At 33.1% G+C, this 1,153,433-nt stretch overlaps 54 protein-coding genes, 1 long non-coding RNA gene and 6 other non-coding genes across 104 annotated transcripts; 23 read left to right on the top strand and 38 right to left on the bottom strand.

The window, feature by feature from the left end:
• The first annotated feature begins 3,129 nt into the window (after positions 1 to 3,129).
• Positions 3,130 to 81,883, top strand: LOC144845410 (unconventional myosin-IXb-like). 6 transcript variants are annotated; one of them, XM_078702719.1, is made up of 33 exons: positions 3,130 to 3,207; positions 20,049 to 20,903; positions 32,749 to 32,843; positions 35,444 to 35,606; positions 36,159 to 36,259; positions 36,864 to 37,080; positions 38,924 to 39,037; positions 39,342 to 39,365; positions 41,918 to 42,052; positions 42,474 to 42,595; positions 43,674 to 43,821; positions 44,384 to 44,576; positions 45,456 to 45,516; positions 47,766 to 47,936; positions 56,172 to 56,208; positions 56,587 to 56,697; positions 57,045 to 57,236; positions 57,329 to 57,451; positions 58,757 to 58,906; positions 60,035 to 60,222; positions 60,398 to 60,646; positions 60,800 to 61,006; positions 64,056 to 64,740; positions 66,204 to 66,614; positions 67,421 to 67,534; positions 67,821 to 67,997; positions 70,067 to 70,217; positions 72,357 to 72,614; positions 73,507 to 73,741; positions 77,148 to 77,279; positions 78,187 to 78,316; positions 78,712 to 78,833; positions 79,394 to 81,883. In XM_078702719.1, the coding sequence occupies exons 2-33, from the start codon at positions 20,076 to 20,078 to the stop codon at positions 79,725 to 79,727; spliced, it is 6,378 nt and encodes a 2,125-aa protein (XP_078558845.1). In that variant the 5' UTR covers positions 3,130 to 3,207; positions 20,049 to 20,075; the 3' UTR covers positions 79,728 to 81,883. The 6 variants fall into 6 exon arrangements, with proteins under 6 accessions (XP_078558845.1, XP_078558840.1, XP_078558839.1 ...); XM_078702714.1 differs by lacking the exon at positions 3,130 to 3,207 and adding an exon at positions 14,527 to 15,001 and having other exon boundaries at positions 70,070 to 70,217; XM_078702713.1 differs by lacking the exon at positions 3,130 to 3,207 and adding an exon at positions 14,527 to 15,001.
• Positions 27,680 to 27,754, bottom strand: Trnan-auu (transfer RNA asparagine (anticodon AUU)). Its single transcript has one exon. It is a non-coding gene; the product is annotated as a tRNA-Asn (tRNA).
• A 145-nt stretch (positions 81,884 to 82,028) lies between the features above and the next one.
• On the bottom strand, positions 82,029 to 129,896 carry LOC144845461 (small RNA 2'-O-methyltransferase-like). 5 transcript variants are annotated; one of them, XM_078702824.1, is made up of 8 exons: positions 109,083 to 109,086; positions 94,213 to 94,249; positions 90,207 to 90,373; positions 89,172 to 89,422; positions 88,649 to 88,831; positions 87,878 to 88,049; positions 86,037 to 86,236; positions 82,029 to 83,891 (listed from the first exon to the last, which is right to left on the bottom strand). In XM_078702824.1, the coding sequence occupies exons 3-8, from the start codon at positions 90,354 to 90,356 to the stop codon at positions 83,714 to 83,716; spliced, it is 1,134 nt and encodes a 377-aa protein (XP_078558950.1). In that variant the 5' UTR covers positions 90,357 to 90,373; positions 94,213 to 94,249; positions 109,083 to 109,086; the 3' UTR covers positions 82,029 to 83,713. The 5 variants fall into 5 exon arrangements, with proteins under 5 accessions (XP_078558950.1, XP_078558953.1, XP_078558948.1 ...); XM_078702827.1 differs by lacking the exons at positions 94,213 to 94,249; positions 109,083 to 109,086 and adding an exon at positions 129,890 to 129,896; XM_078702822.1 differs by lacking the exon at positions 109,083 to 109,086 and having other exon boundaries at positions 94,213 to 94,369.
• On the bottom strand, positions 93,853 to 93,927 carry Trnat-agu (transfer RNA threonine (anticodon AGU)). Its single transcript has one exon. It is a non-coding gene; the product is annotated as a tRNA-Thr (tRNA).
• LOC144845443 (GPI alpha-1,2-mannosyltransferase 3-like) lies at positions 94,300 to 108,379 on the top strand. 2 transcript variants are annotated; one of them, XM_078702787.1, is made up of 12 exons: positions 94,300 to 94,458; positions 97,705 to 97,957; positions 100,342 to 100,455; positions 100,620 to 100,724; positions 100,857 to 100,984; positions 101,818 to 102,010; positions 102,240 to 102,451; positions 102,861 to 102,925; positions 103,076 to 103,286; positions 104,504 to 104,681; positions 106,185 to 106,223; positions 108,046 to 108,379. In XM_078702787.1, the coding sequence occupies exons 2-12, from the start codon at positions 97,706 to 97,708 to the stop codon at positions 108,130 to 108,132; spliced, it is 1,584 nt and encodes a 527-aa protein (XP_078558913.1). In that variant the 5' UTR covers positions 94,300 to 94,458; position 97,705; the 3' UTR covers positions 108,133 to 108,379. The 2 variants fall into 2 exon arrangements, with proteins under 2 accessions (XP_078558913.1, XP_078558914.1); XM_078702788.1 differs by lacking the exon at positions 94,300 to 94,458 and adding an exon at positions 94,603 to 94,731.
• LOC144845418 (uncharacterized) lies at positions 110,070 to 118,273 on the bottom strand. Of its 3 annotated transcripts, none has more exons than XM_078702737.1 (6): positions 118,148 to 118,273; positions 116,017 to 116,139; positions 114,881 to 115,445; positions 114,548 to 114,772; positions 114,190 to 114,381; positions 110,070 to 114,014 (listed from the first exon to the last, which is right to left on the bottom strand). In XM_078702737.1, the coding sequence occupies exons 2-6, from the start codon at positions 116,083 to 116,085 to the stop codon at positions 110,980 to 110,982; spliced, it is 4,086 nt and encodes a 1,361-aa protein (XP_078558863.1). In that variant the 5' UTR covers positions 116,086 to 116,139; positions 118,148 to 118,273; the 3' UTR covers positions 110,070 to 110,979. The 3 variants fall into 3 exon arrangements, with proteins under 3 accessions (XP_078558863.1, XP_078558865.1, XP_078558864.1); XM_078702739.1 differs by having other exon boundaries at positions 114,202 to 114,381; XM_078702738.1 differs by having other exon boundaries at positions 114,548 to 114,769.
• LOC144845424 (phosphatidylinositol 3-kinase catalytic subunit type 3-like) lies at positions 122,624 to 144,898 on the top strand. The gene is made up of 18 exons (XM_078702748.1): positions 122,624 to 122,758; positions 123,706 to 123,894; positions 127,003 to 127,060; positions 127,842 to 127,927; positions 128,701 to 128,911; positions 130,235 to 130,330; positions 132,554 to 132,625; positions 132,859 to 132,963; positions 134,098 to 134,376; positions 134,712 to 134,833; positions 135,878 to 135,968; positions 136,102 to 136,278; positions 137,937 to 138,053; positions 139,531 to 139,797; positions 140,257 to 140,726; positions 141,674 to 141,764; positions 141,910 to 142,035; positions 142,670 to 144,898. Exons 1-18 carry the CDS (start codon positions 122,688 to 122,690, stop codon positions 142,682 to 142,684), a joined length of 2,643 nt encoding a protein of 880 aa, XP_078558874.1. The 5' UTR covers positions 122,624 to 122,687; the 3' UTR covers positions 142,685 to 144,898.
• A 10,593-nt stretch (positions 144,899 to 155,491) lies between these two features.
• On the top strand, positions 155,492 to 156,358 carry LOC144845666 (inactive tyrosine-protein kinase transmembrane receptor ROR1-like). Its single transcript, XM_078703094.1, has one exon. It carries the CDS (start codon positions 155,492 to 155,494, stop codon positions 156,356 to 156,358), a length of 867 nt encoding a protein of 288 aa, XP_078559220.1.
• An 11,210-nt stretch (positions 156,359 to 167,568) lies between these two features.
• Positions 167,569 to 191,883, bottom strand: LOC144845408 (uncharacterized). 2 transcript variants are annotated; one of them, XM_078702710.1, is made up of 30 exons: positions 191,469 to 191,883; positions 185,556 to 185,794; positions 185,248 to 185,370; positions 184,824 to 184,995; positions 184,149 to 184,385; positions 183,489 to 183,773; positions 182,934 to 183,125; positions 182,649 to 182,741; positions 181,815 to 182,105; positions 181,196 to 181,643; positions 179,726 to 180,048; positions 178,932 to 179,219; positions 177,697 to 178,648; positions 177,294 to 177,595; positions 176,876 to 177,157; positions 175,974 to 176,781; positions 175,390 to 175,694; positions 174,748 to 175,090; positions 174,116 to 174,411; positions 173,851 to 173,992; positions 173,258 to 173,580; positions 172,739 to 172,940; positions 172,165 to 172,502; positions 171,906 to 172,077; positions 171,397 to 171,794; positions 170,890 to 170,917; positions 170,021 to 170,442; positions 169,850 to 169,880; positions 169,051 to 169,463; positions 167,569 to 168,369 (listed from the first exon to the last, which is right to left on the bottom strand). In XM_078702710.1, the coding sequence occupies exons 1-30, from the start codon at positions 191,683 to 191,685 to the stop codon at positions 168,098 to 168,100; spliced, it is 8,937 nt and encodes a 2,978-aa protein (XP_078558836.1). In that variant the 5' UTR covers positions 191,686 to 191,883; the 3' UTR covers positions 167,569 to 168,097. The 2 variants fall into 2 exon arrangements, with proteins under 2 accessions (XP_078558836.1, XP_078558837.1); XM_078702711.1 differs by having other exon boundaries at positions 177,697 to 178,645.
• Positions 191,884 to 204,606: 12,723 nt separating this feature from the next.
• On the bottom strand, positions 204,607 to 207,343 carry LOC144845469 (uncharacterized). Its single transcript, XM_078702838.1, has 2 exons — positions 207,178 to 207,343; positions 204,607 to 206,548 (listed from the first exon to the last, which is right to left on the bottom strand). Exons 1-2 carry the CDS (start codon positions 207,250 to 207,252, stop codon positions 205,601 to 205,603), a joined length of 1,023 nt encoding a protein of 340 aa, XP_078558964.1. The 5' UTR covers positions 207,253 to 207,343; the 3' UTR covers positions 204,607 to 205,600.
• Positions 207,094 to 270,498, top strand: LOC144845472 (uncharacterized). Of its 3 annotated transcripts, XM_078702843.1 has the most exons (9): positions 207,094 to 207,105; positions 265,809 to 265,992; positions 266,447 to 266,661; positions 266,894 to 266,975; positions 267,133 to 267,227; positions 268,376 to 268,483; positions 268,945 to 269,137; positions 269,317 to 269,453; positions 270,305 to 270,498. In XM_078702843.1, the coding sequence occupies exons 3-9, from the start codon at positions 266,464 to 266,466 to the stop codon at positions 270,440 to 270,442; spliced, it is 951 nt and encodes a 316-aa protein (XP_078558969.1). In that variant the 5' UTR covers positions 207,094 to 207,105; positions 265,809 to 265,992; positions 266,447 to 266,463; the 3' UTR covers positions 270,443 to 270,498. The 3 variants fall into 3 exon arrangements, with proteins under 3 accessions (XP_078558969.1, XP_078558971.1, XP_078558970.1); XM_078702845.1 differs by lacking the exons at positions 207,094 to 207,105; positions 265,809 to 265,992 and adding an exon at positions 265,738 to 265,758; XM_078702844.1 differs by lacking the exons at positions 207,094 to 207,105; positions 265,809 to 265,992 and adding an exon at positions 266,021 to 266,165.
• Positions 212,601 to 212,673, bottom strand: Trnak-uuu (transfer RNA lysine (anticodon UUU)). Its single transcript has one exon. It is a non-coding gene; the product is annotated as a tRNA-Lys (tRNA).
• On the bottom strand, positions 235,778 to 265,698 carry LOC144845412 (SWI/SNF-related matrix-associated actin-dependent regulator of chromatin subfamily A member 2-like). The gene is made up of 28 exons (XM_078702721.1): positions 265,593 to 265,698; positions 263,977 to 265,008; positions 263,748 to 263,835; positions 263,413 to 263,637; positions 262,572 to 262,914; positions 260,475 to 260,601; positions 260,198 to 260,371; positions 259,906 to 260,079; positions 259,340 to 259,531; positions 258,829 to 259,011; positions 257,475 to 257,557; positions 256,762 to 256,885; positions 256,316 to 256,479; positions 255,472 to 255,649; positions 255,102 to 255,230; positions 254,598 to 254,711; positions 253,952 to 254,065; positions 251,833 to 251,940; positions 250,938 to 251,024; positions 249,701 to 249,890; positions 249,118 to 249,305; positions 248,685 to 248,915; positions 247,615 to 247,911; positions 246,875 to 247,125; positions 245,841 to 246,048; positions 242,647 to 242,800; positions 240,570 to 240,739; positions 235,778 to 238,833 (listed from the first exon to the last, which is right to left on the bottom strand). Exons 2-28 carry the CDS (start codon positions 264,991 to 264,993, stop codon positions 238,729 to 238,731), a joined length of 5,418 nt encoding a protein of 1,805 aa, XP_078558847.1. The 5' UTR covers positions 264,994 to 265,008; positions 265,593 to 265,698; the 3' UTR covers positions 235,778 to 238,728.
• A 2,709-nt stretch (positions 270,499 to 273,207) lies between the features above and the next one.
• LOC144844394 (uncharacterized) lies at positions 273,208 to 289,286 on the bottom strand. The gene is made up of 5 exons (XM_078701288.1): positions 287,972 to 289,286; positions 285,373 to 286,329; positions 284,718 to 284,872; positions 282,150 to 282,357; positions 273,208 to 278,250 (listed from the first exon to the last, which is right to left on the bottom strand). Exons 1-5 carry the CDS (start codon positions 289,158 to 289,160, stop codon positions 278,129 to 278,131), a joined length of 2,631 nt encoding a protein of 876 aa, XP_078557414.1. The 5' UTR covers positions 289,161 to 289,286; the 3' UTR covers positions 273,208 to 278,128.
• Positions 289,287 to 290,136: 850 nt separating this feature from the next.
• LOC144844718 (dynein light chain Tctex-type protein 2B-like) lies at positions 290,137 to 309,293 on the bottom strand. Its single transcript, XM_078701750.1, has 2 exons — positions 309,146 to 309,293; positions 290,137 to 291,590 (listed from the first exon to the last, which is right to left on the bottom strand). Exon 2 carries the CDS (start codon positions 291,559 to 291,561, stop codon positions 290,956 to 290,958), a length of 606 nt encoding a protein of 201 aa, XP_078557876.1. The 5' UTR covers positions 291,562 to 291,590; positions 309,146 to 309,293; the 3' UTR covers positions 290,137 to 290,955.
• Positions 309,294 to 310,427: 1,134 nt separating this feature from the next.
• On the top strand, positions 310,428 to 340,278 carry LOC144845446 (excitatory amino acid transporter 1-like). 2 transcript variants are annotated; one of them, XM_078702795.1, is made up of 9 exons: positions 310,428 to 310,929; positions 314,919 to 315,095; positions 319,213 to 319,255; positions 320,418 to 320,638; positions 330,505 to 330,738; positions 331,408 to 331,602; positions 335,240 to 335,374; positions 336,360 to 337,496; positions 337,690 to 340,278. In XM_078702795.1, exons 1-8 carry the CDS (start codon positions 310,616 to 310,618, stop codon positions 336,565 to 336,567), a joined length of 1,527 nt encoding a protein of 508 aa, XP_078558921.1. In that variant the 5' UTR covers positions 310,428 to 310,615; the 3' UTR covers positions 336,568 to 337,496; positions 337,690 to 340,278. The 2 variants fall into 2 exon arrangements, with proteins under 2 accessions (XP_078558921.1, XP_078558920.1); XM_078702794.1 differs by having other exon boundaries at positions 336,360 to 337,498; positions 337,694 to 340,278.
• Positions 340,279 to 340,302: 24 nt separating this feature from the next.
• Positions 340,303 to 346,902, bottom strand: LOC144845448 (excitatory amino acid transporter 1-like). The gene is made up of 7 exons (XM_078702799.1): positions 346,330 to 346,902; positions 345,301 to 345,343; positions 344,717 to 344,946; positions 343,816 to 344,049; positions 343,236 to 343,430; positions 342,823 to 342,957; positions 340,303 to 342,322 (listed from the first exon to the last, which is right to left on the bottom strand). Exons 1-7 carry the CDS (start codon positions 346,809 to 346,811, stop codon positions 342,130 to 342,132), a joined length of 1,512 nt encoding a protein of 503 aa, XP_078558925.1. The 5' UTR covers positions 346,812 to 346,902; the 3' UTR covers positions 340,303 to 342,129.
• A 20,779-nt stretch (positions 346,903 to 367,681) lies between these two features.
• LOC144845449 (cholesterol 24-hydroxylase-like) lies at positions 367,682 to 377,295 on the bottom strand. The gene is made up of 13 exons (XM_078702800.1): positions 377,069 to 377,295; positions 375,108 to 375,167; positions 373,373 to 373,454; positions 372,610 to 372,764; positions 372,287 to 372,425; positions 371,972 to 372,085; positions 371,616 to 371,853; positions 370,524 to 370,596; positions 370,342 to 370,426; positions 369,954 to 370,064; positions 369,354 to 369,454; positions 368,674 to 368,740; positions 367,682 to 368,471 (listed from the first exon to the last, which is right to left on the bottom strand). Exons 1-13 carry the CDS (start codon positions 377,212 to 377,214, stop codon positions 368,334 to 368,336), a joined length of 1,509 nt encoding a protein of 502 aa, XP_078558926.1. The 5' UTR covers positions 377,215 to 377,295; the 3' UTR covers positions 367,682 to 368,333.
• A 2,335-nt stretch (positions 377,296 to 379,630) lies between these two features.
• LOC144845434 (uncharacterized) lies at positions 379,631 to 390,897 on the top strand. The gene is made up of 2 exons (XM_078702769.1): positions 379,631 to 379,745; positions 388,463 to 390,897. Exon 2 carries the CDS (start codon positions 388,534 to 388,536, stop codon positions 390,604 to 390,606), a length of 2,073 nt encoding a protein of 690 aa, XP_078558895.1. The 5' UTR covers positions 379,631 to 379,745; positions 388,463 to 388,533; the 3' UTR covers positions 390,607 to 390,897.
• Positions 390,898 to 391,190: 293 nt separating this feature from the next.
• LOC144845450 (cholesterol 24-hydroxylase-like) lies at positions 391,191 to 401,295 on the bottom strand. The gene is made up of 13 exons (XM_078702801.1): positions 401,143 to 401,295; positions 400,317 to 400,376; positions 399,689 to 399,770; positions 398,576 to 398,730; positions 398,237 to 398,375; positions 397,503 to 397,616; positions 396,974 to 397,211; positions 396,172 to 396,244; positions 395,668 to 395,752; positions 394,860 to 394,970; positions 392,435 to 392,535; positions 391,475 to 391,541; positions 391,191 to 391,331 (listed from the first exon to the last, which is right to left on the bottom strand). Exons 1-13 carry the CDS (start codon positions 401,277 to 401,279, stop codon positions 391,191 to 391,193), a joined length of 1,503 nt encoding a protein of 500 aa, XP_078558927.1. The 5' UTR covers positions 401,280 to 401,295.
• Positions 401,296 to 408,830: 7,535 nt separating this feature from the next.
• LOC144845824 (uncharacterized) lies at positions 408,831 to 412,519 on the bottom strand. 2 transcript variants are annotated; one of them, XR_013612598.1, is made up of 3 exons: positions 412,326 to 412,519; positions 412,100 to 412,237; positions 408,831 to 408,935 (listed from the first exon to the last, which is right to left on the bottom strand). It is a non-coding gene; the product is annotated as an uncharacterized LOC144845824 (long non-coding RNA). The 2 variants fall into 2 exon arrangements; XR_013612597.1 differs by having other exon boundaries at positions 408,831 to 408,939; positions 412,109 to 412,237.
• Positions 412,520 to 414,003: 1,484 nt separating this feature from the next.
• On the bottom strand, positions 414,004 to 434,221 carry LOC144845436 (sodium- and chloride-dependent glycine transporter 1-like). Of its 3 annotated transcripts, none has more exons than XM_078702775.1 (11): positions 434,073 to 434,221; positions 425,993 to 426,161; positions 423,190 to 423,321; positions 422,523 to 422,859; positions 421,763 to 421,895; positions 420,509 to 420,872; positions 420,082 to 420,194; positions 419,773 to 419,904; positions 419,198 to 419,413; positions 418,824 to 419,000; positions 414,004 to 418,084 (listed from the first exon to the last, which is right to left on the bottom strand). In XM_078702775.1, exons 1-11 carry the CDS (start codon positions 434,097 to 434,099, stop codon positions 417,857 to 417,859), a joined length of 2,028 nt encoding a protein of 675 aa, XP_078558901.1. In that variant the 5' UTR covers positions 434,100 to 434,221; the 3' UTR covers positions 414,004 to 417,856. The 3 variants fall into 3 exon arrangements, with proteins under 3 accessions (XP_078558901.1, XP_078558900.1, XP_078558902.1); XM_078702774.1 differs by lacking the exon at positions 434,073 to 434,221 and adding an exon at positions 430,639 to 430,683; XM_078702776.1 differs by lacking the exon at positions 425,993 to 426,161 and having other exon boundaries at positions 434,073 to 434,216.
• A 3,865-nt stretch (positions 434,222 to 438,086) lies between these two features.
• LOC144845495 (NADH dehydrogenase [ubiquinone] 1 alpha subcomplex subunit 7-like) lies at positions 438,087 to 478,272 on the top strand. Of its 2 annotated transcripts, none has more exons than XM_078702884.1 (4): positions 438,087 to 438,105; positions 477,011 to 477,063; positions 477,175 to 477,321; positions 477,982 to 478,272. In XM_078702884.1, the coding sequence occupies exons 1-4, from the start codon at positions 438,103 to 438,105 to the stop codon at positions 478,070 to 478,072; spliced, it is 294 nt and encodes a 97-aa protein (XP_078559010.1). In that variant the 5' UTR covers positions 438,087 to 438,102; the 3' UTR covers positions 478,073 to 478,272. The 2 variants fall into 2 exon arrangements, with proteins under 2 accessions (XP_078559010.1, XP_078559009.1); XM_078702883.1 differs by lacking the exon at positions 438,087 to 438,105 and adding an exon at positions 475,687 to 475,843.
• LOC144845499 (small ribosomal subunit protein eS28) lies at positions 473,792 to 475,620 on the bottom strand. Its single transcript, XM_078702888.1, has 3 exons — positions 475,502 to 475,620; positions 474,093 to 474,285; positions 473,792 to 473,956 (listed from the first exon to the last, which is right to left on the bottom strand). The coding sequence occupies exons 1-2, from the start codon at positions 475,526 to 475,528 to the stop codon at positions 474,115 to 474,117; spliced, it is 198 nt and encodes a 65-aa protein (XP_078559014.1). The 5' UTR covers positions 475,529 to 475,620; the 3' UTR covers positions 473,792 to 473,956; positions 474,093 to 474,114.
• Positions 478,273 to 485,904: 7,632 nt separating the features above from the next.
• On the bottom strand, positions 485,905 to 492,387 carry LOC144845470 (uncharacterized). Its single transcript, XM_078702839.1, has 2 exons — positions 491,822 to 492,387; positions 485,905 to 487,246 (listed from the first exon to the last, which is right to left on the bottom strand). The coding sequence occupies exons 1-2, from the start codon at positions 492,159 to 492,161 to the stop codon at positions 486,570 to 486,572; spliced, it is 1,017 nt and encodes a 338-aa protein (XP_078558965.1). The 5' UTR covers positions 492,162 to 492,387; the 3' UTR covers positions 485,905 to 486,569.
• A 4,452-nt stretch (positions 492,388 to 496,839) lies between these two features.
• LOC144845419 (rho GTPase-activating protein 29-like) lies at positions 496,840 to 541,034 on the bottom strand. The gene is made up of 24 exons (XM_078702740.1): positions 540,529 to 541,034; positions 524,940 to 525,267; positions 524,529 to 524,672; positions 517,894 to 517,975; positions 517,055 to 517,121; positions 513,689 to 513,776; positions 511,108 to 511,257; positions 510,250 to 510,359; positions 509,706 to 509,771; positions 509,131 to 509,211; positions 508,084 to 508,341; positions 507,865 to 507,924; positions 506,977 to 507,033; positions 506,302 to 506,447; positions 505,949 to 506,031; positions 505,588 to 505,785; positions 504,626 to 504,960; positions 503,991 to 504,128; positions 503,338 to 503,519; positions 503,137 to 503,214; positions 501,676 to 501,757; positions 500,889 to 500,967; positions 500,566 to 500,694; positions 496,840 to 500,195 (listed from the first exon to the last, which is right to left on the bottom strand). Exons 1-24 carry the CDS (start codon positions 540,685 to 540,687, stop codon positions 499,846 to 499,848), a joined length of 3,450 nt encoding a protein of 1,149 aa, XP_078558866.1. The 5' UTR covers positions 540,688 to 541,034; the 3' UTR covers positions 496,840 to 499,845.
• Positions 541,035 to 541,635: 601 nt separating this feature from the next.
• LOC144844392 (uncharacterized) lies at positions 541,636 to 544,752 on the top strand. Of its 2 annotated transcripts, none has more exons than XR_013612427.1 (2): positions 541,636 to 544,503; positions 544,701 to 544,752. XR_013612427.1 is itself a non-coding variant. In XM_078701284.1 (2 exons), the coding sequence occupies exon 2, from the start codon at positions 542,385 to 542,387 to the stop codon at positions 543,759 to 543,761; it is 1,377 nt and encodes a 458-aa protein (XP_078557410.1). In that variant the 5' UTR covers positions 541,636 to 542,098; positions 542,296 to 542,384; the 3' UTR covers positions 543,762 to 544,752. The 2 variants fall into 2 exon arrangements, 1 of the variants encoding a protein (XP_078557410.1); XM_078701284.1 differs by having other exon boundaries at positions 541,636 to 542,098; positions 542,296 to 544,752.
• A 7,768-nt stretch (positions 544,753 to 552,520) lies between these two features.
• LOC144845437 (protein O-linked-mannose beta-1,2-N-acetylglucosaminyltransferase 1-like) lies at positions 552,521 to 625,874 on the bottom strand. 2 transcript variants are annotated; one of them, XM_078702777.1, is made up of 18 exons: positions 625,764 to 625,874; positions 617,816 to 617,929; positions 606,164 to 606,412; positions 589,133 to 589,229; positions 581,046 to 581,197; positions 574,268 to 574,447; positions 571,864 to 571,990; positions 568,407 to 568,505; positions 568,117 to 568,244; positions 566,589 to 566,691; positions 564,194 to 564,363; positions 560,850 to 560,908; positions 560,152 to 560,224; positions 559,464 to 559,592; positions 558,967 to 559,092; positions 558,231 to 558,476; positions 557,554 to 557,663; positions 552,521 to 557,116 (listed from the first exon to the last, which is right to left on the bottom strand). In XM_078702777.1, the coding sequence occupies exons 3-18, from the start codon at positions 606,290 to 606,292 to the stop codon at positions 557,050 to 557,052; spliced, it is 1,995 nt and encodes a 664-aa protein (XP_078558903.1). In that variant the 5' UTR covers positions 606,293 to 606,412; positions 617,816 to 617,929; positions 625,764 to 625,874; the 3' UTR covers positions 552,521 to 557,049. The 2 variants fall into 2 exon arrangements, with proteins under 2 accessions (XP_078558903.1, XP_078558904.1); XM_078702778.1 differs by lacking the exons at positions 589,133 to 589,229; positions 606,164 to 606,412; positions 617,816 to 617,929; positions 625,764 to 625,874 and adding an exon at positions 587,030 to 587,147.
• A 159-nt stretch (positions 625,875 to 626,033) lies between these two features.
• Positions 626,034 to 637,943, top strand: LOC144845423 (GPI ethanolamine phosphate transferase 2, catalytic subunit-like). Of its 2 annotated transcripts, XM_078702747.1 has the most exons (12): positions 626,034 to 626,116; positions 631,224 to 631,653; positions 632,013 to 632,222; positions 632,395 to 632,725; positions 632,984 to 633,196; positions 633,608 to 633,825; positions 634,318 to 634,599; positions 634,821 to 635,101; positions 635,742 to 635,918; positions 636,255 to 636,588; positions 636,703 to 636,869; positions 637,142 to 637,943. In XM_078702747.1, exons 2-12 carry the CDS (start codon positions 631,258 to 631,260, stop codon positions 637,404 to 637,406), a joined length of 2,874 nt encoding a protein of 957 aa, XP_078558873.1. In that variant the 5' UTR covers positions 626,034 to 626,116; positions 631,224 to 631,257; the 3' UTR covers positions 637,407 to 637,943. The 2 variants fall into 2 exon arrangements, with proteins under 2 accessions (XP_078558873.1, XP_078558872.1); XM_078702746.1 differs by lacking the exon at positions 626,034 to 626,116 and having other exon boundaries at positions 630,954 to 631,653.
• A 662-nt stretch (positions 637,944 to 638,605) lies between these two features.
• Positions 638,606 to 660,427, bottom strand: LOC144845425 (E3 ubiquitin-protein ligase HECTD3-like). Its single transcript, XM_078702749.1, has 18 exons — positions 660,057 to 660,427; positions 657,496 to 657,668; positions 656,757 to 656,985; positions 655,515 to 655,630; positions 654,039 to 654,155; positions 653,536 to 653,618; positions 651,781 to 651,883; positions 651,420 to 651,482; positions 650,103 to 650,261; positions 649,760 to 649,865; positions 649,039 to 649,156; positions 648,500 to 648,726; positions 643,859 to 644,155; positions 643,385 to 643,514; positions 643,093 to 643,167; positions 641,855 to 641,933; positions 641,654 to 641,725; positions 638,606 to 641,081 (listed from the first exon to the last, which is right to left on the bottom strand). The coding sequence occupies exons 1-18, from the start codon at positions 660,351 to 660,353 to the stop codon at positions 640,997 to 640,999; spliced, it is 2,529 nt and encodes an 842-aa protein (XP_078558875.1). The 5' UTR covers positions 660,354 to 660,427; the 3' UTR covers positions 638,606 to 640,996.
• A 286-nt stretch (positions 660,428 to 660,713) lies between these two features.
• Positions 660,714 to 673,416, top strand: LOC144845415 (uncharacterized). The gene is made up of 15 exons (XM_078702729.1): positions 660,714 to 660,846; positions 662,687 to 662,733; positions 662,926 to 663,008; positions 663,115 to 663,209; positions 663,332 to 663,540; positions 663,943 to 664,122; positions 664,312 to 667,205; positions 667,329 to 667,385; positions 667,533 to 667,616; positions 667,808 to 667,924; positions 668,192 to 668,377; positions 668,506 to 668,637; positions 668,851 to 668,964; positions 670,880 to 671,032; positions 671,706 to 673,416. The coding sequence occupies exons 1-15, from the start codon at positions 660,823 to 660,825 to the stop codon at positions 671,777 to 671,779; spliced, it is 4,449 nt and encodes a 1,482-aa protein (XP_078558855.1). The 5' UTR covers positions 660,714 to 660,822; the 3' UTR covers positions 671,780 to 673,416.
• Positions 672,466 to 709,199, bottom strand: LOC144845491 (uncharacterized). Its single transcript, XM_078702877.1, has 4 exons — positions 708,497 to 709,199; positions 707,548 to 707,745; positions 706,577 to 706,737; positions 672,466 to 672,475 (listed from the first exon to the last, which is right to left on the bottom strand). The coding sequence occupies exons 1-3, from the start codon at positions 708,708 to 708,710 to the stop codon at positions 706,613 to 706,615; spliced, it is 537 nt and encodes a 178-aa protein (XP_078559003.1). The 5' UTR covers positions 708,711 to 709,199; the 3' UTR covers positions 672,466 to 672,475; positions 706,577 to 706,612.
• Positions 682,830 to 688,008, bottom strand: LOC144845487 (methyltransferase-like protein 27). Of its 4 annotated transcripts, none has more exons than XM_078702868.1 (6): positions 687,934 to 688,008; positions 687,139 to 687,264; positions 686,087 to 686,209; positions 685,501 to 685,639; positions 684,836 to 684,928; positions 682,840 to 683,496 (listed from the first exon to the last, which is right to left on the bottom strand). In XM_078702868.1, the coding sequence occupies exons 2-6, from the start codon at positions 687,253 to 687,255 to the stop codon at positions 683,309 to 683,311; spliced, it is 660 nt and encodes a 219-aa protein (XP_078558994.1). In that variant the 5' UTR covers positions 687,256 to 687,264; positions 687,934 to 688,008; the 3' UTR covers positions 682,840 to 683,308. The 4 variants fall into 4 exon arrangements, with proteins under 4 accessions (XP_078558995.1, XP_078558996.1, XP_078558994.1 ...); XM_078702867.1 differs by having other exon boundaries at positions 682,842 to 683,496; positions 687,139 to 687,257; positions 687,900 to 687,999; XM_078702869.1 differs by lacking the exon at positions 686,087 to 686,209 and having other exon boundaries at positions 682,830 to 683,496; positions 687,139 to 687,257; positions 687,900 to 687,999.
• Positions 688,428 to 690,878, bottom strand: LOC144845488 (methyltransferase-like protein 27). Its single transcript, XM_078702872.1, has 5 exons — positions 690,672 to 690,878; positions 690,345 to 690,467; positions 689,798 to 689,936; positions 689,510 to 689,602; positions 688,428 to 689,324 (listed from the first exon to the last, which is right to left on the bottom strand). Exons 1-5 carry the CDS (start codon positions 690,783 to 690,785, stop codon positions 689,137 to 689,139), a joined length of 657 nt encoding a protein of 218 aa, XP_078558998.1. The 5' UTR covers positions 690,786 to 690,878; the 3' UTR covers positions 688,428 to 689,136.
• LOC144845492 (methyltransferase-like protein 27) lies at positions 701,524 to 702,898 on the bottom strand. Its single transcript, XM_078702878.1, has 4 exons — positions 702,782 to 702,898; positions 702,446 to 702,584; positions 702,143 to 702,235; positions 701,524 to 701,883 (listed from the first exon to the last, which is right to left on the bottom strand). Exons 1-4 carry the CDS (start codon positions 702,890 to 702,892, stop codon positions 701,696 to 701,698), a joined length of 531 nt encoding a protein of 176 aa, XP_078559004.1. The 5' UTR covers positions 702,893 to 702,898; the 3' UTR covers positions 701,524 to 701,695.
• A 1,125-nt stretch (positions 709,200 to 710,324) lies between the features above and the next one.
• LOC144845457 (AP-1 complex subunit mu-1-like) lies at positions 710,325 to 718,730 on the top strand. Its single transcript, XM_078702814.1, has 10 exons — positions 710,325 to 710,468; positions 712,008 to 712,164; positions 713,477 to 713,544; positions 713,742 to 713,872; positions 714,199 to 714,343; positions 714,649 to 714,775; positions 715,996 to 716,138; positions 716,739 to 716,969; positions 717,477 to 717,602; positions 718,557 to 718,730. The coding sequence occupies exons 1-10, from the start codon at positions 710,427 to 710,429 to the stop codon at positions 718,653 to 718,655; spliced, it is 1,269 nt and encodes a 422-aa protein (XP_078558940.1). The 5' UTR covers positions 710,325 to 710,426; the 3' UTR covers positions 718,656 to 718,730.
• Positions 718,731 to 719,523: 793 nt separating this feature from the next.
• LOC144845498 (transcription elongation factor 1 homolog) lies at positions 719,524 to 729,402 on the bottom strand. Its single transcript, XM_078702886.1, has 4 exons — positions 729,255 to 729,402; positions 722,094 to 722,220; positions 721,919 to 721,989; positions 719,524 to 721,411 (listed from the first exon to the last, which is right to left on the bottom strand). Exons 2-4 carry the CDS (start codon positions 722,204 to 722,206, stop codon positions 721,347 to 721,349), a joined length of 249 nt encoding a protein of 82 aa, XP_078559012.1. The 5' UTR covers positions 722,207 to 722,220; positions 729,255 to 729,402; the 3' UTR covers positions 719,524 to 721,346.
• Positions 729,403 to 729,738: 336 nt separating this feature from the next.
• LOC144845427 (phospholipase A-2-activating protein-like) lies at positions 729,739 to 739,429 on the bottom strand. Its single transcript, XM_078702751.1, has 10 exons — positions 739,166 to 739,429; positions 737,921 to 738,114; positions 736,862 to 737,083; positions 736,365 to 736,668; positions 735,605 to 735,774; positions 735,074 to 735,231; positions 734,761 to 734,980; positions 733,805 to 734,002; positions 733,379 to 733,540; positions 729,739 to 731,326 (listed from the first exon to the last, which is right to left on the bottom strand). The coding sequence occupies exons 1-10, from the start codon at positions 739,306 to 739,308 to the stop codon at positions 730,758 to 730,760; spliced, it is 2,340 nt and encodes a 779-aa protein (XP_078558877.1). The 5' UTR covers positions 739,309 to 739,429; the 3' UTR covers positions 729,739 to 730,757.
• Positions 739,430 to 740,486: 1,057 nt separating this feature from the next.
• On the top strand, positions 740,487 to 753,919 carry LOC144845489 (histone chaperone asf1b-B-like). The gene is made up of 5 exons (XM_078702873.1): positions 740,487 to 740,633; positions 744,181 to 744,396; positions 745,337 to 745,452; positions 750,362 to 750,538; positions 751,821 to 753,919. Exons 2-5 carry the CDS (start codon positions 744,288 to 744,290, stop codon positions 752,067 to 752,069), a joined length of 651 nt encoding a protein of 216 aa, XP_078558999.1. The 5' UTR covers positions 740,487 to 740,633; positions 744,181 to 744,287; the 3' UTR covers positions 752,070 to 753,919.
• A 329-nt stretch (positions 753,920 to 754,248) lies between these two features.
• Positions 754,249 to 754,320, bottom strand: Trnac-gca (transfer RNA cysteine (anticodon GCA)). Its single transcript has one exon. It is a non-coding gene; the product is annotated as a tRNA-Cys (tRNA).
• Positions 754,321 to 754,574: 254 nt separating this feature from the next.
• Positions 754,575 to 770,830, top strand: LOC144844675 (dynein axonemal intermediate chain 3-like). 3 transcript variants are annotated; one of them, XM_078701695.1, is made up of 22 exons: positions 754,575 to 754,676; positions 755,097 to 755,252; positions 755,547 to 755,609; positions 756,652 to 756,839; positions 757,392 to 757,496; positions 757,846 to 758,028; positions 758,189 to 758,388; positions 758,846 to 758,962; positions 759,152 to 759,263; positions 759,746 to 759,949; positions 760,658 to 760,837; positions 761,262 to 761,384; positions 761,919 to 761,992; positions 767,095 to 767,227; positions 767,564 to 767,648; positions 768,038 to 768,171; positions 768,472 to 768,535; positions 768,711 to 768,841; positions 768,957 to 769,161; positions 769,436 to 769,527; positions 769,797 to 769,916; positions 770,167 to 770,830. In XM_078701695.1, the coding sequence occupies exons 2-22, from the start codon at positions 755,105 to 755,107 to the stop codon at positions 770,308 to 770,310; spliced, it is 2,805 nt and encodes a 934-aa protein (XP_078557821.1). In that variant the 5' UTR covers positions 754,575 to 754,676; positions 755,097 to 755,104; the 3' UTR covers positions 770,311 to 770,830. The 3 variants fall into 3 exon arrangements, with proteins under 3 accessions (XP_078557821.1, XP_078557824.1, XP_078557822.1); XM_078701698.1 differs by having other exon boundaries at positions 755,097 to 755,260; positions 755,558 to 755,609; XM_078701696.1 differs by having other exon boundaries at positions 754,583 to 754,676; positions 755,092 to 755,252.
• A 1,884-nt stretch (positions 770,831 to 772,714) lies between these two features.
• On the bottom strand, positions 772,715 to 822,556 carry LOC144845464 (cAMP-dependent protein kinase catalytic subunit beta). Of its 3 annotated transcripts, XM_078702829.1 has the most exons (11): positions 822,403 to 822,556; positions 821,942 to 822,050; positions 790,274 to 790,335; positions 789,698 to 789,826; positions 787,214 to 787,312; positions 786,308 to 786,390; positions 784,568 to 784,694; positions 779,642 to 779,737; positions 778,869 to 778,991; positions 778,593 to 778,757; positions 772,715 to 775,213 (listed from the first exon to the last, which is right to left on the bottom strand). In XM_078702829.1, the coding sequence occupies exons 1-11, from the start codon at positions 822,418 to 822,420 to the stop codon at positions 775,088 to 775,090; spliced, it is 1,137 nt and encodes a 378-aa protein (XP_078558955.1). In that variant the 5' UTR covers positions 822,421 to 822,556; the 3' UTR covers positions 772,715 to 775,087. The 3 variants fall into 3 exon arrangements, with proteins under 3 accessions (XP_078558955.1, XP_078558957.1, XP_078558956.1); XM_078702831.1 differs by lacking the exons at positions 821,942 to 822,050; positions 822,403 to 822,556 and adding an exon at positions 805,364 to 805,526; XM_078702830.1 differs by lacking the exons at positions 821,942 to 822,050; positions 822,403 to 822,556 and adding an exon at positions 797,713 to 797,860.
• Positions 822,557 to 823,298: 742 nt separating this feature from the next.
• Positions 823,299 to 823,372, bottom strand: Trnat-agu (transfer RNA threonine (anticodon AGU)). Its single transcript has one exon. It is a non-coding gene; the product is annotated as a tRNA-Thr (tRNA).
• A 3,278-nt stretch (positions 823,373 to 826,650) lies between these two features.
• Positions 826,651 to 834,743, top strand: LOC144845475 (deoxyhypusine hydroxylase-like). The gene is made up of 4 exons (XM_078702850.1): positions 826,651 to 827,048; positions 831,199 to 831,275; positions 831,640 to 831,883; positions 832,302 to 834,743. Exons 1-4 carry the CDS (start codon positions 826,775 to 826,777, stop codon positions 832,607 to 832,609), a joined length of 903 nt encoding a protein of 300 aa, XP_078558976.1. The 5' UTR covers positions 826,651 to 826,774; the 3' UTR covers positions 832,610 to 834,743.
• LOC144845435 (choline transporter-like protein 1) lies at positions 834,139 to 969,626 on the bottom strand. Of its 3 annotated transcripts, XM_078702772.1 has the most exons (18): positions 969,616 to 969,626; positions 859,600 to 859,648; positions 858,355 to 858,423; positions 851,567 to 851,662; positions 851,232 to 851,374; positions 849,038 to 849,256; positions 848,564 to 848,730; positions 848,092 to 848,181; positions 847,161 to 847,297; positions 846,651 to 846,837; positions 846,001 to 846,181; positions 845,074 to 845,214; positions 844,491 to 844,606; positions 843,807 to 843,844; positions 843,351 to 843,479; positions 841,785 to 841,892; positions 839,376 to 839,471; positions 834,970 to 836,298 (listed from the first exon to the last, which is right to left on the bottom strand). In XM_078702772.1, exons 3-18 carry the CDS (start codon positions 858,391 to 858,393, stop codon positions 836,116 to 836,118), a joined length of 2,070 nt encoding a protein of 689 aa, XP_078558898.1. In that variant the 5' UTR covers positions 858,394 to 858,423; positions 859,600 to 859,648; positions 969,616 to 969,626; the 3' UTR covers positions 834,970 to 836,115. The 3 variants fall into 3 exon arrangements, with proteins under 3 accessions (XP_078558899.1, XP_078558898.1, XP_078558896.1); XM_078702773.1 differs by lacking the exons at positions 841,785 to 841,892; positions 969,616 to 969,626 and adding an exon at positions 842,403 to 842,495 and having other exon boundaries at positions 834,139 to 836,298; positions 859,600 to 859,719; XM_078702770.1 differs by lacking the exon at positions 969,616 to 969,626 and having other exon boundaries at positions 859,600 to 859,719.
• Positions 861,550 to 875,106, top strand: LOC144845439 (histone-arginine methyltransferase CARM1-like). 3 transcript variants are annotated; one of them, XR_013612549.1, is made up of 13 exons: positions 861,550 to 861,682; positions 863,193 to 863,315; positions 864,565 to 864,677; positions 865,810 to 865,914; positions 866,354 to 866,464; positions 866,907 to 867,084; positions 867,253 to 867,343; positions 867,880 to 867,961; positions 868,712 to 868,887; positions 869,372 to 869,509; positions 870,852 to 871,090; positions 872,283 to 874,473; positions 874,514 to 875,106. XR_013612549.1 is itself a non-coding variant. In XM_078702781.1 (12 exons), the coding sequence occupies exons 1-12, from the start codon at positions 861,550 to 861,552 to the stop codon at positions 872,558 to 872,560; spliced, it is 1,767 nt and encodes a 588-aa protein (XP_078558907.1). In that variant the 3' UTR covers positions 872,561 to 875,106. The 3 variants fall into 3 exon arrangements, 2 of the variants coding, with proteins under 2 accessions (XP_078558907.1, XP_078558908.1); XM_078702781.1 differs by having other exon boundaries at positions 872,283 to 875,106; XM_078702782.1 differs by lacking the exon at positions 874,514 to 875,106 and having other exon boundaries at positions 872,177 to 872,376.
• LOC144844395 (mediator of RNA polymerase II transcription subunit 8-like) lies at positions 876,115 to 881,459 on the bottom strand. The gene is made up of 8 exons (XM_078701289.1): positions 881,336 to 881,459; positions 878,919 to 879,040; positions 878,784 to 878,818; positions 878,559 to 878,668; positions 878,327 to 878,467; positions 877,238 to 877,325; positions 876,793 to 876,945; positions 876,115 to 876,493 (listed from the first exon to the last, which is right to left on the bottom strand). Exons 1-8 carry the CDS (start codon positions 881,339 to 881,341, stop codon positions 876,420 to 876,422), a joined length of 729 nt encoding a protein of 242 aa, XP_078557415.1. The 5' UTR covers positions 881,342 to 881,459; the 3' UTR covers positions 876,115 to 876,419.
• LOC144845407 (KICSTOR complex protein SZT2-like) lies at positions 881,570 to 930,492 on the top strand. The gene is made up of 63 exons (XM_078702708.1): positions 881,570 to 881,647; positions 884,237 to 884,365; positions 884,464 to 884,685; positions 885,331 to 885,408; positions 885,579 to 885,671; positions 886,011 to 886,110; positions 886,653 to 886,844; positions 887,649 to 887,869; positions 888,091 to 888,190; positions 890,453 to 890,501; positions 890,923 to 891,080; positions 892,046 to 892,274; positions 892,731 to 892,889; positions 893,236 to 893,301; positions 893,628 to 893,678; positions 894,198 to 894,353; positions 894,930 to 895,047; positions 895,910 to 896,115; positions 896,876 to 897,127; positions 897,246 to 897,324; positions 897,692 to 898,161; positions 899,137 to 899,302; positions 899,452 to 899,695; positions 899,958 to 900,883; positions 901,036 to 901,154; positions 901,296 to 901,530; positions 901,858 to 901,966; positions 902,629 to 902,880; positions 903,025 to 903,256; positions 904,133 to 904,214; positions 904,936 to 905,121; positions 905,261 to 906,572; positions 906,981 to 907,128; positions 908,356 to 908,452; positions 908,811 to 908,925; positions 909,144 to 909,296; positions 909,522 to 909,621; positions 909,997 to 910,076; positions 910,249 to 910,316; positions 910,769 to 910,862; positions 911,422 to 911,546; positions 911,931 to 912,294; positions 912,705 to 912,887; positions 913,154 to 913,360; positions 913,626 to 913,687; positions 914,853 to 914,921; positions 916,631 to 916,690; positions 918,032 to 918,094; positions 919,143 to 919,313; positions 919,539 to 919,701; positions 920,323 to 920,510; positions 920,813 to 920,963; positions 921,522 to 921,682; positions 922,060 to 922,230; positions 922,617 to 922,881; positions 923,045 to 923,115; positions 923,228 to 923,484; positions 924,076 to 924,196; positions 924,324 to 924,398; positions 924,705 to 924,921; positions 926,809 to 927,386; positions 927,470 to 927,736; positions 928,249 to 930,492. Exons 1-63 carry the CDS (start codon positions 881,639 to 881,641, stop codon positions 928,405 to 928,407), a joined length of 12,003 nt encoding a protein of 4,000 aa, XP_078558834.1. The 5' UTR covers positions 881,570 to 881,638; the 3' UTR covers positions 928,408 to 930,492.
• LOC144845414 (uncharacterized) lies at positions 932,329 to 978,990 on the top strand. Of its 5 annotated transcripts, XM_078702725.1 has the most exons (11): positions 932,329 to 932,359; positions 933,101 to 933,184; positions 933,873 to 933,955; positions 939,308 to 939,421; positions 943,208 to 943,381; positions 952,683 to 953,590; positions 968,990 to 971,545; positions 973,123 to 973,369; positions 973,918 to 974,172; positions 974,476 to 974,708; positions 978,466 to 978,990. In XM_078702725.1, exons 4-11 carry the CDS (start codon positions 939,388 to 939,390, stop codon positions 978,544 to 978,546), a joined length of 4,488 nt encoding a protein of 1,495 aa, XP_078558851.1. In that variant the 5' UTR covers positions 932,329 to 932,359; positions 933,101 to 933,184; positions 933,873 to 933,955; positions 939,308 to 939,387; the 3' UTR covers positions 978,547 to 978,990. The 5 variants fall into 5 exon arrangements, with proteins under 5 accessions (XP_078558851.1, XP_078558854.1, XP_078558850.1 ...); XM_078702728.1 differs by lacking the exons at positions 932,329 to 932,359; positions 933,101 to 933,184; positions 933,873 to 933,955; positions 939,308 to 939,421 and adding an exon at positions 977,067 to 977,086 and having other exon boundaries at positions 943,135 to 943,381; positions 974,476 to 974,687; positions 978,466 to 978,565; XM_078702724.1 differs by lacking the exons at positions 932,329 to 932,359; positions 933,101 to 933,184; positions 933,873 to 933,955; positions 939,308 to 939,421 and having other exon boundaries at positions 943,135 to 943,381; positions 974,479 to 974,708.
• A 3,035-nt stretch (positions 978,991 to 982,025) lies between these two features.
• On the bottom strand, positions 982,026 to 1,060,696 carry LOC144845453 (uncharacterized). Of its 2 annotated transcripts, XM_078702809.1 has the most exons (13): positions 1,060,687 to 1,060,696; positions 988,897 to 988,914; positions 987,177 to 987,293; positions 986,633 to 986,790; positions 986,026 to 986,087; positions 985,547 to 985,644; positions 984,890 to 985,000; positions 984,297 to 984,416; positions 983,575 to 983,837; positions 983,216 to 983,407; positions 982,936 to 983,023; positions 982,691 to 982,765; positions 982,026 to 982,244 (listed from the first exon to the last, which is right to left on the bottom strand). In XM_078702809.1, the coding sequence occupies exons 3-13, from the start codon at positions 987,291 to 987,293 to the stop codon at positions 982,179 to 982,181; spliced, it is 1,350 nt and encodes a 449-aa protein (XP_078558935.1). In that variant the 5' UTR covers positions 988,897 to 988,914; positions 1,060,687 to 1,060,696; the 3' UTR covers positions 982,026 to 982,178. The 2 variants fall into 2 exon arrangements, with proteins under 2 accessions (XP_078558935.1, XP_078558934.1); XM_078702808.1 differs by lacking the exon at positions 1,060,687 to 1,060,696 and having other exon boundaries at positions 988,897 to 989,161.
• On the bottom strand, positions 989,515 to 1,015,689 carry LOC144844179 (uncharacterized). Its single transcript, XM_078700934.1, has 21 exons — positions 1,015,350 to 1,015,689; positions 1,014,521 to 1,014,707; positions 1,011,401 to 1,011,518; positions 1,010,852 to 1,010,930; positions 1,008,894 to 1,009,040; positions 1,008,457 to 1,008,520; positions 1,007,804 to 1,007,878; positions 1,007,056 to 1,007,200; positions 1,005,908 to 1,006,110; positions 1,005,133 to 1,005,318; positions 1,004,750 to 1,004,852; positions 999,271 to 999,374; positions 998,587 to 998,691; positions 998,296 to 998,388; positions 997,690 to 997,815; positions 996,105 to 997,136; positions 995,391 to 995,474; positions 994,488 to 994,776; positions 992,945 to 994,119; positions 992,686 to 992,778; positions 989,515 to 992,291 (listed from the first exon to the last, which is right to left on the bottom strand). Exons 2-21 carry the CDS (start codon positions 1,014,680 to 1,014,682, stop codon positions 992,121 to 992,123), a joined length of 4,554 nt encoding a protein of 1,517 aa, XP_078557060.1. The 5' UTR covers positions 1,014,683 to 1,014,707; positions 1,015,350 to 1,015,689; the 3' UTR covers positions 989,515 to 992,120.
• On the bottom strand, positions 1,021,860 to 1,021,933 carry Trnan-guu (transfer RNA asparagine (anticodon GUU)). The gene has a single exon. It is a non-coding gene; the product is annotated as a tRNA-Asn (tRNA).
• Positions 1,058,357 to 1,061,317, top strand: LOC144845455 (paraneoplastic antigen Ma3 homolog). The gene is made up of 2 exons (XM_078702811.1): positions 1,058,357 to 1,058,436; positions 1,059,319 to 1,061,317. The coding sequence occupies exon 2, from the start codon at positions 1,059,788 to 1,059,790 to the stop codon at positions 1,061,123 to 1,061,125; it is 1,338 nt and encodes a 445-aa protein (XP_078558937.1). The 5' UTR covers positions 1,058,357 to 1,058,436; positions 1,059,319 to 1,059,787; the 3' UTR covers positions 1,061,126 to 1,061,317.
• An 11,992-nt stretch (positions 1,061,318 to 1,073,309) lies between these two features.
• LOC144845490 (uncharacterized) lies at positions 1,073,310 to 1,076,875 on the top strand. 2 transcript variants are annotated; one of them, XM_078702875.1, is made up of 5 exons: positions 1,073,310 to 1,073,561; positions 1,074,236 to 1,074,316; positions 1,074,721 to 1,074,804; positions 1,075,153 to 1,075,233; positions 1,075,620 to 1,076,875. In XM_078702875.1, the coding sequence occupies exons 1-5, from the start codon at positions 1,073,453 to 1,073,455 to the stop codon at positions 1,075,793 to 1,075,795; spliced, it is 531 nt and encodes a 176-aa protein (XP_078559001.1). In that variant the 5' UTR covers positions 1,073,310 to 1,073,452; the 3' UTR covers positions 1,075,796 to 1,076,875. The 2 variants fall into 2 exon arrangements, with proteins under 2 accessions (XP_078559001.1, XP_078559000.1); XM_078702874.1 differs by having other exon boundaries at positions 1,073,312 to 1,073,561; positions 1,074,715 to 1,074,804; positions 1,075,620 to 1,076,873.
• A 2,836-nt stretch (positions 1,076,876 to 1,079,711) lies between these two features.
• LOC144845438 (uncharacterized) lies at positions 1,079,712 to 1,092,281 on the top strand. The gene is made up of 14 exons (XM_078702779.1): positions 1,079,712 to 1,079,747; positions 1,084,785 to 1,084,900; positions 1,085,822 to 1,085,914; positions 1,086,192 to 1,086,440; positions 1,086,845 to 1,086,931; positions 1,087,350 to 1,087,448; positions 1,087,727 to 1,087,831; positions 1,088,386 to 1,088,520; positions 1,089,812 to 1,089,940; positions 1,090,273 to 1,090,478; positions 1,090,655 to 1,090,741; positions 1,090,879 to 1,091,195; positions 1,091,369 to 1,091,495; positions 1,091,785 to 1,092,281. Exons 3-14 carry the CDS (start codon positions 1,085,849 to 1,085,851, stop codon positions 1,092,089 to 1,092,091), a joined length of 1,914 nt encoding a protein of 637 aa, XP_078558905.1. The 5' UTR covers positions 1,079,712 to 1,079,747; positions 1,084,785 to 1,084,900; positions 1,085,822 to 1,085,848; the 3' UTR covers positions 1,092,092 to 1,092,281.
• A 324-nt stretch (positions 1,092,282 to 1,092,605) lies between these two features.
• Positions 1,092,606 to 1,103,850, bottom strand: LOC144845420 (DEP domain-containing protein 1B-like). 2 transcript variants are annotated; one of them, XM_078702741.1, is made up of 10 exons: positions 1,103,704 to 1,103,850; positions 1,101,104 to 1,101,369; positions 1,100,405 to 1,100,803; positions 1,099,968 to 1,100,146; positions 1,099,634 to 1,099,777; positions 1,097,548 to 1,099,164; positions 1,096,355 to 1,096,524; positions 1,095,723 to 1,095,899; positions 1,094,661 to 1,094,843; positions 1,092,606 to 1,093,854 (listed from the first exon to the last, which is right to left on the bottom strand). In XM_078702741.1, the coding sequence occupies exons 1-10, from the start codon at positions 1,103,728 to 1,103,730 to the stop codon at positions 1,093,711 to 1,093,713; spliced, it is 3,306 nt and encodes a 1,101-aa protein (XP_078558867.1). In that variant the 5' UTR covers positions 1,103,731 to 1,103,850; the 3' UTR covers positions 1,092,606 to 1,093,710. The 2 variants fall into 2 exon arrangements, with proteins under 2 accessions (XP_078558867.1, XP_078558868.1); XM_078702742.1 differs by having other exon boundaries at positions 1,098,889 to 1,099,164.
• Positions 1,103,851 to 1,104,152: 302 nt separating this feature from the next.
• On the top strand, positions 1,104,153 to 1,109,323 carry LOC144845483 (putative hydroxypyruvate isomerase). The gene is made up of 8 exons (XM_078702862.1): positions 1,104,153 to 1,104,392; positions 1,105,010 to 1,105,121; positions 1,106,353 to 1,106,473; positions 1,106,740 to 1,106,815; positions 1,106,921 to 1,106,970; positions 1,107,067 to 1,107,136; positions 1,108,176 to 1,108,310; positions 1,109,072 to 1,109,323. The coding sequence occupies exons 1-8, from the start codon at positions 1,104,197 to 1,104,199 to the stop codon at positions 1,109,119 to 1,109,121; spliced, it is 810 nt and encodes a 269-aa protein (XP_078558988.1). The 5' UTR covers positions 1,104,153 to 1,104,196; the 3' UTR covers positions 1,109,122 to 1,109,323.
• Positions 1,109,321 to 1,126,812, bottom strand: LOC144845431 (transcription factor RFX3-like). 3 transcript variants are annotated; one of them, XM_078702765.1, is made up of 14 exons: positions 1,126,697 to 1,126,812; positions 1,120,213 to 1,120,362; positions 1,119,414 to 1,119,579; positions 1,117,192 to 1,117,528; positions 1,116,710 to 1,116,891; positions 1,116,441 to 1,116,560; positions 1,115,891 to 1,116,137; positions 1,115,397 to 1,115,497; positions 1,115,099 to 1,115,250; positions 1,114,882 to 1,114,979; positions 1,114,246 to 1,114,395; positions 1,113,630 to 1,113,838; positions 1,112,767 to 1,112,915; positions 1,109,321 to 1,112,360 (listed from the first exon to the last, which is right to left on the bottom strand). In XM_078702765.1, the coding sequence occupies exons 2-14, from the start codon at positions 1,120,346 to 1,120,348 to the stop codon at positions 1,112,227 to 1,112,229; spliced, it is 2,181 nt and encodes a 726-aa protein (XP_078558891.1). In that variant the 5' UTR covers positions 1,120,349 to 1,120,362; positions 1,126,697 to 1,126,812; the 3' UTR covers positions 1,109,321 to 1,112,226. The 3 variants fall into 3 exon arrangements, with proteins under 3 accessions (XP_078558891.1, XP_078558892.1, XP_078558893.1); XM_078702766.1 differs by having other exon boundaries at positions 1,117,204 to 1,117,528; XM_078702767.1 differs by having other exon boundaries at positions 1,119,465 to 1,119,579.
• A 2,057-nt stretch (positions 1,126,813 to 1,128,869) lies between these two features.
• Positions 1,128,870 to 1,130,991, bottom strand: LOC144844806 (uncharacterized). The gene is made up of 2 exons (XM_078701873.1): positions 1,130,907 to 1,130,991; positions 1,128,870 to 1,129,991 (listed from the first exon to the last, which is right to left on the bottom strand). Exon 2 carries the CDS (start codon positions 1,129,976 to 1,129,978, stop codon positions 1,129,106 to 1,129,108), a length of 873 nt encoding a protein of 290 aa, XP_078557999.1. The 5' UTR covers positions 1,129,979 to 1,129,991; positions 1,130,907 to 1,130,991; the 3' UTR covers positions 1,128,870 to 1,129,105.
• A 6,616-nt stretch (positions 1,130,992 to 1,137,607) lies between these two features.
• On the bottom strand, positions 1,137,608 to 1,148,434 carry LOC144845476 (uncharacterized). The gene is made up of 2 exons (XM_078702851.1): positions 1,148,268 to 1,148,434; positions 1,137,608 to 1,139,222 (listed from the first exon to the last, which is right to left on the bottom strand). Exon 2 carries the CDS (start codon positions 1,139,220 to 1,139,222, stop codon positions 1,138,323 to 1,138,325), a length of 900 nt encoding a protein of 299 aa, XP_078558977.1. The 5' UTR covers positions 1,148,268 to 1,148,434; the 3' UTR covers positions 1,137,608 to 1,138,322.
• Positions 1,148,435 to 1,148,945: 511 nt separating this feature from the next.
• On the top strand, positions 1,148,946 to 1,153,162 carry LOC144845497 (uncharacterized). Its single transcript, XM_078702885.1, has 3 exons — positions 1,148,946 to 1,149,082; positions 1,151,693 to 1,151,943; positions 1,152,034 to 1,153,162. Exons 1-3 carry the CDS (start codon positions 1,149,009 to 1,149,011, stop codon positions 1,152,042 to 1,152,044), a joined length of 336 nt encoding a protein of 111 aa, XP_078559011.1. The 5' UTR covers positions 1,148,946 to 1,149,008; the 3' UTR covers positions 1,152,045 to 1,153,162.
• The last annotated feature ends 271 nt before the right edge of the window (positions 1,153,163 to 1,153,433 follow it).

Below are 1,153,433 nucleotides of genomic sequence, written 5' to 3'. Positions count from 1 at the left end.
AAATCAGTTAAAAAAATAAAATTATGTTATGTTAAAAAGATTACAAAATTTATATACAAATGCATAGGCCAATATATGTAAATATTTATAACATAGCCATCTTCAGCGTGATCAGGTACTGTTTGAATTAAGGATTCTACTTATGGTAAGGGCAGGCGAAGTCTTAAGACGGTTAGTTCTGCAAACAGGTATATTAATTAGGGGTTTATCTACCGTGGTTGATCTAAGCTCTCTATTAATAATGCGGTAGTCGGGCAAAATAGTTCTGTACAATTCCGATTTCAAGAGCCTTTCTCCAAATTTTTGAATCAACGTCTCTCGTCTGGATGCGAGAGTGGTCATATCAGTAAGCTCAAGAGCTGAATCATACGTACGAAAAGCGGGACCCAGAATAATACGTAAAACTCTCTTTTGCACTCTTTCAATGGTCGATATTTGGGCCTTATTGATGCTTCCATGCCACACAGGGCAGGCGTATTCTAAGATTGGGCGAATATAACAAACATAAACGGATATCATATCATGAACTGGTACATTGGCCCTTCTAAGGATATATAACGTATACAACCTTTTGGATGCTCTTTTTACCATGTCACTGACATTATTATCCCATTTCAAGTCATCCTGGATTATAAGTCCAAGGAGCTTCATATACGAAACAACATTAAGTGTTGTACCGCTAAGGTAATAATTAGGAGGGGGAATATTTCTTTTCAAAAAATTAACTCTCATGATATGACACTTAGAGGGTTTAGGGACCATGTGATTTGTATCACACCACTCAGTAAGGTCATCAAGACAAGATTGAAGTTTAGGGGCATTACCATGTTTAACAGTGTCACCAAGAGTGAGATCATCAACATACTTCCACCATCTGCAGCCTTCCATAGAGATATCATTGACTAATATAAGAAACAAAATTGGCCCAAGCTTTGTACCCTGTGGAATCCCACATGTGATGTTGGCATAAGGGGAAAAGGATGAACCAAGTTTAGTATTTATTTTACGATCCGTCAGAAAGCTACAGTTTTCTAATGTAATATTGTTATCTTCGCACATAGGCTACTTTATGCAATATGTGTAATAAAAGGGAACCCCGGTCTACTTGACAAGGAGCTATTTTTAATCCTCTGCAAAAACGTTTTACCGGTATCATTAAATGAGTGAATTTTCCAGGTCTATATTCCTAAAAGTTTGTCGAGAAAGAAACAATCCTTACAACAACACCATTAGTTAACATGCATCATCACAGTACGTTCTTTTTCGTAGTCATATTTTAAACCTTCTGTAGATAGTCAGGGACAGGGATTTTTAGTGCTGGCCTATTAAAAGTTTAAATTTGTTTTACCTCAGTCTAAACCATAGTGAGGTAGCAATGTCTTTTCTACCAAGTTCATCAATCCCAAAACACAGTAACTAAGTAGTAGTTCAAAAGTAACTGAAGTTATTTGTTCGTATCTGCTTTCTTTTCAGATAAACTGTGGACACGTACAATATAGTTTATAATCATTTAGTCTCCTCAATTAAATTCTTTGACATGACTATATTGATGTGTAAACCGATCAAAACATGGTCGGTGCAGGTACTCTTTAAGTTACCATGTAGTAATTTGTGCAGATTTTGCTCATCAATGGTCTAGAGTGTGACTAAATTTGTGAAATCTGGAATGGTTTGAGCAATTAGCTTACACAATGCAATACTGCATGGGAAATATGTTATACTGTAGTATAAAACATTGGTTATGGATTGTTAACAATAGCTTCACTTGTCAAATAAGGATGGAACTCTTGCAAATAACTTTACTAAACTAAACAGTATTCATGGGTCTTGCCACTTATACTTGCCGAAAAACATAAGAGGGTGACAGGTTTGGAAATGATATAGGTCTATGGCATTGTTTTGTCATTTTCTTTGATTGTAACATCTTTCTTCAGTTGGTAAAATTGTTTCACTTTTTGTACTGACTAAACCGAGCACAACCTGTAGATTTTTTAGACAACATCTTTCTGCGACTACATTTGCCTTTAAAGGCCAGGTGCGGGCAAAACCTTTATATTGATCATACATTCCAATAATTATCGATCTAGAGTTTCCCCTATGTTTCATCATTGTAAGCACTTTCTTATCAGTTCAAATTAAACAGTAAATTCTCTATTCTTTTGTACACAAATGTTGTAAATAGAAAGGCATTTTATAAAAACTATGAAAAATAAACGATGTGGTTACAAATGTTATCAGATGACTAAATATAGGTATATAACTTGAGTTTTACGTTCCTGGTGTTTTTATTCAACTACAGAATTTTATTTTTGTGCTATAGCAAAATTATCCACCGTATACCCACCATATTTTTTCATTTTTTAGGGAGTCACCAGACATGTTATTACAATAGGTTAAACTACCTAATTACTGAAAAAAGAGTCTGCCTGATTTTTATTACAGAATTTTGCCAAATTTTGTATTTGACCATTTAAAGGGAAATTAATGTTTTTTCGTTATGTTCTATTAACTAGATAGACTGGACGACTAAGGAGGTACCCTATAATCCTACTAATTGACTGCCAGGAACAATCCGCCATTTTCTCACAAATAAAGTATCAAATTTCACTATATTTAAAAAATCGTAATTGAGTTACACTCAAATTTTAAAGATGAGGGCTGTGTAAACGGGACCAGTGGTCCTTCTCTAACTTATACTGGACGACTAAGGAGGTACCCTATAATCCTACTAATTGACTACCAGAAACAATCCGCCATTATCTCAGAAATACAGTATCAAAGGCTGAGTAAACGGGACCAGTGGTCCTACTAACGTATAGTGGACGACTAAAAAAAACAATTCGCCCTTTTTTGTTTACCGACCAACCGACCGACCGGCCAACCGACCGATCGGTCAACTGTTGACCGATCGGTTCAACCAACCGACCGAAATAGTGAGCTAGCTGTAGGAAAAAAAACATATAAGCGCCCTCAATTACTTGCTTTCTCTCCTCTCTTTTTTGCTGCAGTGTGGTGATGCGGTGTGTGTATGTACGTCGTACGTATGTTTTGATGATGAACACCACCACCACACACCGTGTGTGTGCTCTGGTGGGAGACTTCTTCCGGGATTCGACACAGCTTCGTTCGTATTTGAAAGGCTGAAAGAAGTAGAAAGAACACACTTTTAACATGTTTAAGAACTAGTTGTTCTGATATTTTTTAAAGGTATGTTACGTATTAAAAGGTCTATTTAATATCTAAAAAACTGTTTTGTTTCAGGTGGTAAATTTGCTTCCAAAGCTTTTGCTGTATGTAAGTTGTAGTAGGGGAATCCGTTGTAGGCATAGGCTAGGCTAGGCCTAGGCCTAGAAGGAGCCTTCCGCCTAGGAGGTCCTGGGCCTAGAGGGTTACATATCATTTCGGTCGCGTTTCGAGTCGGTCGCGTATATGGCATGCCAAATGTGCCTTATGTATATTTTTCTTTGCTTATTCGCGACATAATTCAACGAGGGAAAAAGGTATGTACAAAAACATTTTTTTTGGTTGCAAACCATAGGATAGGCTTCCATTGGTGCAACAAAGAGACGAAAAATGTGATATTATAGGTTATTTACCCAATATGGGCCTAGGCCTATATTATTATTTTACTATTCTGGAAAAATTAGCTTAAATAATTATACAGCTAAAGATATGGTACCGTATCCATACTTCTAAAAACTAAAGCTACGGTAATTATAGAGTAAACACTGAATCGGAATGGTGGCCTAAAAACATACAGGACAAATCATTGTCAGGCAAGCCTTGCCGCCAGGCAGTGTATGATTAAGTATAGGGAGGCAGAGCGACGGCCTTCCATTTTTGTGGTCATATTTCCAGTACTTGTCGTCAATGCAGATGTAAAAATATAAGTATTCCATAATTCTAATAATAACGTTCGGTGGGGTTTGCTATGTTTTTTTTGGAGGTTTGCAGGGTTTAGCAATCATTTTTGACCAAAAATTTAAGTTTTACCCCAAAAATAAGTAGTTAACAGTAGAAATTTAATATTTTTTTTACATGGATATACCCAGTGGGTCGTACACTACATGATCCAATCACTTTTATGTTGGTTTGGTGGGGTTTGCTATGTTTTTTTTTAGGTTTGCGGGGTTTAGCAATACCCACCTCCGAAACATATAAAATGTTCAACTCGGTAAATAATTTGTGTATTCGTTTGCCACACATGGTGGCGGTATCAAAATGAAACATGAAAATAGCAATTTCGGAAGGAAATTATTGAAATGGGATACGGATTAAGCGAGATGCTATTAAATGTGATGAGCTACAACGAAAGAGACAAAAATCCTATATTTTATATTCGGATGGCCATACGATGACATCATAACATCCGAGAGGTAACAATGTTGTATGAATTCATATCTACAATTTATCTACTTGCATTATAAGTTAAAACAAATTGGCGGTCACGGTGATCCTGAGGAGCTATAATAGATATTATAGCTCCTATTTAAAGGGGGGTTCCGGGTTTAAAATGAATAGTAAAAAATGTAAAATATATTTGTTTGTCTTTTGAACGGTAAAAGTTTCAATTTATATAAGCGCCCAGTGAAGCAGAACGAAGGCTGTGAAATGAGGCCAGATTACAAGTGCAGCTACGGCGATATGACACTGTGTTACAGAATAGGAAATTCGTGAAATGGTCAATCTTCCGACGACTCGTTATCATTAACCATATCAATTACTTTTGTAAAATTATACTTATCTGATGCAATTTTAGTCGGTCTTCCCATTTATGAAGTCAATTTTCTATGAAAATTTATCAAAACAGTGAAAACTTAGATATGTTTGCACTTTACGTTTGCCGATTTTCGCACTGACTTAGGGAAAGCCTTCAAAATCAATGAAGCGTAACGTATACATTCCTGAGCGAGGAGAGCGAGACGACGATACACGTGCTCTCTCCCCCCGCCCATGCCTGGCATCGTCACGTGATAAGCAGATACAGTATACAATATACCAAACTGGTCGGGTCGAGTATACCCCGTCTATAATCACAACATGAACGATGTACAGTATTTGATTGAAGGTCGACTCGACCTACCGGAATGGTATAGATAATATAGCTCGAATGAGAGAGTTGGAATATTTGTAAACATAAGTATTGCTAATTTTAACAAGTGTAGCCTATAGTAAAAGGCCTGGTAGTATCAATTCGCATAGGGTCTACTACACTAGCTAGCTCAAGTTTTAACTGGGCCGGATCGGCCAGGTCTCCTTACTACCTGGTCTACTTGCTTGATGCAGTATCCGCTTTTTTGGAGAGTAAACTAGGCCTATTTTTTAGGCCTACTTAGACGATCGGGACACCATAGGCATACGTACGTGCGGACGGCGATCGGACCTTGTTTTGCCTCAATATTTACAGCCGATTTTGTAGAACGTTTTAGGTTTAGATTGTTTAGGAGTTTGGTTGATAGGATGGGTTTAGATCCACTGAGTTTTGTTATTTATGGGCCAATCGTTTAGTAGTACTAGTAGGCTAGCTAGGCCCATGATGGGCCCCAATGTAAAACGTAGGGTAGCCATCGTGGCATGAAATCCCTAGCTAGTCAGAATGGCTCTCACCCATGACAAAAAATAATACTAGGCTAGGCCTAGCCTAGTACTTGAAGCCGATAATACGATCTGTACTATTCGAGGTATAAAAATAGTATAACTGTATCCAATCTATATATAATCTGTACTAAATTTTGTATTTCATTAAATGTCAAATAAATATATGCTACTACTGTTATTATTACACTTTAGGCCTAGCTTAGAAAATCTACAAAAAATGTATTTCACAATGATCGGGTGGTTGTCGTTTGACAGGGGAGAGGGATGTAAATTAGTTGACAAACACACTCGTACATGACGTCGCGAGTTTGGAATCCACTGATGACGTGATTTTGTGAATATCTCATGAATATTAATGAGCTTCCCTAAGCTGCTGAAAACAGACTTTCCATGAATTTACCCTAAAATGTATATGAAATTTAATTTTTTTAATTTCTCGTTATTACTTCTTCATTCTGACATGTCTATATTGTTATAATATTTTTTATTTAATAAATAAACGATATTTAAAAGCAATTTTAAACCCAGAATCCCCCTTTAATACTAATAGGCATAATTTTGACAATTTATTTTGTAACTTTTGTAAATTATCGTGCGCAAGTTGTCTAATTCAACATGCTCGTATTATGTCATTTCAAGTTGAAATCATCTATTTAAAAAAAAAATTACTTGAAAAACCTGGAAAAGTATAATTCAAAACATGTTTTTTATACTCCGAGCGCACTGTACGCGTCAAATTTCATGAGTGGGAATTTTTGACTGAGACATTGTGACGCTGGTGTAGTAGGAGTGCGTGTGTTTTGAAAATAACTCGGTTCAGGTGCGTCGAATCGATGTCTAACAACAGTCGCTGGGGTTGGTTGCATCATTTTTTTTTTAAGGTGGGGTTGCTAGCCACCATATTCATTCCCCCTAAATCTGCCACTGTTAATGTTATCCATTGCAGATATTTTTTCAATTATCTTTGTTGACAACAAAAATATGATTTTTCTCAGATTACCCATTTTACGATGGATATGACATGATTTCACAAAAATTAATTAAGCTCCAAAAAGTAAAAGTTTTAAAATTACATATATGTTGTTCCATGATTTTAGTAAAAGTATTGTAATGTTATATACTTCATTTGAAATTTTGGACCCGACAGTACAAAAGTTATACCACTGATTGTGAAAATGACCATATATATTTATCATTTTAAACTCTATTAAACAAGTAAAGGTTTAGAATTTGCAGCATGTTTTTAAATGGCATACTTGCTCAGTCATCCAAACAAGTTATTTTACCCTGCTTCTACTCTAGTTAAAGAATACTTCTTTGTTTGTTGGTTTGTTTCTATCCTATCCCTCAATGCACTTTCATTAATACACTATAATCCATTTTGCTGGATGAATATTTTTATTGAATGAAGTCTTTCTCTTATCATGACAACCTGTAAAAATTTTGTTTAATCAATTGCAGTTAAAATATAATAAACTGAGACTGGTTATGCTATGGGGTCATCAGGCCTGTTTTATATCAATGGCAAAAGATTTCTGTACAATAACATGCCAATTGTATACATGTGACGAATGAAACTGCCAGCAAGCGTTCATATATCTATTACTAAGCAAACTGCATTGGATACCGATCCAGCAGAGAGTTGATTTTAAGATCGTACTGCATGTTCATAAAGTTGCCCAAATGTATTAAAGATGATAGCATTAATTTGCATTGCCTTGTTGTTCTGGCCTTAGATCATCCATGGACCTTTCTGTCCCTATCACTAAAAAGGTCCAAGGTCCTTAACTATCTAATAGTAATTTGCCGATATTTCTTGTGTTTTTTAAGAAACACCTTAAAACTCACATTTATGTTTATGTACTTTTCTTTAGAAATGCGCTTTTTAATAATGATTATTACTAAAAATAATAATAAATAGTAGTAAATCACCAATATTTGGCCCTACTGTACCACATTGAAACACATGCTACACTATGTCTGGGTTGGTCAATGATTTTAGTAAGTAAGTTTTAACATAATATTATACTTCTCCGAGTTCTGTTTGGATGATATTGATCGGACATTGAGATGGTGACTTTGTTTTCAATCAAATACAATACCGCCTCATGCAATCATATGTTTAATATGATAATATTAAAATAAGCCTGAAATATTTTATTTACCAACCAAGTTTTATTTTCAATTTTAAAATCAAAAAGTTAAAATTAAATAAAAAGTGTATAGGATAAACGTAGATCTTGAGTACACCAGCTTCACTGCTGATAACTATCCGTCAATGACACTGACAGCCATGTGTCTTCAGAAAAAGACGGCTAAGAACAGTAACAGTAACATTACTGTATTTTATTCAACTATTGTTTTTAATCTTAATCATAGCTGTACACTAGTTGAAGAACTCCAGTGTTCATCACAAAATCGGCGTAGTGTCGGAAAAAATATTTTTTTAGATTTTTATATATTCATAATCTATATTTAATAAGCTTTAAAATGAGGCGTTGTTTATTAAAATTGGTTTATTATATGAAGAGTTATTATTGAAAACATCCGAGTCACTTTCTAGCTCAGGAAATTTTCATTTTGAGAAAATCAACAATGAAGTAGCGACGCCGATTAGCTTGGCCTGGCCTAGCCCGCCGATCAACACGACAAGACTCTCTGTCAAAACTCGCTATTATCTCCTCAATAACAGCAAACTAGTCAAAAATATATCACTGTGTGGTACATAATATATTTTTTGTTATTTAAAAAAATATATGGATAATAAAAATAACGATCAAATTCCTAAATACAGTATTCACAAAATGTTGAAACGTTGATTCGAAAAACTACGGTGGAAACCATGCTGTTTAATCGTAAACAAAAGCGTCAGCCAATCAGAGAGCGTAATTTTTCTCTATAGCCAATCATAGTCAAGGATTCACAAATTCTTGTTAGAAATTTTAGCAACCTAACACATTAATAAAACCAATTTCCATTGGCTAGATTAACAAAAATCCCTTAGGTTGCTAAGGTTAAACTTAAATTATGGTTGCTGATATATTTTTGAACAGATAGGTACCAAACATGACGTCGGGTTAGCGGTTTGTTTACTAAAGCGCCGTAAAGAAAGAAACTAAATATCTCAAAGTTCGGGTTGCGACTCTGAGCCGCTTTTGTGATGGCAGAAATCTGTTACAGTTTCAGCTATTTTGTATTTCATTTTGATATATTTGTTTTTAATGTTGTGTATTTTTTATTTTAAAAACAATCCAGTCAACAATTATAGTGTAGTAAACTGTATATAGTCAGCAGTAAGTCTGCAGTTTAACATTAAACGCTTGATCTAGCATGAACTGCCAGAACATCATCATCATTATCCAACTGCTGCTAGACTCATTTTCAATTCAATATCTGCTTTCGACTAATTTAACTTTAGGAAAAGGACTAATTCACCATCTGTTATTATTGTTAACTTATTAGACCATTGTACTAGCTGACAAGTGAGATACAGTATCAAGCAGTTTTGAACAATTTTTAGCCAAATAATTTCCATTCCATAAAATATTAATAAATAGACTATATAAATTATTATTATTATTTAGCAAATTAAATTTTTATCAAATTATGTTTTGTTAAAAACTTCTATTTCTTTTTAAATTTGAACTGTCTATATTGTATGTAGTACTAGTAGCTTTTAATTCATTGCAAGAATAAAATATGTTAATAAGTTGAATTCATTTTAGCACTTAGTCGGCAATTGTCATTACATTCAACTAGATAGCGTAGTATATAATTATGGATGATGTTTGAGGGGGTGTGTCTTTGCCATATGTTCATACTTGTGGATTAAGTAAGATTACTGACAATTAGTGGTTAGATCACGAGAAAGCCTCATTTGGAAGGATGAATTTAAATTGAAGAGTTCACCAAACAAGGAATTGAAATTAATATGACATTTTATATTTCCATATTGCTATTAATGGTGATGATGATGAATATCCAGTGCTTTAAATGCTATTTAAAATTATTGCTGATTTCACTTTTGTTATAAAGTAATGTTTATGAGAAACAAATTTGATTTGTTGATGTGTATCTGAACTATTTAATGGATGTTGTATATTAATGTTGTTACTATGTTCTTTCTCATGTTAATACTGTAGTGCAAATTGTTTTTTTCTTTTCATAAATAAGAACTAACAAACTCTGTTTCTGTTTTAATTTGTATTCGAGATCATTTTCTGCACCATGGTATTTGTAAAAATCTTCTATAGTCTTTCAAATGCTTCAATTCTGTCTGAGACAGGTTCCGACAAGAATTTGGAGTGGAAAAAAACATATGAGATGTGAGAACTATATTACATTTGATGTCACAAAAATCCAGGTACACATCTTATCGTCATAGCAGCAGTTTTTTTACCCCATACGGCCATGCTAAGATAATAAAACAGCCACAGCCATGGTCAACATCAGTAATTGTTGACCTTTTGCAGTCAGATCACACATGTGATTGCTCCAACTTTATTCACCATATTATTGTATCATCTAGATAGAATATCGTGACATGAGTGGTAGCTAGGCCTACTATTAGAGCCCGGAGAAGGCCAAGATGTCTTTTTTTAGGTGTGTTTTGCATGGGCTATTTCTATGCTATTCAGTTATGGAGAATTAACAAAAATTCACTTTCAGTCATGCAGTACAGTACTACATTATGTATCTCCATCATCAGACCATTATAAAATATTTCTGATATTCACATCAAATGACTGAATGTTTGATAATTTAAATCGGTCTACAGGAATCAATTCTTAAATGATTTTGGATAAAATAACATAATAAAATATGGTAAGCATTTAAATAATGTGGCTTTGACATGGTTGCACTGGCGTATGTAAGCTTCCTACTGCTAAAGTATGGTAATCTACGAGTTTGGCCATTTTCTTAGTACCCAGAGTCAAACTATAAAGGGCAAACTTTCTGTGAATTAAAAATAACATTAAAAAAAAATCACAAAAAGTTACATTTATAATTTAGAAATGTGCAAATTTAATTTCTAATCAAAATTTTTTTCAGGTGAATTATATTTTTCCAGCCTTTCCTAGTATTTGTTTTTGTATTTTTAACAGGTTTAAGAAAAATGCAAAATACATTTTTATGACTTTCTGCAATTGTTGGTTTTATTGTTATGTGAAATGTTTTGGCCTTCCGAAAAATTGCATTTTTTTTACCTAGGTCAAAGGTTAAATGCTCAAAAAGTGCAATTCAGTGACCCCCAAAAAGTCAACCCGTACATATACAGGCCTCGCGTTCTGGGACAGTAAATTACCCCGTATGGGATACGGGCCACATCTTCAAAGGGTTAATCGCGCTATACGAACACGTTGAATTAGTGGATCAAAGGTTTTTAACTTGTTATACAATCGGATAAGTTATGAATCTATGTAAAAGTTTTATCTGTTGTGACGTCATTATATGGCTCATCACATTTTTCGCTTAAATCCGTATCCCATTTTTCACCAGATTTTAATTTTTCTAATAATCTTCTGCATCACAAACAATAATTTTTATGAATTATCATATCAAAAAATGTTAATGTTGTGTCACTTAAATTTCAATGTTATAGCTCCTCAGAATAAAAAGTGACCCTCACGTTTTATGGTTCAAGCTGTTGAATAGTAGAAGTTCATGTAAACATGTCGGATTTTGTGATGTCACCACCAATTGAAGTAAAAAAGTCATCTTTTGCATCATAGTTAATCACATTAATAAGAGCACGCATCTCGATTCTACATTTTTATTCACATTCACTGAGCTGGTATAGGGTCATAACAAATATATTGTGCAAACAAAATGTGTTTATTTGCTTCAAATATTAAATTCACGCTTTCGGATCGAAGAGCAGCTAATCTAATTAATAGATCTACTAATCGTAGATAACGCCAAGGATGTGGCATAGTGAGTGGAGTTAACAACGACCCTGCCTAGTTAACAACCAAAGGCATAGGCAGAGGCAGATCCTGCCTAACAATATTGTACCAAGTATTTGAGCAACCTCATCCTTGGCAAGTACAGCAATTGGTGCTACAAATACCTCATCCTTGTCAAGTACAGCAATTGGTGCCACAAATACCTCATTCTTCGCAAGTACAGCAATTGGTGCTACAAATACCTCATCCTTGTCAAGTACAGCAATTGGTGCCACAAATACCTCATTCTTCGCAAGTACAGCAATTGGTGCCACAAATACTTCATCCTTGGCAAGTACAGCAATTGGTGCCATAATACTTGATCCTTAGCAAGTACAGCAATTGGTGCCACAAATACCTCATCCTTGGCAAATACAGCAATTGGTGCCACAAATACCTCATCCTTGGCAAGTACAGCAATTGGTGCCACAAATACCTCATCCTTGGCAAGTACAGCAATTGGTGCCACAAATACCTCATCCTTGGCAAGTACAGCAATTGGTGCCACAAATACCTCATCCAATAGCAAGTACAGCAATTGGTGCCACAAATAATTCATCCTTAGCAAGTACAGCAATTGGTGCCACAAATACCTCATCCTTAGCAAGTACAGCAATTGGTCATTATAATTGTGGGAGTGGACACATTCCCCAAAAATAAATATTGTTTGCTTATATGTACATGATGTTTTTTTTTTTTTTTGTAAAACCACAATAATTCAATATTTAGATCTGAATATGATTATGAATATTGTTTTTGTTCAAGAATGAAATAAAGTTCTTGATATCTTAATATCCAATTGCAACTTTCTTAGAACCATAACATGCTGTAGGGCTTTTGAATGCTTTTGTTTCTGGCAACAGTTTCTGCATATGTAATAAATAATAAGTTCATTTAATTAGTCATTCAAGCAATTCTTTTTAATTCCCTGTTGGTTTGTTTGCATTATTCAAGAGTACATTTAAAGCTGCCATTCTATAAAGAATCCAGAGATATATCAGGATTGCCAAGACAATGAAATGAACCAACTTCATAGATCATGCTTATTGAAGTTTTTTGGGCCACCACTCTTGAAGAATGCTTAAATTAGTAAATTAATAGGCCCGGACCCCATAAATGAATTATTTTTTGTGTTAAAATATAGATAATGCATCTTTTAAAAAGTCTAGATATTTGATAGCTTATTATAACCTAGTATTTGTAATGTTAATGCCCTTAATTCAGCTTCTTCACCTTGTATTATTATTATCACCCTTGAACTTAAAAGTTAATCATTATTCATGCAAGGCTTAACAACAATTGTTACTTCATTTAATAACGTAACATATATTATTGATATTGGTGAAAACTGAATTTTATATGCAATTATTATTTCGAATTTTCATGCATTCGCCAAGTTGCCAACAGAGGGTGCAATTTGTTTACATCATTCGTGTGGCTACAAAATTATAATTTTTGGCGTGTCTTAGGCCCTATATTTTAAGTCAAACTTTCATAGTTTTTGCTTTATTGCATCATTATTCTATAGACTTTACTACCCTCACAGTCTCTCTGAAAATGAAACAAAACCAAACATTAAATGTTATCGAAGAATTTATGTTTATAAAATGCCAATTATACATTATTAATAAAATGGGCCTAATCATCCCTGGGCCGTCTTGCTACCAATTAGTGCATGACTAGAATCTGGACAATTAATGGTCTTTGTTTGTTAGAAGTAGTTCTATTTCATATCATTATTTTCAGTAGACTTGACAATACTGTACATTTTGCTGCCCTCTCCCCAAAATATATCAAGGCTCTTTTTAATAAATTTGACACGTTTGTATTTACATTGTTTTCTATTTTCAAATAAACATGTAATAAATACAGATGAATTACGTCCTATTGATTTGCCAAGGTCTTTAGTCTTATAACATAATCTATCAAATGTCTTCATAAGAACAAATGCTAACAAAATATGCAAACCTCAACTTATTCCATTATTCAAATTGAAGATTAAATATTTTTTGTCACAAAAAAAAACATGCTTGTATCTGTTACGCATCACTGAACAGGACTGACACATAACAATAAGTGGCTATTAATAATCCACTAAAAGATTGGAGTACAATACCAACAAAGTGAACAAGGCGGCGGGGGACATACCTAAGAAATCATTACACTCGCTCAATATCGTTTTATTCAATAGTACCTAGTGTTACAATTCATTGTCCAATGAATTGAAGAGTCGTTTGCTTTCTGATTATGTATGCTGATTAAAAAAAAACAGCACAGTGAATATTTGATTTCTAAAATTAGTCAGCATCTTGCTGAGAAGCGCAGAAGCCATAGTTATTGTGATATTCATTCATTCAAGATCATATTTGGTGTTTAATATTATGTAGTTCATAACAGCGAGCTTTCTTGTGACAGTAGCTGCCGTCAACTGTTATTTACCGTGTTACTTGTTTGAAATCTGCTGATAACTGAGCTTGGCATTATCAAATTGTTAGCACTATTACACGCTTGTCTGTACCCTGAAAATGAAGCTAGGCTTACCAGAGAATAACATAAGGAGGAATATCACTTTAGATTACTCTTGTTTCTGGATTTATCTTCCAAAATGTGGAATATTGTCAATTTGAAAAGGATTTGTTTTTGTTTAACAGTATAGAAGTATGGAGCAATATTCCAATTATGGTTGTATTAAACCTAATCTAGTTAGGTTTCCACATTTTGTGTGAATGGACCAACTTGTGTCCATCTAGTGGACAATGGACTAAACTAAATAACTTTTGCAGGATAAATGCAACAGCAATATTTGAGAATATTTATAAACTATAGTATTAATGCAGTACTATAGTTTCAGTATCAATTCTACATACAGCTTAGATGATTTATACACAAACATTTCGCTTATTGATTCCCATTTTTTATCGGTAATTTTAATATTATATATCAAGTCAACTTGTGTTGTGTCTTGTTGTACCTGGATTGTACAGTGTGGATTGGTATGCATGTTTAGTTTAGAATTCTGATCATCCTTTGTGTGTAGACATCAGACATAGCAAGAATAGAAACCCCGCCCGAATGTTTGGATGTTGTAAATGTTTATCACATTTTGTTGTACATCTTAAAGATTGTAGCTGTACAGATTGTGTTTTAAACACCCATGCATGCGGGTGAAAATGGCAATTCCCTCGGAAGAGATTATGAACACTTTCAAAATTTGGATATTTTAATGTAAGACACAGATGTTAATCTATGCAATCATATTATGATGTAGAATCATTGATAGTACAGTAATAACAACGTAGATGTACAGCTTTTTTGTGAACTATTTAAAAACTACAATGGCGTGTTGCAATAAATGTAAAATCAAAATGGACAATCGTGTTTACAATATATTGGAAGAACCACGCCACCACGATGATCCATATATGAATTTTTATCGGTTTCTTACATTTGGAGGATGTGTAAGTATGGGTAATATTTGTATCAAAACCCCTTCTCCCTTTTCTTTTAGTAATTTTAATGTAAAATTGCTCCCATTTTTACTAGAGGTTTTGTTTATGCTGGCGCCCAAGGCAAAATTGAAATTAAAGCTGAGCTTAATACCAAAGTTGCACTAATGCACAGGATTGCTACTTCCTTTAAAATGTTCATAAGTACAAACAATGTGCAACTGGTAAAAATATTTCATTGAAATTGCTGTTTGTGGTATCCTTAAAAATAACTATTCCACTTTATGCTTTCTGGCATATATATAGTAGGTAGGTGTGATCGTGTGTGTTACAAATCAGTTGTTTTCATTGCCAAGACTCCTATTTGAAGAATCTCATGAAGATGGTTTATAACTTTCAAGTCTTATTTTAGAACACTTTGAAATATTCACCATGTCTAAGCTGGTATTTTAATTTTATCTGTATTTTTCTATTTATTTGTACTAGTTTGTACGACATAGATATTTCACCTTCCGTAAACAATCATAACTCGTTTACGAAGTATTGCATATTTTTACAAAAGTAATCTGTACACTTTACAATGGCTTTTATTAGGCCATCTAAACCCATCTGATCAAGAGTAATTTAGTGTTTGTATATCATTTGCATAGTAGTATTTTGCATAGAGACATGATGCATTTGAACAGTTGAATCTACTTTATTTCCAGGCTAAATGTACTGTGTGCTGTACAATAGTTTTTTTTTTTTCAAGTTTATCATTCTTCTACTTTAAAACAAGTAGTAAATAACAATAATAATAAACCAACATTTCATTAAAACAAATCTGTGAAAAAGCAACATGCACATATGTTAATTTATGAGAGCAAAAGGTTGATGTATATGCCCTGATGCATACGCTTATGGTGCTGAATTGTGCCCATTATGTGTCATAAATAGAGAATATACAGAATACACAGTGTATGAAATGATGAGACCCACATAATTGTTCTAATTTTTTGGTTTGATGACACAAAAATTTACATGAAGATGACAATTTTGGAAGATAATGATTTTAGCAAAAAGATAAATTTGACTTTTTACAGATTAAAATTGTCTTATTTAATTATGATTTCATGGTATTTACAGTATGTTGTGGTTTTCCTCAAGAATGCATCTATTCTTTTATTATCCAGGAATTTAACCATGGAAATGTTAACACACTATAGGCCTGTCCCAAAAGAACGTATTTCTTCGAAACAGGTTTTGTTGTTAAATAATCGCAATCATTGGAAAAACAATTGTATATTACACTGATATTATACAAAATTACCATGTGCATTCCTGCATGATGTAGTCCAATACATACAGTGGAGCATGGAGTTATAATTATAACTCCATGAGTGGAGGGTGGCTTTCCTCCATGGCCATTCTCCTAAAGATTTTTGTTACCATTGTAGGAATAGTAGGCCTAATTAGGTAAGGCCTTTGTACATTCGTATTTTATCATGTTCTCTCCGCTCTAAGCTTGCTGTTGTTGTGGTCGGCGTTCTCTTGTTGGCTTGATCGAATTATGTTAAATTAAAAGAAACATAACACAGAATATAATAAAACAAATATTGTGCCTTTATTTATATTTATACACGTAATAAATGAAATACAAAAAGACATATGTCTGATGAATAGGGAAATCCCCAAAACATTTTGTAATTAATAGTAGTTAAATTAATCTTTTTTCCACACACAAAATACACAGAATATCTAGAGAACTAAATGACTGTCAAATCTTTGCGCAGCAGAGTTGAGTTTTTTAGGGTCAAATTGAGTCCATGATTGCTCCATGGAAACCAGCGACTCTTTGGGATCTAGACTGGAATTATTTGGGGTTTTGAAACTGGTTTTAAAATCAGTGGACCCATTTCTGCTGGCAAGAAAGAACCATACTTAAAAAACATTTTTTTGCTCAATAGAAACAGGACCTATACATTATTAAATATATTCTTATCCTGTGTTATGGAGTTAGTACTACAGCTATGAATATTTATGTTATGTAATTACCAGTCTTACTAATGTAATTACCAGTACTAATGTAAGAAAATTCCAATTAGTAATATATCATGATTTTTGTAACGAATGCATTTTTTAATAAACAATTTGATATACTATATAGGCCTAGCTCTAATCTAGTTGTATTATACTTTTAGTGCAAAGAGCTTGATTCATACCCAGTAGAGATAACTTATTGGTATTCATTTGTATGGCCTTGTACATTTCCTGTATTTGCTATGTATTACTCTTGTTGCCTAACCCTTTAAAAACAAGTAATCAAGGGCATGTGGATTTCCAATCATTGTTATTGAGCAGGCCTAATATTTACTTGTTCAGTCATAGGTTTTTGTATGTGTACTAATATTTCCTAAAATTTTTTTTAGACCTTTTGAGTATCATAAACATACTTTCTTTCTTTATCTTTCTTATGTTTCATCATAAATTCATAAACATACATAAATAAGCACAATACAAAGAGAGAAAAAAGAGTGGAGGTATGAATGAAGATGTATATTCTAAATTAAAAAAAATATGTTACATTTTTTGGTGTAAAATTGTTTATAAACACATATTACTTAATAGTCCGTATGGCATAATATTCACCTTTGTAACAAGTGCACTGTACTTTTTGCTTGACAAAGGCATAAGGTGAGCCAGTGTATCAGAGAATAATATAATATTACACACCAATTGTCATGCAGTACACACCAATCATCATGCAGTACACACCAATCATCATGCAGTGCATACCAAACGCAATGACACCAATCATCATCCAGTACACACCAAACTTAATACATTACACACCAAACTTAATACATTACACACACCAATCATCATCCAGTACACACCAAACGCAATGCAGTACACACACCATTCATCATACAGTACACACACCAATCATCATCCAGTACACACACCAATCATCATCCAGTACACACACCAATCATCATCCAGTACACACCAAATGCAATGCAGTACACACACCAATCATCATCCAGTACATACCAAACGCAATGTAGTACACACACCATTCATCATCCAGTACACACACCAATCATCATCCAGTACACACACCAATCATCATCCAGTACACACACAACCACGTAGAAAAACATCACGATGTATGATATGAACGAACGTACATTTCGCCAGGTCTGCGGCCGTAGGGCGATGAATGATGATGTTTGTTGGTCTGTCAATCTAGGCTAGGCCTAGTTCAATTTAGTCACTGTGTGTATCATCAATCGTCGTCGTTCTGTCAAAAGTATCGATAATCATCCGAACCATACTAGTTACTACAGTACTCGCGCTAATAATGTAATTCACCATCAATAACATTTATAATAATTATAAGTTTACTTTTACTATTTTTAAACTCCATGATTCATTCATCCAGACTTCATCCAGAGATAAGAAAATCGCGCACAGCAAAGCTAGCAAGCTGCTAGGTTTTTATGTTCAGTCAAGTGGAACTTGGGCGTACCGTCCAATCAGCATTAAGTACATGACAGTTCTGCTTGGTTGATTTTCAAAGCTGTGTTTTTGTGCTAGGCTGCTGCATTGTGCGATGTTTAGCTTGTGTTAGCTAGAATGTGCCTGATATTTCGCGGAAAAAAAGAGGAATTTAAGGTGGGGGACAGGTACGTTTGACGCTGGGCGGAAGGCCTTAAAATTAGCTTTGGACTGGGCGGGAGGCTTTTAGGCAGGGCGGCCCCGCCCGGCTCCGCCCTGCACAATTACATCCCTGGGCCTAAGACCATCCACAAGAGATTCACCGCATCACCCACATTTCCCCAAAATAATAATAATTGTACAAACACTGTTCACCCTGATATTATTTAATCATTCTGTTGAATTCTTGTTTTTATCCATTGAGAATCAAAAGTGAAATAAAAGTGACATATTTTGTCCAAATTGGTTCAGGTCACATGCTGTAGTTATCAACAGTTTTCATTCAATTCCATTGTGAGCAAAGCTCTACCTACTTTTGTTTGTATTCATTTTATGATACCTCATACTTTCACTGTCATGTTTACACAATGACTCTGCTTTACTGTATACTTTTGATATAAATTATAAATAAACAATTTTACAACAATAAACATATTCTTGCATGAATGGGAAGTCCTAAATCCAGAAGACAACCATACAGTACATTTTATTAGAACAATAGCATGTATTTAAGAATTTGTTTACTATTTGTTTGAGTACTGTATATTATGTATATTGATTGAAACTCAAAAGTTCTTTTCAGAACTACTGTATATATACAGTACATGGTGTACTTCAAACTTTATATCAACATATTTATTTGACCAATTACTCAACTCCCTGATGCAAAGTTATCCCACATTAGTTAAATACAATTACAATAATGAAATAAATTAGAAAATGTAAAATAATTAACAAATAAATATGTTGATATAAAGTTTGCAGTACACCACGTATATATAGTTTTGAAAAATACAAGTAGGGAAAAACATCTGACCAATTATTTCTTTATTTGCATCTATATATGATCCTGTGTTTGAGCATTTTAGAAACTTAAGACCAGACACCCGAGGCCCAATACAAAAAGGGAGACTCTGTTGTCATGTGTAGTTTCAACCTATCACGTATTTACAAAAGCTATATAATATAATCTTTGCTGTGATCAATTTTGAATTATGCAAGCCCTTTAATAGGATGTGGTGGAAGTGTATTAAATCACCTGCTAGCTTCCTGTTTCTATCTGTAAAACTCACAGGTCAGATAACCCATTGGAAATATCAATATTCTGAAATAATAACTTTTTTTAGGAACTGTTTCAATATATTATGTGAATTTTGTAATTGCATGCTGAAATGGCACACACTACAAAATACTTCTGTGAAAACTCCAAATGTGAGTGCTTTCCCTCATTTCTGTGACTCATCTCCTGTGTTTAGTTAGATATTTTAAATGTTTAATTTTTAGACAGCATCACATAGTAATTCACTAATTCCTAATAATACTTGTTTAATAAAATTGGTTTTTTTTGGGTCATTTTTAGGAATTAGACTGTAACTGTAACTCTATAATGGAGCCTGATGATGAGGAGATATACCGTGTGCGTGTACACCCAGGTAATATAGCACCAAGTCGGAACTGGGTTGCAGTTGAGGCTACCAAACAGGACTGTGCAGGTGATATTGTATTTCAACTAGCCTCTAAACTTAGCCTACGAAGACCTGAGAATTACTTCCTAACAGTTGGCTTTGGCAACACTGATGATGACATCCAAGAAAAGCGCTTGGATAAAAGCGATTGCCCTGTACTTATTCAACAACGTTGGCCGGACACAAACCAAAGTGGTACTCCTGGTAAAACCTTCCAAACGAAATACAAATTCTATCTTAGGAATATATATGATACAACTTGCAAGGTATCGGATGTTAACCAAACTGGAACACTGGCATTGGATGCATTTGTCAGCCATTTATTTCCACAAAGCAATTCCATGAAAGAATATAATGACCTGTGTAATTTACCAGATCTGAGTGAGGATATGCTCCTTAAAAACTTAGTAACTAGGTTTAAACAGGGTAAAATCTACACTTATGTTGGTTCTATACTTATTGCAATCAACCCATTCAAGTTCTATCCTATTTATAATCCGGAGTATGTTGATCGTTATCAGAACCGCAAGCTACATGAGTTGGATCCACATATATTTGCAATTGCGGATGCATCATTTCATGCTATGCTCGAAGAGAAACGTAATCAGTGCGTAGTTATTTCTGGGGAGAGTGGGTCAGGAAAAACAGAAAGTACGAACCTTCTGATTCACCATTTGACGGCGTTGAGTCAAAAGGGACATGGTACGGGGGTTGAACAAACGCTACTTGGCGCTGGACCAGTATTGGAGGTAAGAGAACACATTATTTTCTTTCTACATAATATTGTGTGAACAAAATGAAATACAGCCCTGCTCCTATTGTATTAGTTTATAGAACATTGTTTAGAGTTGCCTAATAAAAATAGGATTTTTACATTCAAATAATTTTCTCAGTTTCTGGTTTTAGCATTCCACAGTATTTGGTCCGTGGGTTTAAAAATTTCATTTACTGATTTTGATGTAACTCTTGGCCATTTCTCAAAGTAGACATGTTGAAGTTTATTAAATAACATTTTTTTTATTTTTCTGATATTGATTTTTTAAGTTATTGAATATTAAATATGAAAAAGTCATATTTGGCGTTACGGACTGGACATTTTTAATCCTATTTATTTCATAAACTATGCATCTTATTGTTTTTTCAACAGATATAGTTACTTTATGTCTCAATAATACACAATCAAGTATTTAATTAAAATTTTGTTGTTTATTAATTTCATAATCCATTTCAAATTCATAAATGTCCTGTCCGCGACGTTTTAGGTAGTTTTTTTACATTTATTTTAAAAGTAATGATGCAAAAATCTTGATATTTCAATTTCTCCTCCTGAGGACTATATCTCATTACATTATGAACACATTTTTGGAAAATTTTAGATTTTGATGAAAATATCATATTTAAAAAATATATTGTTACGGACGGGACATTTTTGTTACGGACGGGACGTATCATTTAAATCTTAATTATTTCACAAACCATGCATATTTTGAACATTTTTTTGCCAGATATAGTTACTCTATGTCCCTATTGTACATATTCAAGCATTTTATAACACATATTTTGTTTATTAAATTTCATATATACATTTCAAAATTCATAATTGTCCCATCTGCGACATTTTAATAGTAGTTTTATGGTGTTTTTACATTTCAGTTAAAAGTATTGATACCACAATTTAATATTTTGTTTTCTCCTTTTAAAACTATATGCAATACATTATAAACAAATATTTTGAAACTTTTGGTGAAAATATCATATTCAAAAATATATTGATGACATTTTTCGTAGGCACGGGACAGACATTTTTGTTAAGGACGGGACATATCATTTAAATCCTTTTTATTTCATAATAAAACCATGCATCTTGTTAATATTTTTGCCCATAAATATACTGCAGTTACTTTTTTTTTCAAAGTAAGCTCCAATTATTCATAATAAATTATTTTATTAAAATTGTTTATTAATTTTATACTTGCATTTCAAAATTCATAATTGTTACTTCTGAGACATTTCGATTGGGTTTTTTTCCTCACTTGTGTTTATTGAAGTAATGGCTTTAAAATTGTTATTTAATTCCTAATTTTAGATCTTTAATTTTCAACTCCTAAGGATATTAAATTGCAATAGATTTAAACAATTTTTTTAAAACTTGTATTTTTTTATTAAAAAACATTACTATCAAAATTTATTGAATGTTACGGATGGGACATTTTTTTTATGAATGTGATGACAATATTGTAAGAACTAGACATGAAACTCGTCACTTTGACGAGTTAGTTATCCGCACAACGACAAACGCCACGTGCACGTCATACGTTGGAATATTGCACACAGATAAAGATTATGGCATTATGACAAGAACTGAAGAATATGATATGCTGTTAGTGCTGAATTCTGTCAATTTGTGTCATATAGTATATACATGCAAAGAGTATAATCTGTATACATATTACATACAGTGTAGAATAGGTGAAATTACGGGACCCGCCATTTATTCCAATTTTTAACATGGCGACGGTATCAAAATGAAACACTTAAATAGCAATTTCTGGAGGAAATTATCTCAGGAACAACATATTAACGTGTAGAAGAAATTTGAATACGTAAAATATAGATGCGCACCCTTTTAAATGTGATGAACTATTACGCAAAATATGAAAATACGACTTTTTTTATTCAACTGGCCATATGATGACGTCACAACATCCGATTGGCAAAATGTTTACATGAATTCGTATCTACAATCCAATAGCTTCCAGAAAACGTTTTAATCGTGATTATCACATTTTATTCTTACGAGCTATTACAGATTAAAATTTACTGTAAAGATGAAATTAATGACCCACGTAATTAAAATTTTTAGGCATGATGACATCATAAAAATTAAAATATTTTTATCTCATGCTAAAGAAAGTTGATTGACCTACACAATATATAAATTTAGGAGAAAAAGGAATACAGATAAGCGTGATGCGCTCCATTGAATGTGATGAGCAATAACGAAAGAGACAAAAATCCTATATTTTACATTCGTGTGGCCATACGATGACGTCACAATGTTTTTTTAGCCTTATCGATGCATGATCCGATATCTACAACTCATCAACTTCTAGATTTTGTAATAAAAATAAACGGTTCACGGTTTACTTTAGAAACTATGACTGTTTAAAAAAAGACATAATTTTGACGATTTTTTAAGCTTTTTCATAAAAAACGCGCACGAATTGTCTAATTCAACGTGTTCGTATGGCGTTATTTAAACTGGAAAAGGTCTAAATTGTTTTCAAAATTACTAGGAAAGACTTGAAAAATATAATTCAAGAGAAAAAAATATGTTTTTAACGCTACGTGCGCACCGCGTGCGTAAAAAATTGCGCGCCCGTGGGAATTTTTGACATGCTCAAAATGAAGAAACGCATAAAAAGTTGATTATAAATTAATTTTGCGCATTTTGAAATTTTAAATGCGCGTGCGCGCGTAACTTCTTGTGAAACATGCCATTTTTAATCCGTAGAAAGTTTGCCCCTGATATGACTTAAATTTTGTCAAAGTGTCAATACTAAATGACTTTTGGTTTTTAATCTATAATCAATCATTGAAATTCATAAAATTGCGCGTAAGTCACGTTGCGCAACTATGACGTCATTCAAAAATAGGAGGTGCACAACTTCACGTAAATGCCCATATGTTGTCAAAGTTATGAAATGTTATGTTTACACATTTTAGAGAAACGCGACTCACAAAAAGGAAGGAAGGATCCAAGAATAATACAGAAAAAAAATATTGATCCCATACAATAACAAGGAGTTATCCGCTCTACCAAGCGGATAACTAATTAAAAAGTGTTTTTGTACTGTAGGCTGAGAAGTACTGTACAAAGGTGTTAACTGTTGTTTATTAATCACAAAACATTGTGGTCTGTATTTAAAATAACAATCCACAAAAGAACAATACCTAAATCCAAAACAACATGACCAGTATGAATGGGAGTATTGGGTGCGGTCATCGCTTTGTAGATTTCATTCTTTGGTGAATTTGCAACCAAGAACCTTTTATAAATCAGATACTTATATAATTAAGATTGAATTTTAATAGAAGTAGGCCTACAGTTATTAAATACAAGCAAGGATAGAAGAAAATTTCAGATGCAACTTGGATCCACTAACAAATTCAGACGTCAAACGCCAACGCCAATTTTTAAAGATTCGCCTTAAATGTGTTAATATCTTGAAGTCTTGTTTAATATGCCAAGCATAACTTTTATATTAGAGAGGTTTCGCAACCTTACGAATACGATAACGAAAACGGATACGTCACACATTTGTGAAACTTTTGAGCTGATCCCCATTTCATATTCGTAAAGCGTATTCGTGTTGACGAATATCACCAGTCATATTCGTAACTACAAAACGAGAATAGTTTTTGATCTATTTTGCACATTTTGCATTTGAATCAGGAACGATTCATGATTATAATATAATTATAGATTTATTGAAAGTAATTTAATAAAGTAATTTACTAAAATGTTAGGTCAATTTTGATAAATAGCAGTTTTTAAAGTCCTCACTCGCTTTGATGTTACGCTAGGCCTAGGCAGCCAAGCACCAAGCAACACGTACCCGCGCTTCGCTCAAATTTACCGCAGTCTATTTCAGACGGCGCTCTCAATATTTCGTTGCCATGCGAAACAGATTTTTACTGGCTTACGAAAACGAATACGTGTGCGTGACGTATCTGTTTTCGTTTTCGTATTCGTAAGGTTGCGAAACCTCCCTATTAGTGTAAATAAATATTTTGATAACATTTTACAATATTGCTTCTCGTTATAACTCTTTGAATAATTAATTTTATAAATAATATTTCATATTTATGAATTTTAATATTTTCACTTGACATAAACTTTTAAACAGTGTTTCAAAGGTTGAATTATATTTTGATTTGTAAATAAAAGATTACATTGATAAATTTCCTGTCCGCGACGTTAGAAATGTCCTGTCCGTAACGACATATAAATCATATTTATTAATAAATTTGCAGTTCAATTTTTATAATTAACATTCAGTTATCTAAAACAACTATCTGGCAACATGATAATACAAAACAAATTTTAAAATCTCTTTTAAATGAGGAGAAATATTACAATACGTAAACCTGTCCATTTGCCGTCCCATCCGCGACGCATACAATTTTCATAATAAAATTTTTTTTGTACAGTCTTTTTTCTTTTTTTGACTTTCATAATAAACATTGGCCATATATGTATACATTTATTCTACTTTGAATCTTGTATTCTTTTTTATTTCTAAGATATGTCTAGTTATATTCTCAAAAATGTCCCGTCCGTAACAAAAAAATACTGTGGAATGCCCCTTTAAAGTGGGGGTTTAGGAAAATTAGCCAGGGACGCGATATTTCTTTTCGTACATAAGTTGGGGACCCCTCATGAAACATCACAAAATAAACATACATATTCATTAGTCATATCCATAAGGTGTGACGTAAAAATTGAGCTTACTACAATTCGCTAATGCAAACTCTTTCCGCCAAGCCTTCTGTGTAGTTGAGTGGATTAGACTATCGACTTTACATGTCGATGTATGGGGTTCGAATCCCATAAGCAACATCTTTTTACTTTATAGTGTGAGAGAGATTATTTAGGGTTAGGTTTAGTTATATTTAGGAAGTAGTTTCAAGGCTATCTTTCACATAAGGGGTCCCCAACGTATGTAAGAAAAATTAAATCGCCCCCTGGACAACTACTCCTCAGACAACTAGCACCCGGACAACTTTCCCCTGGACAATCGCCCTTCTAGTACCCATTTCACTTGTACAATTTTTTTCAAAAGTAACAAGTTGTTAAAAGTTATTACAAGGATTCATGCATGTGAACATGTCAATCAAAGCTGGTAAAATATTGTAATAACTCATAATTGTCACGAATATCTAGTGCGAGCCTTGTCTACCTGTGCCTGCGAGTGAAACAAATGAAATACGCATAAACAGTACAAGTGTATATCCAAGTATTTATTCATCTACAGCCCCACATCCCAATATCCCAAACAAACTTCCAATCACAATACAATAAAAATGATTAAGATAATTAATGGCTAGGGTTACAATTTACTCACTGTCGCAATGGCTAACTACATACAGGAGTGGAGTGTACTCTGAACAGAGAAGGCTAACTAAAGAACGGGTTCCACAACCGTTTTACGGATTCGCCCACAATGTGATACCTTTACCAACACTGTAGTCCCCAACACCGGCAACAACTCTCCCTGTAGCCATACAATACGACTCGCCATACACCTTTGCATTAATTACTACACAGCTGGATTACTATATACATTGTAGAGTAAACAAGTGTGACATGCCAATCACGCATTTATAGATGATTACTGGTTTTTTATGGCACTACCATCTTTATGCACTTCGGATTAATGTGCAATTGTAGGTTTTTTTTGTGACAGTAATCTTTACCAGCCTCAAAGATTACATTCTTTACCTCTTTTTGCAATTTCGCATTCGATAAACATTTTAGAAGTTCATCATTGCAACTTTTTGACAGTAAATGTTTACCTCTGTTTTACAGCTGGGAGCTGGAAAGGGGCAAAAATTGTATTTCAGATAAAAATGGAAGCATTATTATTAGAACATTTGGCAAGACAAAATTACTATTTTATTATTCTTGAAATCAACTGTTGTACATGCTATGGTGGATATACAGACATTTTTTTTTTGGGTCACTCGAATCAATTTTGGGTCCTTTTCACATATATTGTACTTTGTATGATGTGTACTATTTATGTATGATGTGAATAAAGTTGGTATTATTATTAAAATAAATAAAACAAGATTCCTGTTACTGTAGCTCGGAAGCCGACATACAGTATAACGACAGTTTGTACTGTACGTGTACATGCGCTGTGTGATGAAGGTTTGTTTATTTTCTTTCCCAAAATGCATGCAGAGTAATTATAACAAACAAACAAATCGTGCATGTGATAGCTGCTGATTTCGTAAATCACGAATGTGAGCAGCAGCAGCATGGATTATTCTTAAGATGCGATGTATGACATGCCCAATGATTGGTGTGACGGAGGAGATACACACATGAGTGAATAAGAAGCAAAGAAAAAAAAATGTATTTATTATTTTATATCGATTGAAAAAAAAAACAAAACAAAGTAAAACAAACTCCAGGCTATAATAGATTTATATTAGGCCTAGCACTTTTACAGTGAAAGTGCTTCACATGGAAATAATAAAGTGAATGACAACTAGGCCTATTTCTCCGCACTTAAAAAATTAACACCATCATATGCGACCTTGCTATAATATATAATAGAAGATGATTGGCTATTACTGAAATGAAGGTCAAATCTCTAACGGATCTAGATAGGATTGTAATTGTATTTTTGCGTCAGGGAGTTGAGTGATTAGATGTTTTGCCCTACTCTGACGTAATTTGTACTTTATACTAAGATTAAGTACATTTGAGAATACTTGCGAAAAAATTCGCAAGTAGTTCTCGGGTGGGACTCGAACCCACGACCTCCAGATCAATAGCCTGGCGTTCATACCTCTAGACCACCGAGCTCTAGATAGCCTATCCTGATAGGCCGGATCGAGCCATCGGATTGGGTGTTTTCATGCAGGCTGTGATCAGTTAGACTAACGGTTAACTGCTAGTGTGAACCAGGCCTATATGAAAACAAATTTAGGTTTATTTAAATACAAATTTCTATCTATTTGACCGATAAATATCCACTGTATTTATCTCGTACAAATATTATAATAATTTTGGTAGCTGACTCCCGAAAAGGGGCTGAAACAAGTTGCCGAAACTGCCAATAGACGGGTTTTTCCCAGAATCATTATAAAACAATCTTAGAACCATCGTCTACACTTAACAGAGAGAGAGAGAGAGCAAGCGTGAGTTCACCCTCTTGTTAGGTTATGGCAAACCGATTTTATTTCTACTGTATAGATTTTCTTTAGACTATTGGAATTGATATCACAAGTTATTCTACAAACTTAAAACACCATAAAGAGTATGAACAATATGAAAACCTATAGACCATAAACTGAAGCATGGATACTGTAAAACACTCCAGGTTATTGAAATACCTGAAATACCATCAACATATTGGTTATACTGTAAGGCAATGCTTAGTTATAAAATGAATTGGTTTTTCGATTTGTTTCATCTTAGAATGATTTTTTGGGGCTATTGTTAGGTGTTACTAGAAGGTACTGTATATATAGATGTTACTAAAGGTATACTGTATTAGGTGTTACTAGAAAGTACTATATAGGTGTTACTAAAGGTATACTGTATTTGGTGTTACTAGAAAGTACTGTATATTAGGTGTTACTAAATGTATACTGTATTTGGTGTTACTAGAAAGTACTGTATATTAGGTGTTACTAGAAAGTACTGTATATTAGGTGTTACTAGAAAGTACTGTATATTAGGTGTTACTAGAAAGTACTGTATATTAGGTGTTACTAAAGGTATACTGTATTAGGTGTTACTACTGTAGAAGGTACTGTATATTAGGTGTTACTAAAAGTATACTGTATTAGGTGTTACTACTGTAGAAGGTACTGTATATTAGGTGTTACTAAAAGGTATACTCTAGTATTAGGTGTTACTACTGTAGAAGGTACTGTATATTAGGTGTTACTAAAAGGTATACTCTATTAGGTGTTACTACTGTAGAAGGTACTGTATATTAGGTGTTACTAAAAGGTATACTCTATTAGGTGTTACTACTGTAGAAGGTACTGTATATTAGGTGTTACTAAAAGGTATACTCTATTAGGTGTTACTACTGTAGAAGGTACTGTATATTAGGTGTTACTAAAAGTATACTCTATTAGGTGTTACTACTGTAGAAGGTACTGTATATTAGGTGTTACTAAAAGTATACTGTATTAGGTGTTACTAGAAAGTACTGTATATTAGGTGTTACTAGAAAGTACTGTATATTAGGTGTTACTAAAGGTATATTGTATTAGGTGTTACTACTGTAGAAGGTACTGTATATTAGGTGTTACTAAAAGTATACTGTATTAAGTGTTACTAGAAGGTTATGGTACTGTATATTAGGTGTTACTAGAAAGTACTGTGCATTAGTATTTTAAGTGTTACAGTATTAGAAAGTACTGTATATTAGATGTTACTAAAGGTATACTGTATTAGGTGTTACTAGAAGGTATATTAGGTGTTACTAGAAGGTATATTAGGTTTTACTAGAAGGTATATTAGGTGTTACTAGAAGGTATTCTTACAAAATTCGCCCCATAACTGTAAATCCCAAAAATATATGGATGACGTCATTTTGTGAATAAAATCCTATCCATCATTTTTACGATTTGCAGTTGTTTTGCGATAACTCTTGAAATCTATGGAAAATTGTATAAAATGCATGTACAGTACTATTGCAAACCGTATTTAGGATATTAACCGTAAACGTATTCATCGGGTAAAAGACAATTTAAAATCTTCAAATCAATGGTATTTTTCTGGGAATAACAACATTAGCCTTTCACCTTTTTTGTTGCCTGAAAAGACAATGTACTCACAGAAATGTACAACGTACTCTCAGAAAAGGACAATGTGCTCGCAGAAAAGGACAATGTACTCGCAGAAAAGGACAATGTACTCGCAGAAAAAGACAATGTACTCGCAGAAATGTACAACATACTCGCAAAAAACAACAATGTACTTGCAAAAAAGGACAACATACTCGCAGAAAAGGACAACATACTTGCAGAAAAGGACAATGTGCTCGCAGAAAAGGACAACGTACTTGCAGAAATGGACAACGTACAACATATTTACTGTTGCAACAGACATCCACAAACCGTACAGCGTAGTCATGAAAAAGATAAAGGAAGGGATAATGTTGGTTTATCTTGGTAGCGTCACTCAGACTACCAACACCATTTCTGGTTTGTGTAATATCACTTTTTTTACAGTTATTACAAAATCTGATTTATCTCTTTCTGTACAGATTTTTGTGTTCTGATTAAACAAAACATATAAAATACTCGTAAAAAAGTACAGTGTACTCACAGAAAAGGACAATGTACTCCCAGAAAAGGACAACGTACTCACAGAAATTTACAACATACTCGCAGAAAATGACAACGTACTCGCAGAAATGTACAACGTACTCACAGAAATGTACAACATACTCGCAGAAATAGACAACGTACTCACAGAAATGTACAACATACTCGCAGAAATAGACAACATACTCACAGAAATAGACAACATACTCACAGAAATGTACAACATACTCGCAGAAATAGACAACATACTCGCAGAAAATGACAACGTACTCGCAGAAATGTACAACATACTCACAGAAATGTACAACATACTCGCAGAATAGACAACGTACTCACAGAAATGTACAACATACTCGCAGAAATAGACAACATACTCGCAGAAATAGACAACGTACTCACAGAAATGTACAACATACTCGCAGAAATAGACAACATACTCGCAGAAATAGACAACGTACTTGCAGAAAAGGACAACATACTCGCAGAAAAGGACAACGTATTTGCAGAAATAGACAACATACTCGCAGAAATAGACAACGTACTTGCAGAAAAGGACAACGTACTCACAGAAATGTACAACGTACTCGCAGAAAAGGACAACGTACTCGCAGAAAAGGACAATGTACTCGCAGAAAAGGACAACGTACTCGCAGAAAAGGACAATGTACTCGCAGAAAAGGACAACGTACTCGCAGAAAAGGACAACGTACTCGCAGAAATGTACAACGTACTCACAGAAATGTACAACATACTCGCAGAAATAGACAACGTACTCACAGAAATGTACAACATACTCGCAGAAATAGACAACATACTCACAGAAATAGACAACATACTCACAGAAATGTACAACATACTCGCAGAAATAGACAACATACTCGCAGAAAATGACAACGTACTCGCAGAAATGTACAACATACTCACAGAAATGTACAACATACTCGCAGAATAGACAACATACTCACAGAAATGTACAACATACTCGCAGAAATAGACAACATACTCGCAGAAATAGACAACGTACTCACAGAAATGTACAACATACTCGCAGAAATAGACAACATACTCGCAGAAATAGACAACGTACTTGCAGAAAAGGACAACATACTCGCAGAAAAGGACAACGTATTTGCAGAAATAGACAACATACTCGCAGAAATAGACAACGTACTTGCAGAAAAGGACAACGTACTCACAGAAATGTACAACGTACTCGCAGAAAAGGACAACGTACTCGCAGAAAAGGACAATGTACTCGCAGAAAAGGACAACGTACTCGCAGAAAAGGACAATGTACTCGCAGAAAAGGACAACGTACTCGCAGAAAAGGACAACGTACTTGCAGAAAAGGACAATGTACTCGCAGAAAAAGACAATGTACTCGCAGAAATGTACAACGTACTCGCAGAAAAGGACAACGTACTTGCAGAAAAGGACAATGTACTCGCAGAAAAAGACAATGTACTCGCAGAAATGTACAACGTACTCGCAGAAAAGGACAATGTACTCGCAGAAAAGGACAATGTGCTCAAAGAAAAGGACAACGTACTCGCAGAAAAGGACAATGTACAACGTATTTACTGTTGCAACAGACATCCACAAACCGTACAGCGTAGTCATGAAAAAGATAAAGGAAGGGATAATGTTGGTTTATTAACACCATTTCTGGTTTGTGTAATATCACTTTTTTACAGTTACACAAAATCTGATTTATCTCTTTCTGTACAGATTTTTGTGTTCTGATTAAACAAAAACTTCGATCTTAAAATGTTTACAATATCTTTATTTATTATAAAACTTGGCCATTACATCATTTGCATAAAATAAATTGTGCGACTACAACACAATACAAAACAGAAAAGTACAAGAGTCATGACAATCATTCTTTAATGGCAGATGGGTAAAAAACTATTACTAGTAACTATGGACCCGAAGCATCTGCTGCTCCTTTAAGAACTTCAAAAACATAATGCATGGGTGGGTGGGGTTTTGCAAAATTGAATGTGTTTCCTTTAGTTAATCGAAAATGAATTCAATTGACTTCTGTTCCAATAGTATGTGAAGCATATCAATAGGTTGGAATTCCAACTTATCTATGCAGCCCGCTAAACCACAAAGCAATACTAAAAGTCTATACATTTTGATTAGTAATGTCATTGTGCCAAAATCACTAGTGTTCACCACACCAAGAAACTGAGATTTATATCTTAAGAGTTGTTTATAACCAATGCGACTTCATTTGACTTAATTTTTATTTTAGATTAAGTGACCTTGGGATCTAACCTTGTAATCTGCATAGTAGCACTTGTACGTGGTGCTATTTCACCGCGCTGGATCGGTGGAAGTACACATGCTTAGGCCAGGCTAAGTGTGTAGACTAGGCCTAGCCTAGATCCTTAATTTCCTGAACAAAGGCATTATAATACCATTGCTTCACAATTTGAAAGTTGTAGTGAATTGCCTTTCTTTGTTTTCCAGTATCAATATTTTGTTTGTTTTCTTTTTCCTCAGGCCTTTGGAAATGCAAAAACAGTTGTAAATAACAACAGCAGTAGATTTGGCAAATTTATTCAAGTAAACTATCGACAAAATGGCACAGTTCATGGGTAAGATATATCAGAAACATTGAAACCAAAAATGACATGACTACAGTATGATGAATAGTGTTTTTTCAACAAAGACACTTTACTTAGTTATACCTGTCATCTATAATATAAATTTACGTAAGGGCAAAATTCGGTAAATCGTGCGTTACTTCTACTACTAGATGGTATATAAAGTTACTTGATGGTATATAAAGTTGGTTTGTACTTTCAGGACTGATTATAATAACCACCTGATGTAATCCTGTTTACTAATTAAATTGAGTTAGATAATTAGTTATTGAAAATTAAAATGAATTTAGACTTTAGATATAGTATTGCATTACTTGGACAATACTGTTGTTAACTTACATGTGTGTAGCCTGTCACTTTTGACATGCTCGTATAACATTATTTCAAGTTGAAAAGTGAATAAAATATGATGAAATTACTAAAGAAAGGTTTTAAAATGGAGATCAAGCAAAAAGAGTGCGCATTAGCGCAGTGCGCATGCAAAAACCAGCACACTCATGGCAATTTTTTAAACGGTTAAAATTTCCTGAAAATCGTTTGCGCGTGTACGCATGCGCTATATGCCCTACGCACGTAATTGTATCGCCATATGGTGAAATATAACCTGAAATTGATAAGTACCGAATTTGGTTTAATTATGATACATGCTTGTGAAGATATGATTACAAACGTGATTTCGTTTCGTAGACCGCGTAGTATTTAATTGTGCACCGTGAAAAGATAATCACATCGATTCCTGGCCATAAGGAATACACTCTGAAAAATTGATTGGCTAGATGAAATTGATCTCAAGATATTTATAAAAATAGTGCTAAAGAAAGAATAAATAAATTAATTAGATTGAATTCATCACTATGACGAATTATAGGTATATGCATGCATTTAAATAAATTGATTTTTATAATATGAAGATAGTCTATTGCAAATACAATAGCCAGTATCACAATCCGATCAAAGATCCCTCAGCGTATGATGTCATAAACCACCCTTGTTACATAATAATATTAAGACATAATTTCCTTTTTTTTTTTTACTTTTTCATTATAAATCATGCATATATTAATCTATACACTAAGAAATAAAATTGAATTGAATTGAATACGGATATAAAAAAAATATCTTATTTCGTTTCTTCTCACTACGTGAGACTCGATCTCGGTAACTTGAATGCTATAGATGCGAGTACAGACCACCGAGCCATACACAACTGACTAAAAGTTGAAGAAAGATTCCTCTGTGTATTTACTATGCAGTAACCACTTTGGTGCAGATAGATTATTACAAACCGCAATGAATCATAATTTTTTGCTATGATTACATCTTTAAAAATTAAAAACAATTATGCACTGTCAAATTATATACTTTTAACTTCAATATATGAACATTTTAAAGAGAAAGGTTAATGTTAAGTTTGTAATATTTCGGTCCAAGACAATGTCATAATTTGTTTGACTGTCGAAATTTAAAAAATTTAATATATGCAATTAATGATGATGTAATCAACTTTTTTTTCTGTTAATTTCATAATAAATCAAAATTCATTACATTTGGGAGGCTGAACCAAGATCTTAGCTCTGGACCACTTTTTGATATTTTAATAATTTTAGATGAATCTTTACCAAATTTAAACAAGTGAACAGCATATAGCTATAAATGACTTCATTAAATTTGGAGGAAATTCAGATTAGCATCCCAATTCTGGACCACTTTTAGGCTGTGAGATGGCCAAATGTTTGTGGTCAATTTAATAATATGATATAACATTACATTGGCCTATTAAACTTTAGTTCGGTATTGTAAACAATACAATAACAATTTTTAAACAGGGATTAATCATTTTTAATTTTGGAGTTTGGCCTTGTATGTAATCTCTGATTGCTCTTATTATTAAAAAAATAATTTATATTATGTTTGTTTATTTTTAACTTGTTTTCTTTCCTTATGCAAATTGTTTACATACTGAAGGATTCCCATGAGTGTTCAAGTAAGAATTAGATGACAACTTTTAAATCATATCCCTTTTACAGATTATCAGCTTGTCTTTCTTCATTTGTTTAAATCTCCTTACTATTTCTTCATTTCTGTTATCAATTGTTGTTTTTTTTAATTGGACATTTAAATCTTCACATTTCAATCAAAAGTTATAGTGTTAACCTGGATGATAAGCCTATTGTGGAAGTTATCCTCTAGAAATGAACATACTCTGCACTATTGTGAACAATGCAACCAAATACAGTTGACCAGTTTGGTTTATTTTAAATTTCAAGGGATTGAAGCAAAATGAAAAGTCCATATTTTCAACTAATACAACACTTTTTTTTCCAATGTGCTTCCTTATAACTTCTTAGAATGTGGCACAATAGGCTGGAAGCCATGCCTACCACATGCCATCACACTCTTGTCTATACACCACCCATCCAATACTATATACAAAATACAACCTGTGAATAAAAAGCTGAATTTTATTTTACTTTTTTATTATATTTCTTTTGTTTTATATTTTAATTAATTTTGTTCGAAAGTTGTTTTTATTTCAAATATGTAACATTGGTAAACAAGATTTTAAATAGCTACATTTTTGTTCTTTTCAGTGCAATTGTAGAGCAGTATCTTCTTGAAAAATCCAGAATAATATCGCAATCACCAGATGAACGTAACTATCATGTATTTTACTATCTTCTGAATGGTGCTACTGACCAAGAGAGGGAGGCATTCTGGCTACAGAAAGCACAGGATTACAATTACCTCAATCAAGTAATGACTATTGTAATAATTAAGGAGAATAATAATTATTGAGAATATAACAATTATCGTTTTTTGGAGTTATTATTTAAATGGTATGGGTCAAATCCAATTGATTGATTTGGAATTAGTGGAATAACATTAGTTCTTGATTGTATGCACGTGTAACAAAATTGACATGCCCTCATCTTGTAGAATATTGTCACAAGAAGATCTTTTATATATAAATGTACAGGCATAGAGAAACTCTCAATGGCCCAGATATACTGAAATTAATTTGATAAGCGTTAAAATAAGGCAATCTGTCAGATTGAGAAAAAGCCACCGCATTCAAGATTTGAACCAAAGATCCTACCATAATATACCTACATAAGATTTTGTTTCCATTGGCATGACATTCAAGGAGCTACTAAGAAATATAATGGTTGTGTGTTAAAACCTCTACATTATTATTTATTTTTTAATATTATGTTATTTAGGAAAAGATATTAACAATTTACAAATTGTCTAATCTTAGACTCATTTATTCGAAGGATAATTGTTGAATTGTATATTATTTTTTAGAGTAAATGTTACACTGTAGATGGTTGTGATGAGAAGTATGAATTCAATCGTCTACGCCAGTCAATGGAGATGGTTGGCTTCTCGCATGAAACAATGCGAAGGTTTGTACATTGTTTACATTTCATATTTTGTTACAGACTTCTTTTTTCTGTAAAGGGTGTTTCATGTATTTCTCATAAAATATTGAGGTCTGGAAAGAGTAGGGGGTAAGTACCAGTCATCAGAATGTTAGTGCCGCATTAATAGTTAATTGTTAATTTTAATGTAACATTTTGTCTTAAAATAGCTAGAACCTTGTAGGACCCTTGCTTTCATGTTGTATACACATTCATAAAAATGAATATTACCTTTAAACCAGCCAGCAATTTGTCAAAGCAGTTAATTACTGTATAATATCGTTAAACGTCATCTTAATATATAAATTAAAATATTAATTAATTAATTGATAATATTTTCTAAAATGTGAAAAATTTTAAATTCTATTTAGTGTATACTTTTCCAAGAACGTATCACTATGAAAACTATTAATAGTTCCAAATACAGTACATATAGTTTTTTATGATATATAAAATAGTTTTATAAAACTAGATTGCTTGCTACTCAAGCTGAAATCCCTTGCATTTTTAGCATCCTACGAAACGAAACTTTTAATGATTTACATCATGAATATTCATTATTTAAATTCTTCTCCTTCATACTCCGCAGAATTTTTTCGGTGCTCTCGGCTGTACTTCACATTGGAAATATAACATTCCGTAGTCGTATGGACCATGGCGAATCTGTGATCATCAAGAACATAGCAACGGTAAAAGTTGTGTCTGACCTGTTACGTGTCAAGCAAGAGACATTAGTTTCAGCACTGACTAAAAGGACATCAAGCGCTCGTGGTGATCAGTTTGTTGTGCAATATAAAATGAGTGAGGTAAGTATAATATCGTACTGACACAAGTATAAGCCCACCCCTTGTACTGGCACAAGTATAAGCCCACCCCTTGTACTGGCACAAGCATAAGCCCATCCCTTGTACTGGCACAGGTATAAGCCCACTCCCTCGTACTGATATGGGTATAAGCCCACCCCCTTGAACATAAAATCACATTCACTATGGGGGATGATGGCAGGAAGACCTGAGTGATGTTTTAGACCATAATTATTATAATATAACACCTAAATAAATTCCTGTCATTTGATTGGACAAATGTGGGTCACATGGCATGCAGTAGTACGCACTATTAAACGATCCTTTAATAGTACTTTTTTCGTGTCCAAAAAATAAAATCTTTTCGCGTTTGGAAAATATTTTGTTTTATACTATTGCTTTTGAAATACAACAGCGCCACCTATTTTGTAATTTCGCGGCGATTTGAATGTTATGATGACTGGTTTTTCGCGATGGAAGTACATTTCTGGAGAGATATATGTACTAATTTAGATCAAAAAGGCATTTAAATTAGCTTAAGATCGTGTGTAGCATTTTGATTAATTAATGGGAACATCTCTACAAGATGTTGAATCGTTGGAAAAACCATAATTAGCCTAGATAAGTTTCAATTGTCTGTCAGAGTTTTGCCTTTCAGCCAAGCTAGTACCAAGTCTAGCCTAGGCCTATGCCTGTTAGTATTAGGCTAGGCCTAGCCTAAGCGTTTTAGCCTTGCTAGGCCCAGGATTGTCTGGTTGTTTGTTTGTTGAAATAATTAACACTAAACACTAAAGTAGGTGTGTTTATAAAATTCATGCAAAAATATAACATTGAATATAATATTATTAAAAACCAAATGTTACTGATTTAATCAATGTGAATGAAATATAGGCCTTGGCTAAGGCTACCTTTTATTTGATTCAAATGACGTTAGACGAATAACAATGTATGACAAATAATAAATGTTTTATATTCGTGTAATGGTACAAATAATGGCATTTGGTGAATGATGAAAGGTTAAATATCAACTCGGCATTGCCTAGTCTTTGATATATAACCTTTCATCATTCACCTCATGCCATTATTTGTACCATTACACGAATATAAAACATTCATTATTTTTATAATATTACATAGCCTATGTAGCTACAAGAACGTGATTGGTTGAAACTGCATCACATGACTACCACTGCAAGGATCGTAAATCGTATATTTCTTCAAGTACGATGATATTAACTGAGTAATTTTCACGTGATTATCGTATCCCTGTCATTAAACATATTAAATCCAGTAAATTCTCAAAGAGTTTGATATTGACTTTGTAATTTGCGTGTGGCATAAATAAAATATAAATAAATAAATAAAAGTCATCCACTGTCATCCACATATTTCACTTGGTAAACTAATTCAACTAAACTAAACTATGCATACATAGTGCCTTCATTTTGTTATTCACCCTCTATTGATGCGACAAAAGACCATTTGTGATTGGTAAAAACTCACGGTACTAACCTGGTACGCACGGTGCGCTGAACCTCAAATTTTATATTTCACCTCCAAGTAGGCAATATCTGTATATTATTATGTATAAAAACTGATTTGATTTTCAAAAAACTTTATATAATATTTATAGAAATTACTAAGAGGCAATAAACAGTAGATTTTTAAAAAAGAAATACTAACTATGAATTAACAAATTTAACCCTAGGTCCAGTGATCAAACTGAAGAAACAGGTTTCACCTGGCTATACTGTTTCAATACTATGCTTGAATGTTGACAACCAATATTATTGAGTTATTTTTTAATGAACCCCCTTGATATTTTATATAATTACTTTTCTTGTAGGCTATAGCAACTCGAGACGCATTAGCAAAGGGATTATATAGCGCACTGTTTGAATGGATTGTTTTACAAGTCAACCATGCTCTTCTAGCTAGGAATGAAAAAGGTGATCACCAGGTTAGTATTCAACATCCTTCAACTACATAATGGCATTAATACACCTGCAAAAAGTAACAACTTATGACAAGTTTGCATAGTGTAAAGACAATTATCTGGAAAATCTCTTGAGATTTCACAAGAAACACCGACAAGATGCCCAAGTTACTGCACACGTGTATTGCCCTGGTATTAATTAATGCTTTTCTCCTGCAATTTCTTACAATTTATTAATTTTACCATTTTTGAAACAAATTAATTTGAAAATGTATTTGTATTGGATAGATGCATTTAGCACATTTAAAAAATCTCTGATTTTTCTCAGAATTTACGTAAACACCATTTTAACGTAAGTATTAAGTGAAATATACACTAAAATTTGCACTACCATGTTTATATTCAAGTTTGGTTATTGATTCTTGCTTCTGTTTGAAAAAAGGGCCTTTTCCACCACACATTGCATGGAAAAAGTACATAGAGTAAAAGAAGGTTAGAATAATTTGCACATATGTACAATCCAATCAGCATTTTCATATCTTCTGTTCTCTTAAGTTGGTATGTAATCGTGTACCAATGATTCATATCTTGGGTGTCATTGTGTAATCTAAAAATCCCTTTTTTCAAACCATTACGCTTCTTTAACAAATTTAGTAAATCAGTAAATTTATGCACTTATCTAAAATGATATTGATTCATTATTTGATACATAATTTTTCATAACAAATTCAGATTAATTATATATTTGCAAACAAATTTGTTAGCCAAAGAATATATCCCAAGTAAATCAGGTGATATATCATACTGGTTTTAAGTATGTCCTACATCAACTGTGGGTCAGCAGAGTTTATTATTGCCAAGTTTAAAAAACACTTTTTGCATGATAATATAGTCCTAAATACAGTGGGTATTCAATTTTGTTTATGATTTTTTACTTACAGAAAGAAATTAACCACAAATTGCTAATTAATTTAATAGTGTTTAGGCTACCCTTGTATCACTTTTAACCAGATACCAGAGATAAAAAACTTTGTAATGAATCTGCATTATAACATTAATGAATATGATTTAAAAGCATAAAACTATTTATAACTCATAGCGGTGTAAAATAATAAATTATGCCAATGTTAGTGTTATTACAATAGTTAATTATTGATTTACAACTTCAATGTTAACTATTTAACAATAGAATACATAGCATGTTACAAAATATTTTGTTGCCTCTTTTTAAAAAAGAACAAATTTTTGCTTTTTATTTAACAATACTAATTTAACAATTTAATTTGTAATACTGTAGAAGAAATTTGTGAGCCCTATTAGGCCAAAAAAAGTTGTTTGCCTTCCATCACCTAAATTTTTGAAATCTAGGAGCGAAAGTTTGATGAAGCTTAAATACGTAAATTTCAATCTAAGCTTAGCTAATTGCTATGAGGATGTAAGCTGCACGCCTGATAGAACTACCACTTATCGGCAAGTGTCGACGTTATGGCTGTCAGAGGATGATATTTGTTGTCAACCTAGAAGCTAGGCTAGATAGTGCGCTATTAGATAATTTACCATGAGGCTAGGCATAAGTTTAGCAAGGCCAACAGCATGCTTAGTGATATATAGAAACTGCCAAGACTGCCGACTGGAGATTGGCACACATTTAATTCTGCATAAACAATGCATAACAACATTAAACTCTCCCTATTTTATGTCCAGCTTTTAAGTTTTTTAGATATAATTAATTAAATTTTTTACGCTCTGTATATGCGAGAATAACTCTCACATGAAACTTTGATAAATCAGATTAAAACACATAAAAAATAGCGAAAGATATGATTTCCACCCTCCCTAACAATTTTCCAGCATGGAGGGCAAACCAACAATTTTTTTGGCCTTAAAGTAGATGATGAAAGGTAAGATACAAATTATGAGATGACATACATTGATGTGAAATCACATGTATTGCACTACATAAAATGATATATGTCAATATGTCTGGACTATAATGCCGAAACTCCTTGATTAAAGCCAGCTTTATCAGGTTACATGATATTGATTAAATAATTATTTTAATTGCCAAAAAATACTCCACAATGACCCAAAAACAAATCCATTTTTAATATACTCTGACTAGATTTCCTGTCTTATATTGACATAATACAAATGTAGTATAGTAATAAATCAATCCATCAAAACAATCACTGCAGAAGTGAATTAAGCATAGTGTTAAGTGTCACACTCAATGTGTATGATCTATGGCGCTTATTTGATGATTTCAGTTTTTTGACATTTTTAACAAAATAGAGAAAATATAAGAGATAATTATTCTGTACAGTATATTGATGTCTGATTTTTTATATCATTGTTGATACATGTCTTATATCTAGTAATATAGTTTTTAATACAGTTACATCTTGTTAAAATTCACAAAATGCAATATAAGACTGGAGGGAATTAACAACCTTATGATAAGTTAAATATGAGATGAGTTAAATGTGAATAAGAAATGTACTTCTTGTAGACATGCCCAATTTAATGTATATAGTTCCAATTTAATAAGCATTGTAAGATCACACTATCTAGGCTTGATCAACTTCTTGTTATGTGGTTGATGGCAGTGTAAATGATTAAAAAGAAATATAAAGGAGTGTAAGGAATCTTACTCCCTTCAAGTTTTAGTGGAAATGTGTTATAACCGTCTTAATTATACTCATACAATACCCATTCATTCATATCTTGTTCTGCAGGTATAATAACGTCATCTTAATAAATTACCATAAAAAATTAGGACAAACACCACAATCAGTTGCCACCATCAAACTCATTACTTTACTTAATGGATAGTACATGAATAATCCTTGATAGATAATGTGGCTTGTCATATTAAACAAAATCTATTTTAAACTTCTTTTTCAGGGTAATTCGATTGGTGTGCTTGACATCTTTGGATTTGAAGACTTCTATCGAAACAGTTTTGAGCAATTTTGCATAAATTATGCCAATGAGCATTTGCAGTACTACTTCAACCAACATGTGTTCAAGTTAGAACAGGTGACTGTGCTTGTTATTTAACTGCTTAGAAACACCATCTATGTTAGTTTACACTGACACATCTACTTTGTACTAAAATTAAAACGCAAGCTTTAAAAAGGGATTTATAAGCATAAGGCCTGAACCACTTGCTAATAGACCAAATATGCATGATAAGACCAGTGTTCTGATTGAAAATGTAATATTCTGATTATACAAGTGTTAGTTCATACTAGGTATAAGGTAGACTTAGACCTTCTGTAGATCCAATCATCTGTGTATATGACTAATCATTTGTATGTTCATGATTGTCTTTTGGCCTGATTGCTTGTGTGCAAAATTGTCTAACAATCTTGCTATCTAGGCCTATACGATAATTATTTTCTTCATATTCTGTAAACTAAACTATTGAACATTCATTGTGACCTTATTTTGTCTGCAGGAAGAATACACACGAGAAGGAATTGTATGGGAGTCTATAGACTTTATTGATAACACAGAATGTCTGCATCTGATTGAGAAGAAACCCACTGGACTTATTCATATACTCAATGATGATTGCAAGTAAGTCTGTAATTTACTGCTAGCAAACTTACATTTGCAGTTTTTGGAGAATTCAAGGTTCAAAATGCTTAAAGACCCCTTCCCTACATTTTTTAGATCTAATTTAAGGTCACAAACTACATTTAATGTAAAAATAAATATTATATAGTCCTATTGAGATAATTTTTTTGTCTTTAAACAGTTAAAAATGTGAAAAATAAGTTGATTCTAGTAATTTTAGCTGCCCGCTATAAATTCCAAAATGCATTGAGCGCGGATTGATATTTTTGTTTTTCTTCTGTAATTCACCCACTTTACGATCGATCGTGAGGCCAAAACAAATGGAAGACTCCTAACTTTTCAGCGAAAATACCGGGTTTTCCCCAATTTGTATCAACGGAGTCTGGCAAAAATAGAAAGACAATAAATGTAGCAACTATACAACGTCAGGCTAGGTATGTAACTAGCGTACGATGTTCGTACGTTACCGATGTTTACCAGCTAGGCCTACAAAACTAAGCCTACCTAGGCTATGCCTAAAGACCGTCCACGAGAGGTCATTCACCGCGAGCTACTTAGGTAGTGGATTGTTTCTCACTTGTTATCATAATTTACCATAAAACGTACATTTAAGACAAGAAATGACCTGGTTTAATGTTTTTAAAGTAATATATATGTATTATTTTTACAAAACGTCACAAATTGTAGGAAAGGGGTCTTTAAAACACTTATTAGGCATTGTAGTATGGATATTTGCAACAACCTTACCTTATCACCTTATTTTTATTTTAAAAAAAACAACTATTTGATGTAAAATCAGCCAGACTATGCTATGAATGTAATAACAATAATTAAGACATGAATTTTTGTTTTATAACATTTGGGGTTTTTTAAAATCTTTTCCAACAAAAAGCATTCCAAATTCAACTGCCCATGTGCATCTTTATGTAAAATCATGCAGACATACATTGAGTTTATTTAATGAAATGAATTTTAATTTTCTGAAGATTTTTCACTGTCGCATATGAAAAGTATCTCAGATTTTAAAAGAAATTATCTGTTCGATGATTATTATTATTTTCAATTATATTTCTTCTAGTTTTCCCGCAAAGGATAACGATGGACACAATTTGCTCGGAAAATTCATCAAAGAACATAAATTTCATTATTATTTTGAAACCTTACCAATAAGAGAAGCTGCCTTTATTGTCGTACATTATGCTGGACAAGTCAAATATCAAGTTAAAGTAAGGTCTCAAATGGAGTATAATAATAGTACATCTTTCGGAAGAGTAGGGGGTTAACCTTGTGTACTGGTCCATTCAGCCCCTGTCATAGATAGTTGCGCAATTCAGCCCAGTAGGCTGCAAGTCGCAGATTATTCCCCCATTTAAATTTACATGTAATGGCGATACCAGTAAGAGCTTGTAAAATACTAAACATTCAGTTTTACAATCTGCAGGTCATTTAGTCAGGAATCATAATAATAATGATATCCTGGATTTATAAAGGTCCTAATGTTGTGAAACCTCTAAGCGCTGTACATATTATTACCCCATCATTTTTGCGTCAAACATGTGGAAGCATACGCCTATAATTCAGCTAGTAATCATATCTCTAGTTCACCTTGATTGTTGTTGTTTTTAGCCCAATATTGTGTTTATATTGGGTTTAACAAATACGTTACCATACCTTGATTTTTCTTACCCAAAGGTCCAACTTTTTATAAGATTTAATTTAACCCTGTCACTTTGGGTCAAATTACTTTTAAAAATATAAATCATTAAAATATTTTAAATAATTTTTCAGGATTTCCGAGAGAAAAATACAGATCTAATGCGGCCTGATATTGTATCTGTGCTTAAAAATAGTCAATTTGCATTTGTACGAGAGATGGTTGGTTTGGATCCAGTAGCTGTCTTCAGATGGGCCATTGTGAGGGCATTCTTTCGAGCAATGTCTGCATTCAAAAAAGCTGGCAAATACCACAGAGAAAACCCAGGTTGGATAAAAATACCTTTTGATGAAAAAAAACCCACCAAATTGATCACAGTTTAAAATGGAACTGCTTTACTGATTTAATAATTGGTGTTTTTTGTACTTTTTAAACAAAATACTGCCATTTGGTTAATTCATGCATTATTTTGTCACGATTAAGGGACAGTACTGATCAGCATACTTTTGAAATTCCTCGCATGTTTTGATGTTGTTTGAGATATTCACAAGCATTGCTATCCTTGAGTGATGCAGTAGGTCACACGACTTTGCTCAGCGCGTATTCTTATTAGGATTAGACAGTTCTTGGAAACCTATGTAATGCTAGATGGTTCTCGAATACATAGTAATTTCACCGTAAAAAAACTGGCGATTTCAAATGTACATAGGAAAATAATACATGTCGTTTACAGGAACGAATAAATAGACAGAGTGATTTATGTAGTCAACTAAAATTAGCACCCTGGGAATTACTTCCCGAAAGAGAAACTTTTCACAAAATGAGACAAATTGTTTGAGTCAAATTTAAACAAACCCAATTTTGGTTTGTATGTAACATTTGCCCTTACGTAAATTTAGTCACACATGAGTGAATGTCCAAGGTCCGCTGATCAGTACTGTACTATTGTACAGTAGTACTGTACTACAGTATGTGTGCAATGCTTGATTTTCATTAGTTAAAAGCATGACTAACTTAATGATTGACAATAAAAAATGCCCGGAAATCATGATATTCTGTCCGTCTATATAAGATGAAGCAGAGTAAAAAAGGCAACTGTCCTATTCAACTTGGCTTTGTCTCATCAAATGAACAGTCAATCTTTCAATCCAATAAATTATTCTCCACATATAACTTATAAACATCCGTTAAATTGTATTTTTTCAGATAAAGGCGTAAAACCAGCAATAAAGCCGTCAATCAGTTTAGCCGATGATTCACTTATGAGGTAAGACTCCAGTTGTGACAATAGGCCAATACATTATTGATTTTAAAAAGTGCTTTGTATGCCTGTTTAGTCTTTAAAAAAAAATCATCAGCTGCACATAATAGCAACTTTTTATTCTTTCAAATTAAAATCGGAAATTTTAGATATAAAAATGACTGCATGTCACACAAAATGATGGTTTTATTTCATGACACTACATCAAAGATTACAACACAACAGGATAATATGGAGATCTGCATATGCTTACAAACCAATCAACTAATCCTGGTTTAAAATTTGTGCATAGTATTAAAAGCTATGTTCACCAATTGGCTTGTAAACATAGGTCGTAATCACGGATCATCGTATTCCTCTATTACTTCTTGGTGTTGTGTTTTGCAATACATAAATACAAATATGTTATAATACTAATATTATTAATGAAATTAAATTTGAAAATCATTTTTTTTCGATTAAAAAAAATTTGTTTTCAGGGTTTTTCCCAGGTTGAATTTTTTTTACTAACTTTCTGTTTATTTGGAAAATATTTGGGTTTTTCATGTAAAAATTCACTTTCTAATCACTAATCAACTAAATTTGACAATATGGTTGTTTCTATTATGCTGCAGTGTGAGGAATAGATTACATTCAAGTATACTGCAAACAGCATACATTCACCATAAATGTATTTAAATTTTTGTAGAAAAATCTAAAAAAAATAAAAATTAGCATTTTTTATTTGCATTTTGGTAGCTGGTGCATGTAGCTTAAGAAAATCATAGAAATGCATAAAATAAAGAAACAAACATTAGTGTGGGAGATTTCAAGTGGTGGCTGAATTGTTTGATGTGTTGCTATGATGACAGCATATTATGCTAAATTTTGTCTATGGCAGCCAATTTGTTGCAGTTGCTATGGTGACTCATATATGTTAAATTGTTTCTATGGCAGCAGTTTGTACACAGCAACCAGGTGTTATACATGGCTCAAACAAATGAAGTAAGTTTCTTGGAAAGCTGCCAAGAAAATTGAATGTCTGTCATACATGGCATAATAGTTGATAGAGTAATTCATGTAATTGTGGAACCGTGACAGCCATGCATGTATTCATTTCAACATTTATTCACAGATTTGTGTTTTTTTTTAATATGCTAATATATATTAAATTCTAGTCATAATTGCTCAGTATTGAAAAACAAGTTAACTAACATAGTAGTACGTGTACATCCCCATTGGGAGAGGATCGATACTTTTTTTAATTATCTCTGCATAAATCTGAACATGCAAACATTATTGACATAGTACGTTATCGTCATGTATAATGCAAGACCAGTAGTTCGTAACAGGTTACTACCGTGCGTATTAACCAATCACAAACGGTCTTTCATCACATCTAGGGCGACAAATGAGGGCGCTATGTATGCATAGTTTAAATAGTTTAGTTGATTAATTTCTTCAAGCAAGTTGTGTGGCGCAACTAATGAAACGTCTTGTAATGGTGTGACAAATCATCGCGAGTTCAAGTCCCAGTAGATGACTTGTTTGTTTATCACCAAACGCGAGTGTTACCACGTGAAAACTACAGTCAATATCATCGAGAATTTGCTGGATTTTATATGATTAATGACAGGGACAAAATTACTCAGTCAATATCATCGTACTCGAGGATATATACGATTTACGATCCTCGCAGCGGTAGTCATGTGATGCAGTTTCAACAATCATGTTCACGTATTTACATAGGCTATGTAATATTATGTTTTACTGCCTGATAACATGAATTACGCTGAGGCTAAAGTACACAAAGAAAATATTGTTTGTAGTCTACCATGTATTATATTTATCTACATTTTGGGTTAATAAAGTCACACAAGTCAAGTCACAAGTCAAATTATTTTTACACGGAAAGAAAAAATATCATAACATTAAAAGCAAACAATGTACGATCAGGGAGACTTTCATTAGGGCCAAAGGTGAATGTATTTGCTGTACTTTCACTCATGTTTGGCTTAATCTCCTCCTAATGGAGATGTACACGTAATGTTATTGGTCCATATCATCACAGATTTTGGCAGTCTTTCTCTGCCCCAAAATCAGACTTTCAAAAATTTCAATAAACTTTACTTCGGCATAGATATGATTTCAAGTTATTTAATACAAACTGAGGTTAATCTTACTGAGCAATTACTCACCTGCTTTCATGTTTATGTTTATACTGACATTTTTCACATTTTCATTTAATTTTCATGTTTTTTTTGTGAATTTTTCAGTCAAGGAAATTTGCATGTTGATGCATCTGATTCATGGGTTTATGACCGTCTGCTTGCCCCCTCCCCTGCTAACACACAGCCCCTCAGCCCCACTCTCAGGCAGTGGATGGGCACGTGGAAAGCGCGCCTTATGTACGGTGATGACTATGTTGAGGCCGATCGATTGCTAAAGTAGGTTGTATATATATATACACAAAATAACAGCATTATACCACCATTATTCTCATAATAGTTTTACTGCTAAATTAGGATATATTTAAATATATTAAATATATAAATATAATTGGCACTCTATATGCTAACTTGCAATTTAGTATCATAGTATATACAAGAAATAACACATCATACCAATAATTATATCATATTCAAGATTATTAGCAGTAAACAATATAATATTTCTTTTAATAAAACCTTAGATCATATGTACAATATACATTTCATGTTTCTACTGTATTTACAAATATACAATTCAAATTTATTCAGGGTACATATTTATTTTTTAGCCTGGGTATTTGTTCAAAAACATAAAAATACATTGTGGTGAAAGAGCCTAAGATATGGACAATGTCTGTATTAATATCCAGGGTAGCGGTATAAACAATGTCTTTAATAATATCCAGGGTAGCGGTATAAACAATGTATGTAATAATAACCAGGGTAGCGGTATAAACAATGTATGTAATAATATCCAGGGTAGCGGTATAAAAAATGACTTGTAATAATATCCAGGGTAGCAGTATAAACAGTGACTTGTAATAACATTCAGGATAACAGTATAAACAGTGACTTGTAATAATATCCAGGGCAGCAGTATTGTAATAATATCCAGGGTAGCAGTATAAAAATGACTTATAATAATATCCAGGGTAGCTGTATAAACAATAACTTGTAATAATATCCAGGGTAGTGGTATAAACAATAACTTGTAATAATATCCAGGGTAGCAGTATAAACAATGACTTGTAATAATATCCAGGGTAGCGGTATAAACAATGACTTGTAATAATATCCAGGGTAGCAGTATAAACATGATTTGTATTAATATCCAGGGTAGCGTATAAACAATGACTTGCAATAATATCCAGGGTAGCAGTATAAACAATAACTTATAATAATATCCAGGGTATGTGTAAATTCATTTATTGTTTGCATTGCCTCAATCTTGCATCGGTTAACAATTTGCATGAAATTCATATCAGCAATATTGTAAAAACTTTACATCATCACTGTATTCAATCAATATTTGTAAAAACATACTTTTTTATCACCTTTATTATTTTCTTTTCTTCTTACTAACAAGTGTTTTAATCATATTATAAAATTTATGTTTATGTGCTTTATTAATTAATGCAATAATTTGTTGATTTAAAACACAATAATCCTGACTAATAATTGTTTTGTGGTTTTTATACCATTACTGCATATTTTATGTGAATCAATATTTCACATTAATTTGAAACCAATGTATTAATATATATAAATATGCATATATAACAGTGGAATATCAATATGACATTCATTTACATTACTCAGTCTATGAATACAATTGTTTATTTCTCTTGTATTGTTTCATTGATAGATATTCATGTTAAAATTAAGTCTGTTTGACTTCTTTAATTTGATTGGTCAGATACAGATGTATTTTCAAACCAATGGAATAATTTGATTTTGTACTTAAAGACACCTTTCCTGCAATTTTTACTAAATTTTTGTAAAAATGTTACTTTAAAAACATTAAACTGGGTCACTCCTTGTCTTTTTTAAATGTACGTTTTATGATTAATTGTGACAAAAGATAAAAATAGTCCAGCAAAAGTATGGTTGAACCTAGAAAAAATTGCAACAGAATTGTTTTTTGTTCTATCTTGTTTATATGGTCCAAATGAATATCATATCCAAAGTTTACCAAAATTGGACATCGGGAAGTGGGTTAATTAGCATTAATTCAAAATGGCCACCATTTGCTTTTTTTAAAGCCCCATATCTCCTTAACGGTTGGTTTTAGACCACCTAAGTGCATTACGAGTAGATATGAATGTGACATTAAAATTCCCAATTAGCACATTTAAATCACCATATGATGTAACTATGATGTCATAAGGTAGTTGTGACATCATATATTATGTTGTAACTGCTTAAATGACATTATCCTATGCTAAAATGTAGAAACTGCAGGAAAATAATTTTCTAACATTTGAAATGTTGAAATGAACATGATATCTAAAGTTTACCAAAATCGGACTTCAAGAAGGGAGTTAATTAGCATCAATTCAAAATGGCCGCTATTTACTATACCATTTTGAAGCCCCGTATCTCCATAACGGGTGGATATGAACCATATTTACCAGACAAAAAAAAAATTCTGTTGCAATTTGTTGTAGGTTCACCCTATTTTTTACTTATCTTTACTGGACTAACCCTCAAATGTAGTTTGCATCATTCTCAGTCTAACAACGGTATTTTTAAATTAAAATCCTAAATATGCTTTAGGATCAGGTTGTATTATTATTTAAATGTGGTCTTTAATTAGAGACATTTATTTTTGAGACATGGCCTTTTAAGGTAAAATATATTTATTTCGCATTATATGCAAGTACAAATAAGTTAGTTGCCATACTCTTCTAAAATCTAAGTAGTCAACATTGAATACATAACAATAGCTCATATCATAAGTCCCTCTGATGGAATTCGGAAAGATGTTCTTGTGGATAGCAGTTGCTCAGATTACTATTTTCCAATTTCAAAGGTAGGTTAAATATCCGTGAATAAGCGCATTTTGTAGGATTGTTGTAGGTAATAAATAAATAATTTTGTTTGACAAATCCAAAAGAAATTACTCACATTCTTTAGCTTTCGCCATCTTGTCTGATGGCTTGATCACAAGTGATCCGGTCCACTGCTACTTCCTGGAAATCTGTTGTTATTGTTTCTAGGTGACGTCATACTTTTTCGTAGCAATGATGTGTATACGTGATCGAGATATACAGCCCCTTCAGAGTCAAACAACAAATAAAAAATAAACAACCAAAGCAAAGGAATAAAAACAAAGAGCCGGAGACACCATCAAAGGGTATGGTTGTTTTACCTTATGTCGAAGGAGTGGCAGAACAAGCTCAAAGGATTTTTAAGAAATATGGTATTTCCACCGCCATGCGTCCAACGAACACTCTTAAAAGCATTCTAGTCCACCCCAAAGACAAGAAGGACATCACCCAAACAAGTGACATTGTTTACGACATTCCTTGCAAAAGTTGCAAGAAATCATATATTGGGGAAACAGGTCGTCAATTTGGAGTAAGACTGAAAGAACACCAAAAAGACACTGAAACGGTCACCGATCGTAAATACACCCGGGCAACTAAAAAGGAATCAACATCCGAAATCCACAAATCCGCCATCACAGACCATGCAGCGCAAGAAAACCACATCATCGATTGGGAGGGGGCCAAAATTCTTGACAGAGACTCTAACCCATTCAAGCGTAGAATCAGAGAGGCAATCCAAATCAGAAAGAGGGGGGCTAACGCAATCAACCGCGACGAAGGGGCTGTATATCTCGATCACGTATACACATCATTGCTACGAAAAAGTATGACGTCACCTAGAAACAATAACAACAGATTTCCAGGAAGTAGCAGTGGACCGGATCACTTGTGATCAAGCCATCAGACAAGATGGCGAAAGCTAAAGAATGTGAGTAATTTCTTTTGGATTTGTCAAACAAAATTATTTATTTATTAGGTTAAATATCATTACAAATAGACCCCATACCTGTACAAATGTGCACACATCTGCAATTACATTTTTTTACAATTCTTTGATGGAAAGGGTCGTGAAAGTCCACCCCCTCTGGTGCCACCTCTGGTTCGGGGTGGATTTACACCATATTGTTAACATAAAATAGCTAAAGTTATACCAATATTTATAAAAGGAAAATAAATTGAAGGTAAGTAACATTTTAGATTCTTTTGAAAATAAACAAATCCTTCTCGGCATTTTCCTTGATTTATCGAAAGCATTCAATGTCATCTACCACCAACTACTTCTTTGTAAACTACCAGCATATGGAATTAGAGGTATTATTATTAAACCTTGATTGGTTTAAATCATATTATGTGTATTGAATGTAACTCTATTAAACAGGGAGTCCCTAGAGGATCAGTTTTGGGACCATTAACCCTTTCACTGTGTATAAACAAATGTCGTTGCACTGTGCATACCCAGTATTACCGGGTATGAGAGTAACAATTATGTAATCGTATTTGCCTATATTATACAACACCCTTTATATTTTCTCGAATACATTTGCAATTCATTAAGAATAGTTTCCAGCACAACATGCGCCCTCTATACTTCTTAATATTGTCTTGAAATTTCAATTTGCGCTCTCTATATAGTGATTTTTTTTATTTCATTATTTCTATGACTTTGCCTAAAAACTTTGTTATGTGTGTAATTTTTTATAAACTTTTGATTATTATCCATTGGGAAAAAAACATTCCGTAAAAATATCTAATTGAATAAGCAGTTTTTATCCTTGATTTGGAAAAAAAAAAACAAGATTCAATATGGCCTCCATGGCATCACATAATATGCAAATTACCAAATTTTACCCATCCGCATAGGGCAACATTGTATTCATCACAACGTGAAAAAGAATTCTGAAATAATTGTTAAAAACAGTGATTATTTTGGAAAATTTAATTATGAATGAATAATTTACCTTTTTATGTACGTATAGCTCCAAGAGTACAATGTTGTAAGAAATTGTTAAAAAGTTTTCTTTTCCCTAAAGAATAATCTAGATGTCCTTGTATACTGCTCTATTTATTGTTATGATCTTTATAAATCCATATAGTATAGTATGCTACGATTTTCCCCTGAAACTTTGATTTGTGCGTAATATTTTGTAAAGGGATAAAAATAATTTAAATTTGTTGATATTTCTATGTTATCTTCATCCATATCCAGTGACAAAACCATAGTCTATAAGAAAATTGTTTTTATAATTGATTTGATAATAAACAGGAAATAAAAAACTCCCAACCGTAGACCAACCTTTTTCCCACCACACACCACAAAAATAATTAAAAAAAATTATCTCATTTAGTATATTTTTTTATATTTGTTTTTCTTAAATAAATATTACACAGAGGTGTGACTATCACTAACACTTTCTTATTTTGATGATCTCCACACTGCTTGTAATAAACTTAACATCATATATTTTGCTGATGACACAACTATATATATATTTTTTTTCTGTTTGTTGAATTGAACTTATTAATTATAGGGCTGAACAAATGATTGTTAAGGATATTGTAGCTAGGTGAATGATCTTGACTTGATATCAGCGATCTTCAGTGTCGGTAGCATGCTGTGCCAGGACAATAGGTTATACTCCTGCAAAATACATCAGGAAATATAGTTATAATAAATCAGATTTATCATGGCATCAACTATTTAAATATCAATGATTTCCTAGCTCCAAATGATACTGGGGTTATAAGTGACACACTTTCTTATTTTGATGATCTCCACACTGCTTGTAATAAACTTAACATCATTTATTTTGGTGATGACACAACTATATATTCTGACGTGTTTCTAATTTTTTTCCTGTTTGTTGAATTGAAATTATAGGGCTGGTCAAATGATTGTTAAGGATATTGTAGCTAGGTGAATGATCTTGACTTGATATCAGCGATCTTCAGTGTCGGTAGCATGCTGTGACAGGACAATAGGTTATACTGTACTCCTGCAAAATACATCAGGAAATATAGTTATAATAAATCAGATTTATCATGGCAACAACTATTTAGATATCAATGATTACCTCCTAGCTCCAATCAGGGAGATGTAAACATCTCCAAATGATATTGGGGTTATAAGTTACTGATTAGATAGACACAATTTATTGATACAAACATAGGCCCACATTCATTACAAATATTTTGAATCTTTTAATAGTAGTACAGTAATTAACATGTTTACCAAAAGCTGAACATGCAATGTTACAACAAAGCTGTCAAATACTGTTCCAAGTTTTTTATTCTGGTTTGTTAAAAATAATATCTAAATTAATTTAGTGATATGGAAGGATACACTGTTATTTTAGTAAATAGTGTATAGAAATACTGTTTGGAGCTTTTATAATATATAATGATATATATAATATTATTAGAACGCAACCAGGTAATTAATAGTCAGGTGTGAAACACATCTGTTTGTGACAGGTGCTTTTGATAAACTTGATAATTGTTGATTGCAGTCTAGTTTCATAAGGTAGTTTTGATGTCATGTCTATGTTATAACAATTGCGTCATGAAATGCATTCCAAGTCTTCAGGGGATGTTTTTGGAATTCTTCTCTTATTATATTTTTACATTACATTACTGTTATTTTCAAGTTAAATGCAACCTCACCATATGAAATGTTCTCTGATTGGATCCAAACCTATAAGTTGTAGAACCTAAACCACTGAACAAGATACCCTGTAACATTGATACCACATGTTATGTTTACAAAGTTTAATTTATATAAGACAAACTCTGAAAAAAATTCAAGACATTGCTGTGTGTATTTAGTTATATTCCTTTTTCTAGAACCGTTCTCTTGCTTCCATAGTTTGCTTGCAACCATGTAGTTTAAAAAGATTATAGGTACAGGCCATGGCAATGGCAATTACATTGATAAACCAAAAATATATGTTTTTGAGGAGAAAAAAAAATATATTTGTTCTATAAAAAGATAATCCAAGGTTTGTATGACGAAAATCCAACTTAAGACTTTCTGTTTGATTTAAATGTCATGTGGTATTATTGTCTTTTTATGGTAATTCTTATTCCCAAACTACAGGACACAGGTTATTCCTCCACAACATTTTAATCTTTTTGAATTAGCTAAACGCCAGGATTCAGGTTTTTCAATTTTAAAGAACAGTATAGTTGGCCTCGGCGAAATAATTTTTATAAATTAAAATAATTGATCAGATCATTTTCTGTGTAATAATTATGCTTCAAATTACTATCATCTAAGAAAACAACAGTATATTTGAAGGTAACATTATATAAATTAAAAAAAAATTAACTTTAGGATGTAAACGTTAAAGACATTGGAATGTTGTTGGTTCTATCTGAACACCTTGACTTTTAACCACACAGATTACCGTACACCTTGAGTGTGAACATACCTTAAGGTCTAAAGTATAGTAGTAGTTCTAACGCCACAGATTACCTTACACCTCATGTCAGAACATACCTTAAGGTCTTAAGTATAGTATATAGTATTCTCTTTATTATACGATACATTCAGATTATTCTTTAGTGATATATAATAATGCATAGGCTGTAGTGTTCCCAAAGGGAGATTTGTTACAATTGGAAATAAATATTAGAATGCCTATAAACCAATTGGACAGATATGACACCTTTGGGTTTATAGGTAGTGTTCTATTGAGCAGCTGCAAAATGACATCATCTCCAATGCATTTGTTTACAATGAAGTTTACTGTAGACCAAAGTCATTTTACGATCTTTCTTTGTATAAAAACCTAATAAAGCAGGTAAACTAATTAATGAAATAGTTGTCACACTGAAGGCTTGTTTTATACACACCTGAGAAACATGCCAAAAGTTACTCTCAAATATTGTGCATAAGTCTCAAAATGATCAGTTACCACTTTGGTTTGGTTATGTTAGGACATCGGCTATCTATGTAATGTTTATTAAGTGCTGTTACTAAAGACCACAAGGGCAACTAGTAGTACTAGTTACTAAAGACCACAAGGGCAACTACTAGTACTAGTTACTAAAGACCACAAGGGCAACTAGTAGTACTAGTTACTAAAGACCACAAGGGCAACTACTAGTACTAGTTACTAAAGACCACAAGGGCAACTAGTAGTACTAGTTACTAAAGACCACAAGGGCAACTAGTATTTTTTAAGCTTGGAGACGTGTACTTAACATGCATGTAGCTGTTGGTGTTATAACTGTAAAAAGTGGTGGATGTTTCTATTTTTTAATGTATAGATACCAACCTGCAACGTAAGTACTCTATTTAAACTCCTTTATAAATTGATTTACATATTCTAATGATGAGTTCCGTGCTGTTTCATCTAATTTGTGAGAGAGTGCAAATAACTTTTCAGTAGTTATTTACCTGGTAGTACTAGGTCTTTTAATTGACACAAAATTAAAAGGTAAGTTTTAAATAATTTATTGCAATAATGTTGATTGAATACTAATCTAATTTTGATGTAATGTTGATTGATGTATTACTATAATAAAAGGTTTCATGTGATTTATTATAGTGTTGATTGGTAATACTAATTTTATTGTATGTATTTTTATACTTTTCTGAGATTAATATTAATCAATCTGTTTATACTTTGTTTATTGACAGACGAAGCAAGTCTTTCAAACCACAAGTGCAAGTTAAGGTAAGACCTTAAGCAAGTGTTACATAATACAAACATATAAATACTTTTATTCAAATTCTAATCTGCATTCTAGATCTGGTGTTTGAGCTCTACAGAACATTATTGCATTTGGCAATAGTTACTCTAAATTTTTTTGTTTAGTTTATGTGAGAATGTTACTTCTTTTACTCAATTTTAATTTTTGAAAATTGGAAATAGTTTAGCTCTCAATATTTAATGCAGAACGTTATTGAATTTTGGCAATAGTTACCGTTAGAGTGACTGGATTTGTGTTTCAATTACTTAAAGTCTTTTAATTTAAATATAAAGTTGGATGTATTTGTGCACTATTGTTCTGTATTTTTTTATAATTTATATTGTAATCTGAAATTTTTATAGGCACTAAGAGATTTAAAATCCTTGAAAAAGGTTGCTGGACGTAGCAGTGGTGGATGGAAGAGAACATCTGGTGCTAAGAAACAACCTCCAACAGTCAGTGCTCAGTTTCAAGTAAGTGACTTCATTTAGTTTTAAAATTATCTCATTTCAAAACCAGGAATTTACATTAGAATGATTTTAAAACTAGGGTAAGGGTTAGCACTCAAAGAGCGCAAACCTCCACCAAGGCCACATATCAATAAATATGTAATAATAAGGCTATACAATGAAAATACATACGCCTTGTTCACGAAATGATGACATACAATGCTGTGCAGGGAAACGTAACCAACAGAAATAATAATAAAAACATTGTTCAACCAGTTATTAAAAGTCTCCTCCATCAATAACTATAGTATATAATTTTCTACTTTATACAAAATAAAACAAATTTATACCTTATATTCTCTCTTTATCAGTTGTCCCTAAATAGATTAATGGAAACATTAAATCAAGCGAATCCATTTTTTGTCCGATGTATCAAATCAAATTCGGAAAAGAAACCATGCCAACTGGATGAGGAACTTGTGATGCGTCAACTGCGGTACACTGGTATGCTAGAGACAGTCCGCATTCGTCAATCAGGTTACAATGTGAGACTTACAAAAGAGGTAATTCTTTTTCTAAAATTTCTCTCCTTTTCAATGTGTTTTCAATGTCTTTTCCTTCCTTATTCAAACTACAAATGTTCTTTTTATTGCAGGAATTTTGTCAATATTATAAAATCCTACTTCAAAATGGTTTATCATCAACTTTAGAAGATATTCAAGTGTTTCTGAAGTCGATGAAATTGGACCCCAAGCACTACCAAATAGGACAATCTAGGGTGAGTTCTTATTTTTTGTAATGTTAGCAGTAATCATTAGTTTTGAGATGAAGTATTTTTACCTGCTATGTTTAGCACATACACACTCGTTAAATTCAACAAAAGTTTCAGTTTCTTTATTAAGCATTCAAGGTAAATTAAAATATTGTACATAAATATTAAAACAAAAAACTTAGAACAATCATTAACTAGATTTGAACTCGTCACTTTGACGAGTTAGTTATCCGCACAACAACAACGCCATGTGCATGTACGCTAGAAAACAGAAAAAGATTACAGCACTTATGACCTGATAATAATATGTTGGTGCAAATTCTGTCTATTTTGTGCCTTATTGTATATACAGTATAATACTGTATATATCTACATACAGTGTAGCATAGTTGAAATTACTGGGCCCAAATGTTTAACATAACAATAATAATGTTGAAGATAACAACATATTAAATGTTGAAGAAATTCTGATACATAGAATCGAGATTCACACTCTTTTAAATGTGATGAACTATGACGCAAAAGATGAAAATCCGACTTTTTTTTATTTAACTGGCCATATGATGACGTCACAACATCCGATTAGCAAAATGTTTACATGAATTCTTATCTACACTTCAACAGCTTCCAGAAAACGCTTTAATCATGAGTATCACTTTTTATTCTGACAAGCTATGACATATTGAAATTTACTGTAAAGATGCTATGTACAAGCTGAAAATTTTGAAGTGCTCAAAATGTCCTGAAACGTATAGAAAATTGATTAGAAATTATTTTTACAATTTTTAATGCGCCTGTGCGTAACTTTGTGTGAAACATGCCATTGTTAATCCACAGGAAGTTGACTCTTGATATCATATATATATATGTCAATACAAAATTACTTGGTTTTTAATCTATGATCAATCATTTCAATTCATAAAATCGCGCGCAAGTCACGTTGAGCAACTCTGACGTTTTAAAAAAATAGGAGGTGCACAACTTCACGTAAATCTCGATATGTTGACAAAGTTACGGAATGTTATGTTTATACGTTTTACTCGACGCACAAAAATAGAGTGGAAAGAAAAAAGATTAATACAGAAAAAAAAGGCAATCACAAGGAGTTATCTGCCAAGGTGCGGGTAACTAAAAAAAAAACACCAACAAATGGGCAAAGGAACATACCTTGATCACAAGAAAGTGTTCTTATTTCCACTTCGGTCCTGTAATAGGATGTTGTGCTGCTAAATAAACTGATCTCGGATTCAATATTTCTATGAATTGTATGTGGAAATACAACTAAACATCATTACATCGGTTTCATTACAGATATTTTTACGAGAGACAGAGCGAGCTAAGTTGCAAGACGCTTTGCATGCTCTGGTGTTAAAACGAATAATAGTTATTCAGTGGTGGATACGTGGTGTTCTTCAACGTCGTAGATATCTTCGAGTAAAACAAGGAATTGTAACATTTCAAGTAAGAATTCTTAGCTATTAGCATAGAATTATGTGTATTTAAATTAAATATTTGAATAGAATTGGATTGGAATAGTAAAATAATAATAATAATAATATCCTGGATTTATATAGCGCCTAATGTTGTGAAACCTCTAAGCGCTGAACATTTTTTCCTGATCAAACTAATGGTCAAAATATGTCTAACTTGTCCGCATCTACCAGATCAGTTTATTGTTGAGTATGTAAGCAGTGCTTTCAATATTAGCCGACAATTTCTATAAATACAAATCACATAATTCTTTTGGCAATAGTAAATCCAGTCTTAAAAACCGTTTCCTGTGTATGACAATAATGGTGAATTTATTATAAAGCCTGATTTACAGTCGACGTTGAGTTTTCAAATTGTTAAAGTTGTAGGTGCTTAATAGGTAATAGAGTTATATCTATTAAGGCGATAGCTTTTAAGGCTAATAGATATACAGCTATATCTTTTTGATATGGGTACTCTCACAGTATATGCTCTTACAAATATTATGTTTAGGTCTACTTTTGTATAGTTTAAAATCGTGACCTTGTGTTTTTTGCTGTGGTGGAAGTTTAATTTCTTAGGATCGATAGTGTCAAATTTAGCGTTTTTATTTACCCCTTTTCCTGTAAAATTGTTGAATCAAACACAATTCAACACAACGTCATCTGGAAAATAGGCTTAAAGGTTTTATTTCTAATTCACAAACATTACATATTGTACATAATGTACCTATCAAGTGGATTTATGTGTATATCCATTCTTTCCTATCCCATTTTTGTAAAGATTATCATTTTTAAATGATGTTTGTTTCCCTTCATTGCTTTAAGCTCTATCAAACTTTATGTGACAAAAAGAAACAGGATTTATATTATATTATATCCAATCTACAAACAGTACTGTTTCGATATATAGGCTGAGTTGCTTGCTTTTCTCTAAAGAGGAATTTAGGGAAATATACAAATTAGTTTATTAAGTTTCAGTATATCACATTTAAAAGTTTAAAATTTATTATGTGCCTGTGATGTTTATATATAACTTATTTTATATATGACAATATAATGACTTACAAAAAGTTGTACGATGTTCATAGTAAAAATTGCATTATTTTGATTTTTTTAGGCCTTGTTTCGTGGTTACCAGCAGCGTCAAATCTACCAGGAGATAAAGGAACAAGCACTACGTGAAAGTGCTGCTGCCTTCCTGCAAGGCTCATGGAGGGCCTACAAACATAAAACTCTCTTCGATAAATTAAAACGAGGAGTTCTATGGATGCAATGTTACATTCGAGGAAATAAGTCCAGACGAAAGTAAGATTATTGGTTTGTTTGTTACATAATAAAACTCTTTCAACATTAATACGGTTTATAAATAATATTTAAATTATGTTTGTTCTACCATATACAGTAGTACTGTATATTTAATATTTATCATTTTTTTAATATTTAAAATATTAAAAGTACTCATTGTATATTATTATTAAAGATTGGAAGCATTATTAGATGACAGGGAACGTCTGCTTGATGAAGCTGAAAGAAAAGAAGAAGAAAGACAAAAGATGCTAGAGATGGAAAAAGAACGACAATTAGAAGAATTACAATGTTTACAGGATGCAAATGTGTCCAAAGCTGAAAGTGAAGATGAGCTATCTATTAGAAGTGATGAGGGTGTTCATGTCGATGGAGAAGAAGATTATGATGTACGCTGTAGAACTAGAACCACTGAATCTGAAGGGTGTGTTTTTCATTTTTTTTTTTGCTTCTAAGCTATATATCTTGGTATCTTTATTAGCCAAAAAAAAACCTTTCATACAATATAAAATGTATGGTTCTTACTACAATAGTATTTTACATGTAATACAAGATTTTAAATTGATTGTAAATACAGAAGCAGTGGCATTCTTGATGCTTCCTCTGGCTCTGATGAAAACCTCTTAGATGATTCCTCATACCGACATCACATACTACCCACAAAGAAGAATGTACCGTCACCTTCACAGTCTGAAAGTACATTGACCTCATCTCCAACAATGATCTCGCTAGAAGATATTGATGACAGCAGACCAGTAACAGATTCACTGAAACATGCACCAAGGTATGTCTGTTTTACCTGATGTTTTACCCTGAAACATGCACCAAGGTATGTCTGCTTGTTTTACCTGATGTTTTACGCTGAAACATTCACCAAGGTATGTCTGCTTGTTTTACCTGATGTTTTACCCTGAAACATGCACCAAGGTATGTCTGCTTGTTTTACCTGATGTTTTACCCTGAAACATGCACCAAGTCTGTTTGTTTTACCTGATGTTTTATGCTGCAACATGTACCGAGGTATGTCTGCTTGTTTTACCTGATGTTTTACCCTGAAACATGCACCAAGGTATGTCTGTTTGTTTTACCTGATGTTTTACCCTGAAACATGCACCAAGGTATGTCTGTTTTTTTTTTAACTGATGTTTTATGCTGAAACATGTACCGAGGTATGTCTGCTTGTTTTACCTGATATTTAACCCTGAAACATGCACCAAGGTATGTCTGTTTGTTTTACCTGATGTTTTATGCTGAAACATGCACCAAGGTATGTCTCTTGTCCTCTGATGTTTTACCCTGAAACATGCACCAAGGTATGTCTGTTTGTTTTACCTGATGTTTTACCCTGAAAACATGCACCAAGGTATGTCTGTTTGTTTTACCTGATGTTTTACCCTGAAACATGCACCAATGTATGTCTGTTTGTTTTACCTGATGTTTTATGCTGAAACATGCACCAAGGTATGTCTCTTGTCCTCTGATGTTTTACCCGGAAACATGCACCAACGTATGTCTCTTGTCCTCTGATGTTTTACCCGGAAACATGCACCAACGTATGTCTCTTGTCCTCTGATGTTTTACCCTGAAACATGCACCAAGGTATGTCTCTTGTCCTCTGATGTTTTACCCTGAAACATGCACCAAGGTATGTCTCTTGTCCTCTGATGTTTTACCCTGAAACATGCACCAAGGTATGTCTCTTGTCCTCTGATGTTTTACCCTGAAACATGCACCAAGGTATGTCTCTTGTCCTCTGATGTTTTACCCTGAAACATGCACCAAGGTATGTCTCTTGTCCTCTGATGTTTTACCCTGAAACATGCACCAAGGTATGTCTCTTGTCCTCTGATGTTTTACCCTGAAACATGCACCAAGGTATGTCTCTTGTCCTCTGATGTTTTACCCTGAAACATGCACCAACGTATGTCTCTTGTCCTCTGATGTTTTACCCGGAAACATGCACCAATGTATGTCTCTTGTCCTCTGATGTTTTACCCTGAAACATGCACCAATGTATGTCTCTTGTCCTCTGATGTTTTACTCTGAAACATGTACCAAGGTATGTCTCTTGTCCTCTGATGTTTTACTCTGAAACATGTACCAAGGTATGTCTGTTTGTTTTACCTGATGATTTACGCTGAAACATGCACCAAGGTATGTCTGTTGTCCTCTGATGTTTTACCCTGAAACATGCACCAAGGTATGTCTGTTGTCCTCTGATGTTTTACCCTGAAACATGCACCAATGTATGTCTGTTTGTTTTACCTGATGTGTTATGCTGAAACATGCACCAATGTATGTCTGTTTTACCTGATGTGTTATGCTGAAACATGCACCAAGGTATGTCTGTTGTCCTCTGATGTTTTACCCTGAAACATGCACCAAGGTATGTCTGTTTGTTTTACCTGATGTGTTATGCTGAAACATGCACCAATGTATGTCTGTTTTACCTGATGTGTTATGCTGAAACATGCACCAAGGTATGTCTGTTTGTTTTACCTGATGTTTTATGCTGAAACATGCACCAAGGTATGTCTCTTGTCCTCTGATGTTTTACCCTGAAACATGCACCAAGGTATGTCTCTTGTCCTCTGATGTTTTACCCTGAAACATGCACCAAGGTATGTCTCTTGTCCTCTGATGTTTTACTCTGAAACATGCACCAAGGTATGTCTCTTGTCCTCTGATGTTTTACCCTGAAACATGCACCAAGGTATGTCTCTTGTCCTCTGATGTTTTACTCTGAAACATGCACCAAGGTATATACAAAGTAGATATATAACAAAACCGAAAGAAACTAGTTATTTTTGTTGGCATCTTTCATTATTTTTTATAACAATAAGTTTCCAATCTATGCTGTAGTGGCTTAAGTTTCAATGGCTCAGTATATTCAATTCATTTTCCAAACAAGAAACTATGTTTTTTGCTATGTCGACATACTCATCAATAATTGATTTAATCTTTAAACATCCTGGCCAAAAGGTAATCGAAAATCAACCGCACCAGGTTTTGTATTACCAACTTTTTTTTAAAACGGAAATTATCATTTCTAAACATTAGAAAAATCAGATTAAATATTATATAATAATATTGTTATTTGATATATTTACTCTTTGCAGTAAAATACTGCTAAACACATGAAGTGCTATCATACATAAGTATCATATATAAGTATTTTGAATTGGAGATAGAATTAAAAATAAATATATAACAGGAACGAGGAGGTTCAGTGTAGAGCAAGCATACTGTATGTAGATCAGAATTATAAAGGTCATGTACACTTACCTATACTAAAACAGGAAAGAACAGAAACAGAAAAGAGAACATTTGTGACTCTTATTGAAAAAAATAGGCCTTACAGAAAATAGACTCATATTATCAATAATAATAAATGTAATGTTTCCTCCATGATGTCACCAATGTGGGTGTCTCACCTTATACCATGAGTAACCTCAAACAGACTATATTCTTACTTCCTATTGGCTAATTTTTCTATGATATCATTGTGTGGTAGTCCAGGATGTTCACTCAAGTGTGACAAATAGTTAAGCAACCTATTGAAAGTTGTAGCAGTGTACAGAAACCATTCATAACTGCATTATAATGATGTAGTTGTAGGCTTTGGGATTTCCACAAATTGACACCCAAAAATACAAAATGGGGATTGTTTTGGAGTATTTGCTTTCCATCTTGCAACAGAGCCTAACAAATGTTGTGGGTTTATCTTCAGTTTTGGTGATGTTATTTATGCTGGGGAATTTATATGATTTTTTTGTTCATGGTGTTTACTTTGATGTTCATCTGAGACATATTATATTAATTCTTTCAAACAGAGTCAAGGACATTACTGCAGCGTATGTCGAAGGGATACAACGCAAACAATCTGAAACCATCTCTGATTCAAAATATCAATTGACGTCTGGAAATGTTAACAGAATCAAAGAAGAGCTAGCTGGTCTAGTTCAAAGTAAAGCAGAGGGAGTTGCTACTAGTGAAGAAGAAAATCGTGTGAAAGAAGCTAAAAGACTTGTGGAGATGCGTGCTGGTGAGAAAAAGTTTCAGCAAGAAATCATTGCAGAAAAAGACATCGATATCAATGATAAAGTTATTGAGTTGCGAAGTGAGCTGAGAGGTGGAGAAAGGCGTAAACCATCTAGCAAAGATGATTGGAGAAGATCTGAGTATTTAGAAGAAAGCAGGAAACAGGAATTAAGGGAAGAAAGGAGAAAATATGAAATAAAAGAAGAGCGAAGGAAATCAGCAATAAAGGAAGAACAGACAAAACCAGTTGGTGAACCTCAACGTAAAAAAACAGAATTACGATCTGGCAGTAGGATATCAAGGTTTCAAAATGAACGACGGAAATCGGATATCGGTGAGGAAAGATTGATGGCTGATGTTAAAGTGGAAAGAAGTAAATCGGACTCAAGAGATCTGGACAGAAAAGCGTTATTTGAACCCATTAAGAAGGATCGGCAGGAGATGAATAAAGAAAATATTACGCCAACTAAGCCAAAGGTTAGTAAACATTAATTATACTGTAACAGGCACAGAAATTTTTGCGTGCCCCTTATTTTAGCGATTAAACAACGATCGCAAAAATAAAGGTTGGGCGAAAATCGTGAAATTCCCAACGATGTTGTTTACAGTCGATCAGGCCTAGGCTTTAGTTAAGTTTTATCAGGGAGGAGTGCGCTTTTGTTATACTTACTCATTCCATGCGAATTAGTATATAACCACAGCAAAACTACGGCAAATAAAAAACGTGCGGAGCATGGGTTACTGCTAGTAATATATTATTTAAATATACTTTCACTTTTTATAAAATGTGAATTTCTAGTGCTCCAGTCATTGCAAATTATTTGGAAACCAATTTATTTCCAGTCAGGAAATATTTAATTAATTTTAATTGTTTGCACTTTCCAATGCAAACTTTTGAATAAAAACCTTTTAATTAAAATTCTCAATTTTATATTAGTTTAATATTTGCACCTAACTTGAATGAATCATAGCTAGATATTTACTCCCTAATATAATGAAGATGATTTCCTACCGTTTAAAATGCATACAGGCATTTTGATTGAAAGGAGTGAAATTATGAATGGGATTCAGCAGTAGGCTATGCAGATATCTAACCCAAATTACATTCTTCACGAACTCAGAAACTTAAAAATAGTATTTAGTCTACACTTCATTAAATGTTATAGTATAGTTATTGTACTATTAAAATAATTTTTTTTAAATATAATGATTTTAACCACTTTCTGAGTTCTGAGAACACATAATTGGAGACATTTTTGAAAATGTCTGAGAACTAACTATAAACTTAGAATGCTGAAAAATTCAATATCCCAACATTGTTTCTAGAATTTGCAAAAAGAATTTCTTAAATGATTCACAGTTATCAGTAATTTAGTCTTTCTTGTATTTGATCACTGTCTAATCTTTGAATCTTCAGTAACAATTTTGACCCCATTTCCTGCTTTCTTATTGACAAAAAGCATGTACACCTGTATACAGGCCATATTATATCATGTTGAACAACATTCTATACATTATCTGAAAAGGTTCTACACTATAATATATCAATATATCATCTTTTTAAAATTGAAATTTCAACAATTATTTTAGTGATATTATCATTTTTAATTTCAACGTTGTTAATTTCTTTGATGTTAATATTCATGTATGTACATAGTTTAATCCATAACATATTGTATTTACCACCTACAATAAAAATATAATTAGAAAGTATAAATAAATGAAAATTCCAATATTTTAATTATATTCAAATAGATTTTTAGCTGGTAAATTAAGTTGCCACTGCTGGCCACGTTTTGTAAATTTTGTTTGTGTTTTTTTTTAAACCATTAGAATGAAATATACAATGATTTAATTAATATACAGTACTTAGGTTTTTATGATGTGTATACAAATAAATGTTTTAAATGTTTAATGAGAATGTTTATATTTGGATATAGGAAAGTACAAGCAAGCCATCATCATTATTACCAGGTTCTTTTAGAAGGAAAACATCTAAAAAACAACAGCAAGTTCCCAAGAACTCATTATCGCCTACATCAGCTGAAGATAAAACTCGTAATGAAAAATCATCAGTAACACGTAGCCCATCTAATAAGCCTAAGTTTAACTGGAAAGTACGATCAAAAAAGAAACGGCAAACCATATCAGGACAAGTTCCAGTTGAACACCTTGCTTTGAGGACACGTGCGATGACGATGACGCCCCCAACTAGTTCTCCAGAGGGCAAGACAAAAACTACCCCTAGTAATATGAGTATTCATCGGAAGACACAGTGGCGATACCCAACTAATCAGGTTATTTCAGATGCATCAGAATTAAACCAGATGGATGAATTTCTAAAATCAAAGGTATGATTTAAAATCTATTAGATATGTATTTAATCCTACAATTCATTGAAAATTGATATTTTTTTTTTGACAGTTGGCATGAATAAGTTTAATGAATGAAATGATACACGAAAATCTGAATTTGTTTGAATACATAAAGTATTTGTAAAAACATTTTGCTGTTTTTTGAGTCTGCATCATCATGTAAATTAATAATTTCATCGTCACTCAAAACAACAGAGCAAAATTGCAACCGGAGATCGCCATTGTTCTTGTTAATGAAGGTCTACTAATAATGTCGCAGGCCAGATATAGAATGTAGAATATAGAACATTACAAACATTTGAGATGCTTGGTCCACTCAGAATTGGAATGACATGGTTGAATGAGCAGGTTCTGGTTGCTGGCAACTACTATTGAGAGCCCTGCCTACAGGAACCATGCGATGAAGGCTGGAATCTCATGGGCTTTAAGGAGTCCCTTTGTAACATTACTTTTATTTTTTAGCAGGGTTAGCTCTTTGCGGGACATATGAAATGCACTCGCGAGCCGTATTTGGCCCGCAGGCCGCCTGTTAAAAGGCAATTGTAAAAACAACAATTAAATCAGTCAATTTTATTTTTTTCACATGCCACATATTGTCAAGTCAACAGTAGGCCTGCATAAAATTATCAATGAACCTATCTTGGCCAATTGAGCTCTTCCAATGTATACTGTACATCTAATCTTGTAACATTTTGTTGCTTTCCAAATTAAGTATCAGATACATTTTTTGATTTGAAATATTCAATTGCATTATGAGAAACTTGGATCAATCTTTTTTTCAGATTGCAGAAATAAATAAAGGAAAAAGCCAACACACCAAAGTTGATAAAGTGTTCAAAAGTGCAATGGATAGATATAGAAATAATCTGTTAACTCATCAGTCTATGGCAATGCAGGTAATATCAATTAGTATGCCAACAATTTCATATGGTTTTCATTATCAAAATATATGATGGAAACCATTTTCAAGTATAAAAGAACAGTTTTTACTTACATTTTTACAATTTGGAGAATTTCACAACTCTTGGAGTTCTACAAATGTTTCAACCAAAATACATTTACTCTCTTCTGGAAACATTGCAATTTGTGATTTTCATGCTTTAAATGACTAATTCTCCCTTCTAATTTTATAGAGTGGATAACTTTGTTAGTATTCCTAATTGTCCCTTATTTTTTATACAGGATAATAACGAATTATCACTACAATACAAAGATTTGATGTCAGAGTTTGAGCAGGTGTTGCAAAACACTGCAAAGCAAGAGCAGACAAACGCCCAATTTCCCATCACGTTGGGTATCAATGCATTCCGTGGTTTCTTGGATGAGTTCATGCATCATTACAAACCTGCTAAAAAGAAGGTCAGTTCATGTCATTGCACAGGGTATGTTCACACTCACGGTAGCGTTATGTACGCGGCATACATATTTCTGAACTAGGCCACAGATAAGCGTTAAACAGCTGTTATGCCTTGCATGTGGCATTAATAAAGCTAGAAGCACAGGTCAGCTTTACTAACGCTAATCCAGTGATGCATCCGTGATTTTAACCTTCAGTCGAACACCGACCAATGAAAAGACACGTCCACGGTTAGCATGCCAACAGCATACCTAGCTAAATACCATTAGCTAAACGTCAAATATATTTTATAGGTTTCAATTTTAAAGAACAGTACCCTTATTTTGGTGTTTTTCCAATGACTAGCATTCAATTTGATTTTGATTTTTTAACCTTGGTAAATTGGTAAACAGAAATATCAAAATAATAACAGATCACAATTTGGCCATCATCCCACAGCCTTAAAGTGGTCCAGAGTTGGAATCCTGGTCTGGATTGCCTCCAATTTCAATGCATCTACCTTTAAAATATTTAGTAATTAATTGCACTGAATAGATGTAATTGATTCTCAAATAAAACTATGGGTTAAGAAATTCATATTTTCTCAAAATAATATACACATTACTTGGCAATATGAATAATATTCTCCCTGGATACTGCTTATCCATATTTCAGCTTCATCTCTTAGGATTTGAGTTATGTGTGTTTTCACATTAAACTAGTACTTTGAATTATTTAATAATAAACCGTAATATTTTGAGTGTTTGTTGTTGATATATAAAAATTAATCCTGTATTTGAGGGATAAAAGCATCTACTTGGAAATCATACATTAAAATGACAGGTTTTCATCAGCATTTCATTATGTTTTGACATTATACAGCATTTAAATGTTTCATGTCAACATCAATAGTATGATTTTTTTGGTAAAACTGATTAATATATAATTATTTTATTTGTGTCAAAGTAGATATAGCCAGAAAGGCATGTAAACTTCTCTTTGAGAAGGCTATAATCATGGATCTAAGAACTAAAATATTATTGAACTTCTGTCCCCATTTAATTTATGCCATATTTTATTTGTACTGGGCGACTTCTTCAGTCAAAGACTGGTCTCCCAGAGGGCCCAGTTGGTGATCAGTGGCTGTGATGTACTAATATACTGGGGTGACCCCCTACTCGTCTCGAAAGATGTACTAGGTTCTTTAAAGTCCACACGAGGTAGTTGTGTACATTGGACCTACGGTTTATAGTCCTTATCCGAGAAGACTCGTTCTACCACCAGAACCATGGAGTGAGTGAGCCTCGAACCCCTGCCGATGTTATGGCTACGTAATTACGATTCCACTGTCTTAACCGCTCGGCCACTCACTCACTACATTACTTGTTTAATACCATTTTCACATCTGCAAAATGTAACAACTTGTAACAAGTTGTAACCAGGTTTACATAGTGTGAATACTATTTTATTTTAAAAAAAACACACTGATGAGAGTCTTGTTTTTGTTCCAAGTTCTTAATCAAATAGCTATTAACAACACTTTCCTTCCAAGATTTCTGAGGGTTCGCAAATGAAATCGAGAGATCAATAAATTATTGTCAATCATTTCATTTTACTTAATATAGTTAGTATATTTTACAGTCACTTTTTTTTCATTGCTGAGTCAAAGGTTATCTTGTTTTAGCATTTCCTAATCGATCTAGGAAATATTAATAGTAATAGTAAGAAAGAACAATTGATAGTTATGTTTTTATTGTCTACAATTGACATGTACTAATTTCCACCTTCTTCTTGTTCAATGACAAAACAGATTTTGTGTTTGCATATCCGAGTCTTTAACACTTCCACAATTCCACTGTTTTGCTAAGATCAAGGTGTAATAACTTCATATGTAAACTGTGTTTTGCTTCAATTTTCATTAGTTTTTTTAAATGGTTTTTTATGCAGACATATACCAAGAGCGGTTAATGGTATCTACATAAAATTGTTCTAGTGTACATTGCTTTTAAGATAAGATTAATAAGATTATTACTTGAATGAAGAGATTGTGTACTATCAAAATTTATTTAAATATTTGTTATTGTTTTACCAGCAGAAGGTGCCAAAAAAGAAGAAGGAAAAGAAAGAAGATGTGATTGAAATTCAGGGACATCATTTCCATAGTTATCAATTTAATATTCCAACCCTTTGTGAAGTTTGTAATAATTTCTTATGGCTTATGGAAAAGGGACACCTTTGTCAAGGTAAGTTATTGTGTTTCTTTTCATAAAATTAGTTTGTTAATTGCAGCATTTTAAGAAGCAGAGCAATACATTCAATTGCTCTTTAGTATAGTTTCAAGAACAATATAATATTTCATAATAAAAAATGATTGAACCCATGAGAAAGATAGTTGTTTAAGCAACAACATAATACAATTTTAGAGAAAATAGGTACAGATAAGTGAAATGTGCCCTGTTGAATGATATAGTCTATGAAGAAGTCAGGAACAATAGAATAAAAAACATCTCATAGGATCTAGTTCCTTTATGAAAATAGTAATATAAAATAAAAGATTACAACTTAAAGATCTGTTTCCAACTATAGTTTGACAAAAAAAAGTGTGACATTTTTTTGTCCCATAAAGTTTTGTCTTCGGAGAGCATGGGTTTAGTTTCCTGTACCTGACTATAGTTGTGTGTCCTGAAAGGAATTCAGAAAAAGGTGAAATTAGCAATGGCAAGCTAACAATATTTTTTACTAAAAACTGTATAATTTGATTTCTATTGGCATTTAATTAAGCCAATAAATGGTTTAATCATGAGTTGATTGAGTGGTGTACATGTTTACTCCTGCCATCCTGAGTTTGGCAGCCACCACTTCCTAAGATTCAGTCTGAACCAAGATAAATTAATATCCTCTTATCTAGGCATTAATAATTTGATAATCTCTAGTTGCCATGCCGTTTTCTAATTTTATTTTAATATTTCCATAATGATTGAATAACTCAGTAGTAAATGATTATTATTATAAATCCAACAGCAGGGTTCACTAAATAAACATGAAAATCAAAATGGATGTCAATTATATAGACATAATAATAATAATAAAGTTATACTAAAAGAATACTTAACAGAAGTGCCTTAGTTCATTTCTCCTTACATAAGAAAAAAAAAAACTTTAAATGTTTCCCTTCCCTCTTAAAGTATACTATATTTGAATAGGTTACAGCAAAAAACAAAAAATCCAAATAAATTTTGTTTCTGTATACTTTTTTTTATCAATATTTTTTTTGTATCACTGTATAAAACGTATAATTTAAGTTGATGTTATATTAGTACTATAAAAACAGGAAAGCTAACAATATTTCAAATGTTTCTTAGAACTCCATAAATGAGAATGTTGGTTTCAGATGTATTATTTTATCTTGACTACAATCTGTTTTTAATTGTTATTCATTGCTTCCTTCATAATTCGTATTTTGTCTATTTGTATTTTTCCAAGGAAACAGAAGACTACTGCATAGTCATCACTGGCTGATGTGTGTTTACTTTATAGAAAAAAAAACATGAATTTTAAAATAATTCTAGTTCACTTCCTTGAAAACAATTTCCAAAACATATTCAATAAATTGACTCTTTAACCTCCTAATATCCATTTTTTTGTACAGACAAATAGTATAAATAGTATTTTATACAAAATGTAGATAAAATATGCAAAATGAATTGTTTGCATTTTTTTGAATGTAATTAAGATATGGCCTACATTTGAGTAATTTTACTTTGTTTTTGTTTAACTTGATAATGAGAGGACAGGCCTGGCCAGTGTACATGGAAGTTAATTTAGATATAAGCTGTTTGATTGGCTCTGACTGTAGCTAATAAGGAAATGCTTGTTTGCTAGGGTGTCTATCTAATTGTGGCCATGATAATAAAACAGATGAGCACATTGCTTTGTTAAAACCTGTGTTTTAGTTTTTTTTTTATTTCAAATACTGTATATATTTTATTTCAAATATTGTCTAAAATATGATTTACTTTTTTTATTTAATAGTTTAAAGTTTACTATTTTTTTAGAAAGGGTATTATAAAAGCTTTTGTATTATTAAAAAAATGTATTTTATAATAGCTGTAATCATCATTCTAATAAAAATGTTGAATACTGGCAATGTATTTATTCAATTTCTACAGTTAAAGTAACAATATATACGTGTTGAATGTTTACAAATGCTACCGGTAATATCGCAAAAACCATAACATGCTATTGTTTTTCCTTATCAAACCTGCTATTAGTACTCAAAATACTAATGCATACATTGTAAGGAAAAAGCATAGTAACACAAGTTGGTGAATCTAATAACAAAACAGGATTTTATCAAATGCATACGTTTTTCATTTTTTCAGATTGTAAGCTTTCGCTACATAAAAAGTGTTTATCAAAGTTGGTCGGAAAGTGCAATGGTCAACCAATCGGAAAACAGGGTCAGATATTTGGTACAACACTCTCTTCGTTGACTCGTGGAAGTAGCATGATTCCTAAAATTATTGAAAAATGTATTTATCATATTGAATTACATGGACTGTACCAAGAAGGTATCTACCGAAGGCCTGGACCAGAGGCTAAGGTTAAGGAAATCAAAACACGAATAAATTCTGGAGAAGGTAAGGATATTTGCTAATTAGATCTTAAAGTGACCGGAAATGTATTTCTCTTGTAATTTATATATGTTACCTTAGCGGCATTGTTTCTCACTAGCCCACCTGTTTCCATGTATTTTACAGTATTATATAACACCTAAATCAATTCCTGTCATTTGATTGGACGATTGTGGGTCACATGGCATGCAATAATATGATCGATAAATATTACTCTTTTTTGTGTATCAAAAAATTCTTTTATTTAAAATTTGAAGTTTGTACACAGACAAAGCTCTTAAAATTATAAAAAAAACATCAAAAAACATGATAATGAAAAAACACATCAAAAGATACAAAGAGCATACAGAGAAATTCCAATAACAAATTGTCATGATGCCTACAATATGGTAAGACACAGTTATAGTAATACTAATCTTATCTAGATGTTTTACTGTTATATATAGTTATGGAGTTCAGAATAAATGACTTTCTATATAACGAAAATATATCAGAAGAATTGTCACAAAAAGTCATATACATCCCGACCTATCACATGGAAAACAACATGACTGTTGCAGAGAAAACCGCGGATTACTCATTCTTCTGATATATATATTCTTTGATATTATATAAAACAAATAATGAATGTTTTATATTCATGGAATGGTACAATTCCACTCATAAACATTTATTATTAGTCAACATGCCAGTTTGCTAGCTGTATTAAGATTAGCCAAAACTACTGTAACAACACTTTTTTATTTTCTTGCATACCCTTGAAACTGAAACTAATTTTCAAGCAAATTAACCAATGCTTAGGCATATACCCTAGTCAGTGTAAAAAAAAAATCCAATTCTATTTTTACCTGTACTTTATATAATTTATAAACAATTTTTCTCAACATGTTTTTCCTAGATGTTGAAAGTATTGACCTAGGTTCATATACAGTTTTGGTTGTTGGTCAAGTACTGAAAGCTTTCTTCCGAGAGATGCCAGAACCTTTGATTACATTTCAAATGTATGATGAGTTTCTGCGAACAATACAAATTGTTGATTATAAGGAGCGTGTCGCAGCACTTCAAGAAGCCATTGAGAAACTTCCAAAACCAAACCATGCACTATTTGAACGCCTCGTCTTTCATTTAGCACGGTAATTCTATTTTGTATATATTTATGTTATTCTTCTATGCCTCTACTTTATGAAAAAGAACATTTACAACTAAAAGAGCACTCAAGAGTGTATAGTATATTGAAATTGTAACCAATTTTGGAATACCTCACAGTGTAGTAAAGGTATCCCAACAAATAAACAACACTAAGAATGTGTTAGTGGTTGTTTTTAAATCGATTAGAGTTGGGATTGGGATCATATAGTATATCTAAGGGTGTTCAGACTCGCAGTGTTAAGGTAGCATTATGTACGCGGTGTCATATTTTTGTGTCTGAACAGATTAGTGTTAAACAGCTGTTATGCCTCGCATTAATAAAGCTAGCAGCACATGACACTAATCCGTGATGCATCAGTGATTTTTACCTTTAGTCAAACACCGATTAATGAAAGACACGACCATGATTAGAAGGCCAACAGCATACCTGTACTATAGGCTAACATAAATTTTAAATTAATCAGATAATTTTCTGTTTAATAATTATTTCAAATTACTATCTTCTGCAAGTAGTAAGAAAAAAATTAGCATATTCGAAGGTAGAAAAAGAAAACAAAACACAACTTTACGATGTAAACTTTCATGCATTTGTCATGAATGTATATATAATTTTATTTGCTTAGACCCAGTGATCAGTGTTTTAAATGCAATGAATTGGAATGTTGATCGATGAACACCTTTTAACACCATGGATTACCGTACATTTTGCGTTATAACATAATAAACCTAATGCTGCGAGTCTGAACATACCCTGAACTAGAAAGAAGAAACATGTGACAATTTCTTGTTTTAAAGCTCTAACCTGTACGACACACTGTATGTTTCTTTGGGCCTGTTTCTGCTGCAACTGCTCAAAATACGGTATAAAAATATGGTATAAAATACGGTATTTTTTAGTACACCGTTTCTGCTAACAATACTTCTTGGGTGGTCGTGTTAAAATTCATCCTTTTTACCCAAATTGCCATTCATTTATTTGGTCGATAATTAAAATTCGCAATAAAGGAAGTTTTACGCCTCACTTTCAACAGCCTAGCCCTAGTGATAGAGATGTTGTGAGAGCACAGAAAACATCGTAATGGGGACAAGTAATTCGTTCCCTCCTCGAGTTACTGTCTTTTGAAATGTTATACTGCTTTCGCAGGCTCTTCAGCTTTGAGTTTACCTGCTTTGGAGACGAGTCTATTCCGTACTCCTGCTTTATTTTTTTAGAAATGTCTTTAAATGTGGTTGTCCCTTTTATTACCGTTTAGTTGGCCTGACATTTTAGCTTCCCCTCCCTCCCCACACAGATTTATATAGTAAATACTGTGACGTCTTTGCTCCACATTTTCGCCGAATATACACATGTGTAAAACAGCTGACAGTGACAGAAAATAAAAACATGATGTTGACCTCATGTCGCAGGTAAAAAAAATGAATATGAATAGGCCTTACTACAGTGAAGCTGAAAAGATTTTGTCCCATTCCTCATTAAGCATAAGAAAAGAACTTTAGTTGATTGTCAACTAATAATAGAGAGGTTTCGCAACCTTACGAATACGATAACGAAAACGGATACGTCACGCACACGTATTCGTTTTCGTAAGCCAGTAAAAACCTGTTTCGCATGGCAACGAAATATTGAGGGCGCCGTCCAAAATATGACTGCGGTAAATTTGAGCGAAGCGCAGGTACGTGTTGCTTGGTGCTTGGCTACCTAGGCCTAGCGTAACATCAAAGCGAGTGAGGACTTTAAAAACTGCTATTTATCAGAATTGACCTGGCATTTTAGTAAATTACTTTAGTAAATTACTTTCAATAAATCTATAATTATATTATAATCATGAATCATTTCTGATTCAAATGCAAAATGTGCAAAATAGATCAAAAACTATACTCGTTTTGTAGTTACGAATATGACTGGTGATATTCGTCAACACGAATACGCTTTACGAATATGAAATGGGGATCAGCTCAAAAGTTTTACAAATGTGTGACGTATCCGTTTTCGTTATCGTATTCGTAAGGTTGCGAAACCTCCCTATTATAAGAATGCTTACGACAACAGTTGCACTAAATGTATCCTGTCATTTTAGATAAATATTTGTTTAAAACGACAAAAAGGTAAATTTATCTTTCATTTTAGTAGTATTTTTATTTAACAAGGAACTAAGGCTAATTTTCATGTTTGCCGTACAGCCTATAACTGAAACTTCTGCTTTGTTTCATTAACTGTTGCTGATTTAGGGATTATATATATAAAATTAACTTCATCAAGAAAGTAACATGCAGTTTTAAATTCCAATGTAATTTGCCTAAATTTCCCTGGATTGAGATGAGTACTCTTGTACTTCCTGTTTGTGTAATTTAATCCAACGAGGTCAGCAGGTCATGTTTGTATCAGCTATTGCATTAGTTCAGTTATACTCCCACTTCCTCTACTGCCCTCCACTATTACCCCTTTCTTTTGATTTAATATTATGTTTTAGGATAAAATACATACTATATATGTCATGTATATAAACTTCCTCGCTCACAAACCGTTCGGCGCAAGAGGGCCTAACCGCTTACAGTCGCTCAGACATGCGGATGTGCCCTCGAGTCTACAGTCTTTCTTCCTGTATTCATGACCCATTATTAGTGGCTTAAGCAGACATATTTATTTTTTTGGTGGTAGGCCTATACCACTTCCTTGCTACACTTTGATGCTATCACTATTCATAGGTAATGGCCCATTTAAAGGCCAAGGAGTGTGCATTCTAGTTTATTACAAATGTCTAAATCTTAAAATTATAGATAGAATAGAAACAAAATGTTCTTTCAATCATTTTTTCATTTAACTATACACATACATAATATTACTATACACATGCATATACATAATATTACTTTATATGCATGCATATTATACATAAATATTACTTTATACACATGCATATACATAATATTACTATACACATACATATACATAATATTACTTTATACACATGCATATACATAATATTACTATACACATGCATATACATATTACTATACACATGCATATACATAATATTACTATACACATGCATATACATAATATTGCTATACACATGCATATACATAATATTACTATACACATGCATATACATAATATTACTTTATACACATGCATATACATAATATTACTTTATACACATGCATACATACTATTACTAAACTCATACATACATAATATTACTATACACATGCATACATAAAATTACTATACACATGCATACATAATATTACTATACACATGCATACATAATATTACTATACACATGCATACATAATATTAATATACACATGCATACATAATATTAATAATAATGTTTTGTGGCAGTGATTTCAACATTAATTCTTAGCGTTGTTTTATATTTTATACAGAGTTGCTTTGCATGAAGAATACAACAGGATGTCGGCCAGTAATTTATCAATTGTGTTTGCACCATGCATTATGAGAAGCCCTAGACAGAACAACCCATGGGAGGCACTTCAGGACGTTTCTAAACAAGCCAGGTATGTGCCTTGCATTTCTACATAAAATGACACTTCTTCGGTCAGTTACGGTTGCTTACTTACCTTTAATAGAGGTGGTCGATTAATTGAGGTGGTCATTTACGATAAGTGGTCGTTACGGGAGGTGGTCGATTATGAGAAGCGAGAGGTAGTTGCTTGCGAGATGGTCACTTGTTGAAAGTTGGTGGATAGATTGATTGATAAGTAAAGAGAGAGGTGATGGTCCTTTAAAAGAGGTCACTTACGAGAGGTGGTCGATTATGAGAAGCAGTCCCTTACAAGAGTTGGTGGTCCTTAAGAGGTGGTCACTTACGAGAGGTGTGATCGATTATGAGAAGCGGTTCCTTATGAGAGGAGGTGATCACTTACGAGAGGTGGTCGATTATGAGAAGCGGTCCTTTAACAGGTGGTCGCTTAATAGAGATGGTCGCTAACGAGGGTGGTTGCTTATGATGTATGTTCTGATTTAGGGAGGTGGTCACTTACGAGATGTCACCTTCTTGAAAGTCGATCGCTTACGAGAGGTGGTTGGACTGATAGCTAAGTATTAGAGATGCATTTGTACATGATTTAGACATAGGTTTGTAAAATATATAATAATTTCTACATTAGCTGGTGATAGTAACTACAATATATGGGAGGCAATTTTCGTTACTACATTAGCTGTTGACCGTTGGTCTGGTGTTGATTTTGTACTTACTACATAAGCTGTTGGTGTTTCTACATTAGCTGGAGGTTTTACTACATTAGCGCTGGATTGTTCTACATTAGCGGTTGTTTCAACATTAGCTGGCGTTTTCTACATTAGCGGTTGTAACAGGGCTAAACATCTTCCTCTAAATTATAGCAACCCCTTTTTATAATCTCCTAGCATTTTTAATTTTATGGTAATTTTTTTTTTGTACAGTTGTGTGGAATTAATAATATCACAGCAGATGCAAAAGGTTCAAAGCACTATGAATGATATCAGAACACTTGAACGTGTCACCAACACAGCTACTCTCAGACTCTCAGAAATCCGCAAGACAATGGCCATCGTAAGTCACTATAGTATTATTCTTCAATATAGTAAAGCAGGGTAGTTTTGGTTGTGGTCGAATAATTGTAATGATTGGCTTTGTGGCAGAAATACTCTTTTATATTTTTACATTTTTCATTATGACTTTCCACTAAAATTTAGCTTGTTCAATTATTTACTGATAATTATGAAGACTGACCCTAGTGATTTGAATACACTAATATGCTAATTGTCTATTTGCATACATTTGCATCATGACCATTATTATATTTATGAAGACTGACCCTAGTGATTTGAATGAATTAATATGCTAATTGCCTATTTACATACATATGCATCATGGCCCTTATTATATTTTAAGTGGCTACATACGATTGTTAGGTATGTTCAAATTCTAAACCTTTTTATTTAAAGGGTGAACAGCGGAAAGAAGAAGATTCCAAGGTAAATAATGTGGTGGATGTTGACGGACAGTCAGAGGATGTAGAAGAAGCTAACATTCTGTCAGAGCATATCCGATCTTTAAAACAAGAAGTGTAAGTATTTTTTTTCTTTTTTTTTTATTCATGTGAGCAGACAACCAACTTGTAATTTTCTAATTAACTAAGTTTCAATTACCAGAATACAGTGGGATCTCTAAAAACCGCACATCATTGGGATAGTAAAAAAGAGCAGGTTTCCAAAAACAGAACACAAGTTTTTCCTTCATTATTAGCTAGGATGATCTTGTGCAATTATTTTCTCATGAATAAATCATAATTTTGAGACAGTTGGTTTATCAAATCTGATATTTTAGTTCAAACTAAATAAATCATTTAGAATTTGCAATTGAAGAAATTTATTTGTTGGGATTTTGTTTTATTAATGGAATAGGAATAGGAATAGTTTTAGGCTTTTTAAAAACATCCAGTTTAGAACGATATTCAGTTTTCTGGGCTGTGGTTTCAGAGATTCCATGCATTTGTTTTTCATTCAATGTGAACACACTTTTAAAAGTGTTCTGTAATACTCAAGGATATGGTCAGAAATTGTATTTTGACACATACTTGCTTTCACATACATTATTTCAAAACATTATTTGTTGTTTATTCTGCAGTCAAGATCTAACTGCTACTCTTCCAACATTGGATGTCCAAGCAGGTATCAATGATGACTCATTTAGGATGAGATCAGGTCAAATGTATCTGAGAAGTCTATATAACAACAATCAAGGTGTACAATTAGAACAAGGTGTGTCATTTGACAACCCACCTACTCACAAACCACTTGCAAGCTTTAAAAACAGAGCAACCATTCAACAAAAACGAAGACCTGCGCGATTTGACCGACGTGGTGCAGTAAAACATCGTCGAACAGAATCAACGACTGAAGATGCACGCCGTGAACCACCACCACTAATTAAAAAGAAAGGAAGTAAGAAGAAAAAGTGAAAAACATGTAATATACTCGACTTAAGTGTCTGAACACTATTTGTTGCCTGGTTGTTGCAAGCTTCAAGTCATTCAAACCTCTATAAACAAATTTTCTCTATTATCTCATATTTGTATGAAAGATGAATTAAAAATCTTGAGAGTGAGATAATGTAGAAAGTTCATGGTACCAAACATTCAACATTCCTTTTGTGTATTCATGTAAAACACCAATAGTATCCTTAAGGTCAACTGAATATAAAAACTATGGCTTATAATTAGTTACTTGTGAAATTATATGTCAATGTTTGCCTACAACTCAGGAATTTTTTTAAAAATCTAAACCAATTATATTTTGAAGATTTAAATAAAATAATATCTTCCTCTACATTGTTTTAAATATATAATTAATGACCTATAAATGAAGTGACTTAATTGATGTATTTTGTTAACACTGTATTTGTTATATATGTGTGGTAATAAGTGATTTATGTTCAAAAACCTGTGCTACAAATTCACCTAGTTAGATTCAGATAGTTTTCCATACTCAGTGGCATATACTACTGTACATGTTTAATACAATGCAAAATTAGTTTACTTGTTGTGTGATTGTGATGATGTCAATATCACATCATCCATGAGTACTGCTCCTTTAATTTAATGTAATATCAGTAACATTTACAAGTATTATCAAATTTCTTCCATGAACATTGTATATCAGTACGGCTTTGGTGAGAAAAGAGCATTACAATAATTGGATTTTAAGTTATTTTGTGAACAAAAATTCTATTAAATTTTTTAAAAGCCTACAGTTTTGTGAATATAGATGTAATGTTGACGATCTATGTGTATAACATGTATTGTCCTCCTGAAAAAATATTTTTTTACAATTTTGTTGTTGAATATATCATTTTAATGTCACATAATAGTTAACTTTAACCAAAAATTAGATCTCAAAAAAAATAATTTACCTGAAAAAATTGTTGGGCAATGGGTTTTCAGATAAATTTGAATTTTGTCTTTTTATAAGTGAAACCATTTTTTTTTCCTATGGAAGTGAATAACTTGATTAAAACTGATTCTAAATAAATTATATAGTATTTATGTATATAATTAAATTACATTGAGCGAATGAATGCCCATTCATAATCTTGTACAGCATTGTGTAATGGCAAACAAACCAATTGGTATGGATACCAGTATGTGTATTCTAAATGTTTACCCTTAAAATATCACAATTTACATAAAATAAAGCCCACCTTTATCATGTTAGATACATACAGGAATATTGTGAATGATATTTATATGTTAATAAATGTGTTGCTACATTCAGGTTTATTTATAATTGTTTTCCAGCATTGCCAAAAAATGTTTTTGAAATTTGGGAATAAATTACCAAATCTGGCTAATTGTTAAAAATCCAATTTATCTTCTTCCAAATCTGAACCTGTATAAAAACTGTTTTGGAAAATGTAGATAGATATTTATTAGCTACAGTTAGTAGCTGCAGAATTAAAAGCACAATAAAGATTGTTTATAAAATTCTAGATTAGCACATTTATGTTATCTGTAATATACTTTTATATGCAATTGTAAACATATGATTTCTATGGTATCATCATAATGTTCAATAACAAGCTGAGTTCTGTACTCGGTGTTTTATTTTGTATCCCAAGTAGTTTTAATAAGTTATAATAGATTATAAACTTATTTATGTTTATAGTTAACTATGCTTACTTGTGATATTGTAAATATTTTTAAAATATATCTCAAAGTATGTTTACACATTTTGTGAGATACTTTTTCCTGCAAGTCCTGCAAACAAGTGTTAAATGCTATTTATTTGTCTTTATGTACAGATTATAGATACTTTTTATATCGTCTCAGATCGATTCTTTTTATTTTATTATTGATACATATTGTCTCTTGAAATATGAATTATTGGTATTTTTTGTTAATATATTTATATTTTTATGAACATATTTAAAAAGATGAAACTTTTTTTGTATCATCTTAATTGTGTTTTTTATTTGTTGTTATGATGTAATTGATTAGGTGCAATACCACAAGACTACAGAGTTCCATGTAAATTGAAGAAGAGCTTAAATGTTGTTGCTCTTGTCACTTTTAGTTCAAGTAATTTTGTATTGGCATAATTATAGTGATATATGTGAAAATTGTCTTGTGTGCTTTATTCTGATATAATCTACAAATTTCAAAATATTAACTTATTTACTTTTTAAACCCATTGAAACATACATATTAATATTATTGTCCTGAAAAAAAATGTTGCAGTTTTGTAACTTACATAATTACCACTTTTCTATAGCGCCCTTTTCATGAATAATCATGCTCAAAGGCACTTTACATTCTTTATTCTTTATTTGGTCCAATATATAAAAATATACATCAGAGATTCCTCTTATATACACTGCAGAGATAGTAATCGTATAGTAATAGTATTGTAATAGTATAGTAATAGTATTCCTCTTATATACACTGCAGAGATAGTAATAGTATAGTATAGTATAGCAATAGTATTGTCGGCAGACTTTTCAGCGGAAAGGCAGTAATAATAATATATAGATAGTAACAAATATACATACAAAATACAAATCATACATAGCACATTATAATCAACATTTCAAATATGTATAAACAATTATATGGTTTTGCATCAAAAAGTGAGGGTGGCTATCCCATCTCAAAAATGTGTTGAGGGGGACTACGTTTTGACCGAAGTATGAGGACATCATGGGAGTGAAGCATCTATTATATTAGATACAGACAAAGCGGCTTCCTTGCCTCTTATAGACGTTTAATATTAAGCCAAGTCACACTCCCTCATCAAGGTCTATATAGCATCTAAGATGGGGTAGCTTTGGGAATCTTATGTACAAGTACCTGTTTTTGGTTGTATACAGTATTGTGTTTTGATTGCAGGATGGGACTGAACCATCATTTTATGCTGATGAAACGTTAAAAAATTCACATTCAACAATTACACACCGCACTTTTTATGACATGCAATGTCATGTTGGGGACATTCAGAAGTGATTTATTAGTACAGTGTTCCAATGGCAAGGTGCTATTAACTAAAGTATGCTGTTCACATTTGTCAAACAAAGGTCATAGATTAAAAACTTTTACCACATGTGTACAGTATAAATACATTAAGAAGAAGATGGGATGTGATGATGCCTATTATATATCATGATCTCATACAGTATACAATTGCCATTCACAAAGTCAGTCGTAGCTGACTCACAACTGCAAACAACTACAACTGGCCAATTGGTCAAAATAGTCATAACAAATCAAATCAAATCTTTATTCATTCCATATATAAAAAATGTACATGGAAAAATTGTTTTCCTCGACAGAAAAATATGATAAAAACATTCACAATTACAATTTAAAAACATTAATTAAAACATCCATCAACTGTAAAACTTTAAAATATATATTGCATGTGCGCTATTATGATCTAACAATCTTTGAGTTAAAAATATGAGTTGAATTTGGTACAAAAGACAGTCGGTTTCTTGACGTATCAGCTCTAGGAGCCCGTAGCCGGCCTGACTTGTTCTTATAAAATCTCATATGTAATGGATGTTTCTTATCTTCTAAAATTTTACTTAATTTACTTAGGACCTGTTTTTCATAAAGATATTTTAAATCATTAACCGTACAACCAATTATATTTGATGCTATCTTAGTAATTCTAATGAGACCTTTCTTGTGTGTTTCATTTAAATTACCGAAATGATTGAACAGCTAACATTAAATTTATTTAGCTTTCTGAGGAAATATAACAAATAATAATATATTATTATAATATATTATAATAATTTATATATTATTTAGATTAGCCATAAAATGTAACAATCATCTAAAAAGTTGCTTTGAAATCCAGTGGAAAATATGTTAATGCTATGCATTACCAAACAAGTGGCCAGCTCTTCTATATGTTGCAAATGTTTCGCACTTGGTTAGATAATAAACAATTAATCCCAGATTTGTTCTTGTATTTGTTCATTTGAACCTTCTGTTTTATTTTCTATATATTCAGTAGGCAAGTCACTATCACTGTCTGACGACCATTCTGCATCATACTGTCGTTGATTTACAATTGCTGTTTCACCATCATTTAGCTGAATCACATCGCATGTTTTAATTACTTCTCTGAATGAAAGTAAGAAAGAAAAAAAATGAAATTAAGGTTTCATAATTAAGATTATCCAGGTAATTATTAGATTTTATTTGTTTCTTTTGTTTAAACTCCAAAACATGTGTTAATTACACAATATTCATATTAGTACAACAGAAAATGTCAGCAGAATTTATGTGTCTGGCAATTGTTTACAGTATCTTAGTTGTGGTCATGTCTTTTCTGCTTACTAATCCCATCATCCTGCATTCAAATTCAGGCAATGTCACAATAATACTGTATACAAGTTGTAATACAATACTGTAATACAGATAGCAACTATATCGACTGCTACACTATTACATCATTGTTATGATATGCGCATGCCGACTGTCAAATTTGAGCACTTGTTAAATGGCACTTTAGTGTTCGTTTAAAACATTTTTGGTACATGAGTACCAGTGGACGTTTGACATCATACAATGCAAAAGTTTACCAAAATCATGGCCAAGAATAATCTCGCGATGATTTTCTGAGAATGTAGTCTAGTGAATTTCAGTCAAATTATATTTTAGTAAAGTCACATATAAAGGAAAACTAGCTCCAGCTCGAAATTTGTGCTAAAATAGATTTTATTGGCTAACTTTGTTATTCTTGAGTTGCTGAATTCAAAAAGGTTACGTGCCATTTTTTCAAACCACCCCTGCAGCCGCCATTTTGAATTTCAAAATGGCCGACATTCCACACTAAACTTTGTCTTCCATGATCAATGACAAAGGTCTCATTCGTATTAAGATAAATACAGTTTTTCTTATTGGTTTAACAATTCATTCAAAATTTGAAACTTGTTGTGTGTGGGTATAAATTACATAGGCTAATTTGCCTCTTGTGACCCACAGTCAGTTATACTTCGAAGCCCAGAATGGTACTAAAGTCCTTTTTTTGACCAACACCAATTTTCCTTCAAAAACGTTTACAGATGTTGCGTTTACTAAGGCAATGTGTTCCAGTTATTTATTATTCTCAAGCTAAAAAAGTGTTTTCTCAGTTCCAAACCCTTCTTCATTACAGGCTTATATAATTTCAGATTATGTCCACGGGTAATGTCATCCGTATGTAAGGTAAAAAATATTAAAGAACATATCACACTTTTCCTGTAAGAATTTTTTATGTTTCAATTAGGTCTCCTCTTAACCTTCTGACTGCTAGTGGGGGTTTTATTTTAAAAACTTGCATAGATAAATAGAAGTCCCGATGACACATTGATTGACCTGACCTAAGATTAGAAACATACTGTATGGTTTCAATTGTCATGGATCAGTTGTTGTTCGTGTGCATTCTGCTATGTCTGCTGTGTCTTCTGCTAGTTGTTTTGCAAGCATTGTGTTTGCCGCATTTGCATATAGGTGATGTTTTGTTTAACTACCTGGTTTTTCTGTCAGAAAAGCTTTTGTTGCAAACACAGGAAGATGTGATTTTCGTTACCGTGTTGTATATATATTATTATGTCATTGTTGAAGTTACCATTGTAAGTAGTAAAACGAATTATATTACACGATAGACGGATCATTGCCTGTTAATTGATTATACGAAATTGCATGCATACAACTTAAATAAAGCAAATAATGTTCTCAAATCTTTACTTCAATTTATAGAGAAATGGTTAATTGCTGTACGATGTTTCGTTCTTAGTTAGTAAATATATCATTCAAGTTGATTCAGGTATTAATCATTTGTAATGACGTTTAATTGATTGTATTGTTCTTAATGGTAACCAGTTTGTACACAGTGTGTTTAAGTATAGTGGTAATACAGTGGTAAAGTGAAGTTATAAACTGATTGTTATTGAAATTATGTAACGCTTGTTTGTATATTTGCATGGTTTTCTTTCGTTCTCTTTACTTTCTGAGTAACGTCGATTTGTGCATAATAAATGGTATGGTAACGGCAATCAACATCTTGTTGTCTTTCTGTTAGTCTTGATATTGTATTCATTTGAACCAAGCCTCGCACGCTTGATACCCGGGGAGCAAACTTCCAAATTAATCTGGACACGGTCTCACGTACCACGACACAATCAATGTATAATATGAAATCTTGGCCATACCTGCCTAGATATTAATGAGAAGACCTAAATTGGAATTCAAACAAATTATCAATATAAAAGCATAGAAAAATACCTTAATTTTTCAGCATTACCACATATGTTTGACAACTTTTGAAACTGAAGAAGCTTCTCCAAAGGCACTATGACATAATCCTCATCCGTCTCTGTAAATAATGAATTTGCTAAAATTCTGTTGTAATACTCCACTTCAAACAAAATATTTTGCCTGCTATCAAGCCTTTTTTCTTTAAATGGATGCACAGCTTCAGCAATCTGAAATGCAAGTCATGGTTTAAATTTACAAAAAAAAAGAGGTGTATCAGGGAGTTGATATAAGCCGAAGGCTAGAGGGCGAACTGTGTGGCAGTGAAGGTGGATGTTATGGAGACATAACAAAATATTTCAATCTTCTATCAGCTAATATTCGTAGGGTAAGTTATGTCTTTGGTTCATTCTATAGTCGCCGTACAGATAGACTACTACATGATCAGTACTTCTGTGAATGGATGGCTAGTTGGTGACTAGTTGATCATACCCAGTACCATTTTGATTTTATGATCATTCAACACCTCACAACTGTGGGCTGCTGTAACCTCAACCAGAAAATAACAGGAAAAGGACTAACCACTACTTTCTTGACATTTAGTTTTTTACCAATCATCATTGACATCATTTAGGCGCCTTAGACAAATTAATGCTTTCAAATTGTTTTCAATTACTGCACCCATTCATAAAGATAAAACACCATTTACCAACTTGCCTTCCATCTGCGTGACATTTGTGTCACACAGATGACTATTATCTTTTGACGCTAAAAACTAAGCAGCATGGGATGGAGCAAACACAACAAAATAAATAAAAGCATTTGAACAGTTGGTACAAAAAAGGTCTGCCGAAGATGTCTTTGTTATGATACAATTAAAAAAACCAGACCCTGACGGGGACAGACATTCCTATGCAATTGATCGATACATTGTTTGTGGTAATTATCAAGTTTTTAAAGCTGTTAGAACTACCATTTAATAACATAATTTATTGATATTGCCAATGTTGATTTAATATATAAAAATAAATTACTAAAAAAACGTAATTTTATATACAATTATTATTTCTAAAACTTTGTTATTCGGGCATTCACCAAGCGGTCAACAGAGGGCGTAATATGTTTACATCGTTCGCGTGGCTCAAAAATGATCATTTTCGGCAAAGTCAGATTGTCAAAGTTTTTGCTTTATTGCATCATTATCCCTAGCAGTACAACCCCAAAATCTCTCTGAAAATAAAGTTTGGGGAAAAAAGCTTATTTATGCTTATAAAATGCATATCAAAGCCGATAAATATACACTAAGTGTGCCGAATCGTCTCAGGGCCGAATAGTCCTGGGCCGAATCGTCCCAAGGCCGAATCGTCCCACTACCATATTGGAGTATATGGAAGCGAAAGGGGCTAGGCCTAGCGTGATAGATAAGAACAAGCAATATTTACGTTAATGGAAACTAATTTACGTCGTTCTTAATCAACGCTGTAGTATACAGGGGCAACTGACTCTTTGAGTTATAGCAATTGTTTTGCTTTAGTTGCCCCTGACCATTGTGCTCTGTTTCTGTTCTGTTCTGTATCTGTGTATTGGTCGAATAAATAAATGAAATGAAATACATATATGCTTTTGATTTATAGACATTATGATTGGAAGACTATATTTAGGTTTTTTTAAATCAATGACTGCTACAAAATCGCGATAGTATCGCATCGTCACCACCGTGAAGCAAAACCAAAATGTCGGAAAACTTTGATAGTTTGACCACATACATACACACACACTAAAGTGATTAGAAGATTCCTTTGCATTGCATGCATAGGAACTAAAAAGCTTGTCTTAACGCAATCTTTGCCAAAGGCACCTGTCATACTTACTAATTTATAGGGTTGACATTTTGCTACACTTTCATGCTCAAGATTCACTTCTTGTTTCTGGTAGAATTCGGCAATTTGTGTACAATGTCCTAGATGTTCTTTTCCTTTTGGTCCCAGCCCAACACCTGAATATTTCACTGTGTATGGATACATTGACGTAACTTTTTCACACCTTTCAAATGAAATATTTTGATGATAAAGTACTGTACTGTATGTGAAGTAATAATTTCACTACATATTGGCGGTTAACATGCTTGTGTATGACATTCTTTTAATGATTTATCGTGTGGCAGTGAGGTTAATTTTTTTAATGAAATCATTAAGTCATTAAACTAGCAATTGAAATAAAGCAATGATTATGTAAACAAAGTTAATAACTTTGAATACATATATATAGAGGTGTAGTTGCTGTCTGATGGAGTGCGAAAATTGTAAATGCAACTTTTTCTCCTAACCAACCCTCTCCCCCTGGGCTGACCTGAGAAAATTTAGCTTCTAGGTTCTCGGAAATGGCACTTAAAATTTGAAATATGAAACAGAGCCTCCACTGTACCTCAGCCCTTTGAAATACATGGGAGTGTCGTTTATGGCCAATTAGAGGTGCCATTTATCATGAATTTTATGTGCGAGTGTACAAATTCCGACCATCTATCCAAAATTTGCTTCGTCTGTGGCTTAAGTACTTGGTTTCTGGTCTTGGCCCCACTATTTCAACAGGCTGGATCTGCCGCTGATGAATGATAACTTAATGATTTGTTGATTGATACTAACCAAGATTGGAACTCCTGTCGTGTCCATTCAAATTTATGATCCCAATGTCTAAATCCTTTAAAATCTTTGAAAAGCTCATTAAACTCTGAATTTGGAGTTGTAATAATAACACAGTTTGGTTTCATTGAACCAAAAATGGTTTCTGGAACTTTATGCAATACTTCTGGGTTAAGATGTTCTATCCTTTAGGAACAAAAATAGTGAATTGACAAGTTATTTTATTTTATCTATTTACATATACAAAAACTGTATGTTAAAATGTATATCCATAATTAAAATTAAGACTCATTAGAAACACAATGCTATAATAATGTTGTTTTTCTGTAGGGAATTTGTTACAAATTAAGGAAGTCTGTCTGGGAAAGTACCAATGTGATTATTTTATTCTCAATTATCTGGTCATTATGATAACTTAGTAACATTAGGGACTAAAGTAAATGATTAAAATCTGACATTGTGTCACAAATGTACTGTACATACAAAGGATGAAAGAGGTATAATGCTAAGGATCAGTCATACTAACACTTCAACAAATGCAACAAGATCAGCGCCACTAAGTCGGTCATCATAATCAGCAACACTGCCCTCATACAGCTGTACAACCATAGGTTTTTCTCGAACTGGCAATAGGTGGTCAGATATCAAAGGCTTGATGATAAACTTACTACATTCTAAACAAGTGACATCAACATCAACACCAATAAGATGTTCAATCATGGTCTTCTGCTTTATCTTTCTGAGTAATTGGCATTCTCCACATCCCATGTCTATCACCTATATATTGTATAAAAATAAAGTAAGTATTGATTTAAAAACTGTAACTGTTTAGAAATTTAATGTATTATTTATTTAAACTTTATTCAATCATTAAATGCAATATCTACTATCATGAACCACAAAGAAAGTGTCTGTGTTTAAACAACACCCTAAATTTGAACATGTCTTTAATTTTTTGTTGTGTTGTAGGGGCTGAGGTCAACCCCGCAAAAACTTTGCAGTTATACATTAAATAATACTGTGTTATACAATAGTTCATAATCCCAAGTTGGTTTTCTCAGTTATTGATTTTTTAAATCTGCTTTTGAAATTTAAAATTTAATTATGTTAATGTTATCAGTTAAAATATGCAAACAAAAGCACAATTATATTCAGTACTAGGTTTGGTCAAAATTTTCACAGCACATACTTTTATTTAACGAGAGGTCAAAACAATACCCTGAGGACACTTCCAATCCAAAAAATGTTAGGATTCAACCAAGTAGCCTTTTTCATAATTAAAATCTCTTTACACGGAATCTCTTTGGTGTTATACAACACACTTCTCGTATGCGTGTTGAATATGCATGTAATATCGTGCTGTATAAATGCACCCTATGGTCCAGTGGTTGTTATAGATACTGCAAAAAAAAAGGATCACTGTAGGCTTATCTTCTCATAATTCAAGAAGCAATATTCTTAATTTGTTATAAGATGTGGGAAGAATATTGGAGTACAGATAACTGTGAAATTATACTATTGGCATGGCAACAATATAAAATAGATGAAATGAAACAAATACTTTTGTAGGTTGTAGCTTTCTGATAACCTCAAGAACTGCTGAATGCCTTTGCTGGTACAGTAAAGGTGAGAACGTCACATCCCCATGGTAATCCTCCTTTGTCTTTGAGTCTGCTGCCTCTTTCTGCAACACAATTTGTGCATCAGCCATCTTTTTCCTGCAACTTACTATAAAACCAAGAATTATATATATGGTTATTTCCCAGTTCAGCTGACTGGGTTCTGTTCAGCTGACTGGGTTCTGTTCAGTTTTTTCTTTCTTTCCGTCAACATTTAAAACACTACTTGTCTAAAAAATGTAGTCAGTTTTGTTCTTTACACATGCACAATGTTGTGATGTATTAACATTATTGCAATAAGCACACATAGCCTATTTATTTTACATAAAATGTAGTTTAATTAGATCGAAAAAACATATACGCCCTTTTCACGATATGGAAGACGTCTTTGATCGATGAAAAACAATGCAGTGCAGCAAAGTATAACTAACAGAAATCATGAGTGGCCTTTTAATCAACCGCATAATGATCATTTTACTGAAGAAATTCCTTTCAAACCGTTTTGGTTATAAAACAATCTTGATCAAATCATTTTTAAAGACATGGATTTGGAACATGATGCAATTGAATAATGCTGGGATAGCTTTATCCGGGCTTATTATTACATCAAATGTTTATTGTTTTACGTAATTTGTGACATATAAAATAAGACACAGACATAGTCTACGTTCCCTATAAAATATACGGTACCGTATCCTAACTTCCGTTTGCTAAAGGTACCGTAAAATTGCATTACGTGATAATAAGCTTATGGGGTGGTGATACATGTGTGACGTCATCATATAAGGACTTTGGATTTGTTTTATTGCGAAAACAGTGATCAACCACTTTTCTTTATGCTTAATTTATCGCTATTATCGACGTTGTGTGTGACAAAAACTAAATGTAGCCTACGTCTGTTATTATTGAAAAGCCAAAACATGTTGATTTTAATTCTAGAATACAGAAAACCGTTTCAAAAGCGGCCTACTATGTACTATAACCTATAGCCTCATTATATGAGTTTGTTTGTGTAGGGAACGAGATTTGTAATTGTGGTTTAAAAATACATAATAGGCAGGCTAATTATGTATATAATAGGATAAACATACATTAAAATGTAAGTATACGATATTTAGCTCGACCAAAATAAAACGTGATCTCTTTATAAAGGTTTAAAACCTATCATAGGAGGTAGCCTAAATAGCAGTACTAGGCCTATATATTACTACTTCTTTGTCTAACTACAGTAGTTTAAGACATTTTCCGGTCAGTCTAATTACCGAAAACAACCGAAAATAACCAAAAACAAAATAAACAAGAAATATTTCTAACAAAAAACTCTGCTCGCTTGTAAAAAAAATCCTGAAAAATATTTTTATTTCAAATTTGTTTTTGAATGTGTCATTTTATTCTCACATATAATAGTTATTCACATTAACCAAACAATTATTTACCTGAAAAAAATGTAATCTAAAGCAAAAAATACTTAAATTGTCTGTCAGACAATGGTTTTTGGGTTATAATTAAACGTTTCTTTTCTCTTTTTATACGTGAATAAATATTATTTTTTTAAAGTGTTAAAGTTAAAGTGAATAACTTTTGTATTTGAAGTATTAAATACAACAAGAATTCATACTTTGATATGTCATAATTGTGCAATTGAAATTGAAAAATAAAAAATACTGAAGATGATGTGCTTATTAAATAATTTAAATAAAAATGATGTCTAAATAATATTACTTTATTATACTAAACAGACTCAATTTCTGTCACTTTAGTTTATTTTATTGCTAAGGTCAAGTCTGGGGGTCACTTCACCAACTGTTTTGATAATAATTCAATGATTATCTGAAAGCGAATTACAGTATATAATATCGGTCTAGATTGACAGTCAAATGGGACTCATTGTAAATACCAGAAATAATGTTTTGATTATTTGACAGTGAATTATTATAATACTGGCCTAGGCTGACAGCAAGAACAAAGATCTTACAGATTACTGTCTACATGCATCTATATAATACTGTATTATCAGCAAATTTTTTCATAGACTTCTCTTCTCTCAGACGTGCTTTGGGGTTTGTAATTTTAGCATGACCAGTCCTACAGTAGTTTACAAATTATCAAAAACGTCGGCCTCTAGAACTATAACTGCTGCTTGCTTATAGCTTCTGAATAAGTAGTCCTCTTGGGACGCAGCTGGCTAAAGCAGCAGTGTGAAAAATCTAAATACCGAAAACAAACTGGTATTGTCACAACAAATATGGTCCGGGGCCAAAATCAGTCCAGCCGGACCAGTTTTAATAATAATAATAAATGCTTTATTTCAACACGGAGAACTTGATCACCAAAAGGTGTTTTTCGTCAAGGCCGTGCAAGGCCATAAATAATTCTTAAAATTAACAACAAAGGTATATACAGTGTGGTATAAAAACCATAGAGAAAATTTTCCCATGATAAAAACATAAAAACAATTTTAACATATACACAATACATTCAAGCAAGTAATAATAATTTGATTTAAAAGTAAAAAGGATTAACAGAATTTATAAAAAAGAAAAACACTTATTAAATTAAAAGATGCAAATTTAAGTACTGTAATATAAAAATAATACATCATAAAACATGGAAATTAACCTGCCTACAAGTCTTGTGCATTTAAATTAAATATGCTCTTTGAATTTAGCAAGACTTGTCGCATTTCTAGAATCTATGTTTAGGTTATTCCATAACTTAGCAATTGGCTAACAAATTGGCTAACAAATAGTTGGCCAAAAGTAGTCCGCCACTGCCAAAATCGGTCCGGGATTTTCTTTTGCCGATTTTATTAAAATTCTAGGAATTGTTTTAAGTGGTTTTTGTCTAGAAAAAATATCCAATTAGTGAGTATTACTTAGATATCTACTTTGATAACACCATTTCTATCTCATCCGTTTCTCAACGTTATCAGTTTCAACTTGGTTGTCTCGCCTATCGGGCATCCATCAATACCGTTCCGGATTACATCAGTCGCATGTTAACCAGGACTCAGCCCGGAGGTCGACCTACTACCAGATCCATCTCTAATTGCAATTATATTATTCCTCGACCTTCTTTAGAGATTTTTAAACAATGTTTCAGTAAAGCGCCTATGTATTTTAATATGATTCCTAAAATCATTCGACAATCTGAAAATGTTATTTCCTTTAAACGTGAACTTAAAAAATTTATTTCCAGTTAATATTGTTCGTACTATGTATATATATATTTTTTATCTGTCAACGATTTTAACTTTTATATGAATATTATATAATCATTGTACATTTTAAGCCTTTAATATATATTATGTCATTTGAATATTTAATATTTTATGTGTTGTACAGTATGTATGTTTTATCGAGGGCCCTGAATAATCAGTTCTATTTGGAACTGGATAGGCTACCCTCAGTAAAGATGGTAATAAATAAATAAATATCTCATTCAATAAATGCTCAAAATTAACATATTTTGCAAAAACAAAGACTGTAATTGTAGTTTTTGCGTCAGGGAGTTGAGTAATTAGATGTTTTGCCCTACTCTGACATAATGTGTACTATATACTAAGTACATTTGAGAATACTTCGCAAGTAGTTCTCGGGTGGGACTCGAACCCACGACCTCCAGATCACTAGCCTGGCGTTCATACCTCTAGACCACCGAGCTTGCGCTGATGGCTAGTGGTTAGATTCGAGCCCAAGTAAGTAACTGTCTGATGGGTGGTTGTAAAGTCAAAGATAGTGTAATCTAAGAGTAAGACTATGAGGTAAAAAATAATTATTTTGTACCTCCATGTTAAGAGTTAGCTTAGACCATGCATGCACAAAATATAAATTTTAAAGTTTTACAGCATAAAATATTTGGCCAACCACATTGCAGCGATTTTCTGACCCTCCCCTGGCAAACTTACTTTGTAATAATACAGTACTGTGTAATAATTTATAGGCCTACCTGTAATTTTTTTCAAAAACCATGATGTGCTGTTGCTCTTAGCCATTGAGGGCGCCAATATGTGACCTTACGACCCTGTACTTCCGTTCCGATACATGGATGACAGTGTTTTGAACGCAAAATGAACCGAGAGGAGATTCGTCTCTTTAAATATATATATACAGTATACTAATAATAGGTCTAGCCTAGGCCTAGGTTCTTTGATTATACTGTATGTTAGTAACTTTGGGCTGTAAACTACATAATGTAAGTAATATAAATCATGCCTAAATAAGCCTAGGCCAACCAGCTGGGTATCTGTTTACATTGGATGATTCGTCAAAGAATATCACAAGAATGAGTAATCCACGATTTTTGCATTAGAATTTGTAATATAGAGCCTGGATGCCCGCCCTCATGAGTGTGGATGTATACAGACTGAAGAAGACTTTTTAATAGATATTCTAGTCTAGTACATAGGAAGATATCACACTTCCTATTCGATCAATTAAAGTATTTCAAGGGCGCCTTGCACGTCGAGTAGGGATACGGAAAGTTATTCTATAGGAAATAGGCTACACAACTGTACAATAATATGAGTCTGTAAAATTAAGATTTACTACGAATGTTTTTTTTTTATTGGAAAAAAAAACAAAACAATTATTGTTAATGTTATCTATAAATTGCATTGAATAACCTTATTATGCTTGTAAGGCTCCGAAGTTTCGTGCATTCACCATAATTTATATGAAATAACAGCGGCTTCTAGGCCATAATTATATAATGTTTGTGATATTAATTATAACAATGAGTTCATTATTGGTAAGATAGAGTGTTGACAAAGTGCGAGGCACGCGAGGCAGGCCAAATATTTGTGCGAGGCATCATTTTATCATTTCCAAAAGTGCGAGGCATATAGTTTACAATTCCAAAAAGGTGCGAGGCATATCTTAACGTGCTATTATGCTATATTATAGGCCTAATAATCAATTATTTATATTTTTATAATAGACGTAGTGTATCTAAATAGATTCGTGTATACACTCATCATGTTATGTAACGATTTTGTTTTTCATTCAAGTCATATCGTGTTAAATTTTACTTTTACAAAAGTTCAAACTGTTCAAAAGTTTTGCATCCGTATGCGCCATATTTTTGAAATCTGAACGATAGTCTTTAACTTTTGATAAACAATAATTGTTATAGCGACACTCATCAAATGTTTGTTGGCATTTCGAGCGTGTTCACTTTACAATTAATTTAACATGTCTCTCGAACGGGTCCTACTAAACACCACCAGATACCACCAGATACCTACTAGAGCAATAAATCCTACCACCAGAGAGCAGCCACCTGTTTGGAATTGATTATTAAGGGTATATTGCAAATTTCAAAGCTTAATTCTTTCAGAAACTGATAAAATTGAAGTTTAAAGTTAAATTTCTCGCCGTCGTATTCCAGAACCGAATGCGTTTGATAAACATTATAGCAACGAAACGAACGCATTCATCCGTGTCTCTTGTGTATTGTATTCAACGGTCAACTATACTAGACAGTATCAACAGTAACATTTTTCCTTCCTGACAAGTGACAGTGACAAAACCTATTGAAAATAATTGTACGTGATTTTCACCAAATAATGCGTTAAATATATGGATTCCACAGAGTTTTTAGCCCTCTAATTAATTTTGCTCTTTTGGCGTTCCATAGAAACGAAAATATTGAACATTGAGTGTGCGAAATTCGCGAACATTATGCGAGGAAAACGTCTGTAAAATCACCAATTTAACGGATTTATTGTTACTTTTATATGATTTTCTTCATTAAAGTAGGTCTACTAATTCTAAGGAGTGGTATTCAGGATAATTGGTTAACAAATTTCGAGTTAAAATACAAGGCAGGTGCAAAAGCGAACTAGTGGGCCTAGGCTACTTCAATTTCGGTGATTTCCTGCCTCGCAATTTTGAGAAATGATAAAATGATGCCTCGCATTTTTGATGATGCTAAAACGATGCCTCGCATAAATTTCTGACTTGCCTCGCTTGCCTTACCTGCCTCGCTGCCTCGCACTTTGTTACTACCCGGTAAGATATATCAAGAAAAAAATATCCGTGGGGAGGCCTACAGTATACCCTGTACTATCAGTGTTATTTAGTCAAGTCACGCAAAAACTCAAATAAATGTATTGACAATTTAAAAAATCCAAAAACAGTATGCTTAAATAAATAAGCTTAAACATTTGTTCCCTTACAATATTTTAATACAACTTTATAACACACTTGTACTCCCCCATTTACAATACTGTAACCTTATTTGGGCAGCTGATTACCCATCTCATCTTGATAAACTATTAAAGTTGCAAAAAACGTGTAATTAGAATTATGCATTTAGCTCCATTTGATTCTCATTCTGAACCATTGTTTAAGAAATCAAATATTCTTAAAATTACTGATATCCATAACATTCAAATCTCTATTTTTATGTTTAAATTCATAAAGGGCTCACTACCTAGACCTATTCTTGAATTGTTTTCTAAATCTACTGTTATAAACAAATATAATTTTAGAAATCCACGTAAGATACTTGTACCACTTGTTAGATTAACCAAATCTAAATATTGTATAACCTTCTCAGGACCAACTCTGTGAATGATTTAGATGATAAACTTACTGACTGTAATAATTGTTAAGAAATGTATAAAGTATTTTTATTTGTCTAATTACCATGAGTAAAAATATAACTGTCATTTACATATATTTATTTTCATAATTACTTACAGTATATAATTTGAAGTCTAAATAAGGCGTATACCTTTTTCCTTATTAAACTATTTCTAATATTTTTTTTGTTAGGGTTGTGATTGAGACAAGTTTAATACTTCTAAACCATATCCCAGCCAAAAAAAAAAAAAAATAGTAGAAATATTATGTTAAAATGTTTAATATTTATGTTAAATAATATTTTTTTTGGTTGAATAAATATTACGAAACTCGAAACATTAATTTTTATCTTTGTATATTACAAACACTAGACCTACATTTTTTGTAAAAATAAATACCATATGAACCTATAAAATTATGTCAATTCTAATAATTTTAGCGGCCCGCTATAAATCCCAACATGCATCACGCACGGATTGATATTTTTTTTTAATTTTTCTCTTCTAGTTCTACAGAAAATTATTTACCACCATGCTAAATTAGTTCACAAAGGAAGGCCGACGACCGGTATTCACATGAACTGTCTATTCGGCAGTTTTTTACTAAATAAATTGCATAAAACGAACAATTAAATATCCAACTAGCATTTAATATTTAATATGATGTTAACGTGTAGTTGATAACATTTTTTATCATGGAAGCACTATTGGTGGTCCAGGCTTAGATTAGTGTGACCGTCACAAAAAGTTGTATACATCCCGACTTATGGAGGCGCCCTACCGCATGAACAATATTACTGTTACAGGGAAAACTACGGATTACTCATTCTTGTGATATATATTCTTTGCTTTAGTATGGCAAGACGACCACAACAGCACCAAACAGAAACATTGCTAACTCAACAGCCTGATGACAAATCGAGTAACCTGACACCTAGTCCTAGTCTTACAGTTGTCGCCATCATGTTAGAGAAGTTGGGATGGCATCGTTTGCTCTTGCTGTTGGTTGTTTTTCGGTTTGTGAATGCATTGTTTGTACAGACTTGGTTTGTTCCTGATGAGTATTGGCAATCGGTGGAGGTTGCTCACAAAATGGTCTTCAAATATCCTTTTACATGTTGAACTGTTGGCAAGAAGAAGGGGTGAATGTAGTTTCGTACCCACCCTTAAAAATTACCTGGGGTGTGTTTATGGTTAAAGCGAAACCCGCTTAATCCATAGCGAACACTTCCCCTCCTCGCCCGAATTTTGTTAAATGACAACCCTAGATGGCCGGAAATGGTACTCTCACACGTAAAATTCATGATAAATGGCACCTCTAGTTGGCCGGAAATGACACTCTAATAATAGAGCACTCGCAATTTCCGCCTATAAACAAACGCGACTAAGGATAACAGTTGTTCAATGCTAACGTCAAGGGGTTCTCCCAAACCATGGCTAGGGCCTGAATAACATCGCTATGAATGTAACACCATTTGGGATGGACCTGTTTCTGTTGAATGTTCATTGTAAAAGTTCCCACCACCGGTACATCAAAGTTGGCAGTTTTTCAGTTAGTTACACACTCTTTTGCAAACTACAGAAAAATTCGTAGAACCAGTTGGGAGGTATTAAATCCACGTCCTAAATGGGGATTCCCCACTTGTATATTAACAACGAACTATGTGTCAAAAGTCTCAATTTCACCGTCATCGATTCCCAATTGTGACGGTACGCTATTCGCCTCAACATAGGGAAAAAACTGTAGATTTAAAATGTGAAATCGGAAAAACTGAGAACATTTCTCATCTAGATCAGTGTATAATTTATAAAAAGTTTCGGGAAACAATTTTGCGACCCATTATTATTTTTTCCCCGCGACCTATCGGTTGTGGAACAGCGATGTACATCATCTACATAAACACAGCTTATGAGAGGATGATGAAAGGCATGCTGCCTCTCTATCTCTCGCGTTTTTTATTCTTTTAACTTGTTATCAAAGCTAATGAGCTAATTTCGACCACCTAAATGTTTTTATCTCTTTTGACACATTTAATAGAGCGCATATTGTGTAAACTTTATTAATTTCCTTCCAATTTTCAATACTTTATTACTCAAACAATTGTCTTTCAGACATGAACTTATTTTTCATTTCGAAAAAGTCATTGCATTCAAACAATTGATAAACGTGAGTGGCGTAAAATAAAAACTAATCTGCAACTAAACAAGTTTACAATGCCAATACCGTCAAATGTTGACGCTTGTAGACATTGCTTTTTTGATCGATACTATTCTGTTCGTACAATCTTTGTAGTACAGCCTAAGCTAATAAATGGCCTGTGCATGTTACGATTCGTTTTTTTAATTTTGGTAATGTTAGAAAATGTTCTGTTTCCAAGTTTTAGAGATAGGCTGCCAGCACAAATTGGGGAAAAAAGATCCTGACAATAACAAGTGGTTATCCACCAAGTGTGGTAAACTATCAATAGACAATCTTAAAATCACCTATTCTAGATAACAATATTCTAGATCTAGTGAGATGTTATTTTCATTTCATTTGTGCTTCTTAAATTATTAGTGATTCTATTCTATCTATTCTAACTATACAAAAATATACTATACACTACATATCACTTTTTATTTCAGTATCCAATACTTGTTTAAAACAGACTTAAACTAATTTAGTGACACCGCATTTCTTCAGAGGGAAGCATACAGGTATTTAATGGTGCCCTGTAAATAAAACTGTTCCTGAAAGTTTCTATTCTAGGAGAAGGCACTTCAATTACATCAAGGGATTAACCTCTCTATAAAATAAACTAAACTATACAGTACAAACCAATAATATTGTTAACTAAAGGCCCATATTTTCTAACATTTTTTCTCAACCCCAACCATGGTGGGGCTGAAGTGGCGCAAAAGATCATTTCAGATTAAAATATTTTAATGTTTTATACAAAAATAACGAATTTTAATTAAATGATACCCATAGATGGTTGGAAATGCATAACACACATTTGAGTATGGTAGATGTGCATGTTCTGTTTGGGAACCACCGATTGTCAAGATCTACAGAGCTTGGTGTTTTAATTTGTGTTAAGAATTATGTTTCCAATGCGTCTAGGAAAACAGGCAATATATTTATATACTTGCGTATTAGAAAAAATAGGAAAAATAGAATTTATTTTATTAATTATTTCCGAAATTTAGGCAGGGCCCAGGCCCCTTTTGAACCTACCCTTGATAGCTCAAACATCAACATGTAAAAAATAAGTGGAATATTTAGATAGCTTAACATATTTCCATTGATATGACAAGCTGCATAGAATGCAAACCGTTGGTCATATAACATTAAAACTACAGTAGCACCAATTTTGTTATTTAGAAATGTACTTTCTTCTTCCTCACTACTTGTACTTCTAGTTTTTTCAATGGGGATGGTTATAAATATGAAATGGGCAATGTGTGCCAATGGAATACCTTGGTTATTTCCTAAACATTCAGTTACATATGGCTACCTCACATGGGAATGGGACATCGGCATAAGGGGATATCTCCATCCATTTCTCTTTGCAGTTCTGTTTAAGATCTTGCAGTTGCTACATTTGGATTTTCCACTTTTTCTGGTAAGAGTTTGTGTTGAGAAAATAGGTCTTTATACTTTATAACTGGACAGTAGTCTAGGCCTATACTTAAATGCCTAGGCTACGTTTATTTTATGATATATACTGTAAACCTGTTTTTTACTCTACAAATTTTAAAATTTAAATGCATTATTTTATTTTCTTAGATCCACAGTCCTCGAATGCTTCAGGGTGTTTTCAGTGCTATTGGAGATCTTCATATTTACCTTTTTGCCAAAAACCTGACCAGCCCAAACATTGCCTTGCTTGTCGTATCCTTTCATGACAATAGAATACTGTATGTGCTGCGAAATAGCATAAGGGTGCTTTCACATTCTCTACTATGGTGTTTTTCTAAATTTGTGTGAATGCTATTTGTTATTTTCTTTAATATTCTGTAATAGCTCATCGCGCATTTAACAAACTGGTTTGTGTTATTCACAGCAACCCGTACATTAGCAAACACAATGGAAATGGTTCTCACATCTGTGGCACTAACTTATTACTCTGTCTTATGTCAACATAAGAACAGGTAAGATGTTGATAGTTGGGCTGATGGTAATTAGACATGACTCAATTAATTACATTTTATAGCATGATTCTCTTCCACAATGTACTTCTTAATTGGTAAACCTTAGTGGAGTTTGCTTTCCAATACCAAAGTCATTCAATATGAATCAAAATCCTACAGTAGTGTCAGGTTACATAACTGAGAACTATTTCTACTCCACTCATTAAACCTCAATTGAGATGTGGTTTGAAAGCATGATATAGATTTACCATAAATGTAAATGTCGAGGAATAACCTTTGTCTTGCAGCCTAACTGGGCTGAATTGCTCCCAGGTGTGCATGACACATACAAGAACTTTATTCTCCCCTAAGGGTGTCAAGTGCTGCCACAAAACGGCGCCGTGCTCATTTGTCTGTCCACAATGTATAACACCTTGGTATTACCTCATATTCAATATGGTAACTTGGTATGGGGTAATACATATAAGAGCACATTAGAAGTCCTCTTAAAGCTCCAAAAGGGAGTTGTAAAGTGAATATTTTATTGCCAAGGAATCATTAATTAGTAATTATCTGTATATTGTTCTTCGCAAGGTAAGGTGAATAGCTACACCCGACCCAGCAGTTACATTCAACTTGTTGGCTATGTAATATAACAGATATCGCCTTTTATATCGGTAAAATATAAGATTTGACATCCACTCGGGAATGATATTATGTTCTTGGGGAATATATATTTCCCTCAGCTAGCGCTAACATAATATCATTTCCTCAGGGATGTCAAATCTTATATTTAACCTCTAAGCAGTCAATATCTGTATAATATGAAAATATCTATTGTGTTTATTTTTTAGTATGATATATCTGGTTGTAGTTGGTCTGGCTGTTATCATAAGACCAACTGTTGCTATCATCTGGTTTCCTCTTGTATTTCAACATTTTCTGGTAGAACAATACAAACTGAAGTTCATATTTAAATTTCTTGCACCTATTTCTATTTCTTTGCTGTTGCTATCTCTTGTATTAGACAGAATATTTTATGGGAAGGTAAATATAATTTATTTCGTCTGTAACATAATAAATTAGCCATCCTAAACAAACAAATCTTGCATTATTATGAATTTCTAATTGATCATGGCATAATTTAAAATTAATCATTACAATTCTTTTTAACCATGTTTCTAGCCAAACATGTAGGCCTACTGTATTTTGAGAATTAAAAGTGATCTATACAATACACGTTCTCACACTATATGTTATATTTTTCTTTTCTTAGTGGATTCTCGTTCAATTAAATTTCCTCAAGTTTAACCTGTTCTATAACATGGCTGGTTTTTATGGTGTTCATCCATGGTATTGGTATATAACCCAGGGCTTTCCAGTGCTATTGGGTCCTCAAATTGTACTGTTTGCTATTGGGGTCTTTTATCATGGCAGACAGTTAAAGCAGTGGCTATTTATCATTTTATGGACCATAATTATATATAGGTAGGTTTAAATTTTGCTTTTTGTATTACCTTAATATACCTTGATGTTGAGACATTTAAGGCAGTGCCTGTGTGTCCCTCCATGAATGAACCATTGTCTCAATCATTATAAGGAGAACATTTCATATGGTGGTCAGACTGACCAGTATTTCTCCAAACCAGCTTTAAATTGATTGATTGAGGTTGTCTCTGTAAATGCCACATAAAATGATTTCATCCTGTTTGTTGTCCTGACCATTTTCCTTTTCTTGAATTTGTCGTCTTCCTTGAAATATTTCTTTGAACCACCGATTGATGATCATCAGCATAATTGAAGTAGGGTTTTCCTCAAGCATATTTTCAAATAAAATATTGTATAAAAGATATCTTTCTGTATCTCATTTTTTATAATAATTCTTTTCTTTTTCCAGTTTTCTTGGTCACAAAGAGTTCAGATTTTTAATGGGATTGCTACCTATTGTTGCAGTGTTTAATGGTAAGTTCATGCCATGCCTTCATCTACAGATTAATTCCCGGACCTTATGTTACCACCGTATATTCTTACAGCTATCAAGCTTTTAAATACTGTATTAATAGTACTTTGATAATTTAAATTGTCAGCTGTGTTTTTTATTTCTTTTAAAAGGTGTAGCAATGTTTAATATGATAAGAACCAAACAGTCTTTGGTGATTATGTTGGTCTTAGTAATTGCTAGCATCTTTATAGCAGCTTACACTGGACTCGTTCACCAGAGAGGTGTCATTCAAGTCATGGAATATCTAAGATTGGTAGCAGCATCTGGTGGAACAGCATCAGTTATGTTTCTCATGCCATGCCATTCAACCCCATATTACAGGTAGGTTGACATTTTGAAGTTGTCATCTGAAGAGCTAACTAATGAGACTAACATTCAACAGAGTTGACGTGGATCACTTTTATTTGGTGTCATTGACTTAGTCATTCTGTAAATCCTATGAATATTCAGTTATTAAAGGTCAATAAAGTATGTACAGCCAATGAGAGCTGATTTTGTAAAGTTGTTCGGTTGCTATCGTGGTGTAAGCAAATCCTACTATAAGCTACATGATTGGTGAATTTGTATCGCATGGTTCACAGAGCATGCACAGACCTTAACGCAGAAGGTAAATTATGTTGTTGTCCATACACGCTTGGTGGGCCCGCTGATTATATTTTGAAGTTGTTTGTTGTTGACAGTTCGTGAACAAAAAGTGTCAATTTAATTTTGTTTTTTATTCAAAAAAGATAATTTATAAACTATTAATAAATCCAGGAGGAAATGTGGCCCACTTACAGCTAGTTGACAAGGGAGCAGCGATAGCTATGCTGTAATTACACTGCTTCGGCTGAGCGCTATAAATAAGCTAGGCCTCGTAGTAGAGGTAGCATCTGTGGGCCTAGGCATAAGCCTATTTTTGGAGTTTAAATTCAAATTCGGTTTTAAAAATATATGGAAGGAAATAAAATTCTACCAGATAAAAGATCATTGTGGGTTAGTTTAAGCTTGGTTCCCACTAGCGACGCAACGCAAGGACGTAAGTGATTTGACCAATCACAAGCGATGGATTATCCGAACAGTGACTTTTCGTCAACTCGCTTTCGTTGGGCGTAAGTCCTTGCGTTGCGTCTCTAGTGGGAACCATGCTTTAGTCTTGACAATTTAGAAAGAATTTAAGAACAGCAAGTTTTCTGTTGCTATGAAAAAATGAAATGTTACAGAACAAAGTCAGTTGTTTGGGTGAAAAAATGTTTAAATGTGGTTTACGTGAAACATTGTTAAACCAGTTTCCAATTTATAATAAATAATTTATATCTATAACTTTGGTTATGTATGTCATATTTTAATGAGTGACCCCTTATTTCAAAGCTAAATGATTTGGTGAATATGATGTATCAATTTCAAACATTTTTGATAAGATATGGTTTTGTCGTGCCATGCCTCAAATGTTAACAAACACTATTGCTATTTTGGTTTTTTTTATAGTTTTTTAGGGGTTGAGGTAAGGTATTTCATTCTCTATCAAATATTTTCTGTAATTATTTTGTTTGTTTTAGTTATATTCATACAAACTTCCCAATGCGGTTCTTAGAGTGTCAACCAGACCTTAAGGATACTGAATATGTTGATGAGGCAGATATATTTTACCAAAACCCTAAAGAATGGCTGGACAAAGAGTTTAATTTAGTAAACAAACCAACAACACACTTGGTTATGTTTGATAGGTTGGTAGATGTAAGTATACTATAAACCTGTTACCAGCAAGTTTTCTGTTTTTGTCATAGTGGTTATTAATTTGTTTAGTAATATTTTGAATAGTACATTTGTGTAGTATACTGTAGTAAACAAACAATAAAGCTTATAAATGAAATGACACAAACAATGCCGCCATGAGGTAAAATGCTTTGCCTTGTGAAAATATAACCATTCATCATTCACCAAATATAAACATTCATTCATTTGTTTTATATAACATCTAAATAGACTCCTTTCATTTAAATAAGATTGAATAAAAGGTAGGCCTTACATTTGATTCACATCAAAACAGTAATATTTATTTGGTTTGTAATTTTTTCAGTAATTTGCTTTTGGATTTATATATATATATCAAATATGGGTATCAGTGGCTGGATCAATATAAATACAAAAAATAAGCGAAAAGCTAAATCAAAACGATAAAGTAAAACAGCCAGAAAAGTTAGCAGAGCTTTCGGGCAAAACTAGCCCTTCATCAGTGCAAGTCTATATAAAAATATATTTTTTTTTATAATACATTAAATACAGTATTATATTTATTTATATTTTATAAACATACCTACTGTAGTGTTAATTATGTGAATCATAGCTAGGCTAAAGTGTCTAGGATAGAAAGGCAGCGATACCATTACGAGACTTCATCTGGCAACTGAAACTGATCTAGGTCTAGAAATGTTCCCACTAATCAACCAAAATCATACAAACGATCTAACACTAATTTAAATGCCTTTTTTGGTCTAAATTATTACATATATCTCCAAAAATGTACTTCCATCGTGAAACTAGTCATAACATTCAATGTTCCGTGGCAATAGTACGCACTATTGAACATTTTTTCGTGTACAAAAAAAAAAATCTTTTCGCGTTTGGAAAATATATTTTTATACTATCGCTTTTGAAATACAACAGTGCCACCTATTTTGTACTTCTGCTAATAATTTTGACCAAAAAAGGCATTTAAATTAGCTTTAGATCGTTTGTATGATTTTGATTGATTAGTGGGAACATCTCTACACGTTGGAAAAAACAGAATTAGCCTAGATGAGTTTGAAGTTTTGTAATGGTTGTCAGTGTCTTTCTAGGCCTGTTAGTTAGGCCTGGCCTAGTACCTTTTATTCAATCTGATTCAAATGACAGGAATCTATTTAGATGTTATATAAAACAAATACTGAATGTTTTATATTCATGTAATGGTACAAATAATGGCATTTGGTGAATGATGAAAGGTTATATTTTAACTCGGCTTTTCCTCAGGCATGCTTGTGCTTCAAACAGAAATGAAATGAGAAAAGCTGTGTGCGACTACAAAAGGGTCAAAGATGGATTTGCAACAGGAGGAATTGATATTACATACATCAGCTTTATAATCAAATGTATTACTCTATTGATAATTATATGCCCCCTCTACTATTATACTTTTTTATCCATGTTATCCACGAATGTAATATGTGCCAAATAGAGCAATTCCATTTTCTCTTTCAGGGTATCAAAGATTTTTTGGAATTTTGGAAATTTACAAAGGTAAAAATAATATAAATGTTAATACTGTATTATACTTGTTTCATCAACAAGAACAAAGTTAGAGTAGATTTGAACTTGTCACTATGGACGAGTTAGGTTATCCGCAGCGCAAACACCACGTGCACGTCATACGTTAGAATATTGCGCACAGAAAAACGATTATGCCATTGAAACAAATTTAGTGTGCTCTCTATTTTGTGTCACGTCTAAGTATATACAGTATACACTATATACTGTATACGTACTACATACAGTGCATGAACAACATATCAACGTGTCGAATAAATTTGGATACCTAGAATATGGAAGCGCGCTCTTTTAAATATCATGAACTATGACGCAAAATATGAAATTACGACTTTTATAATTGAACTGGCCATATGATGACGTCACAACATCCGATGCGCATAATTTGTACATGAATTCGTATCTACACTTCAACAGCTTCCAGAAAACATTTTAATCATGAGTATCACTTTTCATTCTGAGGAGCTATAACATATTGAAATTTATTGGAATGATGAAAATAAGTGACAAAAGTTATTCACGCTTTTGCACAAAATTTTAAAAATGGTAAATTATGCGAAAGATAATTGATTGACCTAGACAATATAAAAATATGGGGGAAAATGGAATGCGGATAAGTGGAGATGCGCTCTATTAAATGTGATGAAAGAGACAAAAATCCTATATTTTATATTCGAGTGGCCATACGATGACGTCACAATGTCAGGTTAGATAATAATAATAATACCACATTTATATAGCGCCCTTTTCATGAGTAATCATGCTCAAAGGCGCTTTACAAGCATTATTACCCCAGTATTTTTTTTGGGATCAAACACGTATGGAAACATACTCCCATAATGCAGCCGGTAACCAGCGCAAAGTTGTGTGTAGATCTAACTGGGTACCCATTTATACACCTGGGTGGAGAGAGGCAACGTAAGTAAAGTATCTTGCCTACGGATACAAGCAATGCGGCGAGAGTTGGATTCGAACCTAGGTCTGACGATCGGTAGTCCAACGTCCAACACACTGCGCCACACGCCCTTACAGGCATATTGATTCATGATCCGATATCTACAACTCATCAACTTCCAGAATATGTAAAAAAAATAAAGTTCACCATGTAGTTTAGAATCTATGACTGTTTAAAAAAAGGCATAATTTTGACAAATTTTTTTACTTTTTGATAAAAAACGAGCGCAAATTGTCCAATTCGATGTGCTCGTATGACATCATTTTAAGTCGAAATTGTTTGAAAAGGCTGGAAAAACATAAATCACTCGAAAAAATGTGTTTTAGAGCTATGTGCGCACCGCGCGCGTACAAATGTGCGCGCACATGGGAATTTTTGACATGCTTAAAATTACATGAAACGCGTACATGGGAATAAAAAATGAAAAGCGAAGAAAATTGATTAGAAATTGATTTTTCGCATTTTAAATTTCTCTGAAACATGCCATTTATTTTCCATAGAAAGTTAGTGCACACTTTTGCTGAATTTCAATTTGAATTGTTCTATGGGTAATATACGCGAAATTCATAAAATTGCGCCTAACTTACGCTGCGCAAACGAATTTAGTAGAATTAATATATAGATAATTTAATGTTATTTGCTTAAGGAAAAATATTAGCAAATATTGTTAAAAGTGCCAACCCTTGAGCATAAATGCTAAAGTTTCAACATTTTAACAACAATTTTATTTTTGAATGAACAGTAAATTGTAATTAAATAGAATAAAAAAAAAATGGAGAAATTGTTAAGTTGTGATTTTACATGACCCACAAGATTGACTTTGTACTTATTTTGTTGCAGTGTCATGATGTCTTTCACTCGCATTTCCCAGATGGCAGAGTTGGAAACCGAGTTGTTGTTTTCTGTCAAAGTAAAGATGTTAGTTGAAAACTGTAAAGCTACTGTGACAACAAATATGTATACTTCATTTGTGATTGTTTTCAAACTTAGTAAGAACAAATTGTTGAAAGGAAAGTACTTAGAAGCTGTAAAATTCCATTTTTCAAACCTCACGCACTTTTCATAAGACAATAACATTTTGTATTTTATTAGAAAATATATTCATTTTGAATTAAAATACCGTAGGCCTACCAAAAAGATAGTTTTCCTAATTTTGTTGAAGCAAATATTATGGTCACTCAATATAATATGATTATTTTAGCGGGTGTAACTACCTACTATTTTGTGATTCTTACATAGAAAATAATGCATACCTATCTAGGTACATTAAAAGCACAATGCTTCTCTACTAAAATACAGAAAAGCAGTTGAAATCACAAAACCAATATTAAATTAAAACAATAGTTTGTATTAGGTATGATCATTTTCACTGTAAACTTTAAAATTAATGAACAGGGAAGTGAGACGTGCCATTCGCGTAGCTAAAGTAAATTATAGGAGTAAAATAGAAGCAACCTTTGGAAACGGGAGCTAATGCTTGGCAAGGTATAAAAAATATGGCTTCTGTACATTCTAAAAATAGAGTTAAAGAAATACATATTGATAATGTAACTGATAACTTGTTACCTGATGCGCTTTTTTATTCAAGATTTAAAAATCAGGTGTTAAATGAAATAAGACGAGACCAAGTTCCACAAAATAATATTATAAATAATACAAATAGAATGATTAATATTGAAAAAAATCACATAAAAACGTTTTTACAGTAATTAAATGAAAATATGAGTTATGGGGTTGCGGGTAAAACATTTTTTTGTTCGGACCAACTATGTGGTGTTCTTCCAGTTCTCGGTAAATTTATACCGAAACTATGGAAACAATACACTATAATTCCAGTACCCAAAAACAATAGTACTAAGCAACTAACGATTTAAGACCAGTTGCTCTTACATCTCTAGTTATGAAGATTTTTGAACGGATAATCAAAGCATTTATGTCTTCAACCTTAGAACCAATGCTTGATCCCTTTGTTTGACCAAAAAACCGAATTTGTCCTCCTAATAAGTTTTCGTGGGAAGAAATTAATATACCACAATGAACACTAATTGATCTGGACTCGAGAAATTAAGAAGAATTGAAACTTTATAGCTGCCAACTTTTCACCACTGAAAACTGTCATAAAAGTATAATTATTATGATATTATATCAATTATAAATGAATACAATTATTTGGTCTTTTTGTTGTTTTGTGATGGAAAACAGAATATTGTCCTCTTATAGGGGTACAACATTTGGTACACTCAAATGTATCCCTGTAATAGGGGTACAACATTTGGTACACTCAAATGTGTCCCTGTAATAGGGGTATACCATTTGGTACACTCAAGTGTGTCCCTGTAATAGGGGTATACCATTTGGTACACTCAAGTGTGTCTCTGTAATAGGGGTATACCATTTGGTACACTCAAGTGTGTCCCTGTAATGGGGGTATACCATTTGGTACACTCAAGTGTGCCCCTAGGGGTATACCATTTGATACACTCAAGTGTGTCCCTGTAATGGGGGTATACCATTTGGTACACTCAAGTGTGCCCCTAGGGGTATACCATTTGATACACTCAAGTGTGTCCCTGTAAGTCCCTGTAATAGGGGTATACCATTTGGTGCACTCAAGTGTGTCCCTGTAATAGGGGTATACCATTTGGTACACTCAAGTGTATCCCTGTAATAGGGTGTCCTCATATCACAATAGGGGTGTCCATAGGAGTTCTATCTGTAATATAATTTTTTTTATGTTTTTTTTTGGCCAAGTAGAGCCTGCTAGCAATCTATATATTGAATTCTAAAACAAGCCAAACAAAATACTGTATCTACATACTGCTTTTTAACTTGTGCATTTTGGTGATTATTTAAATTTGTTATACTATATCTTGTTATTTTTTATATTTTCTAAAAGAACCCAATTGGAAATAAGTCCATTTTAACTAATGACTTTCATGGGCTATCCTTGCATCTCTTTTGCCTGTTTGATGTAATTAATGTTGTTTAAATTTAAAGGATATTCAATCAAAAAAAGAATTTTCATGTGATAATATTATATAATAAGAAAATAGTAAAAAATAAACCTTTGCAACAATGTTGAAACAGAATGAGGGTCACTTTTATTAAGTGGTGCTACAGGACTTTTTTCGTGTTATAAGATAGCAATTTTATTGATTTTAAATTACATGTAAATGCCAATGGGCAACTACCGTATTTCTAATAAAAATAGTATTTTTCTGTAAAATATTGTTCCTTCAATTTATATACTTTTTTATCAAAGAAAATTGTGGAGGATTTCCTATTTTATAACATTACAAGAAAATCATATAGCACCACTTTTTTTTCTGACCAATATTACATTACAATAATAATACACATTTTGAAAACTGACCTAGCCCTTAAAGCTATTGTATGTGCTGTATGGCAACACATACATAATGCTTCTGCCCATAAATCTTCAATATAAATAAAATTTATAATTACAGATAATAATAAATTATATATTAATTTTACTTTTTAACCAATGGTACTCTATGATCACGATTTTGTCAAATTTTTTTATATAAATCAAAACTATTTTTACACTAACCCAAACCCTCCCCACTTTATTTTAATATAATCTCTATACTTGTAATGATAAATTTATGCCTCTTTGAAACCAGAAATATTGTTGAACCACAATGACTATATAAAAATGTTGCTACCCTTGATGTTAAGGGATTCATGGTGTATTTAAATATAATAATTGATTTTTAGTTATAACATGATCATGTTATCTAAAAATTGAAAATATTAGTGTCTCATTAAGTAACGGTGATCATGCCAATCACGAAACCAGTTATAAAGATCCCACATGGACATCCCAGTCCTCATATCACTCCTGTATTGAGTCCACTTAAAGTACCAGTCTTGATCAGCAGTTTCTTTTTTTGATACCCACTCTCTCCGGAGGTCTTCTCGGTCTTTACCTCTCTCCAGAAACCAATCTCCGTCTATTGATGCATCACTTTGTCTTGCCTTTTCACGATCTATACCTCTCAGTGTGAACCAATCATAGTTGTTTTCTTCTTCTGGTTTGTTATGTCTGTTTTTATCTCTCCCCTTCATCCTTTTCGAATACCAATCCTCATCATTACTTTGGAATCCTTCTCCTGCAAATTTACGTCCATCTTTTCTTTGCTTCTTTTTCAAAGTGTCACTTTGTCCTGGATATTGCAATCTGTGTTTCTGTGCTCTTTGGTTCATACTTTTCAGAATTTCACCCAAACTTTCTTTCAGATCTTCCAGCATTTGGTCATCAACATAGTTGCCATTTACCAAAGGCCAAAGTTCATTGACGAACATTTTAATTTTCTTTGCATCTTTTTTATAGTTATTTTTCAGCAACCAGTTATTGTATTTCATTAATTCTTGAATTAGAATTTCTGCATCATCTCGTTGAATGTTCATACATGCCTGATCACCTCTGCAATTGATCGTAAAATGTTTTTCATACAATTGTCTCCAATTTCCTGTTAGTAATGTATGCATATTCTCGATACTTTCTAGGTTTTTTTTTAAAGATTTTTTCTTATTAGTTTGGTGTTCGTATTCCACTTCTACATTTTTATGTATCATCTTTTTATGAGGTACTTTCTTATTTCTTTTATGATGTTCTTTCTTCTTTTTATAATTGTTCTTTTTCCCAAAACCAGTTTTCTCTTTAACAGCTTCCCAGTTATCTGTTGCTTTTGATTTGATATCCTTCATGCTAAATTTCACAGTTGACCATGTATCAGCCAGGGTGTCCCCTAACTCACTGACCGATTCCCTTGTGTTTTTGACGGCTTCATCTAGGGTCTCTAAAATTCTATCTTTAGTCTTGGCCAAAGATAATTGAAATTCATCAGATTGAGAGTAATTGAGAACTTTTTCCGACAAATCATGTAAGGTTGACTTTGTTTTGTTTACTATCCCTTGTGATGTATTCTTCAGTTTTTGCCACTCCTCTTCAAAATCCATTGTTGACATTTTTTTCTTAACCTGTTCAGATCTCTCTTTAAATGTTTCCTTTGCCTTTTTACCAGTCTCTTTGACATAGTCGGACATATCTTCTGATGACTTTTTAACTGCTTGCCATTGACTAGACATAGCCTCATTGACAGTGTTCAATGTTTCCTTAACCTTTTTCTGGGTGTTAGCAATGTTAGATACAAATTCATCAGATTTTGTATAATCATAAACTTTGCCAATAGCATTCAAAGTAGCCTTATTTGCAACACCAATAACTTCTTTCGTTTTATCATAGTAGAACCAGATGGCACTGGGGTCTAGTTTACCAACAGTACCATCAAATTTCTTTTTAAAACTATCAAAGGAAAGCATACTCATCCAATTTGTTTCATCAAATGATGATGTAGGAATTCCACTAGAGCTGTCATCTACATTGTTATCTGGTTGTACTTGATATCTAGATTCTAGAGCTTCAGATGCTATTTTAAGCTGGGATTCTAGTGATTTAATTTTCTCATAGAGTTCTTGTACATTATGATCTGGTTGTAGTGTCTTTTGTTTAAACAACTCTTGTATTTCTTTGTAATGAGCTTCCAGTTCGCTTAGTCGTCTATCATATTCTGATATTTTATCAATAGAGGTTTCTCCACCACCAATAGCCATCTTTTCATGTTCCATACTTCCATCAATAACATTTTCACTATCCATCAAGTTTCCATCACTGATAGTAATTTTCTCACTATCTGTACTTTCATCACTACTTTCAATGGCATCTTCCATATCCATCCAGTCTCCTCCACCAATAGTCATCTTTTCATTTTCTTCCATTTGTTTACTACTTTCAATGGCATCTTCTATATCCATCCAGTCTCCTCCACCAATAGTCATCTTTTCATTTTCTTCCATTTGTTTACTACTTTCAATGGCATCTTCTATATCCATCCAGTCTCCTCCACCAATAGTCATCTTTTCATTTTCTTCCATTTGTTTACTATTTTCAATGGCATCTTCCATATCCATCCAATTGCCACCGCTGATAGTCATCTTTTCATTTTCTTCCATTTGTTTACTACTTTCAATGGCATCTTCCATATCCATCCAATTTCCTCCACCAATAGTCATCTTTTCATTTTCTTCCATTTGTCTACTACTTTTAATGGCATCTTCCATATCCATCCAATCTCCACCGCCGATAGTCATCTTTTCATTTTCTTCCATTTGTTTACTACTTTCAATGGCATCTTCCATATCCATCCAATCTCCTCCACCAATAGTCATCTTTTCATTTTCTTCCACTTGTTTACTACTTTTAATGGCATCTTCCATATCCATCCAATCTCCACCGCCGATAGTCATCTTTTCATTTTCTTCCATTTGTTTACTACTTTCAATGGTGTCTTCCATATCCATCCAGTCTCCTCCAATAGTCATCTTTTCATTTTCTGTACTCTTATTGCTCTTTTCAAAGGAATCTTCAGTTTTCATCCAATCTCCCTCACCAACAGCAATATTTTCACTATCTGTACTCCCATGACTATTTTCAATGGCATCTTCAACAAACACCCAATCATCTTCACCAACTGCATTCATTTTCGTCATAGCAATATCGTTATTGTATAATAATTGCACATCTTCAGTTAACAATTGTTTCTTGTCAAATTTTGTCGGCATTACTGTAACTCCAGGATCTTGAATCTTGTCTTCATTTAATACACCTTTGTCATTGTAGATTTCTTCAGATTTGAGGCAAGTAAGTAACTCATCTTGAAGTGTGTGTAGTCGTTGAGTCTGTCCTTGTTCTAACTGTTGTTTGTAGCTGAATATTTTAGAAGACCCTGAAAATCATCAAAATATTAAAAACAAAACAAAAATTAATCTATATGTTTAGTACTAATTGTCAAGAAAACTGACAGCTTATAAATAACTAATTTAAAATCCATGCAAAACAACATATGTCTGAACTCTGTTATATTTGATCAATAGCTATGTACAGTTTATATTTTTACTTACCTATATAATAACCAATGGTCAATGCAATGACCAATGCAATTATAAGCAATAGAATATAATATAGGAGTCTACCATGATCCATCCAAATTGTCCAATCATTATCCCTCTCATTAGATTTGTCTACTCTTGCTGCTGCTGTATTTGATGCTGAACTGTGTCTGGAGCGGCAAGCCAACACTCTTTTTCTAATCCCTGATATTTGACGAAAAATGAGCAATAAATGAATAACTACCTAACATGTAGTGTAATATGCAAAATGTTTAAGGGAATAGTAGATGATGATTACGCATGCCAGGGGCACAGTATTGCTTGCTAATATTATTATTATTATTACAGAATTTAATAAAGATTACTGTACCTCTATGTCCTCTTCCTGGATTAAATAGTCTTGAAGTGTCTGAATCATCTGATGATGTTGGAAGCAAAGAAGGAAGATTTTCCTCAGATTTCGGTAGTCTTGAATTTAATTCACTAAGAAGACCTATTGGCTCGATTGAATCAGATTCTTGTCCACCTTCATTGTTTGGAATTTCATCTTGACTAAGATGTTCAAAATCTGAGTCTGAATCACACACCCTTTCTTCTAGAAAGAAATATGAATGTTAACTTTAATACTTAGAATTTCAGGCATGATGTGTTCCATGGATAAGAATAAATTATTCACATCAACTAGATGATATATAGGACTTACCTTTTTCATTGTTCTCTGAAAAAACTTGTTTAGATAGACAGACATCTTGTAGTCTATCAGAGATGCCACCACATTCCACACCATTGCCATCTCCACTTGTATCTGAGCTATCACTACCCATTTCAAGTTTACCCTTGGGTATTTCTTTTAGCAGGAAACTACTAGTAAAGGTGCTTGATGCAGATGAGGAGTAAGATCGACTGATGTTTAATCGAGCTCTTACATTTTCTTCAATGACATCACTGATTGAAATTTCTCTTTCAATAGTAGGAACTATGACAACCTGATCTTGTAAGCCATCAGAGCATTTAACAACAGCAGCAGAATAATTCTCAGTCATATCAACTTCTTCAGAATTACCTGCTACCTTTTCTAAAGGTTCTGCTTCATCGAATTCTTCCAAAGATTCTGTATCTAGCGGAGATACTGGATTATCTGCATTTTTGTCAGTATCTGATTCATCTCTTTCAACTTTTATACTGGTACTACTGTGATGATAATGTGCAACATCTTTCTCAAGTGCAACATAGTCAGATTGTTCACCACTGTCTTCACTTTCTGATCCCTAATTAAGAGAGATTTTTATCAATTTAACAAGTGACTTCAAGTCTTTAAAAACGAAATGTTGAACTCAATGATCAGACATGATACCTATTAGGAAGCTTTCTTTGGTTCTACTAAATCATAATCTATGGCTTAGAGTAAAAATGTGACAATTAATATGTCTATAGATCTCATCCTGGGATACAACACACATGTTTTCTCTCTTCTAAGAACTATTTTTTTTAAAATTTTTTTTTGTATTGCCAAACCCTGTACTATTTATCTTTATAGTATTGTAGGAAATCAACTGTAAGTAACCTAGTGGCAACTCTGGTACATAGGAAAGTGTACTAATACACACACTATTATTGTAATTGTAATATTTATTGCCATCCATATAAAAAAAGTAGACAGATCAAACAATTTACAACAATAATACAAGAAAAAAGTTACAATATATGGAATAGCAGAGGATAACCCTTTAAGCTCAAGAGCTTGTTTCAGAAGGGGTCCTCAACATAAAAACAAATTATATTAACGTAAAAATTCAAATATAAAGTATGATAATTATAATTAAACATAAATTAACTTACAAATACTCTCCCTTTATCACTAACAACAGTCCAGCCAGATTTTGACAATTCTTTGTAGTTGTCAGCCATGATCACTGGCCATAGGAAATCTCAGCTTTTACATCCAGATATATTTTCAAGCAACTATTAAGAAAAGCGATTATAATAAAAAGTTTAACAAATATATGATTTGAGCAAATTTTGCAAATTCATAGAAATTTTAAGTGGGATGCATTGTTATTTGTTAAAAATGTGGGAAAGTTACTGTTACGGGCCTGATTAATAATTTAACACAATATGTAGTTGTTGCGCATCAACTTTCGTATGCACTTTGAGTGAGGTCCAGAGAATTTTACTTCAGAAATTGATTTAGCATGGTTAAACATAATTTCTGGCTTGATTAAACACATTTTGAAAATTACCTCGATGACCAGTGAGTGGTTGTCGAGATTTTGATTTAGCATGGTTAAACATAATTTCTGCCTTGATTAAACACATTTTGAAAATTACCTCGATGACCAGTGAGTGGTTGTCGAGATTTTACATGCTGTTTGTGTTTGTCCATATAACTTTTCACTTTTACCTTTTGCAACATTTTTCGAAATGTGTCATACTGTAAATGCAACAAAAAACTGTGTACAGGCCTAACGTTAAAATAGTTTTAAATTCAAATATTGTTTTTTATTTATTTTTTGTTGCTAACAAAGGAAAATATCTTACCAAACTAGTTAGACAAAGAAGTTAATACAGTATGCTTAGTTAGGCTACCTCCTATGATCGATTTATTTCGATATGGTATTTAAACCTTTATGAAGCGTCGCTAATACACTGTTTTAATCATATGATCGGTTGCGTTTGATATTGATTGCGTTTTCTGTTGGTCGTGCTCAATGTCGTATACATTATAATGTATGTTTATCGTATTATCTATATATAAATTTACGTAAGGGCAAAATTTGGTAAATCGCGCCTTACTTCTAGAATGTTTACCCGATGGTATATAAAGTTGGTTCGTACTTTCGGTTGATTTTCTTTAAAAAATACTATTTAGATAGATTTAATATACGTTTATACAAATGTATTGATTTGTGATGAATGGAACATTCCATCCTATAATTCCCTGAAGTAGATTTATGGGCCCTTGGAGAAACTTAAAACCTTTAGATATAGTACAATACTGTAAATACGTATTAATCACTTGGTCGCCATTTGAATCGCAAATTTCTTACTGTGATGAGTGTGGGTACTGTTAGATAAACACATATACAAATAAACTTTATTACTGTGAGTGTGGGTAGGCCTTACTGTTAGCTTATAAACACATAATAAATACATAATAAATAACAAATAAACTTTATTACTGGCTGTATTAATTAATAATTACAAAAAATATAAACGTTATAGTTGTGTATCGTTACATTTACTATTTTAATCGACTGACAGTGACAGTTTTAACAAAGTATTAAATCGCAAATGTTTTACTGTATCAAGTGATATATTATTTGCCCTATAAAACATGAAAAAAATATTTCGTTACTGAGTGGATAAAGAATATATTTAAAAATTGCTCCTTTTTGTATCTATCCTTATGTAAATACCCCTAATGTTACTACAAAAAACACATTGTGTTTGTTCAAATGAGTCCAAATCAAAGGTTAATATTTCTAAGGGGTAAGTAATTCCCAGCCAGGGTGCTAATTAAAGTTGACTACATAAATCATTGTGACATTTTTGAAAATAACAATAGGCTATCTACAGAGAGCGATAGCCTAATTAATTGATCGAATAATGTCTTAATTTTTACAAAATATTTGCGATTTTATAATAGATAATGATGGGATTGCCTTTCTGGGCATATTAATCATAAATGTTCACTGTATGTTACATGTTTAATAGTAAACTGAAGGTTTTTGTTTATTAATAATAAATTTTTCTTACGTAATATGTTGCATATAAAATAGCCTAGGTAAGAGCCTATGCCTATGGCCTATCAGGTCCCTAGCCTAGCTAGTCCTACTAGGAGACGCCCCTCTATCTAGCCTAGCTAGGCCCCTTTTTAAGCTTTAGCCTAGGCTTACTAGCTAGCCTAGTGGAAAATAAATCAACGTAAATTCACCACAAATCATATTTAAGTCATCAAAACGGCACCAACCTTAAAATATGTGTTCATAGGCCTATACCTACAATACTTAGATAGAATATAATTAATTATATTTTCAGTGGCTTCTTCTCGATCATTGTAATATCGTCGTCAATAATAATAATATTGACATTATTTATTTTGCTCTCAGTCTCATTTTTTTGTTAGCGAAATTACGTCATCTTTTCGGAATTTGTACGACGTGGGCCAATCATAATTGGCATACTCGTCACACGACCAATGATGGCGTAGAAGTCAGTGATTTATTATCGTCTTTTTTATGTTATGGCGGTGGTGTGGTAGAACATTAGGAATTATTATTATCCTATAATAGGCCTAACCTTTGTTGGCATCGTATTTTACTTTTTGCCTAACATGTTTACTAGTATAAATACCACCACTACATTTATACTTTACTAGCGCCCTCTATGGTCTGATATATTTTGTTAAAATATTATAGCGCCCTCTATAGTGTAATGTAATGATATACTTTTATAATTAAGAAATCAACCTTTGTATCAGAATTCAATTAAGTTCACAAACTTGACCCAGAAAGTCCAGAGGAGAGTTTGTCCAGATGTTTTAAAAGTCCATTTAGTTTATAATAGAATCCCTAAAGAAAACACTTTGCTTAACAGTTGACCTATCCCATCGTTAAACCAGGAGAGATTGACACTATTTAAGTACATGTAGATTTGACAGTGTCATCCATCATTGAAATACCTTATTATACCGTTAATCACTCCCACCTAAACACCCCTGGACCAACTTAGGACCAATCGTTGCCCTCACAGATGACGTAGTGACATATGCAAATGAACCGAAGCCAATATACCCCCAAGTTTCAGAAGAGCCCAGACACACCTTACAGCCACTTCACGGAACACACACCTTACAGCCACTTCACGGAACACACACCTTACAGCCACTTTACAGAGCACACACCTCACACCTCACCGACAGCATCACTGATCCTCTGTTCCTTAGTCAGTTAGTTAGCTGCATCATTATTATTGTATCAAGTATTATACTGAATAAACAATATATGTGTTACGACAGTCAAGCGAGTAGAGTCTTCCTTACAAGTCAGAAACCTCATAACAACATTATATTACAATAGTTTGGAAATTATTTTATAATGAGCAATTTCTTTTACAGTACTTAACTTAAGTAATTACAGCTCTTAAAATATTTTCCGGGCCAAATTTGACAGAATATATTCAAATTATGATTTGACAAAAAGCTAAAAAGAACGAACGATATAGGCATCAGCGTTCTGCAAATTGTTGTTATAAATCGATCGAAGTTCCTGCGACATATCATCTGTTTCACGGCTTCCATATTCCGAATAACATTTAATTATGCCATTATGTCAACGTTCACAAAGACAAAAGCCATTCGAAACAAAGATTGTTACGGTTGCAATGTGATTAGTGACGATAGTGTGTTCACGTTTAATTTATTTTTCAAGATTAAAACGGGTGTTTATTCATATCGCATCGGTATTACGTTTACAATTGTCCTCATCATCAAAGTAAAAAAAAAGAAACTGACTTTTGTTTTCAAGCATTGCCCGTGGTAATTTAAAAAAAAGATACTCTATATAAATCTTTATTAAGTGACGGTGAACTTGTATCAGGCTTAACCACTCTATCCCCAACCTTCTATCTCACATGCTTGTGGATGAGACGAACTATTCAACAGTCTCCCGATTTTCAACAGAGTGTCGACGTACCGCTTCTAAATGTTTGCATATCCCTGCCATGAGTCTCCAACAAAAGAAAATAACAATTTTAACAAACTGAAGAAACAGGTTACCGGTTGTGTAATGACTATTTAAATATAGAATTGACACTACACAAACAAATATAACAGAATAGGCCTATAAAGGGTTAACGATCAAGCAAAATGTTCAGAATACGGTGATGCATATCGCTCGTTCTACAGTATTCTGAGCCTTTTGTCAAATCGTAATTTGAATACAGTATTATTTTTGATTTTGACAATAAAAAGGTATAAAATAAAGTTCCGTTAGTTCACGGTAAGCTATTGGAACGAACTGTCCATTACAATTTGTTTTATGTACCCAAAAATCCGGGCGATTTCCGCTAAACGGCACGAAATCACCGAAAAACAGCTATTTTTTGGAGGTTTTTTCAATGTAACTTTGTTATTAATTGACCGATTTTTATGGCTGTTTCGACATTGTAATGCCTAATTAAGTACCTACGATGTCATGTTATTTTTAATTTAAAAAAACTTAAAACGTCGTCGGCATTGATTTTTTAAGTTAGACGATTTGAAAATTGCCCTGTGTTAATGAATAGGCTTGTTTTGCCAATTTGTTGAGATCTTTACAAAAACGTTCATAACGTTTGACCTAGTTATCCAATGATATAGCTAATCAATCAAGCTTTCTAATGACCTAAAGTAAAATGTGATTGGTTCAGATACTTCGTCGGCACAGCCCCTTTTTTGAAGCAGTGTTTTGGTTTGTCAGTGACCGACTAGTGTTAAAGGATAGGTGAAAATTTTCGAAGTCGCCCAACCTTTCCTGAGCAGTCAGAACGTAACGTTAAAACTAAAATTACAGTTGCTGAAAAACTACTTATCCAAAACGCTTTATTTTTTTACGAAAGTTAAGAGTTATTATCCCTTATTTGTAATATGTAAATGTATTTAAGATAAGGGAACAGGATTTTTTATATAAGTAGTTTTAAAACACTTGGTTTATTTGAAAACCACCAGCGTGGTTTTGCCGTATTGGCGGACTCGTCCATTTTACTAATAGGAAAAGGATTGTAGCAAAAAACGTTGAATTTGACCTATATGGTTTCCATTTCTGTTTTCTAATGCCAAATTAATATTATATTATTAGTATCTCTATGTAATATATAATATATTCATATTGTACTAGTTAGATCTACATACCGTTATACTGCACTTTAAATTTGTTTTGGTGATTTTTCAATGAATTGTATACACAGGGAGTTGGTATACCATTGGTTCTACTAAAATTATTATTACTTTTATTTGTTTGTGCAATATTTGAAGATTGCTACAAAAATAAAAATAATTTAAATATAATATATTTAACAGATTAAGTGTACGCACTATGCCTATGGACTACCGGGCGTAGTTCAGTATGATATTCTAATATTACCTTCTGTGTCACCCTCCCCCCTTTTGGGCTTTTTTTTCTTCTACACAATACTTATTGTTAATGTACCATAGTTATTTTAAGGGGAGTAGTCTCCTAATAAATACTTCTTAGCACTCTAACATTGTTCTTTTGTACCTATTGTATTGTTTTGTTTTCTTTTATTAAAAACTTTTGTTAACTGTCTGAAAGTTACATCCTAGTAAAGTGGAACGACCCAACATGGTTCATTAACTACCACTGTGTTAGGGAGCAGATTGAGATCAACTGATAAGAGCCCAACGCACTAAAATTAAATAGGCCAGAAAAACAAAACAAATTGTAATGAAATTTAGCCCGGGAAATATTTTATGAGCTGAAATTGGTTTTCAGATCGGCGGCAAAGTGCGCCGTAAGGAAACAAGGCCAACAGCCATAAGTCGCGTGCTAAAACGCATAGTGATACCGGACCGACAGACAGACAGACCGACATAGTGAGTCGCGTCCACGCGACTAATAACCTCGTGTCATCACAAGTGGGAACCGACGTGTTCAACACCGTTTCTGCTTTACGTTCATCATAATGATTCTCGATTGTAAGAGGGGATGCAAAATAGATAAATAGAAGAGTATTTTAATTATGTTGCGCGCGTCAATACGATATGTTGCGGCAGGATTTTTTTGTTTAGTGGTTCATACGTTGGTTAATGAAATATTTATTTTTCTTTTTACAATTTTCTTTACATAGTGCTGTCGCTTCACCAACCACACTAAATATTCTGATACTGATAATGATTTGTCTATACATTAGAAAAACATTTTGAAACTGGCGATTAAGTAAAACAGCAATATTATACAATGGGGAAGTGTAAAAGTTTAAATATAATACAGGAAAATGATTATTATTTATTCATACATTTAGATAATAAACAATAGACAAATATTATAGATAAAAAACACATAGCAACATATTTAAATGCAAAAAAAAAGATCTCTGTAAGTTGTATTCACACGTACCTAACATTTTTAAATTTTTGTAAAATCAAAATACGGACACTTTTTATATGGCTCTAAAATAAGCCTAAATATGCCTACCGCCATCCTTTACTTCTTACAATTTACTTTATGTAGGCCTAGTTTATTTCTATACTTTAAACAATTGGCTATGGTTTTAAATTGTAGACGTGTGCTACAAAGTTATATTGCATTAAATTCAATGCTCTGTGCGAGATCCTTCTTATTTTGACTTTTTGACTAGTTTGGAGAGGGCGCTGCTCCATGCTGTGACGTGAAATGGCGTCGCCCAGTTTGACCTTTTAACCCTGTACTTCTTCCCTGCGTGTTGTTGTTTTGAATGCAATATCAATCGAAGAGAGAGGAGGACTAGGCCTAGGCCTACCACCAAAACAAAAGATGATCGATGGAGTAGACAGATTTTTCTATGTTTATAGTTGTGATGTCAGCCTAAACATTCAGTTGAAGATGTAAGGTCAAATATACTGTTATTGCATTATTATTGTTTAATTATGTATAAAATATAGGCCTAGCTAGGCCTAGGCTAGGAGGCCTAGGCAGGCCTACCTCTAGAGGCTAGCTAGCCTAGGCCTAGTAGACGGTTCCAGGACGATTCGGCCCTGAGACGATTCGGCCCGGGACTATTTGGCCCACTTTTAGTGGGACGTTTCGGCCCAAAAACGTCCCACTCTGCGGGCCGAATCGTCCCACATTTAGACAAAAGTGACAAAACCAATTATTACCTGGTGGTTAATTATAATGTTATACAGTTTTTTCGGTTTTGATCAAGTTTTCAAAGGTGTTTGAACTAAACAATCGATAATTTATTTATTTTTAACTATTTTTAATCAATTAAAGCCACATGTCAAATTGTGTCAAACTTATCTCCGTTAAAAATGCATGTAAAGTATAGGCTAGGAGCAACAAAATACTTAACTTTTTCTTATATTTAAAAAAATGTAATTGCACATTTTACAGTGAAATATCGATGTAAAAAAAAAAGAGCGTGCTACACAAAAAAATATGCAAGTAGGCGTATTTTAAATTTCAAATGTCAATTACGCATACATTTTAGGCATTTCAAAATTTTCAAATTTGTTTGCGTTTTGTACATGTACTTCTGGCACAACTCGTACGAAGCATAGAAAAAACTGAATTTTGTTATTCATACCTTCTGTAGTAGATTTCAATCATTTTGTCAGGCGTCTTCTACTTCAAGTGAGCATTCCACGAAAAGGGATAATGCAATGTTACTGTTATGCGCAATGATTAAATAATAAAGCAACAAAACAGATCAGATATAGAATTTCGAAAATGTGGACTGCCACTTTAAAAGTCTCGTCACTTTTGCACAACATAAATATATACGAGCACAGATCACTCTATAATACAAAATAAAATTTGTTTATTTTTGCAGAGGTACATTGGAAGGTAAACGAGAGAACCTAAACTACAAATCATTGATAGAAGATCCGCAGTTACAATTCTCAGGTGCTTATGAAGAAGGTTGTTCTGACCTGTATGTTACTTGCCAAGTGTTTGCCGATGGAAAACCACTTGCCCTACCCACAAGTACATCTTACAGGGCTTTTGTAACTAGATGGAAGTAAGTTAATCTCTCATCCATGCTTTTATAGTTTTTAACAAGTTTTTCTCTAATACTGTAGTCATGTATAGTCTTACCTTGGGTATAATCCCACCCCCGAATTTATATTCAGATTCACATACAGGCATATCCCTGGGCAAAGTCCTAGGGTATCATTATCCCGATAATAATTATACTGTATACAGAAGACAAGCTCCAGATAATAAATAATATTAATAACTGGCATTAGGTATCCCAATGAAAGCGCACAGAGGGGTATCACTTTTGAAATATTAACAAAATTCGAATAAGTAGTATGACTTTGATGGTAAATAAATCGTATTCACTCTTAATTAATACTTACAAAATTTATATTGTTTGAAAGTACTTGTTTTAATCTATGTATAAGTGTGTTTACAATTAAAATTAATGAAGTAGTCGCCGAGAAAATGCGATTTTAAAACGGTTCTAAAATCCCGTCGAGCCGATTTCCGCGAGTTGAAAACCTCATCGGAAAATCCCCATCAGTTTTCAAAACACGATCGCACGATTACCATTGAAGCTAGCGGATTAATTTTTGTTGTATGTTATCAGGCTTTAAATGAGCTTTAATTTGATATGAAAATCGTCTTTTATAAATAGATTTTTAGTAACGAAAAGTCAATTTTTGTGACAAAAATCCAATTTTGAATCACCGTTTATGGAAAAATATTATGGATTTTGGTATTAAATTATAGCTAAATCTACATTGAAATCGATAAAACATAGATTACAAACGTATTGTGCATGGTAATTGTGCGAACTACATTTTAAAATGGTGCATGAGGCGTAAATCCCGTTCAGAATTTTAAAGATTCAACCATTATAATCCGGTGAATATTGTAGTGAGTAAAATATTGTACTGTGAAATACGCGCTAGTTTGTTGTGACGTTTTCCGTTTAATACATTATTGCACCCTATCAGCGAATGGTACGTTCCATATTTTGAACACGTTGTTTAGTTTTCCTTTCCTCGATGTGTGACAACAGCGATGTCGGAGATTGACATGTCCTTTTCCGTCGTAGAATATCTGGTTTTACGCATTAATTTAACAACTTAAAATTGGTGTAATGTGCGGAAGATTTATTATGCAAGTATACAATGCAAATGCGTTAGGTTTAAATGTACCGAAGAAATTTATTAAGCTAATTTACCAACGTTACATTTGACTCTGTATACGGCGACCCAAATACTTTTACGGGAGCGACTGCTGATCGCGAGTAAGCCGTTACTTGGCCTAAACTTTAGCCCCGTATTTCAATTTAATAACGTACTTACGGTTAGAAATACGAAAAGAAAACCATTTTTATAATGTTATATATACTATTCATGTAAACAATTAATTGTTTTAATTAACATTGATTATTTTAAATGAGTTTATTTTGACCCATTGTGTGTTTGCCTATTAAAGAGAGCATCTTAGCCCGGCTTGGATTTGGTGTCATAATCATACGGCCCTAAAATCTTGTTTTACGTATTCATTGATTGAAATTATGAATATAAAGTATATTAAAATAATATAATAATCATACTTACCTAAAATTAGTGTGAAAGAAAGGAAACAGTACACACAGTTTTTAACATACTTTTTCATTTTTTTTTTATAATTTTAAATTTCACCATTAAAAAAATATTTTTTTTTCATATTACACATATCAAATATATTTATTAATGAAATATACACTACATTCTAACAAGTACAAAAAAAAATTAAATGAATTAGTACAGTAGTTCAAAAGTTACAGATCATTGAAAAATTGCAGTTTTTTCATTTTTTAGGGAATTCCAGCAAAAATGGGCGCAAAATGCTTTCGGACCAACTTTGCGGACCAATAATTTTAAAAATAGGTTTCGTTGAGACTCCAAAAAAATGTACAACTCTGTGATATCTATAGGTTTAAAAAAAATCAAAACTTTTAACTGATTATTGTAAAAGTTATAACCTTTTAAAAATGCTTCCAATTTTAACTGCAAAAAACACCATAACTTCAGAACGGGTAATCGGATTTCAATCATTTAAATTGCAAAATGCTAATTACATTAAGTTATGTAGTTAACTGAAAGAAAAAGTAAAAAAATTAATTTAAATTTTCTCATTGGGATACCTACTGGCATATGTCCATTTGCGAGTTATGGCGAGTTATACATGAAACATGCAAACAATCAAATGTGTTATCTAAGTATTTATTCATTTAAGCCTCAAAATTATCATACATTCTATTTATACAAAGTTGAAGTTCACAATTTTATATTGCAATCAATAAATTGTGATTGTATTACAATATTTAAATGAGTTAATAAAAAGATTAAAACATTAAGATAAACTTACTAGCTTTGACGAATTATAGGTAATCTTTGTGATAAAAGATAAATTTCCTGATATTTAATCAAAGAAAATCTGCACTGCAGGTACATAAAAATATGAGCGCAAAAAGTTGGTGCATGCCATCATTCTATGAACTGATGGATTATAGGCTTTTAAATAGTCTAAATTGTGCCTATTTATGTGTTGTATAGAGTACACACATTCATTTAGACTGGATAAAAAGTAGTGAGCCGTCTTGCGGTCATTTGTGGTTTATATGATTTACCAAAACGTGACAAACCCACCCAGAAGCGATGCGAATTAAAAATGTTAAAAAGGTTAAACGCTTTTAACGAATTGGAAGCCTTCAAATTTAGTTTCATATAAATAATTCACGAGACATATTGAAGGAAGGGTTGAAAAAGCATGTGACTTTTTTAAAACATGGTGGTACTTTCAATCGTGTCAGGTAATCATTGAATTTTCTCTTATTTTTTTTATTAGATTTTATTCGGTTTTTATAATTACCATAATAATATTGTTGAATAAACCAGTGACTAAATAATAAATTACTAGATATTTGTCATTTTTTTTAAAATGTTGATTAAAATAGGTAAACAAATCACATGACGAGTGGTTTGTGCGAAGCTGAGTCTAGCCTGGACGGCCCAATGCGTACTGCGTGTTTATCGATGTGTAGAGTCGTACACAGAGTCGTTTAAGGCCAAGGCCTCCCTTTTTTGATAACCATAACTCCCTGACTACATTGATTTCATTTTATTAGTTGGAATGAATGGATAACTTTGCCATTGATGTATAGTGATTTACCACGCAATGCCCAGGTAGGTGAAATTAATTTAATTTTAAGGGGTGTTTTTTTCTTCCAATATATTGTATCACCACCCTACGGGGAAAAAAATTGCCATCCAACTTTTCTAGACCAGAATTTTTCATAGATTACGAATCTGGAAGGTAATCTGAAATTAGGATATGAATATTACGGTATATGTTTTTTTGTTATTTTTATGATTAAGTCAAATTGATCAATTACAACAATGTATTATACAGTATATATACAGATTATAACCAATATATTAAAGCACAATTTCGTCTTTTATTACATTTTTATGATTATAGGTATCTATTTTATGAAAAAAAAATTATTTGCAATTAAGGGTCAAATGTCAATATTGACCAATCATCGAATGTACCTATAAAACCAAATAAAAACTAGATTTGAACTTGTCACTGTGGACAAGTTAGGTTAGCTGCTGTGCAAACGCCACGTGCACATCATACGTTCTGGTCTAGAAAAGTTGAATGCCAATTTGTCCCTTTTGGGTAGTAGTTAGTAGGTAAGTAGTAGTACTTTTCTCTTTGTTTATATTTTTACTTCTGTACGTTTGATTTTGTTTATGTGATCTACCAGTGACATCAGTACTACAAGGTGTCTTCACAACAATTGAATTGAATTGACTATAAATAATGGGTGTATTAATAAATTATTAATTGTAAATTACATTACTGTAGCTTGATTATGACTTGCACTTTGCAGTACGTTGCTGTGCAAGCAGCGCATTCATTCATTCATGTTATTGATAATATTATTTACATATTTTTTAGGCCTGTTTCACAATTTGGGATGTTTATAGTGCAAGAAAGGCCATACCAGTTGGAGGAACAACTGTCTCTCTATTTGGAAAGAATGGGTAAATACAAATTAGAATTGTGCTAATGTATAATATAATAGATTTTCATGACATAGGGACATTACTTAAACCAATGCCACAGACCTACTGTATCATTTCCAAACGTGCCACACTCTTTTCACCAAGTATAAGTGGTCAGACCCATGAATACTAGGGGCTTAGGCCTATTTCGCGTATACATATCGCGATCGAGGCCCACACGATGAGCCTTCTTGAGTTGAGTTTGTTGCTTAGCTAGCTAGGCCTAATAAATGCTAAGCCTTCTTTATTGGCAATGGCAAAAAAAAAAATAATAAGAAAATGTATAACATTAAAACAAATACATTTCCGTTCTTATTCGAAATCGGTATCCATTGTTTATTGCCATCTGTCTTGTCTAGCACAAATGGGTACCCACAAAACGCCGCTCAAGTTCTCAACGCTAAAACAACTCACAGAGTACTGTACAATATACTAGCGCGAGTTATAGGACGCCGCCTATGCTATACAACCTGCTTGAGAGAACCGATATGGTCCCACATTATCACCTCTTTCGTTTGTTTATCAAATTATGTACGTTTCGTCGGCTTTTTTTAGCGTGTTGTTGCCGCATGATTTGTGACTACGACTTATATGCTATAAATCACTAAAGAATGTGTGTATTCGGACCCCAAAAAGACATCGACTTGGAAAAATTTGATTTAACATTTTGAAAGAATCTTGTGGTAAATGTGAAGTGATACCAGTATAATAATCTAGTCATGTATATAATTTTTATTGAAAAAAACATTCAGGACGTTTCGTCAAGGAATGCATGACATGAAAGTTTGGCCGGGAGTTTTAGCAGATGGCAAGACATATACCACAACCCCTGGCAAGACTGTAGGTAGCGAAGATGAAATGGCTCGTCTAGCAAAGCTTGTGAAGAAACACCATAAAGGTCATATGGTCAAAGTTGACTGGCTTGATCGTCTGACATTTAGAGAAATTGAAATGATCAATGAGGTAAGTTAAGTCAATTTGTTTATTTATTTCTGTCCTGTAATTTATTGAAAACTGCACAACAGATTAAACCTTTTTATTAGCAGTTAGGTGGTTTCTCCTCAGTCTGAGGACCTTAGTTATAAAGATCATGTTACGTCGCGTCTCTTCTTGCTGCATGCTCTCATGATGAGCTGGCGAGACATGTGTACCATTCTCGTCTCATAATCGATCGAACGAAGCCCATTAAACAGCAATTTCCACGACACCAATCAAGTGAGGCCGATCTCCGCTGGTTCAAACGCATAACCATGTCTTTCTGGTCTAGTCCTACGGTTATTTATATATGTCGTGATGATCGAGGGAGTGACTTGCGGGAGGTGTGAAGCCTAGCGAGAAGAAAGCCACAAGATGTGCAAATTGATTGAATTCCGAGAAAGTAAATTTTTTTTAATTACGCAAAAATAAATTAGTCAACCAATAAAAACACATCGGAAATGAACACTCTGTTATGAAGACTCTGAAATAATAACAAGTAGCATATAGCAAATTATAAAACGTATATAGGAGAAACTGAATAAACTAAATATGTAATTTTTTTATTTTGCACCTCCACTTTAAAAGAAACAGTGTAATCTGGAGAGGTCTCAAGTTCCCCGAAATTTGTGGGTTTTCCCAATTTTTAATGGTGATCCCCGCCTTCCCGAAATTGGTTATTTTCCTCCAAAAATGTGGACAATTTAGGCCTAGGCTAGCTTAGCCTAGCCTAGAGATTTTTAATCTAAGATAACTGAAATTAAACATTTTTATTTCACAATTACCACTCCTGGCACTGTTTATAATGATTCCCAGTATTTAAACAAAAGCATTTCTTATGCCTTTGTTTCACGAATTAACAGCCATCTATCAACTGCTAAGCCAAGCACACGGGTGTCACGAAAGACCTAAGATCACGAAACCTAATACCCAATACCTAAGATTACCAATAGTTCTCTTTCGCACCTGCCTTGTATTTTAACTCTAAATGAAAGTCTACTTTATTAACAAAATTATCGTAGGCCTAGGTGGCTAGGCTATACCAGTACAAGTTTGAAAAAGATGTCAGGCATTACCCATTGTTTATTACTGAACATAGGCAGGTACAGTAGGTAGGCCTAGTCAATTTGGTATTGGATCCCAGATGATGTACGGCTGAAATGTTTTGCATAGCTTAATATTAGCTTACCCTCTATTGTTTACCCAGAATTTTGTTTTTTGACAACTTGGGACCTCTGAATCTGTTTGATTAAAGATCATATTGTACCTACAGTACCCATTTGTTTTAATATTTTTTTATTTGAACAATAGAGAGAAAAAAGAAATTCAAATTTCATGTATTTAATGATTGAGTTTTCAAAAGTGCACTACAATAACAAAGAATTTTCCATCGTCTACTATGATAAGGTGAGTTATTCATTTTTGTTAGTTATTATTCTGAAAAAAAATATACAACTAGAGATCTATATCCAATAGAATATGAACCCATGTTATAGAAGCGTTTTGGAGTGCATTTGTACAGGCGTACTTTCACATTTAAACTATAAATAAGTTTAAATTTAATGTACTACTGTAGACATATAAATTCAAACACAGTATATAGAGATAATAAATAAATTGTAAATTCTAAAACATCGTACTCTATTTGGCTATCAAAAATATTCAACCTTCCCTCAAATAAAGTCGATGTTGGTTATGCCTCCATATAGATTTTCATTTAGTACTTTTATAAAAAGATGACTATATTTGAGAGGGAACACCACTACCTATAGTAACATTTGATATAGATTTGTTAGGGAATTTATCTCAGCCCATTCAACTAATGTTATGGACGTACTGTTATGGACATGCATAAAAATGTACATCCATAATGACAAAAAAAACCAGAAAATTAAATGAAATGTTCACGATTTATGGATTATTTTTTAATCTAAGGCTAAAAAACGATAGTTCAATCTCTTGAGTTATCTGTATCTGTATCAAAATATTATAGCATGCATTTTCTGCAATTTATTTAGGAATAATTAATTTATATGATAATGAAATACATTATAGTGAAAGTTGAGTATGCCTACCAGTAATAATTTTTGAATTCCAGTTGCAGTCAGAGTCAGTGGTTTATGAGGAAACAGTTAAACAGTATATCAATTGTGTCGGCTGTTTGCTAATTTGCACAATTTTGAATGAACATGGAGTATAGTTACTGGTATTAATATTATTTATTGTATGGAATTGTTTCAAAAACATGAATATGTCCGTGTTTAGGATTTTGTATACTGTATTTAGTCATTACTGTTGAATGGCACATTTTTAGAACAGAGTTTGTTTTTTGGTTTTATACAATTTTTGGCAAGATCTGAATACGTTTTTGAAGAAACATTTTGTTTTGTAAACCTGCTATTTTGTCGTTAGATTTTATGATCCGAGTATTGAATGGATGAAGGCAAGTCATTTGATACTATCTTGGAAGTATTAGTAATGTAGACGTTCTCCAACAGGGATATTCATCAGCAACAATACTTACACAATATAACTGGATTGATAACACAATAATTGATTGATATTTCTGCTGCAGAGATGAAAGAACAGTAGTAATAGATTTTTAATTAACTCTATTGTACTGAATTCATGGTACAATTTGTTATGAATAAAGACCTTACAATGTGCCTAGATTGGAATTTTTCTATTAATATTTCTGGAACATGAGATATTAAATTTAATTACAGTACAGAATTTCCTAAACTTCTAGTTTGATCTGAATTGTTCACAAAGAAGGATTTTGTACATTTTACAAGGTGTACAAGCTTACAAGATTGCCTAGTTCAACTAATCAGTTGCAATATGTTTTGCCTGAGTATAAGTTAAAATTTTAAAATACAACTTGTCAATGTTTCTGGAAGACCATAATGTATTTTAATTTGGCATCACAACTACTAGGATTTAATTCACTGAACAATGTTTGGAGACGTGAACAGGATAGACATGATTATATTCAAATAGGAAATGTGAATATACAGGTAGAACCATCATACAACAGTACACATTTTTAAAACCATGTTAAACAGAAACACTGTTTGATTATTTTGTATGTTTTTATGTCCGATACCTTATAGAAAATGGATACTAATTATCAAACGCAGTCAACTTTCTCAGTACCAGGCACCCTTGGGCTAGTCTACTATACTATATGTTTTTTCATAAATTTTGTTTTTAATGGTAACAATTAACAAGTCTGGTCTTGGGAGAGTTTTTGGTTTACTGTTTGTCAGTATTGGGAGAGTCAACTCTACAACATTCATGAGTATCAGTAAAAAAACATGATCCATAGTTTCTTAGCTTGTTGCAGTATTGAAACAGTATTGAAAAACAAGATTTTAGTGTTCATTGTTCAAAACATAAGTATTTAGTAACTATTTGCATTATTTTTTCCTGCAATGCTAACCCCTTCGAGAAAATATAATCTCTCAAGAAAACTACAATTCTTAAATGTTTTATATTACACCTCTAAGCAGGCAATATTATTTGTACATTATATTATTATGCATTTGATTATTTGTAAAGAAACCACTTTAATGAAAACAACACTAAATTGAATAAATGAACCCATCGTTTATTTATATCTTTTCATAGGATGCCCAAGAATCTGTCCAAATGCGCAATTATGCTGAAATTGTTAAGGTACCAGACCCTGAAATGCTGATGGTGAGTAATAACAGTCCATAACAACTGACTGACCTTGGGGTGATTTAAGTGTTTCTGTGTGAAAATGAAATATATTATTATTATTCAGAGTAGGTTCATTCAGTTTCTATGTAAAATGCATTCTTGACATGACACATAATGATTTTTATTGTGGACTATCTGGTTGTTTCATTTGAGTACTATAACCTACAAACCTAACTTCAGTATTTATGACACAAATATTATATTTTTAGGAGAATTTGGTAGAAGATAAGCATCATATACTGGTTAGAAGTGAACGTAGCGGACTAACAGACAAGGACTTGAAACCAAATGCTGCAACTAGAGATCAACTTAATGTGAGTACACTAGTATAGCTTGGTAATGGATACATCATTAAACATAGACATACACAAAGAACAAAACAAAACTACAAACTTATGCCATATTCTTGTCTCCACAATGCAGTGCCCTCTATCCAATTATAAATTTTGATCAAAAATCATGTGCTGAGTATCAGATGTTTTTTAATGTGATCCACTGAGTGTTTTTAGCAGATTTAAAACTCTCCCTGAAAGGACAAATATCTAATTTAAACACATTTATTCAGTCCTTCATTTTTAAGGAGAACGATCGTGATTGCACTCCTTAACAACCTTCAAGGAGAGCAACTAATTACGCTCCTTAAATCTCACAGTGAGGCACCAAAAATTCCCCTGCCCGTATTTAAGCGCAAGTTTCTTCATCACCTCATAGTGCATCCAGTACGGTGTTATAAAAACACCTCCTTTACACCATGAACTCAACGCAACTCAACTCAAAGTCCCAACCAGTTTCTTATATGGAACGAGGCAATTTTATAAATATAGTTAATTTAAAAAATAAAAATTAATAATTAATAATTTATAAATTATTAGGAGGCCTAAATATTATGTTTATTATTTATAGAGCTCAGTTTCTTTGTCATCAGCATCCTTCTAGAAACTTTCTCCCACATCATCATGCATGTGTGTGACCCAACATGTCAACACAGCCTACTGAACATGACACATGATTGAATAACTGTTTCTTAATTATTTCTAAGGCATGATATTAATGTTTTATTGACAATTGTATGTTAGAAATTAGAAATGTTTAGTTTATGAAATTCAGGTAAATAATTTCAAGTTTTCTGTAGGGGTACGATTTCTAGGCCAACAAGCTAGGCTATCAAAGCCAGGCTAAATGCCTATTTGGCAAGGATCCTCCATGCTCCCCACACCCAATTACCCAGGCAATAAAATAACAAGCTGAGATAATAACCTTGCAATCTCACCTAGGCCTAGTCAGGCCTCGATTTTACCACGATTATCAGCGATTTTGAAACGATGAAAGAAGCATCGGTGATCTAGAAAACTCATGTCTTAATGTTCTATCTCTTGAAAACTGAGATCTGAGTTCTCTAGTTTCATTCACATTTTAATGTGGTTAATGAAGTTATTTTTTATGTTCAGACTATTGTAAACTATCCTCCAAACCAACAAATTACATCAGAGGAAAAGGATCTACTATGGAAGTTTAGATTCTCATTGTCTAATCAGAAGCAAGCACTTACAAAGTTTTTGAAATCGGTCAAGTGGAATCAAGCGCATGAAGAGAAGCAGGCAATTGAGTTTTTACACAAATGGAGCCCTATAGATGTGGCTGATGCGTTGGAACTGTTGTCTCCACAGTTTAAAAACCCTACAGTTAGAAGGTATGCTGTCTCACGGCTTAAAACAGCAACACATGAGGTATGTCATTACTTAGCTACCTACAGCCAGTGACACAATTTCTATTATAATTTTCTGGTATTTTGAAAAAAACACTTCAGGTAATCTAGCCATAAAAATGGTTATACATACACAATTTACACCATTTTCAGACCAACAGACGACACTAAATGTGTCATTTTTAGGTATTTTGTTATGGCTCGTTTACACAAAATCTACCCATGCGACTTATGACTGATTCCGTTTGAAGACGAAATATTACGAAATAAAATTCTCACTTAAGATTGGAAGGATTCCTATTGCACCCATTTTTAATAGTCAATAGTTAATTAAATTTTGTATTTGATTTTTTAAAGGAATTATTATTGTATTTACTGCAACTTGTTCAGGCTTTGAAATATGAGGATTTTGAAGCAATCAAGGCAGGAGTTGAAGATGCAGCGATGATTAGGAGGGAGGCTGAGGCTGAACGTGAAAGGTAGCCTCAAGCATTTTGTCAGGTTCATGCTCTGTATAATACTTCATGAATGCATTCATACTCTCAAACATTGTATGGTCAATATAAGAGACCTGTTCCCATACAGCAATACATAGATTTAATTAATTACTAAATTAATCATCATAACAATTGTCTTGTTAGGAGAGTTATAAATAAATACTGTAGTAATAATAAGTGAGTTTACAGTCATATTTGGAGTAGAGATAACTTTTGCATAGTGTTTGTGTTGGGACAATAAATTTGATGCATTAGTGTAGTATCAGCCATGTAGTGTAGTATTAACATGTCCATGAAATTCTATACTATAAGCATTAAAGCTTTATTGATAATAATAATATTTTATTGGCACTCAACCACAAAAATCTCAATTGCATTAAACAACAACAATTAAAAAGTCGACATTGGTCAACAAATCAATTGTCAAAACAATTCGGCTATAGTACTCAAACCACCCTTTAAATAAACATTATGTTAAAATGAGATCAAAAAGACTAAATGTGCTGAGATCGTGCAATAGCAGGGTTATGCGATATTTTAATTCTTTTGTTTCGTATTCTATTAGACTGTTAAATGATTTTGCATAATTTTTGAAATTTTTGATGTATTGCAGCTTTTTATTTTTTATTTTTTATTAAATATTGTAATTAATTATTTTTTATATGAAACGTTTTTATATATTTTTGTACAATTTTGTGAAAAGCACTCAAAATATTTTCCCATGTGGACGAAATAAAGTTAAAGTAAAGTAAAGTAAAGTATAGTAACTATTTACTCACTTTGTAATATTGGCTCACTTTCTGATTATTTTTACAGTAGTTAATTTGCTCTAGTTTCTTTTCTGTAACAATAACATACTCATTTTGTTTGTATTTGTTTTCATTTGAGCATACTGTAGTCTTACTGCTGAAGAACTTGTAGTCTAGTGTTCATGAATAAATAAAGGTTATTATTATTATTCATAATAATTTATTTATCAAATTAGTTTTGTTTTTACCATTTTATATTCTGCTATTATGTTGATAGATTAAGAGCATCATCTACGAGTTCAGTAGAAGACCATTCAGAAAACAATCAATCTCAAAATATAGATGGTACTGATGATAGGGATGAAGAGGTCAGTTTTTGCTTCATTTCTTTTTTTCACCATTAGGCTAGATACACTTTAGTTTTAACTGTGCAAAATACCATTACAATTGTATAATTTGAATTGCAAATAATTTAATAGATTGTTTTTAAATATATTTCAGTGTGACCTTGCAACATTTTTAATAAACCAAGCCACTTGTAACTTCACAATAGCAAACTATTTTTACTGGTACTTGGTCGTTGAATGTGACAGACAAGATTCCTTGATTTCCAAAGACCCAAAGGTCACTGAGATGTATGTAAATGTGATGAAGCGGTTCAGTCAAGCATTACTTAAGGTAAAGACTGTACCTCATATTATTATTACAGATTTCAACATGAGAAACTGAGATACAGTTTGTTGTGGAAGTCTAACCCTAAAATTGAGTGCACCCTGTGGTATAATGTGTTTACACACACAGCAGGATTCCATTAACATGCATCTATATGCAACTAAGTTTTAAAAACACAGGCTTAGTTGTCTTTTGTTAGTTATTAGTGAATGAATCGTGAAATGCTATGGTTTTATTCTAAATTCTAAATAATGTACTTAAATTATTATTTAATAAAAATTTAGAATACATGTGACTCCCTATTACATAAATTAAATGATGCAACTGAAATTGCCAAAAATATTTATTTAAAATAAATAAAACAGATTGGTTACTTCAAATCAGATCAAATATAAAACTCATATAAGATCATAATAAATACTTAACTGAATTATATAAAATAAAAGATAAAAAAATAAAAAATAAAAGATAAGCAAGTAAAATAAAAGATAAGCAAGTAAAATAAAAGATAAGCAAGTAGGATAAAAGATAAGCAAGTAAAATAAAAGATAAGCAAGTAAAATAAAAGATAAGCAAGTAGAATAAAAGATAAGCAAGTAAAATAAAAGATAAGCAAGTAGGATAAAAGATAAGCAAGTAAAATAAAAGATAAGCAAGTAAAATAAAAGATAAGCAAGTAGAATAAAAGATAAGCAAGTAGGATAAAAGATAAGCAAGTAAAATAAAAGATAAGCAAGTAAAATAAAAGATAAGCAAGTAGAATAAAAGATAAGCAAGTAGGATAAAAGATAAGCAAGTAGGATAAAAGATAAGCAAGTAGAATAAAAGATAAGCAAGTAGGATAAAAGATAAGCAAGTAAAATAAAAGATAAGCAAGTAGAATAAAAGATAAGCAAGTAGGATAAAAGATAAGCAAGTGAAATAAAAGATAAGCAAGTAAAATAAAAGATAAGCAAGTAAAATAAAAGATAAGCAAGTAGAATAAAAGATAAGCAAGTAGGATAAAAGATAAGCAAGTGAAATAAAAGATAAGCAAGTAAAATAAAAGATAAGCAAGTAGAATAAAAGATAAACAAGTAAAATAAAAAATAAAAACAATAGGAATTGTTTTTAAAAATTTTAAAAGATTGAATAAATAATCAAAAATTAAAACGAATTATCATTAGCAAAAGTACATACATAACTGTGATACTTAATATAATTATATTAGTGCATGTTCATGTATTGATATCTTTGTGATACTGTATTTAGCTATATAAAATAAGAAAGATATTTTTATATGTATTAAACATAGATTAAACCAAAGCTGTGTTCACCCACACTAGAGTTAAGTGTGCAAAAAACAGAGTTGAGCCGATCCAAGCTTGTGTTATCAGTTAATTACTCTCTACTGTCAATATAACTGATTGGGTTCATCATTTGATGTAACTGTGATAGGTTCCAGAATGTAACAAACAAGCAGTAGAAATAACTTGCCACTGGATTACAAATGGGGTATATCAGATGTATTGTTTAACCAGTGCATGTTTTGCTTTTAACAAATAGAATAAGATAGGTAAAACAACCAAATTTCAATTATCTATCTATCTATTTAATGTTTACATACATTTAACCAATACAGTGAACGATTGATTAATTTGTAAGTGAATAATGCATGTTTTTAGAATGGTAAAAAGGGACATCAGTTTAGAAGTAAGTTGGCTAAGCAACAGAGCTTTGTTGAGAAAATTGTGATGCTTATGGTCAGTATATCAAGAGAAAGTGGCAATAGAAAGAAAAAGGTAAGAGCTTTACACAAAATGAATGAATCTACATCATGGTCACAGCCCATGAATTTTGACTTTGAATTTAATTGCAAAAAAAGTAAACCAAAGCGATACAAGGATTTGAAAGCCTTATCAGCAAAATAGTCCGGTTTGACCTAGACAAAATTAGAACAGAATTTATTTTTGTTGTAGGTACTTCCTAAGACCAATCTGAACAACATATATAAAATGGAGAAAAAAGGGAGATGAAGAAAAATTGCTAAAATGCATGTAACTGAAATGGCCGTTTTCTCTCAATTAGTATTAACTAGATGGTACGCTCGTGTACCATCTAGGGCGTGTCCACATATGGTTCTCGAATACACAGTAATTTCAGCATAAAAAAACTGGCGATTTCAAATGTACTATAATGGACTATAATACATTGTCGTTTTCAGAAACGAATAAATAGACATGATGATTTATGCAGTCAACTAAAATTAGCACCCTGGAAATTAGGAATACTTCCAAAAGAGAAACTTGTCATAAAATCACGCACAAACGTAGCTAAGTCAGCGATCGCTAGGCCACCTAGGCTAGGCCTAGCTAGCTAAGCTATACAGCCCAGCGAACCCACACACGTAGTGATGTACGTCACAGTGTAGGTCGATCGTATTAATATATGGCGCCACCAACATTGCAAAACACCAAGGTATCTTAGGCAATAGAAACCATTGATTAAAGTATGATAAAGTTTTATTATTGTCGGCAATGTGGGTTTTCCGTGTGCTAACTGGCTATTTGATACACCATTTATTATAACCAGTCAGCAAATTGGGAGTCGGCAAACTGGTCTAGGCAACAATTCTAGGCCCATTTGGTAGGTCTGTTACCATGTTTGTTTGAGACAATCAGGACCGACGATGGACAATCAGACCCATAAATAACATGAATTAAACTCTTAAAAAATAAACCTAGCCCTAAAACTCCCTGCCCTAAATGAACTGTATTTAAATAATCTCTTCCAAATCAGTAAAATCGTGCGTAAACTAATCAAAGCCCTAAAAACTGGAGCTGGTCGTGTTGGGTCCAATCTTGTGGTAGCAGGCTCTCTGGAGTCACAAGAGAGTTAGCCTGTTAAACTTTACATTGGTAGAATAGGGATAGAGCTTTAGTCTTGGTTGTTTAATTAGAAGCCACAGGACTTCCAACTCAGCAGGCACAAAAATATCTGTTAGAACTTCGGCTCTAAATTCTTGTTTAAAATACATTAGTATCCCACAATTTGTTTTGTCTGCATTTGCTAAGTGCATTGAAAATGTTCCATGCGGTGCGGTTTCATTCATAATCTGGTTTTTCAATAACGCAAATAAATTCATCCAATTTGTTTAAAATGGAGCATGTGTTAGTATCTATCATATCTTTCGGCATAATACACTCAACATTAGACTCCCCATCCTCGAATGAATTATAAATGTGAAGAATTAAATTTAAATCTTTCCTTTTTTGAAAGATTGACAGATTACAATCAGTACTCTCAAATCCAGACATATTATCATACAATTATAAGGAGTTTGAGCCCATCCCTCTACCCCTTCATCCAGAGCACATCATCAAGGGAATCAAACCAGAAACGGCCACCATATTCAAGAGCGCCCTCATGCCATGCAGGTTGACATTCATGACAACAGAGGATGATGAGTATGTGGTGATTTGTAAGAATGGTGATGATTTGAGACAGGATCAATTGATATTACAAATGATACAACTCATGGATAAGGTAAGTAGTGTAAGAATGGTGATGATTTGAAACAGGATCAATTGATATTACAAATGATACAACTCATAGTTTAGATTATGGTTATATTTTTGTTCTGTACAGTAGGCCAGACTATATATTTATGTTACACAAAATGTTTACTACTGATTGTTAAACAAAACTAATTGATAAATCATTATTTCTGAAGAAAGAACAATAATTTATTAGTGTATATTGTCCCCCCAAAATATGAAAAATGAAGATTAATAAAATCAGACTTTAAGTAGGTAATTTTGCAGTAATAAAGTTTTTCACTTCTGTAAAAAAAACAAAGTCATAAAAATCATTTCACTTATAAAAAATAGAAAGAAATGTTTCTGCTCACATACATTTTTAAATTTTTTATTAAATGCTGATAAAATTATCTTCAATCATAAAGATCACCTATAATTAAATTCTAGTTTATCATTATTATTACAGCTTTTAAGACAAGAAAATCTTGACCTCAAATTGACCCCATACCGAGTGCTAGCAACAAGCAGTAAACATGGATTGGTTCAGTTTGTGCCTAATTCTACAGCAGTTGCTGAAGTACTGGCAAAATATGATGGAAACATACAAAACTTCTTCCGCAAATGTGCCCCAAATGAAATGGGACCTTATGGCATACACCCAGACGTGATGGATACCTATGTGAAAAGCTGTGCTGGTTATTGTGTAATAACTTATCTACTTGGAGTTGGTGACCGTCACTTAGACAATCTTTTGCTGACTGAAGATGGTAAATTGTTCCATATTGATTTCGGCTACATTCTAGGACGTGACCCAAAACCACTACCACCCCCGATGAAGTTGAGTAAAGAAATGGTGGAAGGCATGGGTGGAACCTCAAGTGAACACTACCAGGATTTTAAAAGACTCTGTTATACGTCATTTCTACATCTTAGAAGGTATGTCAAACACACGATTGGCATCACAAAATCGGCGTGGTGTCGAAAATAATAATAATAATTTTCGTAATCTATATTTATTAAGCTTTAAAATGAGGGGTTGTTTATGAAAATTGGTTTATTATATGAAGAGTTATTAATGATTAACTTTGCCTAGAGTAGTCACGCCAATCCAACATAGGCCATAAGCAGTAAATCATATCGTTTCATCTCGTTCCAGTGTTAGGCGTCTAGAATTTCTTGTACAATGTTAATTTTATAGTTAACATATCAAAAGTTCTCCACAATTTTGAGAAATCATCGATTGATTTTGGGACTCCATTTTGATATACATGTATCAGCGTGAGTAGTGATTTGGTTCCGCGAAGGAAACTTGTTCAAAATATTCCGCAACGTCCAAAAATCTGTACCACGTGATATTATGATTACAGATTGGGGAATCTCCCAAAACGCACAGAGTATAGCATTGTGTACCAAATCAACACATGCATCATTCGAGAGTCGAGGAAGTTTGGTTTATTTTGTTACCTAAACAAACGTTGTAAACGGACATTCTTAGCGAAAAAAGATGATATGCTTGTATGAAAATTGTTTCCCGTTCAACATGGTGTATTGATTTGTTAGAAACACAGTTTAAAGAAAATAAGAGAGGCCAAAAGATAGCTAGCCTAGCCTATCCATTGTTCTAGCCTAGCTAGATAGTGACTTTCAATACATGTAGCTAGGTTAGGACTGAGAGGGGTAGCATATTTATGAGACTCTGGATTTTCAACATAATTTCCGTCAATAACAAGTGCAATGTGATTAATTTTGTTTTGGCTGCGGAAACACGACCTAAGATACTCAACATCCAATCCACTACATGAAACAGTACCAATACAGATCAATTACTGTAACAGGCTTGAAAATATGGGTTTTTTTTATGATTCTTTTTTTTGTAATTTTAGGCATGCCAATTTGATTCTGAATTTATTTTCATTGATGGTGGATGCAAGTGTACCAGACATAGCATTGGAACCAGACAAAACAGTCAAAAAGGTAGTCAGTCTGTTGAAAGATAATTATTATCATAGAAATATATGTTAACATTCAATTGTAACTGAAAACTCTCTTAAAACCAGTGCTGATGCTGCTTTCACTGTAATCTCCACAATTCTCTGATTTCTTCAATCTTTGTATTTAGGTACAGGATAAATTCCGTTTAGATCTAACTGAGGAAGAAGCTGTACATTACATGCAGAACTTAATTGATGTCAGTGTGGGGGCAGTGTTTGCTGCTGTGGTCGAGCAGATACATAAATTTGCACAGGTAATGATAATAAGTAGTCTAAATTACATAGTTACCAACCGTCTCGCATCGTGCGGGACGGTCCCGCATTTCAAAGTGATTTTTAATTTTAAAAAAAAAAAGCATTTTGAATAAACGTATGCATGACCACATATTTGTCTCATATAATAACAAAAGAACATATACAAACAAAAGAATAACATACAATTTGATAATATTTGCATTGTTTACAATACCGGAAGTACATTATTATCGCAGACTTTCCCCTGATGTTCGCATTAAACACAAAATAGGATCGTTTTGCTGATTCCTAGCGCGCTATGAGAGTGTCATTTCCAGCCAACTAAAATGGTATTCATCATGAATTTTACATGCGAGAGTAATATTTCTGGCCATCTAGGAGTGCCAGCAAACTAAATTAGCTTCTTCACAGAACCCCCATGAGGGTGTGGCTAAAATACTTTGTGTTGAATCACCTCTCTCCCCCCCCCCCCCCTCTTACTGGGAAGAAATATGTTTTTTATATAATTATTCCTATTTTTCTGTGCTTTTTATTAAATTAAGTACTGTAGTTAAATTCTTGATAATTTTAAATTCATAAAATATTTTTTGTGATTATTTATTGAAATTATTTTTTTTTTAAATTTTATTTCAGTATTGGAGAAGATGATGATAAATAGTACTTGGCAGTCCATGGCAGTCTCATAGACTCCATGGCTATCTGTCATGGACTCCATGACAGTCTCTCATGGACTGCATGGCAGTCTCTCATGGACTCCATGATAGTTTTTCATGGACTCCATGGCCATCTCATGGACTCCATGGCAGTCTCATAGACTCCATGGCCATCTGTCATGGACTCCATGGCAGTCTCATAGACTCCATGGCTATCTGTCATGGACTCCATGGCAGTCTCTCTTGTACTCCATGGCAGTCTCTCATGGACTCAATGGCAGTCTGTCATGGTTTCCATGGCAATCTGTCATGGACTTCATGGCAGTCTGTCATGGTTTCCATGGCAATCTGTCATGGACTTCATGGCAGTCTCTCATGGACTTCATGGCAGTCTCTCATGGACTCCATGGCAGTCTGTCATGTTCAGATGTTATGATGTCATCTTATGGCCACCCGAATATAAAATATAGGATTTTTGCCTATTTCGTCATAGCTCATCACATTTAGTAGAGCGCATCACGTAACTCAATTTCTCCCAGATATTAATATTTGTTTGCTCAATCAATTATCTTTTGTAAGAGATACAAACATTTAAATTTTGATGACATCATCGTACTTCAAAAGTGTGAATAACGTGGGTCACTTATTTTAATCTTTACAGTAATTTTCAATATGTTATAGCTCCTCAGAATAAAAAGTGATACTCATTAATAAAACGTTTTCTGGAAGCTGTTGAATTGTAGATACGAATTCATGTAAGCATTTTGTGTATCGGATGTTGTGACGTCGTCATATGGACAGTTGAATTTAAAATGTCATATTTTCATCTTTTGCATCATAGTTCATCACATAAGAGCACGCATCTATATTCTATGTGTCCAAATTTCTTCAACACGTTAACATGTTGTTGCTCGGATAATTTCCTTCCAAAATTGCTATCTTCGTGTTTCATTTTGATGACGTCATCATGTTCAAAATTGGTATAAAAGACAGGTCCCGTAAATTTACCTATGCTAAACTGTATGTATACAGTATATATTGTATACTGTTTTGACACAAAATAGAGAGCACACTAACATTTTATTTTCTTCATTTTTCTTTTTCTTCTTCATTATTCTAACGTATGATGTGCACGTTGTTATTTTCAAGTACTGTACATTTATCAGTATCAGTAATATATTTATTCATCACTCAACAAAAGGAGATGGATTCATTTCATTTCATTTATTTTGTCTCCATAAAAATACAATAATAAAAAAACGTGGACAAAGAACAAGAAAACATCACATAAAACCAGACAGAGACAGGATTCCTAAAAAGCGACCTTAATCACCATCTAGTAGGTCTCCTATTGCACTGATTGTATAAAAAATATTTAGAATAAAATTTGTATAAACATTAAAAATGCATATAAATACTATATCAAAATAAATTAAAATATATTGCAATATCCTCGTCAATACATAGCAAAATTTTACTTATAATAAATTTACCTGTATTAAAAATTAATGAATCTCAAATTTCTTCCGGTAGTTCCTCCTACGCGTGGGGAAATATGTGGAAAATTGAGTATTTTAAAGAATTTGTCCGAGCAAAAGGGTGTGTTTAAAATATCCACAGTATATATGCCATAAATATATTTGACAATAAATGACATGGATAAAAGTTGGAAACGTTTTTCAAGTGAACTTAATCCTAAAACATTAAGACGTTCATAGGAAATATCGTCCCATATAAGTTTTAGTCATTCGGCGTTGGACTTGTTCCAATGAGTAGAGATGTCCTTTTTGGTAAGGTAACCAAGCAGGTATACCATATTCAATAATCGGACGTACAATAGCACAGAATAATGCGCTTAATAAAACCCATTAATTTCGAAGCTTTTGTCTGAGACACATGTAATCCCCAATCTAATTTTGAGGTAAAAGTTATCCCAATGTACTTGTATGAGGTAACCTGGCTCAAGGTGTTAACACCTATTTTATAATTATTACCAAGTTTACTTAACCTAAATGACGCGCATACATTTACATTTTGTTGAATTCAGAAGCATTTTATTGGTTATGCTCCATTGAAGTATACAGGTTAAATCATTCTGAAGTGACTGATGGTTTTCAGGAGATCCAATAGCTCTATTACGATGATTACATCATCTTAAAATAAAAGTCAAATCAAATATAAAACTCTTAAGAAATATAAAATGTTTGAGTTAATATAGTAAAAAGATAAAATTTAATAAAAAGTTAAAATGTACTTAAACAGTATAAATATTGAAATAATATACTGTAAATGTATATGTATTTACAATACAAAATAAAAAATTACTTTCAGTATGAATAGAAGACTGTTTTATAGTTTATAATTTTGTTATTTTATTTTTCTGCTGCTGGTGGCGACCACTATCTCATGGACTCTATGACAGTCTCATGGACTCCATGGCTCTCTCTCTCATGGACTCCATGGCTCTCTCTCTCATGGACTCTATGACAGTCCCTCGTGGACTGCATTGTAGTCTCATGGACTCCATGGTAGTCTCTGCCGGCTCTTTCACAGACACTTGATAGTTTGCAAGTTTAAACGGATTGCGTTCAGTCCACAAACAAATATTTGCCTACGATAAGTAGTTGTTTACTGTTTCATCACTGACTAAAGTATTCCGCCTACGACCAGCTATTCTTTATTTGAACAAGAGCGAAATAGCTATGCAGCGGTCATTAGCCAACGATATTTTACTAGGTATGTACATGTCTCATTCGGTCTTTAGTTCAACTGTTTACGATTTTGTCTTTAATTTAACAGGCTCGTATAACTTGGACAGGATAGTGATCATGTTCGATATTACCATACAATATTTTATTAAGCTGTACATTGTATGACCTTTACCACATAGCTATTTACCTATCCTACTATTATTCATTCATTCATTTTATTTACACAAAGCAAAATCCAAAATAGCATAATAAATATGTAGCAAATAGTTGTAATGTATTGTATCTGGAGAAACCAACTAAGCTCAAGAGCTTTAACACTGGTTCCACCAAATGGTCAAAAAGCTAACAATGCTTATTTTTTCCTTACATGTATTTGCCATAATACTAAATTTCTTGCATCAAATGCATGTAATGAAATTTGTGATTTAAAAGAAAAATGTAAAACAGTTCCTCTGACAAGGTAGAATACTTGTACATGCTGAAGGCTTAACTCCCTGGTATGTGCTGGATTACGTGTAAGTAAGTAGGTTATTGAGTTTGGGTTTTTTTGTTTATAATAATAATGTTCATATAAACGTCTCTTCTTGTCAATTGTCAGTTAACCTGAGTATCTTTTAGGTTCCTTCACTTACAGAAGTTTTGAAGGCTGCAGCTACTGCTATGAGCAGGGGGTTGGAAGCACGAGCGGTGAAAAGTCTTCTTCTAGAGATGTTGGTAGTCTCTCATGCACTCCATGATAGTCTTTCATGCACTCCATGATAGTATATTGTGCACTCCATGATAGTCTGGACTCTATAATAGTCTCTCATGCACTCCATGATAGTCTCTTGTGCACTCCATTATAGTCCCTCGTGCACTTCATGATAGTCTATCGTGCACTCCATGATAGTCTCTCATGCACTCCATGATAGTTTCTGTGGACTCCATGATAGTCTCTCATGCACTCCATGATAGTCTCTGTGGACTCCATGATAGTCTCTTGTGCACTCCATTATAGTCTCTCGTGCACTCCATTATAGTCTCTCGTGCACTCCATGATTGTCTCTCGTGCACTCCATGATAGTCTCTCGTGCACTCCATGAAAGTCTCTTGTGCACTCCATGATAGTCTCTTGTGCACTCCATGATAGTCTCTAGTGCACTCCATGATAGTCTCTCGTGCACTCCATGATAGTCTTTTGTGCACTCCATGATAGTCTTCGTGCACTCCACGATAGTCTCTCGTGGACTCCATGATAGTCTCTCGTGCACTCCATTATAGTCTCTCGTGCACTTCATGATAGTCTCTCGTGCACTCCATGATAGTCTCTCGTGCACTCCATGAAAGTCTCTTGTGCACTCCATGATAGTCTCTTGTGCACTCCATGATAGTCTCTAGTGCACTCCATGATAGTCTCTCATGCACTCCATGATAGTCTCTTGTGCACTTCATGATAGTCTCTAATTGTGCACTCCATGATAGTCTCTTGTGCACTCCATGATAGTCTCTTGTGCACTCCAGGATAGTCTGGACTCTATGATAGTCTCTCGTGCACTCCATTATAGTCCCTCGTGCACTTTATGATAGTCTCTCCTGCACTCCATGATAGTCTCTTGTGCACTTCATGATAGTCTGGACTCTATGATAGTCTCTCGTGCACTCCATGAAAGTCTCTTGTGCACTCCATGATAGTCTCTTGTGCACTCCATGATAGTCTTTCGTAGACTCCATGATAGTCTCTCGTGCACTCCATTATAGTCTCTCGTGCACTTCATGATAGTCTCTCATGCACTCCATGATAGTCTCTCGTGCACTCAATGAAAGTATCTTGTGCACTCCATGATGGTCTCTAGTGCACTCCATGATAGTCTCTCATGCACTCCATGATAGTCTCTTGTGCACTCCATGATAGTCTCCTGTGCACTCCATGATAGTCTCTTGTGCACTCCATGATAGTCTCTCGTGCACTTCATTATAGTCCCTCGTGCACTTTATGATAGTCTCTCATGCACTCCATGATAGTCTCTTGTGCACTTCATGATAGTCTGGACTCTATGATAGTCTCTCATGCACTCCATGATAGTCTCTGTGGACTACATGATAATCTCTTTTGCACTCCATTATAGTCCCTTGTGCACTTCATGATAGTCTATCATGCACTCCATGATAGTTTCTGTGGACTCCATGATAGTCTCTCATGCACTCCATGATAGTTTCTGTGGACTCCATGATAGTCTCTCATGCACTCCATGATAGTCTCTGTGGACTCCATGATAGTCTCTCATGCACTCCATGATAGTCTCTTGTGCACTCCATGATAGTCTCTTGTGCACTCCATGATAGTCTCTTGTGCACTCCATGATAGTCTCTCGTGCACTTCATTATAGTCCCTCGTGCACTTCATGATAGTCTATCGTCCTCTTCATGATAGTCTCTCATGCACTCCATGATAGTCTCTCGTGCACTCCATGGTAGTTTCTTGTGCACTCCATGATAGTCTCTAGTGCACTCTATGATAGTCTCTCGTGCACTCCATGATAGTCTTTCGTGCACTCCATGATAGTCTTTCGTGCACTCCATGATAGTCTCTAGTGGACTCCATGATAGCATCTCATCCCAGTTAAGAATTTGATCTCATAGTGATCTCATGTTTATCTCAACATTGATGTCAGCCTCTGAGATATTTGAGAGATCACTTATGATATCATATTGAAATCACAAATAGATACCAGAGTGATATCAGCAATTGATATCATATAATGATCTCATGGTGATCTCAACATTGATGTCAGCCTCTGAGATATTTGAGAGATCACTTATGATATCATATTGAAGTCACAAATAGATACCAGAGTGATATCAGCAATTGATATCATAGAATGATCTCATGTTGATCTCGACATTGATGTCAGCCTCTGAGATATTTGAGAGATCACTTATGATATCATATTGAAATCACAAATAGATACCAGAGTGATATCAGCAATTGATATCATAGAATGATCTCATGTTGATCTCAACATTGATGTCGGCCTCTGAGATATTTAAGAGATCAATTATGATATCATATTGAAATCACAAATAGATACCAGAGTGATATCAGCAATTGATAACATAGAATGATCTCATGGCGATCTCAACATTGATGTCGGCCTCTGAGATATTTAAGAGATCAATTATGATATCATATTGAAATCACAAATAGATACCAAAGTGATATCAGCAATTGATATCATAAAATGAGATCATGGTGGGATCGCCATGAAGATAATAATCAGATCATGGTGAGATCGCTATGAGATAATAATGAGATCATAGTGAGATTGTCATGAGATACTAATGAGATCATGGTAAGATCACCATGAGATCCTGGTGAGATCACCATGAGATATTGCTGATAAATATATCATAGAATGAGATCATGGTGAGATCGCCATGAGATGATTATAATGAATATTTCATAGAAGGAGATCATGGTGAGATCGCCATGAGATAATGAGATACTAATGAGATCATGGTAAGATCACCATGAGATAATAATGAGATCCTGGTGAGGTCGCCATGAGATAATTATAATAAATAATCATAGGAGATCATGGTGAGATCGCTGTGAGCTTAACAATAATAAAAATATACCATAGAAATATTCTTGATTTAGTGTCTATTTTTGCGGACTAGATGTTACACTCTCAATAACATGATCCTCCCTATACCACGAGAGTCATAAATAAACCAAATACAAGTAATGTTAATAGGCAAGTAACATTTTTTTATTACAAGCTATTTTAAAATCTTGATTAAAACAAAAAAAAGTAAACAAAGTGTCTATTAAAATTAAAAAGGAAGCTGAAAAAAGTTGTTATTCTATTTTGGTTTGTTGGTATATTTTATCGGATCTACGGCACATGGTTAAAGCTGAGTTATAATGATGTTATTAAAAAAAAATAGTAGTTCTATGTGTGTCTTGGAGTTGGTGGGGCTGCTTTTCTTTTAATTCTGCTTGCAGCATTTGAAAGAAAAACCTCCATCTGTTCTCCGGCTTCCATTTTTACTGTTGTATTGATGTACTCCTTTCCCATCTTCACTTTTATGTTGTCATCCTTGTGGAAGTGTGTCACTGTAGCTGCAATAGCAAAATAAATAATATTATATTTCATTTTATTAAAAAATCAATGTTATTGCACTACCCAATTTGAGAAATATGTGCCACCCCCCTTTCAAAAGCAAATCTAATTCGCCGAGATCCAGGCCACTCACAGGACTAAGCATTTCTAGCTTTAATAGTGTAGTACTGTACACTTATATCTTGAGTGAGATCTGGGTGCAGCAGCACAGCATCTGCATTATATGTAATCTAACATTGTTCTGGTATTAGACTGGCAGCCAAGAGACATTTGGTTAGATGAACTAGGTACCAATATCTGACTATTTAAGTGTGTTGGGGGTCACCTGAAGTCAATAAAAATGGGAGTCTGCCGGGTACCCCTCGCTGCGTATAGACCTGGGGGACCCCGAAAGGTGCTAAAAAATCGGTAACAATTAGATGAGAGCGATACCACCTAATTTCACCACTATGGGATGCCCAATGGCATCCTCATACCAATATAACAAACGACAGACATTTTGTCCGCTGCAATAGGCCCGCCAGACCTCCAAGGGAGGGCCTAAAAGAATGGGGATAGCATAGATGAGTGAGGTACCACTCACAACAATTAATGCCAAATGAACAAGTTGAGTTCATACAATACTAAATGGATAACGACCGACTAATTGTCCGCTGCACCGCAAGTGCCAGACACCCTAAAGTTTGACTAGAGACCCCCCTTCTCCCCAACTAGTCTAGCTTAGATATATTGTAGATACCACCAGCAACCAATGTTATATGATTTAGCACATTGTAAGAAATACCAAAATGACCTATTACAGACTATCTGTACACTGCCTTGGCCCTGGCAGACCCCTCTAAAGTTTGACTATACTTCAAGTATAGCCTGTCTTAGATATAGATACCACCAGCAATAAATGCCATGATATAGAACATTGTATGGAATACCAAATGGCATATTACAGTCCACCTATACACTGCCTTGGTCCTTACAGACACCCCACCCTCTAAAGTTTCTTACGGTGGCCTATAAGTGTCACGGCAACTTTCAAAAAATATCACGGCAATTTTTTCAAAAAAAGCCACGGCAATTTGAAAAAAGCCACGGCAATTTGAAAAAAGCCACGGCAATTTGAAAAAAGCCACGGCAATTTGAAAAAAAGCCACGGCAAATTAAAAATAAAACATCACGGCAAATTAAAAAAAAAACATCGCGGCAATTTAAGAAAAATACCACGGCAACTTAAAAATGAAACACCACGGCAAATTAGTATTGAAACACCACGGCAAATTAATAATGAAACACCACGGCAAATTACAGAATGCCACGGCGGAAGTGAGTTACCACGGCGGAAGTGAAACCTTTGGAATCTTCGATTTTTTCTGAGGTAAGTAATTATTTGTGCATTGATGTAAATATTATATTAATTTATTTAACTGCAGCAGTTTACGTGTTTATTGCACTCTTCTTGAACTTTCTAGGCCGGGCTAGACCATAGGCCTTATTACAAGGTAGGCCTAGGCCTTATAACATTCTATAATGTTTTAATATATTTACAGTAATCTGTTTTTTATATAACAAGTTTTTTTTACAGTAGACCTAGCTACTACTGTAGGCCTAGGGCTAATAGTAGGCATAGCTAGGCCTAGTGCAATAAACACGTAAATGCTGCAGTTAAATATAATAAATTAATATAATAATATTTACTTCAATGCACAAATAATTACTTACCTCAGAAAAAATTGAAGATTCCAAAGGTTTCACTTCCGCCGTGGCATTCTGTAATTTGCCGTGGTGTTTCATTACTAATTTGCCGTGGTGTTTCAATACTAATTTGCCGTGGTGTTTCATTTTTAAGTTGCCGTGGTATTTCTGTTAAATTGCCGCGATGTTTTATTTTTAATTTGCCGTGATGTTTTATTTTTAATTTGCCGTGGCTTTTTTCAAATTGCCGTGGCTTTTTTCAAATTGCCGTGGCTTTTTTTGAAAGTTGCCGTGATATTTTTTGAAAGTTGCCGTGACACTTATAGGCCACCGTAGTTTCTAGAATCTAACCAATGTTACACCTAACTGTAAACTTGAGTAAAAATAAAAAGTTTTTCAAATACTGCAAAACACAGCTTTCTAATTCGCTGATTTGTGTACAGTCACGCCTACAATATCTCCTGTTGTGTAATGTATTCTGTCTTTATGCTAAGTTTTTCTTCCATTTAATCATGTTTGGATTTACATTTTTTTAGATTAGACACTTCGATTTTAGTTTGTACTGTATTATGAAGTTAGTACACTGTGTTAAATAGCATAGATTATAAATTCCCTTTATTTACAACTTGGCCCATAGAGGTATTGTTCATATTTCTCCGATTATACCATTTTTATGCTTTTTATTTAATTAAATATTTACTGTACATGTCAATGACTACAATTATCCATATACTCTCACTAATACAGCAATTGGGCTACAATATAATATTTACTTTAACAATAAATAGTAATATCCATTATTTCGACGAAAAAAAACACTATTATTTTAAATGCTTAATATCTTTAACCGAGTTTGGTCAGTAATATGTTTAAAATTTAAACATTTAATGTTAATAGTAGATACCAATCACATTATAAAAAAATAATTAATATACTATTTTAATAAGCATTGGGCTCATTACATTTATTGTTAAGGTTATTTATTTAATACTACCGGGTATATAATCTTCTAATATGAATTGGGCTACAGATTTTACTAAACATCTACATAGGCCTATACATAGTTCAATATGTAGTACGGTACCTAGAAACAGGATTTAAAACTATTTTAAAATTATTTTATGAAAAACTACAGAGTTTGGTCAGTAATAATTGTTTAAAATTTAAACATTTTTTAACAGATTTAAAGTTAATAGTTATAGATTCCAACCACATTATACGTTGAAAATAAATAATTTAATCTCGTATTTATAATAAGCATTGGGCTACAGTACTTTTTTTTAAAGGTTATGTATGGCCTATAAATAGTTCAATATGTAGTACTGTACTTAAATAAATAATGCATACACAATCACTATATAAAGTCTCAAATTATAAATGAATATAAATAATATTACAACAGTGTAATATGGACTCCATGATAGTCTCTCGTGGACTCCATGATAGTCCCTCGTGCACATAGTAATTATGAGATAAACAGTATATTTTACACATAAAAACATAGGAAATGAAATACAAAAGTGTCATTTTCTCAAAATGTGGTTTTCACATAATTTCACACAGTTTTATATTAGACTTTCCCCCAGTCTGTTGTTAATTTGTCTTTCTTATGTTGTCAACCAGTTGGCGTTTCGATTTTTATCAGAAAAATAGGTCAAGTAGTATATGTAATGTAATATTGAGCAGGGGCGGTCGCAGGACTATTTTAAGGGGGTTGCCCAAGAGTCCAGGGCCATAATAGAAACCAAGCATTTACGCCACAGGTAATTACTACAGAAATTCGGCCTAATTTTACGGACGTAGAGAAATGAAGAAAAAAAACCCACGAACGCCGTTAAAAAAAAATTGGCCGTTATCATCTTTCCTTTTTTCGCGTAAATTTTGTTGATATAAATAATAATTAATCATCCATCATTCATTGATTATAGCAGGTACCATGTAGCATTTGGAGACTATATAAAGTCAATTTGAAAACAATAGTCAATAACCATGGAGGTAAATTTGCATAATATGCTAGGAGGCCTAGGCCCAGGCCAGGCCTCCTAACTAAAAGATTGTATACAATCTTTGTCCTAACTGTACGAAAATGATCGATGGAATTTCGAAAAAGCGTATCATGGCAACCATAGAACATTCCGACCGTTCTTTTCACCGCGCGTAGAACAAAAAGATGCATTTCGAACGTGCACGCATACGCGCTACTTATTATCTATATAAGCAGCGCATCAGCCACCTAAAAATCGACAGCAACCTGAGATTTCTCTCTATCAGTTGTTTTAACGTGTGATGTGTATAGTCTTCACATAACGTGTTACTAAGCAAAATTCGAATTCGAAAACTATTCTAAGATTCTGTTTTAACCAAGCAATGGCCACTGTACCAACAAATCGATTGAGCTTCAACAAGGCATCATGGACCAACCAAATGAAGAAGGGTAGGCCTAAGCCCATCATGCTTTTTTTTTTGGACTGTGAACAAATGTTTTGTTAGTTTTGTTCGGCCTAGAGGCTAGGCCTAGGCCTACTACTACTAGTTAGTACTAGGCCCAGGCCTAGGACTAACCCAACTATTATAAAATGACAGGCCCTAGCATAGGCCTAGGCCTAGAGTACTATTAAATTAAAGGGGCCTAGGCCTAGGTAGCCTGGGCCTCGCTAGCTACCTAGGCCCCTTCAATTTAGTAGTACTAGGCTAGTAGTAGGCCTATAATAGGCCTAGCTAGGTAGTAGCCTACTAGATAGTAGTAGAGGTAGTTTAAGGCAAAATCCTAGCCTAGGCCTACTAGCCTAGCCTAGGCCTATCTACTAAGCCTAGGCGTAGACCAAATTAGCAGACTATCCTCTAGGCCTAGGCCTATGCCATGTAGGCGTAATAAATAGTATTCTAGCGTATGCCTAGCTAGGACTAGGCTAGGTCTAGCATACTAGCCTAGTAGGCTAGAGGCCTAGGCCTACACGCCTTCTTTCCTAATCCTAGTCTAGCTATCTAGCAGGTCTGTGCGTAAAACTAAATATTTAGCCTATCGCTAGTAGTAGGCCTAGGCTAGGCCTAGTAGGATAAAGTACTAGGCTAGGTTAGGTAGTAGTAGTAGTAGTAGTAGTAGTAGTAGTAGTAGTAGTAGTAGTAGTAGTAGTAATAGTAGTAGTAGTATAGTTAGTCTTAATTAAAAGGTAGCTTAGGTCTAGCCTCTATCTACTAGGCCAAACTGTAGGCTAGACTAGAGAGAGACTTTCAACATAGGTAGGGCCTTGAAGCAGGCCTAATATAGTAGATAGGTAGCCTAGCTAAACTAGGTCTAAGCTAACATAGGCATAATTAATAGAAATCTTATTCTTAGGCCTAGGTAATTAGGCGCTATAACTAGCCTACCTAGTAGATTAAGTAGGCCACTAGCCTAGACCTATTCCTACTGCCTATATGTAATAATAATAAATAATAAATACAGCCATGGCCTAGACTAGGCCTAGTTCTTGGCTCTGCTGTAGTCAAGGTAGGCAGAAACGTGATTGTAATTTGTATACTAGCTCCTGAACTTACTAATACTAGGATAGTTTTTGTATGGCATAGCCCTGATAACATGCTGAGTGTAGGCCTACAAAGCTGATCGCTATTCTTTAGTACTACTGGAACTTGGTCTACTATTGAAATTATTATCGAATAATCTAGTGTAACTGTTATGAATTAATTATGTTTTGTTTTGAATTAAGTAGATCTCAACAAGATGTACCCCAGCAAGCAAGAAGAAAGTCAATATTTAGAAGGATTTGGACAGCAGTAATTCATCTTTTTTGTATCAGAAGTGATGAATCAGCGGATAGCAACTTGAGTTCGTCATCGTCGTCGTCATCGTCGTCGTTGTCGTCGTCGTCGTCGTCGTCGTCGTCGTCATCATCATCATCATCATCATCATCATCATCATCATCATCATCACCACCATCATCATCACAATCGTCTGTGAGGCCACGGTCATCGACATTCGCGCTTTCTCCTGGCCAAATACTTGCCATACCAGGTCTATCACGCGGAAAGATCAGTCTCCCAAGGCAACGTGATCGTAGTGCGGCGTCATCATCCTCGGCATCTACCGCTTCTCCATCCCGGTGTATTTTAAAAAAACCAACATCCGCGTTATCAACTGGTGAGCTTTCACAAAGGAAATGTTTGGGTAGTGTTCCATCATCTTCTTCATCGCAATGGCCATTGTCATCTGTAAGTAGCTTCGATAGTGCGTCGACAAGTAACACCACCACCTCACCAACATCCGTCCTTAACTGTAGAGATGTTACAGCAAAACTTTCGGAAATGCTGCCGCCTATGAGGTTGTTGGATAGCACATGCGTCTCTCACCTTTGTAATCCCGTACGTCTTGGGCAGGGAAGTTATGGACGTGTTGACTTGATGTCATCAAATCTTTTTCCAGGTCATCAACTCCTTGTCGCAGTCAAAACGGCCTTTTTGGATAGTTATAACAATCCTGATGAAGCATGGTACCAGATGGTTATGGAAGCGCGTGTTATGAAGTTTTTATACGATCTACCTTCTGTTCCTCAAGTCTTTGGCGTTTTTCGCCAAGGTCAAGTATGCTGTATGGTACAGGAGTTTATTGGCAACATTCGCAGCATGTCCAGTACAACATTTCTGCAGGTATTGCAAACAGGACAACCTTCATTAAGTGCGCTTGAATGTATGTCTATGGCAATAGAAGTGGTCACTGCCCTCAATACCATCCATCAAAGAGGACTGCTTCACAATGACGTAGCGCTTAGAAATATCTTAATCCACCACGATGGAACAACATATAGAGCGAAGATTACAGATTTCGGGATGGCATGCAGACTGCAATACCCAAGAGAACATAAGAAGTTAACCTTTTCATCGATGGATGAGGGCCTGAAGTTCCGACAAGATTATCCAGACTTAGCACCAGAAAAATATCTTAATGGTGCTTGCGATTCAGTTAAGGGTGACGTGTATTCCGTCGGTCATGCTTTGAAGATCATAGCACTAGCAATTGGAAGTAGGGAGATGATTGACCTTGGACAGGCTTGCACGGCATTCAATGCGGATGATCGACTATCTCTAGGTCTTGTAATCAACATCTTGAATACCATCCAAGAAAATGAAAAGATAATTCCAACATGCCGGGGTATTAACCAGCGTTTGATTTAAACATATTTTTTTATTATTCACATTCGTGGCGTTCAAATATTAAACGAATAATATAGTAGTAATATTGATAATATAAACATCAGTAATAATATAAAAAGCATATTCATCAATGTTTGTTTCTCTCTCTTTAAGTTTCTTATGTTCATGCTTAAGTTTTAAAAATAAATATAATAGTATATGTAACAATAACAATATTAAAAACGAACCTGTTGCTATTGGTAAGTATTGTATCTAAGTAAGTATATACGATTTTCTATTAATTATTGTGTATAATTTCCAAAGTTAATACATTAAAAATGTAATGTAAATAACTAGCTAGATTTGTCACTATAATAATTCTTTTAATATATAATTAATAATGCTAATGATTCTATATTGAGAAACATAAAGACACCCTCGCGTTCATTGTATCGCAAATATTTTTCCTACATTAGTTATTATATTAGTTATTATAATGTGTTAATGCTATTGTATTATTTTTCTATCTTAGTTTGCCAACGAAACAGCAACTACAGTATACATGACGTTTATTCAGGACAATCCTTTAACACCTCATAGGTAAATTACTAACTGTATTGTATTTAAAATAATTTTTTTTTTTACTTTTAAGATTTAGCATACTTAAAAAAGTACTGTAGGCCTACAGTTAGTATAACTTTATAATTTGTTTTTTTCTTTCATTTTCACGAAACCCTGCCACGACTGATATCTGGGATGAATACCGGTAAGAATATTCAATCGCAATTTTAATTAATTTCAATAAAAATAATATAATTATTAACTTAGTAGTTTGAAACTTATAAGTTAATTTTTATAACTCTGAATTCTTTTCTTTCGATTTATACTTCTTTTCGAGGGCACTACTCTACTAGGAAATCGACTTGGAGATGATGTTTAAGCAAAAGTTATATATATTTCATGTAAAACAATCACATTCGTTATTAATTTAAGGTTGAGTCAGGCTTAACCTAGTTGAATTTAGCGTTTACACACAAATATTATTGTTTCATAGCTTGGTATTTTTTCCCTAGATTTACGGCAACCACCACAACAACATGTCCCCGAAATGTTAGGAGTAAGTAATTTTAACCAATCATATATTTCGAGTCTAGCTTGTAACTGTTAAACCAAACGTTTTACTTATAAATATTTGTTTATAGATTTATATATTTTTTTCTTTTCATGTACGACGGGAACTACGACAACCAAGGAATTAATGCAAGATAATGTTCTCAACATTTTAGGTAAAAACAACAACTTCGAGTCTAACTTGCGACATTTTAACCATACAAATATGTATGTTGTTTATAACTTTTATACACTTTCTTTTCATGTACGAGAACTACCACAACTCATCACCAAGGAATTAATGCAAGATGATGTTCTCAACATTTTAGGTCAAAACAAGAAATGACAGTTAAATTTCAGATCTAATATGCGAAATTTTAACCATACAAATAGTTATGTTGTTTATAACTTTGTATTATATGTAATTCTGTTTTCTTTCTTTTCATGTACGAAAACTACCACAACTCATCACCAAGGAATGAATGCAAGATGATGCTCTCAACATTTTAGGTAAAAACAACAAATCACATGCAGTAAAACAAGTATAATTTTAACCATAAAAATATTTATTTTGTTTTTAACTTTGTATTATATTATGTATTTTTTCTTTCTTTCTTTTTTCATGGTTTTAATGAGCACTTCACGGGTACAGTATTTAATTTTCTTTTTTTTTTGTCAACATAATTTGTTGCTTTAGGTCTACGTGTAACGGATTGAACAGAGTAGACCTAAAGTATTCAGTATCGGGTAGTGCATTAGTAACAGAGTTGACCTAATAATAATTATTATGCCTAATAGATCAAACGATTAAGGAACTTCTTATTTAATACAATACTGTTTGGTAGTTTAGAATACCATGCCACATAGTGCATTGGTGTACACGATCTAGCTCATTTATTAAGCTGCTTTCACACCGCGCTCGGATTCTTGAGGTACCATGATAAAAATATCATGGAAAATGGGTTCAGTTGTAAAGCATATGAATCGTTTACACTGAATTCGTACGATTTGAGTACGTACATGATTCGGGTTTCAAATTCGTAGCGATAAATCAAGAAGCCATTTGTTTTCTGAAATCGTACGATTTTTTTCTTTTGTCCAATCAGCTTTGAGTATGAATGACCTTGCTTAACATCGGATATCAGATTTCTTGATCGATGTAAAAGCACGCCCAATGGTAGAAATATTTTTCTTAGGACGCCGGACCGAATCCGGGCGCGATGTGAAAGTGGCTTAAGGAGTTTTCGGATTACTACGGATTTTGTAATTAGTAGTTTGTAATTACTACGGAAATTCTGCCTAATTTTACGGACGTAGAGAAATGAAAAAAAAAATCCACTGACCGCCGTTAAATTGTGCACGGTTAATTTTACGCTGCAGTCAGTCAATTTACATATAGACTCTTCCAACACTGGACTTCTTTAACGGACGTTAATGGTTAATATATGCCTATGATAAAGTGGGATCTAAATTTTAATTTAGTGGCAGAAAAAAACATTTAGTATGAAATTAAGGGTGTTGCCCGGGCAACTGGGGCAACACCCCTGCGTCCGCCCCTGTACCACATACTCTCAAACCCTTCTCATTCTCTAGCTCCCTCAAGATCAACTCGCTATAGTAGTTAAACAAGTCTGGTGACATTACACACCCCTGTCTCACTCCTCTTCAAATACTTGTGTAGTCACTGCACTCCCCATCTACCCTCATGCATGCAGTCTGATTCCAGTACAAATTTTGCAACAATCGAAGATCCTTTCCATGTAGGTCAAGCTTGCTAAGTTCTTAAAATAGCTGCTCATGCCATACTTTGTGAAATGCCTTGGTGTAGTCTATGAAACACATGTATACATATTTCTGCATCTCCACTGCCCTTTCAGTTATCATTCTTATCACAAAGATGGCATTCCTGGTGCCTGAATCCTTTACAAAACCAAACTGCTCACTCCCAATCTCTGGTTGTAATCTACTTCTTGCTCTCATAAGTAGTATCCTCAGAATGATCTTGGTGACATGACTCATGAGGATGATTGTACGATGTTTTTCACACTCTACAGCACCTGGTTTCTTCGAAAGGGCAATAAAAATGGACTTACTCAAGTCCTCAGGGAAACTTCCATCCTCATATATCTTATTGATCACTTCCGTTAACTTTTCCACTCCATACTCTTCTAATGCCTAAATCATCTCAATGACTACACCATCCGGTCCTGCCGCCTTATTCTTCCCGAACATCTTGATTGCTGTTCGTACTTCTGCTTTCAAGATTTTTGGTCCTTCTTCTGACTCAGGAAAGCTTGGCATTGCTTGTCTAACATCAAAAAACAGCTCCCCGATATACTCTGTCCCACTTTTCAACAAGTATCGTTCCATCCGTTGCCTTAATGCATCCAGAGTTTGAGCAGCCAGACTTCCTTCCAGTGATCTCATTAAGTCTCTGATAAACCTTGTGGTTGTTGTTCTCTAGTCTACTCTCAATCTCCTCACACTGGGTGTTGAGCCACTTTTCTTTTGCCTCCCTGCACTTCTGCTTAATTTCTCTATCTAGATCTTTATACTTGATCTACTACTAATCTTCTGTCTATCCCTCATTATTGATAGTATCTCTTCCGACACCCATTTTTTCTTCCTTTTTCTCTCTTTCTTGGGTAAGGATTATTGGGCTGTCTCAACAAGGATGTCTCTCATTGCATCCCACGTAATCTCTTCACCTTCATCTACAAGGATGTCAAACTTAATCTTCACTTGAATGGAATATTCCAAACGGATCTCCGGACTGTTTAGCTGCTCAAAGTCTAATTTCTGTACATTTTTTTGCTTTCTTCACCTTTTTAGTCGCGTGGACGCGACTCTATAGTTCACTCTGTCGGTCTGTCTGTCGGTCCGGTATCACTATGCGTTTTATCGCTTTTCTGTACTTTTTGAACTGTTTTGATGTACAGAAAAGTTTTAAAGTACATTACTTTTTGAAAGTTCATTTTTTTCTGAGTTTAAAATGGTATTATTTCAAGTACTTAAAATGACGAACGGTAATTTAATAACACGTACCTTATCTTAACGCAAACACCGAAAGAACGAATGAGCTCCTCGTGGAGCATATTTAGCTCTCGTAGTGTATTATGATGCACGTGCACATATAGCGCATCTCGAAGCGTTAAGTCGAGTCACAACAATATTGATGAAACGCGTAATAGTATTGCGGTAATGATTATTCATTCATAAAGGTTATGAAATAATCAATTTAAACAAGTTATTACAAAGTGAGACAGCAGTTATTACAAAGTGTGAGTAGTTGATGCAAGATAAACAAGGGAAATGATCTGCTATGGCAATCACAAAGAAGCTTATGTGCTTATACATGAAGCAGATGCTTATAAAAGAAACAAGGCCAACAGCCATAAGTCGCGTGCTAAAACGCATAGTGATACCGGACCGACAGACAGACCGACCGACCGACATAGTGAACTATAGAGTCGCGTCCACGCGACTAAAAACTATATTTAAATATCAAATTCATTAATAAATAGGAATGGATTTACTAATTACTTTATCATATTATATAATTTTCTAATAGACGTTTTTTGTACAGTTTTCTAAATACATGAACATTTGTGGAGCATTTAAGTTCAACGGAGAGTTTATTCCATATTAAAATTCCTTTATTTGATAAACACATTTGTTTTAACGTAGTTTTGGTATTAAAATGTTCATGCTGTCTGATATTATAGTTATGGATATCTTTATTTTGTTTAAAATACCGTTGGATTATAGGAGGAAATTGGTCTAGTCTATGGGCTTTGTACATTATTATGGCAGTATTTAATTCAATTACATCAAATATATTTAATGTTTTAAATGTATACAAAGTTGGTTTAGTGTGAGCTAAATAGTCAGCTTTATAGACAATTCTAATTACCCTTTATACAAATGCTGTAATGTACTTTTATAAGTGTTACCCCATATGTCACAACAATAATTAATGTATGGTAATGAATTATACAGAATAAATAATACACTACTTTCAAGTAGTTTTCTTAATCTATAAATTATACTGATGTTTTTAGCAATTTTTGTTTGTATGCGTTTAACATGTTTTTTCCAATCAATTTCTATTCCAAGAAATGTAGTTCTATAAACCCGGTCAATTTCAACATCGTCTATTGTTACTTTGGTTTCACATGTAACGTTTTTGGAATGGAAGATTATATAATCTGTTTTTTTAAAGATGTATTGTCCCTTGAAACACAAAAAAATGAAGGTCAAAATATTCTAAATTTAAATTGGCCATATCAAAGTAATATTAAAGTTATTCACTTTAAGTCGAAAATTCGAGCCAAAAGCAACAAGTTTACGTAATTAACAGGTAAATTAATTTAATTACATTTCTTCTGGAAAATCGTCGCGAGCGAAAGTAAACAAAGATTTCAAACCACGAGTATGCATTATGCATGATGCTAATTAGGATTGTTTACAACTCGTCACAGTTGAGAAGGTGTTTTCACACAGATCTCCAGGAAATTTTGTGATTATGCATACAGAGTAGCCAAACAAGCGCGTTGCATTATGAGATATGTTTTGATCGAAAACTTTGACTTCCAGTCAAAGTTATTTTTTGAAACGTCAGCTGTATTTCAGTTAAATGATTTTTTTTTTGACTAGTTTTTGGTGAAAGTTAATAACTATTATGATACTTCAAAATGGCACACTTTTTTGTCGAAATATTAAAAAAAAATATTTTTTGGGAATTAGTCAAAGGGACAATACATCTTTAACGTTTAACGAAAGTTTATTCACTGCGAACCATATATTAGGTTTATTTAACTCATTACTGACAATACTGCAAACTTGTTTCAAATTTTTGCCTGAGCAAATAAGTTTGTATTATCAGGAAATAAGATAAAATTAAGCAATGACGACACACGATAAATATTATTTATGTACAGCAAGAATAAGGAAGGCCCCAAAATTGAACCTTGCGGTACACCGCATATAATTTTTATAGGATCAAACATTTCATAATAAACTGATACTATTTGGATCCGTTTGGATAAATAACTTTTTAACCACCTTGAAGCCACACCTCGAATTCGATGAAAATCTTGACTTTTTTAATTCAACTGGCCATATTATGACGGCATGCCATCAGATAGACACACTTTTTATATGAATTCATATTCAACAGCGTCCAAAATAAGTTTTAATCGAATCACGTGGGTCACTTTTCATTCCGATGATTAAAATATAGTGTATAGATGAAATTATACAGTATTCTCTATTCTCATTTTTTGATATGATGACGTAATAGAAATTTCAATTTTTGTAGCTCATGAACGTGAACGAGAATTGATTGAGTAAGAACATATTAAAGTCTAGGAGAAAATGGGGTACGCATTAGCGCGATGCGCTCTGTTAAATGGGATTAACTAGTACAAAAGAGAAAAAAATACTATTTAAAAAAAATTCGTGTGGCCATCCGGTAGATGCTAATTTTACATGAATTGATATCTACAACTCATCAGCTTCCATAGTACATTAAAAAAAATAGTATCACCAGCCATCTTATTTTTTAGCGCACAATTATTAAAGTTTAACGTGCACGTGCGTCGTTATTTTACAATTAAAGTTTTAAAAAATGAATGAAATCTTCTACAGAAGGTATGAAAAACAAAAATCAATTGCAAATATAACTTTTCTACGTTTCGTACGAGCTGTACGCACAAATGCGTGCACAAAACGCCAACAAATTTGAAAATTTTGAAATGCTCAAATGACCTGAAATGTACGCGAAATTGATTAGAAATTAATTTTGAAATTTTAAATACGCGTCATCGCGTAATTTTTTTGCGTAGCACGCTATTTTTATTATTTTGGCATTGCTCCATATTATAAAGTACACGTAAAGTTTAATTTAAAAATGAATTTTTGTTCAGAATTTATGATCAACCTTAACACTTCATAAAATCGCGCGTAAGATCCTGACAATGACAATGGGTTATCCGCCAATTAATACAGTGGGCGGATCCAATATTCGAATATGGACAACATTTAACACTGATTTAACATTCATCATTTACATTTTAGCAAAATTGAGGACTGCAAAGATGAAAATCCACTCCAACCCCCCGCGGCCATTTTCACATTACAGTATGGCATACTTATTTTATGCATTCATAATTATAATACAGACAAAACGAAAAACACTAAATGCATTGCTGAATCAATCAAAATTGTCAGAAGGTACTTGGATTAAATGGAGTTAGAACACGGTTAATAAAACAATGCATTTGTCGGACGGACTGCGGCGGTTTGATAAATTGACGTAATTAACACCTTTCGTTTTCATCGATTGATATTTTACTCTATTATGGGTTTGCAAACCACTGTTTATGCTACATTGCATTAATGAATATATAGGAATGCTACGAACATAGACGGCTGTGCAGTGGTGACATTGTAGCTTTTGCGGATGGTCTTAACACTAAAACTAGGGCCACACCACAATTATCCGTTTGGTATCATACCATAATAATCTGGACCATTGATCGGTATTATGAGGCATCTGGTGAGCATCCGACCAACATAAATTTAATGTGGATCTAATGTCTATAAATGATCACACAACTGCGCAGCAATTGGCATAAAATATAGTATACAAAATATTTCACCGACAATACTGCGTAGATTTAGCTGAACATTAAAGAGAGGATTATTATTACTCGCCGTACAGATATTTAAAAATATTGAAGTCGATTAGGCGGGTTATTGCAGAACATAAGTCGATAAGTTAATTTCCCGTGAACTATTTTACTTTTTTTAGAACGACAGAAAAAACGCTTTTGGATATGAAATTAGAATGAAGAGAAACGAGAAACACCTGCCTCGCATCGCGTCGAGGAAGTGTTATCAATTAAACGATTATCAATCTCGTTGAGAGGGCGGTCATGCGCATATACGAGTTATTTTAGCGCATAAATCAGGCGGAGTTGTTTACACAAAATAGAAACGAACATCACAGACGCTCCTTGGTTGTGTTTAACTACAAATTTGATATTGACGGCCTATTGAATGTTATAGTTTTGTTTTATCAGAACGATTGCTTAAGATGGCTTTACACAGGGCAATTCGACAAGAAAGAACACAACAAGTTATGTATGTATTGGCAACACGCAACAGGACGACGAATAATGGAATCATCAATGCTAAAGATGATGAAACGAAAACGCCGCTAATACTTACTTGTGAGATTGAAAACACAAACACTGCCGCTTGTATAGCTCGCATGCTACTAAAATGCGGTGCACAAGTTGGTATAGCCGATGGAGATGGTAAAAATGCTTTAACCCATGCTTGTATAAGAAGGCGTTACGAACTTGTAAAAATGTTCTTGTCCCAAGTTGATTATGATTTTAATATGTTGGATTATGATGGAAATTCACCTCTGCATCACGCTGCAATCTCTGGCGAAGTAGATATTGTCACAGAAATGGTAACAGTGTTGAAAAGGAATCACTCTTCAGTAGATCTTTCAAATAACTTAGGTGAGACACCTCTAATGATAGCATCAAGACTAGGATTTCTTTCGTGTGCAGAAGTTCTGATAACTGTAGGCCTAGCGTCACTTTCAAAACGTGATAATATCAATTTTAAGAACGCTTTGGAATGGGCTCAAACGAATCCAATAAATGTTAACGTTAACTTAGACAGAATTTATTGTAGTCCAACTCAGCAATTACCACGGTCTTATTCAGCAACAAATAAACAAGTTATGTCGGAAAATGAAGAGGAAACTAAAAAATCAATGTCAACGTGTTTGGCGACGGCATACCGTATTTATGAAGTTCAGAACTCTGCTTCTTACAGAATGAGCGCAACTACTCCACGAAAAAAGTCTACACCAGCAATATTAAAAAGTTTCTTTGACTTCCATAAAGATGGCACATACTCTATTGAAGACGTCATGTGGTTAGTAAATAAAACTAAAATGCATCCTGGAAATCAAATTCCAAAACATCTTCTAAGAAGGCATACAGATTCACGTCTTTCTTCCCACAGTGTATCCAATTGTTCTCAAGTGGATAGCTCCTCCGTTTTAGAAAGTTTATCACTTGACGTCAATTCGCGTCTACGTGAAATCTCGCCAGACTATGAGACGTCTGATAGTGATTTAGATCAAACAGATGATGTTTTCCACAGTGTAGATGTTCATGCTAGAAGTAAGAAAATGTCAAGTATAAAACATCGGCGAAAAGTTTCCACCAATATTGAACGGTCTGATTCGGGTATTCATGAAACGGAGAGTTCAGATGAACCAAGCCAACAACTACCGAATAATCTAACAACACCTGTTACAAAGAAACGATTATGTTCATTTACAGATATAAGTATTTTAAAAGTTATAAAATCACCTGAAACAACTAACAAATCGCGAATTTCACAATCAACAAGTTTGCGACCTGAAAGTACACCTAACCGAAAATACAGACCGCACAGTAACCCACTGGATGATACAATCTTGAAACCTCATAGTGCATCTGTGCTTCATACAAAGGCTGTATCATCTCCTAGCATTGCGAGATGGCAAAATGCTGTCTGTAAAATAAGAAACAAAATTCAGAATAACGTACGTTTTAATTTAGAATCGAGAAGTTTCACTCACTCCGTTAGACCGCGAACTGGCTCGAACATCAGGACAAGTAGTGCACCACCACGAAAGGAATCGGTATATCGACGAAATTCAGAAAGTAGTAAATACTTTAATCCAGCACACCACAAAGATCAGGAATTTACGCTCAGAAATTCACAATCGACTCCTGTGACTCCCGGACTTAAGACTCGCTCAAGAAATAAAAAGGTTACGTTGGATTCTCCCAGTTCATCGACCAATTCGGGACAAAAAGCGAAAAGAGAAACTCGAAAAGAATGGAAACGTCAAAAGGAAATAGAATCTGAAAATCGACGAAATGAGTTAAATCGAAAAATTGATTCTCTTCGTTCAGATTTGGAGAAAATGGACGCCAGAAGGCGTTCTAGAAATTACCACCCACGGTTACCCCAAAATATGTTTTCAAGTAATAACATTAACAGTATCGAAAAGACCATTGAAAGATCTGCTAGGCATTCAGAAGACGAAATAGAAACATTGGCTACAGACGGTGTCTCTAACAAACCTCTATTGACGAGTTCTAACATAGAAGTACGTGTTGCTTTTGATTCACAGTCGGGGTGGTCATCAAAGTATCCTACAGACTCGACCTCTTCGTTGACATCAAGTATGTCACTACCAAGTTTAGGTTGGTCTTCAAGTTCAGAAGATTTGTTACGCTCCGAAGAATGCAAAAACGATAAAACATTATGTTTAAAAGAGATTTCAGAGCTAGAAAAACAAAACAGAAAACAAAGGCTTCGACAAATATCTTCAATACGCCGACCTGCGCTAGCGCCGAAGAGCCAGATATCTGGAAAACAACACTTCTACTCTGGTTCCGAACGATTTCGACCACCAGTATTGACTGAAACCAAAGTGTTTGAAATTAAAAATAATGCAAAGCCAGAAAATGTTCATTTGTATCAAAAACGCTACGTCAAACGATTCCAGCAACACCCATAGTACACATCTTCACAACCGTCTTAATTAGGCCTAATATGAATAGTTAGTTTTATTACTAATGCGCTAATTCGCGTATACGACCGAAAAAGCGTTTTTTGTTTACTAGTTTACTGATTCAGTTAACTATTATGAACATTTGTTTAACAACATATTTATAAAGGATTTCACAAGCAGAAAAGGAAACTCTGTCGCCCTGTCTTAATTTAAAAAAGTTTAGTTTTGTGAAAAGAAATGAGATCGATATATAGCTTTAAATGAAGTATTTGTTGGAGAATATTTACTTTCATATTTAATTCCATATTTTAGCGCCAGCAGCTTTAAACGACGAGTTCATCTGGTGTAGTAGGGTATTGTTATATTGAAACGTTCTACTCCACGTGTTAAGTGGGTATGAATATCACCAATCAGCTCAACTTCGTTTAATAATCTTATTGCAGCTAACATATTTTATAATGTAATATCAAATGTTATAATTTTCTTCTGTGATGGCTGTGTTAAAGACGATGTTCTCAGTTAAACCACTAAGCATACACATACATCAGTTGTTTCTATTTATTTACTACGTTTCGATACTGAAAGTCTATAAATTAATCCTATCTATGAGTTTTACTTCTGGAAACGATATGGGAGAGATATTAATTAAATGATGAACAAAAATAAGATAAAGGAGTACCAAATGCGAATGCAACACTTACAAATTAAATATTAGCAGGACATTTGTTCGTAGGAGAATTCACCAATATTGTCTCAACGGGCATCTTATTACTAGTAGCTACCCGGTTAACTATTGCAAGTCATTGACAATCAGAAAAATTCCTATTTCATAACATATAAAAAAGTCCTGTAGCACACCAGAAGAAGAGACTTATTTCAATATCCCTCAGTACCATACTCTCTGTAGTAGATCTTAGTTCTAATATCGCTTATATTATGCGTTTATGATATTTCGCTATGTTTGATCTATCAACATTAGCCTAATAATTATAATACATGATAAACATTAATTTACAGTTTGTTAGAAATCCATTGCTTATTTTTACAGAACCTTTAAATATTATTTGTTAATCCTATACTAAATTAATGAGCATATTCTGTTTGTCTATTCCGGCTGAATTTTTCGCTGTACATGTGTATGTCCCTTCTTCTCGTTCACTCGTAACTTGAATGCGAACTTTATTCCTATCTAATGAAATATTATTAGTACTCTGTAGTATTTCGCCGTCTTTTGACCATTCGATTGTCGGAGGTGGGGATCCAGTCACACGACATCTTAGAGTAACTGTTGACGTTTGTCTTGCACTTGAATCCATTTCAAGCTCTACTTCTACTTGCGGAGCCACTGAAAATGTTAAACCAATACATCGTTATTGTTTATTTTCTTTCGTATCGGTAGTGTCATCAGGGAAGAGTGAAATTACAATTGTAAATTCATTCTTCTCTGATACAATGGATTAAACAATGATGATGCAGGTGCTAATCTGTAGTATATCTTCGCTTTATAGCAGTATAATTATGAATACTTATATGCACTAACTTTAGCATTAAAATGGCACGGTAATCAGATAAGGTATATAGAAATAATAGTAGGATAATCTTCTATATCAAATGTAATCCTATATATATATTAAATATAATAAAATCTTAAAAATTGATTAGCGTTTACATACATGCCTACATAAAAACTAATATTACCATAATATAAAACAGATTAAAACTGATACATTATGATAATAAGCTAATTAAATTAAAAAACCGTAATTAAAAGGGAAAAGGATTCTATATATACTATTACATGCATTTCATCTATCAATGTTAAGCGCACTATGTAGCCTTTTTAATTCTACTAAATTAGTGAACATGCAGTCAACATATAAAATAAAAGTATTAAAGTAAGTAACATTAAAAGTAAGTAATATATGGAAGCTGGAATTAGTACAGATATGTTTAATTAACAAACAGCCTTTGTATTTAATATATATAATAATATATAGTACATGTTTATTCTGGGGTGAAGACTCACCCTCAGGTAATGACGAAACACCGAGCTCAATACAGGTCGGGCCCCGTATATCTGAAGTCCAGGGCAAAGTTGAACAGTCAGTCAAGACATCGTCACGGCCACGTAACAATACTTGTAATGTTTGATAATCATTATAACAATATTCGTTATGGAGTTGTAAGCATTCCTCTCGGCAAATCTCACGTTTCTTTGCCCGGCTATTGCAAACTGGCAACATTGTAAGGCATATCTCCTTGAAGAGGTAACCACCACAATTTGATTCCATTTCAGTGTCTAGCAATTCCTTGATTTTAAGAATCTCATTTTCAATTTCCGACTGTTTTTGTCCACTGCTAAGGTAGATTGTGCGTCCGGACAGGTACTTAGAACACACTGTTCCTTTGTAGGCCTCACAATTTCTTGTAGGCTGTGGACTATCCAAAATTGTCCAAATTTATAAGTGAGCATTATCATTGACACGTTGTCTATGTTTTGTACATTTCAACTAATTATTGACATTATATAAACCAAAAGAAACATAATATGAAACCTATAGGAATACTTTTCTTATCATTGAAGTAAGGCAGGCCTTAATAAAATAAAGTGATATTTGATTATGCATATAATTTGGCCAAAGGGACATACTGATACAATATACATGGTAAAAAAACATAATAACAAAATAACATTGATAAAATTTACATTTTTAACGAAAATGTGCGACTAAATTCATGCAGTGTTGGGTGTTTTTTTTACAGAAATACACAAATAAATTTATATTGCATTATTATGGGTACGAAAATAATAAAGTGTGCATTACCTTGTAGGAAAAACAACATCAGTTTCGGTTGCTACAAAAATAGAAAAATACTTTTGTTGTAAATACCTATTAGACGATGATGACGATATACAACATTGGTTTTCACCTGCTTAAGTTAAATATAATCTATTGTACATAAGTTTCACAGTATTAGGAAGTGATGACGCTTACCTCTAAATTCGCTTGATATACTAAGAGTGGTGCAGCTGTATTTGCCAGATTGAGACGGCAGAGACAGACAGTCATTTAGCTTGAATACACTATTATCTAGTTCATCCGTAGCCAGGGTAGCTCTGAATTCTTCGTAGCAAATACTATTCGAGAGGACCTCACAATCCTCGCGGCATACCTCCAATGGCCTGTCGTTGCGGTTGCAGGGTGGAAGAGCCCTCAGACAGATATATGGAAGGAGGTAGTTGGAACACTGTCTGCTCACTGAGCCTAGGGTAAGGACTGCCGTGAAAATAGACATAACATTAGTTTCGATTTTAGCTAACGTTAATCCGGATTTGATGAACGTGTTCCTGTTTCCAACATATTCGCTGCAAATCCCGTCAGAATTATAAGGTCTGCATTTGCCGGCAGGTTTAGACCTAAAATATAAAATAAACACATATACAACTTACAGTTTCATCTGCCGAACTATAGGCCTAGTACAGGCAATCATTTATTTATTGAAATAAAATAATATGTTCATGGTTCTTTTTTATATAAACCATTTCCTATTAATATTAGTAAAGGGTCCTATTACTTAATTAAGTTCCAGTTAAATAGCTATTTATGTCAGATTAATGACAAAAGCACTGCAAAGAATGTTGATAAAATGAACAAATAATATTCAATTTCCTACATTCATATTCAGTACGCGAAATTTTTTTTTCGTACACGAAAGTACTATTTAACTTCCATTAAATAGTGCGTACTATTGCACGCCATGTGACCCAAAATCGTTCGATGAAATGACAAGAATTTAGACTAGTTTAGTTTAGGTGTATAAAAACTGATTATTCAATCAAAATTAGAATAAATGGAAAGCTTACCCCGCAGTTGGAGACCGATTGGTGTTGGCTAAAAAATGAACATTGTTATTGATTATAAGTTGATTTATTTATGTGGTTGAACATATTAATTACTCCATTAAGCTGTCATTATTCGTTTACAGTTTAGGCCGAATAATGCCTGATTAACGAGAAGTAGGCTAAATGTATGTAGATAAACTATATAACATAAAAATATGTTAAGCGTTTTTGTTCTTTATCTTAACATATTTAGTTATGATGGGTTGGTTAATTTTTTTAAATAAGAACTACAGAATGACTACTGAATTTTCTTATGTAGAATTAATACTGCCTTGTCGAGTATTTATAGTGCTAGATAAATATTTAACGAACAATTGATTGACATATTGTATATCAATTAAACCCTACAAACAATCAATAAAAATATTAAAATTAAGTCACATTACATCAATAAAACTAGGGTTAAACAACATTAATACATTGAGAATTTTCAGTTATAGAAGGAACAATTATGTTATATATACGTACAATTCGTTAGTCCCACTGTTATGCATTGGCTGTCTACGTTCACTGATGATAAAGTACTGCAGTCATCGTATGAAGGCATCCACAGATATTGTCCAGGATATGCGGCTTTCAAATCAGTTAGGTCACGACAATAGCTTCTTGTGAGTACAGAGCAATCCTCCTGACATATGCTTTTACTTTTACCGCTATCGTCGCAGAGGGGAAAGGCTTTGAAGCAGAGGAATGGCTCGAGGTAGCTCATGCATTGTAAGTCAGTTGCTGAAAGTGTTTGTAAAGTAGCCTGAAGCTGGTAATCAATTGAATATAGGTCAGAACCGCCGTCAACATAAACCATCTGAGATTTTAGGTAACGACGACACACGGAGCCAGTGTATACCACACATCTTCCACCATCCGGGCTGTGAAAAAAGAAAAAAAGTTATGATGCTATTATTTGGTGGATGTAAATAGTTAGACTAACGTAAACGGAGAAAACAAAGAGATCTGTACGTTGAAATTAATTAATATACCTTCCTTCCGGTTGCCCGCCATTGTTTCCAGTTTCAGGTCTAGGTCTGTAAACGGGAGGAGAAGTCACTCTCTCTTCTCCCGTTGGTGTTCTAGGCCGTTGAGGCTTTGGCTTTGGTGTATTTGGAGTTTTCGGTGGCTTATTCTTGTTAGGCTTTTTCTTTGGTGGTGGTTCTAAGAATAGAAAAAACAGTTTATTATGTAGGCCAACAGTATATCAGTTGTCAATTTAAGAGTGAAGAAGCTATGTGGAAGACTTACTGGATTGAGAACCTTCTACCACACTTAATTCAGCTTGTACAATTTCTGATATGTCTACAACTGCGCCAACGCAGAGGTATGTACCGGCATCTTCGTGTACAATATCTTTGATAACAAGACGAGACCCCCACGACATCTGTTTAATACGAATGCGTTGCATATCATCTTCTCCAGCTTCCTCGTCCATGAAAATAAGAACTCCATTCTTGAACCAGATAAACTGAGGTTCTGGTGTACCGGTCATTCTGCATTGGAAGACGACGGATCCACCAGTTACTCCGACTTGATTTGGCATGCTAGCATAACATAATTCACCGTTGCCACCAGTAATGCATTTTCTAAATAGGAAACATAGAATTACTTAAGTAGGTGATCAAAATCTTCAGAAGCAGTATATATTTTACGGTACTAAAAAATGATAATTTTAATCTAATTTTCTATACAAATCACTATCAATGAAAAGAGCAGAGAAAGTATAATGGACATAGTTTGTAAACGTCGACGCTATATATATATATATATATATTGTGAAAAAAAATCACCAATGATTTGAACGTCAAACAATTGTGCTTACTGGACGCTTGGTCTGGATGTACTTGTTGGCAAGAAGACATCTGTAGGGTCAACGCCTTGTGTTGTCTTTTTTGGTGGCCGCGGGGCTGTTGGCCTTGGTGTCTTCTTTGGAGGCTTGGGTTTTGTTTGGGTCGTCGTAGGTCTGTATGCTTCAACAGTTGTGGTTGGTGCTTCTGTTTCCATTTGTGGAGGAATTGTTGCATCTAAAATAGAAACAAATATTATTTAGTCTTTACAATCGGTCTGAATAACAAAACAACTTAAAGCCAACTCAGAGACAGCGTCGTACGACGAGGCCCGACAAGTCTAAAAACTACGCCCGACGCTATCTCAAGACGACTCGACCCGTCTCGTCGGGATCAACTCAGACAGCACCAACGAGTCAAGGCAATTGGTCGGGCCTCGATGTACGATGCTGTCTGAGTTGGCCTATACCGGATCCAATAAGGATCCAAACATGATAGAAAGTAAATGTTGTACCCTTTCAATAACAAACATAAACAGAGAAAAAAATACTCACATGGTCCGACAAGCAGCCAAGCCTTTGTTTCTTTAATACCAGCTGCATTGATCGCCTGACATCGATATTCACCAGTATCAGCCTCTCTCACGCCTCTAAAAGCTAAGCGAGAACCCCAATGAAATGCCTTCTCTCTTATTAATCCAAGTTTTGTTGGGTAAATTCTTAATCCGTTTTTATACCATCGATATTCAGGTTGAGGATCTCCAAATATTTGACACCGGAGCGAGATACGATCATCTATATCAACCTTCTTTCCAACTAACTCGTTTGACATGCAAAGTTTTGAGATTTCTCCAATACAATCATGTTTCTTATTGTAACTGTAATTTAAATTTTTATAAACAATTTAGACATTAGATATAATATTTTTGAGCAATTATTATCTTGTTTGAAGGTATTATAGCATATTAAACCATTACTTTCTAAAAAGAAAACACATGTCAGTGTCTATTCACTAATAATACAAAAAATGACGATTATTAACATCATTAGACAGGGGTTTATGTGTGTCCACATTATCACCATTATTATGCATGGCCCTTGATTTTATTACAGATGTTATCATTTGATTGATTACGTCATTAACTTACGAGTTTGTTACTTGAGTTGTAAATGGATCGGTTGGTTTGTAGGTGATTAGAGGTGTTGTTTTTGCCGGTGGCTTTGTTCTTGGTTTAGTATTCGGTTTTGTTCTTGTGGGTGTAGTAGATGGCTGCGGGTATGGATTTACGTCTAAAAACGAAAATCAATTGCTTATAAACAAAAGAACAGTAGAAGGGCAATCTCTGATACAGAACGTATATACACCTTTACAAGTAACAAAAAGAACAAACTATCAACAGTTTATTAACTCACATGGATTGAAGACTTCTAGAGTGGCTCGCATAGACACCGTTTGATAATCATTAAGACCATAACAAGTGTAGATTCCTGCATCACGCAAAAGCGCTCGTTTGATGGTAAAACGTGACCCGGTGTCCAAAACTCTCTCTTTCATTCGACTATCATCAAAGACTAATGGTGCCCCATCTTTATACCACAAAAACCTTGGTTTAGGTTCGCCAATGATTCGACAAAGGAACACTACCCTGTCGCCAACCTCAACACTCTGTTCCTCCATGTATTTTTTAATTTCTACATACGGCTCGCCGCTGTATACAAAAACAAAGTCGTTAAAGTGTATATACGTTATTATTTGTATTCTATAATAATTAAAATAGTTATTCTACCATCGAAATGTACAGATAATCTGTACTTGTACTAACTATAAGGGCACTCAGAGAGCGCAAACCTCTGCCTAGGCATGTGAAAATGTAATGATGTGTTCCTATACAGCTATGAAACCATCCTTTAAAATCTTATGAAAATCAAGCAATACCTTTTTGAGTAATCCTGCTAACTAACAAATATAGAAAGAAACAAACACACACAATCGACCACATAACCTCTCGCTACTCTGACGGAGGTAATAAAGCAAGTTGACTCACCTACGACTAGAATCCCATGTTTGAGATGGTCGAGCATTAAGATTGCCAAGTCTGTCAGTTTTCGCGTCTTGGACTACCTCTTCTGGTTCAATTCCAGTAACTCGTACCACAACACTCTCATCAGGCTTCTGCATCTGTGGATCATGTTGCGATACTCTTGTAACCTTTGGAGTTTCTGCATCAGGTGTAATGAACACCTCCTCCACTAATGACGGTAAATGAGTAGTGTATGACGATGCGTACGATGATGATGGATCGACATCCTTATTACTTCCAGGCCTGACTGATCGCTTCATTACTGTGTGCCCGTTTTCAGCGACTGGCTTCTGTGTTATTCCACCCTCTAAAAATGTCAAAAAAATATGTCTACGTATTATAATATGGAAATGTTTTGAATTGGTTATTACGTGAATATCAATTTTTTTTTTGCAACAATTATTACCTGTGCTAATATATTACACCAGCAAAATGTACAGACAACCCCCATAATCAGACAAGTTATCAATATACGGTACTTATAAGAATTCTAATTTGTGTCCTTTCCTCGAATAACTTTGAAGCTCGTCTCTTCCTAACACAATGTAATGATCTAAAACACCAGACGTTAGGTTACATTATAATGACATAATACAATGCACTTACTTGGAACAACAGTAATATTTCCAGATGTTTCTACAACATTGCCATGGTTGAGAGCAATGCAGGTATATCTGCCTGCATCCGACATTTTAATTTCCTTAAACGTGAGTATTGACCCTTTTAAATACTTTCTCTCCTTAATCTTGTCACCTCCTATGTTCAACGGATTTCCATCTTTGTGCCACAGGAATGTAGCTGATGGGTTAGCATCTACGGTGCATCGTAGATTCAAGCGATCATCGACAAATGCAATGACGTCTGGCAAAGGTCTTATTAATCGCAGATACGTGCCGTCGTTAGCAATCGGTCTATAATAAATAGTATACATATTGATAGTAATATGCTATGAGAAATGTTTTTGTTTTCGATTATACTTAGATAAAGTGGAACTGATAGATGGTATGATTGGAATCTATAGTAATTATAAAACATATATATTATATAATTTAACACTTTGCCCAAGTTAGAACACCACTTTTATAAATTTGTAGTAAAATAAAGAATATTTTCTATTCGCATTATACCTAAACATTAGTATTATAATTCAGTCTTATTTCTTTTAAATAAATCAGCAAAATAATTAGTACCCAGATGTTTGAGATTCCTCATTTTCGTCAAATTTACTTGCAACCGGATCCGTAGATGCTGTGTCTGCTGGAGGATTAGTATTCAGTGGACTGTTTTTCGTGATTGATGATGATGTTGACTTCATTGCATTTGCCTTTTCTGGTTCTTCTGTACCTTTAGGGATATTAGTGGTAGTGTAATCAGTATCGTCAGTAACTGGTTCTGGAGATGCGTTTGCAATGGATTTGTCATCCGTTACCATTAGTTCCGGTTCTGGTTCTGGAGCTGCGGTTGATATTGGTTTAGGAGCTGAAGTTGATATTGGTTCAGGAGCTGCAGTTACCATTGGTTCGTTATCATCAGTTACCACTGCGTCAGGAACTTCAGTTGCCATTCGTTCAGGGGCTGCTGTTGCCATTGGTTCATGATCATCCGTTACCACTTGTCCATGAGTTTCAGTTGCCATTGGTTCAGGAAATACAGCTGCTATTGGTTCCGGATCATCAGTTACCATTGATTCTGGAGCTGCAGTTACCATTGGTTCAGGAGCTGCAGTTGCCTTTGGTTCAGGAACTGCAGTTGTCAATGGTTCTAGATCTTCATTAACGAATGCGGCTTCGGGAGCAGTAGTTACTAGCATTGACTGACTTTTTTCATCTTTGGTGGCAGTACTGAATTGAACTTCTTCCAGACTTCCAGTAGTAAATTGAATCCCCTCTCCGGTATCTGCATTGGTAACACCAACTACTATTTTGTCATTGACAGATAAAGTTGTGGAATCAATACTGGGCGAGGACGTAGAATCCTTGGGTGATATTGTAGTGGGTTCTGTAAGATCACCAAAGAGTAAATAAATAGTAACAAATATTGTTTACATTTGTTAAACGATATTTCATGATTTACTTTACGGTACCAAACTTACCCAACGGCGGTGTTTTCACCATGATTGGTTTGCTAAACACGCTCGATCTATTGTCTCGTTGCATCTTCACTCGGAACGTGTATGCCGAATTAGGCAATAGTTGCCTGTAGTAAGTCTCTGTTCTGGTTGTGGAGAAATGATATTTTAATCCGCGATTAACTTCATTGTAAAACCGGACAACGTATGTTGCGCCAGATGCAATGTAATTTGGTTTTGTCCAAACCACAAGTGCCTCTGTTGATGACTTAATAATAACCTGAATATCATCAATTTTTGCAACTCCTAAAAATATATTTTAAAAGAAACAATAAAAGAATTGTTAATTTAGCAAAATAGAAAACTTGGTATTTAACATAGTATCCCACTAGGTACACAGAAATAAAGATACAGTTTAACTCTAAATACACAAATGTTTCACCTCTGACAGACACAGTGCCCTCTAGACTTCTCTCTGCAGCTGTATTCTTGGCAACGCATGTATAACGCCCTTTATCTGACTCTGTAATATTCTTAATAATAATCCTTGATCCCCATCCAAACGTTCTATCCTTAATGCGACCTCTTGCTACTGGTATCCTTTTCCCTTCGTGGTACCATTCATATGAAGGAAGTGGAAAGCCTATGACGAAACATCTCAATGTTGCCTTTCCATTATAATCAATTATTCGGTGTTGTAATGGGGCTGCAACGGTCAAATGTGGTACCTCATCAACTGCAACTCTGTAAAAAAAATATTTCGACGATGATTTATTGATGATATTGATATATATGTCGACTATGAAAAACGTTTACACTAAACATAATGATAAATGTCCTCTTACTCTCCTCCATCCATTGGATTAACAATGTCTTCGTTGTTGACGTCATCATCATCTACTATATATGTATCTGTTATTGGCATAATAATATTTTCTGTTTCATCAACGGTTAACTTGTCGCCGTTTGTATCAACTGAGAGAGATTTTGAATCACCTTCCATTACAGAGATATCAGTAGCTGTTTCAATGTCCTCACCCAATGCAACGTTTTTCATTGTTGTATCGACATTAACAACAATACTTTCAGTTACAATGGCAATGCCACCATCGTCATTTTCGTTACCGTCGTAATTAGGTATAACAGTCGTACTCTTAACAGTTTCTTGATTTTCACCGACGTCTTCAATTGGCTCAATATCGAATGGTGTATCAGTCTTTAATTCAGGTTTTTCTTCATTAGAAGTATCAATTCCATCTGTTTTATCTGTTTTTTCTTCAATGCTTACCGCCTCCGAACTGTCTTTAGTATTTGTGTTTGCTTTCAATTTTTCTTCGACGTTTATCTCTGTTGAGTCTGGTTTAAAATTGACACTTTCAATATTATCTTGTTTATTTGTATCATCTTCTAATTTGGTGATTGTTGGTAAAGTAGATGTCCGGTCTGGTTCAGGTTCTTGGACATCTTCTGGTGTTGGTACAACATAATGGTCATCCCCACCATTAGCATGTTCCTCGGGTTCTGGTATCATTTCTTCGCTATCTGAACCGTTGTTGTTTTCTTGTTTTTCAGTAGGGTATGTATCGGGTGTTTCATCAATAGTTACACTCACTTTATCAGCATTATCACTTCCATGCACTTTAGATTCGGCGGTTGTTATCTCCGGCTTTAATGTTGTTTTTTCTACTTTCCCATTCATACCTGGTTGCTCAGGAGTTTTTGTAACAATATTTTGAGTGCTTTTTCCTGTAGTTTGATCGTCGTCTTTATCAGTGGTATCATCGACAGGAGTATCTTCTGGAATAAATTATGGAATACATTTTAATTTGACGTTTCAAAAAAATAAAAACTATAAATTAGAACCGGAAAAATGTAGTTAAAATATAATGCTGTACTTCTATTCACAACTTTCAACCAAAGCAATATACTCGATATTATCCAGTTTTTGTTCTAAATGTGTAATTTAGCTCCATTCGTATTTTTACAACCTCATGTTTAGGTCTATTTCTTCTAGTGTTGGGGTTGTTCCAGTCCTTTGGCAGATTTTTGGATAAATAAAAATTAAGAGCTCAGTACCCACCTTCTATAGTCTTGATAGATACCGAACTGTACGGCCCAATCCCCTTTGATGTTACCGCTCTTACTCTAATTACATACTCAGTATTTGGCTCTAAGTTCTTATAAACGAGCTCAGTAACGTTGGTGTCAAACTTGTATGTTTCTGACGGCAGACTTAATGTGTGTATGTAAACAATGTATTTTAAGAGAGGTCCATCACTGAGATCAAGCAATGGAGGAAACCACTTGATTGTTACTTCGTTACTGGAAACATCTAGTGCTTGTAGGTCAGTCACGATTCCTGTTGGACCTATAGTAAACAACGCAACAGACGTCTAAAAATCTAAATATTGTCAACAATTATAGTGGGTCTTATGAGATTGATTAAACTAAACTTAGTTCATAATTAAATTAGTAGCCGACTTCACACTTTGTGTGTTTGTTTTTAATTCGAATCTATACATCATATATTAAAGGTCGATACATAAATAACATGATAAAATATTAGGAAAAAACAAATGAGAAACATATGAAGATTAATATATTCAGGACAACCCAATTAATCCTAAAAAAGAATTAGTTTCCATGGAGTCCGATTAAAATATTAAAAGCACAAAACTATGATGGAATATGAAGAAGCATGAAATAAATAAACAAACTACAGTGATTGAATATATGTTCCTCAGGATCTAAGCATGACATTGTTCTTCAAGTTTACTAAGTAGATGTTTCTTTAATTTACATTTGAAAGTGGTCTTATTGTTGATACAGGGAAAACATGGGGAGCATTTGATTACAACGTAATAAATAACTTACCAAACCTGACGTTGAGCACAGCAGATGTATCTATTTTACCAGCTCCGTTTTCTCCACGACATGTGTATTTTCCCTGATCAACCAGCGTCAGATCACGAATTGTGAGACGCATTCCGCGGTGTGGAATCATCTTCTCTCGGACACGACCAGATCTTTCTTTGATGAGCTCATCATCGAGATACCAACTGTAATTAACTGTAGGACTTCCTTTTATACGACAAATAAAAACTACACGACCTTTAACTGGTTGTGTAACATCTTCAAGCTTCTTCTCCAGAGTGATAAATGATTCGCCACCATTTCCATTATCAGCCTCAGTTTCACTAAAAAGAAGATTATAGGTAAAGAAATTAATCATCGTCCAATAGTATACAGACTTAGGTCGTCTCCAGTTCCCACCATGGTGGATATAATTAATAGGCATCACTAGCTCTTTTTTTAGATATGTTATAAGTGAATGTTTTAAGGTTTTTTATTCATGTATGGTTTATAATTTTATGGTACGATATCTAATTTTAATAAGATGTTTCTATTTTTATAGCAATTTTAACTAATTTTTATTTATTTGTAATACAATTCATTTCAGTCTTTGACTGTCGTTTTGTAATATATTTTTATATACCGATTAAATAAAAAAAAAAAAAAAAAAAAAATAATGAATGTTTATGAGTGTAATGGTACAAATAATGGCATGAGGTGAATGATGAAAAGTTATCAACGAGGCAACGTATTCCATAATCTAGCACCACGCCTTATGAAAAACTTTTCTTGTTATATTCTGTTTTGCGTTTATCCAATGTTAATACATTCTTAGATCTTGTATTGTATGTGTCTAGTTTGGGTGTAAATAGTTTAGATATGGTGGTGCTTGATTATGGAATATTTTATACAACATTTTGGCTTCATTATTATATAGTTGAGAATTGAGTTTAAGTTTTGCAGGGCTTGTGTACTTGTTTTTGTAATAATTTCGGCTGCTCTGTTTTGTAGCATTTGTAGTTTATTAGTATTTTTTTATTTGATCTGCCCCACACAATATTACAATAGTTAAACTGTGGAGAGATAATAATATTATACATCAAGCAATATACATGTTTTGGGACGAGATTTGAAGATTTTTTTAAGTAGTACAAGCCTGGTAATACTTTACTTTTCTTGCAACTATTTCTATGATTCTGATTGTTTAAAATAAGGAAATCGATACTTAAAGAACTATGATCAAAATTAAATAATTAAGCCCCGTTTTAACAAAGTTGCACAAAATACTGTTTGATAAAACAAAATCAAGAACATGATCAGAACAAGTAGGAAAAAAATTACATTAAAACAGATCACAAGAATTCAAAACAGTGTTGACCTTTGGAATTATTAGATGCATAACAATGTAAAACATCCTCATTCCATATAATTTCAGGTATGTTAAAGTCATAACATCATTAAACAATGGCTAAACAAAACGTTCTGACTTACGCTTGATCGTTTACTGGATATGCAATAATTCTTGCCAAACTGTTATTAAATAATGAGTCTTGTTGTTCTACAGCGTCTGGTTGTTGATTTTTAGTGACGTCATCAGTAATATCTTCATCCAGTTCATTCAGGATCTCTCCAGATGGCGTTGGTGAGTTTGTTTCAGTATAAACTTCCACTTCAAAAACCAGTTTACTTTCTGATTGGCTGCCTGAGACAATATTCTTGTCACTAGTTGTTGATTCCACCATAGTATCTGTTGTAGATATCTCGTCCGGAATATCTGTTGGTGCTGCTTCTGTGTTTGTAATTATATTCCATTTAGTAACATTCAGTCGTGTCTGTGGATCCACTGATACTTCTGTAGAGTCTTGAGAAACAGAATCTATATCCGAGTTTGTCTGATTATAGGTCGTGTTTTGGACAGGATTGAGACCACTTGAGAGACCTAAACAAATATTGAAAGAGAAAATTATGCGCAATTCATACATGCCAAAGGTATTCCTGCAACCCTTAAATTTCCAAGTGTACTCTTATCTTAAATTATTAAAGATGTAGTACACCAATGCCTTCCTATGTGGAAATGATGGCTCATCCACTAAATTTCTTTTCTACCTACCCGCTGTTGTTCTAAAAACTGATGTGCGGCTGAATGGACCTTGGCCCATTATTGTGTGAGCAGATATTTGAAAACCATATTCTGAATTGGGAAGCAGGTTCTTGAAAACAACTCTGGTTTTGCGGGACTTAAACCTGTATCTTTTCCATGGCTCGGTCATAAGGAAATGTATTGTAGTATATCGAATAATCTTTCCGCCACGCATGGTTGCAGCGGGTGGTTGCCACGAGATCTCTATAAGCGAATCGGTGGCCTGAATGGCATGGATGTTTGTTGGTGGTGCAATTGGTCCTGAAAATAAGAACAATTTATGATATTAATAAAAGTGTAAAGCTCTGTCTACACTATCAAAATAGTTTGATAAAAAAAGTGTGATGTGCCCAAATATGGTAGTGATACGTTCAGATATGGCAGTGATATAACGTCATCGTGTCCATATATGGGCACATCACATTTTTTGTCACATAAAGATTGATTTTCCATGATCTAGGGCTTAGGAACTAATTACGTGATGTTAATTTACTGTGGGTATGTGGGGACATTGGTTTCGGTGGAGTTGGTCCTGAGGACGACCAACGACATAACATGCACAGATCCTAGGTACGTTCGTCGCAAATCGAAATCGCTCTATTATTACTGATCAGTATATTCAATTTTGATTATGACAACAACATTTTTATTCTTTTCGATATTCAGTAGTAACAAATGTTTGTAACATGATTTCGTTAAAAAATAGTTCACTTGGACAATAGATATTGTATGGCACATTATTTTATCAGTTATGTATTGTATTATTACATAGTGTTTTAATACACCGTATTAATATATACTTACTGTCAGAAGGCGTTATGACGGTGACAGAAAGTGATTCTCCTACGCCAGCTTCGTTGACAGCGGCGACGGTAAACACGTATGTCAAACCTTTCGCTGAAGCATTGGTGGAAATTAAATATTTATTCACAAAATTAATTAAACTTATACTTTACCAAAATAATATAATTGCAATGATTGCACCGTGATTAAAACAGTCTTGACATTAATTCAACATATTAGTTTCAACATAAATCACTAACATGAAATACATTTTATAAATTACTTAGATATAAATAAAATACCAACCTAATTCGTTAACTCGATATGATGTTACATTTGATGGTAGTAGAAAATCAATAGGTGTATCTGTGTCCAATCCAAACGAAAACTGATATGCAATCAAAGATTTGGTAAAAGTGTGTACTGGTTCGTACCAAATTGCCTCGTAATCACAGTCCTCAGCTTCAAATACGATAAAACTCGATGGTCTGCTCGGAACTTGAGCCAAATAAATATGTAATTATAAGTAAAATTTACAAACCATTTCAATAATATATCAAATTGACAGTTGCAATATTCAAGTTACTAAATACTTATAGACCAACTCAGGAGAAATGTGATTTCATATACACTGTTGTCTAGTACTAGTAGTGGATTGTTCCTCTTATTATTTAAGTTACTGTAATTGTAGGCATTCATTCTACTTCAATTTTGAAGAGGTTTGGCCCCTATCAAGCCCTGGATGGTGTATTCCCGACTGTACCCCTAATCAGACCCAGCTTCCATGTAGGCCTGTGCCTCCAATTGGTGCTTCACACCAGTATTTTTTTGTGATGATGATATAATATATAAAAATCCTACCTGGTCTCCATTGAGAGAAAGCCACTTTAGATGACCTCTGAAATGGTTGATTCTTATTAACTCCTCGTACCGTAATGTAGAAATGATCATCTGGTGGCCGTATTTGCATAACATAATGGGCGTGGTTTGCGTTTTCTTCTTTTACAAAATTTGATGAGCCCATGTAAATATTTCGCAAAACTTCACCAACCAAAGAAATAAATTCTACCTTCTGAATAATATCATGGGAGTGCCATACATTAGTTTCAGTGTTTTCAACTTGCATAAGAATGACATTTTGTGAACCTACAAATAAAGAGAGAGATTATTTAAACAAATACAAATTTAGACATACATTGGTTCATCTTTTTATATAAAATGATGTACACATCTTACAATAAATATTATGCAAGCATGAAAGAGATGTTTGATATACTAAATAGTGCATCACTCACGTGCATTTTTAATGTTTAGTTAGTTAGTTTCAAACACAATAATATATGTCAGTTAAATGAAATCATTAAAAGTTATTTAATGAATATATGAATATGAATAAAACTTTTAGTCGCCTTCGTAATAGGAATTTATGTGCACTTTAATTAGAAAATTAGTATAAAAATAAACTAAATATTGACTGTTACAATTATTAATTGTTTGTAGAATTTATTGCAGGAAAGTTACCTTCTGTTGTGTACGGCCTTTCCGATGCCTGTGTCATATTGATGGTCTTCTCATAGTAAAACCTATACCTAATATCAATAGGGCTAGGTGCAAATCCAATGACTTGAACCAAGTTATCAGTAGAGCTAAATACACTGAGTGTATATTCAGTTGGAAAAACGTTCTCAAGAACAATAATCTGTAGTTTGTTGGAAGCAACGATGTACTCAAAGTCCTGTTCCGCTTCAAGCTTCTTACCTATTGAACATAGATTATTCAATAGTACGAATCATATTAATAAATATATTGATAACAGATGACTGATGATTTGATACATCCCATAGAAATATTTACATGCATCAAATGCCAAATTACAGGGAAAAACAAAGCTGTTTGATTTCAAGTGAGATACAACAATAAGCAAACGCTAATAAAAAGTAAAAAACATCAAAAAGTAAAAAACATCAAAAGTAAAAAACATCAAAAGTAAAAAACGTAAAAAGTGAACAGCCAAACGTAAACGTACAGCTTCAGACTGAATTGAACTACTCAATAAAGTATCATCATTCCTCTTTTATTTCCAATCCTAACGTCAAACATTAAAATTGAAAATTGATTGAAAGTCTAAATAATAATATGGAATAAAATAATGTGATTTTGTATAAAATTATACTGTAATGTATATTATAAACTTACCGTCGACGTCTGAGATTGATATGATTGGTTCGAGGCCTGATAAAATCACTATTAGTTGTTCAACTGATTCATCAACGTATAATTGGTAGGCACTAACTCCTGGTGTCGATAGCGTAGGAGATAGAAGACTGACGTCATCCCCGTAATCAAAAGTTTGAATGAATCGAATAATCTGTTATTGAAAATATTATCCCGATATTAACATGAAAAATACAGATATTTTACATCTTAAATTAGTTGAAAAGTTACTATTAAGAATAATCCGTAAAACTTCCAGAGATGATCTGGGGGTAATGGGTTTGAGTCCCACGCGGACACCTATTCTCAAATTTACTGAACAGCATTTAGTATTTAGACATTCCTGTATTTTACATTATTGACAAAACAAATATAGTTGTACAAAATACAAAATGAAGCTTCCAACCTGGCTAATGTTTTGAGTTTCCAATGAAAATATGACCCCTGAACTAACTTCTGTGACCTCGTCTATTAACTGACGTCCATTGCGGGATCCATCAGAACATTCATCGGATACAACAAAGATAACCTACAAATTAAAACTTTGTAAGATATGTTCAAAAGGAAAGAAATACTTGCTTAGTTAGTAAAATGTAAAACTTTTTTGGAATATTAATTAAAACGGTTCAACTTGCAAACTGATTCTGTTAACTTTATACCGACTGGGTATTATTGTCTTTGAATCGATTGATTAGTTAAGATTTTTAAACTTACCCTGAGCTGTTTCTTCTGAATAAGATCAAATAATTCAGGAATAAAAGTTCCATCTGATTTGACACCTGTTCCGGTAACAACGACCACAAGTGAATTTGAAGCAGAACTGTTGAGAGCACTGTACAGCGGCAGAGAGTTGATGCCACGTGTTGAGCAATTCTGATTGTCGTAAACATCTAGAGATCTTACCGAATCTTGAATTTCAATTAAGCTGTTTGATTCAATCGGAATTGGAACATCTAGAAATATGAAAGAAATAATGTCATTCAAAGTACAATACGCTTTGTACCTAATAATATAAAGATTTGGAATGAGCCGCATTCTCTGCCAAGGTGAACGCTTGTTGTAAAACTCGAAGTTCATCAAAATAGCTGTTAATTTGTGATTTACACGATGTTCGTATATTAAAATAACTTTTGGTAAAGGTTTAATACAGTTTGCTATAAAAAATGCATTTAAAATGATGGTAATTATAGTAAAAAAAATAACCAACATAGAGACAAATGAGCAGTTGTTTAAACATATATTTTCTATATTGTTATAGTTTTGTTTATGTATAACATTTTGATAAAGTGGTATGTTGGTGAATTTTAACCCTGTCTCTGAGAAATATTATCAAAGGACAACTGAACTGCCGTCGGGGAAATATCTAATTATATCTATTAATCCCATTACAAAAAACTACAAAACTGTTGAATACGATATTCGGAAATGAACCCAGCTATGCACTATGAATAGATCTTTGAATGTTTTATTTGAGACACATGCCAAGCCTATGTTTTCTCAGTGTTCAGATGTTACTTCGCGCTGTGCCATGTTCTCCAGAAGGCCTACACCAATCCAATAATGTTATCTATAATACATCTGAAGTAGGTCACGGTGTTAAAATAATGTTAAATCATGTCTTTGTGTCTTGTTTTTCTAATTAATTGAATTGTTTAATTCACGTGGAACCTGTTGCAAGGAATCACAACAGAATGGTATCAAACATTGTTCCGAACAGCATCAACTAATCTAAGATATGTTATCTTGAATCATATAACATAGAAACATGATTTCCCGATAACCAAATTCATGTTTAATAAGTTGCGGCATGCTATTGAAATTCAGTTTGGTTAGAGAATTATGTTTATTTATTTCACATTTCCTATAAAAACATGAAGTAAGAGACAACAAATAAATGTGATGTTATCAACATTATAAATGTAATTTATTAAATGTCACTGAACTATTAATGATTTGACGCAAAAATATGCTAGCTAACGTCAAATTCCTTCACAAATATTAGCGATGTTGTGTTGTGAAACGAAACTCTGTATATTGAGTTTATACGCATGCGCAGATTAATCTTTTGAGTAAACTACTGTCTCCTTCAAGCTACGGTACCAAAGGTAAAGTTCGCTTTCGGCGCCATAAAGTTGTACGCAAAACTTTTGCAAAAGTGTCAATCATCTTTTACCGCTGTTGGTTTTCACCAACGCAACTTGGTAATGATCCAGGTAAATGGGGTACTGGGTATTTCGATAGAATCACAGCACGTCCGGTTAATGCTAACAACAAGAAAAGTGATACACTCAAACTACATTCAAACGTTTATACGCACATTTTATGACACAATAATTAACATAATCAACATACAAAAACAGCATTTTATTACTTTACCATTTCGAATACCATTTGTAAGATAATTGCAATTAATAGGATTCTGTTACAGATTTGAATTATGTTAATACAGTAAAAATAGTTCCTAAGTGTTCCCATGGAGTTATAATATGCAGTTATTTTTCTTCTTAACATGAACAAACAACAACTTCGCAAGATTCATACATACATAAACATATTAATTACGTCAAATCTCAGGAAAATTCCAGGAATGTTACCAATTCAAAGATTATGCCAATGACTGAACATAGGCCAGCCTATTAGTTGCGGATTTTTGTTTTTGTATTTTATCTATTTCATTATTCATCCATCGAATTATATACAAAATTAAAAATAATTATCGTGCATTCTATTACAAACACGTGTAATCTTTCCAACTGTGGGTTCAAACCATTCTTACGAATGTAATACTAACGCCCTAAAACCTTGATTGTTTTATTATCAAATTGTATCAAATGGCTAGATAATTAGGTCTAAAAATAGGCCTATAGCTAAATTGATATAGGGCTATAAAGCTTGCTACAAGTTTATGTGAAAGAGAAAAAAGTATTAAATAATTCGATATAGGATTAATTATTTACATTTTAATTATTTTTTATTATATCAATTTTCCTTATTTAGTTATTATAATTTGCTGTACCTTTTGGTCAATATCCTGTTTTCATCAACTTTAAACTTGTTGCTGCCTGTCATGCCAGCAAAATTAAATGCTAACCAATCTGAAATGCAGAATATCTCCACAGTTTGCGACGCCGTATTTGTCACTTCAATTATCTCATGTTAATTTGTTTGCAATTTAATTTGCTGATTTGATTTTATTCTGCAATACATAATCAAATGTTTCCATGTTAACTTGTACATAATATGTAAAGAATGTGTTTCATACTAATGGTAATGTAACGTAATATAACACCTGGAGCTAAACTGACCAAAATCGTAGCGAATAAAAGCATTTCCGTAATTTAATTTGAAATATAAGAATATTCCTTAGCATATTACAACTTGTTTTTAAGTAATATTATCCTTAGAATATGATTTTGAAATTACTGTTTTAATACCAAATTGTCTTTTATGGACTTAAGGTTGTGAAAACAAACATGTCCAAGAATAGTTGAAACAAATCTGATATCATAAGAATGATTCATTAATAAACTTAGTGGGCTGAAATTAAATGTTTTTTGGCAATATTCCATAACATTAGACAGATATTGGAACAATTACCCATTAAATATATTTTGTAGCCATACATTTTTCCATAATTTAATTGGTTTGGAATGTATGCTAGGAGCAATAGACGTGATGTTCCTTTAGAACCCCGTTCCTAATCGAACCTAAAGTTAATTGATCACCTGAACTTCCAAGCACTGATGCACTTTATAAATTAAGTTAATTCTTAAAACAACAAAACAATTTTTATTCTTTGCATAAGTTTAGCTTTTATAATTAATTTTTAAATATTCAGGATATGCCTATATTAGCTATAATTATTTGTATTCACCTTCGATCTTGTGTTTCTAAGTTACACGATTATTTTCAAAGAATGTGATCCTTTTTCCTTACCCTAAGGTATCTCCTATGTTAGAAATAATATTTAAAGGTCAAAGTTGACATACCTTTAGAATACCTTGTAAACTTTCAGTATAATATATCAGTGTACAAAAGCAAGACGAGTTCATGACATATTAAAAATGGATTGAGTATTATAGACGACAAAATTGGAGAAACTAACAAAAAGTTTCAACAAAATTACAAAAACGGATGAACAGATTTAGAAAATCAACGATTAAAACTCAACAATAGATTAGAGCACCTGCAGTAAGTAATAAAGTACACATGTACCCAACGAAATTATTAAGGATTTTAATTTAGTAATTACGGGATATATCAAAAGTTACTATAGGTTAATTTCACCAATTCAAATTGGAAGCTATCGGTTAACGATACCCTGACTTATCAGGTGCTGATGTTGTAATCTCCTTCTGGTATTCATTACCACAAACAAAGTAATTTTACCTAATTGGGAATGAATTTAATTGGTCTTGACAAAACCATGTTACAAATGCTTTATTCCCATAGGTACGCGTGTGTGTTCGTTGTTACAGCCTTTTTAAAGCACTAACTAAAGTTTAATTACAGTTAAAGTTGATAAAAAATGTTAAATTAATACAAAGATAATTTTAAACACGTGTAGCCTGAACTTACAAATCGATTTAGAACAAATTGGAGCTGAATTCAATGTTGAAATAAGAAATAAACTTAAATAATACAAACGGGGGCCTGGGTACTTCCATACCATCTCTCAAAAACATGTTCAAAGAAAATAATTACCACAGGCTAGATCACTGAGAATATGAAGAATAACAACAACGTCAGCGGGAAGCCTGATGGAAGTACTAATGTTCGTAGTGACCAAGACAGATCATACCACCCAGTAGCCTAACAATTAATAGTTATTCATGTTAGATTCACAATCAATATATTTAATGACTTAAAGAGTTAAATTCTAATATAAACTTCATGGTAATAATATAGTTGTGTTTTGTTAATATAACTTTGCAATAATGTTTTGTGAAATAAAATTGAAATTAATAAACTTAGTAATAAAGTACTAATAACTTTGCTGGAAAATGATTTTCAACATTCATATTAAGTTGTTATCATCATACAGTAGTACCACCTTACTACATTCACTAAATAATTCGATTTGCTGCAGCATTTGGCACAACCTTCTTCTGTATGGTGACTTGATTACAGTTCGGTTTTGTGTTCTGAGCATAAGTTTAGATATTAAGAATCAACCTATCCAAACGGTATATAATTATGCAATTTCATTCGGTCTTCTTAATTTGTGTACATGCATTGTAATTGTCAATATAATTATATTACACAAAGCACGAACCACATCACTCTTGATACCACTTGTGGAGATTAGTCAACTGAAAATATCCCACCCATCAAACATATAATAACGTTTACTCAATAAAATGTAATTTGGTAAAATTACTTTTAGCACGTAAAATTTAAATAGTTTATTATTGTTTTCTTTCAGAAATTCAATTCAGCTTCAAATGTTTAATTTCCTCTGTGATTTCTTTATAAATGCATTCTTAGTCAAATTAGCTTGCATATCAATAATACGTCCCCAATATAGATATTAAAATTATCATTATTAGACAAATCTGTCCTGGATTAGTGTTTGCTGAAAAAGGTCATATCTGTTAACAATTCAATTACGGTCTTTGGAGAGAAAAACCCCAACAGAGATCTCACCCAGAAAATCGCGAAATTTAAATGATTAATTTTTATCTCAACGTGTTCATTACTTGCTATCAAAACATTTCAGATTGTTTTCATTAGCTTTTGTCATATTTATGGAATACAAAAACATTTTTAATTGTATAAACAATGGGTCTTTCCTCAGCAGAGTAAGCCTATACCAATAGTTGTTAACGAGTATGTCCACATTACATGAGCGGTAACTCTGAATCTTGCGTCGTAAGCCTACGTGTAGCACGCACGTGTCGAACACAGGCCTGTGACAACCGAACTACCTTTCAGTTTCCATTAATTTGACAACATCGGTTCAAGGTTCTCCGACGTAAAATTAACTTTTACAGGTAAATTTCTTATCAAACGACACCGCTAAGGTGAGATTCTTCTCCCCAGGACTATTAATGATCTATTGCTACTGATAGCATGCCATAGGCCTATTTCATGTTCACCTTTACGGCACGATTACACACCAAACTGTGCCGAAAAATTAGTTATCGCAGCGAGACTGTTTTATGTTCTACTCATACTCTACTCACATATAGTCATATGGACATTTCTAAAAAAATATATGTTTTTATATTACCTGTATGTACAAGTCTTGTCCAAATAAGAAAAGGAAAAAAATTTTATTTAAGTGAATTTAATATTTATGAGTCAGGAGCAATTATTTTTTATTTGCTTATCTGAATGCACTATGACTTAGGCCTACTTTCAAAAGGAAGATTTGGGAACTACACACATTAAATAAACTTTTAAAACAGAACAATATTATCTTTGTAACTACAATTATTGAGATATGAACTTGTCATGTCAGCCCACAGTATAGTTTGCAATATTACTATTTAAAGTGAGTGGGTTGGGATTGTCTGATGGTTAAACATTTAAAAGTGTACGTTAGAAAATTTAACCTACCGTAGTAATTACAATTTCACTACAATTTAAATTATACAGAAGTAAATAACTATCACATGTACATACCATACTCTGAAAACGATTGCAAGACATACTTCCCCTCGTCGTTAGAGTTTGATAATAAAAGTCCATCTATTACATCGATAAGATATTCTACGTACGATTCATCATTAGCTTCAACTACGAATGTTTTCTTCGGTACATTTAAAGTTAATGGTTCAAGTTGAGCATAACCCAGTTGAAGAAAAACAATCAATGTCAACAATTCACCAAACATCCACATTGTAATCGAAAGATAAGATTGAGAACCAACAAAAAATATCTTGAAAGATTATGACAAAGATAAATTTTCCTTTTAAAACTCTTCCATGTAAACAAATTGCTGGTTAACCATTACCTCTGAGGGTCTAGTAAAAAATAGAGCAACTATCTGTCCATCACTTATTACGTAATAAATCAGTTCAAACTGTCCGCATTATATCCAGTTGAGCTGAGTGCAGTTGGAAGATAACTGGAATTGAGTTTCAGAAATGTTAAATTGACCTGTAGTTCCAAACTCTTGCGAAACTTGTGGATATCAACAAAATGATAGAGGAGCCCGCCCCCTACAGTGTTGAATTAATAAGCAGAATGCTGTTGTTATTGGCACTTGCCCCGCACAGAGTTGGAAATGCGAGACGATTAGATTATTTTTCCGAGCTCTCCTAGGGTTGACTCGTCCCCGTCTGTCATTTCTCAGAGTTCCTGACATTCCGAAGTCACAGTCGGGAACATTATTTTTACTACTACACTTTGGTATACGAATAAGTAAATATAACTTTCACTGTCATCTAAACTAAAAACATTTGTCATTGTGGCGGAATCGAGTCCAGTAAATATCCATTGAAACTTTCTTACGAATTTATATTTTAAACATAAATAAAAATGTTACCGTATTAAGTGTTAATGTTGAAACTTAAGTCCAATTTTTCAATAATCTGAAATGTCATACAATTAGTGATTAGTGAGTTCACTAGTAGCACAGGCCTAAAGCCGTTGAAAGTTTACTAATTAACAAGATTTAGAGGTTTTATTTGAAGAAAAACTGTAGTTACTTTGCTACCATTTTACAAATACTGTAAAATGATAGCACGGACTACTACTACCATTACTTTTTGTAAGAATTGATCTGGAAACTTTCACAATTCAGATGAGTCAGCCATTTCGGAATAAAGTACCGGAACATACTGCGCTACTACAGTAATATATTTCAACGTAAACAACAATTATTTCGAAGTATCAAACCTCACCTGGGGTGATAAGTTTTTTGCAAGTTGTTGTGTTTATCTTAATTGCATCAATGGTTAATTTTTCTTTTCTTCCTTTCAAAAGAGACTTATTGCGAGTTGACACCACATCCCCATGAGTCTGTGTTGGGCGCGATTTTATCCCTGGACGCACGATCAACATTTTACACTGGAGATCGATTGATGGGTCGCAGTTGTGGACTGTTTGGTACAGAATTCCTACACTATGTCACACGAATTTATTCTATGATTTGATAGCGAATGGCATTATCTCGATTATTTGATGCGGTTTTTATGTAACCATTCAGTTAAGAATAATGTTTTAGTGTCCTTATTTTTACAGTATATTCGACCGGGTCAAAGTGCGTCTATTAAATCAAAATATTCATGTGATGCTTCTCTTAACTAAAACTGTAATCTGAATTGAAAGTTTCTACATTTCAAATCAAGTCAACTCAACCCAGTTGCTGGAGGCAACATTCTTCAATTTGTATTAACACAGACACTGAGTAAAAATGAAGTCTGTTGCTAAACAATATCATATGTTCTTCCCTTGATATTTACCGGTAACACTTAATGATATAGAATATCAGACAGTTTGTATGATTGTTGATTTTTTTTTCTGATAGACAGAATGAGTTTACAACAAACCTAATTAGAGGCAATGGCGTGTGCAATATATATGGGGCTAATCCTTAGAAAGGACGTCTTATGTGCCCCACCCCTCTTTCCCTCTATATCACACTGAGGTTCGAGTAATTACTGTACCCGACTTGTATCTCACGTGTACCATTTGAAATACATGTTTTGCAGACACTAAATATGAGAACGGCTCTTAGCGTGAAGAAAATATTTCATACCAACATAAACATGACAATATAAGAATAAAACTTAAAATCCATCAATCAATAGGCCTACTCATACTTTATATCTGTTAACGCTTCAAAGTCCAGATTTCATACAATACATTCTTAAACATTACTAGTAGGCCTACTCAGGTGGGTGAATCTTATTAGGCAATAGGATACTGGGAGGAATTGTTATTCTCTGTTATCCCAGGGACATATACAGTAGTTGTCTCAGGTTATCCTAAGTCGGGTATGGAATCATAACAAACCGTTTGGGGGCGCTAATCCCTATGCTAATACACAGAGCCTTCTCGATGTTGTTGCAAGATAATCATTCCTCCATTTCCTAATCAAGTTATATTTTGTTTGTAAAATGTTGTTACATATTTCACAATTTACTCAATTTAGATATACTATATAGCAGATTAGATCTTGAGAAAATAAAAAAAACAAAACCTACGCGAGATTTGGCTCATTATGGTTGGTAAAAAGACTCTTTATTTAAGTTTTCAGGTAATAACAATTAAAAATATGTTATCTATACTACATTAGCTTTACTACGAAACTCAAAGTCTAGGGTAGGTCTACTATCCGCTTTAACCAAAACTATAAATAAAAGAACAAAATCATTTATTTTCATCAAATCACTTATATTATCACTATCTATAAATCCTATAATAATGTATAATGTATATTTTAAAGTTTATATTGAATAAAATGTTGCCTATAAAAAAATAATACTTTACCACCAACTTTCTATGTTAGTTCTCGCGAAATTTGGCGCGGAAGTACCTCACGGTACTATTTTTAAAACATTGCAGAAAACTTGTGCATGATATAACATTTAAATCTAAGAAAATGAAAGAAATGTGTGGTCTTCAATAATTCAGAAAGGCTCAAGTAAAAAGTACCTTTTAGACCAGGAAGCCAGAATATCAGGTAACGCGTATCGAATTTAAGAATGTACTGTAGTGAAGTGTTTATTATTATTATTATTATTATTATTATGAGTAAAAATAATTACAGTATATAATGCAAAAAAAAAGTGGTTCAGAAAACCTTTGGGAATACTTACCTATAGGCCTATAACGAAGTGGGCTTGAACTCAGTTTTTGTGTGGGTTTTTACGACCATTGTGACTTCTGCTGACGTGTCATATTGCTTGGTTCAGTCCTCGAGACTTGAGTTGGCAGCTTCAAATTCCTCAATCTTTCTATGTTAAATTAGACTTCGATAAGTAAGTGGTAGGCTATAGGAAAATATAAATGAATATAAACAGTAAACTAACGATATTTACTTGTGGATTTTGTCAGTTACAATCTAATTAAACATTCATTAAAAAGCAACCAACGCAACACACTACCGCGATAAGATTACATGGGGGGAAACTAGACATTTAAATATTATAAATAAAAGCATGAATTTATAAAATTACCGTTTTCAAAATCAAGGATATATAAAGTAACATGCAGGATAAAAGTGCAACCCACAACAACAAATCATAAATTATATAGACAGATGTTTGTTTGTTGTGGTTTAAAAAATTATTTTAAAACTCAAACCGAAAATGTTCAATCCGGGAACGATGTTGAAAAAAATCAGGTACCGGTACAATTGTTCGGAACATTATACACATAATGATGACGCTAATCAGAATTTACAAATAAATTGGAAATAATCATATAATGAGTATTTCACAACTTTTTTTAAAGCTCAGGTACAGGCATGAATTTTAAACATAATATCTGGTTAATTGTACATAAACCAAATATTTGTAATAGAAATCCAGATGAAAAAATTTCCCTTAAAATGGTCAAATACAAAATTTGGCAAAATTCTGCAATAAAAACCATTAAGACTTTTTTTCAGTAGTAGTCAGGTAGTTTAACCTAATGTAATAACATGTCTGGTGACTCCCTAGAAGGTGAAAAAAGATGGTGGATATACGGTGGATAATCTTGCTATAGCATGAAAATAAAACTCTGAAGTCATCTGATATGATTTTTTACCACACTGTTTATTTTTCATAGTTTTTAAAAAATTTTGTGTACAAAAGAATAGAGATTTTGATGTGTAATTTGAACTATCCCCCCCACTGATAAGAAAGTGCTTATTTTTAAAAAGCTCGTATAACACAAATAAAGTCCCAAAAATGATGAAACATAGGGGAAACTATAGATCGATAATTATTGGAATGTATGATCAATATAAATTGTTTGGCCAGCTTTTAGGGATGATTTTAAATGTACCAGTCTGTGTGTGCGCCAGTCTTTAAGAATGTTGTGTACATACCAAAACAAAACGATAGGCCTATTATAACCAACGTAACAATGTTACAAAGAAACAAACATGAAATAATGTATGTAAATGGAAATATTTTATTGTATTATATTATTATTAGGCCTATATGTTTTTATATAAAAATATGTAAAACACCAAATGTAAAATAAAACGACACGATAAAGTACGCATTTAATTTCGCAATTATTTCGTTAACATCAACATTTGAAATGTGAAGTTTATACTTTCAAATATCTAAGGAATTATTTATTTTAAGTGTGATATGTCCACAACATATGGTAGTGATATGCCAAATATGGTAGTGATATGACCTCATCATGTCTATATATGGGCATTTTTTTTGTCACATAAAGTGTGATAGTGTCGACAGGGCGTTAGAAGTGGGTTTCTGCAAATTACGAACAGATATTTGAAAGTATAGAAATAACGAAACAAGATTACAACTAGAATTTAATTCGTCACTATGACGAATTATAGGTGATAATTTTTATAATTTTACTGACATTTAATATTTTAAAAACATCCATGTACGTAAAATACACAAAAATGCCGATATGATGGCATTTTCAAAACATTTAAAAAGAGACATATTGTGAAAGTACATACTTTCAAATTGTTCACGCTGCTGCTTTAGCCAGGTACGTCCCAAGAGGACTACTCATTCAGAAGCTAAAGCAAGCAGCAGTTATACTTCTAGAGGCCGACATTTTTGGTAAATTGTAAACTAGAACGGGTCATGCTAAAATTACAAACCCCGAAGCACGTCTGGGAGAAGAGAGTCTATGAAAAAAATTGCTGATAATACAGTATTAAAATAGATGCATGTATAGACAGTAATCTGTAAAATCTTGTTCAAAAAATACATCATGACAAGACATAAACATGCAACAATAGCAATTGATGGTGATTGTTTGCGTTATACGATTTTGCTTATTATTACTACTCTCTGTACAAATTTTACATACATTACAATGCTTGACTGCACTGTTAATTGTTGTTATTGTTAAGTACTAATTAAATTTAATACATACCCCCAGCTATACGTAATTACGTAGCCATAACATCGGCAGGGGTTCGAGGCTCACTCACTCCATGGTTCTGGTGGTAGAACGAGTCTTCTCGGATAAGGACTATAAACCGTAAGTCCAGTGTACACATCTAGCTCGTGTGCACTTTAAAGAACCTAGTACATCTTTCGAGACGAGTAGGGGGTTACCCCGGTGTATTAGTACATCACAGCCACTGATCACCAACTGGGCCCTCTGGGAGACCAGTCTTTGACTGAAGAGGTTACCCAGTATAAATATATATTCAATCAATCAATACACTAAATAACACACCAACAGCTTTGCAAACAACTGTTTTCAGACGGACAACACGTGGAATCTTAACACCATTTAAATAACACTTTATGTACTGCTTACATATTAAGTTAAAAAAATTGGGGGTCATCAGACATCCCGGAGAGCTATAATCGATTCAAAATAGGCATATTTCTACACAAATTTGCATAAAATTACCAATTTTCAAGCGCACGATTTTTAAAGTTTGACGTGCACGTGTGTCATTATTTTGCATTCATAATTCATCAAATATGAAAGAAATATATCATAAAACTATGAAAAACAATAATCAAGCGCAAATTTTATTTCAATTTCAAAATGTATATTTAATATGAAAATAATGAAGCCGTAAATTATATTTTAACATTCAACACTATAATAAATCACACCAATGTTTCATAGACTGTAAGAAAATAAAATGAAAAATGGGGGGGGGGGGCAACCTCGCATTCTGATGTTTTGTTTTTTTTTAATATACATATTTTCTGCCCTTCAAAATGTTCAATGCGTGTGCACGCGTAACTTTTTGTGAAACACGCAATTTTATTCGACATAAAGTTAGCCCTTTACATGAATTGTATTCCACCACCAAGTGCCATTACCAAACGAATTTTGGATTGTTGTTAATGATCAATCAATGAAATTCAGAAAATCGCGCGTAGCGCAGCGTAAGTTATATTCTAACAATCAACACTATAATAAATCACATTTATGATTCATAGACTGTAAGAAAATAAAATAAACAATGGTGGTAACATCGCATTCTGATGAACTGTAGGCTTATAATTTTTTAAAAGTAAACATATTTAATGACCTTCAAAGTTTTAAACGCCGTTTACGCGCGCACTTTCTAATTTAACAAAATCTGGTAACTGGTCAAAAGGTTAACCATTGATGTCAAGAAAATGTGGCTGAAAATTTCGTTAAAAATTATTTAATTGTTTCGAAGTTATGATCAATTCAAGAATATCAGAAAATCAATTAAATAATTGAACTGCTACTGTGATCTTTTAATCAATTCGTTGGCCTAGGTCTACAGTGTATACAAATGTTAAAATAAAAATTAATATTTTAACAAATCTTTAAATGTAATGTAGTCTTGTTTCTTTTGTGTTACTTTGTGATAGTTAAAATAATATCATTTATACGTTTTTCCCCAAGTTCAATGTTTGATTTTTACTTCCTCTTGCGTGTATTGTCTGTGTCTGGTTTAGAATTTGTTTTGTCCCTGTGATGTTTATAATTCACCATATTATATAGGCCTTATTATATAATATGATTTACATTTATCATTAATTAATTATTAATTATTATTAGTATTATTATTTATCAGAAAAAAAAATGTAAAAAAAAATAAATAATGATAGTTCAACTATTATTGTTATTAATTAGGCCCTAAAATACAGTAGTATAATTTATTAAATCAGTTTAACTTAGGCTAGCCTGCTCTGAACAAATAGATAGGCTTTTAGAGGCCTCAGTTCTGGCTTGCTCTACTTGCAAATGCTGTATATATAAAATTAATTATAATTATTACTAGCATATAAAATTAATTATGTATATAGCGCCCTCTGTCGCATTGTACCTATTTCACACGTACGGAGCGGACGCTGCCATTGAAAAAATGTTGCGCAATAATTGGACGCCCGCTGGTGGCCATAGTGCGCAATATCCGGGACACCCGTTGGCCGTAAAAAGGTACGCATACTGGTAAAATCCACCCAACCCGTATCGAAAATCGCGGGTAACTTACGCTACGCGGCTCTGACTTGTCAAAAAGCTTGGCAGCACAACTACAGTTAAATTTCTAAATGCTGAACAAGTTTCAACATGTTATGTTTACACGTTGAAGAGAAAAGTGTTACACAAAGTTTGGGGAAAGAAAGAAGAATAATTAAATAAAAAAAGAAACAAGAGGTTATCCGCTTGAGGCGGATAACCAATAAAGATTTCATACAATAACAATAGGTGATCATTTTATTCTAAATGTATATGTTTGGGGCGACTTTTTCTTGTTTCCTCATTCCTCAACACATTTTCAGTATATCACCGGGGTTTAGAATTTGTTCTGTGCCTGGTGTTTATATATGTAATACAATTAATATAATACAGAACTAACAATGGATTCTGTATAAAGCTTCACCGAGCATAGTGATCTGTGATATAATTATAAAAATTATTTGTTTAAATTGTTAAATAACTCTATTATATGATGTGATTATGAATAATTATTGTGATTTTTACCTTTTGAAAAGAAAAAACATCCTTCAAACAATATAATTATTATTATTTATATTTATGACGACAATCGTTTGTCAAGTATGGTGGTACGTATTGTTAGTGTATAACAATACATAAGGTACATAATACAATACATGCTTGTTTATCTTGCTTACATTATCATGGTATCAATCTATGAACCTATTCTTTAATGTAAATGAAAGTTTCTTTTGATATAATTATTTAGTGCTTGGCACCAATATTGACGTAATCGGATTAAATATTATTATAGGACAACTGAAAAGAGTACTTAAAATTCATTGTATTTTATACAGTATTTTTTAATGAAAACGCGTAACATACTATAGATCTATTGTATAATTATTTTTTTTACAGAATTACGAAATCGATACCGACAATCAAATAGATAGACACGTGGATGAATGGAAGACATTTTTATAATTTCCTTCATGATCAAACAATTACACTATGAAACAAAATGTAATACAAGGCCAAAACATAAAATGTAGCATATAATATGTTATGTTATGATAACTATGTTAAACTGATTCGTGAATGTAAATAGGTTTATTATTGTGTGTATGGGTGTATATAATTGTAATGGATGTAGGCCTAATATAAGGTCAAATGAAAAAAAGAAACATACAAATTGTGTGTACTGATTTAAAATTTAATAAAAGAAACAGCTACTTTTTAATACATTTCTTAATATAGAGTAAATGGTAAATAGTCGTACTTTTAATATAACTTGCAAAAACATAACATGTACGTTCTTAAAGCATACTTTTACTACATGGATTTTATGTACATAGATATAGTGCCTTTTTAACTACTCTATTGAATTTTATTGTTTTTATATTTTTACAAAACTTTATGTATACTATATATATATTTGTAAAAGGTACCGTGTAACAGAATGAATAAAATGTGGGTGACCCCCACGAAAGAGAAAAAAACACAATTTGGGCCTACACTATGAAAACGAAACTAAATATAAAAACAAATATCTCCAGCCTTTTTACAATGTTTTTTTTCCATGAATTACAAGTACAATTTTAGATATTATTACAGTTATATATATTTGTTCGTATATTCAGGGAAGACTCTTCTGTATATCTAACTTTGATTTTAATGTCTATTTTTCGTTTTTAAAAAAAATAGAAAAAAAAATGATTGCAAAATTACCATATTTGGACGACAAAAAAAGGTCGATCGTTCAATATTTTTTCACACAAAGTTAGGTTTTTTTAAATGTAAATGAATATTTTGAGTTTGAATAATAAAATGTCTTGATTTTGTTATTTTTTTATGTCAATCGGAAGCAGTGGGTGCAATGGAAGTCACTTGTGACGGCGTGGACATGCATGGTGAAACCATCAACGTCAATAGAAATTTCTATTACAATAGCTATTGTTATCATCGAAAACAAGAATGTGTGATATCCCAAATAAGCAGTATTGTATTTGATTTCTTTATTTGTATTTTCTCGTCTATTTCTTAGTTAAATCGTTGATTAATTTAACCAAGTACTGAGTACCAATCAATACCCACACCTGTTGGGAATCATGTTTTTATATTTGCAATTTATTAATAGTGTCTATTTCTAATGTATTACGAATTAAAAGACGTTTACTATATAATTTCAATATAAAATTTAATGACAAAAATAGAGATCGACGTTTCGGTACCATCATAGAACCATTTTCAAGATCAAGTGAATACAAAACAATAAAAATTATGTGCACTAAGCACCAAAGTTGGTGACAGGAAATGCTAATTGAGGGCTAATTAAGTAATTAGCTCCTCCTACTGAGTTAGATAAACAATTTAGCTTTGATGGAATCCGATTGTTTATTGAGTGTAGGTTTTATCTCTTTGATCCACAACATCTCCTTAATTAGGCAATCAAACTTATTGTTACATTTAGATAAGACTCTAAAGTATTCTGAGATATCACCAGTTATGCCATGTTGTTTTAGGTGATCGCCTATAATACTTTTGTTATGTTCATTAATGCGTTTGTAAAGGTGTCGGCAAGTGTAACCGACATAGTTTGTATCACACAAACCACATTGAAATTTGTACACCACGCATTGTGAATTAATGATTCTGGGTTTCATTTCTTTAGGTTTTAAGGTGTCACCTATCTTACGACTAGTAAATACTGGTAAAATATCGTTTTCAATCTTCGCACTAAGTTGTTTAAGTTGTTTAGTAACCGTGTTACAACAAGTTTGATCCTTGTACGGTAGTACAATCCTAATAGGCTGGGGAGATTCATCAGTTAGCATATCTTCATTAGTATTACTAGGAGTCACACAAGTATTAATGGATTGGTTGAAAGCCTTAACAATATTACTAATAAGATCTAAAGGATAATTCAACTTTTGAAAAATCTTTGTTACATTATCAACCTCTGATAGGAAAATGTCATGCGTAGATGACAATTTGTAGGCCCTATTAAGCATTGTGTGAATTAGATTACGTTTATGTTTGATATCCACATGGCTATCATAATGTAATAATAAACCTTTATTAGTGGATTTCTTATATACTTTGGTTTCAAGAGATATATCGTTTTTTGAGATAGTCATACCTAAAAAATTTATTGAGTTATCTCTAGCAATTTCCATTGTAAAATCAACGGCATCGTGTGAATTGTTCAAAGTGTTCAAAAAATTCTGTGCTAAAACCTGGCTTAGCATGAATACGATTGTGTCATCAACGTAGCGACGATAGAACTGCGGCATTTTCCCTGTTGCTTGTAAGGTATCTTCAATGTAACACATGAAAACATTTGCCATCAGTGGTCCAAGCGGTGAACCCATGGCTACGCCATCAACCTGCTCGTATAGATCACCATCATATTGGAAAAGTTGATTTTTGGTCGCAATTGTAAGTAGGTCCTTAAGACCTTGTTTATCGATAGATAAACCGTGTTCAGAGTTAAACCAGTCATCTTTAAAGGCGCGGCCTTATGAACAAGAATGTTAATGGTCTCATCAAGTGGAACATTGGTGAATAGAGAAACTACGTCGTAAGAGACCAGAACATCATCTGAACCAATTTCAGTAGAACGTAACTCTTTAGCAAAATCAAAAATGTCTGGTATAGAGTATTTGTTGCTGGCTAATGGTTTAAGCTTCTCATCTAACCATTGTGCTAATTTAAAATTGTAAGTGCCAGTGGCTGAGAGTATTGGCCTAATAGATAGATTTTCTTTGTGCGTCTTGGGAAGACCATACAGATGGGCTAACCTCGAGCCTTGTGATGTTAGTGTAGATGCTACTTCCTTCGGTAGTATATTACGAACAATATTAGATAGTTGCTTCTCCTTTTCTAAGAGAGGATGGAAATGCTTAATTGGTCTACCTCTAGACTTAGGTTGTGTCTTACTTACGGGTATAAACTTAGATGTGTTGTTTATAGACGATTGTCTAAGAAGTTGGTCATAATGATGTTTATCCATGATAACGACTCCGGAACCTTTGTCAGGTTTAGTAATGACTATGTCATCCCTTTTCTTCAATTGTCCCAATGCTCTTTTCAGGGACCTAGGTGGAGATGGGTCCTTGCGTTCGATGTAGTTTAGAGCAATCGACTTTAAAGTTGCTGATGTGAGCTCCTTCATATCCTCATTATTTAGTTTCTTCTCGACACGCCAGTAAGCCTTTTCAAAGTTGGCTAAAATTTCCCTACGTTGTGATTGATGTAATTGCGTATTATATTTACTTATAGTATTTTATTCAAATTGTTTAATGTTTATATTATTAAATTTCCCTACGTTGTGATTAATGTATTGCGTATTATATTTACTTATAGTATTTTATTCAAATTGTTTAATGTTTATATTATATATATATATATAAATCATACTGTAAATTATAGAAACAGTGCTCATATTCGGAACATGATCTCATAATCGCGTCGAGATAGCTCATTGGCGAAAGTTCCGTATTTTTTAGTTGTATGAAAAAATGTCTCTGGCGGGATTCGAACCTGCAACCTCTCACTTACAGGGCGAGTATCATACTACTAGACCACAGAGCCATATATGGTATTATCACAGATTTTCACTCTGGAGAAATGGCGATACAAAAAAAAATCGAAAAGCTAAATCAAAACGTAAAAAGTAGAACAGCCAGAAAAATTAGCAGAGCTAGCCCTTTCATATATATATATGATTAGGTTCACTTTTTAGTAATTCTGTCTCTACCTGGTGGTGTTTTTTTGTCTGGGTGTTTTTTTTTTGTTCCTTATTTTTTTTGTATTTTTATATATCCTTTTTAGGCAAAAATAAAACAAAAAATTAACCTAAATAAATAATATATACAGAATTATTATGTATTATTAATGAATAGTCATGCAGGCCTACATGGAGATATTAACAAAACATGGTTTTCCAAGAAAAAAAAATAGTAGGCCTATGGAAAGATTAGAGCGTTTCCGATGGATTATAACACCTGTCTTATCTATTGATAACTTCCGGTATTTATTAGCGTTGTGGTCCAGGTACCGTTCTTATGGACCCTGAACCCCATACAGTGTATTACTATTAGGCCTAATCAGTGCTCCCTAAAACAATCAAAAATCAAAATGTGATAACCGTGATATTTGCCTGAAATATGAGTCTATTTTCATTCAGTTTCCTTACACCTCTGCATCCCGTTTGTCCTAATTTCCAAGTAAAAATGAGATACCACCACGTAACTCCTTATGGTTAGGCCTATTATCATAGTTGTACCTGGAAATCACGGGAAATCGGGGGTTTTTTTTGACCAATCATTTGGTAAAATTACAGCAGGCCTACTTTATATATTATTGTGTTTTCCCTGTTAATCGATACCATGAAGGAAAACGTTTTTGTTCAATCAGAAAACTTTGCGAGATTTTTTTAATGGATATTTAATAAGTCACCTGATTTTTGTGGTAAATCACACGATTAATATTAATAGTTTTGACATTGTTAAGGTTAGGGCCTATAATAGACAGATTTTGGTTGCACGATTGTGGAAAACACATCAATTTGGGTTTTCCTTCATACAAGCTACAGCAAAAATATAATAGGCCTATAGGCCCTATATTTTTTCAAAGTCATCGTCAAACGTTGAAAGTCAATACAGTATTTCACAACGCATTCTTTCACCTCTCATTGCTCACATTTAATTAATAATATACTGAAATAAATTTAAGAAAACATTAACTTATTTTTTGTTTTGTTTTATTTATTTATCGTTGTTTATCGTTTGTAAACCACAGAAAACCACAAATATAAAGAATAAAACATAAATTCACAAAATGCAACAAATTAATATTTGCGAGTGCAATCATGAAACATTAATATTATAAGTACTTTATCGAAACATATAAAAATAATTGTGCAGATAATAGCACGTTAATATAAAATTCTTTCTATTTACAAGGAATTCATTTAATATTTAAATTTATTTCAAACGAGTTTTAATCCGGAAGATTCGGTAATTGAGTTGTGCCAACTCGGCGAGGGGACCAGCCCGGTGATTTTAGATTAAAACATTATCAAAACACCTACCCCAATACGATTGCACATTATTCTACATACAAGTCTACGTTGCTAAATAAACTACGAGTTAATACCTAACCCACGATCATCTATTAAGCAAAACCGCAACCGATTTTGTCGACTTTATGTTTAAACTTCCCTTAGGAAAACGAGTTATAAAAACTTTACACGGTGTTAAATGTGTGTACACGTGCTTAAAGCACCTCCTTAAATTCAAAATTGTTCCACCTAAATGATACTATCACAATACATTACGATGTTAAAACACAATCCTTAGCAATTGATCAAACACATACAAATAGTTCACTGGAACATTGTAGGCCTACTCAAAGTTTAATTAAAATTGGCAAACATTTTTAAAATTATGCTTGATTTTTAATGTTTAATTAACGCAACGAATAGCACCTATGGACCTCATCTTGCCGTCACCCAAGCCCTGCAACAGGTCTGGTCAGTTGGCAGAGGCATTTAATTTCGTCGTTTTTGTGCGTGTAACACGACACCTATGGCAACTAATGTTTGCACAAAAGGCATTACATCTTTAACATTTATAATGTCACAAGTGACTTTAGTTAAAAGTGCCAAAATAGGTTAAAATGAAACGCTTTCAGACTTATGTCTGAGTTGCATAAAATGTCTACATGTGGCGTTTCATGTGAAGAGACAAATGATCAGAACGAGAGAATGCTCGTTCGCATAGATGGCACTGGAAAGGTCGATCACCAGTGTGTTTACGATAATGCCTGGTTAGCTCATCAGATCGTGCAAACTTCCAGCCACATCCTTTCCAGTTGCAAGCATAAGGTTTTTCTCCTGTGTGCGTTCGGAGATGAGCTTTCAGGTGCGAGCTCTTTGTGTAGGTCTTGTTACAGCCTGGGTGTGAACATGTGTGTGTCGTTGTTCTTTTCCTTCCCCATGTTCTGCGCCCTTTCCTTCGGTTCACCTGTGGATTCTGAAGTGGTTGTGACGTCAGAACACTTTCATTTGAAGAGTTGATGAGCAGGTCCATGAGTGGTGAAGTTGGTGGTGTGTTGTGTACGCCTACCGGAACCATATGTTGAGGTTGTTGCAATGCCATTGCAACCAGCTGTGGACTCAGTTGAGACTGAGTAAAACGTGGTACCTTCATTGGTGGTTCAGATACACACTGTTGAGGTGAAGCTGGCGGTGACATGTAACCATGTGGTGTCAAAATACACGGTGATAGTCCATACATAGATTTCTGTTGATGCAATTGTTCACTTGGAATGGAAACAGTCAAATGTGTAAGGTCAGAAGGCGCAAAAACATTGTCCATATCTGACCGCATAAGTGGACTGTGCGGTTCCTGTTTTATCGCCATGCCCATTGATGAATCGTCAATATAACGTTTCTGTTGATCTGCGTTGGAATTGTTCAGGATAAAGTCCAAGTCGAGCAAATTATCGTAGCAGTCCCCAATGGATGATGCGGGTGGGGACGAACACATACTCGACGAACAGTCACTGACCGATGCTAGGCTGTTTGGTGAACATGTCTCTGTGCGTTGTTGACCTACCATGCTGTGATCCCAGTCGTGTAAAAGCGACTCAACATCATTTAAAACCTGTGAGGGTAAAACATACGGAGGTTGATAATAAGTCATTTGTGGCATATAAATCCTTGGCACATAATAATATGGTGTTTCCCCGCAGTAATAGTGGTAAGCCATTTCTATACGTCCCCGCACTACGATTTTTTCAAACAGAATGTGTGATTGCTAAAGCCTTGTTGGAATTTAAGGTACAGGTGAACAACCAATCACGTGCTAAACTCATTATAATAATACTAGTGTATTTAAATTAAGTTAAAGGTATGGCCAGCCACATGACGTAAAAAAGCAAATACGTACTTTACAGAGAACAATGCACTTAATTATAAAATAGCAATTCAATTGTAAGCTTGTTTTATTGTTTGTTTGAAAGAAATGATCCACTGGGAAGGCACTTAATCACATTGGCAACAGTTATTCCCCAAATTGAATGTTCTATTTAAAACACATCCCCAATAGTCCTAAAGTGTCAAATATTGAAAAGGGATTGTAAGGTTGATTTGACAACACATGTGTAGTATGTAAAATATAACTAGGATAACACTGATGTCAAAGATGATACCTGGGCATCGGTATACACTATACTAACTAGTATATAAATGAAATTCTTAAGATAAAATATACATAAAAAAGTAAAAACTTACATTCATCATGCTCATGTCGAAGTCTGATATTCCTGTACTGAATGCTGAAGGCATTTCACAAATAAGTGCAGCCATTTTTTGTTTTATTTGCTAGAAATTGTAAAAATATTAGATTCAAAGAGGTAAACTCATGAGAAATCGTGATCAATGTGTTCAAAACATGTTGGACAGTAGTTATAGCCATACTGTACTCATAAACCATCGACCAATCATGGTCGATCTGGTAGCGTTAGCCAATGAGATTCGAGTGCTATATTTAGATGGTATATAAACCCGAAGATATTCTGCTGTTAGCTCTCATAGTACTTCTGCTCTCGGAGTATCCTGAGCTGACGCGGCAAATTGCTGTTGCTATGACGATATTGAATATACATGAATAAACATTGGCATAACAAAAGTGTAACAAAAGCAGTGTTTACAAACGATTTCCGATTCATTTAGAAATGAAGTAATGACGTAAGCTGGTTAAGTCTGACGAGGGTTCACGGATAGAGGTCGCCGCTAGTTCAGTCTAGTGGAAAAGAAAAATATGGTAATTTTCTATTTATCAGCCGGGTCCTTCCGTCTATTTTTAACCGGCTATATAAGCGGAGTGTGTTCGTGACTCACATACCATTCGATCGAATGGAACTGTCGGGGATGTTCGGATCTCAAGCTGCAGCAGTCTGTTGATTTATAGGAAGGATTTCATTTTGTTAAATACGATAACAACACAATCTTATGAGCTAGGAAAAAACTTTAAAACGCTATCAAAATAAAATATGATTAAGCTTATTACATAATTACAATAAGGAATAATATTAAATTTAATATAATATTATAAATGTTATTTATTTATCAATTGTTGTTTGTACTTTATCCGCGCATATAATTACTATTAATATATCTCAATTTTTATTTTTTATATAAATATAGTGCTACTAATATTTATTCAGACTAAAAATATGCGATTTTTATTGATGAAATAAAGTGTTGAAGTTTGTATTTTTTAATATCGGGCTAAAATTCGACTGTTGACATCCACCATTGGGCTTATGCAAATATTTTAACTAACAGTTTAGGTCTAAAATTATTATTTTTTAAATATATATATATATATTGTCATTTTTTCAGTAATTTGCCTTTGGATTTATATATATATATATATATATTCAGGTTGAAGTTATCAGACCGTTAGGATATATTATATATATATATATGCACTAATGGAGGGCTAGTGTTGCCAGAAAAGTAAGTAGAGCTTTCGGGCAACACTAGCCCTTCATCAATGCAAGTTAAGGTACTATATTATATATATATTGCATCAGAAGGTACTATTCTTAAAAATTGTAGGAACAAAATTATACTAGTGTTCTAGAATGTTCCGCATAGTTCGGCATATTATGTTCAGTATAGTTCCGTATATTCAGTATAGTTCCCTATTATGTTCCGTAGGGCCTGAATTTAGCCAATTACGTGATAATTATGTATTGTTTGAAGGTTTGCATGGCGAAATCAAATGTTGATATAAAGTTTGCGGTACACCATTAGTGATAATTATGATTATGATGATAATAATCACATAGTGTACATTTTATAGTTATATCGTTTATTTGCAAATTATCTCTATTAATTTGACGAAGGCAATAAAACAAAAGTATTTCCTGTTTGATAATCATACGATTTTGACAGGTACGATGTAGCTAGGTACCTGTGTATTGTTGTTTGTTTGTCATTCACTCACGTGCCTACGCACTGTCAAAATCACCTTTTTAGGCCAAAGAAAAATAATCGTTATATTATATAGACTGCAAAGTCATGAAATAATTATTAAAAACAAATCCGATAAATAGTCGTTATCATTACTCACTGAATACAAATATAAATAACCTTGATGATGAGGATATTTAATTCACGATTATACCATCATAAAATAGTGCACTTGTAATTCTTCTCTGAACAAAAATATTTAAATATTTTCTTAATTGTGTTCTAAGTGACTAAGTATCGTATGTTGTGTTAATCATTTCATCGTGTTTTTACCATTTTTGTTGCTTTTAAATAACTAATCTCAACTAATTGTTGAAACATATCATTCTCCAGTTAATTGATATAGGCCTATTTTTTATTAGACCGTATACCAAACCTTATTCCCTAATATCTTTGGTTTGAATTTAAGCTCACGTCCCTAAAGAGACGTTCTTTCACGTCCCATTTCACTAATACGCTATTACAAATGTCATAATAAAGTCCCAATATTCGACTCGGTACTCTATCGATGGCCTAGTAATGTATAAGCAAATTCTGTAATACAGTGTCACGTACAACATAGCGTCACATTAAGGGTATATACAGTGCAGAATTTTCCTATAATTTAATACTGTATAGAATGTGTTATGCCATTAAAGAAGAAGAAAAACTGCTGAGCAACAGCAAAACTTGATCATGGAAATGGTTTAATTAGCAATATTGATCAAATAACCAAACAATTTCCCTAATCTCAAACTATTGTTTAGCTCCCTGGCTCCTGGCGGTGAGATCAGACACTACACCATAATCGCCGCAAAATTGTGGTTACTACCGAATTGGTACATTTATGTATAGGCCTAAAATCGGATCTGTCTATAAATAATGAAGCCCATCCGTACATGACACTATTTCAATTACTGTAATTACCCATCAATTGAGAGATAACTAAATATTAGGATTTTTATTTATGAGTTTTCTTTTGTCTACTTGTTGACGTGTTAAAATATTGCCGACTTCCATTAGTAAATTCTCAATTTTATTATTTTTTTAAAAAGGAAGTCGGGAACTGGTGATTACTTGCAACATGTTAATTAAAATTATTTTAGACAATTACACATTTTATCGAACTTGACTTTGAACTGCCATGTACATTAAGCGTGTTCTTATAAAGAAAAGGCCCGTGCCATTTCTAAATTAATATCTGCGGAGGGTTTTACCGATTAAAGGCTTATCAATCAGTCAATTAATCAAGCATAAGCATTCACTTTCTTTCAAAGATAGAAATGAATAGTCACTTTTACAAAATTGAAAATATTATGTCTAACTAGACGTGCTGAGGAAATTTGAAATCAAATCATTTGCATAAAAACCGCAGTATCTGCAATCATGATATTTCGATTGGGCGAAACCAAATTAACGACTCTTATACATATCAGCTTAAATAATTCCTTCAAATAAAACAGCAGTTTTATTTATCTATTTCAGAACCAATTAAAACAACATATATAATATATAAATTTGAGTGTGCCAATTAAGTCGCCAGATCAACGTACACCAATAACACGCAAAGAAACAACTGGCATTATGTACCGGTAACCCATTAACACATTTTGTGAATATTGGCATTATTCCCATCACATAAGATGGAATATTTCCACAACATTAGTGTTGTGACTCATTTTCAATATACAGTACAAGAGCTGTTGGCACCTATGGTACGTCTCCATTGACTGTATAACTGACTCATTCCGTTACTTGCAGGATTTTCCAATAGCTGATATTTCATTATAAATAACTGCTAATTCTGAACTAGGGATTTATTATTACGTGAACAATGAGAGCACACATTCAACTCAAAGCGTTCTGAGAAGACAAACCTCATGACTAGGCCAACTTTAATTAGTTAAAGTTAAATCACATGCGGATCCAGAGGGTTTGTATCACATCTAGGACTTCATTGCCGCAGTCTCACCCCCTTCCCCAATATCATCGATTTGGAATCGGTTGACACATGGATAAATAAGTTACTTTCCTCCATGTTTAACGTGATCACTCTATAAGAGACTAATAAGTTTGCTTTCGACTGGTTGGTTCCATTGGTTTCGGAGTATTTTTGAGTGGGGGGGGGGGGGGAGATGGGCAGGATAAGGGATAGGGAGGGTAGGGCTATGTTTTGAGATATCAATGGACCATGGTGGGTGGTACATAAAGGAAGGGTGTGAATACTGTAGACCATACGTTCTCAGCAGAAGAATATTTTTTTTATTTAAGATTTACCAGTACATTATTAAACAATTAATTCATTATAAGGATATATATGATATGTCTATAAGAAAAATTAAATCTGTAAAAATATCTACATCTGTACCGTCTATTAATAGACAAAGTATAGGATTTGCAAAAACAAAATTATCGTTTTACAAACAGAATTTAAGCCTTGTCGATCGTCTCTATGTGGTGACCCATAAGTACCTGAAATGCAGCAGATCAAACCTAGAACCCAGTCATTGAGAAAACGGAAATCAAGGTATTTGGTTTAATTGTGTTTAATGCCAATACGGTTAGAATTAAGTGGTAATGAGGCGAAACTCAAACAATACGAAGAATGTAAATCCTTTCTTTTGTTGTATAAACGGCTTGAATACAGTTAGGTATACCGCAGCCTGCATTGTTACGTACTGTCACGTACCGTACCAGATACACACTTATGTCAATATTAATATAGAGACTAAAATCTTATCATAATGATAATTTGATGATTTACAGTGCATACATTAGCCATCTACCCTTCAAGTTTTGACCCTCAATTAACTACTCTAAACAAAGTTCATTTTTCGGCTATGCTCCAGGCATCAGAAACTTATCCCTGCGAGACAAGTTTTAAACTTCTAGAAGGAATCCATGATAATAATGACTACCAATTACTGATTTATCTATGTTCACTTTAATATCTTTTTTCTATTTTGTATATGTTCATTCATTATTATCTGAATAAATGTTATCTGAATCTGAATCTGAATCCATGACTTTCATGTGAGGTGGTAGGTCTATTATTTCATTAGTACAATACAAATAGGCCTACTCTGTATTGATAGCTGTATTGATTCCTTGTTTAATTCTTTTATTTTTTCTGGAAATCTTATTAAAAGTACTTTAATGTTTTATTGACGTCGGATGGGATTTTTGACAGTTCACACAAATGCAAGTCACCTTTTAGGCCTAACAGCTTAAGGAAATACTAAGGTTTTAGTACTTACTTATGTAGACTTTCGATTAGGAAAATAACTGATTTTCCTCTATGGTACTGACAAATTATGGGTTAATTATCTGAATCACCGACGTTACTTTTGAGGGCTTAAAAAACACCGAAAATAACACAAAGTATTTTTAAAACAAATTAACTGACATGAATAAAATTTAACTAATAATTACTATTCCAACGACAGATTTAATAGGCAATTTAACAAAACTGGTAATGTATACCATACTATACTGCATTTAGTCCAGTAGTGCAGTATTACGGTAATGATGCATTCAGCCTCAGCTGTATGAACCGTGTTCACACACATTTGTAATGTTTGAATTTTAAAAGAAAATGTTTTAAAAATATCAGAAGTGCATTTTAGCTAGTATAATTTGGTAAAAATATATTATTTTATATTTTTCGATATTTAAAAAATGAAAAAAAATTAACTCGCCCGATAAGGGACTTGAACCCTTGACCCTCAGATTAAAAGTCTGATGCTCTACCGACTGAGCTAACCGGGCTCGCGTGGTAGTCTGGAAATTTATTCGATACACCATTGTTGCAGTTCATTATCTACGACGATATAGCCCGCCAAAAGAAACGCGCCGATGTTTAAAAATGTTTTCACTGAGTTAGGCCTATAAAAATATAATGTCCTACGACACTAGTTAGTACGTAGGATGCAGCCCTACTCAATGTTTGTAGACGAGTACGCCTAACCTAGTTACAGTAGTAGTACAGTAGTAGTTTTAGATACTACACACCGTAGATACCTAGAAGCCTAGCCTTAACTAACTAGTTGAGTAGTAGTAGGCCTAGGCTAGTCACGTAGTAGCCTACTACTAGTAGTAATTAGTACTAGTACTAGCTAGACAGACGCCTAGAGTACTACTAGTAGTAGTAGGCTAAAGCTACGTTCACATCAAGCCCGAATCCGGGCTTGATGTGAACGTAGCTATACAGAATTACTATACTAGGCCTAGCCTACAATCAGATAGACAAGATATAGTACTCAATTCCTAAATGATTTTAAGTCCATTGGGTTTGAGAGTTCCAAGTTGAAAAATTATACGTTCTTCTAGTCGTCTACGGTCACGTTCAGGATGAGTTGCATTGTTTTATGCCAGTAACCAGTATCTATTATATATTATGGTTATCATGAAAATGTTCTGCCACAGGAAGACCGGGTGTATTAAGATAAATGGAACGTAAATGATTTCTTTGTAGAACATTTACGTTCCATTCATCTTAATACACCTGGTCTTCCTGTGGCAGAACATTTTCATGAATAACCATAATAAAATATATTAATATTAATGATATACGGGCTACTGGCATAAAACAATGCAACTCATCTGAACGTCGGACCGTGTAGACGATTTATCTTAATACACCTGGTCTTCCTGCGGCAGAACATTTTCATGAATAACCATAATAAAATATATTAATATTAATGATATACGGGCTACTGGCATAAAACAATGCAACTCATCTGAACGTGACCGTGTAGACGGCTAGAAGAACGTATATTTTTTCAACTTAGTGTCCGAAACATAATACAGTAGGCCTAGCTATTGTCCGGAACCACCAAATAATAAATAATTATAATAAACAATAATTTATTTTTACTTTACATTCCATGCCTATGGGTTTTTTCACAATCCATTTCGATTTATCTCGTCACACCCGCACATTCGATCCTCTGGGAATTTCCTGATATATGATCTTGGTTCACCACCCAGAGGTATCCGGGTTTAGGCCTACTGGGAAAATGTCAATTTATTGAATCCATCTTCCTTCCTCGTCTATGAATTACAATGTGCTATGTTTAAAGATCACTTAGGCCTATGAAATTAATAAAGTATATAAAAGTGATACATGTGCAAACGACGCAACATAGCCGATAACGAAATTGAAAAGCATGTAAAGAAAATATATATATATATAAATCCAAAGGTAAATTACTGAAAAAAAAGATAATGCTGTGGGTATCAGTGGCTGGATCTCAATAGAGATACAAAAAAAAGCGAAAAGCTAAATCAAAACGATAAAGTAAAACAGCCAGAAAAATTAGCAGATATATATATACATATAAGCCTATAAGTGACTTAAGGAGAAACATAGACAAAAGGTTAGGTAAGAACAAAACAAGTCCTTCCTTAAGGGGAAAAAATACTATCCTTAAGGCGAAAAAAAAGATTTTCTCCCTATGGGTAGATATATATATATATATATACATAAACCAAAGAGCTGCATAGGCAGGATATAGAAAAAAATCAAGATCAAATAAGTTAAAACTGCCTCAATATAAGTTTATTTTTACGACATGTTTCGGGCATAGCCCATCATCTACAGGTATATAACAAATAGGCCTATTTGTTTCAATAATGAGGTCGTTCATAAACGTGTTATTGACTTAAAATAAATTTAATTTCAGTATGTCAAAAAATAAAGAAGCGGAAGTGTAAGCCATGCGCTTAAGAACACGACTGAGTATGTAGATGATACGTCGTATCTCCTTATAAAGCAGTCTATTTTTATCAACATCTCATCACATCCCGCTCGCTCAGTCTATATTGAGAGATTCATTAACAATATTATGTAAACTCAATGATCTAATAAAAGTTGAGGTACTACATCATGAGTCACACCATTGGTTGTAATAACACCATGGTCACAACAACACACGTTCGCCAAATTAATTAATTATGTATACGCTATGTATTTTATTATAATATAAATTAGTAAATTTAACACAATATAATATAGTGGCGCGACCTACATTAAAATGAAGGCAAATACAAACATTTATTTTCTTATTGACTTTAGAAAAAAACCGTTAATTTGCTTGGTAACCCACTCCCCATTATCATGATTGTAAAAGGTCACTTGTTGGTTTTAGCTTATTTTGTAGTTCATTCCTGCTACTTGTTTAATTTAAAATCTCAGATCTGCGACAATGCATATCATTGACCTGGACTTTCGTATTAACGGGCACTTCCAATTGTTCATTTCCTACTGGGGTGTCATTTAGCCATTTCCACCTTTAATTCATGACATTTATTCTTTTGTCACCTTTGAATGATCCCTAATCATGATTTGATTAGAAACGTGTTAACCACTCACCTTTTGAGCTTTGCATTCAATTAATGGTGTCATTAATGGTGTTCTTTGTTAAAAACGAGACAAAGATATTAATTTTAACAACAACTTATTGAAATTGCTCTAAATTAAACTAGATTTTAACTCTTTCTTATTACTTTATGTATTTCTTTAAAGCCACAACAGGCCTATATTAAGCTAACAACTAAGAAACTTGATAAGATTTAAAAAAAGAGGTTCACAGAAATATCGAGATCATCAATAAGCCTATGTTTAGGCCTAAACTTTATAAGCTTATAAAAGTTAAATACATACTTAAATAGGCATACTCTGAAAATTAAACGATTTTGATAAGCATTACCCTAAAAAGAAACATAAAAGTAGGAGACAATGATTTAAAAAAAAACAAGCATGAAGTCTTGATATGTCATCTTTGAGTGTTAAATTAAGGATTTACTGTACAAGAAAATTGAAAGTTTAATTGATTGTAATGATTCAACACTTGTTACAGAAAAATTTTTCAAAAATGATAAAAATAGAATTGATCCGGTCTATGAGGACGGGTGATGTTCTCAACACCAGTTCAATTCAGTGTGGGTCTGGTGGATGTCACGCACCTTCACATGGTCAACGGAAACCAGTGGTTTTGCACCTGTAGTACCCCTCTCTCACAGAAAATAGTTCCCCATGACAGTATTCTCATGAGCTTAGTTCCCTAGAGACAGTTTCTCTGGATAAGGTTTTATGTTGTTATATCAAATTAATTTGTCTGCTAAAATGTTTGACTATGGTGTGTTTAATCAATAAAGATATTGATAAGATAATAAATATTTTTCGGATTTCAAAAGAGGTACGCTATACCTACATCATGTGGTTCAATCCGATTCCTTTTAACTTATTCATTAACATTATTAAACACAGCATCTTGGAATAGCTAAAACATGATCTGACCACCACCAAAGTTTCGCCTGTAGTTGTCAGCTATGACGTCGAAGGAACAAAATGAGTAGTGCTCAAGTTCTAATCTTCAAGGTAAATTTAATTTAATTTTCATTTAAATTTTGCATATATTGTTTGTTCCTTTTTTCATAAATTTCTTCCACCTACAAACTTACTCTCACGGGGAGACAGATTTCTTTCAGACCATCGTATCATAAATACACTTTGTTCTGCATTCATAGTATTTCGTGTTAAGCTCTGTCTACACTACCAAACTTTATGTGACAACAAATGTGATGTGCCTATAATATATAGACATGATGATGTAATATCACTACCATATTTGGGCATATCACCACCATACTTTTTTGTCCGACTAGTTTGATAGTTGATTTTAAGTTTTATGGAAATCGTTCATTTTCTTCGGCATCCGTTTCTCTATGGAATGCGTTGCCTATTGAAATCCGTCAGGCTACTTCCACCAGTGTCTTCAAATCTCTCCTCAAAACCCACCTTTTTAATTTGTAATTTTTCAAAATTTTCTGTCTTTGTAAAGCGCATTGAGGCTTTCAGCATAATGCGCTATATCAAGTACCAGTTATTATTATTATATTAGACAGAGCTTAAGTTTGTCCCCAATGTACTCAACCTTTATTAGGCTTCCAATCAAGACTTTCAGAAATAGACTAAAACATATTTTAGAATTATAAAATAAGAATCATCAAATTGGGAACTTAATGATGATTCCTTTAAACACCCGAATTATTTTTTAAATATATATAATTTTCCTTTGAAATTGTTGATGTTTGTTTACTTTGATCAACAATTGAATTAAAACAAAAGTAAAGAACCAATTGTATGGTCTAGTCAAGTTTCTGGTTAAATTTATCTGTTTTATCTTGTTTGTATATTAAAACGAAATTATTATTTTGTTGATTTTTCTTGTTCAAAAAAGTGGCTATATTAAAACTACAAAATGACCTATTCAATTTGTTTTATTCATCTTTAATATTTTTAGGGGAAATACATTTTTAATGTAATACTAATGTACTCATTCCACTTAACTTAATCATGGAAAAGGAAACGTGATCCATTTTGCTCACATTATTCATAATTGTTTAATTCCAAACAGTTCCGACCGATAGTGTAGATTCACAGCGATAGAATTTTCTTCGGAAAATATTTGGAACGATTACACTCAATTGACACGCGTGAAAGTTTGACTACCGATATGGGCTTGGAATTGAACTAACGGTCAACGATTCGGACAGTCAGTACTTAGCTATAATATATATTCGGTATCTTTATTCATTCAATCATGCAAAAAATATACACTGCAGCAAAAAACGCTGGATTGCAGTATTTGTACAACAATGATTTAGTTAATAGGCAAATTGCACATATGAATACAAAGAACAGACACAATAAAAAAAAAAGCAAACGCTACAAACTTTAAAACATTTGTTAAAAATAATTAGGCCCTACACAGATGTCTAAGATGTCAATATTAGGCCCTACACAGATGTCTAAGATGTCAATATTAGGCCCTACACAGATGTCTAAGATGTCAATATTAGGCCCTACACAGATGTCTAAGATGTCAATATTAGGCCCTACACAGATGTCTAAGATGTCAATATTAGGCCCTACACAGATGTCTAAGATGTCAATAATTAGGCCCTACACAGATGTCTAAGATGTCAATATTAGGCCCTACACAGATGTCTAAGATGTCAATATTTAGGCCCTACACAGATGTCTAAGATGTCAATATTTAGGCCCTACACAGATGTCTAAGATGTCAATATTTAGGCCCTACACAGATGTCTAAGATGTCAATATTAGGCCCTACACAGATGTCTAAGATGTCAATATTAGGCCCTACACAGATGTCTAAGATGTCAATATTAGGCCCTACACAGATGTCTAAGATGTCAATATTAGGCCCTACACAGATGTCTAAGATGTCAATAATTAGGCCCTACACAGATGTCTAAGATGTCAATATTAGGCCCTACACAGATGTCTAAGATGTCAATATTTAGGCCCTACACAGATGTCTAAGATGTCAATATTAGGCCTACTCGATCAATTTCATTAGATATAGGATAGGGCTAATTTTTAGACGTTCAGTTGTCATGAAGGGTATTTTAAAAGTTTTACTTTTACGCAGTTTCATTGAAGAGGCATTCTTTGAACCAGTGACAAAACCGAGAAGAATTTTTTGAGCGAATTTTTTGCATAATTTAACTCTACGTTGCGACAAAGATATAACTTTATTATGTCGACTGAAGACTATACGTTCTCTCATACCGTACTGCTGTTTATGATCGACTGACACTAAATCAAGTTCGTATTATTTGAAATATGAAAATAATTACCGAAATAAATTGTTTTAAATCATACATCGAATATGATGTATAGACCTATTATTAAATATATTGTACACTATATATTGTTTTCTTTTTTTCCCCTTTAATCTTTCAATTACAGTAATTTCAAATCAAAAACAAACCGTAATTCAATATACTAAAATATGTTTTTCTTATGTAAGAGGACGTTGGCCTAATATAGTCTTCAAGGCATGCAAATTGATTATTGAACATTACAAAAATATATTAAAACCGGATAATTACTGTATATACAACTTGGATATAATGTTATACCTATTATACCTGTAATTGTTATTAAAACACAATCAGTGCATCTATTGGTTACAATTTTAAATGAACATTTACTCCTAAATACTATAGAAATTAACAGGCTTTTATGGCGATCGTGCTAACTTGTAAAGCTGGTATATTTGAATCTTATATCATTCTATATTCATTCAGGAAATTAAGACCCATTAATAATATAATATATCGTACTGCAGTTACAATTTTGTTTAATTTCTAACTAACTTGGTGGCGCTTTACTCATATTGTTTTTCGGCATAAACGCAAAATGATAATAAGAGTTGACTTAACGTTGGCTAACTACCAAAGAGAAATCTTACTGAAGGAAATAACTATTCGCAAACCGGACGCTAAATGAATTTTGAACTAATAACCGTGTGAAATAATGTGAGTGTCATATTTGGAAAATACGTTAGATGTTTCAAGTTCAACGCCAGATGTTTCTGCCATTGACGTTATTGCCAGTAAAAACGAAATCCCATATGATTAAATAAGTTAAGATGTCTAAACGTTAATGAGATATTTTATATAGCCATTTTTATATATATATATATAGACTTTTTCTCATTCTCACAGATTTCCTCATCTTGTCGTTTCGGATTGATGAATACATTTTCAGTGGGTCACCGGGCGGTTTAAAATTGATGTTCTTTTCCTATTGTGTTTATATATATATATAGACCTATACACTTGCACTGATGAAGGGCTAGTGTTGCCTGAAAGCTCTGCTAACTTTTCTGGCTGTTTTACATTATTGTTTTGGTTTAGCTTTTCGCTTTTTTTTGTATCTCCATTGAGATATCAATATTAACCACCATTTAAGCTGTTTTTTTAGTTCCATTCCAAAATTCTACCTTCTTTGTTTTCTACTCTTATTCAGTCTCCACCCACCTTTGACCACCCTGTCTCCTTTTGTTGTATTTTTTTTATTCCTGTCCACCCAGGCAGCACTTGCCAGTTCTTATGCTATGACATCCAAATTCCTTCACTTGCACTGATGAAGGTATTGATTGAAGAATTGAAGAAGAATGAAAAAAGAGAGTCACATGTTTTAATGAAACATCTAGTTAATATGTATTTTTTAATATGTTGAACGAATAAAAGCACACCACAAAAGAGAAAAAAATGTTTAGTGAACCACTACGGGACCATGAACAAGTATAACATTACGGTTTCTCCTGAGTAGGGGTTCTACTGTCAAATTCAATATTTCTAGAGCATATTGAACATATAAAATGTTGAATAAATAAAAGTGTACTTCAAAAGTACACCCACTCATATATGGACACCATTTTTTTAGAGGTTGGCCTAGACCTTTTATAATAATTGTTTTTATGAATAACTATAAAGCTAATTACTATTGACATAACCTGAACTATAACTAACTGAACATTAACTAAGCAATATCTATAAGGGCTTCCACCTTTATTTTGCTATCAAGACTCAAAATATCAATGGAGTTACTTGAGTGTCGCAGGCGATAATTCTATTAGCGCTTTTTCTAACGTTTTAGAATTCTTAGCTGCTAATAAGATTTAAAACGCCAACGGGATATTGCCTCGCCGTTATCTTTCGTAATAAATGCAAACGATTAATTTTGTTTTCTTTATCTAACTATATACATAATTAATTTCGTCCGGTTTAAATAAATTTAGGCCTACTGCAGTTTTATAGTTTCAGAATGAGCAAAATTAAATGATGAGCCCTAGGCCTATTGTATGTATTTTTAAATGTTTTTAATATAATAATGTTTCACTACGCTTTATATAGATTCTTAAAACGCTTGCCGTATACAACCAAAATAAGCAATATGTTTTGCATCTTATTGAAACAAAATTAGTTTATTTAACCCCATTGCGAATAGTGCATTAAAGCTATAGCGAAGACAAAATCAAAACTATATTCAAGTTTGGAATATAGAGTATTAGGCACCGAGGAAAGAAGTTCAGAACAAAGCAATCGTCAAAGAACTATATGATATCGCCCTCTGTATTGAAATGTGATGTGCCCATGTACGCGATGATGTCATATCACTACCATTTTTTTGTCAAAACTAGTTTGATAGTCTAGACTTAAGCGCCTAATAAAAATATTTAAAAAAAAAATTAGTTAACGGGTGACAGTGTACATTGCAATAACATTTATTTTTGCGGGTGAATAGATTTATGACATAATATAGACAAATCTACAAAGGAAGTACTGTAATATTTTTAGTTGTATTAATCAAATACGGTTTATACTACAGTATGCTATAAATTTCACATAATGTTAGAATCAGCTATTTGCCTTTTGCACAAAATGTATCCGTCTGCCTGTGTCTTGATAAGCGTCCCTTCCAACCGGCCAAACTTTAATTTACATTTGACCTTTAAGTGTATATCCTGAACATACGATGCAGTTTCATATTATATGAGATTCGAAGTTCCTCTGGCGAGTTACTTATTAATAAAAGTTGTCCGTATCGTTATTCTTTTCCATGTGAAATTCAAATGTACCGATAGTCGGCACCAACAGTCTTAACAAATGACAATTTGTGATATAAAAAAATCAACGGAGCTAAAAGAGGATATAGGCGGCCTATTACCCGAAATAAAACTAAAGAAAACTAAAGTGTCCTGAAACAACCATTTTAAACTGACTGAAGGAATAAATTACAAGGGTTTCCTATACATGGTTGGACATACGTCTTTTTTGTTTCACTCTCAGTTCGCACGGAAAACCAAGCTGCTAAATAAGATTCCATTAATTACTTCCAAATTAACACTATTATTTTGACGTATTTTTTGCCAGATACAGCTAACCTCGACGACCTTTCTACATGTCAGGAAACGTATTGGTTCGCTTGAACACTTCAGGGGTAAGTCGGAAATAAACTATAGCTTTCACCCCCCGCAGAAATATTTGATTTAATTTCCATGTTGAGTCTTCATCGGCAAAGTGCACTAGTGACAGGTCTCTCATGGTAGCTGATAACGGGGATATAGTCGGCTTGCGTATTACAGTAGTTATATTGGATGAATGAATTAACACTATTGAAGGCCCATCGTCTAGCCTACATAATTCTTCTCGTAATTTTGACCTTGGTTGCAGGAATTTAGGTTAACAGACGGTGGTCTAAGATCAGGGGTAAATTGTACTTTCTCTCGTCAAAACTTTTAATCAAACAGAAATTAAATCGTCATTAACGCTGTTATATTAACAAAATTGCAAAATCACTCTTGTTTTTGCAAAATATAATAATCAATTTCTTTATCAGATGGTTTCGGGGTAATTCCTGTATTCTGATCTGATTTAAAAACGAAAGCTTCCCAATCAACAAATTTTCAACCCTGAATTTGTAAAATAAGGCCATTTTAACTAGTATAAATTTCACGAACGTCCGATCTACTATTGTAGAGTGCTAGATATTTATATACGGTACTAATTGCGCCTTATTTAAAAAAAAAGAAGCTTACATGAGTAGATATGCACGATGATGATGGATTATAAGGTGTGGGTTCGGAAACAAAAGTGCAGTGCCTACCATGAACGAAGGAATATTTATTTAGTATTATATATTATTTGTATTGATTATTGATTTATCGTTTATTGTTGCTCATCTTTCATGTGCTTATTGAAGTTCATATCTTGGTTACATCCTTTGTTTTAACGTAATAACGTTATGTTATTTTAAAATATTGATTGACAGCTTATTCACATTACATCGGAAATTATTAGCACCATAGGTAGTATCCGTTGGCATGTCATAGAGCATATAGGCCCTATATATAGCATAGTCTTGTGTTTTATTTTCGTACGTGAGCGACAGGTGTAATTGGTAAAAATGTATTTTAAACTTGTCGGAATTCTAAAATTAAATTCTAAATTCTAAAATTATGTTTTGAATGATGACTATGATATCTAACTTAATTTATCTGTTATTTGTCATGTTTTTCCATTGCGTAACTTTTAGACGTGTTAGGAAACTGATAATTAATATTAAATTAAGCCTGTACTAGAATGTTGTGGGAATTGACAATGATGCAACCGCCGAGAGAATAAAGGAATTGATACCGGAATCAGCTTGTGATCTCATTTGTAAATCGGAATTTTATCCAAAACACTTTATATTTACCTGAAATTAAATGTAAGTTAAACAAACAAAAAATATTCAACCGGAAGTTAATTTGTCTTTTTATATGTGAAATCTTAATTATATTATTTTTAACTTATGATTAAATTAAAAAATGTCTTATTCAAATTTGGATTTTATTAATCTTCATTTTAAGTTAAGTTTTAAGTTTTGAGAGACAATGCACCAGTCAGGTTTATGTTCATTAACTCTGTAGACAATAATAGTAAGACAATGACAGTGGACTAATTAGTATACTTTTGTCCATGGTGTAACAAATTGCAATATTATTACAGTATATTTCCTATTAGGTTAAGGCAGAAAATAGAGAGGACGTCAATATAACATGCATGCCTCATGACGTCATATTTGCAAACATGTCTGATGATGCTCGTTTAGTAGTTCGCAGTGCAGATCGGAGTTATACAGTATTACTGTTACTGTTCTGTACTACTTGGGTAGGCTTAGCACAATAATTCATTTTGTCGTCGACACAAAATTCATTTTGTCGTCGACACAAAATTAATTTTGTCGACACAAAATGAATTCTGTCGACATGGAATGACTTATATCAAAGAAAAAAGAATTTTGTCGACACAAAATGAATTTTGTCTACACAGAGTAGGCCTAAATTCTATTTATATAGAATGAATTCTGTCGATACATAATTCAGGGAGGTGAACAATTTTTCCACCTCCCTGCATAATTCATTTTGTTGACACAGAATGAATTAAAGACACTAGACCTGCAATGTGACGTTTTGTAAAAATAATGCATATATATAACTTTAAAAACATTATACCAGGTCATAAACAATGCACTACCTATATTAGTAGCTCGCGTCGAAAGTTCTCTTGTAGACGTTTCTAGGCCTAGCTTAGTTGGGCTTAGTTTTGTGAGGCCTAGCTGGTAAAAAGTGGTACCGTACGAACATCGTACGCTAGCTAAGCCTAGCCTGACGTTGTCGCGTTGCTGAATTAATTATTTCCTTTTTGGCAGAATCCGTTAATATGTAAGCTATGATATAATTAAATCTGTATAATCACAATTGATTCTAAGGTTATGTGTGAGTTGTAATTAATTCATTTAATATGTACATTGTTGTTGGATGTCAACAAAATAAATATTTCAGAAACATAATAACATATTATATTATAACGTTTTTATTTTTATTTATTTTGTTTTTGTATTAGCAGTTCCAAAGATTTCCCCATGTATATAATATAGGGTTATTAATTCATGTTATGTCTGAAAATGTTGGACTAACGTGTGTCATTTTAGTGTCAAATTCTTAACCAAATTGACACTAAATTGTTAATACTATACCAAAGAATATATTCTTTGACTATACTAATTTCACTCTTCCCTGGTTCCACATTGTTCTTTTGTAAAGAAATACAGTACTGTAAAATGCATAAGGATAGAGGGCGATATATACAAATTTTATTTCGTATACTGCTGAACTTTTTTGTTTTCTCAAAACCATAAGTAAACTGTTTTAGATTAACCATTTTCAACCTATTTGATGTTATCTATTGCTATTTCTATGAATAAATGACGATTGTTGATATTTCGTTTTGTCTTTTCTATCTTATATAAAATCCTAATTTTAACAAATGTTCCGGCATTCATGTTCAGCTTTTCCTCTGGCTGTGTTTTTAATAACGTGTATCAGGATACATATATATCCATTATATCCATTAATTCCATTTCCTCGGATTCCAATCAACGATAATACTCCAACTAGTTTTAAGCTGCGTTCGTGATCATAAAAACAGTGAATCCTGGTGTGTTGTTCATTCGGCTGTGTGGTTATATACGTGTTTAGTTCCTAAACTGCATGTTAAATGATGCAAATTGACAGCCTCAAATACTCTAACACTTATTGATTATGTTGAACATTTAAGTGGTAGGTAAATATATACTATTTATACGTACGTATGACGTGTTCTTTATTATCCCAGCCTAAAGCGAAGCTTACGATGTTTGTATTTTCTCTTGCTGTTTTTATCTTTTTTGGAATGATTAACTTTTAAAATGGTTAATATTGATGCCTATTATTGATATCTATGACATATAAAGCTTAGGCATACCTACAATAATGTTTTAAACATTATTGTTATTATCTTAAAAGATAAAATGTATCAGTATATAACCTTTTCTAAGTTACTTTTTTTTAAAGTTATTTTCTGTTTATACATACAAAGAGTGTGACTAAAATATCAATATGGAAAAATGAATTTTCAAAACTATAGCCTTAATGCATACCTTCCTAGTCTTTTATATGCAGGATGCTAATGTTTTCTTAAATGTATCAGATTCTTTTATATTGTACGGTAAGTGACGTGAGTACTTTTTAGTTTGATAATTCATATTTTGTTCATTCAGATGCTGTGTTGATGCATAATTTCCACTATGAATCGTTTGATTTCATTGCAATAATGTTATTGAGATATGGTAATAACATGAATATTTATATGCTTGGTTCCCACTAGGACGCAACGCAAAGACGCAAGTGAATTGACTAATGACAAGCGACAGTTTGAATAATCCATACTTTAGTGTGAACCAAGCATTAGGAACCCACTTAAGCAGCTATTCACATATATTCATTGGTGTTAAATATCTACCTTTTATCATATGCGAAGCCTGTATGCTCAGTTGATGAACAATGTATTGGTCATTAACATAATGGAATACAATTGCGTTTATTAGACATTATCCTGTAACGATGATCGATCCATCAAAATAATTGTTCATTGGACATTAATGTTCTCAAAACCCGGGACAATAAATCCATCAAACAGATGTACTGGTCATTTCAAGTTCATTTCTATATTACAGTTATATTCGCAATTCAAGATAGTGTATTCAACGTTAAACGGTCATTCGATTGCGCGGACAATAACATTTTAGTATTAAGCATTGTGTTCCACCACAACATTTTCTCATTTCTGAGTACTTTAATTCATCTTGTTAAACACAGGATTAATGCCATAATTTTATAACCATATTATATATAATAGATTAAATTTGTAGTTCTGCATGGACGCTTCGATATTACAATATACCATTAGCCAATTCTGTGTTTGTGGAGAGTGGCAGTACGCGTTTCAATCACATTAGTGGACGTTCTGTGACGAAACATATTAATAGTCCATGATTGTACACACGTTCGGTGACGTTGCGCTCCATTAGAACTGTACGATCACTCGATATAGGCATATAAATGAACATGTTTGGCTACAGCAAACATAGACTGTTACATCTCATGATTATGCCGTGCAGCACACGCTAAGCTGTTACTATGTACATATTATTCTTCATTCAGTTGTTTATGCAAATGAATCGGTAACGTTCAACAGGAATCTTAAATCAACGTATTGGGTAAGTAAAAATTGTATTTTATGTATTCAATTTGCTGTAATTGTTGCTTTCCGAACAACACCATGATACCATATCCTCAAGGCAACCAGTAGGCCTATCATCATTATTTACGCCCATGGCCATCCTTATTGTCATTTTACCATCCATAATTTCAAATTTTTGGCATTAGTTCATCATCCGTCATCATCATCATCATCATCATCATAATCTTGAAACATTTCTTCTCAACCACCATTCTTGATTGTTTGTAACAATGTGAGTAGGCTATAGACTATAGGAATTGAAACACAAGCAATCAGCCGCTGAAACCGGGCCACATATTAAAATACCAAATATTAAAAACCCGGTTAATCATCATCTCTATTGTTTGAATTTTACCAATGTATTTACCAATCCTTTGCAATTGTTAAGAAAAAGAAAACTGTTAAGTTAAAATTCTCCATTAGAATACTTATAAATTGTATATCGTAGGCCATACGTTGTTATAATATTATGAATAATCATTCAAGGGCATCATATGAGATGGTAAGCGTCTGTTTTCATCAACAACAACTTGCAGTGTAATTATGGAGCAAAATATTGAATGATAAACGATATCAAATTGTATTTAACAAATGTAGATGGATAGCCGTGTCATTGTAATACTTATGATTCAGATGAATATTGTTGCGTGACCGATCGGAATACGGTTCCAAAAGTCTGCAGATTTATTTTTTGCTTGAACATTTTATTTTCATACCTAAAATGACGAACATTTTAGTGATCAGGGACGAATACAAGAAGGCATCACTAAAATACAGAAAACTGATAAAGTATAACCTCATCGTTTAAGTATACTGTAGTATCAAATCTTATAACTGTAATAATAGACAAGACAAAAAGTCTGTAAAAAAAGAGCGTTTTCCTCTTATAAAAATGTATTTTAGCCCTGACGAAGAATAATTGTTTTTCGAAAACTTGTAATTCTTTCTGGCTGTTTAGATTTTTAGTTGCGTGCAAACGCGACTCAAAAGCTCACTATGTCGGTCGGTTGGTCGGTCGGTCGGTAGGTCGTCGGTAAACACTAACTCTAATTTGCGCACGACTGCAGCCATGCATATGGCCTTGTTGTTGAGCTTTTTGCTTAATTTATTTCTATCTTCATTGAGATCCAGTGGCCGTATTCACCAATCAAACTTAAGTGAGATATTTCTCTTAAATATTAAGTATTTCACTCAATAAATATTTAAGTATTTCCCTTAAATTGTATTGACTTAGGCCTACATAGGAGATTTTTTAAATATTTATGGTAAGTGTTTTCTTTAGCCTAAGTGTGAATGGTGAATACAGCCACGGTTCCTGATGCCTACAGCATTGTCATTTTTAATGTATTTTATATTTATAATAATTAATATCCATAGAGTTTTGTTACGTACTTTTCTATCCTCCACATCCCCATTTACATCCTCTCATCTGGTAATTGTGATGACGGTGATGATGTTAATAAAGAGACAGTGATTGATGAAATGTTGAATTAGATGATGATCAATAAATCAACGAGAGAAATGAAGATGATTATTATGTGGGTGTGAAACCTTAAAACTCTCGTGTGGGATTCTGTTTATAAATTAGTGTATTATTTTTAATTACATGACAATCGTACTGAGGTTTACCTAAAAACATGTTTTCAAAATGATGACCATTGAGTGGGCTAAATTTGACAGTTATTAGATTTTTAAAATTTTATTACAGATAATTCTGAACATTCGTACATGGTACATGGTTGAAGCAACTATGATGGATATCTCGTAAAAATAACAGCAAAGGAAGAGAACATAAAGTCGAAATCATTTCTAACGTGAACGTATTGTACTTCTCAATATCTGAAAATACATAAAATAAATGAGATTTGAAAGCATTTCTTTGAAGAAACAGCAAGACACGGAACAGTGAATTTACGAGATTGTTCGGACAAAAGTGAGATTATCGACGAAAAAGATGGAAAATACTACCGTACCAGTAACAGTAACAGGTATCATTCCGACGACGGCGGTTACGCCGCACGAAGGCGATCCGATGGTGTACATTCTGATAGTCATTGCATTCTATGCAGTTTCTCTAGCTTGTTTAATGGTAAAATACATTAAAAGCGAACGTGAGGCTGACAAACTCTCCTACTACTATCAACGATTTATCAAGAGAGACGAATTCGAGGAAAAAGCAAATAAAAAAGATAAACAGAAAGTAACCACTTTTCAAGTAGCTAAAAACAACGATAATCAACCTTTTCTTGCCGAAGATTTTGTTTGACGTTAATAGTGTTTGAAGACATTTAAACTCGAAATTAGTACTTTCTGATCTGATCGTGATTGGCTAAGAGATTGATTGCTTTTTGACACAAGCCTTCGTAATGTTTTATATGTAATTCCTTCTGTTCCAAAAAAAAAAATTGAGGACTATTTTTTTTTGTTTTGGAACCCGGCAAAATGGTTCGAAACTTCACCTTCCGGTATCTAGATTTGAATTTCCCTATGTTGCAAACAAGTGGGCTTGGACTAATTTAAAACTAACAAACATTATTTTGTCTTAGATAGTTATTTCTTTAAAGATTAAATCACATTGTACTTAGGCCCTACCGTACTAATCGTCACTCCTTATAGGGTTCCAATTCATCGCAAAAAACAATCGAACAAAATAGGAAACGAATATGTCACCTCTACAAGTGGTAAACGAACGCTGCTTGGAAATAATGAAAGCAATATTTTCGTATAATTATTATACGCAAATATAAATTCATTAGTGCTTAGATTTTGAATAAATATATATTTTGTATCCATTACGTGCTATTGACAATGATAGTTGTACATCAAATTTTAGACACAGATATTTTGTACATAATACTCGAATTTTTGGATAATAAATTAAGCCTATACGCTTACTTGATACAGTAATATATCGCCTAAAGGAATCAGTTACGTTTTAAATAATACGTAATAGAATTTATCCGTTGTGATTATTTCCAATATAAACATAGTTTTTCAGACATTGATATTATTAGCAGTTTGTACTAAAACGTGAAGTACGAGTGAATTGATAATGCATAAAAGGAAAATGTGTATGTAGAGTAAATTAAATTGTTCCTAGCATGATTTGATGTAAATACTTATATTCAATATCTTATTTAAAATGTAACATAATAAATGAATATACTAATAATGCAAATTTAACCTAAAGAAAGAAGTAATTAAATCACTGAATAGCTAGATCGTGTATAAAGCTATAAACAATTGTATTTGAATAAAGATAGCAGAGTGTGAATACATTTCATTTATTATTAAAATAATGTAGGGTAGACTGGGTAAGTGGGACACATAAGCATTTATTCATTCAGAATGTCCATAATTTAAGCTGGAAATGTTTAAAATTACTCACAATGCAAGAACACGTACCCTAGCACATTATTAGCAAAAAATAAATACAATTTCAGTAATGCATTATGGGAGGGGTGTTAGGTAACTATGGGTGTGTAATCGGTCCACATGCCCCAGCGAGTTGGGATAAGTGGACCGGCTTTAACTTTCATTTTAGAGTTCTGGTGGTCACTTAAGAACCTTTTAATCAGTACTTCGATTGTTTAATTTTAATATGTTCTCAAACCCACAATTGATGAACTCAAATTATTCATTTGATTGTTATTTTGGCAGATTTCACAATTTTGCCTAATTTCGACATACATTACAAACATACGTAGCAAGTTCTTTATTTTTTCCGTACAACCCAGTGCAAGATTCATGAAACCATAAACTACACCTCCAATACATTGCCACCAATCATCATGTTCTTCATTATCGTCCCAATAAAAGCCATTGTAGTATTCGGATGGATCATTATTTTCAGAAGGAGACACGGGTCGGTCGGTATTTCTTTTGCTTTTTCCGCCTTTTTCTTTCTTTTTCTTTTCCATGTCCTCTTGTCTTTTCAATCTTTTGTCTGTTTTTTTCTTGTTCTTTTTGTTTTCTTTTTTCTTCTCTTTCATATTTCTTCCGTAACTTTTCTGCTTCAAACATTGTATTTTATTCGTTAATGTTGAAATTGTATGAAACGCCATCTCCGCCAAAACTGTAATTCCAAAATTACACTGGCGCGTAAAATGCTCCCAATAGATTTTTCATTTTCATAGCATACCAACATGCTTTATAAAACATTGAACCACCATCAAGACAGTAATACACATGGATAATACACATTCATCCTCCAATCTACACATGATATTCGATCTCAATTTCACAAGAATCTAGTATTTAATAGAGCTTAAATTTACTACATTGAAAGCTTTGGAGAATTTGTTAAATGCGGCGTGCCGTGTGGCTAATTTATTATGTTGGAAATCCTGATAAATGAACGGTTAAATATAAATAATCTAGGTCTTTTAAGTTGAACGGTTGTTTAGAATTGTGATGTGTATAACATTCCGGCCTATAAAACTATCCGATTACCAGTACGGTATAATGTCTAGAGACAATAAACAGCATTTACCGAATTTTGGGCACGTACAAACGAGATGCGCTCTCTTTTAAAAATTAATTTTGCGCATTTTATATTTTAAATACGCGTATTTGTTTGCGTATCACGCTATTTTTATCATGTCAAAAATTGCTCCATATTAATATGAAATATACTTTTGGTATATATTTTTTGGTTCAGAAATTATGATCAAACATATAATTTCATAAAATCGCGCGTAACTTACGCTACGCGACTCTGAAGTCATATAATATATATATAATAATAAAAAGGTTCCTGCACATCTACAGTTAGAAGTCCGGTTGGGGATTAATTAATTAATGTTCAGTATATTGCCGGGCGGTTTAGAATTAATGTTCTTTGCCTGTTGTGTTTATATATATAAAATGTATCTCTTCGGAGATCCCGCTTCGTGAATAAAATATACTGAAAGATAAGGGCGTATCAGTTTGATCTCTGGCAGAGCCATATATATGGCTCTGATCTCTGGTGCGCGTGCGTACAATTGAGGGACTAGTGCTGTTCCGTCGTACCACGCCGAGAATGTTAAAGAGTCGCTATCCAATCGGGTTTGAACAATACCATGAAAGCCCCAGTGGTCTAATGGTTAGGACATCTTCATATCAAGCAGGAGGTCCGAGTTCGAATCTCGGTTGGGGCGACTTTTTCTCATTCTCACAGATTTCCTCATCTTATCGTTTCAAATTATATATTTAGTTTAGAATTTATTCTGTGCCTGTGATGTATATATATATATATAAATATATATAACTCCAAAGGCAAATTACTGAAAAAATGACAATGCTGTGGGTATCAGTGGCTGGATCTCAATGGAGATACAAAAAAAAAGCGAAAAGCTAAATCAAAACGATGAAGTAAAACAGCCAGAAAAGTTAGCAGAGCTATCGGGCAACACTAGCCCTTCAGTGCAAGTATATATATATATATATATAAATAAAAGAAATAAGGTCATGACAAAAACAGTTTGAAGGTCAGGTTTGAATACAATGATAATAAATGATTTTAAGTTTTATACGAAAAGTTGAGAGAGAGGAAGAGTTAACACTACTGGTATATAATTTATTCCAAAGGTCCAGAAACATAAATAAATTGGGAAGAACTTGTTAATCTTACAAAAAGAATAGTTAACTGAAACAAATTGTAAAATGGGGTTCTGAGCCATGAAATAGGTTTCCTATCTTTTAAATTGATATTATAGTTTATGTGGGCCCGAGTACCGAGTCCTCCCCCTCCCTTTCACTCGTGGTTCATCCATCCGTCTATACGGTTATTTCGCCCACAATCTGTTTTGAACTTCGTACAATCCTCGTGTTTAACAAAATATTATGAAATGTTGTATAAACACAACTTTTATACCTACACCTTTTTCAATTAATCACTAAAACGTGACTTTTATCGACATGTTTGGTGTGTTTATATCATATAAGCCTGGGCATGTAGGTAGTTACAAGAAACGACGTGGTCGTAAACGCTATCGGAAATTAATTTTTAAATAACCTTTCTTCACCATTAAGATAAAATATGGTATATTATCGTCCTCAAACTGAAAACTTAGGAAATTCGGATTTACTTTTATAAAATAACACATTAATTCTATAACCAATTACTATATTCCCTGATTAAATAGCTCTTTTACCATTTGATGATAAAATTATTTTAGCAATGAATATTGATTGGTCATGTTGATTACTGTATACAGTAATAACGATTGTTCCTCACACCCAGTGATCGTTAAATAACTTACATAAATAATTATAATTGTATAACTTTGCCTTCTGGCGGTAATTGTTATGTATCGATTAATAAATAAGAATATGAAATAAGTTCATAGAATACAGTATGCAAACACATTTTATTATTTATTATTAATTATCTTTTTTATTTATCTAATTTAATTCATATTCTAATTATTTAATTTCTTATCTAATTTAATAATTATCTAATTATTATTTATTTATTATTTATTATCTTATGACGAATTGACAATTCCATAGTGAACGAGACATAGTAAAGATGCACTGCATTTAGGCTTACTATAATGCCTAATAATAGTCAGATGCTCGTTGCTGATGGGAACCGCAATCTTAGCCATAATATCGTCGGGTTGATGGCTCTTCGACTATACTAAGCCTTCTGGCTCGTGCGAACGTTGAGTAACCCAGTGTATATTTCTCAAGATATTTATTCCTTATTGTTCTTTATAGTTTTCCGTTTCTTTTAAACTACATTTTTATTCTATATGTAGGCTACTGTATGGCCGTAACTTCCAACTTAAGATAATTAAAAGTGAATAATTGGCAAAACAATTCCTACACGCTGCCATTATACTATATTACACGCATGTCACTATCCTTTACTGTCAATGATAAAAACAAATCCTATCTCGAAAAATAAAACAATTGTCTTATAGCTTAATTAAATAAATGAGCTATCGAGCCATTTGCCTGTGTGTAGCAATAGTTCAGTGAACGATGGGCTTACAAAAAATCCGTACACGAATGTCACTGCTGATGAGACTCATCGTTCTGTATTTGCATTTTGTTGGAGGAAACTACTATATTGCAATAACGTGTCTTGCAAAAGATTTACAGTTTTCGTTTAGTGCATAAACAGATCAAAAATACACTTTATATCCAATGTATGACGGTGGCGGTGTGTTTTGTTTTCATTAACCTTTTGTAGGCGTCATAATGTCTTTTATTTTATAGCGGTATTCACCTAAAAACTAAAAAAAGCAATTTATTATTTTCAACAATGGTGAGTTACGGTGAGTTATGTCATTCAATCATCATTAGTAATCTTACAAACAATAGAAGAAAGAGGCTTCTTGTCTCATGTAAGATTTCAAAGAAAGAATAACAAACACACAGGAGAAAACAATAATGTGCAGTACATAATGTATCTCATTAAAATGCATTCGACCATCATTAAGTATCGTACAAACAGATTAATGACCTCAAAGAAACAATGACAAACACAGAAGAAAACAATAAATATTTTTTTTCCAATAATGTCCCAGCCGCCGACAAACGTACTCACTAATCAATTCTTTATCCATGGACCTGTAAATTTATAGGTCCATGCTTTATCTATTACACACTATTCGCCAAACATATTCACCATAGAGGAAGATTTTTTTGACAATGATAAATTGACAGCCACAACGAAAACATCGTTTTTCGAAAAATTCTTACAGACTCTGCCTGTATACATCTCATAGGTTCTCTTCTCCAATACGTACTTTGGGGTTTGCGCTTGCCCAGTCCAAGTTTCCAAATACCCATTTTTTCAGCCTTAGTAAACTAAAGGTTCCGCGTGATACAGTTTCCTAATGATTCCGTCATCTTGAATATAACTGCCGATATCTTACAAACATAATTGAAAACGGCTTCTTGTCTTATGAAAGATCACAAAGAAAGAATAAACACAAATAAGAGAAACATTGAAGTACACATTGAAGTAGGCCCTACATTTCTTACTAACATTAATTTAAAAGCATTCAACCACCAATAGGCTATTATTATTAATTGTAATTGTATAAGATTTAAATTTGTATCCGTTTTCGTCGACAGGACCACAATGCAAAACAAGTTTATTTCTACTTGATTGTGTATAATCCTGTATAAATATGTTGTTAAATAAATAAATAGGTATATTACACTAGAAGAAAATAGGAGTCTTGTCTCATGCGTAGAAAGAAAAACATAGCCTACGTGTACACACAATATGCAGTACATTAACGTACTGAAAATTTAATGTATTTTTGTATAGTGCTTTCTGATAAATAAATCAGCTCGTGGTAATTATTTTCGTTCTATACCCAAAAGGTATACTGTAATTACTTCTCCAATAACATATATAAACTGCTTTAGATGAAGGTATCTCAACAATTAATCATAGCGAAAGAGTTGTTTAGATACAGTTCATGATTTTAACCATCAACATACAGTGTCTGAATTTCGAACATATACTCGACTAATGATGTTCTTCGGTGTATTTTAAACTGGTGAATTGTGGTCAATAATAACTTGAACATTAGAGTAGAATGAATATTTAAAATCGCAGTAAGACGACGGAAGATGTTAATAATTATATAAACTTTCCTGCGAAACGAAGGTAATATATGCCCCGATTAAGGAGACAATTTGTTGGGTTCCAAGGGTATACACCTTAATAGGGGTTTTACTGTGTTGGTAATAAGTCCTAAACCAATAAACAGAATAAATGTTGTCTGTTTATAATATACATTCCTTTTCTTGTTAGAACAGAAAGGAACCACCTCATACACCAGATCAATAAACTAAAGAAAACTGAAGTAGGGTTTTAAACGAAGTGTTAAATTTTGGTCAAGAAGTAAAATCCAAAATCAATGTACTGTACTAAAGGGGTACGGTTCTCGGAACACAACTACTATATCCATAAGTAAAAACTCACAAAGGGCGGATTCCAGCTACCATAGTAATCTCACCTACAAGGCCTAGTAGGAATTCTATTAGTTGTAATACTTTATTGGTTTATTAACCTGATAAGGATTAATAATCACTCTACGGCTTAGTTCATGTTAATGCCACTGAACACGACTATGAACAAAAAGAGGTGTTGGGGTGGGGGTGAATGCTGTTGAGTGACGCAGATGATTGTAATGGCTTGTTAAGCTGTACCTCTGTGGAATATTAAAGTTTAATTGAAAATAAGTAATTTATGGTTCTGTTTTTTGATTAATAATTGTGATGACAAGGGTGTTACGACGATAAACTCACTATGACGGAATTGATCTTTCAAGTTAAGAAGATGATGGAAACGAGATGGTTACAACAAAATACAAATGTCTCAGTGGTGTCAACGTTATAAGCAGTTTGACAAGAAATAATGAACAACATCACGTACAGTAATCGTATTTATTAATATAGCGAAAATACATGACAGTTCACATTGAGTTTATATACTGGCACAGCAGAAAATAATATAATATGCATGCACATGGCACCATTATTCCTAGCGGTGATCGCCATCGATACATTCAAATTAAAGTATTAAATTAATTAACATAATGAATATCGCTTGAATGATAATTAGTATCGTTTGGAAGTAATGTTCGTTCAGACAATTATGAACATAATTGTTCCATGTATTAAATATATTATTCTTCGAACAGTATACTAAATAGTTCAGTCGCATTATAAATTCTCATCAATTAATTGACAGAATAGTGTTCTCGTAGTTCGCTCAGAATGTGAAGTATACGTGCTGTTTTATTGGAGTTGTTCATTACATTGTTTAATGATTGTGCAATGAATCATATTGTTTGTATGAACCACACTACGTACATCTACTCTTACTACGTGCTTTAAACAACAATTTGATCTAAACCTACACAAACAAGCAGAAAACTTGGATATTTACAATAAAGCGATGACAAAACAAATCTGAGCTATACCATGTTATTGTCGGACAAGACTAAGAAGCAGGATTACAGCCGTAGCTAGGGAAATAGTAGATCATATTATTCCTCTACAATACCTCTCACGAAATGACTGAAACAGACATACATCTTACATACAGTCAATGTTCTAAATAAACAAATCTAAGACAAACTCTATGGGTAATTAAAGAAATACAAATAAAGTAGTAAATGATACATAAACAATCGCAGACGATGTAACAGTAAGCTTCTCGGAGCATGAGGATTTCTCCGCAATTAGACTAAGCAATTATTATATTATCAACTTTTACAACGCTAACTATGGTTTATGTTTATAACAATAATTACAAATTATGTAAATTTAACCCACAAGTTATCTAGAAAGTTCATGCGTATAATTGTTTATAAACAAATGACTGACTAGTCATAAGTGAATTGGGCAATTAATTTAGGAAATGACAACTTAGCGCAATACTTTGTATTGTTTACATAAATGTGTTGTCAAATTAATAATCATAAAACATCATTCCGACACACATTTTTGTTCAAAATTCTAGAAAAAAAACCCTCACTGTTTTGTGATTACTATCACAATACAGTAGAACCTCTATTAAGGGGACACCTTCAAGCCCCGAAAATTAATAGGGATGTCCATCGAATAGGTGTTGGTGGGCCATAGTGGTGAAACATATATTACCCTTCGTTTCACAGGAAAGTTTCTCCTCAAAGGCGAGCGGTAACAGTAATAAAAGAACCTATTATTTAATTATTATTATTCCTTATGACCATTTACACACAAAGCGCGGAGCAGACGGGCGGTTTCCACTCAGGATAGATACAAATTACTCGTGTGTGTAAATTGTGTGTCTCTGAATAGGTGTGTCCCACTACTCTATTTTAAATAATGATTTTATGTACAAAATCAACTTGGGTGAATGGGTGTGTTCACTTGAGCCTACAATGACAAGTTTTGATTTGATATGAACATGTAATTAATTGTAATGTACCTATATGTTTGATTTATGCTGCCTTACATATTATTGGCGATAAACAGAAGCCAGTTTAAGCTTATTTCAGGAATAATTAACAATGCTAGTTTAATTCAAGGACTTTACAGCATTTACAGCTGAGAACAAACAAGACATTTTAACATATGTTACAAATTCATTGTCTCAAGTATCAATTCAAATAATGCTGGATAGATACTAAACACCATTAGCCTATTTAAATATATCTTTAAAAATCAAACTGCATGAAAAAGATTAATATCACTGGCTGTTTCTAAGCAGGTATAAATAGGTGATCTGACTCTGTACTTAACGTACAGTACCATCATTAACATTCATGCATGATCATTATATGCAGCACAAAAAAATTAAGATTAAATATCTATGTGATACCGTGCTATAGACACTATATTCCATTTCCAATTTATATATCCATGTTACTGAATAAATAGATAAATTATTCAATAAAAAAAATACATGTTATATATTAGTTTTTTTAGGTACTATATTACTATGTTTCATTCACACAATACAACGCTACAATGTAATTCATGAAATATGACCTTGAAAATTGTTGAAATAAATTTGATATCGAATTTGATATCAAGCTATTGAAAAATTTGTTCGAATGAAAAGAAAACACAAGCATTAATATAGATCCACATATTTGTTGGAAAACATAGGTTAATACAAAAGTTGAGGACTACTTACGAACAGTACAATAGCAATCATGTATTGTAATTGTTTAACAGTGTAGTTTGGCAATTGAGTTGGGTATATACAGTAACCGGATACCTACTATAATAGTGAAATATGTATTGACTTTTTAATATGATAGCTGGAAATAAAACCTTTGTGTAATAGGATAGTATTATGTTAAGTAAGTTGTATGTAAATGAATAGAATAACATTTTTTATACACCAGGTATGAGGTGTTTTAATGGGGCTGTAAAGAAAAGCTTCAACTTCCATCCCTATATTTTGTTTTTACTTTCATAAACTTAATGATACTATTGATAGATTGTGGGAAAAAATGCGTTACAAGTACTATCTCACAAGGGAACAGAAATGGAATACTATGATTCACACTTCTTCTGCACCAATAATGAAGATTGTGTTCTAATAATAAAACACCATGAATTTACTATGATTCACACTCTTTCCACACCAACAATGAAGCTTTTTTATGTTTTAGTGTATAAACTAGAATATAAGTAAGTAATGTAAGTGTTATCACGTTTAAATCAGAAACATATCAATGAAATAAAATCTGTCTATGATAAGTAGGTTTTGAGATGTATAGCCACGTTAGAGAACTATCACTATATAAGGAAACAAGACAAAACAAAACTTCACAATTGGACTAATTCTACTGCTATACAGGTTGTTGAATTGTGCTAAAGAGCTTAACGTTTTTTTTGCAACAAAGCCGGAGATGCTCCTCGCGACACAGGTCGGGATGATGATGGTGTATCACAATTTTCATCATCACTTTCAGCGCTGGACTGCTCCTGTAAAAAAAACAAAATTTTCAACTAATTGAAAATAAATAATTCATAATATAGATATAGTCTCTGATGTTAATGGACATATTAGTGACGGTTTTTACATGATATATGTGGATATTAATTATGTGTAAATTGAAATATGACGCATAAAAACATTAAATCTATCTATTTATAAATAATGTAATACAAACACATTGAAAGAACGAACACCATGAAATATTAGCTAATAAATTACAATGTAAGTACATTGATTAATTTCTGTACATTGATTTAGTATTTATAATCCATAATGATCTTTATTTTAGAACAAACATAGAAAAGTTCAAATTGCATTTTAACATTGAATAAAAAGCAAAGGAAACAATCTAGCATGTTAGTCTCTGTCTACACTATCAAACTGAAAAACTAAAAAAAAAAGCGTGATGTGCCCAAATATGGTAGTGTATGTTCAAATATGGTAGTGGTATGTTCAGATATGGTAGTGATATGTTCAGATATGGTAGTGATATGACATTATCATGTCTATATATGGGCTCACCACATTTTTTTGTCACATAAAGTTTGATAGTGTAGACAGAGCTTAAGGAAGCAATCAGTTCACATTGTAATGCTTTCATTATTAACTCCGCCAAAATGGCAAGAGGTTATGTAGTTAATCACATGTGTGTTTGTTTAAAAATAAAAGGTCCACAGCATGAATCTCAACTGTGAGAGGCTGGAAACATAACCATTACACCAAACTCACATTAAAAACGTTGTAGTACACACACAAAAATAAATTGTATGTAGTGGAATTTTACAATAGGCGGCGGTATGCACTCTTTCTAGTTTATAATGTTTGTTTTTCATACACAACATAAACAAATTCAAAATACAACATGTGTAAAGCACTATCTACACTATCAAACTTTATGTGACAAAAAAGTGTGATGTACCCAAATATGGTAGTGATATGCTTAAATATGGTAGTGACATGACATCATCATGTCCATATATGGGCACATCATATTTTCACATAACGTTTAATAAGGTAGACAGAGCTTAATTGAATGGACAAAAAAATAACAATAAATATGAAATCACTCATTTTATGAGACGTTGATGAATTGTGTTACGCAGAGCATGATGAATGACATTATGATAGCTGGACATAATTTACGTCATCCACTAAGAACATTGCTAAATAAATACGGATGTGAACATGTTTTGTTTACGTATTGTTAAATAAACAAATTAGAAACAAAAAATAGAGAATAGAATTCATGATGGGAGGAAAACAAATCAATTTTGTTTGTCTTGTCTTTAGCTTAAAATTTAAGAAATTCTTTTTTTTAAATTACTTTAGAAGAGACTCTATAATAAGGAAACCCATTTTTTTATTTTATTAATTCAAGGGGTGTCAAGGGGTCACATCACACACATACACAAAAATTAATCCAAAACAATTTGTTAAAAATATATAGTGTTTCCAACTTTCAAATGAATAATAATAATAATATAATATTGAACGTTAAGAAAGTGCTCTTTACCAGCACAAAATAATAATTATTAAAATTATTATTATTAAAATAGGTGAGTTTTCAGAGATTTGAATTGAAAAGGGGATAGAGTGTAACATATGGAACGAGGAAATGAAACTCTAAATCAACCAGTAGCCCATTGTACATGCAAATTAATTGAGTTGCAATGCAAGTTTGTTTGTGCTTGAACTGGTGTAGAAGCAACTTGACTTAACATACCTTTTCTGCTTCGCTTTGGTGAAGTGGTGTGGCTGTATCATCTGATACTTCGTCATCATCACTGACAACCGCTTTTCTAGGGCGCCCTCGTTTTGCTCCTGGCTTCTTAACTTTAGGTTTGGCTTTACCTCCATCTTTACCTAGTTTAATCTTCATCTTCACTGAACGGCCTTTTTTGAAAAATATGTAATATAAGTATAATTCTAATCATAGCTAAAACTAAAATACCAGTATAAAGATTAACTACATATTATACTAGTATTAAATATTTCTTATATTATAATAGATGTATATTTTGATCGTGAATAGAGGAGAGTGGTACTATAGAGCACCTCTTCTATTCTATATATGTTTTAAAACTACAGGCAACCGCTTTCAAAGGACACGCCTATTTTTAATTGTATGTTAACGTCAAATTGTATTTTTGTGAGGGTCTCTAATGATCAGCTTGGCTGGATGGGCCACCTTCATACAATTTTGCTTAAATAAATAAATAAAGGGACACTTGTTGGGTTCTGAAGGTGTCCTCTTAGCAGGGGTTCTAATTAAAAAAGAAAACTATTCCAATTCAAAAGTATTATGTACTTGTATGTTACTAACCGACCTACGGTAGAACCGCTATCACATCCCCTCAATAAAGATGTTTCAAAAGAGGGATTCTACTGTAGTTTTGCGTCAGTTAATGTTAGTTAGATGTTTTTCCAAATCATATGTAATTGTACCCAATAGTCAGTACATTTAAAAAATACTTGGAAAAATTCCAATCATGTAATGAGCTTTTAATTCACACCTGTTATGAGGTACTGTATAGGTTAATCTAAACATGCTGGTGATCATCTAGATCTGGCAGGTGTATTTCACAAAAAAAAAAAACAATTCTGGCTGAAAATATTAAAAAATAATGTATACAATGTATTCCCCATTCCAACGTTGTGACACACACACACTATCTAATTTATTTTTACATGCTTATTACTGTCATGTAAATGGGACATCAAAATATTCATAAATTCGAAAGAAAAAAATCCAATTATATAACATAATGTGTCACTGCGTTTTATATCTGATAGTAGCTTTTAATATAAATGCTACCTGTAAATTGAGATATGAAATGAGATAAACTTAACTTGCTTAGATCATGCAATATTTTCATTTATTTCTACCGTTCCATCAGACTAATGAATGATGTATAATTTGTGACTTTTTTATCTGTATACTATTATGATGTTCTTTGATGTTTAGTATTTATTTCCTTTTTCATATTTTAAAGTAAAGTGTTTAATATTATAGTGTTCTTAGATATTGTTTTTTTAATATTTGTATGTACTATACTATGAAATACACTAAACAATGTTCCTATTGAGAAAGAAATAAAGTGATTTGATTTTAATATGTTTCCACATTTAAAATTTTTTTTTGGGAGGAAATAACAAAGTCGCTCATAATATAATATTCTATCTATATACCTGACATATATATCAGGTATTTAGAATCTAACATCATAAACTATATTTATTTTCATAGTTTATGTTCAAATCCAACAACCATCTGTTTATCTGGGTCTCTGTAAATAATTCTAAATTGTATTGTATGCCCAACCATATAAAAGAACAACCCTGTTTTGATCTGGGTCTAGCATTTTAATTTAATTTGCATTTTATAGGAAGGAATACCATTAGTAATGCCTCTCATCTTGCGACACTTTCCACTACAGTATGTCATGGGCACAATTTTATCTGTATTTTTTTATTTTAACTTTTTTAACTAATTTTGTGAATGTGAATTTCAAACCATGTACATATTTTACTGTTTGACGTGAATGAATACTGAAATGTTTTTTTTGTGCTTTATCTGTTTTTCTAGTTCATTTTTAGCTTTCAGAAAGAATTTATCGGTGTTTAACATTAAATATTTTACATTCATATTGTATGCTCAACCCTAGAATAACCATATTATGATCTGGTCTGTATTTCCGTCTACAGTTAGGGGAGAAAATCAGCACTGTGGTATCTGATAAAACTCTTAGAAAGTAGGAAACCTTCTGCCATTTTCCCTGTGACTGTCTATTACAACATACCTTCGGAATCTGAACCAGCCTGAGAATTGTCTTCGTCATCATCATCCTCTTCTACTTCGGTCTCACTAACCTCTCCTGGAAGCTTACCAGTTTCCTCTAGACACTGACGAGCACTCTTAAACACAGATTGCAGAACAAACGAATCCTCATATATCTAAGAGAAGAAAAAGCAACGCTTACAATGGTATATTCTAAAACATTCTAGTTAATACAGGTCCATTGCCATGGCAAGTGAAGGTAACTGAGCAAATTAAGATTAGGCCCTCCACGGATGCATGGCAGCCAGCTGAAAGAACTAATTCGTACATTTATCATTATTTTCTATTTTAGTATTTATAAATTTTGTGACTTAATTAATGCAATTTTTAATGATAAATAATAATAAAACAAGTTTGACGTAATATGATGGCGCTATACTTTGGTTCATTTAAATACCACCTGTATATAGCAGATGAACCTATTCAAACCTCAGGCTATTTGTGTTTTTAAATAATGCTTAAATAATGAATTTCCATTATAAACAGCTTAGATCATCCATCTTTAAAAGCTATTTAAATCATTCCAAACCCACAAGGAACGTTTCAATCTTAAATGATTAACTAAATGTAACAAATACATGTAACACACAAATCATCAGGAATATATTACAAAATAAATAAAAAACATTAACATTATGTAGTTATAGGAGACGATATCTAATGAGAATATGATGTGAAATTGTATCAACTTTCACCTTAAATACTTGAAGCAATGTATAATAATAATAATATCCATTACAAAATTGTTAATTTCTGTAATGCAATGTCTTTTTTTCAATATGTAGTATTATATACTGTTATGTAAAGGTAGTACAACATCTTAATTTGTTATGTATGTTTTTATGATAGAAAATAAAGATTGATTGTCAAGCTTAAATTTCCAATCTTAGAAAATGTTAACAACTTCAAGTGTTCGAACTATTAATCGCGAGTTCGAATTCAAAGCTTGTCGCATAGCTTGTATCATTAGGCAAGACAGTTTACTTACGTTTGCCTATCTCCACCCAGGTGTATTGGGTACCTGGTATAGGTCAAAACACAACTGCGCTGATTACTGGGAGAATGTTTCCAGAACTGTTTGATCCAAAAAAATGACTGGGGTAATAATGTGAAGGTCTTAGAGACTTTGTGCATTAAGCGCCATATAAGATTAACGTATTATTTTTATACAATTAAAATTAAACTAAATTTGTTTTAGGCGAGAAGCAGTAAATCGTATTGTTTCATCTTGTTCCAGTGTTAGGGGTCTAGAATTTCTTAACATATTGCAATGTTATTTTTATAGTTAACACCATATCAAACGTTCTCCACAATCGTGTAGAACTCATCGATGACAAATCATCGATTGACTTTGGTACTCTATTTTGATATACATTGCGAAATGTTTTACATATAAACCAAACTTTCATTCAACTTGTAATAATGGAACATTATTTGTTACAGAAATGGTACCAGGCCTGGCTACAAAATGATTATCCAGCTTATTAGTACAGTAAAATTATACTATAGTGTTGTTTCTTTGATGGTAACATAAGGTTTCTACATTTACAGTACTGTATAAATCCAACACGAAAATTACTGAAAAGGGGATCGGACAATGCTGTGGGTATATCAGTGGGTTTTCTCTCTCTCATTGGAGATGATATAATAAATAAGCAAAATTTTAAATAAAAACGCAAATAATCAGCCAGAAAGAGAGAAGTTCAAAACTTTCAAAAACTAGCCTTTCACATCAGGTATTAGGGTTATATTTTACTGTATGGTAGATAGTTTTTTAAGGGGGTTTTTAAAAGCTGATTCAATATTCTATACGTTATACTGTATTATGTGTGTAGTACTGGACGTAAGCAACAGTTGTTTTAAAGTTGTATATACTATATTTGCTATAATATTATTTATAAATCATTACTGGGTGATCATATTTAAAGCAATTTGTAATAATTAAAATACTTTGTATATTTGGCAAGTCTTATTTGTGGAAAATAACAAAATCATATTATTCATTACCAGACAGTAGTTCAATGTTATTGCACTGTTGTGTGTGTGGTGATATCTATTATATCTAGTATGTATAACAACCTTTACCTTAGTATCCTCCATGATGATTTAAATACATTTTGGCCAATGTTTATAATGACACTAACAATTACAACCAAGTTAGCTACAGGCCCGTAGCCAGGGGGTTTTTATGGTTCAGACGAACCCCTTTACATCAAACTCCCCTTAACCGTCTGCGAACCCCCATCCCTGACATGCCCAATATCTCACCATCGTCTCTGAAAATCCTCCAAATACGTGCACCACAGTACAAAAGGTTAATTCATAAATTGAAAAATTTGTAAACTCGTTCATGAATAACTCATACCTTCTTCCCTGTATGAGCGTACGTAGATTTTAAATTTGAAATTTTAGATATGTGTTTATCCACTTTGACTACCCACATGGTAAATATAATAACACTTGGTCAAGTATTTGTAAAGTTATTACTACATAAAAATTGGCCCAGACCTAAAAAAGGGCTATTTTTGCAGTAGGGGGGTACCTTTAAAGGGCTATTGCTAGAAATTGACCAGATATTTTGTGGTGAACTTTTGATATAGTGTGGATAACATATTTATTTCACAATATCAACTTTTAAAATGTAGACACCGAACGTCGGAATGAAATTCGTTTTCTTGCCTTTTTTGAGCTACTGCTTATGGCCTAATTGAAGTCTCTTTCAAATACATAAATATGTATATCCAAATCAATGGTTCTTGAAGTAGTCTCAGAATTAAAAAAAACACAAACAGCTCGATATTATTCTTCGAGGTATCCCCATTGTAAATCTGATCACTTTTACAACAATCATACAGTCAACTCATAATACCGGGCACCATTAGGCTGTCCTAAAATGCCTGGTGTTCTGGTATTCTGATTGTGTTTTTAATGGTAATTGTTACCTGCATTATGGGAGTATGTTTCCATAAATGTTTGGGTCTAAAAAAAAATTACTGGGGTAATAATGTGAAGCGCTTAGAAGCACTGTGCAACAAGCGCTATATAAAAAATGAATATTATTATTAAGTCTGGTCTGGTTTTGGAGAGTTTGCAATCTTCAGAGAGTCATGGTATTGGGAGAGTTGACTGTGTTAGAATACTGATGTAAACACCAACCTGCGAAGATTCCACATTGTAAATCTGAGCGTTCTCAAACATCAACATAACATCTTTTTCTAGGTCATCTAGGTTTCTATATCGATGGTTCTTGATACGATCTCGGATCTTACGGAAGTCCATTGCCCTTTTAATAGCCTCATAGTAATCCGGTAGTTCCTTCCTTGGAGGAAGGGTGAGGAATGGGTGTGAAAGTGGTCTCCCGGTACTGAAAGTGAAAATCATAAAATTAATTTTACAGTATAAAAAACACTTATATTGTTATTATAATATTTATAGTTATTAAGAAAATTGCATTTAAACCAGTTGGTAGTAATTAAAAGACACATAACGAATACACTCCATTGTTTAGAATAAAGCCCCAGAAAAGTCCAGGCCTTTTGTACATGTCGGATTCAAATGTCACACCCATGATAACGAGTTAATGACTAACAAGGGAAAATTAAGTGTATATAGGTATCTTGTAGGTACCGTAGAAACCACTACACAGTTAGTTTGTGTAATATACTTCCAACATTATTTATATGAAATTGAATTTCACAAGAAAATTCCCTTCATAAAGGCCTCCTTAACCCTAGAAAAAAGTAAATGTGACCTTTAGTGTATTAACCTAGTTTGTATGTAACTAAACAATCATACGTAAGTAATAATTCAAAAAAGTGTCAATGGGCAATTCATAAACCTATGAATAAAACACAGAATGAAGAGAGGTTTTGATTCTAATGACCAAATGAAAATAAATCTCCACAACTGTACTTAATTAAAAAAAAACGTTACATCCAATTTGCAATTCATCATGAACATAAGATAGCTTGGGAGAATGCAAATAAAATACCTATTTCTGCATTATTTAAAAAATAAAATATCATTGCTTTATTTATACACATTGATAGAGATTTGTTTCTAATGTCTCGTAAAACAGGTGACAATTCATTTACAATCAAGATCTCTACATTTTAATGACTCTACAGTTCCCAGGCCACAAAAAAGGGTACTGTTAAAAAAAACAACAAAAAAGAAATAAACTATCTTACGCATCCTTATATCGTGCAAGAGAAGCAATTAGCTTTTTCATTTGCTTGACCAGTTTTGGGGGATTTGGAGAGAGCTTCTCAACAGGAGGGCGACCTCGTTTTTTCTTCGGCTTGTCGTCCTTGGATCTAACAGGACTGTCATCCCTTGACTCATGGTCGTCGTCATCGTCATCACGTTTACGTTTTCTAGCCGGTTTCTTTGTCGATCGCTTCGTTTCTTCAACTTCGTCTAGATTACCATCTTCAATAGCCTAAAAAGAAAATCGTATTATTTTAACAACACAGAATATTTATAATTTTTAAATCGTGAAAAAAAAATTATAAAGTATTCACAAAATCTCTTAAATGCAAAATTGATGTGTTTATCATCAGGTAAAAGTCTCTATGTCAAATTTCATGTAAATCAAGCATAATCCCCAATACGATTTTTTATTTGATGTGTGCAAGGCTATATGCCATTAATAAAAACTGACTTTCCATAGTAACACTTGTAATTCTTCATCATGATAACAGCTTTATAATATGTTAATAAACTGACATGTCACCTTGAATATATTTGTAACATTTTGTTCATGTATCGTTAAAAACAATTTAATTAACTCTGAAGCTGTGATTAAATATTTAATAAAACACATTTTATTTTGATTCTGAACTTTACTCAATGCGATTGGCTTTCCTTCTTTATTATCAGTTATATTTAATGTTCATTTAAAAGTGAAAGTAATTTATTTGACACTCACTCTGATCCATTCCTTCTCGGTAAGGCCGTCGCTGTAATCAATATCTTTACGTTGCCTTGAACCTCTGCCAAACAACTTCTCCGTTTCCTCCTCACTTGTCAATCTCTCCACTTCCTTCTCGTCTTTCATTAACCAAGATGGCAGTTCGTCTTCCTCCATCAGGCGTGGCTTGCGGACAGAAGCCGTTGCTTCGTCTCGTCGTCTTTCAATATCCATCCGTTGATAGATCTCAAAGTCTTCTTCCGTTCTTGCTATCATCTGATTGACAGTTTCATCATCAGGAATCTCGTTCTCTTCCTTTAAGTCAATCAAATAAGTAATTCACATTAAATCTATCAACTGAATCCCTTAAGTAATTACTATTGTATTTGTTTAATATGCTGAGTACTTATAATATTTATCTATTCGGTTTAGAAATATAAACTACAAAAAACAGAGAGATGAAATGAATATCATTATGAAAATATAGAAATTTGAATATGGTATATAGTTTTTTTAAAATACTATCCAAAAAAAATAACATTAGAATTTGAATGTATTGTATTTTCAACTACTTACTGTACCTCCTGTTTATTTTAAATATTAAACTTGAGAGTCACTAAAGACAGCAAAAGCTGACATGCACAAGGCCCTCAAACACTTAGAATACAAGAACAGTACATACACATAGACAACAACAAAAGTTTTACAAAAAAAGAAAAAAATATAGACATACAGTGAATATCACTACCATATTTGGGCACATCACATTTTTTGTCACATTAAGTTTGATAATGTAGACAGAGCTTTAGGAAGCCATTTAATTAATGAGGACCCGTTGACAACCTAAGAGTGACAGATCTACAAGAAGGTACTTCATGGTTGGTTTGATCTGAGGTGAGTTGCATTGAGGAGTTGAAGCTTTTTAAAATGCCTTTCCAAGTAGGCAACCCAGTAACAGACAACGTATAATCATAACTTAAATTATACAGATACTTTTTTGGTAACAGTTTAGTACCATGTCATAACAGAAGGTATGTGAGAAAGCAGATTATTTTACTGTTACATGTACCATATTTGCATAAATTTACCTCAGCATTGTCAGCATTCTGTTCAATGATCCTCGCAAGATAAGCCCTACGCTGCGAGTTGGTTGATTTCTGATCAAAAAGGCCAGCTTGAATAACTTTCTTATCCATGTTCATCTTATACTGAGCGGCCGCCAGAATCTTTTCTTCCACCGACTGCACAGTCATCAATCTTAACACGCGTACTTCATTCTGCTGCCCAATTCGATGCGCTCGATCTTGCGCTTGCAAATCCTACGAATTCAAATATTTAACGCCTTTAGTAAAATACTAACAATGACATGTCATACAGCCATCATTTATAAAAAACTTTATGTTAAACTAATGTTTAACATACCATTTCTTGTATTATACTATACTATTATGCACTTTTCCAAGTTGATCACATGGGTCTCAAATTACTTAATCCTGGTCTGAAGAATAACAAGACTATTACCTGATGTGGATTCCAATCACTGTCAAAGATAATGACAGTGTCGGCAGCCTGGAGATTCAAGCCTAGGCCACCAGCTCTTGTACTCAAAAGGAAAATAAAGTAGGGGCTACCAGCCATGTTGAACACCTTCAACAGCTCTCCACGATCATCAGCCTTAGTTGTACCATCCAGACGTAGATATCGGAAACCTACAGTTAAATTAAATTCGTTAAAAACAAAAATTACAAGCAAAGACAGATATAAAAATATTGTAAAGCTCTGTCTACACTATCAAACTTTATGTGACAACAAAATGTGATGTGCACATATATGGACACAATGACATCATATCACTACCATGTTTGAGTACATAAAACTTTTTTTTCAAACTAGTTTGATAGTGTAGACAGAACTTAAGAATAGAGTTGAAATAGAGTGAACATATTATCCAATCAAATTTGAATATGTGCCAAGTTACATGAATCTGAATCTCAGGTGGGATTACTTTTCACACATGGGTGATTTTCTTGTATTACACATTTATTTTCAGCATTATATCAGTTTAGAATTCTTATTCCATTAAAAAGTAGTACTAATGCTGTACCTCTATAGGCAAAAAAATCCTCGAGGATGGTCATCAGGTTGGTCATCTGACAGAACAACAAGACTCTGTGTTTGGTTCGTTTCAGTTTTGGTAGAATTCTATCTAGCAACTCAAACTTGCCAGCAACACGATACAAATCAGGCCCTTGGATCACACTTCCAGTATGACCAATATGATCACAGTAGGACTCCTATAAAAAAAAGTTTTAAAATACATGAAAGTACCTGTCTATGTAATGTCATTTCTTATACTATTTTCATTATAATGAAATTGGTTTAAAAGGTAGATATCAATGTAGAATTGGATGTAATTGTTTTCTGCATAAAACTTTAAAAACAATATATTCAATTTTTTAAAGATATGTATAGAGTTCTGTGGTGTGACGTCATAACGTTAGAGGGCGCTGCATGGTTGCTAGCCAACCAAAAAATACTATATTGATTAACTGTATAGATCTGTATTTCTATCAAATTATGTATCTTAGCTTGATTTTTTTTAACTGAAACTGTAGTTGAAGAATAAATAGATCATTAAAAACAAATATTTAGTGATCTTTTGAAATTTTAGTTTGTTTTTATTGAAAATTATTAAGTTTCAAAATGACTACTTCAATAAACCTATTCCAAACCATTGGTGACCTGAGAGTCACTCAGGCAGGTTGAACGCATTTTTTGGTTGGCTAGCAACCACGCAGCGCCACCTACCGTCGTGACATCAGCACCACAGAACTCTAAGTGTTATTTTTCAAGCTTTAATCAATAGAATGTGTGTGACACTTTGTAATTGTTTTTTTTAATTTTCATTTATCTGTTTTTGTATATCTCAGAGCAAACATAATTTCTATTTATATTTTATAGGCAAATGACAATAAATGGAAGTAATTTTTCACTGATGAATGAATGAATGAAAACAATCTTTAGTACAGTGAAAAAGTAGTTGATTTGATTAATTTGCTTGATTGATCAAATGATCTATTGGTTATTGATCAATTGCTATATTATTTATTTAATCAATCACAATATACAGTATAACCTCTATTAAGGGGGCACCTTTGGAACTCAACAAGGTTTCCTCTTAATAGGGACTCTGAATGGGGATTGACCGTATGGTTAAAACATATATTTTCCTTTGTTTCACAGGAAAGTGGCACCTCAATCTGGTTGTAGCCTGAATATGTGTGTCACAAGAAGGGGTTTTGTAATTAGTACTGACGATTGACCTGAAAAGATTAACTTACCTCAATATGCTGGAACATAAAAGGATGATTGCAGATCTTGCGTAGCTGCATGATGGTGTTCATTAACAGTTTAGTGCCTCCTTTACCCTGCAGAAAATAGAGTGAAAAAACATAATAAATTTACTGCCACAAACATCTACACATACTAATAATAATGTTCAATTTAATAGTCACACAAGTCACAAAGTCACAAATCAGTTTATTTGATCCAAAAGAAAAAAAAATACAAAGCAAAAAATATACAAAAGGACCAGGGGGACTTCCATTAAGGCCAAAAGCCGCATGCATGGAAGCCACTCGAGCGCAATAGCGCAACATGCAGGTTGCCTCTAAGTCCTGAACTAGAAACAGATAATGTAAAATGCACAAAATGAATTAATGTTGAAAGTGCAAATTAAAAAGGTGGGACACCTTCAGGACCTAACAAAGTGTCACCTTAAGTTGGTTAGCTCTGTCTACACTATCAAACTACATCAAAGTATGTAATCTTTGGGATAAACGTAACGTACATTTAAGACAAGGAATGACCTGGTTTAATGTTTTTAAAGTAATATATATGTATTATTTTTACAAAACGTTACGTTTTTATATTGTGTTTTAAATCGTATTGTATCTATGTTTCTAAGCTCAGGAAAACAATATTCATGTATGAAATATTATGTGACAATAAATTGCATCTTGAATTTATCCATATATGGGCACATCACATACAGAGCTGTATAGGGAGATCCCTGACTAACGGTTGGCTTTATTGTTATTGTTCATTTCATAGGAAAGTGACCCTTAATAGGGGATGTCTGAAAGGAAGTGTTCTACTCTATATTCAGCAACAAAAAAGAAATGTATTTTCCATATATGGACAATAAGGAATCTTAACACTAGGCTGACAACTTACATGTTTTCCCTTCTCAGATCCATCGGTTAGGAGCACACCCTTGGCTTGCATGTGGCGATACAACAGACGTTGCAATGCTGACATGTCACACTTGATAATGTACTCAACCTAAACAAATAGAATGATACAAATATTTATAGTAAATAACCAGCAATATTTAAGATCTTTTATTTCCATAAATTACATTTACAGGTTTGCAGAATACAAAACTGAAATGATGATCTTTACTAACTTCCCAGTCTCTTTACTAAAGATTGATTTTTGCCTCGAACAAATTATTATCAGAATTCTACATTTAAAGACAATAAAAAATTTAAATACATACAAAAAAAAAAATTGCACTTTATATAACTCAAGTTTAATATCACATTCAATGAAAAAATTAATTAAAATAAAATATAAATCTCAAACAACTAAAATAGCCCAATTTTATATGAAAAACAGTAAAAATCTATTATACTGTTCAGGGATGTAGCTACAGAAATCTGAGGGTGGCTAAATCGGATCATTGACAGGGTTTTTTTGTGTGTGTGTGTGTGGGGGGGGGGGGGAAGAGATCGGGGTGGGGAAGCTCATTATTAACATTTTGTTAAATAACTATATTTTTGTTGTATGTGGCCTTGGCAGTATTCAGTAAACAAATAAAAATAGCCTCTTTTTAATTAAAGAATTTTATTCAATAATAGGCCTAGTATAACAATAGTAGGGGTCTAGTATTCACTTTATATTGTTGATGTTGTTAATAAATATCACAGCTTCACACACCTTACATGTCACCAATGCAGGATTTGCAAGAGTTGCAACTAGGCCTAATGTCATTGTTCTGAACGTACCAGGCCTATATGTACGAATCGTAGTCGGCAACGTACTACAAACAATGTTTACACACATTACACGTCGATCATAGGGTGGTTCGTAAAGTAATAAAGTTCACTGTCATCGCCTTTTTAGAAGCATGGACAATGCGCGCACACACACAATGTATTTTTTGCTAATTAAAATTCTACCGGTTAGCCTGATTTGGCCGGCCAGATGTTCGCCGACGAGACGACGGCGTGGGTCTCATTATTGACATAAGACTCAAACCTAAGAGGCTAGGCCTAGGCAGCCTACACTCAAAATGATTTAATCCTACCTTTAGGTTAGCGAATTATAAAAACACCGATGCCTAGGCTAGGAACATTAAGAAAATATATGCAAAATATCATTCTTTATTATATTATTATTATGTTAAGATTTAACATATGACATGTGTAAACAAAAAGGCCCGACCATAATTTGGAGTTTCGTGTCATGTGACACAAAATCTAGGTACTGTACATCTTTTGTTTAGCATGCATATGCTGCTGCATCATGCATCCACCGCCTTCACGCGCGTGGTGAGGTTATCGACTACAAATATGTGAAGTTGGGGTATGTCAACAACAGAGTATAGCGTTTCATTCCATGTGACCAAAAAATTTATGTCTGTATTAGTCTTCTCTGTCGGCAGTCCTTTTGAGCGATCGACTGAACGTTCTGATACTATATTTAGAATTAGTGGAAAATTAAATGAAGTTAAATATATCGGCAGAAACAGAATAATTTTGGGCGGGCAGATCGGTATCGTTTGATGCCTTGAAATTAGATTTAGACTGGGTGCGAGGCTTTTAGGTAGGGCGGGCCTGCCCAGCTACGCTCTGCACAATTACATCCCTGCTGTCCTAGTGAGAGTGAATTTTCATTCATGGCGAGTTGTATTTGACATTTTACAAACTAATATATTTCAATCAAAACGAACACATGTTCTATTCTAGCTACTGTGGATATAGTCAATATAAAATTCATTGAGTCTAGAATTTAAACTTTCAATACCTGTACAAACAATACCAGCACTAATTCATATTCATACTCTCTTACACAATATATATATTATAGATTAAAAATCTTAGACTTTATCTCAAATCCTTAGATGCACAAAACGCATTGCATGGGCCATAAGTGCATGGACACCTGGCTAGACTAGGTCTAGACCCAGTTACAGTAGGTCTACACTTTTAGATTAACAATAAGACATGTTTTTGAAAGAATAGTGATAAAAATATCAATGATTATTGATGCCATTATCTCAAATCCTTACCTTCTCTGGTAACTGACCCTCAACTTCCTTCTTTAAGCGACGTAGCAAGAACGGACGAAGGACTTTGTGAAGACGACGAATAATCAAAATAGTTTCTTCTTCATTTAGTTCAACCTTTGGAAAAAAGGTTATATGGTGATGAGTAAGTACTGAAATAGGTAGGCCTATTTCTATTCTATGCCACATACAATAGGTACTCTTTTCATAATGTTGCATGTTACTGTAATTATTTTGTTTCTTATAATTAATATTAGTAATGATTATTATCTAATACAGAATAACCAGTAAATAAAGGTTTGCAGAACACAATGTCAAAGGAAATACAGTAAAGTTGATGTCTTGAAGTTTCAATTATTATGCTACTACTACATACTCCCATCTTCAGGGGCGAAACTTTCTTAAAGCTCTGTCTACACTATCAAACTTTATGCGACAAAAAAATGTGATGTGCCCATATATGGACATGATGGTGTCATATCACTACCATATTTGGGCATATCACTATCATATTTCAGCACATCACACTATTTTTGTCAAACTAGTAGTTAGTAGTGTTAATTTGCCATTCAAATCTCTAAACAACTTGATAGTAACAAACAAGTATGTAAATAAACAAGCCATGTTATATTTGTGAAATATCACTAACCTTTTCACCTGTCATTGCAAAGGGTGCATTGAACCATTGATCAAATGTAGTACAAGATTTGAAGATACTCGGTAACAGGAAGTTCAAAAGAGCCCACAATTCTGGCAGTTTATTCTAAATATTTGAAAAAACAAATCTGGCACATAATAAAACAATACACTATGTCATATTTACATACAATCTACAAAACTGTACTGTGTGAATTCCAAGTTGGCATTTTCAATAATTTTATTTATTAATTTCCTCTCAAATAAGCAGAGCAACCTAATAGCATGAGTTAAACAGAAATTAGAAAACAATAAATATATTATGTACATTTTCAGGCATAGAGAAACTGCCCGTGATTTGCAAATTTGAGTAACAAAAACACAACACAATTATGAAAAATATCTGTAGTTTAAATACAAATGTTTGAGTGAGAGCTCATACGTGCTGGTACATAACTAGATCAGATGGTCACAAACATTTGATCTAAATGTTTTACGGTTACAATATTTCATTTACCTGTAGGGGTGTTCCAGTGAGAAGGATACGATGTGGAGCAATGTAATGGGTGTTCAGAACTTGAGTAAGCTTACAATGGTGATTTTTCATTCTGTGCCCTTCATCCACAATCATATATTTCCAACGTATCTAAATGTATTAGAAAATAGACAATATTCCAAGTAAAGTTCACTAATTTGTAATAATAGTACATTTTCTCTAGGTACTGTGTATACATTTTATTTATTTGTGTAAATCACTACACTGCATATAATACATATAATTATAATGCATATAATACATTATTCAATCAGAAATCTGATCCAGTTTTATCAGTTTTGCTGAATTTTACCTAGTTTTTTGGTACCTATATTACAAAATATTAAAATACCTTAGCTAGCATCGAACGGTCCTTCATTACATATTCATACGTGGTCAACAGTGCATTGAACTTGGTAGTTCTCAACTGTTGACCCAAGAGACGGCGATTAGTCGGCGAACCCTTGTATATAACCTTTATACAGGTTGGTGCCCATTTATCAAATTCCAAAGTCCAATTTGACAAAGTACTGCAAAAGAATCATATCAAATATTCTTAAATACTAAATTAAATACTTCTTAAAGATACATTGTCCCTCTGAAAAAATAATTTTATCCAATTTTTTTGTTGAATAAGCCATTTTGATGAAGTTATTCACTTTGACCAAAAATTGTATTGAAAAAAAATTATTATTTACCTGAAAAAACTGAAATGTAATGCAAAAAAATTGCCAAATTGGCTGCCAATTTAAGGTTTGTTTTGGCTTTTTGTATGTGAAAAAATGGTTTTTTTCTGCCGACATGATTTTATTATTCTTCATTTTTCATGTTTTTTTGGGAACAATACATCTTAAATGTTTTAAAAATCTAGCTCCTTCCTTGACATGTTAGTGTGCTTTCTATTATTAACCCTTTGAAGACGGGAGGTTTATTATACCCAAGTGACTGAGGCTAAATAAGGTATTTTTAATAGGTTTAGGAAAAATACAAAATATATCTTTATGACTGTAACTTTCTGCAATTGTTGGTTTTATTGTTATGTGAAATATTTCGGCCTTCCAAAAAATTTCATTTTTTTTTTGACCTAGGTAAAAGGTCAAATGCTCAAAAAGTGCAATTCAGTGACCCCAAAAAGTCGACAGTAAAATACCCTGTATGGGATACGGGCCACATCTCCAAAGAGTTAATAGACTTACGATAGGGGAACGATGATAAGAAATGGTCCATGGACACGTTTCTTTTCAATGAGATGACAACAAAGAGCAATTGTCTGGATTGTCTTGCCTAAGCCCATCTCATCAGCTAAGATACCGTTCAAGTTGTTATTGTATAAGGACACCATCCATTCCAGGCCCTTAATCTGAAAATAAAATAATTTGATTATATCAAATGGTCACATTGACTATATTATAGGTTATATTAGTAAAAAGGTTCATCCAAAAGAAAATTTACTTGAATATTATAGGTTATAGCAAAAAAGGTAAATTGGAACCCCTTATTTGGAACATCCATGTTCAGGGGACACCCCAATTAGGTGACAATCAGGTCACCTTCATAGGGGATCTATCTACAAATAAAACAATAATCAAAATAGCATAAAATTAGTATGCAAGTAATCCAAAATAATGTTGGTAGTAATTACCTGGTACTCTTTAAGTGTTCCATTTACCATCATTTCAGGTTGTGTATCTACTCTCTCAGAAACAGTGTGAGCACTAGTGTAGTAGTTACGTCCCTTGTACTCATCATCTTCCATTGGATTCTCCCTAAAAAATATCAACAAAAATGCACGATGAAAAAGAGCAGAATTTTGATTGCCATATTTTTTAATGGGCTAACCTTTAAAGCTCTGCCTAGCCTATCAAACTAGTTTGACAAAAAAAGTGTGATGTGCCCAAATATGTATATAGGTAAACATGTATATGTTATATACTTAAATATGGTTATGATATGACATCATCATGTTGATATGACATCATCATGTCCATATATGGGCACATCACATTTTGTTGTCACATAAAGTTTGATAGTGTAGCTTAACATTTGGTTCAAGGCAGTGAACTGAATAAAGTTTACTTTAGAACAAAAGGTGTGCTATGAAACAAATTAATTATTTGTATTTGGTTAGAATGTTATAATAATATAAGTAAAAAGTTGGACTGGACTGTAGAGGACTGGTCTATTAAAATCAGATCTGCATTATTAAATCAAACCAGTCCATCTTGACTATTAACTCATAAACATTCATTATTTAAATACAATGTTATGGATACACTTTTATATAGTCAAATATCAGTGTAATTATTCTTTAAGTTGCTAATAGGAATAAAAGTTTCAGTCAGTGGAAATACTTACGGCTCGTCACCATGGAACTCCTCTCTAACATGTTCTTGAATAATTTCTTCCTCTTCATCATCGCCGTCATCATCATCGTCATCCTATAAATCATATATTTCATCAGTTAAGCTCTGTCTACACTATAAAATTAGTTTGACAAAAAAATGTGTCCAAATATGGTAGCGATATGACATCATCGTGTCCATATACTGTATGTGCACATCACATTTTTTTTTGTCACATACAGTTTCATAGTGTAGACTTTAACGCTAGTGACATTGATGCCCCAAAATGAGTAAAATAAACCTAATACATATCTAGTCTCAAACTAGCACAAAATTCATCACAAATCATGATTTTTAAAAAATGAAATTTGTGTAATTACAAATGGTTGTTTATTGATTGAAAAAGAAATAAATGCACAAATCTATGAAAACGCTATAGGAAGCCGCCAAGTAGGTATATGTAATCGATTGCATGTGGCTGTTGTCTGTTAGTTAGCAGGATTACTCAAAAAGTAATTACAAGATCGTTACCAAAATGCATTATACAGATAGATATGTGGACCATTTCATTAAATTTTGGAGGCAATTCTGACCACGGTCCCAATTCTGGACCACTTTTTAGTATTATTTTCAGACCTGGACAGCATTTTCAAAAGCCGGCAAGCAGTCTTAAAGTAACAAGTAAACTGAAATTGCATTTAGCAGAAGGTTACGGGTTCGAATCTCGGTTGGTGCGACTATTTCTCATTCTAACAGATTTCATCATCTTATCGTTTCAAATTAATTAATTAAATTTCAGTATATCACCGGGCGGTTTAGAATTAATGTTCTTTGCCTGTGTTTATATATATAAAAGTATCTCTTCGGAGATCCTGCTTTGTGAATAAAATACTGAAAGATGAGGGCATATCAATTTGATCTCTGGTGTGCAGGCATACAATTTAGGGACTAACTAACTAAAGTTGGAATTTATTCTGACTAGTTAAGCCTCCACTGATTGTGAGGGCGTTTGTTGTATGAGAGAATGTATCTGGTGGGTAAAAATCTGTGATAATACCATATATGGCTCTGTGGTCTAGTGGTATGATACTCGCCCTGTAAACGGATAAATTTTATGTAGACGAATTTTACAGTAGGCAGAGGTATGCATTCTCGGAGTGGCTTTCTAGTTTCTTTTGTTTTATATAAGAAACATGTATGTTTATCTATATATCGTCAATTATTACCGTCCTAGTGTGAAGCAGTCAAGTAATAAAGTCATTCTGCGCAGGCTCAGAAACATATGAATGACTTTTTCCTTGACAGCTGTGTATTCAAGTGGTGCGTCATGAAAACAAAAGCTACTTAATATAAAAAAGGAAACAAACCTCATCAGAGCTGTCATAAGATGAGTCATCATCACGTGGAGCTACTTCGTATCCTGGATGCATTTCTAGCCATGCATCAAGCTGACTGGCTCTAGGGGCATCTGGACCACTTATTATCTTGCCGGTAGCTGTTTCTACTACTTTTACTATTAAATCACTACTCTGGCTGTTTTCATCATCCACCTAAAAATAGTAATGTTTATATTTCAATTGAAAGGCAAATTATTGAATAAACCACATTTAAAAAAAAATATAATTACAATTTTCGTTTCATGACTTTGTAACTAAAGCAGTAGGCGTATTTGACTGGGCTGTTTTGATAATCAGCAGATGAAGCTCTCAGACTCCTCTTTGTTTATATGCGAACAGGGAGAGTAGATCACTGCTATGTGCCTAATTACTTTCCAGGGCTGGAAAATATATTCCGGGTTTTTAATGATGCATTATGAACTTTATATTTAACAGTAGGTTTTTATTATATTAAGGTTAGTATTACTATGTTTATACTAACCCCATCCATTGTCGTTTCTGGTCTCTTCTTTTTTTTCTTCTTAAATTTTTTCTTCTTTTTCATCGATTCTTGATGTTGTCTAACAAGATCTGTCAGGTTCGCAATGTACTGATCTGTTTGACTGAGCAAGAAATGAAGACGTTTGTCTTTCTTTTCATCAATGAGTTTTCTGTAACCTTCTTCATCTTCAGCCTAAGAAATAGGTTAATTAATTGAGGTCAATAGGTCAATTAATTTAGGTCAATAGGTCAATTCATAAAAAAACTTTTAATATAGATTGCACTGTATTATTTCATTCTTTTTAAATAGATTTCTTTTTATAAATTGTAATTTTTTACTTGGATATTATGTGATGCAATTGGATTAATTTTAAATTGTAAATAATGTATTTGCATTTTATCTTTTATTCAATGTTTTTTTAAAATGGTTTATATTATAATGGTTATAATGCTAATGATATTTTCACAATGCAATTCATTTAGCTTTTGGTTACTTTTTGTAGTTTTGTAATACAGTACTCGAATCCTTAAATCTGTTTCTAACAATCTCAAAGTCAATCAACCTACCATGAGTCTGCGCATTCTTTCTTTTTCCATCCTCTCAGTTTCTTTCTTCTGTTCACGTTCAGTGTTCGCATGATACGTGGCAATCGCTTTTGTAATCTTGCCGATTTTACTCTGAACACTACGGTGGAAATCACGAAAATCTTTTGCATGTTGCAGAATGCTGCCCAAGTATTCCTAAAACGAAATTAAAAATTTATAATGCAATTTCACAAACATTCATATATTTTTTAAATTCTATCAATTTATTTGTTATTTATGATTCTATTATTTAAGTTTAAAACTAAATTAATACCTGATGTTTTTGTCTTTTCTTGCGTTCTAGTTCCATTTTTTGTTGCTTTTCAAGTTTCTCGGTCAATCTTGCCTCACGTAATGTTTGACGCTTAGTTCGTTTATAAACTTTAGAATTCAATGCAGTTTCTAATGTTGTGTCCTTTCTCATACATGATGATACTTCTTGCCGTAGCTGAAATTGAATCAGAAATTGTTACTTACTTACTAGAAGATAATATACATTTGTCAAATTTTTAGTTTAGGTATCTGTTATTGAAATTTTAAAAATCTATTACCTGTCGTTGAAAGTTGAGTAATCGAAGAGCTTTAAGTTCAATAGTAGCCTTGACCTTTAGGTCATCTGGCAAAGAGCCTGGCAAATTCTGAAGTTGTTGGACACGATAAGCGATACGAGAAGAGATTCTGAAAGTAAAAGATGCATTTAAAGATGATTTGACCCACAAAAACAGACTTTGAATAGGCCATTTTGTAGTTTTAATAAAATTAATCACTTCCAAAGGAAAAAAAACAAACAAAAATTATGTTTTCACTTATAAAACGAAAAAAATAAACAGGTAAATTCAACCAAAAAACCATTCCCTGCAGCCAACTTGATTATTTTTTACTTTAAATTACAGTTTTTGTGGGTGAATAAATTTTTTACTTATCTGCACCTTGGCAGATAACTCCTTGTGATTTTTTTTCTGTATTCTTCTTTCTTTCCACCCTATTTTTGTGCGTCGCGTTTCTCTAAAATGTGTAAACATAAAATTTCGTAACTTTGTCAACATATCGACATTTATGTGAAGTTGTGCACCTCCTATTTTTGAAAAACATCAGAATTTATGAAAAAATATGCCTATTTTAAATCTATTACTACGCTCACGTTAAGGTCAAATCTGCTTTCGCAAAATTTGCAAAAGGTCGCAGATTTTTTTTGTCAGTAGATACATCAAATGGATATCAAATAAACGTGTAGGTTGTTGTCTTGTTTTTATCTTTTATTCATGCACAATTTGTGATTAAAGGTACAAATAAAACATGACCGCATGCAAAATGTTAGACCTATCTACTGCAGCCTCACACTGGCCTGACGCGATACCAGTCGCCACGGCCGAGTCATGTAATGTATGGTTAGCGTCAGGCCTCTATCATCTCAAACAATATGAAATAATAAATAGCTTTGTTTGTGTTTTATTTGCTTCTTATTCACTCACATGTTGAATGTTTTAATTTTTCTCCGTCACAAAAACATCTTAACACATGCCATAAACGAACATAGGCCATGTCGGAAATTTTCATGCAGCATGTTTGTTATTGCACGATATTCACGCCCGGACGGATCAGCAGCTATACACATGCGCAGTTTGTTTTTAAATATAACTAATGCATGTACATTTACAGATATCGCGATTTCCAACTACTCGCCTGTACAATTAAGTAGGCCTCTGAGCAGAAATCTTGTTTTAATTTACTCGAGTGACGCAAAAATATATATCAATTAACTACTACTAATTAACAATCAACTACTAGCGCTTCAGGAAGACCGTTATCATCGAGTAATAAGTGTAATCTTTTTCTGTTCGCATTCTTTAGCGTACGTGCACGTAGCGTTGTTGTGCGGATAACTCGTCAAAGTGACGAGTTCAAATCTAGTCTATCTAATTTTTGGTCATTTTGGTTATTTTAGTGAATAACTATTGTGTGACATTAAAATGGCATATTTAAAAAAAAAAATTTTAAGGGGGACAATATATCAATCAATCAATCAATCAATCAATAATTTTTATTTCTCAAATAAAAACAAAAAACAGTTAACATTTTCTAGAAATAATAGAATAATAAATGAGAAAAAGGGGTACCCCACTGGAAGCTTAAGCTTTAAAATGTGGGGTCCAGGTAACATAATTAAAAATAAGGTAAGGTAAGAAATATATATAATATATGATAATGAACAAAAAGACATTTAACTTAACAAATGCAGTTATTATTTAACTTAAGACAGATATATGATCAACTTAAACAATAATAGTAGAAACAAGGTATTCATGTAGTTTGAACTTAAATGAAGATATAAAATTAATAATTTTAATTTCATCTGGTAAAGAATTCCAAATTTTGGGTCCTTGAAAAGTTATATCATGCTTGCCAACCTCAGTATTAAAACAATCATAAGCATAATCAAATTTATTTCTGGTATTATAATTATGAACTGAACTAAAAGTTTGAAAATAAGTATCAAAAATATATCTTTAATTAGTAAACTAAAAATAGAGGTTGTTCAAAGGGGCATTTAAAAGAAGTAGAGGGAAACAGGTATTCCTTCAAATGATAAACATTACACAATCAAAAAATTGATGATGACATTTACAAGTAAATTTTAAGTTTCTTACCTATTTTCACGCTCATGCAGTATGGTGAGTGGGTCAATGCCCTGGGGTTTGGCGACAGGTACCAATCTATTCTGTTTAGGTTGCATTAGCATCACTGTTGTCAAATTCTGTGGTTTCTGGTCTGACTTTTGTGCTCCTTGTGGGGTCTTTGGTGGTTGGATAGGGTGAGCAGGTGGCGGGCCTGACTTGGGTGCTGGGGATGATTGTTGTCTTGGAGTTGGTGGACCCTTTGGCATCCAGGGTGGTACCTGTGACGCTGGTGGAGTAGGTGTCCTGGCACTATTCTGACTTGAACTCGCTGGTGGTGGTTGTTGTGTCGCTTGAGGAGGAGGTCCTCCCATTCCTGCAAAAACAAAAAAGATATTAACTTTAATAATCATAAACACAAAGAAACGTACACAAAATAACTCACAGCATTATTTCCAAAGATATATTGTTCCCCTGAAAAAGATTTCTTTTTATGTATTTGTTGAATATGCCATTCTAATGTCAGATAATAGTTATTAACTTTGACCATAAATAGTTACATGAATAAACTGTAATTTAAAGCAAAAAATAGTCAAATTAACAGTTTGTTTTGTCTTTTGGAGTGGAAACTTACTTATTTCTTTATTATTTCTTTATTATTTATTCAAATTCTTTAAGTTATTATTACTCATTTTTCATGTTTTTGGGGGGGGGGGGGCAATACATATTTAACAATTAATAAAAGCGCTCTGCTTTTTCATGCTTCTTTCTTGACTGAAACAGTATACAGGAACTTTAGGCCGATAAATGATGTGTGAACAATTGGACAGAAAAATATTTCCATATAGTAAACAAACAAAATCGCTGGACTAACCAGGTGGTGGTCGTTGAAGGCTTTGCATTTGATGTTTCCCCTGAACAGCTGATCTCAAAGAATCAGGCATTGGCTGGTTGCGGGCTAGAAATTTATAAGCCAAGATCTGAGCTTTAAGCTGTTGCAGTTGTTGAGGTAAGAAAGATTGCCTTGCTGGTGGGGGCTGCTGTTGTTGGTGTCCTGACATGGCGTTATCTCCCATACCATCTACAGGTCCTCCATAACCTATAAGAAATTAGTACAATTAAACTTAAATCCTAGCAAAATAATATAATTACAAATAATGTCAGTTCTGGTTGTGTAGTTTGTAGGAGTGCTTTTAAGTAAAGACATACCTTGATGTTGTTTGCTCCTAGCAAGTGCCATCAATTGACCATATCGCCTATCATCCTGCATGCCATGCTCTTTCATTGACTCAAGAGCCTAGAAAAGAAGGAATTACAATTACCAAATCCAAAAAGTTTTCAAATCCTGAAATTATCACTATGCAATAATTCAACAGAAAAACATTAAAATATACAGTAATAAATTTATTCGGAATTTAAAAGTAAAACTCAATGTTACCCTTTGTAATTTACTGTAGTTGCCTTGGTTGTTATACTGCATGGGTCCATAAGAAGGGCCTTGGTGTTGTCCTCCGGGTGGTGGCATCATTCCTGACATACCCATTTGTCTTCCTGGTGCCATCCCACTATTCTGCATTCCACTACTTGAACTCGACATTGGCCCTTGCATAGGCCCCATTGGTCCTTGCAAAGACCCACCTGGTCCAGACATTGGACCACCAGGACCCATCATTTGTCCACCATTTGGACCTTGCATTGACCCACCTGGCCCCTGCATAGGTCCTGCAGCTCCTTGCATGGGCCCACCACTACCTTGCATTGATCCACCAGGACCCTGCATAGGCCCACCAGGACCCTGCATAGGTGCACCAGGACCCTGCATAGGTGCACCAGGTCCTTGCATTGGCCCTCCAGGCCCCTGCATTGGTCCACCAGGTCCTTGCATTGGCCCTCCAGGCCCCTGCATTGGTCCACCGGGTCCTTGCATTGGCCCTCCAGGCCCCTGCATTGGTCCACCAGGTCCTTGCATAGCTCCAGTAGGTCCTTGCATTGGTCCACCTTGTCCTTGCATTGTGCCACCTGGCCCTTGCATCGGTCCACCTGGCCCTTGTTGCATTTGCCCAGCAGCTCCCTGCATTTGTCCAGCTAATGGCCCACTTTGTCCTGCCATTATATTTCCTTGTCCTTGCATGGAACCAGGCATTTGTCCTTGTCCAGGCATTGGGCCACCTCCCATGTTCTGCATTTGATTTTGGCCATGCATGGGACTTTGCATCGTTCCTGAAACGCCAGCATTTTGGTTTTGAATTGGCCCTTGACCAGACATGGGGCTCTGCCCAGACATGGATCCTTGACTTGGCATATTTCCTTGAGAGCTCATTGAATCTTGTGACATTTGGTTATGCATTGGTGAAGGTAACTGTGCCATCCCTTGCATTGAGCCAGCAGGGCTAGGCATTGGACCTGGGCTTGGCCCTTGCATAGGGCTCTGCCCAGGCATCATATCCTCGGACATGCTTTACAGTTCAGTCTAAAATAAATAAAACATACATAAAACAATGTTGATGACTTTAAATTACTTTATTTCTATAAATGTACCATGTCTTTTTTTTTTTCCATTAAATCAATGTAACAAATTTATGCAGCCAATTTTGTCGGCAGAACACTTACACTTCTCAGTCAGTCACACAGTGCCAAACAAAAAAGACAATAATATTATTACTACTCTAGGCAGGATACTAGGCCTAGTACTGATTACTGTTTAACTGAAACTATACTAAAAAGCTTCCTTCCTTAATTATTTTACTATTAGAACACATTTCACACGCTTTAAGTAACATCTAATTTTTTTTAATATATTACATAAAAAGCACTTTGTAAAAAGGACGTTAAAATACTAAAAGAACACTTTAGGTCTAGGCCTAGGCTAGTAGCCTAGCTAGGCCTACTACCAGTAATTTGAAGAGACAATGGAATGGAAAGAACAACGACGACCCACCACACAAACAGCATGCCAGACAGCCAGGCCGGCTTCTTTTTCTCTCTCGTTACAACGAATTAAATACTCAGAAATTGCCAATGCACATAGAAATACAAAACACATATAATACTTACCTTCATGAATACGAACACTGATTAATAAATGTAGTAGAGTGAATCTAGAAATGACTCACAAAATGTTTTCTAGCCTCTCGTTTTAATTTTCACAAAGGAAATAATGAACAAAAAAAATCAACGGTGGTGGCGCACACAGTACAATAGCGCCTCCAGCGTATCAAAAGTTAAAACACATGTTTTTGTTTTGTTCTAGCCTAGCTAGGCCTAGCCTAGCCTACTTACCTTACAAACTCTGTTTTCAATTCTAGTTATCCCAAAAAGCTAGCATACAAAAATCATCAGGACAGACCTAGACTATTAGTATTATATTCTAGAAGGAGGGTAGCGAGCTAGGCCTACTAGGCCCTAGGCTAGCCTAGGTGGTGCTCCGGGCTTACTTTACTGGCTAGTGTTTACTGTTAGTGTTGGTCTATTAATTCTATTGAATAAAAGCGAAATCATTTTTTATTGATTAAAAGAATTGAGAAATTTAAGTGACACGAGTAGTACTGTATTATTGTACAGTAGTTTTATTTAGCTACAGAGTTAGCCGGTGTTTTCGCTTCGACCGAGGAGTATGATGCGACAAAGGTTTGGAAGTAACTTCTGGTGCCAGAAACCAATAATACACCCTGATAGATTTGGAGGGAAGACTCCTTGGAGGGATTATCTGTGTGGTGGTGAACCGTTGGACTGAGGAACAGGCTGGGACTTTCCTCCGGGCCAGCTTAAAAGGTCCAGCTTTGAAAGTACTGACTGTTGCACCCAACGAGAGGCGACATCATTCTTGGAGCTACTGCACATTTCAAAATATATTATACATTTGTCAACAATATTTTATTTTTACAATTTTTATTTCTTCTACTATCTAGGAACATATCATTTTGTAATGTCAGAAGATAATATATATCAAAGGATTGCTCAGTTTATTAACAAATTGTTAACAGTAAATGACACAGAAGCACAGTGTATGTCATCGACAACTGCAATTGATGCAGAACTTTCAAAATCTGTTGAGACCAACAAAGAATTGAAAGACATACTAAAAATAGTTTCTGCATTTCTTAGAGACTCGAGTTCAAGCAATGTATGAGTATTTTACGTTAATATTTCTAAATATAGACTAAAGATTGACCATACAAAGGTCTCTTTGTTCTGACTCAAACAATTGTTTAAAGTGATTGATACTCCATTGTTTTAAAATGGGGGTATATGCTTCTACAGTTTCCAGGTTCTAAAACAAAAGATTCCGGTTGTAACAACTATCACTTTTGTGTTTGTATTGTAATAAGGCCTAAATTATTACTAATTCTTTATAGAAAGATGATCTAGATAAACAGTTGGTCCAGATTGGAAAATTACTCGGTCCTGTTTCTTCAAATAATAGTTTGCTATCAGATAGTAAGTATAGTGTTTACCTTTAAGGACACTTAAAATCTGTATCTAACAACAGTGTTGATATCGATTCTTGACAGTCAATAACAACTACGTACAAAGTGTAATTGGAAGTAATGATAAAATCCACATTATTCATTTTCATTCAAAATTTCTTTTTTAGAATTGCTATGTGAAAGTGTTGTTGAATGTCTTGCTAGAATAGCTACACTAGAATGTAGATCTGAACATCAAGTTAGAGCATCTAATTGGGCAAAGGTACATTGTAAACAAAATTGTGTATACATAAATTAATAAGTATAAGTATCTAACATAAATTATAAGTTATTGTTGTGTCTCTAACAAATTATCTTCATACTTACTAAATACTTATTTTAACATAAAGCTTTTTATATTATTATTTTCCGATCCATCTTATATCATCCTACTTGTTCTTTGATATATTCCATCTCATTCCTCTGACAAATAATTGAAATCTTATAATAATTGAAAAGACTTACTATACGGTGGACACAATTTTTCTTTTGTTGCACCCTATCTTTGGAACAATCTGCAATTTTATCAAAGAAATCCAAATTCATTATCATATGTTATTTGAGTCGGCTTTCTCCCATTTCCAAGGGGTTACTGACTGTTACTCGTTCCAGGCTGCTACCCCATCTCTCCACTTCTTCCTGTCTTGAACATCATTGCGTTGAGTCGAATGGCCGAGCGATTAAGACATGGGCGCCGTCACAAACCATAGCTATATAATCGGCACAGGTTGAAGTCACTCCTCGACCATTGTTCTGGTGGTAGAACAAGTCTTCTCGGATAAGGACTTTAAACTGGAGGTCCAGTGTACACATGGCTCGTGTGCACTTTAAAGAACCCAATACATCTTTCAGAAGAGTAGGTGGTCACCCCGGTGTGCTGGTCCATTCAGTCCCTGTTGCTGTGGACAGATGAACGGCCGCCATTTGGTGGCAGCTAGCACTCGACCGGAAGGTGGAGTAGATAGTTGTGGTATGTATCATCCACACCTGTTTCAATTCGGCCCAGTAGGCTGTAAGTCGCAGGTTATTGCATCATGTTCACCTTTCCTGCTTTTTTTCTTAATATCTTTCCAATTCACCTTTGACCTCTCAATTCTACCTCCAACTATTAAATGCCAAGCTCTCTTTACTGGTTCATCTTCATCTTGTCTTGCCCCATCCATCTCAAGCTACTCCTCATAACAACTTCCACAATTGTTCCACTCAGACTTAGACGTTCCATAGGCTCCTTTGTGTTCCTCCTTTCTGCCCTCCTTTCTGCCAGCTTAACACTACACATATTTCTTATCATTGCCCTTTCTGTTCTTCTCAAAATTTCTTCTTCAATTGTCTTTCATGTTTCGTCAGCAATTTGATATGTTTCTATTGCAGTCTCGTTTACGACATATGCTTCATGATGATTCTAGAAGTAAAGGTTGCTTTGCAATTAAAGTTTGTGGATTTGAAGAAGTTGTGTATAATAATACAGCAGCAGAAATGGTAAGATAGTTGTACAGTAATAGATAGAACAAGTTTTCTCATATAAGCATTTAACTGGAGGTCCAGTGCATTTTTCATTTCATTACTTTATTCATCCAAAGAGAAAATAAAAATATCATTTAAAAAAATAGAATAAAATACATTAAAAGATAAAGGTCCATCAGCAAAAATCTAAAAGCGTGATTGATGACTTAACAAACTTACTAAACAACCATAAAACATCGAATAGTAGGCTAGGGAGTTCTCCGTGTACTGGTCTATCTAAGCACCTTGTCTTTCATCTAGGTGCTGCACTGTGGCTGGCATGGGCCTCATCCAATATTTTAGGCCCAAAATGTTACAATGAGTCTGCAGAGATAGATCTGATAGTGATACACAAACTAACACTATCATTGCTTTAGTCATTTTATTACTTATTTTGTCTTTGAATTCAGCTTTGATTTTACTCTGTTTTTTGATAGATTGCATCATACCTCAAAGAAAAACTTACCAAGAGTGAATGGAATGATGATTTCTGTCAACTACTTGTTGATCTAGACATTGGCAACTTATTGTTTACTCCTCAGGCTAGCAGTGTTATCAAAGCAGTACTGCATCATGATAGCCTTCCTAATTCTATAAAACATCAAATTTCTGCGTCTATTAATGATCAAGGTAATGATTATGATATAGCATGGAAGAATTATAATATGTCATACCTCTGTACAGTTTCCTACTATCACGACTCCTAGAAAATTTAAAATTCTCCCAAAACCATACCTGTCTAGGTGTAAACTATCATTATATGGATTCTGCTGTTTATTGCTGTATTAATATTTACTGTTTCTTTTTAGATAGTGTTGATGTAAGTATTTGGCTGGAAGATTTAGACAAGTTTGAGACTGATGTAGTGGATCTGATAGTAGTGCTATTGAAAACCCCAGATATGACATGCAAAAATCGTCTGCAGTTAATCAGGAAATCACAGATTGTAAGTACAGTAGAACCTGTGTTTTACGTACCCTGATTTTACGTTCCCTGGATTTTACGTACGCTTAAAATAACCGATGACGTCATCATTTTCTTACATTGAGGGCGCAATTTAACAACAACAAACAAAGCCATGGCTGTGTGAGGAATTCTGCTGTGTGTGAGACAAGCTACACACGTGCATTCCCCCTACAGCAGCGAACATTGATATTTTATTTATAACACTTTATTTAAACGCACAGACTGTATATACTGTACTTTTCTATTTAGGCCTCACATCTTGCTAGGCCTGCTAGCCTGGCCTGAATAGTCTAGGCAAGGCCTAGCTAGTGACCACCTGCATGCTGTACATACTACCGTGTTTGCCTACAAAGTAGGCAAACACGGTAGCCTTTATAGCTACGATCTCTATGTATTTGGGGTCAACCTGGATTTTACAAATCCCTTGTTTTACGTACGCCTTCCGGTCCCGTACCGTACGTAAAATGAAGGTTGTACTGTAATCGACAACCTTTCAAAATAATATGTACAATTCTAGTATTGTCATTATTGATCTCTGTAGTTTATTCACCTGAAAACCATTATCCGTAAAGCCCCTTTGGGACACATCTAATAATAAGGGGACACGTGACTTTGTTGGTTTTTGTATATGTCACCTTAATATGAGTTTGTTGGTACTTTATACACTCTACATACAGTACTCTTATTGGTTTCATAGTTATGGAGCAATAGGTGTCTCACAGAAACTACTCTATTGTTCTTTTTTTATGTCTTCTTTGGGTCATCAAAATGTGTATGTTTTTACAAATATAAATTTAACCAATTAAATATTTCTTTTTTTTTCATCCATAGACCAAAGCATGCGTTTCCCATCAAGTATTGAAAAATGCGGCATTGATTATACTTGATTGTTTTAAGGAGCAGAGTGAATACTGCCCTCTAGTGGTAACAGTAGCTAATGATATTATGAATGATATCCGAGAATATTAGGCATTGTATTGTAAAACTAATATAAAAAATACAAAAATAAATTAATATTTTGTGTATTTTGTATTGAATAAGTTACAAACTTATAGAAAAGGAGTTACGGCCTATCATGGCTTTTATATGACCAAACAGAATGGTTTGGGTTCAAAGGCAATTTGAAAAGACCATTAGAATCTTACCATTTAAAAACAATTTTAGATGGATGGTGATGAATTTATCATGCACTGACACTGAAGTCATTGGGAGTTTCCTTTAATTGTAATAATAGAAGCAAGTATATTAAAATGATTTCTAATTCAAAACACTAGCAGTAACCCGTGATCCGCATGGTTGACTAAAGACATTTTTTGGCAGCCCGGCATGGTATTTGTAGATCAGGCCATGGCGGTACACAACAGAGGAGGTTGCGTAGTTTATACAGTGACGTAACATGGTCGTTGAGACTGCAAATTACTGTTATTTTTTGCCTTTTTTTAGTGTTTATCCTTGACATTCAGGCAAGTGACATAGCCATCGTGTGCGGCCCCTCAATAAACATCAGCGTGCCAAATGTGAGCACGTACCGTTCGGAAGAAATATGTAAAATTACGCGAAAAATTGAGTAGCATTAATATATAGATATGCAGAAATTGAGTGGGTGGAATATGAAATTGAAACCAACAAGTAAATATAAAACATCTGTAATGTCTCTTGATAGCAAATTAATTAAAGTACTGCATCATTATGATAATGAATTTGTTATTAATATTACAAAATATAATATTGAACCATGGAGTTAACTCCCATGATTGAACTATTTAGTATTTTATTATAATTTGTTTAGCATTTGAATAAAGATATCCTCCGATTGGACCGTTTGAATAAATATCCTCTGATTGGAGCGTTTGAATAAAGATGTCCTCCAATTGGAGCGTTTCAATAAAGATATCCTCCAATTGGTGAGTTTGAATAATGTATACCTTTAAGAGTTTAAGAAGAGGGCATGGCTATAATATTATATAAAAAAATATTTAGCCTATTTAACTCTATATATAAACACATTATTCAAAGCACATTAATTCTAAACCGCCCGGTGATACACTGAAAATGTATCAATTAATTTGAAACGATAAGATGAGGAAATCTGTTGTTATTTATTTATATTACATAGCCTATGTAAATACGCGAACGTGATTGGTTGAAACTGCATCACATGACTACTGCTGCAAGGATCGTAAATCGTATATTTCCTCAAGTACAATAATAATGACTGACTGACTTTTCGCGTGATTATCGTGTCCCTGTTATTAAACATATAAAATCCAGTAAATTCTTGAGAAGTTTGATATTGACTGTGTAATTTGCGTGTGGCAACACTCGCGTTTGGCGATAAATAAACAAAAATCATTTACTGGGACTTGAACTCGTGAAGATTAGTCCACATCATCACGAGACTACGTTTTACACGCCGTGCCACGTAACTTGCTTGAAGAAATAAATCAACTAAACTATTTAAACTGTGCATATATAGCGCCCCGAAGAAGACGAATTATTATTTATTCGGCCTACCTGATAATAATAATATTATTATTATTAATGTAGGCTTATTGATGGAAATTCTTCTGTTAATTTAAACGACCTAGGCCTAAGTGAATATTTTATTGCCAAGGAATCATTAATTAGTAATTATCTGTATATTATTCTTCGCATGGTAAGGTGAATGCAACGCATAACTATAGGCTAGGCAGGCTTATTACATCTGACCCAGTAGATATTCTACTTGTTGTTGGCTATATAATATAACAGATATCACCTTTTAATTTATATCGGTAAAATATAAGATGATATTTTTCTCTCGGGAATATATTCCCTCGAGCAAAATATCGTTCCCTCGGGGATGTCAAATTTTATATTTCACCTCTAAGCAGGCGGGATGTAAAATCTTATATTTCACCTCTAAGCAGGCAATATCTGTAAAGGCCTTATATTGGGTAACCTCTTCAGTGAAAGACGAAACATAAACAATATGATTCCGAATGATGGAGATCAAAATACAATATAACAATTTTTATTTTACTATGTAAAACTTTTTTTTTTTTAATGTAAATAAATCGTAAACATTTAAAACCATCATTTTCATTAATGTTCATTTTATGAATGAGAAATAATGTACCCTACTACTAGAATGCATGCTAGATTGGAATTGGCACCAGCTTTCTGTGTATGTGAGGGCGTGTGGCGCTGTGTGTTGGACGTTTGACTACTGATCGTTAGACCGAGGTTCGAATCCAACTCTCGCCACATTGCTTGTATCCTTAGGCAAGATACGTTACTTACGTTTGTCTCTCTCCATCCAGGTGTATAATTGGGAACCCGGTTAGATCAAGACACAACTTTTCGCTGATTACTAGCTGCATATATGGGAGTATGTTTCCATAGGTGTTTGATCAGGAAATGACTGGGGTAATAATGTTCAGCGCATTGAGAGCTTGCTTATATGCGCTATATAAGAATGAACTATTATTATTATTATTATGTATCATGCGTCTGCCTGGATGCATTATTTTTTTTCCTATGAGGTTAAGGCAGAAATCATGATGGCTAACAATATCCTGTTTTGTTTACCATATTATGACCCAAATATAATCCCATCCTCAAGTATAATCCCACCACCTAATTTAGACTAAATTCAGACATATTACTTTAAATTCCATTGTTAATGCAACCCCACCCCCACCGTATTTGGAGAGAGAAATGCTATGAAAAAAAAAAATTTAAAATTGTGATGGTGTTATCAACATTTAGTTTATTTTTCTATTATGTACAGTACATCTTCTAACAATTTACAAAAAAGAACAAGTTTGCACTAAGCTTTGAGAAATGCACGACAAGCACACACAATTTTTCACAATCAACAGAGATTTCTACATCATTGTTTTACTTGCACCAAGAATAACTAGTACAACTTAAATAAATATCTTTCTAGAAATGCTAGAGTTTATGTCTTCTGTACAATTTATTAAACATGTATTCTAAAGATGTCCGATTCATAACCCTCTCAATATGCACCACTACAGTAACCTCTCAGGGGACACCAATATCATAAACACTTATGTTGGGTTTCGAACGTGTCCCAGGTTCTAATGTAATTAATTTCTCCATAGTGAAAAATAGCTCTAATTCTAAATTTTAAATGGAACATGAGAAACCGTCCAGCAATATCTTTACATTTTATTATTTGTCACTAAAAATAATGAATCTATTTTCCATTAAACAAATGTCATTGTCATTTTGACAGTTAAAAAAGACAAAAATAATCTTGCATAATAATATACTGTATACAGAAAAGAAGCATTACTGCAGAAATGCATTTATGTCATATTACTGTCACTATATCACTGTTTCATTGTGTTACTGCAGAAATATAAATGACACTCAGTACATCATTTTAAAATGCTCTCAGGTCACAGACTAGTTTCAAATCAAATATTTTATAATTTATCTACTGAATTATCCTACAGTCCTTTAAACATAACCCAACATTATTTTATTTGTTTTTCCATTTCTTTCTGATTGTAAGATTTGATGGTGTGAAACAATATCAACCACCATTGCACAGTCAATTTACACTACAGACAAATTCTATGTGGCATGTTTTGTATAATTAACAAAAATTATGTTACTTCTAACTGATTTATATTGCAAAAACGTAAGCATTTTTTTGTGTGTAGTATTTTCCATAAAAATATTAAATTTTACATCATATTCATAAATAAATTCTTCAATTACTTTTTCCAAATTTATGGACAAATAATTCATAATTTAAACTGTATATACAGCACATGTAATTTAGTATGAACGTATAACAAATTAAGAGTAGAAGGCAACTGAGACAAGGGTATACTATAAATTAATTAAATGTTCATTACATTTCCACTCATTGTGGGTTCTGATACTATTTACAATATAGAATTATTAATTACAACAAATTCATCAAGTCATTTTCCTCTTAAAAAATATTAAATTATTCTTATAATATGTACCAGATGTCTTTTTCACATGGTATGACTAAATGTTATTATGTTTTATACATATTTATGTATAATCCATATTCTCATATTTCAAAGGAAAAACTAAACTAGCTTAATTTACATCATCCAAATATAATTGGAGAGAAAAGAAAACATGCATTACAAGAGGTTCAAGACATTTTAGACTTTTCTTTGGTTCAATTGGGATATTAAACCACCATTGATTCAGATAAAATCTGTACTCCCGCTGAGCACATGAAAACTTGTGTCTGATTATTTTAATAATTTGTACATGTAATGACCATTTGACCTTTGTACATAGGTCAAATGACAGCGTGACAATATTTCGTACAACATTCAAATCCGTCTGGTCCTGTCCCAGTTATGAAATCATCATTTTTCAATTTTTAGCAATAAAATGTTAAAATAAAGCCATATTCCAATAGACAAAATTAACAGTATCTAAACTGTTTATAGTAACTAACAGTTAATGTACCTTATACAATAATTTTAATATAAATTAAATATAAATTAATTATATCATAAGCACACACCTTATATTAAACATAAAAAAGCACATTAAACTGTAATATTAAGTGTGACTTCAAAGTGTAAATATTTAGATTCCTTGATTATCTTTATGCACTATAAGATAATGTCAATATTTGGACTTCCCTCCTATTATTTATTTTACGATAAATATTTAATTATTCAAAATTACAGTACATGTTACAGTTATCAGCTTTATTGTTATCTAAATGTTATATTATGTTAAAAATATTGCTCTTAAATAGTGGGAATTTTGTTAAGAACATTACCAACAATATTACTGGTTTAATTATTTAGCGCAAAACATTTAATGAAAATGTACCATTTGAAGAACACAAGTAGATACACACTCAGTCTTACAGTAATACAAATTGCCCATTGCTTGCTTTTTTTTTTAATGTAAATATATTAATAGGACAGTATTTTTAAATAAATTAAATATAAACATATTTATTATTATTACAATGACAGATAAAGGTAATTAGATCAAATGTGAATACACACTGGACGGAATACTAATTTATCATATAATGTCAACAAACTATTTTTAGTTACAAAAACTGAAACAAATATTGCTCTAAAAAAATAAAACCTACAGTAAAGTGTTGCAGTTAATATTAACTGTAAAAATCAAATAATGTAAAGTGGGCTTAGTCAATTTACAGATTATTGCAATATGCTGAACGTCTAGAGATATTTCTGTGGGTAAATAAACTTTTAAATATTGTATCAAGGATATGTGTATTAATTCTCTATATATCAAGGTAAATTACTGAAAAAAATTATAATGTTGTGGGTTTCAGTATCTGGATATCAATGGAGATACAAATAAAAAACAAAAAGCTACTTAAAAAGTAAAACTATCATTTGTTCCTAAACCACGAGGCCAACACGCTGCTCAGACTATTCATAAGTTGTTCAAAAATGTGTGCTAACATCGTGTGTATTGAATCAAAATGTGTAGTAATAGTATATTTGTAACTGTTTTTAAATGTTATATTTACCAGAGGTTCAAACCTCTCATCAATCTCCCTCTCGAATATCTCCCAAATTTTGGTTTTAGATAAAAAAAAAATGTTCAACCCCACATTACTTAAGTTTATTTCTGTATTTAATACATAATTACATTCTGGTTAACATTGAAATATGGATTGCACAAGGTATTTTGTGATGAATTTAAAACGTGTTAAATTCATAAAAACGTGTCAAATTCATTCAAAACGCGTCAAATTCATTAAATTCCGAATTGTTAACTTATGGGTTGGAACGTCTGATTTACACATATTTAAGCAATTAATAATTTTCCAATGTTTCCGAGTTTGCCTTGTCTAAGATACAATGCATATAATTAAAGTAATCTCTTGTGTTTTCAATAATAATGCACCACACTCACACTAAAAAATGTTGTGCCCAAAAGTATCCAAATCAATTTATGTATTGAAATAGTACAGTTCTATACATATTATATTCTGAATAAAATTGTTCAGAAGAAAAAAAAGTATATATATATCATACAATTAACGTATATGCATAGCATACTTGTTATTCAGAATTGTGTGCACCTTTAAGAGAATCTCGCATAAGGCATAATTACACCTTAATTATTTTCAATATTTTTATGTACGTGGCTTAACAGAGTCTCACAACAGGCATAAAACAATGAATAAATACATAAATTAAATGCTGCTTCTATTTCAAAGGTAACTACATAAATTAATGATATAATTGTCTTATATTTAGCAACAGATGTTTATAACAAGGTTCCATGCTATGTACAAACTAAAGGAAATGATTGCTTTAACTGTTTTCAACATCATGTCATTTGAAACAGAGAAACAATCAACAGTCGTACAGTTAGATTACCTGAATTAAATTCCCTTGTGTTTAAGCTGTAAATAAAGAAATGGATTATTAATCAAATTTACTTATATTTAGAAATAATTCATCTATTTCTACATTCTGTTGTGACAGTATAGGCCATTTTGAATGACCTTGTTGAGAAAAACCATTCATTCAACCGTTGCCTAGGAACTTCCAATTATGTTTTAATGATATGAATTCAACACAACTATTTCACTTATTCAATTTTCCTGTCCTTCCTATTTAATTATTCATAATACAATGTAATATTCAGTTATTAAACAGTTTTTATGACAATAAGCTATTTACAATTTCAGTCGTTTAAATAACTATTTTAATATTGTTGTTTATTTATGAGTTTTCAAATCTACAAAAATAGTCGTTTTTTTAGAATTAGAATTATTACAATCATGGAGGAAGTATTTAAATCATCCATTTTACAATCAAGGTTATTAACAGGGTATGTTTATTTGATATACCTACTTCTATGTTCATATTGATGGAGTTAGGTGTATTTTAGTCTATGACGCTGATCAGTGATAGCAAAGTTAAATTATAAAACGCATAGAAATACAAATGAAACGCTTATTTCAATGGAAGTTTCATCCTTCAAAACTGCTTTTTGTTATCATCATAGCAAATATTCTGATTGGTTAGAATGCTGAATTACATCAGCATGTTACGCTAAAATGGTATTCTAGACCGTTTTCCATTAATATGGTTCCCAATGCTAAATCATTGTCTGTATAGGCATTATCAGCGTCGTACATTAAAACACTGTAACTCCATTGGTGTGGACCTAAATATCAACACTTATTCTGGCTCATCATTAAAATACAATACATGGCACACTTTAAAAATAATGTAAAACTACTGTATGTATCATATGTGGTGTAGTGCTGTACTGTAAATTGTATTGCAGTTATTGACCTGAAGCCCCTTTTCAGTCAAACTAGCAGCAAAGCGGTTCAGTCCAATCAAATCTTCTGATTATTTTCATTTGGATTAATCAACCACTCAGTTAGTTTAAAAAGTCCAGTGCAAATGAAACCTTGAGCTCTGTCTACACTATCAAACTTGTTTGACAAATATGGTAGTGATATGATCATCACGTCCATATATGGCCATGACATCACATTTTTTTGTCACATAAAGTTTGATAATGTAGACAGAGCTTTAGGTAGGCATGTCAAATTGATGGGCAAATATTTATTCGGTGATCAGAGCGTTTTCACCAATTTTCTCCGTATTCAAGAGTGAACTTCCAATTTCACACCTCAGTGACTTCTGCTATGTTTTCATCCAGATCATCATTACTATGGTAACAACTATCTTCCTCTTGGTGGTCAGTTTCCTTCTTCTTTTCTACTGTATCTTCATTCTCTCTGGGACCTAATACAATAAAAATATCATAAAAAATAAGTATTTTGGAAGCTATGCTCATTATCAGTAAATTTTGTTTTCAAAACTGACGCATTACAAGCAAGTATTTTAAAAGATAGGGTGGGTAAATTCAAATTTCAACTTACAAAGGAGATATGGAGTATTTTAATATAAATTATGAGACGGCAGAATAGATTCACTATTAAAAATATGGTAATCCCATTTGGAGTTAAATTATATTAAGTATTAATACTATTCCTCTTTCATGAGTTTGAATTACGGCAAATTAACAGCGAAGTGTCGTCAGAATATCATGATGGGGTGAAAATTGTAATCGCAAAACATAGTATTCATATGGTCAATGGATGCCCTGTAAACATATTCTAATATACAATAGAATATTCCTCAATGAATAAAATACTTTTACAAGGTTTTTAAAATTTGTCTTTTATATTCTTTAAGAACAAACATAGCTTGAATCATGTACATTGTTTTATAAAGCTATAATAAAAAGCTAAAAGTAAATATATACTGTAGTTGCATGTCTAGCATTTCTACAGTAATTTATTTTAGATGCATGTAGAATGCCCATGCTAATTAACATACGCTCAGTGAATGCTTATACCTATAGCAACACAGAGTATGCTGTATAGCATTATACACTGAATGTTACCAACAAAATATTTGGTTTTCATAAAATGTTAATCAAACAACTAATTTTTAAATCAATTTCTTTGCATATTTTTCAAACTTGTCTTGTATAAATTTGGTTTGTGTATGTGTGCACAATCAATTTCAAACCACACAATTGTATAGTAATTTTGAGTTAAAGAATAAATAAATAAACTTACTATCTACATTATGCTTACTGTAATTTTACTAGATTTAGTATACTTTATTGTTATAGTTTAGAAATACAGCATAATCTATATTTATTACCTATATGAAATGGTATTCAACTTTGGTAGTGGAGGTTCGGTTAATAAATTCAGCATTGGGACGAATTAGTGTTTTTTATAAGTAATATATTAAAATACACATTAAGCTGAGATCATGCACATATTGTAGTGAATGACATCATGTTAGGTGTGGCTATGCCTATTCATGTTTATGAATGTATTAAATGGATATAAAATAGTAATTTTCAAATAGTATAGGCTATTGGAAAACATTAATATGAAGGTGGTTGACTAAAATAGTGTAGAGTAGAGTACATTTTTAGTGTAGTGATATGACCTTTAGTCTATCAGGCATATATTTGTTTAATTTGTTTACAGTTTAATTCATTGTATTATTAAAAGCCTCATCGTTGACCTCCCCACACATCTCTATAGGCCCGTTCATATCGAACTTAGGGCGAGATAAATTGACTAGATTAACGAGATGATGTCGCCATAACTTCGATGTGAACGAATTATTAGGGCGAGATGAAGGAATTTCCTCGACTACGGTCAGTCAAGGCCATCGCCTCGACGGAATAGTAAATCCACTGGTAAAGCTAGAAAACGATTAAGGTAATTAACACAACATGATGCATTCAGAATTGGAGGTCACCAATACACCAATCAGATTAAAGCAAAATTCAACTTTGACATATAAACATCAACAAATTAGCTTTATTTCTGAACCACATGTTAACCGAGAGCGACGATCTGTCATATTACTATTTTAAAACTTATTTCAATACATCTGTACCGCATTCATCATGTCCGAAAAAGTAAAAGCGAAGACAAAAAATGTTACATCTAGGCTTGTATGTAAAAGAAACATGATCTCCCCAAGTTCGCGCTGTTCCTCGGCATATCGTAGGTATCTGAGCCGTCGTTGTCGCATCATTCGCTGGGATTCCATGCAGCTAGAAACGAACTCAACTAACGCAAACAGCAGCAAAGCAGTACCTTCATCTAGTTCAGTGTCGTCATTAATCATTTGTAAAAATATAGGTAAAAACCCCGATAATAATAATAACTGAGGAAGCATTGTGTCGACGGATCGTTAAGCAGTACTCGAAAAAGAAGAAGAAGGTGGTAGAATGGGTGCGTATACACACAAGGAATAGCCCACAATAAAGTGCCCTAACCTGTTCAACTGTACTTCCTGTTTGTGTCGGCGGGGTCGCGAGCACGTGATGCTTAAGTTATCTCGCCCTAACATGAGCCGTCGAACGCAATTTAATGAATTTAATCGAATTACTGCTCTCGTAAAATTTAACTAGATCAGTACTTATCTCGCCCTAAGTTCGATATGAACCCAACTTATATCTATTTATCTATGTTTTATCGTACCATTGGATATTTAATCAACCAATGCTATAATTATTTTCTGCAAGCTAAAAATTCTATTACTGTAAAATAAATATTAAAGATTGTATGTTACAAGCATTTCTGTACTACAGAAATGATCTCTCCTCAGAGGGGAAAAGAACTACTTTATGTTGCTTTAAGGGTCTTTCACATCTATTCCGGCATATTAAATGTCAATGTTTCGTTTTCACAACGGTCCACGCAGCTATACGCCGGTCGATATGCGCATATCGTAAACACTGACATTTTATTTGGTTGGCCGGCGCTGTACTTGCCAGAACAGATGTGAATGACGGTCTTTAATACCCAGTTAAAGCTTGGATGCAACACAGGGAAGCCCATGTGAGTAATTTGACCAATCACGACGCGATGGACCATCCTAAATGTCACTTGTGATTGGTCAACACTCACTTACGTTGCGCCTACATTTTGTAGGCACGAAATAGACTACTGTATATAACCATTACATGAGCATACTAGGGATCTTAGGAATGCCCCAAAGGAGGCGTTCTACAATAGTATCATTGAAAAATATTAATGTGTTGTTTTTGTAATAATAAAATAAGTAGTTCACCTAAAATATTTATGATATTTACAAATTTAGTCATTGTATTAAACTTAACGGGAAAAATATGAATAAACTAAGCAGTGTATTACAAAATTTTGAAAATATTCAAGATTTTCCCAAAGTTACAATCAGAATTTGATTACGAAGGCAATAAATTATAAATTTCCCACAGTGCATTAGAGAATTACTATTCACCCAGGAAGTGGCCGTAATATGTAAATCTATTAAATGCTATAATTCTGTTTTTCTTGCAATATGATAATCAAGTTTCTATTGATCGTGAAAGTTGCTATTTCAGTACCACTTTAAATTATTAGTTTCATTTTGAAACCTTTCTATTCATGTACGTATAACATCCTTTCACAACTATAAAGTACTGTTGTTAATTGAAACTTTTCATTAAGATTTTGTGAAGATTTGAATTAGACAGATTTTCAGAAAACAACTTTACATTTACTTTCTGATACAGGAAATATAAACTAAAAATATAATTTTCATAGGATAATGATAGTACAGTACTGTACGACATTCATTGTACTTTGTTTAAAAATCTCATGGAATTTCTAATATTCATCTGTTCGGTTTGTTGTATTTTCACGACATATGTAAAATATGTCAAGAAATTGTCATATATCGGAATGGTCCAACCAGAGGGCTATTTTTGGTTTATATCCAGGTAACCATAGACTCACATACCTAAAGAGTTGTAGTTCAAATGCAGTTCTATCTACACTATCAAACATGTGATGTGCAGTGCCGGGCCATATATGGACACGATGATGTCATATCACTACCATATTTGGGAAAATCAGTGCAGACAGAGCTTTACAGTACTTTAGAGGTGCTATAATTTCATGTGAGAGTTCCCATTGTGGACAAATTGGAATTGTGTGCACACATACTCTATGTTTGCACAAGTCTACATGAAAAATGAAGTAATATTTCTCAAAATTGTTATTTTTAGCAAATTTTTTGCGATAAAATAATGAATGTTTATACAGTTATTATTTTTCTAAAGACAATTTGAAATGCAATACCTTTTGGATTTGGCCATTTATCAAGCAAAGCCTGTAGTACTTCTATGTGTTTCTCAAATGCCATACTTGCTTGTGGTTGTACACCAATACCCGATGGGCACATGAGTACAGGCCCAAAACATACAGCAATGTTGTGTGTGTCCATCTTGTTGCTTTCGTGGTGTATAGATACAAACTTCAGATGATCCATTATAAAGCAAACTGTTTCCTATAAGAAACAAATTAAAAGTACATTTTTTTTATTAAATAAAAATTGGAACAGGATCAAGGCTATGTTTAAAACTGGAGGTCTCATGTAGGCATCTGACTCATGTGCACTTTAAAGAACCTAGGGCACCTTTAGAAAGTAAGGGTTATTACTCCGGAGTACTGGCGGCGCCCATACCATCCCTGTCATAGACATACCAATGAGCTATCTGGTGGCAGCTTGATATGGTACCCATAACACTAACAGAGATGATAAGCACTATAATATTAAGCAATTTATTATATTATTTATCCAAAGGTAAAAAATTCAGTATTTTTTTTTCAGTAGTGATTAAACAGACACTAGCCTACACATCCAAGAAAAGAATTCAATACAAAAAGTATGTCTCTGAACACCATTACATATAAGTTCAGGAGCCAGCCCTCAATTGTAGGACCACGCCCATCCAGCCAATTTCTAACGATGATGAATTTTGAATACCTGGATTATTACTGTATGAACGGTTGTATTATATTTCAATTGTGAAATGAATCGTTCTGAATGAATGAATTATACATTCATATTAAAATGGTGTTCTTGTATAAATTAATGCAACAAAAATTAATACAAAATTTGCAAGTTATGTTAATTTTAGACGTAAAACTTAAGCACCTTTGTATTATTAAAAATATTATACACCCAGTAACTATGGCAATGGATGACTCATCATAGATAATCTTTTCAAGCAATGATTTTGTACTTAGCAAGTAGCAATTTAGCAAGTGAGTAATCAAGTGTGCCTCATGAACGCCAATTAAAACAAATTTAAATTTAATATTAAGACTGTTGCCCTAATTAATTGCATTTAACAATACAAACAATTTCTGTTTCTTTTGCATTGCTTGAACCAATAAATATATAATATATATAACTATCCAGTATCATTATTAATGCTGAAATTTTAATTAGTGATAAGTTGCTCTAATCAAGGTGTTCTGCTTGGTGTGCAGACAATCTATAATTCACCGCTGGGGGTTTCATTTTCAGTATTAATCGACAAATATTCTTCCCGTCAGAAAGGGATTAGGCCTGATATAATTTTTTCAGGTATAGTAGTAGGCACAAAATAGACATCACCTTGTGTCATGGGTAAAAAAATATACGGTATATTTTGAAGGCAGCAGAAATGGGTTAAAATATACAGTATATATTGGAATATACTGCATAATATCCACAAACAATCAAGAACATATTACGGTATATTTTTTTTAGAACGCATTTCTGCTGGCCACCTATATATACGTATATTTCTGGCAGCAGAAAAAGGGCCTGTGTCATGTTCATGGTCTTAAAGTTTACAGTGCCATGTGAGTTTGTCCTATAATTTGTTTTAAATATGAAAAAAAAGACTTGATTCAATTTAACCTTATTAAATCAATGACATCAGGTGTAATCCCTGTACGCAGATACTTGGTGAAAACTGTTGTGTATAATAATTGTAATAATTTATAGCACAGTATTAGAACAAAACCATTAAAATCGGCAGGTAATTCACAGTACTTAACAAACCAAATCCCTGCTAATTTGCGAAACTGTGGTGATTGGCAGAGAATTATCCTTTCTCTACTATTATTCTCTTTATCATTGTAATGCTGATATTTGCACTGTTCTTAAAATAGCCGTGTTAACTCACATTTTGACGCTTGTAATGATTTACTAGTACCGTTTTAGGAATGGTTAGTTAATCGAACAAGATCAATCATACAATGATATACTGATATAGTTATTCTCAAAACAAATATAATCATTTTTTTATACAAATGATTTTATGTGTTTTTGAGATAAAATAATAAAGCAGAGTATTAATTAAAACATAATAGATAGAAGTCTGAATATTAAGAAATTAAAAAAACAAACAATAAAATATCAAACAATCATTAGAAAATGCCAAGCTTCCACCATCCACTTTTAGTCTGGGACCTGGGTATTAGATTTGTATGCATTTAATTTAGGAGAATAAACATTTAACAGTTGAAATATTCCTCTCCTATATTAGATGCATACATCTTACCCAGGACTATTCCTTCATCAGGACTACACAATATACTGTATAATAACTTGATACTTTAATACTTGAATTTTATAACATATAATACAATGTTTATACTGCAAATAGAACCGTATGCATCTGTAATTATTTTGACATTTAACAAAGAGACAAACTGAGAGCAATCTTTAATATCCAACAATAAATTAGTTGGGCTGCATTGGCTTCTTCCCTGGATGTTAAATTTTTACCCGAGGATTATCACCATGGTATCACTTTGGATGATATGGAATAAAAGAAATCCGCTGACCTTGGGCGACAAAACTGTGCTTACCTTGTTAGCAGGGGACAATGTGTTGATCATGCTGTGGACCTTTTCCATTTCGGGCAAAGGGGTGTCAGATTCGGTGGCGAATGCAATGAATTCCTCGCATAGGCGGTTTGTGAACAAAGGTTCTGGGAGTTCACGTAGGTAATCCTTCAGGACACCTTTAAGAAAATAAAGGATGACATGTTCTCATGTTTCTAGACAATTTAAAGTCGATGTTATGGAAAAAGTTAACATTTTTTCTTATGTTCTAGACTTACATGTACTTCATTCATTATTGATAAATCTAAGAAATTATAAATCTTTTTTTTTAATGAGTTTGGGTAATTTTAAAACAGTTAAAAGGAGAATTCATCTCAAAGATTTTATTAAATACCAAAATGCATGGATGTAATTTAATTGTATTTCAAAAGACTTCTACCCAGTTTAAAGTTTATTTTAAGACCTAATTTTAACACAGCAGCAACCCAAACCAACTCTTTAATAAAGTATTGTTTTTTTTACACCCATTTTTGTTAATCCTACTTTCCTATATCCCTAGAATTCGGTAGCCATCCTTTCATGTTATCCATGATATTCATAATAAAATGATTAATTATTCTTTAATGTGCTACAATTGACACCTTATAAGTTATGATGAAAAACCAATCCAATACTGTACCTGTAATAACGTGAATATCTGGCCAACTTTCAAAACTTAGGTCAACCAATTCTGAAGAACGTTCAAACTCATCATGAAGTTTCTTCTTCTTCTTTGCAGACCCACAAACACGATAAATCCCAATAATATTCATTCCTCGAAGTTCAATCTCCTGAGTGCACTTGTAGATAAGACGAGGAATTTTACACGCCAGACCTTCTCTACGTACGGCTACATCCAAAGGTACGCCAAACAGGCCCTTCCTATCAAGTGACGGAACGCGTTTTAAAGTGGCTTGGCGCTCGATATATCCCATAGTTAGATATAACAATCCACGGGGATCTAACTTGATAGCTAGTTTCTGATTTTCGTATTTGTATTTCTGGTGTATAAGGACCTGCATTAGGCGAATGGTGGCTTTATGGCAGAGATGAGGTTGAAGTTTATCATCCATAGAATATACCATTAGTCCTAATTCTTGAGCCTGCTCTAAATCTAACTCAAATCGTTCATCCCAGTTGAACTCATCTCTACTTGTAATACTCGCAGTTTTTGCTTTGTGGAAGCAGTCAACCATAATGATACAGTACAAGTCGCGTAAATCTTTTTTCGTGCTTAGAGTAGGAGACATTTTTCGGCCACCATGAACATGTAGGGTTAACATCCCCGAAAACGCAAGGTTTTTGTTTCGGATTCGCAATGTTACATCGTTCTTATACTTTAAAAATTGATTTGTATCAATGTCCATTGAACGACTACCGCCAGAAGATTTTCTAACTTTCTTCTCGGTAAATTTTAAAATGTGTCTGTGTTTTGTGTCGCTAAATACTTCATCACTTTTTACAGCTTTCATGTCATCTGATCTGATTGGATTAGCTGCTTGATGTTGACCCCCAATTTGTTCACTAAAACTTCGTTTGAACTCAGGACGATGACTTTTGTCTTTTCCCTCAAAATTCACCATTCTTTCAACATTATCTGAAATTCATTTTTTATTTATCATTATTATAGATCAAGACACAACTTTGCACTGATTACTAGCTGAATTATTATAGGAGTATGTTTCCATACGTGTTTGATCCAAAAAATGACCGGGGTAATAATGTGGAACGCATTGAGAGCTTGCTTACTGTATGCGCTATATACAGTAAGAATGAACTATTAATATTATTATAACAAATTTAAATTCTGCATTTTCCCATGACATACTGTACATTATCTGATTGAAAAACCTATTAAAAGTACATCATACTATTCTCTTCCTAAAGTAGAGAATTCAATAATCAATTCAATCATTTCACTTTCTTTGAGTTTTTTAAGTCCATTAACTGTTGGAAGCTAAGCACGTAGAAATATGAATGGTAGAAGCGATTGTTCGCCACCTGTTGGTAGGGAAGCTGACAGGTGGCTAGCTGGGTGCTAATTCAACGTATGGGTAATATCAAAGAGGCGAGACATCAATTAAAACCACTACCAACCCACAGACAAATTATACGAAGTTCAAACTTATTAAAATAATTTCCAAATTAGAAGAAAAAATAAAGGGACGTTATTCAATTCAAATAATTCTGTTCCTTTTTCAGAAGCCAGGTATTGGAAAATCAACTTTTTACTTTCTAAAATCATGGCAATTGTGTTTATAAAACAAATTTCTATTTTCTATAATAATTATTATTTTAAATTATTATGAAGAGAAATTTCTATTATAGAGAATGAATATAAAAGCTATATGACCAGTATTCTACTGTGTTAAATACTGTGTGTCAATGTTTAAAAAAGGTTAAATTTCTCCATTACAGTGTACCTCAATGGTTGATGGTTTACCACAATTATAATTATTATGAAGTGAATTTATCAATTATTACTGTATGAGAGAATGAATAGTAAATCTATAACGACCAGGTAATCCCTATTATTCTACTGATTTAATCCCAGGATGTCCATTAAACTATTCAAACTATTGAGGACAGGATTTTAGGCTTAATAAATAATTTTCAGGTAAATCTTTTAAATCCTATTCCATGTGATGCTGACTGGAATTAAATTACATTCAATATCTATAAATATTAATGAGTATTTTGAATTACAATATTTAATATTTAAGCATGTTAAATTGTTCAAATATGGATGGGTAGTATAAAATAGTGTATACTATAAAATATTTCAAAATATAAATATGGAAAGCGCTATTGTTTTGTAATGAAAGTGAAATTGATGTACAGTTTGTAGATTAATTGTTTAATTATGTTTTTTGTAGATATGAGAATCAAAAGTAAAGACAAATTAATGAATGAAACATTCAATTAGAAAGGCACCGGTACAGTATGGACTGTGTTTTTTTTAACAATTTGATCTTTTTTGATTTGGAATTAATTTTTGTTTAAATAATTTCTATTATTAAATCTAACCAGGGAAGGGTGTAATTTCACTCTGTCCTGATCTAACCTCAAATCTGAGAGACATCAACAACTAACAATACATTCACTAATATATTTGTATAGACATTTTAACATTAATTGATTGTCAATATTACTTTTGATAATGGAAAATGGTATTATTATTTAAAATAAATTGAATATTTATACTAATGATGATAATTACTTGGCCTAAATTTCCTTACCCAATTTTTCATTTGCAATATCTCTTCTTGATTCTAATTCAAAATCAAAACTTTGACTTGTTGTACTGGATAGGATCGCCGATACTGGTCTACTCATAATTTTAGTATCATGACCCAGGAGGTTAAACCTCTTTGATTCTTTATCTGGCAACATAGCTGATAAGGGTCTTATCTTTGACAATGTTTGATCACGTTCATTCCCGGGAAAGGCATATGGATCACAAGATTGTATAAACGACGTTTCATATGAACTATTTGTTCGTGATTGGTACGAGCTCTCGCTAGCATTACTCCGGTTATCGTCTTCTATACTCAGTGCTGGGCTCAAGTGCAACTTAGTTTGAAGCTCATCGTTAAGTAACAACGCTTTGGAATAGTTTCCGTTGGTGTGAGGACTAGAACTTTCACTCAATCCATTTCCCTTCATTTGTTTAACCACTTCTCTATGATTAATTGAGTCCGAACTATATCGGGCGCTACCAGAACGAGTACGCGTCAAATCCTGGAATTTGCTTTTACCAAATTGTTTAGATTTTACGGTTATTAGTAGCCTTTTAGGAATCTGTAATATAACATGTACTTCATCGAGTGTTTTACCAGAAACACGTATACTGTTAACGTAAAGAACTTCATCGCCGACACGCAATAAACCGCTCTCCTCAACTTTTCCTCCAAGAACCAGTCTTGTGATGAAAATACCATTTTTATGATCAATCCCATTACCTTCTCGAATATAAAATCCTAATTTTTCACCAGAAACTTTATGAATTTCTACAGTTCTGAGTAAGTAAGCACCTCCTTGGATTTCACGTTCTTGAACACTATTCATTTTCATTCTTTTAGACGAACCAAGATGTGACTGAGCGTTTCCATCCACTGTGTCTTGGTTTGAAATATTGGGCCTAGCAAGTTCATTATCAATTGCTTTTATTGCATGTACCGTCTCAGGGTTTATTCCTTGAACATGTTTTACGTTCGTCGCATGTCCTACTCTTATGTAAGCACCAGGAGAAGATGAGTTTTCGTACATTCTTCCTGTACTGGATCCATCATAAAAATTATCATTGTTTGAATCACAGTTGGACGTTGAATATCTGCGCCTTGGTGGTTTAAAAACAGCCAACAGCGTACTCGTAGGTCCGTCTTCTTCTTGTGAATGCCGACTCTTCCTTGGTAGTTTTTCAGACATGATGACGTACACATCAAATTTTACATTTAAATAATCATAGATTTGAATAAAGTACCTATTATAACCCTATATATTATGTAGTATACCATTCTGCATAGTTGTAAGTCTATGATCAATTTAAATTTAACAAACAAATACTTCTTCTACCATCGTCATCAGTCGCCGTGTGTGTAGCTCGCTCGGTCCGTCCGTTGAATCTTGATGAATCAATAAAGTCAAGGTTCATTTTTTTGTATATATAGTCTAGCCCCCTCTGTTGTTCAATTATTGTAAGATAGTTTTTTTCTACCACCTACCAAACATATATTAAATTCGATATCGCATTTTTATGGACATTCATTTATTTATAATAAAATACAATACAATAAATTCTCTTCATATATTTTTAAAGGAAACTATCTCTATTTGCAACATTATTTATGTAGGACAAATTAGAACTAATTTTACTGGGTTTTCCGATGGGTGGCCTATGAACTGAGGAGAATTAAATGCTTTATTAAAAAAAGCGTACACGTCAACATACTAACAATTAAAATAAATGAAACATATAGGACAAGCTTGTATAGACCGATATAATAACCAATATAATTTTTTGCTGCATCTGGGCCTTTAATATCAACTAGGCACGTCAGAGGGCGCTGTTAATAATTTTATTACAGAAAGAAGTACAGTATAATATAGAGTACAGCCTACTCTATTTTCATCATCATCGTCATCATCATCGTCGTCATCATCATATCGCCTTTAAATCTGCCTTGAAAACTCATCTTTTTCTTTCAGTTTGAGCTCTCTCATACACCGCGCCTTTGATCACTTACTGCTGGAATTGGCGTGTTACAAATTCGTACTATTAATTATTAATTAATAAATGCTATAGCTGCTTCCGACACACAGGTGTCAAACAAAGAAAGTACAGCAATGTTTTTATAAACAATTTATATTTCAAAACACACAAATTGGCCACTTGGGCCTGTAATCACAATAATTACAAAAGATACAATGTCTCTTAACTAATCTGTAAAGTGATATTTAAAAACAAAGATTAATTTATCAGTATTATTATTATTAAAATACATAATTAGTTTTAATTTTTTTGAAATAATAACACAATGTCCGTTTACCAATTTGGCAACCTCATGCTTTGATGATGCATGCAATGAACAAAATGATAGTTAATCAAATTGATGATTTTGAATCAATAGGCCTGTAGAGATGCAGTGTATCTTTAGATGATTACCATTAATTAACACTTTTATACTATATGGTAATTAAGTGTCACGTTTAACACATGATGACTATATAAAATTTTGTTTTCATTTACATTATTACAACGCCAGACTTTCAGATGGTGTAAAATATATTTTGCTTTCAATCCCGCCCGACCTGATCCAATCTAAAACAATCCGTAAAAAATGAATAATAAAATAATAAACCTGCCCTGATGACGTGGATGGATGGATCATCGTCATTTATTGGAGAGTTCATTTACAAGATATACACCACCTTATAATTATTTTCCATGTGGGAAATTTGACCGTCAATATACACAATAAAACTATACATGAAATTAGGTCTTCTTGCAATTTCAGATAACAACACTTACGGGGACAAAAGAGCAAATTGGCCTCACATTATTTAGCCACCATAGAGCGGTATCTAGGGACTTCTGACCGGCAATCCATATGGTGGGATACTCTACACTATAGAATAGGGAGAGATTAATTTTAGAGCCGTCAGCAGACACGATACTGCAGGCTGTTTTATTGTTGCTAGACATGATACCGTATCGACTGAACTATTCATAATAAGAAGCATGTACAAGTCCAAGAGCAATGAAACTTCCGTTCTGGTACGTGTATGAAGCGAAATTATCCGTCTCCGTGTTCCAGAGGGCTCTACTGGCCACTTCACAACTTTGCTCATTTTTGGAGTTAATCAAAACCTGTGAAACCACTTTATACCGTTTAAAGTTTTGTTCCCGCACTTTTTCTTTAATTTCTTCTGCAAGTCTTTGAGCAAATATTCCGCATGTTCTGGGTTCATACTTCATTCCCTTAAGATTCTGTTCAAACGTGTGCTTAATTATTTTTTCGATTTGGCCTGGTCTGAATTTTTCTCCGTGGTCTGGACCGAGCTTGTAAGTATTCTCCATTTTGATGATCGGCTTTGCTGGTTTGCTTCCAGCAGGAGAGCTCATTTTACTTTGCTGTGTCATATTGAATCTGAAACTTGTGGACATTTGTCTTGATTGACGCCTCCAGCGAGAGTGTTCGCCTATTGTGGAGTTGGTTACAGAACTTCTTCTGGATGCGATAGACATCCTTCTTGACGTTCCAGTGCTCCCTTGCACTTTGTTGAAACTTTCAACATTCCCAATACTCAATCGGTGAGTTGACGACATGACTGAGAACTTTACCAATAGTTAAATTTCTGTAAATGAGATAAAATAATTATTTAATATCGATATCTCCGTGTAAAAACATGGCTCGTGTAATTCATTTTAAAAGAATTATAATGTAGTCACTTTTTTTTTTGATAAACATTTTATTGATTTATTTTCCCAGCCAACAGTGAACTCAAGGTTCACCACTTACAGGAGGTAAAACATAATATATGTGACGTGTTAAAAACAATAAATCCGAAACTGACCAAAAAACCATGACATTAATAAAACAAATGTAAATCATCATTTTGTTATGCACACACACTCTCTCGCTCTCTCCCCCCAACAATGGAACCCACGATCTTCATTAAAATAAATTGTCGGAGAAATACATCTTTTACATATCGATTGCTTAATCTATGAAAATATCCCCTCCTGGTTAGTTTTAATTTGCGGTGGCGCCTGGCTCTAGTAGTACCGCACCGATGGGTTTTGTGTAAGACTTATTATACTCTTTAATATACTGGTTACGTAGGCCTACGTCATAGGCTACTCTCTTAATCGGCTTAATATCGGTATTATTACGCCGTAATTTATGTTACTAGGAGTAGTTACTAACTTTAGAGTCGCATTGTGAACAAGAAAGCCACTCCGATAGTGCATACCTCCGCCTACTGTAAAATTCTCCTACATAAGATTTCTCCGGGAAATATATATATATATATAAATCATACTGTAAATTATATATGTGTCTTAATGCTGTGTGACTTAGGCTAATTACACTATGCGAATTTGGTGTAATGGTTATGTAACCAGCCTTTCAACTAAGAATAGTATCAGTTGACTAACTAACAATAGAACAGCAACGCCAAAAACAAACGGGTAAATAGGTTTTTTTAAACTACTCGTATAAAAAACCTGTAAATAAAATTATGTTTTAAAATTACAAATCACAAATTATAACTCTTGCCTTTGGACAGTAGTTCTCGAGAAAATGCAATTTCAGTTTACTTTGTTACTTAGACTGCTCGCCGGCTTTTGAAAATTCTGTCCTATCTTTTAACACTAGCAGGTCTGAAAATTATACTAAAAAGTGGTCCAGAATTGGGACAGTGGTCCGGATTGCCTACAGAATTTAATAGAGTGGACCACATATCTATCTGTATTTTCATGTTGGTAAAGTTCACATAGCCACTGTTCATAACTGGGGCCTTCTGGGCAGTTTGACTGAAGAGGTTACCCCGGTATAAAATTTATTTAAAAAAAGCATCCATCCCACAATCACATTTGTCCCCCGTTCGAACCGTTGTTTTTGTTTGTTGTTTTTTTAGAGCAAAAATAATTTTGATGTATTCTTTAAGGGGAGCGGTCAATGAGGTAAGGTATGATGAGATGTATCCACGCCGTTGATACAAATCAATTAACATTCTTCGCAATAATTGATATGGCCTTTATAGAGACATATCGTTCATGGAAGGCGCTGCACTTCGGCTTTCTGGGTCCGTATAAGGAATCCGAATCTGATTAGGTGATCATTTAGAATAAAATGATCACCTATTGTTATTGTATAAAATCTTTATTATTGGTTATCCGCCTCAAGCGGATAAGCCCTTGGAATTGTAGTGTTACTTTTTTTTTTTTTTTTTTTTATTATTCTTCTTTCTTTCTCAGATTTTGTGCACGCGTTTTCTCTTCAACGTGTTAACATAACATGTTCTAACTTGGTCAACATTTAGACATTTAACTGAAGATGTTCAGCCAAGCTTTTGGACGCTGTCAGATCCGCGTAGCGTAAGTCACGCGCGATTTTCTGAAAATCTTAAATCGGTCATAACTTCGAAACCAATAAATATTTTTTAACGAAATTTTCAGACACGTTTTCTTCACATCAATGGCTAACTTTTGGAATGTTTAACAAATTTTTGGAGACTAGAAAGTTTTCGCGTAAATTGCGTTTGAAATATTTTACTCTTCTTATTTTGTGCACGCTGTTTCTCTTCAACGTGTAAACATAATATGTTGTAACTCGTTCAGCATTTAGACATTTTACTGAAGTTGTCCAGCCAAGCTTTTTGACGAAGTCAGAGCCGCGTAGCGTAAGTTACGCGTGATTTTCTGAAAATCTTAAATTGGTTATAACTTCGAAACAAACGAATATTTTAACGTCATTTTCAGCCACGTTTGCTTCACATCAATAGTTAACTTTTTTAACGCTACCGCAATTTGTAACATTAGAAAGTGCGCGCGTAAATGGCGTTTGAAATTTTAAAATGCTTCAAATCAATTTCTGATTAAATTAGAGCACGATTCAGGTCATTTTAAGCGTTTAAAAAATTGCCACTGGTGCGCACATTTTTACGCGCGCACGGCGCAGGGAACACGTATGAGCATTTCTTTTACACGATTTGTGTTTTTAAATCTTCGGTTAACAATTTTACGTTATTTTATTCACTTTTCAACTTGAAATGGCGTTCTACGAGCACGTTTAACATGACAGGTTGCGCACGAAAACGTCAACAAATTGTGAAAATGTTCCAAAATATGTCTACTTTTAAAAATGAAACAGTTCACCAGAATGCAAGGTTACCCCCATTTTTTTTTTTATTTTCTTGCAGTGTATGAATCATAGGTCTAATTTATAATAGTCTTGAATGTTAAAAGGTGTTTGATGGCTACATTATTTGCATATTAAATGTAATTTTTGAAATAATTATCATCAAACAAACATAAACATATTCAAAGAGTAAAACAATAAACATAACGTTTATCTTTTTTCTTTACATGTTAATATATAAAACTTGAAAGTATGCACTTTCATACTATGTGACTGTTTAAAATTTGTGAAGATTTCATCATAGTAAAAATTATGATTTAAGTTCGATATGTAATAATCAACTTGCATCGAGGGGGTTCACGACATACCGAATGAACGAGGATTCTTTCTTCGGATTTTTTCACCAGGTGCTCATATGGCTCGATGTGTAGTGCAACCGGCTTTGGTATCAGAGGTACCGGGTTCCAATCCCATCACGGGAAAACAATCAATTAACAGGATTTATTAGGTTAATACACTGAAAGGGCAGTTTTAATTTTGAATAGGCTACTTTTTTGGAAAAGTCATAATTGAAAAGTACTTGAATGCGCAAGATACGTTTGTTGCGGGCGGATAACCAAACTCGTCCTCAAGTGACGAGTTTCAGATCTAGTTTTTTTTTTTTAGGTGATCATTTAGAATAAAATGATCACCTATTGTTATTGTATAAAATCTTTATTATTATTTTTTTTTTTTGGTTATCCGCCACAAGCGGATAACCTTTGTTATTGTACGTGTTTCTTTTTTTTTTTATTATTCTTCTTTCTTTCTCAGATTTTGTGCACGCGTTTTCTCTTCAACGTGTTAACATAACATGTTGTAACTTGGTCAACATTTAGACATTTAACTGAAGATGTTCAGCCAAGCTTTTGGACGCTGTCAGATCCGCGTAGCGTAAGTCACGCGCGATTTTCTGAAAATCTTAAATCGGTCATAACTTCGAAACCGATAAATATTTTTTAACGAAATTTTCAGCCACGTTTTCTTCACATCAATGGCTAACTTTAGAAATGTTTAACAAATTTTTGGAGACTAGAAAGTTTTCGCGTAAATTGCGTTTGAAATATTTTACTCTTCTTATTTTGTGCACGCTCTTTCTCTTCAACGTGTAAACATAATATGTTGTAACTTGTTCAGCATTTAGACATTTTACTGAAGTTGTCCAGCCAAGCTTTTTGACGATGTCAGAGCCGCGTAGCGTAAGTTACGCGTGATTTTTTGAAAACCTTAAATCGGTTATAACTTCGAAACAAATGAATATTTTTTAACGTCATTTTCAGCCACATTTGCTTCACATCAATAGTTAACTTTTTTAACGCTACCGCAATTTGTAACATTAGAAAGTGCGCGCGTAAATGGCGTTTGAAATTTTAAAATGCTTCAAATCAATTTCTGATTAAATTAGTGCACGATTCAGGTCAATTTAAGCGTTAAAAAAATTACCACTGGTGCGCACATTTTTACGCGCGCACGGCGCAGGGAATACGTATGAGCATTTCTTTTACACGATTTGTGTTTTTAAATCTTCAGTTAACAATTTTGCGTTATTTTATTCACTATTCAACTTGAAATGGCGTTCCACGAGCACGTTAAACATGACTGGTTGCGCACGTAAAATGTCTAATAATTGTGAAAATGTTGCAAAATATGTCTACTTTTAAAAATGATACAGTTCATCAGAATGAAAGGTTACCCCCATTTTTTATTTTATTTTCTTGCAGTGTATATATCATAGGTGTGATTTATTATAGTGTTGAATGCTAAAACGTGTTTGATGGCTACATTATGTGCATATTAAATATCATTTTTGAAATTTTGATCATCAAACAAACACTAACATTTTCAAAGAGCAAAACTATCAACATAACGTTTATCTTTTTTCTTCACATGTTAATATATAAAACTTGAAAGTATGAACTTTTATAATATGTTACTGTTTTAAATGTGTGAAGATTTCATCATAGTAAAAATTATGATTTAGTTTGATAGGTAATAATCAACTTGCATCGAGGGGTTCACGACATACCGAATGAACGAGTAATTGTTCTTCGGATTTTCATCAGCAGGTGCTCATATGGCTCGATGTGTAGTGCAACCGACTTTGGTATCAGAGGTACCGGGATCGAATCCAGTCGTGGGAAAATAATTAAATAAAAGGATTTATTTGCTTATTACACTGAAAGGGAGTTTTATTTTCGAATAGGCTACTTTTTGGAAAAGTCACGATTGAAAAGTACTTGAATGCGCAAGATACGTTTGTTGCGGGCGGATAACCAAACTCGTCCTCAAGTGACGAGTTTAGATCTAGTCTTTTTATTGTTTCTGTACACTATTTTGTGTAACAATTATCTCAAAAAGTTTAATGTCAATGATTACAAAAATTTCAGAATATCTTTCAAATAATATAACTTAATCCTAATAAGCTTTCCAGCGTGATCACTCATCCGTGACGACATTTATACGCCATTTTGCGAAATCACATTATCAATCATATCTCCATAATTCATTATCACATATTAATGAAATTCACTACACGTAAACTTCAGATCAAGGGTAAAAATATTAGCAAATAAAAACGCACGCGCACGTAGGTTCATGCGCGTGATATCGCGCGTTAACAATTTAAAACGCTCAAAATTAAGTTTTGATCAATTTAGAGCATGAATTAGGCCATTTGCGTGTTTCAAAAAATTACTGCGCAAAAATGCGTTTTTGCGCGCGCGATACTTAAAAAGCGTAAAAAACATGAATTTTTTTTACAAATCTCATTCTACTCACCATCCTTAGTACATTCACCAAATTTGAGTCAGTTCTGACTTAAAATAACGCTATACGAGCACGTTAAAAATGACAAAATGCGCACATTAATTTTACAAAAGTTCTGAAAATGGTGAAAAATAGGTCTTTTTTAAAATGAAAATAATTCTTCAGAATGCAAGATGACCCCCGATTTTTTTAACTTATTCTGGAAGCCATTGAGTTGTAGATATGAATTCATGTACACATTTTACGTACAAAATGTTTTGACGTCATCAAATGGCCACTTGAATTTAAAAATTAGGATTTGTTATCTTTTTGTGTAGATTATCACATTCAACAGAGCGCATCTTGGTTATGTGTGCTCGAATTTCGCACAACTTTCAGTATGTGCTTGCTTAATTAATTATCTTTATCATGAGTTGACACTATCTTCATTTTAATGACGTCATCACGCGTAAAAACTTGAATAACGTAGGCCGTGTAATTTCACCTTCGCAGTAAATTTGAATATCTTACAGCTCTTCAGAATTGAAGGTTACCTTGATGATTATAATTTATTATGAAAGCTGATGAAATGTAGATATTAATTCATATAAAAATTAAGCCTATCGGATGTTGTGACGTTAACATATGGCCAGTTGAAGTGAAAAAGTAGTTTTTTCATATTTTTCGTCAAAGTTATACACAATTCAAAGAGCGCGCACAGCGCTTCTACGTGCCAAATTTTTTTCCAAATCTTATATTTTTTTGCTCAATTAATTATCTTTCGAAATTGTCATCTTAAAGTTTAGTTTGATAACGTCATCATGCCAAAAAATTAGAACATGTGTGTCCCGTAATTTCACCTATGCTACACTGTATATAGATATACAGTATATACTGTACATATTGTATATGGCATATAGGCACAACTCAGCACTATAAGCATATAATAGGATGGCATACATCAACATTTTCCGATCGTATGTTAACGTACGTGCATGTTTAAAAAAAATTAATTTCAGTAAAATGATAAAAATGATCACCTATAATTCGTCAAAGTGACGAATTAAATTCTAGTTTCTTTTTATTGTTTCTGTACACTATTTTGTGTAACAATTATCTCAAAAAGTTTAATGTCAATGATTACAAAAATTTCAGAATATCTTTCAAATAATATAACTTAATCCTAATAAGCTTTCCAGCGTGATCACTCATCCGTGACGACATTTATACGCCATTTTGCGAAATCACATTATCAATCATATCTCCATAATTCATTATCACATATTAATGAAATTCACAACACGTAAACTTCAGATCAAGGGTAAAAATATTAGCAAATAAAAACGCACGCGCACGTAGGTTCATGCGCGTGATATCGCGCGTTAAAAATTTAAAACGCTCAAAATTAAGTTTTGATCAATTTAGAGCATGAATTAGGCCATTTGCGTGTTTCAAAAAATTACTGCGCAAAAATGCGTTTTTGCGCGCGCGATACTTAAAAAGCGTAAAAAACATGATTTTTTTTTACAAATCTCATTCTACTCACCATCCTTAGTACATTCACTAAATTTGAGTTAGTTCCGACTTAAAATAACGCAATACGAGCACGTTAAAAATGACAAAATGCGCACATTAATTTTACAAAAGTTCTGAAAATGGTGAAAAATAGGTCTTTTTTAAAATGAAAATAATTCTTCAGAATGCAAGATGACCCCCGATTTTTTTAACTTATTCTGGAAGCCATTGAGTTGTAGATATGAATTCATGTACACATTTTACGTACAAAATGTTTTGACGTCATCAAATGGCCACTTGAATTTAAAAATTAGGATTTGTTATCTTTTTGTGTAGATTATCACATTCAACAGAGCGCATCTCAGTTATGTGTGCTCGAATTTCGCACAACTTTCAGTATGTGCTTGCTTAATTAATTATCTTTATCATGAGTTGACACTATCTTCATTTTAATGACGTCATCACGCGTAAAAACTTGAATAACGTAGGCCGTGTAATTTCACCTTCGCAGTAAATTTGAATATCTTACAGCTCTTCAGAATTGAAGGTTACCTTGATGATTATAATTTATTATGAAAGCTGATGAAATGTAGATATTAATTCATATAAAAATTAAGCCTATCGGATGTTGTGACGTTAACATATGGCCAGTTGAAGTGAAAAAGTAGTTTTTTCATATTTTTCGTCAAAGTTATACACAATTCAAAGAGCGCGCACAGCGCTTCTACGTGCCAAATTTTTTTCCAAATCTTATATTTTTTTGCTCAATTAATTATCTTTCGAAATTGTCATCTTAAAGTTTAGTTTGATAACGTCATCATGCCAAAAAATTAGAACATGTGTGTCCCGTAATTTCACCTATGCTACACTGTATATAGATATACAGTATATACTGTACATATTGTATATGGCATATAGGCACAACTCAGCACTATAAGCATATAATAGGATGGCATACATCAACATTTTCCGATCGTATGTTAACGTACGTGCATGTTTAAAAAAAATTAATTTCAGTAAAATGATAAAAATGATCACCTATAATTCGTCAAAGTGACGAATTAAATTCTAGTTTTATTTATTTTTTTTAATTTTGAAGATTATCATACAATTACAAATACATAACTAGAATTTAATTCGTCACTTTGACGAATTATAGGTGATCATTTTTATCATTTTAATGAAATTAACATTTTTTAAACATGCATGTACGTTAACATAGGATCGTAAAAAGTTGATGTACGCCATCCTACGACATGATGCATATGCTTATAGTGCTGAGTTGTACCTATTATGTGTCATAGAATATACTCTATACAGTACAGTGTCCAGTATATCTATATACAGTGTAACATAGGTGAAATTACGGGAACCACACAATGTTCAAATTTTTTGATATGATGGAATTATCAAAATAAACTTGAAGTTGACAATTTCGAAAGATAATGAATTGAGCAAATAAATATAAGAATTGGAAGAGAATTTGGCACGTAGAAGCGCAATGCGCGCTCATCGAAATTTGTATAACTTTGACTAAAGAAATTTAAAAACTACTTTTTAACTTCAACTGGCCATATGATAACTTCGCAACATCCGATAGGCTTATTTTTTATATGAATTCATATCTACATTTCATCAGCTTTCATAATAATTTAAAATTTTCAAGGTCACATTTAATTCTGAAGAGCTGTAAGATATTCAAATGTATGGTGTAGGTGAAATTACACGACCTAGGTTATTCAAGGTTTTACGCGTGATGACGTCATTAAAATGAAAACGCTGACCACTCATGGAAAGAAAAATAATTAAGCAAGCACATACTGAAATTTGTGCAAAATTCGAGCACAAATAACCGAGATACGCTCTGTTGAATGTGATAATCTACACAAAAAGATAAAAAATCCTAATTTTTAAATTCAAGTGGCCATTTGATGACGTCACAACATTTTGTACATCAAATGTGTACATGAATTCATATCTACAACTCAATAGCTTCCTGAATAAGTTAAAAAAATTGGGGGTCATCTTGCATTCTGAAGAGTTATTTTCATTTTAAAAAGGCCTTATTTTTCACCATTTTCAGAACTTTTGTGAAATTTATGTGCGCATTTTGTCATTTTTAACATGCTCGTATAGCGTCATTTTAAGTCTGAATGGACTCAAAATGGGTAAATGTACTAAGGATTGTGAGTAGAATATGATTTATTCATCAAATTTTATTTTTTACGCTTTCTAAGAATCGCGTGCGCAAAAACGCATTTTTGCGCAGTAATTTTTTGAAACACGCAAATGGCCTAATTCATGCTCTAAATTGATCAAAACTTAATTTTGAGCTTTTTAAAATTTTAACGCGCGATTTCACGCGCATGACCTTGAAACGTACGAGTTTTTATTTGCTAATATTTTTACCTTTACCTGAAATTTACGTGTAGTGAATTTCATTAATATGTGATAATGAATTATGGAGATATGATTGATAATGTGATTTCACAAAATGGCGTATAAATGACGTCACGGATGAGTGATCACGCTGAAAAGCTTATTATGTCTAAGTTAAAGTATTTGAAAGACATTGTGTAATTTTTGTGATCATTGCAATTCAACTTTTTGAGATAATTGTTACACAAAAAGTGTACAGAAAGAATAATAACTAGAATTTAATTCGTCACTTTGACGAATTATAGGTGATCATTTTTATCATTTTACTGAAATTAATTTTTTTAAAAACATGCACGTACGTTAACATACGATCGGAAAATGTTGATGTATGCCATCCTATTATATGCTTATAGTGCTGAGTTGTGCCTATATGCCATATACAATATGTACAGTATATACTGTATATCTATATACAGTGTAGCATAGGTGAAATTGCGGGACACATGTTCTAATTTTTTGGCATGATGACGTTATCAAACTAAACTTTAAGATGACAATTTCGAAAGATAATTAATTGAGCAAAACAATATAAGATTTGGAAAACAATTTGGCACGTAGAAGCGCTGTGCGCGCTCTTTGAATTGTGTATAACTTTGACGAAAAATATGAAAAAACTACTTTTTCACTTCAACTGGCCATATGTTAACGTCACAACATCCGATAGGCTTAATTTTTATATGAATAAATATCTACATTTCATCAGCTTTCATAATAAATTATAATCATCAAGGTAACCTTCAATTCTGAAGAGCTGTAAGATATTCAAATTTACTGCGAAGGTGAAATTACACGGCCTACGTTATTCAAGTTTTTACGCGTGATGACGTCATTAAAATGAAGATAGTGTCAACTCATGATAAAGATAATTAATTAAGCAAGCACATACTGAAAGTTGTGCGAAATTCGAGCACACATAACCAAGATGCGCTCTGTTGAATGTGATAATCTACACAAAAAGATAACAAATCCTAATTTTTAAATTCAAGTGGCCATTTGATGACGTCAAAACATTTTGTACGTAAAATGTGTACATGAATTCATATCTACAACTCAATGGCTTCCAGAATAAGTTAAAAAAATCGGGGGTCATCTTGCATTCTGAAGAATTATTTTCATTTTAAAAAAGACCTATTTTTCACCATTTTCAGAACTTTTGTAAAATAAATGTGCGCATTTTGTCATTTTTAACGTGCTCGTATAGCGTTATTTTAAGTCGGAACTGACTCAAATTTGGTGAATGTACTAAGGATGGTGAGTAGAATGAGATTTGTAAAAAAAATTCATATTTTTTACGCTTTTTAAGTATCGCGCGCGCAAAAACGCATTTTTGCGCAGTAATTTTTTGAAACACGCAAATGGCCTAATTCATGCTCTAAATTGATCAAAACTTAATTTTGAGCTTTTTAAATTTTTAACGCGCGATATCACGCGCATGAACCTACGTGCGCGTGCGTTTTTATTTGCTAATATTTTTACCCTTGATCTGAAGTTTACGTGTAGTGAATTTCATTAATATGTGATAATGAATTATGGAGATATGATTGATAATGTGATTTCGCAAAATGGCGTATAAATGTCGTCACGGATGAGTGATCACGCTGGAAAGCTTATTAGGATTAAGTTGTATTATTTGAAAGATATTCTGAAATTTTTGTAATCATTGACATTAAACTTTTTGAGATAATTGTTACACAAAATAGTGTACAGAAACAATAAAAATAAAAAAAAAAATAAAAAAAAAAATAATAATAAAGATTTTATACAATAACAATAGGTGATCATTTTATTCTAAATGATCACCTAACAAGGAAAACAACTAGATCTTAAACTCGTCACTTGAGGACGAGTTTGGTTATCCGCCCGCAACAAAACGTATCTTGCGCATTCAAGTACTTTTCAGTTGTGACTTTTTCAAAAAGTAGCCTATTCAAAATTAAAACTGCCCTTTCAGTGTAATAACCAAACAAATCCTTTTATTTAATTGTTTCCCCGTGATGGGATTCGAACCCGGTACCTCCGATACCAAAGTCGGTTGCACTACACATCGAGCCATATGAGCACCTGGTGAAGAAAATCCAAAGAAAGAATCCTCGTTCATTCGGTATGTCGTGAACCCCCTCGATGCAAGTTGATTATTACATATCGAACTTAAATCATAATTTTTACTATGATGAAATCTTCACAAATTTTAAACAGTCACATATTATGAAAGTGCATACTTTCAAGTTTTATATATTAACATGTAAAGAAAAAAGATAAACGTTATGTTTATTGTTTTACTCTTTGAATATGTTTATGTTTGTTTGATGATAATTATTTCAAAAATTACATTTAATATGCAAATAATGTAGCCATCAAACACTTTTTAACATTCAAGACTATTATAAATTAGACCTATGATTCATACACTGCAAGAAAATAAAATAAAAAATGGGGGTAACCTTGCATTCTGGTGAACTGTTTCATTTTTAGAAGTAGACATATTTTGCAACATTTTCACAATTTGTTGACGTTTTCGTGCGCAACCTGTCATGTTTAACGTGCTCGTAGAACGCCATTTCAAGTTGAAAAGTGAATAAAATAACGTAAAATTGTTAACCGAAGATTTAAAAACACAAATCGTGTAAAAGAAATGCTCATACGTGTTCCCTGCGCCGTGCGCGCGTAAAAATGTGCGCACCAGTGGAAATTTTTTAAACGCTTAAAATGACCTGAATCGTGCTCTAATTTAATCAGAAATTGATTTGAAGCATTTTAAAATTTCAAACGCCATTTACGCGCGCACTTTGTAATGTTACAAATTGCGGTAGCGTTAAAAAAGTTAACTATTGATTTGAAGCAAACGTGGCTGAAAATGACGTTAAAAAATATTCGTTTGTTTCGAAGTTATAACCAATTTAAGATTTTCAGAAAATCACGCGTAACTTACGCTACGCGGCTCTGACATCGTCAAAAAGCTTGGCTGGACAACTTCAGTAAATTGTCTAAATGCTGAACAAGTTACAACATATTATGTTTACACGTTGAAGAGAAACAGCGTGCACAAAATAAGAAGAGTAAAATATTTCAAACGCAATTTACGCGAAAACTTTCTAGTCTCCAAAAATTTGTTAAACATTCCAAAAGTTAGCCATTGATGTGAAGAAAACGTGGCTGAAAATTTCGTTAAAAAATATTATCGGTTTCGGAGTTATGACCGATTTAAGATTTTCAGAAAATCGCGCGTGACTTACGCTACGCGGATCTGACAGCGTCCAAAAGCTTGGCTGAACATCTTCAGTTAAATGTCTAAATGTTGACCAAGTTACAACATGTTATGTTAACACGTTGAAGAGAAAACGCGTGCACAAAATCTGAGAAAGAAAGAAGAATAACTAGATCTGAACTCGTCACTTGAGGACGAGTTTGGTTATCCGCCCGCAACAAAACGTATCTTGCGTGTTAAAGTACTTCTCAGTTATGACTTTTCCAAAAAAGTAGCCTATTCAAAATTAAAACTGCCCTTTCAGTGTAATAACCAAATAAATACTGTTATTTAATTACTTTCCCGTGATGGGATTCGATCCCGGTACCGCTGATACCAAAGTCGGTGGCACTACACATCGAGCCATATGAGCACCTGCTGAAAAGAATCCGAAGAAAGAGTCCTCGTTCATTCGGTATGTCGTGAACCCCCTCGATGCAAGTTGATTATTACATATCGAACTTAAATCATAATTTTTACTATGATGAAATCTTCACAAATTTTAAACAGTTACATATTATGAAAGTGCATACTTTTAAGTTTTATATATTAACATGTAAAGAAAAAAGATAAACGTTATGTTTATTGTTTTGCTCTTTGAATATGTTTATGTTTGTTAGATGATAATTATTTCAAAAATTACATTTAATGTGCAAATAATGTAGCCATCAAACATTTTTTAACATTCAAGACTATAATAAATCACACCTATGATTCATACACTGCAAGAAAATAAAATAAAAAATGGGGGTAACCTTGCATTCTGATGAACTGTTTCATTTTTAAAAGTAGACATATTTTTCAACATTTTCACAATTTGTTGACGTTTTTGTGCGCAACCTGTCATGTTTAACGTGCTCGTAGAATGCCAATTTAAGTTTTGAAAATGAATAAAACAACGTAAAATTGTTAACCGAAGTTTGAAAAACACAAATTATGTAAAAAAAAAGCTTATACGCGTTCCCTGCGCCATGCGCGCGTAAAAATGTGCGCACCAGTGGCAATTTTTGAAACGCTTAAAATGACCTGAAACGTGCTCTAATTTAATCAGAAATTGATTTGAAGCATTTTAAAATTTCAAACGCCGTTTACGCGCGCACTTTCTAATGTTACAAAATTCGGTAGGGTTAAAAAAGTTAACAATTGATGTGAAGCAAACATGGCTGAAAACTACGTTAAAAAATATTTATCTGTTTCAAAGTTATGATCAATTTAAGATTTTCAGAAAAACGCACGTAACTGACGATACGCGCCTCTGACAGCGTTCAAAAGCTTGGCTGCACAATTTCAGTTAAATGTCTATATGTTGACCAAGTTACAACATGTTATGTTAACGCGTTGCAGAGAAACAGCGTGAACAAATTTGGAGCATTTTAAAATTTGAAACGCAATTTACGCGCAAACTTTCTAGTCTCCAAAAATTTGCTAAAGATCGAAAAAGTTAGCCATTGATGTGAAGAAAACGTGGCTGAAAGTTACGTTAAAAAATATTTATCGGTTTCGAAGTTATGATCAATTTAAGATTTTCAGAAAATCGTGCGTAACTTACGCTACGCGGCTCTGCCAGCGTCCAAAAGCTTGGCTGCACATCTTCAGTTAAATGTCTAAAGGTTTACCAAGTTACAACATGTTATGTTAACACGTTGCAGAGAAACGTCGCGAACAAAAGTGGCGGAAAGAAAGAAGAATAATAAAAAAAAAAAAAAAAAAGAAACACTACAATTCCAAGGGCTTATCCGCTTGAGGCGGATAACCAACTAGATCTTAACTCGTCACTTGAGGACGAGTTTGGTTATCCGCCCGCAACAAACGTATCTTGCGCATTCAAGTACTTTTCAATCATGACTTTTCCAAAAAGTAGCCTATTCGAAAATAAAACTCCCTTTCAGTGTAATAAGCAAATAAATCCTTTTATTTAATTATTTTCACGTGACGGGATTCGATCCCGGTACCTCTGATACCAAAGTCGGTTGCACTACACATCGAGCCATATGAGCACCTGCTGAAGAAAATCCGAAGAACAATTACTCGTTCATTCGGTATGTCGTGAACCCCTCGATGCAAGTTGATTATTACCTATCAAACTAAATCATAATTTTTACTATAATGAAATCTTCACACATTTTAAACAGTAACATATTATGAAAGTTCATACTTTCAAGTTTTATATATTAAAATGTGAAGTAAAAAGATAAACGTTATGTTTATTGTTTTGCTCTTTGAAAATGTTAGTGTTTGTTTGATGATCAAAATTTCAAAAATTATATTTAATATGCACATAATGTAGCCATCAAACACGTTTTAGCATTCAAGACTATAATAAATCAGACCTATGATTCATACACAGCAAGAAAAAAAAAAAAAAAATGGGGGTAACCTTGCATTCTGATGAACTGTATCGTTTTTAAAAGTAGACATATTTTGCAACATTTTCACAATTATTAGACATTTTACGTGCGCAACCAGTCATGTTTAACGTGCTCGTGTAACGCCATTTCCAGTTGAATAGTGAATAAAATAACGCAAAATTGTTAACTGAAGTTTGAAAAACACAGTCTATGCAAAATAAAAGCTCATACGCGTTCCCTGCGCCGTGCGCGCGTGAAAATGTGCGCATCTGGTGGGAATTTTTTAAACGCTTAAAATGACCTGAAACGTGCGCTAATTTAATCAGAAAATGATTTGAAGCATTTTAAAATTTCAAACGCCGTTTACGCGCGCACTTTCTAATGTTACAAAATTCGGTAGCGATAAAACAGTTTACAATTGATGTGAAGCAACCGTGGCTGAAAATTTCGTTAAAAAATATTTATTTGTTTCAAAGTTATGATCAATTTAAGAATTTCAGAAATTCGCGCGTAACTTACGCTACGTGGCTCTGACAGCGTCCAAAAGCTTCGCAGTACAACTTCAGTTAAATGTCTAAATGTTTAGAAAGTTACAAAATGTTATGTTAACACGTTGCAGAGAAACAGCGTGCACAAAATCTGAGAAAGAAAGAAGAATAATAAAAAAAAGTAACACTACAATTCCAAGGGCTTATCCGCTTGAGGCGGATAACCAATAAAAAAAAAATAAAAAAAACACTACAATTCCAAGGGCTTATCCGCTTGAAGCGGATAACCAACTAGATCTAAACTCGTCACTTGAGGACGAGTTTGGTTATCCGCCCGCAACAAAACGTATCTTGCGTATTAAAGTACTTCTCAGTTATGACTTTTCCAAAAAAGTAGCCTATTCAAAATTAAAACTTCCCTTTCAGTGTAATAACCTAATAAATACTTTTAATTAATTGCTTTCCCGTGATGGGATTCGATCCCGGTACCTCTAATACCAAAGTCGGTTGCACTACACATCGAGCCATATGAGCACCTGCTGAAGAAAATCCGAAGAAAGAGTCCTCGTTCATTCGGTATGTCGTGAACCCCCTCGATGCAAGTTGATTATTACATATCGAACTTAAATCATAATTTTTACTATGATGAAATCTTCACAAATTTTAAACACTGACATATTATGAAAGTGCATACTTTCAAGTTTTATGTATTAACATGTAAAGAAAAAAGATAAACGTTATGTTTATTGTTTTACTCTTTGAATATGTTTATGTTTGTTTGTTGATAATTATTTCAAAAATTACATTTAATATGCAAACAATGTAGCTATCAAACACTTTTTAACATTCAAGACTATAATAAATTAGACCTATGATTAATACACTGCAAGAAAATAAAATAAAAAATGGGGGTAACCTTGCATTCTGATGAACTGTTTCATTTTTAAAAGTAGACATATTTTGCAACATTTTCACAATTTGTTGACGTTTTCGTGCGCAACCTGTCATGTTTAACGTGCTCGTAGAACGCCATTTCAAGTTGAAAAGTGAATAAAATAACGTAAAATTGTTAACCGAAGATTTAAAAACACAAATCGTGTAAAAGAAATGTTCATATGTGTTCCCTGCGCCGTGCGCGCGTAAAAATGTGCGCACCAGTGGCAATTTTTTAAACGCTTAAAATGACCTGAATCGTGCTCTAATTTAATCAGAAATTGATTTGAAGCATTTTAAAATTTCAAACGCCATTTACGCGCGCACTTTCTAATGTTACAAATTGCGGTAGCGTTAAAAAAGTTAACTATTGATGTGAAGCAAACGTGACTGAAAATGAAGTTAAAAAATATTCATTTGTTTCGAAGTTATAACCAATTTAAGATTTTCAGAAAATCACGCGTAACTTACGCTACGCGGCTCTGACATCGTCAAAAGGCTTGGCTGGACAACTTCAGTAAAATGTCTAAATGCTGAACAAGTTACAACATATTATGTTTACACGTTGAAGAGAAACAGCGTGCACAAAATAAGAAGAGTAAAATATTTCAAACGCAATTTACGCGAAAACTTTCTAATCTCCAAAAATTTGTTAAACATTCCAAAAGTTAGCCATTGATGTGAAGAAAACGTGGCAGAAAATTTCGTTAAAAAATATTTATCGGTTTCGAAGTTATGACCGATTTAAGATTTTCAGAAAATCGCGCGTGACTTACGCTACGCGGATCTGACAGCGTCCAAAAGCTTAGCAGAACATCTTCAGTTAAATGTCTAAATGTTGACCAAGTTACAACATGTTATGTTAACACGTTGAAGAGAAAACGCGTGCACAAAATCTGAGAAAGAAAGAAGAATAATAAAAAAAAAAAAGTAACACTACAATAACAAAGGTTATCCGCTTGAGGCGGATAACCAATAAAAAAAAAAAAAAGTAACACTACAATAACAAATGCTTATCCGCTTGAGGCGGATAACCAATAATAAAGATTTTGTACAATAACAATAGGTGATCATTTTATTCTAAATGATCACCTAATAATGTAATATCATCTATATCAAGATAAGAGGATTTCCTATCAAAGTTTGAATTCATTACTTTAGATTGAACCAAATGGCCTCAGTTTTGCATGAGTCTAGGCCTACATTATGCATTACATACAGGAAGCAAATCTTCCGCTTTGCGGCCATGTACAGATGTGATATTTAAATTTACGCCAATAAAAATATAAAATCTTACCGTTGAATAAGTTATGTTAACCTCACCGAATCATGCTTCTTACTAATCTTATGAAGAAGATTCACAGATACTATTGTCACATGCATTAAAGCTACCAAGTACAAAGACTAAAAGAGCTGTTAAAACTCCCTGCAAAGACAATAGTATATTGATAGATCTGTTATATTGCTGCCATAGTGATACAAAACAGACCCCCTCTTACACTTCGCACTTGCTCTTAAAATACCGACCTTCGTGAACTTTTATTATAGGTGACGTATACATTTCATTTTAACGATCAACGTTTCCAGCAATAAAAACATGAATAGTTTTGTTTGCTGTGTTTAAAAATGTAATTAAAATGAAAATAAACAAAATGTATTCCCTTTTTATTGTGTGTAAATCAAACAACGGAACATTATATTTGTTTATAGCTTTTATAGCTATTTGGTTGTTTTGTTATCGTATATTGTAAACTTTCTTATAAGTGTATTTTATTGACTATATCATGTTTATTAATGATTAATGAAAAATCGTTCCGACTTGTGTAGCGTAATTTGTGCGGGCATCAAAACAGAAATAAAGTCCAGGCCCCACGTGTACGTACCCCGATAATCTGGGGTAACACTGCAGAATTTATTTTATTTTATTAAAACAATTTTTAAAGTCAATGTGTATACATAATTTTAGCGTTTTTTGTAACCCAATCAGTTTATGGGATCCATTTAACTCGAGTGTTAAGTAGCCTTAATTGATTGTATTGTTTTTATGTTATATTGTATTATTTAATTCTACCAATTACGGCGCGGTGGATCGAAACACAGCACCGCGTTGCTGTATTGGTTTAATCAGGGAGTTGCTAATTAACAACTCCCTGGTTTAATCAGGGAGTTGCTAATTAACAACTCCCTGGTTTAATCAGGGAGTTGCTAATTAGCAACTCCCTGGTTTAATTAATAACAACTATTTAACATGACAAGACAACATAACATCATATTGTTATTTTTACCACAGGGAAAAGTGAGAATATTTTTCTTCCCCGGTTTTGCCAATTCTCTTTTATAAACACTTTTTTGTCATTACATAAAATTGTTTTAAAATACAGTTTATATACAAACTTTTGAGTACATACTCAAATATTCTTTTATCAAAAATATATATCTGTGACTTGATTGATTGGATTAAATTACTAGCCAATCACCAACTAAGACCATTTGGCCAATCATATTCCGTGCTTAATTTTGACCTTAATTTTTGTTAGGGATTGCTGAAGCGTAACGCCATTACAGAAATGTTGTAAGCAGACCTGAGAAGCAGGAGAGGAAGATATTTTTCAGCGGTGTCTTTCGCAAGGTTTGAATGATATAGGCCTACTGTAGTAATATTTAACTATTATCAGGTCCTATAGTTGCATATTAAGTGACTCACCTGTTCGTCTGGGTTCGCCCGTGTGTTTGTATTGAAAACCATTTTTAAAATTAAAAACAGAAAATGGATAGTGCGGAATCCAAAAGAGTTTCCCGATATTACCCGTCATGTTTGAACAGCCCAAAGTGCCAACAGATTCGGAGATTTTTAAAGAATAATTTGATGGTTGTACTCCTGATAAGTTCTTTGTTGTTAGCTGTGATTGTTAGTGCAATTGTGAAGGTTGGCAGTGGTAAAGTTTACACCCAGCGACAGATCGCCTTGATAAGTTTTCCAGGTACTTTGTTTCTGAATGCATTGATGATGCTGATTATTCCACTTCTCACCTCAAGTCTAATCACTGGCATGGCAGCTCTGGATCAGAAATCTTCTGGAAGGTATGCCACTTATTTTGGTGTATTGTGAAGCTGCATGGTTTTTAAAAACAACTTCAATATGTTATGATTATTTTTGGATGGGGGCTATAGGTGACGCGTTTGAAATTGGTCGCTTCTAATTTTGGTTGCGATCAACAGATGCTTTTTATCATATCGGTTGTATTTGATATCGGAATTGTATTTTATTTTCGTTGTGCTAATTTTTATGGGTGCGCTTATACATTCATTTCCGTCTTTTCTGGATGGTTTTAATTAAAGACCCCTTCTCTGCAATTTTGGACGTTTTTTGGAAAATAATACATATATATCACTTTAAAAACATTAAACCATGTCATTCCTTGTCTTAAATGTACGTTTTATGGTAAATTATGATAAAAAGTGAGAAACAATGCACTACCTAAGTACCTCGCGGTGATCGACCTCTCGCGGACGGTCTTAGGCCTAGCCTAGCTAGGCTTAGTTTTGTAGGCCTAGCTGGTAAACATCGGTAACGTACGAACATCGTACGCTAGCTATATACCTAGCCTGACGTTGTATAGTTGCTGCATTAATTGTCTTTCTATTTTTGCCAGACTCCGTTGATACAAATTGGGGAAACCCGGTATTTTCGCTGAAAAATTAGGAGTCTTCCATTTGTTTTGGCCTCACGATCGATCGAAAAGTGGGCGAATTACAGGTGAAAAACAAAAATATCAATCCGCGCGCAATGCATTTTGGGATTTATAGCGGGCCGCTATAATTATTAGAATCGACTTATTTTTCACATTTTTAACCGTTTAAAGACGAAAAAAGTTATCGCAATAGGACCATATAGTATTATTTTTACATTAAATATAGTTTGTGATCTTAAATTAGATCTAAAAAACGTAGGGAAGGGGGCTTTAACATGCTCATGATTTTAGTTAATTACTGATAATAATTATTCAATAACCAAATCAAATATATCCATATTGATTTTCATTTTTAGACCTCCTTAATGGTAAGTAAGAACAATCAGAAAGGCTTCATATTGTATATATGCATTGTTGAGGCAACTGTGTCTGGCATAACTGTAAAGTTGGTTACAGACCGAAAATGGGCAAAAAACATTGATATTTACAGTGACCTTTGACCTAGGCAACATTTATCCACCCACATGAAATTATTACCACTTGTTAACACATATCTGGTGTACCTCTGGATAGAATTCTGTTTGGGAGACTCATCTCCTTTATGGTGTGACAACAAAGTGAAATTAGGACAGTTTTGCCATTTTAAGTGATCTACGGGATATTTCGTAGCGTAACCCCCTAAATAGAATATTGCAACTATCCCCTTGATGCCCTAATTCCACCAAATAATCCAAAGCTTACCTCAAATTAAGTGTATCTCATATAATACTTATCTTAATTTTAAAGTGTCATAAATCGCATTTAAAAACGCAAAATATTCAATTAATCAAAGTACCCCGTCTTCAATAGGCCATATTTTCAAAACGACTTAAGTGCTAAAACTTTTTAAAAACGCTAAAAATCAATATTGTTACCAGATCTTAAAGTTGTCATGCTATCATGCTAATAACAATTTTACTAATGAAATTTGTAAACTTATGTATACAAAATGTGTTATAAAAGTATTTGTCTTGATTCCATTCAGATATGTAAAAATATTAGATCCACATAAAATATTATGCAATACAGTATAAGAAACTAATTTCCTCCAGAGTCACAAAAAACTTTCAAAATACAAAATCCAAAATGCAATAAATAATAAGTTATATTTAATGTTCATATTTTTATCCAATTTACAATACATAAAGGGAAATTAATATCAGAATAAAGTAATTCCAAAAATGTATTTTTATACAAAATGTTTCCTTTTTAAACACTTGATGAACACAATGACTGGGATCTTGTACTATTTTATATGACTTTAATGTACATGTACAAATACAACAATACTTGTTCTACTATTGTTAATGCTCTGTTTAATCAATTTATTTTTACATATCCTTATTGTCATAATGCTCTCTTGCATGAAATTGTATAGAATCAATATACATATTGATACAATGTCTACTGAAATTACATGTACAGCAGGCTTATATAATGTGCTGCTCGTAAAACAACCTCAACATTCTTATAATCATCTTATTCTCCAACAAGAAAATAACCGATTGCCCCAAATTTCATTGAAGCAAAATTGCAAAAAATTAAATCGATATAGGGCCTGTTTCTTCTGCAACTGCTCAAAATACGGTATAAAAATATGGTATAAAATACGGTATTTTTTGTACCATATTTTTTAGTACCCCATTTCTGCTAACAATACTTCTTGGGTGGTCGTGTTAAAATTCATCCTTTTTACCCAAATTGCCATTCATTTATTTGGTCGATAATTAAAAGTCATAATAAAGGAAGTTTTACGCCTCACTTTCAACAGCCTAGCCCTAGTGATAGAGATGTTGTGAGAGCACAGAAAACATCGTAATGGGGACAAGTAATTCGTTCCCTCCCCGAGTTATTGTCTTTTGCAATGTTGTCACACTGCTTTCGCAGGCTCTTCAGCTTTGGATTTACTTGCTTTGGAGACAAGTCTATTCCGTACTCCTGCTTTATTTTTTTAGAAATGTCTTTATAAATGTTGTTGTGCCTTTTATTACATTTTAGTTGGCCAGATATTTTAGCTTCCCCTCCCCACACAGATAGTAAATACTGTGACGTCTTCGCTCCACATTTTCGCCGAATATTTCTATACACGTGTGTAAATCAGCTGACAGCAACAGAAAATAAAAACACGATGTTGACCTCATGTCAAAAAAAATACGGTATTTTTTATTGGCAGCAGAAATGGTTACAGAAAATACGGTATAAATTTGAAAATACCGTATTTTATCAACAAATTTGGTGGGGAAAATACGGTATACAAAATATGAGCACCGTTTCCGCTGCCAAAAAAATACCATATATATACGGTATTAAAAAAATACCGTATTAAATATGATATTTATTTGGCAGCAGAAACAGGGCCATAGACATTTTAATTAAAAAAAATTGATGTTAAGCAACAAAAACAGACCCCATACAAACGTTTTTGTTATATACTGGGGCGGATTCGGGATTTTTCAAATGAGTTAAGATTATACAGTTAGTTTAGTCAATAATAGATCAAAAGTATTTCATAATTTCATTTTTTTTGTCAAAACCGGTGAAGCATCTGCCCTACTGTATCTCAACCCTGCTTGTATCCTCCACTGATATCTGGGTCTCAATCGGAAACAAACTGCAACTTTTTAAAATTCAAGTATACAGATTTTCTAGCACAAAATGAGTGCATCTTTGAAATAGTCAATAGTTGTGGCATGGGCCAGATAAATTTGATGTGTCTGCAGTTTGGATTAGGGAATTAATTTGTTATAAATATATAATATGTAAGTCAAGGTTACAACAAACATCATAACACATTTTATGGGTACAATTGCGATATAATTATTCTATCAACACATTTCAATTGATGTCATTAACTATAAATTGCCTAAACCTAATGAATATTTTATTAGATTAGAATCGTTGTGTATATTGATGTTTTTGTATAAATTATTGTGTAAGGAAGCATGTAATTAATCCAAAGGATGTGTTTGAAATACAATAAAACTTTTCCACCTGTATTTGCATACTTATTAAATTTAATATAAGAATTTATTCATTTTTGTTAATCTTTGGCCAAAATACAAAATTGACATTTGCCAAATACTATATCAATGTTACTAATTTTTTTTTTTAATCTACTGACAGAGATGAACCTCCACTAAAAAGTTGATAAACATGAAACAGTAACAATACAAAAATGACAAAATATTTAAAACATGTTCACAATTTTAGACATAAAAACATTTAAAGAGTAAAAAAAATATCAGAATCACGTTAATAATTAATATTAATAATAAATATTAATAATAACAAAAACATTATGATTCTTTAAAAATATTATTTTCTAAATATTTTATTTAGTCTTGGTAAAAAGGCAGTAGTGTATTACTTGACAACAAGTGTGATAGCTGTGATCATTGGAATTGTACTGGTTGTGTCCATCAAACCAGGGGCAGTCGGGAAAGATGAAGAGGATGAAAAAGATTTAGATAAACCAGATGAAGTAGATGCTGTGGACACTGTAATGGACCTGATTAGGTTAGTTCTTAAAGATTATATTTTCCTCCGAATTAACGTGATATTAAACAAGATCACGTTAACAGCTTCCTGCAGGTTCACATAGAACATCATGATAAAGAAACTCATGATAATTTCTGAATGTGAACCTAGCTATTGTGTCTGTTTGTTTATGTGTTAGCAGGATTACGCAAAAGTTTATTGCAAGATCTTTACAAAAATGAAGATTCAGATAGATATGTGGTCAAGGACCACTCCATTAAATTTTGGAGGCAATACGGACCAGGGTCCCAATTCTGGACCACTTTTTAGTATTATTTTAAGAGTGTTAGTATTAAACATTTTCCAATAAAAAGGTACTAGATTTATAAGTGAAATCATTCTTTTTTTCCTATAGAAGTTATTAACTTCAAATGGCTATTCATTATTGATTTTATTAATTATCTTCATTTTTCTTGTTTTTAAGAACATCTTTAATAATAATAATCAAAATGTATATTGCGGCGATTAAAAAATGATAAAAAACACATTGTATCCTGCTGAATAAATAAGCTTTTTAATAATTGAATTTTTTTTTAAATCAAGAGTGAGTGAATGTTTGACAAAAGGTGAGAGTTTGTTTCAGGGGCTGGGGCGGATCCAGAGGGGGGGTCCACGGGGTCCGGACCCCCCCTAAATTTTAAGGGTGCCCTTTTTTTAGAGGTTCAATATTTTATTTGTGTGACATATTTGTGTGTATATTAGTATGCACAGAGTAGGCTACACTAACCCCAAAAATAAAAACAGAAATTTATCACAATGAGCGCGATGTTAAGTTACGGCGGCCGATCAAAGAGCATCGTGAGAGGTGGTGACGCGTGATGATCTCTACTTAAACTTCTAAAAATAGATCGTTTCACATACTACAGAGGGCGCATGTAAACTTTTTACGATTCAACTCCGCGTACGTTACCATGCGCGCTATGTCATTGACTCGATTATTTGTCCATTGGTAAACACATTTTTATGTATTATTATTCTGAAAATAATTGAACTGTAAACATAATTCTTTTGAGTATTTGTTTATTTACATATCATTCCATCAGATCAACTATTTTTTATTTCCATTACATCCAACCAAACATGTAAAAAATGTAGTTAAAATATCGTACTATCTAGCGCGTACGACCATACGCGGTAGATTGTTTACTAAAAAATCATCGAAATTAGACTATTCAACCTTGTTTTTGTAGTTGAGCCTCTCATGACCTGGGATTTGTTTGTCTTCCTATGCCAAGATAATATAGTTCTACAAGTTGAAGCCATGTGCTTTTTTCTCTGAGAAATATTTATTATAAGTGCCAAAAAAAATGTTTTTTTCTCGATATGAAGCCTTTATTATTCAAATCTTTTAAAGAAAAATCACACATACCATAAAGAAGGTTCATTTATTTCATTTTTGAAACAATATTTGTGAAAATTACGTGAGGCTCAACTACAAAACCACCATTTTGTGATATGATGTCATCGTAAGCCAATCAAAGCTGAGCTTTCCCGCGATCGGCAGAGCTCACGGTTGAATGATTTTGGATTCTGGCTATTTGATTGGTGGACGCGAATCACCCACAGCGGAATGTTTTCTCTCGCGTGTACCAAGAAGTCACGTGATCTCTCTGTACTGAACGGTACTACACACATTTAGAGCAATGAATTTGTACGAATTCCGTTAAATAAACAACTCTATATATTTTATAAACATTTAATAACATATTTTATTGATATTTCCAATGTTAATATATAAAAGAAATTACTATAAAACGTAATTATATGTAATTATTTTAGCGAAAAATGGCGCAATTTGTTTACAACGTTCGTGGCTAAAAACGATCATTTTCGGCAATGTTTTAGACCCTATATTTCGAAAACTACAAGTCAGATTTTCGTAATTCTTTCTTTATTGGAATATTGAAACAAAATACCAACAGATAATGTTTAAATTGGTTGAAAAATAACAACTTTTAATTTTGCATCGTTATACCCTGCTAATAAGTGTCATTTCCGGCGAACTAGAAAGGTGCCATTTATCATGGATTTTGCGTGCGAGAGTGCCATTTCCGGCCATCTAAGTGTGTCCTGTAACAAAATTCGCTTCGCCACAACCCCCACCATGGGGGGGCTGTGGCTCAAATACTCAATATCTGATGTGCCCTTTTTATCGGCGGACCCCCCCTCTCAAAAATGTCTGGATCCGCCCCAGAGGGGGATGAAGATTACAAGATAGATATCAAATTAAGCTTTACAGGTAGAACCTTGTGGCCACCATAATCTTGTTTTCTTATGCACTGTGAAGTGTAAAAGTATACTATAGATGTTCAGATAAACTCACAAAGTCATTTCTTTTAGGATTGATGGCCTTGGTACAGTTTGTGTAAATGGCCTTGGTACTGTTTTGTATAAATTCATGAAGTTATATTCTATTTTGTGAAGCACAAACAGTACCAAGGCCATCAATCCTAAAAAAAATGACTTGAACATCTATCGTATACTTTTACACTAAGGAATCTATCTAGACTTCGAATAAATGTACCTACCTATCAGATACACTTATATCTTATGTCGTATAACAAATAAGTACTGCAATAGTTACTGAAGTTACGTCAAACTCACTTATTTATGAAAACGTATACTATAAAGTTTCGTTTGTCTGTAAAATGATGTAATCAAGCTGTTTACTGAGTAATTAAAAACCAAATTGTAATTAAAGAAAAGAAACTACGAATCATGTTTATGTTATGTTGTGTGCCGTTATGTTTTCACCATTGACAGCCATTGGGGTGGAGCTGTATCATGGAGGTTGGTGTTTGCCTTCCAATCCCAAGGTCCGGGGTTCAATCTTGACTTAGTGCCATATATGGTATAACTCGTACTCTTTCAACTGCACTCCTTAAGCCTCATGAGACTTAGTTTAACTACATGATGCCTATTCTATACTCGTGACGATAATCATTTGATTTCATAACTTTTTATTTGATGTTGTAGGAGTAGGCCTTAATAAAGTTTATTTTGTACTTGTTAGTGTAACCATGTACACATCAGTAGGCCTAATTCGCTGGTTGGATGGTGACTGTAAATGTGAGCTATAGCCGCAAAAAAATTACCTAGTTTAGTTCTTATAAGCCTAACTACACTCCCAGTTCGATAAATCTTCATTTATCGGTCGTGGATCTAAAATTATCTCAAAGCCACTCTTGGTGTTGATTAAGTTTACTGTTCTGTATACAACACCCGACACTATGCATTTGTCAAAGTAATGCGCCCTCTATTTACCGAGGAATTTGAAGCTTCAAATACAGATTGGAATGTTCCATTCACGCAAATCAATACATTTGTATAAACGTATAAATCTATCAAAATAGTATTTTTTTAAGAAAATCGGCCTGTCTTCAACATTATGATACTCGAGCTGTTCAACCGGTTTTCAGCTATTAAAAACAATTACCGTAGGAGGAGATAGGAAAATCCGAAGCATCCTCGTATTATTGTGTGCGGGTATTTTTCAAGATGGACATCCATTAGACAGTGTATACCACGATCGGAAAATACCCCTATTTGGGGCAAATCGTTGAACCTAAATTTGTTTTAATTGTCAATAACTAATTATCTAACTCAATTTAATTAGTAAACAGGGTTACATCAGGTGGTTAAAATCAGTGCCAAAGTATGAACCAACTTTATATACCATCGAGTAAACATTCTAGAAATAACGCGCAATTTACCGAATTTTGCCCTTACGTAAATTTATATATAGATTGTACAATATAAGTCAATTTACAGTCAGTAATCCCAAACAATGGAGATTATCCACTCTCTTCATAATCCAATAAATATTTTATTATCAAAGAAGTTCTCAAATGGTGTCCTTGAGTCATGGGCTGTATTAAAAATCAAAGTGGTCAAATTAGGGTGACATTTACTAATGCAATATATACTATATAAATATACTATGCACTGACCACATTGAGAATCCGCACTTGATTCACTTTATACATTTAGTAGTTGTTTTATTTTACCATTGCGCTAACAATTATTAAAAAATATATGAATCTAAAAGTGGTCAAATTATATCAATGAACATCGTACCTTTCTCTATTTATTACAGGAATATGTTTCCATCAAACATTGTTGCAGCATGCTTTCGCCAGGTATGTGACGCCCTTTATGTAATTAATTTTGATGTAAATTCTTAATATTTAAAAAATACTCTTGATAACAACTTGGTATTTTGTATACTAATATTTTAATTTGAATTCACTATAAATTTATTTATTTTCCACTTGTAAACATTCTTAATAGATTAATAAGATCATATATTTAGAATTGGTAATATGATATGTCTTTTGATATAATAAATAGAAGCTATCATAATATTGATATTCAGATATATGAAAAAAATGTTTATATTAAAACTAAAAATAGATATCAGAATATCTTTTTCAACATATTACTAATTTTTATAAAATGTGAATCCATTTGGTGGAAAGGATGAATAAGTTGTTTATTTTGTATGATAAATAATGAAACAAAATAGCCTGTAAATTGTGATTGTAACTTAATAATACTTCTGCATGAGGTCACATTGTAAATATATTATGACATTTGAATGAAATGAGTTTGTAGTAGAAAGAAAATGTTTGTTATCCAGAATACTGTATAATATGAATGAGTTGACAGAAAACCTGATGGCTGCCGTCTCAAGAATCTCTCTCGCACGATGGATGACACTCTGGATCCATTTGAATAAATATCTTCTTGATGGTATCTTCTTGCTTCTTCTAAGAGGGACTCTGATGTCTAACACAGCGTCCTCTCTCGGTGAAAGGTTGGACGAGGTGCCAAACACACAGCGTCCTCTCTCTCGAGTGGAAAAGGTTGGACGAGGTCCATTAATATCAGATTGGTTTCAAACCATTAAATTACTGTATTAATAATGCACAGTTTATATTTAACTTATTTACAATTAATTTTCTTTACAATATATTTTAAATAAATGTGAAGTATATGGTACAAAACCATAATATACAAGATAAAAATTCAAGAAATCACAGAAAATCAAATAACTTAAAAATGGAACTTAATACGAGAAAATGTTTTCTTTTATGTGGAAATTTAAATATTGTATATAAAATCACTAAAAGTTAATTAAATGTTGGTACTCTTTCTAACTTGTGGGTGTAACAAGGTGTTTACTAATTGAAGGTAATAACAAATTTAATAAATGTAAATAATTGTTGACTATATTTTATATGTATTTATTGTTACACACATATACATGTGCTAAATCAATTTTAAATTTTTCCATAACAGTACAAGACAGAACGCGTTGTTGTGTATGATACCGAAACAAACACTACCACAGTCACACACGAATTAAGAAGTAAAGAACGCATGAATGTTATGGGACTACTCGTGTTCTCACTTATCTTTGGCGTCATACTTGGAAAACTTGGAGATACTGGAAAGCCTCTACGTGACTTCTTCAACAGTATGTTTGAAGCAGTTATGATGTTTGTGAAAGGAATAATCTGGTATGTTACTATAAAGATTAATCTATTTCCTAGGCTCAAGAATATTTTGGGAGTTTGGGACAGTACTTTCTATTTGCGCTTAAATTCATTAATTTCCTTTATTTCGGATAGTACATCCATACAAAATATACAAAATAAAAGCAGGAAAAATGTCACCAGGAAATTAACAATAGCATTCTCTTTAAACTATTACAACTGTCATGAATTTGTTCTTAAAACTATGGATGGAGGTCCTCCAATATTCATAAAATGAGGGAATGTTATTCGTAACATGCTGCTTGCACTATTGAACTTCAGTAGCTTACTCCTTTTTAAAGCAAACTCTAAATGAGTTCACAGTACCTTCACTTCATTTACTCCAGAGTCATACAGTATACATTAACGCAATAGGTTTTAAATAACTCACATTTCACTTAAACGGAACATTTATATAAAACTAGCATTAGTACCCGTCTTTGACGAGTGTGAGCCCGCTGATTTCAACCGCGCCAAGAAAACTTGCCAAACGTATGTAAAATATGTAAGAATTGCAATTGAAGTTTCATTTTTTATGAAAGAAAGTTTAAACTAACATACATATGGTAGGCTAAATGGTTATTATAAGTATGCAATGTATGCGGTCAGTAAAATTCATTGTAACAAAATTAAATACTTGTACATTTTACACGTATTTAAAATACACTTGCAAGTTTTCCAAAATCTGAAAGTTCAAAAAGAAAATCCACTGTTATTTACGAATTCGAAAGTATTGCTAGAATATATTCAAAGAATTTTTGGCAAATAACTAAATATTATTTAATTAATGATTACCATACAGTAAAAGTTATATTGTCCCCCTGAACAAATTTTTTTTAAAATTGTTGTTGTTAATACGAAATCGTTGTAGAACCCGAGAGAGGTTGCTGAGATGATCTTCGAATGTTTTACCTAGCACGACAATGTCATCGAGAAATGCCAATACAATATCCAACGTCAATCCCCGAAGTACCAAACCCATGGCACGGGAGAAAGTTGCAGGACAATTGGAAAGACCAAAGGGCATTTTAACGAATTCATGCAGGTGATAAACGCTGTCTTCTTCCGGTCCTCATCTTTCATCTTAATCTGCCAGTACCCCCAAATCGCGTCCATGTTTAGAAAACCAGATATTCCCCCGACAGTGTGTCAAGGCAATCACAAATCAGGGGTAATGGATAAGCATCTTTAGTAGTGATGTTGTTGAGAGCACAATAGTCAATGCAAAAGCGCACAGAACCATCGCGCTTCCGGACCAACACAGGAGGTGATGCCCACTCAAACGTGGATAGTTGAATAACCCACAGCCTCCAACATCTTCTTTATCTCTTTCTCTTCTTCCCCGTTGCCTGATTGGTGCTGCATTTTCAGTGTCGAGGCTGTGTTCAATTTCACCAAAGGTGCCGATGTCGAATTGATGAGGGCGAAAACGTCCTGGTAATCAACCAATAATTTAGTGAGCGTGTCAGCCTCTTCAATCGAGAGATTAGATCTTAAAGAGTCTAACATACACACTAGGTGCGCCGGCACTCCCTCGGGTTGGTTGGTGTTGTCATCATCCGGTTGGTTCACCAAAGCATCAGTGGTCGGAGTTGCACCCCTTCAGCTTCCCTTGCCGTACCTATCTGCCTACCCTTTTTTCATGGTGAGGTAGTGGTCAGAGGTGTTGATGACGCAGATGCAGGGTGCATCAGTGCGTAAATCCAGAGTTGCCGGTATCGCCACATTGTCAGTAGTTGAAACTGGCTCTATAAAGAAATCACACATAGATAAATTGTTAGTTACCAGTTTACACTTAACATGCGCGGCTGAGTGAGGTGGAATTACTCTCCGTTTAGCCACTGTTACTTGGGCAACCCTAGGTTCCACAGGTGAATCTCCTCATAATGATATGGTACTGCCCCCAATTGCAGAAGCAAATTCCCACAATCGATAACGGCTCCCTGTGGATGGAGAAAATCACCACCCAAGAGCATATTATCGTTGATTGGGGTAACGTAAAAGAATTCGTGGTACTCTTTGGTTCCCAACGTAAACTGTAGAGGCCCCACCTTCGAACCTGGCATAGGGGTAAATGATCTAGACTTTTGAAAAAATGAATACTATAGTAAAATCAGCTGCAGTGTCCACAACTGCATCTATTTTTGTACCATTTACAAAAGTTGACAATCCGGGTTTGAGTCTCTTCAGTTTTAGTAGTAGCCGATGTAGATGTGACTATTGGTTCAATCAGCCCTGAGCTGATTGTAGGTGGCTTGATGATCATCACAGGATCCGTGATACCTCTTTAATCACAGGCTTGGCCATAGGGCCTAGCTTGGAGGTAGTTGACGAGCCATCATTTTCCGGAGGAACCCTGGCCGGTGCTGGTGCTGGCACTGCATGCCTCTGGAAAGTAACACGGTTTCCCCTCATAGGCCTTCCTCGCACCTACTTAATTGACACCTCATCGCCAGTTTCACCCTCGGTATCGTCCTGGTCTTCTGAAGGTAGCTGAAAAGATAGTGGGGGTGCAAAAGAAGTACGGACCGTGGCCTTACTCTTACGTTTACTATATAATCCTCTATAACTATCATAACTCTCTATAGTAATAGCCATGGGGAGAGTAGAACAGTGCATGTGCAAGATGTGTCTACCTACTTCTCCTAACTACGGCATGCTCCTGAATCCACTCCTTGGGCAAATCATTAAACGCCTTTCTAGTTAAGGTCTTAAGGTCAGCACTCTATCTCCCCATTCCTCTATTGTCTCCCCCTCATGTTGTGTAGCGGTCTCTAATTTAGCTTGGAGTACTGTGGGGAGCTTGTCCTCATTGAAGCGTTGGTTGAAAGCTTTAATGATTTGCCTAAAGCCCATATCAGCATCCATTTCTATTAGATTTACATAAAACTCAGCCGCTCCGTCTAAACACCAAGTAAGGACGTCCTTACTTTCATGGTTCGTGAGTTACTGCTCATCTATAAATGAAGCCAATCGTTGCTTAAAAAAGGACCAGTTGTCTCCCCACCCCCAAAATAGTAGAGACCTAAGTATACCCTTATTACGCATCCGCCTTCGTTCTAAAGGACACTGTCTGTCTTCATAGTGCCTCGTTCTTGTGGTCCTCATTCCACTGATGTCCTAGTCCCTGCACTATATCAGATTCTCTACTCCTGCTACTATCAGTATCGGTACCATCTCTACTAAGGTCACTATCGATGGAGATCGATGATGAGACCTAGCGGTTTTATATTGTCCTCCTCGTCCCTAGAGCTAAAACATGAATCTAAGTTTATTGGAGATGACCTTTTAGATATAGCACTTCCGTTGTGTCGACCTACTCTTACTCCTATCCTGGTCAGAACGCCCTACGGAGGTGGACGGTAAATATTTCCTAAGCCCACCTTCGAGATGAGATGATTTTGTTTTTCCACCAGGGGTGACACATTGTCAATCATTTGGCCTACGCCCCCACCTAGACTCGGATTCGGTTGAAAATCCAGGAAGTCCACTAACCGTGTATCTGGTGTATGTTGGATGATGTAGTATTGCTGTGGATGCACCGCCATTTAATTATTTTTCCTGCTTTTTTCTTTCCTATATTAGGAATTCTGTGAAGGTCTTGCACTGAGCAAAAGTTAACCAGGGTTGGCATTTATCAATATTTGCTTATTTGCTTTGCTTAATAACACATGCGCAAAATTAAACTCTAGAGGCAGCAAATTATGTCTTCAGACGAAAAATCCTTGCTTACGCATGTGTATTAGCTTTTTTCTCTTAGCGATGGCGGCGCTATAACATTTATCTCCGTATTTTCACTCCCAACAAGAGAGAGCACATTCTGGCTACTATTGTTTTTATTACTTGAAATAGAGAAAAAGCACAACAGTCGGAAATACATACGAAAATCATTCGCTCTAAACTTAAATCAAATCAACATTTATTTATTTTTATCAATGACAGCGACCCTTGGCAGCCGATACAGTTTTGTAAAAGTTAGTCAAATAGGTCATACCTATCCTGAAAATATTAGTTTTGCTCATCTAATTTCTAGGCCATCTTTATGAAGATCGATATCATTATTTTAGCGTCCGTAGTACAGCGGAAAACGCACTAGCGTAGCTTTTCCGAATGTTCAATGTTCCGGCCTAGCGCTCACGTTGTCAAAAAAGAATGTTTCTGTTGCAGAAATGATATAAGACGAAATTTTTCATCTTAAGGCAGGGTGTTGTTCGTCTTAGATTTAAGACAAAATTAAGCAAATTTATTGCTTATATTAATAAATCTGACTTAGGCACAATCAAGGATTTAAGGCAAAGTTAAGACGATTTTTTTTTTTTTTTTTTTTGGAAAAAAATTCGGCCTCAGAACCTTATGGACATGATCTACAAATGGGCTCTAACCCTCTGTTGGGTGTTATGTTCCTCAATCTAGTTACAGTGTGTGACATGTTATTTAGCATAGAATATATTATATATTTTTGTTTAATTTAACATATCAGTTATTTTCTATATTCCAAATTTTCTTATTCAGATTTTTATTCTCATGTAATTTATTTTATTTTTTGGTTTTTGTTTTTCTTTAACTTTTCTGTTTTTGTTGTATTTTGTGTATTGTATCTGTTCTGAGGGTCCCAAATGATCAGCAACTGCTGGATGGATCACTCTCATTAAATATGGTTAAAGTAAAATAAATAAAAATAAATAAATACAATACCTGATTAAAATACTGATAGACGTAGTAATAAATATAGGCACAACAGTATAATAAAATATCGTCAATGCGTAACACACACACACACACACAAATATTGCAAAATGGTCATTGGAGATACAAATATAGTTAAAATATTTCACCAGCAAACCTGCAATGAAAAGCAACTAGTTTATTAAAAAGACGTCAATATAGTTTAACAACACTTACCACTAAACCTCCTCAGATGCAAAGAAAGGAGAGCGATAATGCCACTGTGAAGTTAACACCATATAATACGCACAACCATTATAATTTCTCAAGATGAAAAACCCGACTGATGGACGACAAAGATGTTATCAATAAAAAACAATCAAGATTAAAATTAGTGGTGCCACTCAGTTCAACGGCCACGCCTAGTATCCCACTAGGTGATACGGCTTAATAAACTGCCCACTAATACTTCAAATACTGCAAAAAGTACAACTCTCGGTACGTATCAACTAACCCCATCGATACGCTAATCAGCAGGTATCCAAATGCCACGATACTGTGTATGTTGTGCCCTTCAATAAATATATCTACTTCAATAAACTAACAAATGCACCGTAAGTACAAAAAGTTAATAGGACGTTAAGAGGACGAAATACCTCGTGATTAACCTGATCACGTTAAGAATGCCAAGCCTGGCAATCAAGGTTCCCGCCTCTCCAAAAAAAAAATTCTGTGCTTTTGAGAGCTCGCAGCGCCAATGTAGTGATTTTTAGGTAGCACTGTAATGGCCTAATAGTACAAGCAACTAGGCTTACCTTATCAGTCCCGCTTTCCTAATTAATCACACAATATTCGTTAAGCAAGGCCAAGGGTAAATAGTATCGGTTTGGTTCCGTGTCCATTCCTCTTGGTTTCCTGCTTCAATTAGACCGGTTCGGACAGCGTCGACGTCCCACGTTAACATTTGCATACAACAGCATGGAACAGGCTATCGACGCGATGCCCTCGTTCGGCTGGAGGGGTAGTCAGCGGGCGCCGTTCACAACAATATGATCAGGGGAACCCCTAGTCACGTTGATCTATACAACCTGTCCAGCCTGTATTCATGTACATGTACAGTAATTCGGAAACTTATGGTAGAACTATAAATTACATTAACACTTATTTTACTTGGATTGGATAGACAAAAATTGAAAACTAACATAAGCTACAGTATATGGGTACAAAATGTATAAACAAATTTCAATTCAGCTTCAAAAGGAGAGGGGTATGCATAGCTATAATAGGCCTATGTTTTAAGTACGTTGTAAACTGTGTAAATGAATAGGTGTCATATTGGCTGATAATTAAAATATCTAATTTTGATACTGCTGCCCCCAGCCTTCTTTCTCCTCTCACCATCCCAGCCACAATCAACAAACCTAACTCCTCCCCTGGACATGTAGTAACTTTTCCTAGTACAAGTCCAATAATGTTATACTTATTACACCAGTATTTCCACCCCTCTTCCTCCCTCCCAACACACCCCAGATACTGGGTGATGTGTGTAAGACGTTTCCATTACAAATTATGTTAGCCATCACTCCCAACCCATAATCCCTCAGTGGCAGTTTTCAAATGTAGTTTAAACATTCCCAGTACAGTTTCAGTCATGGTGATAGGCTTACATCCCCACCCCAAACTCTCAGCCGTCTTCATCTTAATAAGAGGGCGATACATAGGCATGGTTTAAGTACTTTGCAAACTATGTAAATGAATAGGTGTCATATTGGCTAATGAATAAAATATCTAATTTAGATACCGCTGAAATACCTCTTCCCCTATATTCTTTCTCTTCTCAAACGTAGTTTGTACATTACACTCCCAGTACAGTTCCAGTCATGTTGAAAGGCCTACGACCCCACCCCAAACTCCCATCCCCTTCCCAGAGATAATTAAAATACTTTAATAATGTAGTATAAAACCTTCCCGGTACAATTGTGGTCATTTTGATACCCATATGTATGGCTATGTGCAGAAACAGAAATTTGTATACCAAACAAACATCGAAAGTGGGAAAAATTTTGGCCCCTAACTTGGATCTTAGATTGCGGATGATGTTCAAATGTAGTTTACAACTTTCCCGGTATACAATTGCGGTCATTTTGATGCCTAATATGTAAGTTTATGTGCAAAAATGTGTATAACGAACAAACAAGCACACAAACGTACACACCCTCTCACTTATAATACAGTATAGATAGTAATTATCTTTTCTCAATTGTTGTTTTTCTCAATTGTTGTTTTTCTTCAAAAAAAAGTATAATCATGTATCAATCAAGTTATTACAATACATAACGTGCATAATAGTTCAGTCCCATCTATAAATAAGAATGTTATCACTATACAGCAAATTCTCAGAGGCAAAAATATTGACATGTTATTTTCAGTGAAAACCTGATGTTGCCAAGTATTAAAAGGCTCAGCTAAGTAATTACAGGATATTAATATAATCATAAACATTTGAGAAATGCAGTGTGAAACAGCATGTGGCTGATGTACTTTGAATGACACTACATTTACATGTATCAAATAAGGGCATCACATGCAGTTTAAAAGGTAGCTCCGGGTTGAACATGTAAACCTTTGGAACAACCCTGCAGATATTAAGCCCCATATTTTTTTGACAGTGGTGAAGCAGAAAAGTATCATTTTAAAGTGGTGCTAATGTAAAATAGAAATTTTATTGATTTTCAATTACTTACAATCATTATTAAATGAGGTAAACTATTTGTCTGTAGTGTTTTCCTATATAAGTTTATCTTTATAATATACTTTTTTACATAAGTGAATTTCACATCTTTTAACACTTAACACTTTGACTGCCAAACACGAAGATCTTCGTTTTTGGAAACACAACGCTTGACTGCCAAACACGAAGATCTTCGTGTTTCGTGTTTTTTTTAAAAATCCGGTAGATAGGTTAATTATTGGTATATACTATAAATATGAACACTATATTCGGTCTGGACCGTCAATATTTTACAATTTGAAAGTAACTAATCTGGTTATGAATGACTGTCAAAATGGTCGAAATAACAAACACCGCGCATCACAGTAGCGCGTAGAGCGATGGCTTGGCGCATTGTGTATCGGTCGCGCGCTAGCTATGCCACCGAAGCATTACAAAGGTTTTTGTGGATTGACATGTTTGTTTGTTATCTGAATAAAAAATAATGGAGTCATTTTCAATATGAAGTCTTTAATTTTATTATTGTATACCCTAATTGTTTTGGTGTTTTACTGAAAGTGACCGAGTTTCACGCAACAAACTTGTTTTGAAATGGTATGGATATTATCATCAGTTTACTGTCTAGGCTAGTAGTAGTACTAGGCTAGCCTAGGCCTAGTCGTAAAACGGTTCCGGACCAACTTTAGGCCTGGTTAACTAGGCCTGGTGTCTTCACTATGTGGATTTTGGCGAAACATTGATGTAAGATTTATGATTTATAAAATTTAATACATATTTCGATAGTGATAACTTGTTTTTATAGGCCTATCGGTGCCGTGTAAGTAACTTTTTTGTTGTTTGTTGATCTCACCGGGCGATATTTTCATATTGTGATGTCTTGCACAAAATCGCGTATATCTCGACTTCTTGCGCGAAACTACGAAAAACTCAAAAAGTGGGTTACTTTCATTTTACTATTACGATTTACATATTGCGATTTAAAAATTGTTCTTAGTACCATTGTAAAGCTAAAATCTTTATGATTATTTTAGTCTAAATTACATATAAATCAGATCACATAAATGGTTTCAATCAGCTTTAATAAAAACATCAAATTGGGCTAAAAACGCTGGCGGTGGCAGTTTCTAACTGGAAAAACCTCTGGCAGTCAAAGTGTTAACTACTTTATAAAAGGGACTTCTTTCACAGTGTATGTTTGCTTAGCCGCTGTTGGAACATAAGGTGGGTTATAATAAATGTTGTTGCAAAGGTTTATAATAAACAATATAAATTTTAAACACAGAGCTCCCCTTTAAGTTTCCTGTCCCAAATTTTTCCACCCTTTTTTTCCATTAAAATCAAGTATGATTTTGCTCACCATTTATAGGAATCAACTGCTATCAAGCCATGTTTTGAAGGCTTGCTCAATTAATAGGGAAAATAGGATATGATGCAAGTTTATTTTACAGTAGTGGTGAATAGTCCCATTCCCTACCTTTTTTAGATCTAATTTAAGGTCACAAACTACATTTAATGTAAAAATAAATACTATATGGTCCTATTGCGGTTAAAAATATAAAAAAATAAGTTGATTCTAATAAGTTTAGCGGCCCGCTATAAATCCCAACATGCATTGCGCGCGAATTGATATTTTAGGTTTTCTTCTATGATTCACCTCCTTTCGATAAATGGAAGAATCGTAACTTTTTCAGCGAAAATACCGGGTTTCCCCCAATTTGTATTACAGATTCAGGCAAACACAGAAAGGCAATTAATGCAGCAATTAGACAACGTCAAGCTAGGCCTATAGTTAGCGTACAATGTTCGTACATTACTGTTGTTTACCAGCTAGGCCTACAAAACTAAGTCTAGCTAGGCTAGGCCTAAAGATCGTCAACAAGAGGATATTCACCACAAGCTACTTTTAGGTAGTGCATTGTTTCTCTCATTTTATCTTAAATTACCATAAGATCTTACCATCTTTATACAAAAATCTTTTATTTGTGTTTGTATAGCTTGATCTATCTGAACTATTCTATTGAAGAATATTTTCAGAATTCTGGTAGTAAAGTGAAGTGAACCGTTGAAATATCTACAGTATTGTTAAACTTTCTCTTTTGTGTACAGTATTTTAAAATAACCTATTTAAATAAGTAAGAGTTATTCACCTTAGAATGAACAAAACAAAAGTAAAAGCAACTAGATTTGAACTCGTCACTTTGACGAGTTCGGGTTATCCGCGCAAACGCAACATGTACATACGTTTAAAATATATGAACGCCGACAATTATTATGCCATCCTATGACATGAATTAAATATGTTTACAGTGCTGAATTGTACCTATTTTGTAGCATACAGCATATTACAGTATTTACAGAATAACACTGTATATGTTATATACAAATTATTGCCCACAAATTTGCAGAATGTGATATTGTCTTCTGTATTGAAATTGATGCTGATATTGTTTTTCAGGTTGTCCCCTATTGGAGTATTTTTCCTTGTGCTTGGAAAGCTTTTGGAGATGGATGACTGGGCACTGATGTTCGGACAACTAGGCCTTTTTATAGTAACTGTAGAAGTTGGCCTTTTTATCCATGGTGTTATTGTTTTACCGCTCCTTTATTATTTCTTTGTTCGGCAAAATCCTTTCCGATTTTTGAGAAAAGTCATCCCAGCACTTGTGACTGCTTTCAGTGTTGATTCAAGGTAAGGTGATTTTGAATATTGCTTTTTCTAAAATATTATTTCAACATAATCCAACAGCACAGCAGAACCAGTTAATGCTATGATGCTTTCTATCATGTGACAAGATCATGTGCTAAGCAGCAATTTACGTGTGCTTATTCAACTGTGGCACTGACTTGACTGAAGCACTTACCAGATTAACAGTAGCAAAGTATGGCCTTTTAATACTTTGCATTTGAATAATTATTCTAAGTGAGCTTCATAAAACCAATTTAAATGCTAATGGGAAATGTAAACTTTGCTGTAAATTTTACAAACAAACGTTTTTATTGGCAATCATTTTTTGTATACTATTAAATTCTCATGTGAATTAAACATTTTTATATCGGGAACAAATAGTACTTATTAGTATAAATTAGCATACATTTAATTTTGCCAACATTTTCTAAACTCTTTTGTAATTTTGAATTAAAACACCAAAACCTTGAAAAAAGTGCTTGTTTTTTTTTTTAAGTTAAATTTTTTTTTTGTTACAAAAAAGAAAAATAATATCTATGAAATATCTAAGGTGAAACTATAGATTGATGATTATTGAAATGGATGATGAATAGAAATTGTTTTCCTGCACTTAGCCTTGTACTACTAAACATTATTACATTTTTACCTTTCTTCCACATCTCTTTGTTATAGTTCAGCAACCCTACCTGTAACCATGACATGCTTAGAGGACAATCTAAAGGTAGATAAAAGAATTACCCGTTTTGTCCTGCCAATCGGAGCGACGGTAAACATGGATGGGACCGCCCTCTATGAAGCCGTTGGTTCTATCTTCATTGCACAACTTAACGGCATCCCATTGGATTTTAAAGATGTCATTACAATCAGGTCAGTTTTATTACTTGTATGTTTGTACTTTTAATTTCAATAATACCATGGAAGCCCCAGTGGTCTAATGGTAGGATATATATGCATATCAAGAAAGAATTCCTGGTTTAAATCTTGGTTGGGGCTGCTCTTTCTCATTTCCTCATTTTCATTGTTTATCAATTAATTTTCCGTATATCGTATAGTTTCTCTATGCCTGTGAATTTGAATTTGTTGCGGGGTTTGGGTGAACCCCCCATTTGAGGGAACCCCTTTGAAAAAACGTAAGCCCCACTTCCAAAATCGTGCAATTAATTATTAATTATAGCAGGCAACCATTGTGTAAGGGTTTTTGGTCGTTTATTTTGTAGCAATAAAAATAGTCCGATGTTAAAAGTAGCACTCAAAAACGAAAGAACATCAGCAGTAGAAAGGTGGTTATGAATAATAATGACAGAAAAGGACTGACCAATCGCGTGCTTTGGCCAGATTTTTAATATGACACATACAAACTTTCTGGAGTTTTTCTTACACTTTTTTTCACGAAACAGAATACATATGCTCGTCGCACTATGTTATTATTTCTGTTGATTACCCTTCCCTTCCACAGCATTGTTTGTCATCGATTGAAGATGTCTTCTGTTTCGTGAAAAAGGCGTATTTGCCACACTCGCTAAAATCCATACATTTTAAGGATGAAGAGACAATAAAAAATAATAGATTTTTTTCGATCACAAGTGACTAAAAAAACATGGAATTTAAAGTCAATATTTTCACATTAATTGCATGTCTAGCTTAGCTAGGCTATAGATACTTAGAGCTAGTAAAATAACCGAAATTGCTCTGAGAGCCATAGCTTTCAGAAAAATCGATATATTGGTGACTTCACAAAAGCTGATTAAAATCTCGAGTTACTTGTATATTCAATATGGGCTGAAATAACATGCCCTCTGTATTTTAAAGTACAGTAGATCACTCAGTTTCTGATAATTGATTTAAAGGTTTGATTCAGTCTGTTTTTCCTTTCAAATCATCCTACCATCATGTTAAATGTGTATTTAACTTTTGTTTAAACATTAACAATGCCAGGCACTTTCGAGTTACTTGTATCTTCAATATGGGCTGAAATAACATGCCCTCTGTATTTTAAAGTACAGTAGATCACTCAGTTTCTGATAATTGATTTAAAGGTTTGATTCAGTCTGTTTTTCCTTTCAAATCATCCTACCATCATGTTAATGTGTATTTACCTTTTGTTTAAACATTAACAATGCCAGGCACTTTCCCTTTATAGGAAAAAGTGGATTATTTAGTGTGTTTTGATGGTGGTAGCTAAAAGGCTACCAACATGATTAAACAACCTAAATTAGTTACTGTCAGTGGCGTAATGCACAGGGCAAAGGCCCCTGGTTTAGCACTCCTAACACTAGGTAATTGCATTTAGCTAGTGAGCGCTCATAGCCGTTACGCCACTGGTTACTGTGTGTCACATTTTATGTTCATTTATTTGTCATATATGTTTCATACATGTAAAACTATCTTTAATATATTCCGAGCATCTTAATAATTCATAAATACATTACGTCCTCATTTTTTCACTATTTCTTGGCAAGTTTGAAACATAAAACAGGAAGCTGTTGATGAGAAGACATCATTCAAAATGGTCTGTTTTTATTACCTTACAGTACATATTTTTCCCTTGGGCGTTTCCTCAGCAACATTAACATTTTATTTCCTACATAGAGTATCATAGTGTCAAGGTTGTTTTATGTTGTTTTTTTTTAATCACAACATTCTTTTAAGAAATAACTATGAAATCAAAATTAGAATTTTGATTTCATAGTTCATTTCTTTATTTTCAAAGATTTTCAGATTTCAACAAACCAATTATGTAATGATAATAATTTTAAATATATATCATTTAAAAATTGTGATATGCCCTTATGTGAACACAATGACATCACTGCCATATTTAGGCACATCACACTTTTTTTTTCAAACTAGTTTATATCATTTAAAAATTGTGATATGCCCTTATGTGAACACAATGACATCACTGCCATATTTAGGCACATCACACTTTTTTTTTCAAACTAGTTTGATAATAGACAGATAGCTCTACTAAATAAACATCTTTTTTTAGTAACCCTTGTTATTGTAAGGATCTTTTTGGTTTTCCGCACTTGGCGGATAACCCCTTGTTATTGTCAGGATCTTTTTTCTTTTTTTTCCTATCTTATTCTTCTTTCTTTCCACGAATTTTGTTGCACGTATATATCTCTAAATCTTCTGTACATAACATTGTATAACTTTATCAGAAGATTGAACTCTATCTGAAGATGTTGTGATAAGGTTTTCGGTGCCGTCCGAGTTGCGCAGCATAACATACTCATGATTATACGATTTTTTAAATTGATCTTAAATTCAGAACCAAAAGACATTTTTTATTGAAACTTAAAAATATATTGTCCCTTTGACTAATTCCAAAAAAATTTTTTTAAAAAGATTTTTAAAAAAGTGGGTCATTTTGAAGTATTTTTGTTGACAAAAAAATCATTTAACTTCCAGTCAAAACATATCTCATAATGCAACACGCTTTTTTGGCTACACTGTATGCATAATCATAAAACTTCCCCGTGACGAGTTGTAAACAATCCTAATTTGCATCATGCATAATGCATACTCGTGGTTTGAAATCGTTGGTTTTCAAGACGAAATGTAATCAAATTAATTTACCTCTTATTTACGTAAACTTGTTGTTTTTTGCACATTTACGCACACAGTGTGTATACAGCATAGAAAGACCATTTTTGCAATTGATTTTGGTTCTTCATACCTTCTCTGATCAATTTCATTACTTTTTATAAATTTTCATTGCAAAATAACAACGTACGTGTACAGTACGTCAAACTTTTAAAAGTGTGCGCTTGAAAATAGGCAATTCAATGCAAATTTATGCCTATTTTGAATTGATTATAGCTCTTTAGGATCAAATGCGATGACTATTGTTTTTAATGCATAGTGGAAGCTGATGAGTTGTAGTTATAAATTTATGACGTCATCATGGCCACTCAAATAATAAAAATCGGATTTTTTTTAATTTTTTTTTTCATAGATCATCAAAACATTCAACAGAGCGCCTCTTACTTTTACATGCCCAAAATTCTTCAAACTTTATATATAATGTTATTATTCAGATAATTATCTTCTAAAATTGTTATCTTCATGTTTGCGCGGATAACCCGAATTCGTCACAGTGACGAGTTCAAATCTAGTTTTTCTATCTTATTAGTGCGGATAACCTAACTCATTGGAGTTTAAATCTAGTTTACTGGTTATGTTTATGTATCTTTTTCTGGTGGGTAAGCCTTAAAGTTCTTTTAACTTATATTGCCTACCAGCTACACATTTACTCATTTCAAATATATGATTTACTGTAGTAGTAGTTGACACAAATTTACAAAAGAATAAACTGAACAAAAATAGTGGAAAGCTTAATTTTGCAAGAGGAAACGTGTTAATTTATTTTCTGACAGAACTAAAAATATGCTGTCTCTTTAAACACAATATTCCCACCTGTTTGTAAATGAGAGATGTTATATAAACACAAGAGGCAAATAGTTATATTTAAACCGATTAATTTGTTTTTTCTTAATAGTGTAACATCTACTCTTGCTAGCATTGGAGCAGCTGCTATACCACATGCTGGTCTTGTAACCATGGTAATTGTATTGAATGCTGTCGGAATTCCAATTGATGATATATCTTTGATCTTCATCATTGACTGGTTTTTGTAAGGAATAATTTATCATTTCATTAATTACATGTAATTATTAAAAAATGAACGAAAAACAAAATACATATCCCAATACACAGTGCACACTTTTATTTATATATTTATTGTTGTGGTGTTAGTTCTTTAGATTAATTGGTTTAGTAATGTGATTTTCAGTATTTACTATTCATTACCAAAATAATTTTAAATTGGCTGCTTACAGGATTTAATTTATACAAAAATGAAAATACAAAATGTTGACTATATAAAAGAATATAAAGTTTTAAAGTATTTGGAGTTAGTTGTGCATGTAACTTTTCAATGTAATTTGTTATAATACAGTAGGTACAGTATTATCCTCTTCTTAACTACTGTTATACAGTGGTCCTTGCTTTTTAGCACTGTAATACTGTTCTAAAAAAAGAAAAAAACGGCACCAATATTTATACCTTATATCTTAAAGATGTATTGTCCCCCAAAAACATGACAAATAAAGATTAATAAAATCAGATTTTGAATAGGCAATTTCACAGTTTTAATAAAGTTATTCACTTCTGTAGAAAAAAAAATCATCAAAAATAAATATTTCACTTCTAAAAAGACAAAAGAAATGGTTAATTTCAACCAAGAACCATTGTCTTCCAGACAATTTAGGTATATTTTTATATATAAGTTTTTGGTCAAAGTGAATCACTATTATGTATTTTTTTAGGGGGACAATACATCTTTAAGTAATTTATAATGTCATTTTAGCTGTCAAAGGGAGAACAGTGCAACCAAAGTGCTACCACCCTGAATAAAATAGAAAATTATTTAAAAATATGTAAATAATATTTAAAGAATTTACTTTTCTTATACATTATTTATTGTTTTTGTATAAATTTTCTGAACATCAGGATTGCCAATTCATATTTTAAAATTATATATATATATATTTTTTTATTATTTTTTTAATTGCTGATGTACAGTATGCTTTGTTATACATTATTGATTTTTTTTACAGAGACAGATGCAGAACAACTGTTAATGTAGAAGGCGACTCCATTGGCGCTGGAATTATTTATCATCTGACAAAAGATGAACTGGATAAAGAAGATGCCGGTACCGGTTACGTTCGTTGTGGCAGTGATGAGAAAGTGAACAAAAACAACATTGAGGAAATTGAATTACCTGAAAATGGCACTATTCACCCAGCAGATAGCATTGCATGAGCATGCACTGTGGGAGCAGAACAATTTAGCTAAATGCTAGATTTATAATTGCTGGTTGCATATGTTCTTGAATTATAAAAAATTAACCTAAATAAAACTTTCAGCTTCTTATATAGTGTTTTTTAATTTTGTAGGTTAACTTTCACTGCATTTCTATTCTAATACACTTTGAAGTAAAACCACAACTTAATAATAATAAAATCTTTATTTTAAAACGGAGTCTCGTTCACAACAAAATGTGTTCTTCCACGAGGCCGTATGAAAGAAATAAAACTACGATATCAAAATTATCAAACTGATGAACAAACAAGAAAATTATACATTGAAAAAAGAATATAAAATTTATATTAATGGATTAATAGATTTAAAATTAAAGTTAGTAGATAAAATTAAACCAATTGAGAGCAAATGTTAACATCAGGGCAGTAGTCACATGATTTTAAGTGGTATGGTTACAAGACATTTTTTGGAGGTCACCAATAGTGCTTCTCAAGATCAGGCAAGCGAAATAATTAATATTTTAGCAGTTGTTTTTAGTGATATTCTTGTTGAACAGATCAACATTGTGGTGTGGGTGATGTTGCCAACCGTTGGTGGATACAGCCCTGACATTCAGATTTAACAAACTATAAAAGATTTTTGTTTGTTTGCCTTGGTAAACACTATGTTTTTGTGTTGTATATTACAGCCTATTAAATAGGAAATGCATCTTTAAAGTGCATGTAAATGTAGGCCTATCATGAACTATGAAATTGTAAAGGTAATTGAGTGAAAGAAGGCCATCTGCATGATGCTCGCCCTAAAAGCACCCAATATCTCCCTCCACATATGTTATCTGTTTCAGTATCATACGCATACTATGTTATACAGTGTCACTTGTATTGTGTATAAAGCTCTGTCTACACTATCAAGCTAGTTTGACAATAAAAGTGTGTGCCCAAATATGGTAGTGACATCATCATGTCCATATATGGGCACATCACATAAAGTTTGATAGTGTAGAAAGATCTTTACAGAATTTGCCTATGATACTGGACAAATCATATTAATATTATACAGTAACGAGAATCAGCTAATATAGGGAAGTTGGTTGCAAGTTCAAATCCCATCAGAAATTGAAAGAAAGTTGTTCTTAGTCAATATTAGAATTTATATTATTTAGAATATATTGTTTATTAGAATTTTATTTGAACAATGTATTCCTGACTTTTGGAATTATGTGTAGCCTTTGTTGCTGCATTTTTTTGTAATTTAAGCTAAGTTAAGATTTCAGAGTAGGTTAATATTATAATAAGATGGGTGAGCTACAGTAGTAGGCTATAAGCAATTGTAGGCCTAAAATTCCAAGCATTGAAAGTACAGTACATGCCATTATGACCGGTTTCAATATTTGGACATGAATTTATCATCATTAAACATCAATTAAATTAGTGACCATTAACAAATTCATTCCGTATTTAAAATACATATAACAATTTACAGTAGGCCCTTTTATAAACGTTCCGTTAAAATGTACAGTATATATAGAGTAGTACAGCCAGGTAATTACAGTATATACTAAATGGTACCACTCTGGTCTCTTCTGCAAATTAATAACTGTGCATATTCATCATCGACGCAAACTTAAACACCAGACAAGCATATGATTAAGAAATGTACATACCCCGATTTAGTACCGTAGGACCTCGTATGTCTATAGTGTAATATTATGAAAAGCTTGTACTGTAGTTGGAATAGATAACTGCCTTCAGCCTATTTAAACATAAGAAATCTATAATACAAAATTAACTTGTAATAGTATGTAGGCATATTGTATATGCGATGTTGACAAAACATGGGTATAGATTCGTCTTATAACAAGATTCTTGTATACTATTTTGAGCAAAAACATTTATAGAAAGCCTGGTAACAGTACTATTTTGAATTTGGCGTTATAATGGCATTAATTTATTCATCCATGTGGCCTAATTATGAATATATAATACCTGTAATCGTGTGGTACTGTACTGTAAACAGTTTATTTTGTAGTTGCACTGTGTAAACTGTTGGAACCGTTAATGTAACAATTAGATGTGTTCGATTGCGTTGCTATATTCCGATTAATCAATCAATCACTGTACGTTCGCGAGAATGTATGATATGCACCCATCGCATTAGGATTCAATATATCGACATTTAGTTATGTCGGAATGGTGGATGTTGAAATGCTGAATCCATTATACAGTACTTTTGTAGCTGTTGTATCTGTGAGAAAAGATATAATCTAACTAAATAGACGGAATTTAAACTAGATTTGAACTCGTCACTTTGACGAGTTCGGGTTATCCGCGCAAAAACGCAACATGCACCACATACATTATGAACGCCGACAGTTATTATGCCATCCTATGATTATTAATTTGATGCGTGCTATTTTAAATGCGGTGAATTTTTACGAAAGAGATGAAAATCTGACTTTGAATTCAACTGCCCATATGATGACGTCATGATATCAAATAGACAAAATTGTTATAGGAATTCATATATATAATTCCACAGCTTCCATTTTAAGTTTTAATCACGTGGGTCACTTTTCATTCTGAGGAGCTATAACAGATTGAAATATACTGTATAGACGAAATTAAATAGGTCACGTTATTCTAATTTTTTAATATGATGACGTAAGAAAAAATCAAATTTGTTTAACGCATGTGAAAGAGAATTGATTGAGAAAGAACATATTAAAATCTAGGGCGAAATGGGATAAGCATAAGCGATTGACTAGTACTAAAGCGAAAACAATTCTATCTTTTAACTTCGAGTGGCCTAATGGCGACGTCAGAACATCTGGTAGGTACAAATTTTACATCACTTGATCTACAACTCATCAGCTTCCATAATACATTTTTAAAAATTGGGGTAACCAGCCATCCTGAGGAGCTATAACTGATTAAAAATAGGTATATTTTTGCACAAATATGCATTAAATTATCCATTCTTTAGCAAACGATTATTAAAGTTTAACGTGCACGTGCGTCGTTATTTTGCAATTAAAGTTAATCAAAATGAATGAAATCTACTACAGGTGGTATATGAAAAACAAAAATCAATTGCAAAAACCATTTTTCTACGCTTTGTACGAGCTGTGCGCACAAATGACCTGAAATGTACGCAAAATTGATTAGAAATTTTGCGCATTTTGACATTTCAAATACGTGTACTCGCGTAATTTTTTGCGTAGCACGCCATTTTTATCATGTCAAAAGTCAAAAGATTCGTTGAAAAATCATTTTTTGCTCAAAATTTATGAGCAAAAATAAAATTTCATAAAATCGCGCGTAATATTACGCCGAGCGACTCTAACATCATATTACAAAATTGTCTGCACATCTAAGGTCAATCTTCTGACAAAGTTATACGATGTTATGTCCACAAAAATTAGAGATACACGTGCAACAAAATTCTGGGAAAGAAATAAGAATAAGATAGGAAAAAAAAGATCCTGACAATAACAAGGGGTTATCCGCCAAGTGCGGATGACCAATTATCAATTATTACAGTGTTTTGGGCCTACTTGTTTCTCCCACATGGTGGACGTATGTCGTGATAAACCTAAACCCAGTTTTGTTTGTTTTGTCTTTATAGACATTTTTATTATGAATACTTTTTTTATTATTATTCTGTATTTAAGATTACAATTAGGTTGAATAAATCGGGATTTCAAACAAATTTCTTTGATTGTCTTATATCTATTTACTGTATGTGTAAAGTTGCTGTCTTCTATGACCAATTTTATCAGTAAGCTGAATGACATGCTATCGTACTTTAACATGTTTTTTGTTACTGCTGATATTTATAAATATAATATAATTATATGTAACAAGAAATATTTCTTACAAAAGCGCTGCTCGACATTTTAAAATTAATTATTGTTCTTTCTTCAGATATATTTATGATTAATTATTAAAAAGATGTCCTTTAATCGCAAAAATACATACAAATCAAAGATGGTTCTTCAATTATGAATCACATGCCCATTAAAACATGGTCAATTTTGAACTTTAATGTGCTGTGTGTGTGACCTCAACCTGTAGGCATGCAACTGAATACCCTCTAGAGACAACGTGACTTCACGGCGGTACAAGTGAGAAAATTCTTCACAGTCTGTTGATTCGCGTCAACCAATCAAAGGGCGAGAATTCAAAATCGTTCAACCGTGAGCCCTCATAGACTCTCTTTTCCCAGACGTTTTTTGTGTCCAGCAGCTGGGATCTTTAAATTATAGTCGAGTTTACAAAGTCGCAAAACTGTCGGCCTTGGATACTATAACTGCTGCTTGCTTTAGCTTCTGAATGAGTAGTCCTCGTGGGACGTAGCTGGCTAGAGCAGCAGCGTGAAAATATGTGAAGGAAAAGTGTTTCTGACATGATCTCAGAGGAGTTTTTGAATTTTAGAGTGGAATTATGGCTTGGTGGTTATGATGCTTGACTACCAACCCAAGTCCTGTTATATGTCTGGATTTTTTCTAATGACAAATTACAACTCCACTCCCAACAAAGACTTTTAATAAGACTTTGTTTATTTAGAGCATCTTGTGTATATGCAGGAACGGACGCATGTTTGTCTTGTGAACAGGATTTGCCACATTCAAGAAGGATAGTGAATGAATTCGCTTATAGTTATCCTTGGCAATTTGCCTGAAAAAAAATTCTTGACACATGCGCCGTATTATCTTGCCGTGCGTTTTGATACACCGATGACTTGCGCTAGTCAGTTAAGATGTATCCAGTGACAGCTGCAGAATCGGGTGGACAAAAATGAACTACAGTATGTACTAACATGTAATACATTAGGAGCTGATAATATGCCAGCTCAGTCATTATTCAAACGTGAATTCGTCGTGCATGTATTCCACAAACAGTAGTTGTTAATAAGAAAATAACAACCAAATCTTTCTGATTCGATGTATCCGGTTGAAGGGCATAGCAATAGAAATTTTAAAAACTAAAGCTCTGTCTACACTACCGTATCAAATATATATATATGGAAGTGATGACATCATTATTTCCCTATATGGGCACATCACATTTTTGTCACATAAAGTTTGATAGTGTAGAAATACCTTAAGTACATGCTACTTGCTGAAATAACTGGAGACTTTAGATATAGGCCTAACATTCAATATTTTTGGTTCAGCATCATCTTACAAAATAAGGAGTTACATTACTATTACGTTTTTTATACATAATGGCATTGTGTCGATGATAACAATACTATTCTATAGCATTGGTGTAAGAGTTTATTCCTCAATGTAGCCGAAATGATATTAAGCATTTCGTTTAATAAATATGCCTCCATTTTGTAAGTTAACCAATTCACCTCTGATGTTACTCCCCTCCGTATTAACCTTAACTAAAAACACACACATTATGTAATTTAAGACATAATACAACCATTTATATAGGCTATTGTAGAAATATGCAAAACAATCTAACACAGCAAAATCAAAATATTCTCTTCACAATAATACAGTAAATCTAATTATAGGATCGGCCTATAATAGTTGAATATCAATATCGGTGTTTAAAATTTAGTATCAGCGTTATCTACGTTGACGAACGTCGGTTCAATAACGTCATAACCAGCATTCGAATATGCATCAGGCAGTTTTTCGGCATAAGCATCGATTTCTGCTAGATCTTTCCTGCACAGATGCGCTATAATTCCAGCCCCAAACGAATCGCCTTCAACATTTACCGTTGTTCGAATACGATCCCTGTTTAATTGAATTGAATATAAATTTGTTGATTATGCCTGTATAATTAATAAATAAATAGGTCAACTAATGATAATATACTATTAAAGAATTTTTCATTTTACATTCTGAATTGAATTGTGTGTAAAATTGATTTAAATTCGATTATAGGCCTAATTCGGATAGGACAAAACGAAAGATGGGTCCTCTAATTACGCCACTGATGTCGTCACATTGTAGACAGTCTACATAGGTTCTATAGAAGACGACGATTCGCTTTAATTTTCTTAAGTAGCTGACATAGCTGTACATATGGCGTGCCATACCCTATACAGAGTAGTGTAGTTTAAAACAAACGGTCGGTTGTGGCTCGTGTGAATAGTACTTAAATGAAAGTACCTTGCCTGCTAACTACTACTGTACTAACAACATAGAAAGAAACGATAAAAGACATGGAGTAAAACAGCTACTATCTCTATATAGGCCGAAGGAGGGTGTAATGTGACTAATGTGAAACTTACAAAAACCAATCAATGACAAGTATCAAAGTAACATCTTCTGCTGGAAGACCGACTGCGTTAAGAACTATTACCATGGTGACCAACCCAGCTTGTGGCACACCCGCAGCCCCGACACTGGCGAGGGTAGCAGTGATACTAAAAAAAATAACAATTTTAATATCACCCACTCCTTTCAAATTATTTAGTGAAACAATGGCCTACCACATGCCATGCCCCGAGAGCAGACGATAGGAGGTCAGGCCTACTTATACTTTAGAAATAGATGTTCACACTGTCTAGAGGATATAGGCAAAGATCAGAAATTTGATATTTTAAATAAAATAATTTTATTCGCACCTTGATCTATTTTATTATTATATACAGAAAAACACAATTATATTATATTGATTACATAATTAATTTTTAAACTATACCTTATTGTGATTATGTCTTTGAAGTCCAAGTCTATTCCGTTCACCTGGGCAATAAATATTGCTGCGACTGCTTCATAGAGGGCCGTGCCGTCCATGTTGATGGTAGCTCCGATGGGAAGTACAAAACGAGTTACACGTTTGTCAATGCGGTTGTTTTCTTCCAAACACGTAATCGTTAGTGGCAATGTAGCAGAACTAACGAAATAGACATGAGAACATTATATAAAAACGTAATTACAAAAACGAAACGTAGGCATATGCTTTTGTTATTATTAATGTTTTGGTTCTTGACGCATGGATTTAGGCCTACCTCTAGAAGTTGACGCAAAATAGTTTCCTAGAACTTATTTTACATGATAGGATCTTGCACATTTACTTGACAGATGATTGATAAAGTTACGGTTTTGTTTAAATTGTCTATAATTAGTTTCTATATTTATATATACACACATCGCTGTAAAACTGTATCTATTTGTTCCAATAGTATCTAGTTATTGTTTTTAGTTGTGGATAGATAATAATTTTTTAAAAAACACGTTTTATTTATAGAAATCCTAAGTCAATCATATGCCTATATTACCTGGAGGCCGTACCAAATGCCGTCATTAGAGCTGGGGTGACCCCACCTAAGTATTTGTATGGGTTCCTGCGGACAAATATTAGGTACAGTAATGGTAGTATGAACAGTCCATGAATTGCCAATCCTGCAATAACTGTTACCATGTACATGCCGATCTGAGAAAACATTTTTGCCCAATCGTCCATCTCAATTATTTTTCCCATGATAAGAAAGAAAATTCCGATTGGTGAGACCCTGAAATAAAAAAAAAACTAAGGCTATTGGAGCTGTAGCTCGGTGATTCGTGCTTGCCGTCTAATCCCAAAGTCCATGGTTCAATCATGACAATGTCAGGATTCAATTTTGACATAATACCATGGTTGTAACTCACGACTCTTTCAGCTCCACTCTCCAAGCATCAAAACGAAACTCAGTCAGTTTTTTACATTTGTTCAATTCGCATTGCGAAATGTAGATTGGATTATGTATACGCATGCGCATAAACTGACATTTTCGGTAAATTTCATAGTGGAAAACCGGCGCAAATTTTTGAACTTTTTGGATTGAGCTTTTCCCGTTCGGTTGGTATTCTATAAGTCAAGAAATCACGTTGTTCTCCTCCACACCATCATCCATAAGATGTGCTGGTCGCCATGATATAATTACGATGACGATATGCCTAGTGTCATGGAGTAAACTCCATGCTAGTGTCTAACACAAGGAGTGGATTTATAGTTTATTATTTCTAAAGACTTCAACTGTGATTGGTTCTCACATTTACGAGGTGAAGTCATTCCATAACACCGGTCCAAACTTAGATTACAACATTTACCTTTTTTTTCAGTGTTGCCGTTTATATTTTTATTATCATAATTATTGTCATTTAGGCTATATCTCTATGGTGATCATCATGAAGTCTTACCAAATAACAACCTTTACCAACTGCATGACTGCTTCGTTTAATGAGTTGAAGAAGGCTCTCAGCGGGTCACCACTTTCCTTCATTCTTCCAAGAACAATTCCAAATGCGACTGAGAAAACGACTATGCCAAGAATGTTCGATTTATCCTCAAAACCCCCAGAAGATTCGTACACCACCTTCTCAGTCTTATTCATCATTTCATTTTCAACTGCAATCTGACGTGTCTTGTACTATACAATTAAAGGAGAACACACTGAACGGTTAGTAAGGCATAAATATTATGTTTAGAAATATGGGTTCTTCAATATACTACGCCTTGTTTAAATGTTATTTCAACGCATTTACATCATGGTATTGAATGGGCCTTCATACAGCTATAGACAATTATAATACTTCTTGACAATATCCAAGAAAAGACGAACAGGAAATAAAGTTAGGTTTATTGTCAATGACCTATATATAAATAAAATAACGAAGGGAATAGAAACACTTTTTTTATTGATTTTAATCATTTGCGTAATATAGTTTAGTCATATCAATGTAAATATCTGGAATAATATTTGATATAACAAACGATGACTTACAGTTCTCATACAAGCTTCGACAATATTTGGTGGAAAGATATTTCTGAGAAATCAAATAAAGAATATTTATGAATTTACTTAAAACTGCAAATAGAAAATGTGGTTGAATACTAAATGCCAATCGAGGCGCGGCTCGAACCCGAGTCTTAGAAATTCATAGTTTGTTGACGCAACAATAAGATAATAATACATAATGAAAAATGGAAATGTTTTGCGACCTAAACCCTCTGTGTGTCAATCATGTACCGGTAGTTATCGATGAATTTGAAAATATATCCTCATGGGCCTATAAAGTTCGTTAATGAACAAAATTATGTTACGAAAACTATATCTGCAATGTTTTAACATTTTTATTGTTTTATAAATATTTTCGTAGATTTTGTTGCTTCTCTGTTGTAAATTTATTTATTTATTAAAAATTATAATCTATTTTAATCATTATATAATATTCCAGTGTGTGAGCCCACTTGACATTGATTCAATTCGCTGTTTGGGTAAACCAGTCAACTCTTTCAAATGTTCTATTGTGTGTTTTTACTTGATAAAATGGGTTTAAGTAAATGAAATTCTTTTTCTGAAATAATAAAATTAGTAGACGTAGCAACATCCGGGTCTAGTAGAGTCTTATTTAAATTATCTGAAAGGCAGCTATTATTTTCTTTTTATGTCATGGTTTCAGGGAATGTTTGCAGGTCCTTATGTATACAGCAAAGGCTGTTTTTCCAACAGGTAATGAAATACGTTTGTGTAAAGATCTGACTAAATCAATATTGAAGGAGTACTGTAAATAAGTGAACACATTTTTTTAAATCTTATACGCACACAATACGATGAACTGGCTTCTCATACCATAAGTAAAGTAGTTATTTAGTTCAAATGTACATACAATTTCTAAAATGTTCCTAATATTTAACACTAAAGGCTTCCGTCATATTCTCGTCAGGTCAGGTTCAATATCTTAATTTCGACCATAAATATGCCAAGAATACTTTTTAGTTCAATAAAAAGGATTAAAATGATTGTAGTTACCGTAAGAGATCCATAAACGCATCGGCCGTATCTACTGGTTCTGATGTTCCAATTCTATCAATCTCTTCAGCATCATCATTAATATTCCCCGGTTTAATGGAGACTACCATAACGATACCAAGAATGACGGCAATTGCAGTGGTTAAGAAGTAGTATATGACTGCACGAGAACCAAGTTTACCAGACGCTTGTTGATCAAGATTCGCCATTCCAGATATTAGACTTGACGCGATCAGAGGAATGATTAAGACTTTTAGCATGTTAAGAAAGAGAACTCCCGGAAAGAGGATGTACTCCACTTGATCGTCTGTAAACTCGATATCAGTGGCTAGTCTTAAAATGAATCCAAGACTACATCCTAAGACCAATGAAGTCATCAGAAGTATTATCAAAAGATTTTTTTTGAGAAATCCAGAGAATGTTTCTTTCCTAATCCCGGTTCCATCCTCTTCGCCAACAATAATTTCGTTGTTTTCTTCCATTTTTTTTAATTCCAAAGTTGTAGACTATACTGTAGTATATTAGGAAACTGATAAACAAAACTTTCTGAAATTCTTTGCTCAGTCTAATTCATCAGCTTCAACTAAGCTTCTGAAACGGTATCAATCTATCGATTGATAATAACCAGACGCGTCCATTTTAAAAGAGGGATGTATATTTTACTCTGTACATTGTATCCTTTTAAAAAATCAAATTTTAGTTGAAAAAGGAAATATTGATATAATAGTATGTATGGCATACGATAGTAAAATTAAAATGCAATATGGGAAATACTATAGTTTACTATTTAAAATAGTTATTGACAATGTTATATGCCTACATTGTGATATAAATAGGCTAATATTGATGTAGGCCTAAATGGAATGATCTTGATATGTTTGCATAGTCATGATTTACTTAAACTCCTTTAAGTACAAGTGACAATCGTACTTTCTTTACTTAACTTATTGTTTACAAACATGGTACACACTAACCTGTGACATGAGTGAAATAAATATCGCTACGTTATTAACTTAGCCAACAATTACATTTGTTAGTCTTATTTTCAAACAATTTTAGACGTTTCTTCAAATTGGGTGTGTATGCATATTCAAACAGCTTCTCAAATCTGTTCAACTAACATTTTGCTGCAATATTCTAAGTCCGATCTTCTCCCATTGTAAATACTGCATATACTATTAGGAATAATGCCCTTTTATAATATGCAAGTCGGTGATTACCATAACACCTGACCATATTTTCAGTAGTATTTTGTGCAGTTTAAAGCTCAGGTACAGGCATGAATTTAAATATAATATCTTGTTAATTGTACATAAATCAAATATTTGTAACAGAAATCAAGACGAAAAACATGAATTTCCCTTAATATGGCCAAATACAAAATTTGGCAAATTTCTGCAATAAAAACCAAGAAGACATTTTTCAGTAGTTAGGTAGTTTAACCTAATGTAATAACATGTCTGGTGACTCCCTAGAAGGTGAAAAAATATGGTGTATATACGGTGGATAATTTTTGCTACAGCATGAAAATAAAAATCTAAAGTTGAATAAAAATACCAGAAATGTAAAATTGAAGTTATATTACCTATATTTAGTCATCTGATAACATTTTTTTACCACAACGTTTATTTTTCATAGCTTTTTAGTCGCGTGGACGCGACTCTATAGTTCACTATAGTAGAAGATAAGGTACTTCAGACAAAATTACGTAATATCCGCCAGGTGTTTTTATAACAATGGTTAACAATGGGGGTAGTATAAGACAATACAATATATCATTTCACTAGAATTGTTATATAGATGGAAGTGAGACAATATAGTTTTTGTAAGATTTGAATTAGTCATAGAGTCAATAAAGATGCACCTGGTTAATTAAAACTAGTTAATTGAGGTTTTTGCTTGATGTATGCCGACATAATCCAAAGACATAAGTTATTTGATCCGGATATTATAACAATGACTAAAACAAAAAGATAAGAATGACCGAAGTTAAATAATAAGTATGTCTTGATTGAACTATACCGACAGGTAATTAACCATCTTCCGGAGCTTCGCAATGAATGATTGGTGTAACGTGAAGCAAGATGTTAAGTTTCACTATTTTTCAAAAAATACAACAATAATAATAATAATAATAATAAGCTCAATGGAGCTTCGCAATGAATGATTGGTGTAACGTGAAGCAAGATGTTAAGTTTCACTATTTTTCAAAAAATACAACAATAATAATAATAATAATAATAATAATAATAATATGCTTTATTTAATCACGGATACTTAACTCAACTAAAAGTTGTTTTTCAGTAAGACCGTGCTCAAAGGAAAACACCAATAATAATAAATGTAAAAAGCAGATATCAAATCAAATAATAAAACAATTACAGAAGCAAAAAACAAAAGCAGATAATAAAACAATTACAATGAAATAAAATGAAACAAGGATATGACAATGACAATTGGCTGAAAAAAATTTAGTAAATGCCGAATGTAATCTTTTGGAAAACGGAACGGATTGATGATCTTGAATTGAACAATTTTGGAAATGGGAGTACCCACTTACGCTACAGCCTGACAGACTTAGCATATTCAACCAAAAACCAACAACTAGTTACTATGGGTTCCGTGATTGAACTTACTATGGACTGTGTGGGGAAGCTACTTAATGAAACAAAAGATACACGGCGCTTCGACACAATGTTCCGACAGGAAATACAACAATGACAATTGGCTGAAACAAATTCAGTAAATGCCGAATGTAATCCTTTGAATGTATATAACTCTCGAATATTTTGTCATCTTTACCTCATTCTACAACGCTACAGCCTGACAGACTTAGCATATTCAACCAAAAACCAACAACTAGTTACTATGGGTTCCGTGATTGAAATAATTGATCTTACTATGGACTCTGATGTCGAAGAAGATGTTATATAATATAAGCAGTGATTCAGAATTTGAAGACAAAGACATACTAGCTATGACTGGTGCCTATTTTACAGCAAAGGAGGAGGAAGAGATGAGGGAAGAGATGGGGGATATGACGTGTTTAATGGCGATTCAACCCCCACCTCCAATGAACGTTGATGTCAATAATGTATCTAATACTGAAGAAGACGAACATTATAGATCGAGAATAATTTCTGAAGAGGAGAGGATTGTATACGACGACACGTCATCGGTAGTTGACTACCACCTATTTCTGGCAAGAAAAGCCGATGTAGAAGATGAGGTAGAAGATGGGGTGTTTGCGGAAGAGTACCTGAACCCTGTGCTGGAGGCGGAGATTAAGAAAGAAACTACCGAACTTGAGTACAAAGAGATAATGAGAACAATTGAGAAGGTTTTCATAGAAGAATTTATATTCATTCTGAAGGACATGGTTTGAACGTTATAACTTTCACGGCTCAAGATATGAACAACTCCTAACATTTTTTCGACCAATTCTGGCATTGAAACTTGTGGACAATAGCGCTACCCATTTTGAATGGGCGCTAAACTACTTTCATTTACGTTGTATAAATGTTGATGCGTTTGCTAAAGCCATAAAGTTGATTACAAATGATTCAGAACTTTTTAATAAGATTCTTTACCAATTGTAATTTGTACAAATTTAAAATAATATCTTAACACTTTTTTTAATTAATGTTACATTATATTTTTATATTTCTTATTTCTTTTCGGTAAATTTATTATTATTATGGTTGTAAATTATATTGAAATAGAATATGTGTTAAAATAAAGGTTGTGTTTTTTCTTTTAAAAGCAACAACAACGAAAATGAATTTGATCTTTGCGTGTTATTTAAGTATTTTATTTATTTTTTTAATTTTCATTTGGGTGAATGAGGGTAATGAGTATGGATGAGTACTTAAGAAAAGTATATTATTACGATCCTAAGCATCCTGATAGTTTTGGTGGTGTGGACCGACTTTATCAAAATGTAAAATACGATTTAAATATTACCAAGAGGCAAGTTCAAGACTGACTGAGCAAGCAAGATACATATACATTACACAAATCCATTCAACGTAAATTCAAACGAAACCGGGTACTTGTAAGTGTTATTGATGAACAATGGGGAATGGATTTGGAAAAATAACGTGTATAAAATTTGATTCAGACAAACTGTTTGACTTTAAATTTCCAAAAATCAAAGGAAGTCAATTTTGAAATAGTTGGTAGCATGGTACAAGGAATCGGACTGGAAAAAATAACAACAACTAATCCTAACAAAATAACCCGTAAACCAAAATCTCACTCTCTACCATTCAAAAACAACATTTTTGATGTAGCGATTTTTTCAAGCGGTATTGTCATGAACGTATTGAAAAGAAAATAGTTTTATTGTCAATGATTTGTCAAGTGTTTTATTTTAATTTCAATTACTGTTGTATTGTATTTAGTTTTACCCGTTCATGTTGGCATGATCAATATTTGCTCAAACTCCATTTTATCGTTATGTTTGTAGTATTTTAGAGCTTCCCGATCATCGTAATAATGATATAACTAGAATTCGTAACCGTGTGTTAGATTCCACGCGTATTATATACATATTGTCTTACTTTAATTCCTTCTCTCGTTATTCACCCGATGTAGTTTGATCAAACAATTGTACCTGAGCCTGAAAGGTTAGTTGTTATGGTACAAGGAATCGGCCCGGAAAATAATTTGTTTTCTTTTCTGTTAAATTATTATTATGTTTGTGAATTGTGTATTGCAATAGATTTGTTTAATGAAATTAAATTAATTAGGCCTATGTTTTGACTTAATTTACTGTCAGTGTAAATTTGTAAAAGTAGTTTTCCTACTTTAATTCACGGTAAATTTATTTATCGACTTAATTTAATTTGTTTTCTTTTCTGTTGTTGTTAAATGTAATTGCAAACACACATAATAAATGATTGTGATTATAAATATTCTGTTTACTTCTTTTAATTTTAAACAGTACAATAGATCTGTAATGCAAAGTTATATTTTATATATAATAAGTATTATTACAAAAATAAACATACAAAATGTATAAAGCATAGATTAATTAAATTTAAATACAATTTCTTTATTTCAAAATGAATTTCATTTTCTACGTGTTTTCAATTTTAAATCTTTTAAGAAAGACACAATAGGTACTGCTAAAAAAATAAAACGCACACAAAAGAAAACAAATTTGAGACGCACGATATGTAACGACGGTTTCAATAAAAAGGCATATTATAAATGTAATTTTTACCAAATTTATAAAGTAAAGTGTTATTATTGAGAAATATACATTTTAGATAAATGATAACACATCTAAAATTAATTAGAGAGATCAATACAATATGGTGTTCATAATAATGTTTTTGATGACTAGAGGAAACATCTGAAGACATTCAACAAAAAACAAGCGTTAACACCATACCAGTCACTAAGAATGCTACTACTCTGAAAAAAAAACATCTCCCTTCAAGCACAGAAACAAATTCTGAACGAAAATAAAAAATAAAAATAATTAGTAAACGAAACACGCGCATTATAAATAAAATGAATAATTTAAGAATATTTGTTAAAATACCCACGAACAAAACAAAAAAAAAAAGAAACATACTAACCGATTTATCGTCATTACGAAGTTCAAATAACGAAAACTTTTCCTTGAAAAATCCACAAGAGACACGTTTTACATTTTCTAACTGCATTTCAGTGTCACATTGTTTCGCAACACATGTACATAAAACGAGTCCTGTCACAAATCTGCCGACATTTATTTTTTTATCGCTCATCATTTGTTCTAATACATAATACAGCGCTTCCGAAGAAATATCTTTACACAATTCTAACACATTAAAATTGTTTTCCAACTCTTTACAAGCACGAATAGTACTCTGGATGATGGGTGAATCCAAAACAATTAACCCCGTCAATTTATATTCAATGTATACTAAAACTACTTCCTCTAAATCAACCATAACGCTCGACAAAACAAATGATAATGGATGTAATTACCAAGAAAGTTACAACTTAAAACATTTATTTTTGTTTTTAAAAAGAAGTTGTAACATAGAAACTAATTTTGTCAGGAAATGTGTTTTTATTATTTATGTGATTTATTTGTGTTTAGAAAGTTACAACATTAACATTTAATTTTGTCAAAAAAAATGTGAATATACGGAGCCGAATGTAATTTTTAATCCTTAGTATAGTGAGAGATTTTATATAAGAAAAAAAAAAAGAAAAAAAGAGCGAACGGAAACTAATGATTGCAGATTAGCCATATAGAAATGGATTGAAATTGGAAATCCACATGATCAAAGAAAAGAAACCATCGTTCCGACAAAAGCTAATGACAATTACAAAGGATGACACAGTTTGAATATAGTAATTACCGTAAAACATAATTAAATGTTGTCAAGATAGTTGTCAAAAATAAATAAAATATATTATACTGAATTTACTTTGTACATTAGGGTTGTTGTTCATTTATGATTGTGAAAAATATACATACGAATAAAACAGCTATATATATATATATAAAAAAAAATAATGATTCAGTGTTATAATTTTATTTACCTGTCATTATGTTAAATAAAACATATTCTAAATTAAATTTATATCATGTTAGATATATTTTCAAGAACATTTGTTACATAAAAATAAATTTGTAAAGAAATTTGTTACATAAGATAAATTTGTTAAGAAGTTTGTTTCATAAAAATATTTGTGTAGATAAATTTGTTACATGAAAATAAATTTTTCAAAATATTTGTTACATAAAAATAAATTTGTAAAGAAATTCGTTACATAAATTTATTTTTTACAAGAAGTTTGTAACAGAAAATTATTTTGCTAAGAATTAGTTGCATCAATTGATTTTATCAACCGTATGTAACATAAAGAATTATTTTGTTGAAAAAAATATTTTGTCATTCAGTCCATTTGTTCAATAGGCCTAGTTCGTTTAAGTTTTTAAGAATTATTTGTGTAATATTCTTGTGTATAAGAGAATTTATTTTTAACCTTTGTAATTATTTTGTAAATATCATTTATGCAATATTTTTGTGTGTAAATATTTGAATTTATTTATACTTTTTTGTATGGAAATAATTATACTAATATTAAATATCATTATTTGTTTATAAATTTATTTGTGATTATAGATTTATTCTTTATAAGTATGTCGATTAATTTCAGAATCAAAAACTTGTTACATAAGAAAAAAAAAAAAAAAAAAAAAAAAAAAAAAAATGGTCATGAAATTCGTTAAATAAAAAATAATTTATCAAGAATCTTTTTACATAAATTTTATTTTATCATTAAATTTGTTACATAAAAATAATTTGTCAAGAATCTTTTTGCATAAAATTTATTTTGTCATTAAGTTTGTTACATAAAAAAAAAAAAATTGTTTCATGAATCTTGTTACATTTTTTAAATTTTTGTTTTCAACTACTTATATGAAAATTCAAGTTAAGAACGCAGTATAATGACAATGACTGGGCGTTTAGTAACACCTTTCACCGCGGTGATTAGCGGACAGACTTCCTCCGGTAACTCGGTATTTGTTAACATTGTCACAGGTGTTTCATGGTTGGAAGATAAATTAAATAATAGAAAGCGATGGGATAATATTAGACGGGGTTTTAATTTACAAAAAGAAGCGGCTGAAAGTCTTTTATCGAGGGCTGGAGTAGATGATGGTCCTTGTGGGATAACCCAGCTTAAGCGTTTTCAGGAAGCGTTACCAAATTATCAAATTATTGTTTCATTCCGTTTTTCCAAAAGATTGCATTGTAATTACGGGAACTGTTTTAACCAATCGTAATTGTCATTCTGGTAACTTTTTTTGGTCCGTGATTCTAGAAACTTAAAAATGAGTACTAATAGATAAGTTCAACGTTCAAGTGATCATCTTACTTAAAAATATATAAATAAAAATAATTATAACTTAAACTAATAACTAACTACTGAACTAATTTACTTGAATTTAAAATCCTAAGAATAAGTAAAAAAAAAAAAAAAAAAAATTAACATCTAACGACAGAATTCATTTTTTTAAAAACATGCACAGGTGTTTTCAGTTGTAAATTTGTTTAATTATGAACAGAGAAAAATAAATTTATTTATATCACCGCGATAACCACTTCTGTATTTATTTTATTTTATTGTCGCGGTGATATAAATAAATTTATTTTTCTCTGTTCATAATTAAACAAATTTACAACTGAAAACACCTGTGCATGTTTTTAAAAAAATGAATTCTGTCGTTAGATGTTAATTTTTTTTTTTTTTTTGTTACTTATTCTTAGGATTTTAAATTCAAGTAAATTAGTTCAGTAGTTAGTTATTAGTTTAAGTTATAATTATTTTTATTTATATATTTTTAAGTAAGATGATCACTTGAACGTTGAACTTATCTATTAGTACTCATTTTTAAGTTTCTAGAATCACGGACCAAAAAAAGTTACCAGAATGACAATTACGATTGGTTAAAACAGTTCCCGTAATTACAATGCAATCTTTTGGAAAAACGGAATGAAACAATAATTTGATAATTTGGTAACGCTTCCTGAAAACGCTTAAGCTGGGTTATCCCACAAGGACCATCATCTACTCCAGCCCTCGATAAAAGACTTTCAGCCGCTTCTTTTTGTAAATTAAAACCCCGTCTAATATTATCCCATCGCTTTCTATTATTTAATTTATCTTCCAACCATGAAACACCTGTGACAATGTTAACAAATACCGAGTTACCGGAGGAAGTCTGTCCGCTAATCACCGCGGTGAAAGGTGTTACTAAACGCCCAGTCATTGTCATTATACTGCGTTCTTAACTTGAATTTTCATATAAGTAGTTGAAAACAAAAATTTAAAAAATGTAACAAGATTCATGAAACAATTTTTTTTTTTTTTATGTAACAAACTTAATGACAAAATAAATTTTATGCAAAAAGATTCTTGACAAATTATTTTTATGTAACAAATTTAATGATAAAATAAAATTTATGTAAAAAGATTCTTGATAAATTATTTTTTATTTAACGAATTTCATGACCATTTTTTTTTTTTTTTTTTTTTTTTTTTTTTTTCTTATGTAACAAGTTTTTGATTCTGAAATTAATCGACATACTTATAAAGAATAAATCTATAATCACAAATAAATTTATAAACAAATAATGATATTTAATATTAGTATAATTATTTCCATACAAAAAAGTATAAATAAATTCAAATATTTACACACAAAAATATTGCATAAATGATATTTACAAAATAATTACAAAGGTTAAAAATAAATTCTCTTATACACAAGAATATTACACAAATAATTCTTAAAAACTTAAACGAACTAGGCCTATTGAACAAATGGACTGAATGACAAAATATTTTTTTCAACAAAATAATTCTTTATGTTACATACGGTTGATAAAATCAATTGATGCAACTAATTCTTAGCAAAATAATTTTCTGTTACAAACTTCTTGTAAAAAATAAATTTATGTAACGAATTTCTTTACAAATTTATTTTTATGTAACAAATATTTTGAAAAATTTATTTTCATGTAACAAATTTATCTACACAAATATTTTTATGAAACAAACTTCTTAACAAATTTATCTTATGTAACAAATTTCTTTACAAATTTATTTTTATGTAACAAATGTTCTTGAAAATATATCTAACATGATATAAATTTAATTTAGAATATGTTTTATTTAACATAATGACAGGTAAATAAAATTATAACACTGAATCATTATTTTTTTTTTATATATATATATATAGCTGTTTTATTCGTATGTATATTTTTCACAATCATAAATGAACAACAACCCTAATGTACAAAGTAAATTCAGTATAATATATTTTATTTATTTTTGACAACTATCTTGACAACATTTAATTATGTTTTACGGTAATTACTATATTCAAACTGTGTCATCCTTTGTAATTGTCATTAGCTTTTGTCGGAACGATGGTTTCTTTTCTTTGATCATGTGGATTTCCAATTTCAATCCATTTCTATATGGCTAATCTGCAATCATTAGTTTCCGTTCGCTCTTTTTTTCTTTTTTTTTTTCTTATATAAAATCTCTCACTATACTAAGGATTAAAAATTACATTCGGCTCCGTATATTCACATTTTTTTTGACAAAATTAAATGTTAATGTTGTAACTTTCTAAACACAAATAAATCACATAAATAATAAAAACACATTTCCTGACAAAATTAGTTTCTATGTTACAACTTCTTTTTAAAAACAAAAATAAATGTTTTAAGTTGTAACTTTCTTGGTAATTACATCCATTATCATTTGTTTTGTCGAGCGTTATGGTTGATTTAGAGGAAGTAGTTTTAGTATACATTGAATATAAATTGACGGGGTTAATTGTTTTGGATTCACCCATCATCCAGAGTACTATTCGTGCTTGTAAAGAGTTGGAAAACAATTTTAATGTGTTAGAATTGTGTAAAGATATTTCTTCGGAAGCGCTGTATTATGTATTAGAACAAATGATGAGCGATAAAAAAATAAATGTCGGCAGATTTGTGACAGGACTCGTTTTATGTACATGTGTTGCGAAACAATGTGACACTGAAATGCAGTTAGAAAATGTAAAACGTGTCTCTTGTGGATTTTTCAAGGAAAAGTTTTCGTTATTTGAACTTCGTAATGACGATAAATCGGTTAGTATGTTTCTTTTTTTTTTTGTTTTGTTCGTGGGTATTTTAACAAATATTCTTAAATTATTCATTTTATTTATAATGCGCGTGTTTCGTTTACTAATTATTTTTATTTTTTATTTTCGTTCAGAATTTGTTTCTGTGCTTGAAGGGAGATGTTTTTTTTTCAGAGTAGTAGCATTCTTAGTGACTGGTATGGTGTTAACGCTTGTTTTTTGTTGAATGTCTTCAGATGTTTCCTCTAGTCATCAAAAACATTATTATGAACACCATATTGTATTGATCTCTCTAATTAATTTTAGATGTGTTATCATTTATCTAAAATGTATATTTCTCAATAATAACACTTTACTTTATAAATTTGGTAAAAATTACATTTATAATATGCCTTTTTATTGAAACCGTCGTTACATATCGTGCGTCTCAAATTTGTTTTCTTTTGTGTGCGTTTTATTTTTTTAGCAGTACCTATTGTGTCTTTCTTAAAAGATTTAAAATTGAAAACACGTAGAAAATGAAATTCATTTTGAAATAAAGAAATTGTATTTAAATTTAATTAATCTATGCTTTATACATTTTGTATGTTTATTTTTGTAATAATACTTATTATATATAAAATATAACTTTGCATTACAGATCTATTGTACTGTTTAAAATTAAAAGAAGTAAACAGAATATTTATAATCACAATCATTTATTATGTGTGTTTGCAATTACATTTAACAACAACAGAAAAGAAAACAAATTAAATTAAGTCGATAAATAAATTTACCGTGAATTAAAGTAGGAAAACTACTTTTACAAATTTACACTGACAGTAAATTAAGTCAAAACATAGGCCTAATTAATTTAATTTCATTAAACAAATCTATTGCAATACACAATTCACAAACATAATAATAATTTAACAGAAAAGAAAACAAATTATTTTCCGGGCCGATTCCTTGTACCATAACAACTAACCTTTCAGGCTCAGGTACAATTGTTTGATCAAACTACATCGGGTGAATAACGAGAGAAGGAATTAAAGTAAGACAATATGTATATAATACGCGTGGAATCTAACACACGGTTACGAATTCTAGTTATATCATTATTACGATGATCGGGAAGCTCTAAAATACTACAAACATAACGATAAAATGGAGTTTGAGCAAATATTGATCATGCCAACATGAACGGGTAAAACTAAATACAATACAACAGTAATTGAAATTAAAATAAAACACTTGACAAATCATTGACAATAAAACTATTTTCTTTTCAATACGTTCATGACAATACCGCTTGAAAAAATCGCTACATCAAAAATGTTGTTTTTGAATGGTAGAGAGTGAGATTTTGGTTTACGGGTTATTTTGTTAGGATTAGTTGTTGTTATTTTTTCCAGTCCGATTCCTTGTACCATGCTACCAACTATTTCAAAATTGACTTCCTTTGATTTTTGGAAATTTAAAGTCAAACAGTTTGTCTGAATCAAATTTTATACACGTTATTTTTCCAAATCCATTCCCCATTGTTCATCAATAACACTTACAAGTACCCGGTTTCGTTTGAATTTACGTTGAATGGATTTGTGTAATGTATATGTATCTTGCTTGCTCAGTCAGTCTTGAACTTGCCTCTTGGTAATATTTAAATCGTATTTTACATTTTGATAAAGTCGGTCCACACCACCAAAACTATCAGGATGCTTAGGATCGTAATAATATACTTTTCTTAAGTACTCATCCATACTCATTACCCTCATTCACCCAAATGAAAATTAAAAAAATAAATAAAATACTTAAATAACACGCAAAGATCAAATTCATTTTCGTTGTTGTTGCTTTTAAAAGAAAAAACACAACCTTTATTTTAACACATATTCTATTTCAATATAATTTACAACCATAATAATAATAAATTTACCGAAAAGAAATAAGAAATATAAAAATATAATGTAACATTAATTAAAAAAAGTGTTAAGATATTATTTTAAATTTGTACAAATTACAATTGGTAAAGAATCTTATTAAAAAGTTCTGAATCATTTGTAATCAACTTTATGGCTTTAGCAAACGCATCAACATTTATACAACGTAAATGAAAGTAGTTTAGCGCCCATTCAAAATGGGTAGCGCTATTGTCCACAAGTTTCAATGCCAGAATTGGTCGAAAAAATGTTAGGAGTTGTTCATATCTTGAGCCGTGAAAGTTATAACGTTCAAACCATGTCCTTCAGAATGAATATAAATTCTTCTATGAAAACCTTCTCAATTGTTCTCATTATCTCTTTGTACTCAAGTTCGGTAGTTTCTTTCTTAATCTCCGCCTCCAGCACAGGGTTCAGGTACTCTTCCGCAAACACCCCATCTTCTACCTCATCTTCTACATCGGCTTTTCTTGCCAGAAATAGGTGGTAGTCAACTACCGATGACGTGTCGTCGTATACAATCCTCTCCTCTTCAGAAATTATTCTCGATCTATAATGTTCGTCTTCTTCAGTATTAGATACATTATTGACATCAACGTTCATTGGAGGTGGGGGTTGAATCGCCATTAAACACGTCATATCCCCCATCTCTTCCCTCATCTCTTCCTCCTCCTTTGCTGTAAAATAGGCACCAGTCATAGCTAGTATGTCTTTGTCTTCAAATTCTGAATCACTGCTTATATTATATAACATCTTCTTCGACATCAGAGTCCATAGTAAGATCAATTATTTCAATCACGGAACCCATAGTAACTAGTTGTTGGTTTTTGGTTGAATATGCTAAGTCTGTCAGGCTGTAGCGTTGTAGAATGAGGTAAAGATGACAAAATATTCGAGAGTTATATACATTCAAAGGATTACATTCGGCATTTACTGAATTTGTTTCAGCCAATTGTCATTGTTGTATTTCCTGTCGGAACATTGTGTCGAAGCGCCGTGTATCTTTTGTTTCATTAAGTAGCTTCCCCACACAGTCCATAGTAAGTTCAATCACGGAACCCATAGTAACTAGTTGTTGGTTTTTGGTTGAATATGCTAAGTCTGTCAGGCTGTAGCGTAAGTGGGTACTCCCATTTCCAAAATTGTTCAATTCAAGATCATCAATCCGTTCCGTTTTCCAAAAGATTACATTCGGCATTTACTAAATTTTTTTCAGCCAATTGTCATTGTCATATCCTTGTTTCATTTTATTTCATTGTAATTGTTTTATTATCTGCTTTTGTTTTTTGCTTCTGTAATTGTTTTATTATTTGATTTGATATCTGCTTTTTACATTTATTATTATTGGTGTTTTCCTTTGAGCACGGTCTTACTGAAAAACAACTTTTAGTTGAGTTAAGTATCCGTGATTAAATAAAGCATATTATTATTATTATTATTATTATTATTATTATTGTTGTATTTTTTGAAAAATAGTGAAACTTAACATCTTGCTTCACGTTACACCAATCATTCATTGCGAATCTCCATTGAGCTTATTATTATTATTATTATTATTATTGTTGTATTTTTTGAAAAATAGTGAAACTTAACATCTTGCTTCACGTTACACCAATCATTCATTGCGAAGCTCCGGAAGATGGTTAATTACCTGTCGGTATAGTTCAATCAAGACATACTTATTATTTAACTTCGGTCATTCTTATCTTTTTGTTTTAGTCATTGTTATAATATCCGGATCAAATAACTTATGTCTTTGGATTATGTCGGCATACATCAAGCAAAAACCTCAATTAACTAGTTTTAATTAACCAGGTGCATCTTTATTGACTCTATGACTAATTCAAATCTTACAAAAACTATATTGTCTCACTTCCATCTATATAACAATTCTAGTGAAATGATATATTGTATTGTCTTATACTACCCCCATTGTTAACCATTGTTATAAAAACACCTGGCGGATATTACGTAATTTTGTCTGAAGTACCTTATCTTCTACTCACTATGTCGGTCGGTCTGTCTGTCGGTCCGGTATCACTATGCATAGCACGCGACTTAATGGCTGTTGGCCTTGTTAAAATTAAAGTTAGTGTAGTGTAATGATCTAATAATATGAAACTATGAGAATGAGAAACTGTACTACCAGCAAGGCTAGCCTTGCTGCTAGGCTCATGTTTAGCTATATGTAATCAATATACTCTAAATTGAATGTTCTATCAACTTACGCTTTAATGTTTGAACTGTTTTCTGAACTTGTGAACCAAATTACCGTTCGACATGGCTCGCAAGTATATCTCATATTTTCTCTTTGGTACCACATCCGTTACCTTCAACGAGTTTCCATTATACTCTAGTAGAGTATAAATAAAATGATAAATAAACAATAAAGATAAACTTTCGTATGCACTTTGAGGTCCAGAGAATTTGACTTCAGAAATTGGTTTAGGGTGGACAAACATCATTTTTGGCTTGGTTACACATTTTGAAAATGTGACGAAAGGTCAAAGGTCAGGGTGAAAGTTTATAAGACCAAACACCAATATGTCTTTAAATCTTGATAACCACTATTCAATAACAAATTTATTGAAGCACATTTTGGTTTTTTATTACATTGTTATGTGTCTATTCAATCACCTTTGAAAACAAAAATCATTTGTGATTAAGGGTCAAATGTTAGTATTGACCAATCATAGATCTATATTATTTAACAAAAATTGGATGTTTTCTCATCCTGTTAATCAATCATACGTAATGTAAAAGAGCAAATTCAGTTGACATAAGGTCAATTTCATCAGTTGACATAAGGTCAAAGGTCAACATTTTAATAATTGAAACTATTTTATTGTCATTTTTTTCTATGCTCGGTAGTGCAATACCTGTGCATTGAGGGTTATTCTTACATTTACTGCCATTAACTCTACTACTAATTTTACGGTTTCACCTCCAAACCTGCCATGTATATATCCTTTTTGGTCATGATTAATGATAGATCCTACTATTTGTTGTAATCTATTACATAGAACATGTGTCATTATCTTATAATCTACGTTTAATAGAGTTATGGGTCTCCAAGTATCAAGACTCTCTCTCTTTGCTCTTTTGTAAATATTAAGTTTATTATACCTCTCCTTTGAGATAATCTTTGAAGGGAGTATGAGTAATTCAGTGCGTATATAATCACTTTGATATAAACTCAACACTTAAGCCGTCTGTTCCTGGGCTTTTATTAAGTTTCATTTTAAAGACTGCTTTTGTACATTCTTCTTCAGATAGGAGTCACATTTAGTATTTTCTTCTTTTGATAACTTTTTAACCTTAGAGTTTGATAAGTATGTATTTATTCTTTCAACTGGAATATACTTATTTTTATATAATTTGTTGTAGTATGTTCTTCTAAAATTTCATCTATTTCTGTTTTTATTTTACCATTATCCTTCAACAAAGACGTAATATGTTTTATTTTAGCATTATTCTTTTTTAATCCTAAGAAAAATGTATTGTTCTTTTCTTTTATCTGCTTCTAAGGTGTTTTAATTCTGTGCTTGTTTGAATTTCTTTCTTTTTTTCTTTCTTGCACAATATTTACAAGGAAATTCTTTTATTTTTATTTTAGATGCTGCCATTGCATTTCTGGGGTTAAATTGTGTTTATTTTGTTGTGTATCTTTAATCATGGAGATTATACGTTCAACATACACCTCATCTTTTAAAATATTGTTATTGAATTTCCAGATACTTGGTCCTCTTTTTAAGTGGTTGGTGATCATTTTAAGAGAAATTGCCTGATGATCGGATAGAATTGATGGTCTGATATCTGTAGAAGTTCCTCCAAGTAAAGTGGGTTTCATTTTTATGGCATTCTCTCCATATGTATATTAATTTATTTTTTATAATACATTTTTAGAGCATTTGGAGACTTGTCATATTTAGGCGTAGGTAGACTATTTCTCTGATCTATATTATGTTGCAAAATGCAATTAACATCTCCTCCCATTACAACGTATTCATCTTTTATGTTACATAAGTTATCCATTTTTTTTCTCTCGAAAAAACGAGGTTCTTTCTTTATAATTATTTGGAGCATATATATTTATTAAGTGATATATTTTGTTATTGTGTTCTATATTTAATATCAGAATTCTGCCTTCTTCATCCATCTATGTATTTACAATTAACATTTTTTATATCGAGAGTTGATTTTATTAAAATCGAAACTCCTCTACTATTGGTTGAACCAAAACTATGGTATGATTCTCCCTTCCATGACTTATCATGACTAGTTAACTTTTTATCAAAGAATGTCTCTTGAAAAAAAAAATAAAATATCAACATTTTGATTACTTTCACCACTATGATGACAAATAGGATAGTCATTTACATTTGTTTTGTATTCGATTTGGAACTTTCGTTGTTAACATAGAGATTCGTTGAGTACTTTTTGTATTCGAATGGTGAACTGTAAAGGGATTGTGCTCGACAGAAAATCAATCAAATAGAAAACGTTAAACAAAATCTCAAAATACTCTGTTAAAATAGGTACTCAATGGAAAAACTATACTCAACAATCATTCGGAAATACATTTTAAAGCTCTGGCTATCTATACTATCAAACTTTATGTGACAAACAAATGTGATGTGCCCATATGGTGGTAAATTACAGCATTTCCAGTCATTGCTGGGCAAAAATTTTTATTAGAAAGAATATAAACACAGATGTTTTGAACAAAAATAAGGAAAAAAATTAACATTAATTAACATTTATTAGCATGAATGCATTATTTATGGAATTTCATCTTCGTTTGCAATTCATTTGACTTCAAATGCGATATTGCCTGGGACTATTAGTGAATACTGTACTGTATGTTAAATGTGATGATTTTCTGCAAATTAATGTATTCATTTAATACAAAGACAATTTAATTATCTATCAAATAAGACAATTTTAAAACAAATCTGGCGTAAACTTAAGGATTTACAGGTTAAAAAAAGTCGGTTTTAAAAAATTGTATGAACAGTGCCCTTAAACTTCAATTTTTTTTTAAAACTGGTAATAACTTTTTTTTGATACCTTTATATTTTTCTTGAGGTCATTAGATGGCACAGGGCAAAAAAAGATGCTGATATTTTGCTAAAATGTAATCTATTTTTTATTTCACAAAATTAATATTCTATTGGAAGATAATCATAATAGCTATCCATCAATATAATTTTTAACAAAATACATAATAGTTTTTTATTGAGTTATGAACCCTAACAGGCTTGTGATCAGTGTTGGCAGCCATCTTGGATTTAAGGATGACCACAGTAAATTTGTAACGGTACACCTCTGAATTATGTTTCTTAAGGGTGTAGGCTAAAAAAAAAACTTGGTGTACTAAGTTTGTAGAAAGGTGGCAATGGCACACCTTAAAGAATCCTCTTTATGCCACGTGGACCTCCGCTTAAGATCCCAGGTGGCGATTATGTTATACCATGGATTAAAGAATAGAAGGATATGCATCGACGGTGACATCAAACGATTTTACAACGCGCTTGCCTATACTAAAGCACTGCTGCCAATCAAACAAACACGCTCATTGAACTCCGTGTCTCTAACCGCGGCCCTCTGTAAAACGCTGCGAACCAACTGTTACATTTTTTGAGACCAAAACGTAACCATGTAGAAATCGTATGCGCAGTCTGAATGTTCTATTGACATGTCTGCGTCGATGATTAATTGACAACAAAAATATATTGCTGAACAATTCTGTTTTAGTTTCATCACAATCGGACTACGAAAAGTTCACTTTCTTACGACTGGTAATTTTAAGTAGTTGGTAATATTAATAAAATATGCAATTTTTATATTTGAATTATCATTATTTGCCTGCCATCTTCTGTCATTAAAAATTGCGTTAATCTATAGAATATTAAATTATGCATTTGACCATGTATGTTGTTAGCGTGGCCGGTGTTCACACATACAACAATCGTTATTATATGGCTAAGCAGTGGTTTCTTCATAAATCTCCTTAATTATCGATGTGATTATATTTAAATTGTAGTGCCTGGTGATTGGCTAGTGGTTATGTCATCCACATCACATCCAATCACTCAATCAATAATTGAATGAAAACAGCGATCCCTGATCCGGAATTGGCTGGCTATGTATAGTTGCGATACGTTACCTAGCGGTCGTTTTGAAAAGTGCACGCAGGGCAAACTTAATCACGAACAAACGAAGTACCTATTATTATTCACACGAGAAGTAAGACAACGGTGAGTATATAGATCATGATTACACGTTGTATCTACTACACTTAAGATTAGCAGTATCAATGTCGGCAAATCATATGGTTTACTAGTAAGCCTAGAAGGCCTAGGCCTAGTATTCTTGCTGATTTTGTAATTTTACATGTAGGCTGAGACAACAAATAGTTATTGTCTCAGATGTAGGGCTACTACAGGTCATAAAATGCTACTTTAATGTCATAAAAACATTAGCGAAGATCAATCGCGGCAGAAACCTATACTAATTACAATTATAGCATCTACAATTCTAAGCCAATAACAATATAGTATTGTTTTTATCTGGTATATTGATGAAGTAGGCCTACACTAGGGTCTTCACAATAACATACAATGTAATTTAATAACTGTTTTCAATAAAAATTATACTCAGTGGCGTGAAGCAGAGGCCACTTGTTTAGGAAACCTAAGTGGCCCTCCAAGTTTCAAAGATCGAGGCCTGGGACGTTTTTAGCATTTTCGACATATTTTATGCCTGTTCCTCTGGGCACTGCTCATGGGCCCCAAGCTTCAGGGCCCCTGGGTTTAGCCAGTGAGCGCACATTAGTCGTTACGCCACTGATTATACTGTTCAAATGTATGAATACATAGGTGCAACAATATTTTCTATTTTCTAGATAGAAAATGAGCAATCACCAGTTGTGTCTGCAAACGATGTGGTAGCAGTAAAGTTTCTATGAAGGACCGGAAACCAAAGAACGCGCGAAAGAAGCGTAGCCAACAAGGTTAAATGTCGTTGCACATGTGCAGTAAACAATATATTAGGCACGCGACCGTTTCGTTGTTACCATGCGGTTAATTAAACTGTAACATTGTGGGCGGTCCGCGGTCTGTCGGCGAGAGTCAAGGAACCCTTGATCTCACGTCGATGCATATCCTTCTATTCTTTAATCCATGGTTATACTTATACTTATACCGGCCATAAAAGGATCGGGTCTCTGATTACACGAGAGTTACACTTGATACTGCAGACCCAATATAAATATTACCTCTCGTAGAATCTACAGAAGAACAAAACATTTTCAAAAATGTGGTTTTTAGTCGCGTGGACGCGACTCTATAGTTCACTATGTCGGTCGGTCTGTCGGTCGGTCTGTCTGTCGGTCTGTCTGTCGGTCCGGTATCACTATGCGTTTTATCGCTTTCTGACCTTATCTTGATATCAGTTTAATCTAGCTAAGTCAATTTTTCACAGTATATTCCTTATGGCCAGGAATCGATGTGGTTATGTTTTCACGGTGCGCAATAAAAAATTACGCGGTGTACGCACGATGTAACGAAATCACGTTTGTAATCATATCTTCACAACCATGAATCACAATTAAATAAAATTTGGTACTCATAAATTTCAGGGCATAAATCATCATATGGCAATACAATTACGTGCGTAGCGCATGTAACGCATGCGTACGCGCGCTTAACATTTTCAAAATTTATTTTCGATGAAATAAGATTACGTTTCAGGCAATTTTAAGCGTTTACAAAATTGCCATGAGTGTGCAGATTTTTGCGCGCACACTGCGCGTTAAATGTTATTGCGCACTCTTTTTGCCCGATTTCTGTTTTCTTGACTTACTTTTCAACTCGAAATTACGTTATACGAGCACGTCAAAAAAATATAAATGTTTTTAAACATTTCAACAACACCTTTTATCAAGTTATGTGTAATCATCCTTTCACGTATACAGTTTTTATATTTTCAATTTTTCGGTACTCCGAAACTAAAAATAATATTACAGTTCTTTGTATTGTTACCGGTTCCCCTGTTTGTCAGTGTTATGGGCTGCCTCTCACAAGCTTAGCATTTTTGGGATTTTTTCTGTCTTATAGTTTCTTATAATCAAATTACTGTAATAAATAAATGTTACTTTCGACTTGAATAATACGTCCTCGTTTTGCATTAAAAATCACGCATATATGGTAATATTGAACCAGGGAGATTTACATCTCCCTGATTGAACATAATGTTGTCGCTTCGATAACTACGGTACTGTACTAATGTTTTACATCATCGACGATTCTTCAGTTAGAACCATTTTGCCATTTGCAAGACATGCGCATTCACTATTGTGAATGTTTATTTTGTCTAGATGACTTAAAATAAAAAGATTAAACTACTGTTCATAACAGACTACTTGTGGCGCCAATTTCCTTATACCTTCTCAATGTTTACGTTGCAAAGCTATAATTCCTGGCGTGTTGATTTTTTTATTTACTATTATACAAATAATTAATGTTTATGAGTGTAATGGTACAAATAATGGCATGAGGTGAATGATAAAAAGTCATATTTCAACGAGGCGAAGCCGAGTATATATATAATCTTTCATCATTCACCAAATGCCATTATTTGTACCATTACACGAATATAAAACATTCATTATTTGTTTTATATCTAAATACACATCTAAATAGATTCCTGTCATTTGAATCAAATAATAGTTAGGCCTAGCCCAAGGCCTACATTTTATTCACATTGATTAAAACAGTAGTTTATATCATTTATATTATAATAATATATTAAATATTATATAAAGGACGCCTAGGCCCAGCCTATACTAACAGGCCTAGACCTACTAGCTAGGCTAAAAGGCAGCAATACCAAATTTGACAGGCAACTGGAACTCATCTAGGCTAACGATCTAAAACTAATTTAAATGCCTTTTTGATCTAAATTATACATATATCTCAAAAATTTACTTCCATCGCGAAACCAGTCATAACATTCAATCTCTTCGCGGCGAAAGTACAAAATAGGTGGCGCTGTTATATTTCAAAAGCAAAGTGTATAAAAAAATTTCCAAACGCGAAAAGATTTTTTTTCGTACATTAAACGATCGATTAATAGTACTCTTGCACGCCACGTGGCCCACCCACAATCGTCCAATAAAATTATAGGAATTTATTTAGGTGTTATATAAATGTGTATATTACGTGTACAGTACTTTCTAGGACAGGCCCCTGGTAGATAAACCAAACCTATAGTCGCTCTTAACTTTAAATTTTCATGTAGTAACAATTTAAATAAGTCTTATATATGAAACGCTGCTCACTGAGTAGCTTCTATTTTAATGATTAATATTAAACGTTAGTGTTCTGAAAATTCTACTGCATTCTTCACTACAACTACTAATTCGTTTATTGACGAGCAGTGAGGGTCACTAGACAATCTTTTGGCCGCATTGTACCACCCACTGTAACGCCGTCGACGTCATATTTCTCCAGACGAATATTGAACCGTCCCATTAGTCTGGCCGTGATAATGCGAGCTTCAATCTGAAAAAATGGTAAGGTAATTCAAAATAAACATTACTTTAATTTATTTCAATCTAGGCAATTGTTATATTTATTCATTTTTTAAAAATAACTTCCGAAGGAGAAGCAGTATTTATAAATTAATTTGGAAGCTACACAGAATAAAATAAGGTAAGGTACCGATAGTACTGTATAGGCCTAAATGGTTATTACGATTACTTACAAGAGCGAAATCTTTTCCAATGCATATCCGAGGACCAGCAGAAAATGGAAAATACTGATAATTAAAACTATAGAAAAAAAAGGACAAATTAATTATTCATCAAACCACGGTGAAGATGAACGAATCTGCACTGTGAGAATGAGAAAAGGCATAACAAGCTTTCACATCGCGTCCGCATTCGGTTCGGTGTTGTCCTGAGAAAAATATCGTAGAAGATGGGTTCAGTAGTACCGTAAAGCATACACACCAAAATCGTACGATTTCAATTCCGTACCTGATTCGGATTCCGAATTCGAAGCCATTTATTTTCTGAAATATATTGACAAACAAACAGTGAGCGTACGTGAATTCGTGCTCGATGTGAAAGCATGCTCAATGCTTGCGATATTTTCTTTTGGCTGCTGCCGCTGTATGAGTGGGATGTGAAAGCACGCTCAATGCTTGCGATATTTTGTATTTAATGTTTTTGGAAATAAAAGATACCATGAATAATAATCAGAATCATTATCATTATCATTTTCATTATCACTATCATTATCATTATTATTAATAATATTGATTATATTTCCTCAGGGCACCGGACCATTCAAATGTGAAAGCAACTTAAACCGGAATCAAATCCAAATTATTATCTTTTCAAATGATGTGGTATTTCATATTTAAAAAAAATTAGGAATTACTTGGTGCTTTCCGTCAACTTGCTATCTGTCCATCTTTCAGGGTGGAATTCCAACGGATTCTTATAGTACTTTTCAAGTCTTGAAATTACCGAATGGGGGAACTGTGAAAATATGTATCTAATATAATAATACTGCAAGGCAATAAAACACTCATTTTCTGAAACTAAGTAGAAGTGTATTTCATTTTTTCAAGATTCAATTCACATTTATTCAGCAATATAAATATTTACATTACAGGGATTTTACAGAGACAAGCAATTGTCTGTAGTTGTAAACCCTTTAGGAAAAAACATGTATTATCACAAAGAAAAAAACGTGGGTCAAATGTACCCTGATTTGACCCAAAAAAAACAATAAAAACAGGTCAGAAAAAACAAAAGCGAACCTATGCGAGTCAGTAATTCTTTTATACAAAAATATATACATTTGGTAATATGAAAAGCACTATTTATATATCAAATCTCATTATATACAGTAAGCCTATAAAACTTTACGATTTCAGGATAAAAATATAAGAATATACAATTAAAATGTAAATGTATATTCTTATCAATAAAGTATAGCAAATAGTAGTAAAAATAATATTCTAAACCACTTTACCTGCACCAATGTTCCTTTGGCAAACTTAAAACCATTTAACGTTAATTCTGAAGATAATTTTCTAATGGAACTGTGAACAGGTGGATGCATTCTTAAAACTTCTTTGAATACCTGTAGCACAAAATATACAAACTAATTTTAAAATATGATTAATTAAGGCACAATAACCAATCCCGGATCCGTCCAATCGAATTGGTTCGAATGCAGAGTAAAAAAAAACCTAAAAGTCCGGATGTCCCGGTCACTGAATAGCATTATCGGTAAAGAGCTGTTTACACATAAAGGTAAATAGAGGATGAAGGAAGATGAATGATCGAAACGGATAGAGACCAGGGCCGGCTTCCTAGCTACACATAAACTTTGAGCTAATTATAATCCAATACATTACCATTGATAAATATTTAAGTTTTAACAAATCGTGATATTCGATATCCCTTTTCCCATCTATGACTTCGTCGATTTCAAGTTGAACTCTGCAGAATAAATAAGAACAATGAAGAACATTACGATTTATCATTTATGAAATTATTTCTGAAATAAGAAAGAGCTATAGCAATTAATCATTCATACTTTCTCTGAACATCCGGGTGCCTTCCAAGTAATATCAACGTAAACGATAACAAACTTGACGTGGTTTCATTACCTATTCAAAGAAAACAAAAAGAAGTTCAAATGTTTTTCCGTTTTTTAGTCGCGTGCACGCGACTCTATAGTTCACTATGTCGGTCGGTCTGTCTGTCGGTCTGTCTGTCTGTCGGTCCGGTATCACTATGCGTTTTATCGCTTTCTGACCTTATCTTGATATCAGTTTAATCTAGCTAAGTCAATTTTTCACAGTATATTCCTTATGGCCAGGAATCGATGTGGTTATGTTTTCACGGTGCGCAATAAAAAATTACGCGGTCTACGCACGATTTAACGAAATCACGTTTGTAATCATATCTTCACAACCATGAATCACAATTAAATAAAATTTGGTACTCATAAATTTCAGGGCATAAATCATCATATGGCAATACAATTACGTGCGTAGCGCATGTAACGCATGCGTACGCGCGCTTAAAATTTTCAAAATTTATTTTCGATGAAATAAGAGTACGTTTCAGGCAATTTTAAGCGTTTACAAAATTGCCATGAGTGCGCAGATTTTTGAGCGCGCACTGCGCGTTAAATGTTTTTGCGCACTCTTTTTGCCCGATTTCTGTTTTCTTGACTTACTTTTCAACTCGAAATTACGTTATACGAGCACGTCAACAGTGACAGGCTACGCACGTGTAAATTAAAAAAATATAAATGTTTTTAAACATTTCAACATTTTTAAACATGTTCAGTAATTTCGGTCAGTTGGTAGGTTGGTCGGTCGGTCTGTCGGTCGGTCTGTCGGTCTGTCTGTCGGTCCGGTATCACTATGCATTGTAGCACGCGACTTAATGGCTGTTGGCCTTGTTTCTTAAAAGAAGGATTTTCTATTGCTACGATTTAATTACCGTATATATTTGCCTCAGTACAACAGACTCTGCGTCACGTGACAATGATAATTAACTACATAATAATTATGTTGAAATAAAATCCTCTAATTTTAACAGTTTGAATGGACACAAGAATAAATTTGTAAGGCCTAATCAAATTAAAAACAAGAGACCAAGAAAATGAAAATATTACCTGCAACAAAAAACGTTACGAATTCATCGACAATGTTTTCAAAACATTCAGGTGAAAATAACGACTCATCCATTGTGTACTCCTGTAATATGTAGTGCAATAAATCGTTTGGAGTTTCATCATTGTTCTTGGAATTTTCCAACCTCTTCACAATACAATCCCGTCCAAACTTACGTAGTATCCTACAAGCCAACTTAGATCTATTTCGCTGTTTTAACCCTTTACCAAATGGTGGATACTATGTGAAACAAAGTTTACATTAAGTGATTTTCATGACATGTTAAATTATTATAAAGAGTAAAGGTAATAAAAAGTAATTATGTTACAGCAGGGAGGTATAAAAATGTTATTATTACGCTGAACCATTGAGGCATTGCATGAATCCATTTTAATCGGAACGTTTCTGTAAGAGCGTCGTCAAATGTAACTCCATCTTCCTTATAAACATCAAGGTGTAATCCAAAACCAACCTAAAAACATGATATTTATTATTATTAAATCATTCATTTCTGCCATCATGGAGTGATCGATTACTTTGTTATTTGATCTGTCATCTAACGGAGGGTTTTCCTCATTTTTACTTGCTTATAAATAAATGGCTCTGTTTTTACCAAATTATGAGATCGTCCCTTCTACAACAACTCACGGACAGTGTGAATTCACATTTTTACCTTAGCGATTATATCTTCAGTGACAAGTCCTAGCTTTTCCGCCATTTGAATCACATTCTTACCATCTGCCATCGGTTCGAGGTGGTTGATAAAACTGTTGGCACACGAATCAAACTGATCGACCATCTGTTGCAGTGTGCTAAATAAAAATAAATCAGTCATTATAGTAGACGACTGAGAAGTACCGGTATTACAAATATTAGATATGAATGTTTCAGAGTTAGTTCCTGCAGAAGACGGAGAAGTCATATAGGTGACCCAATGCCACAGGTACCGTATTGTTGTCAAAATACAATCTATTATTGAAACACTTATTAACATACGATTTGTGAAATGCTTTGTTTAGTCGTTTTCTCTTCAAACTCCACAATGTATTATCCCATTCTGTAAGTATGCTTCTTCCAAGAAAACGCTCTCCAAATATACGTTCCAAAAAGTAATATCGTAACTTTTTATGTTCGTTATTTGTCAGTATCTCCTGAGAAATAAAAATAGTTTTGTTTTACGGGTCGGTATATATTTTTTCAATTCTTCTTTATACGGGATGAGGACCTCTTCAGTATAAAGCTCTGACTACACTATCAAACAAAACAAGTGTGATGTGCCCAAATATGGTAGTAAATATAGTAGTGATATGACATCATCATGTCCATATTATACCGGTGTGTCAACATCACATTTTTTTGTCACATAAGTTTGATAGTGTAGACAGAGCTTAAGACTGCTCTCCCTACTATTTTATAATACTATAAGTGACCAAGGTTTATTCGGATTTGTCGCATCCGAATATCTTGCATAAAGCCTGTCTTATTCATTAGGAAATTCACCTCCCTGATCAACCTTTTGTTTGCTACCAGCGATTTTCCTCCTAAAGTTTGTTATTACAAACTAGCCTCCATTTCTGCTGTTTGTTAAATGGTGTACACTAGCAAACTTGCCTCCGCACATGCTAGCCGATAGACCTATCCCTTACACAGACATTTGGAGAAAGTCTACTGAAATTTTATTCGTTTTTATTTTTTATACAGATACTATAATTTAATTTTATCTTTTATTTTTTATATTTATTGATTCAAAATAACTAACTTTTACGATTGCTGGATCAAGTACGAGAATTCTTGTGATGTGGTAGGTATGCAAACAGATAATATTCCCGTATTGTTGTAACCTGCAATATAAGTAAACATGTCAAATGTTTTCCACATTAATTACAATACAAATATAATATGAACAATTATCTAACGTAAATTGTTAAACGGTGGTTCCCACTAAAGCCTGTTTTCCTGTCGACGTTATTCGACGCTATCGTCGTTGATCGTTAACAGTTCAACGACGATCGTTTGAAAACGGATCAAGTTGAAATGATAACGATAGCGAGTACCTTTTCCAGTAAATCGTTAACATTTCAATGTTTACGTAGAAGATCGCCGATTATTGTTAACGATAGCGTCGACAGGAAAACAGGCTTAAGACGCAGCGCAAAGACGGAGACGCAACGCAAACGAGTTGACCAAAGACAAGCTACAGTCCGAGACTCATTGTTCAAATCTCTTGTTGTTACACTTGTGTTCCAAACGACGGCCCTGGCGATTCCATTTTACTCAAGCCATTCGTCACGGTTTACCTCCTGGACCTCACGGGGTGGTCCTGGTCTGCTTCCGACCCAGAAGCCGGCATAACTTTATAGAGTAGTGTATTTACAATTATCGATTGCCGGCCCAACCGTAAGTGTATATAGGGTATTGGGTTTTGGTGTTACATGTCTCTGGATTACTTTCGTAGTGAAAAAATCAGGCAATGACCTAAAATACTCCAGAAATGTATGTTGTAGCCAACATTTTGAAATTGTATCGCATGGAACGCCTTAGAATGGTTTCAAGAGGGTTGGAAACGCTGAAAACATACGAAACAGTATATATCTGAGCCAAAAAGTCAATTTTATGATTTTAGATTTAGATTTAAGACCTGCGACGTCACAAAGAACGTCATCTTCGGCATGTCTTCTGAAGCAACGTCTTGGGGTGCTCGGAAATGTCACCCAAACAAAGTTCAAAGTTCAAAATGATCATGAAGATGATGGATAGGATTTACGAGTATAGAAAAGATGTCAACCCTGTTATGATTGATCGGTTAAAATGCTTACGTATAATATAATGTTTTATTCATTCATATAGGCCTACAAAGTAAAACCCGATTGGATCGACGAGCTGGATGGCTCAGTATAGGCTTGTATTGATGATATGGCCCATGTGGTTGCAGGATCGATTCTCTAATTGAACATTTTTTTAAAAATATTTTTCAGTTTGAGAGAGATTATTTAGAGGGTTAGGTTTTAAATATTTAGGACGAGTTTTAATATTTATGTTTTTCATCAAGACAAGTTCATAGTTAATAAAAATAAGCCGTCAGACAGATAGATGCACTATTAGACTAAACAGCGCGATGCCACATACATGACCAATGTGAGTACAGACGCCATCCCAACATTCACTTCCAACATCAGTAGTCCTCCAAGCACAGGAACATAACACAAAGTATGTGTAACTAAAACAGTTCATGACATGTACCAGTACATTGAAATCCCTTCACCATGCCTTCAACAAACACTGCATGTAGCCAAAGTAATTGTACCTGGTTATTTTGCTAACACCTTTATCTTTTAATTATTGTGTGGCACAACATCTATAAATGTACAGGTAGCCCATTTCATCTGGCCAGACGCAACATATTGTATCTATCTCTAGTTCAGAAAAACTCTGGATAGAAGTGGTTTCTTGGAGATTGAAATACATATCTTATGATTATAAATATAGTTTCTTACCATTTTTCAATTAAACCAACTTTCTTTACAACTTGGTGCTCTGCATGACCACTGAAAAAGCTACAAATAAAAGTATAATTTAGAAATGTATTTTAAAAACACAACACATAACTGATATTTCCATTTATAATTTTGCAAGAAAATTGATTAATTGGTCAGATGTTTACCCTACTCTGTAACTTAACATTGAGAATACTTGCGAATAGCCTAATTTAATCGACAATTGGATCATCTCGTTTTCATTTTATAGGCTGTGCTTACAATATTATTAGGCCTACTAATGGCAAACGTCTTATACATCTTGTTGAAGATTCAATTACTATACGTATAAACATGCAGACAATTTGAAATTCGATGAACTATGATAGTGAACATTTTCAATTTTTTAAATGTTCAAGTGCCATAAAAAAAGCCATTGTTTCAAAGCGCCCTCATCGATATTGAATGGTTCGTCAAAATCTGTAGGCCTCCTACTGTAGGATCAAATAATAATAACACAAGAATGAGTATTCCGCGGTTTTCCTTGTAACAGTAATACTGTCCATGCGCCGCCGTAAGTCTGGATGTATACAACTTTTTGTGACGGCCACACTAATCTAAGCCCGACCACCGTAGTGTTTTCATGATAAAAAAAATGTTACCAACTACATGCCAACATTACTGTAAATGTTGTTTGGATATTTAATTGTTCGTTTTATGCAATTTATTGTTAGTAAAAATCTGCCGAATAAACAGTTCGCTTCATCAACTGGGCGCTACCGGGCGTGTTGTTGTTTACGCGTTTTCACGAAGGATAGTTTAATAATATTTCTATATTAAACTTGTCTTTGGTAAAACAAATATATATTAATTAAATGTAACACTGTGTCCTATTAATAACATGTATTTTATACTAATTTATATCATAAAACATTAATTAATTTACCGGGCGTAGATTAGTACGCGGCAATGGCAAAGAATAGGCCATGCTGAGTAACGCTTGGTTGATTTTTGTAGTTGCTGTTTGGCCTTTCTTTGAGAACTAATTTAGCATGGTGGTAAATAATTTTTTGTAGAAGTGAATGTAAACTAGTTTGTTATTATATATGGTTTATAAAATATTCTACAATTGCAAAATATATTATCATAATTCTATTTAATGTATAATATCTATTACATCAAGTCTTATTTAGTCTGCGGGCATCACTCTCTGTTACAAAGTTCTATGCAACAATCGCGGATTACTCATTCTTATAGTGGCCAAATCTGGCATAAATATGCTATCTAGCATAATTTTGACCCATCTGGCATCTAGAATTTATGCTAGGCATAATTTTAGAAAATCTAGCATAATCTGGCATAATTAGAAAAACACAATTCTGCAGCATATTTACCATGACCTAGCATATTTTCAAAAAAATCTAGCATAATTTTTACCTAATCTAGCATAATTTTAGAAAATATAGCATAATCTGGCATTAGAAAAACACAATTCTGCAGCATATTTACCATGATCTAGCATATTTTCAAAAAAATCTAGCATAGATAGTATAAATTATGATAATATATTTTGCAATTGTAGAATATTTTATAAAACATATTTAATACCAAACTAGTGTACAGTCCTTTTTTTGTTTGCTTCTCACTTTTGTGGTACATAAAACATGTACAAATACCGCCCTCTGATACTTTGTTTTTATAATTGTGCCTATACATTAAATCCAGCATAATTTTAACTCCATCGCTGGCCACACTGCCCATTCTTGTGATATATAGGCATTTTCTTTGGTAGGATCCATTAGGACCACTCTGTATGACCGGATCGTCGCGGCAATGGCCAACGTACAATGTAAAATATATAAAATATATCAGAATAAAACAAGTTGCTGCGGGTAGTAAGTAGTACACTATGCCAGTGAGCAAGTAGGCCTGAGTGTACGTAATACAGTAGGTATAGATCTATAGCAAGAACACGTACTTACCGGAATGTTTTCGGTTGTGGGAAATGTGCATATCGTCGACGACTGTATACGATGAAAAGGGAATAGATCAGAATAAAGGCTAGAAATAATACAGGAATATAAATAGCAAGAGGTTTTACGATAAATCTAATTATGAATGATCCCATGGCTTCCTGCTCTGCTCGACAGATTATCCCGGTCCTTTGATTTTAACTTCCTACTGGATGCTGTTGTATTCGCCGACTATCACGAGGCTCTGCTCGAAGAATAGTTTTATTTGATTGGCACTTTAATAGACATGCTGTAAGAAATACGTAAACTAATCCATACTGCAATGTTATTGTTAGGCCTACCTAAAGAAAGTTCCCGGTAGATATACGTGCGGCTTAATATCCAGGCTATACAAATAATTGGTGAAAACCAATCTAGTGATAAATGAAATCGATCACACCTAACAATATGTTTGATACTGGTATTTTTGTTCAAATTACTATAGTATTTAATTACGCAACGACGTAGGACGTGCGGCTGTTCGGTTGATTCATCACGATATCGCGTGGTGATTTTGAGATATATAAGCTTACGTCCTTGCGTTGCGTCGTGTAAAGTTAGGACAAATTTATTTGATTCAAATACTGTACATATACAAAAACAAAATGGCGTTTAGGGCCTCTATAATTCATGTTAATAATTATTACAGTATAATAACCATTCCATAAAATTGATTGTATAGAGAGCCCAATACTAGGTTACTAACGGTAGGCTACGGACAAATGTCAATCACAGCTAGAGTACCTCCAATCCTAACAATCAAACAATTTTGCTTGGAATTTCAGACTCAATGTAGGACTAAACATACATTGTCAACTGCCCAAACGAAAATTTTAGGACGGTATCATAGCGTCATGGCTCATGATGAAGTTGGTTTTCTTGGGTACTCCAGCCCTGTCAAGTCAAACCAAGCCCTACAAGTATAGTGTATATTATACAAAATAAGATACATTTAGAGTGTTAATTGCATTTTTTTATTGATAAAATCTTACTTTTGAGCATGTGATTTGGCGTAAAAAATGTTAAATTAGCGAACACCCTCGGAATGCATAGGCTAAATGCGAATATTGTGTGTGTTGTGTCAAATGTGCGTTTATAATGACGACAAATACAATGTTGTCGCTTATTAAAACATAGATTTTCAACAAAACTTGCCTCAAAAGTATAGTTTTTATTTAGAAAAAATGCAATTAACACTCTAAATATATCCTATTTTATATAATTTACACTTTATAATGGTAGGGCTTGGCTATACTTTATATGGCTTGGTATTTAAGAGGACCGTTTCTTAAAAATGGAGACATCTAGGCCTACTAGGTAGCTTCTTTATTTACGTTTTCACTATGCCGCTATAATTCAACATTTATCGTATGAAATACTTCCATAGATTTATAAAGATGGAAAACTATCGATGGCCAAAAATTATGTTTATTGGAATGCTACAACTTAATTGTGAATTTAAAGACTTAAGGTATAAGTTTCTATCTTGTATAAACGATATTCTCTTGAAGTGTAATTGTGAATCCAAAAATATTTTCACCACTCTCTCAAATTACAAAGAAGTCTACTTTCCAATTTCTGAAATTTTAAGAAAACTTAACTCTATAATGATGAATGGAGAATTGAATTACAAAAAAAATCAAGTCTCCACATCTATAAAACATTAAAATCCAAACCTGAACTTGAAAACTACTAAATTGATAAAAACTAATTTTGAAGGTGCTGTATTAAAATTTAAAGTTCGTTTAAATACTCTACCTTTGAATGATAGAACTGCAAATTGGAATATTGATAATAATAAAAAATGTAAATTGTGCGGTACAAATTCGGACGAAGACATCCATCATTTCATCCTTAATTGTCCAGCTTTAAATAATATACGTAATCAGGAATTATTTAATTTAAAAAAAGATAATATTTGATACATTTTATACTTCTCATGAAATTGACATACTTAAATATATTTTGGGATACTCAGATAATTTAATTGATGAAGATTGTGACAATATTTTGGATAGTTTTTAGTCGCGTGCAACGCGACTCTACAGCTCACTATGTCGGTCGGTCGGTAAACACTAACTTGAGCACGCGACTGCAGCCATGTATTTATGTTGTAAAAGATACCTAGGACAGCATGGAAATTTCGAAATGATTCACTTAATTCCATGACTCAATAACTATGTTATCTACATTGCTACATTAAGTAAAGGAGTGGGGGAGGGGGTCGGTGGGTTTTCGTAATAAGCTGTGTTTATCAGTTGATTTTATTTAATACACGTACCTTTACTATATTTTGTTTTGTATTCATTTGTGTAAAGTAATGATCTACTGTATGTATCGATTTAAATTGGGGGATGGGGTTGATAGTTGTTTTTGCCTTTATACTTTTCTGTATGTAATTCATTAATTATTATATTTTATATTGTTATTGTGAAGGATGCACCTTTGTGCTAAGTGTGCCACCGATCTAAAGGTGTAATTCCAAATAAATAAATAAAAATTGTATTCAAATTACTATTATAGAGGGCGTCAATGTGTGGCGAACGGAACATGTGTTTTATGTGTTTTAGCGTGCTTCTAAATTGGGTTATGTTTCAAACTGTATAAGATATTTACTTACTTTATTTTATATTCATTGATGTTTAAGGTAAGTTGCTAATATTCATATAATAATTTAAAATATAGGTATAGGCCTAGGCTAAAAGTCGCCCTAAAAGTCTAGCTTACTATAGTAGTAGGCTAGCACTAGCCTAGGCCTAGGACTACTAGGCTAGCACTAGCCTAGGCCTAGGCCTAGGTAGGTTAGGGCTAGGCATAAACTAAAAAAAAGCCGGAGGGAGGCCTATCATATCTCTAGTCTAGTCTAGCTAGGCCTAGGTAAGTGGCCTGCGTACTAGGTAGGCTGCTACTATGTAGTATAGGCCTAGGCCTACTAGTTACGGTAACCGATCATTTCGGTCGCGTTTTAAGTCGGGTCTACTTGTTTACTTGTTTCCCGTACACTTTCGTCTATGGGATCGAGGCGAAGCCCCTCTTGACGATAAAGTCATATTCAATATAAGGTGAAAACTTCAACGGGTGGTTGGACCATGTGACGTTAAGTTTTGCTTTAAACGAGTTTACAGTAGCTCATGAAACTACATCCGTAGACAGATCATTCCATAATGCACTTGTCAATTGTATGACCCACTATACGACCCCGGGAGCGGTGCGTCATGGGTGCGTCATTTACAAATAATATGTCACATCAATGAACGATGGTGTGTCAATGTCCATCACTTTACCACTCAAAATATCATAAAAAACATGGTCACAGTGCGTCAAAATGGGTGCGTCATGGTCAACTAAAGGTAGGTCACATTTTTTACGCACATGTGCGTCATGGTATTCATAAGGTATGACGCACCTCTCCCGGGGGTCGTATAGTGGGTCATACAATTGACAAGTGCATACTGTAATAACTCTCCTGGTGGAGAACGTGTCCCTCCTTATATTAAGACGAGAGCTTTTAAACTTGAGTTTATATGGGTGTCCCCGGGTACGAGATTCTGGATCAAATTTTAAAAATGTATTGATCGAAATACAATCGAAACCTTTTACAATCCTTGAGTGAATTCAGGGATCATCTTAATTCCATGATTTGTTACCTAAACACCACATGATGGTGAATATGCCTGTTAAAGTCTCAATGATACGATCCCTTAATGTACCATGTTGTTGCTAGGAGGCTTTAAAAGGAGGAGGGATCTAGCCTATAGTTTCGGTCGGCAAGAGAATGCCGTCCTCTGACAATTTAAGGTCGGCAATTGAAATTCGTGGGCTGGAAATTACACCAAATTATATAGTTCATAAACAAAAGAGATTAGCCGGAAATGCGATTTGCGGCCATACATAGGCCTATAGAGAAAAAAAATTTGAGGGTATGGTTCCACACAACAACGATCCACCCCGCCGTCAAACCTGGTTACGGCCCTGCATCCTCATCCAGTAACTCAGTGTCCCAGTCAACACTCTCAAGAAAACCACGAAACTTATCATATTCAGCATGGAAATCATTTCTGACCTCTACCACATCATATTTGATTAGATTAACTGGAATTTTAAATTAAGTACCATATGATCACTCTTACCTAATGGTGGAGCTTGAAGGACCTTACTAATTAAATCATTAGATGTAAATACCAGGTCCAGTACATTAGGTTGTTGTTCTATCCTATAACGGGTTGGGTCTTGTACATGCTGAGCGAAAAAAAAATAAAATTATGACTATTTTTACCATCTTCACCAGTCACATATCCCAGCTCCCAATTGATACTCCTATAATTGAAATCTCCAACTATAATAAAAGAAAAGGATGCCACTTTTTTAACATATATACACATCCAATTAAAAAAGTGTGATCTTTGACTCTAATCTCAACAAACACGGATTCCTCAAACAAAATATCTTTAAACAACACTGGTGTGGCAGACAACCCTTTTCGAACATAAATAACGACTCCCCTACCAGATGAAAGATTTTCATTCGGCAAAAACATCTGAAATCCAGGAATATGAAACTCTTCTATAGACAATTAAAAAAAGTACTTCTTTGGTAGAATCTCAGTCAAAGCAATATCAACTTTCTCTGAAGATGAACGTAACAGAAGCTCATTCTTCTTATTTAGAAAAGAATCACAATTTGTATAAAACACATTAAAAAAATCATTAACATCTTCTGACTGCGTGGAACTTACGTTGTTAAACAGTGTTCTCTTCCGATTGGGTAGTGCTTTGGGAACGAAACAGAGTTATTTTACCACTTCTAATTACCAAATCTTTTTCCCCTTTGCTTTGCCTATCCCTCAATATGTCCCTAAGTTTATTAAACTCATCACGTTCTTTTATTGTTCTATCATTACTTACTGCGCACGTTTTTCCGATTGCAATTTCAAAGGCTTCTCTTTTGGTACATTCCTCCTTGAAAACTACCTTTATAGGGCGGCACCCATCTTCACTGCGTTTACCCACCCGGAAAAGTGTTCTCATTTCGACTTCTAGGTCAATATCCTCGAAAATACCTGTCAATTTATTGAGGTCATCATTTTTTCTTGTAACTGAGTCTATACTTTCGGACTATTCTATGTAGCATCAAATTAGATCTCCGTGTCATTTTCATCCTTAAGTCTATTTTCAATTATTGTCTTAACCTCCTCATTATTAACAACACCAGATGACCGGGATAACTTTTTAATATCCTCTTTATTGATCACTACAGATTTAATTACTTCAATTGTTTTAATCATGGTTGTTTGTGTCTGATTAATATTATTAATAAGATCCATGAAATTGCCTACTGAAACTGAGCAGCTCCTACATACTTACCAAAAAATGGATGAGTCATCTATGGATAGCCACTTGTATTTGGCTTCATTAATTTTCTGACAATCTATGTGGAACCACATCTTGCATAGACCGCATACAACCGATTTACCACCTGACATAAAATGACCACCACATGAACCACATTCATCTTTACCTTCGATATCTGCTACTGTTTTATCAACTGTGCCTCCTGCATTACGTGATCTAGGCTTAGGCCTGGCACCTTGATCTTTACTTTTGGAAGCCATGCCCTCCTGCTTACACAACCCTAGGCCTAGCAAAGAAAATCTTAAATGATCTCACCAATCGTTAGATATATCAAATAAACTCTAAAAGAGCTCAAGCTAGATTTGTAGCAATAAGAAGAGGAATTATATGTAAGTAAAAAGATCGTGAAAAACTATTGCATTTCGGTATATCATGTAGGCCTTCTAGGACGGCTCTAGTAGGCCCTAGTCTAGTTTTAGGATACTAGCCTAGCTACAAACACAACATTTTGAAATGGCTTGTAACTACTTTATAAGAAAGGGGTAATTAAATAAAGCAATTTAAAGCAAAAATTATTTAAATCGGACCAGTATTACTGGAGATATTATAATTTAATTAACGTCTTTTGAAGGAGATAATGATTGATAATCTCTATTGTTTTAGTTGTGTAATGTAAATTCAGCACCAGTTATCGATGAATTTTTGTCGTGTACGGTTCTATTGTATGAAATTAATTACTTACCAATTGTATAAAATGAATTATTATTGATTAATATATTCAAGGTCATTTATAAATGTCCAGTTCATTTGCCCAGGTCAAAGGTCACCGATAAAGGATAAATACAGTACAACATTTCAAATAGTTCAATTTTATATAGAACTGGCAACTTTTATTAAAGCTCAGGTACACTACAGGCATGAATTTTAAATTTAATATCTGATTAATTGTACATAAATCAAATATTTGTAATAGAAGAAATTAAGATGAAAAAACATGTATTTCCCTTAAAATGTTCAAATACAATATTTGGCAAAATTCTGCTATAAATACCAGGAAGACCTTTCTTCAGTAGTTAGGTAGTTTAACCTAATTTAATAACATGTCTGATGACTCCCTAGGAGGTGAAAAAGATGGTGGATATACGGTGGATAATTTTTGCTATAGCATGAAAATAAAACTATGAATAAAAATACCAGAAACCAGAAAATTACCTATATTTAGTTGTCTGATAATTTTTTTTACCACACCATTTATTTTTCATAGTTTTTTTAAAATAGTGGTCAATCTCCTTTGTTGATGGATCCGTGTACAATTTTAAATTCCTTGTTTGCGTCCTTAAACTCTGCAATGGTTGCTTCATACCACGTTTCTAATACAACTCCATTCTTTTTATTGGACCACAGATGAGTAATTTTGTCCTCTAAAAGAATCAGCGGATCCATTATTATTACATTATTTGCAAGTTGTCTATGTCTTTGTCATCCACCAAGCTTGCCAAATTCTCCTTCAACTGCTCTACATCTGGCGCGTTGACCAATAACGTTGGTTATTGCGATGATGCACCATAGCAACACACGCAGTTCGCTGTTCCAGAAACTTCGAAGAACCAATTTTTTTTAAATTATGTCAGTAAATCAAAGTTTTTATTGGTTCCTTCTTTAAACTCCGCCATATTTGAAATGTCAAATGGATGAGCTTTATTTTGATGTGTGACCTTTCAACTGGCGATCAAAATGTCATCAAACTCGGCCATTTCAACTGAATTTACGCAAAATTTTAGCGTAGATCATGAAACTGTTAGGCTTGAGGAAAATACATGTTTTTAAAACTCTCTTTTTTCATAATTTTAATTAAATTTTGTGAGTTTAAATTTAGGTAGATGTATTCTTAAATAGTGAAATATTTAGAAAATGCAAAAACATCTAATCTGCCATAGTAGTCGATTTTGACTGATTACGTGAATTTTGAAATGCCGACAAAGAGAGGGTTTTGCCCGATCGAGTCACAAATATTAAATGCAACTTTACAATTTACAGTTTTTTACTTAAATAAATTATTATTTCTCCCAGATTCACAAGAAGATAATTGCGTAATAAAAATAATTCTAAAAAATGTATTAATTAATATCATAATTATATATTATTAGGCCTATTTATAATAATATTATATTTTAAGCACAACTGGAAATGTTTTAAACACTTTGAATAATTACTACATAAGTATGTCTATTGTATTCAAAATAATTTCAAAAATGACGTGTTTGTTTCGTTTATCTATATTGCAGAGTGGCCCTATCTACAGTAGGTAAATTATTGTACCAGTCTACTCATAAACATTCATAATATTTGTGTAACATTAGCCTATAGTCTTGTATTAACAAAAAACGTTTTTACCTATCTTTTGTTTGAATGCTGAAATCTGCACATACCACATAATTATACACAAAGATTGTATATAGCGGCACTATACAATCTTTGATATTGGTACATTTGGCATTCCATACACGCGACCGATTCAAAATGCGACCGAAATGATCTGTAATCCTCCCTAGTTACTATCTAGAGTAGTAGTAGACCTAGTACTATCTAAACGTCTAATTTAGGCCTAGTCTATTAACATTTTTACATACTGGCTGCATTTATAATAAGCCTAGTCGAAGATACAATCTCCAGGCTATATCTACGCCTATGTAGCGCCCCCTATGGCTTTTGATAAAAGACTAATGTGTTATGATATCGGTGCAATGTAAGCCGGTAGGATGGCTGAAGAAGGAGTAGTGCCTGGGTGGATCTCACAACATCATGCCTTCAGACCATGGCAGGGGTTCGAAACTCATTGGCATTTATTTTTTTACTCGCCATCGTCTTTGTTAATCATCTTCTTTTCTCACCATTTTCCTAGAAGAGGGATGTTTTTTTAGGTTACAAGGGCAGGAGGCCCGATCGTGTCAATAGGCGTGGATATAGCACAGGAATTGTATCTATGACTAGGCGTAGACGTAGCCACTGTTAAGTTTTTACCTACCGTAGGCCTAGCAGTAGTAAAAGTAAGTCTAGCTTGGCTAGATGGTCGATGATCTGGCCCACATACACTGCACAAAAAGACGATCAAGTCCATTGCAACAAGACGATCGCGTACCAATGCGGTTAAATGCATGCGGTTGTTTGGGGACAACATGTTTAGATGATCAGACGGTTGGCCTCAATAATACATGATGAGTGCGCTGCATCTCCACTCACGTATGAATTTAGACTTGTGTGTTATTTGTTTTATAACATGGGTCTATGAACTATTTTCACTGACCTTTTTGGGTTAATACACCTAGGCCTAGCCTAGAAGCTAAGCCTACCGCAGCACTGCTCAGCGACCAAATTACCGCCTATTTGCTACACACTTTTTGCACTCCAGTGCATGATAGTGAACAAACGTATACACCTATTCAGGATGGTGCCATTAGAGAGTGCAAAAACCTTTAAAATAGTAGTAGTACACTACATTGAATTAGGGCAATTCCATGCAAACCTGACATGACACCAACATTTTCATATTCATTCTATCTTCACAATTTTGGTGTCTAATTAAAGCTGAAAATCTATATTTTCAAGATCTAAATTCAGATTTTAAAATTTCAAATAATATCCTCAATAAATATTGATTAAAATCATAAATATATTTTTTCACAGAATTTGATAAAAATTTACAATTAAGAATCACAAAAATAAAATAGCTATAGGCTTGTAATTATAATAAAATCTAGTTTAATATGGTCACATGGGTTACTATGAACATATATTTACCATTCAAATTTTCTTTTGCCTCATTTCGTATTCATTAATATGCGAAAATATGAATGCTAATATTACATCAATTAGTTACCGGAAAACATAAAAAAGTTAGGTTTTCAGAAAAAATTGAGATGTTTAAAAAACAAAACTTTACATTTCTAGCAAGTTTTAGTAGGGGTAGCTAGTGAGGTTATTTTAATTTTTTTATTTACGTTTATTAATAAGTTATTGTCATATTAAATATATCAATTAGTTACCCAACCAGTAACTAATTGACAGTAACATATTGACAAGTGTTAATTTGTATTGTTCAACACTAGTAAGTTGTAATAAACTAATTATTGAAAGAATGTTTTAGATAATACAATCTCAAAGTTGTTTATATAATTCTATGCCTTTTCATTGCATGTGCTATTATTATGCAAATGATCAGTTTCTTATTTGGCACCCATTACCCATCCCGTATCGGGATTTTCATCGGGATTCACGAAAAATCAGGATTTTTGGTCGGGAATTTCGGTCGAAAATATTGGGATCCCGGACGTCCCAATCTTTTGAGAATCCCGATTACCCATCCCGTAACATGATTTTCATCGGGATTCACAAAAATTCGGTATTCCCTGGATAATGCTAAATAATGATAAAAAACGAACGGGATTTTTAACCGGGATATCAATTGAGATCCCGCCAAGAATCCCACATCCACACCTTCATTTGAACTGAAACATCCTCCCAAGTGTGGTGACTTTGTCCTAATCGAGTACGAGACAGATAGCAATAGAATTAAAAAATATGTTGCTCTGATAATTGAGATGCACAATCATTAGATATATGTTACACATCTGCGCAAAAGCGATCGTGCAGGGAAAGTCTTTATTGCTAAAGATGTAACAGACAAATTTGGCGTCATTTACAAAAAACAAATATTGCAACATTTACCAGCACCATTTATGGATAACAGAGAAAAATACCACTTTGACAATGCTATCCCTGAAGCAAACTAAGCAAAAACAATAACAATCCATTGACAATTGAGATTACGTAAAGATGGACTTTTAAATATTGCTGTCATGTTTTATGCTATAGTGTACTCACTATAGGTAACATTGAGTCTGACATGACAAAATTGAGTATAATGTAAACTTAATTTGTTTGTATGCCTACAGTACTCCTTAATGGTGCATATACAAATATTTTATAATTAAATATTTTCTCATAATTACAGATAAATATATTTCTTTTCTCGAAAATATATTTGTCAATTAATTACCGTCAATTAGTTACCATAATATTTTGTCATAATATCATCATATTTTTTAAATTAAATCAATTATTTTGAAAGAAAACATAAACTAATGAATTGTTAACACTAAGATTCAATGTGATACCATAAAACCATTGGTTAAACTTAAAATTGTCAGACTTTCAGATTTTTTACGAATTTATAATATTGTCTTATATGAAATTGGTAAAATTCAATATCATTTTAGACGTGTTTCAGTTCATTTACATACATTGTTGTATGTTATAGTTTGATATACTTTTGTTTTGATATATTTTTAAAGTTATCTTTAAAATATGTATTTAGACATTTAAAAAAATGCCTAAATCAGTTACACATTACTTTAACTTTTCCAGTCTCAATTAGTTACCATCAATTAGTTACCGGAATCATGTCTATTAATATCATCATATTTTTATGATAACTCAATTTTTTTTTAAATCAAAGGTATTGCATTCATTGTTATACCCTATGGATTCAAATCAATACCATATTAATAACATTAGGCTTCTAAATTCACAGAGTTTTTATAAAATGAACAATAGCTACAAATGCAATGTCGGATTTGCCTCAATTAGTTACCGCACATATTAATATCATTTTTTTAATAACAGAAATTGTTAAAAAAGAAAAAAAGTCACTCTGTATACTTTATAATGCTATTTGTTATCACAATATTATATTTGTTTGAGGATATTAATAAAAGTACTGATGGTACATGTGTTTGAAAATTCAAATTTGTGTCAGAATATCAATTAGTTACCGTGGAATTGCCCATTAATAAAATTACTGTAACAGTTGTATTTTTTAAGAGATTAGATAGTCATCAATCAGTCAATGTGACTTCAAATTTCTGTTGCATAAAAGATCTTTTTATCAAGGCGATTTATCAAACTCTCATTTTTCATTCAGTATTTTATAAATTTATTTTTCTCTTCACTTCAGGCATTAGTTTGAGAAAGCAGTTTCACATTGGTTGTCTACCTATTGACCTGGCTATTGTACAGTACCACAATATGAAGACGGTTGCTTTGATAAGTGGTGGTAAAGACAGCTGCTATAATATGATGCAGTGTGTGGCAGAAGGGCACGAAATCGTTGCATTGGCAAACTTGCGGCCAAAACACAAAGATGAACTTGACAGCTATATGTTCCAAACCGTTGGTCATCATGCTATACAGCTGTACTCTGAAGCAATGGGATTACCTTTATATCAGCACTGGATTCAAGGGAATTCTTTGGAGATTGGTAAAGATTATGTTGTGACAAATGGGGATGAGGTTGAGGACCTTTATCAACTTTTAAAACGAATTAAGAATGAACAGATGATTGAAGCTGTTTCAGTTGGAGCTATTCTATCAAATTACCAAAGAGTGCGAGTTGAAAATGTATGCACAAGGCTTGGATTGACAGTTCTTGCATATTTATGGCAACGAAATCAACAAGAACTTCTTGATGAAATGATCAGTAGTGGTGTTACTGCGATTATTATAAAGGTTGCATCTCTAGGATTGACGGAGCAACATCTTGGTCAAACTCTGAGTGGGATTCAGGAGCATCTGTTAAAAATGAAAGAAAAATATCAACTTAATGTGTGCGGTGAAGGAGGAGAATACGAAACTTTAACATTGGACTGTCCACTGTTTAATAAAGAAATTATTATTGATAAACAAGAAATTATTGTGCATTCAGATGATGCAGTTTCACCCGTTTATTATATTCATCTTCACCAGATGCACCTTAAAGAAAAGGATATAGATGTAAATGTACCATTCTTTGATAGAGTCAAAGTACTTCCAATGAAATCAGGTAGTAACATACACAAGGAACTAGGAATAAGTACATCGGTGGAAACCGTTAGTGACCAAGGAGAAACCTCTATTAACAAGCAGTTGCCTTCTTTGGAATTTCAGAAGTCGAGTCAGATTGTGTGCTTTAAAAAATGCAAATTCAGAAATGGTTTTTTAAAAATATCTGGCATAAGTGTTAAAAAATCTTCTGAAAACAATCCTTTGGATATCCAGAATATGGCCATGACTGCTCTTATGCAAATAAAAGAACTGCTTAGAGAGTACAAAATGATGTTTGATGATCTTGTTCTTATTAATCTTTATCTGTGTAGTATGGCATACTATAAAGATGTCAACTTTGCATTCCTTCAGTGTTTTCCTTCAAACCCTCCAGCAAGAGTCTGTGTTCAAATAGATACTACAAATGGAAATCTTTTTGAAGTAGACTGTATAGCACATCGTTGCCAACCTATTCCAAGTGAAGGCCTGTTTAGTCGACAGCGTAATACAATGCATGTTCAAGGGATATCCCACTGGGCACCTGCTAACATTGGACCATATAGTCAAGCAGTTCAGGTTGAAGATACCATCTTCTGTGCTGGGGTTATAGGTCTATGTCCAAGCTCCATGAAGTTAATTGAGGGCGGTGTATTAGCACAATGCAGACTGTCATTACGAAGTGTTGATCGTATTTTATGTGCAATGACATCAACAACATCAATTTGTAATGCTATTTTGACTGTTTGCTATGTGACTTCATCATCCTACATTGAAACTGCTAAAAATGAGTGGAAAGCATATCATAACGCCAAACTGGAGTCACTTGACAGTGGATTCTCAAACCCATGTCCGATAGCATTTGTTGTAGTTCCATTTCTACCTAGAAATGCAGCAATTGAATGGCATATTACAGCCCATTTTAACCAACCTAATTGGCAATATGTACAGAGGGTTAACGACGTATGTAGAATGCACTTGGATTGCCTTTTTTCCACAGAAGATAAAATGGCAACATTACTTGTTGGTGTTGAGAATTGCCTTCAGAAAATTAGCTTAACAACACTGATGCAAGAGGTTAACAAACTGGTTTGTAATTGCATAGCTAACATTGGGTTTGAACAAAATCAAACATTGTCCATTCAATTATTTTTTCATCAGAAAGTACTACACCAAGAACAATTAAGATCAGAAATGGCAGAGATTTCAGAAGATCTTGGCCAAGCATCGCTTACGTTTATACCTGCCAAAAGTCTTGATACTAATAGAATATTGACCATTTGCTTTTGGCTCTGTATGTAATGAAAGAACAGAGACCAGTACTGGTTCAATTTCAGAGGATTGGGACAATGAATGACCAAAAAACGTTTTCTTGTTAACTTTCGAACTTGGTGCTTTTTGGATCACACGTGTCTAGAAAAAAAGTATCCATGGCCTTTGGTATTTAAATGACTATTTTTCTTAAGATCAGGCCCATTTTAAAATCGGGGATGAAAAAAACAGATCTATGCCAAAAATAAATTTTAAACTGCATAAGAAACTTTATTATCTAAATACTACTCATTCTATAGTTCAATGCGCTCTTTTGAGTTTAAACTTATTTAAAACAAAGTTTATTCGTATTAGTAGTATTCAGTCATCCCATATTTGTCAGATCGTGAACATTTTGCCATTCGTCATCATTTTGAAGTACTGCTACAAAACTTACAAAGAAAATTTACTACATTTTTCAACATACAGGATTCGGAACGATATAATAATTTTCTATTAGCTTGGCCAGTGGTTAATAATTGGATCATGTCTTGTCACAATTTATTGTAATAATAACTAAAATAAAGTTTCAGCGAAATGTGACAAGCCAATCATCGTACTGCGTATATATAATATTATTTGCGAGTTGTCATAGTTATTAGGCAACCATCAATTGGTCGCTGTGCTATTGTGCTTGTTACGGCATCATATCTTTGTTTCTCCAGACGAATATTGAAACGTCCCATCAATCTGGCCAGGATAATGCGAGCTTCGATCTGAAAACAATGTTTAAAACTCTCATTAGTGACTACTTTAGTCTTGTACTAAATTTACTTTTCTTTATATGCATTATATCTAATAATAGTGTAATTTAATACGATACAAATTATATGTTCTCTTCCTCATTTGGAGTACTTACAAGAGCGAAGTCTTTTCCAATGCATATCCGAGGACCAGCAGAAAATGGAAAATACTGATAATTAAAACTATAAAAATAAAAAGAAAGATTACATATTTAAGAATTGATAAGATATTCAATGTACAAAATATGTTTAATGATAAACAAACAGGTCCTAATAAAAAAAAATGTGATTTTCAAAAATTGTCCTCTTCTGCTAGGAGGTACAGTATAATACATTACACACACACACGTTAACAACATTGTGTAATATACTATATTTTATTTGTATTGTAAATTTTAATCTTGGTATATCTAATGATCTCAACATTTTTGTTCAAACTTAAGCTTTTTCCTGTTACAGGTTGTCAACTCCCGAAGTTTATTGAATAAAGGAGCATTACATGTGCAGCTACGCAGAGCACATACATTTATGCTATACAGTATGTGCAAGAAGACGGGGGGAAAACACATGTGGCAGTGTATACATACATGCTTCTTTCACAATGTGTGAATAATTTAGTGAGCAAGTGACCAAATCTGGCATATGTTTTCTGGAAAAAATTCGACCAATTTGGCATCTGGAGGCTAAAACATTTGGCATACTCTAATAAAAATCTGGCATCTTTTCATCTTGCATCCAAAATTGTGTTAAAACAGTGATTTTTCATGTAGTGTTGACGAGATATCGGCAATGTTATAAATTGGCAAATTACCTAGCTGCTATGACTCTGCTTCTTATTATGTCTAGCATCTTTTAAAAATATGAATAACTTATTTTTCTTTTTTTTGTTGGGTTGTTGCTTGGAAAATTACGTAATCAATTGTCAATTGTAGCGCCACCAAATTATCTAGCATCTAAAGCATCTGTTTTTTTTCAAAAGCTTTGGCCACGCTGCTGTCGGCTCAATTTCCTAAAAACTGAGGTCACTACATAAAAAGAAGCAAAAACGAGAGTATGTTAAAGGTGGATGTGCTTACTTGTTACTTTCCGTCAACTTGCTATCTGTCCATCTTTCAGGGTGGAATTCCAACGGATTCTTATAGTACTTTTCAAGTTTAGAAATTACTAAATGGGGAAACTGGAAACAAATATTTCAATGTTAAAAATGCTTAAAATATTGTGATGTGATTTACAGTTAAGTCATGGTGAGAGTAGAATTTTAACGTTTTTAAGATCGTCAATGGCATATAGTTAACCTTTATTTATTGTACCTGATGATAGATGAGAGTCGCTGACTGGAAAGGGTTAACAGAAATATATTGTGAAAGCAGAGAATTAGATTTTTAGGATTATCACCATCACAATTCCAAAAACCTAGTCTAGATTCTAGACGGAGATTTGACTTAATATTCGTAAAACGATAAATATTTTGGCACATATGGGATTTCATACTATTCGAGCTCGTTTCAGACAAAGTTCGAAAAGCTGACTGGTGAACTAACAAAAAAGACAATAACAGACTTGGGGACAAGTCTAGTTCAAACCAATTAAGTACTGGTGTGTTAGTGTCCCCATCTTTTGTTATGATACAACTTAAGAGCGGTTGACTACAAATATCAACCTATTTCATTAAAAAGTGGCCAAATTCCAAAAAATGGATTTTCTTCATGGTAATTAATCACATGATTTTAGGTAAATACAGCAAAAAAAGTGGAGTGGTCTATTCTGTTGGCCAGAGGAAGATCAAGAGACACTTTAATATCTTGTGATTAAGTTCTTGACACGGCCACAAGTTTGAGCGTTGAAGTAGTGAAGCGAAAAACGGGTTACAAGCAACACAATACAGTGCATGGGATATGAGAAGTCTACACTACGTACAACATACACAAAAATCGATGTTAACATTAATATTCTCATCCCTATCTGTAAGTGCAGTTTTCCTTGCTCAAAATTGTTGGTATCAATGTATAAAGCAATGACTCTTTATTTTGATGTAAGTTAATTGTAATTAGATAATTAATGACGTCACATAATTTAGGACATAAGGTTATGTTTTTTTAAAGATGCATTATCCCCCAAAAACATGAAAAATGAAGATTAATAATAGACTTCAGGTCTTTTTTCTTTTTTTTTACGTCTTTAAATAGTGAACATTTCCGTATCTAAAACATGTAAATATTATTTTTAAAATATGACTAATACAGTATATCTAAAATTCTCATAAATTATATATAATATGAATATACTCTGATTCATTTAAGCATCGTTATGCACATCTTTATAGCTATGAATATGTATGTACACAAGTTAACAAAACACTGAGTTCTAGGTTATTAAACAATTTTGGGTAGGGTGTTATGAAAAATAGTACAGTTTTTCTTGCTCAAACATTTAATTCTTTATATCAATGTATAGAGTAATGTCTGCTCTACATTTTGGTTTTAATATTTGATTCAATTTGAATTCACTTACTTTACCAATAACATAATATTCTGAAATCAGAAAAAATACAAACATTTGTGACAACATCAAAAATGTATTCCCCAACGTTTTCTGCTTTTTATCCATTCAAACAAGGTTCATAGAACATATATAATCAAGAACAACGCAATTTAAGACGTTGTGAAGCTCCAAACTTTGACCAAAATTGGATTTTTTACCACAAGTAAAAACACCCCTATTGAAAATACATGGTACGGTCCATTCCCATGCCCGAGCAACAATTTGTTGTCTTTCATCATCTTGTATTAAAAATTAAATTGAATTTCAACAAAAACAAGAGTTATTGAAATCAACGTTTTTAAAATGGCCTTTACTATGGCAACACGATACAGAGATATCCAAAATAGTTTTATACGGTGCATGTTTCAACCAAACCTCTTCCATTGTGCAAATTTTAAAGAAAATCTATTTTTTGACTTGGCCACCTAAAGGTCGATATTTATAGACAACTGCTCTTAAATATTATATTTTTCTAAAAAAAAATCTTTTTACGGCCAATAGTTTTTGAGATATAGAATGTGTACTACCAGTCAGGTCAAATGTCAATACAAATATTTTGGGTCGCTTTCTTCGAAAGTTCTTATTAAACTGAATAGAAACATACATCTTCCGATTAACATCATATTTAAACTATGAAGTTTGCTCCTTAAAATTGAAGAAGAAGAAGAAGAAGACGGTCAAAAATGCCAAAAATCATACATCTTCCAAATAATTGGATACTATACATTATTTCATTTAACTAAAGCGTTGCGAAGATATGACCATTTTCTTTTCAATGGGTCAAAATATTCAAATTGAGGTCAGATGTCAAATATGAATTTTAGAAATGTGATAACACGGGTTTTTATAACCAGCATGCTTCAAATATTCAAAAACACAATGTTTGCACTTTCCCCATGGTTTGCACACAAAAAAAACATAGAGAACTGGACTAGATTAAAACATGAAAAAAATAGTTACTTGTAAGAATGTCCCTTTAGGAAGATTATATCCATTTAACATCATGTCTGACGAGTTGATTCTGACGGAAGCACTGGCCACTGGATTTACTCTTAACACTTCTTTAAACACCTGTAATTTCGAAATAATTGTGTTATGATAGTATATACGTACATATCAAATAGGCATATTAATCCGCTAATGTTATTTTGTTGATTAACCAGGGCAGTAGCTTCGTTGGTTGGTTATTTTCAACACTATCTATTTTACATGCACTATTTATGTTATTACTCATTGCTTTACAGCACTCTTCCCTGCTTATTATATGGAATTTCATCCAAGTGTCAGCTCGTTTGTACAAACATCGGACAGTTTTGCACTGTAATCTTCAAGGCGTATTATATGGTATGATATTAAACGAGAAACCTAGATTATGTGAAGTTTGTCAGAGATTTAAGATGTTCTACTTATTGTTATTTCTTTGTTTTATAATGGGTTACGTGAAGAGTATTGTCCCATCAGACAATAAGTTCATTAAATATAATATTGTCCTGAAAACATTTGTTGTTGTTTATGCCATTTTAATGTAACATAATAGCTACTCACTTTTAGCAAAAATTGGATTAAACTAAATTATTTACATGAAAAAATGTAATTTAGAGCTAAAAATTGTCAAATTGACTGGGGGTCAATATGTTTATGTTGTGTGCGTATAAGAAAAAAACAAATAATATTAATTTATTTTGCATCTAATTTGTGTATATACTGTTTATACATCGTAAATTCCCTAGACCAGGAGACTACGGAAGAACATTCAGACGTTATTTACCAATGAAAGATATTTAAGCTTCAAAACATCTTCGTACTCGATATTTTGTTTCCCACCAATAACCTCATCGATCTCCATTTGAACTCTAATAAATAAACAAGAAAATCATTTTCTAAAAATTATTCTGTAATGAGATGACATATTCGAAATGTCCTTGTATTGTTCAATTCGCTTTCATTCATTCATTTGATCAATATAAGTAAAGGGTTCATAACAGTATTAAAAAAAAAAAAACCTAAAGCAATTTTTAAAATATTTAAAACCATAATAAAACTATGTTTCCTTGAGCAAAAAACAATAGTTAAAGATATCCTGTGTAAACCGATTCCACTAGAGAAAAATTAAATGATTGTTGCGTTGTGATATGGGCACGTTAAAAAATGCTCGGAAGTGAGTTGACCAATCACAAGACAGTTCAGATGATTCATCGCGTTGTGATTGGTCAAATTACATGCGGCGCGCGCTTACAACGTCCGCGCGTTAACAAATAACAAGAATACATACTTCCTCTGAACATCCGGGTGCTTTCCAAGTAAAATTAACGTAAACGATAATAAACCTGCCGTTGTTTCGTTACCTATGAAAGTGTTACGAAAAACAATCAGAAAACGTTTATAATCACAATACAAACCATCCTACCATAAAAAGACAAAAATGGAAACAAATTGTGGAAAGCATAATGGAAGACGGAAAACGTTAAGAAGTGAAGAAGTTATAATCACAAAAATGTTTAAAAAGGTACTGCCGCCGTTAATTCAATTCAATTCAATTCAAGAAACATTTATTGACCATATTTTAGCATAAAGTTAACAATGGTTAGCATATAATATATATAGTCGAGAGACTACAAAAGGCCCGATGGGCCTGTCGCTGTAGTCCCTCTTTACATTATACAAGTATACATACAAATACAAATAATAATAATACAACACTTAGGCTAATCTTAATTAGCCGTTACGTACATTATGTCAGTATAAAAAAAAATAAATAAATAAAAAAATAATACAGTATCTTAATTAATTAGGTAACCATCTGAGGTATACTTTAATAAAAGATATTCTTTTTAAACTTTTGCCATGCTTATGCACCATGCTTGGAATTTTATTACAGAAATAATTCCAAAGTGAAAAAGGTGAATGAACAACACTAACGAAATGTAATGTAAACAGTACATAAACACTCTATGCTACAAATCAACACGCTTTAATTGAATTTTTCTTAAAATTACGCCTTTTCTGCAATTCATTCATCATCTAGGCCTATACAAGAATGACTAAAACCACGATTTTAAAAGTGGAAATATTACCTGCAATAAAAAATGTTACGAATTCATCGACAATGTTTTCCAAACATTCTGGTGAAAGTAACGATTCATCCATTGTGTACTCCTGTAATATGTAGTGCAATAAATCGTTTGGAGTTTCATCATTGTTCTTGGAATCTTCCAACCTCTTCACAATACAATCCCGTCCAAACTTACGTAGTATCCTACAAGCCAACTTAGATCTATTTCGCTGTTTAAGTGCCTTTCCAAATGGTGGATACTATGTTTAAAAAGTAGATTTTACAAATTGTATCATACAAAAATATCGGCATCACTTTATACATGTGGATTGTAATGTATTGTTAATTTACTACCAGCTACAACAAATTAATCAATGAAGTGAAGTTTATCAGATTACAAACGTGTACTGCTGATACCGCATTTAAATGAGCATGCTGTTGTTGGATAGTATTTTTTATTAAGTTGGGTTAATGATATTTTCAGGAGAAATGTTGCTGACCAAATTTGTCTATTTTTCGTTATAATATTCATACAATAATGTTTTAATTACCGAAAACCATTGAGGCGTTCCATGAATCCAATTTAATCGGAACGTTTCTGAGATCGCTTTGTCAAAATCAGTTCCGGTTTCTTTGTAAATGTCGAGATTTAATCCAAAACCAACCTGAAACATAAAGAAAACTATATGCCTAAACAATGTTTTTTGGAGTAGTCAAGAACTGTCGTCGGAGTTTCGTTTCAAACCAAGACTTGAAACTCGCCGCTTGATTGACCTTTGATTTAATGGATATTCCCAAACCCACATTTCAAATCTCCAGCTGTGGCGGGTGCCCCATTTCAACATCATCTGATAACTACGATGGCCGTCCCTTTGATTCTCCACTGATTGGATAAACCTGCGACATCTTAGAACACCAGCATCATGTTAATTAGTAACTTGGCAAAAGTATTGTGGTAATTAAGAATTTCGTTTATAAAAAATAAGAAAGAAAGTAAGGCAAATTGAAAAATGTCAAATCGGTAAAACATATTTCGTTTTTAGATATTCTAAAAATGCACTATGAGAACAACCCATGGTCGTTAACACACAAATAAAATGTAAATTGATAGAATGTTTGGAAAAATTTATAATTCCTTCATTTCATTTACTGTTTATGTTTATTTACAAACAACATGAAATAATGAGCAGGAATGTGTTTAAGAGAATTGCATGGGGATGGCGCAACAGCGTAAACAATGTAAATTCATGCCAGCCGATCTGCTTCGATTCGATGACCTATTTACCTTGGCAATAATATCTTCAGTGACGAGCCCGAACTTCTGCTCCATACGAATCACATGTTGACCATTTGCAAGAGGTTTAAGGTGGTTAATAAAATTGTTGGCACAAGAATCAAACTGGCCTACCATTTTCATCAATGATCTAACAATGGAGGAAAATCAGTTTTGATTTAGCTTTTTGCATGTAGGCCTATTTGTATCTCTATTCAGAGATCCAGCCATTGATACTCACAATGTCTTTTGGATTTGTATGTACACTATATTGATAAACAAAATAAACTTAAAATATCATTCATATAACTGGCTTACAGTGTTAAATCCAAATAATTATAGATAACATACGATTTGTGAAATGCTTTGTTTAGTCGTTTTCTCTTCAAACGCCACAGTGTGTCGTCGTATTCTGTAAGTATGCTTCTGCCAAGAAAACGCTCTCCAAACAGATTCTCGAGAAAGTGATACCGAGGCTTCTTATGTTCATTAGTCTTCATTATCTCCTGAAAAAAAAGGAATATAACCTAAATAGTTTATAACAACTGCATGGCGAAAGAGAAGATTACATTAAAGACATGACTCTGAATAGGCCATTTCGCAGTTAATCACTTTCGTGTAGAAACAATTGTTTTTAAATAATGTTTTCACTTTTGGCCTATAAAAAGACAAAATAAACGGTCAAATAGTCAAATTGACTTTCAGTCAAATAGTCAAATTGACTTTCAATGTAATTTTTTTTTGTTAATATTATTTTTAGGAGGATAATAATATAATTATGGATATCGTCGTTGACGTTCGTGAATTTCTCTTTTTCGTCTAATCTCAAACGTAAGATGTAGCTCAAACGTCGTAGGTAAAGTTCTAGGCTACGATTTTTTTTTTCGTACATAAGTTGGGGACCACTTATGTGAAAGATAGCCGAACTGCTTCTGAAATATAACTAAATCTAACCCTCTAAATAATCTCTCTCACTATAAAGTAAAAGGAATTTGCTCATGGGATTCGAACCCCATACATACATCGACATGTAAAGTCCATAGTCTAATCCACTCGTCTACACAGACGGCTCGACGGAAAGCGTTTGCATTAGCGAATTGTATTTAGCTCAATTCTTACGTTACACCTTATGGACATGACTAATGAATATTTCATAAGGGGTCCCAACTTATGAGGATTGCCAAATCTTATTCAAATCTTCTCACTAACAAATAGCTTTAATTTTAATAGTTAGAAAGTTACAAATGTGAGAATTTGGACTATATAATCATCCGATCAATAAACCCACAGCATTTTTACTGTCCGCTATGATCAAATAATCAGTCGAATAAAAAAATAGTGGAATGATTCCTAAGCTTAACATTGCAAACTAATTTTTCCTTCATTGGAAAAAATGCCTTTTCTTTTTTTAATGTACATATTTTTAATACATATTTGTTTATGTTTATTTGATACTTTACTAACTTTAATGATTGCTGGATCGAGGATGATTATCTGTGTAAAATGGAAGACATGCATGCACATAATACTGCCGTGTGTTTTTAACCTGAAATACAATTGTAAAACGATTTTAGAAAGATTTTTAGCAAAAAAAAAAAAACATAATCCGTTATATTTTTAAATACAACGGATTATGTTTTGTATTAAAATCAAATTAAAATTATGTTTAATAACCATAGAAAGTAAAGGCCTGAGAAACAAACCGCCTGATAAACTTAGTGGAATTAAAACTATCTGAATAATGTATTGTGTCATTTGCAGTTCGTCCAACTCTTTATCTGGTGGCTGGAGTGGGGAATCACCACTCGACCAGGGACAAATTGCCATCCAGACCAGAATTTTCCTTACAATACCAATATGTAGTATAAATCGATCTTGTTGCGAAGACCGTACATATGCCTAAAACCTCTCGTCAATCGAATCGAATTACGGGCCGGTGTATACACTTACTGGACCGCTCCAGTAAACTGTTTCCTATCTTTGACATTCCAATATCAATATTGTCTTTATTAAAAACTATTGTTTCGTTTATTATTAAGTTATAATAATAAAATGTATAGAATGAAGCTTTGTATAGAATTAAATTACATACCATTTCTCGAAGAAATCTATCTTATTTTCAGCCAGAATTCCTTTGTGACCTTTAAAAAAGCTAATAAATGCATATAACATATTATTTTTATTATAACAAATAACAAGAATGGAAATAAGAAATGACTTTATAATAATTGGTAAAAACTCGGTAAAAACATGAACAAATATCTTGCATCGGACTAAAAGTTATTCGTCTGGCCTCCCAAGTATGCCTAGTACTATCAGTAAACATAATTAATGAGATATGTAATCAGTAATAACTATACAGTCAACATCCTTTTTGCACACTTCTTATTTACAAACCTTTTTATTTTACGAACTCTTCTCACTGCTACATTTCCAACATTTTTTTACACTTTGATTTTGTGAAGCAAAAACCTTAGTTGCAACGGTATTTTTAATAGTATAGCTCAATAGTTCACTATGTCGGTCGGTCGGTCGGTCTGTCGGTCCGGTATCACTATGCGTTTTATCGCTTTTCTGTACTTTTTGAACTGTTTTGATGTACAGAAAAGTTTTAAGGTACATTACTTTTTGAAAGTTCATTTCTTTCTGTTAAGTAATACAATAGTACTAGTAGATATATTATCAAGGCAACCTAAATTGCCTTGGTTATTTAGAAATAATTCGATTTTAATACTTTAACAAAGTATTGATAATATACAGTAAAATCCCTCTTTTTCCTCCGGACACCCCTTTTAAAGGAACACTTTCATGTGAAACGAACTAGAGAACATGTTTAACACTACACTCCAACCTTTCTTTAATACGAGTTATGTATAAGTTTCTTGTGAACTTCTCATTTACGAACTATAAACACTTACCTCAGTGTTTTCGGTTGTGGGAAATGTGCAAACTGTCGACGAATGTATACAATAAAAACAGAATATACCAGAATAACGGCTGCACATATTACAGGAAAGAAAAAAGCAATCAGTTTGACAATAATAAACAACGTCATTGTATCGCACCTTCTTCTCGTCTTCTTTTGGTCTCAACTGGTTCAAATATAATGAAACACTATTTAATCGCTTGTATTAATTAATATTATGTGACCATGGAGCTATACAATTTTATAGCTCCATGATGTAACGGTACACCATAGACAAACAGGTAAGTTGTAATATAATATTACCATAAATATTAAATTCACCGGGCGCCATTCCTAATTTATCAGAAAAGTTTATTGTATAAATTTAGAGTATACATTTACATTAATAAAAATGTTATAACTTATAACCAAGTGGCTGATTTAGCTCGTAATCGGTAGAGTTCACGATTGCATAATGTTGGGTTATGATCGGTGGACGCGAATACCCTACAGCGGAAGGCGTATAAACTATAAGTATCGACTGAATAAATACCACCGCATACAGCATTGCTTTAAACTTATTGGCACTGATGTGGACAGTCAGTCCATGGATTAATGAATAATCCATGATCAGCCCAAGTGCCTCGAAGGCTTAAGGCCAATTATTTACCCAGACGAGCGGTAACGGTAAGCCGGGGGAAAAAATCGGACAAGCTACGCGGTTTTCCGCTGGGCCATTCCGCTTTGGTCTTACGGTAGGCCTACACATTAAACGCAAATCAAAACAATACACCTAGTATGTGAAGAACGATCAACAATCGGCGGTTCCCACACAGAACACGGGCATCTACTGTAACATCCATACGGAAAAAAACAACTATGTTTACCGGCAGAAAACGTAATATTTTGCTGATTCCTGCAGCTGTGCGATACATCATTGTTCTAGCCAGCCTACTAGATGCAGGGGCGGACGCAGGGGTGTTGTTGCCCTGTCACTAAATTAATATTTAGATCCCATTGTTTGTATAGATAATGTTTCTGAACATGCTCAGAATAAATTTCTGACTGTTTGGATTGCTTGTGTGCGTTATGAGAAGGTAGGCTACAAAAGGCCACACACTGTGTTCGTAGAAAGCCCCGTCATATGGGCCGTTGATAATTTGTCCATAATTATTGCAATATTAATAATTACGGACGTTCCGAACTTTGAAATAATTGAGTGTTCAATTTCTTCTTTCTGCAAATTTCGATCATATTTTCTTTTCTCTGTAGTGTGGTTTAAGCAACACTGTGTTGTACAGTTTATGTTTTTGTTGTTTGCTACTGTAGCCCGATATTTCCGGCGAACTAGAGTTGCCATTTATCGTGAATTGTACGTGCGAGAGTACCATTTCCGGTCATATAGAGGTGTAATTTAACACAATTCGCTTCCCTACAATATCGATATCTACGGCATTGGAACTCTTGGGCAACCCCCTTAAAATAGTCTTGCGACACATTGCGAACATTTAATCACGTTATATTACTCTAGTCTAGTAGCCAAGGCAATCGAAATTGTTAGAGCCTTCATCAAGTTCTACCATTTGTATTGTTTAATTTTATTATGTTTAAAACTTTTATAATTCTTTATTGTCATTGTTTGACGAGAGCACTATTACTACGACTTATCAACAAGAAGTCGTAATGATAATGTTGAAGCGACATTTACAAATATACAAATGCTTGTTTTGTTTAAACTTTGAAATTCTTTTTTCTTTTCTTGAACTCGCAAACCAACTCATAACCAAGAATTTCAAGATGATGTTTTAATATTTCAGGTATAACAACCAGTCACAGTTAAATTCGAGTCTAGATTGTGAAATTTCAACTATACAAATATGTATTTTGTTTATACTTTTCATGAACGGGAAACAACTCATTACCAATCATTTTAAGATGGTGTTTTAATATTTCAGGTACAACAACCAGTCACAGTTAAATTCGAGTCTAGCTTGTGAAATTTTAACTATACAAATATGTATTTTGTTTACACTTTATAATTTTCTTTTTTCATGTACTGGAACTTATACCCAAGAAGTTAATACCAAGTGACCACAGTTGTTACTTTAAACAGTCTTACCTTGCTTACAGATATGACATTTATTTTATCTGTCTTGTCTTTTCATGAATACGTTTTGATGGAGCTATCTGACAACTCATCAAGTTACTGTATATATTATCAAAGAGGATGTTCTTATTTTGTACAAACAAAACCTTTTTATTCTTTTTTTAAATGACAATCGGCCGAAGCAAAATCAAGCATAATCAATAGCACATTTAATTATCTGTAACATTTGAATCTGTTTATTTAGGTGGTCTATGTAACAGAATGAAAGATGATAATTCAGAATCGTGGTATTTTAGCTAGAATGCCTAAAATGATTGAATCCCCTGGAAATGTTGATCTTTTAACTCTCGTCCCTTTAAACAACTTTAAGTTGCCATAGTACATTGTTAACATAATTCGAAGAGATTCATGCCCACCGCAACCAGCAAATAGCGTAAACCACCACTATTACAACATACGCCCTTAACACAAGTTTTATACATTTATAGTTACCTTCTCGGTTAAATTTAGCGGCCACTCGTTTATCATGTGAATGTATTTTTATAAATATTGAAAAGTAAAGTATTAAAATCCCAATCATTATTACAACAACACGGGGCATAATAAAAATAATTTATTTTTATACCTTCCTGATTACAGTATATATAATGAAATAGGATCAACATTTTAATTTAGTGGCAGAAAAAACATTTAGTATGAATTAAGGGTGTTGCCTGGACAACTAGGGCAACACCCCTGAGTCTGCTGATGGATGGGCGGTCGACATAACTGCTTACTATAATGACCGAAGCTGACAGAGGGACTCAAATTTTTCGACAAAATTCCTGTACATTTCGAAAAAGTGCCAAATTTGGACTGTATATTTTATTTTTTTGGACTATAGTACAGGGATTTTGTCGGAAAATTGGCAAATCTGAACCTTTTATTTTGGTTAAAACTATATGAAAAAACAGAACTCTATAAATGTGCACATAACGCTATACTATATACGTGCACATAGAGTAATATTAGCTCATTTTGTCGGAAAAAACTTTGTTATAAGACACCATATAGATGATCATAACGCTATAAAGGTGCACATAACGCTATGCCGAAAATGCGTGCAAATAATTATATTAATATTAGCTCATTTTGAAATTTTTATATTTTTCCCATTTTCGGAAAAATCCCTGTACTACGTACTATAGTACGGGGATTTTGTCAGAAAATGGCCAAATTTGAACCGTTGTTATAAGACACCATAAGATGATCATAACGCTATCACGTGCACATATAATAATATTAACTCATTTTGAAATGTTTAGGCCTATATTTTTCCCATTTTCGGAAAAATTCCTGTACAGGGATTTTGTCGGAAAATGGGCAAATTTGAACCTTTTTATTTTTGGACAAAACTTTGTTATAAAAAACCATAAGATGATCATAACGCTATGTGCACATAACGCTATATACGTGCACATAGTAATAGGCCTATTAGCTAATTTTGAAATGTTCATATTTTTCGAGAAAAAAATCCCTGTACTATAGTATACAGGCATTTTGTCGGAAAATGGGCAAATTTTGACCCTTCTATTTATGGAAAAAAACGTTGTTATAAGACATCATAATATGATCATAACGCTATCAAAGTGCACATAACTCTACATGCGTGCACATATAGTAATATTAGCTCATTTGGAAATGTTATATATTCTTTCGATTTTTTGACAAAATCCCTCTACTACCGGTATGGTACAGGGATTTTGTCGGAAAATAGGCAAATGTTGACCCTTTTATTTTTTGACAAAACTTTATTATAAGAGACCTAGATAATCATAAATCTATAAATGTGCACATAATGCTATATACGTACGTGCACATATAGTAATATTAGCTCATTTTGAAATGTTCATATTTTTCCCATTTTCGAAAAAATTCCTTTCGAAAAATGGGCAAATTTAGGCGCTTTTATTTTTGGACAAAAAATTGTTATAAAAAAACCATAAGATGATCATAACGCTATAAATGTGCACATAATGCTATATACGTGCACATATTGTAGGCCTAATATTAGCTCATTTTGAAATTGTTCGATAAAAAATCCCTGTACTAGGCCTATAGTGCAGGGATTTTGTCATAAATGGGCAAATTTGGACCCTTTTATATTTGGACAAAACTTTGTTATAAAAAACCATAAGATGATCATAACATATAATAATATTAGCTTATTTTGAAATGTTCATATTTTGACAAAATCCCTGTACTATAGTACAGGGATTTTGTCGGAAAATGGGCAAATTTGGACCCTTCTATTTTTTGTCAAAACTTTGTTATAAAAAACCATAAGATGATCATAACGCTATAAATGTGCACATAACGCTATATACGTGCACATATAGTAATATTAGCTCATTTTGAAAAGTTCATATTTTTCCCATTTTCGAAAAAATCCCAGGGATTTTGTCCCATCCCACCCAAATATCAAATTTACAGCTACTAAATCTATCACCCTAGGTTGCCTCCATTACGGGCTATTATTGCTACAGTCCACAGAACATATCGGGACTGTTTTTCCGGAACCACCCATTATTGCATTTCAACCTTTGTGATATATTAGTCAGATCCAAATTGAAATTAACTCTCATGACAGCCAAAATTTGATCAGTCACCTTTGCGGCAAATCTTGCAAAACTTTCATTCATTTTCATTGGTTGACTCTACTGAAAAATTTAAGTGTAAACCAAACTGGCCGCATTTTTAGTCGCGTAGTCGCGTGGACGCGACTCTATAGTTCACTATGTCGGTCGGTCTGTCGGTCTGTCTGTCGGTCCGGTATCACTATGCATAGCACGCGACTTAATGGCTGTTGGCCTTGTTTTTCTACAGCTCACTATGTCGATCGGTTGGTCGGTCGGTAAACACTAACTTGAGCACGCAACTGCAGCCATGTAAACACTAACTTGAGTACGCAACTGCAGCCATGTATATGGCCTTGTTCGGATTAGACAATCAATTAATTGTCTAACCAAAAACGTCATTTATCTCATATACTGTAATATTTGTGGTAAACAGTACGTCGGAGAAACAAAAAACACGCTCCGTATGAGAATGACAAAACACAGATCAGCTATCAAAACATTAAGCTTGATCAACCTGTAGCCGAACATTTTAATTCAGGTGGTCACTCGATTGCAAATTTTAGAGTTATTGCAATAGACCACGATGTCAAATGGAGCGACAAAACTCGCAAAGACGACAAAAAACCCACTGGGAATTACAACTTAAAACCACAAAACCCTTTGGACTTAACATTAGGAACATACTCCTAGATCGGTAAAATTATTTACTTAAATAAAAATAAAAATTATTTATTTATTCCAAATTGTTTATATCTACCAAGCTATCCTCTTTGTTTTCTACCCTTACTATCTCCACCCTCTATTCACCAGCATGTGTCTCTTTTGTTTTATTTCTTTTTTCCAGTTCACTCCGGCAGCGCTTGTCTGCATTATACTATATCTGCATTATACTATATTTACTCCTGTTCCCAAAGAAAATGGTTGTACTAGGGTTGACAAATTTCGACCAATCTCGCTTACATGTATCCTAGCTAAGGTAGCTGAGGGCTTCATTAAAAAATGGCTCTTAACAGATATCGAGAAAAATCTTGATAACAACCAATATGGTTGCCGTAAACACTTTTCTACAACCCATAATTTGGTTGATCTACTAAATGTGTTCTATGAAGGTAGTAACATTCCCAAATCTGTTGGTCAGTTAGTTTTAACTGACTTTAGTAAAGCATTCGATTGTGTTGACCACACAATAGCAGTTTCTAAATTAGTAACACTTGGCTGTAGACCTGAAATTGTACCGTGGTTAATTAGCTTTTTGTCAAACAGAACCCAACAAGTACGCTATAAATCCACATTATCAATGAGTGTTAATCTAACATGTGGCGTCCCTCAAGGCACACTCCTTGGGCCTATGATCTTTCTTGCTCTAATTAATGATGCCATGCAAGACTCGCCATGTAAAACTTGGAAATATGTAGATGATTTGTGCATAGGACAGATAGTAAAAAAGGATGAAATTTCCTCAATTCAGAATGATGTTGCTTTACTGAATGTATGGTCTAATGAAAACAAACTAAAACTTAACCCAACTAAATGTAAAACTATGTATTTTAACTTTCAAAGAAATCAATATGAACATGAACCCCTTTTGATTGGTAATGCTACAATTGAAATCGTTAATGAAACTAAGTTACTAGGTTTATGGATACAAGCCAACCTCAAATGGGACCGTAATGTTAAAGAAATTGTATCGAAAGCCAGCAGACGTCTGCATATATTGTGTAGATTAAGAAAGTTCAATCTTCCGAAATTTGATCTTGTAGATGTATTTAAGAGTTACATAAGACCAAGTGTTGAATATGCTGTCCCAGTATGGCATTCTAGTCTCACTAAGAAACAAAGTGATATGATAGAATCTGTCCAAAAAAGGGCTTGCAGAATAATATTGTGTAATGACTACATATGTTATGACCAAGCACTCAATGATCTTTCTTTAGATACTTTATCTGATAGAAGGCGTAATCTATGCTATAAGTTTGCTCTGAATTGTTCAAAAAGTATTCATTTTGGAAAATGGTTTCCAGTGAAGAATGTAAGTAACATGAAACTAAGACGTGTAAAGTATCAACAACCCAAATGCAGAGTTGAAAGATATAGAAAAAGTGCAATACCATACCTTATCTCGCTTCTAAATGAATAATCATTATATATCACCCAGTACAGCTATGCAATTCTTATTGGTCCTTTTTGGTGTTTTTTTTTTTCTATTTTAATATTTTAATGCTAAACTTGTTGAATGTTCCTGTATTGTATTTCTTGTGTAAATTGCCTCCTTTTTTATATATAATTATCATTGGTTTTATACTTTTATACAAATTTTAATATTGAGAAAATGTAAATATCTTTGTAATTCAGCTAAGGCTGCGATGATGATAGTGAAATAAATGAAATGAAAAAAAAAAAATCTACTTTGTCCAAGTATGCTCACTTGCACTGATGAAGGGCTAGTGTTGCCCGAAAGCTCTGCTAACTTTTCTGGCTGTTTCACTTTATCTTTTAGCTTCTTTTTTTGTATCTCCATTGAGATCCAGCCACTGATACCCACAGCGTTGTCTTTTTCCGGTAATTTGCCTTTGGATTTATTATTATGAATTAAAAAAATATACGCTGCATTAATTGTTTCAACATATTTTAAAAATGTTATTTTCATTTTATTTATTTCACTTGAAGGTACAAAATAAAGATAATGTGAAGTAGCCTAGTACAGCTTGTAATTAATAGGCACATCAGAAAAGAAAAAACATAAACAATTAGAATATAAATGTATTATGTAACTGTACACTTATTGAGAGCAACTTATGTGAAGACCATTGGAATGCTCTTTTGGAATTGTTAGAGATTTTGCTCTCTATACTACGGTAGTAATCCTCTTTTGGGACACCCTGTGCAAAGAGACACTTAGTATCTTATATTGATATACAATCTGTAATTTCAGATTTGTAGTCATATAACATTTTAACTGAATTCAATAAACTGTATTTGATAGTCTTAACATGGAGCTATAAAATTAGTTTTATAGCTCCATGGTCTTACAATATCTACTGTTGTCTCTTGCCTTTTGGAACCTGTCCTTGGTCAATGATACTACCTGTACAAGAAATATAAATTCAATTTGTATATGACATTTAAATTTACAACTTTAAAAACCTCCATTTCTTCCTACTTTCTCATAACAATACACTAATTAAAACAATAAAATATATGAAAATGTTGCCATAATGGTAAAGGTTGTTTTTAACAGGGCAATCCCATTTTTCCTTAGTCGTGTGTGTTGCGTCGCACTTTGTAATAATGTCGCACTTTGTAACAAAGTTGTCGCACTTTGTTATACCTGTCGCACTTTGTAATAACCGACCTGTCGCACTTTTTAATAACTTGTTTTTCAGGGTTTTACAACTATATCAATGGGTTATTTGTTTTCTTTAGTAAGTCTGATAATACAATGAAGGCCATAGTCAAATAAGAGTGACTTAATGTCATGCACGCGCGCAACGCACAACACTTGATTTGGTTTACAACGTAAATAGTAAACCAACAATTTATATAATATAAACATAAACCCTGTAATACAAGTACATAGTACTGATATATGACGTTGACCTTGTAATATATCGTGCACGCGCACAACATATAACAAAAGTTGATTTGAACAACAGTGCATATGTAACCAAAGCGTTAAATGCGCACTGTAACCAATAGTGCTGAATGAAGTCAAAGAGTTAAATGTGCACTGTAACCAATAGTGCTGAATAAAGACAAAGAGTTAAATGCGCACTGTAACCAATAGTGCTGAATGAAGACAAAGAGTTAAATGTGCACTGTAACCAATAGTGCTGATTGAAGAAAAAGAGTTATATGCGCACTGTAACCAATAGTGCTGAATGAAGACAAAGAGTTAAATGCGCACTGTAACCAATAGTGCTGAATGAAGACAAAGAGTTAAAGGCCAGGTGCGGGCAAAAAATTTCTATTGATCATACATTCCAATAATTATCGATATATAGTTGCATATGTAACCAAAGCGTTAAATGCGCACTGTAACCAATAGTGCTGAATGAAGTCAAAGAGTTAAATGTGCACTGTAACCAATACTGCTGAATGAAGACAAAGAGTTAAATGTGCACTGTAACCAATAGTGCTGAATGAAGACAAAGAGTTAAATGCGCACTGTAACCAATAGTGCTGAATGAAGACGAGTTAAATGTGCACTATAACCAATAGTGCTGAATGAAGACGAGTTAAATGTCTACTGTAACCAATAGTGCTGAATGAAGACGAGTTAAATGTGCACTGTAACCAATATAGTGCTGAATGAAGACAAAGAGTTAAATGCGCACTGTAACCAATAGTGCTGAATGAAGACGAGTTAAATGTTCACTGTAACCAATAGTGCTAAATGAAGACGAGTTAAATGTGCACTGTAACCAATAGTGCTGAATGAAGACGAGTTAAATGTGCACTGTAACCAATAGTGCTGAATGAAGACAAATAGTTAAATGCGCACTGTAACCAATAATGCTGAATGAAGACGAGTTAAATGTGCACTGTAACCAATAGTGCTGAATGAAGACGAGTTAAATGCGCACTGTAACCAATAGTGCTGAATGAAGACGAGTTAAATGTGCACTGTAACCAATAGTGCTGAATGAAGACAAAGAGTTAAATGCGCACTGTAACCAATAATGCTGAATGAAGACGAGTTAAATGTGCACTGTAACCAATAGTGCTGAATGAAGACGAGTTAAATGTGCACTGTAACCAATAGTGCTGAATGAAGACGAGTTAAATGTGCACTGTAACCAATAGTGCTGAATGAAGACCAGTTAAATGTGCACTGTAACCAATAGTGCTGAATGAAGACGAGTTAAATGTGCACTGTAACCAATAGTGCTGAATGAAGACGAGTTAAATGTGCACTGTAACCAATAGTGCTGAATGAAGACGAGTTAAATGTGCACTGTAACCAATAGTGCTGAATGAAGACGAGTTAAATGTGCACTGTAACCAATAGTGCTGAATGAAGACAAAGAGTTAAAGGCCAGGTGCGGGCAAAAAATTTCTATTGATCATACATTCCAATAATTATCGATATATAGTTGCATATGTAACCAAAGCGTTAAATGCGCACTGTAACCAATAGTGCTGAATGAAGTCAAAGAGTTAAATGTGCACTGTAACCAATAGTGCTGAATGAAGACAAAGAGTTAAAGGCCAGGTGCGGGCAAAAAATTTCTATTGATCATACATTCCAATAATTATCGATATATAGTTGCATATGTAACCAAAGCGTTAAATGTGCACTGTAACCAATAGTGCTGAATGAAGACCAGTTAAATGTGCACTGTAACCAATAGTGCTGAATGAAGACAAAGAGTTAAATGTGCACTGTAACCAATAGTGCTGAATGAAGACCAGTTAAATGTGCACTGTAACCAATAGTGCTGAATGAAGACAAAGAGTTAAATGTGCACTGTAATCAATAGTGCTGAATGAAGACAAAGAGTTAAATGTGCACTGTAATCAATAGTGCTGAATGAAGCCAACGAGTTAAATGTGCACTGTAACCAATAGTGCTGAATGAAGACAAACAGTTAAATGTGCACTGTAACCAATAGTGCTGAATGACGACAAAGAGTTAAATGCGCACTGTAACCAATAGGGTTGAATGAAGACAAACAGTGAAATGCGCACTGTAACCATCAGTGCTGAATGAAGAGTTAAATGTGCACTTGAACCAATAGTGCTGAATGAAGCCAAAGAGTTAAATGTGCCCTGTAACCAATAGTGCTAAATGAAGCTGAAGCAGATGTGTACACTGGACCTCCAATTTTGAGTCCTTCCGAAATATTTTGTTCAACCACCAGAACAATGGTCGAGGAGTGACTTGAACCTGTGTTGATTGTACACAGCTATGGTTTGCGGCGCCCCTGACTTGTATATACTATATATGTATATACTTGTTACTTACTTTAGATTTACTAAAGAAAAAAAAAATCCATTGCTCCGTTTATTACAAAGTGTGACAGACGGTTATTACATTAAGTGCGACAACTTTTTTTACAAAGTGCGACAGGTATTATAAAGTGCGACAACTTTGTTACAAAGTGCGACAGGTATTACAAAGTGCGACGCAACACGCGTGCAACGCGACTCTACAGCTCACTATGTCAGTCGGATGGTAAACACTAATTCAAATTTGAGCACGCGACTTCAGCCATGTATATGGCCTTGTTATTATAAAGGCATACAATACTTACGACTCTCCAACAGTCTAAATAATACAAACACTGCCTGTTTCTTCGGCAGAAAGATTTGCCAGATCGTAGTATAGGCCAAGTGGGTTGTCATTTTCCACCTCAAACCTATGGCAATACTTAACCAAATAGCTGGAAAAAATATGGGAAAATGTTGGAAGAAAAAACAGCATAATATAAAACATTTGCAACATTTTAACTGTTGTAAAGGCATACTTACGAAGTAGACATGTACAGAGGTCTAAAAATAATGCATGCATTCCCAGTTTCTTCGACAGAAACATTTAATGGATTGTAGTTTAATAGTGGGTGGTCATGTTCCACCTCGAACCCTGTTCAAATAGAAGCAATATATTGAATGTTAAACATATTGCATAAAAATATTTAAAAACAGGCATTATTATTATTAACACAGCAGAGAAATATAAAAATGTAATATTTAAAGAACATACAAAACGTCACACATTATTTTGCCCATAATTAATAGTATAAAAAATATTGGATAATAAACAATGTAAAGCTAATAATATAATACTGTACCTACATGTTTGTGTGAGTTAAGAGTTGGTTAAAATAACAAGCATTCATTCAACAACCACTTTTTCAATTCTCGCACCATTCAGCCATCAAATTTGAAAGTTGACTTATCGAAGACAATTAAAACTATAAATAAAATAAAAAAAACAGGAACGACAAAAACAAACCGGTGAATTTAAAAGAAATAGGTTTTTTAAAACATTAAATTAAATTATGTTTTACAATTACAAATCACAAATTATAAATCTTAAGTAACTTTCGCGAAAATGCAATTTCAGTTTACTTGTTACTTTAAGACTGCTCGACGGCTTTTGAAAATTCTGTTCTATCTTTTAACAGTTAAGTCTGAAAATAATACTAAAAAGTGGTCCAGAATTGGGACCGTGGTCCGGATTGCCTCCAAAATTTAAAGGAGTGGTACTTTATCACATATCTACCTGTATTTCATTTTAGTAAAGATCTTGCAAATCTTTTTGAGTACTCCTGATAACAAACAAACATACAAACAAACAAGACACACGCGATCGATTACATTATACCTCGTTGGCGGAGGTAAATAAACTATACTAGAACACACCTGACCGTATCCTTGCCATTTGATTGGTTAATTTCATACCATGTGCCGTTCGGTAAAAGTGATATTCTAATAGCATAGTACTATTGCATGTTTAGCTTTTTGAGAACCTGTTATGCAACACAAGGAATCTACAACTAACTGTTCTACTCTCTTCTATTCAATTTACTTTGGAGCAGTAGGTGCGTTATCATACAAATAATGCAGCTTTGTAGTTGTTAGATAGAGAATATTTCACGTTGAATGATTGACATTAAATAGAACATTAAAGATGTATTGTCCCCCAAAAACATGAAAAATGAAGATTAATTAAATCAGACTTTGAATACCTTATTTTGTAGTTAATATAAAGTTAATCACTTCTGTAGAAAAAAAAAACCGGAAAAAATAATGTTTTCACTTGTAAAATGACAAAATAAATGGTTAAATTCAATCAAAAACCCATTGGCTGGCAGCCAATTTGACCATTTTTTGCTTTAAATTACATTTTTTTCAGGTAAATACATTTTTTTTAGATCCAATTTTTGGTCAAAGTGGATAACTATTACGTTACATTAAAATGGAATATTCAACAAAATTTTGTTTAAGAATTATTTTTTCAGGGGGACAATACATCTTTAAATAATCTCACCATTCAATTCATAAATATTCATTCATATATTTGGTAGAGCTAATAAATAATACATTACGCGGCCTTCAATAACCTTAACTTCATCCATCTTCAACATTTACTCAACCTTATTACCTACTTTTGACAAATAAAGCTATCATAAAAGAACACATAATATTCTAATTAAATCCAAGTATTTATTGAATTCCATTCATACCCCAAACACAAATAAAACAAGACTAGAAGTCCAACGAGGTTTTGAAATCAAAAAAAAAAACTATTAACATAACCATTTACAACTAAATAACTTGTGTCTAAAATTAAATATGAAAACATGCATACATAAGTAATGTTTTACATCTCAATGTTTTGGACAATGGTCAATGAAATTAAACAAATATATATAGGGTACAGGATAAAGTTTTAAAATATGTACAAAATATATACAAAAGCAAGCAATTAATTTTGGATATCACATGGTTTTCATTATCAGTCACATGTGGTGATATCAGATCAGATTTTTAATAGATATTAGCGTTAGTAAGGAGGAACTAATAATTATCAATGCATCTTATAGTTCAAGAATTTATAATGATGCATGTAATAAAGTGTTATATGCGGATAAACAAACTGAAATCAATGGTAAACTTTCACTATCTAATTGAAAAATAACAATCTTTGTCAGCATAAATTTAAAAGCAGGGGTACCAGTATGTGAAATACAAGCATCTGTTAAAGTAACCCAATCTGACAGTATTCCTATCATGTGATTTGTGCCATAACATTAATGTAGTGTTACATCATGTTTCAAAACAATACAGTAATGCTTCGTAAAAATAGTCGACACATTTTAAAAGAAGAACCTGAATTTGAACCAATATTAACGACTAGAAATGCAGGTTAACTTTATATAAAGCTTGCTGGGTGGAGGTGTAATGTACGAATTATATACAAATGAAGAATTGTGGCTTACTTCACTATGACTAAAACACCACAACACATCAAATACAACTAGTGTCATATTATTTACAGAAAGATAGGATTCTTGACACCAAAATGATTGTAGAACAAACATTAAACATTATCAATGTCTTAAACTAATACAGTACTTACATTACAACAATATGAATCTAAAACTGCAGAGCAAGTTTCAAAATGATTCAAATTCATTTTAAAAATAGTGAAATAAAGAATACACTTTTTTTGTCTAACAGATATAAAGAAAAATGTTATATACATACAAGTTTAATTGGCATCTACTATTTTAGCACTTTTTATAATGCGAATATTACTTGTGTAAATATTTAGTAAAATTAAAAGTACTGTCTTTAAATATTACCCTGATAAACCACATCCTTCGGGACAGGTTGTATTGTTTTTGCTATCTTTATACAACCAAAATAAATACATTATCATCAGCTGATTAAAAAAAAATGTAATTTTTATTTATCGATAATGGTTGCTTCTTCGACTCAAATTCAAGCTTAAATAATCTAAAGTCTTTGCATTGCTTCAATCAATTGAGTAATGCGTGTCTTTAGGTACATATGCTAGAAAGGGGAGATTCAGACAAGCAACAAATTTCCCTGAAAAATGTCTCATATCGAAGACATATTGACACACCACCTCCTCTCCCTCATCAAGAACTGTACAGGCCAGACCTCTATTTAAAAAAAATAATATAAATGCAAAAACATAACATTAATTATCGCAGTCCTTTCGACTCGTCTTACTATATATACATTTAAACTGAACATAAACTCCTGCCCACCCGCCCTCTAAGTATTATCAGTTACCTATATACAAAAGAACCTTATACAATAAGTATAATAATCACTTGTGAAATTGTCTCACTTTTCAATTTCTATACTAAATACAGAAGTAACATTGGGTTATTACAAAATGTACAACTTCAGTACCGACACATCTAAAATTTGTGATTTTCAAATTAACAGGCGAAAGTACAATTTAGTCACACCCTCCACTAAAAAAACAGATTGATGTCGCCACCATGTGGTCCAAAGAATGACATAGTTTTGAGGGGACACTACATTGTACGATGCATTGATAATATGCAGATCTTACATACATATACATACTAACAATGTATTTAAATATATTTTATATATAATTTCCTGTAAAAATTAAATAAAAAAAGGCTTGTCAAGACCAAACATTATATTCAACTGTATAATTGAATATGAATATCATGTATTAAGGTACTGTACACAATCAAAAATGTTGCTAAACACTTCTCAACATTTTCCAGGACATGACATACCTCTAAATTTGAAGAATTTACCACGAAAAATAAAACATTTTTCTTAACTATAAATATAAGACCTCCATATCCCTACTAGTGTTTGTTTTGATATAATAATATCTCAGCTGTTTACTATAAAATATCATTGCATTAAGGTCGCTTCCACGTCATATTCTTGAGAATATCCTAGCAGCATCAAAGGAAAACTAAAATGTAAAGGTCAATCCCTTCCTTACATATCTATAACTATTTCTGCAATTTATACAATTCTAACTTTATTTATCAATATTTTGTACTTTTTATCAATTTTTTTGGTTCATGCATGGTATTATGCATGCTTTAATAATATATATTATTTTTAGAATTTTTAGATTTTTCACTAATTTTTGTACATTTTGCATTGTAGTTGCTTGTGATACTCCACCTCAACAGTTTTACTAATCACTTTCAACTCCCTAACTTACTGAAAATTAATTTGATAAGTTTATGGGAAGCCCAACATGAGACATAACAGTAATAATCTATTGTACAAGTCAACAACTAACTATTATGTAATTAATAAGACATCATACATTATATATAAACCTCAATATGTGAAATAGCTAATGTATTTTGTAAACCATCTGGGATAACAATGTATGCAATTATACCATAACAATGTTGTACTTTGAAAAAAACCATGAGGTACCCAAGTACATATTTGTTTACACAAATATGTATGTTTGTGTAAAAAGAACATTATATCATATTACAACATTAAATAATTTGATTTGAAATAATTTTCACATTTTAAATGTTATTTTTACTTGTGGAAGAATTTAATTTTGGCAAGCAGTATTTTCATTGCGTGTGATCTTTTGGGGGTTTTTTTGTTTGTTTTTTTAAGTATACACATAATAAAAACAATAATAATAAAACAACATTTCTCACTCTGTAACTGCTTAATTATTATTTATAGCTTTCAGGGTCCACTTCAAATCTTTTGCAATACAGTATATTACCCTAATGCACAAAAAAAAAATTGTATATTTTATCATATAATATTGGACATTTCATTTTATAAGAGCTTTAAAACTTTACATTCCAAAATATCAGAATATTTAATTTGAAATCTAGTGCACTATGCGTTATTTCAGCCGATTCTCGGTACTGTATCTATTTCCGAAGTATCATAGGAATATTTGGTAATACACCGTCCCATGTATCTAGATAGTAGTAACCTAACCCTTAACGTAACCTAACCTTACATGATACAGGCACCACATGTGATATAAATGCGATGCTGTATTACCTCGGAAATAGATAGTATTTGGAGATACTGTACTGGGAATCAGGTGGTTATTTACCCAAAGGTAAAAAAAAAATTGTAAAAACATTCAATTTTTGCTTAACTTTGAATATGGGAACTATTACCACCCACTCTCCAATCAAAACTCCCTGGTTATCAACTCTGATATTTGGCACATCCCGCCTCTCCCATTGTATGCCAAATATCGGCGCTAATCAATTCCTCATTTGAACTCAGCAAAATTCAGTTAGAATGTGATCACATATTCTAGTTAAAATATCGTCACATATTTCCAGTTAAAATATGGTCACATTTTCTAGGAATTTACTGGAATTGCGGACAGCCAGCATAACCAAATGATAAAAAAAATGTCACAGGTAATAATAACTTATATTATACCATTGGGATTTTTCTTTTATTTGTTTTTGTTTCTACACTTGTTTGGATACATGAGGTTCGTGTTCAACCACGCATTCAGTTCATACATTAGTAGGTGGTTCCTCACCATTTGCAGGGAAATTGTTAACTGGGGAGTATCCATTATTGGCATCAACAGCAGGTCTGGCAGCATGTCTGGCAGCATGTCTGGTTTCGGTACTTCCTCCCATTACTGTGCCGTATTGTTTGTGAACATTAGCAGCGTGTCTTCTGTTTACTCTTAATGCAGGTCCCCACTCGGGTCTCGATGTCTTCATTACGTTAAATCGCTATTTAGAATAAGAATTAAATTTTGTTAAGTACTGCACTAAAATAAATAAAAGTGGATCAGTTGTTTACAAAATGAGCAACTGGGCCAGCCTAACACCCAGCCTACAGAAGATCTCACTTTTAATCTACTCAGACATCCAACAATAGTCAAATTTCCCTACATCATCAATCATGCTTCAATGAAAATTATGCAAATGGTACACCATTACATATGATATCACAGCCACCCACTTTAAAAGTATTATGCCCATCGAGGTATTATAGATTGGCTAGAGGGCGGCCTTCTCCAATATTATGGTTATAGCAGTCCAAATAATGATTCTTCATGGAGAGGGAACCAAGATGGCGGCTGCAGTCAACTAACTGATATGCCCCTATGCAGTCGCACATTTCCACGCTTGTGTTGAGAATATCAGTGTGAGAAGTAATCTTTAAATTCTCAGTACGATACGCAAAGTATTGAGCGTATCAACACAACGCATTCTATATGATCCTCTATACACAAATTTATAGACATTATCACGTAATTATTCATTACATTGCAATTATTTAATTTTTGAAAACTTCAATGTGCTTTAACAAGAATACGTGTTAGACTAAATATTATTTTTTAACAGATTTACAGCCGCCATCTTGTTGGTTCCACCTCCTGTTACTTTTCAGTCAAGAATACGCCCTCTAGCCAATCTGTATTTCCTCGATGATTATGCCACAGTTTAACAAATATGGAAAACATACCTCTAGCAGAGTGACGTCATCATCTTTTGATTTTCGGAATTCAATTATCATGAATAGTGGAATCCAGAAGAGCGTTAAAATAATCATAAGCCATCCAACGACATGAGCCCATGGTGGGAACTCATAATCACCGGCTGTTGGTGGTGACCAGGAAATCCAGTTGAACAACAGAACAAACTGTAAAAAAAGTGTCATGCTGTTCAAATACGAAGTATACAATATAATGAAGATATAAAATCCACCAATCAAATTGCAAGGGTACACTTGAGTGTGTCATAAACACATTTCTATAATAATAATTTAAAGTAACACAAGAATTTTCAGAGCAACCTAAAGCCCACGGAATTAAAAAACTTTAAAAAAAAAATACTTACAGACAACACAGCTGGCGTAAGTGCTGTCCAGTTGATTGGCCACCACATAAACAATGGGAAATCGACAAGTTTATCCCCAATCATAGAGCGTATGTCATTGATAAATCTCTTTACACCATAAAGCCATCCAAGTCCAATACATTCACAAAGACCATAGATCAACAAAGCAAAATCAGCCGCATACTTGTCCATTAATATCACCCAGTAATTACCTCCCTTAAAAAAAAATATACATCAATATTAACAAAATCCTACATGTTGGACTTGACAAGTTGGAGCAAAGTTCTTGTACAAATAAGTCATTCGCTCCATAAATCTTACGCTTTCTAGAATGGTCTCAGTACACAGTGAGCACAAACTCTACAATTACTTACAGGATGGATAAACTATTCTATAATTTATTGCAATTATAATTCTCATTTGAAGCTTAGGGGGTAGAGTGAAAGAGTAGCGAGTTACACCCCTGGTACTAGGTCAGGATTGAACCCCGGACCTTGGGATTGGAAGGCAAGCATGTTAACCACCAAGCTACAGCTCCACTACCTATTAAATTAGATTATAATATTAACTCTTACCCTGGTTACAAGGAGCAATCCAATAATGTAACCAATGATGGCAATCACTCCAATAACATAGATTTTCCTTTTCTTCAAATATTTTGGAAATTCATCAATAATGGCCGTCATCACTGTTTGAACAATAACGATCTACAGACACAGAACAATTACAATTATATTACAATAATGATCATTTCCATATAAATAGCTTGAGACTATCACTTAAGATTTCTTGCCAACAGGGCTTACAAGATATGCACATGTTATACACTAAGATATAAGTTTTGTTATGATACAAGCTATGGGTCAAAATTTAAAAATGTTTACCTCACTACCCAATCCAAGTGTCAGCAACATCATAAAGAAAAGCACAGACCACAACGGCGAAACAGGCAGCTTTGCTACTGCTGCCGGGTATGCAATAAATGCAAGACCAAATGCTGTTCAACAAAAACAAAAGAAATTGTATAAATGAATTAAAATTACGACATTTATAGATATACTGTGTGTACTGTCCCTTAAATAGGGGTCTGCCTTGAATAGAGGTGAGTCGTAGTGTTGAAAATCGTAAATTTCCCCCTGTTTGTGTCTCCTAAACAGGGGTGTACCAAACGAAGGGGGTTATACTGTATTCTTTATTTGGCTATCGATTATATGATGAAATATATCCCATTGAAGAAAAAAAATTAATCGTTCACTTTCTACACAATATAGTAAACCCTTGAACTTTGTAGGTACAACTGGTTCAACTCACATTCATCAACAACTTCCTCAACTGGTTTGCCAAGCTCTTTGGCCATGAAACCGAGAATTGAGAAAATCACAAATCCAGCAAAGATGCTTGTGAGGCAATTCAAGACTGGCACGATCATGGCATCACGCAGACAGTTGTTGTTGAATTTGTTGAACGACGACAACGTAATAAGTCCTCCCCAGGATGCAGACAGAGAATAGAATATCTGAACTGCGGCATCTTTCCATACTTTTGGGTTTTTAAGCAATTCAAATTTAGGAGTGATGAAGAATGCGATACCCTCTCTGTGACCATCCAATGTAAGACCACGGATTAACAGAATGAAAAGTACAAGATATGGGAAAGTCGCTGTGAAATACATCACCTGAAAAACAACAAAGTAGTATGAAGAATGCAAATTGATATTCATTTTTTTTTTATTGTACATTGTAAGTAAAGGAAAAGTTTTCAAATAAGTTTTTTTATTTACATCTTCTTACATATATTATTTATATTGTTTATCCAGCGGTTTTAAGCTCTGTCCACACTATCAAAAGTGTGATGTGCCCAAATATAGTAGTGATATGACATCGTGTCCATATATGGGCACATCACATTTTGTTTATCACATATGATAGTTTAGACAGTGCTTAAGAAGCTCCCACTTCAAGGTTCTGTGTTGGGCAATATAAATAAATTTAAAAAAAATGTTATCCAGCAATTTTTTATGTCAATTTAGCACATAAAAATGTCTTAAGTAATATTTTATGTAGCAATATGAGTTTTTTAAAAAGCAAAATGTATTAGTGGAAGGCATATTATATAGATTGATATATTTAATGAGATACAGTAATAAATAGGTATAGCTCCCTCTATAAAGTAAAGATCTAATCTTGTGCTCCCACTCATTGAGCACGAGTGTGAAGCATTCTGATTGGTGGATAAATAAGCAGACAGCTACACAACTGTTTGCAATTAGTCTGCAAAGAGTACAAAAGGGTCATTCATTGAATGTGACCTAAACTAGAAAGAGGCCAGCAAAACTAATACAGCCTTGAACAACATATGGTGGTATACTGTATAATGAAAATAACGGTTTTAACATTGAAATAATATTTAGTCTTTTCGCTAAATATTCCCAACAAGAAATTGTTATCAAATATCTCCAAAATGTATTTACTTTTCAACAACCAAGTAACATTCATGTTTATGATAAAGATAGAAAGGGTAACATTTACTTATACTCTTATTATAGATATAAAAAACCTAGTTCACCTTTCCAGAGGATTTGACTCCTTTAGCTAGACAGCAGAAAACAATGAACCAAGCCAATAAAAGACAGAGTGCAAGTTGCCATCGTACACCTCCAAGATTTTCAATGCCATCTGTGATCTGAAGAACTTCATGCCTGTAATAAACACACATGTATTGGTAATTCTGTGACTTTACAAAGTACAGCAAAACCATTATTAAAGGAGATGCCTTTAGGGTCAAACAAATATCATAGGGGTGTGAGTAGGGATATCCCAAAGGAGAGGTTCTAAATATCAATTTGGGTAGCTATTTTAATTGTTACATAAAATACTGTAATAATATAAAAATGAACATTTAAATAATTTGTCGCAAGAAACCCAGTTTGGCTACTTATGTAACACAGTTGTAAAACATTGCAGAGATGTAATAGGTATGTACTGTGTAGTGTCACCCAAACTGCTGGGTTTTATATTTTAAAGAAATATCTACTCCACACTACTGATGTATAAAATATAATCTATAGTAGTAAAATTTCATCATTAATATGCTGGCACTAACTCTTTACCAAATTTCAGTAAGCATTGAATATAATCTATTATGATATCATAAATATATTTTTTTAAATGTTATGTTTATATAAGGACTATCCAATAAACAAGTATGGATGAAGTTGGCAAGCTATTTTTTAGATGTTATCCAGGCCCGATGAGACCCTTGCAAAAAAGCAGAGATAGGCTTAGTAAACAAATCTATGGTGAAACATAGACAAAAAAAAAAGTACCTATAGAATTCATAGCTAGGCAGCTTTCGCATGTCCTTAAATGGGTCAGTATAAGCATCTGTGATGTTACCATCGGAGCTAAGGTTGTAAAAGGTTTTCTCGTTGACCGTCATATTGGCAATCGTGATGCATATTCCATCGTTATCGATGATACCGCCTCCATTAATACAATCGGTAAAAAGTTCACTACAATACGGTGTGTTCCATTCGTTCGAACATCCAATCCACGGAAGCGTGGATGTGAACGATGAAAACAGATAGTATATAGTGTATGTAATGATGACATTGTAATATATACACACCAAAAATGACACAGTTACCATGCCATACCCAACACCTAAAAAGATAAAATATACATTCTAAGCATATTTTATCAATACACATTATCAGAAATTTGCAAGTACAGTAACCAATCAAAATGGCTTGTACACACTCCTCCAAACAATCCAAAATACACCCTTGCAATACGTTCTGATGGCTACAAACCATTTACCAAATAAACAAAAACCAAATTGCTGAAAAATGACTAGCAATACTCAGTCATCTATCTTCAAACAAATTTTACTTTCATATTTCAGACACTCAATATACGGTATTGATACACAACATGGTATCTAACTTTAAACTATTTTTTTTAACTATTAAATGAAAATTGTTAAAAAGCTACCTTTCATCATTGGGACTGATCTCCATGCAGTGATTGGCCCAAGACTACAATACTGGCCATACCCAAGTTCCAAGAAAAACAATGGCAAACCAGCGAACAACAACATCAACACATATGGTATCAGAAATGCACCTGTAATGGAAAAAAAAAATAAATAAAATAATTCACTTTCATATTACCATCTTACCTGTTCCCTATGAAAACAAGCTTTTAACCTCTCATCTTTTTGTTATTTATGGTGTTAAATCATATACATATAAATGTATTTTAAAGAAACAAACAAATTTGTGAGATTGACCATTTTAATAATGTGTAATATATTTACAATCTACACTCATTCTGTTCCATGCTTAGTTCATTTTTGTTTGAATTGGTTTGCTTGCATTGGTACAGTATACTGGGTAATTAAACCATCTTTTTTAAAACTTAAATCTACCACTTTCTAGTATGATTTGTATGCATCTGCAGAATGTCATCTTTATTAATTAGAAACATGCAATTGAAGTTTTATTATATTATTAATAAATTCTTATTTTATGCAAATTGGCAAGGATAGCCATACAGTAAGTAATTTAATTCACTATCCTTCTCAATTGCAACCTTGCTCACAGGACAAACTATTTTCCCAAATTTACTATAACAATAAAATAAACGATGTTGATATGAGAATAGTCTTTCCTTATTGGGCAACAAGAAGTGTCTACTAGTGAAAATTAGACTACTATGTATACTGCAAGCCGTATCATATGACATACAATAACGTCTAGTGTATTCGATTCTGGAATGTACACTCTACCTTACAACCTTTAATTAAACATCTACGTCACATTTCACAGCCAATATGCTTAAAATGCTCGTTAACCACGGAATGATTTAGTCTACATATAAAAACATTGAACGGCTAGGGTTCTTTTTCTTGGCAATAAGCCAAATTTCTGCGCAGAGCATAGTCTAAATGCTTGTTAGTGCGTCAAACTAAACATTCATAGACTGACTGCATCATTACAATTTACTCAAAATATACAGGCAACAAAAGGAGGAAATGTAAAAATACTGCAAGGATGAATAGGACACTAAGTTACACACTGAACTTTAGTAGTGTAATATATGTTAACTATCAATGCTATAGTAATAATTAAATGTTTTTTACTGATAGTACATCTTCCAGTAAATTGGCATTGTTTCAATTTTGTAATCTTCGCTGATGTGGTTACCATGGAAATATGTATGTGTAACTAATTTATGCATATACATCCATGAGTTTGGTTTTAAAATGGTAAAAAAAAAAACAATTCTAGTATGATTAGAATTACATAGAGTTATGTACTATACTGTATGTTTTGTTGTTTATAAAGATTCAAAATCTCAAAGTTTACAAAGTACGTTCAACTCACTATATAAATTGTTGTAATATAGATAAAAAATATGCTAATTATACTACAGTATATAATATAGCATTGAAAAACCTATTTGTTCTGGGCGTAGTAGTATATTATTCCTTTTCTACACTGGAATCACAAATGATTGCACTATTTGAATACATTGCCATAACCTGGGGCTACTATGGGAGAAAAGGCTTGAATACAAGGTATTTCTTTACCCTGCTACAATTGCATGCATACAAGTCTGTGGAGAGTAACAATGGAGACAAAAAGGTTTGATGCTTCAGGCAAAATTAAAAATCTAAATGTAAAGAACCGGAAAGTACTTTGTACATACTTCTTAAAGTAATCTGCTTTTAACTTGATTATGGTTTTACCCAAAAAAAAAAACAATACTAAAAAAAATTACTTTTCTACAAAAATAGAGTACAGTAATACTGTACTCTATTAAGTAATTTTTTTTTTGCTAATTTTATAAAGATTAGAACTGTACTGTGTATGTACAGTATTTTCTTAAATTAAATTTGTTTTCTGCCAAATGATTGATTAATTTCTATACACAATTTAATCACAAACACAACCAAATAATTTAAATGAAGGACCTAAAATTTGTTTAAATGATAATATATATTCTTTGCATTTGACTACAAATCTTGAAGAAGCCAAACCTTTAATCTGACCCCTAGGGCAGGGTATACAGTACCTCTTAATTTAATCATTCAATCTTTATATCCTACCCAACAATAACCTGTAAACACTTATTCCTCTCTTGTGCACACTTTGTTATTATTTATTAGCCCCTTGCTTCTTTTAAGAAAGCATATTGTAAAGTATTTAACAATTTTGAAAAGCCTTTAATATCAAATTATGCTATTGTACACAGCTTGCTGCCTTATCTTCATGTGTTATATATCAAGCATTTAGGGCGGGGTTCTTATTTATACTGTGTACTTTAATATGACCACCACTTTTTGGATGCATCGGGCACATCATATTTTGGCGAGACTAACCTAATGGCGCGTCAATGCAAGGCCCATTTCATTCTAATATTGTTATTCAAACGCATTCACCTCCACACTTATTGTTTACAAACATTCGATAAGTGTTGAAATAACAATGTGTATTCATCGCTTGTCTACAATAGATTTAATTTAATACATATTAAATTGTATGAAACTTTTTGTTGGAATACAGACTTCCTTGACAACATTGAATTGCCTGGTAAAAACCAGTCAAGTATCACAGTTTGTTTACAGTAGTATGATAGTATGGATGTGGTGTAAGTGCGTAACTTTACTACGGTATTAAACATACTACTGCTGACAAGAACTGATACTTCAACATACTCAGCTGTTGCCCTATCTTCAGACACATGCACAAAAACTCCCATTTTGTTTACATAAAATTTGGGTTTCATTTACCTCCTCCGTTGGAGAAGCACAGATATGGGAATCTCCACACATTTCCAAGTCCAACGGCGTAACCTAAACAAGACAAAAGAAACTCCAAATGGGCGCCCCAGCTATCACGTCCTGTATCTTCATCATCATCGTCAAAATCGTCATTAGATTTTAAAGGTATGCTTACAGTCTGCAACAGAAAAATGAAAAAAATATTCTATTAATCAAACTGCATTTAACCAATAATTTTAAAATCAAATGTTTATTCTTATAAATACAATTTTTTAAATAAATAACACATTCTTTTGATTTTTTAAAATTGATTATTACCGATGTTCAATGTTACCAACAAAAACTCATCATTGAAAATATGCAATTTAAAACGATGACAAAAATGTAAGGTCCCAGCATGTGGCATTGATGCTGACGTTCATGTTCTATCCCAGACTGTATTATTACTGAGACACAAAAATCTTTTTGTCATACAATTGGTATGATTGGTATTTCAGACCACAGAATAAAGAGAACTGATTTCTCACAGCGGCAAGTTGCATTAGGCTTTGGCCAACAGATAATAAAACATTTGTTTTGCACAATCTTTTTTTTTAAAATATTATATACCGATAAAAACAAATTTACAAATAATACTACTGTAGGCCTGGTTTTATTAGATCTTTATTGGCAAGGACAATAAGCATATTTATATTATTACTACAGTACCATCCAATGACTTGCATTTTAATTATATAGTATAATAAGAATATTTGAACACCCTTTAAATATACAGTACCTCACTATGAGTAAGCCAGAATGGCACACTTTAATTGATTGAATCCTATACCATTAGAAGAGTGTTGACAAAGTGCGAGGCAGCGAGGCAAGCGAGGCATGGCAAATATTTATGCGAGGCATCATTTTATCATTTCCAAAAGTGCGAGGCATATAGTTTACAATTTCAAAAAGGTGCGAGGCATATCTTAACGTGCTATTATGCTATATTATAGGCCTAATAATCAATCGATACAAGCGTATCTAAATAGATTTGTGTATACACTCATCATGTTGTTTATTTTTATGTAACGATTGTTTTTTCCTTTAAGTCATATCGTGTCAAATTTTACTATTACAAAAGTGCCCAAACTACGGTTCAAAAATCTGAACGACAGTCTTCAACTTTCGATAAACAATAATTTTTATAGCGACACACTCATCAAATGACTGCCATGTTTGTTGGCATTTCGAGCGTGTTCACTTTACAATTAATTTAACATGTCTCTCGAACATAGCAGAGTGAAAATAATATTTTGTCACACCCCTGCACCTCGATCCGGTAGACCCGAGAGATGGAAAATCCCTCTTTACTATTTAGCAGGTAGCGGAATGATTCAGCCCTCAGCTCAGAGGATTGTGGTGCATTCCCTTCCTATAGCACGTGGTTTCAGCAGCAACGCACAGACTTCTCTCTGAGCGGCGTGCCAAAGACATTTTTGACATTCCATTCTCTAGGAACAACACGTGTACCTCTCTCGCAAATAAGGTGAACAGCGATTGCCAGGACAAGTTCAATAACTGGCGGTGAATAAAAGGTAACTGATATGCCGATCAAATAACATGCCGCAAAGAAAAAAATTGCGAGAGAATTCTGGAGAGCGTGTGAAAAAAGACTTACGTCCGACAATTGTAATACTAGGCCTAAAATTAAACTTTAGCTAATATGCTTAGCCCTAACCTAGATAAGAGGCCTATGTAGAAAATAATTTAATCAATTTTGATATAATAATAATTGGTGTAATATTTAATAATGATACACTATTCCTGTTTTAGTAAGCTAGGTATATTACGAACGATTTTTATTTATTGTTGTCCATGTACGTACTAATAAACCTGGCGCTAGTTTCCTTCGCTTGTATTTTTACTCCAAATTTCATAACTAACTTTATCGTGTGAATACCACACCTTAGAAGTATACCTCATGAGTACTTTAATGAAAGAATCACATAAAAAGTAACAAATAAATCCTTAAATTAATGATTTTACAGGCGTGTTTCTCGCACACTGTTCGCGAATTTCACTTATTCAATATTTTTGTTTCTACGGAGTGCCAAAAGAGCAACGATAATAGAGGACTAAAACTCAGTGGAATGCGTCAATTTCTCATGCATTTATTGGTGAAAAACACGTTTTATTTCAATATATTTGTTAATTTGTCAATAAAAATGCTGTAATATGTTACTGCTGATACTGTTCTGTTTTCAAAGAATAATAATCGATCCTAAATCAACATCACTACCTAGTCTAGACCTAGGACATCCTACTAAGGATATTATGATGAATTTTTCTATTTTATTCTTTAAAAGGTTAACGAAACCGTGTACAGTATCAACAGTAACATTTTTCCTTACTGACAGTGACAAAATCTATTGAAATTGTACGTGATTTTCACCAAATAATGCGTTAAATATATGGATTCCACAGAGTTTTTAGCCCTCTAATTAATTTTGCTCTTTTGGCGTTCCATAGAAACCAAAATATTGAACATTGAGTGTGCGAAATTTGCAGTATGCGAGAAAAACGTCTGTTAAATCACCAATTTAATGGATTTATTGTTACTTTTATGTGATTTTTCTTCATTAAAGTAGGCCTACTAATTCTAAGCTGTGGTATTCAGTATAAAGTTGGTTAAAATACAAGGCAGGTGCAAAAGGGAACTAGCCTAGCGGGCCTAGGCTACTTCAATCTCGGTGATTTCCTGCCTCGCAAATTTGAGAAATGATAAAATGATGCCTCGCATTTTTTGATGATGGTAAAACGATGCCTCGCATAAATTTCTGATTTGCCTCGCATGCCTTCCCTGCCTCGCACTTTGTTACTACCCCCATTAGAATCTTATCTACTATACTTGTTATCGACAGATGCGTTATTATTAAGCTTTTCCACTACCTACTGTAGTTATTAATTTTATGCTCTGACCAATCACAATTCTGAATTATTACAAAAACGCAATTTGCACAGTCTCGTCAATCGTGTCTCGCATCAAAATGGAGCAAGTAAACATTGAATATTATTAAAAATGCAGTAGTACTGTATAGTAATACTATGAAATCAAAATATACAGAATACAAAAACAAATAAATATTGACAAGATTTTATAGGTTTTTGTACAATAGCCGGTGGGGATTATGTACCAAGTATACAAAATACGATGGTATTTAAAAATAGTATGAAGTTATAAAGTGTGGTTTATAAAAGCCTGAAAAAAAACCCATCAATATTGTAGTACTACGAAACTGCTATAATTGTAATATTTACTACTACTGTGTTTTTTACACAATTGATCAATAAATATTGTGACGCATTCCTCCAAATAGCTCATGTGAGTAAATTGTATTCTGAACCATGGAGTACTGTAAGATATGTAGTGTTTTCAAAAGCCTATTGTATCACCAGTGGTCTGATTCCCCACCATTTTCCTGTTAAAACAAATTGAATCCAGACTAGGAAACTTGAAAATGCAATTAACAACATGTGTACAGTAGTGCACGAAAATCAACAATGATTATGACCTCATATTCACATCAATAATCAAATTCAGAGATTTTGAAAATTAAAGGTACAGTACAGGATTTATGCCAATTCTTCAATCAGCTACTGTATATTCTATTAATTCATTATCATCATTCGTTGTAAAATAAATTTAGAAACACTTTGTTATAATTACTGTACAGTAGAAAGAGAAACATATAATACTGTACTACATTGCATTACACGAACGAATGTAAAATAAATATAATATTTCTTTAAAGTTTCATTTAAAAAGGGGAAATTACAGTATATAATTAATTACTTATAATCTACAGTACTATCTATCTATTATTATTATTATTAATCATTTACAAATTACTGTACCATTGCTATAACTACTGTAGTTTCAGTTGCAAATATAAACCAAGCAATCTAATGTGAAAAACTAACTATTTACAGGGAAACATTTTGTTTAGCAAAAATTGTTAATCAAACTGATTTTTTTAGTCGAGAAACACAGTTTTGTAATTGTATTTTTTTGCTACACAATTTCAGAAATGTGTAGCAATAAGGTTGTTTTTGTATAGCTTGTACACTGGCGAAATTATTCCCTGATTTAGGTTACTGTAACAGTTTTTTCCAATAAGCATTTATTTTAGAATAATTTTTTACTAAATTTGTAATTAAAACAATTTAATACCGATAGATATTAGTATAACAAAATTATAAATACTGTCCAGTAACCAAGACAAGAGGAGTGATGATATTGTAATTTTGACATCTGGCCATTCCCAAAGTCACGATGACTAAACGTCACAACTTTACGGATGTCACATGACCAAACATTCAAAGTACGAGACTATATTGACTTTAAAATCCATTCATACGCGTTGAATTGGAGCATTCATTAAACATTGCAGTTTGAGTGACAGTTTCAAAATATAAAAATTGTAATTTAGGAATAAATTTAATAATAATTTAATTTCCAGACAATTTATGAAATGCAAACAATTTTAACTGTATGCAATGTATTTTAATGCTTTAATTAATGTCAGTCAATTTGATTAAATTACATTTTTTTATATTACTATTTTATTTTAATGAAATAATTACAATAATTTACAGTTATTAATGTGTGTACTTACTACATCAACTTCAATCTTTTCTTCATCCATCATCCTCAAAAATTATTAGATTATTAAAAACGTTTCTAAATTCATACTCGCTTGTAAACAATGATGCTGGTCCAACTACTGTAAACGCTAAAGTCAACTACGACATACGATTCATCGAGCCAAAATATAAACAAAATATTATTGATTTTTAAAATAGCTATTGAGAATGAAACCAAAAGCTGTTGCAGTACATTTACATCAATTATATTGACTAAAAATATATTTAATAAGCTCAATGCTAAATATTTAAACTAGATAATATTTGCAAACATTTTTACCGGAAAATTAATTCATAGAATATTCTAAATTTTGCATTTTAAATAGAAATTGTCAATACAATTTCACCGAGTGGTACTAAGCAACAAGATTCAATATATTATTATCGTAGACTGGATTCAGCCAGTTTAAATCTGGCAAACTGCCAAAGGCCCCTCCTTCTCTGGATAGCGTTTCCATCAATGGAGCGGAATGCATGTACCATTTATTGTCTGCTATCAGTCAATATTATTCCTGATGCTCTTTTGTCGCCACCATCCAGACTGCATAAATTACTATCTACTTTTTTTCTACTGTAGTTCAATTCCTTATTCTTTTTCTGTCAATCGTGTTGTGTTAGTTAAGTAAAAACCAGATCTGCACTGCAAATGTACAATACAAAACTATAAATTATATCATACACTACATACAGTGACAATCTAAAGGGACTAACAGTACAGTAGGTTAGTATTGGCAAGGTCTTGTTAACTATTCTCAATGTACACAACTTGCTCTTTTGGCCTATAAGAATGTTATGTTGTCAACACTATATACCTTTTAAAAAGTACAAACAGGTTCACATCTATAATTCTTATATATATATATTTTTAATATTAAATTTAATAGAATGTTTGCTAAACAAATTAAATGAATATTTTAAGTTGCAAAACAATAAATGTTTTGTTGTTGAGGTTAGATTTTTTTATTTAAAATATTAATGTTCTTATTGCAAACTATAGTAACTGTATAGTTTTTGTTTACAGGTAAGTAAAGCAAACAAAAGCTAAAATAACATACAATACATTATATAAATACTTATTTTTCTTATCATTATATATATAACCATTTAACTTTATATTGTTGTGTTAACACCAGCCTCTTATGGGATATCAGACTAATCCTATATAAATAGCAGATATGATCTCATAATTCGTTATAACTTAAAGCACAGTATGTACAGTATGTCAATAAACTTCATAAGAGATTATGCGAGAGGAAAGAGTGGAATACAGGTGTAGTTGATAGGGCACTCACCTTATAAGCAAAAAGTATCGGGTTCAAAGTCACCCATACTCAATCAAGTACAGTACACCATTTACTTGTGGAATTATACACAAACCGTTTTACATTGTATAACTATACTCTTTATTGCCCTTTTTGTACATATTAACCTAAATAATTTGAATAAAATATTAATGTAAAATTTACCCTACCATTACTAACTGTATTTTGTACTACTCTACATTACTCTTATCACAATATTTGGGTAATAATTGAGCTAATGAATAGATTTGTTATGCATGTACTTCACCTATACTTGGGGATGCTCATTATTTAGCCCAGGCTGGGATTATAACTGTATCAGCAGTATGAGAAAATGCATAATGGTCATTTTTATATGTAAAGTCTGAAATTATTGTATGTTATGAAGTGTTTGTATTAATCACTGTATATAAAATTCAGCATTCTATAAAGAGACCAGGGGCAATGGAGAACAATTTAAAAACAAATGCTTGGTTATAAATCAGGTGTGTACAGTACATCCTGATAGTATAGCAGTGATCAACGTATCCATTGAAGGCGATCTGTCCATGCATTTACAATCACACCTTTTTTCATTCAAGCATGACTGGCCAAGTTACTAATTTGCATATTCAATCATAATATTAAAACATTACTATTTAAAAGCTAAACTTGAAAACTGTAAATCTGAGGAATTACAAATTACTATAATTTATTTATCAATAATATATTATGTTCTAATAAATAATTATAATTCTCAAATAAAATCGTGAAATACAGTACAGTTTTATTAAACCTTTCTAAGATAATCCCTTAGCATGTGACTACTATCTGGTCACTAATTGGTTGTTAAAACCACAACATGCCTCAGTCACTACAATGTTTACATTAAGCATGAATGAATAGCCATAACCAATGCACAAGTAGTATTAAAATACATACATTATGATTATCAATATTACTGTACAACAAAATATGCAATTGATTATCATTAATTATTAATCAAATAAATAAAAATTATACACTTTCTACTGTATAATTAATTTAAAAAGTTTAAAATTATTTTTCAAAAAGTATAGTATTGTGAGAAAAAATATGATATTGTTTAATTTATATGGCATCTTCAGAATCTGTGAACCCTACGACTTCAATAAAAGAAACCTCTTCATTGGCATTCCATGAATACCAATGATATATAGTACACACAATGCATGGTATACCATCTGTTTCAAGTTCAAACACTGGTGGTGGTTCTTCATAAAAAAAATATTATGTATGTATATAAAAAATGAAAACAATTTCAGAAGTTATAATTATGTAAATATATGGGAACGAACTGAAAAAAGGTACTGTATATTACTGAAAAAAGGTACTGTATATTAGTACTGAAAAAAGGTACTGTATATTAGTACTGAAAAAAGGTACTGTATATTATTGAAAAAAGGTACTGTATATTATAAATCGGAAAATGGGGGGTTAGGAGTTGTTTTCAGATACCATGGTTTTCACTACACTATGCTTACTACTTCTAGGCCTAGCATTCAAACATAGGACTAGTTTAGGCTTATAATTATATAAATAATATTTGCACCAAGCTACACAGAAAAGTAGGAGTAACTATTATAGCAGCATTACTAAATAACGGAATTAATCTCTTTACAAAACGTTGATGTGTACTACTACTAGCAGTCTGGAACCACGCCGTCCATAAAAAAAGAACAAAAGACAATGCGAGTGAGCGTGGGAGGAAGTAGGCAAGTGAAAAACTAGCGTGGTGGAGGTAAAAATTAAATAGAGGAGCCCGAATGCGGCTATTTAGATTCTCTATTCTATAATAATTTGACTAAAAATAAACATATAAATTATGCACTACATAGATAGAGGTACCTAAACACTCCTCTTTCAGATTGTACATTATAAAACCGTAGTAAACAAACGGCGCCAAAATACATTCATTGAATTTCGCATATTAAAATAAGGAATGAATGAACAAGACTACGTAGCTGTATGTAGCTAGATTCCAATCAATGGAGAGCACATTTTCCTTATGATGATATGTACACTCTTTCTACGATAAAGATGACATATATATCAATTCATTATCCAAAATAAATATTAATACTTACAGTTGCTTCTATTTCTGGGTTAGTCATGGTATATATTGCAAAATAATATGCCGAATAATTAGTAAATACTGACTTGAAAGATTGTTGTCTTCTGAAGTCCACACTCTATTTTTACGATTATTGTAAACGTGTACGACGTTGATGTGTGTGTTGGATTAGTGGAAGCGCGCGAATATGATATACCCTAGCCAATCAGAGAGAAAGAACATTGTGTTTGGTTCAATCCATTGTGTACAAGGGGTAGCTTTCAAGACGAACAGTGTATCTTGTCACAGTTAAATTATTTGATTATCATTATTAATTAATGCTTTTATATCATTATAATCATTATACGAAAGAAACAGAAGCTGAAAGCACAAACATCATAAATTATAAATAAATACTCAATCAAATCAAATCTAATACAAGACCAATAAGCTAATAATAAATGAAAATTACCAAGTAACTACGTATAAGAACATTTTTGTGGAAGTGCAATTTAAATAAAGCCTTATCTAATCTAATTATTCATTAATGTAAAGGTAATTGCGGCATATGTATTATCGGCCAAGAAGAGCTAAAAAATTACAATGAGAAGAAAAAAAAACAAATGGTCGAACAATAACAATAACATGCCGCGGCCCAGACCTACCTAATTCCGTCAATGAACGGATAACGTAAACAAACAATATGTATGAGTCTAGTGACCAAATGTCCTGTACAATCGTTAAGCTATCGTCTTACTCATGGACACACTGACCTGACTGTAATGACATTAACAATAATAATATGAATTCGACACATTTAACAACTCTGTCTCTATATAATAATTCTTTTATTTTTTAAATATTTTATTGATTAAATAAAAATTAATTTTTTAATTAATTAATTTTTTGTTTTTTCAATGTGATTTTTTCTATAGAAATGTAAATGTTTTACAGTACAAAAATGTTAAGAAACTACAAAATTAATCGGTATCAGTTATTTTTTATGATGAAAGAGCCCATCGTTCCTATTATAAGCTTAATGTCACTTTTTATTATCATCTTTTTTAGGGTAAAACCATACCTCCATCCCAGTTGTTATGCGGGCAAACAAACTTATTATTAATATCACTTTTGGCCAGTTCACAGTATATGAGAGTTATTTATTAATTAGCGGTCAAAAGTAAGTAAATAGGCCCTAACAACACCATCGAATGACGTAACCATTTTAAGTGTACAAACTAATCACACGAAAAATGTTGATAACATCACTATAGCAAATACAACTCACACAAACATATGTCGCACTACACTAGGCGAAGTGGTGTATCGAAAAAAAAATATTATTATGCATATGATATTAATTATATCATTATATCATAGTATTATATCATAACCATAGTCATTGAACTTATGATCATAATTGAACACATGTTGCGTCGGCGTGATGGAAACACAACGTCCCTCTTTATCATTTCTTACCCCTACACACATTCCCCCTCTTATAATGGGGTGCCATAACAAAGTTTACGCGAACCGACCTGACGTAACATGCATTTCGTGCGTGTGAGACACTGTTTCGATCATGTGGAGGTTTGTCATCGATTATAAATTCAATCTCTCTAGTTTTCGGGTTCCAATTTTGCGACGTTAATTTCTCACACCTCATAAACTATTAATTAACAGCTTTTAAATTTTTTTTAAATTTGAAAACTGAAATTCTAAAAGACATAATGTAACCATATGTTTATAAGTAGTAATTTCTTTACACCTTCAATTGAATATTATATATATTATCGGGTATTGTTGATTTTTGGTACAGGTGGTCCAACCTCTCTCCTCAGGATTTAACGCCGATATTTATAATTATTAATTTGAGATGATTGTGACGTCATGGAGTAGGCGCTGGCTGGAAAATCAATGTGCAAAAAGCAAACGCGATTTGAGATCTATATGTAAGCAAAGGCGATTTGAGATCAATATTTTGGTCTGCATTCATATGAGCTCATTAGGGGGATCATTATTCCTGGATAAGCGTGTTAAGCATGGGATTTAAAGATTATTAAGAGAATTTATCTCATTTTGATTTATTTAATTGTCCATCCTGTCTGTCATAATGATATATATATATCGATAATAAGTTTCAGGTCAATTATTATAGAAAAAAATTTCATTAATGGTGATTTGCTTGATGGTTGTGATTGATGGATGACATACAATAATAATAATAATATACCACATTTACATTAATAATAATAAAGTCGATCCAAGGAACACCCATGGAAAAATACTATTTCTCCAGTAACATCGAAAATCAATTGTTTGAGTAACATTTCCGAGTGAAAAAAGTTGTAAAATTATGATGTTAATAGTCCATTGCTTGTGGGTCACCCTGACCTAAAATAACCCACTTTCGTTCCACCAGCCCACCTCTGCCCCTATAGAGGACCACCGACAAATTCCAAGGGAACAATATTTTCAACAGGGCCACAAAAGTATGTGTCTTTTTGGTTACCACTGGTATCTCCTAATACATATCAATCATTTAGGTCTACAATAAAATAACTAATAATTAAAATATTTTGTATATTCTGATATTATGGTTTTATTTAGTTAATTGTTTTATATTTTCAAAGTGCCTTGTAACATTTTTTACATGTTATTGTAAGTTATAGTTATCTGTGAAGAATAGTTTAATAATAAAATACAATATATTGTATATTCTGATATTATGGTTTTATTTAGTTACTAATGTTTTTTTTGTTCAGTGTCTTTTACACGTTATTGTATCTGTGAAGACTTGAAAAGGAGGAGGGTGGATGCAGGGGTGTATGAATGTGTCACCGAACTCCTTGTCTGGTTGATTATTTTGAAGTTAGTGTTAATTTCAAATCAATTGGGAATAAATAAATTGTCGGTCTATGTTATGGTCTTTTGGAGTAGGCCTAACTCAACACAAAGCATTACTTTACTATTTTTAATAAGTATGTAAAATAGAACTGTTATCTTCGTAAAAATGATCAGTAGGCCTTACTGGACCCTTTGTTTATTAATAGTCATAAAACTTACCAAAATCTCTGGGTCGATTTTTTTAGCAACTTCCTGTTGAAGGCTTATATCGGAAATGATTCGGTTTTCTCATCTTCCTCTATAACCAACCAACGTGTTGAAAATTGAAATTTCAGATGGAAATTCAGAATGGATTACCCAAAAAAGGGAAACCATAAATCATAAAAAAAATAATTCTTAATAAGTCCTTTCTAAAGGTAGACGATAAAGTAAGTAGGCCCTACAAAATATTTTATAGATTTTATAAGTTATAAAATAGGCCTGGACCAAGTGTACCATACTAATCCTTTTTTATTTCAAACTACTAGGAAGACGCATAGTCAATTGAATATGGAAGACGTAACCCAAGGACAGAGCAACGTATTAATTTGGCCAATCACGACGCGATTAGATGATGATCCGTCGTATCGTGATTGGTCAAATGACTTGCGCGTCGCGTCACGTACTTGCGTCCCAATGAGAACATGAACTATAGCGTACGGTGCACGAATTCGGTCCGATGGCCGGATAAAATCACACACGTACATTTCGTACAGAATCCGGAATGCACAGTTCCTACAGGGTTTTTTAATAGGCCTTGTTATTAACTTACGTTATCCTAAATAACAATCTGCACATGATTTCAACATTGTTATAGATACATTTTGCAGAAAAGGTATTGACAACAAAATTGAAGGACATGAAAAACAACAAAAACAACCCTGGAATGGTATATATTTTAATATTAAATGACAATCTTCAAGAGTAGATATTTAAAAGGGGAACCTCTCCCTCCCGGCTGTCCTCAACAACCCTTCTCTTTCCCCAAACCACGATGTTGCTCGTATTCTATTGGTGCTCACTACTTTCACACGATCATGATTCATGTACATGCAACAAATGAAACACGAATGAGAACAAGAAAAAAGCCGAGGATGAGGCTCTCATGGGAGGCCTGTTACATTGACGATAATTATTGCCGTCAAATGTCATCAAAGTGACTTCCTTTTAAAAAGTAGATGGTCGGTATCAATATCTGGTTTGTATATAAATCTCATGCTTTTATTTTAGCATCCACCAAGACTATATTTTTCTTTTCTTTCTATAATCTCTCTCTTTTCTATGTTATATTTTGTACTACTAATAGGCCTAGGCTATATATAAACGATTTTCTTCTTATTCTCTTCTTTATGTAATCTCAACTCATTCTATGTAATCTCGGACAAATGAGCATAGGCCTATAGGCCTACATTTCACTACACAACCTCCACCTACTCGAATCTGAAGTCTACGTATTGTATGAGATTTTGTAACAAACCATGGAGTAAAATGATTATAAATGAATGTAGGGTAATTTACAAACGAATGAAGGGAAAGACAAACGAAAGAATACACAAATAAATAATAAAATAATGCTATAAAGGCTTATTTGGAACATGTCACAACAATCTGTCTTATGTAATTGTGTTATATAAAAATATTATAATAAAATGCATATAACAGACCTTATTCATTACTTTTACATATTAAAATAATAACATAACGTAGATTCTCAAGTCAAAACGAGGTGTTTTGTAATGAAATTATTTAAAAACAAATATACTGTATTCTATTTTGTTATTAAACTCATATGCTGCCTAATAGTACAGTACAGAAAGGCTAATATTCATTATTGGCGTGGGAGGTTGAGCTAATAATTAACATTTGTTGATATTTATTACAGTCAAAAGTTGAAGGTAGGTCTAAAATATAGAAAGACTAATAAGTTCATATTCTATATATTTATCTTGTATAATACAATCATTTGTTAAGGTATGACATGAGTTTTCAGAGTATTTCAATCTATGAATGATATGCTTGTAGTTTTTCCTTATAAAAATAAGTTGTGATTAATTCTAGAGAATGTAATGGTACTTACTATATAGGGACCACCAAAATAATTTGATTCTGGTCTCAATGATTGTATCTTTTGCATTAAAGAAAAAAAACCAAATAAAATATTGTCTTTAGGCACAAGTGGCCAATAGTAAATTAATCCCTCATATAAAGCATTATAAATTTATTGATTGATTGTTAACCACTTTTTGAAAGCCACACTATTTCATGACACTCACTGCTTCACTGGTGTCACAAAATATTTTCTAGCAGGATTTTTTCGGCATTTTTGTAAATTTTCTATCTTTTAACACTAGAAAAAAAAATCTGTAGCACCTTTAAAAATGGGATGATTTTCACAATGCTTGTCACTGGTGTCATAATGTGGTGTTATTTTCAATATTATTGCAAAGATTTAAATTTTAAACCCGGAGCTACCCTTTAAAGCTCAGGTACAGGCATGAATTTGAAATATATCTGGTTAAATGTACATAAAATATGTGTCACAGAAATGACAAAAAAAAACATGAATTTCCCTAAAAATTGCCAAATACTAAATTTGGCAAAATTCTGATATAACAGTAAAGACAGACTTTTTTCAGTAATTAGGTAGTTTAACCAATGAAATACCATAACGGTGACTCCCTAGAAAGTGAAAAAAAGTGCAAACAAATTGGTTGGATATACGGTGGATCATTTTTGCTATAGCACAAAAATAAAAATCTGAAGTTGAATAAAAATACCAGAAACGTAAAACTGAAGTTATATTACATATATTTAGTCATCTGATATTTTTTACCACACTGTTTCTTTTTCCTAATTGTTTAAAAATGCTTCTTGATTTACAATATTTGTGTACAAAAGAATAGGGATTTTACTGTGTAATTGGAACAAAAATCATACAGCACAATAAAAATAATAATAATAAAATTTATTTCCACAAATAATAGAGCAAAATACAGAGTAACATAATAAATATACAACTGATAATGAACATAATTAATATAATGCAAGAAAAGAAATAAAATCCCAAAAATTATGAAACATAGGGTAAATTATAGATCGATAATAATTAGAATGTATGATCAATTGAAATAGATGAGTGGAAATAGACTTTTCAGTCAAACAAATTGCAACAGTTTGTTTTTTTGCTGAAACATGCTCAACTATATGTAGATATTATCATATCCAAAATCTACCCTGATCTGCCCACTATAAATTACCTAATTTGCATAAAATCAAAATGGCTGCCATTTTACAACTTTGATCCCAATTATCTCTTAAACCATAAAGAATTTGGTATAAGAATGTATTGAACACAAATATAAACATGACCCCAAAGATTCAGAATAATATATTTGAATTGTCTTTGGGGGTCAAGGTCAAAGGTCATTCCAGTATGACATCTAAAATATGCTAATTATCTCTTAATCCATTAGGTATTTTGAATAAGAATGTACAAGTACAAATATAAACATGACCCTTAAGATTCAGAATAGCACATTTGATTTTTCATCTTACCCTGGGGTCATTGGGTCAAAGGTCACAATATAAAAGCATTCAAATTATCCTTTAAATCAATTTGCATAGTAGTCTTACTACTACTAAAAACATAGCATATACAGTACAGACATTGCAGCAGATTGATGTCTGCACACTGCGCCCACACCCCTCCCACCCAGAGATTACTAGGTCAATGATTTTACAAGTACAAATATAAATGTGACCCTAAAGATTCAAAATAATGTATTTGATTTGTCTTTAGGGATAAGGTCAAAGGTCATTCCAGTATGGCCTCTAAAATATGCTAATTATCTCTATAATCTATCCATTAAATATTTTGAATAAGAATGTATAACTATAGTACAAATATAAACATGACCCTAAAGGTTTAGAATAATGTAATTGAGTTGTATTAGGGTTCAAGGTTTAAAAGGTTATCTAATTACACTATATAAAATTTGAAAATAACTCTCAAAACATCAGGTATTATTAACAAGAATGTATTTAAAATAAATATGACCCTAAATATTCAGAATAAATGCAATGGATTTGTATATGGGGTCAAATGTCATCTAATTACTGTATGCCATATAAAATATGCTAATTATCTCTCAAAACATCAGGTATTTTGAACAAGAATGTATTTAATAGAAATAAAAGTGCAATTTGTATTCATATATTATTTAAATACCTTTAGTGTAAACATTTTAAAGTGTTACTGTTACTATTAATACCAATCTGACCCTCATGTCTCAATACTTTTCAGCTAACAAACTTTCTCTTAACCACAAAAAATGTAACTTCATCCTGTTTGGGACCCCTCAGAAAATTAAAAACATTGATACTGCAAACTATAACATTTCTATTAACAATCATGATATTCTGTCAGTCCAATCTGCTACATTTTTAGGAGTTCATCTAGACAGTCGACTTTCATGGAAAAATCACATCAATTTTGTTACGAATAAAATTTCCAAAAGTCTAGGCATCATCACTAGACTTTCTTCTTTTTTACCCCCTAACATTCTTCGTATTCTTTACTGCTCACTTATCCTGTATATTGCAATATTGTCTGGTGCAACTCTTATCCTTCCAATATTAAAAAACTTCAAACTCTTTAAAAAAAAGGCCATCAGGGTTATATCTGGCGCCCCACCCCTGTCTCATTCATCTCATCTTTTTTCTAAGCTTCATCTTCTCAAAGTCTTATCTGTCTGGACTAATAGCTTCTTCTTTCGAAATTTTGTTTAAATATATATTGTTCATTGAAATCAATTTTGTATATGAAAGGAGAAAATAAATGTTGCTTTGAATTGAATTTAAAGTATCAGTATATATTAGGATTAAGTAACAGTATTTATCAATACTTTTATTCCAGAATGTAATGAATACAGTAAGACGGTAATTCATTGTGATACTTACTAAAGTATACTTTAAGAAAATTGGTCCAGAGTATGGCAAAAACATCTTTAAAATAAGTCCATTGACGATCGAGTCCCACCCAAGAATTATTTAGAAATGTTTGTGACCAATGTTTCAGAAATGTAAGCTTCGTAGGCCTACTAAAGTAGGTAAGCCTAAATGTAAAAGTAATGTATTATCAGAATAAGATATACTGTATGGTATAAAGTAAATGACCTACTGATCTTATGTAAATTTAGTAGTTATAATATTCAAGCTTTTTAAAATGTTTAAGGGTGGGAGGGGTGTGGGCGCAGTGTGCAGACATCAATCTGCTGCAATGTCTGTACTGTATTTGCTATGTTTTTAGTAGTTGTAAGACTACTATGCAAATTGATTTAAAGGATAATTTGAATGTTTTTATATTGTGACCTTTGACCCAGTGACCCCAGGGTAAGATGAAAAATCAAATGTGCTATTCTGAATCTTAAGGGTCATGTTTATATTTGTACTTGTGCATTCTTATTCAAAATACCTATTGGATTAAGAGATATTAGCATATTTTAGATGACCTACTGGAAAAGACAAATCAAATACATTATTCTGAATCTTCGGGGTCATGTTTATATTCGTGTTTAATACATTCTTATACCAATTTCTTTATGGTTTAAGAGATAATTGGGATGAAAGTTGTCAAATGGCAGCCATTTTGATTTTATGCAAATTAGGTAATTTATAATGGGCAGATCAGGGTAGATTTTGGATATGATAATATCTACATATAGTTGAGCATGTTTCAGCAAAAAAACAAACTGTTGCAATTTGTTTGACTCAACGCCTATTTTTCATCTATTTCCACTCATCTATGTGCCCGCACACACAATTCTACGTTTAATCTTCAGTTCAAACACCATTCTGGTTCTTCCTATACAACTATGATTTCCAGTTGAAACATACACTAACATGAATTATTATAAAACCTAAAACTAGCGTCAATAAACAGATGTGTAATTCCTATAAAACTGTTAGTTTATTACACACAAACCGCCCTGTCAGATTTAAGCATGTGTTCACACATCACCCACAGTACTATTTGCCCTTTCATACATCTGTTTCTGTAAATCTATCTCTTACATTACAGATGAGTATATTCAAAAAATTAACCTGTAGCCTATGCTGATGTTATATAGTGCGTGTGAACTTGGAAAATAGCGTAGGGGTTGAACATTAACATGTCATCCTAATGACACATTTATGTTAATCACCATCAACATTAATGATGTTGTATTTTACTCATCTGTAAAAAGTACATCACTGGTATGGTAGTGTATAATAACACCAAAGAAAGTATACAAAATGTTTGATGTAAATATATTGAATTTGCCTAAAAATATTTTCACACTGAACTCGGGTTTGGTCCAATCACAGCCGGAGAAAACTCTGGGGCTATGTTACTTTTTTTCATTCACACACATAAGTATAAGATAATTACGATAAGTTAAGGCTTAGTGCCAAAGTCAAAAATATTTCATTAGAAATGAAATGGGGAACAGTATACAGGAACTCAAAATATACCATTTATAAACTTTCATTTCAATCCACACTGTAATAAATCACTTACGATACAATAGTGTTAAACCTTGCAGTCAATAGATATCGAAGGCAACAGATTGACAATTGCCAACATTAACAATTAACATCATAACAACTGCCAACAAACGTGGGTTCCCACCGCATTGAAGAACTACGCCATTCTGTATTAATGAGTTGTAGGCCTATTGTCCATAAAATTGTTGATAATTAACCTTGTCTGTTTTTGTTTTTTTAATATGTAGTCTTGGTATATCCATCGTTACCTGTAAAGAAAGAGATATAATAACTTAAAATCACAAAATATTCAATTTGTTTCCAAGTATATAACCTTGAAAGTTAAACCTTTTGAAAGTACAATAATGTCCTGGATATCAAGGGATGTTTAAATTTAATTAAGCAAAACATAATATGCAAACAACATATATTATGTTGTGGCACCTTAACACATACAATAATGTCTCCGAAATTATTGATTACTTTAAATGTTTATGGCAAATCTGTCATTCATAATTTTCTGATTAAGGCTGATATGTTTTTAGGTTTAACCTTGGCAAATTTTCTTGTACTATTTCCAAATGACATCACTGCCAATCTGGACATGAGCCATTACAATACTTGCATCATGTCCAGTATGATTAATACAAGTGTCAACTATGTATTGATCCCCAAATTAGTACAGTAAAACACCAACACTAATAGGACAGTCCATTGGGTGCGAGCGTGGGAATTTTTGAAATGCTCAAAATGACATGAAACGCGTAGAAAGTTGATTAGAAATTGATTTTTCGCATTTTTAAATTTTAAACGCGTGTAACTTTTTGTGAAACATGCCATTTTTAATCCATAGAAACTTTGCCCTTGATATGACTTAAATTATCACCAAGGTTTTTTATATATGATCAATCATTGAAATTCATAAAATCGCGCGTAACTTACGCTGCGCAACTTAAAAGTGACCGAAAACCTTATTACGACATCTTCAGATAGAGGTCAATCATCTGATAAAGTTATACAATGTTATGTTCAGAAGATTTAGAGATACACGCGCAACAAAATTCTGGGAAAGAAAGAAGAACATAGAAAAAAAAAAAAGATTGTGACAATAACAAGGGGTTATCCGCCAAGTGCGGATAACCAATTAGTAAAAAGCTATTAAATCAAAATGATTAAAGACCCCTTCCCTACAATTTGTGACGTTTTGTAAAAATAATACATATATATTACTTTAAAAACATTAAACCAGGTCATTCCTTGTCTTAAATGTATGTTTTATGGTAAATTATGATAAAAAGTGAGAAACAATGCACTACCTATGTAGCTCGCGGCGAATGACCTCTCGTGGACGGCCTTTAGGCCTAGCCTAGCTAGTTTTGTAGGCCTAGCTAGTAAACATCGGTAACGTACGAACATCGTACGCTAGCTATATACCTAGCCTGACGTTGTATAGTTGCTGTATTAATTGTCTTTCTATTTTTGCCAGACTCCGTTGATACAAATTGGGGAAAACCTGGTATTTTCGCTGAAAAGTTAGGAGTCTTCCATTTGTGAATTACAGAAGAAAAACAAGACTATCGCGTGCGCAATGCATTTCGGAAATTATAGCGGGCCGCTAAAATTACTAGAATCAACTTATTTTTCACATTTTTAACCGTTTAAAGACAAAAAAGTTATCTCAATTGGACCATATCTCAATTTCTCCTCCTTTAAATCTCTTTTGAAAAAACACCTGTTTCTCTCTCTCTGATTTTTTTTCTTTTTTTCCTTCTTTCATTGTTGGCTTTCTGTATATTTTTATATATATATATATATATTTATTTTTTATATCTTTGTTAATTTTGTGTTTTTATAGTTTATTTTGTATTTACTGTTTGTTTGAAGGTCCCTAATGATCGGCTGATGCTGGATGGACCACCCTCATAAAATATTGTTGAAATAAAATAAATAAAAATAAAATATAATATTTATTTTTACATTAAATGTAGTTTGTGAGCCGTTTGTGACCTTAAATTAGATCTAAAAAAACATAGGGAATGGGATTTAAGTAAAACAGGTAGAAAAATTAGCAGAGCTTTCAAGCAACAAAAGTGAACATTCTGATTTAATTTATATTATCAGACAAACAAATTTAAACACAATATAAAAAATATATCACTAAAATAGTGGATGATATATGTAACCGAAATAACCCATAAAATTATTGATATTAAAAAATTAATGTCTGTTTTCAAGAATCATAGTACATTTAAGTACTTTATTTATGTTTATCTGATGCAGTATTTTTGTTTATATTTTACAGTTCATAGCAAAGTCGACCTAGTGTATGACTATAAGTCAAAAATGTCCCAGAGGACAATTTGGATGAAGCCCAAATAATAATTATGCAATATAATTAAAAATTGGTTGAATTCCATGTACGCGAATAATAAAGGAGCCTGTTGCGAATGTTTTGGCCATCGAATATACTGTATGTGCAAACCCTTTGCCAAATGTTGTTCTGCACTAAAGTTGAAGATAAGGCCATGTTGCTGTAAAAACATTATAGCAAATAAAAATATGTAAATTATATTCTACTGAGTCAGGCCCAACCCTAAATTTCAAATGAGTTATGAATATATTCTAAACCACATTTTTAGGCTGAAAAATATAAATCATCTGATTTACACCTGAAAATGTCAGGGGAATAGTGACCAAGACCACATAAATGTATATGTATAATGATTGGTTTCAATGAAATAAAAACCTCTTTAATATTCAATTTTAATAAAGTAAGAAAGAATGTTGAAGGAAAACTGACAGTGTGTGAAAGTTTATTGAACTTTAGATGGGGAATTCCCTAAAATAACTTGAACAAAAAATAAACATAACAATGTCTATCAACCATAATGAATTAGGTTTTATAGTTAAACATAACAACACTTTTATCATGCCAAGTCACCTGCATTAAACTCACATAGGCCTAACATGCCAATTTTCTGCCACGCGATACTACTCATTGTGTATGTCATGATGTTTGGCAATGCATGTCATATATCGATGTACGGTGTATTGTAATTATCAAATATCTTTCATTACTGCTTGCTAACGCTTGGACTAGCAAGCAGCACAGGGTAACGCTAAGTAATAACAAGTTTGGTAGCCAAAAGTGAATGCAGCCCGACCTCTATCTTCTAGTATAGCCATGGAGTAAAGGTATAGCGTACATATTGCAACCTACACAGAGGTATGGCAGCGTTTTTACAACATTACACACATTGTATACAACATCAACAAAGTGGGTGCCCGCAATTCGTATAACTCCCACATTCTAGCAAACAAAACTTATATGATTGTGCAAACTTGCACAATTTTGGAGGGAGTTGAATGGTCTGGTAAATTTAAATTCATTATTATTATTATATTCCAAAAAAAAAAAGAAGTAGAACATTATTTTCATATAACTTCCTAAATGTTTAGAAACGGTTCTATATTTTAATTCATTTTTGGAAGAGGTCATTGATTCTGGTTATTGATTTGAAGAACCAAATTTTTCATGGAAAATGACTGCATGTCAATATTGCTTAAGTATGTCTATATTTGTTAAGGATGCATCGGATCATTGACAAATAAACAAAACCAACGCTGATTATCTTTTTATTGAACTATTCAGACTTCATTAGTGCTACTGTATGTTTGTAGAACTACTGTACATAGAGACAACAAGAAGACTGGCATTTCACATCGTTTTGCTTAAGTTAAGATACAATAGTTAAGAATTGATAAAGTTATTTTTATAGGAATAGACTTCGTAATTTGAAAATATAAAACATTTGCTTAGTCTAATTTGAAAACTAACTTAAAAGCAAAATCATTGACTTAAAACAAAGTAAAGATTTTTTTTCTAAGCAAGTTTGAATCAAAGATTTTTTATATTATTCATAATTTATCTAAGTATAGAGAAAAGAAGAAAATTATGAAAAAAGGAAGATAATATATGAAAAAAGGAAAATAATATAGAAAAAAGAAATAAGAAAATTTAGAATTTACAAATATTACTTATTAAATCATAATATGAATGAGTTGGTGGTTTACAAAAAGTGAAAAACAGGCTTTATTTTTAACAAAAAAGTTCTTTATATCTTAAGGACTAGACACTCTCATTTGAAGATTTAAGAAAAAACTATGAAAAAACTATATAAAATATTTGCTTAGTTTTAATTTGACAAACAAAGTAAAAATGACTTTTTTCCTAGCAATCTCATATAATTTCCTAGGAAATCAAGATTTTTCCAGAAATGTGACGACATAATAATCCATACTGCTCTTTGTTTTTAAAGTAAACATGGTGTGATACCCTTGTAAAGTTTGTTTTTGACACACCTTATAGTTAGTCACACTTGGTCGTCCTAAACAAACATTAAGAATTATATTTGAACAACTTAAAAACTGTTTTAGGTATGGTGTATATTTTCAAACTCGCCTAATTCTGAAATATCTAGATCTTTCTCATTTACCTACTATGTTATCAACCTGACAATACTATGTCTTATTTTAATAAATAACTTTTTGCTGATACAAAAAATAGTCAAAAGTACTCCTACTGTATTGTATAATAAAAATACAGGTTAGGTTTTTTTTCTCTTAAATACAATATCATTATGTCAGCCTTATTTCATTTGATCAGCATCAAAACACAATTTTAATTTTTTCTGTGAATGGTACAGAAAATACAAGTCTTGCTTTGAAAATAAATTATCAAAATATATGTAATTAACTGATGACTTTCTTTCAAAGTCAGATAGACACTAACTGAAAATCTCACTGTTATTACCATAAATACCTATACAATTTTTTAAATAATAAAAATCATGATTACTGTACTTGAAATTTTTCCATTAAAATCTAATTTTCAGTACAGATAAGGGTACAAACATAGAGATGTTGTAGTTCATTATGATATCTCTACAGGCCATATAAGGCAAAATTGTACAGTATTTTTTTATCGGAAAGTTACTGAGTGTTGTGTTCTGAAAAAATTAAAACCTAGATGGCTGGAAATAATATATTACGTTATCCTCATGATAAAGTTATAAGGGGTTTTTTTTGCACATCATGTGACCCATAATCGTCCGAATCAAATAAATCAAATTTATTAGGTGTTATATAACATAAAACATTCCATGAAAGACCAGTACAAACACACTTTTGATCTGAATGAAACTTAATGGTTTGCAAATAAAAACTGACGTCAGATACGGATGCGGTACATCTAACTCCAAAAAGAAACAAGGTAAAGTTGAGGACTTTTCAGCTTAAAAAAAAAATTTGAATGAGGTTAGTAAACAAATTTCTAATAAAGGTTTATTTAATCACATGTTCTTTGAAACCGCTTTAATGATTGTGTTTTTTGTTGGGTAAATTAAAATCTAAGATAACACCGTTTTTATCAGTTTGATGATTATTTATGCCTGTATTGACATCAATCTTAACCAGAGGTTAGTTAAATATTCGCAACGTTCATTGACCTCCGACATCAGACTGATATTGCGTTAAAATTGCTCTACAAAAACCGTCTTGCCAACCAAGAGAAGAATCAATTGGCGTTGTCTAAAACTGTTTAAATTAAGATCAGTTAATTTATGGTTTTTAGTAAGGACACATTTAAAAAAAAAGAAAATACGGTTATTGCCGTTTTAAAGATATATTGTCTCCCTGAAAAAATTATTTTTCAAATTTCTTTTGTTGAATATGCCATTTTGATGTTCCAAAATAGTTAGTCACTTTGACCAAAAATTGGATTGAAAACAAAATTATTTACCTGAAAAAAACTGTAATTTAAAGCAAAAAATAGTAAAATTGGCTGCCAGCCAATGGGTTCTTACCTTTTTATAGGTGAAAACATTATTTTTTCCTTTTTTGTCTGTGGAAGTGATTAACTTTATTAAAATTACAAAATGGCCTATTTAAAATCTGATTTTATTAACCTTCATGGTCCATGTTTTTGGGAGGCAATACATTCTTTCATTTCATGGCACATGAAGTGTTTAAGTTTACTGTATATATTTGATGACCATTTATGTATTGATATAGTAAGTATAGGTCTGCAGTTTTTGGTAATCAAGGTTCAAGAATCTATTAGTTTTTCCCAATCGTACTGTTTGAAAAGTAAGTTAATGTTTATTGTAAAGAAAATTCTAACTGTGATCGAAATAAATTCTAGCATGCCTTAAAGTTTTTTTGACAAAAATATTAATAGCAGTAGGCCTATACATCACAAGTTAATAGTCAGCTAAACATCATTATTAATTAACTATAACTTGTCTTAATTTATTTTAACCTAAAAGATGTACCTTAAAAGACAACAAGGGTCACATATCAAGGTCAGTATTTTACACATCAATAGTTTGATAAATATTCCCAGATGCATAGAAAAAAAATAATCCCTTCATAAACTTTCCTATTTTCTATGGATATCACAGATCCACATCTGAAGGACATTCACCTACTTTAACAGGAATAAACCTAGGTTTAAAAACTTAATATAATTAGTAGAATCTCCGGTGCTGTAATCTATAAATACACTTTGGCAATGATTGCAGTTTCTTCGAAATTTTTTGTAAACTTCTGTCACATAAATGAAAACAGGTTTTATATAAAGTTATGAAAAACTATTGAAAATTTAAAAAAAATAGTGCCCTCGATCAGGAAATTACTAATCATGCACGATTTTAGGTATTGATTCAGATTTTTGGTCCTTATGGAAATTAATATCATGTTTTCTCGCTCATACAAAATTATTAGTAAATATTAATAAACTCTGTATAACAAAAATTAACATAAAATGTACAGTTTTAGAGGATATTAAGGGGACACTGCCATAAAACTAATAATGAGTCAAATCCCTATTCAGGGAACACTGGTATTAATTTGTTTGGGTCCCCAAACTGGGAAAAGAAAACAATCAATACATATATATATTCATTACTTGTACCTGAAAATAGTGCAATATGAAGAAAAGTAACATGTCAAGTATAAATGTCTTAATTGATTCGATCTACAAAGTGGGTATGTAGAGAAGCTATGAATTAGTGGGGGGGGGGGGGGGGGTTTCCACTGAATTTCATTCAATTAAATAGAATCATAGGTATCAGGTTCCCAGACAGGATATCGAAAATTTATACAGAAGGACAGGAACAAAACCAATTTCGTTAGAAATAGTCAATGCAAGATGGAGACTATTGGGTCACATACTTAGACAAGACCCATGTACACCAGCCAACACAGCAATAAGCTATTATTTCAGCAACACTACCAATATAAAATTTCGAGGAAGACCGAGAACCACCCTACCAATAACTCTCAGCAACGACCTCACCCTTTATAAGCAGAACACAAACATCAAGTTTCCCGGACAATTGAAAACCAAGAAAGACATCAAACAACTTAAAGAACTAGCCAATGAAAGATCTGATTGGAAGAAACTGGTAAAAGAGAGTTACGGAGCAGCCCAAGCGGAAATGTCGGTAGACTTTTCAGCGGAGAGGCAGTAATCATCATCATCATAAATAGAATAAAATTGGAAGTAGATTTTATTAATTATTGTGTCAGTGGCCTTTTCCAAATCAACCATATTTAATGATCGAGTAAGCATTATTCATTGATAGTCCTTGGCAATGTGCCTAAGTTACATTTTTTTAAATTAAAAAACTGGTCCATCTATAATTTATAAAGTATTCCAATTCTTTGCAAGTTTAAAAGATTAAGAATAGATTATTGTCTGACTATATGTATACTTTTGTCATTTTAAGTTATTTTAGAAAGTTTAACTTTGTGAAAAAGTTATATATATTTTACATAAAGTAACTTCCTTTACAGTACATGCCAAGCTCAAAATAACATTATTGTATCAATTATTGTACCAAATAGAACACACCATCAAGGCAAGAGATAGTTAAACTAGTAAACTAATTTTTCATAATTAATAACTAATATTTTGTTTTGTTTTATTGGTGAAATGTTACCGCTTCAACAGTATGAGTTGGACTTGGAAAACTTGTGTATTTAAAGAAAGAGAACTTCTATGGTAATCATAACACAAAGAACAAATCTGTCACTTGTCTTGTATTGGCAACTAAATTAAGATGCAGCTCCAAAGACGTGTACACTGACAAGTCATGACTTTATAACCTCTATGTATGTAAATATTAAACTATATAACCAGGTTGGCCTACTGTAATGTTTCACAAACTGGCATTTTAATCAAATTAGTTGTCGTTCAAAACAAAACTTTAGAAGGAACAAACTTAAGTAACCTAATTTAAAGAAATATGTAAATATTATCTCTTTTTCTTTTATTATCAGAGGGTTTAGCAGATTATAATGGGAGTAGCATCAATAAAATGGTCACACATAAAATAAAATGGTCCGACAGACTAGTCCAATGTTCAGAGAAATATTTTTTTATAAATTCATACTGCCCTATTCGATCGATGGCAGAAAGGGAGTGTTTAGGATTTTGTCAGATCCAGACAATGACTTGTGTATACACAGTTGTCAGTTTAATGCGTAGTCGTAATTCAACCAATTGTGTTTTATAAACAAACTCAAAGTAAAAAAAGAGACACAACATAAATTTCCAACCATCATATTTGGGATCATCAGAAATTAATATATAACCTCTTTACTAATGATTTGTTTAGACAATTATTTGACAAAATACTGGTACGATACTAAACGGAAACAATAAATTGAAAGGGTGTAGGTTTATCATTGAAAATCCTCAAAAACAGTTATAGATTTAATACTAAATAATATCAATAGTAACCCTTTTAGTAGTTATCAATTTAGATTGTAAACATGAAATATAGTACGAAAAGATTGGTTTCTATGATGCCAGAAATACTACTACAAAGTAAAGAACGGTCATTAAACAAGATTCTATTCAAAAGACATTTATTTTCGTCCAAAAGACAATAATTTTTTTTAAAAAACAGTAATGACAGATTGAGATTATTTTTTTTAAGTAATGGACGAAAGCGGAATCCCAAGAAGATGAAAACAATTTGGCAGGATTGCCTTGACAAGTTAAAAAATATATAAATAAATATAGAAATAAAAAAATAATATAATATATATAGTTAAAAGTTGGAAAAATAAAGAAAAAATGATGAGCAGATCGATTTAGTAAAGAGACAAAAGTGATCTTCAATTTTCTTGGAGAATGAGTAGCGGGAGTTGCTATACTAGCAGCATTATCTGTACTTACGATTTAGCTATACTATGTCTCTACAATTTACTTTACAACTACAATTTTCATTTCTATTTAAATAGGAAGTAAGAATACAATAAAGACCTGGATCTGTGGTTTGACCAAAAAAAAACTGGATTTGCAAGGGCGCACTAATTGAAAACATTTGCGTACACTAGTAGAAGACGTATCCAGGATCTGCTCAAAGCATTTGAATCGTTACTTTCATTACCGACCTATTCTCAACATAACATAACAGCAATTACAGTAAAACATATTATGTAGTTAGAATTAATTTTCCAAATAAATTACAAGTTGCGTTAAATGAAAACTGGCAAAAACCGGATTGGCCCAAAACATTTGGTGTGTTTACTTTTATCAATTGTCGAGACCTATTGTCAACAAAACTGAGCATTTCAAACATATACATTATCTAGTTAAAATTAACCACAAATTTTCGATATCAACGCCACTTTAGAGAAGTGTATAAAACTGAGGATATTACCGGAAGTAATAACTATTAATCCAAGGTCACACTGTCCAAAATTCTATTATTAGAATGTTCATTAAACTAAATGAACTTTTAAAGGTCATCAAAATAATAATAACATAATAACAGAATCGTGCAAGACGAAGTGTTGGTAAAGGTTCAGATCAATGGTGGAATTGATTACGTCAGTCTCCGATATTGATGTTGGAATACATAGGTGTCAAATACTTGGTTTTCAGACAGTGATTTTGCATTACGGACAGCAGTAATAATGATAGCTGATTTTGTAATTAAACAAACCGTACATGGCTGTGAATCTTGCCAATAAAGCCCTAACTTCGCAGTAAGTAATGGCACATACAGTATATGGTTAAAACTCTTTTTATCACGCAAACCATTTAAACCTGGCCCAAACATACATTCCAAAATACTAATTGTATTGATAAGCAAAAACTGAAATTATTCTATAGCCAAGTATTAAAGTATATCATTACAATCTGCATTGTACAGTCAGCTTTTCTAATTGCCTTTAAACGTTATGGGCCTCTAAGCCTACCAACATTTCTAAAATCCAGAAATCCTGTACTATTCTTACAGCTTCCACCACCCAGTCTATAACTATACCTATACTGTCTCTCAATGTGATGATTTCCAAACAGGGCAATCTCCCCAGGATTAAGATCTACCATGGGCTTGCCGAATTTGGCCTACTGGTAGAATTTATACAAGTACTGTACATACTCTAGGACAGACTTTGTTGTTAACATTTTAAAAGACCTAAATTATCCATTATACTGACATACCTTTATGATTTTTAAATCTTTTAACTTTACAATATTTGCTCCCCTTCTATTTTTACAGCTTTTAGAGAGTTTTAAATCATACATACTTTTATATTTTATGCTTCTATGTAATTGTTTGTCTTTGTATTTTCATCGCCTCAGTCAAAATGGTGAAATAAATAAATAATTACCAGACTCCTTGAATACGGATAACTCTTCCAAAACCAGAGTTTTCTTACATTCTGAAACCAGGCATTGTGGCCCAGCCCAAGGGTATCCAGTAATTCTGGCCCAACTCAAGGGTGCCCAGTAATTCTGGCCCAGCCCAAGGGTATCCAGTAATTCTGGCCCAGCCCAAGGGTGTCCAGTAATTCTGGCCCAGCCCAAGGGTATCCAGTAATTCTGGCCCAGCCCAAGGGTATCCAGTAATTCTGGCTCAGCCCAAGGGTGTCCAGTAATTCTGGCCCAGCCCAAGGGTATCCAGTAATTCTGGCCCAGCCCAAGGGTATCCAGTAATTCTGGCCCAACCCAAGGGTGTCCAATATTTGGAAGAGATTTACTATTGTGCTTTTTGCTTGAATGTAACATTTTTCAATATAAAAACCCACTTTTTCAAAGTAATTTACTTCTCATTGATATGATTCAAATGATGGCATCCGGCGGCGATCTTGTCGATCGGGTTTGGTGCATTAAAACAGATGGACGTTTTGGAACACTGCCAAATATAATAACCAGCTATCTCTGTCATTATGTGCAAATAACCTTTAGCAGCCTTAAGGGAAGACAGACATATGATAACAGCCTGTTCTCTAAATTAATGCCCCTCCTTCAATAAATATCCCATTATTCACATGATTAAAAATGAATTAAAAAATGCATCAAACGGATTAAAATTTATTCATTAAAATAGTCATTAACATTTAAATTAATTAATGATTAATGATGGTAATTAATCAATTATCATTATGAAGTTACAAAAATAAAATAATATATTTACAGCAGCTGTGTTTACAGACATTGATCAAACAATTCCGAGTTTAAACTTGCACTATTTAGCTTATGATAGTACAATGATAATAGCAAATCATTTTCGTCATCAAATTTAATTTTATCTTTGAATTTTTGATTAAAAGAGAATATTTTCTTTCTTCCAGGTCACAGCACTGGAATTCCATGTTTTCATTTGTATTAATATCAGAGAGGAGTTGATTTCACTCTTTACTGGTACCAATATTGTTTGTATCATTTAAAGAAAAATCAAAGTTGTTACATAAGTATTATATATCATTTAGTTTGGGTTTTTTATTTTTAATTTTGCAAAATCATTATGTTATATTTTTTGTGTAGCAAAATCCTATTTTGACATTAATATTCATCATTATTTTTTATTTTTGGAAGACAATATTTCTTGAAAATACCCCATTCATATCTCATGCATATATTATATATTTTATCAAATGTTCATTATACTGCATGTATCTAATAAATGTATTGTACAGTATATCACATACAATCTAAAGTGTACGACTGTACTATGATACATTCTTTGTAGCCAATATGTATATCTCGCTTCTCTCAAAAATAAAACGGAGAAATCTCAATACTCAAGCAAGACAAACAAAGAATTAATGATGGTGTTTGATTACTCCGATTTCTAATTGGTTACCACGGTAACCAACTTGTAATACCAAACTACTTTAAATATTGGTTGTAATCAAATATCATTGATTTCTTTTATAACATTGAAACAGTTCGCAAAATTGGGTTAGGTCATCTGATTTCAAAATAAAATACTAATGTTTGTTATTGATTTTCATGGCTAATTAACAAGCTTCTATGGTCAGGCTTTTAACAGAGAATCAAACATTGAGAAGGAGGAGTGGGGTGAGGGCTGCTCTTGAGGCCATTGAAAATAGGTTCTCGTCAACCGCCAGTGTGCGAAGGCTAACCCCACATCAAAAATCTTTCATCTTTGTTTTTTTCAAGAAGATTGACATATTTTTTTTATCACCTGGTCTATAAGTTATATACAAAATGAAAAATGCATGTAAAACTACAATATGATCAAGTTATAAAATAAGGCTTTTGTCGCACAACCAACTTCCAAACCATTAATTTTTAGTGTAAAAACTTTTTTTTTGTAACTTATTCTAGTCACCATTTCTTTTACAAAAGAAAAAGATTGAGCTGACACCCTAGTTGTTGATATTCTCTATGACCCAAACTCATCTGAAACTGGACAAGCAAAAACACTTTTTTTAAGATTATGCTTAACTTGATTGGACTTTTGGTTCACCGTGAACTCTAAAGTACTTTTACTTTGGGAACTTTTTTAGCATGTTTAACCAAGTGCAAAGAATTCATTTCCTATTCGATAGGATAATATTTAGTTTTTATGTCGGAATCAATCGGTTGCCTGGAACCATTAATTTATTTTAGAAAAGAATTTTCAAAATATGACAAGAAAAATTGATATCAAGTTGTTGATGTCCGCTGATATAGGAAGCATCTGCTACAAACTCTTAATGTGTTCCACTATAACATCATCCTTGGAGGCCATGACACAGTTTTAGGTATTTCTTTGGACTTTGATAAACTTAAACACCAGTTACAAACCATTTAAAATGGTACAGTAGATATAGTTATAATTTATATGAAACCATGGGGGTAGATGATATACCTCCATGACTACTATTATTCTTTTAATTCTGATGCTGTAACTGGTATATTCATTCTAGAGATTAGCAGCAACCATGGCATTCAATTTATAGAAGAGTACAGCTAGCTTTCAAATGTACATAAATTCTACTAATTCTTCTTCCTACGCACATTTGTTTATTAAAAATGAACACTAAAGCACAACTTTGTGGTTTTTCCAAAGTTTTGACCAAAATCTGACCCCATTTTGTTGTGGATGATAACTTGTGCTTACAGTCTAATTTTTCTTTCCTTTCCTGAACTCCTTACAAATTGACCCACGATATATGTGGTGAGTGATGGGACTACATTTCTTAGAAATTCTGGCAACTACTAGTCTTTTATTCATTTAATCAAAATATACACTTTAGATATTAAAACAAATTGTATCTATCAACAGCTAAATACTGAATAATTATACGCCCTTTTCTCCCTTTCTCTTAAATTTGCTGTCAAAATGCTGTTATTGATGCCTGCAAAGTTTAACGGCCTTACTAGGTCTTGTGCATGTCTGCCAGATGCTGATGCTGGCAAGAGACTCATGGAAACTCATAGTATATGATCAGCTATGAGCATTCACTAACTAAACCCGGGGCCCAGAGCTTACGGGCGCCCCTAAGCAGGGCCCAAAGGAAACAACAGAAAAACACCCAAGGTTCCCACTTAGGGTCTCTAAAACCAGGTCTCAGGCCTCTGCTTTCGCCACTGAATATGATCCCTGTATCTAACTCCACTTCTAACAATGAATGAGGTAAAATAGAAGTTCAAATATCATGTTCAAGTGGTGCTACAGAGCTGATTTGAACATGCTCACAATAGAAACTTACTCAATATCATGTTCAAATGGCGTTACAAAGCAGATTTGAACATATTCACACTATCCCAAACTTGACTCAATATCATGTTCAAGTGGCGCTACAGAGCAGATTTGAACATTAGCCCAAACTTTACTTAATATCATGTTCAAGTGGTACTACAGAGCAGATTTGAACATACATCACTAGCCAAACTTGACTAAAATATCATGTTCAAGTGGTGCTACAGAGCAGATTTCAACATATTCACACTATCCCAAACTTGACTCAATATCATGTTCAAGTGGCACTACAGAGCAGATTTGAACATACACTAGCCAAACTTGACTCAAATATCATGTTCAAGTGGTGCTACAGAGCAGATTTCAACATATTCACACTATCCCAAACTTTACTTAATACCATGTTCAAGTGGCACTACAGAGCAGATTTCAACATACTCACACTATCCCAAACTTGACTCAATATCATGTTCAAGTGGCGCTACAGAGCAGATTTGAACATTAGCCCAAACTTTACTTAATACTGTATCATGTTCAAGTGGCACTACAGAGCAGATTTGAACATACACTAGCCAAACTTGACTCAAATATCATGTTCAAGTTGTGCTACAGAGCAGATTTTAACATATTCACACTATATCCCAAACTTTACTTAATACCATGTTCAAGTGGCACTACAGAGCAGATTTCAACATACTCACACTATCCCAAACTTGACTCAATATCATGTTCAAGTGGTGCTACAGAGCAGATTTTAACATATTCACACTATCTCAAACTTGACTCAATATCATGTTCAAGTGGCGCTACAGAGAAGATTTCAACATATTCACACTATCCCAAACTTTACTTAATACCATGTTCAAGTGGCACTACAGAGCAGATTTCAACATATTCACACTATCCCAAACTTGACTTTATCATGTTCAAGTGGCACTACACAGCAGATTTGAATATACTCACACTATCCAAAACTTGAATCAATATTATGTTCAAGTGGTGCTACACAGCAGATTTGAACATATTCACACTAGCCCAAACTTGACTTTATCATGTTCAAGTGGCACTACAGAGCAGATTTCAACATATTCACACTATCCCAAACTTGACTTAATACCATGTTCAAGTGGCACTACAGAGCAGATTTGAATATACTCACACTATCCCAAACTTGACTCTATCATGTTCAAGTGGCGCTACACAGCAGATTTGAATATACTCACACTATCCAAAACTTGAATCAATATTATATTCAAGTGGTGCTACAGAGCAGATTTGAACATATTCACACTAGCCCAAACTTTACTTAATACCATGTTCAAGTAACACTACAGAGCAGATTTGAACATATTCACACTAGCCCAAACTTGACTTTATCATGTTCAAGTGGCACTACAGAGCAGATTTTAACATATTCACACTATCCCAAACTTGACTCAATATCATGTTCAAGTGGCGCTACAGAGAAGATTTAAACATACTCATACTAGCCCAAACTTGACTCAATTTGCAATAGTGTCACAAAATGATCTTATCACTTTTTCATAAGACATCATCATTCACTTTGATGCAATTTAAATCAAATTCAAATTAAGTATATCCAAGCTAAGCTGCAGTCAACGAGACAACTGTAGCCAAAGGCTTCTAATTACCAGTCAACTGTAAATTTAATATATCTTTATTTGGGTCAACCTGAGGATTTACTCAGCTTTATCATGCAGAAGTATCACACAGTATATAAAAGTTGGATTCAATTATAAAAAGTGTTAGAATAACTACAGTGTGAGTTATATAAAGCAATCAATGAGAATGTAGTAACCTTGATAATGTGTGTAAAACCTCAAGAAATTAGTAAACATTGTTTCATGAACATGCATGTTCATTGATCTAAAAACAAATATAGTCTTATGAATCCATCACGTTACTATACTGTACTAACACCTACTATATTAAATTTAATTTAAACTTGAATAGTACAATTAGTTTGGTCTGCACTCTACCCCTACCCCTTCTCTCAGTCCCACAACTAACATCCATATTTGTGGGTGTCAACAAATTAGAGTTTCTGCATTACTACTACCAGTAACAAACTAATAGACCTATAAAAAATGACAGGTATTATTCATATGTAGTTGTCAATTTTACATAATATATATGCATGTCAGAAATATTAAGCTGGTACTTGACACCCGCATATCAAAATGCCTTTACTTAGTACAGAATGAGATTAATATATAAAAGGGTCACCTAATACTCAGTGCCAAGTTTAAATTTTGAATGTTCAATGTTGTTCTTTATACCTTTGGTTCTCAATACCAACAGCACTAATAAATAAAGAAATTGAAAACCAAAAAACAACATAAATGTCATAAAACCATGCTATAATAGCACCGGTAATATAAATCATCAGATGATGGTTATGAGGAAAATTGTCATAGCATGTACTCCCTTTTAAATTGTCAGTATGTGGGATGGTACAGCAGGTGTCTTGTGACATGAGTTTAGGATGACACAATGGTAAGAAAGATACAAGAGAAATGTCATGTTGCCAGTGTCCTTAAAGCTAGACTAGACTTTAATACTCTCTCTTCCTTCTACATCCTTCAGATGAGAAGTTAAAACATTGGGTACACACAAAAGTATGCACAAAAACAATGAATCAGAATACATATGAAATTAAAGTCCCTTGAATGGGATATTAAGCTGTAGGTCCTGTGTGCATCACAACAAACTTGATATACTCAAAAGAGTAGTTGGCGGTTTCCCCCCTCCCCCCCCCCCCCCCCTCCGGCATACTGGTCATAGGTCACTGCACTGTCACCCTAACACACCTGTTTAGCCCCATAAACTATCCTTATTTTCCTGTACAGTACACTTAATTACTGTAGCTAATTATTATTAGTGAATCCATTAATTTTTTTTATTATTAATGTTTAGATTATTAATAATTCCATTCAAATTTTTTTTATTATTTAGAAAACTAAAACAAAAACTTGAACAATTTTCAAACAATTAATTCAAGTTGTGGACTCCACTGTTCAATATTTTGATTCTGTATAGTTTGACCGTCAATGACCAGACCGCACATTTCCTCTGAACCTTTCAGATCATGTCAACAAGTGCCAATTTTTGCCCTTAAGTATAAAAAAAGTTTCTGAATAATTGGTTAAATACTTTCAGAATCTCCATCCCTGAGGGAAGGTCAATTAATTACGCACACTCATCAGTAATTCCTACTGTACCATATTATACAATATTACTTTCATATATTATCACAAGTGAACACAGTCACGACAACTGAAAACATATTTATACAATCTCTTGGACTCAGGAATACACATACATCTAAATTCCTCATCTAGTCACATTTGGGGTACTTGTATGCAGAAAATTTAAATTTTGCAATGTTAATATCGTTCTAAAACGTAACTTAAATTACCATTAAGCTTTGTTCATACTTCTACGAACTGCAATGACATAGTTGCAACACAATTGAGTTGACCAATCACAAAATAGTCTGGACAAGTTACGACCAATCGCACTGTGGTCACATTACTTTTGGTGGTCATACTTGTGCTGCGTCCTAGTGGAAACTAAGCTTTAATTTGAATGAAGGATATAATTTCCAACATGTTTTGATTTAGTGCTAGCTCATCATAAAATTGGTAGTAAAAACTACTGCAGGGTAGATTGTACCTGGTGAGTTAGTGGCAAATTCTCCCCATGCACTAGGCTCTGCATGCATCAAGACAAAATGTGTAATGGCATGTGAGCTATACGAAACTACAGCCAGTCTTTGTGGGTCGTCCTAAATGACCCAGTGGGTCAGCAGGCCCAAAAATGAAATACCGGAGACTTCATAAAAGCATGGCCCACAATTACTGTTGTTTAAATGCATCCAAACCTAAAGAGTGCTATTTAACAAAAACCCTGGGCATCACCATCTATATCGTACTTATAAGTTATAATAATAATTATAATTATGCAATGTATGTGTTTTGTTAACTAAAGGTGGAAAATCCATAAGCAACGCATTTTACCTTTATGGTAGTACAAATTGGTTTATTAAGTAGTGTAGAGCATTTATAAATTTATGCATTTTCAAGATGCTTTTTTGAATATCTAACACAAAATCAGAATTAGGTCAGAGGAAAACAAACCAAAGGCCTGTCCAGGAGATATTTCACATTAGAACCATTGGTTGTGAATCTCCTGTTTTTTAAAATATTTTTCTGGAATTATTGGTTTCAACATACTTAACAAAAATTATTTGAAAGTAATTTGATTGTTTTGTGTAATTTTACATATCGTATGTGAAGACATGAATAAATTATCTATTTACAAGTACATCAAAATAATATAACAATTCTCCATTTTTTATATAAAATATTAATTAATAATTAATTCAACAGATAAACAAATAATTCAGTCTTAGTTGGTTCTCTGTCAATCATTAGTGAATTATCAATAACTCAATCTATACTACAAAACTACGTAACATACACGTAAAGTTTCATGCATCTGGTGCGAGGCTCACAATCTTTTACCTGACCTAAAGTTCTCACTCCCACACATTTACATGCTTTTCCCCAAATCTCATTTTATTTTATTAAACCAAACATTTTTTTGTAAATAAAACTTTAAAATTCTATATCATGCCTATCATTGATCCTAGGCCACAACAAGCAAAGCACTGTAAACATCAACTTGTGGAACATAATGTATCAGGGAAATTTCAGCCTGAAATCTTATTAACCAGTCGGCCATGACGTTTTGGCCCACTTTGGTGGTTGGGGAAGGGGGTTAAGATGGGTGTTCAATTAGGGGAAGGGTAACAATTAGTAAATCTCAAGCCAGCAACAATCTCAAACTTGACATGTACACGATTGATTTCTTTTTTTGTAAATACCAGTCAATATTTACCCAGACTTAGCTTCAAAATTGTCAAATCATGGTTACTTGCTGTTCATACTGAAAAAGAATTTGAATAGAGACAGGTTATATAATGAGCATACATAGATTTGTTGGTAAGAACATGTGACTAAATTGAATCTAGACCTCCTTAACATGAACATAGTTAATTGCACATACTTTCTCCTGGGTAGCTTGTATTAAATCAATAATATCCACAATTATAACACCTAGGGAGCTTATGTAAACAGAATAGAGTGAAAATTAATGTGAACTTATGTTACAAGGATGTTGTGATGTCAAGTACTTCCTAAATTTTCCCTTAAGTACTCCAACGATATTCATTTATTGTGTAGCAAAACACAACTTTTATACTACCTACCACATTTTTACACTTTTGTTTTGTAAAATAAAACATTTTAAAATGCCTGTTATGTGATAGCAGTGCCCCCTGGAAAGTAAACCTATTAAGTTTTTGGCCATGGGCCTAGAAACAAACATGATGTAAACATACATTCACATTGTCAAATAAATTTATTTTGTGTCATGTAGTAGAGGGTTTTTTTTTAGGGTGAACGAACATGACACTTAGATTAAAGCCTAAATGTTGATAGACACAATTTTAATCGTTCCCTGATTTTTAATTGATTTAAATTATAAACTTGCCTGATACTGAATGTGGGTAATTATGCTTGTTAAGTAAACTAATTGTAGTAACCCAGATAATTTCACTCCTTTAACCTGCTTGGCTAATTTCCAAAGTCTAAGTGGTAGTAGTAACCCTTCATTCATAGATTACATTCAACTTGATACAAACAACACAGTTGTGGTTTTTTTAATAATCCTTAAGTGAATGTTAGAGAATGATGTGTCATGACTTTTTTTATTGTATCACATTGTAGTCTCATAACACAACTCAATTTTCTATGTATTTTAATTTTATTTACGAATGATATAATAAATGCAATTTAAAGTTACTAGGGTGCTACATTCAAAGTAATACTTGGTTCCCACTATAGACGCAACACAAGCACAACGTAAGTGATTGACCAAACACAAGCGATGGGTTATCCAAACTGGCGCTTGTCATTATTCAACTCGCTCAACTCAACTTATCTACATCCTTGCGTTGCGTCACTAGTGAGAACCAAGCTTTAGTGAAAACTACTGTATCTACTTCACGCTGGTTGATATGAATATCATATCTACCTCTCATTCATTTCAGGCCTTGAAGTTTAGATAAATATTATAAAACTTGTACATTATTTATTTCATTCTAAAATTAACACAATAATTTAAAAATACTAATTGAAACTTTAAATCCTTAGAATTATTTTGTAATTTATACTAAATAAAATTTAGAAATTAACAATCCTTGTTTAAATATTAAAATGGTGTTATATGATATATTAGTTTAACAGCTGTGGTAAACATTATATTATGAATACAGTTATGATACAGGCTATTTTAACCAATGTAAGTCCACCATATGGACCATCTACCAGCGTCATCATGCATTCAGACCATCTAAATATGGTTTTAACAGTTACCATATTTGGTAACCAGACATTTTTAATCCTATTAATATTGATGTCATTTTCTGTGTTAGTAAACAATGCTATTACCGTTATGTACGCAACGCAGACATTATTTATAAAATAAAAATTGCCTTTAATAGCTACAACTACTGACGTAGTTTTATTTATGTGTAGTAAATCATTAGGGCAGAATAATAAAAAAAAAATCATAGACAAGTCTATCTGCAATAAAAGCAGCATACGTACAAACACTGTCACCAAGTCAAAGTGTGCACCTCCAAATAGTGTAACCACAGATTTCCAGTTTCTAAAATGAATCTAAAGGAAACTATAATGCATTTAAAGATGTATTGTCCACCTGAAAAAATAATTCTTAAAAAAAATTTTGTTGAATATTCCATTTTAATGTAACATAATAGTTATCCACTTTGACCAAAAATTGGATCGAAAAAAAATGTATTTACCTGAAAAAAAATGTAATTTAAAGCAAAAAATTGTCAAATTGGCTGGCAGCCAATGGATTTTTGGTTGATTTTGTCATTTTATAAGTGAAAACATTTTTTTTTTCGTTTTTTTTCTATGGAAGTGATTAACTTTATCAAAACTACAAAATAACACATTCAAAGTCTGATTTAATTAATCTTCATTTTTAATGTTTTTGGGGGACAATACATCTTTAAACATCTATGGTTGGGCCATTATTGATGACCAAAACAATGGCAGGACAAAGGACAAAACTGCCAAAATCCAACATGAAGATTAAAAGCATTTTAAATTTTGAATTTAAAAATTGTTTCATTAATGTGTATTGTATGCCTTGGAACAATGTGCAAACATGATGTTTGTAAGCAATGGAGTAATTTCCTTTTATGAATATTGGAGAAACTCTGTGCATAGATTCATAAAACTGTTAGCAATAATGCTTTATTTAGAACTGGTTAGAATTTGTGTAGAATCATTTATTATTAATTTTATATTTTTAGTCTGACACTTCTCAGAATACTTTTATTTTTGTTATGTATATAGTTATGTGCTCTCTCTATGGATATTTATCTTAAATAAAAGAATAAATAAACATTTATTTTCGGCATATTATTTGAAGAATATATATAAAATAAATTAAATAATTATTTCTTTATTAATACTGTAGCATATAATCTGAAACACCCAGGGTATTCAACATGAACAAGAATTCTAGACATTTGTTTTTTTTGTCTTGTCTGTTTTTTTGATTGGTTAAACTACTAAGAAAATATACTATTTTTATAAAAACAAAAATTGGTTATGTGTAAGTGTAACTTGCATAGAACAATATAGAAAAATATTTTTCAATGACAGTAGCTACCATTAAAAAAAATGACCACGTCCGTTTATACGAAGTTGATGATAGTTACACAATTATTACTTTTGATTCATACATTTCCATGCATGAATTGGTTAATGGAAAACATGGATGTCATTAAAGAGCAGAGGCGCCACTCACTTGGCTCAGAGTCAAATTTGATCCGAACATCCAACATTCACACAACCAATCTCGTGCATAACCAGAAACCAAAAATAAGCAAACATTATTTAATAGGATAGGTAAGATAGGTCTAGAATTTTTCTCAAAATCTGGAATTCTTACAAAACCAGAAACTCTTCCAAAACAATTTTTTACCGATCAAAATCAAAAAAAAAAAACCAGACCTAGAAAAGAATTGAACATAATGTACACTACTATACCAGTTAAAACATCAACAAAAGTTCTTCATAATATATCAAGGAGCTCTTCTGTTACATTGACTAGACTACTTTAAAGCTCTGTCTACACGACCAAACTTTATGTGATGCACCCATGGACACGATTATGTCATATCACTACCATATTGGGAAATATCACTACCATATTTGGGCACATTACACTGTCAAATTAGTTAGTGTAGACAGAGCTTAACAATATTACTTTGATGGCACAACATTTGGTATAGGCCTGTTTAAAAAATTAAGAAATTTCAGTTTTTTATCTTATTTATAGTTCCTATTTACTGTATACTGTATATGAACTAATTGCATATATAAGTATTAATAAGTACCATACATCTACCAAACAAATATTATTCAACTACCATACCATGCCAGTGTAGCATACAACTACCATAAAGCTGCCCTCAACCCTAAAACCCTAAACCGAAAAACACTTCTAATTTGGCAGAACACATGAATTCCGGGTTTGTCACTTTTCCAAATATTATTTTTCATTTCAATTAAGTTGATGTAGAATGTGTGGAAATAGGGTTCATGAAACTCTGAAAAATACAGAAATTTGTTCAACGGCCACTCGATCGTCCAAATATCATACTTTTTCAATTTTTGATCGTTAATATTGAATCAATGTAAAAATCATGTGTGGAAATCGGGGTCATTTCACTAACTATTGACAACTTGAAGGGCAGATGGTGATTGATTTTGACAATGATTTCCCCTTAAAATCATCCTGCTACATCTACTGTCACCCCTTCCTCAATTCATATCACACTTAAGATTTTAATTAACAACTTGTGTGCACGTACCTGTAATTATTCTTAATACTTATTTTGAATAATCTATCATTGTCTACATTTCATAATAACAAATCATAAACTAATGAATACAATTAATTATTATATACCTTTGATTGAATGCTAATTAAGTATAACATTAATTCTATAGAATTACTAATAGGCCTACAGCAATATACAATGTAAATTAAAATGATTTGATTATGGAATGGTCATTAACTAGTTAAAATGTGGTTATATCGGTTAATAACTACAGGTTAGAAGGTGGTTAAATGGGTTAACTGGTTAAAAAAAAAAGGTGATTGAAACTGATTAATTGGTTTAAAAATGGTGAATGAAACCGTTTGACAGGTTTAAAAAAGGTGATTGAAACCGATTAACTGGTTAAATAAATGTGGCTGATGAAAATGTTTTGACATCTGGTTAAAGGTGTGTGAAAAGCAAGTCAATTGTTTCCTATTTTTGTTTGGTAGCAGTAAAAACAGATGCGTTAAATGGTGGTTAAAAATCACCTACGGAAATTTATTTTCTGTTGAACACTATTTTAACCGCTTGTTATAAGAAGATCCACCAATAGAGGGCAATATATCATAATTTAGCCCATGGCCTATTGTGTTAAATGGATTAAAAAAAAATGACAATGCTGTGGGTATCAGTGGCTGGATCTCAATGGAGATACAAAAAAAAAAGTGAAAAGCTAAATCAAAACGATAAAGTAAAACAGCCAGAAACGTTAGCAGAGCTTTCGGGCAACACTAGCCCTTCATCAGTGCAAGTGAAGGAACGTCATAGCATAAGAACTGGCAACTGCTGAGTGGGTGGACAGGAATAAAAGAAATACAAGGAGACAGGGTGGTGAATGGTGGGTATATATATATATTATTAAAAATATTATAGATGTATTGTGAAAAATGAAGATTAATAAAATCAGACTTTAAATATGCCATTTTGAAGTTTTAATAAAGTTATTCATTTCTATATAAAAAAAACAAAATTCACTTATAAAGGACAGAAACAGTAAAATTTAATCAAAACCATTGTCTGACAGACAATTTAAGTATTTTTTGCTTTAAATGACATTTTTTACAGGTAAATCATTTTTTTTTCTTTCCAGTTTTTGGTCAAAGTGAAGAACTATATTATGTGACATTAAAAACGGCATATTCAACAACAAATTTGACCCAAAAAAATGTTTAGGAGGGATAAAATATCTTTAATTATAAGTAGCTTTTAAAATAAATTTGATAAGATGAATAAATTCTTGGTAAATGTCTTCAATTTCATCATTCGAGGGTGAATACATTATTGCGTTATACTGTATAACTATAACACAGTCGTAGTGGTGGGGTGTGTGACTGAGTAGGGACATGACTATGATTGGCCAATGTCATGTATGCCTGGTCACATTTTGAGCTGTGATTCATTGAAGTTCAATCTCTAATTAATTACATAATCTATTTGGTACACAGGCATTCAAATGTTATCTATAGCTACATTTCTATATTTAGAAGTTTATATAATAACTGTCTGGTTATCTATTGAAAATATTGTACCAGCAATAATAAAATATAGCCAGCATAAATTTCATACACAAAATTTACACATCATTTACACATCATTATAATTTGGAAGGAATCATCTCAGTTTAGATTTCTCGGCTGACCGTACAAATTATTGTATTATTTTAGCTAGTAAAGAGACAATGCTTATACCTTTTATGCAAGGTCATATTTTATTCAGATCAATCAAGAATCGGAATTGTCATCCTAAAGCTCTGTCTACACTATCAAACTAGCTTAACAAAAAAGTGTGATGTGCGCAAATATGGTAGTGAATGCCCAAATATGGTAGTGATATGACATCATCATGTCCATATATGGGCACATCATTCATTTCTAAATTAAAGTCAATGGTCAATAAAAAATACACTATACTTTAGAGAAGTCCCCTAAATTATGTGTGTGTATGTGATGTTTTATACTATGGGACATGTAAATATTGAATTTAAAGGAAAAAAACAACATACCATACCAGTTATTGTTTTAGTGAGAAAAAGTAATCTTTACTTTCTTGGAATCCAAAGAACTATACAGATGTGAACCATTCCAATATTCATATTTCTTGTTTCTCTTATTTTTCTTCACATTACAGTTATAGCTACATTAGGCCTGTTTTTGCATAGCAAGGGGAAAAAATTTAAGCTTTAAAAAACTTTTTTTAGCAATTCTAGCAATGGTACTACTAGCAAACAAATGTGTCAATTGTCTAAAAAAGGGGCTTAAAACATTTTCTGTGGAGCAATCATTAGCCGCAAAACAGGTCACTGAATGGTGCGAACTCTTCATGAATAACAATTACATCATTACACATGAACAATCACCAAAGCTGGAACGATCTTATTTTGAGTAAAAAATAAGGTGCAATTTGATCTTTATAAAAAAATTCTAAAACAAATTTAGAAGTACAAAACATCCCATTTCTATTTTATCGCCAATATTAAATCCTCCCACTGGTTTGGTTTCATTATGAAGTATTTCACTTTGTCTGAAATGTTGATTTTCAGATGACAACTTCAATGGAATGATGAAAGGTAGAGGGGTGGCCACTGTTATCATCACAAAACAACTTTTTTTTTCAATATACAATGAATGAACATTGAGTAACAAACCATTTTACTATTAAGCCTTGATCGCACTGGACTTAATTTGGTCAAAGTCTCTGGCTAAAGTGACAAAGAAAGTCCAATCTGCACACTGGCAACAACCAAGTCCAATACTTTTACTGACCACTGCCTGTCCAAAAAAACTAACCAGTTAAAATCCAATCCGAACTTGCGGCTTATGTTAACACATGTGAATCAGTCGTTGTTTTTAACATCACCGTTAAATTTTGGTAAAATGATGGTAAAACTGTGTGAAATATCCAAGTGCAAACAGTAGTCAAATATTCCTACTACCGTGGTTAAATTGACCATTTTTCAAGTACAGTGCGAACAAGGCTTTATTTATTTTAGTATTATTGTAGAATTAGGTTAAATTCATTATGATTTATAGAGCATTGTTTGATAAATATACCATGCGACTATACATTTACAAAATCCTTTGTCTATAAGCCCAAAGCAACTTATTTTCACTCTCATGAAAATTCAAGTAGGTTGTGTTCCAGTACTGCAGACATTCCTACCTCTGGTTGTTAAAAGCTGGATATAGAAAATGTGACATACTGTAGGCCCTACTGTTGAAAATCAGAACACTGTCAGATATTCATAGTACATACAAGCCTGAAAAGGGAGAGGGAGAAGTACGTCTATTAACCGTTATATTATCATTAATATAATAAATTAATAATTTTGAAAAGCGGGATGACTAAGTGGTTGGGTTGGGTGAACGTGAGGACACAACGCTAAAACTGGGACAGTGGAATAATGGTCCTATATTCTTCTACCATGGAGTAAATTACTCCATGCTTCTACTATAATAAAAGAGGTAAAAAGCCATGGATATTATGCTCGGCGCAATTATGGACAAAATGGCACAAAAACAATGTATCAGAGGGTGGTGTATGTTTTTGTTATGTTTTTTTATGAACCACAAAAGTGAAAAGCCCAAAAAAAAAGGTTGCCAGGTTTTTGGCCAAATTATGCCAGATTCGGTTAAAATTATGCTAGATTTCAAAAATATGCTTTAAAAAAGCTACATCATGGTAAATATGCTGCAGAATTGAAATTATGCCAGATTATGCTAGATTTTCTAAAATTACACCTAGCATAAATGTCAGATGGGTCAAAATTATGCTAGATAGCATAATTATGCTAGATTTGGCCACTATGATGATTGAATAAGATAACTCATTGCAATTGTTTGGTTTTTGTATATAACCCACCTTGGACTTGAGGGCAGTAGGCCTATTCCTAGATCAGTGGAGTAGATTGGAATTGAACAAATGTATTCTACTCAACCTGACCTATAAATATGAATACATTGATTATTCTCCATATGGACAAATCTTTCAAACGTGAAATTGATTGAAATGCGATATTTAATCCACCCAGTCCTACCCTAGTGTACTAATTCTTTCAGTGTTATTTCAATAATTCAATGAGTATCAATTACAATAATCGTACCTGAATACTGAATAGCATTAATTCCCACGATGACAACTAAGAGAGAAAACAAACAACCAGTTTCTGTCCAACTTCTTATACTAATAGTTGTGGAGGTAGAACTAGCTAGCCAAGCCTACTACTAGTACTACTGTACTATAGCCAGGCCTAACCTACTAGGCTACTATAGTAACTCAACGTTGCACCACCTCAATTTAATAAAGTGGCTGGTGGGTCGTATCAGACCCTTTAGTAGCCTCCCTCTTCTTTTTAAAACCTTTCTTAAATTCAAGAGTAGGCCCTACTGTCAGCTTCTACAATGTTGGCAAGAAGTGTGTTCCAAACATTTACCACCCTTTGTGAGAAAAAATGCCGCCTACAGTTCAAATGGGCCAGTGGTTTATTTAGTTTCCAGACCTCTAGTAACTGAACCAATTATAGACAATCAAAGTAAATCTCTATTATTATCCTCTTTTCCTCTTAAAATGTTTTAATGAGGTCCCCTCTAGTTATTCTCTCCTCCAAAGTTGTCAGCTTAACTCCTTCATACGTTTAGGAATTTTTGTAGCTGAACCTTTTCCAACAAAGTGATATCTTTGCTACAGTATATTGTGGAGACCAAGACTGGACATAAAATTCCAGATGTGCCCTAACTAGCCCCATATATAAACACTTGATATTAAAGACCCCTTCCCTACAATTTGTGACGTTTTGTAAAAATAATACATATATATTACTTTAAAAACATTAAACCATGTCATTCCTTGTCTTAAATGTACGTTTTAGGGTAAATTATGATAAAAAGTGAGAAACAATGCACTACCTAAGTAGCTCGCGGCGAATGACCTCTCGTGGATGGTCTTTAGGCCTAGCCTAGCTAGGCTTAGTTTTTTAGGCCTAGTTGGTAAACATCGGTAATGTACGAACATTGTACGCTAGCTATATACCTAGCCTGACGTTGTATAGTTGCAGCATTAATTGTCTTTCTATTTTTGCCAGACTCCAATGATACAAATTGGGGAAAACCTGGTATATTCGCTGAAAAGTTAGGAGTCTTCCATTTGTTTTGGCCTCACGATCGATCGAAAAGTGGGTGAATTACAGAAGAAAAACAAAAATATCAATCCGCGTGCAATGCATTTTGGGATTTATAGTGGGCCGCTAAAATTACTAGAATCGACTTATTTTTCACATTTTTAACCGTTTAAAGAAAAAAAGTTATCTCAATAGGACCATATAATTAATTACGGCCATACTGCATTAAAAAACCGGTTCTCGTCAGATCACCGAAGTTAAGCAACGTTGGGCCCGGTTGCGTTCTAGATGGGAGACCGTCTATAAATCACGGTGGGTGCTGTATATACTGGAGAGTGATGGTGTAATGGTAATATCGGACTAGCATGTGATAGGCATGGGTTCGAGGTTATCTGTACCATACTAATTGCATCCTTAGGCAAGATGCTTTACTCTCATTGCCTCATCCTTCGGATGGGATGTAAAGCCGTTGGTCCCGTTTACTTAACAGTGCACGTTAAAGAACTTGGTACACTATTCGAAAAGAGTAGGGGATCGTCTCCCGGTGTGCTGATTGGTAGGCGCTGCACTGCTGGCTGCCGTGGGTCCGTGGAGGGCCTAATCCAAATTTCCTCAGTTTCCAGTTAAGCTTGAGGACAAATATAAATACCTTTACCTTTACCTATAATATTTATTTTTTTCCAAAAAACGTAGCGAATGGGACTTTAACAACTGATAAAGTCAAGCATCCGATTTGGTGTTTTAATGGCAACTACACATACAAGTTTTAGAGATGCATCAAATATAATGCCGAGATCTTTTTCTTTATGAACATTCTCAAGTACAGTTTCTTCCATCTTGTATTCGAAATGCTGGGTGTTATGACCTATAAGGCTTTCTGGAAGTCGAGATATATTATATCAACTGGAGAATCCCTTGGTCGATATATTTAGTTTACCTTCTCAAGAAATAAGTCGGCCTAATCAAACAATACCTGTGTTACTCTTCTTCCCTTCTTATACTAAGCCTAGCCTTCTAGGCCTAGGCCTAGGCCCATCATGATGATGGCTAGCTAGCCTGCTAATTACTACAACACTAAACTGGAAAAGTAGGCCTACTAGGCCAGCCTCCTTCCTAGCTATACAGTATATGCATTGAATGGAAGTATCTTCCACATGGATGGCTAGCCTAGCCTAAAATTTAGGCTAAATAACTAGGCCCTAGGCCTATATCTAGGCCCTACCTACCTGCTGGATCTAGCCTAGCTAGGCTAGGCCTGGGAATAGGCAACTTTAAAAAGTGATTTTTCTTAATATATGTATAAGGCTAGGCCTAGTAGTTCATTATTGAAGACGGTAGAACACATATATTATGGATCGGCCTATATTACACTTTTTTTGGCTCTAAACATCATTTAAAAGACACTAAGCTAGTGGTGCCCGAAAGATACCTGCAGCGTATGTGATTGTGGGTGGTGGTGCAGTGTGTGCGGGAGTCGAGTTTGGAGAAAACAGTTCACAACAAAACACACAACAACCACGTTTGTCAAAAAGTAAAAAATATTTTTAACGAGAGAGGGCGTCATTGTAAATTTAGTCACTTTCAAGAGAGGAAAAACAAATCAAATCATTAAATTACTGTGCAAGGTCTAAATGTATACATTTCTAAATGTTCAAACTTCATAATATGACTTCGAGTGCTAATAAATATATTGGCGAATTATTTTTGTTGTTGGTTTGGGTTTTGAAATAAAATAAGCCAACAGGCCTAAACACAGTGAACTTAAAATGACTAGTACTAGTAGTAGGCCATAAGCAGTAATTTGTATTGTTTCATCTCGTTCCAGTGTTAGGGATCTATAATTTCTTAACATATTAACTATGTTATTTTTATCAAAAGTTCTCCACTATCGTGCGTGTCAATTTTGAGAAATCATCGATTGATTTTGGTACTCTATTTTGATATGTACATCGCGATGTATCGGCGTGAGTGATTTGGACATCCACAACGTCCAAATATCTGTATCACATGATTGTATTTCACCAATCATATTATGATTACAGATTGGGGAATCCCCAAAACGCACTGAGTGCAGCGGTGTGTACAAAATCAACACATTTTGGTTTATTTTGCTACTTAAACAGACATTTTTAGTAAAAAAAGATGATAATTATGCTTGTATGAAAATTGTTTCCTGCTCAAAAAATAAACAATAACATTGATTTCCTTGTTGGTTGCCTTTATTCAATAATCTATAATTTAACAACGATTGTGAAGATTATGAATTTTTATCTAATCCAAAGTGCCGCACTGTTGCCTTGATATTCTGGAATCATGGTGCTGGGTTTCTTGTATTGGTTTGAATGAAAGTCTTCCAAACAATGTATCTAAAAAAGATGGTAATGCATACATTATTATTATAGATATATTCTGTATACTTAAAAATTAATTTCTTAAATTATTTTAAAATAATTTTTGTGTAATCATTCATTATATTTGATCTATAAAAGAGCATATCCTTACTTTTTTTACATATACTGTTATTTTATCTTAACCTCCTAGCTTCTCTCTCAGACTCAAGGAGTGTCAGGATATCGCCTTCACGGACTGGTCCTTTGACGTTCCTGATGATAGAACGACTTGATTCATCAAGAAATTCTACTCGAACTTGAGTACACTGACCTTGTGAGCCAGTCCTACCTAGGATTCTGGTTACCTAAAAAGAATCAGTCATATAATTAATATATTACTTTATTTTAAAATAACATGAAACAAATATATATTCAAAATATTACATAAGGCCGCTGGAAATACATTACATGGTTCTCGTCAGCACTTGGTGCGGGATTTTTGTCAACGTTCATCTTTCATCACAGTATTTTAATCAAGTGAAATAAACCTTGAATGCAATAATGCCGTAGGCAGAGAGGTAGCTAGTCACGACGATCGATCGCGAAATGTACGAGAGCGGCAGACCAAAAAAAAACGCGGTAGACCTCGTTCAATTCTGATGCAAGGTATGGATATCGCGTGTGGATATGACAAACACACACTCACCGCGCGCCCGGACTAGAATACTTGGTTTCAGAATGAGGCTCAAAATACGGATTGATGGCGGTCCGCGACGATTAATATACACACTTTATGTTATGAAATCGTGCGGTCACATACACAATGGTTTGAGCGTTCACGATCGACGACGGGAGGCGAGTCGGATTTTCTTGAAAATATAACAAAATTTGTACTTTTCCCATATTTACCCCTGTTTTTTCTTAACAAATACACAAAGATGAAAGATGAACTTTTTGGGTGCGGGGCCTAAAATCGCGAGCGGGCGCTGACGAGGATGCCCTGACGAGAACCATGTAATGTCTTTCCAGCGGCCTAACAGAGACTCATCATATATGAGAACATTTATTTTATTTAGTGGAAAATCTTATTATTAGCGTAGGATTTTTAAAGATTGAACATTTTTCTTCTAAAGAGCAGTGAAGAAAAAAAGGTGCGAGATAGATTCTTTGAGTTTTGGATGATCAGTTTTTGGCGTTCCATATGAATACATAGGCCTATATGTTGTTGTAGTACCAAATATTGAATTGAACGAAGATTGTTTTCATGAAATAGTGATCATGACAATACAACCGGTCGATCCGTATTTCCAGCGTTCGGTTCTAGTTAACTAGGCCTAGGCTCATCTCGCTCGCTAAGCAAAGCCCAGCAAACCGTTGAAGCAGGAAAAGGCATGCTGTTGACGTGCATTCACATGCACCCAGTGCCGGGCCGCCGGATAGCAGCCACCGGAAGCACGCCGAAGCAAATCATTGATTAACTGCATAATATAAATAACTTTATATATCATATTGTTGTTCTTTAAGTACTCTATTTTAACCTATTGTACATATTTTTCAAGAAACAGTGTCTTAAGTACGTACTTTTGCAAGTTTTACTGGCTTGTCCATTTTGTCTTACGATCAAAATCACGTTTTGCGACGAAAAGGCAGAAACAAGCGTGTCCTTTTTTGAACATATGAATTACAAGATTATTTATCACAAACAAAATCTATCTCTTTTTTAAAATATTATTTTGAAATTATATATTTATTATAATTATTAAAGGTAATATTTTTAATTAATTTTATTCTTATTATCATATGTAATTACCAATATAATAATAGAGCTTGAAATTAAATCCATCATGCACAAGGTCATTTGTGGAAATCAAAATGGCTACCGCTACGCCAATTATTCAAAGACTTCGTAATTTCTTAGCAGGGGTTAGTATTTGTAATAATTTATATTAATATTTATGTTGCGGTTCTATACTTTATTATATACTTCTGCTGGTTAGGGTTAGTTTTTTTGTGGATGGTAGGCTAGGCCTGATATATTAACTCTGGACCATCATTAGCAACAGTTAGTATAGGTTAGGCATAGGGCCTAGGCCTAGTTAGTAATACTATAGTAGGAGAGTAGGCCTAGGCCTAGTGGCTGCTCTTTGAGAGTTGTGGTGGTACAGACAGTATTACTTGTGGGAACTTGTGTGTCTAGGCTAGACCTACTAACTACCCCTAACTACATAATCAGTATTGCAGTAAGGCATGGGATGATTAAGTATAAAAGCACAACAATGGATATCGGATGAAAGTGTGACAACGTGCATGAATGAATGAGTCTGGGAGGTGCACGTTGAAGTATGTCAATCAGTCATTTTAATGATAAAACATGAATATGAATTAAGTTATAGAATAATATTAATAAACTCAAAATTAAATGACGCGCTCGGACACAAACTTTTACATTTTGGGTGTATTTTTCATTGATATTTGACACCCATTGGATTCATGTTATTTGTGTGTTTTTTTTTTCATTTACATTTTTTTTTATTTCAATGTTTTGTTTTTTTTTTGCGTGAAGTTTGGTATCTTTTTTGTAACTTGTGGTCTAGTTTTGATTTTTTGGTTTAAGCGGTGATATTTATTATTTACACATATCACGGATTCGAGCTCGAACATTGATTGATATCAATGGTAACAGCGTTTTACTTACTTAGCCAAACCGTGATTTAGGAAAATCATTCTGTTCAAAGGATAGGTGTAATTAATTAAAACTTCAATGATGCGATCATTCGATACAGTTGACCAGCTGTCTGTCGAGACTAAACACTGTTTTAATTTGGCAGCCCGGCATGGTATTTGTAGATCCGGCCATGGTGGTACACAACAGAGGAGGTTGCGTAGTTGATAGGCATAGGCCTACACTGTTATTATTAAATAATAATTTCTGGATATTTTTTTTATTTTGGGCCTAGCCTTATAAATAATAATGATAATGTCAAATTTGTATAAACAAACAGTGCTTTATATCTACCACAACTTTAATTGAGTAGTAAACCCCTTGTACTGTATCTATTCTACTAAACAATTTTATGTTGAATCTTGCAGAGGGATCTACAAAAAACATTGCAACTTCGATACAGACCTGAGCAATCAACAAGGTATCATTTTAATAAATAACAATGATATTTAAAAAAATTGGTTTTTGTTATTTTAGTATTTGTATTTTAATATTTGCATTTTAATTTCTGTGTTTTCTGTGAAATGTATAGAGATGTTCCAAAACCAGCACTTCCTGATGGTCCGTCACACATTGTAAGCGATAACTATTACTTCACAAGAGATGGTAGACGTCTATCAGCACCACCAGGTGTTGTCTACAGACCAGATGTCAAGCAACTTGCTCAACAGTCTGAGAGGTGAGCACTGCAGTAATGGTGTCTATCAAGTGTTATTATTTGGCAAAATAGAATTTTGCTAAGTATAGTACTTGCTTTGTTTGTTTGTTAGCACGATAGTGTCCACAATTTGTAATTTATCATTCTGAATGTTTGGGTGTTAATATATACTTACAGAACATGGCTGTTGATTTGCAGGAAAATTGATATATTGGTCACGTCACAAAAGCTTATTATATTAAAATCTGACTTACCTGTATCGTCCATATGAGATATTAAATAGCACGCCCTCTGTATTCTTTTTACATGGACTGATCAAAATATCAAATAGTGAGCCCTCGCTCTCAAATATAGTTTTCCCTGATATATTTTGCCAAGTACTAAACTCAGTTTCTTTTATTTAATTTGTATATACACAATTACTTATTGAATTAAATTGCAATGCTAGTGAAAAGTTTCATCTGGTTTCTCTAGATTCTATTAAGGATGATCCATTATTTATTCAAATATATTTATTGGATCATCAAAAAGAAATACTTATAAATAGAAATTACAATAAAGAAATGTCCCAGAGATGCAGAACTAAACAAAACATTACCTTTTAAATAACAGAATTATCTTTAAAGTTTAATGTTGTAATGCAGTAGTTAAAATTAATATAATCAATCTCTTTTTTTACAGCACCACTGACTTGCCTGCAAAGAGAAAAGTTATTCGACCCGGTCGTGAACATAAATGGAAACTATCCACAGATCAACCATACTTAGAATAATACTTGGCATACATCAATAATAATGAAGTGTGTTTAAAATAGACTTATGATGAGTACTTCTTCCCTGTCAGATTTGATGTTTGTTTGCCAGAGAAGCATGTTTTTGGATTTGGCAGTTACTATAGTGACAGTAAATTGTAAAGCTAGGTCGAATATGAGTTTATGAATTTATGTAAATAAAAATATTACTGAATATTAAAATGTCTTGTATGCTCTCTTTTAAAATTGGTAAAGCAGTAAACTCTTTTGACATAGTACTATCCTTTTGATCCCATCAGCACCTCTGAGTTGGTTGAAAAGTTGTAGTGCGCCCTCTCTATCGTCACACAAACATGTTCTAAATTCGATTGCAACGAATTAATTCCATTACTGCTGCCGCGGTTCCAGTGGTCGCTAGTTTGAATGCATTTATTTATTTGACTGGTTTTACCCAGAATTATACAAATACAGGTAGATTAATAAGCTGTTAACATCGTATTTCACTACTGTGTGTTTGATATTGACAGCACATGTCTTTATACCGCGCACGCCACACGGTGCTCATTCGACAGCGCCGCTTAGCAAAGTATACAGGTTTGGTAGGTGGCAAATAATATTGTTGATTTGTAAACATTGTAGGCAGAACGCGCGATTTCTTTATAAATTATCTATGTACACCATAACTATTGCTCTACAATAATTATTGCAGAAAGGGTGGACGCATTTAATTACAACATATGCATTAGGGTACATATTTAGTTGGTTAATGTAAAAACATTCCTTACAAAACGTCATTGGTCCAGCGCCGTAAGACAATAGTGAGATGCAAAACAATTTTGGACTAGTGAAGCCTGTGTGGTAACGGAGGAAACGTGAAAGGAATGTACTAATAAATAGTAGATGCGAATAGATATATATTTATTGTACCACATAGGCGATTTTAATGTAATTATTATCACATAGGCGATTTTAGTTCAACGGCCTAGAACACAGTCATATGAAATCTAAGTAGATTGTCATTCGTTGTCATTAATTGGTAGAGAATTCCGGGGCACAACTGTTAGTAACGCTGTCATCATTGTTTTTTCTTTTGTCATATGATTCCTTGTGGCAGAGCCACTGTTGATAACTATTGAAGGTATAATTGTGTTTGGGTGGTAATTTCAAACAGTAGGGGTAATTCTTAGCAGTGTGAACTAATTTTCAGGCACAGTAAGGATTCGGGCTTTGAAGACACCGGTGATGGGTTCAAATCCTTCCATCTTATAAATGCGTCAACATTTACTGTAATCCGTCAACATTTACTGTAATCCGTCAACATTATTCTATAACCATTTCATTGGTTAGTACCCCGATAATATTTTTGTTTGAATATTAATTTCCACAGGAACATGAACAACTTTTGAGTAATGGAAGTAGAGCTAGATAGGCATGAAGTTGCCTTTTCTCTTCTTCCTTTTTATCCAATTATTTTAATGTTTTATATTATAATGTTATGTTTATGTTTTTTGTTTTTTTTGGATGAATAAAGAAAGAAATCTTTAATCTTTAAAAAAAAAAAGCCCCAATGAGGTGTGGTTTAGTAAGATGTAACTGCTTTGCCAAATTAAATAAAACGGTTCCCTATATCCCAAATTAAGAAACCGCATAAACACAATGCTAAATTAATAACAATTGAAACTAGATTTAATTCGTCACTATGACGAATTATAGGTTATATGCATTGATTAAAATAAAGATAATTGATTTGTAAAAGATATATTGATTGATTGATTTTCTCAGAATCTTTAATTATTTATAATATATGCTAGGATCTTGCTAACGCAAATACAATAGCCGGTATCGCAATCCGATCAAAGATCCCTCTGCGTATAATGTCATAAACCACATTTGTTACATAATAAGACATAATAAACAAAAAAATAGACAATAAAGACATAAGTTTCTTTTTATCTAGATTTCATTATAAATCATGTGTATAATCTATACACTAAGAAATAAAATTGAACAAACAATACAAATAATAAAAAAAAATCTTATTTCGTTTCGTTACCCAAGGAGAGGCTCGATCTCGGTACCTTGAGTGCTAACTATAGACACGAGCACAGACCACCGAGCCATACACAACTTACTAAAACATTTAGAAAGATTCCTCCGTGTATTTACTATTCAGTAGCCACTTTGGTGCAGATAGATTATTACATACCGCAATGAATTATAATTTATTACTATGATGACATCTTTAAAAATTTAAAAAAATGATGCACTGTCAAACTATATACTTTTAACTTTAATATATGAACTTCTTAAGAAAGAAAGTTAATGTTAAGTTTGTTATTTCGGCCTAAGAAAATGTCAAAATTTGTTTGATTGTCGAAATTAATTTTTTTTAATTCAATATGCAATTAATGATGACTTAATCAACTTTTGTTCTCTTAATTTGATAATAAATCATACATATGATACATACACTTCAAGAAAATGAAATAAAAAATAGGTGTTCCCCAGCATTCTGACGATATATATTAATTTTAAAATTTAGCATATTTTCACTATTTTGTTAACTTATACGTGCGTAGCCTGTCACTTTTGACGTGCTTGTATAACGCAATTTCGAGTTGAAAAGTGAATCAAATATGATGATATTATTAAAGAAAGGTTGTAAAACAGAAATCGGGCAAAAAGAGTGCGCATTAACGTTTAACGCGCAGTGCGCGTGCAAAATTCTGCGCACTCGTGCATATCATGCATATAACCTAATAATTGCATTTTATTGTATTATTTTAATTTATAAAAACTATCAAAAGATAACCGTACCAAATTGCATGAAAACCAGTTGTAAATCTACAGCCAAGCGCATTGTTCACGCAAGTGTTATTCCAACTCATTTTAGTTAATTTAAAGACTAATATGATAAATATCTTGTTACATACCTCCCTCTTTGACTTCAGTTATGGACAAGTTTAGAGAACTGCAAGCAAAACATCCGGATCGGCTTACCAAAGTGCCTTGGGTTAGCAATGTTATGCCCTGGGCAATGGATAAGATCCCTCAACCGCTACATGATTCCTAAACTTACTATTTTTAATTTGCAAATCCATTATTGCTAGTAAGCCATTGTTGATATATGTATATCTTTTTAAATTGTAAAAATACAATATTATATCGTTAATGTGACCTAGTGTGTGGAAATTATCTCCACTCTGGAAAATATAAATTAGACTTACCATTGTCATTGTTGATAACCATGGAGTAAAGAATACTCCATGAGATAATTAATTAATTGGGTTAAATGATTCACAATTTCGTACCCCTTCTCCCTCATGATGAGCCAAAGAATTGAAAAAGTGCGGGCCCCAGTTATTATTATTATAATTGAATAAATGTGTATGAATGAATGAATGTATGATGTATACAAATAATAGTACATAATGGCATGAGATGAATGATGAAAGGTTATATTTCAAGAGGCGAAGCCGAATTGAAATATGACCTTTCATCATTCACCGAATGTATAACATTTAAATAGATTCTTGTCATTTGAATCAGATTGAATAAAGGGTAGGCCTATGCCTACATTTAATTCACATTGAACAGTAATATTTATTTGGCTTTTTATAATACATCAAATATTATATTTATTTGGATAAATACGTAAATATTACTAAGGATGCATGCCATAATGCCGTCAGACTGATCCTGTCCCGCCATGACTATGCTCTTGTTTGGTGCCCGCAAAGTTGATTTAAAAAAACGATTACAGCGATTGCAGAAAAACTGCTCTGTTCTTTGCGTGTGGACGGGATCAGCCCAAGGATGGTTTATTGAAAGATCTCCATTAATACCCTTCATATAAAATTGAAGAATCAATCAAAGAATTTTGTACAAAATCATTGTTTTTGTTTATAAATGTATTTACTCTGTTCCTTTCTGCCTTTTTTATTTAATTAAGTTTAACCTCGATCAGCTTGCGTTTAATTACAGGTGTCGACTTCGCTCCTCTAATGATCCCACCCGATCTAATCGGAAAGCTGTGACAATGCTTTTTCTGTCACCGCTCCGCGGATCTGGAACGCGCTTCCTGTCGATTTAGGAGGAGCTCTGTTATTTGTAGGGCGCCATATAACAACTTACATAGGCCTAGACAGATAGATATCTCTCCAAAAATGTACTTCCGTCGCGATACCAGTCATACACACTGAATCTTCGCGCACGGCGGAAGTAAAAAATAGTTAAAAAATAATATTTTCCAAACGCCATAAGATTTTTTTTCCGTACACGAAAATAAGTATGCAATAGTGCACCCCATGTGACCCACAATCGTCCAATCAAAATGACAGAAATTTATGTAGGTGTTATATAATGCAAAATAATGAATCCGACTAAAATGGTGGTGTGGTGATTCTATTCCATAGTATGTCTGTGTGTTTTTTTCTCTGAACAAAATCCAGACTATGTGAATAGTGTTTAAGTCACTATTTTGAAATATTGATCATATCCGATCAAAACTATCACTGTTATTGTAGGCCTACAGTATTCAAATTTACAATTAATGTTTGGATATTGTCCAAGCGGCTTGTGTGTGTTAGAAAGATTTATCGTATCGTATTTAATTGGTAGGAAAGGAGATCTGTTGATAGGCTAAATCTGGGTCGACAAGCAGGTTCTTGATGGTGGATACCTAATGACATATTTATATAGATTTAGGTCTTCCCTAATAGCCTACAAACGTAATATTGTGTTTTATTATATTACATAAACACAATGTTGAAAATAAATTAACCAGGGCAATCAAACGAATAAAACCAAATATTAATCAGTTTTGGATGAAGAACAGAACAGATAACATCTTTTTGCTTCGTGAAAGAGCCTATAACAAGATCTAGGCATATACGATTATCTTATACCATTCATTACACTTTGAGGTAAAAGATTATTTATCAATGTAGGCGACCTACATGGCTTTATGTAATACAAGTCTATAGCATTGTTAGAATTGCGAAATAGAATTGTAAAAAAAAATTCAACAGACATTGTTTTTAGATATAAGAAAGAAAAAACGACAACGTGTATATACAATACTTACACGTTTACAGCCACGGTGTATGCATTATAGGATTACTATCATTTTAATTATTTGTAAATGATTATTGTGGTTAGGATGATGATTACAATCATTTGTGGCCATATAACGATCAATATCACCACCATGGTGTTTTAACAGAAGTCAAAAGTTGTCGAGAAATTGGATAGCATATCAAACGCCGATATCGAATATCTCGCTTATCTAATCATTTTTGTCAGGTGTTCCCTCCTTTTGCATTTTTTAAGTATACTTAAAACACTAATTCTATTTCTTCATCACTCGTTCATTCCGTCATCAAGTTTTTAAACAAAATAATTTCTAAGCAAAGCACATGTGCTGCTGCAGTTGTGTATTTATTACAAATTTGGCACCGACACATTTAACCAAAGTACATTAGCACCTTTGGGTTGCGTTGCAAGTCTTATTTGATCCCGCTGTGACGCGTTTAACGATATTGTAACTCAATACGAAGAAGTTCCCAAAGAATAGAACACTCGCGCGTACACTAAATCGACATCAATTATACGTAGGTGAGAGCGAATGGCGTTACATATGTATAGGATATACACACTCACCGGGCTACGCAAGTCGAAACCCGTTTGTACTGGGCCAGAATACTGCTCTTCTTCAGTTACAAATTACTTAGCGTAGAGTTTCTACCGACTGTAGAGACCTAAGACGGGTCAATGTAAAGGTTATTCGTACTATTTTTGCGAACATTGACATATTTTAAAAGGGTATTGATCTACAAATAGTATCTATTTTAAATGTTAAACAAATTGATCTAAAAAAATAATCCACATCATAGGCTTATCAATGTTTTTATTAAATATTAATTAGATAATTAACTATTTTCCAAATAAATGAAAATAAAAACGTTATTAAAAAAACAATCATACTTCAACGCAAATCTAACATAAAACCATGAAAATCGAAACATTACGATAAAAATGATTGATTGCGTTTTATTTTGTTTCGTATATTCTAATCTAAGGTGAACTCTGTATTATAACTATGATGTGCTTAAATTGTATAGGGTCTAGTCCCATGATGAGGTTGCCCCGAAATCATCAAATCATATTTTGTATTATTAAGCCGTTTGTTTATTAGGCCTACATATATTATTAATAATCATGATTAATTTATGTAGATTAAACCGGTGACGCATAAATCAGAATGATTGTTTCGTTTTAACCGTTTGTTATAAACAAATTGTGTACATTATTATGGAAGCTAAAATACTTTAAAACCCATCAGCGTATTAGGTTAACAATCGTTAATCATAAGGTATCGAATGATATACACATAGTCATCTTAGCTTAATTCCAATTGAGAAACCGTAACGTAATGTAAACGACGCGGAAACACGTAGATTTATTTTCACCACCTTCACCTGTTCAGCTCGCAATCAAGTATTTAGATTTATACATCTATATCATGATACTCGGCAAGTATTGATTGTAAATGATCGCATTAATTATCTTTTTGGGACATTAATGAATGTACCGAGTTTTATATTTCAAGTGTTAGCCCATGGAGACACGTCTAATTTTATACCTCCATGGTTAGCTATTAAACTCGTTTTTATCGATTCTGAAATGCTTCTTATTTTAGTACGAACTATTTTTGTGTACCCTTTTTAAAAGTTTAGAAGAAATATAAATATGCCTATAGGGCCTACTGACCGCAAATGTGAAACATTCGCTTCCTGTTCGCTATACGTAATTTTATATTCTTCAAAATTGGTCTACTGTATTAGCCCTGATCATAGGAATAGTTTGGTAGGCCTACTCCTTTTTTGTGGTGTCCTAGGCCTACTCCTATTTTGTGGTGTCCTAGGCCTACTCTTTTTTTTGTGGTGTCCTAGGCCTACTCCTTTTCGTTTTGCTTATTTTGTATCCAGTCAGACGACTGATATAACCACCAATTGTCATTTTTTCAGTAATATCTGCCTTTGGATTAATATCATATTAGACCGGCCCTACTAACGTATTTAATATGGGTTTTTTTTGTGAATAAATAATGCTACTGTTACAAACATTTTCACAAAGTTTAAATTTATCTCAATAGTAATTTTAACTTGTCTTGCGCGGCAGCCTACAGTATTCAAATGATTTAATATAAAAGAGCACCTGGGCCTGGACTTGTTGTTGGTGGTATGTAGGTGTAGGCGAACGACCGACCGTTATGGACGACCAACTGGGTCTAGGTAACCTCCTGCTTATCGCTTTATTTAAGTGATGGTTTTTAACACATGTATAGTCATTAGGAATGCAAGTCTGAAAATTATTAATAATTGTCATTGTAGTGATCGCTATGACCCGATGGTAAGCACGTTTTGGTGACGTCATAGACTGAGTATGAAGGGAGTGATCAACGAGTTTGATGGGCCGGGTGTGCGATGGATTATCTTCATGAATCCTTACAATTTGATTGGTTCATTATTTTCTCCTCACTCTATTTTTCAACATTAATTATTTTTACATAATTTGAAGATTTCCTAAGAATTTAAAACAGATATAGTTTTTTAATGATTACAAATTGCTACTATCAATTTTTATAGAAAAAAAAATGAAAAAAAAATCAAATACATACAGTAATCATCAACTAATTATCATTGTGTAATTTGCATTTATGTATGGCGGAAATAGGTGAGTGGTGACCATTTTTGCAACAAAACGAAAGTTGCACATAAAAACAACCAAAGAAATAAAGCAACGCACGTTACATTTGCAGTTAATATTTATTCAATAGTTATCCATATAATTCTTTTAACAATAGATTAACACAAACAGTTCTATGCTGACGTAAAACGATATTTAGAACAGACACTGAAGTTTACATCTAACAACGATATCATCACCAAATCATCATTAAACCGTATATTACATTACATGCAATATTAATACATTTCTATCAGCAACATAATAGTTTTGTATATACAAACATTAAACCTTTAGAAATCCTTACAGTGAAGAGGTAATGTATTCTACACAGTGACACACTAATCATATCCTTAAAAGTAAGCAACATTTCCAGATGGTTTATAAAGTCTAATCTATTTGTTAGGTAATTATATTCCTGTTATATTTTACAAATCTTCAATTTGGCATTGAATTGCATGAACCTCAATATCGACCTATTTTAAAGATTCAGAAAAGTAGATATAGGCTAATGTTGAAATGTATATAGAACTACAACAAGCTATATCGTTGAATATATAGTTAAAAGATGGCTTTTATTAGAAAATGTTGAGTGTTTACCTAACTATCATTTACAGTTACGATTAATTTTATAAATATTCTAAGAAATATAATATTTTTTATGGAAATGCAGATTATACTAATCCTGGTAGTGAATTGATAAAACCACTTTCCATATTTTTTGTTGTGAGGTATATGCCTAAATGTAAAATGTTACTGTTTTTATACTTCATCTACATCCAATTATCCTTTCGACAGAAAACGACAGTAAAGGTGTCGGTTTTTGGTTGTTACCACTTATCTCTGCTTTCTTGTTTTTTGACTCAAATTGTTGTTTTTCGTTGCTATCCAATGATTTTTCTTCACATAATGTTGAAACATGTTGATGTGAACGAACATCCAGCTTGTTGATAGTAATTGGTGTTCCCTTTTTATTAAGTTTCTTGAAAGCCGAATTTGAAACAGTACAAAATGGCGTCAGTGAGATTTCGTTTGCGAGAGTTAGTGGTGGATAGGATACAGAACCGTTCTTTCGTGCTGTAGCGTCTGGTTGATGGAAGTCACCTAGGCCTACCCTGACTGCTGATGGTATTAACATTGGGAAAAGTCTTTGAACAGTTCTTGCAGAAAGTGAAGATTTCGGAGGAGCAACAGTAATTCTTTCTGAAGATAATCTTTCCGTTGATGGTGCCTTATGGATAGTAGGGTGTGTCCAACGGGTCTGTGCTGCAGTGTAATAAAAGCTCCACTGGCATTCACGTTCTAGCATTGTTGACTCCAGTTCTTTATCTGCAAATGCTCGACGCTTTCTCATCCTTTCTCTAACATCTGGAGGAAGGAAAATCATCGGACGATTGGCTTGCATTGCATTGGAAGCAGCCCGAAGCTGTTTGGCAGTTCGGCAACCTTTGAAAAAAAATATTTAAAGCATTAAATGATTTTTTGATAATGAATGAAAAGTTAAGTTCAGCATTCTTGAGAAAGAAACACAAGTAGGCCAAAACAAATGTTCTGCTAAATTAAATGAATTGTGATATACATGCAATAATATTTAGCCGTCCGTTCCATGCCATTTATCTATTCTCACTTTTTAACGATTGGCCTAAATTTATCTATTCTCACTTTTTAACCATGGGCCTAAATTTATCTATTCTCACTTTTTAACCATGGGCCTAAATTTATCTATTCTCACTTTTTAACCATGGGCCTAAATTCGTTTTTCTATTTTTAGTTGTCGTTTACTCGGTTCATTCATTTTCTTCCTTATTCAATTATATCATTCCTATCAGTGTTATACTTAATATAAAAATACTGTACTCAATACGTGTGGACATAATGTAGAAAATATAACCTCTATCATATTTAATATAACTGCGTATAATAATTGTTTATGAAAATGTTTAATATTATTTTCAGCATTCACCCTGCTTACGCAATTCGCTAAATTTAAAATTAAAATAAAATCTAAATTTGATTTTGTGTCATAGATTACCAAGATTAGTTTATCCCCCTAAGCACTGGCGCAGACACCCCCACATATTATTTAGTGGTGGATTGTCCCCTCACTTTTCAACAGCAAAATCATTAATTGTTGAAATGAAATAGAAAGTAAGCCTTCTATGACACGCATGACGTATCGTATGTATTTTTAGAAAATACAGTATCTAAGAAGATTAGATTTTGCGTGAATATAACCAGTGGCGCATCATGACCATTGCCTAAAAAGTGCGTAACCCAAAATAATTGTATTTTTATGGGCGGAATTTTTATGTGCTCAGAAATCGATTGAAACGACCTATCGCCGGGCTTCCAAGGGCCTTCTCCCCAGCCTAATGTATTTCATTTTTATACGTTTTAAAAACGGATCTCCGCCATTGCCCCTAAGATGTTACACGTTTGGTAGCCTAACACGTTTATGTGCGCTTGTTGACACACACATTGAACATACGATATGTTGTTTGAGAGTGTGGGTGACAATTAAGGTCTCGTGGCTTGTGGCCGGAGTTTGTTCTGTAACATAACAGCTTGATATCCGAATAATTGTTGGTAATTAATTTAAAATGGGTAATGCAATATGGGTAAAGGTGATTGTACATTGATGTACCTTGTGTCGATCAAAGGCGACCGGACAGGTGAGATGAAATATCAGTAGGATTAGGTAAAACGAACGCCTTCAATTATTAATTTCAATTTCGAATAATCAATTGCAATTATGTATTAGATATAACTGGTACATATTTTGATATAATTAGTGTACAAAGAAAACAATCGGGTTATAAATAGCTGACTTTGCATCGACTAATTGCATAACTAATATGCTTTTATAGTGTCATAGGAGTGGCTAGCCGTTTCGAATTCAACTTAACCGTAATTATTGAATTAACTTAAGTCCAATTACTAGAAGAATCGATGGATATTTGTTTAACATAAATAAAGAAATTAGAAAAGACTTCATCCTAGAACTTATAGAATAATCATCTATCCTGCTTTTGATGAAAATTATATTTTCACACGCCCAATCAAATTTTATGATGAAGTAAGAAGAATAATATCGTGACGATACAAATACTTGTGTGTATTGGTCTTATTGATCATGACGTCATTTGATTGGATTTTAAATAATATGCATTAATCGCTATTCTATAGATTTAGAATAACAACTTTTTTAATTTCTTTTGTTTTATGTAAGACAATTCACGACTAGTTACGACTATACGTAATGTTTCTTAAATTAAGATGGGAAAAATGCAATTCATCGCGTTCTCTTGCTCATGAAGTTGTCAAATGAGAGCTCGCTGAAACAGAACGCATCGGAGCTTCAGTAACGTACATAAGCGTCTGTTGACTATTCTACAAAGTCGAAAGCAAAGGGGACCAAAATAGTTGTAAAAACGTGTTGCTTAATTAAGAAGTTAGGCTTCCTATGTGTCACATGACTTCTAATGACGTGAAATTAAACTGCATGTCACAGGAGACTGTTGAGTATTCGTTCAAATTGTTAAATGTAATCTTGTTGAACACAAAGAAAATCATTACCAGCGATTAACGACCAATCATAACACACACGCGTGCCCCGGGTTCACTTTTGTGCCAAATTTTGTTTTTATTTGACAATATGGGTGGTAGTATTACCAAATGTAGCGTGTGTCACCTCGTGGGAAATATCAACGACAGAAGCAATTAGCAGCAATGGTTTTATGTAGAAAAAACACCAAGAGACCAAGGCAGATCGGTTTGGTTACAATACGTATTTCGCCATTCGCTTTCCCACGTCAACGGCTCTCTCACTTGCACCAATAAATGTAAACGCTTTTCGCTCATTGCGTTCTTTAACAGTTTCTCACAAAGCTAAAACAATAAACTTTGAATTTGTGCTATACCTCCCTAGATAGTCAAGAAAACATAATGTTTATCTATTCATTGAAATGTATACAATCTTCTCCGGAGGTGTTTTTATTCGAAAGTTGTCGGGTGATCACTCGTCATTGCCATTATTATTAACCTATTATCATTATTATTATTATTATTATCAATTTCATTATTCTGATTGTATTACAATATTCCTATAACTATTACAAATATGTCATTATTTTTTTATATTCCTTTTATTATCATTATATCATAATCATCATTATTAATTTGACTAAATAGGTCTCAAAATAAACAAATAATTATAAACAAAATATCATCCGATATAAAGAGGTATGGTCCGAAAAATTCCCATTAAGAAAACTTTCCGATATTAAGAAATGTATGTGTATCAAAACTGTTCAATATGTAATATTAAACAAACCGCGAAAAAAATTTAAAATGTACCTAATTATTTGAAGGAATCCTACTATACCATTCAAACTAATCACCAACTTAGGCAGAAATAATAATGAAAAATCCAGCTTCACAACATATTGTACTGCTAAAGTTTTTTTTTATAAAAGCAATATCAGGGAACAATACATTTCTTTACTGGTACCACAACATACCGTGAATAAATTAAAACATTAGCTAGTATGGTTACTTCGTGTTTATATGTGGCATTTTTAAATGTGTATGTAGTATAGAAACTTGGAAACTAGTATCGTATTCGTACCAACGGCTAGATGTCCCAAATTTGTATGCAAATTAAAGATATCTTTCACTGCATTTCACTTACTGTATGGATTTGATGACCAGATTGTAATACATTTTCATCAATGCACGTGTTTTTCAAAATGCATACATTGATACACTTATTAAAGCCCCCTTCCCTGCGTTTTTTAGATCTAATTTAAGATCACAAACTATATTTAATGTAAAAATAATACTATATGGTCCTATTGCGATAAGTTTTTTCGTCTTTAAACGGTTAAAAATGTGAAAAATAAGTCGATTCTAATAATTATAGCGGCCCGCTATAAATCCCAAAATGCATTGCGCGCGGATTGATATTTTTGTTTTTCACCTGTAATTCGCCCACTTTTCGATCGATCGTGAGGCCAAAACAAATGGAAGACTTTTCAGCGAAAATACCGGGTTTTCCCCAATTTGTATCAACGGAGTCTGGCAAAAATAGAAAGACAATTAATGCAGCAACTATACAACGTCAGGTTAGGTATATAGCTAGCGTACGATGTTTGTACGTTACCGATGTTTACCAGCTAGGCCTACAAAACTAAGGCCTAAGACCGTCCACGAGAGGTCGATCGCCGCGAGCTACTTAGGTAGTGCATTTTTTCTCACTTTTTATCATAATTTACCATAAAACGTACATTTAAGACAAGGATTGACATGGTTTAATGTTTTTAAAGTGATATATATGTATTATTTTCCAAAAAACGTCCAAAATTGCAGGGAAGGGGTCTTTAAGTTAAGCACTGTCTACACTATAAAACTTTGACAACAAAAAAGGTGTGATGTGGCCAAATATGGTAGTGATATTCCCAAATATGGTAGTGATATACTATCATTTCCATATATGGGCAATTTTTTTGTCACATAAAGTTTGATAGTGTAACGTTAGTCGACCACGATCAGCATATTCTTTCTAATGTTATAATACCATATAGTCTTATCTTGTTCTTTTCTCTAATGACAATCTATATTAAGGTTTCATGGAAACCGCTCGATTGCCTCTTGGTTAGAAACAAGATCCAATATTGTTCTGGTTTTGTACCATGACTCAACTTTGATAATTAATTCATTTTAATAATACCCGAACGGTTATATTTTAAACTCGTCACTACATTTCTTGGAAATGTCTTGCCGACAATGTATTGTTTTCATGGGGCGTGTGTAACCAACGGCTAGATGTCCAAATGGAAAGGTAATTTAATTAATTTATACATAATAATACAGGAATACATTTAATGCATACAAATCTTTCAGTATAACTTTGAATCTAACTGTCTGGTAGAGTGCGCATATGCTACAGTTAGGCTGAAAAAGAAAGTAAGTATAACCCAAACAGAACTTCGCAATTATTCTAAATAAAGTGTTTTGGCTTACCTTGTAAAACATCTTTAGTCAAAACTGTGTTTCTTGTCGAATTCTTGTGAGGTCGTCTCATGGCCGCACATGCTTTTTCAGTTTTACCAAGTTTGCAGTCCTTTTCTGGTGAAGTAGCCTGTTGCCTTCGTAGGGCAACCTGGGCTGCCATTACCCTCTGGCGTTCTACCACCAATAGGCAATTTGCACATTGACAATCCCGCCATCGGCAAAAACGTTTATGTCCTTTTAGGCAAGATACAACACCATGGTTTCGGCATCGGGCACATTTTGGAGTTCTTAAATGTTTACGTGGTTGTAGCCTGGAGGAAGAAACATCCAGTGATGCTTTTGTCTTCATGTTTTATACGACAAATCAAAATGTGTTATAAAAACAATTATTGAAGAAGAACTGAAGAATGATAACAGTGTCTAAAACAATTGCGTTAAGTTCCACGTATGTTTTAGCCAGGTTCAGGCCGGTAAAGTCTATTGATCCAGCAACAACTAAAGTGATCTAGTTAGTAGGCCTAGACTTAGATATAAAGACTGTCTAGTCTTAGAAAGAGGATGAGAGTTTAAGCAAGATACTTTTAAAATTAAATAGCAATATTTGATTCAGCGGGTCTGTCACCTAGCGGTGACAACTTGAAGATCGTATTTTTAATGAGTTTTGACGAATCGGCTGTTCGTTTAAAAACCACCCGTGTAGTTCTGCCAATCAGGGGGTGGGTTACTCTCGTTCGCTCTGTTGCTAGTCAGCAAGAAGCTTTCATATGATTGGTCAGTTGTGTAATGATACGGCAAAATAAACAGCGCAACTGTGTTGTTGAGGATATTGACTTTGCTACTTCAATAGTGAATTTCTGAGGGACAGCAACAATCTGCAAGAAAATCAACTTAGTATATTATTATATAATTCAACAGACCTTCAAAATAAACTGTACGAAAAACAATCACTTGGTTACCATAAAAATACCAACAGTATTATAAAAGAAAATAATTCAACAAGCACAAATATTTCACGCACCACATTAATACTACCGGCCTGAAACTATTTATCAATACGTTTACTAGTAGTTGCTACGTTAAAATTCGTTGACATTTTTTACAATATTTACTGATTTTTAAATGTTGTAACACGTTTATAAAGAGATATCGAAGTTTAACTATAATTATTGATATAATTTCGTTTACGCAACTCACCGATTATGATGAAATGAAGTTGCTGAAACTAGGCGTGAGGAAATGTGATGGATACCAATGAAAACGAGACGTTACGTCATAATACCGTATATCAACAGTGTGTCAGAGACTGGGATGCAGTTGATACCAATGACAATGAGACGATACCGTACCGCCGCAATACCTTGCATCAAAGGCGTGTCAGAAAAGATGCGATAGATACCAATGAGAATAAGACGTTACGCCGCAATATCGTGCACCAAAAGCGTGTCAGAAAAGATGCGATAGATACCAATAAGAATGAGACGTTACGTCGTAATACCTTGCATCAAAAGCGTGTCAGAAAAGATGTGATGGATGCCAATGAGAATAAGACGTTAAGCCACAATACCGTGCATCAAAAGCGTAAATAAGTAAATAAGCACATACCTAAATCAAAACTTATCGATATGTTTACTAGTAGTTGCTACGTAAAAATTCATTTTTTACAATATTTACTGATTTTTAAATGTTGTAACACGTTTATAAATGGATATCGAAGTTTCTATAATTATTGATATAATTTGTCAGAAAAGATGTAATAGATACCAATGAGAATGAGACGTCACGTCGCAATACCGTGCATCAAAAGCGTGTCGGCGGATACGATACCAATGTGAATGAGACGTTACGTCGCAATACGATGCATCAAAAGCGTGTCGGCGGATACGATACCAATGTGAATGAGACGTTACGTCGCAATACCGTACATCAAAAGATTGTCAGAAAAGATGTGATAGATGCCAATGAGAATGAGACGTCACGTCGCAATACCGTGCATCAAAACCGTGTCGGCGGATACGACACCAATGAGAATGAGACGTTACATCGCAATACCGTACATCAAAAGCTTGTCTGAAAAGATGTGATAGATGCCAATGAGAATTAGACGTTACGCCACAATACGGTGCATCAAAAACGTATCAGAAAAGATGCGATAGATGCCAATGAGAATGAGACGTTACGTCACAATACCGTGCATCTAACCCTACTCAAAAACGGGGTGTCATTAAACTATTGTACAAAAAAGGTGACAAAGAATTGTTAGACAACTGGCGTCCTATTACATTGCTTAACACAGACTATAAAATTCTGACTCACATACTATGTTCAAGACTTCAAAACGTAATTAAGACGCTAGTTAATGAGGACCAAAAAGGCTATATTAAGGGTCGATTCTCTGGCGAGAATATTCGAATGATTAATGACATTCTTCATTACACTGAAGAAACAGAAACAGAAGGTGCTATAAATTTTGAATTAATGAAAAAGGGAGTAATATACAGAATTCATATATGTAAATATGTTACTTATGAAATGTAACGACATTTACAAGTTAAATAATACGATTTTATGTAATATGAGATAATATGAATGTGAATAAAAGTGGTGTTTGCGCCACAAAAGAGAAAAAAAAAATACCGTGCATCAAAGGCGTGTCAGAAAGGATGCGATAGATACCAATGAGAATAAGACGTTACGTCGCAATACCGTGCAAAGCGTGTCGGCGGATACGATACCAATGAGAATGAGACGTTACGTCGCAATACCGTGCATCAAAAGCGTGTCGGAAAGGATGCGATAGATACCAATGAGAATAAGACGTTACGTCGCAATACCGTGCAAAGCGTGTCGGCGGATACGATACCAATGAGAATGAGACGTTACGTCGCAATACCTTGCATCAAAAGCGTGTCAGAAAAGATGCGATAGATACCAATGAGAATTAGAGGTTACGCCACAATACGGTGCATCAAAAGGATGCGATAGATGCCAATGGGGCGTGACGTCGCAATACCGTGCATAAAAAGCGTATCAAAATGAGTAAATAAGCACATACCTAAATCAAAACCTAACCACAAAACAATAGTGTTAGTCCTTCCTGAGGACTGTACCAATGAACACTAATGTTCTGATGAAATAAACAATACATATATAATGAGATATAATTTTACATTTTATGCCACACAGAAATTAGGTGTTTAGTACTGGAACACATGTTCTTGTGGCGGGGAAAATCCTTGACATGACATTAAACGTACGTATTATAGTAGAGTACAGGAAAACTATGAAATATGGTTGCAAAAATTGCAACAGAATTTATTTCACCACAATGCATTTCTATAAGGTCCCTATATGAACATATCAAAAGTCTAGAAAAATCCAGGTAGGGGAAATAGGTTTTTTAAACAAAATGGCCGCCAATGGTAAAATTCCTAAAAAAGGACAAAAAAACATAAATGATAGATCTAATTACCACTTTAACAGTTTTTACAATGCTTTATATATTTCTTTACAGTTTCGAAGATCTGAACTACAATATACACATTATTTTAAGTGCTGTTAATTAGAAAATGGCCGCAAAACAAATGTTTAAGTATCTAGATATATCCCTATTGTTATAATATATAAAATGCAGTCCTAGGCCTATGCTTAATGCATAGGACTACGGTGTCTAATAAATCAGTTCATTTATATTTGTACTGTTAAAACAATATATTACAACATTGGTGGTGCCAGCGGGGAGGGGTATAGGGATGGGAGAAAAGAAGAAAAGAAAAACCTGAAATGATGGAATTGATTGGATTTTGAATTGAGTGGAGTCTGTCCGGTCCCCCATCCCCTCTCCCCAACGGGGAGCATTGGCCATGTTCGGGAGTATAATTATGTAGACAATATTATATTTCCAAATATAAAACAATACCCCATTAAGTGCTGTTTCAAGGATTTTCATTTAAAAAGTGACTAAAACTAACCTTTACTGGTATAATATTGTGGGAACTTCCAGGTGCTCTCCCATTGATGGCCCAGCCAATTGATGCTCACCCCCATGTGTGTTTTTGCTGCCAAATAGCACTTAAATAATATGTATATTGCAGTTGAAATGTTTAACACTAAAGAAATAAAAAGCATTATAAAAACTGCTATCAAGTGGTAATTAGATATACAATATATGTTTTTTGTTCATTTTTAGACATTTTTCGCCATTGGCGGCCATTTTGTTAAAAAAACCTATTTCCCATACCTGGATTTTTCTAGACTTTTAGTATGTTCATATAGGGACCTTATAGAAATGCACTGTGGTGAAAAAAATTCCTTTTACTAATTCTATTTTTTCACTAATCTAGCATGTTTGATATAGTATTGTGATAAGGAGAATATACAGTAAGGAGTATTACGCGAGATTCAACAATATTAATGAGAGTAGGTTGTTATTGAAATAGAAATATTACGTACCTGAAAAAAAAACGTTTGGACATTCCGCGGTGTGTTCGCGACCAGTCACACCTTCAGAATGCCATGTCACGCCCCAGTTACCCTTGTCGCCAGTACGTCGGCAGTGTTGTAATGAGTAACGAAAGGCAAATTACGTAATTCATAGCGTTTCCTAATTTGGATGACGTAACACCCAAAAAATCACATTCTTAAAAAAAACACATAAATAGATGCGATTGATACCAATGAGAATGTTCCGCTGGAACTGGAAGGGAATGTTAGTTCTCATACTTTATACACCTTTTTTTTAAACATTGTGTAGGCCTACGGTAATATAACAGCCAGCCGATTCTTTCCGAAGTATCATAGGAATATTTGGTAATACAGTACAACATCACATGTGTTTCATATGTATCTAGTAGTAACCTAACCGTTAACCTAACCTTACATAATGATACAAGCACCACATGTGATATAAATGAGATGCTGTATTACCAAATATTCCTTTGAATTCGGGAATAGATAGTATGTGGAGATACAGCACTGGGAATCGGGTACAATAGCAAACACAGCAACCCAACACAAGTACAAATAACATGTTAGATTTTCATGAATTGTATTTATAATCATCCTAAAAATATGTTGACTGGATGTACATATACATAAAGGCCTCAACTATCTTTTCTTTCTATTCCAATCTAGACATGCCTTAGTAGTATACATTTGTAATAGTAATATTTTATTTAAATTAAAACTACATTTTATCGAAATCTAATATTCATTAAATAAGTATTCTTTTCTTTAATTTACAGGTTTATGTCTCACTCTTTTCGTGGCTAAAACATAAAGAGTTATTTTTACAACTATATTATAAACAGTATATATATACATTTTGTATTTACATAACAAAAATGTCGACCCATCCCTACCAATGTTGCACATTGTTGCAATTCTTTATTTCAGACGTTAGCAACCAGATGGTGTTGCAAATTACAAAAACGCTAATTCCCACTAGAGACACAATAGAAGGACGTAACGCAATGTAAGTGAGTTGACCAATCACAGGCGATTGTGTTGCGTTGACGTTTTTGCGTTGCTTCCTAGTGGGAACCAAGATTAACAAAGAATCAATACATGTTTTCCATCTTGGCGAAATACTTTTTTGCGCATCACAAAATACAGTACAGTAGTCAGTTAATCTTCATTCTATCTATTCCAACAACGATCGTTTCAATTCGCGCAAAATAGATACATTTTAATTAATGTAGTAAACGTTAAATGAAACGCAAACAAATCATTATATAGTAAATAATAGAAATTGTGAAAATATATAATGCAATTAGCTTTAACAAAAACATTTTTGTCTATGGTAAACATGTTTGTCTAAACAGATGTTTAAACAGCAGGTTCTGTAAAAATAACTTCAATTTTGCTGTTAAAAATTGAAATTTGTTACCAAATATTACTACAACAACAACAACAAAAACGGCTTTAATTTGCATTAATATGGAACTTTCATATATAACAATAATAATGGCATTTTTGCAATACAATTTACTAAATTACTTTTTTAAATTCTTCTGTAGTTATTATTTACAGTAGCTTTAAATGACTACTGTAAATAATACAGTAAATACAAAAAAAAAAGTAATATAGACTAATAGGAATAAATTGTATCAAAATTAAAAATAATAAAACAATAACAATTATATAAAATAGCACAGTCAATTTATGCATAATTAGAGCAATTATGTGGGTATCCATCAAAATATAGCACCAATTATTTTATCATTCTGTTATCAATCAGGCAGCAACAGAAATTTGAATTATTAAATCAAAATTTTGCACAATTTACAAAATAACATGAAAATTGTAAAAATGTTGGACAAGATACAGTATGAGAAATACTGTGTTATTGCACCACTTTGTCTGTAGATCATGAATTAATTTCTTATCAAATGAGCAAAACTAATAACTAATTATAAAATGCAAATACAAAAGCAATATATGAGTAAACGTAAAATATTACGCCATGACCCGTTCCTCCTACTACTGTTTCCAAAAGGAAATAAATAAAAAGTATGGCTGAGAATGTTTGGACGTTTTAGCTGTAATGCTACAACCGTCTTCGTATTTTAAAACTATTCCAGGTACATTTCGGTCATTTTGATACCAATAACAATCATTTTTATAACAAACAAACGCTTGTTCTTAATATAGATAATTATCACTTCTTCAAGTTATTTGTTGTCGTAATTCAATACGCATTATACATAATATATACAGAATTTGGTATAAATATTAATTTTAAATCATCTTTTCTAAACATATATCTATATAGTACAAATCTATATATATGTATATACAAATGCATAAACCTAATTTGAATGAGCGATGCAGTATGTATAAATAGGCCTATATGTATTTCTGACATTATATCTCTATAACCTTCTTAACAATGTATGTATACTTTTATATTTAAAGGTGATCTTTAGATCACAAATGCCCAAATTAAAAAAACCTTTAAAATATTCTAATAATATTTTAATGTACAAAAGTTTAAAAAAAAGTATAACTAATTATAAACAAAATCTTAAAATATGAGCCACCAAAGAAAAGAACTGTATTGTATATAACATACTTCTTAAAGTATCGGATGCTGGAATGGCTTGGAAACATATTCATAAAATAAAGTTTAAATTGGAAAACAGTACATAGACATAGCCTGGTACTTTTGTAACTTAAATACAGTAATATTGACCAATTTCACATATTTAGCAAAGGATGCCTTAAAATCATATGTTAATATAAATCTAAAAACATCGTGTTTAAAACTTGTTTTTCTTAAATCCAGCAAAACTTTTCAATAACTCAAATTGTGTTTTTATCTTAGAAGTTTGATCTTTTGACTCAAAGGCACAAAATGGTCACAGTGAAGATCAAATATTTCGGCTGCCGAGTATGGAATGCCCAAATTCATGGTGTGCCACAAAGGCAAATAATTATCATGACCATTTCAAAGAAAGTACCTCCTCCCTAAAAAACATTCCTCTATGCAATGATGCGTAAAGACAACGTTAGGTAGCCTGCTTAACTCTTGTACTCAATACAGACAATTGTGAGTAAATTGTGACGAGAATGGCACATGAATTTAGGTGTTCCATAACCAGTGGCCGAAATGCTCAGGTACCACAAAAATTATTTCTCCAAGCCTTTAAAAAGACTATTGTTTGATAAAAAAAAATTTGAATTGAAACACCATAGTTGTTTCTTCAAGAATTTTTTCAACTAGGCGACTCTATTTAGAAGAATCAAACAATTCTGAGCTCCGATAGGTTCCACACTTTTCACACCACAATAAGTAGATGAAAGTATGAAAACAATGTGTATAAACTGTTACTACTATAGTGGTAAACAAGCTTTATCAAATTTAACACTAGTAAAAAGGGCCTATAGCTGTGTTTTATATCAAACAATAACCAAATATAAACCTGGAGGTAGCCTGTAACAATCATAGACCAAAAGGCACTATTTTACAGAAATTAAGATCATATGAAACAACTAACTATATTGCATTACAAAAATCTTTACATGTATCACAACAGTCACACAAATCGTGGTTCCCGCCGCTTACTACCAGGACTGGGCTTTAAACCCAACGTTTCACTCGGGGACGTTGGTACGCTAACCATTCCCGGTAAACCTTCTGAATGAGATGACGATTCATCAATCGGGGCACTCATAGACCTTTCAACGTCTTGGTGTCGAACAATGTTGACTGGTGGTGGTGCTGATAATCTATTCTGTTCCTTACTTGGACTTACTTTAGATCGAAATACTACAGCACTAGGTGATCCTAACCTTTTCTGTTTTGGTGAATTTGCTTTTCTTGGTGGAGGAGTTGGCGTAAGAAGGTCTTGCTTACAATTTATGTTATCACCAACCCAAACACCAGCTATATCGGTAAAACAAAAGTTATTTAATATACAAAATTAAATTTAAAAATAACAGATTAAATTGATTTTATTTACTTAAAGATATATTGTCCCCCAAAACATGAAGAATTCTGATGAATAGGCCATTCACGGTCACGGTGTGATTTAAATTTCTCCATTTTGTGGAAAAAAAAGAAAAAATATGATTTTCTTATATAAATACATTTAATATATATATTTAACAAGAATCTTCCAGAAAACAGGCTTCCGATAGACTTTCCTTATGTGATGCAATAATTTACCATTAATTTAATACATTTTACGCATAGGTCACACTAAATGTATTATTGATAAAAGTAAAATAAATATGACTTGAATGAAAAGTCTTACATTCAAGATAGCCAGATTCATCATCGCCATCAGATTCTTCTGTTTGTGGCGTTCGTAATTTAAATGGTTTTCTTTTCTTTTTACTTCCACGATCGTCAGTTGAGTTGTTGGAGGATTGGTTTAGAGACGCTAAAAAAGAAAAAAAATTGTTCATAAATTGATAGATTCATAGTTAAGCAATATTTCAAACTAAATAATCTAACTAATCACTTTAGCTACAAAAAAAAGAAGATATATTAAACAAATTTATCCAAAGGCAAATTACTAAATCAAACCGATAAAATAAAACAGCAAGCTCAGGCAAGCTATGTTAGTATACTTACAATGTTTTATTCTTGGACTAGAAGGGTTGTTGGAGCTAGGCATGATGTCTTCTACTGGTGTATCATCAACATTAAATATCTACAAAATAAATAATGTTAACAATTCTCATTTAAGGGAACACTTTGTTAGATTCAGAAGATGTCACAGGTTCTACAGTATACAAATATTGACTGGGCTGAGGGGCATGGTTAAAAATATAACCCAAGGTGATTTGGAGACTATACTATATCCCAAGATAAAGTCGAGAGATATATTATAGTCTCCAGATCACTGAGGGCTATATTTTTTACCGTGCTCCGATGAAAGCCCAGTAAATATTTGTTTTATATACCATACCATGTAATTTAGCTGTAGGCTAGGCCGAAGCAAGTACATAACATGGACCTGGTTGGAGTAGACCTAGCTACTATATGGCAAAGTTTTGCTGCGAAGAAGCAAACAAAAAAGGCCTGCATTTGATAATTCGTCGCTTCCAGATATGCAACAAATATTCACCAAGGCATACTTTATTTGATTCTTCATATTTTAACTGGCCGCTAAACTTACTAAATCCTCTAAATAAGTCAGCTGCATCTACACAAGTTAACCATCTTTAGGCTAGACTAGGGCTAGCACGTGTGGATTTGATTGTATTGAAGAAGATAATAGAGGAAACAGACATGCGCAGTTTAGCAGGTCTATAGTTCGATGGCATGGCAATAACTGAAGACCTGCGATCAATCAATTGAATACCGTGAATTGAATGGTGCCGGTATATAATACTGTATACCAATAGAAATGCCATACCTGTGCATTATGTATAAGTAGCTCCACTGCTCTGTTGTTATCTGGCATGTTCACTAAGGCTGACAAAATATCATGTGCAGAACTAAAATCGAAATAATGGACTTGTTATAGGTTGTGGTAAGACCAAACATAAAGTATAAACTTTTTGCAATAATATTAAGTTATTTAGATGATAGATCTCGCTGGGGATAACATGTGTTATTTAAAAAGCACTACAGAAACTGTAGGAATTATCACTAGACCCTAGCCCCGGTCATACTAATCTACGCCAGGTAGGGGCCCCAGTATCACCAGGTAGGGGTCCGGTATCGCCTGGTAGGGGCCCGGTATCACCAGGCAGGGGATAAGGTTTTATGATATAAAATGATGTCAAGTGCATGTTATTAACATGCTTTAGTGGTAAATTTAAATTATGTATATATTTCTTTCCAGAAACAAGTTAAAATCAGTTAAAATTCAGAGGGCTGTCTTCGAAATAAACCTTTAAAATTAACAATGTAAAAAACGTAAAATAAAATATAATGTTAGCATGTACTTGATTGCATGCATTTTCTATCATAAAACCCTACCGGGCCACAGCGGATCTACCCGACGAAAGCGGACCTACCAGATGTAGATTAGTATGACCTCCTAGCCCAGATGTAGTAGGCAGGCATGAGCGATTTCACTTGTCCGACGTCTGTGACAACCGTTTTTACGATTGACAACCCCCGAATGGCCCTGTTTATTGTTCGTGGACAGCTGTAAACTTTTGAAAACAAAAATATGTATGCTACCTTTGAACCTCAATGAACTAGGCCAACTAATAAAAACGATGCCGACAATAAAGATTGTTACGAATTCATTCTAAATATAGTGTCAGTACGTTCAGTCGGTCGCTCATAAAGTCTGGCGACAGAAGACCGTAATTAATACAGGCCTAGTTTTTTTGGTCACATGACATGAAACGTACCTGGATCCCGACCTGGATCTATTTCCCCGGTGTGCTGCCCATGACCCACATGGTTTTTTCCACTCCAAATTCTAGCCAGGCCTTTTTCTTTACACATGTCGTAATAATAATTTTAAAGGCCTATGTTAAATCTTAAACATGGGATATATCTAACCCTACGATCGACATGTAGATAATTATCATAACAATACATCGTTCAAGGGTTACGAACAATACTTAGTAGGCTACGTTCAGACAGGGACCTCCCTGGTTCAGAGAACAATGACCTAATTACGATCCGGAAGCCGAGTCCAACAAATAGTTGTAAGATTTATTATTGTAACAAAAATTTAAATAAAGCAATGGAAATCAACGATTTTTTTTAATGTATTGCGTAATATAATGTGGACAAGTGAAATTTACTTGTCCTGGGACAAGTGAACATGCCTACACGTTAAAAGCAAACATACATCCCATGCCAGTTGTATGAATGGGGGAGGCATTCCAACATATGGCCAGTGTTTACTTACTCTTTAATTAAATTAGGTCCAAATACAATTCCTAGATTACTAGCTGTCATACCATTACGCTTTTCATGGAGAGTTACCCTGCAAAATATAAAATATATAAACAAATTGGAATTATTCTTTCGCAATGTCTAACATTTCCCTAAGCTCCACAATTAATCTCATACTGTAGTTTAATCTCATTAAATAGTAAAGTAAAATTACCTTTTTAGATGTAAAAACAACTCCTTGAGAGATAGGTAGTTAGCAAGTGGAAGTTGGTGAATTATATCCTTTAACTTATTCACAGACTTTGGATCATCTAATGGTAATTTTAAATCACGACTTTCTCTTGCTAACGTGTGGAATTGTGGGTAAAATTTAGAAGTCAGTAAAGGTTCTGGAAGCTGTAATAAAATCAAATAAATAATAAATTAATATTAAAGTTTAACACATCATTTTCAAACAAACTGTCATAAACTACAATTTTGATTTAAAAAAATGTGTTTTATTATATAATACAAGGGATAAAATACTATGACTGTGTTTAGCTAGTACATAGAATATCACAATAATAAAAATAAAACTACACTTAGTATAACAGTCAGAGAGTGTAAACAAAGCAATGATGTACAATACATTACAATTCTAAAATAATTAACATACAGTAGAACCCATATTAAGGGGACACCTTTGCGACCAAGTGAATGGGGTTGTCCTATAGTGTTAAAACATGTATTACCTCTTTTTTGTTGAAAAGTTTCCAATTAATAGGGGTGTCCCACAGGAGTATATAACATATATATTTATAAATTTAATTTAATTTAATTTTCAGCAATAATATTATTATACAAATAGTTAGCTATAATTATACTGACTTGTCTTAGGTAGTGTTTAAGAACATTAGAGATGAGATGGGGCGAGGTTTCTGATAAGTCCACTAGATCGCCACCATTCTCAAATGTTTGACATAACTTCTCAACTTTCAGTTTCAAACCTGGACATCTGTAAATACCCTGAAATAAATGTATACAAACTTTACAAACAGACAGTGCATTATATGTATTTGTAATTGTATGTATTATATATCAAATTCCTATATTGGGATATATTTATTCAACTTTGTAACCTTTAAATCACAGCGCGATTCATAGTTGTATAGAGGAACCAGTATGTGTGAGGACTTTTTTGATAAAATCAAACTGATCTCTACTGGTCGTGATTGAACATACTGCATGCGTGACTCGATTTGAAGTTCTCAGTTCCTTTCAGTTTCGGAAAAAGTAGAACATAGGCAACTGAAAGTTGACATTTTTTGCGTGCCTGTTCGGTTGCTAAGAGTGCTTATGTAGACACAGTTGAGTTGAGTTCCACGTTGACATAAGGACACTTTTAGGGACTGAACTAACTAAATATATTCTGCAATACTTTATGTTACATACGAAATAAACAAAGAAATTAGTACACATAAAACATTTAAAACAAATTGAAAAAACAATCACCATTTCCCTACCTTGATATCCATGTATTTTTCTTCCATGGCCGAGATACATTTAGTAAGAATAAATGGAACATCTCTATTGGTTAATTTCAAGTGTTCTTGCAAAGGAACACCAAACACGTTCATTCTTCCTGGTATCCGTTTCTTGCCGCATTGAATAGCTAAAATCTCAAGGCACTTCCGATGGCACGCTAGCCCGCAATCAGCGCATTCTGCCCCATTAAAATACAGATAGCCATCACACTCACGACACTTTGAAGGACCAAGTAGTTTGCGTATGTTATGCGTTAATGCTGCTTTTGATAGCGTAATGTTCTTGAATGAAGCTGGCAACATATTTGGCGACCCTTGAATTAACATAAAAGTAAAAGTATTATTTATTTTCTTTAAATCTATCAAATTGCTATTAGAGGATTGTTAAGCTTTTTAAAACCCCATTATTTTTTTTTCTTTGTAATTTCAATCTGTTTTTCTCACATCTTTATTTTTAAGTGCTTTGGGACCATCTGTTGATTGTTATAATAATAATATTTATTCGGCAAAAGTTCTTAAAAGTACGTTTTAAATTTCATCTTGCCAGGAGCAACATTACCATTAATAAGTAGTTAAGATTGTGCTAATCTCAGTATGTGTTTCAATGGGCTTGTTCAGGGTTAGCTTATTTACCTGGGTAATTATTAGTTCCTACGCACCAAAGCAAGCGATAACTTACCAAGGTAAATAGCTAAGCCAAATTGCTTCAATTTAATTAGGGTGTGGTCATGGAATCTAAAATAGGGGCTGTACACACCAGTAGAGTATGCATTTTTTTAAAGTTAGTATTAAGCTCTGTCTACACTATCAAACATTATGTGACAAAAAATGTCATATGGACACGATGACATCATATCACTACCATATTTGGGCATATCACACTTTATTTGTCAAACTAGTTTGATAGTGTAGACAGAGCTTCAGTTAAAAAGACAACATACTGATTTCTGGCTCTGACGGATCATCCAGCTCATCCTCTGATGACAATGCACTTTGCCCTATTGCCTTTTTTAACGGTCTGGAGTTTCTAGGACTAGCAGACGGTGAACTTTCGTGATTGGAACTGCCGCTAGTGCTGTTAGGATCTTCAACTACCACTGATGGTGCCCAGGCTTCATTTAATGCTATGTGGTGCTTGTCTACAAAACAATCGCAATATTATGTGTAAAAATGTGTGCATATCATTATACTTAAACACACATAACTGTTGTGACTCAAAACCAATGACAATATAAAGTTACTTATGATAAGTAGATTGTTTCTAATTTGTTATGGAACAATTATGAATAGCAGTGTACATACCTTTACCCAGATACCAGCCTGATACTGGGGGCCTATCGCCCTCTATTGATTGATTGCTATGTTTACGTTGCTTATTTGGATAACTAAAAACCAAAAAGAGTATTAGGTAATGAATATAAAAAAGTTATCTTCAAATTGGTTTAACTTAATTTAATTCTTTACTTACATTTTTCATATTGGTATTTTAAGTAACATCTAACATAGAGAATAGAGTAGTGGGAATAAGCAAACAACTGGCCTATAAGCAAAATCTATTGATAAGCAATTTCCATATTAAAAATAAACATAATTGAGAATTTGCAATGGTCGCAAAAAATTAAAGGCATTAAATGCATTATGGTAAATTCACACACCTTTTCGTGTAAGGTTCAAATACAAAAGGATCTCGGTGTTCCGTTGGTGTACTAGTTGATGAGGATGGCTCTTTATATTGCCGTACATACTCACTAAACTGAAAACCTGGCTCATATGTTTTTGTGGACTCGCATAAACTATCAAACTATAAACATAAATCACATGTAGTATTAAGGATTAAAACATAAATTAAATGTTTTAATAACATACAACTTTTCAGTTTCTAATCCAAGATTGATTTATTAGTTATTCAAATGTCTAATAATTTATAGTACTCTAGATTGGTCATTGAAATCTGTATCAGTATCATTTTGTGTATTAAACATTTGATAATCGCTAGTTGCATGATTTAAAGGTATTGTTCCCCAAAAACATGAAAAATTAAGATTAATAAAATCATTTTGCAATTTTAATAAAGTTATTTACTACTGTATAAAAAAAAAACAAAAATAAATCGTACTTTCACTTCTAAATGACAAAATAAATGGTTAAATTTAACCAAAAATCAATGTCTGACAGAAAATTGGACTATATTTTGCTTTAAAATATAGTTTTTTCAGGTAAACCATTTTTTTTTGTTCGATTCAATTTTTCAATTTTTGGTAAAAGTGAATAACTATTATGTGACATTATGAAAATCTGAAAATATATAAATGTAACGCATTCAAATTTACCTGTACAGGTGAAGGAGCAGAGAGGGTATACTGGAGTTGGAAGTAGTTTGCTGTTACCTATGAAAACAAAATGATTGTTAGTAAATAAAAATCCAATATACATGATTCTCAATACAGTACTGTATTTTTATTTGTTTAGTATCTTTAGGAAAGTCCTATAATACACTGCCACATCACTAATGTATAATGTGAATTATTTTTACAGTTAAAGATATGGTAAAAAAAACTTGTCAATTGTTGCACTGTAAATTTGCCATGATACAATAGGCAAAGTTATTTGATATATTTCACTTGGCTTTGTGTTTTCAAATATACTTTTCTCTATATCACTTAAATACAACTTACTGTAAACCCAAAAATTTTCGCAGCCCTAAATGTTCGCGATTTTACATTTTTAACTATTTTGCGACCTTTTATTTTCGCGATTTGGGTTTCTTATGTAATGTGTTGAACCAAATTGCCGAATGTATTTCGCCTCCACGATGAATGTCAAACAACAATTGAATAGCGTAAAGTAAAATTACAGAATACGTGATAGTAAATTTAGGGATGTAAATAAATAAATGTTTTGGCTACACAGTGGGTGACGCACATGTTTAATAGGCTCGTAGATAGTAAACACCCTCATAATTAATGTACTCTACCAAATTATTGTTGTTTCTACAAAACAACGAACGGACGCAACACCGGCGGCCAGCCGGATGGATCTCTGTGGTGGGGGAGAGCATGCCAATGGTATTTTTGCCGTTTGCTACAATCGTTGTTCAATCGCGAAAGTCGCGAAAATAAAGGGCGTCCGAAAATGTTGAGCTTTACCTTATACCAATGCTAAAGATACACCTTAGCATAAAAAATAAAAACATGTGAAAAAACATTATGTAAACTTACAGCTTTCATTGTTTGATCACAGTGGTCCAAAGATTCTCGAAGATCAATAATTAATTCTTTCTATAAAAATAAATACAAAAATACGGTCAAAAATAAAAAAAATTTGAAATTTATTATCCAAATCTATATAATCTATTCATTTTATTATAATATATTTTTCATTTTTTCCAATAAAAAACCTGTCTCAAGTAGGTTTGTGTATATTTCTGTATTTTATACCTTTAAATTAGACATGTCCTGTTGTTTACGATTAGCCTCTGCAATACAGCCTTTATGTGTAGTTTCTGCTTCCTTCATTCTGAGTTGTGCTTCATCTTCTAATTTTCTTCTCTTTTCCACTTTTGAATTTGTCACCCCACCGCTTAAGTTTAAAGCGTCTGATTCTACTCGCTGAGTTGTTTCCCTCGCCTTCTCATATTCCAAGTGACGAGTATGGTATTGTTGTTTAGATTTCTCAACATTTGACTTGCAATCATTCTATGTATGAAAAATAAATGAAGAAATTAGGCAGTGTTTATTTTATTTTATGTCTTTAGGCACATGTGGCCAAGGATAACCAATAGTAAATTAAACACTGTCAAATCAAATAGGAGACTATTTTGTGAAAAGTTTACCGGGGCAACCCACCACTCGTCTTCAATTCTCGTCTTCAATGAAGAACTGGCTTCTTTAAAGTGCACACAGATAAACTGTACACTGAACCTACAGTTTACAGTCCTTTAATCCAAGAAAACTTGTTCCACCACCAGAAGCAAGTCGTTCCCGAACCCATGCCGATATTGCTGCCTTTTTAGGTATGGGTATAAACGGCGTCAAGATTACAGACATCACATAATAGCAGGCTATATTTGTCAAACATCAAATAGGAGTCCAAAAAGTCCAATATCCACAGTTTGAAAAAAGCATTTAATACAGTATAAAAATGAAAATGGTAGAAAGTTGAAATCCCATTTATGAAACAATATTAAGATGAAATACAACAATATTCAGATGGGCAGTCAATGTAAAATTAACATGTTCAATGCAATCCCTTCTGTTTCTGTCTCATTTTTGTTTTCATTTCCATGGAAACAATAATGGTTCCTATACTACCAGCCAAACACTAGAGGGTGAAACAACATGTGATAAAATAGAGTATCATCTTTGGCTGATGCGAAACACACTATTAGCCGAGTACGCTTGTCACTGTCAGTGCTGAGTGTTAAATGTTTTGCACCTCTGTGATTTAAATATCTATTTTATAATATTATGATAAACACTTTATACCATTTCTTTCTTCATCTTGTGCCATCTAGTTCTAACTTCTTTTCTTCTTTTATCATGTTCTAATTTTCTTTGTTCCAGTTGCTATACGAAAAAAAAAAGCATTACTGATATGTGAACACAAAACATTTTATAATGGAATCATACTAGAAAATGTTAAATAATCTACATGCAACAATCAGTAAATCACTATATAAACCGACATTTAAAAGGTTAAATATTAAGAGACATTTAGATTTTCTAAGAAATAAAACATATTATAATCCTATGGCATATTCCTGTTGTTAAAGTAATTATCTAATAATTTTATTTCTAATTTGATCACAAGTCAACAATTAAGCCATGACTGCACAACAGCACTGTTTTTGCTTATAGATATAATTTTGTTTTTACATTTTATTTTATTCAGGTACAAAATTCAATCTACAACATTATACACATGGCAGCACCCTGAGTATTTCCATGAGTGCTAATCACTATCAAATCAGCTACAAAATGAAAAAAATGTCTCCTGAAAATCCTCTGATTATTATTTGATGGACATTTAAATAACATTTTCATCCAGGATTATTACAAACCTCAACAAATTTATGTCCAGAAATCTGATTACAAGTTGCTTCACAGTTAGTGGCATATTCAACATCCTGAAAAAAAGGTCAAAGGTGAACCAAAGTTATTACCACATATTTAAATGTGATTGGTATTATAGTAGTTGATTTATTTCTAACCACTGCTCTGACATAGTCTTCTTTTATAGAGGGTGCATGTGGAGGCGGTGGTTTGTTGACATGTACTGTGTGACACAAAGCTAGCTATATCCGCATGTGTAGATGCTGGGATGGCGATTGCTGCAACTTGCTAATACTGTATATATGTATTAATCTGAGCCTCCATGGTTAAATAAAGTTGAATTGAATTGATTTGAATGTCCCTCTATCCAGTTAATATTTATAAAAATGTTATTTGGTAATCTGGAAGAACCACGACATTGGTCCCATCGAAGTTGACGTCTACTTGTGACATATTCTGGGTTGTTGTTAGAAATAGGTAGGAGTGGCTAAAGTCGAGTGGTTAAGACAGTCTTCCATACACCTGCACAGTTTACATTTTATGCACACATACCTGATCAAGGCTGCAAATGAAAGCTGTCTGAAAAGCTAAAAATCTTCCTTGCTTTAGTATCGGTTTTGTTGTCATTGCTAATTTCGCTAAATTCTTTGTATATTCCATTTCTGAAAAATAAATTGAAATAATACACAAGTGTCTTTGAGACCTACTGTGTAGCGTGTAAATATGAGAATTGCGAAGTTAAAGGAAGAAGTCTAAAAAACACTATGAAATAACCATTCTATAGAAACAAAAAAATATGGATTTCAGCTTCAGTACTATATAATATAGGTATTGCATATTGGGTCTGTCTTTTTAATTGCCTGTTTCTTGCAAATGTACTCAAGAAACTCCTCAACAATGACCTTGGTGCTGAGTCACATACAATGAATACTCATGTATTATATCAGTAAAATGCTAAAAATAAGATGCTAGAATACATAAAACAAGCCTGTGGCAGGATTGATACAGGGAAGGGAAGAGGTTTAGAGGGAGTGTGTTTATTTATCTGTGATTGTCTTGGCAGACAAAGGTTAAATATCAATTGAAAATACACTGGAAATGGTGGGGAAAAATAAAATCAATTTTAGAAAAGATCGTAATTTGTCTGCCGGCTAAGTAGGATGGGCAGAAATGTGTCCTGAGCTACAGCAAGCTTATTTATAATTACATCCACTGCCGGTTTTTAGTTGTATAGAAGTTCAAACTCTTCAAACCCCTGCCTACAGCTTTATATACGTTATTCTTTAAATTGTATTCCTCCCCTGATTCAGGAAGACAAAAATGGTACGTAGACATAATTTGTTTGCAAAATACATGTATGTGTATATAGGACCAAACTTGACTGGTGATAATATAAAGATGTAGACTTACGATAATGCATTCTCTTCTCAACAAAGTTGATGATGTCTTTAGCATATTTTGACCAGACCTTAGCCCTGTCTAGAGCTATTTCTACTCCTTGGTCTACCTCAAATAATGTTTTTTCCAACTCCTCTTTGCAAACAGAACTAACTGCAAATGCTATGGAAAAAACATAAAAATAGGCTTTAAAACATAAATTAATGAACAGTATGTTTTTAATCATAAGATATCAACTAAATTAACATTAGTCATAGTTCGACCGACGACAAAAATCTAATTTAACATGAAAATCAATTCATAAAAGGAGTCAAAGTTTGTAGTTCGTCTAAGTGAAGTCGGACTTGATTTTATGTCGGTAATAGTACAATAGATAATGTAACCAATCAGATTATAACTAAATAGGTGATAAGCTAATTTTGTTTTGCCAAAAATGTCTTTCATTATTAATTATAACCATATGAGATAGCGATTACATGACCTCAGAGAATTGTTTATGAATATTAATTTCATAATAGTATCATTGCAGTAATTCATTTACAATATGGAGGGTCATATAATGTATTCTACATGAAAAAGGCTCTTAGAAATCCACTTGAAAAGACTTCAATAGGAAGCGGCTTTCTATTCAAGTCTGAAAAATGTATATATGAATATATTATACATTCAACTCTCCCAATACCGGACTTTTTGGGCCTGTTTCTGCTGCAACTGCTCAAAATACGGTATAAAAATACGGTATAAAATAAAAGTCGCAATAAAGGAAGTTTCAACAGGCTAGTCCTAGTGATAGGAATACAAAGTAAATGAAATTTGCCTTCCAATGTTCAAATTACAATAAAATAACAACAGTTAAAAACATACAATACTATACAATGGATAAGATAATATGCTATGTATAATACATATGAACAGTAAAAATATTAAAATACTATATAAAGAATAAAATATAAAACGTCTCAAGTTATCTTTTAAATTGCTTGTTGTATTGCCTGATTGCACACGGAAGAAATGATTTATTATGACGCTCAGTCTTCTTAATTGAAGGAATCATCCTTCCGGATCTACTGAAATTTATAAAGTTAAAAAGAGGATGAGACTGGTCGTTTATTATACATTTTAGTTTTTTCTCCATAACCTTATCGCATATATCATGGATAGATGGGACGTTTGCACCTATTACCTTCTTAGCCATTTTTATTATTCTCTGTAATTTATTTGAGTTATTCTTAGATAAACTATTTAGCCATACAATACAGCAAAATGTTAATATGGACTGTATCATAGCCTGATGGAATAGAGACAGCGCATCTCTGCCAATCTTAAAGTTTCTTAATTTCCTTAAGAAGAACAATCTTTGGTTTGCCTTCGCATAGACTTTGGCAGTGTTGACGTTCCATGACAGTTTTTCATCTATCCATACTCCTAAATATTTATGTTCACTAGTTGTGCGGACATCATTATCTTTGATATTTAAAGGTATAAGTTGCCTCTTAATTTTATGAAAGTCAAACACAATTTCCTTTGTTTTATTTACATTAATACTTAGACAGTTCATATCACACCAGTTAATTATATTATTAACTTCAGTTCTATACGTGCTCTCATCATTGTTTCGAATATATCTATACACGTGTGTAAAACAGCTGACAGCGACAGAAAATAAAAACACAATGTTGACCTCATGTCGCAGGTCAAAAAAAATACGGTATTTTTTATTGGCAGCAGAAAAGGGTACAAAAAATACGGTATAAATTTGTAAATACCGTATTTTATCCACAAATTTTGTGGGGAAAATACGGTATTTTTTTTATGAGCGCAGTTTCTGCTGCCAAAAAAATACGGTATAAATATGGTATTCAAAAAATACCGTATAAAATACGGTATTTTCTTGGCAGCAGAAACAGGGCCTTTGAAAACTGGAAACTCTCCAAAAACCAGACTTTTCTTGAGGTCCAAAATGTCCACACACATTCTGAATACAAGACTTTCCAGAAAACCGGGCATATTAGGCCTGCCTAAGAGTGTACAGTATTGGGAGAGTTGACTTTCCTATGCGATTGTAATGTTTCTGATGTGTTTTTTTTTTGTTTTCGTTTTTTTTTTACTTAAAATAGATAAACAAGATTCAATTGTAGACAACATGAATCAATTATTGCCTTACGGTTGTCATTTTTTTTCTACCTGTGGGTGATTTAAAAAAGTTAATTCCCCATTAAAAAAAAGGGTATAGCACCTCAAACTCTACATCTTTCAAAATCTGTCATATGGAACAGAACTTGTCGAGTAAAGGAAACCAAACCTAGGGAATTTTAGTCGCAATATTAATTACACTGCAAGTAGAAGAGGTCCCCTTTCACCACCTGGTGTGGTAAACTGGGACATGGCATTCCTTTCAAGCCTCCTACCAACTTATTTCATTTTCCATCCTGAGAGATATCCTCTATTTTCAAACAAAAATATATTATTATATGTACTTTAGAAGGCATATAATAATAATATACACTGTACATTCTTATTTCTTAAAACTGAATATCAACCAAAACCAAATTTTTCTTATTGTTTCTTTGTCAAACTATAATAGGAAGCTTACCACGGCCTTCTGTGACATCAAGGTGACTATGTGCCCCTAGACCTGATTCAGTGTTATTATTCAATCCTGATATTATAGTATCATATGACTAAAAAATAAACAGAAAAATAATGTTAGTCAAGCATTTTAACAAAAGTCACAACTTAATACTTTACTTTTAAAGATGTATTGTCTCCCAAAAACATAAAAAATGAAAATTAATAAAATCAGAATTTGAATAGGCCATTTTGCTATTTTAATAAAAGTTAATCACTTCCTAGAAAAAAAAACGTGTTCACTTATAAAAAGACGAATAAACAGTTGAATTTAACGAAAAACCCATTAACTTCCCATCAATTTAGACTATTTTTTGCTCTAAATTACAGTTTTTTTACGTAAATATTTTTTTGTCAGATCCAAGTGAATAACTGTGACATTAAAATGGCATATTCAACAAAAACATTTTTTTTAAACAATTTTTTCAGGGGGACAATGATTAGTCCTTCAGATGGGAGGTTAAAATGTTGATCCTATGTGAAAATGAACAGTTTACTAATCAAAAATAGAGAGGGATTGTTTTTTCAGAATAGATATGGTAGGCACTGCTCAGGATGCAGCAAAGGAGGAGGGTCTAGTCCTAACAGTCAACCATCATATGTATGTTAACTCTCTTTTACAATAAGCAAACATCAGAAGATCTATATCAATAACAAATATCAGTTTGAAACTTGTTAACAGTGTAAAATAAAGTCCAGAATATTAATAAGCATAAATACCAGCAATAGTTATAATTTATAATTGCTGATTAATGCTGATTATTGTCAGCAAGTACGATGTAATGCATACAATAATAGTTTTGACCCCAAAATACATCCACAAGGATATTGCTATTTAAGCATAGAGCAAACAATAATAATGATTAGACCGACAATTAAAAATTGTTATTCATAAATGAAAACTTTATATAGTCTAATAAAATGAATAATAAATGTGAAAATCTTAATTCAATTGTAAATACAAATACTGACTTGTATACTCATTTTAATAATTAATTTTTTGCAATAACTCTACTACAGTATTTCATGTAATCTATTTTTTGTTTATGTTCTGAAAGCTGGAATTGGAGGATCACACCATTTCCAGTTTAGTCTTGACCCTTCTTAACCCACTTCCATTAAGTTGTCTATTTTTATGTAATGTGTTACTAAAAGAGATAAAAATTTAATTTAAAAAATATAAATATATATTAATACAGATGAGGCCCCAGTGGTCTAATGGCTAGGGCATCTGCATATCAAGCAAAAGGTTTCGGGTTTGAATCTCGGTTTGGGAGACTTTTTCTCATTCTCACAAATGTCCACATCTTTATCATTTCAAATTAATTAAATTTCAGTATATCACCGGGCAGTTTAGAATTTGTTCTGTGCCTGTGGTGTGTGTAGAGTTTCTGTATGCCTGTGAATTTATAAACAATATATCTTTAGTGAAAGTGTTTAAAATCCATTTTTAGCAAGCACCGGCTAGATTGACTTTGTTATCGGTTCTAAACTGAAACATGTGACTGTCTGTGAGTAGTTAAGTGCATACTAAAGATGAGAATCTCGTATGGAGAGTACAGCTGATAATGACAACGTGTAAATGTACTATTGTACGAAAATAATTATTCAGTCGGTAATGCAATATGGAGTAATTTTATATAAAGTGTCTATATGTTTGTACAAAAGCATATTGCAGATGAGAGACTATCGTGAGTTCAAATAAACTTGTTATAAGTAAAGAACAGTTAGTAGAATGAAAAAAAATGATTGGAATAACAATCAAAGTACTAACTATCTTGAAAAGAAAAAAAAAGCAAAAGTCTGAAATAACTAAGTTAACAAAGTTTATCCAGACTAGATTAAAATTATTTCTAAATTTGATGAACATCAGTATAATATTAAACATATGCCACAAGACCACTTTAGTATTGAAAGGGTTTTTCTGATATTATTAGAAATGATTTAATGCTTTTTTTCTCTGCATTTTTGTATTATATTTTGGGTATTAAATAAAAACAAACATATTTCGGAATGAATAATATTATTAGCAAATACGAATATAACGCATGAAATAAAATGATAAATGGTGGTAGTGCGCGGAACATCATAACAGCTGCTATTAATGACTGTTTACAAAGTACATATAACTCTTTGCTAATTACAATTCAAAGGGTTGAAATACAATAACTTATTACAATTCATATGGATATCCCCACCCATCACACAAATTCTGAACCGTATGTATTTTAAACATTTTTATTGGCCATTTTTACTATTGTAAGTTTTTTAAATATTTGGAAACAAAAAAGTTAAAGATTTTTTCCCATTGATAATGGCATCATCTGTGTGTGTAATGGTGACTGGACTTTTAGACTATTATCCAGAAAAAATATAAAAGATAATATATACTATATACTGTAGATACTATAGGTTGATTTTTGCACAGTCCTCAACCTAACAATAACATGGTAGAAAATTCTTAACATTTTACACCAAAAAAAAGCTGAATGTTCGTTTTAGTATAAACATTAATTATAACATTAAAAAAAAACTATAGAAATGTGATACATCATCCAATCAAATTGCCAGGATACAATTAGGCATTTTATGAAATATAATATAGAAATTCTTATTCATAGATCCCCCAGAAATGTGTACTTACTTATCAGATACCAGTAATAGTTGTAATTATCTAAAAATAATGTAAATATTTACCCATTTGAAAAGCTACAGTAATTATCATGTGTGTGTTATAGTAAAATTCCACGAAATCCACATTTGTAAAAAATAATTATTATTATTACATAATGTATATTAATCGTTTTAAAACTGAAATCAAAGATTTCTTGAGTTGAATTTAAATAATTGCTTTTATTTCTTGGCAATGGTTCACAAGGTTCTTGGAAACTGTGAATTCTATAAAGCACAAATTAGTATTGCTATTTTAAGTTATATAAATCTTGGCAATAGTCACTATAATGCCATTAGCTAATCCTGGAAATTATGTACATGTACATCACTCAGATCACATTTGCAAAATTTGTTCATAACTGAAATTAACATATATATGGGAAAGCTTTAATTGGTTCAGATTATAAAGCATATCATCACAAATATATAACAGAGTGTTAACCTTTGTATACACTATCAAGCTAAAAAAAAAAGTGTGATGTGCCCAAATATCACACTTTTCTCTCAATTTAATATATAATATTAAAATAAGCCAACTAACTGTACATTTTAAAACAAAATAGTATACCTACTGTATCCCAATATAAGATAGCTGTGAGTGTACAGTATAATGAAAAAAAAAGGAAATTGTTGAAAAACTAAATGAAAAAAGCCTTACCTTTGCATTAAGAATGGGGCTGGCACTATATTGTTGTTCTACATCACCCATTAGATATTCAGATACACTGTAAATATTAATGTGGTAATTGTTAATACAGTATTTGAATCATAACAATTATATTACACGATTTATAAATAATGTTCATGCATACATAATTAATATTTTTTTAAACATGTTAATAAAAGCGGTACTGTAGTGGTGGTGTTACTAAAATATGAAACGACCTATTAATTTAAAAAGTACTTTCTATGCTAGCTTTTCTCAACATAGGAAAATGTATAATTTCAGAAATGACAAAAATTAGTCACTGTTTTGTTTTTTTGACATCATAGATAACCTACGATTCAAAGAGACACATCATTCATTTGATATCACCTCATCAATTTTCTGTCCATTAAGAAGTCACATTTTAAGCTTATCACACCAAATATGGCCTTCTCCGAGAAAGCTAAATTAAATTTTAGCAAGGAAAATAATTAGAGCGCTGTACAGTAATGGATTGTAGTCAATTATAGACCACTATCTATGTCACAATTATGGCTGTGAAGCATTTGGTTTGTATACACATGGGTAGAAGTCTACAGGACTCAAGCTCTAATAACAGTTTCTAATCTTTTGTACTAGAAATTTGGAATTCTCTCACTTCTCAAAGGGGAAGGGGGCGGCGTTTACCGCACCTAAAGAGCCAAAAAATCGGTATGGGTTCGAGGCCGACTCGCTCCTATTTCTGGTGGTGGAACAAGTGTTATTGAATAAGGACTATAAACCTTGCTTGTCTTGCTTCGACACTTAACAAGTATTTGTTGACCTTAAACAAAGTGATCATACTACCATACCTGGTACTAAATGAAGAGGCCAATTCGTCAACTGCGTTAAAATATTTGCTTTTGTCTGGTACATTGAGATCATTGAATAAACCTGTGAATACAGAAAATTTATTTCATTTTATAATTGATTAACATTATCCTCTTCTTATATCGTAAGCTAATAAATAATAATTTTTTTAATTATTATATTATTATAACTATTATTAGTAAGGTTTTATATTGATATAAAGTTTGCGTATATTTCTGAAAAGAACTGTTGAGTTTTTCAATCAATATATGTGGAACATGCAAGGGAAATCTAAAGTTTTGGCTGTTACAATCAGTGTTTTGAGAAAAAGCTTTTAAAGTTAAGTAACAGGAAATGACAAATACAAAAAAATTTAAGTTTACACCATTAACAAAATGGTATTCTAATTGTTTTATTTCAATGAAACTTTGCACCTTCATTAACTATTGTTCTATTATTATACAAAATTTTCATTAAAAACAACCCAATAGAACACTTTCAATTTAAGCATCATACATAATTTACACCATCTTTTTAACCAACATACCACACAAAATGTTAAAATTTATTTATTTGTCTCAAAATAGAAAAACACCAAGGTAATGTAAATACTGTTTCAGCTATCATTTTCTGTAAACATTGCATTAAAAAAAAATGTAATTGTTCAGCCTTTTATTGTTTTTGGCTTAAACAATCTACACATGCGAATTATGTCCGATTTTGATTGCATGTGCCACACATGTACTTTGATCGTCCTCAGGAGTGAGAATGCAGAAAGTTTCCTTTTATATAATAAGGGAAATTTGGTGGGACTGGTGTGAAAGCTAAAACAATAGCAAAGGTTTACATTGGGCTGGATAGAAACTAGCTATAGAATATCATTGTTTCTCATGAACAATGATGAATTGAAAATAGCTGTAAAAGAACAAAGTAAGTTTTTTAAACATAAAAGAATGAATTGAAAAATTGTTTATTCATTAGATATTTTACAGGAAATTTGTATCTATTTACACCTTGATTAGACAAAAAATGAGCATTTTTACCTCCAAATAATGACCACCCTTTAGATCTTTTGGATCCAAAAAGGTGAGGGAAGAAGCCAGCAATGCATCCGATAGGACATTGGTGAAGTGCACTTCATTATAATGTTTAGGTCCTAGGCCTCCTATTTCAAAAACCTGAACCTGGCACTGGTTTTATGAGAATGCATTAATAAAGAGGATTACTTTGATATTATAATCACAACAATACCTTTAGAATATCTGAACAAAAGCTCCTCCTCCTACAGTATAAATTTACATTTTGCAAATCATCACCCTATGACAGTTACACAAAGGATTGATGACACTGACAGGGAAAATTAACCACCACGAATGCTTTATATATACTTACAATAACAGTCATATCAATATAGCTTTTTATATATTTCTATATTTAGAATTTAGTATTTTAATAATACATAACACAATGAAGATATGAATAATTCCTCGATGAACAGTATTCATTGGTAATCATTATGATTATGTATTGTACAGTAGCCTCCTTGACTTGTAACAGTGGTAACTCTATGGCCAACCCTATTCAGGAGACTTTTTATTATCCGATGGTGTCCTCTCTCCTCCTCCAATCTCTTAACTCTGGTTCTACTATTTATTAAAATGATGTTGCACAATAAAAACAAAGTACAGTATATAAATGAAACAAGTTTTATGTTAATTAATACTTAAGGTGTTTTTGTTTGTTTGATATTAATTTCAATTTATTTAAAAAAGCCTCCAGAAATGGAGAGATACATTAAAATTACAGAACAAAAGCAAAACAATAATATACAAAACAAAACAAAGTGAATTCATACACCTATCTTTAAAGGTGGCAATCCTTTTTAAAGAACAAATACAATATGCTCTACATTTAAACAGTGGAGTTGATTTTGTTGTTGTCATGAGAACAAATCCTGACATAAGATGGGATTTGAACCCAGCACCATTGGATTGGACTGCGTTTAAGTCTATTATAAATATTCTCATAGAAACCTATACATTTCTATTTGGAATTCCATCTTTCTGAAATGAATGATGTTTTTGTAAATAGTAGTAGCTTTGTGTGTGTGTATTTTGCTATCTTTCTCCCTAGGTGTTCTGTTAAATTACTCAGTTTAACGCAGCATGATATTGGTATGTGCAGTAGTAAGGTATTGCTACATCTTGTATGCTACAGTTTAAAGGTGAATGCATCCTAATTTAAAAATAGGTTAAAACACCTGAGAGAAATAGTTTTGCTATGTTTCTGAGAAAGTAGGTCCCTTGATAGCTCACTGCAAAGCACCAAAGTGAATCAATCTATAAACAGTCATCTTAAAAACTTTCAGATTTTAGTGCAAAATTAAAATAATTTTAGAAAACATTTTAATAAAGTTAGAAATTCAACCATTCAATGTATTTGGGCAAACCCTGAAATCTGGCTTAGGTCTTATTTTCACTGGTTAAAATACAATAAAAGATACAAATGTTTGAAAATAGCAGTTAATTATATAAAAGGGATGAAATACTGAGATTATGACTGTGGAAATAATTAGGTGATCATTTAGAATAAAATGATCACCTATTATTGTATGAAATCTTTATTTTTTTTCTTTTTATTGTTTCTGTACACTATTTTGTGTAACAATTATCTCAAAAAGTTTAATGCTAAAAACTTATTCTGGAAGCCATTGAGTTGTAGATATGAATTCACACATTTGACGTACAAAATGTTTTGACGTCATCAAATGGCCACTTGAATTTAAAAATTAGGATTTGTTATCTTTTTGTGTTGATTATCACATTCAACAGAGCGCATCTTGGTTATGTGTGCTCGAATTTCGCACAAATTTCAGTATGTGCTTGCTTAATTAATTATCTTTATCATGAGTTGACACTATTTTCATTTTATTGACGTCATCACGCGTAAAAACTTGAATAACGTAGCCCGTGTAATTTCACCTTCGCAGTAAATTTGAATATCTTACAGCTCTTCAGAATTGAAGGTTACCTTGATGATTATAATTTATTATGAAAGCTGATGAAATGTAGATATTAATTCATATAAAAATTAAGCCTATCGGATGTTGTGACATTAACATATGGCCAGTTGAAGTGAAAAAGTAGTTTTTTCATATTTTTCGTCAAAGTTATACACATTTCAAAGAGCGCGCACAGCGCTTCTACATGCCAAATTTTTTTCCAAATCTTATATTTTTTTGCTCAATTAATTATCTTTCGAAATTGTCATCTTAAAGTTTAGTTTGATAACGTCATCATGCCAAAAAATTAGAACATGTGTGTCCCGTAATTTCACCTATGCTACACTGTATATAGATATACAGTATATACTGTACATATGGCATATAGGACAACTCAGCACTATAAGCGTATAATAGGATGGCATACATCAACATTTTCCGATCGTATGTTAACGTACGTGCATGTTTAAAAAAAATTAATTTCAGTAAAATGATAAAAATGATCACCTATAATTCGTCAAAGTGACGAATTAAATTCTAGTTATAAATTGTTTGTGTCATGATTTATATATTAACAAAACTTACTACTAAGTCTAGTAAGTATGGATAGGTGGTGTTTGTAATTTTTCATTTCAAAGAAAACATTTATAAATGCGGGTGTACATATGTCTGTCACATGACAGAATCAACAAAATATATAACAAAATCAAATCTCCTATAATTACACACGATTTTGTTTACTTTCTGAGGTCACACTAAAACATGTTTTTTTTTCAGCATCGTTGAGACTTGAGAAGTTTAACATGTGCTGCACAGTGTACCTCATAAGTCCATTTTAAATATTTACAACTCTTAATGTAAATTTGTAAACGTATTTGCGGATATACTCATAAACAAGGATATTCACCCCATCACAGAATAATGTCTAGCACTGCAATGCCTAATGTAATGTATGACGGACACGGCAAAAGTATACATGCCTTTACATAAACTACAGATTAAAGCTCTGTCTACACTATCAAACTTTATGTGCCTATATATGGACATGATGATGTCATATCCTTTCCATATTTGGGCATATCACTATCATATTTGGGCATATCAATACCATAGCACATAACACTTTTTTGTCAAATTAGTTTGATAGTGTAGACAGAGCTTCCTTATATTCTTCAGTAACACAGTAACTATAATATTGATCAAGTAAATAAACACAGGTGTTACAACTGCTAATGTAGAAAACGCCAGCTAATGCCAAAACAACTGCTAATGTAGAACAATCCACAGCTAATGTAGTAAAACGTCCAGCTAATGTAGAAACACCAACAGCTTATGTAGTAAATACAAAATCAACACCAGCTAATGTAGAACGGTCAACAGCTAATGTAGAAACAAAAATTGCCTCCCAGCTATAAATGTAGTTACTATCGAAATCGACCATCTCCCGTAACAACGACCTCTCGTAACTAACCACCTCTCTTAACGACCACCTCTATTAACAACCACACCTCTAGTCAGAGAGAGAGAGAGGTTGTTATCCCTTAAAAGAGATGTGGTCGATTACGAGAAATGGTCGATTATGAAAAGCGGTCCCTTACAAGAGTTGGTGATTCTTTAAAAGAGGTGGTCACTTATGAGAGGTGTGGTCGTTAAGAAAGGTGGTCGCTTATGAGAGGTGATCGATTATGAGAAGCAGTCCCTTATGAGAGGAGGTGATCACTTCCGAGAAGTGTTCGATTATTAGAAGTGGTCTCTTAACAGAGATGGTGGTCTTTCAATAGGTGGTCATTTACGAGAGATGGTCGTTACAGGATGTGGTCGATTATGAGAAGTGGTCCCTTAAGAGAGAGAGAGAGGTTGTGGTCCCTTAAAAGATGAGGTCACTTACGAGAGTTGTGGTCGTTAAGAGAGGTTGTCCCTTACGAGCGGTGGTCGATTATGAAAAGCAGTCCCTTATGAGAGTTGGTTTTCCTTTAAAAGAGGTGGTCTTTAAGAAAGAGTTGGTCTTTAAGAGAGATGTGGACGTTAAGAGAGGTGGTCGCTTAAAAAAAAAAAAAAAAAAATTAATTAATAAAAAAATATATATATTGTCTACATTAGCTGGCGATAGTAACTACTAGCTGGGAGGCAATTTTTTTTTACTACATTAGCTGTTGACCGTTCTACATTAGCTGGTGTTGATTTTACTACATTAGCGGTGGATTGTTCTACATAATAGCGGTGGATTGTTCTACATAATAGCGGTGGATTGTTCTACATTAGCTGTGGATTGTTCTACATTAGCGGTTGTTTCGACATTAGCTGGCGTTTTCTACATTAGCAGTTGTAACAACAGGGAAACCCTCTTTTACACAATTATAAAAGAAATGTTTACCATTGTGGTCAAAATTTGCACTATGAGTCACGGCACATTATTGTTTTATTGATTTACCATCATTGGTTCAGGGAAAAGCATTATATTTTGATTTTTAGGTGTTTATATCCTGGTGTTGGTCACAAGAATAATTATTTTGTATACACAAAAAAACTACTTCAGAATTGACCTGGTAAAGGTCAAACTAAAGTAATTCAGAAAGTGGCTGTTTTTACATTTGGTTTGCTATGTTTTGACACTCCAGAAAACCAGTGCTTTGTGTGTACAGTATAATAGGTGCAAAAATATTTGTGCAGTTTGTATGTAACTGTATTACTATTATTATATACTTTTCCATTTACATATGTCTGTAATTGGGATTAATTTAAATGTCCGAATATTCTGTAATGTATAGTAAAGTACTGAAATTAGATCAAACCCATTATATTCCATACAGTATGATGATGCCCTACTGTATGGTAGACAGTTAATACAATACACGTTTTATTCCTGACACAGATTGCTAAAGAACTTTGAACTTGTGTCTAGAACTTGTAACTGCAAGAGCAGTGTTTAATGTAGTGTATGAAGTTTGTAAATCATGTCTAGTACAATGTAATCAATGGTCTAGTACCTACCTAGACCTGACACGCATTATCTCAGTTGAACTAGCAGTGTAGCACATTTTAAGCCCAACTGGCTAGCTAAACAGCAAGGCAGGAATGATATGACTGGGGTTGCTGAATTGCCATGTGAGAAGGCGAGGGGTTGAAACCCGGTTGAAACTTGCATGTGCTGCCTTTCTGTCCCTTCAGATGGGATGTTAAGATACTCTTATTACTTGTTGAACTATTCAAATGTACTATTTAATAGAGATCATCTCCTGATGAGCTATTCACTGTAGGCTCTGTACTATAGCTATCATCAATTGTAATTATTTTCTAAAGTAGTAAACCTAAAGACCATTTTAACCCTTTGAAGATGATTAGGTTTCTACTCCAAGTGACTGAGGCTAAATAAGGTATTTTAATAGGTTTAGAAAAAATGCAAAATACATTTTTATGACTTGACTTTCTGCAATTGTTGGTTTTATTGTTATATGAAATGTTTTGGCCTTCCGAAAAATTGCATTCAAATGCTCAAAAAGTGCAATTCAGTGACCCCAAAAAAGTCAATACGTACGTATACAGGCCTCGTGTCCTGGGACAGTAAATTAACCCGTATGGGATACGGGCCACATCTTCAATGGGTTTAAAATATTTAAGTCCTGTGCGTAATCTTACCTTCAACTTGCTTAATGAGATGTAGGGATGATGAGTTTATTTCTTGCGTTGTTAGTGCTGGATATCTATTCAAAGTTGAACGTAAAATGCAAAGTAACTCCTTCAACTGCTCTTGTATTTTACACTGAATAGATTCTGTGAGTTCTGAAAAACACATAAAAAATCATTTATTATTTTATTATTATAATACAATGTCCTTCTCTAGAGGGAACCTCTTTTTTTACATGCTGCAAGATCCAGAATTCATTTAATGCTTGGCACAAAGACAAAAATCAAATCTTGTGGTTTTGTTTATCTGAACCATCACCTTAATCCACTGCCTAAATGAGCCGCCAACACAAACAATACTTGCCATCGGAATAAGGAATTGGAATGTACATCTTTTTTATGGAATTAAAGGTTGGAATATACCTTCATCTTCAGAGAAGATACCACGCATAGCACCAAGCGCTTCTTGAAATTGTCTAACTTCTCGAGTCAAATGCAAGATTTCCTCCTGATTGTATTGAGATTCAAGTATGTCAGAGTTCAGACTGGTCGATGAACTACTTTTTGAAGGCCCTCTTGTTAGTTGTGACTGGTTCATTCCAATGTATGCGGGAACCATCGTGTCCGGTGATCTTGTTAATCGGTTTTCTGATGTTGGAGTTCTGGAAATTATGTCAGGTGGACTGAGTGTGTCACGTGATGTTGTACTAACATCTCCTATCGAGCTTCGTTGGCTACTAGTGTCACTTTCCTAAAAAAAAATGAGTAATCTTGATAATATTATAATATCGATTTAAAAAAAAAAAAGTGATATATAATACCACCAAAATTAAAGGTGAGAATAATTATGTTACGGCATTTAAAACATCATAAGCTCTGTATTTGAATAACAAGATTCACGTTACAATGAAACCTTAAAGCTCAGGTACAGGCATGAATTTTGAATATACTATTTGATTAATTGTACACAAATCAAATATGTGCAACATATACCATGACAAAAAAACATGAATTTCCCTTAAAATGGTAAAATACACAATTTGGAATAAGACTTTTTTTCAGTAGTTGGTAGTTAAACCTAATGTAATAACATGTCTCACTCCCTAGCAAGTGAACAATAGATGATGTGTATACGGTAGATAATTTTTGCTATAGCACGAAAATAAAAATCTGAAGAAACATCAAATTCTACTTATATTAAGCCATCTGATAACATTTTTTACCACACCGTTTATTTTTCATAGTATTTTTTTTAAACATTTGTGTATAAAAGAATAGAGATTTTACTGTGTAATTTGAACTATCCCCCACTTATTTTCAACAAGATCATGTAACACAAATAAAATTCCAAAAATTATGAAACATAGGGGAAACTATAGATTGATAATTACTGGAATGTATGATCAATATAAATTTTTTGCCCCCACCTGGCCTTTAAAATAATGGCTGTTCTAACCAGTGCTGTAGAATTAAAGTGTGTCAAAGGCTTCTGTCAAAAGGTGGTTAGGTTGATTGAAACCTAATACCAACTGTACTGGTGGCTATGGCCATGCTAACAGACTTGCGGCTATATGCTGGCCATGCTAACAGTTCATACTGGACCATGACAGTGAGTCATTAATTTGTTAAGGAAATAATGAACTTGTATGTATTTATGTGGTATAAAATGGCCCACTGTAAAAGAGGAAGTAAAGTTTACCATGATTCCATAAAGATAGATCTAGTAAGCCTAGCATGTAAAAAGCACTTTAATTTGACAGTACATATATCAGGAAGTTGTAAATAAAACATATCAAGAAACAGTTTTTATCTTAAATAATACTAAATGAATTGAAATAAGTTAGTTTCTTCCTCATTCACCATTTATCTACCAAGTAGAACGAGTCAAGGAGGAAATGCTACTCAGACTTGTGTTATTATAAATTCACCAAATAGATAAATGTGTAGGTTTCACAAGTTGTTCATAACAAGGAAACAAAGACTTTCCAAGTTCTTATGAAAATAATAAATAAATTACCATTATAATTTTTATTTTGTTAAAATGAAGTAAAATGTGTTTTACCATGGCAACATCAAACACCTTCATAGCAACAATATAATTTTACAGATTTATTGCTAGCAATGAAACATTGAGTGTAAAACAGAAATATTATATGAAAGCAAAATATGAATTAAAACAGAAAACCATATTTTTTCCTTGTAGTACAGTAGCATTTACTGTAGAATCCCTATTAAAGGGACACCTTTGACACCAAAAAAAGTGTCCACTGTGTAGGGAGGGGTTCTGCTTTATAGTAGTATTGTCAGTATAGTATAACATGTTCTATAGAATTCTAAGGGTACAGTAATGTTCAATTAAGAATAAGATGCTATACACAATACAAGAAAAATGAAAAATACAGTATTAATACTAGGTAGTAATACCAATGAGTTACAATAAAACCCGCCTATGGGACATCCCTATTCAGCGGACTACCCCAATAAGTGGGACACTTTCTCGGGTTCTAAAGGTGGGTCTTTTGCGTGTTCCTGGCAGAATGGCTAAACCTGCTGGTTTATACTATGCAAGCATACACACAAGTTCAAGTCATTCTTTAATAAATTACCACCAAACCTCTTAACTCTATTTCTTGTAATTTCTATTACTTTAAAACTTAAACAATTTTTAATTTCAAGTTACTAGATTTAACAAATGTTGTTCCTGTTTTGTTATTTGCTGCTTTCTGTGCTCGATTTCTGCTTAATTTATATACATTTTATCAATTTCCCCCCCCCCCCACTCCTTTTTTTTTTTGTTTACTTTTTTTATGAAATATTATTATTGCATATAATGTAATCAAAACATATCTTTACCCTATCTATTTTTTCATAAAATTGTTACTATGTCACTTTATATTATGTTTCAGGCTTGCCCAACACAAGTTCTCCTTCATCGGGATCAAGCCTTCTTTCAATGTTACTTTGTCATATTATGTATCACCTTTTATTTTGTTACCATGACATTGAAAGTAAATAAATGTTCAAATGCAAATGCAAAGGTTCTAAAGCCTTTCAATGCAGACAACCTTTGAATTGGTATGGATTGTATGGCTACCGCTAGGCTAAAATAAAAGGAGAATCTAAGCAATACAAACCTGTATGTGTGCAGCTATTTAAAGACAGAGAATCTTAGCATCTAACTTCTAGCAAAGGATCATTCCATGTAATTTTATAGCTCTATGATCATTCCATCACAAACCAGCAAATGAGGAGATATTGGATACCTGACAGCCTGCTGGGACTAAAGTCAGTATTGTAAAGCCTCATTTTGACTAAACTAAGTCTAACTAAAATTCTCAGAAAATTAAGAAACATATCTGAGGTGATATTCAAATTTTATCTACAAACTTTCACTTTATATCAGGAATAAAATAATCAGAGAAATACTTTCTTTATTCAATTTCAAATTCTTGAAATTCTCTTAAATTCATTTTTATGAAGTTATCCAGTGTATCCCAATAATCTGAAATCGCTTTGAAAACAAAAGACCTCTTTGAAGTATTCACTAGAACTTGTGAAGAGATTTTAATAGCCAAACTGAGTGCATTGAACTAGTCACTAATATTTACATACCACTTATACAACAATGTACAGTATCATTCAATCTTATGCCACTAAGTTAATGACTTTTGTAATAGGTTGGGAAGGTTACATTGATAGGATGGGTTGAAAAGAAGATCGTGGTTGGCCAATGGTCAGCTAGGATTTATATACAGTTTAGTACAACTACTCCAAATGGTAAAAGCAAAAATAAGCCACATTCAGGTACTGTATGTGAACTTATAGCACAGGCAAATGCAGTTAATCCAACCCTGCACCTCTCATCCAAAATTAGATTTTAGGAAAGATTTGGGGATATACATGTATAGTATATAAAGCATAAACTACAGATTCCTTTCACTAATGTACTAAACATCTCTTTGGTACAACATTTTCTGGTTTTTCGTAGAGGTTCAACCATTTTTTCCATGTTCCTACTGTAGAATCATTTTCATTAGTAGGATTAATTTCAAATAAAAGCCTATGACTTCTATATTACTAAGTGTGATTCACTGCATTGTATGGTATAAAAGCCATTGACCAAACACATACCTAGTATATTGTATGAAACAAAAGCAGAGAGCTGACCATTTCCTCTTTACATTCTTTTAAACATACTTTATGATATAAGCAAATAGATTTGAACCTACGTGACTGAGAGGAGTGAAGTTGTCATCTTCAATTTCAATCTCGCTTGCAAGAGATGTAGCAATGCTCTCTGTTCGTCTTCGAAAACATGGAGGCGATGAAATTAATGTCCTCATACTTAATTTCATCATCAAGTATGAACACTCGCAAAATTCACAAAACAATTAATTAAAATCCTTGAATCAATCCAATATTGAGAAAGAAAACATCAAATTTATTCTACAGCATTTATGATTTGCACAAAATCGACATTAACATTAACAAAACAATGAACACAACAAGAAATCAAAATTAGCTGTTAGCTTGTTCACATCTTAACTGTTAGTGAAATGCGTTTCTTGATGATGTTGTGACAGATATGAGTAAGAAATTTTTTTATATGAATTAGCTTGAGGGGAAAAGACACCATTAACGCATACCAATGATCAAATCCTAGCTGAATCTTCGTAATATTAGCTAACATGTTTAAGCGACTATTGACATGTACACTCCAGTCACTCATACCCAGGTTACTAACTAACAAACAAGCACATTTTCAGGGACACAGATAATTTTGTTTTTTAACCACAAGATGGGTTAATGACATGGCTTGCATAACGAGCTATAAACCAGCAAATTCCAATGGCAGTGGGAATAAATTTTTCAGCAAAATGAAATTGAAGTTGGTGACGACAAAATATTTTAATTTCAACATTAATGCAATAGGAAAAAATGTTTTTATTTTCAAAATTGTATTATTTTAATACGTAAAACTGTTAAAATACAAAAATATGATTACAGCTTGGACGCAATGCAATTACATAACGTAATTTGACCAATCATAAGCGACAGTTCTTATACTACTTTGCTTGTGATTGATCAAATTGCCTGCGTTGCTTGTTTGTCCTTGCATTGCGTCCTAGCGGAAACCAAGCTTGCAATATGCGTAAAGTACAGTAGGATAAAACTGTACATATCAATAAAATGAAACAGAATGTAAGGTCATTACAAATTCAACAATTATACTTTGTCTAATTTTAATAATTTTATAAATACAATAGAGTAATTAATCTGTATTGTGTAACAAATAATACAAATTACTAAATATTATCTAAATATTGACATTGAATAATACTGTATTTATTTGACCTTTGAAATTAAGTAATTAAAAACTAGGGAGTGGAAATAGCAGTAAACTATTAACATACTGGTATAAAGCGTACATTTTTTAAAACACAATATTTGATAATTCTAAGGTTGGTGGCTTAATAACTTAGGGTGGGTGTGTACTGTACTGTTTAAATACTAAATATTTTTACTGTATAATATACACTATACAATATATTATTATTGTTATTGTTTTGTTTAATTAATTTTACGAATTTTACTAGTAAACATTAAAACTCATAACAAAATAAATCAATGATTCAACTAAAAAGAACATTTTCATCATAAAGTCCACTTTTGGGTAAATGATGTAATTTGAGAACCTAGAGAAAAATACAACAAAAATGCAGGCATCTTAAAATACTATACTAGATTAATATAACGATCCAGGCACCACTGTGTTGGAACTACACCTGGACACTGAGCAAACCCAGCAGTATAAGATACAGCCTAAAAACTAACCTAATGAAAATAAGTAGCACATGATATCTAAGACACCAAAACATTGTTAAAGCGCATACCTCGAATAACTAGTTTCCAAAGGGTCTGCTTAGAAGTTTAAGCAGTATTGTAGTAATACTAATAATAATACTAGGTATACTGTATTCATGACAAGGGCTGTTAGAAAAGTGTAAAGTTCAATTTGCTCTACTATTAATACACACAATTATAAATTGATCATAAAGTCAATTACAATTACATTAAGTATAAACTTTAAAGAAAGTATTGTATTAGTAAACAATTAAAATACAATTAAAATACAAGCAAATATACAAAAGATACAAATACAGAAAAAAGTCATCTATAACCCTGGCGTTTTATATTGTATAACTAAACTGCCAGGGCCGTATTGAATATGGTTTTATTTATACTAAAAAAGAGTAATTCATATTTCTAAACTAAAATCTACTAGTATTAATGTTTATTTGATACTTTCAGTTTAGGTTTTAACACTAACATGGATTTATACAGTATACAACAAACTGTTTTCTTTTCTGCAATGCTACCAATACAGCATTCATTTTAAAATTAATTACAGACTGATATTATAATGGAATGCGTGGGATATTTGAATAATAAGTTTAATTTATTAAACTACACAATTTGTATTTTAACTAGAAATACTCTACTTTACAACCTTAATTATTCAATTTTTCAGTGCCCACGACATGAAAAGCTACATGATACTATCTGACAAACAGACTATTAAACTATTTAGCCCTGTGTACAATGTTTAGAAAAAATGGACTGGAGAAAGTTTAAAATTAATATCAAAGTGTCTTTATTGCACAAAACTATAATGATATTAATATAAAACCAATAGATTGTAAAAAACTGTTAAAATGTTATACAGTCCATCATAATATTCTGTTGTGTTTATCAGTAGCTAAAAGACAATGGTTTAAACAGACTATAGAAATGCTAATTGTGTTTAATTACCATAAATTTATAATTGTGAAGCATAACACCATTGATTGTTATTATTGTTTCAGTAATACAAAACTAGAACAATACAATCAATGTTGAAAAACACAGAACCATGTTTTGATGGAGAGCAGTCACAGTATTTTAAAAAGGAATACTGACCTAGGGTAGGAGCCACCCGGTTTAGGATGACCTAGGGTTGGAGGCCCCGGTTCAGGATGACCTAGGGTTGGAGGCCCCGGTTCAGGATGACCTAGGGTTGGAGGCCCCGGTTCAGGATGACCTAGGGTTGGAGGCACCCAATTCGGGATGACCTAGGGTTGGATAGAAGTTACAAACTTCAGTCGCAATGTCTTCAAATCCTAACAAAATGAATGGGAGATAAAACACTTTACTTACATCATTTGAAGAAACAACATTTTTTGGAGTTTTCGTCGAAGCATAATCAAAATTCTTGTAAAAATTATACATCATAAAACAACAATAATTCCTGGTCAAATCATCAATGAATTCAAAATTAAATCGCACACATGAAACATCTTGTGTGGTTGATTATGCAAAACAAACACCAACACATTTCAAGAAATACCGCTAAACATATCTTCATAAAATTATCTTCAAATAGATCATCAATAATATTTTTATTTGTTCTAAATATTTCCTGAATGGTTGAATCTATCTATTAAATAGTCATCAAATATGATAATGGTTGACAATTCAGGAAGCATTACAGCAGTATATTCTGAAGTGGCTTGTTGACAGAAGGGAATGACTTAAAGACTGTCTCTACTAAAGCCACAAACTTTAAACAATGATATCATACAATACAATAGTGACAAACACTATACACCAATTAAATGCATGCTTTGCGTAAACGACTCTAGTTCATTGACTGTGGAATGTTATTGTATAGCATGTATAATAGTAGTTGGATCATGTATTAAGGAAATTAAAGCGTCGTTAATAATACTTCACTATTGAAACATAATGGAAGTAAAACAATATCAATTACATAATACTACTGAAATTTTAAACTTTCACTCTCAATGTTTTTATCAGTATGTAAACTAATTTAAGCTTAGGTTTCATTACGAAAGACAAAAACTGTATTATTGTTTTATCATTGATGATATGAATGATCGTGAATACATATTGCAATTTAAATAGTACTGTACTACTCAATGGAACCAAGGCAATCTGTGGCCCTGTTTCTGCTGCCAAGAAAATACCGTATTTTATACGGTATTTTTTGAATACCGTATTTATACCGTATTTTTTTGGCAGCAGAAACTACGCTCATAAAAAAAATACCGTATTTTGTATACCGTATTTTCCCCGCAAAATTTGTGGATAAAATACGGTATTTAGAAATTTATACCGTATTTTTAGTACCCTTTTCTGCTGCCAATAAAAAATACCGTATTTTTTTTGACCTACGACATGAGGTCAACATCGTGTTTTTATTTTCTGTCGCTGTCAGCTGTTTTACACACGTGTATAGATATATTCGGCGAAAATGTGGAGCGAAGACGTCACAGTATTTACTATATAAATCTGTGTGGGAAAGGAGGGTGTGGGGAAGGAGGGTGTGGGGAAGGAGGGTGTGGGGAAGGAGGGTGTGGGGAAGGAGGGGGAGGGGAAGCTAAATGTCCAGCCAACTAAAAGGTAATAAAAGGGACAACCACATTTATAAAGACATTTCTAAAAAAATAAAGCAGGAGTACGGAATAGAAGCAAGTAAACTCAAAGCCGAAGAGCCTGCGAAAGCAGTACAACATTGCAAAAGACAATAACTCGGGGAGGGAACGAATTACTTGTCCTCATTACGATGTTTTCTGTGCTCTCACAACATCTGTATTACAGGGCTAGCCTGTTGAAAGTGAGGCGTAAAACTTCCTTTATTGCGACTTTTAATTATCGACCAATGAGCTGTAGTATTAGGAACTTCAGCATTATGTAGTATGGTTTACTTTCAATGCATCCAGGTACTCATTTACATACACAGCTGAGTGGAGTAGTAATTCAGAATTAAACTTGGGTCTTTCTGTAAGATAATAAATCCTGCCCTAACCACTCAGCTACCACAACTCCTACAGACATTACAAATGTTTATTATTTACTCCTACAAATGTTTATTATTCAAGAAAGTTAATCGCCGGTTGGTGATTTCTATGATTTATAATAAATGACGTAGAACTACCAATTCTGTTGATCTGAACTACATCTACCGGTAGGGTACTTATACTCAATACACGTCATCAAGTACGTGAATGATTCTTATTATTAATTTAGATTATGAATCAATAAAATAAACAGAATAGTAGATTGTACGATGACTCATCAAAGGTACACTCGACTACTCGTATCAAAACAGAATGTAAACATTCTGAAAACAATTCTTTCCAGTCAACAATTGTTTTGGGGCAAGCCCAATGATGTCCATGTTATAGGAAAGTTGATTATACATGTAGATTAAGAGCATAAGCACAAATCACAGCAGTGGCATTGGTATTGTACTGTGATACTTACCTGGATAAACCGACACTAGTAGCTGTACATAAAAATTCGCACTACTGTATCAGAGATAGGCACATATTCCATCAACTCTGTCCCAAAATGAGAATATCTCAACACACTACCAGACCACCATCATTAAATGTACAGTAGATTAGGAAGGTTTTACAGTAAATCCACATGAAAGGTGGAATCAATCATTATTAAATGGCGGAACTAATCATTTTGAAAGGGTGATAGAAAATCATTTTAGGGTGGAGTCATTTGAAATCATTTGAAATATGGGAAGGTGAGAGGGGATAGAAATCAGTAACACATAAAATGTTTAAAAATCAAGCTTACCTTGACGAGGTACACTTGGAATTTGTTTATAATTTTGTTTCATAAAGAACCTTGGGAAATGAATCGGTATATATTATTTCTATTGACAATTTCCCTACGGTAATTCGTTTACTTTAATTTGCTTGATTGTTGCTGTTATGTTACTTCATTCAAAAACATGCTTTTTGTGTTATATGACTTGTTGGTTATTATTTAACTACTAGTGCCAGCAAATATTTGTTCAAGTTAATTATTTTTATCCCTAAAAATAAATGATTACAAATAACTACTTGTTAACATGATATGGTACATATGCCACAATGTTTGTTGTAAACATAACGATGCATATTTAAAGGTATAATTTTTAATTCCATACTTAAAACATTGAGAAAATTTGATGTCAAGATTTTTTTTCCACAAAACAATGAAAATAGAAAATCATAATGCAAATAGTAATTAAGGCAAAATAATATGCAAAAAAAATCTGATTCAATTATCGTGAGTTTCTTTATTACAATAATTACATTTTCCGAGTGAAAGTTATTCATGAAATGGGGGCGTTGAAACGTGTTGATGTAGAAAATTAGAATGCAAAGCTGATGATTGTTACAGTACATACACAAACCAAGAAAGGAAATGATGACATCATTACCTGATAGGGTGATCTAATCTTTCCTTATTTTTTGTAGAATTCCTCTCTTGGAGGTACTTTAAAGGCTATCCAGGTAAGCTACTGTAGGCACAAAATAGACATCAGTTTTCGAAATACAGACATTTCATGGTACATTGGGTATGATCGACATATATAGGTTATTAACTAGGTTCACATTCAGAAATTATCTTGAGTTTCTTTATCATGATGTTCTATATGAACCTGCAGGAAGTCGTTAACATGATCTTGTTTATCCCGTTAATTCTGGTTAACATGCTTTCGGAGAGCACGTTAATTATCATGAAGTTAATTACAGTAGTTATCACAATATATTAGACACCGTTATAATATGCAGAGACGAAACTCATCGCTTTGTTATTTACTGCGTCATCGGCCAGCTGCCAGAAGAAGTCACCGTTGTTGTTTTGATTTCGTTGACCACCAGCTTCAACAAGTTGTTTTTTTTTTTGCTTTGATAGTTTAAATTGCTGAGGTTTAACTCACTATATCATACATCAAGTTAGTAGACAATTTTTAAAGAATAAAATACCTGATCGAAACCTGGAGAACGAATCAGAAGTCAATGTGAAACAGCCAGCCAGTAAAGTAGCCAGGACTATTTCGAAAGCTAGGCCTAGGCCTGGACTCCAGCCCACAACACAAGGCATGCACGACCTTACGAAAAGGTACGCACGCAATTTGACTTTATTAGTATTCTATTGTAATGTATTTTAACCGCAAAAAAGATAATAAAGTATAGTACATCATGCGTGTGTAGATGATTTTATATTCTTCAAAAGACTTGAAGGGGAACTGAAAATTCATCATTAAAAAATAAAAATTCTTGACTTATATCATAATCAACATTATTGTAGGCCTAAATATAATTAATTACATGAGCCAAAGATAATAACATTGATATTGTTAATTTTTATAAAAATGTTTCGGGCAACCCCCTAAAACCTCAACCTCTTCAATTTTATGATCACCATATATATTTTATAACAGGACTTTTGTTTTATGAAAATATTGTAAAAAGTTAGTTAATCATGATTTCATGCGATTTTATTATTCAAAATACATCTCTACATACATTAAATCTTACTCTTTAAAGTTTTTGTTTGAAAAAAGCTTGTCCCGCAGTTTTGTGTCATATACCGTTACATAATTTAAATGTGCTGTCTACAGTTTATTGAACAGCAGGGAATTGATTGTGCTTTGTAAATATGCGAAGATATGGAAATAAAACTAGCCGCACATTATTAACATAAAAGAGGAAAAAAAAAAAAAAATTCTGTTGCGTACCTTTATTGAACATGGTGAAATGCACACAGGCCACCTTTGACGAGCCATGTTTTTAAGTTTTCAAATTAATTTATGATCGTTAACGAAATACTTAGCCTATTATAGTTACTACTACTATGCCTAGGGTACTATAGGCCTGCTGGCTAGCAACTACTACTAGGCCTACTCTACAAAGAAATCAACAATCCCTTCCCACGTGTGCACCAAACATGTGAGTTTTGCCTTTTATGCATTCAGTGCACCTCATTAACATACTTATATCACGATGTTAAATTCTATGTGAACGCTCTTCCTGCTAACGTAATATTCAATATCACGATACGAAAGCACGATAAAATATTATGTGAACGTGCCTATTGATTGGCCAATGGAAGTCCTGACCTTGTCAATTCCCTGAGACGTATTAATTGCTGTCATTTTTGTTTTAGTGTGATCAAACATGATTTTTTAAATCAAGAAATCAACTAATATTATGTCAAATTGAAGGAACATACATTGTTGAAGATACAGTACAATAAAAATAAGATCTTTACATACAAATTTATTAAATGGCTTTTGGCATGCATGTAATCAATACTTGACGAACAGTAAAGTATGTCTTTCTGTTAATGTATACACACTACAGTATACTATTGGATGTGATTAAATTATTTCGATTAATATATTATATCTTTCAACTGGTTTATATTGCACAGGAAATACACAATAAGTAGTGTATAAAAGTGTATTTCAATATACCTCTTCTGATGTATTTGTAAGAACAAGGCATTAATGTATTTAAAGGATTTATGAAATAAATAGTAATAAATCTAAACTTGGTATGCAAAGAATTTGTTGTTACAATATGGGAGTAGGGAAAACAAATAATCTAACAATATGAGTAGGCCTAAATCAAGGATTAAAAAGACAACTTGAATTGACAACATTATTATATTTTAATTCTATGAACTACAGTAGTAACCACTAAATCATTTTTAAATTATAGCCATTTCACACATAGACCAAATGAATAAAGTTGTAACACTAATCTCTGAACTGGAATTTAATTTGTCATTTGGGCTATTCTATGGTATTGACTTGTGTTACATTTTAATTTTGTTATGGGTAGTTGAATTAGTGTTTGTGTTGTTATTTCCATACCTTGAGGATCAATCTTTACTGTAAGAGTACGGTAGTTTAAAAGTGCATGAACTATACTAGACTAACAAGAAAAAAACAAAAATAATCATTTGTTCAACTTTGATACAACAAAGAATATCGGTATCGTTACAGAAAAGTCTAATTACAGAAACAATTTGTTCACAAGATTAATTAAACAATCTTAAACATCAACTAACAATGCAGTACTGTACTTTTTAGAAAAACTATAAAAAGTCTTTTCATTTTAATCCAAAAAATAAATTCATAGAGAGAACATCTTTATGCTTCGGTAACTCGTATTACATTTAGTGCTTTAGTTAAAATCACATCGCTATTTTCTTCATATTTTCCGAAATACGATAATTCTTTTTGTTCATAGAAGTAACTAATATGCAATGCAGGAAAGGTATAATATTTATGATATTTTGAGAATGAAATTTCAGGCCATTTGACGAATTATAGGTGATCATTGTGAATTATTTGTACCTACCAGTGTGTTTACACTAATAAAGTCTACATTTCTGTATTCTTCTAGAGAGGACCGATTTAAGCACCTACTGTAGCCCTACTACAAGGTGTAGACTTAATACTAGTAGTAGTACGGTAATATTATCACAATTACATTTTTAACTACTATCTAATAAATATTATTGAATTATTTAGCATTTAAAAATGAGAACTAGGTTCATATTATAACTGTACAATCGTCCAATTTTTTTTTTTTTTTTTAATTTTCGTACAGTAATTTATAATGTACTGTACACTTAATTAAAATAATTTTTGATTGCCTGAACATCCATATGACTAACTACAACTTTTAAAGTTATAAATCAACATTATTTAATGTTTTTATCTACATTAAATTTTTACTGTTGTTAATGTTAGTTATTTATAACAACTAGCTTAAATCACCACATGAACTATTACTGTATGTCCATATTTCATAAAGGTCAAAGATCAAATATGAGGAGTTTGTTGAACAGCACACTGAGGGTCAAAGATTGACATAAAGCAGAGAACTTTAGCTCACATGCCAGAATGAATCAGAGGCTAGCCCAGGAAATGTGTCATCCAGAAAACACTAAAACTTGTACAAAATGGTGACGAATGCTCTGCAATAATCATAGCAACAAATATGAAATACTAAAAACTGTACCTATCACCAATTTTATTAATTGTTTAATAAGATTCTTCCAGAATTTATACTACTTAATATATTGTACAACAATATGTATGATGCAGTGGTGATACTACACTATTGTGTGAAACATGCATTTAAGGAACTATGTACAGTATACAATTTTAACAACAGTATTATTTATTAAGCATGTTTGACCCACAAAATTAATATTATTGTTTGTGCTTGTAACTACATGGTTTACTGTAGATTTGGCTTTATATTCTATAATCATTTTAATACCATTACTGGTCTGCCCATTTGCATACAGGATACCGAATAATCCATATCGCACAGAAAGTATGTAATTGTTAAAAGCACTATTTATAATTTGACAAACAAGATTACTGCACATGTGAGTGTTATCTTTATTCTAACTAGTACTATAGGCAATACATCTTGGATCCAGTGGTATGTGGTACAAATAATTAGATTAAAATCCATTTTGCTAATGCCCACTCACTTTGTCCCTGCCAAATTCTCAAGATACCTCAGGGTCGGAAATAAGCATAGAGTATAATAATGTACATTTTGGAATACAGAATTAAAATTAAAGCCAAAAATCTTAGCGATAGGTGCCAAAAAGTCAAGATCGTGAGATCAAGATTTACTAAAATAGTATGATAGTCTGAAATATCATAATCCAATCTGAAAGTCTTTTTGATGGGTGATAACAGTATGTTTTTACTTATTACAGTAGTTAATTATCTTGATATAAGGGTGGGTGGGGAAAAATGAATTAAATTGGATTAAATCATTAATTTAAATGAAATTTGGACCAGCCTAAACTTTGCTATAGCACAACCACATTATTCACAGACAATCCTAATTCATTCATAAAACTCATCACAGTAGGTTTGTAATTACTGTATTGCTACTTAAGTATATACATTAGTAGTATGACTTGAATTGATTAATTTAACAATAAACATAACCTAGGTTTACTAAGCAAGTACCTAAGCATTCAAGTGAATGATTATATTATTCATTATCCATGCGTTAATGACATTAACATTGACTGAAGGTCGTCATATACTTGAGCAATCACAGCTACTTTGAAGAATAAAAAAAAGTTAATATAATAACTGCAATATTTACTGTTAGAAAGCCTCAACATTTTGATGATATGGAATAAAATTACTGCAGATTACATTATAGATGCACGTTGCTGTGTAGATGTGGATGTGTATACATACTGCATAATACTGTACATTTAATCTTTTACAAAGCTTAAATGTTTAGCTCACAACACTCACTACACCTAACTTCTTATTAATAACAAAGTTTATGCAATCAGATTAAATATAAACTTCACTTATCCATTTATGTCCTTCCCAAACTAAGTTATATAAAAACTTTACATACTGTAGACGCATGCAAAACCGTGCCGACAGAAATAATAAAATAAATAAATGACACCCTGGACAGTTCACCTTCCATACACATGGTTACAGTGTCGATACAGTAATATGTAGTGGAAAATATCTGTCTGATTGATATCTATCATGATTAGCAACATTTTGGAGACATAAACATAATAAATATTTCCAATAAATTAAAGCAAAAAACAGAGATATAAAAAACGTAGTGTTTATCCTTCCTTACGACAATCAATATTTTGACGAACTTGCAATAGATGTTTGATAAATACTAATATGCTATGACATCGCTCCATCGTAAGCCAGTCGGGATTGGCTGAGTGGCCAGTTCTTAGGAATCCTGGAGCGTTGCTCCCAGGTTTGAAACATCACCAAAGCCAATTTTGTTTTTTTTTGTTTTTTACTCACCATCTCCTTTATTGACTATCATCTTTTTTTCACCATTTTCCATGAGGGATGTTTTTTCTATATGTATCAAATGCCGGAGGCCTGATCGTCTCAGGCATTCATTGACTGCATGGCATATGCACTATCGATCATCGTAAAGACATTCACTGTACAACTCGTAGTAATATTAAGATAGCCCAGCGTATAACAAAATATTAAAAGTAAACAAAACATGGCACTTCATCGAATAATAATATTTAATAGGCTTCGAGTACTAGCTATTTATTAGGCTAGCCCTCAATAAAATAATTCACAATCCTAGTATTCTATAGTACTTACTGTATTGCCAGTTTGAATTTGGGAACTTTTCTGCAGACCTCCATTACTTCCTGTAGCCTGATTTGGTTGGTTTTGATTACCGTCCGTTAATGGTTGGCTTTTCGGGGGTCTCTTCTGCTGTTTATTGGCTGGTAAAAACTTGTTACCTACTGCCGACATATTCAATTCGGACGTAACTTACTTCCGCTTCAAACGCAAACAAAAGTGCTATTAAACTTTAATATATAATTTAACCGTCCGATCCAGTCAGCCAGCCTTCATTCGGACTGCTCTGAATGATGAGTTGACGGCTAGCTACAGTAGCTGCTCACTCACAAGTTTTTGGCCTTCACAAATTCCTATAAATTGCAACCATTTACCTCAAGAAACCAACAAAATAAAGTCAGGCACAAAAGTATGACATTCTCAATGTCTAATTATGTACTAATAACCATAAACGATACTCTCTGAAATGGTAGAGTAGAAAGTACATTTTGTCAACAAATCTACTACAAACTCGCGACTCTTAAAAGAGTTCCAAAGAATTAATTGTCAAAGGTCATTTCTCGTGTTTTTCGTTTTTATAATGATACCGCCCTCTTTTTAAAGTCAATTTCAGCATTGATTTTTTTCTTCAAGCATACTTAGTTTAATATAAGCAATCATTTTTTATTACATATTACTCAAAAACAGTGACATGTTGGAAAATTACTTATATACTGTAAACCTTATCATATCCGTGTTTATACACTATAGCACTTATTTTTCAATGTCCTAATGGTGGAATAATAAAGTAAAATAAAGATGTATTGTAAGATAATAAAATCAAACTTTAACACAACTTTAATAAACGTTGATAACAAATAGTTGGACTATTAAACAAAAACATTTTTTGTAAATTATTTTGTTTTTTATTTATTGTAATTGGCATTTTTCGTTAAATAGGGAGTGTTGAATTTAAGTAATTGAATGTAGAAATAGTATCTGGGTATTGATACTGCTACATGGTCTACCGGGCCAGTGGCAAAATCAGGCCATACGCGGCCCAGCATGACAATCTTTTCATTCATATAACATGGCAATATAGATGGCTGCAGTCGCGTGCTCAAGTTAGTGTTTACCAACTGTAAGTGCCAAATCCAAGCTAGGTATACTGTGCTTGTGTTCACTGAAGAGTGTCAAGTGAACAGGTGACCAACCATATGGGTTATGCTAATGAGGGCATAGCTTGCTTGGGCTGTGGCTGGTAGTTGGATAGTTAGGCTTGTTGGGTAAGGACCTAGCAAGCACAAAAGGCTTACTTAGAAGCCTATAGAAGTGGTAGATGTACCAAGGCTTACTTAGAAGCCTATAGAAGTGGTAGATGTACCAAGGCTTACTTAGAAGCCTATAGAAGTGGTAGATGTACCAAGGCTTACTTAGAAGCCTATAGAAGTGGTAGATGTACCAAGGCTTACTTAGAAGCCTAAGCTGGCCTAGCTATAGAAGTGGTAGATGTACCAAGGCTTACTTAGAAGCCTAAAGCTGTAGTACGGTAGTAATTGATATAGTGTATAGCTATAGCTGCACATGTTATCCAGGCATATCTTTGGTAAGCAATTGAGACTTATCTTATTATTATTATAGTTGTAATTATTTTGAACCAAGAATTATTTATATTGTACTGTTTTATCTATGACTTATTTAGATACTTATGTAAGGTCTATTATTATTGTATAGAATTATTTATGTTGTACTGTATGATAGATACCGTATATATTATTTGTAATCATTATTTATTTGTTATAGTAAATCGGATCAAGTTGGAGAACAATTAAATTCCGCATTTGCAAGAAACTTGTTTGTGCAGTTATAAAATTTACAAAGCTATATCCACGATGGCTGAAGCTGCTTCAGAGAAATCTGTTAGAGTAAAACGTAAGACCGAGAAGGGTGCAGAGTATGAAAAGGAACGAAAGCTGAAAGGAATCAAAGAGTTGTGGCGTCGTGTTAAATTTGTGTCAGAAGCGTTGAAAGCTTCTTTGAATAAGGAAGTTACAAGAGAAAATCTGATTAAGGTGCATCAAGATTGGTTAATGGTGTATGGTGAATTTATGTTCCTTCATGATGAAATTTGTGGCTTGCTGAACGAGGAAGAGAAAATAATGTATAATGAATGGTTTGAAAACAAAGATGTGTGGTTGGCAAACTTAAAGGCTAAGGTAGAGGATTGGTTTGCGGTGCTTGAGGTAGAGCAGTCTGTGGCGGTAAATTCTCATCGCTCCGCAAGCAGGAAATCAACTAACAGTTCAAAATATTCTAAACGATCACTAAGTGCTTCTGTGATTCAAGAAGAGCAAAAACATGCAGAGTTGCTAGCCAGGCAGAGGAGTCTCACAGAAAAGCAGAGAATTCAACAGGAAGAGTTCAAACTCAAACAGTTAAAAGAAGAAAACGCTTTAAAAGAAGAGATAGACGTCGCCGAAGCAAGATTGAATGTTGCAAGGGATTTCGCAAGCGGAAGTGGTTCTGGTAGCCACAAAAGTACGTCGTCAATGGAAGGGTTTCTAGATAGTGCATACCGACGAAATGTGTTATCCTTTGCTCCAGCGGATCCTGCTACTATTCCTGTATTAGATTTAGACCCATTGGATCCTGTTGTAGTCCCTGTTGTTCCTGGTGATGTAACACAAGCCTTTGCTCCAGCCGATCATGTTACAATTCCTGTGCTAACGTCAGTTGCTCCTGTGGTAGTACCTGCTGTTCCCGTAAACGTACTGGCAACCCAAAACTTTGCTCAAGCAGATCCTGCTCCTACTACAATTCCTAACTTAGCTTCGAACACAGTGACTCCTGTGGTAGTTCCTGTTACGCAAACTCATCTGTTTCAGCAAAACCGGCAGGGTTGTCAGGATTCTTTTTCTTCTAATAGAAAAGTTGGTTCTACTGATATGAACGAGGTGATAAGGACTATGCGGAAGCCACAAATGGAAATTAAGAAATTTGCAGGTGAATCCTTGGAATTCAAACGTTTTATAAGACAATTTAAGTCTAGAGTGGAACAGTTTTGTTCAGCAGATGAGAAATCCAATTGCTTCCGGAGAAGATGGAAACAAGCTCAATATTTGGCTGATCGTTTCTGGGAGAGATGGAAAAGTGAATATCTTCCGCTGTTACAAAGAAGACAAAAGTGGTTATCTCCAAAACAAGGATGGGTTTGTTCGGCAAGTAAAGGTAAAGACACATGCAAGTATCCTGACAAGGCCTGTGAGTAAACTATGTTTGCTGTTGGAGAATGATGATCCGGAAAAGTAAATCCGAGGCGTTGTCTATATTATTCTGAATTGAACAAAACAAAAGAAGGAAACACAGAAAACTTAAGAAACTTTAAATGAACTTTATATTTAACTTTATTTTTGTCGCTACTTATATACATTGTTGTTTAACATTATAGTCAATAAGTTGATGGATAATTTGTGTTATAGGCCTGGATTTTACACTTTCATTGTATTTGTATGTAGAATTGTGCAATGCGCAATTGTGGGTGGGTATGTAAGTGCCAAATCCAAGCTAGGTATACTGTGCTTGTGTTCACTGAAGAGTGTCAAGTGAACAGGTGACCAACCATATGGGTTATGCTAATGAGGGCATAGCTTGCTTGGGCTGTGGCTGGCAGTTGGATAGTTAGGCTTGTTGGGTAAGGACCTAGCAAGCACAAAAGGCTTACTTAGAAGCCTATAGAAGTGGTAGATGTACCAAGGCTTACTTAGAAGCCTATAGAAGTGGTAGATGTACCAAGGCTTACTTAGAAGCCTATAGAAGTGGTAGATGTACCAAGGCTTACTTAGAAGCCTATAGAAGTGGTAGATGTACCAAGGCTTACTTAGAAGCCTAAGCTGGCCTAGCTATAGAAGTGGTAGATGTACCAAGGCTTACTTAGAAGCCTAAAGCTGTAGTACGGTAGTAATTGATATAGTGTATAGCTATAGCTGCACATGTTATCCAGGCATATCTTTGGTAAGCAATTGAGACTTATCTTATTATTATTATAGTTGTAATTATTTTGAACCAAGAATTATTTATATTGTACTGTTTTATCTATGACTTATTTAGATACTTATGTAAGGTCTATTATTATTGTATAGAATTATTTATGTTGTACTGTATGATAGATACCGTATATATTATTTGTAATCATTATTTATTTGTTATAGTAAATCGGATCAAGTTGGAGAACAATTAAATTCCGCATTTGCAAGAAACTTGTTTGTGCAGTTATACCAACCGACCGACCAATCGACCGACCGACTGAAATTGCTGAACATGTTTAAAAATGTTGAAAATGTTTAAAAACATTTATATTTTTTTAATTTACACGTGCGTAGCCTGTCATTTTTGACGTGCTCGTATAACGTAATTTCGAGTTGAAAAGTGAGTCAAATATGATGATATTATTAAAGAAAGGTTGTAAAACAGAAATCGGGCAAAAAGAGACCACATTAAAATTTAACGCGCAGTGCTCGTGCAAACATCTGCGCACTCATGGCAATTTTTTAAATGCTTAAAATTGCCTGAAACGTACTCTTAAATTTTGATAATTTTGAAAATTTTAAGCGCGCGTACGCATGGGTTACATGCGCTACGCACGTAATTGTATTGCCATATGATGATTTATGCCCTGAAATTTATGAGTACCAACTTTTATTTAATTGTGATTCATGCTTGTGAAGATATGATTACAAACGTGATTTCGTTAAATCGTGCGTAGACCGCGTAATTTTTGATTGCGCACCTTGAAAACATAACCACATCGATTCCTGGCCATATAAATAAGGAATATACTGTGAAAAATTTACTTAGCTAGATGAAACTGATATCAAGACAAGGCCATATACAAGTTAGTGTTTACCGATCGACCGACCGACATAGTGAGCTGTAGAGTCTCGTTGCACGCGACTAAAAATAAAGTCTATTTCGTGACTAGCTGGATAAACCAACAATAGCCTTTCTCCTCGAAGAGCGAGATATAACTTGAAACGTAGAAGTTTTCATTCCCATCTCCACAAATGGTATAGTCCATGTCCTATGCCCTCAAGCGGGAGCCTGCCCACAAACCACCATCGTCATTTCTTTTCGCGATATGAAAGAGTAAACATGTCTTCAAAGAGCTTGCACAGTGTCTTGCTGTTGTAATAGAGTTTAATACTGGGATTGCTGCTATTATAGAAGCGAAGGGGTTTTTCTTGGTTACTAGAGATTCATTGAACTGGCTCAGATGTTTGGATGTTTGCAGCACCATAGGGACCAGGCCTAAATCTAGCAGGACAGCTTGTTGCCTACATAGTGATTCTTGTAGGAGTTTCTTAAATTTGATACATGCTCTCTCATATGAGAGCATAGATCTTACAGGGTCAATGTTTGACCATGCATATTGCCTAACACTTTAAAATTGTGGTTAGACATCATTTTGTAGGGCCTGGCATGAACTCTCTTATAAGGGGCATAGGCCTACATGTTTCAGGGTCAGAGATCTTGTCTATGCTTCTTGCCTTACTGGTCTGGTTTTCTAGCTGAGTCATAGTTGACACTTCATTTGGACGCGGTCGTCTGTACATTCAGATCAGGCGGTTGCAGCTACAATAGCATAATGCACCTCCAATCATGTCTGCACCCACTGAGGCCTATGCGGTCCTGGGGGTGATGAAATTTCTCCGGTGTTACTGCAAGCCATTGTTGCAGCAGTGAGAGGGAGGAGGGTGGGGAAGAAGGTCTGCAGGCGGTCGTGAAACGGACGGCGGTATGCTACTGTCCGTTCTTTATTTCACATACCATGAACCAAAGCCCATTCCGTCTTCGTAACGCTTTTCGACGTTCGATTTTTGCGCGCACAAAGTTAAAACAGTTATCTACATGCCCGGTTGCACCACTAGACCCGGAGCTCGTGGAGCGTGTCGATCTAATTGTGAAAGAGTCAAATATCCACAGGCCTATATGCCTTATTTGTGCTCTAACGACAGCCTTTCCTGTGGCAGAAGCAATTCGATAGCTCCGAGCATGAAGACCAAGGTCCATTGACAGGACGGTCCGAGAGACTTTAAGGGCCACGTCTATGGCGGGATATTTGCTATCCTTTCTAGCCGATCCAGAGAATCCACTACAAGGCGATCTAGACGTCATCGCGCTTCTTCAGCAGATTATGAGCTGGTGGTGCACCAGCAGGCACCAATTTCTCTGCCATCTGCCTCGGCTGACGCATCAATGTTACTCTGACTCTGATATTCAAACCTTATTTAATACTGTTAATACCAATCTGACCCTCATGTCTCAATACTTTTCAGCTAACAAACTTTCTCTTAACCACAAAAAATGTAACTTCATCCTGTTTGGGACCCCTCAGAAAATTAAAAACATTGATACTGCAAACTATAACATTTCTATTAACAATCATGATATTTCCTCAGTCCAATCTGCTACATTTTTAGGAGTTCATCTTGACAGTCGACTTTCATGGAAAAATCACATCAATTTTGTTGAGAATAAAATTTCCAAAAGTCTTGGCATCATCACTAGACTTTCTTCTTTTTTACCCCCTAACATTCTTCGTATTCTTTACTGCTCCCTCATCCTGCCTTATCTTAACTATGGCAATATTGTCTGGTGCAACTCTTATCCTTCCAGTATTAAAAAACTTCAAACTCTTCAAAAAAAGGCCATCAGGGTTATATCTGGCGCCCCACCCCTGTCTCATTCATCTCATCTTTTTTCAAAGCTTAATCTTCTCAAAGTCTCCGATATCAATCTAACCCAACAAGGCTCGTTCATCTTTTTTTCTATTAATTCTAACCTTCCCAAACATCTCTGCTCCATGTTCACTCCAAATTCTTCAATTCATTATCATCATACCCGTATTTGTTCAAAATTAAATATTCCAACCCATAAAACCAACCACTTTCAACACAACATTAGGTATTCCGGACCCACTTTTTGGAACGATCTGCCACTCCCCATCTTAAACTCTGTTTCTAGCAAATCATTTTTATCTAAACTTAAAAGTCACCTTATTTCCAAATATTAACTTTTCCTCGGTCAATTTTATTTTTTATTTTTCATTTATATTTTTGTTAAATTTTCATTGTCTGTGTCTGTAATAGACGTCCTCCACAGGATGTGTTTTTCATCTTTCTGGGCGTGTACCTTCTTCTTTTGAAATTTTGTTTACATATATATTGTTCATTGAAATCTGTTTTGTATATGAAAGGAGAAAATAAATGTTGCTTTGAATTGAATTGAATTGAATGTTCTCAGCGCAACAGACATAATCGCGCCGAATGACTTCCGTCATTTTACGACTCAGGATCTGTTTTTGGGTCCTTCTCACTGAGAGAAGACAAATGGGTTCGGGAAAGGGAAACTCGTCGTGAACGAGAGCTCGCTCCCCACAGAAATGTTGCGGAAGCCATTCACGTCCAGTGACAGTCTCGCGCGACCGCCGCCTCGGCCCCTACTGCTCCTCTCTGCAGAAGTTATAAGCAGCTACTCCCTCCGCCGGCACATCCTATGCAAAGAGACCAGGCTTCTACTTCTAGACAAGCTTCCCGGGACACAAGTCCACCGTTTTCTCGCCGAAAAGAAATCGCGCGATTGGCGACCGTTTTCAAGTCTGAACAAACGGTTCATTCGGCCCCGCAGGTTTAGGATGGAGACAGCCTCATCCATCCTGTTGGGGCTAAGACAAGGCGCGCGACTGGGCTGCCACAATAGATTGAAAGACGCTTGCTTTCACATGCCTATTCAATTGTGGATTAGGATCAGCACTGGTGCGCTTCCGAAAGTCACAATCACCTCTATTCGACTCTCTGCTGTTCGGTCTCTCAACGGCCGCGTGTGTAACAGTACGCCCGGTACGAACGCTGGCAGCGTTCTTCCACCAACACGGCATTCAAATCTTTAAGTACTTATTGGTTGATTGGTATGATTGGTTGATCGTGGCACAGTCCAGAGACCAGCTGTTAAACAGCCTAGCATGTTACCGCCTTGCAACGGAAATAAAGTTGAAGGCGGGCCGAGTGTGCCCTCCTCCTGAGCAGATGGTCAAGGCAAGATAAGTAGTGCTACACCCAGGGGCGGATCCAGGGGGAGAGGGTGGCGCTTTAAAACGATTTTGAAAATATGACGGAAATGGCACTCTCACGTTATTTAATGTATTAACACATTTTGTTAAATGGCACCCCTAGATGTTCGGGAATAGTAGGCCTACTCTCCCACGTAAAATTCATGATAAATGACACCTATAGTTGTTGGCCGGAAATGACACTCCCATAGCGTGTTAACAACCGGCAAAATGATCGTATATTTTCCGCTGGTAAACACACGCAACTAAGGATAACATTCTATGCGTTCAATACGAACGTCAGGGGGAAGTCCCCGATCAAGGTGTATCCGGTACGGTCTACTTTTAACATTTTAACTATTGTTAGTCGCGTGTGTTTTATTAGGTTACGATCGAATTTGAAAAATGCGTGTTTCGAAACTAGAGACCCGAGACCCTATACGAAAAGGGAGACCCCACTATACGAAAAGGGAGACCCCACTATACGAAAAGGAAGACCCCAAATATATACGAAAAGGGAGACCCAAATATACGAAAAGGGAGACCCAAATATACGAAAAGGGAGACCCAAATATACGAAAATGGAAACCTAAAATATACAGTTATTACGTCGGCCCAGAGCCGCCTTAACTGTAAAAACTCAAAACCAAAGTTTTGTTCACAGTCTGCACCCACTGAGGCCTATGCAGTCCTGGGGGTGAATGAAATTTCTCCGGTGTTACTGCAAGCCATTGTTGCAGCAGTGAGAGGGAGGAGGGTGGGGAAGAAGGTCTGCAGACGGTCGTGAAACGGACGGCGGTATGCTACTGTCCGTTCTTGATTTCACATACCATGGACCAAAGCCCATTCCGTCTTCGTAACGCTTTTCGACGTTCGATTTTTGCGCGCACAAAGTTAAAACAGTTATCTACATGCCCGGTTGCACCACTAGACCCGGAGCTCGTGGAGCGTGTCGATCTAATTGCGAAAGAGTCAAATATCCACAGGCCTATATGCCTTATTTGTGCTCTAACGACAGCCTTTCCTGTGGCAGAAGCAATTCGATAGCTCCGAGCATGAAGACCAAAGTCCATTGACAGGACGGTCCGAGAGACTTTAAGGGCCACGTCTATGGCGGGATATTTGCTATCCTTTCTAGCCGATCCAGAGAATCCACTACAAGTCGATCTAGACGTCATCGCGCTTCTTCAGCAGATTATGAGCTGGTGGTGCACCAGCAGGCACCAATTTCTCTGCCATCTGCCTCGGCTGACGCATCAGTTCTCAGCGCAACAGACATAATCGCGCCGAATGACTTCCGTCATTTTACGACTCGGGATCTGTTTTTGGGTCCTTCTCACTGAGAGAAGACAAATGGGTTCGGGAAAGGGAAACTCGTCGTGAACGAGAGCTCGCTCCCCACAGAAATGTTGCGCAAGCCATTCACGTCCAGTGACAGTCTCGCGCGACCGCCGCCTCGGCCCCTGCTGCTCCTCTCTGCAGAAGTTAAGCAGCTACTCCCTCCGCCGGCACATCCTATGCAAAGAGACCAGGCTTCTACTTCTAGACAAGCTTCCCGGGACACAAGTCCACCGTTTTCTCGCCGAAGAAATCGCGCGATTGGCGACCGTTTTCAAGTCTGAACAAACGGTTCATTCGGCCCCGCAGGTTCAGGATGGAGACAGCCTCATCCATCCTGTTGGGGCTAAGACAAGGCGCGCGACTGGGCTGCCACAATAGATTGAAAGACGCTTGCTTTCACATGCCTATTCAATTGTGGATTAGGATCAGCACTGGTGCGCTTCCGAAAGTCACAATCACCTCTATTCGACTCTCTGCTGTTCGGTCTCTCAACGGCCGCGTGTGTAACAGTACGCCCGGTACGAACGCTGGCAGCGTTCTTCCACCAACACGGCATTCAAATCTTTAAGTACTTATTGGTTGATTGGTATGATTGGTTGATCGTGGCACAGTCCAGAGACCAGCTGTTAAACAGCCTAGCATGTTACCGCCTTGCAACGGAAATAAAGTTGAAGGCGGGCCGAGTGTGCCCTCCTCCTGAGCAGATGGTCAAGGCAAGATAAGTAGTGCTACACCCAGGGGCGGATCCAGGGGGAGAGGGTGGCGCTTTAAAACGATTTTGAAAATATGACGGAAATGGCACTCTCACGTTATTTAATGTATTAACACATTTTGTTAAATGGCACCCCTAGATGTTCGGGAATAGTAGGCCTACTCTCCCACGTAAAATTCATGATAAATGACACCTATAGTTGTTGGCCGGAAATGACACTCCCATAGCGTGTTAACAACCGGCAAAATTTTCCGCTGGTAAACACACGCAACTAAGGATAACATTCTATGCGTTCAATACGAACGTCAGGGGGAAGTCCCCGATCAAGGTGTATCCGGTACGGTCTACTTTTAACATTTTAACTATTGTTAGTCGCGTGTGTTTTATTAGGTTACGATCGAATTTGAAAAATGCGTGTTTCGAAACTAGAGACCCGAGACCAGAGACCAGAGACCCGAGACCCTATACGAAAAGGGAGACCCCACTATACGAAAAGGGAGACCCCACTATACGAAAAGGGAGACCCCACTATACGAAAAGGGAGACCCCACTATACGAAAAGGGAGACCCCACTATACGAAAAGGAAGACCCCAAATATACGAAAAGGGAGACCCCAAATATACGAAAAGGGAGACCCAAATATACGAAAAGGGAGACCCAAATATACGAAAATGGAAACCTAAAATATACAGTTATTACGTCGGCCCAGTGCCGCCTTAACTGTAAAAACTCAAAACCAAAGTTTTGTTCACAGTCAGTGTTTTAGGTCGGCCCAGGGTTGCCTTTCGAACGTTCACAACAGTTGGGGAAGGGGATATTCTCAAAACACAATATAGTTGACCCTATGAAGGCGACCAATCATTTCTCCAATATGACACATTACACATTATTATTTAATATACAGCCGAGAATGTTACATTCTATTTGTACTTCTTTCTGCATTAATTAATATTTCCATTTTATAAAAATAGATGGGAACACAAAAGATTGAAATATATATCATTATTTCTATTGACAGTCGATTCTCTAAACTTTCATCAATGCAACAACGTACTCCCGCCCTGGCTAGTATCTGGGCTAGTAATAATATACAAGGCCCTTGTTGCCCTTACTATAAGGAAGCGGCGCGAGTGATTTTTTTTTACTAGATGAAGAGTTTGCAGGCTTATGTACACAGCGTTAAAAGCTTCACAACATATTATAAATAAATCCAGGCTATTACTCAATGTTTTTTTACATCAAGTTTCTTCTTTAATATGATTTGTGAAAATATGTTTTCAATCAATACAATGAATCAATGTACACTTATGTGGATAATGAAACAATGTAAAATTATAATTTTAATGGTAATGATAATATAATGATGATAGTAATAATTAACTTATTTGTTAGTCAGTCAACTGCTCTCACAGCATTTATTTGGTCAAAAAAATCAAATTCTTTTTAATTTTATCAGTTTCTGAAAGAATTAAGCCTTAGAATGTGTAATATACCATTAATAATACATTCCAAACAGGTGGCTGCTCTCTGGTGGTAGGATTTGTTGCTCTGGTAGGTATCTGGTGGTGTTTAGTAGGACCGAACAGTGGGTTTGGTAGTCTATGAGCGCCGCTTTACCTGGATAAAACGCCCTCCCACCCTCCCCTCAGACAAGAGTTTTGCTCCCATTTGAGGGCATAGTTCATGGACTATACCGTTTATTTCAATGAAACCTACTTTTCGAGTTATATTTCGCTCTTTGAGGGGAAAGGCTAGTGTTGGTTTATCCAGGTAAGTGGAGCTCATAGACTACCAACACCACTGTTGGTTTGTGTAACTGTAATTGATGTGTGATAATTGGTAATTGTAACTTGTTTTTTTAATTACCGTAATTATATCATTATATGGATTATTACAAAAATTGAAGTAGTATCTTTAATATAAAACTCAAAATACATACTTTTTTCTCTCAATATTTTAATCATTTGATTGCTCATGCTCAACTCTTTCCATGCCAAGTTATTATCACAATTCAAAATTAACTATTTTCTTTAAACATAAAGTCATGTTCACACTTTGTGACTGGCATTGGAATCTTAACAAAACAAATATTTGATATGCATATAAATGGATATTAATATCATGAGCATGTTATAAAAATCATTTTCCATCATTTTTTCATCTTTTCTTATTCTCTGAAAGTTCTGTGTTCTGCTATGATAAAAATCAAAATAATGATTCTATAATACTATTTTTATTCTAATAATGGTCACATGGAAGATGTGGAAGATGATTGTCACATTGTAATAAATTGCTTTGCATCTTATACAATTCACATACTGTAAATTTTGTAATGCCATATAGACCTATGCTACTAACAGCATTATATTTAACTCTGTCTACACTAGTTTGACAAAGAAAGTGTGATGTGCCCAAATATGGTAGTGATATGACATCATCGTGTCCATATATGGGTACATCATATTTTTTTTGTCACAAAGTTTGGTGTGTACTCTGTCTACACTATCAAACTTTATGAGACGAAAAAGTGTGATATGCCCATATATGATGTCATATCACTACCATATTTTGGGCAAATCAGACTTATTTTGTCAGACTAGTTTAAAGGAGTAAAATGTCTTGTCATGATAATAATAATTGCAGATCCATTAGTGCATTATGAGAATGTTTACAATAATGAAATGATGGCCTATGAAATGGATGATTGTATGAAAAATAATAACCCCAAAAGTGCAACAAATATCATAATACAAATTAAAAGCAAGAACAATGAAGCTTATTAGCTTAGATTGTTAGTCTAAACAAAATCTCAATCTTGCAAAGCAAAAGTAATTAATACAAATTACTTAATTATACATGTTAAAAGCATTAAATTTGTAAAGTCCCATATAACATTTTGTGAAATTGTAATGAGTTGACTAGAATATATTTGAAAAAAAAGACCCATTTTAAAATCAATAAACTAATATTAAACTCTGTACCATATTTATACAATTTGCTGGAACATGCATATCTTTCTTCACACCCGTAATATTTCTATTTTCAAGCAATTTTTACAAAAATAATTTTTCTTTAAATGCACATTTTAATTACAATATCAACATTTGTTTTTTTACCTAATAATTAACAATTTATTGAGATGTTACTAATATTTCAAATTTCTCAATTGAAACAAACAAAGCAAATGACTACTTCTTTAACATAAGGAAGAACTTTTGTAAATTCCATCATTGAATACAAATTACAGTTTATAATTGATTTATAATTAATAAATTTCAAAAGCAAACAATCACTTCTTTTGTTACATTGATAAATCCACTTTATACAAATCACAATTTATGGTCTTCATACTAAAAAAAAGTATATTAAAAAATTAACTTCAATATGTAAAAATATTATTTTTCAAACCTAAATCAGAATTTTGCATTTGTTTTTGCATTGTTAGACTTCTAATGTATGCTACAAAAACCAAGCTACACTAAACATAATTCAGGTGGTTTATAATGTGTATTCATTCAGGCCATTGATATTTTGTTATATTTTTTTAATTTGATAGTTTTTAACCTCTGACCTGGATGACAAATTGTTGTCCTGTGATTGGGCACTTGGTTGTTCAGTAATGTGCAATCATCTTTTTATTATCTGATTGGTTAAAAAATTGTGGAAACATGGCCATAGAAACTCAATATAAATACTGTAGGAAAACAGATATATTGATTGATTGAGATTATACATATAGTTTTAATACCATGGATGGTGATTGTAATTTTAATAAATTATTCTACAGAGACTAACAACATTTAAATTGCATTCTATCCTCTTTATGGCTAAATCAGTGATCTTTGAGGTGCTGTGTGTATACCAATACCAACACATGTTACAAAAACCATTTTCTTTTAAAAGTGGAGTGGAAACTATTTGTATTGTAATGAAATAATTCCACTAAGATCTATTGGCGACTTAACTGAAAGTTTTAATGGATTGTATAGAACCACAAATTAATTAACATGATGTAATTAACAAAAGATATTTATCAAATTTTACTAATAATTGTATTTATTTAGGATCAATGTTTAATCAAAGGCTGGTGAAGTTTCTATGTACATTAAAGCTTTTTCTTTTTTTTTATACACAATAAAACTATTTTATACATAAGACAAAACTAAACATAAACCAAGTATGATGCTTACTGCACGAAAGACTGCAGTGTTGTAAAATACACATTTCGACATAAAACATCAGTTTTTTACCTTTTATATTTTCGTAGTTTTTATAATTTTCCCAAATAAGTAAAATTTTGAAAATTACTGTTTCATGAGTAAAAATATACTGTATATGACAGAGTATACTTCTTTACGTTACTTGTTTATTTGTATGTAGAGACGCTTGAGCTTTGTTCCCACTTGGACGAAACAGGCACAACACAAGTGAGTTGACCAATCACAAGCAACAGTTCAAATGATCCAGCGAGTCGTGATTGGTCAAATTACTTACAGTCAAATTATTGATCCTTCTACATAATTTAGGCTATTTAGACAATTGTCAAATGCAAGCAGTGTATAACCCTCACCCCACAAACCTCACCCCTAATTTTCATAATGAAGCCCGCTCTGACACTCTATTTAGTGATATACGATAATATTTTAAGACTTTAATAAATCGTTAAACAACTACATAATTGCAATTACATCACAATTGTCATTTTGTACTCAAAACAGTAAACTTTCAAATACATATATATCTAACATCTGAAAGACTCAATTTAAGTAATTCTAGAAATATTCAGATCAAGGTGATTTCAAACAATTATAATTCTATTGATAACAAAACAATTGCGACAATCTTTCCTTTTTTTTTGCAATAACAAAATAATAAATTGACAGTAACACATCATTTTTAGGAATAACAAAATCAAGAGGGGAGTTCCTAATGTTCTGGATTAGATGTACCCCTGATAATAGTGACATTTTTCTTATGAATCATTCAATGAATGCATTTTTGAACTACAATATTGTCACCAGAATGAATTTACTATTTAGATTTGTTTCTTCTTCTGTTGTAGACTCCCAGGTCTTAGCATGTTTATTGTATGTTTGTTTTATTGTTTGTATTGTTTATGTAAAATCCGGAATAAATTTATTTCTATATTTTCACCTTCTTCTTATTCATATTGTAATTTGTTATAGACCTTCCTCGAGGCTAATGCTGTGCCTTGTGAAGAACCTCTGAGTGAAATATTGAATTTAAACAAATTATAATTTGAATTTTTTAACTTGAATAGAACAAGAATACATTCCACAAAACTAATTTAAAAAATAGTAATAAAAAATAATACTATTAATACACTATTTGAAAATTATAAAATCTATAGCTTAATTGAGTTGCAGTAATATATAATATACAAATAATATTTTCACTCATAAATTTGCAAAGTAAAATATGGTGGAATTATTTATGTATTTTGTAAACTTGTTGTATCTTTAACAAAAACATGACATAAACATTAGCAAACATATTGTAAAGCACCAAATGATATTGCTTTGGCCACAGATTGTGCACAAATTCCTCTTCATATTGTACTAGATTGGAGGGTATATGTTTTGGAGGTTTTAACATAAAGGTTTTTAATCAATGGTTTACTACACAGAAACTGAAAGAATAATGAAAGACACAGTGGTTATTGAGATTATAACTGTGACTGTAGTGGTCTACATTGATTTTAGTAGCCAGTTGTAGCTTTGTTGCTGAAGGCAATGGGCCTTCTTTCTGTGCTTGATGTATGCGTAGTGCAACTTGCTTAATATATAGTGGTTTCTTGCTGTAGGTTGTTAGGCAGTCTGCCAAGTCTTGCTGCTGGAGGCAGTGAGCGACTTGCTGTAGGCATTGTGCTTCTTACGGAAGGCATAGTACCTTCTTTCTGTAGGCATTGTGTGTATTGCTGTAGTTGTGGTGCCTTCTAGTTGTAGTGCCTTCTAGCGGTAGTGCCTTCTAGCAGTAGTGCCTTCTAGCTGTAGTGCCTTTTAACTGTAGGCATTGTGGCATTTGTTGTAGGTGTAGTGCCTTTCTACCGGTTGTACTCTCCAGCTGTAGTGCCTTCTAGCTGTAGTGCCTTCTAGCTGTAGGCAGTGTGCCAAAAGCCTTGTTGATGAAGACAGTGAGCCTTCCTTCTTGCTGTAAACATTATGTCTTCTTGTTGTAAGCAGTGAGCCTTCCTTCTTTCTGTACACATTGTGCCTTCTTGCTGTAAGCAGTGAGCTGTCTCTTGTCCTTCATGCAATAGGCAGTCTACCTAAGTTGGCTTTGCAGCAATTACTTTCTGATAGCTCTGGCACAAGGATGGTATGACAAACATGGATGCAGCATTTCAGAATACTTGCTATATCAAGGAATGAAAATGTGCTAACTGGTCTTTTTCTCCTTTTCATTCTTGAGGTATATAACTGGAACGTCAGATGGTTTGTGTTTTCTAATTTAAAAAAATCATTTAGATTTTTATATTTACCCATTATTAAGTTATTCACAATTCACAAATTTAGTCATTTTATATTGTCTCAAAAATAGTTATAAATCAATATCTTTCCTTTTGGAAACTAAATATGATAATCAACTCTGGAAATACCAGAATTTCTTGAGGTCCAAAAAGTCAAAAATTCACATTTATAATATCAGAATTTCTAGAAAACCAAACATATTAGGGAAGAGATTGGAAAAGTTGAGTGAAATAATAATTTTGGTAGTCGCTGTGAATTTCAGTTTCCAGTTACACATTTTATATGCATAAGGTTTTAAACTTTATTCAAATTCAAATCGGATGCAAAAGGCGAAACTGAGTATAAAGCTTAGCTCTATCTACACTATCAAACTAGTTTGAAAAAAAAAAGTGCGATGTGCCAAATTACTTACGCATAAGGTGATGCTGGTGTACCAACAATAAAAACATGATTCTTTTTCATAAACATCCGCCACATAGATTTATGGAAGCCCCTTACATCCAAGTCCCAGATGTGGAAACACTATTGAACAATAACAAAATAAAATATTTAATACAGAATGTTGCTAAAATGATCTTCAAATACTTTTGGAACAAAAATCCCAAAAAACACTTAATTTGTTGTCAATTGTTCTTTATCATTTAGTTTCTATTCTAAGTTTGTCTCTATTTTCAACATCAATCTGCATGATAAAGTACTAATTGCAGGGTGTGAACCTAAACTAAAGGTGCAATTTTGTCGTCAAATTGGCTGCCAGTCAATGGGTTTTCAGTTGAAATTAACTACCGTAAATCTTCTAATTGTAACCCTGGGTTATTATTCTTTTTAGGGTGAGTTACTAATAGAAGGGGGATTACTAATAGAGTAATGGATTACTATTACTAATCTTAAATTAGGTACCTGAAAATAACCTATTCAAAGTGTGATTTAATTCATTTTAATTGTTCATGTTTTTTTTGGGGGGGGGGGGGGAGGGGGAGGGGCCAATACATCTTTCAACACATGGTCTTATTTATAGATTACCACTTTTTTATCAGTAGCACATACTCGGCAGTTTAAACTACTGTCCTAAATTTGCATTTGACAAACCTTGGCTAGCTCAGTCCATGTTTCATAGTCGCCCTCAGTTTCCATCTGGATATAGAGTACGTAAGTTCCACCAGGAGTAGATGGAATAAACTTGTCATCACACGGTAATACTTTGTGGTCCAATGGGACAGCTTTTTTTATTAGTTGATTTAAATTCTCTTCATATTCATCTTTCTTTAGGAGATCAACATTTTTTAATTTTACGTGTGGAACAATATTTATTGGATGTTTTTTAAAATATAAATCCTGAAAGATAAAAGAATTTTTAATTAAAAAACACTGATTCTTCACTCAATTTATGGTGAGCAGATAACTTTTTTCACCCATTGATCAATAAATATTCATAAGATTTTATTATTTTTTTTTTTTCATTGTCTGGTTGACAAAATACACTCCAGGAGTAGATTACAGTAGTAATATAACATGATGATGATTAAGAGCAAGAGATGGTTTATCCAGGTAAGAATGGCATGAAATAGACATAACAATGTAATTAACTCATTTATTTAGCCAGAACAATACAGTAAAATACAAAATAATTTTAATTTAAAGTTGGCCAAGGATGCCAATGTAAACTAAATTACTGGAGCCCCTGGCCTTGTAGTCCAAACAAAGAAATGCTAATAATAAAACAATGTATACATTAAAATATCAAAATATAGTATTTTAAATATGTATTTATATTAAATTCTGTATATGATGCATAACTGAAATATACTATATTATTATAACTTACTTGAAAATAACTATTCATATTAACACCGGTAGCACCAAAGTGATATGTTCGTGAAATGTCTGGAATGACACATTCACGACCTTTACGAATATCTGGAAGCCTCATCCACATATCCCAGTCCCAAAGCTAAAAATACATAAAAGCAAGTTTTATTAAAACTGCATAAACTGTCTGTATTGATGTCAATCTTTCCAAAAAATTTAATAAATCATCTGCCTGATGGGCCATAATATTAGTAATATCTCAATTTGAGGTAATTATTAAAACCTAGTTAGATAACATTGTAGAAAACACATGTGTATATGATTGGAATTATGGAAAGAATGTAATTCCTCGAAGATTTGTAAGTTGATAAAATGAAATGAAATTGTTTTTATTTTGGGGAGGCAGACAAAGATGACAGTAATCTAACAGACACAGATGGTTGTGGAACGTGGATAAAATACATGATTCACGAACCTCAATTGCCTGGTTGGATGGTTTTACTTTTATCTTACCTTTTCTGGGGTTGGCCAATGAGGCTCTAACTCCTCTTTATAAAGGCTACGTTTTAGCATCCAGCCTAGGCCAGGCATTGTCTCTACTCTATACAGTAGACTAGGGTCATTGCATGTATGCTCATAACCCTGCAAAATAAAGAAATTGAGATAATAAACATAATTAACACATTAACAATTGCGATAATAATTTTATCACAGTATGGTAGATGTGTTATAGAAAGCAGTCACCTCTCGTTGAGGACACATCCTTACTCATCCACATAATACAGTTCACAAGACCTTCTGATTTTTGACAGACATTATGATCATTGTGTTTTATAAACACAACATCACTATGCTTGTCAAAGAAAGTTACATTTTGTAGCTAAAACATGGTCTGACCACCACTTAAGTTTCACCCGTATGCAAATGAAGAGTTGTAAGCTATGATGTTGAAGGGACAAGTCCCAATCTTCCAGGTAAATAAATATATTTAGTACAGTGTAATAACAACATTTTTTATACAAAGAAATTATCGTGCACAGCCATTTATTTCAAATTTTATTACAGTTCAATCAATCTTTTTACAGTAGAACCCCTCCTTTAGGGACACCTTAGAGCGGATACTTAGCAATATATGTTATAACGCTAGGTGTCAACCGCAGTTATCCCCTTAAGGGGTTCTACTGTGTGTTGTTTTACTAACCTGGTCATTCCATGCAGATATACAATATATACTATCATCTTCATCTAATAAATGTTTGGTTTGACTAAAAAAACTAATCAGAACAACACAAATATTAGACACAATATTCAAGACTATAAATCAAGAATGATACAGCTGTCAACATTGTCACAAACAAATACATCCACTTTATAAAGCACATTTAAACTTTTTATATGAATTTAATGTCAACTTCAATGACTCATCACACTAAGGCCTAAAAATTGTTATGTTGCCCAAGCATAGAGTTTTGGTTGGATATTTTTTTCCTTGCTGATTTTGTGTAAATGTAAATATAAATTCTTGGAACAACAAAAAATTAGTATTGGTCCTAAATATAAAAAAAAAAACAGAGGGCGCTATAGAAAAATCACTCATGCATTCACATTCAACTAAACAAAGATGTTTGTTCAAAAGAAGTCTAGGATACAGTGTTTAAGTCGTTTTTTGATGTTTAATATACTAAGTAATTAAGTTTTTAATTTTTTTTTTCTAAACTTTAGAGTTGGTTGGGCTTGGGCAACATAAGAATTTTTTAGGCCTAATCAGTATTAGCATTTACAGTAAATCCAACTTATTTTTAATTCGTCAAAGTGACTACAGAAGTAATTAAATTCTACTTTATTTATTACATTTTTACAAATAAAATTAAACATAAACAAATTCAATTTTATTCTTACCTAAAAAAATCCTCAGATACATCTAGATCTTCCTCTATAATAATGACATACTCTGCTTTCTGTAACAAAGAAACGGTTTAGTTAGGAAAGATAGAATTCTGTACAAAATGGGTTAAAGGTGAAGAAGATCACATTGAAAAAAAACAAACTGATTCTTCATTTTGGTGCTTTGCTCCAGGGGTAGTGAAGTAGACAAGCCTCTAGGATAAATAAACTTTACTCATCTGAAGTTAATAATTTATAAAAGAAGAGAGCAAGATGATGGTGAAGATGATGACAGACAGAAAACTATCAAATTAATAACAAGTAATATGAATGTGTTTGAACTTATTTTAAAAACTGGAGCACAGATGATGCCAAGATATGCAGTAGAAAACCCAGAGGTGTTGTATTAATATTAGACTTAGGGTTTGATGATGTCGTATTGACATGAAATGACATGAGTTATTATAAAATAGTATGTAAAAACACATAAATATACCCTTTATTTCCTATATAGTATTTTACAAGTTACAGATTAATGATTAAATGTTGACTGGTTATTATACACATAATGATTGTTTATTTGATTGGTTTTTTACGATTTAAGTGAAAAAGTTGCAAAACCACTAACAATAAGGCCATATACATGGCTGCAGTCGCATGCTCAAGTTACCGACCAACTGACTGACCGACATAGTGAGCTGTAGAGACTAAAAATGTAAATTCATCGAGAACAGATTATTTCCCAACATATTGTTTTTAACAACATAAGAACAGGAAGAAATCAGGTTCAACAAGTTTGTACAACAACAAATTGAAATTGGTACTGTTCCAAAAATAAAACATTTTGAAGATGAAACAAAGCCGAGTGGGCAAATACATTTACGTCACAACATTTTCAGTTGAATGTATGTGTGGATGTTGAATGTATAATGTCGTACTTTTTGACACTGTACCACAGATCTAATATATTATGCACTTTGGTACTTGTGGGAGACTGTTTTAAATTCAAGATAAATGGGTTGCCTGTGGGAGCTGTTAATCTATGAGGTTGAAGGGCTCCATATTCTATTAATTTTAAATCGCTTTCATCATCAAGTTCATAAGGCATTATAGATAAACAGATTAATAATTACCTACCTAATCCTAATTAAATCCTCACTTGTAAATTACTTACTCCTACTCCTAAGTACTGTATAACAAAGAGGCAACAAGAAGTATTCCTAGAATACAGCCTGGAATAAATTGTCATACAGTAATTACTATTCCTTCTACTACTTGCAATACAAAACATATTTTTAACACAACTCAGCTCGGATCACATCAAAATATAAATACAATGCAAGTTATTAAACATTTGTAAAGTCAGTATCAGCTTTTTATTTTTTGAACTGAACACCTCTCGAACCACTCTCTTTCCAAAAAATCTTGGATCTACAACTGTCTGCTATCATTATAAATTGTCAAAACTTCACAAATATTCGAGTTGCTTCTTTTAAATTTTCATTTATAAATAAGTTGATCAAAGTAGTATAATTTGTGATATACCTATTCAGGGGACGCTCTTATTAAGGGAACAGTTTCCCATGAAACGAATGAGGAGCAATGTTTTAACATTATGACCAACACTCATTTGGAGGACACTCAAAGATGTCTCTTTATAGGGAATCCCACAGTCACTGCAGTTAATTACACAGAAAAAAAACAGAAATCTTCAATTTTGATTTAACACTGCAAATATTTGCTGAAAGCAGCAATCATATTAGGTCGTAAAATATGTATTTTTACAACATGATTTCTCTGAACAATATTGATGTATAAAGAACACCATTACTTCATATGTGAAATCCTATCTACAATAAATTTGTAATCTTGTCAGTTTTTAGTAGTGACAATGTAAATATATCCTAAACTGTCATATTACAAGAACCCTTTAGCCTATACCTGATTCACCTTTCATGCACGTCTTGTCTTTTTTCACAGAATTACAAGCTTGACTGATAAAACACTATGACAGTTTAACCTCTGCTTTCTCTTGAAGGAATAAATAACATTTTGACATTTCAACTCACATGAGAAAAATTATTGATGACTAACTTTTATTCTATTTGGGACATTTTATTGAGTTAACTCCAAAAAGAAAGTAATTTAAACCATTCATGATGTACATTGTGGTGTCATCCATCTGGAAATGAAGTTGTTGGCTCAAATGAAATGAAAATAAAACCTAAGTTGTAGAAAACTGAACTGTATTGGGAAAAAAAATTACATCTGGTAAAGGTATTTATTCTGGTCCTCAAGCTTAACTGGAAACCGAGGAAATTCGGATTGTACACCTATTCATACTTCATATACTGTAATACTAAGCCAAAGTTGTCCTACTGTACTAGTACAAAAATTAATGCTACAACTCATATAAATCTATACCTATAATTCTGTTTTAAGAAATGTTGGGATAATTATCAAGACAGTTGTGGGCATCAAACCACAATCATAATTACTAAGTAATTAAATAATTCTTGAACAACAATAATAATTAATATTGTTTGAGAATGACATGGATACAGTATCTCTTGGGAGAAATATCAGCGTTTGCACTGGATATGTTACAAGAAATGGTAAGGCATTATCACATTCGCAAGTTGAATTTTAATAATAACAGATATAATGAATGTACATTTGATATCATCAAATTGTGATTATAAGAGAAGTTGAATACCTCAAAACATAATGATGCGTTGATCGTTGAAACTAATAGAATCTATAAGCAAGTATAATGGGACGTGATGATAGGTTAATAAACTAGTACATCATTCGACCAATAACAAGATCATTAAAAATGATTACATTTGTTTTGCATACAAAACAGGAATGTATACACACTGTATGTTTATGCTGCTGTCTGTTATCTGTATGTGAATTGACAAGTATATACTACCTACTAAATGCATTTGAGATGCACTGGCATAGATCCTAGTGACAAGGAGATGGGGCATGGCAGTTGTTGGACATGTTAAACTAATTTTTCATGGGAGGAGAAATGGTACCCTCATAATATTTCAATGGCGAACCCATACAAATTTTGCTACTTGACTGCTCCTCCTCCAAAATTAAAAACGGATTTGTCCTTGATTAAATGTTGTTGTTGCTGACTTACTTTGTTGTTTTTATAGTTGTTTTCTGTAATAAGTAGTCTAATTAATTACTATATGTAGTTTTTATGGTTGTAGTTGTTGTTTGTACACAAATACCTTGTTCTACCTACCTGATGCATATCAAAATGCTGTTAGTATAATACAGTACTTTCATTGTTGATTTTATGGTTGTTATTATTTGCAAAAAAAATATTCTGTTCTACATACCGGATGCATATTAAAAGTTGCTGTTAGACTTGATTTATAATGTTGCGATATACGAGCATTATTGATGCCTATTGGTGTATGTTGAATCCCTTGAACACCAAACAACTTGACTACTTCTAACGGTTCATTGAAATATCCATCAATAAATACTGTTACCATCTGTGGATTCACTGAAAAATAGTTGTATGTGTTAAGGATAGTTACTTGTGTCACATATATAACACATACTAAAAGATAGTTACCATACTATAAGTGTATTACAGTAATACCCCTCCACCCCCACCCCACCCCAACCTTATCTATCTAAGCAGGTTAAAAACCTCTAAGGACGTATCTTTGGGACAAAACAATTGTCCCCTTAAAGGTGTATTGTCCCCCAAAAACATGACAAATGAAGATTAATTAAATCAGACTTTGAATAGGTTATTTTGTAGTTTTAATAAAGTGAATCACTTCCGTAAAAAAAAAAAACGGGGAAAAATAATGTTTTCACTTATAAAATAACATGATAAATGGTTAAATTCAACCAAAAATTCATTGGCTGGCAGCCAATTTGACCATTTTTTGCATTAAATTCCAGTTTTTTCAGGTAAATACATTTTTTTTCGATCTTATTTTTTGTCGAGGTCAATAACTATTATGTGACATTAAAATGGCATATTCAACAACAAAAATTGTAAAAAATTATTTTTCAGGGGGACATCTTTAATAGAGGTTCTCCTGAATAGGATGTCCCATCGGTTCTGTACTCATAAATTTGACAATCAATCCAGGAAAGGATCTAGGATGTTGGGATAACAACAAGGGGTGGGCATAAAGAAAGGGGGGAGGGGGTATGGGATCATTTTTTTAGATTACACAAACCAGAAATGGTGTTGGTAGTCTATAAGTGCCGCTTACCTGGATAAACCCGACAGCAGCCCTTTTCCACGAAGTGCGAAAACAATTACGGAAAGAAGAATTTTACAGTAGATCACCTCCTTACTAAATGGGACAGTCCGCTATAGCACCCTTTTGTGGGACCACTCCAACGCATTACCGTCATCATTTCTCAAGACCTCTTGTCTGAGGGTACAGCGAGCGGGTGTTTATCCAGGTAAGCGGCACTTATAGACTACCAACACCATTTCTGGTTTGTGTAGTCGATTACGTGCCTGCTTACCTGGATAAATCAGACAGTAGCCAGTGTAGCACCGGACTAGGTATATAGTTGGCGGTGGGTGACAAGTTTAGATCTGCCTCATACACGGGAGCTGTGAAAATCACAGGCTCCTTTTCGCGAAAAATGGCTTCGGTCACAACCTCTGCTGGAGCCGTCTCAGATGCGATATATTCCCAAATAATACATCACGCGGGATGTGGTAGAGACGTAAAATTTGCCGGCGTCTGTCGTACACAAAGGTCGCACGGATCGGTCTGGAAGCATGTGCGACAATTTATCCACTGCATGTGGCGATCCCACTTAATATTTGAATGTGGGCACTACACTGGACGCATTCCTGTTTGGGCATGGTGGCAAAGCAACGTCTAAACAAAACACACGGACACAGCCTAGCAGAGTATCCCTTTAACCTAACGTAACTAGATGTTGTTTACAATAGTATGTCTGACTGAATCCTTTGTATGCCTCGTAAAGGTATGCTATACTCTATGCCGGAGAAACTCTGGTATGTAGAGAAATATCTCTGTCTCGTCTGTGAATTCTCCTCTCGTTCTTAAACTTCATGTTGTCTTCACAACGGTACAAAAAGAAATGACGGTAATACGTGGGAGTGGTCCCAGGAGAGGGCGCTCTAGCGGACTGTCCCATTTATTGAGGAGGTGATCTAATGTAAAATTCTTCTTTTCATAATTGTCTTCGCACTTCGTTGAAAAGGGCTACTGTTGGGTTTATCCAGGTAAGCAGGCATGTAATAGACTGTAGATTCAATTTATAGAAGCCCTTTTCCATTTTAAACAGTAAGAGGGTATGGAGCCAGCTTGCCTATGACAACAATTATTATCATAGGTACTGTGCATCTGAGACCTAATTGTATCCATATAGTCTACATTTGTTCTATTGTAATCAATTGACCAATAGATATATACAGACATGGCAAACATCTTTATAAAATTACAATTGATTTGAATGTAGACTTCATGTCTAGGCTAAGCACTAGTTATCTATTTGCAAAAAAGATGAAACATGCTAGTCAGCTTACTATCTTCTGTTGTATGAATTTCAGCCCTCGAAGATAAGATAAGTTTTAATTAAGGTATGTGTTCAATAGTAATCAACCTGGAGGTACATTACCTGGGTCACAACTATTACCAAGCATTTCACTATTAACTGGCTATTATTATTATTATATAGAGCAATGCAATTGTGAAACCAGATAGGATATGTTATAATTACCTCCTTGGGCGGAAAGTAGAGCAATTAGCATTCTATATAGGTAATTAGGACGGTTACTGGCTATCACTATCACTGGAACATCTTCTATATTATTTGGTACAAGCTACAAAGAAAACAAAATTATTTAATAATATTGTTTCATGTAGTTAATATATTTAACTTCATCACTGCCGCATAAAAAATACATAGCAAAAAGAAAGGAATGGACAGGTACACAGGCTATCATTTAAAACCCAAAATACATCAACATTTATAATAATAATACTCAATACTAACGTAACATTTTTTGTAAAAGAAAAGTAATGTTACATAAATATTAATTAAATAATAATACTGTATTAATTAATAATAGTACCTTATTTAAAGTTATGTTCAATTAAACATACTGTAACATAAAGTTTGTATATGTATTAAGATATGTAAGATATTTTAATTTTATGTGACAAACAAATGTGATGTGCCCAGGTATATGGACATGATGACATCATATCACTACCATATTTGGGCACATCATGCTTGTTTTGCCAAACTAGTTATGAGTTAATAGTCATGAGTTAATAACAAAAAATAAAGTGAGAGTATCTCAATATTTACTCCAGAACATGGTTGTAAAACAACCAAAATGTCGACACATCTCAAATTTACTGCATTTACTTTTTTAAACATTTGGTGTACCGCAAAGATTAATTTACTAATGACATAAAATCATTAGAGCACCAATTACAATCTGGCAACACATGCACATATCGCATTAATGGTGTAACTAGGGTACAAATCAGTACAGCAGATAAATATTTACTTCAAACAAAATGCATGATAGATATCTAGCTTAAAAGTCTGCGACGAATGTTCTAAAATGTTCTTATTTAAGGATTACTTCGATTTTAAAACTAAATCGATAATAAGCTTCGTAAAAATATCATATTAATTTACAGAATGCGAGTAAATAATAAACTATCCATTACACTGAAATCAATCAAATATCTGATGAGAATTATGAGAGCCAACTGGACAGGACAAATATTTCAACCATTCAGAAGAATTTTTATTTTATCTAGTTTAATTTATTTAGTAAATTTGAAATCAGAGTAAGAAAGTTTTCTCTCATACATATGATCATGAACGGAATATAAATCTTATTACTAATGCTTAATGAGCCTAGGATATTCATTACATAACTTTTATATATCTTTTTTAAACATTTGTTTATATATTTTGGAATCATCAAACGTATGTATTAATGTATTAAATTAAAGTTTATCAAAAATATATTTATGAATACAAGAAAAACACGGAATAACGGATAGGTTTCACGACGGACGATAAAAATGATGGATATTGTGGAAGACACGACACATTTATTTGAAATTTTAAAATGACAATAGCTGCTTCCCATTGCAAGTCATTCTGTATTATGTTGGTGTAGAGAATGATGATATTGACTGTGATGGTATAAAGTGTGTTGTTTACAGCAATTAGCTATAGTGATAATGTCTTTAAAAATCAAACTAGCTACACTCTTTAATACCTTTTCTGGCTTCATTTCAATTGGAGCTGGATCTGTACAACTGCATAGACTACCATAGCCTTCTATCTTGCTACAAAACTCTTGGCGACGACGATTTGTTTCTGTGTCAGGCCAATTGCATTCTACTTCTATCAGAAGAAAATAATATACTTTAATGTAATGGTTATCATTAATTTTTTTTAAAAAGAAGAGTTTTACATGTTTTATTGTTACATTCTTGTCATTTTGTGTATTTTTTAATGAAAAATATATTGTTTAAATAGCCAATCAGTAACACTAAATTAACATACCTTCTTTGGGAACTAAAGGAACGGTGGTCTTGATTAATACTGGAGCACCCCACTTGGATATGTCCGGCGCTCTGTGATGCTCTTCGACAAATAGATGACCTAAAAAACAAATATTTTGAGTTAAAATTAGAATAGTATGTTTATACTGAACAACAAACATTGTAACGCATTTTATATACATCCAGTACTTTTGTAAATATTAAATAATAAATCTATTAATACAGTTTTCTGTTAATTACTGTACTCATTTTAGACAGAGCCAAAATAGCAAAAAGATCAAAAAGATCTTATGAAAAAATTGATCAGAAGACAAGGAACGTTATTCATATAGGCAAGCATTCAGAGGACTTCCTGAATAGAAAATTACATTTACCTGGTTTCTATATTTAAACTATTGTAATGAGTAACAGACTTCAAGTCAACGACATGGAAATTAAACAATCGATGGCGAATCAAAGCCCTTTGGCACATTCATTACACACAATTCAAGGTACAAGAATATCAAGTGGAGAGTAATGTGCATTTTAAATAGGCAAAAGTGTGTCACATTTTAAACATTGTCTTCTTGATGTGTTCTGTACATATAGCATTGCAACTAACCATTAGGATAATACTAGGTATATTGACAAAAACTAGGATTTGGAACATTGGAATTGGTAAAACAAGTACAGAGTATTTGTTCCACTAAATTGTTATAAATAAATCTAATATATAGTATAGTATAATTAAAGCTAAAAAGTGATCCATCTAGGACTTAGGAACTTAGGTACAGTTGTACTATTTATTGAATCTAAATAGTTACAGGTCTAAGATTTGAACCTGGGATTGATAAGCAAGTAGGCCTATTATGTAATCACAAAACTATTATACCACTTAATTACAAGATACTGTTATTATTAATCTAATTGTTTTGTATTCTTTTCAATAAGGTAGTTTAGTATACTTGGATAATTGACTATCAGGCATAACTATTACCTTCAATCAATTAAATAAACAATGTTAGCCCATTACCCCAAGGGAATCAGAAGACAAAAACAGATCATCATGTTATAATTTTAGCTGAAGCTACTGTATATCACTGTTTTGTGACGTAACTCATGCATGATGCCGTGAATATGCTGGTTCGTTGAAAAATCAACTTGTGCATGTTATGCAATTAATGGCAAGGAGAACACTCATAAAATCACCAAAGTTTGCGATTCTTAGGCACATTTGATGTTTTAATGTTTAGTAAATTACTATCCAAATAATGATCTTGATATTTACAGATGTACATTATGCCTACCATGTTTTTATGTTCATAAAGTTGATAGTTTAACAGGAGCATAATATATATTGGTGTAGTTAAACATCTAACAATCAAAATTTGATGTGTCAAATTACAGATAGGAAGTGGGATTTGATTGCTGATTGAACCTGGAATTACTATAGAAAGATCAAACTAACAAAAATTATTTGGTGAAAGATTTAGTTTAAAAAGTGAGGGAGCTTTCAAAACAGGCGATGCAGCAGTGTGCGATGCGCAAGTCAGAAACAGCCGCGCATTGTCGCCCTCCAGGCAATGCCAAATCGCATTGCCTTCAATGGTCCATGGAAGTTTTCTTGTATCCGCATTCACACTGTAAATTGCACGCTCGGTTGCACACTGCCTTGAAAGCTCCCTATTAATGGAGCAAGAGCAGTTATTCTGTTTCGACTCATCAGTAAATAATTCATATTTTTTGATATTTTTGTTGTTGGTATTTTCTGATATTCGGTAAGAGGGTTACACTGGCTCTTGTCATAGGGATTTAGTTCCTGTTTCCTGCCACTTTGTAGTTGTTTGTTGTTGTTGTATTTATGATTGGCAATAAAGAATAAGAATAAGTATTAATGTAATAAATATTATTATTTTTTTTTAAAACATAAATCAAGTTTCCAGTGGTTTCATTTTCATGCCTACAGTCTACAAACAAGTCACACTATTGATTGTAATTAATTTTAGCTACAAATTATATTTAACAAAAATAGAAAGTTATAAAATTCCTTACATCAACTCAATAAAGATGACAGTCAAGTTGTTATGTTAACATTTTAAGTATAACTTACAGATTTACATTTTATTTCAACAATCCTCAACTATAAAAATCTGCCATCTTATTATTTTTATATACATAGTAATATTAGGTATATTATTCTCAATAAATGTAATGTTAATGCACATGAGATGAGAAACATCAGAATACTTTTCCCAAAATTATTATATTAAATTCAATTTAAAAGGGATAACCCTTTAAATTCAAACACATTTAACTTATGTAATTTCTCAACTTTTTACTTTTAATATTTTTGGTCTAAATTTTTTGAATATTAATTACATGAGAATTAAATTAACTAATGAAATGGTTTGGGTTTGGGATATTAAGCTGGTTTTTAAGCTGTTAATGTAATAATAAATATTAATATAATGCATTAAAATATTAATTACTGCATTACTATTAATAAAATATGAATAAAAATAATATTTTATACATATCATATCACAATTTTACATAATTCATCTATTTATTTATGTACAATTTTTAATCAATACGTTAATCCCTTCATATAAAACAATTATTCATTACACATTTATGAAATTAATTATTCATAATTCAAACTTTAACTGCCTAAATTTAGCCTTGTTTTCAAATCTGTAATTTATTAGAGTGAAGTTGTCGTATTTATTATTAAGAAAGACATAATTTATTAAGATTACAAGATTAATTAAATTAACTAAGATGATAGATCCCTACGGAGTGATGCATGACAAAAGACATGCTTAAATGAACACACATCTTTGTGAAATCTTTGAGGATTTTGAGATAGTGAGATTTCAATCTGTATTTTTCCTGTTGAGTACTTGAACTAAATTTTTTAATATTTCTCTTTTGTTATATCCTTTTGTATTTGGTTGCTTATTATATTTCTCATTTTTTGTAAATCCCAAACAATTCAGTTTTCTCTGTGATTTGTGGATGTATTTGAATAAATGCAAATGCAAACAGGCCCTTTTGGTTCAATATTTTTCTATTTTTTATAAAAAATGGCACAGATCTAAGATCAGCCATTTATTTCTTTTAAAAACTGTACTTATAAATAATTCCACACTTGATCTTGATAAAGATGAGAAAAACAAATCCTCAGATATTGTTTAATTCATGTCATTATTCTGATAACCCGAGGATGTTACTGTAATAAATACCTTTACCTTAAATTTCACAAAATCTAGGTCTTATTTTTAAAAACAAATATACAGTAGGCATACAAAACAAAAACTGCTATACAGATTTCATAGATGATGAACTATATAGTACAATTTACACCTAGATTTTACCAAGGTAATCAGGACATGGTGCTGAGCTCCGAAGATCAAAGGGTTTATCTGTGGCTGCGACACAATCAGTCCCACGAATCTTAACATACATATCATACTTACCATGTTTTCCTTTTTTCTGGGTAACCATAGCCCACATGTCGCGCCATCCAAACTGCATCACATTCTGACTTCCAAGGAGTTTCAGTAAATTTCTAGCAGTGTCTTTCAGATGGAATGACCCTTCATCCTATAGAAAATTGATTAAAAAAGGGTGAAAATTGAAATTAATGACTCACCACAGGAAACAATGTTGTTTTCAACTAAAAGATTCAATCAATAACATTCATTCATATTATACATTGATACCAATAGATTTAATTTCAAATTCAAATTTTTACAGTAATGAAAAAAATATCTGTCAATTAAATGTGTTTAATATTCAATTTAAAGGTCGGAATTTAGTCCAACAATTTTTATTTAGTTATATTACTGCAGTAATTAAATAATAATAATGTAATCATACAACTAAAGCTATTAATTTATGTATGGTACCAAATGTGTCTGTCAGGTAGCTTCCTCATAGATCTCCTGAACAATTAAAAGCCATCGTTATTTAGAGCCCCAATTAGAGATTTTAATGGAATGATAGAGGGACTATAATTGATTATTTATTTAGGTTGATCATACAATTTTACCATATAAAATCAGTATACAAATGAGTTATATTTGCATATGAGGGTAGTACACATGTGACTGTGTTGGCATATGCTTTGCATTATAAAGCAATAAGCCTATAAAAACAATCTTCAATTATGACATGAATAATTCATCAATTATAATTGTTAAATCACATGATAAATTAAAAGATATTGTCATAAATAATCAATTATGTAAATAATATTTTGAATTTAGTAGTACTCAGTCAACTATTACAGAAAGGTACTTAATACATTTGCCTTGCCAAAAAGATCTGGGGATAGATTTATCAGCAACAACAATCATGTAAATTTGTCACTTTATATTTTTACATTTATATTGTTTTCCCTTAAATCTTAGATGATGAAGACCGTCTCAAGTTTTCACTTAAGTACTATCTTGGTGCAAAAGGATTCTCAATTGTCAATTCTGTTGCAGAATAAGGAATTTTGAACTTTTTGAACAAAAAGAAAAGTCTTCCGAAAAAAGATTCTGGTTTCATGGACTGTATTTCTTTCCTGTTTTCCATTTTTACTAAATTGAATTTTGAAAATAAATATAGGATGTACTAACCAGTTGAACATTGAATAGTCACTGATAAAGAGCTCTAAATTGAAACATATTAACTCAATATCTAAAAAATCAACAAAATTTTTTCCTAATATAGGACACATAACACACATATTGCAAATCTTGAACTGTAAACAAACAACTTATGCTAGTAATTTGCAATTATTCATAAAGAGTAAATTCTTTTATTAAATATACAATATTTAAATTTCTATATTACTATAGAAAGTAGGACTAATCCATAATATTTCACTTGTCAATTTGTTGACATTTTTTTTATAATCTTGAATAAAAATTCAACACATAAATGCGCAATTGCCGAAAATAAATCCTGGATATTAAACAAATGTAGACAATTTCACATATTTTTTATAGATCCGAGATTTATATGTAAAAAACATATGTGAAATATAGAATCATTAAAACATTGCCTCCAACCAAAAATGTGAAATTAAATGTTGAAGTAGTTCTGAGATTACTGATAAAAACAACTTAATTTCATTTGAACAGAAACAAAATAGATGAAAAGCACAAACAATTTTCCAAATCTTTTTATTATAAGGTATTTTACCCAACCAACTTTTCATATTGTATCCATCAATGAAACCAATAACTACACCATGTATTGTCCCACCCTATGCTCTCTCATCTACCAATAAACCTCTGGTATATCAGTATTGCCTGTATATACTGTGTCCCACCCTACGCTTTCTCTACCTATGTCTCTTTACAGTACACCTACCAATAAACCTCTGGTATCAGTATTGCCTGTATATACTGTGTCCCACCCTACGATTTCTCTCGCTATGTCTCTTACACCTACCAATAAACCTCTGGTATATCAGTATTGCCTGTATAAGTGTCCCACCCTACGCTTTCTCTAGCTATGTCTCTTACACCTACCAATAAACCTCTGGTATATCAGTATTGCCTGTATATACTGTGTCCCACCCTACGCTTTCTCTAGCTTAGTGTACTCAAGGTAAAGAGAGAACAAAGGGTTTATCTGTGGCTGCGACATGATCAGTTCCACGGTCATTCAAATAACTGACATTGCACGCCATAAAGAATATGTATAGTACAGTACTGATGGTATTTGTCGCAGTCAGACATAAGATCACAGGACTATTACGAGTTCCTATCTTGGTAAGGTTAGCTCAGTGCCTTGGTGCACTTACCATTCCAGTGAATGATATACAAACCCACCCATGCTTTGTTGTCTGTCAATGTCAATAACTTGACATGATAAGATACCTACCTTCACTGTCATTATGATAATGCGGCCATCAGATATCATGTTGAGGAACAAAACCATAGCAGCATCAGCATGTGCTGTATATGTGTCAAAGACTCTGCTTGCCATCACGCTGCCACTAGCTTGGTTTAGCACCACGATATGAATTCCTCGCCCCTTGTCTTTCTCACTATCCTCAAGAATCTTTAAGATTAAGTTACAAGCAATGATCAGTTAAACATAATGTTAAATAAATACCATTATATAGTGTATATGTGCAGGGATATAGATAAGGGTTTGAACAAGTTTAGGGTGTGAAATACTCAGGGTGGATGGTTAAAAAAAGTACTTTCTGATGTTTCTTGGCCGAGTACTGTGTTGAATTAAGCTGGGTGAAAGATACCTAATTCATTTTAAGCTCAATTCTCCACCACATTTACATTCTTGTGTGTGCATATTATATCACTAATAATATCCCCCCCCCCCCCCTATATAACACCACATTATTAATCTGTGGGAGTATTATCAATGTATAACTTTCTCTTCTCCTTCCCAAAATTATGTCCTGTACCTCTCTATAATTTGCTTCGAAAACTTTGCTTCGAAAACTGTGTCATTATTAAAATCTCAAAATACTCACTTAGCAGTGATCTAGTTGCTATGGCACCAACTAATTAAATTAATATCCTTTTTAAAGATTTTGAAATTGAAACAAGCAATTGGCAAACCAATATCTGGTTTATAGTTTAAAATCTATTAACTAGTTTGCCGTTCTAAATTTCTTGCACAGTCTTGTATTCTGAGTAATATGACATTTAAAAGAGCTTATTCTGTAATTTTACTGTATACATTTAAAAATGTTTATTTCAGTGCTTTCGTCATTTAAATTAAAGTAACTATATTATTTCAAATATATATATTTGTTTCATACATTTATAAAATTCAATACTGACCTTTAAAAGCATGGGAAAATTTATTTTCTTTATTTTTTATAATTTTATTCAAAAAGGGCCAACCAATATTCAATAAAAGGCTGAGATAAAATAAAACAATGAATAAAAAACTTGAAAGATGCTTGCATATCTATCAGTTAGCAAGGTATTTAAATTTAAACTATTCATTTGTTGTAAGTGCAATGTGATGTACACTATCTAGAAGAAATTTTTGCTATAAAAATATTTTCATTTCTAATACACATTAAAATAACTTTATTAATTAAAACTATAAAAATATAACTAATTGGTTATAAATGGTAATAAAAGTACAATTAAACGCTTTAACCAGCTGCTTGCTGGTAGGAATACTGGTATAGTTCAAGTTGTTTTTAGGAAATTGAAAGTGAATTAGAATCGTTAAATACAAATCAGTATGCATACTCATGCTTCTTGTCACGCAAACATTAAATTACTAGTTAATGTCTGGGAAATCAAGTATGTGAGAGAAAATTGGCTTCATTTAGAATGTGATCATGAGACGCATCCACTTTCAAGCTTAGATGTCCTAAAGTAGACTTGCCCTTAGTCTCTAATTTTTGTCTTTTTTATGTTGTTAGGATTCTTTTACTACTGTATGTGCATAGTGTCATTATGTATGAAACGGCGCTATGTGTGTCAAAATATCAATTATTTGATGACGTATTAGACCAGCCCAAGGGTGTCAAGGATGACTATGTTACGAAACAATAATCACACATTATGGAATATGCCATTTGAGTGCACATTTCAAACTTTGTATACTATAATATCTTACATACTCCAAGACTTTTGTATAAGACTGCAATATATTTTATTAGCTGTCACATTTTAGAGTGTAATACAGATTTCCAAAAATCAGACAGACGTCATTAAATGTTAATATCATATTTAAAACTGTCTGACACCTGATATAATATAGTTTACTAAAGTGATATTACTTTTGATATCGATATATGATGTGGAAATGTGACAGTTTGCAAGAAATTTAAGAAGATAAAATACCATATAAAAAAGCTTCTTTTATGTTTTATCAATATAAATAATGAATAGTTTTCATTTTCTATTACTTCACAACATATTGGTACTCAACTGCAAGTCTCAGAACGCCAATAAACACTTAAATACAAACCAATTTAAGTCTAGTATCTCATTTTCTCCTTGTCATTACCCTGGGGGTAATATAATACATACTGTAGCTTTAAAAACTAATATTTTTTTAATCACATGATTTATACTGGCCAATCATACATCAGATTATAAAGATCCTTAAAATCAAATTGAAAGCATGTTTATGAATGTATTTATATTAGTAATCAAAACTCAACATATATTTTAGTTTAGGAGTTTTTAATGTTACTATCATCAGAGGAGATTATTTTATTTCAACTACATCCAACAGCGAAAAATCGCCAATTATATAGGATGCCTTATAAATATTAGATATAAATATACATTAAAACACATAAAAATACAATATGAAATTTACAAAAAGGTAAAATTAAATAGCTTTAAGAACTTCAGATTTAAAAATTGACAAACTGTCAAAAAAATATTGATAGTCTTATCTTTAATAGAAATTGAATTGTAAAGCTTGAATAATCTTTGAATAATAATCAGTCATTAGTTAAAGATTGTCTCCCTGAAAAAATATTAAATATGCCATTTTAATGTAATATGTACAGTAATAGTTTAGTTTGACCAAAAATTGGATTGAAACAAAAATTATTTACTTGAAAAAACTGTAATTTAAAGCAAACAATAGTCAAATTGAGTGAAAGTCGATGGGTTTTTTGGCAAATTTAAACTGTTTACCTGGTCTTTCTTTAACTGACAAACTTTTTGTTTTATTTATTTTTTTTGACAAAAGTGATTAACTTTATTAAAACTGCAAAATGACCTATTCAAAGTCATTTGTCATTAACCTTCATTTTTCAAGTTTTTGATACATCTTAAAAATAATCTGAACAAGATTTGTCACAGGACACAAAAAGTGCATTCACTACTCCAAATTAGATGATGCGCTCGAACACAAACTTTTATATCTGATATTTTGTGGAAACACGACTTTTGAATCATTTTATTTGTGTGTGTGTGCTTTTCTGTTTTTTTTTTTTCATTTACATTTTTTAAAATGTTAATGGTTTTTTATATTTTGCAATTTTTTTTCTGTGAGATTTGGTATCTTTCTTGCTACTTTTGTAATTACAGTACATTGTGGTTTAGATTTTTTGCTTTAAGCGGAGATATTTATTATTTACACATATCGCGGATGTAATAATTAAAACTTCAACGACGCGATGTTGATACGTGACGTAACAACTCGTGAAACATGGTAAAATTACTGCTATTTTTTGCCCTTTTTTAGTATTATGGATAAGGAAATTTCATTACCAAGAGAGAACACTACTTGGGAACCAGGAAAGATATATTCTTTTATATAAAATCCAAAGCAATATTTTTTTTAAATGTTATTTTCCCCTCAGTTAGTGCTTATTTCGGCCTTCAACAGTCCAATTGACAATATCTAATGATATTTATACAAGCTGAAAGTTGTTTCAAGTTGATATTTCCATGGTTAGTGACTCACAACATTAAAGTAACATCAATAAACCCTGATAAGTTTCAAGCAAATTAAATTCTTTCCCAATCAAAATGGTTTGTTTATAATTAGTGAAGGTTAAACTTTTCAAAGATAATAAAATTAAAAAGACACAAAAACAACTTTCAAATTCAATGAGAAAATTCTATTGAATAAAACCTAATCTTAGAAACTTATGGAATAAATAATATTCACCTGATTGTATCCATGTCATTTGATTGGTAATTATGTTATCATGTGCCGTTCAATATTCCTTTTATTGCACACTAACAATGCTACTGTATTTAATGGTTCTTATCTATATAATATATTATAAGACTTTTTTGGAAATTGGCTCCGCTTTGTTATTTAGAACATTCAAAGTTTTAAGTTATTAAAACATTCATTATTTATGTATTATAGATGGAGAAGTATCCTATATATTTAAGCTTAGAGTTTGCAAATTTTCTTTCTTCTTTTTTTGTTTGTACATTTGTTGATGTGAATGAAATTTCCGAAATAAAAAAATAAATAAAAATATTGATAGGAAGGAAATGACAATTTGTAAAAATTATATTAATTATGAAATTATTTTTGTAATAATTTAAAAACCATGAAAGCCCTGGTGGTATAATGACATTTAAGAAAAGCAAAACAAGTCCAAGTTCGAATCTCATTTTTATCAACCCCACTCTCCAAAATGTTATCATCTATACCATTAACACATTTTCAACATTATCTTGTTTTAAAGTTTCTCCCTTTACTAAATACTTCTATAAATAATATTATTCGAATTCCGAAATGAAAAATAATAGAATTTCTATTTTTAGGGTAAAGGAATGAGAACGTTGAACCTGAAGAAACCACTTCAAGTTTAATGAATAAAGATGTCCTGAAGTAAGGTTTCAAGGCGAGGAAGACAAAACAATAAAATGGCACAAGATCACTAATGATTTGCAATTTGACAATGTGCCATTGTATGTTGAAACGCCTTGAATCGCTCACATTACCGCCTTAGGAAACAGCCTAATCACACATTTTGAAAGATGTTTTCTCTCAAAACTGGCAAACCAGTAATCTGAGAAATACTCAATTAGGTGCATTATTATATGGTAGTGATTGGGGAATTGTAAGTTAATTCCTCCACCGTGTCTATAAGCGCATCAGGATTATTTTTTACTTTGCCGCAACAAAGAACAACATCTAACTGTTTCAATTTTAGATGCCAACTGGAGAAATTATAAGCCCTTGGGATGAATAACGAACATTGACATTTCTAAGCAACAACATTTTTTGGTATTTGGGTATATATTCCTAAGTGTATTTTGCATGAAGAAATAAATTATGTTTACCATTGTAAAAAAACATATTTTACCATCATGGTAAAAAAAAAACCCACTGATACTGCTAATGTAAAAACATAAATCTATCGTCACACCAAAGATGAAACAATAGGGATACGACTATTGTAGCATTGAATAGTACAGGCTTACTATAAACGAATACTCTATAGCAAGAAGAATGCATAAAAGCACATATAGTTAAGTACAGTGTATTATTTAAGACCAACATCAAAATGTTACAAGATAAGAACATTTCTGTTTGGGGAGAAAGTATGCAGGGGATGTACTTCCTATGGATCAGCCACTGGGAACTATAGTCATCGTGAACCTTTCATAATCATACCGTAATAGCTCATAGAAGAATGTTACCATACTTTTTTAGCTACTACTTTGGATTACTGTAATGTAATGTCCAATAATCTAAACACACATTTGGCTACTTAAGTCATTTCTAATCAGGAAGAGTAGTGAAATCACAAACAGAACTACTGTTGTACATGTGGGCTACATCAGGTTTCATTAGAATATCAGCTTTAAAATAATCAAATTAGCTTATCATATACCTGTAAATAAGCTTTTTGTGACAAACTTGGGAAAGTCTTTCACTAAATTAATTAAGTTATGTATTATAAATGTGTTTGAACTTCCGTGAAATTAAGGGCTCGAGCACATACTGTAAAAAAATACTGTAAAAATGGAAAAGTACATGTATTCGAAAAATACAATGAATCTTAGAATTTAGAATTGATTTTTACGATGCATTTGTATTGCTACTCTTATTTCAAATAATACAGGTTTTTATCCAGCTATCATAATAGATATTTTGTATTTTGAGTAATTTGTTTTTATTTAAAAAAAGGTACCATTTGATGCCTTGCACTAGCAGCGATTAAGTACTAGTCCTTTACAATGTCAATAATAGATGAACAACTGTGGTCGATTTGAAGAGAACTTTTTCAAATGACATGACATTTGAATAAATAAAAATATAAACATTTAGTGCTATTATGAAAAAGCAAGAAAAGTTTTACATTGGATCAACCAACAATACCTTAAATTTAATGACGCAAACAAACTGTTACACTTTGGTGTTAAGAGGGTAGTTAAGATGTGAATAAATTGGAATCAAACCTACTATAGTACTTAAAGAGTCATGAAAAGCTAAAATATTCAACACCTTTTTAGTGATGAAGAAAAAAAAACAGCTGCTTAAAAGTACATATTAACTTTAACTAAGGTTAAGTAGCAATAGTAAAAGCAATGGGTTTGAATGCAATCCAATACTACAGTTCTTATACTTTGATTTTCTTTCTTTGTTTACCTAGGATTTTATATCCCAAAGGTCCTTTTTGCAACATAAATAGACTTAACAGCTTATACAATGTTATGAATATTTAATTCTGCCTAGTAAAAGAACTTCTTTCCCTCATTTTATTACAATTTGATTGCTGCCCAAGGCTGATATTTTCCTTCTCAAATTTGTGATTTTGGCTTTTCAGTTATTTTATAGTTTTATGTCTCAGAATTATAAATTTGCAGTAAAGGAATGAAGTTCAGAATGAGTATTAAACGATAAAGTGGAAAGAACAGATTAAAGAAAAATGTATTTCTTTGTAAAAAGAAAGCACAGGGTTGTTTAAATATATTAAAACTTTCGTTTGTGTATTATTTTCACATAAACATGGTTACACATGACAAACTTCACTTGTGCATAAATATATCAATATCTGTTCTGTATGCTTTTTTACCCTACTACAAATGGAAAAATACGTATGCAAAGACTTTTAGCTTTATAAAAAAAAATGTCACTTTAATGAAACATTTTAATCTCTTATTAAAATCAAAGAATTCTACTGCTTGGGGACCAAATACTGTATGGACAACTGAAATAAATCGTAATACTCTACCTGGGTTCCATCTACTGACATGGCAACCTTACTGGCACTTGACAGAACCTCGATTTCCATTTCACGTGGGATGTTTTCTAGGTTATCCTCTTCTGCATCTTCCTCATCTAGGGGCGGTGCATTCCGTGGAGCCTCCCTTGGATCAGTTCCACCTAACAAAATATAAACACAACATTTTAACAATATTTTTCCTGTCTTTAAAAATACTCATTACTCAAGACAAATTTAGGAGATAGTAGTATTTAGAAAATCTTTATGCTTTAGAAATCATTGAGAGGATAAAGATACCCTGGAATATAAGCTCACCTCCACATTTAAAATAATAAATTAAAGGCCAGCCTACAAAGGCCTGCTCCTTGGATATAAACACCACCAAATTTGATTCAATTTGGCGAAATCCGAATTGACTATAATACTGTATCAGTCCCGTAGCCAGAATGCATCAGAGGGGGGTTTTCCTGACACCAATTATTTTGGCTGGGGGCCAAGGGGCCGCCAACGGCCTCCTTGTCGGGAGCTTTGGCTCTCAGAGCAATTTCGGTTGTTTTAATCAGCTTACAGACACATTTTTTACCCACTAAAATCTGAGTTATGCAGAGAAATTATATAGTACACTTTTTTTAGTACACTTACACGATTTAAACATAGTCAATGAAAGTAAAATGGCCAAAAAATCTGCTATAATTGGGGGGGGGGGAGGGGGTCGGGGTGTTGGCCCGAACCCCAAAAAACCCCCCCTGGCTACGGGCCTGTGTATTGTATGAGTTTAATTTTAAAATGGTTTTCACACACAGTTATTTATATTATATCCCATTGCTAAAATCTACATTCAGAATCTGATAATTATTTTCTATTGGCAGCTGTTTAATATATAATCATATTTCAAATATAAATGTCTACCTAGAGGCTTTAAAAAATATATTTATTCTGTGATATTTATCTTATTGACAGGAAGCAAACCATGATAGCACATGACCTTGACAAAAAGGGGGACAGTTGTTAAAGGCATCATATTACCCCCAAATGTGACCTGGTTCACAGCTTGACCTTGCATGATACAAGCACCCTGGACATACTGATTTCATAACTACCAAACAATATAATAAATTACACAAATGCACACATACAATATAACATCTATTATTATATCATATAAAAATTATTATATTGGAGAACATTAGAACATTTTTAATACAGTAAATCTATCAGGATCTCTACAGGGTTTTGGAAGACAAATTGAGATATAATGTTTATCTACTTGATCAAGTAGATAAACATTATATCTCAATTTGTCTTCCATGTCTTTATTTGGAGTTATCTGTTACCTGCAATTCTTGGCGATAAGTGAAACATGTGTGATGAATATCAATACAGTCTCAAATCTATAACACTGGGGGTTTAGAACTAAGATTCTTGAATATGGTAGACTAGTAGTAGTACAATTTTATAAAACTAGCAATACATATTAATGATATTACATTAAGGTAATCAAACATCAGCACAAGTTTAAAATTGCCTTTTAAACAGTACAATTTATAATATCAGTATTTATAAATTAGAAGTTGTAATGCCTCTTGACCAGTATCATCTGCTAATGACAGCATGAATTATAGGCACAATCAAATTAATAGATAGTAGATCTTGAACTTTGTTCGACAGACATATTAAACTGAAACGGAAATTGAAAACTACTAAACACTCTGAACAAAAAAACTTGATTCTAAAAACCTTATTATAATTACTAGGGAAAAAGGAATTCCGTAAAAAACCTTTGTAAATTCTTGTACTGGAAAGCTTTTCTTTGATTTTTACTCATACTGTAACACATAATGTGAAAATACACAAATCAAAAGTGGTGCTGGTAGTCCAAGTGCTAGCTTACCTGGATAAACCGACATTGGCATATTCTCTCCTACCTACATAAACTGGTTTTAGGTTTTACTACATCATTGGTGGATTGTTCTACATAAACGGTTGTTTAGACATTACCTGGTGTTTTTTTAGGGAGGTTGCAAAAACTACAGACAGTAAATAACTATACATGGCGTATACAATCGTGTAAAATCCCATGCTTTCCAGGCGCCTGACCACACAACGTTAGTAATTATTACATAATCTATTAAAATTAAATAATTACATAAATATATTAAATAGTTAAAATAATTGACATGCTATAATTAAATTAAAAGTTGAATTAGGTCAGATATTTCTGATACCACAAATTTGTGAGGTTCTAATATTGCAATTACATAAGTTAAATTGCATAGCTCATCGTGGTAGGACTGACCTATATATACAATCTATTAGCAAGTGAACAGCAGCAATCTGTATGTGATGATGGAGGCTGAAGCGAGCTTGTACAATACATTCATATCAATATGAATTTAGAACAGAAGGAAGATTTACGATACTCCAGGTACAATGAAAAAATAGATCTACACATATTTTTATAAGCAACAGTTTATATTAAAACGTACCACGATTGTTTGTAAAGGATGCTAGTTTTAGTAGGACAATTTGATTTTATTGTTTACGATTATGGTATTGCATGCTTTTACTGCTTGCTTTACCTGCATATTAAAATTAACATCTTCATGTTTCTGCTGCAAAAAAACTGTGTGAATAAATTACCCTTAATTTCTTGGCAGAAGAAACAGGACACATTTTCAATAACCGGTTAAATGGCGTTCTAAAAATAATGGTTTAAACCTAATCGATAGAGTGTTACTGTTATCACTGTTCAATTTTAGCTGCAATGCACAATGGGTTATTTGATTAATAAATAGTTAAACGCGAGTCAACTAGCATTGCATTTTGGGTAATGTTAACATTTTTAGGAGCTCAAATTTAGCAGAAATGTTTTTCGATATTTTAAAAATGTCTATTTTCCGAAAGTATATTCGGCGCTATGCAGTAGAAACAAACCAAACTCGAAAGAGGACAAGAAAATACAAAAATCATTCTTTTCTTCTTGAAATGCGGTTGATGATTGTAACTCATTGATTTAAGTCCAAAGATAAAATGTGTTCAATCGATAATCCTATTATATCAAAGAACGTCTAGAGTATAGTTTGTGAGACAAAATATTCATCCACATTCTGAATAAAATATTTAAATTTCTATCTGAAATAGTAACAGTCAACGTGGAACAGTAGAGAATGCATTAGCAACACTTGAAATTTTATGATAAATATAAAAACTCATGATTGAAAGTGAATTACAATGCCCACGGTGATCACAGGCTAAGTCTGCTGACATTAAATGTATTATTAAGTATTCACCTTTATATTGAAAATACAAATAGGTCTACAAAAAAACCTTTATACCATGACCTACATGTAATAATTATTTTAGCAATATCATAAATTGACACATTTGGGAGGTGAAAGGGTAACAACGTTGTGATGGTGATTTAACATTAAAGAAACTACTGTAGTTGATACCAACAGTATCTGCTACCTGAATGTGTTTTAATACATTATGTTTATTAGAATTTTAAAGCTTGTCAATAAATAAAAGTTATGATCCATAATTTATTTTAAATAGTTGTTGATATCCAATAGAAAATAACGATTTAATAATATATTATTCTACAACCAATCATGGTTTCCTGTATTTATTACTTAAAGCAATTAAAACAATAACAAACACTCAATAAAAAATACACAGCAACTTTTGTGACAAGTGAATGATTGTTGATAAAATCTTATTCCAATAAAAAATGTTCATGGGCGATAAAATCTGAAATTCTGAAGCAGATTTTGTTCTGAAGGCTAAATTATACGCTACATAAAACTGGAATCAAAGTGTGCTCAAAAGATTACTGTTTATGTAAACAAATACTTAACTTATATCATTTTATCTAGTATTATTTCTCAAATGGGGCTATTATTCTGAAGGCTACGCAAACAAGCAAGCAGACAAAAATACATTTACAGTTTTACTACATAAAAGTAATTCTTTCTGTAAACAACTGCTCTGTACTATGGTAAGTCAAAAGTTCATATTTTTCATTAATAAAAAAAAGTTGCAGCAACTGCTGAACATGGTGTTTACAGTAAATTAATGCCCCTAAAACCTCTTAAAAATAATGATGTAAGGATGCTTCATACTCCATAGTAAAATTGTTGTGTAAGTTAACTACAGTAGATTAAAGACCCCTTACCTACAATTTGTGATGTTTTGTAAAAATAATACATATATATTACTTTAAAAACATTAAACCAGGTCATTCCTTGTCTTAAATGTACGTTTTATGGTAAATTATGACAAAAAGTGAGAAACAATGCGAATACCCAACAATGCACTACCTAAGTAGCTCGCGGCGAATGACCTCTCGTGGACAGTCTTTAGGCATGGCCTAGCTAGGCCTAGTTTTGTAGGCCTAGCTGGTAAACATCGGTAACGTACGAACATCGTACGCTAGCTATATACCTAGCCTGACGTAGTATAGTTGCTGCATTAATTGTCTTTCTATTTTTGCCAGACTCCGTTGATACAAATTGGAGAAAACCCGGTATTTTCGCTGAAAAATTAGGAGTCTTCCATTTGTTTTTGCCTCACGATCGATTGAAAAGTGGGTGAATTACAGAAGAAAAACAAAAATATCAATCCGCGCGCAATGCATTTTGGGATTTATAGCAGGCCGCTATAATTATTAGAATCGACTAATTTTTCACATTTTTAACCGTTTAAAGACGGAAAAAGTTAGCGCAATAGGACCATATAGTATTATTTTTACATTAAAATAGTTTGTGATCTTAAATTACATCTAAAAAACGTAGGGAAGGCGTCTTTAACTTTTTATCTATATTGTATATATGGGACATTATAGTGGCAAAAAAATACAATACAGTATAAAAAAGGTTCAAACATTTCTTCATGGACCTATAGAAAAAAACAAACAACCTTTCATTTTCAATCCTCTTTATAATTAAGGTTTAGCTTTAATATTAAAAGAGTGTTTATATTGTACTTTTAGTACTACTTTAGTACCTCTATTGAACGACCACCGTCTCTGTTAAGGGACCGCTTCTCATCGTTTCAAAAAAGAAAAAAAAAAGCCTTCCTCCAACAATATCACACCTCTCAGCAGTGATGACCTCTTGCAAAGGACCACCTTAAGAGAGACGGTGGTTGTTCAATAGAGGTGGTCAATAACTAGAGGTCGTGACAAGAGATGGACAATTATGAAAAGTGTGGTTGTTAAGAGAGGTGTTCGCTTATGAGAGGTGGTCGATTATTAGAAGCGATCCCTTATAACAGAGATGGTTGCTTAGGATATGTGGTCATTTTGCTTACGAGAGGTAGAAAGACTGATAGCTAAGTAAAGATTGATGCATTTGCACATGATTTAGACATTTTTGTAAAATGTATAACATTTTTTACATTAATTGGCGATAGGAAACTACATAAGCTGAGAGGCAATTTTCGTTACTACATAAGCTGTTGACCATTTCTACATTAGCTGGTGTTGATTTTTATTTACTACATAAGCTGTTGGTGTTTCTAAATTAGCTGGAGATTTTACTACATTAGCGGTGGATTGTTCTACATTAACGGTTGTTTCGACATTAGCTGGCATTTTCTACATTAGCGGTTGTAACATTAACAGGCACTACTAACAAAATATATTCTTTTAAATAACTAAAGAAAGTTAAAATATAAGATTTTAAAAAGTACCTCATCAATTTATTTTACCTTAGGGGAGCATGCAACCATGCCGCAGCCGCACCTGCCCAAGCCACCCTCACCCCTAGACCCGCCCATGACTCACTCAAATATGGTAGTACTACTCTACAGCTAGTTTGTGCAAAGTTTTCAGAGGTTAACAGTTTATAAGGAGGACTAGGTCATTTTCAGATGGAAAATCAATCTTGGGCTCTTACTATTTAATATTAAGCAAATGGAATGAAGATAGGATTCTTAATTAAGGCATCAAATAAAGGAAATTGCTAAGTTTATAGAATCGATAAAAATGCAACCTGTTATTGCTTGACATCTACAATCCTTATTATCAACCTTAAACACAGTCATCAGCCATGAAAGACAATTTGAACCACAATGTTAATAATGTACATTATAGTTACAGTAGCATCATTAGTTTTAATTCTAGGTATTTATCATTTGTGGATAAGTATAGAAGATGATGATTTGTGATTATAAACAATCGACATAAACAGAAAAAAATATCCTCCCCTTACATAATGATTATGAAACATTCATTAAATTTAAACACAGCTTCTGTTCTAGATTAAACTCTATGAATTAATCCGGTGATTCAATCTATGAAATCAATGAAGGCTAGACAAAATGCTAGGCCATTAATATGCAGATTTTATTGGAAGTGGAGGTTTATAACTAGTACTGAACCACTCGACTGTCTTGTTAAATAGAACAGTCATTATCTGTATAATACTGTACAAGAACATTGGATTATAGAATTGTTTGTCTACATAAGTAAATAACATATGACCATACAGTACATTTTCCTTGTGGATTTTGTAAGTCATTAAATCAAATTAAAACATTAACAGATATGTTTGTGAATGTCAAGGTCAATTATTGATATTGTTACTAAAATTAAATGCATTAGAATTGATGGACATCAAATGATAGTATGTCTATCTCAAACTCAAAATAATCCAGGACAAGTCTATTTTCATGAAAATGATATTTATAAATGATCACATTGATCTTAAAAGGATACACAAATAAGGAAGGTTTATTGTTTGTAACACTTTGAGGCTGCAACCACACTGGACATTTTCTCTAAATGTATTTGTTTATGTCTATCTATTGGTTCCATCTACATGTCGAAGGAAGGAGGTCATGCTTTGCCAGTCGTCTCTATACAATGCTTGCCTCACACATCTGTAATAACTCTTTGATGTCATCAATCCATTTCTACAAGGTCTGTTTCTTTGTCTTCTACCTTATTTTTATATTCTTCCTGCAAAATTCCTTGTCATATCATATGTCCAAAAAATCTACTATTTCTTTTCCTAATAACTCTCTTTGTTGCTCAAGCAGAAAAAAAATATTATAACAGGAACTTTTTTACAATGAAACCAGACTAATTATTCTGAACTAAAAAATGAAACCTACTGACTGTGCGCTTGTTCTCTGATGATGACTTCAAATTGATATCTCCAGATTGTTGTTTTACATCCCAACTGCATTGTGGGATTCCAAGTTTCTTTTTATCCAGCAGACTTGGTAATTACACATCACCATAATGACCAAGTATAAATAATACTAGCAATTATACTTTTTTTAAAAACTAATTTTTAAAATTTTAAAAATTAGTTTAAAGCCTTCTCAGTACATAACACCCGACACCAGTATCTACCTATACTCACCAACCTCCACCCCTCTTCAACAACACCCCATACTCTTTTTTAAAAACAAATTCTTTCCAGTGAAGGAAAAATTCAATTCAACTTTAGCTTCAAATTGAGAGAGATAGGCCTAATAATGGTACGTTGTAAACTGTGTAAATGAATAGGTGTCATATTGGCTGATAATTAAAATATCTAATTTTGATACTGCAGTCCCCAGCCTTCTTTCTCCTCTCACCATCACAGCCACAATCAACAAACCTTAACTCCTCCCCTGGACAGTTCAAATGTAGTAACTTTTCCTAGTACAATTCCAATCATATAGGCTACTTCATTACGCCAGTATTTTCGCTCCTCCTCCTCCCCCTCCAAACATACCCCAGATACTGGGTGATGTGTTTAAGACGGTTCCAGTACAAATTATGTTAGCCATCACTCCCAACCCATAATCCCTCAGTGGCAGTTTTCAAATAAAGTTTCATGGTGATAGGCCTACATCCCCACCCCAAACTCCTTCCCAGGGATAATTAAAATACTGTAACATTTTCCAACCACAATTCTGATCAATTTGATAGCCTACTACCTCTAGCCTAAGCAAAATCCCCACTATCGCCTGAACCCCAACTCCCACACCCTATCTCCCAACTGGTTGCATTAAGAATGAATTTACCAAAGTTTGGGGTCCTAATTTAGCCTAAGGAAGTATTAAACTTAAGCATTCTGTACAACTGTTTCCATATCTCTTACCTTCAACAATAACTTGCTCTCGTAGACGTTTGCCGGTGTCCGCAATGAAGACAATGTTGATGACCACTGTAATGAATAACACCACTACCAAGACTAGCTGCAAAATACAATAAAAACAAATCTTGTATTTAAAAGTAAATTAAAATTTGATCGAGTTGTTTGTTTACTTTGTCATAATAATAATATACAAATTCATCTAGGGTGTCAATTACCAAAAATCGCCTCACTGTGACTGGGACTCATGTACTTAGTGTCGGAATCCAACCCCCGGGGGTACGGAAGCGTGGCGCTTGATGTAAATCCTGGGGAGAACACTGAGTGAGCCTTGCCATAAAGGTCATTTATGCAACTGCCATCAGTTTGTATGAAAACAACATTTTGTTTGGGATTTTTACACCAAAACACAGTCAACTCTTCCAATACTGGACAGCTTTGGGCTGGCCTAATATGTTTGGTTTCTCGGAAAAAAACCTAGTATTCAGAATGTTTTTTTTAATGGGAAAAATTAATTTAGTATTTTCTGGGCCTCAAGAAAGGCTGGTTTTCAGAGAGTCAGGTATTGAAAGAGTTGACTTTATCTCATAAAATAATAATAATAGTTTTTGATGATGATTGAAATACAAGTTTTACTTTTTTTTAAGCTTTAACTTAAACCTGACACAGTATGATTAGGCCTGAACCCAGGCCTTATATTACTTGACATTGGCATATTATTATTACCATGATAGGGAAGAGTAGATTAAATTCTCCTAAATGCATTAGGATCATAGTATGAGTTCTCTCAAGTTACTTGCTTACAAAAATTGCCCTAGTATCTGATTCAGAAAAGTATCTGCGATTTTGCATTATTATCACCCTTCTAATTATAAAGGATTAAGTTATCTGAAATCATGCCTTGAAAATATCAAATACCAGAAAGTTCCTCTGTTGTAATAAAGACCTTACGATACTTAAGAACTAAGTTACTCTGTAATGTTTGGTTAATTTCATCAAAATTAACAAGACAGTTTACTTAATGTTCTTGTTTAAAGAAAAGTTTATTATAAAAACATGTAAAGTTTAGTAGACAAATTATATTACAACTAAGTAATAAACATTTTAATAGAGACATCACAAGTTGAGTAACCAAGTGTACGAAGTATTCTATAATTAAGACATGCATCAATAGGAAAATTTGATACTGTGATTGCTAAGAAGCAAGGGATTTTAAGCATTTCTTTTAGCTTTAAAACAACCATTAGTAGAAATCCAAGTTGATCTATGTTGCAAATGAATCTAAAATATACAGAAAACATATACAGAGTAAGTATTAGGAATATTATAAATGTGGAAGTCTTTATGAATTGTAGATAACACAACGACAACAAGTCTATACTTTATGCAGCATTATGACCGCAAATTCTTTGTACAACCATTATTGGACAATTATGGATCTAGTTAAGGTTTACTTTTCTTCTGCATATTTAAATTTTTTCCTGCCTTTTGCTCGTAATCCTAATTACCATAAATTCATCTATTCATCATCTTCAGAAGAAATGGAGATCTTGGATTTATTCAACAATATATTTTAACTCAAATTTGTTTCTGTTCTATTGCATTTAAGTAAACTACCAAATACACATTTATATGTATATTAATTTTAAGCGACTGTACAGTGTTCTAGATACATCTAAAAAATAATAATTTTGATCAATATCAGGATCTATAGGGCTCGGCAATTTGCTAGTAGATTTAAAAGAGTTACTTCTATTATAGTCTAGCAAATTAACGCTAATTTGCTTTCTTGGAACTTTCATAGAACTAAACCAAAATTTGCTAGTGGATACAAACATTCAAGACTTAGATGTATTGTAACAAGGCCAACAGCCATTAAGTCGCGTGCTACAATGCATAGTGATACCGGACCGACAGACAGACAGACAGACCGACCGACCGACATAGTGAACTATAGAGTCGCGTCCACGCGACTAAAAATTAAATGAATGAAAAACAATTCTGTCTGTCTGTCCAGTGATCGAATAAAGCATTTCTCTATCTCTTCTACTAGTTACTGTATACCCAGAATCAGTACAGAGCAGTGTTGATTCCAAAAGAGTTCAAGGTAATAAATAAAACATGCATCATTGTTCCACTTTTCTTTTTCCCAATCAATTTTTTTTTATGATATCGAATATGTGATTTGTGTCAAGTAAAACTGGTTTAAAATTCATCATTTGCTTACTTTTAAAATCTTGAGACAGTTGTCACTTAAAGACATTGCTTATGCTTATGTTTGACATACTTACTGGTAATTATTAATGAAAACATGATATGCATATTCAATTTCACCTATGCTCAGTATTTGAATACTGTGAAAAATCTCCCTAAAATTCTATTAAAATGCATTCTGAAAACTGCACTTTCCAGAAAGCTGGGTTTTCCAATGACCGGCCTAGATTTTCCAGTAACATTTCCAGTAACATTTCCAGAAACCTAAACATGATTGAACCGAACAGTGTTCAATGTCAGAGAGTAGACGATGGTGATTTTTACATTAGGCTATTGATGCCTACTGTATCTTTCCAAGTGGGGTTCATTTGGCTAGCTGTCAAAGCATTCCAAAATATTAATTCTGAGAGTGAGAACAAGACTATATTTTGGAAGGTGATTGGCTATAATGCATATGCTAAAAAGTAAATCTTGTTCATCAATGGTTCTTTTATTAAATGTAGGACAACTAGCATAACACAGTGAACCTACCATTAAGTGGAATTGATGACTATGTGTGACCACATGCATGAAAACATTACTTACGAAAAAAAAAAACATTTTCTGTATTAATGTTGTGAATTTAATTTGTTGTATGTATGGTACAAATAATTTTTTTTTAAATTAAAAAATACTAATTTATAAAATTGTGACATAGAAAATTTTAAAAGCAAATAGATAATTTTAAAAAATGTATATCATTACTACTTTATTTCTTCTTAGGTTTAAATTGTATTGTTTTAAAAGTTAGACTGTGATACTACTATAAATTCAAACATTATTATTATTCATGAAAGAAAAATGTTTAAATAATATGTATTAAGATTTTTAAATCTCTCTTACCAAAACAAAATGCAAGTTTTCAGAATATAAAATGGTAATAAAAAGAAAATTAAATGAAATGCAACATTGTACAAGTTTCAGACAACTTTAAATGATATAATCTTTATATTTTAACACAAAAAGTAACAAATTCAAAAACAAGCAATTAGACCATTATGCATATTTTATCATTTAATATTCCTTGAAAATAATCCCTTATAATATGATAAAATCTATTTGATATAAAAAGTAATTCCTCAATTAAAAACAAATCAGGTTAAATTTAAGAATTATCATTCCACAGATAGGTAGTTAACTCTAGTTAACTATTAAGATATGAAGGTTATTTAGGCACCTGTTGCAAGCACCCCATACTAGCAAACCAGATCAGAAAAGAAGCCGTTAACATACAAATGGTTGTTGTAATATACATTATCTATCCTATCCATTGCACTTCCTACTGGGTAACCCAATAGGAAAATGATCTTTTAACTCGGGGAAAGACATTCAAAACCATTAGTGATTGTGAGAAACATCAACTAGTCACGTATTGACCATGACATGATTGTTCTAGTCTAGCTTTTTTTAGATACTAATTATACATACTTTTTGCTGTAGTACTTTTTTTGTAAAAGGAAAATTTTAACAGAATTTCCAGTATTTAGAAAACTACCAAAAAAAACTTGTTTTAAATATTTTTTGTTATCAATTTTATCAATAATAATGCCTCATAATATAAATGGCATGAATATCTGACTAACTCTTTGTAGTGATATTAATCCACAATGAAACCAAGAATCAGTTTTATCTTTACCAAAAATTAGGCTGAAATTAAAAAATGTTATGTTATCTTAAAATTGGTTACGAAAACTGCAGTTCTTATAGAGATGTCGATCCTCTATTACATTAGGTTGTCGGTTTTGTGTGCTACTGTACAAGATCATTTCTAAAGTACAGAATGTTATAAACTGGCTTTATTCTTGATGAAAACTAATGGATGGAATAAACTTTTTTAAACTGCTTGTACAGTACATTAAAACATCCATGATTCGTATTTACTCACATAAAAATGTAGAGAAGAAATTTAAATGTCATTTTAGTATGGCTCCATCTTGATATTGTGTACAAAAGATGATTTCCAATATTCATAAATGGCATTGTATGTACAATAATGGATATATAATAAAATGCGAAAGCTGTAAAACATTTGAAAATTACAGGTCTTTGTTTCACCTTATGCACGCTTTTCTATCGACACACAATTTCAATAGTTTTGCCGACACACAGCTTATTACATCAGATGGCATTTATACTACAGTACGTTAAATTGTTCAGAAACATTGACATTAAGCATTTATTTTCAGATTATTGTCGCAAGCCATTGTTGGAAACAATCACAATGTAAATTTAAAATTGTAATCACTTCTAAAGTAATACCAAAGAATATATATCACAATATCACTGTTTGGATATTTAATTGTTCGTTTCATGCAATTTATTTAGTAAAAACTGTCAAATAAACAGTTCGCTTCATCCACCGGGCGCTACCGGGCATGTTGTTGTTTATGCGTTTTCACGAAGGATAGTTTAATAATATTTTTATATTTAACTTTTTTCTGGTAAAACAAATAAATGTTAATGAAATTTAACATGTATCCTGTTATTAACATGAAATTTATACTAATTTACATCATAAAAACAATACTTAATTTACCGGACGTAGATTAGTATGCGGCAATGTATTGTTAGGCGCTCTGTTCTTTATAGGGCGCCATATAAAAACTTGTATAAAATAGAATAAATAGGGAGCTTTCAATTTGCTATGACCAACAACCAATCTACATCATGTTAGTTTGTGTGCATGTGGAGGTATTGGGACGTGTGTCCTCAACCTACATCATGTTAGTTTGTGTGCATGTGGAGGTATTGGGACGCGTGTCCTCAATCTACATCATGTTAGTTTGTGTGCATGTGGAGGTATTGGGACGTGTGTCCTCAACCTACATCATGTTAGTTTGTGTGCATGTGGAGGTATTGGGACGTGTGTCCTCAACCTACATCATGTTAGTTTGTGTGCATGTGGAGGTATTGGGACGTGTGTCCTCAACCTACATCATGTTAGTTTGTGTGCATGTGGAGGTATTGGGACGCGTGTCCTCAACCTACATCATGTTAGTTTGTGTGCATGTGGAGGTATTGGGACGTGTGTCCTCAACCTACATCATGTTGGTTTGTGTGCATGTGGAGGTATTGGGACGTGTGTCCTCAACCTACATCATGTTAGTTTGTGTGCATGTGGAGGTATTGGGACGTGTGTCCTCAACCTACATCATGTTAGTTTGTGTGCATGTGGAGGTATTGGGACGCGTGTCCTCAATCTACATCATGTTAGTTTGTGTGCATGTGGAGGTATTGGGACGTGTGTCCTCAACCTACATCATGTTAGTTTGTGTGCATGTGGAGGTATTGGGACGTGTGTCCTCAACCTACATCATGTTAGTTTGTGTGCATGTGGAGGTATTGGGACGTGTGTCCTCAACCTACATCATGTTAGTTTGTGTGCATGTGGAGGTATTGGGACGTGTGTCCTCAACCTACATCATGTTAGTTTGTGTGCATGTGGAGGTATTGGGACGTGTGTCCTCAACCTACATCATGTTGGTTTGTGTGCATGTGGAGGTATTGGGACGTGTGTCCTCAACCTACATCATGTTAGTTTGTGTGCATGTGGAGGTATTGGGACGTGTGTCCTCAACCTACATCATGTTAGTTTGTGTGCATGTGGAGGTATTGGGACGTGTTTCCTCAACCTACATCATGTTAGTTTGTGTGCATGTGGAGGTATTGGGACGTGTGTCCTCAACCTACATCATGTTAGTTTGTGTGCATGTGGAGGTATTGGGACGTGTGTCCTCAACCTACATCATGTTAGTTTGTGTGCATGTGGAGGTATTGGGACGTGTGTCCTCAACCTACATCATGTTAGTTTGTGTGCATGTGGAGGTATTGGGACGTGTGTCCTCAACCTACATCATGTTAGTTTGTGTGCTTGTGGAGGTATTGTGTCCTCGCTCCTCATAAATCCAAAGCTCTTTTATTATTAAATGACTGAGCAGTAACAGAATTGTGTAGAATTTCAGGTGAATGGTCCATCTTGACCGTGAAATGACCATAATTACCGATTAAATAACATTTGATACTCATTTTCAAATCAGGTAAGAAATCTGCTCATATTTCAGTTTTACATTTCATTTACTGTCATAAAGTAATTTATTGTGATGCATATCAAGTTTAAAGGCAAAAAGAGGGAAACTTATTAAACCATCCAAAGAAAAGGCAAAAATATACTTGAAATAATATCATATATATACACAGTAAAAACTGTCTTGAAATGCTATGGACTAGATGCCACATACAACTTTGTGTCACCAAACGCTGTTCATTCGTCTTCATTGGTCAACAATGAACCAGTATGATATATCATTTATTTATAAACAAGTCCTTGTTTCTTTTTCTTTAAAAGACACAACATTTTTGTAAAAAAAGTTGAAATTGCAGGAATGATGTTGTGCATTGAAATGAAATAGTGAATGGACTTTCTTTTTCTCGGCTATATATTTATTTCATAAACAATGAACATTGAAAAAGGCAACACAAGAAATTGGTATAATGTCTTTATTGCAGTTTTACGGTTTATACTTTGACCTTTCATATTTACTGATTATACTACGAAATTGCATTTCTTTTAGTCTAATAATATCGGCTTTAGCAAATGTTAGTTTTAGAAGTAATGCATAGAGTACATGAGTGATATTAATTGCAAATGACTGAACTGGATGTGCTGATTGAAAACAAAAATTGGAGATGCTCTCCTTTCTCCTTTCAAAAGAGATTCACTTATTACTTCAAAGAAATGTAGGTCTATTACAATTGATTTTTTATTATTTTTTAATATTCATTCCCCGTAGGTTTTGCTTAATAGCAATGCTCTTAAATATGTGAAAGTAGAATTTATAAAAACAAATTGCAATTCAGTGAAATTACTTATGCCTATTTGGTAAAAATGGTAATTATGCAGATCATTAGATAGGTCTAGGTAAGTGTTAGCTAACTACGGTCAGAAATGCATATTATTTTAAAAGGCATTTATTTTACTTTTATCTACAACAATATGTTTAAAGAGTTAACCTTACTTAAAATGGAAATTGCAACAGCAATTTGTAAAAAACGTTGCTCTCTTAAAAAAGCATCCTTGAATAAAGTGTCGCACAGAAGTGCCATGAAATGTTATTGTAGATATAGTTTAGGTTTAAGGGTTAGGTTAGGATCTATGATACAGGAACACATGGAACATATGAGATGCTGATGCTCATCACCAAATTTGCCTATAATATCTGGACAAATTTATATACAGTACCAAGAATCAGATGTGATGCTGATCATGACTTAACTCGGGCAATTGCTTTGTCTTGCAATGCAGTGTAGGAATGTTGAAACATCCACTGCCCGTGAATGCACTCGAGTAGATTATATTTTGCACAGAGGTACTCATACATGCTGTATTCTACTCTCTGTATGTAGGGTTAGTTACATATTTGGTGTTGCACATCAAGAATGACCCACTAAAGTCCATCGACTGGTTTTCAGTAAACTGGGAGACCACCTTACTCTTTTTGAAGAATGTGCGGCTCTCATTGTGAAAGACTGTGTGCTATCTCCATATAGTCCACCTTGCAGGTGGAAAACTCGGGAGAGCAACAATGTAATTTGAACCGTGGTGAACCAAAGGAACAGTCTTTCACGGTTCAGCACACAACACAGTGACCACCAGTTTAGCCAACTGCTTAATATGATGTTACATTACAGTCGAGTGTACACAGCCTGACCCGTCTTGGTACAGTATTCGAACCTCGCCCCAGTGGTAGAGACTCGTTCATTCAGTTGGCTTGCTTGCCCACCTCCGACTAGTTGCCTAGTCCGGTGCTACTCTGGCCAATGTCGGTTTATCCAGGTAAGCTAGGCACGAAATAGACTACACAAACCAAAAGTGGTGTTGGTAGTCTATAAGTGCTAGCTTACCTGGATAAACATCATGTCAAAATGGCATTGGTAGAATAATGAGCTGAGATGCAAAGCACTGAGCGATGTGCATGCAATGAGCGGAGATTGTTCCAAATGGGTAGAATTAAGCCTTGTTGTACGTAAGCCTGAAGTTGAAGTCAGGTTGCAAGATAGTGACATACTGTAAACCTACAGTAGCGTACCATGATGTCAGTGATTACAAATGCATTTCAAATGTGCAACATGCACATAAAAATTAGATTTAGCACCCAAAAATGATGTGTCAAGAGTCAAATTATTTATGGATTTGATACTTTTTACATAATGTTGAAGACATCAAGTTATTAGTGCCATAGTCTCAGTAAGTTACAAGTATTACATGCATCAAAGACCTACAGTATATTGAAATTACAGTTGAAGCTTGTCTATACATATTGCTCTTTACATCAATCACTAGAGACACAGGTGTTTGTGAAAAAGGCCTATGGGAACAATTTCTTGTTTTGGTTCTATGTCAGATTTTCAGGTGTTGCCTCTAGTTCACTTTAAGGTATTACCTATCATACAATTTAATAATAATATTAATAATAGTAATGTAGAAATGTAAATGTAATACCGTACAATTTAGAAACAAATTATAAATTGACTTCATACAGCTGAATATCATTTGACAGTGCTTGTTTTTTATACAAATAAAATAAAAGTCAAGTAGGAAAACATTGAACAGATGGACAATGAAAAATTGTAAAAAAATAAATATTGAAGAGGCTTGAGGTATGTGGGCAAGTTCCAGATGGTTTACTTTAGCTTATGATTGTACTGTATAACATGTGTTACTGTAAATGTGTGGGTGCACAACCCAATTATTATGAATGAAAATTCCAAAGACAATGGTTTTATTTTATTTTAGACACCCCCTCATTTAAACAAACAATGAATTTACTATATTGAATGAATATTGTGGTTGAAACGTAAAATGGCTTTGAATGAAACACAGAAAATCATTGTAATGATACTACATATATTCTACCTATGAAAATGTCTAGTGGCCAAGTCGTTGTGGTGGAACCCTTGCCTTTTCTACAGTCCTAAACAAACATATTTCAAAATTATTAGGGGTATTCTGGAGATTTTTTCCACCAAGAAACTTCAATAGTCCAGTTAAAAAAATAACTGTATCATAATTTATTTATACTAAACAATATGTATTACAATATTAATCCAAAAATATACTGTTACTAACTTAGAATCATACAAAACCCTTTATATTTTTAGAGATCAAAATAATACAAACTTTCTATATTGTATCATTTTATAATATTTTAAGATGATAGCATAGATCACATTTAATTTATTATTTTTTATTAACTCCATAGAAATGATAAATTTGAATGCCTGGATGAGAAAGAGCAGTTTTTTTCAATACCCTAAAGGAACATTTTGCAGTTGTTTCTGTCATACAAAATCTCACGTGTCAAAAGTAAAGTATGCTCAATAAAGGCATATTATTATTATTTTTACTTCAGTATATTTGTGTCTTTTTTTATGATATAAAAATCAGTGAAATTGTACAGTGTGGTAAATATGTCTAAAGGCAAATTTGAAAAAGATAAGTGTATACACACATCTCCCTTATCATACATACTCGGTAGACATGTTTTACAGTCATACTGTAGAAAAGCGCTGCAAAAACATCGCAATTCTGTACAATGGAGATTTTTATTTATGTCAAATAATATTAACTTCAATGTTTTAACCATGAATAAGAACACCATCACAACACCAAATAATTCAAAAGTATGACTATCTTGTTCTTTATGGCTGTAAACATAAAAATGTTAGAAATAATTAACATAGTAGTATACAGTATACGACAAGGGAAAGATTCCCAAAGGTACAGCTAAATAGACAATTTATCATCCACACGGACAGAACACCTTAAATATGAGACATAACTGCCAACATGTTTCACACATTGATGACAATCCATCTACTCTAGCGAAGTCTTTTCACGATACAATATTTAAAAACAAATGCTACCTATCAAATTGTTTCAAATCTTTTGCAGACAAATTTCTTCCTAGAGAGTCATTAAGCATACAAGTTTCTCTTATAAGCGCAGTAATGTCTTAAATTTTGACGTTTAAATTATTTTTTTCTCTCTACTGACACATTTAATAATGGGGACGTGAGGATATGCTACAATTGTCAATCGTCTTTGCTTATTTGTATTTGAAAAACTTTGCACATTACATTGTCTAAACTAATTAGTATTGTCAGTCGATAAATTGTTCCTTTTTTGTAATTTTAAATGCATTGAAGAATAAAATATTCGTTCTGAATGTTGTGAGTTTGCATGACTATAAAGTTAATTATGTTGTAACTATTACATGAATGATTTAAAATGTTCATCTTGTTTTAAGATCCAAGCGAAGAAGTTACGAACTTTAACTGACAGTCAGCAGAGTACTGTAGATAAAACAGGCCACGGGACAAACAGTATATTTATGGTTCTCGTCAGCACCTCTTAAAATTTTGATTTTGGAATGATGACCAGATTTCATCAAGTAATCATCAAGCTGGTCCTACACTCTAACATTACAGAAAGATATGTTTTGTAAAGAGAATCACCGTCAAAATTGTTGTTAAGTCGATTTTCCACTAGGCAAATTAGTCCAAGAGAATTTTGTTTCTACTTTTTGTGAAGGGAAAAATTGGGCAACCAATCAGATGCATTCATGATCACTCATGCTAGGCAAAAAGATCAGAAACGCGATGAACAAGAAATTCGCAGCTACTGTATTATCTCTTGCAGTGGAAAGGATAGCACAATTCTTTTCTATGCGAACATTGGATTGGAAAATCGGCTTTAAATACTGGGAGGAACGAAACATTTGACAGTTGATGAATTTAATTTTAATGGAATTAGTTTTCAACACGAGATTGATGCTTGTCCTCATAACAGCTTAACATCTTAAATAACAATAATTTCAGCTATATCACAAGTTAAGTTTGTCTAGCCAATTAATATAAATTAAAGAATCGATAAATCAGTCATGAAATCAAAGCCTAAGTCAATTACTTGAGGGATCAATAAAGATTAAGCTTATAGTATCTCATCAATCAACTATTTCTTTTTTATAATGTTTATTCAATTTATGATCATTATATAATAATGTACAAATTCAATAGCAAAATACAGAAAAGAAACATCAATAATGTGGGTAATGTCACATGTGACAGGATATCAATTGAGCTAAAAAAGTAAACAGACAAATTTCAATCTATCTGAAAAAATTAATGTCAAGCTTTTGGGAAATTTGAGTATCTAAACAAATTCACACATTAAAAATGTATTTTTAGCATATTGATTAACATGTGTATTATGTGTCATTTATTGTTTTGAATTTTCACTCAATATAATGAATACTGAGTCATTTGTAAAATTGAACAGCTAAAATACTGCATACATAACCTTCAAATTTAGAAATTAGAATTTGGTAAAAAGTGTTGAACAGACAGACAGATAAATATTTACATTTGGAAGTGATATATATGTTACTGTAGGTGAAAGGGACAATGGTTTTTATTAATAATGATTGTGTCAATTTGTTTAACATTTGACAGAAATCACATCTGACATTGTCATCTGTACCATCAATATTGAAGCAGGTTACATTAATTATCTACACTTATTCACAATGGGTATATGTAATTTCCATGCAAAATGGTCCATCTACATGTTGGTCTTCAGATAGGCATGTGGATGCTTGGTGTCAAAGGAGGTCTGTTTTTCTCCTAAAAATGTTGTAAATTAATATTTCAAAGGTTGATTGGTTTAAACTAAGCACAAAAACAGAGCTATAATATATACTGCAGCTTTATGAGTGAAAGGGTTCCGTACACCTAGCTTGTAGTATCCTGCATCTGAACTTGTAGATTCCTATATTCCTAAAAAAGCTTTCGCACAGAAAATGGTAACTACCACAATACTATTTTTTGTATAAAGGGCAACAATAATATAAAAATGTCTGTTTGCTTTTACTGTAATATTGTATTGTCACAATTTCTAGGTGAAAAGAAAGTATTATAGAGTTAAGTATCTGCCCCAGAAAGTTTTGAAATTGGTCCTAAAAAATATCCTGCACTTCTCCCCTGTACTGGGTTATGCATAGAAATGGTTTCTGAGGTGGATAAAAAAGTACATATACAAATAATGATGTTCCTTGTATTTTAATATAAAACTACATAAACAAGTTATGGCATAAGTTGGTTCTATTATAATTTCAAATTGCAAGTGATTTCACATACATACATACATAGTATCATATTCACAAACTATTTCTATTGTGTGCAATCTGTTATTGTCTATTGTCTTTATTGTTCTTTCTATGATTGAACGGGTTGGAATTTAAAGAAAAAAATTCCACTGACTACTGTAAAAACATGAAGACAATAATATTTATTAAAACTAGATAAAACCAACCATCTTACCATTGTAAATTCAAAATGAAAGTGATAATTTAGAAATATTATTTTTTTTAAAATTAGCTACTGTAGGTTAGGTAGAATACAAATTATGTTTAAAATGTATTATGGACAAAAACATCATTTAGGTGAAAGTACTGAGGTTATAATCAACAAAAACAACAAATAAACTTTCTTCAAGCCGTTTTAAGCAGGAAAAAAATGATCAATGATAAAATAAAAGTTTGTAATTAATACCTACCTACTGTATATTTCTAGGTTAAATACCTCAGAGTTCTATATTTAGGTAAAATTAAAAACCAATATTTGAAAAGTTCATATTGAATAAAGCAAAGATAGTACAGACAAGCTATGAACTTGAATTTAGTAAATGCAATCAGCATACCTGCCCTTTAGTTAGAAATAAATACAGAAATTTGATAATGCATACACTGGTGAATGATCAAGTCAAATTATTAGAAAGGGTCCATCAGGAAATGAAGTAGATCACGAAAAGGAAAACACAAATTAGCGGATGAAATAATCAATGAGAATTAATAGAAAGGTGTGAATAAAGAGTGCGAATGATGCTTAGAATGGTAACTCCCTTGAAGTTAAGTTTATGTCAATTATTCGCAACATTACATTTGCAGAAATATGAGAAGTACTACTCTGTACACACAAACAAACATGTTTCCTCTGTTATTCATGGAGATTATTTCTCCATGGTTATTATAGGTTTCAGAATATAAGCATTGCTGAACTTAAGTAACTAAATTATAATAGCAAAATAATAAAAGAATTAAAACATTAATTTTCATACTACTGTACATAAAATGAACTGAGATAATTAAAAAAAATGTAATATACAAAGTTGTACAAAAAATAAGAAATTGTTCATACTGGAAATGGTACTTACTTTAATAAACCACGGTTTCAAATTTTATCTAACTAAGGCCATGGGTGCTTTTCGCACTTGAATTATTCACACAGTTCGTTTTATCATGTTTTTATAGCAAGTTCTGCAGTAATGGACAAGCAGTGGTCGATAAAACATGTGTGAATTGTAGTCATTCGGATTGGACTTTTTTTGGGTCACTTTAGCTGGAGAGTCATTAATTTAAAGCGCAATCAAGGCTCAATTAAAATAAACAAGAAGAAGTTCTGTTCAGGACATTTTTCCAGATCTACTGTAAGAATGTGTTGTTAACTACAATACAATACAATACAAATCTTTCTTTATTCTGGAATAGCTCTTTCAATACACAAGTACTGGTCTCCCAAGAGGTCCAGATTTGAAAAAAAATACAAGAAAAATAAAAGCAAAAAAACTATGTACAATAGAAGTTATACAAGATGTTTAAATTCAACTTGACTAAGTAGTGTCTCATAATTTTTACGGATACGTGAAAAGCCAATTCAATTGATAAGCTTATTCCAATACCAAATGGTGTTTGTTTTAGCACATGAAATGAAATATCAGATAAATTTGTGTGACAATGAAATCTAACTATCGTTGGTAAATACTTTTAATTGTTGCTCAGCTTCACAAGATCAATATGAGCTACTGAGTGTAAGTATAAAAATTGATTTGAAAGAACAATGACGAAAACATCAACAATTTATAAGTGAATATGCAAAATGTAATAACTGCAAACATTCATAACACTGTATAATTTGATAAAATTGACAATGTTAACCAGTTGAGCTATACATTATGATTTGCACTGTATATCCACACGTTTCTACAATCCATATTTAAGTGTTACCTTACGTACAAGCTATTAATCGTGCAACAGTACTCGATGCATTTTATTGTCCGCCAAAACAAAACTTCAGATTTGATTTTAACCAGAACAATGGCTGGTGATAAATAGAAGAATAAACATTACAAGATTCAAAATCTAGTAACCTATTCATCTTTCGCAACTAATTAGACAATAAATCATTGATCGTGTGACAGTAAGTGATGCATTTTAATCTCGTGCTGATTTTCTTTTATATAATCAGAATATAGACCGAGTAGGCAGAGTCAAAATCCATTAGCTATTCATAACTAAAATCTGTTCATCTTCAGTAAGTTCTTCGACAATGATTGTTGTATAAACACATCTAGGACATTGTTCCCTCTTGTTACAGCAATCGCATGGCTATAGCACTGCACCTACAACAGTATTATTCAATACTTGTACTTTTATAAATTGAAATAAATGTCAAATGTCAGAATGGCACCAAAAAGATGGCGATCAAATTTTGGACACAAAGTAGATTGTGTTCGCCAATGATATATATACTGTAGCTGAATGTCAAACTACAATGTTATCGCAGTTCAAAAAGTGATTCTCCATAGAGAGGGAACCAACAAGATGGCGGCTGCAATCGACCAATCAGATATGCCTTACGCAGTACGCACTACTATACGCCTGTGTTGAGCCTATCTGCGTGAGAACGATACGCAACGTAGCGTGTTAAGCGTATAAATGCTAGATTACCAAGAAAATATTAATTACATTGCGATTAACAATATATTTAATTTGATAAAAACTTTACTGTGCTTTTACAAGAATATGTGGTCTTAATGTATTGTTATTGTGTGACATTGTTTCTTAATAAATATAGATGTTTTCTTGAAATATTTTTTTTATTGTTGAATAAAATTTAAAATTGTTTCATGATACAATTATTGTTTTGTATTTAAAATTTAAACAAGTCAGATGATACAGCATGTGTTATGAGATAGGAATATTTTATTTCATAATCTATGTTGCTAATTCAATATATTCTATGTTGAAATACATTCACTAGAAAAGAGATACTGTTCAAAGCAAATTAAATTTTGAAATGACATTAATATTATAGTACTGTAGGTATCCCAATGTAAAAATTCAAATTAATGATGGTATTTTTTCTTTCAGTTAATCAAAAGGAACTTACTGAACCTAAATGTTTGCAATTTAAATGATTGAAATCAGATTAGCTTGATTAATAATACTCCACTTATTAAATAATTTAATCAATCCGTAAAATTGACATCTTGAAGCAAATATTCTATGAGAAGCGACATTTTTCGTCATGCCTCGTGTGCAGGGAAGACTAGTTTCGAAAATGGAACAGTCCTTTGCGGAGGTATCCAATCATTATTTCAAGCGCTAATACATGCATACCATGCACATTACCTGGGCAACGGTAATTTAGTAATAAGCTGAGAACTGAACCCCCCTGCAAGGAAAATGGTAAACACTTTTATTTTCGGTAGGGATTATTTTTTTCAGTGGTTGGTCTCTTTGTACGACAGCCACGCAAAGTCAAAAACAGAAATATAAATAAGCTTCAATTCAATATTAAATTAGCCAGATTTTGATAATGAGAAAGATTAAAAAATTGAGGCAGATGTACATATAGTAATAATCGATTTACATAAAGATTATTTAAAGCCTGATAACATGCAACAAAAATTACTCCACCTATTATGGCCGCCGTGCGATTGTGTTTTGAAAATAGGTAGGTGTTTTCCAAAGTTATTTTTAGCACACGGATTTCGGCTCTCCGGCTTTTTTACCTCCTTTTTAACTCGCGTTTTCTATTAAAATATTTAATAAAAATAGATTAAAAATATATATAAATAAACCCTTAAACAAGACACATCACTTTTTGAAATTTCAAGAACGTGTTGGAATCACCGTAACGAAAATTCATTGGGATACCTAATTATAGTGTGTGGTCAGAGTAAACTACAATCAGCAACTTCATTTTTAAAGGTCGAAACAGTTAAATGCAACAATTATGGACTACATCATTATTGGTTTAGGGATGTTGAAAAACTTTATTTTTTTTGTATTATATTATAACTGTACAGTTATCTCTTCAGAAAGAATAGACTATTGTTGGTTTATCCAGGTGAATGGAATACACTGTACTTATAACAAAACATGTTAAAATACAGCCTGTACTATTAATTCATCAACAAATATTAATATCACACAACAATCTATCTTGTCATCTTTGCTATTAAAAAAAAAATGGAGATCGTCAAAAACAACAAATGTACTGTGTATTCAATCATGGACATCATCCCTCCTCTGAAACCACCACACAAGCACCCTCATGGTGTGTTGCGACACACGAGGTGTAGAATGTCGAAAAATTAAACTTATAGTTCGTAATTTATCGCAGAATATCAATTGAACAAGAATTTATCAAGCAGAAAAGCAAGTATACATGTGTATATGTTCGTAGCCTAGATTGGTTACAATATGCGGTATATGGAAGTCGCCAGACGAGTCTACCATCACAAAATTAATACTCGACCTTACCAAATACAAAATAATGTATTACAGCACCTACTGTAGATCTTCAAATATGGGTGGGCTTATACCCAAGTATCATATGGACTTATAGCCACGTCAGTACGGTATTTAACAAAAATGTCCTTACCTGGCATATCTTTGTCAATAAACGCTTTGTTGCTGTTCTATGGTAGGTTCCTGGTATATGAAGCGAGGTGTAGTTTCTCCGCCTGGGAATAAATGGCTTTGCATGGGGATTAGGACGCCAAGATTCCATCCCGTATCCGAGTGAGTTTACACTCGGTAGTCGTTGTACATTCACAAACTATAAAACACTTGGTAGGATAACCTGCCACATGACGTTTGTCTTTATAAAGTCGCCATATACAGTAAACACCTGGGAAAACATAATAAATGTGATATATTTAATAATAATTTAAAAAGGCAATGTCATACAATATTACAAAGATTTTAAATTACACAGTAATACAAGACAACACTACATTAATAGCCTCATATTTTATTAAAGAAACCCATTATTGCAAAATCACCTAGTTTTTTGTTCAGTTTTAGTTTTTTTGTATAGTAGATAAAGGTTAGGCCTGCAGATTATGTTTTCACACAGATATGATATAGAAGCTGAATATTTGTCCACTTCCACTTTTAATACATGTAGTGTACCATTTATATCGCTATTAAATAGTCCATCGAGAGTTGAGCTGATGACCATACAAATTGCAAACTGTACATAAATAAAATGTTGCCAATGGCTTTTTTATTGCATAAAATGCCAATATCAAAGGGTAAACAAACAAAAAACAAAGACTTTGGCTAGGTTCACATTCAGAAATTATCGTGAGTTTCTTCATCATGATGTTCTATATGAACCTGCAGGAAGTCGTTAACGTGATCTTGTTTATCACGTTAATTCCGGCTAACATGCTCTCGGAGAGCCTGTTAATTATCATGATCTTATGAAGTTATCATGATATATTAGACACCGTTATATGCAGAGACGAAATTCAACCTATCAGCACTTGGTTATTTACTGGTCATCGGCCACCCACCGGAAGAAGTCACCATTGTTGTAGATTTGATTTCTTTGACCACCAGCTTCAACAAGTTTTTGCTTTGATAGTTAATTTGCTTAGGTTTAACCCACTATATCGGACATCATACATCAAGTTAGTTAGACGATTAAAGAATGAAATACCGAAATTGAAATCGGGAGAGCAAACCAGAAATTAATGTGAAACAGCCAGGACTATTTCGAAAGCTAGCCTAGACCGTCCAACCCACACTCGATCCACCACAAAGGCATGCACGACCTTACAAAAAGGCTGACACTTCTGCTATTTGCATACACGCCACAACTTGCCTTTATTTTGTAAACTATTGATTTTTAACCACGAAATGGATAATAAAATGTCGTGATGCATGGTATAGATGATTTGATATTCTTCAATTTATAGACTTGACGAGGAACTGATTTTTTAAACAAAGCTAATTCCTCAATAGACATCGTAAATTTCTAGGCAGAATTTGCATATTTTGTTTTCACTTTTTTTTTCACGAAGTAAAACATGTGTTGTACGTAAACGGTGGGGGTAGGGCCTACTTACTAACTATTCTAGACCTATATATGCATATTAAATATTGTTGTCATGAATTTCAGTAAATACATTAAAATTAAAGTACTGTAATGTAATAATAAAATATTCGATGTAGTACAGTTGTGTGATATAATAGACCAATGTATCATGTGAGGGGACACTAAAAAATATGTATAGCCGGGTGAATAAATTCGTCCTCGTTCAATCCGTCATGCAAATAGAGAGTGTACGGTGGAATGTTTGTTTGTGTATCACTTACCAACTCCATTTTCAATGAGAAATTTTCATGAGATTTTTATAGGTAAAATCATGTGTATTTTAAAACTTAAAGTTTTGCAAAATTACGGAGTTAATAAATATAAACTATCATCGATTTTGAACATTCTTGATTACTGCAGAAATTGTAAAAACTTTGGAAAGGTAAGCGTGAGTGAGGTGAAATAAATAAGCCTACAGGCGGGCACCAGGTTTGTTTTCAAATTAATTCATGCTCGCTACTTAGGCCTACTTTTTGACACAAAATATTTGAGGCAAAGATACCATGGCTCATCCGCAAGAGAACCATGGACAAAGGCTATTACAGTAGTTACTATTCTTTGTTATCTTAGGCCTTCTGGCTAGCTACAAGTACTACTAGATAGAGGTTCACACTACAAAAACAAATCAACAATCCCTTCCCAAGTGTGCTCCAAACATGCGTGTTTGGCCTTTCACGCATCAGTGCACCTCATTAGCATACTTATATCACGATGTTAAATTCTATGTGAATGCTCTTCCTGCTAACGTGATATTCAATATCACGATACGAAAGCACGATAAAATCTTATGTGAACGTACCTTTTGTAGTTCTAATTTAGGTTAATGACAAGTTTGTTTATTATGTAATTTTTTGGTTTATCAAAAAATCCCAAATTTCTGATGAGTACAGTATTAAGGTAACTTTTTACTGTGTATTTAGTAGGAGGAACAGCATTAACAAAAACTTGCAATATGCATTTCACTTTTTACGAGCTATTAAAAAGTGTATGATTTTTATCTTTACGACAAAAGACATTATTCATGCGAGACTAATCCTGTATGCTCAGATTTAACATTTACTGTATGTCAATCATGCATTGGTCATACTATGTACATTAATATTGTTGGTCTGTGATTTAAGTGGGCCAATTACAAAAGGCTGTTATGTTCAGTAAATGGAAGATAGACATGTGGTTAAATTTAATAAAATGCTAAGAAAAAGTGTACAAAAATCTATATCTATACATGTATTAGAATCCCTCCCTTGGGACAACCATATTTAAGGGGAACACCCATTCAGGGACACTACTATTAAAGAGACACTTCCATGCATGAATGGTTTAACATTATAGCAAATCCCTAATTAGAGAATGCTTTATTTGGTTCTAAAGGTGTCAGTAATACTATAGATCAAGGAACACCTATAAAACAAAATGATTTCATAATTTAAATTAAATGTTCCACAATCAAAACATTTGCATAAAACACTCAATTTTTTGCATAAGAATGGAAAAAATCTAAATTAGGTCACATTTGCCTCAATTTCACAGCAATTCTTCAGTTAATCAGGAAAATACATCGAAAGTGACAGCAAATGTGTAGATCTTATGCACTGCATGCATAAAGCCAATCGCATAATGGAACGCTGTCTCAAGCACACATTGTAGGAGGAATTAGCTAGATTAACCTCAAATTGTAAGGGTGTTTTTGACAAAGTCGTTTCCTTTGATCTAATGAATATCTCCATCAAATGAACCATTAGCTGGTATTTCTGCCATATAATATAATTTTCAAGATTATAGGTACCGTATACCAAAGTAATATTTATTACTATAGTATAAACAATTTAAGAGAAACAGGGACACTTAGTACCTTTAAAAGTAATTTAATGGCATTTTCATTATCACAGAAGCATTCATACAGTGATGCACATTAAAAAATTATAATTTACAACAAAAACCTAAAAATGTCTTCATCTATTATTAGCTGATAATTGCCATACAGTATTATTATTTACTGTGGTGAGATTTGAATAAATTACAAGTAAACAAACCAATATTCAGTAATAGAAAAAAATGATTTTACCATACAGTTGATAGTAAAATAATGTAAGAGTAACAACAGTATGCGTAAACTAGCAAACAATTACGTAATGGGTTGATTTGCATAAATAGAAGGCATAGAATCTCACCGGCTAGTGTGGCTAGTTGAGATGATGCCAGCGTATAGATCGGAGGTCTTAGTTAGTATTAAGAAGTTACACTATATGGAGAATTTATAAAATAAAATATCTTGATTGTTGCAGGATTACAAGCCTTCCGTGTTCTTTCTTACGTATTATCTCAACTCAAAGAAGTGGCCAGTGAGGCCGCAGTTACAGCAAGGGTCTCCATTGTACAATATTATACTATTGCGGGGAGGCTCGAAGCAATAGGGTATGCACATTGTGCATGCTTGAACAACATCATCACAACTATGCAAAATTTTTTGTCACATAAAGTTTGATAGTGTAGGCAGAGCTTTAGGATTTGTACAGAGCTGTTGTTGCGCAGGGTTATTTTGGGTTTGCACGTTTGGTTATAAAATCAAATATTCTCTATTCTATAGATCGTAACTGAGACTGAGAGTTTACTAATAATAAACCTGTTAAATATAATGATTGTGATTACACAATTCCTTTTTCATGCTCCATTACATAAGTCAATTTGAATAGAAATATTAGTAGGACAAACAATAGCCAATGCATATTAAGGTGTCTAATAATACTATTTAAAAGAATTATCTGACACAATAACAGGGCTGTTATGCTTAATAAATGTCTATAGCTGCATAGAGGTATGCAATATAGGCATACTGTAGTAGTAGTGCATTACAAAAAATAAATATACACAGTATAAATACATACTGTACAGGTAATAATACAGAAATCCTGCGAATGCGAAACATCAAACCTATTGTTCATTTGACGCACATGCGTTAAACATAAAAATAAAAATAGTTTTTCAGTGTTCTCCCCAGGCCTTTGAAGCGTCACTGTACCGTGACGCTTGGGTTCTCTACCGTGACGCTTTACGGACGATTACAAGCCAAGAAACAAAAGACTGCGTAACAAAGTGTTATAAGACGCGCTTTCACCGGCGGAAAAAGTTGTTTGCTAGCGCGCTATAAGTGTTGTTTCCGGCCAAACTAGAGGTGTCATTCAACATGAATGTTATGTGCGAGATTACGATTTCCGGCCATCTAGGGTGTCAATTACCAAAAATTGCTTCACCACAGCCCCAACCATGGTGGGGCTGTGACTCATGTACTTATGTTGGAATTCTATATTCTAGGCCTTCTCACGATTCATGTGTACAGGTATAAAAGTATTACATACATATACAGTATTTTATTAATAATAGGGACTTTAAGAAACAGGACGGGAAGCCACAGGACTAGGTGCTCATGAATAATTTATTCATGAGCTTTAACAAAGTAGGCGGAGCTTAGCATGAAATTCTGTCGTCTTCACTTTACGGAGAACTAGAAATAATAATAAATAACCTTAAATACAGAGTTTAAATTACACTTAATTGGGAATTATCAAAAATGTTTGAACTTTAAATTTAATTGTTTAACGAAATAACATTTTTATTGGGTTAAATGGCTGTGTTAAAAGCATACATTTTGTGCGGCGTTTGAATGTGAGACCCTAACTAGGAAGGTTAGGCCTATGCTATATCACCAGAGCAAAGCCATTTAGAAGGGCCTGCACCACGAGACAGGGGAGGAAGAGAGATACTGCCAGACGGTGCGTAACTACTAAAACGGCTATGTCGACTGTTTATGATTTTATGATCTAGCAAACACAGGATATTTGGTGTCCTCTCCTAACCGTCCTGTTTCGTAAAGACCCTAATATTCTTAATATAGCACACAATTGCACAGAGCAAATTTACTACACTATGGTATAAAAGTTATCCCGTAAGGTAATGCTTAAGTTCATAGGCTGATCCAAGGAAGGAGCATCTTATTGTCATTTCGTTTCTACATATCTGTACTTGTATAAAAGCTTTCAGTGTTGAGGAAATGAAGTTTGTGAACATGACCACTTTCTCATAATTTGATAATAAACATCTAAGAATCTTATAATTTTGGTTGGCAGAAGAAATATAAAATTCTCACATGAATTGCAGTGTCCATTTATTGGGCATCCATGAAGAGGGAATAATGGTTCCTTCATAGTGTATTGACTCCAGTATGCAAGATTGAGCAAATTAGAACACTGTTCTCTGACAACTCAATTATCAGAATTGTGATCAATTAACAAGTTGTAAAAATAGTAAAGTAGAGTTTACTGACATCATCAAATATTTCTTTATTACGTCCATGCACTTTCCATACGTTCTCGACATCTTGACTATATTTTATAGATATTTCATGCTATGAGAAAGGCAATGCATTATATTTGACACCAGTTGTTTGTTTTTTTAAATAACAGAGTGAAAAGACACATGTCATAGGTTGTCTCCAACCAGTACTAAATACATCAGAATTTATTTTTAAATAATAAATATCGTTTAGATGTATTTTGCAGACAGGACGTTAAGTTAACCCATTCTTTACAATAGTTCTAAAGACCCTCAATATGAGTCACCATATGGGGAATATATACATTGTCATAGGTTTATTACAATAGTTTATTTCATTCATTTATTGATAGAATTGAAATGAATGCATTTCTGCAGAACTAAGTCAACTACTATTTTCAACTGTTATTGAACCTCTTGGGACCTCTATTCAGGGGACACCTATTAGAGGGGCAATTTGTTAGGGCATGAAAGTATCCCCTTAATAGGGGTTCTACTAATTACTTCCTAATGAACTTACTTTCTGCTACTATAGAAATGAACACAATCACAGTTTATCGTTTAGCTATAAAAAAAAAAATAGCCCTACATGTATGACTACCATTTTTTCTTCATCAAAAACAGGCCCAGTGGTCAAAAATGAAAGATTTAAAGGTATACAGTATCTTGTAGTTGTACTATTCTTATTAGTACAGTATGTATAATTATTAATAATCAAGGAATCCAATGACCTGGAACAAATGGAATAAAGTAGAACTATTATATCTGGGCTAATTAATGTCGATTATGACTAACATTTAAAGTCACTTTATACAAATTATTTTAAGTTATTTATCCACCATGTGTGGACTGGATACTGTACAGATTAGTATACAGTACACTGTTAATCCAATGCTTTTAGCCTTCTTTGGTCTACTATGTACAGTACTACGTTTAATAGAGACTTTAACATTTCCTGAAGTTTTAATAATCATCATTTGTCAACATTATGGTAGTGGGTTGATTAAAACTTGGAAACTATAATAAATCTAAATACTGTACAGTAAATTACTGTATTTATGATGCCAAAACACAATTTTAAAGAAAACCTTATTGTTTTTACTGTTTCTTTCAGTTTGTTAAACACTTAAACAACAAAACTAAAACCTATATCTTTCAGCTATTTAAGATTCTGCGTTTACACTTGCAGTGTTGCACTGAGTCATAGCTAGGATAAGACATACTTCAATACCATAGTTCGCATACAAAATGAGGCTGACTAAATATTCTATTGACTTTTAAGGCATAAACTAAACAATGTCCCTCTAAGTGTTTAACTTCAGTGTCATTGTTACAAAGGTTAATGACTTCCAGTAAACAATGTTGTATCTTTAGGGGAGTAAATTGGTCAGTACAGAGTATACTGTATGTGTATGTATAGTTAAACCGTACTGCAGATGTGCAGCTGGACCGAGGTGTCAGAGTTGTCCTAGTCTAGTTTAAACTTTCGTGTATACCACACAACATACTGTAACTTTTTTTAGTAATGTTCAAATCTTGATTTCTACAAGACATATAGGATGTACAGTACTGTACGGTACAATGATGCAAGTAATACAATCAATTGCAAGAAAGTGTTTTGATCATCTAGCGTTTTTTGGCCATCAATATTATAATAATATAATATTATATAATACACATTACTCATTGTAAGAAATTTTCTGTGAAATTAACTGGTCCAAATGGGCAAACCAATTACTGGGAAGTTTTACAGGCCCGTTATAATTTTTACTGGCAATTGCCAGCGGACCTGTACTACTTTAAATCAAATTCTGCAAAATAGAATAGAAAGTATCCTTCCTACCTAAACCTGTAAATTGCCAATTTAACAATGATACAAAAATGAAAGTGAAATTTATAATTCAAAAGGATATCAATCAGTTAATATTAATTACCAATCACTAGATTTACAGTAGGCTATAGTATTTGTACTCTATTGTAAATACTAGTACAGTCCCACTGTTCACTATACAATAGTACAGTATCCGCAACAGTGCAGTGGTACAATAAAACTAAAATACATTTTACTATTTTCTTTGTAGACAACATTTCTCTTTTAAAATTATCAAGAAAAAGAAGGTTGCTATCAAATCATCATAAAAAAAGTAGCAAAAATTGGTAATGGCAAACATAATTATTACACCTGAACTATAATTGAACTTTGCACTAAATACAGTACAGCAGGCATACACTTGATGAATCTACCCAGTATGCAGTTTGCACTACTACTATAGTACAATTGATTAATTGATTTAGAAAAGTAATTGAACTTGGTTAAATAGCGGATAATCTAGTGTTTTGTATTAGATGCTACAGTATATGCAGCCATTCATTTGTGTAATAATTCCCTTTTACATGTACAGTAATTTAAATAAATATGGTAAAACAAAATGTATATTTCTTGCATTGACAAATTGTGCATTGTTGAATTATTTATGAAAGAAAACTGTCTATACTGTACCTTATTCATCCTACAATTAAGAATTTCAATACAAAATTTAATAACCAAAAGAGAATAATTGGTTTAATCGTTTATATGTTCACATCAGAAACAGGGTCAGGCTATAGAAGGCTTAATTGATTACAATCATAGAACACACTGTAAGATATGTTGCATGACATTATCCCAAGACAGCTACTTTTGCCATCAATGCTAAAGATTGATTTTGCCTATGATCTTGTCTTCAATCATAGCCTAGCAATTACTGTCTAGATGATTGAGTATTTACTTGTGTACTTGTACTTTAATATTACTCGCAAGTTTAAAGTCTACAAATTGAATAGCAATTGTGTACTTTACAGTATATTGGATGTCATTTCCTCAGACACCATCATACTAATTAAACACAATTAGTATCATATTATTGCTATCTGCATATTTTGAGACCTTAGCAAAGCATATGATTTGCTGAGAGATCAATCAACAATCTAAAACGCCCCTCCAAGACAGTGGTATCGTCCATGAACCATACCCTCATACCCATGCATACAGTACCTCACAATTTCTTTTCAAGATCTTCTTTACTATTCAAGTTATTTTTTATTTTATTTTTGTTATTTTATTCAATCAAAACCAACAGCGATAATTACCGTCACTAACAGGTTTGATACGAACAAAGTCAGGACTGTTTAAAGTACCATGATTGGTCCTAACATTGATCAAGGGCTTCTCTCGTCCAGTGCCCACCTTGATCAGAGGAAAGGCATGGGCCAATACGTCTGAGGCAGATACTAGATGCAGTAATGCCTTTTCAAATGCCTAATGGGACCCCAGCTCCATATACAGCACCCAATTTTCCTAGATGGTCTCCCATCCAAGCCCAACGTTGCTTAACTTCGGTGATCTGACGAGAACCGGTGTTTCAACATGGTAAAGCCGTATATTTTTTGCCCTAGGAGGAGAAAGATCTTGTCGGTTTATCGAGCTAAGCTAGTCACAAAAGACTACATTACTTGAACATTCAGAAAACACTAACAATTTCTTTTGAAACAGAGATCAATTGAGATCAACCAGGGTATCCAGATTTCCAAAATGTGTTTGGAAGTCTTTATAATAAACAATAAAGAATGCAACACTTTTGTGAATGCCCTATTGCAATTAGTCTTTGGTGTCATGACAGTAAGGCCGTAATTCAACTTTGTGAATGGGAGACAACTGGTAAACAAGACAATTTGACAAATTACTGTATCAACTATCATAGAATGATAAAATTGCTCTCTTGATACAGTAATGTCATTATCTAGCAATAATACACAAAGCTAACGGCCACAGAAATCTAAAACTAGCTGAACTCCCACTAGAATTTCCCTAATTATAGATGTAAAGCATGTCTAATTATAGTGAGGACTTTTTATAGCTTGCCACTGGAGAACCTAGTAATGTTTGTATTTCATTAGTGTAAACTCGCTGTAAATAACATCCCACAGTAACAGTATTTTAATGAGTGTGAATACAGATTTATATTAAAGTAATTGAACACACAGTAATTAATTTAAAACAGATGTTAAAGTTGTAAACAACACAATAAAAATATTTTATTGAATGACAATAAACAGAATCTTAGAAAATAATTTTATTTTTAAAAGCAGGTGAAAGTATCAAATGCTTGAAAGTGTCCTTGATTTTTATTTTCAAAGAAAAATATGCATTTCATGTTCAATAAAATTACAATCAAAGAATATTTGTGTCTAAATGTAAAGTAAAGAGAATTAACACAGTAGTGTAGTTTTATACAGTAGTTGTAGAATGAGTATTACTGTAAGAGAGAGACAACAAATTAAAAGAAACTGTGTTTTATCATGCAAACCTTTAAACAATAATGTATCACACAATATGTACAAAACTCATCAATTCATTTACTATATATATTACTACTGTATAAGTTGTGGGTTCAAGCTCTGGTTCCGTCACTGCAGTATTAGAGCAAAAGATTTTTTATCCACTTTGTTTACTCCTCATCCAGGTGACAGAAATGGGTACTGGTATGTAAAAGATACTGGTATTTCAGACTTGTGGTGGCATACATCTGCTCTAGTCCAAATGGAGATGGGCACAACGACCGTTGGAAAATAAGCTTCGGTTTTTAATTTACTAATTTCACCAATTTTTAGTGTACCTTACCTAACTTACTGTTCAATTTAAAATTGTTTATTGTATAAACAGTTGTATTTAACTTGTTGTTGAATTTAAATTTCACCCATTGCAAATACTGTATGTGTTTTCTTTAAATTTGTTTATCTTTCAATTTAAGAATATTGTAATGGACACTGAGAGAGCAAGTAAATTATTGGCCATCCGAATTATTCCAATGCTAGAAATCAATAGGCATTTCATAGTTGAATCTGATCAAGTTTAATTAAATGCCAGTAGGCATTGTCACTTACTGATGATCAATGTCAACACACAGCAATAATTCAACAACAAACACCAACGTATTCATGCTATCATTCAATTCTAACTGTATCGCATGCATTAAAGGAACTACTCATTAAGCAACAGATAAAGCAGATATTGTGCACTAACTTTATACAGATAAATGTAAAGATCTGTCTACACTATCATGATGACGTCACATCACTACCATATTTGGGCACACTAACTAGTGTAGACATAAAATGATGTGATTAATGCTCTGATCATATGACTAGTAATTTACACAGTACCCTTAGAAAGTACTAACTGTATAAAAGGCTGTTTTACTTTTCTGTTTTTCATTCATATATTATTTCAATTTCACAAAGAAGATATTAACAAATCACTGTAATTAATCACTATTAGTATTAGGTAAGATCTAGATGGTATCCACAATGAACACTAATTACATTAAAGATGTATTTTCCCCATAAGTCATGAAACTAATAAAGATTTATAAAATCAGACTTTGAATACTGAAGGTCATTTTGCTGTTTTATTAGTCAGTTAAATTTAACCAAAAAAACCCATTTTCTGGCAGGCAGACAATTTGACTATTTGTTTTAAAACTACAGTTTTTATCATTAATTTATAATATCTATTATGTGACATTAAAATGGCATATTAAAAAAAAATGTTTTTTCAGGGGGAAACATATATCTTCAACATTAACATAATGTTAATAATATAATAATAATAACTTGTAAACTTGCCTTAAATTATTAACAAAATGTACAGGTATTCATAAAAGAACCCCATGTAGCAGAGACTAGTATCTATTAAGTATTATACAGAAAATTAACACAATAAATATTAATATTAAGCAAACAAAATATCAAATTTACCATACTTGTTTATACTTCACTTACCAATTTCTCAGACACTTTGATTAATTATTTCCAACAAATTAAAAATAAATCCAAACTATGTTTCTGCCTCTTGTCTAATTCTTACGTTGTCGTCTTTCGTACCAAATTAGAATCCTGAAAAATATTCAATTAGAATTTAAATGTTTATTTAACAGTACTAAAGCGATGTTCACAATAAATAAAAACACACGATTCAAACTAGTCTTCTTAATAAGTAAACACGATTACTAGTATACTTGCATTAAACGTTAGGCTTTTATTTAGTTCTGAAAATCAGGATAAACAGTTGACTAGTATTTTAATTAGCCTTTTCCTGCAAGGCACCAACAGAAAGCAGTACCATGCTTACGTTAATCAAATTACATTCATATTGTCGCATCATATTCCGAAAATGATTTTTATCAGAAGGAAATTGTATCGTTTGCAACTGTGGCTGGATAGATAAACTGTGTAAAAACTTCTTGTGTTTGCTTGTTTTTAATATGCACTGACATTTGGTATTATTGACTCTTTCAAACACTGTAGTATGATAAATACATAATTTTTCAGTCAATAAATAAATATATCATTTAAACAAAATCTAGTACAATGGTTTAATATAGCATCATCAAATAGGGTACAGTTAGTTAACAAATTTGTTTATAAATCTTGGTAGTCATAGATTTACATTACTGATTTTAAAATAAAATATAGATTTTCATACAGTTTCTACAATATTTGATGACATTTTGTAACTGTGCAGCATTTTTATGTAAAATGAAAAGCATACAAGCCCTACAGGAATTACTGCTACTGCTAGCTGATTTGTTCATTTTGTACTGAGATGTCCTACTCGAGAGGTCAATACTGATAACTGCCGTTTACAGAAAATACTGTACTACGCTGCATACTAGGCCGAAAGTTAGTCCAGTTTATGAGCATATACAGATAAACACTTTTTCCCAAATTATATGGAAGTAATAAGCAGTGATGAGGTTATTGGAAAATCGATCTTAATTGTCTTGAAATGTATTGCATAATATTTATGGAAAAGTTGTTTTATTTAAATAATTATAAAAACACAGATAATCTTAATGGATGGAATGGATATTACAAATAAATAATTTAAGCAAACTTATACAAAAACAATTAAATCTGTAATATTCATAATATATCGTTTGTTTTTAACATTAATAGACAGAAACTTACATTTGATATAATGATACACATATTGATTTTACATTTAAATAAGAATTAATGAATTGAACAAATGACATAAAGTACGGAAACTGTTAAAAATGGATTACAGAATTAATTTTGCATTGAAAACACATATGATGTTAGCTACTGATGTGGGCCACAATGATTGTTATGAAAAAGAACTTCAATTTGGAAAATGCATTTAATATTATCCAAAACTTCATGCTTTATCAAATAACAATCAATTATGATTATGATAAATGATATTCACCACCATGATAAATGATATTCACCACCATGACAACTACTGTAAAACTGTAACACATACTGTAACCAGTTTATCCAGTGTCCGTTTATACGCACATTCACGATCCAGATACTAGCAATAACTTGCGTCATTTTATCGGAAGACACATCTTACAGTATATTATTGAATCTGAAGCGAACCCTGTATAAGCCTAGCTAATAACAGTACTACTAGGCCTATACATCGTACTCTATGCTCACTAAGCCATTTGCAAAACTGGCGAATATCTGTTGTGAATAGTACACTGGTAACTACATAATACCGGTTATTGAAAACATTAAAATCATCTAATTGTAAACATGACATGTTAATATACAGTATAATAATTCCTGATATACTGTATATGAGAATCATAATATCTTTGTTAAATGTATTGTTGATATTTTCTGCATTTATCTGTTTTTCTGTCTTAATATTTTTTCAATCAATCATTTCTTTTGACATCAAAATCAGAACTGTATTTACAGCAGATGCATTGAATAGGCCGAAACTGTACTACAGAAATATGTATAAAATACTGTTGAGTTTAAAAATAAAAATCTTTTAAAATTAAATCTCCTTCAGATCACTCCTACAGTATGATGTACTTTTTTGAATAATCTTGATAAATATTAATATTAAAACTTTTTAACCATCTACAGTACTGTACAAGGTATCTTTATTACAGTTTAAATATTTTTTAAAAAGTGCTCTTACTTTAAAATAATTTTTATAATGTTGTTGTTTTGTTGTTGTTGAAAATGCCACATACTGTAATAGTTACTTTGACCAAAAATCAGGGTTGTTTTTGTTAAATTTAACTGTTTATTTTATCTTTTTATAAGGGTTCATTTTACAAATCTTTATTTTCATGATTTTGGAGGGCAATACTGTACATCTTTAATTTGTTGGCAGCTATAGTATGTTGTTTCTTTGATACTCTGCCTACAGTACTTCCCATGTATATACACCAACAATCATATGTATCCAGGAAATATTAAAAGGTAACACAATGACACATTTTAAAAGGATAAACCAATAAAACATAATTCCTCTACATTAATTTATGATGAGCCATATTGAAACAGAATGAAAATATTCAATGATTTTGAAAGGATTGGATGTTGTCCGGTTAATTCTTGTGGAAGTGAATGATTCAACTCGTCCATTAATAAATCTCAGATATCCCTTTGTTTCTTCAGTCAGATGTTAATAATTATCTAAATCAATATTAAATTCTATCTAAAATCCAAACACTGATTGAATTAACAGCTTAAGAATTCAATTACATTGTCTTGATACTTTATTTTATAGGAAGAAAAGATACATTATTCTTTAGCCATTTATTATCTTATTTAAAGCAAAAGTGTACTTAAATTTTGCAGAAATACTTAGCAAGTTTGATTATACAGTAAAACCAGCAGTGACTACAGTACAGTAAATTGTATACAATATTAAATATAGTACTGTAATTTCATTGTTCAATAAAAGTTACAGTACATATAAACAAAGATATGATACTGTATTGTAAGGTAGCAAAATCTCTCTATTCACTATTACTTCTCTGAATGTGCTGCAAAAACTAAAAAGACAACATGTAAATTGTACAGTATGTTTATAGTACAGATTCATAGCCACAGGGTTGCTATCTGTGTAATTTCCTACACAGTCCCTTTTACATTGAGTTATGGATTGTTGCCAACAGAGAATCAGCGAGCGAGTGAGTGAGCGAGTAGCCGAGTGGTTAAGACAGTGGAACTGTATTTACGTAGCCATAACATCGGCAAGGGTTCGAGGCTCACTCGCTCCATGGTTCTGGTGGTGGTACTGTAGAACAAGTCTTCTCGGATAAGGACTATAAACCGTAGGTCCAGTGTACACATCTGGCTCGTGTGCACTGAACCTAGTACATCTTTCAAGACGAGTAGTTAAAGTTAACATACTCCTGTGAAAACTTTCTATTGTAAGTTAATACCCCACTTAAATGTCAGACTATGGTAAACAAGTTGTACCTTTACAATTTGCATAGTGTAATACGAATACAGAAGGCTATTGTAGGTATCCTGCTAGGTAAAGTAAGGATAGCCTATAGATTTGAACAAATAATGTGTTAGAAGTACAGTAGTTTTTGGTTCAAATCCTGGCACGGTTCACACACTTTTCTGACGATCAATACATTACCACCAATACTGGTTTGGAAAGTATGGTTTCCTATCCTGAGCCTTAGCGTATTTCATTGTATGGTGTGAATGATGGCCAAGCAACAAAGCAAAATTTTAAAATCAGTGAATTGAAGATGCTATGCAAATAGGAGCATAAAATATCCATCAACACTCATGGACATTTAATGTGACATAACTAATTCAATCGTAAATCTTTAGTGACCTAGTTTTATATAACTTGCATAAATGACGATGGATGCATCAGTTTTAGTTTCCTTCATTTGTCAAGTCCAAAATATGCCTCCAGAGAAGAAAGACCACATGATCGATGATTTACTATGAATAAATAAAGTCAATACTAAACAAAGTTGAAACACAGTTTAGGTTTTGATCCAATAGTAGAAAATTCAGTCAATAAAATGTGTAGTGATACAGTAGATGCACATACTGTAAATGTGATTAATAAACATTATATACTAAAAAATAATTATATAATAGTGGGGGATATTAATAATTAAATTAAAGTAAAATTAATTCTTTTTTTATTAGCAATTTAAAGATATTTTTACCCTGAAAAAATGTTTTTTTTAATTTGTTCTTGAATTTGCTCTTTTAACTTTGACCAAAAATTGGATCGAGAACAAAAATCTGAAACAAATGTAATGTAATGGGTTTTTGCTGAATTTAACCATTTATTTTGTCTTATAAATGAAAACATTAATTTTTTCCACAGAAGTGAATAACTTTATTAAATTGCAAAATGGCCTAATTAAAGTCTGTTATCTGTTAATTGTTCATGTTTTTGAGGAACAATACATCTTTATTTACGATGAATTGTAACAAAAGAGTGCTCAAAACCAACAAAGTACTGTATAGATACAGTCAACAAAATCGTGTTGTTTTTTAATTATTTAGAAAAATGAAATAGCATGAATTGGATGCTTATCAATTACATCATACTGTAGAATACAATGATTTTACATTCTTGATAAAGATACTGTACTGTGCACAGTACTGTACAAAACATAAGCAATGTGAAAATATCATAGTACTTTAAAATTGTAAAGAAGAGCCATGTTTCTTAAAGTATTAGTACTAACAATCTTCAAACCAATGGTACAGGCAAGAATACTAGATTTTTAAAAACTATTTTAAAACTATTTTTGGTCAATAGTTAAAGTTCAAGAGCTAAATCAAGCATAACAGGTACAACAAACATGTTTATGCCTGAAGAACTCAAGATGTAGGTATAATAATTAATTTAGTCAGCTGTAACAAGATGGAGTCACCTGTTTATATTACCACCTTGTAATCAATTTGTTTTCTCAATGTTTCTATGAATGCAATCTTTTATTACATTCACATTTAAAAGTTTGTTATTGTCTATTAATTAATTATCTTAATTTAAAAATTCAGAGGGTTGGATTATATAATTAATATCGGAGAAAACAAAGCTTATTTGCTGACGACCGTGGTGCCCATTTACATTTCCTTAATGTCTGGGTGAGACTCCACAAGTGCATGTTTGTGGGTGGTACGCCACTCTTCCTCCTCATAAATATGCAGTATATTTTAAAGTTATCATTTTTATATAAATACAAAAATAGTTTTTAAATATATTATTATTAATACACAGAAACAAATTCATTAAAATGTTGACAATTTAATATGTTTTTAAATTGGGTATGCTCAAGAGGTGCGAAAGTGCAGTAGCACTGGCTTAGGCCTACAAAATTATGTACGAATATTGAGGAAAATTCCTAGACACTCATATCGTTGATAATACTGTATAGGCCAAAGCACAGAGTACCACGTCTTTCCATCCCTCAGGCTGCGCCAAAGCTTTTCTGTCAGGGGGAGAAATTTATACCATCCCGCTTATTTATTACACGACACAAAAGCCAGCGGCCGGCCCTGCTCAGCTGTATATAATAGTCCGCAATAAAATGCATGTGTGTGTGTGTACTGTTTAGCTAAATCCCAGTTAGACTCTACCATTTCCAGAATGTTGTTTTGTATACTCTACTGACGCACTGCATGCACGAGGAAAGTTTATTAAGGGTAAAATATGCAACTACATTAAATTGGCAGAGTCTAAAATGCATAACGCATAAATATTTGATTTCGATAAGATTAAGACGTCATTCATCGAAGATACTATAATGTTTCTTTTTAATCTGAAAAGTACACCCCTATCGAAAAATAGACAATCCCGGTATTAAAATAGCCCACCGTCGACTGTTGTCGTTTGTGCAGAGCACAACACATGATAGTTTGGGTAGACTTCATCATCCATGTTTCGTGTAACGTCAAAGAGACGCCTGGTACAATGAAAAATGGAGCTTGAAGTAAACAACATGATATTGATAACGAACAAAATAAATGCTTGGATGGAGATCGACAAATGGACATTTTAGTTGGACTTTATGCTTTCGCCGTAAACTAGTTTTTATAGAGGGGTGATCTGCACCACCTCAGTCCCATCATGGTTGGGGCTGAGGTAAGAAAATGGAAACATGGACCTTTTAGTTAGTACAATCGTATCAAACTTCTCAATTCTTTAACACTAATGTTGTTGATTTGTACTGTATACTTCTAATTTATGGATAGGGAAAGTCATGAAGTCATCAAGTCAAGAATAAATGAATGAACATTGCATAGTAAACCATTATACTACATCAGTGCGCATGTGATTTTAATTAAAACTAGTATCCTAAATATAGGTTTGTGAATAAAGATTACTATATGCAACCAATTTACAATTGATATGGCAATTTTCTTGACCAATGGTCAAAAATAAAGTTTCACTGACATTTTTGGTAAAAGTTGTCCATTAGATTGAATAGAAATATGTATTTTCTGAGTATTGTGACACCTACTACGACCATATCCGTCAGAGATATGAAAAGTGTGCTCTAAGCCAAAAATGTTTGTCCCGGCTATGTCAAAGGTCAAAATTAGGGATTTATTGACAGTTTTATGATTTTTATTACATTACATTATTAGAATATCAATAATAATAATACTTTGCGATTAATTTGAGACCACAATTATCACTTTCTGACCAGTGGTTGTTGAGATATTCATATGTATGGCCAATTTCTTGACAAGTGGTGAGAAAAGGGGTTTCCGTCCACTTTTGGCAAAAGTTTCCCATTAGAGTGTATAGAAATATGGGTCTTCTGAGTAGTTCGACAAAATATTCCAATACACCCAGTAGTTACCAAGTTACGCAAAGTTTTAAACTTTTACCATATTGACCTTTTAGCCCCTTTTTTTTCAGCCAACAGCAAAAAATTGATTTGTATTGATATAAGGAAGCAAAAAAACATTGAACTTGGCATAGTTTGCTAGGGGTGCAGGTAACCCTTTTCCGGCTCCCCAACTAATAGTATATGTATATTTATTTTTATCTCTTTTATCTCTATATAGGCCTAGACCTATATCATATTTCGTTAAATTAACACTTTAATTGGCAGGCCTTGGTATTTCTTGGTAGGTCTTGGTTGGTCATACTAGTACGGCTAGCGACTAGCAAAACCGCTAGAGAGCAGCAGACATTTTAAGGGAATAGAAAAGTGTGACCCTTAAACTGTTTAAAGGGGTCAACTTGCGCACAAATTTACGAACTCTGATTGGCTATTCAGAAAAAACGAATGAATGTACGATCTTCTCTGGAAAATTTTTTCACTTTCTATCTTATTTTTGTGATTTTGACACAATTTCCAAACATAATATGCAAATATATATTTGTCACCATCAACTTTCTAAATAAAAATATGTTCATAAAATTTATTTATTTGTGTTTTAGGCCTAGTAGTATTTTCACCCAGTGACTATTTGTGTACAACGTCACAAACGCGGGATGGGGTTTCCTATGTATGTAAACAAAGCATTTGATGGTGCCAAATTTTATACATTATTTTATTCATAACTTTTGAAATACTCACTTCAAATGCTGAAAGATAAATTGAAAAATATAAGTCCATAGCAGGCCAGGGCTTGGTTGGTAGGCCTACTAGGCCTAGGTCTTGGTTGGTATTTAGGAGGACCCTTAACTTACTTAAATAAGACTTAGGCCTAGGCTAGCTAGGCCTAGTAGTGGAAGTAGGTCTACCTAGCTACCTCCTAGTCCTAGCCTAGGCCCTCTATCTAGGCTAGTAGGCCTAGCTAGCTAGACTAGAGTAGGCCTAGCCTAGACTAACTAAACTAGGCTACCTCATAGGCTAGGCCTACATACATGCATGATGCCTAGGCCTCTCAAACTTTGTCCAAACAGCTTCGTTATCGACGGCTAATTAACAACAAAATAAACACATACCGATGATGTATGATGTATTCACACTCTGATCTCTCTCTCCCCCTCTCTGCTGGCTGCTAGCTCGCTGCTGCTAAAAACATGTACTGTACATGCACATACAAACAAAAACAAAAACTGTCTGCTGCTGCTGCTGCTGCTGCCGAAACACGGTTGAATGAATCCGTACCTACCATGCGCAGTGCGCACAAATCAAAATCAAAATAATAATTCTCTGCTGGATTTAAAAGACTAAAAACTATTTCCAAATTGTTACTCTTGAGGGCGTTCATCAGAGAACATGCCTGGTTTTTTTTTTAATTTTTTATATAGGGCTAGGCCTCAATCTACCAGTATATTGTACTACAAAATATCACGTTAGTATATGCCGCCGTCTAAAAATATTACTAACTAGGCCTAGGCCTACTGTAGGAAGGAATCCCTAGACCGTCCTCTAGCTAGGACTCGGAGTATAAGGCCTATCTAAGTAAGGCCGGGCCTAGGCAGTAGTAGGCCGCCTAAGGCGAGGTAGGCTAATAAATAATGATGATGGGGTGGCGTACTCGTTGCAGTCAATAGTGACTTCATCAGTACCAGAGAAGAATCCTTAGAAAAAGAAACTTCAGAAACAATGTGGGTCAAAATCAACATTGCAGGGTGTAAAACCTTATATGTCGCTGGCTGTTACCGAGCTAAGGTTAATGACGAGACCGCTCTCGACGACCTTGATGATGCGTTATCAAAGATCTCAAGCCGAGTCAACAATCTCATTCTGGTTGGAGGTGATTTCAACTTACCAGGGTGGGACTGGGCAACCAAGTCAATTAAACCAAGAACTCCTTACCTAAACCTCCATAGCAAGTTTGGAGACATACTTGATGACAACGGCCTTACACAAACTGTTGAAGAACCGACCAGACTAAACAATACCCTTGACCTGTTCCTGATCAATAGACCAAATCAAATTAACCGAACACAAGTTATGCCTGGTATTAGTGATCATAACGCTGTCTACACTGAATTGGATATCAAGCCCACTCGAAAGAAACAAATTACCCGAAGAATACCCCTATATAAAAAAGCAGGATGGGCAGGACTTCGGCAACATGCTGAGAAACTTGCAGACGTCATAGTTGAAGCGGAGTCTAGTACCACCACAGATGAGCTATGGAGTATGGAACCTCTTTAGAGATGGCTTGCTAGAAGGTATCCAACTATTTATCCCCCACAAAACTACAAAAACCAAAGACTCGCATCCATGGATAGACATAGGCCTCAAAAGAAAAATTAGGAGACGAAACCGGGCATTCAAAGCCAGTAAAAAACATGGAAAAATTAAAGATGAAATTAGATTTAAGAACCTAAAAAAGTCTGTTCAACGTGACCTGCGCAAAGCCTATTGGAAATACATAGAAGATATTGTCACCCCACAATCCTCAGACATAAATATCTACAGTAGTATGAAAAGATTCTGGACCTTCATCAAACACAAGAAATCAGACTTCAATGGTGTTTCACCCATCAAATCAGATGGAAAACTGATGACAGATCCTAAACAGAAAGCTAAAGCCCTTAATCATCAATTCCAGTCGGTCTTCACAAAGGAATCCACTTTTGAAAGTAGCCAAGCCTCGTATAATTACCCAAGTATGCCCAACATAGATATCTCAACCCCTGGTGTACTCAAACTACTTAAAAATCTAAACCCAAGCAAGGCTCCAGGACCGGATACTATCAGCCCAAGAGTATTGAAAGAATTGAGTGATGTCATCGCAGATCCTCTCACTATCATATTTAGGAAATCACTTCGTGAAGGCAGTGTCCCCAAGGACTGGAAAAATGCAAACATCACCCCGATCTTCAAAAAAGGTCAAAAATACAACCCAGCAAATTACCGCCCAATCAGTCTCACATGTATAGCCTAAAAAATGATGGAACACATAATCTACAGCAGTATAATGTCACATGCAAGCCACTATGATATCCTCTACAACCAACAGCATAAATTTCGCAGTAAAAGATGGTGTGAAACACAGCTTCTAGAATTTGTACACAACATCGTTACAAACATGCAGGATGGGTACCAATCAGACGTATGCCTACTAGATTTCTCCAAAGCATTCGACAAAGTCGGCCATCTAAGACTTGCTGAAAAGCTCCGCTGGTACGGAATCAATGGCGAAACTAACAACTGGATCAAAGACTTCCTCAACAACAGGCAACAATCGGTAGTGATCGACGGTGTTTCTTCTGGTAGCGTACCAGTTACCTCCGGCGTACCACAAGGCTCTGTTAGGACCGTGTCTTTTCCTATTCTTCATAAACGACATAGCTGAACATTTAACATCCTGTACACGACTATTTGCTGATGATACCTTAATCTACATGACCATAAGTAGTGAAGCAGATGCGAAGTTGATGCAAAAGGATTTGGATACCTTATCACACTGGGAAAAAAAATGGATGATGGAATTCTACCCCGAAAAATGCCAAATCATAACCATCACACGAAAGAAAAACATCATAAAGTATCCATATACCCTCCATGGTCACCAACTTGCACATGTAGACCACGCAAAGTATCTAGGAATAACAATTTCCAATGACCTCAGATGGAATAAACACTTGGAAAACGTCGCTGCTAAAGCAAATAACACACTGAATTTCCTCAGACGTAACATAAATATCAAAAACCCCAAAGTAAAAGAACAAGCCTATAAATCACTTGTACGACCAATCCTGGAATATGGAAGTGTAGTCTGGGACCCCCACACAGATGTTCTAAAGAAAAAAGTAGAGAAAATTCAACGCCGTGCTGCAAGATTCACTCTCAGTAGATATGAACGTACAGCCAGTGTCAGTGCCATGCTCCACGAACTATCTTGGAAAACCCTGGCTGAAAGACGTCAACTCTCAAGACTATCAATGTTCTACAAGATACACAACAACCTTGTTGCAATTGATATGGACAAATTCTTAAGCTCCAAAAACCTCACTGCCTCTTCTCGCACAGAAAACAGCCAAGCATAGTATTCCACGCTCAAGTCGGGACTATCATCGGATGTCCTTCTTTCCCAGAACGTCAAGAGATTGGAACATCCTAGCAGAATCAACTGTAAAGGCACCAACTTTTAAATCATTTAAGGGGGTTCTTTACGAAAACTAACCCACTTGCACCACATCCCACCAAAGTGCTATAGTCTTCAAGTCTGAAGTTTGCACTAAATTGGAAGAAGAAGAAGAAGAAGAAGGGTAAATAACTAGCCTGCTGGCTGGAGACCTAGGCCTAGTAGGCCTACTAGTACTACTACTACTAATACTACTACAGTACTACTTACTAGGCTAAGGTAGCCTAGTCTAGGTTTATTAGTTGTACTGTTGTAATTTGTTTGAGTGCGATAATATTAAAGACACTATAAGACGTACGTTTTTTTTACATAATTTTAAGGTCACACACTACATTTTATGAAAAATAAATACTAGTTTAGTACTATGGACCTATTGCGATATTTTTTTCGTCTTTTAAACGGTTACAATTGTGAAAATTAAGTCGATTCTAATAATTTTACCAGCCCGCTATAAATCCCAACAACATGCTTCACGCGCGGATTGATATTTTCATATTGTGATGTGATGCACCCACTTCGACCGATCATGTGAAAGGGTAAACAAATAAAAAACCGTTACTTTTCAACGAAAATACCAGATCTTCCCCAATTTGTATTAATGGATTCTTCCAAAAAAGGAAAGACAATTAATTCAGCAACGAGACAATGTCAGACTAGGCCTATAGCTAGTGTACGATTTTGGAACGTTTCCGCTCTTTACCAGCTAGTCCGATGACCTAGAGTGGCGTACGCTTCAACTGTAAATTGGATCCCCACACACAAATCAACATAACTTGTGTTGAGAAGGTCCAACAACGTGGAGCTAGACGCAATGTCCCCGGAACCACTGGTAGGTGGCCCTGTACACGACTAAAGCTTTAACAGGACACATTTAATACTTTCGTATTTCCATCCGGATCACCTGGGCTCCTATTTGAAGCTGTCTTCTTGTGCGACGTTGAATGAGACACTGCTAGCAGAGCCAGCTGACTGGAGGACTAGACCAGTACAACTCTTTGGGAGTGTAGCCATCTTCTGTGATCCTCCCTCCTACCTGTCAGTAGGGTAGATACATCGCATTCGGCCCCTGGCCAACTCTTGGTGCGCTATAGCACGAGCCTGGGTACTCTGGGAGATTGTTCTTGACTACTCTGTCCAGATATCAGATGTTGCGCTGCCTTCTTGCGATCTGCCGGAACGATCAAACGGTGGAGACATGCTATCAGAATTGCTTGAACATCCTGCAGCTGAGGAGCATTCGTACTTACAATTTCTCCTCGACAGTGTTGATGGTCGATAGGTTCAGGAGTGTTTTCCCCTAACCTATTTCGGCTTTACACTGATGACCACCGTCTGTTGTTGGAGTCCGATGGGCCCTACCTCGCCTGAGGAGTTACCTGGACCCTTGAATTTGTTGCCGTAATCCCAGGACTAGCAGCAGAGGTTACCTGGGTACCTTGAACGAAAGACTGGGTGGAGTGTCCCGATATTCCGGTACCACTCAAGAATCTACATAAGAGAACTGACCAGGCGTGTTTGATGCAACCCCCTCGGGACTGCATGAGGATGGGTTAGTATGTGGTCTATTGACATCGTAAAGGGGGTGTCCGTTTCCCAGCCTCGGGACGTTGTGCAGGTGGTCTTGACTCTTGTCCCAATCCAGGGCTGGTGGGAAAGTAAGGTTGATCCAGTCTATCCTTGCGAGGCTCACAGTAGATAATAGAGTCCTTGTTAGCGGGAGTTAAACTGGCCTCCCAGGTTACGTTAAGGTGTTCATTGTGGTCACAATCCCCACTAAATGAAGTCAATCCATAGTTGAGTAATAAAGTAATATTAGTAAATTTCACTTTTTCCAATCCCTTTATACCTCCTATGTTGTCTTGGGTGATATACTCTTAACAGGCTCTCCAGTTTCTGGGCACAAGCAGCACCTATACCAGGCACTTGGTGTAGGTCAATGCAATGTCACAGAAATTAATAGATACTAGTCTAGATTTTGGAGGCATGTTACTCATTTAATCACGTTTTCGCTCGCAGCGCCAATGTTGTAATTTGGCCAAGTGTAACAATATTAACACAAGGAGGTTTTTTTCAATGGATTTTTAGGCGATAAAAAAAATATTTATAATTTTTTTTATGCATATACTGTAGTAACGTAGGTCAATATTTTAAGAACATTTTACAGTAAATTTTTTTCTCATATGACCCTCCATTCAGGATTTTTTAACTAACACGATGTCCGGAAATTTCCCAATAACGCTATGTTATTTTTGTTGTTTGATTGAATGGTCACGACTGTTTGTCATCTCAGCAAGATGGCCTCTGAAGCACAATCGTGTATAATGCCTACTAATACTGATTTTATTTTACATTTCAGAATTAGAAAACATCTGTTTCAACAGGAATTGTCAATGAAATTACTATTGCCAACATTCGCTATAATACTAATAACAACATGTATTACTGCCCAACTTCTGGGTTTATTCATTTTCATAAAAGGGTTCCTACCAATCAAACAAATACCTCCAGGGCATGCATCACACAGTGATGCTGCACCAGAGCCTAGCTATCCTACTGCCAACAATGATGGTGTTGCACCAGAGCCTAGCTATCCTTTTGCCAATGATGTTCTGAGACGGCCTATGTTTGGACGACTTGTCTTAGTGCTTATTGATGCTTTTAGATGGGACTTTGTGCTTGGGGACAAAAAGAGAATGATCTTCACACAACAGTTAATTGACAGTGGATATTCTTTAAGTTTCATCGCCAAAGCTCATTCTCCTACTGTCACAATGCCCAGAGTAAAGGTATTGCCAGTAATTAATTTGACTTTTTCTATTACTGTACTTGTATGATTTATGAGTTTTATAGAAAAAGAGCAATTTTCCATTACATTATTATATGACCAAGTTTAATTCCATCCTTGGATATAATACAACTCACAAATTTATGCTAAATATGGATAAGTAAGTATAATCTCACCTCTTAATTTTCACATTTTGTACCCAGACCCCCTAAGCATACTTTGGTCATTTATAATACACATTTAAATCTCAACTAAAAAATCATGTCAGATTATATATGTACCCACAGAGTCTTATGATTCTTTTGCTAATTAAATTCATCTTGCAATAAGGATTTATTTTTTAAAATAATTTTCCAACAGGCATTAACATCAGGAACAATTCCTGGATTTGTGGATGTTATCCTGAATGTTGATTCCAAGGCTCTATTGGAGGACAACATTATTTATCAACTTAAAGTGGCTGGATATAAGATGCTGTTCTATGGAGATGACACATGGATTAGACTCTTTCCAAACAGCTTTGATGAAGTGGATGGAACAACATCATTCTTTGTGTCTGACTATACAGAGGTGAGTACGTACTTGCAGATTTTAGGCCCAGCTCTTGTACTGTTTATTCAAAAGAAATCAAACCAAAATTACACTCAAAATTTGATGATGCTACATACATAGGCAAATACGATAAAAGTTTAAATTCTGTTTTAGTGAGAAGTTGTCTAATCGATTATTGGTCTGCTTTTAGGTTGATGACAATGTAACGCGACATTTGAAGCCAACACTTGCAAGGGAAGATTGGGACGTCCTCATCCTACATTACCTAGGCCTTGATCACATAGGACATATTGGGGGACCAGCAAGCCCCCTTGTACAACCAAAACTGCAAGAGATGGACTCGGTATTATCCATGATTTATACATCAATGGAAAAAAAGGATATGAATAGGGAGCTTCCATCTTTATTAGTTTTGTGTGGAGATCATGGAATGAGTGAAGCTGGTAGCCATGGTGGTGCATCGCCTAGTGAGATTCTCACACCGCTTGTCATGCTAAGTTCAAAGTTAAATTCAATTGAAGGTAAATGTTATACATATTATATTGCTTGCAGGTAACAGCGGCTAACAACATACACACACAATTAAACAATACAGTAACTTGTGTCCAAATTTAGAAATTAGAAACATTTTATTTTTATACTGCAGAAGCATGAATTAAATTTAATGTGTTTAGCTTGGCATTGTATAGTCCCTTTTTTTATTTATGATCCTCAGTTACTATTTATTACTGAAAAAAATTGCACAAAATATAAAACTGTCTATATTTATATTTGTACAGGCTCTTCATATCCATATGGTGAGGTTCAACAGATTGACATGGCGCCCTCTTTGGCTATTATGTTTGGTCTTCCAATCCCACAAAACAGTTTAGGAATCATCATACCTGAAGTGTTGAACCTGTTCCCATTGAGGCAACAATTGAGGGCGCTACAGCTGAACAGCGATCAGTTGATGACATTAATGAAGCAAAGTTTTAATCAGGCGATATATGGTAACATTTTAAAATTTGAAATTTAATATAATGAATGATTTTATTTAGCTTTGAATATAGAAATATTGATATCATAATATGATAAGTACACATGACATAATTGTTTAAAAATTGTATGGTGGTATCAAAATGCTTCACGAAAAAAGTCACAAACTTGGAAAATGTGGTTTGGAATCTAAGTCATTATTTAAATACAACTTTAACATAAATGTGCAAATTGACTTTTCAAATATTTAAATCATGAATGACTTACATAGATAATGCAATTTAAAATTCACAATTAAATGTATTCAATTTAAAACCGTGTATCATACATTTTCAAGTCTTTTTTTTTAAAAGTAAACAGTAAATTTGAAAGAAGACATATTTTTATAATTTAATTATTTGTTTCATACTTTTTTCCCCATATAGATGATATTACTATTGATTACCAACACATAATTAAAATGCATGCTGGATGGCTTAATGAATATGCAAATAAATCCACATCTGCTGCTTCAAAGGAAGTGGCTTCAAAGATTGTTGACAAGTATTTTAACGTTCTAAAGATGATGCAATCCAAGTTATCTGAAACTGTTACAAGATATGATGTCCATGCAATGATTTGTGGGATTGTCCTCTGTTCAATGGTAAGAAAGGACACAGAACAGTAAATATGATTAGAACGCCATTAGAAGTGGAGTGGAGCTGTAGCTTGGTGGTTAACGTGCTTGCCTTCCAATCCCAAGGTCCCGGGTTCAATCCTGACCTAGTGCAGGGTTGTAACTCATGACTCTTTCAACTCCACTTCCTAAGCCTCAAATGAGACTTAGTTTATAAGCACGATAAATTATTAAATAGTTTATCTATCCTGTAATTGGCGAGTTACTCGCTGTTGGATAAGTATGAATTTGGACATTTCTGAGATATTCAAAATGGAAGACATGAATACATGAATAATACTAAGTTTTTCATACCATCTCAAGCACTTTATGCCTGAAAGTCTTGTATTGAAACAGTTTACACACAATACTAATTCTGCATGGCTTCAAATTGCAAGGATTCACCTGATATAATTGTATGTTGAAAACTATATATAAATATTAAATTCAGATGTTAAAGTAACTTTTTAAATTTTGCAGGTGTTAGTTCTAATTGGAGTAGCACTTGCCTACACATCTTCCAACTCAACACCAATAAACTTCCATGTATCAAAACTGTTCTACCTTGGATGTTGTTGCTTAGCAATCCTAACAACCCATGTGACAATATGTACTAGTGGATTAGATACAAGTGATATGCTGTGTAATGGATCACCATCTGCTATCATGCACTCCACTGCTTTTGTTATAACTGTTGCAGTTGCCATATATATCCAGATATCAATACTTGTGTCTCTCAATACCTTCAAAATCTTGTCTTTTGTAAGTAAATGGAAAAATCATACAATGGTACTCATTAAAACAAAGATGTTGTCAAATGTAATCATAGTTTAGAATTTTAAGCATATTGAATTATTTACAACTTGTTTATAGCAACTATTTTGTAAGAAGAAAAGGACAGAAGAAAACATTTTCTTACCGAAACTACCATAATGATGTACATTATTTATTTATTTATTTCATTCTTTATCATCATTTTTCAGATAAGGTCACTTTCAATATTAGAGAAGTTTCTTCTATTAGGGAGTGTAACTCATACCATTAGTCTCATGTCCAGTAGTTTTGTAGAGGAAGAGCACCAAACATGGTATTTCCTGACCACAACACTGCTGGTTGGATTGTTTGTTCATAGCATTCAAGTTCAGAGGTCGACGGATGCTAAATTAATTTTTGTAATCCTACTCATTTGCAGAGTGTTAAGATCATGGAATCAGACAGGAATCAAATGGGCTAATTTACCTGATATTGGGGACTGGCTCGTCAGGTAGTAAAACGTTTTGGCCATTTTCATATATTTTAATTTAAAACTTATGATTTTATTGTTTTTGATTTTACATTTACAAATTTGCATAGTGAATTGTCAGTATACTCGTCAAGATTCATTTGTAATTAAATTAAGATTTTTTCCCCATAGTAATGACAAAATAATCCTCTTATTGACAGGCCTATCAAGCTAAGACTGTACAATATACTCCTGTGTTAAATTAAAATACATGTAGTAAATTGTTTAACATACAGTATTTGCTGAAAATACATTACTTTATTCAACCAAAGCAAGTTGTTAGATTTCTTTTGGTTCAACCATCATACAATACATTATGTCCTGTGAGTCTTTGGGTGTGGAGTTTGTTTTAAGACATAGAGTAGGAAAGAGTTAGAATGTATGATACAGTCAAGCTGCAACTTGTAAAGCTCTGTCTACACTATCAAACTAGTTTGACAAAAAAGTGTGATGTACCCAAATATTGTAGTGATATGACATCATCATGTCCATATATGGGCACATTACATTTTTTGTCGCATAAAGTTTGATAGTGTAGACAGAGCTTACGGCAGTCTCTTTATTATTATATTTCTAGTACATGTTTATTATTATTATTATTATATCTTCACTTCTTCTCCAGACCTGAGAATGCAATTTATCTTTCTGTGGTCCATGTATTGTCACTTGCAGCAGTCTACGTCATTTTGTCAGAACGTCCATTTTCACCTTCAAACATCTTAATTCTGTTGTTTATATGTCTATATCGACATGCTGTAGGAAACGTAGTATTACCAGTGTTGGTACCATCATCATACAAGTAAGTTTACTGCATTTAAGTGTATCATTTGATTGGTTGATTATACAGCCTGTGCCATGCATTATTTGGATCCATCCTCACAATATTTGGGGTACAATGGACGTTTTTACTACTCAGTGATCAAGTTGCAGACGTCATATTTTTAATGGACCTAACCTTTGACGAAAACATTTTTTAATTTAGAAACGTTTTGGATTGTTTGTTCTACACATATAATGAATGTTTTGTATTTGTTGAATTAAATGGAGAGAATATTTTCATTCATTGAAAGCCTGACTGACCGTACTTATTCAACTCGACTCCACCACTTAATACTTTTTCTTGTTTCTATTTCAGAGGAATTGCAGAGGCACGAATAACTTTTGTGCTTTTGCTGCTCAAGATATTCAGTGCAATATTCAATTATCTTCCAAAAATTTCAAAACATTTATTAAAAAACAAATCACAAAGTAGTACTAATAATAATAGTGGAACTAGACTTCTTAGCATTTTATATGAGAGTTTCATATTATTTGTGGTGCTGTTACTACGGCCACATAATACAACTGTTGTCGCCATGACTTTGTTTATTCAACGAAGCCTAGAAGATATTTTGTTTAAACTGCCTCTCAAAGCCTGGAATTGGAGTCTAATTTGTTTCTGGATGGGCCAAACTACATTTTATCATCAGGTAAAAATGTTTTGCAATTATTTTTAGATTAGACTAGAATTTAAGCAAAAGACAGAATTTCAAATAGAAATGTTTAATAGTAATTTTTAATTTTAAAAAAACTTTCTGTTTTAGGGAAATTCAAATAGCATCGCTACTATAGATTTGTCATCTGGATATGTAGGATTAGACTCGCATGATCCAGCCTTTGTTGGGACTTTTTTACTGGTAGCCACCAATTTTGGTCCTGTGTCTTGGATGCTCACTCTACTTAAACAGAGTACATACAATTCTCACAAAATGTAGGTATTATAATCTAAAACTCTGTCTACACTATCAAACTTTATGTGACATATATGGACATGATGATGTCATATCATTACCATATTTGGGCATATCACTACCATATATGGCCACATCACACTTTTTTTGTCAAACTAGTTTAATAGCGTAGACAGAGCTTAACATTGCCATTGTATGTTGAAATTTAATACCTGGTTATCTTTTAATACTTGGTGACTTGCAAAGAAAGAGTAGCTTCTTTTTCAAACATAATATCAATTTCATTTTATAGTGATTCAACAGCACTTCCTCAAGCGTTCCTGTCACTAATGATGTGTCGTGCATTACCATTGGCTGCGTACACCATAGTAGTTTCATCGCAACGGTACCATCTCTTTATCTGGAGTGTCTTTTCGCCTAAGTTACTTTACGAAGCAATGCATACGTGTGTTTTAGTAATGTTTATCATTTTTGGAAGCACATTTTATTTGGTGTGTTATTGTACAAGACCAAGGTCTAAATTATCTAAAAAGAAACATAACTATAAAGTAAATTAAAGTGTTTATTTCAGTAGACACTTTCTCTGCATTTGTTTACGTTTTGTAAAAATAGTGCATATATATTCACATTTTTACCATTTAAAGATATAAATAAATATTATCGCAATTTAGGCCCATATAGTATTTGTTTTTTACACTAAATTAGATCGAAAAAACGTAGGGAAAGTTTTTAAATTGAATTACCGTACATCATGGAATTTATATGGATGAGTTGCCGGCCATCATGATGTTTATGAATGATCCAATATGTGATGTCTCATGTATGCATATTTCCCCATCTATCCATCATAAAAAAAAAACAATTTATACTATGTATTCATTCCTATACCTAGAGTATTGCTCAACTTATGTATAGTCAATACAACTTTAATTTTATACTCACTGGGCCCTATTGCTTTAAATAGCAGGGCAAAGTGTACTATTTATTTTAATGTATATAATATGGATTTAAATACTTATATTTTTCTATTATTATTTCTTTCTAAAATGTCTTTAAATAAAATGCAAAGAATAAAACTATTCTGTCTGTAGTACTTTCTTACTGTAGATAAAAAGTGTTTAACATTACCGCCTTCAATTTTGGATTCCAGTTAAACTTGTATGATAGTATATTACCAGCCACGGCAATATACCTGATTGATATAACCATCAACAAAACAGACAAATACTATAGTTACTAAACAATACATAGTCAATCAATCTTTTCATGTATATCATCATATCATTGCTCATGGCACTGTACAAACAAAATCCGTGCAAGTGAGCTAGTTTTGAGTAGGGTCTGTCCCATCAAATGATGAGTGTAAAGGTTTCAGAGCCAGGTCCAATAAAGGCAATCTAACAACATGATACTGACCTCTTGCCAAGATAGGAACTCAACAGTCCTTTGATCTTATATCTGGCTGTGACAAATACCAACAGTATTGTACTATGTACATATTTTCCGTGGTGTGCAGTGTCTGTTAAGAGACGTGGAACTGATCGTGTCACAGCCACAGATCTTTGATCTCCAGAGCTCAGCATCCTGTTACATTGCCTTTGTCCAATCTCCCTAACCATGTTTGCTTTAAAATTTTTGCGATGATAATATAGAAGTTAAATGTCAACATTAATGTATGCATCAATGAATTGTGTTTTGAGTGTCAAAGTTGACAAGAAAACTCATTTGTTAATTCAATATTTTCAAATTATTTCTTTAATATGTTCATTATTGTACAAAGAATAAAATTAACATATTTTACATTTCTTGAATAAACAGAATTGTGCTGAAATGATTTGAAGTATAAAAGAATTATGAAATACAATCATATGTTTGGTATCTAAAGTAATATTAATCAAACATTATTATTATTATTAGGATTATTGTATTTGGTAAATGCAACTAGTTTCTTTACTACAAACATATAAAACTCAAAACTGAGAGTCATACACCAAGTTCACTCCTCCAAAACCAGACTTTTTTTTAAGATCCCAAATTCCTTTATATCCTTTAAAATATGTTCTTAAAACCTTTTCCACCAATAGATATTAGGAGTGTCCAGTATTTTGAGGGTTTTTGTAAACCTTCACATGGAATATAGATAGATTATATATGATCTATTTTGTTATGCCAATTCTATAGATAAAGTTTAATTAATGTTAGTGATAACGTATAAAAATAAATAAGAAATAAATGAGTTGTTAATACCAAAATGCATTTTTTAATTTAATATTGAGCCCAAGGAGATGTTTAGATGCAAATCCTATGGAGCTGTAAGAAATGCCTCAAGGCAATGTTGAATGCCCATCAAGATTAAGTTATGGCTTTTCTTGTTAAGGTTTATATATCAATATTAAACATAATTATAACATCTGTTTTAAAAGAATTGTGGGCCTTATAATAATTATCGTTAAACTTTATATTCAATAATTTAATATGTACTTTATATTTTTTCTCCAAATTTTTAATATTTAAAACTTGTTTTTGTTAATAATGACATTGAATATTATCATTACTTTTGACTATAACTACTTACTATTCTGAGTTTTTCTCCTAATAATAATGTAAAATTAATATAATACTTGCATATTAATGTAACTAAAGTACAAAATACAGTATTTAGTTTCTAAAATACATATTGCAAATTTGATGAAATACAAAACCAATGTAAAATATTAAATATACCCAAAAAAATCTCTTGCAGCAAATTCAATTGCAAAAAGAAATTGACTACAGAAAGTTTGAAGGCTGGAAAAAGACACGAAATACTTTGATAATTGATATATGCTAATATTCTACCATTATATCAGAAAAGTGTTTGTTTTGTTTGGATATATGTAGGCAAATTGCAAAGCATGTTTACTATAGTAAACATCATTACAAATAGGATTTACTTATTTAGTAAGAATCTTCAAATCTTTCATACACTCGAATCTCAAACTGACCATACAGTTATCAAAATCTTTACCAAAATTGTGAATGTAATAATATAACATATAATTTGAATATATAATGATTTATTAAATAATTTATTACAAATTTTATGATTTATGACATTTTTTATTATGTTTGTAAGTCAATGTTATTTCAGGTTTTTTAAGCTTTAATGGCTTTTAAGTTACAAAAATGTCTATTTAACAGGCAATTCAGAATGTCTATTGGACACTCAGTTCAGAATGCCTATTGAACAGGCAGTTCAGAATGCCTATTGAACAGGCAATTCAGAATGCCTATTAAACAGGCAGTTCAGAATGCCTATTAAACAGGCAGTTCAGAATGCCTATTACACAGGCAGTTCAGAATGCCTATTAAACAGGCAGTTCAGAATGCCTATTAAACAGGCAGTTCAGAATGCCTATTAAACAGGCAGTTCGGAATGCCTATTAAACAGGCAGTTCGGAATGCCTATTAAACAGGCAGTTCGGAATGCCTATTAAACAGGCAGTTCAGAATGCCTATTAAACAGGCAGTTCAGAATGCCTATTAAACAGGCAGTTCGGAATACCTATTAAACAGGCAGTTCAGAATACCTATTAAACAGGCAGTTCAGAACGCCTATTAATTTCATGAAAAAGGTTTACGCCAATCAGATAGTTTTAATGAGTTTTTTTTAACATGGCAATGCACAATGGTTATTTCAAGTAAGCACAATCAGACACCTGATACATGTGTATGCAGAATTGCTAAAAGTTACCTCTAACTATTATTAACCTGTGTAAAGCTTATTTAATAAGTTTGTACATTGATTGGGCCATTACAACCTTCAATGTAATCTTTGGCACATGAATTTAACTATTGTACACTATTTTTTAATCAAATAATATTTAGCTATACGATTGATGGTACTTGGCTTCCCTAGCAACAGGTTCCCAGCTCCTTTGAAAGACCAACATGCACCGTTATGTTGATGGAGGTAAGTAGTAATTAGTTAATAGTAAGTTCTAAAAGAAACACTTCTAAATGAGTTTTCAGATAATAAAACAGTGTATGTAGAATATCATCAATCAGGATGCTGGAATACAGTACAGTATTAATATAATTAGTTTTCCTCTTTACGATGTTCAATCTAGCCTAAGTTCTAACTAGTCACTGCCTTAAAGGATGTCCTCTATTCATCCCATGTTCCCATGTCTGTATCTATGGCAACGCAGTTATAAGCTGCATAGCGTAACTTCTCTTCAGCTACTTTGGCACTGAAAATAGAAGTTTTATAACTTATAAAGAATTGTATTCCTGTACTTTAAAGTAACAAGTATATTAAAGGATATTAAATTATTATTATACAGATATTGCCTGCTTAGAGGTTAAATATAAGATTTGACATCCCCGAGGGAATGATATTTTGTTCAATGGAATATATTACATCGAACAAAATATCATTCCCAATTTTTAAATTTTGGTTTCTCTTTAATTTTGATGTCTCGTACTATAATGCTTTGTTTTCAAAAACTTTGTGCCCAATGGGTTTCCAACAGCATGATAAATTGAAATGCCTGTTTACACAAGAATTTCAACTTTGGTTTTCATATCATATTTCTACACTAATTACCAATTATTATTATTATTTATTCAGGCAAAAGATACATTTTACAAAATATTATACAAATCATCAAATTAAACAAGCATGATGCAAGGAGAAAATATAAAATCATAGTCACTAGCTGTCAGCAAAGCACAAAAGCAGCCTAAGCCACTGTCACTGCCTCAGCCAATGATTGTTCCTAAAATATAACTTATACTAAGCAGATGCTGGTCACACACTCACCTTGAATAACATGGAAGAAATAGTGTGTTTGAGCAGGTAGACGATTCTGGCAAGGAATCCGTTTTCTCAGACCTACATATAAACATTGAATAGCATACATGGTATTATTCTATTGTAAATCACAGTACCTGATATGCATTGTCCACAGCAGTCTACAAATTAAATTTTTTTTTTTACACCAAATTGTGAAATCTAACTCACCCTCTATCTGCAGCAATATAAAGAGGAGCGGGTAACCGTCTCCTACCAGTTACAAATCTTAGAAATCGACTTCTATCCTCTAGATAGTTATACATAAAAAATACATATTGATTATTAATAAGAATGCTATTAGTAACCAATTAAATATTATCATTGTATTAGTATTTAATCAATTCATTCTCATCTCATAGAATCAATAAAGAAATTGTACAAGGACACATCTTCTAAAAGACAATTTACAATCAACACTGTACTTATTATCTCCGCCAAGGAGGTATATGTAGTCGATCGCGTGTGTTTGTCTGTTTGTTTGTATAGCAGGATTACTCAAAAAGTAATTCCAAGATCTTTACCAAAATGAAAATACAGATAGATATGTGGTCAAGAACCATTCCATTAAATTTTGGAGGCAATCCGGGACACTTTTTAATATCATTTTCAGACCTGCTAGTGTTAAAAGATAGGACAGGATTTTCAAAAGCCGGCGAGCAGTTTTAGAGTAACAAGTAAACTAAAATTGCATTGTCTCGAGAACTACTTGTCCAAAAAACTTCATTTTTGTACAAGAAGCAAGAGTTATAATTTGTGATTTGTAATTTCAAAGGTTTTTTGATACGAGTAGTTTTAAAAAACCTATTTCTTTTCAAATTTACTCGTTTGTTTTTGCCATTCCTGTTCTATTGTTAGTCAACTGAAACTATTGTTAGTTGAAAGGCTGGTTACATAACCTTTACACCAAACTCGAATTGAAATTAGCCTAAATCACACACAGCATTAAGATGTTTTCCGGAGAAATCTTATGTAGGAGAATTTTACAGTAGGCTGAGGTATGCACTCTCGGAGTGGCTTTATAGTTAAACTAGTACCCTATTCACATCTGCATAAATTGTTACCACTTGTAACAAGTTATAACCCGATTTCATCTCCCGATTTATTACATGTTTTCATACACGCATACGCAAACCATGAGAAAGCATTTGATTACTATGATTGGTTAGTTTAATGCCATGGCAATACATGCGCATGCAAGTATTATCTCCAAACAAAAGGCCTCTCATCAGTGTGTTTTTCCTGCCGAGATTTCACAGGGGAACTCTGATTTTCCACAAAATTGTATTCACACTATGTAAACCTGGTTACAACTTGTCACAAGTTGTTACTTTTTGCAGGTGTGAAAATGGTATTAGTAGTAGTATTAAGATTAAACATTTGGTAAATCTGAGTCCTCCTAAGCTTACCATTTGTAAAGTTAGCCATGGCTTCCCATAAATATTTCACTCTTGTATCATTTTGTTCAATGTCTTCATAAAAGGCTAAAGGAAAAATATTTATAGTTCTTTACAAGACATTCCAAAACAAGAGTTAATAATTGTGTGTATAGGCATAGTATACACAGGTCCGTTCTCAGGACTTTATTAGGTCCATTTGACGTTTACCTTTCATCTACTATCCAGAAACAAAAGTTTAATGATAAATCAATAGAACCACAGTTTAAAAATTTATTCTATTAAAGAAAATATTTTAACTCACTGGTCTTTTTCAAGGCTTCAAGCGAGATTTCTGGGTTACCACAAATTGATGTTTCAAGCTGTTGCCAGGTCATCAAGTCTAGGACAGCTCGAGGTACCACTTGCAGTATACCACGTTTAATAGCTACAATCTGGCAAAAAACATAATTTTGCTTTTTTTTAGTATGATACGTAAAAAGATTTCTTTGAATCCTAGATTTCAAGAATGTTCTAGTGCTTATTTTGGAAATGTCATGCATATTTATGAAATGTTACAAAACAAGTACCACAAATATTTTGTAGAATAAGCAAACTAAATTGTAGGAAGAAACGAAATCTAAACAAGATGAGTCAGATGGTCTGCCCAACTTGGATGTACTTGTACTGAATGCTCAGTGATTTTAACCAAAAACCTGATCACTAGATTCAACCTCAAGGAAGCAGTGGTACTGCCAAAATTATGCACTAAACAAGATGTTATTATCTTCATTCTCACTTGTTGTTTTGACTCGTTCATTCTCTTTTCTTGTACTAAACGACAAAATTCCATGCGTTCGTTGTATTGCACATTGGTTTTATCTCCCTCTTCCTTCAGTAGCGCCACAATTTGGTTGCTTAACATCGTTGAAAAAGTTAGCTCGTCTGCGAAGGTCTCGTTGAAAGTCTGTTCATCTATGCTTTCTAGTAATTCCAGAAGTTTGACAGCCGCCGAGTCGACTGTAGCAAAGTCACGAGACCAGGTTATACACTCTCCCGCTAATTGTTTCCATACAAATGATGGCAAAGCAAGCACCTGAAAATGAAAAAAAAATACAGTATATTCAGAGATAAGAGAGAAGATAGGAGAGAATGCAATGCTTCTAGCTATACCAAAGTAAAAAGGAATCCTGCCACCCTGCCAACTAAAACTATGCCTATGCCATGTCTTATAATAATAATAATATAAGAGAGGGCGACATGGTGGTCAGACATGTTTTTTTGAAACTCTACAGAAATCAAATGGAATTTGACAAAATCCGGTTTTTACTAATTATTTTGTAGAAATTTAACTGGGAACTTGTTTATTAATAGTTATAATTGAAGTTTGGTCTGGATTTGAATATTTGGGACGCAGGATTGAAGTTATTTTTGTGGACTATTTTTTTAGGCCTAGAACTTGTGTTTTGATATTTTCAAGGAAGGGAATAATGGCTGCTCCAGGGTCCAAAGCTAGGCCTACTAAGTCAAAGTCAATTGATACCCAACATGGAAGTGACATTGATGAATTGTCTAGTCAATGTAAGTGTGGTTCCTGTGATTCACCAGTCCTGAAATCAGATAGGGGAATTATTTGTGGCTTGTGTAAATATTGGTTTCACTCGCAGTGTCAAGGTGTGAATAAGACGAAGTATGATTGGTTAACAAAAGGTGATCCTTCTATTTTTTGGTATTGCCGTACTTGCACTACACTAGCAGGAAATCTTATGGGAATTCTGAACGACGTTAGTAGTAATCAGAAACTAATGAAAGCGGAAATTAATAGCATTAAAATAGATGTTAAGAAAAATAGTGATGCGATACAACATTTTTCAGTAACACATGCTGAACACCAAACTGATACAAATTTCGAAGAGATGGTCGAAAGGAAATTTGATGACATGACTGAAAGACTTAGTCGGAGAAATAATGTTATTGTCTTTAAACTTAAGGAAGGTGACTCTGCTGATGGTAAAGAGAGGCAATTGCAGGATATTAACTCGCTAAAGAAGTTAATTGATGGAGAATTGTCAGTAAAATTTTGTCATAGGCTTGGCAAACGAGAGGATGATAGAGATAGGCTGTTAAAAATTGTATTTTTTGATGAGGAGAACAAGTTTAGATTTATGCATGGTGTCCGTAATAATAAAGATTGTAATATAAGTGTATCTCATGATAGAACCCAAGCAGAGCGGTCTGAATATAAAAAGTTGCGGCATACTTTAAATGCTAGGATTGAGGCGGGCGAGAAGGATCTAGAAATTCGACGTGGCCATATAAGAAAAAAACCTCAGCGTATTTAACACAGAACAAATTAGTCAATCAGAAAAAGACTTTAGTTCAAAGAATTCTTCATCTTTTTCTTGTTTTTACACAAATTGTGACTCTTTGTTCAATAAGAAGGATGAGTTGGTTGCAAGAATAGCTAACGAACAACCTGATTTTATTTTTTTAACCGAAGTTTTCCCTAAGAATTATTTATTCGAAATTGACTTCAATTGTTTGTGTCTTAATGGGTATCAATTTTTTCATCCAGAAAACTCAGTTCGGGGTATTGGAATTTATGTTAAGCATAATATATCAGTGTCGGAAGTTTGTTTGAAGGCAGAGTATACTGAATCCATTTGGTTAAATTTGAAACTTTCAACAGATGAAACAATTTTGATCGGATGTATTTATAGAAGTCCAAACAGTACACCGGCCAATAATGAGTTGCTGGAAGAATTGTTAAGAAAGGTAGAAAATTTCAATTCAGATCATATTTTAGTAGTTGGAGATTTCAATTATAAATCGATAGATTGGACATCGTTAGAAATTCCTGGTGAAAGACTTTCAAGAAATTTTTTTGAGTGCATTGAAGATTTGTTTTGGGTACAGCATTGTACACTACCTACAAGAGTTCGGGCAGGTGAAGAACCAAGTGTTCTTGACTTAATTTTTTCTAGAGATGATTTCTTAATTAAGGATTTATGTTATAAACCGCCTCTTGGTCTTAGTGACCATGTTGTTTTGACTTTCAATATTGATTGTTCTATAGAATCCACTGAAGTACCATTGATGAGAAATTATTACAAAGGAGATTATAACGGCATGAGAAAGTATTTAGAAGATCTGAACCTTGAGCAAGCTGCTTTAGATTTATCTGCTAATGATTTGGCTACATTGATCGAATGTTCCCTTCAGGATGGAATTTCAAAATTTATTCCTCTTAATAGAAAAGGTAGTGGAAAAAGAAAACAATGGATGAATAGAGATGTGGAAGAAGCGATTAAATGGAAACATAAAGCGTGGAACATTTACCAAAACAAAAGAGATGAGTTGTCTTGGAATGAGTTTGTAAAAGCAAGAAATAGGACTACTGCGGAAGTTCGAAAAGCAAAAGCATCTTTTGAAAGAAAATTAGCTGCGGAAGTCAAAATTAATACTAAAGCATTTTGGACGTACATAAAAAGCAATTCCAAATCTAAACAAGGTATTCCTGACTTGAAAGATAAAAATGGAGTTATTGTGTCTTCTAATTCAATGAAAGCAGAAGTTTTTAATACTGCCTTTGTTCAGGTTTTTACTGAGGAAGATTCAACCCAACCTCCCAATTTTGATGAAGTAAAGACGGATGCTTTGATCGATTCAGTTATGTTTGAAGTAGATGAAGTTATTGAATATTTCAAGAGCTTAGATGTAAATAAATCTCCTGGTCCAGACATGATTAATTCTCGTGTATTGAAAGAAACTGCAGAAACAATTGGTGGAGTAGTTACTTTACTTTTTAATAAATTGATGTTTGAAGGAGTAGTTCCAGATTCATGGAAAAGAGCCGATGTTGTCCCTTTGTATAAAAAAGGTGATAAGTCTGAACCTCTCAATTATAGACCAGTTAGCTTAACTTCTGTAATGTGTAAGTCAATGGAAAAACTTGTTAAAGATAAAATATACAAACATCTAGAATCACATCATTTAATCTCAGATCAACAATATGGTTTTTGCTCTGGCAAGTCGTGTACAACTCAGTTAATTGAGGTCATTGATTTGTGGTCGGTATGGTTGGACAAAGGTTTTTCTTTTGATTGTACAGTATTTATTTTGACTTTCAGAAGGCCTTTGATAAAGTGCCTCATGGTAGATTGTTATCTAAACTCAGGTCTTATGGTATTTCTAGCAACTTGTTAAGGTGGATCGAGTCTTTTTTGAGTGATCGAAAACAAAGAGTTGTGGTAAATGGGAAGAAGTCGATGTGGCGAGATGTTATTAGCGGAGTGCCTCAGGGCAGTGTCCTGGGGCCATTATTGTTTGTCATTTTTATAAATGATCTACCAGACGCTATTTCCCAATCTGTCATTAAGCTCTTTGCAGACGATACAAAGCTGTTCAGAATAATTCATTCCGATTCAGATAGAAATTTAATGCAGACTGATATAGATGCAATGTGCAAATGGTCTCATGATTGGCAGCTACCGTTTAATTTGACCAAGTGTAAAGTCATTCATTTTGGGTCAAAGAATCTGATGTATGAATACTTTATTGGCCTTGGTGACAACAAAGTTGGTATTGATAGCGTTTCTCAAGAAACAGATTTAGGAATACTGATTGATCATAAACTAGACTTCTCTGCCCATACTTCCAAGGTTGTTAAATCTGCAAACAGGATACTCGGTATGGTGACTAGATCTTTCAAGTATCTTGATAGTAGGAGTTATATGTATCTGTACAAATCTATGATCAGACCTATATTGGAATATGGTGGAAGTTCATGGACACCTCTGTATCAGAAAGATTACAATCGTTTAGAAAAAGTCCAACAGAGATCCACAAGGTTAGTGTCTGAATTGAGGAGTAAGCCATATGCAGAGAGATTGAAGTTATTGGATTTGCCTACCTTAGCCTTTAGAAAGAAAAGGATGGATTTAATTCAAACTTTTAAAATCTTTCATAAATTTGATAATATCGAGGCGGGAAAATTATTTCAAAGATCTAAATACCAGCAAACCAGGGGGAATGTTTTTAAGGTATCGAAATCCAAATATAATAAAAACATTAGAAAAAGAGCATATGCAGTTAGAGTTATAAATGATTGGAACTCGCTACCAAACCATATTGTGACGGAACCAATGATTAACAAGTTCAAAACCGGCATTGCAAAGTTATGGTCTTACCACCATCTCAAGTTTCGCCCATATGTTACTGAGGAGTTCTCATTGATGACAATGGAGGGACAAATGAGCTAAGTTCTCAAAGTCCTACGGTTCAAGGTATATTCAAGGTAATAGAACTACTAAGAAAAACTAATGTTATGAAAAAACCAAGCCTTCCATGCAGGCCTCTGGAATTGGAACAGAACGCAAGCAAATTTCTACTACTACGTTTTAACAACAACATGCATTTACCACACTACAGTACATCTTACCAAATTCTCTTTACTTCGTAGACAACCTGCCATTAACATGCCAATCCATTCATACTTCATAAAGTCTGTACAGCCAGGATTAGGCACAAACACATCACGATTTGTGTTTAAATCTTCATGCTTTTGATTGGGCGATCGCACAAAAAATGGCAGAGGGTCTGGCTGATCATTAGCTGTTGGACAAAGTTCTTCAGACAAGTCAGATAGACTATCACGAAAACCACCACCTGTAACAAAATTAGTATTTATTTAAATTTGTAGTGTTAAAATTCAAAGACAAAATATATTCAAACAACGTACTATTTTTTTTCCCGTACGATGTTCTCGTTTAGACGACGTTAGTTTATTTGCTATGATTATATTTTCGGAATTTATGAATGTTTATGGTATTCAAAAATAAAAAGATGAATGAATGAAATGGTATGGCACATAGTAAAAACATACACATACAGTGTTATGTGTAATATAATAGGGGTGTCCCGAAAGGTTCTACTGTATTCCAAATTTTGCATTGTTCTATTTCATGAAGTTTTTATTACCTTGGTCAATAATGCCTTCAGACAAGAATTTGCACTCCCACCACTGGTCATAACGCTGTGGCCATCGGAAGTCCAGTTGGCTGTTTGCATATGTTCCTGATTTTAAACCCTCAAAAATCTACAGAAAAACCAAATATATAAAACATCAAGAAAATATCCCTGCCTTTATTTAACCATTTTAAAAAATTGATATAATAGATAGAAAAAGAAATAGTTTTGTCACTTTTTTTCTTTCTATTATTTGTCTACTGTGAAATAATCAATTGGTCAATTGATATGCAGATGACCTAACAGCACTTATTTTGTACAAAATAATCCAATTTTATTGAATAACGGCTAATTTTGTGGTACGCAACAGTCTCTTGCACACATGAATCCCAAATATCTAAAATATGTGTATAATATGCTCACTTGAAAAATCAAGGCACAACAGTATATATCATCAGCAGTGGCGGAACGGCTATAGCGCTCACAGGCTAAACCCAGAGCTTACAAAAGCCCCTGAACAGGGCTCAGAGGAAAAACAGGCATTCAAATTATGTCGAAAAAGGCTATAAATGCCTGAGGCCGCCTGCATTGGAGGGCCACCTCCAAACAGGGGCCTTAGGCCTTTGCGTTACGCCACTAATTAAGAGACTGCGCATATTTCTGATATATATTCTTTGGTTTACATAAATATGCTACTTGTATGATAAATAATAATGTAATATTATAAACATACTTGTGAAAAGACTGTGGTCTTGCACTCTGGATCTTTGCTTGGGTCAGACTTGTGTTCAGCAGCGGCTCTTCTGTTTATGTACAATTTTGGCATTGATGAAGGCTTACTAAAAAAAAAGCAAAACAAATTATTTTATTTATTGAAATTTAAGATTGATCTTTGGCAGACACTTTGAAAGGTCTAGGGTTTAAATCATTTGAAGGATGTTTTCGTCTGCCAATTTTTATATTAAAAATTATAAAAACAATAAAATTTATAAAGCACAATTACTAGGTAGTGATTAATAATGAAGTTAATGAAACAATAAATTATATTAGGAACAATAACAATGAAAACAATTTACCTGGTTTCAGACTGCTTCAACAACCGTTGTATTAGAGAGCTCCGTTTTTTGGATAAAATTAAAATTTGTCGAACTGCATTCAATTGACCAAATGAACCTACAGAATACGGCCAGCTTGGAACAATGTATTGTATAACACTGTCAAATAATTTTATAAACCTAGGAAAAAAAGATAAATTAATTTATACTTTGACTAGGCATCTTTCGATTTGCGATGACCTAACTAGTTCAGGTCAATCGATGTGTCGTTGGTCGTCAAACTAGAAATCAAGGTGAGGAAGACACACGTCCCAATATCTCCACATGTGCACAATTGATTAACATGACATAGTTTGGTCGTCAGTCATTGCAAACTGAAAACTACCTAATACTATAAATGTGCAAGTTCAAAACATTAATAGAGACATATTCACATAATGAACAAAATTAAATCCTAGATTTAAAGATGTATTGTCCCCCAAAATCATGAAAAATAAAGATTTTTAAAATCGGACTTTGAATAGGCCATTTTGCAGTTTTAATGAAGTTGTTCACTTCTATAAGAAAAAAACGGGGGAAAAAAATTATTTCACCTATAAAAAGACAAAATAAACAGTTAAATTACCCAAAAACTCATTGTCTTCCAGACAATTTGACAATTTTTTGCTTTAAATTACATTTTTCTCAGGTAAATAAATTTTTTTCAGACCCAATTTTTTGTGAGAGTGAATAACTATTATGTGACATTAAAATAACATATTCAACAAAAAAATTTAAAAAAATATTTTTTTAGGGGGACAATACATCTTTAATGTACATACAGTATATAATTTTGATATTACTATAATTAATATTATTATTATATTATTATTATACTAAGTGTATCGATATAATTTGCGTAGTAGACCTAATTCAGGCCACAATAAAAATTGTTTAAGAAATATATATAAACAATAATAATAACTCCTGAGAACGACCAAAGAATATTGATCGAAATGTCAAGTAGCTCAACAGTTCTTTTCAGAACCCTATACGTGGTGTACCGCAAACTATATATCAACAATAAATAACATCATACAGTTAATAATATTTCTTCAATCATCAGGTGCTAGTAGTGTCTGGGGAATTTTTTTTCTGTTTTATATAGATTAAATAATTATTATGAAATGACTACATGAAAGTGAAAATGTTGAATACATGAATATTTCGTAAAAGGGTAAAAGATTATAAAAAGCTACTAGCCTTGAAATGCCTACATATTTGGAATCATTTTGAATGGTATAAACAACAAAAGCAGTATAATTTAAAGAGAAAATTGAACAAAATATGAGAGCATACCTTTGCATAACAATTGCTCTTCTGTACAAGACATCCTTATCAACTGATTCTAATCTAGGATACCTGATGAGTACACAAAAAGCAACAAATTAAATTTTCAACAATAAACATTTTTAGTCCCGTGCAACGCGACTCTACAGCTCACTATGTCGGTCAGTTGGTCGGTCGGTAAACACTAACTTGAGCACGCGACTGCAGCCATGTATATGGCCTTGTTTCTGTGTGATATGGCAATACTGTATCTGTATTAATGGTAATAAAAATATAAAATAAATTATGGGCTCAGAAACTGAGCGCAAATATATAGATTTTCAATATCCTTCATAAAGCTTGTAAATGACAAAAAATTAAAGTTACTTACCGGACTAGTTCTGAATTCTTAAATAAATCCTTATTAAAACCAATATCTTTTTCCTTTGTTGATTTGATTTTGATACCATGTATACGTGTATCAATTCCACCATCTACCAGAAATAAATTACAAAAAAAAAATTGCTTTTAATGCTTGTTTTTCATAAAATGATAAACTGCAGCATTTGTTTCAAGGATTTTATATCATATAATCTATTTTAATTATTTATAAATGCTCCTTCTCTAATATAGATACGTTATTGTTCAAGTTATTTTACTTGAGATATGTATATTTTACTGTGATGTGAATACATTTTTATATCGTTTTTAATATTGTAGCAATTCAGTGCAAGAGTGATATAAATAAACTTGAATTAATAAATAATATCATATTTATTGGAATAAACGCATGGGACGTTTACTATTTGGGAGGGTTTTTAAGTATGGTGTTTATTCGAGGGAGGCGTTTATGTGTATCTTATGATGTTCTATGGGGGAGGGGAGGCGTGTTTATTTGCGAGAAGGGGTGTTTATTTACAGTGGGGAGTTTATTTTAATAAATATGGTAATAAAAATTGTTGGAATCATCCTCTTTTCCATTTTTACTTCCCTCCCCTTGATAATTGTTTATCAACCAGACCCCTGACGGAAACAGACATCCTATGCAATAAGCATATTTCTTTGACTTGAATTCTCCACGATATCACTGGCCTAGCCTAGTGACTAGTCTATAATAACCGTCTACACCACGAAATTGCAGACATAAATTCTGACATTCAGGAAGCTTACCATGGCAATAATGGTAAATGATCAGGTCCACGGACTATCGGGTTCAAGATGATTAGGCCCATTTTAGACACGAGCACACGAGCAAAGGACTATCGGCCCAACGCCTATGACTATCGTGCAAAAGAACTATGGTTTAATAACATTGATATTGCCAATGTTGATATATAAAAATAAATTACTAAAACAACGTAATTTTCTATACAATTATTATTTCGAAAACTTGTTATTCGGCCATTCGTAATTTGTTTACATCATTCGCGTGGCTAAAAAATGATCATTTTCGGCAATGTTTTAGTCAGAGTGTCAACAGATTTGCTTTATTGCATCATTATCCCTAGCACTACAACCCCAAAATCTCTCTGATTCACTATTGCGCTGTGTTGGCATTCCATTGTCTTGTAGAAAGGTGTAATATGATCGCAGTTAATCAACAAGCCAAGTTTGCCCACAATAGTCATTCTGCAATGCAGCGAAGACTATATCGGAGTATATGGAAGCGAAAGGGGCTAGGCCTAGCGTGATAGACAAGAACAAGCGATATTTACGTTAATGGAAACTAATTTACGTCGTTCTTCGACGCTGTAGTATACATATATGCTTTTGATTTATAGCCATTTGTTACGGGCTCGCTCATTAGGCTGAAACCAACAATGATAATATAACAAAACATGTTGTATTTGTCTTCCATCTTTAATCATCTCCTCTCTTTCTCTCTAGAGGGCTCACTTCCATGTCACAAACCCATAACACATATGATTAGACATACGATTAGACTATATTTAGGTTTTTTTAAAATCAATAACTGCTATAAAATTGCGATAGCATCGCTTCGTTGCCACCGCGAAGCAAAAACAAAATGTCGGAAAACTTTGAAAAGTTTGACCACATACACACACACACACTAAAGTGATTAGAAGAGTTCCTCTGCATTGCATGCATAGGAACTAATAAAAAACAATCTGGGAAATAACGTAACCTTTACACTCCTTGATCCTGATCTCAATGACCCGGTAATGCTGTGTCATGTCCTCTAGAATACAATAGTCACCAGTGTAGTTGCTGAGGATAAAATAAATATAGAAATTGATTGATTATAAATACAAAATAAATATAATAATTGACATATAAAAACACTTGCACACAAAATTGGTTGTCAAAACTAATTTTCTCTCAACTTAATAGAAACAAGAAATGACAGAATAGAATACTTATTATGTCTACAGTTTTATAATTAATTAATTAATTTATAAATAACATTCTTTTATTTAAAAATAAGTACAAACAATTTAATAGTAAACAGTACTAAGTTTTTGCTTTCTCAAGTAGCCTGTTACTTATAAATTAATTATTTTGATCCAAACGAAATTAGACTTGTGTTTAATTTTTACATCTTGTGTTAACCTGAATTCTGTTACTTTTCATTTTATTTTAAATGTCAACGGAACTCATTTATTCCATATTTTTTAAATATATACTTACACATCTAAGTTACAATCATTAATCTTTTTCAGGTTTGAACCATCTTGTCCTGCCATTACTATTACATGACTCGGCATGTAATTGTCATCCTGACCGTCAACTGAAATATAAAGACGCCTACAAAACAAAAACACACCAGTCGGAAAAGAATCAGAATAACATTTGTTTACTTACAAAATGAATGTTGCTGATTACCTAATCAACCATGTCTCAACAAACAAATGAAACAATTTTCTTTCATGGAAAAACAACAAGGGGATTGTAGGTGGTACTGTACTATAATAGTAATACAATAATATACAAATAGAATATAATATAGAACAAGAAAGCCACTCCGAGAGTGCATACCTCCGCCTACTGTAAAATTCTCCTACATAAGATTTTTCCGGGAAAATATATATAATGTATTGTGTGTGTCTTAATGCTGTGTGTGATTCACTACAAGCATGTGTATGCGAATTTGGTGTAATGATTATGTAACAGCAACGCCAAAAACAAATGGGTGAATTTAAAAGAAATAGGTTTTTTAAAACTACTCGTATTAAAAAATCTGTAAATTAATTCAAAATATGTCTTAAAATTACAAATCACAAATTATAACTCTTGTCTCTTGTACAAAAATGAAGTTTTTTAGATTAGTTCTCGAGAAAATGCAATTTTAGTTTACTTGTTACTTTAAGACTGCTCGCCGGCTTTTGAAAAATATGTCCTATCTTTTAACACTAGCAGGTCTGAAAATTATACTAAAAAGTGGTCCAGAATTGGGAAAAATTTAATGAGGAGTGGTCCTTGACCACATATCTATCTGTATTTTCATTTTGGTAAAGATCTTGTAATTACTTTTTGAGTAATCCTGCTAACAAACAAACAGAAAAACACGATCGATTACATATTGGCGGAGGTAAATAATAAATATAGAACTGTAACTAGATTTGGCCTTTTGAAAAAATTGGTACTGTCACATAACAAGGATTTAAACCCAAGATATTGATAGCAAGCATATAAACCACTATTTACAACTTTTTTATTTCCAAATTAAATGTGATTAAATAAAAACAGTGGGAAAGACCAAAAGCCATGTTAATGTGGCTGCCCTTATACATATCTATATACAGTCAACTCTCCTAATACCGGACACCTTTGGGCTGGCCTAATATGTTTTCTGGAAAGTCTGGTATTTGGAATATGTTTCTAATGGTAGAAATGATTTTTGGACCTCAAGAAATGTCTGATTTTGGGAGTATTTCTGGTTTTCAGAGAGTCTGGTATTGGGAGAGTTGACATTATATATAAAAAAAACTATAACAATAAAAACATGACAATAACAGGACAATACATAAACAAACAAACTTTGTTAAAGTAAAGCACTATAAAGATTTTTGCATGTAGATAATAAAAACACAGCATTGTAACTTAAGTTATTAAGAAATAAGGTATTTGTTACAATACCACTGAACTTGCTACATATAAACTTACTTGATAATCGTTCCCTTTTTCATGTGCAACCTCATCCAGTGTTGACCTTGTGATCCGTCGCTCTCCCAATATGTTGATGTATCACCATCAGTTAAACAAGAGGCATCTTCATCATCCTACAAACAATTTGCACATTTTAAACTAAGCAATCAGTAAATGAACATTTTTATGATGAGTCTTGGCATACCCTGAAAATATTCTCCAGGCCTGTAATGGAACTCTCTCAGAAGTAGTATCAACTCAATAATGCATGGGCCAATCAAAGTCTTACATCAAATATCACTCAGCACATTCAAACAATCCCACCTTTTAATTTGCACAAAAAATAAAGTTGCTTCTATAAATAATGACTGAGCAAAATGTTAATTTTCAGAAATCATTAAACATAATCATCTTTTGCTCTTTTATAACATTTTCTGTTGATTGTTTCATTTTGCACTATATTAAATTAAACATTATTGTTATCTTTTCAATATAAAATTTAATGACAAAAAGAGAGATCGACGTTTCGGTACCATCATAGAACCATTTTCAAGATCAAGTGAATACAAAACAATAATAATTATGTGCACTAAGCACCAAAGTTGGTGACAGGAAATGCTAATTGAGGGCTAATTAAGTAATTAGCTCCTCCTACTGAGTTAGATAAACAATTTAGCTTTGATGGAATCCGATTGTTTATTGAGTGTAGGTTTTATCTCTTTGATCCACAACATCTCCTTAATTAGGCAATCAAACTTATTGTTACATTTAGATAAGACTCTTTTTGTCATTAAATTTTATATTGAAATTATATAGTAAACGTCTTTTAATTCGTAATTATTGTTATCAATTATGTATATATGTATTTTAATTTGATCAAAGAGGGCCCTTGAATATCTATCAGTTAATCCACTGTGCTAAACTGGAAGGTTTACCCTACTTTAGTTAAAGATGGTTAAGGATGTACGTCCGACCATGGACACAGATTTCATTCATACACACAAGGGCCTTTTATGTACATAGTACTTTACCTCAACTCGCGAAAAAATAGTAGGCCTAAGATTTGTAAAAAGGAATCAATGACGGTACCAACCAATTTTACAATTTCTTTATGAATGTCTATACTATCAAATTTTATGTGACAAAAGAAATGTGATGTGCCCAAATATGGACATGGTGACATATCACTAGCATATTTGGACACATCATATTTTTTTTTCAAACTAGTTTGATAGTGGAAACAGAGATTAAGAAACTTACACATTTTGATGAAACATCAACAGACTCAACAAATTGCTTTACACTTCCAAGTTCTTCATTATTACTCTCCATGTGCTCAGCTAGGTATTTTGCTAGTTCTTCATCATTCTCAATTGTCCAATTCTGTGGCGGTTTCTGCAATCTTTTCACTGCTTCTTCATCAGGTTCAATAACTACAGCCGGAGAGCCAACCTTTAAACTGTACCTATACTCCAACACTTGCTCCCAACTATTTAAAATAGAGAATATGTTTTGTTAACAACTGCATGTTTTATGTGTACAGTAGTAGCATTATTAGTTATCATTAGATCGGGATGATGCGATTTAAAATTGAATAGAGGTCATGAAATACATATAAATATTGTAATAAATACCTGGAAAAACTGTCTATTTTTAAACTGTGTATCTTAATAAGAACCCTTCATATGTTACAATCGAATTAAATAAAGGGACACTTTGCTTTGGTCTAAAAAATGTCCCTTTAATAGGGTTCTACTGTCTCCTAAACATTATAAACAAAGTATTGTGAATCAAATATAGTAACTAATACATATATAATTTTTATTTATTTGTTCAACAACAAGTGTCTGGGGCTTGTAACAAGTCAATGAAGCTCTATAGCTCGCAAGCCAAAAGTCCAATAAAAGAAAATGTTTGTAATGTAAGGCAGGTCCTGTAGAATGTATTAAATTTTCAGAGAAAATACAAGATTTATCAGATGTTTTGAAGTAAATATAACCTGGAGAGTGGTAACAACTGTTTTCCTTTAACTCTTTGCTCAGCAGCTGTAGGTGTTTCAGGTACCACAGGTAAAAGAACGTTTGCAGTGTCAAGCCCAGCCTTCACATCATACAACAGAATCCAACCTTCTTGTATATTCTCTTTACATTTTACATGATCCTTAAATGATTTCTAAAGTAAAGAAAGTAGATACTATTATAAACTTTATTCTTAATGATTCATTTCTTTATATTAATTTGAAATTGCGCAAGGGTATTTAAAAGAATTTTCTTTGCACATTTTCAAATCATGAGAAATTCCAAATTGCGCTGCACAGTTTCAAATTTCATTGCACAATTTGTTAAACACAAAATAAACGTAGTAGGCACTACCTCTGCAATGTTAGTTCATCATCAAAATAAATAATTTTATTATTGCTTGCATTATTTATCAACGTAGGATATTTATAAAATAAGTAACAATTCAATCAAGCTTTGTATTGGTTTATCAAATACTTAAATTTCATGCGCAATTTGAGTATTTTGAAATTGCGCAGGGAAATCCAAATTGTTAATATTGTGCATAACTTAGATAGATAGCCTAGATAGAGACTAGCAGATAATAACATAGGCCCTAGGCCAAGACCAGCCTCTAGGCTGATGGGCATGGCCTATAACCTACTAGGGTTATCAGACGATCGGGAACACGGACGATCGGGCCCAGAAAACGTGGTCCCGATCATCTTCAGCATTGGGCCCGATCATTTCATGCATTGACCCGATCGTCTCATGTGTTAGGAACCATTTGGGTCCCGATCGTCTCATTCCCTGGGCCCTATCGTCTTAGCGAAGGGCCCGATAGTCTTGTGTTCAATATGGTAAAATCGATCCCGTTTTATTTTGGTTCCGATAAAATCGGGTATCGGTATTCGGTATGGAGCGTCGCTGATACGCTTTTGCGGTTGTAATTGGTTCTGGTCAATATTTGTTAAAAGGGATGAATGTTTATTTAGGCCTAATAATGTATATAATGTTTGTTTTCAATTTATTTTACAGGTGATTGTTTGTGAATGTGTGCTCTTTGAAAATCATTGTAAAAATGTTATTTCTGAAAAAAATATCAGAAATTAATAGTTAAAATAGTTTATAATTAGAGTATTTATTACCAATGAGACGTTCTTTCTATGCCTACAATACAAGTGGATATACTAGAGTACGTGTTTTAAGGTAGGCCTATTATAAACTAATATGTTGATTGAGGAATAAATTGACACTATGGATATAAAAGGTGGGATTTACCCACAAAAGTGTACATTAAATAAATTAATTAAATTAACCAGATTTTAATTACAAACGGCATTACCATTATGCATAATAAGACACAGACTTTTTTTTATTTGCTTTTTATTTTAATGCAATTATTATGACAGAGAACATAATTTAAAAAGTATCATAAATTCAAACTGTTTCCTTCCAGTTTTGGTAGGCATTAACTGTTACCGCTTTGATGTTTAGTCCGTAACACGCTACGTTTTATTTTAAGGGGAATCCCCGGATTGTGGCATGGTCAACAAAATCACGTGCTGAAGAACAACAGGCGCACAGGAAGGTTACTCGTCTCATCTCCTACTACCACCACATAAAATTATCCAACCATTTACATTTATATTAATGATTACATTTAAACAATGTTAACATTTAATTAGTATAATTATAAACAATCAAATTTTTACAATAAGCTAATTTTGAAAAGCACACCTTCTCCTCCTCACCTGTAATAATAAAGTAAATGAAATATATAATTATTTAGCATAATAAATACTTATCGTCTAAAAATATCCAGACGGTAAAATAAATAATCTACAGTAGGCATACCTAATATAAAAAAGATCATGAATTATAATGATCACGAAAATGTATTTAGTAATAGTGGGCCAAATACAAAATAGCAATAAATGCAATAAAACCCAATCAATTAAAAAAACATGACCGATATGATAAAAATTGCATATCTAGAGTGGCGCGCGCCATAATAAATTCCAAAAGTTGGTTTAATTGCGACCAAAATAAAACATGCCCGATCGTCTTATTTGTTGGGCCCGATCGTCTGGGGTGGGCCCGATTGTCTCTGGTCCTGATCGTCCTAAAACCTTGTTGGGCCCGATCGTCTGGGGTGGGCCCGATTGTCTCTGGTCCCGATCGTCCTAAAACCTTGTTAGGCCCGATCGTCTCCTGTTTTCGGCCTGATCGTCTTAAAATATGGGCCCGATCGTCTTAAAATATGGGCCCGATCGTCTTAAAATATGGGCCCGATCGTCTTAAAATGTGGGCCCGATCGTCTTAAAATATGGGCCCGATCGTCTGGGCCCGTTCGTCCGTGGTCCCGATGGTCTGTTTCCCCCACTAGTACTAGGCCTAGCCTAGTTTTTTTTCCTTAGTTAAGTTAGACCTCTAGCTAGGCCTAGGCTAGGCCTAGCCCATTATAGTTTAGGCTGATCCTAGCTATATAGTATAGGCTAGGCCTAAGAACTATATTAGGCTAGGCCTAGGCTTATGCACAGAACAGTAGGTAAATTCGTACATTCGTCAGTCTTATCCACAATCCTTCTGAATTGCAAGACTCTTCACCACTGGCAAAAATAGTGGTTTCTCTAGAAAAAAGTATTTCTCCACATTTTGATTTCCTGTCCGTTTTACTGTGTACAGGAACTCGACCATTCGAATCACTAGCGGTCGGGTATTTAAATTCCAAGCATCCTGGCACATAACAAAGTGCTTCTGGTAATGGTTCACTATCTTTGAAACATTTAACACACTTTTTAAGACATTTTATTCTTGCCAACTGGCGTCTTGATGACCCAAAAACAGCAGAACTCATCTTGTTGAATGAGAAGTTTTCTTCGTCACATAACACCGAGTACGTACTCCCCCGTTTCGTCGTTACGCCACAGCGCACACTCGCGCCGCCAACAGAGAGCGTTCTTGAAACTTATGAAGTCGAGCGAAGATTGCGTAAATAATTAATTAAAATACACACATTATAAATCTATTAAATATTAGTTGTTATATTTATAATTATTTATATTTACAATATATACTTATAATTTATTTTTTTGTATGAACTATATTAATAGAATCGATATATCATTTAATAAATGACTGTATGAAAAATATATATTGGCGGCAGAGGTTGCAAATGCGACAGGCAGCTAGAGCACGACGTAATTATAAATAACAACCAACCGCGACACACACGGCGAAAACGCAGCGGGCTTTCAAATTTTGAGGCTGTGAAGAAGCCAAATAATGTTTGTTTTTTAACTGTTGAAAAACAATAACAGCTAAAAATGACTGATAGTGATAAGCTTATGGTATGTTATATACTTTTGGAATCTATTTGTTGTTAATTAATCGTCTTTTTAGACTATATTGTTGCTCTGGTTGCTAGGCTAGGTTACATGGCATTTAGTTTTTTCGAAGCCTGAAAGTGAAGGCGAGAAGATCGGGGCAACAACAAGGACGATCGGGGCAATCATAGAGAGACGATCGGGCCCATTTTTTATGTGCCCGTTCGTCTTACGTTTGACCAGATCATCTTAGTTAGGCGCGCCTGGGCCTGATAGCTTTATTCTTAATCGTTGGTCCCGATAGTCAAGTGTATCGTTTTAAATCTTTTCCATTATGATTATATTAAATAATTTATACTATAGGCCTAGCCTAGTATTAGTTTATAATTGAGTTCTCGGCATACATAGGCCCTACCGAGATGATGAAGTGAAATATTGTGTTAGTTTTTCCATTGATTTACCTTTCCTTAAAGTACTTATTTAATGGGAATATTTTGAGCGTTGTGTTGAGATTGTTCTTAACGAAAAATCGTTACCGTTTTCTACATTTTTAAACTTTTTTATATCCTTATATTTAATCTAATTATCTTCCCTGATTACATATACAGTATTCGATCAAGTAAATTATTATTTCTATTTAGATTCAATAAACATGCCCGTTATGTACATTTTATTGGTAATATTGAGCAAAAAGCAGGTGGGGTCGAATCACGCGTACATGTACATGTTTTTGCTGACCACAGTATTCCCCTTTTATATAGAAAAAACAACAATACACATTTATAGTGTAAAATAGATAACGTTTCCATTTAAATCAAATAATAATTCAGTACAATCAGATATACCGTTTGTTTAAGGTAATTAAACATTTTGGCAAATATTTCCTCAACATGTACATGTTTTTGACCGGGGATTTCCATTTTATATAAAAAAAACAAGCATTAATAGTGTGTGAAAGAGACAACGCAATTTTTCCATTATTCTTTTTATTAAATAATTCATGATTCAGTGAAATTATCATATACAGTTTGTTTAAGGGGACATTTTTGGCAGATTTCCTCTAACACTAACAGCTACATGTTTTTGCTGACCGGGATTCCCTTAAATTAAATACGCAGCCATTTTTCATTCATTTACTAAAATAATATTAACGTTCTGAAAGGCTACCTGCACGTTGTTGAGCTGCGTATTGTCGGTGATAAAGATGGTTTTTAGAATTATTTATTTCGTCTTTAGTCATTAAGTAATACAGTAATAATCATAATTAAAATGAAAACGTAATAACAGCAAATAAGTCAGTGTCGCCATTTGTAATTAAATGTTTAAATTATTATTGTCTGCCTCAAGAAGCACATAGTTTATTACATTATTTTGTATCATGAACTCGTGGAAAGAACACATTTATTTTATGGTGAACAATTATAAATCCAATTCGTTTTCTTGGACCCGATCATCTTTCCTTATTTTCATAATGGGCCCGATCGTCTAATTATATTGGCTCGAACGTACACACAGTTGAGCCCGAACGCATTGGTACCCAATCGTCTTAACAAAAAGCCTGATCGTCCTAGAATTGCTTATAGGCCTACATGGAATTCTAGGTCAGTACGTATCCAAAATAAAAAAGAAACACATTTTCCTTTTATTTGTAAATAATAAAATGTATTTTTAGGATCCCGTAATTTTCAATTCATTTTGTTTGTTCAAGTTGTAGTTGCTTGTATACATTTCATTCATCTTTTTGAAGTGAAAGTAGGCCTCTGGCCTACTATGGCCATCCCTAGGAGCCTAGGCTAGTACAAGTATGGAGTTGTTTTTTGTGGAAATGAATAAATAGTAAAAACATTTTCTTTATTATTTTCAGATTGATCGACCTTTTGTAAATCCTTTTTACAATGAAGCAGTTGGAAGGTACTCATATATAGAAAAATAATTATATTATTACAATATACATTACAATTATAACAATAACATTGCAAAATAAAATAAGTCTATATTAAAATAATAATATCATGTGATATAATTTCCAACTATTATTCTAATATTTACTGACTATAATAATAACACATTGTGGATAAAACATAATGATGTAATGCTTTTCAGGAGAACAGGATGGGTACAGAAGAAAGAGGCAAGAAAAGATAGTGATGGGTTTGAAATCTTTGATGACTATTGGTCAGATTCAGGTACTATATTTACAGTAATATTTCTATTATAGTACATTATTATGAGTGTATCTGAGCAATTTGAACAATTTGCAAAGCTTAAAAAACTTTATTGTTACCATTTTAGATCAAAGTTCCCTGTCAGTTGAAGCAACCAACAAGCAGAATAGAACCAGGAACAAGACACTTGACCCTGTTGTTACAACACCTAATATAAGGAAGGTAAGCTAAGTACTGTATTAATTGTTTCTTGTAATACTTTTATGTGTTTTTATTCAAAATAATATTAAAAGTAATTTGTATTGTTCATTAAGTGTTGTTTGAATGGTTTCTTTATTCCTCAGAGTTCTCCATTGAAAGCAATGTCTTCATTTTCTACTGAGCACTTAAGTACTGAGAAATCAAGTAAAAGTTGTGTTACTTCAGACAATGCTTCTGAAGTGGTTACCCCAAAGGCAGTCCTTGAAGAAGATGGCCTTCAAGGTAGTTTGTCTAAAGTAGACACCAGCAATGCTCCTAATAGTGCACTCCAGAGTTTTAAGACAAAGAAAAGGTAACAACATTTTCTTTCAATAATAAACTCAATTTCAATAATAAATCACAATGCAATTTATTGAAAAAATGGCTGGATCTCAATGTAGATAAAACCTAAATTGAATTGATAAAGTGTAAAATAGCCTGGAAGAAATTGCAGATATTTTGGATAACACTAACCCTGCTGAATTTCAATATTTAAGATGAATTAGAAATAATGTTTACATGATCAAAATGTTTAAATTCAACAAATTAATTACTGCTACAAGAGATGAATTCTTTTTTATAATCAAATTGTTTGTGCTGCAGGCATTGTCCAAAGTAAACTGTCTGAATACTTATATACCAATATAAAGTTCTTCCAAGATTTAATCAGAATAAATTCATGATAATTTCAATACGTATGCTTATTTTTTATTAGGTTAACATTTTCAGCTGCAGAACATCGTGTACAGAGGAGAACCTTGGATGAACAAGAAGAGAATCAGCCAAAAAGTATTGATGTCGAAGAACAATGTGAACAAGAAGAAGACAACCTGGATAAAACATTAGTTAATGATAGTAGTGATCATGAGACAACTGCAAGCCAAGTTGTTACCAGGTATACAGTATTATAATTTTGTCACCCTTGCATTTGAATGCTTCTTCATGCTGAAATTCTGAATGAAAAACAAATTTGTTCAATTTTTTTTAAAAGATTGAGGATTCTGTTCTCTTAATTAAAAATATATTTAGTTGTATGTATAAAACTTATTTTTTAATCGTATATTGTTATATATTTACTTTGCAGTAATGAAGCTAATGTGGAAACAGAGTGTATTATACATAATGAAATACAATTGACATCACAACATGTGCCTATTAGCTTTAGAAAAACAAGAGATGAAGCAGAAAGGTCACATCAAAGTACATCAATATGCACCGATGATATTGATAGTGATTTTGTTTCTTTCAAGAAAAAATCAGTTACACAAAGCACAAACTTTGAAGACAATGATGATGATGATTATGACTTTGAAATAATTGATATTGACACAACTGTGTACTCACAGGAAAGTGGAAGCAATGAAAAATCTAGAACATCAAAGGATAAAAATAAGAGAGTGACAAATAATGAAAATAATAGTACAAAGAAAAAAATTGATCGAGTCATCAACAGTACAACACAGAAAGTTCAGACTGCGAAGAAGAGTGATGGAAAGAAAGGAAATAGAACAAAGAAAAAGAAGATTGCAGAAGTAGCAAGATGGGATGAAGAAGAAAATGACAAGAATGATCTACCAATAGAAGTCACAGGGCATCAAAAGAAGAAAAAGGAAACTTTGATGAATAAGAAAAATGAATCAGGTAGCAGTAGTGACATTGGAACTGATAGCAACTTATCAAATGTCAGAACAAGAAGAAGAAATAAAAAACAAGATTCCTTACAGGGAAAAAGTACTAAAACAAAGACAAATAAAAAATCTGAAATAAGATGGGATGAAGAAGATGATGAAAGTGATCTAGGTTCTGACCTACCAGTAGAAGCCACAGGGCAAAAGAAAAAGGAAACTTTGAGGAATAAAGAAAAGAAAAGTGAATCAGGTAGCAGTAGTGACATTGCAACTGATAGCAACTTATCAAATGTTAGAACAAGAAGAAGAAATAAAAAGCAAGAATCATTACAGGAAAAAAGTACTAAAACAAAGACAAATAAAAAATCTGAAATAAGATGGGATGAAGATGATGATGAAAGTGATCTAGGTACTAACCTACCAGTAGAAGCCACAGGGCAAACGAAAAAGGAAACTTTGAGGAATAAAGAAAAGAAAAGTGAATCAGGTAGCAGTAGTGACATTGGAACTGATAGCAACTTATCAAATGTAAGAACAAGAAGAAGAAATAAAAAACAAGATTCCTTACGGGGGAAAAGTACTAAAACAAAGACAAATAAAAAATCTGAATCAAGATGGGAAGAAGATGATGAAAGTGATCTAGGTACTGACCTACTAGTAGAAGCCACAGGGCAAAAGAAAACTTTGAGGAATAAAGAAAAGACAAGTGAATCAGGTAGCAGTGACATTGAAATTGGTAGCAACTTATCAAATGTAAGAACAAGAAGAAGAAATAAAAAACAAGAATCATTACCGGAAAAAAGTACTAAAACAAAGACCAATAAAAATTCTGAATCAAGATGGGATGAAGATGATGATGAAAGTGATCTAGGTACTAACCTACCAGTAGAAGCAACAGGGCAAAAGAAAAGAAGGGAGACTTTGATGAGTAAGAAAAATGAATCCGGTAGCAGTGATATTGAATCTGATAGCAACTTATCAAATGTGAGAACAAGAAGAAAGAAAAAACAAGATTCCTTACGGGAAAAAAGTACTAAAACAAAGACAAACAAAAAGTTATCAACACAAGTAAAAAGTAGTAAAAAAACGTCTGAATTGGAAGATGATTTATCAACATGTAGTTCAGAACTCCAAGATAAGGCAAACAAGAAAAATATTGGTAAATTGGGAATCGGTGATGTAAATGATGATGAGAAGTTGGTAACTTCAAAAAGAACAGAATCGAAAGAAAAAGCACGGCAAAAGGAAAGACGAAATACAAAAGTTATTAAAAAGTCGGGGACAGTGTCCGAAGATAGTAGTTCAAAACGTCAGAAAAATAATTCAAATGAAGAAAGTGAATCTAGTAGTAGTGTTGTAAATGCTATACATGAAGATGATCATTTAGAATCCATCCAAAATGATTTAAGTGAAGGACAAATTGAAGAAACCCCATTAAAAAATGATATACATGAAGAGGATCATTTAGAACCCATCCAAAATGATTTAAGTGAAGGACAATTTGAAGAAACCCCATTAAATAGGAGAACACGGAACAATCGAAAACAATTGATAACAAATAAAACTGCTAAAAACAAACAGCAAAAATCTGGTAAAATATCTAAAGAAGATAAATTGGTTGAAAAATCTCATGTTTCAGATAGCACAAACTTAGAAACTGTAGTAGTAGAGGATATGCCAATAAACTCTAAACCTAAAAAAAACTCCATAAAGAAATCAGGACTAACATATAGTGACGGAACTAATAATGTAACAGAGAAGTTTGTTGTAACAGATGTTACAAAGTCTACTAAAACAAGGCGATCCAGACGAAAATTATCAAAGACTCTAGAAGATGAAGAAAATAATGCCACAGAAAGCAAACCTAGAAAACGAAGCAAGTCGTTATATAATCCAGAAAACATTTTACTTGAAGAACCTGAAAATAATTTAGAAAACTCTCACAAATCTGAAATGACAACAAATAAAAAAAATGATAAATCTAAATCTGCAAAACAACGTCATACAACTTTGAATAGACGGAAATCATCAGTAAAGTTTAGTCTTGGTGATGAGTTATCTTCTACAAGTATCAAGACAAATACAAAAAGTAATCGCCGGAAGTCTATTCTCAAATCTTCTGTCTCACCAATAAATACAAAAGAACCTGAGGATGACTCTGTTGATGACTTTCCACTAGAGGTTACAAAGACATCAGGTTTGTGCCATACTTCCATGGGTGATCTTGAAGATGAGTTTGATGAGCATGTCTTGCCATCAGCAAAAAAAACATCACTAAAGCGCCAACATGAACAAAGTATAGATTTTTATGAAATTGATGAACCTATGCTTGCAGAATTACCTGTTTCTGGTAGGTATTGCTAATAAACTGTTATTAAACATTTTTTGTGTTCTTGTACAGATTAGGATAAAGCTTCTGAGACGAAAATTAAAAATCCTTGACACAGATTTATTACAATGTATTTTATTACAGGTAAACATAAGCGAAAAAAGAATAGAAGATATAAAGAACTTGCAACTAGTTCACAAGGTATAAATATACAATTGAGTGAGAATATTGGAACCTATAACAGTATAAACATATGTATCTACAAGAAATGTCTATCTTTAATTCTTGTGTGCTTCCTTTTTTATTTTTTTTTATAAATATTTGACAATATTTTCCATTATTTTATAGATGGTAACAAAACAGATGTACTGGCCTATTCTCAATTTGGAGATGAAGATATGTTACCAGAACACAAGTCAACTCCTGTTGCTGGTAAGAATCTTGATTTTGGAAATCATATTTTTTCATTTTTATATGACAAAAGTCAGTTAATTAAAACTAAAAAATGACCCATTCAAAGATTTTATTCATCTTTATTTTTCATTTTTTGGGTTGTAAAGCATCTTTAATAACTTTACCAGTTTACTTATGAATTGTTGTTTTCATATTATTTATTATTATAGATACAACAGGTTCCTCTGATCTCAATGAAACAGAACCAACCGCCAGTCAAGATGAATCTAAGCGAGCCAATTGGACACTTAAATTCTTTGAGGTTCCAAAGAAAAAAGCCTTTATAAGTAAGTTACTTTTGTTATACAATTACAGATAAGGGATATTTTAGACTTGAAGGTGAATGTGTAAACACAAAATATTAATGTTACAATATTTTGTTCTTGTCTATAGTTTTTACAAATATTTAAAATACATTTAAATATGTTTTATTTTGCTAATGAAGAAGATGTTATATATGAATAAAGTTTGCCTATGTCTTAGCCTACATGTTTCTAAATTCCTAAATTGTAGGTGATGGCCAATATCATTTTGTCAACAATTTAATATTTCAGTCAATCCTGAAGTATATAATGATGGAACACGGCGTACCAAACGATCGCGTGTGAAACCACTAGAGTATTGGAGGAATGAGAGGCCGCTCTATTCTAGACGTCAATCAGGAGGCTTTGCACTATCAGGGATAATGTCCCCAACATTACCAACACCGTCTCCCCCAGCTGCTAAACCAAAAAGAAAAGGTTTGAGATTTCGTATTCTGTACATTAACATATACATCACAACCATTTGAAAAACTATACTTACAATGAATGAAAAATACACTGAAAACAACATAATATTATATATTATAATATTTTTGTTTTTGTAGCAAAAAGGAAGATTCCACAGACACCACACAACCTGTCAATTCATGCAAATCCATCCGATATAGAAGAGCATATTGAGGTTAACCCAACAATCACAGTAATGAATCCTAGTACAAATGAGGAAGTTGACATAGGTATGGCTACTTAGTAGAACATTATGATCAATGTATTTTAAACTTCATTACTAAAAAGTATTTTAACATACCATATTTTTTTTTTTTTAAACCCGCAGTTTGAATAAACAACCCCCTCGAATAAATTCCCCCCATATAAGTGATTTTCTTTTGGATTAATAATATAAAAATATCAAATCATAAATATTTCAAGAGACATTGATTATTTTTCAGATGCTATAGCTACAAGTGAGATGAATCGTTTCTTTGGTCCAACTGGTAAACCGGTTACAAGTGATGATCCAATTGCTATGTCAAAGTCTCTATATCAGAAGTCTTTTTCTGCAGGTTTGTAATGTTTGTTATTGATAATTGTATTCAATCACAATTTTGAATGAGTAATAATAAGAATTTGAATATTTAACTAGACATGAAACTCGTCACTTTGACGAGTTAGTTATCCGCACAACGACAAACGCCACGTGCACGTCATACGTTGGAATATTGCACACAGATAAAGATTATGGCATTATGACAAGAACTGAAGAATATGATATGCTGTTAGTGCTGAATTCTGTCAATTTGTGTCATATAGTATATACATGCAAACAGTATAATCTGTATACATATTACATACAGTGTAGAATAGGTGAAATTACGGGACCCGCCATTTATTCCAATTTTTAACATGGCGACGGTATCAAAATGAAACACTTAAATAGCAATTTCTGAAGGAAATTATCTCAGGAACAACATATTAACGTGTAGAAGAAATTTGAAATTCAAAAATATAGATGCGCACCCTTTTGAATGTGATGAACTATTACGCAAAATATGAAAATACGACTTTTTTTATTCAACTGGCCATATGATGACGTCACAACATCCGATTGGCAAAATGTTTACATGAATTCGTATCTACAATCCAATAGCTTCCAGAAAACGTTTTAATCATGATTATCACATTTTATTCTTACGAGCTATTACAGATTAAAATTTACTGTAAAGATGAAATTAATGACCCACGTAATTAAAATTTTTAGGCATGATGACGTCATAAAAATTAAAATATTTTTATCTCATGCTAAAGAAAGTTGATTGACCTACACAATATATAAATTTAGGAGAAAAAGGAATACAGATAAGCGTGATGCGCTCCATTGAATGTGATGAGCAATAACGAAAGAGATAAAAATCCTATATTTTACATTCGTGTGGCCATACGATGACGTCACAATGTTTTTTTAGCCTTATCGATGCATGATCCCGATATCTACAACTCATCAACTTCTAGATTTTGTAATAAAAATAAACGGTTCACGGTTTACTTTAGAAACTATGACTGTTTAAAAAAAGACATAATTTTGACGATTTTTTAAGCTTTTTCATAAAAAACGCGCACGAATTGTCTAATTCAACGTGTTCGTATGGCGTTATTTAAACTGGAAAAGGTCTAAATTGTTTTCAAAATTACTAGGAAAGACTTGAAAAATATAATTTAAGAAAAAAAAAATGTTTTTAACGCTACGTGCGCACCGCGTGCGTAAAAAATTGCGCGCCCGTGGGAATTTTTGACATGCTCAAAATGACAAGAAACGCATAAAAAGTTGATTAGAAATTAATTTTGCGCATTTTGAAATTTTAAATGCGCGTGCGCGTAACTTCTTGTGAAACATGCCATTTTTAATCCGTAGAAAGTTTGCCCCTGATATGACTTAAATTTTGTCAAAGTGTCAATACTAAATGACTTTTGGTTTTTAATCTATAATCAATCATTGAAATTCATAAAATTGCGCATAAGTCACGTTGCGCAACTATGACGTCATTCAAAAATAGGAGGTGCACAACTTCACGTAAATGCCCATATGTTGTCAAAGTTATGAAATGTTATGTTTACACATTTTAGAGAAACGCGACTCACAAAAAGGAAGGAAGGAAACAAGAATAATACAGAAAAAAAATATTGATCCCATACAATAACAAGGAGTTATCCGCTCTACCAAGCGGATAACTAATTATACTAATTGTCTTTACAATGTTTTGTTTATTGTTTTTATCACACACAATAAAAGAAATAATTTGTGAATTGAGAATTAAACATACAGTAATTAAGATAAATAAGTTAAATTTCTCAAATAAAGTATTGCGTGCGATGGAGACGAAAATAAGTTTGAAAATAAACTTTGAGGCATGGTCAACAGTTAAGAATCAATGTAATAATCAATGTAATAATCAATGTAATAACGAATGATTTTATTTTCAGGTGAATTATTGATTCGTCCTTTACAAAAAAAAGGCCTTCAAGTTGTCAGAAACGATACAATGGTGTTTAGAATTATACGGGGTAAGCTTGCAGTCACCATACACGAAACAACAACCATTCTTGAATCTGGTGCCAGGTTCTTTGTTCCTAAAGGTAAGAGCTTAAGCTCTGTCTACACTATCAAACTTTATGTGACAACAAAATGTGATGTGCCCATACATGGACACAATGACATAATATCGCTACCATATTTGGCCGCATCACACTTTTTTTGTCAAACTAGTTTTATAGTGTAGAAAGATCTTTAGCATGAACTTTTTTTGAACATCTTAAATTAACATATGATAATATAAAAGAATCTTTTTTTTATGATGTATCACATTTATTAGTGGACTAAACTAACATTCTAAGGGAAATATTTGGTTGACTTTATTTGCCTAGCTTTACTTCAGACTGCCTGTAGTATAACAACTGAAATATCAAGACAAACTCATTTCAATCACAAACCTTTATTGAGTTACATCCAAACATGGCTGTTAATGCTTTGGGATACTAATCTAAACCATGTTTTTACACAGACAAGCGGTAACGGTAAGCGGGAAAACCGCATAGCTTGTCCCACGTAGAATCTATCTATCCTGAGCAGAAACCGCTCGTCTGCTATGCCTTGTGTGTAAATGGTCATAAGGAATAATATAGATTCTATATTGTTATTAATATTACCGTCACCGCTCATCTGTGTAAATTGGCCTTAAGTATGTTAAATATAAGGTTAAAAATGATACACTGATTATTCTAGTATCATAATTTCAAATTCTCTTTATAGGAAATGTATACAACATCCGGAATCTTCGAAATGATGAAGCAAAGTTGGATTTTATACAAGTGAAAAGTATTTGAGTAAGAAATTACATGAGCAACCATAATCATGTAATTGGGTAGCGGGAGGGGGAATGGGGCGAGGATATTAAGTTAAACACATTGTGAAAATATATAAATACATTTGTACTTTATGTAAATACTGTCCAGTAAAATACTATTTGTAGTGGTTATCTTCCTATTTTATAATGTACTCTGAAAATTCTCAAGGTTGCTTTTGATTTTTCATATACCAATTAAAATAGTTGATTATTTGGATATATTTGTTCAATATCACTATTGAAGGATGATTTCCTAATTCGTTGTTATTAATAATGGCTAAACAGTATATAATAGTGTGGTAGAATTATTGTAAATTCAAAATTTAGCGTTTTTGATCATTCTTTTTTCCCAATAAAGTATAAATGTTTATTGATTTTCTACCAGCTTTAAAAAAAAGATTTTAAAGGATTGTCTTTATCATTTTGCTTCCGTAAGTGATAACTTAATTTTTGTAGTGTATATATTTTTTTTATGTACTGTAAGCTATTTTAAAATTTAGTTTCTATTACAGAAATGAAAGTAAACAACCTGTGGCTTTTACATTTTTATTGCAATTTTATTAATACATTAATATAATGATAGTGCACAATTATTTATAATGAACCAGTAAATATACTAAAAAAAATATGTATTATGACAGTTATAAATCTTAATAATATGTTAGTTACCAACTACATAAAAGTCTTGTAGCACAACCTTTAAAAAATGTGGGGTTATAATAAATGTACTGTCGTTGAAAATGGGATCCTTTAAATATGCCATACTAAATAAAATATTTAGTAAATCAAAAATATGGAGCTGATCACAAATGTGATTAAATGTTTTCAATCCAAAAAAAAAATGTGTTTATTATTATCATCATCATTATTACATAATTAACAATTACTATTGTTAAATTACTATTGATATATTGTAATAGTAAACAAAATGAATTGAATGCGCCATACAGTTACATAATTAAAACATTAACATTACTATTAATATACAGTAATAGTAATTTTATACAATTTTAATTTGATGTAGATTAGTGTATTATATTATTATAAATCATACATTAATTAAACAAAACTAGTATATTCTTTCGCAAATTTGATGACTGAATTTTACTACATTCTGTTCACTGTTGTCTGCCTCATGAACGTGTCTCTCAACCAGTTTCCCTTTTATTGTCCAGTGTTGCCATGTTCCCTTCTAACTTTCCATCAGTGTAGCTTTCCTCAAGCTCCAACCACTGTGTTCGCATAGTGATCAAGTTATAGCCCCCCTGATTTATTTAATAAAATAAGAAAGAATATTGGTTATATACATTATATATACGCCTATTAGGTAATAAAAAAAAACAAGGAAGAATAAAAAAGGTCAATAGTGATAGTATGCTAGTTGTAAACTACATAAACCATAGGAATGTTTTCTCTTTTTTTCATGCTCATCCAACAGCGAGCAACTCGCTAATTACAGGATGAATAAACTAGTATACAGTATAATGTATCGTGCTTATAAACTAAGGCTTAGGGAGTGAAGTTGAAAGAGTCGTGAGTTACAATTGACTTGCTTGAATGTCTGTTTTTCTTTCAAGATATTTCAACTTTATTTATTCAAACAACATGGAAAAAACTACAGCTAATCTACAAAGTTTCTTTTCTTTATTTCGTTGTTTGTTGAGCTTTTATATTTTATTATCACTTTGTATTTAAATGTTAAAGTTGACAAAGAGTTTTCATCAGAAGCTATAATTAAGTGACATACAACCTGGTTTAGTAACTCGAATAAAATCTGGAAATACATCAGATTTTAGATGAGTAATCGTCTGATTTCTCCGCCTGGGCTGCCTTGCTTACTCTTTGTACCAGGTTTCTTATTTCGTTTGTTGGCCAACTTTCTAAAATAGTCAACATCTTTCATTGTCTCCAGTCTCATCATGCTATGGGGGTTCACCTTTTTTATGTCATTGTTTAAAGTAACTGGAAGTGTGCATTTAGGCCTACCTCTGTATTTTTTGTGTTTGTGAAGTAGAACTTTATGGCCAGATTTGCTGGTGTATTCCTATCTTGTCTCAATATATGTCCGAAAAGCTTCCATCGTGCTTCCGACCATTTCTAAAGATAAGGGTCGTGTGTATGTTAGAACTCTTAATTGGCGTCTATGATATGTATCTAATTTAGTTTCCTCTTCTTTGGTTAAACCCCACGTTCCGCAGTTGTAGGTCAGTAGGCCTATGGGCTTGACAAAGGAATTGTAAAGCTTCATGCGTGTTTCTTTTCGTATCCAGACATTGTTTAGTTTACTACTTCCACTGTGATTCATCGCGTTTGACAGCTGTAAATTCTGTTTTTTTCGCGTTTACGAATAGAATATGGTACTTTAGATGATTAGTAATTTTGTCCATATTGTTGTTCTTTAGTGTTATATGAAGTCCACATCATCAGCGTATGCCACCTCTACAGTAGGCATCATGTATTCTGGAATCTCATCTCTTAGGTCGCGCAGGGCATTCTCCAAGTAAACGATGAAGAGTACAGGGCTTAGACTATCACCTTGTGGTGCACCAATGTTGCTGCAAAAATGGGATTGGCTATCTGCTCCATTAATTCTTAGAGTCAGACCAGTATTGCTCAAGAGAAAGCGTATGGTTCGTAGCTCGTCCGCGTCAACTATGTTTTTTAGAATTTCAATTAATTTAGCTCTATTAATGGTGTCGAACGCACTGCTCATATCAATTCTTGTGATATGGATTTCCATATCTACTCTTTGTGCTTTTGCAATCAGTCATCTATGTGTGAATACGACGTCGCTAGTAGGCCTACTGTGCCCTGGTCTGAATCCACTCTGGCACTGTGGCAGAAACTCTTCGATATTTGGTCGTATACGCGCCAGCGTGATTAGAGACACGCACTAACGCACACTATAGCATCATAAATGTGTCTGAAATATTTAGGTAAGTTCAATTAAATTTACGGAAATATCAGGGCACATAATCAACATGTGTCCAAATAAAACACCATATGTATGCCATAGATGTGGACAAAAAGGGCACATTGCTAACTTCAAGTTCTGTAAAGCTACCGTACAACGGGATGAAATTAGCGACACCCCTTCTTGTGACGATGACCAATCTAGTCTCTTATTTAGGCAGTCATTTGGAGAAAAATTTATACAGAAAATGTGGAACGATATTGTATATAAAAAGAAAGAAAACAGTGAGGACAAAGAGAGTTTTACTTTCTCAAATGATGAGGATAGTGATATCGAAGCGACAAAGAAAAAGGTAATCAGTGCGAGGATGAAACATCTGGTGACTTATCAACACCAATTGCCATAAAATCATCATGCGAAGATAGTCAACCCAGGATTACCAACTTCATTAAACCAACATCGCAAGCCTCAAGAGAAATAGTGATTATCCATGAAACAGAAAACAAAGGCAAAGAAACTGATGTAGAGAAACTAATCATACCACCAAGCCCTAAACAAACTCAGAAGAAGAAGAGGAAACGTATGAGAAGCAAGTCCACATAGATAGTATGTATCAGTATCGTATTATAGAGTTACTTACACTGTTAAGCTATAGTACCGTTCTGTAAAGCTTTTGAATTAAGTTATTTAATTCTCACATAAAATGGTTAAAGAAAATAATTTACACTTACACTGCGATTCTTTAAACGTAAGAGGTCTAAAGACAAAAGAAAAACAGCAGAAAATATTTAATTGGGCACATGTTAATAAGGTCGATATATTCTTATACAAGAATCTCATCTCACTGAAGATCGTACTAATGATCACAATTTCCTTTGGGATGGTAACGCCTTTCATAGCCTTGCCACTTCTGCAAAGAAGTGTCCATTCATGGAGCTATTTTTATAGCTCCATGGTCCATTCTTATTAGAAAAGGCTTAGATTACAACTTTATAAAACAAAATATCGACATCAGTGGTAGATTCATCCTGTTAACTATCAAAATAGAAAATGTTCAATACACAATAATTAATGTATATGCTCCAAATGATAGCAAATCACGGAGCACTTTCTTTAGAAACCTTCAGAAACATATTCAAAGCTTTTGCGACACAGAATATATTTTAATTGCCGGAGACATGAACTGCATCCAAGATAAATTTTGCAACCAAAGACGCAGTAAGATGAAAATTGATAAATCCTTATTCACGGTTAAAAACTATATTTGGAGGTTTAATTTACAATTTACATGGCGTAGAAAGTCAGTAAATCTCTATAAAAGATTAGACTATTGGTTTGTATCAAAAAAATTACAGGAAGCAGGAAATATATCTTCCTGTGATATCAGACCTGCTATATTCACAGATCACCAAGGAGTATCAATTAAACTCAACTTAACTGAGGAGAAACGTGGTCGAGGTCTATGGAAATTTAATTCAGACCTTTTAACTGATCAAATTTTTATTGACAGTGTAAACAATAGCTAATAATAGAAAACATCAATAAATCGTCGCATTCTCTTAATCCTGTAGACAAATGGGAACTAATTAAAGCTAAAATTAAAGAGTACGCAATCAAATACGGAAAAACAAAAACATATTATAAAAATAGAAAAATAGAAAATTTACAAAAAGAAATCAATCAACTAAATGTTCAGTTAATAGATACAAACGGAGAAGAAAAAATAGAACTAGAAATTAAAAAGAAAATAAAGAGTTGGAGGATATTTATGAATTTGAAGCAAAAGGCGCCCAAATTCGTTCAAGAACAAAATGGATAGAAAAGGGCGAAACAAACAGTAAATAATGGTAAAAAAAACAAATTAAAAAAATAAAAAGACCCAATGGATCTTATGCCGAAAAAACAAATGACATACTTTCGGAAGAGGTGAAACACTTCAAAAATCTATACCAAAATCAAAATATTACAAAAGATAAAGTTTTGACGTATCTAAAAGAAACAAATTTAGACAGATGATGAAAAACAATCATGTGAGGGTGAACTGACACTGTTAGAGTGTAAAGCACCCGGTACTGACGGCCTTACCGTTAAATGTTATCAATTTTTCTGGCCTAAAATAGGCTCATTAATCTGTAATGCTCTTAATACATGCTTTAAAGATGGGAAACTATCAATATCACAAAAAAGAGGGGTAATTAACTTAATTTATAAGAAGGGAGACCATGATGATCTCAATAACTGGAGACCTATAACTCTCTTGAATGTGACTACAAAATTGCTGCATTGGTTTTAACAAAACGAATACAAAAGGTTATATCAACAATTGTTAGTAATGACCAAAAAGGTTACATTAAAGGTCGCTTTGGTGGCGACAATGTAAGATTAATTAGTGATGTAATTCAGTACATGGATAACGGCAGGTTAACAGGAGCTCTTGTTAGCATTTGACACTGTAAATAGACATTTTCTTGTAAGTACCTTGCATTCTTTAAATTTTGGTTCTTCTTTCATTTCATGGGTGAACATAGTGTATTCAGATACAGAATGTGTAATAATGAATAACGGTTGGTGTTCAAAAAGCTTCAAAATGCATAGAGGGATCAGACAAGGCTGTCCCCTTTCTGCCTTACTATTCATTTTAGTAGCAGAAATAATGGCAATAAGAATTAAAAGTGATCAAAATATCGAAGGGATTGCCCTTCCAGGCAAGGATGACTATACAACTGAAGTCAAAATTGCACAATTGGCAGATGACACAGTTTTATTTCTAAAAAATGAAAACAGTATAAAAAATAGTATTGATAAAATCGTTGAATTTGGTCTGTATCAGGTTTAAAGCTAAACAAAGAAAAAACCAATGCCATGTGATTAGGGCGTTGGAAAAACAGAAAGAAGAACGAAAATTTGTTCAACATCAATTGGGTATACAGTAGCTTAAAGATTCTAGGTATACATGTTGGCCATGACAAAGAAATATGTTTTACTAAAAACTGGTCTGAAAAAATTCAATCTTTTAAAAAAATGCTTGATACATGGCACAAAAGAAACCTCTCGATATTTGGCAAAGTTATGATATTAAAAACACTTGGGTTAGCAAAGTTAATCTACAACGCAAGTATTATAGATACCCCTGAATTCGTTTTAAATGAAGTCGATAACATTGTATTCGACTTTATTTGGAATAATAAAACAGAAAGATAAAAAGATTAACATTAATCAATGATTATAAAAGTGGTGGAGTAAATGCTCCAGACTTCAGATCTCAATGACACTTCAAAATGGAAGTGTTTACCTAAAATGTATTTTAACAAAATAGGTCCAAGAGAGGTTATTGAAAATATATCAAATGTAAAATATAAAGAAACACATTACAGTAGTATGCCTTTATTATATAAATCAATGTTAAAGTATTTAGCTGAATTCAATCAATATTCTGTTAAAATTTCACTTTCCTATGAACAAATTATAGAACAACCTATATGGGGCAACAATGATAACACACAATGGTTTCTCGCTCCTTTATAGGAATTGGATTAGATCTGGTATAACAAAGATGAAACATATTATAATGATAACAGATTTATTAATACAAATGAATTACTAATTTTGTTAAATATCAAATCGAATTGGATTGCTGAATTTTCATGTCTACTAAAAGCAATACCACGAGAATGGAAAGATATAATCTATTAAAAAATTGATAATGTAAAAGTTAACGAAGTTATATCATTACAGTATAGTAAAATGAGTTCGTCTCTTTTTTTATCCAAAAAAAATGTAAAGAACCAACCAAAAGTAAAACAAAGTGGGAAACACATTTTAATATATAGAACTATTGGTCACTGGAAAAGAAAAGTAAATGATATTAAAGATAACAAACTTAAACAGCTACATTTAAAACTATTGCATTGTATTAATCCTACCAATATAAGGCTCTTTAAATGGAATATTAATAATACAGACACTTGCCTGCAATGCAATGTAATAGAAGATAATAAACACTTCTTTTACCAATGTACTGAAGCAAATGATTTATGGAAATACATTAATGTTTATACCATATATAAGTTTGGAATTGAAGCAAACTTTCAAAATATTGTACTCGGTACCGGAAACAGATATGTTGACCACATGTTCTCTCTTGGATGCTTCTGTATCTATAAAGCACACATTTTAAAAAAAGTAAAGAAATGGAATTATGGTTCACTTTCTCGGCGTGGTACGGCGGAACAGCACTAGTCCTCAGTTGTACGCACGCGCACCAGAGATCAAATTGATACGCCCTCATCTTACAGTATTTTTATTCACGAGGCGGGATCTCCGAAGAGATACTTTTATATATATAAACTCATCAGGCAAAGAACATTAATTCTAAACCGCACGGTGATATACTGAAATTTAATTAATTAATTTGAAACGATAAAGATGAGGAAATCTGTGAGAATGAGAAAAAGTCGCCCCAACCGAGACTCGAACTCGGACCGCCTGCTTGATATGCAGATGTCCTAACCATTAGACCACTGGGGCTTTCATGGTATTGTTCGAACTCGATTGGATAGCGACTCTTTAACATTCTCGGCGTGGTACGGCGGAACAGCACTAGTCCTCAGTTGTACGCACAGTTATATATATATAACTGACCGAACTGTTTCGATCAAATCGTATAAAAGATAAAAGAAAGTACAAGAAAATGACTGGGAAAAAACCCGAATAACAAGGGAATATATATTTGGATGAAGTGTAAAATCATTGTATTGATTATTTGAGAATGAAATGAATAAAATAGTGGTTAACGCCACAAAAGAGAAAAAAAAAGTTGCTGTCATTGCTGTTTTAACATTCTATTCACATATGCGGACAATGTCCAACAACTTTTATCCGTGTGGCTTTTCACATGATTAAATCCATTTTTTACCCCTCCTATTTGGTGTCCCCAGGGTAAATTTACAGGATATGACCCGGCAGCAATATTGATTATTGAATCTTAGCCATATATCTACTACATAATCAGCCCATCAAACCTTTTGTGGCTTTTCACATGAATACATTCTCTGGACGCCCGGTCTATATATAATTCCGTATTACGCCCATTTACTCAGTCAAGCGGATCACAAGGGTAATATATCCCGTAGGCCTATTACCCGTTTGATGTTTCTACGTGTGCGTTGTTTATGTATTGTATTGTATTTTTATCGTTGAGCGCATGCGTAGTTGTGATTTCAACCATCGAATATGAACCCGTATTCGACGGTCCGTCAAAAAAGCTAATCGTAATCGTCGAAAGCTCACTATTGTTGTGATAGCTAGAGGTCAATTGCTTATATGTGTACACTAAGAGATAAAATCGTTGCACCCTGCTTGTTCTTACGAAATACGGGAAATATCTACGTTCTGGTTCCATATTTTATATTATTATTGGAACCAGAACGTAGATATTTCCCGTATTCCGTGAACAAGCAGGGTGTAACTAATAATATCTATTCCGCTCAACCACCCATCCGCTCCGCGTTCTGTGTTAGTCATAAAATTAAGAAATAACATAGATTCTATTTTTGCGTTTTCCGCTTACCGAAAAATAGAGAAAAGGGTACTATTTAACGTAGTTTAAAGTAGGCTAGTGCGTACAAGACCCACAATCGTCCAATCAAAGACAGGAATTTATTTAGGTGTTATAATAATGATAATTGATTTTATTCTGCAACATACATTTTACCGTGCCTGGTCGCTCTGTGTGAGGTGTCTTGGTTCATTCATTTTGTCAATTTCCAGTTTTTTTTGCCAATATGGTTATTTTGTTAAATCGAAATCATTAATTAGTTATCCGCTTGGTATACCAAGCGGATAACTCCTTGTAATTGTATGAGATCAATATTTTTTTTCTGTATTATTCTTCTTTCCTTCCTTCCTTTTTGTGAGTCGTGTTCCTCTAAAATGTGTAAACATAACATTTCATAACTTTGACAACATATGGGCATTTACGTGAAGTTGTGCACCTCCTATTTTTGAATGACGTCATAGTTGCGCAACGTGACTTATGCGCAATTTTATGAATTTCAATGATTGATCATAGATTAAAAACCAAAAGTCATTTAGTATTGACACTTTGACAAAATTTAAGTCATATCAGGGGCAAACTTTCTACGGATTAAAAATGGCATGTTTGACAAGAAGTTACGCGCGCACGCGCATTTAAAATTTCAAAATGCGCAAAATTAATTTCTAATCAACTTTTTACGCGTTTCTTGTCATTTTGAGCATGTCAAAAATTCCCACGGGCGCGCAATTTTTTATGCGCGCGGTGCGCACATAGCGTTAAAAACATATTTTTTTCTCTTGAATTATATTTTTCAAGCCTTTCCCAGTGATTTTGAAAACAATTTAGACCTTTTCCAGTTTAAATAACGCCATACGAACACGTTGAATTAGACAATTCGTGCGCGTTTTTTATGAAAAAGCTTAAAAAATCGTCAAAATTATGTCTTTTTTTAAACAGTCATAGTTTCTAAAGTAAACCGTTAACCGTTTATTTTTATTACAAAATCTAGAAGTTGATGAGTTGTAGATATCGGATCATGCATCAATAAGGCTAAAAAAACATTGTGACGTCATCGTATGGCCACACGAATGTAAAATATAGGATTTTTGTCTCTTTCGTTATTGCTCATCACATTCAATGGAGCGCATCGCGCTTATCTGTATTCCTTTTTCTCCTACATTTATATATTGTGTAGGTCAATCAACTTTCTTTAGCATGAGATAAAAATATTTTAATTTTTATGACGTCATCATGCCTAAAAATTTTAATTACGTGGGTCATTAATTTCATCTTTACAGTAAATTTTAATCTGTAATAGCTCGTAAGAATAAAATGTGATAATCACGATTAAAACGTTTTCTGGAAGCTATTGGATTGTAGATACGAATTCATGTAAACATTTTGCCAATCGGATGTTGTGACGTCATCATATGGCCAGTTGAATAAAAAAAGTCGTATTTTCATATTTTGCGTAATAGTTCATCACATTTAAAAGGGTGCGCATCTATATTTTACGTATTCAAATTTCTTCTACACGTTAATATGTTGTTCCTGAGATAATTTCCTTCTGAAATTGCTATCTAAGTGTTTCATTTTGATACCGTCGCCATGTTAAAAATTGGAATAAATGGCGGGTCCCGTAATTTCACCTATTCTACACTGTATGTAATATGTATACAGCTTATACTGTTTGCATGTATATACTATATGACACAAAATTCAGCACTAACAGCATGTCATATTCTTCAGTTCTTGTCATAATGCCATAATCTTTATCTGTGTGCAATATTCCAACGTATGACGTGCACGTGGCGTTTGTCGTGGTGCGGATAACTAACTCGTCAAAGTGACGAGTTTCATGTCTAGTTATTTTTATATTTTCCCCCAAAAGTAAATAACTGTAATAATACTAAAACATGGCCTATTCAATATTCAGTTTGATTTCATTCATCTTTATTTTGCTTATGTCTTGAGGGACAGTCACATATTTTCACGCTGATGCATTGAGAAGCTAAAGCAAGCAGCAGTTATAGTTCTAGAGTCCGACGTTTTTGGTAATTTGTAAACTAGGACGGGTCATGCTAAAATGACAAACCCCAAAGCACGTCTGGGAGAAGAGAGTCTGAAAAAAATTGCTGATAATACAGCATTATAGATGCATGTAGACAGTAATCTGTTAAATCTTGTTCAATAAATAAATGACTTTGTTCTTGCTGTCAACATAGGTCAGTATTATAATAATTCACTGTATATAATCAAAACATTATTTCTGGTATTTACAATGAGTCCCATTTGACTGTTAATCTAGACCGATATATATAATACTGTAATTCGCAGTCAGATAATCGTTGAATTATTATCAAAACAGTCCATATACAGTAATAGTAAAGTTTTTGGTTGTAATAGGATACAGTTTGGTGACCCCCAGACTTGACCTTAGCAATAAAATAAACTAAAGTGACAGAAATTTAGTCTGTTTAGTATAATAAAGTAATATTATTTAGACATCATTTTTATTTAAATTATTTAATAAGCACATCTTTTTTAGTATTTTTTATTTTTCAATTTCAATTGCATAATTATGACATATCAAAGTATGAATTCTTGTTGTATTTTATTCAAATACAAAAGTTATTCACTTTGTAACAAAAAAAAATATTTATTCATGTATAAAAACAGAAAAGAAACGTATAATTACATTTTTCAGGTAAATAATTGTTTGGTTAATGTGAATAACTATTATGTGACAATAAAATGACACATTCAAAAACAAATTTGAAATAAAAAATATTTTTCAGGGCGACAATATATCTTTAAAACTGTTACGTCAACAAGCGAGCAGCGTTTTTTGTAAGAAATACTTCTTGTATATACTGTATTGTAATAGTAATAAAATTGAACGTTTGTAATAGGTTATAACATACTTGAATAATTTCAGTTATATAATTAAATATTAAAAATACTATTTGGCCTATAGTAAAATTTAAAAGGTATAAATTATATGGCACATATTTCAAAATCATAATGTAAAACAAAAACTTTACAAAACATAATGTTCTTTAGCAAACTTGATGAATGAATGTTACTACATTCTGTTCACTGTTTTTTTCCTCCTTAACGTGTCTCTCAACCAATTTCCATTTCCCTTCTTTTTCATGTTTTTCCATGTCCGCTTCTAACTTTCCATCAGCGTAGCTTGCCTCAAGCTTCAACCACCGTGCTCGTAAATTGTTTACAATGTATCCCCCTTATAAAAAAAATAAAAATGAGAAGTAATTATCAGTTATGCGCACCTTGGCGGATAACTCCTTGTGATTGTATGAGATCATCATCAACTTATTTTCCTGTATTAGTCTTCTTTCTTTCGACCCTATTTTTGTGCATCGCGTTTCTCTAAAACATAAAATTTCTAACTTTGTCAACATATCGACATTTACGTGAAGTTGTGCACCTCCTATTTTAGAAAAACGTCAGAGTTGCGCAACGCGCGATTTATGAATTTAAATGATTGAGCATAGATTAATAACCAAAAGTCATTTTGAATTGACACTTGGTGTTTTAATTCATATCAAAAGTCAACTTTCTGTGGATAAAAATGGCATGTTTCCCACAAAGCTACGCGCGCGCGCGCATTTGAAATTTAAAAATGCGCAAAATTTCTAATCAATTTTCTATACGTTTCAGGACATTTTAAGCATTTCAAGATTGTAACGCACGCGTGCGCACAGCCCGTACATAGCATAGAAAGGCCGTTTTGCAATTTATTTTTGTTTTTCAGACCTTCTGTGATAGATTACATTCATTTTAAAGAATTCTAATTGCTTAATAATGACGCACGTGCACGTTAAACTTGAAAAACCGTGCGCTTAAAAATTGCAAATTCAATTTAAATTATTTTTGTCTCTTCGTCATAGCTCATCGCATTTAATTGAACGCATCTCGCTTATTCGTATTCCATTTTCCTCTAGTTTTTAATATTGTCTAGGTTAATCAATTATCTTTCGCATGAGTAATAGGGCCTAACTATTTTAATTTTGATGACGTTATCATGTTAAAAAATTTGAATAAAAGGTGGGTCCAGTAATTTCAACTATGCTACACTGTATGTAGATATATACAGTATTATACTGTATATATTCACAATATAGACAGAATTTAGCACCAACATATTATTATTATCAGGTCATAAGTGCTGTAATATTTTTCTGTTCGCATTTTCTAGCGTACGTGCACGTGGCGTTGTTGTTGTGCGGATAACTGACTCGTCAAATCTAGTTATTGTCTTAATCTTCATCATGTAAATCAAGGAAGAATGTAATTTCACTCTTCCCTGATTTCATGTAAATTATGGGTATTTTATTGATTTACTGTACTTTGTTGGTTTTATTTCTTTATTATGTTGTTTATGTTTCCATGTAGGTTTTGTTCTGCAGTATTTTCAGTGTATAACAATAAAATAGTATCGTCTTACGTAAGTAATACTGTAATTCGATAAGGTGAAAGATGGAATCGCACGGGAGTAGCTATTTTTAAGGTATATTTAAAAGGTGCCTGAATTGAATAGTCAGAATTGACAGCCTCATTACCTGGTTTAGTAACTCGAATCAAATCTGGAAATACGTCTGATTTTAGATGATTAAAAGCAAAAGCACCGACTATTATTATAGCATCATAGCTGTCTGTAATACATAAATTTAAACAGGTTTTCATTATAAATATATACTAGGCCTATATAATATACATTATCATTATAATTGTTATTACATAACAGATAATTTATTTATGATTATGAAACATGAGACATTTTTATTTAAGAGGAAATTATTCTACCAAAGATTAAGTTGATATAGGCCTATGTATCGGTATGGTTTAGTGAATTTTGAACTAACTCGATGTGAAACTGTCACCGAGCCACTCTGATGATAATTGAGACAAACCTCTTCGAAGGATTTCACAAATAATAAATTTTAGTAAAGTTAGGTTTGCGGTACACCACATGTTTCCAAAAATTAAGCAAAGCATGACAATGTCTCCATAAGACGGTGCACCATGCAACTATTTGTTTAAAACAATAAATAGTTTGAAATCCAGGCAAGTTGTACTAAATATATAGCCAGTATAATCCAGTAATTCTTAAAACACGATGACCAAATTATTATAACTATAGAAATGTTTGTGTTTTATTTGCCGTATTCAAAATTAATATCAATTATTATATATAATGTAGACCGTTTATAAATGTGATATTTACCATTCTCAACATCCATTTTGTTGTCACCTCCAATCCATTGTACATATAGATTTTTGTAGATGTTCTTTTTACGAGCTACTTCTATACTTGCTACACTGCCGTCAATTGCATCAATGTTAGTGTAGCCAGAATTAGCCAGCTGATAAGAATCAAAGATACTGTATTAATACCGGTACAAAAGTACTGAGGCGGATTTAGGAGAAGAGATAAACTGGTTTTCCCGTTTGAAATGTAAGGTAAAACAAGATTGTTAATGTCAGTAAGCTATGCTATACGACCAAAGGACATATATATATATTATTTAAAAAAAATCAAGATCAAATAAGTTAAAACTGCCTCAATATAGATTTATTTTTACGACATGTTTTGGGCATAGCCCATTAGCACATTTTGTGACTTATATATGTTATCCTTTGTTACAATTCTCTTCACCTGATGATGGACTATGCCCGAAACATGTCGTAAAAATAAATCTATATTGAGGCAGTTTTAACTTATTTGATCTTGATTTTTTTCTATATCCTGCCTATGCAGCTCTTTGATTTATATATATAAATCCAAAGGTTTATAATGATACAGTACTTACACACTCACCTGCGAGGCCCGTGCCTGATGCGACATCAAATATCCTGGCATCCTTAGATTTAACATATTTCTGAAGGCAAATTGAAGCGATAGAAGGACCGACGTATTCCATAGATTCCATTGCCTATAGTAGTTAAGTACAAATCATAAAATCCTAATTTGGTAAATTGCTTGCTCAGTTACATTTAAAACAAGTAAGACTGCTGTATACGGTACATGAATCCCGTTAGTCTAGGAAAAAATCGAAACGCCGACTGGTCCGGGGACTAACATAAAAAAGACAACAAACAGACTTTTGGGGCAAGTCTAGAAACACGTGTGCGTCATGCACTGTATTAAAAAAAGATTGCCGTGGCTAAAGATACGGTACGGTACCAAATCCCAATTTCCGTTTGCTAAAGGTACGGTAAAATTGCATTATAAGCACTTTGTTTGTTTTTTCGTATCGCCAACATAGGCATTTCATGAAACAAGTTGTTTCATAGATCTCAATTGCTCTGTTAAATGCATCGTAACTGTCAAAACGATCACCCTCAGACAGATCCGCCATATTCGTCCCGACGCCTCGATCGTGTTGTTGTTGGTGGAGAGGATGAAAAAATCCGCGCGCCAGGCCTTATACGATGACGTCACACACGTACCAGTACCCCATTGGCTGATTATGACGTAAAAGCAATTTACCGTACCTTTAGAAAACGGAAGTTAGGATGCGGTACCGTATCTTTAGCCACGGCGAAAAAAGAAACGGAACCCCAGGGTTTCAATTCAGAAAATGTTTCCCCATCCCCAAACGCACCTTAATACATAATTCTTAAGATCCTACTATAGTGATATGAGTGAGTGAGTGGGCATGCGGAACCTCAAAAGATCATTAGTGATAGGAGAGCGGGACCCTGATGTGACTGATGTAGAGCCTCGTGAGAACTAAGCCTACATATACCTCCCTGCATATTATATAGGCTAGTGTAGGCCTATTTGCCAACATTTGCTTTGAATTCGAAAATTTGGAACATTTGACCTATGCATAGCATCATAAAGACGTATACCACTCACTTTATCGTAGTGTGGAGCCCAATCGTCAAAAAATTGTCCTAGTTTTTCATGTGTATTTGTGTCTTTTAGAGTAGATATATGCTCCACTATCCGTTCTTTGGTCCAATAATCTGCCATAGCTGTATCCTAAAAACAATGAGTGACCAATTCAAGTAAAATAATACGGACTCAATGAATTCAAATATTTCTTGTGTAAATTGCCTCCTTTTTTATATATAATTATCATTGGTTTTATACTTTTATACAAATTTTAATATTGAGAAAATGTAAATATCTTTGTAATTCAGCTAAGGCTGCGATGATGATAGTGAAATAAATGAAATGAAAAAAAAAAAATTTATTTGGAAGCTACACTTTTGAAGCAGTGGCACACTACTTGATTGAACGTTCTCACAAATTTAATCAAATACTTCTATTTCTATGAATCGTCGGTAGGCCTACACAGCATTGTCGTCATTGAATGTTAACGCCTGGTTCGAAAATATCTAGGGCCTATTTAATGTTCAATTATTGGTTTTCGACACGTCACGCTCACTTGGAATTAAACTCAGAACGAGCCTATTGTATTCCGCCGGTAAAGCCGGTGTCTAGACTCTATAATGTAGATTAGTCGTCTAGACACCTTTCCTATTGAGTAAAATTGTTGCGAGTTCAATTTAAAACGCATTTTTTGTTATGAAGAACACTGAGAATTCAATCAACTGCATATATAAAATGGAAAAGAATATATTTGCATATTCAACATGCATAATGACACATACTTACAATTGACGAATAATCGTGTGAGTACCGTACCTATTGTTGAAAATCGCACAATGCGTCTATTTCCCCTCCTGGCTGGAAAAATAAAGCACGTGTGTACATAACTGTTACAGCTGACACGCCAAGGACTTGTGTCAAGCTGACACGTATAAATCGTCATGGAAAAATTTGGATACTTGAATCAATGAATGAATCAGGTCAACGTAATTATCTCTATTATACAAATATGGATTTACTGACCTATGTCATGTATATCTCCACGTGTAAACCCTTGACACAAATCATTCATATATATAATATATATATATATATAATCTTGAAAACATAGTACAGTATAATGTATGTGAATGACAATGTATGTTTGCGTGCATAGCGGGGTGCAAGGGAAGAGAACCAGTGATATAAAATATACTATGTAAAACAAGTATGCAGATGTCATTACGGTTATAGTAGCCTAATCGAAGCGAAAAGAAGGCTTGAAGTGGAGTTTGGGTCAAATGCCAGAACAAGAATATTAACACAATTAATTAAAGAATGAAAACTGTTGATTTTTATTCAGCATTAAATCAAATTGAAAGAGCTATATTTGATGGAGTCTTCAAACCAAACATTTTATATTATCCGGATGCCGCTGATTTATGTAGAATCAATTTGGTATTTAAAATTTAACATTTAACATTGTAGACACTATTTTATTGGTTCCTGTCAGCATTCATATATTTAAAAGTTTAACAAAAGACATTTCATTCATACATGATTATGATTATTAGATCGGAAAAAATTAATGGTTTCAGTTAATGCCTCTTTTAAAACAAAAAAGCTAAATATATTAAAATAATATAATAAGTTACCACAAAATGCAATAGAAATGTTTAATTTATCTAGTCTTTTGTAAATGTATTCAATTCTAAAGAGTACGTACTTGCTTAATCAGTTACAATAGGCCTACAATTTTAAAATGAATACCGGTACTGAATTCATCTGTCAAATTGTAATTGTTGTTACTATTACCTAGACCTAATTATTTTAGTGTTGTAATTAATTAATTAATTAGGTAACTGTTTTTATGACATATTTATTATTATACAATTTGATTTTACTACAGTAATTATGATGATTTTAAAATTGTATTGTAACTGATTAAGCAAGTACATGCTATTTTAATAAAGCAACCATTTCAAAAGCACACATTAATACTAAACAAAACTAGGTGACAAGTACAAAACATAATGTTATTTAGCAAACTTGATGAACAAATGTTACTACATTCTGCTCACTGTCTTCTTCCTCCTTAACTTTTTTCTCAACCAATTTCCATTTCCTTTCTTTTTCATGTTTTTTCATGTCCGCTTCTAACTTTCCATCGGAGAAGGTTGCCTCAATCCTCAACCACCGTGTTCGCATAGTGATCAAAATATAACCCCCTATTTATAGTATAATAATTTCATAATATAAATAATAAATTATTACTTTTATATTCTTCCATCATTCCATAATATTTCACGATGGTTTACACAATAAAGTTGATAAAACTCGAGTAATGTTTTTATGTGAAGTTTGAATAAATATACCGAGATATATAATGTTTTTTTTAAAGGCTAACTCATACCTGGTTTAGTAACTCGAATAAGTTCTGGAAATACGTCAGATTTTAGATGATTGTAAGCAAAGGCACCGGCGCACACTATAGCATCATATCTGTCTGAAATATTTAGTTAAGATAACACATTTGTTAAATATTAAAAAATAGGCATAGGCCCTACATATAGTTTTATGCCAATTCATCAATTTAGCAAAATGCTTTATAATGCAATGTAAGAAAAATTATACACGAATCCAATACTGTAATCGAGGAGAAATTTTATTTGAGTGTTTTTATATCGGAACTGATATTTACCATTGTTAATATTCAATTTGTTGTCACCTCCAAGCCATTGTACATATAGATTGTTGTAGATGTTCTTTTTACGAGCTACATCTATACTTGCTGCACTGCCATCAACTGCATCAATGTTAGAGTAGCCAGAATTAGCCAGCTGAAATTGTACACGAGGACAAATTATAAAACCAGTGGTGTAGAGGGGGAGGGGAAGCGTAGTGGGGGGAGGGGGTTTGGTGGGTATCGTAGTGATGGTAATAAATATCATTGGCAGTTTCAGTTTGAAAAACTAGAGTAGGATTGCGTATCAAAATTGAGTGAATAATAAATTAACCAGGCACCAAATCGTGCAACGCCTGAGATGACGTCATGGAATTTTTTTTATATTCAGGAAAAGTGATTTGGCCATGGACGGATCGCGTGGTTATTTTATTTGCTTTAATAATATTTGAGACGACAGTTTTTCTAAGATATAATATAACTGTCATCAAAGCCCTCCAGACCCAGCCATCCCCGACCGACCCCAACCCCCGCCACCCCTGAATTGTATATGACGTATACTTACCACCTCACCTACGAGGCCAGTGCCCGATGCAACATCAAATATTAACGCGTTTTTGGAGTTAACATATTTCTGAAGCAAATTGGAAGTGATAGAAGGACCAATATAACCCATTGATGACACTGCCTAAAATAGTAAAGATGTTTTAAATGTTAGTTCAAATTTAAGATTTATTATAGTTAGTTAGTCAAGGTAGCGAATAGAAAATAAAATATATAGATTAATATAAAATTGATTATTTGTAAATCTCACTCACTGCAACGGATTCTATCAAATATATCTTTTATACCACCTTCCGACACCAAGAAAATTAAATAAGAACATACTTACTTGATCATAATTTGGAGCCCATTCATCATAATATTCTCCAAGTTTTTCTTTTGTATGCAAATGTTTTTGAATAGTAATATATTCTACTGTCTTTTCTTTGGTCCAATCAGTCATTTTAACTCAAATCTGTCTACTTAACGGATAAATTAATAAAAAGAACAAACACGTTTGGTTACACGGAATATTATAATCGAAATGACATTAATATTGGATGAAACTATTTTATAGTAGACCTAGGGCCATCGTACTTAGTATTCATGTGCCACGCGTGTGATGCGTGTATTCACCGGAAACAAAAAAAACAACCGAAAATAACCGAGACCAGCCGAAAATAGCCGAAAGGTACGAAAGCTTAATCCTGTCACATGAATAACAAGGCCATATACATGTCTGGCCCAGTCGCGTGTTCAAATTTGTGTTAGTGTTTGCTGACCGACCAACAGACCGACATAGTGAGCTATAGCTAATATATTATATAAACAAAACAAATTAATTTCGAAATTTAGACATAGCAAAAAAAAATTTTTTTTTAAATGTCAAAAAAATTTAATAATTTTTTTTTTCTATGTCAAAAAAAATAACAAAATAAAACACTGTTCTGAAATATCGACATAGTATTTTTGTTTTTGCTATGTCAAATTTCGACATAGCTATATTCATATAGCAGGTTAGGCTTTCGTAATCCATCGGATGAAATCGATCAATCATAGTAATTATTTTTCAAATCATATTTTATTAAGGATTCACACATTCCAGTCCACATAAAAATTGTTTATAAACTATAAGCAAACGCTTATATGTAAAAAAAATCAACAGTACCTGGCACGAAGAAATTTAATCGAGTGATCGCACCTCAGTGGCGTAACGGTTATGAGCGCTCACTGGCTAATCGGATCGGAGCTTATGGGGGTCCCTGGGCAGTGCCAAGAGGAAAAATCAGGCATTCAAATATTAAAAGTTAAAAACGTCCGAGACCTCAAGTTGGAGGGCCACAAACCAGGGGCCTCAGGCATCTGCGTTACGCATCACATATTTATTTTCTTACTTTACTGTTTTTACAGTCTGATTTAAAAAGGAATTATTATCTTAAATCGGTTGCGTGTATATTGTTTTCGTTTCATCGATACGGTAGTTGTTATACAATATGTAGTGGATTATTACATTTTTCGAAATATTTTATAAAGTATAATTACCGGTACATAGTAAGATGGTGGATGTTTAGCAATCCATTGCAACCAAGCGGATGTTCTATTTTAGTCTTGCTGCAACTTATAAAAGACTTGTTTTGCCTCATATCAAATACTGTTCTCCACTGGTAGCAGATTTATACGTTACCAGCGAATTTTGGAACAGTCTTATGCAGACTCATTAATTGTACTTAAATTCAACACTATTGAATCTAAGAGCAATTATTTCACTTTTATTTTTGTCTCAATAAATATTTTATAGGCCTACAGGTTACAGAATTGTTTAATTATTAATTTGCTGATTATTAGGTATTTAATGTTGAACGTTTAAACATCTCGTATCTAAAAAGCAAGCAAGTTGTATTCCAACGCGATTTATATGTGGAATGGGTATACCGGCTGATATTAGAGATTGCTATGCAAAGTTAGGATACATTTTAAAGATATTTAATTATTGTATAATCATATAAATGTATTATATTCACATGCAATTGGCGACAGAAGCTGTTGGCCTCTTTTGGCACTCATTGGCGCCGTCAAGCTATTTGTTGTTGTCTGTATATTTGTCAAAATATTTATCTTATCTTTTATCAGCATCCTTGTTTGTATTTTCGCAATGCATAAATAATATAATAAATAAATAAATAGAGATGCAGCAATTATAGGCATATCGCTTCGTTAATCAAAATACACCTACCCAGAAAAGAAGATTACAATTAATTAATTAATGGATAGGCCTACAAATGCGATGTATATTTCACATACAACTGGAAATTGTCCAAAATCCCGCTGTTAACAATTGCAATACAAACAATATACAGATTTCAAGTTCCCAATATACATATATTTCTCATCATTAAACCGAGCTTTTATTTAACAATTCCAATCCGATATGTTTTAATGAAAATGGTACGCCATCATAGTACTTACACGTATAATTACAGTTATAATCGTATTAAATGACGTTAAAATGTATTATCATTAAAACCGCATATTTTTATTTAAAGTAAAACAATATAAACGTGTGTACAGTAGAACCCCTATTAGGGAAAACTTTAGAACCCAACAAATTGTGCTCTTAATAGGAGTGTCACCTGAATGACACGCCAAACCGGACATTTTCCCCTTAAAGGGGCTTTCGCACGAAACAATTATATACCAATAAACATTAATTGATCTGGACTCGAGAAACGTTTCACCAATGAAAACTAAGAGAGTAGGCCCATCATAAACAAAGAAAGTATCATATTATTATGGTATCCATTTTTTGATAAAAACAATATAAATTAATATAATTATTTGGTCTTTTGCTGTTTTGTGATTGAAAAAAATATTTTCTCAATAATTAATCAACCATTTCACACAGTCAAAGTTGTCCCCGTCCCCTTAATAAGGTTGGCCGTTTAACGGAAATATCCCATAAATAGATGGTCCAAAGGGATTCTACTGTAATTACAGTTATTAAAATTATGATATTCAATTAAGTTAAAATTGATTAAAGTAAACACAATTACAAATAGACAGAGACTAATATAGTTCGATGTTTTTTTCCTTCAGAATTATGAAGCCAACCACGTCAAAAGCATACAGTACATTTATTAAACAAATAGACCCCATTATGTTCTTTAGCAGATTTGATGAATGAATGTTACTACATTTTGTTCACTGTCGTCTGCCTCATGAACGTGTCTCTCAACCAGTTTCCATTTCCCTTCTTTTTCATGTTTTTTCATGTCCCTTTCTAACTTTCCATCAGCGTAGCTTGCCTCAAGCTCCAACCACTGTGTTCGCATAGTGATCAAGATATAGCCTCCTGTTTGATTTATCACAAAAGAAAAATTAAACTAGTTTAAATTGTGTAAATTATTTTTTTCTGAGATTAAATAATAACAAACACATTATTATTTGTTACAAATACAAAATCACAGTCGAATCACAGAAGAATAACAAAGATTTGATCGGATTGAGGGCGTATTTGATTTAGGAGCCTCAAACTGGAGAGCCGGTCTTTCAAAGTTTGAACTGAAATAGTAAAGTAAATTCATAAAAAGAGTGACTTGAAGTGCAAAATTGATTGTTACCTGATTTAGTAACTCGAATAAGTTCTGGGAAAACGTCTGATTTGAAGTGGTTGATAGCAAACGCGCCGTTACACACTATTGCATCGTAGCTGCCTGTTATAGGTACAAACAATGTTCAATTATTAAAATAACGTTAAATATGGTTTTACGAGAAATATCTCGTACAAAATATGATAGAAATAAGAACTTTGTTATTAGTTGAAGAAAATAAGGCAGTCCTGACCATCATAATATCCGCATTAAGTGCAGATAAGCAATAGAAAAAAAAGAAAAAACAATTATCTGTATGAGCGTTCATCTAAATATAGCTGCTTATGTGGGATTTTTCGAAGTACGGCGATATTCTGCCTTTAAGTTTAAATATGGTCTAAAGCATGTTTCAATTTGTGTGAATCCTAAACAAATGAACAGGGTCGATAAACCAATTCCACTGGGAATAAATACAAAATTCACTTGATTCATATGCACTTCCTAAAACAAGGAGGAATTATTTAGATAAATAATTCTCCCACCATGCTTAAAATACAACTAGGCCTACATACACGACATAAAAGTAGTATGCCCGTTAATCATCCCGATACATTTACATATTTTGTTAAAAATGCATTTTCTAATCCATACTTCTGTTTGATTGCTAAGTATTGTTTTACAGAAAATTCTTCCTATTGTTTTATTCATTCATTACATTTTACATTCAATCTCAGATAGACATATCGATATGATTAGGCTTGTAGGAATAGGACTAGGCCTGGCTACCAGGTAGTACTGATATTTACCATTGTTAGTATTCAATTTGTTGTCACCTCCAAGCCATTGAACATATAGATTGTTGTAGATGTTCTTTTTCCGAGCTACTTCTATACTTGTTACACTGCCATCAACTGCATCAATGTTAGTGTAACCAGCACCTGCTAACTGATTTAGGAAAAACAAAGATACTTTATTAAACTAAATGTTTCCAGCAGAGGAAAAAGAATCTACTTTATTAATACTAATTTTTTTCTCATTTTTTAACTCATATTGTCATAACCGCCTCTGACCCCACCATGCATTAGCGAACCCAAAACATTCATGAGCCTTGCATTTGTTAGGTAGAATTGAGACTCTCCCTCCTATTCTTTAATGCTGGACCCGTCCCTTTAAATACCTTATTGAGTGGCATCAATAGGGTTGAAAATTGATTCTTTAGAAAATAAACAACATCGAATGCTTAAATAATTAAATCCAATTGTCAAATCAAACTAATTTTTTGTAAGCTCTCTGATGATGGTGGTGACTGGTAATACATGATAACAATTAATGGGGTAGCCCTAAGGTTTATACTTCAATATATATTATGTTCCTATGATTTTTATGATACTTGTTTAATAAAGTGATATTTACCGACCGGGATACTTACACATTCACCTACAAGGCCTGTGCCTGATGCGACATCAAATATCTTGGTATCCTTAGAGTTAACAACATATTTCTGAAGTAGAGTTGTGGTGAGAGACGCACCAACATATCCATAGCGTTTCGCTGTCTAATTAAAATTTAATAACATGTACTGTCAATATTATCTATAATTTAGTTTTTACGCAGACGACAACACTTTCGGATTTATATAAAAATCCTATCACAATTAAAACAATACTGTATAATTTAAATTAAACAAGAATTACAGTGTACTTATTATATATTACATACAATATTAAAAATATATGTGCCAGTTTCGAAACATGAGCTGCACTGACGAGATCTAATAAGATCGAAACAGTACTTTCTGTAGATATATATCACAACAGCATTAATTCTAAACCGCCCAATGAAAATGTAATAATTAATTTAAAACGATAAGGTGAGGAAATCTCTCTCGTCCCAACCGAGATTCGAACCCGGAACCTTCTGCGTGATATGCAGATGTTCTAACCATTTCATGGTATTGTTCAAACCAGATTGGATAGCGACTCTTTAACATTCTCGGCGTGGTACGGCGGAAACACTGAAAAATGACAATGCTGTGGGTATCAGTGACTGGATCTCAATGGAGATACAAAAAAGCGAAAAGCTAAATCAAAACGATAAAGTAGAACAGCCACAAAAAGTTAGCAGAGCTTTCGGGCAACACTATCCCTTCATCAGTGCAAGTGAAGGTACTGGGAGAAAGATAGATAGATATATCAGGCAAGCGCTGCCTGAGTGGACAGGAATAAAAGAAATAAAACAAAAGAGGCACAAGGCTGGTGAATAGAAGGTGGAGATAGTATTGATACTATCTAAAGAAGATAGCTTGGTAGATATAAACAATTTTAGAATAAAACTAAAAAAACAGCTTAAATGGTGATTATTATTGAAACTTAAATTTAGGTAGTCAATGGAGTAATTTTACCGATCTGGGAGTATGTTCCTAATGTTAAGTCCAAAAGGTTTTGTGGTTTTAAGTAGTAATTCCCAGTGGTTTTGCGAGTTTTTTCGCTCCATTTGACATCGTGGTCTATTGCAATAACTCTGAAATTTGCAATCGAGTGACTTAAAATGTTCGGCTACAGGTTGAGCTTTAATGTTTTGATAGCTGATCTGTGTTGTGTCATTCTCATACGTAGCGTGTTTTTTGTTTCCCCCTGTTTACCACAAATAATACAGTATATGAGATAAATGACGTTTTTGGTTAGACAATTAATTGATTGTCTTATCCAAAAAATGCGGCCAGTTTGATTACTCTTAAATTTTTCGGTAGCGTCAACCAATGAACAAGTTTTGCAAGATTTGCCGCAAAGGTAACTGCCCAAATTTTGGCTGTCATGAGAGTTAATTTCACTCTTAAATTTGGATCTTACTAATACTGAAATTTGTAGTATACCATTACTAATCAATTCCAAGCAGGTGGCTGCTCTCTGGTGGTAGGATTTGTTGCTCTGGTAGGTATCTGGTGGTATCTATCTACCTAATATACCGCCAGATACCTACCAGAGCAACAAATCCTACCATCAAACGCATTCGATTCTGGAATTGCGACGGCGAGAAATTCACTTCAATTTTATTAGTTTCTAAAAGAATTAAGCTTTGAAATGTGTAATATACCATTAATAATCAATTCCAAGCAAGTGGCTGCTCTCTGGTGGTAGGATTTGTTGCTGGTATGTATCTGGTGGTATTTAGTAGGACCCTACGAAGGTTGGGAGGTCTACGAAATTCAATAATGGGTGGTTCCGGAAAAACAGTCCTGAGACCTTCTGTGGACTGTGGGCATTATGTTTCTCAATAATAGTAATGGAGGCAACCTAGGGTGATAGGTTGTGACCAATATGGCACATTAATTCTAAACCGGTCATATACTGAAATTTAATTAATTAATTTGAAACGATAAGATGAGGAAATCTGTGAGAATGAGAAAAATTCGATTTATGTTACCTCTTACGATATTTATTATAATAATATATTATTATTATTATTTATAATAATAATTATTATTTAAGGTTGCCTGCTTGGGAAAATCCCCCTCTCCTTTCTTATATATTCTTATTAATATTAATTTGTGTATTATGCTATTGCTGTATTTTTATTTATTTTATTGAAATAAACAAATAGATACATGTGGTTATTTTTTAATTCTAAATTATACTTAATTTACTCACTTTATCGTAGTGTGGAGCCCAATCGTCAAAGAATTTTCCTAGTTTTTCATGTGTATTTTTGTCTTTTAGAGTAGATATAATATGCTCATTTAACCTCTCTTGGGTCCAATCAGCCATATCGTAGCCTAGTTACCAATTCAAAGGGTCACAAATTAGTTTCAGATGAATATCCATATAGAGAGACTGAGATACATGAAATAAGAATTATGAGAAGTATCAGACTAAATATCAAATTAATAAATGATTTTACACCATCTATGGTACAATTTTGACTCTTTAACCATGGACCTAGGTCCATGCTTTAACAATGCCATTGTGCGGTTAAGACAGTGGAACCGTAATTAAGTAGCCATAACATCGGCAAGGGTTTGAGGCTCACTCACTCAATGGTTCTGGTGGTAGAACGAGTCTTCTCGGATAAAGACTATAAACCGTAGGTCCAGTGTATACACATAGCTCATGTGCACTTTAAAGAACCCAGTACATCTTTCGAGACGAGTTACCCCGGTGCACTAGTCCACACACAACCACTATGCGATTGGGACTGGACCGTTTTATAGAGGTGTTTATCACCTGTTGGCCCAGATCCTTCACTAACAGAGTTAGTGAGAAGTTGAATAAATAAAAAAATAAAAAAAAACTAAAATAAAGATTGTTCTAATTAAAAGGCATTATTGATAGAATCGATTGTAGTATCTGCATTGAAGTACTCCAAGTGTCATACAATACACATTGGGTACATTGTGACAGTAAGAATAGTAAACAAATACATTTTAAGAGCAATGAGCATTATTATTTATAAAAGCATTATATTATTTATAAAATTGTGAAAGGACTATAAATTTAGCGTCAGTGTTAAAAGAAACAAACTTTACCTCATTTCTCCACACTCACAGTCTCCAGACTAGCATCGGTAATTCATAGCATCTGGTCAATATTAACAATAAAGGTCAGCAAATAGTGTCCAAAAGTTTAATTAGATACGGTATACTTCATTCGGTTCTGTCCATCAAAGATAACCCACAAAAGTCCAAGGGGTCCAAATGCTGTGCCCCAAAACAAGTAAAAGTTAGATAGAATAGATATAATTCATTCGGTTCTAAAGTCCACCAAAACCCAAAAGTACAATGAGTTTCTTTTTGTGGCGATTGGGCAGTATATAAATGTTTATTCCACCTTTACCCTTTTAGGGGCGTATACCATTCATGAATTTAGTGTGTTAACTTCTGCTTTTGTTTAGTGCATTCGTCGTCGTGGTCCTGTGAGTCATGACTGACCCTGTGTGCTCCTGCTTATGATGACATTCCACCCATCTCTATCCTGAGCATAGCGAGAAGCTGTGCACACATCCAATCCTGTGATCTCTCTAATACCATCAGTCCATCTTATCTTCTGTCTACCACGTTTTCGCTTGCCTTCTACATGACCTTGTGCAATTATCTTTTCCAGGTTGTCACCTTCTCTCCTGGCAATGTACTGAAGTTTGATCTTATCAACCTTCTGGCATAGGTTGACTCTGCTTCCAATCTGGTTGTTAACAAATTCATTTGACTTATGCTCCTTCCACGATATCCTCAACAATCTCCTCCAACACCACATTTCAAAAGCTTTGATCTTCTTTCTATCCGCAGCTCCAAGAGCCCATGTCTCAGATCCATAAGTGGCAATCGGAAATACCAATGCATTCATGATATGAATCTTTGTGTTTCTTGAGACCCCTCTATCCTTCCAAACATTGTGGATGTTCTAGCCATAGCGAGACGACGTTTTATTTCCTCTGAGCTTCCTCCAGTGTCAACAATCAATTAGTGCATTATGTTTCAGCAAAAGGAACACACAATTACGCCATGCTGCAGAATTAAAGAAAGCTCTCTAATTATTGTCTATCTTATAGGTAACCTATTCCGCAGAAGGTCGGATATTGATAATAATATTATTATACAAAAAGTGATATAAACAAGAAATATTTCTTACAAAAAACGCTGCTCGACATTATAAAATTAATCATTGTTCTTTCTCACATGCCCATTTAAAAATGGTAAATTTTGAACTTTAATGTACTGTGTGTGTGTGACCTCAGCCTGTTGGCATGCCACTGAATACCCTCTAGAGACAACGTGACTTCACGAAAATTCTTTGCGTCAACCAATCAAAGGGCGAGAATCCAAAATCGTTCAACCGTGAGCCCTCATAGACTCTCTTTTTCTAGAAGTTTTTTGGGTCCAGCAGTTGGGATCTATAAATTTACAAAGTCGCAAAACTGTCGACCTTAGATACTATAACTGCTGCTTGCTTTAGGTTATGAATGAGTAGTCCTCATGGGACGAAGCTGGCTAGAGCAACAGCGTGAAAAAATAGTTATAAAACCACTTGTTTGTTTCTGTTATCTATCACTTATGTGTAATATATCATAGAGTTGGTAATGTATGATACAGTCGTTTCTATAAAAAGAAAAAAACTATCCCCATGGTATGCCGACGTCAAAGGGATCAGGGTTTAGAACTTTAGTCCATCAATGAGGCAAAATGGGAGAGGAACAGAAAAAAGTTCTTTATTCGGTTCTATAAATAAAAAGTAGACCTACTACTACAGTGCCTAAAAGTGTGTGCGAGTAATTCATTTTAGCAATTGATGAGTATCTCCCAGGGAGGATAAAAAAGTTGATTTTTTTTCTATTTTGCTATTCTAGAACTGAACAAAAAAAATGAGTATCCGATGCAGTTGTTGAACCAATCTGGAGTGCGAAGACGTTTGCAAACAACTATAGCGTTGAATGTGTTCAACCCATTGACCAATTACGGACTCGACTCAACATCTTTTGTCCGTGGAAAGTTGTGATCTCAAACTATGACAAAATTAGAATATAGAATAACGAAGAGTCGGAAGAAGGGAAGAAGCCCAAAAAACACAATTTTTTAACGCGGCTCAAAGATATAATTTGTAATGAAAAAAGTGACATTCACTACGTTTAATAACGATGAAATGATTTGTTAAAATATAGTGTACAGTAAAGATGTTGTTAACACTGTTTTAATACCTTTTTGTGTGTTAAATTTATTGATAAGGATTTGGAATAAATAATTGTGTTCAATACGGTAATAAATAATAATGCTACACTAAAAAAATACACAATAATAATAATAATACAGGATATAAAATTCAACTGTCATTTATGATTATTGCTTATTGTCTCTACATATATTTACTTATTGTTTTTATTGTAATTTTTTTTTTTTTTACATTTTTTCCAATTTTTAATTGGACATCACATTTTAAAGCTTTGCTTATAGTGATGCCCGATTCAATCAATCAATATATAACTTTTTCTTATAACCATGTTCATTTGTAGACCGTTGCCAATATACAGTAATCTTCCTAAACACTATCTGCTACTTTTGATACTTACAATATTATGTATTCATCTTTTCCATTGATTGTAAACCAATCTAATAAAACTTTGTATTTATTCAGTATTTTATTATTTCTATATATTCTATTTATAACTTCTGTTTCCAATTATAGTCAATATAAACAATTAATTTTTATTTTTATCATTACTGTAAATATTCACTGTATATATTTTATAATTAATATTTATATTGGTTTTTTTTTGTACAAATCACTGTAAATATATGTATTATGGTTACCATTATAATATCAAAAAAATGTACGATTGATTGAATAAAGTTATATATATATATTATTACAAATACATTATTAAAGATTTTCCAGGATAGCCCATAAAGCTTATTAGTTTATTTCCATTAGAATCCTTTTATCAAAATAATGATTATAATAATTGATGATTAAAAATTAGTTTTTAAAATGAATTGCAGTGGTATGCATGTAAAGATAAACATATTTTTGATTAACAGGCCCTATGTATATAATAGTGATATATAATAGTGATAGGTCAGGAGATCACTACAACTGTACTTTGTATTCAAATAGACAAGAAGGTATTTATACTCATATATACCTCAAGTTTAGAGTTTTATTTGGGTTTTTTGTCTCTGAAATTCCTCATTTTGAGAGTATAAATTAAAGTGATATGTAATAATGCAGACAATCTTTCATTGGACTGCTGTCATCGCTGAAATGTAGCATCTTAAAAGGAGGTGTTCACACTCCATTTTTTTTTAGCAAACTTGATGAATGAATGTTACTACATTCTGTTCACTGTCTTTTTCCTCCTTAACGTATCTCTCAACCAGTTTCCATTTCCCTTCATTTTCCAATTTTGCCATGTCCCCTTCTAACTTTCCATCGGAGAATTGTGGAACAAGTCTCAACCAACGGGTTCGCATATTTATCAAAATATAGCCCCCTGATATAATTTAAAAACAAGGTTATTATTGTTTACCCCTCTTAAATTATGTATATAATAGATAAAATAAAAACTATGAACTTAGTTATTTCATGGTGAATTATTATTACTCTTACATTATGTAAACTATATTTATATGATAGTGTTTTTCACGGGAGAAAAAAGAGTGATAATATATAAATTTATACTGGTAATGTTTTGATATAATTTGCATGCAGTTGTTATAGAAAATGTTAAACAGAAGCTGATGGAATCATACCTGGTTTTACGACTCGAATAAATTCTGGAAGAACGTCCGATTCCAATTGGTTAAAAGCAAAAGCACCAACACAAATTATAGCATCATAGTTGTCTATTAAGAAAATAGATTTAAAAAGTTATATTCATTTGTACACATAAGGAGGCAACATATTTTAATATGTACTATGGCCAACCTCTATTCAGGGGACACTTTATTGGATCCAAATCTATCTCCATAACACTACCATATATTTTCTGCAGTGGGTTTATTGTTTTTGTTTTAAATAATTTTAAAAAATGGGTAGATTTCACTGATACTTACCATTGTTAATATTCAATTTGTTGTCACCTCCAAGCCATTGAACATATAGATTGTTGTAGATGTTCTTTTTACGAGCTACTTCTATACTTGTTGCACTGCCATCAACTGCATCAACGTTAGAGTAGCCAGAACCAGCTAGCTAGAAAAGCATTATGTACTATTATTGATGGTGACAAAAGTGATGATCAGCAATGGATATCCTGGATTGTGTAATAGGAAAGGGGTATTTTAATATGTATTTTATTATATTGTGGAAATAAATTAAAATTGAAATTGAAATAATGTTCTATCGTCTTACATAGTATTGGCACCCCTTGATTCTCCCGTCATACTTACCGCCTCACCTGCGAGGCCCGTGCCTGATGCAACATCAAAGATCCTGGCATCCTTCGATGCAACATATTTCTGAAGCAGATTTGCAATGAGAGAAGGACCAATATAACCCATAGATGTCACTGCCTAAAATATAAAGTTAGTCAAAGTAGGTGCTATAACATTGTATTTTTGTTTGTAAATCTCACTCTCTATATATATAGACACCTACAACAGAAAAGGTGCTCACTCACTTATCATAGTTGGGAGCCCATTCATCAAAATATTGTCCTAGTTTTTCCTTTGTGTCCATATCTTTTTGAATAGCAATAAACTCAACTGTCTTTTCTTTGGTCCAATCAGACTCGGCCATTGTCACTAACTATACGCTAAATAAATGATAAAGAAAAAGAATAAACAAGGGTTCTTCGGATCTGTTGCCGTAGTCGGCCATCATTTATGAAATAATTGATTAAAGAATCATAAACGTTTAATATATTAAGCGCATGCATGGCCGGGTCTCCATCAGTCAACCAGCCTGCCTAGTAGGTCTACCTTCCTACCATCACGGAGCTCTAATTCTAATATATAGCTCTATCTATCATGTTGAGGCTTACAATTTGTCAGTTATTTAGGCCTAAATACAAATAATATTAATAAGCAGGGAGCTCAATCAATGCATACCACCGGTGGTTACCCGTGGTTAAGAATAGGCCTACTATCATTAGGAAAATTACCGTACCTGCAAATACTAAAAATTATAATTAAATACTTCTAATTATGGTTTTGAATCCACTGTCCAGAGGTTACGGCCTGGCAGTTTGTTCCCACGCGTGCATCCGATCCAGGTCAGCAGCATTCAGTATAAATCCAGGTCAGCAGCTATAGGCGGCGGTGTTTTAGTTCGGTTACGACGTTAAAATAGTGAAGAAGTATATACATATCCCGATGCATATATCCACATTTTAATAATCTAATTTGAATTTCTAAAATAGAGATATAAATATATTATAAGGGCTAGTGTTGCCCGAAAGCTCTGCTAACTTTTCTGGCTGTTTTACTTTATCGTTTTGATAAAAAAAAAAAGCTAAATCAAAACGATAAAGTAAAACAGCCAGAAAAGTTAGCAGAGCTTTCGAGCAACACTAGCACTTCATCAGTGCAAGTGAAGGAATATATATATTATATCAAAACATAGATCAGCATGCCATAAACAATTTATTTATTTTTTATTTTAACAATATTTTATGAGGGTGGTCCATCCAGCATCAGCTGATCATTAGGGACCCTCAAACAATACAAACAGTAAATACAAAATAAACTATAAAAACACAAAATTTCAATTTAAAATGTATATGTGTATTGATCAAACAGGTTATGCAGGCTGTTCAAGAAGTGAACACATAATCTTCCAAGCCAAGATTATTAAATGTATGGTGGTAGTCTATGAAAAATTCCCCTCCTACAGTCGACACGGCTAAAAGGAATATGCAATAAATGTCTTCTATTACGTGTACGATACTATATTATAAAAATACCTAAATCTTTCTGTACATAAACCATCTCAATATCATGTCCATTCAAATTATAATTGAATAGCACAGGCCTTTTTTTAAGTGTTATAGATAAATATTTGCATTTATTAGCATTAAGTTTTAGCCCCCACTTCTCCGTCCATTCCACGAGACCATCCAGATCCTCCTGAAGTGAAAAAGCATTTATGTGAAGTTAAATAAATAATACTGTAGGCCTAGGTCTACAGTATTATTTATTTAATGAATTCTATCAAACTTTATTGATGACATCATATAACTACAGAGCTTTTTAGTGCATGTATAATGGTAATAATAATAATGAAATAATTCACACTGAACAAAAATATTTAAGATATATTTTATTTCTTTTTAGAAGAAAACATGAAAATGTATTATGTGAATAATTATCATATTCATCATATCGAATTCATAATAATCCCTTTTTGTCCAATATCACAAATTATATAATTTTTTTTTATACAGTAATAAAAAGCATTAACAAGTACAACGACAATGTACAAAATACACCTGCATAAAAATTTTAAATTGATGGTTTAGCAAAAGTAATTGATTTAAAATACCCTATATTAACATCTATCAGAAGCAATTAAAAGTTATATAGATAAAGGCATAAAACTATTTACTAATTATTATTTACTAAAACTATAATTCTCAAATCCCTATTTGTTCTGAGATTAGATGGTTCACCAAATTCTGCTGTATTTGTTTATATAAAATCCAACTTGTTTTGAAACCTAACTTTTAGGAAATCAAATACATTTTGCCAGGACCAAGGGGGTTCAGCTGCATTGGGACATGCAACTTTATAATAGAAATCTATGCTACTACCTGAAAACAGGCAATAGAAATTATTCATTTAACCCACTTTTAGCACCTATTATCAATATCAAAATATACTTATTATTGGTATGTAAATTAGTACACCTTGACATATGCCACCTATATTGTACAACAGAATTCACTCTAAATATTTTTAAGAACTTAAGGGGTAAAAAATAATCGATTTTTAACAGCTAGGTTAAAAAGACTACAGCGTAAATATACACAAACATCATCAGTGTCTTCGGAAGAGACAGGAGATTGTGGGGAGAATGACGCATCATCGGATGAAGCAGGGCTGAATAGGCCAGATGTCGCACTCAGAGCTTGAATATTCTTAATAACTAATGTTGAAATAAATTATTAATTTAGTGTAAATATTTAAGCAAGGTAGATAAAATTGTCAAAAGGTATGGTCATAAATATTTTGTTTGTTTTGTTTGGCTTACAAAATAACCAATTAAATAATTGAATAGCACACAATATATTGTATGGTTTGTCACACTAAATGAGCCACACTTCGGCTGGTATAAGCCAAACTAAAATATTTTATGCAAATACGAAGCTTAAAATTACAAAACTTAAACTCAACAACGTGATAAATCATCTAAACTGTTACTTGTGATTGGTTAACTTTCTTATATTCTTGCATTGCATCCAACTGGGAAACAATCCTATAGTGAATACTAACAACATGTATGTGAAATGGATTTTGTATTTACAGGATTAAACAAGATCGTAAATAAATGTATATATAGTATGTTCACTTGCACTGATGAAGGGCTAGTGTTGCCCGAAAGCTCTGCTAACTGTTTTACTTTATCATTTTGATTTAGCTTTTCGCTTTTTTGTGTATCTCCATTGAGATCCAGCCACAGCATTGTCATTTTTTTCAGTAATTTGCCTTTGGATTTATGTATATATATATATAAATCCAAAGGCAAATTACTGAAAAAATGACAATGCTGTGGGTATCAGTGGCTGGATCTCAATGGAGATACAAAAAAAAAAAGCGAAAAGCTAAATCAAAACGATAAAGTAAAACAGCCAGAAAAGTTAGCAGAGCATATATATATATACACACATTAGGCATAGAACATTAATTCTAAACAGCCCGGTGATATACTGAAATTTAATTAATTAATTTGTAACGATAAGATGAGGAAATCTGTGAGTATATATATATATATATATATATAAAATAAACCAAAATTGAATTGTAATTAAATCACACCTATTAATAGCTGAATTGTCTAGCTGTACAGATGTACAAATAAAAAATATAAATTAAAATGTCTTTGTTTTTGTTTGTGAACCCCTATACTTAACAGCGTTTTTTGCAAGCACATGCTTTTTTATCAAACCACTACGCCGTTAGTGTCAGTTTCCTTTTCCTCCACCACCACCTTTTCTAAATATTGCTTGTAAAATAACTAACTATTTATATATTTCCTCCATGGACAGATAATGCGTAACAGTTTCATAACAACGATTCAAGTGTTTGTTTAACCTCAGCAAAGACAGAGGGTTGTAAAAACAGGATAGATCGAGAAATAAAGAGTTGACGTTTACTAGAATCATAGCGCCATAGATGAATTGCATCACCTAAAAACAAATAATACAAAAAACGAATGTTACAATATATATATAAATCCAAAGGCAAATTACTGAAAATAATGACAATGCTGTGGGTATCAGTGGCTGGATCTCAATGGAGATACAAAATAAAATAACCAAAAAGCTGAAATCAAAATGATAAAGTAAAACAGTCAGAAAAATTAGCAGACCTTTCGGGGAACACTAGCCCCTAGTCCTTCATCAGTGACATCTTGATCATAGAAAATACTGATAAACGCTTTACTATATACATAGTATTCCCTCCGTATGAGTAAACATCAAAGTACTGTATATGATATCAATACAATGAATTGAATTTAAATTTAGTGTGTTTTATCATGGAGCTCCATGGTTTTATTATATGTACTTTTTCACTGTACATTACTAAGTAAATCACTATTCATTAACCTGTTGGATTACACTAGACCACTAAGAGCCAAATATAGTAGCCCTTTTATTAGGTGTTCTCCCTGCATAGACGTTGACCTTAGTGTTAAAACAGTGGCATAACGCAGAGGCCTGAGGGCCCTGGTTTAGGAACCCTAAGTGGCCCTCCAAATCTGTAGGCATCGGGTGTTTTTAGCCTTTTTTGACATATTTAAATGCCTGTTTTTCCAGATTTGCCAGTGAGTGCTCATAGCCATTAAAACATATATATATATTAATTTCGACATGAAAGTGTCTCATGACTACTGATCTCCCAAAGGAGAGAGTTATACAGTATGGGTATGTGGGATGTCACCCCCAATAGATTCATACTTCGTTTCCAAACAAGTATGATGGCATGAATTTGATTACCTTGCTGTGTACTTTGGTATGTACCATTTACATTTGCTGTAAAGAAACACTCATTACTAAGGCTGATCTGTTCAATATTCATCAGGTTAATCATTATGTCTTCTTGAACTGGTACAAACAGTGTTTCTCCCCTGGGAAGGAAGTCTTCGGAGTGGAACACATCTGTACCTCCTTTGATGAATAAAAATTGCTTACTTCCTACAAAATATTAAATAATAATATTACTTTAATTGCATTATTGGGACATAAGCAGACCACCATGAATAAACCAGTAACAAGTTGATTATTCTAGTCTCCAGCTTTTTGGGTATATTTCCAGCTTTTTGGGTATATTTCCAGCTTTTTGGGTATATTTCCAGCATTTCTTATCTTTTTTTATGCCCAGGGGTTGGAAGAGATGCAGTTCTCTCTCAAAATCAGAATATGTTTTAAAAAGTATGGAATCCTTTTTTTATACTATTCAAAAGATCATCATCAATATAATATATCATAATCACATGGATGAATAAATAATGACAAAGTTAATGGAATGAACATCTTATCTTAATGAGTACATGAAATTCAATGAAATGGCCCCATCTTATTTGAGTGACAGATTTATTTTTTTAAATAGCTGATAAAGTGCACAAGAAATTTGTTGAATAACAAATTAATGACACTGATATAAGGGGGAAAATGTTACATTCTGCAATAAATAAGGCATGGAGTAATTTTTGAACAATGTAAAAATTTGTCTTTCCACAATTTAAAAAACCAATTAAACAGTATGATTTATACCTTGTTTAGGTTATTAAATTGTAAACATAGAGATATGTTATCAGCTGTACTGTGATACTGAAAGTGTTAACATAAAATACTGAAATAAAAAATTAATAAAATTAATAATGGAATGAATTATCACTTTTAGTTCATGACAATTGAATATGATCAAGCATTAAACATAAGATACCTTTATATGTTGTTGCAGCATTTTTTTGCGGGCTTCTGCGTTTTGTTTCACCACCTTCCATTGCATCATCAAGACACCTTCGCTTGAGTTGATTCATTCCATTCCTGGCAGTAGCAGGAGAATGCATTGCAGAGCAAGAGGTACTGGAATGGTGGTGCATGGTGTTGGACAATCTGAGCACTGAGCTCTGAAACGGGTTGCCTGGTACTTGCATCACTTCTTCTGATATTGCTACTAAATGTAAACTGTGTGGTTCAATGACTTAAAGCACATTTATGAATCACCTTTATACTCTCAATCAACTGAATTGTGGGATATGTCTACAAAACAATGAAAAGGAAGTGTTCTATGATTACATGTTACACAAACAACATTTCTGTTATATGAAGTATGGCCAATCAATCAAAATTATGATGTGTATGGTGTACACAAGAATTGGTTTCTATCTATTTTTATCGTCATTAATGAATGTAATTAAAGTCGATCCTATTCTTGTATTGTATATTTCCATGGTGAGGGCACAATGAATGAATGATTGTAGTATGACCTTCTAATAATAACTTTTCTCATCACCAGTAACAATTCATAGATTAATCACAAGCCTCCTCAAGATTTTAGGTATTTTTAAATATAGCATATAGCGTTTGACTTGATTATGCATTGTTTAGAAACTTAGGATATTTAAGAATAATGAAACATTCTATTTAAAATAAGGTCCAAAAGGCTAGATATTTTCTACTATTACCAAAGATCGATAGCGCCGCTACACGCCACAAGATATATAACAGTCGCTAAAGCTCCTATCTATAACATTACACTCCCCTGTAAATTCATGGACGTTTGACAAAACAATGTACGATTTTGCCCAGACAACGATTTAAATGCATTGTGTCTGCTGAAATGACGTCCATGGGATTACGACTATCTCGCGCAGTTATCTATCTTGCAACGCGTAGAGGTGCTATACAATCTTGGCTATTAGTTTTAGTAAAATTTATTTAGAAAATTTTTGGAAAACAAATTTCGGGTCAGTATATGAAATATAATACTTTAATTGTATGATTGGAATTGAAAGTTTAAAAACAATATTGGGCAGGTTAGACCCCCCAAACAGATGGTTTCGTTGAGTCATTATCTGACCTGCACATATGACCATCAGACCATGCGAGGCTATCTGACAACAACAGGACACTGAGCTCGCATTGCCAAGATAGGAACTCATAACAGTCCTTTGATCTTTATGTCTAGCTGCGGCAAATACCAATTATACATATTCTCTGCAGTGCACAGAGTAGGGCTATGTCAATTATTAAGGTCGAAAGGGGCGTGGAACTGATTGTGTCGCAACCACAGATAAACCCTTTGATCTCTGAAACTCAGCATCCTGTTGTTAGATTGCCTTAATCAGAACATGGAGGTATATTAGATAGAGTAGTAGTAGTATAGTGTTTATGTAAGAATAAATAAATAAAAGTTAAAGTATGTTAGGGCCTACAGTTCAGTAGGCCCTTGGAACCAAACTTTGATGATGAGTTTAGTCTTTACTCTACTATTTATTTGGAATTTAGACTTAGCTAGGTAATATCATATCATCATAAATCATTATCAATTCAAAATTGACTTAACTAACACTAAAACATAACATCGACACAAAAAACAATACTAACCAAAACGAAAGCACATCATAGGACAGCACAACTCAAAATAAAAACAATAATTGTTGGAAAACCTCCAGGACAAAGTACGAATACGAATCATCCATGCATGTCGTCGAGTAGTCGGGGATCGCACTTGTTTGTATACGCATGCGCAGTTGATTGATGGGGTGGCGGCGGAGTGTACACATCATCTGAAAATACCATTCTAAAAATCTCCGTTTTCTTGTTATTTTATTCATTAAACATTCTGTAGAAAACCAAAAAATATTACAATGTCTGTGTCTGCCATATTCTTTTTAGATATGAAAGGAAAGGTAAGTAATTGATCGTATTAATAGGCATAGGCTAGGCCCACTAACCAAACCCTGTTGACTGTGTTGGTAGGAGACGTGAGTCGACGATGATGATACCCTGGGTGGGCTGTTGTACAGAGGGCGTGTACATACCCGTAGCTGACCTAGGCCTAGCTTCCATATGAATTTGATGAAAATAGTTAATATATATTAATGAACGATAAATATTAAAAGATGATATAATATTTTAAGTTAAAAATGTATTTTTTTATGTATCTTTATTATTAATTAATTATATTATCTCAGACTGTCTCAGTCAGAGACATATGATACTGATACTGATAGTAGGAGCCTTATTATTATTAATCGCCGTGGCTAAAGATACGGTACCGTATCCTAACTTCTGCTAAAGGTACGGTAAAATTGCATTACGTCATAATCAGTCAATAACAGTGGGGTGCTGGTACGTGTGTGACGTCATCATTTTTTCATATCGCGTCTAGAGAATGCCTATCGGCGGCGCCAGGCTGCATGGATGTGTGCGCTGATTCTGTGACTCAACCCCGGGGCTAGCCTAGACCTAGCAATGTTGAATCTAGAAGTTAAATATAACGGGCGATGATGTAGTAATAGAGCAAGTTCGTGTGGTTGGACGTTACATAAATCGTTTAAAATATGCACTCAATCTCAAATATTATTTCATTATACAACATACAGTAGTAGTATTATAATCTGATATGTTGATAGCCAAATTAGAAGTAAAGGAATTATAATTCAATGTTGGAAATTGTGTTGCGTCTAGTTCATTCGTCCATAGTTACTATATATATATATATTTTTTTCCAAATGGCCTATTTAGGCCTATATTTTTTATTAAACTTTGTTCACAGATGGTGACCATAAACAACAAGCAAATGCAGACAATAAAGGGGCCCTCAAATACTATGATTTAGACAGTAGCCCCAGGGCTGAGTCACAGAAATCTGTGCACACATGCAGCTGGCCCCAGCCTGGCACCGCTTTCCCTATACAAACAAACTCATATAATTAGGCTATAGGTTATAGTACGTAGTAAGTAGGCCTCTTTTGAAACGGTTTTCTGTATTCTAGAATTAAAATCAAACATGTTTTGGCTTTTCAGTAATAACAGACTAGGCTACATTTAGTTTTTGTCACACACGACGGCGATAATAGCGATAAATGAGGCAAAGAAAATGTTAAGCGGTTGATCACTGTTTTCGCGATATTAAAAAAAATCCAAAGTCCTTATACGATGACGTCACACACGTACCAGCACCCCATTGGCTGATTATGACGTAATGCAATTTTACTGTACCGTTAGCAAACGAAAGTTAGGATACGGTACCGTATCTTTAGCCACGGCGATTATTAATATAGGCCCTAGCCTAGGCCTAAAAATCACACTGGGCTAATTTACTATTATAATTATTAATAATAATAGGCTAGGCCTAGTATTTAAGTTAATTAGGAATAACAACTTAGTACTAAAGTAAGTCCAGTTTAAAACTAAATTAAAAACTTTTATTTATTTAATTTTAGGTTCTGATTTCCAGAAATTACAGAGGAGATGTAGATATGGGATGTATTGATAAATTCTTACCCCTTGTAATGGACATGGAGGAAGAAGGCCAGCTAATGCCAATAATACAACATGGCGAAAATACATTTATGTATATTAAACATTATAATGTCTACTGTATCCTTTAACATAGTTTATTCATTAAATATATTTTAACACACATTTTCCATTTTCTACCCAATTCACAAAATCAGCTCATTTAAATCACTGTTTTTTGGTAATCGTCATGAGTTTCAGATGCTCAAATGTTATTGCTCTCTGATGAGGTTTATTTATTGTATATTATTGATGACAAATATTTAAATGTCTACAATTTCTTAAATATTATTTACCTTCGCCAAGGAGGTATATGTAATCGGTCGCGTGTGTTTGTTTTGTTTGTTAGCAGGATTACTCAAAAAGTAATTACAAGATCTTTACCAAAATGAATGTACAGATAGATGTGGTCAAGGGCCATTCCATTAAATTTTGGGACCATTTGGGACCATGATCCCAATTCTGGACCACTTTTTAGTATACTTTTCAGACCTGCTAGTGTTAAAATATAGGACAGAATTTTTCAAAAGCCGGCGAGCATTCTTAAAGTAACAAGTAAACTGAAATTGCATTTTCTCGAGAACTACTTGTCCAAAAAGCTTCATTTTTGTACAAGAGGCAAGAGTTATAATTTGTGATTTGTAATTTTATAACATAATTTGATTTAATGTGCACCTTTTTTGATGTGAGTAGTTTAAAAAACCTATTTCTTTTCAAATTCACTTGTTTGATTTTCGCGTTGCTGTTCTGTTGTCAACTGAAGCTATTGTTATTTGAAAGGCTGGTTACATAACCATTACATCAAACTCGCATACACATGCTTGTAGTGAAATTAGCCTAAATCACAAACAGCATTAAGACACAAACAAATATATATATATTTTTTTTCCTGGAGGAATCTTATGTAGGAGAATTTTACAGTAGGCGGAGGTATGCACTCTCGGAGTGGCTTTCTAGTTACATATTTATTCAATCGATCACATTGGATTGGTCAAATTAACTGAGTCACTGGCTAAATAGACCAGAAAAGTCTAATCCGAACACTGGCTACAATTCCATCAGACAGGGATAAATTAACCAAGTCCAATGCTTACCGAACACTGCCTGACCGGTAGAACTTACCATGGTCTCAGTAATAGTAACCACGTCATCTATAAAGTCCAATCCGAATGCTCGTCTCAGGTGAATACGTGTCCTTCACCATGCCAGTCCACCATTGCTTTTAATGGTTACATTTTGGTAAAACCATGGGAAAACTTACTGTGTGTAATCAGTGTGAACAATGATCAAATTTACCAAAGTTACCTTGGTTAAAGTTACCTTGATTAAAGTGATCATTTTTCAGTTTGAACAAGGATTTAGTCTTTGAGTTTTTTTCTTAAATGTTTATTAGTGGTTGCAACAACAAGAAAGAATGCGAATGTTGCTCTTGTTTTCACTGTCCTTCACAAAATTGTTGAGGTAAGAATTTATAATCCATAAACATAACTAAATTAATTTCATTTTGTGGTTATGTCAAAGCATCATATCTCCGGACCATCCATGGAATAGACATTCTTTATCATTAATTCTATAAATCGATGACTAATTGAAAGTAGAAACGCTAGTAGACTAAACCATTCAGAAAGTTATCTCATACATTCTCTGTTTTATTTCAGGTATTTGTTGAGTATTTTAGGGAATTAGAAGAAGAAAGCATAAGAGATAATTTTGTACTAGTTTATGAACTTTTAGATGAACTCATTGATTTTGGCTATCCACAAACGACGGATAGTAAAATTCTACAAGAGTAAGTTTTTATATTTCAAAGTCATATTCAATATGTCAAAGTCATATTCATGTTGCGGAGCTGGTTAAGGTGCTTGCCTTCCAATCCCCAAGGTCCAGGGTTCAATTCTGACCTAGTGTCAGGGTTGTAACTCACTACTATTTCAACTCCACTCCCTAAGCCTCAAATGAGACTTGGTTTATAAGCATGATAAATTATAGAAGTTTATCCACCCTGTAATTGGCGAGTTTGTGCTGGCTGTTGGATGCATATGAAATAAAAAAATTAAAAAAAGTTATTACTCTTTGTTTCTTACATGATCACTTTTAAAATGTTTTTTACAATAGATTTATCACACAAGAAGGTCAGAAGTTAGAAGTAGCTCCCAAACCCCCTGCTGCAGTCACTAACGCTGTGTCATGGAGAAATGAAGGTGTTAAATACAGAAAGAACGAAGTGTTCTTAGATGTGGTTGAGTCTGTTAATCTTCTGGTAAAGTAAAATAAAGTTGTTATTTTAAATATTTGGGTAGGATTATACTCTGGCTTTTTCCGAAGAGTAGGTGGTTGCCCCAGTGTACTGGTTCATTCAGCCCCTGTCGTTGTGAACAGACAAATGAGCGCCGTTTGGTGTCAGAACTCGACACAAAAGCACCTTCATATCAGGGGAGAAGAAAGTTCTTGTATCATTCACACCTGTGTGATTCAGCACAGTTAAGCTGCAAGACACAGGTTATTCATATTGCATTGAAAAATTTTTTTATGCAAGAGTACTATAATGTATTTTGATTTTCATAGGTAAGTGCAACTGGTAATGTAATGCGAAGTGAGATTGTTGGCGCTGTCAAGATGCGAGTATTTCTTAGCGGTATGCCTGAGCTGCGTCTTGGTCTTAATGACAAAGTTCTATTTGAAGCCACTGGTCGTAAGTACTTTGTTACATCATGGAGGTACTCCATGGTTACATTAAATTTAAACTTTATAATAAATTGTGTATGTGTTTATATATTACAAAATATGATAATTAGTATTATCAATTCTTGAGATTATATTTTGTATTTATTATTGTATTAAAATGGAGTGAAATATATCACAGCTTCCTAAGTTGCTTTATTTGTTTTCTTCAAACACACCTTGATTGCCTTTACAATCTATTTTATATTATATTAAAACAGCGTTTTTAATTGTTTTTTTTTATTATATTCAATCATTCCTGTGTTGTACCGTATTGTCAAGGAATAGTTACTCATTCTGACATTAAAATGACCACAAAAAATATATATCTTACCCTAACTCATAGCACTGTATATGTTATCCTTTGTAATTTCTCATTGTTTTGTGCTTAATAAACTGCTGGTGTGGCATCATAGCTGGTACAGTAATATCCTTGTGACACTTATATTATGCTTTTATATTACTCCTTTGCTATGTCTAGGTTTAGAACCTGAGTTTCCAGTCAATTTTAAACATGTCCCTTCAGCTAGTATGTGTCATATTGTCATTTATGCATGTGCAAATGTTCTAACAGTGTTTGTGTTTTTCATTGAATGATATCTACATTATTAACTACTACATTTGTTTAGCCCAAAACATAATACTACTGTTAATTAATTGTTGTTTTTATTATTATTTTGTTTGATACTAGTACTGCATTTGTTGCCTTGTTTAACAGTTGTATATTTGTTTGCAACTTTTATTCAGTAGATGCTTTCAAATATTTCATTCCTGTTAGTTTTAGTTTGATCAGGGAGGTATATACCTCCCTGGGTTGATTATCACTAGAAAATAATAGTAAGTGTACATTAACAGCTATGTTCATAATCACTGAATTGTGACGTTACTTCAACTAAAAGTGTGATTGTTATGTTTGTTTCCTAGTCCAAGTCAGTTGGAATTTTTTATTCATATTTTTAGGTGATTTTGTGTTAATGACATTAATATGTAGTTATTTAAAAACTACTATTGGGGAAAATCTGAATTGAAAAAAGTGAGGGCACTATACATATTAATTCATTCATGCAATTTCTACTATAAATGCTAATGCTAAATTACAATGAAAAAAAACTTTGTGTAGGTAGGGCTTGGACAACTTAACCATATTTTAGCCCTTATAACTAATATAATCTTGTGTTATTTCATCCTCAGGAGGCAAGACAAAATCTGTAGAGTTAGAAGATGTGAAGTTTCATCAGTGTGTTAGGTTGTCAAGATTTGAAAATGATCGTACCATTTCATTCATACCTCCAGATGGTGAATTTGAGCTGATGTCATACAGACTCAATACACATGTAAATATATTTGACAGTTATAAAGTTCTTTTCAGAAAAAAAGGACTAGTAGAACCCCTGCTTCTTCATTTTTTTATTATTTTAGGATATTTAATGGAGCATTTTTGTGTGTAAAGCCCACATTGTATAATTAGGTGCTATTTAAGACTACCATCATTATTATTTGTGTACACCTATTTAGGGGACAACCCTATTAGGGGGAGAGACACTTTCCTATGAAATGAACGAGGTACAATATATGTTTAAAATACAGAAGACATTTTTTTGGGTCCAGAAAGTGTTCCCTTACATGGGTTGTACTGTGTATAAACTTCTGACTGCCATCTGTCATGGTTAATCTAAAGAAAAAGATTAATATAGTGTAGGTTCTCAGAGAACATAATTTATGTGTACAATATAATTTAATATTTTCTTATGTCAAACATGACAGTATTGTTTGTTTATTTATTACGGTATAAAAAACAGCACAGAGGCTGAAAAGGTTTGTTAACAATTAATATATAGAAAATACATACAATATTGCAAGTTATTGTTAGTTTATTTTATGAACATTCTTTAGGTTGATGAGCATTGCATAGCTTAAAATATGTTTATTTTTAGGTAAAACCTTTGATATGGATAGAATCTGTAATAGAGAGACATTCACATTCCCGTGTGGAGTACATGATCAAGGCCAAGTCTCAATTTAAACGACGTTCTACCGCAAACAATGTCGAGATAATCATTCCAGTACCAAGTGATGCTGACTCACCCAAATTCAAAACGTCAGTCGGATATGCTAAGTATGTCCCAGAAAGTAATGCTATCATTTGGAATATTAAATCCTTTGCTGTAAGTATTTGGTTATTTGTCCCCCCAACTATGTCCTTAGTTTTCTTTTATATATTTAGTCAATTTTCCAAAGATAAGCAAAGTCATTCACTATCCTAAAAGGTGGTAAAAAAAAATTCACAGATGAGAGGCCTGTTTTTGTTCCAAGATGTCCTGAGTTGTTAATGTGCTTTCATATATTGCTCTGGTATTAAACTGTAATCATAGTAATCAAATTGTGCGCAACTATGCTTTCTCCCAAGATTTCTCACAGTTCGTGTATGAAAACGTGTAATAAATCGGGAGATCAAACCTGGTTACAAGTTGTAACAATTCATGCAGGTGTATAAGATATATTAAACAAATCTTGAGAGTAGAGTTGTTTTTTTGTCATGAGAAAAATTCCTGACAAGATTTGAACCTGGAGATTGGTAGCCGAGCATCATAACCAACAAACATCATTTCTCTTTTTGATATCTTCATTTCTGTTACCTCATGCCTAATCTCCTCCATAATTTAATTTGTTAGGGTGGAAAGGAGTACTTAATGAGGGCGCACTTCAACTTGCCTAGTGTAGAGTCTGAGAGTACAGAAGGGAGGCCGCCAATTAGTGTTAAATTTGAGATTCCATACTTTACAACATCAGGTATCCAGGTATGTACTCTTCTATCATTTGCTGGTATAACCACATTTTTTGCTAATGTCATGTGCAATATTTGTATGCTCTAGTTTTTAGAGTTCACAAATAAAACCTAATACTCAGTGCAATGACAATTTGGTAGAAAGGTAATACAGTAGAACACTCCCTTTCAAATAATGCCAATTTCTGTTCAGGAAACGGTAACTGTAAGCGGAAAACAAAAATAAAAAATCTATGTAATTTCTTATGACCATTTAAACAGAACACGGACGGTTGGGCAGAAGTCTGCTCAGGATAGAAACAGATTATATTCTGGCCAATCAGTGACATGATTGATGTGGCATCATCTATCAACACGTGCGTCTGTCGATTCCAAGATGTCAATACCAGTCCCATAGTAGGCCTAGCCTAGTTTTGGAACTTCTTGTTATTCATAAATAAACAACTGCTGTAAAGCCCAACATTTTCGCGGCCCTAAATTTTCGCGATTTTACATTTTTAACTATTTCGCGACCTTTTATTTTCACTATTTAAGTTTCTTGTGTAATTTGTTGAACCAAATTGATGAATGTATTTCGCCTCTGTGATGAATTGAATAGCGTCGAGTAAAATTACAGAATACGCAATTGTAAATTATTTAGGGATGTACATAAATAAATGTTTTGGCTACCCAGTGTGAGGAGGAATTTCATAATTGTTTTTGAGCAAGGCACCGCAGGCCGAGTAGAGTAGGGCCTAGCTAGCATTTTCGGGCGGTTGCAATTTATTTTAATATTTTAATTACACCTGAACAAACAATATAAATTATAATCAGGGTTTGTAAATGTTTCAAAGAATACACAATTAAATAAATGGGACCACCTTTCTGTTACCACTTACAGTTACCACTCGTCTGTGTAAATTGGCCTTTAATAGAGGTTCTTTTGCGTTTTTTAAATCTAAACATAATGTTTCTTGAATTTTTTCAGGTGCGATACCTTAAGATTATTGAGAAGAGTGGCTACCAGGCTTTACCATGGGTTCGTTACATTACACAAAATGGAGATTATCAAGTGCGTGTACAGTAATGCCCTCACCATCATCTTGAATCTAGTAGCTTGAAATCTTTTTGCTTTTTTAAATATTAAATTGGACCATTAATATATTCCTTTTAATTTTTTGTTATTATGAATTGGAAATATTTACAAAATAGTAAAATACCCCTTTCACACTCCTAACCAGCCTATTTTTGGTACTGTATCTATAAGCACAGGCTGTAAGCCTAACTAAACATACACATGTGATACATATGTATCACTGCAGAATTTGTCTATATGTGAAGATACAGTACAGAGAATGGGGTCTAACAATCATGTGGTGTGAATAGCAAAAATAAAGAAACCTTTAAGGTAAGAATAAGTTGGCTGTATTTAAATTGCAACTCGCATTGTATTTTAGAATTATTTCCAAAGTGTAATTGTTAGTGAATAGGTGTTGTTGACTCTTTGGGATGTGGAAGTACTCCAGAAATACTGAAATTTCATAGTATTGAATGAAGGGTATTTTGTATATTGAGCACAACAGTAACTTTAAATTCACCTGTACTTTAAACTATGACATTTGAAAACCGCCCTGGGTGGGTATCTTGTCGAATGTTACTCATTTGGTTTTTCATTAATTCTTTCTGACATTCTAGTTTCCAAAAATAAACTGTAATTAAATTAAAAACAAAATGTTAAGTATAATATTCCAGTTTATATAGTATTTTGAGATAAGTCAGTGCAATATGCACTATATATACTACAGCACCTAGCTGCTATTATATAATCATTGTTAGAAATATTCTTTTTCTTTGTATTGCTTGAAATCCCTGTCTGTATAAGTATAAAATAAACTACAAACTATTACATTATGTATTTGACTGTAATTATAAATCGATAATAGAATACATGAATATTTGTGTACTGTACATCTTTTATTAACAAATCATTTGTTATACAATAATATACCAAACATAAAATGGAAAAAATTCTCTAAATAAACTTTTGTTTCAAGTGTTTTTCTGTATTCCACCATTTTCCAAGCTGAATTGGTTTTTATACCCCAAATCCCTCCTTAAGCTAGATTTGCATTCTGTTATAAATGTCATGTCAATATCATAAATATAATTGAACAATTTTCCTAAACAAAGTGAATTACATAACTTAAAGATGTTTTGTCCCCACAAAAACATGAAAAATGAAGATTAATAAAATCAGACTTTAAAAATTCACTTCTGTAAAAAAAAACACAAAACTAATTATTTCACTTAAAGAAAGAAGGAAAGTTTAATTTTAACCAAAAACCATTGTCTTGCTTTAAATTTCATCCAGATTTTGGTAAAAGTGAACAACTATTATGCGACATTAAAATGACATATTAAAAAAAATATATATCTTTAACCAAAAACACAGCTTTCCTAAAATTGAATTTTTGAATTAGTGACAATTCTTTGTCAAAATTAAGTACAGTCACACAAACGGTAAATAATTAATTTACTCCTTAAATTGATTAAACTAAGCACACAGCTTTCAACATTTTTTATTACAAATAATACAGTACATAAAATTTCAACACACTTGTTTAAAAATAACTACTTTTTTATACAAAGATTTTCTATGTTGAAAAATGGAAAGTATGACATTCCTTAGTAGTAAACAAAGTCATCTTCAGATAAAAACTCATTTTCTCATATTCCCAATAATCTTCAAATATAATACAAGTTGGTTTCTCAAAAAAATTGACATTTTGGGCCAATATGGTTTCTGAAGCGCTGACAACCAATTTTATTTCAGTGTATAACGAAATGTGGCAGCCTTAAACATATTTTGTATAAATCAGGCTTCCACTACACAATTCTTTTACAGAGAAACAGACATAATTCCTTATTCCAGTAACATTGACAAATATTCCTTAAATAAGCACATTGCTAATAGAGCTACTTAAAAACGAACTGGTCTTTTCTGTGCCGTACCATATAATATCTATTAATCGGTACTTGTAGTATGTGTTAAGCCTATTGTGCCCTATTGCAAACACATATTATAGATGACTATTAGCATAGAGATATTATAGTTATTATACTATAATACATCTATGCGATTAGTTGTGTTCACATTGAAAAACGATGCGATTTTTATATACAAGTTTGGACATAAGACTCTAAGAGGAGTAAAATATAGACTATAGCAATCTCGCCTATTAGACTTCATTTGCAGCATATGTATACAATCTCACTTGAGCCAGTAATAAAACATTACAGCAATACAAGGCCACAATAGCTGGCACTTGGAAATGGAATGAAAGTAATTTGATTGAGCACCAATTTGTTGCCTCAAAATACTGATTATAATTACTGTACCTTGATTCCATTTAATATTCTTTCTTGTCAAGTGTAATTTACCAAAATTAAAGTTATGCTAACCCATTCAAGTTAAGCAAGATAATTTCTTTCTATTTAAAATTTGAGCGACACTTTTTTCATAAGTATAACTCCATACACTTCAACAGTTATACTAACAGCTTCAACTGCTTGGAAACAAAAAAATACTGTTTATACATAATTATTGCCATCAGATGCAATGTATTATTTTACAAACTTCATCACTTCATATTCTACAAAGTGCCAATCATAGACAAGACTGTTCCGGCACTATATGTTAGACAGTAACTGGTACATGTTGACATCAAAGTTCTACGCTAAGGGCAGTGCCATCAATAGGATGGCACGATATCCTATGCTAGGCATTTGCTGACTCGCAGGCATCGATCCAATCACTATAGACATCAACTGATTCAGACAAATCTGTAGTTTGACAAGTTAAAGAACATACGGTACAATATTTTGTTATTATCATTTTAACAACTAGGTACACATGAAATTTGGTTGGTTGGTTTACATTTTGATTTACATGCAAATAGACAATAAAATACAAAAAAAGCGTATCACCAATGAATCTAAAGAGATCTTACGAACTTACTATTAAATACGTGAATTGAATTATAAACAAATAAACGGTAGCATTTAGATTCAGAGTGATCAGTTTACCAGTTTGGCTAAGCTTAAAGAATTTATCAAGAATTTTATTGACGAACATTGCTGTTTTTTCTTTTTTGCTGAATTTTGGCTCAAGTAGGATTACAGAGGTTCCACTCTTCTATCAACCTCCCAAACATCCAATATTGATGGCTATCACCATCAATGATGCTCAGGCTAAATAAAATCATTGTTTCTTCAGTGATGTGCATTTTAGCTAGCTTTTTGTACCTAATATTTTTTGCTATTTTTACATCATTTTTAATTAAAGGATACAATTTATACTAGTCTGGAAATCTTCTGAACAAACTCGACAAGTAATGATTCCTATATTACGCTGACGGTCCCTGAAAAACATAAATAATTAATGAAGTCTTTTTTTATTAATCTTCATTTTTCACATTGTTAAAATACATCTTTAACACTTTACATTAAATTCTGTTACTCTTACATTTTAACTTCACATGCTCTTTCGTGATTGCAAAAAGGGCAAGTGAATTGAGATTCAAGGCCTAGAGTCTTTGCTTTTGCTGGTGGTTTTCTCTTGGATCTTCTGCGTCCCATTTTCTATTGTGAATCTGTAATCCAAAAAAAGAAATGAAATAACAAATGACACCAGTGTATGTAAGCCTAAAACTAACTATAGAATGTCCCATATTTAATCAACATAAATAAAATGAATAACAATCAATGCAACATCAGAATGGATTCCCCATCAGAATCAGCATAAATACAACAGTCATTGCAATACAAAACAATTAATCTTGTCCCTAAATGATAGGAATGAAAGTTTTAATGTATAGACTCTTTATGATCAATATTTGTATTCATCATTTTGTTACTGTATTAACAATTAGCCTTTATCCATGACTTGAACTGACCAGTAATTTTATCTAGGCTAAACAGATAACAGGAATGCAATGTTACTTTATTTCCACACATAACAGGCCTAAATTCTAAATGTTATCAATTCCACCACTAAACTAGATTTAATTTATCACTATGATGAATTATAGGTTATATGCAGCCATGCATTGATTTAAATAAAGATAAATGATTTTTAAAAGATATATGAATTGATTGATTGATTTTGTCAGAATCTTTAATTATTTATAATATATGAAGATAGGATCTTGCTAACGCAAATGGCCGGTATCACAATCCGATCAAAGATCCCTCTGCCTATAATGTCATAAACCACATTTGTTACATAATAATAATAATAATAATAAAGACATAAGTTACTTTTTATATAGATCTCATTATAAATCATGTGTATAATCTATACACTTAAGAACAAGCAATACGGATAATAAGAAAAAATCTTATTTCGTTTCATTTCCCAAGTATTCCCTTGAATGCTATAGACACGGGCACAAACCACCGAGCCATACACAACTGTTGAAGAAAGATTCCTCCGTGTATTTACTATGTAGTAACCACTTTGGTGCAGATAGATTATTACATACCGCAATGAATTATAACTTTTTACTACATGATGACATCTTTAAACATTTAAAAAAATGATGCATTGTCAAAGTAACTAACTTTAATATATGAACATTTTAAAGAAGAATGTTAATGTTTAGGTTGATATTTCGGCTCAAGAAAATGTCATAGTTTGATTGTCGAAAATAATTTTTACAAATTTAATATGCAACTAGAATTTAATTCGTCACTTTGACGAATTATAGGTGATCATTTTTATCATTTTACTGAAATTAATTTTTTTTTAAACATGCACGTACGTTAACATACGATCGGAAAATGTTGATGTATGCCATCCTATTATATGCTTATAGTGCTGAGTTGTGCCTATATGCCATATACAATATGTACAGTATATACTGTATATCTACAGTGTAGCATAGGTGAAATTACGGGACACATGTTCTAATTTTTTGGCATGATGACGTTATCAAACTAAACTTTAAGATGACAATTTCGAAAGATAATTAATTGAGCAAAAAACTATAAGATTTGGAAAAAAATTTGGCACGTAGAAGCGCTGTGCGCGCTCTTTGAATTGTGTATAACTTTGACGAAAAATATGAAAAAACTACTTTTTCACTTCAACTGGCCATATGTTAACGTCACAACATCCGATAGGCTTAATTTTTATATGAATTAATATCTACATTTCATCAGCTTTCATAATAAATTATAATCATCAAGGTAACCTTCAATTCTGAAGAGCTGTAAGATATTCAAATTTACTGCGAAGGTGAAATTACACGAACTACGTTATTCAAGTTTTTACGCGTGATGACGTCATTAAAATGAAGATAGTGTCAACTCATGATAAAGATAATTAATTAAGCAAGCACATACTGAAAGTTGTGCGAAATTCGAGCACACATAACCAAGATGCGCTCTGTTGAATGTGATAATCTACACAAAAAGATAACAAATCCTAATTTTTAAATTCAAGTGGCCATTTGATGACGTCAAAACATTTTGTACGTAAAATGTGTACATGAATTCATATCTACAACTCAATGGCTTCCAGAATAAGTTAAAAAAATCGGGGGTCATCTTGCATTCTGAAGAATTATTTTCATTTTAAAAAAGACCTATTTTTCACCATTTTCAGAACTTTTGTAAAATAAATGTGCGCATTTTGTCATTTTTAACGTGCTCGTATAGCGTTATTTTAAGTCGGAACTGACTCAAATTTGGTGAATGTACTAAGGATGGTGAGTAGAATGAGATTTGTAAAAAAAATTCATATTTTTTACGCTTTTTAAGTATCGCGCGTGCAAAAACGCATTTTTGCGCAGTAATTTTTTGAAACACGCAAATGGCCTAATTCATGCTCTAAATTGATCAAAACTTAATTTTGAGCGTTTTAAATTTTTAACGCGCGATATCACGCGCATGAACCTACGTGTGCGTGCGTTTTTATTTGCTAATATTTTTACCCTTGATCTGAAGTTTACGTGTAGTGAATTTCATTAATATGTGATAATGAATTATGGAGATATGATTGATAATGTGATTTCGCAAAATGGCGTATAAATGTCGTCACGGATGAGTGATCACGCTGGAAAGCTTATTAGGATTAAGTTGTATTATTTGAAAGATATTCTGAAATTTTTGTAATCATTGACATTAAACTTTTTGAGATAATTGTTACACAAAATAGTGTACAGAAACAATAAAAAGAAAAAAAATAATAAAAAAACTAGAATTTAATTCGTCACTTTGACAAATTATAGGTGATCATTTTTATCATTTTACTGAAATTAATTTTTTTTTAAACATGCACGTACGTTAACATACGATCGGAAAATGTTGATGTATGCCATCCTATTATATGCTTATAGTGCTGAGTTGTGCCTATATGCCATATACAATATGTACAGTATATACTGTATATCTATATACAGTGTAGCATAGGTGAAATTGCGGGACACATGTTCTAATTTTTTGGCATGATGACGTTATCAAACTAAACTTTAAGATGACAATTTCGAAAGATAATTAATTGAGCAAAAAAATATAAGATTTGGAAAAAAATTTGGCACGTAGAAGCGCTGTGCGCGCTCTTTGAATTGTGTATAACTTTGACGAAAAATATGAAAAAACTACTTTTTCACTTCAACTGGCCATATGTTAACGTCACAACATCCGATAGGCTTAATTTTTATATGAATTAATATCTACATTTCATCAGCTTTCATAATAAATTATAATCATCAAGGTAACCTTCAATTCTGAAGAGCTGTAAGATATTCAAATTTACTGCGAAGGTGAAATTACACGGCCTACGTTATTCAAGTTTTTACGCGTGATGACGTCATTAAAATGAAGATAGTGTCAACTCATGATAAAGATAATTAATTAAGCAAGCACATACTGAAAGTTGTGCGAAATTCGAGCACACATAACCAAGATGCGCTCTGTTGAATGTGATAATCTACACAAAAAGATAACAAATCCTAATTTTTAAATTCAAGTGGCCATTTGATGACGTCAAAACATTTTGTACGTAAAATGTGTACATGAATTCATATCTACAACTCAATGGCTTCCAGAATAAATTAAAAAAATCGGGGGTCATCTTGCATTCTGAAGAATTATTTTCATTTTAAAAAAGACCTATTTTTCACCATTTTCAGAACTTTTGTAAAATAAATGTGCGCATTTTGTCATTTTTAACGTGCTCGTATAGCGTTATTTTAAGTCGGAACTGACTCAAATTTGGTGAATGTACTAAGGATGGTGAGTAGAATGAGATTTGTAAAAAAAATTCATATTTTTTACGCTCTTTAAGTATCGCGCGCGCAAAAACGCATTTTTGCGCAGTAATTTTTTGAAACACGCAAATGGCCTAATTCATGCTCTAAATTGATCAAAACTTAATTTTGAGCGTTTTAAATTTTTAACGCGTGATATCACGCGCATGAACCTACGTGCGCGTGCGTTTTTATTTGCTAATATTTTTACCCTTGATCTGAAGTTTAAGTGTAGTGAATTTCATTAATATGTGATAATGAATTATGGAGATATGATTAATAATGTGATTTCGCAAAATGGCGTATAAATGTCGTCACGGATGAGTGATCACGCTGGAAAGCTTATTAGGATTAAGTTGTATTATTTGAAAGATATTCTGAAATTTTTGTAATCATTGACATTAAACTTTTTGAGATAATTGTTACACAAAATAGTGTACAGAAACAATAAAAAGAAAAAAAATAACTAGAATTTAATTCGTCACTTTGACGAATTATAGGTGATCATTTTTATCATTTTACTGAAATTAATTTTTTTTAAACATGCACGTACGTTAACATACGATCGGAAAATGTTGATGTATGCCATCCCATTATACGCTTATAGTGCTGAGTTGTGCCTATATGCCATATGTACAGTATATACTGTATATCTATATACAGTGTAGCATAGGTGAAATTACGGGACACACATGTTCTAATTTTTTGGCATGATGACGTTATCAAACTAAACTTTAAGATGACGATTTCGAAAGATAATTAATTGAGCAAAAAATAATAAGATTTGGAAAAAAATTTGGCACGTAGAAGCGCTGTGCGCGCTCTTTGAAATGTGTATAACTTTGACGAAAAATATGAAAAAACTACTTTTTCACTTCAACTGGCCATATGTTAACGTCACAACATCCGATAGGCTTAATTTTTATATGAATTAATATCTACATTTCATCAGCTTTCATAATAAATTATAATCATCAAGGTAACCTTCAATTCTGAAGAGCTGTAAGATATTCAAATTTACTGCGAAGGTGAAATTACACGGCCTACGTTATTCAAGTTTTTACGCGTGATGACGTCAATAAAATGAAAATAGTGTCAACTTATGATAAAGATAATTAATTAAGCAAGCACATACTGAAATTTGTGCGAAATTCGAGCACACATAACCAAGATGCGCTCTGTTGAATGTGATAATCGACACAAAAAGATAACAAATCCTAATTTTTAAATTCAAGTGGCCATTTGATGACGTCAAAACATTTTGTACGTCAAATGTGTACATGAATTCATATCTACAACTCAATGGCTTCCAGAATAAGTTAAAAAAATCGGGGGTCATCTTGCATTCTGGAGAATTATTTTCATTTTAAAAAAGACCTATTTTTCACCATTTTCAGAACTTTTGTAAAATTAATGTGCGCATGTTGTCATTTTTAACGTGCTCGTATAGCGTTATTTTAAGTCGGAACTGACTCAAATTTGGTGAATGTACTAAGGATGGTGAGTAGAATGAGATTTGTAAAAAAAATTAATATTTTTTACGCTTTTTAAGTATCGCGCGCGCAAAATTTTTTTTTGCGCAGTAATTTTTGGAAACACGCAAATGGCCTAATTCATGCTCTAAATTGATCAAAACTTAATTTTGAACGTTTTAAATTTTTAACGCGCGATTTCACGCGCATGACCCTACGTGTGCGTGCGTTTTTATTTGCTAATATTTTTACCCTTGACCTGAAGTTTATGTGTAGTGAATTTCATTAATATGTGATAATGAATTATGGAGATATGATTGATAATGTGATTTCGCAAAATGGCGTATAAATGTCGTCACGGATGAGTGATCACGCTGGAAAGCTTATTAGGATTAAGTTATATTATTTGAAAGATATTCTGAAATTTTGGTAATCATTGACATTAAACTTTTTGAGATAATTGTTACACAAAATAGTGTACAGAAACAATAAAAAGAAAAAAAAAATAATAAAGATTTTATACAATAACAATAGGTGATCATTTTATTCTAAATGATCACCTAATAAAAAAAAAAAAAATAATAATAAAGATTTTATACAATAACAATAGGTGATCATTTTATTCTAAATGATCACCTAATTAATCATGACTTAATCAACTTTTTTTCTCTTAATTTCATAATAAATCATACATATGGTACATAAACTATAAGAAAATGAAATGCAAAATAGGGGTTCCCAAGCATTCGGACGATCTATTTAATTTAAATATTTAGCATATTTTCACCATTTTGTTACACGTTCGCAGCCTGTCACTTTTTTTTATAACACCATTTCGAGTTGAAAAGTGAATAAAATATGATGAAATTATTAAAGATTAAAGGTTGTAAAAGAGAAATTGGGCATAGAGTTTAGTGTTTAATGCGCAGTGCGCATGCAAAAATCGGTGCACTCATGTAATAATGGCAATTTTTTAAACGCTTAAAATTGCCTGAAACGGACTCTAATTTCATCGAAAAACAATTTTTAAAATGTTAAGCGCGCGTACGCATGCGTTATATGCGCTACGCACATACCGCTAATTGTATTGCCATATGATGAAATATGACCAGAAATTTAGTTACCAAATTTGGTTTAATTATGATACATGCTTGTGAAGATATGATTCCAAACGTGATTTTGTTAAATCGCATATAGTAATAGACCGTGTAATTTGTTATTGCGCACTGTGAAAAGATAATCACATCGATTCCTGGCCATAAGGAATATACATATATATGAAAAAATGTGGCTAGATGAAATTGATCTCAAGATAATTGACGAACAAAATAGTGCTAAGGAAAGAATAAATAGGCCTAAATTATATGCATGATAATGCATATAATTATAAATAACCTAGGCCTACCTAATAAAATATCTTGAATTATGCCTACTAGCCTATGTGGCCTAGAGGGGTCAGGGCTAGGCCTCCTACTAGGCCATATTTACACAAAAAAATTTACAAGTAAATATATTTACAAAAAAACCTAGATATGTTAGGACGAAGTTTTATTATCATCCTCAAAAAACTACAAATCAAAATAGCTAACAAGTAACATGCCGTCCTAGACCTAGCTAGGCCTAGCCCATCAGCACTCCACCAACCAGAGGCAGTTGATACTGCGCCATGACATGCGGCCTAGACCGCCTCAATTCTACGAATGGATGTAAGGCCGCCCTAGTCTAGGCCGGACGGTCTAGGTAGGGCCAGGCCTAGCAGCTAGCTAGGCCCTAGCTAGCTAGGCTAGGCTAGAGCTTTCATATAAATATGTACTGGGTTTTTATACCGTAATAAAACACAAGATAATTAGAAAAAAAATCAAATTTTACAGAATCACTATATTCTTTTCAAGCATCACTTACTTTATATAACGAATATATTAAATTGTAAATGAATAAATGTGAAATTAGCCCTAGAATATGGTCAATCAATCCTCTTCTGACACAGAGAGCAGCAACGTGTTTTTTCGCCAACTGGTCGTTTTATAAAAACCAAACACTCAACAATTGCCAGACTATTGCGATAGTTTGCCCTTTCCAGCGATGTCATCATCACTCGCACCGTTTTCAATGAGTTGCATCATCCAATGTGTTTTACATATCAAAGATCTTTTTGTTTGTCTTTTGTACTACTATCTATTATAATTATTTAATTGTAGTACAATTAAATAATTATAATATATAGAAATTATCTACTATTAAGGATTAATACATTATTACTGTATTGAACAATGTGTACCATCAATATGAGTGTTTCATTTTTTTAGCAAAATGTTATTGGTTATGAGCTTATTTTGGTAGTTTCTGTATATTATTATACAATAAAACAACAACTGTTTCTTTATTTGAATTTAATTCTTTATAACAAATCTGAAAATGTTAACATGGTATAAACTATAAATTATTTCCAATATTTTTTTATACTGTATTCTTATTTTATTCATTTATTTTTGGTAATAGTTTTTTTTTTTCAGGAAAATGGCATACCACGTCTAATTCATTATTCAAATATATTTTTAAACAATGTACGCATTATGGGGAAAAAACATATACATACATACTTTTAAATAATGTCCAATGGGCTTGGCTTAAAGATGTATTGTCCCCCTGAAAAAATAATTCTGAACACAATTTTTGTTGAATATGCAATTTTAATGTAACATAATAGTTATCTACTTTGACCAAAAATTGGATCGAAAAAAAATGTATTTACATGAAAAAACTGTATTTTATAGCAGAAAAATGATCAAATTGGCTGCCAGCCAATGGGTTTTTGGTTGAATTTAACCATTTATGTTGCCACTTTATAAGTGAAAACATTATTTTGTTTCTGTTTTTTTTCTACAGAAATAATTAACTTCATTAAAACTACAAAATAACATATTCAAAGTCTAATTTAATTAATCTTAATTTTTCATGTTTTTGGGGGACAATACATCTTTAATGTACATTTAAGAAGTAAAAAAGTTGCAAAATACTACAATAACATTGCAGGTCATAGCTTTTACAAAAAAGCCTATGCCATTTTAAGTATGTTTTTTTTTTCGTTTCCGTGGGCTTTTGTAGGCTTTGATGGGTTGTTCAATCAATTCCAATGTGTAAATTGGGCAATTTATTTTATAGATACTTCTTATTATATGGTAGTGATATTACATATACATATATGGGCACATCACATTTTTTTGTCACATAAAGTTTAAGTGTGTTGACAGAGCTTTATGATTTAACAATATCAATAGGGTTGAATATAATCTTAGCATTATAAATGTTTTAATAAACAAGGAGTTAGATGTATTACAGTATAGATCTGAAACCCAGACACAATTATTAATAGACTAAAATTGTTAGCCTCAAATTACCAGGTTTCTACTGTAGTATTTCTGATAAACCCTTAGCAGAATCTATCAATTTTTGTACAGTAGTTTTACTTTGTAATCGATTAATAGTTTGAGCAATTTCTAAAGACTTAGCAAGTGACTTTGAATCGTCATCGTTATGTGTTAATGTACCTAAAGCAACCACTAATCTAAAGTTAGCTTCATCTTCTTGTTCTACTTCTAGCACTGTTGCTACAGCAGACAGCAGTTCAAACTTAGCCTCTGCATTCTGCTCACTGTGTTGTTGTACGGCATAATTCAGTAGCACGGATGACAATGCTATTTGTAAGTTCTTATTTTTAATACTTTTACAGTCCATAAGTAATGTAGTGATCTCTTCTCGACTGTTTTTCAGCAAGTTAGAACCAGTATCGCATTGGAATGCATTGCATAGTGTTCTGAATACTAGCATTTTATTAGCTGTTTTACAATTGATGGACGTAACTTGCTGAATGTAAGAGATGAAGGATGTGCCATCTTGTTTATTACAGAAACACTTGTTGACAAATTGGTTACGGATGCATAACCGTAGAATGTCTAGGACTGGGAAAACTTGATCTGGAAATAAAATTAATATAATAAAATAATTAAATTTAATTAATACCAAAAGCAAGAATTGTAATAACAACACCTGTGCATGTTTATAAACTAAATATGTTATATTCTTCTACTATGACAAATTCAGAAATTGGATCAGGGATGGAAGCTATCACAACACACTCCTGGTTTGTAGGCATATGTACTGATACTGGTTTTACTCTTGTAATTTCAATTCTTGATACATCTTGCTATTTATAAAAGAATGGCCAAACCATTGTAGGTCACTGTTGGATGAATGTTGGAACTTTTCACCCCCAAAGACACCTATTCACCCTCAAAGACACCTACTCACCCTCAAAGACACCTACTCACCCTCAAAGACACCTACTCACCCTCAAAGACACCTACTCACCCTCAAAGACACCTACTCACCCTCAAAGACACCTACTCACCCTCAAAGACACCTACTCACCCTCAAAGACACCTACTCACCCTCAAAGACACCTACTCACCCTCAAAGACACCTACTCACCCTCAAAGACACCTACTCACCCTCAAAGACACCTACTCACCCTCAAAGACACCTACTCACCCTCAAAGACACCTACTCACCCTCAAAGACACCTACTCACCCTCAAAGACACCTACTCACCCTCAAAGACACCTACTCACCCTCAAAGACACCTACTCACCCTCAAAGACACCTACTCACCCTCAAAGACACCTACTCACCCTCAAAGACACCTACTCACCCTCAAAGACACCTACTCACCCTCAAAGACACCTACTCACCCTCAAAGACACCTACTCACCCTCAAAGACACCTACTCACCCTCAAAGACACCTACTCACCCTCAAAGACACCTACTCACCCTCAAAGACACCTACTCACCCTCAAAGACACCTACTCACCCTCAAAGACACCTACTCACCCTCAAAGACACCTACTCACCCTCAAAGACACCTACTCACCCTCAAAGACACCTACTCACCCTCAAAGACACCTACTCACCCTCAAAGACACCTACTCACCCTCAAAGACACCTACTCACCCTCAAAGACACCTACTCACCCTCAAAGACACCTACTCACCCTCAAAGACACCTACTCACCCTCAAAGACACCTATTCACCGTCAAAGACACCTACTCACCCTCAAAGACACCTACTCACCCTCAAAGACACCTATTCACCCTCAAAGACACCTACTCACCCTCAAAGACACCTACTCACCCTCAAAGACACCTACTCACCCTCAAAGACACCTACTCACCCTCAAAGACACCTATTCACCCTCAAAGACACCTACTCACCCTCAAAGACACTTACTCACCCTCAAAGACACTTACTCACCCTCAAAGACACCTACTCACCCTCAAAGACACCTACTCACCCTCAAAGACACCTACTCACCCTCAAAGACACCTACTCACCCTCAAAGACACCTACTCACCCTCAAAGACACCTATTCACCCTCAAAGACACCTACTCACCCTCAAAGACACCTACTCACCCTCAAAGACACCTACTCACCCTCAAAGACACCTACTCACCCTCAAAGACACCTATTCACCCTCAAAGACACCTATTCACCCTCAAAGACACCTACTCACCCTCAAAGACACCTATTCACCCTCAAAGACACCTACTCACCCTCAAAGACACCTACTCACCCTCAAAGACACCTACTCACCCTCAAAGACACCTACTCACCCTCAAAGACACCTACTCACCCTCAAAGACACCTACTCACCCTCAAAGACACCTATTCACCCTCAAAGACACCTATTCACCCTCAAAGACACCTACTCACCCTCAAAGACACCTACTCACCCTCAAAGACACCTACTCACCCTCAAAGACACCTATTCACCCTCAAAGACACCTATTCACCCTCAAAGACACCTATTCACCCTCAAAGACACATATTCACCCTCAAAACACCTATTCACCCTCAAAGACACCTACAGTATTCACCCTCAAAGACACCTATTCACCCTCAAAACACCTATTCACAGACAGTGAAAGCATTCTTGATAATTATTGGCAATGTACGTAAAAAATATATTACCTTGAGGCCATTTGAGAGCCTTTTGTAGTATTTTCACCTGGTCTAAAGTTGGAGATGAGTTAGCATCATTTAGCTTTTCTACCATTAATTTTAACTGTGATATATCTGATTGTTCCAATTTATATTCATTTGCTATACTCTCATTTAACTCTGTTAGTTTTCCTGTAAAAGAGGCAGATGTATACAGTAATTAAGAACAAGAAATATCTTCTTATTCAAAAGCCCGGAAGCAATGTATTGTTTACAGTAAAGACAGAAGTCCTAAAAATCTTGATACAACAAATAAAATTATAAATTTTCATTTTATACACATATTTCACGTAAATAATAAGTCATTTAAATTACTCGGCTTTAAATTTATGGCGAATAAATCTCTGTATGACTGATTGAGTGAAATGCCTCTAAGAAACACAAAACAATTCCTACCAATTATCTGTTGCAAATTTGCAGTGTCAAACGTGATGTAGCTTGTCTTGGGGAAGTATATATTTCTATGAGGTGCTGGTTGAGTTTCCATAGGCACAGACGATGCAGGTATGTGTCTAGAGCCACCTGTGAATGGGTCTCCACCAGCTGTTGGTTGCTGAACACCTGCTCCTCCTCCAGGTACATATCGTCCACCTCCTGAACAAGGCAAAATCAAATAAATCATGATTCAGTCTTGGTGGTGATTTCAGTATCATAATACAGTCAATTCTCCCAAAGAAGACTCATTTGGGACATTCCTAATCAGAGCACACCTCTATTAAAAGGACACTGTGAAATTAATAAGGGACAATATATGTTTTAACATAAACGACTCCTATTCTGGTGGCACCCTTATTAAGAGGACGCTTTGTTGGGTCATGAAGCTGTTACCTTAAAGGTTCTGCTGTCACTCTGTTGTTACATAAACCATTCTGATACCTCACTTACACGAAGGTATTATTGGAAAAGCAACAGTTTGCCATATATTCTACATGGAACATTTTGCATGAAAATTGTTTATACAGTATAATATTTTCAATTTATATAGCGCCATTCCAATGATCCTTGCTCATGGTCCTGTTACATTTTTCAACTACATGCTTCTCCCCTATGTCATGTCATATCAGTGCTACCAATTCTAGCACTCATTTTTCTGTCAACAACAGTGAATGTGTGAGTTAGTATACTGGGGCAACCCCCTACTCGTCTCGATAGATGTACTAAGTTCTTTAAAGTGCACATGAATGTACACTGGACCTATGGTTTATAGTCTGAGAAGACTTGTTCTACCACCAGAACCATGGAGCATGTGAGCCTCCAACCCTTGCCGATGACTATGGATTACTGAACCACTGTCTTAACCGCTCTGCCACTCACTCACTCACTATACTAGTATTTGAAAAAGATTGATTAACCTGTGAATGGATCTGAATAAGTTGGTGCAGCCGATCCCAGTGTTACACCAGCAGTATTTGAGATAATAAAGTTAGCGACTTGTTCTAAGTAAGCTTGACTAAGTTCATGCTGGTGTATAAACTGTTGAGCTACATGCCACGGGTCATCCGCTACGTTGTAAGGCAGCTTCAACTCTGGTCGACCTTCTTCAATATCAACTGAAAACACATAATCATACTCCTGGAAAAGAAACAAACAATCAATTGATATTTTCAAAGTTGTTTGTATGCAAGAATTCAGAATGTATTGAAAAAACCAAAATAAGTAACTTACTTTTCCTTCATACATGACCTTTTGACCTGCTGTTTGCTTGCCGTCGTTGGAGCCCACTACATCCCCTATCTTGGTCCATTTGCATTCTGATTGACTCCAAGAGTATGCTTCAACATTATCCCCAACTTTAACCAACTTAGTTTGCCCATCTTTCTTCCCTTTAGAAAATAATAACAAATTTCAGTTCCATACTTTTAAATTCTGTGTTTTTTTGCCACATCCAAAGTATTTAACAAGAGTGAAAGTCGCTGTCGTCCAGAGAGGTGGCAATCCCAGTTCAAAGGACAATAAAAAACAAGATGCTCTACCCAAATCGAAATCCGAAAGCTCTGTCTACACTATCAAATTTGACGAACATGATAAAGATATTGTAGAACACATTTCTTAAGCTCTTTCTATACTATCAAACTTTATGCAACAAAAAAATGTATGGACATGATCATATCACTACCATATTTGGGCACATCACACTTTTTTTGTCAAACAAGTGTAGAGGAACACAGGACCCATGGATCCACTGCACTCACTCACCTGGATTAATAAGATCATCTTTTCCAGGAAGGTCCTCAGGTCGAATGCCTCCAAGATCACTTGATTGAACAGGAATAGCCGAGGATGCTACTTGTTGGTTGAACAATTCCACTTCATCTGCACTAGCCTTCCTAGAATGATCTCTGGTAAACACCCGTGCCATGTTATCACTGTGTATATAATAACAGGTAATCAATTTACAAACTGAGATAGGCAAAGCTTGTAAATACAGTTGAACCTCTCTTTGGGACCCCTATTCAGGGGACACCCATATTAAGAGACATGAAAGGAACAAAGAGAAACATTTTAACACTACAGCCAACCTCTATTCATGGGACATCACTTTATTGGGTCCTGAAGGTGTTCACTTAATAGGGACTGTATTTTGTATTATTTAATGAAACAAACTCCCTTGCATACTACAGTTTATTGATGTTTATGAGTACCAACCTTTTAAAATATTAAAAAGTGGACTCTCCATTTTTACAATTAGAGGTAACAATTTGTAAAATGAAATATCGATTTAAAAGATGATTTTTTACTCTTTTAACCATTATTTTAGAGAATTAATGAAAATATAAATCAAGGCAATGGCTGCGACACGATCAGTTCTGCACCCCTTAACAGAAACTGCGCCGTAGAGAATATGTACATAGTACAGTACTGTTGGTATTTGTCGCAGCCAGACATAAGATCAAAGGACTGTTACAAGTTCCTATCTTGGCAAAGATTGTTGTTAGATTGCCTTGTATAAGCATACCTAGATCCAGCAGCAATATCGCCATTGGGAAGACAAGTAACACACCACACAGACTGAGCAGGTAGAGTTATGGTCTGGTGACACTGTCCATCCCGCCACACACGCACGGTTCGATCTTCCCCTGATGAGACAAAATCTTCACCGTTTGGCAAGAGGGCGATACTGTACACGAACCCTGTATGACCTTTATATTCAAACATGCATTCTCCGCTTATGGTCCATCGCCGTATAGTAGTGTCATTACTGGATGAAAGAAACTGGGTCTCAGAAAGAATGGCAATTGCACGAACACAATCAGTATGACCTGAAAAAATCAATAATATATACAGTAAAACTGTTTTTTCCTTGGACATGCTTACTTACTTGCTACTTGTCTTGTTCCCATTATTGTGATTGATAGTGAGACCAGCAATTTATGTTCTCCATATACTGTATATTGTTTTCATTTTTTCACATATTTCCCACCCATACAGATGTTTTCATTAAAACAATCTTACCTTTAAGAGTCTGTTGACATTTGCCAGCTCTCCATGCCTTTATAGTTTTATCAGCTGAACCTGTTAACATGATACCATTGGCTGGAATGATTGCAACTGCCCATACTGTAGCTTCGTGCCCTTTCAATGTCATTACATTATTTTCATTCAACCAGACTTTAGCTGTCGTATCCCAAGATCCACTTAGTAATGTGCCAAATTTACCAGCTGCCAGGCAACACACTATAAACAATATCAAATTCACATTTTAAATAAAGTATTGTTGTAAAAATGTAGATACATTCTTAAAGTCGGCCCCACGTCAAGTCGGCTCAAAGTCAAGTCGGCCCCAAGTCAAGTCGGCCCCAAGTCAAGTCGGCCTCAAGTCAACTCGGCCTCACGTCATCTCGGCCTCAAGCCAACTCGGCCTCACGTCAACTCGGCTAAATACTAATCAGTCAATTCAGCCCCATTAAAGTATAGAACGCAAAAAGTGCTAATAGCTAATATTATAATGGCAAGATTAGTAAGGTTAGGCCTACACATAGGCCTAGACAAAATAAAACGGAAAATTCAAAATAAATTATAAGAACACACTCGGTTGTTTTTTGTTTAATTGATAGGTAGTATTTATTTAAATATTATTAGTTGTGATGTTATTGTTTAGTCTCAGTATGTGTTTGTTATGTAGGCCTAGGCCTATATAGCTTATTTTGATATGAATCGAAATATTCTTAGATAGATAGATAATTATTAGATTACAGTAAAATAAAAATGTTATAATAATAATATATTTAAAATTATATTATAATTTTATCAATTCGCTTCACTTTTTGCGTTCCATACTTTATTGGGGCCCCGAGTTGACAGATTAGTTTTTGGCCGAGTTGACGTGGGGGCGAGTTGAAGTGGGGCCGACTTGACATGGGGCCGACTTGACTTTGGCCGAGACTGTTTAGGGCCGGGTTGGATCGAATTCTTCTTAAACAATGTAAACTTTTTAGTAGCGATTGTCAAGATATTTAGGAGGCCCTGCAAGTAATATGCACAACAAGAAACAAAACCCATAAACTTGTTTACCTGTGTTAACATGGCCTTTAAGTGTATATACTGGTAGAACACTGTCCAATGTATAAGCATTGATATTGTAATCATTGCTACCTGTCATAATAAGGCCTGTTGGGTACTTGTCCGATGGCGGTAGAACACAAAGGGAGCTTACAAAATTCTCATGACCTCTCATACTCAGTCCTTCAAAGTATGAGGCTCCCTCACTGAAAAAGAAACAAATTAAAATATTGTATTATTAATATATTAGCAATTTCATCCATTTTGGATAAAAAATTAAATGGGCTACGCTATGGAAGATTATATGGGCACAGTTATTTTTGTAATATTATTTTCTATTGTTTTTTATGGACAAGGTCGGCCGTGCACCTTCATTCTTTTGTCTATCATCGGCAAAGGCGATAGAAAACTTTATATATATAGATAATATGACAGTAAGAAGATAAATAAAAAGATAATAAAAAAGAGATCATCATTAAATTATATGCTAGACCTAGGCCTATTATATTAAAAAGGCTAATTAAATTAATAAAATTAATAATAATATTTAAGAGAAATTAAAGATGTATTGTCCCTTGAAACACAAAAAAATGAAGGTCAAAATATTCTAAATTTTAATTGGCCATATAAAAGTAATATTGAAGTTATTCACTTTAAGTCGAAAATTCAAGCCAAAAGCAACAAGTTTACGTAATTAACAGGTAAATTAGTTTGATTACATTTCGTCTGGAAAATTGTCGCAAGCGAAAGTAAACAAAGATTTCAAACCACGAGTACGCATTATGCATATGCTAATTAGGATTGTTTACAACTCGCCACACGGTTGAGAAGGTATTTTCACACAGATCGTGAGGAAGTTTTATGATTATGCATACAGAGTAGCCAAACAAGCGCGTTTCATTATGGGATATGTTTTGATCGAAAACTTTGACTGGAAGTCAAAGTTATTATTTTTTTTTTTAAACGTCTGTATTTCAGTTAAATGATTTTTTTTTCGACAAATTTTTGGTGATAGTTAATAACTATTATGATACTTAAAAATGACCCACCTTTTTTCGAAATCTGTTATTTTTTATTTTTTTGGAATTAGTCAAACTTAAAGGGACAATATACATCTTTAATTAATTTTTTATAAATTAATAAATTATTTTAATAACAAACATCTATCACTACTGCCTAGTCTAGGACTAATCCAATGTTTCAGTCATAGATAGTAGGCGCTTTAGTGTACGTAGGCCTAGGCTTAGGCGGACGTACCTTGACTTCACCCATAGCCGGGATGTCCGGTCGCGGGAAGCCGTAAGAATACTTGATTCAGAAGGATGAGTACCGGCAGAAATTGCACGAACATCTCCCTCATGACCAACGAGTGAACACGAAAATGTAAATGATGGTTCCATTGTACAGATAGATATGAGTGTATTGATTTCAATTGTTAATTTCCTTTTGGCAAACTAACACTAAAAATTAAAAACAAAACAAAGACCACAAAAAGACTGGAAAATTCGGTTTGTACGTCACTTCTTCTACGGCACGGTTGCCTTGAAAAATCAGCGCCCTCTGTGGAGCTAGAACATTTTTGACGTAATCTCTTATCATTAGATGATTGACATAATACAATTTTAGAATTCAGATAAAAACATTTCTATTTCTATCAGACGGATATATTTAAAACATGTGCGTCTATTTATGTAAGCCTAAATTCCACGTGCTTTTGTTGTAGGCCCAATTGATCGATCACATCCATTCCATGCTTTCAGCGCTTGGGACTATTCCATTGTTAGGATTCGAAAATTTTGGAAGACATTAATGAAATCAAAGCATTACTCATAATGTACAATAAATATTAATTATTATTGTCGTTCAGAAAAAAATGAATACACAAAAACCCAGTGGTATGTCTACGGATTCTGAACATCTCGCCTATAGCCAGGATTAATTAATAGGAAAAAGAAGTGGAGAGTTTCCGAGGGAGGATCACATACATGATAATAAAAGATGTTACAGTGATACACAGGATTTAAGTACATGAACATATATATTTTTTTTAATCAGAGCTAAAAAGTCGCTAGACTAGAGACGTCCAAAAGTGGATGATTCTAGTAAGTATACTGACGTAGTTGCTTCATTAAAACATGGAGGTATAAAATATAGGTCTAGTGGCGTTTACTGCATTTATTAAAATAATTTTTAGGGCCTATAAATGACGCAAAAACAGAGCAGTGTGAGTATTATCGTATAGATATTAGTTTTCTCTATGGTATTACCAAAGAAAATATACAGTACAGTATAATATTTTGCCTTAGTGACAACAAGGCTATGATCTTCACGTGGAAGAAGAGAAACCCCAAACATTCTAAGGTCATTAAAATCATGACCTCATTTAATAATAAACACATTTTAATATATATTTACTAGAATAACTTAATTTACAATTCCATCAAATATATTGATAAATTTATCTATTTTTTTAACTTACTATTGAACAATTTTTTTTAAAAAATAAGCTATTGATGATAGGGAATACAAAGTAATTCTTTTGTACTTTGACCTTTAGTTTTGTTGAATCGAATGTACTTCGCGCGAATTATTTACAGATAGCTAAAGATTTGATTTTCATTGATTAATTTACGTGAAATTTCTACTACTATCAGCAATGAATAATTAACTGTTTTATATATATTGTTGTATAGATATTTTGTTAGCTGTTTACACGTATTTTTAGGTATGTGGTGTATATTGTTCTTATTAAATAAATGAAGTAATTCAATGATTAATCAATGACTGTGTGTGTGGTAAATAGGCCTAGGTAGGTCTCTATCTATCTACTCTCTAGCCTAGCAGATAGATAGACCAGGGAGGTGGATAGACGCTCTGTCAAGTAGAAGTTATAGGCCACCAATCGCAGCACTCAGTGTGTGTATTAAGTGTGCAGGAGAAGCTGCAGAAACCTGGCGGTATATGCTATTAACCTAGACTAGCCTAGTAATTATTGGCTGTACATACAACAAAACAAAGTTGGAAAATCCCATATATATAGACTATAAAACCTACTAGGCTAGGCCTAGCTAGTACTGATTGATCAGGCTTTTTTTTAAATACGATCGAGTACCAACGCATGCGGACATTCGGGGCCAACTTTGTGGACGTTCTGACTCAACTGTGTGGACGTTCGGCCCAATCCATATAATTAGATGATGGGGCCCATTATAAAAATAAACGGAAGACGATCAAATCGGGTCCACGAAAACAAATTGGATTTATATTTTGTTCACCATAAAATATTATATATTATTATGATTACCCTATTAACACTTTGACTGCCAGAGGTTTTTCCAGTTAGAAAATGCCACTGCCAGCGTTTTTAGCCAATTTCAATGTTTTTACTAAGCTGATTGAAACTATGTATGTGATCTGATTGATATGTAATTTAGACTAAAATAATTTTAGCTTTATAATGGTACCAAGAACGATTTTCAAATCAAAATATGTAAATCGTAATAGTAAAATAAAAGTAACACACTTTTTGAGTTTTTGTAGTTTCGCACAGGAAAGTCGAGATATTCGCAATTTTGTGCAGGACATCACAATATGAAAATATGGCCCGGTGAGATCAACAAACAAAGTAAACGTTACTTACACAGCATCGATAGGCCTATAAAAACAGGTTATCACTATCTAAAAATGTATGACATTTTATAAATCATAAATCTGACTACAAAGTTTCGCCAAAATCCACATAGTAAAGACACCAGGCCTAAATTTGGCCTGGAATCGTTTTTGCGACTAGGGCCTAGCTAGGCCTAGCTAGGCCTCTAGACTAGGCCTAGTCAGTAAACTGATGTCGATGATAATAAAATATCCATACCATTTCCAAACAGGTCTGTTGTGTAAAACTCGGTCACTTTAGTGAAACACTGATACAATTAGGGTATACATACAATAATAAATAATAAAATTAAAGACTTCATATTCAAAATGACACCATTATATTTTATTCAGATAACAAACAAACATGCCAATCCACAAAATCCTTTGCAATGCTTCAGCCTAGCTAGGGCAGCTGATATACGACGCACAAAGCCGTCGCTCTACACGCTACTGTGATGCGAGGGGAATGTTGATGTTTCGACAGGTACCGTTTTGACAGTCTTGTTTACTTGTTTCCCGTACACTTTCGTAACCAGATTAGTTACTTTCAAATAGTAAAATATTTACGGTCCAGACCGAATATAGTGTCCATATTTGTAGTATATACCAATAATTAACCTATCTACCGGATTTCGTAACAAAATGCGAAACACGGAGATCTCCGTGTTTGGCAGTCAATCATGTTTCCAAACACGGAGATCTCCGTGTTTGGCAGTCAAAGTGTTATGGGGACATTTTTTGTCTATACCATTACCAAACACAATAAAATAAAAAAACAAATATTTCATTTAGACTGAAAAATGGACTCAATTTAAATTTCTCTCTCTTCCAAACAATTGCAATAGTAGACACATTATACAGTTACCAAATGATAAAATGTGGTGTTATTTTTTAGCTTACGCCACCTTTATTAATCTAATAATTTTCTATCTATCATATCTTTTTTAATCGCATGTAATGGCTACCATTAATATAATAAACATAAACATTGTTTGTTGAGAACTCAATTACAAACTATAATGGAAAAGATTTGCAAATACAAAATACAAGATAACTTTATTGTCAAATAGTTCATCAACGAAAGATTTGAAATTGGTTTTTCTCATGGCAACTTTGTATATATAAAATAGAATAAAATCAGTAAAATGTTAAAACACAAAGAAAGATACACAAAACAGTAAAATATGTACAGATAAGATGCAATACAGGATTTACAAAATACAAAAAAATAAGGATAAAAGATACACTTGGCTATCGGGCCCAATGTTAAGACTATCGGGCCTAACGATTAAGACTATCGGGCCCCACGCCTAAGACTATCGGGCCCAACGCCTAAGACGATCGGGCTAAACGTACAGTATAAGACGATCGGGATATAAAAAAATGGGCCCTATCGTCTCCATGATGGCCCCGATCGTCTGTTCACTACTGTATCATTTGCGGTAAAAATAATGTGCAAATTTGAAAAAGTCTGCTGCTAATTATAAAAAAGCTCAAAAGAATGCATGATTCAGATTCAATAACAATAACAAATAGGCCTAGTAATATTATTTATTAAATTTACATATAAATCAGGGCTTTATTATTATTTTATTGTTTAGGATTTAGTGTTCATTTTTTTCTTTTTTTTTAAAAGCTGCTGAAGGTTATTATATAATGTGGTTTTTTTTGTATTTGGAACAGGCTATACGTACAGTGATGGTACGTATAACAAAGTTCTGTTATACTTATACGTACCGCGACAGGCGCCAATTATAGAGCATTTAGATGTCACGTGTTAATCCACGTCATTTAGGATTAGCTTTTTTCCATTGTTTTATTTATGGAAAAGGTTTTTCTGCAAGCCAACTGTGTGGCGTGGTGGGTTTGTGATGACGCTATGGCCTAGAGGTTGTGGGATCGATTCTCTGTTGACGACTTCTTTTTTTTTTATTTAAGAAAGATTATTTAGAGGGTTAGGTTTATTTAGGACGAGTTTTGATATTTAGGATGAGTTTTATTATTTAGGACAAGTTTTATTATTTAGGACGAGTTTTACTATTTAGGATGAGTTTACACGCTGTACGTCCAGCGGCGGCCAACTGCGGTACGTATAACAAAATACGCGTTATATGTACAGCGGCTGTACGTGTAACATCTTTTGTTCAGTGGCGATACATATCCTCGTACTTTTTAAAAATATTTGTGCCAATAGAGTTCTGCGGTGCTGACGTCACAGCGCGTCGTGCCGGTAGTTGGCGCTGCGTGGTTGCTAGCCAACCAAAAAATGCGTTCAACCTGCCTGAGTGACTCCAAGGTCACCAATGGTTTGGAATAGGCTTATTGAAGTAGTCATTTTAAAACTTAATAATTTTCAAAAAAACAAAAAAAATTTTCAAAAGATCACTAAATATTTGTTTTTAATAATCTATTTATTCTTCAACTACAGTTTAAAAAATCAAGCTAATACATAATTTGATAGAAATACAGATCTATGTAGTTTATCAACATAGTAGCGTTAAACGCATTTTTTGGTTGGCTAGCAACCATGTAGCACCATCTATCATTGTGACGTCACACCGCAGAACTCTATATTAGTAATAGTTTTAATAACAAATTGTATTGTACTATTTTTTTTTCAGGGGAAAAAAAAAAGTGAAGTTCAACTACAAGTAGATTCAGTCTGAAATCTATTGCAATCCTTATTTATATTTATAATAATAAATATTGTTGAGAAATTTAGGGAAACATGTCTAAAGTTCAAATAACCAACGTGCGAGTACTGGACAATCCTGCATCTTTCCTTAATCCATTTCAATTTGAAATTACATTTGAATGTTTAGAAGATTTGGCTGAGGGTAAGATTAAGTCTGTATTATCTTTCTATTTTATCAACGACCAGAAAAAAATGTTTGTTTCTATTAAAGATGTATTTCCCTCAGAAAATAATAATTCTTAAAATTGTAGAATATGCCATTTTAATGTCACATAATAGTTACCCATTTTGATCATTTGAAAAAACTAATTTGTAGTAAAAATAGTCAAATTAGCTGCCAGCCAATGTATGGCCAATGGATGGGTTTTTGGTTGAATTTAATATTTACTTAATATTTTGTTCATTTTATAAATAATAAATTATTATTCGGCTCTTTTTTCTACGGAATAACTTTATTAAAACTACTGTACAAAATAACCTTGAAAGTCTGATTTAATTAATCTTCATTTTTCATGTTTTGTGGGATAATGCATCTTAAATAAAATAGTGTGATGTTCTTACATTTTATATTATTTTTGTAAAGAACTAGTCAAATTTTTATTTAAATTAATGTGTGAATTGTAAACCCATCTCAAAATAAAATGATTATAGATTCAGATGGGCATATATTTCATCACATTTAATAAAATAAAATGACAAAAAATGCAATTAAAGATGTATTTTCCCCCTGAAAATTGTTTGCATATTTTTTGTTGAATATGCCATTTTAATGTCACATACAGTAATAGAAATCCACTTTGCCCAAAAGATTGGATTGAAAAAAAATATATATACCTGAAAATTTAATGCAAAAAATAGTCAAATTGGCTGCCAGCCAATGGGTTTTTGGTTGAATTTAACCATTTATTTTGTCATTTTATAAGTGAAAATATTTTTTTTTCTACAGAAGTAGTTAACTTTTTTTTTTTTTAAAGTTTGATTTAATAATCTTCATTTTTCATGTTTTTATGGGACAATACACTTTTAAAATCAGTTCAGGATGAAATATTGTATAGGCTTTAATTTCTTTATGCTTTTTACAGACTTAGAATGGAAAATTATATATGTTGGATCAGCAGAAAGTGAAGAGAACGACCAAGTACTTGATTCTGTTCTGGTTGGACCAGTACCTGCTGGCAAAAATATGTTTGTTTTTCAAGTAAGAATCAATATATTTTTAGTACAGCCACATAAAAAAAGTTAAAAATTCCATCTTGTCCAAGTTTTTTCTACACTATCAAACTAGTTTGACAAAAAAAATTTGATGTGCCCAAATATGGTAAGTAGTTATATGCTCAAATACAGGCCTCAAATTTGGGGATTTCAGGGGCAGCAAGGCCAACTTGGAAGGCACCAAGACCATTATTTTTTTTTAAAGTACCGAAAACGAGATCAGATATTAATAGATGCGCTTTCCAAGAGAGGTCTGTGAAACACCCAAAAAAACTGCTACGAAGCGCAAAAACTACATGAGTTTACACCGAAAATAGTGCTGCTGTGGAAACGGCAGATACTGTACTGTGTAGTCAAGAGCAAAATACACGTGGTCCATTACAGTAGTAATAAAGTAGTACGTCTTCAAGCTCGAGTGTGAAAACGGCCGATGCAGAAGTCGAGCTCAAAAACATGTAGTTTCTTTTTGCCCTTTTCATACACCTATAACTGTACGTCTTGCAGTTCGAGCAGAAGTTGAGTGTTATTTTTATAAACTAACGAAATCTATTTTTATTAGACGATGATCAACAACTAGCTGAACGTAGGTCTAGTCTAGTTTTTACGTTATTTATTAGTGTGTAGATAGTTCGCCGGTGGAACATTAGACAAGTTCTATTTCCTCTGAAATATGGTGTAAGAAGCATTTTTGGGTAGAAGCTGGGATCCACTTGATTTATGATGTTTCGACCTCGCTGATTACGAATATGGCGGATCCCAAGCGAAATTCGGCCATCTAAGCCCTTAATTTGCATAATTAAAAATGGCGGCCATTTTTTATAATTACCCTATATCTCGAGAACCACTAGTCACAGATAATTAATTTTGGTGTCAAAATGTTTTAAATATATGTTTTTATATTCACTTTAATGACACATTTTCTCAAAAAATGGATGCAAGTCTTATTTCTGACATTTTGACCTTTGACCTTGATTTATCGTATCTCAGTAACCAATAATCGGAGAGACACGAAATAGGGCTCAAATTGTTCAGAAACTATACATTCATATTTATTATAATGAAATGTTTTTACAAAAAATGGCCGATTCTACAACTATTGACCTTTGAACTATTAGTCAAATATAATAATATAACTCTGAAAATTTTGGTCTTATGACATTTTTTTTCTTTTTAAATTGTGTGTTTCTATCCAGTCTAATGGCACATTTTGTACAAGAATGGCCGATAGTATGGTTATTGACCTTTGAACTACAGCATAAGCCTACTGTATAATAAATATAATATAATTGCATAACTACCGTATGAAATTATTTATACACAATAATAATTAGTAAAATTATAAAATTCACTGCCATCAAATATGATGGAGTATGATTATAGATTTTTAAAGATGTGAACATGTCAGCAACATTTGGAAATTACCTGCCATCAATATGATGGATTATGATTATAGATTTAAAAAAGAATTTGAACACGTCAGCTACATTTGGAAATTTGGAAATTACCTGCTATCAATATGATGGATTATGATTGTATAGGTTTGAAAGAAAATGTGAACACGTAAGCTACATTTGAAAATTACCTGCCATCAATATGATGGATTATGATTATAGATTTAAAAAAGAATTTGAACACGTCAGCTACATTTGGAAATTTGGAAATTTCCTGCCATCAATATGATGGATTATGATTGTATAGGTTTGAAAGAAAATGTGAACACGTAAGCTACATTTGGAATGAACATGTTAAGGGCATCAGTTTTGATCATTCATGCAAAGGTTTCCGTCATCTTTAGCATTGTTACAGCGGCAGAAAGCTGTACATGGTAGTTTTGACTTCTTGCACCTACATCTATATGGTTATGCATCGTGTCTTGCATCCACAATAAATCATCTCTAACGAAGCAGTAGGAATAGCTTCATTTTTCAGAAGCACTGGTTGAAGTTTACCATTAGATAGCTCCCAACCAAAATCTGTTGGTAATGGCAAATGCTGGATTGGCGATACAGCTTTTTTCCATACGAGTGATTGGAAGTGTGCTCTTTTTATATGCTGGTGCACTGCATCGCTTGTTGGAGGTATGCCTCTGGTTTTGTTTTTTTTTAAACATGGCATGCCTAAAACTTAAAACTGTCGATAAAGGACACCACCAGACAAAAATGAACCAAAACACAGCCAGCCAAATTGCTGGTCGAACTTTTTGGCATTACAAGAAAATAAAGCAGATCTGGCACGATTTCTATCAGAGGAGTTGATTCGTCAAGCTCCTATAGACAAAGAAATTGTCATAGCTGGTGGATTTATGGAAGAATCAGTTGTTAAATCATCAAAAGTCTACACGAATACGTTGTCTCTGGTAGCAGATCATGAAGAAGCGGACACGCGACTTGTCAGCATGCTGCCAATGTCCGATACGACAAGTTGTAGTTGCTTCTAGGGATACAGACGTACTAGTGATTCTAGTGTCTCACTACCAAAGCATGGTATCCAAATGGATGATGACAGGGACATCTAAAAAAAGAAAGTATCTATAAAAGACATTTTTCAAGCCTTGCCGGATGGTTCTGCAAAAGCACTGATTCCATTCCACACTATTAGTGGATGCGATACTACCTCATATCCAGGGAAGAGTTAAATTACATTAATACATACAGTAATTTAACTCTTCCCTGCTCATATCTAAGTGGTCACTCAAAGGCATCGGCATGGGAAGTATTAAAAAAAAATTATGAACTAATTAAAGACCTGGGAGAAAACCTATCAGTGACCAAGTTATTATGAAATCGGAAAGATTCATTTGCTACGTTTACGGTGTTGGTCAAGTTAAAAGTACCAATGAAGTTAGGCATGCCATGTTTAAAAAAAAACAAACCCCAGAGGCATTACCTCCAACAAGCGATGCAGTGCACCAACATATAAAAAGAGCACACTTCCAAGCACTCATGGAAAAAAGCTGTATCGCCAATCCAGCATTTGCCATCACTAACAGATTTTGGTTGGGAGCTATCTAATGGTAAACTTCAACCAGTGCTTCTGAAAAATGAAGCTATTCCTACTCCTTCGTTAGAGATGATTTATTGTGGACGCAAGACACGATGCATAACCAATAGATGTAGGTGCAAGAAGTCAAACAAACGCTAAAGATGACGGAAACCTTTGCATGAATGATCAAAACTGATGCCCTTCTTAACATGTTCATTCCAAATGTAGCTTACGTGTTCACATTTTCTTTCAAACCTATACAATCATAATCCATCATATTGATGGCAGGTAATTTCCAAATTTCCAAATGTAGCTGACGTGTTCAAATTCTTTTTTAAATCTATAATCATAATCCATCATATTGATGGCAGGTAATTTTCAAATGTAGGTTACGTGTTCACATTTTCTTTTAAATCTATACAATCATAATCCATCATATTGATGGCAGGTAATTTCCAAATTTCCAAATGTGGCTGACGTGTTACAATTCTTTTTTAAATCTATAATCATAATCCATCATATTGATGGCAGGTAATTTTCAAATGTAGCTTACGTGTTCAAATTCTTTTTTAAATCTATAATCATAATCCATCATATTGATGGCAGGTAATTTCCAAATGTAGCTGACATGTTCACATTTAAAAAAATCTATAATCATACTCCATCATATTGATGGCAGGTCATTTCAAATTTCAACAAATGTAACTTGCGTGTTCAATATTTTTTAAAAATCTATATAAATCATAATACATCATATTTGATGGCAGTGAATTTTATAATTTTACTAATTATTATTGTGTATAAATAATTTCATAGTTATGCAATTATATTATATTTAGTATACAGTAGGCCTATGCTGTAGTTTAAAGGTCAATAACCATACTACTTTGAAGTTGAATCAAAAAGACATCGTTGCATCAAATGGGCAAGATTGTTACCTCCGCCAAAGAGGTTATGTAGCAAATCGCCTGTGTTTGTTAGCAGAATTACGCAAACAGTTATTACCAGACCAAATTGAAACCACAGATACATATGTAGTCACGGACCACTCGATTAAATTTTGTTATTATTATTTTACTTAGGTAGTACGTCAAAACTACAATGACGGATCTTTACCACATTTAAACCACTATATAACTAGAAAGACACTCCGAGAGTGCATACCTCCGCCTACTGTGATTCTCTGTGATTCTTCTACATAAGATTTCTCCGGTAAAAAAGAAATATATATATATATTTGTGTGTGTCTTAATGCTGTTTGTGATTTAGGCTAATTTCACTACAAGCATGTGTATGCGAGTTTGGTGTAATGGCTATGTAACAAGCCTTTCAATTAACAATAGCTTCAGTTGACTAACAATAGAACAGCAACGCGAAAATCAAACGAGTGAATTTGAAAAGAAATAGGTTTTTTAAACTACTCGCATCAAAAAACATGCACATTAAATCGAATTATGTTTTAAATTTACAAATCACAAGTTATAACTCTTGCCTCTTGTACAAAAATGAAGTTTTTTGGACAAGTAGTTCTCGAGAAAATGCAATTTTAGTTTATTTATTACTTTAAGACTGCTCGCCGGCTTTTGGAAAATTCTGTCCTATCTTTTAACACTAGCAGGTCTGAATAGTATACTAAAAAAGTGGTCCAGAATTGGGACCATGGTCCCAAATGGTCCCAAAATTTAATATCTATCCGTATATTCATTTTGGTAAAGATCTTGTAATTACTTTTTGAGTAATCCTGCTAACAAACAAACAAACAGACAGACAAACAAACCCACGCGATCGATTACATATACATCCTTGGCGGAGGTAAAATATGTGATCACGGAAAAATCCATTAAAATAGAATATTATAACAAAAAAATAATAATAAAACCGTACAATTTATAATCATTATGTTACTTTTACAGGCAAATGCACCTAAAATTGATAAGATTCCAATTGCTGACCTACTAGGTGTCACTGTCACACTTGTCACATGCTCATATCGTGGTCAAGAGTTTGTACGAGTCGGTTATTATGTCAATAATGAATATTCAGACCAGGAAATGAATGAATCTCCACCCCCAGTACCACAGTATGATAAGGTAAGTTTACTAGAAAATCAAGCTGTAGATCGTTAATGTATTTTGGTTTATTGTAGTGGCTTTGTATTTTAATGATTCATTTTAACAGTGGCACTAGTAACAGCACAACACACATTTTGAGAATATTTGTGGTAGACATGTTTAGAAGCAAAATCATTAAAATAACCTAAACCTTTCATGAAGAATAATTATGTTCCCTGGTGTTTTTTTGTATAATTACTGAAGGAAAAAAAGGTTTTTTTGGGTAAGATCCATGTAATTATATATACATTCATATAATAATCGGGTTTGAACAATACCATGAAAGCCCCAGTGGTCTAATGGTTAGGACAGCTGCATAGCAAGCAGAAGGTTCCAGGTTTGAATCTCAGTTGAAGCGACTTCCTCATCTTAATCAAATTAATTAATTCAATATCACCGATTGGTTCTGTGCCTGATGTGTATATAATAATAACTAGATTTGAACTCGTCACTACGGACAAGTTAGGTTATCTGCCGCGCAAACGCCATGTGCACGTCATACGTTAGAATATTGCACACAGAAAAAACGATTATGCCATTGTGACCTGAAGAAAATAAGTGTGCCCTCTATTTTGTGTCTAAGGGATATACAGTATACACTACAGTATATACTGTACATACTACATACAGTGCAACCCAATTTTTAACATGATAACGTCATCAAAATGACACGTAGCTGGCAATTTTGGAAGGGAATTATCTGAGCAACAACATATCAACGTGTTGAAGAAATATGGAAGCGCGCTTTTTTAAATGTCATGAACTATGACGCAAAATATGAAAATACAACTTTTATAATTTAACTGGCCATATGATGACGTCACTACATCCAATGCGTAAAATGTGTACATGAATTCGTATCTACAATTCAACAGCTTCCAGAAAACGTTTTAATCATGAGTATCACTTTTCATTCTGAGGAGCTATTGAAATTTATTGGAATGGTGAAAATAAGTGACCCAAGTTAACTTTTGCACATGATGACGTCATCACAATTTTAAAAAGGGTAAATCATGTGAAAGATAATTGATTGACCTAGACAATATCAAAATATGGGGGAAATGGAATACGAATAAGTGGAGATGCGCTCTATTAAATGCGGATAACCAATAATATTGTAGTTATGTAATGTAGTCCTGTCAAACAGCATTCATTTTTATAATTTAAAGGCATGAAGTGGTACTGTTTTATCAATTACCACAGCAGACGGCCTCACTAGATAATAAGTTATAAATTATGTTACTTTTACTTTTGTTTATAGATTCTTCGGAACATTCTAGAGACAAATCCAAGAGTTACAAGATTTACCATTGACTGGGAACAGAACCCAGACAGTGAAAACGTCCCACCACCATCTGAGAACCAACAGTCGTCTTCCTCGTCAAACTCCCAAATGAATTCGCAAGTGGCCACAACCGCTGCTGATGTAGTAATGGAAAAATTAAATCATGATATAAGTGCTGATAGCAACAGTAGTTTACCAGAGTATGTCAATGCAATGCAGCATTGATCATGGCATAAGAGTGCATTTACGCTCACAAACAAAACATAAAAAAATGCTCACAAAATTCTTCAACAAGCAAATAATGTAGTGGACAACAGGTGTGGTATGTTTGTCATTAAATACTACCACCCGCAGTGATTATTGGTACTGTATCTCCACATCTGTATCGTACGTGGCATCCTTATCATAAAGCAAACATCATATGTGATCCTGTATCACAGAATTTGCTTATGATACTGGATTTATTATAGATGCAATATTAAATGGAAGAATCAGTGTTTTTCCAATGTTCATACTTGATCATCTAAATTCTTATTTTTAATGTTCATTTCTTCAATTACCCCCAAAGTTGAAATTATGTTATCATCATATCTTGGTTCTGCTATGAGCGCCCCAAAAACCTGATTGAATTTTGTTGTAAGTTATGTGTTCGAAGATCATAGATGGTATTTAGAAAAGCATATTATGCCTTTAATAGATAAAAAATACTGTAGGCTAAGGTTAAGGTCTATATTTGTAAATGACCATCACCATTAAAATACCATCTCATGTTTTCCTCAAATGAATAGTCGTAGTACCAAATTGCTCGACATTTAATACGTTGAATTTTTACATCATCTTTTTTAATATTCTTTTTTGAATACTTGTAAATAGCTGTACAAATAGTAACTTTGAAAGAAAAATACTGGAAATTATTACAATAGAACATAACAAAGCATAGGAATTAAAATAATAAACGGTAGTTTTTTCGGGAATATACAGTAGTTAAATAATGATTGTTTTATATTCGTGGAATGGTATAAATAATGTCTTTCGGTGAATGATGAAAGGTTATATTTTACTATATATAACCTTTCATCATTGATCACCTCGTGCCATTATTTGTACCATTCCACTCAAACATTCATTATTTGTATAATATTACATGGAAAAGTTAACAAATGATTTAAAAGCTAACAGATGACAAACCATGTGCTTGTGAGGTGTAGATTACACCCATATAGGGGGTCATACTAGTCGAAGCTCTTTATCACCATGTAGGGTTTTTAGGATAATAAAAAGTACATGCTAATTACAGCTGAGACCATTTTCTTTCTTTGCACTGTGGAGTATAATAGTAAACTTGATGTTTAGCATGTACAGTACTTTTTATATCATGAAAAAATACCGGGGATTGGTTTGACTGTTTACTGTATTTACACGTTACAGTGGCACGAGTGTGTATTATTGCACATCCATTAATTAATCATACATTAAATTTAAGAATGACTTTTTGAGATAACAATTTTAGAATAATTCATTTCTGTAAGAAAAATTGACAATTATATATATACTATTTTGTATACTGTAAAGCTTTTGTATAGTGACACAACTAAAATATGACTTATTTTGAAATTAGTACATAATGATTTCTTGTGTTGCTGATCAAAGGGCTAACTGTACAATGAATAAATAACTTGATCTTGCATTTCAAGTACATATTACAAAAAGGACAAGGTTTATTAATTAGTTGAAACAGGGTTTTCTTAAGCTTAATTGATAATCAAATGTGATTATTCTAGTTTTTGCATCTTATTAATTATCTTTTCCATTTTTTGTCTCCTTTTTGTGACTTCTAAGAAAAAACATGCTCTACCCATTCTTGGCAATCTCTTCAAATTTATGCTGTAGAAACCATGTGCTGTCTAAATGTTGTTTTCAATATAGTTAATATTTTTCTGTGTTGCTCAATCAAAATGTAATAATTAATAGTAATATTTCCAGAAAAAATTGTTTACTTGCTTTGTTGTTTTATTTATCATGTATATAAGGTTGACACTGATTAAATAAAGACCATAATGCAAGTTTAAAATAAATCATGCTTTATTCATTTTGCGCATGTTTCTGTCGCAAGGATTTGAAATAGTGAATTTAAGTCATAATTATAAATAAATAGGCCTTATAATGCTTGTGCGGTGTATGGTTGACTCATGGAGGTATAAAAATATTTTTATGCCTCCATGGTTGACTTTTAATAATTAGTCAAATATTAAATAGCTTATAATAACGTATCTTTTATAACTTAAAAGTATGCATCTGAAAGTGTATAAAAAATGTAAATCAGAGAAGTATATACACTAGTGATAGTTTAAATAAAAGGAAATAGCACATTAAAAAAATAAAAACATTAAAAAAAAAAAATTGGAGGGGACACCCGGATTTGAACCAGGGACCTCTCGATCTGCAGTCGAATGCTCTACCACTGAGCTATATCCCCTTTCATGAGGTTTAGTTGAATTTAAGAATATACTTATCTACTTTCGGACTGTAAGTGTAAATGTCATTAATTAGTTGGTTTTAAGTATTATTTAAAATTTCATGTTCCATATAATAACCTTTTTTATAGGTTTTTTAATTTATTTAATGCAATTCGAACGTAATTTATTAAGGACAAAACCAGTCTATTCCAACACCAACAGCTAAGTGGTCTGAAAGCTTTTTTTTTGCTGGCCTAGGGACCCTTATCTATGGCAACATTATCAACGCATCAAGTCCTCATCATAATAAATCCGCTAGGCCTACTACTAGAGGCTAGGACTAGCTACTAACTAGGGGCTGCAATACAGACATCAGGTAGATATATGTCTAGAATATTTGTTTCATAACATACTATCAATTATTATGATTAGTTTGATGCTAGAAATTTATTTTTGCAAGAAGGGACAAACCGACTCCGAGTCGACGGAGCCGAGCGAGACAGAGTCTCGTCTGCCTTGTTCTTGATGATCAATGTAGCCTAACCTAGGCCTAGAGCATAGCTAGCTAGTCCCTTTCCTAGGTAATAGGCCTACTAGTGGGATATACTTGCTAGGCCTTATAATGGTATTTAGTTTGGCATGATCAACTGTGCATCAAATGAATTATTTTCTATCATCAAAATGGTCAACAACCACCATGCATGTCCATGCGTCATTGACATTATGAATTAGGGCCTAACTAGGCCTAGGCCTAGCCTATGTCATATTGTCTCATTATATTTTCAAAATAGTAAAGGTTACACAATGTCGTCAAATGAAGTTGAATCAGAAATAAAACAGCCGGAAAACAATTCCAGGCCGGCGTCAAAAGTGAGTGAAAATGGTCCTTCTAGACAGGGAAGTTCAAAGCACTCAAAGGTAGCAAAAGTCAAGAAAACATCACAGAACAAAGGTACTTTGGTTGTAGTTGTTAATAGTATTAACCAAATTTTAATATTTTAAAATAACACGAAGTTTGATTGAAAGTTCTACAATATAATATAATAATATTTATGTCATTTAATATATTTTTATTTCGTTTTAATTTGTAAAAAGAATGGTTTTGAATAAATAAAAATGTTGTAGCGCGATATGTGTACAATATCCCCTTAATTTTATGCCTAACAAGTGTACTTTATAGATAGTTTCCCCAAACATTTTACCAAGAGATATTTTTATATACTTTTTATTTGATGGATTTTTTCAGGCAAAACTAAGAAAGGAGAAGATGATGTAACAGCAACAGAAGCAGATGCAGCAGAGGATAAAGGTAGAGTGAAAAATGGTTATAATTATTACTAAAATTATGTTTTTCATTACCAATTTTTTACATAACAAAACTAGATACTGTAATAAAAATACTACCTAAAATTAAATCATTTGATAATGGGATTCCTATCCAAAAAACAATATTATACAGATATTGCCTGGTTAGATAGAGGTTAAATATAAGATTTGATATCCTCGAGGGGATGATATTTTGTTCGAGGAAATATATTTCCTCGAACAAAATGTCATGTCATGTCATTCTCGAGGGAATGTCAAACCTTATATTTTACCGATATAAAAGGCGATATCTGTTATAGCCAACAACAAGTAGAAAAATAAATAATATACAGATAATTACTAATTAATGATTCCTTGGCAATAAAATATTCACTTAGGCCTAGGTTGTTTAAATTAACAGAAGAATTTCCATCAATAAGCCTACATTAATAATATTATTATCAGGTAGGCCGAATAAATAATAATTCGTCTTCTTCGAGCCGAATCACTGGATGTTCAATGCGCCACGCGTACCAGGTTACTACCATGAGTATTAACCTATCACAAACGGTCTTTCATCATATCTATAGAGGACGAATAACAAATGAGGGCGCTATGTATGCATAGTTTAAATAGTTTAGTTGATTTAATTTCTTCAAGTAAGTTGCATGGCACAGCAGGTAAAACGTTGTCTCGTGATGATGTGGACTACTCTTCGCGAGTTCAAATCTCAGTAGATGACTTTTGTTTATTTATCGCCAAACGCAAGTGTTCCCACACAAAAATTACACAGTCAATATCATCATCCTCGAGAATTTACTGGATTTAATATGTTTAATGACAGGGACACGATAATCACATGAAAATTACTCAGTCAATATCATCGTACTCGAGGAAATATACGATTTACGATCCTCGCAGCAGTAGTCATGTGATGCAGTTTCAACCAATCATGTTCACGTATTTACATATGCTATGTAATATAGTAGTTTAAATTCTGCTGATGCCATGATTTTTTTAATAAACCACTTATATTTTATCAACAGACAGCCTTCCTGAAAATGCAATTCCACTTTTTCTTTCATCTAAAAGTCAGGAAATATTTCACTGTATCACTGATGAGGATGTTACTATGGAAAACCCCTTCAAATTGATTCCAAAAGAAGAAATCTTGCAAGATCTAAAGATGAGAGCTGGTGTTTGTGACTTTGCACCAATAAAACAAAAAATAATTGTAAGCAGGTTTAGTTAAAATCAGTTATAAAAGTATATATTCTGATTTAGTTCTACTTGCAGTACTAAGTAATTCTTAGGTGGGAATCCTTTAACCTCCAGATCACTAAACTGGCATTCATATCTCTAGACTTAAATAAAAAAAAAATGGATATTGTTGTTGATGATTTTGTAGTATTTTTTTTATCCATTGAAAGATTTATTTTTTACTTTGAGATTTTAAGTAAGTAATGGAGTAAATCTAATGAGGGAGTCAAATGGCCAAGCACTTAAGGCACCACTACCATACCAAAAGACAACAATACTGGCCTGGATTCAAGGCCGACAGTTGCTCCTAGTTCTGGTGCTGAAACAAGTCTTCTCGGATAAGGACGATAATCCATAGGTCCAGTGTACACATTTTGCCAGTTCATCACTCGAGCCTCTTTATCAGAGGGGTGGAAGGGGAGTGGGGATTTCCAACTATCTGATAGGACAGTGATTAATATATTATTGATAATCCTTTGTCTTTAGCCTAGAGACATCAAATAAGATTATTTATCTTTTCATTCAGGACTATCCAGCAGATGAACTATTAGTTGTATATGATGCAGATTATGTCCATGGACAGAACTTTATTATTGCACTCACCGAAGAAGCTAAAGAAAAGCTTATGCGTGTAAGTTAATATCAAATCCAAAGGCAAATTACTGAAAAAAGGACATTGCTGTGGGTATCAGTGGCTGGATCTCAATAAAAAGCAAAAGTAAAACAGCCAGAAAAATTTGCAGAGCTTTTGGGCAACAAAAGTGAGATTACTTAGACAAAGTTGAGAATATAAAAATAGACAAGGGTTGCCTTAGTGGACTATATATACTAAAGGGCAATCCCAAATTGGGAAAAAAAGTAGAGATTTGACAGTATATTAGTTTGGTTAGTAAACAAACCCTGTATTTCACAAACTTTCAACATGTTATTTTTGTAATTTATTAAAGTCAATGCAAATCATGTGTGTTTTGTTTTCATAGCCACCGACAGCTGAACAGGTTGAAGGTGAAGATGGAGAGAGGGAAGAAGGACAACAACAAGGAGAGGAAGAAGAGGTTGATCTAACAGTTTACACATATGTGCCACCAGAACCTAAGGAATGGGTCTCACAGGGCAGTGAAAAAGAAATTAAAGAAGAGTCAATTGAAGAAACACGAAAAAAGGTAGACAAAAAAACTAAAATTGGAAAATATTACGACCATTCTTTTATTGTGTATATTATTACCTCTTCTCTTCAAATGTTGATAAAACCAGATTCTTACTGTTTCTTATAATTTCTGTAATCATCTCCTTGTAATCTGATTTGTCTCCTATTTCTTTCAGATATCTTTCACTCTTAAGCGTGTACGTCATGAATTTGGAGCACCAGTTCAATTCTCTGACAGAGGTCCTGATGATGCTAAGGATGGTTACATTGAATGTGTAGCTTATGAAGACAAGAACTTTAGTGTCAAGAGAATGGAACTAAATAAATCTGTTCAAGCTATTAGTGAAACGACAGATAATGGATCTCAAACTGAATGGTAAATGTACAGTACAGTATTCTAAAATAGCATATTTAAGTTTCTTATATTACATTGGCAATAATATGTAAAGCTCTGTCTACACTATCAAACTAGTTTGACAAAAAAGTATGGAAGTGATATGCCCAAACATGGTAATAATATGGCATTATCATGTCTATATATGGGCACATCACATAAAGTTTTATAGTGTAGACAAGGCTTAATTATGTGATATTGAAGCAAAATGCATATTTTTGTAATTATAAAATTAATCAATGGACACATGTAATATGCTGTATTCAACAGAAATTAAACTATTAACCTAATTTATTTTGAATGAAAGTTAGGGACCAAATCATTTTTTTAAAATATTCTCCTGATCACTCTATTATTCCTGTATCTAACCCTTTGCCTAACCTCTCCCTAATGTATGATATATCAGAATAAGTTCCTTATTATATTTGTTGTCTGTCAGGAAACATCCGTGTAACAAGTCTACCCAATATGTTCCAAGAGAATTTAATGAAGAAGAAAAGAACAAGCATCTACAATCACAACAGTTAAAGAATTTTATAGAGAATACAACTCCTAGGTAAGTAGTCTGCTTGCTTTGTTCAGTAGCTGCTGATTAAATTTGGGAAACATAGACCAATAATCATCTGGAAAATAGGTTGTTGCAACATTGGCCTAGAAATTCAAATTGCACATCACTCAATCATGTTACCTTTGATTCAATGGAACCTTCCTAAATCATTTGTCTGTCATGGATGTTTATATTTAGATTTCAATTGGCACTACAGCAAAATGAGATTATGGATGTGTTTTATGATGACTGGACAGCATTGGCCGATGAAGACAGCTCGTTTGGAAGCAAGTCTGATAATCATTTGAAAGTTAGTGTTGATCCATTTCAAATGTTATTTGATTCATTGAGTTTTTGAACTGCAGCAAACTAGTTTGTCAAGAAGGTGCACATCTCTCAGCAAACTAGTTTGTCAAGAAGGTGCACAGCCTACCTTCTCAGCAAACTAGTTTGTCAAGAAGGTGCACAGCCTACCTTCTCAGCAAACTAGTTTGTCAAGAAGGTGCACAGCCTACCTTCTCAGCAAACTAGTTTGTCAAGAAGGTGCACAGCCTACCTTCTCCGCAAACTCGTTTGTCAAGAAGGTGCACAGCCTACCTTCTCAGCAAACTAGTTTTTCAAGAAGATACACAGCCTACCTTCTCAGCAAACTAGTTTTCTCCAATTTGCCAAAGTTTTCAATTGATCCAAACTAACAAACTTTCTAGAAAACTGTTCTTGCCAAAGTCAGAGTCTTGAGTCTGCAAGAACCAATCACTAAATGTCGCCATTTTTCATTTGTTTTTTTCTTAGGAATACCAGTCTTTTACAGATATGCAGTTCAGCAAAGAAAAGACTATTACATCAGTTGAATGGCATCCAACATTCAAAGGTGTGATAGCTGTAGCATGCGCCGAGAGAATGCTGTTTGATGAACGTATCGATAATGCATCAAAGGTGCTTATGGCGCCCTCATTAATCCTCATCTGGAGCTTTAGTGATCCCATCCACCCGCAGGTAATTGTAGAAAGAAAGCATTATGTGCACTTTAAAATAAACAGTTTATCGAAGAGAATAAGATAAGATAAATCTTTATTGTCATGATTACAACAAGGCAAGCATGAAATTTTCCTTGATGCTTAATTACACACACACTATACAGAAAATATAACTGTAAAAAAATCAATACAATAATTATATAAAAATGACATGGTTACTAGAGGGATAAAATACATAATTATCTTTGAAATGTTGAGTTGGAGACATGTGTTGAGTTGTGGACAAATGATTTCCTACATCGAGTAGTATTGCATTTTAATTCAGGTTCTACCTGAATTAGTAACTACATATTTGTCATTTAATGGGTGTGAGCTATCCTCCATTTTTATAAATAATAGATAGATAGTGGGTATACTTGGATGTATCTGCTCTGGGCCTCATCGCAGCTGACTTGACCTTGGCACTTTATCTGTTCATCAGTTTTATCTGTTCAAGATGAACAAATAAAATTCGAAATTTAGGAATCCTAATGGCTTGCCTCACTTTTTCTGAGTTTGTTTATACTATTACAGAAACTTATTAGTGTACCCTGTTGTTTCACAAATTGAACTGGTATGTAGAAAGTTTGTATTTTAGAGTTTGTGGTGAATACATAGAGATGATCACATCATGTGTCGTATCAATTAACCATTGTATTACTCACTCATGTAATCGTATGTTTTCTAGATTTTATTGGAAGCTCCAGATGACATTTTCTGCTTCAAGTTCAATCCATCTGACCCGAATGTGATTACTGGAGGTTGTATCAATGGTCAGGTTGTCATGTGGGATATATCAAAGCATGTAGAACGTCTCAAGAACAGTCAGCGAGGCAAGCAACCCAAAAAGAACACAATGACTAGTTTGGTAAATAATTTATATTATTTGGGAAACAAGTAGTGCAGACAGATATGGAGATAGGTATGGATCAGAGCCTGCATCCAATCTGTAGGTCATCAGATTACAAGAAAGTTAGAATTTAATAGAGGCTTAAAACAAGTATTGTTATAAAAGAAAACTATAAGAATATACATAGTTAATGTTAATAATTGTCTTTATATTATATGTAATGACTGATTGAATGATTGATTCTGTATATATTTGATCAAGTATTGCCAAGTTTTATAACAGTTACAAACATATGGTCTCATATTGTAGGCTTTTAAAGTTTAGTGAGTGGATTGTTGTGAGGATTTTCCCAGCACCACACTGCATTCGCGTGTCATTGATTTTCAAATGGATAAAATTAAGACACACATTTTTAATAATCATTACTTTTATAATTTTGTAGCCTGGTTTTGAAGATGAAAATTCGGATAAAACTCCTATTATTCGTTATTGTGCAGTATCAGCCATTGAACATAGCCACAAGACAGCCGTTGCAGATATTCAATGGGTACCAGATCATATTGAGGTATGTTGAGCCGTGAATATTTTTACATTTAACGACGTGATGTTTGCACATTAGTGGATTATACATTTTTACAGATTTGCACATTTGGGTGTGCCATGTTTGCACAAATGTGGTTGTTTGCACAAATTTGACTTTTTTGCATATTTAACAGCTCAAAAAAGGTATGACAAATAATTGTTATCATATGATCACATGTTTATCATCTGACCATCTTTCTTCAAAATGTTTATTACAGTTTGTTTTGCCTTTTTTTTTGGACTTTGTGATGATTTCTATTTTTCTGTTTCAAATTGTAACTTGGTTTTTATGTGAGATTAGATAACAATAGAATTGAAACAATTTAGAATATAGTAAAGAGAATATTGTTCTCTAAATTCGAAAGGAAATATGCACCAACAAATGTCTAGATATGAAATTGGTGGTTACAAATTGTTGGTTACAAATTGTTGGTTACAAATTGGTTAAAATGAAGAAATATACTGGGTAAACAATACAGAACATGTTCACAATCAGGAGTAATTTTTTATTCTGTAGTTTACAAGAATGGGAGTTATATGTGAAAATAGACAACAGACATGCTGCCAAATTCTCACTGCTTCTACAGATGGGTAAGTGAAAAAAATAAATTAAAGGATAAAAATATATAATAAAAGTGGCAAGGAACGTACTGCAGTAGGTATAGCAAGGTACAGAATTTATACTAATATGTACTGCAGTAATACATGTAAAATAAAGGATTTTGTGAGCTGACTGAAAGGGTAAAGTTAATATAATGGTGATGATGTACACAGTAGAAATCCTATTACCCAACAAAGTCACATTGTCTAGGGTAGGAACACAACAAAGTGTCCCTTTTATAGGGAAGGAACTCATCAAAGTGTTCCTTTTATAGGGAAGGAACCCAACAAAGTGTCCCTTTTATAGGGAAGGAACCCAACAAAGTGTCCCTTTTGTAGGGAAGGAACCCAACAAAGTGTCCCTTTTGTAGGGAAGGAACTCAACAAAGTGTCCCTTTTGTAGGGAAGGAACCCAACAAAGTGTCCCTTTTATAGGGAAGGAACCCAACAAAGTGTCCCTTTTATAGGGAAGGAACCCAACAAAGTGTCCCTTTTATAGGGAAGTAACCCAACAAAGTGTCCCTTTTATAGGGAAGGAACTCAACAAAGTGTCCCTTTTATAGGGAAGGAACCCAACAAAGTGTCCCTTTTATAGGGAAGTAACCCAACAAAGTGTCCCTTTTATAGGGAAGGAACCCAACAAAGTGTCCCTTTTATAGGGAAGGAACCCAACAAAGTGTCCCTTTTATAGGGAAGGAACCCAACAAAGTGTCCCTTTTATAGGGAAGTAACCCAACAAAGTGTCCCTTTTATAGGGAAGGAACTCAACAAAGTGTCCCTTTTATAGGGAAGGAACCCAACAAAGTGTCCCTTTTATAGGGAAGGAACCCAACAAAGTGTCCCTTTTATAGGTAAGGAACTCAACAAAGTGTCCCTTTTATAGGGAAGGAACTCAACAAAGTGTGCCTTTTATAGGGAAAGAACCCAACAAAGTGTGCCCTTTATAGGGTAGGAACCCAACAAAGTGTCCCTTTCATAGGGAAGGAACCCAACAAAGTGTGCCCTTTATAGGGAAGGAACCCTACAAAGTGTCCCTTTTATAGGGAAGGAACCCAACAAAGTGTCCCTTTTATAGGGAAAGAACCCAACAAAGTGTGCCCTTTATAGGGTAGGAACCCAACAAAGTGTCCCTTTTATAGGGAAGGAACCCAACAAAGTGTGCCTTTTATAGGGAAGGAACCCAACAAAGTGTCCCTTTTATAGGGAAGTAACCCAACAAAGTGTGCCTTTTATAGGGAAGGAACCCAACAAAGTGTCCCTTTTATAGGGAAGGAACCCAACAAAGTGTGCCCTTTATAGGGAAGGAACCCAACAAAGTGTCCCTTTTATAGGGAAGGAACCCAACAAAGTGTCCCTTTTATAGGGAAGGAACCCAACAAAGTGTGCCCTTTATAGGGAAGGAACCCAACAAAGTGTGCCTTTTATAGGGAAAGAACCCAACAAAGTGTGCCTTTTATAGGGAAGGAACCCAACAAAGTGTGCCCTTTATAGGGTAGGAACCCAACAAAGTGTCCCTTTATAGGGTAGGAACCCAACAAAGTGTGCCCTTTATAGGGAAGGAACCCAACAAAGTGTGCCTTTTATAGGGAAGGAACCCAACAAAGTGTGCCTTTTATAGGGAAAGAACCCAACAAAGTGTGCCTTTTATAGGGAAAGAACCCAACAAAGTGTCCCTTTTATAGGGAAGGAACCCAACAAAGTGTCCCTTTTATAGGGAAGGAACCCAACAAAGTGTGCCTTTTATAGGGAAGGAACTCAACAAAGTATCCCTTTTATAGGGAAGGAACCCAACAAAGTGTGCCTTTTATAGGGAAAGAACCCAACAAAGTGTCCCTTTTATAGGGAAGGAACCCAACAAAGTGTGCCTTTTATAGGGAAGGAACCCAACAAAGTGTGCCTTTTATAGGGAAGGAACTCAACAAAGTGTCCCTTTTATAGGGAAGGAACCCAACAAAGTGTGCCTTTTATAGGTAAGGAACCCAACAAAGTGTGCCTTTTATAGGGAAGGAACTCAACAAAGTGTCCCTTTTATAGGGAAGGAACCCAACAAAGTGTCCCTTTTATAGGGAAAGAACCCAACAAAGTGTGCCTTTTATAGGGAAGGAACCCAACAAAGTGTGCCTTTTATAGGGAAGGAACCCAACAAAGTGTCCCTTTTATAGGGAAAGAACCCAACAAAGTGTCCCTTTTATAGGGAAGTAACCCAACAAAGTGTCCCTTTTATAGGGAAAGAACCCAACAAAGTGTCCCTTTTATAGGGAAAGAACCCAACAAAGTGTGCCCTTTATAGGGAAGGAACTCAACAAAGTGTCCCTTTTATAGGGAAAGAACCCAACAAAGTGTCCCTTTTATAGGGAAGTAACCCAACAAAGTGTGCCTTTTATAGGGAAGGAACCCAACAAAGTGTGCCTTTTATAGGGAAGTAACCCAACAAAGTGTCCCTTTTATAGGGAAGGAACCCAACAAAGTGTCCCTTTTATAGGGAAGGAACTCAACAAAGTGTCCCTTTTATAGGGAAGGAACCCAACAAAGTGTGCCTTTTATAGGGAAGGAACCCAACAAAGTGTCCCTTTTATAGGGAAGGAACCCAACAAAGTGTGCCTTTTATAGGGAAGGAACCCAACAAAGTGTCCCTTTTATAGGGAAGTAACCCAACAAAGTGTGCCTTTTATAGGGAAGGAACCCAACAAAGTGTCCCTTTTATAGGGAAAGAACCCAACAAAGTGTCCCTTTTATAGGGAAGTAACCCAACAAAGTGTCCCTTTTATAGGGAAGGAACCCAACAAAGTGTCCCTTTTATAGGGAAGGAACTCAACAAAGTGTCCCTTTTATAGGGAAAGAACCCAACAAAGTGTCCCTTTTATAGGGAAAGAACCCAACAAAGTGTGCCTTTTATAGGGAAGGAACCCAACAAAGTGTGCCTTTTATAGGGAAGTAACCCAACAAAGTGTCCCTTTTATAGGGAAGGAACTCAACAAAGTGTCCCTTTTATAGGGAAGGAACCCAACAAAGTGTGCCCTTTTATAGGGAAGGAACCCAACAAAGTGTCCCTTTTATAGGGAAGGAACTCAACAAAGTGTCCCTTTTATAGGGAAGGAACCCAACAAAGTGTCCCTTTTATAGGGAAAGAACCCAACAAAGTGTCCCTTTTATAGGGAAGGAACCCAACAAAGTGTCCCTTTTATAGGGAAAGAACCCAACAAAGTGTCCCTTTTATAGGGAAGTAACCCAACAAAGTGTCCCTTTTATAGGGAAGTAACCCAACAAAGTGTGCCTTTTATAGGGAAGTAACCCAACAAAGTGTCCCTTTTATAGGGAAGTAACCCAACAAAGTGTCCCTTTTATAGGGAAGTAACCCAACAAAGTGTCCCTTTTATAGGGAAGGAACCCAACAAAGTATCCCTTTTATAGGGAAGGAACCCAACAAAGTATCCCTTTTATAGGGAAGGAACCCAACAAAGTGTCCCTTTTATAGGGAAGTAACCCAACAAAGTGTGCCTTTTATAGGGAAGGAACCCAACAAAGTGTGCCCTTTATAGGGTAGGAACCCAACAAAGTGTCCCTTTTATAGGGAAGGAACCCAACAAAGTGTGCCTTTTATAGGGAAGGAACCCAACAAAGTGTCCCTTTTATAGGGAAGGAACCCAACAAAGTGTGCCCTTTTATAGGGAAGGAACCCAACAAAGTGTCCCTTTTATAGGGAAGGAACCCAACAAAGTGTCCCTTTTATAGGGAAGGAACCCAACAAAGTGTCCCTTTTATAGGTAAGGAACCCAACAAAGTGTCCCTTTTATAGGGAAAGAACCCAACAAAGTGTCCCTTTTATAGGGAAGTAACCCAACAAAGTGTCCCTTTTATAGGGAAGTAACCCAACAAAGTGTGCCTTTTATAGGGAAGTAACCCAACAAAGTGTCCCTTTTATAGGGAAGTAACCCAACAAAGTGTCCCTTTTATAGGGAAGTAACCCAACAAAGTGTCCCTTTTATAGGGAAGGAACCCAACAAAGTATCCCTTTTATAGGGAAGGAACCCAACAAAGTATCCCTTTTATAGGGAAGGAACCCAACAAAGTGTCCCTTTTATAGGGAAGTAACCCAACAAAGTGTGCCTTTTATAGGGAAGGAACCCAACAAAGTGTGCCCTTTATAGGGTAGGAACCCAACAAAGTGTCCCTTTTATAGGGAAGGAACCCAACAAAGTGTGCCTTTTATAGGGAAGGAACCCAACAAAGTGTCCCTTTTATAGGGAAGGAACCCAACAAAGTGTGCCCTTTTATAGGGAAGGAACCCAACAAAGTGTCCCTTTTATAGGGAAGGAACCCAACAAAGTGTCCCTTTTATAGGTAAGGAACCCAACAAAGTGTCCCTTTTATAGGTAAGGAACCCAACAAAGTGTCCCTTTTATAGGGAAGGAACCCAACTATTCTATATTATATGTACACATTTAGACGGTGCCCAGAAAGTTTATTTATGTGAAAAGCCACAAAAGGTTAGATGGAGTGGAGTTGTGGCTTGGTGGTTATGATGCTTGGCTACCACTCCAAGGGTCCTGGGTTCAAGTCCCGTCACATGTCAGGATTTTTTCTAAGGACCAAATTACTCCACTCCCAAAGACTTGTAATAAGACTTTGTTTATGTAGAGCATCTTGTGTATATGTTTGTCTTGTGAACCTCTGAGGGTCCCTAATGATCAGCAATAGCTGGATGGATCACCCTCATTAAATATGGTTTAAAAAAAAAAATCAAAAAAAAAAATCAATATTGCTGCAAATTTGATCACTTGGCGCTACTGTCTCGGGCAACTTACAGGATAAAGTTGCTGTCAATGCTGTTTTAACATTGTATACACATATGTGGACGATGTCCAACAACTTTTATCCGTGGGGATTTTCACATGATTAAATCCATTTTTTACCCCTCTTATTTGGTGTCCCCAGGGAAAATTTACAGGATAGGACCCGGAAGCAATATTGATTATTGAATCTTAGCTATATATCCACATAATCAGCCCATAAAACCTTTTGTGGCTTTTCACATGAATAAATTCTCTGGGCACCCAGTCTAATTATTAATGATTGTTATTATTATAATTTAGTACTGTTGCAGTATGGGATACAAGACCACCTAAGGGACAAGCACCAGCTGTTGATGATAATAAATCAAACGGACCTCTTGGTGTTCCGTCAACATTCAAACACATTGATTTAACATGGAAACCTGTTATTAAGGTAGTTTAAAAATATACATTTTAAACATCTTTAATCACACAGTGTGAAAACAGACCTAATGCATAGGAATAACAAACAGCCTTTTTTATAAATGTCCATAGATTACATAGGAAGGTTTAACTGTTCTATATATTACTACAATTAGTATTGTTAACAAAATAAATATTGTATAAATTATACTGTATACTCATGGTACTGCCACAAAATACAGTATCTGTATATAAAAAAGACTTCTCAAAACATTTTTTGATACATGAAACTGTGAAATAAATAATTTGTTCAATGTTGTCATTGCTGCTTCTGTATTGAAAACAAGCCAATTCATTTTTTGTACAGATCCCAATAGGCCGCATTGAAGGGAATGGTGAATATGCTGTAACATGCATCAGTATTCAAGAGAGACAGGGAGACAGAACTATTTGTAAGCAACTTTATTACCATACCATTTGTCACCATAGACAATCACATCATATACAAATGTAACTTGCTATTACCTGGTACTTACCTGTTATGGCCAAATTTGTGTATACGAACATGGAGTACTTTACTCCATGATATAAATTATGATTACAAAGCTACCACCACTTTTAAGAAGCTACAGTGTCATGTAGACCACACATATGTTCTATGCATGATCTGACAAACATATGATCTAACTCATATAACCAGGGAATAGTAAAGTTACATTTTTTCTCTTTCTTGGATATAACCATAAACCTCTACCAGACTTGTTCAAAGCAAACTCTGATACCTCTACTTATTTTAGATCAGTTTCTTAAATGTGAATGGTGATTTCTTTTTTTTTGGTAGTGGAGAAGCAGTCAAAGCAAGATTTAGAAAAGAGAGAGAGTGTTGGTGGCCTTGGATCATCAATGAGAGGAGGATCAGCTAAAGAGAAGAAACCACTAGAGGGCGTAACAACAAAATTTTTCATTGGCACTGAGGTACATCTTATTACAGTATTACATGTTTACAAACACTCAATACAATTTAAAAGAAACTGAAGAATGTATTTTAGTCAATTTTTATAAAATTGTTGTTGTTTCTGCACCAAACTTGATGAAGTATCGCTAACATTGAATTCATTTATAACTGAATAAAATGTCTATTCAGACGTTAAGATCTGAATAGACATTTGATTATTGTCATTCCTGATGATGATCTAATAAAGATCAAAACATTGAATCATTATTTGCCTCTTCTTAAAAGTTCATTTATGACGTTTTATTATTGTTATTTCATAGGATGGAGAATTAGTATATGCTGACTGGAAGTTGGAAAAAGATGTAGATTCTGGAAGACTCCAACGTGAGTATTTGTAACTTTTACTATTCGATAATGCAACTTGTTGCACACATTGTTGTGTCCAAACTGTCGGTATTGAACTCCATCTGTCTACAGCTGATCGTGTGACTTGTCCCGGTTTATAGTACTAAAATAATTTTAAATATCTTATCTTATTTATTTTCTTTTATGTTTACAGCTCCTAAGCCTGATTTTGCTAAACTGTTCCATGACCAAAATATCACTACACTCCAGAGGTCACCATTTTTCAAGGAATATTTCCTTGTTGTAGGAGGATGGAACTTCTCCATATGGAAAGAAGGAGAGACAGTAAGATGAAACTTTCAAATTTACTATTTATATTTTTTGGAGAGTTGACATACCACAGACATTGCAATAAATTACACAAATAGCCGATTCAAATTTCTTTTTCAACTTTTTTCAGAGTCAGCCATTGCTATGCTCAGCAGCTCATGCAAAGAAACTGACAGCAGGATATTGGTCACCAACCAGACCTTGTGTGTTCTACATTGCCAGAGCTGATGGAAACATTGATGTTTGGGATCTTTTGGATAGAACGCATGAACCATCTCTGTCACAAAACATCTCCGCAGCTTCAATTACAGCTATATTTCCATGGATTGTCAACAGTATGTCAACTCTTATTTTTATATCCCGAATCATGCTGCCCTTGTGTTGAGAACCTTGTATCTCTGTCAACAAGGTTTTAAACAGATAGATAGTGCATTCATTTTAAGTCCCTGCCAATTAGCAGGAATTCTCTGTTGCCTAGTTTGCTCTCTAGTTTAACAGTAATTATATAACCTTATCACTATACAATATAACACGTAACTTGTGTGGTATCTAAAATGCAAATTATGTTTATGTAGATGATAATAACGTATTTTTATTTTTGCTTTTTAGGCAAACAACAGTTACTTGGTGTTGCAGACAGTGTAGGAACTTTACACATCCTTGAAGTACCATGGACATTACGACATGCTCCTTCAGGAGAGGTATGTACCCTATTAAGACATCAGCCTTAAAGCTATGTCTACACTATCAAATTGTATGTGACAAGAAATGTGATGTGCTCATATATGGACATGATGATTTCATATCACTACCATATTTGGGCATATTACCACTATATTATATGGGCGCATCTCATTTTTTTGTCACATAAAGTTTAGATAGAGCTTTACTCAAAGTGACAAATCTTTTCAGCATGTTAATATCACCACTAACTGTAGCAAATAGTATCCATACTTATTTGTATTTTCAGATGAATAGCACACTGAACTACTTAGAGCGTGAAGTTAAGCGGCTGGCGTATGTGCAGACACGGCAAGAATTTAGAATTCAGGACAAGAGAAGGATAGATGCTGAAGAGGCAGAAAAGAAGGTAGATATTGTCAAGTTACTGGTTTCAAATAGAATGCATAACATCTCTAGATGTTTATCATTTCATTAAAAACTTTAATGTAAGCATTACCAGCTCTACTGGTACTTGCCATGTAATTATGATTTTTAATTATTAATATTATGATTGAAAGTGGGTGTTTTAACATTCTCTGTGTTCTGTTGTTACAATTTTGCATTTTTCTATATTCTCAGTGTAATTTGAATAAACAAGTGATTAATTCTATTTTTAGCTTGTGAAGCCAATGGAACCTTCGAGTGAAGAGGTAGAAAACAGACAGAGAATGGAGTATTTAGACTACAAGGAGGAAGAGAAGAAATTCCTTCAAGAGCTTGGTCTTTGGCAAGAGCCTGAAGAGCCATTACCAGACACTTAGCTGTCAAAGCGTGTCACAGAATATTGAGGAAGTCAACCTATAAACATTATTGTGTAGCTTTTATTTCAAGAGATTGTACAGTAAATATTTAATTAGTAATGTTTGTATATATAAAGCAATGTTTGAAGTGATGAAATGCAAAACAATATATTTCAAAACTAAAATCCATCCAAAACGAAATTCTACAAGCTGATTCAACTTATATTCCCACATTCATTTCAAATATTAAGTTTGTTCTGCAAGGTAATGTTTGTATAAACAATGTTTGAAATGATAACATTCAAACCAATATATTTCAAATTAAAGTGCAAAATTAGAGGCCACAATGAGCTAATAAGTCCATAGTGAAATGAATTTCATAATAATGTATATACAGTATCTGATTGTCATTAAAATGATTTAATAAATTTGAGTTTCAATTTAATTTTTTTTATATTTCCATAATAATGCAAATATAGTCATTACTTCTGTTCATAAAATTTGCTGAGAATGTATATATATTAAATAATTTATGTGACAATTTGTTGCATATTGTTTTTAAATTGGTCTTTCCTTATTACATTACAAGTATCTACCTGATTACGATATTTATAGAATGGGATATTAGACATTGAAGGTGTGAAATTCAGTAGCATTACTCATGCATTATATACATGGTTCAAATAGTCATGCTAGAGCTCGCTCGCCAATAAACCTGTAATTAATGAATTCAACAGATTTGCAATTGTCACACAACCAGTCCTAGTATTCAATGGGTGATATTCAAATTTAAATACAATAACTAGACATTCACATGTATTTAAATGAAGTAAATGAGTATGGTTTGCGTAAACGTGGTAAAAGTTGGAAGTCAAATGCACATATATTGGTAATTATTGAATTCTTTGAATATTTTGGGTGATATTGCAATAAAAAAAGGAGTTTTTGACAGCAAATTTCAACCCACTTTTTGATGAAACTTAGTATTTTGGACAATTTTTTTCCAAGGGCAAATTTCCTTCTTATATTTCAATAAACGTGCTTCTGTTATATTATAGGATAATTACAAAACATATGCACACACATCAGACCATTGTTAAAACCCACATTTTGTTGTTGATTTAGGTATACTATATATACAGGTATATGATTAAAAAGTACACTGCTTATGTCAAACCTTTTAAGACATACTATATATCAATGTTTTCAGTAAAGCTCTGTCTACACTATCAAACTTTATGCAAAAAAATATGTATATGATGGACATGATGATGTGATAGGGACTGGCTATACGTACAGTGACGGTACTTATACGTACCACCGCGACAGGCAACCAATTATAGAGCACTTGTATGTCACGTGTTAGTCCACATGATTTAGGATTAGCTTTTTTCCGTTCTTTTATTTATGGAAAGGGTTTTTCTGCAAGCCACCTGTGTGACGTGGTGGGTTTGTGATGAGGCTATGGCCTAGAGGTTGTGGGATCGATTCTCGGTTAATATTTAGGACGAGTTTTATTATTTAGGACAAGTTTTATTATGTAGGACAAGTTTTAATATTTAGGACGAGTTTTATTATTTAGGACGAGTTTTACTATTTAGGACGAGTTTTACTATTTATGAGGAGTTTTACTATTTAGGACGAGATTTACATGTTGTACGTCCAGCGGCGGCCAACTGTGGTACGTATAACAAAATTAGTATGTATAACTATCTTTTGTTATACGTCCAGTGGCGGTACGTATATCCTCGTCACATCGCATTTTTTTTCCAAACTAGTTTGATAATGTACACAGAGGGTAATATTTTTACAACCTACAAAACACGGACATAAAAGATGCAACAAGAATTACTTTTCTTCATCATTAATGTTTAATAACATCTTTTTGATAAGATGTAAATTGAAGGTTTACATTAAAAAGTTGTTGTTGCTGCCGGCAACAACGAACCATTTATACCTTGTAATAAGATAGCATTGAAACTCATGGCCATAACACATCGCATGCATTATATAGGCCAACACAGGTATATTACAACAAGTAAACAGGATTAAAATTCAAAAATTACATATCAACTAGAGCTTTTTTTAAAAATTTTAACAAGTTACATGAACCCCTTCAAAAGTTCTTGAAGTATGGTGGTTTCAAAACTGTTTTTTTTTTATAATGAAATATTAATCTAATTCTGCATTAAATCCACCTTAATTCACTCGGTATGGAGTATTTAAATTATTTACATCTTTCATTGAAATTAACCCTAAGGAAATACTCAATGTCCATTAATTTCCACAACCCTTGAGCCTTCCAATTAGTACTAATACCACATCACATATTGTAACTAAAAGCTATTGTGGATACAATACTACAAAACATACATTTAACACATGTGTCTTATTATCACACACATTGTAAAGGACTGAGCGTTTATTTTAACATTGGCTATAAGCATGTCTTATAATAATAATGTGATAAATGTAATACTTTTTGCACTCATTCGTTCGTTCATTTACTATTTGCATTTTGACCATTCAAAAAACAACACCATCTACATGACTGTAAAACACCCTGAAAATGCCTACCAACCAGTTTTTCTATATGTATATTAGTTATGTACAAATTTATAGAAAGGCATACAGTTGGTTTTTCAGCACATATATTAAATCAGTTTTTTAAAATAATAATTTGACTTTTCACGTTGGAAAACTTCATCTTTACGGAGGGACATATAAAAATCATATCAAATGAGATATACTGTATTGAAAAAATAAAGCTTTCTATTAAGGAATTCTTTGAGGTAATTATAAATTAATGCAAGTAAAAATGGTACGGGACACACAAGTAGATACAGATGATGAACTGAAGCATGTTTTACAAAGATAACTTATCAACAAAATACTAGATTAGAATCCAGCTAATTCATGTTTGAGATGAAAGCATTGTATTATATTAAGTTTTTTAACAACTTGAAACAATATGTGAACTGCAATATAAATATATTAAATGTAATATTTATAATAAACTTTCCAGAAAGTGAATACAAATCAGTAACTACTTTAATATAATTGTATTTATAAACAAGGTAGTTAGTATTTAAGTGTTATGAGAGAAAACAATTCATGTTTAAAAAATAATGAAAACATTTGTTTACCAATTATATAAATTTAAATTTCAAAATATGAATGACTGAATGCTATCGTTAGGTATCTTTGGAATTGGGTGTTACATCAATATCTACTGTACATTAATTGTTTAGCAAATACATTGTACATACGCATTTATATGTACTTTGTACAGTATATAAATTACTGTACTATTTATGTATATACAGTAGTCATATATACATTTTATAAACAAACATAATATAGCATGTATGTAACTACTTGTTGTGATGGCATGTGCTAAATATGTTGGAAGTACAGTGATCTAAACAGGTTAGACAACCGCTCACGAGGTTGCTATCAGTATTTAGGGGATTTCTTTGGATATAAAGGCTGACAAAGCACATTTTGAAAACAAACATCATCTAAGGATGGAGTTGTAATTCTCAAAACAACTCCATGACTTAGCTTACACATTTGTATGAATGATATACTGCCAGGAACAAAGTGAAATTATTATCGTTTACAAAAACATATTCCTGATGGAACCAGACATCCCCCCATTCACAGAGTGCCACAAATTGACAATCTTGCAGACACAGTAATGATCTTGGGACACTTTATATGTAAAACATACACAGGTTCAATGACTGTCAAGTGTAAAATCCCTGGGATAATCCCAGGGATTTATTAACTATGCGATGCCCAGTTCAGGAATCAATATTATCACTGCAAAAGTGCCTTAGCTTTTCAATTTTGTAGAAATAAACATGTTACAGAAAAAGATAAATGTCTGGTTTCACCTGATATGTTATAGACAAATCATACATTGAATACACCACATAGCATAACAAAATCTTGTGAAATAATATGGCGTGTAGCTCTCTGTATTTGTCCACGCTTCTTTACATGTTTCAGTTGCACTGTACTCCTAACCTATGGCAAGTGTTCCCAATATTTAATGCACATTATGTCTCTCTACGTTGTTAAACATTTTGCCAGAATACATTGATCAAACAATGAAAGAAAGCAAAGTTTTTGAAGATCTAAGCATTGTACAATATTATGGATAAAATAGACTAAATAATTACCAAAGCAACAAAATGGCAACTGCTTGTACAAAGGTAATCTAAAAACCATTGCCAAATAACGTTTGAGTTGTTTTTATGGATTAAAAAAAATTAAACGTATCTTTTAAAAAATATTTATTTTTTCAATTTAATATGAAAATTCTAAATACAAAAAAAATAACAAATTAAGTGATCTGCACCACAGCATGTTAACTACTGTAAAACCTCGAAATAAGCCCGTTATTTACGACCGTTAAGATGTAAATCGACATATTATTTATTGTGAAATACAAACATTTGATTTCCTAAATTGTTATTTATTCAGTTGATATGTTGGTTTATACTTTATTATCCATACAGTAGTTCTATCACAATGATAAGTTAATCTAAAAGTAAGCTTTAACATCCTTCTCTACTTCTAAACTTGATGGGCTCCATCGTAGGCCACTGGGCTTACTTTCGAGGTTTTACAGTATGTGATTATGTTTGAATGGCAAACATGTCACTCATCAAATCTAACAAAGCTGTATTATACTGAATGCTGTGTGCTTTGCAGGCCAGTCGGCTAATACCCACTAACTGTTGTTACATTTATATTGAGAGACCATAGGCCTAATTGATATCACAGATTACTAGAAATCGGCAAATTCTCTTGCGCATTTCTCTGTACTTGAGATTACCAATGATTCCTCTTCGTAGTCGTCAAAATTGCTTGTGTCGCTTGCCCCAGCCACCTTCGGGATGAATGGAGCCTCAACCTATAAATAGATAATAAAATGTTTAAATCCTTTCTAAAATATAAGGGATTTTTTGTACAACAAAAATTGATTCTAGCAAATCAGGCAATGTAATCAAACTCAAGATAAATAGTACAGCTCCGAGTTGGTTGCAGACATCTAGGGAGTTAATTGACCAAGTAGAAACATGTGAATGTGAAAGAGTTGCTGAAAGAAATTGAGAAACAAGTACAACCATGGAGTATTATTTATCCTCTTTGGTATAACATGAATGAACTTTATAGATATTTGTTTTAAAAATTGTTTATGTGCATCTTACCAATAATATTTTAGCCTACTAGTTCAAGAATAAAATAAATAACACAAACAAGTGAAATCAGCCAATTACACAATGGCACATCTGAAACTACACAGCAGTGAACAAATAGGATAGAACCTAGAAAATAAATGTATTGGGTACAACAACATTCAAATCAGTAACTGAAAAAAAAATGTGCATTAACAAAATGGGTAAATACAGGTAAATACACTGTATCAGTAAAATGAAACAAACTTGAAAATCACAGAACACTGCAATGGAAAAATAAAGTGATTTGTAAATGAAAGAACTGATACTATTAATGTTAGTACACTATTTTTGAACTACATCCAATTAAATGTCACATCAAAATATGAGCTTATTTAAATATTTATCATTCCTGTCATAAATTTCAATGATGAAACCAAAAAAATATTGAATCCTTAAGCTCTGTCTACACTATAAAAGTAGTTTGACAAAAAAAGTATGGCAGTGGTATGCCCAAATATGGTAGTGATATGACATCATTGTGTACATATGGGCACATCACATTTTTTTGTCACATAAAATTTGTTAGTGTAGACAGAGCTTTAGATAATAATATTTTAAAGGCAAATATTATATAAAAAGATCATTTGGAATCATAGAATTTGAGAACCAAAATGACAATTTTTACTTTTTTGTTATCTAATTTACTTTATGATTTTGTTGTTGTTGATATTGGTAACTTGTTGATATAAAGTTTGCGGTACAACATGCATTTAGTTCTGAATTGAACTGTTGAGTTTCTCTATTGATAACTTATTATGAAATTTCATCTCATGTTTTTATTGCCTTTTTCGTTAGCTTATATTATCCTAAAAATTGTGTATTTTTAAAAATTGTATTTTGTGTTGTATGAGTAAAATCTAATTCAAAATAGTTCACAGTAAAAAATACTAAGTTTTGAGGGTGCTTTTATCCTCAACATACCATCCTCTACCTTCTAATACAACATTCCAATGCAATAGCTTATATTATTAATATAACACAGTAAAACCCCTCATTAAGGTGACACCTTCAGGTTCCCTTTTAGGCGTTGGCTGTAGTGTTATTGCATATACAGTATTTCCATTTGTTTGATTCACAGGAGGGGTTCAACTGTATGTACAATGGTATAAAACTTCTATTGAGAATATTATGACGATTAAAATCAAATGTTAATATGTATGGATACTGTTCCTATGACAAGCCTACATTAAAGCACAAATGTTTAGTAATTCAAATCAAGTACATCATGCCCGAGTTCACAAGTACAATTATTTCTGACGTGAAGTTTAAGGAGTCAACGAACTTGATTATAAAAAAGGGGAAAAACAGTGATTAATTAAAGGTAAATGTCTGGTTTCTCTGAAATGTAGGAGTCGCACACAAATCTAAATGGTTGTTATTACACAGGGTCAATCTGTTATCTCTTTTTTTAAACTGAATTTCACATACTTGCAACCAGAATTGACAAGATTTACTAAACCTAGAAGCCTGTGAACTGATCAGCATATAATAGTGTGCTAGACACGGCCAGTGGTTGTTCTGGGTAGTTTATAAAGCATTTACTACTTCCAAGCTTTTTGCCGCAATCTGGAATGAATGGGGCTTGAATCTGAAGAAAAGTACATAAATATAATAATAATAAAGTATTATAGAAAATTAAAAATGCTATTTAGTAGTTACTTTGAAACCATTTATGCCAACCACAAGGCATTCTACTTTTCAAATTCGCCTTTCTATCAATGAAAACTATATTGTTAGTTACATTCATAGGCAAAACACAAAGAAGGTGGCAAGGTACCGTGTAGGTACAATCTGTAGTGCATAACAAAATGCCTTTCTGCTTTCAAAGTTTCTTTCCATATTACGTTAATTGTTTAATGGTTTTAAATTTGTATAGCGCAAAATACAAATAGTCTCTATGCACTGTTTAACACAAGTTTAAAAAGAAAGAAAGTGTTATTGTGTAATATTAGTAAATGGTTTTCTAGAGTACTGTATAGGAATGGGAAAGTTCTTTTAGTGGTTCTTTCCTCATAACTTAACGTCTATTTGTCTTTGTTTTAAACCTAGCCTTTCTGCCCTTCTCACTAATGTAGCAGAGGATCAACCAGTAATTATTATCACAATTATTGTTACAAATACATTAACAAAATAAATATAGAAATACAAATATACAAACACAAATTGAACGATTATTCCTGGAATGATGTGTAACAACATGTGAGATGTAAAGCTGTCTACACTATCAAACTTTATGTAACAAAAAAATGTACTGTGTTATATAAGGACATGATGATGTCATATCACTACATTAGTTTGGGAAATAGAAGGTAAAGAGTAAACAGTAACATCTAGAGCGGTGGTACAGTTATTGAGAATGAAAATGAAGTTTAAACATCCTTCCTTTAGTAGTGAATATGCTTCAACCTAAACATGACACAAAAATAACATTTTACTTATGATTTAATAGCTTTTTAAAAATGATATTAAATGTTATGATGGTGTAAAGCAGCTATATTATGAATAAAGCATTGACTAGGCTATAGTTAAAAGCAGCTGGAATATATTGTTAATAATGCAATTCTATGCATTGCCAAGAAGAAAGAACAATATTATATTAATAGAATATTCAAACAAGAGTCTGAAATTGATACTAACTTGTTACAATACTATGGTATATTACTATTTTCATCATGAATTTATAAAAAAAAACCTTACGATGGCAAATAAACAGTATTATTAAGGATTGTTCAAGGGATGACATTGACAACAAATGTGAACTAACAAATATTACAAATATGATGTAGGTAGACTGAGGTGTCTTAAAAGCTGAAAATGTCTTCTACGTCTGTCCAGGTGGCCATCTCTTTTCACAATTATTGGCCCTTTAGGCTAGCCCAAAAAAACTGTCTAGTTTTCAGAAACGTCTGATTTAGGAATAGTGTTTAAAAATATATTTATTTAGACTAAAATTAAAATGACATTATACTATACAATCCCTTTCATTTTTACCCATTCACCTTTACACAACGCATACAAAAAATGTAATAAACAAGTTGTATGTTTACATACCCTTTTTTGGTAGATTGCAATCCAGTCTGTAGTGCTGAACCACTTGTGCCCTTTGATATCATTCACACCATTCTTTAGATTTCCGTACCGTTTTGTCAAGTCTACTTGTAGAAGGTTACGTAGCAGATCTTTCAAATCGGCTGTAAAATGTGATGGGAAGCGTACCTACAAGATAAGATCATATAAAATCAATGTAAACACAGGTCCATCCAAAAGGAAAGAAAATAAGTAATGAAATAAAAAAATATAACATTGTCATGTAACTACAATTCTTACCCTTCCTGAGACAATTTTCTCATAGATCTGAATTGGCTGGTCAGCAAAAAATGGTGGGTAGCCTGCAGCCATTTCATAGATAAGGACACCTAATGCCCACCAATCAACAGCTTTATTGTAGCCCTAAAAAAAACAAAAGTATCAAAGACAGATCTTAAATTGGTAAATCATTTTAATGTTAAATTATTACTTTCTAATTTGTGTGTATGAGATTTATTATGAAATTCAAAATTCCCAAATTGATAACTGATCATTCATGTCATTTTTATGCTTTTTATCTTGAAAAAACAATTTGTCACAAATGATCATGCATGCAATCTTTCAAATCATAAAAGGTAACGGTTTATTGATAAACAATATGCCAATGAACAACAAGGATTTCTACACAAACATGTTAGTTCAAAGGTTAAGCCTATCAGCAACCTAGAATTGACCTAGAAACTAGACCTTTGTTGAGTTAAAAATTGCCAGATTAATAAACAATCTTTCAAGTAATATTCTTTATGTTATTATTATCAACCAACTTTAATGTTACCAGTTCATAACAGGTTTACAATATTAATTAACATACCTCCGTCATCAGGGTACATGTAAGATCTAGGATATTGGATGAAGGGGAAATGGGACACACGACAGCTCTTTTTTACCAAATATTAAAGGGAGGATAAACCTTACATTGATTTCTTTTTTTTATATGAGATTATCCCTTCGTAGTAGTAGGTTATTTATACTTACAGTACAATAATTTCTTTCCAAAAATGTTTTCCACTTACCTTACTAAGAATAATTTCAGGTGCAAGGTATTCTGGCGTTCCGCACAATGTCCACGTCCTTCCTTTGACGCGTTTAGCAAAACCAAAATCTGTCACCTAAAAAAATATTTTAAAATTTATGATTTCTTTCTTTAGGAATAAACTATACAGAAAATATAGCAGTAATAAAAATCAATACAATACATAAAGACAATATTAGAAAAATTACATGGTTACAAAGGGGATAAAATGCATAACTATCTTTGAAATGTTGATTTGGAAAAATGTATTTAGTTGTGGACAAATGATTTACAATAAAAGGTAATTAAACTATATTCAAATTTTTATTATTCCAGAAATGAAAATCTGAACTACTCTGCGAAAATGAAGTCATCATACAGTACACACTGGTTATTGCAATGGCTGTTGCCATTTAGCAAGCTTTTTCTGGGTAATCATACAGTACACACTGGTTATTGCAATGGCTGCCTCATAAATGATGAACAACTCTAAAATGTATAGGAAATGTTTTTTTATTTTATATTTATTATGTTGTGTTTATTGTTTTATGTTTTTTATGTAAAAAGGGTCAGAATTGTAAACTTCTCTATGCAGGATCCTTGCCATCATTTATATTATGTAACTATATTTATATTTATAAACGATGAGTAAATAAATGTGAATTGAATGAATAACTTCTACATTGAATCAAACTACAATCACAATGTTTTTGCAGCAAAATATGCAATTATTACAGTAACTGCAGTTAATTTGAACATGATTCCTGTCACACTAAAACCTGGCATCAATTTGAAATCTTTGTTTAAGAGTATTGTTAAAAATAAAGCTCTGGAAATGTCTCTAGATGCTTCACAGAAAAATGTACTGACAGCCTGTCAAGTAGAGCTAAAAATAACCACAAGCTGCTAATCTCGACTTAAATGGCACAATATGTGGTATAGACAAGCAAAAACCAGCCAAATCCTTAATCAAGATATAACCTAAAATAGGCACAAACACGTTTTTAAAATGCAATGTCTTTTAATAGACTGGATTTTGACAATCACCATACTGTGAACTAATGCTGTTTTATTAAAGGAATTATAAAGGCCCCTTTCTAATTAAAGAAAACGTTAAAAATAAACCATTTTTTAATACCACTCTAGCTTTTTTCATCGAAAAAAAAATTACATAATAAAGGTTGAATTGAATTAAAAAAGAAAAAGCATTTTATCAACTTATAGCCAGAATTAAAGGAAAAATCCCATCAAGTATGTGACAATCACAGAAACCCATGCTTTTCAAACATAAGTTTAAAGGGTAGTATTACACTAATGTTGGGCATCAGAACTCAACAGGATTTGAATTAGTAAGCAAGCCACAGTGTCACTACCATTTACAACTCTATTTAATACTTACAATTCAGTCTACATATGTAGAAAAACAATACAATGATTCTGAAATTTCAACAAACTAAGAAGTCTCAAAATGCAATCAAATTTATGTTCCGATACCGTGTTACCAAATTTATTTGAATAAACGCCTTAGGTTTTTATTGTTTGAGAGGGTTTTTAGGGGGAGGGAACGTTTATTCGAGGCGTTTAATTTTTTGGTTGTAATTTGGTAACAATAACATGTATAATCACAATTCTCCCAAATTAATATCAAGATTGATAAAATTAAAATAGAGTAACAATTGTATCAAAATGCTTTGTAAATTGTAAATCATGGAAGTCAATGAATTTTAATACAAATAGAAATCAATATTGTGCCTACTGTATGCTTGTGGTTTTTTACCTAATAAAATAAACACCCATGGTGTTTATTTTAATAAATATAATAATACCTAGTTGCTTTTTCTTTTAAATAATCCTATGTCTACATCTTTTTAAAAAATGGTCATTTACAAAATATTTATGCAGAATTAATATTTTCTTAGCAAAGGTTATCAAGAACATATACCGTAGTTCCCCGGGTATAATCCCACCCCCCTTGTACGTGAAATTTGCCCGAATTTGGGAGGTGGGACTATACCCGGGGATTTCCCGCTGCATGAACTGAAAATGACGATATTTCTTCTAGCTACGATTTAGGCTATCTAAAAGCTATATTCCGATGTAGGCCTAGCAATTAGACGGCCAGGCCATCTAGGCCTAGGCGGCCTAATTGGTCTTACCTGTGCTATGCCTACCGTATAGATTTTCCCCGAGATTTCTACTTAAAAAATACCCTAAAATGTGATCTAGGCCTAGCTTCCTAAATCGACATGAACTCGATCATACGAGTTCTTCATGTTCACCCACACGCTCGAGCTCTCTGTGTAAATCGCATTGTTGCTGCATGTGACACAAACTCTACTGCACAAGCCGGTCGGTATAGAGGGCGGTGTTTTTTTGTTTTTTTTTACGGTAATCAAGCATGCACAGTAGTGTAAACAACAAGAAAGAATGTACACGACGGCGAAAGGATGTACAGAACGTGACGATCGGGGCATGCTAGCCTTAGGTTGTATTCAACTTAACAATGTTCGATGAGTTTTAAGTCAGCCAAATTCAGAGAAATTACTCTATTTTTTTGGTGAGAAATTGACGTCGGCCTAGCTAGCTACAGTAGGCCTAGGCCCACCTCTGGCCTAATGTTAAATTATACACTGGGACTTTGCCCGGGGATATGCTTGCGTGCGAAGGTAATCGTAAAGTCGGGGGTGGGATTATACCCGAGGTGGGATTATACCCGAGGAACTACGGTAATACTGTAGAGTAGTTACAAACAGCAAAGAAATGTTCAATAGACACCAATTTCCTTTTGTTTACCTGTATGGAAGCAAACACAATTAATCACTAGGGAAATTTCCCAACGGCAAATAAATAATTAATGGCTATAAAGTTCATTATTTACATTGAAAGCTGACAACTATAAGGAAATATATGAATGAAATCTAAGTACATTGTTTACCATTTTTTATTTTTGAACATTTTTTCTCAATGTGACAATTTGGGTAAATTATTCTTATTTAGTATAATAGTAGGTAAAATATAACAAAAAGTTTTAAAAGAAAATTCTGAGTTAAAAGCTTCTAATTTAAAAGAATGTATGATTCATATATATAGAGTATGTGTAAAGCACAAAAATTAAGGCTTGCGATGAAAGAATTTACTAATTCAAAAGTGGCATAAAATTAATATTATAAATTAATATATTCAAGAATTGAATTGTGTATATATTTTTAACTGCATTTTCATGAATATTAATTGTTATCTTTATTTTTTTATCAACCTCTTAGTAAAAATTTAATTTCCTATATCAATATCATGCATATGATAATGACAACTTAAGCAGGGAATTTATGCACAAGATTAGGTTGACATTAGTATAAAAAATACTATAAAGTAGACTTAAAAAATAGGGAAAAAAACTATTTTAAATATCTTTGTCAGTAATTTGCAAGCTACTATTGAATTTATGATAGTTTTAACTGTAGGTAGAAACAAATAAATTATCATACTATGACAATTATTTGTGTAGTTGTGCTGGCTAGGTGGCATCTCTTTAGAACCTAGATTTTCAGTTAAATATGTATTTTAAGACCTTACAATAAGATAAATTGTACATCACCTTGTAACTATCTACTATTTACTAATTGTTTGTAGACTATACATCTTAAAGACTAAACCTCATGATCACAGTGTGGTAGCATAGAAGTTGTTTTTTTAAAGCACATTATATAGTTTTTTTGTCTGTCTATTTCATTGCATGTTTACATGTACATATGACAATAAATTAATATTCTTCTGAATCTGAAGATTTTTTTCAAAGCTACAACTAATTAACTACCTTATACATAATGATACCTGTCGTCTCTATTAGATTACCACAACAATAATTATAATAAATTAAGTTACAAACGGAGATCAATTGTTTGCAAAGACATTCAGTTACAGCTGATTGGTTTTACTAGTAAGGAGGCTCTTAGAAAGGAAGGTGTTTTGTTTTACTTAATAGCACAAAGATTTAAAAAATAAATTCATGCGGCACTCCTTACTGTATCTGACAAGGATTTCCTTTACATTATTGACATTTTCATATTTTGTTTTATGGCAATATTAAAATACTTATTCCTATAGACAAAGCTAAATACCATTTCATATAGATTTGTTCTTAGTAGTAGAATCCTTATTATTAAAGGGGTACTTTGTTGGTGCAGAACCTAACAGGGATTCTGTAGTACAAGATCTCTTTTTCATGCATGGAATTCAACTATATTATAGTAATCACCAGAAAAGGTCAATGCGATTCTATATTCAAATTGTTGCACTCTTTTGTGTTTTAACCAGTGACACAATTTTGAGGATTAAAGTATAGTTTACATGCATTGTAGCATTTAATGCCCAATACTCTTGTTAAAATCAACTAATCAGTGATTCAGTTATTCAATAAGATATTTGCATTGTCCTTTCCTATATAGGCGTGTGCCACGACAGCAAAATATGGATAATTATTGTTTGCATGCATTAGTATCCATGTTATAGCATTTTGATATAAATTCAATATTCTATTTACTGTTCAAGGGGACGTTGTTTTTCAGAACGGACAATGTTCTGATGATTGAGAGTGTGTGGTTTGAAATAAAATTATGAATTTTCGATTGCTCAAATTATGCATTATGTTATTTATCTCAAGTTATCCTCCAGCTCTGCAAAATTGAATTTAATATTTTTGCGACAAAAACCAAACAAACAATGTATAGCATGTGTCTAAATGTACCTCTATATCACTCCATAAGTCCCAAGTCCTAAAATAACTTTTGAATCTATACCTCAATACACACGTCACAATATGTTCAGTAGCTAATAATGGTATTTAAAAACACACAATACAATTTAAGTATACGCTACAGTTCAAAACTTATGGATTGATCAAAATGTCTTAATGGTGAATTGCACTTACTGAAATATATCCTTGTTCATCTATCAGCAAATTCTCTGGTTTTAGATCTCGATAGATGATATCTAAGAAATGGAGGTACTCAAAGGCTAAGACTATCTGGGCTGCATAGAATCGTGAGTGCGGTTCACTGAAAGATAAAACAAAATCAAGTGTATTTATGAATTTACTATATTCTATAATTTAAAATAGACATTTGGTTTGGTTCAGGTTACTTTAGGAAGCATATTTTTTTTGTAAATATAAGCTTATTTAATACAAGCCCTTTCAACCTAAGTATAGCTTTATATTTTAAAAACTTTCAACACAGGCTTCCATACTTTACTAATGATGCATGGTAAGCCACTATAATTATTATTCTTAATACTTATCATTAAGGAAATGTTTTTGGTCACATGATAAAACATTTGACATTTTTGGATTTAAATTATTACTTAGTTTTAAAAATTGCTGTATTAAAATTGTAAATGTAAATGTAACTATAAATAATAAATATCTTCTTATTTTCATATTTGCAATGCTAACTTTACCTCATGTTTTGTGTTTCCATTTACACTACAGTATTACAATAATGTTAACAAATTTGTAAGTTTTTTATTTGAAGGTCAGAATTACCTTGACCACCAATGGATAAATGATTTATATTGTTCAAATACTAGACAGTCAACTCCAAAAACTCAAAAATCATGTATAGGGACCCTACTAAACAATAGTGCTACATTTACAACACATCGGCCAGTAACATACAGTATGCCATTTTTAACATGTGCACCACTAGAATTTCCCACCACTACAGTACTGTACGTCTGCACTGCAACATATTGAAAATATCAGAACGAAATTCTATTCTTACAAGTTATATATTATTTATAAGTATGATTCTTGTATGTGAAAAAAAGACTTTGAAATTGTACTGTATTTAACTTGTGGTATTTCATATTTTAAGTTTATATTCTATTCCCTGTTCGGATCACATCGCTGTAAATATAATATGTGTATAGGTTCAAACATTTCTTTAAACATAATATGTTTCTATTATTCATTGAAAAATGTTCTTTTTCTACAACTCTATTTATAGTTAATAAATATTATCATTATGAAGATCTTCACAAGATGATGCTATAAATAGCATTATAAAATAATCTACTACAACCACTAAACTGAACTTTGACCTTATAATGTTATAATTCAAGTACTGTATCAAATATTATACATATTTGTGTGGCTATACTAAATATGATCATGCTAATAATAACAATATGTAGCATTGTAAAAACATATCATTTTCACATCTGACCATAAATATAGAAAGTAGTAAACCGATACCAATAACAACAGTAAAAAGGTATTGATTATTAAATCGGTTACTTTATAACAATGTGTAATGTAAGTAGGTTTGGCTCATTTAGCACTAGAATACACATTCATCAAGCACAACTTACAGGTAATTTATGTCATATAAATTCTTTACAGGGACGACCTCAACAAATTAAATACTACCATACTACAGTCAATAATATTTGCAACAGACAACTAAATTGAATACTTTTCATGTCAATTATGCCGATTGTTTTCATTGCATAAAATTAAACATTTTCATATTAAGTGTAGAAATACCATTGCATAGAAATCAAGTTCAGAATAGTGTATAAAGAATGAAGCACAATACAAATTTGCAAAAATTGCAGATTTAAGAGGCATATAGCTAATAAAATAATAATAATAATAATACATAGTACATACCTGAACCGTCCGATTCGCCGTAAATGGGAGAACATTTCTCCGCCTCTGATGTACTCTAGCACCATGTAAAGATTGGAGTTGTCCTATAGAATGACAAAATTTTGTTTGTTTGTTTGTTTTATCTTTATACTGGGTGACCTCTTCAGTCAAAGACTGATCTCCCAGAGGGCCCAGTTGGTGATCAGTGGCTGTGATGTACTAATACACCGGGGTAACCCCCTACTCGTCTCGAAAGATGTACTAGGTTCTTTAAAGTGCACACGAGCAAGTTGTGTACACTGGACCTACGGTTTATAGTCCTTATCCGAGAAGACTCGTTCTACCACCAGAACCATGGAGTGAGTGAGCCTCGAACCCCTGCCGATGTCATGGCTACGAGTACGTGATTACGGTTCCACTGTCTTAACCGCTCGGCCACTCACTCACTCAAAATAACAATAATAATAATAATTGATAGATTTATTAAATTATATAGCTCAAATAAACGATGTCTCTATGCGCTCGACAATAAAGAGAAAGAGTGGATAACAAAAGTTCATAATCATTTATATGTTTGTATGTATTTGCATGTTTTATCGACGGCCCTTAAATTACAAAAAACATTAACACTACGTGTTGAAGACATACTGTAAATTGAAACTTGGATAACCTTTGGTTTGTTGCAAAAAAAACCAAAAAAAAAACACAAGAATATTTGATATTATTAAATAAAAATGAAGAGTGTTTCTTATCAACTTTCCTGACAATCAATTAAATTATTTATTTGGCATTGCTAACACAAATCTGAGTAAGTTGCTAATGGTACTTTATACTTATACAGCAATAAATGTCACTTTTAAAATGGAATCGCTGACATAAATAGTCAAGTTTAGTATATGGTAATATCTAGCGGGGAAAAAATATTACCTTAAAATGAAACTCAAGTGTGACAAGGAAGGGAAAGCTGATGGCTTGGAGAATCTTCTTTTCATTCAATGTATGTTCAACTTGTTTTAATTTCACCACCTGTAAAATAAAAATAATGTATATAGAAATTCATTTTGGTTTTAATGCTTCTTTTGAAAAGCTTGGGAAAAGGAAAGGACAAGTTAGGGTACAGAGTGTGGGCAGAGGCAACGACTGCAGCCCAAAACAGAGAAGGGTGGAGGATTATGTATGCAGAGAGAAGAAATTAATTTTATATAGTTGCACTGAGACTCGGTATGTGTCATCCACACCTGTGCCAGTAGACTGCAAGTAGCAGGTCTTTCCCAACCCCCCCACCCCCCAAATCATCTTTTTATTCAGACAATTTATAGTGTCAAAGGTTAGGTAAAAGAAATGAGGTATCCACTGAAGTACAGTATTCTACTTATTCCTCCAGCTGTATTTAAACATGTTGATATGCTCACAACATTATGGTAGATAAATCAATACGACAGCAATTACAGAATGAACACTAAAACCAGAGAGTAGTTTCTGCTCAATTTCATGCTCAAGCGCTACAAATAATTTTATGAATAACTGTACTTAGTTACTGCTAAAAAATTCTTTTCAGCATCAAAACTGTTAAACAAATATTGTTATCATCAATTCGTAAATTAGGTTGTCATGGGTATTGAGTAAATTAGCACTTAGCAAAATCAAATACATTGTAAAATCATTTATACTTTATGCTTATTTGACATTCAAAACATAAATAGTTACAGAATTGTTAGGTTTCATTCAAAATCATTCTATAAATAAACAATAAATAAATGTTCATTTGATTTGTATTTATAATCAAAATCTGAGTAAAAAACACAGTTCTGTAATGCATTTTTAGTGTAGCATTTGATGAATGTACCATTTTGCTCTTCTCATGAAAAAAAAACAATAAAGACAGAATATATATTTTTTAATGTTGTTCCTACCTATATTATAATAATTAAATATCTATACATTCAATACAGTATGAACTTAGTTGATGCTTTACTTTCTGAGTACATAATGTAAATGAGCCTGTGCGTTCTGATGGAATGTAAATGAGCCTGTGCGTTCTGACGGAATGTAAATGAGCCTGTGCGTTCTTTTGTGCAATAATTACTACTATAAGTAACAGAAGTTTGATATTCATAATATAATAGTCATGTACAATATGTATTTTAGACATCAGACTACTTTATTGTACTTGAAACGTAGACTCCTTAGTTTTAAAATAGTTATGTAAATATGCAAATGAGCATCAAGGGATATTATTATTTGTAACTTGAGCTATTCATACCTGTACCTTTATAAACTTATAAAGTAATTCTAGTATTCAAATAATACTTTAGTATGTGATAAACTCTTGAAGCTAACTATATTTAGAACATTTAAGCTAAAAATTTGACCTTTGTGACTCTGTATCATATTTAGATCCAACATTACCTGTCTATTAAAACATTATAAAAATAATGTTCATGGATATTGTTAGCTGGTAAAAGACTAATGTGGCTATCCAGCCAAAAATCCTTCCATCCACCTAGTATAATGTTTATTTTAAAGCCTTCGGTTTGATTTAATTTTCACCTAGAACCTAGCTAAGAAGCATCTTTATACACTTTACTAGTATATACAGTCAAATCTCCCAATACAGGACTCTGTGAAACCAGAAAGTCTACCAAAACCAGACTAAATACTTGAAGTCCGAAAGGTCCCAGACTCTTTTTTACCATTAAAAGCACATGGAATATCAGACTTTCCAGAAAACCAGACATATATTAGGCCAGCCCAAGGGTGTCCGGTATTGGGAGAGTTGACTTGAACTATACAATTAATGATCATATTCCCTCCTACATTGGTTGGTATCCTGGAATAGCAAGCAACAATCCACTAGGAGTACCTGTGTATTTCCAATTAACAATTTTAACAGGTTTAAGGAATAAAAGCAATGATCGTATTTATTTTAGATTATTAATTGCAAAAGTAGGCTATGAAAAAAATCAACATTCAGGAAATAAAGATAAAATGAAATGCATTGTGCACTTCCTGTGTTTATACTGTCGGCCAGGCTAATTAGTAATTTCTTATCTTAACACAATCTTGCTCACAACAAGAGAGAAGCTTACGTTCCACAAGACATGTGAATGAAACTCTGTTTATAGGCAAACCCTCTACAAAACTAATTGTTCTATTTATTTTCAAAATTTATACAAACACAACTCTGCAATACATACAATACAAATAAAATATAATAACTATTATATTTTATTTGTAATACGAACCGAATGAATCTTTTTAATGACATACAATACATTTTTTATGTGGGCTTTGTTTTAAAGTTTCTGATAAAACCATAAACGCATGCAGCAAACGTCAATGGTACAATAAAGATTGCCACCACGCCTTTTGATGTCAGCCTTTGTAATATTGCTGACATTATTTACTAACCTTATTTTTATCCAAGATTTTCATTGCGTAATATCTTTGTGTGGCTTTATGTTGTACTAACATGACTCTACCAAAAGAACCCGTTCCCAAGGTTTTAAGCCTTTCGAACTCTTCCAAACCTGCTGTATTCTATAACGAAAACAAAATCATGATACACAGTTTCTGTTGAAATATGCCATTGCAACAATTCATGATAAGGATGTTTTTTACATTTAAATTTAGATTATAACATTATAAAACATAATACCAATACCCAAAATTTGACTACTAATACTACTTAATACTGTTATTTTATTTTCTGTTCATTTAATAATTCTATTTGCTGTTTGTTAGTTAAAATGTTTTATATTTATCATCATATTGAATGTTTATGGAATTGAAAGAGTCCCCTAGTAGTTCTATTAACTGAAAAATGTAATAGGTAAATAGATGCAAGTAAACTAGATATACTCAAGAGAAAAGGAGTATACCACACAACTGTATTATACATTTCATATTTTAAATTGATTGTTAATATTATTTTCCAGACTGCGTGTAAGATGTTGACATATTAGACAAGACTATGTATTCATTTACCTTTGGTGCATTCTCCCATTTCTTGGTGAATTCATCCTTAGCTTTTATCAAGAAATCTCGCACTGCAAGATAAATATAAATTTACATTTAAAATCAAAACATGAATAATTCATTCAGTCATAAAAAGATGAATCATTGTTCTTTATACTCACTGTAAGTAACAATCATCTTATAGCTTGATATCACATGTTTAATAAAAATGGTTTTTATTTTTTGTATTGATCTTTAAACACGATACTGAAGGCCCAAACATGATACTGAAGGCCAAATCGCTAAAACTAATCATGTGTAGGACGATTGCGATACTTCCATAAAATTTTCGTTGGAAAACTATTACCAAGATAATTTGACCAAGATACTGATGTGGAACACAATGATGAGCTTTGATAAATTAATGACAAAAACTCAATGAGTTTAATCAGGAGTCTGATAATACTGTAATATCTTGCAATTATTAGTCCAGTGAGATTGAGTATAAATAGACATTGCAAATAGTATACAAATAATAAATGTTAAAAAGAAATAATAAAATTAAATACTACTTTAGCTATGACAGTAGTCCAGTGATCTTTAAATAACAATGTAATCATATTTGATTACAATTCTATAATAATGTACAGTATATGGTATGTACATTAGTCTTCTGGATTAGACTAAGACAGTATAAATACTATAAAAATGTTTTCAATATTGTAAGCTTTATTCAGGTATATTAACAGTCGCCAGACTTGCAGCATCCCTCGCTCCGATACATTACATAATTTTGTACATGAGTAAACATTAGGGAAAGATGACTGAGCTTGCTTGATTAACCTACAGTATGGGACCTTAGTTTTGCAGTAGTGCAAAGCTAAAACATACAAACAGTTCATCATTAATTATCAAGTGATGAGGATACTCACTGATGCATGACAGTTATGAAAGGGCAAAGGGCACATACATGAACTTCCTGTAAACCTTAATCTATCTTTAGAGTACTCTGAACTTATTACAAAAATAAATAGTCACACCTCCATTTGAGACTTCAATTTAAAATAGTATCCCTCTGTGAGAGAGTTTATAAATCAAATGAGTTGGAAAATGTACTACTACTATTATAATGTAGGCTGGTATGTCGTTTATATGAATGTCGTGTATATTTTTTGTTAAAAGCAAACTTTGACTTTATTTCATATCTTGATAATATAAGGAATGAAAAAAAATATGTTGCCATTTTTTCTAAAGAAATTTAAAGGACCAAATTCAAGATGGCCGCCAATACTCAAATAACCCTATTTAAAACCAGAATATCACCAATAACACAAATTATGAATGTGGAACAAGTCCGTTTTGATGGTATTACACATTATACAATCTTAACTATGTATAGCGATAATCTGTCGGCCATCTTGGATTTCAAAATGGCCGCCACTAAAAAATAAATTTAAATAATTTTTGTTGTTTCAACACAATGTTCTAAAATAGTCACTTCTCATAGGATTGTCTAAATATAAGGCTGTCTAAAGTTGTCAATGTTCTCTATATAATAGATATATAATACCCCTACTATGACCCTTGAATTACCTAATCGTTCAAAGTTGGAGTTGCAAAAGTATGGAACAACTTACATTGATATCAAATATTCAGCAACAATTAATTCTAAATCTAAATTATAGATCTCATTTCTTTTCATAAAAGTGAAACTTGTATTTCAATGTTTGTATCTCAGACAGGACCACAATATAAAACAAGTGTATTTATACCTTACTGGCAATTATACCCGCCACAGGGCGGCTTTCTAAATTAGTTTAAAGCCTTCTCAGACCCCAGTGTCCCTATACCCGCCAACCTCCACCCCTCTTCAATAACATCCCACACTCTTTTTTAAAAACAAATTCTTCCCAGGACAAATGTCAATTCAACTTTAGGGTTAGGGGTATACATAGCTATGATAGGCCCATGTTTTAAGTACGTTGTAAACTGTGTAAATGAATAGGTGTCATATTGGCTGATATATATAATTTAGATACTGCGGCCCCCAGCCTTCTTTCTCCTATCACCATCCCAGCCACAAAAACAAACTCCTCCCATGGACAGTTCAAATGTAGTAACTTTTCCTAGTACAATTCCAATCACGTTATACTTCATTACGCCAGTATTTCCGCCCCTCTTCCTCCCTCCCAACACATCCCAGATACTGGGTGATTGTGTTTAAGACGTTTCCAGTACAAATTATGTTAGCCATCACTACCAACTCATAATCCCTCAGTGCCTGTTTTCAGATGTAGATTAAAACATTCCCAGTACAGTTTCGGTCTTGGTGACAGGCATACATCCCCACCCTTTCCAGGGCTAATTAAAATACTTTATAACAATTTCCTACCACACAGTTCTGGTCAATTTGATAGCTTACTACCCCTAGCCTAAGCAAAATTAAATTCCCGGTACAATTGTGGTCATTTTGATACCCCATATGCATGGTTACGTGCTGAAACAGAACTAACATCGAAAGTGAGGAAAAGTGGGCCATTTTGACCACATTTTGGCCCCTAATGCTTGGTTCCCACTAGAGACGCAACGCAAATCGACGTAACGCAACGTAAGGGATTTGACCAATCACAAGCGATGGATTTATTTGACGGTCGCTTGTCATTGGTCAACTGGTTTGCGTTGCGTCTACGTCCTTGCATTGCGTCCTAGTGGGAACCAAGCTTAACTTAGATCCTAGATGGCGGATGATGTTCAAATTAGAACTTTCCCGGTACAATTCTGGTCATTTTGATACCCAATATGTAAGGTTATGTGCAGTAACAAAAATGTGTATATCGAACAAACAAACAAACGTACAAACTCTCTAACTTATAATATACATTGTGAAATCCTGTATAAATATGGTGTTCAATGATAAATGCGTTATTGCCATGTAATTCAATGTCTGAAACTTCAAGGCCATGGTCACCAGTATGGTTGGTAAGTTTTCAACCTGTCAACTTTTGGCAGAAGTTTGAAGAAAGATATAGCTCATTCACAAGCTTCATGGGCAGCATTAACTCCCACTTCTCATCTTCTACAATCTCAACCGATTTCATTAGATGTACCTTAAAGTTGACCACCATTATACACTGGTTTGATGAGTGCACATGGTTGTGGTATAAAAACTCATGTACTAGGGAAATACAAGATAATGCCTGGTGATGACTCTTGCCCGAGATGAGTGGAGGTGGACAGAGATGACATCAAGAAGCAATTATTTCGACCTGGTGAATTATATGGCTTTTAAACATGTAGCATTGTGAAAATAGTGTTGCGGCCAGTGCTTTTGTTGTATTGTATCACCTATACAACAGTGACACAAATATCTTAAAAACTCTGCTTTCTCTCTACAACTTCTGACACTTTTCTCGAAAAAATTCAGACAGAGAAAATGATTCTAAGTGACGTATCATTTTGTTTGAAAAACGCTGATCATAAAGATATTAACTTGAATACAGAGAGATGTGGTTAAACTATCCCTATATATGTCAGAGACACAAGACAACGATATCTGCACACATGGAAAGTACACATGCTTTTATAAAATATTTCTTTGCTCATGACCACCTGAACTATGGCCGGTTACTTCAGCTGTATCACTTTCAACAGATTACTGATATTGGAGTTTATGAGACGACATGTATGTGTGACAAAGGGAATTGCTGGATTTACATCAATTGATCAAGGTCATTGAGCATGGTATCATTGGAATAATAATCAGAGCTGGCAAATCTAGTTGATGAGTTTGAAAGCCAACATTTAAAGAGAGATGATATCTTGATTAATGAAGAATGCTGCAAATCCCACAGAGGTGTTTGTTGGCCATGGCATGATGACATTGGACAGAAAATGTTTGAGGCATTGGTAAAAGTTTTGTAGAAGGCAAACTATATGGGATCCTAAGAAAAGGATGAATATTGGCAAAAAATATATATGACGGTGAATACAGGTGACAAACTTATCAAAGTAAAAGAGGACTCCAATAGAGATTCTTTGTCGTATCACATAGTCAGCTGGTACAGTACTGTATATAAGAACGTATGAGCATTTGAGGGTGAAATGAGGTATTGATTGCAGTACTTTTGTCAATTTGTTTCTGAACAAGCTTGTTGGGATCACAGATCAGTCTGTTGAAGTTTGATGGATACAATAACAAAACTTACTATATTGCATGCATAATATATGCATTCAAGACAGCGCACTGATAGAAATATTTCATTTGGCAGAGTTAGTTAATCACCATGTTGTTGTAGGCATATCATTTTGTGTCATTTCAATCTAATTTAATTTAACTTACACTCGTTTTAATAAGAAATTTAACCCTTTTTTAAAAAATGGCGGCCATTTTGAATTTCAAAATGGCCGCCATTTTTTAAAAAAGGGATTTGTGGGATTTGCAGCATTCACCATTTTGTGTTAATAACCGTGTTGTTGTCATAGGCCTATCATTTTATGTGATTTCAATCAACGTCATAACTTGCACATGTTTTAATAAGAAATTTAATCCATTTTTTAAAAATGGCGGCCATTTTGAAATTCAAAATGTCAAAATACTAATGAATATAGGTTTATAATAATTGTTATATAGCAGAGAACCCATATAGCATTAATTTTAACTTAAAATATTATTCATAATGGGTGTTACTTTGTCCAATATGGTACATTTATTGGATATTTTACGTATTGGCGGCCATCTTGGATTTGACACCCTTAAGCTTTTTTAAAAAAATGGCAACATATTTTTTTTATTACTTTACATCCTAAAGACACTAAATCAGCTGGAATTTTGCTTTTAACAAAAAAATGACACGAAATTACATAGTGGCCTACACTATTACTACTGTACTTCATATTGTACTGTAATTACTAAAATCCTAGTCACAGACCTGAACATTTACTGTACTGTAAAGTGTATTGTACTGTTTACATTCCATATTAAAGGGTTTTGCAAATTGTAAAGTTTATAAAGTGAGATGTTATACTAATAATAATATTGATTGCATTTTTGATTCAATTTGTCATTTTTAACTTAATAATTAATATTACTTCAATGAAGGAATTCACAGTTTACTGGCAGTGAAATGAATAATACCCCAATTCACTTAACTCCCTATGGGGTAGTTTTTTAAAATAGGTAACAACAAAAGATATCAACATTTCTTGTCAAATATACAATACATAACTGGCAGCAAATAGCATGCTTTTTATTATGTTTAACCAAGTGAATCTCTCTAGATGAAATTAACCAAGTAAAATGGCTGATGTAAAGCATATAAGCCATGTAATTAAATCAATCTATTCCTATCCACACAGTACTATTATCAAGAAAACTGACATTTTTGGAAATTCTTAACACATGTTTTTCTTCTCAGAAATGTTATCATTTTATTTAATAAGAAATATAATACACAAGGGTACGTCATTACTAAGGATTCTTATCAGGTTCTGAGATAAAAAACGAAAATTATTAATTGCTATTAATAAAAAATATAATCCCTGGCGGATCATATCATAACAAAACAGCTATGAATAAATTAAGGTCATTAAACTATCTTTCATTCAATAAAAACAACAGTAATGTGATAATGTACAGTATAGCGTTATTTATAAGTAAATTCTCCAAAGAGATTGTAACATCATCATTGCTACACTATTATGGCACACAATACAGTTAACAATAAACATTGCCCATTAATATGAATATTATTAATTATTAAACAATTTCCTTTTTTTAATGTAAAATGTTTGCATGTTAAAGGATTAGATTTGAAAACTACTGTAAATGATAATAAACTTTGAAAATAAAATCTTTTCCTGCATGTCCGTCATTTACAATTTCTATTTTGTACATACAACATACAATCCCAATTTGTAATTTGCTAACTGAAGTACTTGCCACTTATTTCACCATATTGATTTTGAAAAAGCTAATCAGTTAAAATTTTTCATTAATTCTTTCTTGGCCTGCAGTTAGCAATAGTAGCACAGCCTGGCTTTTCACAATACATGTATTGACGATACATGCACTTTGTAATATTTATATTAAACTACCTTGATGCCAAAATATGTTGTTATTACCACATTAGTGAGCTGCTATAAACCAAGATACTAATATAATATTAATAATATCCCCTGAAAAGGTTGAGACATTTAGCTGAAGTCATCATTGGCAGCCATTAGACATAATCTAAACACTATAATATACAGAAATAAACAGTAAATTACACCCCAGAGAGATATAATGTTTTGACTAGACAAGTGCTATACAAAAACATTTTATCTATCATTAACTATCATCTTGTTCTCAGAAACAGAATGTCATCTATCAAACTACAGTATACTGTCAATGTACTAAAACATAAGTAAAATTATGTTTAAAAACAGATACTGTACATGAATATGCATTTAGCTTTAAAGCATTAAATGCTAAAAATAGAATTTGGCAATCATCATAATCACAGTTTTAAAATAAAACTGAGGTGGTGAAATGGAACTTGCCAATGCCGAAAATAGCATTGCATTTACTCACAAGCTAAATTAACCAACGTCCTATTACTTCCTTAATTACATTTCATATCTAGCTGTTCATTCTACAGTATGAACAATTAAGGAGATACAATACTGAGACAAAGCAATATGAATATTCATTCATGACACAACACATGAATACGCAAATTTACATTTTTATTTAGTCATCAGAGAAAAGCTATTAGTATAAATATTTTAAAAAAGCTTTCGCTTGAAATATTTCTTCAGAGGCTTTCATTTGAAATATTTTACACTAAAGCTTTCACTTGAAATATTTCTACAATATTACAATTAGTGTTCGTATTTATTATAAGTAAAGTAGTACTGTATAATGGCCGATTTATTTTTATTTGGAATGTAAAGAACTCTACATCAATTTTCTTTCTAAATTTTATGTTAACAATGTACATTTTAGCCTTTGTGTTTTGGCATTGTTTGTAGTGAATCTTCAATACAAAAACAATAGATTGAATAGTATGTTATGTTTCATTCAACATTCATTGTGTATTACTGCAAAAAAATCTATAATAAAATATTTCAATAAGTGAGTGTAACATTTAAATATCAAACCCAACAATTTATACTGTATGGTCACAATACAATTTTTTTTTTTATCACAAAAAATCATTAAATTGCTAAATATTATTGAGAAAAAGGTTTTACAATTTGCATCATTCCAAAAAAACAAAAAAAATAATAAAGGTATCTTTAATAAAACAGGACTTAACAAATTCATTATAAAACTATAGAGAACTAAATTATTCTTTATGAGTCATGCTTTAATAGGAAAATGGAACAACATAGAATTGAAATACTAACTACCAAAACCCCCTAGAGGCAGTACAAGAGTATAATTGCTAAATGTTTGCTAATTCAAAAACAATAAAACAAAAACTTACTCCGTAGTCTCATTATAAAACATGATGCTGTGTCCGCAATCGTAAAAAGAAAATCCATACCCCTTAATAAATTGTTAGCCTAAGATACGAAGCCGGTTGTGGCATATTTGTTACAGTTTTACTCCACCACATGCCCTACACAAGGCTAGCTCGCTTCGCTCTTTCTAAATGGTTTTGCTTATGAATGCTACCAAATAGGTTAATCGTATGAGCGAGATATTGACTATTTCTGAGGTAATGAATAAATTCATTGATCAGATCAGAGACAAGGAAAGAGCAAGTGCATAGGCACATAGATCAAATGCATAGTATATAATAATCTATGCAGGAGGATTCAGATTACATAATATACTGTACATCTTCATTTTCATTTCAAATATCATCTCCATATAATTTTGTTACAGTAATTATGAATTTGTTTTAAGATTACTAGACATGTGTCAGTTAAAATATATTAAGATGTGGAGCCACTGTCATGACGGATTTCTCGAATCGTATCAAAACAATTTAACAATTTAAACAAAAAATTAAATACATGTCTACTGTATATAAAGTAACTTCAGAAATTATGAAAACATTAAAATATTTAAAAATATACATAATATAATATGACAAGTTTACATGAATATTTCAGTTTAAAAAAAAAAGAAAACTGTCAAATTTTATTCTTTCAATAGTGGAAGGTAGGCTAGTATACAGAATACGACTTTTGACCATTAATTTTCCCCACTGTTTATTTAGGCTGCTAAGATAATAAATAGCCTTAGCAATTACTGTATTAGTAAACATTTCGATAATATTATAAGGAACACCAGTACCTTCTGACAGTGGAAGAAGATTACATAATTATTTACTAAAAAGTCACTAGACCTATGTTTTTTCAACCTATTTTAAGGTCACACACTACATTTTATGTAACATGGCCGCAGTCGTGTGTGCAAATTTGAGTTACATAGTGAGCTATAGAGTCGCGTAAATAAATACTATATGGACCTATTGCGATAATTGTTTTCGACTTTAAATGGTTAATAATTTAAGCAGGCAGCTATAAATACCAGAATGCATCTAGCGCGGATTGATATTTTCATAATTTTCATTATGTGATGTATCCACTTCAATCGGTCGCGTGAAAGGGTAAACAAATAAAACAGTGAAAATAGCAGGTCTTCCTCAATTTAACAGAAAAAAAGAAAGGCAATTAATAACGACATAACGCCGGGTTAGGCCTAAAGCTAGCATATAATGTTCCTACATTACCGCTCTGTACCAACCAGCTAGGCCTATACATTACAACTAAGTCTAGCTAAGCTAGGCCTAAGAAACCGTCCACAAGAGGACATTCGACACATGCTACTTAGGTAGTGCATTGTTTCTCTCTTTTTATCATAATTAACCATAAAACGTACATTTAATTAACACAAACAATGACCTGGTTTAATGTTTTTAAAGTAATATGCATTATTTTTACAAACCAAACGTCAGGTCTAGTGTCTTCAATAATTATAACATACGTATGCTTCATGTCAAGGGTCATCTTTCAAAATTTTGAAGATCAGATTTTTTTGTAAAAAGTTCTAGATATGAATTCATGTGAAATTTAGACCGTAAGTATGTTTGACGTCATATGGCCATCTGAAATTTAAGAATTAGATTTTTGTCTCATTTGACACAGTTCGTCACATTCAATAAAGCGTATATCGCATTTAAACGTTTTCTTCCAATTGACAATATGTTATACTCAAACAATTCTCCTTCAGAAATATGAACTTTATTTTTGATGCACACACAGCATAGAAAGACCGTTTTTGCAATTGATTTTGGTTCTTCATACCTTCTCTGATCAATTTCACTACTTTCTATAAATTTTCATTGCAAAATAACAACGTACGTGCACATCAAACTTTAAAAAGCGTGCGCAAATTTGTGTAAAAATAAGCCTATTTTGAATCGATTATAGCTCCTTAGGATCAAAGGTGACCCCTACTTTTTAAATTTTATTATGGAAGCCGATGAGTTGTAGATATCAATTCATGTAAAATTTATATCTACCGGATGTTTTGACGTCACCAAGTATGGCCACTCGAATTTTAAATATAGGATTTTTTTCTCTTTTGTACTACTAGTATTTAATCCCACTTAATAGAGCACATTACGCTAATGCGCACCCTATACTCTCCAAGATTTTAATATGTTCTTGCTCAATCAATTCTCCTTCACATGAGCAAAAATAAAATTTGTTATTACATCATCATATCAAAAAATTATAATAACGTGAGTTACTTAATTTCATCTATACAGTATATTTGAATCTGTTATAGCTCATCGGAATGAAAAGTGACCCATGTGATTAAAACTTATTATGAAGAATGAATTTTAGATATGAATTCATATACAAATTTTGTCTATCTGATGTTATGATCTTATCATATGGCCAGTTGAATTCAATAAGTCGGATGTTCATTTCTTTCGTAAAAGTTTATCGCGTTTAAAAGAGGGCGCATCTCGCTTTTACATGCCCAAAATTCTGGTCTAAACTGTAGCCTCTCGTTAAAAGTAGGTGCATTATACAAAACAAATAATTTAATTCGGTAAAACATGAACATTTATTATACTTTCACCTCACACTCACAGATGATCCAAACTTGGACAGAGTAGTAGAGTACTATTACAGATTAAATTATACTACTACTAGTATAGGATCTGATCAATAGTAATACCAACAATTATTACCAGCACCAGTAAAGCTACAATTACATATTATCACTGGTATATCTTATTGTACAATAAATACTGTACGGACATTCATTTCACTAAATAGTAAAATACAATAGTATTACTTTATATTCGTACAAATTCTGGTTTAATTAAAGTAAATATTTTGACACTGTAAAGTGTATGATGTTTAAAATCAAAAGAATAAAATAGGAAACAAAATGAGGATATATTGTGTGCTAACCAGAAGTAGACAGGGACACCCACTTTCTTCAACCAAGTCTGAAGCTAAATTTAAGGTCTTCCACCTCTGAGCCTAATTTAAACCGATTACAAACATAATAAACTTCTTTAATTGACATCCATCTGTACAGTAGACCTCTCTACCAAAAACATCCTCTTTGCACTGATTTGCATTAGCAAATTGGCATTTTTATTTTTATGTTAATGTTCGTAAAGAGATTTTAACAAAGTAACAATGGATGGCCACATGTCATAATATAACAATTATTGAATCATTGTAAAACAAAAATTATGCTTTAGAGCAGTAAACTAGAAAAACAGATTTTAGAAGAGGAAATTATGAATAAATTAATACAGTATTTGTCTAAACTGGAGGAAATAAAAAAGGCAAAATTATTTTATTAAAAATGATACAGGTAGACTTAAGAAATCAATCAATAGTTAATATTTAAAATGGCTTAAATAAATCAAACTTTGACTTTGAAACTTTCAGTGAAAATATTAAAATAGGGTCATATGACCACAATGGTCTTAAAAGATTACCTTGTCCAAACTGAACTTCAGGATATCTAAAGCCTAGTTGCAAAATCTATTTGAGATACACTACTGTACATTCAAAACACAAAAGGCCCTTTTTTAGTACTGTCTGAAATTTCAGCTTTAGTGCCTTTTACACAATCATCATCTAATGGTGTTAAAGTTAACTACTGTAAATGTTGAATGTTTAAATTATATGCTGCCCCTAACCGGTCACAATGTGGCCACCACAGGTAGTCTCTCATGGATCCACATTAGGAGTAATAATACTATGGTACTACTTTAATTTGAGACACAATTGGAAACTATAAAGTACTTTTTTTATTATTTTTAAATTGTTTGTGAATCTTAAGATAATTTTCATCAGTGGTTCTAAGTATGTTAATTTCATTTTTTGAGCTATGATTGGTTTAAAATTATATCGTTTTTATATTTATCTACAAACAATTTCAGAATACTGTAGTTGAAAAGTATTACAAAAAATATTGTTTGTCAAGAATAAAAAAACTAATAAAACCCTTTTAACAATCAGGGTCTAAATTCATCATTTAAGTGAAATTAAATAAGGCCAAATAAAAAAAATCTAGGTTCACCTCACCTCACTCATACATTTTGGAATCACATGATCTATGTTTCTATTGCCATTTTTTATAAAATAATAGATAGTCACATTCATTTTTCATCCATTCCAAGGTGTGTAATAGCAATTTCATTTCTAAATATTTACAATTCAATATTAATTTTATTATGTTGTGATGTTAAATTCAGCGCACTTGTTGCATCCAACCTTAATACTTGGACATCATTTTTAGCAGCTCTATATTTTAACAGGCCTATAAAAGTGGACTCCTTAGACTCAAAATACTTCAAATTTAGTTAGAAGCATAAAACTAGGTATGGCAACTTGTATAAAAAATTCGGAACTTTTAAGATTCGAGTCCATTTAAAAATTGACCTTTGACCTAAGATGATGTCCGATTCCTCAGTACATCCTAGAAACATGAAAATGTTTGTAACTAACTGCTTGTATCGTAATTCAACATTATACTATGAAAATTATAAACAAGCCCTCCAGTTAATGGTATGTTTCTTTTTGGTGAAAAGATTAAATCTAGCATAATATACACAACATATGAAATATTCAATCTGGTCCAAGTCCATCGCAATACCGTGTTGCCCTTTCTCAGTCTTGAAGTATCAGAATTCTGAGGGTGATCATTCCATATGTTTGACGCTAGATTTAATCTTTTCTTAAAAAATCAGCGATCATATGAAAACATACCACCAACTAAAGAAGCCCTTAAACCTTATTTACTCTTCCCTGGTTAAACGGTCTGCCTATCATCAAGCTGGTTGTGTTTGGGCCAATATTCTAATCAATTGCCTAAACATTTATCTGTTAAAGTCCATTGATTATTCACTCATACAGTAGCTCCTCCCACCCCCACGCATATTTTTAGGGGGATGGTCCCCCTTATTTTCAATGCAAAACACCATAATGTTTTATACAGTGTGTATTTGCTGTAATATTGATTACGAGTGCAACTTCTAGCAATCTGGAGGCATAGTTTTCTCAAATTTAAAAAAACAAACATTATTATTAGATGAATTTACCAAGGCTGGCGTTGTAATGACCTCAATTATACAAAACATTATTTTTAAATTTTCTTTGGTATAGGAACAATTAATCCTATAGATAGTGCAGAGTTTTAACATTGTAGGAATGTAATTCTTATCTTCGCACATAACTTTGTAGGCTACAGTGTGTGTAATAAGGAGCTAATTTTTATCATCTGAAAAACATTATTCTGGTATCATTACAGTAAGTGAATTTTCCAGGTCTATATTCCAAAAGTTTGTCGAAGACGAAACAATCCTTAAACACCATTAGTTAACACGCATCCTTACAGTACGTTCTTCGCCGTTTCAAACATTTTGAAGGTAGTCCGGTGAGGCTGTCATGGTCAGTGCAAGTTTTTTTTAATTTACCATGTACTAATTTGTGCAGATTTTGCTTATCCATGGTCTAGAGTATGACCAGCTACCAACAAAATATACTGTAACATTACATTTTTTAAATGTAATTAAAATTGTGATATCTAGAATGGTTTGAGCAATTAGCAATGGATTGTTAACAATAGCTTCTCTGGTCAAATAAGTATGGAGCTTTTAAAAATAAATTAAACAGTATTCATGGGTATGACCACTTATACTTGCCGAAAAACATAAGAGGGTGGCATGTTTGGAAATGATATAGGCCTATGGCATTGGTTTGTTATTTTGTATATCGACCACGGCCTTTAGATTTTTGAGCTGCGACTGCATTTGCCTTTTAAGTAAATCTTTGTGAGAGGGTTGGATTACCTTACAGTTATTTTTTAATTTAAGATACAAACAGCATAATAATGAAAAGGAATGATATAAATACAGTAAATATCAATTATTAATATTAATGTATTTTTTTCCATTTAGAAGGTTCAGATCTATTATTTAAAATAACTCATATAGTATTGATTTACAGTAAATGCCTCTGTGTCTATTAAACATGAATAGAAAGTACACAGTGATTCTGCATCATTTGCCATTATTTTCGTGTTTCTAGGATGTACAGTTTACTAGTTGTGAGGAATCGGACATTATCTGAGGTCAAAGGTCAAATTTTAAATGGCCTCAAATCTTAAATTTTTTATAAGAGTTGCCATACCCAATTTCATGCTTCTAACCAAATATGAAGTATCAACCCTTTTTTTGGAGCCAAGGAACCTGTGGCTCCAAAGATACGGTACTGTATCCTAACTTCCGTTTGCTAAAGGTACGGTAAAATTGCATTATGTCATAATCAGCCAATGGGGTGCTGGTACGTGGGACTTGGGTTTTTTTTCATATCGCGTCTGTAGAGAATGCCTATCGGCGGTGCCAGGCTGCATGGATGTGTGCGGTGATTCTGTGACTCAGCCCCGGGGCTAGACCTAGCAATGTTGAATCCAGAAGTTTAATAACAGGCGACAACGTCGAGGCTGTAGTAATAGAGCAAGTTCATGTGGTTTGTGGACGCTACATAAAGCGTTTAAAACATGCACTCAATCTCAAATATTATTTTATTATACAACATACAGTAGTAGTATTATAATCTGATATGTTGATAGCCAAATTAGAAGTAAAGGAATTATAATTCAATGTTCATTCGTCCATAGTTACTATATACGAGGGTTTTATTTCAAATGGCCTATTTAGGCCTATATTTCTTATTAAACTTTGTTTACAGATGGTGACCATAAACAACAAGCAAATGCGGACAATAAAGGGCCCCTACAGACAATAAAGGGGCTCTCAAATACTATGATTTAGACAGTAGACCCAGGGCTGAGTCACAGAAACCAGCGCACACCTGCAGCTGGCCACAGCCTGGCACCGCTTTCCCTACACCAACAAACTCATATAATGAGGCTATAGGTTATAGTACGTAGTAGGCCTCTTTTGAAACGGTTTTCTGTATTCTAGAATTAAAATCAACATGTTTTGGCTTTTCAATAATAACAGACGTCCTAGGCTACATTTAGTTTTTGTCACACACGACGGCGAAAATAGTGATCACTGTTTTCAGGTCGCGATAAAACAAATCCAAAGTCCTTATACGATGACGTCACACACGTACCACTACCCCATTGTCTGATTATGACGTAATGCAATTTTACCGTACCTTTAGCAAACAGAAGTTAGGATACTGTACCGTATCTTTAGCCAAGGCGAATAAAAAAACAAAAACATAGGCTACATTACTGTATTACATAACATTATTAAAGGCTAAATTAATTATTCGAATTAGGCTAGGCCTAACTAGTAGGCAATTCACTTCTTGCATGCATCATGCATTTGCTCCTAGTAGTACAGCCTCTACTAGGCTAGTAGTAGCTAGTAGTAGAATATTGAAATAACGACCCAATGCAATATCTTACTCTTCCTCTTTTTATCACTAATACTAGCCTAGGTCACATAAGCCTAAGAAAGGTAGTCAGTACGGTATTCGTCAGTACAGGGCGGTTCGGTCCAGCCCTGTACGTCCAACCGTCGTTCAAACCACAACACGTCAGGTCAGGCTCACATGTACCCAAATATCGTACACCGTCGGTATTATGAATGGAATACAATGAATACCAACCATTTTCTTGGGAGTCTCCCTTCTTAGTAGTAGGTGCATTACCCATAATTGCACTATGGAAGACTAGCTTTTAATCAAATTTAAACACAGCCTTTTTAGTGCAAAATATGAATTTACGATCAAGATTAAGTCAAGGCCCATTCGCAGAACCTATGGTGATTCTTTCCTATTTTCGTGTCTGTTTTCTGATCGATGTCAATGAATTATCCATCCGCAAATTTTTATCTCAGTAAAAAATGCGTTATATTTGAAAAAAATAGTATCGTATTATTAGGCATAAATATATATTGAATTTAGATGATAATGTTATACATTTCGAACAGAAAATTGACAATCAATTTAAAACTAAAATCAAGCGGAAAGTTATTAATTAATCGGTTTCCATGCGGAAATCGCCGGAATTACATTGAAGAACTGTGGGATGCACGACGCCTAACTCTTTCATATCGGCCTTACTCATTGGTTAGTGTTGACCTGAGACTATTTTTAGCTCAGCGTTTAAAAATAGACTGGCCCAGTCAATGAACCGTGAAGTACATTGACAGCTGCATGCTAGCTGCTGCATGCTAATGATGATGATGCATGAGGTTGTAGGAGGTCGATGGTGGTAGTGGGCCTGTATGTAAGCCTCTAGTACTACAGTACAAATATATACGTTTTCGCGCCGCACTTATATTCAAGAGAACGGAATCGTTAGGAAACAGTTACCAAGCGGTAGCTTATTGCATATTGCTAAAAAAATGGGTACTGTATTTGGAAACTCGGACTGGGCATGCTCAAACCCCAAAGCACGTCTGGGAGAGGAGCGTCTATGAGACGTAAGAACTGTTCAATAAACAATGTTTTCGTTTGGCTGTCAACGTAGTAGTAGTGAGCATTTATCATTGAATAATGGTCAAATCCTTCTATTCTATGGTAAATAGTTTTGGCGAATGGTGTGTGGTGTGTATAGATGAAGAATTGTTCGATTATATTAGTACGGTTCGGCTGTACGACAAAGGTTCTGGCTAATTAGAAATTTTGTTTACAGGAATGTTGGGGTTAGTGTGGGGTAACTCCCCTACCCCGCGGATATGCAAAGTACTATATATAGTTTTGTTTAGGATTATATTTTTGTTCTATATATTAGTAGGCCATGGACTTTGTTCTGAAATAAAAGTTGATTGTTTGATTTCATTAATTAATATAAGCTAAATCAACTACAGAAGGAGATTGTCGCAAAAGCTAATGGCAGAATTTCAATGATCAGGCGCACCTTCACTTACTTAGATAAAGAGATGTTCATCCCATTGTATAAAACGCTAATTCGTCCACTCTTAGAGTACTATGTACAAGTGTGGTCACCTAACCAAGTTGGACTCAAAAAGATTTTAGAAAGAGCACAAAACCGAGCAACCAAACTTGTACCTGAACTTAGGGATCTTCCCGCTGATGAGCGTCTTGCAATGCTTCACCTACCAACACTCGAAGAAAGACGAGATAAAGGTGATCTCATTGAAATGTTCAAAATTATCCGTGGTATAGTAAACATTGAGGCAAAATCATTTTTCACTCTAAGGCAGAACCCCGGAGGTTATATAACCAGAGGACACTCACTTACACTATCTAAACCTAGATACAAAACCATCAGGAGAGATACCTATTTTGACGTCAGAGCAATCAACAAATGGAACTCACTACCAGAACATGTCATTAACAGCACAAACACAAATTCATTCAAAAACAACCTCGACATTCACATAAACAAAAGGAGAGGAGGCAACTATTACGAGCATTAAGCTCACAGCCTCTTTTAATCACTAAAGGTAAGGAAAACTTAATCCAATAATAATCCCCATGTGTACTAGGCCTATACTGAGTGTTAAACAAATAAAATGGATAATAAATCATTACTGTATTTCTTTAAAAACTTCATTTAATGACGAAAGAACAATAATTAAAACGAACGGCGTTGTTTGTAAGAAATATTTCTTGTTATTAATCAACATACTTTATCTGTATTGTATGCCTATAAATTACTCGCTGTTTTAGATTTATTTGGCCCATTTCTTTTAAAACAAGATGTTATTTTAAATTTTCGGTTGAGTTTCGACGTATTTATTCGATGGATAAAAATCCTCCCCCTCCCCCAAATAGAATAAACGCCCAGGGAGTTTATTTATTTCCTCGGATAGTAGTAGAATTTATTTATTGACATCTACAATCTACAGTACCAAGTAGGCCTATTATGTTAAAATCCTTAATGTATTTATATAGTATTACTTCTTCTAATTGTGTTACCAAATTACACCCATAAAATAAACGCCTCCCTCGAAGAAACTCTCCACCCAAACCCCCCTGAACAATACACGCCCCGGGGCGGTTATTCGAAAAAATACGGTATTTAAATTTAATTCATAGATGTATTCATTTTTATTTAGAATTTATCCAAGCATACTCAATCTATTTTCATTTATTTGTGCAATTTCAGGATACTGTACTCGTTTTTCCACAAAATCTTTCTTATCTATAGGGCGCCCCCTATAGATGCATTATACTGTAAAGTATGTTATTAATAGTTGTCTGCAGGTTTTACACTTTATTGAATCACCTTCAAGATTTTTTATAGAAAAATCATCCTAACTAGACTTAAGCCACAACATTTACGAAATGGTACTCACTTCAAATTCTTCAAATTAATCGAACAGTAATAGTGGCAAAATATGTCGAATATTCCTCAGAAGCTAGTCTATTCGTTTGTCTATTTCAATACAGACATCTCAATTTTTGTTTCTTTGTTTGTTTGGTTTTTGTTTGCCTAGAGACGTACCAGTCGGAGATAAACATTCGTATACGTAAAATCAGACTTTGATGTTACTAACGAAGCTAAGATAATTTATGGATTGAAATCCCCGTAGTACAATTTATACATTTTGTATATTGTAACAAACCCTGGCATTTTATCAACATTCGTTTTCTACGAGGCAAACTATTTATGTGTAAATTGAAATAAGAAAGAAATGCCCCAACATTCAATATTCAAACTTGTATACAATTATTATACAATTAGTAGTGTAATGTAAAATAAATTTTGTTTGCGTGTGGACTCGAAAGTGGGAAAGTCCAGATAAGTCAAAATAGGGTGAACCTAGAACAAATGGCAATAGAATTTGTTTTTGTTTTGTCTGGTAAATATGTTTCAATTAGCACAATTCCCATATGACGTCATATGGTGGTTGTGACGTCATATATCATGTTCTGCTTATATGCAATTTGTTCTAGGTTCAACCATACTTTTACTAGACTAGAACTGATTAGTGAGGCTGAGGAAATCTGTGTGTTGCTTTTTTGTTCATAGCCTCTATAAACCGAGTTTCTTATCCCTTCTGAGTAAGTAAGGTATATATATAACTGAGGGATGAAGAGGGAGCGTGCTCCATTGACCCCGTTTATAAGAGACACACAGTAGACCCTATAGATTTTTATTTTCTAAATAAAAATTCATAATAATATAGGTTTGCCGATAAGAAAGGATATAATGCAAATTATTTTAATTTTATGGCCTTAATAAGACGCATTTAAAATGTCATTAAGGCGGCTACTTTACAACAGGTATACGTACCTTGTTTAGCCAATTTACGATGTAATTTGTTTTTTTAATCGAAGGGCAACCGGGTCCTTATCTGTTCTCTTGCCGGTAGCTTACGTTTACCTATATTTAGAATAAGGCGGAAACGCCTGGCCTTCTCAATTGTGTAATCTGGCAGTACAAGACATTTTTCCATCGATAACTGACATACGTCTAGAGAGATGAGGCTATTATTGGAGATTGAGATGTCGTACTTTAATCGACACGTTCCATAATAGAATTACGCTAATGCAAGATAAATTTTCTAACAATGACATTTTACTTCTACCCTTTTTATCTTCGCAGACGACATGACAACACAACACTCAACACAAAGCGTGTGCATTTTAAATTCTACACACTATATTGACTTAATAATATTCTTCATTAATATAAATGTCAAATTGAAACCATGGATTACCTCCATGTTGAAACAATACTACAGGATTGATTGATATAATTGTCTAATATATAGTAGAGCTTGTTTCGTTCGACTGATATTAGGGTCGTTGATTAATGGAGAATACGCAAATGACTCAAGTCGTTTGTTTTACTTCAATACAAACAAGAGTGGCTAGGAGGGAATGTGAGTACAAACAAAATGATATCCCGGTTCACACCGGAATTTAACAACAGGAGCGCATCTCAAATATGGAGTAAAAGACGCCAAGGGCCTCCTGAAAGTATTACATAAAGCCCAGTTTCACTTTTTTAAATTCATAAACATATTATATAACTTTTAGCATAATTCAAGTTCTTACATTACAATAATGAATAAATTAAAATAGTATAGACAAGGAGAAAATTTGTATTTTATGTTTGTTATGATGGAAATAAAGATTAATTGAAATAAACGTCATTGAATAAACTATAGGTTGTATTCCGATAAGATGGTCGTACTATTTTGAATAAGGAATTAAAAAAACATAAACTTAAGAATATAGACCTAAGTCAATTATTAGATGTATAATTGAATGTTGAACACAGAATGCAGATGAAAGCTATACCGAGTATAGGCCACCGAAAATTTATGAATTCAAAGCATCAATATTATTGGTCATGGACGACTATGTTATTATAATCAATCTGGAACACCAATAGCATGGGGTTTATGGTTCGAGCGAACACATCACCCTTATTGCCTTATTCAACTATTCAAAATGGTACATGGTTATAACAATTTAAATCTAAATGATTACTTTATATTTAATAAAGAACATAGAACACAAGGCCATAACTTCAAAATTCTTAAGCAATACTAGGACAATGCACAGAAAAAAGGTTTTCTCATATTTCATTGTCGAAAAATGGAACAATTTACTGCCCGTTGCAGTCTAAGTCAATTAATGGGTTTAAAACACAACTAGAAAGAGACTATCACCAGAGAGAGCCCAACAAAAAATAAGAAGAATTGATGATCACAAAAGCGAAAGCTTAAGAAGACTCCAACAACATATGAATGTAGTGAATATTAATATGTTAACACTTAATATCTATGGTATCATGTACTGTAGTTTACATATAGCATCCGATTATTTTTTTCTAGATCATCAGCCGATACGTACTCAACTGTATCAATACCACTTATTTACATTGATATATTTAATTTCATCAACAATTTGCTGTAAATAAATATAGATAGAGCTATAATAAGCATTGAATTTGCCTTCTCATTCAAAGTGTGCCTTTTTCGGGGCTTCCCCTAGACGTACGTTCGCATTGAACTTGATAAACCAAATACCGAGTGAATGATCAAACAATCGGCGGTTCCGCGCACAGAGCACGCGCATCTAACATAATGGCAACACAATTTTATAGTCCTTTAAATAGTCCACGTGTGTTAGTCCGGTCAAACTACGGTTTTACCTAGACAAAATTAAAATTTATTTTTGTTGTAGGTACTTCCTAAGACCCATCTGAACAACATATAAAAAATGGAGAAAAAAGGGAGATGAAGAAAATTGCTAATTTGGATATAACTCAAATGGCTGCTTTCTCTCAATTTTACCCAAATATCAGTATTAAAGCATCCGATTTTGGCAAATATTTGTTAAACCACAACATATATTTTGCAAGAAACTATCACTGGAGATAATACAAATAACTTCAAGATGGCAAATATACTTCAAAATAGCTGCCATTTTTCTTATAAAAAGGAAAAGTTTGAGAAAGATGTGTAGTTCTTAACACTCTGACTGCCAAACACGGAGATCCTTTGCTATTAATTTGTAAAAAAATTCTTAATTGGTACCAGTGTAAAGCTAAAATCGTTATGATTTTTTTAGTCTAAATTACATATCAATCAGTAGTTTTAATCAGCTTAGTAAAAACATTGAAATTGGTTATAAAACACTGGCAGTTTCTAACGGGAAAAACCTCTAACAGTCAAAGTGTTAAACACCTGATTTATTAGGAGAAAAAATACATTTCAGTGAAACCTTATAATCAGACCAGCTTTATGTATTAACTATTTAGGCATACCAAAAGATTATGACTCGACGTAACATCTTAAATCTCCTTGTATTGCAGTTTTGCAATCGCATTGAATAACCTTTAGAGAATATTCAAGTTGACACCTATGTGTTGACATTGTTGTCCAAACTACCACTGGAGTGGGGGAATTGATGCGTTGGCACTATGAGTAAGCTCAAACAGCTTCTTCTTTGATTTCAGATGCATACTTTCAACTAAGTTAACGTGTTTATCTATTACACTTACTGATCGCAGTAGAAGGTTGAGTCTTTTGTAGATGAAAGAAAACCTTCGTCATGATGCACTATGGCCAACAATGAACAAATATAACATGAGACAGAAGCGGATTCACACCATCAAGTAGTTATGCCAACGTCAGCAACATACATAGTACTGGTTCAGAGAAATGTTGTTGTTGTCAGCTTACCCAACACTATCTACGTTCGCCTACACTCTTATATCTTCTTCGAACGCATCATGAATGAAGCTCTTGCAAAACACCAGAGTACACCATTTTCTGAGGAAAGTCAGTTCCGTTGTGCAGATAACATCGATAGAGTAGACGGTAGTGAAGAGGAACTTGCTCTGACGACGAACCTGGACAGTAACATCCTCCATGGAGATACGTAAATCCTGTGAAATTACCTATACCGTATCCTTTGAAAATAAGGTCAGAGGTCAAATAAAGCATTTCCGGTCATTTTTGGACAAAAAGTTCCATAAGAAGGAATATAAACATATATAATTTATATTCTGAACAATTTATAAAAAAAAAATAACTCTCTACAACTAGCGGTTGGCGTTCTATGACCCAAATATTGTCCCGAATCCACTGCCCCCCCCCCCCCCCCCCTCGCCCTTCAAAATGGAGGAGTATCTCCATGGTTCAAAGCAATCCCAAGATACGATCAATATAAGGCACTCACCAGCGAATTGGTGCCAGTGAGGAAGATTCGAACCAATGTAATTGACTGATGCGTAAAACCAGATACGGGCACCTAATAAGAACATATTTATCCATTTTATGCAAGTTATAGTGTGCATATTAATCAGTGTATTACAACATGTGAATAATTATGGTAATGTGTTCGACACTTAATCTCAATTCAATGGATACTAATAGTATGTGTGTTGTGTGTTTTTTCCTTTAATCGTATTAATGTGTATACAATAATGAGTTTATAATACAATTAAGCACCATATTATGTCGTAAACAATATATCTGATTCGTAACTCATGTATTCAACCATAATAATATAACAATTACCGATGTCTTCCTATATTATTGTAACTCACAGTCTCGTATCCGATGTACGAACTCGTTTATTGGCCATGTAGAAAATACGATAACATATTTAGCAGTGCGAATTGTGTCAAGCTATTTGCGCACATTGGCATGGGAGGGGACCTACCTCTCCAAAACTGGACAGACTTTTCCCCTAATTGTTCTTTATCCCTCCTATGGACGTCAGTGTCAACGACAGAGCGAGAGGTGGTGGGTTCCCAACTGTTTAGACTAAGTATGGATGATTTTAGTGTAAAAGAAATATCTTTTTTGCCAAACATTTTTTAAAATTAAATAGTATATACTAGCTGTATTATATCAAACCAATGAACCGGTAGTAAGTGATCAACCTGTATTTATACTTAACGTACACAATATAGCAATTGAGCTACAGAATCTAATAATATCTTCCACGGCTGAAGAGGCATTTGGAATGCAATGTTTAATCAAAATGTTTCATATTTCCTCTAATCGATTCTGATAATGTAATATGTGTGATAGTAATGTATCCTGTGTACATTGCAATTATGTATTTCATAATTGTTCCGTTAGAAGAATTAGAAGAAATTACTTTTAATAACTCAATACGGGAATAATGCACGTTATTATACATTAACATTTATAGATCCTATCACAAAAAGTATACATTAAAGAAATGATAAGCAAAAATAAGTAGAAGAGTAAGTATAAGTATGTTTGAAGACTGATATCGGACTAAAAAATAACACAGGAGCTTATTACCGTATCGGTTTTCATATATTACCTCCTATTCGCATGAAAAAAATCTCTTGCATTTGTTATGCTTTTCATGCCTTTTCATGTTATAACGTATATCTGTTGGGAACCTCAGTTACTGAATGTTTGTTTGAAATAAGTATGATTCAAGATTCAAGAAACAATTTACTTCATCAATTTTAATCTACGAGATTGCAATAACAAAAGTATTATGGAAAACACACATTGAATCGACATGTATGTACTGTACTATATTTCAAGTTATTGATTAATAATATCTTAAACATTTGTGATTACTGATCGTTGAACTGGGTACCCGTGTATAACCTTTGGGTATATTACACTTAAGGTTGATTTTCTTTTAGTTATGAGAACAACAATACTACATCCGGGTTAATCAACCGAACGTGCGTAATAAAATTTAAAATAAACACAAAATAATGCATACTTGATTTGACTTGCAATGTATGGCCAAAAGACTGGGTAGTGGCGTAACTTGTCCAATAAGGAGCATTTTTTATTTTCACTTTTCCCAGTGATTCAATCATGGTGGAAAGAATAATTGTTGTCTTCAAATGTTTTTCCACATAAGTTATTCATGATTGTAATTAAGATTGGATGGAAGTCTACAAGAATTTACGAGCCCAATTAATACAACCATCATTATCTTCCATTGCAACAGTATCGCAATAAATGACCAGTAAATCTATTACAAGACGTCCTTAGCATGTTATTCCCCAATACTGTTTATTCTATAGTAATGTAGTAACGAAATCGGCACCGTGAAATCAAAGATCTAATCGGGCAAATAATAACTATTTTAAGCAGTTTTGACTGTACAGAATCATAACGTTACAACAATTAAGCATGTTGAAAAATATAATAGAGTGTATAACCGGTAACCCCTCTGTGTTTGTAATACAATAAACCTGGACTAAATATATTTGAAAGATGAATTTATTCAATACAATATACCTATTGTTAGTATGCAACCAACCTGCACGGACATACCCTGATAGACCTATATTTCAATAACGGAACACAATTAACAATTCAACATGTTTTTCTTTCAATTTAGGCTATTAGAATGCAGGTCTGATAAAGAACGTTTCTGATCAGACTGAACAGTGTTTCAGTTTCGAAATATTCTAACCATCCATGCCATAATAGTTGAATGGAGAGATCAATCATTACATTGTCTTATTTGGATGATGGTTGCCGTACGGCTGCAACACGACTTCGGGTTATGGCATACTAGCTTAGAAGATACATTATGATCTTTAATCAGAGGCATGCCCCTACTTCCATGTTGATGGGCTGATATTTGCTTTAACAGGAAGAACATTATTAGGCCTATAAAATATGAATCCATCCAGAACTGGTTCGTGAACTTAAAGTACATAATGATTCTTTGGACAGAACATCAATTATGAGCAACACATCATTAGCGATGTACATCATATCAGTTCCTATGAACATATAAATAAATGTTAAGGTTCAATCAACAGATAAAAGTGAACTTCTAATAAATCAATGCAAACTAAACCAATTCTAACGTGGTAATCTAACATTTAGAATAACAATGTTCAGCAAAAGAAGTTTTACCAAGTAGATTTTTAAAATATAATTTTCTGAATCATGAGACCTCATAATCGAAATTAAATCGAAAATAAATTAATTTTTCCTAATTTAATATGTATACAACAGTACCCTAAGGTCAACCAGTTTGTATTCAGATACAAACATATTATTTACTACCTTGTTGTGCCTCTTCGCATGTTATATAAATGTCATTCCCATTTTAAGATGACATGAAATGGCATTAATCATATTGGTTTTTTTCTTACGGGCCTGCATTCGGTGTGTCTCTTGCTCATCGTTTCTGAGGCAGAAACTGAATGTTTGATCCATTACCTTATCATGGTCAAGTTACCCAGGATTCGGAGCCCCAACTGAATAATGGGGACGGATGGTGACCTTCTAATCTTTCTTTTTAATCGTCCCGGACGCAGGCCCTACGTTATTTTATTACGTATTGATTTTCACAGCCGATTCTCGGTACTGTATCTTTCCAAAGTATCATAGGAATATTTGGTAATGCAACATCACATGTGTTTTACATGTATCTAGTAGTAGCCAACACATAACCTAACCTTACATGATACAGGCACCACATGTGTTATAAATGATATTCTGTAATACCAAATATTCCTGATACCTCGGAAATATAGTAGGCCTATGTAGGGATACAGCACTGGGAATCGGGTTGATTTCATCGCTTAAGAGAGAGGTACATTCATATTCATAATTACAACACTTTTATTCAGAAAATGCCGTGCTTTTTAAAATGGAAATCTGTGTTTGTTTGACATTTAGTTAAAAATAAAGAAAAAAATGTTTAATCTTGCAACAAATTCACATATGAAACGGGAAAAGAGGACTGATTTTCATGAATCTATATACACGACGGGTGTTATTTATCACTTGGTGTTCAACGCTCACAGAAGAACTGTCCTCGATTCAAACAAACATATGGACTGCCTGTTAATTACACATGATTTTGACAGAACAAAACAACAATAAACATATGCATTATTCCACTACATGTTGGGTTAATAAGACCAGAAACTGCCTGTTGTTTATATAAAACTATTGATTGAATCACAATTAATGTGTTATCCGGACCGAAAATAAACAGGCGTTCAGATACTATAGGTCTTATATTCACGTCGGTACAATTTTCAAATGTATTTGCCGTACTTTTTCTCTGTGGATTCACAATGCAATTTTCTAAAGCAGTTCGCATCTCTGTGCATCTACCGAGAAATTGACAAACTCAATAATTTATACCGTTTACAATCATGTAGGCCTCCACAAAGTTGCTGCCCATGACGCACGCAATTCATTAACAAATGGAACTAACATTGATCAATAATGTAGAAAGAATACTTCAATAATAAAATACCGGTAGTTATTTTAAAGAAATTATATAACATGACAATTAGCCAGTATCTATACGTTTCGAAATTCAATATTATATCAATCGGATACGAACGGTGTTTCTCTGAGATTAAACTTACTAGTGGACTAACTAAATAATTTATAAGGGTTTCAATATTTACGAAAATATAAATGTAAAAGGTTGGCCAATCACCTCCCAATATCCTAAATTCACGTTAGGATGGTCTTTCTGTTGCAAGTGCGTACGACGACACACGGTAGGGTGGTACTCAACACAATTTCCTGTACAGAATGTTGTTTAATTCTGTCGTCATATCTTTGAAACCATATGGGCCTCGGCATAATTTTCTGATCTATGGAGAGCATCAGTTGTTTAAAAATCGGTGTGATTATATCATTTTATGTGTTGTTAACTACGTCTCATTTGGCATAATATCTATTCCCGCGTGACCATAGATCTGCTATTAATATCCTATGCAATTCTCAGTGGAATGCAGGCTTAATATGAGCTTATATATGTTTTATATTTTGATTATTGAATTTTGAGGATAGATTACCTATCTGATCTATATAATTTACTCATGTATATTTGCCTTGACAATAGTATAACTTGAAGACATGTTCATATATTATTTAAATTGATATAGCGCTGCGTTTGTATTTGAGGACAATTATCCTACAAGGCGGTAATATTAATTTAAAGACATGAATTAAATTATCAGAATAGTTTAATGAGTTTTGCTTACTACCAACTTGTTGAATGTATAGATATATTTAAGTTTAAATAGGCCTACTAACGATGGAAACATACATAGCCTAACTATGTCGTCTCAAAATGCATAATAAATTCCATTTCTCATACTAATGCGGCACTAAAGGCAATACAAAGCATCGATTGCTGGTGTGATAGCTTGCGCCTGAGAAGCTACTGTATTTCCAATGAGAGTTCTGTGGTTCATATCGGATACACTCGCCAACACGAACCTAAGTTTCTCAATATCTTCGTCCAAAACTAACGGATGCCAATAATATGCTTCCGGAACGCTTCCGTTTCTGATTTCCGAAATCGGAGCTTTCACAACGCCGATTTTGAGTGGCATACTGGTAGTCCCGATTGTTTCCTATACGAGGACGCAAAGCGAGTTGACCAATGGAAAAGACAGTTCGAGTAATATCGCTTGTGATTGGTCAACTTGCGTTGCAATTACGTTTTTGCATCTCAGTGGGATAATCTTTAGTTGGATGTTGAGTATAATACTTAGACCTGGTGCATCTAATGTGATTATAGGTACGCCAAAAAATGGGAAAAGGTGGGGCCGGGGGAAAGGTGTCTTAAACGTTGATTATCGTTGATACCGTACAATACACCGATAATGGTAATTTGGTTGCTAATATTTCTTCTGTCCAAATTATCGAGAAACGATTACATTGGCGGTTGATTGCAAAGCAACTGTTGCGTGTCTATTAACTTTATGGGCGTTCACCCACACTCCAAAGGTTAATAAGCTATTTTTGTCCACTCTCACTCATCACTTGAGAACTAGTTTCCTAGCAGTAGAACTATTTAAATGCTCATTTTGAGTGTCAAAGCTGGGTCAAAGTTGACATGTGTCCTATTTTTAACTTCGATTTAATAGGTGTGTGTTGTCATTTCCGCTGCTTCAACGAAAGGTATAATTTTGAGTGCCGGCAGCTTCCGCTGACTCAGTCCAAATCTTTCAATAAGATTTTTGTTTAATTGATGGTTAATCGTTGCCATGGAAATACAGCGTCTCCCTGAGGCAATATGGTATCAAACATTGCTCCTTGAATATTGTAACCATTATTTTTAAAATGCAGATTTTTGGGAGTATCTTAAGCCTATATTAACAATAATTATAATGGTCTATCTCTACATGGCGTTATTGAAAGACGGATGTAGGTCTACCTACTTCATTATAGTCTAAGATAATCTGATGATTTTCAAATTATTTATTCAATTGATTGGTAAATCTATTTATAACACATTATTAAATGTGTTGAGCAAACTCATCGGACATTCTATAATTGCAAGCGAATCAACCTACATAGAGCATAATTTAATATTATTGTAAACAGATGACATCTAATGAGTTGATAATACATGACATGATTGGCGTGTACAGTGCTGTATGTGTATTCACATGACTGGATAATCTCTGTAAGTGTGTGCACTAAACACATGGACATCTAGACCTAAATGCATTTGTATAAAACACATGGTGCATTACTTTAAAATGTGCACTAATGAGTCTGTGTTCATTAAAATATATTAACGGAGATGGTGTGAATACAGTAGTCTTTTATGTGCATTAAACACCTTATAATAAATGCATCAAACATTGATATGATAATTCATGTTGGCATATTGTAAACAGTGTCACCTATCATAATGTATGAAACATAATATGGATATGATTGTGGTTTTGTAATTAATACACAGATGTTCAAAATAAAATGATATTGGTCCTGCCTTACCGGTTGCGTAGCCCCAAAATAAGATAGGTAATGTAGTGTACGTATTCGGTATTCCACCAACAAACACTAATGTCAATGTTTGTGAAGACGTCATTTGGTTCATCCGAAGATCATTTTTGTTTTAAGTTTTACGTGAATTAGTTAGAATGACAATATAAACCGAGCGCGACTCATGTTCTGACGCGTGGAGAGGAAAGATATAACAAGACATGTGACTTCGTGACGCGTGCCTTGACAATCAATTACTAGTGCCCAGGGGTACAGATTGTGCCAAGCATCGTAACGTAAAGCATCAATGTAAAGGTGGTGCTATTTACTTATGTTTTTCGAGATGGTTAGGCCTACAGACGAAAATGCACATTAATGGGCCAGTGGAGAAGGGACGAGCATGTGGCATATCATATGCATTTTAGAATTACCACTTTAAATACACATCATCTACGGGTGTTTAACACATATTATACTGTTGCTGTTTTTGGCGCCCCATAGTCGAGTAGGCCTAACACATCAACATTTTAGGTATCCGTCAGTGGGAGCGAACTTACATGACGTCATCTGTATGTTTTCAGCTGATACTTCTCTTATCAATTTGGATGTTTCAGAAGGTCAAGAAGATGAGATTAAAATCAATCAATATCCCACAAAGTAATACAATGACCAATCGGTATCGATCTATTCGGACAATTGATAGGTCACACAGAAAGAAATCAGATTATCAAAATTGACGGTCAAACAGAGACAACTTGATGCATGGATCAAATTGTGGTTTTGATTGGTTCGAGGAATATGAGTGACCAATTGCTACAATTTGTAGAGAAATGGTCGAAATACCGTACACTTCCACGTACACTCTACTGACTCATATAGGTCATTAGTGAACATCACGTTGCTTTTGTTTAAACCGACAAAGATAGCACCGTAGGTTCATGTCATTCATAATATTTCTCATTAATGTACAGTAAACCAACCGAACTGCTAAACGGATTGGAAAAGATCAAATGAATTGATTAATCTTCCTCAATGGAAATTGTATACAGCAAATTCGAATCTGTCTCAGATTATAGTATAACCGTCTCATTGTAATATAGGTTTTTTTTATAATAACTATAATGTTACATTAATAACTAGTCCTTTTTAACAAATAAAACTGTTGTCCTTTCCTCTGCAATTTTATTCTTAATATTTCATCCTGTAACTAACTTATGTAAAAAATATCGTAGACTCGTATTTTATGCATAAAGTTTCAAGTTCATTTATGTAAATATTTATGGTCATTATGCCTAAGCCTCGATTCAGTGCTTTATTTTATTATCATTGTAGATGAGCGTGATGGTCCATCAACGACTTGTTACCAACCATTAAGTAGTTCAGGAGGTTTGGTCATACACATATTTAGCTATACGATGCCTGAGCCAATTATATCGATTAATATGCGGGCTGTGTAGTATGTAAGAAAGATAGTCCTACTTATAGTTCTGTCATTCAAATCGTATTAATAGACGCTATTTGGAGCCTAATTATTTGTCGTCGTTGTACAAATTGGTCAAATAGACAATGGGAAATATCATAGTATAGTAATTATGTACGTTAAGTAAATCCGCTATTATTTAGATATATTATAATTTATTTTGAGCGTCTCAAACAAGAATCAATGGAATATTGAATTCTTGAATCTTGAGTTAGCACAAGACAAGAAATAGTGTATACGGGACTGTCATAAGGGCACACTTTCTTTTGGAAGCCTTTTATGGAAACCCCTATTAATGGGACGCGTTCCAGCGAAGCGAACGAGGTGCAGATAGTAGGCCCTAACACACGATTGTCTGAACAAAGTGCAGTGGTGTAACACGTCTAACCTTATCTCATGGGACACCCTATTAAATAAACACTTTTTGGATCCCATGGGTGTCTGAATAAACTGAGGAGTTTTATACTGTACAAGATGATGCCGAATACCATTATAAAGTATCCTTTATATATTTTACTCCGGTAGTATAACATGTTGATATGCCCATTTTAGGGCCTACATGATGAGTTTTACAAAAACCATGATATTCCTTATACGTGCACCATTTAACGTGTGACAGGTGATCTTATGGTAACATGGGCGGAGCAGGGTGTCTTTGAGAAGAAGTAAATAGGGTTTGTCATGATGGGGTAGGCCTTTATTCACAATGACTCCGATACTAAGAATCACATAACTACAGACAAATCGTTTGTTTCTTTCACTACAACAGCTGTATACAAGCACTATTAAAGGATTAATATCCAGTGGCCAACACGACGCATATATTTCTTTGAAAGGCATATCGATTTTTTTTGTCAAAGACCCCATGCTTATGGAATTAAGATTAAACGTCAATTAGTAATAAGTTGAATTTGAATACAGAACGAATCGTTGAATAGTGCGCCTAAATGTTCTGTAATACCTGTACTAATCAATAATCATTCTGTTCAAATAACGACAGCTAAAATTATCTCTAAAATATCGACTTCCTCTCGTGATTGCTACTTGCTACATTATGTAAAAAAGTCAATTATCATGGTTTAATCATGAAGCTAATGGTTTATTGAGAGTATAAAACAACGCAAATCAGCATTGACTAGGTCTACCTTTGAGTTTCTATTGAACAAGAACGGGTTTCTTCCTAACCGGTTTCATAAACTACAGTATTGGTTCACGAAAACCTGTCGTAAAAACCGGTAGGCCTATTTGACGATAGTCTGGAATCAATTCGATTTTTTAAATACCTGATTGAAAATCGGTTCTTTTTACATGGAACTGTTTCTGTTGGCAACGAACTACTCTTTTAAAATACGGCATTTAAATCTGAATTGCTCAGGGCCTCTACTATAATCACTTGCTCAATGGAATATTGGACAATTTTTGACTTATAAGCCTATTAAAATAAACTTTAAAAAAGAAATTCTTTTAAAAAAATGGTGCTCATTACAAAAATATTTGTTTTAAACGATTACGATTATTATATTTAGTTGATTAGCATTTTGTTAATTTACTCACCAAAATTATTATAATCCGTTGTTAAAAAAGCTGCACCAGACGGAGATGCCTTTTTCTTGAACATGTCGCCGTCCTTAGAATGGGACTTGTGCGAGTCCTTGCCGAAAAACTGAAAACAAATTAATTTAACTGCATAAAATAAATTCCGTATGTGTTATCCTATAATTCATGTACATTAGTAATCCAATGACAATATGTGGACAGGACCTTGTTTAATAGAGAAAAAAGAAAACTTTCTTGTGGTAAAATTGGCAAATAAAAGGAATTCACAGATAGGTTGTGATAAGTCATCGGACAATCCGGCGATAAATCCACCTGATGCGAAATGACAAAAGCGAATTATACGACGGCACGGTATATAATTATAAACAATGCAAAATTAATAAAGTCTCGCATTGTTTGTAAAACAGTGGTTCGTCCAACAGAAATGGAAATGAAGAAAGGCGTGAAAATGTACAAACCTTGGCTATCGATGCCATACCCTAATATGCATATGAAAGCATTGAACGAATATGTAGGCTCCTGTAGTGTATCGGTTGTTATGTGCGGAACGGCAAATACAATCCTACACTGTACACACTTAAATCCTGTCTTTATGAACGAAGGCGTACGCAATATAAGAACAGACTGAATGTGCTGTGAGCACTCACTCATTCATTCAATCATAGGTCATGACCTCTAGTATTTCCTTTGCGATTGGCTATCCCCGCTATCTACATTCATTTAACTTATCTTCTGTTTTTCATTTAGTACTCATCATGAGGGTATCATAGTCCAATTATTCACACAATACTGAATTAGCAATATTGACGAGTTAATCAATAATATTGTAAGCCTACATGTAACTATAAGTTATCAACCGACAGTACATACTTTTCATGGAATTTACAATTTTAACATTTTGAATGTATAAAGATTGTTCCTTCACTAATAACTTATTGACATTCATTTTTTTGTATCAGTGTGGCATGAGGTGCGCACGTCTTGAAAAAACCCCTCAGTTGGACATTAGGTGAACTATACATACACGGCGTGCGCGAATGCACACATGAAGTGCCTAAGAATGCCTATATTATCATTATCAAATAGACTTCATTTTTGTACGTGTACAGTAGTATTTGACGTACAGACAAAACGGCGCAGATTCGTCTGAAATTCGGACGCGTTGTTTTCTCATGCACTCACCACCACCCTCCCCTCCTCTTCCCCAGTGGTGCAGTCAATCAAAAAATGGATAAATGGGATATTGGATCCTTAATTTAAATATTATTTTTAAAAAATATACCATAAAAAAAATTGGAAATGATAATTATTACACCAGGAAAAAAAATTCACTTAAAAAAAAAAAAAAAAAAAAAGGCACTGCCCGGATTTGAACCGGGGATCTCCTGTTTACTAGACAGGCGCTTTAACCAACTAAGCCACAGCGCCGGATACACGAAAGGGGCTTTACTTTGCATCTTAAATAAAACTGAGGGCAGTATATGAAAATGTTAGTTATGACGCGCCGAAATCGCATTAAAGATATGCCTTTGTTGCAATGAGCCAATTTATATAAGCTCATATTTGTTTATATTCAGTTACAGTTTTTCATGTAAATACGAAATGTATATATATCACAAACTTTAATGTAGTACAATTAATATTTAATAGTAGGCCTTATACTTCAAAGGTAGTATTCATGTGAAATTGCAAGTTATGGGCCAGGGTCGACGAAAGGTCCGCCGTCGTAATAATACCGTATCCTATTCAATAGTACTATATATTAATTATTATAACTAATTATTTCATAATGTGTAAATATTATAGATAATGCAACAATTAAATTAAAAGATGGGATGTTTTATAGGGCCGGTCGCAGTCAACATGGCTCAAACAAACGCGGGTTCTATAAGTACGTATAAGGGGTAGGTAGGTAGTAAATAAAGTCCATGAGATTCAAGCAAGTTCCAGTGTTTATCAATAGTACGTGATTAATTATTGTGATATTTCGAATGTTTTGAACTTATCTCAATTAATAATAATGTTATCGGATGATGCCCTATGATATCGTTACGATTCATGAAGAAGCTCACAGTCTATACAAAGTAAACAGTGATAATATACAAAACTGATAATGTATAAAGTAAACCTAAGCAATGCTGGTCTCTGTGTATGTACCGTATTTTTCTTTAGGAAAGGCATGGAAATGCATCATTCCTCGTGTCGAAGACCAGTTTTAAACCAGGGTCCTATATCGGCTAAACATGTACATGTGGCAAATAACCAGGAGCAGATTCAGCTTGGGAAGAAATTAGAAGCCATTGAGAAGGAATTAAAGCACAAACTTCAGGCTGTGGAACATGCTAAAAGGGTTTTCATAGGTCGGAATATTAATAGAAACAACTTGATTCGATCCACAAGTTTGGATGGTGTAAACTCTACGTCAGAAAATATACTTCACGGACTAACAGAGGACATTGTGCATAAAGATCGACGTATTTCAGTTGGAGGAAGATTTTTATATTCACAGTATCATGGTCAAGTGAATGTGGTATCAAACCCGGACGACATGAAAAGCACCACGACGTCAAAACCACGCCATTTCTTACCTGAATTGAATACACATAGCAGCTGCCCTAACAGTCCGCTTATTGGACGAAAGTCAAATCCGACTAGATTTAGACCTGCGTCAGAAACGTCGCCATTCTTGACGAGGCGTACACTTTTAGTGAGAGAAACAAGTCACGCAAACATGCTTCAGTAGTTGATGTTAACGAATTGGAACATGCATGATCAGGCTGGTAGCCTATTTTTTCAATGGCTGATGCAGTATTAATATCAAATGTGTTTCTATTTGTATAATGAATTACCAGAAGATTGATATTAATTAAAATCACTGATAAATACTATTTCGTTTCTAACTTGTTTATTTTAGTGATTTATGTTACTGGCTCTAAGAGTCTAAGGGATCATCTGTTCAAACTTTTGCAAATGTTAAACATATGAAATTGTGTTCTCTTTTTAGGGGAGACAACAGAGTGGCACATTCACAAAGAAAGAGAAATAACGGTTAAGCTATATATATACGTTCACGTTTCTCATGATGTCCAGTGTACTAACAACAAACAATTTAATTTAAAGATACTGTTTCAATACAAACGTTTCCCTGAATTTAACAAAAATGTTAAATAGGTCATTTAAATGTCTCATTATATTAATTCACTTTGAATTATTCACAAAAACGTAGTCTTCCATTGTTTGGAAGACAATTTAAAAAGTATATTTGGATTTATTAATGATGAAATACAAGGCATATTTTTAAAGTTGCGAAAGATTAAACAATACTAGCAATTTTAAAATATACAATTTATTATCGCGCCGCGGCTTTAGCCAGCTATATCCCCAGAGGACTACTCATTCAGAAGCTATATCAAGCGGAAAGCTTATTATCTACAGCTGACATTAATTGATAGGTCCAAGCTGCTGGACCCAAAAAACGTATGGGAAAAGAGAGTCTATGAGGGCTCACGGTTTTGGATTCTCGCCCTTTGATTGGTTGACTTGACGCAAATCAACACAAAGTGAAGTCACGTTGTACTGAGGACTGTATGTCCAATACACGGGAAAATAATGTATTGAAATTCTTTGAATAGAAAATGATAGAAAATATCAACAGGCGATGTATGCTATTAACTGGTAATGTTGCATCGTTATCCCTAGCTAGGTAGTAGGCCTATATACATATGTGGGCCGGGTCAAATTAGGGAGTAATTAATGCTCCTACCATGGACCTTTAGATTAGATAGGTCCATGCTCCTACCCTGGAATATGTAGGCCTACCATATACTGTAGTTTAGTTTATTTATGATTACATTTTTGTTCAGTACAGTAGGCCAGACTATATTTACACAAAATGTTTACTACTGATTGTTAAACAAAAATAATTGATATAATAAATTATTATATCTGAAGAAAGAACAATGATTAAAATTGTTAGTCAAAATGTCGAGCGGCGTTTTTTGTAATCTTGTCTTAGATTGGAATGATTACAGAAATAAAAAGAAAGCCACTCCGCGAGAGTGCATACCTCCGCCTACTGTAAAATTCTCCTACGTAAGATTTCTCCGGGAAAATATATATATAAATATATTTGTGTGTCTTAATGCTGTGTGTTATTTAGGCTAACTTCACTACAAGCATGTGTATGCGAATTTGGTTTAATCGTTATGTAACCAGCCTTTCAACTAACAATAGTATCAGTTGACCTACTCGTATTAAAAAAACCTGTAAATTAAATCAAATTATGTTTTAAAATTACAAATCACAAATTATAACTCTTGCCTCTTTTTTGGACAAGTAGTTCTCGAGAAAATGCAATTTCAGTTTACTTATTACTTTAAGACTGCTCGCCGGCTTTTGAAAATTCTGTCCTATCTTTTAACACTAGCGGGTCTGAAAATTATACTAAAAAGTGGTCCAAAATTGGGACCGTGGTCCGGATTGCTTCCAACATTTAATGGAGTAGTCCTTGACCACATATCTATCTGTATTTTGGTAAAGACTTTGTAATTACTTTTTGAGTAATCCAGCTAACAAATAAACAAACAAACAGACAAACGCGATCGATTATCCTCCTTGGCGGAGGTAAATTAATTTTATGAACAAGTAATATTGGCGACGTTGGCGTACCATATATACGAAAGACAATTTTACGTTTTGTATGTCGCCGTCGCACACATGTTCATTTGCTGGCTTAAAACGTTAAAATGACAATTTTATTTTTGTAATATGAAAACTTCACAATTTTGATATTATTCTGATATAGTATTGAAAGCTCCGAAAGCTGTTACCATGCCAGATATTTTTGAAATTAAAAGAATTGGTGCAAAATTATGTGATGTTGCTAGGCCCTTGCCCGAGCGGTTTCGGGCATTGTTTACTTTACGAAACCTGGGCGGGGAGGCCGCGATTGACTACATAAATGAATGCTTCTCTGACCCGTCAGCCCTGCTTAAACATGAATGCGCATATTGTTTAGGACAAATGCAAGATAAATACGCCATACCAAAGCTTATTACGGTGTTAAAAGATACACATCAAGATGCTATGGTTAGACACGAAGCAGGTAATTAATAAATTTAGGCTAAACCTAGGGCCTAGTACTAGTAGTAATATTTATTATTATTTATTTTATAAAATAGAACATTTCATTTTTAGAAAATTATTTTCTAATTAATTATTATGAATTTTTTTTCCGTGTGTGTGGAGAAAGAAGGCCTACAAAATAGGTAGTATAGAATAAATTTAATTGTTATGGTCATCATACTAATAATAATCTACCGCCGGTACAGTAGTACTAGTGTAGGTTTTTTATGATATCTACTAGCCTAGTACTAGTACATACAATGTAATTTTGTAGTAATTTTAGGTATCAATGTAATGGCTTAATATTACAAGCACGTCGACCGTTTTCCATGTCAGATCCATGACCTGTCTCTATCCGGCAGGAGGATAGTCCGGTCTGCTGGATTCCATCAACAACAGTTGCTGGTCTTCACTGGTGGCGATGAAACAGGGCTCTGCATTGGTCGGCTGTGAAAATACGTCTTGGGGAAGTGCCAGAGGTAGGCGGTAGCTACACCTTCCAAGAAGCGTAGTCTGCTAGGAGCAGCTGCTGTTCCTTTGACACGCGGCTTAGACGTAAAATGTCCAAGACACGATAGTAACACTCTTCCCCAGTAGTAGCGTTGCATTGTATTCCGGTGATATCCAAACTGAGGACATGGTGGTGGTGGCCGTCCAAGCAACAACTCAACAACTTCAAATGTTGGTCCTGCCTTGGCCAGCCTGTGGGTGGGGCCGAATGGTCCAATCCGACAATCCCGATTACTCAACCATCTCGTGATCAGCCAGAAGCCTATCAAATTTGGCCAGGAGCCACTCCCAAGCCCATTGCACAACCATGCCTTGTCAAGTCGTTGATCTCGTGTTTGATGGCATACATGGTTGGATCGCCAAACAGTGCAATCCAGCCTAACACTTCCACAGACTGGAGGCTGCTTCTCAGCCGCACCGCTCGCTCCATGTCCCAGAGGGCCGCATGTTGAGAAAGTTGTAGATCTCTCTGCAACCAGTCAAGATGTAAAAACTGTAAGCACGGAACCAAACAAGGCCGATGTCCCATTCACAACCGGTGGCATAGCCATTCGCGCTTGGTCAGTCGCTCTCCGTGTCCTTGTCCATATGCTCTCCTCTTGGGCGGCTTACTTGCGGGGTCCATCGCAGGCTCCTCTTCCTCAGCCCGACGATCACACTCCTCTACCACATCCAAACCAAATGAGGTGATAAGGCTCACCACACAACACCAGTGTATAAGAGCTGACAGGTGACTAATAGCCGGAGCTATCATAAGAAGTGCGGGCCTCTTCCCTCAAATTGCCTTTTCCAGCATCTTAATGGCTCCCCGAGTTTTCCTATCCGTTGGTGGGATGTTGGTGCCATCCCCCATAATGTGCTGGCCGTTCAGGGCTGCCAGATATCTTCAGGTGTCTTCCCTTTCCTGATGCCCACCACCACCATCTGGTTGAGTGCCGGCCACTGCACTTGAGCCCTTCGTCAGGTACTTGGCTCCAGCAGTTTAAAACAAGGCTGAGCATGCTTCTTCATCATGTGAGCCCTTATGTCGTCCACTGGACGACATCCAAGGTGACACGATATCTTTCACACGACCGGGGTGCTCGCCACTGGGAAAGCTCTCCCTTTTTCCCTACTGATGAGGCCTGTTTCGGGGTTGAACCACTCCGTTCACCTGGACTCGCCATGATCACCTCCTCCATCTCGGATTAGACTGTTTCACTAATATCGGCCACCGATAACTGATCTATATCTGAGGAAGAAGAGAAGATAAACTGAGGACTTGCAGTCCACACATCAATACAAAGTGATGTCTAAGGCCTCAGATGGTTCAATGTTCACAAATAGCTTTCATTAAATCTGCAACATAGGTGGCTACCTCCTCATTGGTGGACCTGCATTCCCCAGTATTGGTAAGTTGACCTCTCGACCCAGCATCAGCATTTTTAGAGTGAAGCCAGTCGAGAGATTCACTGTGGCACATAGTGTACCAGCAATCTGCGGCAGATAGATGTCCCAGTCTCGCTGTCTCTTCCCCATGAAGCATCTCACAGCATCCATAGTGTGCCATTAAACCGCTCTACCTGACCATTCGCCTTCCGTGGCAGCGTAGTCTGCCAGGAGCATCCGCTGTTCCTTCGACACGCGGCTTAAACGTAAAATGTCCAAGACACGATAGTAACACTCGTAGCGTTGCCTTACATGCCGGTGATATCTAAACTGAGGATGTGGTGGTTGCAGCCGTCCAAGCAACGAACAACAACCACTTCAAAAGTTGGTCCTGCCTTGGCCAGTTCGTGGGTGGGGCCCAAATGGTCCAATATTACTCGAACATCTCAAGATCAGAATGGCCAGAAGCATATATCAAATTGGGCTGTCGTCGGTGAGTAGCCAGAAGCCACTCCCAAGCCCATCACACAGCCATGCCTCGTCAAGTTGTTGATCTCCCGTTCGATGGGATCGCCAAAGAGGGCAATGGTGGCGGCCGTCCAAGCAACAAACAACCACTTCAAAAGTTGGTCTTGCTTTGGCCAGTTTGGGGGTGGGGCCGAATGGTCCAATCTGGCATTCCCGATTACTCAAAGTTGGGATAAGGCCAGAAGCCTATCAAATTGGGCAGTCATCGGCGAGTAGCCAAAGGGCACTTCCAAGCCATGGCTTGTCAAGTCGTTGATCTCCCGTTTGATGGGATATGTGGTTGGATCGCCAAATAGGGAAATCCCTACCACTTCCACAGGCTGGAGGCCATTTCTCAGCCACAGCGGTCACTTCACGTCCCAGAGGGCCACATGTCGAGAAGTTGTAGATCTCTCTGCAAACGGTCAAGATGAAAACAGGCGTCGAACACCTTGGGCGCAGCCATTCGCATTCGCAACCCATTCAGTTGAGTGTCTGCCACTGCACTTGAGCAGTTATCCACTAGACCACATACAAGCTGACATAATATCCTCTGCACGGCCGGGGTGTTCGCCACTAGACAACCCCCCCCCCCCTTTTTCCCGACCGATGCAGTCTCCTTTAAAGTTGAACCACTCCGTTCACCTAGACTCGCCATGAGCACCTCCTCGATCTTGGATTAATCAGTTTTTTTTAATTCAATATTTTACACAGAGGTGCCTCAGAAAACAAATAAAACATTTTAAAACAACAAAGAAACTAAACAGAAACATCAATCAAATCTCTTAGAATTAACAAGAAATTGTTGTACATAATAAAACAATAAAGCATTTTCACAAGTCGAAAGAAGATCAGACCAAAAATAAAAATTTCACTTAAAAATTTAAAATTGGGATAATGCCAGAAGCCTATCAAATTGGGCTGTCATCAGTGAGTAGCCAGGAGCCACTCCCAAGCTCATCGCACAGCCATGCCTCATCAAGTCGCCCTTTCCAGCACATTGGTGGGATATCAGTGCCATCTCCCATAATGTGCATTCAAGTGCTGCTGGATATCTTTAGGTGTCTTCCCTTTCCCGAGGCCCACCGCCATCTGGTTGAGTGCCCGCCACTGCACTTGAGCCCTCTGTCGGGTACTTCGCTCCAGCGGTTTAAAACACGCTGGAGCATGCTTCTTCATCATATGGGCCCGTATGTTGTCCACTGGACCACATCCAAGGTGACAAGATATCTTCCGCACGACCGGGGTGCTCGCCTTTTCCCTGATCCTCCGGAGTTGAACCACTCCATGTTAAATATAGCAAATATAGTTAAAAAATATTTCCCCAGCAAACCGGCAATAAAAAGTAACTAGATTATTAAAATGTCTATATAGTTTAACAACACTTTACCACTAAACCTTCCTAAAAATGATTTACATGAAAAAAAAATGAAATTTTTGGTTGAAATTAACCGTTTCGTTTGTCTTTTTATAAGTGAAATAATAATTTTTTTTTTACAGAAGTGAATAACTCTCTGCAAAATGGCCTATTTAAAGTCTGATTTTATTCTTCATTTTTCATGTTTTTGGGGGACAATGTATAAAATAAAATGTACAATTAAATATTAGAATAAAATTAAATATAATGTTAGGATGTACTTAATAAAATGTTATATCATAAAACCTTACTGGGCCCACAAGGTGATTTCGGGCCCTGCTGGGCATAGATTTTTAGTATGACCTGCTTTATATAACTATATTTAAAGGAGAAGCTCTTGGTGCCATTGGCTGTGATAGTGTGGTGCAAGTTTTAAAAGAATACAGCAATGATCCTGTAATTGAGGTAAGGAAAAATTAATAAGTGAATACACATTTTTAAATACCTAATTAAGCCAAACCACAAAGTGATGATGATGGTACTTATTTGTAAGCCACGCACAGAATGAAGTCACAATTTTGTTTATACATTATGGAACATTCATTTCATTTCCTTTATTTCGGATAGTACATCCAACATACAACACAAAAAGAGAAAAAATTCACCAGGAAATTAACAATATCATCTTCCACAAAACAACCTAAAATATCCTAAAACAAACATAGTCACTATTTTATTGATTTGCACAAAATATTTGTTTAAAACCCCTAGGTGCAACATGCGTAGATATATGTGGTCGGTTATACTAGTCAAATTGACCTTTTTTCAGGTTGCTGAAACATGTCAACTAGCTGTAGAACGAATAAAATGGCTTAACAGTCAAGAGAAAAATGAAAAATTAAGTGAAAATCCATTCAAATCTGTTGACCCAGCACCACCATCTACAGAAGGTGACCTGGCACTTCTTCAACAAAAACTTTTGAATGAGAATTTGCCCCTATTTGACCGTTACAGAGCCATGTTCTCACTCCGAAATATCAACACAAACTCTTCAGCTCTTGCATTAGCACAAGGTGAGGTTGTACAGCATTTTGCAATAACAAACAAGTTATAAAGGTCTTCAGTCTTGTTGTACTATTGTCGGATTTATATTAGAAAACTTCGATGTAAATGAGGACATAAGGATATTTTATTTTATGAACCGGTTTGATTAAAGTACAGTATGTCCTATGGCAAGAAGTCTAAGGTTTGCAACATTCTTAAAGAAGCGTTGTCACAATATCCATAAAGAGAGAGCAGCCGATTGAAGCCATTTTCGGTTCTCCAATTAATTAAATTGGACGAAGAATTACATTGCAGCAGTAATCGTTCATTTATTAATTGTACATGTACACAAGTATCATGGTCCCGTAAGGCTTGAAAGGCCCTGTGGGAAATATTGTAAAGATGTTTATAAGGCTCATGTGCACTTAAGTATGTTTTTTCTTCTAGGCTTAAAGTGTAACAGTGCACTCTTCCGTCATGAAATAGCATACGTCTTAGGCCAGATGCAAAACCCAGCAGGTATTGAACAGTTGAAAGAAAATCTGAAACTAAAGGATGAAAACCCAATGGTTCGTCATGAATGTGCGGAAGCCCTAGGATCCATTGCTGCTGATGAGTGCTTACAGACATTGCAAGATTTCAGTCAGGATAAAGAAGTGGTTGTAAAAGAGAGTTGTGAAGTAGCTTTAGACATGTACCAATATGAACAATCTCAAGATTTTCAATATGCAGACACTCTAACTAAACTTGAATAGCAAGATTCTTTAACCAATTACAAAAAATATATATATATATAAATCATACTGTCAAATTATTGAAACAGTGCTCAATGAGCATAACTCATTAGCGAAAGTTCCGTATTTTTTAGTTGTATGAAAAAATGTCTTTGGTGGGATTCGAACCTGCGACCTCTCGCTTACAGGGTGAGTATCATAGCACTAGACCACAGAGCGGCCATATATAGTATTATCACAGATTTCCACCCACTAGATACATTTTCTCATACAACAAACGCCCTCACAATCAGTGACAGTGACACTTAACTAGTCAGAATAAATTTCAACTTTAATACGCAACGGTTTTTAAATAACATTGTGTATATTATTAGTTATCTGCACCTTGGCGGATAACTCATTGTGATTGTATGAGATCATCATAAACTTTTTTTTTCTGTATTATTGGTTATCCGCCCCTTGCGCTTGTGTTGAAATTTTTACGTGCTTAAAATGACATGAAAGGCGTAGAAAGTTTATAAGAAATTGCACTAAACTGTATGTAGTATGTATACAGTATATAGTGTATACTGTATATACTTAGACACAAAATAGGGCACACTAATGTTTTTCTGTGCGCAATATTCTAACAGTAACATGTGGCGTTTGCGCGACGGATAACCTAACTCGTCCATAGTGACGAGTTCAAATCTAGTTCTTCTTTCTTTCCACCCTATAATGAGATCATGATCCGAATGAGCCCTGTTTCAATAATTTGACAGTATGATTTATATATAATTTACACAGTGCTACGCAACACAATTGATTTATATTTGATATATATATATATACAGTAATTACTGTGCAGAGAATTAGCAGAATGAATGCTTATTGTTAAGAAGCCACATCATGTGCTGTGATGTTTATAAATTAAATTTTAAATTAAATGCATGTTTTAAACGTACAGAATATTAACCATATGGTGGGTCCCACCAGGCTTTCCCAAAATTTTGAAAAATACAATTCAAAAGATAGAACATTAGGTAAAGTTCAATATTAAGGCCCCACCCATATTTAGAAAATCCTGGCTCTGTCAACTAAACGTTATTATTATTCTTTATTTCATCAAAAATGCTTCTTATATACACTGCAGAGATAATAAAAAATATACATATAAAATACAAATCCATATAAAATTATCAATATCAATAATGTCTACGATGCAGGTGTTCTCTCCATGAGTTAACGTAGGACAAATGACCTATTATAACGTTTTTTTTCCTAAAATCAACTATCAATTGACATGTTTTGTTTAAATTAATTTTAAGGAAATGGTCTTTACACCAATTAGTGAAATGAGTTACAACATTATAGTAATTGTTAACAGATTGGTTATTATTTATTAGACTAACAAGGACAGTGTCAGCAGGGGAGAAAGGACACACCCCTGTTGAGAACCAATGCTATTAAAGATTGTAGAAGAAGATGTTTTATTTACTTTAACCTCAAATACATTCTTCAATCACTATTTCTTTGATTAAATTAAAATGGTCAAATAAAAATACCAGTCATTTATCATTTCCGAGTAATATTTTAATTCAAAAGTGAATACAATACATTATTACAAAAGAATATAATATAACGCTTCCTACAATGCATGCTAAAATTGGTTAAATAATTGTATTATCCATCCCTTAATAATTGCTAATTACCATGCAATATTTATGTTACAATTATGGGAACTGAATTTAATAATATGCACCTTTATAGCAAGAAAAGCAAAATAAATAAAAATCTACAAAAAACAACTATTTGCAGCAAATAGTCATAGAAAGTGACAAAATAAATATAAAGTAAATATAAACTAAAATATATAATTCGGTTACAAATGGCTGGATGTAAATTATAAAATACACATATTTAAAACTATTTATCTAGAAATAGTATATAAAAACTAACAATTACACTGCAATAATTTTAAATAAACATTAAATTGCTTGTAGAGTGCACGCCAACTGTACTAGATGATTTAAATGAATTTCTATTTAAATAGACATGGAATATGGAACAGGCATTAACCACATTGTGATTCGTCCAAAAAGTTTGCCTCCCCAAAAAATGAACGGTAACACTAGCCTAACACTTGGAGAGATAATGATTAGAAGTAAAAGAAAAACACCAAAAAATTGGCCAAGTATAGAACCAATAACCTTCCAACACTGTACCAACTTTGTATATTATTTAATACTTTGAACATGTGTATGAATGAGCTTTTTACGCAACCAATCAGGACTGTGCCTGTTCTTCACTCACTGGTATGGAATCATTTTTAAACAAATTCTATTTGTGTACATTTACAAATTGCTTTTAACATAAAGAGGAGTACAAAACATGGGATTACCAATGAATATTTTAATATTGTAATAAGAAATATCAAGAATTTTCATGTAGTAGGTTATATGAAAATGTCCTTTGACCAAAGTTTATACATACAGTATAGTACTAGCTGATATAAAATGTCAAATGATTTGGCTCATTTGTATCAAAACAGACTTCTTTATATAAAAATCTTCCCATTATTATTATAGAAAACGCTAACTGTACTAAACGGTTTATTATAGGCCAGAAAAAGTCTTTCATTTATCTTGTCCAAAGTAGTAATAATACACTTCCCATAATTTGTTCAACCTCTTTTTAAAATTTTGAATTGGATCCAATAAGTGATAAAGAAGGTGGAAAGAATGTATTTCAGTCCAACTAATGGAGAGTGGAATGTTTGAGAATTTGTACTGGATTGTGGAGTTCTGTCTTCTCTAATGTTTTATCTTACTTATCTTTGAAATATACATGGACTTTAGTCAAATTTTCCCCAGTTACATGAAACTTAATATTTGTAAGTTAAATCGGAAATTTCAGTGCGTTTTATGTGCTGCTTGCTACACACTAAGAAAATCTATGTGCAACAATTTGTATTGTACTATGACTTGTGACCGACTTAATCCAAAAATTGTCTTTAGTATCTTTTTATATTCAGTAACATATTATACAATACTTTTAATCTACTTTAATTTCCTTATAAATTAACATGCTTTGCATTGATATTAACATCTGGGATTACAATATTTTTCCTCAATTATTCTTAGTATATAATTATTCTGGATTAAATAAAATGTATTACCCTAGTATTATACAGTCACCATTTGTTTCGGTTTAGATATCAGTTCTACAGTAAAATTCTTTATAAATTGAATATATTTAGTTTGATTACACTTATTTAACATATACTTTACTCACTACATATATATTCCCATTAATTCATTCAATTGTTCACAAAAATTTCAACGTATTGGTATTTCATTACTGGGAGCCAATTTTCACTCCTTAAAGATATTTGTCCTGTGTTTTATTCCACTCAGCCTTATTTTTTAAAACAAAAATGCCATTTAATTCAATCACACACATAATGTAAAATTACATTCAGTCAACAATGATACAAAACAAAAGAAAAAGTCTTCAGCAGTGAGCCTACCATTCTGGGTCAGATGATTCTATTTATCTTCGTCTTTAAGGTCAGGGTAGAGCTTCTCGGATTGGAGAGCAGGCTCCACTTCTTCTGGAGCTGCATGTCTGACATCAACTCCTTCTTTAGCGGTGACTGGTGCTGGTGCTGCTGCAGTAGCAGCTGCAGCTCCTTCGTTATCTATGGCTTTACTACTGTTGCTTACGAATTCCTAATGAAGGAAGAAGAGAAACAAATTGGTAGCGAGTGCTACTTAAATGCTTTAAATTAACCTGGATCATATAGTTAATATTGATTAAAAGATATAAAAACTTAGTTTTATACACAGAGCAATTAGGATTCAAAGACCATACTTGAAAAAAGATGAAAATAATAAAACATATTTGTTATTAAAACACACACAAAATTTCTATTTGGTGCTGGTTAAATTACAGTTCTACTTGTCATTCAGTTTACATTCTTTCATATTATATTAAGGCTCACGGATACAAAGACAAAACTCCATTCAGCTTCAAAGATTCAATCTTTGACCCAATGGATTGGACGACATCTAGTTAGTATATTTTTATGCATTGTACTGGCCATTTAAAACGATTTCTAGTATAGTACTGTAATTACACAATAAGTCAATGTAAAATACTACAATACTGTAGGCCTATGTTTTCAGAGTAGAATTAATATATTAAATATTCATAGTTTTATATAGCTTTATATACTTTTAGTGTAAGAGAAACATAAACAAATTATAAAACCAATGAATTAAGATGGAGTCAAATAAATATATTCTTTCATGCACAGATTATATTTTTTACATGGTTACAACCCAATTCTTTTGAAATGAGATATATAAACAGTCTATAAACATTTCCAGAAATGTTATATTTATCTACAATATCAAGCACATGCTAGCTATATAAAGTATGGAGAGTATAAAATGATGGTATCTTGTAATATGCTTAATTACAGTATTAAATATCTATACTTTATAATATATCTCAGCATTTCCATGTTGACATCTCAGAAAAACTCAAAAAATGAGAAAGTAAATGAAAACACAAACAAAATGGTGAGTAACAGCAATGCAAACACAACAAAATGTTTAATGTAGCAACAATCACTGAAGTAATGTGGTAGGGAGATATTAATAAGTGATGTAGTGGGAATGTATCAACAGGTAGTTGCAGGAAGGGAAAGTGGCACTACGAATATTATCGGGTTGCGATACATTTTGAAGAAACTTAATATTATTTATAAGGTAATTTTATAATACTGCATTGAAAGCAATGTTAACTTGTAAACAATTAATCAGAAAAGCTTTATTATTGGTTAAGTAGCCAAAGGTAAAAGTTGTTATAATTATAATATATGCCAATATATAATGTAAACATATTTCGTAATTTATAGAGAATCCCACCATTAAGTTGAATAAAAACTAATTTTTACAAATAGTAATCCGAAATAAGGAATTTTTGAAAAGAAATACATATAAAAAAACTTGGTTAAAACAAAACATCAATTAAAAACAAGTAGTAGGAACATAGTGTATTATGTTTGCAACATTTAATAAAAAAACAAAATGTGTTAAGGAAATAAGAAGCAGGCTTAGACAGTGGTGCTTATATTATGTCCGTACCGCATAAAAACAGCACAACTTACATTCACAAAGCGCTGGTAAAAAACGGGAAGCAAACATATAAAATGTAAATTACATGTTAGTAGCATATATAAACACATAACAAACACATTATTAATACTGTACATACATATATTTACATTTATAATTACAAACATCTTATAATGAAAAGGCACATAAAATGTCTCCTGATATATAAAAACATAATTTTAAAATAAAATTTGAAATTGAATGGATAGATATTAGAGAGAATTTTTATAAGTTGCAATTTTAAAAAACAAATATTGTTCACAAATTTGTATGATTATTGGATTACAACTATGCGGAATACTATATTTATTCACAAATACTTTCAATAGTATAAATATTAAATATCATATTATTGTGAATTTTTATCTTTTTTAAATACTGTTATTGAACCATGGATATCTCCATGATTGAACAGGGTAATAAAGGATAAAGTTGATGTAATACTCTACAACCCATCATGTGGAAAAGGGTAATAAAGGATAAGGTTGATGTAATACTCTACAACCCATCATGTGGAACAGGTTAATAAAGGATAAGGTTGATGTAATACTCTACAACCCATCATGTGGAACAGGTTAATAAAGGATAAGGTTGATGTAATACTCTACAACCCATCATTTTAACAATTTTTCTACAAGATGAAATTAAAAGTGGTAAATTTATTTAAACACAAATATATCATTCATAAAAGTGTATGATTATTAATTACTATGGTGCTATTAGCTGGAAGTACTACTAAATTATACTCAAATATTTTATATATATTATATCTATTATTTTATATATTATTATTTATAAGGTAGTAGTAATAGGTTGATGAAATACTTCCGTATCCATAATTTGAGTAAAGTATATTCCAATGATACACTATTTTGACACATGTCAAATAAAGAAAAATCATATTTGCTTTTAAATTTCAGGAGACAGAAATATTTATTGAATAGGATATACCAATATAAGTGCAACTAAAAAGTTAATACTATTGCACACATATCAAATCATTTAATATGAAAACATTCTTAAGGTAGGGATAATATATAATAAAAGCACATATAATACAGAATATTAATGTTTTAGCGACATTCATTGGCTAGTGCAGCTGTGTTTGGTCAATGGTTTGATCACAAGTGGGAAAAACAAGTAAAAGCTCTGCCTACACTATCAAATATGATAAAAAAAATGTGATGTGCCCAAATATGGACATGATGATGTCATATCACTACCATATTTAAGCATATACCTTGTTTGATAGTGTAGACAGAGCTTTAGAGCTGAACCACAACCCGAGTGAATTGGAAAAGATCCAAGTCCCAATTAATTAATGGCAATTATTAACAACTTTTTGATTTCACAACACAGCAGTAGACTATGCAGATTGAGTGCAATAATAATTCAGCCCATGTTTATTGCTAGAGAAAAACCTCATTTCAGCAAGCTTAGATTTAAATGGGCTTTGCACTATCAATATTTGAAGGAACAGACTCCAAAGACCTGAACCAGAGATCAAATAGTAATAAATAAAATCAGCAATCTTAATATTAAGATAAGGGCAATAATATTGGCAAGAGGCAATATAAACAAGTATGGATGGTTTCAATATAGCATGTCTTTCTTGCAAGACTTACCATGAGTCCAGACTCCATGAAGTATGGCTTAGCTGGAGAGCCATCATTCACTCTGGTGTCTTCACAGAAACAGATCAGTAGACTGTCGATAGTCATCTTTAGATGTAGAGAATGAAAATAGTTACAAAGATTAATTTTTCATTTTATATTCATTTACAATATCAATAGCAGCATCAGTGGATCAGATGAGATAATTATTAAAGATTAATTAAAATATTTAATATCTTTTATTGTTTCCTAAAATTATGCTATTTGTGAATTATGATCATTTTATGACAGTGATAATGATTATTGATGTGGTGATAATGACAATCATTGATGCGATAGTATTTGTAATTATTGGCTCTGTAATATATGATGTAGCTGCATACCTCTCAACTCGGAAAAACTATTGGGAGGCTTTATGAAACTATAGAGTATGCTATAATACATAAAATCATAGAGGGACTATGAAAACCCTAAAGATATTGGCATCTATAATTGTAAACATGGTCATTAAACAATGCATACATTGATTATAAACATTATACAGACTGACATTAGTATCTTTTTTATTCTCTTATCAATATTTAGAGTATTTGAAATTACATATCGGGAGATTTTTTTTATTTATCCAAATTATTGGGAGAAACTGCACTTTAGTAGGAGATGACTTGAAATTTCGAAGGCAATCCTATTCATCCATCACTACATTATCTGGAGAGTTGGGAGGTCTGTAGGTGTGATAGTAATTTGATGATTATTTATGTGTGGGGATGATGATTATGACTGTGTGGTGATGATGATTATGACTGTGTGGGGATGATGATTATGACACTGTGGCGATGATGATTATGACTGTGTGGCGATGATGATTACGACTGTGTGGCGATGATGATTACGACTGTGTGGCGATGATGATTACGACTGTGTGGCGATGATGATTACGACTGTGGGGATGATGATTATGACTGTGTGGCGATGATGATTATGACTGTGTGGGGATGATGATTATGACTGTGTGGCGATGATGATTATGACTGTGGGGATGATGATTATGACTGTGTGGGGATGATGATTATGACTGTGTGGGGATGATGATTATGACTGTGTGGGGATGATGATTATGACTGTGTGGGGATGATGATTATGACTGTGTGGGGATGATGATTATGACTGTGTGGCGATGATGATTATGACTGTGTGGGGATGATGATTATGACTGTGTGGCGATGATGATTATGACTGTGTGGCGATGATGATTATGACTGTGTGGCGATGATGATTATGACTGTGTGGGGATGATGATTATGACTGTGTGGGGATGATGATTATGACTGTGTGGCGATGATGATTATGACTGTGTGGGGATGATGATTATGACTGTGGGGATGATGATTATGACTGTGTGGCGATGATGATTATGACTGTGTGGCGATGATGATTATGACTGTGTGGCGATGATGATTATGACTGTGTGGCGATGATGATTATGTCTGATATGAATAATCACAAATACTTTGAATTCACAGTAATCATAACACTATTCTACAACATTCTTCACACAATATATATCAACATTAAGTGCATATGCAACATGCAAAATGTCAAAGTGCAAAGTGTGTTTACTTAATACAGGTATCTTGTGTTCATTATGAATATTTACATTTTTTAATTAAAGATGAAATTATTGGTGAAGTTAGTTTGATTTATTTATTAAAAAAACTACACTAGTTATTTTATATTAGCATATAATTTTAAAATGAATTAAATTTTCTAGATAGATAAAAAAAGTCAATTCGCAATTAAATATAGCTGTATATTTTAAGCCAGTATATATATGGAAATTAGATAAGGTAAATTGTTTGCTATAGTAAGCTTTATACTAGTGGCCTTTTATATACACATCAAACAAGTTAGTATGACACTATAACCTTATATTGATAATTATGTGTTGATCAAACCCAATGAAAGAAAGATAAATTCTGACCTTTGATTATTATTATAGTACGAGATAACATTCCTAATTATCATAAACTTGTTGACCTCAAACATTAGAGTGGTTTGTACAGCAAATTAATGCCACCCTATTTACAGTCAGGGCCGTAGCCACCAGTACGGTTAGTAAGGTGTCAACCTGACCACTTTTTCACAGAGGCCAGTGACATGAACAGAGATTGTTCCCTTTTCTTGCGAAAACCGCACAACTCTATTTCTTGTGGCTACATCACTGACAGTATGGATACTATACACGGGAGCAGATTCTGGCCAACCTATAAAATTTGGTATTTTTAGGGGGGATTTTTTTTGGTGAAATTCTGGTGTTTTCCTCTTTAAACATTCACAACGGATCAGTGTCCATAGTGTTAAGTTACTGTACCTCATCCATTAAACATCATATATCCAAAATGTTATGTCCCCACTACCCACCTCATATATGCTAATGAATGCACATGTTATAAGATATGCAAATACAGCACCAACTAATAAGGGCACAGCTAAAGAAGTATATGATACACTTGAGTGATCCCCAACACACTATAGAAAATAGAAAAATACACTCCAAATATTTCAATATCAATATTAATATTAGAATACATAAAAAAACACAAAATATTAGTAGCCATGTATAGTATGAGTATTTTTAATTTGTACTTTCAATCATTTATGTGATGAAAACAGTGTACTGAATAATCAGCTACTGTTAGAAAATGAACAATCAGGGAAGGATCCAGAATTGAGAAAAGAAAATATGTTTCCCTTGGGACACCTGATTCATGGCAATACTTGTTTTTAATAATATGGCCAATGCAAGTGGATATTGGTAAAACTATTGTTAATAGTTTACCTTTAGCAGTCTAGTCAATGAAAAATATGCTGAATACGCATTCTCGATAGTAATTACACCTTGGCCTGATTGAAAGTACAAAAATCATCTGTTAATTAATCCAACACAACATAAAAACATGCTTTGAGTGCGACGTAACTTTGGCTAAGGTGCCACTATATATACGCGTGCTATCCAACTCGTATTGCTTTAAAACCTACCTCATAAATAGAAAAGAACGCACACGCAATAAGAAAAGCAAATATTGCAGCAGCCAATAGTGGCACGGCAAAATAGTTGAGATCATCAATAGCCTACGAGTAAATGATCATTAGCAAAAACATTTACATTAATGGTCAAACACTTTTAACCAAGTTGTTAAATTATTCAATTAATCGAAACATCTGGCATCAGAGACAATGACTTTCTTGGGTTCTATAAGCAATATATAGCACCACATTGATAAAACACAATCAATTATGAAATTTAATATTAATGCAAACATTTTAAACATTTGTATGCCAAAGCATATGCATTACGTTTCCTTTTTCTGAAAAAAAGTATAGGTCTCAGTGAGCATCACTGAATAAGATTATCAACGAGGCATTACTGTTGAAACTAAGTAAATGAAGAACAATTAAAATGATATCAATTCAAAGGAAAATATACATAAAAAACAAAGATAATAATGGTTGTTTTGGCATTGCAAAAATCAATAATGTTTGATCTGAATTACATACGTAGAGTATCACAAACTTTTATGTCATTTATTGTTGTATACCTGCCAACTTTTTTAGTGGCCAATGCATGACACATTAAATTAAAATTGTATAAGCGCCCTAAAATTTAAAAAAATTAAATTTTTCACCGTACTACCTCCAACCATAGAATACAAATAAACATAGGCCTAGGCTCTTTATGCTCAAATTAATTAAATAATGTGTAGTCCTGGCTATTTTTCCTTCAATTAAGTTAAATTCAATCAGTTAATTTCAAAATAATGTTTTTCTGAATATTTTTTATGGATGCGCGAGAAATAGCCATGTATGAGGCATAACAAATTAAAGACTCGCGCATTATGCATGAGAGTTGGCAGGTATATTGTTGAGATTTTTAACAATAGACTTTGAACATTAAATGTTTGTTGTGCATATTATTTAATTACTCACCTCTAGGATCAAGATACCACTGAGGGCAGTTAATCCTGCTACACCCAGTTTACCAAGAAATAGGACAAAGTCCCCGACACAGTTGATGGCAGCAACACGCAATGCATTTGACACCAAAATCATAAACGCCTAGAATAACATAAAATATTAAGACCTTTATCATTTATCTGTATGATCTAAAGATATTGTGATGAAGAAGGTATAAAGTCCAGGGCCGTAGCCAGCATGAGAAATGAAATTTCAATTTTCACCACCCACCCCAATTCTCCATCACAAGTTGTCATATTTTATATTAATTATTATATTTAAAGCATCTGGTTTTAACATCTTGCTACGGCCTTGAAGTCAATATTCCTCATCTTAAATTGTTGTTATTTAGGATATTTTTTGTGTAAATGTGTAGAAACAGGCGCAATATCATTAGAACACTAAGTTTTAAAAAAAAACAGAACTTACTCGCTTGGCAGAGAAACAAAAATGTTTTCCTTCAATTGCTATGGGGAAAAAAACAACATTATTAAAAAGAAACTAATAAAACCCAGTCTTTTAAACAAAAAAATGATAATAAATATTTTATGATGAGTCATAGAAACAAAAAAGTTTTAAAATAATGTTATTTACAACATAACATGTCATTAAATAAACAACATTGGCCATGTTTCCGTACCCAAAAAATAACTGATGAAAATTAACTGATACAGTTCCTGTGGAAATGAGGTTTAACTGATTGCACCCAAGAAAAAATGAACCAATAATTATCTCAATCAAATCAGGTAATTATCGGATAAATGCGATAATTTTCAACCTTTGATGTGAAGGACAAATCAGCACTTGGTTGTTTGGTAATGTCTGATCATGCGCACTTTATTTTGTTATTAATTATCTCATTTGTTACAAAATTAACTGATAATTTTGTTATGGCTGCGGAAACACGGCCAATTTGGTGTATGTAGTTTACGAGTGAAAAGACATGAGGATGAGAGATGTTTATTATCCACACTCCACTGGACTATTCCATTTTCCTTTTGAGGGGTGTCCATATTAAGGAATAATGGCATATGTCTAACAGGTAGGGATCTCCAAGAAAATACACTGTTGTCATTGTGGCCTACATTTGCTATCAAGATTGAGTTAACGTACCAATAACTGTGTAGGCATTGGCATTCAGAAACTTCAAAAACTTCTCCAAACACCACAAACAGCAAGAAAGGCATTTCAACATGAATCTCACTAATTCACTCTCACTTCCCTTCATCCTAGAAATGAACAATTTGATTAATATTAATAACAAATTATCACAATTGTTCATTTCCTTAAACAAATAATTTATTTTATTTATTTATCATTTCTTTATACTGGGCAGCCTCTACAGTCAAAGACTGTTCTTCCAGAGGGCCAAGTTATGATCAGTAGCTGTGTGTGACAGTGGCTGTGTGTGTACTAGTATACCGGGGTAACTACATGTACTCGTCTCGAAAGGTGTACTAGGTTCTTTACAGTTACCTACAGTTTAGTCCAGAGAACACTTGCCCATGTTATGAGATGGAATGAGTGACAGTCAGTAACCCCTTGGAAAAGGGAGAAAGCTGACTCAAGTAAAAGATGATGATATTTCCAAGAATAAGGCTTTACAAGACCCCTTTGCATGTTTTAGATATTTTTACATAAACACTGAACTAAAATCAGCAACCTCCCTATCTATTGATTTAGGTTATTGACTTACTTTGACTGCATATACATTAGAATAGCCCTGGGAATCTTCACCAAAGTGATGATAAAAGATCCAAAAGCAACAGATCCAAAATGGTATCTAATGAGATACCCGATGTTACGCAGAATTGGTGAGGAAAAGCTCTTTTTATCTCTGAAAAGAAAATTGAATACAAAAATGAAGAACAGAATATTAAATATTCTAAGCAATTAAAAACTGCTTTGATGAAATCAATTTGGAATGAGTACTTTAAATAGATCTGTTGAAACAGAAGTGTAAATGTGATTTTCCTTTCCTTTATTTAACAACAAGCGGTCCAGGGTTGTGTTGGCAACAGAGCACCATAACACATTTTCAACTCCTGATAATTTTATCTCATTTTTTAAAATTCAAAAGACATTATTTACGTCCAGAAGACAGAGTAAGATAAAATACAATACAAATGTAATTTAAGATATGAACAAAGGCAGTGTCGCAAAAGACAAAATCTTGTGCCATCAATGCCTTATACCCTTTTCACATCTGCATAAATACAACTTGTAACAAGTTGTAACTAGGTTTGATCTCTTGATTTATTACACGTTTTCATACACTCATAACCATGAGAAAGACAGCATATTGTAGTTGCGCTCTATTTGATTACTATGATTCGTCAGTTTAATACCGGAGCAGTAACAACTTGGGACATCTCAATACAAAACAAAAACAGTTTTCACAAATTTTTTTTCACGCTATGCCAATCTAGTTACAACTTGTTACACGTTGTTACTATTTTGCAGGTATGAAAAGGGTAAGACAAGCTACATCAGAAGAGAAAGGGAATCAACATATCTTAATATGAAGGTGTGACAGAACATGACATACAGAATATCTGTTAGAAACTTCCTTTCTCAAAATTGGCTTAATGTGAATACACTAAAACCTCCATATATTTTTCACCTAGTAAAGTACCAATCAGCAACACAGGCTCCAATAACAAACTGTTGGCATGCTAAAATGAACTCCGCAATCCATACCAAACCAATCACATGGTACCACCAGAAGTAGCTGATCAGTTCACCCTCCTGATACTCTACATGCATCTCTCCATTCATTGTGTTGTTATACTGTATTGGCTTTCCTATATGTAATTACAAAAAAATTAATTAATAATTATCCATTATCATCATTGATTTTGTCCTGGTGAATTTAGTTGTTGTTAAACTTTTAACACACCATATGGGCAACCTGTAGAAGACTAAAGTGGTAGAACAAGTCTTCTCGGATAAGGACTTAAAACTGAAGGTCCAGTATAGGCCTACATATCTGGCTAGTATACACTTAAAAGAACCCAGTGCATCTTTCTGGAAAAGTAGGTTACCCTGGTGGTGTGCTCCACATCAGGTCATTTATCACTTCATTGGGCTAAACCTACCAGTTGAATCATTTTATTATGGAAACCACAAAAGTGAGCCTACCAAAAAAGTGACCGTTGCTTTTGTAAAAGAAAACATTTACTGATCCAAATGAAAGTTGGAACACTTTCCAGGTGACCAAGACATTGTTTGTTTGTGTGAATGTATTACCCTATAGACAAATGTCATACTTACCAGTGACAGAAAGGAATAGCATTACAACGCACCAATAAGAAAAGAACAACAGCAAAGCAATGAATGTCCACACAGGTTGAATGAGTAGTAGGGGCATAGCAATGAGGCCCTTGCCAGCTTGGTTTAACAGCTCCACGGCAAATGCAACACGTTTACGCATTACAAGAATCACAAGCAACAGAACCACCTAAACAAAACAAGAAAATCAATTAAACAATATATTCCAGAGCAGGCAGGATGGTGGATATACCATACCGAATATAGTTCCATGCTTATCGTATATAATCCCATGCTCATGTATAATCCCATGCTAAAGTATAATTCCATGCTAAAGTATAATCCCATGCTCAAGTATAATCCCATGCTCAAGTATAATCCCACCTCCTAATTTAGGTTAAATTTCATATGCAGGCAGTTGGAACTAAAGTATATTTAGTCATATACCATAAATAGAAACATTTTACACAGTATAGGAATTTCGGATTCAGCAAATAAACACACTTAACTTACAAAAAACACTGTAGCTATGATTGAATAAATAAGGAAAGCTCTGACATCTTCCTTAATGGAGTCTGGTACCATTTCTCCAAATCCTTCCATATCTTTCTTCCTCTGAACATATGTATACCAGAGAAGGCCAGTTACAGCTAAAGTAAACATAAATAGTTAAATAATAAGATTCTTAATGCATTATTTGAACATATTATTCAAGCAAATCCTGGCAATCCTCGGCCGTTTCCCCGCTAGCAAAATCAATCTAACATGCAATATACAATAACCTGACAATAACAGTTAAAGAGCGCCATGGGCAGCAGGTCATCGTCGATCGAGCATGCAATTGGTGACCATGATGTACTGAATTATTTCGAACATAAATCTCGAAACAGGATGGAGGTACTGTATAGTGATCTCACGTTCCCATTATTGATTAAAAAATACATAAGAATATATAATACATCAATCAAATTACAATATTTATAAGTGTGAACAGGGAAACAAACTTTCTGTCTTAAGAATACAGTAAACCTATTCACTTTATGAGTTTCAGTTTCTTTACTATTGGAGGCGCTCAAGTCGGGGATGACCTAGCCACAACTGCTGCTCACCAAGGTGCAATTTAGACCAAACCCTGGTTACTGAAAGAGCGTATCTCCCATATTTCAGTTTGGGTTTAGCATTTTTCCCTCAGATTCTACTGTATGATCAGCGCTTAGAGAGGTTTCACAATATAAAGTGCTTTATAAATCCAGGATATTATAATAATATAAATACTCTCTGTATTTTTGTTAGACTCTCACAATGACGTGCCATATACATTTCTAGAACATATATTCACTTTTATCATGGTGTCCATCCATTGGACGTATACCTGCTAGCAATATTAATATTCAATTGAAACACCTTTATTTGATTTTGCTTATGATGATCGTTGCCTACATACCTCCAGAGGATCCAATTGCAACGGCGTAAATAATCCACACAATAAAACTTGCAACAAACCGAATAAGAAACACCATCGCAAGGGCAAACACTGTAAATACAAAGTTCCATTTAGTAAAGAACATTCATTGGAGAGAATTTCATCGAATATTTGTACCGTATATGACAGAGTATAATTTTCGACACCTAGTTTTCATTTCATACCAAGGGACAACTTTTATACATTTTCACTCCTTGAATGTACTTATTCTCTGTTTCGTGGACAGATGAGAGAGCGCCTTATAGTGGCTGCACTGATATGACATCTCAGGGGAAAAGCATGTAGTTGAAAAGTGTAACATCTGAGTCCACAGCACATAGAGACTATTTGTATTATGCGATATACAAATTTAAAACCATTAACCATTATTCTCTGAAAATGATGTGTTAATTTGAGGACATATATAACATACATATATTAACATTATACCTACCAAAGGCTAGTCCACACATTCCCAATATGGCCCACCTTGCCATGTACAAATCTGCTACAATTTTGGTAATGTACTGATTGGAATTCAAGATTTCCAATGCGGTTTCGAGAAAAGATTTTCCCAATTCTTTAACATTATCTGGGATGCAGCGGTTGAAAACCGGGGTACTGTAAAAATAAACACTGTTTTAAAGTTTTTTAGCATATAAAAAATAAAAACTATTACCATGTCAACAAACATGTCCTAATTAAAAATGAATTTCCTATCATTAAACCTCTTTGTTATTATGACAACAACACATCATTTAATAATGCAATAAATAATTGTAACAGTTACAATGTTTATGTATAAAAAACATTATACAAAAAGGAATGGGTATGATGATATTTTCATGAATACGGCAATTATATTCAGTATTATTCAATCTATCACAATTTAAAAAATTGTAATATAAATAAAAGAATGTGCACATACCTATCATACAGTGAATCACGCACAGGACAAGGCCCTAGTTTATCCTGTCTAGAAGTTAGATAGTCTTCAATCGGGGTGTTATATGAACAAAGCTTACTGCCGCTTTCTTCTGCAAATGCTTTAATATCTTCTAAATTTGTAATGTTACCGGTGGGACATTTTTTCACACAAATCTCAATACTGTCATCTGGGTCGAGGATGTTCATGAAGAAGACGTATCTATAAATTGATTGGAAATTTTAGCTTTTCCTGCCAAGAATGTTTGTGTACGCAGCATTAACTGATTTTCATGACACTCTCTACAGGTTTGTCATAGATACTGTACAGTATGATAGTATTTTGCACATAACAGGAATAAAACAAACTAGCACTGCAGTAACCCGTGCTCTGTACGTTTTTTTTCTGCCTTATGTGGGTGGTTACTGTATGTACTTTGCATGGGCAAGTATATAACAAAACCGCACTTTGATAAAAGTACTTTGACAAATTATTAAAACAAAAACAAATTGTATCAAGACCAAAATTCTGAACTACTGTATTTACGGCCATTGATTTTGTTATACACTATCCATTTACTTTGAAATATATGTAGACTAAAAAATGAAAGCAATACTGGATATGGAACTTTATACTTTACTTTTGACTAGACAAAAATAAAAGACGCTAAAGAAAAATGGTATTACCATTTTTCTTTAACGTCTTTTATTACACATTAAATGTGTGAATTAGATGATGCATGCAAACACCAACGAAAGTATCAAATGCCAAACTATTTATTTGGAGTGTTTTTCGTGGTGTATTAATTATTTGATACATATAGATAAAATAAAAAAATTTAACATAAATCGATAAAAAAATACATTGCTGCGGAAACACGAATTGTTAATTGTTTTAATGTTCAACAATATATAAAACCATTTGGAATCGTTTTGTTTGTGTGTGTTCATTTTTATTCATTTACGATTTTATTTTTATTTCAATGGTTTTGATATTTTGCAATTTATTTGTGTGGGAGATTTGTTAGCTATTTGCTACTTTTTCTGTAATTAAATTGTGGTCTATAGCAGTAACCGGTACTCCGCACGGTCTTGTCTGCCTTAATAATAATTCGCATGGGATGATTAAATAGTGTAAAAGCACAATACTGGATATGAGATATGAAAGTGACAACGTGCATGACAGATTAAAAACATTTTAATGATAAAATATGAATATGAATTAAGTTATAGAATAATAAAACTACAGCTGCTTCCGGACACAAAAAGTGCACACTTGAAATTACTGTAATGATGCTAGTTTTGTAATTTAATATCGTGATCTAGTTTTGATTTTTAACCTTATGCGATACACATGTCGCGGATTCGAACTCGAACGTATACCAAGCAATGATAGTAATGGCTATGGTGTTTTACTCACTGAGCCAAACCGTGATATCATTCTGTTCAAAGAATAGGTGTAATTAATTAAAACAATGACACAATCATTCGATACAGTTGACTAAAAGACTGTTTAGCGGACCGACATGGTATTTGTAGTTTATACAGTGACATAACATGGTCAAATTACTGCTATTTTTTCCTTTTTTTAGTGTTTATCCTTTAAATTCAAGAAAGTGACATAGCCTATTGTGTGCGGCCCATCAATAAACATCAGTGTGCCAAATGTGGTTTTAGAGGAGATACGTAAAATATGCGAAAAATGTATTAGCATTAATATAGATCTAGGCATCAATGCTGTCTAAAACACATCTTAAGCTCTGTCTACACTATCAAAATTAATGTGACAAAAAAATGTGTTGTGCCCATATATGGACATGATTATGTCATATCACTACCATATTTGGGTATATCACTACCATATTTGGGCACATTTCACTTTTTGTGTCAAACTAGTTTGATAGTGTAGACAGAGATTTAGTTGAATAAAACCATAGAGGTATTTACAACTAGAGGGTCAATTCAAATATAGTCACATCTCAAAAGCGATGATGTACTGTACTATGGAGAAGGATCATCAAATGTGACAGAATCCTAAATTGGTCAATCTGTTTGAGTGCATCAGCAGGAGCATACTACATATAAACAATGGTTTATAAAAAAACTTATTCATTACATTGCCATTAACAATGATAGGTAACTCTCTAGTTTATATAGAGTTGGTCTCTATGTCCTCTATGGTAAAATTAAAAACTTACGGCATGTCTGTCATATCCATTCCAGAAAGTTCAACTCCAGGATATTTTTTATTTTTCATACCACAAATGTTTCCATAGCTATCATAACCATAAATAACACGTTGAACACTGCCTGCTGCGATGGCAAATCCTGCAATAACCCCCTGCAAAAAGATTTCCAAATATTTAAAATCACTGCAGTATGTCCAATAAGCGATATGCTATGTATTTATCAACTTTTTGGAACGCTAGGATTACTAAATATCAGATGAGATTGAAAGATTGCAAAAACCAGAATACAGCATCATACGTGACATAAGTGGCAAGAATAATGAAAAGGAAATTCTGCTACTTACCATTCCCACCAGGAATAGAAGGAAGAGAATTGCACAAAGACAATCAGTACAGCTACGATCCTCACTCTTACTTAAAGGTGGAGCTCCGTCAGTAGCCTGCTGAGACAAAATAAAATTAATAATAAAACAGTTCAGTACAGCAAAGTTTTATATATATTATATTTCTGTGTTAAGTCTCTTCTTAAAACTTGCTTGTTCAAATAGATTATTACTCTTATAGCATTGTGAAGACAGCAGCTTTAGAGTGCTTTATAAATGCTCAGTATATATTAATAATACCGTTATCAGTGGCTTAACACTGGCTAAAGCCAGGAGCCCCAGAGCTTAAGGGGCCAAAGCATGAGCAGCCCCAATGCAACTACCCAGCGTTGGAGGGCCTGTAGGAGTGCTGAACCAAGGATTTCCCCTGTGTCACATTACAGACCAGTATCAGGCGCGGATTTAGACGGGGGCTAAACAGGCGTCAGACTTAACAGCCATGTCTTCTTAAAATAGAATAATAATGACTATAATATAACTCGACGGATCGTTTTTATCATTTATGAAATATTTAGCCCCTCTAATCTATAATGCTGGATCTGCCCCTGGGTATGCTATGGAAATGTGTATAAATAGAACAGTATCTCTTTTGTGATAAAACATTGTTGTAACCCTTTTAAGAATATTAATAATTACAAATCATCAGTCTCCATAATCTTTGCACAATGTATAATTCATTTCAGAATATTTAATTAGGAAAATGAATACAGTACTACAAGTACCAATATTGTGTCATATTATTAGATTAAACCACTTGTTGTATATTTCCTTGTTATGTATGTTTGTAAATAAACTTTCCAAACAAACAGAAATGTAAGGTCAGTTTAAATAAATTTCTGATAAGAGGAAACAATCTTAGTTAAATTAAATTCAATAAATGCATCAATCACCCTTCCTGTGCATTCATTTTTAATATTTTTCTATTTATTTGTATGAATAAAAACGGCAACCTCTTTCTTGTGTTGTAACGTGTTACAATTTATATTACATAATAAAATAAGTTAAAAAATATAATGATGTAAAATAGAAGCGGAAATTAAAACAATTTTTGCAGCATACAAATTAACATAATATTATCAAATAGATGATGAGTAAGTAACATGACCTTTTACTTGCATTAAAAACAGTTTGGTAGTTAAAAAGGTGTCAACTGACAGATCCATTAATGACCATAAATATTTACACTGTAAAATCATCTACATATTTACATATAAACATACGATATGGTTAAACTGTGCCATTGATACACTTAAAAAAAAACAGCCTTCAAAATATTATGGCATAAATAAACAAGTACTTTCAAAATAGACTAATTGGTCTTACTGTATTCATAATTGCTACAAGTTGTAATTTTATTCTCAATTAGTTCACCAAATTAATGCAAAAGACATTCTTTTTTGTTGTATCATACACACCATAAATATTTGAACTTCTTAAAGCTTTTCTAAATTAACAAAACAGGATTTCTGTGTTCTGTGAATTTTCTCCTATGCTAAAGTATAATATATATATAATATATATATAATATAATATATAATGCGACATTTATATAGCGTTATTTCGTAAAGATCAGAGTAAGCAGATTTTCAACTAGACGAATTTGTTTGTGCGAATCAAAAGTGTCAGCTTATCATATTCATGATTCCATCTTCCAAATCTCTCTCTACGCATGCGTATAAGCTGAAGCTTTCGATTCAAAGAAATTCGCCTAGTGGAAAATAGCCTTTAAGCAAGTTTACTTCTACGCTAGGTTGGTCCTCATTTCTATGCTCTGTATTATTTGTATGGTTACTGGTATAATTAAAATTTGAAAGAAACTTTCTATAATAAACTTGGTTCTTGAGATGTAACATAACCGATAACAAAAATAATAAAAATCATTAATGAAATGACCTTTATGCTATCATGCTGTCAAACAGTGCATCCAATAAGAATAAACAAAACAACTTAAAACAACAATAAATCAAAAGTAAGTACGGTATCAAAAGTACTGTTATCAAAAACAATTTAAAGAACTAATAAAGATTACTTATAAAGAACATTTTTGTTGTGTTTGTCTCATAACAAAATGTAATTATAAATATAGTACTGTATAACAATAAAATCAAATAGATGATGAGTAAGTAACATGACCTTTTACTTGCATTAATAAAACAATAAAAGAAAAGTGGAAATTCCTGTTTAAGCTTACTACTATAAAAAAAACATAAAAATATTATCTGGCATAATTACAAACTAATAGTCCGGTGGCAGGAGGGGGGATATCACCACCCGAAAGGGGACAAATTGCCATCCAACTTTTCTAGACCAGAATTTTCCGTAGATTACGAATATGGAAGGTAATCGATCAGGATAGGAAGCGTTTTCGAGATATAAGGGGTCAAAGTTCAAAATTGACCAATATAAAAACATGCTATATCTCTGGAAATTCTGGACCTAGTGAGATAATTTTGGTGTCAAATTGTTCACAATGTATATGTTTATATTAGCTCTAACAAAAATTTCTTTGTAAAATTGACCGGAAACCCCATTTTTAGCAATTTTGACCTTTGACCTCTTTTTTCTATATCTAAGTAAAGGCAGGTCGGAGAGAATTAAAAATAGGAGCAAATTGTTCCCAAGATATACATTTATATTCAGTGTAACAGATGGTATTGCTTGAAAATGACCGGAAGTGTGGTTATTAACCTTTGACATAATTAAATAAGGTTATAAAAACATAAATTAATAAATATTTGTCGTAAGGAGCCAATTTTGGTATCAAATTGTTCACAATATATATGTTTATACTTGCCATAATGCAATATTTTTTTCAAAAAGTGACTGAAACACTATTTTTCTGTAATTTTAACATTTGACCTGTTTTTCTCATCTAAATAACGACATGGCATAGAGATTTCTAACGGCAAATTGTTTATAATAGATATTTTTATTCAATCTAATAGATTATACTGCTTGAAAAATACAAGTGTGATTATTGCTTTGAAATCCTGTACATAAGAGCCTATCGGGGTGGATTTAATTCAAAGAGGTGTGAAAGGGGAATACTACTACTACTATACAGTACAATGTCTTTCAGAAACATTTGAGAAATGTCATTCAGGTATCCATGTATCTCCAATAAACGGAATGTACGGTTCATAGAGAATTCAGAAGTTACCCTTGGTTCATTTTGGCAAATCCATATGGGTTCCTTTTAAAAGGATTGAGGGTGCACAGACAGGCTTTTCCCATGGCTTAATATTGGAACCCACAGTTTTAGTTACCCGATATATTTCTAACACAGTAACTTATGTAGCCAAATGCATTGATCCGATATAGGGGCCAAATGTAGAACTGAACATACAGTAGAGAAGGGTCTAAATAGATGACCTGCTGTTGTTTTATTTTAGGCAAAATCCAAATCGGTTCCTTAAGGATCGAGAGTGCACAGGGAGCTTTATTCCATGTGCCTGTCTATAAACCCACATTGTCACCCCTTATATTTCCATTATGGGGCTTAATGTCCATCCATGGAGGACCGGCCTTTGGGGGGTTAATTTTGGCAAATCCATAAGTGTTCCTTAAGGATCGAGAGTGCACAAGCAGCTTTATTCCATGGGCCGCGCCTGTCTATATGAACTCACAGTGTCACCCATTATATTTCCATTATGGGGCTTAATGTCCATCCATGGAGGACCGGCCTTTGGGGGGTTAATTTTGGCAAATCCATAAGTGTTCCTTAAGGATCGAGAGTGCACAAGCAGCTTTATTCCATGGGCCGCGCCTGTCTATATGAACTCACAGTGTCACCCATTATATTTCCATTATGGGGCTTAATGTCCATCCATGGAGGACCGGCCTTTGGGGGGTTAATTTTGGCAAATCCATAAGTGTTCCTTAAGGATCGAGAGTGCACAAGCAGCTTTATTCCATGGGCCGCGCCTGTCTATATGAACTCACAGTGTCACCCATTATATTTCCATTATGGGGCTTAATGTCCATCCATGGAGGACCGGCCTTTGGGGGGTTAATTTTGGCAAATCCATAAGTGTTCCTTAAGGATCGAGAGTGCACAAGCAGCTTTATTCCATGGGCCGCGCCTGTCTATATGAACTCACAGTGTCACCCCTTATATTTCCATTATGGGGCTTAATGTCCATCCATGGAGAACGACCGGCCCTTGGGTTAATTTGGGTAAATCCATAAAATGTTCTTTATGGATGATCGAGGGTGCACAGGGATATTTATTATATCTCTATGAACCCACATTTTCACCCCACATACAGTATTTCCAATATAGGGTCTCTTGTAGACCCACATAGAGAACCCCGAAAGGTCCATGAAGGATCGGCCCTTGGGTTCATTTGGGCAAATCCATAAATGTTATTTAAAGATTGAGGGTGAACCATGTAGTTTTATTCCATAGTTCATCTATTTACCCCATATTAATTTCTAATACAGGGCCTTATGTAGCACACCACATAGAGATCCCAAAAGGGTCCTTAGAGGGTTCATTCGGGCAAATCCATATGGGTTATTTTAGAATCTTTTGTGTACAGGAAACTCTTTCCTGTATCGGCCAAACTATCTGTGGCTATATAAAAATTGTGGTCTGTCTGTGTAGTGAGTTGTGGATTGAGTTTGGCCACCTGGATCTGCCTATGCCCTATCCTGTACGAATTGGTATTCTCTGGTTCTGATGAATAGTAGTTTATTTTCCAAAAACGAATATTGTAGCCCTAATAAATGCAACTGTATAGTAGCAAATCATTGAAGGTCAGCGTAACATTTTAACATCATAACATTTTAACCATCATAATATTAATAATATTAATAATTTTATTATTTATTTTACAGTATTATATTAATACATTTAAAATAATGCGCACTAGAAAAAATATATAAATACCATAACTTCAATGATCAAATAACGTGATTACATTTATGAACATCGATCTCATAGTTTGAATAATTTTGCATTATTTAGTATATCACTTGTTCAAATGTTGACCTTTGACCTATGTCAACTTGTGTAATGATAAATGTGCTCTTTTGATTGTGTATGATTGATAGATGTCTTAACAGAATGATAAAACATAACATTTTGTCTTAAATGTTAGTTTTTAGTTGGGTTTATATGCAAATTGTGTGATTGGTCAATATTGACATTTGACCTTTAATTGAAAAGTATTTGTTTTATAAGGCGACTGAATAGATACCTATAACCATACAAATGTATTAAAGGACCAAATTGAACTTCAATAAATTGGTTATAATACATATAATAATACATTGTTATAATTGGTCAATTTTGAACTTTGACCCCTTATCTCTTCCTATTCGCTTCCTATCCTGATTAAAGTCTGATTTGATTAAATACAGTATTATAATTATATTAATCAAAATTATAATGAAATAACATAACTTTACTAATCAAATAATTTGATTACTTGTAAAACCATCAATATCATAGTTTGGACAACTTTGCATTTATTTGTTAACTAATACGTGTAATAAAATGTTGACCTTTGACTTTATGTCAACTGATGAAATTTACCTTATGTCAACTGATGAAATGATGTATTCGCTCTTTTACATTGCGTATGATTGATTAACAGGATGAGAAAACATCAAATTTTTATTAAATATAAGTTTTTATTTGGTTTTATAGGTACATTCTATGATTGGGCAATATTGACATTTGACCCTTAATTACAAAGGATTTTTTTTTCATAAGGTGATTGAATAGACACTTATAATCATAAAAATGTGATAAAAGACCAAATTGAGCTTCAATAAATTTGTTATAATACATATACATAATACATTGTTATAATTGGTCAATTTTGAACTTTGACCCCTTATATCTCGAAAACGCTTCCTATCCTGATCGATTACCTTCCATATTCGTAATCTACGGAAAATTCTGGTCTAGAAAAGTTGGATGGCAATTTGTCCCCTTTCGGGTGGTGATTCCCCCCTCCTGCCACCGGACTATAAAACTAACAACTATCGTATTGTATCTAATAAACGTTTATTGGAGGTAAATTTTAAAATCCAAAATTTATTAGAGGCGGTGCATGTATTAAAAACAATATGGTATCCACAATTATATAAAAAAAAGATTTACATTAGTTTTCAGCATCTTTGTCACAGTTTTAAAATATATTTATCAGAGGAAAATAGAAAAATGTAACAAATTAATAAGGTGAGTCATATATAAAAACAAGCCAAGACTTGATTGGGCTAAAAGTCAAAACTGATTCATAGGATATTTCACAACTTGTCCAATATGTCATGCAATAAAATGATCCTTTAGCCAAACAACAACGCTTACACACTTTCTATTAAAAAATAATTTCAAATTTGTTTTTGGTATATACGTTTAAAAAAAATTTGTTTAATTGTAATACAAATGGCCAGGTGTGCAGGATTGAAAACTGAAAAATAAATTGAAGTTGAAAAATAAATTGAAGTTGAAAAATAAATTGAAGTTTAAGTTAAGTCGAAGTTGAGCACTGTTGTATAATTTCATTCCAAAATTAATTAATTAGTTAGTTTGAGTTTTGAGACCTGAATGTTTTGTAGTTCATATTTTATAACAATATCTTCTAAATTACATAATAGCATACTGTAGGCTCAATCCTAATATGGACGCAGGGGTTATGGAGGAAGAGATTTCGGAAGGAGGCGCGTTTACATTTTGTGAGTAGTGCGCCTTTTCGAGGTGACTAAAAGTTGTGGTCAACAATATTCTGAAAACTCACATCATAACCATCAGGGTCAGCTAGGCAATCACAACCCATGTCTGTTCTCTTCAAGTTCACCACAAAATCCTGTAAAAAAATAAAACAAAAGAACGATACAACTGTTTGTTTATGTATGACTTTGCAATTAATCTCTTTTAATTTTCTACCAAAAGCAAATTTTCATTGATTGGTTAATTTAACTGTTCATTTGTATTTTTTTTTAAAGAAATCATTACTTTTGGGTTTTTTTTTTGGCAAATTAAAACTAATACTGTATTGAAAGTTGGATTGTGAAATAATATTACTTAGAGTACTTATTTAACGGAGTATTTATTTAACGGAGTATTTTGAGCGTTGAGATTGTTCTTAATGAAAAAGCTTTCGTTGTCAACGTTTTCTATTTGAATGACTTTCTGTTGAGCACAAATTTACAATTCGAATACAAAAAGTACTCAACGAATCTTTACGTTAACAACAAAAGTTCTTAATCGAATACGACATTTTTAAACTACAGTATTGATAATGAATAATAACCAAATCTATACAATCATGTTATATTACTATCATAACACTATATTCATTCAAGGCCAATTCAATTTAATATATTTTACTATATTTATTCAAGGATGTCTAGAAATGTAGCTCCAATTTTTTAGGCAACATAAAGATTTTAGAAAATACTAAACTCACAAGTCTCAAGATCATGTGCAAGTAGGACAAGACATCTTCGTTTTAGGCATATATTTTACTTTATTTAGTTGAATCCCCATTTCATTAATATACACAATACATTGGTGACTTCTTTTCCTGTTTGAAACCTATTGCTGTTTCAGTTCAAAGAGTATTTGTCAATGGAGTGAACAAAAGGGAAAACACAATATAACCTTGACAAAATAATTGGTCTGGGTGAGTGTTTGTTTGCTCACTTCAACACAAAAACATCCATGAAGATCTACACCTATGACAATATTTATACCATATCCTATAAACAATGAGTACTTAGATTCCCGATGGATAGGATAATAGCTACAGACGGGTTTGTACTGCTAAATAGTACAACAAACAAAAAATAGTAGGCCTACTATTATTGCACTTATTGTTCGTTACGTATTTGTTTGGTTTGTCATGCAAAACAGATGTTCCCCTTCTTGCTTGTTTTGGAATGGGTTTCAAATCTACTACTACGATTTACCGATAAGGAACCACATTTCATTAATTAAATTTCATTTTATTCACACTTGTTAAACAATATTGATACTATACCTATCAACAATAAACTACTGAAATCAGCAAATCACAACCACAGTGCACTCTAGGCCGGCTAGATACTTAGAATGCAGCAGAAGCAGCAGGTACCTCTTATGTGCAGTGTTCTCTCTCCCCGATCAGATCAGATAATACAATACAAAGATACAAGTCTTATAAAAAAATAATTGCGTATGTCGCCCTCTATACAACCACTCCCTAACTCCTCTACCAAAGAATATTAATACGGGAATTCCCCGGGCCCGCAAAACCTTTATTAGGCCTATAGTAATAAGGCCCACTTAGAAATAGTACTAGGCAGTAACTGGTCCAGTGGACCAAACTTGGCACCGGTGTATTAACATACGAAATATATAAAAATTAGTGACTTATTTCTATTTTATATCACTGTGCTCCACTTGCGCCAAATTGGGTCCAATTGAGCACAGTATATTAAAATACACAAAGATCAACTGGCGCAAAATTGGATCAACTGGAGCACGGTGTGTTGAACCCACAAATGTGAAAACAACCACAAATGTGAAAACGTATCACCCACAAAGTGAAAACGACCACAAATGTGAAAACGCATCACCCACAAATGTGAAAACGCATCACCCAAAATGTGAACCAAATGTGAAGACGCAGTGACCCACAAATGTGAAAACAATCATCGCGCTGCACAAATGTGATAACGCCCACAACTGTAAAAAAAAGAGAGACTTTTTCTCCCACAAATGTTTAAAAAAAGAGACCTTTCGCCCACAAATGTACAAAAAACAAATAAAAACGAGAACAAGACACTACAAGTAGCAATGGTATATAATGACCATGACCCATGTGGTATCGTGTGCTCGCGATCGCCCAAAAAACATCGAATCGAACCCGACTTGGAACGTACTATACGTTGTAACGTAGTCGTGTCGAGGGTCAAGACAATAACGATGGCACAAAATTATTCAATGTACAAAATATAATATTTATTCAATCAAAAGTAATATTATAAAACAATGTGAAAATGTAGTGATTCTGACTGATGTCTCAAGAATCAATACCTGAACTAACTAACTACAAAATTGTTTGAGTCTAGCACTAAATTTGATTTTATTTATTTTTTACATTTGTGGGCGAAAAAGTCTCTCTTTTTACACATTTGTGGGCGTTATCACATTTGTGGGCGCGATGATCGTTTTCACATTTGTGGGCGCTGTTTTCACATTAGTGGGTAATGCGTTTTTACATTTGTGATTGTTTTCACATTTGTGGGTGATGCGTTTTCAAATTTGTGATTGTTTTCACATTTTTCTGGGTCGATACGTTTTCACATTTGTGGTTGTTTTCACATTTGTGGGTGATAGGCCTATTTTCACATATGTGGGCGTTTTCACATTTGTTGGTTCAACACGTGTATTAACATACGAATTTCTATTTTATATCACTGTGCTCCACTACTGGTGCCAAATTTGTCATTACGATCAATTTTTTAATACAAAAAATTCAATACAATATTTCTTCTGCCTGTATCGATAAATTATTTCATATTCTTCCTTTTTAGTCGCGTACAAACTCGACTCTACAGCTCACTATGTCAGTCGGTTGGTCGGTTGGTCGGTCGGTAAACACTAACTAAAATTTGAGCACGCGACTGCAGCCATATATGGCCTTGTTTAGTTTCAATTAGAATTCTTGTAGATCGAGATCAACATGCGCCGGTGATTAACAAATTTCCTGTGTGATTTGAGTAGGCCCATTCAGTTTATAAAATTGGAAATTTACTTAATGCATGGTGAAAAAATGGTGAAAACAAATAAGAATAAGTTTGGGGAAAAAAGAATACCAGACTGGATAACAAAAATGTAAGTGATCACGTCGAGTTAGTTTAATTTCATCTTTTAGTAACTGCCGTTGAGTTGTTTGGCACATGCGCACATATGTCTTTCACACGCTGCGTTTTTTTCACGATTCAATATGGCGCTCGTTTTTGACGAGGTAAAGTTGAGATCGCTCACAGATCAAGGGGAAATTTCTCGACGATCTGATAAAAAATTAAGACTAGAAGTGACAACAGAAGACCACAAAACCTATGTTACAATATACGATGGTAAGTTGTTAGGTATTTTATAAAACAAAGCCCTAGGACTGTCTTCAATGTTAGGCCTATTCTATTGACCAACATTACACCATCGACTTTCTTTGTTGTGGTACTAGACTGTCTGCACGCCCTTGCCTTGTGTCTGGTATGCTGACTTTTAAGACATAATAGGCCTAGCATTTTCAGTAGCTAGGTCGTTTTTCTAAAAAAGGACTGATTAGTTTGTAAGATTGACTGAGCCTTTCCAACACAAAAGCTCAACAATAGCCTGCTGGGAAATTCACATTGAATGTTATGCAAAAAGTAAATTTATAAAAATATAAATATAAAAAAAAAAAGACAATAAAACCGTTAGATTTAACCGAAAACCTATCTAGACTTACAGTAAACTATTTTTTGCTTTTCAGGTAAATAATTTCAAATGTTTTGTCAAAGTGAATAACTATTATACTGACATTAAAACGGCATATTAAACAAGAAATATTTCTTACAAAAAACGCTGCTCGCTTATTGACGTACAGTAACAGTTTTAAAGATATATTGTCCCTCTGCAAAATATTTTTTATTTCAAATTTGTGTTTGAATGTGTCATTTTATTGTCAAATAATAGTTATTTTACCTGAAAAAATTTAATTTAAAGCAAAAAATACTTAAATTGTCAGACAATGGGTTTTGGGTTATAATTAAACGTCTCTTTTTATACATGAATAAATATTATTTTTTTGTTACAGAAGTGAATAACTTTGATATGAAACACAGACTCAATTTCTGTCACTTTAGTTTATTTTATTGCTAAAGTCAAGTCTGGGGGTCACTTCATCACCCTAGATACTTCAAGTGTGAAGTATCCTATTACAAACAAACTGTTTTGATAATAATTCAATGATTATCTGACAGCGAATTACAGTATTATATTTATCGGTCAAATGGGACTCATAAATACCAGAAATGCTTTGGGATTTGTAATTTTAGCATGACGTGTCCTAATAGACTCTCTTTTTTGGGTCCAGCAGCGGGGACCTATAAATTATAGTCGAGTTTCCATTTTAGCAAAAACGTCAGTGTCTAGTACTATAACTGCTGCTTGCTTTCAGCTTCTAAATGAGTCATCTCTTGTGACGTAGCAGGCTAGAGCAGCAGCGTGAAAAAAGCATTAGAACAATATATCTCAGTAACAATTACCAAAGTGCAAACTAGTAACAAAGAATTTGTATTTGTCCGATGTGCGTCATAGTGTACCTTATGAATACCATGACGCACCCATGCCTACAAAATATAACTTGCCATGACGCACCCATTTTGACGCACTGTTTACCGTTTATGATATAGTGCGTCAATAATTATTTTTAAATGATCCATGGCGCACCTCTACCGGGAGTTGTATGTTGGGTCATACAATTAATATTAAGTGCATAATACCTAAAAAAACCATACTTATTTATTTTAAATAAACATTTTTAAAATATAAGACTTGTTCATATGCTCATTGATAGAGTATTCTCTCATTTGTGTTTTCCAGAGTTTCAACCAATTCTTAAATTTGTACTTGATAATGAAACTGAATGTTGTCAATCAAGCAAGTTAACATACGTTGTTAACACCCAGAATAATGGAGTGATTATATGTTTTCCTACGGAATTCGGTAAGTAAACTGATTTATCACAAATCATCTAAATTGTTTTTGTCTTTTGCGTTATTAGAAAATTTGTAGTTTATTTTATTAAGCAGAATTCAAACACGATTTGTGTCCATTTTATATTCAAACTGTATAAATAATTTTGATTAAAGTTTAAAATAGACATGACTTGCCTTAATAAAATACTGTACTGCAGTATGATAATTTGCTTGGTTTTCATTCAAATATATACAAATACACTGACAGGGATGAATGTAATGTTTTAACAAATATAAACTCTCTGCACGTTATGCAATAGGAAAAATTATAGTACAATTTTTCGTACTAAAAAATGACTAGTTTCAGTGTATAGTAGTACTGTAATGTAGCAAAAACAACAAGATAAAGAAAGCCTACAGTATTCTATAAGATTTAGATCATAAAATGATTTCGGTGACTTAAGCCTTTGAAATTGAAAGTTCTAGGTCTAAAATGTAAGCATGCACCTTGGTACAGTAAACATTGTATCGCATGAAGGGCACATTACCACAGCACAAAAAAATCACTTAGACTTTTTAAATACCTAGATATTTTCATAAATTTTATTTGATTAAAGAACATTTTGGCCCCTTTTCACATATTGTACAGTATATTTTCACATATCGTATTACTATGGCCCTGTTTCTGCTGCCAAATAAATATGGTATTTAATGCGGTATTTTTTTAATACCGTATATATACAGTATTTTTTTGGCAGCTCTTAAAAAAAAACCCCGTATTTTCCCCACCAAATTTGTGGATAAAATTCGGTAGAGACAACCACATTATAGACATTTCTAAAAAAAATAAAGCAGGAGTACGGAATAGACTTGTCTCCAAAGCAAGTAAACTCAAAGCTGAACGAATTACTTGTTTCCATTACGATGTTTTGGCCCGGATATTTGGAGATCGGGCCATAGCTGTGATCTCACAACATCTCTATCACTAGAGGGCTAGGCTGTTGAAAGTGAGGCGTTAAACTTCCTTTATTGCGACTTTTAATTATCGACCAAATAAATGAATGGCAATTTGGGTAAAAAGGATGAATTTTAACAGAAAAACAGTGTACTAAAAAATAAGGTATTTTTTATACCGTATTTTGAGCAGTTGCAGCAGAAACAGGCCCTATATTTACAGTATGTGCATTAATTGTAGAGTTGAATTAAATACAATTATTTAAATGTTTTAAAGAACCAATATTATTTATTTAAACTTTATGTTTTTTTGTTTTTTATAGAAACTTCAAGGTTTCAAAACATAGTGAAAGGTGCGCAATTCAATAGCAAACATGCAGAGAAGAGTTTATTTGATGAAAGGACAGATGGGGCATCGGCAGTACAATATTTTCAGGTGAGTCGGAACATGTCCAAAAGCCAGGTAACTTGCAAAGTAATGGATTGGTTAGTTGTACAGTAGTGGCACTGGCACTGTAGTAAACCTAACCTAGGCTTCACTGTTCCTGATGTCGGAAAGCAAACAAACAATGCTACCAAATAAACAAAACAAACAACACTACCAAATAAACAAACTACAGTACCAAATAAACAAACAAACAACGCTACCAAATAAACAAACAATGCTACCAAATAAACAAACAATGCTACCAAATAAACAAACAAACAATGCTACCAAATAAACAAACAAACAATGCTACCAAATAAACAAACAATGTTACCAAATAAACAAACAAACAATGCTACCAATTAAGCAAACAATGCTACTACCAAATAAACAAACAACTCTACCAAATAAACAAACAACTCTACCAAATAAACAAATAACTATACCAAATTAATAAACAAACAATACTCCCAAATAAACAAACAACAGTACCAAATAAACAAACAACGCTACCAATTAAACCAACAATGCTGCCAAATAAACAATTAATGCTTGCTACTAAATAAGCAAACAAGTATATTTGTTAATCCTGTATTTCCTATAATTTAGTTTGAAATGTTGTAAACAATTATTTACCTCCGCCAAGGAGGTACATGTAGTCGAGCGTGTTTGTCTGTTTGTTTGTTAGCAGGATTACTAAAAAAACTTCATTTTTGTACAAGAGGCAAGAGTTATAATTTGTGATTTTTAATTTTAAAACATAAATTTATTTGATTTACAGATTTTTTGATACGAGTTTAAAAAAACCTATTTCTTTTCAAATTCACCCGTTTGTTTTTGGCGTTGCTGTTCTATTGTTAGTCAGCAGAATCTATTGTTAGTTGAAAGGCCGGTTACATAATCATTACACCAAATTCGCATACACATGCTTGTAGTGAAATTTGCCTTAAATCACAAACAGCATTAAGACACACATAAATATATAAGAGAAATCTTATGTAGGAGAATTTTACAGTAGTTTAATAAGCACTGTGTTTTTGTTCAGGATGTAATATCTTATATACAATTTAAAAAAAACACCAATTATTTGATAGTATGTGTTTATTTTTTTTAGTAATGTTATTTTGTCTTTCTATTGTAGTTTTATGGATACTTATCTCAACAACAAAACATGATGCAAGATTATATAAGAACGTCCACTTATCAAAAGGCAATGTTACAAAATTATGATGATTTCAGGGATAAGGTAATAGAAATAATATCTTTTAATTATAATTATCATACTGATGAGTAAGTCCAAGAATCAAATATTTCAATCCGTCTCCTCCATTAGTACCAATGGTGATGCTTTGTTAGTTTTAATCTACAAGCAAACAAATTATTCATTTACAATTTGATTAAAAACTGTACAATGTCACCCCAAAATGAATAATAAAATTAATTATATAGCAAAAGAAACATACGATTTAAGGTAGCAAGATCTTTAAATAGATGCTTTTTAGAGTAAGTAAAGAGTGAGTGAAACTTAAACTTCATAAAGGTCTTAAAATGGTATTTGGTTAGGCGAATTAAAGATTTAGGCTGTGTGTATACTTGGCTACATAGCTGTACTTTTATGTGGTAGAGTACTGTAAAGAATAATATGTTACGTGTTGTTTGTTTTAACAAGTTGTTGTATATGTCAGGTTGTGTTGGATGTGGGAGCTGGTTCAGGAATCCTATCATTCTTTGCTATTCAAGCTGGTGCAGCTAAAGTGTATGCTATAGAAGCAAGTAGCATATCAGAATATACAAAGGTAAGGCTCAGATGCCCAAAGTAGAGCAAAGTATTACATATACAAAAAATATTCTGGTCTTTTATAACAAAAAACAAGTAATGAATGTGTATGAGTGCAATGGTACAAATATTTTCATAAGGTAAAAATAAAACATCTATTGCATGAATATAAAAACATTCATTTGTTATTTGCTTTATAAAACATCTAAAAGTAGATTTTTGTCATTTATTTGGAGGGTCATGATTTAAAATAACAAATTTGCACTCGAAATGAAAAATTCATATTCATAATTTTGTATGGGATCAATGGATAATTTATTGAATGTCATGTGACCCACAATTTTCCATCAAATTATAAGGATCTAGTCTTTAGGTGAGTTGAATTATTCTATTATATTAAAATCAAGTTTCTATAGATATATGCACTGTGGGCTTAATATTGTAAAATGTTTGCTTTGTAGATTTTAGTAGACAACAATAAATTACAGGACAAGATAATTGTAATTCCTGGTAAGGTCGAGGAAGTGGATATTCCGGAACCGGTTGATATCATAATATCGGAACCAATGGGATATATGCTTTTCAATGAAAGGATGCTGGAAAGTTATCTACATGCAAAGAAATGGCTCAAACCAGAAGGTAACTAATAGTCCAGTCAATATAGGGTTTGAATCTACACTAATCAAAATAAGCTAAATAGAAATACAAAATTTTAAATATTCAATATGAAATGTATATTGCTGTTGTTTTTGGTCTTTAGGCATTGACCTTATCACTATTTTTGACTATTATATATTGCTTTTTCAGGCAAAATGTTTCCAACGAAAGGAGACCTGCATATTGCCCCATTCACAGATGATAACCTTTATATGGAACAGTTCAACAAAGCAAATTTTTGGTAAGTTATCACATATAATTAGTGTAAAGTTTCAACTCACTAGGCCATAACACTATTCTCTGCCTGTTTCTTGCCATTGCTTCTGCCTCCATCCATGATTGCCTTTCCCTTATTGTTCAATTGTTCATCTCCATGTTACCTTAGGTCAAGCTTCCTTTTCCATCCATTTGCCATGTCAGTGCAATCCTGTTGTCGATCATCAAATATTGGTTTTAAAAACGGTTTTGCTAGAGCAAATTTTATCTCTTTTTTATATAACTAGTTTTGAGGAACCCAATTTTTCAATAGAAACAGTGGCTGTATTCACCAATCACACTTAAGTGAGATGTTTCCCTTAAATAATAAGTATTTCACTTAACTCAATAAATAAATAAATTCCTTAAATTGTATATACTTAGAAGTGTTTCCCTTAGCCTAAGTGTGAATTTCTGAATGCTGTATTAACATTCTTTTATATGTGAAAACATTTCCCATTGAAATTGAATATCCTGGTCCCAAAGTTGAATCTGTGTATTTTATTTCATTGATAACTACAGGTATCAGCAATCATTCCATGGTGTGGATCTTACAAGTATTCGGGAATCAGCGCTTCAGGAATATTTACGGCAACCAATTGTGGTAGGTTATTTTGCAATGCTGATTGTGATTTTGGAATATGAAGGATAAAGGATTTTAACTAAAATTCCTCAGTGAAAACATGTGCTTCGTCTTAATCTTTGTCTACACTATCAAACTAGCTTTGTAAACCACAGGTTTGCCCGCTGAGATTTTTGTGATTTTTTTTATACCGAATAAATACATTTTTAAAAAATAAAAAAATTGTCAAAAAAAGTTTGATGTGCCCAAATATGGTAGTGATCATCACATCACATTTTTTTGTCACATAAAGTTTGATAGTGTAGACAGAACATGGCTGAAGTAATGACTTAGGATGATAATATCAAAATTATTCTACACACCTTAAATTGCTGGTAAACGGAAGCAGTGATGTGGGTTCGATTTGGTCTTGTTTTTTATTCGGTTTTTGTCAAATTTATCAGTAGTATTTAGGTTTAAGGTTAATATGTTTCATGGTTTTCACAAGCGCCTTGAGCACTTTAGTGGATATGTGCGCTGTATAAATCTTATTGTTATTATTATTATTATTACTGGAGTTACTGCAGTAATTACATTTTTTTACTGCAATAATGTATGGTTTTTTTGTTTCAATGTAGAAGTATATGAGTCAGTGACTGTAATAAACAATGTGTATGATTACCTACAAAAAGCCTTGCTAATGTCATAAACAGGTTAAAGAGTAAACATTAACATTTTTATCTCTATATATTTATAATTATAGCTTTACTATTTGTTAATCCTTTTTTATAGGACACATTTGATATAAGGATATGTTTAGCCAAATCAGTAAAGTATGAAGTGGACTTTCTAAAAAGCCATGAAACTGATCTTCATAGAATAGAAATTCCGTTGGAGTTTACAGCTCACCAGACCGGACCTGTTCACGGCTTGGCTTTCTGGTTTGATATTGCATTTATAGGAACAACGTAAGTGGAGCTATTTTGCATTTGCCTCCTAAAATCATTTGTATTTCAAAATAAAATTTTTAAACTTTTAAAATTTGAATAAGAATGATTTAATTTATATACCAAACAAAATCTGTATCTTATCTGTTAAATTTAAGTATATCATTAAATTATTTTAAATAATATGGCAAAATTGTTCAATTTAATGTGTTAGCTTCTCTTTACAGAAATGTTTAATGAAGTATACTTAGTAGTTTCCTGTCCAATGGACAGACGCCATCTATTCTCTGTGACATTTATTAATTTAATTGGTCTAAAAAATACATTATCGGCGAAAAAAAAATTGTCCGTCTTAAGGGGAATTATAGTAAATAGTTCCCCATCTCAAATGGCAAAAGTTTAGTCATGCAGTTTAGGTAGAGATAAAACATTTTGGGTTAGTTTTATTATAATATAAATTGTACAAACATTTTGTTATATTTAACTTTGTTAATTTTGTTGCTAGAAATACAACATGGTTATCAACATCACCAACTGAACCACTCACTCATTGGTATCAAGTACGCTGTTTACTAAAAGCACCAATCTTCATCAAAGCTGGTAAAAAGCTAAGAGGAAAGGTTAGCATGGTAGCAAACAAGAGGTAGGATCATTTTGAAGCAAATTTAAGTTGATTTAAAGCTCTGTCTACACATCAAAATTTATGTGACAAAAAATGTGATGTGCCCATATATACACAGAGGTTAAAAATGCATTCTGTAGTTTCAACACTCTTTGAAGAATCTAACATTATGGGGTAGCCTTTTTGGGTGGGTGTCTAGAAAACTCAGATCTCAGATATAGTTTTAATAATACTCTAGTATTTCAAATGACCTACCTTCTGATTAATAATGGAATGATCCAAATGACCTACCAACCAATCAATCATTTGATGATCTGAGTTTTCTCGTTCCATTCTGGAACTAGAAAAGTCAGATATCTGAGTTTTCTAGATCTAGAAAACTCAGATATATCTGAGATCTGAGTTTTCTAGATTTGAGTTTTCTAGACACCCTTTTTGGGTGTCTGGTTTTGAGGGAGATGACTGCATTCAGTTAAAGATGTATTGTCCCTTGAAACACAAAAAAATGAAGGTCAAAATATTCTAAATTTAAATTGGCCATATCAAAGTAGTATTAAAGTTATTCACTTTAAGTCGAAAATTTGAGTCAAAAACAACAATTTTACGTAATTAAAAGCAAAATTAATTTGATTACATTTCGTCTGGAAAATCGTCGCGAGCGAAAGTAAACAAAGATTTCAAACCACGAGTATACATTTATGCATGATGCTAATTAGGATTGTTTACAACTCTTCACGGTTGAGAAGGTGTTTTCACACAGATCGCGAGGAAGTTTTATGAGTATGCATACAGAGTAGCCAAATAAGCGCGTTGCATTATGAGATATGTTTTGATCGAAAACTTTGACTGGAAGTCAAAGTTATTTTTTTAACCAAAAAACGTCTGTATTTCAGTTAAATAATTTTTTTTTCGACTAATTTTTGGTGAAAGTCAATAACTATTATGATACTTCAAAATGACCCACTTTTTTTCGAAATCTTTTATTTTTTATTTTTTTGGAATTTGACAAAGGGACAATACATCTTTAAGGTAAAGGTATTTATAATCGTCCTCAAGCTTAACTGGAAACTGAAGAACTTCCGATTAGGCCCTCTACAAACCTGCGGCAGCCAGCAGTGCAGCATCTACCCAGATCAGCACACTGGGAGAGAGTAATTTTTTTTAATAGTGTACTAATTTCTTTAACATGCACTGTATTAGACCAATGGCTTTACATCCAATTTGAAGGATGAGAGTAAAGCATCTTGCCTAAGGATACGATCAATATGGCACAGACTCAAACTTATACTGATCACAAAGTTTGAGCCCAAAACCCTGGTAATGGTATTCAAAATAGCAATTCCTTCTTTTTTATCCATTTTAGGCAAAGTTATGATATTGATATGGAGTTGCAGGCTGAAGATTCCAATATCAAATCAACTAATCGTTTGGACCTAAAGAACCCATTTTTTCATTACAATGGTCAGCAGCCTGCTCCACCTCCTTCTACCCAGAATGTATCCCCCAGTGACTCCTATTGGAATCAGCTGCAAGTTTCACCACCTGTAGTCAACGGTTACGGCAATGTTATGAATGTTATACAATCAAATCTTATACCTATAGGTAAGTAATAATTTATTATATGATTTCTGTAATATTAGTTTCATACAGTATTAATATTATTTTAAACACCAATATAATAAATAATGAAAACAAATGTGTTTTAAGTCATACTACATCAAAGCATAATAATTAAGACTGATGTGCTTGGAATGGGCTATATCTGGCCTTTTACCACAACCCAAACTGTAATTAAGACCCTACATTTATTTCAACTCTGACGGTCCCTAATTAAATGATCAGCTGGATGGATCACCCTCGTAAAATATTTTTGAAATAAATTAATAAATAAAACTCTGAATTTATGATATAATTTAGTTTATTAAACATTTTATATTTAATTATTATAAAATATTAATTGTTCCAAATTAACAAACCCATGTAATAAAGTAAAATAGTGGTGGGTAATATAGTATGAAAACAGCAAAAAGTTTCTCAGATTAAGTAGTATGTAAAATATGTGGAAAGCCTAATATAAATTTGTGTTTAGGTTAAATAGATTTAAATGACTCTGTAACTAAAATATTTTAGAATAAACAGTAAATAAATTAATATTAAGACATATAGATAATCTTTATTCATCTATACACAGGCAATTACATAAATAACTTATAATATATTATGGGGATGCTAATGTCTTTATACATCAAGAAGTAATAACAGAGCTGCCTTAGGTTGTAGATGTAAATTATGGGGAAAGCCTATTATAAGTTTGTGTTTAGGTTAGATTTAAATGACTCTAGCTAAATATTTTAGAATGAACATTAAATAAATTATAATAATATGATAATCTTTATTTATCTATACACAGGCAATTACATAAATAACTAGCTAATGTTGGGGATGCTAATGTCTTTATACGTCAATAAGTTATAACAGAGCTTCTTCAGATTATGTAGTAGATGTAAATTATGTTGGAATAAAATAAATTTAGATTAGATGTGTGACACATTAACTATTATATAAAAAATAGAAATAACTGTATTTATCCATACACAGTAAATTGTGTAAGTAAAGCTGGTAAGTAAGTAGGTAAATATAACACGCCAACAACTAAATAGTGCTACTTTCTACCTTTACATCACACAGGTCACTGATGTGATGTGCTAACTGTAGGATAATAAGTCAGCGCAGCGTTTGTAAGGCTCAAGGGGTCAACTACCCTACATTGCCTTTCTGCTTTTTTTTGCAACAGTAAACTCCGATCCTATCAGTCACCCTGGCGTGCTACCTGGTGGAGCAACCCATCTACAACAAACGGTTCAAATACCATCGTCGGTCGGAATCCAAATGAGCTCCGTCGTATTTCAGCAGCAGTCGGCACCGCAATCTTCTCCCTACAATTTATCAAGCACACGTACACAAGTCACCACGACAGATGTCAATCAATATCTCCAAGATGGATCTTCTGCAATGGTTCAAAATAATACTGATTCTGATTGGTTTAGAGATCAACAGAATGCACCATGGTAACTAACGCTACTGACAGCATTGCATTGTAGATTGTTGTTTGGTTATGATAGTTAGATAAATACAAAGGCTGGAAATTGATATCCAAAAAATATTGACATTTTAATTCTATATCTTTTAAATATGACCCTATCTTATCCTGTTATACATTTGTTACATAACACAAATGGCAGTATATATGCATTCTACATACCTATGAAATTTAGGTTGCACAAAATCAGGAACTAATACAAATCATTGTATATACACAAGATATGTAATTATCAATGTCACACCTTTTGAATTTCATAAAATAATATACCAATATCTAATTTTAATAAACACAAGAATAATGAATGATTTTTAATTTAATCTTTGTAGATAATAAACATTATGTCAATAACATTTATATGTACTAAATCTTGATGGTTAAGAATTTAACAGTCTTGCTTCTAATCCTAAAGCTCTGTCTACACTATCACACTTTATGTGAAAAAAATGTTATGTGCCCATATATGAACATGATGATGTCATGTCACTACCATATTTGGGCTTATCACTATCATATTTGGGCACATCACGCTTTGTTTGTCAAACTAGTTTGATAGTGTAGACAGAGCTTTAGGTGTCTTTTGTTACAAATCTTTGCTCTACCACAATGTACAACCAGGATCATTAGGGTTATTGGCAATACCCTACCTAAACTTTTATGAGACTAGTTAGGTCTTAGCTTGTAATCGGAAAATTATGTACTCGCTGTAAAGTGTGCTGAAATGAAATAAAACAAGTAAAATTATTCTTTGTTGTAGACATTTCTATTAGAATCATTGGAACCAGTTATGTTAATTGCATTGCTTCAATAGAAAAACTGGAAATACCTATTGGACTTATTATATTATGGCCTTGATACAATACATGCATAATTCTTAATGTATTTATTATTTTAATATGTAGTCATAATGATGAGTTGTAGGTTACAGATTATTAAAAATTAAATTATAATTTCATGAATGAATTTTGGTTTGAATGGAATTGAGCTTGCTATGCAATAAAGCCTGTTTTCCTGTCGATGTTGAGTTACGATTAAGTTGCGTTGGTTAACTCAGCGCAATTCAACCCAACAACAACAACTCAACGTTGGCTGGAAAACAGGCACAATGCGAGCCCTGTTAACGTTAAAATTGCATGTACACCATTGATAGGTTTTGAATTTGTAAACAGAATGAAATTGATTAGCACTGCCAAATAAGGTGGTTTTGTGATTAATGGTGAAATGAGAATTTTTTATATAGATTACAAATGTTTTAATTATTTAATTAGTTTTTATCAAGTTTAAAGTTGATCAATTAAATCATTAATGGTGGCTATTGTCTGTCTACAACGAAAACCAAGTGTTGATTGTTCTGTGGACAGCCGATTCTCGGTACTGTAAAGTATTTAAATTTGTAAAATATCAGGGAAATTCTGCGATACAACATTTCATGTGTTCACATTTGATGCCTGTATCATAGATTCTAACCCTTACCTTGATACAGGCAGCACATGAGATACTGTTTCCAGTTTCAGCATGTTAATTTTGATTATGAATTTGCCTTTTAAAATTTATAATGAATTTAATAAATATTAATTAACGGTACATTTAACTGTATGTGTGGTGGTATTACTGTTAACTAACTATATCGATTGGTTTGGTAGGTTGAAAATTATGATTCAGTATATGATACAGTGTAATTATAAATGGTTTAATATTATTAATGGGTTGATCAATAACTACTATTATTTACATATTTTACAAATTCTCTTCACAAGGTTGTTTTTGTACATTGTTGATATTTAAAACATCAAATTGATTTTTAAAACAAATCATAAAATGGTTTTCTTGCTGGTTGTAATGATTTTGTGGTGTGCCTTTTTATTGGACGACACTTTCTATAAAAGTGGTTGTAAGAAATTTTTTAAATACATAATTACTTTTAGGTAATACATAAAACAATTATGTTAAATAAATGTTGATTGTTCCAAGAATCTTTTAAATCCAACGAAAAGTGTGTATAATTTTAACAATTTATGTCCAGTCAATACAGTATGTTTTTTAGATCTAAATATATGAAATAACAACAAATTGATTTTATGGCATATGTTCACTATTTTTACTTCTAAATTGTTGGAGCGATGGAAAAAGTAACGAGTGGTCCATGTATAAAATTTGTTTTGATAGGAAAACATTTTTTCCTTCAGTGTTTATTTTACACATAGAGCAAAGTTTTGCAGTAGCTAAAGTGTATTCATTAAATTTTGATCAATACAAAAACGAAAATGTGAAAAAAAATTCTTGTAGTGTAAAATAGAGCAATTATGTCCTTTTGGATCTAAATCTATACAATTTAAGGATGGGACACAAATTTGCTGTAAAAATTGCTTAGTTGATTAATTATTTAGTTTGTGTAGTAACAGAACTGAATGGATCATGGCTGTGTTATAACAGCAGATCAACGAGGTTTACACCTCTGGCATTATTGTGTGTAATTTGACATTATTTATAATAAATTTACCCGGTAAAAATGATAAAATCTCTCTAGTTTTATATTCGTCGATGCAGCTAGAAAGGCATACTGCTGCTCTTGACAACTGATCTGAGGTGGCAGTGAAGTGATATCCAGGGTAGGGAGGTAAGATGTTATAATCGGCTATAGCGCTCACTGGCTAAAACCAGAGGCCTGGAAGAAAAAAGGGCAGAAAAAACGGAGGATCACTAAACCAAGGGACTCGGGCTTCTGTGTTAAACCTACACTGCTATTTCCAAGTAGTAATGCGATCAGGGGAAGATTGCTATAAGCGCTTAGCTGGCTATAATTTGTGACGTTATTATAGACCATTGCTATTCCGTGGTCTAACCTATAAGTAGTCTTTAAAATGAAAGCCTCTCTTTTTAAAAATAATTATAATACTTACATGTATTATTGATTATGAAAGACAACACATTGAACGAGTTTTAAGTGGTCAATCAAATAAAAACGATGACTTTTAAATAGAATAAATTTTCTCACATAGAAATGTACATACTGTTATGATTGCGAATCGAGCAAACGTAACAATACCCTATTTGGTATTCTATGAGTAAAACTATGCCCTCAATCTGTTAGTTATGTGGTCTTAGCTAAGATGGTTTTATAGCAATCAGCAAGCTTTAATCGGGGAGTTTAAGACCATCAGTTAAGACTGTTTTATAGCAATACAGCCAGAGTTTGAAAGTCTACATACCTAACAAACAACTGATTATTCTAAGCAGCTAGGAATGATTCCAAACTTGGGTTTGATGATGCCAAATGGAGCAGAATCCGGATTTAAACCCCTGAAAGCACTCTCATCAATTATATTTTAAGTATTCATGCAATTTGAGTACAAATGTCTATTTGTCCAATAATAAAACAGACAAATTTCTTGTTTCTGCCTCAAAATAAAATATTTATTATACGAGTACTTTCGACCATAGGTCAATAAATCCATATCATTACACAATTTGAAGGGGTGCTTCCATCTCGCCCCTTCCCTGGCATTCATCATGCAATAACACAATCTTTTGTTTATCACTTTATTTCACATCCAATAAATGTATCAAATTATCTCACTGCTACTTTACCTAACACTAATGCTGATAGAGTTGGTCTAATTTTATAATACTGCACCTGGTCTCTAAATTCTTTTTCCCTATTATATATTTATTTTATGTGTATTTTATTAGTTACAGTATAATTAATTGTATTGTAAAATAATCATAATAGAGCATTTCATTTAGTCAAAGTTCCTTGTGCGATTGAAAGATGCCATTATATTAAACAGTTTCCTAAAGCCAAGTCATCAGCCAAATGTCTTGCATCTAGTTTCAGGTTCTATTGTAAGGGTGAACACTACTTCCAGGCCGAATGTGAGTCCTTACTGTGCTCTGGGGCTTGTGTACTATAAAAAAAACAAAGAATAGGTCATTAGGCTTGAAAATGTATATTAATTAAGACCATAAAAATACATTCATTGTAAACTCAGATACAATTTAGGTAAACTTTCATCACCACACATACATATGGGATCCTCCTGTTCTAAGTTGAACAGAGCTGGAGTAAAAAACCAATTCAATTTTCCCGATTGTGTAACCATATTTTAATTAATTTGCATCAGGAATACCAGATATTCTGGGCCAGACCAATGGTGTCCAGTTTTGGAGATTTGATAGAAGAAATAAGCAGAATAAAGACACTTACTATCAATGTTAATTCTTTGTTGTGGCATAACTGACGGGCTTGCTGTTGGCTGAGCTGGCGGACGGTTTGGTTTGATTCCCTTTCCAAGTGATAAAGTACCAACTAAAATGTGGGTATCAGCTCTGTTGTCAGTTGTCAAATTTAATCGAGAACCTGCAGCATAAAAATAATAAAGATTTATATATTAACATTGTAAAAACTAATTAAAATGATTGATTTTGACTGACTATACTCGACTATGACTAGACTAACTATAACTGTAAATTAGGGCTGTTAATTAGGGCTGTTAATTAGGGCTGTTAATTCTATTATGTATTGTAAAGCGCCTTTGAACATGTTCAGTCATGAAAAGGGCGCTATACATATATTTTTGTTGGTTAATTTTTGGCTGCAGAAACACGGCCTAAATTTGGTATAGTTATTATTCATGAATTACAATACTTACTACTCGAGTCTGTGTCCCATTCTTCTTTTGCATTATTTAAGTTATCCAACAACCGTGCAGTGATCTTATTTAAACTTGTGATTTGTTTCTGGAATAACAATTGTTTTCATTATCAATGTAATATAATTCTCAAGTTTTTACTACTGGTATTACCATAATCATTATTTTATTAGCATTATCACTATTGACTAGAATAATTTGAAGACTCCCTACAATTTGTGACGTTTTGTAAAAATAATACATATATATTACTTTAAAAACATTAAACCAGGTCATTCTGAAACAATGCACTACCTAAGTAGCTCGCGGCGAATGACCTCTCGTGGACGGTCTTTTTAGGCCTAGCTGGTAAACATCGGTAACGTACGAACATCGTATGCTAGCTATATACCTAGCCCGACGTTGTATAGTTGCTGCATTAATTGTCTTTCTATTTTTGCCAGACTCCGTTGATACAAATTGGGGAAAACCCGGTATTTTCGCTGAAAAGTTAAGAGTCTTCCATTTGTTTTGGCCTCACGATCGATAGAAAAGTGGGTGAATTACAGAAGAAAAACAAAAATATCAATCCGTGCGCAATGCATTTTGGGATTTATAGCGGGCTGCTATAATTATTAGAATCAACTTATTTTTCACATTTTTAACCATTTAAAGACGAAAAAAGTTATCGCAATAGGGCCATATAGTATTATTTTTACATTAAATATAGTTTGTGATTTTAAATTAGATCTAAAAAACGTAGGGAAGGGGTCTTTAACTATGAACACAGGAGGAGATTGAATCTGTATATCATAACTATATCTCCAGACCACACAAGATGCTTTCCCAGGCAACAAATCAGACACACATAAAATTAGACATTACTGTACATTAGGGAACTTTCAATTTGTGACAACTGATGATCATGTTAGATATGAAATATTGGGACGCGTGTCCTCACCTTGAAACAGGTTTGATGGTGTATAGGTCCAGACGACGACCGCCGACACATCAATCGACCTGATCTAGATTGGTCGTCGGTCATCACATTATTACACACAAGTGATCACTTTCAATTTGTGGTTTAAGTGTTTTTGTAAGTAAGGTTACCTGAGCTAGTTCTGGTGTGATTTGAGATGCAATAGACTTGTTTTGTTGATTCTTGGCATCAACATCAGGCTCTGGCTTGGTTCTTAAATAGTTTGGTACCACATCATGATTAAATACAGCTACTCTTCCTTCTGTCAATTTCTAAAATGATTGAAAAATGAATAATTAAATTTGTTTTTAAAAATGTAACATATTCTGTAAATGATAACAATGAGAAGATGTTGATACATACCTCAAGTTCTTCATCTCGATCACATGATAGTTCAAGGGGTAACAAAACCAAGTTTCTAAGAGGTGGAGTCTTCTCACTTTTTAGAACCTTATTTAACATGTTTATCTGACCTAAATAAATGTTACAAATGAATGAATAATTAAAATTGTGTAAATAGAATGAAGGCTAACAGATAAAACAATAATTTAATTACAAAATATAATGATCAATAAATGGTAAACTTACTAGATAACAAGGCAAAACTGTCAAGTACGGATGGCCTGAAATATTAAAAACATATAACAAGAATTAAAATGATTTAATAAGAAAAAAAATGCACATTTATAGTTAATTGAAATGGTTGGGACAGTACTAACTTACCAATTAAGCATTTGGTGTTCATGTTCTAACTTGAGAATAAATGATCCGATTGAGTGTTTCAGATCTTGAACACGAGTGATGATTGCTTCCAAAGATGTTTCAAATGCTTTCTCTACATTTGGCTGTTTAAAAAATGAAATAAAAGTTTCTTAAAATTTGGATAGGGGCATAGTAGTAGGCCTAGGGCCAGGCCTATTAATTAATGTTTTATTTTTATTTCTTTTATAACAGTCTAGGCTACATGTACTTACTTACTGGTAGGTACTGGTATTAAATAGTGAAAGGTTGGCACTTCATATATGTAGGCACTTGTTTCGGGATCCTTTGTTTCTAGGCATAGGGCCAGCCAAATTGGCCACCTGGGAACCCAGGCAGAAGGACCTTTTCATGCGGTACATCTACTCGCGAGTCCTACCTTATTGTATCACTTTGCTAGAAAAAGCCTACTATAGGCCTAGGCCTAGGGGTTTACGATGAAATCGGTCGCGTCTGAAATCGGTCGCGTTTGAAATCGGTCGCGATAAAATCAACTTCCGGTATTTTGTATGGCGCGCCGCTAGAGCTATACTTTTGATGAAATCGGTCGCGTTTGAAATCGGTCGCGCTATTTTGTATGGATCGAGCGGGATGCATGCTAGAGCGGGATAAACATTTTTCGTTTATATAGATTTAATTGCTATTTTTTAGGAACTAGATTATTTATGTGGATATTTTTTACTTGGTTAATAAATATTTATTATCAATCATTAAATTAATTTTTTTTTTTTTGTATTTCACAGGTCTCGGAGAAGGACTGTGTCAGTTCAAAATGGCCATTTCTAAACACGTTTAAATATTATATTAGGCATAATGTTATATTAGGCATATAATAATTTACCTCTATTTATATGTACTGTAATTAATATATTATATAGAGAATATACGTCTGCCGTGTCTTTTATTATGCAAACAATTACGTAAAAGAGAACAATTTATTTAAAAACAATAATTTTTACAATATAGCCCGTAAAGTCAGCGTATCCATTTTTATACTTATGCATACTGTGGCAGATTATATCATATCCATGTCGTTAACAACATACTATTCGATCACCTTATTTTTATTTCTATTTTATTTCTATCCGTTATGTAGGATAATATTAAGTGTATAATGATTATTGTTGAGGCAAATCACGTGTATATTTTTATTTCTGAGGTTTAAAATAGTTGTTAGTAAAATGATCATTATATGCGGATGGTTAAAAGGCGAGTAACTGAAATAACCCCCCACATAAGCCATATCGGAGATGCGCCTTCTATGATCGTGCAGCTGTTTCCTCTAACACAATACGTTATTTTGCTGACGGGGTTTCCCCTTTTTAAAAAACACGCACTTGTTAGTGTGTCAACTCATGGACAAAACACGTACGATCGTTGTCCATGGCGAGGTAAAGATGACAGTTGTGATTTATATATAATTTACGTATATACGTCGGCGATACTATAGATTTTAATTTGAATATCTTTTATTCCTTCATTTATAATACAGTAATCATTTAATGTAAATTTAAGTAAGTGCAACTCAGTGTCTCACATTCATACGCCGTTCGTAAATATAAATGTTTAAATATCAGTGCAGATTACCTCTTTGAGAATCGTGTCCACCTTTATTATCCATACATTATTATTCTCACATCAATCATTGTACATCATAGTCCTACTGTAGGCCGGTAGATTGATTTATAACGGCATATTATCTATATATTTTATTAATATCCTAAAACCATACGTAATTGTTTGCATAATTATTAATAAAAGACACGACAGACGTATATTCTCTATATAATATATTAATTACAGTACATATAAATAGAGGTAAATTATTATATGCCTTATATAATATTATGCCTAATATAATATTTAAACGTGTTTATAAATGGCCATTTTGAACAGACACAGTCCTTCTCCGAGACCTGTGAAATACAAAAAAAAAATTAATTTAATGATTAACAATAAATATTTATTAACCAAATAAAAAATATCCACATAAATAATCTAGTTCCTAACAAATATCAATTAAATATATATAAACGAAAAATGTATATCCCGCTCTAGCAGGCATCCCGCTCGATCCATACAAAATAGCGCGACCGATTTCAAACGCGACCGATTTCAAACGCGACCGATATAATCAAAAGTATAGCTCTAGCGGCGCGCCATACAAAATACCGGAAGTTGATTTTATCGCGACCGATTTCAAACGCGACCGATTTCAAGCGCGACCGATTTCATCTGACACCGGCCTAGGCCTACTACTAGGCTACTAGCCTAGGCCTAGCTTTTTGTATTATTTATGGTTATTAAAAGGTTTTCGACACCTATTTTCAAACCTATAATATACATTTACACATTATGCTGCAGGCATTATGTGCAATTACCTGCATGATTAAACTGTGTTGTCCAAAAATGTGTGAGAACGATAATTTATTATAAACAATGGTAAAAGGAACCCGGCCGGTAAAAAGATGGTGCTCGGTCGCCGTGCCGCGCGTCGCCGTGCAATCTATATAAATACTGAAATACCGAGAGAGGTCAAAGTTCGCGTTAATGGTCCGACCGTCCGAATGTTTTTTTGTGCTCTAGAGCTGCTGCATGCAGCAGTGTGTTCGGTGCCTTGATTTCGTAATGATGTGGTTTAGGCCTATTTAGGCCATGTTATTAAAAACTGATTTACAATATTAATGATGGTAGTACGTTACGTTACCTAGGCATAGATAGGTAGGCATACTTGATTATATAAACAATATTTGATAACTACTGTAGGCTAGGCCTACACTACAGACAGTGGATTCTCCCAGACAGACAGTATGTCTCTCTATTTTTAATTATTATTTAGCCTAGGCGCGCCTATAGGCCTAGGCTAGGTCCTAGCGGGATCCAGTCAAGTCGCCCCATCGCAAAGTCGCCTCATACAAAGTCGCCCAATACAAAGTCGCCCCATCGCAAAGTCGCCCCAAAACAAAGTCGCCCCGGCACAGTCGCCCCATCGCAAAGTCGCCCCATTACAAAGTCGCCCCAACGCAAAGTCGCCCCAACGCAAAGTCGCCCCAACGCAAAGTCGCCCCAACGCAAAGTCGCCCCATCGCAAAGTCGCCCACGGTTTTATTTCGGTATGATTATGAAGCGCCGCCGCTAGTAGTACGCTGTAGTCGGTTGCGTTTGATATCGATTGCGTTGTTACTTTGGTCGCGCTAAAGTAAATGTCGTATATACATTATAATGTTTATCCTATTATATACATAATTTGTGTTTTAATTTTTATTTTACAGGTTTTAATGGAGTGATGTGCTTTTTAAAAATCATTAAAGAAATAGTCCCTTGTTTGAAAGTTCTAAAAAGATTATCCCTGATTTATAGTTTCGAAAATGTTAATTTAATATGATTTTAAAATTAGTTACCAGAGCCACTATTACGAATCTTTCTTCAACCTACGCGTGGATACCAGCTCATTTTTAGGATAATATAATAAATGTGTAGTAGGCCTTCGTATAGATTTACAGTAGTTAAAACAATAACAGTGTTGTAAGACAATGAGTGTTATAGGCTACTTATTGATCATTTTGCATTTATTGACAAGTTATGTGTCTTAATTTTATAATGACTTTTCAAAATGAAGAAAAAAAAAAAAATTTCATCACCGATATGATTGTTTTACATGCAGGTATTTTTGTAAAATTCAAAACGCTACATTTTGACCATGGAATAACCATCGTACAGTATCGTGTGCGTGTTTTTTAAAAAGGGGAATCCCCGACGGTCAGCAGAAAGACGTAGCAGCTGTGAGGAAACAGATACCAGAAGGCGCAGCTCCGATTGGTTTCAGAGAATGTTTCAGATGGCGAGTCGCCTTTTATTCAACAGCACAATGATCATTTTACTGAAGAAATTCTTTTCAACCCTTTTGGTTATAGAACATTCTAATTATCATGCCTAATAAATATCCTCATATCGGGTGTTTATTTAATTTTAAATTAAACAAGACAGTGAAGAGGCACGGAATAATACGTACACGGACGTACGACGAATACACACACGCACGTACACGTACGTCATCATTTACGACATATAGTGGTGATATGATGCAATTTTATAATGGATATAATGATGGGATTGCCTTTCCAGGCTTAGAATCAATGTTCATTGTAATACTATGTATATAATAGTAAACTGAATGTTTATAAATAAATTGTTTTACGTAATTTGTTGCATATAAAATAAAAGACACAGACGCAGCCTACGTTTCCTATAAAATATTTCACATTTAAATAATTATGTACTGTTAAATGACATTATGCTGGATAATACTATAATCTTAAACTATGTTTACAAATTGTCATTTTTTAAGGCACACATCTTTCTCATCATACTGACCTGTAAAATAAAAACAAAAATCAATTATTAATATAGGCCTAATAATAATAATAAATATTCATCGACCAAAGTAAAAATAATCTAGATCGTATAACATCATTTTATCGCGACCAAAATTAAACGCGACCGATTTCGAACGCGACTGATATCATCGTAAAACTCCGGCGGGGTTTCCCCATCTTCAGATGGTGCGTTGTAGTGCGACAACGGCGGAGTAATTACGGGGGTTTCCCTCTGGTAAGCTAGCACGTTAGTGCGACCGCGGAGTGATTAGTCGGGGTTTCCTCTCTGATGATGGGGGTGCGTGCCGATTGTGTAACCTGAGACTACATGGCGGGGCTTCCCCTTTTATGCATACACGTTCCATGTTATTTTGTGTATCATTGCGACATTTTACGCACTTGTAAACTATTTTTTAACGTTTTGGGGCGACTTTGCGATAGGGCGACTTTGTGATGGGGCGACTTTGCGATGGGGCGACTTTGCGTTGGGGCGACTTTGCGATGGGGCGACTTTGCGATGGGGCGACTGTGTCGGGGCGACTTTGTTTTGGGGCGACTTTGCGATGGGGCGACTGTGTAAGGGGCGACTTTGTATGGGGCGACTTTGCGATGGGGCGACTTGACTAGCATCCGTCCTAGCCTACTACTAGGCCTAGCGTGGCCTATAGTACTAATACTACACAGATCAGAAAGGCTCTACTACCACTATGACTAACTACCTAGATCAGGCCTAGTCTAGCTAGCTAGTAGTAGGCCTAGTATCTAGCGAGCTTGAGTCTACTAAGCTTTCTGGGGTACGGTGTACTGATCTTTCGCACCGCAGTGTCTCTGCCAGAATTTTTTTTTGTGCAATTACAATTACAAATGAAATCGTGCATAACAACATAACATCCATTTATTTTTCAGATAGACATGGATGCTGAGGAGGTGTACCTGTTGATGAAAAAAGAATACCGAATTTCTCGCAACATCCGAGCGAATTGGTTTTTTGGAAATCTTAATAAACAGATCAAAGCGAAATCTGAATATGAACTAGTAAACATTTTAAATTGTCTTTTTTAAAGCTCAGATATAATATATGCCAATTTAATTAAAAATTTACATTTACATTTTATAATTGTTTTTCAATTTAGCTGAAATCCTCAGAAGAATTAGAAGTTTTATCGATTATTCCGAAGCCAACTCATACAGATACCAAGGAAAAGCATAGACTTAATGATGAAGAGACGGCAGAGAGGGAAAAGGAGGAAGAGGTTAAGATGTACAAGCTTGTACCAACCAGTCATGTGCACTTCCTAGCAAGACGTTATAGGATTGTCACTGTACTAGACATCAGCCCATCAATGGCAACTGTTGTAAGACCATTCTAAAGCTCTGTCTAAACTATCATTCTAGTTTGACAAAAAGAGTGTGATGTACAAAAATATGTTAGCGATATGTCCAAATATGGTAGTGATATTACATCATGTCCATATATGGGCACATCACATTTTTTTGTCACATAAAGTTTGATAGTGTAGACAGTTGTTAAATCACTAAAAAAGATTTACTACAATAAATTTGCGTCCAACTGCTATGAAAAATTGTGTAAGAAAATAGACATAACATAAATAAAGTAGTGGTAGGCAAGGCCCACAGAAGACATTATTAACATCAAACAGGGATATAAGAGCCAAAAACAAGTTGTAATGCTGCTTGTTAAAGTGATTATAAGGACCTGAAAACAAAACAACACTCAGAGACCGCAAACCTCCGCCTAGGCATGTGAAAATTTAATTATGTGTTCTCGTACAGCTATGAAGCCATCCTTTAAAATCTTAGGAAAATTAGGCAGTAACTTTTTAAGTAATCCTGCTAACTAACAAATATAAAAAAAAACACACACAATTGACCTCATAGCATTTCGCCAATCTGACATAGGAAAACATCAAAGTGGTGTTTAATAAGAAGGCCTGCTTAAAAAATGTTTTAAATTCTTAATTTGTATTTTCAATTTTCAGGATATATTGTCAGGACGAGTCAGTTTAATTGATATATTCCGCTGTTTTAAAAACTGTCTAAAGGGACTCATACAACCAGTAAGCTCCACTATTTAATTTTAACAAATTGAAAATATAGAAAATATAAAATATATTATGTAATTCTTATCAAGTCATGCACACATATTTATGGATATGATTTTAATTTGTTTTAGGAATGTTTTTATCAATCAAATAATCTCTGCAAATCAATTGTTGTCTTCTTTCAGTTCACTGTTCCAGGTAGCATGCTATTGCTAAAGCCACAGATCTACATAACAGTCATAGCATACACACCTTTGTCTGCTCTCTGTACACAACAGGTAAGAAAAACAAAAATGTCAAAATTTAAATATGGAAATGAGATAGACCATACAGTATATTGAAAACAGGTGATAAAATTCTGAATATTTCCATGAACTTTTGTTTTTCAATTTTGTAAGTAAATATTTAAATATTTCCTCTTCATAAATATTTAAATATTTTCTCATCTTTATTGTTTCTAAATTAGTTTAGAATTTGTTCTGTCAATTTCAATATTTAAAGATGTATTGTCCCTCCAAAAAAATGAAGATTAATAAAATCAGTTTTAATTTATTTTGTTAACCATTTTATTTCCACCACTGAACCATAAAATAAGACACTGATACTGATCTTTATAGGTGCTAGTGCAAGGTTGTTTACTGACTGAAGAGAATCTGGAGCCTTTTCTTGAGGATATCCAATTTAAACTGGAAGAATATGAAGATAAAATAGTTTTAGGTATACCACATATAGACATTTGTTATAATGTTGAAAACATTCTTGATAAATGACATTTGAAGTATTGCAGTTCAATGATTATAAATTTAATTGTCAAGCTGAAAATAGGGCTAAATCAGTCGTTGCTATAATTTAAGTCTTGTATATATTAAACATTTTTAGATATGCCGCTGACAGTAAGTAACATTTTTATTATTTAAGCTTTGTCTACACTATCAAACTATGTGACAAACAAAACACAAACACATCACACTGCCAAACTAGTTTTTATACAAATAATGGATGTTTATGAGTTGGCCGGGAATCTAGACCATTAAAAAAGCAGTGTTCCAACTTTAGATGCGGAGTAGAACAGTTATAGACGGCGCACACAACAAGTTGATTTCCGAACGTGATTAGTCAACAATGTTGCATGGCAAAAATTCTCAAAATGTTTACAGAAATTAGAGTGCCATTAGATATCACTTTTTCGTTATGTAGGGCTAATTCCAAATGACACATTATGATACAATCAAGTATAATATCATTTTTCCCCTCTGTAGGTACCTCTGACACATGGCAACCAAGTGAAGCATCAGTAACCATGAATCCAGTACATTTCACTGATGGACAAGAGAGTACCCAAAGAAGTAACACAAGCAAGACCGAAATGGTGACCCCTGACATTGGTCTTGTCAACATGATTTGGTATGGGATACTTGCTCTCCAACTCTTACCAGAGAACACAAGTGCTGGTAAGTATAACCACTGTAGTATACTTGTAGGCTCTTGAAACACAATAACATATAGTGGATGTTTATGATTTGTTGACTCAGGAGAAAATTTTCATGAGTTAAAAAATTGATTTAGGCAGAGCCTAATAATGTGTTATAAAAATGTATTTGAGTTTGTAGCATTTGTTTTTCACATCATGTATATCACGCTTTAGATGATAGTAAATAATAATAATGGTAGTCTTATGTAGCGCCTAATATAATGTTTCTAAGCATTTACACACAGAAATTATCCATAAAATACCAAGATGGGAGAAGAAGCGGGGGAACCATTTACACCGCTTCATTCTCCAGCACTTTGAAGCTCCCATATGAGAGCTATAGGAGCTTGAGTGAAAAAGGCATCTGTCTATCCTATCCTACCAATATAAGAAGTAAAGAGTAAAAAATCATTGATTATGTCACCTCTTTAATAGCTTGTGGCAGATCATTCCAAAGCTGAGTAGATGAAAAGATCTATTGCCATACAAAATCTCCATGCTTAAAAGCAAGTTGTAATTAAAAATACCATAGATTCTTAACCGCTGTCTACATAGTATGAAACTAGTTTGACAAAAAAAATGTGATGTGCCCAAATATGGTAGTGATATGACATCATGTCCATATATGAGCAACTCACATTTTGTTGTCACATAAAGTTTGATAGTGTAGACAGAGGTTTAGTATTCTTTGTTTCATACAATCAAAAAGTTCTGTTCTGTGTTTCTTTCTGTTTGTTCGATACATTTATTTCAATGAATGATTGAAACAACCTGTCTTTTATAGGTATGGTGATAATCACTGATGGCGTGATGGGAATGCCAGATGTACCTACAATGAATTCACTACTGAATCAAATGCGTAGTAGCACCATAGCATGTTCATTTATCCAAGTGGGTAAAGGTTATCACCCACAGTGCAGCTTTGGTTACATACCACACACTGAACTAATGCAGTTTATTGCACAGGCTACGTTTGGGGCTTTTCTATCAAAATGTCCAGAAATTGTAAGTACAGAACTTCAGGCCTACTTACATGAATAAATTGAATTTGGGCTAATCATCAACATAATATGTAATTCATAACACCCGAATAAATTAATGGTACAATCCATATAATACTGTCACCAACTAAGCACTATCATCCGGTGAAACCTCTAAATAAAATCAATAATAAGAATTATGTTCAGATTTGGAGAAAAATATAAATATTGTTTTATATTTTGTAGGATCCGACCAAAAAAACTGAGATGAATCAGTATCATCAGGCATTTTTATCGTGGCATTTCCAGAAAGGCTTGGATGGCATTAAAATTGACTACATTAAAGGTTTGATATATAACATTTATACTAATATTGATATGGTACATAGAAATCTTTACCTTTTGGACTACAACAATGTTAGACATTGAACCAATTGCATACTACATTATAAAAGGAAAGTTTTCTCAACTTCAGTATGCAGCCAATTTTTTCCCTTACACTACAACCAACTTTTTACTTACTTTTTTAATTACTAGATTTGAAGGTGAAATTGGCAACACATTTATAAAAGAAATTAAACGCTTAAACCCTTTTCACATCTGCATATATTGTTACAACTTGTAAAGGTTTGGAGAAAGCGTGCTATTTGATTACTATGATTGGTCAGTTTGATAACAGGACAACACACGCGTATGAAGACAGTTTTATGGACCTCTGTGAATTCTCGGGAGATTTTTCATAAAATCATATTTACTATATGCAAACCTGATTACTTGTTACAAATTGTTACATTTTGAAGGTGTGAAAAGGGTATTAGTAAACATTTTTAAAACTCATTTTGTAATGAAATATTTTATTAATTCATTGTCTTGTCTTTTTTTGGTCCATTCATGTAAATGTTGAGCCATCTTTGTAATTGTGGTAAGTTTTCTTGTGGTAGTGCTGTGTTTTGCAGTTGCACTCATTTCAAAAGTAATGTCCTAAAAAGTGTTTTTTTTATATATTGTTATTTGCTTTATTGCTGTCAAATTCTAGCTGAGATATGTAGCGATATGTGATTCTCAAAATGTATGATTATGAATTTTTTACAAAAATGTAAACTTCTTTAAAAAATAATTAGGTAAGCTAGGTAGGTAATAACAGATAGGCAATATATTGTTTAATGTCCTTTTACAGAACACAGTTTTGGGGTTTTTAGCACTAATCTATTCCAGAAAAAAAAAAAAAAATTCGCCAGCAAGATTGTATTATTCTTTGTTAATCTTCTAATAAAAATAGTAGTCTAGTAAAAAATGCTTTTGTCTTCTTGTAATAGTTTTTATTTTTAAACCATGGCCTTTTTTTGCTTTAACTTGCTTTCATGCCACAAAAGAACAATAAATAAAAGTAAAAGCTTTTTTAAAAATCCATTATAGTCACTTTAATAAAGTCAGTTGATTTATCATATGATAAACTCATTTTATCAACTGAATAAATCTGTCATTACATTATTCTTATTTATTTATTTTTATTTTATGTATATTTAGGCACATGTGGCTAATGATTACCAATATTAAATGAATCACTGTCCTATCAGATAAGTGTTAATCCCCCTGAACAGGGGAAATTTTTTTAACCAGTTCAACCGGGTAACCCCCTACTCGTCTAAAATCTGTGCACACGAACAAACTGTGTACACTAGACCTATGGTTTCAATTTGCCTAGAATTATGTGTAAATAAATTGGAATTTACAAGGTGTGGATTATTTATTTTCTGTACTTTATGTCTAGTATTAAAGCCCTCTAGTTTTTAAGCCCTGTCTATACTATTAAACTTGTTTGTCAAAAAGTGATGTACCCAAATATGGTAGTGATATGCCCAAATATGGTAGTTATATGACATCATGTCCATATATGGGCACATCACATTTTTTTTTGGTCACACAAAGTTTGATAGTGTAGACAGAGCTCATTGTAGATCATTTAGTAGCAAATTGTAGTACTGTATACTTTGTTGTCCTTCAACATTAAAATCTCACAATAGCAAAAAAAGTTATTCTTTCAAACTGTAAAATAAAAAAGTAGTGTAATTACTCAAAAATGTTCAACATGTAATAGAAGGATAAATTGTTCTTTTCTTGTTTTACATTATATACAATATTTATTCGAATAAACACCCTGAATGAAACGTTTATTGATCAGGAGGGTTTTTTGAGGGAGACGTTTAATTTTTTAGTGTAATATGATAACATATTATATAATCAAATAAATACCCCCAAGATATGAAAAAAAAACAACACAATTAATATCAAATTAATATCAAGAAGTGATAAATTACAGTATGGTATCAATGATATCAAAATGTCAATTAATGAATTCTATTATAAATAGAAATGTGTTGTAATACAATATTGTGTATATATGCATGTGACAGGGCATATTTTCTAGGAAATGAATAAACACCCCTTATTTAAGGATGGCATTTTGAGGTTGGGGGTTGGGGTTTGTTGTGGGAGGATGTATTTGAGGGAGGCGTTTATTCAAAGCGGTGTGTATTCAAATATTAATGCGGTACATTTTCACATTTTCTTTCCTCAACATTACTTTTAAATTTTATTTTGTCAAAAGGTCGTCAATTTGAAATTCTGTCTTCAGATGGTGGGTGGCATTCTGAAGGGTTAGTAAAAGTTATTATTTATAAATGATGAATAGTAAAGGTGATGTTGATTCTAGTAGGAAGCTTAAGATTTGACATATTGTGTTGTGTTTGTCGACCTAGAATATGTCAAATCAGTATCAGAGTGAGGAAGCTCATGAAGTGAAGAAATTCAAAACCTGTTTACACTATCAAACTTTATGTGACAAAAAAATGTGATGTGCCCATATTTGGACATGATGATGTCGTATTTACTACCATATTTGGGCACATCAAACTTTTTTTGTCAAACTAGTTTGATATTGTAGACATAGCTTAACACACACATAGTGGTATTGATGATGATTGTTGGTGATGATGATGCTGGTGTTATTTTAGCCTTGGTATCTCTTTATCAAATTTTATTATTTAGTTCTTTCTTGTTCAACATTTTTTTTGTCAGAACTCTTCCTCCATTTGCTCGTGATAAGAAAGGAATGTGTGTGATTCCTTTGATGAAAAAGCGACATCAAGAGAAAACCTTACATACAGACATCATGCACGTTATGTCACTGCGTCTTCGAGAAGGATTCACAATTAAAGATGTTACTTTTTCTAAAAGTAAGATTTCCAAACCCTCTTTTAAGACACCCCTATTTAATGAAACAAATGAGGGAAATCTATGTTTTAACACTATCATCACAAACAATCCCTATTAAGGGGGACACAAAATCTATGTTTTAACACTATCATTACAAGCAATCTCTATTAAGTAGGACACAAAATCTATGTTTTAATACTACAATCACAAGCAACCCATATACAGAGGACACTCTATTAAAGGGACATCCCTATTCAGGGAACACCTCTATTCAGGGGACACTTCTATCCAGGAGACACTTCTATTCAGGGTACACCCTAATTCAGGGGTCACCTTTATTCAGCCTATTAAGAGAAAACTTTTTTGAATTTATTTAATATTTCTTTATTCTGAAATACACTTTCAATACAATGTACTGATTTCCAAAGTGCTTCAGTTCTTAACTACATAAATGTAAACAAAATACAGTATATAAATGGACAAAAGAAAATATAAAATTAAACCTAAAATTATCAAAATCAAATTAACACAATTAAAGTAAGCACATTTAAAGGTAAAAACAGAAACAAACAAGATAAAAGAAGTTTTAATCATTGAGCATTAATTAGATTTAGTTTTAATTAAAATTAAAGTCTTAAAATTTGTGATTTGAAAGTTGAATGTATGAGGTTTTACTGTATTAATTAATTAAACTATGTATTTGAATAAAAGTATAAATGAAAATTTCTTGAAGATAAAATTATGCTCTCGTAATGATGCTTTGATCAATCACTACTGTATAGGTGTCATTTTGTGGCGTCAATGTTGATTTTAATTATAATCTGCTATAATTAGTAAATTTTGTTTTCTCTCTTTTTTTTGTGGCGTCAATGTTTATTTTAATTATAATCTGCTATAATTAGTACATTTTTTTTCCTCTTTTTTTTGTGGCGTCAATGTTGATTTTAATTAATCTACTATAATTAGTACATTTTTTTTCACTTAGATGAGAAACAGATTGAAGTTAGGCTTGCTTTGCCATGGCGACACAACGATAGAATTGAATACACGGCAAAATCAGCATGGCCACTAGATTCTACTCATCCTTTGACCCAGATTGAGATTATGATTGAAGGCAGTTATGAGTTCTTACATGACCTAACGTGTCAAATTAAACCAAGCAAACCAACATATCGAATGCTTGTTATTAAGAAGTTCTGGCAAGCTCTTCGTAGGTGGGTAATTTACATACGATAGACGTATTATAAAAATAGTGCAACTACATGACAGGTTCTTCAAAGTGGACGCAATATATCTGTTCAAAAATGTTATTTAGTATATAAAATGATATCATAACCATGTGATGTGCCCAAATATGGTAGTGATATGACATCATTGTGTCTATATATGGGCACATCAAATTTTGTTGTCACATAAAGTTTGATAGTGCAGACAGAGCTTTGGCAACTTATCTCATTTCTATGAACTTTGAACTTGAGATTTATCTTTAATAACTTTAAGGTTTCCTACTTATAGGAGGGAACACAAACAGCACACATACAATACCTGAAAATCATACTAAATTAGTGATAACTACTGATCGAGATAATACAGAAGTTGTTGTTAAACAATATCTAAACTCGGAATTCTTTCAAGCAAAATTAAATTACAAGTTGTTTTTTTTGCTGCAGTGTGAATGAAACTGATCAATTACTGGAGCATCTACAGTCGTTTGCAAGCAATGCAATTTTCTATACAGTACCCGAGAGAACAAAAGAAGGAATGCCATTGTTATATATGCCACCTGGTTCTGATACACCTGTATTATCACAAGATTTGGGACACTCAAAGTAAGGGGAAATCAGAGTGTATGTGTATTATTGAAGAATAATCAAATAAAATCAACAAATATATAAAATAGGACCAAAATAAGTTATTGGATTTGATAAAACATTTTTTTCATGGTAATGACAATGGTTATGTTGAATCAAGGCAATCTAACAATACGATACTGAGCTACGACAAATACCAACAGTACTGTACTATGTACATATTCTCCGCGATGTGCGGTGCATGTTAAGGGGCGTGGAACTGATTGTGTCTCAGCCACAGATAAATCCTTTGATCTCCGGAGCTCAGCATCCTGTTTGATTTCCTTGGTTTAATAGAGTAATATATATATTTTTCAACTTTCAGAGATTCAAGATCCAGACAGTTTGCTGATTTTTGGAAGCGTATCTCCCTAATGGATCCAAAAAAGTGGTAGGTATTTCAAGTATACTGAACAACAGTAAGGTTTGAAATCTGCACCTAATTCTTGACTTTGAACAACAAAAATATATACTAGAATATATAATAATTATCACAACAGGAAAAGAACATTAATTTTAAACTGCCCGGTGATGTACTTTAATTTAATTAATTAATTTGAAACGATAAGATGAGGAAATCTGTGAGAATGTGAAAAATGTCCCCCAACCGAGATTTTAATCCAGAAATGTCCTAACCATTAGACCACTGGGGCTTTCAATTCATGGTTTGATTGACTATTATATGCGATTATTTTGATAATTGATTTTTGTGTTTAGGCAAAGGTGGTTTCACACACATCGAATTGGCATGGTATTGACTCATGATATGTAAGTATCTATGTGATTAGTTTCATTTTATGGGATTCTTTAATGATTTGATTGCATTCACATTGATAGATGATCTTAAAGTGAACACATTACACAGTTTCTTATTCATTTTCAAAGAGTACTACTTTGCACACAGCAATAGATCAACCAAAAAATGTACATAAATTACATGTCTTCTGACCCTCCTGAGTTGAGTTGCAGAAGGTTTAGTCAGGGGGCACCACAAACAACAGTCATAATATCAGCAACGGGTCAAGACAATCCTTGGCATAAGTAACTCGTGGAGGAGAATAGTTCAGTGTGAATTAGAGTATCCAGTGCATTTTTCAGAGAGTTAAGTTAATCACTGTGTCGGGCTAACAACCGTTCAATCACTTTTGAAATCACAAGATGGGACAAAAGTGAATTATGTAACTAAAACTTAACTTCTGACTCTTAGAAAATTAGAAAATCTAAAGCTTTTATGGTATATAGTAGCCCCACAAAATTAGCCAAGTACTATATTTGATTCCTTTTCAGGCCTTTGCCAAAACATCTACATTATGGAAATCACAATGGAAGGTTTAACAATGTTCAAAGTAGGTTAGCTCAGAGTGCTGTCAACCAACTGCTTCGAACATGGAGCACATTTGTACTGTTAGAAAACCACAGTTACATTAAACTCATGTACAAAGAGTAAGTTCTTTGATGTTTTATTCTTTTAACTTAATTTTCTTTTTCTAAAGTTAGTGATTGAATCTATAAAGTCTGAATTCTCTTTTCATTGTTTAAAGGTGTATTTTCCCCCAAAAGCATGAATAAAGCCATTTCGCAGTTTTAATCAAGTTAAATATAAAAAAAATTAAAAAATAATGTTTTTACTTATAAAAAGACAAAATAAACAGTTAAATTCAACCAAAAATCCATTGAATTCCTGTCAGTTTGACTATCTTTTGCTTTACATTACAGCTTTTCAGGTAAATATTTCTTTTTCAGATCCAATTTTTGGTCAAAGTGAATAACTGTACTGTATTTTTGAAAAGGCCAACAGAGTTTCCCCATGGGGATAATAAAGCTTTAATTGAATTGAATTGAATTGAATTGAACTATTGTGTGACTGTAAAATGGCATATTAAAATAAATATAATAATAATTTTTTCATCTTCAACTTCATTTTCTTTAATTCTAAAATTAATTGAATCTATAAAGTTTATTTCTGTGTACTATTCATTAATAATAATACATTTATATATTTATTTTTGTTATGATCAGTGGTGATGAGAAGAACCCTCCATATTCTTTCTATATCATTCGTATTCTTTCTAAACCTCCTTGTATGGTGCTAAGACTGGCTTTCCTTGGTGGAACATCTGGACATGTGAGAAACCAGGTAAGCTAGTTGGAACTGAGTTTGAATAGTGTTTTTTTTTTATAATTAATTCAAAAATTCAAGAGAGTACAATATGTACCAATTATGATGTATAATTTAATCAATCAATCAGTCAATCAAAATAACATTTATTTTCTTCATTCCTTAAAAAACATATTTCTTACAAAATACAGAAAAAATGAAGGAGGCACTGTTTTCAAAAAGCAGAGCTTGTGCCTACAGAAAATATAATATGCAAAGATATCATTTCAAAACAATTTATAAAATGTCTAGGTTGAGGAGCCAGAAAGGGGTTACCTGTGCCCTCTAGCAAACTATGCCAATATTGTTTTTTTGCTTCCTTATATCAATACAAATCAATTTTTTGCTGTTGGCCGAAAAAAAATTGGGATGCTTGGTCTGTACAGGGGCCAAAAGGTCAATATGCTAAAAATTAAGACTTTGCGTAACTTGGTAACTACTGGGTGTATTGGAATATTTTTTGTGCCAAACTACTATTTATCTTCACTCTAATGGACAACTTTTGCCAAAAGTGGATGGAAACCCCTTTTCTGACCACTGGTCAAGAAATTGGCCCTGCTTTTTTAAAACAGTGCCTCCCAGTGGGTTAACTGATATTCATGGGCCCTCTTTAATAAAACTACATTTCAACAATTAACAATAACAAGCAATTATCATAAACATTAAATTAGGAATATAATTAGAAGAATAGCGATGATAATATAATTGTTTTTGAGATTCACAAACATATACTCTGTACTTTTAAAAGTGAATGTATTAATTGAAGTTTCTTCTATTAATTGAGGTGCACTGTATTGATATTTCCTTCAAAACATATTTCATTCCAAATTCTTTCTTAAAGATCATGAAAAACTTGAAAAGCCGACTGGTGAAGTTAGAATTGCCTCAAAGAGCGTCGTCTCTGTTGAGCAAAACAGTTGCTGTTGGAACATCCAGCAGACACAGACGAGTATCTGGAAACACAGACACAAAGGAGCAACAAAAGCAATCCAAAGCAAACCCTTGTGTAGTTCTTATATCAAAACCAACAGAAATCATACTCATAAGGTAGATTTTTATACTCATTTTCAGTAAATAAATTGATGAATACTAAAAGGGCGTGTGTCAAAGTGTGTTGAACGTTGAATTACTGATTGTGAGATCGGGAGTCCAATACTCGTTGCATTTCTTGTATCTAATCCTTAGGCAAGACACTTTACTTACATTTGCCTCTCTCCACCCAGGTGTACTAGTGGGTACCTGGTAAGGTCAAAACATAACTGCGCTAAGGCTGCATTATGGGAGTATGTTTCCATTCGTGTTTGATTGAAAAATGATCAGGATTGTGAAGCGCTTAGAGGCTTTGTGTATGAACCGCTATATAAGGATGTTTTTTAAAACTACAGGCTTACTTGAGAGTTTAATTTCTACTTGCAAGCATGTAGCCAGGAATTTTATAAGAGGGTTAGGCTATTTAGTCTATTTACCATCACTTGTGCTGCTAGTCTCCAAGGTGATAAACACTTCAGCAATAGGGGGGTTACAGTGTTTGATTGTTGCATTTTCAACCAAGAAAAAATGCTTTTTAAGAAATGACATACTAGATATTAACCATTCTGTGTCATGTTTTTTTCCATGCAAGAAACAAATATAAATTAGACTGTATTAAAAAACAATGCAATTTGTAAACTTTATTTTAATTATATTCATTTCTGTGTTTTTTAATAAACCCTCTTTTATTGGAAATGTATATAATCAATTTTCTTATGAAAGTTTTCTGTCTTTTAAATTGAAGTTTCATTATTTTATATTGTAAAATGAATTGCAGATATGAGTGGATACCACATGATTTCTTCAACATGGAAGCCTCTATGTCTGTGACAGCTAGTAGCCTACCAACAATATCCTCTCATCGTTCTCACCACCAACAACACAGTCATCCGCACTCACCACCAAGGAGCCTGAATCGACTAGCTTGTTACTTTCATCATCGACGCTGGATATGGGAAGTACAGAAGGATGAGAACACACCACAAGTCTCTGAGCAGGCCATGTCTACCATCTTAACAACTTTGCGAGAGTATGTATTTTCCATTCATATATCATTGGTATTTTTATTTAATAAGAAATACATATAAAATCACTGATTTATAAAATTTAGCAGCAGAAAAACTTTTCTATTTTTATTTTTTTGTTAGAATCAGATTAAAGGAAGGATTTCATTTTGCTTATTCTAATGTGGGAATTATTAGCCTTGTTATTGAGTTAAAAATGAAAGTAAGTTATTTAAATATTTGTTTACATGTCTAAGCGCAATATTGACAGAATAGCTCTACAAAAAGTCATAGTCTGTTTACACTATCAAACTAGTTTGACAAAAAAAGTGTGATGAGCCCAAATATGGTAGTGATATTCCCAAATATGGTAGTGATATGACATCATCATGTCCATATGGGTACATCACATTTTTATGTCACATAAAGTTTGATAGTGAAGACAGATCTTAATTCAAAGATTTATTAGTTAATACTCACTGAAAATACTATTCTACTACAGAGTAGTACTTATGTTTTTATCGATTAATCACTAAAACAACAGTACCATTCTTTCAAATGTTTTAAGATATTTTATCATATTATCACAGGAATCGTCTGCAGCTGTATTATGCGAAGATGAGCTTGACTTAGTGAAATCACGGTCTGTCACACTGACAGAAAAGCTTTTTGAACGAGATCCTGGAACAAAAGAAAGCCAACAGAAAGCAACTAAATTGGCTTTAGAGAAACAATTGGAGCTAAGCCAACTAGAGGATTCTAACCATACTTTACAAATGAAAGATTTGAAACAAGCAGACCTATCTCCCAGTGTCCTATCAAAAGATGCTAACTCGGAGAGGCAGACCTCCTCTGAGAATATTTCTACTCCTAAAAGGGGTTCTTTCTCTGAAACAAGCTCAACCTCAAAGAGATCATCAATTTCTGAAAAGGGTTCTATAGAAGACAAACAATGCAACGATGAGGATCAACTTGAGGATGATAAACTAGATAATTTCCCATGTCTTTTACAGTATGTTATCTTTCCAGTTCATCATGCTTCAAGGCACAACTCATTTTGGTAAGTAACTGTATAGTGGCTCAAAAACCTATTATAGTATGTTATCTATCCAGTTTATAACACCTCATTTTAGTAGGTAACTGTATAGTGGCTCAAAAACCTATTATAGTATGTTATCTATCCATTTTATAACACGTCATTTTAGTAAGTAGCTGTATAGTGGCTCTAAAACCTATTATAGTATGTTATCTATCCAGTTTATAAAAAATCATTTTGGTAAGTAACTGTATATTGGCTCTAAAACCTATTATAGTATGTTATCTATCCAGTTTATAACACTTCATTTTGGTAAGTAACTGGGTATTGGCTCTAAAACCTATTATAGTATGTTATCTATCCAGTTTATAACACCTCATTTTGGTAAGTAACTGTATATTGGCTCTAAAACCTATTATAGTATGTTATCTATCCAGTTTATAACACCTCATTTTGGTAAGTAACTGGGTATTGGCTCTAAAACCTATTATAGTATGTTATCTATCCAGTTTATAACACCTCATTTTGGTAAGTAACTGTATATTGGCTCTAAAACCTATTATAGTATGTTATCTATCCAGTTTATAACACCTCATTTTGGTAAGTAACTCCAAAATATGTTATCTAACTTAATTTTTCTTGGCCAAACAGAAGAATAGTAGAGTAAAGTTATTGAAATATGATTTTGATAACGTCTGGCGCAGTGTGTTGGACACCACTGATCGTGAGATCGTGAGTTCGAATTCATTGCTTGTATCCTAGGCAAGAAACTTTACTTACATTTGCTGCGCTGCATCCAGGTGTACCTGGTAAGACCCAAAACACAATTGTGCAGATTACTAGCGGCATTATGGGACTATGTTTCCATACGTGTTTGATAAAAATAAATGACCAGGGTAATGTGAAGCGCTTAGAAACCTTGTGCTATATAATAACGAATATTATTATTATTTAGAATAATTCTTTTTGTTTTTTAACAATTTTTCTTCTTGATTTCAGTGCTGGTGTAGACGAGAATGCTGAATTAGAGTTCCAGCCTGCAGAGGAGGATAGTATGCTTCAGTTGGTAACAGAATGTTGGATTGAACCACAAAGTGGAATTGTTCAGGCAACTGACAATCACAAGTACCTGCAGGATTTGGCCTATGATGAAGTTCTTAATCAAGTAAGTTTCTTATGTGCACTTTAAATAACCTAGTACATCTTTTGAGACAAATAGGGGGTTACCCCGGTGTACCAGCTTTTCACCGAATATTGTGTTTCAAATCCTAGCCATCTACTATGAAATATTTATTTTATCAATATTTTGTACAGATTTTTCCCAATGATAAAGAAGTGATATCAACATTCTTATCATATGAGTCTCTAAAAGCCAGATGCGGCAGAAATGAAGATTACAACTCCAATCAACCAGAGTTTACCAGAGCTGGCCATCAAACTAATACAAACTTAGGCCTAGAAGATGGTTCTATTCAATTTGTACCATTTGATGTAGACCTTGTGAAAATCATATCTAGAAGCCAACAAGCGAGAATGTTGTTTCCAACATTTATTGAAGGTACGTCAATTTTGATGTGGTTTCCTCACTTTCATTATAGGCCTACAAAATTGTTGTTTGCATGTCCAAGCCTGACTGACACAACATTCTAGGAAAATATTTAGAATGTAGTATTACTAAACTGCTCTAGCATTTACGTACTACATAAAAATAAATAAATTTCACATAGAAAGAATGTGAGTAAACTTTGTCTCCTACAGCATCTGAACCCAAAATCCAAAGACTTGCTATTGTAATGCTCTGTTTTTGTTTATGTTTCTAGTTAACAAAAGGAAACCGGCTCCAAATGAAATGATCAAGATGTCAACAAATGAAATATACTTTAGAGAAATTATCAATTCATTTACACATGAATCTGCCTCTCATACAAAATTAATGTTGTCTAGTAGGGAGTGTGTACAATTACTAGAACATCTAGAAAGCAGACAGAGAACAAAAATGTCAGCAGAATCACCAGATGAATCAGTTGACATGTCTGAACTATCAAATCTGGCAAGCAAACTGTTAAAGATCTCGAGCTCTGAAACTGAACAGATGTCTGATTCTGTGGTGCCACAAATGGTTTGTTGTTTGTACAGTATGGAAGGACGGTTAATCTTGACCATCATGCCCGCATCATACAAAGATCTGGTCAAACTAAATCATCTTCAAGGAGTATTATTAAAAGAGTCCTCTACAAAAGATAAAGTGACTTCAGTGGAAGTGTCTCAAATTCTAGAAGACAATGCAGGACCTGATGCAGAGAATGTTGCAAGAGCAGGTGAACCGTATGATCCAGATGATGATGTCTTTGATCCCCCTACATCAGACTCTCTACCATTACCTATATTCGTGTATAACTGCCATCGGCATGAACTTCGTCAACAACTACTTGGTGAACCAAAAAGCAACAAATTTAAAGATATTTTTGAAGATTTAACATTTAATACGCAAGACAACTCCACTGGTACTACAAACACCCCCACCAGTTTGCAACCAGAATTTGATAACTATCGTAGAAAATTAACAGACTTTGTTCATCAAAGTTTTGTTATTAGTGTTTTTCAAAGCCTACGAATGCAACAGTATGTTCATAAGGATGATGTACAGGCAGCAGTGGATTCCTTCTGTGAGGAGTCACTTCATCAGGTTGATTTGACAGACTTTGTGAAAGCTGTATGTGGTCATGTCATGGACTTTAATAGAAAGGTAATACACTACCAAAATTGATTGGAAAACAAGAAATTAAAATCAAGTTGTTTGTTTTTTAATATTCAGAGTGACACTTCTATTTTTATTTTGGTATGGAAAGTACAGCAAAGAATATAATTTTTATACTTAATATTTTATTTCTTTAAAAGATGAACAATGAACAGGGCAATACAGAGAGACTGCCATCTGTCATCCGGTTTGCCAATCCAGTTCTAAAGAGCAAAAAGAGGACCAGTGTTACTGATGGTCTTTTGTTTTCAACTCAAAGGTTAGTCATATTTTGTTGACAAATTTCTGATCTAAAGTTTCCCATAACACTCTTGTTGCTCTATGTTTAAATGAGTTTGAAAACTGAACCAAATTGCAATTTTACTTTACCCCAGTTAATAAAATATGTATTATTTTACAGCATTGACTTAGTCTCACAAGAAATCGATAGAGATATTGAGTACAAGAAGAAGAGGGAATCTTACTCGTTTCCAGTGTCTGATCTTAAGTCGAATGAAGCCTGTGAAATAAGCCAAGGTATACATGAAAATATCAAGGGCAAGTTCAAGGAGATACTTTCAAACAGGTTCAAACCGGTTCCATCCAATCCTGACTTCTGGTTTTTTTGCACACCTGTAATGGATGATGATTCTGAAGTAAGTATGGAAAGTAGAAGTGAAGCTGGAGCTTGGTGATTAAATTATTCGCCTTCTAATATAAAGGTCCAGGTTTCAATCCCGAACTATCTTTCTACTCCACTTCCTAAGACTCAATTGAGAGTGATATGAGTTATCCATCCTGTAATTGCTTTTTGTTTACAGTTTGATGAGATAAAAAAGAATTCATATGAGCAGAGTGTAAAATTCTGAAACGAAAAAAAGTATTATTCCAATGCCTATGTGTTGGTTATATTGTGACAATGATATTTTGAATGTTTATTCTATCACAACATGCAAATAGCCTCTTATTTCTAATTTCAACAGTTTAGTATAGACTTTGAAACAGAAGATGGTGAAAATGATGGTGCCTGTTCTGTCCCATTATCACCACACATGCTGGCAAGTGCCTCAGGGAGTCCCAGTGGATCGACTAGTTAGTAGATCTTATTTTCTTCTTCTTCTTTCTCATTCAGTCTCTGTCCCAGTTGCCCAGTTGTAGACGAACAAACGATTGTCTTCCAGTGTGATGGCATAAAGAGACTGTAATTTGGTGGTCCATAGAGAAAAAGAATTACCATTATATACACATTTATTTATTTATTTAAATTTGATTTGCAATACTTTAAAATAGAGATTATAAAGATCCATAACAATATCCTTAATAATAATAATATACTTTATTTTCACACGGAAACACTTGAATCACCCAAGGGTGTTTTTCATCAAGGCCGTGCAAGGCCATACATAAGTACTGAAAATTAATTAACAAAACGAATAAAAAAGGAAAATGAACATAAAGGTAAAGTAAGCCCTGCTAGATACCAACTCGGTATTTTTAAACAATGTTTTAAAGATAACAATTAAAACAAGATTTATGTAGTTAAACTTAATTAAAAAATATTTACATTAGAAATACATTTACGATTATCCGGAAGGTTATTTCAAAGCTTACTGCCATGTAATGATAGACTGTTTTTTCTTATATTCAGTTATTGCTTTTAGGAATATTAAAATTTCTACTATTTGCTTCTCTAGTGTTATAGTTATTTTCTGTGATATCCTTGGCTTTACTATGGTAATTGAATTCTGTTTCAGATATGGAAGGTGGCACTTCATTTGTGTCAGAAGACACAACACCTAGTGATTACATTATGGACGCATTCAAATTCAAACAGTCACTTACTAATTCTGACTTAACTCATGATAAGTACGCAAGTTCAAACGAAAGTGTAATGGGAAGTGTTATAGAGAGCCACACACCACTTTTCATGCACTTGACATGCTCAGTAAAAATGAGGTCATATAGAGGTAACTTGGAAACTATAGCAAGTATTCCCACATGTTTAGGTGAGTTTATCTTTTTTGTGCTTATAGCATTAATATACAACAAACATTGAACAAGTAAGATATTATTTGGAATGATAGGTTGTGATGACTGCAACAGCAACAATAGGTCTGTATTATTTAATAAAGAAATGGATTCATTTACAGGTGAATTAATTGCGTGTTTAGAGGATGAAGTTGACAGCATTGACCTTTCTGACATGTCAGTCACGTTGGACATAATCTGCTTGACCCTGCCACCGTTGGGTGAGTGGGATGAAGGTGTACATCATGATAGAAGACGATACACGTCGTTATGTGAGTCTACACCACCAAGCTCTCCACCTCCTTTAGATCCTAAAGGCTCTGGAGTTTATTCTATCACAACCTCAGAGGCAGAGTAGGTATTATTGGTTGTAATTGTATGTTTTAAGAATAGTATTTAGGCCTTCACTTGTGCATATTAATGTGCTTTGCAGAATTCTTACCCATGACCCCATGATAGTGAGTGAGTGGCCGAGCGAGTGAGTGAGTGGCCGAGCTGTTAAGACAGTGGAACCGTAATCACGTAGCCATAACATCGGCAGGGGTTCGAGGCTCACTCACTCCATGGTTCTGGTGGTAGAACGAGTCTTCTCGGATAAGGACTATAAACCGTAGGTCCAGTGTACACAACTTGCTCGTGTGCACTTTAAAGAACCTAGTACATCTTTCGAGACGAGTAGGGGGTTACCCCGGTGTATTAGTACATCACAGCCACTGATCACCAACTGGGCCCTCTGGGAGATCAGTCTTTGACTGAAGAGGTCACCCAGTATAAAGATAAAACAAACAAACACTAGAATGGTATTCCTGTACTATATTCTGTATTATATAATAAATTCCTGTCATTTCATTGGACGATTTTGGGTTACATGCCCTATCAATCACTCCACAAAGCATGGTGTATATTGAATTACTATCAAAAGGTTGAAGACCGAAACTGTGCGTGGCCTCTCGTAACAACAAGAACATCTTGAAGCCTGTCTAGGCCTACATTTCAATCTGAATGAAATGACAAGAATCTACTTGGATGTTATATAAAACAAATTATGAATGTTTTTACATTCGTGCTATGGTAAAAATAATTGTCATCTTTCACCTCTTTAAATTGTTTATACCATCACACTCATAAACATTCATTATTTATATACAATTACATTAGAAAAAACATCTGATTCTTTGACAATAAAACTTGTTTAAAAATTGTCAATTTAGTTTTTCTATTCTTATTCAGCTTTGGTGTGATGTCTTCAGGAGATCCCTTACTATGTCTTCCAGAAGCTGAACAAGCTGCCATTAAGGAAACTGAAGAACAGGTATTCAATATATAAAGTCTTCCTGAAAATAAAGATAAAAGGAATAAATCTGATTCATAAAAATCAATATCATGCTTCAGTTGTGGTAGAACAATATCTAGCCAACCTGTTTTTCTGTATATCAAAAGGGTATTTTGTTGTTTAATATCGTCACAAAGGGATCCAAAACCTCATAGAGTGCATTTTCACATGCATTCCTACTTATACAGTAGAGAACAGGAAATAAATTTAAATTGTCTTTAAAGGGCATTCATATGTCATATTACAGTATGGAATATCTCCCACAAGTCTTTTTAGGTTTATAACTCTAAAATTCTGTAAATGTGGAATAACCAGCGACTTACTGCCTACTGGGCTGAATTGCACATAGGTGTGGATGACACATACCACACATTTCTTCTCCCCTAAGAGTCCCTTCATGTCGAGTGCTGTCCCCAAACAGTGCCCATTTGTTTGTCCACAACGACAGGGTAGCCCCCTACTCTTCCACAAGATGTACTGGGTTCTTTAAAGTGCACACCAGCAGATGTGTACACTGGAGCTCCAGTTTGAAGTCCTTATCCCAGAAGACTTGGTCTTGAACCTGTGCCGATTGTATAGCTATAGTTGGCCACTGCCTTAACCGCTTGGCCACTTGACTCGACAGTTCAGGAAGTCTTCTTATTTAGTTTAGTGTTCTATTATGATAATAGTAATGTAAAAAGAAGTAATTATCTTGTAGATAAAATGGCTTCTTCAGGATGAAATAGCATCAGCAAAAAGGAGCATCTACCCAGTTACCTTGAACACTCTAGACATGGTAGCAAAGCACATCAACAATTCAACTGGCAAGCCAAGTTGTGTTGCTAAAGACTTTCCACTGAAGTTTGTCTTTGGACATGAGCATAGTCTTAAGAAATTCACTAAGGTAAAGTATTGTAATAATGAACTTTGGCGGAACTATGCATGTAATAGTTATATATTTATAACCTTATAATGACTACACTACACAACAAAAAAAATAATTATTACAGTATCTTTTGATTAAATTTTTTATTTTCATTTAGGAATTTGAGAATATTGAACTTAAAGCTTATCAGCTTACAAAGGTTCAAGATTTCTATTACCTTACTTGGAATAATGAAGAAATTGAAAAGAAACGGAAAATAGAAGAAGAAAAGCAATTGAAGTTGAAACTAGATATTACAGATGCCTTAAATAATTTGGGAAAAGCTGAAGCAGAAAGACCATCAGAAGAACATGATAATGATGCAGAAACCAAATGTGGAGAAGATCCTCCTGTATCAATTATATTTACTCCTCCTTCGCCGAAAAAGTTACCAAAAACTCTGAAAGAACGGAATCGTGATCGGAAAATGATAGAAAGTGTGTCAGATTCTGATGAAGATGAGGTTACACCAAGAGTAGATCATTTGTTTTCTATTGACAGTCACTCAAAACCAGAAGCATATAATTTAGAGAAAGATAAAGATGCCAAAAGAGACGATTCTCAACTGGATGTTGATGCAAATGAAGAAGGAGATGAATCTATCCAGCAGGGATCTCCTGCAGGTTTGGAAAATACTGATGAACAACCGCGTAATGCTGACGATAACATTTCTAGAAGCAGCGGGAGTTCAATACAAGTTCTTCCTGAAGATTATGATTTGGAGAGAACATCGTCTGTTGATGGTGAATGCTCTGTTGTTGATGAACTTGTGACCTCTTTAGAAGAAGCTAAGATTGACAATGAAATGGTAAGAGAAAGTGGAATGAGATCAAGAGATTCTAGTATTGTTGTTCTGAATGAGTTTGTGGATAACTTCATCAATGAAGAAGCGAATGAAGAAGGTGGAAGCACAGTTCAAGGGGATGAAGAAGAGAGTGATAATAAGAAAACCGAGGAAATGAGTGATTATGAAGAAAAAGAAGAGAATGGAAGTAATGATGATGAGGAAGAAGTTATTACTGCAAGACAAACAAGTAGAAGCTCAACAGGAAGTACTATTACATCCTGTGGAGCATCAAACGAGTCTGCCACGGAGACATCATCCAAGGTTATTAGTGAAATCAAAGAGTCAAATCTCCCACCTACTATAATTTCTGATGAGATTATTGATAAGAATGATACTAAGAAAGATGAAATAGAAGAAGGAGATGGATTGGTAGAACCAATAGTGGCAGATAGATTGAAGTTGGACAAAGGTTCTTCAACTTCAACTTACAATACCCCAACACCAGGATCAGGATCAGACTCGCCAATATTTTTGTTCAATAGTAAGTTTTCACAGAAGAACTACTCAGCCTTTTCAAGTGAAACTCCAAGCTCTCAGATTAGCTACACCAGTCAGGAAGATACAAGTTGGGATGAAGAAAAAGGTAACACATTCTACAATTACTCAATTAAATAAATTGCTGTAAATTAGGTCTTTGTGCAAATATTTACACTAGGTTGGCAACATGGCAGCAATAGGCAACTTTCTATTTGTGATGACCTATGTCTGTCATCAACCAAAACTGAATGAATTGACATTGACATGACATAACTTGTTCCCAAATCAAAGGTTCCCTAATGTTTTTGTAGTATGCAGAACATGCTCCACTGTTTCTTATTTTTTATTTTATTCATTTTGCATGCCGGTTGAGAGTCTCAAAAGCAGGAAACCCACTGTCGCCTAAAGGAGGTGCAGCTCCCTACGACAAACCAACAAATACAATACACAGTACAAAGCTTTCAAAACAAAACTTTCTGTAATTAATTTACAATTTAATTGTAATTTTGATTAGGTTATGATGCAGATTCCAGTGGTGATGAGGAGGGTGAGATGGAGGATTCATACCATTCAAGTGTTGATGTAAATATTCTCAAAATACCTGATTTCTGGCTTATTGCCAAAATAGAAGTCGACAAAGTAAATGTTTATTTTCATACTGGGTAAGTTATTACCATATTTTACTATATTACATAGCCTATGTAAATACGTGAACGTGATTGGTTGAAACTGCGTCACATGACTACCGCTGCGAGGATCGTAAATCGTATATATCCTCGAGAACGATGATATTGACCGATTAATTTTCGCGTAATTATCGTGTCTCCTGTCATTAAACATATACATTCTCGAGTTCGATGATATTGACTGTGTAATTTTCGTGTGGCAACACTCGCGTTTGCCGATAAATAAACAAAAGTCATATACTGGATTTGAACTCGGGTGGAATTGTCACTCCATCGCAAGACAACGCTTCCACCGTGGCGCCACGCAGCTTGCTTGAAGAAATTATTCATCTAAACTATTTAAACTATGCAAACATAGCGCCCTCATTTGTTATTAGTCCTCCCTAAATGTGATGAAACACCGTTTGTGATTGGTCAATACTCACGGTAGTAACCTAGTAACTAGTACGCGCTGAACATCCGGAGATTCGGCTCCTCGCGAGAGAAGACGATGAATTGTTTATTCGGCCTACCTGATTATAATATTATTATTAATAGGCTTATTGATGGAAATTCTTCTGTTAATTTAAACGACCTAGGCCTAAGTGAATATTTTATTGCCAAGGAATCATTAATTAGTAATTATCTGTATATTATTCTTCGCAAGGTAAGGTGTCTTTCTAGGCAGGAGGCTTGTTTACATACAATACAAATACTATAGAATAGGAGGCCTAGCCTAGCTTCACCCAACCCAGCAGACTTGTTCTTGGCTATATAATATAACAGATATCGCCTTTTATATCGGTAAAATATAAGATTTAACATCCCCTCGGGATGATATTATGTTCTCAGGGAATTATATATCCCTCAGCTGCCGCTTCGGGATATATATATTCCCTCGAACATAATATCATTCCCTCGGGGATGTCAAATCTTATATTTCACCTCTAAGCAGGCAATATCTGTATAATAGTAATATGTTTTCGTATTTACAGCACATTCCGTCTTCCTATTAATACCATTTAGTGTAGTTTTTCTTTTACAATATTTAGATGCCTAATTCTAGTCTTAATTACTTTACTGCAGTAGAATAATTTTGACATAATCACAATTTGTTTTCATATTTGCAGCACATTTCCATCCTATAAAGTAACTTTTCTTTTGAGAACTTTTCTTTTTTTTATTTAAATGTATTATTATAGTCTTGGATGGTTTTGTTTTCAGAATTTCTCAAGAAGAGGATACAAGGTATAAAGAACAGTTTGATGTTGTCATGAAATTGATTGGTTGCATTGAAAATACATGCCGAATTGTGAACCAGGTATACCAAAGTTCAAATTTAGGTTCGATTCTACTGTATGTTTGAATTCCATGAGAACCCTACCTGTATAGAATCTACAATATGAACACCCCTCGAAAAGAAAATGGAATTGTCCAGGTGCCGTACACATGCAATCGTTCTCGTATTAATAATAATAATGTGTGTGAAATTATGTGTGTGAAATTATTTATTTGAAATTATAAGAATCATGATACGTTTACTGGAACTGAAACAGATAGGATACCCGGGTTATGAGTGAACTAGAGACTTTGAAATGGTTCTCGTCAATGTAAATGCTTCTTTTACCGTTTTCATATTATATATGAACATACAAACTTCAAGTTTGTTCATTTTTTAGAGTCTTCTTTTATTGGATCTAAATGAAACCAGACTATGTCATACACTGCTGGTACCTCAAAGTGATGAGGATATTTTTGAACATGACAAGAGAAGTAGATCAGAAATAGATGAGGGTTAGTATAAACATTACAAACAACTTTTGTTTCTTCTGTATATCAAACATGCTCCATTTCTTTGTAATTTTAATTAAATCTTTCAACTGTGACGTGACACAGTGCCATGATGTGTTGTGTGCGTTATAAAGAGGAAACCTCAAAGGTTTGCGGAACGCTGCCATAATGGATACTCCTTCAAAATCCTGTTTGTTATTTTATTCTACTTGTATAATTAGATGACATAGAAGATCCAGTTTTAAAGAAGAAAGGATATTTAGCAGCATCAATGTCTTTTGAACCTGGAATTTTTGCTTGCAAAGAAGTTTTCTCCATTAACATCCCAATACATCCAAGGTTGAAATCAACAGCTAGTGAAAGCACATCTAAGGGTAATAGAACATCATTATTAATTATGAATTTAATCTTAATTAGGCTATAGTATTCATCCTCAATCGGATTAGGTCCTCCATAAACCCACGGCAGCCACAATGAGTGTAAATAAGCCAGACCGACAGTTTTAAGTTCTTATCCAAGAAGACCTGTTTTACAGAGATTAATCAGGGCATCATTAATTAATCATGATTTATTTTGTGCTTTCATATAATAACCATTAGGTCTTCTTCAAGTTATAAACACGCTGTCAGCATTTTCTGTTAATAATCGAAGGAATATGTTTGTGTATAAAGATAAATCAGGTGGTGTTTTCTACTTAAGGTATGTACTTTATTTCCGTTTTCATAGGATGGTACCTTTTTTTAAAATCTGTTCTTTGTTCTGTTTGTACTCTCAAATTTAATTATTATTTTAGAAGATATCTATACATTTCTTTACACAACATGACATATAAACACCATTTTTTATTGTCTATTTTTTAAAGTCATTGTAGAAGATTATGAAATCGTTCAGCTGTGACTAATTTCTATTAGTGATGTCATCAGTTCATTTTATTATTTGACCAACAAGCAATACAAGTGCCAAGTTTGATAAAAATGAAAGTAAAAAGTCAGTCCCATATAACAATGGGGTGTGACATCATGAGTTTAAAACCCAATAAAATCACTCTATAATTGAGAATTGTTTATTTCACAGACTTTCAGAGACTAGCATATGGTCGCAAGGAGCAAACTCGCCTATTGATAGTTTTATTCGTACTGCTGATGATCGACCAGGTAAACTTGAAATGAGCTTTCTACAACCAGATCCTGTCTTATACCTTCTATTTTCTTTTTTCATCTTTCAGACATAAAAGAATAATTATGCATTTTAGTAAATACTTTAGAACTATTTTTGTAAGCTAAAATTGTATGTACCTGTATTAATTTACATTTCATATATCAACAGCATCAAGAACCCCGTCTTTATCGTCATTGCCAACGGTAGATGTTACAGATGATACTAGTAGTCTGTTGGTAAGCAATTTCACTTAACACTAACAAAACCAGTACATGATTGATGACTCTCAATTTTTATTTAGTTTACCCTTTATTGTTCATTGTTCACATGGAATGTATTGTCAGATATAGATAATAATAATATAATAATAATATTTGTTTTTATATAGCACTTGTTGCACAGTGCTTCTAAGCACTTCACATTATTACCGCATTCATTTTTTGTTGATCAAACACGTATGGAAAAATACTCCCAAAATGCAGCTAGTAATCAGCGCAAAGTTGTGTCTTGATCTAACCGGGTACCCATTTATACATCTGGGTGGAGAAAGGCAAACATAAGTAAAGTATCTTGCCTAAGGATAATAGCAATGTGGCGAGAGTTGGATTCGAAACACGAGCTCACGATCAGTAGTCCCACGTCCAACACACTGCGCCACAAATCAAAGATTGATGTTGTTAACTTTCAGACTACAAAAACTGACTCAAGCATTGGAAGTTATGGATCAAGCAATACCAATCAACATATGGTTCATGTTGCCATATATGGTATCACAGAAGCTAGTAAGTATAAATTAATGTTAAAGAATACGATTTGAACTAATAATTATAACAAAATAACAAGAACAATAACAAGAACAACAACAACAAAAACACCAAGAACAACAACAGGAACAACAACAACAATAACAACAACAATACCAACAACGACAAGAACAACAACAACACCAAGAACAACAACAAGAACAACAACAATACCAACAACAATACCAACAACAATAACAACAACAACAACAATAACAATAATGATAGTCTTATTTAGCATCTAATACAAAATTTCTAAGCACTTTACACACAAAAATGATCCATTAAATATCCGAAGATAACCAAAAAATGAAGAAGAAGCAGCACTTTAAAGCTCCCATGTGAAAGCTCGCCGGAACAAAATTCACAGGAGCTCTAGTAAATAAGGCATCCAACCAAAATAAGAAGTAAAAGTAAAAAAAAATATCGATTGATGTGTGATGTTGCCTCTTTAATAGCTTGTGGCAGATTTCTAATTGATATTATTAAAGGTCCATTGTATTTTATCTGAAAACTAATGGAATCAATTAACTTCCAGGCCCTGAGATTAAAGAAGAATTAATCATGGTGCTTAAGAATAAGATAAATGTTGCCACACTCAAAGTGATAACTTTCATGTTGGTGCGTAATGCACAGTGTAAGCTGACACCAGAAGATGTTCATGTAAGTATGCTAGATAGTTTTTATAGCTATAAATAGTAAGTTAATAATCAGCTAACAAAAACATACAGTACTGCTGTCCCTGCTTTGGGATACCTCTATTAAGCTAAATTCACACTTGTTCCATTTCATGGATGGCACCAGTTTTTTTTTTAACAATGGAAAATAGAATTGAATACAATGTGAAAGGGGAAACTTTCTCATGCAACAAATGAGAGGAAAGACTAAAATGAGCATATCTTTTTTGGTCCCAAAGGTGTCCCCTTATTTGGGGTTGTATTGTAAGCTTTCAGATAGACAATTAAGATTCTGGTTTTATTGTGTGGATATGCAAAATTGTAGATAGATTGTTGTTGTTCATGGTATACCTTTACTATTTGTTCACAGTTTATACAACCACCAAAAAATAGTGAAAAGAGGCCTTCTTTGACAAAATCTAGATTCAGCAGTATAGAAGAAGACTCGGAATTGTCTTCAGTGCCAGAGGTTCTTGAGGAAGAAAACGAGGTACCCACTAAAGATCAGGGAGAACCGACTGACATCTTGCTGTTTACCATCCCAGTGACAAGCAACAAGTATCTATCAAGTGTTAAGTACTACTTGCAGCAGAATCTTCTGCAGTTCTTGCACATGCCAAAATATGTTGATCAACGACAGGAAAATCACTTGGGTCATTTTAGACCGTACCACGATGAAGACAACAACCGGAATATGTATTTGTATATCAGACCACAGGCATCTGGAGGACTAGGTAGATACATATGATTAAATGATTTATAATTTCATTCATTTGATTTGGTAACATTTATTTAATAATAACAATTAGAATACAAAATGTGATATCTATTCAAAGATGATATATAAAGGAAATATAATATTTGATAATAGGTGGGCGACATTCAAGTACTGTTATCATGGTAGACTATGAATGCTTTTTTTATTATTCCAGTATTTATACCATAGAAAATGTATTTATGTTGTTTGTGTCTGTATGGTTTTTATCAATGCACAATATATCAATGCACAATATATCAGTGAATGCCACTAAAGGTGTAGTAGCAATAAGTATCTGGAAGTGGAATATGGTTCAATTAAAATATATGAAGATGCTTTGTCTCTTTTTTCTCACAAAATAGTTATGTTGTGTTTTTATTTGTACAGGAATTGCTTGTATTTCTATGTCAACCGTCCTGATTGGTGTTGATGGGAAGAGTAAGCTTATGACACCATTAGCCTGTCCTAAACCTTTGCCTAATTCTTACAAGGAACATGTCCATGAGAAGGTCTTTGATAATTTAACAAATACCAACATCTACCATGTACCTGTTGGCTCAAACAAACCAGGTTTGTGATAACTTGAATTTCCAAGATTTCTTGCATGTATTTGGGCTAAGTTCACACTGAGCCTTGGTTCAGTCTGTTTGCCACAAAACACTTTGGGCTACGTTTACAACCGAACCAAAATAGGGAATGCACTTTCAATTGTTATATTTATAATTATTTTATTTTAGGTCCAACATCATTGATGTTAGGAGGTCAAAGGTTAAAGTTTCACATAAGCCATCTTGTTTAGTAAACATTTCTTTCTACCTTATATTTATTTAATTTAGGTCCAACATCATTGATAGAGTTCAGTATCTGGGAGAGAGGTGATGTTGACATGCCTAGCCTAACTAAGAAACTTCTCAACACAGTTCGTCATTCTTTATGTGATACTGTGATGGAGTATCTGATATTGACAGCACCACTCGGCGTCCTTCCAGACATGTATAGTAGACGCTACCACTCAACAACTTCTCCACCTATGACCCCAACAGGTCAGTAAATCGTTTTCTTTCGTGCTTTAGCCACGAGAAATAAAGTGATGCGGTGATCGCAAGAAAAGGAAACAATCTTTGTGCGGGCCACAGTGGTGTCAAAGGCCTCTGAAACAAGTATTGACGTTGAAACCATACAAATCCATACAAATGTCTGCAGCCCCTTCTTTGACAACTTTTTTCCCCACCTGTGCTCAGAATGTTTTATGTTTGGTTTTGCAAAATTAACATTCAATTGAAATACTTTTGTTTTTTTTAAATTTAGATCCTAATAAAGTGCCAGTGGATATTACTTTGTCTAGTAGTAGCTCTCCTGTAAATATCAAGGTAAAGTTTAAACACACAATACTTTATTTAATTTATTTATATTTATTTTAATACTTTTATAAATTTTGTTATCAGATATTTGCTTCCTCAAAAGTGTAATGATGATTAGACAGATATTGAGAAATATAATTGTCTACTAATTATGCATGGTTTTATGTTTGCAATCATATACAGTAGTATAGAACTTACTGTAATATGTGGCAGGGAGAAGCCAGATCAGTCGCATATATTTAATTTGGAGATAATATCATATTATTATGCAGTTAATTATCTGTTTTATAATGGTAAAACAATTATTGTAATCCGACTTTTACTTACAAAGTTATGTGAAATTTAAAACATGTATGTGTTGGAACTCTCTGAATTATGTTTTTGGAAAAATGTGCGTTCAAAGTTTACTGACGTGCTGCTGGGCCGCGGTGAATGAACGTCCTAGCAACGAACAAGAGGACACAAAGAACATGGTTTTATTATTGTTCAAGTTATCAGATGTTAATAAATTTCCGACAATTTGCTCAAAATAATACTTTAATTGTTTAGCAATTTCAGTTTCGTCTTGATCTTTACACGCCATTATTAATTTTAATTTTTTACCAAGTAAAGTAAGTACACACTGCTCTCGCATTGTGTCCTGCTTCCTCCTCCGAACCACTGCACACGTGGGTGGAATTTTGACAGCTACGACATTGTGAGCATGCGCAGTCGTGAGCTTTAAAGCCATGTGAGCACAATTGGCCAATCACAGCCAATTTGTCAACGTGATTTTGGCTATTCTAGGCTGTATATCGATATATCTGTAGTTCGATATGGCTGATTGGCTTGTCCGTGCCACATATTTGTGTTAATATTGGACAGACCAGTTAACGATACATTTTATAGAAGAAGAACCACAACAATACCTCCACATTACAATGGTATATTCATTTTTAGTGACTTTTAGATGAGTAGCTTCAACTATGGGTTTTTTTTTCTGATTTCCACCTATAATACTTTACAGGTATAGATTAATTTCAATTCTAAATTAACTTTTTAAATTTATTAATATTTAAACTTTGGTATTTTTACTTTTATAATTATTTATTCACCTGTATAACTTTGCTTTTACTTTGATGTTCTATTTTATAATTACATTTTGTACTTATTTTAATACTGGTGTATATTTCAGCGATCTAAGTCAGTTGGTGAAGCAGGGTTCTCGCTTCCAGATTTTAGATTCTACCAAAAAATGCTGAAGGTATTTCTAAATCTTGCATATTTATGGGTCTTCAGCAACTTGTAACAATTTGGATTCAATCTCAAAGCGAAGTTGAGTCCAGAGTCCTGTCTACTATATTTATGGAAATCATTAAGCATGCTTACAATATAACAGACCTTATTTCTGAGCCCCACCAATTTGGTGATTGTCTTATGGTAAGCCAATTCAGTGCTGTACTGTATCTAAATTTATCCAGTATCATAGGCAAATTCTATGATACAGCATTACATGTGAAACACATGTAACAGTAACACCTGTATCATAATTCCTAACCTGACCCTTAACTTAACCTCCCATGATACAGGCATGGATTTGCCTATGATACTGAACAAATATCATCATTATTGAGTTGCAGCACTGACAACCAGGTGCTATTTATAGCATGGTCTTGCATTGCAATGCCTGTATGCAAAATGCATCATTCCATACATGGCATGAACTATATCATACTGTACATTCAATAAAATATCATCTCATATTGGTGGGAACATTGATGCTATTCAAATTAGAAATACAATTCATGCATTACTGGAGATGATTCTTTGTTTTTGTTTAATTGATAGCCAATTGGCACATTACAAATTTCTTATAAGACTGATTAGTCTGATTTTAAAATGTAAACAGGAACTGGGAGGATCTTAGTAGAATAGCTGGTGTTGTTATACATTTCCATGTATACTATCCCTAGTTTAATATATGGTGGCTGAAGATTTATTCATTTATGATGGAAAATTAATTTTGCAATACGCTAGGTAAAAATTAACATCGCCTAATCTTAGAAATTTGCTTCTATATAATTATAGAATATCTTACCACAAAATGCATGTTAAATAGATATATATTCTAATGTAAATGTATATTAATATATATATATTCACTAATGGTTATTTATTTAATTTATTTATATCATTTTATGTCTTTAGGCAATGTAGCCAAGAATTACCAATAGTAATTTAATCACTGTCCTATCAGATAGGTGGTAATCACCGGAGTGACCCCCTACACTTCTCGAATAATGAACTGGGTTCTTTAAAGTGCACACAGGTTATAACTGTGTACACTGGACCTACGGTTTATAGTCCTTATCCGAGAAGACTTGTTCCACCACCAGAACTAGGAGCGAGTCGGCCTCGAACCCTTGCCATTGTTGTTGGCTCTTTAGGTATGGTAAACGGCGCCCCTGCCTTAACCGCTCGGCAATTTGACTCGCTGATTGAACTTAAATATGTTTGAAACAAATCCAATAAAGTGTCTTGGTAAACACTTCACATAGGGCCTGAATGAAAATAAATGAAAATGAACTTCATATAAAGATATACTACTTCTACTTATATATACATGCTGTATTAAAACTCTTCATGTAATACTGTAATATTATAATACTTTATATAATGTGCTTTCATTTACTTCAAGAGGTTTCACGTTTGAACCATGCCAACATCAAGATAACTTTCTATGAGTTCTAGGAATGAATTGAAAACTGCATTAAACATTGAGTCTCTTTCCAGTAATCAGATTTTTACAATTTTTATTTTCATATCATGATGATTGTTTTGACACTTTTTCATTTTTTCTCCCATGTTTACACAGATGGAAAATGAATAAAAATGATAAATGAAATCATTTGGTTTCATAAAATATCTGGGGTTGGTATTAAATTTAACATTACAGTAATTAATTATTTACAGCTTCCAGCCAATCAGCATCAAATAACTTCCTCAAGGGAAAGTACACCAAAAGAACGCAAGGTATAAAATGATACATAATAATATATACTGTATATATAAACTGTATTTCTAAAATGTTTGATTAAGATTTTCTACGCTATAAATAGTCTTAATTTATTTTACTGGTTTCTCTTGTGATTCACAAATAAAAACAAAATAATAAAACATAAACATAACATGATAAGTTTTAATATGCATTTTATTTTCATGCAATGAACATCAATACCTGTATGCTGATGCCTGCTATAACAATCATTGTATACAGCTACAGTACCTTCAAATGAAATGAAATCAAATGCCTGTTTTAGGCTTTGGTGTTCAGACATACTATAGGATGGCCCATGTTCTTCAAATTATGCCTGACAATAACTTGATGGCAAATGAAATGTGAATCAAATAGTAGATAATCTTGATATAATGACTGCTTATTAATGGCAGTGGGCCTTCGGCTTGTCCCTTCTAAGTCATTTTTATTGGAAGTACCGCACAATAGGCTACTGTTGGAAAAACTGGAAATATGTCAAGTCAAGCCTGGCTTACCTAACTTGTCTGAACATCATCTGTATGTTTGTTTCTTTACTCCACAAGCTTGTCCTGTCCATTTCACCATCTTCTGTTGTCAGGTGGTTTCAGGTATTGATGTGAGAATGACGTGGTTCATTTTTGTTTAGTAGAACTATATTAATATGCCGTTTTATGAGTCTTAGTTTCCATGAATTAAATATTATTTAATAGCGATGAATAAAACCATTTGTAACAAATTATACTTGACAAGTAAAACTTATCTGTAAAACATAGATGGTCTTCCTAGCATGGGGTTTATACTATAAAAATATATATATATATAAATTAGTACAAGTGTCTTTGTTTAGTCATTGTCACAAATAAATAACCAGGCCATTTTAGCACACAGTGATTTTAATTTACTCGATAACAAAACTTTTTATTTGCATTTAGGATGTTTTGTTATGTATGTTCCTTATTTTTATGGCGTGTCAGTGTTACTACAACATGTCTGTATCAAATGTGTGTTACCATTGAAACATAATATAATAGCCTATAGCATGAAATTATTATTGATGTGATGCACTATATGTTACCCTTAGACAAATCTGTATGTTAAAGCATGTAGAAATCTTACTTATTTACTCCATTGAAGATTTCCCTTGTTATTAAAAATATATATAATTGTTTGTTTATTTGTGAATTTCATTCAATTGAGGTTTATGCCAATAATAAATTAACTAAAAGTATTACTATAGATTTGATCAAAGAGATATTTTAGTGAACACTCTTTGATTGTAGATAATTTGTGTTTTTATAGTATAATATTAATTTTGTTGACTGTACTTTATTACATAGAAGCCTCCAATGTCAGCTTCTCCTGGTCAACTATCAACCAAAGGTCTTCAACTTTTATTCCAGGTATTGCCAGGATCTGGATTGTGCTACTGCATTATTATACAATTTTATATATTATAACACAATGTGTGTGTGTTTATTGTTAATATTCCCTGCTTGTGTTTATTACAGTATATTATGTACACAGTCAATTCTGACAAATCCAGCTTTTTTTTACTGAATTTCTTGCAGTTCAAAGTTGGGTTTTTGTAGAGTTGACCTTAATACCATATCGTGTATTCCATTACTTTTAGTATGATCTGAAACTTAAGCTAATGGTTTACAACTGTCACATTCTTGTCATCTACTTAAATAGCACCAATCAAGTGGTGACCATTGTGAGCAAGAATATTAACTTTGATGAGATAACAGAGAAACACCTGAAATGAAAAATTTCAGGTGTTTCTGTTTGAAATTATCCATACTAAAACGAACCACTTCTGTTTAATGTGTGTTGGTTGACCAATTATATTCCTTACTAATGGCTCGATTTGTGTTTTCTAGTCATTTGATCTTGGAATTGTAAGGGCCAAATTCTTACTTTTCTTTAAGAGTTTATTATGTACCTATAATTAGATTATAATTTATAGGTAAATGATTACAGTGCTATCTAGACAGAATGTAAATGGAAACCAATGAAATCTATGTTTTGTCTATATGTTTAAATATTTGTTGTATTTTTACTATATAATATAAGATTGTACTAACATCTTGTATTAATTTTCATAGATATGCTGTGATATTATTTTACAATTCACTACACTTACTACAATTACATTGGTAGCACCATATATAACTGCTTGGTATTGTGTTTGAATTAATGAATTATTTTCTTTTTTTAATAACATGCATGAATTTTAAGATTTATATTTTGAAGCCATTGATACATTATGTTATCAGCTATTATAATGTTGTATGTTGAATATTTATATTAAACATATATAGTTTTTTAATTTATTGTTTTTTCTAGGATGCATGCTTTGCTGTGTGATTGAGATCATATTCATATATATTGGGATATTTAAGATATTCTTCGCTAAAACTTACATAATGTTTACATTTTAAATTGTAGCGCTCTCAATCTGTATCGACTGAAAGTAGTGTTCCATCTGAAACACCCCCCAAGTCTAAGAAAGGTGGATCACAGCAGTATAGCACCGGTGAATCACCGCGGACATCACCAAGACCTTCTCCAAAACCATCACCATCAAGTAGCCAGTCACCCTCAGTTAGTCCATCCAAGGTAATGAATAAAAACAATTTTATATTTATAACCAAATCTTCTTAGAGCGAGTAAGTGGTCGAGTGGTTAAGGCAGTAGAATCATAATATGTAGCCATAACACCGGCAAGGGTTCAAGGCTCACTCGCTCCATGGTTCTGGTTGTAGAGAAGGTCCAGTGTACAAATATATACATCTTTTGAGAAAAGTAGTGTAGAATTAAATTTGTCTTATTTTTTTATAACAGCAATTAAAAGGTGTTCCCAGTTGGAAGCAGCAAGAGATTGAAAGTCGGCAACAGCAAGCTCTTAGTAGCCTCTACCAAGAAGCAGAAGAAGGGCTTACTGCTTCCTTGCACGAAGTCTATAAAGACACTACCATTGATTGGCTAGAATTTGAGCATAAACTAGGTAATTGAGTATTCTGCTTTTACATATAATAACATTAACATTAACATTGCGCCCATTTCTATAAAAAGCTCATAATCATCAGCCCTTCACATACTCTCATACTCGTAGTTGTGTGCTATTTGATTACTATGATTGGTCAGTTTAATACTAGATACGTATATATATGTGCATGCAGTAGCATCTCGAAACAAAAAACAGACCTCTTATCGGTGTGATTCTCCACAAAATTGTCTTCACACTATGCAAATCTGGTTACAACTTGTTACATTTTGCAGGTGTTTAAAGGGTATTTGGTTATTAACATCCTTGCCTTCCAATCCCAAGGTCCAGGATTATCCTTTTCTACTCGTACTCGTAACTCAGACTACTAGTACTCCACTCCCTAAACCTCAAATGAGAAAAATGTCAAGGCACAATATATGCTTTGCTCTCCTTGCCTTGTCTTGCGGATGGAAGTTGTTGGTCCTGTTTACATATACAATGCACACATGCACAGAAATGACATGGTACACTATTTGAAATGAGTAAGGACTGTCTATATGCGAGTTTATCATGTGACTGCTGTGGTAAATAATAATTTACATTCATAAAGTATACAAGAATTATACTTAAATTTCACAGAAGTACCATCTGTACGAAAACAAAAACTAAAGCTCTCGTCAAGATTTGCTGTGCAAACTGTCCTACATGAGTTACTGCACTCACTTTATAGTAACTATGGCGACTGCGTCTATAAACTTTACAAAAAGAAGGACAAAGACTTCAATTTAGTGAATACAAATATAATCAGTGATTCCTCAAAATACAAGGTTGGTTTTAACAATTTTTTATATCAGTTTATATTTTTATTTCTAAATATTTTTGTAGACGCTTAATTTTTTTAAATTTTGAGTATTTTGTTTGTTGGATTATAAACAAAATGACGAGAGCAAGAGGATAACCCTTCAAGCTCAAAAGCTTGTTTCCAAAAAATATATAAATAATAATAGGCCTATTTAAAAAAATGTGTTTAATAAAAATTAAACCTAATCTAAATACTAACCCTTTTTAGCACTAATGATACATTATATATTGTGACCAATTTAAAAAAACCTTTTTTTTTTACGTGAAGCCATTTGAAGTTGATTTTGAAAATGAGTCAAACAATTCACCTTGTGATGTTAATGACTACATTTTGATTGGTCGGAATATCAAGCAGTGGCGTAGTATGTTGTACAATAACGAGGAATCTATGAGTATGCCAAGTCTTGTTAACACAAGAAGTAAGTTGAAATATACAAGTTTAGTAGCTTTGCATCAGAGAGCTAAGGTAATTGTTCAGATGTGTTGCCCTACTTTAATGTAATTCGTACTGTATACTCACATTAAAAATGTGACCTTTAAACTACTTGCAAATTTGTAAAGTGTTCTCAATGTACTGATTATACATTACAATTCTGTAGTAGGGTGAAACATTTGACCAATTCATTATCAAATCATGTGACATGTTTACAATGTGTCAGCCTATACAAAAGTACAAAATGTTGTACAGACAAACTGTGAAATTCTATAATATTTGCTTGGAAGTGTATCTTCCAAAAGGGAGTACTTTTCACTAATTCTGTCAGATGAATGCAGAATGCATACAATTGTTTGCACACTGCACACTCCAATGAACTTTGACCTATACCCACTTTGATATTTTGCATGAAAATGTCATATAATCACCAGTCTTTGCAGGATGGTAATAAATGCCAGTAATAATAAACTCAACATAAATACAATACGTACTCCACCAGTAATTGTAGTCAATACATGTGCTATTCTGATTTTTTTTGCAGCTCACAAAAGTGTTCAGAAGTTTGATCCATTGGTCTTAAGTTCACTGAAACCAAAAGACATCTTTCTCAATATCCCAAGAGATAACACCCACCAGAAACACATAGACGCTTACTCTATACCAAGACAGAGACTTCTACTCTTGCATGTTGTAGATACTGAGGTAAATTTGAAATAATAATTAATATAAATAATATCCCTAGAATTATTCTATTTATTATATCCAGTCTGTTATTATTATTATTATTAGACATTTAAAAACATATTTTGTATTTTTTATGCATTTTGTACTGCATCCAACAGCGAGTAACTCGCTAATTGCAGGATGGATAAACTATTTTATAAGTCTCATTTGAGGCTTAGGGAGTGGAGTTGAAAGAATTGTGAGTTACAACACTGGATTAGAAGGCAAGCATGACTAATAACCACGAAGCTAAAGCTACTCTTTTTGGGCTCATGCATTGCTATTATTACTCCCTCTATGTACTTGCTGAATAAATTACTATTAAAATGATTATTCAACGATTTTCCCATCTATAGCTTAGTTTATACACCTACAACTGGTCATTAGAGAACACCAATCATTTAGAGAAGACGTTATCCCGTTTAGTGCGATGGCATAATTCACGTTCAAGTCTACTAAACAGTATTGTCTACCAGAAAATGGGAATATTCCACTTCAAGAAAATGGTTCAACCACCTAGTCGTCAGGTAAGCAGAACAGCATTTTAGGTTTAATTGACGATTATATTAATGATTATTATTTATTCATTATTCTCAGATCCATAAAAATAAGTGAGATGAAACATAGTTTCACCATATTGCATTCTTTTTAATTGCATTTATTCCAATAAGGGATCATGTCTAAATTATTCTACTGGAGTTACTGCAGTAATTACATTTTTTTACTGCAGTAATGTATGGTTTTTTGTTTCAATGTAGAAGTATATGAGTCAGTGACTGTAATAAACAATGTGTATGATTACCTGCTAAACAATTGAATAAACAGGTTAAAAAGTAAAACAAAATGTAGTTTTGCAGTAACTGCAGTAAAAACATTTGGCATGCTCCCTAATTATCAAGCTTTTATTTTTTAGAAAAATCTTTTCCCACATTCAACGCCATCTGAGGTTGATGAACTAGTACGAAGTAGTAGACCTCCAAAACGAGACCATGAATCACGTCATTACACCCTTCATGGAACATCAAGAAATAAAATTCCTGGATTGCCGTCACTAAATGAAGTGTTTCGCAATGCAAGGCTCAGAAAACCAATGCAGTCTTGTACATATGGCACGAAAAGAGACCCTTTACTACAACATGGCTCACAACTACAAGAGGCCTATCATATTGCCAAAAAAGGTACTTTTTCATTTATTAATTTGAAATGTTTGTTTATAGTAGTTACTGTTTTTAATATTTTCTCATGCTGTACAAGTTTATACCAACAAATATACATACCAAACATTTTACAATTAACTATTTTTAATTTTAGAAATATACTTTTTGTTATTTATTTATACAGATGCAGAAAAGAGGTTTAAACTTCAGAGTCTATACCTAGAATGGCAGAAACGGGTTCCTCAGCCAATTTCTGTAAGTTTGTTTGTTTATTCCAGTCCCTTTTGATATTAAAACTAATATGAATAAACATGTTTTTAATTACTTTGTCTAATTGAAATGCATTCTATTTTTGTTTTACAACTAGGAGGAAATGTTAAACTTGTTAAAGAAGAATTCTCGCCTCATCCATTACTGCTGCACTCCGTTATTGTTCAGCCCAGAATGGAGGGGTCAGGTAATGCATAGCCACGCTCTAAAACTATCACCACAGACCCAGGCTAAGTCTGAGCAGCCTTGGCACATTGACCTAAGGTCAACGTATGTTAGTATGTACATTCAGTACTTACAGCAACGACTAGGATTTATGCAGATACAAACAACTGATACATCTCCGAGGAAAAGGTAAGTATTATAAATGATGTTGGTAAACATTTCTAATTAATCATTAAGACATCTTTTATCTACAACTACCACTATTACTATGCTACTTCTGCTGCTACTATTAAATAATAATATAATAATATTTTTGATTTGATTTTTTATATAGTGTCATTCCAACGATCATTGCTCATGGCATTGTGGACTTGGATGTTACAATTTTCAACTACATGCTTTTCCCTAAGTCAATCTTCCATGTCAGTGCTGACAATTCTAGTGCTCATTGGTCTATCCACGACAGTGGATGTGTGAGGAACCCCCTACTCATCTCGGAAAATGTACTAGGTTTTTTAGAGTGCACACAAGCATTTTGTGTTCAGTGGACCTACTGTTTATAGTTTTACCACCAGAACCATTGAGCGAATGAGTCTCGAACCCTTGCCAATGTTATGGCTATGGATTACAGTTCCACTGTCTTAACCGCCACACTCACTCACTGCTGCTCTTGCTGCTATAGCATAATTATTATTGATATAATTTCATCATTACTATTTGCTCAGCATCTTTTACACCCAAGATCCAACAATAATTTTTCTAATTATTCTTCTTTAACAGTTTATCAAATAAACCAAGTAAACACTCACCTCGTACCAGACGCTCTAGTAGTTTCTACTCAGTGGCTTTCCTTAGGATAGTGGTGCCTGGGGGTATTATTCTACTCCAACTTGCTTTTGAGGTAAATTTTTATATTAAGATAGGATGACTATATCTGTTAGTGTAAAATAGTGATATTTATTCTATATTATACTTTAAAAATGTTTATATTTGTTATAATTATTTATTGTTATAATTTATTTGTACAGAATGCCTACTTTTGCGTGATGCTTTATGCCTTTGAAAGCTCTAGAGTACCTGCTGGTGAAGAAGTCAATTCACAGGTTAGCATTGTAGATTTATTGTTCTCGATTTATTTGGTACTTGAGATATTTTAATTATTCTCTCTACAAAACCATGGAAATACAGTGATTGCCTACCATAATTAGCACCCTAGGATACAGTATTATCTCTACTTTTTTTAAATTGTGTACCAAGTTGTTTATAGTGCATTTACATGTACAATGATATAACATTATACCATTATATCTGAAGGAACCAAATTGGCACAGAAAGGTCTCAAACTCTTATACCAGTCCGAATTTATAACATTGAATAATGAATTTGTCCTTTTCTCTTTTTTGTTTTAGTTGTGTATGAGATTCACAGATGAAGTGAATAAATTAAAAGACACAATACACCTGCACTCATTTACATATGACTTCCATCTGCGTAAGATTCAATCATGTATATCTCCAACCAGTAGAATCATATTCAAGCCAGACTATCATGTTACCAGATTCCTTGATGATTTCATCAAATATTTTCAAGTGCTTCCAAACTTTTCTCGCAATGAAATTTTCAAAGGTATGTTCATTTTCAAAGGTATGTTTATTTTGATAATAAACGATAAAGTTATATCAATGTAGTTTTTCTTTAATAGTATTATAAACCACTAGCATTTACCCGTCCAATGGACAGGTATCATCTTATAATCTAATCAAAGATAATAGACCACAAATCTATAAATGGATAGTGCCGACAGACATTATTTATATTAGAAGGAAAATAAAGTTAATAGGCATATTCATCTATTCTTCTTTATATTTCAGTGTCTATTTTGTTTTAATTCTAAAAGCAAGCAAGTTTGTTATATACAGTACATCTTTGTGTAAATATATTAAAATAATAGACATTTATTATTTTATTGATTAATAATAGTATGTCAGTTATTTTCCATCCTCATGTTTGGTATAGGACATAATATTGCATTTCATATAGTTGTCTGGTAAATTGGTGGTTTGTCTTTAAGATGAACAATGTATGTTTTCTGGTGGTGTAGGCCCAATTAGAAAGAAGTAAATATGATTACAACTTCATCCTCCTTGTTTGTACCTCCTTGTAGGCCTACACCCCTTGAAATAAATTACATAAAACGAACATTTAAAAATTCCCCAAAAAATATATAACATAATGTTAGCATAATAATGTACATATCTGAAAACCCTACCGGGAGCTAATGAAGTTAGAAACCTCTCTTCTCAGACATCATATCGTCCTAAAAGTACAACAAAATGTTAGCATAATGTACTTCACTATATATAAAATCATAAAAACCTACTGGGACCTAATGTAATTAGAAGCCACTCTTAGTCAGACATGATACCTGAGCCAAATCATCCTGCATTCAGCTATGCCTACTGTATAGAAGCTTAGGAATTATTAATTAGTAAAACACATAACCTAGCCTAGTGTTATCACTGCTTTTAGTGTTTGGAAAAATGGTAAAAGGAAGGAAAAATGTTTGGCAGGAGCGGTGGGCATTGAGGTAGAAACATGAGCAAGAATACAGTTTTGTACTTACCACCCATTATATTTCAAATGGCGTACAACAGCACTGCCGCTATACTATAAATGCAGCAGTGCAGATCACAATGTGCTGTCTCGATATTGCTAATGGCCCGAGTGACCAAAGTGTGACACCAAAAATGGCAGAGAATTGCCGAAAGCGGCGTTCGGCAGTTGCAAAGAAATTGGTCTAAAAAACACATTTTTCATACCAATTTACGTTCTAATATAGATTTCTGCGGTGCTGACGTCACGATGGTAGGTGGCGCTGCGTGGTTGCTAGCCAACCAAAAAATGCAATTAACCTGCCTGAGTGACTCTAAAGTCACCAATGGTTTGGAATAGGCTTATTGAAGTAGTCATTTTAATTTTCAATAAAAAAATAAAATTGCAAAAATCACTAAATATTTGTTTTTAATAATCTATTTATTCTTCAACTACAGTTTAAGTTAAAAAAAATCAAGCAAAGATATTTTTGGTTGGCTTCAACCACGCAGCGCCATCTATCGTCACACCGCAGAGCTCTATAGACTAATGGATAGAGAAAAATTAAGTAATATCGGACTTGCGGTTTAAGAGGAGATAGAGGAACAAATTTTGGCTTAACGGTTTGCCTGTGTGTACTTTAAAGAACCCAGTTCATAATTTGAGACTTGTAGAGGTTTACCCCGGTGAACTGGTTCATGAAAAAGCCCCTGTATCAGAAGGGTTATCAGCTGTCTGATAGGACAGTGATTAATTTACTATTGGTAATCCTTGGCCATGTGTCTATAGCCTTTAAATAAAATAAAATAATATTCAAACCTTAAGTAGAGAATTTTTTTGTCAATGTAATTGAAAAAAATATAACTGCATATTTGTTTTTTTATTAATTTAATTAGGTCTGATTATTCTCTTTATTTTTAGGAACGGAGGAGTTTAAGAGTGAGGGTGCAGCATCTAATCTATATCGATACATCGTAGACCAGTGTAATTCGCATCATATGTCAAGGTTACGTATGTCAAAGGTCGGATCAAATGAAGGACAAGATGAACATGATTTTGCTATTTTCTGTTATTACCAGCGAAAGTTGCAAAGACTATCAGATGATTATGATGTAAGCATCATTGTTGACAGAGAGCAAGCTAGAGGTGGTATTGATTCAGAGATACTGAAGTTGAAATATTACGTCATTGTCACTAATAACAAAGCGATGTTTCCAAAGTTGACAGTCAACAGTTCACTAGGCAGACTACACTTTAAAGACAAGCTACCAAAAGAAGAATCACAATGCTATCTACTTGTCCGTAAAGAGGCTAGCGTGGCAAGAGACAAGATAAAGAAGATGGTAAAACAAGGTGCCTACAACTCACGCCGGGACTTTCTCTGGAGGTTGCTGCCATCTGGGGAGACTGCTGCAGTCAGAAAGAGGAGAAGGGAAACCCTTGATGAGGATATTAAAAGGGGAAGGAAGAGAGATACAGTTGAGGATGATACTAAATTTGTAAGTATAGGGATATTGAAATCGTTTTGTACAGTACAAGTAATTATTCTATAATTGCAAAAAATGAAATGTTGTTTTTACAGGAGAAGACTTTGAGCTATGCAGAACTGAAAGAGTTACTAGGTATGGTGCACCACAAGCCACTGAATGAACTAGATCCTCAGTTAAAAGTGATCACAGACATGCCTCTTACTTGGTTTGAGGTTCTGATCAAGGCCTTACAGACAAGGTTCAAACACAGTTGTCTATTTGCCAGTGATGATCGCAATCAATTACATCTTGTAATTATAAATCCAAACAATACAGATATGCTTGTTCATATCAGTATTGATAAACTAAAAAACAAATCGGTAAGTTTCATATACATGTAAATCATTTTTTTGTAAATACAATATACAGTAGTATAGTATAAAGTACAATTGTTATACTACTGTTATAAATTTAAGGCAGGTTTTTGTAACATTTGTAAAGTTCGGTTTAACTTGATGCAAATCATAGGGTATAATAGGGTTTATCGCAAATAGCATGAGCGATGCATGTTGGGAAGGAATTGGGTGCAATAGCGCCACACAAGTACTGTAATAACAAAAACTGGTGGTAGCGCTATTGCTCCCAATTCCGTCCCATCAAGCATCGCTCACGCTATTTGTGATAAACCTTATGAGACAAGGTAGGTTCTGGTAAGGGTTGGATCGAACAAACATTAGATATGAGAAGACAAAGCGGAAGGTAAGGGAACCATGAATGTCTAGTTTGTAGAGAGCTTTATCCTGTGCCATGAGCAGTGTTGTAGACACGTGACTGCAGGAAAGCATGTAATTTCACTCTTCCCTGGACTAATCATGCATTATGTCTTTTACAGGAGCTTAGCTCAGTGTTTCGTGATCCTGCACAAGAACAGATGGCGTATAGTCTGCCTGAACACGAGCAAGTCTCAATGTTCAGTACTCAAAAGCAACACCAACACATTGAGAACATTATCAGCTTTATATGTTACCATCTCTGGTCCTGTATTCTCTAAAGACCAATTACAGCTTTCTTTCATAAATATGCAACTACTCGTAAAATCAAGAGTAAAGGGTCTTTCACACAAGTTCCTGCATAGTTCCAGTCAGACGCCGGAAAATCAAGTCGAACGTCAATGTTTCGTTTTCATGACGTTCCATGCGGCTATGCGCCAATCGATATGCGCGTAGCTATGTGAAAACGGAGCATTGGCGTTTGATTTGATTTGCCGGCGCCGGACCAGAACCATGCTGGAAGAGGTGTGAAAGACCCTTAAGTCTCAAAAGACAGCAGAACATTGTGAAGTATTCAGCTATCTACAGTATATGACTGTAATCTTTGAAAAGATGCAACATTTTTAGAAAATTTAGTAGAATGTTGAGAACATTGCTTCATCAGACACCAATCTGTTGTCCTGTTTCTTTGAAATGTGCTAACATACCGTTAGAATGTGTGAACTACAGGGATGTTAATTGCTTAATGTTTAAAATTGGTTTTAGAATTTAAGTTACAACAGTTTGATTGTTGTGCATGGTATATGCATGTGTAGTGAAATACTGTAGTTGCTTGATACAATTATATTTATATGTCATAGGATTGTTTTGCCAGTAAATCTATGCCAGTAATGAATGCCTATTTTAAATTATAAAACACCTAAATAAATTCCTGTCATTTGATTGGACGATTGTGGGTCACATGATTAAAAGTAAGTGCCCTATGAATCGCTCCACACAGCATGGTGTATTCCGATTTTTATCGAATGAAGCTCAGACAGCGCAACCCATTAACGACAGCATAACAAAGCCTCTTGAAAATATAACCTTTCATCTTTCACCTATGAAATTATTTATACCATCACACTCAAACATTCATTATGTGTGTACTATTAAACTATAGATGGCCTAGAATGGTGTTGGAAATGACATAAACTAAACCCTTCGAAGGTGGTTTAGGAGAAGATAAAGTACTAAAGTAAAGTTCCAGTATAATTATGAGAGATATGTGATTTTTATAAATCTAGTGTCAACAATAGCATTAAAATGATAAATTTAAAATAAATTCCTTGCAGTTGTTTTAATAGATAAAAATGATGATAATATAATTTAAATGATATAAAGTAGAGTTAAAGAGAAATATATTCATTATACAGAGATATGAGTTTGTATAGTTTGTAAGATATTATAATTGTACAGAACAAATATAGCCAGGATTGTCTTCTATAAATGTCTTAGTTTTAATACAGAATGTACACTATAATAAGGCAGTGGGATTAATTGTTCGAAATAAGTACTTTTTAATAGATGATTTTTTAACCAAGAATAAAAGGTTGACAATTTGATTAAAGATGATTCAATGTGCTATTTGATTTTCAGACATTGACATTCAGTATGTTTGTCAATTTGAATTAAATAAATTTTATTTAATATTTTTATTTAAAAAACTGTATTTATACAGTACCAAACATCTTCTGTGTGTTAATTTTATTTCTTTATAAAATGTGGTTTTTATTTAAAACATATTACACAGAATTTCTTAATGTGTGCTTGCTATCCATTTTGCAGTTAAATGCCAGGGGTAGTAGTGCTTGTGGTGCCCAGCTCCCCCTCCCCCTTTTGACAGTTAAAATAAAATTATTTGATATTTTGATAGACTATTAATATTAAATATGAGCACTCCCTCTGCCCCCTGAATAGGGTAATATGCAAATAATACTTCTTAATTTGAACATGTATACACAGATTTGCAAATTGGTATTTAGATTCTTTTATAGATATTCCAATACTTTTGGTATCTTTCACAGACTACTGTGTGTCATTGATAAGCAACATCCAAATTCTTTTCCTTGAAATTTATAGTAATTAGGAATAGAGGTCATTGAAAACAGTATGCACTTTGCATAAAGTTACTTTGACAGGAGCCAACTACTGAAGCTGTTTACACTCATCAAATGATGATGGAGGCTTCATAACCACTGTGAATTTGTTCAAGGTTATTTTGGTTATTTCTAGGCACCATATTAAATTTCTGCAAATTGTCAAACAGGATCATGTAGATTAAGTACAATAAATGTATGTAATTCATAATAAAAAAGTTCGGATATCAAGCTATAAAATAGTCTTTAACTTTTAAAGTTTGCACCTCATACCCATGTGTAAGTATGACCAAAGAATATCACTCTTTAGTATGACAGGAATATACTATACTGCGCATTTTTATAATTCACAATTGGCGTTACATACGTTTAACTCTGCCTTATACCCCCTCTATCATCAGCGCATGATTTTTTTTCACCGACAAAAAAAAACAACAGGTGGTTGTTTTTATCACAGTGGCGGCTTTTTTGATGTGTAGTAAATGTTTTTTAAACAGTTCATGTGTTTTTCCTTGTATTAAAAACAAAAGGTAAGGGATCAAGCTCCATGTATTGTAAGTGAACAAAGTGTTATTCTATGCCAACAATATTATATATATATTATTATTGGATTAATTAGTACGTGGCCTCTATATTAGCTTTAGCTACAGTAAGTAGCAGGGTCCCCCTACTAACTACTATACTACTAGTTCACAGTACCTCTATCTAGCAGGTTATGCCTACCCCTCCTGCTACTAGTAGGCTAGTACTAGCTAGGCCTAGTAGTAGGCATGAATATGTGTTGGTGGTTGTGTGAGCCAGGATGCCAGACAAGGCATTAATAGGGTACAGCCGACCTGGGTCGAAACACCTCTTTTATTCTCAATCTCTAGCTAACATTTCTGGGATATTTTGTGGCCCACCTGTTTAGGCTCAAAAGAAAAAAAGTGGTTGTTCATTTTTAAACATATTTGTGGTATTTTATCAAATTTTAAAAGATATTTAAGACTAAACATAAAAAAAACCATCTTTTTTAATTTATTTTAAAATTAATGTATTAAATGTATATAATATAATTTAGATTTTTTCAATAAATAGAATAATATTGAGATTTTGAGACAAATTGATAATTAATTTAATTGTATAAATTTCTCAGACATTACTGTATCACTGCCATCAAGAGAAAATTCATTTATTTCGAAATGATTTAATATAATTTAAATTTGTATATTATTATTACCGCAAATTTTTTCTGGCTGTTTTACGTTTCGATTTTTTCAGTAATTTGCCTTTGAATTTATTACCGTCGGTCAGTCTAATTACCGAAAACAACCATAAACAACCGAAAACAAATTTTTAAAATCTAAATACCGAAAACAGATTTGTATTTTTTTTTAATGTCGCCCTCTACTGATGAGTGTTTCTAAAACTAAGACCATGACAGAGAAGACAGCGCGCGTAAAAGCCAATAAGACCCTACGAAATCTTTCGATTTTTGATCCAGAAACCAACGCATGTACTCCTCACATTAATTGTGAATTAGACTGGCCCAAAACCATAATTAATTGATATAATTTGTATACAGTATTAATACAATACATTACTGTGTATTTATTTTCACTTTCAAAACATGATTTCCACACTGGATGCATACTTCAGCAATTAGTAGATTCCGCAAACTTATTTACTATAACTGAAAACCTTTTTTTCAGTTGACTAAAAAAAAATGTTTATATCATATTAATTATTATTTTAATAATTTTAAATACAAGAGACATATAGTAATATTATAATATATATATTAAATAATTATTCCTAATTATGAATTCTAAAAAAACATGGTATATTGGTGTTATTAAAAATTGCTGGTTGGAGTAATACCAGCTGTGTTGTAATCAATGAGACATCATATTATGAATATTGTTTGTAGTACGCATCTTGTTTGATGAGCATATCGACATGCCATCGCATATCCTGTTATTAATTAGTAGTTTGTTGTATACAGTATAATGCAGAACACGTTTTGTGACGGAGTTTATTAAATATAGGATTTAATTATTGCTTTTTAAATGAACTCACCGGTGTAAATAATTTTGCAACAGTTAATACAGTAAAGGTATGATTTATGGATATTTAATTATTATTACAGTTAGAATATTAATGTCTAGAATGACACTATGTAGTTAGTAAGTAACAATTTCTAACTTTATGTTTGTGATGCTCCCCTCGGCTCCACCTTTCTCCTTCCCCACCCATCTTAAATTGATGAGAAGAGGTACAGTATGAAGTCTCACTCGTCAGATTTTGAAACAAGATAAAGATGACCTAGGAAGTTGTTCAGGGTCGTGATAGCGATAGATGCAGATGGAGATCTTTCGGAGACTAGGCGCAAGGGTATAAATGTTATTTGATTTTATATGCACCACACACTGTATGCACAAATTGCAACACTATAGCCAGTTTAACAGTAGCCTTCAACTATGAAGTTTGCTCCTAAATGAAAGAAAGAACTTTGTCTCAAACCAACCCAAATACCCTATAGTTAATCCAATACTTTATGTGACTAAAATTAGTTTCTTTGAAGGCAAAATAAAGATGTTTAATGGTTTGGAAGAGGTACATCATGGGACTAGTCAGATTTTCAAACAAGATAAAGATGAATCCTACAGTAACAGTACTAATTAACCCAAACCAACCCAGATGCCCTATAGTTAATCCAATACATTATGATAATACGTACTGGTATTATTGATAAGATAAATGTATATCCTGTTCCTAACTTAAGTCTCATCCCAAACCAACCCTTGTACCCTAGAGTTTAACCATTTTTTGTGATTAAATATAGTTTATTTTGAAGGTTAGCCAAAATAAAGTTGTTAAATGGTTTGGAACCAACGTACTACTGTATCTATCGCTTGAGATTAAGAACTGAAAGTTCATGGTAAGTGAAAGTTATGATATCTTTAATTTGATTAAACCTTAAGAATCCATTACCATATTGACATAATTATTTGTGTTTTTTTTTATGTGAAAACACTCTCAACTTGTTTCAGTATAGTAATTAATGGATAATTTAATTTTTGAATGTATTTTTCTCCAACCATTTGTATGCATTGTTTAGTTTTTATGTGTTTACACTATTTAGTATATGTGTATGATTACTGTATTAATTGTTTGTAGACACCACTGTGTAGTAACAATGTGTCAATGTATTCATTTTCTTATTTAAGTGTATGATTACTGTATTAATTGTTTGTAGACACCACTGTGTAGTAACTATGTGTCAATGTATTCATTTTCTTATTTAAGTTTGAGTATTCTGTTCATGTGAATTACTCATATTTAATCATTATGTTACTTGTTGTAATTACAACTCACATTGTACAATAATTATTCCCATGTTAAATTACTTACTAGTTTTCACAAAAAAAGTGTGATGTGCCCAAATATGCTAGTGATATGCCCAAATCTATGACATCATCATGTCCATATATGGGCATGTAACATTTTTTTGTCACATAAAGTTTGATAGTGTAGACAGAGCTTAATAGTAATACAACTACTTGATTATGCCACATTTTGATGAATATTAAATGTTATTTATCGTCTCTTTTTTAAAAAACAACTAGAGTTGTGATGAACCGGAAGACACTGTTCTACACTGAGTATATGCTTCCGCTGTTATGATGATGCATTGGCCTTCTAAATAAAAGTATGTATTACTACTGTATGTAAATTGTAATTTTAGGGTGTTTTCACCTCAGGACTTACGCTCACTAACAACCTTTTGATAATTACAAATTATTGTACATATTGTATGTTGTAATTATTTCTTTTGATAGTACAAATTACATACTGTATTTAGGGTTAATTTGGTAATCTGGTAAATAATTATTAATAATTATATCTCCAATCACAAAAAGATCACTTATAATTAATCAAAGTAACAAATTAAATTCTAGAATATTTAATATTGTCCTTTTGTAATTAAATTAAAAAGAATTTACAATTTATAAGAATTTTTTATTTTTTAAAATTTATCAAAACTAACAGCAACGAAAGTTGCCACTTAAAGGTATGAAACAGAAAACAGATACAATAAATACAATATGAAGCAAACTTGAATAAAGATATGTTAAATACTGTTGTAAAAATTAGCCTATTTAGCACAATTATTTAAAAAAAGGAATACAATGAGTCTTGAATGAAGAATAACTATATTGGAAAAAGTATCAACATTTGCATTGGACTAACTTAAATAGGTTTATACAAAGAAGGCAAGCGAAGAAGACATTTACTCTATAAAAAGTGGACTTAACTCTAGTTTTACGAGAATGAGGATGTAAACTGAAAAGAGGACAGCAGTCAAAACTAAACAAACAATTTACACTCTTGTAAAGAAACATTAGATCAGACACACTTTACAATAAGAATTTACAATATTAATAAGATATTTTGAAAGATTAAGATTACCTATAGTATTAAAATTACCGATTGCAATCTATGAATCAATGATTGTAGCCACACCCCTATTATATAATGCGTGTCATTTATAATGGAGTAATTAACATTAAGACGACTTCAGTGATTATTACACTGTATCTAAGCTCGTTATAATCAAGTAACTTTTAATAATTTCATTCCGCATTTAATTTTTCTGATTTCCTTTTCCTTAACGTCTGACTCACTCACATGACCTGTTCCATTTACGATGAGAGGGAAGCTTCCATACGACATAATTTCCAAACAACTTTCAATGACCTAAAAACTTGCCGACAGGAAACTGGAGTAAATTCTTCATGTTGATTTGATTTTGTTGCAATTCTACCGTGATACCACCTTGAAATCACACTGGGTCAAATCCTTGGATAGACGCCTTATTTAAACAGATTTGTCTAAACCCCTTTAGTTGTACAACAATTTTTAAAGGGGTCGTTTTATTTTACTCAATGTGTGTGTGAAATGATTTGACAAAAGTAGGATTATATTTGTGCTACGTAAGCTCTAGGTTTGATAAGCAAGTTGAGTGGAAGCTATTCCTACATGAATTCGCAACAGACTCTTTGACTTTTCCCGTTAATTGAACCTTCTGATGATCCATCCTGCTCGGAAATAAATTTGTAAACTCGGATACAGGTATTTTTTTAATCCCTGTAAGTAATTGCATTAAAGAGGTGAGAATTTGAATTGATTAAGTTACTAATAAACATGACTTTGTACTAGCTACCTAAGTATTCGATTATAAGGTGCATGATACATAGCTGGCCTAGTTATTCAAGCACAAAAAATAACATTTTTTGTTCTCTATGAATTATCTATTATTTCCACATTAATTTAAAATTCATTATACCCGTTGAATGTGTAAATAAATTGTTACGCCCAAGAAGGCAAACTGGTGATGCATTTAATTCATTGCCGTTATACTTAAAGTTTTATCATACAGTACCCTGAATAATGGTTTTATTTTTCTACAAAATCTCTTTATTAAGTCAAGGAATATACAATAATAACTAAACCATAATTAGGAAAATTTTAATCATTTCAATTTACCACTGTTTTTTAATGTAATTGTATATAATTACTTGTAGATATATTTTTATATTTGTTCCTTTTTGTCATTTGCTATCCATTTTAGGGCCAATTTTTTTCCTTTTATGTATGATGAAATGTTAAGCTTCAATTTGCATACAAATTTGCAATAAAGAAAGGTTATTATTATTACACTCCGATACCCTCTTTACCACCAGTATATATAATGTAGACTAAAGTCTAAAACCAATCTTTGTACTATACTTTTGTACATTTATTTGACTGAATTTTATAATAATTGTAGATTGTATTCTATAAATATATTAAAATAATTTACACATTTCTCAACCTTGGATTACTGTATCATTCATATTTTAACTTAATAATTGTATTTTTTAATACAAATGTATTCAAATACAATATTATTATATGGTGATTATTTTTAAGTGAAACCAACAAATATGTGATATTTATGATATTTTAAAATTGTTTTCACATGATTTTAGTTAGTTTCAGTGTACTTCAGTCATCAACCAAACTGATATTTGAGCGAAATTAAAGAAGAAAAAAAAAGAAAAGAGTCAAGGCCTCTGGATTTTATATTTCCTTTTATAGTTGGAATGTCACCAAAGTTTTTATTTTAGAAATAAAACAAAATTCTTGGATCAAACTTGGTGGTGTGGTGTTCATAACATTTGGCTCACGCTGGTAGACATTTAAATCATGCTCCCTCCTTCGATTGTTTTTTCAAATCAACCATGGCAACAGCAAAATTCATGTTGAATACCAAAAGTTTGAAATGAATTTTGTGGGAAATTCTTCTTGGCCTTTTCAAAACTTAAAGATTATTGTTCCCCAAAAACTTGAAAAATGAAGATTAATAAAATCAGGTTTTGAATTGGCCATTTTGTAGTTTTAATAAAATTAATCACTTCTGCAGAATTTATAAAAAGACAAATGGTTAAATTCAACCAAAAACCCATTGGCATGGCAGCCAATTTGACTATTTTTGGCTTTAAATTACCGTTTTTTAAATTTTTGATCAAAGTGAATAACTTATGTGCAAAAAAAAATATTTTTTCAGGGGGACAATACAGTATATCTTAAGTTTAAATTGTTATAGCTTGCTACTATAGTATGTCCATATTTTAGCAATATTAGTTTAATGATAATTTAAAACATAAATTTAGAATATAAATCTGGAGGATGTTTCTTGTTTATTTGTTAGTTGTCGCCCTTGCCATAGGGTAGGAAAAACCCAATGATTGGTTCAAAGGACGAAACCCTGATTCATACAAACGGGATAAAATGTCAAGGTGTAAAATAAGAATCATAAGGTTTTAGTAGTATTTTCTGAACTTTATTAATCTGAATCACAAAGATTTAAAGACACTTACACAGTATCCCTACAATTTTTGACATTTGTAAAAATAATGCATAATTTAAAAACATTAAACCAGGTCATTCCTTGTTGTAAATGTACGTTTTATCGTTAAATATGATAGAGAGAAACAATGCACCACCTAAGTACAGTAGCTTGAATGTCCTCTCGTAGTTAGTTTCGTAGGCCTAGCTTGTAAACAGCGGTAACGTACGAACATCATGGACTAATAGCCCTAGCCTGACGTTTAATTGCGGCATTAATTGCCTTTCTGTTTTTGCCAGAATCCGTTGATATAAATTGGGGAAAACCCGATATTTTCGCTGATAAGTTACGATTCTTCCATCTCTCACGATCGATCGAAAGTGAGTGAATCACAGAAGCAAAAATATCAATCTGTGCGCAATGCATGCTGGTATTTATAGTGGGCAGCTTAAATTATTATAATCAACTTATATTTATATAAGTATTTATTTTACATAAAATGCAGTTTGTGACCTTAAAATTGATGGTAGGGAACGTATCTTTAAATAACTCCGACAAATGATCAATAACTGTATATTACAGTATGCAGGTCATTATTGGCCATTGATTTCTGATCAAAGTTTATAATTTGTTTCCCTTCTATACTGACAATTAACAACATGAGCTTGTTTGCGATTGTTTAAAATCCAGTTCTTTTGTTTTATTTTTCAGTTTTATAAACAATTATGTTTAATAATATTTAAATTTCTTATTACAATGCTATACTTTTCCAAATATAGAACTGAAATAATTGTAGATTTCTAGCAAAAACTATTGATAATGTATGAATGTGTATTTGAATATCGTAGCACTAATTTCTCTGTCAGGAAACTGTCTATTACAGCTTATAATCAACTCTTCCTCAACCCACCTAGACCTTTCATGTGTACTCAACTCAACTCTGTCTATGAGTAAAAATTAACATTTTTTTATGGATATTTTTTTTCAAAATTCTATATTGTAAATACTTCACTTTTTATTTTACTTCTATAGTGCATGATACGAGTGTCTCTATGCTCTTGTGGGAAATTATATAATTAATAAGTTATTAAATAATAAATAAAACAAAAAACATTCAAAGTATATTGTAAAATAATGGAATTATTTAGGAGTACTCAAGTTATGACATTTTTTCCTCCAGTATTGAATGCTATCAGTGTATTTATAATATTATTATAATAATAATTCATTTGCTGACTTAATTTTCTATGTTCCTGGCTTCTAATATTTCTTACAAAAAACCTGCTCGACGTTTAGACCAGTTATAATTATTGTTCTTTTTTATTGATATTCTATTTAATAATTTAAGAAATAATGATTTGGTACTGTACATATTTCCGTGGATGCCTATTCCGTGGAGGCGGTTACTCCCTAAGGTCGTAAGTGACCCACATACCCCAAAATTCCAGTAAACACAATTTCTAATTTCCCAGCCGCTGACAAACATTTCTTTATATATTCACACACCTTGAGGAAGGATAGTTTTGAACATTATTTTGATAGTAATAGGCCTATACAGTGCCTTTTGTACATTTGGACAGCAGAAAACATTGTTTATTGAACAAGTCTTACAGACTACTGTCTGCATACATCTCATAGACGCTCTTCTCCCAGACATGCTTTGGGGTTTGCGAATACCCAGTCTGAGTTTACAAATACACATTTGTTCAGCCTTAGTAAACTATAAGTTTCCGCATGGTAGCTGTTTCTCTTGAATATAACTAAAGGAGCGGCGCGAAAAATAACATAATAACATTTGAGTCTTGAGTAATTTACATATTTATGAGACATTTTATAGTTTTGCAAATTTGAATTTCAAATCAAAATATTAATGCGATTAATTGTATTCGCACTCAGTGATTTGGGAACCGGTAATTAATATTTATTGATATTTTCCAGAGACACTCTTCTAGTCTACACGTCTACAAAAATTGTATTTCTACTATTGGAAAGAATCTGATAAAATGAAAATATTAAAGTGTTTGTATTAAGATCATACGATAGAAATATTTTACATTATTGCTTGTTACTATGGCAACTATTAATTAGTATCCTCTACAAGAATGATATTAGAAATGTTATAAATATAATGATTGCCATTTTAATGATTATTTATTTTTATTTTGACAGCACATTTCTGGATTTTACGATGTTTAGCATTATTATTCCGTGAGGTTTTTTAGATATCAAAGGAAGATAAAAAGAGCAACATGGAAGTTTGGGGTGCCAGCAATAACCACAAAGGTATTAGTATATAATAATTTATTTATTGGGTGAGGTGATAATATTTTTTAAATTTTAATTTTTTGTTTGTATTTTAAAGTGGTACAATTGACATTCAATTAATATGTTGTGCCTGTTACTGAATGTCATTATTTAATTTTCAATATAATTTTGTAGTTTATATGTTCTCTTTTATTATGACATACTGAAAGGCCTCTTGGAAGAGCAGTGTTTGTCAAGGCTACCCTACTGGAGAAAAAATGAAACATGTATTGTAGAAAATGTATTTTATATAATGTATGTTTGAAAGGTTGAGCATTTCATGATCACCTAACCCAGTGATAGTGAACATTGTTTTAAAAAAATATACAAAATTTACAGTTTACAGTAAAAGTTTGTACATTATATATAAATAGTACAGTAGAGTATGTATTGGTACACATTATAGACGTGCACATTGATACAATAATTAAGGTAAGTTTTAATTATTGTACATCAATTGAAATTATTGATTTATATTAGTGAATGACGTCAAAGAGTCCATTTCACTTTTTTCTAAGTTCATCTGTTGGCGGCTTTTGATTTTCTGATTCAATGAGTCAATTTTTTACTTCATTGTCTTAAAAATTATCTTCCTGTGGTTAGGATGTATTTTTACTATAATTTTTAGTTTGTGAGAAAATGAAAAGTGCCCTTGTAACTTGACCAGATTCTTTGAAAGCATTTTAATGGCTTATCCTAATTTGGATTATAATTTTATCAAAGTAGTTTGCAGTCATTGTTTTAAATTATTTCCTCTGGTTTTACAAACTGCGTAGTGGAGCTGTCGTATGGTGGCTACTTGTATTCCAATCTCTACAGTAGGTCCAGGTTTCAATCCTGTCCTACAGTAGTACCAGGGTTGTTACTCACACCTCTTACAGTTCCATGCCCTAAGCCTCAAAGCTACTTAGGGTGCAAATGTAATCGGTAATTGCCTTTTTAGAAGTGGTGCCTCTATTGCAATTTGGTGAAAGACGGAAAACTTGACATTCACTACATACTAGTAGAAAAAATACTTTTTTTGTTAATTATTTCATTCTGTGTGACTACTGGATGTACTTATTATTAGTTAATAGTTTTAGTATCTAAAGAATATTGATTGAACATTTGTTAAAACTAGCTTGTTTAATCCAAAAATTCAGACTTATATAAATATATCCATCAGTACACAAAACCTTTAATGTGTATGACTCATGGCATGTCTTTCTGATTCTGAGATGGTATCTCTAAATGTTTTCCTCTTTACCAATGTTCTGAACTTCCTTAGATCAGAAAAAAAGAGCTTTTAAAAAATGTTTTAGGATAAAGGCTTTGTGGACATATATACTGTAATATTATCATAGGCAGCTGAGATTTACCTATGGCTGGGTTTGTTCCACCTTTTCAAAAGGTAAAAAGGAACTTTTAGGTAACGTTTTCAAGGGAGGACCCTCACATACTTCAGGTTCTGTACCACCCCTTCCAATATTCCAGATCCACCTCTTATAATCTGTAACTTTGTTATTTACAGTACAGTAATTTGTATGTCCTTTTGTTCTGACCCTCCAATAAAGTAATTTGAACCAAAGACAAAATGTACAGTACGGTCACTATCATGGTCCAATGCTAAATCATTCTCGGAGTAATAAAGTTTAATGAAAAAGTAAAAGAATTAAATTAGTAGGAATTATCTTCTAACAGTTGAACAGTTCTCCCGAAGCAGGTTTTGCCAACAAGATTTGCCGAGCTAAATTGGCTCCAATCTGTATTAAAAATGGTGGTGTAAGAAAATTATACATATAAAAACACTTATCTAGTAGTGGTAGGTTAGGCCTAGCCATTACAAACACAAAGACCAATCAAAGGCTATATTTTGTCGGATAGACAAACTACAATATTATTTGACTTTTTTAGTTACATCTACTGTATATCAATAATTCGGTACTTTGCCGGAATTAATTTCTATAATGTGAGAACAACGGGAATTATATGTTATATTTACATTTCTTTATATTCAATTTAATTGGACTGGCATATAGCCAATGTGGTCGCAATGTGCTGCTGTGTGAAGTGAACAATAAAATACTTATAGTCCGTCTGAGTAGCGTCCGTTTCTCAGTTATTAGTTTGCTTGATAATGTTGTACTCTATTCTTATTTCTATTTCTTAATATTCCTTTTGATTTTGACAAGTTTAAAATCATGCTCAATGTGAAGCACTGTTTTGTTCTGACCAATAATCCATAATGACCCCCTTCAATTATATTTCCTATTAGAGACATTTTCCGTAGTAAAAAACAAAATAGATAGCTAGTCCTGAATTAATTCTAAACACTAAAAATGTTTTGTATTATAATTTACCAAATTTATGAACCACCCCCCACCAAATTGGAGCTAAAGACCAAAACCCAAGTCCCAATGTGTATTTGATTAAACCATGCTGTTAATACTTCTTTCACATTCAAGGAATTTATTTATTAACAGTCAAGGGGCATTGCCCAAATATAATATATATACATAATTATTTCTTCTTTCAAAAGAAATGTAGACATATTTTCCTAACTTATAAACAAAGTTTGTGTTAGAAAAGTAATAAACATAGCTTGTTAATAGAAACGTAAACATGAAAACATTTTCTATTTAAAATTATTATAAAATGTACTGCAAAATAGTACTCATACAGTGATGATAATATTGTTAAATAAATAATCTTTAAACTGTTAAAAAAGATCACCAATCACAATAATCTATTTGATTTGAGTAAGAATATTCAATCTTACAACAGAAACAAAAAAGATAGACTCAAAGTTCAAACTTTGAAAACACTTTGTGATTGGTACAAGTTGTAAGCTGCTACGTCTGTACTTATTTATATCATGGCCCAAAGGGAAACGCTGCTGAGGATAGTTTCTTCACTGCAAGGTTACGTTCAGTCAGAACATAGATGGCGTCTAAGGAAGAGACTTAACTAAGAACCGAGACATTGCGTCTAAGTTTGTGTCAGGTTTAAAGTTTTTGACATATCTGAGATGGCGTGGGATATAGGTAGTCGAATGCTAGGTTTGTAGTTATTATTTATCATTTTACCTAGCTTTTTTCCTCTTTTATGCAATAAACAAGTTGCAAAAAAGGTATGGAAGTTGTAGAACGTTTTAGATTTATAGTTTAAAATGATGTAGCTTTTGTGCCAATGTGATTGGTTAATTGTTATTTTATGTTTTCTTTATGCTTATTCTTATGCTGTTGTTTAGAATAGAACAAACAGCAATTATTAGATAAACTTTCCTAATGGTAACTTGGGATGTTGTTAAAAATCTCAGAATGGATGATATAGTTTGACCCTATGTCAAGTTTCTTTTTGAATTTATTGTATCTTGTTTTTATGTCAACGACTCCTTCTGAAACAAGTTTATAAGCTTAAGAGTCATCTTTTTCTATTTACAATTTATATTAGGACATTTTAGGTTGTTTTTGTGGAAGATGCTACTGTTAATTTTCCTGGTGAAGCTAGTGTTTTCTTTTTTCATTTTGTATATGGATGTACTATCATAAATGAAATGAATGAATTAAAGAATTACTTCTTTTTTTCATTGTTTATATAGAATAAATATTACATTATAAATATTATATTGGTTTGCCACCACATGTGTTTGTTCCCAACATTGTTTCACCGGGAAAATCTTTTTGTTCAATCAATCAATAATTGTCTCTGACTCAGTTACAAAATAATAACATATGACATTAATTTCTTGTTTTTTGTTCTCAAAATTCAAATGTATTTGCTCAGCCTATATCAAGAAAAAGACAAGTTTTGAGAGAATGCCAGACTGGCAGACGAACATCATAGAAGAAACAAACTACACTAGAGAAGGATGTTTTGATGACAATTTCAGCGAGTTGTCGGAGATGGAGGTGATATTTAAATCAGGCTTAACTGACCAAGAATTCAAAACTGTTTCAGGTTGGTTTACAAAATATTACAAATAAAATATGTCATAATCTCACATGTTCATGTTTAAATTCATGTGTTTTCTATAAGAAGCACATTAAGGATTATAATTGCCAGGGCATGTTTTGGATCCAACTGAATAAAAAAATGCATCTTTTTAAAAACATTACTCAAAAAAATAAAAACATATATTCCATTTTTCTATTATAAAATCTTTTTAAAATATATTTACCATACAGTACATTCCATTTTTCTATTATATAAAATATGTTTATTATTTTGTATTTAAAATACATTAAATTTATGAAATAAACAACAAATAAAACAAACATTAAATAGAATATCATTAGTCGCTAGCTACCAGGAAAGCATAAAAGTAGCCATGCTACAGTCAGTCACCAATTGTGTACATACATCCAATTTAATCTACATCTACATAATCAAACATCTAATACTAGGTTACAGGTTATATTCGTTTTTAAAAACAATCATAACATTAACAATTTAATACTGAAATGCTGAACTTGTAGCCCTTTGTATAGTAGTACTACTAGGCTACTGTATGCTGAAATATAATGTTTTTTATTTGCAAGAGTATAGTAATTCTCCAGCATGTGAATCATGCATTATTCAATTTCTGATTCTTGCTTTATATGGTTTTAAAAGGATCGGAGTACCAAGTACCCACTTATTTTTTATCATTGAATCAGGAACTGGTATATATTCTATTAGTTCTTTAGACTACGTGTGCTTCCCTTTCACATTTCTATTTGATGTATAACAGACATTGGTAGATGGTACTGCCATTTTACTTTGTGTGACTATGATGACAGCAAAATGAGCTGACTGACTGGGACACTTTAGACAGGACAAATCAAGCTGATAGTCTGCTACAATATTTTGTTTTTTTGTTACCAAGTTGATCAAAAGATTATATTAAAGGGTGTTATTGTCAGTTATGTAAAAACATAAACAAATACAGGTACTATGCAAAAGGTATAACAGATTAAAGTGCTGCACTATATTCTACAAATTGTAGGCCTTTTCCCCACCACCCCTTTCCTCTCTCACCCTTTTTCAAAATCTTGACTGACTTAAATACATTTAAATAGGAAAATACAAATTTTAAAGATGTACACAATTTTAAAAAAATGTATCAAGCTTTAGGCTTTATGTATAGTATTATAAAAAATGTAAACAATCGTGACAGAAATTAATATTAAGTTTTTCCAAATTATCCTAGAATTCCTAAATTTGTATTATATTAATTCAGATTTCAGATTAAATTTTATTTGCCAATTTCAAATGGAAATAGTATGAGTACATTTTCAACATTAACTTCTAAAATGTATATTAATAAAATTATTACTATATAAAAAATATTTAAACATATTATAATTTCATTTATAATAGCATTTCTACCATTTATTATTTAAAAAGCATATTTTCAGTTTATGCACAACAAATTGTGAAAGTTTTACAGCCACAAAAATGTTGAATATGTTTTTTTTTAAATTGTGTAAATGTCTGATAACATTGAATCAACATTAATCTTTAGATCTTTACCTTGTATAGGTCTAAATTAAATTGATTTTAATTAAACCTTGATTGATAAAGGACAGGATATGAAGACTACACTATAAACATACTTCCTATTAATCTTATTGGTCATTTGTAGTAATTGGTTAAGTAATGCCTCTACAATTTAACTAATCATTGTGAATCATGCAAGCAATGAGCTAGAATGATATTCTGTTCTGTCAAATAATTAATTTCCACGTTTGTTTAATGACCGATTGTTAAATTGTTAATCAATTGTTCCATTTTAAAGCACCATCATTGTTCATAGCGCTGTCAAAAAGTAAGATCAGAAAAAGTGAGTTTTTAGAAGTGAACTCAAATTGTCCAAAGATGTCAGTTTCCAAATAATGTAAAGGCAGATTGTTCCAAAGCCAGTTTCAATGAAATGTTGATATTTTTAATTATTGTATTTATTTTTTTGTTACTTTTTCTGTATTTTGTGTTTTATTTAATTAGTTATCCGCACTTGGCTCTTTCTTTCTCTATTCATCTTTATTTCTGTCATTTTTGTGTCTCGCGCATCTCTAAAACGTGAAAACATAACATTTCATCAAGATATGGACATTTACAGTATGTGTTTTATTTTTGCATGACATCAGAGTTGCGCAACATGACTTACACGCAATTTTAAGAATTTTTTTGATTGATCATAGAATAAAAACCAAACTTTATTTTTTATTGACACTTGGTAAAAATTTAATTCATATCAATGGCAAACTTTCTGTGGATAAAAAATGGCGTGTTGTACACAAAGTTACGTGCGTACGCGCATTTAAAATTTCAAAATGCGCAAAATTAATTTATAATCAACTTTCTACGCGAATCATGACATTTTACGCATGTCAAAAATTCCCACGCACACACCTTTTTATGCACGGAATGTATAATATTTTTTTACTTGAATTATATTTTTCCAGCCTTTTCTAGTAATTTGAAATAATTAATAAGACCATTTCCACTTTCAAGCACGCCACAAACACGTTGAATTAGACAATTTGCAACGCATGTTGAAAAAGTTGTCAAAATCACAAAATATTGTCAAAATAATGCCTATTTCGAATTGTTTAAAAGTTTGTCATGGGTGTTCTTTTTCTCCATGCAAACTATAGAACTTGACAGTGAAATTATTTTGGTTAATTTTTGGCCAAGGATTACCAATAATAAATTATCACTTTCCTATGAGATAGGGCCTACCAGTTCACTGGGGTAACCCACTACTCATCTTGAATAATGAACTGGGTTCTTTAAAGTGCGCACGGACAAACTGTGTGTGGACCTACGGTTTATAATCCTTATCGGAGAAGACTTGTTGTACCACTAGAACTAGGAGTGAGTCGGCCTTGAACCTATGCCGATATTCTAGGTATGGTAAACAGCGCCCCTGCCTTAACCTTCTCGCCTATTTGACTCGCTCTCAGTTTTTCTATCCACATCTTTTGTCAATAAACATCAATTCACATATCTTTCTTTTGATTTTACATTGCTGTTATTGTTGCTGTTATGTCTTTCCAAAACAGTTAAAGACACTAGACCTGCAATTTTTGACGTTTTGTAAAAATAATGCATATATTTCACATTTTTAACTGTTCAAAGACGGAAAAAATTATTGCAATAGGTCCATATGGTATTTATTTTTACATAAAATATAGTGTGTGACCTTAAATTAGGTCAAAAAAATGTAGGTCTAGTGTCTTTAATGTTTTTCATTAAAACTACTGTATTCAATCTATTTTTTAAGCAAACAAAAAACAGGTCATCATCAAAAAGCTCAAATTATTCATGATTAATAAAAATACAAAAATATCATCATTCTACAATGTACATATTATATTTCTTGTAAACATTACATTTTATTTTCCAAGTATACTGTTAACTAGAGAAGTGTAGTAGGTGTCAGAAAGTTAAGGATGGGTGAGGGAAAAAAAAGGCATTATGGGTTTTGGGTTGGTACACTGTTGAAATTAGTAGACTTTGAAGATGGGTGTAAGTGCCCAGCCCAATTGCATCATTGACTTTCGTACATTATTCACTCATCGCTGACCTTATATACCTATAAAGTTCACTATTGTCTAACCATGGAGTATACATCTGTGGTCTAACATTCATCATGTCTTGCAGACTATTACAGTTGCTGTTGAACAGCAAAGAGGAACTGGCCAGCCTGCTATAGTAAGCCCATCAATTACAACACATTAATTTATCACACATATCACATTGCACTAAAATAAATTGTTTGTTCAAAATGATTTGCATTGCTTATATTTCGTTCCCTACAGCTGTTTTTATTTGTACAATATTTGCATTTGGAAATAGAATCAATGACTTTAAAGGTCAACAAATTTAAATTATTTTCTTTTCTGTTTTTTTTTTATTTGTTTGTTTCATTTTTATTTTATCATAAAATATTCAATCTGTAATTGATTATTCCTTTCATCAATAAATAAACTATTGTAGTTTATTTAGTTTGATTTTTACTAATGAATGTCAAATATTTAGAAATCTAGTAAGCTTTTTCCTCTTTATGATTAAAAACACATCTTGAAGAAGGATGTACTGTAATAGGTTATTTCTTTTTACATAGAAATACTAATAAAAACAACATCATAGCTAAACTACAACCATGGCATTTATCAGTCTTTTTGCTGACGTCAAGATAGTAATAAAGAAATGCTTTAACTGAAAAACAGAGGTTGTTATCAAACTATTAACTATATGAATTGGACTTTATCATTAAGCTTTAAGAAAAAAAAATATGTAACAATATTTGCTTAGGTTATTGTTTGAAATATCCGATGCCAGGCCCCGGGACATTTGATTACTGATTGTGAGATCGTGAGTTAGAATCCAACTCTCGCCGCATTGCTTTACTTATGTTTGCCTGTCTCCACCCAGGTATATAAATTAAAATAAATTGTGTGGGAAAAAAATAACCAGGGTATAATGTGCTTTAGAAGCATTGTGCAAAAAGCGCTATATAAGAATGAATATTATTTATTATTAATACTTTTAATGCTGTTTAGATGAAGAAGCCTCTACAGTTATTAATAATCTTTACTTGAAAAAAATTATGCAAATTAGGTTTATAATTATGTTTTATTTAAAGTTATATTGTATGTTAATACTTATCGGATTCAGAGATAGATTAAAATTGAGGCGTGGATGGATTCATCTCGCTTCTTGTACATTTCAGACAATATTTATTGGCAAACCTGTCATGTGATTGTCTTGCGCTGATAAACTTTAGCAAATAGAGCTTTAACTCACATAAAACCAGTTGATTATTCAATTATGATTTATTTCCGATGTTTTAAATGTTTTATGCAAGTCAGAGCGTGTTGATGATGTTTACTGTTTTTTGCTCTTAAATGTTATTGTTTTTTAAGGCAAGGGTATCAATATTAATGATGGTAGCTAAAGTGAGATATACAATGTGTTGCAAAACAAATACCATGCAATTATATGCAATTTGTTTTCGTTTATCTGTTGTTAACATGTCAGCAGACGTTTTCTTGTTTGAGGTTATCATTTAAATATGTGATCTAAATGTGGTGTTAAAATGGAATAGAGGCACTCAAACTCTGGAATAAAATCTTATGAATACCTATGCGAAACCTAGATTGTACAGTATTCTAAATCATTAAATTGTTTGTCTACTAGAAAACAAAAAGGTAAACAAATAAAATCATGACAACTATTAAGAAAAGCACTCAGAAACTGAGTGAAGTACTTTGCGAAATATTGCCACAGAGGGTGGATGTTGATATAGTTCGACCCATTAGAAGAATACAAATTGTTCTTTTTTTTAATTTCTGAAGTTATTAATGAACCAATTTTCTTGAATTTCAATAGACTTGTTCCTAACTTCAGATTTGATTTATTAAGTCATTCATACTGTAGGCGCATCATGCTACAAACAAACAAAGCAAGTACTATACTTGGCAGATAGTATCCCCATTTTCCACTTTTTGTGGGAAAAAAATTAGAAACAAGTGTTTCTCAACTGATTTGTGTCATATGGGGAAAGCCGCCATTTTGGATCATGTATGGAAATAATTTTGGTAGCAAAGTGTATGTTTTGAGGGTCAAGGAATCTAAATACAGCATTTTGAAGTTCACCCAATGGCCGCCATCCCCCCCCCCCCTTTTTTTTTTCAAAATGGCTGCCTTAAAATATAGATTTGTGCTCATATCTCAGCTTCTACAGCATGTTTAGATATGATTTTGGTGGCAAAATGTAGATTTTGATGGTTAAGGAATCCAAATACAGCATTAATTTGAAGTTCACCCAATGGCTGCCATTTTGAAAATCAAAATGGCTGCCATCAAATTTACAGATTTTTCCTCATATCTCAGCTTCTACATCATATGAACGTGATTTTGGTGGCAAAGTATATGTTTTGAAGGTCAAGGAATCAAAATACAGTATTTTAAAGTTCACCTGATGGCTGCCATAAAATTTACAGATTTGTCCTCATACCTCAGCGTCTACATCGTGTATGGAAGTGATTTTGGTGGTCAAGAAATCTAAATACAGCTTTTTGAAGCACTCGCCATCATTTTGATTGTCAAATTGGCCACCATAGGCTACAGAAACGGGCGTGTAGGATGCTCCTTGGACAGGGTTATAATTCTTATACCACTGCCCTTGAGATGATCGAGATGAGCAGCTAGATATACATTTTTCATATTACATCATATCCATACATGATGTAGAAGCTGATATATGAGCAAAAATCTGTATTTTATGGCAGCCATTTTAAAAATCCAAAATGGCAGCTTTCCTCAGGCAAGATAAGCTGGAACTTTTTTTTTTTGGTGGATAGAAACACTTGTTTCTAATTTTTTTCCAGATTGGCCATTTTTAAACTTATACTGTAATAGGGATACTAAGAATTCCATTTTGCCAAGTAATAAAAGGCAGGCAGTGGCATTTGTAAGAAGAAAAAAAATGAATTTTAAATGGATAAATGAATGGATAAAAGAAGTCTATTATATCGATGGTCCTTGCAGATGATTAGTTGGTGTCACATTGATTTATTGAATTTAGTGAGGTGAGAGGATCTCCACAACCTTGTTACAAATTAGTTGTTTAATTGATCAGATATATCGCGTCTACTTAACCAACCCATGCATTTCAATGTGACAAAATATTGATGATGTATGTATATAATATTGTGATAGGATGCATAGAATTTGACTCATTCATTAGTGAGTAATTGTCGCTAAGCTGTAGATCGAACAATAACTCAGGTAGTACTCATCAATTTAATCTTGGATAAAAAATGTTATCTTATCTGTAAGTTTCATTCTTAATATCTTTGAAAATAAAGTGGAAATTAGGACATTTTAATTATTTGGGGTAGCTCCTATATTTCATATTTCAATCATTATTTAAAAGAAATATCTCTCCTAAAAAATAGTAATATTGTGGTTTTTAGCCTATGCCCAAATAGATTGTATGAACATTATTCCTTATTTGAGGTGGCTAATGTCCCAGGTGGGCTTGTACCTGAGTTCTAAGTATAATTTGATGAAAAAGGTGTTTGTATTATTAACAAAATCCGTACCTTATGTGTTGTTGGGAACATAGTGGAAGTAAAAAGATTGCTGTACTGTAGTTGTTGTACTGTTCTTCATATTGATTAGATTATGTTGAATTAGGTAGATTTCCGTATAAGTCTTCTTGGGGGTGTACAATCATTCCTACTCATAACTAGCAGTTGCAGTTCACTTCTAGTTGTGACATATTATGAAGTAAAATACTGCACTTAATAAAAAAGGATGTCAACACAAACATTAATAAAATAAAAACATTTCAGACAACTGTTAAAAAAAGATTTTCTTTTTGGTGGGTTCCTTTTCTGCTGTGAAAAAATAACCGATTATTAACTGTAAATAAATTACCTCCAATTTCTTGGCAGCAGAAACAGGTTAAATGGTGATCAAAATTCAACGGTTGAAAACATCGCCGTGTAACTTTTAGCTGTATAGTAATTCAAAACAACAATTATTTGAGTGACCAACATTGACCTTGGGTCAACTACTGGGGGAAGATCCAGCATTATAGATTAAGGGCTAAGTATTTCATAAACCATGTTTATCTCCCCACCCCCCTACCCCCCTGCCTAAATCTGCGCCTGACTACTGTAGGCCTACCATCTTGAACGTTTGATGTAATATTACAGTTTTTTGTTGATGATCGCCCAATGATTTACCAAATTTTGTAGGTGCAGATATTTAGCAGAAATGCGTCTGAGCGTAAAAATGTTTCAAATAAATTGTTATTCAGCATAATGCAGCCTTTTGAGAGGAGTTGTGGCTTGGTGGTTATGATGCTTGGCTACCACTCCCAGGGTTTTTTCTAATGACAAAATTACAGCTCCACTCCCAAAGACTTGTAATAAGACTTTGTTTATGTAGAGCATCTTGTGTATATGTTTGTCTTGTGAACCCTAATGATCAGCAATTGCTGGATGGATCACCCTCATTAAATATGGTAAAAAAAAAAATAAATAAATAAACAGGCCCATAGTTCTGAAAAACAGATACAATTTGTATGTCATAAAAGCTATATAAAAAAAAATCTAAAATTTGCTTTGTCAGTGCCTGAGGTCTCAAATATCTTGTTTATGGTTGTTTTTTTTTTCAAATACTCTACTGGACTGGAATGCCTTTCATTACTTGGCAAAATTATAAATAAAATTTTGCCAAGTATAGTAGTTGCTTTGTTTGTATGTATGTTTGTTTGTTAGTTAGCACGATAGCGCATACAATTTTCAAGTTATCATTCTGAATTTGTCGGTGTAGATAGATATATACTTTGCCTATACTTGTCCAAAAAACTTCATTTTTGGACAAGAGGCAAGGGTAATAATTTGTGAATTATAATTTTAAAACATAAATTGATTTAATGTACCAGCTTTTTAATACGAGTAGTTTTAATAAACCTATTTCTTTTAAAATCCACCTGCTTGTTTTTCGTGTTGCTATTCCATTGCATGCTAGTCAAACACATGTGTTATTTTTTTATTTCATTTTGTGCATAGGTAGGCCTATATACTTACTGTCAGAACATACCTATTGATTACATTATTAACTATTTATTTCCTTTATTATTGATATCATATTGATTTTAATGCTTAACATACAATGTGTTGTTACATACTGTACTTTATTCAAAATTATGTAAACCATAATTATTCATTGCTGTATAGCGCCATCAGCAATGTAGATCTGTTTAGAGGACCTAGTGACGATTAGTATGAGATCATCACATTATACTTAGTCACATTCAATATGTTTTTCACTTTATTTGTCCCTATTTCCTTGTACATAAAGTATAATATAATTCATAATTAATACCAGTTGAATTTATATGAAATTTCGTAGAACTTAATATGTTCTTTGTCAATCAATAATTAATCACATTTTAAATATTAAATTTTTCTGTGTAAATGACAATCATTAGAAAACCTGCAATATAAAAGGATGAGTTAAATGGTGAGAATATTGTCATTTGAAAGATTGACTGTTCTATTTAACAAGGCAGAGTTAAGTTTAGTAGGACAGTCAGGCTTTTAACAAACAAAAATGTTCTCACCATTCAACCATACAAATCATACTATTTTAAAGTGAACTTTTATTAAAATAATCTTATTTATTTTGAGCATTATACAGCAACTGTGAGTTTCTTATTTTGCACTCAAATATATATATTTTTAAAATATTTCAGTGACAGCAGAAGAGGATGATATATGGTCGTCTGTTGGTCTGTCTCCAGATCGCATGTTTGGTAAAAAGAAATTGAACAAACAAGAAATAGACAATGAAAGAGATTATGTGAATATTCCAGTTGCTAAAAAGAATTCAAAGTGCAATAAAACAAGTTTGTCAGAAACTGATATAAATTATGAAAATGACGACCTTAAACTTCCACCCGCTATTCCAAGGAGACAAAAGAGACGATCAAAAGTAGATAATGATCGTCATATTTATGAAGAGATACCGTTCGAAGATGATGATTACGAATACACCGATGTCTCAGACAAATTTGGTAACTCAACTGAAATAGCAAGTGACGACGATAATGATGATGTTTATGAACTTTACGGTTTTGAGGAAGAAACTAGTAAAGAGAACTGTAAGTCTGTAATTTCAGAAGATGTTGAATGTTTATATGCTGTTGTCAATAAACGTGCAAAAACATGTTTGAACAGTACAGATAAACAATCAACCAATCAAAATAAGGTGACCAATGAGAATTCTGAAAATGCTTTTCTAACAGCTAACCGAAATTCGTGCAATAATATTGAATATAGTGTACATCTTTTTAATGATCTTTCATCACCATCTAACGAAATGGACAAAAAGGATAATTATGTTGCAGAAAAAGAAAATTATGAGGAAAATTTATATGATTTAATACCAAACGATTTTATTGAAAATTTAAAACAAGAAGCACATAATTTAGACGGGAACAATCAAAAGGAATCGCCAAAAAGTAATAAAAGTGTTGTGTTGCCTGGAGCTAGCTGTAGGGGTGGGTCTGTCAAGAAGCCCAAGAAAGCTCACTCTGAGGGTAAACATTTTAGTCGTGGAGGATCTACTACAAGAAACAAGTTGTCGGTATGGTATATTGAGGTGAGTTATTGATTTAACCAAATTATTATTTTTTGGTTTATACGAAAATATCCAGCTTGTCTCTGTTTATTTCCATTTTTCTTTCCCTCTCCCTATTTCCAATAATTTTAGACTTAGGTAATTTTAAACTTAGGGTAATTTTAGACTTAGGTAATTTTGGTTAACTGTTAAATGAACTTTGTGAAAAATTGTGAATCAGGCCCTCTATAAACTAAATCAATTTCCCCATTTATAACACAGGTAGTATGAAAATAAAGAGCTAGTCACAAATTATGTTGAACATCAATAAGTGTATTTGATTGGTTACTCACAAACACCTCTTCCTGTTCACATAAAAAGTGAGAAGTTTGAGTACTGTATCTAGATTTGTTGATTATCTGCTCAAAACAGCCCAGTCGCATATGCCTAATTATATCCATATCTTTTCAATTCAATTTTATTAGCTACCGATACCATCAATGGCAAATATCCACATAAACAGACAATACAATCTTTGCTATATTGTTCATATTGGTTATTACCAGAACAAATGCAAATTCTATATTAAATAGAAGGGCACTTCTAATATAATTCCCCATAAGATTTCTCCCGACTTTTTTTTATATATTGTTGTGTCTTAGTGCCGAGTATAATAGGCTAATTGCACTACAACCTTGTGAGGGTATATATGTAGTAGATATTAATTTACAGTAAAGAATTTAAACAAGCACACCATCTCACCTTTCTATGGTACCACCACCTGTGTACTGCTATATGACAATTGAATCATAATAGTTGAATGCTTTGTCTTCATCTCTTGCTACCTGCATATTATGTTTGTGATATGCAGAATATTCTTTTACACCTTGTCTAGCATTGATTTTTGTTATTAATTACACTTAATAATAGCTCATTTGCAGGTGCTTCGGTGCTATTGACACTTCTAACTATATTTAATTACAAGTTATTTATTCAATCATGGACCTATAATTTATAGGTCCGTGATTCAATTGACCATACAAATTGTAAGTATGGATTTATTTGTTCATATCACTCAGTAGTAAGGTGAAGCTGTGAAACAAAACAGGATATCAGTTTAAGTTTATGCATACATCCCTAAATTTGAATCATAGAATACTTAAGGTAAAACTTAAAGCATGTACGTTCATTCTATGCCTGTATGATTCATTGTAAATGTAAGACTGTAAGAACCCTTAAACAGACGTAGGACCGGCCCATCAAAGCGTCCTCAGAATAGAAGTGTCCCCTGAATAGAAGTGTCCCCTGAATAGAAGTGTCCCCTGAATAGAAGTGTCCTCAGATTAGAAGTGTCCCCTGAATAGAAGTGTCCCCAGAATAGAAGTGTCCTCAGAATAGAAGTGTCCCCTGAATAGAAGTGTCCCCTGAATAGAAGTGTCCCCTGAATAGAAGTGTCCTCTGAATAGAAGTGTCCTCTGAATAGAAGTGTCCCCTGAATAGAAGTGTCCCCTGAATAGAAGTGTCCTCTGAATAGAAGTGTCCTCAGAATAGAAGTGTCCCCTGAATAGAAGTGTCCTCAGAATAGAAGTGTCCCCTGAATAGAAGTGTCCCCTGAATAGAAGTGTCCTCTGAATAGAAGCGTCCCCTGAATAGAAGTGTCCCCTGAATAGAAGTGTCCTCAGAATAGAACTGTCCACAGAATAGAAATGTCCCCAGAATAGAAGTGTCCCCTGAATAGAAGTGTCCTCAGAATAGAAGTGTCCCCTGAATAGAACTGTCCCCAGAATAGAAGTGTCCCCTGAATAGAACTGTCCCCAGAATAGAAGTATCCCCTGAATAGAAGTGTCCCCTGAATAGAATTGTCCTCAGAATAGAAGTGTCCCCTGAATAGAACTGTCCCCAGAATAGAAGTGTCCCCTGAATAGAACTGTCCCCAGAATAGAAGTATCCCCTGAATAGAAGTGTCCCCTGAATAGAATTGTCCTCAGAATAGAAGTATCCCCTGAATAGAACTGTCCCCAGAATAGAAGTGTCCCCAGAATAGAAGTGTCCCCTGAATAGAAGTGTCCCCAGAATAGAAGTGTCCCCTGAATAGAAGTGTCCCCTGAATAGAAGTGTCCCCTGAATAGAAGTGTCCTCAGAATAGAAGTGTCCCCTGAATAGAAGTGTCCCCTGAATAGAAGTGTCCTCAGAATAGAAGTGTCCCCTGAATAGAAGTGTCCCCTGAATAGAAGTGTCTCCTGAATAGAAGTGTCACCTGAATAGAAGTGTCTTCAGAATAGAAGTGTCCCCTGAATAGAAGTGTCTCCTGGATAGAAGTGTCCCCAGAATAGAAGTTTCCCCGGAATAGAAGTGTCCCCTGAATAGAAGTGTCCCTTGAATAGAAGTGTCCTCAGAATAGAAGTGTCCCCTGAATTGAAATTGTCCTCAGAATAGAAGTATCCCCTGAATAGAACTGTCCCCAGAATAGAAGTGTCCCCAGAATAGAAGTGTCCCCTGAATGGAAGTTTCCTCAGAATAGAAGTGTCCCCTGAATAGAAGTGTCCACATAATTGAAGTGTCCTCAGAATAGAAGTGTCCTCAGAATAGAAGTGTCCCCAGAATAGAAGTGTCCTCAGAATAGAAGTGTCCCCAGAATAGAAGTGTCCTCTGAATAGAAGTGTCCCCAGAATAGAAGTGTCCTCAGAATAGAAGTGTCCCCAGAATAGAAGTGTCCTCTGAATAGAAGTGTCCCCAGAATAGAAGTGTCCTCTGAATAGAAGTGTCCCCAGAATAGAAGTGTCCTCAGAATAGAAGTGTCCTCAGAATAGAAGTGTCCTCAGAATAGAAGTGTCTCCTGAATAGAAGTGTCCTCTGAATAGAAGTGTCCCCTGAATAGAAGTGTCTTCAGAATAGAAGTGTCCCCTGAATAGAAGTGTCCTCAGAATAGAAGTGTCCTCAGAATAGAAGTGTCCTCAGAATAGAAGTGTCCTCAGAATAGAAGTGTCTCCTGAATAGAAGTGTCCTCTGAATAGAAGTGTCCCCTGAATAGAAGTGTCCTCAGAATAGAAGTGTCCTCAGAATAGATGTGTCCTCAGAATAGAAGTGTCCCCTGAATAGAAGTATCCCCTGAATAGAAGTGTCTTCAGAATAGAAGTGTCCCCAGAATAGAAGTGTCCTCAGAATAGAAGTGTCCCCAGAATAGAAGTGTCCTCAGAATAGAAGTGTCCCTAGAATAGAAGTGTCCACATAATTGAAGTGTCCTCAGAATAGGACACTCGCTCTAGTGTCAGTAATTTATGTTATCACTTTGTATGTATTTTTTTATGATGATTTTCCTAATAAATTGAAATCAAATCAAATGTCCTCAGAATGGAAGTGTCTCCTGAATAGAAGTGTCCTCAGAATAGAAGTGTCCACATAATAGAAGTGTCCTCAGAATAGAAGGGTCCTCAGAATAGAAGTGTCCCCAGAATAGAAGTGTCCACATAATAGAAGTGTCCCCAGAATAGAAGTTTCCCCAGAATAGAAGTGTCCTCAGAATAGAAGTGTCCCCTGAATAGAAGTGTCCTCAGAATAGAAGTGTCCCCTGAATAGAATTGTCCTCAGAATAGAATTGTCCTCAGAATAGAAGTATCCCCTGAATAGAACTATCCCCAGTATAGAAGTGTCCCCAGAATAGAAGTGTCCCCTGAATAGAAGTGTCCCCTGAATAGAAGTGTCCCCAGAATAGAAGTGTCCACATAATAGAAGTGTCCTCAGAATAGAAGGGTCCTCAGAATAGAAGTGTCCCCAGAATAGAAGTGTCCACATAATAGAAGTGTCCCCAGAATAGAAGTTTCCCCAGAATAGAAGTGTCCTCAGAATAGAAGTGTCCCCTGAATAGAAGTGTCCTCAGAATAGAAGTGTCCCCTGAATAGAATTGTCCTCAGAATAGAAGTATCCCCTGAATAGAACTGTCCCCAGTATAGAAGTGTCCCCAGAATAGAAGTGTCCGCTGAATAGAAGTGTCCCCTGAATAGAAGTGTCCCCAGAATAGAAGTGTCCCCAGAATAGAAGTGTCCCCTGAATAGAAGTGTCCCCTGAATAGAAGTGTCCCCTGAATAGAAGTGTCCTCAGAATAGAAGTGTCCTCAGAATAGAAGTGTCCCCTGAATAGAAGTGTCCCCTGAATAGAAGTGTCCTCAGAATAGAAGTGTCCCCTGAATAGAAGTTTCCCCAGAATAGAAGTGTCCCCTGAATAGAAGTGTCCCCAGAATAGAAGTGTCCCCAGAATAGAAGTGTCCCCAGAATAGAAGTTTCCCCAGAATAGAAGTGTCCCCTGTATAGAAGTAGGCTCTACTGTAAAACATATATTGCTGTACACTGTCTAATGGATGTCCATCTTGAAAAATACCCGCACACAATAATACGAGGATGCTTCGCATTTTCCTATTTCCTCCTACGATAATTGTTTTTAATAGCTGAAATTTTTTTTTCAATCTGTGCTGCAGAGGTTGGATATAGGTTTTTTTAATTTATTATGTAACAAAAATTTATTATTGCAGTTAAACCACCCACACACCACCCTCCCCCTCACTGGCACGAGTAGCGTTGTAAAGCCAGTAGAGGATAGGCCTACGGTACGAAGGATCACATGCCCTAAACGCAGAACAACTTTGGAACAACTTAAGTATGAATTGGCTCTAAGAAACAATTGAAAACCATTAGGATTAATTAAGTTGAGTTAGATAATTTAATATTTATTGACGATTAAAGCGAATTTATGATTTGCCCCGAATAGAGGTGGTTTTCCCATGCCCATGCAAAGTATATAACCACAGCAAGCACGGGCTAGTTTAATTAAATTCAGGTGACTGGGTTGGAGAGATTCTTTCAGTTAAGCAATGTCAATTGACCTGGAATAACTAAATGAACAATTTTTTTTTTTCAAACATATGCTCCATTCTGGAGATGATATGTAAAATTGATTTTAATAAGATATCATACAAAACAAAATCAATGTGAAAATTGTAACTACAAGGTTGTATTATATTATATTATCAATATTGGTATTTGAATTGTCAAATTAAATTCATATTGAATATTTGTGGCGTAAATTAGCTACTGTTTTCTCATGCATGTAGAACATTTTTCGCTGTTAATTACAGGATGTATTTTGTAGGTTCTAGTAGACGATTCTTCAAAAAATATTTTGGCACACATGGCATGTCATACCTACATAAGCTGGAACCCACTAGTTAAAAAAAACTTACAAATAATCTAGAAACTTGTGTCTGTATACTGCAGTATATATCATTCATAGATATGCTTATATTAGATAATTGTATCAATTGAGTGATTTGTGTTTATGTCCCATGGAACAGACTTATTATACATGTACGTTGCTTGGATACACATAAACAGAGTAAGATTCTACGTATGTATGTATGATATACATTCCCTACAGTTTTGTCCTGCCTCTAAATTTCTCCACTGGTGGTACACATCTATATATAAATTATGGTTAATTCTCACATAGGCGAGCACAATGCAAAAACTTCGGTACAAATCTCCGCCTTGGATACCTACCTTATCTATCTCAGATGTACCGCCAAACGTAAATTTGATAACATTAGTTTTCACTATTATGATATTGTTCCATATTTCTATCTTAGGAAGATATTATAAAGAGTTTTTTTAACAAAATTTATGATTTCAACAGTAGATTTTCAACTCAATTTCAATTCTTCGCCATCAAAGTAATTTCCGAGTTCACGATGAGTTCACCTTGCAACAACCTGGTTTCAACTATTTTCTCTCTTTTATACATAACGGAGCAGTTAAAATAATAGATTTGACCCTAAAGGTGACTGGAAACAGGCACTTTCCATCAATCAATACAGTGTTTCTTTGGAAGACGGAAGAAAAAAACCGATAGTAGGACTGGAGCTTAAGTTGGCCAATAGTGGCTATAGCCATTTCAGTGTTTTGTTTATTTTAGGAACGGACCGCGCGTGTGAAGGTACAGTAGTTAAAAAATAAAAATTATACTGCAAATTAATAAAGATCAAATTAAATATACGCCATAAAGAATCGGAATATATTGCTGCACAACCGATCAAAGTAGTAACTAACCACAAACACTTAGGTGTGCACATTGACAATCAACTTAACTGGCATACCCATGTCAGTAAGTTGAGCTCTACACTTTCTTTCAAAATCCACACACTTGCACGAATTAGAAAATATCTTGACAAACGTACAGCACATTTATTTTACAACACATTAATTTTACCACACATTGACTACGGTGCTCTTCTCTGGGGCACCGGAAGTAAAACAAACATTAATAAGATTCAAAAACTTCAAAATCGCGCTATGCGCGTAGTTCTCCAAGCTCCGCCTCGCACCAGCACTCACATTCTTCTAACATCTCTACACATCATGAATGTGTCACAGAGGGTGCAGTACCAGGTAGGCTGCCTAGCTTTTAAAGCTATGAACAATATTGCCCCTCGATACATCACCCAACGATTTTCCACTGTTCCGATACGCTCTATGAGGACTAGGGCTGCTTCCAGGGGAGACTTACTGGTACCCAAAGTTAAATTGGAATGTTTCCGGCGCTCTTTTATTTATTCTGCTAGTATTTTATATAATGTATTACCTTCTGTTTTAAAAGAATGTACCAATATTAACTCGTTTAAATTTAATTTTAAAAAACACATTTTATCGTAATTGTCTAATTGAATTTTTTTTTTGGATAACTATTTTTTGATATAATTGTTTTAAATTTAAATGTATATAGTAGATTTGTATTAGTTAAGTATAGTTTTATATATTTTGTCATTTTTAAGAGGGCCCCTGAATATCAGCTGGCCTGCGGGTTCAGCTGGAAGGGTTACCCTCTATAAATAAAGTTGAAATAAAATAAAAATATAAAATTACATAGGGAGATTTGATTTGAAGACATTTTGTTTAAAATCGAGTGAAATCCCGATAGCCGAGCTTTATTGAGTAAGCTGGCAGGAATAACTGTAGGCTATCTGTGTCCCGTTAGGACCGAGATGTCTGCCCATGTTGCAAGCCGTAATGTCTTCTTTCTTGGCCCGAAACGGCCCACTCTGTCACGGAAGTTAGTGGCAAAAGATGTTTAAATTAAATAATGTATTAATTATTAGGATGGTATTTATTTGAATAAACGCCTCTCCAATAGGACATCACTTTGAATAATAACCCCGCCCCCCCCCCCCCCCCCAACCCAACTATCTAATAAACGTCCATCCACATTTATAATAACACATTATACTATTTGTAGTAGAATTCATCGCACTGTTATAGCTACAATTTACCAAGCATTTGTTATTCTTTTTTACCACTTTCCATATCTATTAGAGGATTTCATTTGATTATAAATGTTGCTATATTATTACAACTAAAAAATTTAACATATCCCTCGAATAAGCACCTCCCTCAAATGAACTCCGCCTCCCCACCTCCGCCCTATAAGGGCCCTACCAAACAATAAACACTATACTTTAAAATATTATTAATCATCTAAGACACTGTGAAACAGAGTAGTTTAGTTTTACGAATGTCAAGCATTTTCAATAATGGTAACCGACAGAAAACGTACAAGGAGAACATTATCATTCCGAGAACCATCGTCTACACTTCCTAGAGGGGGAGCGAGCGAAGCGAGCTCACCCTCTAATACAGTAAATTCAGTCAACTGTGAAAGTGTGAGGCTGTTGTAGGTCTATACTATGTAGTGAATCTCTACGATGAAAGTGTGAGGTGCAACATCACATGTTGTTTCAACAGGTGACAGATAAAAAGTTGGGCTGGATGAAGGAACTATAACCATTGATCTTTTAGAACTCTATGACCTTTCCATCTTTTTTGGTGCTAAGTGTTACTGAAAGTGTGAGCAGGGTGTTGAATTATTGTAAAATTCTGACAAATGTGTCAAATGTTTGTGTTACATTACACACAAATTGTGTCATAGAAAAAGAAATATTAATGACATTAATGTCTGCTTTTGAGTCAGTAATTGGGTCATGATATTGCAAAATATCAATATTTTTGTGAAGAGATTGTCAGCTTTTGAAAATGTAATGATTTATGATGACAATTTAATTGAAGTTGTGCATCATAGGATGTTTTGTAAATTGTAAATTGTTGTTGAATTGTATGGATTGAGGACTTTTGGCGGACTTGGCTTGCCATAGTTGTCTATATGAAATTCAATTATTTGTCAAACAAGAAATGATAGGATTAATAGGTTTTGAAATTTGTCAGTTGCTGGTGGATCAATGAATGAAGTCGTGTTATAAAAATGACTATTTTAAGATTTAAAAAAAATTTCATTTGTTTTTATATTGAATTTTATTTTGTATTTCATTTATACAGTAGATATTGAACATTTTAAGAGTGCTATTTTTATTTGTGCCTCCTTGTTTTCTAAATTCTAAATCTAAAAATTGGTAACTTAATCTAGTGACCTAATAATTAGAGACATAGACATAGAGAAAGCTGGAAATATACTTAGCATGAGATTTGACAGCATAATGTTGTTCACTTTAGCACTGTGGGTCGCTTATTAAGGGGTTACTAACTAATGTTCTCATACAATATCCAATTACCACATTGATTCTGACAATAGTTGTTGACAAATGTATTATTATTACATACTTATTACAAGCCCACTCCTAATTACAAACTGGGCTTATTACTGATGATGACCAAAATGTAGCCATAGATTACCGTATGTAAGGCTATAGTGCTTGGAATTTTGTGATAAAAAAGTGAAACTTCAAATTAGATGTATTTGTATAGTAAGCAGTATTGTAAAGTGAACAACAAACATACTTATCCATTGATATCAAATTGTACGTCTGTATAAACATTCCATAGGTATCTTTTATGGTAGTGGGTGTGTACAGTATGGCAGTATGTATGGTACAGTAACACTGTTTGTTCACTGTTTTTTTTACCCATACGATCAGACACTCTACTGTTTCTATAATTTGACAGTATGATTCATCTATATTCATTATACATTTCAGATAGGTGGACTCATTTGAAAACATTCATGTGTTCAAACTTAGCTTTGTAGTTGATATTTAGGTAGATATCCTAAAAACTATAACTAAAATTCGTCAGGATCCCAATCCTCCTCTAAATAAATGTTTAAAGCTTAGCCAAACTGGTAGACTGATCACTCTATATTAAAACACTAAAAGCTGCCGACAATCATTTGTTTATAATTAAATTTATGTATTTAATAGCAAGTTTGTAAGATCAGTTTAGAATCACTGGTTATGATGCTTTTTATATTGTATTTGTCTAATTACATGTTAAATTCAACCAATCAAATTCAATTTTCCTTTGATTTTGTTTAAATTAAATTACTTTATAATTGAACATAGCAATCAACTGCAGATTGTTGTCTAAAATGTATAGCATTCATTAACAACTTCAGATTTCACAAAATTCAGATAAATCAGATCAAATAACCGACATAATATATAATAAAGTACTCTTGCTTTCTGTGTGTTAGTGTGGTTGCTAGGAAACCTTTCTTTATATGATCCATTTGTTTTGAGTATCATTGTCATCAGTGTCTGGCCTTCTGTGTAAAACAGACTGAACTTGGCAAGCTTAAATTAACAACTTAAGCATTTGCTTACATTGATCAAGGTATTATTGTTCTACTTTAAATGACAATACCGCTAAAGATGTCTCACCATAGGACAATTTACAATTGGGTGATCAAAAACTAAACAACATTAGGATGTTCCATTGAGATAAAAGGGGTGTCATGAACTGTCTAGGTAACATATAATGAAAGAATGAATAAATATTCTTGCAATTTTACATATTAGTACATTTATGCTAATAATATTACAAATGAATTGTATTTTGAATTCTGTTACCGCATTTTATTTTAACGCACATTAATATAATTGTTTGTAACACCCCGATAAAATTTGGTATACTCCTTTTGATGTTCATTGTTAAGATTAAATCAATAATAATTACTAACCTTTGAACATAACACAAGATAGGTTTCCTTAATGTGTGACTTTCCTTGCAAGAGGTGTGTTACAGCCAAAGACAGGTTTATTAAGGATTTTATTTATTTTCTGTGGAAAATAACAGCCACTAAATGTTCCACACCTGACAGTGCGGTATTGAGTATTGAAAGTTGCAGAAAAGGTAAATATTTGTTTAAATGATTGGTTACGCTTTATATGTACTGGTGTACTATGGTTTCCCTACTGTACAGCACAGTTCCTACTGCCATACCATACTTTTAATTGCTTCGGCAAATATAAATGATGATCCTAATTTCATTTGTATTAAATACCTAGCATAAAATAGAGTTCTAAAGCTTTGACGCGACGCAACAAAGTAGACGCAATGTTAATTGAGAACCAAATTAAATCGTAGAAAATGACCCTAACAACAGTAATTCTTATTGATCAAACAAAGTGCATACTAATTCGATAACTGTGATTCTTCATTTCCTATCTCTCTTGTAATAATAAATGTTTTAAATACTTGTTTCACGGATGAAATGCCTCAATTTATGAAGCAATTGGTACGAGCACTCAAGCGGTCGTGTTGTACAATACTATCATATTACGAATTCTAAAGCAAAGAGCGATTAGTGATGCCTCTGGATTTGTTAAACAATTATTAATTTACAAGGGAAATGTATCTACTGCCACATTATGTGAAAGTTTTATATATATTAAAGATACTAGACCTGCAATTTTTGACGTTTTGTAAAAATAATGCATAAAAACATTAAACCAGCCTGTCATTTCTTATCTTAAATGTGCGTTAATTATGATAAAAAGACAAAAACAATGTACTACCTAAGTAGCTCAAAAGTTCTCTCTTAGACGGTTCTTGGCTTAGTTTTGTAGGCCTAGCTGGTAAAGAGTGGTAACGTATGAAAATCGTATGTTAGATATAGGCCTACATGTAGCCTGACGCTGTCGCATTGCTGAAATAATTATCTTTCCTTTTTTGGCAGAATCTGTTAATACAAATTGGGTATTTTAGCTGAAAAGTTACAGATCTTTTATTTGTTTACCCTTTCATGCGATCGATCGATCGAAGTGGGTGCATCACATCACAATATGAAAATATCAATCCATGCGCTATGCATGTTGGGATTTATAGCGGGCCGCTAAAATTATTAGAATCGACTTAATTTTCACATTTTTAACCATTTAAAAAGCGAAATAATTATTGCAATAGGTCCATATGGTATTTATTTTTGCATAAAATGTAGTGTGTGACCTTAAATTAGGTAAACAAATTGTATGTCTAGTGTCTTTAACTTAATTTGTAAAAATTTGCTTTAGTTTTGATGTTTGATTGATTTTATAATCTTTATAGTACAGAACTAGTATTAGTCGTCATCAAAGAAGGGAATTTTTTTTAAAGAAGTTGCAGAATTAACACTTCAAAGAAGACTGCCATCCATTAATCTCATTTCTACTACAGTATACTCATCTATATTTTATAGAAATATATTTTATGTATTATTTGTAATAGTCACTGGTTGGAGGTACACACCTAATTGGTGACAGTGGCTTAGGCTGCTTTTGTGCTTTCCTGGCAGCTAGTGACTATGATTTTATATTTTCTTTTGCGTTGTGTTTGTTTAATTTGTTGATTTGTATTATATTTTGTAAAATGTATCTTTTGCCTGAATAAATATTTAATAATAATAAGATAAAAAACAAATTGAAACACTACCTGTACATAAAAAGAATCAGTAACTAGGCATTAGGTCTGTATTGATTTGTATTTCAATTGTTAAAAGGCCTCTTGATAAAAACCCTTTTTTTCACATATTTTGTAGAGATTTCTTTTCTGGAGGTAAATCAAAGCAGTAACTACTGTATTATCTATTTATAAGTATAGTTACTAAAGCTACTGTATGTCTATACTATCAATTTGTTTTGACAAATAAAGTGTGATGTGCCCAAATATGGTAGTGATATACCCAAATATGGTAGTGATATGACATCATCATGTCTATTTTATATGAGCACATCACATTTCTTTGTCACATAAAGTTTGATAGTGTAGACAGAGCTTTATACTATCTTCCATAAAATACAATATCCACCTGCAACAGGAAGTTAATTACTTTAATTAAACAGTTTTAATTGTCAAGGTATTCACAGTTTTGTCAAATTGATGATTTATTCCAATCATACTTTGTGTTTTATCTGTTCCTTCCTGGTTGCCTAGAGACATGCATCTAATTAAGAGGAATATTACCTGTTGATTAACAGTATAATGAATTTATAATGAGTTTTTAACAAGTTGGGTATTTAACAAAGGATGCAATTGAATGTTAAATTTGATGAATTGTGGTTCCTGTTAACACCATTCATAGTGTAAATAGACATGATTTGTGTTGTATCAACCAATATCGACCAATCAGATATGCCCTACGCAGTACGCACTACTATACGCCTGTGTTGAGCCTATCTACGTGATTACGATACGCAATGCAGCGTGTATGATCCTCGTATACAAAAAATGCTAGATTAAAAAAATTATTCATTCCATTGCGATTAACAATATATTTAATTTTATAAAAACTTCACTGTGCTTGAAAAGAATATGTGTTGTAATTTATGTGATCTTAATGTACTATATTAGATTACTATTTTTTATATTAAATAATGTTTTTGAAAACATTTACGACTGCCGTCTTGTTAGTTCCCCCTCCTGTTGGAATCACTTTTCAGTCTGGAGTACACCCTCTAGCCTTTGGCTTATTACATCTCTCTGGTGTGTACTAAACGTTGTTGCAATTTGAGGTAGGCCTAAGAATTGTTCAAAGGTCAAATACCTACAGTACTTACCCCCTTAATGATGATCCGTTAATAATGTTTTGACAGTGATTATATCATATTTACAATTTTTTCCATTAATTATTATAAAGAGATTAGGTCACTAGAATTTATTTTGTTCACCCATATCTTTGTTTGTACAGTAGTCGTTTTGTAGTTAATGGCAGACGAAAAAAAGGATATCACTCTTTTGAAAGAGCATTCCTGTTACAAAAAAAAGATACAGTATTAACATAATTGTTTGTGCCGTGAGGTGTTCCCCGAGTGATCGTATGATCAAATTGGTACTGAGTATGATCAACTAGCATTCTTGTCACCAACTAGGCCCTAAATTTTAAAGTTTTAATACAACTTAGACAATATATTTATTAGTAGATTATAATAACAATTGTACACATTTGATACAGTAAATGCCATCAAAGTAAACAGTTAAAGTTTATTTGGAAAATAAATGTGCAACAACAAAACATTTACTATGTCATAATATATAATACACAGAATATAATAAATTGATGGCTTAAGAAAAAATTATCTCGAAAGTAAGCTTTAATTAAATATCACCTTTATATCAAAATATTCCTCCATGCTCTACTATAAATACCAACAGTTTTATTCTCACGAAAAAACATGAAAAGGTTTTTTATTTCTTATTCCCATTTATGATAGTGTTTTAAGAATGAGAATAATGCAATGATAAAAGAATGAGGATTTTAACAATGAATAGAATTGGAATGAATAGAGTCAATGATACAAACATACAAACTATCTACTGTATTGTAGAAGTGTACCCTTGATTTAGAAAGCCTTTCAAACTTTCCCACTCTAAAAATTATAGTTTTAGTCTTGGAAGAACAGTAAATTCTTAATTCTGTTGCTACTGTATTTTGAAAATGTTTAATAATTAGACCATAAACAGTTTTGATGAAATAGCTGAGTGGGGTCAGTACATCAGTGTCATGATTGATCTAGACATCTATTTTCCCACCCCCCATTTCATTTGTTTTTACTTTTGTTTTTTTAGAAATAAAAAAAAGTCATTAAAAAATCAATCGTCATAATCATGAAAAATGTCAACTTTACGTAGTGTACTGTACAGTAGTTGATTGGTCGATTTATAAGATTGAGTATTGTATATATGTCATGCTGTGTCACATGATTAATGTCGTTTATCATATACAGGAAATGACAATTGGATTTCTTTAAGTAAAATGTCAAATTTGTTGGCTTGCCGCACAAAACATCACATCAACATACAATATTAACTTGGCATGAGTTACTTTATATTCATTATTTCATACCTAGATATAAACAATTCTCGTTTATGTTGCCGCACCTTCCCAACATCTCCAATTGTTATTTAATTTACTGTAATTTATACTAATATTTTAAATGATTTGAACAAGGTTATTTCTGCATGACTTAGTGGGAATATTTATGGGTATTATATAACAATAATTGTTGAGCGTGAATCACTAACAATGTGCTTTACTGTTCTTCTTTCCTGTCCACTGATTTTTAAACCTGATTCATCTTGAATTGAAAAGGTAGTCATCCGGATCAGAATTGTCAAGCAGAAAATTGACAAATTTGTTTCTTTTATTCTGGGATGAGAAGGTTTGTGATCATTGTTATCATAGTCTATGGGAATGTACCATAGTGTAGTTTAGTCTCTCCACTCCATGGTCTTTCTTCAGTTGCTCTTGTTCAAGTTAGAATTCTTTCAACAGGTATGTTTAGTTTTCTCTTTTTTAATTCAATAATTAATTATCAGTTCAAACTGTAGTATGAGTGATAATATATTTGTCTGCCGAGTACGTACAGTACCAGTCTGTGGCGGCGGTATGATAATCGTATTAAAAGATGACCATTGAGTTGTTTTAGTTGTCGTCCTTTTTATGACTTAATTTGATGTATGTTGCAATTCTTTTTTTAATCGGATAGAAAATAATTCAAACCTTCTGCTTGTTTGTTTTTGATCTTTAATTATCATTGTGAATCTCCAGTAGAATTCCAGTTTATGCTTTCGTTCCTAGTGTTTGATTTTTATATAGTACTTGCTTTGTTTGTTTGTTAGTACAATACAGTACCGCCTACAATTTTCAAGTTATCATTCTGAATTTTTCAGAGCTTTAAAATAATTTTTCTGAAATTTTATGAATTCATTGTTTATTAATTTCAATATTAGCTTTTATTTCTTTCTAATGTGTGCAAATTTGTATATTTAGCAATTCTGTAGCCCAAAGTTTATTTTAAGGATTGTATACAAATTGTACGGTATATTATATTTTTATGTATCCTTTCATTTCATATATGTATTTTATTATTCACATGTGTCTATATAATATTTAAGATTGATTTTTCTTGGCCTTCAGTTCATGTTGCTTGGTTTGTATCTTAGCAACAAGAGCAGTTGTATGCTACTATCCACACCTACTAGTCAGATAAAAAAAGTAGCAAAATTATAATTGTTATTGCTGTAACTATATATACCTATTCCTTTATTGTTTAACTGCTGTTACTGCACAATGAGATGGTCTATATAATTCTTTGTTTATCCATTTTTAATTAAAATTTTTTGATTTTTTTTTCAGGACTGCATTGACTCTCAGTCAATAAAAGAAACAGAAAATACATCACCATTATCATCTAAACATCGCAGGAAGGAAACTGATACTAAGGTTGCCATAGCAAATATGGCTAATGAGGAGAGCAACATCATAATACTTGGTGCTGAAGTAGAAACATCACAGTATGTGCCTAAAGATTCAACATTAAACAATGAAAAGAGTTCACAAGAGACGGGTCACAGTGACCCTCATACAAATTCTCTTATCGACTTTGATTTAATGGCAGAGTCAAATTTCTCATTAAAAAATCACATGCGAGAACAGATATGTAAAGATGATTTAGTCCAGCAGTACTGTGAGAGTTTATCAGAGGTTCTGTCTACTGAAGACATCAGAAATGAGCATTTGAATACGGAACAGGGAATGAAATTATCATCAACAGCAGAAAGTGGTCTTGGCAGTAGTGATGGGGATGCTCTGAGTGACAGAGCTAGCTGTGATGGAATGGATCGGTCAAGTTGTGATGGCATGGAAAGAGCAAGTGTTGATGATGGTCAAAATACCAAAAATGATTCTAATAATTGTAAAAACATAAATCTTTTAGAAATGGAAATCTCATTAACAAATACAGAAACTTCTGGTTATGAGACGCCACTCTCTCCTCTTTCACCAACTAGTGTTGATTTGAGTGTAGGTCAAAATGACGCCTTCAACAGACCTAACATAGCGAAGCAAAACTCTCAAGAGGAAGTGGAACAGCGTCGAATAGAAAATAATGAGAAGAGAAAAAGCTTTTTTGGGAGTGATTCATCATTTGATGATGTCATGACGTTTGAACCTAAACTATCAAACACACCTGTTACATTGCCTTCATCAAAATCACCTTCGGTTAGCATTCTTCCCAAGTTGAATGACAGCTTCCCAAGACAACAGCAACATCCAACTTTTACTTCTGATTACATACAAAGAGAACGATCATCCACTGATTCCGAGCTTTATAATGAAAATAAAACCAGTAAAATAGAACCTAGAAACAGATCTTCGACTGAATCTGAAATGGAGGAATTAAAGAAGGCACAAGCACTTGCAGCAGAAAAGAAATCTTCAAAGTTTATGAAACAACTTTATTATGGAATCAATTCTCCAGATGCTGAAAACTGTGAAGTTGATGAGAATGGGAAGCCTTTGTATGAATATGAATACGAAAGACGGCACTTGATTGGCTCAATGAAAATGAAAAAGCAGAAAAGAGAAAGCTGGATTAACGAAGGAAATGATAGTAATTTGTCTGATGAAATGGGTACAGAAATCAATAAGATGGTGTCTGTAAAAAAAGACAAACATAAAGAAGAATTAGTAACAGATAACCAGGAAGTCACTTCTAAATTAAATAATAATAAATGCAATAATAAAAGAATAAATAATATTAAGTCTGGTAAAGAGCCTATTGAAAAGAATAACTCAGAGAAGCAAGGTGATCAGTTAAAGCCAATAAGTGTTCAAGAAAGATTGGAACTTCTAAATTTAAATAAAGAATCTACAAATGGACTTGTCAATAAAGGTAAATTTAGCAGAACTCCAGTTAAGAAGAAATCTTCACAAATATCAATAGAAAACGGTGAAAAGAGTGAAGTTGAGGTTGTTGAAAAGGAGAAATCAAATGACAATAAAACAACTCAAATCATAGAACAAGATAGCAAAGGTCAAGATATTGAAAATACAACAATATGTATGAAAGCTGCTAGAAGTATGTTTGAAAGTAAAATATCTAAAACTAATTCAGAAGGACTTAAACGAAGACAAACGACACCTTCGGGAGAAGTAAAGAATTTATCAGTATTTCAGAGCAGGTTGAGTCTTAGAAAAAATGAAGCTCAAAATGAAGAACAAAAAATGAGAGAGAAAATATTAGCAGATATCAATTCTGATGATATGAATGTTAAGATTATAGAGAGAAATCATCCAGATCTGCTGACAGACTTTGAAGATTTGGTTGATTCTGGTGGTACTTACATGAGCTATGATGTTACAGAAACAAGCAAAGCTGAGAAGATTAAATGTGAAACTATTGTTGAGAGGGAAATACGACTTCAAAGAGAACGTGAAGAAGAATTTGTAAGAACTGGATCATCTAAGTTGCAAAAGCCTTCTCCACAAGAAAAAGAAAAACGACAAAGTGTCGCAGAAGAACAAGAGAAGGAACAAGAGAATATCAAAGCCCATGAAACTGTAGTAGAACGTGAGATCCGTGAGCAGAAAGAACGAGAAGCTATCATAACACGAGAAAGAAAACGAGTAATGGGTGAAAAACAGGATATTTCAAGGGATTGTTCGCCATCTTCAACTGACCGAGCTAAGCCGATCGTTGACGATAGTTCACGTATTATGATATACGGACTTGGAATGAGTACTACTGGAACGCCAGAAGTACGAGTACAGCGATTTTCAGGAACTGAAGAGCAATGGAGTCGATTTAAGACTGCGCCTTACTCAAGCTACAAGGAATATCAGAAGTTACTCAGAGGGCAGTCTAAGCAAGGTGATGATGCAACAGACCAACCCAATAAATCAATTGAAGAAGTAAGTTTACATTTCATATATTTCATGGAAACTTTTATGTTTTTCTTATTTAAAAAAAAAGAAATCAGTAAACCGCTATTTCTAGTTTCTGCTACAGTAACACCTCATTGGATATACTTACTAACCCCATATTATAAATGTATAGGCATAAGTCTAAACCACCCAGTAATACACTAAAAATTAATTTTAAACCTTGAAGATGAGGAAGTCGACAGTAAGAATTTGAAAAATCTTTCCCAAGCTATATGCAGTACTGTATATATTTAATCACTGTATAAATCACACTAGCAGGTGTGGACGGGCACCATGATAAATTAAGTGCATATATGTTCTGGAAATGGATATGTGTATATGTCACGTCATTGTGAGAGTATAAAAACAAATACGCAAAGTATTTATATTATAATTTCCTGGATTTATAAAGCGCTTTACCTTTCTAAGCGCTGATCATACAGTAAACTGAGGGAATAAAACTATAAACCCGAACCGGTCTAAATTGCACCATGTTCGAAATAATTCAGTACAGCATGCTTGAACGACAATGACCTGCTGCCCGTGGTGCTCTTTAATTGTATATTGCATGCTCGATCAATTTTAGTAGCGGGGAAATGCTGAGGATTTCCGAACGCGGCGTTCAGCAGTTGCAAAGAAATTGGTCTAAAAAACACCTTTTTCGTACAAACTTGCCGTTCTAATATTGACTAATGGATAAAGGGGAATTAAAAGGTTCCCCAGCTCAAATGGTGTTAATATCGGACTTGCGGTTTAAGAGGAGATAGAGGAACAACTTTATGCTTAGTGCTATTATCATATAGATTTGTTTCTTTAGACACTTTGTGTCAGTGTTCTGTTGTTTTTTGTCAGAAAAATCATTCCCATGCTGTTATTCATGGGAAACAAACAAGCTAACTTGGCACTTAAACATGTGTTGTTTTTTATGTACAGTAGTGATAATATTTTATGATTTATTTTGAGAAACATGGCAAATAACTGCTTGACATTTACAGTTCTATAACTTTGAAATGTTATAGTTTTAATTGCTCTCTGCTGTACCCTAATCCCATGGCTTCTGATTAATTAAATTCTTGGCAGCTACAGTATCAGTTTGTTATATATAACACTTTAAAACTACTTTTTTAGTAGTTACATTTTTTTAATTAAATTTGATTGATGCGATTGTATGAAGGTTATTCGATTTGAATCTTTAGTAAGCAAACAGCAAACTTGCAGATAATTATTATATAAACTGTGAGATATAAAATATACTACTACTGTATCTGCAATTGTTAATAATTCTATTAAACAATTTCACAATATTGAGTGCAGAACTCAGATGAATGAAAGGGATGTTGGATGTACAGTACAGTAGCAATATACACTATATTTTACATGGTAAAGCACTTTGTAGAATGTATATATTTTATGGCATTTTAGATATTTCAAAATATGGATTTATTTATATATACAGTACTTGGGGAGAAATAGTCATAATTGATACTAACTTCGATTATAATTCCTCCATGCTTAGATTTTACACCAACACCAAATTACATGGCATATTACTTGTGTTTCATTAGTTTAAACAGGAATCTACACCAACAAGAAAAGCAGGTTCCTTGATGTCATCACCCAAGTCATCGCTGACATACATCCATAAGACAACAAATGATGATTCATTTTCCTTAGACACGGTACCTGATGTAATTATACGAGATAAACAAATAACAGAACCAAAAAGGCGAACACTGACTAAGAAGGAAAGTACTATTGAACGAGATATTAGACTAACACAAGAAAGGGAAGAGGAACTTGCTATACAAAAGAGTATGTTAACAATCTTGTTCTTGTTTGGTTAGCCATTCTCGATTGAGGACATCAGGCCGTCATTGACTGAGGTTGCCTTTGAGTGAGAGAGAGAGAGAGCCCAGCAACTTATGTGCATATATGTATATTTATTTTTGAATTTTATTTTAATATTTATTATTTGATTAATTAATATTAAATAATAAGCAATCCTGATCGGATCACTGCACCTAATGTAAAGCACATCCGATGATTACCTGTTCCCTATTGTCAACAATTATAACATTTTTCTTGTGGTTTGTACATAGTAAGACCAGGGAAGAGTGAACACCTGGTAAGACAATTGTTGGCCAATGATTATTAACCCATCTTGCCTACTAATTCCATGATCTGTACCACAACATAAACCTCGGACTTGGAATTTAGAAAAAGGTCTATCCTATATTTATCATGTATTGCCAATGTAATTGGAAACTGAGAAAGTAACACTGATATTATTATCATACTACCCTACCTCCCTCTTTTTAAATGTATTTGTATAGCATTAACAATGTCTACTCAATATCTAGGAAAAACCAAAGAACTGGTTAAACATAATTTGACAGTCACTGACAGTCCAGAAAAATGTCCAGTTGGAAAGACTTTTTCTACCAGTTCTACTTGCTCTAATTCCTCAAGCATATCATCAACAAGTTCTGTAAGAGGAAGGCTAGCTAGTAAGCAAAAGGATGAAAGAAATAAAGAGGATGAACAGAAAAGAGTAATAATCAAATCTGTATCAAAGAGTGATGTTACAGATGAACAAAATGAATCAGTCCTAAAAGGTAAAAATTGTACCATAATTCCTTTTAAAGCTCTGTCTACACTATCAAACTAGTTTAACAACAAAACTTTGATGTGCCCAAATATGGTAATAATATGACATCATCATGTCCATATATGGCCACATCACATTTTTTTGTAGTTTAATAGTGTACAGTAGACAGGAATTAATATAAACAGTACCACAACATACATACATGTAATAATACCCTGTAACAACACCTTCTTGACATATACATGCACCGTGTCTGAATTACTATTTCAATATTGTTGAATTATTATTTTACTGTGTATTTTATTGTTAGAAGATAAGAAAAAAGTTCAAGTCAAAGAATCCATTATACAAAGAGAAATACGTCTTCAGAAGGAACGAGAAGATGCCATCAAGAAGGAACACGATCGATTAACACCCCGACCTAAGTCATCATACCAGCTAGAAGTGAAACCACAAGAGGGCGATACAGAAGCCAGCAAAAGACGAAGTGCACCAGTCACTGACAATCTAACCCAATTACAGGTACAGATTCGTTTCTTTAAAGTCTGTCTACACTATCAAACATTATGTGATGTGCCCATATATGGATATGATTATGTCATATCACTACCATATTTTTTTTTATCACAATTTTGTTGTCAAACTAGTTTGATAGTGTAGACAGAGCAGAATATTACTTAAAATCTTTTTGAGCCAAAACAGGAATTGCCAACTGTCACTCAACAAAATCTGTAATATTTTAAAATTACGTTTAATCATCACTATCATAAAGTGAGGAATCATTACCACTCTCTAAAAGAACATCAGAAATGTGTATTAATAGAAAAATGAAGGAAACCATATGCAACGAGGAGATACGTCAATTTCTGCCACCTAATTTTAATTATTTAATGTCACAAATTAAAATATTTAAAAGAATTATTATGGTGATAAAACAAACTAAAAAAAAAAGTTCAAGCCATTAATGAATCAAAAAGTAAAAAATAGTACTTTTCAATTTCTTTTTTGTGGGTTGTGGATTATGCTTTGTTACAAAATCTAATGCATGTAAAGAGACTGCTTTAAAAACCACATACCCTTTTACAATTCAGCACCCATATAACATGTTTTGTATAGCAAATTGTATGGTTGCAGCTGGTGTGCTATAGTATGGTTGCAGCTGGTGTGCTATAGTATTCCTCATGCTATAGATTAATAAATTTCCTGATGTTGAGTAATAAATTGAGTTCTTGTAACAGCCTCATCAAGGATGACAAGTGCCGAGTGTTTGTGTTTAGGAAGCATTTTATGTCTGCAAAAATTTAAAAAAATCATCACAGTTATTTACCTAGGTAATTTGGTTTCATGGCTATAGTTATTGATGATCCAACTTAGCTGGGTAACAGGCTTTAACAGACACACAAATACTGTGATACACACCAGCTTAGGGCCCTACTAAAGTCAGGACCTTTTTCAATTATGCATGTCTTTCCTCATCAGTGGGCCTGCCAATTTCTGTATCTAAAGTAATTGTACTGTAACCTATGTTAAACTAGGTAAAAGAAAATGAAGTATTACTTATGATAATGCATAAGTACATACTTTATAGTTTCCACATAACTCTTAAAAAAAACATTATGTTGTTTTTCTTTATAAATCATAGTTGCTGCAACAAGTAAATCACTTTGGCCTCATACTTTTCATTTGTTGAGTTATTGAGACTGATCAGTGTATCTTATGGTAACTTATTTGGCATGTCACTTCCACAAGCAGTACATGCATCTGTTGCAATTACATCTAATATCCAAAGATGGTCAGGAAAAGATTACAATTATAAGGTTGAAGGAACTGTTAACAACTCAATGACTCATGCACTCTTTAAAGTAAACCTTGCCTTTAAAATCTCCCTAATTTTCATATTCTATATTTCACTAAGCATGATGCTATCAATTATTACTCTAAAAGTGTATATATTGTTTGTTAGCACGATAGCATCCACAATTGTTAGGTATCTACAGAACATGCCTATTGATATATTGGTTATTACAGTATATTTGAAATCTATGTTACCTGTATCTTCCATATGAGGTGAAGTATTAAACAGCACACCCTTTGTATCTTTTAACATGGGCCGAAATATTAAGTAGTGAGCCCTCTCTTTCCGAATATAGTTTTCACTGATATATTTTTGCCAAGTACTCCACTAATATATTTATATATTAGGTGGTTGAAGTTTACTATCGTAGATAGTCATTTCAAATTTTCATAATTTTATTTATTTATGTCAACAGTTAAAATTATCTGTAGTAATTAAAAATTGATTTACTACAACAACATGAAAATTATTATAATAGCTAGCTTAACTCATCTGATAAACATTCATCAATTGTTTCATATATTTTGTTTTTGTCCTCTGGCCAATCTGTTATTCTAACAGTTGATTGATGAAGCAAATAGCGACAGGTGACATTTTGATTTAGTTACGAGATGACCAGTAACAGGTGAAATTCGCAAACTGATTTAGATTTAGAAAAATCTATCCATCAGTTAATAAATATAAAAGGTTACATTTTACAATTTGGCAAGGTTTTTAATGCAATTTGGCCAATGTAAATCTGCCTGCCTTTACTTTCAGATTTAAGGTTTTTGCCAAAATCAAATTTAAGGGATGCCAAACATGTACAATATGTTTATCTCTGAAAACTAAGAAACTTAGTGCAAAAGTGCAAAAATTATTTCAGCACAGCATCATAAAAATATAGTATAATTCTTCTAACCAAGGCAATAGTCATAATCTATTTTTTGTAGATATGTTATAACAAATGCATTAAATTCACTCGAAATCTATCTTTGAAAATATGTACAAACTGGTCCTGCAATGGCAAACAATAACTTTAACTTATTGATTATTTAATTTCCCAGTGAAAATATGTGAGCAACTGGTAAGAGCTGTAGATTTTATTTAACTATTTTATTACCAGGTATAGGAAACTAATCCATTCATTTTATAAGGCATGTTCACACCTATTAAGTTACAATGGAAATTTTGTCCTTCATTGAGCTTCATTACAGTCTTTTATATTAAAATGGAATATTCCAAAATAATGTTTTCCACAATATGGTTTTTCAGCGACACATTGTGGGCTAAAATACTCTTTCCACAGACATAAACATTTATTGTTGTACGCTAAAACAATGGTGTGAACAGAGCCTTAGATTATGTTTAGTGTATTGTAATAATATTTGTAGTTTGGTGAAAATAATTAATTTGGTGTAAAATTTATATAATTTACCTTTAACCATTATTCAGCATTATATCCCCTGTGTTATAAATATCTATTGTTTCTTTGGAAATGTGTACTAGCCCTTTATTAACCTTTATTTGACATTATTTTATAAACAATCATATTTAGACATTTTGTATTTTAAACCTTCTAGAAATACCCTAATAGATGTAGATCTTTCACTGTATTTCATATTGTATCATAGTGTTCATACTCTTGCTGTGGTTACAGTACTTGTTTAGATCAATGATAGAAAATACTTTTATAGAAGATAATTTGCTGCCTAAGGTCTGATAGATACTGCATGGTACGATTAGTAATGTAGCTTTCTCTCTGCGATAAAATTGTCAATACTATTATTTTGATAGTTTGTAAGTTTTATATTTTTTATTTTGTAAAAGATTTCTAAAAGTTTGTAATATTTGGGTTTTTTTTCTCCTCAGATCATCCATCAATTTAGATTGCACAATGTCATGACTAAATTTTAGTCATGCATAAGTTAGGGATGTGTTTTAACACCATAGTTTACTTGTTTAAAGGTGATGGTTATTAATAAATATATTCTTTATTAACCTGTTTCTTTATATTTACATGTTTAACAATTAACATCCAGGCAGTCAGCCAGGAATTTTAAAGTGAAGTTTATAAAAAGGCACTAACTGCACAACAATTTCATCCCATCTGGGGTCTTATATGAGGGTAAATTTTACCCCCACCACCACATCTTGAATCACAAAGTGGGGTCTGATACATCCACCATGACTTTTGCTATATGAAAATAGTAAAATTCCAAGCCTATACACACGTCTACACTATCAAACTTTATGTGACAAAAAAAATGTGATGTGCCCATATATGGACATGATGATGTCAATATCACTACCATATGTGAGCCTTTCCCTACCATATTTGCGCACATTACACTTTCTTTGTCAAACTAGTTTGATAGTGTAGACAGAGCTTAATAAAAGGCTAAACTCCCTCCAAGCCTCTTCAATACTTCAATGTCATCAATATCTTTTATCTTTATCTTTTAGGCAAAAAAAGAATCTGGACATTCAATAAAGAGGAAAAGTAAGCTAGCTTTGCAATGGGAGCAACGATTACAAAAGCAGTAGATTGTAGATGTAATAGAAAGCCAAGTGGTAGATGACAAGAGAATGATAATACTATTTTAACATATTGCAATTTATATAACACCTAAATAAATTCCTGTCATTTGATTGGACGATTGTGGGTCACATGGCATGCAATAGTATGCACTATTGAACGGTTGTTCAATAGTACTTTTTTTCATGTATGAAAAAAAAAATCTTTTCACGTTTGGAAAATACTTTGAATGATTGAATGTTATGACTGGTTTCACGATGGAAGTACATTATTGGAGAGATATATTTACTAATTTAGACCAAAAAAGGCATTTAAATTAGCCTTAGATCGAATTAGCCTAGATGAGTTCCAGTTGTTGAAGTTTCGTAATGGTATCTCTGTTTATAAAATCCAAATAGATATAATATTTAATATATTATTAAAAACTAATTTTACTGTTTCAACAATGTGAATCAATGTAGTTCTAGGCCTACCTTTTATTCAATCTGATTCAAATGACATGCAGTGGCGGATCCACACGCCACCCCTACCCCCCCTATAAATCTGGAGAAAAAAAAATTATCCTACCATAAGGAAAAACAAATTTGGTAAAAATATAGTAAAGTATTTTCACTTTTGATTAAAACACATTGTTTCAGCGCCGTAACTGTGTACTGTAGTACTGTATACATTATAGCAACCAATTTTATTCTAGGCCACCCACCCAACTGTATCAATACCTAATTATATATTTAATTTCTTCAACAAATTGATGTAAATAAATATTGAGCTATAATAAGCATTAAATTTTGCGCTTTTTTCGGGACTTCCCCTAAGTGTACGTTCGCATTGAACTTGAACGCAACGGCAATCAAAACTAAATACTGGGTGAATGAAATCGGCAACAAAATGTTATATCATCCTGTAATTAGTCACGTGTGTTTATTGGAGGGAAAAAGTATGATCGTTTTGCTTATTGGTGGCATGCTACATATGAGAGTGTATTTTCCTGCAAATTAGAGGTGCCATTTATCATGAATTTTATGTGCGAGTACCATTTCCGGCCATCTGGGGCGTCATTTAACAAAGTTCGCTTCGTCACAGGTCCTGTCGACGGCCCTGGACAAGCACCTTTTTCCGCCATGTGCAAACGCTGACTTGCGCGAAGCTTTTACTCAAAATAGGCCTATGGGGAAATATCAATTGTTAATACATTTATAATAACGTGAGAGTGCCATTTCCGACCATCTAGAGGTGTTATATTTTCAAAATGGCCTCAACTCACCGCCAATCCTGGATCCGCCCCTGACAAGAATCTATTTAGATTCAAATAATGAATGTTTTATATTCCTCTAATGGTACAAATAATGGGATGAAAGGTTATATTTCATCTCATACCATCGCCTTATTGAAATATAACCTTTCATCATTCACTTCATGCCATTATTTGTACTATTACATTGTATAATAACCCATATTCATGCCTCTATGAATTGCTATTATAATGATGTAGCCTAAATGATAAGGTCATAATAATGCTACTATATACAACTGCTGTGCCAATCCTGTAAGAAATATTTCTATGACAACAATTTACAGCACAATATCAATAAGAGAAAAATAAATACAAATGAGGAAATTGTAGGCCAGAGGCCCAACACAAAATTTAAATAATTCTTAAATGGTATTAACAGGATACTTCTAGACTAGACTGTACTATAGAGAGCAGGGTATTCAGACTGTTTGTTATTACTACTGTACTATTTATACTTTTATTCCTAAACTTTTACTTTTAAAACGGGTCTTTATTACAGAATAAAGACATAGGATAGAGAGTGATATGGTGTAATGGTAAGGGAATTGGTCTAGTTAGAGGCATGGGTTCAAGACCTGTCTGTACCATATTGCTTGCAACCTTAAACAAGATTGCCTCATTTTTCAGATGAGATGTAAAGCTGTTGTCCAGTGTACATACAATACACATGATTCTTTAGTATGTATTCTTCTGCTTGTTATACTGTTTTCTTTTTAATTGCGATTTTTGTTTAATACTATAATTATGAAACTTCTTTTATACCAATTTTTAAATTCTGATTTATTTCTATTTATTTGTACACTTGTATATTAAATGAGAAAGATAAAAGTACTGTAAAAGGTGTTAAAAAATACAATATGCCTATAGCTTTTATAATTTATGGTGTTTCAGATTGAGAATGCTTTTTAAAAATTAAATTGCGCTATTTATGCAAATATGACTTGATTGATTGAATGCATATATTTATGGAATAGTCAACATCACCTTGCTTTACATAATTTGTCTTTATAATTATATTCTTTTACAAAACATTGCCTTGTTCTGTTGTTTGACAATTTCAAGTAAGGTAAAAAATATAGGTTATAGTTAGTAGCATATAATATAGTTTTTTTTGAGTTGAGTATATTTTTGTATAAATTTACTGTAGTATAATGAATGTGTTCACATTTTTACATATACCGGTTCTTCTGTTTCTACACTGGTATTTCAAATAATGTAATGTCTGTAAATCAGTACTTTGGATAATTGTACTATGATAAAGCATGACGCCTTAGATATTTTGTTTCACTATGTCATAATAAACTATAATTTATATACAAAGTTTTATTTGCCCATTTTTCATACAAACAAAATTCAATTATATGATTTTGTGTTTCTCTTATTTCTTGCGTTATGATCATTTTATGGTGTCTTATAACAAAGTTTTGTCTAAAAATAAAAAAATGGGAAAATGTTCCAATTTTTCGACAAATTCGACCTTCCTCCATGCAGAACGATCGAAAGGTTACTGGAACTAAAATACGATGTCACAACATGATCTCTGAGGGTGCTTGTGCGCCTTATAAATGCCCATCCTACAGGATGCACCAATTTTCTTCACAAGAAAATAAACGAAACGAATTATAGATGTGCACAACATCAAGTCTAAAGGAGTTCTTCACAATTAGAATCCATCTGAGGTATTACCTATACCTGAGTGTGCTCAGATATATCTCTGTTGTCTGTTCTACTGATAGTAGAACAGAGGTAGAGAACAACCCAATTGTGGTACCTGTTCCGTTTACATACTTTGAGTGTCCTATGTGCAACACCAGTTACACTGAAACTAAGAGGTTCATGGCACACCTGCACAAGCATACCGATGCTAGTGTATTATTTAAATGCGGAAATTATGTTCCAAAATAGGACATGGTACTACCACACACTATGCGTAGTATATTGGAACGACCTACTACCACCCAGGTGTTGTGTTGGACTTATGTGGCCAAGTTTTTGAAGACCAGAAAATATGTATAGTTTTATGTGATTTTGTCGAAAAATGGGAAAAATATAAACATTTCAAAATGATAATATTACTATATGAGCATGTATATAGCATTATGTGCACATTTATAAAATTATGACCATCTTATGGTGTCTTCTTATAACAAAGTTTTGTCCAAAAATACCACAAAAAAATGATGACATATAGTATTGAGTGACGTGTATATATACATTTTATTGGTATTCTATATGTAAAATTGTTTCTTTTAAAAAGCTGTTAGTGTTACAGTAGTAAATATAATACATTTATAGATAAAAAAATTAAAATGAGTCCATAAACATGTTACAAAAGAGTAAGTGATTTTATGATTTAAGCCACGGAGCAACTTCTTTGAAGGCTGTAGCGAGATCTTTATGGTAACCATCAACCTGTGTTGAAATAAAAATTAATTAATTAGTAAACAAAAAGTATAGAATACAGGTCTATTAAGTCACACATGAACGCTAGATTATTTCCAAATTTCGATCAATCAATTAACATTGTGTAGACTTTTCAAATACGCCAAATTCTCAAATGAAGGTTGTCACAAGCGAAAACAAATCTTAAGAAACACCTCAGTGGGCTATTTATTGCTGAATAGGTGTTCGACTCCAGCTCTACAACGTAAAAGAGGAGGATCTCGTATGTATGTGTGTGAGACAGATAGAATGGATTTGATGTTTGGCCCATGTGTGCAGCAGAGAGGATCACAATGTTCCTGCTGATTGGACATCTTTGAGCCTTGATAGAGGACAGCAAACTGAAAGAATGTCCACAAAGGGGTGGTAGTAATGAATTAAATAGTTAATGCCGGTATTATTGGTATTACACTTACTGCCTCTATTAACGCTGCATAAGTGTCTTGCAACTTGTTCATTTCTTGAGTATGATTACTTGTTTTATCATCCATCTGTCGAAATAAAAACATGTTCTTTCATATATGTTCAATACAAATTCTACTGTCGAGTGTACCTTCAAAGTAACCAGATTGAACATTAAATTTCATCTCAAAATGAAGACTAAACCAACATTACATCTAGTAATATTAGTTTCAAACATAGGTAATATAGATGGAATTACCTCTTGTTGAACATTTGCCATTTCTCCTTTGAGGGTGTTTAAATAATGTTGTAACTTCTGCTTTTTTTCTTCCCCTATTTCAACTTCCCTGTAAGGAAAATAAAATGTTTTAGAGACTACACTTCTGGTGATAGCAAAAACTTTCTTTATAAAACATAGTACATCTTTAGCTCCTTAGTACAACCAAGAAGCCATGGTGATTAACCGTCAGACATGAAGACGGAAAATGAGACAAATAATGTAATTTGATGTGGTTGAAAAAACCCAGTAAAGTACATACTTCTTAGACATTTGCAGAGCTTCAGAAGCTGCAGTCATTTTACTTTGATGTTGCAATGACAGCTTGGACATTCGTTCTTGCTTTGACACCTTCTGACGTTTAAGTTGGTTCTCTTTAGCAGTCAAATCTCTCAACGCATCCCTCTGCACAGAAGTTCTGTCTTTTACTTTCTCTACTTCATTGGTGGCTTCTCTGAAAGAAATGATAATGGAATAATTTGTAACTCAATGATAAATATAATTTGATAATTGTTACCTTCATAAGTCTGTAAAATGATTAATGTTTTAAAAAAATACTTTACAATAAATACTAAGACAATATCCTGAACTTGTTGTAGAATTGACGACAAAAAGGCTTACTTCTGCTTGTCTAATTCACAGTTGATTGCCGAGATAAGCGTTGAAGCTTGTTCACAGCAGTCATGTATGGAAGCCATTTTCTGTATTTGTGTGATTTTTTCCTGAAGGCACTGTGCCTTTTCTTCTTTGCCTAATTTACTTGTGTTGATGGCGCTGTGCATACCGCTGATTTTGCTTTTCATCCTCTCTGGCGATTGGACGATCTGTGACTTCAACTTGTCTCCCTCCTCTTTAGCACTTAGTGTCAGCACTTTATACTGGTCCTATTGTAAAATTTTAGAAGTAATAATTAATAATTAATAATTAGTTAGTTAAGTGGGTATGAACAAACTTACCCAGGTATATGACCTGAACAGGACCTGAATGCATTATTTTTTTCCCTGACAGAAATCATGAATAATTCATGAAAATAATTATGACATAAGTTAGAACATTATAGGGGCGATATATAAGCAAGGAGAGTCAACAGGTTTCAAAATGTTTGGTCGAGTAGCAGTAAAGGCTTCAGGCTACGACACTGGAGCCCTGGGTTCGATGGCCATTAATAGAATGTCTTTTTTTTAATAATTGAGAGAGATTATTTAGAGGGATAGGTTAAGCTATATTTAGGAATTATATCAGCTATCTATTAGGTCATGTATCATTTATGTTTTCGGCCTTAACCTCATAGGAAAAAAATAATGTGTCCTGGATATTGGCTTTTAATGGTATTGTTAGCTCACCGTCTTTGCCACTTTTTCAGCAATTTCTGCTTTAAGCTGTTGAACAGCTTTTTGTTGGCTTGCCTGTTCTTGTTGATATGCTGACATATGCATTCCAAGCTCCTCTACTTGACTACAAAGCTTAACAAAAGTAATAATAAATAGATCTTGTAACACTATGTAGGCAGTGATCAAAGAAATTAATACTAATCGGCATTAAGCCTAGCCTACGTAACAAGCTTTCACACACGGTGTCCGGACCACTTTTTATTATTGTTTTACTAATTTTTTTCAATACAGATCCGTATGATGATTCTTGATCCTTTATTCTCTCTTTTATTCAGGCCGGAAGTTGCAACTCTCTGACTGCTTTTGTTATTATTACTATCTTATTATCTTATTAATATTTACTTCTCTCCTGAAAACTCACCTATTTAAATAGTTATTCTTTTCATTTTGCACTGTGAGACGCCGGTAAAGAGCGCTTTATAAATGTTTGATATTATTATTATGTCTTAGGCAATCCCCATGTTTTCACATTTTCAATCTGTACTATACTTATTTTTTCTTACAGTTGAAAATTGAAGTGCATGTGAATAGAGTAGTATTTATACCTGTTGGACATGGGGTTCTTCCTCAGCTCTTTGTGCTTTTATCTTGTTTATTTTAGCCTTGAGTTCATCAATTTCATGAAGTGTGCACTGATGCTGCTCATTCAAAGCATCCTACAAAAAGATATCCAAAATACATCTTTACACAAAAATGATACACTATTTACATACAGACTGAATAACAAAATATAGATGTTAGTAAATCACTAAATTATTGTAAAACCCTTTGTTGGGACACATACTGTAAAACCTTGTAAAGCAGCCCCTTTTTTTAAGTACTCTTGAGTAGGCTTCTTTTCAAGATGGGCTTCTTTTTGAGATGGGCTTCTTTTCGAGATAACTTTTGTAAACTAAAGAGGAGGGTTTCTTTTCGAAATGTATGCTGTAAATTTTGTGAATTTCTACTACAATAATACGATTTTTGAGACATCACCTGCCAATTTTACATTATTTTGTGATCAAAATACCATTTTTAAACTGTAAAATGAATGTACTATATAAACCCACTCATACATTATATCTGTATCACAAGTTATCTGGCATTAAATCACCTAATTCAAATAGACTATCTTGAAAAGAAGCCCATGTACTATCTTAAAAAGAAGCCTGGTGAGCTTGATTTCGAGATGGGCTTCTTTTTTAATCATCTTCAATACTTACTGTTTCTTGTTTGATACGTTCAAATGTCGGCTCCCTTTGTTGCTTGAAACGATAGTAGTTTACAATGGCACTCAAGTTACGCTGAAACCGTTTTGGTTCTGAAGCATAATACATTACAATTTGAATAATATAATAATATTGCTGATACAGTGGTATCAATAATTGACATGATAATAATGGTATAATGATAGAATTAATTAAAAGAATGTGATTGGAATTTTGAAGATATTATGGAAAATGTAAATGATTGTACAGTAACTATGAAAAAAAAATTAAAACAAATTAATTATAGGCATTCTCTCTCAATATAAATCATTGAAAATTATAATTGTAAAATAAAATTAATCAAAATCAAATAAAAACAAGGGAAGTCCAATACTATTAAGCTGCTATTTAAATACAATGTCCCCTTTTATAGACAAAGAATATAAGATGTTTGGTTCTTCTGTAAATCTAGTAAACACTATGTCTGTACATACTTGGCCCAGTCAAGTCCTTGAGCTTGAAATCATTCACTCCACAAGATGTCATAAATCTTTGCCTAAAAATAAAATGAATTAATCCATAAGTCACAATATAAGATGGTTAGTACTAAATTGGCCATGTTTTAAGAAGAGACTGACAACATCCCTCAAGACACTCGTTGCTGTCACAATATAAGATGGTTAGTACTAAATTGGCCATGTTTTAAGAAGAGACTGACAACATCCCTCAAGACACTCGTTGCTGGACTACATGCAAGAGGCATAATAGGTGAGAGACAGACAGACAAATGCCCCCTGGTGTCACACCATGAGGAGGAAATGAAGAAATTGAACCTGGCCTGGTGAAATGTACGGAGAAGAACCCAAAAATGGCAAGAGTAGAGGACTTTGTTGCTGACCTACATGCAAGAGGCATAATGGGTGAGAGGCAGACAGACAAACTTTACCTGGTGTCGCATCATCGAGGAGGAAATGAAGAACATGAACCTGGAATGGAGGACATGTCCAGAGAAGAGCCCAAAAACGGCAAGAGTAGAGGACTTTGTTGCTGCCCTACATGTAAGAGGCATAATGGGTGGTTGGTATGTTAAGAGTTACTTACATGACAAGAGTGTACATGATGAGTGGGACCGAATCTTCATGTAGTTCATTGTAGCTAAGAAAGTTAGTGGCTTCTAACTGAGGCTGTTTCAGCTGTCCTGGAGTGATGTTAAGTGAAGCTTCCAACAAGTGTGAATAGATAGCTTGGACATGCATAGGCTGAAATCATAAACAATATCAACAATTATTAGTATAGCATAAAGGTAAAAACTATTAGCCATGTTATTAGTACAGTACAGAATATTATTATTTTATTCTGAATAAGACAGGGGTAAAAAAAGGGAGATATTATTATTAGCCAAACCAATATAGCTGTTGTCAGGATATTGTGTAATTCTATTAATACTAGAACAATTTATGTTTAGTGCCATAGTGCTTTATTTGTTTGTTTTTGTTTTAGTTGGTTCAAGCTTAGTATAAATTGGCAAAAAAGTAATTAATTTACTGTATTTATTCATCATATGACAATTTGGTTTTAGTAAAGGATGTATAGATCTAGTAATTTGTCCTAAAAAATACCTTAATAAACTTTCAATTTATTATACCTGGGGATTTTTTAGATCATTTTCAGAAGTCACAAATTCCTCTTGAAACAAATCTTGAAGGAAAATCAACAAATCATCAGAAGTCAAAGATGGAAAGTTGTATGCTGGCTGAGACATCTGAAAAGAAATTAAAATATTATTATCATGCTGAAATTCATATAATGTTACCTGCATAAATGCCTTCATTGGCCTACATTATCTCATCAGCACATTTCAAAGTTTTGGTGCAGGATTTTTTTTTTATGCTACTGCTGTTTCGCATCATATATATCTCATATATTTCACACCTAAATTTTCATCTCACACTCAGAGTCACACGATGTTGGGCCATTATTTATGTCCTGAATCCTAGCCTAGGCCTATTGTATTCTGCATGTAGACTGGCATACCTAGGCCTAGCTAACGCAAGGGCATACCTAGCCTACAGATCACTTTGGTCACATTTGAAATCGGTCACGCTTCGAATCGGTCGCTTTTCAAAGCATATATGGCATGCCAAATGTGCCTTATGTATATTTTTCTGTGCTTATTTATCCAGGGTCCTACCTTATTCGCGACATGATTCAAGGGAAAAAAGGTACAGTAGGTACAAAACCATTAAAAAAAAAAAAACCATAGGCTTCCATTGGTGCAACAAAGAGACGAAAAATGCGATAGGTCTATATAGGTTATGTACCCAATATATATATTATTAATATTCTGGAAAAATTAGCTTATAATAATATATATAATATTTTAAAATAACTATTATTCTTCTTTCTAAAAAATGTTGCTGTATTTCATATTTCTTAGTTCTGTAATGAGAAAAAGTCCATTAAGTTAAAGGCCAGGTACGGGCAAAAAATTTCTATTGATCATACATTCCAATAATTATCGATCTTTAGTTTCCCCTATGTTTCATAATTTTTGGGATTTTATTTGTGTTACACGAGCTTGTTGAAAATAAGCACTTTCTTATCAGTGGGGGGATAGTTCAAATTACACAGTAAAATCTCTATTCCTTTGTGCATAAATTTTGTAAAAAGAGAGCCATTTCAAAAAGCTATGAAAAATAAACGGTGTGGTAAAAAATGTTATCAGATGACTAAATATAGGTAATATAACTTGATATTACATTTCTGGTATTTTTATTCAACTTCAGATTTTTATTTTCATGCTATAGCAAAAATTATCCACCGTATATCCACCATCTTTTTTCACCTTCTAGGGAGTCACCAGACATGTGATTACATTAGGTTAACTACCTAACTACTGAAAAAAAGTCTTTCTGGTTTTTATGGTAGAATTTTGCCAAATTTTGTATTTGACCATATTAAGGGAAATTCATGTTTTTTCGTCTTGATTGCTGTTACAAATATTTGATTTATGTACAATTAACCAAATATTATATTTAAATTTCATGCCTGTACCTGAGCTTTAACATCCATACAATTTAAAATTAATTATAAAGAACTTTTTTTTACTGATCACCTGATACATTTACATTTAATGCTAAATGTAAATAAACGAGGGCCTAGCCTAGGCTAGGTAGTAGCTATCTAGTAGGCCTATAGCGGCTAGCTAGGCCTAGCCTAGGCCTCTATCTAACCTATCTAGCTAGGCCTTTAGGCTTTAGGCCTATATATAATATAGCCTAGGGCCTAGTTTAGTAGGCCTAGACTAGATAGGCCATCTAGGCCCCTGACCTCATTTTAAACTTGATTAACTATCAACAACTTACATTTTATGTTTTTATTGGTCTAGCTAGTAGGAGGACCAGTTGACAAACATCAACAACAACAATGCCCGCTAAAATTTTGAATTAATTGTAGCCAACAAAAAAGAGTTATATTCGGGATACCAAAATGGACTTAACACATGTTCGAACTCCAGCTCAAGGAGAGGCAGATTAAAAGAAATATTTTAAACATGAAAGTAATAAATGGATATTTTAATTAGTTTGTATACAATGCAAACAATTTGGATACAAATATTCGTCAGAAAAAGCGTAAATGAATGCAATGTAACGATGGCAAAATATCGTCTGGACCAGGAAAGGCTATACATTTTTCGACATGGCTGGAGAGTCCAAATTGGTACGCGAGGCATAGGCGGCGCACTTAAAAAAAATTAACGGGTATGGTGCGGAAAACACGTCAACTGTCCAGTAAGTACCTTATGTTAATACTACTGTTACTGTAGGCCTATAGTCAAAAGCAGCTACTACTAGCTTACTAGCATAATGCAATTAGCATAATATAATTATTAGCATAATATAATTAGCATAATATAATTAGCATAATTTTATTACTATTGATGGCTTTTTGTATTTAAAAAAAATTACACAACAGCATTTTGTAAATTAATAAGTTATCCGTATTTTAATACTTTTAAAATCACTATATAAAATAGAAAACATATTTGAAACCATAAAACAGTAATGAATTCATCAAGTGGTGTTTCAAAATAATAAAAATGAATGAAACATTAGTATGAAACAAAATTCATTTGAAACTTAATATTTTAAGTAGACTATATTTTTAAGTTTGAAGAATCGGATTCGATATTCCATTTTTTAAATTTCATAATACTGTATGTTCATCATTTCCTTCTTAGTCAAAGTTTAAAATTCAGCCATCCTTCTCTCAAGGCATGCATATATACAATTGCACACATTAATATAAAACCAAAATAACTACTGGCTGGATATTGTGTTTAAAATCAGTAAAAAATGAGAGTAATGTCGTATTTTTTACACACAATAACTTATCATATGAATACATTGTTTAGAAAGTACTGATGCTGAATTTCCAGTACAATATCAAGGTCACAGTAGGAATACATAAGTGGAAATGACATTTTTTAAGCTGGCTTTGATAATAAATAGTTAAAATGGTATATATACTTTTGGAAATTCTGGTAAAAACGTTTATCATGGAAAATCTAAACAATGATTGTACACATTTTAATTTACGATTGGAAAGACTAGTATAATTACAAAAAAATAATATCAACATAAAAATAAAGTTGTCATTATAGTCTTATTTATATCTGGAATATTATATTCACAAGATGAGACATGAAATGCATACTGATACAGCTGAACCCATTGTTTGCATGCTGAATAAATAAAGTAAAAGTTGCAGTACACTATGTGTTTTTAAAAAAGGAAATGCCGTCATCTTACTTGCCTAAAATTACTCCAGAAGATGGTTGTAGATCCTTGTTGAGTTGTGAAATGTACAAAACAAAATATTTGTGCAAACATTTTGCCCTCAAATGTACAAACATATATTATTTTCCTGATAGTAATTAAACTAATTTTCTTTGAAGAAAATAATTCTTTTTAAAATTTTGTATATTTAACATTAGTGGATTATGAATTTTTACAGATTTGCACATTTGAGAGTGCCATGTTTGCACAAATGTGGTTGCTTGCACATTATAGGAGAAAATGTTTGCACATATGTGACTTTTTGCACATTTCACGGCTCAACAATCCTTTCTTTTTAGAAACAAACATGTACTGCAAACCTGACTACAAATGAACTCTCTCAGAAAACTTTTTGAAATAAGTTATGGATAACAAAAATCCAAGAAAGCAGGACATTTTGAGCCACCCCATGGACAATATTTTATTGAATCATCCATAAAAATGCAAAAATGATCATAGTTACCATTATTAGCACAATTTCCTCTCAAATAAAATGTAACTGTAACCCCAATATAAAAAAAACAGTTTTTCTGGTGGTTTCCAGATTGCATTAATCAATGGACATTGTAATATACATAATTGTTGCATAACAACTAAAAATTAGCACCATCATGTAAATGAATTAATTTATGGTACTAAATAGGGTTGAATAACATTAAATAAATTGGTCCAGTTTGGGAGTCGGTCGGTGTAGCAATGAATTAAATACTTATATATGAATAAAAAATCATTTTATGGTCAACCTATTCATATCCCTACACAGTAAAGTTAATTCATTCAAAAGATTGAAAACAAAACTTTCTGAAAAAATAGACACTTCAGGCCAGCCCATGGGTGTGTAGTTTTGAGAGAGTAAATTGAATATGGCGTAAAAATGAAAACTTACAAAACATGGACGTTTTTTCTATACAATATTCAATTATGTTATATATTAACTAATACAAATTTAACGCTTTTAAATTACATTCATACCAGATTACGGAATCAATGAGCATTTACTAATACAATGATACTAGAAATATTTGCACAATGTAAAGTCTATATGTTACGATGATTTGTAAAACTGGGTATCATCTACTTTTGAAGCTTACAGACATACCAACAAGTTCCTCATATAATACTGTACTAATGAGTTCTCATCTCAAAAAATGTGTACAAAACTGGTGAAGTTCAACATAAAAAGTATGAGGTATTCATGGATTTAATTTGCAAAAACAATTCATTATAAAGGGCACTTGAAATCATTGGTGATTATATCTACCCGATTCTACTGGACAAATTACTCCATACTATGTGGATATAATATACAGTACAGAGAATCATATACATGTACTTCTTTTACTAAAATTTAAAAGTTTGAATTACAAAGAGGACTTGCAACCACTAGTGTCTGTAATTAAAAATACCTTTGCACATAAATATTTTATAAAATTAGAAACTGCTAAAACTGTTACAGCATTGCATGTCCAGAATGTGACCTATTATGTGACCTATAAGATTATTATTCATATCCTAACTAAGCCATTTTTAGTTTCAATTATAAAAAGTATTCTCTTACTGCATATAGTAACAGTATTACTGGTAAACCTAGCTTGCTAAAACTGTTACAGCATTGTAGGTTAAGTATTTGTTATTAAGTTATGTATGACCAATATATGAATATTTATGTGAACTATAAACTTATTATTATTATTATTATTATTATATCCTTGCAAACCCATCTTTAGTTTACAGGTGCAAAAAGTATTCTCTTATTGCCTGCATATTAGCATAGTCACAGGATTACTGGTCCTTAATGCCTTGACTGCATTTTCATGCGTGATGTTGACAAAGTCCACACCGTTGACATCAATTATCTTGTCACCTGGTTGCAAACACTTCTCTGCGGCACCGCCTGCTTGCACTTTTGTTACAAATATTCCCTGAAATAAATATCATAAAATAAATCTGTCTACACTATCAAAGTTTATGTGACAAAAAAATTGGATGTGCCCATACATGGACATGATGATGATGTCATATCACTACCATATTTGGGCATATCACTAGCATATTTGGGCAAATCATACTTTTTTGTCAAACTAGTTTAGTGGAACCCAACCCAAGTGTCTCTAGGGTGTCATAAATGTTGAGGCATATGTAAACATGTATTTCATGCAAACTTTAATAATGCTATTTGGTAACAAATATTATTAATATTGTACACTTGATGCGAGAAGATCTTGTAAAATCTTTTAAAATACCATGAGCCATGCATTATATAAATAAAGGACATTATAGCGCAATGGTGGTTCTGAATCGGGAGAATGTTCTTACCTGGTCGCCATGCCTGAATGGATTGCCTGGTGAATTCATACCTCCTGTGATACTAAAGCCAAGACCTGGTGTTTTGTGTATAGTGACAGTTAACTATGAGAAAAAAATAAAGTAAATATGGTAACTAAAATATGATGCCATATAAAGATAATTGTATTTATCAACATGTGTAACATTTCTATACAACCTGAACCTCTATAGTGTGGAACTTCCTTCATAATATCGGACACCACAGTTCTGCCAATAAACAATGACTTACCATTTGACGATTGGTAGATTTTGGTTCTTGTGCAATTCTTCGTCTGGCATTAGGTGAATGTGAACTTGGACCATGGTTTAACTCTGGAAAAACTGGAATGTCATCTACCCTTCTGTCTAAATGTGGTGAATGAGATGTCGCATCCATCCTTCGCCCCATATGGGGTGAATGAGAGGTCGCATCCATTCTCCTTGGCACATGTGGAGAACTGTTTTCCATTCGTCTAGTGGAATGCGGTGAATTACTTGTCATGCGCCTAACAGAATGTGGTGATTGTGAACTATCGTTGTTCCGCCTTGTAGCATGTGGTGAATAGGAGCTACCATTGTTTTTCCTAGTGGAATGCGGTGAATAGGAGCTACCATTGTTTTTCCTAGTGGAATGTGGTGAATAGGAGCTACCATCATTCCGTCTTGTGGAATGCGGTGAATAGGAGTCACCATCCTTTCGCCTTGTGGAATGCGGTGAATAAGAACTAGTGTCATTCCGCCTTGTGGAATGTGGTGAATAAGAACTAGTGTCATTCCGCCTTGTGGAATGCGGTGAATAAGAACTAGTGTCATTCCGCCTTGTGGAATGCGGTGAATAAGAACTAGTGTCATTCCGCCTTGTGGAATGCGGTGAATAAGAACTAGTGTCATTCCGCCTTGTGGAATGCGGTGAATAAGAACTAGTGTCATTCCGTTTGGACATATGAGGTGACTGTGAATTGCCATCAATCTGACCTGTTGAATGAGGAGAGTGAGAACGTGCATTTACATGTCGTTGTGGTGAGTTACTGCTATCCGTCCTCCTTTGAGCATGTGGAGATCTTCTGTCAGTATTAACTAGTTGTGGAGAACTGTCAACAATGTCTATACTAGCTTGACTGGGCCTAGGTTCTGTATGAGGTAAATACTTAGGGTCATCATTCATACTTGACTGACTAGGCCTTCGGTGGGCCATATAACTTGCATAGTCAACATAGTCGATGTCTCTACTAATACTTCCTGGCGATGACCTAGGAGGATAGCCTTCCCTGTGTGCTGCATAAGGTGAACGTCTTCCGGTGTCTTGAGGTGACTGGCGACCAGCTCGTCTGACAGAATGCGGTGACTTGCTAGAATCACTTCCAGGAGTTGATCTTTGTTGAGCTCTTCGTTTCAATGATTCAATTTTTGAAGCACTTGGTGATTCTAGAAATTTGAATTAAAAAAAATCAATTTGAAATCAAGAAAATGTATCTACTACTGTACAGTTGCCTAGGCCGACGTTCCACAAACTACAGAAACATTTTTAAAGGGCTGTGAGGTGGCTTGAGAAATAAAAAAAAAACCCCTGATAATGTTTTCCCAGCGTCAAAAGCTCCTTTCTTTTAGCAATTACGCAAATTACAACAAACAATGAAATGATCAATGGTGTTTGATGATTTATGGCAGACTATTTTATTTTGTTGGTCCAGGTGGGTAATTGGGCCACGGTTTGATCCTGAGAACCGGATTTTAGGCCGCAAAATAACAAGTTTGCAGAACGCTTGTCTAGGCCAATATAGGTCAAAACTCACCATGCCTCTGTTCTGTATAATTTCTACCAGGCTTACTATAGTCAACCTGTACACCATTCAACCTCTCCATAGACACGACATCAAGTTGAGTGGGTCTTGGTAAGCCTTCATAATGTGCAACTCCTTCAGTATTCTGTGTACTTCTATCAGTGGCAACGTAGTCAGAGAACTCGTGCTGCTGCGACTCTGGTGGTGACGGAAAATCCTGTTGACTCGGAGATGATGGCACATCTCCGGCAACAGTATTTACCTTAAAGACATCATCACTGCCCTCTGTGTTGTTATCAGTCTGTGAAATACATTCATTAACACAATTTTGTTTAATTTCTAATATTATATATAGCTTCAAAAAGGCGACTACGTGCTTGTTTTATAAGGATTTCAGGCGATAAGAAACCTCCAAATATAGTCTCAGTGCCAAGACTAGAGCCAACGATTCTTGTTTTAAAATCAATTTTGTGTAAAATCTCCCAAGTTGTTAATCTTAGTCTTCCTGAGATTTCACAGGGTTGGTATTGTTATTTATTTATACTGGGTGATCTCTTCAGTCAAAGATTGGTCTCCCAGAGGACCCAGTTACGATCAGTGGCTCAAAAGATGTACTACAGTAGGTTTAGCAGTGCACATGAGCTAGATGTGTACACTGGACCTACGGTTTATAGTCCTTATCCGACTTGTTCTACCACCAGAAGTGCAAGTGAGCCTGGAACCCTTGCCGATGTTATTGCTATGTAATTACGGTTCTACTGTCTTAACCGCTCACCACTCACTTGTAATATGCAAGTGAAAACGTATGAGTAATTAAAAAAAGTATTAATTCAAAATTGGCATGCAATTAATGATAAAAAAAAAAATAGTGATCACAACTGATTAGCATACGTAGAACATAAGATAACAACTAACCATGCTGTTGGACAACCTTGCTTGTAACATGTGCATACGTATCTGGTTTTGTCTAGCTTTTACCCCCATTTGACATCTAGGTTTCTGTGATATGTGCATTAAACAGACCATCACCAATTAACACAAAATTACATTAAAAAAAATGCCAATTATCAACATTTTAGAATTTGATACACAGTCCAGAATTGAGACTGGTTCATCGGATTGTTGTTAACCAACCAACTCTTGCAACAGGTTTTTTTTTTCTCAAAAATGTTGATAGACAATAAATAAAAATTAATTAAAGACACTTTACCTATGTTTTTTTAATCTTATTTAAGGTCACAAACTACATTTTATGTGAAAATAAATACTATATGGACCTATATCATCTATGAGAGAACATACGATGCAAGCTACTTAGGTAGTGCATTGCTTTCACTTTTTATCATAATTAACCTTAGAATGTACATTTAAGACAAGGAATGACCTGGTTTAAAGTTTTTAAAGTAATATATATGCATTATTTGTACAACGAAAAAATAAACAACAATTGCAGATAAAGTGTCTTTAATATCACACCATAAATATGTTTGTGTCTCCTGAATGGAAAAAATATAAAATAAATTGATAAACAAGCAACTACAGTACCAGTGATTGTACGTGATACAACAATTATCCATAGTAGAATAAATATTATAAAATATCAGTATCAGACTAAATCAATTTTCTTACCATTGGAGTCTGGTTTCTTGGTCTTTGGTCATGTGGACGCTCATAGTGACCCTCTTTAGGCCCATTTTCATTACCCAATCGCCCGTCAGCTTTTCCTCTCCTATGGGGTTCCAAAGAGGTAGGAGTTTTTTGCTCTAACCTTTCGTGATTAGTTAAAGATTGATTTAAATGTTTGTTAGGTGAAAGTTGTGAGGTTGTAGATGGCATATTGTGAACATCTTGACTAGCACCATTATTCGACGGTTCAATGTGGTCTTGTTCGCCCTTTGTTGGGCTCTTCTGATACGCTAAAGCATCTCGACTCCGCATTACATCCTCGTAACTTGGTATATGTGGCCTTGAGTTACTCAAAGTTGACTGCGATGATGAATAAGGTGCATTACCAAGCCTACTAGGCGCTCTGTATTCAGCTAAATAATTTGTACTACTGTTTTGATTGCGATTTGATACAGAATTTACATGCCCACCACTACCATTCCATGCCTCCGATTGACTTTTGCTATTCCCCCCTGTTTCTGCTCCAGGAGCTTTATCAATCCAGATTTCATTCTCTCTTGATAAATGTTGCCAATTCATTCGATGGTGATCTCGCCGTTGCATATAATTCTTAGGTTTAGAAAGATGGTGATCGTCTTTAGATTTCATTTTATAATCCATTTTTTGCCGATAGAATCTAGGGTCATATTCAGGGTCGGTACTGTACCCTGACCTCCGAAGACCCCTCTGCGGTCTGACCTGTTCATCAACAGGAAATGATTTTGAAGTGGGGAGTTCCCCAAATCCTTGTGGAGTCCGTACAGGTGTGTTAGTACTAACACGCACAGTGACTGTTTTTTCAGGCGATTTGCTTATTAGTTTATCTTTTTGATTATCCGTTTTATCTGTACTTGCATTAATAATTGCAACTTCTTCATCAACCTCGGTTATCAATTGTTTCTCAGCTTTTACTTTAAACTTTTGTTGGTCTAAATGCGATGGTGGACTTTTCAGAAAACTGTCGGTATCACTTGAATAGCCACGTCCACCTTTATTCTAAAAAATGCAAAAAATAAGTTTAAAAAACTAGTGATTAGTTTATTGAGTAGATTAGTGCATAATTTGATTATGTTGAGTATATCTGTATAATACAGTCAATAGGATAAAATAAAGTTTGTGTTGACACAAAGCACAACACCAATTGATAAATTTTGACTAAAAAAACGTTGTCTGTAAAGTGTGGTTCCAACTAGGACGCAACGATGTATCCACGCAAAGTGCTTTATTGCATAATCACAAGTGTGAACCAATGACGCAACAGTGCTGCAAACAACACTGGAAAACATAGTACATCGCGGGGCGAACCAGGTCAAAGTCTACAGCAACTAACAGACACGCAACTAAGCATATTTGATTTCACACAGGTGGGGGAAAACACAATTATTGGAATGGCATTTTTTTTCTGGTACATTGCTAGTGGGAACCATGCTTTAGACAGAACTTGTTGAAGCAAAATTAGCTTTTCTACAAGTCTGTAAAACCCTACTCATTGTCAAAATACTGATGATACATTGCAATACAAGCTCCTTTTGTTAAATCTTTAACTTACCTTAATTGAATTTCTTTTTAAGCTTTCTCTCATCTGCATAGCAATAAATTCTGTATCACTCTCTCCTCCTGGTCGATGACCCATTGACCCTCGGCCAAATCGTTCTTTATCTTGCTTTCTTTTCTTCTACAGGTGATAAATAATCTCAATTTAAATAGCTTGAAATTGTTATTAAATCGTTTCAATTTAAACATGAGACATTAAAATATACTGTAAAACCAGAAACTTTTGTGACATGAAACTTCTGCGAATTGGTTACATCGGCCATTTTGAAAAATAAAGTACAATTAAATATTGTAACAAATTCATGTCAATCTATCATCAGTGCGACCTTTGTGCATGTAGTTTGTACTAATACAGTAACGCATTGTAGTAACAAGATCATGTCAACTATCGTATGCGTGACTTTCGTCATTAATACTTTCTGAAGATTGTTCGCGGCAATAAACTTTCGCGAATTTCAATCACTCATGAAATTCACGAAAGTTGAATGTGTGTGGAAATTTCTGGTTTTACAGCATTTGAAGTGTAATGTGCTAAAACTACTATGAAGATTAAAACTGCTGTAATCCTTTAATGTAATCCAACTATAATAAAAATGCTTACTTTGTCTGCTCTGAACAATTCTAAACCTCTGTCATTCCTTGGACTATCAGCAGACTTGTCTTTATGATGAGAGTTGCTATTTCTATGTCTCCTCTAAATAATAGTAAAATAATAAACAAATCAAGAACATAACATAGTAAAATGTAGTAGCTTAGGTGGTTAAGATTTCCATCTACTGATCCCAGGGTCAAGGGATCAAATCTTGTCTAATGCCAGTACTATTTATCAAAATAAACTCCACTCCCAAAGACTTATCATGGCACAACTCAATCATAATGCATAATATCTTACAGTAGGACGTTCAAAGTCGGACACGTCTCCGTTTGGCACAGATTTCTTCAGCGTTTTCCCAGATTCCTTTGGATATGGGTTTGGTGACTTTTTTCTAACCTGAATCTTAAATAAAAAAAAAATTAAACAAAAGTTATATTGCAAAGAGGTTACATTGGGTTTAGGTTTTCTAAAATGTTCACTACATGGTGATGCAGTAATGATGAAAATACATATGAAATTGAAAAGATGACAAAAGTGCTAAAGTTTGTGTTTTAACCGGCTTTTCAATCTTGCAAAATGTTGACTCTTAAGTTACTCTTTATTGTCATGTACAAAGATACATACTGTAAATACACGTTATTATGGTTACCATTATAATACCAAAATAGTGTACGATTGATTGAATAAAGTTCACATATATACGTCAACAGAAATTCTTTTTACAAGCTGTAAAAGCCTAACATTTTTGCTGACCTAAATTTTCGCGATCTATCTCAAAAAGAAGCCCATACTATATTGAAAAGAAGCCCACTGGGCTGGATTTCGAGATAGGCTTCTTTTTTATATTATTTTTGCAAACCAAAGAGAGTGACTTAAGATGGGCTTAAGGTTTTTACGGTATGTAGGTCCTAGCAATTCGAAAGATCCCTGTTGTGTGTAGCACTGTAGATGAGTAATGCATCATTTCCATAGATAACATACCTGACTATCTACCTCTGCCACATCAAATGCTATTTTCATACTTGAAAGACGTTTCTGTTCCCAGACGGATGCATGGAAGCTCTCAGCATCACTCATGTATACATCTAAACAAACAAAATAAACACAGGTAATTAATTAATCCTCCATATACAAAGTGGTAGTAATAATAGATTAAAATATTATCAAAGTGTTCAAATCTCATACAATACACATTACAAGATGAGACATATCCCATGATCTGCTAACATTGGTAGTACAAGATTGTTTGTTTCATAATATTCATCCTTAATTAAGGAATTACAAAAAGACTAGTATACCCTACTCTTCTGAAAGGTTATTTAAAGTGAACATGAGCCAGATGTGTACACTGGATATCCAGTTAAAAGTCCTTATCCAAGAAGACTTTTTCTACCACTAGAATCAAGGTCAAAAGAGGCTTGATTCCCTGTATGTCTATTGTGTGCAGTTCCCTCCTTAACTCAAATCCTAGGTATATAAATAGGCTCAGAATTGAACCAATGTCCTTGATGTTGTGACAGGAAAGCATGCCACAAGCTACAGAGCCACTTCTAGCATTTAATGAAACAGCTTTTGATTGTGAATAACCTTAGTATGTTTTTAGGACTCAACAACTAATGATAAGGAATACTGTGTAGAACTAGCTAAAATATTGTCTTAGATTTGTAACAAAATGGATACATATACAAAACAATATTTTAATTAATACACAGTACTGTAATTGAAATGCTTAATAATATGTTTAAAATACCTATTCTTATTGATATAAAAAAAAATTAAAGGGAAAAGGTATAAAATACAGTAATTAAAATGTTCTGCTTAGAAAACATGTGCTTTTTACATATCCATCTATACCAAAAATATACTGGGTAAATAGTTTTAAAATTATGAGAAATATTAATGGAGGTAAATATGGCATGGAAAATCTTCAGCTTAGCTCTAAACACATACAGCATAAGCATAAAGCACTGCAAAGGATAGGAAAATGTATATAATCAGACATTACAATAACATTATTAAATATAGTAAAAAAAGATCTGTAAAATACATAGCAAAAATATAATAATCAGTATCATTTGAGCATACGTCAAGTCTTGCGTATCTCAAGCAGCAGCAACCGCAAACTTGACTTGCATGTCACATGTTAACCTCTGAATCTCTGTATGTAATAATAACATACAATGCAGGCAACAGCAATTATGACTGGCCAATTAACAAGATTGGAAACAAAACTACTCATACACAGCTAAGGATGGGGTGCCATATTTGAGGAGAAAAATTCTGGGATTTGAACCTAGGAGACTGGGATTGGTAAGCAAGCATCTTTGAAGCTCAGCTATACTTTTGATTGAAACAAGCCTAACAACTACCTATGATGTACAGTGTGTAATCTAATGTAAACATATACGATTACCAGTGTATTCAATTTTAACAATACAAATCATCTACCTGCTATATACTGTAAAAACATATGAACTCAAGAAAATGAATATGATCTCTATTTGTTCACTGCAACTGTGTTGATGGTTGGTGATATTGATGATAACCATAATGTTGAGGATGAACTAGACTAAACAAACAATGACTGGTAAAACACAAGCCAATTATCATTATGACGACGAAGAACTAATATGATGACAAAACTTCAGACTATATGATGATCATATTTTGTGTAATTTACTAGGGTCATAAACAGAATACATTCTAAAGCTTAGTTCCCACTAGGACATAACGCAAGGATGTGAAGGCAATGCAAGCGTGTTGACCAATGACAAGCAACAGTTCAAATACTTCATCGCTTGTGAGTGGTCAACTAACTTATGTTGCGTTACATCCTTGTGTTGCGTCTCTAGTGGAAACCAAGCATAATTCTTTTTTTTTTCTTCTTATTTCTGAAATTAAATAGGTTATAAAAAGATGCTGGTCAGAATCTCAGTCACACTTTTCTTATTCTCTCAAGATTTCCAGTTTATAATATATTAATTTGGTTCATTATATCGCTGCATAATTTAGACTTTCCCTATGCCTGCAAATTTATTTAATATATATATATTTCTTGCAGTGAAATACCCCTCCTGATAATGGTTCAGCCCTTCGCGTGACCCAAGGTCATGTACGATGCTACGGGAGAGAGCAGTGCTCTCTTCTTGGATTTGGATTCAACACATGAGCACAGAAAACACTTAACGCTACTACTACTGTATGGTAGTGATAGATAGCTGATTTACTTGTCGCTGACTAACAAACACAGACACCATGAATCGGATTAGATTGCGAAATTATGAGTGCAAAAAAGGAGGCAAGCCCAACCAGAAAGGTAAGCAACACCTCCTTGTGCTATAATCTTATCCTTATCACTCTCGACCGATTTATAACATTGGTGCTGCGAGCAAGAACGTAAGCTTTAAACCGTGTTAATTAACGTTCGTGCCCACATTTACATATCGTCTTGTTTTTAGCAATATATTGATTTTATAGGTTTTTATTACTATATTTTACGTATACTCTTTGCATATTTTTGTGGATATAAAAGAAGTATAATAGTTATGCTGTATGCAATTTGATTTCCTATTGAATAACACTTTCTGGTTTTACCTTAAATTATTTACAGTAAAGTACAAAGCCCTTTTTGATTAAATAAGTATGCCTCTAAAATCCAGACTAGTATCTTTTAATTTCTGTGAAATTTTTCAAATGGATTTATTTATTTATTCAGGCACTTTGAGTACTAGTGCACTGATTTTCAAAGTGGTACAGTAATTGGAAATATCATAACAAACATAATAAAGTAAAGACAAAGAGTAATCAAAATAATAAATAGAGAAAATATACATTAAAAATAGAAATCAATTTTATAAAAAAAAATATTGCATATTAAGTGTATTTTGGAATGAAGTTATTGACATATTTTTTAAGATAATTTTTAATTCATTTGGAAGTTCATTCCAGCTTTAGATGAACGATAAGTAAAAGCTATTTTGCCTTGACAAATATTTCAGGTGGGGACAACTAAATCATTATGGCTTTGGCTTTGTGTGCCTTTAGAATGGATTGATTAAATCCAAGGCGGGAAGGAATTGTGACCAAGATGAACGCCGTAACGTATTTAGTGGACTCACGGAACAGGGCGGCCAGTTAACTTCCACACTACTTAATGCCTTAAAAACAAAACCATACCGGTACATGTCCCTTATTAATTACTTTTGCTTATATTTTATGTAGGCTGCGGCAGTTATAGAGGTCACTAATCCAATACCACCGTCAACTGCTGACTGTGTCTAAGAAGAATTTGAAAACAGATTTATGCTCTACTACACCAACAACAACGACCTTCACAACACAGACCTGACACTAGCCAAATTAACCAACGACTATGACAAGGAAATCACATTTGAGAGTGAAAGATGGGAAAAAGAGTATGAGATGGAGTGTCGCCAAAACCGACTAGAACTTGTGGAAAGAGTGTCTTAAGTCGATCGATTCCGCACATAGACAAATATATTTAGGCAAAGACAGCAACGAGAGTAGATAATTTGACTATTGTTCAGATAACATTATAATGTGTTCAAATTCCAACTATGTTAAAATGTTTAATTAATAATTCAACCTGTATTTAATGTGTTTAAATTCCAACTACTGTATGTTAAAATGTTTAAATTATAACCTGTATTTAATGTGTTTAAATTCCAACTATGGTAAAATGTTTTAAATAACCTGTATATAATGTGCTTAAATTTCAACTTTAAAATAAAAAAACGCCTTACAGTAACAAAGAATGTTCTTTGCCATTGTTTGCTTTCATTGATATGTTAAAAACCTTTTGTTTTTATTGCTTTCGTTTGTTTTGTTATCTACAGAAGGTGATTTATGAAATTAGAAATAAAATTCAAATGCAAATTAAAGTTTGGCTTTTTGTTTTAAATGTTCGTATTCTACTCCACAACTTCTCCTCGACAGTGTTGATGGTTTTTCTTCTAACCTTATTTCGGTTTACACTGGCGGCAGAACACTTCAACGCCGAACCGAATAAGATATGCCGACACATTTTTCACACTGACAACCGCTGCCTGTTGTTGGAGTCCGATGGGCCCTTCTTCGCTCCACCAGGGCAACGAGTAGGCGCACCACATACATCTTCTGTACCCAACCGCAGAGGCCTTCGGGAGAATCATGTGCAATGCTACCGGAGAGAGCAGCGCTCTCTTTTAAAATTTGGATTAAGCACATGAGTACACAAAACACTATACTACCAGGTATACTACTGTATTGTAGTGATAGATATCTGCATTACGACTAACAAACACAGACACCATGAATCGGATTGGATTGCGATAAGCACTCCACTTTGTGTGTCAAGAGATTAAATATTATGAATGCAACAAAGGAGGCGAGCCCAAACAGAAAGGTAAGCAACACCTCCTTTTATTAATCTTATCCTTATCACTCTCGGCCGATTTTCAACAGTAGTCAAGGAGACCATCCACAATTTTTGAAAATTGAATATATGCATAGGTAAAATAAAACTATGTATAGAACTAGAAATATTTTACTTGTATAGCAGCGTTAAAATTATTATAACAATTATTTATTGAAAATATATTTAGTCAATCAGAGATAGATGGAATGTTTGTAAGGATATTTTTTTAAAGAAAAGCTAAGCCAGGGATGGTAAAAACATGTAAAGGTAAATTCTAGTAGAACCATGCAGGAGAGGGGTTGCCTGTATTGTATTGAAGCTTGATATGAATGTTGCCAGGGCAGGCTGCACTACAGAAGTTAAACCATGGTTAAACTAATTTGGTCAAGTGTTGTCATACCAGGTCTGAAAGAGACCTTGTTAAGCAAAATGTATTGTGCTAGGCCAGTGTTGATAAAGTATTGTAACACTAATAATTGCATGCATATTGTGAAACATAAACTAACTTTACACCTCATGTTTATTACCTTTGTACGTACTCCAATGTATAACTAATAAACAACGTAAAAAGAAACAATATTAAGTATTGAACAAAAAAAAAACCAAAATAAAATAAAAATTTAAAAAAACAGGCTGTTTAATGAAGAATGTTAAGAAACTGTTTACCTATCATACTGTATTATATTCAAATTATAGGAAATCTTAACCTTTCTCGCAAAAGAAATAATAATAAAGATCAGTAGGTGGCTTACTTATTAGTACTTACCATATATCCTCTGGTATATCCCACCCCATTAGGGCACAAATGTTGGCCTTGGGGGTGTGGGATTAGTAAGCATTTCTTGTACAAACTCATATGAACTGGCTATAGAGAGGCCTACATCGTCCAGACCAAAAGTTAATAATGGGACTATATGCGGGGACATGCCTGTTTGTTACATAAAATAGGGGTGAGATTAGACCCGAAGTGGGATTATACATGAGGGTATACGGTATATGCACAACAAGTCCACAGAGAAGAGAGATAAACAATGAATATACTACCTTCTTCTGGAGCCTTTGGTTGCTGTGGAAACAAGAAGCATGTCAACACCTTGTAGCCTCTTTCTGGTATGAAGTCTGATTGCAGTTGTAACAAAGGCTTAGACTGAAAGTACACAAATAATAATTATAAATAAGTATAAAAATGCGGGGGAATAACCTGCAACTGGGCTGAATTGCGCACAGGTATGGACGACGCATACATAATTGGGAGGCAGAATATCAATTATTGGGAGGCGGAATAATGTAGTTTAAAATCTTCCTAGACGGTCATTTTAATACCCCATGTGTATGGATGTATGTAGTAGAACAAATTTGTATAAGGAACAAATGCACAAACGCTCTCTCTTATTATTATTATTATTATAAAATTGAAAACAAATTACCTGATTTTCTGCCAACCACAAAGCTTGAATAGATTTAAGTTTAGTGAAACTGAACGGTAAGTAGAGTAACCGGTTATCACTTAGGTTAAGTACAGTCATACGGGATAAACGGCCTAGCTCATCAGGAACGGTCTTTAAACGATTTGAACGTAATGATAGCACTGTTATACGATTACAGCTACCAAGCTGTTGGATAAGATTAATAGAATCTAAAGCTCTGTCTCTGATTATTAAATTAGTTTGACAAAAAAATGTGATGTGCCCATGGTAGTGATATACCCAAATATGGATACGACATCATCATATCCATATATGGGCACATCACATTTTTTTTGTCACATAAAGTTTGATAGTGTAGACAGAACTTTAAACTTGATAACAATGTAAGTAAAATTGGACATCTATGGAAAAGTGGTTCATTAGGACATGGGAAATAAAATCTATGGGTCGCATCAAGAAATTGATGGCAAAAAATGCAAATCTTGCAATATTTTCATGCTCTTCTGTATATACATTTCACAAAACATACGACTTTACATAATGCAAATGTAGTGTATGCCTAGGTCTAGCTAGGCTGCCACATATTTATGATCTTGAATTGTGCTGGTAATTAAAATCTGGTGAAGAAACAATACCAAAATCCTGCACCAAAATGTTGAGAGGAACTGGCCTTTTGTAAACAATTTTTTAACACAATCTTACTTATACAGAATCACAAGCTGTAAATGAAAACATGTGAACACTCCTTGGAAATTTATCAAGGGTTTACAATTACCTCTGGTGGAATGTAGGCTAAAAGATTCTCATCAACATTAAGATGTGAAAGCTGGCGAAGAAGGCCAATACTTGGTGGTAGTTCTTCTAAGTCATTGCAGCTTAGAATAAGCTCCTCAATAGAAACTAAACCACCGATTGAGAACGGAAGAAAGGCAAGTTCATTCTCATCAACTTTTAATGTTTTAAGCCGACTCAGTTTACCTATAAAAAATAATATTAAATAATAAAATATACAATAAATACAATCTTATTAGTATTGATTGATTGGTAGATGTTTGGTATTTATTTCAGTTATCTGCAAACTTAACTTTTGCCTTACCTATACAGTAGAACCTTCATTTTACATACGGTACGGGGCCAAAAGGCATACGTAAAACATGGGATTCGTAAAATCCAGGTTGGCCTTAAATTGACCCCAAATACGTAGATCGCAGCTAAAAAGGCTGCCGTGTTTGCCTACTTTACTGTACAGCATGCAGTGGTCACTAGCTAGGCCTAGCAAGATGTGAGACCTAACTAGAAAAGTACAGTATACACAGGCTGTGCGATGTTTAAATAAAGTGTTATAATATTTTCTATCAATAAAAACAGTCGCTGCTGTAGGGGGAATGCATGTGTGTAGCTTGTCTCACATAGCCATGGCATGGCTTTGTGCTTATTGTTAAATTGCACCCTCAATGTAAGAAAATGATGACGTCATCGGTCATTTGAAGCATATGTAAAATCCAGGGAACGTAAAATCAGGGTACGTAAAACAGAGGTTCTACTGTATAGATAATCATCTTGAGTTTTTATATTAAAACATGATGAAACAACTATGTAAGTATTTATATTTAAATCCAAAGGCAAATTACTGAAAAAACGACAATGCTGTGGAAAAGCTTAATCAAAACAATAAAGTAAAACAGCCAGAAAACACTAGCCCTTCATCAGTGCATATATTTAAATATATATACTGAACAGTAGTAAGGACTTTGTTACATTACCGAAAGAAATCATATATCAAGTATACCTAATGTTTGAAAGCAACAAAACAATAATTGACATTGTGCTGCTTGGAGCATTTAATAAAGACTAGAGATGTCGATATGATTCTATTAGAAAACTGGTAATAAAAAGGTTTTTAAGATAAGACAATAACCATACCTAGGTTTTCTGGAAGTTCTTGTAAATAATTTTTTGAAAGATGAAGATCTGTCAGTGATTCCCAGTTTTGTATATCTGCTGGTAGGTACTCAAGACGGTTGCAGGAAGCATCGAAAAAGGTTAGACTTGTTAGGCCACCAAGACCCTACAAAAATAGTTACAAAATCAGGTGATAAATACATACATACATATGGGATACTCCTATTCTACGTTGCAGAGCCAGAGTAAAAAACCTACTCAGCAGTAAATAGCCTACTAAGGTGTTCATTAAGATTGTTTTAGATTGTGTAATGGCTTTGGCTGGAAGATGTGAGATTAGTATTTATCGAATCTCTCTTATAATGTATGGCAGAAAAATCAGCTCACTGTACGTAAATTGCTATTTGTAGTAAGTTACTAAATTCCATGTTCACAAAGTTAAGACTTTTAGGACTACAGTATGGCATCCTATGTTGTAACAAATACAAAAAAAAGAAATCGTACATACACATTTTATGTAATATTTCTTCTTAGTTTAAAAAATGTATGAACCTTAAAATCAGTGCCATAAACCTTGAAATGACCTGAGTGAAGCAGGTTCACTGAGCATGCTCAATAGACATCTCATTTTTCTATGATAGCATAAAAGCATGCATCTCAATCTTTAGAGAGCATACGGAACAGGCTATCAATATGAAAATAATACTTTTCAATAACAAAAATATCATTTTGAAATAAACAATGTTAGTACAAGAATTTCTGTACTTACTTCAGGAAGAACTGTAATTTTATTTGCATCAATCCACAATTCTGTTAACTTGATAAGAGATCCGACTTCTTTAGCCTGAAATAGTAATAATAGAACAATATTAATAAACAAAATATACCAAAAGTATAGCTCTATTCTATAGGCTTTATCGATTACAAATTACATTTGTTATTGTTATAAATTGTATGAACCTTAAAATCAGAGCCATTATATATTGAAATGACCTGAGTGAAGCAGGTTCACCGAGCATGCTCACTCAGCTTCTCATTTTTCTATGATAGCATAAAAGCATGCATCTCAATATTAGAGAGCATAAGGAACTGCTATCAATAATGTTTGACAAATTCTTAGCACATCTCTTCAGTAAAAATTTGTTTTTTTTAAAGAATCTTTTTTATCAAAGATACTTTATTTCCTTTGACAGAAACTTGAGATTTTTATAAATTTTGACAGAAACTGTTCAACAAATTCTGAGCAAATCTCTTCAGTCAAATATGTTTTTTTGAAAGAATCTTTTTTCTCAAAGATTATTTATTTACTTTGATAGAAACTTGAGATTTTTATAAATTTTGAGTTAATACAGCATTTTCTTATTTTATTACATCTTACTACAGTGCTAAATTATCAGAATTTGTTTCAGTTTTTACACTTACTAATTCTCTGAATTCGTTACTGCCAATGTCTAGTCTCTCTAACTCTGTTAACTTGCTAATCGTCCTAAAGAAAATAAAAAAGTTTGAAGATTTACAAAACTCTTCTCTTAAGTTTAAAGGTCAAGCATCTACTGATGAATCAAATAGTTTTAATTAATGCTTGGCACACAGCAAAGGTATTTAAAGAAGAACACAAAATGGAATCGTAACTAATTCCTATAGTTGGAACAGTATGGAGATACTTAATTCATATGTTGCCTTTGACTCCACTATTGATATTTAAATCCCAAAATTAAGAAATATTTGTAATTGGTTCTTGTAGACCTTGTCGATGATCTTTTGTCTTGTGTTTTATTATTCCAGTCTGTAAATGGCGGGCTCCCCACTGTTGATTATGAATTTCTGGCAGTAGACAAATGCTGATGCAAAAATCTTACTTTGGTAAAGAGCGAAGATGGTTTTCTCGCAGTTCCAACACGGTGAGCTTGGTGAGCTTACCAAAGTTTGCCGGTAAGTACTTCAAAATGGTGTCATTTAAGTACAACTGAGTTAAATTAGTTAAATGGGTAAATCCTTCTGGTAACCTGGCAATTAAATAACAACAACAAAATCAAACATCAATCAAGTCATTTAATGCAACATTCTATACATCTTTACTCTACTACAGTAATTATTAATTAATTATAAGAACCTCATCATGCAAAATGAACAAATAAAATAATAATATAAAAAATAATAATAAAATGAAATCTGAATTACCACAAATGTGTTTCTCTTTAAAATTTAATATTATTTATATTCATTTTATAAAATTCAATTTAAAAACCTTAAGAATAATTCTGATATATTCTGTAAAGCTATAAATATTTAAAAGCAGCATAAATTTGACCAGTGTAATACTAAGAACTATTAAGAATAATTGCATAGCTGCTAATATAATAGCATTTTGAAATGGTCATTCTGCAGTTCTTAAGATATGTAGCATACAAAAGGTAATTTAAAACTGCTTAACATGTCCCTAGGGTCTACAACACTGACTAATAATATGTGCTGAAGTGTATAGCTGACTTGTAAAGAAGTAACTTGAACTGTCTCACTATTTGAATGAATATAATGAGTTTCTATGACATTGCATTTAATGTTCCACTGTAATATTTTCTAAAGATGATATGCCTATGTTTTTATAATTCATAACTTGTTTTGTTTTTATTATTTTTAGACATTAGACCTACGTTTTTTTACCTAATTTAAGGTCACACACTACATTTTATGTAAAAATAAATACCATATGGACTTATTGCGATGATTGTTTTCGTCTTTAAACAGTTAAAAATGTGAAAATCAAGTCGATTCTAATAATTGTAGCGGCCCGCTATAATAAATCCTAACATGTATCGCGCGCGGATTGATATTTTCATATTGTGATGTGATGCACCCACTTCTATCGATCGCGTGAAAGGGTAAACAAATAAAAGAACTGTAACTTTACAAGCGTCATAAATTGCAGGTCTAGTATCTTTAAACATATTTCAAAGGATTGCAAGTAGGTGCTAATCTGCAGGAAAAAAAAGTTGTATAAAATAATTATTGTAACATTTTTGGCAGTGCAGTTATTTTATTATGAGAAAACCCACAGGATTTGAACCCAGTGCCTCAAGATCGGCAACCAAACATCATAAGTAACCATCATGCCACAATTCCTAATCAGAGTTTTTTTTTATTATTCTTCAGCCAGCCATCAAATATTAAGTATTCTCTCACTCTTTAAAGCTCTGTCTACACTATCAAACTTAGTGACATATAATGTGATCAAGTGCCCATATTCCAAAATTCAATGTTATTATTCTTTATATTACATTATTTGTCGTAACATGTGCAATTTAAACCATTTTCATTTATTTCACATTTGTACTTATGTTGGGAACGACTGGAATATTCAAGATTCCCCCGAGGATATTGCCAAAATTATAATTCAAATATAATATGATGGATACATTTCTATAGTGTACTATAAAAATATTTAATTTTATTATAATCACTGATACGTTTTTCTCTCCAACCTTACCTGCATTGACTTTGCTACTGTGCTTAGTTACTCTTTAATCCACTCAAGCAATTAGAGGTATAGTTAAAACTTTATTGTTTCGACATTACCAATCTACTGTACTCATTAGCCAAGACAAAGGAGCGTGTTTTTACTAAAGTTTGCCTATTCTCTCTTAATCTAGCTTTTTACTTATTTATTTTGAGATCTACTGTGATAGAGTAGCAAACAAAATTGTTTGTCTCTTTTTTTCTTTAAGAAATTTAACGTTCATTTCAATCTAAAATAAATCTATATTATTATTATATTCAAATATTTTAATGCTGGAATTTAAGGAAATTAACAACTTACTTTCCAAGTGGATTAACACTAAGGTCAATAACCGATAAATTCTTACAGCATTTGATATTGTCAGGAATGGAAACAATTCCTAAAAAAACAAAACATACACATGTATTAATATAATATGTATCCATTTTTCACCTATATTTTGTAGTTTTTTTTTTCAAGCTAACAAATAAAGTTCTTTGAAATATTCAAAAAATGTGTTTGTGTTCATTGGTAATAATGGAGAACATTTCATTGAAAGAGAAGAACACCTTTGTAATGGAAATCTGCCATGCTTTTAAAGCTCTGTCTACAACTATCAAACTAGTTCATGACAAAAAAGTGTGATGTGCCCAAATATGGTAGTGATACTTTATGCCAAAACATGGTAGTGATATGGCATCATCATGTCCATATATATGGGTACATCACATTTTGTTTGTCACATAAAGTTTGCTAGTGTAGACAGAGCTTAAGGATTTTAAGAGTTGACAATGTTATGGGATAGACATTAAAAACAGATTCAATTCAAGTAAATGTTTTAATGCAGCAATTTCGCTGTAGACAACTCACCATTTTTACTGAGATCCAACTGTTGCAAGATAATCAAGTTAGCAATTCCACTGGGCACTGCGTACAATTCATTATCACTTATACTGAATTTCTTCAATTGTTGACAATGAAAGAGAGACTACAATATAGTAGGAAAAAAGGAATAAGAAAATATTATCTTTTTGTAAGAAAATAGTACAGTAAAAACTAATCCAGTAATTGATTCGAATAACACAATTAGTATCAAGAAGTGATAAAATACAGTAAAAAATCTATAAAAATGCTTGGTCAATTGTAGATCATGGAAGTTAATGATTTATTAGGAAATAAAAAATAATACAAAGTGATAACAAATAAATACATTATTAAAAGATTTTCCAGGATAGCCCAAAAAGCTTACTGTATTATCGGATACTTATGCATGTGGCAGGTGTTTATTTGAGAAAGATAAAGGTCCTGGGGTGTTTATTTGAGGGGCTTGTTTAATTCCAAACGATGTTCTTCTATGGGGGAGTTTATTCAAGGAGAGTTTATTCAAAGTTAGCAGGGCATATATATATTAATGCTATTAAATTGTTCGTGTAATTTTACGCATCGTCTCCAAAGCCGCTGAATGGTACATGCTCACATTTGGCACACTGATGTTTATTAAGGGGCCGCACACGATAGGCTATGTCACTTTCCTGAATTTTATTAAGAATAAACACCCAAAAAAAATGCAAAAAATAACAGTAATTTGATGCTGTATGTCACTGTATAAACTACGCAACCTCCTCTGTTGTGTACCGCCATGGCCGGATCTACAAATATCATGCCGCCAAATTAAAACAGTGTTTAGTCTCGGCAGCCGGTCGACCGTATCAAATGATCGGTCATTGAAGTTTTAATTAATCACACCTATCCTTTGAATAGAATGATTTTCGTAAATCACGACACAGTTTGGCTCAGTGAGTAAAACGCCATGGCCATAGATATCAATGCTTAGTACGTTCGAGTTTGAATGAATGCATGATATGTGTAAATAATAAGTATCACCGCTTAAAGCAAGAAATAAAAACTAGATCACAATGTAATTACAAACTAGCAAAAAAGATACCACACCTCACACAAAGAAATTGCAAAATATAAAAAACTATTGAAGTAAAAAAAATGTAAATGAACACAAAAAAACCACACACAAAATATCAACGAAAACTATACCGAAAAATTAAAAGCTTGTGTCCGAGCGCATCATCTAATTTCGAATACCACCACCATGTGCACTTTTTGTGTTGATTTCATTTTCAAAGTCCATAAGTAGCTGTAGTTTAATTATTCCAATATCCTATAACTTATCAATTTATATTTTATCATTAATCTGTCCACTGATTGTCCCTCTCCTGCACGTTGTCACTTTCTGATGCGCACCCTAAATTAATATTCACACAGCACAAAGTCCCATAATCCAGTATTGCTTTCATTTTGTAGCTTACAGATATTTCAAAATAAACAAAATCAATGGCCGTAAATAGTTCTGAATTTTATTCTTGACAATTTGTTCGGTTTTAAAAAAATGATTTTCCTTTATTATACTTAGTCATCCCATGCGAATTATTATTATGGCAGACAAGACCATACGGAGCACGAGTTACTGCTCTAGACACAATTACCAAAGTAGCAAATACTGTAGGTAACAAATCTCCCACACAAAAAAATTTCAAAATATCAAAACCATTGAAATAAAAAAAAATGTAAATTAATAAAAATGAACACACAAACAAAACGATTCCAAATGGTTTTATATATTGTTGAACATGAAAACAACTTAACAATTTGTGTTTTCCGCAGCAATGTGTTTTTCATTCGATTTATGATGTCTATTTTTTTATATCTATGTGTATCAAATAATGAATACACCACGAAAAACACACAAATATAGTTTGGTATTTTATACTTTCGTTAGTGTTTGCGTGCATCATCTAACTAATTCACACAGCACAATTTTTCTTTAGCATCTTTTATGTTTGTGAAGTCTGAACAGTCAAAAAGTAAAGTCTAAAGTTCCATATCCAGTATTGCTTTCATTTTTGAGCTTACAGATATTTGTGAAGGGATAGTGTAACAAAATCATTGGCCATAAAATTATCCATGCACAACCATGCAAAGTATATAAACCACATATTAAAGCAGAAAAAGACCATGCGGAGCACGGGTTACTACTGTCATCAAATAAATAGCCATACTCCTTGGATTATTTCTCACTCAATTTGAAAACAAACAAAGAAAACAAAGAAAGTGCATTTGAGGGTGTCTCTGTAGCAACATCAGCAGTCTTATATTACTGATGTTTGCTTTTTTTTAAATGTGCACTATTCAATGTCAAATTATAATAATAAATAGTTTACATTTTTCACCTGTGGATAATGTAGTTAGTTATTGCTTTATAAAAAAAAATAGACTGCATACTGTACAGTAGTGATCAATTTATATTGAAAATATTTTAGGACTACAGAAAAAGGAGCAGTTTAGATACTAAAAAGGCATACTTTCTTTCGCTGATTAATTTAAATATTACGATAGAATAATGGCATTTTTACAACAAACCAAGGACTAATAAATGAGTCATGCTTGATAATACTTAATAATATTAAACCAAATACAATTAATGGTAATCAAATGTACGACAGTAAAAATGGAATGTTTTCTCCTTTAGACTGAATAATGTAAAACAGACACAAAATAATGTAATAAACCATTATTTATTATAGAAATATAATTATACTGGGCGTTTCTGTGTGTCAAAGTGAGTGGCGTCAACCAGTCAACAATTATCTATACAGTATATACATTATATGTCTATTATCTGGTTAAACACCTTTATTTGTAAATAAGTGTCTGTAAAAGTGGCCACCCAAAAAAGCCTTTTTCAAATCAAATTTCTATACTTTAATAAACTGAATAATGTTAACAACGTACAATATTCTCCTCTCAAAAATGAAGAAAAAAAATCACCTTCAAAGAACCCTCCCCCCCCCCCCCAAAAAAACCCAAAATAATTGGGCTATTTTTTTAGCAGATTTCTTCCGTTTTAATTTCTATATTGGGTATTTATTAGGTACATGTTTTTTAATGGCTTATTATATTACTATTAATCAAACTTACGACTGTAAGATCTTTGATGTTGTTGGAGTCCAAGTAAAGTTCTTCTAAGGTTTGCTCAAACTCATAGACTTCTTCTGGTACTGAATGCAAGTTGCAGTGTCTGAAATCAAGCTCTTTGACGTCTTCTTTGCTACCACGTAGACATAGGCATGACCTTAGCATCCTGTCACCATTTGATCAACATTACCTGCAAAATAAATTATATTCTCAGAGTTTTCCCCAGAACTAAATTCAATTTTGTTGAAAGTGTTATTTGATTTGTTGAGGTTACATACAGTAATATATTGTTCAAAATTGAACAAATTGTAGTTTCAAAAACCACACAGTATGTTTTTATTGCAGATAGCATATGCAACACATGACAGGAGAGAAATGAGGGCACACACATGTTTACAAACGAGATTTGTTGTTTACTTTTTTCCTCCAATAACTTGCCACCGCATTGTCAGCAATAATGCTCCTCGCAATATCAAGCTATAGACAGTATATCTAGTATCTGGATAAACCTTATTTAATATTAGTTGAAAGATTAAGTATAAAAATTAGCTCACTTTTACATAAATATTATAAAAATTAATGGTTACTGTAGGGGCCTGTTTCAGCTGCATATGGTCAAACTATGGTATAAACATATACCGTGGTACATGGTATTTAGAAAATACCGTATTTATTTGGCAGCAGAAACAAGCACTTGCCTACTTACTTACTTATAATATTTAATAAATAAATAATAATATTATTACTTTATTATCATCATGAATGACTAGACTAGTAAGTAATATTAATGTTTGGAGTGTGCATGCATGAAATAAGTATTTTTTGGTCTGACCTTACAGTTAACGGATCAAATCGTTCCATGATAGTTTATACTACTCTCTAGGCCTAGGCTTGCTATTAATACCGACTGGAAGTTCGCCGGCACCTCATGCGGACTCAAACTCACCTGCTGAATTGGTAGAGTGCTTGCTTGGCCAGCCAGGCCTAGCCAAGCCTATGTTATAGCGAACTTAAACCAGCGTATTTAATTACAAATTATACACAAAGTTGTCTGAACGTATTGTGACATACTTCCAATTTGTATTTTCGTATTCATTATTTAACATGTGCTATATATATATATATTCATCAATTAGTAAATACAAAAAATTAAACTCCCTTTTCCAATCCAATTCGAGATCTTTTTTGTAGCGTTTGTGAAAAATTGAAAATGGTATCACACTATAGAGGGCGGAAACCAATATTTGTTTTATGTCGTTGATAACATTTTATTTAAAGGTTAGTTCCGGGGTTTAAAATTTCTTTATTATATAATACTGTACAAACCTTTGATAATAACCCCACTTATTTTTAGACAGCGAAAGTCAGAACGGGCATAGTGAAATAATCCACTTTATATTATATAGTTACAGATTTTTTTACGTATTGTTATAAGATAGGAATTTTGACAACAACCGTTGACATTGGATGTTATGAGTGATTTGATTTATAGGCTTAGGTAAATATAATAAACACTCATCGTCCTCATTCATCATCATTATTCCTCATCATCTTCATCATAATCATCTTCATCATCATCCTCGTCATCATCATCATCATATCATAATAATCATCTGCATCATCATCATCCGCATCATCATCCTCGTCATCTTCATCATCATCATAATCATCATCATCATCTGCATCATCATCATCGATATCTTCATCATCATCTTCATCTTCATCATCATCTGCATCGTCATCTTCATCATCATCGTCATCTTCATCATCACCTCGTCATCCTCATCATCCTCGTCATCATCATCATCATCCCGTCCTCTCATTCCCTAATTATATTTAATACTTAATCTCAGTATTATTACGAACACTTCGACGATATACAAAGAGAAACAAAAATAATGGACATTTTGTTCACATTTTATTTTCCAATTACTTTCAATTAAATAAATCATTAGGCTAGTAATCTAAATTTAATTTAAGGGACGAGCCTCCTCCTCGTTCTATCCCAGCATAAACCAACAAGAAGCCTAAAGCAACTTTCATGATCATGTACTTATTTACTGAGAAACCGCGTTCATGCAACAGTGAAGAATATACACATCCTAAAAAGTATCACATACCAGTTGTTGTCAGTAGAATAATCTAAAACTAGAAATTGACAGGGTTTCATTCTGTAGACCAAATCATGTCGAACGCGAAAGTTACCACGGAAATAATTATAATAACAATGCATTGTAATACGGTATAATATCATTATTAGTCACCATTCTATCGTCTGCTAGGCCTACTGTATATTTAATTGAAATATTTCAATAGTTAAACAATAATACCAAGTAGTACCTAAATTAAAATGAAATAAAGAACATAAATAAATTTTAAAAAACATTATTAGGACAAAGATTAGAAGTGAGTACTTGTCTCATCTTGAATAAATCGTTAAAATCTTTGTATGTAACATTTGTTAAATAGCGTATTCTAAACAAACTCAATCATTCTCTTATATTGTAGTTAAAGTTATACCAGCGTAAAAATACTAAAAATATACGGTTTTTTTTTTGTAGAACAAGCATTTAGTTTAAAAATGTATTACTTCTTAAATATCTACAGAATTGAAGTTTCTTAAAATCATCTATATTTTCAAAATGTTTTGGACGTGGTGGTGGACTCCAGGACCGTGCAACTAACGGACGAGACTCGCTTGAATGCACAGGCGGAAGCACATGCGATGGAATGTACGGCTTGATGGTTTGAGTTTTATCGTGTTTAGAATGGTGGTGTTCATTTATAGACCATACCTCTGGAACATCATGCCTACTTGTAAAGTTAGCATCTTCCAACAATATTCCATCAGATGGTTTATCGTTATTACCTGCGATTGAAACACGTTTAGCATCATAGTTAGTTGGTCTACTGGCAGTATGCGTTTTCAATGAATTTAATTTCTTTTTAGTAGGTCTATTAAGGTTTTCCGGTAAAGTAGTTTTACATCGGAGAAGTAGAGTTTTTCTCTGGCTTGGTAATTTCACTTTTGATGGGTTGAGTGGAATGTGTAAGTTTTTCTGTCCCCATACCTGGTTACTACCCTTCAATTCGCTATCAGTAAGCGGTCGGAGACTCGGCTTAATTGGAACAACACGATCACTAGTTTCAAACGTCGTTTTACTTCGATGGAATGGTATTTCTTTTCCTTTTCCTTCCAATGTAGGTCTATCAGAGAACCGTTTTTGTTTTTCTACAACGTCTGGTTGTAATTGTGAATCGTTCGGTTTCGATAATGTTTTACTCATGTTTTTGTCATCTTTTTGAGATTTAATTTCTTCTAATAAACACTTGGACGTATTTGGATAAAGTTTTGCGACATGCTGTTCGAGATGATCGTAGTAACCGTTGCATTCTAAATCAATCATTTTTGCAGATCTTTGTTTTTCTTTTTCCAAGAATTGTATTTGTTTAGCGTATGTCTGTTTTTCGTATGTGTTTAGAACACGTAACGTACGCCCCTTTCTCCTCTCCATCCCCGCCAATGCTTTCTTTTCAGAACGTTCAAAAGGAACAGACATCGTATCGAATGTTATGATAATTTTATCTATCTCAACATAGTACTTGGTACAACGTATTTACGTTAGAAAATGACAAAATCGTAAAATCCAAGAAAGCAAAATCATCCTCCACCAATAAATTGCATATTTCAATTCACAACAGGACAATTCGAATTCAAGAAGTTTGTGAGAAGACGCAAAAGGAGATCATTAGTTACCGCTGGAACTTCTGGGAATCGTCCTGATACAATCACACAACTATTGGTTAATGGACTCTGATGAACAAAAAAACTCCGAAATAACAAAATGAAATCAACTATTTATTTGAGTTTGTATGTTTCGAAATTGAATCGACTCTGAAAGCTTTGGTGCTTGATTAATACCAAAGTGGAATATCCATACAAGCCCTACAACAACTCAATGGTACTAAAATGACGTATGGTAAAGGATTAGCATAAACTTGTTTGTACCAAATAACTATGGAAACGAGTTTGCTTTCTATAGTAACAATATAATCTGATCACAATAATTTAAAATCGGGGCATTGTCAAAAATTCTATGGAATGCATTTTTTAGAAATTTCTTGATAAGCTAGCGTGACAGCTTACAATTTTACTAGTAGAGTATTACAATATGTGTAGACATCTTTGTGTTGTTGCGAACATTCTCACGAAATGGAATAATAGTATTTTGCAGCCATGCATATTTAACAATTACGGAAATAACGATTACTCTCCTGTTAATATGGCTTATTATGGCCTTGGAAAATGGATTTAGTTAAATGAAAACTGTATGCTTTTAAAGAAAATGTTATAAAACTCTTTCTCTGCGAGATTATTGATGAACCAATGAGGTCATCCTTTTCTTTCATCATTTGCTCTCTTTTCCTCCTATTTTGTTAACATTTTTCTCTTTCTACTTCCTATCTTCTTTCAAAATGGACTTGAGTTTCTAAGATATCTACACATTTTCAATGTTTTAAATTCCATAGCTAGAGAGTCAGGAGTGTTGAATGGCGGTGGTGGACTGAAAGACCGGCGTTGGTCGGCGTGTACATTTTTGTATATTGGTGGAAGACAGTAATAGTTATTTAATAAGAATTCAGAATAATCAAGCAAATCTTCATCAATTTCCTCCATCGATTCGCAAGCATCCCGGGTTTCACGGTACAACATTGTCCTTTGGCGGTAATTCGACGTTGGTGTGGGTGCTCCTGTTTCCTGAAGTGTGTGGATAGGCTTCTGCTCACCCACTACTGGTAAGCGGACACGGGTTTGTTCTCTCTGTGTTTCAGAATCATTCATTGATGATTGTTCTCCATACATTTCTTCTTCAGGAATTGTCTCATAATGGCTCCTGCTTACCGTGAAATGATCAGGTAATGTCCTATGTCGACAAAGCTTTGTAGATGTTTTTAAACAGGAAGGAATTGAGCCTAAGCTAATTTGCTTTAAAGTAGTTCTTTCTCTTGTAGTCTTACAATTGTTTTTAAGTACCTCTCCGTCTGATGATGATGATATAGGCCTTATGCCCAAGATAGGTACTTTACTTGAAAGTTTACAATTTATGGAATCAACATATTCTGTCGGTGTAGAATCACTAAATCGAACAAAGCTTTTACTTTTATAACCGGAAATTAGTTTTTGTTTGCTCAGTTTACGGCTTTCCTCATTTCTCATTGCTGACTTATTTATGTGTGGTTGAACGAAAGATGGTTCTTTAGTAAGTGTATTACCAGAACTCACACAAGCAGACTGCTTTTTATCTCTCATTGAAGAAACCCGTTGAGAAAAAGAATGCTCTTTTGATCTTTTGAAAGTTGATATGTTAATCTTAGAATCTGGTCGTTGAACAAAAGATGTCTCTTTTTCAGTTTGTCTTGATGAATTGTTAGTTGAAGTAGAGTTAACGACAGATGCATTACTAGAATCGACTGATTTTTCATTATTGTTCAAATTTGTTTGTTTTGAAGAAAGTTCTCTGTCATTTACTAATTGTTTGGACACTGATTGATTAAACGGCTCTTTGTCAGTTTTTACTGCTGGTGATAGATTTGAAGACACCAACAAGAGTTTACTGCCATTATTAATTGATTGTTGATCAGTTTTGGACCATCGGTGTTTTAAATCAATAGAGTGTACCGCCATCATGTCTTCTCCATCTTCCGCAATTCCAGTCCGTCCGCTCGAGTACATTTTTCGGTAATATTGTTCAAGCTTAGTAAAGTAATCCTTGCGTTCTCTTTCAAATGATAATTTAAATCTCTTCCTTTCTGTATCCAGAAACTGGACATATCTTTTATGATGCTGTCGCTCTTGTGTGTTTATTACCTGAAGTAAACGCCCCTTTCCCTTGGTCATCAAATTGATTGCTTGTTTTTCGGTAGACATCCTTATAATATTTAGAAATATTCTCCAAAATGTCCAAAAAGCAATGTAGGTGTGTAGCTGATTATTAAACAAGGTTGTTGGCAGTTGAATACGTCTCCACAGTTAACACATACATGAAGCTTCTCCAGAATCTTCAGTAGGCTTTGTTGAAGGTGGAACGAGTAGACAAGAGAAAACGAAAAATGTATGCTAATCCAATGTGTATAGGTACCATCTGTACTTTTATTATAGTTTCTATTAGAATCAGAATTTAGTATAAAATAATACGTGTTTACTTTGATATCCATAGAAACGATACTATTTATTAAATTCTTAAATCCGTATAATAATAACAAAAGAAAAAGTATAATATTCTGTTGTTGTTGTTTAGAAAACCATGACGATTCTTTTATTATTACTAGTTTCAATACATAAACGGAGTATTATTCAATACCTAATCTGGTACTTTGTAAATATCAGTTCAAATAGTTTGATAATGTGTAGACAGAGCTTTAGAACTTCATAATTGGAATTGCACTTTGTTCCTAAATATTTCTTGGATTGTTTTCACATAAAGTTTAGACAGTGCTTGACAACACATTGTGGGATTTTTAATTAATTAGTTAAAACTACGCATTGGCGATATTTCAGTACAAACTGAAATGGGCTTGTAAGTTGCTGCAAGTCAATAATGATGAAATTGAGCCCTCTATAATAAACATAACGGATTCTTTATTCAGATGATGACAACAGTAATTGGCTGGGTTTTTTGTGGCTTAAAATAATATAAATTAATTAAATTCCTTGTCGAATACAAGAAAATATTAATAAATGGTTAAAACAACTCCAACTATCAGATTCATTGTATTACAACGTCTAAAACATCGTACGCCGTGGTTTCACAAAACGATGAGATCGTATTGTCAAAACTGGACACGATCCCAGAACATAGGTCATTCTACAATGACCCTCGCCAAATATAGACAACAAAAATTGATTGAATATTTAAATTAGGCAAGACAGGATTTACCGTGTGGATGTTTTCGTGTTCAATTGAATTGTTATAGGCCTATACGGCTTAATTAAACAAAAAAATGTATCGATCAAAACTGTTAAATATATTTACCAACGTGTTGTAGTTAGCTAATCGGGTAGTAAGCCTACTGGTTTTATATAGGCCTTTTTGTAGTTTCTCAATAGTCTCCGCATTCAGTCTAGAAAGTCGAGAGAACAACCATCAATATTTCAAGTACTAGGCCTATATAACGGCGCCGTTTTTTCCACATTTTTTAAAATATGAAACGGTATGAACTATACGAAGGAGTTGCAATTTCAGTTCAACAGTTTCAACGAAAAAAAAAACATTCTTGAGTTGTTCAGAATTATTAAAGCCACTATAATGTTTAAAATAATTATGATAACAAACAAAACAGGCGTCTCTGGGTGGGCTTGAACCACCAACCTTTCGGTTAACAGCCGAACGCGCTAACCGATTGCGCCACAGAGACAACACATTGGAAAACGGACAATATAACTTCTTCTAACAATTGTTTTTTTTTAATAATCTACTTGTACATTCTAAGTACGTACTTATATGACGTCACATTCATTATTATATTATCACAAACTGTAATCATGGAGCAACAAAATATCTATTTTGTTGCTCCATGCTGTAACCAATGCATATGAAATTAATAATACAAGACAATGCATAGTACTATATGTGAACTCTTTATTGTTATGTACAAATCATAATAATATATTATCAGAAATTAATCATTGGGATAAACAATTATATCAAAATCACAGTACACTTTGGCAACATTATTTATATACATTTGCATATTTTAAAACATTATACTCTTTTGTATTCAGCAATAGATAAATATTCAGGGATATGTAAAAAAATGATATCAAACGATAAATAAGATGTAAAATTAACTTAAGTGTTTTTTAAATTTCAAAAAGCAAAAATAAAACAAAAATATCAAAATAAAAATCTACAAAACAAATACATTATAGTGACGACATGATAGATACCAAGTTTAAATGATTGTATTAAAGTATGAAATATATTATTTAAGTGACTCCATTTGAATATAATGTTATAATACATTTTTTAACATTTTTATAAGTTAATACAGTAGTTGTAAATGTTATCCGAAAGAAGTATAGGGTTCATTCTATAATAAAAATATTGCTATATTATATTATACTATTATGTACATTAAGAAGGTGTTTCTATTTAGGCTAGTTACATTAAAACACTGGCAGATGTTCAAAATTATAAACCATTACAACTTATTGATTTTATCTCAAAGTGTGTCATAATTAGAAAATAATTAACATGAAGATTCTGTAAATTTAGACATAATAACATACAGATGAATAGTTAAGGAAAATAATCGCATCCTCCCCACTAACATCAAAATGGAAAACCCTATGTGTACAAATGACACCCTATAATGTATCGCGCCTAACATACCGACAGTTCCGTAGATTTTCCCAATCAGTGTCTGTAATGATAATGTCTGGGGCTTTCTTAAAGTCTCTTTTTACTAGTTTTGTTGCAGATTGCTGGTAAATAGGTGGTAGCAGCATGGGTGGGTCCTTTTCCTCAGGCTTCCTCGAAGATTTTGATTTTTCGAAACACTTTAGTACCTTACGCGTACGATTTTCATCGGTGTGTATTTGTTTGTTTACCAGATTTCTGAACCTCATTTTACTACGTTCCGAGTTAATTGCTGTAGGTTTCATATTGTTATTCATGCTGATTGAAGGTGTACTTTTAGACCGAAAATGTCCAGGACGTAATTCAGCAAAATGCGATGATGACAATAATGTCTTTTCTATTGTATTTATTCTCTTATGCTCAGTTGTTATACAGTAAATTGAATCTTTAGCTTTTACCTGTCGTCGTTGAAGCAAGTTTTCAGTAGATGATGTCGGTGAAATTTTAGGTGATCTTTGTTTACGCTCCGTCGATTGTGGTCTACTCGTTAATCGCATTTTTGGAGAAGTAGTCCTAGTTATTCTTGGAGAAACACTTCTGGCACGTAAGTCAGGACATGGACTAACCGTGTCTTGAGTATCGTTAGATACAGTAAGATATGTAGAAGATGATCGATCTTCTAATTCATCTAAACTTAAAGATATTTTCTTTAGCTTACTACGAGTGTGCAGTTTTTGATCTTGTAACATTTGAAAGTTCTTACGCACTTCAGACTCTCTTCTCTCAAGGTCTCGCATACGATCCGCTCGTTCGTGTTCTATCTTAGAAACACGTCTTCTTCCACGTTCCATCTCAAATTTATTTGCAACATTAGCTTGCCTTTGATTATTCGAATTCGACAATATTGCAATGTCGTCATGAAAATCTTCAACTTCTGCTACTCTACTTCCACTTCGTGTCATCTTTGTGCAGGTCTAAAGAAGTTACCCACAACGTGTGTTTAACGCAGGAAGGGACTTAGGTGGCTTACAGGATTATCACCGGTACATATACCCTCCAAGTCTACCCGTTGGTCTTCGTCTATATATCAATGCGTCCCGAGTGTATACGGACAACTGAGCGTAATTCATTGAATGTGGAGATTAATAATAATGAATGAATCAACGACCTTTGTTACGTTGATTTGTTTGATGACGTCAGGGGAAAAAGTTTATCCATACTATCGATATAAAAACAAATAAATGAACGCTACTGACAATAAACCTTGTAAATGCTAAAGTAGTATTTGATTTTACAAATTAATTAAAAAAATAATCGTGTTGAAGATGTATAACTATGCTACTATATAATTCAAATCATGCACACATACAATTCAGATCTCCACTAAGGAAAACATTAAAATAAAAAAATTTATACTAAATACTAAAGCTAGATGTTTATGTATTTTCTTAAACAATGGATTGAATGATAGTGCGAAAATGTACTAATTCTCTTTATTCATACTCATCCGCCCAACATAATTCAAGGCCACAGCTCCTTTGCTACAGTAGGTATTGAACCCAAAACAACAAACCGATAATGACCCTTTTCAATGGAACAACACACCAGTGAGAAAAAACCTTATAGACCATTCAATTGTGGAATGATTTGAGTTCTTTCTATTTGTGATAAACACTCTACTTAAGTAGGCTACTCGTCGTAGCCTTAAAACAATATTCAAATACAATGTTGTCGCTTGTATCCGACTATAGTGATAAAAAGCCAAAAAAAAAAACTAGAATAAAAATTCATTTTGATTAGCCTACATAAAATAACTAGAATTTGGGTTTCCATATTTTCCTTTTTATATGTTTATTTATCTTTCTTTTCAATCAGTCAATCAACACAAAGTAACATTGATTTCCTCTTTTAGACAATCTATGATGAAAGTATTTTTTTGTAATAAAATTTAAATATGGGAAGACAAGGTCCAAGGAGCGCAATGAGAATGTACAAGTAATTATTGTAAATAACTCTTGTGTTTTAAACGATTTATTTTATCTGTATTTTTGTATTTTAAACGAAGTGTTTTATCTGTATTTTACCAAATGTTAACCTTTTTATAACTCATTTTGATGTGAATTTTTAACTTTGAACAAACGAAAATAATTTCAAACCATGTGCTATATTTTACTTTGTTTGACCATGAATAAATGATCCCACTTGGACGTGATTGGTCAAATTACTTGCGTTGCCACTTACTTCCTGTGCTCTGTGTCCAAGGAAACCCAGCTGATGAAACGTGATCAGCAGATTGTTGTATGTGTGTGTATATGTAAATATAGGAAAAGGCCAATGACTCTGAAAAAGCTTTTTGATAATAAGGTAATCGGAAAAAGACAACGAACTGTCGGATATTAGGGTAAAGTGGTGGGTGCAGTCATAGAACACAAAATGAAAGGGTAATACGCACGTAATTACACTGATTAAAATCCACAGACAAGAGTGTTTATCTATCACCAAGTGTCTGTTATCTATGATGATTCAACAGTAGATATATAACAAAGGTTATTATGTCGATAAACGGTATTATCATGCAATGTACTTGAAAACACATTTATGATTTGACATCAACTCTCATTGAAATATTTAATTTAATATTTTAATTATCGCTAAAACATTGACATAAACTTGAGAATTTGGCATTATAAATAAATTGATCACTGAATTTTATTTATTTTTATTGAGGATATGTCCTAATTCTGATGTAATGTAGGCCTACTATGACAAGTATTAATAAGCATGTAGCTGCAAACATTAAATAATAACTGAGTTGTACATATTTTAAAAATTCTCTATGTGGATTAAAACATCGTGCTACAGCTGAAAGCATAAAAAGCAAATATCATATTAACAACAATATTAAAGACAATGCCAACCTGTGGCGGATCAATTGAATTTTGAATAGGTTAGACGATGAATTATAGTTTTATTTATAAGTGTGAGCAATAATATAAAACAATGAGACAGTTTTTATAATTTACCTCCGCCAAGGAGGCAATCAGGACCACGGTCTCAATTCCGGACCACTTTTTAGTACTATTTTCAGACCTGCTAGTGTTATAAGATAGGACAGAATTTTCAAAAGCCGGCGAGCAGTCTTAAAGTAACAAGTAAACTGAAATTGCATTTTCTCGAGATTTTCTTTTTTTTTTGGAGGCAAGAGTTATAATTTGTGATTTGTTATTTGAAAACATAATTTGATTTAATGTACAGGTTTTTTGATACGAAACCTATTTCTTTGAAATTCACCCGTTTGTTTTGAGCGGGGTTGGTGAAATCTGTCCACAATAGGTTACTTTTCTGTCCATAATAGGTTACTTTCTGTCCACAATAGGGACTAGAGGGCGCTGTTGTTTGTCCATAATAGGTGACTTTCATAATTGGCTGTCCGTCCAAAATAGGTGACTTTTTGTCCACAATAGGGGATTTTATTGGAGTAGTGCGCCATCCATTATGTTGTCCATAATAGGTGATTTTTGTAATGTGTAACTTGTGTAGGAAACTCCATAGCATAGTAGACTAGTAATTAAGTAGCCTGGCCCTAGTATAGGCTAGATAGTGGCTAACCAAGTACTAACTAAACTAGGCCTAGCCTAGGCCCTAGGCCTATATCCTAGGCCTCCAAGTCTGAGTTAATAGTAGGAAAGTTGTATCGTAAATAATAATTTGCTTTCTGGGAAGAATTATGAATTGCCTTTTGAATTCCAACAAAACCAAAAAAACTATAGTAACCCTTCAACACCTTAAATCCTAATAAAAGTTTAAATGTAATTCAAACAAGTCTTCAATAGGGTTAAATAGGTTTTGAGAGAAAAAATCCTATTAAAGTGTGATTTTCAGGTTTTTTTTAATTGTTGTATGAAATTTTTATTCTGAAATAAAGTGATCAATCAATCAATAGGTAATATTTCTAGCACTTTCAAACTATAAAAATAAGGTAGGCCCTATGTCCCAAGTGTGTCTAAAATCACTTTCCTTGTTGTTTTCCTTTGTATACTTTTTATTCTCTAAACATAATATTTCTCAAATGGTGCCCACACTAGAATCTAACCACTAGGAGTAATAGAGCTTTGTTCAACTTGACCAAGACATATTTTATATAATGCATGTAACAAGACGTAAAGACAAGTGGAATTACTCAAGAATCAGACAATGTTCACTAAGTTACAGTGTGTATGTAAATAGTTTGAGAGAATATTGTGGCACATTGTACAGGATTTAAGGTTTTAAGATTGTTGACATTTGCTCATTTAGCAATTAAATATAATCTATTTGAAGCATTATACAATCATTATTTTTATAGGACGTGATAAGGTGTGATCATCAGCAAATTAAAAAAGAAGAAATATTATTTACAATATCACCTGCGCTTTATTTGAAATAAAATCTGTAATCCATTGGTGTTTTCACCAACAGCTACTGAGTTATTAAGTTCTTTTTATTAGACACCGTCCAGTGCAGAAGAAAAGTCAAGAAAACAAAAATTAAAATGTTAACAGCCTTTAACTGTGCCCATGAATGAAAACCTTAGAAAGTAAAAGTTCAATATTATACATTTGTTTAATTCCAAAAATGAAAAAATGTAATTAGTATATTATTATACTATTCTAGATACATCAAAGCAATTTCTCAACAATCTTACAAATTATAGGAGTTAAAGACGCTTGACAACAGCTTTTCATTTCATCTTTGGGTTTTCCATTCCTTTTGTAAATATGTAGGCTTACAACATTTGAATCTTCCTATTGTTTTAGTAAAATACGTTTTTATACCTTTATACCTTTAATTCCTGATGATAGTCCACATAGGTTATATAGATATATGATAATGTTTTCTCTTTACCGTTAATTTTTTGTTTTTTTTGTTTTGTTAACAGTAATAATAAAAATCAACTTTATCAATTTAATATTGCAAAAGACATCAGAGTTCAGCACTTCATTTCGTCATTTTAGGTCGTCCCTTGTTTCAAAATCCATGACAAATCATCCCAGTCAGTAGTCAATCAACAGCAGCAGTTCTCATCCATTTATTATATTGTTGTTTAATTAAATGAATCAATTTTAATGTTTAAAGATGTATTGTCCCCCTGAAAAAATAATTCTTAAAAAAAAATTTCCATTTCATTTTATTGTAACATAATAGTTATCCACATTGACCAAAAATTAGATTGAAAAAAAATGTATTACCTGAAAAAAATGTAATTTAAAGCAAAAAATTGTCAAATTGGCTGCTAGCCAATGGATTTTTGGTTGAATTTAACCATTTATTTTGTCATTTTACAAGTGAAAACATTATTTTTTTTCCGTTTTTTTTTTCGATTAACTTTATCAAAACTACAAAATAACATATTCAAAGTCTGATTGAATTAATTTTTCATGTTTTTGAGGGACAATACATCTTTAATAATGAAGCAAAATAAATATTATTTTGAATCATTAGAAATACGACAATAAATCCAGTTTACATACACGCAGTGTACAATCAACAATTTTGTTCTGTATTCTAAATTTATTCATAATCTAAATCACATTCAAAAATACTGAATTATATTAATTTTAAAAGTGTAAAAATATGGTTAAACTACAATTTAAAAAATAGCAAAGATAAATAAAATACACCATAATTATTATGTTTATATCTATAAGTATTGACCGATGATGATATGATCAAAGATATTATGTTGAAATGATGTACCTTTTCATTTCAGCAGGATATATGGGCAGAATATCAAACATCTGTATGCCTATAATAAAAAAAGGAAATAGTTAAACACTATAATAATGTTTAGGTATTGTATAATGCAAGTAACTTCAATCTTAGTAATGCTGAGTCAAATTGTCATGTTGTATGGTGGGACACAGTTATGTTTAAATATTTTATTGCATTTAAAAAAAAGATATGTAGGATTGTTTTACTAAATTTATGTTTATGCCAGTTGTCAGAGTCAATTATTACCATACTCACTATATAAAAACTTATATTAAATGTTTAAAGATAAAGGCTTTATTGAATGAATGCTTTAATAATATAACATTTAATTAAATTTTGAAATATTTTCTGCCTGAATTTGTTAGTGGATTTATCTATTCTTTGTATGGTGATTGTAATGTTTATAATGAATGGACATAAACAAAGAAATATCTACTTTTATTTTCCTAGCAAAGCAAATGAATAGAACATTTCAAATGTATTGTCAGTAAGTTTTTCTACTACGGTACTGATAATATTCAGTTTGTCTCATTTGCATCCTCCTTTTCGAGATTACTTTTGCAAACAAATACTGTTTTGAAATAGGCTTCTTTTTGGGATTTTACAGTATCTTGATCATATTGAAAAATCTCCTAAAAGATGTAGTGGGTTATATGTAAAGTATTTTTCTTCAATTGTAGGTTGGGCCTATCTGTTACTTACCCTAGTTAATAGACATTTCTATGCTACTGTACTATAACATTGATCAGAAAATACACTGTACACAATCTGTAATACACGCAAAAAATATGGGAAAACAATTGTGAGATTTAAATAGATGACATAATTAATAACACAGTAACACTAGCTCTGGTTCTACTATACTGCCAACCTATTAACTGTCCGAACTGTCTGGATAAGACTCGTTCATTCACAAAATAATAAAAAAAACAAAAATTTTAATAGTTCAATCTAGCAATCTAGATGTTTGTGATTTGAAGATTTCGGTCTTCAAAGTATAGTAGCGGTGGCAGTAGTAAAAGACCGTATTAAATAGTGACTAGGCCTAGCTAGTCACTTAGTCCGCCAGTGACCTGCAGAATAGGCAATATAGTTACGAGTAAAATAGTATGTTAGTCTGTATATATATTCATATTATATTAATAAATAATAAAAAAACAAACAAACAAGATAACTGAGGCTAGTCCTAGTTGTTTGTAGTAGGAAACATCTACCTAATATGGAGCCCATGTCATTTGTATTCCTGTAAGCAGGGAGGTACCCTGCTGCTTGTAAGCTAGGCCTAGCCCTAGGCTAGTAGTAGTAGGCCTATAGTATAGAGGTAGCCTAACTAACAGGACTAGGCCTAGGCTAGAGAGACCCCTAGGCTAGAGAGACTTAAATAATATACTAATTAGGCCTAGGTCGGTAGCCTCAACTCAAAGTCTGAAGAGAAAGCAAATTAGTATTACTTCTACTCGCGAAACAAACTACGTACGTACGTACGAGAGTACGCCAAAAAAATCACCTATTATGGATGGACAACACAATGGATGGCGCACTACTCCAATAAAATCCCCTATTGTGGACAAAAAGTCACCTATTTTGGACAGCCAATTATGAAAGTCACCTATTATGGACAAACAACAGCGCCCTCTAGTCCCTATTGTGGACAGAAAGTAACCTATTATGGACAGAAAAGTAACCTATTGTGGACAGATTTCACCAACCCTATTGTTTGTTTTTGGCGTTCCTGTTCTATATTGTTAGTCAACTGAAACTATTGTTAGTTGAAAGGCTGGTTACATAACATTTACACCAAACTCGCATACACATGCTTGTAGTGAAATTAGCCTAAATCACACACAGCTTTAAGACACACACACAAATATATATATATTATACATTTTTCCGGAGAATTTTACAGTAGGCGGAGGTATGCACTCTCGGAGTGGCTAATTAGGTGATCATTTAGAATAAAATGATCACCTATTGTTATTGTATAAAATCTTTATTATTATTATTTTTTTTTTTTTTTTTTTTTGGTTTTCCGCAACGAAGTTGCAGGAAAACCTCTTGTGATTGTACGAAATCATCATCTTTTTGGTTTTCCGCAACGAAGTTGCAGGAAAACCTCTTGTGATTGTACGAAATCATCAACTTTTTGGTTATCCGCAACGAAGTTGCAGGATAACCTCTTGTGATTGTACGAAATCAACATCTTTTTCTTGATCTTCTTTCTTTCTGTATGATTTTTGTGGAACGCTTTTCTCTAAAACTTGCAAACATAACATTTTGTAACTTTCTCAACATATCGTCATGCACATGAAGATGTGCTGCGAAGCTTTTCATGACGTTTACAATTGCGCAACGTGACTTACGCGTGATTTAACGATTTCCTCGTATTTAACATAGGTCGAAAACCAAATAACATTTCAAATTGAAACTTTCCAAAAGTTTAATTTATATCATGCGCTAACTTTCTGTTGAAAAAAAATTGCGTGTTTTACATAAAGTTACGCGCGCACGCGCATTTAAAATTTCAAAATGCGCAAAATTAATTTCTAATCAACTTTCTACGCGTTTCATGTCGTTTTAAGCATTTAAAAAATTCCGACGCGTGCGCAAATTTGTACGTGTGCGGTGCGCACGTAGCATTGAAAACATATTTTTTTCGCGCGATTTATGTTTTTCCAACTTTTTCTAGTAATTTTACCAAATTTTAAACAATTTAGACTTAAAGTTACGTCATATGAGCACGTCGAATTGGACGATTTGCGCGCGTTTTTGATGAAAAAGTTCAAAAATCCGTTAAAAATATGCCTTTTTTTAAACAGTCGTAATTTCTAAACTACACGGTCAACTTTTTGTGGATGACATATTCTGGAAGATGATGAGTTGTAGATATCGGATCAGGTTTTAATATGGGTAACCGGACATTGTGACGTCATCGTATGGCCACACGAATATAAAATTTAGGATTTTTGTGTCTTTCATCATAGCTCCTCACATTGAATAGAGCGCATCTCCACTTATTCGTTTTCCATTTTCACCCCGATTTTGATATTGTCTAGGTCAATCAACTATCTTTCGCATGAGTTAAAAATATTTTAATTTTTATGACGTCATCATGCCTAAAAATTTAAATTACGTGTGGCATTAATTTCATCTTAACAGTAAATTTTAATCTGTTATAGCTCGTAAGAATAAAATGTGATAATCACGATTAAAACGTTTTCTGGAAGCTATTGGATTGTAGATACGAAATCATGTAAAAATTTTGCCAATCGGATGTTGTGACGTCATCATATGGCCAGTTAAATAAAAAAGGTCGTATTTTCATCTTTTGCGTCATAATTCATTACATTTAAAAGAGCGCGCATCAATATTTCACGTATTCAAATTTCTTCTACACGTTAATATGTTGTTGCTGAGATAATTTTCTTCTGAAATTGCTACCTTCGCGTTTCATTTTAAAACCGTCAACATGTTGAAAATTGCAATAAATAGCGGTTCCCGTAATTTCACCTATTCTACACTGTATGTGATATGGATACAGATTATACTGTGTATACTATATATGAATCTAAATAATAAAATTCAGCAATAACAACATATCATATTCTTCAGTTCAGGTCATACGTGAACACTTCCTTTTGTCCTCAACCTATCCCCTTAATGTTAATGTTGCACCACTTGCGCGGCGGATAACCAAACTCGTCAAAGTGACGAGTTACATGTCTAGTTGGTTATCCGCCTCAAGCGGATAAGCCCTTGGAATTGTAGTGTTTCTTTTTTTTATTATTCTTCCATATTTCCGCCACTTGTTGTGTTCAGCTTTTCTCTGCAACGTGTTAACATAACATGTTGTAACTTTGTAAACATTTAGACATTTAACTGAAGTTGTACTGCGAAGCTTTTGGACGCTGTCAGAGCCACGTAGCGTAAGTTACGCGCGAATTTCTGAAATTCTTAAATTGATCATAACTTGGAAACAAATAAATATTTTTTAACGAAATTTTCAGCCACGGTTGCTTCACATCAATTGTAAACTGTTTTATCGCTACCGAATTTTGTAACATTAGAAAGTGCGCGCGTAAACGGCGTTTGAAATTTTAAAATGCTTCAAATCATTTTCTGATTAAATTAGCGCACGTTTCAGGTCATTTTAAGCGTTTAAAAAATTCCCACCAGATGCGCACATTTTCACGCGCGCACGGCGCAGGGAACGCGTATGAGCCTATATTTTGCATAGACTGTGTTTTTCAAACTTCAGTTAACAATTTTGCGTTATTTTATTCACTATTCAACTGGAAATGGCGTTACACGAGCACGTTAAACATGACTGGTTGCGCACGTAAAATGTCTAATAATTGTGAAAATGTTGCAAAATATGTCTACTTTTAAAAACGATACAGTTCATCAGAATGCAAGGTTACCCCCATTTTTTATTTTATTTTCTTGCAGTGTATGAATCATAGGTCTGATTTATTATAGTCTTGAATGCTAAAACGTGTTTGATGGCTACATTATGTGCATATTAAATATAATTTTTGAAATTTTGATCATCAAACAAACACTAACATTTTCAAAGAGCAAAACAATAAACATAACGTTTATCTTTTTACTTCACATTTTAATATATAAAACTTGAAAGTATGAACTTTCATAATATGTTACTGTTTAAAATGTGTGAAGATTTCATTATAGTAAAAATTATGATTTAGTTTGATAGGTAATAATCAACTTGCATCGAGGGGTTCACGACATACCGAATGAACGAGTAATTGTTCTTCGGATTTTCTTCAGCAGGTGCTCATATGGCTCGATGTGTAGTGCAACCGACTTTGGTATCAGAGGTACCGGGATCGAATCCCGTCACGGGAAAATAATTAAATAAAAGGATTTATTTGCTTATTACACTGAAAGGGAGTTTTATTTTCGAATAGGCTACTTTTTGGAAAAGTCATGATTGAAAAGTACTTGAATGCGCAAGATACGTTTGTTGCGGGCGGATAACCAAACTCGTCCTCAAGTGACGAGTTAAGATCTAGTTTATTTATTCTTTCCTTAGCACTATTTTGTCCGTGAATTATCTTGGCATCAGTTTCATCTAGCTAAGTCAATTTTTCAGAGTATATTCCTTATGGCCAGGAATCGATGTGGTCATGTTTTCACGGTGCGCAATCATAAATTACGCGGTCTACGCGCGATTTAATGAAATCACGTTTGTAATCATATCTTCACAAGCATGAATCACTTTTAAACAAAATTTGGTACTCATAAATTTCAGGTCATATTTCATCATATGGCAATATAATTACGTGCGTAGCGCATATAACGCATGCGTACGCGCGCTTAAAAGTTTTAAAATTGTCAACATTTATTTTCGATGAAATTAGAGTACGTTTCAGGCAATTTTAAGCGTTTAAAAAATTGCCACGAGTGCGCAGAATTTTCCACGCGCACTGCGCGTTAAACGTTAATGCGCACTCTTTTTGCCCGATTTCTGTTTTACAATCTTTCTTTAATAATATCATCATATTTGATTCACTTTTCAACTCGAAATTGCGTTATACAAGCACGTCAAAAGTGACAGGCTACGCACGTATAAGTTAACAAAATAGTGAAAATATGCTAAATTTTAAAATTAATATATATCGTCAGAATGCTGGGGAACACCTATTTTTTATTTTATTTTCTTGAAGTGTATGTATCATATGTATGATTTATTATCAAATTAAGAGAACAAAAGTTGATTAAGTCATCATTAATTGCATATTGAATTAAAAAAAATTAATTTCGACAATCAAACAAATTTTGACATTTTCTTAGGCCGAAATAACAAACTTAACATTAACTTTCTTTTTTAAGAATTTCATATATTAAAGTTAAAAGTATATAGTTTGACAGTGCATCATTTTTTTCAAATTTTTAAAGATGTCATCATAGTAATAAATTATAATTCATTGCGGTATGTAATAATCTATCTGCACCAAGGTGGCTACTGAATAGTAAATACACGGAGGAATCATTCTACATGTTTTAGTAAGTTGCGTATGGCTCGGTGGTCTGTGCTCGTGTCTATAGCATTCAAGGTACCGAGATCGAGCCTCACCTTGGGTAACGAAACGAAATAAGATTTTTTTTTATTATTTGTATTGTTTGTTCAATTTTATTTCTTAGTGTATAGATTATACACATGATTTATAATGAAATCTAGATAAAAAGAAACTTATGTCTTTATTATTTATGTAACAAATGTGGTTTATGACATTATACGCAGAGGGATCTTTGATCGGATTGTGATACCGGCTATTGTATTTGCGTTAGTAAGATCCTAGCATATATTATAAATAATTAAAGATTCTGAGAAAATCAATCAATCAATATATCTTTTACAAATCAATTACCTTTATTTTAATCAATGCATATAACCTATAATTCGTCATAGTGACGAATTAAATCTAGTTTATTTATTCTTTCCTTAGCACTATTTTGTCCGTGAATTATCTTGGCATCAGTTTCATCTAGCTAAGTCAATTTTTCAGAGTATATTCCTTATGGCCAGGAATCGATGTGGTCATGTTTTCACGGTGCGCAATCATAAATTACGCGGTCTACGCGCGATTTAATGAAATCACGTTTGTAATCATATCTTCACAAGCATGAATCACTTTTAAACAAAATTTGGTACTCATAAATTTCAGGTCATATTTCATCATATGGCAATATAATTACGTGCGTAGCGCATATAACGCATGCGTACGCGCGCTTAAAAGTTTTAAAATTGTCAAAATTTATTTTCGATGAAATTAGAGTACGTTTCAGGCAATTTTAAGCGTTTAAAAAATTGCCACGAGTGCGCAGAATTTTGCACGCGCACTGCGCGTTAAACGTTAATGCGCACTATTTTTTCCCGATTTCTGTTTTACAACCTTTCTTTAATAATATCATCATATTTGATTCACTTTTCAACTCGAAATTGCGTTATACGAGCACGTCAAAAGTGACAGGCTACGCACGTATAAGTTAACAAAATAGTGAAAATATGCTAAATTTTAAAATTAATATATATCGTCAGAATGCTGGGGAACACCTATTTTTTATTTCATTTTCTTGAAGTGTATGTATCATATGTATGATTTATTATCAAATTAAGAGAACAAAAGTTGATTAAGTCATCATTAATTGCATATTGAATTAAAAAAAATTAATTTCGACAATCAAACAAATTTTGACAATTTCTTAGGCCGAAATAACAAACTTAACATTAACTTTCTTTCTTAAGAAGTTCATATATTAAAGTTAAAAGTATATAGTTTGACAGTGCATCATTTTTTTAAATTTTTAAAGATGTCATCATAGTAATAAATTATAATTCATTGCGGTATGTAATAATCTATCTGCACCAAAGTGGCTACTGAATAGTAAATACACGGAGGAATCTTTCTACATGTTTTAGTAAGTTGTGTATGGCTCGGTGGTCTGTGCTCGTGTTTATGGCATTCAAGGTACCGAGATCGAGCCTCACCTTGGGTAACGAAACGAAATAAGATTTTTTTTTATTATTTGTATTGTTTGTTCAATTTTATTTCTTAGTGTATAGATTATACACATGATTTATAATGAAATTTAGATAAAAAGAAACTTATGTCTTTATTATTATGTAACAAATATGGTTTATGACATTATACGCAGAGGGATCTTTGATCGGATTGCGATACCGGCTATTGTATTTGCCTTAGCAAGATCTTAGCATATATTATAAATAATTAAAGATTCTGAGAAAATCAATCAATCAATATATCTTTTACAAATCAATTATCTTTATTTTAATCAAATGCATATAACCTATAATTCGTCATAGTTACGAATTAAATCTAGTTGGTTATCCGCCACAAGCGGATAACCTTTGTTATTGGTTATCCGCTTCAAGCGGATAAGCCCTTGGAATTGTAGCGTTTCTTTTTTTTTTTTTTTATTATTCTTCTTTCTTTCCGCCACTTTTGTTCGCGCCGTTTCTCTGCAACGTGTTAACATAACATGTTGTAACTTGGTAAACATGTAGACATTTAACTGAAGATGTGCAGCCAAGCTTTTGGACGCTTTCAGACGCGCGTAGCGTAAGTTACGCACGATTTTCTGAAAATCTTAAATTGATCATAACTTCGAAACCGATAAATATTTTTTAACGTAACTTTCAGCCACGCTTTCTTCACATCAATGGCTAACTTTTTCGATCTTTAGCAAATTTTTGGAGACTAGAAAGTTTGCGCGTAAATTGCGTTTGAAATTTTAAAATGCTCCAAATTTGTTCACGCTGTTTATCTGCAACGCGTTAACATAACATGTTGTAACTTGGTCAACATATAGACATTTAACTGAAATTGTGCAGCCAAGCTTTTGAACGCTGTCAGAGGCGCGTATCGTCAGTTACGTGCGTTTTTCTGAAAATCTTAAATTGATCATAACTTTGAAACAGATAAATATTTTTTAACGTAGTTTTCAGCCATGTTTGCTTCACATCAATTGTTAACTTTTTTAACCCTACCGAATTTTGTAACATTAGAAAGTGCGCGCGTAAACGGCGTTTGAAATTTTAAAATGCTTCAAATCAATTTCTGATTAAATTAGACCACGTTTCAGGTCATTTTAAGCGTTTCAAAAATTGCCACTGGTGCGCACATTTTTACGCGCGCATGGCGCAGGGAACGCGTATAAGCTTTTCTTTTACATAATTTGTGTTTTTCAAACTTCGGTTAACAATTTTACGTTGTTTTATTCATTTTCAAAACTTAAATTGGCATTCTACGAGCACGTTAAACATGACAGGTTGCGCACAAAAACGTCAACAAATTGTGAAAATATTGAAAAATATGTCTACTTTTAAAAATGAAACAGTTCATCAGAATGCAAGGTTACCCCCATTTTTTATTTTATTTTCTTGCAGTGTATGAATCATAGGTGTGATTTATTATAGTCTTGAATGTTAAAAACTGTTTGATGGCTACATTATTTGCACATTAAATGTAATTTTTGAAATAATTATCATCTAACAAACATAAACATATTCAAAGAGCAAAACAATAAACATAACGTTTATCTTTTTTCTTTACATGTTAATATATAAAACTTAAAAGTATGCAATTTCATAATATGTAACTGTTTAAAATTTGTGAAGATTTCATCATAGTAAAAATTATGATTTAAGTTCGATATGTAATAATCAACTTGCATCGAGGGGGTTCACGACATACCGAATGAACGAGGACTCTTTCTTCGGATTCTTTTCAGCAGGTGCTCATATGGCTCGATGTGTAGTGCAACCGACTTTGGTATCAGCGGTACCGGGATCGAATCCCATCACGGGAAAGTAATTAAATAACAGTATTTATTTGGTTATTACACTGAAAGGGCAGTTTTAATTTTGAATAGGCTACTTTTTTGGAAAAGTCATAACTGAGAAGTACTTTAACACGCAAGATACGTTTTGTTGCGGGCGGATAACCAAACTCGTCCTCAAGTGACGAGTTCAGATCTAGTTGTACGTGTTTCTTTTTTTTTTTATTATTCTTCTTTCTTTCTCAGATTTTGTGCACGCGTTTTCTCTTCAACGTGTTAACATAACATGTTGTAACTTGGTCAACATTTAGACATTTAACTGAAGATGTTCAGCCAAGCTTTTGGACGCTGTCAGATCCGCGTAGCGTAAGTCACGCGCGATTTTCTGAAAATCTTAAATCGGTCATAACTTCGAAACCGATAAATATTTTTAACGAAATTTTCAGCCACGTTTTCTTCACATCAATGGCTAACTTTTGGAATGTTTAACAAATTTTTGGAGACTAGAAAGTTTTCGCGTAAATTGCGTTTGAAATATTTTACTCTTCTTATTTTGTGCACGCTGTTTCTCTTCAACGTGTAAACATAATATGTTGTAACTTGTTCAGCATTTAGACATTTTACTGAAGTTGTCCAGCCAAGCTTTTTGACGATGTCAGAGCCGCGTAGCGTAAGTTACGCGTGATTTTCTGAAAATCTTAAATTGGTTATAACTTCGAAACAAACGAATATTTTTTAACGTCATTTTCAGCCACGTTTGCTTCACATCAATAGTTAACTTTTTTAACGCTACCGCAATTTGTAACGTTAGAAAGTGCACGCGTAAATGGCGTTTGAAATTTTAAAATGCTCCAAATCAATTTCTGATTAAATTAGAGCACGATTCAGGTCATTTTAAGCGTTTAAAAAATTGCCACTGTTGCGCACATTTTTACGCGCGCACGGCGCAGGGAACACGTATGAGCATTTCTTTTACACGATTTGTGTTTTTAAATCTTCGGTTAACAATTTTACGTTATTTTATTCACTTTTCAACTTGAAATGGCGTTCTACGAGCACGTTAAACATGACAGGTTGCGCACGAAAACGTCAACAAATTGTGAAAATGTTCCAAAATATGTCTACTTTTAAAAATGAAACAGTTCATCAGAATGCAAGGTTACCCCATTTTTTTATTTTATTTTCTTGCAGAGTATGAATCATAGGTCTAATTTATAATAGTCTTGAATGTTAAAAAGTGTTTGATGGCTACATTATTTGCATATTAAATGTAATTTTTGAAATATTTATCATCAAACAAACATAAACATATTCAAAGAGTAAAACAATAAACATAACGTTTATCTTTTTTCTTTACATGTTAATATATTAAACTTGAAAGTATGCACTTTCATAATATGTCACTGTTTAAAATGTGTGAAGATTTCATCATAGTAAACATTATGATTTAAGTTCGATATGTAATAATCAACTTGCATCGAGGGGGTTCACGACATACCGAATGAACGAGGATTCTTTCTTCGGATTTTCTTCACCAGGTGCTGATATGGCTCGATGTGTAGTGCAACCGACTTTGGTATCACAGGTACCGGGTTCGAATCCCATCACGGGAAAACAATCAAAAAAGGATTTATTTGGTTATTACACTTAAAGGGCAGTTTTAATTTTGAATAGGCTACTTTTTTGGAAAAGTCATAACTGAGAAGTACTTTAATACGCAAGATACGTTTTGTTGCGGGCGGATAACCAAACTCGTCCTCAAGTGACGAGTTTAAGATCTAGTTATTCTTCTTTCTTTCCCGGATTTTTGTCTACAGCATATCCCCTATTGCTTGTGAACTTAACTTTGTATAACTTGGTAAAAAGATTGACATTGAAGTGTAGATGTGCAGCCAAGCTTTTCGACGATGTCAGAGCCACGTTGCGTAAGTTACGCGCGATTTTGTGAATTTATATAACTGATCATAACTGTAGAACCAACAAATATTCTTTCATGAACCTTAGTGAAAATTTAAGTCATATCAAGGGCAAACTTTCTATGGATTAAAAATGGCATGTTTCACAAGAAGTTACGCGCGCATGCGCATTTAAAATTTCAAAATGCGCAAAATTAATTTCTAATCAACTTTTTACGCTGATCATGACATTTTAAGCATGTCAAAAATTCCCACGCGCGCGAAAAAATGTACGCGTAAGGTGCGCGCGAAGCATGAAAATCATGTTTTTTTCTCTTGAATCATGATTTTACAGCCTTTTCTAGTCATTTTAAAAAAGATTGACATCATTTAAAGTTAAAATGACGTCATACGAACACGTTGATTTAGACAATTTGCGTGCGTTTTAGTTGAAAAAGTTATAAAATATTGTCAAAATGATGCCAATTTTGAATCTATTATAGCTCTTCAGGATCGAAGGTGACCCCCAATTTCTTTAACTTATTATGTTAGAAGATATACTGTAGATATGAATTCATGCAGAATTTTTACCTCTCGGATATTATGACGTCATCGTATGGCCACACGAATGTAAAATATAGGATTTTTTTCTCTTTCGTTATTGCCCATTACATTCAACAGAGCGCATCTCGCTTATACGTATTCCATTTCCCCCGAGATTTTAATATTGTCTACGTCAATCAACTGTTTTTCGCATGAGTTAAAAATATTTTAATTTTTATGATGTCATCATGTCTAAAAATGTAAATAACGTGGTTCACTTATTTTCATTTTTACAGTAAATTTTAATCTGTAATAGCTCGTCAGAATAAAAAGTGACGCTCTTGATTAAAACTTATTATAGAAGTTGTTGAATTGTAGATATGAATTCATATTCAAATTTTGTATATCTGATGTCATGACGTCATCATATGACCAGTTGAATTCAAAAAGTCATATTTGCATCTTTGGGTAAAAGTTCATTGCGTTTAAACGAGAGCGCATCTCACTTTTACGTGCCCAAAATTCTTCAAATTTGTATTAATGTAATTATTTAGATAATTATCTTCTGAAATAGTTATCTTTATATGTCAATTTGATGACGTCATCGTGTTAATAATTGGATTTAAAAGATGGGTCTCGTAATTTCGTCTATGCTACACTGTATATAACATATACAGTGTATTCTGTAAATTCTGTAATATGCTGTATGCTACAAAATAGGTACAATTCAGCACTGTAAACATATTTATTTCATGTCATATGATGGCATAATAATTGTCGGCGTTCATATAAAATAAACGTATGTGCATGTTGCGTTTGCGCGGATAACCAGAACTCGTCAAAGTGACGAGTTCAAATCTAGTTATTAGTTATCCGCATTCAGCGGATAACTCCTTGTAACTGTCCTGTTTCATCATCTTTTTTTTTTTTTTTCTGTATTCTTCTTTCTTTCTGTCATTTTTGTGCAGAGCGTATCTCTAAAACGTGTTAACATAACATTTCATAACTTTGTCAACATATGAGCGTTCACGTGAAGTTGTGCACCTGCTATTGTAAATGACGTCAGAGTTGCGTAACATGACTTACGCGCGTTTTTACGAATTTCGCGTATTTAACGTAGATCAAAACCCATATAACAATTTAAATTGAAACTTAACAAAAGTTTAAGTTATATCTTGCGCTAACTGACTGTGAAAAAAAATGGCATGTTTCACACGAAGTTACGCGCGCACGCGGGTTTAAAATTTTATAATGCGAAAAATTAATTTCTAATCAACTTTCTACGCGTTTCATGTCATTTTGAGCATGTAAAAAATTCCCAGGTGCGCGCATTTTTTTACGCGCGTGGTGCGCACGTAGCGTTGAAAACAATTTTTTTCACGTGATTTATGTTTTTCCATCCTTTTCTAGTAATTTTACCAACTTTTGAACAATTTCGACTTAAAATTACGTCATACGGGCACTTCGAATTGGATAATTTACGTGCATTTTTGATGAAAAAGTTCAAAAAATCGTCAAAATTTGTCAAAATTATGCCCTTTTTTAAACATTCGTAGTTCCTAAACTAAACGGTGAAAGTTATTTTTATTACACATTCTGGAAGTCGATGAGTTGTAGATTTTGGATCATGCATTAATATGGCTAACCGGACATTGTGACGTCACCGTATTGCCACGCGAATATAAAATATAGGATTTTTGTATCTTTCATCATAGCGCATGACATTTAATAGAGCGCATCTCCAATTATCTGTTTTCCATTTTTACCCCGATTTTTATATTATCTAGGTCAATCAACTATCTTCCGCATGAGTTAAAAATATTTTCATTTTTATGACGTCATCATGCCTAAAAATTTTAATTACGTGGGTCATTAATTTTATCTTTACAGGAAATTTCAATCTGTTATAGCTCGTCAGAATAAAACGTGATAATCATGATCAAAACGTTTTCTGGAAGCTATTGGATTGTAGATACGAATTCATGTAAACATTTTGCCAATCGGACGTTGTGACGTCATCATATGGCCAGTTGAATAAAAAAAGACGTATTTTCATATTTTGCGTAATAGTTCATCACATTTAAAAGGGTGCGCATCTATATTTTACGTATTCAAATTTCTTCTACACGTTAATATGTTGTTCCTGAGATAATTTTCTTCTGAAATTGCTATCTAAGTGTTTCATTTTGATACCGTCGCCATGTTAAAAATTGGAATAAATGGCGGGTCCCGTAATTTCACCTATTCTACACTGTATGTAATATGTATACAGATTATACTGTTTGCATGTATATACTATATGACACAAAATTGACAGAATTCAGCATATCATATTTTTCAGTTCTTGTCATAATGCCATAATCTTTATCTGTGTGCAATATTCCAACGTATTACGTGCACATGGCGTTTGTCGTGGTGCGGATAACTAACTCGTCAAAGTGACGAGTTTCATGTCTAGTTTATCTTCTTTCTTTCTGTATGATTTTTGTGTATCGCTTTTCTCTGAAACTTGCAAACATAACATTTTGTGAACTATGTTAACATTTTGACATTTATGTAACGTCGTCAAGCGAAGCTTTTCATGATGTTTACAATTGCGCAACGTGACGTACGCGCGATTTAACGATTTTCTCGTATTTAACATAGGTCAAAAACCAAATAACATTTTATATTGAAACTTTGCACAAATTTAATTTATATCATGCGCTAACTTTCTGTGGAAAAAAAATTGCGTGTTTTACACAAAGTTACGCGCGCACGCGCATTTAAAATGTCAAAATGCGCAAAATTAATTTATAATCAACTTTCTACGCGTTTCATGTCGTTTTAAGCATGTCAAAAATTCCCACGCGTGCGCACATTTTTACGTGTGCGGTGCGCACGTAGCATTGAAAACGTATTTTTTTCGCGTGATTTATGTTTTTCCAGCCTTTTCTAGTAATTTTACCAAATTTTAAACAATTTCGACTTAAAGATACGTCATACGAGCACGTCGAATTGGACAATTTGCGCGCGTTTTTTATGAAAAGGTTTAAAAATTCGTTTAAAATATGCCTTTTTTTAAACAGTCGTAATTTCTAAACTAGACGGTCAACTTTTTGTGGATGGCATATTCTGGAAGTAGATGAGTTGTAGATATCGTATCAGGTATTATTATGGCTAACCGGACATTGTGACGTCATCATATGGCCACGCGAATATAAAATTTAGGATTTTTGTATCTTTCGTCATAGCTTACCACATTGAATAGAGCGCATCTCCACTTAACCGTTTTCCATTTTCACCCCGATTTTGATATTGTCTAGGTCAATCAACTATCTTTCGCAAGAGTTAAAAATATTTTAATTTTTTTGACGTCATCATGCCTAAAAATGTAAATCACGTGTGGCATTAATTTCATCTTTACAGTAAATTTTAATCTGTTATAGCTCGTAAGAATAAAATGTGATAATCACGATTAAAACTTTTTCTGGAAGCTATTGGATTGTAGATACGAAAATATGTAAAAATGTTGCCAATCGGATGTTGTGACGTCATCATATGGCCAGTTAAATAAAAAAGGTCGTATTTTCATCTTTTGCGTCATAATTCATTACATTTAAAAGAGCGCGCATCAATATTTCACGTATTCAAATTTCTTCTACACGCTGATACGTTGTTGCTGAGATAATTTCCTTTCGGAAATGCTACCTTCGCGTTTCATTTTAAAACCGTCAACATGTTAAAAATTGCAATAAATATCGGGTCCCGTAATTTCACCTATTCTACACTGTATGTGATATGGATACAGATTATGCTGTGTATACTATATATGAATTTAAATAATAAAATTCAGCAATAACAACATATCATATTCTTCAGTTCAGGTCATAATGCCAACGTGAACACTTCCTTTTGTCCTCAACCTATCCCCTTAATGTTAATGTTGCACCACTTGCGCGGCGGAAAACCAAACTCGTCAAAGTGACGAGTTACATGTCTAGTTTGTCATCTTCTTTCTTTCTGTATGATTTTTGTGTAACGCTTTTCTCTAAAACTTGCAAACATAACATTTCGGTAACTATCTTAACATATTGACATTTACGTAACGTCGTCAAGCGAAGCTTTTCATGACGTTTACAATTGCGCAACGTGACTTACGCGCGATTTAACGATTTTCTCGTATTTAACATAGGTTGAAAACAAAATAACATTTCAAATTGAAACTTTGCAAAAGTTTAATTTATATCATGCGCTAACTTTCTGTAGAACAAAAATTGCGTGTTTTACACAAAGTTACGCGTGCACGCGCATTTAAAATTTCAAAATGCGCAAAATTAATTTCTAATCAACTTTCTACGCGTTTCATGTCGTTTTGAGCATGTAAAAAATTCCCACGCGTGCGCAAATTTTTACGTGTGCGGTGCGCACGTAGCATTAAAAACAAATTTTTTTCACATGATTTATGTTTTTCCAGCCTTTTCTAGTAATGTTACCAACTTTTAAACAATTTCGACTTAAAGTAACGTCATACGAGCACGTCGAATTGGCCAATTTGCGCGTGTTTTTGATGAAAAAGTTAAAAAAATCGTCAAAATTATGCCTTTTTTTAAACAGTCGTAATTTCTAAACTGCACGGTCAACTTTTTGTGGATGACATTTTCTGAAAGTTGATGAGTTGTAGATATCGGATCATGTATTAATATGGCTAACCGGACATTGTGACGTCATTGTATGGCCACGCGAATATAACATTTAGGATTTTTGTATCTTTCGTCATAGCTCATCATATTTAATAGAGCGCATCTCCACTTATCCGTTTTCTATTTTCACCCCGATTTTGATATTGTCTAGGTCAATCAACTATCTTTCGCATGAGTTAAAAATGTTTTAATTTTTATGACGTCATCATGCCTAAAAATTTAAATTACGTCTGGCATTAATTTCATCTTTACAGTAAATTTTAATCTGTTATAGCTCGTAAGAATAAAATGTGATAATCATGATTAAAACGTTTTCTGGAAGCTATTGGATTGTAGATACGAAATCATGTGAAAATGTTGCCAATCGGATGTTGTGACGTCATCATATGGCCAGTTAAATGAAAAAAGTCGTATTTTCATCTTTTGCGTCATAATTCATTACATTTAAAAGAGCGCGCATCAATATTTCACGTATTCAAATTTCTTCTAGACGTTAATATGTTGTTGCTGAGATAATTTCCTTCCGAAATTGCTACCTTTGCATTTCATTTTAAAACCGTCAACATGTTAAAATTTGCAATAAATAGCGGGTCCCGTAATTTCACCTATTCTACACTGTGTGATATGGATACAGATTATACTGTGTATACTATATATGAATCGAAATAATAGAATTTAGCAATAACAACATATCATATTCTTCAGTTCAGGTCATAATGCCAACGTGAACACTTCCTTTTGTCCTCAACCTATCCCTTAATGTTAAAAGGTACGTCGTTACACGTTCATGTTGCACCACTTGCGCGGCGGAAAACCAAACTCGTCAAAGTGACGAGTTACATGTCTAGTTGGTTTTCCGCAACGAAGTTGCAGGAAAACCTCTTGTGATTGTACGAAATCATCATCATTGGTTATCCGCAACGAAGTTGCTGATAACCTCTTGTGATTGTACGAAATCATCAACATCAACATCATCTTTTTATTGGTTATCCGCACTTGGCGGATAACCCCTTGTTATTGTCAGGATCTTTTTTTTTTTTTTTTTTTTTTTTTTTCTATGTTATTCTTCTTTCTTTCCCAGAATTTTGTGTCACGTGTATCTCAAATTCTGATCAACATTACATCGTATAACTTTGTCAGAAGATTTACCTCTATCTGTAGAAGTGCAGGACAGTTCGTTTTTTTACTTTAGAGTCGCGCAGCGTAAGCTACGCGCGATTTTATGAATTTTGCGTATTTAACATAGACTAAAAACCAAAAGTCATTTTGTAATGACACTTGGTGAACATTTAAGTCATATCAAGTGCAAACTTTCTATGGATTAAAAATGGCATGTTTCACAGAAAGTTACGCGCGCACGCGCGTTTAAAATTTCAGAATGCGTAAAATTAATTTCTATTCAACTTTCTACGCGTTTCAGGTCATTTTGAGCATTTCAAAAATGCCCACGCGTGCGCAATATTTTTACGCGCATGTGCGCACGTAGCGCAAAAACATCTTTTTTTTGCTTGATTTTTGTTTTTTCAGCCTTTTCTAGTAAATTTACCAATTTTCAATCAATTTCGACTTAAAATCACGTCATACGAGCACGTAGAATTAAACAATTTGCGCGCGTTTTTAATGAAAAAGTTAAAAAATTTGTCAAAATTTTGCCTTATTTAAAACAGTCATAGATTGTAAACTACGTGGTGAACTTTTTTAAAATTGCATATTCTGGAAGTTGATGAGTTGTAGATATCGAATCATGCATCGATATGGCTAACCAGACATTGTGACGTCATCGTATGGCCACTCGAATATAAAATATAGGATTTTTGTCTCTTTCGCATAGCTCATCACATTTAATAGAGCGCATCTCCACTTATCCGTATTCCATTTCCCCCCATTTTATTATATTGTCTAGGCCAATCAATTATCTTTCGCATAATCTACCATTTTTTAAATTGTGATGACGTCATCATGTCCAAAAGCGTCAATAACTTGGGTCCCTTATTTTCACCTATTCTGCACTGTATGTAGTACGTATACAGAATATAGTGTATACCGTATATACTTTGACGTGACGCAAAATAGAGAGCGCACTAACATTTTTACAATGGCATAATCGTTTTTCTGCGCGCAATATTCTAACGTATGACGTGCACGTGGCTTTTGCGCTGCGGATAACCTAACTCGTCCGTAGTGACGAGTTCAAATCTAGTATTTATTTCTTTCCTTACACCCTTCTCCCTCATTTTTTGTTCGCAGCGTATCTCTAATTCTAGCCAATATAAGATTGTATAACTTTTTCATAAGATTGACCTATATCTGTAGATGTGCAAGAAACTTTTTTTTTTTATATTCGAGTCGCGCAGCGTAAGCTACGCGCGATTTTATGAATTTCAATGATTGATCATAGATTAAAATCCAAAAGTCATTTTGTATTGAAACTTGGTGAAAATTTAAGTCATATCAAGCGCAAACTTTCTATGGATTTAAAATGGCAGGTTGCGCAAAAAGTGACGCGCGCACGCGCGTTTAAAATTTCAAAATGCGAAAAATCAACTTCTAATCAACTTTCTACGCGTTTCATGTCATTTTGAGCGTTTCAAAATTTCCCAGGTATGCGCATTTTCTTACGCGCGCGTGCGCACTTAGCGCAAAAACATGGTTTTTTTTTGCTGGATTTTTGGTTTTTTTGTCTTTTATGGTAAATTTACCAATTTTCAATCAATTTTGCCTTAAAATCACGTCATACGAGCACGTAGAATTAAACAATTTGAGCGCAATTTTGATGAAAAAGTTCAAAAATTTGTCAAAATTATGCCTTTTTTTAAACAGTCTTAGATTTTAAACTACGTGGTGAACTTTTTTATAATTACATATTCTTGTAGTAGATGAGTTGTAGATATTGAATCATGCATCAATATGGCTAACCGGACATTGTGACGTCATCGTATGGCCACTCGAATATAAAATATAGGATTTTTGTCTCTTTTGTCATAGCGCATCACATTTAGTAGAGCTCATCTCTACTTATCCGTATTCTATTTCCTCCTATTTTTATATAATGTCTAGGTCAATCAATTATCTTTCGCATGATTTACCATTTTTAAATTTGTGATGACGTCATCATGTTCAAAAGCGTCAATAACTTTGGTCACTTATTTTCACCTATTCTGAACTGTATATATATAGTACGTATAAAGATTATACTGTATATACAGTAACGGCATTTGGTATAGCCCAAATCATTTTTTTCCTACCTACTGCTATAATGTAGCAGGCCAAATAAGACTAAGTACTGATTGGCTATTTGTGATAAACAATTTATCCAGGGACCTATAGTATAGTATAGTAGTCATAATAATCTTTTTCTGTGTGCAATATTCTAACGTATGACGTGCACGTGGCTTTTTGGCTGCGGATAACCTAACTCGTCCGTAGTGACGAGTTCAAATCTAGTTTCTCTTCTTTCTTTCTGTATGATTTTTGTGTAACGCTTTTCTCTAAAACTTGCAAACATAACATTTTGTTAACTATGTTAACATTTTGACATTTATGTAACGTCGTCAAGCGAAGCTTTTCATAATGTTTACAATTGCGTAACGTGACGTACGCGCGATTTAACGATTTTCTCGTATTTAACATATGTCAAAAACCAAATAACATTTTAAAGTGAAACTTTGCAAAAGTTTAATTTATATCATGCGCTAACTTTCTGTTTAAAAAAAATTGCGTGTTTTACACAAAGTTACGCGCGCACGCGCATTTAAAATTTCAAAATGCGCAAAATTTTTTTCTAATCAACTTTCTACGCGTTTCATGTCATTTTAAGCATGTCAAAAATTCCCACGCGTGCGCAATTTTTTACGTGTGCGGTGCGCACGTAGCATTAAAAACATTATTTTTTCGCGTGATTTATGTTTTTCCAGCCTCTTCTAGTCATTTTACCAACTTTTAAACAATTTTGACTTAAAGTTACGTCATACGAGCACGTCGAATTGGACAATTTGCACGCGTTTTTGATGAAAAAGTTCAAAAATTCGTCAAAATTATGCCTTTTTTTAAACAGTCGTAATTTCTAAACTACACGGTCAACTTTTTGTGGATGACATTTTCTGGAAGTTGATGAGTTGTAGATATCAGATCATGTATCAATATGGCTAACCGGACATTGTGACGTCATCGTATGGCCACGCGAATATAAAATTTAAGATTTTTGTATCTTTCGTCATAGCTCATCACATTAAATAGAGCGCATCTCCACTTATCCGTTTTCCATTTTCACCCCGATTTTGATATTGTCTAGGTCAATCAACTATCTTTCGCATGAGTTAAAAATATTTTAATTTTTTGGACGTCATCATGCCTAAAAATTTTAATTACGTGTGGCATTAATTTCATCTTTACATTAAATTTAAATCTGTTATAGCTCGTAAGAATAAAATGTGATAATCACGATTAAAACGTTTTCTGGAAGCTATTGGATTGTAGATACGAAGTCATGTGAAAATTGTGCCAATCTGATGATGTGACGTTATCATATGGCCAGTTAAATAAAAAAAGTCGTATTTTCATTTTTTGCGTAATAGTTCATTACATTTAAAAGAGCGCGCATCAATATTTCACGTATTCAAATTTCTTCTACACGTTAATATGTTGTTGCTGAGATAATATCCTTCCGAAATTGCTATTTTGTATTTCATATTGATGCCGCGCCATGTTAAAATTTGGAATAAATGACGGCTCCCGTAATTTCACCTAATCTACACTGTATGTAATATGTAAACAGATTTTACTGTTTATACCGACTGTAATGGAATAGCCCAAAATCGTTTATTTCCTACCTATTTCTATAATGTAGCAGGCCAAATAAGACGTTATTTTTACAGGATAGAGGGAGGCAAACAATATTTTTCTCGTATCAGAGGTATATGATTTCTATTACATTTTCTGGTTTGTTTGTCAGTTGCTTGTCCGGCCTGTAGGTCATTATGCCAACGTGAACGCTTCCTTTTGGCCTCAACTTATCCTCTTAATGTTAAAAGGTACGTTGTTAAACGTCCATGTTTCACCACTTGCGCGGCGGATAACCAAACTCGTCAAAGTGACGAGTTTCATGTCTAGTCATCTTTTTTTTCATCTTCTTTCTTTCTGTATGATTTTTGTGTAACGCTTTTCTCTAAAACTTGCAAACATAACATTTTTTTAACTATGTTGACATTTTGACATTTATGTAACGTCGTCAAGCGAAGCTTTTCATGATGCTTACAATTGCGCAACGTGACGTACGCGCGATTTAACGATTTTCTCGTATTTAACATAGCTCGACAACCAAACAACATTTCAACTTGAAACTTTGCAAAAGTTTAATTTATATCATGCGCTAACTTTCTGTGGAAAAAAAATTGCGTGTTTTACACAAAGTTACGCGCGCACGCGCATTTAAAATTTCAAAATGCGCAAAATTCATTTATAATCAATTTTCTACGCGTTTCATGTCGTTTTAAGCATGTCAAAAATTCCCACGCGTGCGCACAATTTTACGTGTGCGGTGCGCACGTAGCATTGAAAACGTATTTTTTTCGCGTGATTTATGTTTTTCCAGCCTTTTCTAGTAATTTTACCAAATTTTAAACAATTTCGACTTAAAGATACGTCATACGAGCACGTCGAATTGGACAATTTGCGCGCGTTTTTTATGAAAAGGTTAAAAAATTCGTTTAAAATATGCATTTTTTTAAACAATCGTAATTTCTAAACTAGACGGTTAACTTTTTGTGGATGACATTTTCTGGAAGTTAATGAGTTGTAGATATCGGATCATGTATTAATATGGCTAACCGGACATTGTGACGTCATCGTATGGCCACGCTAATATAAAATTTAGGATTTTTGTATCTTTCGTCATAGCTCATCACATTTAACAGAGCGCATCTCCACTTATCCGTTTTCCATTTTCACCCAAATTTTGATATTGTCTATGTCAATCAACTGTCTTTCGCATGAATTAGAAATATTTTAATTTTTTTGACGTCATCATTCCTAAAAATTTAAATTACGTGTGGCATTAATTTCATCTTTACAGTAAATTTTAATCTGTTATAGCTCGTAAGAATAAAATTTGATAATCACGATTAAAACGTTTTATGGAAGCTATTGGATTGTAGATACGAAATCATGTGAAAATTTTGCCAATCGGATGTTGTGACGTCATCATATGGCCAGTTAAATGAAAAAAGTCGTATTTTCATCTTTTGCGTCATAATTCATTACATTTAAAAGAGCGCGCATCAATATTTCACGTATTCAAATTTCTTCTAGACGTTAATATGTTGTTGCTGAGATAATTTCCTTCCGAAATTGCTACCTTTGCATTTCATTTTAAAACCGTCAACATGTTAAAATTTGCAATAAATAGCGGGTCCCGTAATTTCACCTATTCTACACTGTGTGATATGGATACAGATTATACTGTGTATACTATATGAATCGAAATAATAGAATTTAGCAATAACAACATATCATATTCTTCAGTTCAGGTCATAATGCCAACGTGAACACTTCCTTTTGTCCTCAACCTATCCCTTAATGTTAAAAGGTACGTCGTTACACGTTCATGTTGCACCACTTGCGCGGCGGAAAACCAAACTCGTCAAAGTGACGAGTTACATGTCTAGTTGGTTTTCCGCAACGAAGTTGCAGGAAAACCTCTTGTGATTGTACGAAATCAACATCTTTTTCTTGATCTTCTTTCTTTCTGTATGATTTTTGTGGAACGCTTTTCTCTAAAACTTGCAAACATAACATTTTATAACTTTCTCAACATATCGTCATGCACATGAAGATGTACTGCGAAGCTTTTCATGACGTTTACAATTGCGCAACGTGACTTACGCGTGATTTAACGATTTCCTTCTATTTAACATAGGTCGAAAACCAAATAACATTTCAAATTGAAACTTTCCAAAAGTTTAATTTATATCATGCGCTAACTTTCTGTTGAAAAAAAATTGCGTGTTTTACACAAAGTTACGCGCGCAAGCGCATTTAAAATTTTAAAATGCGCAAAATTAATTTCTAATCAACTTTCTACGCGTTTCATGTCGTTTTAGCATGTAAAAAATTCCCACGCGTGCGCAAATTTTTACGTGTGCGGTGCGCACGTAGCATTGAAAACATGTTTTTTTCGCGTGATTTATGTTTTTCCAGCCTTTTCTAGTAATTTTACCAAATTTTAAACAATTTCGACTTAAAGTTACGTCATACAAGCACGTCGAATTGGACAATTTGCGCGTGTTTTTGATGAAAAAGTTAAAAAATCCGTTAAAAATATGCCTTTTTTTAAACAGTCGTAATTTCTAAACTACACGGTCAACTTTTTGTGAATGACATATTCTGGAAGTTGATGAGTTGTAGATATCGGATCAGGTATTAATATGGCTAACCGGACATTGTGACGTCATCGTATGGCCACACGAATATAAAATTTAGGATTTTTGTATCTTTCGTCATAGCTTATCCCATTGAATAGAGCGCATCTCCACTTATTCGTTTTCCATTTTCACCCCGATTTTGATATTGTCTAGGTCAATCAACTATCTTTCGCATGAGTTAAAAATATTTTAATTTTTATGACGTCATCATTCATAAAAATTTTAATTACCTGTGGCATTAATTTCATCTTTACAGTAAATTTTAATCTGTTATAGCTCGTAAGAATAAAATGTGATAATCACGATTAAAACGTTTTCTGGAAGCTATTGGATTGTAGATACGAAATCATGTAAAAATTTTGCCAATCGGATGTTGTGACGTCATCATATGGCCAGTTAAATAAAAAAGGTCGTATTTTCATCTTTTGCGTCATAATTCATTACATTTAAAAGAGCGCGCATCAATATTTCACATATTCAAATTTCTTCTACACGTTAATATGTTGTTGCTGAGATAATTTTCTTCCGAAATTGCTACCTTCGCGTTTCATTTTAAAACCGTCAACATGTTAAAAATTGCAATAAATAGCGGGTCCCGTAATTTCACCAATTCTAAACTGTATGTGATATGGATACAGATTTTACTGTGTATACTATATATGATTCTAAATAATAAAATTCAGCAATAACAACATATCATATTCTTCAGTTCAGGTCATACGTGAACACTTCCTTTTGTCCTCAACCTATCCCCTTAATGTTAATGTTGCACCACTTGCGCGGCGGATAACCAAACTCGTCAAAGTGACGAGTTACATGTCTAGTTGGTTTTCCGCAACGAAGTTGCAGGAAAACCTCTTGTGATTGTACGAAATCATCATTGGTTTTCCGCAACGAAGTTGCAGGAAAACCTCTTGTGATTGTACGAAATCATCATCATCATCTTTTTTGTCATCTTCTTTCTTTCTGTATGATTTTTGTGTAACGCTTTTCTCTAAAACTTGCAAACATAACATTTTGTTAACTATGTTAACATTTTGACATTTATGTAACGTCGTCAAGCGAAGCTTTTCATGATGTTTACAATTGCGCATCGTGACGTACGCGCGATTTAACGACTTTCTCGTATTTAACATAGGTCAAAAACCAAATAACATTTTATATTGAAACTTTGCACAAATTTAATTTATATCATGCGCTAACTTTCTGTCGAACCAAAATTGCGTGTTTTACACAAAGTTACGCGCGCACGCGCATTTAAAATTTCAAAATGCGCTAAATTATTTTCTAATCAACTTTCTACGCGTTTCATGTCGTTTTAAGCATGTAAAAAATTCCCACGCGTGCGCAAATTTTTACGTGTGCGGTGCGCACGTAGCATTAAAAACATATTTTTTTCGCGTGATTTATGTTTTTCCAGCCTTTTCTAGTAATTTTACCAACTTTTAAACAATTTCGACTTAAAGTAACGTCATACGAGCACGTGGAATTGGACAATTTGCGCGAGTTTTTGTTGAAAAAGTTAAAAAAATTGTCAAAATTATGCCTTTTTTTAAACAGTCGTAATTTCTAAACTGCACGGTCAACTTTTTGTGGATGACATTTTCTGGAAGTTAATGAGTTGTAGATATCGGATCATATATTAATATGGCTAACCGGACATTGTGACGTCATCGTATGGCCACGCTAATATAAAATTTAGGATTTTTGTATCTTTCGTCATAGCTCATCACATTTAATAGAGCGCATCTCCACTTATCCGTTTTCCATTTTCACCCAAATTTTGATATTGTCTAGGTCAATCAACTGTCTTAAGCATGAATTATAAATATTTTAATTTTTTTGACGTCATCATTCCTAAAAATTTAAATTACGTGTGGCATTAATTTCATCTTTACAGTAAATTTTAATCTGTTATAGCTCGTAAGAATAGAATTTGATAATCACGATTAAAACGTTTTCTGGAAGCTATTGGATTTTAGATACGAAATCATGTGAAAATTTTGCCAATCGGATGTTGTGACGTCATCATATGGCCAGTTAAATGAAAAAAGTCGTATTTTCATCTTTTGCGTCATAATTCATTGCATTTAAAAGAGCGCGCATCAATATTTCACGTATTCAAATTTCTTTTGCACGTTAATATGTTGTTGCTGAGATAATATCCTTCCGAAATTGCTATCTTTGTATTTCATTTTGATGCCGTCGCCATGTTAAAAATTGCAATAAATAGCGGGTCCCGTAATTTCACCTATTCTACACTGTATGTGATATGGATACAGATTATACTGTGTATACTATATATGAATCAAAATAATAGAATTCAGCAATAAAATCATATCATATTCTTCAGTTCAGGTCATAATGCCAACGTGGACACTTCCTTTTGTCCTCAACCTATCCCCTTAATGTTCGGTACGGTAAGGTACGTCGTTACACGTTCATGTTGCACCACTTGCGAGGCGGAAAACCAAACTCGTCAAAGTGACGAGTTACATGTCTAGTCATCTTTTTTGTCATCTTCTTTCTTTCTGTATGATTTTTGTGTAACGCTTTTCTCTGAAACTTGCAAACATAACATTTTGTGAACTATGTTAACATTTTGACATTTATGTAACGTCGTCAAGCGAAGCTTTTCATGATGTTTACAATTGCGCAACGTGACGTACGCGCGATTTAACGATTTTCTCGTATTTAACATAGGTCAAAAACCAAATAACATTTTAAATTGAAACTTTGCACAAGTTTAATTTATATCATGCGCTAACTTTCTGTTGAACAAAAATTGCGTGTTTTACACAAAGTTACGCGCGCACGCGCATTTAAAATTTCAAAATGCGCAAAATTAATTTCTAATCAAGTTTCTACGCGTTTCATGTCGCTTTAAGCATGTAAAAAATTCCCACGCGTGCGCAAATTTTTACGTGTGCGGTGCGCACGTAGCATTAAAAACATATTTTTTTCGCGTGATTTATGTTTTTCCAGCCTTTTCTAGTAATTTTACCAACTTTTAAACAATTTCGACTTAAAGTAACGTCATACGAGCACGTGGAATTGGACAATTTGCGCGAGTTTTTGTTGAAAAAGTTAAAAAATTCGTCAAAATTATGCCTTTTTTTAAACAGTCGTAATTTCTAAACTGCACGGTCAACTTTTTGTGGATGACATTTTCTGGAAGTTAATGAGTTGTAGATATCGGATCATATATTAATATGGCTAACCGGACATTGTGACGTCATCGTATGGCCACGCTAATATAAAATTTAGGATTTTTGTATCTTTCGTCATAGCTCATCACATTTAATAGAGCGCATCTCCACTTATCCGTTTTCCATTTTCACCCAAATTTTGATATTGTCTAGGTCAATCAACTGTCTTTCGCATGAATTATAAATATTTTAATTTTTTTGACGTCATCATTCCTAAAAATTTAAATTACGTGTGGCAATAATTTCATCTTTACAGTAAATTTTAATCTGTTATAGCTCGTAAGAATAAAATGTGATAATCACGATTAAAACGTTTTATGGAAGCTATTGGATTGTAGATACGAAATCATATGAAAATTTTGCCAATCGGATGTTGTGACGTCATCATATGGCCAGTTAAATGAAAAAAGTCGTATTTTCATCTTTTGCGTCATAATTCATTACATTTAAAAGAGCGCGCATCAATATTTCACGTATTCAAATTTCTTCTAGACGTTAATATGTTGTTGCTGAGATAATTTCCTTCCGAAATTGCTACCTTCGCATTTCATTTTAAAACCGTCAACATGTTAAAATTTGCAATAAATAGCGGGTCCCGTAATTTCACCTATTCTACACTGTGTGATATGGATACAGATTATACTGTGTATACTATATATGAATCGAAATAATAGAATTCAGCAATAACAACATATCATATTCTTCAGTTCAGGTCATAATGCCAACGTGAACACTTCCTTTTGTCCTCAACCTATCCCTTAATGTTAAAAGGTACGTCGTTACACGTTCATGTTGCACCACTTGCGCGGCGGAAAACCAAACTCGTCAAAGTGACGAGTTACATGTCTAGTCTTTTTATTGTTTCTGTACACTATTTTGTGTAACAATTATCTCAAAAAGTTTAATGTCAATGATTACAAAAATTTCAGAATATCTTTCAAATAATATAACTTAATCCTAATAAGCTTTCCAGCGTGATCACTCATCCGTGACGATATTTATACGCCATTTTGCGAAATCACATTATCAATCATATCTCCATAATTCATTATCTTATATTAATGAAATTCACTACACGTAAACTTCAGATCAAGGGTAAAAATATTAGCAAATAAAAACGCACGCGCACGTAGGTTCATGCGCGTGATATCGCGCGTTAAAAATTTAAAACGCTCAAAATTAAGTTTTGATCAATTTAGAGCGTGAATTAGGCCATTTGCGTGTTTCAAAAAATTACTGCGCAAAAATGCGTGTTTGCACGCGCGATACTTAAAAAGCGTAAAAAATATGAATTTTTTTTACAAATCTCATTCTACTCACCATCCTTAGTACATTCACCAAATTTGAGTCAGTTCCGACTTAAAATAACGCTATACGAGCACGTTAAAAATGACAAAATGCGCATATTAATTTTACAAAAGTTCTGAAAATGGTGAAAAATAGGTCTTTTTTAAAATGAAAATAATTCTTCAGAATGCAAGATGACCCCCGATTTTTTTAACTTATTCTGGAAGCCATTGAGTTGTAGATATGAATTCATGTACACATTTTACGTACAAAATGTTTTGACGTCATCAAATGGCCACTTGAATTTAAAAATTAGGATTTGTTATCTTTTTGTGTAGATTATCACATTCAACAGAGCGCATCTTGGTTATGTGTGCTCGAATTTCGCACAACTTTCAGTATGTGCTTGCTTAATTAATTATCTTTATCATGAGTTGACACTATCTTCATTTTAATGACGTCATCACGCGTAAAAACTTGAATAACGTAGGCCGTGTAATTTCACCTTCGCAGTAAATTTGAATATCTTACAGCTCTTCAGAATTGAAGGTTACCTTGATGATTATAATTTATTATGAAAGCTGATGAAATGTAGATATTAATTCATATAAAAATTAAGCCTATCGGATGTTGTGACGTTAACATATGGCCAGTTGAAGTGAAAAAGTAGTTTTTTCATATTTTTCGTCAAAGTTATACACAATTCAAAGAACGCGCACAGCGCTTCTACGTGCCAAATTTTTTTCCAAATCTTATATTTTTTTGCTCAATTAATTATCTTTCGAAATTTTCTTCTTAAAGTTTAGTTTGATAACGTCATCATGCCAAAAAATTAGAACATGTGTGTCCCGTAATTTCACCTATATGCTACACTGTATATAGATATACAGTATATACTGTACATATTGTATATGGCATATAGGCACAACTCAGCACTATAAGCATATAATAGGATGGCATACATCAACATTTTCCGATCGTATGTTAACGTACGTGCATGTTTAAAAAAAATTAATTTCAGTAGCCTAAAATGATAAAAATGATCACCTATAATTCGTCAAAGTGACGAATTAAATTCTAGTTTCTAGTTATATGTGTAACCCTATGATTTTTTATGAATATATTTTACCATTTATATCTTTCTTATATCTTTCTGTTTGATTTTATTCATTTGAATGTATCTGTTTTTACAATGTATATAAATATAGTTTATAGGTCAGTAGAAAAGAATGCAGCTTAATTGCAACAAAGGTTACCACAAGTGGGTCAAAGTGACCACTGTTTGGGAAGTAAGGAATGTGTTTTGTCAAGTTGCTAGGCAACTAAGGTGATTATACCTCATTTCTGATGATTATACATCACTTCCACTCGGCCTGCTCACAAGAAACATCTATACATTTTTAACAACTTTAAAGGAAGTCACTTTTTCATATTTTGGCTCTTTTCTTAGGTAAGAACTATCAATTATATTATTTTATGTTTAACAAATGTGTTAATATAACTTAATTTGAGATTTAAGCTTATGAAGATTAGGTTTATGCATTATGTTTGCATTGGCTCAATGCTTTAGATTAGTTATGTGATACTTAACTTTGATTATATTTTATAACTTTTGTGATACCATTTGCAATTGCGCTTGGTAATTTATGTTACTGTAAAGTAAGGTTCTGCAATCACACATTGTTCTCTCCCGTTTTAAGTTAAAGGGTCTTGAAGTGATTAACTTGCTTTTGCTAATACTTTTAATTTTATGAGTGTATCAGGATGATTCTGGTAAATGTGGGTCATTTACTAGATGGCAGTACACTCTTGGTATTGATTGACCTAGAGACAATTGGAGTGTGATTGTAGAATTGATACTATTGTATTATACACTTATTTTTGATTTCCGCTTTATATGCGACATTTATTTTTATACATTTAATTACCTTTTAGTTTATAATTTAGTTTATTGAATGGATGCATTAACCATCCTGAGTTTATAATAGTCAGGTTAATATGTTGATAGACACACGTTTGAATAGCTATTGCTATTATCCATTGCGTTGCAATGTAGTTATATTGGTATCAAGTATTAGCATACTTACCAAACGAAGTACCTCTAACTATATAATGTAACTATTGTTTTAATGAGTAGTGTGAATAATCATATACCAATCAGTGTTAATCGAACCTGATGGTATTGACGGATTATATTTTATTTTGTTTAATTGTCTATCATAGCCTAGGTTATTTTGCAAACATTGTGGTATTGTAATTATGTACCAAATGATATTTGATTTAAATTGTTTTATAGTTATATAGTATATGTATATATTTTCTCTTTTCTTAGATGAGAAAACACTACTTTTGAAATTTACGAATCATTATTGCAATTATTACACCATTGGTCGGAACATTTCGTTGATAACATTTACTCTACTGTGGAACCTTTCAAGTCGGAATTGTTTCAACTGAAGACTCAATTTTAATATAAACTTTTAGTTTTGTGGACACTTTAATGTTTTATCTTGAGAACAAATAATATTGGTTTTATGTAAATTCCGACAAGTTGATGTCAAAGGAATAAATCTACATTTTTAATTTATAAGGCGTTTTCCTTGATTTGATTATTTAATACTTCTTGGAAATTTTAGTTTCTTGCTAGAAACTCGGGTTACAAATTGGGGGCTCGTCCGGGAAACGTAATATATATTTTATTACTATTGTGTGTGTGGTTAATCACCATTATTTACGTCTTGTAATTACAGTATTCTGATAAGTAGGTTTTATTTATTTCTAAGTAGTTAAAAAGAGCCAAGATGTCGAAATTAATAGAGTATGCCTTAGAATGGGCTAATCTAGTAGGTTACCCTATTGATAGGTCAATTTTACTGTCTGCGCCTAGAACAACAGTGGCTACTCACAGGCTATATAGAAAGTTGTGTGGTGCTCTGCCAGTCGAAGAGATAAAACGAAGAGATGAAATCGACAAACATGACTTCAAGAAAACTTTCATATTAGCTAGACTGTCATTGAAAACAGCAGATATGAACATTCCAGAAGAATTTGAAATCTCTGAAGAAGATGACACGATTAATTTTACGATTATAGTCAAACGGGTAGAAGAGTTTTCATCATTACTTCCCTCCACGTCACCCCAACCAAGTCATTCAACTCATCACAGTGAATTGCTAAATGTGGCTAGACTGTCAGTAAACTACCGAAAACTTAGAGTATTCTCTGGCCGAACTGACAAAGGCAAAGACGAAGACCCATATCATGTATGGAGGACACAGGCAAAGGCCCTTATTGAAGAATCGGAGACAGAGGTTTCACAAGCTGAAAAGAAAAGGCGACTACGTGAGGCACTCCGTTCTCCAGCGTTGGATGTTATTGATGACCTCCGGCGAGAAAACCCATCAGCTTCAGCAAAAGATTATCTCCAAGCTATGGAGGTAGTGTATGGCTCAACGCTTACAGGTGAAGAATTGTTCCACCAATTCTTTTCGATTGAGCAAAAGACAGGGGAAACGCCATCACATTACCTCACACGACTGCAGGATTCTTTACGACATGTTCTGCAAAAGGGAGGTATATCAGAAGACAGGATGAATGCCGCAATTCTAAAGCAGTTCATAAGGGGCAACATCTTCGAACCATTGCTGTTAGTGGACTTGCGTTTAAGAGAATTACAAGAAGCACCACCAACATATCTTACCCTACTAGGAAAAGTGAGACGGTGGGAGGAAGAAACATCAAATAGACAGATGAAGGCTAAAGGGCAAAGCCGCAACGCAGTGGCTGCATCTCATTCAGTCCAAAATAACGATTTGATTGAGCGAATGAGCAGAATTGAGAAAATGTTAAAACAATCGACTCTAGGCAGTGCTCATACCCAGCAACAAAGTCAACAATCGCAACCAGAATCAAAACCACATCAACAAAAGACCCAATGGCAAGGTAGGGGACGACGACAACCATCTGACTTCCCTAAATTCTGCTACAACTGCGGCGAAGATGGCCATATTAAACGTAATTGTGCCAAAGAAGTAAATGCCGCATTAGTTAACGAGAAATTGATTAGCCATCTGCACAACCAGGGAAACTCCAACGGACATTTGAAGGGGGGCAGTCAGATGTCAAAGAAGAACGATTAGCTCCAAATTTTACCGATATTCCCAATGGACTGGTGGGGGAGAGTGTGACTGAAGAATGTTTCATTGATGGGTTAAAACATAATTGCCTTTTGGATAGTGGTTCACAAGTCACTACAATTAATAATTCAGTCTTTATGAAGCTTACAAAGACATTGCATCCTTTGTCAGATTTAGTCTTATGGCATGGTGGAGGTGGCAAAATACCATATCTCGGATGGACCAAGGTTAGAATTGCTTTCCCTCAAACTTTTGCTGGCACCAATAAGAATTTTGAAGTTCTAGTTTTAGTCGTTCCAGACACTGAAAATTCACATGAAGTAATTATTGGTACCAACACAGGATTGTTCAATCAACTCCGTCAGGAATGTAAGAAAAGGGCTGGTTCCCAATACCTGAGAAGACTCTTCATTAATACACGTTGTGCAGCTATATATCGCAATGCTGATAACCAAGAGAAAACCATGATTATACGGTCAGCTGGTAGTGAGCTTATTGCTGCTGGTACCACCAAGAGCGTTAAAGCGGTAGTCAGAAAGCCAACCGATGAAGTCACAGTATTGATTGATACAAATAACAAAGTCAATGCACATTTAAATTCAACCATTTGCCTTAAGAAATTACCCAGAGGAAAACGTGTCACTGTAAATTTAGATGTTAAAAACAGCAGTTCAAAAGATATTTATGTACATAAAAATAATATACTAGCAGAAGCCACTATCCCTAGCAGCATTACTAACCCTTGTTCAACTAATTCTTCTCAAATCCCAGAACAATTAAATGACATCAGTAAGTTACCGTTTGAATGGGGATCTGAAGTGCCAGTAGATGTTAAAAGCCGAATGCTTAGCAGGTTCCAGGAAAGGGCTGATGTTTTTGCCAAACATGAATGGGACCTTGGATTGACCTCTAATGCTGAGCATGAAGTCAACTTGAACGACACTACTCCTTTTCGAGAGAGGACACGAAGGGTATCCCCAGGCGACTTAGTTGACTTACAAACACATATTCACGAACTTTTAAGTAATGGAATTATCAAACCATCAAAGAGCAGATATGCCTCACCAATTGTTTTGGTCAGAAAGAAAAATGGCTCCTTACGAATGTGCGTCGATTACAGAAAGTTGAATGCAAGGACTGTGCCAGACCAGTATGTAGTACCCCTGATACAAGATGCTGTCGACTGTCTCAGTGGTTCCAAATGGTTCTCTGTAATTGATCTTAAGTCCGGTTTCTATCAAATTCCTATGCGCGAGAGTGACAAGGAGAAAACCGCCTTCACTTGCCCAATTGGTTTTTATGAATTCGAAAGGATGCCTCAAGGTATTAAAGGTGCACCGTCTACTTTTCAAAGATTAATGGAATCTTGTATGTCCGGCATGAATTTTATTGAAGCATTGGTATACATGGATGACATTATTGTATTTTCTAAGACAGTAGAGGAGATGGAAAATCGTCTCACCAAAGTATTTGATCGCTTAAAAGAGTTTGGCCTCAAGGTTTCTCCAGAGAAGTGCAAGTTCTTTTGCAAATCTGTAACATACCTTGGGCATATAGTAAGCGAAGAGGGAATTCAGACTGATCCTGAAAAGGTTTCAAGCGTTAAAGAGTGGCCTACACCAAGGGATGCTAAGGACTTACGAAGTTTCCTTGGCCTAACAGGTTATTATAGACGATTTGTTGAAGGATACTCGAAAATTGCAGCTCCGCTTCACTCATTAGCCAGTAAATATGCCTTCTCACCTAAGCGTGGTCGAACGTCAAAGAAAGTACGTCATGACGGGTTACAGAAGTCTTCTGAACCATTCTCAAATCAATGGACTGATCTATGTAACCAGGCTTTTAACCAACTTAAGACTAGATTATCATCTGCACCTGTTTTAGCATATGCTGATCTCACCAAGCCATTCCAACTTCATGTCGATGCATGCCGTGATGGTCTTGGAGCAGTTTTGTTACAGGAAGTTGACAACAAATTTAAACCTGTAGCATATGCTAGTCGGACAGTGAGCCAGAGTGAGCGAAATTACCCAGCACATAAACTTGAATTCCTGGCATTAAAATGGGCCGTAACTGATAAATTTAAGGATCTTTTGTACCATGCAAAAGGTACCAAGGTAATGACTGACAGTAATCCATTAACATATGTTCTTACTTCAGCTAAATTGGATGCTACAGGTCACCGATGGTTGGCCGCGTTAGCTAACTTTGACTTCTCCATTCAATATAAACCTGGTAGAACTAACCAAGATGCGGATGCATTGTCCCGCAGACCTCTCGCTTCTGATGCTAATGCGGCAGATGAAGTTGATCAGATGAGAATTAAAGAGAATCTACAAACGCGAGTGAGTGAAATCTCACCTAAAGAAGTCATAAATGCGGTATATGGGGTACGTTCAGCTGTTACCAATTCAAGTGACACACTACCTTATGCATATTGTCTTGGTGGTAGTAGTCAGTGTATTCCAGAGATGTATAGTAATGAAACATCCCTCACTGATGTTATTAACTGGAGTGAAGCACAGGATGCTGATTATGTGTTAAAGGAACTGAAAGAAATGGTAAAATCAGGTCAGAAGCCAAAGATAACAAACAACGCGTCGAAGGAACTTACTCGTTATTGCAGAGAATATGCCAAATTAACATTGAAAGATAATGTACTGTACCGTATTATTACCAGACCTCAAGACGGTAGTAAAATTGAACAACTCCTTTTACCAAAGGCTTACCGAGTGAAGGCTTTGACAATGCTCCATAATGACTTAGGACATCATGGCACTGAACGCACAGTAGCGTTAGTTAGAGAGAGATTCTATTGGCCGAAGATGTCAACAGAGGTGGTAGAGTGGGTCAAGCATTGTGGTCGTTGCCTAGCACGTAAATCTTTGCCTTCAAAAAGTGCAACGCTACACAATATTAAAACAAATGGACCTATGGAGTTGGTCTGTATGGACTTTCTGTCTCTTGAGCCAGATAGCAGTGGTAAGAAGTCGATACTGGTAGTGACCGATCATTTCACCAGGTATGCCCAAGCTTTTCCGACAAAGGACCAAACAGCACTTACAGTTGCGAAGGTATTATGGCAACAATACTTTCAACACTATGGGCTACCAAAAAGGCTCCACTCTGATCAAGGACCAGAATTTGAAAGTAAAGTGATCAAAGAACTCACTGGTCTATTAGGAATTCACAAATCACATACCACTCCTTATCACCCACAAGGAGATCCACAACCTGAGAGATTTAACCGAACACTATTAAACATGCTGGGAACATTAGAAAATGAAAAGAAAGTAAATTGGAGTAAGCATGTCAGCTCGTTAGTGCATGCATATAATTGCACGAAGCATGACAGTACCGGATTTTCACCCTATTTTCTTATGTTTGGAAGGGAAGCTCGCTTGCCAGTTGATATTTGTTTCGACTTGCACCCTGATGGAAACCAAAATCGTAGTCATAGCAAATATGTGGAAGATCTTCGTCAAGGTCTTGAGAAAGCTTATGATATGGCAAGAAATGAGTCAGAAAAGGCTGGGCATGCTAACAAAAGGAGGTACGATAAGAAAGTCCGTATAGCTAATGCAGTTCTGCAACCAGGAGACCGAGTTCTAGTCAGAAACTTAGGACTTAAAGGAAAGAATAAGCTTGCAGACCGTTGGAAACCTGAACCTTTTATTATTATAGAGAAATTTGCAGACCTTCCAGTTTACAGACTTAAACCAGAAAAAGGTAATGAACAAGCTAAAACTTTGCATCGGGATCATATTCTTCCTGTTGGTTACATCACAGAAGTGAGACAACCCAGTCCAGTTCCAGAAAAGGCTAGAAGACAAAAAACCCGATCACAAACAAAGAATACAACCGAGAATGAAAATTCTTGTTCCAGTGATGAAGATGATGAATCTGTTGTAGATGTAACTATATCAGTTCCTGTAGATAATGCAAATGATCAGGCCAGTGAAACTGAGCACATTGATGTTCTCAATGCTACTCCTGTACAAAATGATAATTCTGAAATAGAGGATAGCAGCATAGCGGGTTCACTTACACCACCGTATCTACAAGAAACTCCAAGTAGGCCTATAATAGTACCTTTTACATTTCCAAATATGGATGCCTCTGAATACACGCCTAGAACACTTATAAAGAGAATCACAGATTTTAGTAGTGGACAAGAGGAGCGAGTTCAGTGTGAAAACAATACTGAAGTGCCTGTAGAAACTGCAGACACAGCTAGTGGTGATACTAACACAACAACGAGGTCTGAGTCTGATGATGGTGATCAAACAACCAATGAACCAGAAAGTGTTACAGAACAAGGTGACGACATCACTGTAGAAACGGAGGAATACAGCAGGCCAGTCAGAAACCGTCAAGTGCCTCGAAGACTCAACTATGATCATCTTGGAAATCCAACCTGGTATAGCAGAGTAGCCACCAGTCTCTATGGTCTGGCAAATTCTTTAAGTGCGTTAGGGACAACGCAGAGTTCAAGAGGGGAGGTTGTAACCCTATGATTTTTTATGAATATATTTTACCATTTATATCTTTCTTATATCTTTCTGTTTGATTTTATTCATTTGAATGTATCTGTTTTTACAATGTATATAAATATAGTTTATAGGTCAGTAGAAAAGAATGCAGCTTAATTGCAACAAAGGTTACCACAAGTGGGTCAAAGTGACCACTGTTTGGGAAGTAAGGAATGTGTTTTGTCAAGTTGCTAGGCAACTAAGGTGATTATACCTCATTTCTGATGATTATACATCACTTCCACTTGTGCCTGCTCACAAGAAACATCTATACATTTTTAACAACTTTAAAGGAAGTCACTTTTTCATATTTTGGCTCTTTTCTTAGGTAAGAACTATCAATTATATTATTTTATGTTTAACAAATGTGTTAATATAACTTAATTTGAGATTTAAGCTTATGAAGATTAGGTTTATGCATTATGTTTGCATTGGCTCAATGCTTTAGATTAGTTATGTGATACTTAACTTTGATTATATTTTATAACTTTTGTGATACCATTTGCAATTGCGCTTGGTAATTTATGTTACTGTAAAGTAAGGTTCTGCAATCACACATTGTTCTCTCCCGTTTTAAGTTAAAGGGTCTTGAAGTGATTAACTTGCTTTTGCTAATACTTTTAATTTTATGAGTGTATCAGGATGATTCTGGTAAATGTGGGTCATTTACTAGATGGCAGTACACTCTTGGTATTGATTGACCTAGAGACAATTGGAGTGTGATTGTAGAATTGATACTATTGTATTATACACTTATTTTTGATTTCCGCTTTATATGCGACATTTATTTTTATACATTTAATTACCTTTTAGTTTATAATTTAGTTTATTGAATGGATGCATTAACCATCCTGAGTTTATAATAGTCAGGTTAATATGTTGATAGACACACGTTTGAATAGCTATTGCTATTATCCATTGCGTTGCAATGTAGTTATATTGGTATCAAGTATTAGCATACTTACCAAACGAAGTACCTCTAACTATATAATGTAACTATTGTTTTAATGAGTAGTGTGAATAATCATATACCAATCAGTGTTAATCGAACCTGATGGTATTGACGGATTATATTTTATTTTGTTTAATTGTCTATCATAGCCTAGGTTATTTTGCAAACATTGTGGTATTGTAATTATGTACCAAATGATATTTGATTTAAATTGTTTTATAGTTATATAGTATATGTATATATTTTCTCTTTTCTTAGATGAGAAAACACTACTTTTGAAATTTACGAATCATTATTGCAATTATTACACCATTGGTCGGAACATTTCGTTGATAACATTTACTCTACTGTGGAACCTTTCAAGTCGGAATTGTTTCAACTGAAGACTCAATTTTAATATAAACTTTTAGTTTTGTGGACACTTTAATGTTTTATCTTGAGAACAAATAATATTGGTTTTATGTAAATTCCGACAAGTTGATGTCAAAGGAATAAATCTACATTTTTAATTTATAAGGCGTTTTCCTTGATTTGATTATTTAATACTTCTTGGAAATTTTAGTTTCTTGCTAGAAACTCGGGTTACATATGCCTAAATTATTAATTCGTAATTGACGCATTGTCAATGTGATAGACATTTTACGGTTTACAATACATACTTTGAGTGACGGTTGGAAGTGGAATAACGTTTCCCTATTTATCTAGGCGTTACCCTTTTTATATTACCGTATTAGTTATATAATAAACACATGCTTCCTCCTAAATGTTTATTGTGCAATTTTCTAATTTAGCGTTATGTGTTTAATCTGCGCCATCTTGTTCTTCAGGGTAATGGGTCCCATGTTTTAAAAAACAGGCGTGGATCGAGAAAAAAAGGTTGGTAGGCCTACTCTAGCGGTATAAAAAAACTGTAAAAATGTACACAGCAGAAATAATCCAAATTTGCATTTCTGAATACAAATTAATATATAAAAAGATTAAACTACCGTATTCAAAAAGTTACAAAATGAAACAACATTTTAATATAGGCCTACATATAGATTACAAATTATTTGATAGTTTCATCAAATTATTTCGTCATCAATAGGCCTATATATTAAGAAAATTTAATTTCAGAATTCAATGAATTATGTGTGTAAAATTTGACCATGAAACGCAAATTAAATCATACACTTAAATGCTAACGGTACTGGTGTTGAGTGTTAATAACTTTTTTTTCTAAAGCCCCTTGAGAGTATTGAAGGTGGTAAACCATAACAGGTTATGTCCTTTACATTACGACGTGTTTAATTTGATAATTTACAATCAAAACATGTCGCTTTAACATTTATAGCATGGAAAAAATTAATAATTTTCTTATTTATTTCCTTCATGTTTATAGTGAGCAACACAAAAGGGTAAATGATGATACAACGGCGTCTGTTGTTTATGAATTCCATGACAACATTAATGTTATTTATAGTAAAGGACATTACAGATCAACGCGGAGGTTTCCGAATCCGTCTTTCTATGAATCGGAAGGGCTTGAAATAAATGACGAGGTGACGTACACAAAATTAAACATTAATGTTTTCTAAGAATAGATATTAGGCATAGTTTTAAGGTTTAAGATTTTAAAGTCAAATGTAGTAATAATAATAAACTATAGGATGCCATATGTTACAGGAATAGACAATAAATAACTGTATCAACAAACATAACATGTTATATGTAACATTGGTCAATGACCGAAGAAAACAGTAACATTCTGATCAACAAAGTTTAACGTTTAATAAGTATAGTAATAAACTGTGATAAGATGTAATACATGAATGTAAGGAATGATCTACCATGCCGATTAAAAACTATAATAACTTAGTAAGTAATTACTAACATATCTGTAACTTCAGTCAATGACTGAAATTTCACTTTCATGCTACAACATATAGTATAACCATGGACCTATAAATATATTCAAGGTTAAAAAAATGAGTAGAATTTAACAGATATAAAAACTTTAAAATGAATGTACACCGTCCATTCAGCACTATAAACATAAGGTTTCAGGTAGCATACTTTCTGTGCACTTTTAATCATCTCTGTTTTTTATATTTTAAATCCTGAAGATCACCGATAATTCGTCAAAATTAAAATCTATAGGCCCTAAGTACACTAAGCGTATTAAAAAACTAAATAAAAATATAAATAGTTTTATACTATATTTGTTGAACTAACACTTTGTGATTTATTCAGACGCTCGCCCAGTGTAAGCCGGTTCGAATCCCATCGGAGTACCGTTTGATTGATTGATTGATTCTTTTATTTTTCACACAACATTCATGAAAATATAAATAATAAATTAAGTACAATAAAGTGTGAAAAACAGGATAACCACAAGAAAGCAAAGCTTTTAATCTGTGGCACCCTAACTTAATATATAAATTTACAAATATATTACAAAATGTTTTCATGTAGTAAATAAATGAAGGAAAATACAACGTACTATAATATAATATATATATATATATACATCACATTCTCAGAATATATACGAAAATGTAATTAATTAAGTTAAAGTTAGACATATTTTACAAATGTTGTTTTCGCAAAGATATATTGTTTCTTTATAACTATTAATGCATTTATTTAGTAATAGTTTTTTAAATATTGATATATTTTCACTATCTCTTATATTTCTTATAAGTTGATTCCATAGCTTAGGTCCTCTATATGCTATACTTTGCTGACCCATATTAGTTGATTTTAATTTTATACAATAATTGTCATTATTTCGAGTGTTATATGCATGATAATTATCAAATAAACTGAATAAAGAATTAAAACATTTTGGAAGTTGTCCTTTTTGGTATTTAAACATAAAATTTAAAACACTGTTTTTATACAAATCAAATATATTAATTGTGCCCGTTTTCACAAAGAGCTGAGAAGAAGGATGATGAAAGTCTACCTTACAAATAATCCTAAGAGCTCTTTTCTGAAGCAAAAGGAGGCGATCCAAATTTTCTTTGTTTCCCGCACCCCATACAATAATACCATATGTCAACACTGGTAATATAAGTGTCTTGTATATGGTAAGTAACACTTCAGTAGATACTAAATGTTTTATATGACACATGGCACCAATTATTGAGGATGCTTTACAAGAAACTGCATTTGTATGGTGTCTAAAGTTCAGTTTCTCATCAATGATGACACCGAGAAATTTAGTATATGGTACTCTATCTATTGAAACTCTATTTATTGAAAGTACAAATTGGGATGTGTCAATGTTGGTATTCTTTCCACTAAATAACATATACGTAGTTTTGGTTGTATTAATATTTAATCTATTAGTTTTACACCATTTCTCAATTTTATTTAGTTCATTTGTCATTATTGTAAAGGCAGTGACGACATCATTGTGTTGTAAAAACATATTCGTATCATCTGCAAACATTATTAAATCAACGACATTACTTACAGAAAACATGTCATTTATGAAAATCAAAAACAGCAGGGGTCCAAGAATTGACCCTTGTGGAACGCCTTGTTTTATTATTTTGGTTACAGACTGACACTTCCCAATTTGTACGAATTGTTGTCTTTCTCTAAGGTAGCTTCGGTACCAATCAAGAACCACGCCTCTTATTCCATAATGGGGCAATTTTGTGAGCAATAATTCATGATCTATCGAATCGAACGCCTTGGATAAATCCAAAAATACGCCAATCATAAATTGCTTGTTGTCAACGGCTGTCGTTATTTTATCAAGGACTTGTAGGAGGGCGTGGTTAGTTGAATGACCTGCCCTGAATCCATATTGAGATTCATGTAACATATCATATTTACACAAAAAAGCGATTGTTTGGTCATATACGACCCTTTCAAATACCTTAGATATACATGGTAATATCGATATCGGTCTATAATTTTCTATGTTCTCCCTTGCTCCTTTTTTATACACAGGAATTGTTTTAGCAATTTTTAGTTGACAAGGAAATACACCCGATTGAAGGGATACATTGATTATATGAGATAACGGTTTAGCCAGTATATCTGAGTTATTTTTTATATAAATGGTACCAATGTCATCACAACCACTTGACTTATTTACATTTAAGTCATTAATGTATTTAATGATATCGGACTCAGTTACAGCTCTAAAAAACATTGAATTCAAAATGTCATGTTGTATTTTATATTCGGTGTTACTATTACGGTTATCATCACCTGTCATTTGGTCACCTATATTTATAAAGTATGTGTTAAACGCATTGGCTATGGATGTTGGGTCATTAAGTTGATGGGAGTTGATTTTCATTTTTTGAGGCATGTCTTGATGTTTCTTCCTACCTAATAATGAGTTTATGACACCCCATGTTTTCTTTATATTACTCTTGTACTTTTCAAATTCATTTTTGTAATAAGTAGTTTTTCTTTCTCTTATTATTGATGTTAACTTATTTTTATATTTCTTATATTTAGATTTATTTATATCTGTTGGTTTCTGTTTATATTTGATGTATAATTTATTTTTGGTACAAAGAGATTTTTGAATTCCATATGTTATCCACGGGGATTTAATTGTATCTACTTTTAACCTAACTCTTTTTAGTGGGAAATGCTTATCTATCATTGTTTTTAAAGAATCTGAGAAACGTTTATATGATTCATTCGCATTTTCAATGCTAGTTACATATTGCCAATCATAGCCCTGTAATTCAAGTCTAAATTGCCGTTTTTGTTGATCAGTATAGCTTCTTTTTATTATAAATTTTTCTGATCGTGGTAATGAATAATTTTCTGAATCATCCATGCAGAAAACTGCAAAGTGGTCAGATATGTCGTTAACTAATATCCCTGTGTTAATATTTTGGAATTCCTGATAATTTGTATAAATATTGTCAATTACTGTTGCGGTATCTTTTGTGATTCGAGTGGGTTTATTGACTAGTGGAATGAAAGATTCTGTTAGCATGTTGTCTACGTGAGTTTGAACATTATTGTCACAGTTATATTTTTGTAGATCTAGGTTAAAGTCACCCATTAGGTATGCCTTTTTATTTTCATTGTTTATCATGTGCATTAATTCACTAAGTTGATTATTAAATGTTGGAATATGGGCTTTAGGGGGTCTGTAGATTATTCCACATATAATTGATTTATCATTATTTTTTAATTCAATTATAATGCACTCTCCCTCGTTTATCATAGCAGACAAGTCATTTCTTATTTGATATGATATATTTGAGTGTATGTACAATGCTACACACCCCCCTGTCTGGGTTTCTCTGTTTTTAAAGATGGGTGTATAGTTTGGAAGTGTATATAAACCAAGGTGATGTTTGCTTGAAAGCCAAGTTTCAGTAAGTCCTATTACATTAAATTCAAAATCGAGAGAGGATACATAATTTTTAAATTCTTCAAATTTGTTAACAATACTTCTACAATTTAATGCAAACATAGAAAAACTATTAGTTGACGTTTGACTGAACGTGGATTTAAATGTATCAATACTAAAGTAATAGTTTTCCTTATAGTTAAATGCGGTTGTATTTTCGTCTTCATAATTAAAATTATCAATATTTAGAATTGAAAACATATGATTTCGTTAATATAAATAAATATCAGTTAATTATAGGGCCTAATGACAAAAGAAATATTTGATAATAAATATAACCTTATTTGCTATATCTGTACATTAGCTACCCGTCATAAAGTATTTTATTTTACCGTGACCCCTTATTAATGAATGTAGTAATACAAATTTATATACAATTTTATAAACAACCCCAACTTATATGAATGCACTGTATGTAACAGTTCACAGCAATGTGGGGCTGTGTATAATAACATGACATGGATAGTATTTTGTCCAAATTACATAAATACCATCTCATGTTAAATAAGTGTGTTTCTTACTAACAGAGTTTGGTCTGGTCACTTTGTAGGTTCACGGTATAGCCTCCCATCTATATATAATGATCCATTTCTAAATACAGGATGTCTTCCTTCATTGTATGCTTTCAACATTATGTCTCGGTACTCACGTTTCTTCTTGGCATCTGCTGCTGTAAGGTCCTCCATGGCATAAAAATCTTTATTTTTCAGTGACTTCGTTAATTATATACACTAGCAGTAACCCGTGCTCCACACGGTCTTTTTCTTCCTTATGTGGTTATATATTTTGCATGGGCAAGTATAATAACAGCGCACTGATAAAAGTACTTTGGCAAATTATTAAAATAAAAACAAATTCGGAACTACTGTATTTACGACCATTGATTTTGTTATACACTGTACACGTCTGCCTTAATAATAATTCGCTTGTATTGATTAAGTTTAAAAGCGCAATAGGCCTACTGGATATGGGATATGAAAGTGACAACGTGCATGAGATTTGCACGTTGAAGTATGTCAACAGTCGGCAGATTAAAACATTTTAATGACAAAATATGAATTAAGTTATAGAATAATAAAACTACAGCTGCTTACGGACACAAAAAGTGCTCCTACGTAAAATTACGCGAAAAATGTAGTAGCATTAATATATAGATATGTATTCGAACATTAATTGACAACGTATGTGGAAAAAAAAATTACGCATACCGGCCATAATCGATCGTCAACTATTTGTGGTGTTGCTGCCCTCACGAGTTTGCAATATCAATCAATCACCTCCAATCAATACTGTTGTAAGAACGTCACAAATTCTCATGACTATGTAACCTTTGTACCGGCCCCTTTGTACTATGCATTCACTGGCTGTACAAACAATAACAACTCAAAGCGTCTTTCTCTTTTACTGAAACGTGTGAGAAAGATACGTTAAATAGTGAAAACCTGTTTACCTATAAAGTGTAAAGCATGCACAGAAGTGTCATGATATTTATAGTGTATATTACGTTGGTATTCCTATTTGTCTTTGTGGAATCAACTACTGTTGGTCCTGGCACGACAACTCTACCTGATCGAGGTTAGTCAGTTTATAGGACTGTAAGCATTAAAATGACGTTATACCCGATCATATTAATTCGTCATACATGGTGCTACAAGGCCTCTATTATAAATGAAACTGTATTCTTAAGTATAGGCCAGGTAGGATTGATATTTAGAAAACATGGGCTTGACACGTTATGTTATGATTGAATAATCATTTTTCGTTATTCAAAGTGGTTAGGATTCCGGCAGATTGATTCAGAATGAACGCAATTGATTGGTCAATTGAAAATCGCTCATGCATGTACAATTTTATAACCTCATGTACAAAGTTTAACACCAATTCTAGTGGTTTTGTAGGTTCAATTCTCGATCAAAATTTTCCATTTTTTTTAAATTAAAAAAAAATTGTCTTTTATTCACCATCGTCGTTATCCATCATCGTCTTTACCCAACATTGCCTAGAGGGATGTTTTTTTAGGTTTATGTTTTAGTTCTCAGTGTTTCGGAATCTGTTACAATGGGAAGTTGGGTTCCGGTGCCGGAATCCTAACCACGGCGTTCTTTATTCTAACTTCATTTATAATGACTACCGCAGAATAATGCCAGTTGATATTCAGAAACATTGTTCCGAGAGAGAAAGAGAGAGAGAGAGAGATGTTGATATCGTTGAACATTATAGGCCTGATTCACGTCAATTTTACTTTTCAGAATGCCCAATGAGGAAATGCGTTCCTTGTGACAGTGGTGTATACCGTATAGACGAATACGGCTGCAGAACATGTGAATGTGGTAAAGTTCTGATTAGTTCAATCGTACTGCTTTCATAGTGTTTTTGTAATCAAAATAAAGCTAGAAGGGAAAAGTAAACCTGAGCTGCTTTGTAATTAAGTAGAAATTGTCCATCGAAAAAAAAATAATATGCCAATAGTAATACAATACAATAAACAGGGCTACAATAAACCCATTTGTAGAAAACGATTAGGCCTACCGTACTTTATTAGATAGAGATCCGAAGAGATAAATACTATCTAGTATCAGGCATCAATAAGTTTCATTTTCATATTCCGATTTTAATATATAAAACAAAGAATTAATAAATAAGTGTGTTCTACCGATTAGACAACAGAGGAATAAATATGAAATGATTTAAATATTTATTTAACTTATTGCACGTCTATCTTCATTAGTTATAGAATGTCCCATGATTGATTGTGTAAAAGAATGTCCTGATAACATGTACCAAGCAGATGAAAATGGATGTCAGACATGTGATTGTGGTAAATGTATTTCAGTTTTTTTTACGAAACACGCGTGTAATCTGTTATTTACTGCACCTGTACTATGCTAATTTCATTCATAATAAATAACTATCTCTTAAAGTACAGTAATAAGGCAGGATAAAGACCGTCACCATTGTTAAAGGTCTGTGGTCATTACCCCGACTGTTTTTCAAAAATGTTACTCGCAACTTTTTATAATTTGTTGGTTTCTGATGCTTTAATTGAAACTGGTTCTTTCTCTTTGTTAAGCCTATACTGTCGTTATACATGTCCATTAATGAGATACGTACCATGCAGGATTAATACATTTTCTCCCCTCCTTCTTATCATCTGCTTTTTTTTCAGAATGCCCATTGCCCAAATGTATACCATGCAAGAGTAATAAGTATGCTATAGATGAATATGGATGCCAGACGTGTGATTGTGGTATGTAAATGAGTTTTATTTTATATCCAAATACCTCAATTTTCAGCCTGTTCATATTGGTTATTGTGTGTCAAGCACGGAACGGATATTACACGCGATACAGTACCTTTATTTTTGTTCTATTTATTTATTGAATTATTGTACAGTAATCTCATTGAAATGTTTTTTTCTATTTTGTTAATGGTGGTCTCTGCTTAAAGTCTATTATAGACTATTTTGACCACCATCCACATTTATATTTTTAATGATTTATAAACAAATATATGTATTATTTGTGGAGAATCAATAAACAAACAATTTTCTACTAAAGAATTATATAGTAGCGTTCGAAATAAATACAAACTGATATAATAATCAATAATGTTTCTAATTTGTGTTTTTTTCAGTAAATGATGTGCCATCGTTTCTGACGTCACCAGCTGGAATGATAGTCATTGGAATATTACTATTATTGTTGATAACAATACCAATATTAATAATAATAATTTTCAAAACCAACATATTTAATAACAAACCCAAACCTGGTTTTCAGAAACATGTTGATGGAGTACCGGCTACTTAGGCTCCATCAAATACAATACTTTAAGCTCTGTCTACACTAACAAACTAGTTTGACAAAAAAAATGCATAAATATGATAGTAGTATGCCAAAATATGGTAGTGATGGGCACATAACATTTTTGTCACATAAAGTTTAATAGTGTAGACAGAGCTTTACAGAACAAGAGACAGAACATAACATTTTCGTGATTTTAAAATGTAAATATTTTATATTTGTTTATTTTACACTATTGTTTTGATAAATTATTATATCGAAAACAAGTGTCTTATTATTTTGTTTTACCATTCCCCACCTGTTATTAGCCAACACCAGACTGAACTATTCATCTTCAGCGGAATGAGGAGGCCTTTTATTTATTACCAAATGATCGTTTTGATACACAGAGACTTAAGAATAAGCATACATTACACATAATTTTCTGGCATGTAACAAGTTTATTGGAAAAAATGAACATTCTAAACGTGTAACCTAATGTGATCGTGGATATCTAGAATTAAAGACGCATCACATGGATGCTCAGGAAAAAGCCCATCTTACAGTTCGTGTGACCTCACTTGTAGGTGGCCGGGAACCTGCATGTGATTGTTATCTTATCGTACATTGTACACATCTATTTTAAAACATTCTTTATTTCTGGTAAAACTTGTGGTGTTCAACAAGGATACATCTACAAAATGAAATGAAAAAAACTCATCTAATCTTTTAATTATATTTTTAAAAAATTAGTATCTATCATTATTATTTTGTATTATATTGTAGGCCCTATGTTTTATATTTTTGTGGAAATAAATAGAATTGAGAATATAATATCAGGAAAATCTTGAGAGACCGTGATGTTGTATTGGCTTACTGTACTACGTGACTTTTGAGATTCAATGAGCCGAATGTAACTGTATTTACATCTTACTATACAATCAATATCTGTTGAAAACGTCACTTTAATGAACCAACGTAAACAGTAGACATATAATAATGGTTGTAATGGCGTCGTTTTCGATCGTCCGTAAGAAATTCTATGTTAAATTTAATTCTGTTCATAATGAAGTATTATATAATAAATGCAGACATATTATGTTATGGTTTATTTCCTGTTCGTCTTTGTAGACTCAACCATCGCTGCTGATTCGGTCTCCTTTATTTAAGGACCATACCATTATATTTTTATTAGTTCGTTGACATAAGTGTGTCACAGTTATTCAATCAACACATTACCATAATAATAAACCGTTTCGAGAGATTTTTATTTCCATCAATTGAACTCTCAATTTCTTGTGACAGTGGTAGTAGGCCTATATCCCGTATAGACGAATACGGCCGTACAACAGAATGTGGTGTGATTTTGTTTACTACTGTTATTTTTAGTAGTCCTTCAAACAAATAAATGTATAATGAGGATAAATATTAAGATGTTTGCAGGATGTACACCGCAGCCTCTTATTGTAGTGCTGTCTATTATTCCAAAATAATTTATAATAAAATAATAAAAAATGACACTATCACTTAACTATTTGTTTGTGGCTGTATCTCGATTTACCAATCGTGTCAACGTTACGTCGCCATTAGGAGGAAATAAATTGATTGAATTTTCATTTTATTTTTCATAGTTACAGAATGTCACATGATTAACTGTGTAAAAGAATGTCCTGATAACATGTACCAAGCAGATGAAAATTGTGATTGTGGTAAATATATATTTTGGATTTCTTACTCGTAAAGATTATGGACAACTCCATTGCGTCATGTAATGCAAATGTTGATATGGTTGCGAAGTTTGGGGATCCCAAAGGCAGATCGAGGTCTTTTATAGGAAATTGTTAAAACATATTCTCAAACTTAATAAATCCACTGCTAATTGCATGGTTTATGGTGAAGTCGGTAGAGTAAATATTAAATTAGTAATTGATAAAAGAATGTTACAGTTTTGTACGCATCATAAGTAGTAAACAAAGCAAATTGTCAAATATTATGTTCAGGTTGCTAAACAAATTATACGATCAGGGTATTTATCTCTCAAAATGAACTAATAAAATTCAAAATGTACTCAACAATTGTGGTGTGCCTCAAATGTGGAATGATTTTGATAATTTTAATTTTAAACGGGTTAGCAAACAGTATTAATCTCCAATTGAGTGACATCTCAAAACAGGTATGGCGTCACGATGTTTTTTTCTAATTCAATGTGTGATAATTATTATTATAGATATTTTAAGGATGTTTTAGTATTTGAACAGTCATTAAATTTACTAAAATATAATGAAAGGTCTCTACAGGTTCAGATGTGGAAACCATCGACTTCCCATCTCTTGAGAAGATACAGTAATGAACACGAAACCAAATGTACCTTATGTAACCAAAACGATACTGGAGACGAACACCACTATTTATTTATTTGCCCTTACTTGTTCCCATGCGCCAAATATATATTCGAAAGTATTATATATCACTCGCCCAAATAGAACCAAAATGCACCAATTTCTTAACACCAGATAAAAAAAAGAACTCTCAAACTTAGCTAAATTTATTCACGAAATGTTGTATTTGTTTAGTTAGGTGTTGCTGTTCGATATATAAATTAATTAATTAATTAAATTATTAATTCTATTACATATTTTTCTGATAGTAGACCTACTTACACAATTTCGATATTTCTAAAAAAAAATACAATAAAAAGAAAATATATATATAATTTAGTTCATTCATTATAATGTATTGGTAAATTGATGTAGGCCTATACGATTTGTTTTGTAGTTGTTTGTTTATTTTCTTCTAGTTAATAGTGCGCCATCATACTGGACGTCATCAATAGCTGTAACTATCGTATGTGGAACAGTAACCAAATAGCTATTCTTATAACAATCTTAGACACTCTGTTTCAATTTTTAGGTGCTTTTACCTTTTTTATCTGTTGGTGCAAATATAGTAATGAAATGCAGCAACAGCGCCGTTTAATTACAGAAAAAAGGTGGATTCGACGGTATTTATCGGAGTTCCACTGTGACATCATGACAGAGCCCTGCAACAACGTATAGTAGGTTATTGTAGTAATGATATAGAAAATGTATGTCAAATAATTTATTTTTATTCAACACATAATGAGTAGGCCTACTTATGTTTATGAGATTATAATGTTTGGTACTACTATTTCAAAAACCAAATAAACTGAATTTATGTGTATTTTTCTAATGATTAGGGTGGGACGGGGTTGGGTTAGGGGTGGGACGGGGTTTTACTGTTAGTGTAGATCAATTTGTGGGAATGGGAATTATAAAATATAAAAGTTACTAAATACTTTAGTTTAAAACAAGTTTATGGCTTTATGCATTGTACTCAAAATAACATAGGCTAGGTATTGTTAATGATGGATTTTTGTATATTTTTTACGATTATAGTAAACGCAGGTGTGTGCAAGTACGGTTTTGATTTTGAGATGACGGGCTTAACCATGGTTTTAAACATTAAGATGAGCACTGTTTCGTCACACCCTTAGTATATTGGTAACTTATCGCACCTGTAACATTGTAATATTTTAAATAAAGTGAAATAGGCCTAATGTATCATTATTTAATCAATGAAGGACATTTTAAGGTTCATAGTTATATTAAAGTATGTTGGCTTTAGAAAATCGACTTGTATATACGTAACCATGGAAAAGTGATTGCGATTAGTGATATTATATTCACCGTGTTAAACCATTCGTAATCTTGAATTAAGAAGAAATAGAGTACATGAATCCAACCAAGCTTATGACCGTCTCAGCTGAATTTCACTAAATATAATTGTTTAATTTACCATGAAAATCGATATTATTGTAATATGAATATTCAGTTAGTGATTATAGAAACGATCGACTTATTTAGGTTAAAACACATGGGTGGTTCAATGGTGAAACATGAAGATACGTGATACATCAGGGATAACACTATTTATTAGTAATATCATCAGAAATTAGTATGTAAGTGCCATCTTTTATTCTTTTAATTTTTAAAATGATTATTTGACATGTCGCATGTGCACAGGCACTGTAAATATAACCAATGGATATAGAAAGGAAAAATTAGATTGTCCTATCGTAAAAAATGTGCAAGGTTTTGGTGGTAGTCTTGACAAAAGGAATGTTCAGCAATTAACGTGGTGTTGTTCTATTCAGGAAGATGTTAATTAGAATTCATGACAACAGTCTAAATCTATCTTGTTACAATATTGCACTTGTAATTGTTTTTATGACTGGGGTGGGGTTGGGTTAGGGATGGGACGGGGTTTTACTGTTAGTGTAAATCAATTTGTGGAATGGGAAAGACACTAGATCCATATAAAATATAAAAGTTATTAAATACTGTAGTTTATTAGCAAGTTTATGGCTTTGTAAATTGTACTCAAAATAACATAGGTATTGTTAACTGTTAAGCCTGTGAGCAACTGGAGTTGCGTATCTTCGCTCGCTCCCCCTCCTCTAGGAACTGTAGACGATGGTTCTTGGAATGATAATGACTCGGGTAAAAAGGTTTTAGAAGGAAGTTCTCCTTGTACGTTTTCTGTCTGTCTGTTTTCTATGCTATGAATTCTACTACAAATAGTATATGTTATTATAAATATAGGTCTAATAGAATATTGTGTGTATAAATGTGGATGGGCGTTTATATCGTTGGGGGCGATTATTATTCAAAGTGATGTTTTATTGGGGGAGGTGTTGGGTGTTTATTCAAATAAATACCATCCTAATAATTAATACATATTTAATTTAAACATCTTTTGAAACTAATTTCGCGACAGAGTGGGCCGTTTCGGCCCAAGAAGGAAGACGTTTTAGACGGCTTGCAACATGGGCAGACGTATCCCGGTCCTAACGGGACACAGATAGCCCACAGTTATTCCTGCCAGCTTACTATAAAACCCGGCTATCGGGATTTCAAACAAAAGGTCTTTATCATCAGATTTCCCTATGTAATTTTATAATACTATTCCCAACAATATACTCCGATGCTTTATTGCGTATATTTAATTTGATCTTTATTAATTTGCAGTATAATTTTTATTTTTAAACTACTGTACCTTCACACGCGCGGTCCGATCCGAAAATAAACAAAAAACTAAAATTGCTATAGCCACTAACGGCCAACTTAGTTGAAACCAGGAAGCTGCAAGGTGAACCCGTGAACTCATTGTGAACCCGGAAATCACTTCGACCGCGTACAATTGAAATTGAATTGAATTAGCCATAATTTATATATAGATGCCATAAGACTCCATGCCTTATAAATAGACTTGAAACAAGTATAAGCTGTTTCGTGTCATTTGCATGCTCTATCAACCTCTAAACTGTGTAAAACATGCATAGAAGTCTCTTAGGTTAAGTTGCATTGTAGGCCTATTTACTAAATGTATGCAATGTGTTGTCTACTTTACTGTGTTTATCTACTACTTAATTATTATCTATTTATTTAATTATTTATCTATGATAAAATGCAACCAAAACACAAGATGGCTTCTGAATTATTTTGTTTTGTTGTTTTGTCTCTTCTAAAAGAACGATTATAAGAGACAAGATAGTCCTATTGATGAATAGGTTTATAATAATTATATTTTTATTTATGTTAATAGCATTAAAAATCGTACAGTAGGCTACTTTGCACAAATAGGCCTACTATATGTACATTTAATTTAGAACATGGTATTATTAACATGGAAAGTTTCTGATATCGTAATAAACGTACAAGATATAGGAATTAGATCTCAATAATTCCTCCATGATCATAAACGGATTCCTCAAAGGTTTGGTGACGTAATGGATCGAAGTATTGGATTCGATGTAGGCCTACTTTGATTACTTTTTCCATTTAAAAACACTCTTCGAAAATACTTTGTTGCATTTGGAACAAATAGGTCAGTTGATTAAATCTACGACTATCTTGTCCAATATACCACGTGAATATACGGGGATAAAGAGCGAAAATAATCACAATCACCAAAATCGTCACAAAACCTATATCATACAAGATAAACACATTAATTGATACGATAAGAACACGATACATATTCAACAGCGCTGTCAGTTGTGACTATGTAAACGGGGAAGTGGCCAGATACGAGACCATGTTTTAAAGTTTAAAAAAAAAATCATATTTTAACCAACAATAACTTTGACACGTGTGTATGTTGTTGGTGTATTATGTCAGAGACAATTCGGTCTTGCGGTAAGTACACTATAGGCTTCAGTTAGTCAATACACATCGTTTATGTACCTACATAGCTAGGGATGAAAACATCTTATTCTTAAGTCTAAAACATTTGGTTCATCTGATTCTAAAAAAGAGTGGCTAACATTTCGTAAAAATTTCTATGTTCATCTGTCGGTACAATTAACCATTAAGTAGATGATTCAACATGTAAGATGTAGTCTAATTATTAGTTACATGTTTTTTTTTCTATTTTATTTCCTTACAATTGTTTCTATGTTGGTCAATTTTCATCAGAAAATTTGACAATTGGGAATGTTTATCCCCTCGTTGTATTCGTTTAAATATGAAATTGTGCATTGAAAACGCCTTTAACTTTCTTTCAAAACTTTCCTATTTGTGAAATTATACTATATAACCAAAAAGAGGCTGCAGATTTGAATGTTGTTCGCGTCAGTTTTAGTTTAAATCATCACTCACCACAAAATGAGATTCATCAAATAACATTTCAGGTTATATTGAATTGTGTCTCAAGCTTGGTTTAAGCTTATGTTTGTTCTCATTCAGAAACAGTACATGTAATTTTCAAGTTAACTCTTCTTGGAGGGAGACTTTATTTGTATATAGGCCAGCTGTCTATACAGTATTACGGTATTTTAATTAAGTCAGAATGTGCCAAAAATGTTTCGTTTCTTAATAAGCTACTATAACATTTTCTAATACGGGACTTTCAGCATGTGAAAGTAATCTTCAACATAAGCGGTTTGTTTTTAATCGGCGGTAAACGGAGAGGGATTATTAGACATTATCAAACATTAATTGCAATAAAATAATTATCATTTGCGGAGCCTTGTGCTTCATTCTGTTTTGGATAGAATAAATATTTAGTTGAATTGAATTGCATTAAATGAACGAACATGGAAGCTATATGAGAGGCAAATAGTGTTAAACTTTTATATATTATAACTACTGATCATTCTGAATTAGGTAACATAGTTTTGGTTAGCGTAAAGCATTCATAGCAATAGTGGTAACAATTTGGCTCAATCTGGCGAAAAAAATGTTCTTTCGCTGAGAAGGTCCGTGAACTGAATTCATTCGTGGTGCAAAGGTTATGACTTTGATTCTTGCTTGTATTATTCGAAAGTCAATTGTCATCAAGTGGCCGAATTAGATAATACATAAGTTTGGTTGTAAATATTATCTTATCTATAATTAGTAATATTTATTGATAAGGTATAGCCGTATAGTATATACGATCTATGGTTATGGTACAAACAAAATAGTTTACGCACATCTATGAGTTTGTAATTGAAAAGTTAATGATTAATACGTGAGTTCAGATATTGTGTATGTTTATTTAAAGTTTGTCCCAATGGTTCATATACCAATCAGGAAGAGCACGTACATCTCAATAAAACATTTTGCGGTTTTGTTAATAAAAATAATCTTACCATGATATGGAACTACAAATCGCACTGGTACTAATTTTAAATGGCGGCATGAGAGTGTTTGTAAAGCGCATTGAAGTCACTGTCTCTTTTCTGTAGAAACGCTACCATACGTACCACTAAAACATGTTACGCAGGCCTGAGTGAAAAAGCTAACAATAATTCATTCCAAATAAAGATCAGCGCAATATAAATAACTTTATAAAACGACTATATAACGAAAATGGAAGAGAAAGTCAATAATGATTAAAAGCAAAAATACACGAACAATGAAATTATCTATATAATGACTTCTCTTTCCATAAGTACTTTCCTTCAATTAAAATAATAATATTATGAAACATTTAATATTATAAAAGTGGAACGTGTCCTTCCTTAATGATGTGACCCAGATTACTGTCCTAATGTTTAATTCTGTGAGTAAACCCTCAAGGTAATCACAAACTAAATTGGAGTTCGTGTACAATCGCTTTTTAACGAATACACTAATTTATTCATCACATAATCAATGAATGTAGTAGCCTATGTATAGTTTGATTGGAATTTAGGAATTTGTCTTGCAATGCCGGTTTCAGCTATCAATCACAATGTGCCGTACAGTTAAATTTTTATTTGTTAAATGAAATATCTGAAACATTTATGAATTTGTTAGGATTATAATTTATAGATCTGACATTAGATAATGATTTGTCATTCAGACGCTTTTTTTTATCTTTTTCTGTTTATTGGTTGGTATTAGAGACATGTTCTTTTTCCGATCCCTGAAACAGTTTTTATTTATTGTTACCATTTAGTTATTGTAAATATGCATGTATATGTTTACTTCTTGAACTCTTCTAAATAAATGTTGAATAAATGAATGAATGTGCCGTCTGTGTCATAAATCTTTACTTATAAATATTCCAGTCTGTGTTCGCTAGTTATGTTTACTTCTAACGTTATTATAGTCTGAATTCCTTCTAAAATTAACTCTGTTCGTATATTTATGTTCACTTTGTGACTAAATTTCGCCAAACTGTCTTCATTGTGATAATAATAATAACGTGTATGCCAACACAATATCTTTCATTAGCGTTATATAAATATCGCGCAGTCATTGTCACTCTGTTTATTGAAATTTATTAATCACACTGTGCTTAACTCTGATTATAATACCAATTTGAATTTCAACAATTGTTACAGTATTAAATCTCTATAGCAACGAAGTAACAACGTTGTACGCGACAAAAGAATCACCTGCCTGCTCACTAGGTGAAGCTATGCGTGTCTTCACCTATTCTATTCACCGTGTTTTTGTTGTGTATTTTAGATTAAACTTCTACAGTACACCTAATTAAACTAACAGTTTGTACTTTATTTTCAAAGAGAATCCGGTTTGCGTTGGGTGCGGAGGTAACCAAGGAAAGTTTTACAATACTTACGAAAAGGAAAGGATATATTTTTGTTCCAGTAATTGTCATAGAAAGCATAACTTACAGAGGGTGAGTAGAGTATTGAAAATACTGTGCAGTTAGTAGGTAGCGCTATTACTTTCAAACGCATTGTTATAAGCCCAAATAAAACAAGGTCATATAAAATAATGGCTGCAGTCGCGTGCTCAAGTTGTTTACCGATCAACCGACCGACATAGTTAGCTGTAGAGTCGCGTGCACGCGACTAAAAATGTTTCTCGTTCGTAATTTTATGAGGGGTTTTATACGGTAATTTACTATTAGCACTTTTTTCTCGACAAACTAAGGATGGTGTTATCTAACTATCTCATGTTTTTTTACGATGGTATCACGAACCAATTCATCATTTCTTTACAAAAAAAGGAAATAGTACTAGTGCAAAAAAGGTCTGTGGCTTCAAAATTGAATTGGAAAACTAAGAAAATAATTAATCAATATAAACAACAACGTATTTTTTTTATTATGTCTATGTACAAAAATGTATAATTATTTAAGTATAAAAAATATTTTTCTCGTATGCCACTCCAATATTGCACGCGTATGTGACGTAAAGGAATTTTCATAAGTACTAATTATGTACAATTTTATTATTATTGTTATGGTTTCATACCAGATCATAAAAATAAGTCATCTTATCTAAAAGCTATAAATAGAACATGATCGATATTCAGTATCTCCGTATAAAGTTATTGAAATAGTTTAACATTTCCTTAGTAACTATACGTTTCTATAATAGGCCTTATTATACAATATTGATTTATTCAGCCTAACATTTTATTAGATAATGCTTGGAGACAATAGCTACCAATACAATATGGTCAGCTTAAAAAGAGCTCTTTATTAGATGTTTATAAATACAATATAATAAATGCTTGTGCGCAATGGTGTCTGTAAACAATTTGATAAACACGCTGAGATACAATAACTACGCAAATACTTTTTGTCTTCCAGGCATCATCGATACCAAATATTCTAAAAATGGCAAAAGAAACGCAAGAAAATGAGAAGATGCTTGAGCATAGTTTAGAGAAGGATCAACAAAAGGTAACTGATAATATTTTGCATTTCAACAAATTGTTCGTCCAATACCATCAAAGTATCGTTCGATAGTAGTGAGTTTGGTCACTTTTGAACTATTCGAAATTAACGACATGCTATGTGTGATAATTCATGTATCACACGGCAACTGATAAATAGGCGCGTTTTCAGAATTAGGCTTAAGTACTTCCTAATGGAGATTGGCTATTCGTATCGGAAAAATAGATTAAAAAATGATTATTAGGTCTAAAACATTGAAATTGAACGTGATATTGGTTTCCAGACAGATACGGTATTCGATGCATGTAAAGGCGGTGATGGGAATCTAAGTAGGCTGGAGAAAATGATTAGTGACAAAGTGGACGTCAATCAAAAGAAAGAAAATGGTGATACCCCGCTTGGTATTGCTGTTTGTTCGGGGGATCTGTACACTATGAATGCGTTGATTAATGCTGGGGCAGATGTAGAACTTAGCGACAACCAGCTCATGACGCCGTTGATGTTGGCAGCGCAATTAGGCTTCGATTCAAAGGTTGGTTCGTTTTTTGTAATCGATTACCATATACTTATACCTTCTTTGTTTGCTTTATATAGAAGAATCAGTTAAATAATCCAAGTTTATCAGTGTAAATTTCGAACAGAAAACAAGACGCCAATTCAGATACAGTAGTTTAGTAAACATTAGCATTGGTAAATTATATTAATTTATTTCACTGAATATTTTGAAAGACGCTAATTCAGCCAGTGTTTAGACATTCACATTCTTCGGCCCTATTTCACTGAATATAATATGAAAAAGGTAATATGAGACTAAAATGTTCGCTGGCAGGCATAATCATTCAATACATAAAGGAGACAACTTATAATTGCGTAGCGACTTGTACAGAAACACAAATTTCGACTAATAAACAATATTTATCAATATGTGTATTTTAGCTTGGATTTCTTCTTAAAAATGGTGCTAACCCGATGGCAATAGACAAGAGTGGACAGACAGCACTCCATAAAACCGTTAGGAACAAGGTATGTAATGTACTGATTGTTTAGGTTAGGACATGCATCCATACATCACTCAAAGTGAGCACAGGCACTGTCATACCAAGGCGATCTAACAACAGGACACTGAGCTCGCCTTGCAAAGATAGGAACCCGTAACAGTCCTTTGATCTTATGTCTGGTTTCGACAAATACCAAGCAGTACTGATGTTTAACGTATATTCTCTGCGACACGGGTTGTCTGTTAAGGGCCGTGGAACTGATCGTGTCACAGCCACAGATAAACCCTTTGATCTCCGGAGCTCAGCATCCTGTTAGATTGCCTTGGTCATACTGTACATCGTTTATATAAATTAACTGTCGCAGCGGAGCAGCCGATTTCTTTATTCAGATACAACAACCTTTGGACACACTCACTCACTCATAACTCACTTTTTCACTTCAGACGACAAAGTGTGCAAGTGTCCTGGTCGACCATTGCAGTGGACTGGTTCACGCTAAGGACCGCATGGACCAAACCGCCCTTCATTTTGCTGCAGGAGAAGTGAGTACCAAGAAATACAAACATCAACAACTTAATAATAAACAATATAAATAGATTGGATATCCAATTTAAAATACGTATGGTACGTTTTTTCGTCATCTTTTAAGGTATCGAATTTCAGAAACATAAAATTAAAATCTATGTTTTCTTGTAGGCCTACAGGGAGGCTTCTTAATGAGTAGATACGTCATAATGTTTATAGATATTTTAAATATAAATAATGTATATTATGTAAATAATGTATATTCTATAAATAATGTATATTCTATGAATTACAGGGAAACAACGAACTGATTGATCTGTTAATAGGTCATGGGGCTAAAATTGGTTTGGTCGATCGACTCGGGAGGGCGCCGTTACATTGGGCTATTCTTCAGGGAATGGTGAGTATAGGGCCTACTTCTTTATATTTTATATTATTATTTGTTCGGCAACAGTGAGAACTACGGAAGCCCGTTCGGGCCACAAGTTAATTATATTTTAAAAGCTGTTATCTGGCGGCCACTTAATTAAGTGGCGGCCGCCAGATAACAGCTTTTAAAATATAGTTACTTGTGGCCCGAACGGGCTTCCGTAGAGAACACCTCCCAACACCTTCAAAAATATTTGAAAATGGTTTGATGCCCGAAGTAATGGTACTTATAGAATAAATGAACCTGATCCAGACATGTTTACCACCAGACCACAGTATTTAATATACAGAGTTCTTCACATAATATAAAAATATATTATAAGCATATCAAATGGCAAAGATGACGATGATGATCAAAATGATGATCACGTTTATTGGTGTCACGAAATGTTCGTCTAGCCTACATGTCAGGAACAATCCGATGGTGTCACCATTCTAACGAAGTCTTCCCGATAGGTTTAGAAGATTTCGAGACACCCATAGTAAGGTTTACCTTAATTGTTATAATATTTCTGAACTTATCAGGATGAAAGTGCGAAGAAAATTGGGGAACAGGGGGAACCTGAAGCACTCGATAGACAAGACAAATTGGGCATGTGCCCTATACACTATGCTCTTCAGCAAAGCAATGATAGCATCTCAACGAATTTAATAAAACAGGTAATATAAACATTGATTTTAGTTAATTTGGTTAGCTGAAGGCAGTCTGAAAACATGATGCTGAGGTCTGGAGATCAAAGGGCTTATCTGTGGCTGTGGCACGATCAGTTTCACGCTCCAACAGACACCGCGCGCCGTGAAGAATAATGTACATAGGCCTTTAGGTATTTGTCGCAGCCGGCCAGACATAAGATCCAATGACTGTTACGAGTTCCTATCTTGGCAAGGCGAGTTCTTGTTGTTAGATGGCTCTTGGTTAGCTTAAAGATGTATTGTCACTTTGACTAATTTCAAAAAAATAAAAAATAACAGATTTCGAAAAAAGGTGGGTCATTTTGAAGTATCATAATAGTTATTAACTATCACCAAAAATTTGTCGAAAAAAAAATCATTTAACTGAAATACAGACGTTTTTTTGTTAAAAAAATAACTCTGACTTCCAGTCAAAGTTTTCGATCAAAACATACCCCATAATGAAACGCGCTTGTTTGGCTACTCTGTATGCATAATCATAAAACTTCCTCACAATCTGTGTGAAAATACCTTCTCAACCGTGACGAGTTGTAAACAATCTTAATTAGCATATGCATAATGCGTACTCGTGGTTTGAAATCTGTGTTTACTTTCGCTCACGACGATTTTCCAGACGAAATGTAATCAAACTAATTTACCTGTTAATTACGTAAACTTGTTGCTTTTGGCTCGAATTTTCGACTTAAAGTGAATAACTTTAATATTACTTTGATATGGCCAATTTAAATTTAGAATATTTTGACCTTCATTTTTTTGTGTTTCAAGGGACAATACATCTTTAATGTATTGGAAAATATATCTGATTCCAATAGTCACTATCTCATGACAGAATCGGTTAACTAATCGATGTAAAATATAATCGATCCAGGCAACGCTGCAAATATTATTGGCAACATAGTATAGCAACCAGTTATTCAAGTACATACTGTTCGTGCAACATTAAAATACTAATATACTACGTTTTTAGTAGAATCAATAAAATTGTATATAATAATACTAAGTACCTTTGCCTTGGAAAAGTTGCTTTCACAGAAGGATTAAAAAAAAAAGGGGAAGCCGGTCCGGGTCCCCATAATTTCACAATATTTCAATGCAAAAGATATAAGGATATTATTATTGTTATTATTATTATTATTAAAAATCCAGATCCATAACACTGGCTTTTTAAAGTGATAGTGTAGAGTACTAAGTAAGCCATTGACTAAACCTATCAATTAGTATCTTATCAGAACTCATTGATTATAATGAATTGCTTTAGGGTTGCGACGTCGATGCTTTGGACGTACGGGGCCAATCTGGACTAGCATACGCATCATCTAATGGTAGGACTGACATGTGTGGACTCATTCTGGATAACTCTAAAAACAAGAATTCAGTAGATAGTAAGGTAAAATCTTTCTGCAACACGTTTAGCATAAAAGAGGTCAAAGCCGTTTTTATGATTTCCTACTGTAAAAAAAAGTATTATTATAAGTATTACATAGGCTATCTTGAGCATTTTCTCCATTAAATTGAGATATTGATATCGATAGTCGATACTCAATCATTGATTTAAGCTATATTCACTTCACACTTGTGAATCTGAATTCGATTACGGGGCCGAATTCCGTTGATACGGAACTCATTCACCTATCTGTAAATCAGTAAGATAGGGATCCTTTTTTCTGAAAACGCATAACTGGTGTGATACGAATTCCGTGTTGTCTCTCTCTATCCTAGGGTTGGACGGCTTTACATCATGCGGCAAGGAAGAACCATGCCAACATCTGTAACTTTTTGTTGGAACACGGTCTGGATGGTGGCGTTAAGAATGATGAGGGACACACGGCATTAGTAGTTGCTGTTATAAATGAGAGTATGGAAACAGTGAAAACACTTTGTGAAAAGATGGACGGCTGGCCACTTGTTGCAGACGACAAAGGAAGGTAAGCTCAGTCTCACCAACGTCTTGTATCGACCACACAAAACAATACAATAATTTTATCCAGTTAAAATTATACTCTATAAATTTTAAACGCAAGGGCAGAAACAAATGTATGGTTATTTAACATTATTTGAATAAATACTGTTTTTGTTTCTGTTTCGTTGGTTTCTTTTTTAGATATCCAATTCATTACGCTGCTGAGAGAGGACACCATGACATTATGGAATTACTTATAAACGAATTAAAACGAAAATGCGATTCCGAGTAAGTATGGTCAACAAACTATTTAAAATTGCAGCTTATACTCTATATGCATTAATATCATAACTGTTAAATAATTGTGCATTGGCACTTCGTTGATTTATTGATAGTGTATGATTGCGTTATTCCCTGTCTTTTAGGCCTATTATGAAGACTGTACTCTCTTCCCAAGATTCGGTCGGTGCCTCTCCGTTACAAATGGCTGCAATTTTAAACTTTAAAGCCTGCTGTCAACTTCTGCTAGACAATGGTGTGAATATTGAAGATAACGTGCGACCACACCTAGTGCGCATGGAACTAATTGAAGATACAATGAAGGAGGAAAAGGTGCAGGAGAACAAAGAAAAAGAAAAGGAGGACGAGAAAGAAGTAATGATGACGCCAATGGAACGATACGCCCCGCCCACTAGCCCGCCAAGTACATCCAGTTCAGACGACATCAAATCCATGAGTTTAAGTATGTTCTTTCACATTTTTTTTATTCTTTTAATCAAATCGGAAGCTGCGCATGTCTTAAATCCACGGCCATATAACTTTCTTATTGAGAATATATAGAGTTAAGTTAATAGCTGAAAAGTTAATTATGTTACATTATTTTATCATCGACAATGTGCTGATATTTTCTTAAAGGTGAACTATTAGATGATAAGTCAGCACTTTCCAATACCAATCCTCCGCCACAAAGTGTACGACTAGAACGTCGAAAAGAAAAGGAACGAAATCAATCAAACGGACAGGAACGTGAGAAGAAAAACAGGTAATATGCAATAGTTATTAAATGGAATTCCTAAATGTGAAAATATCCATGTTTATGAAAAATATATAAAAATTGAAATGAGAGACGATTCCTCCTCCTCCTGAGCTTTAAATGACGGAAATCAAATCAACTTTTCTTAGGGGTAACAAGAGTATTTGGTTAGCACAGGCAGTGTCATAATATTTTATTATAAATCATAGTCATACGTAACAGCAGACTAGACATTGTTTTATTAATTGTGTAGGCCTACAGTACTCCTTTTCATAATTCGAACAATTCTACATTGCAGGAAAGACAATAAATCGAAATATGGGAAAAGGCAAGGAAGGAAATCGCCATATACAGAGTCACTACTACCACCAGAGATATTGGCAAAATATGCTATTGGTTACCTTCCACCACCCATAGAATCGCGTCTGTCAGGCCGGCTTAAGTCTTCAGACTCAAACAGAGCTACGGAAAATACAGAAGATGATGAACAACGCCCTTGCCGATTGAAAGGAACGCTGGATGAGAGTTCAGGACGCCAAACGAATGCATCGAGTAAAACACCACATATTAGATGGAGGTATTCATATTCGGTGAAATATAAATGATGGAAAACAGTGAAACTCGTATATTGCACACAAAGATTGACAAGATATACATATTGCAAAAATGGATTCAACCACTGATCTTTGTATAATAATCATAATGATAAATCAGACATGTTATAAAGGTCACAGCGCTTTACAGGTTGATCTACAATAAAAAGGTGATTCACCTATTTACTCAAAGCTAATTTCATGTACGGGTATGGATAAATTTTGTTAAACTATTCCACACAGGTGGACAGTAAAATAATATAAAATGAAGAATAAGCACTTTGCAATAACAACCGTCGATACAAACTAAAACAGCATAAGCTTTGTTCCCATTGGACGCAATACACAATGACGTAAGCACGCCGCAAGTAATTTGACCAATAACAACGCGATGAATCATCCGAATTGTCGCTTGTGATTGGTCAATGTTGTGCCTACGTCATTGCGTCAAAGTGTAAACCAAGCTTTAGGCCACACAGTATATAAGAATCCTGTAAAATAAACATTCATAACACTTTAGTTTTTGATTATGTATATTTAATGTTAATCAACATAATAAAAACAAAACAGTATAAGTTATGCATGACGAAACACATCAATACAATTATTAGTGTTTAAGTTTAATACTGTATAGAATTCACAATGAGGCTTTGAAATTTCTATAGTTAGCTAACCTCAGACTGGAAATAAAATGGACAAAGTAGTGGACAGAATATCGTAAAGGCTATTTACATAAATAAAAGCAATATACAAAATGTACAATACTACAACAATGATTTCAGAACATTAAAATAACAAACGATATAATGGAAATATTATGTGAAGCTATTAATACCTACCTTTCACATAAACCCTGTACTAAATACTAAATTTGCAGTATTACTATTTAAATTATTGACAATGTCTTTATAAAAGAATTGCATATTAGCTGCTTTATATAAAGGTTTAATTTTTGTTACTTCATAGTCTCTTGCGCTATATACACTAGAATTCCTATATTTCCCTCCTAAACAATAATTACTGTATTCATAATCATAAACACTATTGTGTAAAAAACATTAAACAACTATTACTAAGACTAAATATTAATAAAAAGGTTATTGATTTTATCTAAAAATGGTAATTAATAATACTATTGTGTTATATTTATAAACTTGCTAAAAAGTACAATAGCTCAGTAAACATAATATGAGTTAGCATTCTTTCTTTCATAATTACAATATTTAAAAAATGCTGATATTAAGGGAAATAAAACACATTTTGGGTGTTTAAATAAAAAATATTATAAACATTGTAGGATATGTGAATTTGTTAAAATTATCAGAAAAATGCAATAATTATGCAGCTATGACAAAAACAGGTTCGGGGTCATAGAAGGTCTTTTCTGTTGAATATACAGCTGTATGAAAATATGTGCAATGTTGTATGCATTGTATGTATGAAGGTCTGACGTTGGATCTATGAGTTGTTGGCATGCATAGTTTTACCCTACTGGCTAGGTGACATTGAAATACTGTGTTTTACCCTACTGGCTAGGTGACATTGAAATACTGTGTTTTACCCTACTGGCTAGGTGAAATACTGTGTGATAAAGTGGACAAATAATATATAGCTTATCAATCCACACCTGATCACCGGAGGGATTTCAATTTGGTCAGAGATCTCTTCATGTTTAGCATCGGTTGTTTTATTTTTGGCTTCTGAGGAAACAACTCCGCTTCGTGAGATGTAGTTGGCAGCCTCTTTGCATAGATGTCTGGATATTCTTGTTGGAACTGAAATAAAAATGAGATTATACTCATTACGCATGAAGTATTATTCATAAAAAAAAAATAGATATTGCTTTTGTTGACAAATTAGGTTGTTTACTAATAATAAAACATGCATTTGTTCAGAATAGCTTACAAGTATATGACATAACAACACCACTAGAATTATGTGGCCGTATTCACCAATCACACTTAAGTGAGATATTTCCCTTAAATATTAAGTATTTCCCCTAAATTGTATTTACTTAGGTAGGAGATTTTTTTAATATCCTGGTATAACATCACATCTTAGCTAGTTTGAGAATTTCTATCTTAAGCCGTTGGAAAAGTTTTGCCTGGCGAAAAGTGAGGTTTGTGGTAGTACACAATGTGCTTCTAAGAAAATAAAGTTAAGTGGAGAATGTCATGCTCCGTTATGCTACCGTCTTCTGGAGTAACAACCAAAACATCATCCAACATTCTATATATTACTTTATTTCCTTTTGATGTACCTCAAACATTAATTTATTAACATTTATTACCACAGTATTATGTGTTGTTTTTTATTTATTTAGTCAATTTGCCAAAGATAACCATGAGCTATCCTTCTTATAGGTGGTAATTCTGTTCACATGACAAACATATACACAAGATACTCTACATAAAGTGGAGTGGAGTGGAGTTGTAAATCGTCATTAGAACAAATCCTGACATGACAGGACTCGAACCCAGGAGCCTTGGATTGGTAGCCGAGCATCATAATCACCAAGCCACAACTCCACTCCACAATCTACCAAGCAACACAACTAAAATTAATATAAATAATAACCAACCTTTTTCAATTTCTTCCTCTTGACCTTAATTGCCATTGTCTTGCTGTTGATAATGTCTTCAAGCAGCATTGATATAGCATTCTCAGAATAACTTAACTTCTGTTCCCTGTATTCGTCTGTGCTTATCTGCTGGCAGAACGTCACAGGAATATTCTCGACATCTTCAGTTCCATTGTATTTAACCTATTATAAATAATCAAATACCTATATTAAGCAAATAGGACACTTTCCTATGAAATGAAAGACCAGAATGTTTTTACAATACTATTTAGGGGCACCTCTATTAAGGAGACACTTTCTTGTGAAACAGAACCTCTGGTAATACTACCAGTGAACCGGTGATATGGAATAAACTTCAGTCTGAGATCTGGGAACAAACCACGGCTTTGAAATTTTAAAAAGCCCTTAAAACTAATCTATTTCCTAAGAAGTAACTCATTGTTGCATCTTTTGTATGTTAAAGCGCTTTGATAATTTTTTTTTTTGGAAAAGCGCTATATAAATGAAATAATAATAATAATAACTAGAAAGCCGTCACTACAAGCATGTGTATGCGAGTTTAGTGTAAAGGTTATGTAACCAGCCTTTCAATTAACAATAGTTTCAGTTGACTAACAATAGAATAGCAACGGCAAAAACAAACAGGCGAAATTGAAAAGAAATGTTTTTTTTTCTACTCATATAAAAAAAACCTGTACATTATGTGTTTTAAAATTACAAATCACAAAAATGAAGTTTTGTGACAAGTAGTTCTCGAGAAAATGCAATTTCAGATTACTTGTTACTTTAAATTTAATGGAGTGGTCCCTGACCACATATCTAACTGTTTTTTCATTTTGGCAAAGATCTTGCAATTACTTTTTGAGTAATCCTGCTAACAAACAAACAGACACACGCTATCGACTACATATACCTCCTTGGTGTAGGTAAATTAAACAAGATGCAATGCTTTAACCCTTCTGGTCCAACACCTATTAAGAGGAAACTTGTGTCCTGAAGGTTTAACTTGGCCTCGACTGTACTTTAGTATTAAATTATTTAAAAACTCTAATGATAAATTACCTGACTTCTACGCAAATACAACATTCTTTCTTGGACATCTGATTTTAATTCTTCGGACACGGTCATGATTTGATCATAGTGTTCCATCATATAGGTGACTACCTTAATAGCTAGGATCTCATCCAATCCAACCTCTACTTCACAGCTCAAAATACATCGCCAAAAGGTCTGCAACACCTAATGAAAATAAAGATTTTCAGTTAGCATTAGCATTTAAATGAAGTTATGGTATTTTTTACTGGTGGTGACATTATTAAGACAGATATATTGAAGAGTTAAATGTATGATTATAAGAAAAAAATAACTTCAATGTCATTATAAGAGAAAACGATACCCTTCTACGTTGGGACATTCCGATTAAGAGTACACCTTTCGTGAAGTAAATGCTACTGTTAATATGATCAAAAACTTCAATCCTGGTGGTGACATTATTAATTAAGACAGTCATATAAAAAACTAATAAATATGATAAAAAAAACCTTAATGTCATTATAAGAGAAAACGATGATACCCATCTGCATTGGGCCATCCTTATTAAGGGTACACCTTCTGTGAAATTAACAATACAGCCAACCTATACTTTGTTTGGTCCCAAGGTGTCCCCTAAATAGAGGTTCTATTGTATAATTTACCAATGATTTTGTAGACATTTGTTTGCTCAAGTTAAGCTGTTTGTTGTTAACCATTTTAGCCATCAGTTTGAGAAGTAAATGTAGTTTTTTCCTGTTAGGGGATGGCAGTAGGAGGCAGCACATCTTGAGGCCTTCAATAGTGTACGATTGATCATCAGTCAAACATAAACCTAGCACCAAAACAATAAAATATTAGTACAGAAAAGAAGAATTAAAACTATTTTGTTTGTACTGGGTTTTATTTAGTATCTCAAAGGCCCATTTATACTAGGATGATAACGATCGACGATAAATAGAAAGAAAGGTTTTCGTTCCAAACTATAGAATAATCATTTATGCTGTCTTTGATAAAAATATTTTAATAAATCTATTCAAATTCAAATGACGTCATGATCAATAAAATCGTTCTACTGTCACGATTTATTGCTCTTACTAATCATGGCGTCATTTGATTGGACGTGCGAAAATATCATTTTCATCAAAGGAAGCATAGATGTTTCATATAGTTCTAGAATGAAACTTTTTAGATTTCTTTTGTTTTAGGTATGAAAAATTGATATTTATCTATTCATCATTGATCATTATCTTCCTAGTATAAATGGGCATTAATGTATAAGTCAACCCTGTATGCTGTACTATAGTGTAATTAAAGTAAAAAAAAAAACAAACAAGTAAATGCAACTTTAGGTTTAAATAGATAACAAAGGTATAAATTACAATTAAAAGAAAATCATGCCATAAAATTGTATGAAAAAATAGAATACAAAGGACAATTAGTGAACATTAAATTGATAAACACCACATTAGTACAAAATATCAATAATTTAAAATACCAAAATAACAATCGTGCATGCATAAAAGATGGAAATGTGCATTGGTTTGGTACACACTTTTAAACATATATAGAATTGTATATTTACTAGACTAAAGCACAGACTACACAAAGTCACTGACACTTGAAAGATAAGAATTTCACTGCATTCTGTCTACACTGCATTCTATTAAAAACCAATCAAACAATACAATGGTGCATGTTTTAATGGATTAAAATAGTTAATTTACTACACCACAGTTACAACGACCAGTGAAAATCAACCTTAGCAATGAACTATAGAAAATGTGATGACATCAGAATGAGTGACAAACAACAAACATGGAGGAGGATGACATCATGCATGTGCAACTGATCTTACTTGTTGAGCTTAATGAATGTTTATCTTCTTCCGGTGTGCTCCATTTCATGCTTGATGAACTGCTAGTCTGTCGTGTTAAGTTACTCTTTGCAGAATGAAATGAGTCCAGACTTGTGCCGGATTTGTTACATTTTAAACCCTTTAAAGAATTCAGGCTAGACCCTGAGTGAGTGCGTTTGCTGGCAAAGGCAGGCTTGAGAGAATTCAGGCTAGGATCAGAGTGAGTCCCAGAGTGAGTGTGTTGACTGGCAAAGGCAGGCCTGAGGCAATTCAGGCTAGACCCAGAGTAATTTTGTTTACAAGTGAGAACTGGATTAAATGAATCAAGATTTGAACCCGACACATAACACTTCTGAACATTTGCTTGTTGGCCAAGACTGGGACTAGAGGTATTTTGTTTACCAACTGAGGTATTTGATTCATTGTGCTTAGACTGGAAGGAGTTAAGAGAAGTACTAGAATCATTGCGTTTACCAACGAGGACGGGTTGAGATAAAGTTGCACGTATTGGTGACGGATAGGGCGGACTAGTTTGTCTTCTACAACCTTCTAAAACATGTCGTTCTGTACTTCTTTCTGCCAAATTCCATTGCTGAAGTTTTACATTAGAGTTAAAAGACATTGATTTTTCATTCAACTTTGGTTCATGTACAGACCACTTAGATTTAGTTCTTTCTGTCTTTTTTGTGAAGATTTTCTGAAATATTTCAGATGCTGACCCAAATTTTTTTGAGATCCCTAAATTATTCTTTGAAGTTCTTTTACGTTTGTCATCATTTGCTGTTGGTTTAATGTCAATGTTGGTCAAAGAACTGAACTTGCGACGGTTTCTGAATGAACCACTTCTGGTACGACTGAATTCGAACGAGCATTCTTCTGAAGACAGGGACGAGTCCTTCGTTTCTAGACACGAGGTAGATGCATAGTGTAACTCATTTAGAGGGCGCTCATCATTTACAGGTTGATCAGACTTCAAACTGTGTTTACTATTATCAAGAAAAGAGCGACAGTTCATCAGGTCTGAATCAGAAGAATAGCGTTTTGAATGCTCACTGGTCTTCTTTGCTGGACTGAAATACTGAGCTGGCAGAAAACCATAATCATCAATGATATTACTTGGCTGTAAATATGTGGCAGGTTCATCTTGCGTATAGATATTACTATAACCCTCTGGAGAGACACTTTGTGGATGGCTTTCTTGATTATGTTCATTTTTGGACATTTCTGAAACATAACTTTCATTCTGATTTTGACTAGGAACCTCGTTTAGGCTCAATTCCCCAGGGGACATTATTTTTTGAGATGTTAGACAGAAGATTGTACCGGAGTAACAATCATTACCTTTCCCACTAGTCAGCGACTGATTTCTACTTTTTGTATTGACAGGGGTCACATACGGTTGACGATTAACTGACCGTCTTTCAAATCCACCCCGGTTTACATCTTCGGACGACTGACCAGTGAACTTGGTTAGTGGTGTCCACCCCATAGTCATGTCAAGCATCAAATTCTCCACAGAGCCAAATGAGTTAAGACGATTGGTGGCAGTTACACTTGGTGGAGTTGTTAGATCAGAAGGGGAATCGTCAAGGCCCCGATCACGTCGGTCGCAGATTACTGCAGATTAAACAAATGATAACACAAAACAAATGAAAATACATGCTGTTAGTAGAACAAAAAAAAGGAATCAGGACTGAAGTATTCTAACCCATCTTGATTATAATTTTCCAACATAGAACAATGTTTTAAAATAAAAATAACTTGAATAAAATGGTCCTACTAAACACAACCCCATAAAATTCTATACTTTAATTTGTACTATTACATTTTTTGGCATGCAGAGTTTAGTTGTAGTGTTAATAATAGTTAAAATAACAAACATAACAAAATTCTCTGAAAATAAAAATTCAAATATTTTATCATCATTTGTACTGTGCAGAGGTAGGAAATCTTTCTGTAAATTCAAAAATGTTACTTGGAGCTGCTGGCTTAGACCTGTTTCCACACTGTATTGAATACTCACACCTTTCATGCAAAGTAAAATAATAAACCAAAAGTGATGGTCGTAGATGAATGTAATACTTACAAAATGACCCAGTTATGATGTCATAAAGGTTATAGGTCAAGAGAGGTTCAGGTTGGCTGTGAAAGTAATTACTAACAGTCTTGAAAACATCTCTTTCAAAGCCAGGATAAGAAGGCAATACAGTTTCATCAGCTCTGTCAGGCCCTGTCAAATAAATTGGACATTGTTATTCATCACCACGTAAAATTAAAAATATATTAAGATACTCAATGAATCCTTTAGTTTACTGTATAAGCACGATAAATTATGAAATAGATTATCCATCCTGTAATTGGCAAGTTGCTCGCTGTTGGATGCGTATGAAATTTTTAAAAATAAATAAAAGTTGATTTACAATGAGCAAGGCAACGCATGGCAGACAACACCCAATGCGGTAGGTCCTGGGACTTGTCTTCAATGATCACAATTTTGTTGTGACTGATCTTTAAGTTGTTTTGAATAATATCACAAGCTTGAATCTCATCGACTCTGACAAAATCCTCAATCGTTGATACTCCTGTAATACGCTGAAGCCTGATAAAGAAACAGAGTTTTACTGTTTAAATTAAGCAATAAAAAGAATTATTTTGTAATTATCACAGTAAAGGGTATAACATAGGCCAAGGCTGTATGAGTGATGCTTTGTGCGATACATACCCTGTATGTCAGCCTTATGCTCTTTTACATCTTATGCCTCCAATTAAAATTAGAACGAATAATGCAACATTAAAAATAGCATTGTTCAGTTATTCAAAAACTCCCTATTCACTCAAAATATATACAGTAAAGTACCTTGTGAGTGCAGAACTCTTCCAAACCTCCTGATATTCAATTTTTCCTATGCTTCTTGGGATGACCTTGCATGACTTTAGTCGAGCTGATGGACGTCTAACAAACTCTTGTTGTTCATTAACCCTCAGTCGAGCTGAAGAACGTCTAACAAACTCTTGTTGTTCATTAACCCTCAGTCGAGCTGAAGAACGTCTAACAAACTCTTGTTCTTTAACCTCATTCAATGCAGGTTTGGAGAATGGTACACTCAATGAAGATGTTGGTGGTGTGGATACAATCTTCTTGGGTTTTACTGATGATTTTGGACGTTTTTTAGGACTTGCTTCTGCTAATTCACGAAGATTAGTGCGGCTATTGAGAGCTGATCGGAGCTTTTTAATGGGTGAAAATGGACACATCCTAATACAAAAATACATAATAAATTACCAGGTAAACCAATTAAACTGACTAATACACTATGGCAAGTACTAGTTTATATTAAAATTGAAAATAAAACTAAGTATTGTATTTATGTTAAGTCGCAAAGTAATACATGTTCTGCTGCATCTTTATCTAATAATGGGTTGACAGTAAGTGTACAGTAATATTGGTTTTAGATCAATTATAATTAGGTGTATAATTATCAATATAATTGTATCACAAATACTGTATACACTAATGCCATGGATTATATCTATACATTCGGTTTCATTAACAAACCTATATAATCTGCCATCATCTTCAAATGGTCCTTTACTGGATGAGCTTTTAACTTCTACAATTACGTGATTCTCAATAAACTTTGTGAGAAGTCTTAAGGCCTGATCACGTGTCACCCAGGGTCCAAAGCTTGGATCATTGTGCAGATGAATCAGCAGGAATTCAATAGCCTCGGAGGATGTAAAGCAATTGTCATAATATCTCATCCGCCATCGATGTCTCTTTGGGTAAATACCATTACGGAATTCTTTAATTAGACCATTCCACTAAGAAAACAATACAATATTTGTTTTGGCACACATTGATAAATTTTAAACCTATCTACTGTACACATTTCAATAACTATCTAGGTCTAATAATGGCCGGCAGTATAGTACAATAATTTGTATGCCTAGTCTAACCTCCTGTAGCTAGAAGAAGCTAGCTAGTATTAGTAAAATTTAGCCATTAATGTTATGGCTAAAGATAAAAACTAAAGGTTATGGCAATGGTTTTCAGCAAGCAAGCTGTGGCTTGGTGGGCTTGTGATGAGGCTATGGCTTGCGGGGCGGAGGTTCGATTCTCTACTTGACGTTTTTTTTTTTAGCTCTTAATTTAAGAGAGATTATTTAGCGCCGTGGCTAAAGATACCGTATCCTAACTTCCGTTTGCTAAAGGTACGGTAAAATTGCATTCAGTACGTCATAATCAGCCAATGGGGTGCTGAGTACGTGTGTGACGTCATCGTATAAGGACTTTGGATTTTTTTTCATATCACGTTGTAGAGAATGCCTATCGGTGGCACCAGGCTGCATGTATGTGTGCGCTGATTCTGTGACTCAGAGCCCCGGGGCTAGACCTAGCAAGCAAGACCTAGCAAAAAAGAAAATATTAAGCAGTTAATCACTGTTTTCGCGACAAAAAAATCCAAAGTCCTTATACGATGACGACACACACGTACCAGCACCCCATTGGCTGATTATGACATAATGCAATTTTACCGTACCTTTAGCAAACGGAAGTTAGGATATAGTACCATATCTTTAGCCACGGATTATTTAGAGGATTAGGTTTTTAATATTTAGGAACGAGTTTTATATTTAGGTATGAGTTTTAGGAATGCAATTTTACCGTACCTTTAGCAAACGGAAGCGTCCTCTATAATTACTGTACCTTTAGTTTTGGATTTAGTATGGATACGGTACCGTATCTTTAGCCATGGCGATCATAATAATTGTATAGTCCATCTAATATAAGTTGAGGTGGCCGAAAAAAGGGCACCTGATCCTTACTATTCATATAGGCCTAGCCTAGGCCTATGCATATTTTTTGTTGGCTCTTAATGTTGAGCTGCCTACACAGACAGTAGGCCTAGTCTAGCCCAGGCCTCAGCCATTGACTAGCTAGGTCTACTAGGCTAGGACCTAGGGTAGATGTACCAGACCTCGGCAATGTGCCAAACTCGGCAGGTTGTATTTATATTAGTTATAATTAATTAAATAATTGATATTTGTTGTATATCTTAAGGTATACTTTATTTATAGGTGGTAAATATAAACCACCGATCGTTTACTAGACAACAGCGAAACATGTCTGCCAGTAGCCATAAAAACTGAAACCCGGAAGTGAAATTTCAGCAAAATAGACCAATCAGCTAACATGTGACTGTTCCATTTAAAATTCCTGGGTATGAAAAATTACACACGAGGGACACGTCTGGGATTGAAATAGGCTTCTACTGTATTGTACCAACATACCAATGAAAAAATATAGGGTTTATGAGGGGTGTTAAGATGTTTGGTTGATAATTAATGATATGTGCCAGACTTCGGCACCTAACGGAAATAACTAATTAAATGAAATTGTTTGCGATGTTGTTTATTAAATTTTATTCAAAATATAATTGTTGGTAAAATAAAGTTAATATTGCTGTTTTTTGACTCATTTATTTCACATCTGGCCTAGCTAGGCCTGCTATTTCATCGACGATCGATTGCGCAATCGCTCGCGCGTAATTTCAGGCTTGCTTGAGCAGCGTATGCCGAGGATTGGCACACACATGCCGAGTTGGTACATATAAATAAAAAACACATTTTTTATTATTGTTTGTTAATTATTAATTAATTATATTTATTTGATGCAATGATAATTCACACTGCTGTATTTACTACTTATATAAATACTAAAAACTCTACCAAAAAATATTTTGTGATGCTTTTAAAAAATACACGTAAATAACGAATTCCCCTGTAACCTGCCGAGGTATGTAACTACTATGTATGGTACATCTACTACCCTACTAGGTAGGCTAGTACTGCAGTATGGCTTGCTTGCGTCACATATCTGCCTATCTAGCTCTCTAGTCTAGTAGTGTAGGCATAGTAGGCCCTAGACTATAGAGTGCTGTGTGTGTGTTTTTGTAGGCTAGCTCGGCAGGCGGAATCCCGCTCAGGCTAGGCTAGATAGTAGTGTAGTAGGCCTAGCCTAGCTAGCTAGGCCTACTAGCTAGGCTAGGCCTGGCCTAACTAAGACTGAGTAAGACTGTGTAGAGTAGGCCCTCTAGCCTAGGCCTAGCCTAGCTAGGCTAGCCTAGTCTATAGAATATGAGCAGTCAGGCTTACCAATCTTGTTGCTCTGAAAGGTTCCATACTAGAATAATATGTAGACAATAAGAATAAATATTAATATGTAAACATATTCAAAGTTAACACTTTTTCATTCGCGAAATAAACATTTATTTTAAGTAAGTGGTGGTCTCCATGTTTTCAAAAGCGCCACCCTGAATGACAACGAACTGTGATTGGACAGAATTGTACTAATTAGCTTCTCTTAGACACTCTACCATTGGTCCAAATTGTGTAAGTCAGTACAGTACTTCGAATAAATTAATTTCAAAGGAATTAAACACCACCACCCTAGAGGCAAAATATTTTAAGAATCTTATTCAATTATATTTCTATTAATAAAAAACCGTTAAAAAAAACCATATACGTACATTTTACAACGTCGCTGTGTAAACTTTCAATTATTAATATATGGGTGACGTTGATTGGTGGATCTGGAGTTAGTTCTGACCTGTATTTGTTCTTTGATGACACCCTAATCCGTATCAAAATGAGCTTGAAGTTTGCTGCAAATTTGTCCTTTCTGTTCACAGATTTGCCAGATTTAAGACAAAGGTATTATGCAGCAAAAGAATCCGGATTTCAAGCAGTAGAAGTAGCTTTTCCATACACATACCCCGCGAAAGATATCAAAGAAGCCCTCGAATCAAACAACCAAAAACAAGTTCTCCTCAATATTTTCCCAGGTATGAAGCGCCGTTTGAGCCTTATAATTGGTTTGTTTTCAGGGAGATAGTTTAGTGCTCTAAAACTCAGTTTTTACTCTAATTAAATTAATTACTATTGCAAAGGCTCCGACATGTAAAAATAAATAAAACCTAAGTAATACATATCGGGATGATTTTTGATTATCCTAACAATGCATTTTTTAGCTGGCGATCGGGAGAATATCGGAAAACTCTGCAATTATCGGGAATTTGAAACTTGTGCAGAATGAAGTTGCCAATGTCATATGACAGTGACACAATTGTTGTACAAAGCTTATGCTGCGTTTACCAGCCGTATTTCCGCAGCCATAGCAAAATTAGCAGAATTAATTAAAATAAAGTGCGCATGATCAGTCATTACCGAACAACCAAGTGCCCAATCACAACGCAATGATTTGTCCTTCAGATTAAAGGTTAAAAATTATCGCATTGATCCGATAATTAACTGATTTGAATGAGATAATTTTTGGTTAATTTTTCTCAAGTGAAATTGGTTCAACTAAATTTCCACAGGAACTTTATCGGTTAATTTTTATCGGTTACTTTTTGGCTGTGGAAACATGGCCTTAGTTTTGCCTTTTATTGTCTTTCCTTAGGTGACTTGTCTGCTGGTGAATTGGGACATGGTGCGATTCCAGGTAAAGAAAAGGAATTCCAAGATGCCCTTACATTATCCATCAAGTATTGTAAGGCCCTCAATTGTACCAGGTGAGAAAAAATAGTGTACTAAAACTGTTTTGAATTAAATGATTTTTTAGCTTTAATGGTGGACTTAACTTATAGTACCATGATCTTTAGTTAAAACAAGAATTATTTCTTACAAAAAACGCTGCTCGACTTTTTTTAACATTGTTCTTTCTTGAGATATAATGATTTATTATTTTATTATACAATTATTTTTGTTTAACAATCAGTAGTAAACATTTTGTGTAAATATAGTCTGGCCTACTGTACAGAACAAAAATATAATCATAAACTAAACTACAGTATATGTACATATTCCAGGGTAGGAGCATTAATTACTCCCTAATGACCTGGCCAACATTAAAAGTTAATAGCATACATTGCCTGTTATATATTATAATATTTTGTATCAATATTTAAATAAAGAAAAATTATGAAAATCTGACTTGTAGTTTTCGAAATATAGGGTCCAAAACATTGCCGAAAATAATCGTTTTTTGCCACGAACGAAGTACATAAATTGCATCCTCAGTAGGCAATTGTATGAATTACAGTTTTTAGTAATATATTTTGTATATCAACATTGTAAAATTCAATCAAATATGATATTAAAGAGTGTTTATTTAACCTAATTCAAAGAATTTCAATACCTTATTTTCCTGACGTGTGTTGGACAACATGACTTCACTTTCGCAGTGTGTTGATTCGTGTCAAGTCAACCAATCAAAGGGGGATAACCCAAATACGTTCAACCGTGAGCCCTCATAGACTCTCTTTTCCTAGACGTTTTTTGGGTCCAGCAGCTTGCACCTATAAATTAGTCGAGTTTATAACATTCCGAAACTGTCAGCTGTAGATATATAGCTTTCGCGTTAATAAAGCTTCTTATTGATTACGTCCTCTGGGGATTTAGCTGGCTAAAGCCGCGGGGCGAAAATAATATATATACAGTATATTTGTCATTGTTTGACAAATTCCATAAAAAGAATGGGTTTGATAAATAAAACTTAATTTTTCACTTTAAAGCTCTGTCTACACTATCAAACTTAATGTGATTAAAAAATGTGATGTGCCCATATATGGACATGATGATGGCATATGACTACCATATTTGGGCACATCACACTTTTTTGTCAAACTAGTTTGATAGTGTAGACAGAGCTTTAAGCACTGAGCTATCTTAAGCAATTGGTAAATGCCAGGCCAGCTCTGCAAAAAATGTTGTTTTTACACGTACATTTACATCATTTTTTAGATTGCATATCATGTCGGGTAAAATACCAGAACATACAGAAGAGGAGACTGAGAATCTATTAAAAAAAATGGAAGATAAGTTTGTTACGAATCTGAAGTATGCTGCAGATGTCTTAAGTAAGGTTCGCATGAAATAATCTTATTATCCCATTATTGTCATTAGTTAATTCAAAATTATATTCGCCATGACTTGGACAATAATACATGTGCTCCCCAATTAAATCTACCCATTTAAAAAAAATGTTTTTTAATTATCTAAAAAAACTTTTGTTTGTAAGTAAGTTAAAAAATATGTTTTTTCTATTGTACCCAATACTTATAAAATCTGGATTAAAAAATAAATAAAGCTGAAATCTCAAAAGTACAAAATATGTTGGTTTTTTTTCAGGAAGGTATTTTAGCATTAATAGAGCCTTTGAATAAGATAACAGTACCAAATTATTTCTTGAACAGTCAATATCAAGGTATCAAAACTGTATTGTTTATACTACTACTACTATTTATAAGAAATAAACTCTCTATTTTGTTCAATATGTAGTATAATACTTAATATACTGGTTTTTTTTAAGCTGTTGATATTATCAAGAAAGTAGAAAATCCAAACCTAAAATTACAGATGGTAGGTGTGAAAATAATATTACAATTATACTGTATTATACAAAATAATTACAACAGATGTTTGTTTACCTTATTTGTAATTATTTTTTCCCTACAGGATTTATTTCATGTCCAACAACAACATGGCAATATTACAAATATCATTAAGGAATTGTATCCCTACATAGGTCAGTACAATATAAGATGCATTCATATAAAAGAGAGTAATAATTATAGACATGCCTGATTCCCACTGGTATTCAACAGTGAGTTAAAAATGGGGCGGTGTTAGGACTATTTCAAGGGGTTGCCCAATTAGTCCAGGGCTGTGGACACCATGGGGCCTGTGGCGAAGCGAATTTTGTTAGATAACACCACTAGATTGCAGGAAATGGTACTCTTGCACGTAAAATTCATGATAAATGGTACCTCTTGTTTGCCGAAAATGTCACTCCATAGTGAGCTATCCGATACGATCGTAGCCTATTTTTCAATACGATCGTATTCTAATAAAACACATGTGACTAACATTGATAACATTTTTTGCGTATGAGAAATCAGGGGAAGTCCCCGATGAAACTTCCGGTACAGTAATAAAATTTAATAACTGTAGTCAATTGATGCAAATTTACTATTATATAGGAAATTTTCAGAAAGCACCAAACTTTGCTCTGCTACCAGTATAACACTGTTATTTCAAAGTTCGGAACGTCCATAATTACTACGGAAATTCAGCCTAATATTTCGGACGATAAACAGGGTACTACACGGAAATACTAAATTATGATTTTTTGGCCTTAAATTATAGAAAACCTCCGGCTGGCAACAAAACGCATTCATTATGGACAAATATGATGGGATGCAAGCAACTAGTCAGTCAGAAATTCATTCTGCGCATGGTCAGAAACATATCTACAAAAAAATATGTGCTGAAAATCAATACATTGTCCGTGGTATTGGTTACTCTGGTGGTTAAATGTTGCAGTGCAGTCTGTCAATTTACATATATTCTCTTTCAGTCCTGGACTTCTATAACGTTATATGGATATTGAATACGATGAAATGGCAGAAAAAACATTTAGTATGAAATTAAGATTGTTGCCCAGGCCCCTGGTACTACAATATTCTGAATATCTATATCAGAACATTAACTCTCCTGTCACTGTAAGTCGTTTGTACTATTACATTTCTGTCTCTAACATTGATCAAATTTTCTAATTCCCTCAGGTCATGTACAAATAGCGCAGGTGCCTGGTAGAGGTGAGCCAGACAGTCCTGGGGAGCTCAATTATACCTACATATTGCAACTACTCCAAGAGCTAGGCTATGATAACTGGATAGGTTGTGAATATAAACCAACAGGTAAGCGAATGAAATACTCCAAGAGCTAGGCTATGATAACTGGATAGGTTGTGAATATAAACCAACAGGTAAGCGAATGAAATACTCCAAGAGCTAGGCTATGATAACTGGATAGGTTGTGAATATAAACCAACAGGTAAGCGAATGAAATACTCCAAGAGCTAGGCTATGATAACTGGATAGGTTGTGAATATAAACCAACAGGTAAGCAAATGAAATACTCCAAGAGCTAGGCTATGATAACTGGATAGGTTGTGAATATAAACCAACAGGTAAGCGAATGAAATACTCCAAGAGCTAGGCTATGATAACTGGATAGGTTGTGAATATAAACCAACAGGTAAGCGAATGAAATAACACTGGAAGCAATTACATTCTATTACAATACACAAAGGTAATAAGAAGGGTAATGATTTATTAAGGCGGAAGGTGGGTATACAGTACATGTACGATGCGAGCCATAGTAAGTAAAAATACATGGTATCCTGCAGGAACTGTTCATGGAAAATAATAGTTTCCAGTGAGGTCCTGTTACTAAATTCAGGGCCATGAGGCAGACGAGGTGCTCGCCCACCCCAATTCCCCACCACCCCAATTCCCCACCACCCCAATTCCCCACCACAGATTGTCGTATTTTATATTAATAATTCTTATTAAAGCCTTGTCTGTTTTTAACATCTCGCTATGGCCTTGAAATTGACCAAATTTCAACAAACATAATGCTTTAAAGTTATCACTTGTATTTTCTATTTTCATCACAGGAAAAACTGAAAACAGCTTTACCTGGTTGAAACCATGGGCAAATATCTAAAGGTGCTAAAATATTTCAATCCAAGTGTAAAACCGCTCAACAACAAGGAACTCCACCAGAGTTATAATTTAAAAACAAAAACTAATTATCTTTTATTTTGTTATTATATTTGTTATATATATTATCTCATAACCATAGTTATAAATGATGTATAATGAAATCGAAAATATTTAATATGAATAAATAAAACCAACCACTGTTATTTCTATTTATTTTATTATTTTCATCAATATTGACGTTACACTTTAATAAATCACCCATTAGAAAGCAAAATTGATTTTATTACCATGTGAGAAAATAATGTGACAATTCCAAATTCTGATTTTTTTTTACATAGCCATGGAGTACATAGCTAACACATTTATTTTCTAAATTACGCATTTAAAACGCCATTTCAAGGAGACAAGTAAAAATACCTTATTTCACTTCAAAGCAAACAATTATATAATTAGAGTCAACTCTACCAAACAAAACACCCTTGTGTTGGTCCAACATGTTGCCAATCACACTTCAGTATTTACTTAAGTCAAAGTATTTTCTTTCAAGTGGTATTCATTTTTACTATTCTATGACTTGCGAGTCGGGACTGTACTCGGAATAAACTTTCCATAAAATTACAATGGTAAGTTGACGACACCTAATTTTAATTACAATCCCTGAATATTGGAGTGTAGATATTGTGTGATGGTCACCCTGAACATTGGAGCGTAGGTAATTGTGTGATGGTCAAATTTAAAACTCTTTTAATGATAGATTACTCGCTGGTACAATGTTATAATCTCGACATTTTGGACATCAAAACAGAAAAATGTAACTTGAAACTAGCTATACCGGTTGTAATAAGACATTGGAATAAAAAGTTCATTGTGATTTAAGGATTTTACTTCACATATTTGACTTTCTAATTTCAACATCCTGGGATAAATTCTAAAATGCTTAAAACATAGCCTATCTATTTATACAAACTTCAACCAGACATAGATACAATACATACCATTGATACAAATCTAGCATTAAAATGTAACAAAATTGCAAATTATTTTATATTACACATACACTGCCACAATATAAAATAATACCTTTAACAAATCTTGATGCAAAGTTTGTTATCGGTGTTGAATAAAACTACTGTCAAGTCTTATTCTTGTGTTACATTAAAAAAAAAAGCAACTATTAAATATAATGAGTGTAACATACATAACAAGTTAAGAAATTACATTTAAAAATTACAATTTTAAAGTAATTTTCTCATTGTCCTTTTACATAAAAAAATTTAGGAAAGGGTTTACTTTTAACAAATATTTTTTTCACCTATATATTTCACAGCTATGTGGTAATATACGAGGTGAAAGAATCCAAAGTGCTTAGTACTGATATTGAAAATACTAAAGAGATGTGGGGAGATATAAAACACTTATATAAAGTAAAAATGAAATATATTACTGTACTCTATATACAATGTAGTGTAATCTCTAATTCTATGCTCTCTTTAACTCTCATATCATTTTTTGGTGTTAGATGATAATTATACATCAGGCGCCGTCAAGCGATGCTTGGCAACAGTCTATACACATGAACAGGTTTTAAATAGCAAAGCTTTGGTAATATTAAAAAAAAATACTGTACAAAGTATTTTTCTGTTATCCAAAAATAAACGTCAACTCATCACTTTATATCTGCAATGCATAGAACACTATGTATTTCACCTATTCAAAGTTTTTTACCCAATTTTGAGCAAAACGCAAATTTCTTTCTTACATTTCTTATTATATACATACCTTATAAGCCACTTTGAATATTACATAGTTACTATGTCATTTATGCATATTTATTTTCCTCGCGTAATTATTATTGTTTGGCCAAATAACAAAAAATTCTATTTGATAAAAAAGAAATATATTCAAATTTGATGTATGCATAGTTAAATATTGATTTCGTATAACATTTTTTCGCCACATCACATTCAGCATTTATTACAAAAATTAAAGTGCAATGCATATAATTAACTCATTAAAAATAATTATTATAATTATCACATGCAGTTGATAAAACAGAACCATAATTAACATACTAAACATTAATAATAAGGCCTATAAAAGATTGTCACCCATTTATGAAGCAAGCTTTTAATAATATAACAAATGGGTAAGATTGTAGATTATATTTAATACACCGTATACTGCAAGTAATTCCCCCATATTAGCTTCTATATTTGAAAAACAATCTTTTTTATGCCTAAACTTTCAACAATAAAATATTTATTTTTCGGCACACATTGATAAATTTTAAACCTATCTACACACCATTCAACAAAATCCCTAATATAATACAAATAATATAACTACTATACAAATTTATAAATACAAAAATGTACCTCTAACTTCAACGATAGTCAATGAAAGACTTGTTAAATAAAAACACTAGTTTATTTCTACATCTTATAAATGTTGTTTAGGTTGAGTTAGGTTAACTCATTGTCTATTCATACTTTTGTTCTAATATGAAGTACAAATAGTCATATGAAGAACAAATAAATATATTCATATATTTCAGAAACATAAAATCCAAATTTAACTATACTGTATGTCTAGAGTCAAACGTCAAATTCACACACACATAAATAAACAGCATATCTTAAAGACTATTCTACCTAACTAAAAACTGCACTTTTAAGTGTATTTGACAATTTAATCTCTGTAACTAAACCAATTTCATTCAGTGACACCACATTAATTTGTTCTACTTATTACTAGGTTTTTAACCTAAAAGTAGTACAGTATTCATAATATACAATCATTTAAAAACGATTTGTTATCAATAGGCGGTGTATACATTAGAACATAAACCAACTACAGTGTGTTACCTAAATAATATCCCAATTGAGGGTTTTGATATCTAAACATTTAACTTTAAAAACAGTTTAACAGATCACAACACTATCGTTTTATTGCCTTTAAAAAAGCAATTTGAGCATACACTTTTAAAATGGTGAATAGTTGATAAAACTTCCCCTGCTGCACTCAACATTAACAACCCCCGATATTTATTACTTGGCAATAAAGCACAATATGTGAACTTGGCATTTTTTTAATTCTACTATTCAACCTACAAACTTATTTCCGTCTTGGCCTTCTTCGCGTCTGGTTCACCGTTTGTTTGATCACTGACGTCAGCTTGGATGGCATCCATGTGATTAACAGACGATGAGTATTTCTTTACACCTCGGCTGTCTACTTTATCTGTACAACAAATGGATAATATCGGTCATTTAGATGGCGCTATAGAAAATTACTCATGCAGGCAATTTCAAGAAACAAAGAAATTCATCCAAAAGAGAGACCAAGGCCGTGTAAGAATCGATTTCTATCCCGAGCGGAATTTCTGCTCAACCGCCCATCTGCTCCACATTCTGTGTAAATGGTCATAAGAAATAACATAGATTCTATTTACCGCTCATCTGTGTAAATTGGCCTTATATTGGCATAATTTTAATGCTCAAAATGGATTTTTTTTTTATCTCAATATTGGGGAACTCTTTTCATTCATGCATACTGACTTTGTTAAAATAATCTTTCTTTTTAGTATGGATTTGCACTAAATGTTAATTTAATCTCTCTGGGATAAAAAAAAAAGGTATGGACTTACCCATTACAGCGATAGGGGTTTCACCTGTTGCCGATGCAACTCTGTGTTCAATCAAGTAAAACATGTACTCATCATAAAGGAGACGGATTAAGTGAAATGATCCAAAACTAGCGGCACTTCTAAGAGTTAGATCACGAATCACCATTGAGCTATAAATGTAATCAAATATTAATATTATTATTATATACAATATATTACGATAAACTTGTGAATACTCTGTAAATAACCTGTAATTTATTTATTTATTTTTTGCAATTAACTACAAAAGTACTACCTAATCTGTTTTTCCATTATGTTATACTAATAATATTAATTAAGAGCAAATGAGACAAGCACTTCTCCAGATGTCAAGGGTTTTTAAGTGTTAAAAAAACACTTCAATGGCTAAACATACTAGAACATTCACAAGAAATTAACACTTACACATTTTCTGTTTATACTTTGTTTTACAGAGGCCTTATAATATTTGATTGAAATTTAGTGCATTTAAATGTAACAAAATTCAATATACAAACATGGATTAAAAATGAATTAAATACTATCATAATTAAAAACATAATTCAGAAAAGGATGTAACTATTATCACAGTGTATGGGTCACAGGTATTTATCTGGATAAGTTTGTGACTTATCAAGCAAAGTTAGTGACAATTCACTGTGCCCATGAAACAGACTCTATGTGACCAGAGTATAAATACTGCATCACATGTACTTCACATGTATCATCATAGATCATAGCCTAACCCTACATGATATAGCCAACAGATGTGATACTGTATTACCAAATTTTTCTATGATACTGGGCAATTATTGTCATATAGATACAGCACTGAGAATTGGACCCTGGGTGTCTGTAACTCTCACCTGTAGAATGACCACTTTAGCAGAAACTGTCTTGCAGCCTTGGCAAAGTTTGGTGAGTTTTCATGAGGTTTGAGTACTTGAGTGACAACACTCTCTAACCATGCTGCCCACTGCTCCAATGAGTTCTGCTGCTGGAGCGTGTTCTTAAAATCTTGCTCTAAACGTTGCACCATTTGATCCTCACATTGACACACCCACGATGCTTGCTCCTGTTAATCATAAGAAAGTTAAGCTATAAAACTTTATGTGACAAAAAATGTGATGTGGTCATATATGGACATGATGATGTCTTATCACTACCATATTTGGGCATATCACTACCATATTTGAGCACTTTTTTGTCAAACTAGTTTGATAGTGTAGACAGAGTTTTAGAGAGGGCACTGGGGAGTTTGATATTTTCATTTCATAAGTTTAATTTGTTCATTTTAGAGATGCATTTTATTCTAAATAGAATTATTTGAAACTGGTAATGGCTTTAAAAATCATTCAAAACATTCTGTATTGTATAAACAATTAACACAATAATGTTATACCAATTGTAGAGAAATGAAAATTGGAGGATGGCATTTGCAAAGTTGTATGTAATAAATTATGTCTAAACAATTAGATTTACCTGAACATTAGCAAAATCTACCCTGTTAAGATCACTCAACATCTGACTAATTTGCGAGGTATTTTGCAAAACGGCTCTTGCAGCCTGGGCAAGATGGTTCAGAGATGTATACCGACGCAAGGTCTGTGCAAATGCTGTCACTACTCCATTCTGCAAATATCAAAATAAAAATCTATTAGCAGTTCAGTACAAAAAGTAGCAGGCAATTAAATTAGTTAATTCTAGCGACTGTAGACCTCCTTGTTTGGGACATCCTATTTAGTGGAAACCCCTTTTAAAAGGCATTTTCATGTTAAAACGAACAAGGGGAAATACATGTTTTAATACTACAGCCAACTCCTATACAGGGGACACTTTGTTGCCCCTTAATAGGGATTCTACTGTATTGTAGTTCCGTTTTGGTTAGTTAGATGATGAGTAACCTGAAGTACTTGAGACTTCAGTTTAGTACTAGATGGCAATAACAGATTACACAGTACAGTATTATGCCGTAACAATATCAGCGTAACCCCATCTTTGTTGTGACAATTTCTGCTATTTCATCGAAATTTGGTACAGTTACAGAAGCTATCACACCGCAGATTGGTCTGTAGGCATGCACAAACATTTAAGTACAATGATGATGTAAAACTTTACCTTCATAGTGTACATTTCATGAGGTATACCTGTCATGCTATTTTTCAACCAGGTTTCTAAACTTTTTGCAAAATTTCTAATGGCTTGAGTCAAGGCACCTATGTTAATATAATAAAAAAAGCATTTTTAAACTGATAAATATAACAGTAGCTTTCTTTATGTGAATTCAATTTATTTAATCAAGATTATTATTAGTAAAACTAATTATGTTACTTACTTGGAATAGGCCTAAGAACGTCCGGTATAAGAACCTCCACTAAGCCTTGGTAGAGTACATGATCATAATGCTTGATATAGTTGAGAATTGGCTGTGATTTAGACAAAGCTATTAACTTGGCTTTCGGCAACCTCTTTTCTGGATCTGCTTCGCTGTAAAATGTAAACAAAATATAATGCTTGTTTTAAATCTAAATGTCAATATTGAACAGGCATGTAAATAATCTAAGCTGGGCTGGTTGATATTGTGTACATCCGGTCGTTTTAATAAAATAATAGTCATACACGGCTGAACTTACTTTGTATTGGTCGGGCTATCTGCTGGTGGATTCCTCCAGAAAGTCTGCCAAAGAGCTTCAATCAATGAGAATTGAAGATTTACAACTACATCTAAAACAGCCTAAAGAGATAGAATAGAAGTTGTGATAATTTAAATTAAACAAAACACTATTAGATTTATTGTAGGCCATTTAAAGAGGCAATATGACAATCAAATGGCATGTTAGAGCTTGTTTCCATGTACAACTACAAGGACACTCAGAGAGCACAAACCTCAGCCTAGGTAAATGAAAATTAAATTTTTGTTCCCAATGACACGTTCCCTACGAAACCATCCTTTAAAATCTTATGAAAGTCGGGCAATAACAAATAAACACACACGCGATCGACCACATAACCTCTCGCCATTGTTCTGGTGGAGGTAATAAAACAACAAAATATACAATCATATTCACACAGAAGTCAATGAACTATTTAAATATTGCACCATTCATTTACATTTTATATTACATACCTCACAATGTTCTCTGTAAAGTGTCTTAAACATGACAATATCAGCTTTAGTTATTCCTTCAGGTAGTTCACTTCCGTTAAAATTAATCTCGTCAAATGAAGGCAAGGCCAGTGAAGCATCACCAAGGAACTGTTGATGTTGCTGCGTTTGTGTTTGAGGTTGTGGTTCAACAATAGTGGATGACTGCTCATCTGTAGTTGTTATGTCTTTACTATCACCAATAGTTTGTAGATTGTGTGGCTTGAATCTAAATAGACCCAAGAAAGTTGTTTTTTAATGCCACAGATTTTCCAATGTAAAATCAAATTCTTTCTATGTTTAGTCTTTTTGGGGTGTGTCAGAGTTTTTCTAAATCTAGAAAAATGTCTAGATCTAGAACGGGTTTTTCTTTAGAAATCAGATTTGTAAATGGACCTTTCCATTATTAATGAGAGGGAATAAATATTTTACCAGTACAATCTTATGACTGATATGATTTCTTAATTAGTATTTATTTTATGAATTGAGGCACATGTGGCCAAGGATTAGCAATAGTACATCAAGTACAAACCTTTTTCCAGTGTTTAAAGGTTGTTGACGCATTGCTGTGTGGCCAATATCATCCTGGTACATGTTAAGTGTAGACGAGCTCTTGATTCGAATCCCATAATAATGATACTTAGAATTGCCTCTGTTGGGTAAAATAATATTAAAAATAAATTATAGGATAAATGATTAAAAACGACAAACTTCAACTTCATTTTAAATGCAGGTATATGGCAAAGTGTTAATATGTCATAGTTACGAATTTTAAAAACATTGTGCATGATTTTAACTTGCCTTGTACCCAAACGTCTAGTCCTCAAGCCCAGGAACACAGATCGGATCAGTTTTCCAAATGAAGCAGCATTGACTGGGTCAAGTTTCTGTTCCGTACAATGCCTTAAGTAATGGGCATACAGAGTACTTCTGGGAAGGCTCACTCCCTCTGCTGTTTCGTAATTATCGATAAGCCATTGTACCTGTAAAAAAAGAAGATGGAAATGCTTATTTATAAACAGATAAAATATAATGGATAGACCTAAAGCAAAGACTGTACCTTACAAATATAACTTAGAGGGTGGTTTGTTTGTCATTAAAATAGAAATAGATAAATTCAGAATTATTCTAGGATTAACCACATATCTACTTAAAATGAATACATTTTAACAATTTAAACCATAAATGATTCAACATATTAAAACTCCCCGTTAATTAAAAAAAAAAATATATACACTAGATAATATTGATATTAAGAATGTTAGTAAAGAGGAATTGCTCACATGTCCACTTACTGTTGCCGGCGATGCTCTGGTCATGTGACTAATTGGTGACAAATGATGGTCATCCATATGACCGGCCACCACATATGTATTACCCTGGTTTGTAATGATTGGTGAACCGGAAATAATATGTGTACCCAATAGACCTGTTGTGTTTCCCAACACTGTGGATCCTCCGATAACGGAATTTGACGTTCCAATCGTTTGTACATTTCCGACGGAGCCGGTCGATACTACAACACCAGCCGTGCTACCAGCAGGAGCGGTGAAGTACGTTGTTCCTTGGACTTGCGGTGCTTGCGTGTACATTGTTGTTGAGTCGCTGTAGCGATAAGGCCTGTATAAGATTTGGTTTCGGCAAAGAATGGCCACAACAATAGATGGAGTGAAAGATGGAGTAGAGGATGAAAATTTGGAAAGGAAAAAATATGAATGTCAGTACAAGCAATGGTATATATAACATGCAATGATTATCTTAATGTTTTAAAATGATCATCTTGGCAGGTTGGTATAATCAGAAAGCCTTTAAAAATTGTTTTTTTAAAAAGTCATGCTAACTCTATTCACCTAGGGGTGCACGATGAATTCTAAATAGGAGCGGGCAGTTGTTAAAGGCTTTACTACTTTCATTTTTGCCTGGGCCATGGAAATGCATGTTTATGAAATAATGATTATTCAGGTATTTTGATTTCTAAAGGGAATTCTAAATAAATAAATATATACAAATTGAAAAAGAATATTAATATATACTGTAGCATATACAGTACCACAGTTATAATATATAATAAATAAATATGGCATGATTAATAAGAGGGGACATTTTTGTAGCTACAATATCAATTAAAAAAAAATTATATTTAATTTGTCAATCACTGCACTCAGTAAATTCAACAACATCCATAAACTATGAACTCATTAAAGACTTGTGGTTAAAAGTGCATGCTATTTATAAAAACATGCATTAAAAAATAACATATGTACAGTATAACTGTCAATAATACATACAGTATATAAACTGTCACAAATAATATGTACAGTATATAACTGTAAATATTTCAATATAGACAGTGTAACTGTCAATATTATAATATGCACAGTATATAACTATAGACATCCCAAGTTTCCAGGCTATATACACAGGGTATTTGGTATTATGGGAAATAGCCAAAAAATACTACATTCTTGTTCATTCATCACCAATAACATGCAACACATTAGCTATATAATGCTAGGCAAATGTGAATTCTTTTTTTTCTAAATTAAATGTACAAAATCAAATCATTTTCAGCAACATCCAAAATCTCACACATTCATTATAAAGCACTAGACAATTATACAACATATACAAGACACATTCTAAATATATAGAGACATGCAAAGCTTATAGAATTAAAATATAACAAATAAAACAAAACAGACTACATCTAATTTGAACCAGTTGGCTTGGAATGTCTTGAATATGCTAATTTTAAAATATATTGGAAAAGAAACTGGGGGTGCTTGAAATTAGGAATAATTTACATGTTATTTCATTTACTAAAATCTTTAAACAATCAATTTCCTCAAAACACAGTTATTGCTTTATGAGAACAAGTTCAGAATTCCACGTCTCTGGGAAATCTTTAAAAAGTAAATGTAAAGGAAATTTTGACTTGCTAATTCAATAATTAATTTACTACTTTTTGTAGTATAATATTGATAAGAGTTTTTTAAAAGAAGATGGATTGTTTGTTTTGTAAACAAATATATAAAAACTGCCAACATCAAATGATAAGCATTACACAGCAAAAAGACCAAGAACAGTACATAACGACTGTCTGCTCATGTGTACAAACCCATCAGCATTGTGATAGCTTCCTTAACTACCCCAATTCCAGAATCTTGCATAAGCTTATCGCCAACATAAATTCTGGGTTAGTAGGTTAGGATAGTCAGAGAAGCTATTATTAAAGGAGATTGGTGTGTAGACATGCTCAGACTATTCTTCATAGTGTCCTGTTGTGTATAACAATAGCAACATCAAGATAGCCAACTGGTTAGTGCTTTAGGCACAATGTGGGACCATTTGTGTAGCGTCAATAATCGTGTGCGAAAAAAAAAACACAATGAAAGCCGACTACGATTTAGGGTCGGTGCACGACTACAGTTTGATATAAACACAGCACAAAGATTTTTTCACTTCACGGCACACGACCACAGAGCTGTCTAATGGTTTATCTCACATAGTGCCGTTAGCGAAGATGGTCTGGTTGTTGTCGTTGTCCGTGACATACTGCAAGTGGTTTGAAAATACAGATTGTTGTTGCTGCTGTTGCTGCGATGGTTGGGCGTTTTGAAGTGTAACAGTGTTGGTACTTGATGTGGAGTCTTTCAGAACGTCGTTTGAATCTGTAAGAAAAGTTGATTAATAACAGTTAAAAACAAATTAAACAAATCTTTATAGCTATAGCCAGCTTGTATTTTGATCTTCACAAAAGTTACCATCAACACGATTAAACACTCCTCTGCCCCAAGAGTGGTGGTACAGATAAATGTAATGTACGTCCCAATATTGTCAATATACAGTTACCTCTGTATCTCAGTTTTTTTTTAGTATATAAATTAATTTTTTGTATTATCAATTTAATTAATAGCATACTGTATACAGTAGGATTGGACATACTGTATTCCTAGTTATTTATTAACAAGATAAGAATCCAAGTCACTTTACAGTACTTTCTATTATACAATTTTGTGCGTAAATTCATTTAGCTTCCCCGGATTAAAAAAGGACTAACTTTGAGACCACTATTATTGAATTTGTAGTTAGCTTCTTATTAGAATTCATAAAGACCTCAAAAGATCGCAACAGAAATTGTCCCCCAAAAATGGGCGATCAGAATACTGTATTTATTGACGGTAGACCATGGTTGAGATTAAGGGATAGAAAATTCTTCTTTCAAAAAAATGACCATGGTATTAAACAATTATTCATATTTGAGAATGAAGGTGACATAATTAACATTAAAACATATAACTGACTTGTAACAATAAATTGTGGTTGTGATGTACGCTGGGTTGATTGCGCAGTTATAATTGTCTGATGGCTAACTGTCTGCTGTTGGTCCTGTGATGGTGTTATTTGCATGTCAGACACAAACGCTGTTTGTGTTGCCATTCTTCATTCAAAGTCTGTCAAATAAAAAGATATTGATTGGTTTACTAGCAAGAATTATTTATATACAAATAATTTAATAAACAATATCGTGGTACAGTATATTAGATAGCAATGAGACTATTGTCTGTTGTATCCTACTGTTGTATAGTTGACTGTGCTTATCATAATTTAATATTTCATTAAATACAGTCTATGTTTTGAAGGACATATGTACAAACTAAATGTATTCAAACATTGACAAATAAATGAAATAATTATTCGATAAAATTAATAAAGACATTTTGGACATAGAATAAAAGGAAAATCAATATCATATTAATAAAACAACTGGTAGATAGTACACAAGCATTGCTCCTTTGTTAATTAAATAATTTCCTTTTTTTTCTTTGTTTTTACAATCCATTAACATTAGGCACTTTATTGTACAATACATGCACTCACCACTAAACAACCTTCGACTAATATTTCTAGGTTTTATACATTAATAATTAAGTACACTTTACAGCCAATTCAAAGTGCTAATCTGACAATTTCAATGTCTTAATTCTCGTAACATTCACTAGCTATTGTTTGATTCTAATTGGTATGCAAATCATGTTCCAATGACCCTGGGAAGTATTACTGGTAGAAGAATACAGTAAGTACTTTGACAATATTGGTGAGAAGATCAAATAATTCCAATACATTCAATAATGACTCCCTCTTCATTATTTTGGGTTAGTTTTATTTTGTTAGATGAAAACTGTAGTCTTGCTGTATTGTTATCTACATGTTATACAATGCATTGTTGTAAAGTGTGTTAATTTAAATTTAGTATATTATTATTAATATACAGTAAAAAATATGTTTTAGACTAGTGCTTGCAAGGGACAGTTCTTCCATTCCCATCTACCTACACTGTAACCTTAATTATACAGTGGGGTACAGATTTGTTTTCAAGAATTTTACTAATTTTAAAAGATTATTATTTATATATCGTACTTATGCGGGAATAAGCCTGTATAAGCAAGTATACAATGTTCGTTAGATAGAAATGTACTGTACCAAAGAAATTTAATAAGCTTGTTTACAGTATGACAGCTGATACCAAATTGTGGTTCAGTTCTTCGTTTTGGCGACTTGTGATTCGAGCGGGGTGTGTGCAGCGATCTTCGTCCGCGATGGAGTGTAAACCAAACAGGGCCGCTAGGACTGATATGGCCTCAGCTTATATTAGCCCAGCTTGGTTATGATAAAAGGTAGGAGGATGCGGTGTATGGAAGTCGCCAGATGAGTCGACCATCACAAAACTAATACTATATTTTGTATTATCAAATACAAAATAATGTATTACGGCATCTTCGAATTAATGGGTGGGCTTATACCCGAGTGCCGCATTTTGCATGAAAATTAGTCAAAAGTCGGGAGTAGGCTTAAACCCGAGTATGGGCTTATACCTGCATCAGTACGGTAATTACAGAGCAAAAGTTACAGTAATCTGTTCTTCTGAAATAATATGCTACTGTACCGAATAAGGTTTATTGCAAATAGCTTGATTTTGCGAGTAACGTCATTGCACAATGTATGATGGGAAGGGTTTGGGAGCGTACGTACAAACAACAATTCACGTACATAAGCGCTATGAAGTTAGCTCCCAAAACCTTCCCACCATGCATCGCGCACGCTATTTGCAATAAACCTTGTTTGCTTGACATGAGTTAATTATTATTGAGAGGAGGATAAAGTCATCTGAACTTGCAAATTATAAAAATAAAATATAATACCAATGAAAATATGCATTATATTATATATATATTATATTGATTACTTTAAAATCATACTTCCATCAAATATATGCTATATGATTTGTTGCTAAGCAACGAACTAAAATTGCTGAGTGATTCATATAAAATAAGCCAAGGGTGAACAAAACAGTTGCAATAGTTATATCAAATAGTGGTTGCTAGGCAACACAACTAATGAATGGGTATGTGGATGATGACGACACTAAATGTAATACAGTCGACCAGGTCTAATTTACGTACCCCTTGGTCTGAGAGGCGTTCGTAAATGAATAAGTTTGTAAATGAGAAGCTTCGAAAAAAGCGCCCTCTATTAAAATCAGTGGTAGAAACCTAACAAAGTTCCGATGTATAACTTACTGTGCATAGTATAGTAAGAAGAACAAACAATATTTATTAAAAATACAGTATAAAACAATCAAATTTAACATGTAAATTAACACTTTGACTGCCAAAAAGATTTATATTTCTGTTCCATTGTTTACTTTTTATTTTTGCATATTTTGATACAAACTGTAATTTACAAATCTGTTCTTGAAGTAATAATATCAAATCCGTTCTGGACCGCATATACAGTATTTTACATTTTGAAAGCTACTACAATCTAGTGTGGACAGCAAGTAAAATGAAATTCCCCGAATAGTCCCAGACTGAATCGTCCCCCAGGGCCGAATCGTCCCTCTACCATGGGGATGATGATCTCCTGACCACTAGCTTAGGCCTAGACTAAACGGCCTAAACAACTTTTAAACTTGAAATAAACAGAATATGTTTGTAATTAAACCATTGCTTTATTTATCTTTTTTATTTTTTGAAATAAATGTTTTGGGATAGTTTAATAAATTAAGATGATAAAATACTATAGTAGGTGTAAAAGTTTTAAATGCTATTTTTTTAATTGGCTGATGATGTCATCGTTTAAAAGGTGTTCGTAAAATACAATTAGAAGGTTCGTAATTGAGAAGTGTGTAAATGAGAAGGTCGACTATACTGTAAAGCTCTGTCTACACTACATGTATCAAACTTTGTGACAAAAAAAAAATGTGATGTGCTACCTGTAGGCAAAAAAAAACCAAACATGGACATGATGTCATATCACTACCATATTTGGTCATATCACTACCATATTTGGGCACATCACACTTTTTTTTGTCAAATTAGTTTGATAGTGTAGACAGAGCTATTTAATTATTTTAAAATATCCTGAATTTCTAACTACTGTATATAATTGAAAGTGGGATACTAGTGTTAAAACATATAATAAACAGGGTGGGTAAAACTGTAATTATTAATCCACTTTCAATGTTGCTCAAATTAAGTCTGTAGTTATTTAAACTTAAAATACATTTTAAAGGCTGCAATCAGTAAACAGATTACCAGACTATGTTCTAGGATAGATTTAAAAAAAAACAAACAACTTGTGGCAGTTTAATCAAAAGAAAATGGTGATTTGTTTTTAGCTAGTGAAAAAAGGTGTTATCTAATACACCTACTACACAGTGGTGGCGGCAGCGGGGAGGGGGGTTGTTCTAAGGGGGATCTAGGGTACTTTTTGTCGGGGAATATAATATACAGTAAAAATCGTTCGCGTTCACTTCGTAGCTTCAGCGCCTAGAAAACCGCGACGTTCCATTGACCGTGAGTACGTCAGAGGGCTATTATGCACTTTATATGCATTCATTATTGTCAGCGATCTAACTACTAAACAGTAGCTAGGTACACACTTGTCTGGCGGTGTCCCTTTGTACGAATCATTCAACGTTGGGTCCAGACGCGTGATATCATGTTCCATCCAGGGACCAAAAAGTGTACTGTAGTTACTTTTCAGGCGAAGTTTACCGACGGTTACGTCGTGTACTATGTGTCGACGTACGCTACAGCAAAAATGAATTATGTTAATTGTTCGTATGTTCACCAATGTTTTAATTTACAAGTAACCCTCTGTACCGTAGGAAGATCATGGCGCCACAGCTGCTACTACAGTACAGTAGCTTCTTCAAGGCAGGGAAGTCATACTGTACTTGGGCTTCATTTGAAACAAAAATCCTACACATAATTAATAAAAAAGGTACTTAATACAATTACTGAACAAGACATTTTTTTTTGCTAATATCCCATTTAAGAATTCAATGGTTCATAAATAATTTGACTGAAATGTTTGCATCTGAATAAGGAAACCACCTAATACAGAAAAATCAAGTTGACTTTGTACTGTATCTTTATTTGTGATCACTCAATTATAAATTGATCTAACAAACGCAAGATCAACAGGGGGTAGAAATGGTAAAATGAATAAATCAGGCTTCTAGTGAATAAGAATATTAGATGAGACTAAGAACAATGTATTAAAGTACAGTAGTCTACTAAAGAATAAACTATTCTCAAAATTATTTACTAGTGTACATTTATGTAAAATACTAAATGCAAACCTTTTAATTTGGTATCTAGACCAACACTCTGATAACTGTTTATTTCGCAGCCCAACACTGGACCAGTGTAGTAAATGTATAATATAAAGGATTAGCCACACCTCAGCCAAACCATAGTTGGGACTGAGGTAAGACAATTTTAGGAATATAGACCTCTAGGTCCCCAGAAAATACATTTTAATTTTGTTTTTGGAGGGTAAAAATTCAACGCACGCCCAGGGTTTCCCATTTATAATAGGGATAACGATGTAAAATTAAAAGTTAATATTTTTCAACCAAATTATACATTGCCTGTTAGTATTTTGTATCAATATTATAATAAAGAAAGAATTATGAAAATATGACTTGTAGTTTTCGAAATATAGGGTTTAAAACATCGTCGAAAATGATCGTTTTTAGCCACGAACGATGTAAACAAATTTCGCCCTCAGTCGACAATTGTATGAACTAGTAATTTTTCGTAAAAATAATTAAATAAAATCACGGTTTTAAGTAATATAATTTGTATATCAACATTGTAAAATTCAATAAAATATATTACTTATTTATTATATAAAAAAAAGTGTTAATTTAACCTCATTCGAAGAATTTCAATGCATTATTTTCACGTGTAATTGGACAGGCCTTAGACCATGTGACTTCATGGCACTCGCGAGAAAATTATTCCGCTGTGTGTTGATTCGCGTCAACCAATCAAAGGGCGAGAATCCAAAATCGTTCAACCGTGAGACCTGCAGAGCGGTCGAATGCACAGGTTTGATTGGCTTGCAATGACATCATACCACAAAATGGCGTTTTTGTAGTTGAGCCTCTCGGAATTTTCCAAAAATTATTTTAAAAATGGACAAAACGGATAATTTTCATGGTATATGGGTTAAAATTAATATTTTTCTTAGTAACAAGCACATGGTATGTGGAACTATATTATCTTGGTGTAGGAATAAAAAACATTTTGAGGTCATAAGAGGCTCAACTACAAAAATAAGGTTGAAAATGGTAGGTCATTGAGCCTTCCGAGGGTTTCGTAGTAAACAAAGTCTATACGCGCTAGGCGATAACGATCTTTTAACCACTATATTCACATTTTTGGTTGAATGAATTGGAAATAAAAAATACTTTATCTTATAGAATAATAGGTAAATAAATATTTACTCAAAAGGATATTTTCATAATTTATTTATTTTCAGAATAATTACCTAATAAAAAGTGTTTACCAAAGTTAAAAAACACTGCGTCAATGACATTGCGCGCATAGTAACGTGCGCGCTGTTTAATCGTGGTAATGAAAATGGAGTCAGCTCTCGGTATCCCTATTTATAACGCATATCACTGTGTTGCATCACAGTTCACACAGGATTTTACATTCCAGTGTTTGGTACGTTTACGAACATTTTCGTCAAGATCAAACATGGAGAACATAACTTATTTCTTCTTCATAGTCTTCCCCACTAAAATTTAATCAGCCATATCTTTTTTTTAATAAAATGTCTAATGACTGTTTTTATTTTTCTGAAACCTGACGGATCGTTTTTATCATTTATCAAACATCACCAACATTTTGATTCTAAACAGAAATTATTTTTACTGTAGTTTACAATATACACAGAGGGCACTGCATGCAGAATATAGCCTACCCATATCATTATCTATCAACCATATGGCAAGGCTAGAGCTTGGGAAAAACTCTTCTTTTTTTTCAACATCACGAATGATGGAATGAATTAATATATAGGCCTACTGTACGTTATTCCGTGTAAATTAACTAACTGCAGTACTTCACAGTTTAGTTTATTAACGTAAAAGAATGGTGGAGTAACATTGCTTTATGTACAGGCTGGGAGGTGGTAAAGCCACTGCATCACCACCGCCACCCACACCACCAGGCAGCTAAACGAATTCGATTTTCTATGTAGTGACTGGTTGTGACTACGATACGAAGTAGAAGTCAATCAGAAAAATGCGTGCATGCACCGCCATTTTGTCACGTTAGCTAAAAATCATAGGCAGTAAATTGTGTAATATTAGCATTTTTCAGTAAACATCATGAAAATAAATGTAGTCTGTCTATAGTAGAATATATACATAGCAAGCGCAGTCTCTTGCAATCGGACACTAGGAATAATAAAAACAGAAATTACCTTGTAGTTGGCGGGTAACAGTCGTCAAGACTACGGTGACTATGGCGTTTATTCTCAAGGCAACAGTTGCTAGTCCTTACAACTGAACGGAAGGAAATGTATTCATCCGCCTAAATATTTTCGTTTATTTTATGTAAAATTGTTCTTAAATTGAATATTTGTTTAGAAGATAGGTTAATAAAATGCACAATTAATTGCATGATTTTATAATTTGCATCTTCTAATAGTGTCAATTTTTAAATTATTTTCTTTGTATATAACTATTTTGTTACGCTATAGAAAGATTTGAGTGACGAGTTACGGATAAAATGGCCTAGCGGATGGCCGTTACAATGGCGTTGTATTGTTCTGTGGTGGTGACTGTGTTGTACTGTATGGATGGCGCTTTTGAAGCAACACACCTTGATCGGCAATGTTGAACAGTTGTCATGGGGATCCATCCATGCGTTAAGAATTTCTATTGATAATTATAATATGACATGTAAAATAGGTTATGCACTTATCCTTTTATCCTTTGGCGGAATCATAGGTTTAGGTTACGTATAGTAGGCCTACTATAATAGTAGGCCTACCGTAAATATTTTTATTACATTTCTTGTTGAATAGATGCCATTTAGTTATTCACTTTGACATAAAACTGGATTGAAAAAAAAAATTATTTACCTGATAAAATGTATTTTAAAGCAAAATAATTGTCAGAGAATGGTTTTTGGTTAAAATTAGCCGTTTCTTTTGTCTTTTTTTATAAGTGAAATGTTTATTTTTGTTGATTTTTTTTCTACAGAAGTGAATAACTACTTTATTAAAACTGCAAAATGGCCTATTCAAAATCTGATTTTATTAATCTTTATTTTTCATGTTTTTAGGGGACATAGGCCTACATTTATAAAAATAAAGACCGATCATCTGTAGCTTTATAATAGAAAAAAAATAGAGAAAACAAATCATCAGCTCTTTTCTCGAACTCTTGCACTCGTCCGCTTCCCTTATAAGCTTTGGTCTATGATACCTTCCTCATTACGTCAATTAGTTGTTACGAATCTCTTCCCCATTACATCTTTTATCATCTGTTGACTCTTTTCCTTCTTGATAAATCTCAGAATTTTTTTTTTAGTATTTAATTTATGTTGTATTCATCTCTGTAGCAGCCTATATTTTACATTATATTTTGTTGGTGAATAAATAACTTAAAGATGTATTGTCCCTTGAAACACAAAAAAATGGTCAAAATATTCTAAATTCAAATTGGCCATATCAAAGTAATATTAAAGTTATTCACTTTAAGTCGAAAATTCGAGCCAAAAACAACAAGTTTTACGTAATTAACAGGTAAAATTAATTTGATTACATTTTGCTGGAAAATCGTCGCGAGCGAAAGTAAACAAAGATTTCAAACCATGAGGTGCATTAGGCATGATGCTAATTAGGATTGTTTACAACTCGTCACGGTTGAGAAGGTGTTTTCACACAGATCGCGAGGAAGTTTTATAATTATGCATACAGAGTAGCCAAACAAGCGCGTTGCATGATGAGATATGTTTTGATCGAAAACTGGAAGTCAAAGTTATTTTTTGAACAAAAAATGATTTTTTTTTTTCGACTAATTTTTGGTGAAAGTAATTACTGTTATGATACTTCAAAATGACCCACTTTTTTTCGAAATATTTTTTTGTAAATTTTTTTGGAATTAATCAAAGGGACAATACATCTTTAATGAAGATGAAATTAATACCGTAAACGCGCCATGGGGCGGGTGGTATTCTAGGGAAGGCCTTTATTTTTTTGTGGGGTTTAATATGGTAACATTATAATCAATCATGAGTTATTGTGTGTTGTGGTGGGGCGTTATATTTTGAGGAAAAAATAAAGGCCCGGGGTTTTTATTTCAGAAGTAAGGGGGGGGGGGGGGGGTTATTAAATTTATTCGAAAAAATATGAAAATCATAATTCGCACTAAACGCATTTTAAAGATTCATTATTCCGTCGGAAGATACGACGAAGCCGTTTTTGTTCCCACTAGGACGCAGCGCAAAGACGTACGTAAGCGCAACACCCCTTCCCCCTCGCAATAAATAAAACAACATGAAAGTATAGGTTTTAAATTATGTTTATTCGACTCGGTATTCAATTCAGTGCAAACAAATTTACCATAATATTATACATGATGCGGCCTACAACTACTTCTGGATCGGCAGACATTAATCGTGGGGGAAATGTGTTTAGGCCTATTCAGAGAAAAGTTTATTTTCTGTAGTAGTACAGTCAGTTATTTTGTTTTTGAACGTAAAATATAGACTAAAAACCTGTTCACTCTAATTCTCGCCGGGCCACATACTGTAAAATTGCAATTTAAATCCTCTAGTAGGCCTACTCTTAATTGTTGCAACATTTAATATTAAAGAAATGTTCTTAATATCCAACAAATAACTCAATGGTGGATTCGGCATTTGGTATCGATAATGCAACTGCCATAACATTACGGTAAGTAGCAATACCTTTAGTACCCATAATGCCATTCGAACTGTTTTTATCGTCAAACCTACGGATTATGGGCCCGTATGATTCATTTTTACAAACAAACAACCCAGCTTGTGAACCAACGGCTACAGTACCGTTTGCTAAAACAGCAATACCACTGGCTTGATTTAAGAATTCTAGAGACGTTCCCGGGTGGCGACATCCACGTAGAGATCGGACAAACTGACCGTCTGGTCGAAATACTTGGATACGATTCTGGTCCTTATCGTTTACTAACACATTTTGATTTGAATCCAAGGCTATATAACATGGGGAAACTAAGTTTCCCTTTATCTCATTATATATGCCTAATTTGTTTAATAATTTCCCGTTTTTTGTGAGTCTTAGAACTTTTGCCGCGTAACTGTCCACTACATACACGTCTCCGGTTTCGTTTGAAACTACTAATCCTCTGAGATTCATCGGTGATTCCGCATCTCGTGGTACTGAAAAATCGAAAGTTACTTGACCCTCATCATCACAGACTATCACTTCTTTTGCGTTGTCATCGGTCATAAAAATTTCACCATTTTCGTTGCACGACATTCCCTTTATTTTTCTGTCAAGACCAACGGAAAAGCGGGAGAGAAATTGGCCTTGTTGATTGAACTTTATAATTTCATCAGTGGCGTTGCAGACAAGAATGTTTCCCTCGATGTCAAATTCAACATCAACAGGATCAGAAGTCGTTCTTCTTGACCAGTAGGTATCAGGTTCAATGGTCAGCAAGTGAGTGTTCTTATAATTCGTTGATGCCACAGCCATATTGCTCTTCAAACTTTTTTGGGAAAAAAAAACAAAAACACGATTTATACTAAAGCTAGTGGGTTCCCATGGACTCAAAACGCAAGTACATTGTGGCTTGATTACCACTAGGGAAGACGTTAAGCACAACAGATCAACGACGATCGATGGATTACTTGTCGCTTGTGGTAAGCACTCACTTGTGTTGCGGCTACGTCAATGTGTTTATTAAAGCTTGGTTCCCACTAGGACGCAACGCAAGGACGGACGCAACGCAAGCAAGTTGACCTATCACTATCGATCTAATTGTGATTGGTCAAATCACTTAAGCTTGGTTCCCGCTAGGACGCAACGTAAGGAAGTAGACGCAACGCAAGCGAGTTGACCAATGACAAGCGACAGTTCGAATAATCCATCGGTTGTGATTGGTCAAATACCTTACGTTGCGTTACGTCGTTGTGTTGCGTCTCTGTGGGAACCACGCATTACGTTGCGTTACGTACTTGCGTTGTGTCTCTAGTGGCCAACCAAGCTGTAGTAGCGCGACACAAGCGAGTGAACAAATCAGTTCTGATAATACATTGATTGATTGGAGTCAAGTAAAATGGGATTAGAAGAGTGCGAACCATCGAGCTTACGTAATTTCACCAAAACAGACGCGTTCTGAATTGTGATTGGTAACTCTCACTTGCGATGCGTCCCGTCGTTGCGTTCAGTGCAGGAACCAAGCATGAGGGTTGACCTATAAATCATACCTTTTAGGATTAGCGAACGGTCTTAAACAGTATAGGCCCTCTCTGAAATCTATGCCATAGGAACATCTCAATAAGGCTACGTGATGCGTCTTTAAAAAATAGTCCTATATATACTAAAAGCGGTGGTAGACCTACGTCCATGACTATACCTCTTAACGCATATAATATTTAGAATTATTCTAAGTACAACTTACTGTGTCAATAGAAATACACTTCTTTCCAATACATTGAAGAACTGAAAATGTTGTTTGCTACTCGGTGTTGTTATAATGCGGTATCGGTAACGGTAATAATATTATATAATAATGATTTCCTGGTTTATGACCCGACCGTTCTTTGTCTTTTAAAAGACACGGTAGTGCGGCTGCGGCTAGAAAATTATTGATTGATATATCAGATATATCATTATTAAGCCTATAGTATCATGGTTTATGCAAAGAATTGTTGTCTTGACTTTTGATATAGAGAATTGTCCTCGTATTGATGATAACCATTGATCCACATATTCTAGATCATAGTTGCGTAATGAATTGATTCATATTGCGTCTTGAAAGATCTTTGAACCGGATTCTTTCTGAAACAACAAATCGACCTATAAATGGAAAATTAATAATAAAGTCCAACGGTTAGCAAATGGATAGGACTATTAATAAATGGGCCTACACAAGCGGACATCAAGTTTACAGCAGTAGCCTATATAAGAATAAACAACGAATTGTAATTTCCGGGTTCTAAAGCTTGAATGCGGGTTTGACCCCGCGAGTTGACAAAAAGAAAGTTCGGATAATTTGCTGTGTTGTGGTCAAATTGCTTGAGGTAGTTTCGCTTACTTTACTCCATGATCTGACGATGGAGCATTCTCTACTTCTCTACGGAGCGCCATTTATGCCTTTATTAACTTCCGAAATAGGAACAGTACGACGGTAATGGTCCAGTGGACCAATGTAGTACCGGTGGAGCACAGTGATTTAAGTATAAATAAAGTCACTAACAAATACCTTTTGGTGTGTTAATGCACTCTGCTCCAGTGGACCAATTTTGGCGCACAGTGGAGCACAGTAAAATATTCACATACAAAAACATCGAGTAAAAGTACTTCTCGAATTAAAAAATATTTCAAACTTGGTATATAAAGTTCAATTCAGTTAATTCATCCGTAATGCAAAGGAGCAATTAGTTTCAAGCCATATCAGTGATTTTAATAACAGAAATGTTAATATATGTTCGATCGTATGTAATTAATACACTGTCCAGTTGATCCAATTTGGCGTCAGTGGAGCACAGCGAAATAGTCACACGCACAAACATACTTATGTAGTTCACAACAAATCAAACTGGATATAAATGTTCAATATCGGTTAATCCATCCGTAATGCAAAAGAAAAAGTAGTTTCAAGCCACATCAGTTTTGGGCCCATTTGAGTACAGTGTATTAATACGTAAAGATATTAACATTCAGTGACTTATTTCTATTTTATATCACTGTGCTCCACTGACGCCAAATTGGGTCCACTTGAGCACAGTGTATTAACATACGAAAAGATATTAAAATTCAGTGACTTGTTTCCATATCACTCTGCTCCTCTGGCGCCAAATTGGTTTCACTTGATGTATGTATGTATGTATTTAACATACGAAAAGATATTAACATTAGTGACTTTTATTTCTATTTTATATCACTGTGCTCCACCGGTGCTAAATTTGGAATTCAAGAAGTAGAGAATGCTCCATCGTCAGAATGACGCTCTGAATATACCTCGCCTACGCCTTGAGTTACGTTGTTATATAGCTCTCAGCAGAACGCTGTGGTTGCCACTAGAACGCAACGCAAGAACGTAAGCCGCAACGGAAGCGAATTGACCACAAGGAACGGTTCGAATAATCCATCGCTTGGATTGGTCAAATTTCGTTAAAGCTTGGTTCCCACTAGAGACGCAACGCAAGGACGTAACGCAACGTAAATGATTTGACCCATCACAAGCGATGGATTATTCGAACAGTGGCTTGTCATTGGTCAAGTCGTCTGCATTGCGTGTACGTCAAGTTGCGTTGCGTCTCTAGTTGGGAACCACGCGTTAATGTTCAAACGTATCGTATACCACACCGTGCTAGGTGTTATCGAAGATAAACTTTAGTTTATGATTACCGCGTCTATTTTTTGTTGTTGAAGCGCCGGTTACAGAACACGAACGACGTGGTGCCGCAGTGATATTGAGTAATAACAACGATAGCCTACTAGTACTACTGTACTTTCTCTAGCTAATGCCGTAGTGCGTTCAACTCCTAGATGTCCGAGTTCGTTGTGTAACATCCTGATTGACTTTTGTCTATATTCATCAGGCAAAACAAGCTGTCTAATAGGAGTGCCATCCGGTTTGATTACGTGTCTATATAGTATACCATCATGGATCTTCAGCCTATGGAATTCTCTAAAAATCTGGAAAAGTTCTTTATTGTCATCGGTGTATTCCTTAGCAGGTTTCCGACAAGCGGTTACTGCGTTGCGTACTTTATTAATTACTGGGTCTTTCGCCTCTCTCCAATCTATAGAATCTGGATTTATATCTGAAGCTAAGAATTCATTGGGTATTTCATCTTGACCCATGCCTAAGCAATATGCATAGGGTGTAAAGTTCCTATGTGGATTCTTCTTACCCGACGTTTCATTAATATTAACTGAGTTCCGAGCATAATATTGCATCCATAGCATCTTTTGAACATACTTGGAGTCTTGTTTCTAATAAATCCTTGATGTTTTGTTGATCTGAGATGTCCTTTGAGGCTGAGTTATTCAGTGTGGGACAAGGCGTCAGCATCTTGGTTGGTGCGACCAGGTTTATACTTGATTGTAAAGTCGAAATTTGCTAAGGCAGCAAGCCATCTATGTCCTGTAGCATCAAGTTTCGCGCTCGTCAAAACATAGGTTAACGGATTGTTATCTGTCAAAACTTGAGTTCCTTTTGCATGATCGAATAGTCACGAAATTGGTCGGTGACAGCCCACTTCAAGGCGAGGAATTCAAGCTTATGAGCTGGATAATTTCACTCTGTATCAGACTTCTGCTGGCGTATGCTACTGGTTTCAACTTTCCCTGAACTTCTTGGCATAAAACAGCACCAAGCCCGTCTCGACTTGCATCAATGTGAAGAATGAACTGTTTAGTAATATCAGCATAAGCCAGAACTGGAGATGAAGACAACTTATCTTTCAAAGTCTGAAAGGCATTTTCACATTCATCGGTCCATGAGTCACCAAATGGATCTGATGCTCGTTTCAAATCAGATTTCTGATGGTTGCGTTTCTTCACACGTCCTCGCTTCTGGGCATATCCGTAACCACTAGACAGGGCATGAAGAGGATTAGCAATCTTGGAGTAGCCTTCCACAAACCGTCGATAGTAGCCGGTAAGTCCTAAAAAGCTTCGCAACTCTTTTGCGTTAGTTGGACGTGGCCAAAACTTCACTGAAGATACTTGATCAGGATCAGTATGGATTCCTTCTTCACTAACAATATGGCCTAAGTACTTGACAGACTTGCAGAAAAACTGACACTTTTCTGGAGATACCTTTAAACCGTAATCATTTAGTCGATCTAATACTTTGAGGAGACGAGTTTCCATTTCTTCAGGGGTTTTGGCAAAAACAATTAGGTCGTCCATATACACAAGAACTTCTAAGTAATTCAGTCCAGACATACAGGTTTCCATGAGACGTTGGAAGGTAGCTGGTGCTCCTTTTATACCTTGCGGCATTCGCTCGAACTCATAAAAACCTACAGGACAGGTGAATGCTGTTCGCTCCTTGTCTTCCTCTTTCATGGGAATTTGGTAAAATCCAGATTTCAAATCTATGACTGAGAACCAGCTCGAGCCGCTTAAATAGTCTACTGTATCTTGAATGAGAGGCACAGTGTACTGGTCTGGAACTGACCTTGAATTTAGTAGTCGGTAATCAACACACATCCTCAAGCTTCCATTTTTCTTGCGAACAAGTACTATTGGAGAGGCATATCGGCTCCTAGATTCACGAATTACTCCATGGTCTAACAGCTCTTGTATGTGATTCTGTAAGTCTTTAAGATCAGCAGGTGATACCTTCCGAGTACGCTCACGGAAGACCTAGATCCCATTCATGCTTGGCAAAGACGTTCGATCTGGTTTCAAACTTCTCTAGTATGCGGGTCTTTATTTCGGGTGAAACATCTTGTCCCCACTTGATCGGCAATTTAGAGACAGTAACATCTTTACTAGCTGTACTGGACACATTAGTCATTCCACATGTTACATTACTGTTACTATTTACATCAGTCGAATAAATTGGAGAAGAAATCAAATCTGGGAGAGTTGCTTCCGCCAGCGGAGCACCCGTAGGAATATGGATATCATCCTTAGTTGAATTGTATATATTTACAGTTAGTTTACAAGTTGACGTGTGCGAAACCTCTGCTATACTTGCCACTGGAACTATACCTCGATTATTACCTCTACTGAGAGAATCTATAAGCACAGTCTTTGTGTTCGCAAACGGTTCCGTATAATACCTTGAACTTCCTTGGTCATACCTGCAGGAATGGTAGTCGAGCCTTTCGCTTTTACTACTCCCAACTTCCCTTCGCTACCTAATTGTGCTTCTCTGCCTTGCTATACAGTGTGGCGCACCAGGAATGCATATTTAACTTTTGCAAATATTGATTACCAGCATCTTTCTTACATCGTCGTCTTAAATTATCAAAAAGTCCAGTGTTAGTACCAATTATAATTTGGTGTTGTGCCTGTGGATTGTCTTTTATTACTAATGTTAAAGTTGAAAATGACTGTCGGGTGCCAGCAAAATGTTGGTTAAAGCCTAATTCTATCTTGGTCCAGCCAAGATACGGTATCTTTCCGCCTCCACCATGCCAAAGAACAAGGTCAGAAAGTGGATACAGATTTGTATTTAAAGACTCAAAGATGGAATTACTAATAACGGGAGATCCGCTGTCGAGGAGGCAAGGATGGCATATTCCATTAATGTAACAGACATCAACTATACTCTCTCCAACTAAACCATGTGGAATGTCACTATTCGGAGCTACTGATCGTCTGATGACATCTGGTCGCTCCTTCTCAAATGCCGTCTTCCGTTTCCCTGATGCAGTGCAGCTATCAGTTTTTCGTTCACTAGCTCTGGGTTCTGGCTATTCTGGCAACTACGTCCTTCTTCTCCACATTTATAGCAAAAGTATGGTCGGGGCCGTCTAGGCTGACGTGATTGGCTAGAAGAATTTGGTGGTGTTGTAGACTCAGTTGACTGTTGCTGGTAGCTACATGCTGAATTAGCCAGGAGTTGTTCAATCCTACCTAGCCTCTAGCCAAGTCTTGTTCTGACTTTCGATCATTTACTGCTTCAACCTTCGGCACATGTGCGATTCTAGCACCAATCGCCTTTGCCTTCTTGGTTTTCACTTGGCATTCCTCTTCCCATCTACGCACCTGTCCTAGAAGAGTCAGGTAGGTCGGTGCATTAACAACTTGATCTCGAAGATGCAGGTCTACGAGGAGAAGTTGGTCGAAGAGAGTTCCCTTCAGGAATTGCTTCAAAAGCGCCTGGTTGGCCTTGTCTGCTGTAATCCCTCCCTTTTGTACTATCTGCCTCAATGAAGACTGTAGTCTGGACAAATAATCAGAAGGCTTCTCACCTGCTTGCTGATCTAAACCCACAAACTGGTGATATAGTTCTTCTCCCGAAAGCGTAGTTCCAAACACCACCTCCAACGCGCCCAAGTAGTCTTTGGCGGTGGCTTGCGGGTTATCTTTCTTCAAGTCATCTATAATATCTAATGCTGGGGATCTTAGAGCCTCTCTCAGTCTTCTCTTCTTCTCCGATTGGGAGACTTCAGTTTCGGCTTCTTCTATCAGTGTTTTGGCTTGCGCCCGCCAAACATGGTATTTGTCCTCATCTTTTGACTTGTCGGTTGTGTGACCAGATAACACACGGAGCTTTCGGTAGTTGCTACCAAGCGAAAGTCTGGACAGATCAATTGCCGGTGAAGTGTTGTTTGTAGAAGCTGTTGGTGCCGGAGACGATGATACCATTGGTGTTGAAGTCACGGCTGTCTTCTTTAGGATGATGGTTCGCATCTCTATGTCTTCGGCTACCACAATCGTTTCTGGGATGTTCAGTTCTCTGACATGTATGGAAAGCTTTGCCAATACTAGCGTCTTCTGCCAGCCATGAGCATCTACCTCCTCTCGTCTGTCCACTGTTTCAGTTGGAAGCGACCCACACAGAGAAATATAAATTCTTTTTGTAGGAATTTCCAATTTTCGGCTGACTAACAACAAACATCGATCTACGGGGTAGTTTTTTTCCTCACACCACTCGATTCCGTACGAAACGTAGTCTGGCATGATCTTTTGTACACTGGCTCAATATTCCTTAAATTTCCAAGCTTCAATTGGGTTTCCCGGACGAGCCCCCAATTTGTAACCCTTCTTGTTCGAAAATACTAATAAAAACTCGGATTCCAAATAAATTTATATTATTCCGGAGTTTATTCCAATTGAAGTTTAATTTAATCTGAAACTAAAAGAGCCAGGCCAGATAGAAACTTTAAAAAACAGGTTGTTAATATGGTCGGAGCACTGTTACACTTTATATGTCTTGGTTTTATCTGTGTGCATCAGGAGAATGGAATGTGGGGCTAGGCTTTTGGTAATTTATGTCTTCTTTAATTACAAACATTGCAAGAGGGCTCTCTATATTATGGTTCCCTGTCATTTGTGATTTTGCACTGGGTTACATAAATCTAACCAGGGATCTTCCCTGATATAACCAAGAGTAGACCGAGAATACAAAACATACCGGTAAACTGTGTATCGGTGGTTGATTATTGAGTCATACAACACATGTAATGTAAATTATGCAATTTATTTCAAGTGAAAACTTTTGAAGTAACTGCCTGATTAGTTAAGTAAACATAAACAACATTAAAAAATACTAAAAATAAATTCATGGCGAAGAAAGGTATACTAACCTTGACTAACCACATGCATTTGAAAAGAGAGATTCAAATGGTTCCTCTGTTATTCACTGTATTTTAAAAATTAATATCATATGCCTCATTCATAATATACATTTATTTATCAACAGTTTAAGATTTTAAGATAAAATTTAATAATCAGAAAAGTAAACAGATGATAGGGCCACAAACTAGAAGGCGGAGCCTTGTATCGTTAGGACCTTATATGGACATAACAAACGAAAAACAACTATTAAAGGTAATGCAAAATGCAAAATCGAATCGAAATAATAGGTTAATTAACAATAGGCCTACCATTTTAAATATGATAAAAACTAATATAATATAGGTTTGATAAAAACTATTTAAATTGTTTCTGTTCTCCTTGTTGTATGGATAGAAATTAATATGGCTTCAACTGCAATAATGTGACCTTTCCGCATTTAAACTTATATGCGTACACATTAAATACACAAGTCTTCCGTACACCTCACATAAAATAGTAAAATAACTGGGTATTCTAAAATTGCATTACTAATTATTTATTCAAACATTCCATTTTTAAAGTCGCCTTTATTCATTTATATACTTTATTTTGTAGCCCACATAACCTAATAATCATATTTAAATAGCTCAATGGTAGGTTCAGCACTTCGTGTGGTTATCGCAACTGCCATAACATTACGATATGTAGCAATACCGTTAGTACCCATAATGCTATCCGAACTGTTTTCATCGTCAAACCTACGGATTACGGGCCCGTACGATTTATTTTTACAAACAAACAACCCTCTCCGGCAACCAACGGCTACACTTCCGTCTTCAAAAACGGCAATACCGTCCGGTTCAGCAAAACATCCCAAATCCGACCTTTCAATTCGGCGACGTCCTCGTAAAGAGCGGACAAATTGACCGTCCGGTCGAAATACTTGTACACGTTTCTGGTTGCCATCATTTACAAGTACGTTTTGGTTCTCATCTAAGGCTATGTAACAAGGACTTACTAATTTCCCCGTTCTATATAATGAACCTGAATCATTGATGCCTATCTTGTTCAATAATTTCCCGTCTTTTTTGAGTCGTCGAACTTGGTAATCCACGATCACAAACACTTCTCCGCTTTTGTCTGAAACAACCAATCCTCTGATTTTCACCTTCTCCTTATTTTCCGAAGGATCAAGTACCGAAATATTGGACGTTACCTGACCCTTATCATCACAGACTATTACTTCTTTTGCGTTGTCATCGGTCATAAAAATTTCACCTTTTTCGTTGCACGACATTCCATTTATTTTTCTGTCAAGACCAACGGAAAAGCGGGAGAGAAATTTGCCTTGTTGACTAAATTTTAAAATTTCATCGGTTGCGTTGCAGACAAGTATGTTTCCCTCGATGTCAAATTCGACATCAACAGGATAAGAAGACGTAACTTCGCCGGTGGCATTTGACCAGTAGGTGTTTGGCTCGATGGTCAGCAAATGAGTGTTTTCGTAATTTGACGACGCTGCCATCTGTGGAAATACAAAACAAGTGCCAGTTAAATATTGTTATTATACACATTGTTTACAAGGAGGTATAATATGTATTCAATCGCATGTGTCTGTTTGTTAGCAGGATTACTCAAAAAGTAACTGCAAGATCTTGACCAAAATGAAAATACAGATATGTGGTCAAGGACAATTCGAACCAGTTTTCCAATTCTGGACCACTTTTTAAATATTATTTTCAGACTTGCTAGTGTTAAAAAAGTAGGAGACAATTTCCAAAAGCCGGCGAGCAGTCTCGAAGTAACAAGTAAACTAAAATTGCATTTTCTCGAGATCTATCATTTTATTATTTTCAAAAGTGCGAGGCATGATGCGACGCATATAGTTTACGATTTAAAAAAAGTGCGAGGCATATATTAACGTGCTACTATGCTATGATATTAATATATTATATAAATCAATTATTTATATTTTTAAAATAGGCTAGAGGCCTATATCTAAATAGATTCGTGTATACACTCAACATGTTGTTTATTTTTATGTAACGATTGTTATTTTTTATTTCACTGAAGTCGATCGTGTCAAATTATTTGAGTTTACTTTTACAACAGTGCCCAAACTGTCCACAAGTTGTCTGTGGTTTGCATCCGCCGTATGCGCAATTTTTTGTATCTGAAAGTCTTCCGATAAACAATAATTGCTATAGCGACACACATCGAATGACCCAGTGCATTCTTGATTGTCATTTGAGGGTGTTCACTTTACAATTAATTTAACATGAAAGTATAATATTTTGTCACAGTCACAGTCACACCCCCGCGCCTTCTTGGCACGATTCGGCCTCCTCGTGGTTTCAGCAACGCACAAACTTCTCTCTGAGCGGCGTGCCAAAGACATTCCATTCTCTAGAAAATCAACACGTGTACCTCTCACGCAGAAAAAAAGTGAACAGCGATGGCCCTCGTCGGGGAGCCTAACAACAGTGTACAGTATACTGTATTTCTTTATGATTTAAGTCGTTGGCTGTAGGCTATTATTAGTAAGAAAACGTATAATACTGTGTAGTATTTCAAATAATATGCTACCCTCTAATAATAATGGAACGATCCAATTGATGATTGAACTAGAAAACTCAGATCTTGATATCTGAGTTTTCTAGATCTAGAAAACTCAGATATATCTGAGATCCGAGTTTTCTAGACACCCATATCTGAGATCTGAGTTTTCTAGACACCTAAGTAGTTCGGCTATTTTTCACATGGGGTCCCCAACTTATGTACGAAAAAAAATATCGCAGCCCGCCCCATTGCGGTTTACGCGTGATATCATGTTTAATCCAGGGACCAGAATGTGTACTGTAGTTACTTTCCAGGCGAAGTTTACCGACGCGTTACGTGTGTATCGACGTAACTATACAGCAAAAGGGTACGAATTATGTTCGCGATCTATTGTTCGTATGTTTTAATTTTTAATTTACGATTAACCCTCTGTACTATGGAACGCCTCCTCTGCCTTCAGTTCACATTTATCATGCAGTACACACCAATGGTCATGCAGTACACACCAATCGTCATGCAGTACCCACCAATGGTCATGCAGTACACACCAATCGTCATGCAGTACACACCAAACATCATTCAGTACACACCAATCGTCATGCAGTACACACCAAAAATCATGCAGTACACACCAAACGTCATGCAGTACACACCAATCGTCATGCAGTACACACCAATGGTCATGCAGTACACACCAAACATCATGCAGTACACACCAAACATCATGCAGTACACACTAATCGTCATGCAGTACACACCAATCGTCATGCAGTCAAATATTGCGTAATTTATACCGCCACCTATCGACAAAATCCAATATCACGTGACGTTTATTAGACGACTGTAAAACTAAGGCTATTCAAACTGTATACTACAGCAACTCACGATGTCTACTACTACATCGCACGTGCTTTATGACTAAAATGGCTCGCAAAACTATTAAAGAAATCTTGGAATCTATAGGACGTAGGCGCGGCTAGGAGGCCATTGTAATCATTGAATTCCATAAAAGAAATAATAAATAGTCTTAGTTTTACAGCCGTCTAATAAACGTCACGTGATATTCGATTTTGTCGATAGGTGGCGGTATAAATTACGCAATATCAGAGCCATATATATAAAGAGTTACGACATTGGATTATAGTCACGTGATATGCAGATCAATTTGTGTCAAACTTGTCTCCGTTATTGCATGTAAAGTATAGGAGCAAGAAAATACTTTAAACTTTTTCTTATATTTAAAAAAATGTAATTGCACATTTTACGTTGAAATATCGATGTGCACAGCGTAAAGAAGTACTTGCGGCAAAGAATATTGCGCGCACGTGCGCTAGTACATTATAAAGTTCGATTGATTGATTTTGGAACGAAACATCCCATAACTACGTCCTATTAATAACAATTATGTAATATTTTCAATTCATAATGCATGCTTTGATGACTAAATAAAATAATAAAGTGTCGTGGATATATTTGTTAATATATTGAATAGGGTATGAACAATATTAAAATAATAAAGGCAAATTATTACAAATGAAATGATGAACGAGTCTCTGAAAGTTTGTGTCAAAAACACACAGAGAGCCATATACTGTATAAAAAGAGGGGTGAATTTGTGTGTTTTTTGTATTGGTTCATGCTTTGATGTATCCTGACTTGCATGTAGGCCCTAGCATTTATTCTTTTGTTATTATAGACACAATATATATATGTTACCAAATTAATACCATTAATAAAATTAATTACTAAAATAAAAACGGAATATAAGCGTTATTTCATAGACAAAAAAATCTAAAAAGAATGCATGAACTATAGGAAAACGCTATACAAAAGAGACGCGCGCGCCCTCAGCGTGCGAATTCTTTGACACAAAAATGGCTTCTAATTTTCAATGTCGTAACTCTTTATATATATGGCTCTGCGCAATATTTGACTGCATGACGATTGGTGTGTACTGCATGACGATTGGTGTGTACTGCATGATGTTTGGTGTGTACTGCATGACCATTGGTGTGTACTGCATGGCGATTGGTGTGTACTGCATGACGATTGGTGTGTACTGCATCATGTTTGGTGTGTACTGCATGACGATTGGTGTGTACTGCATCATGTTTGGTGTGTACTGCATGACGATTGGTGTGTACTGCATGACGATTGGTGTGTACTGCATGATAAATGTGAACTGAAGGCAGAGGAGGCGTTCCATACTGTACCGCGGGGTACCTAAAATAGCTGTTTCTGTAGCTGTTTCTTTTTTCGAAATACCCAGCATAATAGGCATATTTAACTTTAAAAACTTCATTTAAAATTGAAAGAATGGATTTACAGTCATCGCATCGGACCTGAGTGTTGACAAAGTGCGAGGTATGCGAGGCACGACAAATATTTGTGCGAGGCATCATTTTAACATTTCCAAAAGTGCGAGGCATGCGAGGCATATAGTTTACAATATCTTAACGTGCTATTATGCTATATTATAGGCCTAATAATCAATTATTTATATATTTATAATAGGCCTAGCGTATATCTAAATAGATTCGTGTATACACTCATGTTGTTTATTTTTATGTAACGATTGTTTTTCTCATTCAAGTCATATGGTGTCAAATGTTACTTTTACAAAAGTTCAAAAGTTGTGCATCCGTCCGTATGCGCCATATTTTTTAAAATTTGAACGACAGTCTTCAACTTAAACAATACTTGTTATAGCGACTATCAACAAATGACTGCCATGTTTGTTGGCATTTCGAGCGTGTTTACTTTACAATTAATTTGTCTCTCGAACATAGCAATAAAAATAATATTTTGGCACACCCCCGCGCCTCGATCTGGTAGACCCGAGAGATGTAAAATCCCTCTATTTACTACTATTTAGCAGGTAGCGGAATGATTCTGCCCTGAGAGGATTCGGCCTTGTGGTGATTCCCCTCTCCTATAGCACGTGGGTTTCAGCAGCAACGCACAGACTTCAATCTGAGCGGCGTGCCAAAGACATTTTTGACATTCCATTCTCTAGGAAATCAACACGTGTACCTCTCTCGGAAATAAAATGAACAGCGATGGCTAGGACAAGTTCAATAACTGGCGGTGAATATAAAAGGTAACTGATATGCCGATCAAATAAAATGCATCATCATCATCCGTTACGCTATTCGTCTTGGGTAGACATTGCGTACGCTAATCGTTTCCATGACTCAAATGCCGCAAAGAAAAAAATTGCGAGAAAATTCTGGAGCGCGTGTGAAAAAGACTTACGTCGGACAATCGTAATACTAGGCCTAAAATTAAAGACCCCTTCCAGGCCCGTAGCCAGGGGGGGGGGGGTTTATGGTTCGGGCGAACCCCCCCCCCCCCCCTTTACAGCGAACCCCCCTTAACCGACTGCGAACCCCCATCCCCGAAATGCCCAATACCTCACCCTCATCTCCGAAAATCGTCCAAATACGTGCCCCACAGTACAAAAAGTTGTTCGTAAATTGAAAAATTCGTAAACTCGTTCGGAATATATCCGATGAACGTACTTCGAGCGATACGTGTCTGTAAATTTCTAAGAGTTGCAAATGAATTGCCGATTTTAACCTGAAAAATAAATGTTTGGTCTCTGCATGTAACATGATATTGACGCGTCTCACAGCGAGCTGGGGCACGAAAGATTCGTACAAAGGACACCGCCAGACAACTGCGTACCAATTGTTTAGATCACTGGCAGTCAGGCAGCGTGCATAAAGTATATAGCCTTCCGACATACATCAGTATTTATGTGTGGCTATGAAGTATAATGTATCTCAGAGGATTATAGTGAATATTAATATTTTACACAATAATATCTATGGTATCATGTACTGTAGTTCACATTATGGCATCCGATTATTTTTTTCTAGACCACCAGCCGATACGTACTCAAATGTATCAATATCACCTATTTACATTGGCATATTTAATTTCCTCAACAAATTGCTGTAAATAAATATTATAGAAAGAGCTATAATAAGAATTGCATTTGCCTTCACCCAGTGTACTTTTTTCGGGGCTTCTCCTAGACGTACGTTCGCATTGAACTTGAACGCAAAACAAAATACCGAGTAAATGATCAAACAATCGGCGGTTCCGCACAGAGCACGCGCATCTAACATACGGCAACAAATGTTATCGTTTAAATAGTCCACGAGTCCAAGTACGATCATTTTGCTCATTGGTAGCATGCTGCATGAGAGTGTCTTTTCCGTCCATCTAGGGGTGTCATTTAACAAAATTCGCTTCGCCTCAAGGGGGGGGGGGGGGGGGGGGGCGGTGACCCAAATACTTAGTGTCCGAACCCTCCCTTGACAAATCCTGGCTACGGCCCTGCCTTCCCTGCAATTTTGGACGTTTTTTGGAAAATAATACATATATATCACTTTAAAAACATTAAACCATGTCATTCCTTGTCTTAAATGTACGTTTTATGGTAAATTATGATAAAAAGTGAGAAACAATGCACTACCTAAGTAGCTCGCGGCGATCGACCTCTCGTGGACGGTCTTAGGCCTAGCCTAGCTAGGCTTAGTTTTGTAGGCCTAGCTGGTAAACATCGGTAACGTACCAACATCGTACGCTAGCTATATACCTAGCCTGACGTTGTATAGTTGCTGCATTAATTGTCTTTCTATTTTTGCCAGACTCCGTTGATACAAATTGGGGAAAACCCGGTATTTTCGCTTAAAATTTAGGAGTCTTCCATTTGTTTTGGCCTCACGATCGATCGAAAAGTGGGCGAATTACAGGTGAAAAACAAAAATATCAATCCGCGCGCAATGCATTTTGGGATTTATAGCGGGCCGCTATAATTATTAGAATCGACTTATTTTTCACATTTTTAACCGTTTAAAGACGAAAAAAGTTATCGCAATAATAATAGTATTATTTTTACATTAAATATAGTTTGTGATCTTAAATTAGATCTAAAAAACGTAGGGAAGGGGGCTTTAAACTTTAGCTAATATGCTTAGCCCTAACCTAGAGGCCTATGTAGAAAATAAATTAATCAATTTTGATATAATAATAATTAGTGTAATATATAATAATAATGATACACTAAGTATTCCTGTTTTAGTAACGATTTTTATTTATTGTTGTCCATGTACGTACTAATAAACCGGGTAGTAACAAAGTGCGAGGCAGCGAGGCACGCGAGGCATGCGCGGCAAGTCACAAATTTATGGGGTAGTAACAAAGTGCGAGGCAGCGAGGCAAGCGGGGCATGCGCGGCAAGTCACAAATTTATGCGAGGCATCGTTTTACCATCATCAAAAAATGCGAGGCATCATTTTATCATTTCTCAAAATTGCGAGGCAGGAAATCACCGAAATTGAAGTAGCCTAGGCCTAGGCCCGCTAGTAGGCTAGTTCCCTTTTGCACCTGCCTTGTATTAATTTGTTAACCATGCTTTATCGTGAATACCACACCTTAGAATTAGTAGGCCTACTTTAATGAAGAATAAATCCGTTAAATTGGTGATTTTACAGACGTTTTTCTCGCATACTGTTCGCGAATTTCGCACACTCAATATTTTGGTTTCTATGGAACGTCAAAAGAGCAAAATTAATTAGAGGGCTAAAAACTCTGTGGAATCTATATATTACGCATTATTTGGTGAAGATTTTGTCAGTCAGTAAGGAACAAGGCCAACAGCCATAAGTCGCGTGCTAAGCATAGTGATACTAGACCGACCGACCGACCGACCGACATAGTGAACTATAATGTTACTGTTGATACTGTACACGGTTTCGTTAACCTTTTAAAGAATAATATCCTTAGTAGGATGTCCTAGGTCTAGGCTAGGTAGTGATGTTTATTTAGGATCGATTATTATTCTTTGAAAACAGAACAGTAGTAGGCCTATCAGCAGTAACATTATTACAGTATTTTTATTGACAGATTAAAAAATATATTGAAATAAAACGTGTTTTTCACCAATAAATGCATGAGAAATTGATTTGGAGTACAAACACAAGCAAAGGAAACTAGCGCCAGGTTAATTAGTACGTACATGGACAACAATAAATACAAATCGTAATATACCTAGCCTACTAAAACAGGAATAGTGTATCATTATTAAAATATTACACCAATTATTATTATATTAAAATTGATTAAATTATTTTCTGCATAGGCCTCTAGGTTAGGGCTAAGCATATTAGCTAAAGTTTAATTTTAGGCCTAGTATTACGATTGGCGGACGTAAGTCTTTCTCTCACACGCGCTCCAGAATTCTCTCGCAATTATTTTTCTTTGCGGCATGTTATTTGATCGGCATATCAGTTACCTTTTATTGTTGAACTTGTCCTGGCCATCGCTGTTCATTTTATTTGCGAGAGAGGTACACGTGTTGATTTCCTAGAGAATGGAATGTCAAAAATGTCTTTGGCACGCCGCTCAGAGAGAAGTCTGTGCGTTGCTGCTGAAACCACGTGCTATATAGGAGGGGAATCGCCACAAGGCCAAATCCTCTCAGGGCAGAATCACTCCGCCGCTACTTGCTAAATAGTAAAGATGGTTTTTCCATCTCTCGGGTCTACTGGATCGAGGCGCGGGGGTGTGACAAAAATATTATTTTCACTCTGCTATGTTCGAGAGACATGTTAAATTAATTGTAAAGTGAACACGCTCGAAATGCCAACAAACATGGCAGTCGTTTAATGATAAGTGTCGCTATAACAAAGTTGAAGACTGTCGTTCAGATTTTTAAAATATGGCGCATACCGAATTACGAATGCACAACTTTGCACAACAGTTTGGGCACTTTTGTAAAAGTAAAATTTGACACGATATGACTTGAATGAAAAAAACAATCGTTACATAAAAATAAACATGTTGAGTGTATTGAATCTATTTAGATACGCTAGGCCTATTATACAAATATAAATAATTGATTATTATGCCTATAATATAGCATAATAGCACGTTAAGATATGCCTCGCACCTTTTTGAAATTGTGAACTATATGCCTAGCATGCCTCGCACTTTTGGAAATGATAAAATGATGCCTCGCACAAATATTTGGCGTGCCGCGCATGCCTCGCTTGCCTCGCACATTGTCAACACGCGCTGTTTCCGCGCTTGTATTTTGACTCTAAATTTGATAACTAACTTTATCGTGTGAATACTACACCTTAGAAGTATACCTCATAAGTACTTTAATGAGAAAGAATCACATAAAAAGTAACAAATAAATCCTTAAATTAATGATTTTACAGGCGTGTTTCTCGCGCACTGATTAAAGTAGGCCTACTAATTCTAAGGTGTGGTATTCAGGATAAAGTTGGTTAACAAATTTCGAGTTAAAATACAAGGCAGGTGCAAAATGGAACAGCGGGCCTAGGCTATTTCGGTGATTTCCTGCCTCGCAATTTTGGGAATTGATAAAATGATGCCACGCATTTTTTGATGACTTGCCTCGCTTGCCTTCCCTGCCTCGCTCTTTGTTCTACCCATTGGGCCTAGTGCAATGTGTTGTTCACACACTATTTTATTGGCGCCCCCTGGTCCCCCAGCCTATTGATGCTCGCTTCACTCGCATAGCCCCCCCCCCCCCCACCCCGTCGGGGAATTTAGGTGCCACCGCTGGTCCGACATTCGACGTACATAGGCCATAGGCCTAAAATTAAACTTTAGCTAATATTACACGCTTCGGACGAACAGCAGATTTTTGCGGTATAATTTCTTTGGCCTCCATGTATGGAGAATCGATAATCAAGTTTGGGGGGAGAACAGTTAAGCGTGATTCCTACTAGGACGCAACGTAACGCAACGCAATGACGTATCGACGCAACGTGCCGTGATGCGTAATCACAAGTGGGAACCGACGACGCAATAGTGCTGCAAACATCGCAGGTTTGATTTCACACAGACAGGGGCAAACACAATTATTTGAAGGGCATTTGCTTACGTTGCGTAGATTGCGTTACGTTGCGTCGCTAGTGGGAACCAAGCTTTAGTCCGGTTTATAGGCGCGCCCTTTAAACATACTTACGTCGAAAGTATTGATGTGTATAGAAAATTACAACTACGTTTTATTCCTCCGAATGTAAACCTGAAATCAAGATCCTTGCTGTTGACTGCAGTATTCTATCATACTTTCAATATATGTATAGGCCTATAAAACTATTTCCTTGTTGTTTTAGGGACGGTAGTTTCCGAAAACCGAACCGAAAGTCATGTATTGAAAATTAATTTCTGGCATGACTTCCTTTTCATTCTAGAATTGTATGTATAGGCCATCGGGTGAAAATCCTATCGTTCAATCCCGTTCCAGTCTCATTAGCCTAAAAAAACTCTACATGATAATTATGTTAATAATATTTTAAAAGTAATAACACAAAGTTTCACCTAAAAAACGTATCATATAACAAGGAAAACACATTTCAACGTCAGTATTTGAAAAATTTTTTACATTGTGTTGACCCATGACCTTTTCCACACGAAACTCTTTTAGCCAAAAAATGTTTTTTTTCATTGAGGTTTTATTCATTAAATAAAATATTTATTCACAAAAACTACACATTCAATAAGCACAGTGACATTTAGTATATTTATTATAACAGGAAACTTGATAATAAAACAATATTATCGTAATTTTAGTACAACAATTGTTAACGATTTGGTGAATATGGATGCGTGACAGGAATTAACTACTATGCACAAACAACAACATGGCTTCAATTGAGGAAAGCCGGCCACGTTTGTGATCTTCAAATAAAGTGTTGTTTTCATCATGAAAACATTACTGATAAAACAGCATTTCCAATTATGGAAGTTCGATTTTATAAGGTTGTTGCTTGTACCAAGGTATGGGTAAACTTAGATGGTACCTGTAAAGATAGAGGGCCTAGGCCTAGATAGGCTAGGCCGGAGGGTGTCAGATGAAATCGGTCGCGTTTGAAATCGGTCGCGATAAAATCAACTTCCGGTATTTTGTATGGCGCGCCGCTAGAGCTATACATTTGATTATATCGGTCGCGTTTGAAATCGGTCGCTATTTTGTATGGATCGAGCGGGATGCATGCTAGAGCGGGATATACATTTTTCGTTTATATAGATGTAATTGATATTTTTTAGGAACTAGATTATTTATGAGGATATTTTTTACTTGGTTAATAAATATTTATTATCAATCATTAAATTATTTTTTTTTTGTATTTCACAGGTCTCGGAGAAGGACTGTGTCTTTTCAAAATGGCCATTTCTAAACACGTTTAAATATTATATTAGGCATAATGTTTTATAATAATTTACCTCTATTTATATGTACTGTAATTAATATATAGAGAATATACGTCTGTCGTGTATTTTATTATGCAAACAATGGTTTTAGGATATTAATAAAATATATAGATAATATGCCGTTATAAATCAATCTACCGGCCTACAGTAGGACTATGATGTACAATGATAGATGTGAGAATAATAATGTATGGATAATAAAGGTGGACACGATTCTCAAAGAGGTAATATGCACTGATATTTAAACATTTACGAACGGCGTATGAATGCGAGACACTGAGTTGCACTTACTTAATTATTTACATTAAATGATTATTATAAATGAAGAAATAAAAGATATTCAAATTAAAATCTATAGTATCGCCGACGTATTTACGTAAATTATATATAAATCATACTGTCAAATTATAGAAAAAGTGCTTTATTCGGAATTATTATGGATAAGCAAGCCTGTGAGCTACAGCGATTTTAATTGCTTTTGCTTATCCTTGCCTCCTTATATTTCCACGTGTCTTGATTTGGTTACCTATGTTTTTAATGTATTTCGATTTTAAAGGCTAAATAAAGAATGAATGAATGAACATGATCTCATAATCGCGTCGAGCATCTATAGCTCATTGGATCGTTTCACAAAAACACGTGCAGGAGGCCTATAGACGTTTCAAATGTATGGTTATTAGTAATAGATGTCATCTTTACCTCGCCATGGACAACGATCGTACGTGTTTTGTCCATGATTTGACACACTACTACAGTAGTGCGTGTTTTTTAAAAAGGGGAATCCCCGTCAGCAAAATAACGTATTGTTAGAGGAAACAGCTGCACGACCATAGAAGGCGCATCTCCAATATTGCTTATTCGGGGGTTTATTTCAGTAACTCGCCTTTTAACCATCCGCATATAATGAGCATTTTACTAAAAACTATTTTAAACATTAGAAATAAAAACATACACGTGATTTGCCTCAACAATAATCATTATACACTTAATATTATAAAATAAAAAAAAGGTGATCGAATAGTATGTTGTTAATGACATGGATATGATATAATCTGCCACAGTATGCATAAGTATAAAAATGGATACGCTGGCTTTACGGGCTATATTGTAAAAAGTATTGTTTTTAAATAATTGTTCTCTTTTATGTAATTGTTTGCATAATAAAAGACACGACAGACGTATATTCTCTATATAATATATTAATTACAGTACATATAAATAGAGGTAAATTATTATATGCCTAATATAAAATTATGCCTAATATAATATTTAAACGTGTTTAGAAATGGCCATTTTGAAAAGACACAGTCTTTCTCCGAGACCTGTGAAATACAAAAAAAAAATTAATTTATTGATTGATAATAAATATTTATTAACCAAGTAAAAAATATAGGCCTACACATAAATAATCTAGTTCCTAAAAAATATCAATTAAATCTATATAAACGAAAAATGTATATCCCGTTCTAGCATGCATCCCGCTCGATCCATACAAAATAGCGCGACCGATTTCAAACGCGACCGATATCATCAAAAGTATAGCTCTAGCGGCGCGCCATACAAAATACCGGAAGTTGATTTTATCGCGACCGATTTCAAACGCGACCGATTTCAGACGCGACCGATTTCATCGTAAACCGGCCGGAGATCCCCTTAGTAGGCCTAGGCCTATATATATTGCTAATAAACTAAGGCTAGGGCCTAGCTAATGTAGGCCTAACCGAGCTAGCCTAGGCCTAGATATTCTTAATAAATCATATGAAGACATAATAACAAAGCATCCATATTTTGGATTTCATCACCATTCATTGTTATCGTAAATACATCAACACAAGAACGATAGAATTGCCAATTGGTAAGTTTAACACATTCACTAGCCTAGACCTAGGCCTAGGCTTATTTCCTTTAGTGCAAACGATTCAAACCAAAATATAGGCTAACAAAAGAGTAGCCTCCTACCTAGTTCTACCGGTGATTCCTCCTAGGCCATGGAGTTATAAAATTCTAATTTTATAACTCAGGCATAGGACATTGACTCAAGCAGTGAAAGTAACTAGGCCTAGACTAAATTAAAATTAGAAGTAGACCAACAAATAGAGTATAATATACAACTGTGCAGTGGTAGTAAACTCTACATATGCCAGTTAACAAAATTATTCTTAATTTTTCATTTAGGCTGAAAATCGTGTGTCGAAAAATGGAAAGTTTCCAGCCAACTGACCGTGCTAGTACTACTAGTAGTACTGCTAGTGATCCTCCACCTACTAAAAAGACTAAACATTTGTTACGGAGCAAGACCAGTATCAGTCAATCAGGGACTATTTTACCTAAAGTATGTATTATTTGTAAGAAGGCACAGAAGCAGGTTAGAAAAAATTACAAAACCTGCAACCAGAAATTGAGAAAGGCTGTCACAGATGATGCAGGTAGGAGCCTTTTAAAATAATTACTACAATTTTGTGTACGTGGTATAGATTATGTACTTATTAACCATTTTTTATGCTGTATATTTAAAGGATTGCTATGAGCAGCTGCTGAAATGAAAAATGACCAAGAAATGTTGAAGGACATACACGGAAAGAGCTGTATTCAATGCACCATCACCAAATAAACATAGATGGACAGTGGGTGATTACAAAATTTGTGTAAAATGGATGAATCAAGACCCAGCACTGCAGACATTATTAGAAATAATAAAATGTGGTTGTAAGTCTGGATGCAACCAAGGAAGGTGCCAATGCAAAAAATCAAGTATGAAATGCTCTGATCTCTGCCGCTCCACAAACTGCGGGAATAGACTGGAAAACAAAGCTGAGTTGATGATACCTGTTTGGATGACCTCTTTGCATAGGCTTTTTAATACCTTTTACATACTGTATTTTACTTGTGACTTGTTTAATGCACTGTATTATTTTGCCTAATAATAATCATTGTTTATAATGAAGAGATAAATGTTGTGTCATGTTAGAGCATTAAGGTACTTTCATGCACAATGTCATATTCCCTACATTTATAATGTAGTATTTGTTATGTAAGCTGTAGAAGTTAACATACTACATTAGTATGGATTTTGACCACAGCCCTGGTTTTTGACTTGACTTGAACTTGGTTTAAAATGCCTACAATAATAAAGGGATCAATGTTGTGCCATGTTAGTCTAGAATTGTACTTTCATGCATACATTATATTCCCTACATATTGGAAGCAACAAAGTGAACCTTCACGTGGTCCTTCCTGTTATGCCTTAGGGTAACCGATCTCTGCAACTATACCAATATTACTTACCGTATGTTCATTGAATTATATAACGAATTATATAACGGATAAAATATGTAAATCTGATAGCATTTATCCTTTTCTTTTTGTATTTTGTAAATTCTGTATATGCATCTTATCTGTACATATTTTACAGTACTGTGTATTTTACTTTTTGTTTTAACATTTTACTGATTTTATTCTATTTTTATATTAAGTTGCCATGAGAAAAACCAATTTCAAATCTTTCGTTGATGAACTATTTGGCAATAAAGTTATCTTGTATCTTGTAAATCTAAACAATAAAATTTGGTTGAAATGTATTGTGGTCTTAATTAAATGGTTTAATGGTTCAAAAGTAATGATAGAAATAAAGAAATAATTCAAATACTTTTAGAATTATATATATATAACGTGTATTTGATGGCGGACACTCATTTATACTGTAATTGTAAATTAAACTAGACATGAAACTCGTCACTTTGACGAGTTAGTTATCCGCACCACGACAAACGCCACGTGCACGTCATACGTTGGAATATTGCACACGGATAAAGATTATGGCATTATGACAAGAACTGAAGAATATGATATGCTGTTAGTGCTGAATTCTGTCAATTTTGTGTCATATAGTATATACATGCAAACAGTATAAGCTGTA

Source organism: Antedon bifida, chromosome 6, assembly GCF_963402885.1.
Source record: "Antedon bifida chromosome 6, ecAntBifi1.1, whole genome shotgun sequence".
Lineage (NCBI taxonomy): Eukaryota > Metazoa > Echinodermata > Crinoidea > Comatulida > Antedonidae > Antedon > Antedon bifida.
Note: the sequence above shows the minus strand (reverse complement) of the source record. Positions and strands in the feature narration are given on the sequence as shown.

Coding starts and splice junctions, on each gene's coding strand:
- LOC144844395 (XM_078701289.1), bottom strand. Junction 877,326..878,326: donor TCACACCAGAACTAGCTCAG/GTAACCTTACTT, acceptor TTGTTATTCCAG/AAACAAATCACAAGTTTAAA. Junction 876,494..876,792: donor ACAAAGAATTAACATTGATA/GTAAGTGTCTTT, acceptor TTTTTTTTATAG/TACACAAGCCCCAGAGCACA.
- LOC144845437 (XM_078702777.1), bottom strand. CDS start 606,292: ATGGAATCTTGGCGTCCTAATCCCCATGCAAAGCCATTTATTCCCAGG. Junction 568,245..568,406: donor TCCTTTAGTTCCCAAAGAAG/GTATGTTAATTT, acceptor TTCTTCTGATAG/AAGTAGAATGCAATTGGCCT. Junction 564,364..566,588: donor TCTACTTTCCGCCCAAGGAG/GTAATTATAACA, acceptor ACTATTTTTCAG/TGAATCCACAGATGGTAACA.
- LOC144845418 (XM_078702737.1), bottom strand. CDS start 116,085: ATGGCTGACAACTACAAAGAATTGTCAAAATCTGGCTGGACTGTTGTT. Junction 115,446..116,016: donor GTGATAAAGGGAGAGTATTT/GTAAGTTAATTT, acceptor TCTCTTAATTAG/GGATCAGAAAGTGAAGACAG. Junction 114,015..114,189: donor GACCATTGGTTATTATATAG/GTAAGTAAAAAT, acceptor GATGATTTTCAG/GGTCTTCTAAAATATTCAGC.
- LOC144845443 (XM_078702787.1), top strand. CDS start 97,706: ATGGCAAGACGACCACAACAGCACCAAACAGAAACATTGCTAACTCAA. Junction 100,725..100,856: donor CAAACATTGCCTTGCTTGTC/GTATCCTTTCAT, acceptor ATTCTGTAATAG/CTCATCGCGCATTTAACAAA. Junction 102,926..103,075: donor TATTGTTGCAGTGTTTAATG/GTAAGTTCATGC, acceptor TTCTTTTAAAAG/GTGTAGCAATGTTTAATATG.
- LOC144845476 (XM_078702851.1), bottom strand. CDS start 1,139,222: ATGGCAGCGTCGTCAAATTACGAAAACACTCATTTGCTGACCATCGAG.
- LOC144845414 (XM_078702723.1), top strand. CDS start 943,156: ATGACATTAATTTCTTGTTTTTTGTTCTCAAAATTCAAATGTATTTGC. Junction 953,591..968,989: donor TGTCGGTATGGTATATTGAG/GTGAGTTATTGA, acceptor TTTTTTTTTCAG/GACTGCATTGACTCTCAGTC. Junction 971,546..973,122: donor CCAATAAATCAATTGAAGAA/GTAAGTTTACAT, acceptor GTGTTTCATTAG/TTTAAACAGGAATCTACACC.
- LOC144845490 (XM_078702874.1), top strand. CDS start 1,073,453: ATGCACAGAAGTGTCATGATATTTATAGTGTATATTACGTTGGTATTC. Junction 1,073,562..1,074,235: donor GACAACTCTACCTGATCGAG/GTTAGTCAGTTT, acceptor TTTACTTTTCAG/AATGCCCAATGAGGAAATGC. Junction 1,074,317..1,074,714: donor CTGCAGAACATGTGAATGTG/GTAAAGTTCTGA, acceptor TATCTTCATTAG/TTATAGAATGTCCCATGATT.
- LOC144845415 (XM_078702729.1), top strand. CDS start 660,823: ATGACTGATAGTGATAAGCTTATG. Junction 663,009..663,114: donor TGACTATTGGTCAGATTCAG/GTACTATATTTA, acceptor TTACCATTTTAG/ATCAAAGTTCCCTGTCAGTT. Junction 671,033..671,705: donor CAGGTTCTTTGTTCCTAAAG/GTAAGAGCTTAA, acceptor TTCTCTTTATAG/GAAATGTATACAACATCCGG.
- LOC144845420 (XM_078702741.1), bottom strand. CDS start 1,103,730: ATGGAACCTTTCAGAGCAACAAGATTG. Junction 1,094,844..1,095,722: donor TGTATTTGCGTAGAAGTCAG/GTAATTTATCAT, acceptor TATTTATAATAG/GTTAAATACAATGGAACTGA. Junction 1,093,855..1,094,660: donor AGAGGAAGAAATTGAAAAAG/GTTGGTTATTAT, acceptor TTTTTATTTCAG/TTCCAACAAGAATATCCAGA.
- LOC144845436 (XM_078702774.1), bottom strand. CDS start 430,671: ATGATGGATGAAGAAAAGATTGAAGTTGATGTA. Junction 422,860..423,189: donor ATCAGTCCCAATGATGAAAG/GTAGCTTTTTAA, acceptor TTATCTTTTTAG/GTGTTGGGTATGGCATGGTA. Junction 419,414..419,772: donor GATTGCTCCTTGTAACCAGG/GTAAGAGTTAAT, acceptor TTTTTTTTTAAG/GGAGGTAATTACTGGGTGAT.
- LOC144845475 (XM_078702850.1), top strand. CDS start 826,775: ATGCCAGATATTTTTGAAATTAAAAGAATTGGTGCAAAATTATGTGAT. Junction 827,049..831,198: donor TATGGTTAGACACGAAGCAG/GTAATTAATAAA, acceptor CTATATTTAAAG/GAGAAGCTCTTGGTGCCATT. Junction 831,884..832,301: donor AGCTCTTGCATTAGCACAAG/GTGAGGTTGTAC, acceptor TTTTTCTTCTAG/GCTTAAAGTGTAACAGTGCA.
- LOC144845455 (XM_078702811.1), top strand. CDS start 1,059,788: ATGTCGAAATTAATAGAGTATGCCTTAGAATGGGCTAATCTAGTAGGT.
- LOC144845472 (XM_078702843.1), top strand. CDS start 266,464: ATGTCAGAAGATAATATATATCAAAGGATTGCTCAGTTTATTAACAAA. Junction 266,662..266,893: donor GAGACTCGAGTTCAAGCAAT/GTATGAGTATTT, acceptor AATTCTTTATAG/AAAGATGATCTAGATAAACA. Junction 268,484..268,944: donor ATAATACAGCAGCAGAAATG/GTAAGATAGTTG, acceptor GTTTTTTGATAG/ATTGCATCATACCTCAAAGA.
- LOC144845498 (XM_078702886.1), bottom strand. CDS start 722,206: ATGGGACGCAGAAGATCCAAGAGAAAACCACCAGCAAAAGCAAAGACT. Junction 721,990..722,093: donor AGAGCATGTGAAGTTAAAAT/GTAAGAGTAACA, acceptor TATGTTTTTCAG/GGACCGTCAGCGTAATATAG. Junction 721,412..721,918: donor TTTCCAGACTAGTATAAATT/GTATCCTTTAAT, acceptor GTCAAACTACAG/ATTTGTCTGAATCAGTTGAT.
- LOC144845487 (XM_078702868.1), bottom strand. CDS start 687,255: ATGGCAGATTATTGGACCAAAGAACGGATAGTGGAGCATATATCTACT. Junction 685,640..686,086: donor CGGGCCTCGCAGGTGAGTGT/GTAAGTACTGTA, acceptor GATTCTTATCAG/CTGGCTAATTCTGGCTACAC. Junction 683,497..684,835: donor GATTCGAGTTACTAAACCAG/GTAATGAGGCTG, acceptor TTTTTTTATAAG/GGGGATACATTGTAAACAAT.
- LOC144844394 (XM_078701288.1), bottom strand. CDS start 289,160: ATGTCTGAAAAACTACCAAGGAAGAGTCGGCATTCACAAGAAGAAGAC. Junction 284,873..285,372: donor AGATATTCACGTTATTACAG/GTACAGTATTGG, acceptor ATTTTCTTAAAG/GTGTCCTGAAGGATTACCTA. Junction 278,251..282,149: donor TAAATGGCCAAATCCAAAAG/GTATTGCATTTC, acceptor TTATTGTATTAG/GTCCCAGAGAGAATGAAGAT.
- LOC144845499 (XM_078702888.1), bottom strand. CDS start 475,528: ATGGACAAGCCAGTAAAACTTGCAAAA. Junction 474,286..475,501: donor AGCCAGTAAAACTTGCAAAA/GTACGTACTTAA, acceptor GATTCTTTTTAG/GTAACCAGAATCCTAGGTAG.
- LOC144845666 (XM_078703094.1), top strand. CDS start 155,492: ATGCTGCCGCCTATGAGGTTGTTGGATAGCACATGCGTCTCTCACCTT.
- LOC144845446 (XM_078702795.1), top strand. CDS start 310,616: ATGGATAGTGCGGAATCCAAAAGAGTTTCCCGATATTACCCGTCATGT. Junction 315,096..319,212: donor ACTGTAATGGACCTGATTAG/GTTAGTTCTTAA, acceptor TATTTATTACAG/GAATATGTTTCCATCAAACA. Junction 331,603..335,239: donor AAAGATGTCATTACAATCAG/GTCAGTTTTATT, acceptor TTTTCTTAATAG/TGTAACATCTACTCTTGCTA.
- LOC144845470 (XM_078702839.1), bottom strand. CDS start 492,161: ATGAAGACAAAAGCATCACTGGATGTTTCTTCCTCCAGGCTACAACCA. Junction 487,247..491,821: donor GACTAAAGATGTTTTACAAG/GTAAGCCAAAAC, acceptor TTTTTTTCAAAG/GTTGCCGAACTGCCAAACAG.
- LOC144844179 (XM_078700934.1), bottom strand. CDS start 1,014,682: ATGCTAAGGTCATGCCTATGTCTACGTGGTAGCAAAGAAGACGTCAAA. Junction 1,008,521..1,008,893: donor CATCTTCGCTCTTTACCAAA/GTAAGATTTTTG, acceptor TATTTTCTTTAG/GACGATTAGCAAGTTAACAG. Junction 1,007,201..1,007,803: donor AAATTACAGTTCTTCCTGAA/GTAAGTACAGAA, acceptor CTATTTTTGTAG/GGTCTTGGTGGCCTAACAAG.
- LOC144844718 (XM_078701750.1), bottom strand. CDS start 291,561: ATGTCGTCAACTCACCGATTGAGTATTGGGAATGTTGAAAGTTTCAAC.
- LOC144845449 (XM_078702800.1), bottom strand. CDS start 377,214: ATGGGATCATTCATAATTAGATTTATCGTAAAACCTCTTGCTATTTAT. Junction 373,455..375,107: donor GTTGGTTTAATTGAAAAATG/GTAAGAAACTAT, acceptor CTTATATTGCAG/GTTACAACAATACGGGAATA. Junction 371,854..371,971: donor CAATGCCTCAATGGTTCAGC/GTAATAATAACA, acceptor TGTTTCACATAG/TATCCACCATTTGGTAAAGG.
- LOC144845464 (XM_078702829.1), bottom strand. Junction 779,738..784,567: donor ATGAACAAGGATATATTTCA/GTAAGTGCAATT, acceptor ATATTTTTTTAG/GTGACAGATTTTGGTTTTGC. Junction 778,758..778,868: donor AGAAAATTGTCTCAGGAAGG/GTAAGAATTGTA, acceptor CTTATCTTGTAG/GTACGCTTCCCATCACATTT.
- LOC144845410 (XM_078702713.1), top strand. CDS start 14,843: ATGTACAGCTTTTTTGTGAACTATTTAAAAACTACAATGGCGTGTTGC. Junction 39,366..41,917: donor TACGTAAACACCATTTTAAC/GTAAGTATTAAG, acceptor CTTCTTTTTCAG/GGTAATTCGATTGGTGTGCT. Junction 70,218..72,356: donor AAAGGGACACCTTTGTCAAG/GTAAGTTATTGT, acceptor TCATTTTTTCAG/ATTGTAAGCTTTCGCTACAT.
- LOC144845497 (XM_078702885.1), top strand. CDS start 1,149,009: ATGAAAACATTACTGATAAAACAGCATTTCCAATTATGGAAGTTCGAT. Junction 1,149,083..1,151,692: donor AGGTTGTTGCTTGTACCAAG/GTATGGGTAAAC, acceptor TTTTTCATTTAG/GCTGAAAATCGTGTGTCGAA.
- LOC144845491 (XM_078702877.1), bottom strand. CDS start 708,710: ATGCAAGTACCAGGCAACCCGTTTCAGAGCTCAGTGCTCAGATTGTCC. Junction 707,746..708,496: donor TGCTGCAACAACATATAAAG/GTATCTTATGTT, acceptor AATATTTTGTAG/GAAGTAAGCAATTTTTATTC. Junction 706,738..707,547: donor ATACCAAAGTACACAGCAAG/GTAATCAAATTC, acceptor ATTTGTTTTTAG/GTGATGCAATTCATCTATGG.
- LOC144845435 (XM_078702772.1), bottom strand. CDS start 858,393: ATGGGTTGTGATTGCCTAGCTGACCCTGATGGTTATGAT. Junction 846,838..847,160: donor TCATAGCTACAGTGTTTTTT/GTAAGTTAAGTG, acceptor TGTTTTGTTTAG/GTGGTTCTGTTGCTTGTGAT. Junction 843,480..843,806: donor TTTGTTTCTCTGCCAAGCGA/GTAAGTTCTGTT, acceptor ATGTTATTCTAG/GCGTTTATGATTTTGGTGTC.
- LOC144845423 (XM_078702746.1), top strand. CDS start 631,132: ATGGTCACGACTGTTTGTCATCTCAGCAAGATGGCCTCTGAAGCACAA. Junction 632,223..632,394: donor TTGTGTCTGACTATACAGAG/GTGAGTACGTAC, acceptor GTCTGCTTTTAG/GTTGATGACAATGTAACGCG. Junction 635,102..635,741: donor ATTGGGGACTGGCTCGTCAG/GTAGTAAAACGT, acceptor CTTCTTCTCCAG/ACCTGAGAATGCAATTTATC.
- LOC144845412 (XM_078702721.1), bottom strand. CDS start 264,993: ATGTCCGAGGATATGATGCCTGGGCAGAGCCCTATGCAAGGGCCAAGC. Junction 259,532..259,905: donor AAAGAATGCGCAGACTCATG/GTAGGTTGATTG, acceptor CCTATTTCTTAG/GCTGAAGATGAAGAAGGTTA. Junction 247,912..248,684: donor AGAATGCTGACAATGCTGAG/GTAAATTTATGC, acceptor ATTGACTTAAAG/GAAGAGAACGAGATTCCTGA.
- LOC144845483 (XM_078702862.1), top strand. CDS start 1,104,197: ATGAGCTTGAAGTTTGCTGCAAATTTGTCCTTTCTGTTCACAGATTTG. Junction 1,105,122..1,106,352: donor AAGGCCCTCAATTGTACCAG/GTGAGAAAAAAT, acceptor ATCATTTTTTAG/ATTGCATATCATGTCGGGTA. Junction 1,107,137..1,108,175: donor GGAATTGTATCCCTACATAG/GTCAGTACAATA, acceptor TAATTCCCTCAG/GTCATGTACAAATAGCGCAG.
- LOC144844675 (XM_078701695.1), top strand. CDS start 755,105: ATGTCGTCAAATGAAGTTGAATCAGAAATAAAACAGCCGGAAAACAAT. Junction 758,389..758,845: donor AATGGATCTCAAACTGAATG/GTAAATGTACAG, acceptor GTTGTCTGTCAG/GAAACATCCGTGTAACAAGT. Junction 761,993..767,094: donor CTCACTGCTTCTACAGATGG/GTAAGTGAAAAA, acceptor ATTATAATTTAG/TACTGTTGCAGTATGGGATA.
- LOC144845425 (XM_078702749.1), bottom strand. CDS start 660,353: ATGAGTTCTGCTGTTTTTGGGTCATCAAGACGCCAGTTGGCAAGAATA. Junction 651,483..651,780: donor AAGAATTCAGAACTAGTCCG/GTAAGTAACTTT, acceptor TGTACTCATCAG/GTATCCTAGATTAGAATCAG. Junction 648,727..649,038: donor TGAAGGCATTATTGACCAAG/GTAATAAAAACT, acceptor ATTTTGTTACAG/GTGGTGGTTTTCGTGATAGT.
- LOC144845439 (XM_078702781.1), top strand. CDS start 861,550: ATGGCGCTCGTTTTTGACGAGGTAAAGTTGAGATCGCTCACAGATCAA. Junction 867,085..867,252: donor GAAATGGCTCAAACCAGAAG/GTAACTAATAGT, acceptor TTGCTTTTTCAG/GCAAAATGTTTCCAACGAAA. Junction 867,344..867,879: donor TTCAACAAAGCAAATTTTTG/GTAAGTTATCAC, acceptor TGATAACTACAG/GTATCAGCAATCATTCCATG.
- LOC144845489 (XM_078702873.1), top strand. CDS start 744,288: ATGTCTAAAGTTCAAATAACCAACGTGCGAGTACTGGACAATCCTGCA. Junction 744,397..745,336: donor TTTAGAAGATTTGGCTGAGG/GTAAGATTAAGT, acceptor TGCTTTTTACAG/ACTTAGAATGGAAAATTATA. Junction 745,453..750,361: donor AAAATATGTTTGTTTTTCAA/GTAAGAATCAAT, acceptor TTACTTTTACAG/GCAAATGCACCTAAAATTGA.
- LOC144845492 (XM_078702878.1), bottom strand. CDS start 702,892: ATGGGTTATATTGGTCCTTCTCTCATTGCAAATCTGCTTCAGAAATAT. Junction 702,585..702,781: donor CGGGCCTCGCAGGTGAGGCG/GTAAGTATGACG, acceptor ATGCTTTTCTAG/CTAGCTGGTTCTGGCTACTC. Junction 702,236..702,445: donor CAAATTGAATATTAACAATG/GTAAGTATCAGT, acceptor TTTTCTTAATAG/ACAACTATGATGCTATAATT.
- LOC144845407 (XM_078702708.1), top strand. Junction 886,845..887,648: donor ACCAGAGAACACAAGTGCTG/GTAAGTATAACC, acceptor TGTCTTTTATAG/GTATGGTGATAATCACTGAT. Junction 908,926..909,143: donor TAGATCAGAAATAGATGAGG/GTTAGTATAAAC, acceptor TTGTATAATTAG/ATGACATAGAAGATCCAGTT.
- LOC144845448 (XM_078702799.1), bottom strand. CDS start 346,811: ATGGAAGAAAACAACGAAATTATTGTTGGCGAAGAGGATGGAACCGGG. Junction 344,947..345,300: donor TCGAAGCTTGTATGAGAACT/GTAAGTCATCGT, acceptor TTAATTGTATAG/TACAAGACACGTCAGATTGC. Junction 344,050..344,716: donor TTGGTAAAGGTTGTTATTTG/GTAAGACTTCAT, acceptor TTTTTATTTCAG/GGTCTCACCAATCGGAATTT.
- LOC144845495 (XM_078702883.1), top strand. CDS start 475,793: ATGGCTACCGCTACGCCAATTATTCAAAGACTTCGTAATTTCTTAGCA. Junction 475,844..477,010: donor TTCGTAATTTCTTAGCAGGG/GTTAGTATTTGT, acceptor TGAATCTTGCAG/AGGGATCTACAAAAAACATT. Junction 477,064..477,174: donor AGACCTGAGCAATCAACAAG/GTATCATTTTAA, acceptor TGAAATGTATAG/AGATGTTCCAAAACCAGCAC.
- LOC144845434 (XM_078702769.1), top strand. CDS start 388,534: ATGAAGACGGTTGCTTTGATAAGTGGTGGTAAAGACAGCTGCTATAAT.
- LOC144845427 (XM_078702751.1), bottom strand. CDS start 739,308: ATGGAACCATCATTTACATTTTCGTGTTCACTCGTTGGTCATGAGGGA. Junction 738,115..739,165: donor CGGCTATGGGTGAAGTCAAG/GTACGTCCGCCT, acceptor TTTCTTTTTCAG/TGAGGGAGCCTCATACTTTG. Junction 736,669..736,861: donor ATGTCAACAGACTCTTAAAG/GTAAGATTGTTT, acceptor TGATTTTTTCAG/GTCATACTGATTGTGTTCGT.
- LOC144845453 (XM_078702809.1), bottom strand. CDS start 987,293: ATGTCTCAGCCAGCATACAACTTTCCATCTTTGACTTCTGATGATTTG. Junction 985,001..985,546: donor AACGTATCAAACAAGAAACA/GTAAGTATTGAA, acceptor ATCTTTTTGTAG/GATGCTTTGAATGAGCAGCA. Junction 982,245..982,690: donor ATGCAGCGTTAATAGAGGCA/GTAAGTGTAATA, acceptor ATTTCAACACAG/GTTGATGGTTACCATAAAGA.
- LOC144845408 (XM_078702710.1), bottom strand. CDS start 191,685: ATGTGGATGTTTGGTGAATTGTTGACATTGATTGTTTTTCTTCAACTG. Junction 182,106..182,648: donor CGTCATAACGCCTTCTGACA/GTAAGTATATAT, acceptor TCTTATTTTCAG/GACCAATTGCACCACCAACA. Junction 169,881..170,020: donor TATATCAAGCGAATTTAGAG/GTAAGCGTCATC, acceptor CTATTTTTGTAG/CAACCGAAACTGATGTTGTT.
- LOC144845419 (XM_078702740.1), bottom strand. CDS start 540,687: ATGTCGGCAGTAGGTAACAAGTTTTTACCAGCCAATAAACAGCAGAAG. Junction 510,360..511,107: donor TGAGAAGAGAATGCATTATC/GTAAGTCTACAT, acceptor TTTATTTTTCAG/AAATGGAATATACAAAGAAT. Junction 500,968..501,675: donor TACTTATACATAATGCACAG/GTATGGCATTTC, acceptor TTTATTTTGTAG/ATATTTAATGTTGATGATAC.
- LOC144845469 (XM_078702838.1), bottom strand. CDS start 207,252: ATGGCTGCACTTATTTGTGAAATGCCTTCAGCATTCAGTACAGGAATA. Junction 206,549..207,177: donor TCGACATGAGCATGATGAAT/GTAAGTTTTTAC, acceptor TTACCCTCACAG/GTTTTAAATGATGTTGAGTC.
- LOC144845450 (XM_078702801.1), bottom strand. CDS start 401,279: ATGACGTTGTTTATTATTGTCAAACTGATTGCTTTTTTCTTTCCTGTA. Junction 398,376..398,575: donor AACAAAGCATTTCACAAATC/GTATGTTATCTA, acceptor CTCCATTGTTAG/ATCATTGATGAAAATGGTAG. Junction 391,542..392,434: donor AAGTTGACGGAAAGTAACAA/GTAAGCACATCC, acceptor TTATTTTTATAG/TTTTAATTATCAGTATTTTC.
- LOC144845461 (XM_078702822.1), bottom strand. CDS start 94,258: ATGGCTAAGAGCAACAGCACATCATGGTTTTTGAAAAAAATTACAG. Junction 88,832..89,171: donor CTTGTTGCATTTGTTGAAGT/GTTAGTATGACT, acceptor TTGTTCCTAAAG/GATAGAACATCTTAACCCAG. Junction 83,892..86,036: donor GGTAATGCTGAAAAATTAAG/GTATTTTTCTAT, acceptor ACTTTCATTCAG/AGAAGTAATTAAAACATGCG.
- LOC144845457 (XM_078702814.1), top strand. CDS start 710,427: ATGTCTGTGTCTGCCATATTCTTTTTAGATATGAAAGGAAAG. Junction 714,776..715,995: donor TCTATTTGAAGCCACTGGTC/GTAAGTACTTTG, acceptor TTTCATCCTCAG/GAGGCAAGACAAAATCTGTA. Junction 717,603..718,556: donor TTACAACATCAGGTATCCAG/GTATGTACTCTT, acceptor GAATTTTTTCAG/GTGCGATACCTTAAGATTAT.
- LOC144845488 (XM_078702872.1), bottom strand. CDS start 690,785: ATGACTGATTGGACCAAAGAAAAGACAGTAGAATATATTACTATTCAA. Junction 689,937..690,344: donor CTGGCCTCGTAGGTGAGGTG/GTAAGTATACGT, acceptor GTACAATTTCAG/CTGGCTAATTCTGGCTACTC. Junction 689,603..689,797: donor CAAATTGAATATTAACAATG/GTAAATATCAGT, acceptor TAAATATTTCAG/ACAGATATGATGCTATAGTG.
- LOC144844806 (XM_078701873.1), bottom strand. CDS start 1,129,978: ATGGCTGTGGCATCAACGAATTATAAGAACACTCACTTGCTGACCATT.
- LOC144845424 (XM_078702748.1), top strand. CDS start 122,688: ATGATCGATGGAGTAGACAGATTTTTCTATGTTTATAGTTGTGATGTC. Junction 122,759..123,705: donor CTAAACATTCAGTTGAAGAT/GTAAGGTCAAAT, acceptor TTATTTTTGCAG/AGGTACATTGGAAGGTAAAC. Junction 141,765..141,909: donor CAGACAAAACAGTCAAAAAG/GTAGTCAGTCTG, acceptor CTTTGTATTTAG/GTACAGGATAAATTCCGTTT.
- LOC144845438 (XM_078702779.1), top strand. CDS start 1,085,849: ATGGCAAAAGAAACGCAAGAAAATGAGAAGATGCTTGAGCATAGTTTA. Junction 1,086,932..1,087,349: donor ATAAAACCGTTAGGAACAAG/GTATGTAATGTA, acceptor TTTTCACTTCAG/ACGACAAAGTGTGCAAGTGT. Junction 1,091,196..1,091,368: donor CATCAAATCCATGAGTTTAA/GTATGTTCTTTC, acceptor ATTTTCTTAAAG/GTGAACTATTAGATGATAAG.
- LOC144845431 (XM_078702765.1), bottom strand. CDS start 1,120,348: ATGGCAACACAAACAGCGTTTGTGTCTGACATGCAAATAACACCATCA. Junction 1,115,498..1,115,890: donor TTTACAGAGAACATTGTGAG/GTATGTAATATA, acceptor CTATCTCTTTAG/GCTGTTTTAGATGTAGTTGT. Junction 1,113,839..1,114,245: donor TAGATTTTGCTAATGTTCAG/GTAAATCTAATT, acceptor TATGATTAACAG/GAGCAAGCATCGTGGGTGTG.
- LOC144844392 (XM_078701284.1), top strand. CDS start 542,385: ATGGCTGAAGCTGCTTCAGAGAAATCTGTTAGAGTAAAACGTAAGACC.